General features: G+C 39.8%; 3 protein-coding genes, 5 long non-coding RNA genes and 4 pseudogenes across 33 annotated transcripts, besides 61 other annotated features; 5 read left to right on the plus strand and 7 right to left on the minus strand.

The window, feature by feature from the left end:
* Positions 65,580–67,611, minus strand: LOC124901482 (uncharacterized). Its single transcript, XM_047419652.1, has 3 exons — positions 67,264–67,611; positions 67,108–67,219; positions 65,580–67,001 (listed from the first exon to the last, which is right to left on the minus strand). Exons 1-3 carry the CDS (start codon positions 67,609–67,611, stop codon positions 66,394–66,396), a joined length of 1,068 nt encoding a protein of 355 aa, XP_047275608.1. The 3' UTR covers positions 65,580–66,393.
* Positions 66,293–66,532: a silencer, noted in NCBI's record as "silent region_16978". NCBI's record gives its function as "represses an Ori minimal core promoter by ATAC-STARR-seq in GM12878 lymphoblastoid cells {active_cell/tissue: GM12878}" and the evidence as "EXISTENCE:reporter gene assay evidence [ECO:0000049][PMID:35858748]".
* Positions 66,631–67,155: an enhancer, noted in NCBI's record as "H3K27ac hESC enhancer chr6:20402023-20402547 (GRCh37/hg19 assembly coordinates)". NCBI's record gives its function as "activates a minimal SCP1, AML or CMV promoter by ChIP-STARR-seq in naive H9 embryonic stem cells {active_cell/tissue: H9 hESC(naive)}" and the evidence as "EXISTENCE:reporter gene assay evidence [ECO:0000049][PMID:30033119]".
* Positions 66,718–158,553, plus strand: E2F3 (E2F transcription factor 3). Of its 9 annotated transcripts, none has more exons than NM_001949.5 (7): positions 66,718–67,464; positions 144,685–144,796; positions 146,045–146,264; positions 147,601–147,759; positions 151,528–151,642; positions 152,952–153,087; positions 155,007–158,553. In NM_001949.5, the coding sequence occupies exons 1-7, from the start codon at positions 67,072–67,074 to the stop codon at positions 155,267–155,269; spliced, it is 1,398 nt and encodes a 465-aa protein (NP_001940.1). In that variant the 5' UTR covers positions 66,718–67,071; the 3' UTR covers positions 155,270–158,553. The 9 variants fall into 9 exon arrangements, with proteins under 9 accessions (NP_001940.1, XP_011512626.1, XP_047274221.1 ...); XM_011514324.4 differs by having other exon boundaries at positions 146,063–146,264; XM_005248865.6 differs by lacking the exon at positions 66,718–67,464 and adding an exon at positions 68,453–68,671.
* Positions 67,383–67,852: a silencer, noted in NCBI's record as "silent region_16979". NCBI's record gives its function as "represses an Ori minimal core promoter by ATAC-STARR-seq in GM12878 lymphoblastoid cells {active_cell/tissue: GM12878}" and the evidence as "EXISTENCE:reporter gene assay evidence [ECO:0000049][PMID:35858748]".
* Positions 68,053–68,672: a silencer, noted in NCBI's record as "silent region_16980". NCBI's record gives its function as "represses an Ori minimal core promoter by ATAC-STARR-seq in GM12878 lymphoblastoid cells {active_cell/tissue: GM12878}" and the evidence as "EXISTENCE:reporter gene assay evidence [ECO:0000049][PMID:35858748]".
* Positions 75,996–76,496: an enhancer, noted in NCBI's record as "H3K4me1 hESC enhancer chr6:20411388-20411888 (GRCh37/hg19 assembly coordinates)". NCBI's record gives its function as "activates a minimal SCP1, AML or CMV promoter by ChIP-STARR-seq in naive and primed H9 embryonic stem cells {active_cell/tissue: H9 hESC(naive and primed)}" and the evidence as "EXISTENCE:reporter gene assay evidence [ECO:0000049][PMID:30033119]".
* Positions 76,497–76,997: an enhancer, noted in NCBI's record as "H3K4me1 hESC enhancer chr6:20411889-20412389 (GRCh37/hg19 assembly coordinates)". NCBI's record gives its function as "activates a minimal SCP1, AML or CMV promoter by ChIP-STARR-seq in naive and primed H9 embryonic stem cells {active_cell/tissue: H9 hESC(naive and primed)}" and the evidence as "EXISTENCE:reporter gene assay evidence [ECO:0000049][PMID:30033119]".
* Positions 82,884–82,953: an enhancer, noted in NCBI's record as "active region_24128". NCBI's record gives its function as "activates an Ori minimal core promoter by ATAC-STARR-seq in GM12878 lymphoblastoid cells {active_cell/tissue: GM12878}" and the evidence as "EXISTENCE:reporter gene assay evidence [ECO:0000049][PMID:35858748]".
* RN7SL128P (RNA, 7SL, cytoplasmic 128, pseudogene) lies at positions 86,496–86,726 on the minus strand (annotated as a pseudogene).
* Positions 92,648–92,717: an enhancer, noted in NCBI's record as "active region_24129". NCBI's record gives its function as "activates an Ori minimal core promoter by ATAC-STARR-seq in GM12878 lymphoblastoid cells {active_cell/tissue: GM12878}" and the evidence as "EXISTENCE:reporter gene assay evidence [ECO:0000049][PMID:35858748]".
* Positions 102,660–105,017, plus strand: E2F3-IT1 (E2F3 intronic transcript 1). Its single transcript, NR_046776.1, has 2 exons — positions 102,660–102,837; positions 104,796–105,017. It is a non-coding gene; the product is annotated as an E2F3 intronic transcript 1 (long non-coding RNA).
* On the minus strand, positions 117,208–117,312 carry RNU6-141P (RNA, U6 small nuclear 141, pseudogene; annotated as a pseudogene).
* Positions 131,761–132,402: an enhancer, noted in NCBI's record as "OCT4-NANOG-H3K27ac-H3K4me1 hESC enhancer chr6:20467153-20467794 (GRCh37/hg19 assembly coordinates)". NCBI's record gives its function as "activates a minimal SCP1, AML or CMV promoter by ChIP-STARR-seq in primed H9 embryonic stem cells {active_cell/tissue: H9 hESC(primed)}" and the evidence as "EXISTENCE:reporter gene assay evidence [ECO:0000049][PMID:30033119]".
* Positions 199,225–199,384: an enhancer, noted in NCBI's record as "active region_24130". NCBI's record gives its function as "activates an Ori minimal core promoter by ATAC-STARR-seq in GM12878 lymphoblastoid cells {active_cell/tissue: GM12878}" and the evidence as "EXISTENCE:reporter gene assay evidence [ECO:0000049][PMID:35858748]".
* Positions 199,296–897,243, plus strand: CDKAL1 (CDKAL1 threonylcarbamoyladenosine tRNA methylthiotransferase). Of its 17 annotated transcripts, XM_047418949.1 has the most exons (17): positions 199,296–199,413; positions 199,926–200,038; positions 200,190–200,233; positions 211,185–211,362; positions 213,432–213,544; positions 314,132–314,216; positions 404,358–404,454; positions 423,434–423,482; positions 445,984–446,104; positions 510,914–511,017; positions 620,258–620,424; positions 665,066–665,211; positions 729,887–730,067; positions 773,240–773,302; positions 862,860–862,943; positions 865,949–866,113; positions 895,687–897,243. In XM_047418949.1, the coding sequence occupies exons 4-17, from the start codon at positions 211,190–211,192 to the stop codon at positions 895,876–895,878; spliced, it is 1,740 nt and encodes a 579-aa protein (XP_047274905.1). In that variant the 5' UTR covers positions 199,296–199,413; positions 199,926–200,038; positions 200,190–200,233; positions 211,185–211,189; the 3' UTR covers positions 895,879–897,243. The 17 variants fall into 17 exon arrangements, with proteins under 17 accessions (XP_047274905.1, XP_047274908.1, NP_060244.2 ...); XM_047418952.1 differs by lacking the exon at positions 773,240–773,302; NM_017774.3 differs by lacking the exon at positions 199,926–200,038.
* Positions 199,415–199,494: an enhancer, noted in NCBI's record as "active region_24131". NCBI's record gives its function as "activates an Ori minimal core promoter by ATAC-STARR-seq in GM12878 lymphoblastoid cells {active_cell/tissue: GM12878}" and the evidence as "EXISTENCE:reporter gene assay evidence [ECO:0000049][PMID:35858748]".
* On the plus strand, positions 238,643–241,349 carry LOC124901273 (uncharacterized). Its single transcript, XR_007059491.1, has 2 exons — positions 238,643–238,852; positions 241,218–241,349. It is a non-coding gene; the product is annotated as an uncharacterized LOC124901273 (long non-coding RNA).
* Positions 251,424–251,624: a silencer, noted in NCBI's record as "peak5719 fragment used in MPRA reporter construct". NCBI's record gives its function as "represses an SCP1 promoter by STARR-seq MPRAs in K562 erythroleukemia cells {active_cell/tissue: K562}" and the evidence as "EXISTENCE:reporter gene assay evidence [ECO:0000049][PMID:32103011]".
* LOC105374968 (uncharacterized) lies at positions 262,529–265,456 on the plus strand. The gene is made up of 2 exons (XR_926571.2): positions 262,529–262,822; positions 264,208–265,456. It is a non-coding gene; the product is annotated as an uncharacterized LOC105374968 (long non-coding RNA).
* Positions 294,048–294,821: an enhancer, noted in NCBI's record as "H3K27ac-H3K4me1 hESC enhancer chr6:20629440-20630213 (GRCh37/hg19 assembly coordinates)". NCBI's record gives its function as "activates a minimal SCP1, AML or CMV promoter by ChIP-STARR-seq in naive H9 embryonic stem cells {active_cell/tissue: H9 hESC(naive)}" and the evidence as "EXISTENCE:reporter gene assay evidence [ECO:0000049][PMID:30033119]".
* Positions 294,822–295,594: an enhancer, noted in NCBI's record as "NANOG-H3K27ac-H3K4me1 hESC enhancer chr6:20630214-20630986 (GRCh37/hg19 assembly coordinates)". NCBI's record gives its function as "activates a minimal SCP1, AML or CMV promoter by ChIP-STARR-seq in naive H9 embryonic stem cells {active_cell/tissue: H9 hESC(naive)}" and the evidence as "EXISTENCE:reporter gene assay evidence [ECO:0000049][PMID:30033119]".
* Positions 350,880–351,381: an enhancer, noted in NCBI's record as "NANOG hESC enhancer chr6:20686272-20686773 (GRCh37/hg19 assembly coordinates)". NCBI's record gives its function as "activates a minimal SCP1, AML or CMV promoter by ChIP-STARR-seq in primed H9 embryonic stem cells {active_cell/tissue: H9 hESC(primed)}" and the evidence as "EXISTENCE:reporter gene assay evidence [ECO:0000049][PMID:30033119]".
* Positions 373,535–373,584: an enhancer, noted in NCBI's record as "active region_24132". NCBI's record gives its function as "activates an Ori minimal core promoter by ATAC-STARR-seq in GM12878 lymphoblastoid cells {active_cell/tissue: GM12878}" and the evidence as "EXISTENCE:reporter gene assay evidence [ECO:0000049][PMID:35858748]".
* Positions 387,120–387,409, minus strand: RPL36AP25 (ribosomal protein L36a pseudogene 25; annotated as a pseudogene).
* Positions 387,373–387,442: a silencer, noted in NCBI's record as "silent region_16981". NCBI's record gives its function as "represses an Ori minimal core promoter by ATAC-STARR-seq in GM12878 lymphoblastoid cells {active_cell/tissue: GM12878}" and the evidence as "EXISTENCE:reporter gene assay evidence [ECO:0000049][PMID:35858748]".
* Positions 393,994–394,194: a silencer, noted in NCBI's record as "peak5720 fragment used in MPRA reporter construct". NCBI's record gives its function as "represses an SCP1 promoter by STARR-seq MPRAs in K562 erythroleukemia cells {active_cell/tissue: K562}" and the evidence as "EXISTENCE:reporter gene assay evidence [ECO:0000049][PMID:32103011]".
* Positions 462,672–462,862: a silencer, noted in NCBI's record as "fragment chr6:20798064-20798254 (GRCh37/hg19 assembly coordinates)". NCBI's record gives its function as "represses an EF-1alpha promoter that drives an FKBP-Casp9 reporter gene in an ReSE screen in HepG2 liver carcinoma cells {active_cell/tissue: HepG2}" and the evidence as "EXISTENCE:reporter gene assay evidence [ECO:0000049][PMID:32094911]".
* Positions 475,200–475,794: an enhancer, noted in NCBI's record as "H3K27ac hESC enhancer chr6:20810592-20811186 (GRCh37/hg19 assembly coordinates)". NCBI's record gives its function as "activates a minimal SCP1, AML or CMV promoter by ChIP-STARR-seq in primed H9 embryonic stem cells {active_cell/tissue: H9 hESC(primed)}" and the evidence as "EXISTENCE:reporter gene assay evidence [ECO:0000049][PMID:30033119]".
* Positions 490,184–490,384: a silencer, noted in NCBI's record as "peak5721 fragment used in MPRA reporter construct". NCBI's record gives its function as "represses an SCP1 promoter by STARR-seq MPRAs in K562 erythroleukemia cells {active_cell/tissue: K562}" and the evidence as "EXISTENCE:reporter gene assay evidence [ECO:0000049][PMID:32103011]".
* Positions 498,824–499,024: a silencer, noted in NCBI's record as "peak5722 fragment used in MPRA reporter construct". NCBI's record gives its function as "represses an SCP1 promoter by STARR-seq MPRAs in K562 erythroleukemia cells {active_cell/tissue: K562}" and the evidence as "EXISTENCE:reporter gene assay evidence [ECO:0000049][PMID:32103011]".
* Positions 498,824–499,458: a biological region, named in NCBI's record as "NANOG hESC enhancer GRCh37_chr6:20834311-20834850".
* Positions 498,919–499,458: an enhancer, noted in NCBI's record as "NANOG hESC enhancer chr6:20834311-20834850 (GRCh37/hg19 assembly coordinates)". NCBI's record gives its function as "activates a minimal SCP1, AML or CMV promoter by ChIP-STARR-seq in primed H9 embryonic stem cells {active_cell/tissue: H9 hESC(primed)}" and the evidence as "EXISTENCE:reporter gene assay evidence [ECO:0000049][PMID:30033119]".
* Positions 531,708–532,229: an enhancer, noted in NCBI's record as "NANOG hESC enhancer chr6:20867100-20867621 (GRCh37/hg19 assembly coordinates)". NCBI's record gives its function as "activates a minimal SCP1, AML or CMV promoter by ChIP-STARR-seq in primed H9 embryonic stem cells {active_cell/tissue: H9 hESC(primed)}" and the evidence as "EXISTENCE:reporter gene assay evidence [ECO:0000049][PMID:30033119]".
* Positions 531,708–535,137: a biological region, named in NCBI's record as "VISTA enhancer hs1340".
* Positions 531,713–535,137: an enhancer, noted in NCBI's record as "VISTA enhancer hs1340". NCBI's record gives its function as "enhancer in: neural tube[10/10] | hindbrain (rhombencephalon)[7/10] | midbrain (mesencephalon)[8/10] | forebrain[9/10]" and the evidence as "EXISTENCE:transgenic organism evidence [ECO:0001131][PMID:17130149]".
* Positions 541,920–543,119: an enhancer, noted in NCBI's record as "P300/CBP strongly-dependent group 1 enhancer chr6:20877312-20878511 (GRCh37/hg19 assembly coordinates)". NCBI's record gives its function as "activates an origin of replication core promoter dependent on BRD2, BRD4, P300/CBP, MED14 and CDK7 cofactors, with strong dependence on P300/CBP, by STARR-seq in HCT116 cells {active_cell/tissue: HCT116}" and the evidence as "EXISTENCE:reporter gene assay evidence [ECO:0000049][PMID:35650434]".
* Positions 542,463–542,692: an enhancer, noted in NCBI's record as "active region_24133". NCBI's record gives its function as "activates an Ori minimal core promoter by ATAC-STARR-seq in GM12878 lymphoblastoid cells {active_cell/tissue: GM12878}" and the evidence as "EXISTENCE:reporter gene assay evidence [ECO:0000049][PMID:35858748]".
* Positions 546,917–547,211: an enhancer, noted in NCBI's record as "tiled region #659; HepG2 Activating non-DNase unmatched - State 23:Low". NCBI's record gives its function as "activates a minimal TATA promoter and a strong SV40 promoter by Sharpr-MPRA in HepG2 cells {active_cell/tissue: HepG2}" and the evidence as "EXISTENCE:reporter gene assay evidence [ECO:0000049][PMID:27701403]".
* Positions 584,600–584,649: an enhancer, noted in NCBI's record as "active region_24134". NCBI's record gives its function as "activates an Ori minimal core promoter by ATAC-STARR-seq in GM12878 lymphoblastoid cells {active_cell/tissue: GM12878}" and the evidence as "EXISTENCE:reporter gene assay evidence [ECO:0000049][PMID:35858748]".
* Positions 597,264–597,464: a silencer, noted in NCBI's record as "peak5723 fragment used in MPRA reporter construct". NCBI's record gives its function as "represses an SCP1 promoter by STARR-seq MPRAs in K562 erythroleukemia cells {active_cell/tissue: K562}" and the evidence as "EXISTENCE:reporter gene assay evidence [ECO:0000049][PMID:32103011]".
* On the minus strand, positions 658,313–658,407 carry RNU6-150P (RNA, U6 small nuclear 150, pseudogene; annotated as a pseudogene).
* Positions 800,818–805,774, minus strand: LOC105374966 (uncharacterized). Of its 2 annotated transcripts, none has more exons than XR_926569.4 (3): positions 805,691–805,774; positions 804,546–804,686; positions 800,818–803,815 (listed from the first exon to the last, which is right to left on the minus strand). It is a non-coding gene; the product is annotated as an uncharacterized LOC105374966 (long non-coding RNA). The 2 variants fall into 2 exon arrangements; XR_926568.4 differs by having other exon boundaries at positions 804,501–804,686.
* Positions 814,760–814,904: an enhancer, noted in NCBI's record as "145 bp 6:21150224 sequence used in MPRA reporter constructs". NCBI's record gives its function as "activates a minimal TATA-containing promoter with rs9368282 allelic activity by MPRAs in C283T melanocytes {active_cell/tissue: C283T}" and the evidence as "EXISTENCE:reporter gene assay evidence [ECO:0000049][PMID:36423637]".
* Position 814,832: a transcriptional cis regulatory region, noted in NCBI's record as "rs9368282 or 6:21150224 MPRA-significant variant associated with a GWAS melanoma risk locus at 6p22.3". NCBI's record gives its function as "allelic transcriptional activity by MPRAs in C283T melanocytes {active_cell/tissue: C283T}" and the evidence as "EXISTENCE:reporter gene assay evidence [ECO:0000049][PMID:36423637]".
* Positions 828,455–828,599: an enhancer, noted in NCBI's record as "145 bp 6:21163919 sequence used in MPRA reporter constructs". NCBI's record gives its function as "activates a minimal TATA-containing promoter with rs6914598 allelic activity by MPRAs in UACC903 melanoma cells {active_cell/tissue: UACC903}" and the evidence as "EXISTENCE:reporter gene assay evidence [ECO:0000049][PMID:36423637]".
* Position 828,527: a transcriptional cis regulatory region, noted in NCBI's record as "rs6914598 or 6:21163919 MPRA-significant variant associated with a GWAS melanoma risk locus at 6p22.3". NCBI's record gives its function as "allelic transcriptional activity by MPRAs in UACC903 melanoma cells {active_cell/tissue: UACC903}" and the evidence as "EXISTENCE:reporter gene assay evidence [ECO:0000049][PMID:36423637]".
* Positions 828,667–828,811: an enhancer, noted in NCBI's record as "145 bp 6:21164131 sequence used in MPRA reporter constructs". NCBI's record gives its function as "activates a minimal TATA-containing promoter with rs6935117 allelic activity by MPRAs in UACC903 melanoma cells {active_cell/tissue: UACC903}" and the evidence as "EXISTENCE:reporter gene assay evidence [ECO:0000049][PMID:36423637]".
* Positions 828,667–828,825: a biological region, named in NCBI's record as "melanoma risk locus-associated MPRA allelic enhancers 6:21164131 and 6:21164145".
* Positions 828,681–828,825: an enhancer, noted in NCBI's record as "145 bp 6:21164145 sequence used in MPRA reporter constructs". NCBI's record gives its function as "activates a minimal TATA-containing promoter with rs6935124 allelic activity by MPRAs in C283T melanocytes {active_cell/tissue: C283T}" and the evidence as "EXISTENCE:reporter gene assay evidence [ECO:0000049][PMID:36423637]".
* Position 828,739: a transcriptional cis regulatory region, noted in NCBI's record as "rs6935117 or 6:21164131 MPRA-significant variant associated with a GWAS melanoma risk locus at 6p22.3". NCBI's record gives its function as "allelic transcriptional activity by MPRAs in UACC903 melanoma cells {active_cell/tissue: UACC903}" and the evidence as "EXISTENCE:reporter gene assay evidence [ECO:0000049][PMID:36423637]".
* Position 828,753: a transcriptional cis regulatory region, noted in NCBI's record as "rs6935124 or 6:21164145 MPRA-significant variant associated with a GWAS melanoma risk locus at 6p22.3". NCBI's record gives its function as "allelic transcriptional activity by MPRAs in C283T melanocytes {active_cell/tissue: C283T}" and the evidence as "EXISTENCE:reporter gene assay evidence [ECO:0000049][PMID:36423637]".
* Positions 831,241–831,385: an enhancer, noted in NCBI's record as "145 bp 6:21166705 sequence used in MPRA reporter constructs". NCBI's record gives its function as "activates a minimal TATA-containing promoter with rs2125570 allelic activity by MPRAs in UACC903 melanoma cells {active_cell/tissue: UACC903}" and the evidence as "EXISTENCE:reporter gene assay evidence [ECO:0000049][PMID:36423637]".
* Position 831,313: a transcriptional cis regulatory region, noted in NCBI's record as "rs2125570 or 6:21166705 MPRA-significant variant associated with a GWAS melanoma risk locus at 6p22.3". NCBI's record gives its function as "allelic transcriptional activity by MPRAs in UACC903 melanoma cells {active_cell/tissue: UACC903}" and the evidence as "EXISTENCE:reporter gene assay evidence [ECO:0000049][PMID:36423637]".
* Positions 846,987–847,046: an enhancer, noted in NCBI's record as "active region_24135". NCBI's record gives its function as "activates an Ori minimal core promoter by ATAC-STARR-seq in GM12878 lymphoblastoid cells {active_cell/tissue: GM12878}" and the evidence as "EXISTENCE:reporter gene assay evidence [ECO:0000049][PMID:35858748]".
* Positions 850,649–851,375: an enhancer, noted in NCBI's record as "OCT4-NANOG hESC enhancer chr6:21186041-21186767 (GRCh37/hg19 assembly coordinates)". NCBI's record gives its function as "activates a minimal SCP1, AML or CMV promoter by ChIP-STARR-seq in naive and primed H9 embryonic stem cells {active_cell/tissue: H9 hESC(naive and primed)}" and the evidence as "EXISTENCE:reporter gene assay evidence [ECO:0000049][PMID:30033119]".
* Positions 887,980–888,497: an enhancer, noted in NCBI's record as "NANOG hESC enhancer chr6:21223372-21223889 (GRCh37/hg19 assembly coordinates)". NCBI's record gives its function as "activates a minimal SCP1, AML or CMV promoter by ChIP-STARR-seq in primed H9 embryonic stem cells {active_cell/tissue: H9 hESC(primed)}" and the evidence as "EXISTENCE:reporter gene assay evidence [ECO:0000049][PMID:30033119]".
* On the minus strand, positions 892,643–895,898 carry LOC107986578 (uncharacterized). Its single transcript, XR_001744021.2, has 2 exons — positions 895,530–895,898; positions 892,643–893,667 (listed from the first exon to the last, which is right to left on the minus strand). It is a non-coding gene; the product is annotated as an uncharacterized LOC107986578 (long non-coding RNA).
* Positions 895,060–896,259: an enhancer, noted in NCBI's record as "MED14-independent group 3 enhancer chr6:21230452-21231651 (GRCh37/hg19 assembly coordinates)". NCBI's record gives its function as "activates an origin of replication core promoter dependent on BRD2, BRD4, P300/CBP and CDK7 cofactors, and independent of MED14, by STARR-seq in HCT116 cells {active_cell/tissue: HCT116}" and the evidence as "EXISTENCE:reporter gene assay evidence [ECO:0000049][PMID:35650434]".
* Positions 910,837–911,131: a silencer, noted in NCBI's record as "tiled region #5810; K562 Repressive DNase matched - State 21:Repr". NCBI's record gives its function as "represses a minimal TATA promoter and a strong SV40 promoter by Sharpr-MPRA in K562 cells {active_cell/tissue: K562}" and the evidence as "EXISTENCE:reporter gene assay evidence [ECO:0000049][PMID:27701403]".
* Positions 928,210–928,710: an enhancer, noted in NCBI's record as "H3K4me1 hESC enhancer chr6:21263602-21264102 (GRCh37/hg19 assembly coordinates)". NCBI's record gives its function as "activates a minimal SCP1, AML or CMV promoter by ChIP-STARR-seq in naive H9 embryonic stem cells {active_cell/tissue: H9 hESC(naive)}" and the evidence as "EXISTENCE:reporter gene assay evidence [ECO:0000049][PMID:30033119]".
* Positions 928,887–928,936: an enhancer, noted in NCBI's record as "active region_24136". NCBI's record gives its function as "activates an Ori minimal core promoter by ATAC-STARR-seq in GM12878 lymphoblastoid cells {active_cell/tissue: GM12878}" and the evidence as "EXISTENCE:reporter gene assay evidence [ECO:0000049][PMID:35858748]".
* Positions 928,957–929,016: an enhancer, noted in NCBI's record as "active region_24137". NCBI's record gives its function as "activates an Ori minimal core promoter by ATAC-STARR-seq in GM12878 lymphoblastoid cells {active_cell/tissue: GM12878}" and the evidence as "EXISTENCE:reporter gene assay evidence [ECO:0000049][PMID:35858748]".
* Positions 929,027–929,146: an enhancer, noted in NCBI's record as "active region_24138". NCBI's record gives its function as "activates an Ori minimal core promoter by ATAC-STARR-seq in GM12878 lymphoblastoid cells {active_cell/tissue: GM12878}" and the evidence as "EXISTENCE:reporter gene assay evidence [ECO:0000049][PMID:35858748]".
* Positions 940,422–940,926: an enhancer, noted in NCBI's record as "H3K4me1 hESC enhancer chr6:21275814-21276318 (GRCh37/hg19 assembly coordinates)". NCBI's record gives its function as "activates a minimal SCP1, AML or CMV promoter by ChIP-STARR-seq in naive and primed H9 embryonic stem cells {active_cell/tissue: H9 hESC(naive and primed)}" and the evidence as "EXISTENCE:reporter gene assay evidence [ECO:0000049][PMID:30033119]".
* Positions 940,927–941,431: an enhancer, noted in NCBI's record as "H3K4me1 hESC enhancer chr6:21276319-21276823 (GRCh37/hg19 assembly coordinates)". NCBI's record gives its function as "activates a minimal SCP1, AML or CMV promoter by ChIP-STARR-seq in naive H9 embryonic stem cells {active_cell/tissue: H9 hESC(naive)}" and the evidence as "EXISTENCE:reporter gene assay evidence [ECO:0000049][PMID:30033119]".
* Positions 991,821–992,664: an enhancer, noted in NCBI's record as "OCT4-NANOG-H3K27ac-H3K4me1 hESC enhancer chr6:21327213-21328056 (GRCh37/hg19 assembly coordinates)". NCBI's record gives its function as "activates a minimal SCP1, AML or CMV promoter by ChIP-STARR-seq in naive H9 embryonic stem cells {active_cell/tissue: H9 hESC(naive)}" and the evidence as "EXISTENCE:reporter gene assay evidence [ECO:0000049][PMID:30033119]".
* Positions 1,025,839–1,026,654: an enhancer, noted in NCBI's record as "OCT4-NANOG-H3K27ac-H3K4me1 hESC enhancer chr6:21361231-21362046 (GRCh37/hg19 assembly coordinates)". NCBI's record gives its function as "activates a minimal SCP1, AML or CMV promoter by ChIP-STARR-seq in naive H9 embryonic stem cells {active_cell/tissue: H9 hESC(naive)}" and the evidence as "EXISTENCE:reporter gene assay evidence [ECO:0000049][PMID:30033119]".
* Positions 1,026,655–1,027,469: an enhancer, noted in NCBI's record as "OCT4-NANOG-H3K27ac hESC enhancer chr6:21362047-21362861 (GRCh37/hg19 assembly coordinates)". NCBI's record gives its function as "activates a minimal SCP1, AML or CMV promoter by ChIP-STARR-seq in naive H9 embryonic stem cells {active_cell/tissue: H9 hESC(naive)}" and the evidence as "EXISTENCE:reporter gene assay evidence [ECO:0000049][PMID:30033119]".
* Positions 1,031,746–1,032,297: an enhancer, noted in NCBI's record as "OCT4-NANOG-H3K27ac-H3K4me1 hESC enhancer chr6:21367138-21367689 (GRCh37/hg19 assembly coordinates)". NCBI's record gives its function as "activates a minimal SCP1, AML or CMV promoter by ChIP-STARR-seq in naive and primed H9 embryonic stem cells {active_cell/tissue: H9 hESC(naive and primed)}" and the evidence as "EXISTENCE:reporter gene assay evidence [ECO:0000049][PMID:30033119]".
* Positions 1,032,298–1,032,850: an enhancer, noted in NCBI's record as "NANOG-H3K27ac-H3K4me1 hESC enhancer chr6:21367690-21368242 (GRCh37/hg19 assembly coordinates)". NCBI's record gives its function as "activates a minimal SCP1, AML or CMV promoter by ChIP-STARR-seq in naive H9 embryonic stem cells {active_cell/tissue: H9 hESC(naive)}" and the evidence as "EXISTENCE:reporter gene assay evidence [ECO:0000049][PMID:30033119]".
* Positions 1,032,851–1,033,401: an enhancer, noted in NCBI's record as "NANOG-H3K27ac-H3K4me1 hESC enhancer chr6:21368243-21368793 (GRCh37/hg19 assembly coordinates)". NCBI's record gives its function as "activates a minimal SCP1, AML or CMV promoter by ChIP-STARR-seq in naive H9 embryonic stem cells {active_cell/tissue: H9 hESC(naive)}" and the evidence as "EXISTENCE:reporter gene assay evidence [ECO:0000049][PMID:30033119]".
* Positions 1,058,093–1,058,948: an enhancer, noted in NCBI's record as "NANOG-H3K27ac-H3K4me1 hESC enhancer chr6:21393485-21394340 (GRCh37/hg19 assembly coordinates)". NCBI's record gives its function as "activates a minimal SCP1, AML or CMV promoter by ChIP-STARR-seq in naive H9 embryonic stem cells {active_cell/tissue: H9 hESC(naive)}" and the evidence as "EXISTENCE:reporter gene assay evidence [ECO:0000049][PMID:30033119]".

The raw sequence follows: 1,150,653 nt of genomic DNA on the forward strand, positions 1-1,150,653 counted from the left end.
ATTGTTACACCAGGATGAAGGACAAGAAGCAAAGGAATGCCAGAACTGAAATTCTATCCTACAGAGCTCCCATTCCAAACAGCCCATGACCTCTTTTCCACAATTCATCTGGATGATGTCCTGAGAATGAATCCAGTGCCCTTTCAAGATGGCAGCAGTGTATAAATAGTTACAGTGTTGCTGGTAAATTTCCGTCTCACAGTATTTTGCCAATTGACTTAGGGAATATTGTGCCTTGAGGCAGTTAAGTCCACAGCTAAACCCTGTATAGCATCTATGAGAAGATACACCCATTTCCAGGCTGCTGTGATTTTGGAGGCAGTCTTTGGCAACTCCCAAAAGAACTTGGGGTTGATGGAACCTTCCTATATTATTGAACTCCTATGCTAAATTAGCATGGCAAGATACTAGCAATCCTCTTTGTTTTCCTACACTAATGAATTAATTTTTCCTATCCTTTTAAAAAATCAGTGCCCTCATTTAAAAATTTACGTTGTATGTAACAATGATTGGCTTTATCATAAAATGTGTGCTCCACAAGATAAAATAGCCAATTTCCTATTTTCACAATCCATATGCTTTTAAATAAACCTGAAATTTAGGACTCAATTTAGATACATAATCCAGTTCAAGCTTCATATATAAAGCTTGGAGTAACTAATAAACTTTCCATTTCTTATGCATTCCAAATAAGAACTTTAAAAAGAAAATAGGGAAGTAATTCATCCAGCACAGGAAATTTTGATGAGTACCTGAGGATTTGCTTTAGAATATTGCTTTAGTATACTTTAGTTACAGGAAACTGAAAGTAAAATATAGTGTTGCTTACAGTAAGTGGTGTATCCCATATGCGTGCAGTACATTTTGTAATCTTTATCTTGGTGATCTTTATACCGACAAAGAGTTGAGTAGGTGGTTCAATGAGTCCATTTTACAGATAAAGAAATTGAGACACAGAATAATTGTGTTTCTCAAAATCACATACGTCAAAGATAAAGCTAGCAGTCAACTCCAATCCCTTAGTTATCAGTCAGTCCAGAACTTTACTAACTCATATTTTTAGAAGCTAAGACCCGTCTAGCTTGCTTATTAACCTTTATCCTACATGCTGTTATTCTTTTCTGTCTTCCTTGAAATCCTGTTCTTGTTTGCTTCCCACATGTCAATTCTCTTCCTGACACCCGATTTTTTTTTCTAATCCTTAGTTGCCACTCAGTATAAATTGATTTCCTGTTTGTGTTCCTGAAGCTCATGAATGCATTCATTTTACCACCTAAAAAACATGAGTCCAAATCCTTGTAACACACATTGTAATGCAGTCAAGTTGTTAAATGGAGCAGAAAATGTTGCAAAAATCAAAATGCAAAGGTATACCAGTACCCAGTATACAGGTTTTATGCTACCCACTGCTGATTTCCAGAAGGCATGTGTCTGCCCTTCCCTAATGTATGTCTAAACTTGACAAATTTACCTTGTTTCAGCCAGTGTTAAATAATTATTAATTTCCCAAGAGAATAACTTCCCGTAGGTGTTACAGGAAAATGTCTTTGCCATGCCTCATCATGGCTAGGTGACAAAAGAGTTGAATCTTTGGTTTTTAAATATGCTTTTGACAAGCACAGTGCTTCATATGGCTTGCACGCAATACCAAGCTCTTTTCTTGATCATTCCATTTGTTCTTTAACCTAGTGCATCTTCCAAAAAGAAAAGCATTCATTTAGCATTGACTGACTTCTAGGACTCTCTTCTAGATGCTTTCTCCCTGATCAAAAATGTATTGTTGAAAATTAAATACAGAGAATCAATAATCAATATTTGATTAGGTCTTTGATAAGAGGGTACAGCATGTTGATTGACAGCATGAGCTTCCAAGAGATGTGGATTCAGAGCTCAGCTCTGCTGCCTTGGGAAAGTCAATCGATTTTTCTTGTGCCTATCACCTCCTCTATAAAACCGTGTTAATGATACCTACTTTCTAGCGTCCTGATGAAGCTAAAATGAGATAATGTATGTAAAGTGCTTATGATACTCAAGGAATAGCAATTGTTAGAGGTTATGTTTGAAACTAAATAAGGCTATTAATTGCCCTTGTGTGTATGAGAGTATTCAAGGCCATTTCTTCCTGAGAATCAGTGAAAACTTGAGCTCTGAATCATGTTCTGTTCATTTTACATATAGAGTGTATATCAAGCATAAGATAGCAATTCACTAGGTTGTTTGATTATCATTTGAATGAGTATAAACAGTCTAGTTCTCTGTCCTGTGTGTGGTAGAGATTTATGGTTCCATAAGAAGTTAGAAAATTGATTTTCCATCATGCAGAGAGGGTTCCCTCCACTTCTTCTAGGGTCACAGAAAGGTACTGATGCATCCTTGAAGAGTAGAAAGCTAGGCTGGTTACTTTTTGAAAATCTTTGTAGATGTGATGGAATTGAATTTAGCTATTTTTGAAAATAGTCTAATCGGAAATTCTAGGCAAATGAAGGCCAAAAAAATCCTCACTAAACATTGAACTAGAACTGTAGCTTATTGCACATCCTTTGACACCACGGTAGCCATAAAATGGCTGAACCCAAGGGCTTAGACGTAACCTAAACTCCGTTGCCTTTTCTGTTTGGTGTATTCTATAAATGTGCAGGAAACCCTGCGCTCCATCTGTATGAATTTACAACCAACAAGGCTGCTGGACAAACCAGCAGGGCTTTATTCATGAGCCTCTGAGTTGTTCCTTCAGGCTCACTCTGCTGCAGGTGTCGAGAGCTCTGCGGGTCACTGCAGGTCAGTGGTCCATGATAGTCCCAGCACCAATGGAGCTCATGAGCACTCCCGTTTCCTGTGTGAATGGGGCAGAGGTCATTCACAATGTCCTACCAGGTGGGATTCAGTTAGCTGCCATTAGATCAATAACCACCCATAAGCCACTGCCCCCTACCAGGTGGCCAACCTGTGGACAGGCAGCACTATTACAGCGCCATTGTCATTGCTAGGAATCAGGTCAACAGGATTCCTTAATGCTGGGGGACATGGGTGGTCTTGCCCACGTAAGTATGAAGAGAGACCTTCATACTTTCATTACTGGGAAATGCAGTGCTAAGGATGTATTAGGAATAAGGTAGGAAGAGTAAGAACATGTAATGAATCAGGAAGCAGGAATCAGAGAAATAAACATGAGGTCATGCTGGTTAGCTATTATTACAGCACTTTTTTAAACCACAAAATGTACTTGTGTGTACATGAGGGCCAAGGAAGTCAACTAGCATCTATCAAGCAACAACTTGGATCATGATGTTGAGTTGGATGTGGTTGGAAGTACATTAGAAGTGTCTCAATTCTGCCCATCTTTTAAGACCCAACGTATGTACCCTAGCTTCTGAACACAAACACAAAAAGAACCCTCCCTTACCTGACCCTTCATTCTATTTATTCTCTACCACAAAAGTTTCACACTTTTTAAAGCCATAGGACTCTTTATTGAGGACAAAAATCTGCAGAAACCAATATGAAAACCAGATATAAGAAGAGGGGTTCTGGCTTGGTGCAGTGGCTCATGCCTGTAATCCCAGCACTTTGGGAGGCCGAGGTAGGAGGATCGCTTGAGCCCAGGATTTCAAGACCAGCCTGGGCAACATAGTGAAACCCAATCTCGACAAAAAAGAATATTTAAAAAAATTAGCCTGTAGTGGTGGTGCTCCTATAGTCCCAGCTACTCAGGAGGCTGAGTTAGGAGGATTGATTGAGCCTGGGAAGTCAAGGCTGCAGTGAGGTGTGATCACACCACTACACTTCAGCCTGGATGACAGAGTGAGACCATGTCGCTCGCACACACACACACACGCACACACACAGAAGGGTTCTGGTAGATGCAAAGTGTGGCCACCTGGGCATCTCTCTGTTGAGAGCCTGAGAAACCCTAGGGTACCATAGAACACAGTTTGTATAGAACAAACTGTCTGTATCATTTACTCGGCAGTTAATCACACATTGCCTTGTGTTTTTCCATGATTCTTGTAGATTTGCTAATTAGATTACAAACTTCTAAGGGGCAAAGATTCAAATGAAAGACAACAGAATCAGCGAGAGGTGGGAGTTGAGAGATGGAGGTTCTGTGCCTGGCACCAGCACTGGCCCTAGCTTGCAGATCAGTTCATTCGGTGTGCTGGGCCTGTGAGGGCTGAACCAAACAATATGTAAGAAATGTAATCGGCCGGGCGCGGTGGCTCACGCCTGTAATCCCAGCACTTTGGGAGGCCGAGGCGGGCGGATCACGAGGTCAGGAGATCGAGACCACGGTGAAACCCCGTCTCTACTAAAAATACAAAAAATTAGCCGGGCGCAGTGGCGGGCGCCTGTAGTCCCAGCTACTCGGGAGGCTGAGGCAGGAGAATGGCGTGAACCCGGAAGGCGGAGCTTGCAGTGAGCGGAGATCGCGCCACAGCACTCCCGCCTGGGCGACAGAACGAGACTCCGTCTCAAAAAAAAAAAAAAAGAAATGTAATCATAATTTCCAGTGGTCCATGATAGTCCTAGTTTACACCTGCTATAAATCAAATGATTATTTAGAATTGTTTTCACTCTCAAAAGTCTCCCAATTCAGATGATCAGTCACATGCTCTCCCTCTCTCGAAGGCTCTTTTTGATTCATGATGCTACATATGTGCTGCCCCCTATCCACTCACCCCACCCTAGGATCTAGCATAGGGAAAAGGGCATAGTAAGGACTCGGGATTTATTAAATTAATTCAGGATAAGACATGATTATCACCTTACAGGAGCCCAAAACCCAATTTAGAAGGTGATGAGTTATATGGATGAATCTTCTAGAAATCAGTACAATCCGGGGAAAGGGGATAAGTTGCAAGACACATGAGAAGGGCCACAGGTAGATCCCATGTTTTCAGAACCATGGGCAGCCATTCATTTCCATCAGAGTACATTAAGATTTTGAAAAATAGAGCCAGGGAGAGAGGCCAGATGAGGAATGGGCAGACAGGCCACCTCGTGGAACATGTGATTGGGGTGACAAAGTAGTTACAAGGTGGTGAGTGCTGGGGGCACAGCCTGGCCCTGGTTGGCTGTCTTGCTGTCTGGCAGAACTCCATGGAGTGAGGCAATTGGTAGCGATCCAGGCAGGCAGTTGGTGTCAGTGAGGTCCATATGTGGATGGGACCAACAGCAGTGTGGGCAGCGCAGTAGGGGAAAGCCAGGCACTGGGTCCTGGGAACCCCAGGCAGCCCCCAGCCCTGGAGAAAGGGAGTACTGAGGTGAGAACAGGGAACCGAGGTCTAGTCAGGGACTTTCTGAAAGTTGGGGGAATGTGGAGGCTGTCATTTGGGCCAACTTGGCTACACAGCATGCTGGGATCTCAATGGTGGGTGAGCACTGAAAGAATGAGCTAAAAATTGGCAGTGACCAAGCAAGAGGGATTAATTTGGTTTTTGGCCCAGCCCCAAGGAAAGAAGCCAGCTGTCCAAACCACAAACTAGGGTCTGACATGCGCTGGTGCCAGTGTTCAAATCTGCCAGTAGGGGCCCGGTGCCTGTTTCTCCTCTCAGGCAGGAACCAGGCAAAACTGCAGGGGCAAATCCCATGAGCTACGGTAGATTGCTGGACACAGCAGGTCTTACCTAGGGCAATGGCTACTGTGGCGAAGGCTGAATGAAAATACAGACTGAGAGTCATGTCGAGTCTTCGAGAGCAAATCCAAAACTGGGTCATAAAATGAGTTTGACTGAGAATAAAGTTAAAAGAGCCTGATGGGAAATCATGAAACTAGGAAGCAAGAGAGGAATGGAGGACCAGGTATACAGGATACATCCCAGAGCAGTTTCATAGCAAACTGTAAGCTTTTGTGTAAGTACTATATATATATATATATATATATAGCTTATATATCTATAGCTTATATATATATATGTGTGTGTGTATATATATATGTGTGTGTGTGTGTGTGTGTGTGTGTGTGTGTGTGTATAGTGACCTTATAGGTAGTAGTCCCAACATGGGCTGACATACATGTGCTTGAGCATTAAACAGGGGCTGACAGGGAGCAAGGCAATAACACACAACCATCTCTAGGTAGCAATCATGCGTGTAGTCAAGCAGGAGGGGGTTTATGGTTCTGGGAAAGTCCTGGCCAACTGATTACAAGACTCCGTCTAGCAGCTGGAGGGACCAGGCCCAGCCTCCAGGAAGAGGAGGTAGGCAAGGCCCCAGGAGGGACATGAGGGCCTCAGCAAAGTAACCTGGGGTCAGGGCAGAGCTTCAGTTGCAGAAATAAAAGTCAGGACCCAGGGCAGACACACAGTCACATAGACAGGGCACACACAGGTGAGGGTGAGATGGGGAGCTGGAGCTTGTTGGACCCCCCCCAGATGTACCTGATATTGGCCAGGGGCAGTGAGACTTTGGGGTGGCAGAGTTTGATCTATACTCTGGAGTTGACTAATTGGGGTTTAGTCTTGATGCTGCCATTTACTGGCTGTGAGACCATCAGCTAGTTAATCAACATCTCTGAGTTGTGTTTGCCTTATTTTTAAGATGGGAATAACAACATGTACTTGGCAAGGTTGTCGTGATGATTCAATGATGCAATGTGTATGACGCGCCAAGCTCTGTGCCTGGCACCATCACAGGTGCTCCATAAACAGAGCTATTACTATCATTAAGACTAAATCCAAACCACACCTGCAGGGAGGGAAGCAGGGATGGGGCTTGAAATACACTGCCAGGCTGGGCTGGATTACCAAAGTAACTACGGGATGCTGAGCCTGGGTGTGCAAGGCTGGATGGTGCTGGGAGAGTCCGGGACTAGGACTGGACTGGGTCCTATGGAAAAAGCAAGGGCTATATTTCCCAAATAGAATGTCATGTTCAGAGAAGGACCAGCTGTGAGTTGCCAATTTACTGTTCTTTTTCCGGTTCGAGGAGTACTAAGCCCACAGGCAGAGTCCAAACAGCCTTTGCAGAAAGAGGAAAGAGACATGGGATTAGGTAACCAATCAGCCCATCATGCAAAGAGCCAGTGCATCCTGTCATCCAAAAATTACCCCCTCTCCTTCATTCAGGGGCAGTGTTCCCCAAAATTTTACCATCATATACTAATTTCTTTTTTTTTTTCTTTGAGACGGAATCTCACTCTGTCTCCCAGGCTGGAGTCAGTGGCGTGATCTCGGTTCACTGCAACCTCCGCCTCCCGGCTTCAAGAGATTCTCCTGCCTCAGCCTCCCAAGTAGCTGGGACTGCAGGTGCGTGACACCACGTCCGGCTAATTTTTTGTATTTTTAGTGGAGACGAGGTTTCACTGTGTTAGCCAGGATGGCCTTGATCTCCTGGCCTTGTGATCTGCCTGCCTTGGCCTCCCAAAGTGGTGGGATTACAGGCGTGAGCCTCCGCGCCTGGCCTACCATCACATATTAATTTCTTTAACTTAAATATTCTTGTCCGAAGGCAAATGTCAGTGTTGCAGGATGTAGGACAAATCGAGTCACTCATAGTTCATGTGTCCAGGCCTTGATCTGCTGAGATGCCTACAAGTCACCAAGAGGACTTATGGAAGCATGGACCTTTCCCAGGCACAGGGCAGCTGGCGAAAGAGAAGAAGAAGCATCTGTAGGACTTTGAAGTCTTGGGAAGGAATTAGGAAAAGCTGGAAGCTCACAGAGTGTTTGTTCTCCTCTTCCTGCTGACACTGGCAGAGTTTCATGGGATCTAGTTTATACATTCAGTTCTGTTTGTGGCACAGAAGGTCTTGAGCAGCTTGAGAACCAGCAACTGGTTGTGAGGACAATGGTCTAGAAAGGGAAAGAGACACTGTCTGTACAATTTCCTCTCCTTGGGGCTCAAGCACCTGATGCGACCCTGTTCTTTGGTCTCCAGACTTCCCCTAAAGAAGCTAATACCTGTAATCCTTAGCTATGAAGCTGGCTGAGGTAGCTTTGAATTTAGGTGCCAGTGCCACATTGGAAATGCATGTGCGTGATTGGCTTGCAAAGGTAGGGTTTTTGTTGTTGTTTTGAGACAGGATTTCCTATGGTACCCAGGTTGGCCACGAACTCCTGGGCTGAAGTGATCTCCCACCTCAGCCTCCTGAGTAGCTGAGACTACAGGTGCATGCCACGGTGCCAGCTCAAAGGCAAGTTTTTTTTAACCTGTGTGGTCCAATACAATAGCCCTAGCTGTGTGTAGCTGGTTCAAATTGAGACGTGCCATAGATGTAAAATACACACCAGAGTTCAAAGACTCATTACAAAAAAGACAAAATAATGTGGCTGAATGTGGTGGCTCATTCCTGTAATCCCAACACTGGGCCAAGGTAGGAGGACTGCTTGAGTCCAAAAGTTCTAGGTTAGAGTGAGCTATGTTCGTGCTAATGCACTCCAGCCTTGGCGACAGAGCAAGACCTTATCTCTAAAAAACTAAAAAAAAAAAAAAATAAGTAAATAGACAAAAGAACGTGAAATGTCTCTTTAATAATATTGTACATTAATTCCATGTTGAAATGATCATATTTGGGATATGTTGAGTTAAATAAAATATATTATTAAAATGAATTTCACTTTTTAAAGTTTTTAATGTGACTAAAAATTTCAAAATTCCATATTTTTGTATTATAATACATATTTTGCACAATAACAAACATTGATGAGTTTGTTTTGCCCATTGAGCCCCCACTCGAAAGGTCTGGTCACTCTCACGGTGACTTATCAACCTGGTGGGTACCTGATATTTGGCTGGTCGCAAAAGAGTCAGCTCATCTGGGGAGAGGCGGGGTGATAGCCCCAGGCAGCCAAAGATAACTGGACAATCCCTCTGTCCCTGCTGCTGGAATCTTTTAGAAGTGCTGTCTCTCTTCATGTCAGACACACGGGACACTTAGGCGGCCGAGAATCTCTCCAAGCATTTGTCTGCCCATCACCACCTAATGGCCACGTCCTGGATGTGGGGAAACAGAAACTCTTAGCCCTCCTGTTTTTCACCTGTTGGTATTCTGGAGGGACAGCATTGCCATTAAGACACCTTATGTTGTTTTTGCCTTGTTAAGTTTGAGGCTCTGAGTTAAGACTCTCTCATCTGGATCAATAAACCTGCTCTAGCTCCACCTCAAAAATGCAAAAATTACCCCTTTATAAGACTCATAAAGGCACAAACCTCACCTTGTTTCTTTATTCATTCAACAAATATTCAAGTAGCATCTAATACTGGAAGAGAAGAGAAGGGCTTACAAGACAGACATCTGGCTCTGTCTGCCAGTAGCCTTCCAAGAGTCCATCGCTTCTTCCTTCTTGAAAACTTTGCTTCACTTGCCCTTAGACCTCCCTTTATCTCAGTTCTTCTTCTTCCTTCCTTCCTTTCTTTCTCTTTCTCTCTTTCTCTCTTTCTGTCTTTCCTTCTTTCTTTTGAGGCAGTCTCACTCTATTGCCCAGGCTGAAATGCAGTGGCCCAACCTTGGCTCACTGCAATCTCTGCCTCCCAGATTCAAACGATCCTCCCGCCTCAGTCTCCCAAAGTATTGGGATTACAGGCGTGAGCCACTGCACCCAGCCAACAGTTTCCTAACCGATCTCATTGCTGTAATCCTTGTATTCCTATATAGCCTATTCTTAGGTCAGCTGCCAGAGTGATCCTTGAAAAATGTAAGTTATAACAAATCACTCCCCTCCTCAGAACTCTCCAACAACTTGCGTGTCTCTCTGAGTGAAATCCAAAGTATTTACTGAGTCTACCAGGCCTCATACACTTGCTCTCTCCAATTTAGCCACTCTGGCCTCCTTGCTTTTCTTAAACATGCCAGCCAAGCTTCTCCCACTTCACAGCCTTTCAACTTACTGTTGCCTCTACCTAGAAAACTCTTCCTCCAGATACCTGCATGGCTTGGCTCCTTACATTCTTCAGGTCTCTGCTGAGATGTCACCTTGGGGAGACCTTTCCTGACCATGTCTCAGAAAGCAGCACCCTGCACCCTACCTTTCTATTCCCTTATCCTGCCAGATTTTTCCTCCTGGCGCTCATCTCCACCTGCCATGTTGTACACTCACTTGCATGTTGATTGTCTGCCTCCATTGGAATGTCAGTTCCCTGACAACAGAGATTGCATCTTTTCATTCATTGATGCCTCCCAGCATTTGCTACAGTGTCTGGCACATTGTAAGTGCTCAATAAATATTTGTTGAATGCATGAAGGCAAAGAAATGGTTCTCCTTTGTAAAGATGATAAGAGGCAGACAATAAACAAGTAAAAGAAAAAGTACATATCATCACCAATTGTGGCAAGTGCTTTGAGAAAACCAAGAGATACAGTAATGGAGAGCCTGCTTTACATAGATTTTCCAGGTGGTCAAAGGGGAGTTTCTGAAACAAGTGACACTCAGGTTGGGATTAAAAGGAGGAGATAGGGCCAGCCCTGCAAATTGTGGGAGAAGACGGTGCTGGAGGGGAGGGAAAATAGCACATTCAAAAATCCTGAGGCAGGAATGAGTTTGATGTCTTCAAAGAATTGAGAGGGCAGGCCCGGCGCAGTGGCTCACGCCTATAGTCCCAGCACTTTGGGAGGCCGAGGCAAGCAGATCATCTGAGGTCAGGAGTTCGAGACCAGCCTGACCAACATGGCGAAACCCCGTCTCTACTAAAAATGCAAAAAATACGCCGGCATGGTGGTGGGCGCCTGTAATTCCAGCTACTCTGGAGGCTGAGGCAGGAGAATCACTTGAACCCCGGGAGGTGGAGGTTGCAGTGAGCTGAGATCACACCACTGGACTCTAGCCTGGGCAACAAGAGTGAAAGTGTATCTGAAAAAAAAAAAAAAAGGATTGAGAGGGAACTAATGGGGAATGAAGAAAATGACATGTGATGTTGAAGGGGTGTTTAGGCCAAATCATAAAAGATCTGGTGGGCTACGGTAGAGTTTAGATTTTCTTCACAGTTTTGTCTAAGGCTGGACCTGTTAGTAGCAATTTGAGGGGAAAATCTGAGATGGTATCCAGATGGTGGAATCTGGGTTTCTGGACCATTAACTTAAGCTTCTGCATAAAGTTTCTTAGATAGAAATAGAGTGGCCTTCACAAGGCCCACAGACTGATCCTCCTACAACAGGGCTTCCAAGACAGTAATTCCTGTAAAAGAAACAACAGCCTTCTCCCTCTATCAGAGCAGGTCTGCAACACTCAAACTCTTCTGTTATGTGGTCCCTCTTTCATTACGTAGCTGGCCTTATCTCCAGCTACAATAAATTGTCCCAGATGGCATTTCCAATCCAGTGGTCTGGTCCCTATTCTGTTTCCTGCATTTTCATAGCTACTCTGGGGCTTTTGCTTGTGTTGTTCCCCTGCAAAGAATTGTCCTGTGCTTCATCCACATGTCTAAAAGCCAGCTCTAATTCTAAGGTAACCATGAGATCAGGTATACAGGCCTAGGTCATGATCTAAAAGTTAGTTTATTACTATGTTAGGTTGGATAATGGCCTCCCAGAAAGACTTTCTCATCCTAATCTCTGGAACCTGTAAACTTGACTTTATATGCGAAACAGCGCTTTGCAGGAGTGACTAAGGGTTGTGACTTGGGGAGATCATCCTGGATTATCTGAGTGGAACCTGAAAGCAATCGCACATATTCTTACAAGAGGAAGGCCAGGCGCGTTGGCTCACGCTTGTAATCCCAGCACTTTGGGAGGCTGAGGCTGGCAGATCACCTGAGATCAGGAGTTCAAGACCAGCCTGACCAACATGGAGAAACCCCATCTCTACTAAAAAAAATAAAAATGCAAAATACAAAAATTAGCTGGGCATGGTGGCATGCACCTGTAATCCCAGCTACTCGGGAGACTGAGGCAGGAGAATCGCTTGGACCCAGGAGGTAGAGGTTGCAGTGAGCCGAGATCATGCCATTGCACTCCAGCGTGGGCAACAAGAGTGAAACTTTGTCTCAAAAAAAAAAAAAAAAAAAAAAAAAAAGAGGAAGGCACAGAGAGAACCCACAGACAGGAAAGCAGAAGGCAATGTGACCACAAAGGCAGAAACTGGAGTGAGGCAGCCACAAGCCAAGGAATACCAGCAGCCACCAAAAGTTGGAAGAGGTAAGGCTCAGATTCCCCCCACCAGAGCCTTCAGAGAGAGTGAGTGTGACCCTGCCCACACCTTGATTTGGGCCCAGTGATCATGATTTTGGATTTCTGGCCTCCAGAACTGTGAGATAATAGATTTCTGTTGCTGTAAGCCACCAAGTTTGTGGTCATTTGTTGCAACAGTTACAGGAAACAAATGTAGTTACCTTGTCCTGTACCTTGGCATCTGTCCTTCATGTCATCCTTATTGCTCCCCTGTCGGCTTCCCTGCTGAATTACCAGGTACAATTGGCACTCCGTATCTAAGGGTTCCACATCCACGGATTCCACCAACCTCGGATGGAAAATGTAATTAGAACTAGAAGGGTTGTGTTTGTACGGAACATGTACAGAATCTTTTTTCTTGTCATTATTCCCTAAACAACACAGTATCAAAACTATTTACGTGATATTTATGTCATATTAGTATTTTAAGTAATCTAGAGATGATTTAAAGTATACAGAAGGGTGTGCATAGGCTATATGCAAATACTACACCATTTTATATTCAGGACTTGAGCATCCATAGATTTTGGTATCCTTGGAGTCCTGGATCCAATCCCCCAAGGATATCGAGGGATGACTGTAGTTCCTGTTCTTAATTAGGTTCAATCAATATATCATAAAAATTCCGAGAGAAATTCAATTACAAGTCAAGGCTATGAAGCTAACAGGGGTATCTTGGATCCTGGATCCAATCCCCCAAGGATATCGAGGGACGACTAGTTCCTGTTCTCTTACCCTTTTTAATGTTATATGTACTCATATTTACTGCATGCTAGTTTCACAGGTTTAGGTAGGTATTTTATCTCTCCCACTCTCTTCATTTTAAAGCCACATTATCAAGTCAGACAGGCTCCAGGGAAATAAATTCTCAGTAGCAGCATGTGGGATAGATCCTGGTAGGCAGGCCTAGGAGCCAGAGAGATCAGCTAGGAGGCCAGGTCCGTGATTCATAAGTGAGGTGACGGAGGTGTGGACTAGTAGGTGGTTTTAGCTGGTTAGTTTGTTCTGTTTTTTGAACTTTGGTAATCCTAAGTGCCTGGAATTGTGATGAGTAAAGGCAGAAAACAAAGTCCCCCCAGGCATTACTGTGCCCAGGGCGTAAGGGACCTGAAATGTTAGAAAATAACTGATAGGACTTAATAGCTGAATGGAATGAAAAAAATCATAGCACAAGGTTTTAAGCCTGAATCACTGAGAAAATAGTACTTTTTATAGCAATAGAAAAATTAGGAAGCCATGAGGGTTGTAGAGAGAAAATTATGAATTCTTTATTTGAAATGTTGAATCTTAGGTGAGCTGAAATAACTACTTGAAAGCCGTAGTTGTGGAAGCTCCCCGCAACCACATATCCAAGTCTGAAAGTCTGGTGCTTCCAGAATCTCCTGGTTATGCTTTTTCCCTAGAACTGATAACCCTATATCATGAGTACAGGTCTACTTTTCCATCTTCCTGACAGTCTGAGTTCCTTAAAAGATGAGATTGTGGCCAGGCACGGTGGCTCATGCCTATAATCCCAGCACTTTGGGAGGCCGAGGCGGGTGCATCACCTGAGGTCAGGAGTTCAAGACCTGCCTGACCAACATGGTGAAACCTTGTCTCTACTAAAAAAAAAAAATACAAAAATTAGCTGATCGTGGTGACGTGTGCCTGTAATCCCAGCTACTCGAGAGGCTGAGGCTGGAGAATCCCTTGAACCGAGGAGGCAGAGGTTGCAGTGAGCCGAGATCGTGCCGCTACACTCCAGCCTGTGCAACAGAGCAAGACTCTGTTTCAAAAAAAAAAAAAAAAAAAGATGAGATCGTGCCTTACTATATCTCCAGCCTCAAATATACTACCTGGTACCTAGTAGATGCCCAATCAGTAAATTTTCAATGAATTAGCAAACAGGGTTGAGCTCAGACAAGAGGTCTAGGCTGGAGATGAAGATCTTGGAGTTTCCTTTCATAAGTGAGAGTTAAAGTCATGATAAACAGCACCACTGAAAGGGACGACAGTTTGGTCTGTCATTGACTGAGTTCCTCAATAATAGGAAATAGTTCTAGCTAAGTAGATTTTTAAAACTTTGCCCTCAGAATCAGGTGCCAGGGATCAATATCTGAATAAGGAAGAAGACAAGAGTCTGAGACTGTCATCTCTCCAGGGCTGTCATGAAACTAAAAGTCATTTTTCATTTACCAGCCAGTTCAAGGTTCACTCATCCTTATCAGTGTGGTCACGCAACATTATAATAAGCATCGGTCAGAGGCACAAAGATGTTCTGCATGTGACATTTCTGACTTCTGGGTATATTTTGTGCCATATCAAAAATCAGTCAGGTGGGAAACTATAGAGGGAATATACTTTTTTCTTGGATATTGCGACTTCTAAAAAGCTGCCAAAGACATGGGAGGATTCCTTAAGATGTATTTCAAGGCTACTTGAAATAAAGCCTACTACTTTAGAACTCTCTTTCTTATATTTCCAGCTAGATCATTTTTACACATACCCCTTGTAGGCATCAGGGCTGGGGGTCAAATTCTTTTGAATGCCAAAAAAGATAGATAATAATCCTGGCTGTTTTAGATACCACTGTTAGCTTCATAGCCTTGACCTGTAATTGAATTTCCCTGGGAATTTTATGATATATTGATTGAACCTAATTAAGTCAAGGACCTGCTCTCCATTATCTGCCTTCACAGCCTCTACACAGAGCCATTCAATCCAAACAACATTTAGTAAGTTCCTAATAAGTACAAAGCCCTGTGCTGGGCCTCTGCAAAACATAAAGATAAATAAGCTGTAGTCACTTGTTCTTCAGCAGTCCAGTCTTGGAACAGTTAGGGTGCATACACATAAACTCGAACACAAGAAAACTAAAGCAAACACTCTAGAAGAAATGTACAGACCTACAACCTTAGTGCAAAGTTGGCCATTAATTACTGGGTGGAAATGGTAAAGACCGAAATTACTTGTTTGAAATGGTAATGACTCTTTCTACACACTTTCAAGCATTTGTTCTTTAAACAGAGTATAAGGAATACTGACTCACTTGGTATTACATACCCCTGTCATTTCCTTCGTAATTAACCCAGGCACATTCTTCTGGTAACCATCATTCTTGTTCCTCCACTTCTGGAGTTCTCATTTGAACATACACAGGGTTTGGGGATAATCTCCTAGGGAATGCGGGAACATTTTTAGGATGACCCTGGGTAACTCCTGTTTCCTTAGTTGCAAAATCTCTTTTTCACATTCTCATTACTTGATTGCCAGTTCCAATAGGTCAGCTCCATGTTGCCCTGAAACTCTGGGCCACTGAGCATCAACATTCTTGTGTGTGACTCTCCTCTCCACAGGACTTTCCCTAGTACCTTAGCAAAGACTGTGTAGTGCTGAGTTAACATACTTCACAATTCTTTCCCGCTCCTTCATCATGAGAGACACGAATATTCTTACAAATCAACTACCATCAAGGCTCCAAGCCGGGCATTTAAGAATTGGATGAACCAAACTTTTATTTTTAAATTAAATTTAATTTTTTTAAAGACAGGGTCTTGCTCTGTTGCCCAGGCTGGAGTGCAGTGGCACCATCATAGCTCATTGCTAGCCTGAAATCCTGGACTCAAAGGATCCTCTCACCTCAGGGTCCTGAGTGGCTAATACTACAGGCACATAACACTATGCCCAGCTAATTTTTTAATTTTTTGTAGAGACAAGATCTTGCTATGTTGCCCAGGCTGGTCTCAAACTCCTGGCCTTGAGTGATCCTCCCACCACAGCCTCCCAAAGTACTGGGATCACAGGCGTGAAATACCGTGCCTGACCACAAACTTTTAAACAGACATCTCTGGCCAGGAGCAGTGGCTCACACCTGTAATCTCAGCACTTTGGGAGGCTGAGGAGGGCGGGTCACTGGAGTTCAGGAATTCAAGACCAGCCTGGCCAACATGGTGAAACCCTGTCTCTACTAAAAATACAAAAATCAGTCAGGTGTGGTGGCAGGCACCTGTAGTCCCAGCTACTTGGGAGGCTGAAGCAAGAGAATCGCTTGAACCCAGGAGGCAGAGGTTGCAGTGAGCTGTGATCGTGCCACTGCACTCCAGCCTAGGTGACAGAGCAAGACTCCGTCTCAAAAATAAGTACATACATAAATAAAATAAATAGACATCTCTCTACCCTAACTTTTGAGAAAAAAAAAATATGTTTGAGGAAAATACAGCTATTTCCTTAGAATATCATTTGACATAGTGCTATCATATAACTTCAAGGTAAATGGTATTAGACTTGTATATATGTGTCTGTGTGTGTATATATATATATAGATTTGTATGTATGTGTATCCATCCTAATGCCTATATATACAATGTGTATGTGTGTAAACTTGTAATTTTACACTTCATGGTTATTTTCAGAAACTGCACCCGTAATTAGAGCAGACTACAACCAGGCACTAAGTGCTTTGATTGCATCACGCAGACTTCCAGACTTAAACTGTACGTGTGGTTAATTTAGAAAGTGATCACCATGCTTTCCCTTTGCATAGTAGCTTGAGAAAACCACTTAATCTAAGACTTTGTTACTTTTACAAAATGAGAATGATAATATCTGCCCTTCTGAGCTTTCAAGGTGATTATGAGGAGCAAATAGGATGATGTTGGTAAAACCGCCTTATCTAAATGAAGGGAGTTGTGATTGTTATTCAAGTGTCTTCTAGACCTTTGGGTCCTGTGCCCTTTGCAGACCGTCTGGCAACTTAGCCATTGAGAGCATCGAAAGTGGACTTCTTTGTGTCTTTCCATTAAAATTACATGTAATCTTGGGCCCTAAAACATCTAAGACCAGAAGCTATTCCTCTCAGAAAATTCTAGAACCTTACCTGTCACTTATTTATTCAATGATTGTTTTATTAGATCTTCCTGTGTGCCAGGCATAGCAAGAGACCTTGGAGATACTAAGACAAATAATTGACAGTCCCTGCCTCCCATCTAGCAGAATATTGGCTTGGAACCTAACAGAAAGAAACAAATCAATCAATAAAATATTATAGGCGCTAAATAGAGGCATGTGTGGAGGAAAAACAGCAGAGAGGAGGGAGTGGTTGAATCTAGCAGTGGGTGGGAGTATGCTGAACTTTGCTGATTGCCTCCCTAACAATCATGCTTCCCCCTTCCCCACACCGTCTCCCACTAAATCGACTTGAAAGTCAAGTATTGTACTCTCTCTCTCACCCTTCCTAGCAACTAAACATGCATGTGACATAGACAGATTCGATATAAGTGTGTGTGTAACTGGTGGGTGGTTTCTGGGAAAGTGTTGCTTTCTTAATAAAGGGCTGTGACTGTGTTTTTCAGAGATAGCCACAGCAATATCTCCCACCCTATGTGCTCTTCTCATAATGTGATCTTAAAACTCCCCCTCTCAGCCGGGTGCAGTGACTCACACCTATAATCCCAGCAATTTGGGAGGCCAAGGTGGGCAGATCTTTTCAGCTCATGAGTTCAAGACCAGCCTGACCAACATGGCCAAACCCTGTTTTTACAAAAAATAGCCAAGCTGAGGTGGGAGGATGGCTTGAGCCTGGAGGTTACAGTGAGCTGCGATCACGCCACTACACCCCAGCCTGGGTGATAGAGCCAGACCTTGTCTCAAAAAACAAAAACAAAAACAAACCCCAAAACTTCTACTGTTAAGAGATGGGGTCAGGCTGAGCCCAGTGGTTCATGCCTGTAATCCCAGCAATTTGGGAGGCCAAGGAGAGAGGATGGCTGGAGCTCAGAAAGTGAAGATTGCAGTGAGCTGAGGTCAGCACTGCACTCCAGCCTGGGTGACAGAAGAAGACTCTGTCTCAAAAAAAAAAAAAAAAAAAAAAAACAGCAAAGAGAGAGAGAGAGAGAGATGGAGTCAATGTCCTCTTTCCTCTTCCTTGACCCTGGAGTGAACTTTATGATTGTCTTAGCCAGTACAGTGCAATGGAAGTGACATCGTGTGACATCTGAAACTAGATAATAAAAATTCCATGCATGTCCACCACTTTGTTCTTTCAGAATACTTGCTTCTGGAATCCAGCGGCCATGTTGTGAGGAAGCCCAAACTAGCCCATGCCAAGAGACCACATGACGAGGCCACATGCAGATCCGAGTCCCAGCCAGCAGTTAGCATCGACCAGACATGTAAGTAAGAACATCACTCAATTGCAGCCCCAGCCCCTGAGTCATCCTCAGCCTTTGAACCTTCCTAGCAGAGACCCCAGACACTGTGGAGCAGAGACAACCTTTCCCTACTGCACTCTGCACAAATTTCTGTGCCACAGAATCTGTGAACATAATAAAATGGTTGATGTGTGCCACTTAGTGTTGGGGTGGTTTGCTTCACAACTCTGGTAACTGGAACATAGATGTGTCTGGCATTACCATTTCTCCTTTCTTCCAGCCTGGATTCTAGGAGCTGGGCAGGGTGTGAGCAGAGACATCTTACCACCATGTGGTAAAAGCATGATGTTGGCTTTGATGTTGCTGATTTGCTAAACCAACACCCACAAATGTTTATCTCCAGGCCTCCTGGAATATGAGAGAAAAAAACAAAAAACAAAAAAAACCCCTCTGGTTTATTTAAGCCACTCTATGCCAAGTTACCTGTTACTTGTAGTTAGAAGCGCCCCTGCTGGAAAGATCTGGTAGATTTGTGGGGGATAAAACTTGATTTTAAAATGTTAATGTATGTCTAATCAGAATAAAAGTAGAGATAGCAATTATAGCCTACTCTTCTATTTGACTATGAAGAAAATGAGAGAAATGAATTAGTAGCTAGGGGAATCCTAAGGGCAAATTTTATAGTCTGTGAGGAAATATCTAGTAGAAGCAGAAAGATTAAAAACTGGAGCAAGAATAACCTCAGCAATTACTGGTACAGTTCAGCCCTGCATTGGCCCTCCTGTCTTCAACAAGTCTCAAAGACTCTCTTGGAAATTTTCAAAGCAGGGCTGGCTTCATGGGCTTGTGACCTGCACAGTTTCACAGGTCACCTTGCTTAGAGGGACCTTGTATTTGATTTAATGCTCTGCTGTCACTGTCTTGAAATTAGTAATTTTTGAACAAGGGACCCTATGTTTTCATTTTGCACTAAGTCACATAAATAATGTAGTCAGTCTCACTTAAAATTTTCCTGCTTCCATTCATGTGAAGATGTTTAGAAACAACCTGGAGGCCAGGCATGGTGGCTCACACCTGTAACTCCCAGCACTTTGGGAGGCCAAGGCAGGAGGATCACTTGAACCTAGGAGTTTGAGACCAGCCTGGGCAACGTAGTGAGACCCAGTCACTACATAAAAATTTTTTAAATTCGCCAGGCATGGTGGCACGTGCCTGTATACCCAGCTACTCACTGGGCTAAGGCAGGAGAATTGTTTGAGCCTGGGAGGTCAAGGTTGCAGTGAGTTGTAATTGAGCCCCTGCATTCCAGCCTGGATGACAAAGTGAGACTGTAGTCTCAAAAAGAAAAAAAGAAAAAAAAAAAAAAGGAGAGAGAGAGAGAGAGGGAAGCAACTTGGACTTTGATTACCAATGGATATCTGTCTTAAAGGCACTGTATTTTTCCATTTTTTTAAATTCACAAGGACCTTGGGTCCCTTGAATTTATTCTGTATATTTATGTAAACCAGCATATAGCCATTGTTGTTGGAGGCCTACATTCTTCTGATTTTAAATAACATGATATATGTCATACATACAGTTGATTCTTGAACAACATAGGTTTGAACTGTGCGGGTCTACTTATTCGTGGATTTTTTTTCCAATAAAAGTATAGGGTGTGTCTGCCTCTCCTGCTTTCCCTTCCACCTCTTCCACCTCTTCTGCCTCTGCCACCCCTAAGACAGCAAGACCAATCTCCTCTACCTCCTCCTCCTCAGTCTACTCAATGTGAAGACAACAAAGATGAGGAACTTCATGACTGTCCACTTTCACTTAATGAATAGTAAATATATCTTCTCTTTCTTACAATGTTCTTAATAGCATTTTTTCTCTAGCTTACTTTATTGTAAGAATAAAGTATATAATAATATAACATACAAAATATGTGCTAATTGACTATTTATGTTATTGGTAAGGCTTCCAGTCAACAGTAGGCTATTAGTAATTCAGTTTTTAGGGAGTCAAAAATTATACTCAGATTTTCAACTGGACATGGGGCTGGGGGTTGATGCCCCTTACCCCACCCGGTGTTGTTCAAGTGTCAACTGTACATATCCTCAGATGGACATTAAGACAGTAGCCTTTTCTTTTCTTTCTTTCTTTCTTTCTTTTTTTTTTTTTTTGAGACAGAGTCTCGCTCTGTCGCCCAGGCTGGAGTGCAGTGGTGTGATCTCAGCTCACTGCAACCTCTGCCTCCCAGGTTCAAGGTTCAAGTGATTCTCCTGCCTCAGCCTCCTGAGTAGCTGGGACTACAGGCACCTGCCACCATGCCCAGCTAATTTTTGTATTTTTACTAGAGACGGGGTTTCACCGTGTTAGCCAGGGTGGTCTCGATCTCCTGAGTTCGTGATCCGCCTGCCTAGGCCTCCCAAAGGGCTGGGATTACAGGTATAAGCCACTGCGCCCAGCCAACAGTAGCCTTTTCTATCGGGGAAATTTTCCAGCCCTGCAGAATCCTGGGCTAGATTATTGCAAACCCCGTTAGACTCCTTATTAAAACCCTGCCATTTCAGCCTGTGTATACTCCACTCACCACCTGTATCACAATGGCCAATCACCCTCACGGAGCTGTGCATCCGTTCCTCAAGAACTATGCCACACATCACCCAGAAGATTGGGCAGCTTGGCAGCCCACTACTGACTAATACCTTCCATACGACTAACTAAAACATCTCTTCCACAGTAACTATGGCTCCTCCCAGCCATTCTTTCCACCGCCTACCCCGGAATTACAATCAGGCCTATAGCATAAGCTCCAAGTCAATCTCTGGCATACAATTCATGGGGCAAAGACTTGGTATGAGGTCTCTAAAAAAAATGCAACTAACTAAAGGAGATCCTTTATAGGTAGAATGGCCTTGGTTGCTCTGTGATATACTTTGGATATTTGTCCCCACCCAAATCTCATCTAGAATTATAATCCTCAATGCTGGAGGTGTGGCCTGGTAGGAGGTATTTGGATTATGGAGGTGGATCCCTCATGGCTTGGTGCTATCTCTGGAATAGTGAGGTCTCAAGAGATCTGGTCATTTAAAAGTGTGTGGCACCTCCCCTCTGCACACACACTCCCTCTCTTGCTGCTGCTTTAGCCAGGTGTGCACCTGCTCCCCCTTTGCCTTTCGCCATGAGGCCTCACTAGAAGCCAAGCAGACGCCAGCACCATGCTTCCTGTACAGCCGGTAGAAGCATGAGCCAATTAAACCTCCTTTCTTGATAAATGACCGAGTCTCAGGTATTTCTTCATAACAATGCAAGAACAGCCTAATACACTATACCTTTTACATCTAATCTCTCTGGCTGTCCAGAAGACTTCAGGATGTCTCTCTGAGGACATGGATGGCTAAAAATGGTCAAATGAGAGTGAGAGTTCATCAACTTTCATTGAGGTGGACAAACAAAACAACATCTCTGTTTCTTGTCTATGTTGAGCTTACCAGAACCCAGGACTTCCCCCATTGGTCCCCATAGACACTTCTCAAAGTGGGGTAAGCAGAATGTTCTGCAAAGTTGTCATTTTCAGCCATCAGGCATATGTCATAATTATAGATTTGGAATTCCAGAGGCAGAATTAATTCTCTTTCTATAGACAAGGTGATTGGGTCTCCAGCTAGCTGAGCTGTTTGCAGCCCCACCCAGAGCGAAAACTAGGAACGGGGGTGGGAGGTGTGTTGGGTGGATGGACCACATATAATGAGAGTGTAGTTAGAGAGACAGAGGGATGGTAGTGGATGTCCATGAGGGTGTCTATGGCTCCTTCTCCCCCAGGAATAAGATGGCAGACCATTGCCAAGCTCCCTCATCCTCCCCAACAGTGAGCAGGAAAATGCTGGCATCCCCCAATGGACCTGGTTCTAACTGGTTCTGGGCTTGGGGTGAGGCTGATAGTTGTTCTAGCAGATGAAGGTGTATGCTGTGGGTCAGGGACATTGAAGCAGAAACTTGGCCCTTCTCCAGTCACCTCTCCCTGTGCTAGATGGATTCATGCCTGCACTTTTGTTAGCAGGGCTTGACAGCCTTTTTTTGTTTTTTCCTGTAGTCACTAAAGTGTTTGGGACTTTTTAAAAAAATACATCCCCCCCACCCTTGCTGCCTGTGAGATGGAGTCTCACTCTTTCACCCAAGCTGGAGTGCAATGGCGCAATCTTGGCTCACTGCAACCTCTGCCTCCCGGGTTCAAGCAATTCTCCTGCCTCAGCCTCTCGAGTAGCTGGGATTACAGGCGGGCGCCACCACGTCCAGCTAATTTTTGTAGTTTTAGTAGAGACAGGGTTTCACCGTGTTGCCCAGGCTGGTCTGGAACTCCTGACCTCAGGTGATCCACCCACCTCGGCCTCCCAAAGTGCTGGGATTACAGGCGTGAGCCACTGCTCCCAGCCTTAAAAAAATACTTTTTAAAAGAGCAATTTTAGGTTCACAGCAACATAGAGAGGATAGTACAGAGATTTCCCTTATACCACCTTCCCTGACACATGCATAGCCTCCCCATTATCAACATCCCCACCAGAGTGGTGAATCGGTTACAACTGATGCACCTACATTGGCACGTCACCATCACCCAGTGTCCATAGTTTACATTAGGGTTCACTCTTGGTGTTGTACATTCTATGGGTTTGGACAAATGTGTAATGACCTGTATTCACTATTGTAGTGTCATAAAGAACAATTTCCCTTCCATAAAAGTCCTCTGTGCTCTGCCTCTTCATCCCTTCCTCCCCCAAGCCTCGGGAAACCACCTATCTTTTTATTTACTATCTCCATAGTTTTGACTTGTCCAGAGTGTCATGAAGTTGCAGTCATATAGTACGTGGTCCTTTGAGACTGGCTTCTTTCACTCGGTAAAATGCATTCACTTTTCCTCCATGTCTTTTTGTGGCTTGATAGCTCCTTTCTTTTTAGCACTGAATAATATTCCATTCTCTGGACATACCATAGTTTATCTATTCACCTACTTAAGGGCATCTTGGTTGCTTCCAAGTTTTGGCAATTATGAATAAAGCTCAGTGACCATTTTTTTAAAATAAATTTTTGTATTTGTTTTTAATGACAAATGGAGAAATACTATCAGAAAAATAAGAAGCAGAAAATGGAATTCTACTGACCCAGAAGGAAAAGCCAATAAAAGCCATAGGTATTTGGTAAATATCCTCAGGACTGCTTTCTGAGTCCACAGTAGAGAGACCCTGTGGTTAAATGCCTACATAGCGTGGCAGTCTGAAGTCATTGCAGCCCAAATATCTTGAAGAGACACATCATCCACAGGTATACTTTAAAAATCTTCAGTTTCCTCTCCCACCCACTGTCCCACACTCAACTCAACTCTTGCTTCTCAAAACCCGTCCGAAAATATCCTCCTCCAATCCTAGCCAAGGTGCCTCTTATCTTTCTCCTCCTTCTTTCCTCTCAATTCTCATCAGAAAAGCCCAAAGGAGTTCCTTTGGCAAGATAGGTCTTTCTATAGAGAATGAGGAAGAGGAAGAAACCTAGTGGGCAAGGTTAGAATTCTCTTTTGGAGGTGGAGAGAGGGGAAAAGTGAGAAATCATTTTCCTGTCTTATATGTGCATTTTTTTTTTTTTTTTGAGACAGAGTTTCGCTCTTGTTGCCCAGGCTGGAGTGCAATGGTGCAATCTCGGCTCACCACAACCTCCACTTCCTGGGTTCAAGCAATTCACCTGCCTCAGCCTCCTGAGTAGCTGGGATTACAGGCACCCACCACCACGCCCAGCCAATTTTTTTTATTTTTAATAGAGACTGGGTTTCTCCACGTTGGTCAGGCTGGTCTCAAACTCCTGACTTCAGGTGACCCACCAGCCTCGGCCTCCCAAAGTGCTGGGATTACAGGCATGAGCCACCGCGCCTGGCCTGTGCATCTTTTAAAAAGTGAATGTCTTGGTCAGGCACGGTGGCTTACGCCTGTAATCCCAGCACTTTCGGAGGCCGAGGCGGGAGTTCAAGACCAGCCTGCCCAACACGGTGAAACCCCATCTCTGCTAAATATGCAAAAATTAGCCAGGTGTGGTGGTGGGCACCTGTAATCCCAGCTATTTGGGAGGCTGAGACAGGAGAATTGCTTGATCCCAGGAGGTGGAGGTTGCAGTGAGCCAAGATCGCGCCACTGTACTCCAGCCTGGGTGACAGCGCGAGACTCCATCTCACAAAAGAAAAAGAAAAGTGAATGTCTTTCTGCAACAATAGTTTTTGTATAATAATTTTGAATGGCTTCATGTATCTGTTGTATAGATAACCTGTAATTTCTTTCACCAAACTACTGTTTAGTTTATTCTCAACTTCCATGTATACGGAAAAGTCTGAGATAAATTTCATTGTTACCTAAATCTTTGCACACATCCACTATTACTGACCTAGGATACGTCTCCAAAAGTAGAGATTCTGGTACATTACTTAGTATATTTTTGGCTACATATTTAGGCAGTGGCTTAAGTAGCCTACAAGTATATTTATAGGTGAGAAAAAGTCAGAGCTAGCATGGTGATTCTGTTCCATGGTGGCAAGGACTGAGGTTCTTATCCCATGGCTCTCCCATTTCTAGACATTGCTCTTGTCTTTCTGATCTATCACAATTTCATTCCAAACAGCAAAACAGGGAAAAGGAGGAACAACAGCCCTTTAAGGGCTTCACCTTGAGGTTACACACATCACTTCTGCTCTCGTCCCAGTGGCCAGAACTTTTTCATATACCCATTCCTAGCTGCCAGAGGAGCTGGCAATATTACCTTTTTATTCTGGTAGCCTGGCTAAAAATTCTATTACCATAGAAGAAGAGGTTAATGAGCACCCATATTTTTAAGGTTTTGGATATATACTCCCTTATCAGTCTGCAGGAAGATTGTAGCAATTTACACTTCCATCACCCTTGCCAACACAGGACGTTTTAAATATCTTGCCAAATTAATAAGTGAAGAAAATTATCATCACGCTATTTTATTTTGCATTTAATTTCTAGTGATGTTGGCAACATTTTTTTCTACTGAAATACATGTTATAAGTGGCTACAACAATTTATTCTGAATTCAGGGTTAAGTGGGAAGTCCAGATTTCAAGATTAAACACTCTAATCTCGAAATGCACACCACTATCCAGGGCTATTTTGTTACAGTCAGTTCCAATTATGGTTACAGACAATTCCAGTCATGGTTCTCAGGGGTGATTCCTTTCCGTTCACCATGTATGAACCTACTATTGTCAAGTAGGTCTGCCCTTGGGTTTTACTATTTCAAAGACATGCATGGTATGGTGAGGCAGCCTCCTTGAGGCTAGGGAGAGATTACTCAGACCTTGAAGGGACTGCTGCTTGTCATTCCAGCTAGACTAGGGTCAGTGCTATCTTTGCTCATTTGGTTGTGCAGGTCACCCAGAACCGCTAATCCTAAATCACACTGGATAGCCTGAGCCAGGTCCACTAGAACTCCTGCCAGGTCTGGAAGTTGTCCCCTGTATCTGTCAGAAAAACTAGGTTACCCTGGGGTAACAAACACTCCCAAATTTCAGTGTCTTAAAACAATGAATGTTTACATTATGTTTATGTTATTGTTATGTTTACGTTATGTTTACGTTATTGTCAGTCTTGGGTGGGTGTCACCTTTATCAAAAGATCAAGTTAATAGGGCATCACATCTGGAACACGGCCAGTCACTAACATGGTAAACATGCACTCACTCATAAAAGCTTTTCCTCGGAAGCCACAGATGTTACTTCCACTCACATTGGCTAAAGCAAGTCATTTGTCTATACCTAATTTCAAGGGGGAAGGAAGTGTAATGCCATCAAGTGTTCTGACGGAGAAAAGCCAGAAATGCTGGGGATAGCATTAATGACCACCACACTCTATGCCCACGGAAGTGAGAGGTGGGAGAGCGGGCTTCACCGTTCAGGAGGGAGCGTCCAGAGTCATCTCAGCGGGTTTCCTAAGGGTCTAGGCGTGCCTCCCATGGCCCTTATTAGCCTATAGGTCCTTAAAGACAATGGCTTACCTCATTTGCTTTGGCTCCACAGCACCTGACACATCTCTTAGCACATAGTAATTGTTCAGCAAACATTGACTTAATGGGAGATGAGAAAGGGGATAATACTCCTGGAGTAACTATTATATAAAAAGATGCGGGCTGGGCATGGTGGCTCATGCCTATAATTCCAGCATTTTGGGAGGCTGAGGCGGGTGGATCACAGGAGGTCAGGAGTTCAAGATCAGCCTGACCAACATGGTAAAGCCCCGTCTCTACTAAAAATACAAAAAATTAGCCAGGCATGGTGGCAAGTGCCTGTTATCCCAGCTACTCGGGAGGCTGAGGTAGGAGAATCACTTGAACCCAGGAGGCAGAGGTTGCCGTGAGCCGAGATCATGCCATTGCACTCCAGCCTGGTGACAAGAGCAAAGGTCCGTCTCAACATCCAGAGGCTGGAGAGCATTGGAACAAAATGTTAAGAAAGGTGGCCTCTTGCTTAGGGCAGTCGAGTCACCACACGGAAGGAGCTAGACTAGCAAGTAATATGCTATTTAGGTGATGTGGGGAAATAGAGGGGAAATGGTGGGTGGCTAGAATGAAAGGATATTGACCCACTATTGTCATCATCACACCCTTACACATGTAGCCTTTAATCGCACACAGACTCTCAGCATGTCTGAGTTCACAAGTATGTCCAGACATGTCTCTAATATATAATTTTTTGCCAAAAAAATGAGTTATACCGTATATTCTGCATTATACTTTACCTTTTTTTCACTTCAAAATATTTGTGAAAACTCTATATAAAAGAGTGAAGGATCTCAATATAATTTAGGATAGGGAGACTCAAATGAATTGTTAATTAAAAAATAGTGACCAATAGACTAATTAATCAATGTTAGAGTGAGAACTTTGGGGTCATGTTTTTAGATCTACAGCCCTACCCAGTACATTTGAATCTACATCTCTCTGTCTGTATATCTGTCTACCTACATACATACCTATCCATCATCTAACTAGCTATTTACTTTACCAGTGATGATGGGATAGGTTAGCCTCCAGTAACAAACAACTGAAATGTCAGTATCTTACTAAGTGTATTTCTCTATCCTACTACATGTCCAGTGCAGGCTGGGAAGACTTTGCTCTTCTAGCCAATTGGGAGCCAGGATGATGTAGGCTCCATTTATTTCACCCAACAGAGAGATAGAATATGGCAAAGCACACCCTAATTCTTAAAGCTTCACTCTGAAGTGATACATGTTTTTACTTCCACTCACAATTTATTGGCCAAAGCAAGTCTCATGGCCAAGCTAACTCCAAAGCAGAACTGCCGCCATGCAACCCTATCACATCCCCAAAAGAAACTAGAACATTTGCAAATGGCCCAGATGACACTCTGTTTATTTGTTTGAATTTCTCAACAATTTGGCAGTAGAAACTGGGTTGGAATGGAGAGTAAAATCTTTCCTGATTTGAAAATCCTTTAAGAGGATCAAATGATTTAACCATATTAGTCAGAGTTTGCATCATAAACCATTTCCATTTCTATCTAAAACTATACTTTGTCCCTCCCCTTAATCCTCTGCTCATATAATATCAAACAAACCAGAAAGTAAAGAAGTATCTGGCACTGGTAACACAGGGGGCAATTTTGTGATACGCCAAAAAGCTCAGCGTTATTCATTCTAGGTGATCTAAAACAAAATATGAATTTTGATTAAATAGTTTAAAAATTATCTTAGATAATTGAATCTTAAAGCACTATTGGAAGTAATTCACATCAGGAAACTATTGTGAAAATAATATCAATCAATAATAATATGTCACTTTGGCACCAGTTTATTTCAGATGTTGCCTACTGAATATATTGACTGGTGAAATGTTTGAGGTCCTTTTCAAAAAGTAGTAGATTATATAGATTATAAGAAAACGACATCTGCAGCTGCTATATGATGTGTCTAAGGCATTATCATCTGTTGAATTTGTTGACGGATCCTAAGAGAACTTAGCCTTGGGGAGGAGAACAATGGAATAGGTCATCAGAGGGCAACTGAGACAAGGACAAGTTGTGTATCCACTGGAAGTAAGGTATACAGCCGTCTGTCAGGTGGGGGCTGGGACGAAAACCATAGCAGCTTGTTGAGCGCTGTGGAAGCTACAGATTTTGGGCAAACAGGTTCCAGTGATGAACTTTTTTTTTTTTTTTTGAGATGGAGTTTCACTCTTGTTGCCCAGGCTGGAGTGCAATGGCGAGATCTTGGCTCACTGCAAACTCTGCCTCCCGGGTTCAAGCGATTCTCCTGCCTCAGCCACCCGAGTAGCTGAGATTACAGGTGCCCGCCACCACACCCAGCTAATGTTTGTACTTTTAGTAGCGATGGGGTTTCACCATGTTGGCCAAGCTGGTCTTGAACTCCTGACCTCAGGTGATCCACCCACCTCGGCCTCCCAAACTGCTGGGATGTGAGCCACCGTGCCCGGCCCCAGTGATGACCTTTGATGAAACTAGGCACAAATGCTTATTTAGAACCAACCTCATCAACCCACTGGTAAATACACACCAGGCATGAGAAGAGAAAAATGAGAGAGATGGTGGGACCCCAAGGATGACAGTTTGCAACTCTCGGAAAGGAAAAACATGAACATGTTCCTATGTGTTAAAAAAAATCGAACTCCATTTTAATGGCTTTGCAACATCTTAGAGATTTGCTGACATTTATTCATTTTCTTATTGTTAGTCATTAAGTTTATTTCTAATATTTCATTATTATAGATTATATTGAAATATATGCATAAAACTTTGTCTACATTTCAAATAATTTCATTGAGGTCAATCCCTAGAAGTGAAATCATCGGGTCAAAAGACACAAACATTGTAGCAGTTTTGAAACATGACCCTAAAATTCTTTGCCACTCCTCTCATGGAGAACCAGGGTCTATTTTCCCTCCCTTTGAATCTGGGTAGACTTATGACAACATCAACCAAGAGAGTACTCTGCCATTCAGTGTGATGGCTGGAGGACTCATGCTTGGAGCCCTGAGCCACCATGTGAAAAATCGGGCTACCCTAAGGCCACCATGCTGTGAGGAGCCAAGCCACTTGAAGGCCACATGAATCATTCCACATACCTAGTTTTTGTATCACACCAGTCCAGGTGCCAAACTTGTGAGTGAACAAACCTTCAGTGGGTTCTAGGTACAGCTTCTGAGTCACCCCAAGCCTTCAAGTCCCCAGCCAAGGTACTACACATTACAGAGACAAACCATCCCCACTGTAGGCTATCCAAATCTGATCCACAGAATCTGCGAACACAATAAAATGGTTGTTTAAAGCCAAGGTTTCCGGGTAATTTTTTACACAGCTGTAGTAACTGGAACAAACATTTTTAGGGTTCTTGATATATGCTGTCAAATTGTTGTCTAAGCAGCTCATAGCAATTTGGCCTCCCACCTAGGATATATGAGTGTTCCCATCTCACTGCTCTTGATCCACACTGACAGATTTTAGAGTTTATCTCTTTTTTTCTTTTTACAGTTTTATTATAGAAAATAAATATTCACAAAAATTAGACAATAATATATTGAACACCCATGTACCTATCACCCAGTTTCAATAATTCCTGCTTATTTCATCTCTTCTGCTTCTTGTCCTGATTTCTACTTCCTATCAGCAGAGCAGTTATATGTCTTTTCTTCTCCTCCCCTTCTTCCTCCTCCTTCTTCTTCTTCTTCCTTCTTCTTTGAGAGAGGGTCTCACTCTATTGCCCAGGCTGGAGTTCAGTAGCATGATCCTAACTCATTGCAACATTGAACTCCTGGGCTCAAGTGATCCTTCAGCCTCACCCTTCCAAAGCGCTGGGATTACATGCGCCACCATACCCAGCAAAGCTGCTGTATTTCTAGATCACTCTTTTTAAGTAAAAGCACATTTGCTTCTCCTAGTCGGTGAAGACCAGGATTTTCCAGAAATAGCCAGATTAGACACTAAACAAATAAACAGCAATGGAAGAAGAAAGGAAGATAATAGCTACTATGTATTAAATAGGTACAATGAGCTAGGCACTACTCTAAACATATCATACAAAATAACTCATTTAAGTTTCATAGGGACCCTAAGAGGTGGGTAAAATTAATTCTCATCATCCCGTTTTACATATAAGGACATAGAGGTACAGGAAACAGCAATTTGTTAAAATTTGCACAGCTAGCTAGTATGTGGTGAAAACAGAAACTGAACTCAAGCAGTCAGGCTCCAAAGTCTATACTGATAAACACTGTACTACATCATTTTTTCTCCAGGGACACCTGATTCTGTGGCTGGCTACAGCAAATTAGTTAGTGTGGCACATTGATCCGATTCCCTGATCTACCATTACTTCGGTTATTGAGGAGATATTTGAAGGCTGGAGGTATAATATGTTGCCATTTGATTGGGTGGCTGGAGAAGTATGGCTGTTTATGTGCAGAGCCTCGTAAAGAAAAAGCCAGCCCAGGAAAGAATTATAGCTTAATAAGGTCAGGGTTTTTATTTCATAAGGAGTTGGGTCTCATCCATATTAAAAGAAAAAAAAATGTAACCTTTGGATTAATATGGAGGAATGGTGTTGCTTCATAGCTAATTCCTAAGGAAGTAACAGAAAAAGTAAAAAAAAAAAAACTCCTCAAAATCCACCAGCAGCAATCAGACGAGGAAAGGAGCACATGCTAATACCATAAGCCTCCAAAAAGGTGGTACAGGAAGAAAATAAGATTCTGGAGCTAAGCAGGACAGCATCTTGGCAGGGCTACCAATCCCAACTCTTTCACTCATGGGCCATAGAATCCCAAGCATTCTCATCAGTATTCTAAATCTGCAAAGAGCCCATCGGTATGCTTTATCCTTATCTTTTCTGTCTTCTGACTGCAGTGAATGAAAATGGCTGCTGGGGAGAAATTGGGTGAAACAGTCAACTGGAGTAACATGAATGAGAAGACTCCAGGGCTGTACTCTTAATTGGAGAAGGGAGCCAAAGCCTGTGGAAATGGGTACACCAGAGGGATGAACTGAGATAGAAATAAGCCCGGAGCTCAGGTTTTCTAATGAAGAAACATAGAAACATAGTCTCTGCTGAGCTCCCCCTGCCATGCCCAGAGGGTGCAAAAAAACAGGAAACACCCAGCCGCAAATTATAGCACTTTGGGGAAAACAAACTGGTCTCAGATAAGGTGGGAAGGCAGTCACGAAGTCACCCACACTCCATCAGAGCAAACAGGGGGTTTGACAGAGCTGCCCGAACTTGAGCAAGATGAAAAGAATCAGCCCTGGCAAGGAGGCAGTGGTGCCTGCGGGGATGGGGGTGGAGTGGGGGTGGAAGAGACACAGCCTCACAGAAGACAAACACACACTACAGCCGGCCTGAGAATTCAACTCAAGGAAAAGAAGTGGGGCTGGGTGCAGTGGCTCACACCTGTAATCCCAGCACTTTGGGAGATCCAGGCAGGAGGATTGCTTTAGCCCAGGAGTTCGAGACCAGCCTGGGCAACATAGTGAGTGAGACCTCATCTCTACAAAAAAAATAAAAAAATTATCCTGGTGTGGTAGCTAAATTTTTTCCCCTGAGTAGACCCAGCCACTCGGCAGGCTGAGGTGGGAGGATCGCTTGAGCCCAGCAGGTTGAAACTGCAGTGAGCCATGATTACGCCATTGCACTCCAGCCTGGGTGACAGAGCGAGATCCTGTCACAAAAAAAAAAAAAAATGGCAAAGAAGGAATCACCCTTACCAGAGTCTCAAGCACAAGGCAGAGCAACCAGGTGATGAGGGCTTTCAGAAGAGGCCTACTACAGAGAGGGGACATTGAGGAGAAGAGGAGGGAGGGTAGGAGAATATCCACAGGAGGCTTCCTCTTATCCCTTTGTATGATTCAAGGGAGTGAGCGAGTCAGCTCCCATTTTAGGACCGTTCCATAAACCCTTCAGAAGACAGCTATTTGAGCACCACAACATGTAGGGCAGTAAGCTCTTTTCATGAATGAACTCATCTAATCCTCACAGCAACCTTTAGATAGATATGATTATTGCTCCATTTTAGAGATAAGGAAACTTGCCCATGAGCACACAACTCTGGTCCCAGCAGGCTCTGGGTCCAGAGGCCTATCCATTATACTTCCTTGGCTCTCCTTTACTCAAAGAGAGGTCTAATCTTGCTCCAGAGGTGGAGGACCCCATGGCTTTACCAGGTAGGCAGAAAAACTAACCACAGACTGCCCAGCCTGGGAGAAGTTATGAGTTCTTTGATCCTCCTCCCCACTCCTAACCCCCGAGAGTTGCTGGGGAGAAAGGAGGACAGTGGCTCCATCCGGTTACACTCTCACAAACAAACCATATTTTCTATCTAAATAACCAGCTGAAATTAATCTGCTCTCTATTAAGTGTTAAGATCTTTCTCTTAGGTAAATGAAAATCCCTTCACCAACAGGTTTAGCTTCCCAGGCTGTAGACTACACCCATGCATAAAACACCCACACAGGCACACAGGGCTTGCAGCAGTGTTTTACACAGACATAATTATGACTCACAAATAAGCATGGCTGGAGCTAAAGAGCTCAACTAGAAATTACATAAGCATGGATGACATCCATTTTCTACTTGAGGAGTACTAACATGAAGCATTGTGGATTGGAGATTAAATTAACAGAAGGCAGAGTAGGCCATTTATTTGATGAATTCCTGCAAGTGGGGATCTGTCTTATAATCATGGGTCCACTGTGGGGGTGTAATAGTTCACCAATTAACAATAAACCCAATGATAAACCCAAAGGTTGCTTGCAGGAAGGCCCCTGGCCTGCAAATCAACGACTCTAAAAGTTTTTCTTTCTACACTTCATATCTGGTGTTCTAGAGTTGTTTATCTTTCCATGATCTCATTCCCACCTGTTTGCTGAAGAGAAGTGAGCTGATAAATTTTGATTGCTCCAAGAAAGTAGCCAAATTCTATCAAACTCAAGTTAAAAATAAGAAAGGAGGACACTGCTAGGACCCTCAGCTCAGAAGCATGGGGGAAACAGGAAGTGTCTACATCATGCAGGGTAGCAAAAGTGTTCCATCCAAAGGTTGTACGCTCCACTCTATTTAGCCCCGTCTGTCTTATTTGTTATTTAATTTGTTGTTTTTTTTTTTTTTTGAGACAGAGTCTCATTCTGTGGCCCCGGCTGGAGTGCAGTGGTGCAATCTCAGCTCACTATAACCTCCGGCCCCCAAGTTCAGGTGATTCTCCTGCTTCAGCCTCCCAAGTAGCTGGGATTACAGACGCGTGCCACCACGCCTTGCTAATTGTATTTTTTAGTAGAGATGGGTTTTCACTATGTTGGCCAGGCTGGTCTTAAACTCCTGGCCTCAAGTGATCTGCCCACCTTGGCCTCCCAAAGTGCTGGGATTACAGGCATGAGCCACTGCACCCGGCCACTCGTTAATCTTTTTCTAAAATTTTTGATGTATGAGTGTGTGGAAAACTTGTGAGAATAGGAGAGATAGAAGAAGTTGATTGTGGCCCTACCTCCAATGATCTATTTATTATTATTATTATTATTATTATTATTATTATTATTATTATTATTGCTTTCTGTATGGCATGTCCACATGTCGGCACATGTAAAGGTGTTAATTATGAAGACATAGAAGGTACAGGGTAGTAGTTACCTCAAATAAAGAACAATGACTGAGAGCTGTATTGGCACAGGTCACAGTCCCTTCCTGAGGGAGGTAGATCGATGCAGGAAATCATCACATATATTGGGAGACTCTGGGGGCCACCCCTGATTCAATCTTGGGTGTTTAGATTCCATTGAGAACGAGTCAGTAAGGACTACTACCATTTAGGGACATTGTGCATATAGGAGGGTTTGGAATGTGCACATGTTTAGACGACAGACAGCAGTGAAGGATCCAGGAAGGGGGACAGGAAAAGGAGAAGGATCAGGGGAAAACCATGGAAGCCAACAGAGTAGAGAGTTTCAAGAAGGACAAGGTGAGCTAAAAGTTCAAATATTCATCCTCTTGAGTCTTTTCGCTACTTTAAAAAAAAAAGTCCTTTCAGCCAGGCACATTGGCTCATGCCTGTAATCCCAGCACTTTGGGATGCCGACGCAGGTGGATCACCTGAGGTCAGGAGTTGGAGACCAGCCTGGCCAACACGGTGAAACCCCGTCTCTGCTATTAATACAAAAATTAGCTGGGCGTGGTGGTGCATGCCTGTAATCCCAGCTACTCGGGAGGCTGAGGCCGAAGAATCGCTTGAACCCGGGAGGCAGAGGTTGCAATGAGCTGAGATGGCACCATTGCACTCCAGCCTGGGTGACAAGAGCGAAACTCCATCTCAAAAAAAAAAGAAAAAGTCCTTTCTGGATCCTACACATCCCCCTCCTACTTTCTCCCCAGCTACTGTGCAATCAAGAGTCCTTTCTCACTCTCAACCCAGTCCCTGAGTGATTCAACCTATATTCATGGTATCATAGTTTCAACTATCTCCTGCCTACATGGTGAAGACTCTCAAACCTACTCCTCCTGCCTAGACCTCTCTCTCTCTCTCTCTCTCTCTCTCTGTGTGTGTGTGTGTGTGTGTGTGTGTGTGTGTGTGTGTAGTTTAGGCTCACTTTTTTCAACTACCTACTAAACAATTTCCCCTAAATACTCCACAGTCCCCCAAATATCCCACAGTCCCCTAAATACCCCACAATCCCTACGGAACTTTTCACTCTTCTTGTCTGGAACTCTCAGCTGGACACACCATTACCTAACAAGTACCCAAGCTGGAAACCTGTGAAACCTCTTTGATAACTCTTTCACATCCAATCCCTGAGACTTGATGCTTTGGGCTCTTGAACATTTCCAAGATCATCACCCCATTTCCAGCCAGAGTTCCAGCCTCATCATCCCCCACCACAGTAATCTCCTGTTATCGGTCTCCCCATCTCTATCCTGCCTCCCTTGAGCCCATCCTTCCCACATCCTCAGAGGCATCTGAATGTACAGTCCACCATTTCATTCTCCTGCCTATGTTTATTTCTATTAGATGTTGAGCTCCTTTAGGACTTGCTGGACACCTTCCATTTGCTGGGTCCAGATTCTCTCTCTACACATCTCTTTCCTGCTATGCTCCAGGAGGCTGATGTGTGAACAACACCAGTGGCTTTCTCCCTCACTGGTTCCAGGAGAGTGAGGTCAGGGTGTTATCCCCAGCTTCCTGCTCAATGACTATGCCCTTGATTTAAGACCAAGACCACACCTCGTCAGGAAGCATCACCACACAGCTTGCTGGTACTTCTCCTTCACCTCCCATGTTCCAGAAACTACTCCCCGGCTCCCAATTTCAGGTCTAGGAATGGTCATGGATTCCCACTATTACCAGCCTTAGGAGACTACACTATCCCATGTGGTTGCCTAAACTCTGTCTACATTCTCTTCAAGTTACCCAATATGAAGTGCCATCTGTTTTCTGCCAGAATCCTGACACGAGGACAGAGATGGCTCCTTATTTACCTCTGTGGCCTCATATCCAGCATAGCGCTTGGCATTCAGTAGGTGCTCCATAAAGGTTGAATAAATAAATGTGTCACCCTGCTACAGTTTGCCAAGTCATGCCCAAACATGTCTGAGATACCAGAAAGTAGTGGTAATTAATGAACTCAAGAGGAGCTAGAAGGACATGCTTCCAAAAGCAGAGGTCGGGAAAGATTAGAGGAAAGCCTATGTGGTGGCTCACACCTGTAATCCCAGCACTTTCGGAGGCTGAGGTGGGAGGATCACTTGGGCCCACAAGTTTGAGACCAACCTAGGCAACATGGCAAGACACCATCTCTACAAAAAGTATAAAAAATTAGCCTCGGCTGGGTGTGGTGGCTCACGCCTGTAATCCCAGCACTTTGAGAGGCAGAGGCGGGTGGATCACCTAAGCTCAGGAATTCGAGACCCGGACAGCCTGGGCAACATGGCAAAACCCTGTCCCTACTAAAAATACAAAAGATTAGCCAGGCATGGTGGCGCAGGCCTGTAATCCCAGCTACTCAGGAGGCTGAGGCATGAGAATCACTTGAACCCAGGAGGCAGAGGTTGCAGTGAGCCGAGATTGCGCCACTGCAGTCCAGACTGGGCAACAAAGTGAGACTCTGCCTCAAAAAAAAAAAAAAAAAAATTAGCCAGACATGGTGGTGCACACCTCTGGTCCCAGCTACTCGAGAGGAAGAGGTGGAAGGATTGCTTGAGCTTGGGAGTTTGAGGCTTTAGTGAACTACGATCATGCCACTTCACTCCAGCCGGGGTGACAGAGCAAGGCCCTATTTCAAAAACAGTGGGTGGGGGGAGGGATTAGAGGAAAGAGAGAATGGCCTGAATCTTCCTAGTAAATTAAGGAGAAAGGGACTTTGCCTTTGGAATGTGAAGAACAGTTGGAACAATTGATGTGAGAGATGAGATATGGAAGATATAGAAACAAGAACTGTCGATTAGCAGAGCAAGCTGAGTGGGTGTAAGCATTTGTTTGCATTTGCACTATTTATAGTGTGCCAAGGCAGCAATTCTCTGACTTGGATGCAAGAACCAAATTCAAATAAACGTTGATGAAGCACTCCCATGTGCCAGGCATTGTGTTAGGATCTGGAGACATGGTAGTGAATAAGACATAATTTTTATCCTCAAAAAGATCACAGCAGAGAGGGGAAGACAAACACATAAACAGATCATTGCAAGGCCATCTGGTAAGTACTAGAATAATGGTATGTGGAAAGTGCCAACAGACAGTCATTCAATCCAGCCCAGAGTAGAGGATAAGGAGGAAGTCCAGAAACACTTCCCAAGCTCTTAGAGGGATCCCAGAAGAGCCATCCAGATGAAGAACAACTTAAAGTTGGTGTTTCACAGTGGGCAGGTCTACATAGACCCACCTCAAAGTCCGAGGAAGCTGAGAGACCGAAGAAAGTGGCTGACAAGTCCAGTTTCTTAGGAAGTGAAATATTTAATAGGGATTTATGAACAGAAGCCATGTCTGTGTCTTGGGCGGTGGTGAGACAAGATGGTGGATCCCCACGACATTACCGTCAGTTCCAGGGCCTATATACTATGGGGAAGAGGTGGTTCAGAAGGGATGTATGGGACAATTGAAGTATGATAACATCAAGGTTGTTTGACCTAAGGGTGGGGTTTTCGGTAAGTACCTGCTCTTACACAAGGAACAATAGATCAGCTGGAAATTTTAGAGGCCTTCCCAGAACTGGGGTTAATCAGAAGCCAACATGGCGGATTCACATCCAAGATGGAGCTGATTCAGCCTCCACAACTGGGGCTAAGTATAGCGAGCAGGGAGATGGTCAAAGGGGTTGAAAGCACAGGATTCCTACATCCCATACCCAAGATCCAAACACTATAGCTTACTTTTAAAAGTCTGTTTTTCTAAATCGATGATTTTAATTACAAAAGATAACTTTAAACATGTCTATACATACTTCAAATAAACCAAAAGAGGTTTTCAGAGTAAAAATAGAATGTCTAGGCCAGGTGTGGTGGCTCACACCAGTAATCTCAACACTCTGAGAGGCTGAGGTGGGAGGATCGCACTAGGCCAGGAGTTCGAGGCTGCAGTGAGCTAGGATCCACTGCACCCCAGCCTGTGTGACATAGGGCGACACTGTAAAAAAAAAAAAAAGTCTGCTTTCACCTCACTGTCAATCCTCCTCCCCTTCTCAGAGGTAAACCCCACTAACTGCTAGGTAGGTTTCCCAGATTTTCTTCTATGTGTGGTGGAATACTATTTTGGTATCTTAATCACTGTGATTTTGTCTTCAATATTTTTTGGTTTTGTTATTCATGTTTTTTAAAAAATTATTGTTGTTTATGTTGAACTCTTTTCATCATACTCCCCACTACATACACACAAGGTGAAAGCAGGGCCATGAAGTGGGGTCATTGCAGGCATCAAGATGACTCATGGTCAAGGCTTTCAATTCCAAAGACCTGAGCTTTGGAAGAAATAAAAGTATTTTCAGTTCCCAAATCTTAGTATTATGTATCAACATCAAAGCCCTGTTATATCTGAGGCTAAAAGCTTGTAGCATGAACAGTAGTTTGGAAATAGAATGAGTGAAGACTCCAACATCCTTGTCTCAGAGACTAGATAAAGAATGGAGTGATAGACGGAACAGACCATGACAAAGGGGGCTATGTGGCTCAGGATGAGGGGCAGGACTGGAAGCAAGCAGAGCAACAGGAGAGGAGACCACACTTTCCTCCCCTGGAGCACCAGAGAGCCAGCAGCAGCCTAGGCAATGTCCACAGAGAGCCCAGCAGCCATTCGACCAAGTAGACCCAAGAAACACTTTAGCTTTTCTGGTTGCCCTGTGGTGAGGACTTCCTTTAAATAGCAGCTAGCTGGACAGCCATCAGATATCCAGCAGATATGATATCTGTTTATGCTTAGGTCATTTATAGGCCTCCAACATGGAAACGAAGCCAGGATACATGAAAAGGTAGTGGTGTAGGAAAGCAAGCCCCAGCATCCTCACTGGGTAGATTGGAGAAAGCCAGCTTGAGACCTCTCCACAGCCTGGACAGGAAAGCCCACAACTGACCCTACACTCATACACAGGTGCAGATAATTTTTTAACACCCATTGGATCATACTACATAGACTGTTCCATAATGTAATAGTTCTGACTTTCAGCACCTACAACAGAGAGGATGAAGTAACTACTCAATAAATATTTGTTGATGAAATGAATGGTAAATGGGTGACCTTTCCATGTCAGAAATACAGACTTCCACTATTCTTTTTGTTGGCTCCATGGTATTCTATCGTATGACACAATCTATTGAAGTATTTCCCTACTAATGGACATTACAGCAAGTGCATTTCTGTAGATTAGATACAAAGTTCAGGTATAGCCAAGTTATACAGACATTTTGATAGATACTGCCAAATTCCCCTCCAAAGTTCATGTGGCAATTCATGCTTTTAGCAAAGGTAAATGATAATTATAGCTAATGGACTGAGAGTTTATTGTACCCAAGATACCTTCCCAAATGTTTTGCATGGATTTGTTTATTCCTTAAAATAGATTTTAAGATAGGTATTTTGGTCTCCGTTTTACATATTTAGAAACAGAAGCTTGGAGAAGTCAAATAACTTCACCAAATCCATGGATTAGTTATTTGGAGTCTAGACCATGTCCTTAATCATATGCTTCTCTAAGAGAATGTATATATTACCCTAAACCTCCACCAACAATAGGGATTTATGCATTTTTTGGTCAATCTCTCGAGATAATGCAAATGAACATACTATATGAGCTCTAATGTGGATATAAAGGTTAAAATTATTAGAAAGTTGACTCCAACTGGCCACTTCTCTAATAGACCTAATCATTTATCTTTTGGTGGCTAAACAAATGGTTCTAATGTTTTTGCTGATGGTGTAAGATAATTACTCAGGGATCTGAGTTGCCAACAGTAAAATCACAGAATCTAGCTAGTTTCAACAGAAATAGATTTTATCATTTCTATCTAAGCTCATAGAGTTTCCAAGAGGAACAGAACCAAGTTTGGTGGCCACACAGCCAGCCACAGTGTCAACAGGAGAAATACCCAACCACACAGGAGCCTGTCTAAAACCAAGGAAACCTCTCAGCTATTGCCAAGACCACTGGACAGTGGACAGTTGTGCCACCATCACAGCTACCCTGAAAATTTTTCTTTTTTTGGGGGTGGGGGATGGAGTCTCGCTCTGTCGCCCAGGCTGGAGTGCAGTGGCGTGATCTCAGCTCACTGCAAGCTCCACCTCCTGGGTTCACACCATTCTCCTGCCTCAGCCTCCCGGAGTAGCTGGGACTACAGGCGCCCACCACTGCGCCCAGCTAATTTTTTTTTTTGTATTTTTAGTAGAGACGGGGTTTCACCGTGGTCTCGATCTCCTGACTTCGTGATCCACCTGCCTCGGCCTCCCAAAGTGCTGGGATTACAGGTGTAAGCCACCGCACCCAGCCGAAAAATTACATTATTAACTGCAGAATCCTACCTCCCCATGGGCTGCAACTTACGTTGTTCACTTCACCTTCCAAGTTTCTGGTGGAAGCTACTTGCAAAGGAGTCCAAGAATTGTTTTTAGCTTCTTAGCCTCTGAGATACACAGAAGGGTTTGGAGTGAGTTCTACGCAACCAGCAGATTCTGCTACAAATAAACATATACTTTTTCTCACTAAGAAGTCAATAAAATATTGACCTCTGTGAGTGCAAAAAAATGCAATCCATAAACATCTTTGTTTGTCCTGAATTGGCTAGCCTTCTTGCAATTTGTCCTAACGTGTAGGGCAAGACTGAGCTACAAGTGAGAATTGAGTGGTTTCAGCTGTAAGGAGAACAAAATCTAGAACTGAAAACCAGTAAAGATTTAATGTTCCCAAACCAAGATAGCTGATCACCTGTGAATAAAACTATAATAGGGGAGTATATCAATGTATTCATTATCCATCCAGCATTGACCTCCCTGCTCCTGAGAAGTGCATCCCCAACCACTTCCCTCTACATGATTACTATAGGATCTGCCTTACACGTTTATGCTCTTCATAATTCATGCATGATTACATGTCCCTGCCAAACGTGATCCCACTGATCTAGGAGTGGGCATCTGACCCAAGCTAAGCCAATGAGTGCCTTCTCTGGTAACTTTGAATTTGGGACTCTGTAGAAAGACCCATAAGATACAAAACTATAGACTGGTAGCACTGTTACTTGCCATTTGGGGGAAGTCAGTCTGCAGTCCAAGAGAAATAACACCAGCCCAGATGAGGGAAGCCCAGGTCAGAGACAGAGTGTTCCAGTAGTGTTTGAGCTCTGCTTCAAGTAGTCCCTGAGACACAGCTGCATTCAGCCTTCTCACAACTTACCCTACCTGATGGAGTCTAAGAAGCTATCCATTAAAAGATGCACCATTGGCTCGGCACCATGGCTCCTTCTGTAATTCCAGCACTTTGGGAGGCTGAGGTGAGAAGATCGCTTGAGCCCAGAAGTTCGAGACCAGCCTGGGCAACATAGCGAAACCCTGTCTCTACAAAAAATAAACAAAATTGCCAAGTGTGGTGGTGCATGCCAGTAGTCCCAGATAATTGGAAGGCTGAAGTGGGAGGATTGCTTGAGCCTGGGAGGTTGAGGCTGCCATAAGTTGGGATCACAACACTGCACTCCAGCTTGGGTGACCCAGCAAGACCCAGAGAAAAAAAAAAAGCCTGTAATCCCAGCACTTTTTGGAGGCCAAGATGGGTGGATCACCTGAGGTCAGGAGTTCAAGACCAGCCTGGCCAACATGGTGAAAACCCATATCTACTAAAAATAAAAAAAATAGCTGGGTGTAGTGGCACACACCTGTAATCCCAGCTATGCAGGAGGCTGAGGCTTGAGAATCACTTGAACCTGGGAGGAAGAGGTTGCAGTGAGCCTGGATTGCGCCATTGCACTCCAGCCTGGGTGACAAGAGTGAAACTCTGTCTCAAAAAAAGAAAAAAGAAAAAAACGATGCAGTATTACATTATGTATGTGTTTTAAAATACACTTGCAATTAAACTATAGACTCATTCTATTTCTGATATTGAAAAGAAGTGTAATGCAAATTTTAAAATCAATGAAATAGTGTAGTTATTCAACTCCTCCTTGAGCCTAAGCAAATTCAAGTTGGCTTGCTGCGTTGTACAATCACAAGAATAGCTAATATATTATGGACTTACATATGTGAATATGGTGCAGAGAAAAGATCCAACCTGGGAATAGGATAATGTGAAAAAGACACAGCAGTAAGTACTTCTTAAGGGAAAAATTATTTCATGGAAGAATTATAAAGAGCGTAAATTATCCTGAAAGTAATTGTGACTGTCAGTGTCCTCATTTGCTCCAGTATTAACTCAGAAGCACTCTAGTGGCCCATCATGAGGTGAAGAAATAATGACAGTACGATAGTTTCAAGCAAGCCAATTAAGACATTTTCCTATAATTATCAAGCATAAACACAATTTTGAATATTGGTTAGTTTACATGAGCATCTTCTCAAAAGTAGGAAAGTCCTCAGAATTCTCCATCCCTAATATAATTAAATCGTGGCATAACAATTAGTGATGAAAGAGTGATTCAAGCTAAAGGAAGCTTTGAAATACGCCAAATACGCAAACTTTTCTTTGGTAACGAAACCATTTGGAAACTAAGATTTACTTTTGTCAGTGCAGGTAAAGGGCCGTATCTGAAAGGCTGCAGACAGTTCCGAGCTGTCAAAGATGGTGATGCCACCAAAAAGAATGTAGGTAGCAAAAGGAGAATTCATTTTTACAGGTACAACTGTCCTGCAGCCCACTTTTACTTTAAATTTGGCTTGTGGTCCTGCTTCTGCTGTAATGTGAGCTGTGAACTCACACAGCCTGCCAGATGGCAGTGGGAAGCCCATTAGTTATGCATCACACATCCTGATCAAAACTGAAAGAAATTATACTCAGATTGAGGAGAGATGCTCGACAGTGAGGCAATGATTAGAATTTTCTGTATTTCTACAGAAAATTTCACATAATCATTGTCCATAAATAAACTCATTCTTATGATCTACAGACCCAAATCTGGAATAAGTTCCAGAGGAAATCCTCTCATGGTTTGGGTCATAACATGCACATTCCTGTGGTATTCAGTAAAGAATGCCATAGAGCTGATGCCCTTGCAAGGTTATCTAGAAAAGTCTGAGAACCAGAGTGTAAGCTAATACATTAAATGTCGTGCCTTTCAGAGGAGGTGCGTTCTTTAATGGGTACTGGGAAGGAAATAGAGGAATTCAGTTACAAGGGAAGCTTATTAGAATCTTTTCAAGAGAACCAGCTTGCTGAAAATAAATGGGAAATGCAGTATATAAATACTGCTGATGAGGAAGATTCTAAGCAGTACTTTGAGAGGGGCTGAGGGGCCCAAAGTGTATAAAATAACATTAACTGATTGTAAAGTTTATAATCTTTCAGATAAAACATAAGATTGCATTTGTTGCTCAACAAAATCATGAGATGGTATTGTAATCATACATTACCAGCTTTCCACTCAATAGAAGACATTTATATAAGAGCTTGTTCTAATGTACTCTCCTGAGAGCAGAGCTTTATTTTTGTTGCTTAAGGAGAACCAAACATTGTAAATATGTCTATGGAAGCCAGTCCCAGCTTTGCTTCAAATCATCTTTTGGACAGGAAGCAAATGAATAAACATCCCTAGTTCTCAGTTTCCCCATCTATAAAATAAGAATGGAGGACCAAGCTTGGCAGCTCACGCCAGTAATCCCAGCACTTTGGGAGGTCAAGGTGGGCAGATCACTTGAGGCCAGGAGTTCGAGACCAGCCTGGCTAACATGGTGAAACCCCGTCTCTACTAAAAATACAAAAATTACCCAGGCTTGGGGGCACACACCCGTAATCCCAGCTATTTGGGAGGCTGAGGCAGGAGAATCGCTTGAACCCGGGAAGCGGAGCTTACAGTGAGCCGAGATGTGCCACAGCACTCCAGCCTGGGTGACACAGCGAGACTCCGTCTCAAAGAAAATAAATAAATAAAATAAAATAAAAATGGAAATGCCTGTCTTCCTCCACTCCCAGGGATGCTGTGAAGAAAAATGAACCTGAGAGAGACAATTCAAAGCAAAAAAGCTCTGTCTCAGACGAAGAGAAGGGGGGAAAAATCTCTTTCAGCCCTATCCCCAAATTTTCTGAGAAAGCTATATTAAGTCAACAGACATTCACAAGAACCTGTTATAACTCTAACAATCTTTATAATCCAAAATCAGCTCTGAGGGAAGCTTAGTGGACCACAAACATGCAACTGTGGTACCAAAGATAGAGAAAATAGTGCTGGGGTCTAAGGTGAAGGTTGCCCTCCAGTTGTGAGGGAGACATATGAACACCCCCTGCCCTCCTGGAGCATCCAGTCTTGTGCTCAGTGGAGCCCTGGAGCTGTGGTTTCCAAGCCCGTCTCTGTATCTGAATCACCTTTGAAGCTTCCTAAGGACATAAACCCCTGGGTGCCTCTCCCCAGATCCAGTGAATTGGAGTTTCTGGAATGGGGAGGGTGTGGTTGGGAGCAGTGATTGGATGAAGCCACTGGACTTCCCATTTGGGCTTGCATCTGTGTAGCTTTGCCTTTATTAATGTTTAGCAAGATTCTATTTAATCAGGGATTCCCTATCTAAAACAAAACTAAAACTAAAACCCTTTGATTTTGAAAAACCATAGGTCTAATGGGTTTCCTCATAAACTGTACATTATTTCTGGAGTTTCTTTTATTCATTTATTAATTCAACAACCATTTATTGTGTGCCCGCTTTGGCACTAGGCCTCAGCAGTGAAAAGGACAGAAAAAGACTCAGTTCTTACAAAGCTATCATCAAGAGAAATAGAACATCCAGGCCCCCAGCTTTTTTTTTTTTTTTAGGTTTTATTCTTTAATTAAACCAGATGTTCTTCCAGTAATTCCATGCATTCCTTCTTACTCCTATCCCCTTGCTGCTACCCTTTCATCCTACAGAAATCCGTTTCTATTTATTTGCAAACACAGATTCTAACACTTGCTCATCTGAAGTGTATTAGTCCTTGCATATTTCTGCCATTGGTTCTGACCACACAGTGCAGTAAAACAAGCGTGTCTGTGTAACATGTGCTCGTTCCCTTGCTTTGATTTCTTCTGTTTTATATTCAATATGACATGTAGGAAATGTGTATCTGAGCAGGATGTTTACACTTACATACCTCAGGCAGATATGATTTGATGAGTAACACAGACATAATCAATCAATTGACAAATATTTATGGAGACATTCCTGAAAATAGAAAACAATATCCTCATTCTCAGGAAGTGTATCAAACCTCTGGTGAGGAACAAATCCCTTCAGGAATCTGAGGAGAAGGAAGGTTTTCAAAGGTGACAGGCAAATTATCTCTTCTTGCAGTCCAAAGTCAAAATAATGACTGCCTCACAGGGAACAGCTTTCACATTAGGTTTTGTTTTTTTTTTCTGGTGCCATGCAAGAATGAGACTAGCGGGCCAGGTGCAGCAGCTCACGCCTGTAATCCCAGCACTTTGGGAGGCTGAGGCAGGAGGATCACCTGAAGTCAGGAGTTCGAGACCAGCCTGGCCAACATGAAGAAACCCCATCTCTACTGAAAAATACAAAAATAGCCAGGCATGGTGGCCACACCTGTAATTCCAGCTACTCGGGAGGCTGAGGCAGGGAGAATTGCTTGAACCTGGGAGGTGTAGGTTGCAGTGAGCTAAGATCATGCCACTGCACCTACAGCCTGGGTGACAGAGAGAAACTCTTCTCTCAAAAAAAAAAAAAAAAAAAAAAAGACTAGTGGATAGCTAGCTAGAGGGATAGATAAGATTTTCACTGTTCCTCATGGCTATCTCACCAGCTTTGGGTAGGACAAAATAAGATCAACTCTAGATAAAATTAACTAATAGGAAAGATGGCACTCTGAGTGTCTTTTTCTCTTTGCTCCTCCTGCTCCCCTCTGAGCTGTGCCTTCACATCCTTATCACTTCATAAGCATCCACTCCCACCTTTCTGCTCCTAGAACTCTATGTGCCCTGACTCCTTACTAGGGTGCTAGGATGCAGCTTGCTACTCACCCCTCACCACCATTCATTAACAGGATGGATCCAGCTGCTTCATGGTTAGAGAAAATAGTGCTAGGTGGGTAGCCCTTCCTTCTTCCATGCTCCAAAATGTTCCTCCTGAAGTTGGCTGGTCAGAGAAAGATGATGACCTTCCCAGATAGAGAAGGACCACTGTCCAAGTAAGAGGCCTACCAGTCTCTCCCACAACCCTCCAAGCTCTTTCTCTACCACCAAACTAAGCCTTTCCTCTAACAGCTCAACTGGGTCTTCTTGCTCACTGCCCAGGAAAGCCAGTGCACTGAAAACAGCAGGTTTTGCAGCAAAGAAAGAATTCAATGATCACAGGGCCAGCTAAGTGGAAGGACAGGATGTTCTCAAATCTGCCTAGCCTGAAAGGCTAGGATTTTTAAGGATAATTTGGTGGGCAAGGGGATGGGGAATGGGTGCTGCTGATTGGTTGGGGATGAAATCCATAGACATGTCCAAACCGTCTTCATGTGCTAAGTCAGTTTCTGGGTGGGGGTTGTAGGACTAGTTGAGTCGTGGGTCCAGGTGGAGTCAGTTGATCACCAGAATGCAAAAGTCTAAAAAATATCATTTTGACAATAGTGACAATTATCTATAGAAGCAGTTGGGGAAGTTAGAAATCCTCTGACCTCTGGCTACGTGACTCAAGCAGTACGTGATTATAGAAAAGCAAGTTAGGGAACAATGGCTGGTTATCATGTTAGCAGAATCCAGGCCCCTTCCATAATCCTAGCCTATGGCGTTTCATTAGTCTTACAAGGGTGGTTTTGGTCTGTCAGCAAGGACGGGGTTAATTTTGGGAAGAGAGTGTGCCCATCTTTTTTGTTTGTTTTGTTTTGAGATGGAGTCTCACTCTGTCGCCAGGCTGGAGTGCAGTGGCATAATCTCGGCTCACTGCAAGCTCCGCCTCCCAGGTTCATGCCATTCTCCTGCCTCAGCCTCCCAAGTAGCTGGGACTACAGGCACCTGCCACCATGCCCGGCTAATTTTTTTGTGTGTTTTTAGTAGAGACAGGGTTTCACCGTGTTAGCCAGGATGGTCTCGATCTCCTGACCTTGTGATCCACCCGCCTCGGCCTCCCAAAGTGCTGGAATTACAGGCGTGAGCCACCGTGCCTGGCCTCCCATCTTTGTTTTAAAGTTAACAAAGGCAGTCAGCTTTTGAGGTTAGAAGCAAGCTGGAACATTTTGGTTAGATTTCTCTCCCTGTTATAAGTGTTGTGAAGGTGGTTTCACTTCTATCCAGATTCTTTGACATTGCTGGTAAATTTAGCAGATTAGGTAAATTATTCCTTGCTAAGAGGCCGAGAAGAAAAGAGCCCTGGAGAATCTACACACTCACCTTCTACCTTTCTCAGGTGTCATCTGGGAATTATTCCAACCTCTAAAGACAAGGTCCTGACCTTTATTCTCTAGTCCAAATAAATGACTAAGGTAAGCAATTTTAGGCCAGATAGGAAGGGTGGGAGATATATTAGAACAGGAGGATCTTCACCTTATACTGCTACAAATAGGTCATCCTCAACACCGGACCAGTTCAGAAGAGAAAAATCAATGGCCTTCTTTGCAAGCCATCTTCTGCAAGAAGGGAAAAACATTAATATATACTTCAGGTTGCATTTATGTATGCTTTGTAAATTTTCTGCCATAGTTTTCATTGAAAAGGCTTTCCTACAACCATAATGTATAGGTATTTCTCTATACTTTTCTAATAAAATGACCTTAGAATTTAAGAAAATTTTATAATAAAGGGTTGGGAAAAGTAACTTTAGAGAGTAAATATTGACTATTTCCTATTAAACAAAGGATCCATTATTTTTCTGTGAACTTTTTTTTTTTTTTTTTTTTTGGAGACAGGGTCTCACTGTATCCCCCAGGCTAGAGTGCAGTGGCACAATCTCAGCTTGCTGCAACCTCCACCTCTCAGGTTCAAGCAATTCCCATGCCTCAGCCTCCCAAGTAGCTGGGATTACAGGCACCTGCCACTATGCCCGGCTAATTTTTTTGTGTTTTTAGTAGAGACGGGGTTTTGCCATAATGGCCAGGCTGGTCTTGAACTCCTGATCTCAGGGGATCTGCCTGCCTCAGCCTCCCAAAGTGCTGGGATTACAGGCACGAGCCACTGTGCCCAGCCTCTGTGAACTCTTAAACCATTAGGGAGTAACTGAAAGTTACAAATCAAAATATTCCTGGATTTTTATAGGAGTCTTTTGGGTTGTTTTAAGAAACTTAAGATATAAACAGAAAATGTTATTCTGAACAAAAGAATATGATTTTCCATGGATAAGTTGTTAGCAAAGACATTTACCTTTGTTGTGTAGGATTTACTAGAAAGGAATTTACCTGGTGTGTTAGCATCCTAAGGGTGCCATCACAAAGTACCTAAAACTGAGTGGTTCAAAACAACAGTTTTACCATCTCATGGTTCTGGAGGCTAGAGTCTGAACCAAGGTGTTGGCAGAACCATGCTTCCTCTGAAAGCTGTAGGGGAATCCTTCCTTGCCTCTAGCAGTCTTTGGCATTTCTTGGCTTGCAGCTGCATCATGCCAATGTCTGCCTTCCTTATTAAATGGTGATTTCTTTACATCTCTGTATCTTCATGTGGCTCTCTTCCTATAAAAACGCCAGTCATATTAAATTAGAGGCTGTCTTCTTATAAGGATGGCAGTCATATTGGATTAGGGGTCCACCTTATTCCAAAATGACCTCATTTAACTTAACTAATTGCATTTGCAATGACCCTATTTCCAAATAAGGTCACATTCTGAGGTACTAGGAGTTAGGACTCTAACATATCTTCAGTGGGGACGGGGCAAAATGCAACCCATAACATCTGGGATCTGTAGTTGTATTTGAGAATGACTTGAAAACTAGATCTTGCTCTCTGGAAAGGCTGGGTACTGATTCTAAACCAGTGTTCCATTTTCAGAGCTGTGTCATCTGTAGGCCACTGGACACCCATTTCGGTGGTATAAGCTGTGGAAGGAGCATTGAATCAAGAGTATGAGTTGAAAACTGGGCTGGGCACGATGGCTCTCGCCTGTAGTCCCAGCACTTTGGGAGGCCGAGGCAGGTGGATCTCGAGGTCAGGAGTTCGAGACCAGTCTGGCCAACATAGTGAAACCTTGTTTCTACTAAAAATACAAAAAAGTAGCCAGGTGTGGTGGTGTGCTCCTGTAATCCCAGCTACTCGGGAGGCTGAGGCAGGAGAATCGCATTAACCTGGGAGGTGGAGGTTGCAGTGAGCCAAGATCGCGCCATTGCACTCCAGCCCAGGCAACAGAGTGAGACTCCAACTCAAAAGAAGAAAGAAAGGAAGGAAGGAAGGAAGGAAAAGAAAGAGAGAAAGAGAAAGAAGGGAAGGAAAGAAGGAAGGAAGGGAGGAAGGAAACAGCTCTGTCATCTATAGTAGCTATGTGACTTTGGGCTAGGCATTTCATATCTGTAACCCTCTGTTTTAGGGTTAAGGTATCTATGCTTTACAGAAATAGAAACACTTACATGTTATGGAGGGTAAAAACACCTAGCCTCATTGCTTATTTTGAAAATTTTTTTTTAATTTCTTACAAACAATAATGTACTCATATATTACTTTTTTTTTTTTTTTTGAGGCATAGTTTCACTCTTGTTGCCCAGGCTGGAGTGCAATGGTGTGATCTCAGCTCACTGCAACCTCTGCCTCCCAGATTCAAGCAATTCTCCCCTCTCTGTCTCCCAAGTGGCTGGGATTATGGGCGTGCACCAGCATGCCTAGCTAATTTTTGTATTTTTAGTAGAGATGGGGTTTCACCATGTTGGCCAGGCTGGTTTCAAACTCCTGACCTCGGGTGATCCACCTGCCTTGGCCTCCTAAAGTACTGAGATTACAGGCATGAGCCACCGCGCCCAGCCTTATTACTTTTAAAATTAAAATATTTTCATGAATAAAGCATGAGGCTTTATCATCTGTAAAGCACTCACAAATTAAAATATCAATAGATTTAATAAATCAGATCGAATATCTTAAAAGTGTTACTATTCCTTTCAAAGTACCTACCATTCATCTTAGATTTTACTTGTGCAAATAAATGGCATTTGAGGCCCTTGTCCACAACACGTTCACAGATCCATAGTCTACCTCTTTCTTTTTCTTTCTCTAGCCCTTCACCTTTTTTGTTTGTTCTTCTTCTACTTTTCCTTCTGTTTTTCTGTTGTGTTTTTTTGAGACAGGACCTTGCTCTGTCACCCAGGCTGGAGTACAGTAGCGCAATCACAGCTCACTACAGCCTTGACCTCCCAGGCTCAAGTTATCCTCCTACCTCAGCCTCCCAAGTAGCTGGGACCACAGATGTGCACCACCATGCCTGGCTAATTTTTTTTGTTTTTTGTAGAGATGAGGGCTCACTATGTTGCCCAGGCTGGTCTCGAACTCCTGGGCTCAAGCGATCCTCCTTCCTCTGCCTCCCAAAGTGCTGGGATTACAGGCATGAGCCACCACACCCGGCCATGTTGTTTCTCTTAGGGCTTCTTTTCCACCCAAGACCATTCCTAAGAGCACACAGGATAAAAAGAGGTTGCTGACCACTATCACAGACTAGATAGCAGGCAGCCCACCCTCTAGTGCCCCATGTTACACTTATCCATGACATTTATTTGATTTCAAAGTAGCTGCAGTGGAGAGTTCTGTGCACCCTGATGGTCTTGCATCTCAGGCAACAGCCTGACATCTCTCCATGCTTCTGCCTGGAGTTTCCTTCAAAGCTGAGGAAGCCTACTCAGCTGTTGCACCAGCAACCCCAAGTTTTTGAGGAATTAATGACCCAAGTGTTAACTCTCAACTAACAAGGGATCATCAGTGTCACCAGATGAATGCCCCAGTTTCCCTTCTCCTGGAGGGACAATTCTGAGACATTCTACCCAGGGTGTCCCCAGCAGAAGTGAGCCCCAGTTGCCCTTAGTAGTCATTAACTCATTAACAGACCCTCTTTATGGACTTTTCCTCTTTCACGCTTACTATTACCTCACCCCTGCTTTCAGATGTCATCTCCCCAAAATTCCACCTGCACCCAAGTATTTACCTCAGCCTCTTGAACTCAACCTGTGACAACATCTAACAGACTTGAGCTCCATAAGCTTTTAGATATGAACCATTCTGTTTGAAATAATGGTAACCCAATATGTACTAGCTTAAGCAAAAAGGGGGCACTTATTGACTCACATAACTGAAAAGTACAGGATGTGGGGGCTCTAATTATCTTATTAACACTTAGATTCTCTTCCCTCTCTCATTCACATTTTCCCCTGTTGGCTTCATTCTCAGGCTTTCTACCTCCAAGTGGTAGCCCTAGATGATTTAGGCTCGTATCCTCCCAGCTTCAGAGACAGCAGAAAGAAAGAGTTCCTCTTTTCTATTAAATACAGAAAACAAATCTGTACTTGAGTTTCATTGGCTTGGTTTAGTCTGCATGCCTACCTTTGACATTAGGTTCTACCTCTATGCATGCACATATGTATGTATGTATGTATTTAGGTGCCATGAGAGAACAGGAATAGTAAATACTTGGAGGAATAAACCTTTCACTTTTCCTGGTGAATATCTCACCAGCTTTGGGCAGGATGAAACTCAGATCAACTCTAGGCAAAACCAAAATAAGGGGAAAGATGACCCTCTGAGTCTTCAATGATTAAAACCGAAAGACTAGAAGAGATTAGCCAGGCCTAGTCTCTTAGGCCTAGATCACATTCACACTTTTACAGAAGAGAAAGTGGGGATCAGTTTCAACTAAATCACATGGGCTAGAGATGGTCCCTAGCAGTGGAGAGCAGAGGATGTGCTCACAAAAGCAGCAGCCGCTTATGGACACACACACACACACACACACACACACGAGTATCACACACACACACACACGAGTATCACACACACACACGAGTATCACACACACACACACGAGTATCACACACACACACGAGTATCACACACACACACACGAGTATCACACACATATAAATCCACGTATGTCTATTTATCCAACAAACATTTACTAAGCCTGTCCTATGCACTAAGCACAAAAAGACAAATTGACTACAGAAAGGAAAATTTAGGCTGGGTGTGGTGGTTCACACCTGTAATCCCAGCACCTTGGGAGGCCGAGGCGGGCAGATCACTTGAGGCCAGGAGTTCGAGACCAGCCTGGGCAACATGGTGAAACCCTGTCTCTACTAAAAATACAAAAATTACACAGGCATGGTGGCGCTCACCTGTAATCCCAGATACTTGAGAGGCTAAGGCATGAGAATCACTCGAACCAGGGAGGCGGAGGTAGCAGTGAGCCAAGAATTGCACCACTGCACTCCAGCCTGGGTGACAGAGACTCCATCTCAAAAAAAAAAAAGAAAGAAAGAAAAGAAAAAAATGTACTCCCAAGATGTTCACAGTTAGTGAAAGAAAGAAAAATAGAAAACAGGAAGAAATCAATAGACGATCACTTTAATTCACACATTACGGAAAAGGAGATGACACATCTGTGTCAGGCTGGGTTTTCTGGCATAATTCACTGTGATGTCTCACCTAGATACATCAAGAGTTGGCAAACTCTTTCCGTAAAGGGTGAGAGTAGATAGCTTCAACTTTGTGGGTCAAACTGTCTCTGTTGCAAGTATTCAGCTCTATCCATGTAGCTTGAAAGCAGCCTCAGACAATAGGTAAACAAATATGTCTGGCTGTGTTCCAATAAAACTCTATTAATATTAATAGAAACCAAAATTAGAATTTCATTTAAGTTTTCACCTGTCGTGGCATATTCTTTTAATTTTTTTTCAACCATTCAAAAGCCCAAAAAGTATAAGTGCCATTCTTAGATTGCTGGCTATGCAAAAACAGACAGTGAGCCAGATTTGGCCCAGGGACCACAGTTTGTCCATCCTTGACCTAGGTTACTGCCAAAGTCCTGACCCCTCCAACACATTCTCCCTACTGTCGCTGAAGGAATCCTTCTTAGACCAAATCTTTTCCTTTTTCTTTTTTTGAGACAGAGTCTTGCTCTTGTCGCCAAGGCTGGAAGTGCAATGACACGATCTCTGCCTCCCGGGTTCAAGTGATTCTTCTGCCTCAGCTTCCCGAGTAGCTGGGATGACAGGTGCCTGCCACCATGCTCAGCTAATTTTTGTATTTTTAGTAGAGACGGGGTTTCACCATGTTGGCCAAGCTGGTCTCAAACTCCTGGCCTCGTGATCCGACTGCCTCAGCCTCCTAAAGTGCTGGGATTACAGGCGTGAGCCACCGTGCCCGGCCTCTTAGATGAAATCTTATCGTGTCACATACCTGTGTAAAATTTCATAATGATTTTTCAAAATGTCTTGATAATTGTTTACAAGGTTTTTTTAGGATGGCCTGCTGAACCGCTTTCATTTCCTCCACCAAGCCATGCATTCCATGTTCCCTGTTCTTATCCCATATTACCCAAATAATTCCTACTCTTTCTTCTACCATTACCTCCTCCAAGAAGCCTTCCTAGACTGTCCTCCAAGCTTGGGCTACGTATTCCTCTGCAGTGTCTTGATACCACTGTGTATTGCCTCACATCACAGTACTTATTATATGTTATAATATATAATTATATTATTATTATAAATCCATATTTGCTAGCCAGTATCTTCAAGTTTGATGAGGGCACCCTTAAGTCTATCTGCTTCTTACTTATATCCACACTTTCTAAATCAGGGTCTTGCACAAAGTAGATGCTCAATAAACATTTACTGAATAAGTAAATAATATGGGGTGGGGAGGAATGACCTGAGGAGGTGTCACAGAGGAAGCATTCCCTCAGCAGGGTCGTAAACAATGAGTAGTAACTTGCCTTTGACCCGTGGGGTGGCAGGCATTTTCAGGTAGAGTGACAGCTACATCAGACATGGAAGTAGGAGAGCACATTGGAAGAGCTCCAGGTAGTTTGGTATTGGTATGGCTGGAGTGAATGTTGCCTATTGGAAAATGAAGTGAAATGAGGCTAGAGAGATAACATGAGAAGTTGTAGGCTAATGTAAGGAACTGGGTTTTAATTTTTAAGGTAATGGGGAGCCTCAGAGAGATAAAATTGGTTGGATTTACATTTTAGAAAGTTTAGAAAGATCTCATTGCCCATGTTGATAGCCCAGCTCCAATTAAAGTATCTTAGACAAAGTAGACACGATCATTTTGGCAGTAGAGTTGACTGGAGTTTGATGCCAACTTCACATTAGGAGATAAATCTGGAGTCTGCAGTAACTGTTCATATAAGAAATAAGGGACACATGAATTAAGAAAGTGTTCATGGAAGCATATTGGAAGTATGTATTTGAAACTCAGAAAAAATGGTCGAACTGGAGATACAGAATTAGAAAAAGCCTCAGCTTATAGATGTATGCAGTTCAATGAAATAGCCCATGTGTGGCTATTTAAATTTGAATTTAAATTAATTAAAATTAAATAGGACTTTAAAGATCTGTTCATTGGTCACACTAGCTATATTTCATGTGCTCATTAGCCACATGTAGCTAGTAGCTACCATATTCAACAGTGCAGAATTACAGAACATTTACATCATTGTACAAAGTTCTGTTTGACAACACTACGTAAACGGTAGTTAAATTTGTAGCTAAGGTCAAGATTATTCAGGAAGTTCCTCAAAAATTTAAACATACAACTACGATATGACCTGGAAATTCCACTGCTAGGTATATTCCCAAAAGAATTGAAAGCAGGGACTTAGATACCTATACACCAATGTTCATAATGTCCACAATAGCCAAAAGGTAGAAACCACGCAAGAGTACATCAAGAGATGAATGGATAAAAACAATGTGGTGTGTGTGTATATATACATAGTGAAATATTATTCAGCCATCAAAAGGAATGGAATTTTGACATACAGGCATATGACAGAGATAATGCAAGTTCAGTTCCAGATCACACTAATATAGTTAATATCATGATAAAGTGAGTCATACACATTTTTTGGTTTCTCAGTGCATATGAGTTATGTTTACACTATACTGTAATTTATTAACTGTGCAACAGTATTGTCTAAAAAACAATGTACATACCTTACTTAAAAAATACTTCGTCACTACAAAATGCTAACGATCATCTGAGCCTTCAGTAAGTCGTAATCTTTTTGCTGGTGGAGGGTCTTGCCTCGATGTTGAAGACTGTTGACTGATAAGGGGTGGTGGTCACCGAAGCTTGGGGTGGCAGTGATCATTTTCAAAAATAAGACAACAATGAAATTTGCTGCATCAATTGACTCTTCCTTCCATGCAAGATTTCTCTGTATCATACAATGCTGTTTGATAGCACTTTACTTACACTAGAACTTCTTTCAAAATTTGAAGTCAAACCTCTGAAATCCTGCCACTGCTTTATCAACTAAGTTTATGCAACATTCTAAACTCTTTGTTGCCATTTCAACAATGTTTAAAGCAGGGGTGTCCAACCTTTTGGCTTCCCTGGGCCACATTGGAAGAAGAATTGTCTTGGGCTACACATAAAATACATTAACACTAATGATAGCTGATGAGCTTTAAAAAAAAATTGCAAAAAAATCTCATAATGTTTTAAGAAAGTTTACAAATTTGAGTTGGGCCGCATTCAAGCCGTCTTGGGCCACATGCCGCCCCTGGGCCATGGGCTGCGGGTTGGACAAGCTTGGTTCACAGCATCTTTACCAGGAGTACATTCTATCTCAAGAAACCACTTCCTTTGCTCATCCATAAGAAGGAACTCTTCATTCACTCAAGTTTGACCATGAGATTGCAGCAATTCAATCATATCTTTAGGCTTCACTTCATTTTTTGTTTTTTTGTTTTTTTTGTTGTTGTCGTTTCTTAAGAGACAGTATCTCACTCTATTTTTCAGGCTACAGTGCAGTAGTGTGGTGGTCATAGATCACTGCAGCTTCCATCTATTGGGCTCAAGTGATCTTTCTACCTTAGCCTCCTGAGTAGCTGGGACTAGAGGTACATGCCGCTATGCCTAGCTAACTTTTTAATTTTTTGTAGAGATGGCGTCTCCCTGTGTTGCCCGGGCTGGTCTCAATCTCTTTGTCTCGAGAGATTCTCCCTCCTCAGCCTCCCAAAGTGCTGAGATTGCTGGTGTGAGCAACCACACCCAGCCCTCCACTTCTAATTCTAGTTCTCTTGCTATTTTCACCACATCTGCAGTTACTTATGCCCACTAAAGTCTTGAACCCCTGAAAGTCATCCATGAAGGTTGGAATCAACTTCTTCCAAACTTCTATTTTTTTTTTCTTTTCTTTTTTTTTTTGGAGACAGAGTCTTGCTCTGTCGCCCAGGCTGGAGTGCAGTGGCGCCATCTCGGCTCACTGCAAGCTCTGCCTCCCAGGTTCACGCCATTCTCCTGCCTCAGCCTCCTGAGTAGCTGGACCACAGGCGCCCGCCACCACACCCGGCCAATTTTTTGAATTTTTAGTAGAGATGGGGTTTCACCCTGTTAGCCAGGATGATCTCAATCTCCTGACCTTGTGATCCGCCCGCCTCGGCCTCCCAAAGTGCTGGGATTACAGGCGTGAGCTGGGCGCCTGGCCCCAAACTTCTGTTAATATTGATATTTTGACTTCCTTCCATGTATCATGAATGTTCACAGTGACATCTAGAATGGTGAATTTTTTCCAGAAGATTTTCAATTTGCTTAAGCCAGATCCATCAGAGGAATCATTATTTATGGCAGCTATAATCTTACGAAGTGCATTTCTTAAATAATAAGACTGGAAATTCAAAATTACTCTTCGATCCATGGGCTGCAGAATGGATGTTGTTTCAGCAGGCATGAAAAACAGCATATTAATCTCCTTATACATTTTCATCAGAGTTCTTGCATGACCAGGTGCATTGTCAATAAGTAGTAATATCTTGAAAAAAAAATATTTCTTTCTAAGCAGAATTTCTCAACAGTGGACTTAAAAGATTCAGTAAACCATGCTGTAAACAGATGTGCTGTCATTCAGGCTTTGTTGTTCCACTAATAGATCACAGAGTAGATTTAGCATAATTCTCAAGGGCTCCAGGATTTTGGAATGGTTAAATGAACATTGGTTTCATTTAGTGTCACCAGCTGCATTAACCCCTAACAAAAGAGTCAGCCTGTCTTTTGATGCTTTGAAGCCAGGCATTGACTTCTCCTCCCTAGCTATGAAAGTCCTATTTAGCATCTCCTTCCAATAGAAGGCTGTTTCATCAATCTGTTGTTAAGAGTAGTAGCTACATTCATCAATGAACTTAGCTAGTTCTTCTGAATAACCTGCTGTAGCTTCTAGATCAGCACTTGCTGCCTCGCCTCACACTTTTATGTTATAAAGATGGCTTTTTTCCCTTAAACCTCATGAAACTACATGTGCTAGTAGTACTTTTCTTCTGCAGCTTCCTTGGCCCTCTTGGCCTTTATAGAATTGAGAGACTAGGGCCTTGCTCTGGATTAGGCTTTGGCTTAAGGGAATGCTGGGGCTAGTTTGATCTTCCATCCAAACTTTCTCTATATTAACAATAAAGCTGTTTCACTTTCTTAACATTCATGTGTTGGCTACAGTAGCACTTTTAATTTCCTTCAAGAACTTTTCCTTTGCATTCACAACCTGATTAACTCTTTGGCACAAGAGGCCTAGCTTTCGATCGGTCTTGGCTTTCCACATACCTTCCTCATTAGGCTTAATCATTTCTAGCTTTTGATTTAAAGTGAGAGATGTACAACTCTTCCTTTCACTTGAACACTTAAAGGCTATTATAGGGTTATTAATTGGCCTAATTTCAATATTTTTGTGTCTCAGGGCATCGGGAGGCCTGCAGAGAGAAGGAGAAATAGGGGAACAGCCAGCTGTTTTTGACACACACAACATTTATTGATTCCTTTTGCAGTCTTATATGGGTGTGTTTAGTGGTACCCCAAAACAATTACAATAGTAACATCAAAGATCTCTGATTACAAATCACCATAACAGATATAATAATAACGAAAACATTTGAAATATTGTGAGAATTACCAAGCTTTGACACAGAGACATGAAGTGACCACACGCTGTTGGGAAAATGATGCTGATAGGCTTGCTCCACATAGGGTTGCCACAAACCCCAATTTGTAAAAAATGCAACATCTGCAAAGTGCAATAAAGCAAAGCACAAGAAAAAGGGATAGGCCTGTATGTTACAACATGGATGGACCTTGACAACATTAGGGTAACTGAAATAAGCCAGACACGAAAGGACAAATATGGTGTGATTCCACTGACATGAGGTACCTAGAAGAGTCAAATTCACAGAAACAATGTAGAATCCTGGCGACAAGGGACTAGTACAGAGAAGGGAATGAAGAACTGCTATTTAATGGGAACAAAATTTCTGTCAGGGATGATGAAAAAGTTTTGGATATAGATAATGGTGATGATTACACAACACTGTGAATGTATTTGATTGTACACTTACAAATGTTTAAAATGATAAATATTACATCATGTATATTTTTACCACAATAAAAAAAATATGGTCCAAGGAGAATGTATAAAACAGGAAGAAGAGAAGGAAGAAGATATTAAGGGAATAATAGAAGAAAACGAAGCCATCAATGAGATCCAGTAAGTCAGAGCAGTTGAATGTGAATGAAGAGGGAGTGCTGTCAAGGAAACCAAGGTGGAAAGAAAAAAGGCATTTTCTACCCACAGGCCTGTTTGTGATATGCTGCCAACAATGTTCCCTATTTAAAACCCACAAGAAAGAGGTACAATCAGCCTACCAAATACGAAAAGGTGGTGTGTTCCTCTGCTTCTCCCTGTTCTAAATCTCCTTCTAATCATTGCCTAAGTGAGTCAAGTACCTCGACTCCCATTCTCTTCTTCAACTCTTGCAAGTTCTCTCTGAGAAAAAAAAAAACCTCTCATAACTCTCCTTTCTCTTAATGCTTAGGGAAATGTCTATCTACTTGATATCGTTTCCACCGCAATCCTACAGTATGGATTCAAAACACATGTTTAACAGGAAAGGGGGCTGGGCACGATGGCTCATGCCTGTTATCCCAACACTTTGGGAGGCCAAGGTGGGAGGATCCCTTGAGGCCAGAAGTTCGAGACCAACTTAAGTAACATAACCAGACTCCGTCCTATTAAAAACTAATAGGCTAGGCACGGTAGTTCACGCCTGTAATCCCAGCACTTTGGGAGGCTGAGGTGGGCAGATCATGAGGTCAAGAGATTGAGACCATCCTGGCCAACATAGTGAAACTCCGTCTCTACTAAAAACACCAAAAAAATTAGCTGGGTGTGGTGGCGCACACCTGTAGTCCCAGCTACTTGGGAGGCTGAGGCAGGAGAATCTCTTGAACCCTGGAGGTGGAGTTTGCAGTGAACCGAGATCGTGCCACTGCACACCAGCCTGGCGACAGAGCGAGACTCTGTCTCAAAAACAAACAAACAAATAAATAAATAAATAATAAATAATAATTGGCCGGGCATGGTGGCTCACGCCTGTAATCCCAGCATTCTGGGAGGCCGAGGCGGGCAGATCACCTGAGATCAGGAGTTCGAGACCAGCCTGACCAACATGGTGAAACCCCATCTCTACTAAAAATACAAAAATTAGCCAGGTGTGGTGGTGGGCACCTGTAATCCCAGCTACTTGGGAGGCTGAGGCAGGAGAATCTCTTGAAACCAGGAGGCGGAGGTTGCGGTGAGCCGAGATCACACCATTGCACTCCAGCCTGGGCGACAGAATGAGACTCCATCTCAAAAAATAATAACAATAATAATTAATAATAAAATAAAAGGAAAGGGAAGGTAAATCTAAAGATGGTGCTGAGACAGCATCGTTCTTCCATCTCTCCTTACCACCACATGAAAACAGAAAGGACATCTAGACTGCAAAACCAAATATCCATGGCTAATGTTTACAGCAAAACTCGGTGACAGAGTAACCACATGAATCCCAAAGTACAAGTGAGTGGGGACGAGCTACCAAGTGCCATAAGAGCTGTGTGGCATCAGCAGTGAGGGAGAAGGGGAACCAGGTAGTGTTGGTGGGACCCGAGAATAGGAGAACCCCCAAACAGCCAATAGAGCTTCACTGGGATGTCAGTGAGCTGACACAGGGACAGCCTCTAAAACTGAGAAGGGTCCTGTCCTCCGGAGGTAGGTGAGAGCAGGGGGCTGTGGTAGGAAGGTCTCAGGTAACTGGGGCACTCTCTCAAAACCGACCCCCAGGTCTGTCTCAAAACCGACCCTCCAGGTCTGTCTCAAAACCGACCCCCCAGGTCTCTCTCAAAACCGACCCCCAGGTCTGTCTCAAAACCGACCCCCCAGGTCTCTCTCAAAACCGACCCCCCAGGTCTCTCTCAAAACCGACCCCCAAGTCTCTCTCAAAACCGACCCCCAGGTCTCTCTCAAAACCAACCCCCAGGTCTCCCTTTTAAGATGAGGTCTCACACTGAGGAGAAACTGTTAAGAGTGGAATCAAAATTGATCAGGATATTGCTGGGCACGGTGGCTCACGCCTGTAATCCCAGCACTTTGGGAGGCTGAGGCGGGTAGATCACTTGAGGTCAGGAGTTTGAGACCAGCCAGACTAAACAATGAAACCCCGTCTCTACTAAAAATACAAAAATTAGCTGGGCGTTGGTGGCGCATGCTGTAGTCCCAGCTACTCGAGACTGAGGCAGGAGAATCGCTTGAACCCGGGAGGCAGAGCTTGCAGTGAGCCGAGATCATGCGACTGCACTCCAGCCTGGGTGACAGAGCGAAACTCCGTCTCAAAGAAAAAAAAAAAAAAGTCAGGCTAATAGTTATTTTTGGTGTGAGGGAGGGGGTTGTGCTCAGGATGGGGCACAAGAAAGGGTCCTCAGGGGTTCAGGCAAAGTTCTATTTCCAGACCTGGGTGGTGGTTACAAAGGTGTTCAACTTAATAAATCCTTAAGCCAAACATCTGTTTTGTTTGGTTATCTTTATATTTTATGTCACAATAAAAGTCTGTTTCACAAACGCAAGGAAACACAAACCTTTGAGATAATACCTTTCTTTTCCATCCAGTATATTTTGTCTGAATCACATTACTTGTTAACTGAGCAAGAAGAACTTTAGTAAAAGAGGCTATTTGCAACCACAGTATGGTCTAAATAAATGATTCTAACAATGAAAATCTCAGTTGCTCAAAAGATACTATGTACAAGGGAGTTTTCTATGCCATAGCTGCCAAAGAAGCCAATGGATAGGGCAGAGACTGCTAGGTCACGGATGGCAGTATTTCTCAGAGTGTGTTGTGTGGACCACCTGCATCAAAAATATCCTGCCTATAATGCAGATTCCTGGATCCCTACCAGAGGTTCGGATTCAGAAGACATACTTGGGAACAGTGCTCTACACCAGAACTTCATCCTAGATTTATTTTAAAACACAAGCTCTATCCAAACAGTACCTTCCTGATCAAAGAACTGAAGAGAAGAAACTCAATACTAGTATCTACACTACTATCTATAATAACTATAATGGTCAATTTTCTAGGATAAGCACTTAGAAATTCTGTTATGAGTGTTTCATGTGGTAATGGCTTGAGGACATACTCCTCCTTCTTCTAAACCAGGAAGATAAAACAGAGAATGTTATTTCTTTGTGGGCAACTAACTGTATTGCAATTAAAAAGCTTTAAACTCCGAAACTAGTCTTCCTCAGATCCTAAAATTTAAAACTATAGGCTCTAAATCTGATGTGGCAACCAGATTTGGCTGAACTAAATTAAAGGCACAATTTAAACTTTTGATGTTCCAAAGACCTTCTTTGCTTGTGAACAGTTTCCTTAATCTCCTTAAAAAATAATTTTTCTATTCTGAATTCTCGTACAACTGTTGAATAGCATTGTTTCTTGGAAGTTGTTTCTGTAGATTTTATGCATGTTGGCCAAATTGTATTTCTAGATGAAAATGAAGACTTTCAGAGAAGATTGTAATGTCAAACTCTATCTATAGATAGTATGTATATACATATATATGTACATGTATATATATAAACATTTGGTGTATGTGTGTGAGTATGAGCGTGTGTATGCAAAGGAATCCAGAGCTCATGTAAACAGGAAGGATAAGGAGCAAGAGGGATATCAGAAACATACATCAAGGCATTTAGGCGTTGGGGGAGGGGGCACGGGTCAGGGGGCAATTCTAGCTGTAGCAACGGGAAGTTATGGAAGTCCAAGGGTATACACATGACTCTGGCTCTTAGTCTCCAGTGCTCAAAGGAATTTTCTGGAAGGGCTTGTGAAAAGCAGATTCTTGGGGCCTGCCTTAAAGGATTCTGATTCATTTGGTTGAAGTAGAGCTCAGGAATCTGCATTTTTATAAGCTCCTTAGGTGAGTCTGTGTCTGCCGGTAAGTCATATGTTGAAAACTCTTCGGTAGGGTCTATAGCTCAGGCTAGCAGTTAGTATCGTTGATGTCCAGCAAGGAATGATACCTTGGCAGGAATAAAAAACAAGATGGGGGCCAGGTGCAGTGTTTCACACCCGTAATCCCAGCACTTTGGGAGGCCGAGGTGGGCAAATGGCTCGAGTCCAGTAGTTCAAGACCAGCCCAGGCAACATGGCAAAACCCCATTTCTACAAAAAATACACACACACAAAAATTAGCCGGCCTTGGTGGTGTGTGCCTGCAGCCCAGCTACTTGGGAGGCTGATGTGGGAGGATCACTCAGCCCAGGAGGTGGAGATTGCAGTGAGCCCTGATCTCATTGCCACTGTACTCCAGCCTTGGCGATAGAGCAAGAACCTGTCTCAAAAAAACCAAGATGAGTAAGAGTTGACAGGTTTGAAGTTTCAGGTAGGCAGGATAACAGGCTGTGTTCGTTTCTTAGGCTGCCATAAAAATTACTACAGACTAGGTGGCTTAAAACAGTAGAAATTTATTCCACTACCGTTCTGGAGGCTGGAAGTCCAAAATCAAGGTGTTGGCAGGGCTCTGCTCCCTCCAGAGGCTCTAGGAGAGATTCTGTTCCTTGCCTCTCCCAGCTTCTGGTGACTGTTGGCATTCCTTGGCTTGTAGCCACTCACTCCAGTCACTGCCTCCAACTTCACATGGCTTTTTCCTCCTCTCTGTGTGTGCCTCCTCTGGGTGTCCCCTCTAAGGATCTTTGTCATTGGATGTAGGGGCCACCCTAGATAATCCAAAATGGTCTTATCCTGAGATCCTTACCTTAGTTACATCTACAAAGACCCTTTCCCCACAAATATCACAATCACAGATTCTAGAGATTAGGATATAGATACATCTTTTGGGGTGCCACCAGTCAGTCAACCACACAGGCCTATTCTGGGAAAACTAGAAGTCTTGGGGCAGTCAGAGCAAGGGAAAGAGGGGTAATTGTTGGCAAAAACATCCGGTTCTACTTCTAGAAAAATTTGTCTTCAAGGGAAGGTGAGGAGGGCTCAGACTGAGGAACCAGCCAGATGCTGGTCACTAATAGATCAGCAGGTTGGAGTGGGATAGACAGTAGAGCTGACTTTATGTTATTATTCTGAGTTTCTGAGTCAGGATTCTATGATTGCAACTAACCAGGACATGGCTGCACTCCTAGTATGGGACAAAGCTAAGCTGCCCTAGCCAGTGGACATCCAGGGGCTCTAGGAAGATTAGACGCTGAGAGTCAGGTTGGACAAAGAGCTGCAAAGCAGGATCACACATGTAAGTAGATTCATAAATAGCTGCCACTTATTGGGCATTTGCTATATGCCTGGCACTTTACATGTATTATTGCCTCTTTCCATCAAAACCTAGCAATATGGGTGTCGAAATATGGGTCTCCATTTGACATATAAGAAAACAGACTTTTTTATTTTTATTTTTTGAGACAGAGTCTTGCTCTGTTGCCCAGGCTGGAGTGCAGTGGCATGATCATGGCTCACTGCAACTCCGCCTCCCAGGTCCAAGTGATTCTCCTGCCTCAGCCTCCCGAGTAGCTGGGATTACAGGTGCATGCCACCACGCCTGACTAATTTTTGTATTTTTAGTAGAGAAGGAGTTTCACTATGTTGGCCAGGTTGGTCTTGAACTCCTGACCTCAGGTGATCCGCCCGCCTTGGCTTCCTAAAGTGCTGGGATTACAAGCGTGAGCCACCATGTCCAGCCTAATATTTGTATTTTCAGTAGAGATGGGGTTACACCATGTTTGCCAGGCTGGTCTCAAACTCCTGGCCTCAGGTGATCTGCCCTCCTTGGCCTCCCAAAGTGCTGGGATTACAGGCGTGAGCCACCACCCCTAGCTATATAGCTAGTAAATGGCAGAGCCAGAATTTAAACCCAGATCACTCTGACTCCAAAGCTCATTCTTTCTGCTAAAACATGCTACCTCTTCCACAAATTAATAGCCTACCTTGGATTTCAGCATCTTATCTTCCACTATCTTCTCTCTTTGAACTCTTCTCTCCACCTACTCATCCTAGAGTTCACTAGACATAAAGTGTCAAAACATCTGTTTCTCTACCAAATACCCTATATTAAAAAAACTTGGGTAAGGTAGAATGATAAATATCTGAAAGCTTTCTAAAGCAGAATTGCAGGTGTGGGTCTAGAGTGTGAACACTTGCTTTCTTGTGGCTGTGTCGTATTTATCTTATTGCAATCACTTGTGGGGAGCTCAAGCCAGGATTCTATGCACAGCCCCAGTCCCAGGCTGGTCTCTAATCATAAGGCGCAGGTCTATAATTACTGTGTATGTTGCACCACTCCTCCCTCACAACCCCCACTACTGCCACCAAATGCAAGCTGCCAGTGATGCTCTGCAGATGGTAATATCCAAGTAGTGACAGTACTAGTTTCTTCCACAGGTATATCCATAGAGGAAAGCAACATTGATGGAACAAGAGCAGGGAAGCTGCTGGTATATTACACTTCTAGCTCATGCCCTTTGAGTACCACTTAATCTGCCCTAAAGATAGTGTCACTTCTGGCCAGGCGCGGTGGCTCATGCCTGTAATCCCAGCACTTTGGGAGGCCAAGGGAGGCGGATCTCCTAGGGTCAGGAGTTCAAGACCAGCCTGGCCAACATGATGAAACCCTGTCTCTACTAAAAATACAAAAATTAGCTGGGCGTGGTGGCACGTACCTGTAGTCCCAGCTACTCAGGAAGCTGAGGCAGAAGAATTGCTTGAACCCAGGAGGCAGAGGTTGCAGTGAGCTGAGATCGTGCCATGGCACTCCAGCCTGGGCAACAACAGCAAGACTCTGTCTCAAAAAATAAAGATAGTGTCACCTCTACCAGTGTCGACAAATGTTTAGGGCTATGGATCCTCAACTAGCCTGAATGCAAGACTAAAATATTCCTGAGCCTGGTGCAAGGTTTAATGGAACTTTTAACTCATCTGTTTCAGAAAAGGTAACAAGGCTAAAATATTAAGGAGTCCTAGCCTGATCTGACACATCTTGTCAGGTGTTTCATAGCACTCTGAGTAAGAGTTTTGGGAAATTAATAATAGTAATAAAAATCTTGTGAAAGGGCTCAAGGTGTTGCAATCCTCATCACCTATGAGCACCAATTCTGCAGCTGTTTTGCACGTAACTATAAATTATGATCTAGTCTCTACATACATAACTTCCCCCACATTCCTGCAGGGGTCTCTTTTCCTGCTCAATCTCAGGAGCAAGCTTTAATTTTAAGACCCATGAATACTTGAACAAATTCAGGAGTCAGTTTGACACATCATTTTATATTTTTCTGATGACAATTTCTAGTTTACTTTTTAAAAAAAGACACTATTTTAAAAATACTTTGGGATAGGTTTGAGTCGTTGTGTTTGCTTCCAGTCAGAGAACTTCCTACAAAACTGAAGATATAAAGTGCTGATGCCTGGGCGTGCCTGCGTTCGTTGGGGGCACGACGTCATCGTGGGAAGCGTGTACTTTTTCGGATTACTGCTTGGCGGATTAGAAACCCGTAGATCAGTTCTAGGTTAGCCCTGATTAACTGCCCTGGGTGTTTCTGGGCCAGAGGGAATGTCTGCTGGATTCAAACCAATATCCGTTGTAAGACAAAAGAGTTAATTTGTACTTTACCCCTATCCAGGCTAATAATGAAGGTACCGGGAATGATCTGGAATGTTAACTGGTGCCCGCAATCGCGTCTGCTGAACCTTCTGCCCCCACGATTCTGTCTGCCCACATGCTTCTGTCTATCAGCCCCGGCCTCGGGATCAGCTCTCGCCGCGTCATTGGTTGGATTTCAGGAAGGGAGAAGCCCACGATTTAAAGGGCTCCTTTTGCACCTGCCAGACATCGTCCGCATGGTCCAACTTGCCTTTGGCACGTATCTGGAAAAATCTCCTGCGCTGTTCGTTTATTGCACTGACTGGTCAAAGGAAAGAGTGTTCCCTTAGTCACCTTGACAATTTCCAAAAGCGAAACTTGGGCTCTAGACTAGATCTACACTGAGTCTGCGGGGCGCGGAGTCCCTGCCCAGGTCAGTAGCGCCGGCCCGGCGGGCGGGCGGGGACAGGGGCGGAGCCTAGGCCAGGCGTGGTCTTCCGTGGGAGAGAAGGAAATTCTTTGCCCCACCCCCTAAAAACTGCTCTTCTGCCAGCCAATCAAGGAGGCCTATGCAAATAGGGTCCCTGTCGCCCCGGTAACCATGATGCACGGCAGCCAATGGAAACCAGCAAGTCGCGGCCCTGCTCCATGATTGGGACTGAAGTAAGGAGGTAGCGGCCCAATGGGCTGTGGGAACGGTCCTCGGCGGGTTGAGGGGCGGGGATATGCAAATATGGTTTGAAAAGCCGGCGGGAAATCCGAGTTTCGCGGGAGGACCTTGGCGCGTAAACCGTATCCCTTCATTCATTGTCAGCAGCAGCTTCCTGGAGCCATTTTTCAGCTGCCGGCCGCAGCACCCGGGCTGCCGCCGCCGCCTCGCAATCCGTTGCATCGGCCGCCCCCGACGCCTCCATCCCCGCTTGGGGCCCGATATCCGTGCGGCCGGGACCCTCCTCTCTCCAGAGCCCCGATTATTTTTGGCCCCCGGGGCCTGTGCGGTGCGGAAAAATAAAAAGAAAAGAGAGAGAGGGGGCTCGGAAGCGCCGGGCGGGGAGGAGAGAAGGAGGAGAGACTTGGAAACTCCGACTGCAAATAATAAAGAAATTGAAAACAATACATTAATATACCATAACACTAAAAAGAGCAGGAGCGAGAGATGAGAAAGGGAATCCAGCCCGCTCTGGAGCAGTACCTGGTGACCGCCGGGGGTGGGGAGGGGGCGGCTGTCGTCGCCGCCGCCGCTGCAGCCTCCATGGACAAAAGGGCACTGCTAGCCAGCCCCGGCTTCGCCGCCGCCGCCGCCGCTGCCGCCGCCCCGGGCGCGTACATCCAGATCCTCACCACGAACACTTCCACCACCTCCTGTTCCTCCTCCCTCCAAAGCGGCGCCGTAGCCGCCGGCCCCCTCCTCCCCAGTGCCCCCGGCGCGGAGCAGACCGCCGGCAGCCTCCTCTACACCACGCCGCACGGACCCTCCAGCAGAGCCGGGCTGCTGCAGCAGCCACCAGCGCTGGGACGCGGCGGCAGCGGCGGCGGCGGCGGCCCTCCGGTAATACCCTCCCTCCCCACCGTCCCCAGCCCCGGCGGGAGGTGGGCTCGCACCGCGCGGGGTCGTGGGCGCGCTGCGGGCCGCTCGGGGAGAGCACTGGGCCGAGCATCGTGGGCCTCGGGGGCTGCCCCTCCAACGAGGGTTCATTGTTAGACCTGAGTGCTCTTCCCGGCGCCAGGAGGGTCGGGGGGCTCGGCCAGGCGCGCGGGGCGGCGGGGATTGCCTTGGCGCGAACCACATCAAACACTCCAAAACTTTTCGCGGCCCCCCCTTCTTTTCCTGCACTTTTCCCTACCCCCACTCTCCCTTCCCCTCCAACTCGAAGCTTCCTCTTTCTCGGGCGTAGGAAGGGGTCACGCCCCGGATGGAGAAGGGGGTGGGGGAGGGAGTAGTGAACTGGGGTGTGGGGGGCTCTGAGGGGTTGAAACCGGGGGACTGTTGGGGTGCTAGCCCCCAGTCGGCCTTGGAGGCTCGTTGGCGGCCGGGGGTCCCTGCGGCGTGCTCGGAGCGCAGGGGATCGGCGGGGCTGCGCTTGACACATTTTAGGATCTGTAACTCCCGGCAACAAAGGGGCTGGGGGAGGTGGAGGGGAGTCGGGCGTGGGGGAGGTGGGGCTGGAAGCCGGGTGCGGACTGGGGCGTGGGCTGTCTGGGGTGAGGGGCTCGCGGGCTGGCGCTCTGGCCTGGGCGCATCCTGGCAGTGGCAGCGGCGGCGCCCGCGTGGCCCAAGCGCCCAGGCCTTCCTCGCCGGGCCCCGGGCCTGCCCTTGACCCGCCTCTCCCCTTGCCCCTTCCTTCCCCGCCCTGTCCCCCTCTCCGCCCCCCGGCGACGGAGGGCGGGGGCAGCTGGGTTCCCGTCCCGCCGCCTGGGTCTGTCCCTCTCTCCGGGACCCGCCGGTGACGTTTCGCACACGTGCGCGCAGGACGCGCCTGTGACTGGGGAGGAGGCGGCGGCGGGAGGGGGCGCTGGAGGGGGAGAGGGGGGCACCCACTTCCTCCTGCTCGCCGGCTCCCTGGCCTGGGACGGTCCCGGCGCCCTCGCACCCGCCCCCGGCACCGCCACCCTCCCTCTCCTCTCCCCACCCCCCCACCGGCGCCCGCCCTCGCCCTGCGCCGCCGGTCTGTTCGGCCCTCCGGGCCCCCTCTCCAGCCGGCCCCCCACCTCCCCCCGGAGCCAGGCTGGTTTCGGAAATGCCCTTACAGCAGCAGGTTAGTGACCGGGACGGCTCGGGGGCCGCCGACGCCGCGGGGGCACCGGATTCTGTTGGGGGCTGAAGCGGTGAGGGTAGGCGGTTGAGCGGGGTTTTGGAGTGGGAACGGGGGGTTGGGTGCTCGAGGGAAATGAGTAAGCAAGAAAAATCTAACTAAGTAAATGCCCCGGCCTCCGGTTCTAGGAACCTCGGGGCGGGAGTGTCTGCCCCAGGGGGTGGGTATGGTGTTTACGTGGATTTTTTTTCTAGGGGGCGGATGGATGGGCGATAGAAAACCGGAGGGGGCTTCTCGCCAATGGCCGAGTTGAGCTCTGTTTTCTGTCTTCCTTCCCTTGTGCTGGAGGGGGAGGGGGGTGGGTCAGAGGGTAGGGTGTCTGTAGGATTCCCAGGCCACCCGCCACCCCCTCCCTTTGTCCCTGTAATTTATAAAGCGCCTTTGAGAGATGATTTAGGTCAGTATGCGGCTTCTCTTTTTGTTGGTACTAGAAAGAAGTGTGGCCCGGAGGTCTCCCCTTTCTCCTTTTCTCTCCTTCATTCCCTTCCTCCATGCCTCCGGGTCTTCACCCTCGTGGTGAGGCTTGGCCTCCACGGGGCTAGAACCGAACCAGACTCAGTTAGATCCATGGTAGCCTGATTATACCAGGCGTGGACCTCACCTTGTCTCAGCTCCAAATGGGTTTAATTTTTGGAGAATCAAGATTTTGCGGGAGTCTTTAAGAAAGTCAGCACATAGGCAGCACTTTGGGAAATGGGATGGGTTTGGGAATAATGAGGCGTTTTTTATTTCTTTCCTGTTCCCAGTTTCTCCCCGGGTTCGGTCTTAACTGCTTTCCAGCCCCAGAGATACTTGCTGGGCATGTGTGATGTAGTCTTAGTCAAAGAAGCTCATCGTTTTTTAGTGACTAGGGTCTGCCAGCAGGGGGGAAACGGAGCACAGTACCTGCTTAGACATAGCAGTATCCGGTGTGCTGGGTTTTCAGTCGCAAGAATATTCCATGCTTTTATTAGCTTCAGATACTCTTACTGACTTGACCTAAGCATGTTTGGACATATTTTAAGCATATTTGACCCCTGCACAGTTCTGTTACTATTTCATAAACCTAACCTTAAACAACCAGCTATTGACATACTTCTTGGATTAGATTCACAGATTTGCAGGGGGTAGTTTTGATAATGGGAAATTATGAGAGCTTCAAGTTGATTTTTAAAAAATTTTAACAGTGTTTGTTGGGCCAGGTCCCTAAGACTATCTTTCAAGCCAGGTTTATTATATCTAGTTCATTGTATTTAAGTATTTAAAGTATACTAAATTACCCTCACCATCTTCCAAGTTATTTCAAAACTTTATTCTCCTTGACATGAAATTATTATTCCAGGAATAATAATATCCTTTTGAGTTTATGTGCACACAAAAGGTTTTTCATTACAGGAATATAAATGTTACTCATATACATATTCAGAAGCATTTTTTATATGATTGCAATGTATGCTGAATCATTGGTTATCTGCATTTTTTTTTTTTTTTTTTTTGAGACGGAGTCTCATTCTGTCGCCCAGGCTGGAGTGCAATGGCACGATCTCGGCTCACTGCAACCTCCGCCTCCCGAGTTCAAGCATTCTCCTGCCTCAGCCTCCTGAGTAGCTGAGATTACAGGCGTGAGCCACCACGCCTGGCCGGTTATCTACACTTTTAAGAGCTATTTCTACTGGCCGGGCGCTGTGGCTCATGCCTGTAATCCCGGTACTTTGGGAAGCCGAGGGGGGCGGATCACGCGGTCAAGAGATCCAGACCATCCTGGCCAACATGGTGAAACCCCGTCTCTACTAAAAATACAAAAATTAGCTGGGTGTGGTGGTGCGCGCCTGTAATCCCAGCTACTCAGGAGGCTGAGGCAGGAAAATCGCTTGACCCTGGGAAGCGGAGGTTGCAGTGAGCTGAGATCCCGCCACTGCACTCTAGCCTGGCGGCAGAGCGAGATTCCGTCTCAAAAAAGGAGCTGTTTCTTCTGGGAGGGTGTAGGAAATTTATCTAGTCAATGCATACAAAGTCTTAAGCACTGAATATAAAGTTTGATTTATTGTTTTTCTTATCGAAATTATATTAGACTTCCATGTAAGTCTTCGAATTTTGAATTTTGTTGATATTCTTTCCCTAAGCAGGAAAGACAGGATGGGGAAAGCTAAGTGATTGGCTGAACAAAGACCACCTAAACACTCTGTGTCCAAGAAGAGGTTGAAAAGTCTTCAGGTGGCCAGAGTTGCAGACCTATCTGGTTCTGATCCCAAGTTCTGTCTCAAGAATATCTAAGGACTTAACCAGAAGCAACTTCTTCACCTTTTTTTCAATGGGGGTAAAAATATGAGTACTACCTTACCAGCTGTAAAGCATCTATTATTTACAAATTGTATGTTCATTGGCAAATAACTTAATCTCTCAACTCAGTTTCTTCCTCTGTAACATAGGGACAAAAACAGTGTCACCTTTAAGGTTCTTTTGAAGAGTTAAATATGATAATGCATGTGAACTATTTAGCACAGTGCCTGGCAAAAAGTAGACACCCAGTACAATTCATATTTATTATACAAATGTTAATTTTTTTCTGACTTAGTGAAATAGTGTAAGGCCAGGTGCACATTGTCCCTTTGTTTACATATATGAAGAGAACTGTTAAAAGTCTTTAAGTGATCTGTAATTAATTATTTATGCCCAATTAATTTGGGCTTTTAAATATATAAAACATGGCCATCCTAGGGGTAAAATAGGGACATTTCAGTAAGACACGCCTATATAGAGATAGTGGTGTTGAACTGCCAAGCATATGCCTTGAATTGTGACAATTCAAGGCCACATCATCCTCACTTTTTTGCCTGAGTTCCACTCCGTCCATGATTCCACAGACCTGCCAACTTTTGGGTGCAGTTTATGCTTAGCGGCTTTTGTTAGACCTGAACTCTCAATCTTCACCATGTCAGAGACATGCATTAGACAAATTCCATCTTAGTTGGTGAACTGTTGGAAATGTAAGAACTCCAGAGAAACCATAGTCAGAAGTGCTACTCAATGGAGCAGACAAGGCTTCATCATTTTCTGCTGCTGCTTCTAAAAAGAAGCTGAAATTATTTTATTCTAGAAAATTTGGGATTTAATAATGTAAGAGACTATGTCCTGTCACAGTCATAGCAACCTACTGATTCTACTTTGGGAAAGAGCCCTCAGTGCTTGAAATTTTCATCTAAGAATGGAGAACCATAGGTGCTATTTCAGCAGGGTCTCTTTTCCTGTACAATTATAAAAAGAAAAGTGCCGGGTTCCTGTGGTTCTATACTCAATAATCTTGCTTCTGCTGAGATATATGGTTGATGCCAAGTTTAAGCTGGGAGACAATTTTTAGTCACTACATACCCCAAAATGGAAGTTTTAATATAATGCAGTGCCCAGACTTGGGCACTACAGGTAGCTCCACTATAATCAGTACCAAGGGCGCCACTCTAATCATCCTCTGAAACAAAGCACCCTTAAATATGGCACTGTGGGCTGAAGAACTCCACCTTGTGAACAGGAAAGGATTTTTTGTTTTTCTATAAATCGCCACCTTGTGTATTACTTGGAAGAATGGATTCTGAGATTAATGTTATACTGTGTAAAGCTAACTTGAAAACAGAAAATAATACTCTAAGCCTAGACGTGCATAAATAACATTACCTGGAGATTGACAGACGGGGTGAAAGCTTTTATTGTGGTTTCTCAGAAATATATAAAGCAGTAGTTTTCCTTTAACTCTTCTGTCTTTAATGCCATCTGCAAAGATATATCATCCATACCTTTAACCTCTTTCCTAGGGATTTGGACCCATTTGGCAAATAGCTTCAAGTACTCATAGTTAATTTTCTGGCTGGTTTTCCTAAGTTAACCTGATTTTACAAATATTCCATTTGTAGGACCAGTTTACATCTACTTTCCCAAGCTAGCCAACTTCAATTCCCTTTTAGTCATCTACTTCCTACTAACAGCTGTAACTAGGATGAGTCAAAATCAATTGCCTATGCTCACCAGATCCCTGATAAATTCCCATGAAGCCACCTGAAAGGTGGTAAAAGCAAGGTAAAACGTGGTGAAAGCAAGGTAAAGAAGGTAGATTTCACAATTTTGTTTTTTAAAAAGGGGAATCTTCCCTGAATTCTTTGAGGTACTAAGTACGTGGTTTAATGCATATTTTCATTCTTGTTAGCAGTTTAAAAATAATGTTTCAGAGACTGTATTCACGATTGCTAAAAAGCATTTTTTCTACTAATCATTGTTCATGGGACTTAACAATGGAAGATAACTGGGAAAGCAGTAAATATAGGAAACCACTAATAGTGTCTCCTTCTTCCTACCCTGACCCTCTCTTTGGCTTCAGAAAGTGACGAGGAAAATGTATCTTTCACAAAGAAAAGTTATACCACAGAAGGTACTAAAAAGCAACAACTGCCTTTGGGGACAGGAAACTTACAGAGTGGGGATTATTATAGAGGGATAACATACCGAGTTTCTATTTCAATAAGAGGGAAATTGGTTTATATTCTGTTCACACTTGTTTCAAACCCTCTCCTCTAAAAGCAATGTGTTTTTGGAATTCAAGGAATGTACGTTCTTTCCCCAACCTTAACTGGGGGTCAGTCTTATGGCCACCATATTTGTCTACAATATAACTTTTAAAAAATATAATTTTTGCCCTCAAATACTCTCCTATCCAATGCAATGTAACTTTGAAGGAGAAGTGATGAAGGCCACTGGTTGCCAGATTGTATCACACAGCCAGATGCACTTTGCTTTGATGAAGAATCTAAGTGATGCAGGCCCCCACTTAGCTTTGTAAACTAAGGCAGGGGTTTATGTCAGCTCGAGGTAGAAAGCAGTGAGAATTGGCAGCTGATGGAATAGAAAGGGGACAAAAAGAATAAAAAATAATTGACTTTAGTCTGCTTTCCATTACCGTAGCCCAACTCTCTGGGGCCATTTGTGTGGTCTAGACAACATTCTTAGAACTTGACAGTCCCTGAGAACGATATTCTAGGTTGGCATGGGCAATAGTTGGCATTTACACTGGTCTTGGAATCATAACATTTGAGAAGTGTAAGGCACAAGAGTCCTCATCTGCCCAATCCCCTTCATGTTGCAGGTGAGGAAATTCAGGCCCAGTGCTGTTAAATTACTTGCCCAAGGTCACAGGTCTTTGCTAGTGGCAAAGCCAAAACCGAAACGGGAGACTCTTGAATTCTTAGAAGCCTCATTCACCAAGAGAAGGTTAACTGTGTCTCATGAACCCTATATGGGAAAATTGGGGTGTGTAGGACACATTTTAGATTTCCTTCAGGAGTGGTTACCTTTTTTAAAAATGCGCACATAAAGAAGTGTCCTTTAAACAGTTGGCTGTGGGGGTAATGACTTATTCCCAAAGATACAAAATAAGCAAGGCTACTTTGGATGTTAAATGAAAGGGAATTATTTAAAAAAGGAAAGAATGACTCTTCAAAACGTGATAGTAATATTTTTAAAGATTTATTTGATATTCGCAAATTTGTCTTCTGTGGTTATATCAATTCTGTTGCTCAAAAAGTGACACATGCTTCATAGAGAATAGAATCTAAAAGGATTTTTGAGACTTTCTTGGGGAGAAGGACACACAGTGCCCCTCTGGTAGTAACGGAGTTTTGTCCTGGGCCACCAACATCCTGAGTGACTGTCATGCTTTCAGAGGTCCCCAGCCCTTGCCCAGTAACATTGAACAAGGTGTTCTTCCTCTGTGGTTAGCTCCAAGATTTCTGGTTTAGCAAAGTGGCTAATCAGTTAACTCTTTAAGAGGAAATTGTCATTCCTTTAGCCAACGCTAATTTCCTTAAAATGCCTTCTTTTCCTTTTTGGAACTGAGAAAGCTTAAAAATAGAATTGCTTCAAGCCCTGAGGCCTGAAAGTGAAACATAATCTAACGTGGCTGTAGTGCACTGACTCGTTAGGGGCAGCGATATATGGCTTATCTGTAATCCACAAACCAGAAAGGTGCCCAGTGTAGATACGGTCTAACAGCCAGTGAGCATTAAGTACCAACTGATGAGAGTAGTAATCAGTGAAGCTGATTTCCTCTGGAAAGTTTTTTGGCGAGTAGAGTTTGTCTTAGAGAGTGGAGGATTTGAATGCCTCTTGACTTTCTGCTGAGGAGAGCTTCTGCCTGCTCTAGTTTTTATGATCCTGAAGGGTGGTAGCTCTGGACTCTGAGAATGATGGGCAGTGAACTCAGGGTCTGTATATTTCGTTCCACTCTGCTCTTCCCCATTTCTGATGCTTTGGGGGCTCCATTTCTGATACATAACCAGAGCAGCATCCCTGAGGCCCACACTATCTCCTGTGTGCCTTTCTGCATCTGGCAGTCCCTTGGAGAGAAGGAGGCTCATGTGTTTATAACCTGCACCCTGTCCTAAAAGGCATAGTGAGGGGCAGCTGAGTATAAGGTCAGGCCACTTAGCCTGGAGCCAGAGTGCCTGTGTTCTTGTTCTGGCTCTGCTCACTAGCCCTGTGACTTTGGGCAAGAAACTTGGCCTCTATGTTTTCATTTCCTCATCTGTAAATTGGGAGGAATGATAGTACCTACCTTATGGGGTTAGGAAGTTGCAATGAGTTCTTATTTGTAAAGTGCTTAGACCAGTGTCTGGCACGTAGGAAGGATTATGTGTTAAGTAGAAACATGGTATAATTGCCCTTCCTTCCACAGGCATCTCATGGGCTGTCCTTTTGTGATCCATTTTCTTGGTTTGTTTTTGTTTTGAGACCAAGTCTTGTTCCGTTGCCCAGGCTGAAATGCAATGGTGCAATCTTGGCTCACCGCAACCTCTGCCTCCTGGGTTCAGCCGATTCTCCTGCCTCAGCCTCCCCCGTAACTGGGATTACAGGTGTGCGCCACCACGCCCAGCTAATTTTATTTGTATTTTTAGTAGGGACGGGGTTTCACCATGTTGGTCAGGCTGGTCTCGAACTCCTGACCTCAGGTGATCTGCCCGCCTCGGCCTCACAACGTGCTGGGATTGTAGGCATGAGCCACTGTTCCTGGCCTGATCTATTTTCTTAACTAGCCCTTAGTGTTCATTTCACCCCATTGCACCTCTCTAAAAATGGTGATGATGGGAAGGAGAAGTAAACCGTGGAATGGCTCTCGCCTAATGCAGTCTTTAGGGTCTAGGGTCTTTGTATTTCTTTATAAGCTGCCCATTGACTTGGGAAAAAGAACTGAAGAATAAGCTTCTTGTAGTAGTGCTATCAGTAGTGATAGTGTCATGAATAAAACCTTTATTTCTGTGATTAAATGTATTAATAAAGTGACACTACTAGCATGAATGACACTATTAACATAATTTCAATCCTGTACAGTAAACCATGGCTTAAGACTGAATGGCAAGAATCAGGGTGTCTGAGCTGCTGGGCCCTGCCAGACTCGGAGCCCCTGCCAGTGTGTGTATATCAAGGCAGGGCGGGGGGTTGTCTTGCTCTCCAGAGGCAATGGAACCTGCCTCTAGGCCTCCCTTTTCCCTTCTCATCTCCTCACCCCTCCTTTTTTATGTTAGATCTATTCCTACCCCTTCCCCTTCGCCTTGCCCTCTGCCTGGCTCTTAGAAGGAAGCAGACTTGCCACCTTCAGTGGCTGCTTCCCGGACTTACCAAATTAATTACCACCTTTTCCTGCCATCAAGGGATGGTGAAATCTTGCCTTTTCGGTCTTGCTTCCCATTCCTCTGCACTCGGCTGCTGCGACAGTGTGGTGCTGCAGGCACCGCAGATTTCCCTCTGGTGTGTTTGCTCGTAGCTTCTCCCTCTCCACCTTACTCCTTTTGTTGCCCTCCTCCCACTGGCCCATTGAGGCCCACATCAAGGGAAGGCGTAGGCACAGCCTCCCCCAGTTTCCCAGGGGCTTGGGCCTCTCCCTTCCCTTGGGTTACTGCTTCTTTCCTGTAACACCTCATGGTCTGCCTCGTAGCCTAATCTTGCATGTTCATGACTTACTCCTCCTCCAAACCTGTAAGCTCCAAGAAATCGGTCTGGCTTGCTTTTTCATCATGTGGTCCCTGCAGTGCCCACTACACTATAGGCTCAGCTACCTGAGAAGAGGCATTTTCATTAGACACCTTCCATGTGCTTGGTACCCCATTAGTCCTATTGGGGATACAAAAGAAGTATGAGGTGTGATCCGCCCACTCTTGAGTTTACAGTCTGTTGAGGAGACAAGCTTTAAACACAAGTTGATCTGCAAGCAAGACTAAACAGGCGGTAGGGAGAAAACAAGACTCATCTAGTCCTCAGTTGTGTGGTGTCGACAGAAAGTGCCAGAGGAACAGGTGAGAGTCACCAGACTCCAGCTGGGCCGTGAGATGGGGAGGCCACGGTTGTCAATCTTGGAGTACATTAGGGCACACATGTGAATCTCCCAGGGCGCTTTTTAAAAATACTGATACCTAGGCCCCACCCAGACCAATCAGAATGTCTAGAGGTGAGATTAAGACATGGATTTTTTTTCTTTTTTTAATGTGCTCAGTTGGAACCACTGGGCTTGGTGGAAAGGGAAGATTGGGGAGGCCCTTTCTGGCGGGGAGACATAAGTCAAAGGCAGGCAGGCAGAAAGATTGGCGTCAGGAGGCAGCATTTGGACTAGAGTCATCAGTATGGGGAGATAACAGGACCGAAGGTTGGATGTGTTGGCAAAACTGATCTAGAATTGGAGTTGCCTTTCTACAAGGGCTGGGCGGGGAGTAGATTGGGGGTGGGAAGTTTGAGTGGTGTGGGGATTGTTCACGAATAAAGAAGAAACGTACTATCAAAAGGGGGCCTTGGGACCTGGTCACAGGCAGTGGGTGCCAGAGGGGATGGCAGGCCTTGTGTTTTGCCAGGTCTTCAACCTTCTCAAAATGCCAGAAATCTACCAGTTTTAAAATGTTGGCTGAATTTAAAAGGAAATTGCGCAGGCCAAACAAAATAGGTCTCTAGGCCAGATTTGGCTTAAGGGCTGCCACTCAGCAGTCTCTGGTCTATGGGATAATAATAGCTAATGTTTATCGAGTGCCCGCATGTATCGAGGGCACTAAACTAAGTGCTTTACTCGCATTAGCACATTATCCACATAACAACCTATGAAGTGGGTATTATTATCATCCTTGTTCTACACAGGGAAGCAGACAGCCAGGGGTTAATGGCCTGGCTCTGGGCCCCATTAATAAGTGGGGCAACTGAAATTAAACCCAAGGAGCCTGGCTCCATAGTCTCAGCTTATTCCTAGTATTTATCCTCTGTGGTCTCTGGCATTGTATTAAGTAGTAAAAATCCAAGATACCTGTCAAAAAGAAATAATCCAGTGTTTTTCAAGTTTACCTGATTGCCTGTAGCACTTGTTACAGATTCAGATTCCCAGGCTCCATCCCTATCCTCTGTCAGAAGCCCTAAGATCTTCTGATGAAACATTCTGGAAGCACGGCTAGTTGAGCACAGGGAAAAGTTACTGAAACTAGATTGTCCAGGTGAAGGCAGGAGCCTTCTGCCACATCCATTCACATAATGCTTATCTCAGCTCTTCCTCGTTTGGAAAGACCCCAGGGCCCCAAGCCTCATACCTGCTCTCGTGGTTCCAAAACTTGCAGACTCCCAGGTTGTAGCCCAGGCAAACCATACAAAGATGGGTCTCCCAAAACTTAAAAGATGTGAAACAAGAAGTGGTTTCTTGGATTCTCAAGCGGTTGAGAATCCGAGCTCAGGAGGTCAAAGTGGGCTTGGTGGCTAGACGCCAGGCACCAGCACCAGCTGGGTACCCTTGAGTGGTTTTTCTGCCTTAACAGTAGGAAGGCTTTTCATTCTGTCTGGTCTGGACCTGCCTGAAACACAGCTAACCAAGTGGACAGAGCGAGAAATGTGAATACGAGGACCAGAGCACACCATTTAGAGTACGGGCGCTATTGAGTTGATGAGTCTGGAAGCAGGATGGCAACAATGATGGTGTGAAAAGGCAGGTGGAAGTGAAGGGCAGATTAAGGGAGAAAAGAAATACAAGACCTTTGACTCCCAAATATTTAACTCCAGGGGCTGGAAGAATGGGTGAGGCCAAGCTTCTCCTCTGTCTGGGGTGTGCACTGTGTGGAAGGCATGATTAGTCAGAATGGATGGGGTGGTTGTGAGTGACTCCATGGGCCATCCCGTTTTCTGAGGGGCTAAGGCTGAGCACCGGAAGTGGGACTTTGGCATAGAGGTTATAGTGGAAGTCTTGATGAACAATAGCAGGCCAAGACCTGGTCTCCCTAGCTTACAAATAAAAGAAATTTAACATGGTGCCACAAAAACCTTTCATCATTTTCACTTCTTCCTCTGTAATATGAAAACGAGACAAATTCATCAGGTTGATTTTTGGGGATCGATGCTGTCAGGGCTCGCAGAGACGAGCCATCAGATGTTATTTATTACATGCTTTACCCCGTCTCCTAGCTGCTGTGAGAAAGCCCACAGTTTGCAACCTCACAAAGCAAAGAGCCAGCTGGAAAGTACTGTGCATCCAGACAGGTCACATAGTCATGTCCTGAACCAAGATAGCTCTTTTTGCCATGATTTCCTACACTCTCTGATTTTTCTCATTAAAAAAAAAAAATCTTGAATTTATTTTCTTAAGCTCTAGCATTCTAAAGTTTAAACATATGAGCCTTTGAATACTCCTGTCTAGGAAAGAGCCGTGTAAATTCTAAGTATCTCTATAATTGACTTTTGATATGTTACTTGTGTTTAAACCCAATTTGCAACACCCCTTTTGTTGGCTAATTTTGTCGCTATGTTGGGTAGCAGAACTTGTGACGATCACACTAATAACATAAAGTTTCCCACCTTTCTTGTTGCTGTTTTCCTTGTTAGCATCTCAGACTTCCCAATTCTGGGAATAGTCTCTAGGAGGCAAGGTTTTCAGCTTTGGAAATGCATGCGTGACACAGTAGTGTGGTATGGAAGGCGTGTGGACTTGAAGATCCGGCTCCAGAAACACGCTCTGCCAATTACCGTGTGTGACCTTTTATAAATTACATCCATGAGCTGTAGTTACCTAAAATAGTGATCCTCTCTCCTTCACTGGCTGGAAGGATTAAATGAGATAGTGTTTATAGGAAATGTACTTTGTGTTCCTTAGTTGCCTCCCCCCGCCACTCCCCGTGGTAGGAACTCTTGAGTACTTGTCAAATCTGAACTCTCGGCATTTTTACCTCCTTCAGGGAAAACTATTGGACAGGCTCTTACTGAACACCCGCTTTTGTGCAGAATGCACTTCCTGATACTCTGGGAGTTTCAGAGGCTACTAAGGTGTCCTTCTGGCCCTCAAGGAGTTCATCTGGAGACAGGGAGACGACACATTTTCTTCAATAACTAAGAAAAGAAAGGGCAATGAAGACCATAAGGAAATAACAGTGAAGTTTCTTAGGCATCCAAACTTGATGGAGGGGACAAAGGAGGCTTCAGGAAGTTTTAAACTAGAACAGGACTTCAGCGCTCTTAACATTTTGGTCAGATACTTCTCCGTGGTGATAGTTTGTGGGCAGTTAACAGTGGTGGAGGGCTGTCCTGTGCATTGTAGCAAGTTTAGCAGGATCCCTGGCCTCCGCCCACTTAGATGCCATTAGCACCACTAGTTAACAACAATCGAAATTATCTTCACACTGTCAAATGTCCCCGGGAAGCAAAATCACCCCCAGCTGAGAACCACCGAACTAGACCTTGAAGAAAGGGTAGAAGAGGATATCATGTTTGCCTCTTCTATATATAGTACATATTTAAATTTTAAAATATGATATACATTTTAAAAGCAACGGATTTCTCATAGCTGGATTAACTTTGGAATGCCTAACCACCCCATGGCACCCCAGAACTGGGATCCACTGCCCCTACTCTTGGTAGTGCTCTGTGCAGGCCACCTAAGCCCTGTCTTTTTTATGATGAGGCATGATATTAATTGGCTGCTGGAAGCCTCTCTAACTTGCAGAAGAAAGGATCAAAGTCTGCAGTTCAGGGAAGGAAGTTTTGCATTTATCATTGACCCAACTGGGTAATTTAAGAGCGACTTTCTGCTCAGGGTCAACTTCTCAGTGTGGTTTTTAATCCCACTTCATAGTTAGATGATTTGGTCACATCACTTTCCCTCCAAACCCCATTTCCTCGTCTGTTAAATGAGGAAAATCATGGTTCTTACCTCACAGAGTTACTGTAAGGATTGAATGCAATAATGCCTGTAAAGTGCTGGCTCCGTCCCTGGCCATGTGCTAAACACTCTGACATTTGTTGTCTTCCTCATGTATATCATTATTGTGGTTGTCATTAAGTTGGGCTTCCGTTTCAGGACAGTTCAACAGTAAGCAGCCATTCCCTTTGTTGCTGGTGCTTCTGCAGCTATTTTCCTTGCTCACCTATACCCACGCTGGCCCCAGTTTCAACCACAGGGCCGGCTGACCCATTTATTTAGCAGATAGGTGTTAAGCACCTAGCATATGCCAGCCACCATTCTAGGTACCAGGAATACAGCAGTGTCAGAACAGACAAAATTCCCTGCCTCTGTGTGGTTTGTGTCATAGTTGGTGAAGATTTTGCCACATCATAAATACCCTGGTCTTGTCTTTGATGGGTTCTTTTTCTTTTATTTTTTAAATGGTTCTAAGTATGTGGTGCTGGACCAGCAGCATTACTTGGGAACTTGTTAGAAATGAAAGTTTTCAGGTTGTACTCCAGACCCACTGTCAGAAACTCAGGAAGTGGAAGTGGGGGTGAGCAGCACTGGTGTATGGCTTAACAAGTCCCCAACGTCATTCCAATGCACCAAGTTTGTGTGTGAATCAGTGTTTGGGAAAAGAAAGGAGTAGGGGGAAACCCAGGCCGTAACTGGGCTGCAATGTTATATGGTAACATCAAATAAGGTGTTGCTCATATCATGAGATTCTAGTAACATCAGAGTTTACAAAGGATAGTCTTAGGTACACCAAGACACTTAAAACTAGCAGTACCCTTTGATCTCTTTCCTGGGCCTGGCCACCCCTCCTTTAAATGGGAGGGCTTTGGGAGGCCTCCTAAGTCACCACAGCACACGGGACTCAGCAACAGAAATTCTTAGCCTTCCCTAGGCTTTTCCTTGCCTGATATACAAGGAAGTTGCTTTCCCCACTTTTCTCCAGACTTCTGGCATGTTTGACAATTATTTTTTCTTTTAATTCCTTCAGTTTTTATTGGCTTCTTACCTGGCATCATTAAAAAATTTTTATAGCTGCAATCAAATTGCCAACTGGATGGACAAGGCTTATCTGAAAATGAAATGGTAGCTCTCCTTTGTATGTCTGGTAATTTGGGTATTTAAAGATACAGTGAAAAGTAAATGAAATGAGAGACTATGGGAAAGTGTCCAGTGTGGAGCTGGGCACAGGGTGACCGTTTGATAAATGCTGGTACAGTCTTCCCCCCAATCCCAACTCATTATAAAAACCAATAAAGGCATTAAATAGACACCACGGTTCTTTGTGTGAAAAGCTTTGGATTACATACAGTCTGAATGAGTGAATACCATAATGTAAATTGTAACCAAAATAATAGAATCCAAAATCTTAAGTAATGACTTTGAATAAAAATAAGTGTTTTAAAAGTTAGTAACTTTTTAAAAAATAAGTGTAATTAAATAAACTTTTAAATTTAAAAAGATGTTACTTGATTTTTATTTCCTGATAATGGATTTAAAAAAAAAAAAAAAGGCCCAGATCAGACTGGCAGAAATACTTTTATTTCTGCACTAGCCCAAAGCCTGGATATGCTTATAAGGCATATAACCTGTCCATTTAACAGCTGTCATTTAATTCACAAACACTAATTAATTACAGCCATGTTAAAAGGGGTGTTTGGGACGGTTTGGTAGTTCCTTTTGAAGAAAACCTGTGTCTTGAAAATGCATATGAAAGATTACCAGGTTCTGTTATATATAGTCCAGGTTCGTCTTGGTGGTTCTATTCGAAAAATATCTCTCTGACCATCGGTGGGCATTTCCTCTCTCTTTCTGTCTACCTACAGCCAAAACAAGTTCTGGTTACAGTGACAGTTTTAAGTTTGCCATTTGTGGTTGGTTCTATTATAGAGGCTGGGGGAGGAAGGCAAGCAGTCCTCACTTCTTGCTTCCTGCCTTGCTCTAGAGTGTAAGGATCAGCTTCTCTAATCCCTTGACTTTTCACTGCTCTATGTAGTCAGGGTAGACAAGGGGTGGCCCTCAAACAACAGCCACCTCTGGAGGTCTAGCGTGACTAAACCACTGTCTTCTTTTCCAAATCCAGCACTGGGGACCGACGTGTGGGCCTCCCATCTGACTTGTGGAGTGAAAGAAATGGGAATAGAGCAGCGCTGTCCATATAGTCGAGTTTTGTAAATATTTGTCAGATGGAACTAGAGATGCATTATCACATTCGACAGTAACAAGTGGCAAGTGTTGAGCTCTTTTAAGTCTTGCTTTTTATTTCTTATAATATGCAAATAACTGTTAAAATGGCCAGCCAGTTGGCTGTCTGTTTTAGCTAAGGTAGGTCTCTTGCAATTTTTGCACCCTAGGGAGATCTCAATAGGAGTAGGTCTAGCCCTAAACTGTGCAGGATTAGGAATTCTGATTTACTGATCTGGAGGGCGGCTTTGTGTTAATCAGAGTTCTAAAGGCGGACAAACTAGACTGTGAACTTAATACTTACCCTGAGAAGTATAACTGCCAAGTGGACAGTTGCAGAAATTGGTTATTGCCTGTGTTCTCGATCAGAAGGTTATTAGCTGTGTCAGAGTAAAGGCATTGAATGATCCCATTAGTACCTTCCAGCTGTGGTCTCCTCTCTAGAGCGTACCTGCAGGGGAGGGAGTACTGCTAGCCACTTATGGAGCATATGGACACTGTCATTCACCCACCCAGGTGTCCAGTTCCATGACTCTGGTGTGAAACACTGAATTTGTTTGTTACCTTTTTTTTTTTGTAAGAAAATACTTGTTTTTAGTACCTGCTTATTATTTTTTTAAAATAAAAAATATATAAGGAAGTGGAGTGAAAATGAAAATACTTTCTTCATTCCCTCTTGATCTTGCTTCCTTCCCAGAGATAACCACAATCACAGCTTGGCCTTTCCTTTTTATAATCATTTGCAAATCTATATTTTATTTATATAAAAGTAAAAATGATTCAAAAATACAAAAGTGCACATCGTGGCTTGCCCTTTTGCTTAGTATTTCCAGAGACGTAATTCCCTATCTGTATATATTGTTGCTCATTATTCTTTGTAATAGCTGCGCTGCCACTCGTTATATAGATATGCCAGAATGTGTTTAGTTATTCCCATTTGATGGTCATTTCTGTCATTTTTCATTTTAACTATTGCTATTATGAACAGTGCTACATTGGATATCTATGTACATAAGTTTTTGTGCTTGTGTGTATTTCTGTAGGCTGCATTTCTAAGCGTTGAATTTTTATATCACAGGGCATGTATATTAAAATGCTGATAGATTAGATAGGTCCAAATTACCCTCCAAAAAGGCTGAACAAATTTATATTCCCACCACAAGTGTAGAGAGTTGCCTGTTTTCTCATACTTTTTCCAACACTAGGTAACATTAGTCTTTTTGCAGTTGCTGCTCATGCTAGATAGTACCTCCTTTTATTTATTTATTTATTTATTTATTTACTTACTTACTTACTTACTTATTTTGAGATGGAGTCTTGCTCTGTTGCCCAGGCTGGAGTGCAGTGGCATGATCTGGGCTCACTGCAACCTCCATTTCCCAGGTGTTCAAGCAATTCTCCTGCCTCAGCCTCCCCAGTAGCTGGACTACAGGCGCACGCCACCATGGCTGGCTACTTTTTTCATATTTTAGTAGAGTTGGGGTTTCACCGTGTTGCCCAGGCTGGTCTCAAACTCTTGAGCTCAGTCAATCTGCCCGCCTCAGCCTCCCAAAGTGCTGGGATTACAGGCGCAAGCTACTGTGCCCAGCCAATTTTTATTTATTTATTGAGACAGAGTCTCATTCTGTTGCCCAGGCTGGAGTGCAGTGGTGCAGTCTTGGCTCTCTGCGACCTCTGCTTCCCGGGCTCAAGTGATTCTTCCTCCTCAGCCTACTGAGTAGCTGGGACTAGTGGCGCATGCCATCACACCCGGCTACTTTTTGTATTTTTTGTAGAGATGAGGTTTTACCATGTTGCCCAGCCTGCCTCCTTATTTTACTTGTATGTTTTTTAAATTATTGCTGCTGCTACCACCACCACCGCTACTATTACTGCTACTGACTAATGTTTATTGAATGTTTTTATGTGTCAGGGATAGTTTTAAGCACGTTATATGAAATCACTAATTTAAACCTTAACATCTCTATAAAGTGGGTGTGATTATTGTCCACATTTTACAGATGATGAAAAAGACGAATTAGTAAATTTAAGTATCTGCCCTAATTTGCATTTCTGTGAGTAGCCTCTTTGAATTCTTTATCATTTTTGTGCCCAAGGCTATTTATAGTTTTCTTACTGAATTATTGGAACTTTTAATGAACTATAGATAATGGGCTTTCTCTGGTGTGTGTGTGTGTGTGTGTGTGTGTATAGTAAATACAGGCATACCTCAGAGATATTGCAGGTCTGATTCCAGAGCACAGCAATAAAGCAAATGTCACAATAAAGCAAGTCATATGGAGTCTTTGGTTTCCCAGTGCATATAAAGTTTACACTGTACTGTAGTCTATTCAGTGGGCAACAGCATTATATCAAAAACCAACGTACATATTCTTAACTTAAAAATACTATATTGCTACAAAATGCCAACAATCCCCTGAGCCTTCAGCGAGTCATCTTTTTGCTGGTGGAGGGTTTTGCCTTCACACTGAAGACTGTTGCTGTTTAGGGAAGAAGTCATTGAATGCTGGGGCAGCTGTGGCAATTTCTTCACATAAGAAAAAATCAAGTTTTCCACATTGATTGACTCTTCCTTTCATAAAAGATTTCTCTGTAGTATGTGATACTATTTGATAGCATTTTTCCCACACTAGACCTTCTTTCAAAATCAGAGTAATCCTTCCCAAACTGTCCTGCTGCTTTATCAACTAAATTTATGCAATATCCCAAATCCTTTGTTGTCATTTCAACATTGTTCACAGTCATCTTCCATCTCAAGAAATCGCTTTATTTGCTTATCCGTAAGAAGCAACTCCTCATCTATTCAAGTTTGAACATGAGATTGTAGCAGTTCAATCACCTATTAACGCTCCATTTTCATTCTAGTTCTCTTGCTACTTCCACCACATCGGCAGTTTCTCCACTAAGTCTTGAACCCCTGTCATCCATAAGGGTTGGGATCAACTTCTTCCGAACTTCTGTTAATATTGATATTTTGGCTTCCTCCCATTAACCATGAGTGTTGATATTGGCATCTAGAATGGAGACTCCTTTCCAGAAAGTTTGTAATTTACTTTATCCAGATCCTTTGGAGGAATCACTATTTATGGCAGCTATAACCTTACAAAATGTACTTCTTAAATAATAAGACTAGAAATTCAAAATTACTCCTTGATTTATGGGCTGCAGAATGGATGTTGTGTTACCAGCCATGAAAACATTAATCTCCTTGTACATCTCCATCAGAGTTTTTGTGTGACCAGGTCTATTGTCAATGAGTGGTAATATTGTGAAAGGAATCTTTTTTTCTGAGCAGTAGTTATCAACAATGGGCTTAAAATAGTCAGTAAACCATGCTGTAAACAGATGTGCTGTCATTCAAGCTTTATTACTTCACTGATAGATCACAGAGTAGATTTAACATAGTTCTTTTTTCTGACCTGGGCTGGTTCACCCCTCCTTAGGCAACCTGGTGGTCCCCCACTCCCAGGAGGTCGCCATATTGATGCCGAACTTAGTGCGGACACCCGATCGGCATAGCGCACTACAGCCCAGAACTCCTGGGCTCAAGCTATCCTCCCACCTCAGCCTCCTGAGTAGCTGGGACTACAGGCATGTGCCACCGCGCTCGGCGATCTAGCATAGTTCTTAAGGGCCCTAGGGTTTTTGAAATGGTAAACGATCATTGGCTTCAACTTAATGTCACCAATTGCATTAGCCCCTAACCAAAGAGTCAGCCTGTCTTTTGATGCTTTGAAGCCAGATATTGACTTCTCCTCTCTAGCTATGCAAGTACTAAGTGGTATCATCTTCCAATAGAAAGCTGTTTCATCTACATTGAAGATCTGTTGTTTAGGGTAGCCACTTTCATGAGTGATCTTAGCTAGATCTTCTGAATAACTTGCTGCTGTTTCTATGTCAGCACTTGCTGCTTCGCGTTGCACTTTTATGATATGGAGAAGGCTTCTTTCCTTAAAGGTCGTGAACCAACTTCTGCTACCTTCCAACCTCTGCAGCTTCCTCACCTGTCAGCCGTCAAAAGAGCTGATGAGATTTAGGGCCTTGCTCTGGATTAGGCTTTGGCTTAAGGGAATGTTGTGGCTGGTTTGATCTTCTATCCAGACCACTCAAACTTTCTCCATATCAGTAATAAGGCTGTTTTGTTCTCGTGTCATTTGTGTGTTCATGGAGTACCATGTTTAATGTCCTTCAAGACCTTTCCCTTCACATTCACAACCTGGCTAACTATTTGGCACAAGTGGCCTAGTTTTTTGCCTATTTCAGGTTTTGACGTACATTTCCTCACCAAGCTTAATAATTTCTAGCTTTTGATTTAGAGGGAGGGATGTGTGATTCTTCCTTTCACCTGAACACTTAAGAGACCATTGTGGGATTACTAATTAGCCTAATTTCAGTATTCTTGTTTCTTAAGGAATAGGGAGGCCCGAGAAGAGGGTAAGAGACAGGGTACAGCTGGAAGGTGGAGCATTCAGAACACGCACAATGGCTATCAATTAAGTTTGCCATTATATATTGTTACTAAACATTATTTAGTGACATTAGTAATTGCAATAGTGACATCAAAGATCACTGATCACGGATCACCACAACAGACATAATAGTAATGAAAAAGTTTGAAATATTACGAGAATTACCAAAATTTGACAGAGATATGTAGTAAGCACTGTTGGAAAAATGGTGCTGATAGACTAGCTTGATGCAGGGTTGTCACAAACCTTCAGTTTGTAAAACACTGCAGTATCCGTGGAGCACAATGAAATGTGGTATCCCTGTATTGTTTTGCCCAAGCCTATTATGTTTCTTTTGATTTTTCTATGATGTATTTCTTTCTACATATGTTTATTTAGTTTTTATAATGTCATGTGTCACTTAACGATGGGGATATAGTCTGAGAAATGTGTCATTAGGAAATTTCATCATTTTGCAGACATCATAGAGAGTACTTACACAAACCTCATGGTATAGCCTACTATACCCCAAGGTTCTATGGTCTAGCCTCTTGCTCCTAGGCTACAAACCTGTACTGTATGTTACTGGGCTGAATACTGTAGGCAACTTAAACACAGTGGTATGTATCCAAACATAGCAACAGTATAGTAAAAATACAGTCTTATAATCTTATGGGACCACTGGAATATATACAGTCTGCTGTCGACTGAAAGCATCATTGTTTGGCAGATGACTACATGTGACATTACAGTGCTTTTTTTTTGAGACCAAGTCTTGCTCTTGTCGCCCAGGTTGGAGTGCAATGGCACGATCTCGGCTCACTGCAACCTCTGCCTCCTGGGTTCAACCGATTCTCCTGCCTCAGCCTCCCAAGTAACTGGGATTACAGGCGCCCACCACCACACCCAGCTAATTTTTGTATTTTTAGTAGAGACAGGGTTTTGCCATGTTGGCCAGGCTGGTCTCGAACTCCTCACGTCGTGATCTGCCTGCCTCGGCCTCCCAAAGTGCTGGGATTACAGGTGTGAGCCACCACACCCGGCCATTACAGTGCTTTTTTTGAGACAGAGTTTCGCTCTTGTTGCCCAGGCTGGAGTGCAATGGCCTGATCTTGGCTCACTGCAACCTCTGCCTCCCGAGTTCAACCGATTCTCCTGCCTCAGCCTCCCGAGTAGCTGGGATTACAGGTACCTGCCACCATGCCCGGCTAATTTTTTGTATTGTTAGTAGAGATGGGGTTTCACCATGTTGGTCAGGCTGGTCTCGAACTCCTGACCTCAGGTGATCCACCCACCTCGGCCTCCCAAAGTGCTGGGATTACAGGTGTGAGCCACTGCACACAGCCGAAATTACAGCTTTTACAGTTTGAGTTTGGTGGCTTGCTTTGGGAAGGCCTTTCCTAATCTGCAAACCATAACAATATTCTATATATTTTTTCTCCTGGCTTCATAATTTTATTATTTTGATCTTTAACCTCAGTGGAAGGGTGTGTGTGTGTGTGTGTGTGTGTGTGTGTGTGTGTGTGTTTTAAAGGTGTGACTTTATTTTTCCTAAACGAATAGCCAGTTAAACTAGTGCCATTTATTGGATGGTTCCGCTTTCCCCACGCATGCACTTGAAATGCCCTTTTCTCAGAGAGACACAGAGAGAGTGTGTGTATGTGTGTGTGTGTGTGTGTGTGTGTGTACATGCATACATGCATGTATGTGCTGTGTGCATGTGTGTCTGTGTTGTTCTGTCTCTGAACTTTCTACTCTGCTCCATTGATACCTTTATCCCTTTGTAAAGAAGCAGCACACTGTTTTGAATACAGTAGCTTTGTGATATGATTTGCTATAGATAAGGAAAATCTGCTTCCTGTTACATACTTTTTTTTTTCATTAAAATTACAGTTTTTATGTTCATGCTTACTTGCATTTTTACAAATTGAGCTTCTTCTCCCCCATCCACTGTGAGTTTAGGGTTATAAGAAAAAAAACTCTCTGCACTTATTAGATAGTCTACTGCACTGGGAATAGCAGTAAGCTGTTTACATTTTTTCTTTCATCTGATACAACAAACCTTGAGAGTTGGTGCCAATATCCTCATCTGTAGATGAGGAAAGTGAGGCTCAGTGATGAAGCAGTTTGTCCAAGGCTGCATTTCTGGACATTGGCAGAACCAGGGTTCCAGACCAAGTCCAGGAAATTTCGAAACCTCTCTTAACCATTATGCAACCCAGACACGTGGGGTTTTCTCACATGACGAGGGCAGGCCATTGTCTAGGGCGGGTTATCAGGTGTTTCTCCATGTCCTGCAGGGCGGTCAGTGGCTTTTACAGAGTAGAGTGTTTATTGCATGAAGGGAAGACCTAGCAAGATCTCTCTAAAGGATTTATCCATTGGGGCAGCAAGAGTTGAAAAATTTGGCTTTGCCAAGGGTATTTGTTCAGATTTAGGATACAAGTCAAGTTGGGACCACAGGCTAAAGTTTAAGTGAGTGGGGAGAGAAATTATTTACCCAGTGCTTTTTTTTAATGCCAGACACTGTAACCCTTCCTCGGCTCTTTTCTAGAGTTGGGTCTGTGGTTTGGAATACAAAGGTGAGGAATACACAGCCCTGGACATTCAGAATGGGGCAGTAGGCTGGGAGGAGCTGTGCGCACAACCCCAGGAACCTTCTACTTTTTTTTTTTTTTTTTTTGAGACAAAGTCTCGCTCTGTCACCCAGGCTGGAGTGCAGTGGCACGATCTTGGCTCACTGCAAACTCTGCCTCCTGGGTTCAACCGATTCTTCTGCCTCAGCCGCCTGAGTAGCCAGGACTACAGGCGTACGCCACAATGCCTGGCTAATTTTTGTATTTTTAGTAGAGACGGGGTTTCACCATGTCGGCCAGGCTGGTCTTGAACTCCTGACCCTAGGTGATCTGCCCGCCCGCCCCGCCTCGGCCTCCCAAAGTGCTGGGATTACAGGCGTGAGCCACTGCGCCCGGCCCCTTCTACCTTTTAGAAGAAAATGCAACAACGTGTCTTAGCTCTCTAGTGGAGGAACAGAGGTCTCAGGTGGATCCAGAAATGCTTTGCTATAGAGTGGCATTTAAACTGGGACATTCATGTGTCTAAATTACCTAACAGTTTGAGCCCTCCCTTCCCCCGAGGTGGTTGCTTCTTCATTTGAATTCTCTCAGGTGCCTTCTGTTGGTTCTTAGAGGTGAACATCAGAAAAGTAATTTTCTTTGGAGAAGTTTGAAGCAGCCTCCCAAACAGAAGTCCTGTTGAGCTCCCACTGGGAGTTTTGGAAAAGTAATCTCATTTATTAGGAATAGTGTATTGATTTTGTGTGTAAAATGGACTAAGAGGCCTGTGACAATGAGTCCATTTGAAATTGCAAATTTAAATATCTAATACAATAGTTGTGCGGAAATACTACACCAGAATATAAATGATTAGCTGCTTAGTGAATTTCTCATGTGCATGTAATTAATTGGCAGTGGTGGTGGGGATCAAGTTTGTTTTCATATCCTGAGTCCTTTAATTTACCTTTTCTTCAACAATTACTGGTGTAAGTATAGGGGAATTAAATCTTAGTGTCTTTTATAAAAATATATAGTTTTGCTTTGTCATTCATTTATTGTTTTTTGGTCTACATTATCCAATTTTGTATTACACAATAGAAGGCACCTAATCAAAGATTTCTTGTTTTTACTGCATGATTGCACTCTTAATTTTGTGAAAGCATAGGTTTACTTCCAGACTGAGAGGTAAATGAATAATTATTTTGTGATTTATTTAGCACTTGCCGCCCCAATCTTGTTTTTCACGTCTGCAGTTATGGCTGAAATATCTTATTCCATTCCCAGCCTCTCTGTTGGTGGTATCTGCCTGATCTCCACCTAGTGTCATTGTGGGATCGTGGCCACACATGGGCCTTCCAGGGCTGTGCTGTTGGTGACCAGTGGTGCTTGTAACCCTGAAGTGTTGGCATGGCCTCAGCTGACTGGGCTTTCCCTCATGCCCAGGGCTTAAACTTGAACTCTGCCTGCTCTGTTAGCAGTTTTTCTCTACATTTCTTTTAAAATAGACTTTCACTTCTTCCTTCCCATCCCCCCCAATACAACTGCCCTGGCATCCTGGCTTTTTCCATTCTTGACAAATGATCTGTCCACTGTAACTGTAGCTCCACTGTGCTGATATCTGTTGAAATTAGACCTAGAATCTAAATGTGGCTCCATGAAACTATGGGTGAGACATTTTTTTTCTTCAAATAGTCTATGGTTTATTGGCACCCCAAACCACCTATCCATACCTTCTCCACTGTGATGCTGGGGGAAGAAAATGGGGTAATATATGTGTAAAAGTGACTGAGAATGAAAAGTTCTGCATAAGGTACAATGTTAGCTGGGGTTTTTGCATATATAATAAGAAGACAAATGTTCACTACCACTCCTGCCTGCCTTCCCTGGGCATATCGAACTGATTCCAGCCTAATAGCATTTCTTATCATATAATGGGAATCACAAACCCTCCCTATGTCCACTCCTACAGCGCCTTCTTACCCTAATGAGGCTTTGTAACTCAAAGATTTAAACATCTCATTTATGCTCCATTGACTGAGTTAACCAAACACTTTGTATTTGGCCCTTTCCTCTTAGAAGTTCAGAACAATAATATGGTCCTGAAACTACTCCTGCAAAATCTGCTTAGGGAAGAAGGGTCGGCCAGGGCAGGGGTTACATTGGGGTTTGCAGTGTAGTCAGGCACCAGGGACCTGGCAGGTTGGGTGGGATCAATTCTTTTCACCTCAGGGCTCCAGTTTCTCATTTGTCAAATAAAAGTGATTTCTAAGGCCCCCTTCTGCTCAGACCTTCTGTGACTGTCCACTAAGCCACAGAGACTCACTGTGGCCATTGAATTCTTGGGGACCTCAGGGAGGTTTTGCTGCCGAAGTGACTGCCCATTCTGCCGGCATACATTTGGACTACCATTTGAGGTGACTTGGAGAGAATGTCACTGTGGAAGTTGGCCTTCCTGACACCTGCCACACACCTTCCATGCCATGCATCTCCTCTTTTCGAAGTCCTAGGAGCTCCTTGATGATATTTACTATTTACATTTGCATCTCTGATAGTGCTCTTTCCAAGTGAGTTGGCAGCAGTTCATTTAAATTCTGAAGCAGATCTCTGAGTTAGGGTTTGGTTCTTCTGGCCTTTGAGATGGGTGCTGCCCAGCACAGCAGGCCTCGGTGAACACCGCTGTTCACCAAGGGACTTTGGTCCCTCTCCTGCAACGATTCAGTGAACTGCCTTGAAGCTCTCGCAGGGACTCTGAAGTACTGAAATGTTTATTTCTAAGTTAGAGGCGAGGAAATGAAACTAAGGTCACAGACATTTAGTGATTTTCTTTTCTCCCAAGGTGAGGGAGGTGGTTAAGGGCTTGGACTTTGGAGTTTAAAATCTCACCAGCTGCGGGAACTCAGGCAGTCATTTCTCTTTTCTAGACCCAAACTTCCTCTTTTATTTTTTATTTTTTTTTATTTTTTGAGATGGATTCTTGCTGTGACACCTAGGCTGGAGTGCAATGGTGCGATCTTGGCTCACTGCAACCTCTGCTTCCCGGATTCAAGCGATTTTCCTGCCTCAGCCTCCCAAGTAGTGGGATTATAGGCATATGCCACCATGCCTGGCTAATTTTTGTATTTTTAGTAGAGACGGGATTTCACCATACTGGCCAGGCTGGTCTCGAACTCTTGACCTCAAGTGATCCACCTGCCTCGGCCTCCCAAAGTGCTGGGATTACAGACGTGAGCCACCACGCCCAGCCCCCAAGCTTCCTCATCTAACATGGGACGGTTAATGACTTACCTCTCAGGGTTGACTGGGAAGGGAGCGGCTGAATGAGAACCAATGTTGGGAATGTAGACAGGGTCAGAAAGGTTAGCCCTCTGATACGTGCTAAGCAAAGATTAGAGTTGGTGCTGAAAACAGGTCTCTTGCCTAAATCTTGGATTAGTACACAACTTCCACATATAAAGAGTTAGGGGCATCTTTAGGTAGATAAATCTATTTTAATTGTTCCGTAAATATATTTAGAAGAATTTTGGTCAACATGGATTTGGTGCAAATTTCGTTGCAGCTTTTTTTCCCCCTTTTGTTATTCTAAGCTGCCCTACAATGATATTTTTAGAAATTTCTGGGAACTCAAGACTGTCATTGCCAGGGCAGAGCCAAAACACCAGAGGTTCTCGTAGACCAGTGGTTCTCAACTGGGGAATGTTCTGCCCCTCATGTGACCTTTGGCAATGTCTGGAGACATTTTTGATTTTCGTAACTGGGAGTGGGAGATGCTATTGGCATCTAGTGCGTAGAGGCCAGGGATACTGTTAAACATACTATAACATATGTGACAGCCTCCCCACAACAAAGAATTATCCAGCCCAAAATGTCACTAGTGCCAAGGTTAACAAGTCTTGCTCTCAGATAATTCTTTGCCTATCACAGGCATTCTTTGTCCCCAGCTACAGTGTCATATAAGCCATCTCAAACAAGGGTATATTCGTTGTCCCCCTTATCCACGGTGTTGCTTTTCGTGCTTTCAGTTACCTAAGGTCCAAAAATATTACATGAAAAATTCCAGAAATAAACAATTCATAAGTTTTAAATTGCACTCGGTTCTGAGTAGCATCATTAAATACCACCTGGGACTTGAGTCATCCCCTTTGTCCGGTGTATTCGCACTATGTTACACTATTCCCCAACCCTCATTCCTTACTGTATAGGAAAAAACAGTATGTATAGGGTTTGGTACTATCTGAGGTTTCAGGCCTGCAGTAGGGGTCTTGGAATGTATCCTCGGAGGATGAGGAGAGACTACCGTATTTTTTCCGGAAAGTCTAGGACCATTTCTCAAACTAAGAGAAGGACAAAGTTGGAGAGGAAACTGTTTCTGTTCTGCATAGTTTGAGATATGTACAATTTTGAGACCCAATCCAATTTTTTTCCAACCACTTTCTTGTGTGTTTTTTTTTTCAGTATCTTAACCCACATTGATGTTTTATCTTCTGTAAGCACTAAACAGTGGCAAGTTACACAAATAAAATGTGTGCTTACTACATTTTAATTGCTCTTTTTTATGCAAATAATAATAGATGGTTTTTTTGTTCTTACACATTGATTCCTGGGGGAATTTTAATATTTTATTAAATATTAAATAAAATGCCCTATTTTTTTCCTTTCAAATTGAACCACCCTAGTTATAATGAGCCATCAGTTCTAAAATGAATCCTCTCTGTTAAAATGGCAGCTTGTTCTAACTAATCATGCTTTGAGTATTCTGCTGTAGTTAATCAAAGTTAAAATAGGAGGTTATATTTTAAATATAAATTCTACTTTTAAATTCTAAATTTGCTATTTTTCCATTCTGGAATATTATGATAGGGTTACCAGATAAAATACACGATGCCAAGTTCAATTTGAATTTCAGATAAACAACAAATAACTTTTTTAGTATAAGTAGGTCCCATGCAATATTGGGGATATAGATATTTTTTAAATTTGTTGTTTGTTTGAAATTCTAATTTAACTTACTTAATGCTCTGTATTTTTATTTGCTAAATCTGATAACTCTAAAGATAGGACTCAGGATAATTGGAAAATACCAGGAAATACCACTCACGTCTGACATCTCCCTGCATAACTTTATCTTGGATGTTTTACTTTACAAAGTATTAAGTAATAAATCTCGTATAGTTATTTGCCAAAGAGAAGGAAATAAATTTCTGAAGGGAATTTAGAAAATTTGTCCCATAAGCACATTTATTGGTCTTAAAGGGTAGCTTGAATAAACTGGAGTTAGTTGTTCACGTGACATTCAGAAGTACCATATTTGACATAACACCTCAATTCCAGAGGGGAAACTTGGATGGGAGAGAAAAATCCTTTTTATGGGTTGGCTTCTAGAGATTACCTAGAACTTAAGTGAGGTGATTTTACTCTTTCTTCTTTTCATAAGCAGTAGGATTCACTTCAGAGTTGAGGGCCTGTTGCAATAGAGGGACATGTTGATTATAAAAGAATTGGGTTATTTTTGGCTAAAGCAGGCAGATCACCTGAGGTCAGGAGTTTGAGACCAGCCTGGTCAACATGGCAAAACCCCATCTGTAATAAAAATACAAAAATTAGTTGGGCATGGTGGCGCACACCTGTCATCCCAGCTACTTGGGAGGCTGAGGCAGGAGAATCACTTGAACCCAGGAGATGGAGGTTGCAGTGGGCCAAGATGGCGCCACTGCAGTCCACCCTGGGCAACCAAGAGAGACTCTGTCTCAAGAAAAAGAAAAAAAAGAATTAGATTATCTTTGGAAAATAGCAAAAAGGCCCAACCAAAATTCTCACTTAAAACACAGAATTCACAAGAGTGTGCTGAAAATGAGCATGCCGGAGACACGGTATTCCTCAACACTTCTCGTCATCAGCTGACACCTGAATCTACCCGGTGGGAGGAATGCAACTGTCTCTGGATGCCACTATCATTACATCTCTGTGGCCTCAAATGGGTCCATTGCAGAATCTTGCTATCTTCAGTGACCTTAAAGATGTTTTTGCTTCTGGAGAAGGAACCAGCTGCATCAACGGTGATCTGCTGACTTCATACAGTACTCCGTCTGCTCCCACCTCGCATCCCATGGCCCAGTGTCCCGTGAGCTGAGATTTGCCTTCTGCTGACGGTGTCCTGCCTCAGGTGCCAGGAGCACTGCTTTTTGCTTTTTTGTCTCTCTAGGAGCAGACTGAACATATTGCAACCTGTGAGTCGGAGGGGGGTCAACACCCCAGGGCCACCCTCTACCAGTGGGAATGGAAGCCAGTGGATAAATGGCCCTACTTCCTAGAAAAGTTCCAGGGGGCATTCTGGATGCTTCTTGGGAGGCCTCAGCAGAATGAAGCCCCTGTTACCTGTAGCCATGACCTTCTACACACACTCTTCAATAATACACCCACCTCACTCTCCCTCCTCCTAGGATCACTTCCCAATAAACTACCTGCACACAACTCCTTGTCTCAGCCTCTGTTTTTGGAAATATCTAAATTTAGACACCTATTACATTAGTCTGGTAGGGCTGCCATAAGAAAGTACCACAGACTGGGTGGCTTCAACAGCAGAAATCTATTCTCTCCCTGATCTGGAGACTGGAAGTCCAAGATGTTGTCAGGGAGGTTTCCTCTGAGGCCGCTCTCGGCTCCAAGATGGCTGCCTCTTCACCTGGTCGTCCCTCTGTCATAAGCTCACCGGGTGTCTTTTCCTTCAGATTGGATTTGGGCTTACCCCAATGGCCTCTTTCAACTTAATCACCTCTTTAAAGGTTCATTCTCCAAATACAGCCACATTCTGAGGCACTGGGGGTTATGACTTCAACATAGGAATTTAACGGGGACGTGGGGGTGGGCGTTTAGCCCAAGGCACCTGTGAAGGAGAAAAATCTGATTTAGAATACAAGCTACCCCAACATAATTGGCCTCAAGATTGTGGCTGTTTTCAAAAAACTCTTCCATCTTGTATAGAACTCACCTACTCTGGGGCCTTGGGGAGGGGGGTCTGTGAACATGGAGGCCATGGTGTTCGTTGGCCACCTCCTTTTAGATTAACTGCGCAGCCTGTGTCTTCACTTCTGCTCTGTACATGGAGAAGACAGGGAAGGCAAGGCTGCTGCTTACCTGAAGGAGTTCAAAGTGTAAATAAGACAAGCCCATTAGATCTATCAGGGGAAAGCCGTTTAGGTTTGTTTGAGACAAGATATATGGTGTAGACCACAGACCTTACGTTTAGGGAAAGCGTACTTCTTCAGTGGGCTGAGTTTCTTGTAACAGAAGGTGTGGTCGGATGATTACAGCTGGGGTTGAATTAGATGATTTATGGAACAGCTTCTGCCCTGAAATTTTCTGATTGAGAGATGGATGTGGTCTGGAGTATGTGAAAATGGGATAGATGGAGGGAAGGTTAGGGGAGAGGTGAACAGGGCCTCTTCCAGGGTCTTGTGGAAGACCCTGTTCGACGTTTCCTCACGTAGACTGTCTGATGAGGCTCTTCCAGGGTGTGGTATGGCCAGGGTGTGTTAAATGTAGGGAGCACAAGGCAAGAAAGGGCTGCACCAAGCTGCTTCCTGCCTCAGGGCCTTTGCACTTGCTGTCCCATCTGCCTGGAATGGCCTTGCCTCACATCTTCATATGACCTTGGCTCCTTGTCATCTATTGACTCACCTGTCACTTCAGAAAAGCCCTTGCTACCATCTGGTCTGCCAGTCACTCTTTATCCTATTTTCATGTTTTATTAACATTCATCACCATCTGCAGTTAGACTCTTTTGTTTGCCTAGTGCCCACAATGTTGCCCGACGCTCACTAGGTGCTCTGTGAATATTTGCTAAATGAATGAAGAACTTGAAGGAAGCTGGCAGTGGGTGGACTCGCTGAGATTAAGGGGCATGGAAGATTACTCAAGGCAGCCTCAGCCCCTTTCTAATGTTTTGTTTTGTTTTTAAATTCAGACTCTGTGGACTCAGTTCAATTCACACAATTGCCAAGTGCCTGTCTGTGTCGTGCATTATGCTAGTTAGATCCCAGGAATCAAATGAATTAGACCTGAAGGAGATTACAGACCAGTTCTATGGTTCAGGTTGTTAATGTGGGCCCCTGGATAGAATTCTAGATATTACTTAATTTTTTTGTGTGACTACCCTCTAACTGAAATTTAGCGTTTTCTTCTAGTATGAACGTAGGCACTAAACCACAGTAGAACTGGCAGTGTGTTTGACTGTCACCCATAGAAATAGATATTTTCATATCACATTACACTTGTTGCAGCTGTCTTGAAATATTGTTTATGCTCATCATGACTTCAAAATTACAGTAATTTTTGACCTGCTGCTGGATCTTTTTATTTCACGCACTAACACAGAAGAACATAGATTACTGTATGATAAATTGCTTTTTAATATTTTGAATAGCTATATTTCAATACAAAGTGTTTCCTTTGTAATCCCATATATATATATATTTTCTTTTTTAAGACATAAAAAAGCACTAGCCTGAGAAAAGGGGTCCAATAGACTTCATCAGGAGGCCAAAGGAGGCGTCTATGGCACGAAAACATGAATTCTGGTGGAATTATGTGAAAAGAGAAGTCCTATCACTCCTTAAAATCATGTTAATGAAGATTCCTATCAAATGTGGTCCCCACCCCCTGCTCTGGGTTTACTGCTTCCCTGTGAATCTTCTCCACACTTTTGTTAATTTTGGGATGGAAGTTTGAGAGAGATACTTTTTTCATAGATAGGTTGGAAGTGATGCTCACCTTATCAGGACTGTAAGAGGATATTGCAAGCTTTGATGATTGAGCAGAAAAATCTTTGCACAGCTGGTCAGAACAAGCTTGTCCTGCCTTGTGGGAGGGACAGAGTTTTCCAAATGATCTTTTGGTTAAGACCTTAATTAAAAACAGCCTAAATTCACTTGTGGCAAGAATTTATTAAAGGAAGATAACCATGAGCAAATCCACGTTGTGGTATAAGAAAAGGGAGCACCATCGTTAAAAAAGTCAGAGGCTTGAATTCTGGTGAACTTAGCACAAAGAAGCAAGAAAACTTTAGACTGGTTTCTTAACAGTTTGCTATCTGTATAACTAGGGGTGAATTGATCTCAAAGACCTAAGAATCTGTGGACTTAAAGACACTGATTTGTGGCATAATTCGAGGTAGTTTAAACTGGAATATCAAGGTGTCAGAAGAAAAATGTACAAGTAATACATCTCAGTTTCTTTTCTCCTACGCCACTTAAATCTTAGACCCACCGAAAGCTCTAAATGTATCAGTGGATTTTTCATTATTTCCAAAAATATTCTGCTTGCTCTTTCTGAATAAACTATAGAGAGAAACACAGGTTTCTCTTCAGGTGCCTTATTAAGTTTAACTGTTGTATAGTACAGCTTTGCTTCTTTGTTTCATTTAGGACCAGAAGGGGTCCAGGTAGCTGAATATCCCTTCCTTGCCCTGACATCCCCATTCACTGCAGCAAGCTTTATAATGCCTGTGGTCATCCTTGGTATGAATGAGCACTGGAGACCCCACCATGGGCAGTACTAAGCAGAATCAGGCTTCTGTTCATCAGAATGAACAAAGGCACACGCATAAAATGAGAGCGTGGCAGATGGAGAGGGGTGGGGAGCCTAGAGGGTGACTGGCTGCAGGCCTCAGCAGTGGAGACAAGGGCACAGGAACATGGCGCCAGGGCCGACAGATTTGGCGTCAGCCGTGGATGCTCTGCATAGCACCCATCTGTAAATGGGTGTGGTCCTGGACAAGTGAGGTCCTGCTGGATTATTTAAGAATATTTTATGGTGAGTTGTATTTGTTCTTTCCAGCAACAGCTCTTTGAAGTAGTTTAGTGGTATATCCATTTTACAGTCAGCACTTCAGACTCAAGTTTGGTGATCACATGCCCCAAGTCTCCAACTCCTGGGCTCAAGCAATCTTCCTTCCTCAGCCTCCCAAAGTGCTGGGATTGCAGGCATGAGCCACTGCACCTGGCCGATGTGCCCCAAGTCATGTAAAAAATTAATAGACAATGCAGAATATATGGGAGAATGACGTATTGCTGGGCCTTTTTGATTTGCTAGTGAGACCAGAACACTTTAACATACTAAAAGTTATAGCTGGTTAGCAAGCCAACTTTTTAACTTCAAAAGATAGGGAAAAATAAGCATTATTAAAACTCATTGACTTGGCCGGGCACAGTGGCTCACACCTGTAATCCCAGCACTTTGGGAGGCCAAGGCAGGTGGATCACAAGGTCAAGAGATCGAGACCATCCTGGCCAACATGGTGAAACCCTGTCTTTACTAAAAATACAAACATTAGCTGGGTGTGGTGGCGCACGCCTGTAGTCCCAGCTACTTGGGAGGCTGAGGCAGGAGAATTGCTTGAATTCGGGAGGTGGAGGTTGCAGTGAGCCGAGATTGTGCCACTGCACTCCAGCCTGGCGACAGAGGGAGACTCCGTCTCAAAAAAATAAATAAATAAAGTAAATTCATTGACTTGCTGAACACCATAATTAAAGGGATTCTGGAGGTAAGAAAAAGGTGCTCCTTTTGTTGTTATATAACAACAATAAACATTATTGTTACTATTATTACAGCCCTTATCTTGCTTTCTTTTCTTGTCCCTATCAACCTTCCCTGGAAGAAAGAGAACTTTTCCAGGCTAAGATCATACATTAAAGAATTGTCCTTTTTTTTTTTTTTTTTTTTTTCCAAGACAGAGTCTCTCTCTGTTGCCCAGGCTGGAGTGCAGTGGTGTGATCTCAGCTCACTGCAACCTCCGCCTCCTGGATTCAAGCAATTCTTCTGCCTCAGCCTCCCGAGTAGCTGGAATTACAGGCATGTACCACCACGCCCAGCTAATTTTTGTATTTTCAGTAGGGATGAGGTTTCACCATGTTGGCCAGGTTGGTCTCAAACTCCTGACCTCAGGTGATCCACCTGCCTCGGCCTCCCAAAGTGCTGGGACTATAGGCGTGAGCCACCATGCCTGGTCTAAAGAATTGTCTTTACGATAGAGGAATGTTTGACTTTAGCACATTTCTGGTAAAATCAAGATTCTAGATCGGGGTGTCCAATCTTTTGGCTTCCCTGGGCCACGTTGGAAGAAGACTTCTTGGGCCACACATAAAATACACTAACACTAACAATAGCTGATGAGCTAGGAAACACACACACACACACACACACACACAGAGAGAGAGAGAGAGAAAAATTTTGTAACGTTTTAAGAAACTTCGTGAATTTCTGTTGGGATGCATTCAAAGCTGTCTTGGGCCACATGCGGCCCGTGGGCCGGAGGTTGGACAAGCTTGTTCTAGACGTTCTTCCTCTGTCTCTCTATGTTAGATGCTTTCCCACGTTAGCAGTCCTTTTCCCCTCCTCTCTTAAATGACCAAGCAGGACTAGGAAAGCATAAAGGCAATGAGAACACGCTGCCTGGGATTTAAGCCCTTGAATTCCAATAAGGTTCTAATATGGACTTCTACTAAAGCATAATGGTTAATTCCATTTAGAGAGTGGGGAACATCTTTCATACTTTTTAAAACATCAGGCCAGGTGCAGAGGCTCATACCTGTAATCCCAGTGCTGTGGGAGGCTGAGGTGGGAGGATCACCTGAAGCCAGGAGTTTGAAACCAGCCTGGGCAGCACAGTGAGACCCCATCTCCACGAGAATGTTAAAAATTAGCCAGGTGTGGTGGCATGTACCTGTAATCCCAGCTATTTGGGAGGCTGAAGTATGAGGATCCCTTGAGCCCAGGAGTTCAAGGCTGCAGTGGTTGCAGTAAGCTGTGATTGTGCTGCTGCACTCCAGCTTGGGCGCAGAGTAAGACTCAGTCTCTTAAAAATTTAAAGTCATTATTCCCAGGTGGAGTGTACTACTGAGAAATAGAAGTCCCTTGGTTGGACCTAGCTTATAAGAAACTTCAAAGCAGTCATTGCCAACTACAGGTGATGATTGGTAATTTGAGCAAAATTTGATAGCTTTTGAAATGGCATCAATTTAAAAGAAGTAGTTTTTGTTTCTTGATCCGGGGCAAGGCTATTATTCTGGTTTCCAATACCCTTTATCCATCTGAAGAGCATCAAAATTGGCGGGTGCCAATCAAGTTTGGAAATGGAACTGAGCAGCATAGTAACCTATAGAAAATTCATGAATATAGAAAATTCAAGATCATACATTAAAGAATTGTCTTTTTTTTTTCAAAAAAATTTTTTTTCTAAAAATGTAGTGTTATATTAAAATGTAGTGAATATTATAATAATTCTAAAAATGTAGTGTTTATATTGTTTTCCTGCTTAAGTTAGGCCAAAGTTGGTAAAATGCATTTTAGAACCCTATTTTTGTTAAGGAGAGCACAGAGCCACTGGTTTAGAGAAGTTTGTAATATCCAGAGGATGAAGAAAACGGACACTTGTCATTCTGAGTTCACGGGAACGGGAGAAACTGAACCCTTTTAGGTTGATCATCAGCTTGATGTGAAGGGACTTGAGAGATTCTCTAATCTATTCTTTCCTTTAACTGGTTAGGAAGCAGAGTCCAAGAGAAATGCCCTGCCCAGGGTCTGGCAGAACTGATGGAGAGCAGCCTTCGTGGCTACCACCTTCCCATAAAGTCTGTGCTCTCCAGCGGCGCTTGGTAATAAGATTTATTTAATGACACGTGTAACTCTAAGACTATTTGTGATGGCGAATACCACAGATTTGACTGGGTAATGTGATATTTGTTATTTGCTTTAAGTTAACTTTAGCCTTTAGCACAGTGTGATGGAAAGGGCACCAAACTTGTGATCTAGAAGACTTGGGTTCAAGTTTCAGATTTGAATTAGCTTTGCTTCTGCAAATCTGAGGACCCTATTTTCTTAATCCATGAAATGGGAATAATAATACTCACCCAATTTACCTTACACAGTCGTGAGGATTCATTGTAATGGGCTTTGTAAAAATATAAAGTGCTATATAAACATAAGGGTGTTAATCTCCTGTCTTTGGTGACAGGCTAAAAAGACATACTTGTTTCAAATTTTGGATACTCTAATTTGCATAATCTTACACATTCTCTTTCTCTATTTTTAACTCTATGTTTTCCCCATCAGATTTTTTTCTGTTAGGAGTTACAATATCTCTCTTCAACTGGGCTTTGCCTCAAGGTGTATAAACTTAAAGCATTATCTCCGGTGCAGTTTGTCAGTGTCTCGGCATATTTGAAATTTTTAGTACTGCATTTGGTATATGAAAGCTGCATCCTATGTAAGACCATAGGATATTTAAACAGATGTTCAAATTTCTATTGTGAAAATCCTAGCTCATTCCTTGCTAGAGATGAAGCACTGAGGACAGTACAATCACCACCTTAAAACAAACCACCTAAGCACAGCTTTGGCTGCACAGATTGGAAGGGAATCTGGTAATTACACTCTTTAGTTCTTCTGTGAATATAACCAATCTGGGCAATTTGGGCACCAGAGTGGATTTTTAGGCATGAATTATCTGGTTAAGTTAGCCAGATAATTGCCAGCTGTCTCCCGTGCTTTCTGCTCTGGAGACCCCAGCCGGAGTAATTGTCTTCTGTTTACTCATGCAAGCAAGTTGCTGGTTTCCATTTTCAAACAAAAACTAACTGCATGTTAGAATGGTATTTTAATTGAGCTATTTTTGTTGCTGATTCAGAGATTCCCCCACCCTTTGCCAAAGGAGTTGCCCAGATTAGAACCCATTAATTTAGTTGATTTGGGGGGTTCCTTGTTGACTTTGGGGAAGACATAAATATTATAAAAGAGATTTAGAAGTTGATGGTATAAGGTTTTCCGAAACATTCAAAACTTATCTCAAATTCTGACCAAACATTTTTCTACTAATTTTCCTAACTAAATGGAAACTCCAGCTGTATAAATAATGATTTTTGTTTGAAAACATTTTTTCTCTTGATTTTAGAACCATCGAGGGAATTAAATTATAAATAAGTAGCAGGAAAGAACAACTTTGTCAATGTGAAACAGAATGCAAAATTACTCACATTTTGAACTGAGTTCCAGAATGTAAAGCAACGCTTTAGCATGGGCTGCTGAAGCGAGCTGCTCTTTAGGGAGGAGGAGGAGGCTTACTGAGACGTTTTGTTTGTTTCTTTATTTTATTTATTAATGTATTTGCCATTTCTCCATTAGATCTGATTTTAATACTGTAAGTCTTTCCACTGATTACAAGTGCAGTGACATGTCCCTCTGCAACCATCATTTTCCTCCCATTTTTTCTTTTCTCTTTTTTAAAGAGACAGGGTCTCTGTCACCCAGGCTTGCATACAGTGGCGTGATCATAGCTCACTGCAGTCTCAAACTCTTGAGTTCAAGTGATCCTCCCACCTCAGCCTCCTGAGTAACTAGGACTAGGTGCATGCCACCAAAGCCTGGCTAATTTTTTAAATTTCTTTGTAGAGAGGGGTCTCACTATGTTGCCCAGGCTGGTGTCAAACTCCTGGGCTCAATCCTCCTGCCTCGGCCTCCCAGAACATTGGGGTTACAAGCATGAGCCACTGTACCTGGCCCTCCTCCAATTTTTTCTTAAGAAAAAAGAGAATTCATACTTCATTTACCTGACAGTCCTCATCCCATTTAAGTGTATACAATGGAAATACGTACATTTATGACCAATATTGGTCTCTTTCTTTCTGTAGGTTTGAGTTTTGATTATAGACTTCGATGGAGAAAGCAATGGCGCCACAACCCAGCCAGGGTGCCCTGCCAGGACTTCCTCATCTCTTGCAGTGAAACCCCCTTATCAAACATTACGTGCTATCTGGCCCCCTTTGTCATACTTTCTTGCACTCCACTTACTACATATCAAGGATTTGCCATGTTGTGGAAAAGTTGGTTTCATAACATATTTTGAACTCTTATTTAAGGGAGTTGTTTTTCTTATATTCTTCATTCCACAAATACTTAACCAAGGCATATTTTGCCACAGGTACATGACTTCCAAAGAAATCATAACTATAGTTATCCAAAAAAATTAAAATAATTTAGTAATGTCCACATCGTCTTAAACACTCTTCCAGAATGTTCCAAAGGAACAAATGGTTGCAGTGACTTTTAACTTTAGCCCCAGCCTACTTCCAGCTAAGGCAGTTCTCACTGCAGATATATGTATTCATTGGTCCAAAGAAAGAGAGAGGAAAACTTGGCTCCCGAGTATTTAGAGTGAATGATTCACGATTCTGTACATGGGAGTCTTGGCTCCTTCTCTGTCTCTCAGGCTTTTTGGTAGGAAGTCAATGATACCAGTAGAAAAAAGGCTGTTTTTCTGACTTAGGATTTGGTCCGCTCTCTGCAACCCACTAGAGAAACTGAAGTTTTCTTTCCATAATGATCTGAAGTGTTGATAGTTACCATCTCTGTAAAAGCTCATTAAAAAATGACTTATTTTCCTTTGGAAGGAGAGGTCACATGCTGGAGCTAGCAGTGGAATATCAGGACCAAGGATCATAAGCCTCCTGCTGTAACTCTGGTTTCCAGATTTATTTGAGCCTACTTCTGCCAGAAGTAAATTTGGTGGGCATCTTGAATGGAGAAATGAACAGATGATCAAGGAGAGGGAAAAGGGTCAGGAGTAGGGGTGGGAAGACCCCAAAATCCAGTGAAAAGGGTCAGGGGTAGGGGTGGGAAGCCCCAAAATCCAGTGTGGCAGATAAGGGGAGGCCCAAAATCCAGTGTGGCAGACAAGGGGTGAGGGCATCCGAAACACACAGTTTACTATTTTAACCATTTTTAGGTGTATGATTCAGTAGCATTGGCTACATTTACAATGTTATGCAAGCATCATCCATGTCCAGATTTTTTTCACCGTCTCTAACAGAAAATCTACCATTGAACAATAACTCCCCTCCCATCCCTCTAGTCCCTGGTAAGCTCTATTCTACTTTCTGTCTGTATGAACTTGACCACTCTAGATACCTCATATAAGTGGAATCATAAAATATTTACCCTTCTGTATCTGCCTTATTTCACTTAGCACAATGTCTTTAAGTTTCATTCATATTGTAGCATGTATCAGAATCTCATTCTTTTTATCTCTGAATAATATTCCATGGTATGTATAAGGCCCCATTTTGTTTATCTTTTCATTCATCAATGGACATTTGAGTTGTTTTCTTCTCTTGGCTATCGTGAATAATGATGCAATGAACATGGATGTATGAGAGTATCTTCTGTTTGAGTCCCCTTTTAAAATTCCTTTGGGTATATATCCAGAAGTAGAATTGCTGGTCATATGGTAATTCTGTGTTTAGCTTGTGTTTTTGTTTTTGTTTTTTTGAGATGGAATCTTGCTCTGTTGCCCAGGCTGGAGTGTAGTGGCATGACCTTGGCTCACTACAACCTCCACCTCCTGGGTTCAAGCGATTCTTCTGCCTCAACCTCCTAAGTAGCTGAGATCACGCGTGGGTAATTTTTTTTTTTTTTTTTTTTTTAGTACAGACAGCGTTTCACTGTGTTGGCCAGGCTGGTCTCGAACTCCTTACCTCAAGCCATCCACCCACCTTGGCCTCCCAACGTGCTGGGATTATAGGCATGAGCCACCGCTTCCGGCCATATGTTTAACTTTTTGAGGAACTATCAAACTGTTTTCCACAGCGGGTGCCCCATCTTACAATCCTACTAGCCATGCACTAGGGGATTGACGCGGATCCTTTCTTTGACCCATCCGCATGTCACCCAACCTTTTTTTTTTTTTGCTAACCAGCAGTTTGCTCAACAGGCCTCATCCTCATTCATCACTGGGTCTCCTTTTGCTGTTTGCCGAGTCTGCCTGCCCCTTTGGTGTTGGCTTTGGCTAGAGAAAGGAGCATATTTGTTTTGCTACTGACCTGGTTGGACATGCATGCCAGCCTGTTTATGAGGTGCTTTCTCTGGCTGAGGGAGTCAGGGGCTGTGCAACTGTATTCTTTAGTGTGAAGGTGAGCCAACACAGCGAAGTATGCTCGCCCTGCCTCCTCCAGAAACAATCTGCCTTTGAGTCTTTTCATTCTCCTGGTAACCGTCTTCTTAATAGCTGTGGCTTCATCTAAATGAAAAATTTATCTTGTGCTGCTTACCCAAAGGAGAGGCTCCTCACATGTCAGATATTATTTCACCAATTATCTCAGTAACTTCTGTGCTTTTTATTCCTGAAAGCAAAGTTGAGAATGATGCAGGTTTCCACAACATGCGGTGTTTCGTGCATTTTTATCCTTACGTAGTTACAAGAAACAAAGCAAAATTTAGAATTATTTGAAGTACTTTTAACACCCTCAATTTGATATGTTGTGTGTATATTTATATCTGGACACAATTCTTTTCATTGAACAGTATAGACAAAGCATTTAGAGGACAGTTAAGTTTCTCCAATAATCATGTTTAAACATATCTCAGGCCGGGTGAGGTGGCTCATGCCTGTAATCCCAGCACTTTGGGAGGCCGAGGCAGATTGGATCACCTGAGGTCAGGAGTTGGAGATCAGCCTGGAAAACATGGTGAAACCCCGTCTCTACTAAAAATAGAAAAATTGGCCGGGCATGGTGGCAGGCACCTGTAATCCCAGCTGTGCAGGAGACTGAGGCAGGAGAATCACTTGAACCTAGGAGGCAGAGGTTGCAGTGAGCCAAGATTGCGCCATTGCACTCCAGCCTGGGCGACAAGAGCAAACTGTCTCAAAAAAAAAAAAATCTCAAATCTATTTTTTAAATTTAACCTTTGAAACATTTGTGTAACGCAGGTGGCTCATGGGCACCACCATCTTCTTTTGGCAGATGAGGAAACAAACCTGTCTGTCAACACAGAAAGCTGGGTCTGCTCAAGAATTGCTGTGGGGTACAGTGGCAATAGCAGGGACAAGAGGGATGCAGGGGTCCTGTCTTCGTGTCTGTGGACCAGCCCTTCTCAAAGTCCACGGCTGCCCCTCTTGGCTCCATTCTTTGTCTCTTCATGGAATTGTTCTGTGGGAATAGTCTGCATATAGTGATTCTGCATTCCAACATCTAACTTCCCTGTGCCTTCCTATTTACAAAAGACACAGTTTCTTGACCTGAAATCCCCAGTTTGGGATTATTAATAACATTTTTTTGTAACCTGTAGTGCTTCAGATACTGTCTCAGCCTATGTGAATTCTGGTAGCATTATTGCCTTATAGAAATTATTTGACAGGCCAGATGCAGTGGCTCATACCCATAATCCCAGTGCTTTGGGAAGCTGAGGTGGGCTGATTGGTTGAGCCCAGGAGTTCGAGATCAGCCTGGGCAACATAGCCAGACCCCTATCTCTTCAAAAAAATTTAACAGGGCATGGTGGTGCACGCCTGTAGTCTTAGTTACTCGGGAGAGCGAGAACCCATCTCTGAAAAGAGCAATGCTAGAGGTAAGAAAGTCTATCTTTGTTTTTTTAAGCTGGTATTCCCATTCTGCCCCCCAATTTATCTTCACCCCTTTCAAGGTGAGTGCTTTGTGATGGCCCTAACATTTATTTAGTCTAAACAAAAGAAAAATTATTTGAGAGTTAATTGTGTGTGTCTGTACTGCATGTCTTCCGTCAAATTAAAAGTTAACTATTGCATTTTATTTATTTTACCTTAATTTCATATCAAGTACTTTCATACTTTTTAGCTTTTAAAATGACAGAGGCTGGGCTCAGTGTCTCACTCCTGTAATCCCAGCACCTTGAGAGGCCGAGGTGGGAGGATTACTGAAGCCCAGGAGTTCAAGACCAGTCTGGGCAACATAGTGAAACCAGGTCTCTACAAAAAAAAATTAGTCAGGCATGGTGGTGTGCGCCCATGTTCCCAGCTACTTGGAAGGCTGAGCCCAGGAGGCAGAGGCTGCAGTTAGCTGTGTTTGTGCCTCTACACTCTAGCCTGGGCAGCAGAGCGAGACCTAGTCTTGAAAAATAAATATAAAATAATAGAATGCTCTTCCCAGCTAGATTGTAAGGTTTTTATATGTTAGTGTCCCCATGGTATATTGTAAGTTGTAGGTACATACCCCTATTTATTATATGTTATGGTGTTTTTAGGCAATGAGATTTTTAATATTAGCTACTCATGATTCGCAACAAGTTCGGTCTTTATGAAATAAACTTCATTCAAATCTTTGAATTCCATTTTTAAGTGCAGCTACAGTTGATACCTTAGACAAATGAAAGATTTGTCTACTTCTTAGTTCATTCCTACAGAAAATAAGAACATCTAGTATCTAATATGATCCCTCGTGGGCCCTCAAGAAATACTAGTCTTTTTTAGAAAGTCTAGTCGTGGGTCTGTTTCTCTTTATTCCATTGTGTCTGCCTGCCTTGTTATTGCTGTGTCTAGAAGAAAATGAAGAAAATTAGCATGGCTCCTTTCGTTGCTGTTTTGTACAACTTTTGTATCCTCACTCAGAAGCAAGATCCTTGGAAATGAAATGCTATGTCAAAAACCAGACGAAAAAAACACAACAACAACAGAAAACACATTTTTTATAACTACTCGATTCAAGATTTTGTTGCTAGGTCTTGGAAAATGTTGTATGTCAACCCAAAGGTCTTGGGAAGTCCCCCTGAGTCATGAATGGGTGTGGTAGGACTGGGATGTGGACCTCTGGGCTTTGCTTCTGATGATAACTTCTCCTAGGGCAGCAGTCATGCTGGGGACAGCCGTTTTGTCTGTTTATCTCTAGGCCTTGCACTGTCCCTGTCATATAATAGATGCTCAATACATGTCTTTTGAACTGAACTGCATTGGCCTGGCCATGGTTTAAGCATTTGGACCAATAACACCCTGAGTGTCAAGTTCCTCCTCAGTCGGGCTGGAGAGTCGAGAGCGGGTCATGGTGAGTTGGTCTTTTTGTGTAAGAATCCCTAGTGGCAGCAGCGCCTTGTACTTAAAAATAGAATACTACCAACATCATCTTCCTTCCCAGGATGACAAGGCATTGAGAAAATTAGAATGTGTATATTTTCTCCCTTTTTTTTTTTTGAGACAGTCTCACTCTGTCCCCCAGGCTGGAGTACAGTGGCGCGATCTCAGCTCATTGCAACCTCCGCCTCCCGGGTTCAAGCGATTCTCCTGCCTCAGCCTCTCGAGTAGCTGGGATTACAGGCCCGTGCCACCAAGCCCAGCTAATTTTTGTAGTTTCAGTAGAGACGGGGTTTCACCATGTTGGCCAGGCTGGTCTCGAATTCCTGACCTCGTGAGCCACCGTGCCCGGCCTCTCCATTTTCTAAGACATGCGTTTTTTCATTTGTACATACGTATCTTAGCATTGATACCCCCTCTACATTTGTTTATAAAACAGTGGTACATCTTGTAATCAGTAGCTTCTTAGAACTGAGGAATTCGTTTTGTCATCACTCTGAAGGGCAGTTTAGCCAGTACAGTAAGTCTTCACTCCATAGGTTCTTGGAAATTGCAATTTTAAATGAATGAGATATCATGAAAGCAATTTGACCATAGGCTAATTGATATACATAAGACTTAAGTTCCTTCCAAAATACGTACAATGTTAAACACTGAAATAAAGGTAAGCTATACATACATTTAAGAAAGATTAATTTAAAAACAAGTAAGATGATTATTTAATCAGTTATTCCAGCTCGGGGTTTCTGGTGGATGGAGCCTGTCCCAGCAGCTCAGGGTGCAAGGCAGGGCACCAGCCCTGGACAGGATGCCATCCCATCACAGAGCACATTCGTACACAGCCAGAGTCACTCAGACTGGGACAGTGTAGACATGCCACTTTGCCTCATGTGCACAGCTTTGGGGTGTGGGAGGAACCCTGAGGACCCAGAGAAAACCCACGCGGATGTGGGGAAAACGTGGAAACTCCACCGATAGTGGCCATGGCCAGGAATCCTTTTTTTTTTCCTCATTAATGTTATAACAAAATGACATTGAATGAAATGTTATTCAAGGACCTGCTGTAGTTACAAATTGGTTATTAGACGGGTTGAAGTCTCTGCTTGGCCACTTTCTAGCTGACGTTAAGTTTCTCATCTGACTTAAAAGTCCAGGAAAGACGAAATGATATTATTTAGCACAGCAGCCTGACTTATAGTAGAGCATCAGTACATATTACCTATAGTTGTTTTCATGAAACTATTTCACCAGAAGTTTAGGGATTTATCCTCAAAGGCATTAGGAGTGCCTACACGGCACATAAGGGCATTGTTTTGTATCATACCACAAGTAGCACTTAAGGTTGGAATCATTGCTGACCCCAATGTAAAATGCCTCTTTCTGGACCAGAAAATGGAAAGTGAAATTTGCAATTCATCCCATGTTATTTATTTATTTAGAGACAGAGTCTTGCTGTGTCACCCGGACTAGAGCTGGAGTGCAGTGGTGCAATCTTGGCTCCCTGCAACCTCTGCCTCCTAGGTTCAAGCGATTCTCCTGCCTCAGCCTCCCGAGTAGCTGGGACTACTACAGGTGTGCGCTACCACACCTGCTAATTTTTGTATTTTTAGTAGAGACAGGGTTTCACCATGTTGGCCAGGCTGGTCTCAACTCCTGGGCTCCAGTGATCTGCCTGCATCGGCCTCTCAAAGTGCCAGGATTACAGGAGTGAGCAACCATGCCCGGCCCTCTGTATTTTTGATGGGATGGATGGTTCAACATTTAAAGAGAACCTAAAAAGTTAAAAGTAAAAGCAAAGAAGTCTTAATAACAAAAAGCACCTTCATGCAATGTCACTGTTTTACTGCATCTTAATAAAGAAATGTGGCCACCTTAGACCCAGAATATAATCAATTTTTAATTGTCTTTCTTGGATAATATCAAGATAGAGTGTAATAAGTTAGGTTAACATATTAGCTTGCATCTTGTCAGGGAAAATAGGTAGATCCTCTGAACACAGAGGAAGGAGGGACGTCCACGTTTGTCCTGTTTAGTGTCATACTGAAGAAGAGTATGACCAGCCAGTGCTGGGCGTTCTGCAGCTTGGGACAGATGTTGGGGGGAAGGGCACTGCCTTTCTTGTGAACTTTCTTGCCCAAGGGACAAATGAGCTAAGCAGTACTACGTTATTAGTGGGATGTGTATGTGTGTGTGTGTGTATGAGAGAGAGAGAGAGAGAAAGAGAAAGAGAACAGAGCCTGTAAGTCTTGCCATTTTGCCTTTTCAGACAACCCACCCCCACCCCTCAGCATAGGAATGTAGTCCTAACCCCAAGCCACTGCTTCTTCTGCTTGCAGCTCTAAACTTGAGCAGGTCTTGGGGGCAGTTCACCAGTGCACCACACTACACTACTCTCAGCAATCTTTTTTTTTTTTAAACAGTGATTTGCACTGATCTAGCCTCTAAGGGGTAAGGGCCGAGATGAAGCAGAGAATTTATTTTTATATTATGTCGTCTGGTGCAGAGACTGCTACAAAATCAGGAGTCAAAAATCTAAGGGAATAGGCTGTGAAGTCATTTTGTCCATGAGTTGTGTTACAACACATTCATTCATTGTAAACAATCACCAACAGTCATTGCCATAATTTATTCTTGGCAGTAAATTGGGTTTTCTAGTGACAGAGTAAGCCATCAGAATTAAGCAACCAGGAGCTCCAGTTCATGTGTGCTGGAAAAGATGTTTGCGAGACTTCAGGTACCACTACCTCATATTAAAGGTGAGCAAGTGGAGGCCCAGAGAGGGCAGGTGACTTGCCCAAGGTCACACAGTGGGTTAGAGCCATATCAAGGACTAGAACATTGGTAATCCATCACATCGTCCTTAAACCTTTCTGCCCCACTTCCTGTTGACACAATAGGCAGGATATTAAACTCCAGTTTCATTCCTGGGGATTGATATGAAAGGTTTTTTACTTGTCCAATCCCATTTTCCTTGTCCAGGCAGATGACAGGTAGTAATTTCAGAAACTGAGCAAGGGATGGTGAAAGCTAGATTGTAGTGGGCTCTTTTTGGTTTGGTTGTTATGAGCGCTCTCAATGCAAAGCTTAGAAACCTCTCCAGAGAAATAATCAGCTCTCCAAGGAGTGCTCTTGCAGACTAGCATGTTGCCTTGCTTGCTGGTGTGTATCTTCCTATAAATTCCTGGTATCCAGTGTCCATACAGGAGAAATTGGCTGACTTGTTTTCTTGCTGTGTTGTATGACAGATAATCAGAAATGTAACTCTGGTGCCTTGTCATGTGCCCAGAGGAAGTTAAATGTGCTTGCCTTTAATATGTATATGTATACACACACACACACACACAGCAGTTAGAAAATAGATGTTTGTAAAATATGATTTTTTTAGGGAATATGTAAAAACTGGCATCTCTTCAGATAGACATAGAGGTACTTAAAAACCTTGGTTAATATGTCTTGTTTGTATACTCCATGTGGTGTATTTTACACAGTATCTAAAGGTGTTGCCTGATTTTGAATTAGTTAAAAGACAGGTTAGAGACGTGGGAGAAGAGTATGTTGTATTTCTTGTCTGATCTGAGGAATTTTATATTCCTGAAGTCTATAATTAGGTGCTTGTGTTGATTGTTTATTGAAACAAAGCTGAAGGTGGGGGTGAGGGGAGTGCCACATAGTGGAAAACACTCTATGGCAAACATCTGAGCTTTACTTAAAAGCATGGGCTGCAAAGAAATGTAAATTCATTGGCTTAATTGGAAGAGAGTATTTATAGAAATTGAATGATCCAGTAAAACTAAAAGCCTGGCTTCTTTCATCTTCAGAGACCTGCCTTAGTAAATGCTGTTCTGGAAATCCCTTGCCTGCAAAGTGGACTTTGCCATCCAATTTCTGGCCTCCTGGCAGTCAGTCACTTTGACCTAACCCTATTGCTTGACTCGTATTTACTACGTACTTTCCTTTTTTGGCTTAGGGTTGTACTGAAAATGTACATGTAAAGAAAAAAATGTCCATGTACACTGAAGTTTTCTGATTTTTTATATAGCTCCATAATTTGATTTCAATAACTATTACAAAGAAACTTTTATAAGAAGATACAATTTGAAAATCTTGCTGTGCAGCCTCTTCCCATCTACTCTGCCTGCCTACTACGCCTTTTATAGTTCACCATATCCATTAGGTTCTCGAAAATTCTTCCACTGTTTATGCAAATCTTTAAATTTTTAAATACTTTTATTTTCCTTCTTAGAAAAGGTGACAACTAGATGCTATTCTGCACCTTGTTTTTACATGGAATCATATACCTTAATAAGCTTTTCAGACACTCTTTCAATCTTCTGCTATTATGAAGTTGCAGTGAATAACCTTGTATATCACTTCATACATGTGCAGGTATATCTGTAGGGTAATTTCCTATAAGGGGATCAGGATTTGGGCCAGCAGATATGTGCATATGTATTTGTGATCGTGTGGCTAGCCCCTCCTTTTTTTAACTTTTATTTTAAGTTTAGGGGTACATCTGCAGGTTTGTTATATAGGGAAACTCGTGTCATGAAGGTTTGTTGTACAGATTATTTCATCACACAGGTATTAAGCCTAGTACCCATTAGTTATTTTTCCTGATCCTCTCCCTCCTCCCACTCTCCACCTTCTCTGGTAGGCCCCACTGTCTGTTCCCCTTTATGTGTCCATATGTTCTTATAATTTAGCTCCCACTTATAAGTGAGAACATGCAGTATATGGTTTTCCGTTCCTGTGTTAGTTTGCTAAGGATAATGGCCTCCAGCTCCATCCATGTCCCTGCAAAGAACACAGTCTCATTATTTTTATGGCTGCATAGTATTCCGAGGTATATATGTACCACATTTTCATTATCCGGTCTATCATTGGTGAGCATTTAGGTTGATTCCATGTCTTTGCTATTGTGAATAGTGCTGCAGTGAACATACGGTATGCATGAGTCTTCATAACAGAACAATTTATATTCCTTTGAGTATATACCCAGAAATGGGAATGCTGGGTTGAATGGTATTTCTGGTAGTTTTTTTGGTCCTTGAGAAATCGCCACACTGCTTTCCATAATGGTTGAACTAATTTATACTTCCACCAACAATGTATAAGCCTTTTTTTTGGCAACCTCACCAGCATCTATTGTTTTTTGATTGTTTAATAATAGACATTCTGTCTGGTGTGAGATGGTATCTCATTGTGGTTTTGATTTGCATTTTTCTAATGATCAGTGACATTGAGCTTTTTTTCATATGCTTATTGGCTGCATCACATGTGTGTCTTTTGAAAAGTGTCTGCTCATGTCCTTTGCCCACGTTTTAATGGGGCTGTTTGTTTTTTTCTTGTAAATTTGTTTAAGTTTCTTACCGATGCTGGATATTAGACCTTTGTCAGATGCATAGTTTGCAAAAATTTTCTCCCATTCTATATGTTGTCTGTTTACTCTGTTGAGAGTTTCTTTTGCTGTGCAGAAGCTCTTTAGTTTAATTAGATCCCATTTGTCAATTTTTGCTTTTGTTCCAATTGCTTTTGGTGTCTTCGTCATGAAATCTTTGCCCGTTCCTGTTTTCAGAATGGTATTGCCTTGGTTGTCTTCCCGGGTTTTTATAAAAGTTTTGGATTTTACACTTACCTTTAATCCATCTTCAGTTGATTTTTATATATGGTATAACGAAAGAGTCCACTTTCAATCTTCTGCATATGGCTAGCCAGTTATCCCAGCACCATTTATTGAATAAGTAGTTCTTTACCCGTTGCTTAATTTTTGTCAGGTTTGTCGAAGATCATATGGTTGTAGGTGTGCGGCCTTACTTCTGGGCTCTCATTCTGTCCCATTGGTCTATGTGTCTGTTTTTGTACCAGTACCATGCTGTTTTGGTTACTGTGGCCCTATAGTATAGTTTGAAGTCAAGTAGTGTAATGCCTCCAGCTTTGTTCTTTTTGCTTAGGATTGCCTTTGCTATTCAGGCTCTTTTTTGGTTCCATATGAATTTTAAAATAGTTTTTTCTAGTTCTGTGAAGAATGTTGTTGGTAGTTTGATAGGAATAACATTGAATGTGTAAATTGCTTATGTTTTCCCATTTGTTTGTGTCATCTCTGATTTCTTTGAAGAGTGTTTTTAATTCTTGTTGTAGAGATCTTTCTAGTGTATTCCTAGGTGTTTTATTCTTTTTGTGGCAGTTGTGAATGGGATTATGTTTCTGATTTGGCTCTTGGCTTAACTGTTGGTATATGGGAATGCTAGTGGTTTTTGTATGTTGCTTTTGTATCCTGAGACTTCGCTGAATTTATGTATCAGCTTAAGGAGCTTTTGGGCTGAGACTATGGGGTTTTCTAGATATAGAATCATGTTGTCTGCAAACAGAGGGTAGTTTGACTTCCTCTCTTTTTATTTGGAGGCACTTTATTTCTTTCTCTTGACTGATTGCTCTGGCCAGGGCTTCCAATATTATGTTGAATAGGAGTGGTGAGAGAGGGCATCCTTGTCTTTTGCCAGTTTTCAAGGGGAATGCTTCCAGCTTTTGCCCATTCAGTATTATGTTGGCTGTGGATTTGTCATCGATGGCTCTTAATATTTTGAGGTATGTTCATTCAATATGTAGTTTACTGAGAATTTTTAACATGAAGCAGTGTTGAATTTTATTGAAAGCCTTTTCAGCATCTATTGAGATAATCATGTGTTTTTTGTCTTTAGTTGTTTATGTGATGAATCACATTTATTGCTTTGCCTGTGTTGAACCAACCTTGCATCCCAGGGATAAAGCCTACTTGATCATGATGGGTAAGCTTTTTGATGTGCTAGTGGGTTTGTTTTGCCAGTATTTTATTGAGGATTTTTGCATAGATGTTCATCAAGGATATTGGCCTTATTTTTTCATTGTGTCTCTGCCAGGTTTCGGTATAAGGAGGATGCTAGCCTCATAGAATGAGTTGGGGAAGAATCCCTCCTCCTCAATTTTTTGGACTAGTTACAGTGGGAATGGTACCAGCTCTTTGTACGTCTGGTAGAATTTGGATTTGGCTGTAAATCTGTCTGGTCCTGGGCTTTTCTTGGTTGGTAGGCTATTTATTGCTGATTCAATTTCAGAGTTCATTATTGGTCTCTTCAGGGATTCTGTTTCTTTCTGGTTCACTCTTGGGAGGGTGTATGTGTCCAGGAATTTATCCATTTCTTTTGGATTTTATAGTTCCTGTCGCTTGCCCTTTCAGTGGACTATTTTTGTTTTTTTAAATGGAATGCTTCACAAATATGCCCCTTCCTTGCACAGAGGCCATGCTAATTTTCTCTGTATTTTTCCAATTTTCATATATGTGCTGCTGAAGCGATCACCCTAAGTACTGTTTGATTTTTGCACTCCTGTCAACTTAATTAGGGCTGCACCAATAGAGTGGGTTATCAAACTTTTGGATTTTTGCCAATCTCATTTGTAAAATATACTTTATTGATATGGTTTAGATTTGCATACCTTTTTTAAAAAAGCAAAAGCCTGGACATCTTTTCAAGATGTTTAAAGGCCATTTGTTGGCCAGGTGCGGTGGCTCACACCTGTAATCCCAGCACTTTGGGAGGCTGAGGAGGGTGGATCACGAGGTCAGGAGATCCAGACCATCCTGGCCAACCAACATGGTGAAACCCCGTCTCTACTGAAAATACAAAAAAATTAGCTGGGCATGGTGGCACACACCTGTAGTCCCAGCTGCTCAGGAAGCTGAGGCAGGAGAATCGTTTGAACCCGGGTGGCAGAGGTTGCAGTGAGCCGAGATCGCACCACTGTACTCCAGCCTGGTGACAGAGTGAGACTCCATCTCAAAAAAAAAGAAGCCATTTGTTTTTCTTGTTTCTTTCTTTTTGTTTGTTTGTTTGTTTGTTTGTTTGTTTTGCAAACTGTACTTAATTCCTGTACGTGATTTACTCTTCTGTTGGATTCTTGCTCTTTTTCTTGTTGATTTGTAAGGGCTCTTTATATAATAGGGAGATTAGCTCTAAGTCTGTGATATGATCTTCAAATTTTTCTTGGTTTATCATTTCCTTTAGTATTTGTGGGGTTTTTTTGGTCTTATACAGAATTTTCCATTCTTTCTTTTATGGCTTCTGGATTTCGAGTCACAGAAAGCATTTCCACCAACCCCTTCCACACATACACGCACAAGAATTGACCCATATTTTCTTGCAGAATTTCTATGCTATTACTTTTTTTACATTTAAATATTTGCTCCATTTGAGGTTTATCCTGATATTCTGTTAAGTATGGATTCAAGTTTTTTGTTTTTGTTTTTGTTTTTGTTTTGGAAATAGGCTCTCACTCTGTTGCCCAGACTGGAGTGCAGTGGTGCAGTGACGGCTCACTGCAGCCTCGACCTCCTGTGCTCAGGTGATTCTCTTGCCTCAGCCTCCTGAGTAGCTGGGACCACAGGTGCACACCACCATGCCTGGCAAATTTTATTATTTGTGGAGACGAGGTCTCGCTACATTGTCCAGGCTGGTCTCTAACTCCTGGGCTCGGGCGATCCTACCTCCGCCTCCCAAAGTGCTGAGATTATAGGCAGGAGCAGTCGTGCCTGACTCAACTTTATTTTTTGTAGATGGCTACCCAATTTCCCTAACCACTTAGTCAAAATGCCCACCTTTCCTCCCACTGAAGTGCCACCATTATAAAGTAAATATTTTGTAAATGAAAAATGCCCACTATTCCCTTGTAAAACAAGAAACTGTGGGTCACCATTTTTTGGAAAGAATGTTTCAGTTCTCTTTTTAACTCAAGACAGCTCTTCCACTTTGTCCTCCAAGGATAATATTTACTCCAGAGTGAATGAATGAGGTTAACAACCCACCTGCTTGTTTCTCCCTAGTGGAATGTTAACATTTTGCCTCTTGGCACAATTCTCAAGATTTATCTTAAGACCCTGTCTCCTTTCACTCAAAGTATTTGTCTCTTTATCACAAAGCCTGAAGAAACATTTCTTGTTACTCAAGGACCATGCCTTTTATGAGCCCTAAGAACAGGAGTTATCAAAGTGTGGTCTTCCCCAGACCAGCAGTCTCAACATCAGCTGAGAATTGTCAGAAATGCAAACTGCTATCCTTGAGCTACAGAATCAGAGACCCTGTGTGGACAAGCCCAACAATCTGAATTCAACAAGCCTCTCAGGTGTTTCTGAGCATGCTCAAGATTGAGACCCATGACCTTAGAGGTAATATTTAATTTCATAATGGCAGTTTACAACCCTATAGCACTGCCTTGTGGGCGGATGGGTTTGGTCCTAATCTTCTTGACATGTAAAAATGTAGACTCACAGCAGGAAGTGATAATATCTGTTCTTTAAAGGTGGTATTCTTAGAGTAGGAAACTTTTCTGAGTTTTTTCCAGGAGTCACAAAGATACCTCACTAGGACCGCTAGTGCTTTGGACTAGAACACCTTACATCCAGAATCTTGCCACTGGGTCAGTGCTTCCCTTTGTCATATAATAAAAAACCAGCAAAACTGGTTTCTATAATATGCTAAGGAGTTTTGTAGCGTTGAAGACTTGTCTTACCCCCACAAAAGCATCATTGTTCCTTCTCATCCCTTGCCCCTCTGCCTTTAAAATTAATTTGATACCAGAATGGCAAATACTTCTGATGACTGTTAGCCACGCCATAATGGTGCTTGTATTTGGCAGGTTAAGGCAGAGTTCCCATACCTCTGAGCCTAATTGCCAGCCAGGGTTCAGCTCAGAGCAGTAGTTCTAAAGTTTTTCTGGACATTAGACTCCACTGGATAGCTTTTGAAAATTCAACTACCCGGGCCAAATCCATGTAACTAATTCTATATCTCAGGGGTGGAACCCAGGGATCAGGATTTTTTTTTATTACCCAGCCGATGACAATGTATATCGAAGTTAGTTTAAGAACAAAGGATGTGCGCACTTGTTTTAAAGTAGTTTTGGTTATGATAATAAGAATTATAAGAGGGACCAAATATCAAATGCAAGAAAATGGTCCTGAATGCCAATACAATCAGAATAAGAAATGCATAAATAGCGACTTGCTTGAAGCTGAAATCAACTCCTTTTTGGATGCCTTTCTTGTCTTTTGAAGAACACATGTTGTAGTATGTGTTTCTCTCCATATCCTGTGTGTTTCATTGTAATAGTCTTGCTGATTGATTTTGTTGGCTGCAAGCAAAGTGATAAAATGCCAGTGGGTGCCTGTGCCAGGGAGGTCAGGACTGGACTTTCCCACTTGGCTCTGTTTTGATGCATTTAGCAGATTGATTCCAACCCTCTTTGGAGACTCTGACCTACAAAAGTGTCTGTTATCTTTGAGAGCTCCAGGGAAAGCTATGGACCTTTCTAGATCTTTTCCCACCTTTTGGCCCATCAGATATTGCCTTGTCCACAGCAGAACTTGACGATTCATCATAGAAGCCTATGGTTTTATTTATTGACACTGCTGTACAATTTTCCCTGTAGCGAGTCATAGTTGGCTGAAGAGAGAGTCGAAGATTAAGTACAAAACTTTCTAAACATCCTGTTTTCCCTCAAGACAGGGCACTGTTCTTAATAAACTGAACATTCTTTTGCACTGGCCCTGGGGCAAGGGTGTCCCAAAAGCTTTGACAGGGGTGCCATTTGGTCATAAACAGTGTGGTAATAGGGTGGAGTCAGAAAGAAATTCTCTCATCCCTTTTACAACTCCAGGCAATTCTAGAACCAACCCTTGGGAACCCAGGGAAAGAACTCTGAAATGATACGCTGGCTGAGGTTTGCCGTGGCCACACCTCAGGGTTAAGCATTGAAGGAGCTAGGCAAAGAGTGTGTGTGTTTAGCTACAAACTAAGTCACAGATCAAGAGGCTTTTGGTATTCTTCCATTTTTGCTTAGAATTCTATGATGGTTTTTGAAATATATTGTCCTTACTTTATGTTCTTACCTGTAATCTCATAAGTTTCTGGTAAATTTAGCTTTTGCCAGGTTCCGGTGGGTCTTACCCAGAGATGGTCAGAGTAAATGAACAAAAGAAGGAATTGATTAGGATGTGAAACTTCAGATACGCTCACAGGCCTTCAAGCCCTAGAAAGTAGTATGCCAGTGAATTTTCTAGTCCTCTCTACACTTTGTACAGATGAAGAAACCGAGACCCAGGGAACTCAACCAAGGTTTCTTGCCATTCCTCCAGTCCCCCAGTTAAAAAAAAAAAAAAAATTAGGTTCTATTTTGCAAACTGACAAGGAGAATTATACAATGGAAATAACACTCATTTTAATGTATCTGTTCTTGTAGTTTCTTATTTTATTCACCTTTATAAACCATTCTGAGAACATTGTCATAAAGAGCATTCTCCTAAATTGGAATGTGATTCAAATAGTCCTGTCTCCTTTCCTCCTTGCTTTTTATGAAATGACTGCCTACACGCACTCGCGCACATATTTTAGTGAGCAATGCAATGTGCGAATACAAATAGAAATAGATTTTGTTAAAAAAAAATTAATGTCAGTCCACTAGTTAAAAAAGTACCAAAGTCATTACAAGATTCATTAACTATGTTTAAGAAAAGTATTGAGGGCTTTTTGGGGGATTAAATAATTTTAATTTATAAATAATGGCCTCAGATTCATAAACCTTAACTGATTGTAGAGATTATGAAGGTTTGTTTCTCACACAGTTAATTATTTGTTGCTTTTTAAATAACCAGATAATTACTTTGCATTTGTAATGATTAATTGCAAAAAGTTGGTTATAAGAATCCCTAGATGAATTCTCAGGTAAGATCTCATGCAGAATTCTTTGAAGTTCATTTGGGGTCATTTATCAAGAAAAGCAATGCATTTCAGGTTTATGAACTCACTTTGCCCACAGGTGAGGTTTCCAGGCTTCGAACCAGCAGGAGGAGAGTCAGTGGGAGGATCTGACGTAGGTATGGCTTCAGAGATGAAGAGAGTATTTCTCCTCCGCACCCCCTTTGCCTACACCTAGAAATAAGTTTAGCCTAGGGAAAAAATGTTCCCTGACTTGTCAGGTTCAGCTAGTGTACCCTTTGAGATCCTTCATTCTCTCTTTTTCTTTTTGAGAAGAAGTCTTACTCTGTTGCCCAGGCTGGAGTACAGTGGTCCCATCTTGGCTCACTGCACCCTCCGCACCCCAGGTTCAAGCGATTCTCCCGTCTCGGCCTCCCAAGTAGCTGGGATTACAAAAGCACACCATCATCCCTAGCTTATTTTTTCTTTTTTTTTTTTTTTTTTTTAGTAGAGATGGGGTTTCACCATGTTGGCCAGGCTGCTCGATCTCTTGACCTCAGGTAATCCGACCACCTCGGCCTCCCAAAGTGGTGGGATTACAGGTGTCAACCACTGCACCTAGCCCGTTCTCTCTTTAATCTCCCAATTAACGAACATCTACTGCGACAGCATCCATTACCTAGAATTGTAGGAAGGTATATAGGATAGACGTAGCAAAGAGGTAAGTGGGTAAGAAAATAAACACTCATAAAAAGGAGACAAACTGTCAGAGTGGTCCCCTAGCTACACCTGCCACAATTGCCTCCTGAGAAGTCCTTGTTCTGCACGAGCTAAAATTCCCATTCAAATAAATTGTTGCTCTTCCTATAATCATTGAGCTGCTGAATAGAGCCAGGGTCCTTGATAGACGTCATAGTTTGTTATTGACTTTATCACCAGTAAAAGTTAATACTGTCATCCCTTTCCTGCAGCAACACACTACCATTTTTTTTTCCAAAATTAATTTAGGTAAAGAACATTTTTCTTAGTATAATTTTCATTGAATTCAGTATTATCAAGTTTGTATATTTTTAGAGCTTTTGGATCGCTATTCCAGCCCACATTTTTCATAGCAATTTGTCTAGTATTTCTTCAAGATCTTTTTATGTTCATTTGAAAAATGAACATGACTTCATATGTATTCATTAGCAATCACTGCCGTAGGCCTTTCTGTTTGATTTTTCTTCTGAACCTCAGAGATAGTGGCTCATTATGAAGTAGAAAAAGGCTAACTAAGACCTTGTTCTGAACTTACAGTGGGTAAGCAAGAGGCTTCAGATCCATAATCTCTATCAAAATGTTTGCCCACATTACTGTAACAGGGAGTCATTCAGAATGAGAGTGGAGGAATTTGACTCCTTTTAAAGAATCGCGTGTGCTTTTTCTACTTTCATGGTTGTGTCGTTTTGCCGGGGAGATTTTGAAAGAGAAGACTCATATCTTGTCTTCCCCATACCGAGGGGTCTTTAACCCCTAATCTATAAATTAAATAGGTAGGTCAAGCAATACCTACCAGAGTTGGTTGCTCTGCCCACTGGCTCCTCTCTGCACCTCCCTCCCAGACCATTTCTCCACTTCCTCAGCCTTAGAAAAAACAGCTCACTCATGGTGGTGCTTGCCGGTGGACCTTGGAGATAAGCTTCTATTCTTGGTTGTTTTTAAGAAAACTGAATTCTCTTCTTAGAGCCAACCCATATCTTATCAGTGTAACTTTACTCACTCTCCAAGCCCTAATTCCATTCTGTCCTTTAAACATTAGGAGATTTCCCAAAAATAGGCTTGTCAGTAAAACTCTGGTGTGACAAAGGGGCAAAAGTGTTGCTTTTTTGTGTGGAGATTGCATTTTTAATATTCTGTTCCCCAGAAGTGGTTCCAGGATGCTTCCCTAGAAGTCTTTGGGAAGAACAATTAGAGTAAGAAAGGTTCTTCCATTATCTGCCCCAGGCTGGGTGTCTTCGGATGACTCTGTCACCTCACAAGTTGTTTAATCCTGTATTTAGCTTGTCAGGGATCATACGAAATGGGGTCTACATCAGATTTTCCACAGTTGTTTTTTTTCTTTAGTGATATAGCCTGGAAGGGCTGGGGGCGGTGGCTCACGCCTGTAATCCCAGCACTTTAGGAGGCCAAGGCGGCTGGATCACCTGAGGTCAGTATCACCTGAGACCAGTCTGGCCAACATGGTGAAACCCCGTCTCTACTAAAAATATAAAAGTTAGTCTTAGCCTAGCGTGGTGGCCGACACCTGTAATCCCAGCTACTCGGGAGGCTGAGGCAGGAGTCTCACTTGAACCCCAGAGGCAGAGGTTGCAGTGAGCCAACATCGTGCCACTGCACTCCAGCCTGGGTGACAGAGTGAAACTCCATCTGAAAACAAACAAAAAAAGGTCATATAGCCAGGAAGAGCTTCAGTGGGAAGAACAGCAGGAGGAATGAAGTCCCACGGGTTATCTGAAGAGATGTACTGATTTCAGAACAGTGATGCCAGCTATGAAAACTAACTACCACTTATATCATTAGATGAAGAGCCTGTTCTGAAACCTCCCGTTACCACTATATTATGTTTAAAAAGTATACATCTGAACAGTCAGTGTAGCTGAAAATTGATGTCACCGTTTACATTGATTTTTTTTAATACATAGAAAATTTTTTTATCTTAACAAATTAAAGGTTTGTTAGAGGATCCACTTTCCTTTAATTAAAATAATCGATATGGAAGTACACAGTAGGCATTGGATACATTTTTGTTTCCTTTTGAAAATCTGTGAGTTACAGCCAGACTCTTCGTCCCAGCACTTTAGGAGGCCTAGGCGGGCAGATCACTTGAGTCCAGGAGTTCGAGACCAGCCTGGGCAATGTGGTGAAACCCTGTCTCTCCAAAAATACACAAATTAGCCAGGTGTGGTGGCGTGCACCTGTAGTCCCAGCTACTTGGGGGGTCGAGGTGAGAAGATTGCTTGAGCCCATGAGATTGAAGCTACAGTGATTGCACCACTGCACTCCAGCCTGGGCAACAGAGCAAGACCCTGTCTCAAAAGAAAAAGAAAACTTGTGAGTTACCTACCTTTGGGGAAGTGGAGAACTGATGTTATAGAAATGGGCAATAATCCTAAAATCTGGGGGTTCCCATTGCTCACTTCTTTTCTCTCATCCGCTCATTCATTCTTTCACTAAATGTTATTCTTTGTCAGTGTTCATAGAGGCTTCCCACGACTTGTCTCCCAGAAGCCCAGCTGTCTCAGAACTTCTCACGGGCTGACTGGTTCCTCCAATTTCCCTAGACTTTTTTGTTTGTTTGTTTTTAACATGTGTATCCTTTGTTTTTATTCTATTTTCACCAATTTTACAAATGAATTACACAGATTATGTATTCCCACACACATTCTATCAGAAGTATATAGGATGTATTAGCGTCTTCAGCCCTTCCCCTTCTCCTCACTTATGGACTTCCTTCCAGGCCTTTTTCTATGTATTTTCAACAGTGGTTATTTTGGCTTTACATTGGAAACCATGCCTTATCTACAGTTCTGACTTGTTTTTTTCCTTACTTGTTAAAGGAAAGATGTACCTTGGCCATAGAATACTGCAGGTACATAATGTTCTATAATATGGGTATATAAGATAAAATGGTTTATTTAACCATTCCCTTTTAATGAACAATAGTCATTTAGATTTTTAACTTACCCCTGTTGATTATAGTGCTATAATAAACATCCTTATACATGCCTTCCTGTGCATGTTTTTCAGTATTTCTCTAAGATAAATTGATTCCCAGAAGTACACTTGTAGAGTCAAAAAGTCATGCATGTTTTGGCCAGGCATGGTGGCTCACGCCCGTAATCCCAGCACTTTGGGAGGCCGAGGAGGGCAGATCATCTGAGGTCAGGAGTTCGAGACCAGCCTGGCCAACATGGTGAAACCCTATCTCTACTAAAAATACAAAAATTAGCTGGGTGTGGTGGTGCACACCTGTAATCCCAGCTACATGGGAGGCTGAGGCAGGAGAATCACTTGAACCCAGGAGATGGAAGTTCCAGTGAGCCGAGATCACACCACTACACTCTAGCCTGGGAGACAGAGCAAGACTCTATCTCCAAAAAAAAAAAAAAAAAAAAAAAAAAAAGCCATGTATATTTTAAATATTAACACTGCCAGGTAATCCTCCAAAATAGTTATACTAAGTCTCATGCCCATTCTTCTGCCTCACTAATTGACACTTGTTTTTAATTTTTTAATTTACTATAAAACATTTCAGATGCAAAAGATAGAAAGAATAGCACCCATGAAATGACATTAACAATACATTTGAAGGTCGGGCACGGTGGCTCACTCCTGTAATCCCAGCACTTTGGGAGGCCGAGGTGAGTGGATCACAAGGTCAGGAGATCGAGACCATCCTGGCTAACATGGTGAAACCCCGTTTCTACTAAAAATACAAAAAACTTAGCCAGTTGTGGTGGTGGGCACCTGTAGTCCCAGCCACTTGGGAGGCTGAGGCGGGAGAATGGCGTGAACCCGGGAGGCAGAGCTTGCAGTGAGCCAAGATGGCACCACTGCACTCCAGCCTGGGCGACAGAGCGAGACAATACATTTGAAGTCTTGTTTCTCTCCCCAAATGCATTGTTTTTTCCACTACATTTCCCTTCATTTCTCATACTTTGCCTGTGTTGTGTATGTCTACTTTTACTACGTATTTATTAATCTAATGCTATTTAGTAATGTTTTCAATGTTTTTAAAATTTTATAAAAAGATGCCGTATACATTCTGAGGTTTTTTTGTTTGTTTTTTACTCACTACTATATTTGTGTGATTGGCCTGTGTTGATAACTATAGCCTGGTGCTAATGCTGCTCTACAAATTCTTGTGTACACATCCTTGTGCATATGCGCAAGAGTTTATGGTGCATATTGAGAAGTTGATGGTTTTCACTAAATATTGATAAAACTCTTCTCCCGAGGGGCCCTCCCCGTCAACCCCTGGCTTCAAGCATAGTATCAGTTTCTCGTATTTTCAGCACTTGGTATTTTTAGACTTTGTCATTTTTGCCAACCTTGTAAGTGTGAGAAGGCTATTTCATTTTAATTTATATTTCTCTGACTTCGTATTTTAATATTTTCAACCATTTAGTAGTCTCTTCTAGGAATCCCCTATTCCTGTCTTTTATCTAATTTTTCTCTTGGGTTATATGTTCTTTTCTTACTGGCTACTCCTAATTCTTTACCTATTCTGGATAATAATGCTGAGGTAGCTTACCTTTCCATTGTTTTACTGTGGCCTTTTGTTGACAGATAGCACGTGTGATTTGTGCTGCCCTCCCGTGCAGTCTCTTGTTTATACCTCAGTATGTCTGGAGTTGAGTTTTGTATGTAGTTTGAGGGATCCAATTTTATTTTTCCGATACACAGTTTATTAAATTGTCCATTCTTTGCAGTATCTGCAGTGTCCCATTTGTAATATATGACATCTTCATGTATGTGTGGAGCTGTGTCTCGGTTTTCTATACTATTCTTTTGGTCTATTTACCTATCGGTATGCCTGTACATATTTCACTAATTCTTTTTTTTTTTTTTTCTGAGACAGAGTCTCACTCTGTCACCCAGGCTGGAGTGCAGTGGCGTGATCTTGGCTCACTGCAACCTCCATCTCCCAGGTTCAAGCGATTCTCCCACCTCAGCCTCCTAAGTAACTGGGATTACAGGTGTCCGCCCTCTTACCTTGCAAATTTTTGTATTTTTAGTAGAGACAGGGTTTCACCAGGTTGGTGAGGCTGGTCTTGAACTCCTGACCTCAGGTAATCCGCCCACCTCGGCCTCCCAAAGTGCTGGGATTACAGGCGTGAGCCACCACACCCTGCCTAGTTCACTAATTCCTATAGTTACACAATAAAAACCTGGGTATCGGGCAGGGCAGGTCTCTCTATCTTGTTCTTTTTGTTTTGTTCTCTTTCTCTCTCTCTCTTTTTTTTTTTTTTTTTTTTTTTTTTTTTTTTTTTTTGAGACAGGGTCTCACTGTATCACCCAGCCTGGACTCAAACTCCTGAGCTCAAGCAATCCTTCCACCTCAGCCCCCATTCACTCTTTAGTGCAGTCATAGCTCACTGCAGCCTCAAATTCCTAGGCTCAAGTGATCCTCCCACTTTAACCTCTAAGTGGTGGGATTACAGGTGTGCACCACCAGACTTGGCTAATTTTTTTATTTTGGTAGAGACCGGGTCTTGCTGTTGCCCACGCTGTTCTTGAACTCCTGGTCTCAAGTGATTCTCCTGCCTCTGCCTCTCAAAATTCTGGGATTACAAGGCATGAGCCCCACTGCACCAGGCCAAATCTCTTTAAAAGATAATCAATTTTAAAAATTAGTAAATTGTGGCCAGGTGCAGTGGCACACACTTAAAATCCCAGTGCTTTGGGAGGCTGAGGTAGGAGGATAGCTTGAAGCCAGGAGTTCGAGACCAGCCTGGGCAACATAGTGAAGTCCCCTATCTGTAAAAACAAAGAGAGAGATTTAAATGTAACATATTTACCCACATAGTTACCATTTCTACTGCTCTTAATTCCTTCGCCTAGATCTGTTTTCCATTTGACATCATTTTATTCTGTTTGAGGCACTTCCTTTAATATTTTCTCTATTCTACTGGTGAAGAATTCTTTCGGCTTTCGTATCTCTGGGAAAAAGTCCCTATTTTGCCTTGAGATTTTAAAAGGTTTTCGCTGGGTATGTCTGAGAATATAGAGGAACTAAAAACCTCAGTTTCTCCTACTGTAGTTTCACATCACGCTTCTGACACCAGATGTGCTGAGTCAGGGGGTACTTTCCCTAGACATCAAGCAAGCAATTCATTCTGCAGTGGACACCAGCTGGGTGTCCCCCAGTTCAATTCTACTTCATCTACCCAGAGATAGCGTCAGATCCCACAGGTTGAAGGCTGAGCCCCGCACAACTGTCCCCCACTTCCAATGCCAGTCGCAAGCCCCAGATTGTCTTACCTGTTTTTTTCTGACTGAATAGCTATAAATTGGGGTTCCCACAACCCCCTTCTTGGGTTTGATTAATTTGCCAGAGCAGGTCACAGAACTCAGGGAAACAGCATTTACTGGTTTATTATAAAGGATATTACAAAGGGTACAGATAAAGGGATGCACAGGGCGAGGTATGGGGGCAGGAGTGTGGAGCTTCCATGCCCTCCCCAGGTGTGCCACCCTCTAGGAACCTCTGTGTGTTCAGTTATTCAGAAGCTCTCCAAACCCAGTCCTTCGGGGGCTTTTATGGAAGCTGCATTACATAGGCATGGTTGATTGCATCATTGGCCTTTGGTGATCAGATGGGCTGTTGTCTGTTCACCTTGAAACTGCCTTGAAATGCATCATAAACACAGCAGCTCTTTGTCAGTCAATCAGAGAGCTGTTTATCAGACACTGAAGAATCCAGCAGCTCCTCACACAGTTCCAGAGTCAGGCCTAAGGGGGAGGTTATCTCCTCCTTGCATTCCTCAGGTAGGTAGCATGATCTCTTATAAACCATTTCCATTTTATGATAGAACTCTTCTGGGCACTGCCATCCCCATTACAGTGTTCCTGTGACATCACCCCCAGACAGCATGGTTATTTCAGGTTTCAGGGTCATTTTGTGTTCTTCAGTCTAGGCTCCACACAGGACTATGCCTCCAGGATATGTCTCCACCAGCAGTCAGCTTCTGCTCTACGCCCTGTGGCCTTGGGCAACCTTGCTGGCTCCCATTTAGCACGTCCAATTAATATTGCTCAAAGGGTGGATTTGCATGCCTTCTGTTTTACAGTACTATGTAGGGGGAGCATTTCCCACTCAGATGTAATGTCCATTGCATGATAAAGAGACACAGCTATTTCTTATGAAGTGTGTTCAAATATACCACCTCTCTCTAAACTTTTACCTTAGTTCCATCAACCCTTACTTTCCTAACTGTAGCCTTCATTAGGCCTTTACCAACAGGTTTCGGTCGTACAATTCAGTACTAGCTAGGGGAAGTGTTCCCTGGACAGACATAATATCCATTCCTATAAATCATTTAGGTAAAGAGGCACAACTTCCTTATATAAAGCCTACTTAAACATCCCAGCTTTGATCATCCTAGCAATCCTTACATTTTTATGTTCTCACAATCTTAACTGTAGCCCAAGTCAGGGCTTGCCCAGTGGGTTTTGATAGCACAGTGCTTAAGGCTCCCATATCGAGGAGTCCCAGGAATTATTCTTCACCTCCCAGACGATTTTCCCACTTGTGTCCATAAGGCTGTGGGTACCCAGCAGGGGACTGGGCCAAGACACCTTTGCTGTCTGTCAGTCTTTTTCTTGATTAATCTGCCTGACTATTGCCCCAGGCAATTTCAGATCAGATCCTTCATTGTAATCTCTGCCTCTGACTTTTTAAATTTCTCCAAACTAGGGTAAATGTAGCAAACATTTTTCAAACCCCTTTATGTCGAGAGACCAGCAGGACTTCCCTTTGATCTATCCAGCCTTCCACAGTGTTGCATTAAAACATTTGTTTTAACCTCATTTTATTTCAGTTTCCATTTTATTCATCCCAATTTTTTTTATTTTCCATAGGTTATTGGGGAACAGGTGGTATTTGGTTACATGAGTAAGTTCTTTAGTGGTGATTTGTGAGATTTTGGTGCACTCATCACTCGAGCAGTGTACACTGCACCCAATTTGTAGTCTTTTATCCCTCACTCCCCTGCGTCCCCAAAGTCCATTGTGTCATTCTTATGCCTTTGCATCCTCATAGCTTAGCTCCCACCTATGAGTGAGAACATACGATGTTTGGTTTTCCATTCCTGAGTTACTTCACTTAGAATAATGGTCTCCAATCTCATCCAGGTAGCTGCAAATGCCATTAATTCATTTTTTATGGCTGAGTAGTATTCCATCATATATATATATACCACAGTTTCTTTATCCACTTGTTGATTGATGGGCATTTGGGTTGGTTCCAATTTTTGCAATTGTGAATCGTGCTGCTATAAACATGCGTGTGCAAATATTTTTTTTGAATAATGACTTCTTTTCCTCTGGGTAGGTACCCAGTAGTGGGATTGCTGGATCAAGTGGTAATTTCTACTTTTAGTTCTTTAAGGAATCCCCACACTGTTTTCCATAGGGGTTGTGCTAGTTTACATTCCCACCAGCAGTGTAGAAGTGCTCCCTGTTCACATCCACGCCAACATGTTTTTGGGGTGCGGGGCGGGGGGTGTGGGCAGAGTCTCGCTCTGTCACCCAGGCTGGAGTGCAGTGTCGTGATGTCAGCTCACTGCAATCTCCACCTCCTAGGTTCAAGCGATTCTCCTACCTCAGCCTCCTGAGTAGCTGGGACTACTCATGCACACCACCACGCCCGGCTACTTTTTGTATTTTTGGTAGAGATGGGGTTTCACCATGTTGGCCAGGCTGATCTTGAACTCTTGACCTCCAGTGATCTGCCTACCTCAGCCTCCCAAAATGCTGGCATTACAGGTGTGAGCCACCATGGCCAGCAATTATTTTTTGATGTTTTGATTATGGCCATTCTTGCAGAAGTAAGGTAGTATTGCATGGTGGTTTTGATTTGCATTTCCCTGATCATTAGTGATGCTGAGCACTTTTTCATGTTCTTAGCTGACTTTTTGGTGGGATTTTTTGGGTTTTTTCTTGCTAATTTGTTTTATTCATCCCATTTCTTAATAGCCATCTAAAGATTTCCACCATACTGGGAAAAGTCCCATGACTCTTCTCTTTGTTTTTCCTCTGTTTCATCCCTATCGGTGTGTTCTTTTTTTTTTTTTTTGAGACGGAGTCTGGCTCTGTCGCCCAGGCTCGAGTGCAGTGGCGCAATCTCTGCTCACTGCAATCTCCGCCTGCCGGGTTCAAGCAGTTCTCTGCCTCAGCCTCCCAAGTAGCTGGGATTTCAGCTGCCTGCCACCACGCCCAGCCAATTTTTGTATTTTTGGTAGAGATGGGGTTTCACCGTCTTGGCCAGGCTGGTCTTGAGCTCCTGACCTCGTGACCCACCTGCCTTGGCCTCCCAAAGTGCTGGGATTACAGGTGTGAACAACCGCGCCCGGCCCAGTGTGTTCTTATTCACCTTATTTCTTAACAACCATAAAAAATTTCCACCTTCCTGTGAGGAGTCCTGTGACTCTTCCCCCCTACCCTTCATCATTCTCTTGTTAATTAACCTAATGTTTGTATTAGCATCTGTAAGACTCATGAGGGGAAACTGAGCAAGTACATCTCATAAGGCTTCTTGAACTATCTCTCGATTTTGTGGCAACAAGGTTAAATGGGGCATCCACATTAAAGGGGCGCCCCTAATCGCATCATTTACCATGACTTGGGTAGCAAGGCATATTCAGTGCTTGAATAATCTGGTGGTCATAAACCCAGGCCCCACATGGCATGAATACAAAGTGTATCAGCTGTTTCAGCTTGACGTTTATAGGTGGAGTCAGGCAGTCCCCCTTCTTCCAACATTCAAAACCAAAGACACTGCTCCTAAATTACTCTCACAGTGCATTTTAGTAAAGCCTCCTCAGGAAGCTGATGATACCAATCTAAAAAATGAAACAATTCCTTCACACTATACCCTCTGCTTTCAATGGCTTCTTGATTTTGCCCTTTCCTGACACTGCCTTCTTGGTGCCCAAAGTCCTTAGGGGTGCTTTCTGATGTCGCTGCATAATTTTTCCCTTGTGGGAGCGAGGTTCTGTGAGTCTACTGGCTGAAGCATAGATTGACTGAAATCTGAACTTGGTCTGGCATCGAGGTTTGGCCCAGCACTTTCTTTTTACTTTCATTCTAGCTATTACAGATAACAATAACCAAAGGGTTGCATATTTTGTTTTTTTCTTATTAGTTCGCATTTCTTCATGCATTCAGCAAACCACCTTCCAGGGAGTTAGATTGATCCACCTCTAAATTCCATTGGTAACTTTTACCTTTAGTGACTGATGCCACTCCATACCATGGGTATGGAGCTGCCACTCCATACCATGGGTGACCACATGGGCACCCAGGAATCAAAGGTTTCTCACCCCCCAACCCCTTTATCTGTTTTCTTCCCAAACATGAGCTAGGGATGTTCTAGCAGTCCCGATTCTGACACCAATTCTGAAAATGCTGAGGAATGAACAAACTCGGTTTCTCCCACTATTTTCGCATATTACAGTTGTGACACCAGATGTGTGGGGGGTTTCCCCAGGCATCAAGCAAGCAATTCATTCTGCAGCGGACACTAGCTGGGCGTCCTCCAATTCAATTCTGACACCATCTACCCAGAGAAGTGTCACATCACACAGATTGAGGGTTCAGTCTCACAAGACCACCCCCAACTTCTGATGCCAGTTGCAAGCCCCAGGTTGTTTTACCTGTGCCTCTGGCCAACCTGCTGTAAATCGGGGTTCCCGCGGCCCATTCCTCAGATTCAGTTAATTTGCTAGAGCAGCTCACAGAACTCAGGAAACATTGAGGTTTACTGGTTTATTATAAACGATATCACAGAGGATGCAGATGAAGAGGTGCATAGGGCAAGGCATGTGAGAAGGAGCACGCAGCTTCCATGACCTCCTTGCATGCGTCACCCTCCAGGAACCTCCTTGTGTTCAGCTACCTGGAAGCTCTCCGTACCCTGTCCTCTTGGGTTTTTTGGGAAGCTTCATTATGTTGGCATGATTGATTAAATCACTGGCCATTGGGGATCAACTTAACCTTCAGCCCCTCTCCTCTCCTTGGAGGTTTAGAGATGGGTCTGAAAGTTCTGACCCTCTGATCCTGCCTTGGTTTTTCCAGTGACCATTGTCCATCCTGAAGCCACCTAAGGGCAGCCGGCCTTCATTCAAATCATCAGCACACAAAAAGATACTTCATCTTCTATAGTAAGTGGGCCTACCTTACACCAAGACTGATAAAGTGAGGGGTTTTCTAAACATAGGAGAGAAAGTTCAGGTGCTGGGCACTCAAATCAAGTGACAGATGTTCACCTCGGGCATCAGCACAGTGTATGCAGTGAAGGAAAACTGCAGAATGACAGCCATGCAGCAGACCTGGAGAACCCCTAGCTAGTCTCAGGTCTGGATATCAGGAGGCCAGAGAGCTTCAGGCAGGAGGAAAAGTGGAGATTTGGTAGAATATCTGATATGATGGAGAGTTGGAAAAAATTTGAGGATTTGGTGAGGGCAAATGGTGCCAACGAGCTAGAAAGACAATTGGAAACTCCAAAGAAAACAAACAAGCTTTACAAGAAAGGATATATAGTCTCAGTATATTATTTGATACTGCAGTGAATACTGTTTATACAGTCATGATGTATAGCACTGGTTTTTTATTTAACCAAAACTAATTATGTAACTATTGGGGGGAAATGGAAGAAGTGAGATGGGTATCGTATCATTGAAGGATGTCAGTACATTAGAACTAAAATGGCTAAACCAGAAATAGCTGTGTGAGCATATCACTTAGAGATACAGAGGTGACCACCAGGAGAAATAGTAAAGGTGGTTCCCCCAGCAAGGTAGCCATTATAGGCTCTCTGAGCTAGTGGGTTTTGAAAAACCATGTGCATCTATTTGTTTTTTAATTGTCTTAAATTATTCTTAAAAACAAAATAAGTTTCTATAGGAGGGACCGCAGTCACCAGTTCATAGGTTAAATGGCTTTTATTCCAAAAGTTCTAAGTCAGTGAGATTGCTTTTCCTTTAGAAACATTCATATATATGTGGTTAGATCCCCAAACTAGTCCACAAATACAGGTTATAGTGAAATTAAAATATCCTAGTTTAGAAATCAAAAGAAGAAAAATGACCAACTTTGGAGTCCATTCTAGTAATCCAAGTGAGAAAGGATGGGGATACGGTTGGAGTTTTCTGCACACCTGTTCAGTTCACCAGTTATTCTTCTCTGAGATAGTCTGGTTTGTGATTAGGCTTCTCACCCAGCGGCTCACAGAGGATGCTACTCTCATTAGATTCTGCACTTACCTCTCACTGTAAAAAGCTGGAGAAGACTTTGGAGCCCTTCATCTTAGGTAACCTCGTCAATGACAGGTTGACACTAGGAGTGCATTTAGCTTGGCATGAAAGGGACCATAAGCTGTCCCCCTTCCTCATCATTCTGTACTCAAAGCCCCTCACTACTCACAAGCACCTCCGAACCAGGACTTTTCAAAATCTCTGCTTCTGTTCTTATTTGGACAGCCCATTCAACTCCTCTGACTTCACTCCCTTATCTGCATAACACAGCTCAAGAGCTGTCACCTCTTAACAATCTCTCCAGACCTCTACCCACTTCTCCATGCACCCCTCTTCATGCCCTCCTGGACCCACCCTGGGCTCACTGCAGTATTCATTCATAATAAATTTCCCATTGTTTCCCATTGTTTGCTTGCCTGTATACTTGTTGATAGCAGGGACCACCATGTTGCCTTTATAATCATATGCCCATGCAGGGCTTGGTACATAGCAGGCACTCAATAAATATTTGAATGGATTCAAAAATGATGAGCCAGATTGAGTTAATACATAGTTACAGCTGAAAACTAACTTTTCTTAAAATCCTCATGCCCTGACCCACTAACCTAATGGCCAGAGTCCAAGTGAGGTTCAGCTGTGGTCTGCTATGAAGCTGGAAATTCCCTCCTTTGGGTTATTTCACTGATGTACTTAACTTGGTCTTCATTCTTTTTATTTCTATTTTATTTCATTTTCCTTCTTCCTTTGTTCAAAATACCTGTCTCGTCTTTGGTTTTGAGACAAAAGGTATCATCTATCAAGTTCTATCCCTTTCCTGATCTCCTATTAACTAGGGAGAAGGGAGTTTATTTTAGCATTCACAGTTTGTTAACATACAGCAGGCCATGCCTTGTGCTTGATTTAATTTTTCCTGTGGCTCAGTGGCATGGTGGATAAGAACATCCCTTCCCTCCCCACCACGAAGCTGGATGCCCTTTCTGGTGGCATATCCCATTTCTGTTTTGAACCCGTACATATTGAATGGTACATAAGACATTCAACAGTCTAGAAAATAAGCCACCAGATTTCTGTTTAACCCCAAATGGAAATGATATTGCTTTTCTTGTTATGCAAGTAACCCACGCTCACTTTAAAATGATTTTCAAATATAAAAAAGCTAAAAAGAAGAAAGTAAAATCACCATAAGCCTACTATCCAAAGATTAATGCTTTTCAACTATTTGGTGTGTGGTATGTATCCTTAGATACTTGCTTTCTATGCATATAATTTTCTTACAAAAATAGTTTTACTATTCACACCTGCTTTTTTTAAGTTACATATGTCGCTGTACATCATTATTAATTACATAACATTTCAAGATATAAATGTATAATAACTTACTGAATTTTTCTTCTGAGGTTGGGCATTTATGTTGCACATATAGGCCGGGCACGGTGGCTCACACCTGTAATGCCAGCACTTTGGGAGGCCGAAGCGGGTGCATCACCTGAGGTCAGGAGTTCGAGACTAGCCTGGCCAACATGGTGAAACCTTGTGTCTATTAAAAATACAAAATTAGCCGGGTGTGGTGGTGCACGCCTGTAATCCCAGCTACTTGGGAGCTGAGGCAGGAGAATCACTTGAACCCAGGAGGCAGAGGTTGCAGTGAGTGGAGACTGCACCATTGCACTCTAGCCTGGGCAAAAAGAGCGAAACTCCACTCAAAAAAATAAAATAAAAATATGTTGGACATATGTGGAAAAATCAAATATTCAAGAAACAGGCTGTGCTGTTTTTAATAGACAAACCCTAGAAACAACCTAAATGTTGAGGATGTACTCCAAGAAGTAGAAGTGCCAGTTAGTATGGTAATAATGTATATGTAGACACATTGCTTTTTCAAATAAGATTAAAAATTGCAGAAATGTAAACATGAAGTCATTACTCATTTAATTTGACTTCCCAGAGATAACCACCATTAACATTTGGTGTGGATCTATTTTCAGGCCTTTTTCTCTATGGATTTAGGAAAAATTTTAGTGAAGTCTGTGGTTTCATATTTTTTTATATTACACATATCTCTGCAACTTTAATTTTTCTCCTTTATATTTCTTGAAAGTCTTTTGAAGTCATCTATAGAGATTAAACTCCAGCCTGCCCCCCCTCCAACACACACACACACACACACACACACACACACACACACACACACTCACATCTATCCCTTCTGCAGGTTGGTAACATTGGAGCTTTGTAATTTACCTGCCAAGGGACTTTGGGAATTTATTCCTTGGTTCATTCAAAATAAATAAGTCAATTTGACTGAGTGCATGCCATATGCAAGGCTCTGGGGAAACTAAGCTGCTTATGACCTGAGCTTAGAGTCCAGTGAGGAAGCCTGGAGTATGCATTTGTCATGGTGGTAAAATCGTGCAGTGGCAGCATGGATGTTGCTATGGAAGCAGAGGAAGGAATCTCAATAAGGCCAAGGGTGTCATGGTCACTGACAAATTATTGCATAGACTGAGGTTCAAATCCTGGTATCTGTGCTGAACGTGGAGGCTCACATCTGTAATCTCAACACTTTGGGAGGCTGAGGTAGGAGGGTCATTTGAGCATAGGAGTTCAAGATTGGCTTGGACAAAATAGCAAGACCTCATCTCTACCAAAAAAAAAATTAGCCACTCATGGTAGTGCTACTCAGGAGGCTGAGGTGGGAGGCTTGCTTGAGCCAGGAGTTTGAGGCTTCAGTGAACCATGATCACACCACCGCCCTCCAGCTTGGGTAACAAAGCTAGACCCTGTCTCTAAAAAAATAAAAAATAAGAATTCTAGTATCTGTCCCTTGTTAACTGAGACCTCGGGTAAATCCTTAACTTCTGTCTCAGTGCAAGCTGGGTGTAATAATACCTACCCCACAATGCCAGCATGATTATTCATTGGAAAAATGATTATAGGAGAGGAGTATTGAATGTCCATTAGTATATGTCTGCTTAAGTAAATAAATCGTGGCATATTAATTAATACAATATTATGCAGCTATGAGAAATGAGATCATTCCATGTGTTCTGATAAGGTCTAACTCGGACATATGTTATTAATAGAAAAGTGTGTGTTTTGCTACGATTTATGGGAAAAACTTTTTAAAGATGGGATGGTAGATAGTCTAGGTAAATACAAGTATGTATATAGCTATCTGAAAGGATATCCAAGTAACTTCATAGTGCTTGCCTTTGAGGAAGGGAACTGGGATCAGGAGTAGGGAGAAAGTTTGCTTTCCATTTATACTCATTTATGCTGCTTAAATTACCATATACATTTATTATATGTAAAGAAGAGTTTTTAAATCAGGAATAAAATAAAGTGTGTCATTAAGGCAATATCAACTTAATCTAGCTATTCAAATATTTTTACATGGGACTTTTCACAATCTTTTCATGAAGTAGTTATAAGCATGGACTTGTAGGTGTGCTTACTGGCTATAGAATCTTGGAAAAGTCAGTTAATCACACTAGACCTCCCTTTTCTTCTATAAAATAAGAATTAATAATAGCCACCTTATTAAGGGTGTTGTGAAAATAAGATAACAAAATTGAGTGGAAAACAGTTAACATGGTGCGTAGCATATTATAAGCACTCAAATATTTGTTGTGTAATAATTAATACTAAAGGTCTGTATCTATCAGTGGTATTAATAATAATCTAATTCAGCTGCCTTATACCAAAAAGGGATATTTGTGGGCTCACACAAATGAAAGTCTGTGGCATGTGTGCCTTTGGGTATGGCTGTATCTAGCACCTCCCTTGAAGGGATTGGGACTCAGCCTTTCCCCAGCTCTTCTGTGTTGGCTCACTTCCCAAGTAGCTCCAGGCTCGCACCCTACTGGCCTAATAATGCCCAGTGAAAAGAACCCAGTACTTTCCCAGTGGTTCCCAAGAAAAATCCCAGGATTGACTGACCCTTCCTGCATTGGTCATGGTCTCATCTTTACCCCAGACACTTGAGCCTTGGGATTGAGGCCAGGATTCAGTACTCACCTCTGCAACTTTGATGGGAAGAGTCGTCCTAATGTTGATCAGTCTCAAGTCTTGTCTTTTCATGCTTGGAGACTAATAGAAACTAAGAACATCAGTAGAGCTCCTTCCCCAGTGGAAAAAAAATAGGGGCAACAAATATCAGGCAGGCAGACTATAGATGTTCCCCACTGGCTCCAGTGGTAATTCTTTTGGGGTTTTGTGGTTTTTTTTCGTTTTGAGAGAGAGAGATGGGAGACTTGCTGTGCTGCCCAGGTTGGTCTCAAACTCCTGGGCCCAAGTGATCCTCTTGCCTCAGTCTCCCAAGTACCTGGGACTACAGGCGCATTACCATTGCACCCAGCTCTAACTACATACATTTTCCTACATAGATTTTCAGAACTGCTTACCAGTACAACTGTTTCTTTGCAGAGGCATGTTAACGTCCATGGGGCTGAGGTTTTAACGTTAGCACATACCTTGTTTATAGTACAAGTTACCCTTGAAAGTACTGCCGGAAGGTGCCACATGGAGTTCCACACAGAATCTCACAGAGCCAGGCTTTACCACTGCTTGGAACCAAATGGCCCATCCTTCTGTTGATTACTGGATAAGTTGGCTGTTTTACTGGTAGGGGCCATGTAATGTAAAGATCTGTGCATAAACAATGAATACCTCTCCAATCAGTACGATGCTCACGCTGTGAACTAACAAAAATTGAGATGACCAAGAGAAGAGATTTCCATCTACCCTGGTGCTCAGCCCAGGGCAGGGTGGTGTAGACAGAGCTCACCCGCACTATTTAAATCCTGTCATATAGTTTTTTGTTTTACCAGGCATGTGTGCTTGAATTTGCTAAGTTAAGCATTAAAATAATGCTGCTCCATCAAATATCAAAATTCTTAGCCCTTTTTCAAGAGATTCTAATTATTGCACCCATGTTCAGATCTGAGACCAAACAGGTAATATGTGGTCCCCACAAATCCAGTTCCGCCCTCCCTGTTCACTCAACAGGGGAGGAAAAATAACAGGATAACCCAACGGGAACCTCCCTTCTGAAAAGGGGAAATGACATAAAGTGCTCACCTCCTGCTTCTTGTCATGTCCTCCACAGGGACAGCAGTTTGTAGAGCCTATAAGTCCACCCCAAGTTCCACCTCCTGGGAGGAATTCTGGGGCTGCCCCTTCTTCACACCTCACTTATTTCTGGCGTGGCTTTTGGACCTAGTGATTGATTTCCTTAGAGGTTCAACATCATGGACCTTCACTTTCTAGACTTAGTGATTCTTTCGCAATAAAAGTGCCTTGCAATTTTAGTAGCTTGTCCATCTAGCATTCAAATTTGGTCAATTTATGGTTTGGTGCTTAGTAACGAGAGTTACACATGAAGACTAGTCCCGGTCTTTCGAAGTTAAGTCTCAGTCACTTAGCAGCAGACATGGAAATTTCCCTAACCTACAGTTTAATGGTTCCATAGGCCTTTGCCTCATGGCAGTCTGAAACAGCAGCCTGGGAGGGAGAGATAAAACTAGTATGCCCCCAGCCTGCTGACCAGTGGGTGGTTCTTTACTGCTGAGGCACGGCCCTAGGTCCCTAGGAGTTCTGGGTCCCAGACTCTTTTCCAAGTTTGCCTTCTTTCTGTTCACTTTATTTTCATTTTTTGAGACAAGAGTCTTTCTCTGTCATCCAGGCTGGATTGCGGAGGCACCAACCTCCACCTCCCAGGTTCAAGCAATTCTCATGCCCCAGCCTCCCAAGTAACTGGAACTACAGGTGCATGCTACCATGCTGGGCTACTTTTTGTATTTTTAGTAGAGTTAGGGTTTCACCAGGCTGGTCTCAAACTCCTGACCTCAGGTGATCTGCCTACCTCGGCCTCTCAAAGTGCTGGGATTACAGGCGTGAGCCATTGTGCCCAGCCCATTTGTTGACTTTAATTTGGGCAGAGAATACAGCTCTATGTCTCCTTAGATTGCTTTCTGTAGAGAAGGCCTCCATAGCAAAGCTGTTTTCTTTGAGGCGGGCCAGCCTCAGATGAAGTTTCTCTCTATCTGTAGTATCTTCCTGGCGGTCACAAGAAGTGACCAACACACTCTGCCACTCTCTAACAAGGCCTGCCAACTCCCTGTCACACCATAGCCATCTTGACTCAGCCAGTTCCATAAGCTGTCACTGGCAACAGCACAATTCTAGGTTCCCGACTCAAAACACTTGAAGCAGCTGGGCACGGTGGCTCACGCCTGTAATCCCAGCACTTGAGGAGGCCGAGGAAGGCGGATCACGAGGTCAGGAGATCAAGAAGATCCTGGCTAACATGGTGAAACCCCGTCTCTACTAAAACTACAAAAAATTAGCCGGGCGTGGTGGCGGACGCCTGTAGTCCCAGCTACTCGAGAGGCTGAGGCAGGAGAATGGCATGAACCCGGGAGGCGGAGCTTGCAATAAGTTGAAATTGCACCACTGCACTCCAGCCTGGGTGACAGAGCGAGACTCCGGGTCTCAAAAAAAAAAAATGCTTTAAGCAAAAAGGAGAGTTTATTGGCTAATGTAACTGGAAAGTCTGGGAAAGACCAACAGTTGCCCCCAGGGCATGACCAGAGCCAGAGTTTTGAGTGGTGGTCTCAGACCCCTCTCTCTCCTTCTCTCCACTCTGCTTTCCCCTGGGAAGGCCCCATTCTCAGGCAGCTTTAGGCTCCTCACTTACCAACCTTACTGGAAAGACATACCTGCTTCTTGCCAGATAGTTCCAGAAACATTCCTGGGGTTAGCCTTTGCTCCTCCAGCCTTGGTCATAAGCCATTCAACCTGTTCGCGGTGGGGGCGGGGAGGGCAGGATGGGCCACAATGATTAGCCAGGCCTGGATCACCTGTGTGCACAGATGCGCTTAGACCAGGAAAGGGATGGCTCCCCAAGGAACAAACAGGGAGCTTCTGCCTGATAAAGAGTGAATGTTTGCTGGACCAACCACAGCAGGCCCACACAAGGACTTGACAGAATGGCTGGGAGGGGAAGATGAAGTCCAGCAAGCAGATTGTCCTTCCGGAGCCATTAGAATGATGTTTAACTTAGCACTGCAGTAGAAAGATAAGGTGTGCCACTGAGGCAAGCCACATCGTAAAATATATATATAAAGAAACAGATGAAATAATTTTAATGCTACATCTGACCCATTAACAACATTGGGGTTAGAGGTGCCCTGACACAGTCAAAAATTTAGATAGATCTTTTGACTCCCCTAAACTTAACTAATAGCCTGTTGTTTGGGGTTTTCATTATTATTTTAGTGATGGGGGGTCTTGCTACGTTGATCAGGCTGGTCTTGAACTCTTGGCCTCAAGTCATCCTCCTGAGTAGCTGGGATTACAGGTGTGATCCATGCACCCAGCCCTAATAGCCTACTGTTGACTAGAAGCCTTACCAATAACATAAACAGTCATTAACACATTTCATATGGTATATGTATTATATACTGTATTCTTACAATGAAGTTAGAGAGGAAATGTTATCAATAAAAGAAAGTTTGGAATGAATGAAAGTGGAATCCACAGGATAGATTTCCCTCATCAGCCAAGCAGGACTAGAGGTGAGGGTGTGTGAAATAGGCCGTGCTGGGCAGAGCTGGGCTTTGCCTGAGTGTCTTACTCTTTTCCCTTATGATCTAAAGCCAGGTTTCTCCAACTTTAAGGTGTATCAGAATCACCTGGAAGGCCTGTTAGATTGCTCAGCCCCATTCCCAGAGTTTCTGATCCAATGCATCTTAGGTATGCTCTGGAATTTGCGTTTCCTAGCAGCTGAACTTGGTCCAGGGTTCAAAGTGTAGAAGGCATATGGGCATATAAAGCAGCTGGATGAAAAAAAAATCATAAGGAAGAGAAAATAGATTTACTATTCATTACTGGAAGTGGATCATCATAAAATTCATCCTCGTTATCTTCACATTGAGGAAGGTGTGGTGAAAGAAAAGAGGAGGGGTTGGTCTTACTGTCTCAGGGATGACAGAGGAAGAAGAAAACCCACATATAGGTGGACACACTCATGGCCGGGTGCAGTGGCTCACGGCTGTAATCCCAGCACTTTGGGAGGATGAGGCAGGAGGATCACTTGAGCCCAAGAGTTCAACACCAGCCTGGGCAACATACAGAGGCCCCATCTCTACCCAAAAAAAAAAAAATTTAAATTAGCCAGACATCATGGTGTGCACCTGTGGTCCCATCTACTCAGGAGGCTGAGATGGGAGGATTCCTTGAGCCTGGGAGGACAAGGTTGCAGTGAGCTGAGATCACACCACTGCACTCCAGCCTGGGCGGCAGAGCAAGACCCTGTCTCTAAAAAAATAAAATCAGTGGAAACGGACAGTCCAAACCCATGTTGTTCAAGGGTCAGTTGTATTTTATTTATTTCATTTAACATGTGATCACTACTAAAATTGTTGAGATATTTTACCCTGTTTTGTACTAAGTCTTCGAAATTCAGTGTGTATTTTACAATTATAGCACATGTCAGTTTGGATGAGCTAGTAACCAGTGGCTATCGTAGTAGACGGTGCAGGGTTAGCTGGTAACTTTCCATAGAGGGGCTGAATATCTAGCTTCCGCTGATAAGTTATTACTTACGTTTTCACATCACGGGGAGTTGTTTTGAAATTGCAACTCTCGGCTGGGTACAGTGGCTCACGCCTGTAATCCCATCACTTTGGGAGGCCAAGGTGGGCAGATCACCAAAGATCAGGACTTCGAGACCAGCCTGGCCAACATGGCGAAACCCCGTCTCTACTAAAAATACAAAAATTAGCTGGGAGTGGTGGCGTGCACCTGCAGTCCCAGCTACTTGGGGAGGGCTGAGGCAGGAGAATCACTTGAACTCAGAGGCAGAGGTTGCAGTGAGCCAAGATCGCGCCACTCCACTCCAGCCTGGGCGACAGAGCAAGACTCTGTCTTAAAAAAAAGAAACTGCAAATCTCCTCATTAGAAGAATCTGCCTGAAAATGAGCCTAAATACATATTTTTGTGCTGAGTGTCCAGTTGGTGCCATTTATTTTCTAAAACACCTGTCATACCCATACAATTAGTACTTAACAACTGCTTAACCATCTATCTTTTCTCTTGGACTCGAAGCCCCTTATCTATCTTGCTTACTAAGCCCAATGCCTAGGTACCTAGAAGACGCTATGTGGATATTTTAAAATTTAATTGGAGTTAAATTAAAAACTTAGATAAGGGCTTCTCATTTGCTAGGCTTGATAAGAAAATGGAGAAAGTAATAGTGGTTGAAGCCCAAGATTGCATGTTTGCAGTATTTGTTTTCCCGATGAAGGGCCGTTTGTAGTCTGTGACTAGTTGTGTTACGATCCAATCACCCTTTCTCTCATTGAATATACAGTATATAGAGAGAGTGATTGAAAATCTACAGAAACCCAGGCTCTGTGCCAAGCACTGGGTATACAAAGATAAATGGGAAACAGTCCCTGCCTTAAAGGAAATGAGAAACAGATAAGTCTTACAGTAATACCGAATAAGTGTCATGATACAAATAAACACAGAGTGTTTGGGGAGCACAAGGAAGGGGGTCCAACCCAGGTCGGAGAATGGGAGATGGGCAGGAAAGACTCACTGTGGAAAGGGAATTTAAGCCCCACGGCGCCTGTGATATTCTTAGCATCCAACCCCATGCCAGGCACATGATGTGTTGAATCAATGAACAAAGTGACTCCTGAACCTAATGCTGAAGGATCGCTGTGTTTGTCCATCTGGGTGTGGACGGATGATCACGGCAGGTGAAGAGAGTGTGCATGACAACCCAGCCTACAACGCTAGAATCCTGGCTCTAGGGAATGACAAGATGCTGAGTGGGGTGGAGCAGAGGGGTGAGAGCTGGCATGAGCCTGCAGCATTTGGCAGGCCAGCCCACAAACTGCCTCCCTTCTTGTTCTTGTCCATATGACCGGTGACGAGAGATCGCACTTTCTTATTACAGGCAAAGCGAAGGCTGGAGCTAGGAGAAAGCGGTCATCAGTACCTCTCAGATGGTTTAAAAACCCCCAAGGGCAAAGGAAGAGCTGCACTACGAAGTCCAGATAGTCCAAAAAGTAAGGATCTTTTCATCTCTTTCCTTATTCTCCTTGGTATGGCATTTCCAAGTTTCAAAGCTTATGGCCGGAAGGATGCCAAGGTGTGAATAATTCTGGCATGTTTTGTTCTTTTTCATTTCTTTCTGTGCTTATCCAAAAAAATAAATACAATGTCAGCAGACAACCAGTGAAAGGCTACAGAGTCACACTGGTACCATAAGGGAAGACTTCTTTTAACTGTATGTAGTTTCATTTTTCAACTCGGAATACGAACTTTTGGCACCATTCTATATCAAATTTAATTTTAACTTCCCTTAATGGACATTGCTTCAGAGTCTGAGGCAAACTGGATGTCCACGAACTATGCCAGAGTCACCAGTGTCTGTGCCGACCTCAATCTCCAGCTCAGCATATGATAGCGTAAGAATTGATTGAGCCCGATAAATTGCAGGCTGTTTCTCTTTCTATCAAATACTATTACCGTTTCTTGTGGGAGAGAGAGAAACGTAGGTTAGAAATAGCCAACTAGTCCCATTATGTATGTGTTTGCATTTAACATAAGGGCTAAATTAGACTTTGTTCTCTCTCTTCCTTTAGTTCATGCATTAGGCAATCCACAAATTGTGTGACACTAAATTAAAACCTTGACCTGTGCACCTATGGGGGAACAAGTACAATATTAAGTAAGGAAATTTCCTTTAAGAGAGATGGGGAGATTTGGCAGAAGACTTTTCCAGGTAATTATTTATCAAAATGAAGCATTGTTTGGAAAATTGGTGAACAGGTGATACACGCACACACAGATACCAGAGCCTGAAAGGCCATTTGAGATGGGTCTGTTTAAGACCTTGTCCTGCAGTGCTAGTGAGACTCATAGCCTGGCTCCATCACCGTAGGCCTCGTGTGTGCTGGTCCCCTGAGGCCACAGCACTCTTTCATTCATTTGACAGATATTTTTTAGCGCCCGCTATATGTAAATTCTTCATTGGAGCCAGGGAATGGTGTAAGTCAAGGTAGAAACTCTTGAGAAATTCAAGGTGAAATGCTTTAATCAAACCCTGGAATTTTTACCTTCCCTTCCTGCTCTAATAAAAAACTTTCATAGCTTTCTATGACTTGCCAACACCAACAGCAACGACAGCCTTGCTTCAGATACTAATACTTTGGCTGCAGTGGGAAAGAGAGCTTGCTTGACTGCAAAGACACCCTTCATTTCTTTACCTTTCCCCCTATCCCCCACCCGCTCGGTTTTTGTTTTTCTTTAAGCTCCAAAATCTCCCTCAGAAAAAACGCGGTATGATACGTCTCTTGGTCTGCTCACCAAGAAGTTCATTCAGCTCCTGAGCCAGTCACCCGATGGGGTATTGGATTTGAACAAGGCAGCAGAAGTGCTAAAAGTGCAAAAGAGAAGGATTTATGATATCACCAACGTTCTGGAAGGCATCCACCTCATTAAGAAGAAGTCTAAAAACAACGTCCAATGGATGTGAGTAGGAGTCCTCCCCATGCCCCGGCTCTGAGGGGGTCGTTTCAAACTGCCTGGTTTCTTAGTTCCTCACTTTCACATCCACGCCCACACGTTCTTTTCTTTTCTCTCCTACTGTTTTCTTCTCTCTCATTCTCTCTTCCCTCCTCAGCTTCTAAGCCAGAAGTTTGAAGTCTCTTTACAAAGAGACTTTGTTTAGATACTGTCAGAGATAAAAGGATTTATATTTGATGAGCATCCAGCAACGGCATCCTTAAAGAGGTCCCTGCAGTTGGAAAGTGGACTGCTGTTCATCTGTTACATAGATGTCTGTGTGCACCCACGTGTGTATCTGACAGATGTGTACACGTCTTCAGCTTGTTTCTAATAAGAATCTGGAAATGATGGCTTATGGGTTATCTATGTGTATACGTACAACTGCATAGTTACAGAATATCTTTATCCATGGTTCTAATAGCAGATTAACTCACTTTCTGGGTAAATTAAGGCAAGACTTAAATGCCTCCATTTCGTCTGTAGAGCAGGGATGGTAGCATGATACTTATACAGCCACACGTATGATTACATATGTAATATATTTTGTGAATTTTAGAGCATCTAAATAGCCACTATAAGCACAGTATTGAATTATTAAAGCATTTTGGAAGGAATAATTCTGTTACAGGAGGGCTTTGAAAAGATACTAATTCAGATGGAAGATGAATACATACCTTTTTTTGCACATTTTGGAATTTTGTTGACAGTTTGGTAACCCGTTTTGGCCTCTGGTTTAGAGAAACATATTGTGCACTAGTCTCAGTTCTTGCATACATCACATACATCTGTTTCCTTTACTTTCTTTTCTTTTTAGTTGTTGATATAAGACCCTCAGTAATTACCTGAGTTTTTGATGCTTTTTTGGATGGGTTGTTTTTTTGTTTTTTTTTTTTTTTAATTTTGAACCATTCCATCTTCTCTGTCTTTCTCTATCTTTTTATCCTTTTTCGCCTTTCTTCCCCCACCACCTGGGAGCCATGAGGCAAGGGAGGAAGGTGGTTGCCTTCTTTTGCCCTCTGAATTTGAACCTTCTGAAGAAGTAGACCTCCCCTGGAGGAAAGAATCCTGAAAATAGCAGTGCGCTTTCACTAAATTTCTATGCTGTGAAAAGTGCAGAACTGTATTTATGAAAAAAAAAATATATATATATATATATATATGTGTAAATGTTCTAATTTTAACACTTGGCTAACAAGCAATGTGACCTCCTATGTCAAGAGGAGACATTTACCCAAAGGATCATTTCTCCTTCCCCTCCCTCCCATGAGTAGCCATGAAGAGTCTGTGTTTGGGTTTCTAGGGGCTGCAGTCTGTCTGAGGATGGGGGCATGCTGGCCCAGTGTCAAGGCCTGTCAAAAGAAGTGACCGAGCTCAGTCAGGAAGAGAAGAAATTAGATGAACTGATCCAAAGCTGCACCCTGGACCTCAAACTGTTAACCGAGGATTCAGAGAATCAAAGATATCCTTTGTGCCGCCAGTTCTCTGGGGGTTAGTGCTTCCTAGACTATTTCCAGAGTTGACAATCTGACTTATGCACAAGGTAGATTATTATTCTGATGTCATGCAAATGAGTACCTGTGTGCCTGTGTGTGTATGTGTGTGTGTGTGCACGTGTGTGTGTAAACCCAGTTAGCTTTGCCTAAAAAGTCAGTATTTATGGTAAGATAGTCACCAACTCGATCCTATTATTATCTATTTTGATACCAGGTGGGAACTGTTTTTTAAAGCATTTTTTCATGTGTGGTTGAGACATGGGTATACTCGTAGCGTAAGGCCACACTATTAAAAGATACATAAGGTGTCGGTATTAATATTAATGACAACACTAAGCAGATTCGTCTTTGGCTTCCCAGATTTTTGGTGGGTGTTAGCTGTCACTGTTGGGGTTCTCACATTCTATTTTCTTCTCACCAGATATCGTAGCAATTGAAATTGGTTGAATCTATCTGATTGGGCTATAGTTGAAGGGTTTGAAAGAGTAGAGAAAAATCATACTATAACTCTTAAAGTGCATTCTGCTGATTCCCAATGAAAAAACTGATTTCAAAAGCACCCCAAGACCTGAGAAACCCCTCTCAATTCCTCTGTTCCACTACAAACATTAGTCCTCGCAAATAAAAATACAAAAGGTCAGTTCTTGTTCTCAACTTCCTGACAATCTATTGACGATCTCAGGAAAACTTGCTCTTCATCATCTCACTACAGACAAAGTAAGAGAGAGATTGCCTCATTATGTCAAACAAGACTTGCCAATATTCTCAGTTATTAGAAGACAAAAAACAGTACTGTAAGTTATCCCATCTCTAGTTTTAGTTCCAAACTTCTGATGATTGCACATTTACCATTATTTGACAAAAACTAAAAAGTGTTCTGCCCAGATTCTTCTAGTGTCTCATCTTTAACAGGCTCCCCCTTGGAGAATATGGAGATATTTATTTTCTTCCAATGTTGGCAGTTTTTCAAACCTGCAATTGTTCATTTCCTGTTGACCAAAGAATTAACCTTGTCAGCCGATAATTAGTGAGATGGAAGAGAGGCGTAGTGATTTGGACCCCCAGTGGTTGGCAGAGTGGGTTTACAGGGGAAGAAACCAACAGTTGGGCTGTTTCATTCATTGTTTGGTTGGGAGCCCCATTGTGGAAGAGATGGGTGGTTACATGTGATTGGCAGCCTTCCGGGACATGTGGCTTATGGCATTGTCACCTATATTAGCTCTCTCTGGGGCCTTTGTTGCAGAAAATGAAAGCTTCCTTGCAGGGAACTTCGAACCCAAGGAGTAAATTCAGGAGGGAGCCACAAAGGAAGCACTTTTAAGTTTGTAAGATTAGAAAATACATTTGCACAATTTATTTCAGTTCACCATTCAGTTCCCAAATTGGTACAGCTTGTTCACAAATGTGTTGAAATTTTCCTTCCTGCAGCATGTTGAGTAATCGTAGATGAGTTTTTCTTTTACACTTGATCTTAGCCAAAAGGCCAAGAAGTGATGAGTTTTTATTTTAATAAGTTCTTGTCATACAGCTTTTTGACAGTGAGCTGTAGTGTAAGTACCTGGTTGTCAGTTTTTTCCAGTGTTCTCAGTAAAAAATCAGAACTGCCTGGCCCTCTATAAAGGCATCCGTTGACTTCTTTGATGGGTTATGTAGTGACCTAAAACCCAGAATCCTGCAAGAGCAGCCACTACAAGCTCAACACTGAATTAGCCATCATCTCAACTGTAAAGATTTGAAGGAGATAGTCTGTGATAGATCCCCTACATGTGTATGCAGATTTCGTGTGAATGTGCTTTCTTTCTGGAGTAGTAGTTCCATAGCTGCATTCAGTTTCTAATAAGAAGCTACTACAGCCAGGCACGGTGGCTCATGCCTGTAATCCCAGCTACTCGGGAGGCTGAGGCAGGAGAATCACTTGAACCTGGGAGACAGAGGTGGCAGTGAGCTGAAATCGTGCCACTGCACTCCAGCCTTAGTGACAGAGTGGGAGTCCGTCTCAAAAAAAAAAAAAAAAAGAAGCTACTATCGTAAGGGACATGATTTATTCTAGGGTCTCTAAGCCCCCCCTTTTTTTTATATTAAACATATTAGATCACGGACTCTATTAGCCATTAAATACGTTATACTACCTGCTGAAATGCCTTCATTGGTTTGTTACTTGCTGTTTTATCCTAGGAATTTTTTGTGGGTACATATAAAAAATAATAACGGGCTAAAGACATTGTACATTAATTGAATACTTTTGTCATATCGTAAGTACCATATTCTTTCATGATAGCCTTTTAGGCTTGGCTGTCAGGACATTTAAAAGAATGGTTCAGTGCTTAGAAAAAATGACCAAGGCCGGGCGCCGTGGCTCACACCTGTAATCCCAGCACTTTGGGAGGCCGGAGGCAGGCAGATCACTTGAGTCCAGGAGTTCAAGACCAGCCTGGGCAACAGGGTAAAACCCCATCTCTACTAAAAATAAAAAAAATTAGCCGGGTGTGGTGGTGCACGCCTGTAGTCCCATCTGTTTGGGAGGCTGAGGCACGAGAATCATTTAACCCCAGAGACGGAGGTTGCAGTGAGCTGAGATTGGGCCACTGAACTCCAGCCTGGGTGACAGAGCAAGATTCTGTCTCAAAAAGAAAAAGGAAATAACTACCAAGAGTACTGAGATATTATACTTTTCTCTTTTCCTAAATCAGTGTTTCTCAAATTCATTCAAGTCGCAGAGCACCTGGAAACTGCTTTCTTCCTCATGAACACTGAAATATTGATAGAGTTAATATAGTATCACGCAAAGCATAATTTTTCTAACAGAAATAATGACACTCTTTTCTGTAGGCAGTACATAATCACAACCAGCCCAGGTGCACTTAAGAAAACAAGCTGTCTGCCTGAGCAGTATTCTGAGTTCCTCCACTAATGTATTTGTTACTTATTTATTTACTTGGTGGCTGCTGACACTTGCTTGTAGATAGAAGTAACTGGAGTTTCAAAAAAATTATGGCTAATAGAGATTACATTTTTTTTTCCTGCAAATTGGAATCTGCCATCATTCAGTTTGAGTGACAGAACACTTTATTGGAGTTCATGGAATGCCTGTGCTGCAAAGGACCCTGGCTTCAAGATAAAATTTCTGACCACTTAGTTTTTTATTTTCTTATGATCATTTATTTTAACTGTTCTGTTTCTATGTTTAATATTTTAAATAGCCATAGTCTTTTTAGAAATGGGCGGGATAAAGCTATTCATTTCTTTAGTTGTTTAGAGTGTCAACCAGAAATGAAGATTCATGGGAGACCCTAAACATTTGCACATCCAGAAGGGGAGACATACACATACTTTTTTGAGAAGGAGTCTCGCTCTGTCGCCCAGGCTGGAGTGCAGTGGCGCGATCTCGTCTCACTGCAAGCTCCACCTCCCGGGTTCATGCCATTCTCCGGCCTCAGCCTCCCGAGTAGCTGGGACTACAGGCGCCCGCCACCACGCCTGGCTAACTTTTTGTATTTTTAGTAGAGACGGGGTTTCACCGTGTTAGCCAGGTTGGTCTCCATCTCCTGACCTCATGATCCACCCGCCTCGGCCTCCCAAAGTGCTGGGATTACAGGTGTGAGCCACCGCGCCCGGCCACATATGCATACTTCTAAGTCATAAAATACTTTAAAATATTCCATGCATCTATTTTGTCATTTTCATCATACTTATATCTGAGGTAATTAGATGGAAGATTCCTTGACACTCTTTACGTTAGCTTATGTTACATATCAAGATATTCGAAAAATTAGTGGCCTTAAAGACCAAACTGTTATAGTTGTGAAAGCCCCTCCAGAAACAAGACTTGAAGTGCCTGACTCAATAGAGGTAAGGAGACAGCGTCTTTGTTCATCTGCAAAGATCTTTGTGGAATGCCTGAAATTGAATGACTCATTGACTCATAGTTAAAGTCTGTCCCCCTCCTATGAACTTGATGGTTCTTTCCCATTTATTTTACTTAACCATACATTTGAAAACATTTCAATGGTTTGATGTTCATTGAGTATTCAAACAACCTAACTTTGACCTAGCAGGATGTTCAGTTCAAAGTGGTATATGATGCGCTGTCCCTCTCATACTTTCTCTTTTTCATAATTTGTCATCAACGGTTTTGATCAATTTGAATCACTTTGGAAAGTTTATATTGATTATCCTGTATATGGTCCCCACCACGAACAGATATATAAATGTTTTAAAGTCTCTCCCTAACTTATAACATTTTGAGAGATCACATGGGGCTTTGGGTTAGCTGATAGACTAGAATATTGCAAGAAAGTAGGGGGCATATTTTTGTAATTTTCAGATATACTTGGATAATAGAGGCCTAGACTACAACTATAACATAAAGAGTTGTAGTAAAAAGAAAATGCATAGGAGATAAAAAGAGAATGAAAGTTACACGCTTCCATCTAGGGTAGACTTCTTACCTTAAAAGATAATAATAGCTCTTTGACCTAGATGAAAAAGATTTTTAAATGTTGGTATGCTGCATTCTCTTAATAGATGCAGTTCCTAGCACTTAAGAATACTATTCATCAGTATACAGTTCAACATGAAAAAGTCCTACCATAAAGGAACAATAACATGGAGATACTGAATTTGGAACACTTAAAGGACCTTGTAATAATTTGCAGAAAAAGAATATATCCAAAGAACACAATTCACCTCACCCATTGTGCTATTTTCAGAATGACTCCCCTCTCCCCCAAGCCCCACTAAAATAGTTTTCTTTCTCTAGGGCAGGACTCAGCAAACTTTTTCATTGAAGTGCCAGGTAGATAGTAAATATTTTTGGCTTTGCGAGCCGTACAGCCTGTGTCTAGACTATTCAACTGTGCACCTCTGACATTGTGATACGAAAACAGCCAGAGGCAATAATAAACAATGGGAATGGATGTGACTCTCTTCCAATAAAACTTTATTTACAAAGCCACTTGGTGAACTGGATTTGGCCCTTAGGCTGTGGTTTGCTGACCCCTGCTCTAGAGGATGACAGTCTTTCATAGAGTTGGACTAGTAGGGAAAAAGCAAGTGAAAAACGAACATTGTTCTTACTTTCCATTTTTAGACAAGAATTACTATGGCTTTTATTTCTAAAAGAACTTCTGATTCGAACTTCTCCCACTTCTGTTCATAGAGCCTACAAATACATTTGGCAAGTACCCAAGGGCCCATTGAGGTTTACTTATGTCCAGAAGAGACTGAAACACACAGTCCAATGAAAACAAACAACCAAGACCACAATGGGAATATCCCTAAACCCGCTTCCAAAGGTAAAAACTCCACTTTTGTCTTTTAGAAACTATGTTAAAAATGAGGGTGACTAGAACCATCTGTATTGGAACCACAAGCCTAGGCAAGAAACACAAACTTCTATTGGTATTAGGTAACATGTTTTAAAAGACATTCTGACTGGTTTGCAGAAGAAAATAATGATTTGGGAAAAACGGCTCCTTCACCCACTTATGGAGTCGCTTCAGGCTTTTGCTATTGGCAGAGAATGTTTCCTTACAGCATTTTTGAAAACCAGCTAAAGTGAGGAGCAAAGCTGTGAACTGTCTTGTTGGATCATCAGAGACACTTGGCCACACACCTTTGAATCACACTGCAGAGCTCATCAGAGAGGGAAATGAAAAAGGTTTGAGGAGAAAAGCCTTTGTTGGAGAATTTTTGTCTTATTTTCCCCCCCAATGAGATGGGGAGAGGATATGGGAGGAGAACGCTAGGAAAGTAAGTCTTGCCGGGTGCGGTGGCTCACACCTGTAATCCCAGCACTTTGGGAGGCCGAGGCAGGCAGATCACGAGGTCAGGAGATCGAGACTGTCCTGGCCAACACAGTGAAACCCTGTCTCTACTAAAAATACAAAAATTAGCTGTGCGTGGTGGCACGTGCCTGTAATCCCTGCTACTCGGGAGGCTGAGGCAGGAGAATCACTTGAACCAGGGAGTCGGAGGTTGCAGTGAGCCGAGATCCGCCACTGCACTCCAGCCTGGTGACAGAGTGAGACTCCATCTCAAAAAAAGAAAAGAAAAGAAAAGAAATCTAACTTCTCCTTCCCGCTCTGCAAAGAGCAAAGGAAGCTCTTTGCAGTATATATTTTTCCATTTCCTAACTTGAGGAGATATATATGCAATTGTTTCCCTTAGTGTCTCCCTATATAGCAGCAAGAATAAGGGTGATTTAAGTGAATAAGTCTGATTTAATACTGAGCAAAAGTACATCACCTGAAATGGTAAAACAAAAGGCCATCTTTCTTCACCACAGAAATCCAAAGTGGATCTGTCTTATTGTATGTATTTTTAGAGATCTTTTTAATAAGCTGGTTGTTCAAAAAAGACTGAGTTAAAATCAGTGAATTCTGCATGTAGTCCCAGCTATAGGGAGGCTGGGGTGGCAGGATCGCTTGAGCCCAGGAGTTCGAGGTTAGAGTGAGCTATGCTTGCCTGTGAATAGCCACTACACTCCAGCGTAGACAACATAGCAAGACGCCGTCTCTTAAAAAAAAAAGTTCTTTTTTCAGTTGGTGAGTTTCTACTAGGAAGCCAACTTTTCAGTATGTATATATTGTTTTGTTTTGATTTTCTTAAAACAATGACTAGATAGCAGAGAGAAGTTTTTGAACTTGTTATCCTCTCATCATTGAAGTTATTTGCATTCTTGTTTATTGACAGTAGTTATTTGAAAAATGAGTGAGTAGACTAGGGCCAAAGAAAGATGGCCAGGCATGGTGGCTCACACCTGTAATTTCAGCACTTTGGGAGGCCAAGGAAGACAGATCACTTGAGCCCAGGAGTTCGAGACCAGACTGGGCAACATGGCAAAACCCTGTCTCTACAAAAAAAGATTAACCAGGCATGGTGGCTCACACCTGGAGTCCCAGCTACTTGGGAGGCTGAGGTGGGAGGGTCCCTTGAACCCAGAAGTTCAAGACTGCAGTGAGTCATGATCACACCACTGCACTCCAGCCAAGAGAATAAGACCCTGTCTCAAAAATTAAAAGGGGGACGGGGGTGGCAAGGAACTTTTTTGTACCTGTTAGCATAAAAGGTGATCTGCATCATAAAGTCGTCTCATTGTCATTATTTGCGGAAGGTACATGCTTTTTTCTAACAGCAACATATACATTCTTCCAGAAAAATTCATTTGATTTTTCTAACTTATTTTTTGTTTCCATCAATGTTTTCTTTTCAGACTTGGCTTCAACCAACTCAGGACATAGCGATTGCTCAGTTTCTATGGGAAACCTTTCTCCTCTGGCCTCCCCAGCCAACCTCTTACAGCAGACTGAGGACCAAATTCCTTCCAACCTAGAAGGACCGTTTGTGAACTTACTGCCTCCCCTGCTGCAAGAGGACTATCTCCTGAGCCTCGGGGAGGAGGAAGGCATCAGCGATCTCTTCGATGCTTACGATTTGGAAAAGCTCCCACTGGTGGAAGACTTCATGTGTAGTTGATTATGCTTCGTGTGAACTCTCCTTAAAAACCGATATTTTTTTATCATGGAACCAGAACATCTGTCATGCAGTGTTGTCCCTTCCTACCTTCTTCCTCCAAGAGAGTATCATGAAGTAAACTACAAACTTCAGAAGAAAGCTGACATTTTAATGAATTTTTTAAAAAATTAATAAACAAATTGTCTAAACGCACAGTTGCAGGCTCCCTTGGGAAAGCCCTGCTTTGCTCCAGGCTCCAAGATCTCCTGGCTAAGTCAGCAAGTGAGAAAATGTGCAATCAGGTGTCTCTCACCCCGAATTGTCCTTCCTCCTTCCTCCCCGGATTGGCTTGCTGTGCCTGACGGATGGGCTGTAGAATGGGGTCTGGCCACCTGGCCTGCTGGGAAACAGCAATCTTCCTTAATAGCATTTCAAGCCGTGCCTTCTCCGCAGAATGCATGTCTTTGAGGTCTGCTAATATGGAATGGAACTGCAGCAAATGCAAACTTGAAGTCATGCAAAAGTATGAAATGGATTTCTTCAGCTCTTCTTAGGAATATTTAAATTACTGTCATAATTCAGTTTAAGCTATGAACTGTGTGTCCCAGTAGGAGGTCAAGAAAACCTCCACAGCCTTCTGGATGAAGAACCTGTTTTCAAATATACTTGTTGCAGATACAGAAGACTAGTAGAGTTCTGCCACTCTAAGCTGTTGTGGATTTTCCTGTCTCCATGAACCACTCCCATTCCCCCGTCCCCAATGTGTTTGTGAGTTTCCAGTTGATTTGTAGCAAATGCCTACTTAGTTCTTTGTGGATTGTTCTAGACTTTTAATTTTTTTAGCTGCCATTTAAGCATTCCTGTGGCACCCATCACCATTTCAATTTAATTGTTTACTTTGAAGCGGTTTTTGCAAATTCATATTACTTAAGCAGAGGGAGAGAACCTCTACTGATCAGAGCATCTAAACCTGTGTGATCTAAGGTTTATCAGCCTCTGCAAGGAGCTTTGTCCCATCGTGCTTCCATTCCCAGGAGGGGGAGCTTGGAGCGAGTCAGTCCTGGGGCTTGCTGACATGGGTGGCCCATTGGAAAGGAGAACCAGGTCAGATGATGTAACAGCCCCAAGGAGCAGCAGGCATGGGTCCCTCCATCCTTGGGCTTCCCGGGCCCCTGTGACAGGGGAAAGGGCTCTCTTACACCGCACTCAGGGAGACCACTTCTCAGGATGGGGTCAGATGGAGAGACCTCTAGGGAGAAAGACATCCCCATTGTGTGAGTGGCATTTCCTTAAGCTGGCAGGAACAGGGAGCAGCCCTGTGTCGGGGGCTGGAATAGTTCTGGCCAGACCCCGTTCCCCTTCCTCTATGAAGGAATAAGTTGGACCAAGGGAAGTCGGGGACGTAAAAAATGAAGCAAAACAATGCCAGGGTGTCTCCCGCTTTACTCTTCAGGAATGGTGTCCCAAGTTGGAGGCTTTGTGTCAGCTGCAAATCCTACCAGTTATGTCCAAGAATGGCTTTCCCTCGGGCAGGTGGCAGCGGCCATCTCCCACTGGGAATATGGCGTAGTATCTCCGGTCCATTCCTTGGATGCTAAGGACTGCGGGAATGAGGGAGTCAGATAAAGAACAAACCTCGAAACGAACAGTTAAATTGAAATGCTATGTGCCTGACCCAATGGTAGGCACATAGTAGGCACTCAACTCATATGTTTAATTGAATTGAAAATATCCCTTAGGAAAAAAAAAAAACACACAAAAAACCACAAGAGCCCCAGCCAGTTTACTCCAGGTAGATTTCCACAATATGCAAAGTGGTGGTGGGGTCAAGACAGATGACACCAGCACTTTAAACTCTTTGTGTGGGTATGCGTGGGTGTATGTTTGGGAAGAAAAACAAAGGTGCAGACTATCTTCCTTTTTTTCTTCTTCAGCCTCCATCCCTGGCCTCCTCCCCTCACACACACTGGACTTGGTACAAAATGTCGGTGTGGTCCTAGATGAAGCATTGGGGTGGGGGAGGGAGAGGGAGCTTTGTGTTAAGTGCCTACTGGAAATGCACTGTGGGGTTTTTTCCTGTATGGGAAACCATTTATGCCAAGCTTTTCCCCATTTCCCATATTTATCTCATCTGGTTAGCTGCCTCTGCTTCCAGCTTTGTGTAATTCTCTTTGCCAGCTGCACAAAGCTGATTTTTTCCAAAGTCTAAAGACTGAGCTCACCTGGCTAGATTGTTGTGTGTTTTGTTGAATTTTTTCATAATGTAATGCCGTATTTATTGTTTTTAAAATGAAAGGAATACTAATAAGTCTTAAAAGTTCCTTCATGCATAAGATTTTTTTCCAGTTACTGGGTTTAACTGGTGTACATTAATTAGATGTCCATACTGTATTTTGTTTGCATTAAGTAATTTTCTTTTTGACTTAGTATCCGGCACACAAAGTGGGTTAGTACTACAGTATTTGCGTTACTTTAAGTACTAAGTATGCAGGTTTCCTGGTACCATTGAGTTGCTGCTATTAAAGCTCACACACGAAATGGCTAAAAGTTACAAGTGTGCAAATTATGACTGCGTGAGCCTTAGAAAATAAAATGTATAAAGGGCAACACATGAGCTGTCAAACAGTGTTAGGAGTGTGTTTATATGTACAGAGTTGTGCATAGCAATCGTTTTATTTAAGTTGATATGTAGTCTACTCACATTTTCATTATTTAGCAATTTTGTACAAAAATAGCAATTAATTTGTAAACACTGCCAGAATACTTTCTAGCTGCTTTGTAATTTTTTAAGAGTGTTATTTTGTTTTTGTTTTTCTGTTCTTTGTTGTGGCTCTTGTTTTCATTTTTGTTGTACGTGTAGATCTGTAAATAAAATTGCAGTATTTAAAGCTTAAGCTTTCAGGAAAAAGAAAATAAGAATTCAGTGTGTGCATGACAACTCGTGTGTATGAGAAGGAGGGATATGAAGGAAGATGGCTTGCAGAGTAAGTCGGGTGGCAATTGTCAGGGTGTGGGAATTTCTTTTCCTACGGGGTACGTGATTTTGTAAAAAGGAAGTATTTCTCCCAAAATTGGGAGTAGGCAAACTACTAATCAGTTTAGCTTTGTGTTGTATGCTAGTTTAAAAAAGAAAATATGTAATATAATGTAAAAAAAAACAAAAAAAAGCTTTTATGATGGATTTTGTAAATAGATTTGTTACAGGGTGACCTGTTCTCTAGCTGTGATCTTACCACTTCAAATGGGTGTAATTTGAATAAATTTTGTATGGTAAAGGATCAATAAAATGATTTTTTTTAAGAGTTCAGGCTTGTGGATGGGTTTTCTTTAATATTATCTTGTGCTCCTCTATTAATTGAATTTTTTTCATTTTCTTTTTCTTTTTTTTTTTTTTGTTTTGTTTTTTGAGGCAGAGTCAATCACTCTCACCCAGGCTGGAGTGCAGTGGCACAATCTTGGTTCACTGCAACCTCCACCTCCCGGGATCAAGTGATTCACCTGCCTCAGCCTCCTGAGTAGCTGGGACTACAGACACCCGCCACCACGACTGGCTAATTTTTGTATTTTGAGTAGAGACGGAGTTTCACCATGTTGGCCAGGCTGGTCTCGAACTCCTGACCTCAAGTGATCCGCCTGCCTCGGCCTCCCAAAGTGCTGGGATTACAGGCATGAGCCACCGCGCCCAGCCTATTAATTGAATTTTTTAAAACATTCTTAAACAAGTTAAGGAGAAAGGCTAAACAAAAGCTTAAAACATCGTTTGCCTTAGACGGTATTTGGGACTCAGAACACTCAGCAAATATTTGGTGACCACTTCCGGTGTGCTCTGCACCCTGTGAAGTAGAACTTACCTTGTCCCTTTGACCATGTGCAGAAACCACTCGGACACTGAGTAATTGTTACACTGAGAAAGTGACAAATTTGACTCCTCGTAAGGGTTATAAAGCCAATACATTTTAATTCTGAAATCTGGTAATTACCTCCCATGTTCTAGATTGTGTATTTCTAGTAATGCCATCTAGGAGCAGATTTGAATTTTTTGACTGCCATGTCACACTGTTAACTCTGAACTTATCATTGAAAAACCTCAAAGTGCTATATATTGTACACACACAAAATCAATATAAAAGGGTATGAAGTTTAAAAAAAAAGGGCAGGGGGGGACGTTACCTGCCCCTCTATGCTATTCATGCCAGAGATAACCACTGTTCGCATTTTTCTTGTATTATCCTTCCAGTCATTTTCTAGGCACATATCTGTGCATGAACATGTGTATTTTATTTTATTTTGTTTGTATTTATTTATTTGTATGAGACAGAGCCTTGCTCTGTCGCCCAGGCTGCAGTGCAGTGGTGCAATCTCAGCTCACTGCAACCTCCGCCTCCTGGGTTCAAGTGATTCTCTTGCCTCAGCCTCCCGAGTAGCTGGGATTACAGGCATGCACCACCACGCCCAGCTAATTTTGTATTTTTAGTAGAGACGGAGTTTCACCATGTTGGCCAGGCTGGTCTCGAACTCTGGACCTCAGGTGATCCACCCGCCTTGGCCTCCCAAAGTGGTGGGATTATAGGGGTGAGCCACCAAGCCCGACCTATTTTGTTTTGTTTTTTGTTTTTTGTTTTTGTTTTTGTTTAGAGACAGGATCTCACTCTGTTGCCCAGGCTTGAGTACAGTGGCACCATCATGGCTCACTGCAGCCTCAGACTCCTGGGCTCTGGTGGTCCTTCCCGCCTCAGTCTCCTGAGTAGGTGGGAATAGTAGGCGTGCACCACCAAGCCTGGCTATTTTTTTTTTTATTATTTTTGTGGAGATGGGGTCTTGTAATGTTGCCCAGGCTGGCCTCAAACTCCTGTCCTTAAGCAATCCTCCCCCATCAGCCCCCAAAAGTACTGGGATTACAGTAAGCATGTGTGTTTTAACATGACTTAACATAAGTCATACCATATATGCTGATCTGAAGCTTTTTATTGCTATGTCACATTTTTCCATGTGAGTACTTGTAGATCGTGTTCATGCTCTTCAAAGGCTGCATACCATTCCAGTGATTTAAAAAAAAAATTTTTTTTTTTTTTTGAGATGAGTCTCACTCTGCTGCCCAGGCTGGAGTGGAGTGGAGTGATCTTGGCTCACTGCAGCCTCTGCCTCCCAGGTTCAGGCAATTCTCATGCCTCAGCCTCCCAAGTAGCTGGGATTACAGGTGCCTGCCACCATGCCCAGCTAATTTTTGTATTTTTAGTAGAGACGGGGTTTCACTATCTTGGCCAAGTTGGTCTTGAGCTCCTGACCTCAAGTGATTCACCCTCCTCGGCCTCCGAAAGTGCTGGGATTACAGGGGTGAGCCATCACGCCTGGCCTAAAAATGTATTTAATAATATACTTAGGTGATTTCCTGTTTGAGAGATAGTTTTGCTCATTTTGCTATTAAAAAAATGTAAAGTTTTTAGAATGCTTGTATGTCAGGTACTATATATTTGATGTGGTATAATTCTCGTAACAAAATTTATCATTAGTAACATTTGATAACATTCACAGTGCTGTATAACCATCACTTCTGTCTAGTTCCAGAAGACATTTTCATCACTCCAAAAGGAAACCTGTGTCCATAAATTAGTTACTCCCTATCCCCGACACCTTGCAGTCCCTGTTTTCTGCTTTTTTGCCCCTATGGATTCACCTGTTCTCTATGTTTCCTATAAATTGAATCATGCAACATGTGGCTTTTTGTGTTTAACTTCTTTTTTTTTTTTTTTTTTTTTGAGATGGAGTCTCTGTCGCCCAGATGGGAGTGCAGTGGCGTGATCTCGGCTCACTGCAACCTCCTCCTCCCAGGTTCAAGTGATTCTCCTGCCTCAGCCTCCTGAGTAGCTGGGACCACAGGCACCCGCCATTGCATCTGGCTAATTTTGTATTTTTAGTAGAGACGGGGTTTTGCCATGTTGGCTGGGCTGGTCTCGAACTGCTGACCTCAGGTAATGTAGACAAGATGAATTTGCATTAACCTCATAAAAGTTGATATAGGCTGGGTGTGGTGGCTCGCATCTTTAATCCCAGCATATGGGAGGCCGAGGCAGGTGGATCACCTGAGGTCAGGAGACCAGCCTGGCAAACATGGCGAAACCCCGTCTCTACTAAAAATAAAAAAATAAAAATAAAATTAGCCGGGTGTGGTGGCAGGCGCCTATAATGCCAGCCACTTGGGAGACTGAGGCAGGATGATTGCTTGAACCCAGGAGGCGGAGGTTGCAATGAGCCAAGATCGCGCCATTTCACTCCAGCCTGGGCAACAGAGCAAGACTCTGTCTCAAAAACCAAAAAAAGAAAGGCCAGGCACAGTGGCTCACGCCTGTAATCCTAGCACTTTGGGAGGCCGAGGCGGGCGAATCACAAGGTCAAGAGATCGAGACCATCCTGGCCAACATGCTGAAACCCTGTCTCCACTAAAAATACAAAAATTAGCTGGGTGTGGTGGCGCGCGCCTGTAGTCCTAGCCACTCAGGAGGCTGAGGCAGGAGAATCGCTTGAACCCAGGAGGCGGAGGTTGCAGTGATCCGAGATCACACCACTGCACTCCAGTCTGGTGACAGAACAAGAATCTGTCTCAAAAAAAAAAAATTAAAAAAAGTTGATACAGAACTAGGATGTTTGAATATTTTATAATTTAGAACCTTACCCAAAGTACTGTTTTAGAAATGGGTTTCACTCTGGGGAAAATTTATAAATCAGTTTCAGTAGGGAGATCCCAAGGAAGGGAGGAAGGGAGGGGAGGGAAGGAGGGAGGGAGGACTGAAGGGAGGGAGAGAAGAAGAAATCAGATCAGTCGTAGTAATATTGCGAGACAGAATATAAAACAATACAGAAAAGTGAATTGTATTCAGTGATTCAGTAACCATTAAGGGAAACAGGGTCAGTCACCCTTTGAATGAATATAAAGTGATTGCTGGATGCCAGGAACTGTTCTAGGCGCTGGAGTCCACATTTAAAAAGGCCTAGGTCCTGTCAGGAAGAGGAAGTTTGCAGTCTAGTGTTCAGGGAGAAACGAGTTTTAGCTAGGAGAAGCAAACCGGAAGGCCGGATGTCAAATGAGCTATTTTTCTGACTGAAGCCATTTTTGGAAGAATTGGAAGGACAGATGGTTAGAGGCAGGAATGGAAATGGAAGGCAGATGTAGCCTTGCCACTGGAAAGCTCTACAAAGCCACAGAGGTCCTGATCTAGGGTGGTTTGGAGCTATTCCCAGCCCAAGCCTGTGCATCTGAATGCAAGAGTGCTTGGAGATGACTCTCCAAGTAGGCATGACTCAAAATAAACCAATGGATTCCCTTTCTAGGATCAAGGAACTGGGGAGCCCCAATCTAGATCTAATCTATAACCATGATATGAAAGAAAATGTCAAAATTAAATTGTAGGTCATACACCGGGATATTAAGAAGAATTTCTGCACTGACTACATAGACTTCATCAGCCTGGAGTCAATCAAACATTAAGGAAGTGACACTCATAGCAGGAAGTTACAGTGTTCCATAGAATACAAACGGCAAGTCTTTCTCATTGTGCCCCTAAATCTGGGACTTGAAGACTGAGAGATAAACAGAATTTATTAAATGTATTCTGAAATGTTTAGAACACCAGGCATTACTCTTATGCTTTTTGTGTGTGAAGAGCACTATCAAAAAGTTCTGGAGTTCCTGATGCTGAAGTGCTTGGCAAGTGCTGTGGAAAAGAGAGAAGGGACAAAGTTGCATATAATCAGGGACTTGCCTCAGAAGCAACATTGGAAACTCCAGCCTTGCTTCTATCATGCTGTTTCAGGACTTCGGCGTTTCTCATATCACAGAATAGAGTTAGTGCCTTGGTGAAAGACAGGCTGCCCTACATCAACTACAGTGGTTGACTTCACATAAATACAGAGACACAGATATTAAAACCCAGGGAATTGAGATAAGCCAACCAACCAAAAACATTAACCAAGAGCTGGCTTTTCAACTCAGACAAAACCATGTCAACTGGTCCTGATCAGAGAATCACAGTGTCTGAGTTGGAAGGCCACCTCACAGCCAGAAAGGAGCTGGTTTCATCAAGGGACAATTCTGTGATCCATTTTTCTTTTGTCAACAACAGTCTTCAGATTCTTAGTCCAGTGTTCTTTCTGCTGTGTCTATAAGGTCTCTTAGTTCTCTACATAGATATGCACATTGGAAACCTGCCTCTTCCCACTCTTATCCCTGGAACCGTAGGTTGGCTGTCATGATTAATTAATTATTTTGAATTAACATGAACTTCTGGGAGATCCCTGTTTATATTCTCTACCAGCCCTGTAATTCCTTCTACTCTTCCAAACCATGCTTCATGGGTGTATGGCGGTCATTACACTCTTAGCCTATGGCACAACAGCAAATTGGGAGAGATGGAAACAACTAAGAAACATAAGTTTGGAAGACTTCTCAGTGTTTCTTTTGTCTTTAGTAGTGGATTAAAATGGATTTGCTTATTCAAATGTAGGAAGAATCAAATTGACAGCAACTTCTAAACTGGGTGCTCTACTTCCTCCTGAAAGACTTCTCTTTCTGTATAGACCACTTTTCAGCTTCAGAAGCCTTTAAGAAGCATTTTTTTCTACACAATCAAAGTCAGGGGCATTTGCCTCTGCTGAAGCCTAAATTATAGTGTATATCTTATGCCTGAATAGCCCTTAGCATTGTAGATGGCTTTACAATTTGCAAAGTATTTTCATATGCCTATCTCTTCGTCTAAAGCCATTTGTAACTGATGGCAACAGCTGCAGAAGTAACTAATCAATCTGCAAATGATGGAACAGTGTGTGGGCAGTGCTGTAAATGGAGGAAGAAAAGAATTTAGCTCTGAGCCATACCCTGGAATCCCAAGGAACAAAAAAGAGTATTGCAATTCCATAGGAGAGAGAGCTGAAATAGTGATGTCAGTGAATAAAAATTTAAACATGCCAACAAAGAGAACATGTTTAAATGGGTAGGAAGAAGAGTGTGTGTGTGTGTGTGTGTGTGTGTGTGTGTGTGTGTGTTCAGAAATGGGAGGAAGCAGAAGGAGACCCAAGATGTTTAAAAAGAGACACAAACTAAATTCTGTCCTTGGCAAGAAACCAAAGAATGAGTGTTCCTTTAGTCGAAAAGGAACTATCATCACCATTGACTGAGAGGTGGGGTATCGTTTAAGGGAATAGAGTGAGTGCTATAGAACAGAGTAAGCATAAAAGTATAACAAAGGACAGGGGAAGGTACAAAGTGTAGAAGCAATTCCCACATCTGGTTCTGGGAAGGAGAAAATCCAGCAAGTAGGGAACAAACATAGTTGTAAGTACAGAAAATATAATTGGATGGGACTTTTGCTTCCATCAGTATGGCAGATTAGATAGCCAGGGTTCAGAATGAACCATTAAAAACAAAGAAAAAAAAAGAAGAAAAGAAGGGGATAACCAAGAAACCCCCTGTTACAGAACATCTAGATTCAACCGAAAACATAAGTTAGAGATCTTGCCTCACTTCAACCTCCACCTCCCGGGTTCAAGCGATTCTCCTGCCTCAGCCTCCCAAGTAACTGGGACTACAGGCATGCGCCACCACACCTGGCTATTTTTTGTATTTTTAGTAGAGACAGGGTTTCACCATGTTGGCCAGGCTGGTCTTGTACTCCTGTCCTCAACTGATCCTCCTACCTCGGCCTCCTAAAGTGCTGGGATTATAGGCATGCATACAATGAAATATTATTCACCTTAAAAAAGGAAGGAAATCTAAGCTGGTCCAAGTGCAGTGATATTTCCAACTAACTGGTCACAACCAGTTACAGATTTCTTTGTTCCTTTTCCCCTCCCAGTGGTTCACTTGACTAGCCTTAAAAAAGATTTTTTTTAAAATCCTGCCCTATGTGAAAACATAGATGAACCTTGGGGACGTAATTCTAAGTGAAATAAGCCAGTCACAGAAAGACAAGTACTGTGTAATTCTATTTACATGAGTGTCTAAAACAATGAAACACATAGAACCCAGGGAGAGAGTAGAGTAGTGGTTTCCAGGAGCTAGGGAAGGGAGAAATGGGAAGTAGCTAGTCAACAGGTCTAAAGTTTCAGTTATACAAGATTACTAAGTTCTGCCATACAACACCGTGCCTATCATTCACAACATGGTGTTGTACACTTCTAAATTTGTTAAGAGGGTAGACCTCATGTTAAGTGTTCTTACCACAATAAAATTTTTTTAAAATGTAAGGGGATGGAGAAAGCTATACTATGTGAACACTAATCAAAAGAAAGCTGAAGGATCTGTATTAATTTCAGACAAAGCGTACTACAGAGTAAGTAAAATTATCAGGGATAACGATGGGCATTACATAATGATAAAGGGGTCAATTCTCCAAGAAGACGTAACAATCCTTAGTGTGTATGCACCTAAAAACACAGTGTCAAGAGGCGGGGCGTGGTGGTTCACGCTGTAATCCCAGCACTTTGGGAGACCGAGGCGGGCGGATCACGAGGTCAGGAGATCGAGACCATCCTGGCTAACGTGATGCAACCCTGTCTCTGCTAAAAATAAAGAAAAAAATTAGCCAGGCGTGGTGGCGGGCGCCTGTAGTCCCAGCTACTTGGGAGGCTGAGGCAGGAGAATGGCGTGAACCTAGGAGGCGGAGCTTGCAGTGAGCAGAGTTCGTGCCACTGCACTCCAGCCTGGGCGACAGAGTGAGACTCCGTCTCAAAAATAAAAATAAAAACATAGTGTCAAAATACAGGAGGCAAAAATTTATAGAACTATAAGGAGAAACAGACAAATCCACTATTATAATTGAAGACTTTAACACACCTCAAATAGTCATTAACAGACCTGGCCGGGCGTGGTGGCTCACGCCCGTCACCCCAGCACTTTGGGAGGCAGAGGCGGGTGGATCCCTTGAGGTCAGGAGTTCAAGACCAGCCTGGTCAACATGGTGAAATCCCATCTCTATTAAAAATACAAAAAATTAGCCTGGCATGGTGGTGCACGCCTGTGGTCCCAGCTACTTGGGAGGCTGAGGCAGGAGAATAGCTTGAACCCAGGAGGTGGAGGTTGCAGTGAGCCGAGATCATGCCACTGCACTCCAGCCTGGGTGACAGAGTGAAACTCTGTCTAAAAAAAAAAAAAAGAAAGAAAAAAAGTATTAACAGGCCCATTAAGCAGAAAATCAGCAAGGACATAGTTGAACTGAATCAATCAACTAAGTCTAATTGACATCTATAGAATACTTCATGCAACAGATGAATACACATTCTTCTCAAACTAACATAGAACATTCACAAGACAAATCACTTTCTGAATCACAAAACACACCTTAACAAATTTGAAAGAATAGAAGTCAAACGAAGTATGTTCTTAGGCCACAATAGAAGTAAACTAGAAATCAGTGACAGAAAGATACCTGGAAAACTCCCAAAACACACTTCCAAATAACACATGGATCAGAGAAGTCTCAAGAGAAATTTAAAAATGTTTTGAACTAAATGAAAATGAAAATACAACTTGCCAACATTTGTGGGATGCAGTGGAAGCATTGCTTAGAGCATTGTATGCATATATTAGAAAAGAAAAAAGATCTAAAAATCAATCATCTAAGCTTCCACCTTAGGAGACTAGAAAAACAGCAAATTAAATCAAAAGTAAGCAGAAGAAAATAATGAAAATTAGAACAGAAATCAATGAAATTCGAAACAGGAACTCAATAGAGAAAATCAATAAAGCCAAAAGCTGGTTTATCGAAAAGACCAATAAAATTAATAAACTCCTTGCCAGGTTACTAAAAAAGGGGGAGAAAAGAAAAATTGCCAACAGAAATGAAAGAGTGGGCATCACTACAGATCTCATGGACATTAAAAACATAATAAAGGCATATTATTAACAACTCAATGGCCACAAATTTAGTAACCTAGATGAAATGGAGCAATTTCTTGATAACGCAATCAACCAGACTTATACAAGGAGAAATAGATTATGTGCATAAGCCTGTACCTATTAAAGATACTGAATCATTTGTTGGTAATCACCCAAAATGGAAAGCACACCATCACAAATGGATTGACTGTAAAATTCTGCCAAACATTTAAGGGAGAAGTTATACCAATTGTCTGTAATATTTTCCAGAAAATAAAGCAGAGTGAAAACTTTCCAATTTATTCTATGAAGCCAGCATTATCCTAACATCAAAATCAGACAAAGAAACTATAAGAATGGAAAACTATAGACAAATATCTTTTGTGAATATAGATGCCAACATCCTCAACAAAATATTAGCTAATAAAATGCAATAATCTATAAAAAGAATAGACACCATGACCGAGTGGAATTTAGTCCAGTTATGCAAGGCTGGTTCAACACTCAAAAACCAATTAATGTGATTCATCATATCAATAGGCCAAAGAAGGAAAATAGTATAATCCTATCAATAGATGCAGAAAGAACATTTCATACAATCTAACCCTCATCCATGATAAAAACTTTCACAAACTAGAAATAGAAAGGAACTTCCTCAACTTAATAAAGAACATCTACAGAAACCCGATAGCTAACATTAGACTTAATGGTGAAAAACTGGATGCTTTCCCTTTAAAACTGGGAACACGACAAGGATACTCCCTCTCACCCATTTTATTCAACAACATACTGGAAGTTCTAACTAATGCAATAAGACAAGAAAGTAAATAAAATGTATATTGATTGGGAAGGAAGAAATAAAACTGTGTTTGCAGATTGATATGACTATCTATGTAGAAAATTCCAAATAATTGGCCGGGCACAGTGGCTTACACCTGTAATCCCAGCACTTTGGGAGGCTGAGGCGGGTGGATCACGAGGTCAGGAGATCAAGACCATCCTGGCTAACATGGTGAAACCCCATCTCTACTAAAAATACAAAAAAAATTAGCCAGGCGTGATAGTGGGCACCTGTAATCCCAGCTACTGGGGAGGCTGAGGCAGGAGAATGGTGTGAACCTGGGAGGCGGAGCTTGCGCCACTGCACTCCAGCCTGGGCTACACAGGCAGACTCTGTCTCAAAAAAAAGAAAAAAGAAAAAACAGAAAATTCCAAATAATCAACAAAAAGCCTCCTATAATTTAAGTGATTATAGCAATGACGCAGGATACAAGGTTAATACACAACATCAATTGTATTTCTATATACCAAAAATTAACAATTGAAATTTGAAATTTAAAACACAACACTATTTACATTACCATCAAAAAAGAGGGCCAGGCCTGGTGGCTCATGCCTGTAATCCCAGCACTTTGGGAGGCTGAGGCAGGCAGATCACTTGAGGTCAGGAGTTCGAGACCAGCCTGGCCAACATAGTGAAACCCCGTCTCTACTAAAAGTACAAAAATTAGCTGGGTGTGGTAGTGTACACCTGTAATCCCGGCTACCGGGGAGGCTGAGGCAGGAGAATAGCTTGAACCCAGGAAGCAGAGGTTGCAGTGAGCCGAGATTGCGCCACTGCACTCCAGCCTGGGCAACAGAGCGAGACTCTGTCTCAAAAAAAAAAAAAAAAGAGAAATACTTAGGTATAAACCTAGCAAAATATGTACAAGCTCTACATGAGTAAAACTATAAACCTCTCATGAAAGAAATCCAAGATCTGGATAAATGGAGAGATAGTCCATGTTCATGGATAGAAAGATTTAATATTTTGAAGATGTCAGCTTTCCTCAAGTTGATCTCTAGATTCAACTCAATCCCAATAAAAATTCCAGCAAGCTATTTTTTGTGTATCAACATGCTCTTTCTAAAATTTATGTAGAAAGACAGAAGACCCAGAATAGCTAACACAAATATTGAAATAGAAGAACAAAGTTAGAGGACTGACACTTGAAGACTTATTCTAATGCTACAGTGATTGAAACAACCTGACACTGGTGAAAGAATAGACAGATGCATCTGTGGACTAGACCCACAAATGTATAGTCAACTGATCTTTGATAAGGGAGCAAACACAATTCAATGGAGAAAGGATCACTTTTTCAATGAATGGTGCTGGAATAACTAGATATCCACATGAAACAAAATAAATCTAGACACAGTCTCTACATTTTTCGGATCATAGGCCTAAACATAAAATGCAAATCTATAAAACTTCTAGAAGATAACATAGAAGAAAATCTAGATGACCTTCAGTTTGCTGATAACTTCTGAGATACATTACCAAAAGAACTAGCTATGAAAAAAAGTTGATAAGTTGGAAATAGTTTGACACAATGGTATTGTTGCCTTGTTCTTAAATTAGGCAGTGAATTCACAGGTATTCATTTTATTACTAAGCATCACAATTTACATTTGTTACATATACAGTTTTTGTATGTGAAATTATTACAAAATTAAAAATAATTTTTTAAAGGTTGGATCCCAAAATTTCAGAAGGATAAAGGTAGGTGATTGACAAGTTCTTTAACAACCAACTAGCCTTTAGAGGGCCAAATGTGATGTTTGACTACACAATGTAGAGCTAATCTAATTATGGTGGAGATCTAAATTAGTTATAGAAGAATAACACACTATGGATTGAGTTAATCTCTTTGTATTGCTGTGCACTGCAATAAAGTGTTCTGATAAAAGGAGATAAAAATAGGCTGGGTGCAGTGGCTCACTCCTGTAATCCCAACACTTTGGGAGACCAAGGCGGGCGGATCACTGGATGTCAGGAGTTTGAGACCAGCCTGACCAAAATGGTGAAACTCCATCTCTACTAAAAATACAAAAATTAGCCGGGCACAGTGGCTCACACCTGTAATCCCAACACTTTGGGAGGCTGAGGCGGGTGGATCACTGGAGGTCAGGAGTTCGAGAACAGCCTGGCCAATATGGTGAAAGCCTGTCTCTACTAAAAATACAAAAATTAGCCAGCCGCAGTGGCTGCTAATCCCAGCACTTGGGCAGCTGAGGCAGGAAGCTCACTTGAGTTCAGGAGTTCAAAACCAGCCTGGCCAACACAGTGAAACATCATCTCTACTAAAATTACAAAACTTAGCCAGACATGGTGGCATACACCTATAATCCCAGCTACTCAGGAGGCTGAAGAAGGAGAATCGCTTGAATCCGGGAGGCAGAGATTGCGGTGAGCTGAGATCACACCATTGCACCCCAGCCTGGGCAACAGAGCAAGTCTCCATCTCAAAAAAAAAGAAAAAAAAAAGAAAAGAAAAGAAAAAAGGAGATAAATATAGAAAATTGAGTTGAATTAAGAGAAAGGCAAAACTTTAAAGTTCTTTTTAAAACCAAGAATTAAATTAAAACCTAGAAGAGAAGCAAGGAGACAGAAAAAGATAGAGTTTTATTTCACCAGGACTATTGAGCACTTTGCTTAGTCCTTATGTGCAGGTGGCATCAAGAATTGCCCTTGATAAAAACTGCTTTTCCTCCAGGCCCTTTGTCCAGCTGTTTTCAGTTACCTTCTCTTCAAAAGCCCCAGGCATGGCTGGCTTATAGATAGGTTCCAACAGGGGAGGCTAGTAAGAGCAGGAGGAGCTGAGAAGCAAGAGATGCTACTGAGACTGTGCTATGTGCCCTGCCCCTTTCTTGATAACTTTATGAAAATAGTAGGGAAAAAAACTGGTGTTAGAAAGGCCTTCCTGAGCCATTCTTCTTCTTGCCTCTGTCTCACCTTCAAATTTCACTATGTATTTCATATCTTCTTTGCTTTCCCTCACTTTGTTACTCTCTCAGGTTCATTTGGACACACCTGCCCAGCACCAATACCTTTACCTCCCCTGCTCCCCTGCAAGCCTAAATGCCCTCTTGCCCCCCCAGTGTTAGTATTTGACATCTTAGACTTTATTATTTCAGCTCTGGCTTTCACAGCATGCAGCTCATGGAAGAGCAGAGGCAATAAAGTAATACTCTCATCAAGTATTTTCTCAAAATAGCCTCTCGGCTCAGCTTAGGGTCTTCTTGAGACCTCTGCTAGTTTTCCCCATTTTTTGTCCTTTGGGGGAAGATGTCACGTAATCCATATACTATTTTCATCTTTTAATTATTTCACTCCTTCAGGAATAATTACAAAAGTATTCATTTCATGCTGAAATTACCAATTTTTTCCCTCTCATATTTCTTCAGGTGACTATTTGTTATATCTGAAATACACAGTGCTAACCTTTTAATGAAATTCTGTATCATGTTTAGAAACTTCTGTTTAGGACTACTATTTTTTTTTCTTTTTTTGAGACAGTCTCACTCTGCTGCCCAAGCTGGAGTGCAGAGGTACGATCTAGGCTCACTGCAGCCTCCGCCTCCCAGGTTCAAGCAATTCTCCTGCCTCAGCATCCCGAGTAGCTGAGACTACAGGGCTGAGCCACCACAACTGGCTAATTTTTGTATTTTTAGTAGAGATGGGGTTTTGCCATGTTGGTCAGCCTGGTCTCAAACTCCTGACCTCAAGTGATCCACCTGCCTCAGCCTCCCAAAGTACTGGGATTACGGGCATGAGCCACCACACCTGGCCAGGACTACTTTTTTTTTTTAAATCAGGGCAAGGGAGTAACATGATAACAGAAGTAAAAATGGAGATGATGCTCTGGCCTCCTCCTTTTTGGCATGTACTTTGTAAAGCTGCTGCACTCAAGGACTGCTTCAGGGACACCAAATGGACAACATGGAAAACCTCAACTCATAGTGAATATCCTATTGCTGCATTTACCAAAAATATAGTGGTTGCAATGTAATCTCCTACACTTAATTATATAGAGCTATTATTATTATTATTATTATTATTATTATTATTATTATGTTAAGACAGAGTTTTGCTCTTGTCACCCAGGCTGGAGTACAGTGGTATGATCTTGGCTCACTGCAAACTCCACTCCCGGGCTCAACTGATTCTCCTGCCTCAGCCTCCCAAGTAGCTAGGATTACAGGCATGTGCCACCACGCCTAGCTAATTTTTGTATTTTTAGTAGAGATGGGGTTTCGCCATGTTGGCCATGCTGGTCTCGAACTCCTGACCTCAGGTGATCCACCCACCTCGGCCTCCCAAAGTGCTAGGATTACAGGCCTGAGCCACCGCGCCCAGCTATGCCAGCCATGTTTATTGAACAGATTCAGATGTCATCTCAAAGACCCTCTTCTCTTGGCTCTGTTTTTGCTCTCAGCTCTTCTCTTATTTTTGCCTCGATTTTCAGCTCTACCACCCCAGAACAAAGGCCCACTTTTAGAAGTCAACATTTTTGAAGATCTGAGGAAAAGAGCATATGTTTTAAGATGGTAAAAGAAGAGCAATTTAAGCTGGTAAAAAAAAATGTCTGGAGGTGTTTAACAGCTCAATGTTTTGCAGCATTGAGCACTTGACTTTCATTATGCTTCGAATGGTAAGAGATTGATGATACATGCTGGGCTTCTTTTAAACCCGTAAACAGGACTACTGAAATGGAAGGGCTGTGGGAATCGTGTCATATGAGGACTTTTGAAAGACTACAAACTGCTCATTTTAGAATCATTAAAAATGAAAGACATTGGTCTTGGCTCAAGGAAAAGGAGATCAAGAATTTTGACAAGCGCTTTCTTTATTAACTCACACTCTTCCCATAAAGTCCTGTTAAATAAACTTAAAAACAAATTAGTGAGGCAATTAAGAAATGAAAAATGAGAATTGTTTTGAAGGTAATATGTACACAGGAATGAGGTTAGTGTATAAAATGCATCTGTAAGGTACTGCACATTTGCTAGAAAAGAAACACTAATTAAAGTCCAACCTCTCTAGAACCAAAAGAGAGAAATATGATATATTACATGATTCAGAGTTTATGGGATAAAACAAACCAAGGCTCAGAAGAAGGCCTAACTATTCTTGGTTCTGAGATTCTGAGATCACAATTTATCTGAGGTTCTTCACAGAGCAACACTGTTTAAATGTAGTAGGCAACAAAAGTAGTTCAATTCCACAAATGTTTGAGTATCTGGATGTTTCAATGAGGGTGTTTTTCGTTGAGATTAACATTTACATCAGCGGATTTTGAGTAAAGCAGACTTCCCTCCCTGATGTGAGTGGGTCTCACATGATCAGATGAAGGCAAGTAGAACAAAAGACTGACCTTGGAACAGGAGCGGATTCTGCCAGCAGACAGCCTTTGGACTTGAACTGCAATATCCACTCTCCCCTGGGTCTCCAGTCTGCCAGCCCAACCTAAATATTTGCATTTACCAGCCTCTATAATCTCAATCTCTCAATCTCTCTCTCTCTCTCTCTCTCTCACACACACACACACCACACACACACACACAAACACACACACGTATACTATGGGCTTTGTTGTCTGGAGAACCCTGACTAATACAGCATCTATGCAGTAGAAACCTTCTCAGTGTCTGTTCTTCCTCCACTATCAAACCACAGGGTGAGGCCAGGGCACAGTGGCTCATGCCTATAATCCCAGTGCTTTGGGAGGCCAAGGCTGGAAGATTGCTTGAGGCCAGGAGTTTGAGACCAGCCTGGGCAACATATAGCAAGACCCCATCTCTAAAAAAAGTTGTTTTTTAATTAGCCTGGCATGGTGGTGTGCACCTGTAATCCCAGCAACTTGGGAGGCTGAGGCAGGAGGAGCCCTCGGGCCCAGGAGTTTGAGGATACAGTGAGCTATGAGGACACCACTGCACTCCAGCCTAGGCGACAGAGTAAGATCTTGTCCCCCCAAAAAACATTAAAAACCAAAAAAATACTCTACACAGTCACAGGCGAGCCCTGTTATTACACAACCCTCCCTTCCTAGACTCAACTGACTGAACCCAGTACCCTCCCCAGAGATTGGAATTGGGGTTAAGAGATATTAGTGTCTATCTCAAATGAAGGAGATGTAGCCATCAGGAGGGCTGCTCAGCTATCTTCCAAGTGAATTGAATAGCAGAGAAACGCCTGGCAATTAGAGAAGAAGGGAGCTCAGGCATTGAGAGAAACAGATGAGAGAAGAGAGAGCAATGGGTTCCTGGGCTTCCTGAAGCCAGCTGCACTCTGGCTCTGGAATTCTCATTACCATAAATCCTTCATTGCTTAATTGGGCTTGAGTTTGTTTCTACTACTTGCAACCAGAAGATTCTAACTAATGTATCCGGTGTGTCAGATAATTTGCCAGCCACTAGGGAATCAGAGATTTAAAAAATAAATAAATAAATAAATAAATCATTAAAAAAGACCTGGTTCCTTCCTGCAAGAGATTTCCACTAAGTCCCTTTCTTGCAAGTCCTTCCAAGGGAGGGATATATATGTAAGAGATAAAATCTATACAATATATAATAGAAAGTGAGGAGACAGTGTTGCCAGATTCAGAAAACAAAAACAGGGTGCCTAGTTGAATTTGAATTTCAGAAAAACAATGAGTAATTTTTTGGTATAAGGGTGTCCCGAATATTTTACCTGGACCTCAGATATATATTGTACATTAAAGAAAGGAGACTTAACCCAAACTAAGCCATCTGAGAAATCTTATTAATTTATTTAGTTATTTGGTTAGTTCTCTCCTGGAGAAAAGAAGGCTTGGGTCGAATTTTGAAGCATAAGTAAGAATCCACAGCGGGCTGGGCATGGTGGCTCATGCCTGTAATCCTAGCACTTTGGGAGGTCGAGGCAGGCAGATCACCTGAGGTCAGGAGTTTGCGACCAGCCTGGCTAACATGGTGAAACTCTGTCTCTACTAAAAATACAAAAATTAGCCGGGTGTGGTGGCACATGCCTGTAATCCCAGCTATCCAGGAAGCTGAAGCAGGAGAATCACTGGAACCTGGGAGGCGAGTGAGCAGTGTGAGCAACTGCCTTCTGCAGTTGTCAGAGGACCAGGGAAATGTTTTCACCAGGGGAATGGTTTTATTATATTTGTATTGTAGATAGATCACTGGCTGCAGTGTGAAAAACAATTTGGGGGAAACAAGATTAGAGGCAGGGAACCATTTAGGAATCTGTTTAATAGTCCAGATAGGAGTTGATGGGGACCTGAGCTAAGGCAGTGGGAGTAGGAATAAAGGAAATACTCTGAAAGTCTTTAGAAGATATAGTCATTGGAACTTAATGATTGATTGGATGTGAAGAGTGAAAAGTAAAATCAGTCAAGGATAATGTCCAGGTTTCTGATGTGTTTGACTGTTGTTGTTTTAACTGTGTGGGTTGTGTTAGTAATGGATTTTGAAAAACAGAAGGAGAAGCAGATTTGGTTAAAATTAACATTAAAAAAGAAAAAATAATAGTAATAAGAATAACAGCAGGCTGGGCGTGGTGACTCATGCCTGTAATCTCACACTTTGGGAGGCTGAGCTAGGAGGATAACTTGCGGCCAGCAATTTGAGACCAGCTTGGGCAACATACTGAGAACCTGTCTCAAAAAAAGAAAAGAAAAAAATAGCTGGATGCCATGAGGCGTGCCTGTAGCCCCAGGAGGCTACTCAGGAGGCTGAGGTAGGCGGATTCCTTGAGCCCAGGATTTCAAGGCTGCAGTGAGCTGTGGTCAGGCCACTGCATTCCAGCCTGGGCAACAGAGTGAGACCTTGTTTCAAAAACATTTTTTAAAATTAAAAAAAGAACAGCAGCTGGGCGTGGTGGCTCACACCTGTAATCCCAGCACTTTGGGAGGCCGAGGTGGGCGGATCATGAGGTCAGGAGTTCGAGACCAGCCTGGCCAACATGGTGAAACCCCATCTCTACTAAAAATACAAGAATTAGCTGGATGTTGTGGCATACGCCTGTAATCCTAGCTACTCAGGAGGCTGAGGCAGGAGAATTGCTTGAACCCAGGAGGCGGAGGTTGCAGTGAGCTCAGATCACACCATTGCACTCCAGCCTGGGCAACAGAGTGAGATTCCATCTCAGAAAAAAAAAAAAAAAAAAAAAAAGAACAGCAAATAATAATGGATGACATTTATTTTCTATTATATGCTATCTATGATTTTATTTTATTCTTTAAAATATCTATATCTATTATATAATTTAATGTTATAGACATTCTGAGACATGGATTTTTTTTGAGACAGAGTCTTACTTTTGTCACCCAGGCTGGAATGCAATGGCTCAATCACAGCTCACTGCACCCTCGACTTCCCAAGCTCAGGTGATGCTCCCACCTCAGCCTCCTGAGTAGCTGGGACTATAGGCACATGCCACCACACCAGGCCAGTTTTTTGTATTTTTAGTAAAGATGGGGTTTTGCTATGTTGCTCAGGCTGGGCTCAAGCGATCCACTCACCTTGGCCTCCCAAAGTGCTGGGATTACAGGCATGAGCCACCTGACCAAGCCTTATTAGACCCTTTTGACAGATGAGAAAACTGAAGTATAGCAAGGTTAAGTCACTTGTCCAAACTCACAGACAATACCCTTAATGAACAGTGTTATTGTTATTACAGCAAATTAGGATTCTTATAATGTCTGCTTTAATCTACTACTGCATGACTACATACCTCAAAACTTATTGTCTTAAAACAGAAGTAAACATTTATTTTTTCATACAGTTTCTGTAGTCAGCAATTCAGGAGCAGCTTAGTTGGGGTGGTTCTGGTTTGGGTATTTCATGAGGTGGCAGTCAGGGTGGCAGCCAGGGTGGTAGTTATTTGAAGGCTTGTCTAGGGATGGAGGATTTACTACAAGCTGGCTCATTCTGATAGTTGGCAAGTTGTACTGGCTGTTGGCAGGAGGCTCAGATCCGCCCCATGTGGACTTCTTCATAGGGCTACTTAAGTGAGTGTCCTCATGACATGGCCATCGACTTCCCCAGAGCAAATGATCCAAGAGAGAATCACTGGGACCTGGGAGGTAAGTGAGCAGTGAGCTACAACAAGGCATATGCTACAATGTCTTCTGTGATGTAGCCTCAGAAATCACACAGTGTCATTTTGTCAATATCCTGTTGGTGATACTAGTCTGCCATATTCAATGTGGGATGGGAATATATAAATACAAAGGTAGACCAGGAGCGGTGGCTTACGCCTGTACTCCCAACACTTTGGGAGGCCGAGGCGGGTGGATCACAAGGTCAGGAGATGGAGACATCCTGGCTAACACGGTGAAATCCCATCTCTACTAAAAATAAAAATGAATTAGCTGGGCATGGTGGCGGGTGCCTGTAGTCCCAGCTACCCAGGAGGCTGAGGCAGAAGAATCACTTCAACCCAGGAGGCGGAGGTTGCAGTGAGCCAAGATCGTGCCACTGCACTCCAGCCTGGGTGACAGAGCGAGACTCCATCTCAAAAAAAAAAAAAAAAAAGAACTATGCCATAAATACAAAGGTAGGGACCATTGGGGTCATCTTGGACACTGGCTGCCACATATCCCTTTATCTGACTGTGTGACATTGAGTCACAGCATCTGTCAACAGTGCAGTCCAGCTCTCAGCTCATCTGACTTAACCCACAGACAGATTTTTAGAGACAAGCATGCACTCCATACCCTTAAGGCAACCCTCTATTAATATCGTATCTATCAACCAAGCTTTAGTCAATGTTGAGCATCGGGACAATTGACATTATATTTCCTGACAAGCTCCTTGAGGGCATTAAATATCTCTTGCTGATTAAGAGTATAGCAGACCCGGTGTAGCTGATCTCTGCCTACTTCTAAACCTCATCTCATTCCACTCTTACCTCCTTCATACATTCTGGTCTCACTGGACTTTTTCCCCCCACAGAGCCTTTGAATTTACAGTTCCCTTTGCCTGGAATGCTTTCCCTTGCTTCCTCACACTCTTCCCCTCCTTGGCTGCTTCTTATTCTAGGCTTTTCCTTAAATGTCACCTCCTCGGAGAGAATGTCCCAGCTCACTTGGGACTCAAAAGGGGCAATGGCTTCTCATAATTGGGGGCCCTGAGCTATGTCCTGCCAAGAAGCAGGTGAAGAAGAATGTGTTCTGGCCAAGGAAAGCAACCCCAATAGCAGCCTCATGGGGAAGAAAAGGAACCATTTGTTATTTTTTAAATGAATAATACTAATAAAGACAATTATTGCTACCATTTGTCAGTACTTAGATAGCAGTTGCACTCTTGTCCTCATCTCTCTCAAGAATTCACCTGCAGGCTGGGCACAGTGGCTCACCCCTATAATCCCAGCACTTTGGGAGGCCGAGGTGGGTGGGTCACTTCAGGTCAGAAGTTCGAGACGAGCCTGGCCAACATGGTGAAACTTTGTCTCTATCAAAAAATACAAAAATTAGCTGGGTGTGGTGGTGCACACCTGTACTCCCAGCTACTCAAGAGGCTGAGGCTAGAGAATCCCTTGAACCTGGGAGGCAGAGGTTGCAATGAGCTGAGATCACGCCACTGCACTCCAGCCTGGGCGACAGCGACAGAGCAAGACTCCATCTCAAAAAAAAAAAAAAAAAGAATTCACCTGCATAAAACATTCGCGAATAAGAGGGAATTTCTAAAGACATCAAGGGAAGAATGAGAAACAAAAAAATCTGAAGAAAAATAAAAAATAAAAAATAAAAAACCTCTTCTTCAGATAGCCCTGTTTTCCAAAGCAACTTTTTTCACTGTTCAGACACAGAGGTGTTTTATCTACCGTTGTGCTAGTAAATATTTACTAGTTAGCTCTTTGGGAGTGGGAAGGGCTGATGTGCAGACTTGCCAATTTCTGTAGTATAAATAATCCCACCATAACTGATTTCACACTGCCAGCATGATGCCTCTGAACATGAAGTTGGGAAGAAATGCCAAAAACCAGCCCTTGAAAGCCCATAGCTGCCAGCTCCATCACACCCGAGTACCCCTTCAGCCCCAACGTCATTTATTTTTTTTTTCTCCCCTCACAGATTTACCCAGCTTCCAGCTCTCCCAGTGGAACTTTGCATATGCAAACCTTATTCAACTCTCAGAAAAACAAAAAGACTTCAGTTAACAGGATTCATCCTCCCTAGAAGATATTTTGATACCAGAACTTGACTCTTAAGGCCTTAGCTCCAAGAAGTACATTCAAGTATTTCTTCTAAACTCATTTCTTAGATCGTAAGAGGAATTCAAGAAAATGTTATTTCCTCTCTTTCCTTATACATGTATCTTCTAATTTATAATCCTCATGACTGTCATTTGGGATATAATTTTAGTTTCAGTTTTCTGATAAGGAGCCAAAGTTCAAGCTGGACACAGCGGCGCACACCTGTAGTCCCAGCTACACGGGATGCTGAGGCAGGAGAATCACTTGAGCCCAGATGTTTGAGGCTGTACTGTGCTATAATCATGCCTGGGAATAGCCACTGCACTCCAGCCTGGGCAACACAGTGAGATCCCGTCTCTTAAAAAATATATGTACAAACCGAAGTTCAGGGAGTTCAAGTGACTTGCCAAAATTTACTGTTTTTTGTTTTTTTTTTTTTTTTTTTTGAGCTGGAGTCCCACTCTGCTGTCCAGGCTGGAGTGCAATGGCATGATCTCTACTCACTGCAACCTCTGCCTTCTGGGTTCAAGCGATTCTCCTGCCTCAGCCTCTTAAGTAGCTGAGACTACAGGCATGCACCACCACGCCTGGCTGATTTTTTTGTATTTTTAGTAGAGATAGGGTTTTACCATGTTGGCCAGGCTGGTCTTGAACTCCTGACCTCAGGTGATCCACACACCTCAGACTCCCAAAGTGCTGGGATTACAGGCACGAACCACTGCACCCAGCCTAATTTACCAAATGATTATTATTATTTTATTTATTTATTTATTGAGATGGAGTCCCACTCTGTCGCCCAGGCTGGAGTGCAGTGGAACGATCTTGGCTCACTGCAAGCTCCGCCTCCCGGGTTCACGCCATTCTCCTGCCTCAGCCTCCCTAGTAGCTGGGACTACAAGTTCCTGCCACCACGCCCAGCTAATTTTTTGTATTTTTTAGTAGAGACAGGGTTTCACCTTGTTAGCCAGGATGGTCTCGATTTCCCGACCTCGTGATCCACCAGCCTCGGCCTCCCAAAGTGTTGGGATTACAGGCGTGAGCCACCACGCCTGGCCTAATTTACTGAATTATTAAGTGGTATCTGATTCCATCTGATGACCAGTCTGGGCTCTTAACCTTTACCCTACATTAAGTGAGCCTGTGTACCATGCTATGGCTTAGAGAGCTCATTGGGAAGCCCTAATATAGGTATTTCTCAATCAACCATACAGCCTTCCCAGGCTATTGCTAGAGAATTAATGCTATGACTGAACAAAGAAAGTGATTTTTAAATAAGGAAATTCAGAAAACTTTGATTTTACTATACACAAACACAGAGCCAGGTACGGAAGTGAATATAAGTCTGGGAACTAAGACTTTTTCTTTTTTTAGAGAAAGGCTCTCCCTCTGTCGCCCAGGCTGGAGTGCAGTGGCCTGATAATAGCTCGCTGCAGCCTCAAACTCCTGGGCTCAAGCAATCCTCCTGAGTAGCTGGGATACAGGCGTGTGCCACTATGCTTGGCTAATTGTTAAAATTTTTTTGTAGAGACAGAGTCTTGCCATGCTTCCCAGGCTGGTCTCTAACTCCTGGCCTCAAGTGATCCTCCCACCTCGGTCTCCCAACGTGATAGGATTACAGGCATGAGACACTGTGCCTGGCTGAACTAAGACTTTGCAACATTTGTAGAAAAAAAAATGAATATGGAGGATAATAGAATAAGAAAAGCAAAGCAATGAGTAATTTGTTTTAAACTGCACCTCACAGGGAGGCAACACAGGGAGTAATTGCTAAACTCTACAAATCCACAGTATACAGTTCCCTTCAGGTAAGATCCTTAGAAATTCAGTTTTGGGGGCCAGTATCCATTCACCCTTTCTTTAATAATATCGGTGCCCATTCTGCTCTGGGAAACCTCACCTCCTCAACTTCCATTCCAAGTGCTTATTTATTTATTTTTTCTTTTGAGATGGAGTCTCACTCTGTCGCCCAGGCTGGAGTGCAGTGGTGCCATCTCAGCTCACTGCAACCTCTGCCCCCCAGGTTCAAGCTATTCTGCCTCAGCCTCCCTAGCAGCTGGGATTACAGGCATGCGCTATCATACCTGGCTAATTTTTGTATTTTTAGTAGAGATGGGTTTTTACCATGTTAGCCAAGCTGGTCTCAAACTCCTGACCTCAGATGACTCACCCACCTCAGCTTCCCAAAGTGCTCGGATTACAGGCGTGAGCCACCGCGCCCAGCCAGTCCAAGTGCTTTAGGTGGTGTCACTCCATATCCTACTTTCGAAGAGTTCATACGGGGTAGATTTTATGGTATGTGAATTACATCTCAATGAAACTGTCATCTAAAGAAAAAAAATAGTTCCTGTGACTTAGTCCAGCTAATTAGAATATTACACTCTTCTGGCCACATGAATCTGTTCAGGAACAATTATGTAACCCAATCAAATGAATAAAACAAAATTAGACTTTTGCTGGGATTGTTGAAAGGCATCTTTCAAAATGTTTTTATTGAATTGAATCCGGGAAGATGCTGCTGCAGGCAGCCATCTTGTTTCGCTATGGAGCCAGAGAATAACTCCGATCTTCCCGAAACAAGGAATAGAGACACTTCCTGATGATATTTTTATTTAACCTTCTTCCCAATTCAGTGAAGGGGAGAAAATGTAATTTCTTTTCTCAACCTTTATAAGTTCATAGCTGGGACATCTCTGTAGCAAAAGACAGATCAACAAGAGAAAAACAAGCATTTTTTTATTTTTAATGCCTGCTGTGCCCACCGTGCAGGAGAAATCCCGATTTGAAGGTATCTCTCAAAATGGTGGCTAAGAGTCCTGGTTTAGAAAGCATACCTAACAAAGAGCAATAATTTAGAAGTGACAAGACAAAGGAATAAGCAGCTTTAGGCTCCCAAAAGGTGGGGAAATTATGGGAAGGTAATAAAGTCAGCTCCAAGATTCCTCTGGCCCACTGGTGCCAGTCTCCGAGCTAAGTGGATGATAATCTGCATGTCTGTCTTTAGGCAGAAAGGACAGGCAGGATCCCTTCTGCATCTTTTTCACGGGAATTTTTATGGCCAGCCATAGGTAAGAAGGAGCAGCTCAAACAGACCTTTTCTATAAACTATTGCTTCCCAATTGTCTCTAGCTTAAAAATATTTATGCCAGGATGGCTGTGGTGGCTCATGCTTGTAATCCCAGCATTTCGGGAGGCTAAGGCAGGAGTATAGCTTGAGCCCAGGAGTTCGAGACCAGCCTCGGCAATAAAGCAAGACCTTGTCTTTACAAAAAATTCTACTGAAGCAGCCTGGATTGCTTGAGCCTAAGAGGTTGAGCCTGCAGTGAGCCATGATCTTGCCACTGCATTCTAGCCTGGGTGACACTGCAAGATCCTGTCTCAAAAAATAAAATAAAATAAAATAACAACAACAACAACAAATATGTATGCCAAAAGGCATATCTTGGGGGTGAAATATTCTGGTTTCCTTCACCAGCCTTGATTGAAGTGAAATCTGGACCAAGATCATAAGACCAAGCTACACAAGCTAATAACATATATATTTTTTAATATAAGCCAATTTGGTAGTGTTTTCTGTTATTTGTAACTAAAAAGAAGTTTGAGGCTGGGCACAGTGGCACATGCCTGTAATTCCATACTTTGTGAGGCGGAGGTGAGTGGATCACTTGAAGTCAGGAGTTCGAGACCAGCCTAGCCAACATAGTGAAACCCCGTCTCTACTAAAAAATACTAAAATTAGGCCTGGTGTGGTGGCACATGCCTGTAGTCCCAGCAACTTGGGAGGCTGAGGCGGGAGGATCAGTTGAACCCAGGAAGCAGAGGTTGCAGTGAACTGAGATTGCGTGACTACACTCCAGCCTGGGTGACAGAGTGAGACTCCATCTCAAAAAAACAAAAAGAAGTTTGAAAAATGATAAGAAATTCATATCAGAATTTGGTATAAAAGACACTAAATTGTAGAATCATCTAAGTTAAAGGTAGTTTTAAGAAAAGTAGGCCAGGCGTGGTAGCTCACCCCGGTAATCCCAGCACTTTGGGAGACCAAGGCAGGCGGATCGCTTGAGGTCAGGAGTTTGAGACCAGCCTGGCCAACATGGTCAAACACCATCTCTACCAAAAATATAAAAAGTTAGCTGGGCATGGTGGTGCGCACCTGTAATCCCAGCTACTCGGGAGGCTGATGCAGGAGAATCGCTTGAACCTGGGAAGTGGAGGTTGTAGTGAGCGGAGATCATGCCACTGCACTCCAGCCTGGGTGACAGAGTAAGACTCTGTCTCAAAAAAAGAAAAAAGAAAAGAAAAGAAACGTAAACACCCCTCAGGCCTAGGCTGAATGTTGGTAATCTTACTAACCCTTCACATGAAATGGAAACACTCAGTCAAATGACTATGGCTATCGTGTATTTTATCTTGGGACGTGGACCATTTCTTGACAAAGGATGGAATGTTAGAGAACATAGTACAACAATGCCAGAATTTTAGAGTGTGTTGGCTGTTTCCTATGGCCTATGTCATGGTGCCCCAAAAAGGAGTGTTAAATTGAAAGTAGCTCATCAGAAATCTAAGAGCTAGCATCAATTTTCTTTTTTTTTTTTTTTGAGATGAGGTTTCCTTCTTGTTACCCAGGCTGGAGTGCAATGGCGTGATCTTGGCTCACCGCAACCTCCACCTCCCAGATTCGAGTGATTCTCCTGCCTCAGCCTCCCAAATAGCTAGGATTACAGGCATGTACCACCATGCCCAGCTAATTTTGTATTTTTATTAGAGACAGGGTTTCTCCATGTTGGTCAGGCTGGTATCGAACTCCCGACCTCAGGTGATCCTCCCACCTCGGCCTCCCAAAGTGCTGGGATTACAGGCGTGAGCCACCACGCCCAGCATAATATTTTTAAATTATTCCTGATCCCATAGGTCCCATTCAGCTACCTCCTGAAGGCACTTATGGCTGACAAAGTAGGCAATTATCATTTACAGAAATGTGGCTGGACTGCAGGCCTGGAGCCGATTAGCCTCACCTGTATACCTACCCTAGAACATCTAAATTGCCTCAAGACAGATGCAGAGATGAATTTCATTAGCTAACTGTTCGAAAAGTAGGATGGAACTTTAGAGTCTGCTGCTAAGAAACAGAGGCCCAGAGGTCCAGTTCTAGACTCAACCTGGTGATTGTTTCACCTCTAAACCTCTAATGCACTTGCCACACTCTTGGTGCTCAAGAGATGTAACCTCAGGAAAAGAAATCATTACCAATGTCTACTTTAAATCTACCCACTGGAGGAAAAGGGACCATTTTAGCTGATTAAGAAGTTCACTCTGGGCCGGGTGCGGTGGCTCACACCTTTAATCCCAGCACTTTGGGAGGCCAAAGCGGATGGATCACCTGAGGTCAGGAGTTCGAGGCCAGCCTGGCCAACATGGTGAAACCCTGTCTCTACTAAAATTACAAAAATTAGCCAGGTGTGGTGGTGCGTTCCCATAATTTCAGCTACTCGGGAGGCTGAGGCAGGAGAATTGCTGGAACCTGGGAGGCAGTGGGCGCGGTGAGCTGAGATCGCAGCACTGCACTCCAGCCTGGGAGACAGAATGAGACTCCGTCTCAATCAATCAATCAATTAAAAAAAAATCACTCTCTGGCCAGGCATGATGAGTCACAGCTGTAGCCCTAGCTACTAGGGAGATTGGGGCAGGAGGAGACTTGAGCCCAGGAGGTCGAGGCTACAGTGAGCCATGTTTATACCACTGCACTCCAGCCTGGGTGACAGAGTGAGATGCTGTCTCAGAAAAAAAAAAAGAAAAAAGAAATTCACTCTATTGGTAGCAAGTTGCAAGATTGTGCATACAGTGTTACATATAGTAATTGGAGTAAATATATATATTAGCTCTGGTAGGTAACAGGGTTGTCTCTGGGAACTGGGTAGATCAAGGGGAGATTTACTCTTCCTGATGCATTGTTTTGTACCATGTAAATCTATTATTTATTCAAAAATAGATACATTGTATACAACTAAATAGCATTTGATAATTTATAATTTCTCTATTACATTGTTGTAACAATATTAGTTGTTCAAGGATTAAACTAAACTCATTTAATTTTATATTAATATTTAAATTTTAAATCTTTTTTATTTTGGTAAGATATGCACAACTTGAATTTTACCATTTTAACTATTTTTAACTGTACATTTCAGTGGCATTAAGTACTTTTTTTTTTTTTTTGAGACAGAGTCTCACTCTGTTGCTGAGGCTGGAGTGCAGTGGCGCTATCTCAGATCACTGCAACCTCTGCCTCCCGGGTTCAAGCGATTCTCCTGCCTCAGTCTCCCTAGTAGCTGGGACTACAGGTACCTGCCACAACACCTGGCTAATTTTTTGTATTTTTAGTAGAGACGGGGTTTTACCATATTGGTCAGGCTGGTCACGAACTCCTGACCTTAGGTGATCTGCCCACCTCGGCATCCCAAAGTGCTGGGATTACAGGCGTGACCCACCGCCCCCAGCCAGATAAGTCTATTTTTTAGAAGAATGAACTTTTCATGTAAGTAATTAGTTTTTATTTTATTTTTAAAATTAATTTCTGTTTTTAATCACAACTGAGTAATTTAAATTTAAAATCTAAATTTAAAATTGATATATAATAGTTGTACAGATTTTTGGGGTACATGTGATATTTTGATACCTGTTTACAATGTATAATGATAAGCAGGGTAATTGGGATATATACCACCATAAACGTTTATCTTTTCTTCATGTTGGAAACATATTTTTTTCTTCTAGCTATTTTTAAATATACAATGAATTATTTTTAACTATAATCTTCCAACTGTACTATTGAATAATATAACTTATTCCTTCTATCTAACTGTATTTTTTATTTTTTGAGACAGGGTCTCACTCTTTCACCCAGGCTGGAGTGCGGTGGCACAATCTTGGGTCACTGCAACCTCTGCCTCCCAAGCTCAGGCGATTCTCCTGCCTCAGCCTCCCAAGTAGTTGGGATTATAGGTGTATACCACTACCATCCAGCCGGCTAATTTTAGTATTTTTAGTAGAGACAGGGGTCTCACCATGCTGGCCAGGCTGGTCTCAAACTCCTGATCTCAAATGATCCACCTGCCTCGGCCTCCCAAAATGTTGGGTTTGCAGGCGTAAGCCACTGCGCCTAGCCCTAACTGTATTCTTGTGCTACCCATTAACCGGCTCCTCATCATCCCCTGCAACCTCCTCCTCTTCCCAGCCTCTGGTAACAATCATTCTACTCTCTACCTCCAAAAGATCCACTTTTTTAGCTCTCATATATGAGTGAGAACATTTGTCTTTCTGTGCTGAGCTTATTTCACTTACCATGGTGACTACTAGTTCCATCTATGTTGCTGCAAATAACAGGATTTCATTCTTTTTTTTAATGGCTAAATAATATTCCATTTTATATATGGACCACATTTTCTTTACCTATCCATCTTCTGATCGACACTTAGATTGATTTCATACCTTAGATATTGCGAAGAGTGGTGCAGTAAACATGGGAGTACCAACAAATGTCTATTTGATATACCGATTTCCTTTCTTTTGGATATATACCCAGCAGTGGGATTGCTGGATTATATGGTAGTTCTATATTTAGTTTTCTGAGGAACCTCCATACTGTATTCCATAATCTCTATACTACTTTACAGAGCACATTTTGTATGCATTATAAATACAATATAAATCTACCTTATTTAATTTATTCTGAATATCAATTAAGTCTATATTTGAACATGTCAGGACCTTTTACACAATACTTTATCCACTCAGATTCTCATTATTGACACTGAAGAATTAAAATCTCCAATATAATTTTGATTGTATCAATAGCTTACATTTCTAACAAACACATATCCACTGAGGTTTTGACATCTGGTTCACATTCTTCTCTGCCTAACTTCTACCACTTTCCTAGGTAACTTATACATTCCACTTCTTAGCCTGAGAGTTCCCTAACCTGTATTCCAATTATTACTTTCTTTCAACAGGCCACTCTCCCAGCCACATCCTCGACCTTGTTATAATTCAGGACTCCTCTACTTTTGACAACTTACTCTCAGAACACAGCCTCCTTTCCTTCCCGTCATTCTGACTCACAAGGCAGCAGATTCACCTAACCTTCTCCAGCCTCAGCGCTGTCCTTTCTTCTAGTTGGGTTTATCCCATTTTGGGTTCTCTTTCTTTTTTTTTGAGACAGGGTCTTGCTCTATGTCACCCAAGCTGGAGTGCAGTGGTGCAATCATGGCTCACGCTAACCTCAATGTCCCAGGCTCAAGTGATCCTCCTGCCTCAGCCTCCCAAGTAGCTGGAATTACAGGTGTGTGCCACCACACCCGGCTAATTTAATTTTTTAATTTTTTTTTATAGAGTCAGGGTCCCCTGTGTTGCCCAGGCTTGTCTTTAACTCCTGGGTTCAAGTAAATCACTTGAGCCTCAGCCTCCCAAAGTGCTGGGATTACAGGCATGAGTGAGTCACCATGCCTGGCTGATTTTCTTTCTTCTCAATCCAACTTGACCTTCATTTCTAGCCGCTTCAACTGTGTTCCCACCCATACCTTCAGTTGCCTTCCCCTCCTCTCTTTCTACTCTACCTGCCCTACAAATTCCCACCCCTGGATTAATACATTCATCGCCTTCCCTGCTACTATCTCTAGGGAATGCAGAATTAGTAAAGACTCTTGATTGACAATGAGAATCCAACAGGAGCTAGCTTCAAAAAAATTAATATGAAAATTCAAATTTGTACCCTTAGGGAACCAAGGATTAAGAATGTAGGCTGGCCTTTAAAGGATCAGAATCAGTACTTCTGTCTTCAGTTTTCGTCTCTATTTCTCTCTGTCTGACTGCTTCTTTCTTGTCTTTTTCTCCCTCTCTAGAATAACTTTCTGTTCTCACACAGTAACGTGGAAGCTTCCTAACTTGCAACTCCTGTTAAAGTGATGTCAAAGGTGATACTGGAATCTCTTAGCCTTAGTTTCTAATTCATGGGGGAAAGAGCTATGATTGGCTTGATTTGGTGGAGATCTACTCTAGATAGATCAACTAGGGCCAGAAAGGCATGACCGTATTTTGTAAAATGATAGCTGGAGACTCACAGCTGTTACCATGTACTCTTCCATGAAACTATTGCCAGGGAAGATACAATATCCTGTCCATGAGTAAATGTACAAGGTTACAGGTACTCATGAAATCTATAACTGTAGCCAGAGGAGTACCAGGCTCTGATTCAGCTAGACTTAGTCACATGCCCACTAGCAGAGGCTGAGATAGCCTGTGCCCATTAGCATAGGTAAGAAGAGGGTCTCCTGAATGAGGAAAAATGACTGGCACAGTTGCTAGAAGATAGATAAGGAAGCTATGAAACTCTCTGGCTATTAATTACCGTGTATTTATTGCCAGTTTAATATGTGCAGGGCCAGGCTATGAGCTGAATATATTTTTACTCAGTATGTTTTCATTGCTTTATTTGAAGATATAAAAAATCTTAGAATGTTAAAAATACCCAATTTGTTGCTAAATGTAAAGCAATTTTTTTTCAAAATCAAATCAAAATGACTTTAGATTATTTTGGATTAACCACACCATTGTTTCCCTCCATTAGCTAAGATAATCAGCAATCAATTAAATATACTTCCATATGTCATTTATCTAATAATACATCATAATTATATGAAAACAAATCGACTTCAGGGAGTCGTTTTGCTCCAAGCAAATTCATTTTGGATATGAATTCTGCCCATATTTATACCTAACATAATTAAATACATGCTTTGAAAAGAAATGCTGTAACAATTCACTGAGTGCCTTTTTACTAAACTAAACATTTTTTTCTGTCTCCCTACCAATCATCATTGAGAAATTATAGAGGGCAAATATAAGAACACAACAAAGCATAAGACAAAAAGCCTTGCTTCCTTTATTCTGTTCTGGCTTGCTTTGACTTTTGATCTCTGCTTTTACTTTCCTGTTGAATAGACAACAACCCCCAAGGAGGCCTTCGAGAAATTTAGAATAAGCAAACAAACCAAATGGAATACTTCCTTCTACTTCCTCCCCTCCCAGCTGTTACAATTTAAATCTGCCTTTTCTGTAGGTTCAGGGAATAAATTCTCATAAAACTGACTGCTGCAGGAGTTCTGTTCTGTTCTTTGACAGTTTCTCACTAGCAAAACCCTCCTTGGCCTTTGGTATTCTCACCACTCACTCTCTCTCTCTGTTTTTTTTTTTTTTTTTTTTTTTTTTTTTTTTTTTTTTGAGACGGAGTCTCACTCTGTCTATTGCCCAGGCTGGAGTGCAGTGGCATAATCTCGGCTCATGGCAACCTCTGCCCCCCAGGTTCAAGCGATTCTCCTGCCTCAGCCTCCTGAGTAGCTGGGCTTACAGGTGCCGGCTACCACGCCCAGCTCATTTTTGTATTTTTAGTAGAGACGGGGTTTCACCGTGTTGGCCAGGCTGGTCTTGAACTCCCAACCTCAGGTGATCCGCCCGCCTTGGCCTCCCAAAGCACTGGGATTACAGGCATGAGCCACTGTGCCCAGCCTCACCACTCACTCTCAAAGAGAGTTGCTGTTAGTGGAACTGCAAGTCCCTGAATTTCTTCTACAGATTTATCACTTGTAAGAAAATAATTGGAAAAATTCCAGGGAGAGATGTAGCTAACAGAGAGCATGAAAGACAAAGCCCAAGTAGTATCATGTCAATGTTAATTTCTTGGTATTGATAATTGTAATTTGGTTCTATAAAGTGTTAGCACCTGGGTGCTGGAGAGGATGTGGACAAACAGGAACACTTTTACACTGTTGGTGGGAGTGTAAACTAGTTCAACCATTGTGGAAGACAGTGCGGTGATTCCTCAAGGATCTAAAACTAGAAATACCATTTGACCCAGCTATCCCATTACTAGGTGTACACCCAAAGGATTATAAATCATGCTACTATAAAGACACATGCACACGTATGTATAAAGGCACTATTCACGATAGCAAAGACTTGGAACCAACCCAAATGTCCATCAATGATAGGCTGGATTAAGAAAATGTGGCACATATACACCACGGAATACTATGCAGCCATAAAAAAGGATGAGTTCATGTCTTTTGTAGGGACATGGATGAAGCTGCAAACCATCATTCTGAGCAAACTATCTCAAGGACAGAAAACCAAACACCACATGTTCTCACTCACAGGTGGGAACTGAACAATGAGAACACTTGGACATGGGGTGGGGAACATCACACACTGGGGCCTGTAGTGGGGTGAGGGGAGGGGGAGGGATAGCATTAGGAGAAATACCTAATGTAAATGATGATTTGATGGGTGCAGCACACCAACACGGCACATGTATACATATATAACAAACCTGCACATTGTGTACATGTACCCTAGAACTTAAAGTATAATAATAAAAAAAAAATTAGCACCTGGGGAAGGTGGGTGAAGGCTATACATGAATTAATTGGAATACTTTTGCCACTTAAAATCTGAAATTATTTCAAAATGAAAGGTTAAAGAAAATTTAAAACTTAAAAACACTGAACTCCTGATCACCTCCATTTCTACTCCCAAACCTGCTCCACCTGCAATCTTTTCCATCTCCATGGATGGCAATTTCATTCTTCTTGTCCAGGCCAGAACATTTAAAGTCATCTTTTATGTCTTTTTTGCCCTCCTACCTCAATTCCAATCTACAAGACATTTTATGGGCTTTGTCTTTCCATATGTCCAGTATCAAATCACTTCTCATCACCTCTCTTGCTGCCTCCCAGTCCAGGACATTGTCAGTGCTTGCCTGGATTATTGCAACAGCTTTCTAATCAGCCTCCTTGATCTACTTCTCTTCTCCTAATGCTCTAATGGTTCTCATTTTATTCAGAGTAAAAGTCAAAGTTCTGACTATAGCCTATGAGGCCCTACATGTTTCCTTCACTTTCTACGCGATCTAGTTTTGATCTCCTCTTTTACTACTCACTCACTCACTTGATTCAAACCACTCTGATCTACATTTTTAGAGACATAGTCTTGCTCTGTCACCCAGGCTGGAGTGCAGTGGTGCGATCATAGCTCACTGCAGCCTTGACTTCCCCGGGCTCAAGGGATCCTTCTGCCTCAGCCTCCTGAGTAGCTGGGAATATAGGCACATACCACCATGCCCAGCTAATTTTTAAATTGTTTGTAGAGGTGGGGTCTTGCTGTGTTGCCCAGGCTGGTCATGTAACCTGCTGTTTTTCAAACAGGTCAGGTATGCTCCTACCTGAAGGCTTTTCCACTAGGTGGCCCCTTTTCCTTGAATGCTCTTCCCCCATACATTCTTTGGCTGACCCCGTCACATTTTTTGAGCCTTTACTTAAACGTCTTTTTCTCAATAAGCCTACTCTGACCACCATCTTTAAAAACTGCAAGGCCTGATTCTGCTTTTTCTTAATCTGCTGTAATTTTGTGGCCATCTTTATCACCTTTCAATGCACAATACAATCTTCATATGATATTTCTTGTGTTTTGTCTATCTCTACCTATTAGTATATAAACTTTTTTCTTTCTTTCTTTTTTTTTTGTTTTTGAGACAGTCTCGCTCTGTTGCCCAGGCTGGAGTGCAGTGGCACGATCTCCGCTCACTGCAGCCTCTGCCTCCTGGGTTCAAGCAATTCTCTGCCTCAGCCTCTTGAGTAGCTGGGATTACAGGCATGCACCACCACGCCTGGCTAATTTTTGTATTTTTGGTAGAGACGGGGTTTCACCATGTTGGCCAGGCTGGTCTTGAATTCCTGACCTCGTGATCCACCCGCCTCAGCCTCCCAAAGTGTTGGGATTACAGGCGTGAGCCACTGTGCTCGGCCGCATATAAATTCTTAAAAGGGGAATGATATTGTCTGTTTTATTTTTTGAGCATTTAGAACAGTACTTGGTATACTGTATATACTCAATAAATACATTATTATGTAACTCAATAAGTTTGCAATGTATGAGTCATATATTACTGAAGGACAGAGAAAACAACGCATGTCTTCTACCCACAGATAATTATAAGCAATCAGGGAGTTAGACAACAGATGCGAATTCTTATTTTTTTAATCATTAAGAGAATATGTAACAGCAAGAAGTTTAGCCAGCACTCTTCTGGTTGCAAGTCATAGAAATCCACTCAAATTAGTTTAAGAAAAGAAGAGAAGGATTTACTTGTTAACATAACTGAATAGCACAAAAAGAAAGCTAGCTCCAGGCGTGCTGGGTATAGGGGCCTTACAATTGTCCTTGGAACTTATTGATTTCTCCCTTCATCTCTCAACTCTGCTTTCCTCTGAAAGAGCTTTGGTAGGCCGGGCGTGGTGGCTCACATCTGTAATCCCGGCATTTTGGGAGTCCGAGGCGGGTGGATCATGAGGTCAGGAGATCGAGACCATCCTGGCTAACACGGTGAAACCCCGTCTCTACTAAAAATACAAAAAATTAGCCAGGCGTGGTGATGCATACCTGTAGTCCCAGCTACTCGGGAGGCTGAGGCAGGAGAATTGCTTGAACCTGTGAGACGGAGGTTGCAGTGAGCCGAGATTGTGCCACTGCACTCCAGCCTGGGCAACAGAGCGTGACTCTGTCTCAAAAAAAAAAAAAAAAAATAGCTTCAATCTCAGGCCGGTGCTCTCCTTGTGGTAGTCCTGGAAGCTTCTGCCTCAGAATTTCACAGTTGACCGACAACCCCGAATTCACGCTGGCCTGGTGTTGGTTGCATTCCCTGTGATGTTCTCATTTCTCTGGCTTGGGCTACAGGGCACTTGTACAACCCCCAAAACACTTGTACTGAGAGTGGGAGAGTGAACAGATAAAATTAATTATAGAATTGAACCAAACATATCTGTGTAAGTTGATAGAGTAGAATAGATGATAGTAAAGCTGAAAGAGGAGGTTCAAGCCTGTAATCCCAATATTTTGGGAGACTGAGGCGGGAGGATCACTTGAGCTAGGAGTTTGAGACCAGCCTGGGTAACAGCAAGACTTTGTCTCTACCAAAAATTAAGAAAATTAGCTAGGATTGGCGGTGTGCACACCTATAGTCCCAGCTACTTGACAGGCTGAGGTGGGCAGGCCGCTGGAGCCTGGGAGGTCGAGGCTGCAGCAAGCCGTGACAGCACTACTGCATGCCAGCCTGGGTGACAGAGCCAGACCCTGTCTCAGAAAAAAAAAAAAAAAAAAAAAAGTTAATAGAAGTATAGCACTCTGACCCCTAGTGGTTAAATTATGCAGAGAAAAATTCAGGACTTGTCCAAAGACAACAGGAGGTTGATTTATTTCACATTATGTTCCTGTATGATCTTTTTATCAGTTTATTTAAGAGCATCAGCTTTCTTCCCTTTTATTCTCCACATTGAAGTATCCATCCATTTGGGGCAATTTTTCCTTTCACATATATCTAGTATTTCTCTCGCCGCCCGCCCCCCCCAATTCCTCTGCTGTTACCATATTTCTTCTTGGGTTCATCCAACACCTGAAAAATCTTCCTAAAAAACTGTTCAGTTGGCCAGGCACAGTGGTTCAGGGCTGTAATCCCAGCACTTTGGGAGGCCGAGGCGGGCGGATCACCTGAGGTCAGCAGTTGGAGACCAGCCTGGCCAACGTGGCAAAACCCTGTCTCTACTAAAAATACAAAAATGGGCCAGGCGCGGTGGCTCAGGCCTGTAATCCTAGCACTTTGGGAGGCCGAGGCAAGTGGATCACCTGAGGTCAGGAATTTGAGATCACCCTGGCCCATGTGGGGAAACCGCGTCTCTACTTAAAAAAAAAAAAAAAAAATAGGCGGGTGTGGTGGTGGGCGCCTGTAATCCCAGGTACTCAGGAGGCTGAGGCAGGAGAATCACTTGAACCTGGGAGGTGGAGGTTGTAGTGAGCCGAGATCACACCACTGCACTCCAACCTGGGTGACAGAGCAAGACTCCATCTCAAAGAAAAAAAAAAAAAAGATAGTAGAAGTATAGCACTCTGACCCCTAGTGGTTAAATTATGCAGAGAAAATTCAGCATTTGTCCAAAGACAATAGGAGGTTATTTCACATCATGTTCCTATATGATCTTTTTATCAGTTTATTAAAGAACATCAGCATTCTTCCCTTTTATTCTCTACATTGAAGCACCCATCCATCCGGGGCAATTTTTCGTTTCTCATAGATCTAGTATTTCTCTTTTTGCCCCCCTCTATTCCTCTGCTGTTACCATCTTTCTTCTTGGGTTCATCCAACACCTGCAAAACTTTCCTGAAAAACTGTTTAGTTGGCCAGGCACAGTGGTTCAGTCCTGTAATCCCAGCACTTTGGGAGGCCAAGATAGGCGGATCACCTGAGGTCAGGAGTTCGAGACCAGCCTGGCCAACATGGTGAAACCCCGTCCCTACTGAAATTACAAAAATTGGCTGGGCACGGTGGCATGCTCCTGTAAAAAAAAAAATTAAGAGCACTTAATAGTCATACTTTTCACTTTGCTTATATGTAGCTTATATATATATAAATATAAAAATCTGTTTTAACTCTCATTCTACTAAATTCACCTAATGTTCTACATAGAAAATTTCATGTATATTGTTTATCATCTTTCAAGAGTGAATTAAGCACATGAATATTTTCTCATGAAAAGGGATATTGATTGGTACAGATGTGTATGTATAATGGCTAGTTGCTCAGATCATCAACTAAATCTAAAACATGTGTTCCAGCTGGGCTGGTGGCTCATGCATGCAATCCCAGCGCTTTGGGAGGTTGAGGTGGAGGACTGCTTGAGGCCAGGAGTTCAAGACCAGTCTGGGCAACATAGTGAGACTCTGTTGCTGCAAAAAGAGTTTTAAAATTAGTCGAGCGTGGTGGCATGCCCCTGTAGTTTCAGCTACTTGGGAGGCAGAGGTGGGGGGACTGCTTGAGCCCAGGAGTTCAAGTTTCCAGTGAGCTCTGATGGTGCCACTGTTCTCCAGCCTGGGTGACAAAGCCAGACCCTGTCTCCAAAACATAATCTTAAAAAGCAGTTCCCAATTCTTAATTTTAATTTTATTTATTTATTTTTGAGAGAGGGTCTCATTCTGCTGCCTGGACTGGAGTGCAGCGGTGTGATTTCGGCTCACTGCAAACTGGACCTTCTGAGCTCAAGTGATTCTCCCACCTCAGCCTCCCGAGTAGCTGGAACCACCATGTCCGGCTACTTTTTTGTTTGTTTTGTAGAGACAGGGTCTGGTCATGTTGCCCAGGCTGGTCTCAAACTCTTGGGCTCAAGTGAAACAACTGCCTGTGCCTCCCAAAGTGCTAGGATTACAGGCATGAGCCACCGTGCCTGGCCCCAGATTTTTATAATTTTCATATTTTATTCTTTATTGATTAGTCACTGAGAGGGTAAGAATTGTGTAACTTCTTTCTTGTCCATATTTTCTCTTCAATTTTTACTGTGAAGGCCAACATAAAATATTTAAGGCAAACAGATTTTTTTTTTTTTTTTGAGATGGAGTCTCACTGTGTCACCCAGGCTGGAGTGCAGTGGCGCGATCTCGGCTTACTGCAACCTCCACCTTCCAGGTTCAAGCGATTCTCCTGCCTCAGCCTCCCGAGTACCTGGGACTACAGGTGCCTGCCACCGCGCCCGGCTAAGTTTTGTATTTTTAGTAGAGACGGGATTTCACCATCTTGGCCAGGCTGGTCTTGAATTTGTGACCTCGTGATCCACCTGTCTCGGCCCCCTAAAGTGCTGGGATTACAGGCATGAGCCACTGTGCCCGGTCCAGGCAAACAGATTTTATTCCACTTTTCCTTGATCACTCTTTTGTTTTTTCTCTCCAATGCTTTTTCTCTATTTGAAATTTTGCACTATTGTTGCTTTCTTCTGAAGTATTCATATAGAGTTGTTAAAACAACTGAAGTCAGACTGCCTAAGCTTTAGGTTTCTTCTCTGTTAAAAGAGATAACAAGATAATAATAGCACTCCTCATTTATAGGGTTACTTATGGGTGGTTATTGGCACACATTTATAAGTGTTTGAAAAAATCTTAGCTTTACTATTATTTTATAGATTTACTTGCATTTTTAATGTTCTTGGTATACACCAATTGGTTTGTTTACTTATTACCAAATATTTATAAAGCATTTAGTGTTATATTGTTGGCTGAAAAAACAGGAACAAAATAGGATGGTGTATATTTATGAAGCTTAACTCTAATTTAAGAAACAAAGCATTATTTTTTTTTTTCTTTGAGACGGAGTCTCACTGTGTTGCCCAGGCTGGAGTGCAGTGGCGCGATCTCAGCTCACTGCAATCTCCGCCTTCCAGGTTCAAGCGATTCTCCTGCCTCAGCCTCCCGAGTAGTTGGGACTACAGGCTCATGCCACCATGCCTGGCTAATTTTTTGTATTTTTAGTAGAGACAGCGTTTTACCATGTTAGCCAGTATGGTCTTGATCTCCTGACCTCGTGATCCGCCCACCTTAGCCTTCCAAAGTGCTGGGATTACAGCCGTAAGCCATCGTGCCTGGCCTTTTTTTTTTTTTTTTAATCTTTTTGAGATGGAGTTTCGCTCTTGTTGTCCAGGCTGGAGTGCAATGGTGTAATCTCCGCTCACTGCAACCTCCACCTCCTGGGTTCAAGAGATTCTCCTGCCTCAGCCTCCTGAGTAGCTGGGATTACAGGCATATGCCACCACACCCAGCTAATTTTGTATTTTTAGTAGAGACAGGGTTTCACCATGTTGGTCAGTCTGGTCTTGAACTCTTGGCCTCAGGCGATCCACCCGCCTCGGCTTCCCAAAGTGCTAGGATTACAGGCGTGATCCACTGCACCCGGACTTACTGGTTGCTTTTCAAAGGTTGTACAGATACTATAAATATATTTAACCAATACTCTATTGAGGAGGAGCCGGAGAGGGTTTCCAGTCTTTTGCTATTGTAAGCAATGCTTAAAAAAATACTCTGGAACATAGGTCATTGTAAGCAATGCTTCAAAAAATACTCTGGAACATAGGTCATTGTAAGCAATGCTTCAAAAAATACTCTGGAACATAGGTCATTATGTATATTTCTGTAAGATAAATTCCTAGAGGTAGGGTTACTGACTTCAAAGGATTTAGACTAAAGGTGCTTAAAGAGAGAGGTTTCACCTGTTAGTTAGTTTTTGTAGCCAAAACTTGAAAACATCCTTTCTTCCTCTTTTTTCGTACCTATCAATCACCAAGTCTTGCTGCTGTTACCTCCTCAATTTGTTTAAATCTGTCCTTCCTTCCCATTCCTCCCAGCCAACAACTCAATTTAGGCTTTTACTATTTCTTCATGTCTGAAATATCGTCCTCAAACCCATTGTCCTGAGAGAATAATCTGCTCGAACACATTCATGTTGCCTACTACATACATCCAGGATTAAGTCTAATGCCTTTGAATACACAAGGTTCACCTTGATCTAGTCCCTGTGCTTCCCTTTCTCTGGTAGACTTCTCCCATCACCAGCTTCACTCTCTTTGCTTTTACACTGTGGAATAATTCATCATTTCAGGCCTCCTTGCTTTTGCTCTGGCTGACTCTCCAGCTTGGAATGCCTTCATCCATTTCCCTTACTTCACCTTTGTGTTCCTGTGCATTCATCTTTCATAGTGATTGCTATTCTCTACTGAAATGAATTTTTTCAAAATAGCCTGCAATTGCAATAGGCAGTACTTTTTTTCTTTCTTTTTAGCTCTAGCATCTATCACAGTGCTTGTGGTCATGGGGTACATACTCAGTAAAATATCTTTTACTGAACTCAACTAGATCTTGGGGGAAAAGGGGTGGAGTCATTCATTCATTCATTCATTCATTCAACATATGTTTATTGAGAAGCTATAAACATAGGCACAAGGTTATGTGCTAGGTAGTGCGATTACAACCAAGAAGATAACCCAGGGCCTACTTTTGGTCTAGTGAAAGAGATGGAATTAGATGGGTATGGTGGTGTGCACCTGTAGTCCCAGCTACTTGGGAGGCTAAGGCATGAGAATCTCTTGAGGCTAGGAGGGAGAGGTTGCAGTGAGCTGTGATGGTAACACTGTACTCCAGCCTGGGTGACAGAAGAAGACCCTATCTAAAAAAAAAAAAAAAAAAAAAAAAAAAGTAGGGCAACATAAATACACAATTTTAATTTAGGTGGGTAAAGACAACAGTGGACCCCAGGGCACAGTTTAGATTATTTTATGGATATGGATAAACAGAGAAAAGGGTGGTTTTTTTTTTTTTTTTTAAATCTATTTTAGAGACTGGGTCTCACTGTGTTGCCCAGGCTGTTTTCAAACTTCTGAGCTCAAGTGATCCTCCCACATCAGCCTCTTGAGTAGATGGATGGCATTTTAATTAGATGAAATTGTACTAGGAAAGGCATTTGCAAAACAAAGTAATTGCCCCAAATCACTATGAAACCCTAAGTCAGGCATAAAACTCACGATTTCTGACCCTTCTTCATGGCCTATTGCCTCCTATTACCTTTACTTTTTCAAGTAAAGATATTCTTCTGGTAAACACATGGTCAAATACAGTGTCTTGGGTAACGAATAGTAAAGTGAGATAACATATGTAGAGAAAGCGGGTGAGAATCCGTACTCCATAAAAGTATTTTCTTTCCATAGGTGTCTGCTAAACTGCCATCTAAGTTTTCCAAAACAAAAAACAAAAACACTTGTGTGGTGCTCAATGATGTATATTAAGTGAAACCTACCAACTGACCTTTATCCTTTCCTTCCTGTTTTTTTAATATTAAAGAAGAGACCTCTTTTCACAAATGATTGAGGAGGCTAGTAAAATGCAGTGAAAAGAGCAAGTTCTTTGGGAGTCAGACAGCATCGGATCCAGCCCAGAGCGCAGCACGACTAGTAGAGTAACTTAGATTAAGTCCTTAAACTTCCAGTGTCCTCTTTTGTAAACTGGGAATAATAATAATAATAAATAAATAGTGAATAATATTTATGCAAAGTACTTAGCACAGTGTCTAACACATAAAAGCTTAGGAGAAGTTGGCTATTAAGCATTTCTAGGAACCCGAGGACTCAGGGTTGTTATTTTAGTTCTTGGAATCAAAGGAACTTGAAGCGTAGTCATTCCTAAACTAAGTTAAACCAGAACTAGCGCTTTCAGCAATGATGTAATTTGATCTCTTCGGGCCACCGTCGCTGAGCATGCGCAAATAAACGTGGCGGGACGTATGTGTCATGGCGCTCTCCATCTAAAGTCTGTGCAGCTTCCGGAGAGTGGCGGGTTGATTTTCTCACTTTGGACTGGTTTTTACTTCCCGACTTCTGGGTAAGGGTGGCCGATGGGTCCATGTGGGGCAGAGTGTGGCCACAGCTCCTTTTATGGCCAAGCCTTGTTTCTCCAGTTTCAGTTTTTCTTGGGCTGTTTGCAAATTTGTTTCGCAGTTAAAAGGGGATTTGCCAGCTGGGATGGGGGAATTGGGAGGCAGATGGGGCTTCCAGGAGCGAGGATAGGGTCGTTGGCCTCAGGTGCCGCTCTCCAGTTAGGAGTATTTTAGGCACCTCGTTCCTTATTGTCAGGTTTAACTTCATTTGTTCTCCCACTTTATACCTTAGTGAATTTGTAGATGTGACAAGGCTTTCGCAGTTATATAGCTTTCCCAGATCAGTATGTTAAGAATTTAAGCAGAAGTTATTGAGAAAAGCAGGTGTCTTGCTTTTTCACTTTTCGTTCTTCTTTGCTCATAAAACCTTTTTCTGAATCTCGGGACGACAGTTATCTTTCGGATGGAACGTGATCTGGATGTCTATCTACCTTATTGACTTAATCCTGTTTTGTAGTGGTTGGTTACTCGCACTATGCAGACGTGTTGCGGTGCTGAATACAACATTTATTACTAAAGCCAGACACTGGATCACCGTCACGGCAGATGTCAGCACACCTGTTGTAATCAGTAAGAAGTTACAAGTAGTATGGAGCATCATTAATCCTGCTGTATAAAGCAGTCTTTTATGGAGTCTGATTCCTTTTAAGTAAAGAATCCTTACAGTGGTTTTGTGAACTTTTTGGGTGCTTACTTTTCCTAATCAATTTTTATTTTCCAGACTCATCTTTCAAGAGGACTTTAGACTAATTGCAGATAATTAAGGTACTGATTTATTTTAAACCTTTTATGTTTGAGTGCTGTGCGTATTTCTGCATGTTAGAAAATGCAGAGAGGTAGCCTAATGTTTTAGCTATTTGCCACTATCATGTTATGGAAACATTGTGCTTTACATAGCATTAAATCGAAGAGATATTTTCATTTATTTTACTTAACCTTTCATTTTCATTCACCAGCATTGACCATGTCCACTTTTTTGAGATGCCCTTTTCATTTGCCTTCCATGGCCCATGGATTTTTTTCCTTGTCTGGTGGCTGCTTCTTGGAATCCATTATAAGCTGATTTTCCTTTATCTGGCAGTTAAATTTGGAGTCTCTCAAGTCGTGGTCTTGTACCTTCTCCTACCTCTGTTCTCTTTTTCTTCCCCTCTGGGTGATGTAATCCACATGCCTGTCAACAGTTATTTGTCTTTTTGATTCTACCCATCCTAATGGGTATGAAGTGGTGTATTATTGTGGTTTGGATTTCCATTTCCCTGATGGCTCATGATGTTGACATCTTTTCATGTGCTTATCAGCCATTTGTATGTGTGTGTTTTTGAGACACGGCTTCCCTATGCCACCCAGGCCAGAGTGCAGTGGCTCGATTACGGCTCACTGCAGCCTTGACCACCTGGTCTCAAGTGATCCCACTTCAGCCTCCCAAGTAGCTGGGACTACAGGTGCATGCCACCATGCCCGGCTAAATTTTACTTTTTTTTTTTTTTTTGTAGCGATAGGGTCCGTGTTGCCTAGGCTCTGGCCTTGTACTCCTGGCCTGAAGTGATCCTGCCACCTTGGCTTCCCAGTGTTGGGATTATAGGCATGAGCCTCTGCACCTGGCCCATTTCTGTATCTTCTTCATCTAATCTGTTTTTCCTTTTGTTGCTTGTGCTTTTCATTTCTTAGCTAAGAAAGAAGGGCCTACTCTAACATCATAAAGATTTGTGCTTATGTTTTTTTCTAAGAGTTTCATAATGTTAGCTCCTAAATTTAGGTCTATGATCCATTTTCGGTTAATTTTTGTATATGATGTGAAATGTGAAATAGGGCTCCAACTTTATTTTTTACATGTTGCTATCCAGTTATCCCAGTGTCATTTGTTGAAAAAAAAACTACGCTTTCCCCCTTGAATTGTCTAGGTTATGTATATTTGACATACATTCTAGGTGGTTTTTATGAAAGAATAATTCTGGGACAGTGATTATCAAACTTTAATTCAGATCAAAATCACCTAGAGGGCCTGTTAAATATTGCTAGGTTTTACTCAAAATATCTGATTTAGTATGTCTGGAGTGGAGTTCAAGAATTTTCATTTCTGGCTGGGCATGGTGGCTCATGCCTGTAATCCCATACTTTAGGGGCCAAGATGGGAGGAGTTTGAGACCAGCCTGGACAACAAAGCGAGACCTTGTTTTTACAAAAAAACTGAAAAAGAAAAAATGTTCATTTCTAACAAGTTCCCCATGATGCTACTCCAGCTGATGTGGAAACTACACTTTGAAAACCACTGGACATTGCTTTGCAACTGTGGCTGTACACACATGAGAATGACTGGAAAGTTTTTAAAAGATATTGATGCCCAGGCTCCATTCTCAGAGATTCATTCAGCTATCTTGGGGCTTAGTTGGGAATTTTCTTTTTTTTCTTTTGTTTTTGTTTTTGTTTTGAGACAGAGTCTCGCTCTGTCGCCCAGGCTGGAGTGCAGTGGCGTGATCTCGGCTCACTGCAAGCTTAGTTGGGAATTTTCAAAAGCTCTTCAGGTGAATAGAATGAGTGTTGAAGATTGAGAACCATTACTGTGGAATCGTGGTTCTTAATTAGGGATCTATAGTGGAATTACCTGGACAGTTTCTATGTTCACATACTTCAGTTCTACTCTTGGAGATTCTAATTCAGAATGGAACCTGGAGATTTGATATGATGAAAAGCTTCCCGCTGGGTGCAGTGGCTCACGCCTGTAATCCCAGCACTTTGGGAGGCCAAGGCAGGTGGATCACCTGAGGTTGGGAGTTCAAGACCAGCCTGACCAACATGGTGAAACCCCGTCTCTACTAAAAATACAAAATTAGCTGGGCGTGGTGGCAGGTGCCTGTAATCCCAGCTACTCGGGAGGCTGAGGCAGGAGAATTGCTTGAACCCAGGAGGCACAGGTTGCAGTGAGCCGAGATCGTGCCATTGCACTCCAGCCTGGGCAGCAAGAGTGAAACTCTGTCTCATAATTACAAAAAAAAAAAAAAAAAGCCTCCCTAATAACTCACCTATGTAAGTAACCACTGCTCTAGGATATTGCATCCTCCTTCTTCCTATCATTTTGAGTATTTTCCTTTTCACTGACTCTATTTTTATTCCCTTTATCAAATTTGATTTCCTCTACCTTTGAGAAAAATTTTTAATGATCCTTTTGCTCCATTTAGCTATTACGCTGCTTTCCTTTTATTCTCAAACTTTCATTTCCATATGATTTAATTAAAAATTTCTGAAGGCTAAACAATTCCCTCTATCAGTCTATCAGTTTGTTCAAAGTAAAACCTTTAGCTTATTAATAGTGATGAGTGAGATTATTTAGGTACTTATGATATACAGCCAGGTTTATGCTACATAATGCTGATATGCAGCGTTATATTTATCTTTTTTGAGTGAATATCTCCAAATGAAATTGCTGGCTCGAAGGATATACATATGTTTGGTATAATTGTCAGGTTGCCCTCCAGAAGGGGTGTACCAGTTTTTCTGTGCTTTCAGCTAACAGAGTTTTTGTCAGCTTTGTATCAGTGAGGCAGCTGAAAAATAACTTATTGTTTCAATACTTGTTGTTAGTGTGGTTGAGCATTCTTTCCTCTTTTTTTTTTTTTCTTTTCTGGGTATTTGTATTTCTTAAGTGAACTGCCTGTTTTTCCTTTACGCATTGTTTTCTGGAATGTGGTTACTTATTAGTGTCACATTAGATTCTTGCATTGTTTGTACTTTGCCAGTGAGGCAAAGCCATAGTGGGAAGAGCATGGTATTGAGAGGATGCCAAGGTTCTGATTTCTAGCTCTATCAATGTACAAATCCTTTTGCTTCAGTGGACTCCAGCTCTGTAAGATAAGAAGCTTAGCAACTTCTGCTTCTCTAACTCTAATGATATGGGATGTCTATTGCAGTGGATTCCTTTCATTCCTCTTTTTCCTTTCTATTTCTCTTCAGTGGATCCATACACACTTGTATATGGGATGGCAAAATTGTGTAATTAAAAAATATGGCTTTTAATTAATGTTATTTAATTATTCATGATCTGTCAGTAGTTCTTCCGCATTCCAAAGGCACTACCTGGTCCTAGCCTCTCTCATTTAATTATTTCATAGAAGAGTGGTGATAGAAGAAATCCTAGGGGTTGGGCATTTACTTCAGCTTCCCACCCAGTGTAGAATTTCCTGCTGTGTCATAGAAAGACTAGCTAAATTCAACTTAAGCATTGTGTTCATTCATTTAGTCAGTAACTATTGTGTGCCTGCTATGTGTCAGGCATTGTTAGAGGTGTTGTAGAGACAGTACTGAAAAAGAGATGATGCCTTTGTGCTTAACAAGCTTACATTGTAATGAGGAAGATACAATTATATATGTGGTGTCAGGTAGGTAAGCACAATGAAGAAACATGAAACAAAAGCAGGGTTAGAAGCAGTGAAAGTGTGGGCATGCTTGGGCAGCGTGGTTATTTTAGATAAGGTAGTAGGAAAGGCCTCTCCGAGGAGATGTTGTTTGAGTGAAGAAGTGGGTGGGAAGACATACTTATCTGGGGGCTGATATTCTGGCAGAGGAATAGCAATTATGAAGGCTCCCGAGTCAGAAACTAATTTGGCATACTCAGAATATCTATATCCATATATTGCCCGACTGTGTAGTCTGCAGTAAAAGTATTTATTGAGAACCTGCAATGTGCTAGACATAGTTCTAGGCACCTGGGATAAAACAGTGAACACCTCACACGAAAACCTTTACCCTCACGAAGTATGTATTCTAGTAAGATAAACAGTTAAAAAATTATTAAAACATTTTAAGCAGATGATTAAATGCTACAGTTTAAAAAAAGGCAGGAAAGGGGCATAGGAAGAGGGTGTGTGGTGAGGTGGGGGTGTTGGTTGGAAAGTCCTCTCTTGTTACACTTGAGCAAAGTCCTTAAGGGCTTGAGTGAGTGAGCCATTCAGGTGTCTTAAGTAAGAGCATTCCAGGCAAGAATAAGACTGTGAAATGAATGCATATCTAGTGGGTACGAAATAACAAAGCCTGCATGACTGAGGGGAGCGTGGTAGGAAGTGGGGCCAGAGATGCAGCAGGAGGCTGATTATATATGTCATTGCAGATCTTTGTAGTGATTTTGGCTTTTTACTCTGATATGGAATACCACTGGAAGGGTTTGATTGAGAAGCTTGAGATGAACTTAGGTTTTAAAGGGATCCCTGACTTCTGTGCTGAAAATGTTCTTGTAGAGTTTAAGGATAGAAGCAAGGATATTAGGGATTGCAATAATCCAGACAAGAGGTGATGTTGGTTTGGACCAAGAGTGTAACAGTGGGTATGGTCACAAATAGATTCTGAATATATTTTGAAGGTACAGCCAACAGGATGTTGTTGATTGATTGGATTTAGGGTGACAGAAAGAGGGGAGTGCAGGATTTTTGGCCTGAGCAGTAGAAGATTGGGATTGTCTTTTTTTTTTTTTTGAGACAGAGTCTCACTCTGTTGGCCGGGCTGGAGTGCAGTGGTGAGATCTTGGCTCACTGCAACCTCTGCCTCCTGGGCTCAGGCAATTCTCCTGCCTCAGCCTCCCAAGTAGCTGGGGTTACAGGCGCTCGCCACTATGCCTGGCTAATTTTTTGTATTTTTAGTAGAGATGGGGTTTCACCATGTTGGACAGGCTGGTCTTGAACTCCTGACCTTGTGATTCACCCACCTCGGCCTCCCAAAGTGCTGGGATTACAAACATGAGCCACTGCGCCCAGCCAGGATTGCCATTAAATGAAATGGGAGAAGTTGTAAGAGGATCTGGTAAGGTAGGGAGAAGATCAGGAATTCTGTTTCGACTTTGACTTTTTTTTTTTTTGGGATGGTGCTTCGCCCTTTGTCGCCCAGGCTGGAGTGCAGTGGTGCAATCTCAGCTCACTGCAACCTCTGCCTCCTGGGTTCAAGCGGTTCTTCTGTTTCAGTCTCCCGAGTAGGTGGGATTGCAGGTGCCCACCACCATGCCTGGCTAATTTTTGTATTTTTAGTAGAGACGAGGTGTCACCATGTTGGCCAGGCTGACCTCCAACTCCTGACCTCAGGTGATCCATCCGCCTCAGCCTCCCAAAGTGTTGGGATTACAGGCGTGAGCCACCATGCCCAGCCCTGTTTTAACTTTTTAAGTTTGAAGGAATTATTAGACATTCAAGCAGTGGTGTGGAATAGGCAGTTGAACGTCTGAGTCTGAAGCTCGGGGGAAGAATGGGGCTGGTTATGTAAGCATAGACGTAGTTCATATTTCAAGGCCATGGGACTGGATGAGGTCACCTAGGGAGTGCCTGAAACTAGAGAAGAGTTCCTGTAACAGAGCCATGGGGGCATTCTAATGGTGAGAAGTTGGAGAGATGAGCAGAGGAGACTGGAGCTAGGAGAGTGTGGCATCCTGGAAACTAGTGCAATTTCTTACTGCAGTTCTTCAGTCTTTAATAATGCACACTGTGAATGGGTAAGGACGCAGAATTTTCTAAATTTATTTGACCACAGAACCATTTTTTTTTCCAGATAGGTAGTAAATAATTAGAAGCAATTTGGGAAAGACTAACCTGGTTCATTTCACCCTACCTGGATGGCTGAGTTGGCCAGGGCTCTTTTTTGCAAGAACAGAATACCCACCTCAAACTGATTTAAGCCACAGGCTCGCATGACTGGGCAGAGCAGGGCTGCATTTGGCTTCAGGCATTTGTTGGATTCAGATGCTCAAATAATGTCAGTATGGTTCTTTATCTTTCTAGATCTTATTAGGCTTCATTCCTTAAGTAGGCTTCCTCCCTGTAGCAGACAAGAGGGCTCTGGTATCCCCAAGTTGACATCCTCCCAACTTAGCCACTTCAGTGACAAGAGAAGCTATCTTCTGTTAACACTAGCGTAGAATCCTCACAGTGATTCTTATTGGCTAGGCTTCTCATGACTGACCTTGAACTGGTCATTGTGGCCAGGAGGATGAGTTACCCTGGCAAGCTTGGGTCATGTTCCCCATTCCAGTGTCTAGGGAAAGGGAAGTCTGTGATTGACAGTCTTTTTTTTTTTTGAGACAGAGTTTCGCTCTTGTTGCCCAGGCTGGAGTGCAATGGCGCGATCTCGGCTAACCAAAACCTCTGCCTCCCGGGTTCAAGCAATTCTCCTGTCTCAGCCTCCTGAGTAGCTGGGATTACAGGCATGTGCCACCACGCCCGGCTAATTTTGTATTTTTAGTAGAGACAGGGTTTCTCTATGTTGGTCAGGCTGGTCATGAACTCCCAACCTCAGGTGATCTGTCCGCCTTGGCCTCCCAAAGTGTTGGGATTACTGGCGTGAGCCACCGTTTCCGGCAATTGACAGTCTTACCATGACCACGTGGTACGTATGTTAACTATAATCCAGCCAATCCTTGATGGATTGATGTTTGGTTTATTTCTAATCTTTGGTTCTTACTGACAATATAAAGCTAGCTGAGATTTGAACACAGATTTTTCGGATACCCAGTGCATAATTTGTCATAGCTGTAATGAATACATTACAGAGGAAAGGAGCCTGGCTGGCTGCCACTCTGTTAATTGAATGATGTGAATGGAAGGATGGGAATCCAGCAAATGAGAAGGAAAATTCATCAGAAAGCTTTGAGGACAACTGAAAGAATGTAAGATCCTTAACACTGCAACTCAGATGAGGAACAGTGGTCATTCAATATACACATACTAAGTAGGTAGTAGAGTACCACACAGTGCGTGGGCTTGGACTCATCTGTCATGGTATCCTTGTTTAGCTTCTTTGGGCAAGTTAATTTATCTGTGTTTCAGTTTGTTCATCTTTAAAGCGAGGATAGTAATACTATCTACCTAGTAAGAGTTGTTGTGAATGGTTGATGAGATGACCCTATAAAGGACTTGCCTTGTGTCTGGATATAGTATTAGTGGTAGTACTATCAGTAAGTATATACGAGTGTATTCCCCCCCCATTTTTTTCTTAACTATTTTATTCTAACATAATTACCGCTTTACCTGCAGTTGTAAAACTTATGCAGAGATCCTTGTACACTTTACCCAGGTCTCCCGTTGGTAACATCTTGCAAAACTACAATACAATACAGTATCACAACCAGGATATTGACATTGATACAGTCAGGATGCAAAACATTTCCATCATCACAAGGATTCCTCATGTTGCTCTTTTATAGTCATACCCATTCTCCTCTCACCCTGTTCTTTCTTTAATCCCTGGCAACTACTATTCTGTTCTCCATTTCCATAATTTTCTCATTTCAAGCATGTTATATAAAAGTGATCATACAGAATGTAACCTTTTGGGATTGAATTTCTTCATTCAGCATAATTCTCAGGAGAGTCATCCAGGTTGATGCATATGTCATTAGTACATTTCTTTTTATTGCTCAATAGTGTTCCATGGTATGGATGTACCACACTTTGTTTAACCATTCACCTTTTGAATGGCATCCAGGTGGTTTCCAGATTTGGGCTATTACAAAGAAAGCTGCTGTGAACATTCATGTACAGGTCTTTGTCTGAATACAAGTCTTTATTTCTCTTGGATAATTGCCCAGGAGTACAATTGCTGGGTTGCATCACAGTCATATGATTTGTTTAAGAAAACACCAAACTGTTTACTGGAGTGGCTATACCATTTTTCATTCCCTCCAGGACTGTATGAATGATGCAGTTTCTTTGCATCCTTGCCGGTGTTTGGTGGTTTCACTGTTGTCTGTTTTATCCATTCTGAAAGGTGTATACTGATACCTCATTGTGGTTTTAGTTTCCATTTCTGTGCTTATTTGCCCTCTGTATATTCTCTTGAAATGTCTTTTGTCATTTTCTTTTTACGGTTGTGTTTTGACACTAGTTCTTTGTCAGATATGTGGTTTGCAAATATTTTCTTCCACTCTGTAGTTTGACTGTTTGACTTTTCAGCCTCTTAATAGGGTCTTTCTTAAAGCAAAAGTTTTAAATTTTAATGACATTCAATTTATTACTTTTTCTTTTTATGGATTGTGCTTTTGGTGTCACATCTGGTAACTTTTTACCTATCCCTAAGTCCAGAAGATTTTCTCCTGTGATTTTTTTCTAAAAGTTTTATAATATTATGTTTTACATTTTTTTTTTTTTTTTTTTTTTGAGACAGAGTCTCACTGTGTCACCCAGGCTGGAGTGCAGTGGTACAATCTTGGCTTACTGCAACCTCTGCCTTGTGGGTTCAAGCAATTCTCCTGCCTCAGCCTCCCAAGTAGCTGGGATTACAGGCGTGCACCAACACACTCAGCTAATTTTTTGTATTTTTAGTAGAGACGCGGTGTCACCATGTTGGCCAGGCTGTTCTTGAACTCCTGACCTCAAGTGATCCACACGCCTCGGCCTGCCAGAGTGCTGGGATTATAGGTGTGAGCCACTGCGCCCAGCCTATGTTTTACATTTAAGTCTATGATCCATTTTGAATTAATTTTTGTATAAGGTGCAAGACTTAGGTCAAGGTTCATTTTTTGCCTATAAATGTCTGCTTGCTCCAGCACGAATTGTTTAAAAAGCAATCTTTCCTCCATTTAATTGCTTTTGTGGAATATTTGTGTAGGTCTGTTTCTGGGTTTTCTGTTATGTTCCATTGATCTATATTTCTATCCCTCTACCAATACCACGGTCTCAATTATAGCTATCTAATAAGTCTTAAAATTGGGTAGACCAGGCCGGGCGCAGTGGCTCACGCCTGTAATCCCAGCACTTTGGGAGGCCGAGACGGGCGGATCGCGAGGTCAGGAGATCGAGACCATCCTGGCTAACACGGTGAAACCCCGTCTCTACTAAAAATACAAAAATTAGCCGGGCATGGTGGCGCGCGCCTGTAGTCCCAGCTACACGGGAGGCTGAGGCAGGAGAATGGCGTGAACCCAGGAGGCGGAGCTTGCAGTGAGTCGAGATCGCGCCACTGCACTCCAGCCTGGGCCACAGAGCGAAACTCCGTCTCAAAAAAAAAAAAAAAAAAAAAAAAAATTGGGTAGACCAGTTCTTCTTACTTTACTCTTCTCAAAATTGTTTTAAATATATTAGTTTCTGTACATTTCCATATAAAATTTAGGATAGTCTTATCTATACCTACAAAAAAATCTTCCTGGGATTTTGATAGGGATTATTTTAAACTTGTGTATCAGTTTGGTCTCCACTGACACTGCAAAACTTCATTACTGGTCGGTTGGTTGGTTTGAATGTCCAGGATCCCTCCAGGTCCTTCTCTGATTCTACACTAGTGGAGTGTGTTGGGGTGCTTGATTGTAGGTAGAAGTCCAAGCTCTCCCCACTTGGCCTTTGTAGCGTGCCTGGGGGTGGGATTACAGTTTTGTGTGTGTGTGTGTGTGTGTGTGTGTGTTTGTGTTTGGCTGGAGTAGAATGATTATTATCTAAAACTTTTCTGTCTTCCTAGGCTGCCCTTTGTATAGTTCTTTAACGAGAAAGCAGGCTTTTATTGGGGGGTTTTATTGTTGGCATCTCTTGCCATTTCTGATTGCTGGGATCTTTAGTGAGCTGTAGGAGGCAGAAGAAAACCCAAGGAACTCATCATATTCCTTGGGTCCTGAGGTTCATAGCCAGTCTGCCTTATGCTTGTTTTATATATAATGTCCAGAGTTTTATTTGTATTTTGCTGGCGGGGCAGGGAAAAATGTGCTTATCTTCTTGCAAGCTGTGTCCACATTTTCTTCTTTTAATTATAAAAATTTTGAATATTTAGAAAAGTCGTATAGGATAATGAACATGAACCTATCTAGTTTCTAGTTTTAAGAGTTGTAAATGCTTTTCAGTATGTCTTAATCTATTTTTTCTTCTTTTTTGAGATGGAGTTTTGCTCTGTTGCCCAGGCTGGAGTGCAGTGGTGCACTCTCGACTCACTGCAACCTCTGCCTCCTGGGTTCCAGCGATTCTCCTTCCTCAGCCTCCCAAGTAGCTAAAACTGCAGGTGTACACCACCATGCCTGGCTAATTTTGTACTTTTAAAAGAGATGGGGTTTCACCATGTTGGCCAGGCTGGTCTCAAACGCCTGACCTCAAGTTATGCGCCCACCTCCCCAAAGTGCTGGGATTACAGGCATAAGCCACCCAAAGTGCTGGGATTACAGGCATAAGCCACTGTGGCTAGCCAGTCTATTTTTTCTGAGGTCCTTTTAAAGTAAATTATAGACATAATGACATTTCACTTCTAAATATTCAATATGCATCTCTAAAAAATAAAATTTTTGAATATAAGGACAATACTTTATATCGAATGATTTATAATAACTTCTTCATATTATCTAATATCCAGCTTATATTCTGATTTCCCTAGTTATACCCAAAATTTCTTATAGCTTGACAGACAAAGAAGAAACAATCAAGAACATGAACTGCATTTTGTTGTTAGGCTTTTACGCTTCCTGTTATCTGAAACAGTTCCTCTCCTACTTTTTCCTACTTGACATTGATTTGTTGAAGAAATAGTTCCTGTTGAACCTTGGAATGTCCCATTGTCATTAGGGTTTTGTCTGATTGTTTCATTGTGTTTCTTTTTTCAATATACCCAAGATAGTACTTCATCCTTGTGTTTCTTTATCTCTTGTATTTTCTATAAATTTGAAGTTAGATCCAAAGGCTTGATTAGATTCAAATTTGGTGAGAATATTTCATAAATGATGCTACGCTAAGCAGATTTTCATAAGTTGATTTTATTTATAACTTTTATGTGGTAGAGAATATGCCTTCTGCATCCTGTGATACACTACTGGATGACATCGAAGATATCGTGTCTCAGGAAGATTCAAAACCACAAGATAGGCATTTTGTAAGAAAGGATGTTGTCCCGAAGGTACGAAGGCGAAATACCCAAAAATATTTGCAAGAGGAAGAAAACAGTCCACCAAGTGACAGGTAAGCTTTTTTCCTTGAAATTATATTCATTTTCTTTTTTTTTCTTTTGAGACAGAGTCTTGCTCTGTCGCCCAGGCTGGAGTGCAGTGGTGTGATCTCGGTTCACTGCAACCTCCTCCTCCTGGATTCAAGCTATTCTCCTGCCTCTGCCTCCCTAGTAGCTGTGATTACAGGCACACACCACCATACCTGGCTATTTTTTGTATTTTTAGTAGAGATGGGGTTTCACCATGTTGGCCAGGCTGGTCTTGAACTCCTAACCTCAGGTGATCTGCCCACCTTGGCCTCCCAAAGTACTGGGATTACTGGCCTGAGCCACTGAGCACGGCCGAAATTATATTCATTTTCATTCCAGGGAGAAGCTGACGCTACTGGTCTGTGTGATATATATAATGTCTCTTCATTAGAATCTTTGAACTTTTGATAGGAAATACAAGTTGAGTATCACTTATCTGAAATGCTTGAGACCAGAAGTGTTTCAGATATCACATTTTTTTTTTTGGATTTCGGAATATTTGCATTACATACTTTCCAGTTGAGTATTCCTAATCCAAACATCTGAAATGCTCCAGTGAGCATCCTTTGAGTATCATTTTGGCACTCAAAAAGTTTCAGATTTTAGAGCATTGTGGATTTTGAATTTTTGAATTAAAGAAACTCAACCTGTATGTAGATTTTTTTTTTATTTGAATGATTTTAAATTTGGCAAGGTAATTGGTTAAAAAGAAATGAGATGTCAAATTGGATGTTCCTAGAAGATAGCCTCGGGCAATAGGGATCTCTTGGGTATTACTGTAGTTGATATGTAAGTCTGTGTTATTTCCAAATAAAATTTTTACCAGAGTTTGTGATTCTTATGAGACAGTAGTATTTTGGACATTTGAATTTTCTTAGCTGATTTTCAAATACCTGTGGATCAGGTAAAGGCAGTGGGCACAAATAAATTATTGCCCTATTTACGCTATTATAGTAGATCTCTAGTCCGTGAAATTTTGATACAACCTAACCAGAAAGGATAATGTAATTATATGGTTTTAATAAGCCTATATTTGTTTATCTAGTCAACTGCTGAACTTTATAATCTGCTTATTTTGTTGGGAAACTAAGCTTTTAAATTCTTGGAATTTAAAATTTGCTTATATTTTAATGACTGAAGTTTATAAAATTTGTCCTAAATGTGTCCTTAAGGTAATTTTTATTTACTTATAAATTATTAGAGCAATCCAAGTTGAAAGTCCTTTTTTCCCCTAAAAGTTATTTTTAGAACTCTGATTTTATAGAGTGCTTTTAATAATGCTTTAGGATGACGGTTTTTAACTTTGATTAAGTTACTTATATCTGTAAGTTTTAAGGAAGCTACAGATTGCAACTAGTATGTAGGAATCTGTAAACAGACATACTTTTCTTTATTTGCCATTGCTGCTAGAACCACTTTCTTTCCTATTGTTATTTTTGTGTACCTTTCCAGGAGTTGAACTTAGTAAGTTAGTAGTATGAATTTAAAATGCAATTCAGAGAAAAAGGATATTTTTTTATGTGGAGTGTTAACTTTTTAGAATTCTGTGGTTATTTTATCTTGATTTTAGACTTTTGATACAACAACAGATTTTGAGTTAAGTTGGTGCGTTTAATGAATAGCTTTTGAATGGATTGTAGTGAGTTTGTTTTTTGTGTAATATATCTTAAAATCATCTAGTGGTTTTTATTTTAAAAATAACTCAATGAGGTTGGGTGTAGTGGTGGCTCATGCCTGTAATTCCAGCACTTTGGGAGACAAGGTGGGAGGATCACTTGAGCCCAGGAGTTCAAGATCAGCCTGGACAGTATAGTGGGCCACTGTCTCTACAAAAAATAAGAAAAATTAACAGGTGTGTTGGTGCATGACTGTAGTCCCAGCTACTTGGGAGGCTGAGATGGGAGGATCCCTTAGGCCTGGGAGGTTGAGGTTGCAGTGAGCTGTGGTCACACAGCTGCACTGCAGCCTGGGCAACAGAGCAAGACCCTGGATCAAAAAAAAAAAAAATCACTCAATGAAACTTACTTTTTTTTTTTTATTGATTCCTTAACAGCACTATTCCAGGCATACAGAAAATTTGGATACGAACATGGGGTTGTTCTCATAATAATTCAGATGGAGAATATATGGCTGGACAGCTAGCTGCTTATGGCTATAAAATTACAGGTAATGAGATCTATAATATATTTTATTGATTAAATTTTTCAGAATTAAGCTTTTAGAGATAAATAGCCTAGCAGTTAAAGGGTATTTTAGCATGACAGTGATTTTAAGGTGAAACAGATAGTTATTACACATTTTGTAGATAACCATGGATGTCATATTTAAAAAAACTTTTTATTTTGAAATAAGTTTAGACTTTCAGAAAAGTAGTAAAATTAGAGAGTTCACATATGCCCATCACCAAGCTTCCCTTGATATTAACATCTTACGTAGTTGTAATATCATTAATAAACCAGGAAATTAACATTAGTGCATTTCTGTTATCTAAACTGTAGATCGTATTTGAATTTTACCAGTTTTCCCATTAACTTCCTTTTTCTGTCCCAAGATCTAATGTTGGGTCCCACCTTACATTTAGTTTCATGTCCCCTTAGTTTCCTCCAATCTGTGACAGTTTCTTAATTTTTTCTTGTCTTCTGTGACCTTGACACTTCTGAAGAAAACATTTCCTTGATATTTCTGATGAAAATGATTATTATGTAGAATGTCCTTCAACTTGAATTGGTCTTTTTCTCATGATTAGAATGAGGTTCTGGGTTTTTGGCAAGCAGAGAACAGAAGCGATACTATATTTTTCTCAGTGCGTCATATCGGGGTCATGATGTCAGTGTGTCTTATACTGGTACACTAACCCATGTCTGCTAGGTTTCTTTCCAATACAGTCACTGTTTTTCTCATTACAACTAATAAACATCCTATTTCTCCTCAACCTTTGGCCTGTTAATTTTAGTATCTACTGGTGGATCTTGTCTGCAACAGTTATTACTGTGGTGTTTACTTAATGGTGATTTTCTGCTATCTTGTTTTCTTTACATTTATATTTATTTATTTATTTATTTATTTATTTATTTATTTATTTACTTTGAGATGGGGTCTCTTTGTGCCCCATTCTGGAGTGCAGTGGCACGATCTCAGCTCACTGCATCCTCTGCCTCCCAGGTTCAAGCGATTCTTCTGCCTCAGCCTCCCAAGTAGCTAGGATTACAGGCATATGCCACCATGCCTGGCTAACTTTTGTATTTTTAGTAGATACGGGGTTTCACCATGTTGGCCAGGCTAGTCTCGAACTCCTCAGCTCAAGTGATCCACTCGCCTCGGCCTCCCAAAGTGCGGGGATTACAGGTGTGAGCCACTGCGCCCAGCCTCCTCTTTACATTTATTAATTGGAGTTTTTCTCTAAGGAAGAGCTGTCCATTCTTCTCCATCTTAATTAATTAATTAAATTTTTTTTTTTTAGACAGAGTCTCGCTTTGTTGCCCAGGCTGGAGTACAGTGTTGTGATCTCGGCTCACTGCAACCTCTGCCTCCGGGGTTCAAGGGATTCTCCTGCCTCAGCCTCCCAAGTAGCTGGGATTACAGGCATGCGCCACCACACCAGGCTAATTTTTTGTATTTTTTAGAGATGGGGTTTCGCCATGGTAGCCAGGCTGGTCTAGACCTCTTGATCTCAGGTGATTTACCTGCCTTGGCCTCCCAAAGTGCTGGGATTACAGGCATGAGCCACTGCACCTGGCCCGTCTTAGTTATTTCTATCAGTACAGACTCATGGATATTTATTTTATCCTGTGGATATAGTCTGATACTATCATTATGTATTATGCTGCTTGTTGTTCCAATCTTGGCCATTAGGATCTTGTTCAGGCTGGCTCCTGTGTCTTTTCAGCATGCCGGCATCTTTTTTTTGAGCACTTCTTTATTTCCTGGCACCACAAAATGTTCTAATCTCTCATATTTTCCCTTCCCCAGTCTTGGAAGCAACCAGTTTTCCAAGGAGTCCTGATTTTTTTCATTAAGAGAATGGCATTTAGAAAAGGGGATCTGGGCAGTCAATATGCTTGCTCGTTGCCACCGTGAGGTGTCGCTGTTGTGAGGTCCTCTTGGGGGATGGAGCTAGGAATTATGTATGAATAGTAACCCACACATATGCACGCATCTGTAGCTATTTCTGTATCTATTATGTGTACTAAATGGAACTATAATTCGAATGCTTTGTGACAGGCACTGACCCGGTGCTTTATGTATGTTATCTTGCTTAGTCCTTGAGTAGGAGGAAATATTGGCACCCCTACTTTACAGTTGAGAAAGGAGAGGTTGTGTCTTTTTTTTTTTTTTTTTTTTTTTTGAGACAGAGTCTTGCTCTGTCTCCCAGGCTGGAGTGCAGTGGCGCGATCTTGGCCCACAGCAAGCTCCGCCTCACGGTTCAAGGGATTCTCCTGGCTCAGCCTCCCGAGTAGCTGGGACTTCAGGTGCCCGCCACCATGCCTGGCTAATTTTTCATATTTTTAGTAGAGACAGAGTTTCACCGTGTTAGCCAGGATGGTCTCAATCTCCTGACCTCGTGATCCACTCGCCTTGGCCTCCCAAAGTGCTGGGATTACAGGCGTGAGCCACTGTGCTCGGCCTGAGAGGTTGCGTCTTATCTTAAATCACATATGCAGTGAAGTCCTTTGTCACTTCCAAACACTGCTCCTGACCATTGTTCTGTACCTCATGGCTGCCTTTGCATGTGTAATTGGCAAGTCCTAGCTATAAGACAGCATGTAATGATTAAGGAGGATTGGAAACCTAGTCCTTGTATCACCCTTTTTCCTTCAGTAACTAAAATATCTTTTTTTTTTTTTTTGAGACGGAGTCTCGCTCTGTCACCCAGGCTGGAGTGTAGTGGTGCAATCTCAGCTCACTGCAAGCTCCGCCTCCTGGGTTCATGTCGTTCTCCTGCCTCAGCCTCTCGAGTAGCTGGGACTACAGGTGCCCACCACCATGCCTGGCTAATTTTTTTGTATTTTTTTAGTAGAGACGGGGTTTCACCGTGTTAGCCAGGATGGTCTCGATCCCTTGACCTCGTGATCCACCCGCCTCGGCCTCCCCAAGTGCTAGGATTACAGGTGTGAGCCACCGCGCCTGGCCTAAAATACCTTATGTTATTAATTTTGTATTTTTTATAACATATTCTTTAGATGGCAAAATGAGTCTTAATATTTCTGTCCTTTAAGTTAAAAATGGTCAAAATATGCTTTCAGAATTACTTCTCTATATTCATTAGTAATTTTTAGTATAATTTAGCCTGGGCTTGCCTTACCATATTCTGATGGTGTAGTTTGAGTATTAAGAAAATAGAATTTATTTATTGATTTATATTTATTTATTTTTGAGACAGGTCTCACTATGTTTGCCCAGGCTGGCCCCAAGCTCCTGGGCTCAAGTGGTCCTTCTACCTCAGCCTCCCAAGTAGCTGGGACTACAGTTGTGTGCCTGGCTAAGAAAATACCCTAAGGAAAAAAAAAAAAAAAAGGCTGGGTGTGTTGGCTCATGCCTGCTGTAATCCCAGCACTTTGGAGGCCGAGGTGAGAGAGGGTGGGAGGGTCGCTTGAGCCCAGTAGTTTGAGACCAGTGTTGGCAACATAGTGAGACCCTGGCCCTGCAAAAATATTTAAAAAGTAGCCAGGTGTGTTGGTCTTTGCCTGTAGTCCCAGTTACTTGAGAGGATGAGGTGGCAGGATCGCTTGAGCCTGAGAGGTAGAGGCTGCAGTGAGCTGTTCTGTGCACAGCACTTCAGCCTGGGCAACAGAGTGAGATCCTATCTCAAAAAAAAAAAGGCCCTGAGATAATTTCCTAAAACATAAGGAAAATCAGATATTGACTTTTTCTATGTCATATTAAATATCTAATACATTTTAATTAAATTTTAATCCATTAGCAGTTTGTGTTTGGTCTTGTAACAGTACTTGTCTGTATAAAATAACAGTCCTGGTATGTTTATACAAGAATATTAGGTTTTGTTTTACACACCTAATTTTGTTTCTTATTTGGGAATAGTTAAAAAGAGAAAATAAGGAAGTAATTACTTGAATGGGAATTTTTTTTTTTTTTTTGCTAATGTAGCATAGTCTGTTGCTTTTATATATTATATGTATTTGTATTAATTTTATAAACTATTGATTGTTCCTACTTTAGAAATTCATAGTTGTTAATTCCAGCCTGGCTTGCATGCAGCAGACTGTGGGAATACTTTCTTCACTAGTCTAGGTGCTATAGGCCCAGGAAATATAAACAGAATTAGCTTTGATAAGACATTTAAGAAGTAAATCTCTACAGATTTTATATTTAAAGATTTGATATGAATGACTTCTGGATTACCTATGCCAGTAGTCACTTTCATTACTATGGAATAATGAGAATGTATAAAGTTTATTATGGCTTACTAGTTGATAATGTTTTCGTTAATCAAATGGAAACCTAAAATATTAAATGTATAACATAAAATAGGTATAAAATATACCTTATGTATAATGTATAGGGAGTTTATTGAAAACAGTATGCAGATAAATTATATCAAAATTAGTTCTCAGTAGTCATAGATATTTTTATCATTTGGGGAAGAAAGATTATGTGGGTATGTATTTGAAATTGCTGCTTTTAAATATGCAAATTCAGGATATAATTATTCTGTGTTAATACTTCATAAGGCCAGGTGTGGTGGCTCACGCCCGTAATCCCAGCACTTAGGAGGCCGAGGTGGGCAGATCACCTGAGATCAGGAGTTTGAGACCAGCCTGGCCAATGTGGCAAAACCCCGTCTCTACTAAAAATACAAAAATTAGCCAGGTGTGGTGGCACACACCTGTAATCCCAGCTACTCGGGAGGCTGAGGCAGGAGGATTGCTTGAACCCAGGAGGCGGAGGTTGCTGTGAGCTGAGATTGCCCCACTGCATTCCAGCCTGGGTGACAGAGTGAGACACTGTCTCAAAAAAACAAACAAAAACAACAGCTTCATAAAGCGAACTGTCAGAGCAGTTTGCTGTTGTTCATTGCCTCTTTTCAAACCCTTTTTTATTTTGAAGAAAAAGGTGGCTCATAACTTTTTTGTTACGTAGTCTCACTCCGCTGCCCAGGCTGGAGTGCAGTAGCACCATCTCGGCTTACTGCAACCTCTGCCTTCTGGGTTCAAATGATTCTCCTGCCTCGGCCTCCGGAGTAGCTGGGATTACCGGTGTGCGATACCATGCCTGACTGATTCTTGTATTTTTAGTAGCGATGGGGGTTTTGCCATGTTGGCCAGACTGGTCTCTAACTCCTGGCCTCAAGCGGTCTGCCCACCTTGGCCTCCCAAAGCGCTGGGATTACAGGCATGAGCCACCGTGCTCGGCCAGCTTTTAAATGATTCTCCTGCCTCAGCCTCCTGAGTAGCTGGGATTACAGGTGTGCGGTACCATGCCTGACTAATTTTTGTATTTTTAGTAACGATGGGGTTTTGCCATGTTGGCCAGACTGGTCTAACTCCTGGCCTCAAGTGGTCTGCCCGCCTTGGCCTCCCAAAGTGCTGGGATTACAGGCATGAGCCACTGTGTTTGGCCAACTTTTAAATAAACTATTACAAAATCGTGCCTGCTTGTCTCTCATTCAAAGAATAAAACTTACTGAGGAGAAATGATGTTAGCCCCTAAAACTCAGAACAATTACTTGTATCGTGGGTACATGGATATGTGATATAATTAGATTAGTATCTTGGGAAGCAATTAAACTTTCCCTGTGAGCACCATGGCTTTTTAAAGAAATGAATGTGTTCTCCAAGTAGGCAATTTTTATAGATTAAACTTTTTTTCCAGTCATCCTTTGTTTATTGTTTTTGGATTATTTCTTTGGGAGATGTTGGTAAATTGTTTTCAGTGTGCTCATTGGTGGCAAATCTTCATATCTTGAGAATACATTTAGTATTAGAAAATGGCCACAGGTCATTTGAGGCCAAATCTGGTGAATAAAATATGTGCTATGATGTTGCACAATGCTGTTCTAGTTGAGAATAAATTTTGTCTTAAGTGATTCTGAAATCAGTTCTTAAAGAGTTCTGAAAGAGTAGCTGTGATTCTTACACGTTTTTGGTCTCTTCAGAACCTCACAATCCTTACACAATTTTGTTAAGGAATTCGTAACCACTCCCTAGCCTGATAGTGGAATAAAGGTTTAGGCTTCCAAGGTGACTGCTTTGGGAACAGCCCTCATTTAGATACAGCTGTGTTAGATACAGCTGTGTTATGTTTAGTTTGCAGCCATGCCTGGTGTGAATGAATATTGTATGTGTTTTTTGGTTAGTTGGAAAAAAAAGTCCATCCAAAGACCATTGACTGAGGCTGTGGTTCATAAACACTGAAGAGTAATGGTGTTATGTGTACGAAATATTTGTGGACATGCTTACCTAAGTCAGAATAGAGTGTTTAGCCTGGGTGCCCACATTTTCAGAGCAGTTATTTAAAAATTGCTGAGCTGTTAACATTCTTGATAGTTTCTTTGTATATGTGTTTATAGTTTATTCATTTGGCAAACATTCTCTGAACATGATATATGTTACAGAGTAGAGTGCTAAAGAGGTGTAAAGATATGAAATTGAACCAGCCATGGATTCCAGCAGACAAGAAGTTTATTCTTTTTTGGCAAAGGAAAGGCCTTCATATTCTGTGTTAAATCCTAGAAGTTGTTTTAGGAAATACTTAAGCTCATAATGTATTCTTTCACTTTTTGTAATATGGGAGGTAGGACCTGCTTTATTTTTTTATTTTTATTTATTTTTATTATTTTCCGAGATGGAGTCTTGCTCTGTTGCCCAGGCTGGAGTGCAGTGGCACGATCTGGGCTTACTGTATCCTCCGCCTCCTGAGTTCAAGCAATTCTCCTGCCTCAGCCTCCTGAGTAGCTGGGATTACAGGCATGCACCACCACGCTCAGCTAATTTTTGAATTTTTAGTGGAGACGGGGTTTCACCTTGTTGGTCAGGCTGGTCTCAAACTCCTTACCTAGTGATCTACCCATCTTGGCCTCCCAAAGTGCTGGGATTACAGGTGTGAGCCACTGTGCCCAGCCAGAGTTGTTTTTTTTTTTTTTTGAGACGGAGTCCTGCTCTTTTGCCCAGGCCAGAGTGCAGTGGCGCTATCTTAGCTCGCTGCAAGCTCCGCCTTCCAGGTTCACACCATTCTCCTGCCTCAGCCTCCCGAGTAGCTGGGACTACAGGCACCCGCCACCACGCCCGGCTAATTTTTTGTATTTTTAGTAGAGACGGGGTTTCACTGTGTTAGCCAGGATGGTCTCGATCTCTTGACCTCGTGATCCGCCCGCCTCGGCCTCCCAAAGTGCTGGGATTACAGGCATGAGCCACTGCGCCCGGCCCCAGCCAGAGTTTTAAAATATGTAACCCTTATTAGAAGCCTTTCTCGTTTTTTTTTGGTGGAAAGAAGGGGGTATATATCCCACTGCAGTCTATACCACAGGAACATGGTCAGTCTGTTAATTTCAGTGCTGAGTTGGGATTTGAAAGTAAGCTGTTTCTTGGCCGGGTGCGATCGCTGTCGCCTGTAATCCCTGCACTTTGGGCGGCCTAGGCAGGTGGATCTCCTGAGGTCAGGAGTTCGAGACCAGCCTGGCCAACATGGTGAAGCCCCGTCTTTACTAAAAATACAAAAATTAGCCTGGTATGATAGTGCATGCCTGTAATCCCAGCTACTAGGAAGGCCGAGGCAGGAGAATAGCTTGAACCTGGAGGGCAGAGGCTGCAGTGAGCTGAGATTGTGGCACTGCACTCCAGCTTGGGTAACAAGACTGAAACTCCGCCTCAAAAAAAAAAAGTAAGCTGTTTCTTCAGTTATAGATAGCAGTGTCAGCAGAGTGCTACCTGGTCCATTCCTACCTCCTTAATCATAAGTATAAAGTAATTGATCCAGTGGAACCTCAATAGGATATTTTTGGAAATTCTAGTGGATTCAATGAAAGAATCATCAACTATCTTAGTATAGGGCTGTTAACTTATACTTTCTACACATAACTCTTTAATCTAGCTTTCTTGCTCCTTTACTATCACCATGATTATTTACATTTATATAGTGTCTTACAGTTTGTAACATACATTTAGCTCTGCTAATTTTGTATAGCTTGTACCTGAAGATAAAGGAAAAACAAAATGTTAACTTAGGCCTTACAGAAATTATTTAAAAACATCCTGACATAGGCCAGGTGTGGTGACTCACACCTGTAATCCCAGCACTTTGGGAGGCTGAGGCGGGCAGATCATGAGGTCAGGAGATCGAGGCCATCCTGGCTAACACGGTGAAATCCTGTCTCTACTAAAAGTACAAAAAAATTAGCCGGGCATGGTGGTGGGCGCCTGTAGTCCCACCTACTCGGGAGGCTGAGGCAGGAGAATGGCGTGAACCTGGGAGGCGGAGCTTGCAGTGAGCTGAGATCATGCCACTGTACTCCAGCCTGGGCAACAGAAAGAACGAGTCTCCATCTCAAAAAAAAAAAATAAATAAATAAATAAATAAATAAATAAATAAATGAAAAATAAATAAATACATAAATAAATAAAAATCCTGACATTAAGGTTTCTGACTTAAAATTATATGTGTAAGTAATAAGTATTTACAGTGAAGTGTTTAGTTATATATTGAATAGAACTTTTAAAAAATGTAACCCAGGGTTTTCTTGCCAAAATTCTTTATTCTGTAGCCAAAGATGATGTCTGTTGTTAATATCTTAAGGTTCTGAAGTCTACCTGGAATTATAGTGCAAGTAAATTGTAGTCTGATCATGTGTAGTATCTGTAATGCAAGGTGTGACCATCAGCTTATAGATATAGTTGAATCTTAGCATTATTCTAAGGCTTGGAAGTTAAACATAGAATTATATACAGAGAAACAAAGCCTTTCATACATTAAAATAGAAACTATTTCTGCTGATCTGTAAAATGTCCTTCTTGTGGATATTTTCAGATAATTTTCCAAGCTTTTACTATATATATGTATACATATGTATATATATGTGAATACATATATATGTTTTATGTACTGCAAAACTGTAGTCTCAAGATCATTATTTAAAAGTACATCCTTAACATGGCTGGGCACGGTGGCTCATGCCTCTAATCCCAGCACTTTGGGAGGCTGAGGCAGGAGGATCGCCTGAGGTCAGGAGTTTGAGACCAGCCTGGCCAACATGGTGAAACCCCATCTCTACTAGAAATACAAAAATTAGCCCAGCGTGGTGGTGCATGCCTGTAATTCCAGCTACTCAGGAGGTTGAGGCATGAGAATTGCTTGAACCTGGGAGGCGGAGGTTCCAGTGAGCGGTGATCACACCACTGCACTCCAGCTTGGGTGACAGAGTGAGTGAGACTCCGTCTTAAACAAACAAACAAACAAACACATCAAACAAACAAACATCCTTAACTTGCCAGTAATTCACTCTTACTTTTCTTCCTGTGGAAATGTGCTTATGTTAGGTTATTTGCATGAACTGAGATTATTAAGTTCTAATATTTTTCTGCACATTTTGGCCACTATTATTTCATGTAGAAAGTTGAGAGAATTTTATTCAAAGCTGCCTTTGTGTGAGGATCTGATAGCATAGAGGTAGTAGAAATAGACATTTTTTAAGGGGTAACTCCCAACAAAATAAAAGCGAAGTACCAGTTGTGGCAGGGATGACAGTGGTTATTGGATCACCGAGCTGTATTCTTTCTATCAGCTCTCTCCAAGGGACTCAGCTTTCTAGGAGGGGGAGATGGAAATCTTAAACAGGTTTGATAGCTTCCCTACCTTTTATCTGCCCAGACAACAAAAATAAAACAGCTCACAGTGTTAGGATTTGGGGTGATAAATTAATTTGGAGATATCTAAATGTAAAATGAGATTTCTGGGCACATGGCAGTGCGGTCTGTATGATAAACAACTGGGGTTGAAACAGTAAGTGCATGAACTAGACAGACTCTTTTTGACCAGACCTTGTGTTATAGGTGAATGAAATTTGGGAATCCTATACTTGGAATTCTGGAATGGCTAGCCTGGGCCAGGAAAAATCACTTTGTAATCTAAGAAGGAATTGAGTTAAGAAGATTTGTTCATCACACCACATTTCCATGTTGTTGAGGAAAATAGATTGGCAGTGGTGACAAGGTCAAGGATGTGTTGTTCGAAGTTGTAGAAGATAAGCAGCAATTTAAAGGCGTTACAATACATTTTTAAGAGTGGAAATTGCATTGAAGAGTGGAAGAAAAGTCGACATAAGAGAATTAGGGCATGTTGTTTGCCCAGGCTGGTCTTGAACTCCTGAGCTCAACCAATCCACCTGCCTCGGCCTCCCAAAGTGCTGGGATTACAGGCGTGAGCCACCGTGGCTGGCCCTTAATATGTTTTAAAAGGATGTTTAATACTCTTCATTACTGTGTTATGCAATAGTTGCATGATGATTTTTCTGATCTCTACATTCTATTTTTTTTCTTTTTAAAATGGAGCACAGAAGTACTTAGTTTCTGATGTTTTTCCATCTTGGCCCAGTAATTTCCTTTTTTTTTGTTATTTTATGAAGCACAAAACTAAATATTTTTGAACCAAGAGACTACTGTGTGGTATTAATTTTGATTTTGTACTAAATTCATGTTATTTACACAAATCAAATAGTGTCAACCTTAAAATTTTTTTAAGCAATATTTTTCTTATGTTTGAGAGTTAACATGTATGGTTGATTAGAATCTTCACCTTCTAAAGGGATTAAGGAAAAACCTCGTTCACTGTTGTGAATTCTAAAATGTTTTGGTTCCAAGTCCTAGTTTTTCTTACCCTGGTATTATGTCCAAAATGAATGCCCACTAAAAGTTAGTAACTCTCATGGCAATTAAAGTATTTTGATAATGTTTATAAGTTCTTGTTCTCAATTTTGCCACTAGTAAAGATGTGGGAGAAGTTAATCTTTTTTTGTTGTCTTTCTTGTGAACTTAAAGATCATTTTTCATCCTGTTCAACCTTTGGCCTGACCTTTTCAGGTCACTAAATGTCTGGTTTGCACTTCTTGTAGCATGTGAGAAATAATACTTCAAAATTCAAGTGTAATTGTATTAATTTTTGTGAATAAACTGCTATGGAGTGCTGAAGTGTGTTAAGATGCCTAGTCTTTTCAGAATTACCGGCATTATGGTATTGAACTTAAAATATTTTATGTTTATAATATTTTAGAATTTTCATGAGTCAGATAAACATATACCCAGATTTTCAGAAACTTGACATTTGCTTAATTGCTTAATAATTCACATCAGGCTTAGAGATTTGTGAAATATTTTTGGGATAATTTATTTAGAAATAGCGTGTGTTTAAATATTAATTTTCTTTTTTAAGAAAATGGGCAGATGATAAATTACCATGAAAGCTTCATTTAAAAATCTGTTGTTAGTATTGTCTTCTTTAATTTTGGGGAGAAAAAACTTCTGAGATGTTAACAATTGAACATGTAGTGTTGGCTCTTTTTGGCCTTCAATTTAAAATTGTCATGTGTTTGGATTAAAGACATGATGTATTTTTAGCTATTGGGCAAGAGATGGCAATATTGCATTACATGATCACTGCAGTTACACTATTATAAATGAAAGTGAATTTCATGTTACAAATGTTCTTCTAATGCAATTATTAGGCGTCATTAAATTAGTTTACACTTTATTTCTTCTGATTGATTTTTTAAAAAACTTTTTAGCAGTATTTATATAAAAATTGGACAAATTGACCCTTTCAGAGGCAGTATGACCCTTTCAGAGGCAGTATGATCTTGTGCAGATACCCGTCTGCAATATGTGTGCTGAACAGATGTGAAAATTATTTAGTCACTGGCTTACTGCTTGACACCTTCATTGCTCTGTTGCCCTGACTGTGCTTGTCCTAGAATCTGGTTGTTGTCCTCTTTGTCCATAGGAGCATATGAAGGTGGGAGTTTTTGAATTTGAGGACAAACATTTGTTACCTTTAATACTACATTGCTTTCATACTCACTAAAAACTAACCTTTGCATAGTATGCAACTTGTATAGCTTATTAATCTTCAAGTCTATTAACATATAATATGGTTAAAGAGGCTTAATAATAAAACAGAATGTAGTAAACTACTGCATTTAAAAATTTCCCACCAATTCCTACTTTACCAGCATATGTTTGATGGTTAAGGGGGAAGTGATTTGAATATCTCAGGATTTGCAGAGACTTTGCTTTTACCTCTTCTTTCATTGTAGCTTGGTCATTCTCAAATTTGAGTTTCTAAGGACTTTTAAAGTGTTACGTATGCTAATCCATGTATACATTATTTTTATGATTGATTAAGGACTTTTTTGGGAAGAGTTGTGGCTATACATGATTTTTACCTAATCTAATCATTTTAGATTCAAACTCCTTGCATAAAATGTAGCTCTGCTTAGCACTGCTGCCATTAGCTTATTTCTGCTGGCTTAGAGTGACGTCTCGGCTAGTTCCTGTGTTAAGATAATTTAACTGGTTTACATTTTCTTTTTTATGATGTGTGAGTTCTTTCTGTCTTTCTCATCTTTACCTTTGACATGTCAGAGACACTGTTGCTTAGTTATTAAGAACAGACTGTCAGCCGGGCGCAGTGGCTCATGCTTGTAATCCCAGCACTTTGGGAGCCCGAGAGGGGCGGATCACCTGAGGTCAGGAGTTCGAGACCAGCCTGGCCAACATGGCGAAACCCCATCTCTACTAAAAATAAAAAAATTAGCTGGGCTTGGTGGTGCGTGCCTGTAATTCCAGCTACTGAGGAGGCTGAGGCATGAGAATCGCTTGAACCCAGGAAGTGGAGATTGCAGTGAGCTGAGATCACAACACTGCACTCCAGCCTGGGCGACAGAGCAAGACCATCTCAAAAAAGAAAAAAAAAAAAAAAAAAAAAAAAAGAACAGACTGTAGCCAGCTCTTAATATTAAGCCAGACTGTAAAACCAACTACCACCATTTATTAGCTATATAACTTTGATAATATCTCTGTGTCTTAGCATCCTTATTAAATGAAGATGGCAGTGGTAGTCCTTTCTGAAGATTAAATGAATCAGTATATGTAAAGTGGTCAACTTTGTATTTTAGTATTATAATAATTATTAGATATGATACCTGGCACAAAGTAGTAATTCAGGTGTTTTTTTGTGTGCATTAGTGAACAAGTAAAAACAAGTATATTTCTTGAATATAATGTATAGAAGTAATTTTATTCTTTTTATCTTTAAGTTAGAAGAAAAATTAAAGTATATTCCAAAGGTTAGATAAATGCAGTGTGTATGGGAATCCCTTGAGTTTTTCAGTAAAATTCTATTTGGGTGGCTGTCAAGTCCAGTCTGCATAGTCTTGACATGTCTTGGATAAGATCCTTATACTATCACTTTTCCTGTCATGGACACTACAAATTATATTGAATCAGAAATCTAATTTAATCCATTCTTATTCAATTGGAAGCAGTAATTGCTTTCAATTTAATGGGATTGGATTCAGTATTAGAAATTTTGATGTTCCTTCAAACTTAATACAGTATGGTTATATATATTTCCATTTATTTGTGTGTGTTCCTGTGCCCTCGCAGAGAGATTATCTTGGAGTATTACTTGTATTCACTTGAGTTATTTGCAACGGTTGGTAAAGAGGCATATTGTAAGGGTGGGAATGAGAGTGGCATTCTCTTTGTTTTTTTTCTTTTCTACCCATGGAATAATGAAGAGAGAAATAATAAGGGCCTTCAAAATGGGATTTCCATCCACTCAGAAATAAGGAAAGGAAATTTAGAGTCTCTGGAGAAGATCTGGAATGCTATTTACTCTTGAGGGTAGACAGCATCCAGCCCTACTAAAGATGAAAAAAGGAGAGCCTGGGGATGAAATTAAATCCATCAAAAAATTCACTGTTGGTCAGGCCTGGTGGCTCACGCCTGTAATCCCAGGCTGAGGTGGGCGGATCACTTGAGGTTAGGAGTTCCAGAAGAGCCTGACCAACATGGTGAAACCTCGTCCCTACTGAAAATACAAAAAAAATTAATCGGCTATGGTGGTGGGCGCCTGTAATCCCAGCTACTCGGGAGGCTGAGGCAGAAGAATTGCTTTGACCTGGAAGGTGGAGGCTGCAGTGAGCCAAGATCATGCCACTACACTCCAGCCTGGGCAATAGAGTGAGACTCCATCTTAAAAAAAAAAAAAAATTCATTGTTAGCATGTTATTTCAATCTTTCCCGGCAAATCATACTTAGAGACAGCTAAGTTTATCAATTCTCATGTCCTATACGGTGCTTTTTCTTGAATATACGGTAGACAAGAGGTAAGGCCTAATGGGTGAAGTAACTACATTTCTGAGTTAGTGTCTAATTGTTTTTGATCACCTAGTTCCATTTGACAGAAGATGTAGTGCTTATGGCTCATCCCATTGACTCTTTCTCTGCTTTCACTCCTTCAGCAGTGTTTTCAGTAGCCTTTTTGGTGATCTTATTGACTTGTCTTTTTTCTGATGTTCTTTTTAATTGAATTGCTATATGATATAAGATGGAATGATTGTGTTTTAACCATGATCTTCAAGTCTGCTGTGTAAAGAACTAATGATTGCAGTTTGAGTAAAATTCTTAGTAACAAGTGAATCAAAGATAAAGATAGATCATTGAGAATATTTTTTTTCTCTCCATGAGGAAGTTCATTATTAGCTAGCTTACAAAAATGAAGGAATTGTGAGAGTGTTCTGGAATAAATGTTATGGCTTAATAAAACTATTCAGAAAATCACTGAACAATACAAAAGTGGAAGACATTGAAAATGGTATATGGACACATCTAAGATCAAAATTAAGCCAGAGAAGCTTTAGGGAGAGTATTTGAAGCTTATCATTTCCATTTGTAACGGCTTTTTATATTGTGGTGTAAAATCATGTGCAAGCCATAAACAAGGGCTTTTAAAAATATTTTTGTTAATTTTTTTTTAGTTTTATAGAGATGGTGTCTCACTGTGTTGCCCAGTCTGGTCTTGAACTCCTGACCTCAACTGATCCTCCCATCTCAAATTCCCTAGTCACTGGGATTACAGGCATGAGCCACCACACCTAGCCAACGAGGGCTTTTTTTTTTTCTCATTAACATAGAGATATGAAGAATACTATATTGGATTAAAAGTTTTTGCATTTGTGAAGTGTAAGCAGCTGTGTGAATGTAGTCAATGTGTATTCTTCATTTAATAAACATAAGTATCTTTTCCTTTCCAAATTATACAAAAAATACTAAAAGCAATCAAACGATTTTTACAGAATCTTAACTAATATAAAAATTTGTTCATTGCTTATAATACAGAATAATTATATAACTTGGCTCATTATCTAAGCTTAATGAATTAATGTTGGAATGTAAAAACGAGCAATTTTAAGCCAGCGATGGCTCAATCATTTTTAACTGAGGGATTTTGGGATCAATTACTAAAATGTTCTGAGCCTCAGTGTCTTTAAAATGTAATGATGCTCTATTAATCTCATGAAATTGAAGTGAAAACAAATGTGAGGTAATATGTTTTTGGAAATATTTATAAGTTTAAAAATAGCCTGCTTGGTACTTGTGCCTGTAATGCTAGCTACTCAGGAGGCTGAGACAGGTGAATTACCTGAGGCCAGGAATTTGAGTCTGTCCTGTGCAACATAGCAAGACCCCATCTCCAAAAAAGCTAATATATTTATAAAGCTTAAATGTTATAAAATGATAAACTGATGGTTTTTGAATTCTTTGCTCTACTCACCTTTCATCTGTTAAAGATGTTTTTGTACAATTTAGCTCAGTTCCTAAATATACCAAAAGATGGCACTGTTTACCTATGTTTAATATTTTAATTTGCATTTTTTGATGAAAAAGTGTGTTGAATGTTTTATCTACAAATGTTTTAAATTGAGGTTATTTTTTTACATTTAATTTTCTGTTTTGTAAATGGATCTTTAATTCATGTAAAGTTTACTAGGACCAGGTTTCATTTTTATTTTGAAATGGTTTGGAAATTCAGATATTTAACAATCATTTTGTAGATATAAACTCCTGTGTGATCCATTGTAATTAATGATAAAACCTTGTATTAATGTGACAGCTAATGTTTCATGGAAAACCTAGTTGCTTTTGTATAACAAAAACCATTAAATTTTTTAAGCCTCTGAAAACAGTCCAGTGATTAAAACATGACAGCCACAAATAAATTATTTATGTGGCTTTTAGGTCACACTGCCCAGGTTTATTCATTTTAGAAAGTTATTTTATCTTAAAAGTACCTTTGAAAATGTAGCAAAACCTTTCATTGCTTGAATTTCCTACTCACAGTTGTGTGATGAGAGGAGAATCTAGGTCCAGGTCCTGCGAAGAGCTTCTCTGGGTGAGAAATGCAAAAATTAGATAATATGAATTTGACTTGAAGTGAGGGTTATTTATATAGCAGGATGTGGTGAATACACTTCCCATACAGTTAGACGGAAACCTCCTGATTGTTCATTTATACAGCCTATTACATCCAATGTAGTTTATGACCTAGAAAGAGAATACAAGTAGGATATTTTTTTATCCCATCAAAGCTATCTATATATATATATATTTTTAAATGAACAGCATTTGTCAGTGATTTTTACAGGGGTGAAAAAGCACAAGACAGTTCCATTACTATTATAAAATGTTTTACTTTTGTTGTGGGGGTAAGTTTAGAAGTCCAAGATATAATAATTTCAGATGTGCTTCTACTGTTTCCTTTACTTAAAAGTAGGGACTATTTTGAGGCAATATAATTTGTATGTTTCAGTTTTTATTTCTCTCTGAAAATCACTTTTTAGGGTACCATGCCTTGGAAAGAAAGTTTACATTTTTTTCCGTTAAAAACCCATCCTCCTAACTCTGAAATGACTGTCTCAGTTACTAAATGTATATAGCTTGGGGGAAGTGAAGGCACAGTTGGCAGTTAGAGGTTTGTTTTTATGTTCATGGGAGTATATGTGCTTATATTTAAATGTTCACTCTTCTAGCAGGGTTTGTTGATGTTAGTAATATGCTACATATGCGATTTGTCTGAATTGTTTAAAAATGCATAATTACAGGAGGATTTGATTATTCAGCAACAGTTCCAGTAGCTAAAGACTATCATATAGATATTTTCTTCCAGTATTTGACAGTGGTTCTGTGAGCTATGAGTAGCATAAAAAATAAAAAGAAGATACTGTGACTCTTTAATACCCTAGAGGCCGTAGTCTTAGGATATTCTTACTGTAGAGATGAAAAAACAGGGCTTCATTAACAAACTGAACTGCTATTTCACCTCTTTTAGTAGATGTGTAATTCTGTGGGTTTGGTAAATAACAAAGGCTTTTTTCCTAAATGATTTAATGCTTTCAGATTTTTGTGGGAAAATTAGAAAAAGCAAAAATGCACTCAGTGATTTTTTTTTTAAACCCCTTTGTTTCTGGACAAATGGACAAAGATAGTTAAGTGTCCCAAAAATGGTTTTAACAGGCTTCCCTCTCCAACCCCATACATACCCTGGCTGTCCATAATTCCAATTTTGGGTAGGTAGTAAAATGTGATATTAGACTACGAGTATTTTCCCTCCAAATAATACTTGTGATTAAAAGAAATGCAATCAAATAGCATTATATATTCGTTATGAAAGAAAGATCTGTCATGCAGATTTTGCCTGGTTCCTTTAGATGCCTTGTAATAATGTGCTAATTTATGCTGATGATCTTGCCTCATGACCCTTCTGTGTGGCCTAGATATGTTAATATGTTATAGCTTTTTAATTTCGATCCTCTGTGTTGGTTGAATATGCTTGTTAGTCCATAGTGCCACTCACTAGTCTGTGTCAAGAACTGAAAAAGAACAAGAAAAATGTATCTCAGAATCAATTTCTTTAAGCATGTATCAGTAATGGAGGAAATTATAAAATATACATAATTTTAATAGGACTTTATGTCTGAACATTCATTGAAAATAGTAAGCACTCTAAGTACTGTAAGCTTTTAATTAGGAAAGAGAGTTGGGTCATTGGTTTTATTAAGCAAGGGCTTATTAACATCTTTTGATTTTTTTTCTTGATTTTTGTTTAATATCAGTGAGAAAATATTACAAGAATGAAAACTAGACATCACTGGCAGTTTTTACTTTATTGCATCCATTTTTCTGTTCCCTAAACCTTGAGGGTTATGCATCTAAAGATTCCCATGGTAGGAAAATACTGTATGTGGTTCATAAATTCATGACCTTAAGGTAGCAGAGACCAAGGCCTAAAATAGATGGGAGAACTCAACTGTTTAAAAAAATTTGTTAAAATAAAAATTCCATAGAAGGAAAACAATTTATGTACCTTAAATATAATTCATCTTTATTATCTTTCCTCATCTACAGAAGCTTCTCCTTATTACTTATTTGTGTTCTTTCTACAGAGAATATACTAGGAGGGGTATTTTTCCTTATTTTTAGCTCTTGATCTGAAAGTGTAATGTTCTTTTCGCTTTGTCTTGAAATTGTTGCCTCCCCATTTTTGGGTCTCATCTGGATCTGAAAGACATTGACTGACTCAAATATCCGAAAAACTTGGTAACTTTCAAATTGGTATACGTGGCATAATTAAGAATATGTTGGTGCAAAAGTAATCGTGGTCTTTGCCATTGAAAGTAATGGCAAAGACCACGATTACTTTTGCACCAGCCTGTATTTCACAAACGTCTCTGTGCCTGTGATTACTTCTCTCTAAAATGGTTTATGGAGTAGTTGTTATGATTAATAAATGGTTGATAAATACTAGCTATTATGGTATTAAGCATTAATAAGGAAAATTCACTATTACATGTAAATGTTTTGAGTCCCTGAAATTAACTGGCAACTTAATGAAATTTGATTTAAGCACACATTTAGTCCATTTCAATCTATTTAAACGTGTTTCTCTCTTGCACATCTTTTTCTGATGGAGAGCGTGAGTTAGGAAATGAGCCAAAATAGGATATATAATGGATAGCCTCTTTTGGTAGCCAGTCAGACAGAATGGGGTGATGTCTTCATAGAAGGAATATGGAATTAGGAGTTGGAAGATTTGGGGTCTTGCTCCAAAGATCACTTTGATTGTTGGTGAACTTATTTATCTAGTCTCAGCTTTTTAATTAATTAATTAATTAATTATTTTAATTTAGAGACGAGGTTTTACTTTGTGGCCCAGGCTGGAGTGCAGTGGCATGATCATAGCTCACTGCTACTTTGAATTCCCAGGCTCAAGAGATCCTCCTGCCTCAGCCTCCTGAGTAGCTGGGACTACAGGTGTGCACCACCATGCCCAGCAAATTTTTTTTTTTTTGAGACGGAGTCTCCCTCTGTCGCCCAGGCTGGAGTGCAGTGGCGCGATCTCGGCTCACTGCAAGCTCCTCCTCCCGGGTTCACGCCATTCTCTCACCTCAGCCTCCTAAGTAGCTGGGACCACAGGCGCCTGCCACCACGCCCGGCTAATTTTTTTGTACTTTTAGTAGAGACGGGGGTTTCACCGTGGTGGCCAGGATGGTCTCCGTCTCCTGACCTCGTGATCCGCCTGCCTCTGCCTCCCAAAGCGCTGGGATTACAGGCGTGAGCCACCGTGCCCAGCACCCAGCTAATTTTTAAATTTTTTGTAGAGACGGAGTCTTGCCATTTTGCCCAGGCTCTCCTCCAACTCCTGGCCTCAAGGGATCCTCCCACTTCAGCCTCCTAAAGTGTTGGGATTCCAGGCGTAAGCCACTGTGCCTGGCCTATTCTTAGCTTTTAAATTCTCGTCTATGAAATAACGCATTTGACTGTTCCAAAAGTGTGGGGGACAGGTCATCTTCTTTCACATGCATTGTCTTACTTTGTAAGGTAAATAAAGTACTATATTAAGAAATGTGGGCCTGGCACGGTGGCTCACGCCTGTAATCCCAGCACTTTGGGAGGCCGAGGCGGGCGGATCAGAGGTCAGGAGATTGAGACCATCCTGGCTAACACGGTAAAACCCCGTCTCTACTAACAATACAAAAAAAATTAGCCGGGCGTGGTGGCGGGCGCCTGTAGTCCCAGCTGCTTGGAAGGCTGAGGCAGGAGAATGGCGTGAACCTGGGAGGCGGAGCTTGCAGTGAGCCGAGATCGCGCCACTGCACTCCAGCCTGGGCGACAGAGCGAGACTCCGCCTCAAAAAAAAAAAAAAAACAAAAAAACAAAAAAACAAAGAAATGTGAGGTGTGAAATCCTTCTTGAACATTTTTAACTTCACTCCTCCCTATGCTGCCACTCTGCCCCCTCATCAGACTCTTCCTTAACACACTGCTGTGACCCAGATTGTCTTTATTTCTTCTTGTAGCACTTGTTAGACTCTATTGCAATTATTTATGTATTTGTCTCATTAGACTGATCTTGAGTACAGAGATGGCCCTTTATTCTTGTATTCAAAGTACCTACCACCATATTTGGCTTATAATAAGCCTCAGTGTTTGTTGAATGAATTTATATCAATATCCATGCCATTCATGAGAAACAAAACTTATTATATAGAGCATAGAGGTGGTTTCTAATTCGTGTTGCTCTTATTTTTACTGTTAGATGTAAAACGTTGAATGATTTGTTACCACTTGGCATAATTAAATTTAGCATTTTTCTAGTTTAAGTAGTTCAGTTTTTGAGACACTTTTATGAGCCTCACTATATTAATGGCCTTATTGGTGCTTTACAGATTTTGTGATTCATGGGCACTGTAAGTATAAATTTCATGCTTACAGCAATTGAATAAAATAGGCACATTGTTCTTTGTTAGTTTCTTCAGTTGGTTCTTTTAATTTTCCTGTTCTTACTGGTGATTCCTTGAGGCATCTGGCCAGTGTTGAGTATTTCTTCCTGACTCATCATCCCTTCTGCCACCTGCCAAAGGAATGCTTTTACTTTGGTCAAGAGCATTTCGAGTGAGTTAGATTTCATTATTGGTGTAGGCTATGGACCACCTGATAAGTCTAAGCATGTCATACTAATTAGCATTGACTGCCAGCCACCATAATGCTTAATTCAGGTGCTATGCTGTTTTAATTCTAAAGGTGTTGTGAAGTATGGAAAAATCCTTTACCTGAATATGAAACTAGCTACTAAATTTGGAGTTCTCTCCCTACCCCTGCAGCATTTTCCTTTGTGTGAAATTTCAGTTGATTATATTCAATTTACTTTTATATAGTCTTTCAGAATCAGTAGAATTTTTTTCCTTAGATATATCTAAGTCACTCCTTTTTGAGATGATTTAGAAAAGAGGAAATTGAGGATTGGAAGTTAAAAAGGGAGAAAGATGGCTGGTAGGTAACATGTAGAAGTTTTAACCTTTCATCTCAAGAGAGTGATTCTTCTGGGCTTTAATACGTGTATCTGAGAGCTGGGAGGAAGCTGTGTTGGAGGGTGTCTGGGACCTGGTGAGACCTCAGAAAATAAGAGTCCATCATAAAGTAAGAAAGGCATTGATGGGACTTAAAAATATTTGACTACAGCGAAAGCTTTTTATTTATTTATTTATTTTTATTTTTAATTAATTAATTTTTGTTGTTGTTGTTGAGACGGAGTCTCTGTCGCCAGGGTGGAGTGCAGTGGCATGATCTCGGTTCACTGCAACCTCTGCCTCTTGGGTTCAAGCGATTCTCCTGCCTCAGCCTCCCGAGTAGCTGGGACTACAGGCGTATGACACCACGCCCAGCTAATTTTTGTATTTTTAGTAGAGACGGAGTTTCACCATGTTGGCCAGTATGGTCTCTATCTCTTGACCCCATGATCCATCCACCTCGGCCTCCCAAAGTGCTGGGATTACAGGGGTGAGCCACTGTGCCCTGCCAATTAATTTATTTTTTTGAGACGAAGTCTCACTCTGTCGCCTAGGCTGGAGTGCAGTGGCGTGATCTCAGCTCACTGCAACCCCCGCCTCCTGGGTTCAAGCGATTCTCTTGCCTTGGCCTCCCGAGTAGCTAGGACTACAGGCATCTGCCACCACTGCCAGCTAATTTTTGAATTTTTAGTAGAGACAGAGTTTCACTGTGTTGGCCAGGCTGGTCTCAAATTCCTGACCTCAGGTGATTCAACTGCCTTGGCTTCCCAAAGTGCTGGGATTACAGGTGTGCACTGGGTCAGCTTTTTAGAATGCATTTTATCTGCTGCAAGTTAAAAGAAATTTACTAGCCTTTGAATGAAACTGTAGAAGGAAAATCCTGAATTCCTAGATATCAAGGGATGGTTAGAGAACCCCCAAAAGTGCCGTATTGATCATTACAAAAAAAAGGGTAAAATGTACCCTTATAGTCTCTTCATTTAGTGCAATATCTTTATTGTGGTAAGTTATAGATTATTGATAGGGGCTTCTATAGTTTATTTTTCTACTTTTGGTCTCCTTATCCTATCTTCCCACTAGATTAAAAAATTCTCCCCAAATATATTCTGCTGTGGGGATTTTCAGAAATGTTAGCACCCTCACTGGGGAGGAATTACCTTCTACCTGTATTTCTGGAAGGGGAAGCTTATGTGAATCTCTAAAAAGAGAATTATATTGATGTTACGAAGTAAGTACTATAGGTGAAAGAGAGAATAAGAAAAAACTCGATGTTTAAAGGAGCATCTATTGAGTTACTCTGTGCAAGGCTGACCAACTCACCTTGTGATCTTAGTCAAGCCATGTAATCTCCCTGAGCCTCAGTTTATTCATATATAAAATAAGCAAGTTGAACTCCTCTGTTCCCTGGTTCTTTGTAAATTCATTCATTCTTAGATATTCATCATAAGCCTGTTGTGTTATGTATTCAGCAGTTGAACAAGACAGATGCAGTCTTATCCTTGTAAGAAGACTTCTCTTTCCCCTATCTCTGCTGACCTGTCCTTCTCCCTGTTCTCTTATCTAGTAATTGGTTGGATAATGAGGAAGTGAAGCAATGTGAAATGCTTAATTACAAATTTGGGGACTCTGTCTGCTTTTATGGATGAAGTGGATTGACATTTTGGGGGGAAAAGTACCCTGTAAAAACATAGTTTATATATATTAAAAATGTTATTAAAATGAAAAAGTGATTTATCAGTTAGTGGTAAATTAATTGGCTGACTTGGGAGTGAAAATTATTTGACTTGGGAGACAAAATTACTCTCTAGACTGAGCTAGAGAGTAATTTTGTCTAAATTGAGGTATAGCAGATATAAAATGGAAAAGATTTATCTTTGATGTTGAGTAATTTTAAAAAATGCATTTGAGCTTCTTGGGAATAGTTACCCATCTTGATGTATTTGCTGAAGATCAGATGTAATTTTAAAAAAAATTTTTGGTAGAAAAATGTCTTTGGTATAAGTCAGGCCTATTATCTTGAGATTTATGCCTTTATTCTGGAAAATTGAAATTTTTATCTCATAAAAGAGGAAAATAATTTGAATGGAGTTAATAAAAATGAAAGGAGTAAAATTTCACTTAGAAATACAGTGAGGCATCCAAAATGAAGAAAAATCCCTTATTTGGCTTCTAGATCTAAAATGATATTCTAATCTATGCAGGTTGGTTCAAGAGCACTTTACCCCTGTTGGAGGCAGCCAGGTTAGCTTTATTGAATGTAAATCTCTGACTTCTCCCAAGATACCCATGAAAGCAACTAAATTCATTGGTTATTAGGCAGCAAGAGTAAGTTCAATTTTCTCTACACTTGTGACAATTAGAGGTTGGTTCTAGCCTGTCTAATGCTTAAGTTTCAAGGCTACCTGTATTTGAGAGCTGTTTTGGGGAGATAACCTTGTAACACATACATTTTAATGAGTACATTACTTTTACCACCTGCTGAAGTCGACTTGGAGTGACTACTGACCTGAAGTGAATGCCTGTGTTCAATATTAATATGGCATGTCTGGATCCAGACAGCAATCTTTCATTTTGACATGCACATAGTCAAAGTAAATTAATGTTTAAAACCCAAACACTTTAAGTTCAGCCAGTGTGTGCATTCCATAATAATCCTTCAGAAGCAGTTTACATAGAAATGCTGAGTGCTTTCTTATACTTTATTTATCATATGTATTGGGTCCACATTGCAGTACTTATAACGAGATTTATCCAGTGCTGTTTTTGTTCCTTGTTTTGTGGAGGCTAAAGAAGTTAATTTATTTCAGGATTTAGTCTCTGCATATTTTAAGCAAAATTATACTTAAAAATCTTCATGTGCCTGGCAAGATAGTAGTCTAATTTCAGTTATATTATTTTTAGATGGAAAAAAAAAATCAAGCTAATTGCATACTTTATTTCTGCTCAAATGATCACCAATTTTTGAAAGTATAGTAGTAGTTTAAAAAAAGAAAAAAACTAGGCCCAGATATAGTGTATGTTTGTGACTACATGTAACAAGGATATTGCTGATTTTCCTTTTCTCTCATACATACCATTTTCTAGTCTTGCTTTTATTGGTTAGAAAACATTCATGGCAGATGTAGTAATGGGGAAATTATATTAACATTTAAGTATTAAATTAGCTTGTAGCCAGAGTCTCCTTCTAATATGATGACATTTAGCAAGTTCAGGATTTTAAGGACCATGTTGCGCAACTCATTGTTACACATTTCCTGTTTGCCTTTTTTGAAAAAGTATCTGAGATCTGTTTTTTCAGATTGGAAATTTCCATTGTGGATTTCAATGTTGTTGTTGTCATTTTACCTTGCTGGTCAGTGTTTGTTATTTATGTATTAAGAATATGTAGTATAGTGACCATAATGAGAATAGTAGGTGATTGGAGTTGTATGCAAATGACAGTTTTCATAACACTTTTGCAGTTTAATTTCAACAAAAACCTCAAGTTATATTTATTAGCAAACATATTTCAGCTAAGGAGTTTTTTATGCTCCAAAAAGATGGCAGATGGAAATGAACCTAATATGTGTTCAAAGAAAGTATGCTGCATTTATTTCAAATTGTATCTGATACATCAGCATGATGATTTATATGTTGTCTTAGAATTAAAGTAGATGCCATACTTTTACTGTAAAAGTCAAAATTAGATTTCTTCTATATTTGACAGAATTTATTTTCTGTTCATAAATAAATATAGTATTTGGTTTAGGATGTAGAACATCAAATAACAACTGTTAGATTATGCTTAATATATTTATCATTTTCTGAATTTTGGATGTTCTTAACATCAGAAAAATATGTCCTTTACCCATACAGTGACTTTAGATTGGATTTGGAAGCATTGTACAGAGAAGACCTATTGTTCCTATTGAATAAGGATGCCGTACAGAGATGAGCTTTTTGACCCACTGCTCTTCCAGTAGTAATGGATTTGCACTAATTTGAGCAGAGTATGCCACTTGGTCCTGTTTTTCAGTTGTCCTGTGTGATGGCTGGCTAGCAAAATCAAACATCTGCATTTTGACTGTGGAAGGCAGTATAACTAGCTGGCTCATACTGGTTCAAATTTGCAACACTGATATGGTTAGTATTATGGTGTCACTACCTGAATTAAGTAGTTGTGGCTAAATTGTTTATATTATATGAACATATTCGTTATTATTCTGCATGGAGAATTTTTGTCCTCATGGATTGTTTCATAAAGTGTTTTATTAGCTTGGATTAATTGGAAAATAAGCTTTTTAATATGGACCTCTCCCCTAGTCAGAGACTTTGCAAATGATTTCTACAAAAATAAACTATAAAATAGATGATATAATGGGGCCTATTATTCCTGATTTGATTTTAATTTGCTTCCTTTTATAATTTTTCCACAATAAAACAGAGCCTCTCAGAAAGTAAAAGGATGTAATCCTAGCTCAGATGGTATAGGGTCCTTATGTCTTGAGCTATTATGATGGAAGGTACCCCTATACCTCCACTGATAGAAATATGATGGGCAGACATTTTCTTTGGTGAAAAGTAGTTCATAGTTTACTGTGATATCCACTCCTTGGACTTACTTTAGAGGACTGTTTACTGAGGGCAAAATATGTGCATGATTACATATAATCAAGGTTAATTTTTATCAAGGGTCACCATGTTTTTGCTATGGTCTGACAATCATGACCTACATTAAAAGAGCCCTGTGGGTCTGTCTGGTGTATTTTTGCTTGATGTCTGGGTAGTTTATTTCAGATGCTTGTCAGTTTCATTATATATTTTTGTTTGGGGCTCTTGCTGGATTTTCAGGTACACCATAAAAACAGTTCTCTTTGCAGTTAGATTGTCATGAAATAGCTTCTGTTTTATGGTATGAAAACACTCTTTAATCTTGAAGGGTGAGTAATTTTGGGAACATTTTCCATTTGGTGGTGTGTTATGTTCAAATGGTAGGTTATTTTGAAATAGGATAGACTTTGCAGCTAAGATTCCAGATTTAGTTCAGTTAATTCATTCTTTAGTGAGTTTTTCTTGGGAAAATATTTTGGAATTTTCATTTCAAATGCATCCTCCTCATTTAAGAAAAATCCAGATGAGTAGTTTATTTCACAATATAATAACTAAATAGGATTTATAAAGCAGAAATTTATAAATCCTTTCTTTTGCTGGGACAAAGGCAATGGTGAAAATTAAAAAAAAATAAAGTTAGGACATTTAGGTAACTCAAAGACAGAACTTAATGGCTGTTAAGATTGGAGTATTTGGTTTTGTAGTTTTTAAACCATATTTAATTTTGGCCATATCTATCTTATTTAGTAGTTTAAAGGATAAACAGTTCAAACAGTAAGAAAAAAGCAGTTTGTGTTTTGTCAGTTTTCAACTTTAGATATCAGTAAATCATTGCTGTAGCTTTCTTTATCTTTTGTTTGCACAAAAAACCTGTTAGAATTATGTCTGCGGGGACCATCTGCTGTGGTTCCCAGTCTTGTCAGTGTGATAAGGGATAAGCTGTATAAACAGGGGCACCACAAAAAAAAAAAAAAAAAAAAAGAAAGCAAACTGCTTTTAGAAGGGAAAAAGTATCCATTTAATTTTATAACATAGCCACAGAAATTCATATGATTTTTCTCATAATCTATCAGAATTGAGGTTGTAATATATTTTTTCAGAAACCACAGGTCCAAGTTATTTCTATGGTTTATCTTCACATTAATATTATATCTTTTTGATTACAGGGTTTCTATTTTGGAGGTCATAGCTTTTAAAAGTTCTTCGAAAATATTTCAGTATAGCACTTGACATTGCAATATTTTTCACATTGTCTGCTTAGTTTCTGGATCTTTTTTTCCCTAGCCATTAATTTTTCTTTCAGTTGAATCCTCAGAAATCATCCTTTTCCTGTTTCATTTGCAAGGAGGTCATGATGCTTCGTAAGGAACAAGGCAGTCATTTCCATGGCAACACACTCTATCAAAACATCACAAATCTGTCGTGCCCCTTACCTTTAAACTCTCAAATGCTAAGAGGAGGAGGTGTGTAAGGAGCAGCATTGTTCTTACAGCATAACTATACGATCACAAGGAGAGGGAAGTCAATTAATTGACTCAAAAGTACCTTAAGTTGACTTAGCTATAGACATATATATGTAAGGAATTTATCTTTTATATTGTATTAAACAGTGTTTTGAGGATGGAAAAATGAACATTCCAAAACTCTGATTTAAAGATCTTATTTAGTGTCTGTGAGAACTGTAAAAGAAGAATAAATAGCTGAGTTATGTCATACATGTAAACATGTTACACAGTTACTCCAGTCATGAGAAGTCTACCTTTGCCTGGAGGCCCCAGCACATGTCTCTGTCAGTCATTTTGGCTTAAGCTAGGATATTTTCAGCATGATAGTGACACCTATCTTTTAAACAAGTTCCAGAATTTTGTCAATTTTCTTTTTCTTTTTAACCATTAAGAGGAGGTGTTAGCAAGATGGCGTGACTCCTGGATATGGAATAGGAGAACAATTGGTGTTTCATCATTACTGAAAATTTTATGCTCTTTGAAATCAGGTATGAAGTATAATAAAAATCAACAGTTTTATGAGATTTTGTGGTAAAGCAATTCTTATTTTATTAACTTCAAGTCTTCTGCATTTTCAGCATTTCATTTTATTCTGTAGCATTTTTACTCCTGGGTAATGCATTTATTTGTGTGACCTGTGAAGATGGTAAATTTTGCAATGCTTAGCGCCTTCTGTTTCCCCATGTTCCTTGTAGCAAACTCTATGCTAGTCCTTATCATAGAACCTACCTATTGTACTTTAGGAGTCAGCTCACAGGACTGACACCTCCCACTTGACTGTAGCCACCTTGGAGGCAGGAGCTTGCTTTTCTCTGTGTGTGGCGTGGAGCAGGTGTTCAATAATGTTTGTTGAGAGAACAGTGGTCAGAATGAATGGAATTAGTTGTTTGTGATAATGTTTATTTTCTCTATATGGCACAGGTATATATATATTTTAATTTTTTACTGTGTATGTCTAAAATGAGGTTGAAATATGTTCTCCATACCCATTTTGTATTTAACAATTTTTTTGTAGTGTATTTTGAAATCTTGGTAGGCTATTTCCTTTTGCCTTTTCAGGCCTCCATACACTCCTATTACAAGAGGACTTCTGTCTCTGTTCCACATTTCCCTTCGTTGTTGGCGACCTAACCTTGGTGACCGCAAGCGATCGGTTGTGAGAGAAAGAGCTGTAAGTGGGGAAGGCTTTCCGAGTCTATAGGTACTACCTGGTGGCAGTATTAACACATTTTATTATGAACTATTTGACAGAGAAAAGGATTAAGAGAATAAGGACCAGTTATATATCACCTACTCAGATTTAGAAATGAAACATTACTGATATAGCTGCAGCCCTCCATGTAGGGGGCGGGGGTTAGGTGGGAGTATATTTTTCATTTTCACTTTGTACCTTTTTGCTCTACAAAAGCTTCAGACTTCAAAAGAAATCTTTCCTTGCTCTGTGCTTTCATAGTACTACCCCAGGCCTAAGTGTATTATTGAACCTGCCAGTGTATTATAACCATCTGTTCAGATGTCTGTCACCTCTACCAGGCTGTACTTCATCTTTGTATTTTCAGTACCGTACATAATAGCTAGAATGGAATAGGTGCTCAGTAAGTGCTTGTTGTGTGAATGACTGAATGAATGAATAGGTACAATTCTTTTCTCAAAATACCATGTTAATGTAGGATTCTGTTTAGCAAAACTATTTCCTTGTCTAGCCCATAGTTACAGGGCCTTGGTGCTCTGATTTGAACAAATTGAATTAAACATAAAATCCTGTAGAACAGATGCATTTACAAGTCTCTGCTCACACAGCTGCTGGTCTATTTAATAAAAACATTGCTGTTTTGATTGGGTATTCATAGCCTTTCTTTTTGTTAACTCTATTAGTATCATGGTATAAGCAGACTACAGTCTAGGGAAGATGAGTGGAAGAATGAGCCAGTGATCAGAACTCAGAGAGACAATAGGAGATGGATGTCAAGAAGATGGATGGGGAAAATGTTTTAGTCTTAGGTGTAGTTACAATAAAAAGAACAAATACATGTATTTGTCTTCCCTGGACTATATGTCATAAATCTCTGACTCCATATTTCTTATGCAGTTATTGTAACCTTCCTTCCCCTAAACCACCTAAGTATGTATAACATTCCTACTCTAAATTACAAAAAATCGATACTGATGCATTTGCTTTTTAAATTTTTAAAAATTCAGGTATAATTTATATCCAATAAAATGCATAGATCTTAAGCATTCAGTTGAGTGAATTTTTTTTCCCATTTATGCACCTATGTAAACACTACCCCAAACAAGGTAGGGGATATTTCCATCACCCCAGAAAAATTTTTCCTACCTCTCTCCCATCAACCCTCCTTTTCCCTTCCCCTCCCCTCTGCAGCAGCCACTTTCTGATTCTGATTTCACTTGTTCTTGGGAGTCATATGAATGGACTCATAGTATGTACTTTTATGTCTGGCTTCTTTTATTCAAGATACTGTTTTTGGATTCATCCATGTTGTTGCATGTATAAATTCGATTTGCTTCTAGCAACAGAAATGTGTATACTAGCAATCAAATACAAATTTACTTTTACCTTAAAGTTGAGAGATTGAGTAGTGCTTTTTTAAGAGGATTGTTAGTAGACTTCCACAGCAACTCACATATATTGAGTGCCAGTCCCTACGCTCAGTGCTTTACACACATTATCTTATTTAATTGTGTTTTGTGATTGTTTGTTTAGTTGTTTACTTAATTCTCTACGGCAGACATGTTCGGTGAAAGCATTGACATCTGATGAAGAAGTTGACTTGGTGTTTGACAAAAGAAACTGTCTTGTGATATAAAATTCTGATTGTTTTCTCAGGACTAAGTACTAAGCATTGTTTATGGCAGGCATCGATGAGCTTAAATCATGAAACAGGAGGAAAAGTGTAAAAGGACAATGGAAGAGAGTTACTGGGTGGGAAAGAAAGAAGTGCAGTAGCTAGTTTAGATTCGTCTTATACAATCTGTGATGAAACTTTTGAGACAGAGTCTCGCTCTGTTGCCCAGGCTGGAGTGCAGCAGCGCAATCTCGGCTCACTGCAACCTCTGCCTCCTGGGTTCAAGCGATTCTCCTGGCTCAGCCTTCCGAGTAGCTGGCATTACGGGCCTGCACCACCATGCTTGGCTAATTTTTGTATTTTTTTGGTAGAGACAGGGTTCAACTTGTTGCCCTGGCTGGTCTCGAACTCCTGACCTGAAGTGATCCACCTGCTTCAGCCTCCCAAAGCACTGGGATTACAGATGTGAGCCACTGAGCCCGGCAAAGTTGCCTTTCTTCATAGAAGAAAGTTGCAAAATATACATGAATGAAAGTATATTACATACAATACGGATGCCTGAAAAAAAGCATATGTAAATTGTGCTTAGCCTCTCAAAGATGCTTGTAATCAGTGCCCTTATTTTTGTTCAGAATTATATCAACCTAGTTTTGAGTTTTTACATATAGCTTTTGTTTTACCAGCACATATGTAATACCTGTTATGGTGCCAGTTCATTGTCCTAATTGCTTTATGTATATTAATTCTCAAAACTCTGTGAAGTGGGAATTTTTTCTGTTTTTTAGTCCCTGTTTTCCCCATGAGGATACTGATGTAATACGAAGTTAAAGAACTGGACCAGAGTCACATAGGTAGTGCAAGTGGGGCTGGAATTCTAACCTGGCTGGTCTGATTTCAGAGCCCGTGCTCTTAATCACTGCACCGTGTGCCTCAGCCTCCCCTCTCCCTAACATGCTCCTCATTCGTCCTTGATCCTAGGGATGATGCTGGTTGAGTATTTCAAGGTTTGTAAAGATTGACAGTATCAAAACAGATGTAGCAACTGGGACTTTGATAATTTCTATAATTCACAAAATAGATCTTAAAATTGCATAGTTCTGTTTTTTGTAGGGGAGGGAAGGATATGTAGGAAGGGATGATTTATAATTTGAAATCTGGCAGCAGTAGAGCACGTACCTTAAGCCTCAGCAAAGCTAATTACATAACCAATTTTGTGCTTATTCAAGGCTGTATTTATAGTAGATTGGTGTTTCTGGGCTAGTTGGTCGTAGACCCTGGGAGTGAGAGACCATAGGGACGGTCTGTGAATGTACGTATGTTTGAATTAGGCAATGGCAATTGGAAGTATTTTATTACCACATGAGGTCCTGGTACTCAGATTGGGCACACCTGCAGTAGGTTGTTGACATTTGTGAATCTAACATTTGGGGTTTCAATTATTTTCAAGCCCCCAGAAAGTCCATGACATTCAGTAGTTTGTTATGAAAATAATATCAGTTTCATAGAGTTGTGGGGTTCTGAGAATTAAATAAAAATAATGTGTGTAGGCGTTAGCTGCTGGAAGGCTGGAATACAGATTCTAGTCATTTGGTGAGTGAGTGAACCTAGCAGAGGTCCTCCCGTGTCTGCTTGTGACATTCTGCATTTGGGAGTCTCAGGATGCATCAGTGACTGTGCTGTCGGTGCACTATTATGGCCACTTCTCATCCTTGCTGGACTGTGAGTCTTCTCTAGACTCAGGGCTTCAGAGTTACTTCTGCCCCTGTGTCCTTCATGGAACACTTACTTTTTACTTCTGTTTGGTCTTTCAATATAAAGTTCCTTTATTTTTAATTACCAAACTTCCCTCTCCAGGTTATAAGTAAGGTGGTTTTTGGCCATCACCTTTCTTAGCTATGGGTTAAAGCATTCTGGGTACTATTTTCTCCTTTTTATCACCATGCCATAGCCCTTGTGTCTCTCCCTTCAACTCATGGTTAGGTTGGTTTCATTGGCACTTTACTTTTTTTTTTTTAGATGGAGTTTCGCTTTTGTTGCCCAGGCTGAAGTGCAATGGTGCGATCTCGGCTTACTGCAACCTCCATCTCCTGGGTTCAAGCGATTCTCCTGCCTCATCCTCCTGAGTAACTGGGATTATAGGCATGCGCCACCACGCCCGGCTAATTTTGTATTTTTAGTAGAGATGGGGTTTCTTCATGTTGGTCAGGCTGGTTTCGAACTCCCGACCTCAGGTGATCCGCCCACCTTGGCCTCCCAAAGTGCTGGGATAACAGGCGTGATACTTTTAATTTTTAAACCTTAAAATACATTATTAATTTTTCCAAGAGAAGCCCCGATATTTTTGTAGCTTGGCCTCCAGAGCCTCAGTTATCCCTGATGTAGTAGATCATCTCTTTGCTTCCAACTAAAGTGGAGCATTGGATGTTGTTTGTTAAGGAGTGATTTTCCCATTTACTAACTCATAAAATTTGCTGACTGTGTTTTTTGGTAAGAAGTCTTATAATGCTTTCAATTTCATAAGAGTCATTTTCATAGAGTCCATGCAATATACACTTAGAGTGTAAAAGATACTGAGTTAGATGCTGTAGGGGCTCCAGAAATGAAGTCCTGTCTTTCATTCTTACAAAGTGTTCATCCTTTTAAGTTCCTTGTTAATGTTTGGGGCAAACTAAATATAATTTTTTGGTTAGACTTTAGGTAAATATTTGAAGAAAAATTTTATATGCTATATTAAATTTTTATTTTATCACAAGTTTCATTAACTTTCACTTTTAATGCCATTCTTTATGAAATGTCAGTGTTAAAGTGACCCCAGTAGTGTGACAGGCAAAAGGGTCAGTAATGATGGCTTCTTTAGTAGCCTTCAGAACTGAGCAGTTTGAGATTAACAGCCAATATGAACTGCCTGCAGTAATCATTAAAATATAATCTCCAGTTTTGGTATGATTTTACGTATCTATAATTTATAATAAATGTCTTGAAGTTGCAGGTTTTTTTCCTTTGCAATGAATCAATAAATTATGTCACAACCCTTAACCCCAAGTTTTTGCTTTAGCAATTCAGGATAATGCCAAAAACTTACTTAGCTTTTAGTCTGTGCCAGGCATTGTTCTGAACAAGGTACATACAATGCTGTCTTGTAGACCCTGGATTTGGAAAGCCCCCAATCCCTTTATAAAGCATATGTATAAGTTGTATAGATAAGTGTATTTTCAAAAGTAAACATATAAAAATTCATAATTGATATTTGAGGATCAAATATTTTCCTCATTTATGTATCTAACCCACAAAAATTTAATTGTTTATAAGACATTTTATGGAGACCTTTACATTTATATGAAGTAAAATTTAATATGTTCCTTAACTATCCAATATATTTGAGTATCTGTGAGATATGCTATGTGCTGAGGGATACAATTAAAAAATAGAAAAGATTTGATTCTTGTCTTTATTTTTTCAATTATTTCAGGTGGCAAACACAGATGGTCACAATATAATGTGACACCTCCATTTTCCCAATGAGAATATTAAATAAATTGTTTTGACTAACTTGAATATGTAAACTTTAGAGATGAAGATGAATTTCTGTATATTTATTTAAGTTATACATACATATTTAAAATAGCATTATATGAGATAATTTTCAAATGTAACTCTTCTCTCCTGGCTTTTCATGAAGCAATTTTATCTAAACTCTTCAAATGCATCTTTGACATATGAGGGTTTTTTTCCTCTCTAGAACCTCTTTTTGAGTTGTCTGACACAGTTTTCTACGGTTCCATTTGAATTGTCTGAAATCCAACCTATTTTGAATCTATTTACGTTGTGGTCACTGGAAATTTTCTCTCAGGAGCCCCTCCATTCTCATTATTAAAGATCAGTTGGTTTTCTTTTTCCTCCTGTAGAAGCATGTATGTTGATCTCTGTAGTGTAGGCACTTATTATAATACTTAAAAAAAGTCATTTTTGCAAGGCTTGTTTACAATGAAATCCAATATTTGCCAATGTGAGGCAATATCCCTAGGAGTTAAATCTGTGTTAAATCTCATCGCAGCTTTTACTGCAATTTTTACTGATTCAGATGATTGTTTCTGGGGGACTTCTCTAAGCTTCCACAGATCCTGTTACTTAGGGTAATGTCTTCTCCAAGTGATACTCTGTTATTCAAAGTAGGACTGGAGAGAGTAAAAAGAGGTTCTGGTAATAAGAAAGACTTTCTATGGACTTTATTAATAGAAATAGAAAACAATTTCCTATTTTCTGAGGGATTTTTTTTGGGAAAAGTAAACTTTGCCTTACACTTGGGCATTTGTTGAGTTGCCAGCTAACATCTCTTAGCGGGGAGTTGGTAGATAGGTTCTATTTAACCCAGTGTTTTTCATGCTGTTCTATTCACCACTGCATACTGCTTTGCCTTGCCGTGAAGTGTACTCTTTTTACCCAATTCCTCATTTTCATATTTCTGTTTTCATAGTATCTTGTTAGACTTTTACTTCTTGAGTCAGATGAAGAAAACTTAATCAGTATTGATGTCTTCAGTATCATAAATATCTGTAACTCTTACTTTGAATGTAAGAGTAATGTTCTGATTACTGCTAAGATTCTACCAAATTGACTTTCAGTACATATTGATGTATTTCTGGAATGAATGTTCCTGTGATCTTGGCTTGCAGATGAAAACCTTAATATTTGAATCAGACTGGTGCAATGTGGAAAGACAAAATACACACTTGAAATATTTGCATGATAATCTACGGAACAAAAACATTTAGTGGGAGTGGTGGTAGAACGTTTCCAGGATCAACACTTGAATGCTGTGAGAGAACTATTTTTTTTTTTAATGGATGGCAGGTGGCAGAGTTGAAAAACAGGTTTTTATAATGGAAATGCTAAGAGTCTTAGCTATAGGAGTATGAATGGTATTGTTACAATAGATATAATAGATGTATTGCATTATCTTATCTCATCAGACACTTTTGTTAGTAAAAGCGCCCCCCCCCACTAGTTTCAGTCTGCTCTTGCAGAGAATCACTCCTCTCAACAATTTTTGCTACTTACAAAATTTTTGAGATTCAAGATATCTTTAATCTGTCGAGTTTCAGCAGATTTAATAAGCATAAATTTATTTTATTAAAAATATTTTAAGTCAGGAAAGTAAGTATAGGAAACAGACCAGATGTAATTCAGATTACAGGATCTGGATTTGCCCCTTTAATGAATGTCAGCTATGCTGGCAATATTCTGCTGGTTTCCTTTTTTTTTTTTTTTTTAACATTACTACTCATATTTCACATTTGATTTGTTTTCAATATCCTTACTCTTAGGAAGGGGCTTAGGAAATTGAATTACATTTTATATGTTTAGTTCCTAATCTCATTCTTATTTTAATACCTGTTCAGATTCTTAAGGCTTTTTGTAAATAGGGGTCTGTGGTGTCTGTAAGTCTGGGGGCCTAGGAGGGAGTCTCACACAGGAGTCCGGTTTGATCACAGTGGATAGGGTACTCTACAGTGTGCTTAAAGGCAAGGGGGCTCTAAGAAAGAGCAGCCCTGGTCAGTGTGTTCTGAGAAAGCAGGGCAGTGTCTGAGAGGTGAGTTAAAATAGGAGTGAGTAGTCACCATTTTGGGATATTAGACAGGAAGTGCTTTCTGTACATGCAGGCTGGAAATGCACACAACCCTCCTGCCCCATCCGTGAGCAGTCCAGTGTGGGGAGAGGAAGGAAGGTGGGATGTGGTTGGTCATAACTGTGATCCCTTTTCTTCTCTATAATGCTGAGTGTTCACAATTGAGAACTGACTGGTGAGTCCTTGGTGAGTTAAGGCTTAAGCTGAGGTCCCTGGGTAGTTAGGTAGTTCTAAGAATGTATTTGTTCAATAGAACTTTTGAATAACTTCACTTAGCTAGCTTGTTAGTGCTAGGAACCCAAAGATGACAAACAGCCCATTCCTCTGAAAAACTGTGACTCTGGTGAGGTGCATAGTTATTTAGACCTGCCGGATGAGAATACCACTTTTCCCCGCACCAAATCTACCTGCTGGAGTGAATTTATTTCATGTAGACTCTGAGGTCCCTCTGTTGCTTTTGATAACGTGCTCTCATCTGAGGCCAGCTCCGTTACTTGTATACTCATCCTGTCTCCCCCGCCAAGGTCATTGCTCCTGCAGTTTTCTGCTTTCTCTGTTGGATCATTTTCCTTCTTTGCTGGATCATTCCTATCATCAAACATTCTGTGATATATCCTACCTTAAGCTAATCTTGTTTCTTTTTTTTTTTTTTTTTGAGACGGAGTCTCGCTCTGTCGCCCATGCTGGAGTGCAGTGACATGATCTCGGCTCACTGCAAGCTCCGCCTCCCGGGTTCACACCATTCTCCTGCCTCAGCCTCCCCAGTAGCTGGGACTACAGGCGCCCACCACCATGCTAATTTTTTTTTATTTTTAGTAGAGATGGGGTTTCACCGTGTTAGCCAGGATGGTCTCGATCTCCTGACCTCGTGATCCGCCCGCCTTGGCCTCCCAAAGTGCTGGGATTACAGGCGTGAGCCACTGCGCCCGGCCGATAATCTTGTTTTTTGACACCACATTCTTACTCTCCAACTTCCTGATACCACGTTCTTCCTCTCCAACTATTCCATTTTTTTCTTTCTCTGTAATAGCAAAATTCCTTGGAAGGACCTGCTGCTTCTCTTTCTGTTTCTAGTTCACTCTACGGAGGCCCTTTTACTTGAAAGTGCTCTCATCAAGTTCACCAATGACCTTTGCTTGGCCAAATGCAAATGCCACTTCTCAGTCCTTATCTTATATAGTCTTTGTTTGTTAGCATTTGCCACAGCTTTTCACTCTTTCCTTCTGGAAATACTGTGGCCTTCTGGACACTACTCCCCCTTGCTTATTGGTTCTCTTCCTATTTCACTGGCTGCCCCTTCAGTCATCTTTGCTGGTTCCTTCTTATCATACCGAAATGTTGGAGCATCCCCAAGGCACTTTGTTTTACTTTTCCACCTATACTCACTTATTTGGGTTTTTATAGAGTCCCATAGCTTTTAGGTACTTTCTCTATGCTGATGCTTTTTTTTTTGGAACCCTGGGCTCTCTGCTTACATATCATCTGAATTTGGATCTTTAAAAGGCATGTCTATTTACCATGTCCAAAACTACTAATCTCCCCCACAAATCTGTTGCTCCATGTTCTTCATATCTCAGTAAAAGGATTCTGAGTCTTTTCAGTTGCTTGAGCCAAAGACTTTGGAGTCAAGGATAACTACTTGTTTCCACATCACACACTGAGTCTATCAGCAAATCCTGCTGGCTCTACCTTTAAGCATATCCATAATCCTATCATTTTTATCACCTTCACTTAGGCTACCACTGTGGTCTAAGCCAGCATCATCTTGCCTGGATTATAATAGTTACCTGTTTTATCTCCTAGCTTTTCCCTCAACCATCTGTTTTCCACACAGTGATCAGAGATTCTTCGAAACCTAAGTCAGATTATTTTACTTTTCTGCTCAAAATTCACAATGCTGTCTAGTACAACTTTCTGCAAAAATGGAAGTGCTCGGCCAGGCACAGGGTGGCTCACTCATGTAATCCCAGCACTTTGGGAGGCCAAGGTGGGTGGATCACCTGAGGTCAGGAGTTCGAGAACAGCCTGGCCAATGTGGTGAAACCCCATCTCTACTAAAAATACAAAAATTAGCCAGGCTTGGTGGCCAGTGCCTATAATCCCAGCTACTTGAGAGGCTGAGGCAGGAGAATCACTTGAACCTGGGAGGCGGAGGTTGCAGTGAGCCGAGATCACGCCACTGCACTCCGGCCTGGGTGACGAGTGAAACTCTATCTCAAAACAAACATAAAAAAAGGAAGTGCTCTAATCTGTGCTAATATGGTAGCCACTGGCCATGTGTCTGTTAAGTACTTCAGATCCGGCTAGTGCAACTGAGGCACTGAATTTTAAATTTTATTTTAATTGATTTAAATGTAAATATCCACATGAGTGGAAGCCAAGATTTATATCATGTTCTGAGGTTTACAAAGGCCAGATGAAGTGAACACCTTTTCTACTTCTCTTGACTTCATCTCCTGCTACCACTGCCGCCCTCATTTTCTTGCTCTTCTTTGAATATACCAAGCATATGCTTGCACTTGCTATTCCCTCATGCCTGGAATGTTCTTCCTCCAGGTGTTTTTTTTTTTTTTTTTTTTTTTTTGAGACGGAGTTTTGCTCTTTTTGCCCAGGCTGGAGGGCAATGGCAAGATCTCGGCTCACTGCATCCTCTACCTCCCGGGTTCAAGTGATTCTCTTGCCCCAGCCTCCTGAGTAGCTGAGATTACAGGCGCGTGCCACCACGCCCCGCTAATTTTTGTATTTTTAGTAGAGACGCGGTTTTGCCATTTTGGCCAAGCTGATCTCGAACTCCTGACCTCAGGTGATCCACCTGCCGCAGCCTCCCAAAGTGCTGGGATTACAGGCATGAGCTACCACGCCTGGCCTCCTTCTTTTCATTTTAGGGGATGAGAGTTCGAAGCTAACAGATAATAAAACTTATAAATTATCTACAAACCAAGAATCTGAATTGTTGAAATTTTCACTTTACAAGAGAAGATCTAGTTAGGTTTATATGATAATCTTGAACTGCTACAAAACAGATGCTGTGGGCTGGGCATGGTGGCTCATGCTTGTAATCCCAGCACTTTGAGAGGCTGAGGTGGGAGGATCGCTTTAGCCCAGGAGTTTGCCACCAGCGTGGGCAGCGTAGTGAGACCCTATCCTTACAAAAAATTAAAAAATTAGCTGGGTGTGGTGGTGCCCACCTGTAGTCCCAGCTACTCTGGAGGCTGAGATGGCAGGATTTCTTGAGCCCCAGATTTTGAGGCTGCAGTGAGCCATGATCATGCCACTGTACTCCAGCCTGGGCAACAGAGTGAGACCCTGTCTGAAAACAAACAAACAAACAAACCGCCCCCCTCAAAAAACCAACTCAATACACCAGAACCAAAAACCAAAAAAAACCCCCAGAAGTTGGGTACTGTGGCTCATGCTTGTAATCCCAGCACTTTGGGAGGTTAAGTTGGGCAGATTGCTTGAGCCCAGGAGTTCGAGACCAGCCTGGGCAACATAGCGAGACCCTGTTTCTATGAAAAATATAAAAATTTAGCCAGGCATGGTGGCATGCACCTATGGTCCCAGCTGCTAAGGAGGTTGAGTGGGAGGATGGCTTGAAGCCTGGGAGGTGGAAGTTGCTGTGAGGCAAGATCATGCCACTGCACTCCAGCCTGGGCGACAGAGCAAGACCCTGCCTCAAAACAAAACAAAATAAAACAAAAACACCACAAAAACCAACCAAACAAAAAATTGTTGCTGTGGGAATATTTGATGGGTTTAATACTTGTTAATATCCAGTAGAGATAATTAAGGCTGATCCTTGATTCCCTTTCCCTAGCATTTTATTGTGGTTCATTTAGGTGTTCTCAATGTTGAGTGAACTTTTCAAAAATACTCTTCCTTCTCTATAACCCAAAGAGTATATTCTTCAAAGCTACCTTCTACATGACTCCCTCACCCAAAAATTCATCTTTGTTTCTAGCAGCCTACGCTACTCATTTCTTTGAGCCCACCTTTGAATTTAGGACTTGTAAAATTATAAACATTTATAAATGTTTGATCTCTATGTCCATGGAACAGCTTTAAAAATCTTCTTTAATCTCTGAGATGAGGCAGTCAAGAATAAGGCATCTTCGATTACAGAATCTCTTTGAAGTTTTCTTTCTATTTCAGGTTTTCCCTCTAGCACTCCTACGTTCGGTAGCTCTAAGGTGGATTTTTTTAATTAATCTTTTTCCTTTTTGCTTAGGTATCCTTGGCAGTCTTTCAAAAGTTAAGAGGCAACATTAGTAAAATTATACTTTCAAACTTTATCATTTTCGAACTCTGTTTCTCTAGTAAGTTAATGAGCTAGAGACCTCCTTTTAAAATAATCTCATCTATTTTACATTTTAATGCTGTTTCTGTTGTAGATATTACAGTCCTAAAAATGTGTTATTTTCTTAGAGTAGACTGGAAAGCTCAAATTAATCAATATGTCTCCAGCCTAGCTACCATCCATTTCTGTTTTATAGGATTATATACTTGTTTATTTTATAAAATGGAAAGTTTGAAATCTTATAATATTTTCATTTATGGTTTTATGTGAATCAAACAGTCTTGGTTCAGGTGATTTAAAAATATCACTACAAAAAGGAGATATCTTGCTTATTTTTCATTCATGTAGTCCTGTGTGAAATTATTGGTGGTCTTTCTGTCTCCGTGAACATCTGCAGCCACACAGAGAAATTTTATTTGCCTTTTGTTATCAGATTCACATATTATGAATGTTGAGGCTAGATATCATTGATATCATTGATTAGAACCATTAAAATACTAAAGATACTAGTAAAGAAAAAGATACTAATGACAAAAAAATACTAATCTTGCATATTAATCTTGTTTTTACTTCAGTGTTAGTAAAAACACTAGTAAAAAGCAGTTAGTTACTTCCTTTTTATTTTGTATTTGACATTACACACACATGTTCTGCACGTTCTGAGAAGAAAGTGTCAGATTGCTTCCTGTTTGAGTTTAGATGCAATCGCTAGTCTTGCTGAAAGCCAATGAAATTGAAAGGCTTAGCTTTGTAAGTAGAATTTCTGTTTCTTTAACTCTATAGTTGATAATATTGTTTCTCAAGTTTCCTTTGGTAGGTATTCTCAGGGAACGTTCCAGGATCTTGTAATACTTCTTGTTTGATTAGAAAATGATTCATTACGTGCCTTTCAGCTCTTTAGGAAAGTGGACGGCCTTCACATCAGTGGGATTGAATTCAGAAAAAGAACATACTACTAAAAGTACTTTTGTAATTATTTTATTAGTTTTTCTCATATTATTAGTTTTTCTCATATTTCAGTGAAATTTCTTATATTATTAGTTTTTCTCATATTCAGTGAAGTGCTAAAAATGATGTCCAAATTTATGTTTAAAGTTTCACAGAGTTATACACTGACTTTAAAATTGCATTGCTTTATTTTAAGGATTAGAGAAATGGTAGTGCACGGGTTAAGAATTTGGGTGATGGCACCAGGCTGTGTAAGTCCAAGAGCCACTTTGCTTGCCATGTGACTTTGAGAAAGCTGTTCCATCTCTTTGTCCCCAGTTTTCTCATTTATAAAATGAGGATAATAGTGCTTATTCCATATGACAGTTATAAGTAGTAAATGAATTTAAATGAAAATATTTAAGGTACTTAAAAGTGCTCATATAAGTAGTAGGCTGCTTATTGTATTGTACTAATATTAATGAAGTATTAACAGTTGTTAATACTGTGTTTTAATTCTTGCTCTTTCATTTGATAGTCATATGACTGTCCCCAGGTTACTTTACTTTCAGTCTCATTTTTCATCTTTAAAAACAAGATTATATTATGTTGTATCTAATAAGGCCATCATGATGATTCTAGACTAGATATGCAAATTACCTACTATGCACAGAGTAAGGGCACCATAATTTTATTTTTTTGTTTTTATTTTTTATTTATTTTATTATACTTTAAGTTCTGGGATACATGTGCAGAATGTGCAGGTTTGTTCAAAACATAGGTATACACGTGCCACGGTGGTTTGCTGCACCCATCAACCCATCATCTACATTAGGTATTTCTCCTAATGCTATCCCTCTCCTAGCCCCCCACTCCCCAACAGCCCCCGGTGTGTGATGTTCCCCTCCCTGTGTCCATGTGTTCTCATTGTTCAACTCCCACTTATGAGTGAGAACATGCAGTGTTTGGTTTTCTGTTCGTGTGTTAGTTTGCTGAGAATGATGGTTTCCAGCTTCATCCATGTCCCTGCAAAGGACATGAACTCATCCTTTTTATGGCTGTATAGTATTCCATGGTGTATATGTGCCACATTTTCTTTATCCAATCTATCATTGATGGGCATTTGGGTTGGTTCCTAGTTTTTGCTATTGTGAAAAGTGCTGCAATAAACATACATGTGCATCTGTCTTTATTGTAGAATGATTTATAATCCTTTGGGTGTATACCGAGTAATGGGGTTGCTGGGTCAAATGGTATTTCTGGTTCTAGATCCTTGAGGAATTGCCACACTGTCCTCCACAATGGTTGAACTAATTTACACTCCCATCAACAGTGTAAAAGCGTTCCTATTTCTCGACATCCTCTCTGGCATCTGTTGTTTCCTGACTTTTTAATGATCGCCATTCTAACTGGCATGAGATGGTATCTCATTGTGGTTTTGATTTGCATTTCTCCAATGACCAGTGATGATGAGCTTTTTTTCATATGTTTGTTGACCACATAAATGTCTTCTTTTGAGAAGTGTCCGTTCATATTCTTCGCCCACTTTTTGATGGGGTTATTTTTTTCTTGTATATTTGTTTAAGTTCTTTGTAGATTCTGGATATTAGCCCTTTGTTAAATGGATAGATTGCAAAAATTTTCTCCCATTCTGTAGGTTGCCTGTTCACTCTGATGATAGTTTCTTTTGCTGTGCAGAAGCTCTTTAGTTTAATTAGATCCCATTTGTCTATTTTGGCTTTTGTTGTCATTGCTTTTGGTGTTTTAGTCATGAAGTCTTTGCCCATTCCTGTGTCCTGAATGGTATTGCCTAGGTTTTATTCTAGGGTTTTTATGATTTTAGGTCTTACGTTTAAGTCTTTAATCCATCTTGAGTTAATTTTTCTATAAGGTGTAAGGAAGGGGTCCAGTTTCTGTTAGGGGTCCAGTTTCAGTTTTTTGCATATGGCTAACTAGTTTTCCCGACACCATTTATTAAATAGGGAATCCTTTCCCCATTTCTTGTTTTTGTGAGCTTTGTCAAAGATCAGATGGTTGTAGATGTGTGGCATTATTTCTGAGGCCTCTATTCTGTTCCGTTGGTCTATATATCTGTTTTGGTACCAGTACCATGCTGTTTTGGTTACCGTAGCCTTGTAGTATTGTTTGAAGTCAGGTAGCCTGATGCCTCCAGCTTTGTTCTTCTGCTTAGGTTTGTCTTGGCTATACGGGCTCTTTTTTGGTTCCAGATGAAATTTAAAGTAGTTTTTTCTAATTGTGTGAAGAAAGTCAATGGTAGCTTGATGGAGATAGCATTGAATCTATAAATTACTTTGGATAGTATGGCCATTTTCATGATATTGATTCTTCCTATCCATGAGCATGGAATGTTTTTGCATTTGTTTGTGTCCTCTCTTATTTCCTTGAGCAGCGGTTTGTAGTTCTCCTTGAAGAGGTCCTTTACATCCCTTGTAAGTTGGATTCCTAGGTATTTTATTCTCCTTGTAGCAATTGTGAATGGGAGTTCACTCCTGATTTGGCTTTCTGTTTGTCTGTTATTGGTGTATAGGAATGCTTATGATTTTTGCACATTGATTTTGTATCCTGAGACTTTGCTGAAGTTGCTTATCAGATTAAGAAGTTTTTGGGTTTTCTGAATATACAATCATGTCATCTGCAAACAGAGGTAATTTGACTTCCTCTCTTCCTATTCGAATACCCTTTATTTCTTTCTCTTGGCTGATTGCCCTGGCCAGAACTTCTAATACTATGTTACTATGTTGAATAGGAGTGGTGAGAGAGGGCATCCTTGTCTTGTGTGGTTTTTCAAAGGGAATGCTTCCAGCTTTTTTTTTTTTTTTTTTGAGACAGAGTCTCACCCTGTTGCCCAGGCTGGAGTGCAATGGTGCAATTTCGGCCCACTGCAACCTTCACCTCCTGGGTTCAAGCGATTCTCCTGCCTCAGCCTCCCACGTGGCTGGGATCACAGGCATGTGCCACCATGCCTGGCTAATTTTTTGTATCCTTAGTAGAGATGGGGATTCACCATGTTGGATGGGCTGTCTAGAACTCCTGACCGTGTGATCCACCCGCCTCGGCTTCCCAAAGTGCTGGGATTACAGGTGTGAGCCGCTGTGTTTGGCCTCAGCTTTTGCCCATTCAGTTTGGTATTGGCTATGGATTTGTCATAAGTAGCTCTTATTATTTTGAGATAGGTTCCATCAATACCTAGTTTATTGAGAGTTTTTAGCATGAAGGGGTGTTGAATTTTATCGAAGGCCTTTTCTGCATCTATTGAGATAATCATGTGTTTTTTGTCATTGGTTCTGTTTATGTGATGGATTACATCTATTGATTTGCGTATGTTGAACCAGCCTTGCATCCCAGGGATGAAGCCGACTTGATCGTGGTGGATAAGCTTTTTGATGTGCTGCTGGTTTTGGTTTGCCAGTATTTTATTGAGGATTTTTGCATCAATGTTCATCAGGGATATTGGTCTGAAATTTTCTTTTTTTGTTGTGTCTCTGCCAGGTTTTGGTATCAGGATGATGCTGGCCTCATAAAATGAGTTAGGGAGGAGTCCTTCTTTTTCTGTTGTTTGGAATAGTTTCAGAAGGAATGGTACCAGCTCCTCTTTGTACCTCCAGTAGAATTCGGCTGTGAATCCATGTGGTCCTGGGCTTTGTTTTGGTTGGTAGGCTATTAATTACTGCCTCAATTTCAGAACTTGTTATTGCTGTGCTCAGGGATTTGACTTCTTTCTGGTTTAGTCTTGGGAGGGTGTATGTGTCCAGGAATATATCCATTTCTTCTACAGTTTCTAGTTTATTTGCTTAGAGATATTTATAGTATTCTCTGATGATAGTTTGTATTTCTGGGGGATCAGTGGTGATCTCCCCTTTATCATTTTTTATTGCGTCTATTCGATTCTTCTCTCTTTTCTTCTTTATTAGTTTGGCTGGTGGTCTATTTCATTAATCTTTAAAAAAAAAAAAAGAAACCCAGCTCCTGGATTCATTGATTTTTTGAAAGGTTATTTGTCTCTCTATCTCCTTCACTTCTGCTCTGATCTTAGTTATTTCTTGTCTTCTGCTAGCTTTTGAATTTGTTTGCTCTTGCTTCTCTAGTTCTTTTAATTGTGATGTTAGGGTGTCAATTTTAGATCTTTCCCACTTTCTGCTGTGGGCATTTAGTGCTATAAATTTCCCTCCAAACACTGCTTTATCTGTGTCTTAGAGATTCTGGTACGTTGTGTCTTTGTTCTCATTGGTTTCAAAGAACTTATTCATTTCTGCCTTAATTTTGTTATTTACCCAGAGTCATTCAGGAGCAGGTTGTTCAGTTTCCACGTAGTTGTGTGGTTTTGAGTGAGTTTCTTAATCCTGAGTTCTAATTTGATTGCACTGTGGTCTGAGAGACTGTTTGTTATGATTTCTGTTCTTTTGCATTTGCTGAGGAGTGTTTTACTTCCAATTATGTGGTCAGTTTTAGAGTAAGTGTGATGTGGTGCTGAGAAGAATGTATATTCTGTTGATTTGGGGTGGAGAGTTCTGTAGATGTCTATTAGGTCTGCTTGTTCCAGAGCTGAGTTCAAGTCCTGAATATCCTTGTTAATTTTCTGTCTTGTTGATCTGTCTAATGTTGACAGTGGGGTGTTAAAGTCTCCCACTATTATTGTGTGAGAGTGTAAATCTCTTTATAGGTCTCTAAGAACTTGTTCTGTGAATCGGGGCGCTCCTGTATTGGGTGTGTATACATCTAGGTTAGTTAGCTCTTCTTGTTGCGTTGATCCCTTTACCATTATGTAATGCCCTTTTCTCTGTGTCTTTTGATCTTTGTTGGTTTAAAGTCTGGTTCATCAGAGACTAGGATTGCAACCTCTGCTTTTTTTTTGCTTCCTATTTGCTTGGTAAATATTCCTCCATCCCTTTATTTTGAGCCTATGTGTGTCTTTGCATGTGAGATGGGTCTCCTGAATACAGCATGCCGACGGGTCTTGACTCTTTATCCAATTTGCCAGTCCGTGTCTTTTAGTTGGGGCATTTAGCCCATTTACATTTATGGTTAGCGTTGTTATATGTGAATTTGATCCTGTCATTATGATGCTAGCTGGTTATTTTGCCCATTAGTTGATGCAATTTCTTCATAGCATTGATGGTCTTTACAATTTGGTATGTTTTTGCAGTGGCTGGTACTGGTTTTTCCATTCCATATTTAGTGCTTCATTCAGGAACTCTAGTAAGGCAGGCCTGGAATCTCTCAGCATTTGCTTGTTTGTAAAGGATTTTATTTCTCCTTCACTTATGAAGCTTAGTTTGGCTGGATATGAAATTCTGGGTTGAAAATTCTTTTCTTTAAGAATGTTGAATATTGGCCGCCACTCTCTGCTGACTTGTATGGTTTCTGCAAAGAAATCCACTGTTAGTCTGATGGGCTTCCCTTTGTGGGTAACCTGACCTTTCTCTCTGGCTGCCCTTAACGTTTTTTTCTTGATTTCAACCTTTGTGAATCTGACGATTATGTGTCTTGGGGATGCTCTTCTCCAGGAGTATCTTTGTGGTGTTCTCTGTATTTCCTAAATTTGAATGTTGGCATGTCTTCTAGGTTGGGGAAGTTCTCCTGGATAGTATCCTGCAGAGTGTTTTCCAACTTGGTTCCATTCTCCCCATCACTTTCAGGTACACCAATCAAACGTAGGTTTGGTCTTTTCACATAGTCCCATAGTTCTTGGAGGCCTTGTTCATTCCTTTTCATTCTTTTTTCTCTAATAATGGGTTATTTCATTAAGTTGATCTTTAGTCTCTTTAGTCTCTGATATCCTTTCTTCCGCTTGATCCGTTTGGCTATTGATACTTGTGAATGCTTCTTGAAATTCTCATGCTGTGTTTTTCAGCTCCATCAGGTCATTTATGTTTTTCTCTAAACTGGTTATTCTAGTTAGCAATTCCTCTCACCTTTTTTCAGGGTTCTTTGCTTCCTTGCATTGGGTTAGAACATGCTCCTTTAGCTCATAGGAGTTTGTTATTACCCACCTTCTGAAGCCTACTTCTGTCAGTTCGTCACACTCATTCTCTGTCCAGTTTTGTTCCCTTGCTGGCGAGGAGTTGTGATCCTTTGGAGAAGAGGCATTCTGGTTTTTGGAATTTTCAGCCTTTTTGCGCTGGTTTTTCCTCATCTTCGTGGATTCATCTACCTTTGGTCTTTGATGTTGTTCACCTTCGGATGGGGTCTCTGAGTGGACGTCCTTTTTGTTGATGTTGATGCTATTCCTTTCTGTTTGTTAATTTTCCTTCTAACAGTCAGGACCCTCTGCTGCAGGGCTGGTGGAGTTTGCTGGAGGTCCACTCCAGACCCTGTTTACCTGGGTATGACCAGCAGAGGCTGCCGAACAGCAAAGATTGCTGCCTGTTACTTCCTCTGGAAACTTCGTCTGCCAGATGCCAGCCGGAGCTCTCCTGTATGAGGTGTCTGTCAACCCCTTCTGGGAGGTGTCTCCAAGCCAGGAGGCACGAGGATCAGGGACCCACTTGAGGAGGCAGTCCTGTCCCTTAGCAGAATTTGAGCACTGTTCTGGGAGATCTGCTGCCCTCTTCAGAGCCGGCAGGCAGGAATGTTTAAGTCTGCTGAAGCTGTGCCCACAGCTGCCCCTTCCCCCAGGTGCTCTGTCCCAGGGAGATGGGAGTTTTATCTATAAGCCTCTGACTGGGGCTGTTGACTTTCTTTCAGAGATGCCCTCCCCAGCGAGGAGGAATCTAGAGAGGCAGTCTGGCTACAGCGGCTTTGCCGAGCTGTGGTGGGCTCTGCCCAGTTCAAACTTCCTGGCAGTTTTGTTTACACTGTGAGGGGAAAACCGCCTACTCAAGCCTCAGTAATGGTGGACATCCCTCCCCACACCAAGCTTGAGTGTCCCAGGTCAACTTCAGACTGCTGTGCTGGCAGTGCGAATTTCAAGCCAGTAGATCTTAGCTTGCTGGGCTCTGTGGGAGTGGGATCTGCTGAGCTAGACTACTTGGCTCCCTGGCTTCAGCCCCCTTTCCAGGAGAGTGAATGGTTCTTTCTCGCTTGCATTCTAGGCGCCACTAGGGTATGTAGAAAAACTCCTGCAGCTAGCTCAGTGTCTGAATGGCTGCCCAGTTTTGTGGTTGAAACCCAGGGCCCTGGTGGTGTAGGCACCCGAGGGATTGTGAAGACCATGGGAAAAGTGTAGTATCTGGGCTGAAGTGCACTGTTCCTCTAGGCACAGTCCCTCACGGCTTCCCTTGGCTAGGGGAGGGAGTTCCTCGATGCCTTGTGCTTCCCAGGTGAGGCAACGCCCCGCCCTGCTTCGGCTTGCCCCCCATGGGCTGCCCCCACTGTCTAACCAGGCCCGTTGAGATGAGCCTGGCACCTCAGTTGGAAACGCAGAAATCACCCGCCTTCTGTGTTGATCTGGCTGGGAGCTGCAGACCAGAGCTGTTCCTATTTGGCCATCTTGCCAGCCACCCCTTTATTTTTATTTTTTATTTATTTTTATTTTTATTTTTTCAGACGGAGTCTCGCTTTGTCGCCCAGGCTGGAGTGCAGTGGTGTGATCTCAACTCACTGCAACCTCTGCCTCCTGAGTTCATGCCATTCTCCTGCCTCAGCCTCCCGAGTAGCTGGGACTACAGGCGCCTGCCACCACGCCTTGCTAATTTTTTGTATTTTTGGTAGAGACGGGGTTTCACCGTGTTAGCCATATTGGTCTTGATCTCCTGATCTCACGATCCGCCCACCTCAGCCTCCCAAAGTGCTGGGATTACAGGCATGAGCCACCATTTTTTATTTTTTTGAGGCAGAGTCTCACTCTTTGAACCAGGCTGGAGTGCAGTGGCATAATATTGGCTCACTGCAACCTCTGCCTCACAGGTTCAAGTGATTCTCATGCCTCAGCTTCCTGAATAGCTGGGATTACAGGTGTGCACCACCATGCCCGGCCAGTTTTTGTATTTTCAGTAGAGACAGGGTTTCACTATGTTGGCCAGGCTGGTCTCAAACTCCTGGCCTCAAGCAATCCACCTGCCTCGGCCTCCCAAAGTGCTGGGATTACAGGCGTGAGCCATCACACACAGCCCCATAATTTTATTAATAGTAGTTGTAGTTCAGTTTTTATAATTTTCTCTCCTGAAAACCCTGCCGGATACCCATTTTCCTTTTTGTTTAATCTATTGTAATATTTAACTGTATCCTGCTAAATTGATATCTAGAGAGTTTCTAAAAGGAGGAACTCTTGGGATTCAGGGCTTTAGACACGATTGAAATAAATGTCTTTCTTAATTGCAGACCGTGAGAGAAACGTGGTGGTGATCATTAAGTTTCCACTACTGAGTGTTAAAAAAGGATGTGAGTGCTGAGCCAACATTTTCTCTCTCTTTTATCTCCTGTTATTCCCTCCTCTCTGTCCATTAATATCTGTTGTGAGGTGGTTATGGCAGCTGGAGTTATAGTGCGGACATGATAGTGCTGTAATAGGAACTGCAGTCCTTTCATTTTATAGTGATGGCATGGGAGCCACGGAAAGCTGTAAAGCATTGGAGGGTTACAAGAGTTCCAGAAGTACTGTAAGAAACCTGAAGTTGCATTTCCTTACATTCTTATATTTGTGATGGTTATAGTTAGAAAAATCACTGGAATAATTTGGAGTCTAGGGAAAGCTTTGGTGTGGGCTAGTTTTGTATGAATATTTACTTTTGTTAATATTACATACCAATTTTTGTTTCTAAATGGAAACCTTAGCTTACTGAGCTTCACATTGATTTTGAGGACTGTGTAGTGGTGATTGAAAAATAGGTTACAGCCATTTTGGAAGAGAGAATACACTGGACTTTTACATGAAGTATGGCATACGATACATATCTGACACATCTTGCTAAAAAGCAAGTCCTTAATGACATGACCTCCCATCTTGAGCATAGACACATGTTTTAAATTCATAAATGATGGCCTATTGAGAGATATCTATTGTGTTCATTAAAATATACATATGAAACGAGGATCAAATTAAACATTTCAAGTAGCTAATTTTATCAGCTCTTAATAATTAATTAGTTTTTAGCATTTAGAATGAAGGTAATTAAAATAGATTTACTACATGCTATAAGATTTCTGCCTCTGGAAGATGAAAGGGGACATTTATTTTTCATATGCTTAAACATTGGCGTTTTTGCTTTTGTTCTATGGGGATTTTGTATGTAACAAAAAAACTTACTGAGTTATTTTATTATGAAATTTTAATTATAAAATATCTTTAATGCTTTTTAGTCGGCCTAAATTTAATTGTAGTTTGTTGGAATGTTACAATTTTATTTTAAATTTCTAAAGTTAATATAAAAGTCTTTTCTGCTACTGTGGTGTATTGTTATATCATTTTATTTATATTTTTATAATTTGATTTTTAAAGTGGGTCATATCTTTACATAGTTCAAAATACCCAAAATATAAAGGCAAAAGTTTTTTTCCTGTCTGGATTCCTTATTTGCTTGGTTCTCCTATAATCTCCAGGTAAAAACATTAGTTTCTTGCATATCCTTCCAGAGTTTATACAAATGCAAGTAGATATACGTACATATTATAAGTTTTTTCTTTTATCACATTTTAAAAAGTATAAATCCAGAGATATTAAGTAATAGATAATAAGTGTTAGATGTCAGATAATAACTTGTAAAGAATAAAGTTGCATTATTGTTATACTTGGAAATAAAATAATTTAATTACATGTCTCTCTCCAGTTATTTCAGGTTGAGTGTACGTTTGCTTCGTCTTCAAAGTAGAAAGTTCCTGGAGAAGACCTACTCTTTCTGGAACTGTTTTTGTTTGACCCATGCTATGCAAACTTACTCATTCATGCAAACACTGGGTGCTTTATGCAAATATTACCACCTGTATTTTTTATTTGTGTTTCTCAAAGGAGTTTTGGCAAAATTTGCATAATGACTTGGCTCATTTAGCTTTGTGTATTGTTAAGAGTTCAAATTCTGTGGATATGAAAGTTTACAGTGTATACCAAATAAAAAGGTCGTGTGGTAGGCAGTGTTCTCAGGATAAGCCTGTGTTAGGTATTCAAATCTAATTTGCATATTGGATCTAGACCTATGACTATTAACTCCATTTACAGTTGATAAAAATTTGCATAAAATTGGTCATCTTGATAGCTTAAGGTATACTGAGCAAAATGTTAACTCCTTGGGTAGCATGTGTGACTGTATGATTGTCAAGATGAAAGTTAATCTAAGCACATTTGGTTTACTGATAATCATTTCTAGAAATGAGCTGTAGTATCATGTCAGAATGTCAGAAACATGTCTGACAATTTACCTTTTCATACTAGAAATGGTGGATGACATGTTTCAAATCCTGGCAGCTGTGCTGTATCAAATCCTCCCTATGTGAATATCATGCTTGGTACTTAGATAGTTTAGGAGCAGTACTGTGGCTTGTGATTTGTTGTATAATTCTGAAAGAAAATATATTAATTTTGTGCACTTTATATTGGCTCTTGCTTTATTGTAGCCTTTATCCATTAATCTGCTACTGATGGATAATTTCTCAATCATTTGGTCCTTTTTGTAATGGCTATGTGGAGTTGGCAATTCTTTTTATTAAATATTGCATGACTGTATATGTGTTAATAATTTATTGGGGTAGTGAGCTGATATAAATCTCTTTTTAGATGAAGTTTTTGGCTATTTACAAAGGTTGATTACTTTTTAGAACAGTGATTGCCTCAGATTTGCAAAGGTTGAGGAAAAGCACACCTCTTATTTTACCTTTTTCCATTTGTGGTTAAACCTATTGTAAATATATTGGAAGGGTTTTAGGCCCTTGAAGACGCCTCTGTATTTGAACAGTTTGATTCTGTCAATTTCATTTAAATCATTATTTTTTGTAAGACCTCAGGATAAATACCACTTTTGAGGTAGTGACTGAACAAACATGAGTTCTTGAATAGTTTCTATTAAAATGTTTTTTTTAATCCTATGAGTGGTCTCTGTGCCTTTTAAAATAAGATTTTAAATAAGATGATAATTAATACTCAAGATATGATACTTTTATTTATAGTGATTTGGTTGCCTTGATCATATTTAATGATGATTTAAAAAACCTGGATGGAGAGAGAGATATATATGTATACATATATATATATATATACACACACACACATGAATGATAAATTATTCTGTAATATTATTTATACATTCATTGTTTCTAGCTAGCAAGCACCCTTAGTGTATTTAATGTATTAGATTTATATAATTCACTCTATGTACAATATTAGATTAGGATGAGAATTATATGAAATGAGGCATGCCACTATCAAGTCTGGCATGTTTTTGTTACCAAGTTCTGAGTGCTGAATGAGAAACAGTCATGTATTTACTCAGATTGATCCCGGATCCCCTGAGGGAATTGGCAGTTTCCTCTGGATGGCATTGCTAAATCTTCAGTTTTCTTTCTTCCTCGCTCTCTCTGTGGCCCATACTTAGGTCAGATTACTGAGAAAATCAGTGTTATTGACGAATGCCTTGTACATGATTATAAAAGTCTCAATACCTCTGAGAAAGATCAGAAACACATAATTAAATGCAAATAGGGTAACTTATTTAATTTTGAGTTAATTATAGCTTCATCCAATGTCATTGATTACTGGGGCAGCACAACTTGGTGTCCATCTAGTACAGATGATAGTGATTCTTATTTTTTCTTTTAGATATATTAATGCTTGACTTTGAGGATAACACATTTTTAATTCAGAACTAGTGTTTAAGTTTTTTGTTGTTAAGTTTTAACAAAAGTTTTTCTTGTGGGCATGGGAATGGTAAGTAGTGATTAAAGTTTTGAATTTAATGGATATAAGGAAGAAAAATAAACTGAGAATTGACTTACATTTTTTCTTGGAGAGGAGGGGATTCAGCACTCTCAGAGCCTCTCCTCTGTTAGCGTGCTGGTAGTTGATGAGGATGAAGTTGATGAGATGAGCAAGAATCTGGAAGGACCAAGCATAGGTATACTAATTACACAGAACTTTAAAAATCCGTGTATGATTATTTCATTGCATTGTAGAATTGCAGATGAGAAAAGAATTTGCAATATTTAACTCAAATTTGTTTTATAGCTAAAATAACCGAGGCCCGCAGAGATTGGGAGATGTGTGTGAAGCCATTGAATGAGTTACTGGCAGCCTAGAATCCAGATCATATTTATTCAACCTAATGCCTTCTTCTGCATTATTCTCTTTCCATGTTTATTTGTTATACATACAGTAGTTGTTATTGGCTTGCTAGATGGTTATGTATGATTGAGAAAGGAGGTAGGAAGACCTAATGAAAAGTTTATTTCACGATTCTGCTGAAGACTTGGTCTGCTGACAGTTAATAATAGTAGCTAATATAACATTGAGAACTTGCTGTGTAAGGGACACTGTGCAAAGAGCTTCATGGGTACTTACATGTAATCTCCACAGAGTTCTCTGAGGTAGATAGCAGTATTATAATACTATTTTGTAGATGCAAAAACCAAGTCTTAAATAGGTGAAGTAATTTGCTAAAGATACTTATCTACTCAGTATGGGGGCACATATTTGAACTCCTACCATATCCCATTCTGCTTCCCTTTATTTATCAGTCAGCATATAAGGGAAGGTCTTTGAACAGATCCAAAGCCCTTGTCAGCTCTCATGTCCAGTGACTACTGGAATTTAAGTTTTTTCCCTCTTTTTCTAAGAAAATTTTTCTTTTCATTATAATATGAAAATCAGCTAATTGAATCTCACCCCAGATTTCAAGGGATTGGACTCCTTCATGTCAAGTTTATTCTGGATAGTCTCTCAGCCCTTAGGGAGGAATGGGGTTAGCTTGCTATTATTGCTTGCTATTATTTGGTCCTCAGGATTTTAGGCTTTTACGTCGTGGTTAGTGGTTTATCAACCATCCTGAAAATGGCATAATTATAGTCTTTTGAGGATTGATGGTAGATGAACAGGTTACCTGATTTACCTTTCCTTGGGAAGTTGGAACACTTGCCTACCTCTTGCCTTTCCATATTTTCTTCTTTCTCCATGATTCCTCAGAGGTTACTTACTTACTGATTCAGCAGCCTCACTTGGTTGTTCTTTGATTCCCTGGGATATCAGTTTTCTGGGCTGGGTTTGGAGCAGTGAGGCATTCTTTATTCTTCTTACCCACTGTGGCCTCTAATTCCTTTTAACCATATTCATTGTATGCTTTTCTCATCTGAAGAAGATGGTCACATCCAGTTTCTCAGTGTGAGGATGAAAAACTCACTGGTAATTTTTGTTTTGGGTCTCCTTATTGATTAGGACTCTAGTCCTGTCATACTGATTAAATCTCAGAAGGGTATAGATGTAGGGAGTGGAATCTGCTTGTTCCCACTGAGTTCGGAAACAAGGAGGATACTGTGAGCAAAGGTTTATTCAGTGATTTTTCTTCCTCTTCTACTTTTTCTTTTTCTGTGTATTATTTGGTTCTGGCAAGTACCAATAAAAGAATCACCGTGCAGACCTCTAGGATTTTAGAGCAAATTTGTGCCCTCTCTGCTGATAATGATTCTTCTTTTGAGAAACAGTTCCTGGCTTTTGACTTTGCTAGAGACTGAACACCTACTCATGAGATCTCAGGTGACCATGTGGCTGAGTTTCCCATCATGAATTGGCTGTTGTCTGACCTGTTTAGCCATAGGTTGGGAACAAGCAGCAGCTATCTGTTATTAAGTGAAAATGGTATATAAGAGACCAAGGTTGGGCAGGTCCAGATAATATAAGTAAGTTAAACGAGCTGGTGGCTCAGACTCCTTTGATACCAACTTCTGTTCCATTGCTTCCACTCCTTCACTCCATGTGTATGGTCTCCTGGGATGTTCCTTATGGACCATTTGAGTGAAGAAGAAAATTTGAGCCTAGTTTATAAGTGGGTCTGGATGATATGCAAGTGTTACTCAGAAGCAGACACGGAAACACTAAAGCCCCACAAAAGACTCACCATGAAGGACAATGGTGAAGGAAGATCTTCCCAGTGGACAGAACTTCTGTGCATTATATTTTGTTGCCTACTATGTCTGCAGTAGGAGATGGCCAGGGACAAAGATCTACATTGATTAATGGGCAGTTGCTAAATTTTTTTTTTTTTTTTTTTTTTTTTTGAGACGGAGTCTAGCTTAGTCACCCAGGCTGGAGTGCAGTGGTGTGATACCGGCTCACTGCAACCTCCACCTCCCGGGTTCAAGCGATTCTCCAGCCTCAGCCTCCCAGATAGCTGGGATTACAGGCGCTTGCCACCACGCCCGGCTAATTTTTGTATAGTTGCTAATGTTTTATCTTGGTGGTCAGAGACCTGGAACAAACAGGATGTGAAGACTGGTGACAAGGAAGTCTAGGGAAGAGGTGTGTGGATAGACCTCTCTGAATGTCCACAAACTGTGAAAATTGAGTGCCATGTGAATGCCTGTTAAAGGGCATCTACTGCAAAGGATACTTGCTAGTGAGCTGGACAGAACAACGTGCTGTGTGCATGTCAGTCAGCCTTTTATTCACCCACATTAGGGCTTGCTCAGTGGACCCATGAAAAGGTGGCTATATTGGCAGGGTTGGGAGCTCTTCATGGGTTCAACAATAAGGTCTTTCCCTTTACAAGACTGATTGGCTACTGTTATTGCTGAGTGCCTAATCAGCCAACTGCAGAGTCCAACATTGAGTCCCTGATATGGCACCATTCACTGAGGAACCAGCCAGCCATCTGCTAGTGGTTGATTATATTGGACCTCTTCCATCATGGAGGGGGCAAAGATATATTCTCACAGGGCTAGTAGCATATTCTGCATATGGATTTGCTTTCTCTACCTATAATGCTTCTGCCAGCACCACCATCTGTAGACTCACATAAAACTTTATTCACTGTTAGGGCATTCTGCATTGTATTGCTTCTGATCAAGAATTCCTTCTCTAGCAAAGAAGGTGCGGCTATGGGCTCGTGCTCTTGGAATTAACTGGTCTTGCCCCATACCCCGTGATCTGAAAGTGGCTAGCCTAATTGAAAGGTAGAATGGCTTACTGAATACTCCTAATGCTAATTGAAAGGCAGTACCATGAAAGGATGGGGTTCTGTTTTACAAGATGTAGTATACAATTTGAATCTGTGACCAATACATGTGCTGTCTCTTTGACTCTGGGATTCAAGGGGTAAGTGAGAGTAGCTTTGCTCATTGTTACACCTAGTAACTCACTTGCAGATCTTTTATTTCCTTTCTTGGAAATACTGAGCTTTGCTGAGCTCTGGTTTGGAGACCTTGGACTTCAAGGGGATAGTGTTTCCACTAGAGGATACAACAGTGGTTCTATGAGATTGGAAGATGGGGCTGCTTCTTGGCCATTTTGCAGTCCTTACACTACTGAGCAAATACTCAGAAAGAGGAGCTAATTTAGTCACTGGAGTAATTGATACTGATAACCAAGGGGAAATTGGGGATTTGATACACTGCAGTCAAAGAGACAATATCTGAAATTCAGGGGATTCTCTGGGCACCTCTTAGTACTTCCATCCCCAACAGTGAAGGTTAATAGAAAATAATACCAGCCAAAAAAGGGCAGGATGATTAATGGCTCAAATATTTCAAGAAGGAAGGTTTGGGTCACTCCACCAGGTAAAGAACTCAGAGCAGCTGAGGTTGTTTCATCTCTGGAGCTTTGATCTGGGTCTTCTTTTTAATATCCTCGAGTTCTATGCTTAATTTTTGGGTACACTAATAATGGTTATAATAACTTTTTAATGATTTATCTATTCTAACATCTGTGCCAATTCTGGGTCAGTTCTTATTCTCCAATTTTTCTTCTCATTATGGGATTCCTTTTTCTTATTTTTTACATGCCTGGTACTTTTTGATAAGATGCTAAACATTGTAAATTTTACCTTTTTGGTTGCTGGATATTTTTGTGTTCTTATAAATATTTTTGAGCTTTGTTCTGGATGCAGTTAAATTACTTGGAAACAGGTTGGTTCTGTTCAGCATGACTGGAGCCATGCTCAGTCAAGGGCTAATTATTCCCTGCTACTGAGGCAAGATCCTTCTGTGTGCTTTACTCAGTGCCCCATCAGTCGTGAAATTTTCATGACTGGCTGGTAAGAACAGGCATTATCCCCAGTACTGAGTCAGCTCTGGGCGCCGTTACTCCATTCTTTTGAGGTCATTCTTTCCCCAGCTTTGGTTGGTTTCCTCACATACATGCACTGGTCAATGCTCAGCTGAGTACTGTAATTACTCCTCTCAAGTACTCTGTCTTACAAACTCTAGCAAGCCTTGATTTCCTCAAATTCTTAACTCTGTCTTAGTGCAGAGTCTTCTGGACTGACTGCCTTGCACAACTGCAGCCAAGTCTGGAAACTGACAAAGCAGTAAGCTGGGGCAATTGTAGGGCCCACTTCATTTGTTTTCCGTCTCTCAGGGGTCACTGTTCTGCATTGTGTTATGTTCAATGTCTTGAAAAATTATTGTTTTATATGTTCGGCCTGTTTTTTGGTCGTTTCATGTGGAAGCTTTTAATGTTAATGTTATTTCTGAGACCATATATTTATATAACATTGAATTGGATAAGATTAAACAGAAGAAACATTATTTAGAAAGTTAAAAAAATTTTTCTGCGTGAGAGCCTGTTGTTAGTTATTTAGAATCACTTCTTAATCACAGCAAGATACTTTGTTTTATTGAAGATTTGTTTCCCTCTAGATTTTCTCCTTATTAAATAGTAGAACATAGAGAAGAGAACAGTTAAGGTCGGCCGGATTGCTTCTGCAGGTTTGTGTCCATAGAGAAGCTGAATGTGTAGAATTTCAAGAAGGTAATTGAGAAGTCCGGGAGTAGAGTTTATCTCAACACCAAAAGAATCATTTTTAAATAAATACAGGGTGAGAAAAGTGAAGAATCAAAAGAGTAGCTTTTGAAGCACAGTATTCCTAAGGTCTTGTTTTAAGGATATGTTTCTGTGTTTGTTTTTTATTGATTTGAGATCATCTTAATGCGTGTTAGAAAATTTATCAGGCTGAACGAGTTGATCCTAAAATGCTGCAGAAAAGTTGGATGTGAAATGGGAAAGAAAACTAACTTTCATGAGATGCTTCGTAAAATCTATTTCAATTCAGGGTGAAAATTGCAAAACTGTCTGCCAATGCGTTTTTGATGGACATTCTGGCTATTTGTGTGAGTCTTCTGCATTGAGGTTTTATTTATTGAGCTTCCTTTTGCTTCACTCTAGACCAGGTGGTTTACATATGTTATCTCATCTTGTCCTTCTGACAAATCCTGTGAGGTATGTGGTGTTAATCTCATTTTAAAGATGAAGATTTTCAGGCTTATAGGGTTTAGGTAGTTGACTTAAGGTCACTGGTAGTAAGCAGGGATTATGGCTGGGTCTTTGACTGCTAGGCAAGTATTAACACCTCATCACACACATGGGCTGCTTTTTCTGAAGGTAGTAGGTGGAGATTTCTTTCCTTGAGTAAAAGGGCAAAAAAGAAAGAACGTAAAGTAGTTTTTAGAAGTAGTTTCTTCTGGTCACCAAATTAACAGGAAAAGGGAAACTTGTCTAACCTAGGTGTTGTGTTTTCCCCATTATTCTGACTACAGTAATTTCTGTTGAAATAACCACAGTCATTTTGTTGAAAAGCCATACGTGTTTCTAAATAAAATAGTTACATAATTTTAAGTGCATATTTTAATTAATTACACATTCTTTTAAATTATTCATAGACTATCATAGATTTTTATATCAGTTGGCATCTGGAGTCACAATGTAAATATTAGAAAAAAGATTCAGAGGACCTTTTTCCCAAATAAAATCATGTGACCCTAAAGAACAATTTAAATAACACTATAAAAACAGAGTTATCAGGAGAGGGAGTGGTGGCTACCGATATTTACCATTTTTTCTTGGTGGGGATTTATAGGAATAGAATACAGTCAGTTCCTCTATTTATTTATTTTTGTTTGTTTGTTTAAACCCGTTGCTGTTGTGTCATTAAGAATGTAAAATAATGAGATAGCTTTTTTCTTTTTTCTTTTTTTTTTCTTTTGAACAAGTCTCACTCTTTTGCCTAGGCTGGAGTGCAGTGGTGCGATCTCAGCTCACTGCAACCTCCGCCTCCCAGGTTCAAGCAATTCTCCTGCCTCAGCCTCCTGAGTAGCTGGGACTAGAGGCATGTGCCACCACACCTGACTAATTTTTGTATTTTTAGTAGAGATGGGGTTTCACCATGTTGGCCAGGTTGGTCTTGAACTCCTGACCTCAAGTGATCCACCTGCCTTGGCCTCCCAGAGTGCTGGGATTACAGACATGAGCCACTGCACCCAGCCCAAGGTAACTCTTAATAAATACAGCAATAGCTCAGGGTACTTACATCTGAGTGTGTTCTGCTGTTCCTGAAATAAATTAACATATGCATAGTAAACTCTAAAGTTATCACCATTTGGGTACATAGAAGTTTACTGAGGAAAGAAGTTTAGTGTCTGTCATATAAACAGCATTATTATCCTTGGTAATGTCTGAAGTATACAGCCAAAGTTGAGAAAGTTTTTGAACTAATAAAAATATATTTTCATTGATTATGAGAGTGAAATTGGTACATGTGTAATTTATATATATATAAAGTACACAAGTTATCTATATATAGTTTGTATACTTAAGGAAATTGAAAATTTAAGAAATTGAAAATCTACTACTTTTTAGTACTTTTTAGGTTTCTTTCCAGTTCTAAGTGAGTGTGACTTTGTATAACTGCATTGTAGTATGTTCTCCTCTATGCAAAAATAAACAAGTAAATAAAACCCAGTGTTATATCCTTGACGAGGACACTATTTTGTTGCTGACATATGGTTAGTCATGAGTTGTATTCAGTACCATACCTTCCTCATTTAGCAGCACCATCTGTTAAAACTATGGCTGATACCAGTAGAGAGGAAGCCAATTATTTTTGAGTTTGTGAGCATGGGATAAATGCGAATATGTCTGAAGTTGCCCGCAGTCAAATCCTTTACAACTGGTGTAGTCAAACAATTGGAGGTAGTGCTACCTTGGGGAACCAGGTCAGGAAAGAACATGATAATGCTTGTTCGGCATCTTTCTCTACTCTTAGCAAGGGTGATGTGTTATAAAATTAAATAACACATAATTAAGTTATTAAAAAGATTTGCATGATATGCTTTGTTTTTAAGGCTCTCAAACTATTGGTGTTTGTGGTTTGTGACTGCAGCTGGCATAATAAGAGTTGGTAAAGGTCTTTTCACAATGAGGCAAAACCTTTACAGGAATGATTTTCTTCATAGGCTTTTTATGGATTTGGGAGAGTATTGTACTAATAAAGTTAAGCATGAAGTTATTAGACATTTATCATTGATTTCATGTCTGTGTCTTTATCTGTGTTACGAATGCTTTGGACTGCACATATGGGAATATAGCAGAATAACTGGCCTTGGAGGGACATTGGGTTTTTCAAAACAGACCTCTTATCTGTGTGTGTGCTGGCAGCAAGTATGTATTTTTCGATTTCCACCTGGACTCTTGGAGCACCTTTTTATTTTCTTCTTCTTTCTTCCTTCTTCCTTCCTTCTTCTTCCTCCTTCCTTCCTCCTCCTTCTCCTCCTTCTCCTTCTTCTCCTTCTCCTCCTCCTCCTCCCCCCTCCTCTCTCCCTCCTCCCTCTCTTTTCCCTCCTTCTCCTCCCTTCTTCTCCTTCTCCTTCTTCTTCTTCTTCTTCTTCTTCTTCTTTTTTTTTTTTGAGATGGAATCTCACTCTGTCACCCAGGCTAGAATGCAGTGGCACAGTCTCGACTCACTGCAGCCTCCGTCTCCCAGGTTCAAGTGATTCTCCTGCCTCAGCCTCCCGAGTAGCTAGGATTACAGGTGTGCACCACCACGCCCAGCTAATTTTTGTATTTTTAGTAGAGATGGGGTTTCACCATGTTGTTCAGGCTGGTCTCAAATTCCTGACTTCAAGTGATCTGCCCACCTTGGCCTCCCAAAGTTTATTATTATTATTCATCTTAATGTTCTCCTTAATATTGGGACCATATTCTGCTAAATGAAGCATGGTATATATGATTTTTCCTTTTTCTAGAGGTTTATCTTTGGAAAATTTTATTTTCTTTTAACTTTTATTTTTACTTCAGGGGTACAAGTGCAGGTTTGTTACATAGGTAAACTTGTGTCATGAGGGTTCGTTGTACAGATTACTTCATCACAGGTATTAAGCCCAGTATCCGTTAGTTATTTTTCCTGATCGTCTCCCTCCTCCTGCCCTCCATCCTCTAATAAGCCCCAGTGTGCGTTGTTCCCCTCTATGTGTCCATGTGTTCTCATCATTTAGCTCCCACTTATAAGAGAACATGCAGTATTTGGTTTTCTGTTCCTGTGTCAAGTTTGCTAAGGATAATGGCCTCCATCTCCATCCATGTCCCTGCAAAGGACATGATCTCATTCTTTTTTAGGGCTGTGTAGTATTCCATGGTGTGTATATACCACATTTTCTTTATTCAGTCTCCCATTGATGGACATTTAGGTTGATTCCGTGTCTTTGCTATTGTGAATAGTGCTACAAAGAATATACACTTGCATGTGTCTTTATAATAAAACAGTTTATATTTCCATGGATATCTGCCCAGTAATGGGATTGCTGGGTTGAATGGTATTTCTGTCTTTAGGTCTTTGAGGAATCGCCATACAGTATTCCATAGTGGCTGAACTAATTTACATTCCCACCAACATTGTATAAGCTTTTCCTTTTTCTCCCCAACCTTGCCAGCATCTGTTATTTTTTGACTTTAATAATAGCTGTTCTGACTGGTGTGGAAAACGTTTTTTTTTCTTTTTTTTTGAAGTAGTGACAACTTTGAAATTATATTTGGCTCTGTTTTTGCCCAGTCTTCCCTCTCCTCTTCCCTCATGCACAAACTTACCATAGGACCAATAACCCATATCAGGCCAGACTTTCCCTTCCCTCACTTTCCCTCCTTTTCTCTTATTTTCCTTTCTGTAAGTAAATCTTATCCAAAACAGGAAACAAACATTAATAAAATATAAAAGGCAGGGAGACAATGGCAACAAAATTCTACTTTAGGCTAGAATCTAATTCTTGAGTAATTCTTTCAGAAAAGATCTGGGTGGTAAATTCTCTGTGCTCTTGCACAACTGAACATGTTTCATACTTGTTGGAATGAGTCTAGTTTTTGAAACTTTAAAATATTTTTTAGAGACAGGATCTTGAACTTGGGCTCATGTGATCCTCCTGTCTTAGCCTCCTGAATAGCTTGGACTACAGGTGCACACCACCACGCCTGACTAGAATGGGTCTAAATGTTTAGATTCAAAGTCATTTTCCCTCACAGCTTTGAGGCATTCCTTCCTTTAGAATTTATTCTAATAGTTAAGAAATCTGGTGGCCATCTGTTTTCTTTCTCTGCAGGCATCTTTTGTTTTTCATTTTTCAAAAACTTTTAGGCCTTTATTTTTAGCCTTAGTCATCTAAATATCAGAAGGACATTCCTGGTGTGAATGTCTATTCAGCTACTTCATGCTTAGGGCTCTAGGGATTCTGTCAATCTGAGGTTTCGTGTCTTAGCCCTGGAAAGGTTTTAAGTTTGTCCTTAATTTCCATACCTTCATTTTCTTTATGTTCTCCATTTCTGGCAATCCTGTTATATGTGTCAGCTTTTGTGGACTGGTCCTTTGTGCAGTGATCCACCTGCCTCAGCCTCACAAAGTGCTGGGATTACAGATGATTTTAAAGTGATGGTGTTATTTTTCAGGAGGCTAACTCTATTATTGGTATATGATAGATGGGGAAGATTTTACCTGTGACCCAGAATGAACATGTTTGTTATGTATTTCAGTTTAAAATTAATAATGTGTGTGACCAAGACACTGGTGTTTACTATTACTGTTATGCTCTTGGATAAAGCTAAGAATATTAAAACTTGAAAAAATTAATACATAATATGTTACATATTTGTGGGTACGTGTAATATTTTGTTATGTGCATACAATGTGTAATGATTGAGTCAATATTTGGGGTGTTCATTGCCATGAATATTTATCATTTCTGTGTACTGGGAACATGTCAGGTCCTCTCTTCTAGTTGTATATTTGAAATATACAATATATTGTTGCTGTCTGTAGTCACCCTACTCGGCTATCAAACATTAGAACCTATTCTTTCTATCTAACTGTATGTTTGTACCTATTAACCAGTCTCTCGTTATCCCTCCTAGTCCTTGGCACATCCCCTTCCCACTTGCGATATCTATTATTCTATTCTCTACCTCCATGAGGTCAACATTTTTAGCCCCCACATGAGTGACAACATGCAAAATTTGTCTTTCTTTGCCTGGTTTATTTCACTTAATGTAATGATTTCCAGTTCCATTCATGTTGCTGCAAATGATATGATTTTGTTCTTTCTTTATGGCCAAATAGCATTCCATTGTATATATGTACCACATTTTCTTTATCCATTTTTCTGTGACAGACACTTAGGTTGATTTCATAGCTTTGCTATTGTGAGTAGTGCTGCAGTGAACATGGAAGTGCAGGTATCCTTTTGATAAACTGATTTTTTTTTCCTTTGGATAAATACCCGTTAGTGGGATTGCTGGATCATATGGTAGTTCTATTTGTAGTTTTTTGAGAAATCTCAATACTGTTTTCCATAATGGTTGTACTAATTTACATTACCACCAACAGTGAACAAGAGTTCCCTTTTCTCTGCATCCTTATAAGCACCTGTTATTTTTTGTCTTTTTAATAGTAGCCATTCTAACTGGGGTGAGATGATATCTCATTGTGGTTTTGCTTTACATTTCCCTGATGATTAGTGATGTTGAGCATTTTTCCATATACCTGTTGTCCATTTGTATGTTTCGTTTTGAGAAATGTCTATTCACATACTTTGCCTGTTTCTTAATTAGATTTTTTTTTTGCTGTTGAGTTCCTTATATATTCCGCTTATTAATTCTTTGTCAGAGGAATAGCTTGCTAATATTTTCTTCCTTTTTGTAGGTTGTCTCCTCACTTTGTTCCTGGTTTTCTTGCTGTGCAGAAGCTTTTTAGCTTGATGTAAAACCATTTGTCTACTTTTGGTTTTGTTGTCTGTGCTTTTGAGGTCTTAATGATAAAATCTTTGCCTAGACCAATGTCCTGGAGTGTTTTCCCTATGTAAAATCACTTTTTTGAATGGATAATTTGTTGAATGGCACAAAATTCAAAGGGAACCAAAACCCATACAGTAAGTAATAAGACTCCATCCATCTGCCGTCTGCTTCAGCTAAGTATTTGTGAAGAAACTCATTGTTGCAATTTCTACACACACACACACACACACACACACACACACACACACACACACACACACACACAAAGGGTATGGATTTATAAGAATAAATGTACACACACACACATATATATATACATACATAATGTTTTTTGCTTTCTCCTTTTACATAAAAGTTAGCATATAATACACATGATTTTCATTTAACTATTTAGGTTGTTGCAGAAGTAATTGCAGCTAATATATGATTTGGTTACCTTGTTTTATCAGTTCATCACAAAATTTCTTTCTTTTTTTTTTTTTTTTTTTTTTTTTTTTTTTTTTTTTTTTTTTGAGACGGAGTCTCGCTCTGTCACCCAGGCTAGAGTGCAGTGGCGTGATCTCAGCTCACTGCAACCTCCGCCTTCCAGGTTCAAGTGATTCTCGTGTCTTGGCCTCCCAAGTAGCTGGGATTACAAGCATGTGCCACCATACCCGGCTGATTTTTGTATTTTTAGTAGAGACAGGGTTTCACCATGTTGGCCAGGCTCGTATCAAATTCCTAGTCTCAAGTGACCTGCCCTCCTCGGCCTTCCGAAGTGCTGAGATTACATGTGTGAGCCACCATGCCTGGCTGCGACAAAGTTTCTTATTTTATTTTTTGAAGTAGTAGTATATTCCATTTTGAGGATATGGGATATTTATATACAGTAAATATTTATATATTTATATATAATATATATTATTTAGCCATTCCTTTTATTCTAGACATTTTTGTTGTTTCTTTTCTTGGCTTTTGCTAATAACAAAACTGCTACAGTGATACCCATGTCTTTGTATTTATGTATCATTTTGCATATGCATAAATATATTTTTAGACTATCTGGAAGTGTAATTACTGGGTTAAAAGTTGTGTACATTTCTAATTTTGATAGATATTACCTAATTGCCTTGTGTAGAGATTATATTAATTTATGCTCCCATCAACAACATATATGCTTGCTGGTTTCCCCAGAACCTTGCCAACATAGTTCTATGTATCATGAGTTTTTTTTGATCTTTGCCCATCTGATGAATGAAAAATGGGATCTCAGTGTCTTTTAGTTTGCATTTCTTACAAGGGTGATTTTTTGTTTCATTTTCTGTGACCTGTCTGTATCCCTTTATCATTTTTCTGTTGGGTGACGCTTACTGATTTGTAGGTACTCTCTATTTGGGAAATCAACCCTTCATGATATGATTTCCAGATTTTTCCCCCTTTGCTATATTTTTATGTTGTTTATGGTTGCTCTTGCCATGAAGAAAATAATTACTTTTTACATAGTTCACTTTATCAGTGTTTTCTTTTACTCCAAGGTGATGATGGTAATTCTCTGATTGTTTCTGCTGTTACTTTAATGGTTTCATTTTCTTACATTTAAATCTTTGAGTTACATGAAATTTATTTTGATTTATGCATCATTGATGGTTCCAGCTCTCCTTCCCCTGGATGACTAGCCATTTCTCCTGATACCATTTATTAATTTATCTTTTCTCCTTTAATTCGAATGCATCTACCAAAAGCTAACTTACTAAATGTATTTGTATTCCTTCTCTCATATTTAAGAGTTATGTTTGTTCAGTATGAAAAAGTTCAAACGTACCCACAAGTAGAGGGAATAGCTCAGCAAGACCCCCCTACTTATCACAGATTCAGTAATTAAGATTTATCTTTTTTTCCTTTTACTTATGTTTTTGCTGAAGAATTTTAAAGCAATCCCAGATAACATGTCATTTGCCTCTTAGTAGTTCTGCGTGTAGCTTTAAAAATATGGACTTTCAAAAGATAATCAAATATTTGACTTTTTTTGTTTATTATACTTTAAGTTTTAGGGTACATGTGCACATTGTGCAGGTTAGTTACATATGTATACATGTGCCATGCTGATGCGCTGCACCCACTAACTCGTCATCTAGCATTAGGTATATCTCCCAGTGCTATCCCTCCCCCCTCCCCCCACCCCACCACAGTCCCCAGAGTGTGATATTCCCCTTCCTGTGTCCATGTGATCTCATTGTTCAATTCCCACCTATGAGTGAGAATATGCGGTGTTTGGTTTTTTGTTCTTGCGATAGTTTACTGAGAATGATAATTTCCAATTTCATCCATGTCCCTACAAAGGACATGAACTCATCATTTTTTATGGCTGCATAGTATTCCATGGTGTATATGTGCCACATTTTCTTAATCCAGTCTATCATTGTTGGACATTTGGGTTGGTTCCAAGTCTTTGCTATTGTGAATAATGCCGCAATAAACATACGTGTGCATGTGTCTTTATAGCAGCATGATTTATAGTCCTTTGGGTATATACCCAGTAATGGGATGGCTGGGTCAAATGGTATTTCTAGTTCTAGATCCCTGAGGAATCGCCACACTGACTTCCACAATGGTTGAACTAGTTTACAGTCCCACCAACAGTGTAAAAGTGTTCCTATTTCTCCACATCCTCTCCAGCACCTGTTGTTTCCTGACTTTTTAATGATCGCCATTCTAACTGGTGTGAGATGGTATCTCATTGTGGTTTTGATTTGCATTTCTCTGATGGCCAGTGATGATGAGCATTTTTTCATGTGTTTTTTGGCTGCATAAATGTCTTCTTTTGAGAAGTGTCTGTTCATGTCCTTCGCCCACTTTTTGATGGGGTTGTTTGTTTTTTTCTTGTAAATTTGTTTGAGTTCATTGTAGATTCTGGATATTAGCCCTTTGTCAGATGAGTAGGTTGCTAAAATTTTCTCCCATTTTGTAGGTTGCCTGTTCACTCTGATGGTAGTTTCTTTTGCTGTGCAGAAGCTCTTTAGTTTAATGAGATCCCATTTGTCAATTTTGGCTTTTGTTGCCATTGCTTTTGGTGTTTTGGACATGAAGTCCTTGCCCATGCCTATGTCCTGAATGGTAATGCCTAGGTTTTCTTCTAGGGTTTTTATGGTTTTAGGTCTAACGTTTAAGTCTTTAATCCATCTTGAATTGATTTTTGTATAAGGTGTAAAGAAGGGATCCAGTTTCAGCTTTCTACATATGGCTAGCCAGTTTTCCCAGCACCATTTATTAAATAGGGAATCCTTTCCCCATTGCTTGTTTTTCTCAGGTTTGTCAAAGATCAGATAGTTGTAGATATGCGGCGTTATTTCTGAGGGCTCTGTTCTGTTCCATTGATCTATATCTCTGTTTTGGTACTAGTACCATGCTGTTTTGGTTACTGTAGCCTTGTAGTATAGTTTGAAGTCAGGTAGTGTGATGCCTCCAGCTTTGTTCATTTGGCCTAGGATTGCCTTGGCGATGCGGGCTCTTTTTTGGTTCCATATGAACTTTAAAGTAGTTTTTTCCAATTCTGTGAAGAAAGTCACTGGTAGCTTGATGGGGATGGCATTGAATCTGTAAATTACCTTGGGCAGTATGGCCATTTTCACGATATTGATTCTTCCTACCCATGAGCATGGAATGTTCTTCCATTTGTTTGTATCCTCTTTTATTTCCTTGAGCAGTGGTTTGTAGTTCTCCTTGAAGAGGTCCTTCACATCCCTTGTAAGTTGGATTCCTAGGTATTTTATTCTCTTTGAAGCAATTGTGAATGGGAGTTCACTCATGATTTGGCTCTCTGTTTGTCTGTTATTGGTGTATAAGAATGCTTGTGATTTTTGTACATTGATTTTGTATCCTGAGACTTTGCTGAAGTTGCTTATCAGCTTAAGGAGATTTTGGGCTGAGACAATGGGGTTTTCTAGATATATTTGACTTTTTATGGCCAGGAGCAGTGGCTCATGCCTGTAATCCCAGCACTTTGGGAGGCTGAGGTGGGCAGATCATTTAGCCCAGGAGTTCGAGACCAGCCTGGACAGCATGGCGAAACCCCGACTCTACCACACACACACACACACACACACACACACACACACACACACACTACAAAAATTAGCTGGACATGATGGTGTGCACCTGTAGTTTTAGTTACTTTAGAGGCTTAGGCTGGAGAATCACCTGAGTGCACGAAGTTGAGGCTGCAGTGAGCTGTGATTGCACCACTGCACTCCAGGCTGGGTGAGTGAAACCTTTCTGTCTCAGAAGAAAAAAAAAAAAGCCTTTTTGTTCTAAATTAAAGAGAAAAACCACGGGGGGCTTAATAGTTGATGTCTGTGCTTTTACTGGTACTCAGTTGCTGAAGGTGGTATCATATTAGTCCTTTAATTGCTTAGAGTTGTGTCCTCATGAAACTTTCTCCCTGAACTTGCTTTTAAGGGAGATCTGCCTCTGTATGCCATGGTATTGGAATGTTTTATTAGTGTAGAAGTGTCTAGATGATTTTCCTAGGGGGCCACTTAATGAGCAGTCTGTGTGTAGGCCCTATGAATAATAAAATTGTGATCAGTGGTTAAGTATAGCCAAATGTATGGATAGGACCTAGGGAATAATAAAGAAGTGCTTCAAATGTAGCTTAAAACTATTTTTTTTTAAATTTTACTTTAAGTTCTAGGGTACATGTGCACAACGTGCAGGTTTGTTACATAGATATACATGTGCCATGTTGGTGTGCTGCACCTGTTAACTGGTCATTTACATTAGATATTTCTCCTAATGTTATCCCTCCCCCTGTCCTCCACCCCATGACAGGCCCTGGTGTGTGATGTTCCCCACCCTATGTCTGAGTGTTCTTATTGTTCAATTCCCACCTGTGAGTGAGAACATGCGGTGTTTGGTTTTCTGTCTTTGTGGTAGTTTGCTTAGAATGATGGTTTCCAGATTCATCTATGTCCCTGCAAAGGACATGAGCTCATCATTTTTTATGGCTGCATAGTATTCCGTGGTGTATATGTGCCACATTTTCTTAATCTGGTCTATCATTGAAGGACATTTGGGTTGGTTCCAAGTCTTTGCTATTGTGAATAGTGCCGCAATAAACATACATGTACATGTGTCTTTATAGCAGTATGATTTATAATCCTCTGAGTATATACTCAGTAATGGGATCGCTGGGTCAAACAATATCTCCAGTTCTAGATCCTTGAGGAATCGCCACACTGTCTTCCACAATGGTTGAACTAGTTTATACTCCCACCAACGGTGTAAAAGTGTTCTATTTCTCCACATCCTCTCTGGCATCTGTTGTTTCCTGACTTTTTAATGATCGCCATTCTAACTGCTGTGAGATGGTATCTCCTTGTGGTTTTGATTTGCATTTCTCTGATGGCCAGTGATGATGAGCATTTTTTCATGTGTCTGTTGGCTGCATAAACGTCTTCTTTTGAGAAGTGTCCGTTCATATCCTTTGCCCACCTTTTGATGGGGTTGTTTTTTTCTTGTAAATTTGTTTAAATTCTTTGTATATTCTGGATATTAGCCCTTTGTCAGATGGGTAGATTGCAAAAATTTTCTCCCATTCTGTAGGTTTCCTGTTCACTCTGATGGTAGTTTCTTTTGCTCTGCAGAAGCTCTTTAGTTTAATTAGATCCCATTTGTCAATTTTGGCTTTTGTTGCCATTGCTTTTGCTGTTTTAGTCGTGAAGTCCTTGCCCATGCCTATGTCCTGAATGATATTGCCTAATCTATTTTTGAAAGTGTGCATAAGGCTTAATGCTAGAAATTGGTAACATTTTGATCAAATTCATGACTGCATTCTTGAGAATAAGCGTGTCCAGGCATATTCCCTATTTGATTCCAGAATTATACCACTAAGATTTGTGCTCAGTTTTCATTTTATCAATTCTTTTCGTTTTTTTTTTGGATACAGGGTCTTGCTCTGTCACCCAGGCTGGAGTGTAGTGGCGCAGTCTTGGCTCACTCTAGCCTCGACTTCCCAGGCTCAGCTGATCCTCCTGCCTCAGCCTCCTGAGTAGCTAGGACCACAGGCACGTGCCACCACACCTACCTAATTTTTGTATTTTTTGTGGAGATGAGGTTTTGTCATGTTGCCTGGGCTGGTCTTGAACTCCTGAGCTCAAGCAGTCCACCCTCCTTGGCCTCCCAAAGTGCTGGGATTACAGGGGTGAGCCATTGCACCTGGTGATTTTTTCAGTTTCATATGAGAAAATATACTTCTATGATAGTGACAGGTACAAATATTTTACATAGCTATAAATTTCAGTTTAGATTATATTTGTCAATTGGATTCCATGGATATTATCTTTCCTTTCTGTTTAAACTATTTAAAGCTAAGCTACCCTCATATCACTTGTTATTGATAATTCAGATGTATCCTCAGATTTGTACTCCAAAGGCAACTTCAGAAACTTAAAACATGGTTCAGACTCTTGTGCATCTATAAAATTCTTTTGAAAAATAGAAAGCCAGAGGTTGCAAGGCTTTAGTTAGGAGTAAATTCAGGAGAACCATTGTACAACATGGTGACAATAGTTAACAATATATCGTATTCTTGAAAAATGCTAAGAGAGTGGATGTAAAAGTGTTCTTATCACAAAAATAACTATGTGAGGTAATGCATACATCAATTAACTAGATTTAGTCATTCTGCAATGTATATAGGCTTCTAAACATTATGTTGTATGTGATAAATACAATTCTATCTTCTAGTTAAAAAAAATGAGAAATTATTTTTGCCAAATAGCCCTAATAATCACCAGATAGTCACCAAATACCTTGCAGCAATATAAAATAAATGCAGATTTTGGTTATCATTTGTATCATTCATATATCCAATTTGACTGGCAATTCTTCCTTTTCTGAACAAATTTCAACCCCTTAATTTTCTCCAGTTTCATGGTGTGTCTATGCCTTGCTACAACCTGCTGAATCTCATACATATTTGACTGGTTAGGTCTTCCAGAGCCCTGCAGTTCCAAAAAAGATTTAATGAGGCACTTGTTTGTGAATTCACTAGCCAGTCATTTGATTAAATTAAAATGAAATTTCTGTGTTTCGCTTTTCTATATTTTAAATATCCCCCTATTTTCTATATGTATTCAAGTGACTTGGAAAGGTTATAGCACCATCTCTTAATGAAGGATTTTTGTGGAAAGCTAACTCACACCTCTCTTCTTTGACTTGAATAAACTGTTGTAATCTACTTTTGTCTGTTTTGTTCAATATAGGTAAATTATCTGTGCAAGCGAACTCACGTTTAGAGAGAATTTCTCAGTTTTCTTCCCGTAGATTCTCAGTCCTATTATTAGTTCATATGTGTTGGTTAAGTGGTAAAACAAGGCTTGGGCTGAAAGCCTTATTTTCCACATATACAGAGCCATAGCTTATACTGGAGAAAAGAAAAGTCACCTTAATCTTTTGGAGGGAAATGATGAAATCTGGAATAGTCATAACCAAACAATGTATATTTAACAAGATAGCTCAAAGACTTTCTATTTTTATAAATTTAACATTCTTTTAGAATGATTGAATTTAGAATTATTGAAAATAGCATAAATTCTTAAAGAATTTAAATGTTTGTGCCATTTGTTAAGCTTCTACAATATGCTGGATCTGCTCTTGTGACTTTGCATATATCATCTTTAATCTTCACAACGAATCTGCAAAATAAATATTATCCACATAAGATAGATGAGAAAGGTGAAGCTCCAGAGGTTAAGTATCTTGGCTAATGCCACACAGCTAATATATGATGGAGTGAGGATTTGAAGCTACATTTCTGAATATAATGCTCTTTCTTACTTCTGGACATTTGATAGTATTTGTTGAATGCTTGAAAGATGAGAAGACTAGCACACTTGTTTACTGGGTCTATATTTCCTGCCTGTCTAACACCGAATTTTTTTTTTTTCTGGAAGAAAACTTTTGGCTTCCTAATAGGTGCATTTTTTTCTGTTAATAATTTTATTTTTTCAACACTTTTAAAGAAAAATTGAATAGGTAGTATGGAATGCTCCTATAGGTGCCTCTCTTTCCCTGCCATAGCTTCTCCTATTATTTACATCTTATATTAGTACGGTATGTTTGTTACAATTAATGAACCAATATTAATACATTATTATTGAAGTCCATGGTTTGTTTTTATCTAATGTCCCTTTTCTTTTCCAGGATGCCATCCAGGACACCATATTACATTTACTTGTCATGTCTCCTTAGGGTCCTCTTGCTGTGACAGTTTCTCAGACTTTATTTTTTTTCCCCTAAAGCCTTTCCACTCTACCTTACTGCTGCCTCAGATTTACCATTTGCATTTAAGTACAATTGTAATTTGTTACTGATTACCTTGAGATTTTTTGGTGGTGGTTTTTCAAAGAGCTTTGCTACTACATACCTTGACATTTTTAAGGAATCCAGGTGTCCAGGTTATTATGTATTCTAGGATGTTCCTCTGTTAGAATATATGTAGTGTTTTTCTCATGATTAGCCTGGGATATGGGTTATTGGGAGGAAGACCATGCAAGTGTGCTGCCATTTTCACCACATCATATCCTGGGTATGTATTGTCAACACGATTTATGACTGTTGGTGTTAACCTGAAACCTGGTAGAAGTAGTGCTTGTCAGTTTTCTCCACTGTGAAGTTTACTCTTTTCTTCCCTCCCTTCCATACTGGAAGTCATTACATGAGCTTGCACTGAAGGAGTCGGGGGGTTGTGCTCCCCCTTTTTTAGAGTGGTGTATCTACATAATTTATTTGGAATTCTTCTACACAGGAGATTTGTGTCTTCTCCTGCATTTATTAATTTATTCAATCATTTATATCACTGTGGAGACATAGATATTTATTTTATACTTTGAGTTATAATTCAATACTACTTTATTTATTTTGTTACTTAAATTGATCTAGCTTTGGCCATTGGGAGATGACCCTGTCAGTCACTTCCGTGTCAGTCGCTCCTGTGTCCCTTTGCATACCTCAGTGTTTTTTTTTTTGACCACTTTTTGGCACTGCAAGATGCTCTGGGCTCATCTTGCATATTTCCTGCCCCAGTCTTAAAATCAGCCATTTCTCCAAGAAGCCTTGATTCCTTTTATTGAAGAGTAGTGTTAGAAACCAACATCTGGTGCTGGGTGTGCTTATTACTGAGGTGTCATTTCTTTTAAACTCTCCCAGTGTCAGGGAAAAATGTGTATATACTAATCTTTAGATATAATACATATATAAAAATATTTCTATATGTGTCTCTATGAAGTTAAACATGAGTTCTTACTGATGTTTCCAGCTCTAATTTATTACAACTCCTAATATTTAAGTGATTTTAAGAACACTTTTTAAGTTTATGGCAGCTTTATTCTTTACCTTTTTCTTTTGTTTAGCTTTGCTTCTATATTTAGGTGGACTCTATTCACTCTCAGTTGTGTCGTATAAGGACTTCTCAATTCTTGAATTGTTTTAATTCTTCCTTGGGCTGCCTAATTTTTTATACACAAGTTTCCCCTACCCCAAGGAAAAAATTCTTCATGGTTACTATATTTTCTAATTTCTTACTTGTATGTTTGAAAATTGTATTAAAAAAACTAAGGATTGGATCCTATCAGTGAGATATTTGAGAATTATATCTGTTCACCTTTTAATTTTCACAGTATTGCTTTCTGATTTTGGATGGATATATTAGACAAAGGGGATGGAGAGTAGTGTTGGATTGATACTGAAATGTTTTTAGTTTTGCCTACTCTGCTTCTAGATGACAGTGTTCAAAAGCTTATAGTTTCAGTTTGGGTCCCTTCCCAAGTTAAGAACACTGTTGATGTTGTTCTTTGCTTATTTTATTTCTTGTGTTTAGTTCATTGGGTTCAGAGAGATACAGGTTCAGTGATTCTGTATTGTTCTGCCATCTTTACACTTGATCTTAGCCAAAAGGCCGAGAAGTGATATTCTGCTATCTTTTACTTTGACCAATATTTTCTTTCCCCTAAAGCCTTTCCACTCTACTGCCTCCTCAAGTTTACCATTTACATTTAAGTACAGTTGTAATATCTAGTTGCTATCTTTGCTGTTATCTAGTACAACTCTCATTTTATAGATGAAGGAGCTTAATTGATTATCATTTGCATTAGAAACTGACACACTAATTTTTTCCCCCTAATTGTCTCAAACAAAAGGGAAACTACTTTTCTTTGTCAGGCTTTTTTCAATAAAGTATTTTTATGTCTAAGCATATTTGTGGTGACTAATTATATTGTTTTTGTATGGATTTTTTGGGGAAGAAAAATGTACATTAAAAGTCTTCTGTTAGTAAGATAATGAAAGATAAATCTTTGTATTTCCAAGGCAAAGCAAGCATAACTTCTCTTCAAACAGATTGTTTTGGTCAAATTTGGTTGTTGCAGAAAGCCCATTCATTTTTTTAGTAACAACAGATAAAGAGCTTAACTAAAGTTGTGATGAAAATACATATACTTATTTGAGAAGACTGGTAATTTTTGAAAAGTCTTAAGATAATCAGTATAAAAGCCAACTTTTTAAGCAAAGAAAGTAAACTATTAAGTTTATGCAATGATTCATTTTGGATATTTGGAATAGGATATGACATTATTATATAACATAGTTTGTCAGCTTAGACTTATTTTGTAGCACTTAAGTGATTCAGTGTTTTAAGGGATTTAAAATGTGATCCTTTACAATACACTTTCCCAAAATCAGTGAGGAAAGGAAATTGCTATGTTATGTTCAAATCTTGTTAAAATCTTATTGCTATAGTTTACAGAAGAGGTATAGTGATTTTAAAAATATTTATGCAGTGCAAATGCTTGCTGTATATGTTTTACAAAGTGAATCAAAGTTGGAGGGTAGTTATTTAATAGGGGAATATTTGTTGGTTCCTAAGTCATGGTTTCTGAAATAAAGAAAAATAGCAGTATGCAGTAGACCTTTATTTTATTATCAGTCTATTTTGATGTGCTTTTAATAGCACTGGTGATTAAAGTTGCAGAGTCTGGAGCCAGACTGTTAAGTTCAAATCAGTGTTCCACTATTTGTAATGTTTGGCCTTGGCTTACTTAAGCCCAGGTTCTTCATCTGTAAAGTGGGGCTAATCATGTACTTGCCTTGTAGAATCCTTATAAAGATTGAGTGAATTTATGCATGTAAATCTCTTTGATCCTGGCACAGAGAATATGCTCAATAAATGATAGCTATGGTTATATTTTTTTAAAGGAGTATGGGTTTATTATTTATGTGTTTTCTTTGAAGGACTGATAACCTTTGACATGAGGCTTATTGTAGAGTTCTTTTCTTGGTATTAGATCTTGTGCAGTTTGGGAGAGTTTACTATTTAATTCAAGCAGTTTGTTTTCAAAATTTATGAGCAGACATTTGGTGGTTTGGAGTGACTACAAGGATGAGGAAGTATAAACAGAGATAGGTAGTCAGTTCTTGGTAGATACCTTTTTCTTTTTTTAAAAACACTTGAGAAATACTATTTAGAACTGAGACCCATGTAGACAGCCACCACCATACTGTTCATCATTAGCCATACCATTCCCCATCATTAGTTAAGGAAATGCATTCGATTTTTAAGTTTTTTCCCCCCTTTCTGTGCTGTCTTTTTTTCTCTCCTGAGGATGCTTCTTGTATCTTTGCTTCTGACTTGAGGGCAGGCCAGGCAGATAATAAGTGTATAGCTGCTGCACCATTTTATATACATGTGAAGGTCCTGCTTTTGATGTAATTGGGTCTCTGCTTCTCTTCACCTTAATGTTCTTAACAACTTGCTACCACCATGAGCCCCACAAACTCATATGACTTGGTATGATCTCACTGATTAGATCTGATGGTAGAATTAATTTAAAACCACCCATTTTTACAATTGACGAGAGTAGTGGGAAAAAAAAACTGTGGCATGAACATTGAGAAGCATTTCAAATTCCATGTAGATGGCATGCTACTCAATTTTTTACATAAGCTTCTGTATTTAATTTTGTATAAGAACAAATGCCTGCGGAGTATATAGAGGCCAAATTTTTGTTTGTTTGAGTTTACTATATTCACATCAACAACTGGAATTAGGGTAGGCTGTAGAATAGAAATATCCTCTTGGTAATAATGCAGCAAAATTCTGTCTGTAAGGCTTTTATGCTTTTTGGCACAGGTCATATGATTGTGGTTTAGGAAATATACTCACCTCCTCTCTTCATCTGTTTTCTGAGTCCTAATGTGATTTCCCAGAATACCTAGCACATATAATTCAAAAAGACAATATTTGTCTTTGCTCTGGTTGCAGTAAGATAAAACTCTGAAGAATTCTGGGTTAAGATGTTACAGAAAGTTAATTTCCAGGAAAAATTACTCTATTGGAGAAGGTATAGCTCTTTCTAAGAGTATTCCATAGATGAGACTGGTATCTGTTTTTGTAACTCTATTCTTACATATTCTATTCCACTTCAGCAAACTTCTTTTGAGTAGATGATAAAACTCTTAAATTTTTTACCTGGGTGCTCTTATCTATCAAATATAAAAAAGCCTTTAGAGAAAAATGTATTGGTGACTTCAAATAGTTTAGTCAATACGCATCCATTTTGCATTTTTGGTGTTGGTTAGTTGAAGAAGAATTTCAATGGTGTGTGTTAGTCTTGTGTGGCTCTCATAGTTACCGCCTGGGCAGTATGTGGAATTCACTAAATGAATTGAAAAGTTCTGAATATCTCTTTAACTTATGACAAATCCCTGAAAATCAGTGCTTTCTGATGAGTCAAACTATATAGGTAGTATATAAAAAGTCAACATATGCTATACGGGACAGTTTAATAAGCATTTAGAGTATTTGGCTCAAATGTGTTCTGTGTACTTTAATCCTCTTCTGTGATTTGTAATATTTAGATCCATTTTCCCTATTGGGTTAGGTGGAAATAAGGCATTGACAGTCAATGAATTGCTTTTGGGTAGAGCTCAACATAAAACAGATTTTGCTGTAGTAAAGATTATAGATTATCATCTTAGAAGAAAATGTAGACTGTTATGTGAAAAAAAATGGCCAGATTTTGTAAGATTGTAATTGGGAAACTCTGCACCCCTTTGACCAATTTTAACTTATTACTCTTTCTTACTAGCTTAGGCTTAAAACAATAATGCTGTCTGCAAGATCTGCCTTTCTTGTGATCCCCCCATCCCCAGCCATTAAATTCTAACTAGGATCTATGTTTTCTTCTCTGGAGTTACTTTTGGTGGGTGGTGGAGGGTCCCACGGATGTGAATAAGTTCACTTTCCCCTACTTCTTTTATTTTGTAATTATTTTACTTCTAAGTTCACTTTTGTTACATTTTTTTCTTCCTTGACTCACTGAGTTAGAGTTAGTCTCATTGTTCAGAAGCCCTCTTCCTTTATAACTTCTTTTTTTCCAATGCCTCTGTTATATGCAGAACTTACCTTCATTGCCTCATAAATATTGGTGTTAGGAGACATCATCCCTCATCTGTCTCATTTTGCAAATAAGCTTCCTGCTAGAAAGTTGGCTAGATGGAAGCAGAGACCTTCACTAAAACCTTGATCCTCCTCTGTTTTCCCAGCACATAGTAGGTACTCAAAAATACATGTTGAATGAGAGAAAGGAAATGAGATCCAGAGAGGCTAAGTGAAGTAATATATGAGAATATATAACATGTAATGTCATGAATATATGTTATGAAAGTACTAAAAGGCTCCAGAAATGTTAGTTATTTGTTGTTAGTATTAGTGTAATAGTAAATTACCATTAATAATATTTTAAAACTTATTACTAGATGATATAGAGATACTTTTCATTGTATGTAACAGAATACCCAATCGATAGTGACTTAAACTAATGAGGATTCATTTTTACATTTTGAGGGTAGATATCTGCCAACATTGACTTAGCTGCTCTGTAATGGCAGGGCTATTGTTCTGTAATTTTCTTGGCCTTTCCTTACTTGTTGCAAGATGGCTGCTTCTGCTGTAGGCATCACCTTTCTGTTTGAAGCACCAGGAAAGGGCATGGATCAACAACAGCATCTCTGTTTTACCAGGGAACCAAAAGCCTTCCTGGAAGCTGTGTAGTACAACAGTCTTCCCCTTAAGTCTTATGGCCAGACTGTTTCACATGGCCACCTCTATCTGGAAGGAAGGCTGTGAAAGGGAGTTGGCTTTTCTAGCCTCTACTGTAGACGGGGAAGGGAGAAGGAGTTTGGAAATACATTCTGGGTTTGCTGCAAAATCTACCTCTTCGGCTAGCCCAAATCCGAATATATCCTTCTTATGAATACATTTTATAGAGAATTCAGTCACCATCTCTCCCGGGGAGATGATACCTGTTCTTATACATAATTGCATCTACTTCAAAGTCCAGAATGTCTGCTTGATACATAGTTTTCTCCATCAGGTCTAGTTGTAGCTTGTTGTCCTCTGGTGACCTAGAACTAAGAAGACAAATATATACTTCCAGCACATCAAAAACTACTAGATAAAGGAATGAGATAACTCAAATAAATCTTTTCCTTTAGAAAAGGGGAGAATTAGAAACTCAAAATAGTCATTGGTCCACAAATATACCATACTCTGTAGGATAAGAATATTGAAGATTTCCTGTTGTGGCAGTGAGTGAAATTCCTTAAACAATCTGCTATACTTATTTATGATCCCTGGGAGGTTTCCCTTGGTCACATCTGACCAGAAAGTATTGATTGGTGTAGCTGTATAATAAGTCAGGTAGACCAGTTCCTTCCACATTATTCTTTTCCGAATTGTTTTGGCTATTTTAAGGACTTCCCCTTTCCATATAAATTTTAGAATAAGTTTGTTTATGCCTACTGAGAACCTTGCTAGGATTTTTGATAGGAATTACGTTAAAGTTATATATCAATTTGAGAAGAATTGATATCTTTACTATGTTGAGTGTTCCAATCCATGAATTTGATAAGTTCCTCTGATAATTTGGAGAGACTTTAATTTTTTCAACACAATTTTATAATTTTTAGCATGTAGATCCTGTGTATGTTTTGTTAGCTATACACCTAAGTATTTCATTTTCTTTGGCACAAAGAAGTATAATTGGAATGGCATTTGCCTTTTAAAATTTGTTTCATTTGCTGTTAGTATACAAAGGTCATGATTTTTGTTTGTCAATCTTAAATTCTGTGACCTTGCAGAAGTCACTTTATTCTAGGAGTTTTTTGTTGTTGTTGTTGTAAATTCCTTGGGATTTTCTAGATAGACAATCATATTATCTGTGAAAAGAGACAGTTTTATTTGTTCATTTCCAATCTATATGCATTTTATTTCCTTTTCTTGCTTCATTTTCCTGGCTATAATTTCTTGTACTATGTTGAGTATGAGTGGTGAGGGTGGTCATCCCTACCTTGTTCCTAATCTTAGGGAGAAAGAATTTGTCTTTCAATGAGTAAGTCTGATGTTACCTCTGGGATTTTTTGGTAGATGCTCTTTATGTGTTTGAGGTAAATCTTGTCTAGTTCTAGTTTTTTTGAGTGTTTTTACCTTGAATAGGTGTTGGATACTTTGTAGATATTAAAAATACTATGAAGGGAGACTGGATTATTCTTTTTTAGCTGGAAATAGAGTAGTATGTGAATTAGAATGATAAAGTCTGACTGTTGTCTCAGGCATACAATACTTAAGGCACCAAAGACATTAACTGGCTCTGAATCAACTTCATGTATTTCTCTATTTAGGGAAAGATTTATTAACATAATTACATGTGACTATTCTTTCTTATTTTGGCTTTTAAAATAGATGTTCCTTTAACATAAACATTTTTAAAAAGCATACTTTGTCAGTATCTTTGTCGGTTCTGCCACTGATATTGTTCCCATAAAACCAACCCTTATTTTACTTTCAGGGAAAAAAAAAATACTTCATGTGGTTAAAGAATCATGTTGTATGTTTTATAGTGCCTTCCATGCTCTTGCAATTTTCCAGTGACAGCTATATATTCTTACATTGCAGAGCAGCCTGCCTCTTTAGTCTTCGTTTCAAAATAAAACCAAAAAGAAGAAAAAATTACAGAAATGTTGTTAAGAATAGTACAAAACCCTTTTTTTTTTGTTTTTTGCCTTCTGAGTCATTTGATAGTGAGCTGTTTACTTGATGCCCCATCATCCCCAAATACTTTATTGTGTGTTTCCTATAAAATTATTCTCCTACGCAACTACGACAAAGCCATCAGCAACAGGGAAATAACACTTAGGCATTACCACCACCTAATCCTCAGACTTCATTCATCTTATTCCCTTAATGTCCTTTATGGCAAAAGAAAGGATTCCCTTTGAAATGTCTCTTTAAGATTTCTTTAATCTGGACTAGTTTCTCTCTCTTTACTTGCCTTTATATCTTTGACATTTTTTGAAGAGTACAGGCCAGTTACTTGAGTGATTGTGTCTTGATTTGGCTTTCTCTGATGTTTTCTCATGAGTAGGTTCAAGTTATACATCTTTGGCGGGAAGATCTTCAGAAATGATGCTTTTTTTCTCTCTCAGTGCATCTTATCAAGTAACACCTGACTTTGATTTGTCCTATTATTGGTGATGTTAACTTTGATCAGTTGATTAAGGTGGTGTCTGCCAGGTTTCTCCACTGTAAGGTTATTTTTTCCTCTTCGCAGTTAAATGTATTTTGTGAGGAGGTTCTTTGAGGCTATGTAAATTTCCCCTTCCTCTTCAAACTTTCACCCCTCTTGAATTCCTGTGCTCTGCACCTTGCTGTCCCTCTATAGGAATGCCCTTTTCACCCTTTCTGGTTCTAACACCCAGCAAAGAGGCTCTTCTGAACCTGCACAGGCCATCCTGCTGCCTGGGAGTGATACCTGCCTCACTCCATTTCTGCTCTCCTGCCCAATATGGATGCCCTTTTCACCTCCTGGTCTTTGACACCCCAGGCCAGGCTGCCTTGTCATGCAGATGCCCATCCCATTGTGCCGCAGCTCTGTCACCCTGTGCTGGTTGCCCCCTGTAGAGATGCCCCATGTTCTTCTTGGGCTCTGAGACCCTGTGCTGGGCTGCCTGTCTTGGTGGATGCTCTTACCCTGCTCATACTTTTTTATTTTTTATTTTTGAGATAGAGTCTTGCCCTGTTGCCAGGCTGGAGTGCAGCGGCACGATCTTGGATCACTGCAGCCTCTGCCTCCTGGATTCAAGCGATTCTCTTCTCTCAGCCTCCTTAGTAGCTGGGACTATGGGCACCCACCACCACACCTGGCTAATTTTTGTATTTTTAGGTAGAGATTTGTATTTTTAGATAGAGTTTCACCATGTTGGCCATGCTGGTCTCAAACTCCTGACCTCAAGTGATCTGCCTGCCTCGGCCTCCCAAAGTGCTGGGATTACAGGTGTGAGCCACCACGCCACGTCCCTGCTCAGACTTTGATACCTTATGCCAAACTGCCCCTCTTTGTGGCCAGCCCAGCCCTCCTTGTGTCTCTGGCATTGATAGCCCATATTGATTCACCCTCCCATACAGAGGCCTTCCTCATCCTGTGTGTGCCCTGACACCCTCTTCCCCTTGGATGGGCTCTGATCACGTTTCCTAAGGCTGCTCTCTGCCTTCCCCCAGCTCAGCCACCTGCTTTTATCAGTCCCACCTATTGTCTTTATGCTGAATTTGTCTAGAAGGGTAGGGAGGTAAAAGGAACTGCAGTCCCTCTTGGTATTCTTAATCAGCCCCCTGTTGTTTGCTTTTTCACCTTTTTTTTTTTCTACCTTTTCATGAAGAGTGGTTAGAGATAATTTATAACATTTGAAATGTAAAATTATTTTCTTAGAAAAAACCAGGTGACTATAATCCTTTGAATAAATGTGCAAAGCCTGATGATTTTGGATATTTTCAAAGAAATAATCCCTGAATATTGGAGTGAAGACATCCCATATCACAGTACCTAATGTCAGATGGCAAATAGCTAGCATGGAATCAGCTTGCTTCAGTTCAGCCTGTAGAGCCAAAGATCCATCCTGGCACTGCCTTCTGGTTTCCAGCTTAAGACACCTCTTTGCAAGTCACAACATCTCTTTCTATTTCTGTTTCCGCATCCATAAGATGGGGGTTATAAATACTTAGGTCATGGGGTTGTTGGGGAGCTCAGATGAGATAATGCATTTGAAAATGCAAGTGGGAAAATGCTATGCAAATGTGGTTATTTAGTTCTAATTTATTACCTAGTCAAAATTGAAATGTATAGGAAATTAAGTCAAGCATTTTAATTGCACTTGTGATTTGTAGGCAAATTCCCTCTGAGTCATAAGGCAGATAAAAGGTCGGCATGGTTTTGTTTTTGCTGCCACTTTTAAGTCCATTGTGTTGTCACTATTACTCAACCAGGTAAACACTCCTCTTTTGAAGTTCTGCCCACCTGTTACGCCTCTGTGACATACTGCCACCTTCTAGATGATTTTTACCTCTGGTGTACAACTGTCCTCCCTACCCCAGTGCCTGTTTTCTGTCATCTTTGGTGACATCAGCTTCATTGGCCTTAACATGAGTTCTTTCATGCATCTACAATAGCTTGTGGCACAGTTCTGCTTGCATATATCACTGGTTAGGGATCTCAAAGTGAACATGTCTAATGATCAAGTTACACTCTTCTCCCCTGACCTGCTCCTCCCTAGAGCTTCCATTTATGTTACTGGTGTCACTCTTTGTATTAGCCTTGTAGATTGGAAACTTTTAACTCTTCCCTCTGTCATCTCCCATGTCTAGTCAGTCAGTAAGTTCTTTTATTTTTGCAACCATCTCTTCTCCACTTGAGCATCTATTTCCCCATAATTAATGGTGTATTCCTTTAAATCTAATCTCTGAACTCTTAAAATAGCCTTCTTCAAGGCAAATGTTAGAACCTCAGCTTGCCAGGTCCCAGACTGGTCCTCTGCTGAATAATTGGATGAAAAAGACCATGGGGCCTAAGTCACTTCTCTGAGTCAGCCCTTCCGGATGAACCAGTCAGATGTTACAGGACATGTCTCCAGAGACCTGTAAAAACCTCTAGATGGTAGGGTTCAGGCTTGGGGAAGAAGACTTACCATGTTAGGCCCAAACTCGTGCCTGGAAGCATCTAGAATCTGAAAGGACCTGTTCTGTATAGCATGAATTCCAGTATCTAAATATAGCAACTGTAAACATTTTGGTGCATTTTCTTTTATTTTTTCTTTTGCATGTCTATAATTATACTGTATGTGTTCATTCATCACATCTGTTAAATGAAAACATTTTAATGATATTTTAGTAAGTGCATTTTTAAAATTGGTGTGTAACACGGATGCCCCTTGACTTAGGATGGGGTTACATCCTGGCAAAGTGAAAATTCATATGTTGGAAATGTGCTTAATACACCCAACCTACTGAACATCATAGCTTAGCCCATCCTCTCTTAAATGTGCTTGTACACTTAAATTAGCCTATAATTGGGCAAAATCATCTGGCAAAACAGTCCACTGTAGATTATTAGTTGTTTACCTTCTTGATCGTGTGGCTGACTGGGAGCAGTGGTTCATTGCCCAGCATCTCGAGAGAGCGTTGTAGTGCATATCACTGGCCTGAAAAAGATGAAAATTCAAAATTTGACACATGGGCTCTACTGAATGTATATTACTTTTGCACCATTGTAAGGTTGAAAAATTATAAGTCGAATCATTGTAAGTTGGAGACCATCTTTGCTTCAGAGAATGAAAGATTGCTATCCATGTTTCTGTTAGAACAAGAAGATCCCTTCCAAGAAATACCAGACTCTCTGTCAGAGCTTAACCCCAGCTTCTGCTGAGAGTGTTTGTTTAGTGTTAATTTTTGATTGCTGACAACTAGTCTGTTTTTCTCCTACCTCGGTCATGATGCCTACTCATTAAGTTACCTTTCTGCTTTCTTGGTCTCGCTTATTTGTTCATTCATGTATTTATTCTTTTATTATTCATTCTCCAATAATAATAGCATAGTCTCTTCTATCTCCTGAGTTTGGCTCTGAAGACTTAAAGATTGCTTAGTTCATCGAGGGACTATTTATTTTTGAATCGTTGCCAGGATGTACCACGGGCCCATCTGTGGGCACATAGAAAGCAGTGCCTTCCTTTCTGAAGAGAGTAGAGAAAGCTTCCTGGGGGAGGTGACGTGTACACTGCTCTATGAAAGATGAGTAGCAGGAGTTGGTTAGGGCAGACAGGTGGAAGATACATTTAGGCAGTGGGCACAGAAATGAGAACAGTGGTGATGGTGTGGCTCCAGCTTACCTCTAGGTTTTTGTTTTTGTTTTTGTTTTTTAACAGCTGTATTGAGATAATAATTCCTATGCCATGAAATTCACTCATTTGAAATACACAGTTTTCATAGAGTCAATTTAAAACATTTTCAATACCACACAAAGACACTCCACATCCTTTAGCTGAGCCCACTCAGTCCTCCTATCCCTCTCAGCCCTAGGCAATCACCAGTCTACTTTCTGTGCTGTGGATTTGTCTCTTCTGGACATGCGTTTGAGGTAGAATCAGACAACCTATGTTCTTTTGTGCCTGACCTCTTTCACTTACATAATGTTTTCAAGATTCGCCTATGTTGTGTGTATCAGCACTTCATTTCTTTTGATTGCTGAATAATATTCCATTGCATAAATATACCACATTTTATTTATCCATTTATCACTTGATGGACATTGGGTTGTTTCTGCTTTTTGGCTATTAGGAATAATGCTGTTATTAACATTGATGTACAAGTTTTTATGTGAACACGTTTTCATTTTTCTGGGGTATATACTTAGGAGAGGAATTGCTAGATTATATGTTAACTCTCTGTTTAACAATTTGAGGAATTGCCAGATTATTTTCCAAAGCAGCCAAACCATTTTACATTTTGATTAGGAGCATATGAGGGTTCCAGTTCACGTCCTTGCCAACAGTTACTACTTTTAAAAAAGTATAGCCATCCTAGTAGATGTGAAGTGCTATCTCATTGTGGTTTTAATTTGTATTTCCCCAATGGCTAGTGATGTTGAGCCTCTTTTCATGTGATTGTTGGCTATTTATATGTCTTTGGAGAAATGTCTATTCAGATCTCTTGCCCATTTTTAAATTGGATTGTCTTTTTGTTATTGAGTTGTGATAGTATTTTCTTTTTAATTATGAAATTGGTAGTTGTTTTGACCAAGTAAGTTTGCTAGGTCAAAATCTAGAAGTGGTTCTTATATTGGAGATAATATTCTGCAGATTAATCTAAAGATCTCTTTTAAGATGTCTCTTTAAAATTCTATACTCTAGAATTGGTGCCGATCCTGGAAATGTACCATTCTGAGCAGATGACTTGTGTTATTGATTTGTGCCAAACAACTAAGGGTTGTGTATAATCTGAATGGAAAGCAGATGTTTTGGCAGTTTGCTAGTGAGTGGTTTTCTCTTGGTTAGGGCCTGCTCCTTTACTAAATAGAACTATTTTCAGTGTATCACTTTTCAAATATTTGAATAAGGAAGGAGATTTTTGGGGGACATACAAATTTATGGATACAATTGAATTTTTTGAACAACTTTATTATTTTATGTGTAGTAAATTCTCAATAACGACTTATTTTCTTTTTCATCAAAATAAATGTTTAACTAGCTGCAAATAGTATGTATCTTATTGACCCAGTTTTCAATTATGCATATGTACAGATTATCTATGACTATTAAAACAAACTCTTGCTTTCTAGTTTGTTGCTAGTTCCCTGAATTGCCTTAATGGAAACCATAGGGAGAAAGGAGATTATTGCAATGGTCCAGGTGTGACATGATGGCTTATACAAGAGTGGTGGTGGTAGTAGTGATAAGTAGCAGGTGTATTTCACATTATTTTGGAGATAAAATACATTGGGAATTGTTGGATTTGCCATGGAAGATGGTGAGGGGAAAGGAATGATTAAACATGATTCCAGCAAGGTGTGGTGGCTCATGCCTGTAATCCCAGCACTTTGGGAGGACGAGGCAGGAGGATCACCTGAGGTCAGGAGTTTGAGACCAGCCTGACCAACATGGTGAAACCCCGTCTCTACTAAAAATACAAAATTAGCCAGGTATGGTGGCTCATGCCTGTAATCCCAGCTACTTGGGAGGCTGAGGCAGGAGAATCGCTTGAACCTGGGAGGTAGAGGTTGCAGTGAGCCAAGACTGCACCATTGTACTCCAGTCTGGGCAACAAGAGCAAAACCCCGTCTCAAAAAAAAAAAAAAAAAAAAAGAAGAAAGAAAAAAAGGATGATTCCTAGGGTTCTGGTTTCACCATTTGGGGAGATGTGCCATTTATGGAACTGTAGAACACTGGAAGAAGTGAGGTTTAGTCATTTGCTTATTAGGTCTCAAATCCAATTCTCTGACCCTCTCAGTCCTGTTTTGTATTGCATTTCATAGGTATCCTTACCATTTGGCTTTTGTGAGTAGATCTGGACAATTGGAGGCACTGATGGAAGACTGGAGGGTAGGAGTAGGGAGAAGGTAGGGTATTTTTCTCCCTCCCTTTTTACTCCGGGTGGTGTCCCAGGAAGTGGCAGTTTCATTCCTGTGGCTTCAGCTGTCAGGGAGCTCCTTCCTTCCTTTGTAGTCCCTGGTCCCAAAGGGCAACTCCTGCTATTCTAGCCCCTGTCAAATGATCCCAGCTATTGGGCTCTTATAATACAGGTTGAGTATTTTTTATTCAAATGCTTAGGACCAGAAGTGTTTTTGATTTTGGATTTTTTTTTTCCAGATTTTGGAATATTTGCATTATACACTTACTGGTTGAGCGTCCCTAATCCAAAGATCCAAAATGTTGAATTTCCTTTGAGCATCCTGCGGTTACTCAAAAAGTTTCAGATTTTGGAGCATTTTGAATTTCAGAGTTTTGGATTAGGGATACTCAACCTGTACCACCTCTTCTAGTGGGTCTCCCCAGCCCTTAGGCTGGTAGTAGCTTCCTGCTGGGAAAAGGGAGGAAAGATTTTCCTCTATCCTCTTAGGGTCTTTGGCTGAGTCTGAAAATCAAATTGCCAAAGACAGATTAACAGAAGAAAAACATTCAAATTTATTTAAGTTTTATGTGACATGGGAACTTTCACAAGGAAATGAAGACCCAAAGAAACAGGTAAACTTTAGTATTTTTTATAGTAGGTTTGAAGAAGAGTGGAGAGCCATGGAGAAATATGGTAGGGTAAAAGAGTGTGATCTAATGGTAGTAAACTGGGGGAAACATAGTAGGACCTGATTTTGCCAGATTCTTCTGTGTCCCCTCGTCTTCAGAGATAAGGATGTTCCTTTCCTCTGGGTATAGGGAGGGCATGTCTCAGATGAGGGTCTTACAACCTGCTTCAGGGGAAGGTCAGAAATTTTCTTCTAGGTTTTATGACTTGTTTCAGGGGAGACAAGAGGGACAAGGTCAGAGAGACCTTCCTGCTTCTGCTATTTTTCAGATCTCTTCCATTTAAAATACTCACTATGTCGAGGTGGTATATTTTGGGGTAGTGTGCTCTGAGCCCCATCACTGCTGTTGTTCATTTTGGTGTTCCTTCCCATTCCCTGTTTGGAGTCTTGGATCTTCTATTGCCATGTAACCACATTTCTCTGTTAATTTGTATCTGTTTTAATGCTTAGAGTGGTTTCTTTTTTCCTAACTAGAACCTGATGAATACAGGGTGAAAATTTGAGAGTTCAATTTTGGAAATTATTTGTGTCAAGTTTAGTATTTCTGTGATGCATTCCAGTGATGTTCTTAGGTGAGTTGGATAGTGAGCTCAGATGCGTGTGTGAACTAGAAGTATAAATTTGGCTATCATCTCAGCCAAATGGTAGTATTTCAAACCATGGGAGGGATGGATGGGATCATCTAGTACACAGAAGAGAAGGGAATCCAAATCTAGGTCCTCTGAAACTCCGAGTCCTGAGAGGTGGGATGGGGGAGGGAGATGGATAAAGTAGAAAGGCCAGGGAGAGTGATGCTGTTGATAACATAAAGAAAGGATTGTTGGCGGGGTGAAGTGGCCCATGCCTGTAATCCCACACTTTGGGAGGCCGAGGCGGGTGGATCATCTGAGGTCAGGAGTTCGAGACCAGCCTGGCCAACATGGTGAAACCCCGTCTCTACTAAAAATACAAAAATTAGCCAGGTATGGTGGTGTATGCCTGTAATCCCAGCTACTCGGGAGGCTGAGACTGGAGAATTGCTTGAACCCGGGAAGCAGAAGTTGCAGTGAGCGGAAATCGCACCACTGCACTCCAGCCTGGGTGACAGAGTGAGACTCCGTCTCAAAAAAAAAAAAAAAAGAAAAAAGAAAAAAGAAAGGACTGTTTCACTGCTTTGTGCATTCTGCCAAATGTTTATGGTGTCAGTTACCTTGATGAAAGCAGTTTTAGGGACACGGTGGGTAGTTGAGGGTCTTCACCAAAATGAAGTGGTAGATGAGTGAATGTGAGGTGACAGAGTATAGCTCGTGCATAGAGAGAGTTCTTTCGAGATGTTTGATAATGAAGGGGGAGTAAACAAATGAGGAAGGCCGGGCACAGTGGCTCACACCTGTAATCTCAGCACTCTGGGAGGCCGAGGCGGGAGGATCACTTGAGGTCAGGAGTTCAAGACCAGCCTGGCCAATATGGTGAAACCCCACCTCAACTAAAAATACAAAAATTAGCCGGGTGTGGTGGCGGGTGCCTGTAGTCCCACCTACTCGGGAGGCTGAGGCAGGAGAATCGCTTGAACCTGGGAGGCAGAGGTTGCACTGAGCCAAGACTGTGCCACTGCACTCCAGCCTGGGCAACAGAGCGAAACTCTGTCTCAACAACAACAAAAAAGAAATGAGGAGATAGCAGGAAGATGTATTAAGAAAAGCTACAGTTTTTATGATTGCCTTTTACTTTAAAAATATTTAATTTTTAGAATAGTTTCTAAATGAAAGTAGAAGTCATACAAGGAAAAGTTTTCCTCTTCTTTCCCATTAACTCTTTTTTACTCCCTTCTCCCAGCCCCAGCATATAGCCACTGCTGTGTGTTTCTGGTATACATCCAAAAAAATTTTATGTAAATACCAGCAAATGTGATTATATATTCTAGATTTTCCCCTTCTTATCCCTAGGGATAGCCTACTGTATATATTTTTATTGTCTTATTTTTTTTTCTCTGAATAATATGACCTGGAGATCTTTCTGCATTGGAACTTAGAGGTTATTCATTTGTTTATAGGAATATTTGTTCTGAAGGTACTAAAATATTTGTAACCAGTCATTTTTTACGATTACAAATAATACCTGTATGTTTGCAGTAGGCTAACTTCTTAAAAGGTGAACTGCTAGGTCTGAGAATATGCACCTGCCATTTCAGTAGATACTGTCATATTACCTCCTTAAGTGGCGATCTGGTATCTATGCCCACCAGCAAAGCATGAAGAGTACTGTTTTCTCACAGTTACATCAGTATAGTGTGCTATCAAACTTTTGGATTTTTGACAGTCTAGTAAGTGAAAAATAGTATTTTTTTTAAAAAGTGCAGTTTTAGTTTTCATTTGTTAAGAATGAAGTTGAACATCTCTTTGTATGTTCAAGAACCATATGTGTTTCATTTTTTCATGAACTCTCAGTTCATATTTGTTGCCCGTTTTTTTCTATTAGCTTTGGTCTTTTAAGTTTTTGAGTTTTGTATGTTAGGCCTAAGGGCCTGACAGCTCACTGTGGCTGTAACATTGCTTGTAAGATGGGCCTGGTGAGCAGTAGTTTTGGATTGGGGCATGGTGGCTGGATCGTGAAGGGCCCTGGAAAGTCCATTTGGTGTTTATATAGGCTCTTGGTTTATAAAACTTTTTTTGACTTACAGAAATAGTATCTTATTAGAGATTCTTTTTTTTTTTTTTTGAGACGGAGTCTCACTCTGTCTCCAGGCTGGAGTGCAGTGGCGCGATCTCAGCTCACTGCAACCTCCAACTCCCTGGTTCAAGCGATTCTCCTCCCAAGTATCTGGGATTACAAACGCGCGCCACCATAAGTATCTGGGATTACAAACACGCGCCACCATGCCCAGCTAATTTTTGTATTTTTAGTAGAGACGGGGTTTCACCATGTTGGTCATGATGGTCTCGATCTCTTGACATCATGATCCGCCTGCCTCGGCCTCCTAAAGTGCTAGGATTATAGGCATGAACCACCGCGCCCGGCCTAGGGATTCTCTAGATGCAGTAACTTCTGAAATAATTATATGTCAAAATCAATAGAGCAATTTAATTTGGAATGAGGATGGGGAATATTAATAATGTTCTTTTCTACATGGTAAGTACAACGTCTGTCTTGTACCTGATTTGACTATGACCAGGCCTACTTAGCTATGGGGTAATAGCCATAATTAATTTTCAATAGTTACTGGTAGAGCTTTGCCAGCTATTATTTTTCATTTAAAAGAAAAAATCGTCTTTCATATAATGAACAGACTTCAAGTTGACCCTTGGTTTCCTCATCTTATTTCTATGAAGCACTCAGGGGGACTATTTTAAGAGAACAAACTCATTATATAAGTAATCTCCGAGAATAACTGCTTCTTCCTAGTAGCTTCTATTTCCTTTAGTCAGAGACTCACTCTACAGACACCACCACCATACAAAGGGCCAGTTCATACTCTTGAGAGTTTCAGAATGGGAGCATAGGTACTCTTTGTCAGTGTCTTCCTATCATTTCTCCTCTACTCTTTCCTCCTTTTCCCCCCTTTTTCTGCTCGTTCTCCCAGCGCTCCAACCCTAGCTGGCTTAAAGGAAAATACTTTATCATGAATCACTTTTATTCTTTTTAGAAAACAGATTTTGAAAACATGGTTACTCCATGCTGAGCATTGTGTAAGTCCAAATAAAGAAAAATAAATGAAATGTAAAGAAAAAAATTAATCTATTGACCAGAATTTTTATTTTGTTTTCTTTTTGTTTTTTGAGTTGGAGTCTCGCTCTGCTGCTCAGGCTGGAGTGCCGTGGTGCGATCTCGGCTCACTGCAACCTCCGCCTCCCATGTTCAAGTGATTCTTCTGCCTCAGCCTCCCGAGTAGCTGGGATTACAGGCATGTGCCACCACGCCCAACTAATTTTTGTATTTTTAGTAGAGATGGGGTTTCACCATGTTGGTGAAGCTGGTCTTGAACTCCTGACCTCGTGATCCGCCCGCCTTGGCCTCCCAGAGTGCTGGGATTACAGGCGCGAGCCACCGCGCCGACCATTTTCATTGGTTTTAAGAAGTTATTTTTCAAGTTGTACCTTAAGGGTGCTTTCGAATTCTCTTATTAAAGCATACTCTATTCTCAGTTTTTAGTAGGCAGTCAATGATTTGTGTTACGTAAATAAACCCTCTGGGTATGGGTAAACGTACTGCACACTTAAAATGTTTGGACTTGACTTGTCTTCCAGAGTTCTGTGGTAAAGAAACTCTCAAAACATGCTTTTTGGGTTCAAGACAATCAAACTGTTTTCTCTCTTTGTTTTGTTCTTACTGAATTTTTATTTGTATCAACCTCCATACCCTCCTTACTTAAATCCATGAATAGACTCCTTTTATTGTTTTGTGTTGTTTCTTGGGTTGATTTTCAAATGGAACTGTTGTGTAAGATAAAGGTTTGTTCTCCTGAATAGTGTTGATGTGAACCGTGCTGTCTCTTCTATAATGCCACCATTATGCAGAAGCCTGCAGGGGGAAGGGCAGATTCGTAGTTGTGAGAGTCTGCCTGTGCTTTAGGGTAATAATCCTGCATTCATTATTAATCTCCCTTTGCTTCCATGTCTCCTGCTCATTACCAAAGGCCAAGACATGACATGTTCAAGATCTTAGAAATTTTGAAAATAGCAGAACGGCTGCTTTTGAAGCCCGATTGTTAGTCTTAGAAATGACAACTGTAAGGCCATGTAATATTACTTATTTTAGTTTTTAGATATTGTCTACATTGTTTTTTGATCAATAGGCAAAGAGCCACTAATGAGCCATTATAATTTCCTTAAATTCACAGTCTCTGGAGTCAGTTTGTCTGGGTTTGTAATCCCTGCCAACCCTCTCACCGTGTGATTCTAGGCAAGTTACTTTTCTTTTCTAGACCTTAGGTTCCTCCTCTATAAAATTGGAATAAAAATGAAGGTCAACGTGGGAGGATTACATGAAAAAATGAATGTGACAGGCCAAGTTTATTGCTGGATATATAATAGGTACTCAATAATGTTAGCTATTATCGTTATTACTAATCAGATTTTTATTACCCTGGATTTAAAAATAATTTTTCTGTATATAAAGAAATAGTTTGGAAAGTAAAGTGTTTCAATTACAACAATAGTTTATTTCTTTTGTTGGTGACTATTATTTTCTTGGTTCGGTGAGTCCAAAAGCTTTTAGCAGGCAAGGGAAAAGTCCCTTGGAAAATGTATATCAGGTCACTGTTTTTCTGATGGATCACAGCAGGAAAATAGTTTATGTTCTCACCTTAAAATAAAAGGAAGCTATTGATTCCAAGCTGTATGGAAAGGGAAACTTAAAAACATTTAAAAAGCGTTGATAAGTTTTTTAAGGGAAAAAAGGGCAATGCATGCTTTTAACAATTCAAACAGTACAGATAGATATAAATTAAATATTCATGTGTCCCTTCTCAGGATTAAGCATTAAAAAATTATAAAAGTAGTATCCATGCAAGTTTAAAAAAAAAGAGAAAGAATATAAAAGATGCACATGAATACAATATTGGAGCCCACTGAACCTTTATCTTGCCTTCAAGGGCAAACCAGTTTTTCATGTATACTTCTATCCATTTTCTTTGCTTAGAACAGAATTTCCCTTTTTTCTTTTTCCTTTGTAAAACACAAAGTAGATACTAGACATATTCTTCTACACCTTGCTTTGTTTCTTCTGATAATATCACAGAGATTGTTACAAATTGGCACGTAGAGATTTATGTTGCTTTCTAAACAGGCATGATATTTCAGCTGCAGTCCCGTAATTTATTTAACCAGTGTCGTTATAGTGGATATGTTGGCTTTTTATGTTTTTTGCCTTGTCAATAATCTTCAATGAGAATTACTTATTTATATATGTTTGTGTGTGTGCGTGCGTGTGTGTACACATGTGTATGGGTATGTGATGTAAGTATCCTACAAGCACATGTAGGAGAAATTCTGACGTGCATATATATTTGCTAGTTTTTTCTACTTTGCCTTCCAAAGAGTTTCATCAGCGTAGCCTGCCATCAGCAGAGGGAGAGGTTGCCAGTTTTCCCATTCTTTTGCTTGCACTGGATAGTATCGCACTTAATATTTTCTATTTTGATACGAGAATATAGGATCTCATTTTGTTTTGCATTTTAAAATTATGCGAGATCAATGTATATCAGGATAAATTCCTAATAGATCCGAGATATAAATGCAAAACCATATGTGTATTAGAAGAAAACATGGGTGAATTACTTAGTAATTTGGGAATAGAGGAAGTGTTCTAATAATGACTCAAAACCCATCAGCAATAACAGAAAAGAGTGACACATTTGCTATTTTAGAAATAAAAAAGTATGAAGAAACGATAAAAAAGTAAAATGACAAACTGGAAAAAATGTTGTGACTTCTATCATAGATATAGATAGGGTTGATATCCTATGTGGCGTATGTGTATGAGTAAATTAAAATTTGAGATGAAAATAACTATTAGCCTGATAGAAAAATGGGCAAAAAATAGGTACAGATGAAAAGATGAAAAACAGAAAAAAAAAAAAAAAACACTGCGAGGGGCCCTTATGCGTGAAAAGGTGCCCAGCTCACTCATAATAAGAAAAATGCATGTTACACCCTCACTGTTGTTTTTCACCAGATTGGCGGAAGTCCAAAGTTTTCATAGCAGACTCCAGGGTCAAGGCTGCAGGTAAAGGGCACTCACAGGCCCTGCTCATGGGAGTGCAAAGTGGCACACCTTTGTGGAGAAGAATTTTACAGTATGTAATGGAATTTCATGAGAATTTATCCTCTGACCCCACATTCCCACCTTTTTGGACTCGATTCCAAAAGTAATCTGGGAAACATAAAAATGACATGTGTACATTGCTACTCATTGCAGTACTGTTTGTAATAAAGAAAGACTGTATGCCACTGCCCTCCAGCCTGGGCGACACAGTGAGACTTTGTCTCAAACAACAACAACAACAACAACAACAACAACAACAACAACAACAACAGACTGTAAATAATAAGATATTGAAATCTAGATTCCATCTGTCTAGCCTGAAGTTTGCAGCTCTCCAAAATAGATCTGATATCCCAACTTTGGCATTGGCAATATTTAGCTTATGTGCAGATGGTTTTCAGCTGCATATCAGAGGTTACGAGCACTCTAAGGGGTTCTAACGCTCAAATCTCGAAGTAGGTGGAGTTCTTTCTTGGGCACTCTCTAAGTTGGTGCCTTCTTCCTACCTTTCCCTTCCCTGGTCCACTCTTGTCCATCTGCCTGGCCCTTCTTTCCTTCAGTGCCCTTCTCTAATATTGCTTCTCCTTTTAAGGCACTGGAGGACCTGGCATGAATGTTCTAAGGCAAGATCAGAAGGTGTTAACCTCTTAGCAGGTATTTGCTCTGATGACCAGATCATCTAAAAGTGGCAGTGTGTTTGTATATTTATTTTATTATTTATTCCACCTCCACTTATCCAAATTAATGTATGAAATTGGGATGTATCTTAAAATTGATAAGAACTTGCATTTAACTTCTACCCCTCTGGAAGAGTTTTTGCAGAGTTGATGGTGTTTCTCGTAGTTGATGGCATCTTAGAAGCCCAACAATGTGTGCATAAGGGGGTAAGCCATGTGGAATCACCATTATTTATTGGCAAATAGCCATAGACAGTTTTCCTTCTCACTTTTCATTTTTAGTGAGTTTGTTTTCTGTGTTATTTCATAAATAAGGCCTCTGCTGGGTGATTGTGGGTTGGCTCAGAGCTAGCAAATACTCTAAATTGAGAAAGGAAAAGTTTAGGGTATTATCTTTTTGTTAACAATATTAACATTTATACAGATATCTGTCTTGAATTCTTAGCATTTGACATAATTAATTATTCCCTCTTTTTTTCCCTTCTTTTTTTGAGACAGAATCTTGCTGTGTAGCCCAGGCTGGAGTGCAGTGGTGCAATCACAGTTCACTGCAACCTCTGCCTCCTGGGATCAAGCGAATTTCCTGTCTCAGCCTCCTGAGTAGCTGGGACTATAGGCATGCGCCACCATGCCTGGCTAATTTTTGTATTTTTACAAAATACAAAGAGACAGGATTTTGCCACGTTGGTCAGGCTGGTCTTGAACTCCTGACCTCAAGTAATTTGCCCGCCTCTGCCTCCTGCAGTGCTGGAATTACAGGCACAAGCCACCGTGTCTGGCCTGCTTTTTTTTTTTTTTTAATTTATTTTTAATTTTTTAAAATCAGATAGGCTCTTTAAGACTGTAAACTCCCTGAGGGTAGAGATTCTATTCACAGCCGTATCCCCAGTACCCAGAGTACAGCCTGGCACGTAGTGAATCCTGATTGCCTATTGTTTGTTGATTGACTGATTTATGCCTCTAAGAGGAACTATCTTTTGATAATATTAAATAAGATGTCCTAATACAAAACTGATAGAGTTCAGAAATAATTAAGAATCTCCTGGCCAGGCGTGGTGGCTCACGCCTTTAATCCCAGCACTTTGGAAGGCTGAGGTGGGCGGATCACGAGATCAGGAGATTGAGACCATCCTGGCTAACATGGTGAAACCCTGTCTCTACTAAAAATACAAAAAAAAATTAGCCGGGTGTGATGGCGGGTGCCTGTAGTCCCAGCTACTCAGGAGGCTGAGGCAGGAGAATGGCGTGAACCCGGGAGGCAGAGCTTGCAGTGAGCCGAGATCTCTAGCCTGGGCAACAGAGCGAGACTCCGTCTCAAAACAAAAACAAAAACAAAAACACAACAAAAAAAAGAATCTCCTATGTTCAGCGGGAAAGGAATATTTGTTGGGTGGGGGGGTTCCTAAAAGATTATGTAATTTTTTGGCATTTTGACATATTCACAGAATTCCTATTGATTGAGGTTACTGCATCAAGTATAGTACAGTCATGTGTTGCTTAAGCACAGGAATTTGTTCTGAGAAATGTGTCAGGCTATTTTGTTATCATGCGAACATCATCAAGTGTACCCACACAAACCTAGATTGTACAGCCTATGACATATCTAGGCCATTATATGGTATAGCCTATTGCTCCCAGGCTACACACCTGTACAGCATATTGCCGTATTGAATACCGTAGGCACTGCAGAGCATCTAAACTAGAAAAGGTACAGTAAAAATATGGTATGAAAAATTTAAAATGGTGCACCTGTCTAAGACACTTACTATGAATGGAGCTTGCAGGACTGGAAGTTGCTCTGGGTGAGTCAGTGAGTGGGTGGTGAGTGAATGTGAAGGCCTGGGACATACCCTGCACCCTACTGTAGACTTTATAAACACTGTACACTTAGGCTACACTAAATTTATACAAAATATTTTTCTTTCATAATAATAAATTAACCTTAGCTTACTATAATATTTTTACTTTATGAACCTTTTAATTTTTGAAAACGTTTTCACACTCTTGTAATAACACTTAAAACACAAGTATATTGTACAGCTGAACAAAAATATTTCCTTATTGTTTAAGTGTTTAAAATTAAATTTTATTTACTTATGGCCAGGCGCAGTGGCTCACACCTGTAATGCTAGCAGTTTGGGAGGCCGAGGCAGGTAGATCACGAGGTCAAGAGATTGAGACCATCCTGGCCAACATGATGAAACCCCGTCTGTACTAAAAATACAAAAAGTTAGCCAGGTGTGGTGGCAGGTGCCTGTAGTCCCAGCTACTTGGGCGGCTGAGGCAGGAGAATCACTTGGGCCCGGGAGGCGGAGGTTGCAGTGAGCCGAGATTGCGCCACTGTACTCTAGCCTGGTGACAGAGTGAGACTCTGTCTCAAATAAATAAATAAATAAATAAATAAAAATAAATAAATAATTTTATTTTATTTATTTATTTTATTTTTAAAATTTTATTTATTTTTACTTTTTAAATGTGTTTGTTAAACGCTAAGACAGAAACATACACATGAGCCTAGGCCTACAAAGGGCAGGATCATCAATATTACTGTCTTCCAGCAACACATCTTGTCCCACTGGAAGATCTTCAGGGGCAATAACATGTATGCAGCTGTCATCTCCTATGTTAGCAATGCCTTACCTTCTTCTGGAATACCTGCCTCCTGGAGGACCTTTCTGAGGCTATTTCACGGTTAAATTTTTTTTTTTTTTTTTTTTTTTTGTGAGACAGAGTCTCACTCTGTCACCCAGGCTGGAGTGCAGTGGTGCAATCTCAGCTCACTGCAACCTCTGTCCCCCAGGTTCAAGCAATTCTTCTGCCTCAGCCTCCCGAGTAGCTGGGATTACAGGCGCCTGCTACTGCACCCGGCTAATTTTTGTATTTTTAGTAGAAATGGGGTTTCACTATCTTGGTCAGGCTGGTCTTGAACTGCTGACCTCGTGATCCAGCCACCTCGGCCTCCCAAAGTGCTGGGATTACAGGTGTGAGCCACTGCACCTGGCCAACTTTTTTCTTTCTTCTTCCTTTTTTTTTTTTTAAATAAGTAGAAGGAGTACATTAAAATAGTGATGAAAAGTATTCTATAGTAAATACTAAGTGATAGGAATTTTTAAGCTCCATTATACTCTTGTGTATCAACTGTCATATATGTGGTCCATCGTTGACTGAAATGTCATTATGCAACACATGTTTTCCCTTTATTTTGAAACCAATGTTGGCAAAATTCCAAAGTACAATAATTTGCATTATTTATTCATTGTCATACTTCTTGAGGGGTCCTATGGTAAGAGTTATCTAGTGACTTGAAAATGACTGGGTAGAAGAATGTGCCAGGATATAAAGCTGGCATCTGATACAGATAGTTCAGATGGATTAGGATTATCTGTCATTAGGATTATTTATTTATTTTGAGACAGAGTTTTGCTCTTGTTGCCCAGGCTGGAGTATGGTGGCACGATCTCGGCTTACTGCAACCTCCACCTCCTGAGTTCAAGCAATTCTTCTGCCTCAGCCTCCTGAGTAGCTGGGATTACAGGTGCCCGCCCCCACGCCCGGCTAATTTTTTGTATTATTAGTAGAGATGGGGTTTCATCATGTTGGCCAGGCTGGTCTCGAACTCCTAACCTCAGGTGATCCACCCGCCTCGGCCTCCCAAAGTGCCGGGATTACAGGCGTGAGCACCTGCACCCGGCCCTTATTTATTTGTTTTGAAATAAACTAACAATTGCTAGTTTTTTTTTATCATTAGCTAGCAGACATCTGTGACATTTTCTTGTCTGCATAATATGGTTCTCATAGTATTGCTTTGTCATTTGAAATTCAACATTCATTCAGCAAATATTTAAGGAGTATCTCCCATGTAGCAGGCCCTGTAATAAGTGCTGGGGATATAGTTACGAGTAAGGTGTGAGTCTCAGTCCTAAATCTTTGTTAAATACAACAGTGAAGCTTGTTTCTTGAAGCTCATTTCTAACGATCACTATGGCCTTCCAAGCTTTAGGAGATTGGAGAAGCGCCATATGCATGTGGTCCCACACATTGCCCCTCTGTCATCCTCCCCTCACCCTTTACCTACTTGCATATTGTTTAGTGTGCCGTGACAATTTGAATGTCTACTCTGTGCCCATCACTCTGTTGGGATTTGAACGTTCAAGGAGCAGCAGATAAAAATGTATTCAGTATCTCTTAAATAGTAGTAAAGACAGGCCAAAAAATGAATGATTTTCAGTGTACAAGAATTGTCTACACACAGTCTGTTATAGGAATTCAGAGAAGAAAGAGTACTAGGATCAGATTGATAGTAGAGGAATATCACTCAGGTGGCATTGGGAATAATTTGGAGGATACTAACAGGAGGTAGGTGAATAATCTTTTCTGAGTTGAGTAGGGAAGTGACATAATTGATTTATGTTTTATATAAGGCACTCTGGCTGCTGGGTGGCAAATTAGACTATGGTCTGGGGGTAGAGGAAATGAATGCAAGAAATGAGTCAGGTTAGCAAGGATCATAGTATTCAGCTGATAAATAGTGTAAGTAGTTTCCATGCCTTTCATTGTTTCAACATTTTTTTTTTTTAGCTGGGCATGGTGGTGGGCGCCTGTAATCCCAGCTACTCAGGAGGCTGAGGCAGGAGAATGTCGTGAACCCAGGAGACGGAGGTTGCAGTGAGCGGAGATCATGCCACTGCACTCCAGCCTGGGTGACAGAGCGAGACTCTGTCTCAAAAAAAAAAAAAATATTTTTTTTTGCCATGTTTATAATAAAATACTGGGGGAATTTTTTTTTTTTTTTTAGATGGAGTCTTGCTCCATCGCACAGGCTGGAATGCAGTGGCATAATGATCTCGGCTCACTGCAACCTCTGCCTCCCGGGTTCAAGCAATTCTCTGCCTCAGCCTCCTGAATAGCTGAGAGTACAGGCATGCCCGCCACCACACCCGGCTAATTTTTGTATTTTTAGTAGAGACCGGGTTTCACCATCTTGGCCCAACTGGTCTTGAACTACGGACCTCATGATCCACCCTCCACAGCCTCCCAAAGTGCTGGGATTACGGGAGTGAGCCACTGCGCCCGGTAGAATTTTTTGGCGTGTGTGCCAAGTTACCAGAAACTCTGATGTGCTTACCAGTCCTCCCACCTAGTGCTCTTATTTGAATCTTTCTTCCTAGGTGGAGAATCTACACATAGACATCTGTATGTTCTCTTAGTTCATGTCATTTGATCTTAGCTTCTGTTCTTATACAGATACTGTTGAAGGTGCTGCAGTTTTCAATTTTGGTTTTCCTTTCTTTATGGTAATCCTATTTTAATATATAAGATCCTTTCAGGCAACTGAAGTATGCAAGAGGCAGGTGGAATAGTAGCAACTTTAGGTATTAAAAATTCATATAATAAATATGATGGGTTTGGATTATTTGTTGCATTGCCAGTGAGTTTATTATAGTATATAACAATATTTAATCAAAATGGTGATAGGAATAAAAGGCCCACTTTGAGGTAAATCATTAATTTTTAAGGCAGACAAGTTAGGTTTTTAAGAATTTCTCAAGCTGAAGAATATTCAGTGTACACTCTGTGCCTGAAAAAGCTTAACACATAATCCACAAAGGTGAAATTGATTTGATACTCAGAGTTAAGATTAGGGCAAGTTTCACTTTAGTTTGTGGAAATTATTAGATAGTACTGTCAAGCATTGAAAGTAAAGGAAGAGAATGCTTATCATTACATTTTAAGTGAAAAGATATAGCATAGATTACACATTTTTATATTTATTGTTCACAAATATTTCCATGTTCTAGCAATTTTCTACTGTGTTGTAATTGCCTGTTCATTTTACTCCACTGTTTTTCTCTCCCCTACCGCAGCAATCCCAGTGCCACTGGATATTTTTGAATGATTAAGTGTGCTACTTACTTCTTTTTTGTGTTCATTTTTTTAATAGAAAATGCATCCGATGCAGATTTATGGCTCCTGAACAGTTGCACTGTAAAAAACCCAGCTGAAGACCACTTTAGAAACTCAATTAAGTAAGTAGAAATTGATTTTTTCCTATTTTGTATAATCAAAGTAAGAATTGATACCAAAAGATTAGCTTTTTAAAAATGTCAATATAGATATTTAGTTTATATTAAAAAAGTATGAGTTGGACTTTTAAGATTATACTATTTTGAATTTGTCTGATACAGAATGATGCTTTTTTTATTTTTTATTTTTAAATTAAATTTACTTTAAGTTCTGGGGTACATGTACAGGATGTGCAAGTTTGTTACATAGGCAAACATGTGCCATGATGGTTTGCTGCACCTATCAACCCATCACCTAGGTATTAAGCCCTATATGCATTAGCTATTTATCCTGATGCTCTCCCTTCCCCCACCCCCTAACAGGCCCAACTGTATGTTGTTCCCCTCCCTGTGTCCATGTGTTCTCATTGTTCAGCTCCCACTTGTAAGTGAGAACATGCAGTGTTTGTTTTTCTGTTCCTGTATTAGTTTGGTGCGGATGACGGCTTCCAGCTCCATCTGTGTGCTTGCAAAGGATGTGATCTCATTTCTTTTTATGGCTGCATAGTATTCCATGGTGTATATGCACCACAATTTCTTTAGTCTGTCATTGATGGGAATTTGGGTTGATTCCATGTCTTTGCTATTGTGAATAGTGCTGCAATGAACATATGTGTGCATGTATCTTTTTAATAGAATGATTTATGTTCCTTCGGGGATATACCCAGTAATGGCATTGCTGGATCAAATGGCCTTTCTGGTTCTAGGTCTTTGAGAAATCGCCACACTGTCTTCCACAATGGTTTAATTAATTTACATTCCCACCAACAGTGTAAAAGTGTTCCTATTTATCCACAGCCTCGCCAGCATCTGTTGTTTGTTGACTTTTAATAATCGCCATTCTGACTGGCGTGAAATGGTACCTCATTGTGGTTTTGGCTTGCATTTCTCTAATGATCAGAGATGTTGAACTTTTTTTCATATGTTTTTTTGCTGCATAAATGTCTTTTGAGAAGTGTCCATGTGCTTTGCCCACTTTTTAATGGGGTTGTTTGTTTTTTTTCCTATATATCTGTTTACATTCCTTATAGATTCTGGATATCAGACCTTTGTTATGTGGATAGATTGCAAAAATTTTCTCCCATTCTATAGGTTGTCTGTTCACTCTGATGATAGTTTCTTTTGCTATGCAGAAGCTCTTTAATTAGATTCCATTTGTCAATTTTTGCTTTTGTCGAAATTGCTTTTGATGTTTTCATCATGAAATCTTTGCCTGTGCCTATGTCCTGAATGGTATTGCCTAGGTTTTCTTCTTGGGTTTTTGAAGTTTTGGGCTTTACATTTAAGTCTTTAATCCATCTTGAGTTAATTTTTGTATAAGGTATAAGGAAGGGGTCCAGTTTCAGTTTTCTGCACAAGGCTAGCCAGTTTTCCCAGCACCATTTATCAAGTAGGGAATCCTCTCCCCATTGCTTGTTTTTGTCAGGTTTGTTGAAGATCAGATGGTTGTAGATGTGCGGTCTTATTTCTGAGTTCTCTATTCTGTTTCCTTGGTCTATGTATCTGTTTTTACACCAGTCCTATGAAGTTTTGGTTACTGTAGCCTTGTAGTATAGTTTGAAGTTGGGTAGCGCGATGCCCCTAGTTTTGTTCTTTTTTCTTAGGATTGTCTTGGCTATATGGGCTCTTTTTTGGTTTCATATGAATTTTAAAGTTTTTTTTTCTAATTCTATGAAGAATGTCAATGGTAGTTTAATGGGAATAGTATTGAATCTACAAATTACTTTGGGCAGTATGGCCATTTTCATGATATTGATTCTTCCTATCCATGAGCATGGAATGTTTTACCATTTGTTTGTTTCCTCTCTTATTTCCTTGGGCAGTGGTTTGTAGTTCTCCTCGAAGAGGTCCTTCACTTCCCTTGTTAGCTGTTTTCCTAGGTATTTTATTCTTTTTGTGGCAATTGTAAATGGGAGTTCATTCATGATTTGGCTCTCAGTTTGTCTATTGTTGCTGTATAGGAATGCTTGTGATTTTTGCACATTGATTTTATATCCTGAGAGTTTACTGAAGTTGCTTATTAGGTTAAGAAGTTTTTGGGCTGAGACGATGGGGTTTTCTAGGAATAGGATCATGTCATCTGCAAACAGAGACAGTTTGACTTCCTCTCTTTCTATTTGAATACGCTTTATTTTTTTCTCTTGCCTGATTGCCCTGGCCAGAACTTCCAATGCTGTGTTGAATAGGAGTGGTGAGAGAGGGCATCCTTGTCTTGTGCCCGTTTTCAAAGGGAATGCTTCCAGCTTTTGCTCATTCAGTATGATATGGGCTGTGGGTTTGTCATAAATGGCCCTTATTATTTTGAGGTCTGTTCCATCAATACTTAGTTTATTGAGAGTTTTTAACATGAAGGGATGTTGAATTTTATTGAAGACCTTTTCTGTATTGAGAAAATCATGTGGTTTTTGTCTTTAGTTCTGTTTATGTGATGAATTATGTTTATTGATTTACATATGTTGAACCAGCCTCGCATCCAGGGATGAAGCCCACTTGATCATGGTGGATAAGCTTTTTGATGTGCTGCTGGATTCGGTTTGCCCAGTATTTTATTGAGGATTTTTGCATTGATGTTCATCATGGATATTGACCTGAAGTTTTCTTTTTTTGTTGTATCTCTGCCAGGTTTTGGTATCAGGATGATGCTGGCCTCATAAAATGAGTTAGGAAGAAATCCCTTGTTTTCAGTTGTTTGGAGTAGTTTCAGGAGGATGGCTTTTTGAAGGGTTTTTTGTGTGTCTATCTCCTTAAGAGTAATACTTTAATGGGAACTTTTCTAATAAGTAATTTCAGTATTTGTGAAGTTAGCTAATAGGTGATTTTTGAGTATTTGTTAAGTGTTAACTATGTGTTCTTCTCGGAGAATCAATGCATACTTTGTGAAGTTGCCTGACACAGTCCTTGCCTCTTTTCCCTGCCCATTAGCACTGTTCTAAGTGCTGCAGTACCTGGCTTTCAACGGAATTGCACTTTGTTGAAGGGAGGTGGGCATATTAAGTCCTTGCTTCTTTCTTTGTTCCCTCAAGTTAACGTGGAAGAAGTATCCTTTTTTCACATTTTCTCTGAATCTTATCTCCATGGATCTTCTTAGAAACCTTCTTCTAGAAATTATTTCCTCATTCCATATTTCCAACCTCTCCAACTCCCCTGGAACCTTTTCATTGGTATTTAAACATACCTGGGTCTAATCGGCCCCCTGTGCCCCTGTTAGCTATTGTCCTACATTTTTTCTTGCCTTCCCAGCCAGACTTTTAAAAATTCTTCTCTTCTTAATTTCATTCTTATACTCATTCTTTTTCCCCTTTATTGGTTTTATTGTGAAATATATTAAACATACATTAGCGTTTATAAAACACATACAGTTTAAATAATAATAAACACTTAAACATCTGCCACCCAGTGTAAGAAGTATAACATTGTCAAGACCGTAGAAACTGCCGTGTTTTCAATCATAACTCCCAAGAAGTAACCTTTATCTTGACTTTTGTGAGTCATTTCCTTACTTTTATTAGTTAATGTATCATCTATTAAGTATGTCTTTAAACAGTGTGTTGTCTTGTTTAGCCGTATTTTGAACTTTATCTGTTGAACTTATACTGTTTGTGTTCTTCTGAGATTTACATCTTTTTCTCAGCATTACGCTTTGAGATTTATTCATGTTAATGGGTGTAAATTCATAGAATTTGCTACAATTTATTCATTTTATTATTAATAGAGTTTTGAATTTTTCCCAGTGTTTTGCTTTCATGGACATTCCTGCTATGACTATTTTAAACATGTTTTCCGGTGCACATGTGTAAGAATTATTCTAGAATATGAACCTGGGAGTTGAGTTACTGGGTAACATATCTGTGTACATTCAAACTTTATTAGGTAACGCCAATTTCTTTTCACGAATGGATGTAGTAGTGTGCATTCTCACCAGTAATGGATGTGTGCATTTGTTGTTTTCCATTTTTGTCAGCACTTGATATGGCCAGACTTAAGTTTTTGCAAGTCTGTTGGTGATGATGGTATTTCGTTTTGGTTTTAATTTACATTTCCTTTTTTTCTTTTCTTGAGACAGGCTCTCACCCTGTCGCCCAGGCTGAAGTGCAGTGGCAGGATCTCGGCTCACTGCAACCTCTGCCTCTCGTGTTCAAAGGATTCTCCTGCCTCAGCCTCCCGGGTACCTGGGATCACAGGCGGGCGCCACCACACCCGGCTAATTTTTTTTTTTTTTTGAGAGGGAGTCTCACTCTGTCACCAGCCTGGAGTGCAGTGGGGCAATCTTGTCTCGCTACAACCTCCAACTCCCGGGTTCAAGTGATTCTCCTGCCTCAGCCTCTCGAGTAGGTGGGATTACAGGCGTGCACCACCACACCCAGCTAATTTTTGTTTTTAGTAGAGATGGAGTTTCACCATGTTGGCCAGGATGATCTCAATCTCCTGACCTCGTGATCCGCCTGCCTCGGCCTCCCAAAGTGCTGGGATTACAGACGTGAGCCACTGCGCCTAGTCAATTTTTTATATTTTTAGTAGAGATGCGGTTTCACCGTGTTGGCCAGGCTGGTCTTGAACTTCTGACTTCAAGTGATCCACCCACCTTGGCCTCCCAAAGTGTTGGGATTACAGGCATGAGCCACCGCGCCTAGTCAGTTTTTTGTATTTTTAGTAGAGATGTGGTTTCACTGTGTTGGCCAGGCTGATCTCGAACTTCTGACCTCAAGTGATCCACCTGCCTCGGCCTCCCAAAGTACTGGGATTACAGGCGTGAGCCACTGTGCCCGGCCTTTGTTGCATTTCTGTGATCATTAATGAGTTTGGGCTTTTTAAAATAGATCTATTGGCTATTTGGATTTTACTTTTTTGGTAAAATGGCTTCTCAGGTCATTTGTCTATTTTTCTGGTTTTTTTTTTTCATTTTAATCATTTATTTGTGGCCATATATTATGTGTCTTACATATCCTAATCCTTAGATATTATACACGTTGCAAATATCTTCTCCCAATTGTGGCTTATCTTTTCATTTTCTTTTGTGGTATCTTTTGATGAAGATAAATTCTGGTTTAAAGTTTATTAATCCGTTCTTTTTGGTCTGTGTTCTTATTGTTTAAGAAGTCTTTTCTTACTCTGAAGCTATTAAGATATTTTCCTATATTTTCTTCTAAAAGTTTCATGGTTTTACCTTTTACATTTAGGTCTATAATTCATCTAGAGTTGACTGTTATTATTTTTTATTATGGTATCAGAAGGGGTCCAATTTTATGTCTTTCTCTGTAGATAACCAATTGTTTCAGTATCATTTATTTATTTAAGTTCTATTCTTTCTTCTTTTATCTGTGCATTGCCCACCCTCTCATATGTTGAGTGTCCATAGATGTTTGAATCTGTTCTGGGTCCTCTATTTCATTCCTTTGATCTATTTCTTTATTCTGGTTCTTGTTCTACATAGTCATAAGTAGTACAGAGTTACATTAAGGCTACCTATTTGATAGTGCTAGTACCTTTTTGTTCTTCTTTAAGAGTGTATCTGTTTTTAAGTTGAACAAGGAATACTGTTGTGTGTTTGTGATTACATTTAATTTTTAGATGATTTTGGGGAGAATTGAATCTTCACAATTTTGAGTTATCCAACTCTTCTATCCTGACTTTTTAAGGATTGATTCTTTTCTTTCTATAGCTCTTGTGCATCTTTTAGACTTTTTTCTCCCAATGTAGATATTGAATTATTCCAGTGCGTTAAGAAAATAAACTTATTCTTTCTTCTTTTGCCTGCACAGTATGTACTTTATATTTTTATACTACTTTAAATGGTAAACTTTAAAAATTTTTTGTTTTCTGTTTTTACTGCCTTGGTCAGGGACTTAGTTGTAGTAGCAATGTGAAGGATGGTTGTGTGTAAGGAAGAGTATAGATCAGGAGTCCAGTGAGGACAGAGTGGTTGTAGTCCAGGTACAGAGGATCTCATCTAAAGTGGAGGTGTTCAGAATTGGAAGGAATACATTGACTTGAGATGGAAGAATTCTTTACATCAGGGGTCTCCAACCCCTGGGCTGTAGACGTGTACTCGTCTGTGGCCTGTTAGGAACTGGCTGCACAGCAGGAAGTGAGTGGTAGGCGAGCAAGCATTACTGCCTGAGGTCTGCCTGCTATTAGATCAGCAGCAGCATTAGATTCTTACAGGAGCACACATCCTATTGTGAACTGTACATGTGAGGGATCTAGGTTGTGCGCTCCTTATAAGAATCTAAACTAATGCTTGGTGACCTGAGGTGGAACAGTTTCACCCCAACACCACACCTCCCACCCCCGGTCTGTGGAAAAATTATCTTCCATGAAGCCGGTTCTTGGTGCCAAAAATGTTGGGGGGACCGCTGCTTTACACATTCCACGTTGTCCAAGATGACTCTAAGGTCTCTGGCTAGAATGAAGTGAGGAATTCTAGGAAGGGAGTTATTAAGAGATGACATGTTTTGGTTTTGAATGTGCTGTATTTGAAGTTACAGATAAATATTTTAATAAGATAATGAATATACTTGAGCTTTATTGAGTGTCTTCTATGTGACGGGCAGTGTTCTAAGTGCTTTAGATGAATTAGATATTATCTAGCTTAATTCTTGCAGCCTATCAATGAGTTGTAGATTCCATTTGTATTCCTGTTTTATAGGTGAAGCAGCATCTGTTTTACAGATGAAGGTCTCTAAGGCTGCTGTTCAGTTCATAAATGGTAGAAGTGGGATTTTAACCGAGGCAGTCTGACTAGAGTCTGTGCATTTAACCATTTTATTACTGTGCTTCCTAGATAAAGATGTCAAGTAAGTGGTTGCAGAATTGAGGCAGATATCAAAGAGGTCAACACTAGAAACACAAATTTAATATTGTTTGCATAGAGTTGATAGTTGAATGTGATGTCATCCTTAATTCAAAATGGTGGAAGGAACAGAGGAGTTCTTACCGGAGCGATGGCAAGAGGCAAGGGAAGGGAGGATGGAAGAGGGGAGTTAGGGTCAAGTTTAGGAGCAGAAGAAGGACGAATTAAACTAAGGCAGAGAATGGTATTCACCAGATGCTGTCCGTTTTCAGAGAATGCTTTTTTTTTTTAATGAGAAGCCTGTGATTGTCTCAAATTATGTATTTTTCTCTGTAGAAAGGTAAACAAGATACAAAGATACTTTACTGCTACTGATACCCCCTATGTACTGAACCTAGAGAATATAGTTTCTGTGATTATCAACTTTATAATGTAATTAATGGACATAGTTCTAGAGTATTTCTAAAAGTTTAAAAACTCAAATATAACTTGTGTCAATGGGTTTTGTTATATATGTGTTATTAATATGGTTCAAAGTAATGAAATGCTGTTTGAATGATTAAGTAGAAATGGCAAGAAAAGTTTGCCATTTAAACACTACAAAGCTAGTGGTAGCAAGCACAGGTTCCTTTAATGTACTATTCTGCTTGATTGAAAGAAAATTTAAAAAGATATTATATATGATTAAGTATTTTTAATGGCCTTGAAGACTTTTGATCATCACAACTAATTCTTATTAAGATAACACTTAAACTAACATTTGATTTCTTTCCAGAATAAATACAATCCTGTAAAAGGTACAATAACAGTTAACATTGGGAAAATATCAGATTGAGGTGACATTTATACATATAAAATCTTTCAGTGATGGATTACTCTTGTCAAGCATTTTGCTTTATTCAGATATTTTTCCAGTTGTCACCATTGCCTAACACAAAACAGCAAAGATGAGTAGTGTAACATTGTTAAATGTTAAGTCGTGCTACACATGTGCCTTTTCTCATCCTCCAGCACCATCCTTTCCCTTTGCTGTCCTCTCTTGCATGCGTTTTGGTTTTCCATGAGAGTGAGGTAAAGCTTAGATTCAAAGAGAGCCTGATAAGATGTTGCTTCTCCTTCTGTTGCACCCAATCCTTTATACCCAAATGTAAAGATTTACAGCAGTGGGGTGGGACCTGTCTTTTTCTAACCTGGACTCTTTACCCATGATTGCTTCACTTTGCTACTTATTCCTGTGTGTCATCATCTCTCGATCATCTGCTTTTGTTTTCCTTCCAGTACTTCTTGGTGTTAAATAGTTGTTTTAAATTATGCATCACATCATTTTGTTTCTCTTGAGCCACCACACAAAAGATCACCTTGTTTTGACAGGAATAAAGAAAGATGACTCTAAGGGATTTACTGTCTTTCATGTGATTAATACAGTCTCAATGATTAAGATCCAGAAATTGTGCATTTGTGACATGACAGTTATGGACTGAATTATTTTGTCGTTTGTTTTGGGGCTTAATACTTTTTTCAAGGTTTTACAGTGTTTGTATTATTGATATTCAGACTGATAAAAGAGTAAGAATTTTAAGTAGCAAAAATAGAGATAAGAGTGACTTTTTGGTTGCCTTTTCACCTTAGAAATCTGAAATGTTATTGCCCTTACTAATTTAGAAAGAATCGCTAGGAAGCCCCCTGTGTTATGATGGCAGCCTGCTGGATGCATACTAGTTCCTCTTGAGCATTTGTCAGTTGCCCTGGCTTTGTTTTATCCATTAGACCATTTTGATTTAGACAATATGGCCTTTAACTTGGGGGGGTTCTTGAGTAAATAAAAAAGATCAAAAGTTTCAAAAAATAAAATTTGCTCTTAATGATAGTATCAAATCAAAAAACTCCTTTGGTTAATGCTTTATAGAAGTGTGGGATCTTTTCCATGCCACCTACAGGAGGTCATTCAGAGGCTGGTGAAAATAAACACATCTTGTGTGTCCTATATAAATGACAGAAAGAATAGCCAGCTTGCTTTGATCATGGACTGTCAACCTCTATTTGACCTTGTGCATTATTAACCCAAATGGGCACTGTGGTTTAGCCATACTGATAGTGGATAGACAGGAGTCACTTGTTTTTAACTGCCTTTGCCTGTAGAAATAAATGGTAATGTCGAAGGGATGGCTTAGGTATCTGAATGTAATTACTTGAAACGACAATTGAAAATAAAGGCAGAACTGGATAAAGACAAAAAATGTGTGTTTGAGACAGAGGATATCTGCTTTGTATAACATCTTTTCACTATAGGAAAGCACCTTCCATGCTATTCTGTTGAGCAAAACATAAATTATTGGATTGTTATTCCTATTATGAAAATATTGTTTATGTAGATTTATTTTTGAGTTCTTTTTCTTCATAAATTGAAGTTGGGGGAGGTACCAGAATATTATTTCAACTTGAACTTGTAAAGTAAATTGCTTTCAAAAAAGCTGACTTCATAAGAATAGAGAAGTGGTTACCTTTTCAGTTAGTAATTATCCAGTTTAAAAGAATTAAAAAAAACCCTTTCCAGTTCTCTTGTTAACCACATTCACTAGTAATTTTCTTTTTTAACTAAACTTCTAAAAGTTACTTTTATTTACTTTTTGAGACCGGGTCTCGTTCTGTTGCTCAGGCCGGAGTGCAGTAGCACGATCACGGCTTACTGTAGCCTCATCCTCCTGGGCCAAAGCAATTCTACCATCTCAGCCTCATGAGTAGCTGGGACTACAGGCATACACCACCACACCCAGCCAATCTGTTATTATTATTATTATTTTTTTTTAGTAGAGAGGGGGTCTTGCTATGTTGTTCAGGCTGGTCTTGAACTCCTGACCTCAATCAAGTGATCCTCCTGCCTTGGCCTCCCAAAGTGTTGGGGATTACAGGCATGAGCCACCTTGCCTGACTTCCAAAATTAATTTTTAATTAAAAAAATTTTGTCATTAGAAGGTAAAAAATCACAGGGTTTTGATTTGGCCTTTTGTGAGAAATAAGTTAGATGATGCAAGTTATTTGAGTTATACTTTAAATAATACTATAGTTTGTTGATTTTTTGTTAAACTTAGATATTTTAATTTTAACTCTTCTAATTATATGAAATGGCTATAGTTTAGTATCAGTTTCATCTTTTTGTTTAAAATGTTAGTGGCAGATTCAGTGAATCATTGTGTGCTTTTACCAGTCACAATCTCCTTTTTTCAGCTATCCTTGCCCACCAAAAAGTATCCTTTTACATGGAAAGTTAGTTCAAAATATTAGACTGAATTAATTAGTATTATTGGTTGGGTATTGTCTAATAAGATTGTCTCCCAACAGTGCTATGCTTAATATGAATTTACATTTTCCTATCATTTGTCATCTCCTTCCACTGTTTGGATATTGTCTGTATGCTGATTTCTCCCAAATCTTCGTCTTTGATCTGTATATCTCCTTACAGGCTCCAGCCTTGTATATCCCACTGCTTCCTTGACTTCGCCATTTGGATGACCTTGACCATGGACACCTCAAATCATCATGTCAGGGCCTCCTCCTTATCTACCTCACCTTTTCTCTAGCTAGCATTTCCATTAGTATTGCCCATCTTCTTTGATTGTGGTCATCAGGAAATTGCATTATCATTTCTTAGTGTAACAAGGGTTTTTAAAAAAAATTTGTTCAATGCCTCTCTCTCCTACCTCTTTTCTTGCCACTGGGCTATAGAATTTTACTTCCTCCCTGACATTAGAAAGTTTCCCAAGCACATAATGTATTTGCATATGTTCTTCCCTTCCTTGGACTGTCTTCTCTCTTTCCTCCAAATGCATGCCCTCACCTCCACCCACCCCACATTAATCCCACCTGGCTAAATAGTTGATCTCTGGAACTCATGTCAGAGATAACACCTGTGGGGTCATCGCCCTTCTAAGCTTCACCTCACCTCTTAGCTCCAAGGTCTGTTCCATGCTAGTTCTTTATCCCATATTAACAATTAACATCTGTTGTTGTGTAGTATATTCTATTATTTGTTTACATATTTGGCTTGCTACTAGATTGTGAGTTTTGAGGTTAGGATACTGACCTCAGAAAAATTCTTTTTATGAAGCCTTTGACGCTCTGACTCTACTGTGTAATGATTTTCCTTGTCCTGGGAAACAGATATCATTAATAGACAAAGACCATTTGTCAACGGTTGTAAGAATGTTCTCCCAAGGTTGTAGTGAGTCCCTTGACAGATACAGGCTGTGTATTTGTAGAAAGGGAAAAGGACATTCTAACTTCCTAATTTCTAACTTCTAATATTGTATTCCTGAGGGAAGTTGTAAAAGGAGTATCTCCCTTCTTGGAGTAGTCACCTGGTCATGCTGGCAGGATCTTGTGCTCCTCACTATCCTAAATGAGCTCCGGGCCAGCTTCAGGGCTGTGGCCATTAGATTAGTTAAAGCATCATGTCTTGAGTGAGAGAGTAGGAAAGGTGGATAAAAACCTGGTTAGTGTTTGGCCTTGAGTTTGGCACACAATTATAATTACTCAATACATGTTTGTATAATTAGGTTGAACTGGTTTTTCCTCTTTTTGGGAAAAGGGTTTAGTATCGTTATGCTGTCATTGCATCAAGTCATCGTTAATATATTTATGTTAAGTACATTGTAAGTTGTATAAGTAATATAATTGCATTAATATCAGAACACTTGTCTTACATTTGAGTTTCAAATTGTCCAGATTTGAGAGTGAGCAAAATACACCAGATATACCACCAAAATTGAAAAAAAAATCAACTGCTTGCTGTTGGGGAAGAAGTAGTAATGTTGGAAAGGTTGACTTGATAGAGGATTTTGTAAGATGAGTGAAAAAGATCTAAAAGGACAGTGATGTCTCTGTTATTGACTGAGGTATCCTTGGTCTCTAGAATAGTGCCTGATGAACAGCATTGAGTTACTTATTCACTGAATTGAATTGAAAGATTTGATGAAGGCCAAATTTCTCTAAATACATTCTTGTTTATGGATTAGGTCTTATTATCTATCATATGTGAATGAATTCATTTTATTCATCTTATGTCACAGTTTTGTTTAGTCTATTTTCTGTTGTTGCGAGGATTTTGTAATTTTTTCCTCATGAGTTTGTTTGGAGTTGATAATGGTATTTGAGGAGCAAGTTTTCTAGAAACATAGATGAAGAGTTTTTTGTAAAGTAGGGGGTGAGAGTTATGTATGTTCAGAGCAGCTTCTGACCATTTCCTATTGGAGGCTTCAAGTTGTCTTCTAACTCTGGAAAAACATGGAGATGAGTGAGAGGAAAGACAGAATATTATCATGTGATGTATGCCAGTGAGCAGTTTTATTGGAAATACAAAAGAAAGTCTATTTTAGTGTTTAATTCCTGGTTTACATAAAAAAAAACCAAATGAAACTGTAAACTTACAGTTAAAAGATTAGTAAGTTAATTTGCAAATCAGCAACAGAAAAAGCAGTTCAGAGGTGGTAGGCCATTTTAAAATGCAAAACTGAGTTTTGTAGATATCCAAAATCTTTTTGAAGACTAGTATTTTGCATATTTTATGATTAATGTTACATCAACAGTTGCTTTGTTTTTGCCATTTTAAGCAAGAGAGTGAGTGAAAGAGGGCAGTGTATTATGTGCTGGCAACAGCTGGCTGATAGCATTGAAATACTTACATAATTAAATATATGTGTTGGCTGTTGTCCTAACAACTCTGTAGGTGGAGGCTCCAGAAAGCATGCAGAAACTTGCTTTAGCAGGATTAAAGAAAAAATCAACATGATCTAAGTCTGTTCTTTCAGCCAAGAGTGATTTCCTATTGTTTTGGTTTGAAAGACATTCTACTTATTCTTGGTGTGTGTGTTTATATAACAGCAGAGAAAAAAAGGCTCTTGTTTTTTTCTTCCCTTATTGTTTGCTCTAAGAGTGACAAACATAATCTTTCATAATTTTTAGTCAGTAGTATTGTTTAATAACTGATAATAAGTGAAATAAAAAAGACTTTTTAAACCCATAGGACATGTTACCAAAGTATTAAATATTAACCCTTTTTATTTCTTACTTATGGTTACACTTAGGTGTCGTTCTCTGGGCCACATTAATGAAGTTATTTAGATTGTAGGCTATATTAAGGCATAGATTGCTATGATCCTGGGAAATTGGATAGGAGTGGCAGGTAATATGCAACTTACTTTTACCTAACAGCTGTGGATCTAAATCTTACTCAAAGTGCCCTATGTTTACATATTTTACTGTTTTTGTAGCTCTAAGGCTGAGGCTGGTCCCTACTGTACCTTTGATGAAAGGATGGCACTTTTGTGGGTGTTAGAGTGCATAGACACAGTGCAGCACCACTGTGTGTGGCTGCCCCATATTAATACCTGTCATTTCTTTATCTGTCTGCACCCATTTTCAGAGTTCCTTAGGGGCAGCCACTATATCTTTTATCTGTATCCCAGCATCTTATACAGTGATTGACAGTGATAGTTGAACAAATGAATGAACCAACTCATATGTATGTTTCCTTTGCATGTTTATCTTTCCCATCCCTTCCACCTTCTGTGTCTGTCAGATCAAATGTCTTCCACTGGATTTTCATAGAACTTTTTCTGTGTCTCTTTCTTATTAGATTTTAAGAGTTTGAACTTGAGGTTATCTGCATGTCATAGAAAACCTAAAAAGTAGAGGCTTACATGACTTAGGGGATTTATTTTTCGTACATATTGCAAAGTCCACAGTTAGGAAATTGCTGGCTTTGCTTTACCAGTTTAAGGGTGTGAGGATTGAAGTCGGTTGTTTTAAAGGTCTTTCCCTTTTGGTGTCAAATGGTTATTGCTCTCTGGCCATCACATGCACTTTCCCCCACAAAAAAGATGGAAGTACCAAACTGGATGTGCCGGCTGAGTCTGTCCCTTCTTTAAAGGAGCTTTATAGGAAGTCCCGCTCAAAACCCGTGCTTGCATCTCATTGTGTGGAGTCATATCACAGGACTACCTCTATTTGTAAGAGAGGCTGGGAAATGTAGTGTTTTTTTTTCTTTTGTTTTTATACTGCACACATTGTTGCTCCCAACAGAATTGGGATTCTGTTAGTAAGGGAGATGGGGCTAATGTTTATTGGCTTGATATCTCTGCTATAGGGTATAAACTTTGGGACAAGATACACATTTTATTTATCTTTCTATCATTTATCAGGTCCATTGTATTGGAGGAGGTCCTCAACATACTTGTGAACAAATGATCCTCTTTTCTCCTCTTATCTTTATTCAGAACATTTAAGAAATGACATAGTTGACATGTAAGAACTTTTCCTCTTTTTGCTTACTCTGAGTGGTCTCTGATGAAGGAATAACAGAATACATAGGAGAAGTTCATGGCTTAGTTGTTGGACACACGTATTTTTTAAAAAATGGGACTTACATATATTTTCTGCTCTTAAGACCTGCAATGACCATATTTGAAATGGAATCTATAAGGAAAATATGTTTTTCATTGTTCTGAGATTCATTTCTGTGATATAATAATCATAAGCCTGATTTAAAACCTAGATATTTTAAAATAATTTAGACATAAAACAAAAGTGGAGTTTATGATGATTATCATGGAGGGTCTTAACCAATTGGAAAACAGGTTGAAGGACAGTTAAACTCATTTTATAATTAAGCGTTTAGAAAATAATATTTTGTTTAATTCTAAAAAAATTTAGGTACAGCTGAAAAATACCACCTCTCACTAAGATGGAAATTTAATGTTTTAGATTTCACTTGAAAAAAAAATGGAGAATTTGATATAACCAGTGAAAATCTAACCAATGGGAAGAGTCTTACAAAACTTGCTGGAGATTTTTTATAGGTTGGCGCCATTGGATATTATCAGAGGGATATTAACGCTATCAAATTCTCATTCCAGGATACAACCTACACATTCTGCAGCAGTGTCTTTTTTGTGTTTCTGTACACAGAAACTGTCGAGAACTACCCAGATATAATTAGGTTCTCCTGACCCATTCTTTACTGTTTCTTTGTGTGCATGTGTGCTCGCACGCTCAATGTAGATGCATTAAGAAAGAAACTGACAGAATCACATGATAGAAAGTGTTTTGGGAAAAATACAAATTAAAATGGATGTCAAGGATCTCTTTAACAATATGTTTTAGAAGTCAACAGCTCATCCTTTGTGCCAACCAACAATTTGCTTTCCAGCTCATAAATTTCGTTTCCATTACAAGAGGAATCAGATAAGCAAGTTTATGGCAAAACTAAAAAGTTTAATTTGGTGCTTTCCTTAAGTACCTGTCAGTATTTTATGATAGTTACTGAAGGAAAAGACTTGTTTTACCTCAAATGAGAAAATGGTTTGAGTCAACATATTTTGTAGTATTTCAGTCATCCATGGTTGAAACATTGATTAACTCTTTTGATGCTTTTACCATTTTAATTTGATAACAAAGGATTTGATGTCATTGATCAAGTAAATTTTTTAAAAGGTAATTTTTAAAAATAGGGAATAGAACTGGAGTGTATTCATTGAGCAAATTCTAAGAAACTTTAAAAAATTCTCTTCTATCTAGGCTGCAAGCTTTTTCTTACTTGTCATTTCAGATACTTGTATATCGAGAAATTTGCAATATACCAACTTGGTAATCGGTAATGGGTGGCTTGAGGGGTATACAGCATAATTAGAACTTAAAACTCAGAGTAATCCAGGGCAGATGGTGGCCTGAGTATGTATTTTCGATCCCCTCATTGTCACACTGCCTAAATAACTTTGAACAACCGTGGGAGCCTTTGTACCTGGTGTTAGAGGGGAGCACATATGCAGCTGAGACTCTGGGTCTTGGGCAGAAGTTGTGCTGTATAGATGGGGTTGGGGGAGTGATCTTATCTGTATTCCTTGTGGTGATGGAGAGAAGAGTCCAGGACCTAGAATCTGGAGAGTCTTAGCTCTCCCATAGACCTGGGGCAGTGTCTTGAAAACTTATCAGACCCAGTAATCCTCTTATATAAAAAGTGTTTTGCAACGTACCCTTTATTATACTGAAGTGAAAATCTTGAATAATATAATCTATGCACACACATAATTAACAAATCAATTAGCACAGTGCTCTGAATGTGATTAATATAAGGAAAAAAAGAAAAAATTGTTAATGCAATACGTATTTCAAAATACAAATGCTTAGGCACAAATATACTAGAAGACCTAATCAAATGGCCTGTATACAGAATTACAGTGACAGTGAGAGTAATGAATGCAGTCTGATATGTGTGTAGCCTTAACAGCTTAAATGCCAAGAATAGCATTGGTGATCTAGTGATGCACCTTTCCAGAATGGATGATGACTCTTGCTAAAGTTCTTAATGACACAAAGTATGTTCTTCCTTCCATTTTCACAGAGGTTGGATTCCTGAAACTGTACAAGAAATACTTAAAATAAGTCCTCACTTAATGTCAATGATAAGTTCTTGGAAACTATAATTGAAACGATGTATAGAGAGATGAGTTTTTTTTTTTCTAAGCAATGTTATAAAGAAACTGTCGAATGAAACAATTTTATTCCAGGAGCTACTATATGTAAAATGGAGATAGGTTCTAAGGAGATATTATAAATATATTTTTTACGTATATGCATGTTAAGTGGGGCTTTCAGAACTCATGCAGGTCGTGTGGAATTCTCTGTACAGCATAGATCTGTGTAGCGGAAGACATCTAGCACCTCTGACTTCGGCCTGCTTAATGGCAGTTGCACCCCCCCAATTAGTATTATATCCAAAAAGATTTGGATTTAACCACTTACTGATTAAAATTTCTATATGGCCTGAAGCACACAAAACAAGATAAAAGAAAAACAGGAGAATATGGATGTGAAGGTATATATGACATTATGTTTATAAGTTTAAATAAATACTATTAAAGAGCTCCTTACATTAGGCAACATAATTAGAAAATATCCAAAGGGCATAAACAGGCAATTTATGAAAGAGGATGTGCAAATAAAAATGGAAAGATTTTCATTCTTACCAGTGCTCAGGGAAATACAGACCAAGTGAGATATTGGTTTTTGCCCACTAGATTTTTTTTTTTTCCCAGTAGGCCCAGTGCTCCTGAGAGTATGGGGAACTGTTGTTTACTCTGATACATTTCTGGTAGAAGTTTGAATTGCTATAATCTTCTGTGGAAGTTGTTTTTTGATAGGTATAAAATTTAAAAATATATCTGCCCCTTGATTTAGCAGTCCTGTGTTTTATGACCCTCTCCTACAGACATGAAATACCTGTTTGCTAGGATAGGAACATAAAGTTATTTATTGCATGATTATTTATAATGCAAAAAGTGTTATAACAAATCTTATGCCGTCTTAGGTATTCTTCTTTATGGGCACATATTAATACATTTTACAGCAGCTGATCCTGGAATCTACTTACATAGATTTGCCCGGCTGAGAAGCAACTTGAGGGCTGATCGCCCGCTGCATTCCAAAGAATCCTTTTTTTTTTTTTTTTTGACTTATTAGTGATTATGATGACATTACCTTTTATTGAACTGTTTCAAAATACATGAAACCATGCTCTGATGACATTTTTGAAGTGTCTGGATTCTGTTTGCCACTGTTTAAAGATTTAACTAGTTCTTTCTTTAATTAATATTTAGCTCTTCTAGTATCATCTTACCACTGGAACAGCATGTACCATTTGCCTCATCTTTCCATTTCAGGGCTGGTCAAAAGAGACAAATTTCAGACATTAACTAACTGAACATTCTTTACTATAATAGATTTGGAACTTTTATCTAAAACAAATGTCTATGTTCTCTGGCCACTGTGTTAAATATGTATGGTGTGTCTCTTCCATTTGGCAGCAAATATCCATTGCATTTGATTCAGTTTTCACTGCCCTTGAAATAAATATACTTGTCCTGAATGGCAGGCTTAAGGATTTTCCAAAGTAAATGATGTTTGCACCACATCTGGCCAGCCATTTTTATGTGATACATTAAAGAGAGTCAGTGTTCATTAATTTGACAAATATTTCTTGAATGCCTACTATGTGTTACAGGCTTTGGCAATTCAAAGATTAATGACACAGTCACTGCTCTTAGGAGATGACAGTTTAGCAAAAAGGGCAGAGTCTTAGCCAGATAATTATAATACAGTGAGGGAAGTGTGGTAATGCTTCTTTGTTGACAATGATACCTGAATGGGTGCGAATGTACCTCAGTTTTTAAAATCCTGGGTCTTTTTCAAGTCTATACTCATCCTGGGTCTCTGTATCTTATTTTACACCCCCCTTCCCTCAACAATAAGCAAACTTTGCTATCTGAGGTAACAAGAAATCTTGAGGAAGGGCAGCTCCGACTTTATTAATTCAGTTGTTCAAAGATACTATCAAAGACCCTAGGCACTAAGTACTTCGTATTTTTTCCTTATTTTTTCTCTTCTGCCACGTTCAATGTGATGGCTTGGTCTTCAGTGAAGTTAAAAAGTTACTTTCATAAGGTGGCTGCCTGGGTTTTGGGGACCATGTGTAGAGGAACAATTTCTTTCCTGTGTGTACTTTTCTGGGGTAAATTTTAAATCATTTTAGACTAATAGCAAAATTGTAAAAATAGTACACTGAATTTTTGTATACTCATTACCTAGATTTAACAAATGCTAATATTTTACCATATTATTTTACTTTTTTGGTGTATGTGATTTTCATGGCTAAAATTTTAAAACAAAAGGGTGTGCAATGGAAACTTCATTACAGCTCTGATGTTAGCCACCTTATGCCCTTTACCATAATGTATACAAATGACTATGTCAATACCTTTCCTCCCTTTCTCCTTTGTCTCTCTTTCGCTTCTTCTCTCTCCTCCCTTTGTGTTTTTCCCTCCCCCTCTCTTTCTTCCCTCCCTGCCTCCCTTCCTTCCTCCAATTGTGTATCCTGGAATAATTCCATATGGATATATACAAAGGTTCCTCATTCTTTATAGATTCATAGAATATTTGTTTGTTCTCTTATTTATGGATTTTTAGTGTTCCAGTTTATGTGCATGAAATTTTATTAACCAGTCACCTCTCGACTTTTTTGGTAATAATTGGCATTATAAATACTGCTTAGAAGAATGTTTTTTTAAGTATTTATTTATATTTTTAGAGATGGAGTCTCTGTCTGTTGCCCAAGCTGGAGTGGAGTGGCTATTTACAGGTGCAGCCATAGCATATTGCAGCCTTGAAATCCTGGGCTAAAGCCATCTTTCTGCCTCAGCCTCCTGAGTAGCTGGGACTACAGGCATGTGCTACTGCGCCAGCTTATAAACATGTTTTGACTGGAAACCTTAGTTGTTGACTATGTAGAGTATGTAAACAGTTTTTAACTTGTGTCTTGAAATAATAACATAATTACTGAAAAGTTACAAAAATAGTGCAAAGACTTCCCATGGACCTTTCACCCAGCTTCCTTTAATGTTTAAATATTTTACATAGCCATGATGCAGTGATCAAACCAGAGAATTAATATTGATACAGACTTAATTCACATTTTGTCTTTTTTCCAGTTCAGGATCCAGTTTAGGATTCTCCATTGCATTTAGTTGTCATTCACTGTCACCTCCAATCTGGAACAGATCCTCATTTTTTTCTTCTTCTTTTATGACATTGACGCTGTTGAAGAATACTTGTCAGTTGTGTTATAGAACATTGGTCAGTTTGCATTTGCTTGATATTTCTTCATGGTTAGATTCAGATGCTATGCATTTTATCAAGAATATAGGAGTGGTCGATATTGCACTTGAGATTGACAAATATCAGTGTGTCATACCAAGAAGATTCAGGCTGTTGATATATCTCTGTACCAGTTAACTTTAACATCTAGTAACCAGGTGTAAACTTTATTTAAGGTGGTAGCTGTCAGTTTTCTCCACTGTAAAGTTACTGTCTTCTTCTTTGGAATTAATAGATATTTTGGGATTCTTTGGTACTGTGCACATATCCTATTTCTCATCATGCTCTCACCATTATAATTTTAGCATCCCTTGGTTATTCTTACCTGTAACAATCAATACAATTGTATTATCAAGTGGTGATTTTTCTCTTTCCATCATGTCTTCTCCACTTATTAATTTGAATTTTTGAGTGTAAAGAAGAGCTACAGAATGAGTCTCTTTTCTCTCATTTATTTATGTATTCAATTATTTATATCAGTGTAGCCTCATGGTTCTTTATTTTTTGAGACATAATCCGTAACTATCATTATCACCCATGTTGTTCTGGACTTGGCCAATGGAAATGTCTTCAGGTTGTCTCCTTTATCTTTTTGTTGTTGTCGTTTGTTTTCTTATTGAGTGAGGATTTTAATGACAAGCTATGGAACTCAGCTTATACTAATGAGAATGGTACAAGGCTTGACTTTCCCTCCGCGCATCTTAACCATTTTTAAATGCAGAGTTCAGCAGTATTAACTCCATTCACACTGTTACCCAGTGCTCCTGTATCCTTTTAATATGCTTCTGTTTTGAGCACTTCCTTATTTCCCGGCACCATAAGTTCAGGCTTATCGTGTACTTTCCTTGCCTCAAGTCCTGGTTTGAGTCATTTCTTGAAGAAGCCCTGGTTCCTTTCACTGGTGAACTGTGTGAAGAAACCGCAATCTGGGCACTAGATATGCTCATTGCTACTAGGATGTCATTGCTTCCAGGCACTCTTAGTAGACTTAAATCTACTAAGACTTAGGAAATGTATGTATTTACACAAACACCTATAACTATTTCTACTTATCTGTATATGTATTAAAAAAACACGAGGTTGTACTCTTCCCTTTGATTTTACTTCAACTGGATAGGATTTGATTTTAGCATCTCCCTTTTCTTATAAGTAACTCTGCTCTTTAACAGTGAAAAACAGAAAGTCTCATAGTCTACAATATATTTACATTATTTGTTCAATCCTATTAATCATATACAGTGGTTTCAGAATTACTAACCCATCTCTGTGAAAAAGAAATTTTACTAACACAAATATAATATTTATGTTTAGTCCTTTTTGTGAAGTTCACTTGGGTTAGTTCTTTCCTTTGCCACTCAAATCAAATTCTGTTTTTAATTTGTAATACAATTAGATTAATTTGTTACCACTTGTATTCCATTGTGGATTCTCCCCACTTCCTGGATGGTTTTAATTTTTTGAGTTTGTGAAATATGAGCATGGCCCTCAAAGTCAGAATGATATTAAATCTTTTACTCAGAGAATGATCACTGCCCACTCGTCCTTTTTGCCATCCCCATTACTCCATTCTTTCCATCTTGAGCCCACCCGTCTCCCATTAGCTTTTGACTTCTCCTTCCATTTATTTATTTATTTTTTGTACAAACAGGCAGAAGTCAGCAGTGATTTTTCGTATTTTGATCATGCCTTCTACATTTGTTAATTGGAATTTCACTGTAAGGAAGAGTGGTCTCTTATTCCCCATTTATTCAATTATTTATGTCAGTGTAGACTCTGATTATTTATTCTGTAGGTCATAATGTCATAGAATAAATATACAGAATTCTCTGTATGAAACCCATGGAAATTTTTAAATTTCCTTTTGTTTTTTACTTAAATGATAGCATACTATAGATACTATTTTACTTTTTGTAATGTAACCTGGGAACTCTGCATCAGTTGATAGAAATCTTCGTCATTCTTTCTTATGGCTGCTTAGTTTTCCATGCAGTGAGTGTATAGTGGTTTATTCAACTACTTTCCCATGTGTGGGTGTTGAGGTTGTCTGATATTTCACAATTCCAAACTGTGTGGCAGTGAGTGAACTTTTGCTTATTGATTTTTATATTATTGGAGGTATATCTTTGGGATGAATTTCTAGAGTGCAGACTGCTGGATTGAAAGGTAGGTACGATTATAGATACTGCCTAGTTACCCTCCAAAAGGGTTGTAACACTTTATATCCTTACCACCAAGTGTGAAAATTGTGTGTTCCTTGCAACCCCTCAAATGGAATTTTATTGTTGTCATTCTTTATAATTTTCACCATTCAGTAGGGAAGAAATGGTATTTCAGGGTTTTCATTTTTCATTTCTGTAATTGTGAGTGGGTTTGAGCATCTTTTATAGTTTGGCCATTTAGATATACTTTTGTCAATCATTCATGTCTCTTATTGTTTATCTATTGTCTCTCAATTTGTGTGAGTTTTTCTGTTTGTCTGTGGCATATGTCACAGGCATATTCTCCCCTTTTGTCTGCTGTCCTTTTACTTTGTTGTGCAGAATATTTTATTCTTTGCCATTAAATTTATGAATCTTTTTCAAGTTCTTTTGGATTTTGAGTCATGGCTAAGTTATCACCTTTGTGTAAAAAGAGGCTAAAGAGACATTTACTTTTTTCTAGTACTTGTCACTTACATAGTGACATTTATATCTCCAATCCTTTTGGAGTTTATTCTTATCTACGGTGTGAAGTATGAATCTACTTTTTTCTTTGTGTAACCTAATTGTTCTAGAGCTCTTTTTATCTCTAGAAATGTTCTAGTGCTCTTTTATTTTTTTTAAATCTCTAAATTTTTTTTAGTGATGGGGTCTCGTTATATTGCTCAAGCTGGATTGCAGTGGCTGTTCACAGGTGCAATAATGGCTTACTACAGCCTTGAGATCATGGACCAACATGATTCTCCTGCCTCTGCCTCCCTAGTAGCTGGGACTCTAGGCACACACCACCACACCTGGTGCTTACACTAGCACTATTTACTAAAAATTTAGTCTTTACCACCAGTGTTTTGGGATGCCATTTTTGTCAAAACGAATTTCCAAATTTACGTAGGTCTATTTTGGGCTTTCTGTTCTGCTCCACGGTTCTGTTTATTTGTATTCCATCTACGCTGTTTGCAAAGGAAGTTTTATTTATATTATAGTTTGACATCTGCTAGGGCTAGTCCTTTCTTGTAGTCTGTCTCCCTTCCCTTCCCTCTCCCTCTCCCTCTCCTTCTGCCTCTCCCTCTCTTTCTCTTTCTCTCTCTCTCTTTCTTTCCTTCCTTTCTTTCTTCCTTTCTTTCTTTTCTTTCTCTTTCTTTCTTTCTTTCTTTCTTTCTTTTTCTTTTTCTTTCTTTCTCTCTCTCTCTCTCTCCCTCTCCCTCTCCCTCTCCGTCTCTTTCTCTCTCTGTCTCTCTCTCTCTCTTTCCTTTCTTTCTTTTCTTTCTTTTTTGAGAATCTCACTCTGTCACCCAGGCTGTAGTGCAGTGGTGCAATCTTGACTCACTGCAACCTCCACCTCCCAGATTCAAGCGATTCATGTGCCTCAGCCTCCCGAGTAGCTGGGATTACTATTAGCCACCATGCCTGGCTAATTTCTGTATTTTTAATAGAGACAGGATTTCACCATATTGGCCAGGTGGCTGGTCTCGAACTCCTGGCCTCAAGTGATCTGCCCACCTGGGCCTCCCGCAGTGCTGGGATTACAGGTGTGAGCTACCGTGTCTGGCCTAGTTTTTCTTTTTAAAGTGTTTTTCTGAGTATTCTTTCATGTGAATTTTTTCAAATTAACTTTAGTATCATCTGTGTAACTCCATGAAAAATTGACTTGGTATTTGTATTGGTAAATTAGAAATTAATTTTTTTCTTTTGAGACAGAGTTTCACTCTGTTGCCCAGGCTGGACTGCAATGGCACGATCTTGGCTCACTGCAGCCTCTGCCCCCCGGGTTCAAGTGATTCTCCTGCCTCAGCCTCCCGAGTAGCTGGGATTACAGGCGCGAGCTACCATGCCCAGCTAATTTTTGTGTTTTTAATGGAGATGGGGTTTCACCATGTTGGCCAGGCTGGTCTTGAACTCCTGACCTCAAGTGATCCACCCGCCTTGGCCTCCCAGAGTGCTGGGATTACAGGCCTGAGCCACAGCGCCTGGCTGGAAATTAATTTTTAATAAATTAATTTAGGGAGAACTGATAGTTTTAGGAGGTGAAGTCCTTCTGTTTAAGAATAGATGATGGCTTCACATTTATTCAGCTCTACTTCTGTGTCTTTTAGCAGTGTCTTCATGTTTTCCCAGTGTAGGCTTTGGATATACAGATGTCATTCCAGATCTGTGGGGGATTGGTCCAGGATTCCCCAAAGATACCAAGATCTGCCATTGCTCAAGTGCCTGATATTAAATGGGCGTAGTACTTGCACATAACCTATGCATATTCTCCTGTATACTTTAAATCATCTCTGGATTACTTGTAATCCCTAATAGTATAAATGCTAGATAATACTTGTTTTAGTGTATTGCTTAGGGAATAATGAAAATGAAAAGATCTGTACATGTTTAGTACGGACACAGTTGTTTTCCCCTGAGTATTTTTGATCCATGGTTGGTTGAATCCATGGATACAGAACACATGTGATATGGTCTGGCTCTGTGTCCCCACCCAAATCTGATCTTGTAACTCCCATAATTCCCATGTGTTGTGGGAGGAACCCAGTGGGAGATGATTGAGTCATGGGGGTGGGTCTTTACCCTGCTGTTCTCATGATAGTGCATGAGTCTCATGAGATCTGATGGTTTTAAAAAACAGGAGTTGCCCTGAACAAGCTCTCTTTTTTCCTGCCGTCATCCATTTAAGATGTGACTTACTCCTCCTTACCGTCCGCCATGACTGTGAGGTCTCCCCAGCCACATGGAACTGTAAGTCCAATAAACCTCTTTCTTTTGTAAATTGCCCAGTCTTGGGTATGTCTTTATCAGCAGTGTGAAAACAGACTAATACACGATGGATACAGATACCTTGTTGTAGTTATTCCTTTATGTTTTATGTTCTTTGTTGCCTTTGTAAATATTTTTTTTTCTGCCTTTCATAGAGGATTTCTCTCTCATTTTGACCTCTAACTGGTTATTACTTGTATATATAAAGGCTATTATTCCTATATGTTCATTTTATATTGTCTTACTGAACTTTTTTATAGTTTGAGTTAATTTTTATCATTCATTTTTTTCTAGAATTATTTATGGTACTCTCATTTCATTTGGAAACAAGAGTTTTAATTCTTTGCTTTCAAATTCTTATTCTGTTATTTCTTTTGTCTAATAGCAGTTTCTTTTGTCCAGTTTGTCTTTTGTCTAATTACAGTGTTGAGCAGTAGTGGAGATAGTGGATAATCTTGGCTTGTTCCTTGTGTTAGTGGAATTGACTTTAGTACGTCCCCCATTAAGTAAGATACTGGCTTTTGCACTATATCTATTTTGTCATGTTAAGAAACTATCCATACATTTCTATTTTTTTAGAGTTTTTTCTTTTTAAAAAATGGATACGCAGTAACCATACATATTTATGGAGTACATATAGATATTTTAGTACATGCATACAATGTGTAATGATCAAATCAGGATAATTAGTTTATTCATCACCTCAAACATTTATCATTTCTTTGGGTTGGGAACATTAAAAATCCTCTCTTCTAGCTATTTTAAAATATACAATAGATTAGTGTTAGCTATAGTCACCCTACTGTGCTGTAGAACACTAGAACTTATTCCTCCTGTCTAACTCTGCAGCCTCTTTCTATCTTCTTTTCCCCTGCTCCTTCCTAGCCTCTGGTAACCATGATTCTACTCTTCTTCCATTAGATCAACTTATTTAGCTCTCACACATGAGTGAGAAGATGCAGCATTTGTCTTTCTGTGCCTGGATTATTTCACTTAACATAATGTTCTCCAGACTCATCCATGTATGCCTAATTGCTCTGATTAGGACTTCCTCTTAGAGTTTTATCAGGTGTGAGTGGGGAGTTTTGTTGAAAGCATTTCAGAAGATTGATGGAGTGATTATTTTTCCTCTTACATCTATTAATATGACATATAGTGTTAGTAGATTTTCTAATATTGAATTTACCTCGTGTTTCTGGAGTAAATTTCATATGGTTTTTTTTTTAAATTGTTGTATTCTTGGCAAAAAATAATAAAATATTATCATTTGGGGTCCATTTGTGATATTTGTCTGTAGTTATATTTTTTTGAACTGTCTTTTTCTACTTTGGGCATCAGTGTTATACTTGCTTCATTTAAAGAATTAGAACATTTTTATTCATTTTCAGCACTCTGGAACAATTCACAGATAATTGGAACTATCTGGTTTTTGAAGACTTAGAATTTCCCTGAGAACACATCTGGTCCTTTTGCTTTTTTGTGGGATGGTTCCTATATAAATTTCTGTATATGTTCTTTAGAAATTGGTCTGTTTAAGCTTTCTATCTCTAATTGGGGCAATTTTGGTAATCTGTATTTCTGTATGAAATTACCCATATCATCTTGGTTTTAAATATACAGTCATGCGTTGCATTTTCAGTCAGTGATGGACTGCATATATGATGGTGGTTTCATAAGATTATAATGGAGCTGAAAAATTGTTATCACCTGGTTATATCATAGCAATTGTAATGTTGTCACACAATGCATTACTGAAGTGTTTCCGGTGTTGCTGGTGTAAACAAACCTACTGTGCTGCCAATTGTGTAAAAGTATAGCACGTACAATCGTGTACATACATAATACTTGATGATGATAACAAATGACTATTTTACTGGTTTATGCACTTAATATGCTAAACTTTTATTATTATTTTAGAGTGAACTGTTTCTACTGATTAAAAAAAAAAAGTTAACTGTAAAACAGCCTCAGGCAGGTACTTCAGGAGGGATTCCAGAGGAAGTCATTGTTATCACAGGAAATCACAGCTCCAAGTGTATTATTGCCCCTGAAAGTCTTCTAGTGGAGCAAGATGTGGAGGTGGAAGACAGGGATAGTGATGATCCTGACCCTGTTCAGACCTAGGCTAATGTGTGTGTTTGTGTCTTCATTCTTAAGAAAAATGTTCAAAAGGTAAATTAAACGTTTTTTAAATAAAAAAAGGTTATGGAATAAAGATAAAATAAAATATTTTTGTACACCTGAACAATTTGTGTTTTAAGGTAATCGTTATTATGAGTCAAAACGTTAAAAAGAAAAAGTTTACAAAGTAAAAAAGTTATAGTAAGCTGTTTAGTTTATTATTGAAATATATAATTTTTAATAATTTTAGTGTAGTCTAAATGTACAGTGTTTATTGTACATTTTAGTGTTATGTCCTAGGCCTTCACATTCACTCAACACTCACCCACTGACTCACGCAGAGCAACTTTTAGTCCTGCAAACTCCGTTCTTGGTAAGTGCCCTAGACAGGTGTACCATTTTAAAAAAGTCGGCCGGCACAATGGCTCATGCCTGTAATCCCAACACTTTGGGAGGCCGATGCGTGCGGGTCATGAGGTCAGGAGATCGAGACCATCCTGGCTAACATGGTGAAACCCCATCTCTACTAAAAATACAAAAAGTTAGCCAGGTGTGGTGGCAGGCGCCTGTGGTCCCAGCTACTCAGGAGGCTGAGACAGGAGAATGGTATGAACCCGGGAGGTGGAGCTTGCAGTGACCCAAGATTGCGCCACTGCACTCCAGCCTGGGTGACAGAGCGAGACTCTGTCTTAAATAAATAAATAAATAAATAAATAAATAAATAAATAAAATAAAATAAAATAAAAAAGTCTTTTATGCTGTATTTTTGTATGTTTGGATATACAATACTTACTACTGTGTTACAGTTATCCACAGCATCTAGTGTAGTAACATGCTGTATGGGTTTGTAGCCTAGGAGCAATAGTCTGCAACATATAATGGCCTAGGTATATAGTAGGTTATACCATCTAGGTTTGTGTAAGTACACTTGAGGAATGATGAAATTGCCTAATGACGTATTTCTTGGAAAGTATCTCCATCATTAAGTGACACATGACTGTATTTGCATAGAAGTCTGCAAAAGTGACCTCTTATGACTTTAAAATAATTTCTTCTGTTTTTATTATTATTTATGCCTTGTTTTTTATTTGATAATTTTTTTTGTGTGTGTGTGTGATAGAGTCTTGCTCTGTTGCCCAAGCTGGAGTGCAGTGGCGCGATTTTGGCTCACTGCAACCTCTGCCTCCCAGGTTCAAGCGATTCTCCTGCCTCAGCCTCCCTAGTAGTTGGGATTACAGACACCTGCCACCAGGCCTGGCTAATTTTTGTATTATTAGTAGAGATGGGCTTTCACCTGTTGTCCCGGCTGGTCTTGAACTCCCGGCCTCAGGTGATCCACCTGCCTCAGCCTCTCAAAGTGTTGGGATTACAGGCGTGAGCCATCGTGCCTGGCTAAATTTGTTTTGTTTTGTTTGTTTACTTTGCTTTTTTCATTTTTCAACGAAGGCTTTATTTTTTTTTAGATGGAGTTTTACTCTTGTCGCCCAGGCTGGAGTGCAATGGCACGATCTTGCCTCATTGCTGCCTCCACCTCCCAGGTTCAAGCGATTCTCCTGCGTCAGCCTCCCTAGTAGCTGGGATTACAGTCATACCCCACACCAGGGTAATTTTTGTATTTTTAGTAGAGACAGAGTTTCTCCATGTTGGCTAGCCTGGTCTCAAACTCCTGACCTCAGGTGATCTGCCCACTTCGGCCTCCCAAAGTGCTGGGATTACAGGTGTGAGCCCCCATGCATGGCGAGAGCTAAGTCTCTAATTTATCTTTTATTCTTGCATTTTTACTGCTAAGTTTTAGTAATATGAATTTTTCTCTGTTTACTGTTTTAAATCCTAGAGATGCTGATGCATAGTGTGCTCAATATCACTAGTTTTTAGAAATCTTCTAATTTAGGTTTTTATTTCTCCTTTCACCCAAAAGCTGCTTAAATTTTTTTATTTCTAATTTTATTGCAATGTGATCAGAGTTATTTTTAATTTTTCTGCTTTAAAGAGCTTCCTGATGTCCTTTATTTGTGATTTATCATTTTGTGAATGTTCAATGGGTGCTTGAAAAGAAGGTGTATTCTCTTCTCTGTTATTAGGTAGTAACACTGAATCTAGATTAAGATCTGTGTTGTTTTTTTTTTTTGACTCTATTTAAGTCTTTGTACTATCATTGCTTGAGTCTTGTATGGAGAATGTATAGGTCTGTTATTGTGAATGCATTTCTTCTTGCAGCCTCAGGTTGGTTTTATGTTATTTGGTGCATAGGTATCTATAGATGTTCTAATTTTATTGTCAGTTGTGTCTCTAAAGTGTTCTTCTTGGGCTGGGCATGGAAAAAACAAAAGTGCTTTTCTTTTCATATTTATTCAATTTTGGCTTGGATTATTCTTTGTATGTTACTCCTTTGTCTCTTTTTAATTTTAGTCATTCTGAATTATTTAGCTTTAGGCATGTTTCTGGTATGTGGAATAGAATTGGGTGTTGCTTTGTGAACCACATTTAAAATCTTTTTCTTTTAATAGGTGAGTTAAGCTTCTTTACAGTCAGTAAGGCTTCACTTAATGTCCTGGATAGATTCTTGGAAACACAGTTTTAAGTGAAATGAATTACTATATGTTGTAGGAACTTAACTCTTGCTCATATCAATTAACCTATGGTAAATTGTTTCTTTATACTACAGTTGTTTCGCTTAAACTTGTGGTTTCCAAGAACCTATTGATGGCATTAAGTGAGGACTTACTGTTTGATGTGACTACATTGTTTGGTCTCTGCTCTGTTGTGATGTTTTAAAATTATATATATTATTTTTTATTTACTATGTTTCTTTGTGACATGTGTTTTTTTCTTTAAATAAATAAAGTGTTATTTAGGAAGTTGCATATTTTGAGTGGTTAACTTTTCATTTATAACTTCTAAATGCCTGTAGTTTCATTGCCTATGTTTTTGTTTTTGTTTTTGAGACAGGGTCTTCCTCATACCCAGTCTGGAGTGCAGTGTCATGAGGCATGGTTGTAGTTCATTGTAACCTGAAACTCCTGGGCTCAAGGGATCTTCCCACTTCAGCCTCCCTAGTATCTATGACTACGGGAGTGTGTCACCACACATGGCTAGATTTATTTATTGATTGATTGATTGTAAAGACTGGGTCTCACTATGTTGCCAAGGCTGGCCTCAAACTCCTGGCCTCAAGCAACCCTCCTCCTGCCCTGGCCTCCCAAAGTGTTGGGATTATAGGCATGAGCCACTGTATCCGGTTTCCATTGCCTGTTTAAACATTTACCATCTACTTTGTCAGTGTTCAATAGTATCCTTTTATTCCTGACTTTTGCCAACCAAAGAATGTGTTTTACTTTCTGATTTTCTCACCCTACACATTTTTCTGCATTATTTCTATTTATTATAACATTTGTACATTGACCTACTTTTTTCCTACTTTTGTGCATTGCTACAATGCATAGCATTTGTACATTCATCTTTGGCTTTTGACAATTAATATTCCCCCCTGTATTTTAGTTTTAGATCTACAGTTATGTAGCAATGAGCTCATTATCAGTCCTTTTGCTGAAATTTCCCCAGACCTCTCTTGGTTGCATGAAGCTCATCCTGTTTTATTTAGATTCTTCAAGAGGGGATTATGGATTCTTGTGTGTTAAAAACTTTTTATATAGCCTTGAAACTTGAAGGATACCTTGGTTGTTTTTAAAATTCATTATTCATACTTTTATTGAATTTCTAAAAAATGCTTTTCCATTGTTGCATTATATTTTGTTTTAGACAACTCTGATGCCAGTTGAATTTATTTGCCTTCGTTCATTATTTTATCTTTTATGCCTAGTAGCCTTGGACACTTTTTCTTTGTTTTTGAAGCCTAAGGGTTTATTAGGATGTGTCTTGGAGTTGACTGTTCCAAGTAAATTCTCCCAGGTACTGGTTGACCCTTTTAATATGCAGATTCAAGTTTTCTTGAATTACAATCTTAAATATTGTTTCTATTTATTTTTATTTCTTTTTTAAAATTTTTTTGCTGGGACTCTAGTTTTATCAACGTTATTTTTTTCTTTTTTGCTTTCTGATTCCATCACTTTCTCTTTGACTTTTAATTTTTTTTAATTTTTATTTTTTTCTGAGACAAGCTCTTGCTCTGTTGCCCAGGTTGAAGTGTAGTGGCGTAATCTTGGTTTACTACAGCCTCCACCTCCCAGGTCAAGTGTTTCTTGTGCCTCAGCCTCCTGAATAGCTAGGATTACAGGTGCCCACCACCATGCCTGGCTAATTTTTGTGTTTTTAGTAGAGACGGGGTTTTGCCATGTTGGCCAGGCTGGTCTCGAACTCCTGGCCTCAAGTGATCTGCATGCTTCAGCCTCCCAAAGTCCTGGGATTCCAGGCGTGAGCCACCACACCCGGTCTAATTTTGTTGAGTTTTAAAATAATTTTTATTTAGAATTTTATGTAGGTGTTTTTAAACATATGACATTATATTTGAAATTTCTTACAAATATTTAGTAAAGGAAGGAAAACTAAAGAAGAATTTCCTGACAATAAAGCGCTGTTAGCAATGTTTGATTCCTTACATTCGGTGCTCAAACCATTACTATTCTAGGACTGGTCCTTTTTAAGGATGGTTGAAACTAGGACAGATTGTCACTTGTCTGGAATTGTTCTTTCTATAAGCAAGACTTTATTAATACTGAATGTTATCTCCCTCTGTCTCTGTCTGTGATTCTCTTGAAAGTGCTTCATTCTGACTGAAGGAAAACTTTTGCTTTCTGCATGGAGCTTTGTATAGAAACCCGGCACGACAGGGCACTTTCGGGTCATGCCTTGAGTCTTAAGAAATATTGAAAAATATAATCTAACAATGATGCTTCTGTTCAGCAAGGCAAGGAATTTATAACAGGGCAAAACTGAAACCTGTTTCTTGTTTGCTAGCCCATAAGGAGGCAGCTTGTTTTTATCATCAGTTTCCTGACATCAGGATGTGACTTCGAGAAGAGGAAAATAACACTTATTGGCATCAAAGATACTAAAGTATTTAATGCCTTAAATGAATAATCAGTATATGTGAACAATGAAAACACAGATGAGGAAGGATACCCAGTTTCAGTTTCATCTGTTGTATCATGTTAGTTGGAGATATTTAGCTTAAGCCTCTTCCCTGTTGGTCCACTTTACCCTAGTTGTTTCACTGTTGTGAATGCATTTACAATTATTTTAAAAGATGGCCTCATTCTGTAGGTGAATCCCTGTAAAGAACATTGTAGAAGGTTATTATAACAACTCCTAAGCATAAGCTGGAGTCTAAAATGTTTCTAGGCAGCAACAGTCATATGTATGCTTGACCTTTGGGAGATCTGGTTCTTTCCTGTTGCTTGTTTTTACCCTGGCACTGTCACCCACTTGTGCCCAGGCTAGTTTCAACCACTGTTTGCCTGAGCCTACATTTTGTGTTTTTTTCCATTTTAGCATGTTTTACAAATTTATTGAATTACACTTTGTACCAGGTATTGTGTTAGGGGGCAGGTATAAAAGCAGAGTTCTCATCTGTTATTTGATAGGAAAGACAGTGTGACTGTTATCAGTTTACTTATTCTCAGCCTGCAGCCCAGCCTTGTTTGCCTTGCCTTGGGTGACATAACTGGACTCTGTAATAGCTGTTCTTTGTCAGCTGCTATAATGTTAGTAGATGGTCTTGGTGGGGAATTGCAAAGTGGTGGCAGCAGGAAAGCACTTGTCTTCTGGGTTCCAGTTTTCCTCCATTTTTAATTCACTCCAGAAGCGAGAGATGGGTGCATGGAAGGCCTGGTGGAGCTCATAGGATAGTATCGATACTGCCTCCTTTCCCATGACATTACAGACTGTCTTAGTTTGCTCAGGCTGCTCTTACAAAATACCATAGAGCAGGTGGGTTATAAACGACAGAAATTTAATTCTCACAATACTGGAGGCTGGGAATTCCAAGAATAAGACGCCAGCAGATTTGATGTCTAGTGAGAACTCACTTCATGGTTCATAGATGGCAAGTTATAGCTGTGTCCTCACACAGTGGAAGGGGCAAGGCAGCTAGCTTTATGGGGTCTCATTTATAAGGGCACTATCTCATTAATGAGGGTCCCACCCTCATGACCTAATCACCTCTCAGGAGCTCCATGTCCTAATATCACATTGGTGATTATATTGTAGCATATGAATTTGGGGGGGACACAAGCATTCAGACAGTAACACAGGCCATCTCCCTCAAGAAACCCTGGTTCTAGCTGTAATAGTCTGTACTTATCTGATCTGCCGTTCCTTCTCTGCCTAGATGACATTTATTAAAATATCTTTTATTATCTAACAGCACTTCCCTCTTGCAGTCTTCCTTAAACATCAGCCTGTATTAGTCTGTTCTCACACTGCTATAAAGACATACCTGAGACTGGATAATTTATGGTGAAACGAGGTTTAATTGACCCAGGGTTCCACAGCTGGTATAGGAAGCATGGCTGGAGAGGCCTTAGGAAACTTACAATCATGGCAGAAGGTGAAGAGGAAGCAGGCACAATCTTCACATGGCAGGGCAGGAGGAGATGGGAGTGCTACACACTTTTAAACAATGAGATCTCGTGATAACTCTATCAGGAGAACAGCAAGGGGGATGTCTGCCCCCATGATTCGATCACCTCCCATCAGGCCCCTCCTCCAACAACGGGAATTACAATTTGACATGAGATTTTGGTGGGGACACAGAGTCAAATCATATCACAACCCAAGTTAGATTTCCCAACTTGAATTCCTTTAAAGCATCTGAGATTTACTATAGCTGTGCTATTCTATTAGACTGCATTATAATTTTTAGTTGGCTTGTGTTTTTCCTTCTGAACTGTGAGCTCTTTTTAATTTCAATATCACTAGTGCTAAGTAACATAACCTCTCAGATGCTTACTGAATTGATTTAAATCTTCTATTTACTTTTTCCTTCCACTTAAAATAGTAGCTCTTTTCTTTTTCTTTCTTTTTTTTTTTTTTTTTTAGAGACAGGGTCTTGCTATGTTGCCTAGGCAGGAGTGCAGTGACTTTCACAGGTGCAAGCATAGCACCCTGTAGCCTTGAACTCCTGGGCTCAAGAAGTCCTCCAGCCTCAGCCTCCTGAGTAGCTGGAACTACAGGTGCACACACTGTGCCTGTCTTATATTTTATTGAGTAATGTGTTAGGTACTTTTATATACTTTGTCTAGTTTAATCCCACTGGAGCTTAGGAAACAAGTTTAGAGGAGTTAAGTATCTTGCCCCCATGTTTATATAGCTAGGAAGTTAACATAGTTCATTTTAAAACCTGGGTCATTCCTGCTCCTATTTATCTTCTCAAATATTCAGAAGATGTTAAAAAGTAACCAGGTTTTTGGAAGATAGCTATTTTGTTTCTTATTTTTATTGTGTTAATATAGATCCATTAGAGTACCAGAGTAATTCAGCATTTGGTTTAAAAGTCTTGGCTTTACTTATATTGAGAGATTCATTAGCAGAAAATTACTTATTGATAGTGTCTTATCCTCTTCAAAATCGGAATTAACAAAATGATTCTTTTATTTCTCTCACAGTGATTTTTTAAAATAGATTTTATTTTTTAGAGCAGGTTTAGATTCACAGCAAAATTGAGAGGAAGGTACAGAGATGTTCCATATATCCCCTGCCCCCACATATCTGCAGCCTCTCCCATGATCAGTATCCCCCATCAGAATGGTACATTTGTTACAACTGATGAACCTACGTTGACACATCATTATCAATCACCCAGAGAATGTAGTTTACATTAAAGTTGACTTTTGGTATGGTATTTTCTATGGATTTTGACAAATGAATAATGACATGTATCCACCATTATTGTATCATACAGAGTAATTTCACTGCCCTTAAAATCTTTGCCCTGCTTATTCATCCCAAACTCTTAGCATCCACTGATGTTTTGATTGTCTCCACTGTTTTATATTTCCCCAGATATCAGATAGTGGGAGTCATATAATTTGTAGCTTTTTTGGATGGGTTCCTTTCACTTAGTAATATGCACTTAAGTTTCCTCTATATCTTTTCGCGTCTTGATGGCCCATTTTTTAGTGCTGAATAATATTTCATTGTCAGAATGTACAACAGTTTATCCATTCACTTACTGAAGGACATCTTGGTTGTTTCTAAGTTTTGGCAATTATGAATAAAGCTGCTTTAGGCCAGGTGTGTTGGCTCATGCCTGTAATCCCCGCACTTTGGGAGGCCAAGGTGGGTGGGTCGCTTGAGGTCAGGAGTTTGAGACCAGCCTGGCCAACATGGCAAAACCCTGTCTCTACTAAAAATACAAAAATTAGCTGGGCGTGGTGGCATGTGCCTGTATTCCCAGCTACTTAGGAGGCTGAGGCATGAGAATCACTTGAGTCCAGGAGGCGGAGGTTGCAGTGAGCCAAGATCGTGTCACTGCACTCCAGCCTTGGTGTCAGAGTGAGTCTCTGTCTCAAACAAAGAAAAAATGAATAAAGCTGCTATAAACATTGTGTGCAGTTTTTATATGGACATAAGTTGTCAACTCTTCTGGGAGGGCAAAAGGAAGGTAATTGCTAGATCTTTTGATAAGATATGTTTAGTTTCAGAGTATGTTCAGATTCTGTCAAACTGTCTTCCAAGTGACTGTATCATTTTGCATTTGTATCCACAATGAATGAGAGTTCCTGTTGCTCCGCATCCTTGCCAACATTTGGTGTTAGCAGTGTTCTGGATTTGGCCATTGTAAGAGGTTCGTAGTGGTATCTCATTGCTTTAATTTGCATTTTCCTGATGACATATGATGTGGAGCATATTTTTATATGCTTATTTACCGTTTGCATGTCTTCTTTGGAGAGGTGTCTGTCAAGGGCTTTACCCCATTTTTTAATCAGATTGTTTTCTTATTGTTGAGTTTTAATATTTCTTCATGTATTTTGGATTATAGATCTTTATCAGACATATCTTTTGCAAGTATTTTCTTTATTGCTTTTTATTTTCTTGACAATATCTTTTGCAGAGCAAAATTTTATAATTTTAATGAAATCCAGTTTATTGATTCTTGTGTTCATGGAGTGTGCCTTTTGTGTAATATCTAAAAAGTCATTGTCAAACCTAAGGGCATCTAGATTTTCTCCTATGTTATCTCCCAGGAGTTCTGTAGTTTTATGTTTTACATTGAGGTCTGAGCCATTTCGATCTAATTTTTGTCAAGAATGTAAGGTCTGTGTTTAGATTTGTTTTTTTAGCATGTGGATGTCCAGTTGTTCTACCACCGTTTTTTGAAGATGGTCTTTGTACCATCATATTGCTTTCGCTCCTTGGTCAAAGATCCGATGATTGTATTTTTGTGGGTCTATTTCTGGGCTCTTTGTTCTGTTCCATTGATCTGTTTGTCTGTTCTTTCATCAGTAGTACATTGTCTTGATTATTGTTGCTTTGCAGAAAGCCTTAAAGTTGAGTAGTGTCATCCTTCTGACTTTATTCTTCTCTTTTAATATTATGTTGGCTATTCTAGGTCTTTTGCCTTGCCATGTAAGCTTTCTAATCACTTTGTTGATATCCACAAAATAACTTGCTGGGATTTTGATAGGGATTGCATTGAATCTATAGATCAAGTTGGAAAGAACTGACATTTTTACAATATTGAGGCTTCCTATCCTAAATATGGAATATCTCTTCATTTATTTAGTTCTTTGATTTCATTCATTAGAGTTTTTTTAGTTTTTTAAAAAATTTTATTTTATTTTTGCTAGAACCATAGGCACACACCATCACAGTCTGCTAGTTCTTAAAACGTTTTTATAGAGATGAGGTCTCCCTTTGTTGCTCAGTCTGCTCTTGAACTTCTGAGTTCAAGTGATCCTCTCACCTTGGCCTCCCAAAGTTCTAGGATTACAGGCATGAGCCATCAAGCCTGGCTCTTGTAGTTTATTTTCTATAGATCATGTACCTATTTTGTTAGGGTTATTCCTTCATTTTGGGAGGTGCTAATGTAAATGGTATTGTTGTAAATTTCAAATTCCTCTTGTTCATTGCTGGTATTTGGAAAAGCAGTTGACTTTTATATATTAATTATGTATCCTGAAACCTTGCTAAATAGCTTATTTGTTTTAAGGTTTTTTTTTTTTTTGCCAATACTCTTGAGTGTTTTATGCAGACATTTATTTCATCTGCGAACAAAGACAGTTTTGTTTCTTCCTTCCCAATCAATATACCTATTATTTCTTTTTCTTGTCTTGTATTAACTAGGACAGGGTCCCCAACCCCTGGGCCATGAACTGGTACTGGTCTGTGGCTTGTTAGGAACCAGGCCGCATAGCAGGAGGTGAGCGGTGGGTGAGTGAGCCAAGCTTCATCTGTGTTTACAGCTGCTCCCCCTTGCTTGCATTACCACCTGAGCTCCGCCTCCTGTCAGATCAGGGGCAGCATTAGATTCTCACAGGAGCACGAACCCTATTGGGAACTGTGCATGTGAGGTATCCAGGTTGCCTGATGATCTGTCACTGTCTCCCATCACCCCCAGATGGGACCTTGTAGTTGCAAGAAAACAAGCTCAGGGCTCGCACTGATTTTATATTATGGTGAGTTGTGTAACTATTTCATTATATATTACAATGTAATAATAGAAATAAAGTGCACAATAAATGTAATGCGCTTGAATCATTCTGAAACCATCTCCCACCCAATCTGTGGAAAAATTACCTTTCCCTCGTGCCAAAACGGTTGGGGGCCACTGAACTAGGACATCCAGTATGATATTGAAAAGGAGTGGTGAGGGGACATTTTTGTCTTTGTTCGTGATTTTAGTGGGAAAGCTTCGAGTTTCTCACCGTTAAGTATGATGTTAGCTATAGATTTTTGTAGTCTTTTTAACTAGTTGAAGTTACTCTATATCTCGTTCACTGAGATCTTTTATCATGAATGGGTTTTGGATTTTGTCAAGTGTGTCTGTCAATAGATGCAGAAAAATCTATTGCTATGATTATGTGATTTTTCTTCTTTAGCCTGTTGATGTGATGAATTACATTAATTGATTTTCAAATGTTGAACCAGCCATGCAATCAGAGGTAAATCCCAGTTAGTCATGGTGTATAATTCTTTTTATACATTGTTATATTTGATTTTCTATGGATGATTTTATATCTATGTTCATGATAAATATTGGTCAATAGTTTTCTTGTGTTGTCTTTGTGTGGTTTTGGTATTAGGATAATGCTGACCTCAGAATGAGTTAGGAAGTATTTCCTCTTGATTCTAATTTCTGAAAAAGTTATGGAAAATTGTCATAATTAAAAAAAATATGGTAACATTCACCAGTGAACCAATCTGGGCCTGGTGCTTTCTGTTTTAGAATGTTGCTAATTATTGATTCAATTTATTTAATAGATATAGGCCTATTCACATCGTCTTTTTCTTCTTACATGAGTTTTGTAGATTGTTTTTCAAGATTTGGTTCATTTCATCTGGGTTATGAAATTTGTGATTTGTTAGATCAATCAGGGATAAGAAAATTAAAAAGTTATTTTACTTTTATTCTTTTATCAATCTTTTTTTCTTTTCTTTGTTTTTCATATTTTATTTTATTTTGTTTTTTGAGGTGGGGTCTTACTCTGTCACACAGGCTGGAGTGCATGGTCACAGCTCACTGCAGCCTCGACCTCCTAGGCACGGGTGATCCTCCTGAGTAACTGGGACTGTAGGCACTCACCACCACATGCAGCTAATTTTTCTATTTTTGGTAGAGAGGGGATTTTGCCATGTTGCCCAGGCTGGTCTTGAGCTCCTGGGCTCAAGTGATCTGTCTGCCTCTGCCTACCATAGTGCTAGGATTATAGGCATGAGCCACCTTGCCCTGCTTCTTTCTCTAGATCCAAATTTCTGACCTACATCATTTTTATCCTATGTAAAGGATTTTTTTTTTTAATTTCTTGCAAGGTAGATCTACTGGCAAAAAAATCTCTCAATTTTTGTTTGTTTGAGAAAGTATTTTTCCTTCACTTTTGAAGAATGATTTTGCGGGTTACAGAATTCTATGTTGTTGTTTTTTCTTTTTTTTTATCAACACTTTATTTTACTTTACCACTCGCTTGTATGGTTTCTAGCAGAAGTAAAATGTAATTCTTATCTTTGCTTCTGTCTAGCTAAGGGTTATTCCCCCCTCACCCCCCACCTCTGGCTTCTTTCAGGTTTTTTTCTTTATCTTTGACTTTCTGTAGTTTGCATATGTCATGCATAGGTATAGTTTTTTTGGTTTTTATCCTGCTTGGCATTCACAGTCTCCTGAATCTTTTGATTGGTATGTGGCATAAAGTTAGGGAAATTTTCAGTGATTACTGCTCTGTATATTTCTGCTGTTCCTTTATCTTCTACTTCCGCTTCTAGTATTCTATCACATGTATGTTACACCTTTTGTAATCATCTCATTGTTCTTGAATATTCTGTTGAGAGGTTTCTTTCGTTTTTTTTTTGTTTTTAGTCTTTTTTCTTTGTGCTTTTCAGTTTTGTACATTTCTATTGTGATATCTTCAAGCTCAGAGAGAGTCTTTGCTCAGCCATGTCTAGTCTACTAGTAAGCTTGTCTAAGTCATTCTTCATTTCCGTTAGTGTTTTTGATTTCTCTTATATGTTTTTTGTTCTGTTTTAGAATTTCTTTTTGTCTGTTTACATTGCCCTTCTTTTCTTACATGCTGTCCATTTTTTCCATTGGCACCCATAGCATGTTAATCATTGTTGTTTTAAATTCCCAGTCTGATAATTCCCACATTCTGCCATATCTGAGTCTGGTTCTGATTCTTGCTGTCTCTTCAAATTGTCTTTGATGCTTTTAGTACACCTTGCACTTTTTTCTTGCTATCTAGACACGAAGTACTGAGAAACAGAAACTGGTATAAATAGGTCTTCAGTGATGTGGTATTAAGGTGTTGGGGGAGAGGGAGTGTTCTGTAATCCACTGATTAGGTCTCAGTCCTTTAGTAAGCCTGTGCTTACTGTGATCCTCACAAGTTCTTCTTAGTCCTCTCCCCTTCAGGAGGGACTAGAAAGCTAGACTTGGCTGGAGCTGGGCATTTGTTTTCACCCAGGTCATTTAGGCTCTGGTGACACCCCAGCAGGTTAGGCTGTAGTTAACTAGTTTTTCCTGAGAGCAGACTTTAAGAACAGAGTACTCTGGTGAGTTTCCATATAGTTTCTTTTACCTTTCCCCTACTGGAAGCATGAGGGGATTTTGCTCCAGTATTCACTGTGAGAACCAGGTCAAGCTCCTGGAGGTAAAAATTCACGCAAGTATGGGGCCCCAGTGACTGAGTCATCCTGGAGTTTTTAACTTTACTCTAAAAGTTGTCCACACTGAGCCTCCAGCAATACATAAATTACAGTTTAGATTTTCCTACCCTAACACTCGTTCCCGTGGAGGTTTGTGGTTTTCTGCTCAGGCAAATTGTGATTTTTGGTATCTGCCAGTTGGTGTCTCCAATATTAGGGGCAGTGATTTGCCTGGTGACCTCAATTCTCTTACATATCTAAAAAGAATGATTTGTTAGTTTGTTTAGTTTTTTCACTTGTTGGTAGGATGGAATAGCAACTTCCAAGCTTCTCAGATGCTGAACTGGAAACCTGAAGTCCCCACAACCATTTTTAGGGGCAAAACTGTAATGTTCATTTCATGAGTATTATATATAATTTCCACCTAGAGGTAAATGGTGTTTTTGTTATTACTGGTTGTTACTTGTTAAAGGTTTATGTTGTGGTTTTCAAAGAAATTTCATGTATCTGTGCTCTAATTTTCTTTATGGAAAAATGGACCAAAAAAATAGAGAGGTATTTAATTGCAATGAATGGGTGCCATTTACCCCTCCCTGCAAAAAGAACATTTCAGAATCATTCAGAATTGAATGATAAGAAATTCTGTTTTTATTGTATAAGGCTTATGGTGGTCTTAGTGTTACAGAATAGCTAACTTTTTGAAATTTCATTGTTTGTTAATCCATGGATTTTTAAAATCATTTTGCCTCCCAATTATGAAAAATAACTTTCACATTGTAGACCATTTGGAAAATACAATTTAAAAGTCACCTGTATCTCCTTGTGTAATGGTTACCATAGTTAACATGCTAGCATATGACTTGCCAATCTTTTTTCTGTATTGGATTCTCTTTTACTTACATGAAATTATATCGTACATATTTTTGTATCCTACTTTTTAAAAAACACATGTGTTTAATGAGGTAATTTTTTAAATGGCTATGTAATATTTCATTTTATGGATATACTATAAGTTGTATATATTTTTTGGCTGAGTACTTAGATTTTATCCAATTTTTTATTCAGTAGTATAAATGTATTATAACTGTCAAATAAATGAACATCTTTGGGTGTAAGTCTTTACCTTCTTTTTTGGTATTGCATTTTAAAAAATGTAGATCTAGTTGATGAAGGTGGAATTTTCGGTCACAGAATGAGCATTTTACGAACTCCAGACATATTTTTCAACACTGTTCTCTAGAGAAGAGATATCCATTAGCCTTACTACCGCAGTGTGTGAGAATGAGGGAGACACACCCCTGCCACTTGTGCTTTTAGTATTTCCAATTTTAGTTTTGCTAATTTAATGGAGATTGGGATGACAGCTCATTGTTTTAATATATTTTCTTTGATTATAAACAAAATAGAATTTTTTTTATATTTTTTTGATTATTTACTATTTATATTGTCTTTATTATAGACTTCATGTTTTTCACGTATACTTATATGAGTTTCTTGTATATTAAGAATTAGCTATAAGGGAACTGTGGAAGTCAAGACTACTTTACCATGTTCATAAAAACTGATAAAAAATGAATATAACTTTCAGATCTTGAGAGCGGATTTTACAGATGTCATGTGAGTTCATTGAGTAATATTCTTATGTACCACTACTGACTGCTTGGGACTTTATTACTGTAAATAGGAAAAACAAAAAATTAAGATTCTGATATGCTAATTATTTTGCTTATATGGTGGTGAATATACTTTTAAAATGAAACATGTATTGCATGCAACAATACTATTTTGGTAGATTTTTAGAAAAGCAGGTATTATTACAGGTAATAGGCAATAATGACTTCGAAGGTCTTAGGGACTATGAGTAGGTAAACACTTTATGACCACGACCCCACAAACACCCCGCAGGAGATTATGTGGCTGCCATTTGTAAACGGCCATTCATTGTCCTGTCTCTTGCCTTTGGCTCTTTCCAGTTTTTCTTCCCAAATCTTTGGACTAGTTCCTGCAGAAAATATGAATTCACAGTGGTGCCCTCTGGGCCTGGGCATCTCTGGGCCGGCAGACCCTGAGCAGCGACTGCTGCTGAGAGCAGGTGTGTGTACAGATGGCATGGTGGGGCCAGCCTGCCTTCTGCTTGGTGATGTTGGAGAGGGTGATTGATAATAGAGCTTACACCGAGTAATGGTCTGAGGCAAGGCGAGCATGAGTGCCTGGCTAAGTGAAAGTCATCGCTGGCAGAGTGGATATGTACACTTAATTTAGTCTGTAGTTTTATTAAACTTCCTTATTAGAGGAGGCCTTATTTTCTTATTAACCAGAGGTCTCCATGCTGGCTGTTTCATCTTGTTGCCTCCTCTCTTACCGTGTATCCTCTCAGGGAGGTGAGGATAATTGAGAAAGGGCTAAAAACAGCTCTCCCGAGTTTGAGAAGGTTTTCAGTTGTCAATGCTTACATAATTTAGAGAGGACTCCAAAGCATTGTGAAAGAAAGCTCATTATGCGTCTCAGTCTCCTTCCTTGTCTTTTCTTGTAGTTGTCTCCATAGTGGGATGTACATATCCCTAGGCTAGATTTGGAGTTGGGTGAGAAGAAAATATTAAAAACTTCATTTTTATTTCATTCTTTTTTATTTCCCATTCTTTTTCATTTCTATTTTATATATGTTATGTAATATACACAACCAATTTTTCTACAGTAAAGTATGTATATAATTTATAAGCAAATATACATAAATTTGGTGGTATGCACAAAAGTTTTTAATTTTTAAGTTTTCGCAGTGTGCAGTTTAAAAATTTTGTAGAACTTTTGTCTTATAGGATTTGTTGTATAGGCATGGCAGCTTTTGCTTACCCTGAATACTAAGACATTTTGACATTTACATAAGATTACTATCTACCAATTGGAGTGTTTTTCTCCCCCCTCTGAGTAAATCAGGCTTAATAGAGTACATATGAAGGGCATAAAGTCAAGGGCAATTCTCACTATTTCTTTGCCAGGATTTTAAACTGAAGTTAAACATGTCAAAATGACTAAAGATTTAGAGATGATTGGTAGAGAAGTGTTCTCAGTTTGTTACTCAACCTCCAAGTTAATGTGGAATTTTATAACTGTTTTAGTCAGCTTTCTGTTGGGAGCTCCAAACATCATAAAATCTTGTGAATTCTGCCTACTACTAATCAATAAGTGAAATGATAGTAATTATCTCTGGTTTTCTTCATTTTTATATGCTTTGACAATAATGTTTAAAACCATTCTGGGCTTTGATTTGGGATTCCACAGAATTTTCTTCTGGGTCACAGAGGGGGTTAATTATTTCTAGAACTCTGAAATTTTGTGATTCTTGTGGTTCAAAATCACAAAAACCAAAGTGAAATCATGGTAGAAAGCTTGATGGTGGGGAATATCAGCTATGGAAAGTAACAGTAATTATCAGTTTTGTACTTTTTTTCTGGAAAATATTATCTTTTGAGGCTTCATTTAATATTTTTCTTTATCAGCCCAGAACATTAAAAAAAAACCCTAACCTACTGGAAAAATTTGGTAAGCCAGTGCTTTGAGTGGTCACAATGTAGAGAAAATGAGCATTGTCATGTAGTAAAGTTAAAAGACAGTTGTGGCCGGGTGCGGTGGCTCACACTTGTAATCCCAGCACTTTGGGAGGCCGAGGTGGGTGGATCACGACGTGAGGAGATCGAGACCATCCTGGCTAACACGGTGAAACCCAATCTCTACTAAAAAAAAATACAAAAAATTAGCCGGGCATGGTGGCAGGTGCCAATAGTCCCAGCTACTCGGGAGGCTGAGGCAGGAGAATGGCGTGAACCTGGGAGGCAGAGCTTGCAGTGAGCCGAGGTTGCGCCACTGCACTCCAGCCTGGGCAACAAAGCGAGACTCTGTCTCAAAAAAAAAAAAAAAAAAAAAAAAAAAAGACAGTTGGGGCTTGCACATGAGTAAGGGACAGGATCTCAGCTCTCTCTGTGGTGGGTGGTTCTTCACAGTCTAAGAAGGCCTCTCACTTTTTTCTTCCATCTTTGTTTCCTTTTCAAATATTTAATGTGTAGAAATTTTTATTGCCCTTTCTGCTTAGTCAGAAATACTAACCATTGTTGAAACTTGTAACCATTTCTGATAATTTGCCCAGTTGAAATAAGATAATTCTTTTATTCAATTCCAGGACTCTGAAATCCTCTGAGACCAAACTTATAGAACTGTCAGTTGTCTGGACTTTTTGTGTGCATTTTATCAAGAGGGAGAAGAACAGTTACTTTCTCCCTTCCCTCAAAACAGGGCAAATGACAGAATTCTATTTCCAGATAGATATGTTTCTTTCAGGGACAAATGTCCTATATTTAGTTCTTTTTAGTTAATATACTTTATATTAGCCAATGCCTAGCACTGCACACAGCAGCAGCCTTGCTTTCTCGCCTATGGCTTTCTGAAAGTTGAGACCACAGAAATACTTTTGCCTTTCCTTGTCATGTCTTATCCACTTAATGAGAATAACTGAAGTAATACTAAAAGCTTTCATAAGACCTGGTTAAACTTGACCTTGAGATTGCTTCACTCAGAAAAGTTCTTAGTTTAATTAACAAGTAACTGATAGGAGTCATGCTTGGCATGGGTCTTCTTGAGAACTTGCCAGCTACTTTTTTTTTTTTTTTAAGACAAGATCTCTCTGTGTCACCCAAGCTGGAGTGCAGTGACATGATCATGGCTCACTGCAACCTCGATCTCCCAGGCTCAGAGGATCCTCCCACTTCAGCCTCCCGAGGAGCTGGGACCACTGGCACACACTAACACACCCGGCTAACTTTGTGTGTGTGTGTGTGTGTATGTGTGTGTGTGTGTGTGTGTGTGTGTGTGTATGTAGGTGGTTGGTATAGAAGTGTTCTCAGTTTGTTACTTAACCTCCAAGTTTATGTGGAGTTTTATAACTATCTTTATAAACAAACAAACAAACAAACAAACAAGCAAACAAACAAACGTATTTTTTGTAGAGACAGGGTTTCACTATGTTGCCCAGGCTGGATCTCAAACTCCTGGGCTCAAGCAGTCCTCCTGCCTCGGCCTCCCAAAGTGCTGAGATTACAGGCATGAGCCACTGTGCCTGGCCCCTGCCAGTTACTTTTATTAAAGTCACAGTGTTCTACTCTGGATCTAGGGAGACCCCCTTTGGTTCCACAGAAGGAGAAGAATGGGCATCTCTACCTGTGCATCAGGATGTCATTTTTTTGAGTTGCGTAGAGAAGGTTCTACTCCCACAGCTTGCATATTGTCCATGTCTGTATTAATCTTGTTATGAGGCATCAACTCAGCATGGGTAATAGGTAGTTACATTAATGCCAGGGCTCAAGGAGTCCCACCCATTTCTTTCACCAAATAGCCCACGAAAGTGATGAGAGATAGGATGACCACATATATACCGTAAACACCAGAATGAAGGCCTTTGTCACTGCTTTCCCCCTCAGTGAAAAAGTAGGAAATGTTTTTAAGTCCCTGCTGTTGTTTGAATATTTGATTCTCCAAACCTCATGTTGAAATTTGGTTCCTAATGTTGGAGGAGGGGCCAAATGGAGGTGTTTGGGTCATGGTCAGTAGCTCCCTACAGTCCTCACAGTAATGAGTGGGTTCTTGCTGTCTTAGTTCTGGAGAGAGCTAGTGGTTAAAAACAGCCTGGTACCCCCACATCTCTCTTGCCCTGTGACCCCTGCACACACTGACTCCCCTTCCCCTTCCACCATGAGTGCAGATTCTGGTGCCATGGGCCTTGTACAGCCTGCAGAACTATGAACCAAACAAACCTCTTTTCTTTATAAACTACCCACATTCAACTATTCCTTTATAGTGACACAGACTGACTGAGACAGTCCCTATTTAATGCAGTGCTGCTGCTTTTCCAGCCAGCAATTCTGAAAGATGTAGATCTAGTATACATATTTTAAGACTGTGTTTTTCTGGGAAAAACAAGTTGTCTATGGCCTTATGAACTGGATTTTCTCATGCTTCTAAACAAACTTTAGCGCTGATGGGAGTATCCAGAATTATTTCCTAAAAAATATCTAGGGCTTTTGGTCCATCAGCCACTGATAGTTTATTATTTGTTGGATGTCTGCCATATGTAGCCTCTCTTTTTGTTACACTCAGGGGAAGGTCTCACCATCAAAATCATTCTTTAGGACTGCTTAGGTTAGAGATCCAGCTAGATGCTCTGGATGGACATCATTTTCTCATATCATTTTATCTTTTAGAGAAATACACATCATTTTCTCCAGATATCAAGTTATAACAGGAAGAAGTGATATTTATACATTACTAGAGAGCTTCTGCTTGTTCATGTCTGGTAATTCATTTGCACCACTAGTTTCTTCATGCTTGGCATGGATCTGTTCCTGCTACTTCCATCATTCTTTTGTTTTATTCCTTTTTTTCTTTGGCCAGGCAGATATACTCTGGATTGTCAGCCATTCTGCAGAATGTTGAAGGCAGCCATTCTGGTTTTTATTGATTTTTTTGTTAATTGTAGTAAAATATACATAATATAAAATTTAACATTTTATCCATTTTTACCATTTAATCATTATTTAAGCGTATAGTTCAGTGTCAATAAGTATATTCACATTGTTATGTAACCATTACCATGATTTGTCTGCAGAGTTTTTTCATTATCCAAACTAAAACTCTGTACCCATGAAACAGTAACTCCCCATTCCTCCTTTCTTCCAATCCCTGGTAACGACGATTCTACTTTCTGCCTCTCTGAATTTGACTGTTCCAGATTCCTTTATATCAGTCGCCTTTCTATTTCACTGATATTTAAAAAATAGATTTGTAAAAGCCATTGCCACATTTCTTGAATGCATGGCTTAAGTTACCAGTTACATTTGCATTTCTTCTCTTAGCTGTTGTCCCAAAGGCATTCCACATTGGCCTGCTAGGCATAGGAGAGCAAAGCATGGGGAGACCCCAGAAATATGAGCCCTCATCCTTTTAATAAAGACTGATTTTAAGAAGTCGTCTAAAAACCAAGTCAACTTTCCCACCACATTTTTATATTGCTCAGTGGCAGTTACCAAATAGAATTTCGTGTTACTGGGCACTCCTAAGGTTCCAGGGCTCCAGAGCTTTTAGGGTTAGACTGTGAACTTTTGAAGAAATTAGGTAGCTAAGAGCACCTGAAAATATTTAGTGAAGGAAATGAAATCCATTCTTTAGAAAAAAATTAGAAGTTAGCCTAACAGTTAGCAAAGACAATTTCCTTTGGTTGTGTAAAACTAGAATACAGACTTTTTATTTTGAATTTCTTTTTATCTCTGTCCATGGGTTTATGCTTGGATTTGCAACAAACAACAACAAAAAACTGTTTGTATTTTTAATAGCTTTTAAAAAGTATTTTAACAAAAATATTTAAAATTTTACCAGGTATTGCTAAAAATTAATTCTTTGTAAGTTGTGTTAAATTGGAAGGTAGTATGGTAGAATAAGAATCACAGCTTGTAATTATATAGAATTTGAAGTAAAGCTGAGTAAATCTTTCATTAACTTTTTACAAGTAGCCTATGACCCTGTTTGCTGCTCATTTCTTTCCAGCTTTCCCCAGTTAGGACTTGATGCAAACAGTATGTGTTGAAGAATGTTTTGTATGACGTGTTCGGTAGTCATTTTTCATCATGTTCACTTGTAATGAATTTCAGCATTTTCCACATTGGCTCACGAAGATTAAAAAAAATCCTATGTGTTGCTTTACCACATACTTCACTACTGAGTGATAATCTGACCTTTGGGAGCATTGCTGGTCACTATATAGAATGATATTTCCTTGTTCTATTTCATTCAAAATGAAAAAAATCATTAGAGAGATGCAAAAGGAAGAAAATTGGCTGTTCTTTTCTAGGGCTGGATGTACTGGAAACTACAAGATGTCATGCAAAAACTAGTGTGAAGATCCTGTAAAACATGACTGAAATAAACTGATTTTTTAAAACAAACTTTATTGAGATGAGCAAACCATTAGTATTTCTAGGTAAAATGGTTTCAAATTAAAAAATGCATAGAGCATCATTGTTGGAAAATAATGGCTTCTTAAAGTTTTGGTTTCTGCTTTTGGTGAGATGTTTGAAATGTCAAGGAAATTGTATCTCCTACTAGTTAAGATTTTATCTGTTTTTGAAAGATAATGTGATAATAATGTGATAATTTAGATCAAAAGAGAAGGCCACTTTTTTTGGGAACATATACATTGTATAATTTAAGCAAAAACTTAATTAAGAAAAAAATCATTGGTGGACTTGATTTTTTCAGGACTCTGGTTCTTGATTATTTTTGAGGTACAGACCATTTTAATAATCTGATAAAAGCCATATACATCCTGTCCACCAAAAGGAAGCACATTCATAAACATGGCAAAAGTTTTCATACCGTTTCAATTGGATTTCTGGAAGGCCACCCATGGATGCAAAATTAGAAAATGTTTCTGTAGGGACTGTCATGAAATGACATAGGTAACTTTTGTCATTCATAATGGTTAGTTTCTGCCAAACAAGTTTCAGACGAGTGAGCTACTTTTCTACAAGACTCAGGCCCCATTCTGCTACACAAAGATGCCTAGTAATCATTGCTATCTCCTGGTATGGGTTTCTGATGAGAGTGTCCTGGGCTTTGTCTTTTTGACTGAAGTAATTGATTGCCCCTAGATCTGAAGTTTGAGTTACGTGCATCTCATTCTTTATGCACAAGTATTTTAAAGTAACTACAGACATTGTAACAGGAGATAATTTATATGCTTTATATCAGTGAGGCACCTTGTTTTATACGCAAATCCTTTTAATTATTTTCCTACCAATGGTGGGTTTTAGTCAGTTTTGTGATGTTCCAATGTATTCACATTGACTTTGTCTTATGGTAAGGTTTCCTGTGTATTGCAGTGTGTCTGTCTGTAACATAGTGGCTAGTCAATGAATTTTGGTTGAATGAACATTCAAAATCCCCACTGAACAAAATTTTAGACAACGTTTTGATTTTAGAATAATCTTCAACTTACAGAAAAGTTGCAAAAAAGTTGCAAAGAAACCTCTTACCCAGTTTCTCACTGTTGTTAAATAACATCCTACATTATTATGCTACATTTCTCACAACCAAGAAATTAACATTGGTACATTCCCGTTAACTCAATGCCACATTTTATTCAGATTTCACTAGTTTTCCCCTAAAGTCCTTTTTCTGTTCCAGTATTTCATCCAGGGTACTATGTTGCGCTTATCATGTCTTAGTCTTCTCTAGTCTGTGACAGTTTCTCAGATTATCTTTGTTTTTGATCCTTGGCAGTTTTGGGCTGGTCAGCTGTTTTGTAGAATGCCCCTCAGTTTGGGTTTGTTTGATAATTTTCTCATGTTGAGAGTTATGGACTTTTGGGGGAAGGCCACGGTGGTGAAGTGCCATTCTCATCACAGCATATCAGGGATACCTACTAAACAACTTTATTTTTAATATTTCAGTATCACAATGGAGAGACGGGAAGAGTAAGAAGGTAAAATTTAAAGGAGTCAGTCTTGTCATGGTAAAAATTGTGGTAAAGATAAGGTGAGGGAACTGAATCTAAAAGAATCATTTATATTTATCTGGGGGAATTCAGCCCTTGGTGTTCCTGTCAGTGACTCACTTTGGGTGTTTAAGAGTTGGTAGAATTTATTCTATTTAAATGATACAAATCAGACCAATGAAAAGGTCAGTGGTTCATAGATACACATCAAGGCAGAATTTACAATGATAAGTTTTAAAAACTCTCTTGTATAACCATTTTTTTAAAGTCAGAAAATTCTTAATTGTATTTTTCCCCTTTTCCTCTGTTTCTATATATTTTTCTTGACCTGTGTTCTTTTGCATTAGGATTTATGTTTTTCAAGTCCAGTTAAGGATATTGAGCAATATGTCAAAACATTTGTCACCTGAATGGTTTATCCCTTAATAAATGGCGAGGTGGTTTTGCAGACAGGTGACACACTTTAATGTATTACAGAGACCAGACTTGTTAGTTATTGATTCGTGATGAATAAATTACTGCCATTCTAATCATAAGAAAATTTCTTTTGGGGATAATTAATCAGATTCATGTGCTTCTTAAGCAGTGTAGCATTATCATCTTTTTTAGTTACAAGAATGAACCTGTCTGCCTCTGCCCTTGGTAAATTTAGGGCAGAGGCAGACAGGTTTCTAGGTTTGTATTTTGATCTTTATTTTTATTAAGCAGATGAGAAGCATACTCGCTTAAAAATTACTTCAAACTGCCTTTCCTGTTGAGTAGGTTTTGAACTACCTGCTTGACAGATGGTGTTAGAAGTAATTACTGAAATCATGTGTTTACCTGCTCATGGACATGTGTTCACCAGATGCACCCTGTTTACCCAGGGCTGCTGATTTCTTAAAGAAATATGCACCTTCTGGATAGAGTTGCATAACTTAGGAGAATAAAAGCTCGTCAAGCCGGAGCTCTCAATCTCTGCATGGCAGAATCAGCTGTAGCGAGAAGACCATTTACATTTCTTAATGAGTGGTCAATTTAGATCACAGAACCATGTACAGCATTATTTACCTTTCTTCTTTTGATTTACTTAGTAGTTTAATTTTACCTGTCTACTGAGTTATTTAACAGATAGCCTCCCAAATTGTTGACTAAATTGTAGCAGTAGTGACTAACCAGTCTTTTAAGATGATGGTGTTTTGGTTTATTATGTTATTTTTGAAAACATGTTTTTCAGAAGACATATTAAAAATGTACCCATCCCTCCCCGTTTCTAAATTCTGATTGTGGAGGTCCGGCTTTTGGATTAGGCATTTTTTTTTTTTAACACCTCATGAGTAATTCTTATGTTCATTAAGATGGAGAGTAGTTACTTTAATATTTTATTTACTAACTATCAAAACTGAATTTATTTTTTCCACCTTGCTTCTGTTTTATTCTGTTTTTTAAAAAGTTAAACTGATGAGCCAGGCATGGTGGCACATGCCTGTAATCCCAGCTACTCAGGAGGCTGAGGCAGGAGAATCACTTGAACCTGGGAGCCGGAGGTTGCGGTGAGCTGAGATTGCACCATTGCACTCCAGCCTGGGCAACAAGAGTGAAACTCCATCTCAAAAAAAAAAAAAAAAATAAATAAAAGTTAAACTGAATGATAGTGACTCCCCTAACATGTGTGCCTTAAATGTTCAATTTTGAAAAGGAGTACATTTAACTCTCTATAAACCTAGAGAAACAAGGAAAGTCATTGTTTCAGGATTTTGACAGGTGCAAAACTGTAAATAATTACAGGCCTGGGCAGAAACTAGAACAGAAGTTGCACAGCAGCTGGCAGGCCTGACCTGTGACAGGTCTGACCTGAGTTAAGTAGCCTAAATTTCATGGCAAGCTCAGATTTGTTTTATGGTATGAAATTCACCTTCTGCTACAGAAAGATTCTACTGATTGAGGCTAGATATTTGCCAAAAAGGGAGTAACATACAGAATATTGAGAAAGAAAACTGCCCACTGAGCCACCTCTTGTATGACTTCAGGACCAGATGGAACTAGTGTAGATGCATTTTAAAATCAATTTACATTTGGACTGAAATAAATCACTCAACACCAAATGGTATACAGTGGTTATAGCTGAGGAGGGTGGTCTGGAGGTTTTTGGGTTTTTTTTTTTTTTTACACTTTTTATGTAATCTGTTTCTAAAACATTTTAATTTTTAGACTTAGGAGCATATCTGACTTTAGTGAAGAGGAAAGCAGTTTTAATTTAATATCTTGCGAATACCTGAATTGTATTTTTCAAGGTCTTTGTAGAGAATAATACAAAATTTCGATGAGATTTTATCACCTTCAGGTTCCATTAAGCAGTTCTCCACCTTAGGACACCAGATTTGTTCCTGGTCCATAAAGAAGCCGGCTAGCAGCTTCCATCCCCACATGCTGTGTTGCGACCCTGGAAAGCTGCAGTTTAGAAAGGATAGGGTTCTGATGACTTATGGGCTCAATCTCACCTATACATGAAGTTGTTTTTTTTTTTTTTTTTGGCTTGCCCAGTGTCTTGAAAATTTGACAATTTCACATTTTAAAAAATCTGTGTTTCTAGCTTTCTTGGAAAAACCGATGAATGGCAGTGCTGGGCCTGCACTGTACTATTGCTGGAACCAAGTAGTAGCTCTCTGCTTTTAGACTCTCTGATTTGCTCCAGTCCTTATCATTCCCTGTTGTACTTTCATGTCTATTACCTTCCTGTAGATACATGAGTTAATGACCCCTCGAGTAGAGGATATGTGCCTCAGAAGTGGAGACATGCAGAGAGAAGACAGCTTTCAGGAGGATGCTTGTGGAACCTTTATACAGTTAGGCTTGGTGTGCCCATGTCTTCTGCCCCCTCCCACTCTGTCTAAGGTTTTTCCCTTTTTTTCTACGTAATACCTCAATTTTCCCCTTCACCATTAGGGAAATTATACCTACCAGAACTTTGAGTTATGTTCCCCCAGCCACCCTTAGTAAATATCCTATGTACCTGGTGTGTAGGAGTTTTGTGAATGTTTACTAGATCTTTAATCTACCCATTTGTATGTGTAGTTTAATCATCTAGTTTTTCTTCTTGTTTTTAGTAGAAATCAGCTTTCTTGAAGGATAAGAGATTGATTAGAAAAGGAATGGAGACATTTTTAAAGGTCTGGGCAGATTGAGAGTTAGGGCAGATCCTGCTGTGATGCCGTGGTGGGAGAGGCTGACAGCAATGGGATCCTTTCTAGCATGGACAGGAGGAAGCGGAAAGATGCCAGGGATTAAATTTTCTCAGAAAAGGAGAAGAAATGATCCTCTTCTTCCTTCTTTTCTTCCCTACTCCTGTGCTGTTTGGTGTTTAAACTCTTAGCACTCAGTGAAATGGGAAAGGTTCCCTTGTCCCCCTCGCAGGGCGTGTGATGTGTGTGTGGCTCACTTCTTCAGTCTCCCACTGCTCGAACCTCTAGGGGAGCATACAGACGGGCAGGTCGTGGGGCTCTGACCCCATGGCAGTGTCTAAGGGTGGATGCTTACAGCTCCTGAAGCCCCAGTAGGCGTGTGTTACAGGGTGCTTTTTTAGTCTTTCCGTCTATAGGCTTGTGTTAACCAGCTGAATTAGACCCTCTCCCTTGTCACAAGGACAGAGGGCTTTCTGTATCCCGGATTCTTGCCTTGGTGTACCGGAAGAATCAGATCACACCTGGGCTTGGGGAATGAGTGCAAGGTTTAATTGAGTGGAAGTAGCTTTCAGCAGATGGGGGAGCCAGAAGGGAGATGGTTTTCTTGTGGATTGGGCCTTCCAACTGCTCAGGCAAAACTTGTCGTTCCGCCAGTCGATGGCCGGCTGGCCTGCTGGCCTGCTGGTGTCTGTTGTGTGCCCCTCTGGACGTCCTCTCGATATCCAGCCACCTGTGTTTTCTTCGCCGATGTGTTCCTCATGATGTCCAGCCACTTGTGTGTTGGCCTGCTAGGGTCTCGGGGTTTTTATAGGCACACGATGGGGTGTGGCCGGCCAGGGTGGTCTTGGGAAATGTAACATTTGGATGTGAAGGCAGGAGTGCCTGTCCTCACCTAGGTCTGTGGGGGTGGAGCCCTAGCCAGGGGCCACGCCCTTCTCTACCCAGCACTTCCCTTCACCACTTCTTTATCATTTGAAGGGACCACGCTCTTCCCTTCCCAGCACTCCCGTATCACTAGGGTCTGTGGCAGAAATAGGATTTCCCTTTGCTTCTAATTGGGTATAGAGAGAAGTGAAGAGCTGAGTTTCATTTGTCTAAGAATCTCACAACTTACTGTAATATGGTTTCCATTAGAATATGTGTTGCAAATATAGTGAAACTTAAAAACAAAACCTCCATTGTAAGTTGACTTTTGGCACGTAGCTTCCTCATAGCTTGGGTTGTTCTTGGCTTTGTTAAATAAAGTTAAAATAAAGAAAGTGGTGTAGACTGGGGCTTGGCAAACAATGGCCCTCAGGACAAATCTAGCCTGTTGCCTGTTTTTATAAATAAAGTTTTATCGGAACAGAGTTGCTCTAGTTAATTAAGGTACTGTTTGTGACTGCATTCACAATATTAGTGTAGAGTTGAGTAGTTACGATAGAGACTATATGGCTCACAAAATCTAAAATATTTATTATCTGGCACTTTACATAAACAATTTTGCTGACCTTTGGTGTAGATGGTTAATATCCAAAAAACAAAAAGGAAAAAAAAACCCAACTCTTTTATGTGCTCTAATGTATTTGCTGTTGAAAACAAAGGGAATTTGTGATTCATTTAAAAAATATATATATAGCTATTTGATGATTTTGAAGATATTTTATAGTTATTGTTCCATTTGAATGAAGTAAAAATGTTATGATGTCTTAGGGTACAATTGAGCTATAATTTTAGTATGTCAATGACTACAGCTTTTTTCTAGGGAAGGTTATAATAGTTAACAGGAAAATATGACATAAATAGTAAAAACATGATATAATAGTAAAAATTAGTAAAAAATTTTTGTTTTGGGCTGTAAGTTTTTTTGGAGAGGAGACTGTAGTAAGTGTAAAAACATGATGTTATATAATTAGTTTTACACATATTTTCAGGAATATTTTTAATACACAAATGTGTGGATATAGTCTATTTTGGTGTGAATTTAAACTTTGAAAACTGCTAAAAGTTTCAGTTACTTGAGAAATAGTGAATTTTTATTTAATGATCAAATTAAACACTAATAAAATTATGTCTTTATTGTTTTCAGTTTTGAGAGCATTTGAAAAGTGCAGGCCTGTGTTGGGGATTTCATTCAACACAATTATTGATTGTTTCAGGTATTAAGCACTGTTTGAGGCTCTGGGATTTCAGTACTGAATAAAACAAAATACTTAATGAGCTTATGTGGGTAGGGAGAGAAACAAACAAACATTCCTTGACTCAATTTTTTTATCAAATTACACCAAGTGCTTTTTTAAGACCTGGGGATCGATAATAGCAATGAAGGAAGCAAATTTTCTGCTGTCATGTAGCTTAAAGAAAGGTAACATGTAAGTCTGGTAGCAACTGTTAGGAAGAAAATGAAAGCAAGGCATTGAGAGAGAAGAGGGGTGTAATTTTTTGTAGCGTAGTCAAGGAAGACTTCTCTGGTAAAATGATTTGAGCAGGGACCTGAATGAAATAAGGTAATGAGTAATGGGAATATTTGAGAAAAGAACATTCTAGACAGAGGAAACAGCAATAAAAAAAACACTGGGGGAGGAATGTGCTTGTCATGTTCAAGAAACAGCAAGGAGAGGCAAGTGTGGCTGGAATAGAAAGTGCCAGAGGGAGAATGGTAGGAGATGAGTTTATTTTCTACTTAATGAATAGCTTTGAATATGTATCAGAGGCAAAGCCACATGAGACCAAGCTAAATTCTGTATGAGGTGACAGCAGTATAAAACCAGAAAACAAGGATATATGGAAGAGGTCCCTAGACCAGAAGTGAGGAAATAATAGTTAATTTGCTCATTGTTTCTCAAATTAAATCCCACTTCTGTGAATCTCTTTGTGATTTACTCTTTCAAAATGGAATTCTAGATGGTATAGTCCAGTGCCCCGAGGCCTGTGTAAATTGTTGAATTTATGGTGTGCCAATACCATTATAGGGTGGTCATCTGGTTAATTTGCAACAAAGAATATGAGGTTTGGAATAAATGGGTCAGAAAGCCTGACTAAAATGAGAATAACAATTCACATTCAATTAAAAATGTGAGTAGCCTGCAATAATTTCTTATTGTACTTGGGTAAAGGGGAGAATAGAAGTAGAATGATAATTAATAGTTGTAAATTTAAAAGTCAGCTTTTTTGCAAGTGTTAATTTTTCCTGGAAGTGTTGTACAAAATGATCAAGTTCCTGTAATTGCAGAAACACTGATCATGGTATTTATAATTGCAAGGCATGCGAGGTAGCTGACCTTAAGTGTAAACTAATTAACGTAGGATTTGTGTGATATGCTTTAGCAAAAGTAGATATTTGAAAATAACTGACTTTTTTTCATTGTACAAATGACAATATTTGTGGCATTTTATTTGTTTAATATTACTGAGCACAATTTTCACTGTGATTCTTTTCATTTTAAAGCAAGTATCAATAAATGAAATTTTGTTTCTGGCATAATAAGATTATTACTTAAGCTTGTTCACAAAATATTTTATAAAGAACAGCATCAATCACAACTATTATTTAGCTACTGTTTGTGGAAGAGTACAGGCTTTTGACACTCAGCAGTTAGTAATAATTATTTAAATACCATATAAAGACAAGACAAATTAAATGTATACCATTCAGACATTCGGAGATCTCACCAGGAAAGACCCCCATGTATAAACAACTGGGCCTAAGAAGCTCTTTTGCAAAGACTTGGTGGAATTCAGGACACATTTTTACTCAGGAGAACCATATATAGGGTATTCACTTCACAGGCAAATGCAAAATGTATCAGGAAGCTGTATACATTTCATGGATTTTAGAGGAGTCTAGTACTAGTTTTTAGCAGATCTAACTTTATAGAAAAGCTTATAGCTTTCCCTTTCCTTGGTGTATATATATCAGTAGCACAGCCATTCTCGAATCTGTTTAGGATTACTCTTCTGTTTGCTACCTGTGTCACTTGTCCTGTGTGGTGGGTCTGGTAGTATGTGTTCATAGCGGGGTTGCTTTATGAGTAGGTCCACTGGTGAGGCAGTTATTGACATTGCAGTCACTCTTCCAAGGGCAGCAGCAGACCGTCTCCATGGGTGCTGTGCTTATGATTTTCAGCCACAGAAAGCCAAGGTGATGATGAGGGCCGTCCTTGACCACGCATTTGGTCCACACTTCACAGGACAATAGGAGAGGTGGGGAAGGCCAGGCACAGCAGACTGGGACAGGCAGGCCCTCTCTATGGAAAGCCCTATGGTGCTACCCATCAAGATTCCTTTGCCTTCATTCTGCTGCTGTATCCAGAGATACCCATGCCTCTCACTAGCCTTGCCTGGTATGGGGAGGCAAACCTGTTTGGGGCTGGATTTTGGCTGTAGGGTTGTGTGAAATAGGGTGAAATAGAAGAAGGGGAAGAAAAAATCTCTCAGTCTAACTTCTTTTCTTTACTTTAGGCTTCCCGCCAACCCTTTGGTGAATTTGAAAGTAGTGATCAGATGCTCATATGCTGATCCAACTAGCCTAGTTTCCACCCTTACATTTTGAGTAAACTACTACAATCCAGACTTTAATGGCACTGGACACACCTTTCTCCTCACTACCATTTTAGATTTATAACATTTTACTTTTATTTACTCAAGCCAAAGTACTCATTTAAGGTGTCCTCTAACTTTACAACTAGGGAGATGGAATACCATCAAATATATAACTACACTTAAATATATCTGTGTCTATCTGTATTTGTGTGTATCATTTAAATATCTGTTATACAAGGTCATAAATAATCCAGGAGTACAGCATCTGTTTCACCTGCTGCTCTCTTTATGATGTGAAGTGATGAGTCACATGAGTAATTGTATTACTTGTATAAAGTACTTGGAAGACAGTTTAACTTGCATAAGTCCTGTGCTGTGTGTCATAAAGATGAAAAGTTTGAGCCATCTGTTACTTAAAAAAAAAATTACCCCAGTGTACCACCTGGTGTTTAACTAGGCCTTGGGATTTGTTCCAGATACAGCACTGCTTCATTGAACAAATATTGGGGGTGAGGGTGGGTGGGGTTTGGTGATTACTTCTGGGACCTGGGAGGGACCCTTTTCACTGAGTCCTGAACAACGTTATTTAGATCATTGTTATTTCCTATTGTGGTTTGTCTGTCATTAAAAACAATTTTGTCTTAATTTTGAAAATTGGATATGAGGAGTTACATTACACAAAACAACATTATACAATGATGGAGATAATGTTCTGTGCAGCATGATTTAATTTGGAGCAGTGGATAGCCACCTGCTAGGCCTTTGTTCTTGTGGCAGTCTGGCAAGTGGTCCCAGTGTTTTGGGTCTTTCCTTGGTCACGTGGCTGTTGAGATCTGCCTGGGTTAGTTGCAAACCATTAATCCAGTAGCACAGAATGATGAAATATTTGACTACTGGGTGTTTGAAGTAAGAAAACAAATCCTTTTAAAAGTTATTATTCAGCAACCACAGAATGCTTTTATCATGTTGATATAACATCTGAGTCTTTACATTTTATCTAAGGGTAGCCTATTCTTATCTACAACATAAAAAAGAAATCTAGGTAATATTTGGCATTATGGTAACTAGCTACCATATAGCACCTGTCTGCTTACCCACTGTGGTGGGGTAACCATATAATTCAGTGATTAAACTGGAATACTTTTGTCAGTGACAGAGAGCTAGGACGAAAGGTGTAAACAAGGATATGTAGTCATTTTACTTACAAGGCATAGCCATATTTTGCCATCTTCCATGATCAAGAATAACTGACTATTCCTCATGCATGTAAGAGTAATTCTTATTTTCAAATTGCATTAATTGTGCTGGTATAGTGCCTCATATAAAGTAGGTACTCAATAAATATTTGTAAATTGAATAAATGTTTATGCTTAAAGAAATCTTAAAGCTTCCTGCCAAAATCTTTAAAAATGTACGTTTTAGAAGGGCTTTGAGTTAAACATCCTCTGTATTTTCTTGATATTAAGACCCAGTGTCAGGATTCCCCACAGTGGCATTACCCATGGACCTGTGATCTAAACTCTGAAACCATTTTAATATGTAGTATATTATAAGAGTAGGAAAAGCACTTAATTGCAATTACGTATTGTTCTGTCTAAAATAATTTAACTGTGTGCTAGAAGAGTGAGCCCTTTAGTCAAGTGCTTATGACTTATCTTGGTAACTTATTTACTTTACCTTTTTACTTGAAGTTGTTAAACAATTCAGTGGCTACTTAACATTTCCTTAAATTTACTCTGAGAGAAAATAAGGAACCCAAGTCATTTAATTTACTTGTTTGTTAGTACCTTGTCAGAGACTTTAATAGTACGGAAAGAAATTTGGGATAATTTTTTTCACGAATTTTCAATTTTTGTGTTGTTCACTTTAGAAATTTTCTTTCATTTAAAGTTTTCTCTCTCCTTGCAAGGCCTACTTTACTATATATGACATAGAAAAGGGTGCAGGAATTTCTATCCTTTTCTATGTGGTGATTCTTGCCTGCCTGGGCAGCTTATGAGACAGATTGGATTTAGCTCAACCCTGGAATGTGTGTTACAGTGTGGTGGGTTTTGGCAAGTCACTTGTGGTTTAGAGGGACTCTATGACGTGGGCTGGGAACTTTGGTCTTTTCTTTTGGTTTGAAGTAGGTTTTTTAAAAAAGGTGTTAGACAGTTTCAGGTTCGAGACCTTGTTAATTGGTTTAACATCCCATCTGTCCTAGTCACTCTGATTCTAATATGACAGAATTGAAACAGATGCTATTTAAATCTCCATTTCTTTATTTTATTTTAGTTTTTTGTATGTGTGCATGTGTCTGATGATATTGTAGTCTTGGTCTTTCTGTATCTTTCCCTTTGACTTTTCTACAATTTCTGGTCTGGTTTCTTTGTGTTTCAGCCTTTTTCTTCTTGTCCTTATGTTTTTTCTTTTTGACTTTTTTCACTTGAGTGACAGAGTTTACCAAGTCTTATTGTTTATGTCTACCCTGATGTATCATAATAGTCAAACATTGGTCATGATAGAACTTGCTTCAGTACTTCATGATTTTTATACAGTAGAACTAAATCCATGGGAAGATATTTATTTACTTGTTAATTATCTTCCCATTGCAATGTAAGCTCCAAGGGCAGGGGTTCTCTTTTTTTTACGACTGTATCCCCAGAGCCTGGAAGTGTGCTGAGTGTCTAACAGCTGTTAAAAAAAAAATGAATAGAAATGCTTTAGTTTTCTGAGAGTTTCCCAAATTAGATATTATTTAGGGAGAGTCTTGAAGTTCCTTTGCTCTACAGCACACCCCTGAACCTTGGCTGGTATTTGAACCGTCTAATGAAGAACAAAGTACTTTTGAGAGATTCTATTTGTAATACTGTAAGATTTTTTTTTTAATAGATTGAGCATCCCTAACCCAAAAATCCAAAATCTGAAATGCTCTAAAATTCACAACATTTTGAGCACCAATGTGATGCTCAAAGGAAATACTCATTGGAGCATTTTCAATTTTGGATTTTCCAATTAGGGATGCAAAAAAAAAATTTGAAGTCTGAACACTTCCACTTCCAAGCATTTCAGATAAGGGATCCTCAACCTGTAGTCTCTTCCCTTTCTAGTGCTCATTGTCCCTAGACTCGATTTTACTACTTTATCAGTTAAGATGCTTGTTGGTTTCATTAATAGAAATCTCAGCTGAAACTCACTTAACAATAAGGACGTGGATTATGTTGCACAACAGGAAGTACAAGAAGGCTTCAGAGTGGGTTAATTGAACTCATTGTTGTCATAAGAGACCTAGGTTGGGTCTTTTTATATTTTTCTTTTGCTTTCTTGGCTTCATCCTTCAAGCTATTATTTTCTGTGATTATTAGGACAAGGGCAGCAATTAGATCAACATTTTCCTTGTTGTATGTAATGGGAAAGAGGCTGGCATTTCTTTCCTTGAAGACCTGAGTAAGAATTTCTCTATGTTTTTATTGGGCCAAATTGGTCTCAGATTATTCTCTCCCGAGTATTGGCAAAGGCAATGGAGTTATAGCGATTAGCTTGGAGTAATCATCGAGAGTGAAATGGATGTTGGAATCAACTACAACACTTGCAGAAAATCCCATATGAATTAACCTTTATAAATAAATTTCTAAAGACTGTTGATTTCCTGAGCTTCAAGTTAAAACTTCCCTGAGTAATTAGGTTTATAACCAAGAGGATGCAGGGTGAAGTCAACATTATGATAATTACTTCATTAGGGAAATCATGGCATTTAAATAAAAAAAGTAACAAGTTTCATCTTCCTAAATTTAGTAAATATTACATGCAACATTGTTTGTAGAAAGTAGGTACAGTCATGTGTCCCATGATCCCGTGATGTTTCAGCCATTGAGAGCCACATACACATCTAGCTATGTTTAGAAACACAAATACTTAGCTTTGTGTTATAGTTGCCTACAGTGTTTAGTACAGTAACATGCTGTATAGATGTGTAGCCTAGGAGCAATAGGCTACACTATATAGTCTAGGTGTGCAGTAGGCTGTACCATCTAGATTTGTGTACATACACTCTGTGATATTCACACAGTGATGAAATTGCCTAATGACACATTTCTTAAAATGTATCCGCATCATTAAGTGACGAATGACTGTATGTAAAAATCAGTTAGAACTGACTTCCCTTTAAGTCTGTTTAAACTGATAACAATCAGTAAGTTTGAATTATTTAAATAAAATGAAATCTGTGGACTAGAAAAGTGGAGGAGATAACTAGGACATAGTGAAGCTTACTTTAAAAAATACAGAGTCAATATAAAAGGTAATGTGCATCTGTTACCTTAATTTACTGAGAAGTTTTTGATTTACTTGAACATGCAGTAATGGATTATTTTTGTTTGGCCAAGTATTTTCAGTAAATTTTAATAGGCATTTGGAAGCATTATGATATTATGGAGAAAATACTGAATCAGGAATTGGAATCCAAATTTCTGGTTCTGGTCCTACCTATTGACATGATTTCTAGTAAAACATTCAACCTCTGTAAGCCCTCATTTCTTTGTAAAATGCTTCCTTTTTAATTTTCTTAAAATGTCTATTTCTTTTCATTGATTGTAACCACTGCTTTCCTGGGAATTGAGCGACATATATCATTCCTCTAGAGGTGTGGCTTTTTAGTAGGATTAAGATTATATGTAATTAAGTTTATTTGAACAAGAAGGAACAGGTAAAAAGCAAATAAAAGTTGTGAGATAGATATCAGTTCTGTCCTCGGTGTATACAGTGATTGTAGAGAAGAGTATTTCTGTTTTGAAATATACATGTTAATTCATTAGAAAGGAATTATTTTGTAGGTATAAACACATTACATTTTCCCAATATTTCGAGTATGTCATTAGCCAAATATGAGATTCTAATGTTGTCTGGCATTTCGAATAGTGTCAGACTTCTACATTTGTAAATAAAAGACTGAAGCATAGATTCCTTAATCACCTGTAATATAGTAAAAAGAGTTTTGGACTTAGAGTCAGAAGACAAATTGGAATCCTGGCTCAGCTAGTTTAGAAAAAACCTTGGTAGCATGGCGGAATGATAATATGGATGCTGGAGTCAAACAGAGGCAGGAATGAGTTGGATTTCACCACTTACATTAATACATTTTGATGAAAGAAAGTTTGGATACCTTTGGCCTGTATGTTGCAGAAAACAACCAGAAGTAGCATGAATCATAAGTGTGTTATCTCATAGAACAGGAAGTCTGGAAATTGGTATTTATGTGTTAATTCCATGGCTTAATGATATCTTCTGCAACACAGGAGTATTTAAACTTTTGGTTCTGTCATTCTTAGTTTGTTTGTGGTATCTTCGTTTGAGTGGTGATATTGCTGTAATAGCAATAGTTCAAGATATTACATGCAGTCATGATGACAGCCAGTAAAGAGAGGAATTCCTCCCATTTGTCTCTTTTTAGTAGGTAGAAAACCATTCTCAAAAGCTGTAGTACACACCATTGATTCAAATTATGTCTCAAACTCAGACTAAAAGTTACTCACTAGCAAGGATAATGAAGATGCCATGACTGACTTAGACTTTTTTTTTTAACCCCACCTTTGGATTTGGGGGTGGGGAGGCTCTTTCCTGAGCACAGCCCCTCATAGGGTAAACAACAAACAAAATCGGATCTCTGCCAGGAAGCAAATGGGGTGTGTAGGGAGAAGAACCTGAGTTGGCAAACAAAAGTGATGAGCTAATCATCTTGAGTAGAGGCCAGTAGGAGATGCACAGAAACCAAGAGAGAGTGGTAACAGAATACAACAGTCTGTGCTCGGGGCAGTATGCAGGGTGCTACAGGAGAATGTATGAGAAAACCTGAATCCAAAGTTGCAATGGTCAGGAAAGACTTTTCTGGAGGAAATGACAGCTTAGTTATCACCTAAGGGATTAGTGGAAACCAGACAGGAATTAGTCATGAGCAGCATACCCTTCTTCTGTATCTATAAGAGCACAAAACTTAGCCATGATGGTGTTTCAGGACTATTTTAAGGAAAGTTTTAGGACAAATGTTGGCTTCAATACCTAATCAGTGTGCTTGATGTGTTAGAAAAAAAAAAAAGAAGTGAAATGAAAAGAAAAGAAAATTTAAAAAAAGAAAAGAAAAAAACACCTAATCAGAGGTAAGCACCATTATCTGTATGTATAACAACTAATGTTCAAAATGATTGTTGTTTTTCAAGAAAAAGTTATATAACTTTTTTTTTTGAGATGGAGTCTCACTCTGTCGCCCATGCTGGAGCGCAATGGCACAATCTCGGCTCACTGCAACCTCCACCTCCTGGGATCAAGTCGTTCTCCTGCCTCAGCCTCTGAAGTAGCTGGGATTACAGGCACCCGCCACCATGCCCAGCTAAGTTTTTGTATTTTTAGTAGAGGGTTTCACCATGTTGGCCAGGCTGGTCTTGAACTCCTGACCTCGTGATCCACCTGCCTCACCCTCCCAAAGTGCTGGGATTACAGGCCTGAGCCATCATGCCTGGCCTATATAACTTTAAAAATGCTGTATATTACAGTATGAAACACTCTCTTTTAATCTTTGTAAGATTCTAAGATTCAAAGGACTTGTGATCATGTAGTTCTTACTTCTGTGAAAAGCAATCATTACTTACTTGATGCCTGTAATGAGAAGTGTTTATTAGAACAAAAACTAGGATGACTTTAATTATTTCAAGAAGCACAGGTAAGAGACTTTACCCTCTGATGTTAATGCAAAGCATATACCTGGAATCGACATTCTGCCATATCTTTACTTGCATCCTTTAAAGCTGTTTCTTAAGTTTTGATTGAATTAATTAATTTAGAAAAGAGCTTACACTAACAAGGGTTTTTTTCTTCTAATGAATCAGGAGTGAGTTTGCATGTTTTGCTCTCCACTGCCATTTTTATATGTTTTGTTTCTCTTTAAATAATACTCGTATCTTAATTATTTAAAAATGATACCACATCCTAAGAGTACATGATGTAAATCATTCTTAGTTCCTAATACTTACTCTCCACTCTCCAAAGACATAGACATCATATTAGGAGACTGATATTCTTTTTTCATATTACTTGGATAATTCATTGCCCCATATATTCATGGAGAATAATTGCAAGGCAAACCAACAGATATTTCAGGTAACCCAGAAAAAGGATATGGTAAGCACATTTGCAAAGAAATACTTGATGAACTAGAATTCATACACTGTACAATGAAAATAAAGATTTTTATGATCGATTTTGACTTAAAATTTTTCTTTTTTTTCTTGTTAAAAACAAAACAACATCTAAGCTCAAGAAATATAATACTTAACAATTGACATAGAAAAGTCAGACAAGTTCTTTATTTATAGAGCTTTCTAAATACCTTATCACAAGTTACCACAAGATAAATGTGTATGAAAAATTAGAGCCACCTACCTGTTTTGGTTTTTGTAAAAATCAAATGTGAGACATATACTTTATTCACTCTATTAAAATACATCAGTGATGCTAACTTTGATCATATTTGGACTTTTAAACAAACTATTTTATCCTTAAAAAAAGAAAACATAAATGCAAGCAAAATGATTTCTTATGACACTTTTTAAAAATGAAAAATGCTTTTGTCAAGATAGACTTATACTTAAGAAATAAAGAAAAAGCAGGATCTATCGACCAGGATGAAAGATGTTCTTTTTTTTATCATAATAACATGAAGGGCAAATTACCACCAGCTTATGGGCAAGAAGTAAATAAAAACAAAGTACTATGATACAAAAAATTCTCATAATGTTCAGTTGATCCAGAAGATAATAGTCTAAGGCTATTAGCTATGCTAGTCTCTTATTTTTAATATTAAAATATTTTTTATTAAATTTTTTGCATGTTAAGTGTTTGTCGTAATCAATGATGTCCCAAATTCAATGCTTTTGTTAATATTAATGATACTATTGTCTGTTCTTTTTTTTTTTTTTTTTTTTTTTTTTTTGAGACAGAATCTCACTCTGTCACCCAGACTGGAGTGTAGTGGTACAATCATAGTTCACTGCAGCCTTGATTTCCCAGGCTCAAGTGATCCTCCCACTTCAGCCTCCCAAGTAGCTGACACTACAGGTGCGCACCCACCATGCCTGGCTAAATTTTTTATTATTTGTAGAGACTGGGTCTTCCAATGTTGTCCAAACTGTATTATTGTCTATTCTTGTTCACTAGCCTGAGCCATTCACCTGATATGGGTGACATTTTTTCTTTTTTCACTGAAATGAAAATTGGCAGACTTTTGCTGCTTCTTTATTACCCAATGTTAACTAATGTTTTCCAGTCTAGAATTTTAACTTAACTAATATTTTAAACTTGTATATTAAAATAAAACACTTGGCATACATAAGAGTTTATAGAGTATAACCTCTACATCTGAAGAATTAGGGATACTTCTGAAGGTGAGGAAATCACTTTGCATCATGCTATGAATTTGTTAAACTGTTTTTATTTTGTGACTAGCAGCCTTGTTTTATTTAAAAAATAAATTTTATTGTATAAATTTAAGATACGTGATCAGACACATATATAGTAAAAATATTATTATAGTGGAACAAATTAAGATCATCATCTTACAATTATTCATTTTTCCCTGCCTGTGGCAAGAGCAGTTATAATCTACTCATTTAGCAAAAATTCTGAATATAATACAACATTATTAACTATAGTCCTTATGTTATACATTGCATCTTTCAACTTGTTCATCCTGTTGTGTTTGCTGCTTTGTATCCTTTGACCTACATCTCCCTATTTTCTCCCACTTCTGCCAGAATCACTGTTTTATCCTTTATGTATTATATTTGCCAACCCTCCCCCCACCTTTTTAAAAAAGATTCCAGATTTAAGTGAGATGATGCAATATTTTTCTTTCTGTGTCTGGCTTATTTTACATAGCCTAATATCCTTCAGGCCCATCCATGACGGGATCTTCTCCTTCTTAAAGACTGAATAATAGTCTGTTGTATGTATTCACCACATTTACTCTATCCATTTGTCTGTCCATAGACACTTAAGTTGTTTCCATTTCTTGGCTATTGTGAATAATGCTGCAATGAACATGGAAGTGCAGAGATCTTTTATGAAGTGGTGATTTCATCTTTTTGGGGTATATGCCCAGAAGGTAGATTGCTGGGTCATATGGTAGTTCTATTTTTAATTTCTGTGGGCACCTCCGTACTGTTTTCCATAGTGGTTTGTACCAATCTACATTCCTTCCAACAGTGCACAAGGGTTCTCTTTCCACCACGCTTTCATCAATGCTTGTTATCTTTTGTCTTTTTGATAACAGCTATGTAGGATATTCTGAAAATATATTTAAAATATTCTTATTTTTCCTAGTCAGTATTTCCTGACTTTTCTCCTCTAGGTTGCATGTATTGCTTTAGTAATAAACAAAAGCATTAATGAAAACTTCGTTTTGAAAAAATTGGATCTGGGATAGAATTTACCATTTTGTTGTGGGTTTATTTTCTGATATGGATTTATTTTACTATTTCACTTGTAATTTTAGTTTTTCTCAACTTAGGTAAGAAGACGAATGAGAAGGTGAGAGACAGCTAGTGCGTGCTCATGGGATATGACATTTGAAGGGAAAAGGATTTGATAGAATCTCAGGCATTTGATAAAGAGTTATTTGGCACTTGCAGTAAGCTAAGCACTGTTCTGGTTTGGTGCACACTGTGATGAATAAGAGAGTTTCTCAGCCTTGTGGGGATTGGGGAGATAGGAACTAACTAAATATTTTCAAAATAAAAACAGGATTTCAGGTTTGATAGGCTTGATAATAAGCATGCAGCATAAAGTAAAAAGGAGTGATGAGGTCAAATGGGGCCTATTTTATATAATATGGTCAGGGAAACCATTTGAAAGAGGTGATATTTGAACAGAGACTTGAATGCTGTGGCAGAGCAGAAGTTTGTGAAGAGCTGGGGAATGAGATTTTTTAAAATTATCCTGCTGTTGGACAGAAAGTACAGCAAGAGATGATGTGGCTTGGATGAGTGTGGTGCCAGTGGAGATGAGAAGGGCTTGGATTTGAATTCTGTCTTGAAGGTAGCCTTGGAGGTAGATTGTGCAAATGAAAAGAAGAGAGCAATCGGGTAACTGCTTGTTTCATTTTGTTTTGGTTTGGTTGGGTCTGGGTTGAGTACTGGGCATATGTTGGTACCATTTATCTGAGATGAGAAAGAACAGAAGAGGAGTTTTTCTGTTTGTTTTGTTTGGGGTGGGATGGGTGTGGGAATGAGAAGTCAAGAAGAATTTGTTGGTTTGTATACTTGATTTGAGGCATTTACTAGATACCTGAGTTGATATGTTATATGTATGAGGCTGGAGTTTGGCATATAAATTTGGGAATCATGTGCTGTAGATGGTGTGTAAATCCATGGGACTGCAGAAGATCACCCAGAGAATGTGGGAAGGCAGAGAAGAGAGAACCAAGGACTAAGAATGTGCTCAGGAGGTTGAGGAGCACTGATCAGTAGAGGTGGAGGAAGTCGGGGGAAGTGTTTTAGTGAAGCATGTTTCCAGAAGGAGGAGTGATCAGCTGTGTAAGTGTTGCTGAGAAATTGAGTTAGATGAAGACTGAAGATTGACTTACTGGATTTGTCAATAGGGAACTGGTGGTTGTTCTGATGAGCAGTTTCAGTGGAGAGGTGGACACACAAGACTGATTTGAGTGGGTTTTAAACAGAATGAGAGCCAAGGAAGTGAGATAAAGTACTTATTGCATTTTAGGGGAGGTTTGCTATAAAGGGAAGCAGAAATGGAGCTAGAGCTTGGCAGGGGTTGGGAAGATGTAGAATCAAGGGAGAGTTTTTATTTTGTATTTTTAATACAAAATACATGCGTATATTTATGCTATTGAGTCTGATCCATTATAGAGGAAAAAAGCTTTGTAGAAGGGAAAAGGATAATTTACAGGACCAAAGTATGACAGAAAGGCTAGGATCTAGCACACAAGCAGAAGCATCAGGCTTACTGGGGAGTGAGGACAGCTGATCTATTGTAACAGGTGGGAAAACTAATATGTTGATACAGAACAGGTAGTTTGATAGATATGATGGTGTAATGAAACAGCGGTTCCTTCTTCTTGTTTCTGTTTTCTCAGTGAAGTCAGAAGGCAGGTAATTTGCTGAGACCCTTAATGGGGAAGGCCTTATTAGAGCAATATAAAATATTTTATTTTAAAAATACTACTTTATAAATGTATTCTTCACTTAGCTGTTGCTTTTTGGTTGTTATTGTGGTTAGCAATATATGTCTGAATATGTTTTCTTTAAACAGGTAGAGTTGAGTTTCCCTGGGCCACATAGGGCATAAGTCAGGAGCCCTCACCACCTTTTTTGTATATGGGGAATTTGAAATCTAGAAACCTTGTGTTTTTTTGCCTTCTCCCTCTTCTGGTTCTCTAATTTTTCATCAGGCACAGTAGAGAAGGAGAAAGGATGGTTTCATTTAGTTCAGTGTGCTCATTCAGCTGTTCTGCAGCCTCCAGGTCTTGAGAGTTGTTGAGCATAATCCCTTGCACAGTGAACTGTCCCAGGCTTGTGAAATCCTAGTGGCCACTCTAACACAGATGACTGAGTTGAGATGTTCTTTTTGTTCAGGTTTTAAAGTGAAGTGCCACCCTTTAGCAGGTAGAGATTATATACATCATTCTGTTTTCTTTGAGGACTCCAAGTGCCCCTCTTAGCTGTAAGTAGTAGAGACCAACGTTAATTCATCTCTCAATCTTGTATTCCATTTTCCAGTTCATTTCCCTGAACCATATTTTCCTCATTTGTGGAGTAATACTTCCCACTCATGGGTTCTTCATCAGGCAGCTTATGATGCATGTGAAAATTGTTCTGGAAAAGCCTAAACAGTACAAAAAGAGAAATCCTATTGTCATGGTGATAATTTTGTTATTCTCTAGAAGACATTGACAGTTCCCTAGGACCACCCCTTAAACTCTTGTTTTTCATCTTACAGAGGCATCCATTTCTTGTTTTATTTCTTCTGTTAGGGGCTTAGTGTAGTGACTTGAGTACTGTTTAGGGTTTTGATATATGGAGTTCAAATTTGCATACTACAAACTGGGGGTGAAAGAAAAGAAGCTGAATATATTGCCTGTTTTCAAATAGTTTATTATTCTTCTAACTTTTTAAAACCACAAGCTTCCCTCTTATCACATTTTTACAAATGGATATATGAAAGCTGGTAGAAAAAGCTTGAATTTAAGATGATAAAATGAACCTTGTTCTTATGTTTTTCTTTGCTAATTTTCAATTCTGCTGGAGATTAGCATCTTCTATTAGCAAGGTGTAAAAATTGAGTGCAGATTGCAGCTTTTGGGAGAGTGTTCAAAAATATTTTTACTTTTTTTATAATTAAAAAAAACTTCTTACTATTTGGAAAAGAAAAAATGTCTAATGACGTCATCTACTACTGTGGTATTTCTTCTTAATCCTACCTCTAGGGGCAAATATTTCCCATCACAATAATAGATTTTTAGTCCTGGAAGAAACCTTAGGGTTCATCTTTTTAAACCATTTTCATGTAACTTGTGAGAAAATGAAGACTCAGAGAAGAAGATTTGTCTTTCTGTCAGTTCATGGCAGAGTCCGGGTTCAAGTTGAGGTCTCTGGACAGTCAGTGTGTAGGGTTTTCCTTCCTGAACCATCCTGCCTTTTAAAGTTTACAGTTGTGTTCTCAGAAAGAGAAGAGTGAAGTTACCCAGCCACAGTAGAGGAGGAGGATGGGCAGATGAGTTCTGTGTACACTTTGTGCATTTAATTTGCCTCAGTCTTCTCAATGGTTTTAACTCATTACCACAAAATATAGAAAACAAACAGGTTCTTTGAGTTGTGCTCTCTTTGAAAGCTCTTTAATAGTAATTCTGAATTATTTGGTCTTTTTAGTGTCATCCTAGTTACTTCTGATAAGGATGGTCAGAGGACCAAATACAGTTTTGTTTCTACTAATACGAGTGTACATAGGAATTTTTCCAGCTAACTGTGACATAGTATTTATATGCCATGGGTTAAAACCACTTTCATGTGGGTTCTGAGATACATAGGAAGGTTGAAAAGACTTTAGAGACAGCTACCATGGTTTTATTTCTCTTCTTCTTTTTGAGGGCTGGGAAATCTCAGGTTATTTAATTTTAGAGTATTTTTAATTAAAATATTTTATGTTTAACCTCTATTGTAAAATACAATAAAAAATTTAAAAACCACACAGAAATGTATAGTTTAGCGAATTAAGTAAGATACCCTGTAGCTCTTACCACTAGCTCAAGAAATGAAACATTGCCAGCCACTCTGGAAAACCCTTTTATGTTCCCCATGAAACTCACAGATCTCTCTCTACCTCAACAAGTAACCACTCTCCTGACTTTTATAATGCCCACTTCTTTATGTTTCCTTATGGCTTTTTCCCCTGCTTGTGCTTAGATAATAAAGTTAAATCTTGCTCATTTTAAAAAGCCTGGTACGTATTTTAAATCTTTCTTAATCTACAGGCTCCCCTCCATTTCTTTCTATTCCTTACAGTTTACCTGTTGAAGAACCTGGGCCTTTTGACCTGTAGCCTTTCCGTAGTCTGGATTTTGGTGATTGCATATTCAAAGGTGACAAGATCATGGTTCTCTGAGGATTGGCTTCCTCATGGGATTGGCTTCCTTATGGCATAGGGAAGTTACTGGTCTTCTTGATGTGGTTTTGGGCCCTGTGGTGGCTTTAAGTCATTTGGTGGCACTGTTCTGCTTTCCTGGTTGCAATGCTAATGGATACAGGCCCATATATAGGCATTTTTTGTTTGTCTACCTTTTTCTTTAAAAAAAAATTTGCACAAATTTGTGGGGTGCATGAGAAATTTAGTTACATGTGTGTAATGCATAGTAAACAAGTCAGAGTGTTTAGGGTGTCCACCACCCACGTACAGCACATGTTTGTTAACTGTAGCCTTCCTACTCTGCTATCAAATATTGAATTTATTCCTTCTGTGTTCTTACCCTTTAAGCCACCTTTCTTCATCATTCCTTCTCCCCAGTCACCCTTCCCAGCCTCTGTTATCTGTCTTTCTTTACTCTCTACTTCTTTTTTGTAGCCCAGGCTAGAGTGCAGTGGTGTGATCTCGGCTCACGGCAACCTTTACCTCCTGGGCTCAAGCAATTCTCCTGCCTCAGCCTCCCTATGATTACAGGCATACGCCACCAGGCCTGGCTAATTTTTGTATTTTTAGTAGAGACAGGGTTTCACCATGTTGGCCAGGCTGGTCTCAAACTCCTGACCTCAAGTGATCTGCCCACCTCTGCCTCCCAAAGTGCTAGATTTCAGGCGTGAGCCCTCGCACTGGCCTCTATTCTCTACTTCTGTGTGATCACATTTTTTAACTCCCACATGTAAGTGAGGATATGTGATATTTGTCTTTTTGTGCCTGCCTTATTTCACTTGAGATAATGACCTCCAGTTCCATCCATATTGCTGCAAATGACATTATTTCTTTTTGTTCTTTTTATGTATTTATTTATTTTTATTATACTTTAAGTTCTAGGGTACATGTGCACAACGTGCAGGTTTGTTACATATGTATACGTGTGCCATGTTGGTATGCTGCACCCGTTAACTGGTCATTTACATTAGGTATATCTCCTAGTGCTATCCCACCCCCCTCCCCCTACCCCACAACAGGCCCCGGTGTGTGGTGTTCCCCACCCTGTGTCCAAGTGTTCTCATTGTTAAATTCCCACCTATAAGTGAGAACATGTGGTGTTTGGTTTTCTGTCCTTGAGATAGTTTGCTAAGAATGATGGTTTGCAGCTTCATCCATGTCCCTACAAAGGACATGAACTCATCCTTTTTTATGGCTGCATAGTATTCCATGGCTTTTATGTGCCACATTTTTTAAATCCCGTCTATCATTGATGGACATTTGGGTTGGTTCCAAGGCAAATGACATTATTTCATTCTTTTTATGGCCAAATAGTATTCCGTTAGGTATATATACCACATTTTCTTTATCCATTGATGGACACTTAGGTTGATTCTATGTCTTTGCTATTGTAATTAGTGCTACAATAAATATGTAAGTGCAGGTAGCCCTTTAATATGTTGATTTCTTTTCCTTTGGGTAGATACCCAGTAGTGGGATTGCTGGACAAATGGTAATCTTATTTTTAGTTTTTTGAGCAATCTCCATACTATTTTCCATAGTGTCTGTACTAGTTTACATTCCCACCAACAGTGCGTAAGCATTCCTTCTTCTCTGCACCCTGACCAACTTCTGTTTTTTTTTTTTTTTTTTTTTTTTTGAGACAGAGTCTTACTCTGTCACCCAGGCTAGAGTGCAATGGCATGGTATCAGCTCACTGCAACCTCCGCCTCCTGGGTTCAAACAATTCTCCTGCCTCAGCCTCCCGAGTAGCTGGGACTACAGGCTTGTGCCACCACACCTGGCTAATTTTTGCATTTTTAGTAGAGATGGGATTTCACTATTTTGGCCAGACTGGTCTCAAACTCCTGACCTCATGATCCTCCCCCCTTGGCCTCCCAAAATGCTGGGATTACAGGCGTGAGCCACCGTGCCTGGCCCGATTTTGTTATTTTATGTAGAACTACTTTTATATTGAGAGCCATACTTGTGGCCTCAACTTACTTGCAGGTTACTCTGGAAGCCAACTCCTGTGAAGGCAGGGGACTCAAATTATCATTTTTCCATCTTTAATTATGAAGGTCAGCTTTCATTTGCTGTGAAAACAACACGGATAATTTGGGACCATAATACGTTCTGAAATAGTTCAAGACAAGCATGTTAAAAATGAGGGTTTTTTTTTTTCCCCACTGAACCTTCCCTCAAGATTTTATTGTCTTCATAATAAAAGATGATGCTTAGAACTAGTTAATTTGGCTCTTTCTCTTCTTTTCTCCTCCCGGTTCAAAATGCTTGCTTCTCTTAATAGGCAGCATTCTCTTAGATTTGCAACTGGGCTCAAAGCACTGAAGCCTCATCACAGTCTTCTTTTTGGCAGTAGCCTTTTTACAGAATTCCAGAAAATGGGTTTAGTATGCCCACCATAGCCACTCTGCTTCCTGTCATAATGCTGCTTACCCTGGGCACACATAGAATCCTTGTAGTAGAGGCAGGAGGCAGAGAAATTGTAGACAGACAGGGGCCGGACCCTGGTGAAACCTCACCATCAAAAACAAAACCAAAAAAACAGCCTGAAACCCGCAGCCCAAAGTGAGAACTTCTGTTCCTGTTTGCCCACTCTCTTCTGGTTGGTTCTTTCTGATTAATGCCTTTTTACCAATTGAATGTTGCCTTTTCCAAAACTACCTATGGGCTGCCCTGCCCCCATCCTGTGCCTATAAAGACCCCAGACTCAGTTGGGAGAGAGAGGAGAGAGAGACAGACAGCCAGACAGCCAGCCTGACATCGGGGTAGAGACAACCTGACTTTGGGGAAGATGACCTGCGCTTCCCATCCCCTCTCCACCTCCACTTTCTGCTGAGAGCTGTTTTCATTGCTCAATAAAATTTTCCATCTTCACCATCCTTCAGCTATCCATGTGACCTCATTCTTCTTGGATGCTGGACAAGAGCTTGGGACCCATCAACTGCAGGTACCCAGAAAGGCTGCCACACAAGCCCTTTGCCCTTTCCAGTGGAGGGCAGCTGCCCCATGTGATGAGGCAAGGGGCCAACTGAGCTGTTAACCCACCACTGTCCGTGGACAGTGGAACTAAAGGAGCACTGTAACACCCACTCTGGGGCTTCAGGGTCGTGGGCACCCTCACCTGGATGCCACCTCAAGGGCCAGCTGAGCTGCTAACACACGCTGTCTGCGGATGGCAGAACTAAAGAAGCACTGTATCACCCCCTCTGGGGCTTTGGGGTCATGGGCATCCTCACCTGGGTGCAGCTGTGTTCCCCTTGAGGCGACATGCCTGGTCTGGCTGTGGGCCCTGCGCGGAGCTTGCTCCTGTGTCGGCATCTGGAGCAACTGGCCAGGTCCTGCACTTGCTCGCTCATGTGTTCCCTCCACAAGGGGTTGAGTGTGGCAGGCCGAGTAGAGGGGGCACCCCTGCTGGGAGTCCGGCAAAGGGGCCGACAAAAATCCTGCATTACTTGCTCTTCTTGCACTGTGTCATTTTGTAGGGTTGGTGCTTGCCACACGCGTTACAGAAAGTTTGATGGTTTTTAGGAATGTTCACCATGTTTATAGGAGTGCTATTGGAACAGAAAGAAAAATGAGTTTTTTTAAGTGTCCTAAAATACTGTTAGTCTCTGCCTCTTGCCCCTTTAGTGGAACTTTTTGATTATGCAGAATTACAACTTGCTGAAGCCCAGTTGAGGTAGCTTTGAAGGAAGTTCATTTCTTCTTTTGCCTCTGTTCAGAGGTTGGGGAATTTTGTGACTATGTAAATTTGCTAAGGAGACACCATTCCAGATTCTTATCTTTCCCAGGACTCAAGTGGCTCTTGCTTTGCCACTGTTTTTGCTGTTGTTTTTGAGACAGGGTCTTACTCTGTCGCTCAGGCTGGAGTGCAGTGGTATGATCTTGACTCAGTGTAACCTCCGCCTACTGGGTTTAAGTGATTTTCCCACCTCAGCCTCCCGAGTAGCTGGGAGTACAAGCATGTGCCACCACACCTGGATACTTTTTTTTTGTATTTTTTGGTAGAGATGGTGTTTCACCATGTTGGCCAGGCTGGTCTCGAACTCCTGACCTCAAGTGATCTGCCCGCCTTGGCCTCCCAAAGTGCTGGGATTACAGGCATGAACCACCACCTCCAGCCACTTTTGTATTATTTTGAATAACAAAGGGCATTTTTGTTACTCCCTGCAAGGGAGTAGCTTTTACATTAATACCTTTTCTTTTTGAAAATGGACTTTGATAAAAGATGTAAAAAGACTTTGTAAAATTTTGTTTGATAACCTTTTATGAGGTTAAAACAAAGTTTAATTCTGATTACATGGCCAATTCTAAATTTGAGACCAGGTACAGTGGCTTATACCTGTAATCCCAGCACTTTGGGAGGCCAAGGAGGACAGATGGCTTGAGTTTAGGAGATCCAGAACAGTGTAGGCAACATGGTGAAACCCGTCTCTACTTAAAAAAGAAAAAAAAAGCTGAGAGTGGAGGTGCGTGCCTGTAGTCCCAGCTACTCAGGAGGCTGAGCCTGGGGGGCGGAGGTTGCAGTGAGCCAGGATCATGACCCTGCATTCCAGCCTGTCTGAAACAGTGAGACCCTGCCTCAAACAAACAAACAAACAAATTCATTTGGCTGTGTCTTCCACCTGAAATCAGATTGGGATCTCATAGTACTACAGCTCTCATAGCATTCAGGTAGATGGAGCTAGAAATAAGCCCAAGTATGCATTTTCCTTCAGGACTTTTTAACACTAAGCTAGAAAATATAAGTATCTCATAAACCTTATCCCTTTAATTAAATTTTTAGTAGGAACCAGAATGTAAATTTCTTCCTTCCCTACCCCAGAATGTAGATGCATGTCCTCATTTAATTTTAGTCATTCTTGGCGAATGTGATAATTAGGGTAAAGTGCAATGAGATTTGCAAATTGGATGGTGAATTCACTAAATGTAACAGCTGATCAGGGCTTCTCTTCTCAGTGTCACTTTATTAAGGTCTTCGGATATACTGATATATTCTGGAGTTTCCTCCCCACCCCCGCCTTTTTCTTTTCTCTCTTTCTCCCCTTGTTGAAAGATACTAACTTCTACAGTGTTGGTGTGAGTAGAGTATCAGGATATTGATCTTAGGGGAGGTGAACTAATTATAGATTTGTTTTTTCATTTTATGAGAGGCTATTCTTCATAATAGGAATATAGAATATATGCCATATACTTGAGGTTACTTTTGTTAATCCCTTTAAGAATGGAGCACTTTACCTTGCTTAACAAGAAGGAAATAATTGATTCAGATGCTGCATGCTGTGCAAGGTGAGTTTTGAATGCAGTGAGGCGTATATGCAGTGGTCTGACTTCCGTAAGCCTCACTCATCTGACTTTCCTTTGGTTCTTAATGTTACACTGAAGACTAGCTGGGCATGGTGGCTTATGCCTGTAATCCCAGCACTGTGGGAGGCTGAGGCAGGCGGATCACCTGAGGTCAGGAGTTCAAGACCAGCCTGACCAACATGGAGAAACCCTGTCTCTACTAAAAATACAAAATTAGCCGGGCGTGGTGGCACATGCCTGTAATCCCAGCTATGCGGGAGGCTGAGGCAGGAGAATCACTTGAATCTGGGAGACCGAGGTTGCGGTCAGCTGAGATCATGCCATTGTGCTGCAGCCTGGGCAACAAGAGTGAAACTCCGTCTAAAAAAAAAAAAAAAAAAAAAGAAAAAGTTACACTGAGGACTAAACTCTAACCTTTTTTCTCTCTTGCCCAAATTCTTATCTAAGGGATCTAGGGTGTCACACCCTACAAACCATATAAATTTCATCAGGTGGGTTTTATTTAACCCTATATAATATGCCTTACTTTTCAACCTGACTCTGGCATAATATCACATAACAGATAAGAAAAATCAAAATATTTTACCCTAAAATACGTTTTTTTTTCTTCCATATCTTAAAATGGCCCTGCAAAGCCATCTTTTATAGGGGGGAGTATTTGCATCTGAGAGTCTATCACCTTTTAAAGGTTTGGATAGGAGACATTTGCCATTTATTTGTCTCTAAGGGTGGCCACCTATAAGACCTCATCTGCAGAATAACCTTGGTCTCCACAACCCCCCAGACAGTTCTATTGATTCCAGGTCTTAGATAATAACTCTTTTGACCAATTGCCAATCAGAAAATCTTGGAATCCAGCTATGACCTGTGTGACCCTCCCCCCACCTGTTCTCCATATATCCTACTTTTCTGCACCAATCCAGTATATACCTCACATGTACTGACTGATGCCTTTTGTTTCCCTAAAACATATACAATCAAACTGTAACCAAGCGACCTTGGGCAGATGTTCTCAGGACCTCTTGAGACTGTGCCTGGAGCCATGGTCACTCATATTGAGCGCATTATAAACTTCTTTAAATATTTTAGAGTTTTACTCTTTTTGTTGACAACACAAAAATACCATTGAACCTTAAATTTCATGTTACAGGGAAGTGACATCCCAAAGACTCCCAGGATGGCTAAACAGTAGAAAGGAGAACTTTTATTGGTGATACTGGTTTGTAAGCTGGGAAGAGGAAGTCTCCAGCATAGACTGAAGGTGCTCTCTCTTTGAAGAGGAAAAGGACAGACTGGGTTTTATGCCTCACCAGTTCTGTATTACACAGTGGAGTCATATATATTCAGCAGGTTTGGGGGAAAAGCTACATATTTATGAGGAGAGCTGAGTACAAGCACAATGAGTAAACATTTATGTAACATATACCCCATATTCACTTTGTGGTGGGGTTTTAGCATTAAAATGAGATGGAATTTCACTATCTATATCAAAAGGTGAACAAAAGCACACAAAGACTTTGTGCAGCCCCTATAAACTAGCTGAAACTGGTTTCTGGTCTCCAGTAGCTTATCGGAAAAGAATGTTTATAAGGCCCATCATCTGTCTAATCAAGTGGCCTGGGTTGTAAATCAGTTCTGAAAATTTGCCTGATAGCTCCTATTGTTAAGGAGTTAAACAAGAGGGTGGTTACTCTTATAGCCATAGGAATTTAGAAAAATGCCATGCCAGCCAGGCCCTGAACCCTTGACCCACAGGTAACTGTTTCCTTAACTTTAGGGTCTGTCTTAGTTGATTAAGGGGCATCATTTTGATCTTGCAGGTCACAGGAGGAAAAAAGCTCTTCCACTACCCTCTTAGGCTCAGTAGCTGGGGTCTATGAATCAAAATGATAAAGGACAGATTAACAGGAATAAAAACATACATATAACTACATATGGATATACAGGGTTTAACAAATGAATGTGACTTAAGGACACAGTTAGAATTTGGGGCTTATATCCCATCTTAACAAAGGGAATGAAATACAGAGAAGAGTCTTGTTAGACAAAGAAGAAAAGGTTTGGGGCTTCTTGAGGGGGGTAAGTTGTGGGAAAGGGACTAAAAAGGGTACAGTAAATAAGGGTCATTTGTAAGGTTTTTTAAAATGCAAACTAGAGTCTTTTCAGGTGCCAAGAGTTGTCTTCAGAGTAGTTCTCTTCCTGATACTGGAGAGGGAGACACCTTTACAAATGGAACTTTATGTGCTGTTTTTAGTAAGATGGGGAAGGACAGGGAGATTTTTTTCTGTGTCTGCTTTTTCTTAAATGCTTTCAGCTGAAAATAGTTCTTATGCTATAGTGGCATATTTTTGGATGGTATATTCTTGTCCCCTTCCATGAGGAAATGAGTTTTGAGGTGACTGATAATACTACACCAGACTTTATAAGGGCCGTATTTGGACCTGCAATGAGTTCTGTCCTATTTGAACTCAGAACATTAATTTTCTTTTGCTGTTTTTCACTTAAAAATATTCTAATTTCAAGGCAGTTTTATAGTGTGTGCAATATAGTACTGTAGTACTGCATGTATATATTTTATATGTAGTTGCATGTATTTGGGGTACATGAGAGCTTTTCTGTTCTTTGCTTTTGTTTTCACTGGTGAGTGCCTTCATAAAATGTCTAGTGGCCACTGGTCTGTGAACTTATTTGTGTTTATTAATGTACAAATAATGTCCTAACCTTTTATTTAAGTGTTCATGTGTATTTCTGTATAATTTGTATATTTCAGTGGAGGGTGGTCTTTCCAACTTCATGTGTGTTCTTTGAAGCAAAAATTCCTCTTGGTATCTGACAGGTATCTAAGCTTATATTGTATGCACGATAGGCACAAAATAAATATTCATTAATGAATTTCAAAAATCATATATAAAAGGAAGTTGTTGATTTTCATCGTTTACTCCAGAAATTTTTATGGATTCATTACATAGCAGTTAGAAATGGTGATGGTAGATTGAGTAGATAAGTTAGAAATTGACATATTGAGAAGTAATAGGTGACACCCACAAAAGAAAAAGAAGAGTGAATATGTATGGCTTATTGAGATTATTTATTATGGGGCCACACAGCTTGATGGAGCTTGGTAACCCCTAGCTTAGGGCATTATTATATTGAAGCAAAGGACAGTGATAGATGATTTCCAGTAATGACACTGTCTTTACTTTGATCTTGGACAAGCCATTTAATCTTTCTGGTCCTCAGTTTCCTCTTTCATAAAACGAAATGACAGGGCTAGAAAGCTTTTGATGTCTTTTAAAAATTTGAAATTCTACATGTACTCCGATTATCTGAGGCAGTCACCTTACCAAGTCACTTAGATTCGCTATATTCTCTATAATAAGAAAGGTAAACACGTTGTGGAAACATTTTTATTAGAATGCTTACTCTTTTTTCTTTTCTTTTCTTTCTTTTTTTATTTTTTTTGACCAAAAATGATTTGGGATGTAGTTCAGTTTTTTGACATTAAAAGGGCAAATTTGGATGAATAGGTGAAAGGTATATGAATTAAAGTTTTATAATAATAACATATGGCATTTGTGATTAAACAGGAAGTGTTAAAGTAATGAACTCCCTACATCTGATGAAATGAAGCAGAAGCCACATGATCACTTATCAGGGATATTGTAGAAAATATTGACCAGTTGGGTAAAAATCCATTCAAACAGGCAACCTTCCTATCCAAGAGAAACTCCCCTAATGTTGGGGAACTCTTTGAGGTTACATAAAGCAAGTTAGGCAGGTAGTTAGGGAGGTACTCTTTATGACATCTGTCCCCTTAGATTAGTCTTAATCTTGGGATGATGCCTTCTAAGGAGCTTGTCAGGATGCAGCCTTCCCACAGCTGCTGGGGAACTCTTTCCTCTTGCTCTGTTTTGGTGTCAGGCTTTGAGAGTTTCTTCTTTTTTTTCTTAATGTCTTATCCAACAAAAGTAGTTATTTACAATTCGGAGTATTTTCTTTCACAGGTTTTTCTATGCATGTACCCTCTTTATAAAAATTGGACATAGTTTACATCCTGTTCTATAACTTGCTACTTTCGTGTAACCATATATTGTGGACACATTTCCTTGTCAGCACTTGTAGATCTCTATAATTCTCAGTTTATAAAGTACTTACTGCGTGGCAGCACTTTTAAAGTGCTTTCACATATTAACATTTAACCCTCACGACAACCTCATGAGGTAGGAAATTCTATTACAGGTAAAGACGCTGAAGCAGAGAGAGGTTAAGTAATTCCCCTATGGTTATATAGTTAGTAAATAGCAGAGCCAGTGTTAGAACCCAGGCAGCCTGGCTTAAGTCTGGGTGCTAACTATTTTACTACCCTGCTTCTCAAATGACCGTAAGGTTCCTTTTTGTGCCTATGCCGTGATTCATGTTAGCTACTCCTCGTGGTTGTACTTTTAGTTCTCTCCTGTTTCCTTTTTGCTGCTACAATGTGCCAGGCATACTCTAAGCCTGGTAGCATGCTTGTGGACTAAAATACGCCAAAATCCCCATCTTTATGACATTCATGCTCTGGAGGAAGGAGGTGGTTGGAGACAGACTATTAAAAGGTTAAATAAGAAAATTACATTGGCCTGGCACAGTGGCTCATGCCTGTAATCCCAGCACTTTGGGATGCCGAGATGGACAGATCACTTGAGCTCAGGAGTTTGAGACCAGGCTGGGCAAAACCCTGTGTCTAAAAAACAAAAACAACAAAAATCAAAAAGTATCTGGGGCATGGTGGCGTGTGCCTGTAGTCCTAGCTACTTGGGAGGCTGAGGCAGGAGAATCACTTGAACCTGGGAGGTGGAGGTTTCAGTGAGCTGAGATGGAGCCACACCCTGAAAAAAAAAGAAAGAAAGAGAAAGAAAAGAAAAGAAAGAAAGAAGCCAGACCCGAAAAGAAAGAAAGATAGATAGATGGAGCCCGACCCGAAAAAAAAGGAAGAAAGGAAGAAAGAGAAAGAAAGAAAAGAAAGGAAGAAAGAAAGAGAAAGAAAAGAAAGAAAGGAAAGAAAAGAAAGAAGGAAGGAAGGAAAGAAAAAGAAAAGAAAGAAAGAAAGAAAGAGATTACATGGTAGAGGAACAGGTGAGAAGTACTGTGAAAAAGAAATAGGCCAGGTGTGGTGGCTCATGTCTGTAATCCCAGCACTTTGGGAGGCCGAGGCGGGCAGATCACTTGATGTCAGGGGTTTGAGACCAGCCTGGCCAACATGGTAAAACCCCGTCTCTACTAAAAATACAAAAATTAGCTGGGTGTGGTGGCACGTGCCTGTAATCCCAGCTACTCGGGAGGCTGAGGCAGGGAATTGCTTGAACCCGGGAGGTGGAGGTTGCAGTGAGCTGAGATCACACCACTGCACTCCAGCTGGGGCTAAGAAGCAAGACTCCGTCTCAAAAAAAAAAAAAAAAAAGAGAGAAGGAGAAATAAAGCAGGGAAGCAGCCAGTGGTGTTGCTGTGGAGTATAAGAGTTTTAAGCAGATGAGAGGGCGATGTGAGCAAAGTTGAGGCAGATGAAGGAAAGTGAGCCATGTGGACATCTGGGCCAAGAATGTATCAGTGGAGAAACAGCAAGTGCCATGGCTTAATGTCAAGTGCATGCATGACTTTTTTTCAGGAACACTCAGAAGGCCTCTGTGGCTGAAACAGAGTGAATGAGGAAAGAGTAGGAGAAGATAAGGGAAGGAACGCAGAAGGGAGGACTGCCCAGGTAGTTAGAGCTTCGTAGGCCATTCTTATGAACTATTAGTCCTTGTGAGATGATGATATATGAAACGATTTTCAGGAGAAGAGTACCATGTTCTGGCTTCTGTTTTAAAATGACCACTGCTGTGTTGAGACCAAAGTCTAAGGGAATGAAGATGGAAGGCAGCAGGGAAAAAGTGTTACTGGCTTAGACCATGGTGGTAGCTGTGGGGATGGTGATAAGTGGCTTAAACCTGGACATATTTCTGAGGTATGTTGAAACATGGTATATTTCTGAGTGGGATTTGCTGATGGATTGAGTGTGAGAGAAGTTAAGAGTAATTCTAAGAGTTATGGGAAGAACTGGAAGGATGGACTTGCTGTTGACTGAGATTAACTTGCACAAATGACTTGATGCTGAATTTTTAAATCAAAGAACAAACTTACGGCCTTTAGTACTTTAGATACAGCTTTTAAGTCACTAGCCTGAGAAGCTAGGTAGTATATATGCTTCATTATCTTGAAGGATTGGAGTTTCAGTTGTAGAGAAGTGGAAACATGTGTCATAGAGACAAGCTGTCTATCAGGTGACATAAATAGGCGTTGACAGTAATTTTCAGGGTATGAAAGGTTCAGTTTGGCAGGTTCAGGAATTTGATTTTTTAGGTTTACCTAGAGTTAAATGGGCCCAGGCACAGAACTCATAAGTAACCAGTCTCATCCATTCAGTTTGTCATGGAGCCCCATCAGACCATAGCCAACAGCAGCCAGCCTCCCAGGATGACAAGATCTCTCCCCTTACCTTGCTGCCAGGACATCTGGTGAAAGATTTCCAGGGAGGATGACCTGTAGCAGCCAGCCTGGTAGGACTCAGAAGCATCATCTTCTCTCTTTTTTTAAACATTATTTTTTAATTAAAAAAATTTTTTTGAGATGGAGTCTTGCTCTGCTCCCCAGGCTGGAGTGTAGTGGCACAGTCGAAGCTCACTGCAGCCTCGACCTTCTGGGCTCAAACTCTCCTTGCACCTCAGCCTCCTGAGTACCTGGGACTACAGGTGTGTACCATCTTGCCTGGCTATGAGAACCATCTCCTTTTCCTTTTCTTTTTTTCTTTTTCTTTTCTTTCTTTCTTTTTTTTTTTTTTTTTTTTTTGTTGTTGTTGAGACAGGGTCTCACTCTGTCACCCAGGCTGGAGTGCAGTGGCACCATTTTGCTCAGTGCAACCTCTGCCTCCGGGGTTCAAGCGATTCTCCTGCCTCAGCCTTCTGAGTAGCTGGGATTGCAGCTGTGCACCATGACACCTGGCTATTTTTTTTTTTTTTTTGGTATTTTTAGTAGAGATCGGGTTTCATCATGTTGGCCAAGCTGGTCTCAAATTCCTGACCTCAAGTGATCTGCCCGCCTCTGCCTCCCAAAGTGCTAGGATTACAGGCGTGAGCCACTATGCCTGGCTGACAAGTATCTTCTTACAAGTCTAAGGAATCATTCCCGTTGTCTGCACTTGGTTCACTTTGGAGCCATAAGGCTAGTTAAGCCCCTCTGATGCGTGTTTTATTTTTACTGTACTTCTCATTCATTACTCATTGTGCGAGCACCACAGTCACCATTTTCTAATTTCTGCAGGTACCACCTTTGACTTTTCTCCATCGTTTACTTTTCCGCCCTTCATTTTTCCCATGTAGTTTCTTTTTCAAACTTTTTGTATGTGTCTCATTGAATTTCTCTTTCTATAATGAACCAAGTTTTTAAAGACCCTTAACCTCTTCACAGAAGTCTGTATACGTATCCTCATTTCTTCCCCTTAAAATAAAGCTACAAAACATTTAAACTAATCTTTCACAGACCCTTGTTGCCCTTGTAAAGCAGATGGAAACACAGTAACAGGTGGCACTGTAGGCTGGGGAGGACTCTTAGTCTCAGCTGCCCAGCCGCCCCAGTGCCCCTGACCTTCTCCCTCAGGGACCTCAGTGGGAGTCAGGGTGATGGAGTCATGCTTTCAGGGAAAACCACTTCTCCTGCATAACGTTGGTATCCTTGGGTCTCTTGATAAAGGTGCATGATGACTGTCCCACAGCTACTTGCAGCTGTCCTTGCCATCTCCACATCTCTGTTCTTCCATTCTTCCCTTTTACATGAAAACTTGGCTTCTAAAGCATATTTCTTCCTTCTCGCTCTAAACTGTGAACTTTAGATCAGTGACTATCTTTGTGTCTTTATTTTTCCTTGTGTCTGGCATGTGATACATGAACAAATTGTAGAATGAAAACATGAAATGCTTGTGAACAAAAGTTCTCTGAAAAAGGGATTTGGAGGAAACAGACTTTATTCCAGTGCACCATGACACCCGGCTATTTGAAGCCTTTAGTGTAAAACAAAGGTGCATTCTAGAGAATGAAGAGGAGGCTTGAGTTGTATAACAAAAGTTCCCACCCAGGTTTCCAATCAGGTCCATTTGTGCAAATGAAGGATTGAAACTTGCTTAGTTTTGATTGGCCAACACAGCTGAGTTCTGATTGTTGAATGCAATAAGGTTTTTGAAATATGGTATTCATGGAATCTGGAGATCTTGGGTGCTCCTGCCAGCTCCAGCACTAACTATGGAAACTGTGGGACTTTAGGCCTCAATCATTGCCTCTTCTTAAATCTTAATCTTCTCATCTGTGAAGTAAGGGAATGATATTTTGTCATCTTTAAGTATTTTTTATTATGCTATGAATTTTAAGATTTTGTACAGGCCGGGCATGGTGGCTCATGCCTGTAATCCCAGCACTTTGGGAGGCTGAGGTGGGTGGATCCCTTGAGGTCAGGAGTTTGAGACCAGGCTGGCCAACATGGTGAAACCCCGTCTCTACTAAAAATACAAAAATTTGCCAGGTGTGGTGGTGCATGCCTGTAGTGCCAACTACTCAGGAGGCTGAGGCAGGAGAATCAATTGAACCTGGGAGATAGAGGTTGCAGGGAGCTGAGATTATGCCACTGCACTCCAACCTGGGCATCAGAGCGAGACTCTGTCTTGAAAAAAAAAAAAAAAAGAAAGAAAGAAAAAGATTTTGTACAAATTGTTTCTTCCATTTGGTTTTTGGAAGACAAGAGGGAAAAGCTTCTTTATGTTTTCTATATTACTCAAGTTAATGCTCTAGAAAAGGGTACCTCTCTTTATTTAGAAATATGTTTCAAGAAAAAATGACCCATTATATTAAATTTATATTGTTTTTATATTAGCATTTCAAGGCTATCTGAAGTGAAGAAATGGAAATTAATACTATTTTAAATTTTCTTCAGGTATTATTCTTATCACCATTCATATTTTGCAGGATAAAAGCTTTTAAAAATATGTCTGTGCTGGGTACATTTTTAAAGGAAATTTTTTTAAGGCTTTTATTAACCTGAACAAAGCTAACCAGACAAAAAGAACAAGCTGTAAGAAGGTACTGTTGAGAACAAAAATACTGTGTGAATTTGCATTAAAACTTTGCTACTTTATTTGGTGACTTGTAAAGTATGGTGTTAATATTCCATGACAGCTATGATTTCGGCTTAGATTATAGTTCTGGTCTGCCTTAGAATTTTAAAGCCAAATTTAAAAAAATAATGAAATAATTTTTTCCCCAAAGCCAATGTAATTCCACATCATTGCCCAGGCTGGTCTCAAACGCCTTCCTGGGCTCAAGCTATACACCTGCCTAGGCCTCCCAAAGAGCTGGGATAAAGGGGCAAGTTGCTGCACCTCTTTTTTTTTTTTTTTTTTTTTTTTGAGATGGAGTCTCACTGTGTTGCCTGAGCTGGAGTGCAGTGGTGCGATCTTGGCTCACTGCAACCTCCACCTCCCTGGTTCAAGCAATTCCCTGCCTCAGCCTCCTGAGTGGCTGGGATTACAGGTGCATGCCACCATGCCCGGCTAATTTTTTTGTATTTTTAGTAGAGATGGGTTTCACCACGTTGGCCAGACTGGTCTCGAACTCCTGACCTTAGGCAACCCACCCGCCTTGGCCTCCCAAAGTGCTGGGATTTCAGGCGTGAGCCACTGCATCCGACCTTCTCTTTTTTTAAAAAACTAATTTCAACTTTTATTTTAGATTCAGTGGGTACATGTGCAGATTTGTTACATGGGTGTATTAGTTCATTCTCATGCTACAAATAAAGACATACCTGAGACTGGGTAATTTATTAAAAAAAAGAGGTTTAATTGACTCAGTTCTGCATGGCTGGGAAAGCCTCAGGAAACTTACAATCATGGCAGAAGGCACCTCTTTACAGGGGAGCAGGAGGCAGAATGAGAGCTGAGCAAATGGGAAAGCCCCTTATAAACCATCAGATCTCATCAGAACTTACTATCATGAGAACAGCATGAGGGAAACGACTCCTATGATTCAGTTACCTCCCACTGGGCTCCTCCCGTGATATGTGAGTATTATGGGAACTACAATTCAAGATGAGATTTGGGTGGGGACACAGCCAAACCATATCAATGGTATAGTGTGTGAATTACTTAATCATGCACCTCAATTTTTCTTTGAATTTTTTGGTGTTCTTATTCCCTTAAAATAAGCTTTCGCCTATTTCATGTCACGAGAACATTGTCCCTGAGTTGTTATATATTGGCTGTACTGTTTTCAAGTATTCTGCATGACTAATTACATAATGGCTATTACCCTGATTAAGTGCTATGTAAGTGCTAACCACAGTTTTTATTGTCATAGTATCATTGGTTCTTTGTTTTCACCTATTATTTTTGATCCTATAGAAATGTTTGTACACCTCTATAAAACTGTAATGTTTTATATTCAATTGGATTCTCTCACACTTTGACACTGCTGCATCCGCTGTCATCAACTATCACTTTGAAATCTATCCTCACTTATTCTCAGCCAGCCAACTTGCATTTCAGAGATTTGATGGGCATTGCTAGAATCTCAGATTCAGTGTGTCCTATGTTAATTTATTACCTTCTATCCCAGTGCTCAGCTCTGACAACCAGTGGAACAACTATTTCTTTTTTTTTTTTCTCTCTGTTTTCTTAAGCTGTGGATTAGCAAACTATTAGCAAACTATGGCCTGCTGCCTGTTTTTGTAAATAAAGTTTTATTAATGTTAGATGCCCATTCGTGTAAGTATTGTCTATGGCTGCTTTTGCACTAAGGTGGCAGAGTTTAAGAAGTTGCAACAGAGACCTTATGACCAGCAAAGCTGAAAGTTTTGACTTTTGGTCCCTTTATAGAAAAGTTTGCTGACCCCTACTTTAGACTAAAACTTTGGCATTATCTTTGATTCCTCCTTTGGTATTTTTCAAGTATATTCTAGCAAGAGAACTAATCTCCATTTCTGTAATCATCATCATCTTTTTAAAAATCTTCCGGCCGGGGGCGGTGGCTCACGCCTGTAATCCCAGCACTTTGGGAGGCCGAGGCAGGCAGATCACGAGGTCAGGAGATCGAGACCATCCTGGCTAACACGGTGAAACCCCATCTCTACTAAAAATACAAAAAAAATTAGCCGGGCCTGGTGGTGGGCACCTGTAGTCCCAGCTACTCCGGAGGCTGAGGCAGGAGAATGGCAGGAACCCAGGAGGCGGAACTTGGAGTGAGCCAAGACAGCACCATTGCACTCCAGCCTGGGCCACAGAGCGAGACTCTGCCTCAAAAAAAAAAAAAATTTCCTCCACATGCGTTCTGGTTCTCTGATCCTTTTGCCTAGGGTATTAAATTAATTTCCTCACCTCCTGGCTTCTTTTCCCCTTCTATTTAGGGCAAACAGAAGGGGAATGTCGATGTCAAATGTATTGACATTTTACACTATGTCACCAGTGTTATGTTCTCAAAGTTCCACTCTGCCACCAAAACTTAAGAGATTTCCATATTGCCCACAAAATTAGAGACTCTCAACCCTCTTAAGATTCTTTCTACAGTATAAGCCCTCTCATTCTCCCAATTACAGAAATTATTTCTATTAATATAATGAAATACTTTCCTCCTCCTTGTCTTTGTTCATGCTCTAACAACTGCCCTGAGCTTTCTGTGCCTCCATCTCCATTTTTCCTACTCCTGTCTTGCCAATAAAAATCCTCCTAGATTTCCTCATGAAGCTTTTTCCTGTGTTTTCCTTTCTGCATATTCTTTTTGACTTCGTGGTATGTTAGCTATCCATCTCACTGTCACCAAGGACACCTTACTGAATGCTGTGTTTTTAACGTTCTTTTATATTTCAAATATTATAAACCATAAGCTTGTTGAGTGCAAAGCACTTGTCTTCTTCATTACCGTGTTCTCTTAAACACTGAGTGTAATGATGTCTTAGATATGCTTAATAAGAAATTGAATAGCATTTTAGGAAGCAGGCTTTTTGAATTTGGATTTAATTATTAGTCATCTCAATGTCTCTTGGATGTTTGGCAGAAATTCTAGGTGTTATAATGAAAGTTCTTGAAAAACTTGATGTTAACGTCTTTGTATACATGGCTAATGAAAATGGAAAGATTTTTTTGTTTGATAAGGTATTTCACATTTAATACAAGAAAAGTATTTATATGCAATGATGTGCTTGGTACTGATAAAAAGTAAAACCAGGTGGCAGAGCCAGGCAATAATTCTCTTGGATGTGTTATGCAATCTACCAAAGTCAGATTTGTTTTTATTTCGTTAACAAGCTTTTTCAAGATTCCAAGAAGAAAAATTATATCAAAGTGTTCTTAGAAGCTATTGAAATGAAATGCAGGTGCCGTTAAAATAGTATTTTGTACTCTGTCTATTCATTTATTTAATCATTCTCTCTGTACTTCCCAGAAAATTTTGATGTGGCTGTTCATCACAAAGAGCCCAATTTTTTGTTGGCATCTAGTTCTGAATTTGTACTCTTGAAAAAGTTGACAAAGACAAAGAAGTGTGCCAGGTTTAGAGACCTTTTACTTTGTAGTAGTACAGTTTAATGTCACACCGACAGAAACTCAGCTGCTAATACCCTTACCTTTCTCAGTTGGTTTCAGAAACCTAGAGGTTGCTTGTAGTGGTGGGAGGAGGGACCCAATTGGGTACATAACACGCAGTGCCCAAAGACTCAGCAATAAAAGTGAACAAAGCATCAAAACACACTCCAATACCCGTACACATGCAAAAGAATTAAAGACTTGAAAATTTAATTTTAAGATGGGCAAAGGATTTGACTAGTTTCTAGGAGAGGATATAAGTTCTGCTTTGTTCACTACTGTCTTCTAGCACAAAATAAATGTTTGCTATATATATGCATACCCGAGTGAATAATGTCACATCAAAACATATTGCTAGCACCCTCTTGAGTAAAGAAATGCTTAAAAAATAGCCATATATGTATACTTTTGAGCCAGCATTTCTACTTCTTAGTTTTTTTTTTTTTTTTTTTTTGATACACAGTCTTGCTCTGTTGCCCAGGCTAGAATACAGTGGCGCCATCATCATTGGTGGTGCTCACCACAACCTTGAACTCCTGGGGCTTCAGTGCTCCTCCTGGCTCAGCCTCCAGAGTAGCTAGGACTACAGACACGCCCCACCATGCCTGGCTAATTTGTTTATTTTTAGTAGAGACAAGGTCTCGCGATGTTGCCCAGGCTGGTTTCAAACTCCTGGGCTCAAGTGATCCTCCCGCCTTGGCCTCCCAAAGTGTTGGGATTACAGGTGTGAACCACTGCACCCAATTACTTAGAATTTATACTGAGGAAATAATTACACAACAGAGTGGGGATTTCACATCTAGGTTTCTGTAATCCAGAAATACTTTCTCAAATCTTCAAATATGTTTGTATGTACAAAGCACCAGCTTGTTTTCCCATATATGCTTGCATATGTGAGGGATAGTCTTGTGTCTGGAAGTAAGCATATGCAGTCAACTTTAGCATGTCTCTAGGGAGCAGGACTGAGGAGATGGGGGAATTACTAGCACGTAGGGTATTATACCTTTTATTTACTCTTCTCTGTTTCAGTTTTTTTAAAGTATATTTTACTTTTATATTGGTCAAAAGACTAGGAAATAGTCTATTAAGTTTTAGGCATATTTTCATTAACATTTAAAATAAGTAACCTACTTGGAGAGTTAGCTTGCCTATCTGGAAAATGCAGTTTTCAAGAATGATTCATATCCTTGGGAATAAAGTAAAAAATAATGAATTTTTTTGTTTTATAATGAGACGGTAATGAATGGCATTATCAGATTGGACTGCTGTTGTGTTCTTTAATGCTGCGATAAATAGACATATTGTACAGAAGTTTTATTATGTGTTCTTTAACCAGTTGTAAGAAAATCTTGTTTCATGTGAGATAGGCCTGTTATTATTTGGAGAACTAATATGCACTAACAACAGTTTCCAAGAGTATACCCATGAGCAAAGGAATTCACATTGTCTTCTCTTCAATCTTTTAGAAAAGCTCAAGAGGAGAACAAGAAAATCGTACTGGCTGGATGCGTTCCTCAAGCCCAGCCTCGCCAGGACTACCTTAAGGGACTGAGTATCATTGGGGTAAGCTTGTACCTGATGCAAAAAGAGAAAATCTTACATTGTTAACACCTGTAATAGCTCCGCATTTTATTTTCTGTTTGTAGGTTATTTGTAAGCTATGTTACACTTATGGCTGTCCTAAACATATTTTCCTTATTGTCCCTGAAACTGTCATTTCTGTGTAACTTTTTCACCTTAGCACAAAAACATGTGTTAGTTTCTCTCATTAAGAAAGAGCAACACAATAAAAAGCCATAGTGTGGAATTTACATCCCTTAATAACCCGGTCTTTGGCTGTCTGTTACCATCGCTTTCCAAGTCATTACAGTTTTTCCACCTCACTCAGCTACTTGCTTTTCGCCCCCTAGTACATCAATGCCTTTTTTCAAATGCCCCACTTCCCTTATACCTACCACCACAAGTCTCAGCTCCAACATGACAACATTCTGTGAAGCCTTCTCTGCCTACTCCGTGTAGTCCACCATAATTATTCTCTCTAGTTTCTCTTTGCTTACTGTGCAGTTACCTGTCGTATAATTCTTTGAATAAAGCCCACCTGTCTATTTAAATTGTTAGCCTCATGCGAATAGTTTTTCAATCTTTTTTTAAAACTCTCACCATGTTTCTCTAGCCTTTCCTGTGATACCTGGCACATAGTAAGCACTCAATAAGTGTTTGTTGATTGCCTGAAAAAAATCTTCCCGTTGTATTTCTGTTGTTAGCATACTTTTTTTTGGGGGGCGTGGGCAGTCAGCTCTGTGAAGTAAGGAGACTACTGTCTATTCTCTCTCTCTTGTTCTTTGTAGTCAATTACTCTTTGACTGAGTAAAAATGCCCTGAAGTAGCTGATATTCAGTCAATATTTGTTGATCAAATGATGGTGCTTCTTCCTTCCCAACATTCTACTGAAGCTGTAGGTGATAAGCTCAGCAATGTTGTTTGTTTAAAAAGGCTACATTAATTTAAAAAAATATGTAAAAACATCATATGCTCATAGAAGAAGTTTACATAATTAATTGGCATCTGCTTTGAACTTTATGATAGATTTTTCCTTATTTGATATACTACTGACAGGTTCTTGTATCATGTTCTCAGTGTAATGAACTTGTTTTCTGCTGTGAAGTCCTTACCCCACTAGCAAATTTAATAATCTTTGAACAAACATTCTCACTTTCAACAAACAGAACCTGAATGTTTGGTAACTTTAGTTTGTTTTCACCATTTGTCTGTTTACATTTTGATTTTTCTTGGTTTAAGGAATGAAATGAATATGGGACTCCCGAGTTATCTTTTCATGTCAGACTAACTTTCTCTATAAACATAATCCTGCTGTGGTAGGGAAATAGGAAACTAGTTGGAAGTCTTTTTTAGAGATGGAATGTGGTAAAAACTTGGAGTTGATCTTAGATTTCATCTCAAGGAATTACGTTAGAGAATAGCAGAATTTCTCTAGTATGGCAAAAGGCTCTTCTCTGCATACATTTTGGCAACATTTTTTAAAATGCCATTGTGTGCCGGGAAAAGCGTATGTTAGGATGTACAGGAGATTCTCCAGATGCAGTGTAAGGGAGGACACTTAGTGCTATTAATATGAGTTTATTTGCCAATGTCACAGCTTTGTGTCAGTCCAATTTTCAGGGCCGACACAAAGCTGTGACACTGGCAGATAAACATTTTTTTTTCTATTTAATCCCACACCTTTGTTGTTCTGTGGTTAACATTTATTTTCTTTAAACTTCTATTTTAAGTTGAGGGGTACATGTGCAGGTTTGTTATACAGGTTAAACACGCGTCTGTTGTACAGATTATTTTATCACCTAGGTACTAAGCCTTTTACTCATTAGTTATTTTTCCTGATCCTCTGCTTCTTCCCACTCACTACCCTCCAATAGGCCCCAGTGTGGTGTTACCGCCAATGTGTCCATGTATTCTCATCATGTAGCTCCCACTTAAAAATGAGAATGTATGGTATTTGGTTTTCTGCTCCTGTGTTAGTTTGTTAAGGATAATGGCCTCCAGCTCCATCCATAGTCCTACAAAAGACATGCTCTTGTTTTTGTTTTTTTATGGCTGCATAGTATTCCATAGTGTATATGTACCACATTTTCTTTATCCGATATGTCATTGTAGGTTGATTCCATGTCTTTGCTATTGTGAATAGTGCTACAGTGAACATTCACATGCATGTGTTTTTGTGGTAGAATGATTTATATTTCTCTGGGTATATACCCAGTAATTACATTGCTGGGTCAAATGGTAGTTTTGCTTTTAGCTCTCTGAGGAGTTGCCACACTGCTTTCCATAATGGTTGAACTAATTTACACTCCCACCAATAGCATGTAAGTGTTCCCTTTTCTCCACAGTCTTGCCAGCATCTGTTATTTTTTGACATTCTGATAATAGCCATTCTGACTGGCATGAGGTAGTATCTCATTGAGGTTTTGATTTTCATTTCTCTAACAATCAGTGACACTGAGCTTTTTTTCATATGCTTGTTAGCCGCGTGTATGTCTTCTTTTGAAGTGTCTGTTCATGTCCTTTGCCCACTTTTTAATAGGGCTGTTTGTTTTTTCTCTTGTAAATTTGTTTATGTTCCTTATAGATGCTGGATATTAGACCTTTGTCAGATGTATGGTTTGCAAACATTTTCTGCCATTCTGTACATTGTCTGTTTACTCTGTTGAGAGTTTCTTTTGCTGTTTTGTTCTGTCATATAGTCCCATTTTGTTACCACTAGTAGTCTTTAGGTTTATCTTATTTTGTTCATTTACAATTGGAGAAATAAGAACACATTTTGAAGAGTGAGTAGAAATAAAATCTATATTTCTATCGCCATAATGCATTTAAAATTTTGCTTATCTTCTTCAGACTTAACCTTTGCATCTTTTACTTAATTGTAATCTCAAACCTATTTTGTATTCTTATTTTTTGATGTTCTTTCATGAGTTTTTTAACCATTTTAAGTGTGGCATTAGTGTTCTATTGAAGGATATAACGTACTTTACCTATTTCTTAATTATTGTATTTAAGAATTTTCTAGTTTTTAGGAAATATGCATAATACATTAATGCTCTCGCTGGTCTTTTAAATTTTTTAAATTTGAAATTAGTATATTTTGAAAAGTTTCTGAAAGTGGGGTCACACTATCATTAACATTTCAGAGGTGTAATTTAATTATATGTTTACCAGCATTACATATTATTAAAGTATAAGATTATTATTTGTTAATATCATTTTGTAGAGCATTTTTTTCTGTGGCAGGTATATTACATTTTATTTATCATCACTGACTTTTTATATATGAAAATTATGTCCACATAACTAAAAATTTTGAAAACAAATTACAAATTAGGAAACAAAATTATCTAAGTTTTACCTTTAGAGAGACCTACTTTTGAATAGAACTGTTGTATAGAATTGCTATAAAACTAGAAACCTTCTCAAATATAGTGAGTTACAGTGAAATAAAGAAATGAATTATATTTTATACAAAGAGAAAACAGTTCTGAAGTCCAAAAAGAATAGATGTTTAAATTCAGTGACTTGGGAAACTATTTTTAGCAGGAAGTTTAGAATTGTATTGCACGATTGAGTAAAGAATGCTATTCCTTCACAAAATTTCTATGATGGGAGGATGTTAATAGAGTTGGAAGGAAGAACAACTGTAACTGCATTCTTTGCTTTTATCTTCTGCTAGCCTTTATCTGTGTCACCTTACAGTACAGGAAGAATGTGTCAATTCTGTTGACCAGGCGATTAAAATAAAAAACTTCCATGAGGTGGGGATCATTGGGTGAGCAAGCTGCTTATTGTACATCTGAGTTAAAGGACTTTTATTGTACTTACCCATGTTTGAAAGTGCTCATAGCATAGGCATTTAAGAAGATATTAATAGATAAAGAGAGAAATTACTACCATCATAACATGCTGGTTTCCATCAATATAAGCCTGTAGGAATGGGGCATTTAGTTTAGTAATCAGAACAAGGCAGTGTGGTGAGAACACATGGTAAGCAATTTTTTGACCTCTGGGCCTTTTATTATCATCTGTCCCACTCTCTCCTGAAATCACCTAGTTGTGATTAATATTATTTGTGTGATGGTGCATGGAAAGAAAATAACAACATTGAAACCAGAAATAAAGCCTGCCATCCTCTGAGTCCAGATCCTCTGGCTTTGGTGGCTGTAACCTCTGCACTTCTCCCATCTTGGAGCAAAAATCTGTGCACAAACCTGTCTAATTTCTTCACAATGGAAGCGGAGAGAGAACAGATTTGAAAACATGTATGTCTTGAATAAAAAGTTTTAGCCAAAATCTTTTTCACAAGATATGAAACTATCTTAGCATGAAGTGAAGTTTAAATTTTGTATCTAGATGATGTATATTTATGAGTGACCAGTATAGAATCAGGATCTTTTTGTCTCTTTTTAGGATCTTGAAACATTTTACCTTACAGTTAAAAATTCCCTTTCTCTTTTAACAAATAGTTATAGTTAATCATCTACCTTAGAGTTTTCATGCAATGCCATTTTTATTACTGCTATTTGTTTATGTCATTTATGTTAGCTGTAGATAGTTTCATATCTTGTGAATATATCTGTTTGAATGTTTCTGTTTTTCTTTTAGGCTAATTTGTTGGCAGAAAGTTTCTTTTAGATTAGTTAACCAGAACATAGGATGTTCTCTTAACATTTGCAGTAAAAAAAGAGTAGTAGACTTCAGGCTTCAGAAAGCCTAGCTTCAAATCCTAGACCCACCATATCATTATTTATTTGGTTCAGCAAGTACTTACTGAGTGCCTACTGTGTGCTTGGTGTACTGTTCCTTGCACAGTACTATGCAAGTGCTGGGAATGCAGCAGTATATAAAATCGTCCCAGATCCCTGTCCTCACTGAGCTTACGTTCTGGTTCTTAGGGAGAGAATTCTGGTTTGAGTCCAGAACTTCTCCAGCTTCCTGGAGAATCTAGTGAGATGGGTCCCTAGACCACAGTGAGATCAATTAGTTGGGAATTTCTCTTTAAGGCTCAGATGGAAATGCCCTTGGTGTCTGCTGGTTGTGAGTTGTGTTAGGGAGAGATGAGTGAAACAATATTTATTTGCTGAGTTCTTCTTCCTAAGGTAGTGTTATTTATCAGTTATTACAGTATCCATTATTAACAGGAACAACATTTATTAGGAAGTTAGGCTCTCACTCTATTACTAGAAAGTGTGTTTATGAAATTGTGTGCTTTGTGTAGTTTTTCTGTGTTATTAACAAGGACCACATTTGAAGTTGGTCTTGGTGTTAATTCATTGGACTGATCATTGTAACTAATTATAGCTCTAGAAATTCTAAATAAACTGCAAATTAATAGACACGTTGTAAAATGTTAAGACATGCAATTCACAACGGAATATACAATTTGATATTGAAAATTTGTAAATGACAAGGCTTCCTCATGTGCCAGCTGTGAGCCCTGCAGGCAGGTGAACATTTTCTTTGGAGAGCTGAACAGAAATGTGGTTTAACACAGGTGTCCACTTATCTCAGGGACTATTAGCAGGTTGATTTGCAGTGGTTAAACATCTTTTCAGGCAGGCTGCTCTAATCTCGAAAAGTGAAACAGGATTGACTTTTGACTATTTCAAATGCGAGCACTTTAATTTTGAAAATTATGTGTACAGTTAAAGCTGCATTTGAACGGCTAAATTTGAGAATATTTCTATCGTACACCATGTTGCAAAAGGTAAACAAATTCACAAAGTGGAGCAGTGTCACAGTAACAGTGGGATCAGTATTGAGGGCAAGGCTTGAGGAACGCTCTCCTTCTCCTGTTTGCCCCTACTTCGAACATTTCTTCTTGCCATGTTCTATTTTTTTTTAACTTCCGTTGTCTAAAAGGTAGTATTGTGAGAGAATGACATGTAAATTTAAACACCCATTTATGTTTTTCCCTTCCTTGACCTGTTGGTTTCACTTTTTTTGGCATCTTCTAATCTCACCTGTATTCATATATGTTTCACCTATTGAATGATTAAAATGTAGTATATCATAGTGATTAAGAGTATGGATTCAGGAACTAGATTGCGTGGGTTCAAATTGCTGATCTCAAATTCTCGGCTAATACTAACAATAGCTGATGAGCTAAAAAAAAATCGCCAAAAAAAATCTAATAATGTTTTAAGAAAGTTTATTAGTTTGCGTTGGGCCACATTCAAAGCTGTCCTGGGCCACGTGGGGCCCAGAGGCCATGGGTTGGACAAGTCTGATGTGTAAAATTGTTTATTAATTGGTATTTTACATCTCTAATGTGTATTTGTTTTAGTTATAATATTACTCTGTGTTTAACTTTGGTATCACTTTTTAAATTATCTTTTAATTTGCAACATGTTCTGTTATTTAATAGGAGTATTCTGATGTCCCAAACACTGTTTCTGTGTGTGATTGAGCTTAGCCTGTTGAATTTTGTTTTTATTGCTGAAGGGGTTTTGTGCCTCCTTTACCCCTCCCCGCTACAGAAAGTTTAATCGGTATTTTAGTTGCATTTAAGAGGAAGAGAGGTTCCTGGTACCAATCCTCATTTTACTGGCACCCTTCTAGCCTGGCTTCATCTTTCAGTTAGTTATTTTTATCTCTAACTCAGTATTAGTCACTCACTGGTACTACCATTCAGGTGAAATATGCCTTCAGTGTTATGAGGAATGTACTGTCATGTAACTTCTGTTGAAAGGGCTATTTCTACCTTTGGGGAAGAATCTTTTTGAATGAAGAGATTAAAGATGAAAATATACTGGGAGATGAGTATTAAAGTTAAATCACACATAACATCAAATGCTGTTTTGTGTTACACAGCAAAGTTGCTCACGGGCTTGTGAGTTCAAGAAAAATCTTCTCATAGCGTTGAAACACATTAAGCTAGCTTAGTGACTGCTGTCAGCTTCCCCACATTTAAGGGATTTGGAAATTGAGCCCTCCTCCATTACTATGTAAGGTAGGGACTTGGCTTAATAGAGAAGTTAATATTGAACTTTGACTTGTCAGATGCTGATTATTCAATCAAACTTCGTTATGGTAAAGGGGAAACATCTGAACATATATTTGATGGAAAAGACTTTATATGTATAGTTCTTAATGGAGATGGAAATAAGGGCATTTCTTTCCTTTTTTATTGTATATATTTAAGGTGTACAATGTTTTTATATATACATAGTGAAATGATTACTAGAGTCAAGCAAAATAACTTATCCATCTCCTTCTGTAGTTACTTTTTATGTTTGTGTGTAGTAAGAGCACCTAATATCTACTCTTAGCAGATTTTCAGTATACAATATTAAATATAGCCCTGATGATGTAATTAGATCTCTAGACTTGTCCTACATAACTGCAACTTTGTACCCTTTGATCTACTTCACATTTTTCTCCCCCTCCCCACCCCGGTAATCCCCAGGCTACTCCCTGTTTCTCTGTATTTGACTTGTTTTAAGTAAAGCTTTTACACACAATTGAAATCATGCATTTTTTTTTCCCAGTGTCTGGCTTAGTTTACTTAGCATAATGTCCTCCAGGTTCATCAGTGTTGTCACAAATGACTGGATATCCTTTTAAAAATGTTGAATAATATTCCATTACTTAAATATACCACAATTATTTTATTCATTCATCCATCGATGGATACTTAGGTTGTTTTCACATCTTGGTTATTGTGTATAATGCTGCATTGAACTTGAGAGCACAGATATCTCTACAGAGTGCTGATTTCATTTCCTTTGGATATATAAGGATTGCTGGATCATATGGTAGTTCTATTTTTAAGTCTTTGAGGAATCTTCATACTGTTTTCCATAACGGCTGTACCAGTTTACTTTCCTACCAACAGTGCATAACGGTTCTCTCTTCTCTACTTCCTCGCTGACACTCGTTATTTATTGTCTCTTTGGCATGGCCATCCTCAGTGAGGTGATAGCTCATGGTGGTTTTGATTTGTCTTTCCCTAATCATTATGATGTTGACCACATTTTTATATATGTTTTCATTGGCTATTTGTATGTTTCCTTTGGAAAAATGTCTATTCAGGTCCTTTGCCCATTTTTAAATAAGGTTATTTAATTATTTTGCCATTAAGTTATATGAATTCCTTGTATATTTTGGACATGAACCCCTTATCAGGTATATGGTTTGCAAATATTTTCTCCCAATCCATAGGCTGCCTTTTCATTCAGTTGATTGCTTCCCTTGCTGTGCAGAATCATTTTAGCTTGATGTAGTCCCATTTGTTTATTTTTGCTTTTTGTTGCCTGAGCTTTTGGTGTGATATCCAAAAAATCAGTGCCAAGGCCAATGTCAAAGATCTTTTTCCCTATGTTTAAGGAGAGAGAGTTTTCTCCCAGGAATTTCACAGTGTCAGGTCTTACATTTAGACCTATAATCTGGAGCTGATTTTTATGTATGGTGTAGTATACAGATTCAATGCAGTTTCTATCAAAATTCCAATGACATTGTTTGCAAATATAGAAAAACAGTTCTAAAATTTGTGTGAAACCACAGGAGACTCTGAATAGCCAAAACAGTCTTGAAAAGGAAAAAGTTGGAGACATAACACTTTGTGGTTTAAAATTACAGTCTAAAGCCATTGTGGCTAGCAGTGGTTTGTGCCTGTAATTGCCGCAACTCAAGAGGCTGAAGTGAGAGGATCTCTTGAGGCCGAGAATTTGAGATCAGCCTGGGCAACATACTGAAACCTTGTCTCTAAAATAATAATAATGATAATAATAACAATAACAAAAATTAGCCTGGCATGATGGCATACTCCTGTAGTTCCAGCTACTTGGGAGGCTGAGGCAGGAGGGTTGCTTGAGTCGAGGAGTTCCAGGCTGTGGCGAGTTCCAGGCTGTGGTGAGTTCCAGGCTGTGGCGAGTTGTTGTGATTGTGCCACTGCACTCCAGCTCCAGCTTGGGAAAGAGAGCAAGACTCTGTTTCTGGAAAAAAAAAAAAAAAAAAAAAAAAAAAAAAAAAAAAAAAAGCTATAGTAATCAAAACAGTATGGTACTGGCATAAAAATAGACACATAGACGAATGGGAACAGAATAGAGAGCCTAGAGATAAAGCCAAGCATACCAAGGATATGCACTCAACTGAAGTTTTTTCAACAAGCCCACCAAGAAGACACACTGGGGAAAGGATAGTCTCTTTATGGTGTTGGGAATGAAACTGGACCTAGATATCACTTTTTCCTTTTACAGATCAGTGGAGTTTTCAGGTAGTTTTAAAGTTTTGGTTGTGGTATTTTTTAATTGGAATTAAAATGACATTGTCTTTTTATTTATTTATATACAATCAAAATTAAGACAGCTAATAAGAAAGTACTTTGCATGTATGTGTATATATATATGTATATGTATGTGTATATATATGTATGTGTGTGTATATATATATATAAAATGTATTCACTTCTTTTACTCCTGAAAGGATTTGAGGTATCTTGGGATAAAATCAAGAGATAGTAAAACCCCAGCCAGATTCATGCAGTCTTAATAAGAGTCATACCAACTAATAGAGAAATATGGACAAAGAGCACTGTTTCACATTTTTAATATAATTAGCCTGAGCAATGTTGTTAATATTATTCTATTAACCCTCCAGTGGCTTTCATTTGCAAATAGAATAAAATTTAAACCACATAGCATGAACTGCTGAACTGCAAGATCTCACATACTCTTTCTCCCATCATTATGTGACCTCATCTCTTACCACTGTGTCCCTAATTGCTGTCCCTCTTTTGACCACACAACCCATTTATGTTATTTCAGCCTCTCAGTCCTTGTGCTTACTCTTCTGCCGGAGGTTCGCATTGATGCCTCTGTCAGTGGTTCGGGTCCCTGGACTGATGCTACCTATTCAGTAAGTTTAACTGGACTGCTGTAGAAAAATTTTGCTCTCTACCTCCTACCACTAATCCCAGATTTTCTTTTTTTTCTTTTCTTTTTTTTTTTGAGATGGAGTCTCACTCCATCCCCCAGGCTAGAGTGCAGTGGCACGATCTCGGCTCACTGCAAGCTCCGCCTCCTGGGTTCACGCCATTCTCCTGCCTCAGCCTCCCAAGTAGCTGGGACTACAGGTGCCCGCCACCAAGCCTGGCTATTTTTTTGTATTTTTAGTAGAGATGGGGTCTCACTGTGTTAGCCAAGAGGGTCTCGATCTTCTGACCTCGTGATCTGCCCACCTCGGCCTCCCAAAGTGCTGGGATTAGAGGTGTGAGCCACCACGCCCAGCCCCAGATTTTCTTTTTCTTTTCCTTTTTTGTTTTTTTTTAAATAAAGACGGGGTCTCGCCATGTTGTCCAGGGTGGTTTCAAACTCCTAGGCTCAAACAATCTTCCCGCCTCAGCCTCCCAGAGTGCTGTGATTATAGGCATGAACCACCACACCTGGCCCCAGATTTTAATTTCTTCATAGTGTCTGTCATTGTAGCAAATGAAAATTTTCCATTATTTGCAGTTTCTTTCCCCTAATTAGACTATAAGGTCCATGAAGCAGGGATGTTGTATTTTTTGTTTGTTTGAGACAAGGTTTCGCCCTGTCACTCTGGCTAAGTGGAATGATGTGATCACGGCACACTGCAGCCTCCCAAGTAGCTGGGACTGCAGGCACATGCCACCACACATGGCTAATTTTTTGTTTCTGTAAAGATGGTGTCTCTAGTTTTCCAGGCTGGTCTCAAACTCCTGGGCTCAAGTGATTCTCCCTCCTCACCCTCCCAAAGTAGGGACATTGTATTTTTCACTGTTATGTCCCCAGTTACTAGAACTTTGTAGTTCATAGTTAGTGTTTAACAAATATTTTTCAAATGAATGTATTTATGCCAATGGTGATTTGTGGGGGAGAGTTTGGAGAAAATAGTTGTCTGAGTCTCTTGAAAGTTCACGTTCAGTTGAAGGGCATTTTATGATCATTTAATAATAACCTCCATGTGCATAGGAGAAGGGAGATTCATCAAGTGGACCACCTATCTGCCATTCCTGGACAAGATGTACTAGGAATCATTGGCAAAAATCTATCTTGATATCCTTGTGCCTCAAATCTCTCAGCCTCAGAAATAACAGTACTATCAGCCAGGCGTGGTGACTCATGCCTGTAATCCCAGCACTTTGGGAGGCCGAGGCGGGCAGATCACTTGAGGTCAGGAGTTCGGGATCAGTCTGGCCAACATGGTGAAACCCTATCTCTGCTAAAAATACAAAAATTAGCCGGGTGTGGTGGCAGGCACCTGTAATCCCAGCTACTCAGGAGGCTGAGGCAGGAGAATCGCTTGAACCCAGGAAGCGGAGGTTGCAGTGAGCCGAGATTACACCACTGCACTCCAGGCTGAGCAACAGAGTGAAAAAAAAAAAAAAAAAAAAAAAAAAAAAAAAAAGAAGTAACAGTACTGTCTCCTCCTCCCTAGTAGTGTTTGAGGATTAAGTGTGATAATGCACGTGAAGTGTCAGTGTAGAGCATGAAACAGAGTAATTGTTCAAGAAATGTTAGCTGTCACTGTGTTATTCCTAGTCATTAACTTATCTAGCTGCTGGTTTTTCAGGAAAAATGATACTTCAAGTGCATACTAAAACAGAACCTTCGACTGCAGAGTAGTGTCAGCTTGTTCTCCGACGGCTTCAAATGAGTGGACTTTTTTTTTTAAAGCCTAGTTGGCAAAATTGTGTTTGAGATGTATGTTCATTTCCTAAGGCTGCCATAACAAATTACTGTAAACTGAGTGGCTCCCTTAGCCATTCCCTAAAGCTGCACTTTTCAGTGTGGCTGCAGTAGCCACATTTGACTATTTAAATATGAATTAAGTTCCTCAGTAACAGTAGCCACATTTGAAGTCTGTAATAACCACATGTGGCTAGTGACTATCATAGTGGATGGCACAGCATATAAACATTTCCATCATTGCAGAAGGTCCTGCTGACAGCACTGCTCTGAGTGATTAGGATACTTTAGAATAGCATTTTTATTTGCTTTGAGTGCCATTGTATAGGCTTGTTTCTTCAATACATGTCTAGTTATAAATTTGGAATAGTTGATAATAGCTGAATAAAATATTTTTGTGGATTTCTTTTTAAAGTTCTGCAGTAGAATGACTCATTAATGTTATTTATGAATTGTTTATACACCAACTCCTTTCTTCATTGTTGAGAACATATGGAGTCAGTAATAAAACATACTGCCTGTCTTTTTTTGTGTGTATTTATAACTAAGTGCCTCAAGGACACAAGATACTGTTTTATTTATTTTATTTGAATTACATGCTAGAGAATAAGCTCTTGTGTATTCAGAGCCTCAATTTATATATTAATTAAGAACAACTTTCCTTTTCTCCCAGAATGAGTTCAATATATTCTTCATTACTGTATGTGAATTTTGAGTTTGTTTTCTTGCTCTCGATTGTTTTTTCTTCTTTCTCTGCCTCCCACCCTTCATTTTTTTTTTCTTCTGATGTTTTCCTCTTCCGCGTAACTCCCCCTCCCCTGACTCTTCTCTCCGTTTCCTCTTGGTCTCCCCTTTTTTCCCTTTTCCCCATTGCTTCCTCCGTTGTCTTCCGTACTGGAAACCAAAATGGACATAATATTATCTTTAAATCATTTAATAAACTTCTCTTCTGTTTGTAATCAAGTACTTACATTTTTTTTTTAAATTTTACAGTTTTGGCAGATCTTTCTTTTTAAGGTCCTGGGGTTCCCACACACCATCCAGTGATTTAAATTATCATGTGTTGGCAATATTCCACTTCCTGCCATAAAAGCAAATGTAATCAAGTACTATTTTAAATTAGAGGATATATTTTCAGCTATATACATTCAAGCAAATTCTGTGTGACCATCAGGGTCTCCATCTTCATCAGGCCATCTTTGTTTCTTCTATGTGCATGCACACATGTACACACACACACAGACACAGACACACTCTTAGACTTTTCATTTTGACGTAGTATCACTCAGAAATGTTGCAAAAATAAAGAGTTCCTATATGCTCTTTACCCAGATTCCCCAAATATTAACATTTTAACACATTTTCTCATTCTTTTTATGTGTACACATTTTCCCCCTGATCCCGATCCTTATGAAAGTGAGTTGCAACCATGATGCCCTTTACTTCTAAATACCCATATATTTAAAAAGCTACGACACACTCTTAAATCACTATAGTACAATTATCAGTATTAATACAATATTATAAACTAGTGTATTAGCTTTATTCAGATATTGCCAATTGTTTCAATACTGTCCTTTATAGGAAATGAAAAGTCTCAGATTCATAGTAGCATTCAGGTCAGGTCTCTTCAGTCTCCTTTAATCTGGATCATTTCCTCAGTTTTTCGTTGACTTTCATGGCCTTGACATTGGAACCTTTGACCACTCCCAACGTTTTTTTTCTTTTTGGTAATAACAACTTTACTGAGATATAATTCACACACTATGCAATTCACCCATTTAAAGTGTACAATTCATTGCATTTTAGTTTATTCATAGAATTGTATGACCATTACCACAATTAATTTTAGAACATTTTCATCATTTCAAAAAAAACGCAGGTACTTCTTAGCAACTGCCTTTCATTCTCCCTCTGCCCATCCAAAGACAATCACTAACTGACATTGTCTCTGTAGATTTTCTTATTTTGGACATTTCCTATTGTGACCTTTTTGTCTAGCTTCTTTCACTTTGCATTTATAGCATGTAACCATACTTCATTCCCTTTTATGGATTAGTAATATGATCAGGCACCACGTAACAAACTTTAATCAATGATGTATATAAGTCAGTGGTCTCTTTAGATTATAATACAGTATTTTTACTGTACCTTTTATATGTTTAGATTCTTACCATTGTGTATCAGCTGCCTGCAGTATTCAGTACAGTAGCAGGCTGTACAGGTTTGTAGCCTAGGAGCAGTAGGCTATATCATATAGCCTAGTTGAGTAGTAGGCTGTACCATCTGGGTTTGTGTAAGTACACTCTGAAGTTCACACAATGAAGCGATGACCTAATAACACGTTTCTCAGAACACATTCTGTCTTAGTGATGCGTTGCTGTATTTCGTTGTATGCATATGCCACATGTTGTTAATCTGAATGGATACTTCCGTTCCCAGTTTTTGCCTATTATGAATAATGCTATTATGAACATTTGTGTACAAGTTTTTTTATGGACATGTTTTCATTTTTCTTGGAGTTATAACTAGGATTGACATTACTAAATTATATGGTAACTGTTTATTTAATCATTTGAGGAACAGGCAGCTTATTTTCCAAAGTGCTGCATCATTTTACTGCATTCCCATCAGCAATGTATGAAGGTTCCAATTTCTCCACATTTTCACCAACACTCGTTATTATCTGTATGTGTGTGTGTGTGTGTGTGTGTGTGTGTGTGTATTTTAAGAGACAGGGTCTCACTCTGTCACCTACGCTGGAGTCCAGTGGTGTGATCATAGGTCACTGTAATTTTGAACTCCTGGGCTCAAGCGGTCTTTCCCCCTTAGCCTCTCAAGTATTTAGGACTACAGGTGAGCACCACTGTGCCCAGCTAATTTTTAAAAATTTTTTGTAGAGACAGGATCTCGCTGTGTTGCCCAAGCTGGGCTCAAACTCCTGGCCTTAAAGTGATCTTCCCATATTGGCCTCCCAAAGTGCTGGGATTACAGGTGTGAGCAACTGCACCTGGCCTGCCTGTCTTTTTGTTGGTAGTCATCCTACTGGGTGTGAAGTAGTATCTCATTGTGTTTTTTCAGTAGTGGTAAACTACACATAAAATACAATTGACCACTGTAACCATTTTTAACTGATGTGGAGTACATTTACATTGTTGTGTAGTCATCACCACTATCCATCTCTAGAATATTTTCATTTTCTCATACTAAAACTCTATACCCATTAAGCAATAGCTCCCTATTCCTACGTTACGGTTCTGATTTGCATTTCCTGGTTGGCTAATGATGTTGAGCATCTTTTCATATATTTATTGGCCATAAGTATATTTTCCTTGGAAAAGTGTCTGTTCAGATTATTTTCCCATTTTTAATTGGGTTGTCTTTTTATTATTGAGTTGTAGAAGTTCTTCATAAATTCTAGATATAAGTTCCTTACCAGATATGTGATTTATAAAAGTTTTCTCTCATTTTCTGTGTTGTCATGTTACTTTGTTGATGTTGTCCTTTGAAGTACCAAATGGTTTGAATTTTGATGATATCCAATTTATTTTTTCTTTTGTTGTTTTTGTTGTTTGTGCTTTGGCATTACATCTAAGAAATCAGTGTCTAATCTAAGGTTCATATAGATTTATGGCTGTGTTTTCTTCTAAGACTTTTATAGTTTTAGCTTACCCTCAACTTTTTAACAGACTGCTTCCTCTGCATGTTCTGACTTTTCTCTAGAAATATGGCTTCTTATTCAGTCCATGTGCTACAAGAGTGGATGCAGTGCTTTTGAGCTTTTATATTTTTAACTGCATAGGAAAACATTTTTCTTTATGGTTTCATCATGGAATTATCTTATATTTTATTCATTTTATTGTCTGTCTTCTATCCTTAATTGATATCTTGGTCATTCACCCACATCCAGTAGGAAATTTGACCAACTCTTTCTTATCCTATTCATGTCTGTATTATCTTTGGCAATCTGAGTGTCTGGATATAATGTCTTGGCAACATTGTCACCTCTCACTTCATCATACATCAGTTCCAGCAGTCATCACCTACACCTTGTTTCAGCAACCTATTCCCATTGCCAGATACTGGACCTTACTATTCTTCAGAAATACTAAATGCCTGTGTCTGTACTCTGGTTATAACTTTCTGTCCTTTTTCTTTTCTCCTTCCTTTTTTTCCCCTTCATTTTTTTCTTTCTCCAACCCCCAGCCACTTCATTTCTTCTTTTCTGGCTCTATTTCTTTCCCTGTTTAACCTATTTGCCAAACTTCGTCTCATCTAAAATGCATAGTTAACTTTCCTTGTTCCATTTTCTTTCTAGTCCATTCCACAAATCTCTTAGTGTTGTTTCATCAGTCCTTTCAACCATCCTGGTATAATTTAGATGCTCAATAATTGATGAGTGAATAAATGGTGGTATTAACAAACCTTGGGTCAGTCTGTTTGTCTGTTTGGCTCCTACTGTAGAACTGCTGGGACTTGAGAAAAATTATAGCTCTACTTGGAGTTATTGTTATAAATTCATGGTCTCATATTTCAACTGGTGTCCCAATATTGTGTGGTGAATTTTATGTGTTCTTAGTCATCACTGTCTCTTGTTGTCTGTAATAGGTATTTGAAAACATTCATTCTGTTATTTTATGATATGCTTTCTAACTCTTAGCAGATGAACTTCTGGTTACTTTACTGAGAAAAATTGAGGGCAACAGGTGGGAATTTGCTTAGATTCTCCCTGACCTCTACAAGAGTACTAGCATCTTTTCCCATGCTTTACCCCTAACCTCTTCTTTCAGGAGACGAAGAGTTGGCCCTTTTCTCACTCTGACTTGTTCTCTATTCATGTTTTAGATTTTGCTCGGTCTACTTCCTGAAGATCATTGCTCCATCACTTGTTTTTCAGTCTACAGCTCCTTTGCCTACTGCCTTTCTCTGCTCAAACTGCAAAAAAAGAAATAAATAGTTACTTGTACGAACCTAAACCAAAATGTAATATATTCAATATTCTCTAGCCATCAAGAGCCTTTCTTCTCCTTCCCTTTCTCCCCAGCTTTTTACTGAGTACAAATTAACTCTCTCTGTTTTCTTACGTATAATTCATTACTACTGAACTCACTGCTTTCCCTAAGTTTGATTCCCGTATTGTTAAATCAAACATATTCATTTTAGTCTGTATACTTATGTCTCTGTAGTATTTGACACTGTTGGTCACTTCCTCCTCTTTGAAATCTTTGTTCTGCTGGCTTCTTCAATCACATTCTGTATGGAAGCCACATGGGCTCTTATAATAAAACCAGGGCCTAATGGTTCCATTGTTTCCTGGTAGATGCATCTCCGGTTGGGTAGGTTTGTTGGGGGCTGAAAACCTAATGTTGTCTGAGATTTACTTACCTTTGGCAGTTTCTCAGTAATTATTGTTGCTGCTGCCATCATGTTGGGCTGAGTGGTCAGACGTAGAATGGAGTTCAGGTCTGCTCTCACAAGCCTTTCCTCATTTTCTGTAAGATACTGAGACCAAAGGAATATTTTTAAGAGAATTACCATTTCCTTCCTTCCTTCCTTCCTTCCTTCCTTCCTTTCTTCCTTCCTTCTCCCCTTCCTTCCTTCCTTCCTTCCTTCCTTCCTTCCTTCCTTCCTTCCTTCCTTCCTTCCTTCCTTCCTTCCCTCCTTCCCTTCCTTCCCTCCTTCCTTCCTTCCTTTCCTTACTGTGTTGCCCAGGCTTGAGTGCAGTGGTGTGATCTCAGCTCACTACAACCTCCACCTCCCATGTTCAAGTTATTATCTTGCCTCAGCCTCCTGAGTAGCTGGGACTAAGGCATGCACCACTACACCTGGCTAATTTTTGTATTTTTAATAGAGATAGGGTTTCACCATGTTGGCCAGGCTGGTCTCGAACTCCTGACCTCAAGTGATCTGCCCCCTCCTAGGCCTCCCAAAATGCTGGAATTATAGGCATGAACCACTGTGGCCAGCCAGCCATTACATTTTTAATAAAGTTTTTTAAACAGGTTCCTCTTGTCTCAGTTGAGTTCATTGCAGAGTTGTATAATAATGAAAGAATAGAAATTTTTTCATCAATAGAGGTATGGATGCATGCATCACATCATGCATCCATACAGAGAGATAGTAAGGTGAATGAAATAGACCTATAGACTGACAATATATAGAAAAAACATCAAGGCACAGGTGTATTTTATACATATGTATAACCCCCTACCAAAGACCCCGGGACCTCACTGTGTTGCCCCAGCTGGTCTTGGTCTATTTTGTATATCTTTTTTATATATTTATTTACACACACACACACACACCCTCTATCATTTGTAAAAGAAGGATAAAACTATAGAACAGACCTATATGTAAATGTTTGATGCCAGAAAATGTCATGGTATCTGCTCATCACACTATTATTAGTGGTTTCATCTGAGGAGTGGAAATACAGCATGAAAGATGTTATGATTTCTTTCAACTGACTTCCATTTTATATTCTATTTTGTTTGACTTTTTTGTGATATTTCTTCTGTAATAAAACAACGGTAATTTAAGGACTTTTAAAGAAGAATCGACTTTGACTTATTCTTTTTTTAGCTTTGTGAATCATAATATTACTTTGCTTTTTTTCATTTTCCTTTTAAACTCTAGCCATGCTTACTCATTCTCAGTGGGTTTCTCCAATCATAATCCTGTTTAATCATAACCCCAGGAGTCATCCTTGGTTCTCTAGGAAGCATTCCTGCATCACTTGGTCTGATTTTATTACCTTTCCTCTGTGTTCCCATGGCAAAGCTTCCTTAGTCTCTGGTGTATAGAACAGAAGCTGTATTATTTGACTTTGTATTTCATGGACCTGAGTACAGTACCCAGCACATGGTAGAAATTCATCAAAAGGGTTTTGAGTATTAAAATAATAAAGATAGAATTTGGAACAGATCTCCTTAATACTAGCATGTTCTTTTTGTGTAGCTTGTCGTTTTATGCCATTTTTTTTCCTGAAGCTCTGTGTGAGAAGACATGTGTTAATTAAACTTAAGTTTCTGTCTCAGGATATGTTGAGTATATGTTGATAGGCTATCCTAAAACAACTCCAGGCAGTTTATTTAAATGCAATATGATATCTTCAGTTATCATTGGAGGACAGGAGAGTGATAATTTCATACTTCATTGAAACACAAAATATTAATATAGGATATTTTTTATAGTGTCTCCAAATACATTAAAGGAAACCTGCATTGATGTGCTTAGAAAATGTGTAACATTGACTCAAGCATAAGGATAAACACAAATTTTGTTTCTTCGTGTAAATTACTTGTGTAATCGTTTTTTTTTTTTTCCAGGTTCAGCAGATAGATCGTGTGGTAGAAGTTGTGGAGGAGACAATTAAAGGTAATCGTTGAAAGTGAGATAAACAGATGTATATATTTTCTGAACTACATAGTAGAAACACCACTCAGGTAACTCTTGCCAGGCACCTTTATAAAAGTTATTGTTTTAGATATAAAATCATAAAATGTTATCCTTGGCTTCATGAATTTGCCAGTCTAATATTGGAGGCAGGCACTCGCTGTATATTTGTTTGGCTTATAAATGAATCAGGCAAAGAGCAATGGCTTACTCCTGTAACCCCAGCAGTTGGGGCTGGGGCTGAGGCTGAGGCTGAGGCTGGAGGATTCCTGAGGCCAGGAGTTCAAGACCAGCCTGGGCAAGATCCTGGGATCTCTGGGGGAGAAAGTCAGCTTGATGCTGTGGTGTGCACCTGTAGTCCCAGCTACTTAGGAAGTTGAAGCTGGAGGATCATTTGGGTCCAGGAGTTCAAGTCTGCAGTAAGCTATAATCATGTAACTGCACTCCAGCCTGAGCAACACAGTGACACCCTGTCTTTAAAGAATAAATGAATCAGGTCATAGTTTTCTTTTTTAAATATTATTTTATTTTTGTGTAAAATGAATTTAGTTTGAATTTCAGATTGAAAGAATTTAATCAATTTTAAGATAAAGAAATTTTCTGGGCACAGTGGTTCATGCCTGTAATCCCAGCACTTTGGGAGACTGAGGTAGTTGGATTGCTTGAGCCCAGGAGTTCGAGACCAGCTTGGGCAACATGGCGAAACCTCATCTCTACAAAAAATAGAAAAATTAGCTGGGTGTGGTGGGGTGCTCATGTAGACCCATCTACTCAGGAGGCTGAGGTGGGAGGATTGCTTGAGGCTGGGAGGTTGAGGCTGCAGTGAACAGTGATTGCACCATTGCACTCCAGCCCAGTTGACAGAGCGAGACCCTATCTCAAAATAAATAAATAAATAATAAGGAATTTTTTATTTGTACATTTTGTTATCACATAATTAGGTTGTTTTGTAAGTACTTTTAACAGTAATAATTTTGATGCTTGTTCAAGGTGTATTTTTTATAGTTACACTAAAAATTACACAAAGAAAGTAGAATTAAGCTTTGCTTATTTTGTTAGCCAACACTCACTGACATAGATTCTTATTGAAGTCACTGTGAAATAAACCATCTTCAACTCTGTGGTATAATTTTAAATTTTTAAAGGCTTTTTCCTATGTTTGATTAGCACAAATGAAAACCAATAATATGATACTGAAATATTAAGTGAATTGAAAGTCTCACTTAAGTACTGTTTTGTTGTAAATGAGAAACTTATATTTTTTAAAAAACCATATAGTCTCCACGTGCCAAACTGGAAATTTTAATGCTGCACTTTTCCTTCTGGGTGGTGTCTACTACTTTCCACATGCTTCTATTCATTAATTTTGAATCATTGCCTTATCAGAGATTATTACAGAATCAATTTCTAATAAATGAGATTATGAGAATATGAGAATGAGACTATACCTTAATCTTTTTTTATTATTTTTTAATTTTTAAAAATTATTTATTTTATAAATAGAGATGAGATTTTGCCATGTTGCCCAGGCTGGTCTCGAACTCCTGGGGTCAAACGATCCACCCACCTTGGCCTCCAAAAGTGCTGGAATTACAGGCATGAGCTGCCATGCTTGGCCCTTAATCTTCTTTTGATGTTCCAAAATAAAGTGAAATATCAGGATTAAAAATTTATAGCAATGATAATTTGAATGTTTTTACAAACTACTTCAACTCCGTCCTGGAGAATCCAGAAGTGCTAGCATTTATTGTGTACCTACAGTGTGACAGCCACTATGTTAAACACTTCACATGGGTTAAGTCATTTAACCTTCATAATAGTACTGTGAAGTGAAGTGGGCATAAATATTTTCCTAATTTTGCAGAGGACCAAGTTGAGACACAGGTGCATACAGCTAGTAAGTGACAGCATTGGGATTTGAATCCAGGCAGTCTGGCTCCAAAGCCTGTACATTATACTGTGATTTATACGATACTGTTATTTCTTTGCTCTCTCACAGTTGAGATTCACTACCTTAAATGTTATTTGATTGAGTGTCTTAAGCAGTGATTTAAGATACTTGAGGGCATTGTTGCCTTATTCATCCTTTGTCTTAAGTACCAGGTATATACTGGCCACTCAATAATTTTTTAAAAAAATTAATGATGATGAAGAATATAGGAGAAAATCTAGGTGATCTTGATGTGGCGTGATTGTTTAGATACGACATCAAAAGTATGATTTATGAAAGAAATAATTGCCAAGTTGGATGTCATTAAGTTGAAAATTTTTTGCTCTATAAAAGACACTGTCAAGAGGATGGGAAAATAAGCCACAGAGTGGGAGAAAATATTTGCAAAATACACATATGATAAAGGGCTATTATCCAAAATATATGAAGACCTCTTAAAACTCAATAATAAGAAAAGGAACAACCCAGTTAAAAAATGGGCAAAAGACCTGAACAGACAATTTACTAAAGAAGATATGCAAATGTCAAATTAGCATATAAAAAGGTGTTTGACATCGTATGTCTGTCATTAGTGAATTACCAATTAAAGCAGCAATGCAATATAGTGGTATGTTAAAACTATACACCTGGTACAATGGTCAAAATCCAAAACATTGACAACACCAAATTCTGGCAAGGATATGGAGCAACAGGAACTCTCATTTATTGCTGGTGGTAATGCAAAATGGTACAGGTACTTTGAAAGACAGTTTGGCAATTTCTTAAAACTAAACACAGTCTTACATCATCCAGCAGGTGTGCTACTTGATATTTATCCAAATGAGTTGAAAACTTACGTCTATACAAAAACCTGTTCAGTGTTTATAGTAGCTTTATTTGTAATTACTAAAACTTAGAAGCAAAAAAATGGCCCTTTAGTAAGTAAATAGATAAAGAAACTGTGGTACATGCAGACAATGGAGTATTATTTGACACTAAAAGAAATGAGCTAAAAAACCATGAAATGACATAGAGGGACTTTAAATGCATACTATGATGTGAAAGACATCAATCTGTAAGGCTACATACTCTATGAGTCCAACTAATTGGACATTGTGGAAAAGGTGAAATACGGAAGGAGTAAACGGATCAGTTGGTGTCAGTGATTAGAGAGTAGGGAGGGATGTGTAGGCAGAAAACAGAAGATATTTATGACAGTAATTCTATTCTGTATGATGCTGTAATGGTGGACAATTGTCATTATATATTTGTTTAAATCCTTAGAATGAACAACACCAAGCGTGAACCCTAATGTAAACTGTGGACTCTTGATGAAAATGATGTGTCAGTGTAGGTTCATTGATTGTAACAAACGTACCACTCTGTTGTAGGATATTGATAGTTGGAGAGGCTGTGTGTGAAGTGGGGGCAGTGATATATAGAAACTGTACTTCTGCTGAGTTTTTCTTTGAATCTAAAACTACTCTAAAAAATAAAATCTATTTTAGGAAATTAATGGTAATTAACAGTGTGCTTAGGAGTTTGCCAAATGGCCTGGAGAGATAAAATTTCTATGGGAAATCATACAAGACCTGTTACTCCCAGGCTGAGTTAATCATGGATAGCTCCTTACTGATGAGCGTGGACTTGAGTGGATTTACTGGAGAGATTGTGTGTGCATTTGGCTATGAAAGTGAGTCGAAGATGAAGTTGAAGGGGATATTCATTGGCAGGTTTGGTTAGAGGATGGGAAGTTTGATAATTAAGCCTTCATAATGCAACAGGAGAATTTTTCAGATGGAAGGAATAATTTTGATAGCTTTCCTTAGTTTGCAGATCAGGAAGCTGAGCTGTGAAGGAGTTACATGATGTTTTTGAGATCTCTTAGTTAATAGAGAACTGTGCCTATCAGTCAACTTCTGTTCTTCGCTTTCTATGTCTACTGCCAGTACTTCATTCAGACAGCATATGTCACTGAAATAATGTGGTTGTTACAGCAGTTAGCCAGTTGTTGGTTGTCTTTCAGCAAGTTATTTTTCTGAGGCTTAGTTTTCTCAGCTTAAAATGGTCAGGATTAAATGGATAAGACTTTTGAGGTACACAGAACATATTAAGGCATTAGTTCATGTTAATGCTTACCTCTTACTTCCTCCTTAATATAAGAACTGCTGGAATAATCTAACTGATCTTTGCCATCAGTGACTCTCCTTTCAATCTGACTGCATATCCTGCTATCATTAACCTGGGATTATTTTACTTTCCTGTATGTATACTCTCACTGGTGCCTCTTACCCACCAAGTTAATTTGGGACTTTCTACCATTTTCACTTCTTTTGTCCATGCATGCTGTACATTATACCCTTTGCTCCAGCCAACTGTGCTGCTTGATGTTTCTTATATATTTTTTCACTGTGCTTTACATTTACTTGATGGTCCTCCACAGAAGTGGATATCTTCTGTTTGTCCTTCCACATCTATTCTCCATCTTGATCTGTGTCCTTGGAGGCTGACCTGTATGGATTGAATCAGTAAGATTCTTGCCATCTTATGTCCAGTTGGATTTAGCCAATTGGAGGATGTGACAAGAGAGCAAGCTAAGAGTATCCATTCCCGTCTCTCCTTCCCTCCCTGCCTATTTTGGGTTGGTTGCTTTCCTTACCCTAAGGTCACAGCTCTTGTCTGGTGACCCTCCCTGTTTATCTTTCTCCAGGTTTCTGCAGCTCTTCTCTTCCTTGCCTCTGGGATGGAAACAGCACCCCGTTGTTGCTAGCCTCAGAGTACCGCATTGTCTGTTGATTTTCCTAACCCTGCCCAGATTTTAGTAAATCGTTCCTTTATGAAAATCTTCTTAGTTATGCAGTGAGCCATCTGCTTTGCTGGTACCCTGATTGATAAGAAGTTAGCTGTGGAGAAGCAAGGCTCTGCCCAGAAGGGCCAGATGGAATACCGCCTGACAAGAGGATTTTGCTATAACCCTCTTGTTTCCACATTTGATCCCTGTTGGGCTCTCTTCATATCTCATCTTTGAAGGGGCTTTAGACATACAGCCTCTGTCACAGCCTGTTTGCATTCTTCTTATTGCTGCTTATGTTACACCAAGTAGTATTTTAAAAACTGTACTAATAAGGTACATTGATACTAAAAGCATTTAACTCTATTGTAATTAACATAAAACCATAAAAGCTTGTTTTCATTTATCTGTCTTGATTGTATCAAAATGGCAAATTCTTGATAAGTTATTCTGAAATGGATCTTCATCATGTTAATAGCAACAAGAAAACTCCATTCATTTGTGGTTTTGGCTTCAGGATATATGAAATTATAATGAATTTAGGATTTTTTTCCTGTATCACTTTGATAATTTTATAAGGTGTGGAACTGAATGTAAGGAAAGAAATACAGCGTCTAGTGGATTCACATTCATTTCCGTCTTTTAAAAATATTCATACGCACCTTAGTCTTGGCTCATATGGTCATTAAAAACTTTTTTTTGTATGAAAACTATGAAAGGAATATAAATCTGCATTTCTTCCAAAAAAAGTATGTGAAATCTTCTAAACAAAATATCATTAAAAATAATCTTATCTTTGTGGAAAGATAGTCTAATTGGATATCTTATGACAAGTTATTGCAAATAAATTTTACCTATCGACATTAGAAAAATGTTTTTACCATTACGTCATGTTTCTTTACCAATCAACCTCTGTTGAGATCCCTATTGTAATTAATATGTTTGCTGGTATTTCTTTCAGTTAGATTCCAAATGCCTCAAGTGGCGGTAATTTAGGGTTTTCCCAACGTGGTATATAATTTGCAAGTTTCACCGATTTTCTGTTTTTTCCTAACTTCTCAGTAATTGGTGCCATCTTGCACTAGACTGACCTAAATTCCCAGAGTACGTCACCAAGCAGCTTTCTTATTTAAGACATTGCTACTAATCTTCACTCTGTAAGGTTTTGTATTTTGCATGTGGTACTTATTTAGAGCATAAACTGTTCATAGGTTGAGACTGGGAAGCAGTACTGTATCAAGTGTGGTTTGATCAGTGTGAGTGACTGAATAACCACCTTACAGAGCTCAATGCAGACTTACTTGAGGATGTTTTCCAAACTCAATGAGTAAGTGATTGAGCTTAGATATGTAGCATGGTATATCTGGGAGGGTATTGGACCACAAAAGCACATCTGCTTTTTCAATAGTTGCATTTCAATAAAATAATTTTTATTGATTTTTAATATGTGCTTTGAAAGAACACTTGTATGCATCCTCTCATTATATGTAATCTCTGATACAGTTAGTATAGTCTGAATGTAGTGGGAAAAAGTTTGTGGATTGCCTTACATGTTAGGAATACTTTCCAGTCTCATCGGTGTAAGTAAATACATGATAACTTCTACCTTCTAGTGAGTAAAGGAGCCAGGGATTTATTACTTTATTTAGTTTTTTTCAATGAGCCTGTTTGTTTTAAGTTTATGAGTATAGTAAAGTTAACTTTACTATTTGATTACAGTTTGGTAACTTGCATTTCCCATTGCAAAGGTAATGGTTACATTCTTTTTTTTTTTTTTTTTTTTTTTTTTTTTGAGACGGAGTCTCGCTCTGTCGCCCAGGCTGGAGTGCAGTGGCGGGATCTCGGCTCACTGCAAGCTCCGCCTCCCGGGTTCACGCCATTCTCCTGCCTCAGCCTCCCAAGTAGCTGGGACTACAGGCGCCCGCCACTACGCCCGGCTAATTTTTTGTATTTTTAGTAGAGACGGGGTTTCACCGTTTTAGCCGGGATGGTCTCGATCTCCTGACCTCGTGATCCGCCCGCCTCGGCCTCCCAAAGTGCTGGGATTACAGGCGTGAGCCACCGCGCCCGGCCGGTTACATTCTTAAATGCACTCAGTTTATCTGTTTTGCTATCCTCTTTTCTTTATATCTCCTTTAGTTTCCCCACGTTAACAATAGGATTGCAGCTTTACTTATTTGTATTCTGTACATCTACATACATTATTTCTAGGATGAACTCCTTGTTATTCATTCTCTCTCTCTTAGATAGCATTTTTCAAACCATAACATTTTCTTAAAAATAAGAGTAGGCTAATTTCTTTATGGCCCCAAACAAAAACATTGTATGATAAGACTTTTAGTTGATTTTTTTACATCACTTCATTCTATACCTTGGTTTGGAATAATACCAGAAAGGACTTTGTAAGAGAAGCCAGCATGTGTTGTCTTGTCTGTATTTCTGTAACTTTATAACTGTATTGGCCAAATTATCAGTCCTGTTTTTAGCTACACACATACAGAGCAGCAGCAGTGTTTATCCACTACAAAATATGTAATAGATGCTCTAGAAAAAGTCTTCTTTAAACATTGTAAGTGGTCAAGTTCACTGGGTTTTTTTAAATGAAGATAGTAAGTAACTTTACATTTATCAAGTATTTTTAGCCATTAAGGCTTTTAGAACACAAATGAATGCCTAAATGAATCCCCCAAGTGGATTCTGCTGCTTTATGGTGGCTTCAGAATGGCAGAATGGTCTTACATGCTTTTTGTTCATCTTAAATTTAATTATACAGCTTTAGTGTATTTATCGCTTATATTTCCTTTTCTGATCAAAGATACATTTTTTTTAATTATTTGAAACCACCTTTCATCATTAATGGAGTTTATTTATATGAGGACTTGGGTATTTCTCTAACTTTTGATTTCTTAATTCTGGGGTTTTGGTGGGGTGAGCTGGTGCATAGTGTTGAATAGTTCAAGTTGATAATCATATTGTAGTTTTCACATAATACACTGTTATAGTGGTTTACTAGATTTGATTGCCGTAAGCAAGGAAAGGAAATTACTTTAGGCTTGAACCTCACAGGCTTCCCATGACCCAGCCCTTCTGCTAGTAGTCCCACTGACCTGTCCAGTATGGTATCCCCATCTTTCTTTGTTTAACTATTAACGAGGACTTGCCTACTCTTAATTACACTTACACATTAACTCTTGTGAATCCTGGTAGTGTTTTGGCAGATTTCATGAAGGTGAGACTACAAGTATTGTCAAATCTCTAAAAATGTATTATCATTTAGACTTTTGTGAAACTGTTAACATGAGCAAATATATGTTTGAACATCCTTGCTTTTACATGTGTATTTTAATCATTTTTATTTCTGGTACTTAATATTTTCAGATATGGCAACTTCTGATTCCCAGGGTTCTCGTTTCTCAACCATATTAATTTTTCTTAATAAATAAATAAAGCATCAATCCCAGAAAGAATTTGTATTATACCTAAATGTTATAGTATTTACTACAGTAGGAATTATTTAGTGAAAAAGAAAAATACCAAGTAGATCAATTAATCATTTTGAGGCTTCCATACAAAATGTTCACTTAATGTATGTATTTTAAGAGTTTTAATATGCTTTAAAAGAAAATACAAAAATAACATTTTTTTCATGTTATATTCTTCCTTTATTATAACCAACTTTTAAGAGAATTGGCAGTTGCTACACTGCTTTTATACACTGCATATGTATCATGTGCTTTATTACGTGACTGGAGAGATTTTATTCTTCATTAGAGAATGCACTATTTTTGGTTAGTAAAATATATTGAGAATAGATGAGACTGTAAAGTTAGAGAAAAAAATAGATACTAGCAGCTTCACTGCATTTTTCAAATGCAGGGTAAAGTTGTAGGTTAATTGTGGTATTTTCTGTTTTGCTTTGATTATTCTCAGCACAATAGTAAATTGTATTGTATTGGTAATTCTTCTTTAGTACTTTATAGCTGATTTCCCTAAAATTAAAAATATAAAATAGAAACCAGGTCATGTTAGAAATACAGTATCTAAAGCTTTGATAGGACATAGAAATTATCATCTTCAATTTTTTTTTAAAAAAACAAAGATTTTATTGTTATGGAAATAATTTATTATGTCACAGTCAAGTGAAAACTGGCACCACAAAGTAATTTGATGGCTCAGATGTAGGTAGAAAAGAAATTTAAATCTGACTTTCTCTTTTTCTTGAAAAATTGTATTTGATAATTGGAATAATTAATTAGGTGTAGGATAAACTTTTCTTTAGTGATGTTATGGATCTTTTCTTAGAAAACCTAATATTGATAATAATTGGTACAGGATTATTACAATAATGTTTAATCGATTTGAACATTTATTTCTAATATTTGGTGATTGGCACATTTTTTCTTTTAGAAGTTCATTCTGTAACACATTATGAAGTATACAGCAGAGATGTAGCAATTACTTTGGAGATGGAGAGACTAAATACCAATTTCACTTATTAATTTGAGGGAGAGAAAACTCACTTGGAGACTTCAGTTAGGATATCAACTCTGGATATCCTCTGGATATCTGGATATTTTAAAGAAGTTTATCTCAGTACTACCATTTTATAACTAAGTATGCACTGTATTGAGTAATAAAGAAATAGGAATTAAAATGTCCTTATAAAGGATGCTTTCTAACATTAAATCTTTATTGTAATTCTGAAAATTAAAGTGCACCATTTCTTGAAGCTGCACTGAAAAGTCAGCGCTGTGTTGGGTGCTGTTGGGTGCTGCTGTGACAGGTGAGAGTCCTTGATTGAGACTATGAAGAGCTGTGTGCAAATGCTTGTTTGTACTACTAACAATGCTATCTTTAACAGCCCATACAACCTCACTGGTTCTCAGTTTCCTGAGTTGCAAATTGTATCACATGGAAGGTCACTTCCACTCTGAAATTCTTGAAGTGCATGCGTCTGTAATATAAAATTGAGTTTCAGAGTCTGTCATTAGAATAGTTTTTGGCATTTTAGATAGTGATCTCTAGCAGAAGTTAATAGAATGTGACTAGCCTTTATCTCGCACCCCGATTTCTATATGCCAGATTTTACTTTTTCTTTCCTTGTGCCCTCCTTCTTACAAAATGAAGCTGAAGATGTTTGTGGCAGAGGTACCATGCATTTTTGTTTGGTGTACCTCTATATTTTTTAGTGAAGAGGGTCTTGAGTAATGCCCAGTTCTTGGACTCTTTTGCCCTTCCTCCATTCAGTTGTAATGCAGTTCTGGGCAGTGACAGGGAGCGTGCTTCCCAGTGTTGCTCAGAAACACTGTGCCTCTTTGAAGGAGCTTTCATTTCCACCCGGGAGCATGTTTATTTTCAGGACTTTGAGAGAGGTAGTTTTAGTCTTGGTAACTTGGTTTGCCGAGAGAAAAAGTGATTTGAGGGGATTTAATGTAGGTAACATTACCTAGAGCAGTGATTCTCAAGAATGTTTGCTGGGAGAGGGATGGTGGCTGAGAGGACCCATGACCTGAGAGGGGAGATGGCAGACTGCTCAATCCAGACTATTGGGAAACTGGGAGCTGGGGAGTTGGCCCTGCAGCCACTCACCTGGATTCATTGCCATGGTAAGCCCCTGTTCTAGACAGGTAAGGATCATATCACTCAGGCGTCCTGAGGTGGAAAAACAGCCTTGGCTCTCTGACATGGTCCCTGAACACACGTGCTTATACTCACCCAGGACCATGTACGGTTCCAGGTTCATTACCTATGCCTTTTTCCCGTAACTCACACCCGGGAAAGTACATCACAATGCAAATGAGTGACTTCACAGGGGTGACCTTTAATCTACTTTAATTTGTATATTTAAGATGTCATTCACAAACTTGTGATCATCTTTTTTTTTTTTTTTTTTCAAGACAGAGTCTTGCTCCGTCGCCCAGGCTGGAGTGCAGTGGTGCGATCTTGGCTCACTGCAGCCTCCACCTCCCAGGTTCAAGCGATTCTTGTGCCTCAGCCTCCCAAGTAGCTGGGATTACAGACATGCACCACTATGCTTGGCTTATTTTTGTATTTTTAGTAGAGAAGGAGTTTCACCATGTTGGCTAGGCTGGTCTCGAACTCCTTGCCTCATGTGATCTCCCCCGCCTTGTCCCAAAGTGCTAGGATTACAGGTGTGAGCCACCACACCGGCCTTGATCATCATTATCAATGCAATTATTTGTGACGTACTTCCTAGCCCTCCAGAGCTTTTAAAAGAAATGGAATCTGACTTTAACTTCTAGTGTTTGAAAGTTTTAAAAAGTCCCTTGCCATCTTGCTTTTGAGAAACGTCATTAGCGCTGTATGTTTTGATAGGAGTACAGTTGTTTAATTATGGTAGTAACTGTAATTAACTTCTGTCTAGCTCTTTGTGGCTTACCATTTTCATATACATTAATTCATTTCTACTCCACAGGAAGCCTGGCATTACTGATTATGCAGCCAAGCAGCAGTGTACTATAATTTGAAACCTAGTCCCCTTGTTCCACATACCCTCCTTTCTATTCTGTGAAGCTGTTAATATTGAACAGACGGAAATGAGAAAGTGAGGCCCATTTATTATTTTCTTTTCTGATACCTGTTGTTTAAGATCACTGCTCACTTTTTTTCCATGTTCCCTTTAGATCTTCTCTTATATATTTTGTTCCTTCATGTGTCTTGTTTCCTCTTTAATCTTTTTAAACTTTTTTTTCTCTTTTATTTGCTGTTTTATTTTGTGCCAACATAAAACATTCTTTTGTAAGGAGTTAATAAAGATACGCTTAATTTTTTATAGAAAATTCTGAGTATACTGTTTGAGTCATACCATGCTATAAAGGTGCTTAAATTGGGAAATGAGTGAGTGAACGTATTCCCTAACTATAAGCAACTGTTAAAAAAGCCAGCCAAAAAAAAAGCAAATGAAAGATTCTATAGAGAAAATTCTTGTGTATGTGTTGTAAGAATAAGTGTTGAAAGTTTTAATGTAAAACACACTTTGTATATAGAGTTTTTACTGTCAAATGGTTAGGTCAAAAAAATCCTGCGATGTTTTTTAAGGATATGTCTTAAATCTTGTATTCTCAATCCTAGTTATGTATTTAGGCCACATGAGTTTTGCAGCTGTAACCAGAAGTATTTTAATATTCATAACTTTCAATCTTTAACAGACCATGCCCAACACTGTCATTTTTAAAAATTAAATTTTAAGACGATGTTTGATTAGTCTTTTGACTAGAACTAAGAATCTCAAGCCCACATAATTTCTACTTCATACATTATTTTTAGGAGCATTTTCATTTTTGAAGGCGTGGTCTTTCACCATGGGGCCCCTTCCTGCCAAGTCTTAATAAATCTTTTAAGTGAAATCCAGTTAAAGTGATAGGCTTTTAACTAGCTTGGTTTTAAGAAGTGGAAAATCAGTCAAAAGCAGGAAATCTAGGAAAAGGTACTGTGAAATAGATATAATCATGTATATAATTTGTATCCTGCTTGCTCTGCCTCCCAGACTTCAGTGTCACCTCTCCCTGAAGCCTTTCCTGATTTTCCCTGGGAGAGTTGACCACTCCCTTGTGGTGTCTCTCTGTACTTAGAAACATCTGCCAGATCATCTCTGACACATCCTTCCACTTATTTGTTCAACAGTCTGCCTTCCTCGAGACCTTAAGTCCCTTTAAGGCAGAAGTCAAAGTAGTGGCTCAAGATAGAGAAGGTTTTAAATATTAAAAAGTAATCTTTCATACATGCTTCATTTTCTAAGCTCATCTATGGTATTATGGAACTTTTGTTTCAGTTATGCATGTACATTAATACAGTGACTTACAATATAAAATGTACATCCTCTTTGTTTTAACTACATTTTTAAACTTATTTCACTCTTGCCATTTCTATAGAAAGGCAGTGATAACACTTATCTCAACGGGTTGAGGACTAAGAGAGTGAATTTGAAGCAAAGTGAGCTCCAGGGGCCTCCTCTCATTTAGATGTATTTATGCTGCCTACAGTACAAGATTATTCAGTTCTTGATTGGAAGTGAAATGAAGGTCAGCAAGGTCAGAGAGGCATTTTTTAAGATACATAGATGGGAAAATTCCCCAGCCTTTACTGCTTCCCATCTCTTCTGTCACACTTTATGGTGGCTTGAGTTGAATTAGCGCGAGGAGACTTGACATGTTCATTTGTGATTGAAAGTGAGTGCAACATAGTTTGGATGTTTGTCTCTTCTAAATCTCATTTTGAAATGTGATCCTCGCTGTTGGAAGTGGGGCCTGGTGGGAGGTATTTGGGTCATGGGGGCGGTTCCCTCATGAATGGCTTGGTGCTGTACTGGCCCATAGGGAATTCTCATGTGAGTTGGTTGTTTAAAAGTGTGTGTTATCTGTCCCCTTCGTGTCTTTTCTTGTTCCTACTCTCCCCGTGTGACAGGTGGGCACCCCCTTTGCCTTCTGCCGTGACTGGAGGCTTCCTGAGGCCTTACTAGAAGCTGAGCAGATGCTGTTACCATACTTCCCGTACAGCCTGCAGAACCGTGAGCCAATTAAACCTCTTTTCTTTATAAATTACGCAGCCTCAGGTATTCCTTTATAGCAGTGCATAAAATGGCCTATATTCAGTGGGACTCTGAGCTTCAATTTTAAAAGTTAACTGTGGCTTACAAGTTCCTTATGTCTTGTACATTTTATTGTTCTCATTTTCCAGCAGCTTGAGTGCTGTCTTTTGTAAGGTCTGCTTTGCTTTCAACACTGGCTACAGTATCTTTGGGAATACAGGTTTGAGCATGAGAAATCGTTATGTTCTGTATTGTTGCTGTGGTTGCTTTACATACAGAAACAGAAGTGCTCATAGCTTTATTGCTGTAAATATCAAGGGCTTGGAGCCATTTGATAAATTTAGAATTCAGGAGAGTCTGTTGTAGCAAGACAGCTAATGACCTGAAGAGTTCTACTAAGGGTCAATACTAATGTTGAGTTATTGACATGGGACTGCTTTGACTTTTAACTGTTCTGATGTACATTTGATTTGGATTCTGAAAAGATAAATTGACACCACATAAGTCTACTCCCACTGTCATAAAAGACATATCTGCTTGCAAAAGATATAGTAATTAAAACATAAAATTAAATACTTACTGTAATTTGCCCCAGAAGGTATCTCCATTAGACTAAAAGGACATTTTGCTTATGCAGATTACTTTGTTATATGTATCCTTTGTTTAATGTAACTTAATTATTAGTTATACCATTGATAATGTCCAAATGGAAGAAAAAAATTGCCTAAGAACATTCCATTCCAATGAATGTTTTCATCTTTCCATGTTCTCTTCCATAATTCTTGTCCACACATAAATTTTACATTATTAAGATTATAGAGTAGGTACTTTTTTGTACAGCAGGAGTTTTGATATTAAACAATTCTCAGATTTCTAGGGATTTAAACTGTGTACTGTGATCTTACCTTCGCCTCCTCCCCAGTCCACCAGGTAAGGTGTTGGAACCTTCATGCTTTGTTAAACTCTGGAAATGCACCTTGGTAACATCAGTACCTTAGTGGGCTCTCTACTTATACTCTGATTTATACTTTGAGTTCTGTCTTTTTGGACAGTCTCTTCTTATTCTTTTCTCATTTTAATATCTTTTTCTAGGTGTCATTGCTGTCATTAACAAACTCTTCATACTTGCTGAAAAAGGAAATTATTTAATGTCAGTAACAAACAATTAGAGCTTGAGTTGTAAAGATTCTGTGTTTTTTAGTTAATTCTACCATTTTGTGTAAAGTTTTCCAATCTAGACTTGTGACAAAGCTGCTTCTTCCATTTAACCCAGTTTCTGTGTTTTATATTCTTTTCTTCTTTTAAGATGAAATATTTCAAAGGAGTGTCACACTTTAGTGTGAATACCTACCTTTTTTTCTTCTAAGAAGTACCTGTATATGAGGAATGATATTGAATGGAGTAGAGACAAACTTTGACTACACTTTTGTTGTTCTTTGTAATTGAGTAGTTAAAATGCCTGTTAAGGACACTTAAAGTGGTAACTATGGACATTTTGTAGAAAAACAGATTAAATTGGGCACTTTTGTATAATATTCTTAAATAAAATTCAAATTGATGTGATCAAATTTAAGTGAGAATTGATATGTACGGTACATTTATTTACTTATTTATTTTTTATTTTTATTTTTTTTTGAGGTGGAGTCTCGCTCTGTAGCCCAGGCTGGAGTGCAGTGGCGCGATCTCGGCTCACTGCAAGCTCCACCTTCTGGGTTCACGCCATTCTCCTGCCTCAGCCTCCCGAGTAGCTGGGACTACAGGTGCCTGCCACCACGCCCAGCTAATTTTTTTATTTTTAGTAGAGATGGGGTTTCACCGTGTTAGCCAGGATGGTCTTGATCTTCTGACCTCATGATCTGCCCGCCTCGGCCTCCCAAAGTGCTGGGATTACAGGCTTGAGCTGCTGCACCTGGCCCATTTATTCATTTTTTAAAAAACTTTTTTTGCTTGAATTTTCTGCCACCCTTCTGCCCTCTGCCCTCTGCCCCCATCATCGTGTTGGATTGCTTCACTAGGAATATTTCCAGCAGGCTGACCCAGAGCTAGGGTTCAGACAAGTCTTTTCAGTGTGTACTTAATAAAACCAAATTTGTGCAAGGTGAGACCAGTCATCAAGAGATAAAAAATAAAACCAACAAGCCTTGGCATGAGTCCTCTCTGGTGGTAGTGGAGGTGGATGGTCACATATTAAGAAAACAGTGAATGGCCTTTAAAATTAGATGGAGTGAATGAAGTATTGAAGAAAAGTTGGGCTGTTTATAGAGCCTTTAGAAAAAAGTAAAGGGAAAAAATAAACAATAGGAGTCCAAGTTGCCAGATCATTGGTATTTCTGTAATATGAATGATACTCTAAAGCTCGTATGTGCAACCCACTTTAGAACGTGAGAACCAAACAGAGAAGATTGGTTTGTGTGTAGGAGCGTAATTTAGTTAATAGATATATTTTGTAGCTAGTTATGTTTCTATCACTCAATTAATATATGTCTTTATGTTCGGGGAGGTGGTTCTTTTCTATTTGTGAGTGACCTTTATGATTGGCTTCCTGATATGCTGACAGGCCAGGCTTTCTAGTATACATGGGTGGGATGTTTTCCCTCGGTTCTAACACCATCCAATGCAAGTAGCACCATGAGATTTAGAAAACATTTTTGTTCCTGAAGATCGATAGACAGCATTGAACATTGATTCAACTAGTGTAGCAATTACTGTACAAATAATATACAGTGCCTTGGTTTCTCTTCTCATAAGCATTTCAGTATTATGAATTCAGAAATGTGCACACAGCAGTGAATTGTATCAAAAGCTAGCTTTCTGGTTCAAATTTTTACAATGTATAATAATTTTAGTTGGTAAAATCGTTTAGTAACATTCTTTAATGGATTAGATCAAATGTAAAAACCAGCATGGAATCAGGTTTTGTAGCTGATTTATAAATAACTGCTGAAAACCTCAGGGCTTAAAATTGAATTTGGTTTTAACAGGGTTGAATTGTATCTGACACTTGTACGTAACAACTCAGAGAGATGTTTATTAAAGCGGGTTAATAAACCCACTGAGACATATTTGACCATTATTTAGAGGAGGTGAAATGTGAATTTACATTAAAAATGGAAAAGATAAAAGATCTCAGAAATATAACATTTTTGAGTATGTCTCATTCTACATATATGCCAGTCTTCCTTTCTCATCTTTTTATTAAAGTTGCATATCTATTTTAGTCACTTTACATATTTATCACCATCTCCTCGGTGGCCTCATGTCATTATCAGTTGATCTTGTCACACTGAGCATCATCTCCCCATCTGTTCCTATTAATATTTCCTCCTTTAATTTCTTATTACATGGGATTGAAATGATATAAAAACTCACTCCCTTTTTCTTTTCTATATTGTTTTGCTTTCTTTCTTTTCTCTTTCCCTTCACTCAAGCCAAAAGGCTGATTCACAGTAGTCACAAAACAAACCAGTGCTCAGTGAGCAGCCATTCTTTTTCCATCACAGTGCTAGGCCTCAGTGGCTAACGAGAAAGGATCAAATAAAGAAGGAATGTGTGAATGTGCAATTATGGTCTTTGTCTCATGGTCCTTTCATAAGTATAGCATGTTCATTTTCAGGACAAATTTGCTCCAAAAATTTGCCTTTTACCTTTCACATCTCAACTCCTTCAGCATGTTTCTCTGGTCCTGAGTCCTTGTCCTCTCTCCTTTTCTTTCCAAAGACTTGCTTCCTTTAAGACATCTCTTTCAGTTTTATTATTTATTCTGGTAAGTTTTAGTTTGTTTTAGATGGCAGCAGTATTGATAACTGCACATAAAATAGGTAGTAAATAGTATTTATATTTACTATATGGTTTATGGATTTAAGGAATTAATTTGAAACAGCAGTTTTGCTTGAAAGAGGATTTCTAAATGAAAGGGTATATAACAAATAAAAGTTTTGTTCTGCTACTCCATTTTTAAACAAATAATTGTTTTATTGTTGAAATTCCCTCCTTTCATCTTTGGCCAGATATAACAAGTGACTGTTACGTTATTTCCTACTTTGTCTTTAGTGTGCAATAGTTTTCAATTAAAAAAAAAAACAGACTATTGTTAGGTCTGCTGCTCTTTAATGAATCATTGGATTGGAAAATAACTCATTATACCATCAGGCAGAGATACTTTCCTTTATTTGCATGTAGATAGTGAAGGTGAATAATTTATCAAATGTTATTAGTGCAGGCTGCATATTACTGGAGTCGCAGCAGGATATAATGAAATTTGTCTCATGCAAGTATGAAAATAGCATGCCTTTGCATAGTCATTATTGAATTCTTGGCATCTCTTGAAGAACTATTATGTTAGCATGCCAGTCTTGCTCACCTCTTCATTAACTGGGCTTTTGATTGGAGAGTTTAACTTATCTTGAAAATCTGTGGAATCCAACATGCCAAATGCTTGCTTGACTTTAGCATGTTTCCATATCAGAGCATACATTTTCAGAACGAATAAAGTACTAAATGTTTCTTATTAAAGTGAGTAGTGCAAAGAGGCTATGACTGATGGTGTTATTACTTTTGGTTGTGAAAAGTTGTACCGGAGATATTTAAGCAATAAAGCTTTCTGAAATGACAGGCGATGAAACATGTATATAACTACTTAGAATCTTAGAGCTGTACGAATTATGTATTTGAAGTTATTTTAATGATTGCTTTTTAAAAGTTGCATTTAATATGCTTCTGTCGTGATGGCATGAGGAGGTCAACAAACCTTCTCAAAAGCAATGCTAAAGCTGCACAAGCAGTCAAAAGCAAATCATGTCAGTACTCTGGAAATCAACTAAAAGCATTCAACAAACTGAAAAGTGTTTATTCATGAAAAAACTGAACTTTGGATAAAAACAGTGTAAGTCTGTGGTATTAATGCTGGGGCTGCTCCATTTTCCCTCCTCTATTCGGTGAGTAAGGTTGCAACTAGGGCAAAACAGGCCATGAAAGCCAGCAGCTTCTTTGCTGCTCCCAAGACAGCTCAGTGGATTTGGAGAACTGTCAGGTTCAGTGGAGATTTTGATGGCAAGCAGTAGGGAAGGTCTGCGGCTCTACTGGACTGAAGTTACTGACATGTTTGGTGCAAGCAATGGACAGACGGACTAGCCAGGGTTTTAGCAGGGAATTCTGGGAGCTGAGCTAGCGCTATGAGGCTTGTGAAACTCTCCACATACCTTCAGTTAACCAGAAGTTGTTTCTTCTGCACATGCAGCAGAAACTGGAATGGGCTTTGTAAGAAATACTGAAAGTTTGTCAGGCAGAAAAGAAGAGGCACTGAATGATAACTTGGATTCCAAGGAGCAGTGAAAAATGCTAGAAATGGTATTTATATGAGTAAACATATTTTTCACATTTTCATTATTAAAAAACAACATAGGCCAGGTGCAGTGACTCATACTTTTAATTCTAGTATTTTGGGAGGCCAAGGTGGGAGTATCACCTAATCCCAGGAGTTTGAGACCAGCTTGGGCAACATGGCAAGACCTCATCTCTATAAAAAAAATTTAAAAAGTAACTGGACGTGGTGGCGCACACCTATAGTCTCAGCTCCTCAGGAGGCTGAGATGGAAGGATTGCTTGAGCCCAGGAAGTCGAGGCTGCAGTGAGCCGTGATTGTGCCACTGCACTCCGGCCTGGGCGACAGAGTGAGACCCTGTCTCATAGAAAACAAAACGGAAAAAAACATACAATTACGTAAAAAACAATAATTATAGCACCATATTTTTAGCTTTACATGAGTCTCCCCTTAACCATGAGAGATACATTCCAAGATCCCCAGTGGATGCCTGCAACTATGGAGAGTACCAAACCCTGTATGTACCATGTTTTTTCCCATACATACATCCATACCTATGATAAGTTTTCATTCATAAACTAGGCACAGTAAGAGATTGACAACATTAGTGAGAAAATAGAATAATTATTACAATACACTGTAATAAAAGTTATGTGAATGTGGAGTGTCTCTCCCTGTCACAAAATACCTTATTATACTGTACTGTGGGTAACTGAATCTGTGGAAAGCAAAACCACAGATAAGTGGTGCTACTGTATATAACTGTATATGTTAATATGTGTGCCAATAGCACAAAAGAGGAAGAAGGAAAATAAATAGCATCAGGACAGTTGAATATTCATATTAAAAAAAGAGCTTAGGCCTTCACTGTACATAAAAATAAAGTGAATTCTAGACATAAATATAAGAACAGAAACAATAAAACATGTGGAAGAAAACACAGGAGAAATCTCTGTGCCCTTAATATAGCTAAAGAGTTCTTAGATGTGACACCAAAAGCATGAGCCATAAAAGAAAAAACTGGATAAATTGAACTTCATTAAATTGAAAAAACATTTACTTTTCAAGGCACACCATTGTGAAAGTGAAAATATAAGCCACAGACTGAGAGAAAATATTTATAAATCATATATCTGATAAAGGTCTTATAACCATAATATGTAAATAATTCTTACAACTCAGTAAGACAAATACTCTAATTAAAATACTGGGAAAATACTGGAGTAGACATTTATATTAGTTGGGACCAATGGGTGTATGTATGGAAAGAGACGTAGTGTAAGGAATTGGCACATGCAACCATGGAGGCTGAGAAGTCCCAAGATCTGCGTTCAGCAAGCTGGAAACCTCAGAGAGCTGATGTGTATGTAGTTCCAGTCTGAGTTCAAAGGCCTAAGAAACAGGAGAGCCAATGGTGTTAAGTTACAGTCCACAGGCTGGCACACTTGAGACCCAAGAAGAGCCAATATTTCAGTGTGAATCTGAAAGCCGAAATGGACCTATGTTCTGGCTCGTACAGACAGTCAGGAGGAGCTCACTTTTAGCCTTTTTTTTTAAATTGAGACTTTTATTTAATTGGACGAGGCTCATCCATACTGGGAAAACAATTTGCTTCACCCAGTGTACCAATTCAAATGTTATCTCATCTAGAAACACCCTCACAGAGACGTTCAGAATAATATCAAAATATCCGTGTACCTTGTGGCGCAGTCAAGTTGACATATAAAATTAATCGTCATAACATTCTACTGAATAAGAAATACATTTGGCTGATAATCACATGAGAAGGTACTCAACATCATTCCTCACTATGGAAATGAGTATTCAAACCACAGTCATATACCACTACACACCCATTAGAATGGCTGTTATCATAAGAAGCCGTAGTACTAAGTATTGGCAAGGATATGAAGAAACTCAAAACCTCATACATTGCTGATGGGAACATTAAATGGTATGACTGCTTTCGTAAGCAGTTGTTTCTTAAAATGTTAAACATAAATTTACCACATGATCCACCAGTTCTACTCCTAGGAATATATCCAAGGGAAATAAAACATATGTCCATACAAAAACTTGTATGTGAATGTTCACAGAAGCATTTTTATGGTAGCTGTTAATTGGAAGCAATTCAAATGTCAATCAGCTGGTCAATGGATTGACAAAATTCCCTATATTTGGTATGTGAATAGAGATAGACTCTGATAAGCTCAATTTTAGAACACTTACATCACCCCCCAAATTCTTATTTTGGGGTGATGTTCCATTCAGTTGTTTCATTCAGTTTTAGAACATTGACATCCTGTGTTCTAAAATTGAGTTATTGTGATGATTATAAAACTTTTTTTCTTTGAGACGGAGTCTCGCTGTGTCACCCAGGTTGTAGCGCAGTGGCGTGATCTTGGCTCACTGCAACCTCTGCTGCCCAGGTTCAAGTGATTCTCTTGTCTCACTCTCTCGAGTAGTTGGGTTTACAGGTGCACACCACCACACCCAGCTAATTTTTGTATTTTTAGTAGAGATGAGGTTTCACCATGCTGGTTGGGCTGGTCTGCCTGCCTTGGCCTCCCAAAGTGCTGGGATTACAGGTGTGAGCAACCATGCCTGGCCAAAACTTTATAAATGTATTTAAAATCATTGACTCTTACTCTCATAGTGTGTGAATTTTATAGGCTATGGGATATACCTCAGTAAAGTTATAAAAACAATAGGTCTAGGCTGTGTGCGGTGGCTCATGCCTGTAATCCCAGCACTTTGGGAGGCTGAGACAGGAGGACTGCTTGAGCCCAGGAGTTTGAAATCAGCCTAGGCAATATAGTGAGACCCTGTCTCTTAAAAAACCTAACCTTAAAAAAAAAAAAAAAAAAAAAGACAAAATGCAATATGTCCATATAGAAAGAAAAAATGACAAAGTAAATATGGTAAAATAATAATTGAATCTGAAGGGTATGGGATTTTTTTGTATTGTATTCTTCCACTTTTTCTACAAGTGTGAAATTATATCAAAATTAAAAAATTACAAATGTTTTAATGGCTCTTAATAGTGATCTGATTTCCTTTTGTGATAGTGTGTAAAAATAAGTTTAAAATGTTTGTTTGTTTAAAAAAAATCCAGCCCTAAAGTATAATTTTATCTCAGCTTTTTGTTTATTTACTTGTTTGATTTGTTGTTTGCTTTGAGCAGATACTTGGTTTTGCTTTTTTTTAATTACTCATTTTTTCTGCAATGTAATGGCAGGCAGGCCTAGTGCCCAAGCAAACCCTTCCTGCTGCACATGCATATTTGGCATATGCTAGAGAGTATTTATACCTGTAGAAATGATATTTTGAGGGTATTCTGTTTCTCATCTGTGCAAATATAAGCAAAGCAAGTAGGCCCTGAATACAGCTGTTTTTCTTGTTTTTTTTCATTTCTTTTTCTTTTTTTTTTTTTTTTTTTTTGAGATGGAGTCTCACTCTGTCACCTAGGCTGGAGTGCAGTGGTGCCATCTGGGCTCACTGCAAACTCCGCCTCCCGGGCTCGAGCTATTCTCCTGCCTCAGCCTCCTGAGTAGCTGGGATTACAGGCGCCCGCCACCACACCCGGCTTATTTTTGTACTTTTAATAGAGATGGAGTTTCACCATGTTGATCAGGCTGGTCTCAAACTCCTGACCTCAGGTGATCCACCCACCTTGGCCTCCCAAAGTGCTGGGATTACAGGTGTGAGCCACTGCACCTGGCCACTGTTTTTCCTTTTGACAGTATTTCTGAAGTTTAAATGATCACACTTCACTCTTCTATGTTGTTTCCCCTGCTCCCGAAAAGAAGTTAAATGAACACATTTGTTGAAAGCGTTAAGTTACAGTGAAGTGTGTAACTCTTGCTAATGTATATTTATGTGCTTGATTTGAAGGTCACTCTGTGAGACTGCTGGGTCAGAAAAAGGATAATGGAAGGCGGCTTGGGGGAGCACGATTGGATTTGCCGAAGATTAGGAAGAATCCACTGATAGAAATCATTTCCATCAATACCGGGTAAGCATCTCTCAAACTTGCTCATAAAATATTCAATATATTTCATGAATTCAGTTTTTTTTTCTTGGACATGTGACATAGAAAAGTAGCTGAACATTTTCTTGGGAAAGAAAAATTACAAAATGTGCTCAAATACAGTTTCTTCTGAAATGTTTCCTGTATGTAAACTACACTTATATTTGCAGCAGGCTTTTATAACTTTAATATTATTCCCATTTTTGGTAATAAACATAATAAACATGGATTTCATTTCCCAGCTATGCCCTTACTTAAAATCTTTGAAAAAAGTAGCACTTTATTTTGTTGAATGATTAAGACACTTGTCATATTCGACTGTTTTTTTCAGTAAAGGTATGGTAAATGTTGCCCAAGATACTAACCACGTTTTGATTATTCACTATTTGAAATGCATATTTTAAAATGTTATTATTCTGAGCTTTAAACTTAAAAGAAGCATCATGACAGAATATTAAGTACTCTTTTAATTTCCACACCTTGATTTAAAGTCCTTGATTATAACTCTTGGTATACTCATTTATACTTTGTTTCATATGCATTTATTGAATTTTTGCATTCTTTAAATTATGAGTCCATCAGAAAAAGAAACATTTTCTGAAAATTTGATGAGATGAAGGGCTTCTGTTTCTTAAATCACAGGGAGCACCTAATTACCCGTACAACCACATCTCATTCCCCACAGATTTAAGCTGTTCTGCCCCTTTTACTTCATCCTCCTTCCCTTTTATTTGAAATTGTTTTCCTTCTGTTCTGCTCTTTCTTCATGCTCCTTCTCATTGAGAACCGGTGAACAGCTTCCTTGTCCACCATCTGCCTGTTTCTCTGAATCCAATGGCTTTACTTCCTCCAGGACAGTGGCGGTTGTGTTGTCAGTAGCCCTCTTTTCTGTAGTCTCACCACTTTCTGGTTTATCCTCCACACTGCTGTCAAAGACTAGAGAAGGTTGACCAAAGTCATTCGGTTTTTCCCAAAAAACCCCATGGAGTGGCATTCAGTGACTTGGTGAATTTGTTGTAGACCAGCATCTGGCCTTCAGCGTTGAAGATTCAGAAACCCAAACTTATCAAGCTCAGAAACTAGTAATTAAAGCAGAATTTAACAGTGAGAAGTACAGTTGTCGCTTGACTGGAGTACCTCACATATTCATTCTGTCTGTCTAGCCTGAGCCGAATTATAAATGCAAGGCTGTTTGCTTTCCCCTTCCTCAGTTCTTTTTTCCCCTTCATTCAAACATTATAATACTTTCCCGCAACTCCTGATTATCCTATTTAAAATTGCAAACTTTCTAACATTCCTTCTCTTTTTCTCAGTTGCCTTGTTTTCCTCTGTAACTTTAATTGGCATTGAAATATATAAATGATCATTTATTTGTATTTTAATGGTCTCTCCTCACTGGCATATATGCTCCATGGGGGCAGGGCCTTTTTGATTGTGTTATTTACCACTCTATCCCCAGTGAGTAGAAAATTATACACAGTAGGGATTTAATGCATATTTATTTATTGACTGAATGAATGAATAAGTTTTAAAATTTGACAGTTTAGTGGGACTATGCTAAATTATCATCATGGTACAGATTGCCTTGCAAATTGGACAATAATATTTGGAGTTTGCTGGCTAATCACACTTTCTCCTGAAAAATGCAGATTTTTTTTTCTTTTTTTTGAGATGGAGTCTCCCTCTGTCACCTAGGCTGGAGTGCAATGGCGTGATCTTGGCTCACTGCAACCTCTGCCTCCGGGTTCAAGTGATTCTCCTGTCTCAGCCTCCCGAGTAACTGGGATTACAGGTGCACGCCACCATGCCCGGTTAATTTTTTCTAATTTAGTAGAGATGGAGTTTCACTGTGTTGCCCCTGCTAGTCTCAAACTCCTGAACTCAGGCAATCCACTTGCCTTGGCCTTCAAAAATGTTGGGATTACAGGCATGAGCCACTGCACCCAGCTGAAAAATGCCGGTTTTGTGTGTGTGTTTATGCGGGGCTTTTGGCTAGACACATGCCTTTAAAACATTAGTATTTCAGGGTCTGTCAAACTCTGTTAGATTAGGATCCATTAGGTCTCTGCATGGTAACTTTCCAGGTACGTATTTGGCCTACTGAGTGTCTGTTTTTAACTGTTTATTTTTCTAGTCCCTATGTTCTTCTTCATTTTGTCACTCCCTACTTCACACCCCAGTATTCAGTCTTCCTGAACTACTTGAAATTCTCAAAACTCCAGATTCTTCTCTGTCTTGACTGCAGGCCTCCCTGTAGGTTGAAGGGTTTTCCTGGCATGTCTGTCCTTCCCCGTTCACCTCATGGGTGAGCCTCCTGCACTCAACTATGTGCTCATTTCTTGGGATGTCTGCTTGTTTCTCCCTCCCAACCAGGCTAAATCTATCCCTCACTCTAATTTGTGTCCACAACATTCCCTATGTATCCTGATTATGGCACTTTACACACTATGTCATTTGTATCTTCCACTACAATGTAAGCTCCTTGGGGGCTGAATGTGTTTCAGTTGTCATTACATTATTATCTTTGAGTTCAGTGTTTAGTACAAAGTGAGTACAATTGTCCCTCGGTATCTGTAGGGGATTAGTTCCAGGACCTCCTCAGATACAACATCTATGCATACTCAAGTACCTCATATAAAATGGTGTAGTATTGGCCGGGCGTGGTGGCTCATGCCTGTAATCCCAGCACTTTGGGAGGCCAAGGTGGATGGATCATGAGGGCAGGAGATTGAGACCATCCTGGCCAACAAGGTGAAACCCCGACTCTACTAAAAATACAAAAATTAGCTGGGCGTGGCGGCGCGTGCCTGTAATCCTAGCTACTCGGGAAGCTGAGGCAGGGGAATCACTTGAACCTGGGTGGCAGAGGTTGCAGTGAGCTGAGATCGTGCCACTAAACTCCAGCCTGGAGATAGAGCTAGACTCCGTCTTAAAAAAAAAAAAAAAGTGTAGTATTTGCATATAACCCACTTACTTTTTCCCATATACTTTAAATCATCTCTAGATTACTAATAATACCTGATACAATAGAAATGCTGCCTAAATAGTTGTTATACTGTATTTTAAAAATTTGGCTTCTTTTAATTATTGCATTATTTTTAAGTGTTTTTTTTCTTCCAGATATTTTATTTCTTTTTTTTTTTTTTTTTTTTTTTTTTTTTGAGACAGAGTCTCACTCTGTCACCCAGGCTGGAGTGCAGTGGCACCATCTCGGCTCACTGCAACCTCCGCCCTCCTGGGTTCAAGTGATTCTTCTGCCTCAGCCTCCCGAGTAGCTGGGACTATAGGCGTGTGCCACCACACCCAGCTAGCTTTTGTATTTTTAGTAAAGACGGGGTTTCACCATATTGGCCAGGCTGGTCTCGAACTCCTGACCTTGTGATCCACGCACCTCGGTCTCCCAAAGTGCTGGGATTATAGGCATGAGCCACTGCACCTGGCCCCAGATATTTTCAATCCATGATTGGTTCAATCTGTAGATATGGCACACACATGGATACAGAGGGCTGCCTGCACTCAATAAATATTTGTTGAGTAAATGTTTTATAAGTTATGAGTTCTTGTTGCTGTACATTAATTAAAAATTAATCTTAAAAATATTTAAAATTTTTTTAATGTTTACAATTTTAAATTTTAAAAATTTGCTTTAGGTAACCATTTTCAATAGCCTTTAGGTAAAATTTTTTATGTATATTATTTGAATTTTCCCTCTTGTAGACTTAATGTTTTCTTCAAATGGGCCTGCTCTTTAAAAGATTGAAAGCTCACTGGATTTGGCATCACTCTCATCCTCTTGTATCCTTCACATTAGAGTAGAGTGTTGATCCTCGGTACATTAGCAAATAATGCTTTTGATATTAAGAAAATTTAATCCATATTGTCCCAGAATGAGAAATGGGTTTCTAATTTTCTCAGACTGCTAATCATCTTCCTGAATCAGTTGCAGCCTTATCACTTGCTCTCACATGAAAGCATTCCCATACGTATTTGTCCACACTATCATTCTATAACATATTAGCTTGGATTTCTTTTTCTTTTTTTTTTTTTTTTTTTGAGATGGAGTCTTGCTCTGTCGCCCAGGCTGGAGTGCAGTGGCACGATCTTGGCTCACTGCAACCTCCGCCTCCTGGGTTCAATTGATTCTTCTGCCTCAGCCTCCTGAGTAGCTGGGACTTCAGGCACACGCCACCACACCCGGCTAATTTTTGTTTTAGTAGAGATGGGGTTTCACTATATTGGCCAGGCTGGTCTCGAACTCCTGACTTTGTGATCCACCCACCTCAGCCTCCCAAATTGCTGGGATTACAGGTGTGAGCCACTATGCCCAGCCAGATTTCATTTTTTTCATGCTGGTGGAGCTCATTGCTTTTTTTCACTTACTTTTAAATGTTTTAATATGATTATACTCATAATTATTTTTCAGTAGAAAATGAGCCTTCTCAGTAAAATCCTCACACTTTTCAAAATTTTATTGCTTCCACATTAAATATGTAGATTTCACTTTCCATAAATTTTTCATTTTTCGTTTAGGAAAAGGGTCCCATTTGTAGCAACTTTTATTGTATGTATTAGTAAATTACTGAAGTTACTATTAGAACCATTAGACTTTGCAAAGTTGTTATGCCTTGTTATATTTCTAGCTTAAAATATAAAAGTATGGCTAGGTGCAGTGGATCATGCCTGTAATCCCAGCACTTTGGGAGGCCAAGGCAGGTGGATCACCTGAGGTCAGTAGTTTGAAACCAGCCTGGCCAACATGCTGAAACCCTGCCTCTACTAAAAATACAAAAATTAGCTGGATGTGGTGGTTGGTGCGTGCCTGTAATCCCAGCTACTCGGGAGGCTGAGGCAGGAGAATTGCTTGAACCCAGGGAGTGGATGTTGCAGTGAGCTGAGATCACACCACTGCACTCCAGCCTGGGTGACAGAGTGAGATTTCATCTCTAAATAAATAAAATAAAACAAAACATAAAAGTACATCAGTTGCTTTAGCCAAGGAAGAAGTTGAAAATTTCAGATTGTATAAATTTTGGATGGGCACAGCAGGATACGGTGTGTGTGGATATTTATGTAGAATTTTTTAAAAAGTCAACCAAATGTTATGGTCAGTATCATAGGGAGTCAACATGTGCATGAATGGAAGAAATAAGCTAAGGTTGATAAGCTGTTTTCGTCAGGTCTCCCATTTGTGTGACTCCCTTATTTTTTCTTATCTTTTTTTTTTTTTTTTTTTTTGAGATGGAGTCTCGCTCTGTCACCCAGGCTGGAGTGCAGTGGCACAATCTCAGCTCACTGCAAGCTCCGCCTCCCGGGTTCAAGCGATTCTCCTGCCTCAGCCTCCTGAGTAGCTGGGACTTCAGGCGCCCGCCACCATGCCTGGCTAATTTTTTGTATTTTTAGTGGAGACGAGGTTTCACCGTATTAACCAGGATGGTCTCGATCTCCTGACCTCATGATCTGCCTGCCTCGGCCTCCCAGTGTGCTGGAATTACAGGTGAGCCACCGCTCCCGGCCTTGACTCCCTTATTTTTTCTAGCAGTGGGAATACGGTGTGGAGACGGGTAGGAGGTAGTGTAGGGGACAAAAGTAAAAAATTGGAAATTGTGGCATAAAGGACATCTGTGCTTTATTTTACCTTCTCTGACCCTATGAAAGTCATCCTTTTTGACAGTTCTTTGGCAATTTTTATCTTCCAAAGCCAAGAGTTAGATGCTGCTTAACAGTTCTTATATAAATTATATCATTTTTAAGATACTCCTATCAGATTATCCTTAGCTTGAAGGTTTGAAATCCTCCCTCAGGCAAAACACATCTTAGAAATTACTGTCTGACCCTGTGATATTTTACTGATACTTTATCTTTTAAAATTTATCTTGTCTTTCTTGTTATTTGCCATCAGACAGACATATGGTGGTAACTGAGAACCTTTAAGGGGAATATAATTTTCTTTGAGCTTATATTCTTGAATTTATTATCATTTTAAAAAGCATTTTTTTCCCCCTGTAACACTCTGGCTTTGCGAAAACTAACTCATATTTTTACACTTTATGTCTGTAATGTACAAAATTTATCAGTTCCTATTCCATTTCTGGATACGTAGGCTATCTACAAATATTTGAATGGATATTTCAAACTCATTATTTCATTATAACCTGACAACTCAGCTGTCAGATTATAATGAAAGCAAGTCCTAGTCCACAGTCTCCAACCAGAATTTAGTAAGCAAGCTGGCACGGTCCAGCTGTTCTTGTAACGTTGGTGGAGTCCTCGTTGTCTCTCTTTTTGGGTGGTGAAATCAAACTTTGTATGAAAGGTTCACTTGAGCCACATGAAGCAACATACTGTCTCACTGTAGATAATACATCCTCAGGCAACCAGAATTCCTTACCTAGTGTCTGGAGTGAGAGTGTGTCAGGGACCAAGCCAGAATCATATCTTTAATGGTCTAGGCCAGTACTAACCAAACTGTGTTCTGTGGACCAGTTAACTATAGATTGTTGGTCTGTGATGAGTACACAAATAGAGACTTTTAAGGCAGTTTAACGTCACTACAGTGAGTTATAATTCATTTTCACTGTATTTTACACAGATACTGGTTTATAAGAGGTTGGAAGTAAAAATCCTGCTCTGTCACTATATATAGTTTGAGAAACACTGATTTAGGCTAGTGTGTGTTGTAAGATTCTTTATTCTGTTTTGGAAAATATTTTACCCAATCTACTTATCTTGAGTGTCCCTTCTTTAACTGAGACCCTATTTCGACTGTCTTTTATGCTATTAACTACTTGTAATTAGTAGTTGACCAGTACTTTCAAAAATGGAAACTTATTATTTACATGCTAATTAGCAAAGCTTCTAGTATTGACTAAAGATAAAAGATAGCTTAAACATACAGAGCAATCTCCTCTGGAAGGTGGCCTTTCTGATTAAATACTAGCTAAGAGTGTGACTGTGCCTAACAGTTGTAGCTTACATCAAGTCACACAATTTATATGATGTTCACTACATTATATTCTTTCAAAAGTAAATGTATAGTTTTCCTAACATGGCTCTCATGAAACTTAAAATCTAGGTATTATAACTGCTATATTTGCACACCGTAAGGTGAGTACAGAGCTGTGGTTATTATTCATGTTCTTCTGTAAGCTTTATGGGTGGCAGGAACCTTAATCTTTGTCATGAGCCGAGAATGTGACACCAGCCTATTCTGGAGAAGGTAGTAGAATCTATAATACATTGGAAAGAGCTCTGCACTTGGAGTTTGTAGTCATAGACACTTTATTTTCTAGCTGCATGACTTGAGTAAATTAGGTGAGATCTTAGAGATGATGTCTTTTCTGGCATGGGTATAGTGCTACCTACTGAATGTATAGCTTAGCACATTAATACATATTTTCTTTCAAATCTTGATGCTGCTGTATCTTCTACTCTACCGTCATTCTCTGAGACCCCTTCTACCCTTGATTTCTTTTTATTCTTTCTATTATTTAGGTAAGAAATTTGCTGGGACTAGAATGTGAGGTTACGACTTTATGCTGTTCAATGTTGGTTCTTCAATTTCCTATTTCACCTGTTCAGTTTTAAGTGAATGTTTGACAAACAAAAAAAATTCATCTTAGTCTCTCCTGTAGCTTTCAGCGCAGTGTCTTTCTCACAGTATTCACTCCATAAATGTTTGTTAAGTATTTCACTTGACAGCAGTGTTTCTTAAATGCAGAAAAAATTTTCTGGCTAACCTGGAATATAGTTCGAATTGCTTCTCTTACTATAGATGATTGTTTTGTAGAAAAGAGAATATGATAGTTTGGACTATGAATGAAGTGAAAGTTATATGAAACAATTAAATGTGTGAAATTGAGGCATTTATGGCAATTGTGAACTGCGTTTTTACTCTTTTGTCCACAAACCAGTTGTCCTAAAATTTGCAGCCTTTTTTATGTCTTCAACGGAATCCCAAAATATCTTATTTTCACTAAAATATTATACAAATGAAATTTTAAAGTAATATTTATTTCTAGTGCATTATAAGACTGTACTTGGGAAAGATCATTCATAGGAACAGTGGATGGCACTATAGGCTCATACCTGCGAAGTAATTATCCTTAAGTTGCAGAGCTTTCAAATGCTGGCTTAGTGAATGCTTTTAAAGAGAGCAGCTCAGTCAAAAAGCTTGGACAGTATTAGGAGTTAATGTTATATTTTGTAAACTTTTTAATCATTATTTGAAATAAACTTTGAAATGAATATGTATATAATTTTCTTAGTTACTAGCATAGAGAAATTACTGATTTAAAAAAACATTTCAAATTCTAGCATGTTGTAGGATTCTATTGCCCTTTCTAAAAAGTACATCTTGCTTATCCGATTTCTAACAAAACTATTTAATTTGAAGAAGGGAGAATGAATTTGGATAAAAAGCAAAAATTTAAAGGTACTCAAATTTAGGCAAACCATTAAAGCAATCTTAGTTTACAGTTAATTGGGTAGAATGGTCAACACTTTCTTCAGGTTAGTTCATGGAGTGGATATGCATTGATAGAACAACTTAGAGATGCTTTTACAGTTGAGAAAGCTCATTATATTTGTTATCTTTAAGAATCAGCTTATTTATTTCATATGTTTGTTCTTTAAGAAGACCAAAGAGCCCTGCAAATGAATGTTGATTTGTTTTTTTGTTTGTTTAATTTTTTTGTAGAGATAAGATCTCACTTTGTTATGTTGCCCAGGTTGGTCCTGAACTCCTGGCTTCAAGCAATCCTCCTGCCTTGGCCTCCCAAAGCTCTGGGATTACAGGTGTGAGCCACCACACCTAGCCGGGACATCAATTTGTTAAACAAATGTAGTTGAACATAAAAAGATGAGTTCATGTGGTATTTGCCCTTGAGAATCCCATAGAAAAGCACAAAACAATAAAGTTATAAGCAACAAGCACAAAACAATAAAGTTATAAGCTCACATTGTATGACGGATTGTTTAGATGAGTTGGAGAGTGCTTCCATGGAAAGTAATATTTAGGCTGTGTCTTAAAATATCTTATAGGTGGATTTAAAGGCAATTTAAGCACTGGTGGGGTGGGGGGAACCAAAACAAAACCCATAAGCAGTGGTTATTGCATTGTGAAAAACCATGTCTTACACAGAGAATGATGAGTCACTGTGGTGGTGTTTTGAATAAGGGAATGGTCGGAGAAAGGTAGCTTGAGAATGCTTGGGCTCCGAACTTGGTGACGCTGGATTTTTCGTGGCCACTTTGCCAACCAGAGACCTCCACAGCCAGTGATGCCCCCTGATCCAGGCCTCACTCAGCCCTGGGCCTACCACTGGAGGCGCCCTGCCCACTCGGTCCACCTGTGCTATAGCATTCGGTGGTTCCCAAGCTCTTGTCCCACATCCAAGAAGCATGAGCTTACACTGACAATTAGAAGGGTGAGGATGGGCAGAGAAGAATTTTCTTGAGTGATGGAACAGCTCTCAGTGGACAGGGGATGCAGGGGGTGGTCCCCCCACCCCTGTAGTTGGGTGGTTTCTCTCTCTCTGTGTGTCTGGGTCTGGGGCTTTTTAGGGTCTCAGAATGGGGAGTGCATGCTGATTGGTTTGTGAGTACACAAAAAAGGTTAAAATGAAGGCACCATTCAAAGGTAGGCACGACAGTGTAGAAAACCAATAAGGAAAGGGTAGGTTAAAGTAAAATTGGTGGAGGAGGGGGGATCAATCAGAGGGAAGTGTGCCAAATGAGAAGACAGGTTCTCAATCCGGTCCGTGGATTTGACTTGTAGCTTGGCTTTCAGGCTTTAAACTGTCTTTGGTTTGAAAGTGGGGTTTCACTGGGGACCCGACACCCTCTGCCTAGGCATTTGTCTGCCTCCTGCTGCTATCATTGGCATAAGTTATTCAACCTCTCTATAGGTTTCAGTTTCCTCATTTATAAAGTGATGATGATAATAATAGTGTTGTGAGAATGAAAAGAGGTCACAGGTTTAATCAGCACAATGCCTGGCACATAGTATCTGTTCAATATATAGTATTATTAACTTTATTACTATGATAGCTATGAGAAGGCAAACCTCAGGCTTACGTAGACTGCTATTTGCTTAAGGCCACAGAGCTAGTAAGTGGCAGAATTGTGACTCGAACCACATCATCTGACCAGTTTTTTTCAATAAACCATAACGTCAGTGGCCTCTAGCCTCATTTTCTGCTTCTGGGTCTGTACTGTAGTTGTTTAGTTAATTGAAAGGAAAGCCACTTAGAGCTAAAGTTTGAGACTCATCTGGAAGATAGCCTATTAAATCTGAGAAACATGCCGTACGCAGCAGAGTTTTACAGAGAGAATGGGGAATATGGGGCTAATGTAGTGAGTCTGTCAAGTGGAGGTAGGCTGGGAGAATTTCTGCTGTGTATCTATGTTGTATTGTCAGATGACTCCTAAGATGCATCCATTTTGTCCAATGGAATGGAATTTGAAATTCCTATTATGGTTATTTTAAAGGAGGGACTGCTAAATCATATAGAGATGTATGACCATTGTGCCTTCCTTTCTTGCCTTTTTTTTTCCCACTTCTACTGGAGCTAAGGTGCATGAAAGTGAGTTGCACTTGGAAGGGCACAGTAGGAGCAGATCATTGGATGTATCCAAAGAGCCACCATCTGTCAGCTTTCCTGTTGCTTTAAGAAAACTTGTTTTCCAGCCCTATCAAGAGAGAGAAAAAAAAAAACCCTGAAACTTGTGTAGCCCAACTTTAATTAAGTATAATTGAACACACATGTGATTGTGGACGAGGGCCTGTCAGTTTTTTCCAATACAAGAATAATATATATCCCATATTTATTTTTGAAACCACTTTGCTTTTATTTGACTGCATCTCAGCATGGTAGCACCAGTTGTTTTATTTTTTTCTAACCCTGACAAAGCAGAATGTTTTGTTTGGCTTTTTAAAAAGGCAATAGTGCATGTAGTTAAGACCTCATTTACTTTATCTGATGAAACAGTCTCTGAGGAGTGTCTATTTTTTGGTAAATCCACTAAGAAAACTGGGTTTAAAACGAGGTCATTTTTAAAAATACTGGTTTCAGTTTTTAAACAATGTATGTACCTTTGTGATTTGTAATGTATATTTTTGTGGTTCTTTTTAGGTTAACCTTAAAGTAAGTATTAATTGTGAGATCATATAGGTTTACAAAGTTCTTTCTCCCTTGTGAAATATATTTTATGTACTGTTCTGTTACTGCTCTTGCGGAAAACATAAACTTTCTGAAATGGAATTTTTAGTCCGTTCTCCTCCCCCACTTTCTCCTGTCTCTGTTATTTTTTTCTATATAAGTTTATGAGAACAAGATATGCAAGTATGGATTTATTTATTTAGGACCAGGAGCCCCTTGTAACTGGAAGATATCCTCTATCAAGATTGGTGGTCTGTTTTATTCATTGGTTTGTTTTATTCTCTACTCATTCACTCATTTACTCAACAGAAATTTGCAGAACATCTCTATGTATCTGAAAATGTACTAAGTGCAATAAAAGAAACAAGACCTAGTAATGTATCACTGCTCTTGGGAGCCTTACAGTCTAGTGTAGTTTAGTTAACTGGGAAATAATTTTGTTTTAGTCTACATGGAATATAATAGTAGTTTTATATGTGTAGGACTTAGAGTTGTGTACCTAGAAGTTTACCACAAATATGGGGAATGTATCAGACTTGTTTCAAATGTGATAGCTGAAAATAGGCTCATACAATAATGGTGTACAACATGTATGTCATGTGAACCAGCAGCACGTTCTTTGGTAATTTGCCACTATTGAGAATTCTGTCACTAGCATCACATATTGTTCTCACTCTGGAATTCAGTCAACCCGGGATCCTTTGAGTGTAGATTTCTGTGCTTACTCCTAAAATTAACGCCCCTAATTTCACTTCCAAAAAAGATTGCAATTGTTAAAGCCCCTTTCTGTCTACTTCAACTTTCTCATTCTTATTTCTACTATTGGTCTTATTTTTAAAATTTTCCTACCTTAATTCTCAATTATATGCAAAGGAAGAGGCAAAGCAACAAAAATAATGACAAGGTGTCAGTAGCGGCGTTGATGTTGACACATTGCACGCATCTTGGAAAAAGAGATGTCAAATGCCCATGAGGATGGAGTATGGTTGAGATTCTGCTACTGCTGAAGGCAAATTTTCCTGTTGTTTCCATGATGCCTAATAATGGCAACGTGATGGTTGGCATAATGAGAGTCTTCTGTATAAGTGAGTTGACTTGCACTTAAATATTTTGCAGTTATTTGTCAGTTATTTATCAAATGATTGTTTATCAAATAATTTATCAAATAATTAATTTTCTTAATTTTATTGGAGATTTGTCATCCAAATGTTACATTTGGAATATAACTAACATACTTTAATACTCCATTAAGTTTCAATTTGTATGGTAGATATTCAAGGATGAGTGATGGAAGAAAGAATAATATAGACATTTCAGGGATTGTTTTTTTTTAATTTTAAATTTAATTCTTTCAGATATATATTATATATATATATATCCTAATTAGGTTATATATAATATATATATACATATATAAATATATCCTAATTCAAAATCTAACTGTGACTGAGACTCATGCATAGAATATTTTCTGATGTACTTTACAAATGCTTATTTGAACAGCATCAGTATGGCTTGCCTAATTTCTTAGTTTCTTTTGTTTATCCCAATACTGCTTTGCTTATACATATATATCTTAAAGGTTTCTAAACTTAGAGACCTGTAGATCCTAGACGGCTTTAATTGACTGATCTTTTAATGTCTGTATTTTCTGTTCCCTTATCTTGTAGTTTTTTAAAATCCTTCTTTAAATTATTGTTTTGTTCTCTTATTTTTCCATTTTCTGTATCTGCTTTTTCTTTTGAGCCCACACTTTTGACTTTTATGTAAGAATCATGTTTTATTAAAAGCCTCTTTTTTTGGTATAGTAGGTGAGAAAGAAGTAGTTGAATTTAAATATATCTACTGTAAATATATGGATTTGTCTTTTGTAACACTGCCTTGCCAAGTGTTTGGATAGATAGTAGAGTAGCATGACAGTTCACACAGTGAGCAACAGTTTGATTTAAGCTATTTGTTTATGTGCTACACTGCTTAAAATCTCTTACCAGCTAATGAGAATGATCTGAAGACTTTTTTTGTAAGAGATGGGAAAAAACCCTTTTAATTAGGGGTAGACTTTGTAAAATACTTAATAAGTTTCTTTATTATTTGTAGCCCCATGGCCAAATACCTACTACCCACACACTTTCTTAATACAAAACTATTCATAGTTAATTAAAAATCTTTTTGGCAGATTCACATATTCATAGACTGTTAGAGCTAGAAAGGATTTTAGAGATTTAAAATCTTTTCATAGATGATAAAACTGAGGCCCCAAGGACTAATGTCCGAAAGTTTGGTGGCCCACAGATTGTACTCACTTTTAGGAGAATAAGGTTCATGACAAACAGAGGTTACTCTCACAGGTGATACACCTTCATCTTTAGGATTTTAGGGGTCAGTGAAAGGATTAGAAAGCAGATTAGATTTTGTTTGTGGTCTGCAAGACATCATAAAATGATATTTGATGTTAGTTTGTATTGAAATATATGTAGGTCAAAATACCAGAAACTGGTATCACTGTGACCAATACTGTTTGGTGGATCAGAGGAAAACAGTGAGATTATCTGTCAAGTGAATTTGATTACATGGGATAAAGGCACTATTGAGACTTCTGTTTTGGTGTGAGAGCACCTTTGGAAAAATTCTGGACTTCATATCACCTTGTTTTCCTTTTCTATTCACTCATTATTTACCTTTCCCATCCACACTTCTGGTTCTGCCATTTACCTTCCTTTAATTCCTATAGGTTTATATGTTTGTATTTCTAGTACCTAATAGTTACTAGCTCATAGAAGCTCTCAATAAAAATGTTTTTACGACTCAGTTTCTAAATGCTAATGGTATGTTTTCATTCTAAAGTCTCTTTTGCTGTTTCTTGAGTCTTGAATCTCTATTCCAGCCTTTCTCAGTTCATGTTTTCTGAGAGAATTAAGCCTAAACATATGTGATTGAATGTCCTAAGGCATTCATTATTTAGTGAATTAACCTTCTCCCAAGCATCTAGAATGATATTAGCTGCATACTATCCTTGAGAGAATTAAAAAGTAGTCACTCAGATTATTTTCTGCAGTGCATAATTCTCTTGGAATAGTGGTTGAGAAAGGCTGATTTATTCACTTTATCAGATATTCCAAATAACCATCTTAAAGCTTACTTTTCTAAGAAATGCCATCATTGATTGACTTCATTTTAATTGTTCTTTTACTTCACATTTTCTTAGTACATAGACTTAATTTTTACTAACGGCTGTTGCCAAGATGGTGATATGCTGAATGGGTTATAGTAAATTTGGTTTATTCTTTAAAAAGAAACATAAACAAAAAGTATATAATAGATTTCTCATGTTGCTATTTTTTCTCTTGAAAAGCATATACTACCTGAGTGTCAAACTGGCCAGTGCTTGGGTGAACTTCTATGTAAGGCTTGTTAGGTCTGTGATGACACAAATTCCAAGGGCAAAGGAAAGAGATTGGAACTAGTAGATGCAACATGTTTAAAGCTGACTTGGCCAGTATAAGTGATCCTTGAGAATCAGCCCTCTATTTAGGCATGGCATCTAAGGCTTGTAACTGCCTGGGTTCTTATTTCCAAAGGAGTCAATGTTAGATATACCAGGGCCCAGATTTATGAAAATACAGAAAGAAAACTGTGCCTATTCACAGATGATATGACTGTCTACATAGAAAATCTCAAGGAGTCCATAATAAAACTTCTGGAACTCATAAGTGAATATAGCAAGGATACAACATAAACCCATAAAAATAAAACATCTTTCTGTATACCAGCAATGTGTAATTGGAAAAGGAAATACAGAAATTATTTATGTTATGCAATAGCTCTAAGAAAAATGCTTAGATAAAAATCTGACAAATTATGTATAGGATATGTATATGGAAATTTACAAAACAGAAGAAATCAAAGAAGATCTAAATAAATCATGCAATGTTCAGGAATTGGAAGATTCAGTATAGTAAATGACAATTCTCAAGTTGATGTATAGATTTAAAGTAATTTGAATACAAATTCCAGTAAGATTTTTCTTGTAGAAGTGGAGAAATGGATGCTAAATTTTATATGGAAAGGCAAGGGAAGTAGAGTTATCTAAAACAGTTTTGAATAAGAATAAGGTTGGAGGAATCACACCATCCTAGTTTAAGACTTACTGTAAAGTAGCAGCAATCAAGAGGTGTGGTAGTGGTGAAGGGATAGACACATTAAATCACTGGAAGGAGACTAACAAGTCCAGGAAGGTCAGACCCATGCAAATATGGGCAGTTGATTTTGACAAAGGCGCAAAGTTCATCCAAGGGAGAAAGCAGTGTTTTCATCAAATTGTACTGGAGCAGTTGGGTATCCATATGGAAAAAGAACAAAACTTTGACCCAAATGTTAAATGTATATGAAAGTTAACCCAAAAGGGATCCAAGTTCAAAATGTAAAATGTAAAACCTTTTTTCTTATTCAATTCATGAAAATAAAAAATAAGAGGTAAAACTTTAAAAATTGTAGAATAAAACATAGGAGAAGGTTTCTATATTTATGGTTAGGCAAAGAGTTCTTAGACCTGATACCCAAAAGTATGATCTATAAAAGGATAAAAGATGGACTTAATCAAAATTAACAACTTTTGCTCTGTGAATGAAACTATTAAGATAATAAGAAGCAATCTGCAGGCTGGGAGAACATATTTGCAGATCACATACACAGCATAGGACTTGTATCCAGAATATATAAGGAACTTTCAAAACTCACTAGGAAAACAACCAGATTAAAATACGGGTAAAAGACTTGAACAGAGACATCACAAAAGGGGATATGCAAATGGAAACTAAGCACATGTAAAGTTTTTCGACATCATTAACATCAGGGATCCTATAACTCACCTATTCGACCAAGTAAAATGAAAAATATTGATAGTACCAGGTACTGGAGAGGATGTAGAGCAATTAGAGCTCTCATACATTGTTGTTGGAGATGCTAAATGGTACAGCCATTTGGAGAATGAATTAGCAGTTTCTCTAAAAAGTTAAACATGTACTTATCATATGACGAACGTCCTACTTTTAGGTATGAGAAATGAAAACGTAAGTTCACCCAAAAATCTGTGTATGAATGTTTATGGCAGCTTCCTTCCTAATTAGCCCAAACTGAAAACAACTCCTGTATCCTTTAGGGAATGAATGGAAAAATCATCTGTGTTGCGTTCACTTAATTGAATACCACCAAACAAAAAAAGGAATGAATGATTGACATCCCCAACATCTTGGATGGATGTAAAAAGCTTATGCCAAGTGAAATAAGCCAATCACTAAAAGGCTGTATGTATGATTGATTGCTTTATTTTATTTTATTTTATTTTATTTTATTTTATTTTATTTTATTTTATTTTATTTTATTTTATTTTTTCTTGGAGACAGGGTCTAGCTCTATCGCCCAGGCTGGAGTATAGTGGCGCAACCACGGTTCGCTGCGTTCTCTGTCTTCTGGGGTCAAGCAATCTTCCCACCTCAGCCCCCGGAGTAGCTGGGACTACAGGCATGTGCTACCATGCCTGGCTATTTTTGTATTTTTTGTAGAGATGGGGTTTCACCGTGTTGCCCAGGCTGGTCTTGAACTCCTGGGCTCAAGTGATCTTCCCACCTCGGCCTCCCAAAGTGCTGGGATTACAGGTTTGTAAGCCACCTCACCTGCCCTATATTATTTATTTATATGACATTTTCAAAAAGAAAAAACTATGGTGATGGAGAAGAGATCAAGGATTTTTAGGGGTTAGAGATTGGGAGGTGAGGAGGGCAGAGAGTGTTTGGGTAAGGGTATAGCACAAGGGAATGTTCTAGGGTAAAAGAACTCTTCTGTAGTCTTTTGATGATGGTTGCACATACCAATACATAGGCTAAATTCATAGAACTGTACACCTTCCAGAAAATGAAATTTATGTCAGTTTTAAAAAAATTATTCTGTGAAGAAAATAATATTTATTAAGAAATATTTAGGTAGAGAACCAGGGTAGATTGAAAATTGTGTTAAAAGCATGCACACGTATGTTTATTGCAGCACTATTCAGAATAGCAAAGACTTGGAACCAACCCAAATGTCCATCAATGATAGACTGGTTTAAGAAAATGTGGCACATATACACCATGGAATACTATGCAGCCATAAAAAATGATGAGTTCACATCCTTTGTAGGGACATGGATGAAGCTGGAAACCATCATTCTGAGCAAACTATCACAAGGACAGAAAACCAAACACCGCATGTTCTCACTCGTAGGTGGGAATTGAACAATAAGAAGACTTGGACACAGGATGGGGAACATCACACAACGGGGCCTGTAATGGGATGGGGGGAGGGGGGAGGGATAGCATTAGGAGATATATCTAACGTAAATGACGAGTTAATGGGTGCAGCACACCAACATGGCACATGTATACATATGTAACAAACCTACACGTTGTGCACGTGTACCCTAGAACTTAAAGTATAATAATACAAAAAAAAAAAAAAAAAGAAAAGAAAATTGTGTTAAAAGGTTTGCATCTCATTTAAATTGGAACAAAGTCATCTGGACTGAGAGGAAAATGGGCCTGGGCCCATATATTTGAAAAGAACTGAGTTTTTTTTTTTTTTTTTTTTTTTTTTTTTGAGACGGAGTTTTGCTCTTGTTGCTCAGGCTGGAGTGCAATGGCATGATCTTGGCTCACTGCAACCTCTGGCTCCCGGGTTCTAGCAATTCTGCTGCCTCAGCCTCCCAAGTAGCTGGGATTACAGGCACGCACCACCGCACCTGGCTAATTTTGTATTTTTAGTAGAGACGGGGTTTCTCCATGTTGGTCAGGTTGGTCTCGAACTCCCAACCTCAGGTGTTCCACCCACCTTGGCCTCCCAAAGTGTTGGGATTACAGGCGTGAGCCACCGTGCCCGGCCTAGAACTGAGCTTTTGAACTGTTGCTAAGGGTAAATTAGGTATCACTGAACTTACCCTCAGTAATGAATGGAATATGTCACCTGTGGGTAATATGCGACGATTAATAAGACAGTTACCACACCTACTGTATACCACTAAAATAATAAATAAGAATTTTTAAAAAGACAGTTATATAGCAGGATTATGTCGTGATTTGACTTATTATATAAAAAATTTAACGTATGATTTTCCATTAGAGGAAATACTCTTTTGTTTTGGCAATTCCTGCCAGTCTCCATTTGTTGATCAGAAGACATCTTTCAGTAGTATTGTATTGCTACTGGAGGTAGGATTGGGCCAAGGTGGAATCTGGTTAGAACAAAAATGCCACAGAAGAAAATCATTTGGCTTACCAGTAAGCTGATGTGTGCATCCTCCCCTTACCTTCGTGCACATGTGTACACCAGACTTGCAATTTGTCTTGATGCTTTGAGTAGAGAAAGAAATAATTATTGCTTTGGAACTTGTGCCTATAAAAACTGTACAAATCTAAAAGTACTTGGTCACTTGTACTCATGATGATTTGTTTAAATTTACCCTTTTGCATGTTAGTAGATACTGCGAAATCTTAATCAGGCCCTTATATTTACCATTGAATCATCTTAGCCATATATTTGGAAGAATTGCAAATCCCCCCTTTGCAGGGCTGCCTATGAAAATCTATACAATGGAAAAGCAACAGCATGGATTCCCTACAATATCTCAGAGCACCCAGCCCTGCTGGAACTGCTGGACCAGCATATACATGCTCAGCAGCCTTTTTCTTTTCTTTTCTTTTAAAGCAGATTCTCATAGCAGCTTTATTTGCAATAGCCAAAAATGGGAAACAACCCACAGTGTGAGATAGGGTTACAATAGAATATTCCCCAGCAACATAAAGAAACTAACTCTGGGTACATGCAAAAGCATGGATGAAACTCAATTATGCAGAGTAAAAGAACCCAGACAAATTTATGACACACTACATTATTCCAACTAAACTGTAGAAAATGCAAACAAATCTCTAGTTCCAGAAAGCAAATAAGTGAATCCCTGAGGCAAATTGGTCTGGGAGTGGGGAAGGGAGGAATTGCAAAGGTACACAAAGAAGCTTTGTAGGGTGACATATATGCCCATTGTCTCTTATGATGATGTTTTCATATATATGTATGAAACACTTCTAAACTCTCATGCCCAGCTTTTAAAATTCTTTTGATACTTACTAGGAATTTTAAACTAATTTGACATCCTTCTTTTTTGAGGGTGGTGGGGGATAGAGTCCTGCTCCGTTGCCCATGCTGGAGTGCAGTGACGTGATCATGGCTCATGGCAGCCTCGACCTCCCATGCTCAAATAATCCTCCCACCTCAGCCTCTTGAGTAGCTGAAACAACAGGCGTGTGTCACCTTGCCTGGCTGATATTTTATAGAGATGGGTCTTGCTATGTTGCCCAGCTTGGTCTTGAACTCCTGGGCTCAAGAGATCCTCCTGCCTTGGCCTCCAAAAGTGCTGGGATTATAGGCATGAGCCACCACACCCAACCAACTCTTTCTTTCTTTTTTGGGGTAAACAGGTCTTGCCCTGTCATCCAGGCTGGAGCATGATGGTGCTTTCAAGGCTCACTGCAGGCTTAACCTGCCAGGCTCAAGCAGTCCTCCTATCTGAGCCTACCAAGTAGCTGGGACTATGGGCATATGCCATCACACCTGGCTAATTATTTTTATTTTTATTTTTGTCAAGACAGGGCCTTATTATGTTGCCCAGGCTGGTCTCAGACTCCCGAACTCAAGTGATCCTCCTACCTTGGCCTCTCAAAGTGCTGGGATTACAGGCATGAGCCGCCATTCCTGGCCCCTTATTCTTTCATCTTGGGTTTTTCCCTGAAGAAATTTTCTATCCTCATCTACCACCTTAGGCTTGCTAACGAGGCTCTGCAGATGAAACCATAGCAGGCTTTTACATTTTTTCCCAAAATTTTATTATGAAAAATTTCAAATGGACAGCAAAGTCGAAAAAATTTTACAGTGCACACCTGTCTACCCACCATGAAGATTGTTATTAACATTTTACCATCTTTATTATGTCATATCTTTCTTCATCCATTTCTATTCATCCATCAGTCCAACTTATTTTTTTAACATGTTTCAAATGAAATTGCAGACATCAGAACACTTCCTCTAAATACTACATCAGACGTGACATTATAGACATCAGTATTTGTAGGATTTTATGTAAAATTTTGAAACCATGGAATATATACATCTTAAGAGCAAGCACATGGCTGAGTTTCGACAAATGCGTATGCCTGTGTAACTCCCATCTCTATTTTTTAAAAAACCTGTGACCAGATAGTATTTACATAATTTCGCAATGGAAATATAGTAATCCCCCTGATTTATAAGGATGTGTTGGTAAATAGTCTGCATTTTCTGTGTTGAGATCAAAGCTGTAATCCCCTCCCTGTCTTTGTCCCTATAGTGATGGAAATAATAGATTATTTTAGCCCAATGTGTAACATCCTTCTTAAATGTATTAAGAATTTTAAGTGTGCTATTATGCAACAACTTGATAAAATATTTTCTTAAAATATGTGTTTTTAACCACATGCAATATTTGCTGTTAACCTTTAAAAAATATGAATGACGGCCGGGTGCAGTGGTGGCAAACGCCTGTAATCCCAGCACTTTGGGAGGCCGAGGTGGGCGGATCACAAGGTTAAGAGATTGAGACCATCCTGGCCAACATGGTGAAACCCCGTCTCTACTAAAAATACAAAAATTAGCTGGGTATGTTGGTGCACGCCTGTAGTCCCAGCTACTCGGGAGGCTGAGGCAGGAGAATCATGTGAACCCAGGAGGCGGAGGTTCCAGTGAGCCGAGATTGCGCCGCTGCACTCCAGCCTGGCAACAAAGCAAGACTCCGTCTCAAAAAACAACAACAACAACAATAATAATAATAATAATAATAATAATAATGTGAATGAGTTATTTTTCTTTAGCAAATCATTTTCTTCATATTACTTTCTAAAATACTGAAAGTATATGCATGTCCTCACCCTATAGTCTCAAAAAGAAAGAAAAACATCATTCCTACTACAGTACTCTCAACCTTTGTATCTATTGTTTGATTAGGCAAATATATATATTTTGGAGATATATATGTGAAATATATACATACACATATACATGCATTCTTATATGTATACACACACATATATAAGAACATATATATGTTCTTCAACATAAGCATTCTTTCCAGTTGGATGATTGCAAAGGGGTACCACAAAACAGGCCTTACAGTGATTTAAAAATGCTTTGAGTCACAGGCATTTACAGGTAGTTCAGTAGAAAATTTTGATGTTCGTTTCAAAAATGCAAAGCATTTCTCAGAGCACAGAAAGATGATTGTGAAGAAATCTGACCCTGAAGGCCAGTGAGTGGGTGGGGCTTAGACATCTTAAATGTCTTAGATTACTCTGTGTCTGCAGAAAACTTTTTTAATTGGATTGCAGGAAGGAGAAGAGTACTGCTGAAATTACCAGGAAAGAACATGCATTTTTAAAATGCAGAAGAGACATCCTAACATGTTATCTTGACAGATGTCAGGATTATTTGGGGACAGTAATGGGCTTGACCTACAAGGAACTGACAGAATGTCTGAACTTAATCTGGAATTATATTAAATAACCTGAAGCCACGTTTGTTGCCATCTCTCAAGTGTATAGGATTGAAATTGTGAAAACTTTTTTACTTAATATTTGCTTATATGTGGGTATACATTTGTGATAGGGTTCCAGAGAGTTTGCAAACAAGGTAGAGGAACAGTGTTATTAGGAAGATTACCAACTCCTTAGGGTGGTATAAGAGTCCCATGGCTTCTTCCAGCCTTTTCTCTCCTTTCCCTGTTACAACTAATACTCATCAATGCCAGCCTGCCTGTCTCAACATACCATTCTGTAACATGTGTTAATGCCCTTGTGTATGCCATTACTTCTGCTAGGCCTGCTTAGCCAACTATAGTCATCTTTCAAAACTTTGTCAAATATCGCCTTTTCCATGTCAAGTGTCACCATCCTTCTCAAGGAAGAGTTGTTAATCACGTTTGTACAATTTTTATCATAATATATTCTCAGAAGATGCAGAGAGGAGAATAATTGAGAACTAAAAATAAGCCATTGGCGGTGATAGTAAAGTGTTCATGGTAACCTGACAGCAATTCCAGGAGAGTTGTTTAGGTTAAATGCAGATTGACGTAGGTGGAAGAGTGGGCAGGAGATGAGGCATAGGGACAAGATAGTATCTTTTAAGAAGTTTGTTGCCAGTGGGAAGAGTAGAGATGGGGCTCTAGTTGGGGAGAATCAGGGGAGCTGATGTTATTCTTGTGGTTTTAGGAATGGCAGAAATAGAAAATAATTTTATATTTAAAAGAAATAGCTACTGGGAAAAGAGAGAGACCAAATAAGAAGTGAGACTATTTGGTAGAGTAAGTTTCCGGAGCATATGGGATCGAGAATGTAGGTGGAAGTGCTTAGGATAATATAACACTTCTACCTTCAAGGCAGGAAGATGTGTTGACAAGGGTGGATGAATTTTCATTATTTTTGGTCCTGTTTAGGGAAAAAGAAAATGAAATGTGATATTTATATCATTGGTCAACAATTTTCCAATATTATATATTTAATTATTTTCTCTTCTACTGACATTTATGGTATTCTGTTAAATCTTTGAATATAACTACACTATAACATTTTACAATGACTATCTACCAATTTGAAAAATAACTTGAATGGTTTAAGAATTACTATTAAGTCATTCAGTAAAAATGACTTAATTGAGTGCATACTATTGTGCCAGCTATGATGGTAGGTGTACGGATACAATGATGAAATACAGAAACAGTTGTGAATTAGTTGTAAAAATTCAGAAAAGAAACAATGGTAGTATGAACTCAGAGAGAGAAAATAGAATGAGAGAGGCAAGAATAACTGGGACTAAGAATACAGGTGATCGGTTAGTTCAAGGATTAACAAACTACAGCCTGTGGGCCAGAGCTAGTCAGTTGCTTTTGTTAGAACAGCTTGTGATCTAAAAATAGTTTTTACATTTTTTAAACAGCTGGGGAAAATAAAAAGAAACATAATAATTTGTGATACATGAAGATTACATGAAATTTAAGTTTCAATATCCATTACTATTTATGGATATTTTTAATTTTATCAGGAAACAGCCACATTCACTCATTTTAAAATTGTTTTTGACTGGTTTCATGCTGCAGTGGCAGAATTGAGCAGCTGCAGCAGACAGTATCTATGATGTTGTACAGGAAAGAGTCAATAGAGCAGGTCTGGGCTGCCATCTTTAGAAGGATCTGCTTGGTACTGGGGCCATGGGGGTGAGGTTAACCATTGAGTAGTATCTGGGAGCCTGACTCCTAGAATTTTCCCTAAGCTGATAAAAGCATTTTTCCTGCCTGGAGTACAAACGCCTGCTTTCCTTCTGCTAGTCTACTGTTTTGATAGTTGTGACTAGTCATCATAACTCTGTGACCAGCCCAGAATAAAAGTCCTGTTGTTTGAGCCCAGGTGTTTGAGGTTGCAGTGAGCTTTACTTGTGCCACTTCACTCCAGCCTGGGTGAGAGAGTGAGACCCTGCCTCTAAAAAACAAAGAAAGAAAAATTAAAACCTGGGATTCTGAGTCTCTAATGACCTGCTCTAGGTAGAAAGATCATGTATGTGTGTTACTGCATTTCACTGCTGGATGGACTGTGTTCTGTATGGCTTCTCCTGAGAGGTAAAGCACAGGAAGCCTGTGCACAGATTCCTCCAGATTTTACCTGATGTGTCTTTTTCTGTTACTAATTGCTGTACTAAACTATAGCCATGAGTGCAACTGTCTCCTGAGTCTGTGAGTTCTTCTAATGAGTCACCGAATATGTGTGTTAGTATCTAGAGACCCCTGAAACTGGAGCTTTCATTGTTTGCAATGCTGGTCAGCACACTATAAATTGCAGTTACAACTAACTCCACAGTGTTTTCAGTGGATGTATATCACTGTTTTTATTTTACTTTATTTTTTATTAGCAGGGCATACCCATCATGCCAAAATAAAAGCATAGTTTGAATATCTCACTTTTAAGGCACAGTGGAGTGAGGATTACTTTGTTATCAAATTAGATGGCAAAGCGTTGTGTTTATTATGTGGTAACTATAGCTGTGGTAAAAATAATACAATATGCTTTAACATTAGCAGACTAAGCATTCATCACAATATTCCCAATTCACAGGAGGGCAACAGTCAGAAAAATTAAGACAACTTAAAATGGAAAATCTATTCTCAGCAGAAATTTTTTGTAAGTATAAAAAAACGAAAATGAGACTATAACCACTGTAAGTTTCTGATTGGCACATTTGTTACCCAAGCAAGGAGATCCATTTATCAGTAGTGATTTTATTAAATCATGTTTGATTGCAGCCGCTGAAGAAGTATGTGCACTGAAAATAAACTTAAGACTATTTAATGGCGAGAGCAGTTGCTCAAAGAGTTGAGGATATGGGGAGATACAGCAATATTTAATTTAAAAAACAAGGCATATGATTTCAAATGTTTTTTGGGGTCTTATTCTTTTTTAATTTTCAACTTTTAGGTTCAGCAATGTGTGTAATATGTACAGGTCTTTATGTAGGTAAATTATATGTCACAGGGGTTTGCTGTACAGGTAATAAGTGTAGTACCTGTTAGGTAGTTTTTGGATCCTCACACTTCGCACATCCTCTACCCTCAAGTAGCCCCCAGTGTCTGTTGTTTCTTTCTTTGTATCCATATGTACTCAATGTTTAGCTCCCTCTTATTAGTGAGAACCTGTGGTATTTGGTTTTCTGTTTCTGCGTTAGTTCGCTTAGGATAATGTCCTGCAACTCCATCCATGTTGCTGCAAAGGACATACATGAACTTATTCTTTTTATGGCTTTGTAGTATTCCACATACCACATTTTCTTTGTTCAGTGTACCGTTGGTGGGTATTTGGATTGAGTCCATGTCTTTTCCATTGTAAATAGTGCTGCGCTGAACATACATGTTTCTTTATGGTAAAACAATTTATATTCCTTTTGGTATATATGCAATAATGAGATTTCTGGGCTGAATGGTAGTTCTGTTTTAAGTTCTTTGAGAAATCGCCAAACTGCTTTCCACAATGAGTGAGCTGATTTAATTCCCACCAGCATGTTTAAGTGTTCTCTTTTCTCCACAATCTCACCAGTATCTGTTAATATTAGACTTTTTAGTAATAGCCATTCTGACTGGTCTGAGATGGTATCTCAGACCAGTTGTGAGTCAACAGATTTTTCTAGTACTATTCAATTGTTGTTTATTAGAGGAGGCAATGATGAGTTTGAAGTGAATGAAGAATTAGCTTATCTGAATACCTTATGTGGAACAACTACAAGCGAGGATATTTACAAGGAAATTAATAAAGCATTACTTAGTTCAAGCTGAAGTGGAATCTGCTAAGATGTGTTACAGCTGATACGGTAAAAATATGTGTGAAGCAGAACAAGTCTTAGATTTACAAATCTGTGAAAATGTAGAGTGTTTAAAGCATATGTTCATTGTATTATTCGTCACTAGATACTGATGAAAGTATTTGTATCTGTCATGTGCTGAACTGAAGTGTCATTGGTGAACTTCATTTCATTTACTCATGAAGACTTAGCCTTTGTCAGTTCTGGGAATTATTGTCAGAAACTGAAGCTGATTATTTTGACTTGCTCTACCACACACAGCAGTTTGGTGGTTTAGTAATGGCAAAGTTTTACTGTTATTTATTTATTTATTTTTGAGGTCAGGGCCAAAATTGATTTTTTTTTTTTTTGAGACGGAGTCTCGCTGTGTTGCCCCAGGCTGGAGTGCAGTGGCACGATCTTGGCTCACTGCAACCTCCACCTTCTGGGTTCAAGCGATTCACCTGCCTCAGCCTCCCGAGTAGCTGGCACTACAGGCGCATGCCACCACGCCCAGCTAATTTTCGTATTTTTGTAGAGATGGGGTTTCGCCATATTGGCCAGGCTGGTCTCGAACTCCTGACCTTGTGATCGGCCCACCTCGGCCTCCCAAAGTGCTGGGACTACAGGCGCAAGCCACTGTACCCGGCCTGAAATTTTTCTGAATGAAAAGAACTGCCCTTCTCTACTGTTTCTGAACACTAAATGGCTTTGGAAATTAGGTTTTACTGGAGACTTTGATAATATTTCCTAATAAAATTAATCCAAAATTAATCCAAAATTAAAAGCAAAATGGCACTTATATGTAAAACATATTACTGTAAAGTCATTTTGATAGCAACGAATATTCATGTCATATGTAATATCAAGCTGCTTTCTACACTTCATGTGCCATCAAAAGTTAAATGAAGAAGCAAGCTCTTTATTGCCTTCCAAATTTGCAGCAGATAAATATTCTGAGCTCAAACTACAGCAACAGTTTTTTGGACTTCAATAAAGAGCAAAGTAAATTTCTGTACTTCAAAATCCATTTAAGGGGTGCAGTGAGGAACTCACACCTAATCTTCATTGGGATTGATTAATCTGTATTGTAAATGACATGCTGAAAGGTAAATATGAAGAATAGAATACTATAGATACCTTCCAAGTGATGAATTTGCTCAGTTAAAATCACGTTTGTTGATTGCTATCAGTATTTGCCATTACTTATCTGTGTGAAAGACATTTTAAAAAATGAAATAAGTAAAATCTCTTCATATGTCAATATTAGCAGATTAAAATTTGTAATTAATTTTGTTGCTAGGGCATTTTACCTTTGAACCCAAATTAAGTAAAATATTATTCTTCCACAGAGAAAAAATTCTATTCTTCTCCTTAAGAGATTTGTATTACAAAAAATTGCATTTATTATTTTTATTATTTTATTTTGGATGTTGTCAATGAAAAGCTTATGGTAATTGTTTTCACTCTTATTATGTAAGTACCTACATAATAACCTTGACATTGACTTTTGGCCTAGGAAGTCTGGTGATGAAAAATATTTACTATCTGTTTCTTTAAAGAAAAAAATTTGCCATCTTTTTGTTAGTTGATTGGATGTGCAAAGGGGGTTGATGGAAACAGGGAGAGATGACGCCCACAGTTCCTGGCTGGAGCATTATAGCAGTGTTCTTGCAGACAAGGAGTTCAGAGGGAAGAGGAATTTTGGTAGTGGGACAAAGATAAGTTAGTTGAATTTTGGATCAGTTTTTGAGATGCCTATGGGAGATTTTCAACAGTTGGTTGAAACCAACTGTTGAAAATTTGGTTCTGGGTTTCAGGAGAGAAGATGGGATTGGATGTATGTATTATTAGTATGAGGTAGTAACAGAAAATATGGATGCTATTTTGATGTATCCTGTACATTATACTTATTTCGTTCACAAAATAAGTATATTTTTCTACTGTGTTTTCTATTTTGAAACAAGGCTGATTTTTCACTGGGCTCCTGAAATAGACTCTGGTCACTAAGTAACTGCTGTCTTTGATTTTGTGTTGAGGGAGCTGTTTCAGATTCTCTTCTTGACTACATGGCATAATTCTCTTTTACTACATCAAACTTTAATTTTTAGCTATAACACTTGAAGTAAATCTTTTTTGAAGGCAAAGACCATACATGCATTTTGGCTCTATTAATATTGCTTGCAGAAACCACAGTGTTTTTATCAGAGGGAAAGCAAAAACTTGTTTACAGTGGAAAGCATAACAAAATCTGTGATCTTTTTGCCTGAGGACTCTTTCCAAAACAACTTACTGTAACAGACATCTAAGGTCAGTATTTCCTAATTAAGACTTTTCAGCTACAGCTCCCAACCCCAGTCATCACTCACAGGGCCATTCCTTCCTTAACGCAGTGGGTATTTCAAGTTATTAGCACCCAGGGGCCATGCGTTTCTTCACTTAATATGTTGAAGAATTTTGTTCTACTTCATATCACTAATGATTTTTAACTTTTTTGGGTGTCTGTTTCCAAAATCAAATTTAGAAGTACAACAAGCTGATTAGGTATCACTTTTTGTAGCCATCTGAGAGCAGAGGTATCATTTTTTGTAACCATCTGAGAGCAGAGAATTTAATGTATTGATATTTTACTACACTTGGAATGATTTTTGGATCTGGAGTAGTTGGGAATGAAACCCTTGCTTCCTGGCCTTAGAGGAGGCAACATACTTTTTTCCTTTTTTTTCTGTTCTCATATGCTTTCCCCAGAATGCATCATTCTAGTGAATACTCAGTAAATATTTGTTCCATTGAATTGAATAAAATGAGCAAAATAGAAGGCTAACAATTGAAGAATAAGTAAACGTAGAAAGGAAGAAGTCAATTCAAAGATGAGTTGCTCTACTTCTTGAAGAGTGTATCAAGTGACAGAAAATCAGAGATTGATTGGTGTATCCTGACTTTTTATTGTATTCTTAGCTGGTTTTTGTCTCTTTTAAGATATGTAACTTCCTTAAGATATTTTTACTTTTAAGATCTTATGAATAGAAATTATTCAGAAGTATTTACTATATTTAGTATTCAAATTTTAACAAATACAAAATGGAAAAACAAGCATCAAGTTGGTTTAAAGATAGATGAAGACATTTCTAAGGAGGCTGAATCACATCTAAACTTTTAGATGGACAGCCCCGCAGACTGATAGTGATCCTTCAATTGTGTCCTATTTTTCTACCCTCTGCTCTTCCACAGTTTTAACTCTTTTAAACCATTATAGAACACTTCAAACACATAGAAAGAGAAGATGGTATAATGAACCCTCAAGTACTTACCTAGCTGCAGCAATTATCAACTCATGGGCAATCCAAATTATTTTATCTGTCTTCCACCACCCTTGCCCCTTCTCTTGCCCCAGCACAACTAAATTGTTTTGAAGCAAAGTGCAGGAGTTGTTGTATCATTTAATTAGTTAATATACCAGTTATGTGTTTGAGACCAGCCTGGGCAACATAGTGAGAGTCTCTCTCTCTCTCTCTCTCTCTGTCACACACACACACACACACACACACACACACACACACACACACACACACACACGTGGTGTCATGTTACGCACCTGTTGCCTGTGGTCTTAGCTACTCGTGAGGCTGAGGTGGGAGGATCGCTTGAGCCCAGGAGTTCCAGGCTGCAGTGAGCTATGATCATTCCACTGCAGTCTAACCTGGCTGACAGAGTGAGACACTCTCTTTTTAAAAAAAAGATTATGTGTGTATGTATGGGTGTGTGTGTGTGTGTGTGTGTGTGTGTGTGTGTGTGTAATATATTGCTAAAAAAAAAAAGTGTTTATTCATTCTCTCTCCTCTCTCTGGAAAACAAAACAACCCAATAACATTGTCACATCTAAAATAAAATTAATTAGGTTTCCTTAATATCATTAAACATCTAGTCAGTCTCCAAGCTTTCACAGTTAGTGCTCTTGTTCATTCGCCCTCTTTATCTCCTTTTCTCACCCACCCTACCCCCAGTATTTACAATTCTTTGTTTTGAATTAGGACCCAAACAAGATCCCTGCAACGCTTTGGGTCTGTGCCACCACAGCTCTGGTTCTTTGTCCAACTTGGCCATCAGACTTGTAAGACTGAAATGGCTTCAATACTATTTTTATTTAGATTCATGTAAGGAATATGAGCAGGAGACATAGCAGGTACAACGTCTTCATCTCAGGAAACCTAGCAGTTACCCTAATGTACAGCTCTTTTCTCATCTAAATAGAATATTTTGACTGCCATGGACAAGAGCCAAGGTGTGTGGATGCTACCTTATCAAGCAAAGACCCAGCCTTGATTTTTCACTGATTTTTTAGGTCATTTTAGTTAAGTAGGCCCAAGGCCTGTGTACCATTTCCTAGCTTTCTCCATCCGGGGCAATTCTATACAGCAGATGAGGCTGACTTAACATTCTGCATTTATCTTAATTCTGTTGTTACCAAGGAGATAAATGTCGAGACGCTGAGGTCATTCCCAGGAAAGTCTGACTCAGCCCTGGCGAATGTTAACCCTTTACTCACCTTGTGTCTTAAGTATCTTTTTGTCTGTTGTTTCATTTTTTTCTTTCTTCGTTTTTTGCAGTTTATTTAAGGAAACCATTTCATTTGTCCTGTAGTTTTCCACATTCTGGATTTTGCTAATTGCATCCTCATGGTGTTATTTAATGTGTGTCTTTATCCCCAGATTGTGTTGTAAACTGGAAATCAAATCTAGGCACTTGACCAGAATTCAGCATTATGGCAAGCATGCTTCATAGCTGGTGCTGTACACTGCATATTACATCATAACAGGGTCTCATGTCTACTCCTCTTACTTTTGCTAATCTGCGGGTTATGTGTTGTTAACTTGATCCAGCCTTTGTAAGATTTTATCAATTTTTTACCTAGTAGTAAAAAAAAAAAAAAAAAAGCCTGGACTGTTGGCTCAATTAGGGGCAGACAAACATATTCTGTAATGGGTGAGATAATAAATATTTTAGGCTTGCAAGTCACAAAAATGTCTATCAAACAATTTTGTTTCTTTTTACATCCCTTTACAAATATAAAAGCCATCCTTAGATCCCTGGTCATACGTAATCAGGGTATAGGCCAGATTTGGCAAGCTGGCTATAGTTTGTCGACCTCTGGCCTGGATCCATTATTTTATTAAGGATTGCAAAATTTTGATATTTTAATTTTATTGCTTCTTCATGTTTTAGTTGGAATTCCTCTGAAAAGAATTTTTTTAAAAATTTGGTTACCCTGCTTTATAGTTTCTATAGAAAGGTAGGACGAATGCCTAATTCCTTTGGTTTTATTTAAGATATTAAAAAATGAATTGGTTCTCCAACATTCTGCAAAGGTAATTGTTAAGTATTATGGTTTGTTTTTGTTTTAATTTTTAACCATGAATCATTATGCACTTGGGGGATTTTCTTTAGAAAAGCATTTCTAATGTGCTTCAAACTATTGCTTATTGGCTAGTGGAGGCTCCTTCAAGTTGGCTCCTATTAATAGATTATTTTGACATGCTGTCAGTAGTCTTTCTAGAGCGTTATTTGAAGAGTCCGACTTACGTATACGTCCATGAAACCATCACCATAATCATGATAATGAACGTTTTCATCACTTCCAAATTTTTCTTTTGCTATTTTATAACTCATTCTTCTCTGCATCCCCATCTGCAGAGAACTGATCTGCCTTCTGTCAGTATAGATTAGCTTGCAGTTTCTAGAGTTTTACATAAATGAAACTATCCAGTACGTTCCCCTATTTTTCTGGTTTCTTTAATACAACCTAACAGCCTAGATTGTTAGATTCATTTGTATCATTGTATATATGATGACTGAGTTCTTTTTATTGCTGAGTAGCATTTCATGGTAGGGCTATACCAACATTTGTTTATTCGTTTACCTGTTGATAGATACCTGGTTTGATTGTGTTTTCTGATTTACAAATACAATTTTTTTAACATTTATTTGTGAATCTTTCTGTGGACATATGCTCCCATTTTTCTAGGGTGTGGTATGGCTGAATTGGTTGTACCATTTTATATTTACACTAGCAGTTTTTGAGCGGTCCATTTGCTTTACCTTGGCACCAACACCCAATATGTTCTGTCAATATTAGCCATTGTAGTGAGTATATAGTTATTATACCTCAGTGCAATTTTAATTTGGATTTCTTTAATGACTAATGATGTTGAACATCCTTTCTGTCTCTCTCTCTCTCCTTGTCTGTCTCTGTCTCTGTCTCTCTCAAGAGAATCTTGCTTTATAGGCCAGCTTGGTCTCAAACTGTTGGCCTCATGTGATCTCCCCACTTTGGCCTCCCAAAGTGCTAGATTACACAGCCATGGGCCATGGTGCCTGGCCTCAGGTATATTTTTAGGTTGAGTGCCTACTCAAATCTTTTGTCCTTTTTTATTGGTTTGTTTGGCATACTATTTAGTGCTAGGATTTCTTTTATATGCTAGATACAAGTTCTTTATTGGCTATGTGTTGAAAACATTTTTCTCTCATTAGGTTACCTGTGTTTGCATTTACTTAACATTGTTTTTTGAAAAAGCAACAGTTTTATATTTTGATAAAGTCCAGTTTATGATATTTTCAAGTATAACTTGTACTTTTTGTGTTTCACATCCAACCTAAGGCCACTAACCCTTTCTCCTGTTTGTCTTTTCTCCCTAGAAATTCTGTAATGTTAGCTCTTATATTTAGGTCTGTTATTTGGTTTCAGTTAATTTTTCCATGTTGTATGAAATAAGAGTTGAGGTGCTTTCTTTTAAATATGGATATGGAATTGTTCCAGCACCATTTGTTGAAAGATAATCCTTTCCCTTTGTCTTGGAACACTGTCGATACTCAACTGACTCTATATATGTGGGTCTATTTCTGAACTCTCTGTTCTGTTCCATTGTTCTGTATATCTCCCTTTACACTAGTTTCACACGGAGTTGATAAGTGTTGCTTGAAATCATAATGTAAGTCTTCTAACTTCATTCTTTTTTCAAAAAATTAGTTATAATATTATAAATTATTTACATTTCTATAGATTTTAGAATTACTTTTGCAGTTTTTACAAAAAAATGCCTCTTTTATTATTGTCATTTGGATTCCATTGAATTTATGGATCACTTGGGGGAGAATTGGCATCTTTACAGTATTGAGTTTTCTCATTCATGAACATGGTATATCTCTATTTCATTTAGGTCTTCCTTAAATTCAACAGTGTTTTGTAGTTTTTGTTAATAGGTCTTGCATATCTTTTGTCAAGTTTACTCTTAACTATTTCATATTTTGTCATGTTATTGTGAATGATATTTTAAGAAGTTTTAGTTTCCAAGTGTTTGTTACTATTATATAAAAATAAAATTTTTTTTTAATGTTAACATTGTATTCTCCCACCTTCCTAAACTTACTCATTATGTGCAGTTGTTTAATAGATTTATAAGAATTTTTTTGATAGTCATGTTGTCTGTGAATAAAGACAGTTTTACTTCATTCTTTATGACTTTTATGCCTCTAGTGATCCGCTTCTGGGACTATAGGCACTTGCCACCATACCCAGCTAACTTTTGTAATTTTAGTAGAGATGGAGTTTCACCATGTTGGCCAGCCTGGTCTCGAACTCCTGGCTTCGGGTGATCCACCTGCGTCTGCCTCCTAAAGTGTCAGGATTAAAGGCGTGAGCCAACATGCCTGACCTTTTTCTCTGATTGCTTTTAATGTTGTTATGCAGCTATTGAACAGCTTTTAGTTTACAGTTCATTTTCCTTCACTACTAAGTCAGAAGGCTTTTGCTGACTCTGCTCAATGCCCTATGTATTAGGAAATCTTTTTCCTCTGACTAGAAAGGAATTGTTTTGCCTATTTCCCTGGCCCCTGTAGTTCCTGTACATGTACAGTTTGGTCAGTATTCTAGGGAGCCTTTCTATCATTCTCCAGAGTTCTTTTAAGCTTGTTCATCTTTCATACTCTGCCCTACAAATTTTCACTGACTTAGTGTTAATGATAGCTGAACTATTTTTACATTGCTAAGGCTGCCATGCTTTCTTGGGGTTCCCCATCTATATGTTGAGATCTGGAAACTCTTTAGGCACCATGTTGGAGAATCTGTGAGCTCATCTTGTCTGTTTTCCTCCTCTCAGTTATCACTGTTTTGCACTGCCATTTGTCTAATATCTGAACATGTTTTTCATATGTTTTGTCACATTTTAAAATTCCTTAATGTAGGAGGGTAAATCCAGTCCCTGTCACTTTATTTTGGCCAGAAGCAAAAGTCTTCTGCCAGTTGCATTTAGCATTTTTGCATTGGTATTCTTGAGAACGGTTGCAGGCTTTTAAAAAATTTTTTGTCAGATTTCAGAATTATTACCATGTTTGTTTCCTAAGAAAAGTATCAGATACTTTGTTTCTCTGTTTTTAGTAGTTTATATAGTACTTGTATGATCTAGTCTTTAAGGGTTGAGTAGAAGAAGTGTTTTAGGTTCTCTGTTTCTCCTGTGCTAATTGAACTTCTTAGACTTTTCTGGGTTCAGTTTTGGTAAATTGTATTTTTCTACAAAATTATCCAGTTTAACTGGGTTTTCAAAATCACTTACAGAAGTTTGTATAATCTCTTTTTCTCCTTTTTTTTTAAATAAACTTTCTCTTTTTTGATGGTTATCTGTTTTTTGCCCTTTCTAATTTTTCATGTTTTTTTCTTTATGCTTTGCTTCCTGATTAGTTTAACTGACTACACTTAAAAAAAAATTAGTCATCTTTATTGGATTTTGTTCTGATTATGAAAGTAAACATGTTCATTAAAAAAAGGTTTAGAAAATTTGAAAAAAGCACAAATAGTTGGATAAAAATCAGCTAGTCTACCACCCAGAGATAACCACTGTTAACAGTTTGGTAACTTCTGGTATGTTGGTATGCATATAATTGCATGTTAATTTTAACACAACTGAGATCAGTTTTCTGTGCACATTCTTGTATTGATTTCCTGGGGCTGTCATAATAAAATATCACAACCTGGGTGGTTTAAAATAACAGAAATTTATTCTCTGGCAGTTCCAAAGACCAGAAACCCGAAATCAAGGTGTAGGCAGTACCATGTTCTCTCCAGAGCTATAGGAGAGAATCCTTTCTTGCTGCTTCTAGCTTCTGCTCATTGCTAGCAATCCTTGGTGATCCTTGGCTTTGGCAGCATGACTCCATTCTCTGTGTCCATACTGATATCTGGACACATGGCCTTAATATGTCCCCCCCCCCGCCTTTTTTTTTTAAGGACAACAGTCATTGGATTAGGGTCTCACCCTGTTCTCATCTGACTTCATCTTAACTTAATTATATCTACAAAGACCCTGTTTTCAAATAAAGTCACATTCACAGATTCCTGGCAGATGTGAATTCTGCAGGGATACTAGTCAACCCAATACAGCATTCTATTGTTACTTTCCTTTCTGTTAATGTCAAAGCTTTCTTTGTACTTTCATTTCTATCAGTGAATTTTAGTGTCTGCTGCTAGGCAAAATTGGTACTAGAGTGTATCAGCATTGCAATGTGCTAGCATTTAGTTATACCTACAGTTTGCCCATAAACACAGATTTCCATCATGACCTGACAGTGCTTCATCATAGAAAAGCAAATCAGAGGTCATTAAATTTTCTTAGAGCTTATATCCTGGTTAATTTTAGAAAATGAGAATGCTCTTTGTTACAATGTTCTTGAAAATAATTTAATTGTATTATATCTCTAAGTGAATAGAATATGTTTTCAGACCCAAATTGTGAATCATAAAGAACTGAATAATTAATCTAATTGGATCAGAAAACTAAGAAAAAAAAAATAGTGGCATGAGTGTTTTTGTTTGGTGTGGTATATAACAAGACATTCCTGGTGCTCATCCTGGTCCTTATATAAGCTAGAACATATCTGGTCATTTTTCTCATTTGTTGAACAAATGTTTACCACCTCCAGTTTTATTTTTGTTATCTCAAGAGTCAGTAGCTATTCTCTATAATAATGGTGAATTAAGTATTATTGTGGCTGTGTTTAATTTAACACTTAGATTAGTTTCAGATTTTCACTAATCTAAACAGAGGATTGTGGAGGGCAGGGTTTGGAAGAACACCCAAAATTCTTTGAGGACATTGTGTGTTATGCACTGCGCTATGTTGCATATGCTATTTTTCTTTAACTCCTGTAATGCTATGAAAGGTAGGCATTAAAACCATGTTAAATACTAGAAAAATGAAAACAAAATCATATTACTAGTTATTGGTATAGTTGGAAGTAGAGCTCAGGCCTTAATTTCCTGAGATTTTTGCTTGTAGCACTAGTTCTTTTATTAATATACGTACCTGCAGGCTCCAGTGTAAAAAATAGGAAATATGTATGAACATCTTCTATGAAGTTTTCTATATGGCAGCCCATTTAAAAAAATTGAAGTGGAATTTTGCTTATTTTCTTTTGTTTACATTTGTTTACATTATTGTATTCATTTGTTTACATTATTAATACACTGTCTCTTCGTAGTAAATTACAGGCCAATAAAAGTTCTTTATTTGTTAGAAGGTCAGAGAAAGTAGATTTTATGTTTTTTTCTAATTAAATAATTTTATTGGGAAAAAAGAAACACTTTGAACATGAAAGCATAAAGACTATTATTCAGTCAGTTTAGTAAATCATGTGCCATGAACACAATGTGCGGGGTGGCCCTGGCAGACTGTTCACAACCTGCAGGAAGATGTCATGTTTTTATGCTACTCATTTTTTTATGTTATTGCTTTAAATGACATGGAGAATTTTAGGTGTTTAAAAAACTATCTGAAAAGAGTTGACTAATTATTGTTGTTTGAAGCAATAGTGATATGGTGTCTTCTACCTCCGGCAAGCATACAAACACCATTTGTCTAAATAGCTCTGTGTGATCCAAGATATACTATTATTTACTTAGAGTTTTTATGGTTTACATCAGTAAGGAACTTTTATCATAGGGTGTTTGTGAAAAAAGAACTGCCTGATCTCAAGGAATGCTTTATGATAATAATGACAGGCTGTATTAGCATGATTGTAGCCTGAAGCCTCCCATTCCTGAAGAAGGGGCCACTACTATTTCTTGAGCCTTTTCCTTCCACTCTGACCCCCATCAGTCCTCTTTACCAAGTACTCATTTACATTATAGTTCATAGTGTGGTGTCAGCTGTTCCCAAAGGTGCTCTCCTCAAGCGAGTGAATCATTTCTAGGATAATGGCTTGTTTCAGAACTTACACAATGTCTTTTTTGGTCTTGGGAGATCAAATGACAAACTATCACAATCAAGGGCTAGATTATGGTTTTTTGATAACATGTCTCAAACTAGGGTTAGCAGTTTCTTCACTTGAGGTATATTTCTGGATTGAATTCTATAAACTGTTCCACAGTAGTAATGTCACGTGGCTCACATTTTTGCTTTTGTTACTCACATACTATACAGCAATAAACTCAAATTATTATGCATTATCAGATTGTATTATAAATAGCAATCCAGCATCAATAATTATCTCTTTTGAGTGTTTTGTCTTGAAGAAAAGTGCTAAGATCCTTCTTAGTAAAATCAAGCTAACATAACTTTTCTGTCTCCTATAATTGAAATCAATTACTTCAAAAATAAATATAGTTCTATATTATGACCTAAAAAATATAGTTCTATATTATGACCATTGAAAATAATGAAGTGTGGTTATATAGTTGCCCAGTTGGGACATAACCTTTACAAGGCATCATTCATAATGAAAGAGTAGGTTTTGTTAGGACAGATACATTAATCTTAAGTAAACATTTAAGAATTTATAAAATTATTATAAATATATTTGTATAACTATATAGTTATATACTTAATAATTATATATATACACACACTAATATGTATATATTTAAAGTGCCTCTGTTGTCATGGAGTCACAGTGAGATAATGTAATACCCTGGGGAGTAGTAGAGAGGTTCATTGTTCACCCTCTTATGGTACCTTTTGATTATTGCATTATGTTTAGAATTTAGGTTGTACAAAATGTTTTAAAAAGCTCTGTGTGTTATTAACTGTTATAGGAGTGTATTTCTTTAGTTCATGGATAATACAAGTGCTTGGTTGATTTACACTTTAAAATAAAACAATCATTTTGTTGAACTAGAGTTATTTTGTTTCACAAGGTACTCACTTGATCTGGTTGTAAAGAACAACTTCTGGGAGTACCATTTTCACATGGTATTTTTGGTTTTTTTCCCCTTCCACATAGTTAGCATTACACAATTGCAAAACTTTGATTTAATGTCTGCTGCTTTATTTTCACTATAAATAAGCTTAAATGCTTATTTATAGTATTTTTTTTTTGACCTACATTAATGGATAGTTTTGGCCAAGGTGACAGTCTTCTGGGATGTCCTAATAATTTTTAGCTGAGTTTTACGCAACCATCTCTCTTACTTTGATAGGCAAAATAATTAGAGTGTATTTTTTGAGAATCTCTGCTAAGGGTGCCTTAAAGATTCTTCTAACTCCAGGCCTCTATGAATATGATGATTTTCCATTTTTAAAAGATGTGGCAGTATATTCTTATTGGCAAAATGTGTTTTTGCTTGTATTCATTTAGAGCTCTGTCTCCTGTTTTTCTGATGATCAAATGGATTTCTGAACTTTACGTCACACCTTTAGTGACAGAATAAAATTAACCAACTAGATGTTATCCTAAGATGACCAAGTATCTAGGCATGAAGTGTTCTGAAAATCATTTCACACATTTATCTTGTGCTATATCGAACGCTTTGGTCATTAAACAAATGGGGTGCTTTTCTATACTTCGAAATAAATGTAAAGTGTGAAAATATTTTCAAATGTGTTTGAGTTCCTTTGTATTTTACTTTACAAATGGATTTTTATTATAGAGATCAGAAGATAGCAGTAAATACAGTGTCAAAAATTTTTGTTAAATATTTATTTTTATTTATTATTTTTATTAAATATTTAAGAAATACATTGTGGGCCACACCCTCAGCTAGAAGCTTCACAGAGCAGTGCCAACCGCTTTCAGTGATGCCTCGCACAGATATGGAGGCTGCGTAGTAACCGCAGCAGCACTACGTAGAAGAGGCTTTCTCTGTCTAGAACTCCTATAGGCTTAGGAAACCACTTTGCATGGCTGAAGTCTCGTGTGTAACCTACCAAGGGGGCCAGTGGATTCCCTCCAAGTTCTTGCTTCTTCTTGGTCCTCCCCAGAATTCTCTAAAGTAAGTGGAGGGTCATGGGCCTCAAAGTATGTAGGCTGCATTGTCACCCACAGTTCCTCCCACACAAGTTGCTAGCGGAAGAGGGTGTAGGCTTCTAACTCTAATCAGAGTCACCTGTGGTTATGTCCATACATTCAGTCTGGTTGGAGTCAACTTTTCATGCCTGGAAGTCATTCTGCTCTAATGATAGTAAACACTTAATGAACACCTATACTGTTTGAGGCCTTTTCTGAGTAATTTACAGACATTAGCTTGTTTCTTCTTCCCACCCACCCTGTGAGGTTAAGGACTTATATTATTCTGAATTTAAAGGTAAGGCAAATAACTATTAAGTAATTTATTTGCTTAAGGTCAAAAAGCTAGTAAAATACCAGGTTGGAATTCTTATCCACCAGGCTAACTTGCTTTTGATGCGATTTACCCTGTCCATGTGCATAGTGAATGACTTCTCTATTTCCAGTTCCATGAGGATTTGCCCTAAGAGATTGTTGATGAGGAGCGTTGGCCCCAGTGTCCTATATTCTTAAGTTCAAGTCCTGGTTCGGCTACTCTTTTGCTGTGTGACCTTGAGAAAGCCTTGATTCCTCTTTTATAAGGTAGTAGTACTTTCTTTCATATATTCAAAAATGTTTATTGAGGGCCTACTGTGTACCAGGCACTGTTTGAGGTGTTAGGGATATTGTGGTAGGGATAAAGTTCCTGTCTTCATGGAGTTTCAATTCTAGTGGTGGAGACAGACAGGTAAACAGCAGACTAGATTAAAATGTCAGATAGTGAACAGTGTAATGAGGAACAATAAAGCAGGAGATGTAGAGCTGTTTTGGACAGAGAACTTTTAGGGGTGGCCTTCGAGATAGTGATGTTTGGTCTGAAATATGCAGGAAGTGAGGGAGAGAGCCAGGAGGATGCCTAGAGAAGAGGGTCTCAGCGAAGCAAAAGGCCTTGGGGTGGAAAAGCAAAGAAGCCACTATGAGCAGAGTGTTTGGAGGGAGAGCGGTAGGAAATGAGACTGGGAGGCAATCAGGAACCAGAGCAGACTTTGCATTTTATTCATCATGCAATGGGAGTTGGCATGAGCAGGGGATTGGCATGACCTGATGGAGTTTTCAGTCTTGTGTGGCTGCTGTAGGGACGATATCCTGTCGTGAAGTCCGAATGGAAGAAGAGAGAATGGGTTGCTCCCGTGATAGTCTAGATGAGACATGGTGGAAACAGCATCCTAGGGTAAGCCCCTCCTCTGGAGGCTTGTAGTCCAGAACACTCTTCTGCCAGCTGTCCTGGGCCCAATCTGATCACATTATTTAACTTTACCACTCCCTTCCTTCCCTGGCATCCCAAAGCCTGGTTACTCTTCTGTATTTCTTTCCTCCATAGCACTTATTGCTCTCTAATGTGTGGTATCATTTGCTTATATATTAGGTTTATTTATGACTTTCATCGCTTACCAGAGCTTAAGCTGCTCAAGGGCAGGGATTTTTCTATTTTGCTCTGTAATGTGTCCCAGATGCTTTGGAACAGAGCCTGGCATAGAGTGTGTGCTTGGCAGGTATTTGCTGAATGTATGGCTTAAGTGCTGATGGAGGAGGTGAGAGGAGATGTAATTTGAAGACAAAGCCAACAGGATTTTCTTCTGGATGTTCTTGTCCATTTCTGGAAGTTATTCTAGTAGACTGGAGGTAATAAACTTAACTTGGTACCTGACATAAAATACAACCTCAATAAACCATTAATATATCATTATAAGGCCAATGTGCAGTAAAGGGCTACATTTTACTCTTTCATGGGAAAATAAATTAATAGAAGAAAGTATAGATTAGAGGTCAGCAAACTCTGGCCCATGGGCCAAAATAGCCCATTGCCTGCTTTTGTAAATAGAGTTTAATTGCAACAGAACCATGCTCGTATGTTTACATATTGTGTATGGCTACTTTTGCTCTATGACAACAGAGTTAGGTAGTTGTAACAGAGACCTATGGGTCCTCAAAACCTGAAATATTTACTGTCTGGCTCTTTCCAGGAAAAATATGCCAGCCCCTGATATAGAGAGCATTATACTGAGTATATGGTATTATATATTTTGCAGTATAGATCATAATGCCATTTGACAAGTTGTTATAATGAAGTAATGTTGATGAAAGCAAATATTGAACAACAGGAAAGTAGTTGGTTATGAATTAATATAGACTTATCTTCACCAAATCAGTTTATTTATAAAATATCAAAAGACAGAATCTGAAAGTCCTACAATTAATCAAGTTGAAGTATCACTGAATATTTTAGGTCATCATTCACTCCCATACTCGATAATCAGAACATGCCACAACATAAGTCCAGACCTCGCGATACTTCTCGGATAACAGTTCTTGAATCACAGCACCAGGCCAGAGTGGCAAACAGCATCGTTTTCTTTGGCTCAGCGATAGGGTTAGGCTTTGTGTCCTCACCCAAATCTCATCTTGAATTGTAATTCCTGTAATCCGCATAATCCCCATGTGTCACGGGAGAGTCCAGGTGGAGGTAAATGAATTATGAGGATGGTTTCCCCAATGTTGTTCTCATGATAGTGAGTGAGTTCTCACGAGATCTGATGGTTTTATACAGAGCTCTTTCCCCCTTCACTCAGCCCTTCTCCTTCCTGCTGCCTTCTGAAGAAAGTGCCTTGCTTTCCCTTCACCTTCCACCATGATTTAAGTTTCCAAGCCTCCCCAGCCATGCTGAATTGTGAGTCAAGTAAACCTCTTTACTTTATAAATTACCCAGTCTCTGGCAGTTCTTTATAGCCATGTGAAAATGTACAAATACACTCAGTGTGTTTAAAATTTTTCTGTGAATCTTGGATAAATTAAATACAAACTTCTCAGCCTGGTGTTCACTTGCCTTTCTAACCAGACTCTGTCTTAATAACTCCTACTCTCTAATAAGCACACGTACACATTCTCGTTTTCTCTCTCTCTCTGTCTCTCTCACATACATATATACGACAGTTGATGTCCGTCCCTTTCTGAAGAGAGATGTTGTTTCTTTCCCTACCCTTGGTATCCATTTGTGAAATTCCACTTTCTTACTCAAGGCCTGTCTAAAATGCTGTCTCCTTTTTGAAGGCTTTTCTGGTTCCAGTTATGGTTGTTACCTTCCTTGATTTGGCCATTCATATGGTCCTTGTCATGTTTCCTTACAGTTACCTGTGCATTTGTATTATTCTACCCTATTAGATTCTAACGGATGACATAGTGTTTTGCATAGAATGCGTCTTCAGTAAGTATAGAATTTAATTGAATTGATACAAATGTTTGTGTGTGATGCATTTTAATATTTGCTAATCTAAATAATAAAAAGTAAAATGCTGATAACTCATAATTTAGAAAACTGCCTTTCCTGTTTTGAAAAAAAGAGTGCAGCTTGCTGCCAGTGCTCATTTAATTTTACATAAACATGCTCTGTGAGGCTGAAGCAAATCTGACTGATTTTCAGTGTGAAAATAAAACATAAAAAATGTTCCTGGAGTTACTTCTAAACAGAATTAACATCAGAACTGTCTGAATTATCAGAATCGTCTATTTCAGAAAAATTGGATTCATCAAATAACTCTTCGGTGAACAATTATTTGAGAACAATGTTACCATCATACAAACGAATGCTGCGTTTTCTAGGATTTGACATTTTCAGCGATTGAGAATTACTACATTTTGTAAATGGAAATACCACTACTAAAAACAGAATGCCATAAATAGAATGATGTCTTTTGCTTCCAAAGTCGAGATACTAGAGTGATGTGAAAATAATAATAAAAGCAAGATACTTCGTGGCAAAGTTATCTCGGGGTGAATGCTCCAGTCACAACCACCACTGGTGGATGTTCTTGGGGCAAATGGGACAAAGGTTAAGGTATTTTTATGGTTGGCCAGGATGGACTGTTATTATTATGAATTTTGGGATTCCCTTAAAGTCTACTTTCAAGTGGATTCAAGCATGGATAGAACAACCAAAGGTGTTGTGTCTTGCTACCGCTGCTTCTACTCTTACTACTGCTTTAGGCTGTCTAGTCTGTAGTGCAGTTAAAAGGATATGAAGCCTCTTGAACCTCTGGAGAGGACCATGTTCTTTTGAGCCACAGGTAATCATATAAGTAGACTGGCTTGACAAGTCTAAAGGCCCTGAATTAGTTATCTATTGCTGTATAACTGCGAACGTTGCTGCTTAAAACAGCACACATTTATTATCTCACAGCATCTGTGAGTCAATAGCTCGGGCATAATTTAGGGTCCTCTGCCAGGCTGCAGTCTAGGTGTCTGCAAGAACTAGAGTCTTACCTGAAGGCTTGACTGGGGAAGGAGATTCTTCCAAGCTCACATGGTTGTTGGGAGCATTTAGTTCTTTACAGGCTATTGGATTATGGGCCTCAGTCTCTTGTTGGCTGTCAATCAGAGGCCACCCTTAGTTTCTTGCCATGTGGCCTGCTCCATAGGGCAGCCTACAACATGGCAGCTTCTTCAAAGCCAGCAAAAGAGAGAGTTTTCTAGCTAGATGGATGTTATAATGTTATATAATGTAATGATCCAAGTGACATCTGTCACTTTTACCATACTTAACTGGTTAGAAGCAAGTTACAGATCCTGCCTACACGTAGGGGGAAAGGATTCCGCAAGGGCGTAATTCCAGGAGTCAGGATTCTGGAGGCCATATTCCAGTCTGTTGTTAAGAGGCTCATATAACATTTTTATTAGAGCTATCTGTATAGAAGTGCTATGATTTTCTTATTTGTATTTTAAAAATTCTTGACTGTTAAAATGGCATGTTTGTGATAATTAGCTAATATATCTTGCTTCTTTTTCCTCTTATAGCAGATAAGTTGTAGTTAATTGGTAGTTCATGTTAAAGTTTTATTTATATTTCTGCTTTTTCCTACCATTTCTTCTCATGAGTAGGCTGGAGAGAGCATGTGCCAAATCCCGACTCCTTGGTATTATCTGAAATGATTGATTAGTTCTGCCATCTTTAACTCTTCCCTTACATTCCAGGTAGCTCCTCTTCTGGTTCTTCCTTTTTCCTTTTTCTTTGTTCCTTTCCATTCTTCCCCTTTGGATCATTTTCTATTTCACTCTGCAGTTTAATGACTTTTATATTCCCCATATATATTTTATATGCTCTATAATTGTGTGTTGAAAGTATGGTTTAAATGACATAATAATTTTGAATTTGCCTTAGTAACCTGAAGTTTTTACAGTGGGTTCTGTTGAGACTGCAGGGTTCTTAGGGGTTAGAAGTGAGAAGATAGGCAGATAAGCTATAAATCAGTTCTGCTCAGTTCTGCTCAGAATGTGGACTGTGCTGGCTTGTGAAAGATTATTACGAGTCAAAGATAAGATATAGACAGAAATAGAAGGTAAGTGTTTAGAAACTTTTGTAGGGTTTGGTGGGGTTTTTTGTACTTTATTTGTTAAGTATTAATGATAACATTATGTCACACACTGTGCTTTTACAACAGCTCTCATGAACTTTTAAAGTATGGTTTGATTCTTCCTGATAGTACTTGTGGCATCGAAGCATACCCTGAATGACAGGCTGTATTTACTGTAAATACTTTAAAAAATTGTTGCTAACAATATGAGTGTAATTAATGAATTTTAAATGGTCCCAGCTTATTGATATTAACCCGTTGATTATTTGTTGTAACTTAGTAAATTATTGCCAGATTCTAAATATGGGTATGCTACTTAGAGAGGTCCCCAAGACCCCTGTAGTCTTATTAAGGCATTTCTTTGTTGGGTTTGTATCTCCTCTCCATTCTATTTCTTATTCTGTCATTTTGGGGGGATTACTTTATTACATTACATATTTGGGAGATTAGCTACTTTTTCTTTACTCACAAATATGACCTGAATTTGGTCCCATCAGGGTTTCTGCTACTTGTAATTATATCATTTCCTTTTCAAACAGAACCTTGCTTAAATAGATGTAGCAATCTTTAGTCCAAGTACAGCTTTTCTCCTTTGTAGGGGAAACTGGAGTTTGGAGGAACAGTTTAAGCAGAAGCCACTTTTCCACTCTCATGGGCTCAACCTAGGTGTCTTCACAAGAGAATGGTTGGCTTCACTGGGTTCATGTTAATACAGGGAGGAGGGGAGCCCACTTAAAAATACAGTCAGTGTCACAAAAATCTTTTTGGTTTTTTCCTCCCTAAATATAGTATTTCTTTTTGTAATAGTTTTATCCTCTGATTTTTAAAGCATCTTTTTAGTTTTTCTTGCTTGCTTTTCTTGTGAAAGTTGCTATTTTCAGGTGTTTTGAATTGTTTTGGAAGTTATAAATGGAATTGTGTACTTCAGAGAAGGTCAAGTTTAGAACTCATCATGTGTCATGTGCCTATCTCCCTTCTTTATTTTTAAATGGCACACGAGTGTCTGACTCGCACATGGTATTTCTTGCTTTTTAGACTGGTGCCAGACTCAGTGTCTTTTGTTTTTAATAGATAAACGTCTGGTGGTTTGTGTTTTGCTGCGAGATGCATGTGAGTCATACTAATCACGAACTCCGTCCTTCCTCCAACCTCTGATTATTTTTGGACAATTTACCTATACCTCAACATCTTGAAGCTTATATGTTGAAAATCTCAACTGTATATCTGTTTATAAGTATTCTGATTAATCACCTGCACTTTTCATTTCCTTATAGATTTATGTATTTACTTTTTTGGTGAGCAAACTACCAGTCTTGTTGGCTTTGTTTTTATACTTGTATATTGTTCACAAAATTAGCAAAAGACTTAAGATAATTGGCCATTAATCTTTGTGACTTACTTTCTTCATAGTCATGGACATTACCAAAAATCTTAATTTCATTAGTATATCTAATTCTGTGAATTACACTCTTCTAGCACAGTGGCTCATAGTTAAAAACAAACAAAACCAACAATACTATGATCAAAAAGACAACTGATATATTTTATGTTATTATTAAAGAGCTTGTTCAGCATTATCAAAATCGTCTTTATTTCCCCAATATGTTATGACAGGTGGTATGTGTAATGGTTAAGAGCATAGATGTTGGAGCCAGACCGTCTGGATTCTACCACTTAACCAGCTGTGTGATGTTTTTGATATTTGGCAAATCACTTTACCTTTCCATTCCTTGGCTTCATCTCTGTAAAATGAGGAATAGTAGTACCTACCACATGGGGCAGTTTTCAGTATTAGCTAAATATATGTAAAGTGCTTGTAACAGTACCTGGCGCTGCCCTATAAATGCTATGTATGTTCTTAGCTGCCATTGTTTATCTTTGTGATGGTCTCTATTTGTGTTACAATTTTTTTAACAATAGCAAAGAAACCTTTACTTATGAGATATTAAAAGTATGTACTAAGATTTAAGTTTTTTAGGCTAAAAATTTCTAGTAAAGCTAGTTTCTATAACTCTTAAGAGATGAACAATTGAAGCTAAACACTTTTCATTATCAAGGGCTATTACAAAGTGATGTTTTAGACATAAAAAAAAAGGTCTATGGAGTTGCATGGAAGACTAAGTTATGTGGTTCTGCCTTTTTTAGCATTCTGGCCTTCTGTGTTCGTTTAACATTTGCAAAGTTCCAAATTGAAGACATAAAGATAGGTGATTTGTCAATGAGGTAGTATAAAGTCCTACATGTCTTATATCTAGAACTGAGGTTTTCATTGAATTACCACTTACATTTTCTTAAGACTGTCGATATACTTCTATGTTATTGTTTTAGTTTTTTTTTTAATTGGGAACATTTCCTTGAACATTCACTTAGAGTATCAAAAGAAGTTTTTGTTTGTGGTTGGAAAAAATGTCTTTAACCTGCCAACAGAATTTAAAATTGCATAAGAAAATGGGTGTTGATGCTGAGAAATGGTGTGTAGGCAGCAGATCTCTTGTTCTGTCTGAAAACAGTGATGAAATACAAACAACAAATGTGGAATTACTGTTGCTCTATTTTAGTGTGGGAAAGATAACTTCAGAGTAGGGAGAACAATTTCTGCTGTTTTAATAAACTTTTATTATATTTAAGCATGGGATTTAGTTGGCAATCATTATAGGGATAAAACAAAGCTAATTTCTATAAATAGTACTGTAATGCCTGTTTCATTATTATTATTATTATTTTGAGACAGAGTCTTGCTCTGTCACCCAGGCTGGTGTCCAGTGGCACAATCTCGGCTCATTGCAACCTCCACCTCCTGGGATCAATCAATTCTTGTGCCTCAGCCTCCCAAGTAGCTTGGATTGCAGACATGCACCACCGTGACTGGCTAATTTTTGTATTTTTAGTAGATACAGGGTTTTGCCATGTTGGCCAGGCTGCTCTCGAACTCCTCACCTCAAGTGATCCACCTGCCTCAGCCTCCCAAAGTGCTGGGATTACAAACATGAGCCACTGTGCTTGGCTGTGTTTCATTATATTTATGTTGAAATTTAATAGGTATTTATAGCTTGGGTTTCCTTGATTATCTTTAGGTAATTGGTGAACTGTTGGAATTGTCCATAGAATTATATTTTCCTCTTGAAACTTTTATGATAGATTAGCATTAACCAGTCTGTCGTTCTTGTGGTAAACTAAACATTACGTAAAGTTGACCTTTTTAACTATTTTTAAGTGGATAGTTAAGTGGCATTAAGTACATTCGTGTTGTTGTACAAACATCACCACTATCCACCTCCAGAACTTTTCCCTCTTCCCAACCTAAAACTCTGTACTCATTAAACAGTAACTCCCCATTCCCTGCAGCCCCACCATTCTACTCTCTGTCTCTATGAACTTGACTACCCTAGGTACCTCATATAAGTAGAATCGTATAGTGTTTGTCATTTTGTGACTGGCTTTTTTCAGCTCGCATAATGTTCTCAAGATTTATCCATTGTGTAACATGTCACATTTCATTTTTTAAGGCTGAATAAGATTCCATTGTACATATATAGTAGTTTGTTTATGCATACATCTGTTGATTGACATTTGGTTTGCTTCCACATTTTGGCTATTGAGAATAATGTTTGCTGTGATCATTACTATACAAATATCTGTTTAAGTCTCTGGTTTTAGTTCTTTTGTGAATTTCACTAGAAATTGAGGGATTTAACCAGAGATGGCTAGATCATATGGTAATTTAATTTTTATTTTGTTTTAGTAGCTGCCACACTGTTTTCCTCAGCAGCTACACACCATTTTACATTCCCACTGTCTGTGGAATTTTGTGTTGTTTATATTTTTCTTGAGAATCAGTCGTTAGATTTCATTAAACCTCAGAGTGAACTACTGTTCTAGTATTTAGTTCCTAACAGATTCATTTCGATTCCTATATACTCAATACAACAAGTATTACAGATTCGTTATATTAGGCCTATTTACTTGCTTCCTCATATCACGAAAACTTTCTTGGGTAGATGCAATGCAAGGCATTACCCTTCACCTTAGTCATATGGGTTAAACAAAATAGGTAACTCCGGAATTAGGCAAAATCTTGTGTGCAGGAATCTTGAAAAACTGTATTATTTTTCAAGCTCTCCAAAAGATTGAGTTGACAAAAGAAAAAGTAGCATCAAATGTTTTATTTTAGGTCCTTCTGTACTGCAAGAGCAGAAGTAGACCAATGTTAATAATTTTGATTTCTCAGATTCACTGAAGAGATGTGGGTCTACAAACACTTTAGGTACTTGGATCAACTATTCTCAACATGAATATGATACTGAATTCATTTATGCAAATGATTTTTACAGTAGGTTTGCTGTTATTTACTTTTATTATTATTATTTTTTGAGACGGAGTCTCACTTGCAGTGGCACAATTTCAGCTCACTGTAACCTCCGCCTCCTGGGTTCAGGCTATTCTTGTGCCTCAGCCTCCTGAGTAGCTGGATTACAGGCATGTGCCAGAACAGCTGGCTAACTTTTGTATTTTTAGTAGAGACGGGGTTTCACCATGTTGCCCAGGCTGGTCTTGAACTCCTGGCCTCAAGTAATCCACCTGCCTCGGCCTCCCAAAGTGCTGGGATTACAGGTGTGAGCCACCATGCCTGGCCTGTTATTTACTTTAACATGGGTTATTTTCTACCAGTTACATGATCATAGCTGAGCCTTTTGTGAACCTAAACTTTAGAATAACCATCAAAACAAAATAAATGATAGTAGACATATGACTCTCTTTTCCCTTTCTTCAAACCAATAAATTAACTAAATTAAAAACAGAAATGCAACAATATGTTTTGCCCTATATCTTTATAGCACTTTACAATGATTGTATGAAGTTGAGAACAGTAACATGAGATACTATTCAAGATGATTCACCGTACTCTGTTTCCTCAGGTAAAGAATTTGTATGATATGTTTCAGAAAGATATTTTTTAATAAATAAATTTTAGAATTACATATTTTGGGACCAAATTTAAAAATATAATACAAACTAGTGGTAACATCTAACATCTAAAGTAATAAGACCACAGTAAATAAAGTTATCTCCCCCAATAGCATGGGTAATGTTCTACCACTGCACCCTGCAGGTCCTCCTTCCCTTTTCTCTACCCCTTCTCCCCTCCCCTGTGCCCCTACACCTCTCCTTCCCTCCTTCTCTCCTCTCCTATTAAGAATTACTGCTATTCACAGGACTGGGGCATATCTCAGTGTTGTCTTTGGCAAGGAAAAGTAGTTGAGAACTATTGGTGTGGAAGTATTAAACCGCATTTCAGAAAATGTGGGTTTTGCTTCTTCAAACTAATTAGCTGAATCACTTGGTCTGCATTTCTTACATGTAAAATGAAAAGGTTGAACTAGACAAATATATGTTTTTAGATTTTTTTTTTTCCAACTTTGATTTTTTTTTTCTTATGATTCTTGAGTCTTAGCAAAACCCAGAATTTGGAAGCCTAACAGATTGTCTGCATAATCTATTTTATATAGTCTCTATATTACGTCCACCCTATAATATTAGGTTGGTGTACAAGTAATTGCGGTTTCATACCATGAATTTTAAATCATTATAACTAGGCTCAAACACACCTTTATTAATCAAAATAGGAACCATTACAATCAATACATTTTTGCCAACGAGAAGTGTGTTTATTCCAGTAGCATAAAAATCTGTGCTTCAGGGTGTGATGAACTCTTGGAAAACATTTTCTGCATCCTGCTGGTGGTGGAAGCAATTTCACTGCAAACAGTCGTCAAGATACTTAAAGAAGTGGCAGTTGGTTGGCAAGAGGTCGGGTGAATATGGCGGAGGAGGCAAAACTTCATAGCCCAATTCATTCAACTTTTGAAGCGTTGGTTGTGCGATGTGCGGACGAGTGTTGTTGTGGAGAAGAATTGGGCCCTTTCTGCTGACCAGTGCCAGCTGCAGGCCTTGCAGTTTTCAGTGCATCTCATTGATTTGCTGAGCAGACTTCTCAGATGTAGTGGTTTCACCAGGATTCAGAAAGCTGTAGTGGATCAGACCAGCAGCAGACCACCAGACAGTGACCATGACCTTTTTTTGGTGCAAGTTTGGCTTTGGGAAGTGCTTTGCAGCTTCTCCTCAGTCCAACCACTGAGCTGCTCCTCATCAGTTGTTGTATACAATCCACTTTTTATCGCACATCACAATCTGATCAAGAAATGGTTTGTTGTTGTTGCATAGAATAAGAGAAGATGACATTTCAAACAATTTTTTTGATTTCCGGTCAGCTCATGAGGCACCCACTTATCGAGCTTTTTCACCTTTCCAATTTGCTTCAAATGCTGAATGAACGTAGAATGGTCGACGTTGAGTTCTTCGGCATCTTCTCATGTAGTTGTAAAAGGATCAGCTTCAATGATTGCTCTCAATCGGTCATTGTCAACTTCTGATCGCCGGCCAGTACGCTTCTCATCTTCAAGGCTCTCCTCTCCTTTGCAAAACTTATTGAACCACCGCTGCGCTGTCTGTTCATTAGCAGTTCCTGGGCCAAATGTGTTGTTGATGTTCTGAGTTGTCTCCGCTGCTTTAAGACCCATTTTGAACTCAAATAAGAAGATTTCTCAAATTTACTTTATGTCTAACATCATTTCCATTGTCTAAGATAAACATAAACAGCAAGTAATAAGTCATTAGCAAAAAAATATAAGGTGAGAAATGCCCATTAAAATGATTTATAACATAACCATATTTATGTAAGAATGTATTCCAATATCAAATGGCAAATTCCAACAATGCAAAAATTGGAATTCCTTTTTCACTTTTCTAATTTTAAGGCAGGGACTATCTATTTATCTTGTAAATCTCAAATGATCAAATGAAAAGCATTTTGCAAAGTTGACACCTAGAAAGATTGCAAATTCAAAGCAATTTGTTAGCCTGGTTAACATAGTGAGACCCTGTCTCTAATTAAAAAAAAAAAAAAACAAAACACGTGAAAATAAATTAGCCAGGTTTGGTGGTGCAAGCCTGTATTCCCAGATTCTTGGGAGACTGAGGCAAGAGGTTAGCTTGAGCCCAAGAGTTCGAGGGAGCACTGAGCTGTGATCACGCCACTGCATTCCAGCCTGGGTGACAGACTAAGACCCTGTCTCTAAAAAAAGGAAATTGTTCAGATTAAGGAGGATATAAAATTATTTTGGCAAACACCATTTACTTGGTTCTTTGAAGTTCTTATTGCCTTTAATAGGTACAGTTTTTATTTAGATGTATAAATTTCAATGGCATATCATAAATAACTTAATGATAATGACATATAATGACATAGTTGAAGGTAAGAAGTATACCTTAATCCAGTGGCTTTACCACATTTTCCTGTAATTTTCTTGGCTATATCTCCTCTGACTTTTAGTCTGAGGATTAAATGGTCCTGAGTGCAATTTTGTCTCAATCTCTAAAAGAAAAGGTCACTATTTTAAAAGCAAAGCAGTATTTTCCCCAGAATTCCCAGCACATTTCATTGATACGAATTTTATCTCAGGCACATTCCTGAATGAATCCCAGTTTCCACGAAAATGCTACATTCTGATTGGCTTAGGTCTGAGTTCCTGATGTATTTATTGGAATACATTTATTGAAGCATTTATTGGAGAATGAAAAGGTATTTCCCTTTGATTAGCCACGCTCTATTCTAGAACTGGTTCCAGCGTTAGTTTTTTGTGAGCTTTACTGACTGCGTGAGAGAAGAGTTGATTCCTGAACAAAATCAGTATTCTTTTGGAAAGAGAGTGGGGTTAAGTCCTGAGTAGCAACATGCACTGTAGTTCGCACCTTTTGCTCCCTAACATTCATACACATCCTTTTCCTATACGTGTTCTTAACTAAAACTTGCTCTTAAACAAACCATCCTCGCCACTTCCCTGAAGAGGGATACTCAAAGTCTCATTCAATTCCAAGACCAGGATCTTAGATGATACATAGATTATATATCTGGGTGGTATATACTCCTCTCTGTGGGATCTAGTGTAGCTCTTTATGGTCTTGCAACCTGTAACTAAAAAGTAACTCACCTATGTCTATTCATAATACTGGAGGAAGAACAGGATGATGCAATGAAAAAATCTCATCGTAAAAGGAAAATAATAGAAAACAACACATATTGGTCATTCTTTCATAATCCAGGAATGGTAAACACCCCCTGTACTTGGTAGGAAGTTAATTTCTTAGCATATTTGATAGCAAGTGATTTTTAGCTCTGAGAATCTCTCTCCTTTCCTTGTTTTTTAATGCCACATCTGGGGTTGCTTTTAGGAAGGACCATTCATTTCCAGTAGCTCTCTCTCAGTTAATGCAAGGTTGGGTAGGAGAGATCTCAGGTTGCTTTGGAACAGTGGTTCTCGGCATGGTCCGGAGACCAGAAGCAATAGCATCATTTGAACGGCAAATTTTTGGGTGTCAGCACAGACTTCCTGAATGAGAACAGGAAATCCAGCGATCTGTGCTTTGATAAGAACTCCCAGAGCATCTGATGCGTTCTCTAAGAATCATTGACATAGACATTCAGCAGGTTTTTGTGGTTTCTTTGGAAAATCAGCTCCCTTAAGTGGACTAAGTGGAATATCAGTCTGTTTGTTATGGTCAGTTCCATTTACGGTGACAATAGCCAGAAACCTTGCCTGGTCATCCTTTCTGCACCTGGGAATTTTTCTATTATAGCGAGAAGCCTCTACCTAAACTTCAGGACCTTAATTGAAAGGCCAATACCATGTTTTGGCCTCAGCTTGTCCCTTGCCTTTAGGCTACATCTCAGCTGCATTTTCACAATGAACTGTTTTGTCTTTGTTAGGCAAGAGGATGCTTAGCTGTGCTTGGGAAAGGACAACTGTGGGGGTGGGAGTTAGATGTCCTCTGGGTTCCAATCTCATCTCCTATGGAATTTCTAACATACCAGCTTCTGTTTTCACGAACCTAAGCTTGGCTTCTGGGATTTGGCCTTTTGTTTGGTTGGTTTATTTTTGTTTTAACCCTATTGGAGTCCACATTACCAGACTTTTAGCATTTGGGGGTTATAAAGGCAAAGAGGACCTCTCGTATCAATGCTGTATTTTCTCCCTTCTCTTCTTTCAGACTAAGCTTATCTTTATCTAGACTAGAAAAAATAGGCAACACATTTCATCATTGTTAATTTTTCTACCATTTAAGTTTCTTTTAGTTGAAGCAACTATAGTATAATGTTTAGAGTAGTCATGAAATTTAAGGCATTAGCTTATTGTTTGAGAGTTCTGATGTTACCTTCTCCCACATCGGAGTTAGAAATTGGCATTATGGATGAGGACAGGAAGCAAAATAGAAAAGGCAAGTCCATTCTCTCTTGTCTAGCCTTTCTGTCTCCCTCTATCACCCCATAGTGCCATAGCTTCACAGGAAACAGCTAGCAAACACAAATCCATGGAGTAGTGCTAAGCAATGTGCTATTGACACACTGTGTAGTGTTGATGAAAAAAGCCAGACAAAAAGAGTACGTACTCTATGATTCCATTTATATAAAATTATTGAAAACCAATTTATCCTGCATACTAATTTATAGTGAAAGAAAGAACAATAATTTCCTGGGCACTTGGGTAGAGGGTTTAGAGGGAGAGGTGACAGAGAGACACAAGGAAACCTTTAGGGACAATGGATATGTTCATTATCATGATTGTGGCAATGTTTCACAGATGTATTCATATGTCAACACTTACCAAATTATACTTTTTAAATATGTACAGTTTATTTTGTGTCAATTTTACCTCAATAAAGCGAAGATTATTAAAATAATTATTTATTAAAGTAATACATACTAAGCAATAAACAAGGTACCTCCTTCCCCACAAAAGGAGCCTTTTGAGTCTTCTTAGAATTAGGAAGAGGTAGGTGCAGACATGAAATCTGGCAGTTAATTAGCCTGTGTACTGGAACTCCTTTGCTTTGCTTTGCTTTGTTTGTCTTGTCTTGTCTTGTCTTGTCTTGTCTTGTCTTGTCTTTTGTCTTGTCTTGTCTTGTCTTGTCTCTTTTCTTTTTTTTTGAGGTAGAGTTTCATTCTTGTCAGCCAGGCTAGAGTGCAGTGGCATGATCTCAGTTTGCTGCAACCTCTGCCTCCTGAATTCAAGTGATTCTCCTGCCTCATCTTCTCCAGTAGCTGGGATTACAGGCGTGCGCCACCAGGCCCAGCTAATTTTTTTGTATTTTTAGTAGAGCCAGGGTTTTGCTGTGTTGGCCCAGCTGATCTTGAACTGCTGACCTCAAGTGATCCACCTGCCTCGGCCTCGCAAAGTCCTGGGATTATAGGCATGAGTCACTGCGCCTGGCCTGGAACCCCTTTTCAACTTCAGTTTTCATATCTGAAAAATGGAGCTTCTACTACCGGCACCAAGAATCTGCTGGTTGTGCTTATCAAAATGAGATGTATATGAGGGAGCCCTGCTTTGTGTACTTTACATGAGCAACTACCCTTTCTCTTCTCCTTCCTTCTCCTGGCTGTTGTAAAAGGGACCCATGGGTTTCTGCTCCCTCAAGCCTCCTTTTTACTCCCTCCTATGTAGATGAAAAAGGAAAGCAGGAGTGTACCTCCTATGAATAGCCCACACCTGCACTTTTCGATAGTGACTCGGTAGAGTAACTATTTCATTCACTTGGACATGACCTCAAGATTTAGCAGTGGGAAAAGAAAAGCATCGAAGTAAATCAAACTGACGATTATGTTACAAAGGCTATCTGATTTGCTGAGTTCCAGCCATCATATTACCAAAAATATAATGTTTGCATATTATACAAACATTTTCATTTTTAAAAAAGCAGCACCGTCACTAAGTTAGTTATATATAAAAATTCAGCGTAAGTTGCAGTTATTCTGTAGCATATTCAGTGGCATTACAGTTGAAAAGAATAGAATCTGGGAATCCAGGTCTTTCTTATGATTCACTTTTGTCTCTGTCATAGGTTGGCTTTTTAGGGTTATACTCCATGAATATCACCACCTCTTGGGATGGAAGTTCTCAGCTGGCACATTCCTTGCTCATCTCTGAAATACTGTTCTTTAATGTTCTTATTTAAGTTCTTAAATTGACGTATTTCCTCTGTTGAGATGCATTTTTTCCCTTTTCCATCCAAATGTTTCTGAAAACAGCACAATTCTTTATAAAGGAATATACATTCCTTTAAATACATCTTGTATTTAATGGGGGTAGTTTTTATCATTCCCTTCTCCTGTTCCAATAAAGAAAAGAGCTCTCACTGAATTGATAGGGATTCTATCCATCAGTCAAGGAAAAGAGGTGTAATGTGTATGTAGGAGAAGAGGCACTAAACCACTGTGCAGCTGAGGTCCGCGTGGGAAAGGTTTCTTCTCATGGATATTTGGGTAGTCGCCTTGATAGCCAGTGGACTGTGTGCTAAGGCCCTACCAGTTCCCTCATTTTCTCTCTCTGGTAAATGCTACTTTGTCCTGGCCCTGCGTTAGGTAGTAATCTCCAAGTCAAAGATGGGCAGTTGAATTTTACTGAAATTATTACAATGTTGATTAAAATTGTTAGCTCTCGAATTTGGAGAATTTGTTGAAGTTAAAATGGTGGGTAATTACATAAATGCTTAGGCACTACTTTTTCATTTCACTTTAAAACATGTCATCTCTCTTCCTTATGTGATTGCTCACACCATTATTTGACCCAAACAATTTAAGTTTTTTCCCACACAGGTTAGAAATTTAAGTTTTATCTGAATTTAGCTTTCTAGTTTCAATGCCCTTGAAATATAAGATTTTTTTTTTCTTTCCCAGGATGTTTTGACTCATGTTAGAACAATACCTTTTATCCCAGGCGCCAAAATATGGTACCTGTTACATGTTATAGAATTAGCCTCAACCACTGTTTCCTGTGAGATTTCACCTCAGCAGACGTCAGCCTCCATAACCACTGAGAGAACAAAAACAATAGTTTTGTTCACTAATACTCCTTTGCTTTTAGAGTATATTTTATGGTCCATTATTCAGGTTTTTTGGTTGGTATATTTTGCCTGTGGCTTAGTCAGATTTTCAGATTAACCCTTAGGTAAGTCTTTGCTAGAGACCACTTTCCCATAAGTTGACCTTTAGAATATCTGAAAGTACAGATTTAGTTTTGCTTAGTTTAACAGCAGACGAGTGTTAACTATTAATCTGCAGAAATAAATATTTCTAATACTAGCATAAATTTGGCTTCACTTCAGCATATAATAATAATAATAATAATACTTTTTATAAATATATATATGCCTTGTTTTCATTCCTGCAAATTCTAATTCAGTAAATCTGATAAGGGGGCCAGGTATGTGTACCTAAAAAGAAAAAACAAAAACAACCTACAACCCCAAAACCAAACAAACCAGACATAGAGAACAGTTAGGGGTGGAGCTGGGAAGAAATTGTGTGTGTGTGTGTGTGTGTGTGTGTGTGTGTGTGTGTGTGTGTATACTTCTATGTATATGATTTTTATATATGTATACATCTACTTGTATATATGTATACATCTACTTTTATATATGTATACATCCATTTTTATAGATGTATACATCTACTTTACATAATTTTAAAACAGTATTTGTTACTGCTTTTTAAACTTTATGGTATATTAGGAATATATCTTACATGGCAGAATTATATTCTTAAAGGATAAATTATATGTCTATTTATATGTATAATGTATACATATATTATGTAAATAAAATCTCCTACTATGGTAGGAAGTGTATAGTTGTGTTCACAGTTCCTGTTTCGTTTTCAGCTTGGACATTCGTAAGTTAGCTCAAGTCTGTAGCACAGTGTCACTTTGTCTGGGTCTCAGCTTGAATGGCCAACCAGGTGTCTATGTCACAAACATTATTTGACAATTACAGCTGTCTCTACTGCTGTCTTTGGAAAGTATAGATAATATCTTAGCCTTAATTTTTGTCTGCTGTCATTGCTTTATAAAACTAAAAATAACAACGAAGGTGGAACAAAAGAAAATTTTCGGAAAAGTATGTACTTTATGGTTGACGGAATTTCATTATCTTTTACCATGCTATTTTAGTAAACACATTTAGAAAACAGTTGTTGCTATTAAGGGTGTGGGACTTTGTCTCCCAGGGAGTAAGCTGCTAGCTACAAATAGAACACATTGAAAATCCAACTGGAGAGGCCCGGGTGCAGTGGTTCACGCCTGTAATCCCAGCACTTTGGAAGGCTGAGGTGGGCAGATCAGCTGAGGTCAGGAGATCGAGACCATCCTGGCTAACACGGTGAAACCCCGTCTCTATTAAAAATACAAAAAAATTAGCCAGGTGTGGTGGCGGGTGCCTGTAGTCCCAGCTACTTGGGAGGCTGAGGCAGGAGAATGGTGTGAACCTGGGAGGCGGAGCTTGCAGTGAGCCCAGATCACACCACTGCACACCAGCCTGGGAGACAGAGCGAGACTCCATCTCAAAAAAAAAAAAAAAATTCTAACTGGAATGATCACTGCTACTTATTAATTATATTTATTCTACATATTGTGTGTCAATTGACATATTAGCTGATTCAAACCAATATTCAGTTAAAAGAGGCCATTTTCTTGCTTTTTTTTTCCCCCTGTACATCTTTAATTCTAAAGATCAATATAGAAATGTAAGGAAAACTTAGGAAGATGTTAAAGAATCACCTACAGCAACAGTTTCTGTAGAACTCGATGGATTTTTTTGCTGGCCTGTGATAAAATGAGAAATATAAGGAAAATATAATGAGATTTTTATGAAGCTACATTTGTGAGCCTTCATTATGACATTCCTCCTGTTTTGTTGTTTAAAATGTGCTATTTTTTGAAAAACAGTAATGATAGTACAAGATAGTTTAACTTTTTTTGTCCTATCTTGGCAAAATAACAAATCGGTAGCCTATTTGATGTCCAGTTATGTGTGTGTGCATTTTAAGTGTGTTGCTCTGTGACATCCCAGCATCGGAAACTACTGATAGAAACTGGAAAAATAGTTACTATTGAAAATGGATGGTCTTTGATAGACTATCAGGCCCTTTATTTCTCTTGTTGCATAGTCTGCTTGGAATGGTGTACAGATTGTAGTGTGTTTATACCCTGTGTAGGGTCCCTTGTCTTACAGCTCTCGTCTCCAAGCTTTACTTTCCTGTTCCCAGCTTCCTGACCTCTAAGACAAGATTGTTGATCCTTTGTCTGGCAAGATCTGCATTATTGCTCTGTACCTTCTCGATTCCTGACTTCCATTTCCCTGCTTCATTGTATTTTACTGGATACCTTTCTGCCTAGCACTCCTCCTAGCTGTGTAGCCCAGTATTGGCTTGTCAACTGGTCTGTCCATTATGAAATCACCAAGAGATTTGTGTATTTATTGTTATTCTAATAGTATACAAGTCACTGTGTTAAATGCTATAGCAGATAGTAAATAAGGAAGATAATACCTGTTCCTTAAGAATATTGAGATAAGCATGCAACTAATCATGTATTCTTACACAGAATAAGTCAGTGTTTCTTAAGAGAAGTACAGAGTACAATTGGTGATAAAGGAAATTCAAATGCAATTGGAAGGATCTTTGACTTGGCTGGCTGTATAACTTTGAGCAAGTTTCTTGATCTTTTTGAGCCTCAGTTTCCTCTACGGAAGAATAATAATGCTTATATCAAGATTGCTGTGAGGGTAAATGAAACAATTAATGTAAAATGCATAACTGAGTTTCTGGCAAGCATTTGGCAGCTGTCTTTTACTATCACTGGCCACTTCTCCCCTCAAACTATTTTAAAGATTGTGATGATTTTTTACAGGGATTGAGAGGTGATAAGTATAATTCTTTCAAGTAAAGTGAATAACAAAAAAAGGTACAGAGTTAAAATATGCTGGAACAACATTTTGGAGCAAAGGATGTAGCTGATGGGAATAGAGTAAGAGCAAATACAGCTGCAATTGTGTTTCAATTTAGTACACATATTTTAATGCAGGGGAAACTAACTCCGAAAGTTCACAATTGAAGATAGAGACAGGAGAGACGATTGAGTCAGTCACCCAAGTGGAGGGATTTCATTTTAGGCAAGAGGAGTTTTGGGCACAGGAAGCTTAAAGAAGGTAGGGTTTTGGAAGTATATTCAGCTAATTTTTCAACTATGTCATTTTTCCATTGCTTGTTGAGAATTTTGATCTTGACAAACAGGTATTATGTTATCATTTGAAGATCTTATCAGATTCTGTTGGTATGAGTATCTCCTGTATTCGTTTGAAAGATCAAAAAGTAATTTTCCTGGAAAAACAGTTAAACCAAGATGAGGGCTCACAGTAGGCTATATTTAACAATGAAGTCTGGCACAGCCTACATTGTGTGAACTTTTGGTTTCTTGGGTTTTTGTTTTTTCTTCACTTGATGGTGTTTCAGTTTGGAAGAATGTGGCTAGACCACAGTATGGCTTTTCCAAGATTTAGTTCTTGTTAAGGGCTTATTATTTTGTAACATTGGTTTTTTGTTTTTGTGGAGACAAGGTCTCACTATGTTGCTCAGGCTGGTCTCGAATTCCTGAGCTCAAGCAACCCTCTTGCCTCAGCCTCCCAAAGTGCTAGGATCACAGGCGTGAGCCACCATGCCTGGCCATTTTGTAACATTTGAAGCTTTGAGAAAGATCATACTCTATCAATTTATGAAAAACAAATCATGATTAAATTATGTGAGTGGAATGGAAAGTGGAGGCTGTGAGTATTAATGCTTGAGTCCAAATGGTTTTTGCATATTCAGGTTATCTTTGACCTGAAGCAGAGAAAACCAGAAGACTGTGTCACATTAGTCACCTTTTTTCCCCCATTAAAAAAAGATACCAGTATGAGTGACTTTTTAAGAGTATAACTCTGATTTTTAAATTATTTCAGAACTTGTAATATCTAAAGATGCTCTTTACAAAAAAAGAATAGGTATGTTAAAACTTTTAGTTTTCACTTGCTTTATGTGGTTTGGATATTAAGTTGACCATTATGTGTTTACACCCTTTGAAGTATTTTAATTTGTGAAAATTCATTGTTATTTCATTTGTTTAGTCTATGTAATTTAAAAATATTCTACCATAGGTGTTTCTTAAGACTTCAGGGTTGAACTGGGCGTGATGGCTCACGCCTGTCATCCCAACCCTTTGGGAGGCTGAGACAGGAGGATAACTTGAGGGACCCAGCCTGGGTAACATAGTGAGACCCTGTCTTTACAAAAAAAACCTTTTTTACAAAAATAAAAATAATAAAAAATAAAACTCTCCTGGGTTATACTGCCAGATTAAATACTTAAGCTCTCTCTGCTTTTGAGGGTTTTAGTCATTCTTGGTCTCTGGCCATGTAACAACCTGTGCAAAGATTAGTAGGTATTGTGTGCTAGCTTTATCCTTGCATCAGGACAGTCTAGGCCTATTTGGATTTTGCATCTTCCTTGTAGTTCAACAGCCATCTCATTTTGGTTTTGGCTTTCTGCAGTCAACCTTCAAAGATCTTTTGTTTTCTGACAGTTGAAGAAACTGGCTCAGTGTTCTTTCTCCTAGACAATTATTTAATTGTTTACAGATAACTGAAACTATCTTCTAAAGGTTTCTATTGTGAATTTCTTTATTTTATAGGAAGCTTCTTATGTTGAAATGATTGGTCAACATAATTCTTGGTGATTAGAAAAACTGTTTTTCAACCAAATAGCATCAAAATGCTTATTCTTTCTTTTCTGATTTTACACTGCATGGCTTTTTTCTGTGTATTATAACAAATCTCTTCTTTTTAAAGCTAAGACAATAGCAAATTAGATGCTTGAGTTGGTACTGTTATAGCAAGTTTAAAGAAACGTACTCTTGTACCCTATAAATATATACACTTACTATGTACCCACAAAAATTAAAAATAAACATACAAGCAGTCAAAAAAATGTGCTCTTAAGAAATTTTTACTTTCTTAAGATAATATACAGTATTATTTTGATAACTGTGGATAGGATGAACCCGTCTTATACAATAAAGAGTTTAGAACTTCAAAACTATCATGTTGGCTGGGTGTGGTGGCTCACGCCTGTAATCCCAGCACTTTGGGAGGCCAAGGCGGGTGGATCACCTGAGGCTGGGAGTTCGAGACCAGCCTGACCAACATGGAGAAACCCTGTCTCTACTAAAAATACAAAATTAGCCAGGCGTAGTGGCAGGTACCTGTAGTCCCAGCTACTCGGGAGCCTGAGGCAGGAGAATCGCTTGAACCCGGGAGGCAGAGGTTGCAGTGAGCCGAGATCACGACATTGCACTTCAGTCTGGGCAACAGGAACGAAACTCCGTCTCAAAAACAAACAAACAAAAAATCAAAAAATTATCATGTCAACAACTATAATTAACCCCAAGGGAACAATTTAACACAGAGTTTTTTGAATTCTTCATGTAATATTCTTAGTTGCTTATTTTGAGCATTATAAATGTTTCAGAATATCACTTTGTTTATTTAAACTTTTTGGTACAGTTTCATGAGTGATTTTCCGTGGGGAATACATTTCCATCTTTATTAAGTGAAACAGTAGGAAAATGTGATTTGGTTTCCACAGTTGACTTTTAAGCCAACCTGTCAGCAACACATCTGTCCATAAAGTTGAGTACACCTGGGACATGATAATGCATAATTATTTCCTCACAGAATTGTTTAATAGTCACATTAACCTACCAGTAGCCAACACTTACTGATTGCTTACTAGATACAGACACCATTCTGAGTATTTTACATGTATCAATTCATTTATGTTATAAATTTTAAAATATGTTTCTTTTCTCTTTTTCTTCCCCTGCCCTTTCCCCCTGCTAGTGTTCCTTAAGACAGTTACTTTTCATAAACAGCCCAAGTCAGAAATATTAGCACAGATTGAATATCCCTTATCTGAAATGCTTGGAACCAGCATTTCAGATAAGGGATTTTGAATTTTTTTTTTCTTCAGTTTTTGTAATATTTGCAGATAGATAGATAGATATCCTGGGGATGAGATCCAACTCCAAACACAAAATTCATTTATGTTTCATGTGCACCTTATACGCATAGCTTGAAGGTAATTTACATAATATTTTAAAAATAATTTTGTGCATGAAGCAAAATTTTGACTGCATTTTGATTGCAACCCATCACATGAGGTCAGGTGTGGAATTTTTTTCTTGTAGTGTCATGTTGTTGCTCAAAAAGTTTCAGATTTGGGAGGATTTCAGATTTTCAGATTAGGAATGGTCAACCAATAGCTTCCATTAAGATTGTTCACTTAATTTATGGAGCTTTCCATTGGTTATAGGACAAATAAGGGAAAGGGATCACAAGAAATGAGGTAGTATTAGAAGGAGAGATGACAGGTTCCCTGGAAGGGTACTGATTTAACTTGGGTGAATGCCAGTCATACGTGGGAATCACAGCTTCATGACAAGGCCTGCTGCATTGACTGGGCCATGGAGACACTCGAGGAAAAAAAAACAGAGAGAACCCTGGTCTTCCAGTGTACCATAAACAGCTTTGAGAACCTGAGCTATGGAATTTAAAATGACGTGTCAAGTCCGATGAAGTGACATGTTTTCACACAGAACCAGCAGGAGGATGAAAAACAGAAATTGTAAACAAGGATGAAAGTGACAGGTTTAGGACACTGGATGGACAAGAAGCCTGGCCTTAGATTTCCAAAGAATAAAAGAGAGAAACACATATTTTAATTAAATAGCTTCATATTTAGCTTCAAGAAGATGAGTACTGGCCATATATTTGAATATATATGCTATATTAGTTTAAATCTCATGTCAGATGATTTGCAGGTCTTTTTATTTGCATGTTTATGCAGCTAAGATGTTTGGCGCTCAGTTCTTGTGGGAGGGGGCAGCTTGGTATGGAAAGAACTTGGAGTTTGAAATCTCACTGTCCTGGATTTGAATCTCAGCTGTTACATGGCCTTGAGCAGGCTACTTATCTGATTTTTTGAGGTGGATTCTTGTCTGTAAGATCAAGATAGGGAAACCCAACTCTGAAAGGGTTAAATGAGATAAGGCATATAAAATATCAGTAACAGGCTCACTGGCTCACACCTGTAATCCCAGCACTTTGGGAGGCCGAGAGGGGAGGGTCGCTTGAGCCCAGGAGTTTGAGACCAACCTGGGCAACATAGCGAGACCCCGTTTCTATTAAAAAAAAAAAGAAACAGAAAAACAAAAACAAAAAAAAGAAAATATCGACAACAGTGTCTGATGCTCAGTAAGGGCTAAACAAAATTGAGTTACTCTACCAAGGAAACGACAATAGAATGGTTTTCCCTTTCCCCTTGTTATAGAAAGGGCAGAATATGTAAAGAGAAGACATAGAACAACTGGGAGACTAGAACCTCTATTTGTAAGAGAAGCCACAATTTGTGTTTATTTTAAAAATGTAAATTACTTAGGAGGAAAAGAGTGTTAGCAGTTCAAGATTATGTGGTCGGTTAAATAGTTAAACACGTTTTAAAATGTATGTTACTTTACTTAAGGATCCCATGCGAAAATTCTCAGAAATTAAGCATTGCATATTTGACTGCTGAGTACAGTGATTCATATGTATCTTAAAGTCACATATTCATAAAATTACACATGGATCAGATTCAATTGTTAAAAGTACAATTTTTCTCAATATGAAATTTTAAAGCATTTGTGTACTATGGTCTTTTTAAAGCCTTGCTACTCATTATAGCAATCGAATCACTGAAGAAATGTTCCTTTTTGTTTGGTTCAATGTTATTGAGTCTTATCTTTTTGATATAGGACTATTTTTTATTTTGTAACTGTGTCTTTTATTTTGTAATAAATTTGTTTAAGGTATATTTTAATATTATAAGAGTAGAACCAATATTTTAGTTTTAAAAAGACAATTCTATATCATGTCTAAATACTATTGGGAAATATGCCTATTTTTTAATTTTTTAAAGCTAGTATTGCCATTCTACTTTTTTTACTTTGATTAATGTAGTCTCAGAGAATTATTCATTGAACATGCTTTAATATTTTTTCCTGATTTCAAGGAGTGAAAAAAGATTATCTAAAAATTTCTAAGGTTGTATTTTCTTATGAGAATGCTATATTATCTACTTATTTATTCTTATATCATTAGTTAAAAGTTAAATGAGTATGTGTTATCATTTCTGAATACTATAGTGTGTATAAGGAATACCAGAACTTTCTAGTTATGATGGCCAAAGTAATGTCAGTAGTTTATGAAAAAGTAATTTAGGTCTTGAATTTCTTTTGATTAGTCATTGTAAGCATTTTTAAACTTTCTTCCTCATAGATTTGTGCACTTTTAGATAATGTGTGATTTGTACAGTCATTCTTGAGTAGTTGAAACTTAAAAGAATTGCAAATTTTTGTGCCTGGTGGAGATAAAATAACTCTGAGGCATGGTAGATACTTGGTTTTTGAATCTCTTGTATAAACCAAGCAAATGTTTCTGAAAGAGCACTTTTGTGTATGTTTTGAGGTATCCCCATGTTAAGTATATGCTATCTTTAGAAATTTGAGTCTTATTTATTGTTATCATTTGAACAGGTGTCTCAATGCTTGTACCTACTGCAAAACTAAACACGCCAGAGGAAATTTGGCCAGTTATCCAATTGATGAACTAGTAGATAGAGCCAAACAATCTTTTCAAGGTAAGAGTTTCTAGAATTATATGTGAAATTAGTCTTCTTAATAAATTATGTTAGCCTTCTAAGTAATACTTCAGTTTAGAGACCAACTTCTTTAGTTTTCTGAAGAGTTTTACAAATATACGAACTTAATTAATAAAAGATGTGACCAGAGTTAATCACTTAGTTTATTTTTACATTAATGACTCTTCTTTTACTACGCTTCTGTTTTCTTATCACTCTAAGGTAAATGACATATTTTGAACTTTATCACCCACCTCTAGACTCCATGGAAAAGACAAAATTAAGATAAAATGAAATCCATGAGCCTCTGATGTCTGTTAAGATTTTTGTGGACAAGTGAAATACTCAGATTTTTCATCTCTTTCTTTGACATTTTTGGACCATTTAGAAAATAGAGCTAATTAGGGTTTGTAGACGTCTTTGAAGAAGATAAGTTTTCATATCAGCCAATAAAGGAGGCCACCCCTTTTAACCACATGACTGTCAGACCACTAAAGATTGGTACTGGGGGAGAGGCCTAATGAGAATGATTTGTGTGGGGTGGCCAACTACTTCTGAGTCATCACTTGCCGGGAAATGTGATTATCTAGGTCTCTCTCAGCATATATAGTAAGACTTATCTTTAACATGAGTGACAGTTGTGTGGACATATAACTGCTCAAACCATAAACTTCCTCTTTTGTCTTTGTTTATAGTATGTGCCTGTAACAGTGGTGTGTTTTTACTCCCAACATGAGATAATCTATTGTCTCATAATCTTGCAGGTTAATAGTTATTGGCAATGTACTTTTCTTTTTGTCAAGTAACTTGGAGTGCTAGTTTCAGTATTTCATACTCTGGGTCTCAGAAAGTATGAGTTCCAAATTCATTTTTTTGTTTAGTCTGTAGAAAACTTTTAGAAACATGAATTTGTAATGTTTCTCTTAATAGAGAAAAATATCTCCTTGTTTGATTTATTGATGCCTCCCAACAGTTTTTCTCTACTTGTATATTCTTAGCTCAGTCCCCTCCTCCTTTCACATTCAACTAGTATTGAGAGAGAAATAAAGGACATTTACTGACTCTTGCTAGCATTCTCCTTTTACAGCCAGATTATTGTCTAATCTAAGAAAAAGCCTGGGTGGTTGTCTTTACTACAGCATAACCAATACTTCCAAGGATTTTTTAAAAGGAGAAAAAATTTTCCCAGAAACTAAATCTATTTGAAAAAGTCTTTGCTGGCATTCTTAATTAGTGTTTGTTTTTCCATGTATCTGTCAGATAATGCGGATATTAAACATAGATGATCTATCTACCAAACACTGCAACTTAGAAGGCATGAAATTAGTACTTTTTTTAACATCATGCATTTCTAAGTGCAACTGCATATAATTTTTTTAAAAATCTATTTCATTTTACTTGAAAACGTTTTTGAAAAATGTAAAGCTGTAAAATCACCATGTAGAAAGTGAAAATCTCCTCTTCACTCGCTTACATCTATTTTCACCTGTAACTTATGCTAACATTTGGATATGATTGCTTCATGGCTTTATATGGACACATTTATGAATTATATGTGACTTGAGAAAAAAAGAAGACAGAACAGAAATATTACTGGTGGATGGTGTCCAGGTTCTTTGCGTTTTAAACAAAGAATTGGACAAAATGCACAAACAAAGCAAGGAAAGAATTAAGCAACAAAAGCAGAGATTTATTGAGAATGAAAATACACTCCACAGTGTGGGAGCAGGTCTGAGCAGTGGCTCAAGGGCCCGGATACAGAATCTCCTGAGATCCAAATACCCCCTAGATGTTTCCCACTGGCCATTTGGTGTTCATCCCATGTAAATGAAATGGTGGTCCATGGTCAGTCTGATTGGTTGTAGAGAGCAACCAATCAGAGGCTGAAGTGCAGTTACAAAGTTCATACTCCTATGCAAACATCCGATTGGTTATGGAAAGCTGAAGTGAAGTTACAAAGTTACATGCTTATGCAAACGTCTGACTGGTTGCAGAAAGCAAGCAATCAGAGATACTTTCAATTTGCCATCTGCCCTGCAGAAAAGATGGGGGTTTGCAAAGAGAGTAACCTCTGGTCCTTTTGTTACTTGCTGGAAAGTTGTTTTTTTTTTTTTTCCAATTTAGTTCTAGGAAGTCAGGGTGAATTGGCCTTAGGTTCCCTGCCTCCAGACCCTGTTCTCCTGCCTCAGAAACATAGTTTGTATAAAGTGATTATGACTTTTTCTAACAATATCCACCTTAGCTCTGTGATTTATCTTTAGAAATGCCCTCTGAGTAACCAATTTACAGCGTATTGCTTCTGTAGATCTTTAGTAAGTTAACATTGTCATATCCAGGTGGGTTGGACTAGTTAAGGCGAGTGATTCAAATAATGTATCAGAGGTTAGCAGTAACGTAGCTATTTTTAGAGAACGTATTAGAAGATTACTCTTATTAACATCAGTAAGATCTTTTTATTCCCAACCATGGAATGTTTGCAACATCAGGTTTTTCTGTTGCCTTATTATCTGTGTATTAGAATTGAAACTAAATGCTAGTTTTTGGACTGGTGAGCTAATTTGTGAGATAATCCAGTGTGTTCAGGAAATGTGGTTGTTTTTTTCTTTCTTTCTTTCTTTTTTTTTTTTTTGGTGACAGGGTCTCACACTGTATCACCCAGGCTGCAGTGTCATGGTACAGTCAGAGCTTACTGCAGCTTCAAACTGTTGGGCTCAAGCGATCCTCCTGCCTCAGCCTCCGCAGTAGTGGCGACTATAGCCATGCGCTACCAAGTCTGGCTAATTTTTAAATTTTTTAGAGAGAAAGAGTCTCCCTGTGTTTGCCAGGCTGGTCTCGAACTCCTGGCCTCAAGCCACCTTGGCCTCCCAAAGTGCTGGGATTACAGGTGTGAGCCACTGCACCCAGCCAGGAAAATTTTAAGTCCTCAAGTACTTGGTGCTTTTTGCTATAAGCAGTTTGGATTTGAAATACTGCTCTGTTGCTTACCAGCCACATGATGTGAACGTAGTATCTCACCTCTCCAAGCTTATGGCTTTCTCATCACTATAATATTTAATGTTTTTATTTTAAGAATTTGAGATAACATGTATAAAGTAATTGGCTATGTCAATATTATGAAGAAGAGACCAGGTGCCGTGGCTCACGCCTGTAATCCCAGCACTTTGGGAGGCCAAGGCGGGTGGATCACAAGGTCAGGAGATCGAGACCATCCTAACTAACACAGTAAAACCCCGTCTCTACTAAAACTACAAAAAATTAGCCGGGCGTGGTGGCGGGTGCCTATAGTCTCAGCTACTTGGGAGGCGGAGGCAGGAGAATGGCGTGAACCCGGGAGGCGGAGCTTGCAGTGAGCTGAGATTGCGCCACTGAACTCGAGCCTGGGCGACAGAGCAAGACTCCGTCTCAAAAAAAAAAAAAAAAAAACATTATGAAGAAGAAATATTACTTAAACTAAAATCCGAAGCCAGGAAGAGAAGTCTAATTTTGGGTAAGAATATTGTAACATCCATAGCAAAAACATTAATGACTAAAATCAAATGATGGATTTTTCTTTTGAGTCCAAATTATGTTTTATGAAAAACTGCTCTGTAGATAGATGTTTAGTATGACAGTTACCTTTCATTTTCTAAATTTGAGAAGTGCAAATTTATGCTACGGGCGGCCTTATAATCCCTTTCAAAAATAGGAAGTATCAATCTATAAGCTAATATTTTTAAGACATTTTAGTAGCATTGTCTTTTTTCTGCAAAAGACATTGAGATTTTAATGCTGTTATAGAAATCCTAAGTTTGAGCTTTAAAATTGCAAATAATAATTATGAAAGTAACCATAATAGAAGAAATGACTCATTTTCTTATTACTATGACTTTTGCACATTTAGTTATTTAATAATTCAGGTGATAGGAATATTCTTTGGACCAGAAACTCTTAAGTTCTGCATTCTACCATGATTAGATTGCCTGTCTTATAATGAATAAGAAACATGGTTTTATGAAAAGTTACTCTATAATGAAAAACCTAAATATGCCACCAATAAATTGTAGTACTAGGTTTAAAGCCACTCTGTGGATGGGAGTTAAATTTCCCATCCTTAAAGCGGCATTTTCTTTCTTTTAATTTTTTTAATGGCTCCTGTATGTCAGAATTAAAAAATGATTTTTTTAAACTCTATATCAACTGTGGAATGAGGATTAGAACCCAGGTTTCCAGTCATATGATAGAATATACAATAGGATCAAAATTTTATTCCAAATAGCATATTTATCAGACATTTTATTTTATTTTTTATTTTTTTGAGGTGAGATCTCACTGGAGTGCAGTGGCATGATCTTGGCTCACTGCAGCCTCCTCCTGGGCTCAAGCAATCCTCCCACCTCAGCCTCCTGAGTAGCTGGGACTACAGGTGTGCACTACCACACCTGGCTAATTTTTCTATTTTTGATAGAGACAGGGTTTTGCCATGTTTCCCAGGCTGGTCTTGAACTCCTGGCCTCAAGTGATCTGCCCACCTTTGCCTCCCAAAGTGCAGGGATTACAGGTGTGATTATGAGACATTTTATATTCATAAAAATTTATTTCTTGTTAGTCTAATGAATGAGGAGACTAAAGGCTAACCCAAAGGCAAGGAAGCATTCAGAAGAGATTCTGAAATAATCATGAAGTCATTCTGAATATAAAATGGCTTCCCACAATACTAAAAATATGCTGACTATGCATTCAGATGTGAAAAAATGAGAGAGCTCATTAACTTTTGAATGGACAGCATTAAAGTAAATATTTCTATGTTTAAATAGAAATGTAATTTCTTTTGTATATAAATTACATCTTACTGGTTTTCTGGCGTTTTTTTTTTCTCTCTCTCAACCTCCATAATTGACTATCTTTACCTTCTCAGTGTGTGTTTTATTTTTGAGGAGACTGCTGCATGTGAGTTTAAGATTTACCAGGTAATTTCTGGGTATCATTTTGTTGTTCTCACAGACTGTTGTGAAACCTTCCTTCTCACTTCCTCCTTTCTGATGAGATTCAGGTTTTAAAAATTCCTAGGATTAACAGTGTTTGGGGGCTGAGTTTGCTGGGTTTGACACGGTTGCATTTTAGATATCTAGAAAAACATGTCAAGTGGTGACCAGGACTTTGTTGGGGCCAGAATGAATTTACAAGCTAGTGTTTTCTAGGATATTTGTATTGATTTTTCTCTAGCAGCTAATCAATCAGTTTCAGTTGTATAAGTGATGGAGCAAACCTTTTTAAGTGTGCAGGGTGAGTGGTGTGGAAACAACACCTTTCACCGCACTGTCTCTGGAATCAAAATGTAGAGATGATGGATGAGCTGTTTTTATAGCTATCGTGTGCTTTTCTAGATCTCATTTGTGGGTTACTACTTTTTGGCTCCCTCATAAATCTGAAAAGCCCCTGCAAGATAAGTGGCATAAACTGGTTATGGAAAGGTAAAATAAATTAGGATGAAATATTCAGAACAGGGAGAAAATTTCTTGATGCCTAGTGATTTCGATTAATTTCGATATTAATGTTGGAATTTTAAAAAATGGATTCTGTATTTCAAGACTTGCAAAGATACTATCTAGTATGTATAAGATTAATTATGAAATGCAACTGTAGTACATTGCTTCCAACTTTTTTAGATAGGAAACAATATGAGCAATATTTGATTTTCTATTGTATAAGCTTAAAAGTGTTCAGTTGTACACTTTATATCAAGTCCCATTTGACTGTAATGATGATTAGTATACACTGATTTCGACCCAAGATTAAAAGGGGGCCATAATTGTATTCTGTTGATTTATATGGCAGTTAAATTAAATGTCTCTTTAATTCCTTTATCTTTTCATATGTGCTGTATTCAATTGAGAAATGCATGTTATCTGTAGGATTAATGATGCAATTTACATGTTTGTTATAACAATTGTCAACTTCCAAAAAGGATTTTAGGCAGCTTACATTAAATGATTGTATGTAAAAGACCATGGAAATAAGAACCATGTAAAATGCTGTATTGTGTTTTGAAAGAGGGAAGATGATTTTACAACTGTTGAGTCCTGGCTCTTCAGAAGAATAGTGAAATAGAGTGATTTATATAATCTGATAGGAGTATGTAAAAGAAAGTATACACTGTACCAAGAGAAGTCTACATGTTTCTAGGCACTGAACCCTCAGAATTATTTTCATGCATTCTTTCCTAAGAGACACTGAATGATATAGTAGAAATGTTTTTGACTAATGATAGAAATTGAAGATATATTTTCTACCTGGCTTTTTCTTCTGTTGATTCTTGCAAAACCCAAAAATATAATATTAAAATGTAACCTTTAAAAGACATTTTTTGGGAGAACTAAATAAATGTAATGTACATAATACACATAACTGGATCGTGAACACAGTGCCTAAATAGCTATTTATCAGATATTCAGTTTAAATAAGCTAAGATTAATCGCTGTGACTTCAGGGACTGTTAGTTTAGACTATCAGTGGCAGAAACAGAGTATAATTTATGTGGCCTTTGCCTATTCAGGTCTCTGAGTTTCTGTCAGTGGTGTTTAAACTTTTCTTAGCAACAAAGGGTACCCTTTTTACAAAGGAAACTTGAAAAAGTAGAGGCAGACCACCGTGGTTGAAGTAGAAGTGGGGCCCTGTTTAATGAGGCCTTTCCTCAGAACTTTGAGGATTCAGCCAGAATCTGCTGGTTTAGATGAGTGTTTCTGATTATTTAAGGTATTCCTGAACACTGCAATCCAGGAGTGGTGAAGGTTTCCTTCAAGGACAAATAGTAAATATTTTAGGCTTTGTGGGCCATAAGGCCTCTGCTGCAACTATTTAGTTCTGCCCTTGTAGCATGAAAGCAGCCACAGAAAATATGCAAATAAATGGATATGGCTGTGCTTCATTAAAACTGTATGATAGACCAGTCGTGGTGGCTCACGCCTGTAATCCCAGCACTTTGAGAGGGTCTCGGCAGGCAGATCACTTGAGTTCAGGAGTTCAAGACCAGGCTGCCACACAGGATGAAACCCCTTCTCTACTAAAAATACAAAAATTAGCTAGGCGTGGTGGCGCACGCCTGTAACCCCAGCTACTTGGGAGGCCGAGGTGGAAGAGTCATTTGAACCCGGAAGGTGAGGTTGCAGTGAGCCAAGATCGTGCCACTGCACTCCAGCCTGGGCAACAGAGGGGATTTCGTCTCAAAAAACAAAACAAAAAAAAAACAAAAAAAAAAACCCTATATGATAGGGGTTATTGATGAAGGGGTTCCATGGTCAATTCTGGGGGAAATTAATTTAAACAAATTAATCGAGATTCTTCATGGCAGAACTTCTGGTTCTGTGTCTAATATGTTAATACATATTGTCAATCCATAAAAGAAGGATTTAACCTTTAAGAACTAATATAGATGTAAAATAGATTAATGTTCTCAATCTGGCCATTTAACTCACTTGTCAGTCTTATAAAACCAAAACTAAATGTGTCTGCGTCATAACCCTAACAATTACATCACAATTTCCATGGATGAGGGCTTTGCGTTTTCTAAAATACAGGTGACTGCAATGATAGTCAGAGGCGAGAACTACAATTAAGAACCACTATTCTAGAAAATTTTTTGGTTGAAGCTGTAAAATGAGCTGACCCTCTCAATTCTGTAGTGAGAAGGAGTCTGAGGAAAAACCCTGGTTGATTAGTAAATAATGGCCATATGGGGAAGGTGGAGGGGCAACACAATCGTTGTTAATTTGCTATTACCGCCCTAGATAGTGAATGGATGGTTTCAAAGTCCAAAGGTACTTATTTAAGTTAAAAGGCTCAGCTGTTTTTGTTATCAACCAAGGCATCACAAAAGGATGGCTGACATTTATGGAGTACTTACAGTGCATAGATAGGAATTACGATGAAAACCACATGGTCCCTGTCTTTAAAGATCCCCTCCTAGTTTAGGAGAGAGAGTAGCAAGTTGGACTAATGAAAATTGAAGTATGCAGAAACAGACACCAAATTTGGGATAACAGAAGTCATTCTTACAAATCAGCCAGGTTTCCTCCTCAGAATCCCTCTCACTAAGTTTTTGTTAGCCACTGCCATTGATTATGCTGAGTATTCAGGATGAGATCTACTTGCTGTTCTGAATCCCGAGGCTTCTGTTATGCCGAAGTCTCTGAAAGAAAGAAACCAAATGGTGACTCTTTAACTAAGGTAACTATTGGAACTATGTAGCTGTTATTTTTCCATTCATTCAACAAATATTTATTGAGCATTCATTAGAAGCAGTTCTTATTTCTGCTAATAGGCACATGCTTTAGAAAAGGTATGATAACAGTACATTATCACAATCAATAATTGATTACTTCTGCCAGTAAGGAGGACAGAAAGAGAGGTTTGCTGATAATGGGGCAGACAGCTTATCCTTGCCATCGGAAACAAGGATGTGATCCCAAGTTTGTTACATTTGTTCATAATTCTGAGTTTTCATAGTTCAGAGTATGTATAGTCCAACGCACAGAAAATCTGCTGCTTCTGGAAATACCTTGTTAAATCTATCCTTAATGAAAATCATAGTGCAGTCATCCCTCACTGCTATTGGTGAGTTTTATTTACGTTTTACTCTTTTGTGCTCTATAAAACAGTTTACAAACATGCAGTTAAGTATAAAAGTTATTTAAAATAATGAGGCTCTGGGAAAACAGATAAGAATAGAAAGTCCAAAACTTGGTGGAAAATTGGAACACAGGAAAGTTGGCCATAATCACACATGTGGTTTTTAAAATCAAGCAACAGTTTTGACTCTTAGCTTCTTGAACACTTATTGTCTTTAAAGAAAAGTAATACCAGCTTGGCATTAGGTTTGAAAGAGTTTTCACATAGGGAGTGGTGAGGGATAGAGTAGGTCCCAGCAGCGTCCCTTTAACACTCACTCACATACCATGTTTCTGAAAGTTATATATTTTGGCATTTCTTGTTAGAACTTGCAGACATGCTGGGCGCAGTGGCTCATGCCTGTAATCCCCAGCACTTTGGGAGGCTGAGGTGGGTGGATCACCTGGGGTCAGGAGTTCTAAACCAGCCTCACCAACATGGCGAAAACCCATCTCTACTAAAAATATAAAAAATAGCCAGGCGTGGTGGTGCATGCCTGTAATCTCAGCTACTTGGGAAGCTGAGGCAGGAGAATCGCTTGAACCCAGGAGGCAGAGGTTGCAGGGAGCCAAGATAGCACCATGGCACTCCAGCCTGGGAGACAGAGCGAGACTCCGTCTCAAAAAAAAAAAAAAAAAAAAAAAAAAAAAAGAACTTGCAGACATGTCTTGAAAAGCATAACACCCTGAAGGGATTTATTGGGTGCTAAGACAATACAAAGTATACTACTCACTGATAATCTGGTCTACTTCCAGATTCCACAGCCATTGGGGGCTGTAAAGGACTCCTGTTATAGAGGCTAATACCTTAGGGGTTTGTACACCATAGGTCATTTTGTGAGGTGGTATAGCTAGGTCCAGGAAGACAGCATTAGAATTTGTATTTATTTGTGTTTTCTCATTCTTTAAATTTTTCTTTTCTTTGTGTATGTTTCATATTGTATATATTAGTACAATAGTACATGAGTATAATTAATAAGTATACATCCATGGGAATACTTTTAAAAATTTTTTTAGCTGATTCAGAAAGCGATATGTGGAGACCACTGATTTAAAGGAACAAATAGCCTGCCCATTTTCCACTATAAACATAATTCTTTCAGCGAGACGTTTGGTTTGAATAGGGCAACAGACTTCTGTGTTCTCTATCAAGATCCTGAGGTGCCCATATTCTGCTTTGATTGAGTGCAAATCCACCTGCTTTTGAGATCAAATAAGCAAATAATGAAGTTTATGTCCTTTGGAGGAAAACTGATGTATTTAATGAAGATTCTTGCCTGCATCTGGTGAGAGCCATGCGTCTCTGCTCAGAGGTGGAGAGAAATGCTGCTTACTCAGGAGCACGTGTTTCCCATTGCTTCATCTGTATTTTAGGACATGGGAAGACTTAACCAAGAGGGGATTGGGGTCAGGCGTATGTGGCAGTGTGAATATGGGTTTAGTAGGTGCACAATAAATGTTGAATGAGTGGTTAATCTAGAATTGATTATGCCTGATGAAATTCCATGTATGACTTGGAACCCATAATGAAAAAGTAGTATGGAAAAACCATACTTTTTAAGTGGGCAAGAGATATTGCTTAGTTTCAGCTGCTGTTCCAGCACAATTGAATGCTGTGTCTTATGACATGGGCTTGATTTTATAACACCAGATATGTAGAGGTGGTGGCTTTCCAAGATTTACAACAGAGAAATAATTTACTTTGGGAAATCATCTGATAGTTAATGGGTATCTAACGTTTTACCAAAGGGGTATGTCCACCTAGTTCCACACTTACAGTTATAAGTAATATATATTTGCTTTGATACCTTTACTAAACAAAATTCTACAAATGATTCTTGTGACCAGGTACAAGAGTTAACCAAATGTTTGCGTTTACCATTTGAGCTGAGGCTGATCTGTCTCTGGGATGATGTTGGAGAACTTTAAAGGCTGCAAGTTGGTTTTGGAAGGTTGTTTAATGGAATTTTAATAGCCTTGGAAAGATGTGAAAGTGATACTGCTACCTGGTGGTTTGTAAACCCGACCTTTGTGAGATATTTTCTGGGCAAAAGTACTACTTTGTGATGCCAGCAGCCTTTATTGATTCCGCAGAGTCTGCAGTTTTCTAACACTGGCTGTCAATTCATTCCAGTTGAAAAATTATTAAATTTCTTCTCCTGCTTGTGTGGATATTAAACTGCAGTAAACATACTTGCACAATATCAGGTAAGGCGAGCAAAATTTCCTGCCTGGAAAAAGAAATGTTTGTTAGTGGGACCTTGGCTGTTCTGCAGAGGTTATACGTTTCTGTATTTCTTTTTATTTGTTGTTCTCAGTCATGCTTTTTATTTCTCGTGGTGAGTTCCAACACATTTCTTGTTATTTGTAATATAAGAAAGAGAAGTTTGATTTAGATTGCTGACTTTTAAAAATACGTCCTCTTAGTTAATCATTTCTGGTAGTGTGAACAAGAGGGAAACCTGGGTGGTAAGAGTTTTTAACCTGTGACAATATAATTGGGTAAGAATGAGAAAGAATTGATGAAACAAGGAATGAATAAGGAATGAATGATTCTGTGATCATACAGTCCACATAGATCTTTCTGATTTGTTGACTTTTAGTTAAGGAAGAGGAATGATGATGAGATAGTAATCATTTATAAAAGTAGATTTTAAACACCTCCATCTTTGAGAATAACCTCTGGAGCTGGCAGTTATTGAGGTCATTGGCACTTATTGAGGTATATGTTTGAAATGCAAATATCTGGCCACATTCCCAATTCAGTAGCCTTGCCATAGGCCCAGGAATTTGCATTTTTCAAAACAATCATTTCAAATGTTTGGGAGGCAGATGATACAAAGATCACTTCTAGAAATGTTTGTCTAGAGAACTTTCTTAATTACGTATACCAAAACATTTGATCAAAGTAGTAAAGAGGATTGGGGAAGAAATGTACCATTTATGTGAGCTAATAAAAATCTGGGCCAGTTTTCTCTCTGTGATAGATATAGGCCCCAGCTCCATTCCTCCCACACCAGACCTTTCTTCAGATTCTTTTTGGGGAATTTCTTTTTTGAGATGAAGTCTCGCTCTGTCGCCCAGGCTGGAGTGCAGTGGCGCGATCTTGGCTCACTGCAACCTCTTCCTCCCGGGTTCAAGTGATTCTCCTGCCTCAGTCTCTCGAGTAACTGGGATTACAGGCGCATGCCACGACCCTGGCTAATTTGTATATTTTTAGTAGAGATGGGTTTTTACCCTGTTGGCCAGGCTGGTCTCGAATTCCTGACCTCAAGTGATCTGCCCACCTCGGCCTCCCAAAGTGCTGGGATTACAGGCGTGAGCTACTGTGCCCGTCCTCTTCTGGGGAATTTTAAAATACAGATTTCCAGGCTCTACCTCAAAAGATTTTGATACTGAGCTAGGCTTACAAGCCTGGGAATGTTTATTTTTAAAGCTCTGTAAGTTTGGGAATCAGTAGCCTAGATTTTTTCTGGAATTTAGCTCTTTTTATTCTGTATTGACTTTTTTTTTTCCTGTTTATGTATCAATATTTTGGTACAGTTTGAGATGAGCCTTTCAAAGCAAAATATCACACTGTATATAATTAGAAGAAGAAAGGGACCTTGAACTTCCTTATCCATGTCTTAATAAAACTGATACGCCTGTAATGTGAAAATAATTCTTCATTTTTTATCAACATGAATGAAGTAATTAGCTTATTTGGTTTTATAGATATATAGTAATATATAAATTTGTGTAGTTTTGGAAGATAACTTTATTTCCTTGAGACAAGGTATATCTTTGCTTATTTCTCTTTATTTGAGAAGAAGTGCTAAATCTGAATTGTAGTAGGAATCTGCAGTTCTTCCAGTATGGACAGTGCTTCATTTTGATACATTTACATGATGGAGTGTTATAAAATTGCATGTAATAATGTTTACAAAGTTGATAATAACTCAGAAAATGTCTTATAATGTTGATTTTTAAGAAATGTAATGTATGTAATGTATGATCACAATTACTTTTAAAAGGAAGTAAAAATAAAAATTAAAAACAGAAAAAAAGGAGAAATTATGCCAAAATGTTACTTTTCTTGGGGACAAAGAGTATATTAAACATTTTTGCTAGTTTAATATTTTCTATATTTTTCATAAGTACATATATCACTGTAGTTAGACTACATAAACAAAATAAAATTTATTTTTAAAGAATTGCATATTATCCATTTTTTAGTATAGGAAATTAAATCACATATGTATCTTTTTTTAATGAGTCACTTTTTGTTACTTGACTAAGCTATAAAAATAGAAATTTGACTATTTGAAACATTTGATAAACTAAAATTTATAGATTAACTTTGAAGTTCATGGATTCTCTTTGATCATGTGGTAGCCTAATATTCTGAAAATTTTCTTTTAACAAATAAATGGTGTTCGCTGCACTCCAGCCTGGGTGACAAAGTGAGATCCTGACTCAGAAAAAATAAAAAACTTAAAAAAAAAAGAAAAAAAATGGTGTTATGAAGATCTGCTTCAGGGGAAATCTGGAAGCCACCTGGCTTTCCCTCTTCCATTTCCTGCCTGACTCTATGGTCTTAACTACAAATCTATGAATACGTAAAAGAACTGCGGAATAGGAGGAAGCCTTTGCAGTTACTTCCCTTGCCCTTCATTTCCAGCTGAGGAACATGAAGCCTACAGAGAGGTGACTCCCCAAGCTGCTGTCACCCAATGCCAGTTCTGTCACCACTACACTGTGGCTTCTTCAGCTCTAACAGTGATAGCATTGGTAATATCTTTTTGGAAAGACAATTCAAAGAATATGGGAGGAAAAAAATGATGGTGAGTATGAGAGTTTACAGAAAGAGAAGTTTTGGACTAGAAGATTAAGCAGTGGCTTCTTAGAAGAGAAAGAACTTGAGTAGGGCCAGAAGTGTTCTGCCTTTGAAGAGGAATACGGTTCAACTTTTCATCAAAGCCCATGAGATCCCATGTGATCTGGCTGCACTTTCCATTCCAGATTCATCCTGTTGCACTTTCTCTAACTTGCTAGCATCCAACTGTTGTTTCTTAGTTCCTTGAATATAGCAATTTCCTTTTCCTTGAGTGGTTTTTCCTGTGGTCTTTGCATGGCTGTCTTTTTCACATTAAAGTGTCCACTTAAATATCACCTCCTCATAAGGCCCTTCTTTGACCACCTTTTTGAAGGGAACATTTTTTCTCTTATTCTCTATCATATCACTCTGTTTATTTGTTTCAAAGCATTTATCATAATTCTTTTTTTCTTTTCTTTTGAGATGGAGTCTCGCTTTGTTGCCCAGGCTGGAGTGCAGTGGTGTGATCTCAACTCACTGCAACCTTCGCCTCCCGGGTTCAAGCTATTCTCCTGCCTCAGCCTACTGAGTAGCTGGGATTACAGGTGCCTGCCACCACGCCTGGCTAATTTTTTGTATTTTTAGTAGTGATGGGGTTTCACCATGTTGGCCAGGCTGGTCTAAAACTCCTGACCTCAGGTGATCCGCCTGCCTCAGCCTCCCAAAGTGCTGGGATTACAGGCATGAGCCACTTGGCTCAGCCAAAGCATTTATCATAATTTGTACTTTGTATTCATTTATCTGTTTATTCATTTATTTATTGTCTGTTCTGAGAAGTAAGTGAGAATACCTTTGTTATTCATCATTGCATTACTAGAGCTTGGCATAGCATAGGGCATAGAGTAGGCCCATAATAAATACTTGCTGGGCTGGGCACGGTGGCTCACGCCTGTAATCACAGCCCTTTGGGAGGCCAAGTGGGGGCAGATCACGAGATCAAGAGATCGAGACCATCGTGGCCAACATGGTGAAACCCCTTCCCTACTAAAAATACAAAAATTAGCTGGGCGTGGTGGCACGCACCTGTAGTCCCAGCTACTCAGGAGACTGAGGCAGGAGAATTGCTTGAACCCAGGAGGTGGAGGTTGCAGGGAGATGAGATCGCACCACTGCACTCCAGCCTGGCAACAGAGCGAGACTCCATCTACAAAAAAAAAAAATACTTGCTGAATGAATACATGAATAAAAATAATTTATAAACTAATAGAATCCTATGGAATTTAGATCTGTTTAGAAACATTCTGCGTAGTGTGGTCTATTTTTTTTTTTTTTTTTTTTAGAGAAAGCGTAAGCGTAAATTATGTAAATGGTTCTCTACAACCTCATCCTATTAGGAGGGTAAGAACTTTCCCTAAATACCTTTGCCAGTAGTGAAGTGACAGGCTTCAGTGATGGGGGTAGGAGTAGTAGCCATGTTTCATGAGTCAGGACTGATAGAGGATTTGCACATGGGCCTGTGCACCTGATATGTCAAATAATCAGACCTCAGAAATAACAGTGGATCCCAAAGTCCCAAACCAGAAGGGTAGCCCAGAATGTCATTAAAACAAAGAGATCTGATTCAGAGATCAAGGCCAGAGTGTGAAACCATAAATGTAAGCGTACGTAAACCTAAGCATGTGAAGATTAAATGGGAGAAGGTCCCGTCTGATTAACTGAATGGGTTCTGTTATTTGCCACTTGGAGTGCTGGATTTGACTCAGGGTTCAGAGGCCATGTGTGCCATGGGCAAAGCCCACTTTTGGCATAAAAATTATTTAAATATTTAATTTTAGTTGATTTTATAGGTTGCATTATTGCTTATATATTTCATAAATATATTTTAAAATAATCAAATATTTAACAAATTTGGAAAAGCAACAATTCCTGTTTCCTTCTCTCTCTATAAAAAGTGGATAAACTTGAAAAATCCTTGGTAGACTATTACTTGGTAGCTCCCAGGATTCATGTTCTGTGTAGACAGAACTTTTCCATGACAGCTGGCTTGCACATGTGTCTTGCTTTGGCTAGCAGTACATTAGAAAGTGTGATGCAGGCAGAGGTTTGATAAGCACTTGTGTGCTGGGGCTTGTTCTTGTGGGATGTTGCTGGAGCCCTGAGCCGCCATTGTCAGGAGATCTGTCTACCTTATTGGCAATATCATGTGGACAGAGAGATGCTTAGCCAGCCCACAGAAATTTTAGCTTCCCAGCTGTGACTCCAGACATGTGAATGGAGAAGTCATATTGAATGTTCCAGCCACCACATTGATCAAATGACCTGCCCACCTGAGCCTATCCCAGATTGCAGAAGAATTATTTTAAGCCAGTTATTTTTTGTATGATGTGTTATGCAGCCAGACATATTTTGTTACTTTTTGACATGTATTTTAATAGTAAAATATTATAATACCGTTACATTTAACTCATAAGATTAGTTAGATAAATTGAGGTATGTTTTCCATGAAACTCAATATGTAGTAATATTAGGATTATAGTTTTAACAATTACTGGCATATCACCAGGAACTTTTAAGTGCAGAGAAAGCTAAAAATCACACAGCCAGTGGCCAAGTGGCTTACAGTTTACAGCCTAGCATGTAAGCCGTTATATCACGGAGTAATAAGAGCAGCGATTCAGTTAAGCTTGTGATACTATGACATTTTGATTAAAACCAGAATAGGTTCAATTCTGTTTCCATAGTTTCTAGCTCTGTGACCTTAAGAAAGTTACTTACTCTTATCCAACCTCAGTTTTCCCATTGTAAAAATAAGGATAAAGCATACTTACTAAATACCTGAAAATTAAAATAGTATAATACTAAGTCTGCAATACTTGGAAAATGCTTAATAAATGAATTCTTATTATTACTGTTCTTAATGATATAACAAGAGAGCAAGGAGAAAGGAGGAACAGGAAAAAATAAGTCACCACCTAAGAAATGACTGTTGACATTCTTTCTGCCTTGTCTTCTTTCCAACTTGTGTGTGTGTGTGTGTGTGTGTGTGTGCGCGCGTGCATGCGCGCGTGCGCATATACCCATATACTCTCACATAGCTATGCCTGGGCTTCATTTAAGAAGAAACACTGAGGCCAGGCAAAGTGGCTCATGCCTGTAATCCCAGCACTTTGGGAGGCTGAGGTGGGTGGATCACCTGAGGCCAGGAGTTCGAGACCAGCCTGACCAACATGGAGAAACTCCGCCTCTACTAAAAATACAAAAATTAGCTAGGTGTGGTGGTGGGTGCCTGTAATCCCAGCTACTTGGAAGGCTGAGGCAGGAGAATCACTTGAACCCGGAGGCAGAGGTTGCAGTGAGCTGAGATCGTGCCATTGCACTCCAGCCTGGGCAACAAGAGCAAAACTCCGTTTCAATAAAAAAAAGAAGAGGAAACACTGGACTATATGCATATTTATAAAGTGCATACAGATCCCCTGGGAATTTTGTTAACATGCAAATTTTATTTTGGTGGGTCTTGTATGGGGCCTGAGAGTCTGCATTTTTAAGCTCCCAGGTAATGCTGATACTGCTGGTGCATGGGTCCCACTGAGTAGAAATGGACTGTAGGATGACATGATGCTTGTGGCCCTTTGTATTTTGGTCTCAGTTCTCTTCAGCCATCATCTCTCCTCATTCTGCACCACATAATTGGTTCTGCAATCACCACATAATTTTTTCTTCATACATCATCAATAGTGCTTACTAGATTTAGACAAAGTGATTTGTTTAGATGTTTATATCCTCTACCTCCTCTTCAGTAAAGACCCCTTGGGTCTTACTTATCTTGATATCACTATTAATGTTCAATAAATGTTTTTTGAATGAATGTATGCATGCATGCCTCTATGATTCTCAGAACTGTAAAATGGAAACTTCATCTTTTGCCTTACTAATTGGAAGCAGCGAACATTCTCAGAATGAGCACTGTAAATGTCTGGATGCTGGATTTTGAAGGAATACCCAACTAGCACCCATAATTGGTAATGAGAAAAATGGGTTGTTCACAGATGTGAGGTAATTTAAGGAGGATAATATGGATTGGGCACAGTTAAGACTATATATTTTTATGAATATTAATGTATACCCATACTGTAATATGTAAGCAAATAATGCCAAACTAGGTAATATTTGAAATGAAGGGAATCATTTATATATGAAATGTTGAAGAAAACTGGAATTAAAAAGAAAATACATTTCCTTTGAAAAATTTGATTGTTTTTACATTTATATTTGTTCACTCTGGTTACATCTGTGCTTTTCAGACTTGAAATAACTTATATGCAATGGTCTGACCTTCATTTTATAGTCATACTGACTTGGAGATGTAATTCACTTATGTAATTTGTTTTAGTAAAAAAAGGAGGAGAGGTTAGGAGAAACTTGGCACGATGTTAACTGGAGAATAAATTGAATAAAGATTTTAAAATAATTTCACTTACCGTATTAGCCCAGCATTTGAATGTTTTCAGCAATAATGTATCTGTAACTAAATTAATTAATAAGTAATGCTGTCACATGAAAAATATCCCTTTCCCCATTAATTTTGAAAATCTGTAATGTTTTTACTTAACTGCAACTGACTTAACTTAACTTACTTAACTTAAAATGCAACTGACATTTTGCATTTTATTGTGTTTCTAGACTTAAAATGGTGACATTTAAAATAGCTTACTTTGAGTTAATACAAGCAAATTATTGAGTTTTTTTCTAGCACATTAGCCAAGGTTAGTGTGCCTGTTAATCCTAATTGTTATTACTATTATTTGTTTATTTAACAAACATTTGTCAAGTGCCTATTAAGTGGAGAGTTTCTGATAGTGAAATGATGTTTACATTTTACATATTCTACTATGAATTCTGGAACATTAGAAGAAGCAATTTGTGATTTCTAACTGTGACTGATAGCAAGTTATGAAACAAATATATTTTTCTCTTCATAAAATATAAAATTGCTAAAAAATAAAGTGCTACTTAATGATGGTTGGCTTGTTCAGAATAAATAAAGAGAAAACTAAATGGAAACTTGGACCAGTGTATTTTAGGTAAAATGGTATTTCTCAAATTGAATATCAGCTATTTCTTGACATTTTATGATGTAGTCAACCACTCTATTGCTAAGTATTCTTAAACATCGACTTCAGAAATCAAAATTATCATTCCTAAATAAGTAAAAGTTTATTGTACATGCTGCATGATATTTATTATATCCTACCATCGATAAACATAAATAGCACATGGCTGATTTTATCTCTTTATTTTTATTCTTTTCTTATTTATAATGATTGTTTTCTGTGAGCACAGGTGTGATTATAAATACAATTCAGGCATTTTGCCGTTTTATGGTCCTTATATAAATAAAATTTTCTAAAGTGTGTATCAAATAATTTTCCTTGCACTTTTACATCTAGCTTTTCATTTCATCTTTATATTCACCTCATGAATTATTGCTGCTGGTGCTTGTTATCTCTGTTTTGCTGAAGCACAGAGAGGTTACGCTTAGAGTCTGAAGAAGAGTAGTAAAATTGAGATTTCCTGATTGATTGGCCTCTGCACTTTGCACTATAGCATGCTGTTCCTCAGGGAAAATGTTGGGCTTAAATACTTGGTATTGCAAATGCATTTGTTGCTATAGGTGCAATTTAGTTTATTATGATAACTGGGGTCATTTCATCAGTTTGGATCATTTTGAGAGAAGCCCTTAGTGGAATTGCCATCACAATGCTCTTGAATGGTGGCCCTGACAATATTTCCCCAGACCTCAGTTTCGTTGTCCATAGCTGTTGCAAAAAGATTAAATACCTGTTAAATACAACAGAATACTGAAAATCAGAGCCAAGCAAAACTTCTAGGCTCTAGGAACCTTAATATACTAAGAGAAAAGTGTTTTAATATTTGTATTAGTAAACAAGACTACATTTAAGTGCATTCACTAAGTAGTTCTGTAAGGTACATTTAAAACTAACTCTGCTGAAATTGTAAAAAAAAAAATCTGTTCTTATCAAATTTTGAGATTGAAAATATTTAAAATAAAAGAAAAATCTGCATTTCATGTTTTAGAAATGTGCATAAAATGGATATAGTAATGATAATGATGCAGAAAGATTGGTTCTGCCACATATACTTCCATTAATTTGAGACTTGGGATCCATGAAGATACTTTAGGTCTCCAGCGTACCCATCACAGTAACTTGATTGCCTAAAATCTATGTGCCCCTCATGCCACAGGCTTGCATTAAATGAACTGTGAAGTTTAATTTGAAAACTATTTGCAAACCAATTCCTATAAAAATGGATTTATAGCTGGAAACCGAGTACTTCAGAAGTGCTGAGTAAATGTAGTTGTGTGCCTGATTTTAATTTTAGGCAATTGTATTTGTGATCTGCTCTTGTTTTGCTTTACTTTTTGAGAACCAGTGCCCCAAAGAAAGAAAAAATAAACCTACTTTTGTTTCTAGTTTATTTGCAAACCAGGTCAGACGCCCTTGATTAGCTCTCAGTTGGAGGATAATTTGAACCTTGACAGATTGAACCCAAACAGCAGGGTTTCTCTAGTCTGGCCAACAGATAGAAAAAATAAAGTAAAAGCTAATGCCAGTTCACAAGCTGTACAACAGGACTGAATAAATGTGCAACTGTTAATGAATAGCTATTTCAAATATTTACAAAAGGCCCAAGAAAAAAGAAAAGATTAGCATCTTAGGCAGCTGTTCTAAGGGAAACCTATTAGAAATAAACATGATAAATGATGCTCAAGAGCTAATATATCTGTCAAATATCAAATACACTCAGAAAAAAAACTGTTTCAGACACAAAAACTATTAAGACCCATTTGGGCATAAGAGCCATCTTGCTTTGTGGTTTACACCAGAAATTTATTCTTATACTTTTTAAAATTTATCTTTTCTAACTCCTCAAATATTCACACAGATATTATTTTACAGATTTTAAGGCCAGGAGTTAGTGGATAGAATCATTAGAGTTGTGTCCATCGTGATTAAATTGGTTAGAAATTTAAAAATTCACCCATGTGTCTTTGTATGAAGATACACCATAACTTGTTATTTTACGGGGTTCCTGACTACATAATAGTTTGACTGTGACAGTAACACCATTTTAGCATCAGGACGGTTTTGCTAGGAAATGCTACATAAAAATGGAAATTATTCCTGAAGCAGCGAGGGATTGGTTCCCAATGCAGATTACAGGTACAGTTACTATTGCCTAAACATGCTTGGACATGTTTCTACAAACCCATCCTTGTCTTTTTATATAAAATATTCCTTTTGCACTAAGCTAAAATTAAAGCAAGCTGTATGTGACATTTATTGGTGACTTATACAGTAGACCCTTAACATTCAGGACCAAGCATTCTGTTTTTAACTATTTCTTCATACCGTGAAAGTCTGTGGAGAGAAGCAATTTGAATTTCCTGAGGCTTCAATTTGTGTTTGAATAGCTTGTACTCTTAGGCTCAAATGGAGGATCAAGTCATTTATTTGATGAGGGAGCTTAGCCAGCATCTCGGCATTTGTATCTCAGTGTAATATAGAGTAAATCTCTTACAATTTTTTAGTTGTAAATTACCAGATCTTTGTTTCTGTATGGAAGATTGTCACCGAAAGGAAAGCTAATTATTAATGGCATGACCTTTGTGAATTTGGAGATTTATAGACAATAAGGATCTACTGTGTTAATATTTGAACAGTTGTCAAATAACGGTTATTTTGATTTTTGGTCATTTTCTAACATGTAAAAAGTGTGATTCACACCAGCATGAGTCATTTTGTGAATGTTCAAAAAACACGATTTATGTTTGAAGTGTATCGTGTTCAGTTTAGATGACTGAACTGCTTTATAGTTGCAGCCCAGACATCACTAATCTAACAGATTTCAGACGACTGTCAGATTAGGTGTGTTGTATTATTAGAGACACAGTATGTTTTCAGGCCAATTTCAGAACCAGTGGAGGAGTTTGGTCATTCTTAGCCCCTTCTGACAGGATAAGTGTTGTCACAGAGACCATGGTGAAGGCTGACACAGAATCATGGGACTTCATGGTCTGGTCCTAACCTGTTTCTCTGATTTTACATTTCATTCCTCTCCAAGGATGCACTTATTTCAGCAGTATCTTTGTTGAATAATTTCCCCTATCCCTAACCCAAACTAGCACTATCAAAAGCTTCATAATTACCTGTCACCTGGAATCGCCTTTAATCACCATTAATTCATTGTTGCTCACTAATGTAGAGGTTAGGAAATGGGAGGTAAATGGCCAAAGTACGTATTCCATATATAGTACATCTATATGGATGTATAGAGGGGGCATGAATAGGTATTAAGGGAATGAGGAAGAAAGCTAGGCAAATTTGTCCTTTCTTTTGAGCTACGTGTTACTTCTGTATAATAAACAAATCTTATATTGCGGTTTAATTAGTTCAGAGACACACATAGGCATACACTCATGCATGAGGAGAATTATAATTTGTGCATATAAAAAGGGAAATATCAACACTGTTGATATTTTTAATGGTGACTTTCCTATTTCTGCCGTGTAGAAAAGGTACTAAATATCACCCCCATTCTAAAAGTAGTTTTGGTGAAATCTGAAAGGGTCTGCTCCTTTTTTAGTTGATCCAGACTCCATTGATAACACTAAATTTTCATGCTGTTCTGCAGTTATAGACCCTTAAACTTAGACTCTCTTTGTACTTCATCATTGTAATTTACACACTAGGTTGGTACATTCTCTTCAAGACAGTTTGCCTTGTGCTTCCAGCTGCTCCCCAATAGCCATTGTGCTGAATAAGCACTTATTTCAGTATGTCCTTGATACAATTAATGCAGGCATCTGCAGAAGCGGCCGTGGCAGCAGCAGCTGCAGTGCCTTATGGAAGCCAACTTCTGCTTAGCATTGTGATAAAAGAAATAGTTTTGAGCTGGAAGCTAATGTTGGCTTATTTTTAGCATAAAAAGAGTTGCACCTGCCAGGGCTAGCGGAGGACCGAGGTTTGTTGATTACACGTTCTTGTTAGTGCCATTGTTATTGGTAAAATGGGCATGATGTCATCCTTATCAAACTGAATTGGCACCCTGCAGAGTGACAAATAATTTACCCTCTGCGGTTTTATCAGCATGGGCCGTGTGTTAGAAGTGACTAGAGTGCTGAGTTTTCACAGTTGAATGCTATGGAACTGCAGAGGTGTATGAAAATGAAAGGGATTGATACTTGTAATCAGTGCACATAGTAATGGCCAAGGTGTAATGAAACATAAGTGCACATTTAGGGTAATTATGCTGCTACCAGGTGGGGCCCTGGGGCTTTGCATGTATAGAAGCTGCTTGAGGTGGCGGATGTGCAGCGAGGAATACTGCAGCACCATCTGGTAGATTCTCATTTTCTCATTAATTCTTCTGTCCCCTAAGTCTGGGCTACATTGACTTTGAACAGCACTTCATCTGTTCAGTATCTCATCTCATTTTAGTTGGGAGTTGCTCTCAACAGTGGTATTGATATGATGTAATTCACAATCTCGGCCATGTGAGATATATTAAAACAAATCATCTAATTGATTTTCTTTTTAAGTAAAGCTAACTGTCCCTAGTAACATTCACATGACCATCTGATTCTAAACCATTTACCACTCTTGTAGTTATTTAAATTAAAATAGAGTATTTGTTTGATTTAAATTAGCCAAATGAACTTTGTTCTTCAGAATAATTTATAAATAAAAGTATAATTTAAAGAGTAAATAGTAAACCACATTGCATTTTCCTTGGTCATTTTTTAACGTGTGTGTTTTATTTCTACAGGCCGATGTAGTTTTTGTCTCAAATATAACAAAAACTTGTTTATTAGTGAAGCTTCAGAATAAGAAAGTACAGTGATGGTTGCCCAGCAGTATAAACATACTAAACTCCACTGAATGCACAGTTAAGAATGGGTAAAATGGCTAAAAACAAAAAAATAGTATTTGAGGTTATATATTGTGTAAGGAAGTAAAATTCTTAAAACTTGCCAAATTAATTTTATACGAATGCTTTCACATAACATTAAAAATAAGATTTCTAGCATAATATTAGTAGGTCATATATGGTTGATTTCCTTATCAATATGAATATTAATATCATGAAACATTTTTAAAGATCCATAGTATATATTCATATAACACAAATAGTCACAATGAAGTAGCATCTGATGGCTGATTTTTTAATGCTGTATAATTTATAACGGGGTGCAGTGTATCAAAATAAGACGATCTAGCATCTGTGATTGTAGGTAACTGACATTAGTGATTTCACGATTTCTTTAATAAGTACAAATATAACATTTATATGGTCTGAGTGCTTGAACACCTTTCTATAAATAATAGAAATGTCCCCATTAAAATGTTCCACTTAGAGAATCCCCGTGCATTTTGTCATTTTATTTCCATGAATGTTCCAAAAATGGAAAACGAGAGAAAAACCTATTCGCTTCTTCCAAACACTACATGAATGCTCCCTGTGATGCCCTTGAGGTCAGTGTTTGTCAGTGTAGTGCCACAAAGATGTGGAGAGCTGTTCTGTCAGTGACGCTGCTGCCATCTGAATTTCCCATCACTCATTTCCAACCTATTGTCCAGATACTGCAGGCTTCATGAGAGGATAGATTTATAAGCTACTTTAGTACTTTAAAATGCCCAACTAACTTTTTTCCCCATTTACTTTGAATAACCCTACTATAAGAGGTTAACAAAATGTATCTTATTTTTCTCCTATTATATTTCTAGAAACTCATTAGGGCAGCAACAAGAGTTGGTTGAAAACTCCTTTTAAGTTACATCTTGGGAATTTACTTGATTATTACTTAATATACACTGTGATGATAGAAAGCATACCAGCAGTACTTTCCTTCTTTCCTGACGTTTACTTGTTTGTTTTCAAAGCATTAAAATATCAGCATTTTTTTCCCCTCATACATTCAGTAGACATTTGCTCTGTCATCTGTTTCTTTACAGGCTGTGAGTATAGGAAGAGCCTGGGTAGTGAGATTACACTGTTGAATCCTGGCTTGGCCACTAGCCAGGTATATGACTTTGGGCAAATAATTTAACCTTTGAAATTGTCAATTGAAATTGAAAGTGTCAATTGTTTCAACATGTAAATAATAATTCTTTGCCTTGCATAAATTGTGAGAAATCATCATAATGATTGAGCATGAGCACTCAGTAGATGGTCAGGACTGTTATGGTGCACATTTACCAACAAAAGATCCATAGCATAAAAATGATCAAGAACCCATAAACTCATATTTAAATTATCTTCAAAGAAATCATTACCCAGGAAAAATCCAAGAGTAAGTTGTTATATTTACTAATACTGCGCATTCCTCAAGGGCAAGGGTGGCCTCATACCCACACAATTCCAAGGTACTTATTGCACACAAGTAATGCTAACTGATTGAGTGGCATTAACCAATTAGGAGAAGTACCTGTGGATCCCTTCTCATGATGATATTTTTAAATGTGTAAAATAAAATTCATAGGATTAAAAGAAAGCAAGTTATATTGAAATAGCGTTATCAGTACATGAACATTTTCGTGATATATGTGCTTCTTTATCAATAAGCTGAATAAGATGCAGCTGTGTGTCTAATAATTACCATAATTTCAAAGTATTGTATATTTCAAGATACCTGAAATAATTGTAATATGATATGCAAATTTTTATAATTTCTCATGGGTGAAATCACAGCCACTACAAATAGCTATAACTTGTTGCCTACATTCACAGTTGTAGAATTGGTAAATTTTGGCAAGAAATAAATGAAAACGAAGTTATGATTTTTTATTTTTATTTTTTGCACCCAAGTTCGGTCTCTTCCCACTCTCTTAGTCTGTTCAGTCTCAAATAGCTTTCTTAATGAAGATATAAACAACAACAACGACAAAAATTAATAAAAGCGCTTAGCAACACCAAGAAAATAATCCAAAAATGATTAGGCCAGAAGGTTTGTGCTGTCTTGGCCCTTGACCAAGACCTCTAGTTGATAGATCCTTCAAGGTTACCTCTCTCAGCCCCCTTCTAGAAGATTAACCATGTCTTAGAAATTGGTGCTAAGTAGTTCCTTCTTATTTGATGATGATTTTAAATGCATGTACTATTTTGTCTGAACTAGAATCCAAACTTTCCATGAAATTAACATCATTCCCTGTTGAATCTAGGTGTCATAGCTCTATAACCTTCAATTAGTTTACAAACAATATATATGTCTCCTTACCTGTGAACAAGGAATGCTTAAGAACACAATAGGCTTGGAATTTGCAACTAATTTGGCCCAATCTTGAGTAGATGGCCAAACTAAAATCTTGAAGTTATTTTGCCCCAACATAGAGCAACAGAAAAGACTCAAGCAAGTTCCTTAGAGATTGTAGCTGCATAGTTCTAGATATCTTTAATATAGAAGGGAGTAGCCACACAAAAAATATCATGTTTAAAAACATAACCAACAACTTGTATTATTGAACATATTTTAATTTAAAAATGTATATTTTAGAACAGCAATATGAATAAATGAAAACGTGTGTGAAAATAATTCATTATTACTCTGAATAAGCCTACTTTTCCTAATTATCCCTAAAAAGTTTATTTTTCTATTTCCTGATTATCTCTTTTAAAGGTTAATTTATTCTTATAGCTTTGATTATCAAAATTATACTCAGAACTAAGTAAACAACATCCTAGCAAGGGTCATCAGTGTGTAGAGAAAGATTAATTTGGGCTTTCAAGATGGTACAGGATTATAGAGGAGGTGACCTTAAGTTGGGTTTCAAAGAACACATTGGGTTTAGAAGATGATAGAGTTATATGGAAAAAGACATTCCCATTCTAGTCTGGAGAAATAATATGAGCAAATGCTGAAAGAAATGGGCATGCATATTTCAGTCAGAGAACACTCTGCAGTCTGAATAGCTGGGTGGATACAATTCTGGAGGGGTGAAATTATTGAAGCCTTGTGTCCTATTCGTTTTCCTTTTAATCAAAGAGAACATATTAACAAATCTACATGGTAGGAAGATAATTCAGTTGTAATATAAAGGATGGTGTGAAAAGGGAAGACATTGGAGACGAAAGATTATTAAGGACTGTTAAAATGTTCCAGGTGGGAGTCTTAAACTTTGGCAGTGGTTATTGGAAAGGATGGGTTAGAACCAAAGGATATTTTAGAATACAGATTTTGAAAAACTCGAGAATTTGGAAAAGAACGCAGTCACAAATGACCAAGGATTGTAGCCTGAGTGGTTGAAAAGGGTTGTGTCGGTAATGGAACTAGAGATCAAAAAAGGAGCAGCATGTCTTATAGGGAAGGGTAATTTTAATCTTGAGCTCAGTGTAGTGTTGTCTTTATTTGTAGACAAATACAGCTGCCCGTTCCAAATTCTTATCTGTGGCTCCGTTTAAAAATTCAAGTTCAAATGAAATTTTGAGAGTCAAAAATTGGAGTAAAAGCTGAAGAGGGGACATGAGGGGCAAGAGATGATGAATAAGACGATGTTTAAGAGATCATTGATGTGGCAGTTAGGAACTTAAGAGAGCATTTCAATAGATTAGTTGTTCTCAGTCTTTAGTGTGATAAGAATTACCTAGGAAGCTTATCAAAAATGTAGATTTGGGAACTCTTTGTCATAGGTCTCTAAGACTAGGGCAGGACCTGGAAGTATGCATTTATAAACTCTCAGGTGATGCAGATAATAAATAATGATTATGGTAGCTGATATATATTGAGGACTTCTTACATGCCAGACATTGTGATTATATTTATAATCACGATCACATAAGAACCTTACTGAGTATGTATGTAATTTTCCTATTTTACAAATGAGACACAGAATCACAAAGAAGTTAAACAATTTCCTCAAATTTACATAGCCAGGAAGCGGTAGTTCTGTGGCCCATGATCTTGATCACTCTGTTGTTCCCAATAAGTGCTGATAATCAGTATTTAGAATAGGGGCCATTAGAGATACTTGCAGGAGGGCCATTGTCCCACCCTCACATCCACCAAGGCCCCCACACATTGTATTTATTTCCGTGGGTGTTTTAAAAGGCAGTGCTTTGTTTCATGTTACAATTTTTGTAACCTTGCTTAATTTTTAATATTCTTTGAGCCTTAAGAAATCTAAGAGACCAGGTTTCTCTTAACTTCCAAGAGGTCCTAGTGAGTGATTGCAAAAAAATTGGATTGCAGTGCATCGAGTTGCTAAGGGGAGGTGAAAGAATCGAAGTAGCTAACATTTGGAGGTTAAGGAGTAGTAGGGCAGGTCCGGAATTCTGTGTGGAAGGTGCTTAAGGGTGGCAGTCCCAGATGGGGGAGCTGTGGGTTTAAAACAAGCAGCCTGATTTTACTTAGAATTATGTTTGTTTGTACTGGCTTGAAGGACGTTGGGCCTGGGATATAGAAGTAAATAATTGGGGTTAGAGGTAGAGTTAGGGGGAGATGGCTAAAGCCCCATAAAAGCTACTCTTTGGTGCCCTCAACCATGGAAACAATGGAAATGGTATGGTAGATGATGAAATTGTATGGAGGAAATGGCATTTTTACATTGGGGGCTATTTATCCATGTTTCTAGATGAAAAGGAACAAGGAAATAGCAAGTTTTTTTGTTTGTTTGTTTGTTTTTTTTTTGAGATGGAGTCTCGCCCTGTCGTCCAGGCTGGATGATAGAGTGGTGTGATCTCAGCCCATTGCAACTTCCGCCTCCTGGGTTCAGGCGATTCTCCTGCCTCAGCCTTCCAAGTAGGTGTGATTACAGGTGCCCGCCACCACGCCTGGCTAATTTTTTTTTGTATTTTTATTTTATTTATTTGTTTGTTTGTTTGTTTATTTTTAAACTTTTTTTGAGATGGAGTCTCACTCTGTAACCGAGGCTGGAGTGCAGTGGTGTGATCTTGGCTCACTGCAACCTCCGCCTCCAGGTTCAAGCGATTCTCTTGCGGAGCTGGGATTACAGGCATAAGCCACCACACCCAGCTGATTTTCTGTATTTTTAGTGGAGATGGGGTTTCACCATGTTGGTCAGGCTGGTCTCGAACTCCGGGCATCAAGTGATCCGCCTACCTTGGCCTCCCAAAGTGCTGGGATTACAGACATGAGCCACCGTGCCAGGCCACAATATTTTAATATTCCTGAAAAGAGGCATCTTAATAGATGAGAGGGCGACTTCAGAAGAGATGGGAAAGGAAGGTAATGTTAGACAAACAAAAGATTAGGGACATTCCTACTCTGATACAAGAAGGAGCAAAGAGAGGTTGTGTCAAAAAACTTGAGATATTTTGAACTGATGGGAGGAGGGTTAAAGAGTTTCAGAATAAATAATGTCTAGCAGGCCGGCGCGGTGGCTCACGCCTGTAATCCCAGCACTTTGGGAGGCCGAGGCGGGTGGATCATGAGGTCAGGAGATCGAGACCATCCTGTCTAACAAGGTGAAACCCCGTCTCTACTAAAAATACAAAAAATTAGCCGGGCGCGGTGGCAGGCGCCTGTAGTCCCAGCTACTCGGGAGGCTGAGGCAGGAGAATGGCGTGAACCCGGGAAGCGGAGCTTGCAGTGAGCCGAGATTGCGCCACTGCAGTCCGCAGTCCGGCCTGGGCGACAGAGCGAGACTCCGTCTCAAAAAAAAAAAAAAAAAAAAAAAAAAGTCTAGCCCTTTTGATAAGTAGGTGGCAAGACATGCTTCCAAGTAAGCACTGAGCATTTGAAGAGATGGTTACATATGACTTGATCATTCTGTATCTTTGTAGACCTTTGAATTGATAAAAGAAAAAAAATAGTGCTTCCCACTCTTATAAAATGTTTCAGTATGTACAGTTATAATATTTCATGTTCACCATTGTCTCTGAGATGTGGGGAGGGGGGTTGGAAGATTGATTCCAGGAGAGGGCAGCAGCGCTGTAAGCATTTAATTTGGGTATATCCTTTCTCTGTTCCCTTGGCTTTTAAAAATTAAGTAATAATGTGTTCTCTGTCTCTATTACCTTCACTAATGAAAAAAAATAGGGTCTGTAAAGCTATTTAATAATCTTACAATTTATTAATTTATTAGTTTCACATTACTAAACATGGCAATTGTGGAAAATACAAAGCTACTGAAAATTATCCTCATATATAATAGATCTATTTGAAACATTTTGGTATGATTTAGACCCAGTTTTGTCCTGACTCTGTGTGTGATTTGTATAATAAGAAATTGAAAAAAAGGCTTACTAGCTTAAATAGCTTTAAAAATATAAACTGTGGGAACATAGGACTAATTGGGCTTGTTGAAAGAATTTTTAACAGATAAACATTAATTTTTATTAAGCACAGACCGAATTGAAAAAGGCTAAACTTACATGTTAAAATAATTTGGCAATCTAACTGCAGATTCAAAATTTCTGAAAATGTAAATAAATTAAAATGTAGGCAGTGTTTTACCATCTGTAATGAATTAGCATTCCATTTTTACCAGCTGCTGCTGGGGTTTTTGAAGCTGACTCAGGATCTGAGCACCCTGGTGGGTTTCTGCTGATAAATATAAGAACCTGTAGTTTAAAACTGGCAGAGCTGGACTGGGGATTAGAAAAGTCACTGCAACTTTAAGCAGCAGATTCTTTCACTTGGGGCAGGATGTAAGGGTGTACTTTCTCTAAAGATGCCGTCAGTACAAATGCGGAGGATAGATTACTACTGCTTGCTGCTAACATGACAGGACATTCAGGGTGCCACTACTGTTGAGTGTGGAGTCAGCCTTGGAGGAAAAAATCCCCAAAACCTTCTTTGGCAATTGTCTCTTATGTAGTGGACATATTTTAGGCAAAATGACAGCATTTGTGCATTGATGGGATTAATGCTTCATTCTAAGGATTAAATTCGTTAATATTTTTTCTTTGTGTACTTTTTTATTCCTAAAACTTTTATTTTGAGCATGCAGGAGACAGGGATTTCTTGGAAAGAATATGAATTTTGAAGTCAGGCAGACCTAGATATGAATGCAAATTCTGTTGCTTCTTAGCCACTTGTAACAGGCAGGCGTAGAATTCAGTGTGTAATCATTAAACATTTTGTTTTCTTTCCTCACATTGGTGAGGATAGTTTTCTTTTGAGTATTTGCTTTAGTGCCTTTAATTAATGAAAAACAACTAGTTAAAAGGTTGGCTAATTCCTTTATGATATACACACACACACGTACACACAGAGCTACCTATCTCCTCTCTTACTTTTTATTGTCAGTCTTTTTATTACAAATTAGTCTTCTACATATTATAAATTTAAATGCTAACTAGAACCAGCTAAAAAGTCAATACACTTGTTCAATCAACACTTTTATTTAACACATAGTATGTGCTGTGTATTGGAAGGTCTGGTGATGATGGTTCCAATTCTGGCCTTCTGAAGCTTATATTCTAAATGGAGGATGCTGTAGACTGCTGTGAATACGGTGGAATCAATAAGCATTTACATTGTGATGGGAAAGACTTTTGTGGTTAGGGAAGCATTCCTGCAGGCAGTGTTGTAAAATGTGGAGCACTTTACAAAAAATATGTTCATAATAGCAATTACGACTGAGGGATATGAAAACACCTCAACTGTTAAATAAGCATGGTGATTCTGACCTGGACAGATTTGTGAACGTCATCTACAAGTCTTTGCCATCTAATATCTGATGAGATTTAGGGATTTTTAGCCTAATATCTTGAAAGTATCCTTGGAGTTTTCAGATCCTCACTTTGTCCAAACTTGCTGTCCTGTTCCTGTTTTCACAGAAACTTCAGGTGTCCTCACAGGCTGACTAGGACCAAGGTATACCTATCTGACCATTATGCGGGCCAGTCTGAGGTCACTGCCCTGGGGCTGAGACCTGTGTCACTGATTTACTAGTGACTCACTGTGTATTACCGCAGCTGGCCCTTGACTCTGCTTCCTCAGCTGTAGTTCAGTATGAACTCAGAAAACTTGTTTGTGACCCGAAATTAGTTCTGTGTTCATTTCTTACTCTTACTCATGCACACATGACTCATGACTTAGTCCTTGTTTTAAACTTGTGCATTAGGGTAGCTCTGAATTATGTCCTCCTTCTCCTAGAAGCAGAACCTCTTATCCTGTTTTGACTTGGCCCTTGACTGCTTAAAATGTCTGTAGTTGGCTTTGTATGGTTATAATCCTAGCCCCTTAGGCTGGGAATTTTGGCCATCTGTGGTCTCTATTTCTAGCCTTAGCCCTAACCACCCCACTTCCTGCTGCTCCTGTCAAATGCACTTACTTATACTTTTCCGTATGTGTCTCAAGCTTTCCTACAAAGATGATGGGTCTTTGCTGACCCTATTTCTTTCGTTCAGGATGAGCTCAAAATTACCACATTAGTTTTGAAACTTGCTCTAATTTCTCCTACCAGGAGGAATTTCTTCCTTCTTGGCAATACTGTGGTATTTAATGGTATTTTACTGTTTTGCACTTTGTATTATACTTATTTGTGTTATGTCTTGTCGCCCCTACTAGACTGTAAGATGATTTTATCTGTATACCATTAAGTGTCTCATACATACAGATTCTCAGTAAAATTTTGCTGGTGGAATGGAGTGGAGACCCAGGCTTTAGATAGTAACTGGGAACAACAAGATCGAATTTCTTATCTGTTCGTACCTAATAAGCTCCTCTCTCCCCTCGCCCATAGGCTTTGCTTACCTGTCACAGAACCTACCCTGCCTTTTTTCCTACATGCGGTATTATTGTCCTGAACTCCTTCAAGTGTTAAGTAAATCAGTAAATCTTTAAAGCCAACCTTAGCGGCCAGGTGCAGTGGCTCACGCCTGTAATCCCAGCACTTTGAGGGGCGGAGGCCGGCGGATCACTTGAGATCAGGAGTTCAAGACCAGCCTGGCCAACATGGTGAAACCCCGTGTCTACCAAAAACATAAAAAATTAGCCGGGTGTGGTGATGCATGCCTGTAATCCCAGCTATTCAGGAGGCTGAGGCGCTTGAACTCGGGGAGTGGGCGGAGGTTGCAGTGAGCTGAGATCATGCCACTGCACTCCAGCCTGGGTGACAGAGCAAGACTCTGTCTCATAAATAAATAAATAGCTAACCATAGCAACTCTATCAGATTTTAAAGAAATATCCCCCTTCGGCAGGGCATGGTGGCTCACGCCTGTAATCCCAGCACTTTGCGAGGCCAACGTGGGCGGATCACCTGAGGTCAGGGGTTCAAGACCAGCCTGGCCAACATGGTGAAACCCTCTCTATACTAAAAATACAAAAATTAGTCAGGCATGGTGGCGGGCGCCTGTAATCCCAGCTACTCGGGAGGCTGAGGCAGGAGAATCACTTGAACCTGAGAGGCAGAGGTTGCAGTGAGCCGAGATCGCACCATTGCACTCCAGCCTGGGTGACAGAGCAAGATTCTATCTCATTAAAAAAAAAAGAAAAAAATAATAAATAAATAAAAGAAGTATTCCCCATTGGTGATTGTACCAAAAGGATATAGAAATACCTGCCTAGTCCCTAGGACTGATGTACAGGTGGACTCTTTGCATTTCTGTAGAGAACCCACAAAACCTCTAGTACCAGTGACAAAGTCAGGCTGCCCCAAAGGGGCAAAGCCACTTTGGTAGAGTGAGGAAGAGGCAGTAAGAGTCTCTAGTTAGTTTTGAAGTCTTGGTCTTCCCTGGTCAGGAGGAGTAGAGTACACCTGCTGGTTTCAGCACTGCTCTCAGATGGTTAAAAAACCACTCTCAATATATAATATCTCCCGCCTGTTATGTAATAGTCACTTCAACAGTTTTTATGTTGTTTAACTTTTCAATACAACCTTTTTGGATTATCATTATTTCCACTTTTATAGATGAAGAACTAGAGATTCAAAGATTCATTCAGGAAGCAAATATGTGTTGTATCCTGGGGTCAGGCTGACTGTTGTCTCTGCCTGCTAGTCTGGAATTTAAACCTTGTTCTCCTTTGTCACTTGATATTGGCAATTTCTTTCCTGTCCTTGCTGGATTTCCTGCATTTCTCACTTGTGCTCTCCTCTGACTTTTCTGACCTCTTTGGTTCTAAAAATTATCCCTGATTCCCACACTTCTGGTTCCTATTCTGTGTGGTGACCCCTGCTGTTTGCTGCCCACACCTCGGAGTGATGCTGAGTGAGGGAATCCAATCTCCCAAACAGGAAGCTTACCAAGTTTTGAAAGCAGAGCCTTTTCTTGCAGTCAATTAAAGGTTCACTCTGACTGTCCATTTTTAAACTATGGTATGAATTTTGTCTGTCATTTTCTTGCCCTTGTCTTCCTGTGAGAAGACTGTGTTTTATTTATCAAGATAGTAGTTTTAATTCTCTTAGAGGTTGGGGCTTTAATAATTGAGTGATTTAAAAACTTTTTATGAACAAATTCTGTGTCTTCCATATCACACCTAGAGAAGCAGTGAGGGACATATTTTACTCTTTAGAATTATATAAGTAATTTCCTCATGCATCAATAGAAAGAAATTAGCTACAGGCTTCGGAATGCTTAGAGTGGGAATGCGAGATAATCGTAAGTAAGCTCTACATAGCTGGTATTACTTTTTTTATTCCATCAAAGAAACTACATTTTTTTTTGCTTTTTTTCGAGATGGAATCTCTCTCTGTTTCCAGGCTGGAGTGCAGTGGCACAATCTTGGCTCACTGAAACCTCCACCTCCTGGGTTCAAGCTATTCCCCAGCCTCAGCTTCCTGAGTAGCTGGGACTACAGGCACGCACCACCATGCCCAGCTAATTTTTGTATTTTTTAGTAGGGACAGGGTTTCACCATGTTGGCCAGGAGTGTCTTGATCTTCTGACCTCATGATCCGCCCACCTCGGCCTCCCAAAGTGCTGAGATTACAGGCGTGAGCCACCGCGCCTGGCCAAGAAACTACATTCTTTAAGTTATTATAATATTTAAATATATAAGTAAAATGCCACCATATATCATAATACTGTTCTTTTTTGTGATTTATAAATTTCTCTATGGCCTGTATCTTATACTGTATACATAAAGCCTCCTGAATTCATATATAATGTGGGTCTGAGAACATATTTGACAGTTGATTATCTAAAAGTCAGATAATTGACATGTTATAAAGGGGTGGGGAGGGTTGCTAAATAAGTTTCCATTAGGCTAAGAAAAGATTATAAAATTTCTTATTATTGGTTCATGCACAGTTAAGCAACTCAGCAAGTGAAAGAAAATTTACAGATGGCTTGAATGTGTTGGGTTTTTGCTTTGTTTTTGGCAAGGGACCATCGGCTCTGAAGATTAGGGAAGTCATCCAGGCATCTTCCTTTCCCACAAACCCACCAACTCTGTTACCTGGAGCTTAATACATATGTGATCTAATACAGTATCCTTCCATGTGATTAAGCTTTTCTCCCATTACTATTCATTAAACAGACTATTGACATCTCTAAGTGTGATCCCCAAACCAACAGCATTGGCATCTTGGTTCTCAAACATTAAGGAACAGCACAGTCGCTTGGCTGGCTTATTAAAAACAAAGATTGCTGGACCCCATCCTCAGAGTCTGCGATTCAGTAGGTCTGGAGTAGAGCTTGAGAATTTGCATTTCTGTCAGGTTCCAAGATAATATGATGTTGCTGGTCTGGGACTACACTCCAAGAAACACTGAAAACAGACTTTGCTTTCACCTTTGATTTATGAATCCCTCTTTGCCATATATAATCATAGCATATATTTTGTATATGTGATATATAAATTGATAAACTTTCATTTTTCATTCTGAATTCTGTATGCTTGTTATTGAGAACTGATTGTCATCTCACTCTTCTGTGAATGGACTCTTTCTGTTTTCTAACTTGATCTCTTTTACATGGGCAAGCTATTGACTTGGCTATATTTAACTAGGCATTTGATTGACCTTTCCTATTAATTATTAATCTTGTAGCTTTTTAGTTGATTCTTTGGGCTTTCTAGGTAAGCAACCATATTATTTCTATTTTTCCTCTTTGAGCGATTCCTAAAATGGCTGTCTGTGAAATGTCTTTCATATTTGTTAACATGTTGCTTTTCTTTCTCTTCCTTTTTTTATTATGGTTGTGCATCTCATGTCTATACTCTTTGTTTTTATGCAGTCTCAAATCTCCTGTTTGTATCTCCAAAGTAGTTAATAATTTTTATTCATATACTTTAAAATGCACTCTTTTTGGAAATTGTAACCACTGCTGCAATCAAGATACAGAACAGTTACACCACGTACCAAAATTTTCTCCTTTTCCCTTTCTAGTCAAACTCTCTTATCGCTGCAAGTACTGGCAACCACAAATTTCTTTTCTTTTCCTTTGGTTTTGCCCTTTCCAGATATCATATAAATGGAATCATGCGATATGTAGCCTGATGGGATTCAGAACACACCACCCCAAAATATGGCACATTGCATATTGAATATTTTAAGCTGAAGGAATTTGAGAAATGGCAGGTACAGGAAGGACTCTCTGACCTTCCTCTGAAGAAGGTCATAAGACATGTCATGTGAGAGGTGCCCTCCCTGCACCTGGAGGGGGAAGGGGCATTCCTGTCTCCAAAGGCGGAAGAACGCTGAGGATTCCAAATGAACTCCACAGGCCTTGCTAAGTTTCCCCTGGTTTGCTAACTCCCTTTTAGCTCATACGCTTTGTCCTGTCACATTTTTTCACAACCTCCCACTCTTTATCAAACCTAGCATAAAAACACCCAGGTTAACTGTTTCCTTCCATCTGCGTTTCCATATGAAGACTCCCATATCATATAACACTTCTATTAAACAGATGTGTTTACTTTTCTCTTTTAAATCTTTTGTTAGTCTAATTTACAGGGCCCAGCCAGAGAACCTGGGAGGGTAAGCGAAAAGAATATTTTTTTCTTCCCCTACAAGCTCTTTTAGTCTGGCTTCTTTCATTTAGCAATATTTTTGGTTTCATCCATATTGTTTCATGTTCATTCCTTTTTATTGCTGTGTGCTATTCCATTGTATGAATGTACCACAGTGTTTTTAATCTGTTAATCACTTGAAGCATCCTAGGTTGCTTGCAGTTTGGGGCAATTATGAATAAAGCCACTATAAACATTCACATACGGATTCTTATGAGAACATGTCCAGTGTCATTTCTGATTTTCCTACTAGGTTTTTCATTTTCATGTAGTCTTTACTTATTGTGATATGTTCTTTTCTCATAATGGCTTCCTCTGATTCCTAGAGTCAGTGTCCTTTTGTGTGTTGTTAAGAACAAGGTTCAAAACTGAAAAATTCTTTTATTTTTTGATTTACATTTCATACTGACAAGAATTAGTCTTTCTTCAGCACTTTGGTTTTTTTTTCTCTTTTGCTCCTGAAACTTTTGTATGCTCTGAGATAATTTTTCTTTGCTCATCCGTAAGAGAGAAACCTACAGGCACTTTTGAGGTATAGATAAAATTAGGTACTTTAAGTACTGCTATGAGTTCTGACAGATTGGTACAGGGGCCCACCTATAATTCTTCCAAGTGGACCTTCCCAGATCTGTATCAAAGGAAGTAACAAAACTCAACTTTCAGTAGGTGGCTGGATAGGAAATGGAGCAGTGGGGAATTCAAGCTCCATGCTGGTCACCTTCTCTCATACGTTGTCTTCCCAGTTGTTGCATTTTAGTTGACAAGTGTAACTAGTTCCAGGCAGATGCCCCTTCCCCACATATGGTAGGCAAAACCTAAAAATGGTTCCCAATATTCTTACCCTCTGCTGCACCTACCTTGTGTTGTTCCCTCCCCCTGAATGTGGGTGGAACCTGTGGATATAATGGGCTGTTCCTCCAGTATTGTATAGCCACTCATGGCTGTTGAACATTTAAATATGTCTAGAATGACTGCGCAACCGAATGTTTCATTTATTTAATTAATTTAAAACTAAATAGCCGCATGTGGCTAGTGGCAGCTGTAGTTAATAATGTGCTTGGTGAAGTATTTGGGGTGAAGTGTCTTGATATATGCATCTTTCTTTGAAATGCATAAGAAAGTACAATGGATAGTTGTATGGTAAAGCAAATAAAGTACAATATTATCATAGAATCTAGGTGGTAGGTATATGGAGTTCACTGTAAAATTATTTCAACTTTTTCTGTATATTTAAAATGTTTTACAATAACATGACAGGAGGAAACCTTTTGATGGACTTTAGTGAAAAAAGTAATTGCACCCAGTAAAGAAAAATCTAGGACCAGATGGCATCACTGGTGAATTCTAGCAAACATTTAAAGAATTAACACCAGTCCCTCTGAAATTCATCTAAAAAATAGAAGAGGAGAGAACACTTTCTAACTCATTCTCTGAGGTCAGCATACCAAAGCTAGATAAAGATATCAGAAGAAAAGAAAATTATAGACTGATAGCCCTTATGAATATAGATGCAAAAATATTAACAAATCAAATTCAACAGCATATTAAAAGGATTTTACACCCATCATCAAGTGGGATTTATCCAAGGAATACAAAGATGCTTCCACATAACAAAAATCAATCAATATAATATAGCACATTAATGTAACAAAAGCAAAAACAGAGTGATCTCAATGAATGAAGAAAAGGTATTTGCCAAAATCCAACACTTCATCTCAGGAATGATGAGGTTGATGGAAAAAACAAACAAACAAACAAACAAAAACACTAAAAAAACCCTATAAGTAGAAGAGAACATTCTCAACATGTTAAAGGACATTTCTGAAAAACTCACGATTAGCATCATGCTCATTGGTGAAAGACTAAATAAAAGCTTTCCCCCTAAGATCAGGAGCAAGACAAGGTGCCTGCTTTCTCCATTGCTATTCAACGTTGTACTCGAATTCCCAATCAGAGCAGTGAAACAGGAAAAAGAACTAAAATGCATTCAAATTGGAAAAGAAGTAAAACAGTCTCTCTTCACAGATAATATGATCCTAAATATAGAAGATCCCAAAGAATCTACAAGAAAACTACTAGAACTATGAAATGAATGTAGCAAAGCTGTAGGTTATAAGATCACCATGCAAAAATCAGTTGTGTTTCTCTTCATCAGCAATGAACAATCATAATCAATCTGAAAAGGAAATTAAGAAAGTGATTCCGTTTACAATAGCATCTGAAAGAATAAAATACCTAGGAATAAATTTAACCAAGGAGGTGAAAAATTTGTACACTAAAAAATATGAAACAAGTTGTGTGCTGTAGCACATGCATGTAGTCCCAGCTACTCAGGAGGCTGAAGCAGGAGAATCACTTGAGCCTGAAAGTTTGAGACCACCCTGAGCAACATAGCAAGGCCCCATCTCTTAAAAAAGAAAAAAAAAAGTGATAAATTATGAAACACTACTGAAAGAAATGAAAGAAGACCTAAATAAAAGTAAAGACATTCATGTTCAGGGATAGGAATACTTAATATTGTTAAGATGTCAGTACTACCCAAAGTAATCTACAGATTCGGCACAATCCCTAGCAAAATTCCAACAGCACTCCCCTTTTTTTTGCAGTTCTAGAAAAGCTATTCCTCAAATTCACGTACAGTTGCAAGGGCCCTGAGTAACCAAAGCAGTCTTTAAATGGGACAAAATTAGAGGACTCACACTCCCCAATTTCAGAACCTACTACAGAGTTATGGTAATCAAACCACCATGGTACTTGCATAGGAATAGACATATAGATCAATGGAATGGGACTGAATCCAGAAGTAAACCCATACAACTGTAGCCAATTGATTTTTGACCAGGGAACCACATTTATTCAGTGGGGAAAGATAGTTCACCAAATGGTGCTAGATTTCTGCATACAAAAGAACAAAGTTAGACCCCTACCTTACACCATGTACAAAAATCAACTCAAAATTGAAAAACAACTTAAATATAAGAGTTAAAATACCAAGACTCTTAGAAGAAAACACAGGGGTAAATCTTTATGACCTTGGATTTAACAGTGGATTCTTAGATGTGTCACCAAAAGCACAAGCAACAAAAGAAAAAATAGATAAATTTGACTTCATCAGACTTTAAACTGTCATGTATCAAAGGATATTATCAAGAAACTGAAAAGACAATCTACAGACTGGGAGACGATATTTACAAATTATAAATTTGATACAGGTTTAATTTCTAGAATACGTAAAGAACTAAAACTCAGCCTGATGCAATGACTCACACCTGTAATCCTAGCACTTTGGGAGGCCGAGGTGCATCAGATCACTTGAGGTCAGAAGTTGGAGACCAGCTTGGCCAATATGGTGAAACCCCATCTCTATTAAAAATAAAAAAACAAAAATTACCCAGAAATCGCTTGAACCAGGAGGGAGAGGTTGCAGTGAGCCAAGATCATGCCACGACACTCCAGCCTGAGAAACAGAGCAAGACGCCATCCCCGTCCCCCACAAAAAAGAACTACGACTCAACAAGCAGACAACCCAGTTAGAAAATGGACAAAAGATTTGAATAGATATTTTTCAAAAGAAGATAAGCACATGAAAAGATGCTGAAAACATTCTTAGTCTTTAGTGTGATGCAAATCAAAACCCTTCAGACTTGCTAGGATGGCTTTAATTAAAAACAAAATAGAAACTAAGTGTTGGTGAGGATGTGGAGAAATTGGTCCTCATACATTGCTGTGAATAGTAGCAATGTAAAATGGTGCAGCTACTGTGGAAAACAATGTGACTGTTTCTTAAAAAGTTGAACATAGAATTAATATATGACCCAGCAATTTCTCTCCTAGGTATATGCTCCAAAGAATTAAAAACAGGGACTCAACCTGATACACATACACAAATGTTCATTGCAGCGATATTTGCAATAGCCCAAAGGTGGAAACAACCCAAATGACCATTAACACATGAATGGATAAACAAAATATTGGATGTATGCAAAATTTAATATTATTCAATCATAAAATGGAATGATGTTCGGATATATGCTACAGCATGATGAACCCTGAAAGCATTATGCTAAATGAAATAAGCCAGACACAAAAGGACAAATATTGTATGATCCCATTTATGTGAAATATCTAGGGTGGGCAAATTCATGGAGACAAGAAGTAGATTAGAGGTTACCAGGGAAAGGGTGAAGGGAGGAATGGGGAGTTATTGCTTAATGGATACAGAGTTTCTGTTTCAGGTGATGAAAAAGCTTTGGAAATGGTGGTGATAGTTACACAACATTGTGAATGTAATAAATGTCCCAGAAATGTAAAACAAAATTAAAGAGCTCTGTTAAAATGAATATTCAAGACATGGACTGGGAGAAAATATTCACATTTATTTGGTAAAGGGTTGATATCCAGCATATAAATATTTTTTACAGCTCAATAATGAAGACAAACAACTGAATTTTAAACTGGACAAAAGATTTGAACAGATACTTCAAAAAAGAAGATATGAATGACCAAAATGTACATTAAAAGTGTTCAACAACATGAGTCACAAGGGAAATGCAAATGTGAATTACAATAAGATACTCCTATACATGAAGTACAACCACCAGAATTTAAAAGATTAACAGCACTAAATGTTGGCAAGGTTGTTGAACAACTGGAATTCTCATACATTGTTGCTGGGAATGGGGGTTTCCACCCACTTTGGAAAAATGTCTGGCAGTTTCTTATTGAAGTCAACATGCACTTATCCTGTAATCCAGCAATTCTACTCATTTACTAAGAGAAATTTGTCAAAATTAGTCACAAAAAAGCTTGTATAAGCATGTTTATAGCTATTTTAGTCGTAACCACCAAAAATTAGAAACAGCCCATGTGTTTATCTGTAGAAGAATGGACAAAATGGAATTTATCCACAAAATGAACTATTATTTAGTGACTAAAAGGAACGAACTACCAATTTAAGCAATAACAGGAATTTAACAATATTATGCTGAGTAAAAGAAGCATTACACAAAAAAAGTGCAAGATATGATTTCATTCACAAGAATCTCTGGAAATAATCTGTGGTAGAAAAAAAACTGAATACTTGTAGGCACGAGGGTAGGGAGAGATTGTCTGATGAGGTGCATAGGATTACTTTCTAGAGGAAAGTATTTTATATCTTTAGAGTAGTTTGGGCTACACAGTAGATGATTGTCAGAACTCACTCGCTTAAGATCTTTCCTTTTTTTCTTTTTTTGTAGTTGTTGTTTTAAGAGACAGGGTCTGTTTCTGTCACACAGGCCAGAGTAGAGTGGTATGATCATAGCTCACTGCAGCCTTGAACTCCTGAGCTCAAGTGATCCTCCTGCCTCAGCCTCCCAAATAGCCGTGGACCACCATGCCTGGCTAATCTTTAAAAAAAAAATTTTTTTTGGTGGAACATAATTTCTTTTTTTTTAAATTATACTTTAAGTTCTAGGGTACATGTGCACAATGTGCAGGTTTGTTACTCATGTATACGTGTGCCATGTTGGTTTGCTGCACCCGTTAACTTGTCATTTACGTTAGGTATTTCTCCTAATGCTGTCCCTCCCGCATTCCCGCACCCCATGACAGGCCCTGGTGTGTGATGTTCCCAGCCCTGTGTCCAGGTGTTCTCATTGTTCAATTCCCACCTATGAGTGAGAATATGCAGTGTTTGGTTTTCTATCCTTGCGATAGTTTGCTCAGAATGATGGTTTCCAGCTTCATCCATGTCCCTACAAGGGACATGAACTCATCCTTTTTTATGGCTGCATAGTATTCCATGGTGTATATGTGCCACATCTTCTTTTTTTTTTTTAATTTTATTATTATTATACTTTAAGTTTTAGGGTACATGTGCACAATGTGCAGGTTTGTTACATATGTATACATGTGCCATGTTGGTGTACTGAACCCATTAACTCGTCATTTAGCATTAGGTATATCTCCTAATGCTATCCCTCCCCCCTCCCCCCACCCCACAACAGTCCCCGGTGTGTGTTGTTCCCCTTCCTGTGTCCATGTGTTCTCATTGTTCAATTCCCGCCTATGAGTGAGAACATGAGGTGTTTGGTTTTTTGTCCTTGTGATAGTTTGCTGAGAATGATGATTTCCAGTTTCATCCATGTCCCTACAAAGGACATGAACTCATCATTTTTTATGGCTGCGTAGAATTCCATGGTGTATATGTGCCACCTTTTCTTAATCCAGTCTGTCGTTGTTGGACGTTTGGGTTGGTTCCAAGTCTTTGCTACTGTGAATAGTGCCGCAGTAAACATACGTGTGCATGAGTCTTTATAGCAGTATGATTTATAGTCCTTTGGGTATATACCCAGTAATGGGATGGCTGGGTCAAATGGTATTTCTAGTTCTAGATCCCTGAGGAATCGTCACACTGACTTGCACAATGGTTGAACTAGTTTACAGTCCCACCAACAGTGTCAAAGTGTTCCTATTTCTCCACATCCTCTCCAGCACCTGTTGTTTCCTGACTTTTTAATGATCGCCATTCTAACTGGTGTGAGATGGTATCTCATTGTGGTTTTGGTTTGCATTTCTCTGATGGCCAGTGATGATGAGCATTTTTTCATGTGTTTTTTGGCTGCATAAATGTCTTCTTTTGAGAAGTGTCTGTTCATATCCTTTGCCCACTTTTTGATGGGGTTGTTTGTTTTTTTCTTGTAAATTTGTTTGAGTTCATTGTAGATTCTGGATATTAGCCCTTTGTCAGATGAGTAGGTTGCGAAAATTTTCTCCCATGTTGTAGGTTGCCTATTCACTCTGATGGTAGTTTCTTCTGCTGTGCAGAAGCTCTTTAGTTTAATTAGGTCCCATTTGTCAATTTTGGCTTTTGTTGCCATTGCTTTTGGTGTTTTAGACATGAAGTCCTTGCCCATGCCTATGTCCTGAATGGTATTGCCTAGGTTTTCTTCTAGGGTTTTTATGGTTTTAGGTCTAACATGTAAGTCTTTAATCCATCTTGAATTAATTTTTGTATAAGGTGTAAGGAAGGGATCCAGTTTCAGCTTTCTACATATGGCCAGCACCATTTATTTAATAGGGAATCCTTTCCCCATTTCTTATTTTTGTCAGGTTTGTCAAAGAACAGATGGTTGTAGATGTGTGGTGTTATTTCTGAGTGCTCTGTTCTGTTCCATTGGTCTATATCTCTGTTTTGGTACCAGTAACATGTTGTTTTGGTTACTGTAGCCTTGTAGTATAGTTTGAAGTCAGGTAGTGTGATGCCTCCAGCTTTGTTCTTTTTTGCTTAGGATTGTCTTGGCAATGCGGGCTCTTTTTCAGTTCCATATGAACTTTAAAGTAGTTTTTTCCAATTCTGTGAAGAAAGTCATTGGCAGCTTGATGGGTAAAAAAAATTTTTTTTAGAGATGAGGTCTTGCTGTGTTGACCAGGCTGGTCTCACACCCCTGGGCTCTAGTGATCCTCCTGCCTCGGCCCCCCAAAGTGCTGAGATCACATGCATGAGCTACCGTGCCCGGGCTACATTTCCATTTATGTAGATTTTCCATCAAATAAAAACTTCTAGTTAATGATATGAAAGAAAAAAATAATCCTGAGCTTCGAAGATGATAGTCACACAGTGACAAAACACCTGTATGTTTATGGGACTGTTAGCACTCGCCTTGGGCAGTTACTGCCTGATGTTTTACAATGTACACACCATGTGTGTTAATAACTAGTGCTGTAAGCTACATCTTGATGTTTCTTATTGCTTAATTATCAAGTTGTAGACTCTAAGCAAGATGCATAAGAAGTGGTGCTTATGGAGTTTTCCTTCTCAAGAACTTCCTCTCTAGTGATAAAATCATCAGCACCCGGATTGGAACACTGTACACATTCATGAGGAGAAAAGTGCTCAGCAATAGATGTGGAAAAATCAGTGAGCAATAAATAATTCCATGTATTTTCAGAAAAGAAAAAACGTTTATAAAATCACATTTTTCTACTGATGGCTATTGTAATTTTATACAATCTGATGGAAAATAAATGTAGTGGTTATCAGAACCTTCTGGTGACATTCCAGGTTTTCTCTCTTGAGCTCTCTACTGTTTCTTTGACGTTCGTGGAGTGTTGGCTTAAAATTTGTTTTCTACACTCTTACCCTGGGGAGATTCTGCGTCAGCGGGTCTAAGATGCTGTCATACCATTAGTCTTTTTAATTAGTGCATCAGGCGATTTGCATCAAATTGTTTGGGAAATATTGCATTTAGATTATAAGTAAAGGCATCAGACAAGAAGTAATTCTTACTGGTGACCAATAATAGCTTAAAATTCAATATAATAATAAAAACAATAGTAACGTAAGATAATACTATTGAATATTTATGAAGCAATTACCATATTTTAGTTCCTCATCTAAATGCTTTTTTTCCATTAACTTGTTTAATCCTCACAAAAGATGGAGGTGCTGCAATTATCTCCTTTCACAGATGAGAAAACAGGTGAAAGGATAAATAATTTGCACCTCCCCTTTCCCCCGCTACCCTAGGCACAAAAGTAGTAGATGACAGAGTCAGGCTTTAAACTCTGACATTCTGGCCTCAGAGCTCTTGGCTTAACCAGTGATTTACATGGCTACCGCATGAGTTACAGGCACTATGGTGTGTTCATTTTGAGGGTTGGAAGGAGTTTTTCTACAAGGCAGTAATGAGGTGTAATCATGGCCCAGTGTCTCAGTCCTTCCTCTTCTTATCTCCTCACCACTCTCTAGCACTAGTGGTCTTGAACTGAGTAAGAGTTGGAAGGCTCTGGCTTGAGCTCTGACGTGATCATTTGTTAGCGGCAGGAAGGTGGGCATGCTGCAGCCTGTCCTTACTGTGAGTTAATAACACTCCCCCTGGAGTGCAGATCATGGGAGGTGAAAGTACCCAACAGACGCCGGGTGGCCTGTCAGTCATCCTTCGCTTCTTATTCCATCTCACTCTTTGTCACTCATCCTGCTTATTTCTTTTCTTTTTTCTGTATTTTTTTTTTTTTTTTTGAGACGGAGTCTCACTCTGTCACCAGGCTGGAGTGTAGTGGCGCAGTCTCGGCTTGCTGCAACCTCCGCCTCCCGGGTTCAAGCGATTCTCCTGCCTCAGCCTCCCGAGTATCTGGGACTACAGGCATGCGCCACCATGCCCGGCTAATTTTTGTATTTTTCATAGAGACAGGGTTTCACCATGTTGGCCATGGTGGTCTTGATCTCTTGACCTCGTGATCCACCCGCCTTGGCCTCCCAAAATGCTGGGATTACAGGCGTGAGCCACGGCGCCTGGCCCATCCTGCTTATTTCTTACATGCATAAGGGACTCTTCTGCTTTTCTCATGGTCATCTGTTTTTCTTTTTTAATTTTAGTCTTATCTACGGAGTTGTTTTTTTCTCAACTCTACTTTCAATTACTGCAGCATCCTTAGAGTTGCTGTTTTTTCATGTCTTGCCTCTTCTGCACTTGTGCAACTTGTTCTTGTTGCATATATATCTGTATTAAAAATAAGTGTTTGCACCGTCTCCCCTGACAGAGAAATCTTACCAAAAAGTTGAACTTAAATTTGGTTAAGGTAATGAAGAAGACATGGGGACATTCCCATTCTTAAAGGATGCAGTCAGCAAAATCCAGACTGTGAAACTCTTTACTGGACCAAAGACACAGTTCTTCAACTAAGAAAGAGGTGTGGAGCAGTAGGGAGGGAGAGGGAGAGAGACTGAAGTGGGGACTCCTTCACAGATGAAAAGAGACTTAAAAGAGAATTGAAATATGTGGACTGTATATGGATCCTTATTCAAACAAACTATTTAAAACTTGACAATTATAAGACAAGTACAATATTGAGTGCTGATACAATGTAAAAATTATTTTAAAACTTTTTAAGGTATGGTAATAATGAAATATTTATAGGTGAAATGACGTATCTGAGATTTTGCCTCAAAATCCTTGGTGAGAGCATGTGGCTAGGTGACCCAGGGGTGATACTAGTTGAAGCTGACTAATAAAAGCATGAGGATGAATTATACCGTATTGTATATTTATATATTTATATATATGTTTGAGGTTTCCTGTCATAAAAATTACACAAAACATGTACTCATAACCTTTCTCCATCTACAGAATCATCCAGATTTAACAAAGCAGTTCTCACTTTAAAATTGATTCTAAGGAGTTTTTATTTACCTCATATTAACTATCCACTTCCAGCTTGGCCTGGAAAGATTTTGTTGCAGTATTTTCTGACAGCATTTTCCTAGATAAGCCAACCTTTTTGGAAGCAGTTGCCTTAAGCATCTGTCAATAGAATCTGATCAGATTGGTTAAATTGAATGAATTAAACTGAGGCAAAGTCAAGTGGATGAAAACCTCCTGGTCTTTCACTAAACATCTGCTCCTAGTGACAGGTTCACAAAGGTCACTTTTACTGATTTACCTGAGTTGAATTTGAGGGAGCAGGTGCAGAGACATTGGCTTCTTTTGTCCTGCACCTGCCTTACCTCAGGTAAGTAGAAACAGCTGTTGAAAGCAGAATAGCATTACCCTGTAGGTGGGTCTGGAATGATCCCAAAAACGCATCTCTCTGTGCCGCCTTATTTTTAATAGCTGGTATTTTTGACTTGGCATCACAAAAGAAGCGCATTAGAACATCTTAATAATGTACTAATTCTTTGGGGTTTTGACTGGAGTCAGTTAGATAATCATGATTCATTCAAGTTGCTGCACTGAATGCAGGTTACAGCCTAGTGCCATGAGGTGTTCGCTGGCCTTTTGCTTGCCTCAAAGCAAAAGAACAATAGCACTCAACATGCTTGGTCCCCCACTGTATAACTGAATGGTTCAATTTATATCTCATGCCTGTAGCAACTGCTTTTCAATAATCACAATAAAGAGTAAGGGATATATGTGTAGAGATATATGGCTGGATTATTCAGGTGGGGAGGGCCTGACTATGGGGGAAGGATAATGTGAATTTCAAAGTGTAAATATGTCATTGCATAATTTTTTGTTCTGGGCATAGTTACATTTATTTATATTGTTTCTAAGGCTTTCTATCTGATAGTATGTAGAATATGCAGTGGTTACATACTTCTGTAGTCAAATGAAGCAACTATTCTACTATTTGCTAAATCTGTGTGCCTTGAGATAATAAATTTAGCATCTCCATCCTCAATTGCCTATTCTGCAAAATGAGGATAATAACAGAACTAACTTCATAGAGTTGTGATAAGGATAAAAATGAAGAAATGTATGCAGAGAGCTAAGCACAGTCTTGGGCATGGAGTAAGTGCACAAGAACTCACGATACTGATGATGATGATGATGATCATGAGTAATTGTATAGTAGTATGTGAACAAAAAGATTGAGTTGTTTCTTACTAGAGCAGGAATTAACATTATTTTATGTTAATAATGCAGTCCTTGTCGAAGCATTCAAATGGTGTGATTATAAATGGAATTATAAATACATAGAAAAGAAATATGTTTCATATTTTTGACATGTAATTGTGTGCTGAGTACATTTTAATCAAAGACAGAATGAAATTGCTGTCAAGGATATTGGTAGTTCATTAGCTTATTGACTGCACACTAAGTATCTAAAGTGTTATTTTGGTGACAGCCTGATGCATTAATTTCTAGGTCAGCATATTATTGACCTCAACTATTTAATTCTTTAAAAAATTACCTTAACTATTTTTTGGTCAGATATTGTTTTATAAAATCAGTATATATTCAATGAAAATTATTTTCTCCTTACCATACCATTCAGATGGTCTTCCTAAATTAACAGTGGTAAATTTACCAGTACTAGAACTTGGAAGAATTAACCTCTTAGCCTACACCCCACATACTTTTTTTTTTTTTTTTTTTGCTGTGTTTTAAACATATAATGGATATTTCTTTATGTGGCCTCAGGGAGAAACTTATTAATACTTCAAATTTTTTTACAGGTTTTAAGTGTAAGCTGCTCTGGTTTTATAAAAGAAGTTTGAGTGATGCTTTTCTTTATAAAGGCTACACTTCTGAATCAGAGATTTTCCATTTGGGAAGTTTGAAGAAGGTCTTTCACTTCATGTTGAGTGTTACAGGTTTAACAACTGCCCCCATTATAGAGATAATGGTTAATTTCTCCTCTAAGTTATACACTTCTAAACTTTAGTTTTTTACAAAAATAACACATAAAATACAAAATGTGGTGGCTCACACCTGCAATCCTCAGCACTTTGGGAGGCCAAGGCAGGAGGATATTTTGAGTCCATGGGTTCAAGACCAGTGTGGGCATCATAGTGAGACCCTGTGTTTTAAAATATATATACAGTAGGTAAGATAACTGATACTGGTGAATTTTCCTCAGAGAATAAACAATCTTAGTTTTGTCATGTGCTCTTCAGATTCTTTTTGTTTTTGTTTTTTTAATGAAATAATATGTTACAGATAAAGTTGAAGTTCTCTATCACCTCCTACCAGGTTCTCTTCACCTGCTGCTCTACCAGAAGTAACTGCTGCCGTGAATCTGTTGTGTATCTTTTTTCTCTATGTGTATGTTTTGTAAGTTTATAATATTAAATAATGGTTTTATACTCTCAAATATTTTGCAGCTTTGCTCTTTTCACTCACTGTTTTCTTTTATGGACCTATCCATATTTGTCCATATATCTGTTTTACTTATTTTAATAGCTCTATAGTATTCCATCATGTGAATTTACAACTTACTCACCTGGTAATGGATATTTGGGTTGTTTCCAATTACAAACAATGCAATTGTAATGAACATTTGCACTTATTTCCTTTTATACACATGTGAGAGTTACTTCAGGATTCCTTACCTATAAATGAAATTGTGGGTTAATGAATATGCTTATTTTCCACTTTGGTGGATATTACCTAAATGCACTCCTGTACTTCTCTCAGTAGTGTATGTTTCCATTTCCCCATACGCTTGCTCAGCTATTCATTTTTAGAATTCAGAATCTAAAGTGTCTATCAGAAGAATGAACTCAAATGCCTTACATCTTTGTAGGAAAGATGGACATGAATACAGATGCATTCATTCAGTATGTTCTTATCATCATCATGTTGATGATTTCCAGAGGAGATTTCAAGATTTGCAAGTAACATCTAACATCAACAGTCGTGAGAAGTCTGCCATGTCTCCATCTCTTTAGCATGGTTAAACTGCCACTGTTTATAATCATTCCTGGAAAGAAAGGGAATGGCTTCCCAAAACAACCCTTCTGCAAGCACTACCATACCCAAAAACATGTCCAGTTGCGTGATTACTATGGCAATATGCATATTTCAATAGTCACTCCTGAAAGTTTTGTCCCTCAACTTTCTTTATCCAGTGGCCCTTTTGATAAATATCTTATTTCTCTCTCTCCACTGCAGCCTCTGATATGCCACCACTTACATCTGGTCTCCAACATTATTAGGAATATGTAAAACAAACATATAAAAATAGCATTCTGAGCAATGACTGAAAGGGAACACTGACAGATAAAATTGAAGAGATTGGGATTGGAAATGGCTTCTTTTTTTCTTTTTTTTCTTTTCTTTTCTTTTCTTTTTTTTTTTTTTTTGAGATGGAGTCTTGCTCTGTTGCCAGACTGGAGTGCAGTGGCGCGATCTTGGCTCACTGCAGCCTCCGCCTCCCAGGTTCAAGCGATTCTCCTGCCTCAGCCTCCCGAGTAGCTGAGACTACAGGCTCCGCCACCACACCCAGCTAATTTTTGTATTTTTAGTAAAGACGGGGTTTCACCGTGTTGGCCAAGATGGTCTCGATCTCTTGACCTCATGATCCACCCACCTTGGCTTCCCAGAGTGCTGGGATTACAGGTGTGAGCCACCACGCCTGGCCTCTTTTTTTCTTTTGAAGTCATTTTATGCAACTTAAAAATGGGGTAGGAAGAATAGATAAGAAATCTTGACCAAAACAAATTCGTAAGTCCAACAGTTAAATACATTCATTTGATATAAAATGCATATTTCTGTAATTGCTTAAATGAGTAGTTTCTAGTGCCAAGTAAAATAAAGAATACTTATTTTAAATCAATAATGAAAACCATGGTTTGAGTTTTTTGGCTTAGAAATAAATATATATGGCCATGTTTGATTTGTAAACTCATCAAATTAATGTGGTTCATTCACTTTTCAGTTAACATTCCAGTTTAGGATTCTGTGTACCACTGTTGGAAACTGAGACTACCAGATATTACCAAGTTGGGGGTGGAAGGTAGGAGGGATCACCGAGATGAAAGCTCCCTCCCTCCCCACTCCCTACCTTTCTCAAAATAAATCTGTCTTCTCAAAGAGAGCTGTGACCTTGGAACTCTGTTATGTACAATTCAATCAGATGAAAGTGTTCTTGGGTTCGGAGGATGGTTTCAGAAATTATTTTCTACTTGGACCTGTGCCTTAGTCTACTTGGACTGCTATTACAAAATGCCTTCGAATGAGTATAAACAGCATGGATTTACTACTCACAGTTCTGGAGGCTGGGAAATCTAAGATCATGGTGCCAACAGATTCAGTATCTCATGAAGGCACGCTCTTGCCTTCAAAAATGGTCCCTTCTAGCTGTTTATTCACATGACAGAAGGGGTGAACAAGCTTTCTTGGGCTTCTTTTATAAGGACACTAGTCCCATTCCTGAGGGAATAGCTGTCATGACCTAATCACCACCCAAAAGGCCCTTTAATTAAAGTTGATTCACTTGTAGACATTTGTTCAGAAATGAGTAAGTCAAATGGGACACCACAAGAAAAGAGACTGTATTTCCTGACCCCCAGTAGGAATGAATTGGGCACGAGTGGAGGTAGAAAGATGCAGGCTCAGATGAAGAAGTGATTAGTATGCCAAGCCCCTTATAGCAGAGGCCTCCCAATCCTGCCGCAAGCCAGAGTGAGAATGAGGCCACATGTCCTGGCCTCTTTTGACCTTGGGAATCTAGTGGGCAGCCAGATGCCTCAGATAACATACATCTGTAATATAGAAAAAACAAGCATCAGGGAAGTCTTCCTAGAAATAGCTCTAATTTTGTATCTTTTTTCCACCAATCTTCAGTTATATATTCAGATAAGTCTACTTTTTTAGTAAGGGACTACAACATTATCCTAATTATATAGGAAAAAGTCTTCGTGTATGTGTAGAAAAAAGACTGAATTGAGATAAAATAAAGTGATTATTATCTCTCAGTGGTGGGATTAAATTATTTAAATTTTATATTCTATGGAATATTTACAGCAAGTGTTCATTATCTTTATTTCCTACAGTGAACATGAATTACCTTTCTTTTCCTAAGTATAAAATAATTAAAAGTACATTTATTTCATTATTAATTAGAAATACATTTTTAAAGTAATTAAAATACAATAAAAATCTATTTAAGATTGGATTATATGAATGACTCAGTCAAAGGTCTGATGAATTGATAAAGGTAAAATTTCCAATTCTTTGGAGAAAACCATGAAAATGTTGCTGCCCTTTAGGGTACAGTCTTGTTAATCAACAGATCTTTACTCATTTACTTCTAGGTGTGGAAGGATGGCCCAGCTCCTCTTGGGTGTATAATTAGTTTGTGACAGCTGCCTTCTGTAATGTGGGACTTCTTGGGCTCTTTTTACTGTTTTTACTGAATTTTGTTTCATTTGCTTCCTTTTACCTCCCTGTCTCTTGTTGGTTTGTATATGTGTGTTCCTGTTCTGCTTGTCTTTATCCCTCTAGATACTCTCCTGGTCCTTAGTTATTTAGTAAATTTCATTCTGTCTGCTCATTCACGTCCCTCACCTCCAACCATGCCTCCTATGACATTGGGAATTCTCGTTCTTGATTGTGTAGCCGTCTCCGGTTGGGATACTCTGAATGAGATGTGTAGGCATGCTAGATCATGACTGGAGCAGCTTCTCTAAATGTGACTGCCATTGCGACAGTGGCCTCCTGCTTAGGCTTTCCCTGGGTTCTTGTCAAGAATGAGCTCGTTTTTATAAGGGGTATTATAATTCTGACGTGGCCTTACTCTTGACTATTGATGGTAACTATTTTTCTTGGCATCTGAAATCAAAGAGATGGAAACCCGGTCCCTCCTTCTAAATTCTATGGATTCAGTAGGATTAGGAATGCTTACTGAGAGTACTGATAAACCAAACATTACTTATGTCTCATCATGAAAATTATTGAGTAAAATAATGTTTTGTGAAGTCAATCATATATAAACTTTTTTATTTTTACATATAAAATTCCCTATTTAAAATAATTTTATGATTAAAGCTTTTATAAAATAATTTTCACCTAATTTGTGTTGCTCAAAGGAGCTTCTGCTAAGATTCAAGGGCTCCCAGGGTTTTCCCTGTACAGAATATTAGTTCTAAGAGGTATCTTGAGGATCACCTTACTAAATACCACATTTTATTTGTATAGAAATGGAGAGTCAGGGGGCTGCGTGACTTGCTCATGTTATATGACTAACTCTAGTGAACACAGGCCAATCAAGACACAGTTTCCTAGGATCCTTTTTCTTCTAATTCTTTTTTTTTTTTTTTTTTTTTTGATGGAGTCTTGCTCTGTCGCCCAGGCTGGAGTGCAGTGGCACAATCTCTGCTCACTGCAAGCTCTGCCTTCTGGGTTCAAGTGAGTCTCCTGCCTCAGCCTCCCCAGTAGCTGGGACTACAGGTGCCCGCCACCACACCTGGATAATTTTTGTATTTTTAGTAGAGACGGGGTTTCACCATGTTGGCCAGGATGGTCTCAATCTCTTGACCTCGTGATCCACCTGCCTCGGCCTCCCAAAGTGCTGAGATTACAGGCTTGAGCCACTGCGCCCGGCCCTCTAATTCTTTAGCCACCACGCCACAGTACGTCTTGTTAATGAGGTGTTATTTTCAGGGCATAATTTGTCTTGTTCTTGCTGCAGTGGATCTTGTGAACAGAATGATGCTGCTTTTTAAAACCACTTACTGGTAAAATAATATTTACCTGGTACAATGCTAAGCAATTTCTATGTCATTAATTTTGTTTTTATTCTCTGGTTGGGTGTGGTGGCTCACGCCTGTAATCCCATAACTTTGGGAGCCCGAGGCAGGCAGATCACCGAGGTAAGGAGTTCGAGACCAGCCTGGCCAACATGGTGAAAAACCATTTCTACTGAAAAATACAAAATTAGCTGGGCATGGTGGCCCATGCCTATAATCCCAGCTACTTGGGAGACTGAGGCAGGAGAATCACTTGAACCCAGGAGGCAGAGGTTGCAGTGAGTCAAGATCATGCCACTGTACTCCAACCTGGGCGACAGAGCGAAACTCCGTCTCAAAAAAACATTTAAAAAATTTTTATTCTCATAACTCTGTGAAGTTGCTACTATTATCCTCATTTTACTGATGAGGAAACTAAGGCAAAGAGGATCTAAGCGATCTGACCAAGGTGACATAAATGTTTACTTTTATGACCATGCTGTGTCTGCTTCAAGCATTGATAAAATGCTCAATGATTAGAGATGCTAGCACCCTCTGTTCTTACTATTGTAGGGAACCATTACAATTCTGCTTCACCTTCTCAGTATTCTAGTCTTCAACTTTTTACCCGTAATAACTTTTATTGAGAGAGTTTAAAATTAAATAGCCTGTCTCCTTTCGATTTATACTATATAGAATTTGGCACATAGATGCTACCTTAGACATTGTGTGTTTGGCTCAATCCTTATTAAAAAAAAGGGGGCAAAAAACATAAAATTATTCTAAAGCTAATTTCTGAGGCCAATCTGTAAAGTGATGGAGTGAAAACCATTTTTTGATGGCTCCTACCATTTAAAAGATAGTCTTCCAACTGCTGTAGTGAAATATGTCAGTGCTAATGATTCTGCTGCTTTAGTAAGCTGTGAGAAGCACAAGGCTTCTCTCCTGATCAGTACTGTCACATGGCCGTGTTCTGATGCAGTATGCAAATAACAGCACCAGCATCGTAAGTAGATATTGCTAGTGGCACATCATATATGGGCTACTTGAGAGAAAAAGGCTGCTGTTAAACTTAATGATGAGGCTGAGTGTCATTAACTGTGTGCTTATTCAAAGAGTTTCCCCCTGAAACATCTGTTCCCCTGTCAGATATGTCACTTTTAAGCAACACCTGTGCAGTAGTCATTTCCAAGTTTCTTTTCATGCAATCACCTTGTTTTTTGCTAATGGACTTCTTGGTAAAGGAGGAAAATGCAAACTTTCTTTTTCAACATCTTACTGTAGTATCCCTGCCTAAGTAATGTGCTGTAGAAGTTAAAAAAATGAATAACATTTCTTAAGGGAATGTTTTATAAACACATGGTAGAATATTTTATCATTGGTGTAAATTTGTGTCCTGAGAGTTAAATACTAAAATGAAAAATCATTATCCTTTAGTTATTGCATAATTTGTAATAGTTTCAGTAGCAGTCATATACTGAAAATCAATGAGACGTGTCGTCTTTCATATTCATGACAAGGTAATGTCCATTGGAGCTCATGTATTATTATATGAACATTGGAGTTTTCTTTGAAGTCTAGCGATGATTGTCTCACTGGTGCTTGCTCTGTGTGGGTGAGAGAGAGAGAGGCCAGGAGAGGACAGGAGAACGGGCATGTGTCCGAGAGACAGATAAACATATTAAGTAGCCCTTTCGGTGATGTACATATATGAAGATAGTATTTCTGCGACTGTTGCCTCCATTTGCAGAGTCTGTTTTTTTCCTCTTGGATTTTTATTTAATATTTTTATTCAACTATAACATATATACAAGAAAATGAACAAATCTTCAGTGTATAGTTTAGTGATATTTTACAAATTGGACATAACTATGTCACCAGCACTCAGATTAAGAAACAGCTTTAGAGGCCAGGCGCTGTGGCTCACACCTGTAATCCCAGCACTTTGGGAGGCCGAGGCGGGCAGATCACAAGGTCAGGAGATCAAGACCATCCTGGCTAACATGGTGAAACCCTGTCTCTACTAAAAATACAAAAAAAAAATAATTAGCCGGGCATGGTGGCGGGTGCCTGTAGTCCCAGCTACTCGGGAGACTGAGGCAGGAGAATGGTGTGAACCTGGGAGGCAGAGCTTGCAGTGAGCCGAGATTGCGCCACTGCACTCCAGCCTGGGCAAGAGTGCGAGACTCCATCTGGAAAAAAAAAAAAAAAAAAAAAAGAAAAGAAACACAGTTTTTCCAGCAACTCAGAAACTGGGTTCTTCTCTTTTCTTTCCTAGTTGTTTTTTGTTTGTTCGTTTGTTTTTTTCTGAGACAGAGTCTCTCTCTGTCATCCAGGCTGGAGTACCATGGCGCAATCTCAGCTCACTGCAACCTCTGCCTCCCGGGCTCAAGCAATTTTCATGCCTCAGCCTCCTAAGTAGCTGGGACCACAGGTGCATGCCATCATGCCCAGCTAATTTTGTATTTTTAGTAGAGATGGGGTTTCGCCATGTTGGCCAGGATGATCTCAAACTCCTGGTCTCAAGTGATCTGCCTGCCTCGGCCAGAAACTAGTTTCTTATCTTTCAGCTGTCCGTCTACAGTAACCACTGTCCCCCTGACTTCTAACACTGTGGATTATTACTGTCTTTGTAAATGACCAAGTTGGAAATGTTGAACTTTATCTCAAGAACCTTTATTTCAAGGTTTTAGCAGTGAAATGACATCATCTGATTTGCATTTCCAAAGGATCAGTAGCTGCTGTGTGGAGAATAAATTGTAGGGGTTCAGAATGTAAGTGGAGGGACCAGAGAAGAGGCTACTTAAAGAAATCACGTGGTGGATTCACACACACACACACACACACACACACACACACACACACACACACACAATGTGTTTATTGGGCCTTTAATAAACTGAGTTTAGCTATGAGGTATGAGTAAGAGAGGGAGACATTAATAGTTCCCAGGTTTATGGATAAGGTACAATGTACTGAACATGGAAGACTGGAAGAGGCAACTATTTGAGCAAGAAGTTCTGGAGTTCCAGTTTGAACATGTTATTTTGAAATGCCTGTGAGATATCAAAGGGGAATTCCCAAGCAGGCAGTTGAATATATGGCTATATCTGGAGTTTGAAAAAGGAATCTGGAATGCAGATATAAAATTGACCATTATCTACATATAGATTATATATAAAACCATAATATTGGGGAAATTGCTTAAGGACAGAGTGTAGAGTAAAAACAAATGACAATATGGATATGGCATACAAAAAGGGAGAGATAGAAAAGCGGGAGCTTTCCAAAAGGCAATAACAGAAGAATGGTTATTGGTAAGGGGGGTGACGGCAGGTCATTTGGGTGGTCTAAATGGGTGATGGTTGAAGAGTGCATTGGGACAGAACCCATCCAGGAGAGCAGCCGTATGCTTAGTTGTGATCCTAGAGCTTTTCCCATAAGTAGTAAGTCATTTTTCTGTCTTCTACTTGGGCTGTCACTGTATTCTATAGACTGAATGACATTCATTGTAACAGGAAGTTGCCAGTTTTTTGAGGGAAGATGTGCAAGTTTGAATATGTGACTTCAGGGTGGAAAAATCAAATTGTTTTTAGCATATCTGCTTGCCAGGCCTATTCACCAAAAATTGATGCCAAATGTCTACATTTGAACAGCCAAACTAAAAACACCTCTCTTCTCACTCTCTCTGTCACTCCTGCTCTCTCTAACACACAAACGCAGACACACACGAACAACTTTAATGGTGAATATCTTAATTTCTGTTTCAAAGCTTTTCTGAGGATGTTAGTCTTTGAAATACTCTCTCCTTTAATCTTCCCAAGCATCATTATTTGGAGATGTGTTCTTGAATAAAGTGCTGCTGGAATTGGTAAGCACATGTTCATTACTTTACTCAGCCTTAGTTCCTTTGAGACTTTATAATTGAATATTAGTAATACATATCATTTTAGAAGTGTTCAGCGATCTCGATGTTCCCTTTTTTAGCTTTGCTGCTTTCACAGTGCTCCTTATATATTTACCGAAGAAGGTGAGATGATTTTCTGCTCCTATATGCTTTAGTTTGATTTCTCAATCATGATTGCATTTTCTATATACTTGAACACAGTGCCTGAGGAGAAAATTCTGGTAACAAAGATGCTGCTTCTAAATAGAAAATGAGTTTTATTCAGAAGTGCTTATAACCCTCCCTCTGGAACAAATGAAACTGAAGCCCATGTGCATTTGTATCACGGAGCAGAGTTGGGCTTGCTTTGTTTTTTCATAATAAACATAAGTCCTTCTGGGATTAGAAATTATAGTCTGAAAAGTGACTATGCAGAAGAGGATTCTGGGAAGATGGCAGAGTAGAAAGCACCAGGAATCTGTCTCCCCAACTAGACAACAAATGCACTGACAGAACCTGTTTGATGTAACTGTTTTGGAACTCTGAATCTACTAAAGGTGTACAATTTCCAGTGGAAGGCTAGGATGGTGAATTGTGGTTATGTTTGGTCCTTAGCATGGTAGCAGCTACACACCCCTATCCCTCAGCCTTGGGGTAGGCAGCCATACACTTGGTCTAAGAGAAGCTTGCAGGCAGCTTGCACAATGTAGGGTGCACAATAAGGATCCAGATATTGGAGATGTGGGTGCTGATTGCTGCTTTTGATCAAGAGCTGCAAACAAAGTGGTGGGCAACCATTGTTTTTGTGCCCTCCCTGCATTGTTGCAAGCCCCTCCTCCTTTAACTGATGTGAGTTTCAGGGAATTTAAAGGTCTAGTCCAGGGCTGGGCATGGTGGCTCATACCTATAACCCCAACACTTTGGGAGGCCAAGGTGGGAGGATTGCTTGAGCTCAGAACTTCAAGACCAGCTTGGGCAACATAGCGAGACCCCATCTCATAAAGAAAAAAAAGATTCAGTCCCTTTTTCACCCCTTCATTTTTTTCTATTTCCATTTTGGGAGCCAGATCCTGGAAACTAGGGCATTCCAAAGCAACTGGACACGTATGAGGAAAGTTAGAAAGTCACTACATGTGGGTCTGGCACGGTGGCTCATACCTGTAATCCCAGCACTTTGGGAGGCTGAAGCAGGTGGATTACCTGAGGTCAGGAGTTTGAGACCAGCCTGACCAACATGGAGAAACCCCATCTCTACTAAAAATACAAAATTAGACAGGTGTGGTGGCACATGCCTGTAATCCCAGCTACTCGGGAGGCTGAGGCAGGAGGATTGCTTGAACCCAGGAGGCGGAGGTTGCGGCGAGCCGAGATTGCGGCATTGCACTCCAGCCTGGGCAACAAGAGCAAAACTCCATCTCAAGAAAAAAAAAAAGAAAAAAGAAAGTCACTACATGTGGCCAGGAAGACGCACAGACTCAGAAAAGATGTGAGAGGACCTTAAGTTTACACCTCAGGCAGATTATTGACTTAGAGACTGCCTATATCAATCAAATCAAATCAAAACAAAACAAAACCAAAAGCCGCAGCAAACCCTTGGGAAGGAAGAAAATTTCATTTCCAGAATCACCGCATTATTAGATTCAAATGTCCAGTTTTCAGCCAAAAATCACAAGGGATACAAAGAAACAAGAAAATGTGTCCCACTGAAAGGAAAAAATAAAACCAACAGACTGTTCCTGATAAAAATCTGATGGCCTATATTTTAGACAAAGACTTTAAGATAACTGTCGTAAAGATGTTCATGAACTAAAGGAAGACATGAGGAAGTCAAGAAAACAATGTATAAACAAACTAGAAATATTAAGAAAGAGATAGACAACCTATCAAGAAGCCGAAAATAAATTTTAAAGCTGAAAAATACCGTAACTGAAATAAGAAATTCACTAGAGAGATTCAAAGACAATTGTGAGCAGGCAGAAGAAAGAATTTGAATTTGAAAATAGGACAATCAAAATTATCAAGTCTGAGGAACAGAAAAAAGAATGAGGAAACATGAATGGAGTATAAGGGACCTGTGGAACCTTACACCATGAAACAGATCAACATGTGCATTGTGGAAATTCCAGAAGAGAGAAAGGGGCAATGAGAATATTTGAAGAGATAATGGTGGAAAACTTCCCACATTTGATGAAAGACATGAATGTAAACATCCCAGAAGCCCAACGAACTCTGAGTAGGATGAACTCAGAGACCCACATCGAGACACATTATCATCAAACTGTCGAAACAAAAAAGGAGTATCTTGAAAACGGCAAGAGAGAAGCAACTCTTCACATGCAAAGGAACCACAATGAGATTCTCCACAGATCTCTCCTCAGAAACCTTGGAGCCCAGAAGCCAGTGGGCCAACATAAAAGAAAAAAGAAAAAAACAAAACAACACAAAACAAACCCAGACAGCCAAAGAACCTATATCTAACGAAACTGTTCTTCATGAGTGAGATAGAAAATAAGACATTCTCGGTAAACAAAAGCTGAGGGAGTTTGTTACCACCAGACTTACCCTGTAAGAAATACCAAAGAGAGTCCTGCAGATTGGCGTGAAAGGACACTGGACAATAACCTGAAACCCTTTGAAGAAATACACATCTCAGTAAAGATAAAGGCATGGGAAATTATTAAAGCTAGTAGTATCGTAACAACAGATTGTAACTCCACTTTTTGTTTTCTACATGATTTTAGAGAGTAACGACTAACATTTTTTAAAAAGGCGATTGTTAGTCTAAAAGCTAGTATTATTATAACTTTGGTTTGTAACTCCCTGTTTTGTTTTCTATATAATTTAAGAGACTAATGCATTTAAGTTTTTTTTTTTTAATTTATGTTTTCGGACACACAACATATAAAGGTATAATTTTGTAACATAAGCAGTTGAAAGGAGTGAGGACAGAGATTTAAAGGAGCAGAGTTTTTGTATGTTATTAGAGTTAAGCTGATATAAATCCAAATTAGAGTGCTATAAGTTCAGGATATTAAATATAATTTCCAATGCAACCACAAAGAAAATACATATAAAATACACAGATGTTCCTCAACTTATGATGGGGCTACTTCCCAATAAACCCATTGTAAGTTGAAAATATCTACGCTGAAAATGCATTTAATACCCTGTTAAACCCATTATAAAGTCAAAAAGTTGTAAGTTGAACCATTGTCCATACACTCCTCAACTTATGATGGGGTCATGTCCAAATAAACCCACCATGAAGTTAAAAATTATAAGTTGGACATTAAAAGTCAGGGACCATTTGTATACAAAAGGAAATGAGAAAGGAATTTAAACATTGTTTCACCACAAAAAAAACATCTAAACACAAAAGAAGGCAGTAATATGGAAAATGAGGGACAAAACAAATAACAAAGTGGAAGAAGTAAGTCCCTTCTTATCAGTCAGAGTCTGACATATACTAGAACACAGAAGGAAATTCTAACAAATGCTACACCATAAATGAACCTTGAGGATGTTAATATTAAGAGAAAAGAGCCAGTCACAAAAAGACGGATTATAACAGATATATAACACATTATGCAATTATAACTCATATGAAATTATACATACACATTATAACACATACATGAGTACTTAAAGTAGTCAAAATCATAGAAACAGAAAGGAAAATAGTGATTCTCAGGGATTGAGAGTAGACGGAATTGGGGAGTTATTGTGTAATGGGTATAGAGTTGCAATTTGGCAAGATGAAAAAGTTCTGAAGATTGATGGTTGGTGATGGTTGCACAACAATATGAATCATTCAATATGTCTTAACTGTATACTTAAAAAATGTTTAAGATGACCAGCCTGGGCAACATGGCGAAACCACGTCTCTATAAAAATATAAAATTTGGCCAGGCATGATGGCATGTGCTTGTAGTCCCAGCTACTTGGGAGACTGAGGCAGGAGAATCGCTTGAGCCCAGGAGGTAGAGGCTGCAGTGAGCCGAGATTGTGCCACTGCACTCCAGTTTGGATGACAGAGACCTTGTCTCAAAACAAAAACAAAATTAGTTAAGATGATACATTTTATGTTATATGGAACATAACGTTAAAAAATTGAAAAAAATGACTATGAAGAAAAAAATAGTAATAAAAACTTACAAAAGACAAAATAAAAAATACTCCTAGGTAGTCCTCCAACAATTGTGGACTAGGAGGTACGTGTAGCAGTTAAGGGTTAATCAAGGGAAGCCAAACCACTGTGAGCCATGGGACTAAGGGTTTATTACAGGAATGAGAGCTCCCCCGTGTGTGAGGAGCTGAGTGGCGGCGGGAGGGCCAATGGGGAGTTGGGGCATCAGAGGAGTCAGCAGCCAGGGAGTCAGAAGCTGAGCACAGCCCACCACCCGAGGTGGATGGGAATGGGAAGGTCCTGGAGGGCCTTGGGGAGCATGCCTCTGTGTGGCAGCTGCTTCTGTGGGTTTGCTGCCAAGCACTTCTTGTGGGCACCATGCCACTGTTGGTCAATAGGGTCCACTGGGGCAGAAGAGCTGGACACAGAATGGAGAAGAGTAAGGATGAGCTGGGAACGCTGACATCCACGGCTCTGTCACCACTTCTCCCCATAATGACCTTCATTCAGAGAGCACTGGCTGCAGCTTCACTTTTGCTCCAAAACTTGTGCAGATTTCTTCTAGGGCCAGTATTAACCCAGAACCTTACCAGCGAAGGGCCTTCTGGGAACTCCAGCATAACCATGGGCACAGAACAAACTACCGCAATGTGGAATCTAAATAAATCATATAGGCTTCTGAAAGTTGATTTTTTTTTCTCTACCACTTCAAATACCAGAATTATTGAATGGAGACAAAAGAAAGGTTAATGTATTTTTCACTAGAAGGTAAATGACAGTCTTGAATATGCAGATCACCATAATAAGAATTGAATTCTGTCTGTATTTATCACATTTGGATGGGCCTAAATGTAATTACTTGAAAATATTTACCATTGATTAAAAATGTCACATTTTGTTTAATATAGGAATTATAAATACAAATTTAATCAAACAATTAAAATGAATTCCTTGCTGAATCTTGACTGGTTGGCAAATGAAAAGGTACACTGGGCTAGACATCACTTGATCTAGTTTTAAAAGCAGTTGTGTCATAAACCAACTATGTGACTTTGCATAAATATTTAGTTTTTTTATCTTTAGATTATTTATAAAAATTAAAAAAATACGTGGAAACAGTGAAGCATTTTATAATCTTGAGATATTACAATGTCTTTAGGGAAAAAGGTTTCCTCCAGTTGACAATAAGTTGACTTATACAATAAACATTTTAATCCTAAGTAATAATCTTCTAATGAATAGACTGCATTACATATTAAATCAAATTCCATTGTCTGTCTTAAAGTGATTGCAATGTGACAGTTCTTATTAAAATTTAAATAATCTTATTTCTTGGTTATTTTTCTAAGAGGAATTTTCATTTGTATTTTCCATGAAAGTGGTGGTTTTGCTTCAGTCATGAGAATATGATTCATTTTGAACCCTAGAAGTTGCATCCTTGGGTGTCATGCTACACTATGATTGAATGAGTACCAGACATTAGATCTGTTTCAATGCATTTTTGAACGTTCTGGCTGTTCCCCCTTGGTTGTTGCTGCATCCTTTTCTAATAAACTATATTAAATAAAAATGCAAACACCATAATTTAAAACCCTAAAGCTAAAATCATCTGTGATACAATGAATGTGTGTATGTGTGGTTTATGATATGAAATTGTATGTATATGTATCTATATATGTGTGCATGTATGTGTGTGTGTGTGTGTGTGTGTGTGTGTGTGTATTACTCTTGTTGAATTTAAGCCCCTATGGTACAGAATTCAAATTACACAGAGCTCAGAAATCCTTCTAAACATCTAGTACAAGAAGAAAATTGGGATTAGGGAATCAGAATTGATGATGGGACCAAAAATGGGTCAGACCGTCCAAAGAATATATCCCAGATCAGCATCTTTTCGAATTAATCCAGTGAGTCTTTACTTACTCGCTGTAATTTAGTTTTGTAAACCAATGTTGTTTTGCTTTAAAAGGCCGCTAGTTACATCTAAGCTATTATTGCTTATGCAGTCAGTGAGATTTACTTAAATGCTTTAGGTGCTTTATTTAAAATCAGCATAAAACACAGATTTTATTTTAGTGTGGTTTTTGCCTTGGTTTTGCTTGTTATTTTATTTTTTCAGCGTTGGAAACATATTTCAATGCTTTGAGCTATAGCTAGACCACCCACAAACTAGGCACAGTTCTGCCCTCAGAGCCTATACTTGTAGGAAGGAAGATTATTTCCCTGTGCCAGGGAGGTTGAGAATGCAGAGGCAGAGGGAGCACCTTCCTAGGTAGGCCTCAGGTAGTGTTAAAGAAGGCATGGTGCCAGGAGGGACTGAGCAGCAGGTCCTATTTCCTTGAAGAGGGTGGCCTTGGTCATAGTGTACTATGAGTTTAGCGGGTTTGCACCTGGCATTGGAATAAGCCCACGGGAAAACAGTCTTACTAATACAATGATTAAATCCACTTTCACCTCCCCAGAAGATAAGCATTATTTGTAGTTATCTAGTCATTTCTCCTACATTCTCATATTCTAAATTAGAAAAGCATTTGTTAATCCCAGCAGTTTATGTTTTGATTTTGTTTTCACTTTATCATTCTTCCTTTTACTTCTTATACTAATAGCTCTAACTGTTCCTTGTCCTCATCTAATCCATTGCTTCCCAGATGTCTTTGAAAAGAATGACTTGAGCTACTGGTTAAACATAGCTTTCCAGACATCTTCAATGGAGAACATGATTCTGTGGGTCTGGGATGGAGCCTGGGAATTTGTATTCATAACAAGTACCTCAGGTAGTTCTTATGGGAGATGTTTAGGTAATGCTGCCTGACCTTGAGAGCTCAGCGTGGCAATGCAACCCACCTGTGGGTAGAGGGCCAGCTTAGGAAATAAAAATACAGGAGGCTCATGGGATATGCCTAGGCTGAAAATAGTCCATTGTTTATTGGAAATTTAAATTTAACTGGGTGTCCTATCTGGCAACCTTTCCTGTGGAGAAAATAGATTCGTGGTGCAGAAGTAGCTGTTCAAATTTGTTACCTGGGGCCAGATAGAGTCTGTCTGGCCAGGAATTAGATTAGAGTTCTCTTGGACTTCAATGCAGGTGTTACCTCAGACCCCCTCTGTGTGCCCTGATTTGCTGGCTTTTTTGATGGAGCATGGTGTTGTGGGTTAAATAGTGTCACCCCAAAATACATATTTTGAAATTCTAACCCTGAATACCTCGGAGCATGAGTTTATTTGGAGACAGGGATTTTCACAGGAGCACAAGTTAAAAATGAAGTCATTTAGGGTAGGCTCTAATACAATCTGATTGATGTCCTATAAAAAGCAGTAATTTGTAGACAGACACATGCACACAGGGAGAAGAGCATCATGTGAACATGAAGGCAGTGATCAAGGTGATGCTTCTACTGGTTAAGGAACCCCAAAGATTGCCAGCAACCCACCCAAAGCTAGGGCAGAGGCCTGGAAGAGATTGTCTCTTACGGGCCATAGAATGAAACACCCGTGGGCTTGCACCTCTAGCCTTCAACAGGAATTTCTGTTGTTAAAGCCACCCTGTTCGTAGTACTTTGCTAGGGCAACCCCAGCAAACTAATGCATGTAATGCAAACTAATAGCCTTTGTAGAGTAGTGGTCATGTGCCAGATACTTTATATGGAGTATCTAATTTGATATTTATGATAACGAGTAAGTTAGGCACTATTCATTAACTCCATTTCATGAATGAAAACTAAAGCTCAGTAAGAGAACATGTTGTGGTATAGTCAAATAGTAGCTACCCACTAAGTAGTAGAACCAAGAATCAAGACCAGGTCCTTCAGTTCCAAGCACTGTTTTCTATACTTCTAGACAAGAAAGATGCCCACCAGTGTATAACATTGCAAAAGGCTGAATGAGGAAAAGGAGGCGCTCTGTTGAGTTAGATTGTCTTCTTGTTGCTCTAGAATTCTACATTTTGTTTCACACGTTAATTTTGCATATGTGCACATGAATCAGTAATCTCTTATGTGGGCAGGGTGACACCAAAATGCCTTTGTTCATGAATTTTACCAAGAATTAAAGGAATTTGCTACAAGTAAGGTTTTCACATTATTACAGACATTCTTATTTATGCTCTTTTAGTTTTGCCCTTAGACCAGAATAAACATGGTTAAATTTAATTCCTGAGTTTTATGTCCTTAGTTCCTAACAGTTTCCCTAAAAGATTGCTGGCAAGAAAACCTTTCTGATGCAGGGAATAATACAAATTTTACCTGTTCCTTTCTCTTGTGTCTTCCCCAACCTCTGAGATTTGTGACACAGACTTTTATTCCTTTGGATTTTCACTGTGATATTTCTATTCCAGCATTTTAACAGTTAATGTTTGCTTCATGCGCTGGAAAGGAAGGTTTCTCACCAGAGGTGATTTCTGGACTGCAGAGTGTGTGGCTCATGAGATTTATTATTTTTATTGGGTGGAGGAGTTTCTCCAGGCTATTTCTGTGAATGAGAGATCAAAGTCAGATGGGATCTGACAACTTTCCTCTGAGAAGGACCACCCAATAGTTTGCTAGTTCTTGTGTTTTTCCACCACATGGTGGTTGATGTACCCAGGATCCACTGCCATTTTGTTTTGAATGAGAGTGCATGAAGAAATCTCTATTTCTGCTGTTTTTTGTGTGTTTGTTTTTTTACCAATTTTATTATTGTTTCTTTCAAATTCGTAAAAATTTCCAGTGTTCTTCCTCCTCAAACCCCCTCCTCAGCTTTCTTTTTAGCTAATATTTGTTTATTATTCCTTCATCTGAACTGGAGTTAAACTTGACTTTGCTGCTTGGGTGGGGAGGTAGCAGGCTTCCCTGGTCTGCATCCTGGGTTAAGGAGCCAAGACTCTCTTGAAATGAAGTTGGTCTCCTACTTTCAGCAGACGAGTACTTTTATGAGGGAAGTGTAGTGTGTTGGTCAGGCCTTCAGTTCCTAAGCAAGGGTGAGACATGCAAGAGTCTAGACACATATGGGGTGGAGTTGATGCCCTGATTCTGAAATAGCTGAATGAGGCAAGTAATCAAGAATGAAATCAAAGACACCTTGTAAAAGCCAGATAGCCCAGTAAGTGAGAGACCAGAGTTGGATGCCCAAGTGTTCAAATAGTGGAACCTGAGGATCAACCTTACTAGACATATTTTTTTTAACTTTTTCAGTGTTAATCTTTTAACAGAATCATAAAGAAGGTAATTTAGCTATCTATTGCTATATAACAAATTACAAATATGCCTGAACATATTTTTTTACTTAGCTTACTCTGGTGGGTATAAGATTGAATATATGGTAGTTTGTTTCTACTCCCTCTTACAGAATTTACTTTCTGAATTACTAGCAGACTTTAAAATAAGATGTTGTTACATCATATTTACTGATTCTCCATTAAACTCTTAATCCTTAGCTATCCAATATGTACATATCTAAAAGAAATATATCAATTTATTGTGAATTGGTTTATATGTTAAAATCACAGATTATTTATATAATGGCAAAAAAAAAAGAAAACAAAAAAAAGTGTTGAGAGCAGATATCTCTGCCTATTTTCCAGTCTTAGGAGATGTATCAGTCAGGGATCTCCAGAGAAATAGAACCATTGAACCACAGTTGTTTACACACACACACACACACACACACACACACACACACACACACATTACCACAAATGTAGAAGCTTAAAACAACCCATATTTTTTATCTCACAGTCTCTGTGGGAGTCTGGCATAGCTTACCTCTACTCAGGGTCTCTCACAAGTTAGTCAATGCTGAGGTCTCATCCAAAGACTCACATGGGGCAGGATCTGCTTCCAAAATCACTTATGTGGTTGTTGGTAGGATTCAGCTCCTTGTGAACTGTAGGGTTGAGGGCTTCAGCTCCTCACTGGCTGCTGGATGGAAGCTTCCCTCAGTTTGTGGGCCTCTCCAATATGGCAGCTCACAACATGGAAATTTAACTTCATCAAAGCCAGCAAGAGAGAGGACCTACTGCGAGAAATGCATCCAAGGTCCTGCCCCAGCTCTGTGGAAAACACACCCCACTTCTGCAGCCAACACAGCAGACAGGTTTCTGGCCTTGCCTGAGCACACCGCATGGGCAGGAGCAGTGTGACTCCACACTGCCCAACTGATTGAAATTTCTGAGGTTCTCTCTTTCCATCCATCTTCTTCCAGGAGGTCACCCCAGATTTATAGAGTTTGTGTTGGTGATGGCTTATCCCTGTAATCTCAGTGCTTTGGGAAGCTGAGGCAGAAGGATTGATTAAGGTCAGGAGTTCGAGACCAGTCCAGACAACATAGTGAGATCCCATCTCTAAAAAATAATAATAAATAAAAATTAATTAGCTGTGGGTGGTGGCACACCACATAGTCCCAACTACTCAGGAGGCTGAGGCAGGAAGGATTGCTTGAGCCCAGGAGTTTGAGGTTACATTGAGCTATGATTGTGCCACTGCACTCCAGGCTGGGTGACAAAACAAGACTCTGTCTCTTAAAAGAAAAACAACAGGCTGGGCATGGTGGCTCACGCCTGTGATCCCAGCACTTTGGGAGGCCGAGGCAGGCAGATCACGAGGCCAGGAGCTCGAGACCACCCTGGCTAACACAGTGAAACCCCGTCTCTACTAAAAATACAAAAAAATTAGCTGGGCGTGGTGGCAGGCGCCTGTAGTCCCAGCTACTCGGGAGGCTGAGGCAGGAGTGTGGCATGAACCTGGGAGGCGCAGCTTGCAGTGAGCCAGGACTGTGCCACTGCACTCCCGCCTGGGTGACAGAGTGAGACTCCATCTCAAAAAAAAAGAAAAAATAACCAAAGTTTATGTTATACCCGCATGCCATTTTCTCAGAAAGGTCTTGCCTGTCCACTCTCTCTAAAATGCACCCACCGCCAAACACTTCCATCTTTTAATCTCTTACCGAGTTTTATGGTTTTTTTTTCATGAGAATTTATCATGATCTGACTTTATTGTGTTTATCATTTTTTCCTTCTACCCCACCCTAGCTAAGTGTAGATTTCTTAAGAATTTGGACTGGATATATTGTTTATTGCTATAACCCCAGAGCCTAGAACAGTACTCTGTACACTAAGATGGTCAGTAGAAATTTGTTTTTGAATTTGTGAATGTCTTTATGGCAGAGATATTAACACTACTTGGATATTTCTGTACTGTCTTCTAAAATGCTACTATTTAAAGTAAGTTTTTTAAAATTTTTGCTTCTACCGCATAGAACATAATAACAGTTTTCTATAGCTGCACATAGCCTCCCCTAAGAAGCTCTGTAGTAAACATTTGAAATTTTCCTGCCTTTTTAACGTGTAGATTTTTTCATAGCTCTGGTGTCACTTTGACAAAATTTGAATATCAGTTGTATCACTAAGGTATTGCTCACCTCTAAACTCACGTAATATGCCTGAACATATTTTTTTACTTAGTTTACTATGGTGGGTATAAGATTGAATATATGGTAGTTTGTTTTTACTCCCTCTTATAGAATTTACTTTCTGAAATACTAGCAGACTTTAAAATAAGATGTTCTTATATCGTATTTACTGATTCTCCATTAAACTCTTAATCCTTAGCTATCCAATATGTACATATCTAAAAGAAATATATAAATTTATTGTAAATTGGTTTATATGTTAAAATCACAGATTATTTATATAATGGCAAAAAAAAAAAGGAAGAAAGAAAACAAAAAGAAATGTTGAAAGCAGATATCCCTGCCTATTTCCCAGTCTTAGGAGATGTATCAGTCAGAGATCTTCAGAGCAACAGAACCATTGAACCACAGTTGTTTACACACACACACCCCCACACACACAGATTTTAAGAAATTGAGGAACTGGCTCTCACGACTGTGGGAACCAGCAAGTCTGCAGGCTTGGGCAGGCTGGAAATTTCACCAGGAGTCATTGTTGCAGTCTTGAGTTTGAAGGCAGAATTCCTTCCTCTTCTCTGAACTTTAGTCTTTTATCTTAGATCCTTCAGCTGATTGAAAGAGGCCCACCCACATTTTGGGGGATAATCTGCTTTACTCAAACTCTACAGATTTAGATGTTAATAACATACAAAAAATTTTTATGACATCTGGTCTGGTGTTTGACCAAACAACTGGGTGCCATAGTCTAGCCAGCTTGGATTAACCACTTAAAAATTAATTATCCCAGGTACCGTGTGACCCAGCAGTCTTACTCCTGGATATTTACACTAGAGAAATGAAAACTTTTGTTCACACAGAAATATATACATGAATGTTCATAGCAGCTTTATTTGTAATAGCCTCAAACTGGAAATAACCCATATGTCTTTCAACAAGTGAATGGATAAACAACCTGTGGTATATCCATACAGTGGAGTACTACTCAGTGGTAAAAAGGAGCAGGTCTTGATATATGCAGCAACTTAATTGGATCTCAAGATCCAATTATGTTGAGTTAAAAAAAAAAGCTAATCTCAAATGATTACATATTCCTGAGGTGACAAAACTATAGAGATAGAGAAAAGATTAATGACTGCTGGAGTTTAGAGTTGGGGAGAATAAAGGCTATAAAGGGATAGCCTGAGGCAGTTTTGGGGTAGTGATGGAGCAGTTCTGTGTGCCGACTGTAGTAATAGTTACATGAATCTATAATGCAATAAAATTTATAGAACCACAGTCCCTTTCTTCCTCTAAAAGAGTGAGTTCATGATGGAAAAACTGGTAGAATCCAAATAAGGCCTGTAGTTAACAGAATTGTAACAATGCCAATTTTTTGTTCTTGATAATTGATACCATGGTTACACAAGATGATATCATTCGGGGAACCTGGGTGAAGAATGCAAGAAAACTTCCTATTTTTGCAACTTCTCTGTGAGTCAGACTAATTCGAAATTTTGAGTTTTTTGGAAGGATGGAGGAAGAATTGAAAAATCTACAGATGTTAGAGAAGTCACTGATAAATGGCAAATAGGTGGGCAGAAGGCAGAAGAAATAACAAGAGTATAGCACTGAAGCGGGACTGAACACTGGGGGTGCAGGTCAGTGAGGAAAATGGTGTATTGAAGGTCCATGTGTTGAGAAGCAGTGGGCAGGAAGATTGGATGCAGAGGATAGTGCCCTCTTAGACACCTCAGTTGCTTGCTCAAGGCATTTGAAAACTTACCTTCAGTGGGGAAAATTGGGAGTGTTCATGGGATTCTTCACTAAATGAGGATCCATCACAATTTAAAAAGACATTTATATTTTAGGTTTAATAAATGAATCCAAAAAGGCTATCACTAAGCATCTGATTGTATTGCTTCTACCATCTCCTTTCTATCAATTATTACCAGTTCTTCCTTAAAAGAAAGGTCTCACTGTGTATAAAACTACCTTAGGACTAAAGTATACCAAAACAATAACAAAAAAAGACAAGATCGGGCGCAGTGGCTTGAAAGGCTGTTCTTAATAATGTTGTTACTGAAGTATTATAAAAGCATTCGTTCATTTGTCTTTTTGTTTGTTTTTGTTTTTGTTTTGAGATGGAGTTTCACTCTTGTTGCCCAGGCTGAAGTGCAATGGCATGGTCTTGGCTCACTGCAACCTTCACCTCCCGGGTTCAAGCGATTCTCCTGTCTCAGCCTCCCAAGTAGCTGGGATTACAGGCACACATCACCACGCCCAGCTGATTTTTGTATTTGTAGTAGAGATGTGGTTTCACCATGTTGGCCAGGCTGATCTTGAACTCCTGACCTCAGGTGATCCGCCCGCCTCGGCCTCCCAAAGTGCTGGGATTACAGACATGAGCCACTGCACCTGACCTTGCCTTTTTTTATTATTGTTTTGGTATACTTTAGTCCTAGTTTTATACACAGTGAGACCTTTCTTTTAAGGAAGAACTGGTAATAATTGATAGAAAGGAGATGGTAGAAGCAATACAATCAGATGCTTAGTGATAGCCTTTTTGTATTCATTTATTAAACTAACAAGTAAAAGTGTATAATACAAAGTATACTTGTTCTGTGATTGCTTATGGTTATATTTATATCACACATTTTTCTTTTTTATTTCAGTAGGTTTCTGGGGAACAGATGGTATTTGGTTATATGAATAAGCTCTTTAGTGGTGATTTCTGAGATTTCGGTGCACCTGTACACTATACCCAGTGTGTAAATTTTTTTCCCTCACTCCCATCCCACCCTTTCCCCTGAGTCCCCAAAGTCCATTGTATCATTCTTAAGCCTTTGCATTCTCATAGGTTAGCTTCCACATATGAGTGAGAACATACAGTATCACATGTATTTTTGAAAGATTAAATATACTTGCTGTTTTCTGAATGTTTGTGTCCCTCCAAAATTCATACATTGAAACCTAATGACTAAGATGATAGTATTAAGGAATGGATCCTTTGTGGGATGATTAAGTCATGAGAGCAGAACCCTCATGAGTGGGATTAGAGACCCTATGAAAGGGGCCTAAGACTCTACTAAAAATACAAAAGAATTGGCTGGGTATGGTGGCACATGCCTGTGGTCCTAGCTACTCAGGTGGTTGAGGCATAAGAATTGTTTTAGCCTGGGAGGTGGAGGTTGCAGTGAGCTGAGATCACGCCACTGCACTCCAGCCAGGGCGACAGCCCAAGACTCTGTTTCGGGGGGAAAAGAGGCGTAAGAGAGCTACCTAGCCCTTATTGCCCTTCTGCCATGTGAGGACACAGAGAAGCCTCCATCTATGAGGAACAGGTGCTCACCAGACACCAAATCTGCTGGCACATTGGTCTTTGGCTTCCAAGCTAACAGAATTGTAAGCAATAAATTTCTATTATTTCTTAATTACCCAGTCTAAGGTATTTTATTATAGCAGCCCAAATGGACTACAGCAATACCATTCAACTATCACAAACTTTACCTGTTTTAAGACATAGTTGCAAAATGGTTATTTTTAAAAAAGAAAATGAGAATCATAATAACCTTGAATTTCGTTAGAAGATATTTTTATGAGTTTGTGATATTTGGGGGGCTATATTCCAGTAAACAAGTCTGCCTGCTTCCTTCCGATTGGAAGCTGTAACACATGCTCATTCTTGTACATCACAAAAAGCATGAAGAAGAATAAAACATACACATTCTATGATTCTACCTAGATGTAAGGACTGTACAATTTTGTGTGTTCTTCTAAACATTTTTAAGGCATATAAATACATGTTGTTTGGTTTTGATTTTAGGCTGGAGTTGATAATTCTCTTACTTCCGCTTCTCAGTTTCTTTACTTACTCATATTCCTATGCCTAAATTTAATTTGCACATGGGAGGCTATGTAAAATGATGCTTCCTGATGGGGCATTAAGAAAACACTGATCAATTCATCTTCCTTGTGTTTGTCCCTATAAGATGCTGAGGTGAGCAAGAATGCCTGCATTTAGTGTTCATGGGCATTTCCACCCTCCAGTATTGGCCAACAGCAATATTGTGCTTATCATATCCTGGAATTCCTCACTTCTTCAGTCAAAACAAAGTGTTCTCACTACAGAAGAGGTTCTGATTAAATATGCGTGCTTAATGATGGAAGTGGTTTTCCGTGAGAACTCAGCAAAAACTAATACATCAATAGTCATGTGGGTTACTGCAGGGAAACAGAAACAGAGTATTAAAGGGGACAGAATTAGCCAGGATGTGACTCAAGTCAGGATGGGGTCTACAGCATCATTAGCTCCTATCCATTTTGAAAAGAGGAAGGATAACTGATAGGTATTAGAACTGGGCACTAGGCACTACAGAACACTGTAGACTTTTCTTCATTATTCACAGTAGATTTAAATCACGATCAGAGACATTGCTATATCCACACCATATTTGTTTGCTAAATTTATGATTTAATTATTTGCACATCTCTTTTCTGGGATGAAGGAATGAAGACTGCTCATTTTGTTTCTTTTGTTTAATACTTAAGTTCTGGGGTACGTGTGCAGAACATGCAGTTTTGTTACATAGGTATACATGTGCCATGGTGGTTTGCTGCACCCATCAACCTGTGACCTACATTAGGTATTTCTCCTAATGCTATCCCTCCCCTAGCCCCCCACTCCCACTTACGAGTAAGAATATGCGGTGTTTGGTTTTCTGTTCTTGTGATAATTTGCTGAGAATGATGGTTTCCAGCTTCATCCATGTCCCTGCAAAGGACATGAACTCATTTTGTTTCTTATGTGGGTGTTCATTTGGTATTAGCAATTTATAATCCTGTACAATGGGCATGATTGGTATTTTTTTGGCTGCCCAGCACCTTTTGAACACCTTACTATAATCTGGGGGAATTTCCAACCTTACGAGAACCATCCTCCCACAATAGAACTCAGAGAACTAATCTGCTTTGCACCTAGGGCACAAGAATGTAACCTAGATTCCACCAACAAACCTAAGTTCTGAAATGAGCAATTTGAGGAGAGAGGCTCTGCTTAGATTCCAGGTTTGCTAGCCAGAGTGGTGGTAGTGGCATCTGGCTCTTAGGGGTGGTCGTGTTTACAGTGTTGAATTCTTGGTGCAGCTGAAAACAGTGACAGTTTTCTCATTAAGCCTATTTTGTGCTGGATTGGGGATTGTTCCTAGAAGCTTAGTATTGAGCCTCATTCTTAATATCCTTTTAATAAACTCCTTTCCTGTATGATTACTCAGAACCAGCTGCTGTTGCTTATGACTAAGTAGTTGAAAGATCAATTCTCAGTTAGCACTGTGAAGCATCTCTTTTGGTCTGACTGTGTTTTGGGTGAGGGCAAAGGACAGGGTCTGAGCTCAAAAGTTGAATAATGTCATTTCTAGAACGAGACCTGAAAATGTACGCCTACAAGTAAGAAGTGCAGACTGAGTTAAAAATAAAGGTTTTATGAGAAATAGGAGCCCACCATAGGAAAAAGTAACTCCAAGATGAGACGAGGATAGGGATCAAAGTCAGTGAAGTGAATAGAATAATCAGACTCATGCTTGACTGACAAGTTGAAATCCGTGTGATTTTTGTCTTGGCATTAGAAAATTTTATATTGCAATACTATTCTTTGATTCCCACTTCCCTTTGTCATATTTCCAAGATTGTAAATCTTAAAATAGTTTCAAAGAATCAGATTCTTTGTTCACTGTATACAGAATTAACTAAATCAAAATCATGTTTATTGTTTTTAGGATTATATACTGCCATCCACAATTCTATTTAGTTAGTATTAAAATAATAATGCTAATTTTCTAATTGTTTGTGGGCTGTATGCCCAAGAAAGCATTTACAATGAAAAAAATTCTTCCGGGAGCTGTGAACCTAAGAAATCATTATTCAAATACTCTTAGTTTAGTAGACTGATTGGCATATTGAAACATTCACTTACCCTTTATATAGAGAGATACTGGCCCAGTCATTTTGGAATATGGCAGTCAGGAAGCAGTGTTACCTTAACAATATGGCCCTAACTGCTAAATGTGCATGTCTTTCTTGAGATTCAGATGGTTCTGATGGTTAAAGCCCCTCTCCTAGATATGTAACTGAAAGTTTTCTCTTTAGATTTTTATATTAGATAAAAAAAGCTTCCATTTATCAAGGGTCAACTGGGTGCAGTCATTGTTTGGATGCTTTACATAATTTATCTTTGAGCCGTACACACCCCAGCCAGCCAGGTTGTTACACCTGTCTTTAAAAAAAATAATAAACTGGCAAGGCACGGTGGCTCATGCCTGTAATCTCAGCACTTTGGGAGGCCGAGGTGGGCGGATCACGAGGTCAAGAGATCAAGACCAACCTGGCCAACATGGTGTAACTCCATCTTTACTAAAAATACAAAAATTAGCTGGGCATGGTGGCGTGCGCCTGTAGTCCCAGCTACTCTGGAGGCTGAGGCAGGAGAATCGCTTGAACCCAGGGTACAGAGGTTGCAGTGAGCCAAGTGCACCACTGCACTCCACCCTGGGAGGCTGAGCAAGACTCCGTCTCAAAATAAATAAATAAATAAACCAAACAAACAAATGAACTAAGGCTCGAGAGGTTACATGACTTGCTCCTGGCTATCCAGGTTTATTTTAAGTTGATGTTTCAGAGCAATTTTGTAACCTAAGGTACTTTTCTTAGGAATTTTAATAGTTACCTATTCCCAACCTCATCTCAGTGTCTAAGTAGAATGGTCCTGTGGTGCATCCTAGTTTCTATCAACCCTCAGCCTCTGGCCCAGCTCTGTGGCTTGATTTCACAGGCTTTTAGCAACTGGCAGTAACTACTAAGAATCACTTCATTTCATTGCCTATTGGTGATGTAATTTCTCAGATTTGGGCTTTACTTTCTGTAGTTCTTATTCTTCCTACTTGGCCAAAACAGCAAATGAGTAAGAGAATGCCATGTGGAAAATTTAAACCCTCCCTCCGTAGTTTCTCAACAATTGCAGTTATCTCTACTATTTTCTTTTAGGAAGGAAGAATAAGTTAAACTTTTCTTCTCAGGTTGAGGGATGCCAGGCCTGATTTGCAGTTACTTTAGCGGCCTTAGTTTATTTGTGTGCTGTAACTGTCAATGAAGTACCTCAGATGGTCCTGGGCTGTCTTCTTAAAAGCGCAGAATGATTTGAATAAAGTGTAGTGGGATACGCGAACAAAATTCAAACTGGTTTTGTGATAAAGGCATACATTCTGAGCCAATGCCAGAGAAAAGAACCATCTCAAACTTATTTGAACCCCATGGTACTATTTTTGGAACAAATCTCGTGTTCGAATAAATCACTGCCCCATCAGCATTCAGAGGGTCTACTGCACTTCCATAATGAATCACATATTCAAAGTCAGACACGAAAGGAATCATTGTAAAGGGTTTTTGACATTTTAGGCTACAAAGAAATCCTGGTTTTGAAATTTTTCTTTCTTCACCCTCTTACAGTATTCCTGATTGCTGGGAAGTTTGGAAGGGGTAGGAGAGGAACATGAGAAAACAATGAACTCACCTAAGACGCATAGGAGCCATAAAGAGGGGACAGTATCTAAATTAAGATTTTAAGCCATTGTACATCTAGTAGGATAGATACGTGTATGGGTGTGTGTACTATTTTGTGACAAATAACAGGCAAGCTGCTGCTGCTGTGGTGAATGAATGGGAAAGGTAAACTGAGGGGTGCTTACTTTCCCTATGCATTGCAATCATTATTAAGCTTTAATCGAGTCAAACGACTCGTGTGTTTCACCCAAAACAACAATCTTCAGTTTATAAGATCTGACTTAGAACCGGGATGAGAACAGAGACATAGAAGTTTGTATCTGTAGTTATTTAAGTGGTAACCCATCACTTGGGAAGCTTTTGTTCATTGCAAAAAGTTTGTTTTAATGAGTCCATATAATACACAGAAATTTCCATAATTTACCAAATGATTTATAATTTAAACTGCATCTGTATATCCTTTGAGATGATCTATTAAAATGAATGAATAGCTCAAGTTATGTTTAAGGCATAGGTCATAAGTTTATTTAAGAATTAGTCATAAGAGTATTTATTAGGAGGGATGGTATTTGACTCAAATACTTTGAAAACCTAGAAGTCATAGAAGAAAGATAAAGTGATTTTAAAAGGTATTTGGGGGAGAAAAGCATCTGCATATAAAGTCTTCTCTCTCTCTCTCTTTTTTTCTTTGGTAGAAACAGGGTCTTGCCATGTTGCCCAGGCTGGTCTTGAACTCCTGGGCTCAAGCAATCCTCCAGCCTCCGCCTCCCAAAGTGTGGGGGTTATAGGCACGAGCCACCATGCCCAGCCTACATATAACTCTTGGGTACAGGTATACCTCCTTTTATTGCACTTTGCTTTATTTTGCTTTGTAGATATTGTAAGTTTTTTCCTAAATTGAAGGTTTGTGTCAACCGTGCTTCAAGCAATTCTCTCAGCACCGTTTTTTCCAACAGCTTGTGCTAACTTTGTGTCTCTGTGCCACATTTTGGTATGTCTCACAATATTTCACATGTTTTCACTATTATATTTATTATGGTGATCTGTGATCAATGATCTTTGAGGTTACTATTATAATTGTTTTGAGATGCCACGGACTATGCCCATATGAGATGGTGAACTTAATTGGTAAATGGTATGTGTTCTGACTGTTCCCCCACCAGCCATTCATCTCCCTCTCTCTGTCTGTCTTTCTTCCAGCCTCCCTATTGCCTGACTCACAACAATATTGACATTGACTTAGAGGCCTACAAAGGCCTCTAAGTGTTCAAGTGAGAGGAGGGGCTGCATGTCTCTCACTTTTTGTCAAAAGCTAGAAATGGGCAGGCATGGCGGCACACGCCTGTAATCTAGCAATTTGTGAGGCTGAGGTGGGTGGATTGCTTGACCTCAGGAGTTCAAGACTAGCCTGGGCAACATGGTGAAACCCTGCCTCTACAAAAATACAAAAGATTATCCAGGTGTGGTGGTGCGTACCTGTAGACCTAGCTACCAGGGAGGCTGAAGTGGGAGGATTGCTTGAGTCCAAGGGGCGGAGGTTGCAGTGAGCTGAGATCACACTACTGCACTCCAGCCTGGGTGGCAGAGTAAGACCCTGTCTCTAGAAATGATTAAGCTTAGTAAGGAAGGCGTGTCAAAAGCCAAGGCAGGCTGAAAGCTGGGTCTCTTGTACCATTGGTCATGTTGTGAATGCAAAAGAGGTTATTGAGGGAAATTAAAAGTGCTACTCCAGTGAACACACAAATGATAAGAAAGTGAAACAGCCTTATTGCTGATATGAAGAAAGTTTGAGTGGTCTAGATAGAGTTAGCCAGGTGTGGTGGTGTGTACCCATAGACCTAGCTACTAGGGATGCTGAAGTGGGAGGATTGCTTGAGCCCAGGGTGCAAAGGTTGCAGTGAGCTGAGATCACACCACTGCACTCCAGCCTGAGCGACAGAGTAAGACCCTGTCTCTAGAAATGATTAAGCTTAGTAAGGAAGGCATGTCAAAAGCCGGCAGGCTGAAAGCTGGGTCTCTTATACCGTTGGGTCATGTTGTGAATGCAAAAGAGAAGTTATTGAGGGAAATTAAAAGTGCTACTCCAATGAACACACAAATGATAAGAAAGTGAAACAACCTTATTGCTGATATGAAGAAAGTTTGAGTGGTCTAGATAGACGATCAAACCAACCATAACATTCTCTTAAGCTAAAGTCTAATCCAGAGCAAAGCCCTAACTCTGTTCAATTCTGTGAAGGCTGAGAGAGATGAGCAAGCTGCAGAAGAAAAGTTTGAAGCTAGCAGAGGTTGATTCATGAGGTTTAAGGAAAGAAGCCATCTCCATAACATAAAAGTGCAGGGTGAAGCAGCAAATGCTGATGAAGAAATTGCAGCAATTATCCAGAAGGTCTAAGACCATCGATGAAGGCGCCTATGCTAAACAACAGATTTTCAATATAGATGAAACAGCCTTCTATTGAGAGAAGATGCCATCTCGGACTTTTGTTTAAATGGCAACAAAGGATTTTGAGTATTACATAAACTTAGTTGCTAAGGCAGCCAGCAGGGTTTGAGAGGATTGACTCCAATTTGAAAAGCAGTTCTGTTGTGGGTAAAATGCTCATGCTACAGAGAATCTTTTGTGGAAGGAAGAATCAACCAATACAGCAAACTTTATTGCTGCCTTCCTTGAAGAAATTGCCATGGGCATCCCAACCTTCACCAACCACCACCTTGATCAGGCAGCAACCATCAACATTGGAGTCAAGACCTTTCACCAGCAAAAAAAAATTACGACTCCCTGAAGTCTCAGACGATCGTTAGCATTTTGTAGCAATAAAGTATTTTAAAATCAAGGTATGTACACTTTTTCAGACATGATACTATTGCATACTTAAGAGACCACAGCATAAAAATAACTTTTAGATGCACTGGGAAACCAAACAATTTGTGTGACTCATTTTATTGTGCTATTTGCTTTATTGCACTTTTTCCCTTATTGCAGTAGACTTTGTCATGTGAAATAATTAACTCTCTGGCTTATATTATAAATTCTATGTTAGTGATGTTTAGGAATGTACTTACTATAGAATATACTGTTATAAGAGTAGAGAAATAACAATACCTTGCTTAATAAACTATTAAGGTGAACTTATTTTACATTTTTACTTCTCAGTGAGAATACATCTGATAATTTAGGGAATTTAGTGATTATGTAAAAGCATTTTATTGTTTTTTCCTTAGTAGTGCATTTTTTAAAAAGACATGTTTTACATTGTTGGTATCTTGGATTCCAGAAAATATAGAAATCTTCTTTTAAATAGACTTACCGATAAATGATACTAATGATAACACATAGGAAGATACTAGAACCTCTATCAATAGTCAAAATATCAAGCCAAAGATATTAGTTACAGAGTACTGTGACATTTTCAACACTATTATCAATTTTGTTCCTCTCTTTTATGATTGAGTGATACTCCATCTAAAAATGGGGGAAGACATTAATCCTCATTATCTAGACTTAAATGAAAGTCTTGACAAGTTCCAACATATTTTTTCTATAAGATTTTTAGAAAAATAAATTGGTACATCTTTCAAGATATTACACAGAGCTCTGTTAATAACCTGAGGATGGTTTTCTGAAGATGATATTGTTAGCTTGGAACAATATTGCCTTTTATTTAGTAAACAATGAAAAACATACAAAGGATATTGATACATGACATCAGTATGGGAGAAATTGATGGCATCAAGAGAATAAAAGAATCTATGGAAATTCGCTGCAGAAGGGTTGGTAAAAAATCTAACTATATGGTATGTTGAACTCTATAGTTGTTTACATAAAGAATTTGGACTGGACACTGACCCAGCAGGAAAAAATAATCTGGTCAGTACACTTATTTATGTCAAGGATATGTTGATCTTGTAAGAGTTAACATTACTTTGGGGGCATATAAATATTGAGAAATCATTCTAATATTACACTGTGGAGAAATTCAGTGAAAATGGTTAAAAAAAGAGACTTCAGGAAAATTAAAATAAGTTGAAATTGTTTGATTTGGACAGAAGAATCAAAAGATTAGGAGTTACAAGGAGAAGAGGCACAGCTGTTCTCTATTTCTGTGAAAACAGAGTAAAAATAAATGCATATTCATGAGAATGGAAAATATGCAGGTTGGTTATTGGAACAGTACCAGAAAGAAGAAGGGGCATCTTACCTTGGAAATTTTGAATGCAATATATAATTGCATCTGATAAAAACTGTATGTACTCATTCGATACGTATGCATTGAATGTCTTCCATAGAAAAGCCTAATATTAAGTGTTGATTCCTGTTTGAATATAAGAAACTAAACCAGGGACTTGATAGAAGGTGTCCATCATAGTTCTGTGACTTTTATGAACATAGTGGGCTAAGTGAGACTTCTTGAGAAATGGAAAATCAATTTCATACCCTTTCAGTAGGTAATATACCAAGATGTTTCTATATATTTATATATATATGTTTATGTATATTTACATATATATTTTTATATATATATATAGAGAGAGAGAGACATGAATAGAATGGCTCTATAGAGTTAGTCACCCTTTGGTATCAATTAAGCTGCCCATATCTAAATGTCTTTTGACCATTCCTTAAGAAATGTCAAGAGAAATAAGAGAAAGTTAGTAATGCTGCTCATATTTTCTTTGTCATTATTTACAGTGTATTATGCATACAGTGTAATCCATCAGCCAACTTTAATTTCGTAAGCTATTCATTGTGTTTAAACAGCGCCTTTCTTATATTAAATATTTATGGCAGTCTTTGGGAAGAATACATTAAAATAGCAGATGGGGGTCGTTTTAAACATTTCCTTGATTGAAGGCAGGGGACCCCCTTGTGAATTTATAGTCTGCTTTCAAAGAAAGTTCACAATGTCTGATAACCCAAGGAGGCAAGAATTCCACCAATTCCCAGCACTGTGATTTCAAAAAGCAATGGCTGCAAACAGTCTTCATGCTTCAGCACCTCCTATTTTGAAACTGTTAGCAAGAGCAGTGAAGAACGGTGAACAAAACCGTTTACAGTTGTATTGCCTATTAATAATGCAATAGGAGTACACCTCTTTTGCATTAATATTACTTTTTAATCGATTTTTAACCATAGTAGCAAAAATAAGTGGAAAGTCAAACCTTTGACCTGCGGTGGACAGGAAGATGTATCCTAGACTCTGGAATTCTGATTCTGGAATTTAAAAGATGTTTGGGGAATTATGTCCTAGGAAACGTTTTCTAAAACAGGAATGTGCTTTTTTGCTTTATATTTTCTATTTGCCTTGGTAACTAAGAAGTCTGAATCCAGGAATAATGTTTTTTTTTCCCCCAAAGTAGTCTCTTCTCCTGGTTTAAGCTTATAAACACTATACATCTTTAATTATATTATTTTCTTTAGTAGTTATCTTGACCTTTAGGAGTGTTACTGAATATAAAAATTATTCTATCAGTTTTTATTAAAATCTTAGATTATTAGACTGTATAATTTGACTTCATTATCATTTGATAATTGAGATGTTTCTTAAACAGTCTTACTCTGTTTTTTCTAAGCAAACAGCTTGCATTTGATGCAAAAGGGAAATGTTTTGTCTCTGAAAAATCTTATGTAGCTTTAACCAACTATTTCATTAATGTTTGGTGAGAGCTCTGATAGTTTCAGGCCAGGGAAACTATGACTCTTGTAGTACTTAAGACACTTGCCAATCAATAGTAACCATCCTCAGCTGATGGAGTGATCGTTTTACAATCACATAGAATGTAAAGGTATCATGGAAGGGGGAAGGTGCCACGGGCAGGCTGGTAATATCAGAGTCTCTTTAAACTTATATTTTGCAAGTAATTGTTCAATAGTTCTTCATGGGATGTGAAGAAACTAGTTTTCTAGTGGTAAAAATTGTATACCTTTGTTTTTAAAAATGTTTTATTATGTGCAGTGATTGTAATATCACATTTAAACATAGCCCAGGAGTTTTTCACAGATGTGCTCTCAAGGATCTGTGAATCACCTGAAATATCAAACCCATGTTGTATGTAGCTTGTTTTTGGAAGGGTATCCTTAGCTTCCATCAGTATCAAAGGGGATCTCTAATCCCAAAACCTTAAGCTGATCTGATCTAAGATCTTTATTTTCTAGATGAAGAATCTGAGATCTGACAAAATCAAGTGACTAATTTAAAGTAAGACAGTATTGAAAGAACTACAATTAAAATCGTTTATTCTACTGGAGATTGTCCATGAGGTTTACAATATTCTTTTTTTTTTTTTTTTTTTTCATTTTTGTTAGAGACAGGATCTTGCTATGTTGCCCAGGCTGGCCTTGAACTCCTAGCCTCAAACCATCCTCCCACCTTAGCCTCCTGAGCTGCTGGGATTATAGACATGAGCCACTGTGTCCAGTTCTCCAGTATTCTTTTATAAGTTAGATGTTAATACTGTAGAATTGAAAAAAATTATGAACCTTTTTCATACACAAATCTATTCAACTCAAAATACTTACGAAGTCGAGTCCTGGATTCATAATATCTCAGCATATTGTTTTGAGTTCCATCTGAGCTTGAGGATGATATCTATAAAGCCAGCCAATATTAATTACATCTTCAAGTGAAAGTACATTACCCGCCTCCCTGCAGTTTTAACCCTATACAGTGGAAGTGTAGCCTTTCCTTCTTCCAGGAATTGTTAGCATAAATCCTGACAGTTCCAGACAGTATGGAAGGATCCCAGTAGATAGGGAAAAGATCCCCACTCGAAGGTCCAAGCCTAGTGGGATACCTTTCCTGGGCACATGGTGCCAAGAGATGACTTAAATATCTACAACCACTTGTCAGCTCAGTTTTTTTGGGGACTACTCCAGGTCTTCCCTGGGGAAGGGACACATATTCTTCCTGGTAATAAAGATTAACCTTGGGGGCAAGGATAGCATTTTCCTCTGCAGCACAACGTAGGAGTAAATGGAAGGGAAAACCCAGGAAAGCAGAGGTGTTCCCTCACAGAGGCAGTGGTAGAAAAAGTAAGGTAGAAAAAAGCAGTAAGACAGGGATGTTTGGACAAGGCACTCATTCATAAGAAAGGAATGATAGCAGATTGGATGTTTTTTGTTTATGCCTTATGTATTTGACGTTACTGCCAGTGATTTTTGCCTTACATCTGACCTTTTTTAACGTTCAAAAGTGTCAAAATAGATTTTGTTGTTGTTGCAGTTTTGTAATGGGCGGGTGTATTATTATCAGGATGGAGGCTGATTTATTCTTTTAATTTTATTTTTTGCTGGCTGACACCTGAAGATCTACTAGCTCTCTGCCTCTACGGTCAAAGTGTGTTCTTCCCCACTGACAGTTGGGCTGCTGATGGCTCCTTTTAATTCCCATCAGCTGAGGGCTGACTCAGTCAACATCTTCTCCCCATCCTGGACCCCAAAGAATACAAGGAAAAAAGGCTCAGAGACTTAGCACATTATTTTTGTTTTAAGATGTCAGCACCTGATGTATTATTTTAGTGCTTGTTTAAATATTCTGAAACTGTGTTTTCTTTTTTCCTTTAATTTAAATTTGTCTTCATAAAGTTGGCTTACAAGAACATTTCTTTATCAAGTTTATCTGGATTTTCTGGGTCAAAAGTATAAGTGATTTCTGGACTTTTCTTGACAAAAAGTACCAAGAAAAGCTGCATTAAAACAACAAATCTAATTTTAAAAACACTTAGTGAGCTAAAACGCAGACTCAAACCAAACTAATGAAAGCTATTTAAGAGAAGTCAGTTGAAGTAGTTTCCAGAATTTATTTCATTGTTTTTTCAACTCTTTGTTAACACCATAAACGTGAATTAAAAAAAAAAAAATTAACTTGTTTTTGAACTCTATAAAAAGTATTTTTTTTTCTTTTAATTAACTTCATTGTTTTTTAAAGCCCTGCCAAGCTCTATTTCTGTGCTTGGGTAGTTCCCATTTGCAAATAGGGCAATTTCTGCATATAGGTCTGAACAGGCTATGCCACAATTATCCTTTTTATTGTAACTTTACTGTCAAAGAAGTAGTTTTTGTCTCCAAATGGAAATTCCAGAGTAATTCAAATGCCTTAGTAAACATAATGTCATTTCGTATTTCCAAAGGCAATGGCCGCTGGTCCAGTAAACAAAACCCATGTCGAAACCTGGAGTGGACCCACATCCCCTCATTGTTACTTTAGTATCTTTCATAATAATGACAGTTGCTAGGATTTGTTTTTTACCAAGTGCCAGGAAGAGTGGGAAGTGTTTATATGGATTATCTCATTTAATGTTTACATTAACTTTATGAGGTACAGGTATTATGTGTATTTTTTTTTTTTTTTGAGACAAGAGTCTCGCTCTGTTGCCCAGGCTGGAGTACAGTGACATGATCTCAGCTCACTGCAGCCTCTGCCTCCCAAGTTCAAGCAATTCTGCTGCCTCAGCCTCCCGAGTAGCTGGAACTACAGGCACCTGCCACCGCGCCCGGCTAATTTTTGTATTTTTAGTAGAGACGGGGTTTCACCATGTTGGCCAAGATGGTCTCGATCTCCTGACCTCATGATCCGCCCGCCTCGGCCTCCCAAAATGCTGGGATTACAGGCGTGAGCCACCGCGCCCGGCTGCGTATCTTAATCTCATAGACCAGGAAACCTAAGCTCAGAGACCAGTAATTAAGCTGCCTTGGCTACCTAGCTAGTAAACAGTAGAACCAGAATTCTAACCCAGACTGACTAAAGCTTAGCCTAACTGCATCACTGTTTTATACTGACATATGGGATGTACATTTAATGATATATATGCAATAGTTTTCTAGTTATAATTCATCTTTAAAGTCACTTGAGCTTGGAAAAGTTGCTACATATCATAATTGGCCTCGTGCCAGACACCAGGCCCTGTGCTATGTTCTCTACTGGTAAATTTGCTGTCATTGAATGGTAAGAATCCAGTGTCACCATACAATTTTACAAATAAGACATAGGAGATATTAATGTCCTCATCGTCATTGCCTGGTAAGAGGCAGAGTCAGGGGAGTTTCGCTACTAACAAAACTATTCTCCTGGTGCTGAATAAGAACTACTTGAACAAGCTACACAAAAGGATTAAAGCGCAATTAAGTTCTTTCCAAAAATGTGTGGTGGCATTTGTCTCCGTGGCATGTGATTATCTTTAGAACACATTCTAAAGATGATTTCCAACTCACAGTAATATTGGGAAAAAAAATTTGGAAAACATTTGCCCTTCCTAAAAGGTGAAACATTTGAAGTATTTTCCTTTCTGCCTCATGCCTTTCCTTCCTTTAGCAAACATTAATTGAGAACTTATTATGTGCTGTAGTCACTGTGCTGTTTGTACCTAAATGAATAAAACACAGCTCCTTACCCGAAAGAACCTGAAAATATTTTTCGAGCAACTGTCATTTCGTGCTTGCTTTGAAGTTTATGAATTAAGGAGTAGAAATTCAGAAACTCTTCAGTCGATTGATTTTACAGTATAGGTTATCTTCATATATTTAATACACATCTCAAATGTCAAGTTCTTTCTCTCTGCGTTAGTGCCCACACAGAACCATAAAATCTTGCCTTTGTATCATATGCTTATCTCTCCCAGTTCTTTATTTCTTTCAACCGTAGTGGTAAATCTATATATCATGGTGACACATTAATCATTTCTAAGCTATTTTTAAGAAACTGGAGTCTGTATTCCTTTTTGGGATCAATAATTGGGATAAATGAAATAATAGTGTGAGAACAAAATTTAAGGAGGAGATTTTAAAAGTTTCTCTGAAAGTCTAAAATTATTTTCTTTCTTGTTTTAAGGATTTTGATAACTAAATATATATAAGTTGTTGTTGTGTTCTCTTATGAACCCACCGAGTGTTTCTCAAAGTTGGAGTGTCAGGATCACTGGGGCACACAGTTTTGGACACCATGCTGGACCTACCTAATTAGAATCGTGTCCACCCACGTTCCCATTTGAAGTTGTAACATACTTTATTGGCAATTCTGAAGCACAGTAGCACTTCAGACCCATTTTTCCTATCGATTTTATTTATATATAAGCATAAACAGAAGAAACTTTGGTGTGGGTAAAAAAGAAACTACAAAGGGATTCCTGCTGACTCATGAGCCCTAAGCCTCCTTAGATTTCTGTTAATTGAGTTGAGACAATGCCCTTTCCCAAAACCTCTTTCCTTAACAGAAGGGAATTTCTACAATGGTTCTAAACTAGGATGGCGCCAGAGTCCCCTAACACCAAATTCCAGAGTCCTAAAAACTTTCCGTTTTTAGAGAATATGATTTCCTTGCCAACACCAAAAATGTTTCCCTAAAGAAAAATGAGGGAGAGGATATTATCTACCTAGTTCCAAAGAGAACCTTTTTACTGATGAAATCATATAAGCCTCATAGAACCCTCCTAGGGGAACCCAGCAAACAATATTAGCTTTTATTATATGTTTGCTATGGAGCCAAGGACCTGTACTAGATGTTTTTTGTGTTATTGAATTTGATTGTTATTGTATTTAGTAGCCTACTGAGATAGTTATTATTTATCCTCAGGTCAATTAAGTAACTTGTCCAGACATTGAGTTAATCAATGAAGGAGCCAGGAATCAAACCCTGGTTGGCAGAATTTCAAAACTGTCTTCCCAAGGAGAGAAAAAATGGAATATAGTGCTTCCCCCTCTGAATCACAAAAACTCCATCTCAGGAAGCCACCATTAGCAGTGTAGCATGAAGGAAAAGGAGTTTCTTCAGCCATCGTAAAGAAAGAGAATCATCTCCTTTCTGAATTTAAGTATTTACCTTACCCATGAGAAAACAATACCCTTTGCTTCAGGGCAATAAGATAATTGTTTTGGTTTCAAAGGTCTTTCCTTCTGGCTCCTACTGGATTAAAATAAACAAAGGTGATGTTTATGTCAACAATGTTATTTAGCCAAATAGGTGGCACTGTCAGTGTGAAAGCTAGATGGTAGTTGACTCTAAGAAAGGGATGAGATAGTTATTAACTAAAAGGAGAGACTCAAAATTAAGAATGCCTCTGCAACTGCAACTTTAGCACATTTGCCTGAATGTTATAATGTATTCACTGTAAAGTCTAGAAACCTTATAAATATATGACTGGCAGTTGCCTCAGGCAGAAATCTTTTACTGATGCAATGAGATAAAAGTAATTAAGCTACATGTAGACTGATGGGTAATTAAATCCATGTGAAGCATTTTGTAACTAATTGCTATGTTCTAATCACAGATTGCTTTCTATTTGTCAAGGTAAGTGTATATAATTACACCGTCCTTATTTTCTTTAATCTGAAATCATCCTAGTTGGGTGAATGTTTTTAAGCACCCTGAATCTTAGAATATTTGGTACATTTCTTGCATAAAGGTAATTTGCATATTTTGTAATTTAAGGACGTTTTATAGTAAAATAGCTTTTAGTGTCACTAAGAATTCTGTGGTCAATAGAGATTTCTAATCTAGGCTCATTGTTCATTGTTTAATCTTTTTTTTTTTTTTAAATAGTAAAAGGTTATGTTATTTACTAATGCCGGTAACATTCAAGGCATTATATATATATGGACTGTGGTCCTTATCACAGTAGTTAGAAAAGACCAAGGATCAGTAAAGGGATTCAAAATAGATTTCGATTGACACAGGTTGTAAAACAAATAAACAGCTTTGAGGGCTCAAGAGTCTCAGATTGAGAGAGCAATATGATTGAAGGCATGGCTGGATCTCCTTGACGGGTTATAGCTGGTAAGACAAGGGCATTTCTAGAATCAGGGGACTAGAGTGGATTTCATCTACTCTAAGTGGAAGTAGAAATGTGGATGTAGACATCCATTTAAAGCCAAGTTTTCAAATACAAGTCACCTTTGCTGCTTGGTGACACTAGACAGTGCTACAGATGTCTTATTCATCTTTGTGCTTTTAGCATGGTGCCCAGCACCTGGAGCTCACTCAGGTAATATTTGTGTTATTGCCATGAGTAACATGTAGACCAATAATGAATCAACAGATCATTTTCTGCAGATTATCATCATTTGTGGCCTTCTGTTTCTCATTTTCTTAGTTGTGTAGTCTGTTTTCTGACCTTCAGGGCATATTATAAAGTCACTGCATTAACAAAAAAAAAGTCCTAGGTAGGCATGGTGGTTCATGCCTATAATCCCAGCACTTTGGGAGGCTGAGACAGAAGGAACACTTGAGCCCAGGAGTTCAAGACCAGGCATGGCAACGTAGTGACACCCCATCTCTACAAAAACTGAAAAAAAATTAGCTGGACATAGTGGGATGCCCCTGTAGTCCCAGCTACTCGGGAGGCTGAGGCAGGAGGATACTTGAGCCTGGGAGGTCAAAGCTCTGCAGTGAACTATGATCACGCCACTGTACTCCAGCCTGTGCAAGAGAGAGAGAGACCTTGTCGCAAAGAAACAAAGCAAAACCCTGTACTTAATTACTTAATTCCGCCTTATACATTTTTTTTTTTTTTTTTGAGTTGAAGTCTCTGTCACCCAGGCCGGAGTTCAATGGCGCAGTCTCGGCTCACTGCAACCTCTGGCTACTGGGTTCAAGCGATTCTCTTGCCTCAGCCTCCTGAGTATCTGGGACTACAGGCACGTGCCAACACACCCAGCTAATTTTTGTACTTTTAGTAGAGACGGGGTTACACCATGTTGGCCAGGCTAGTCTTGAACTCGTGACCTCAAGATCCGCCTGCCTTGGCCTCCCAAAGTGTTGGGATTACAGGTGTGAGCCACCATGCCTGGCCTGTACATACTTTTTATTACATCAAATGTTTCACATCATTTTTTATTGCTAATGACTTTTAATAGCTTTGTAATTTATAATGAACTTTTAGCCTTCTCTAAGTGGAAATTATTATGATAGGCATAGTTTACTAAGGCTGAATTGTAATATATTTCTTTGGAAACCAGATCCTTACTCCCTCATTCTTCTCATTTTTGTTGAGCAATTAAAGTTGCCCTGTATGGTGTGGAAAATTAGACTTTTTTTTTTTTTTGGAGACATACTTTCACTCTGTTGCCCAGGCTAGAGTGCTGTGGTGCAGTCTTGGCTCACTGTAACCTCTGCCTTCTGGGTTCAAGAGATTCTTGCGCCTCAAGCCTCCTGAGTAGCTGGGCTTATAGGCATGCACCTCCACACGCAGCTAATTTTTGTACTTTTAGTAGAGACAGGGTTTTGCCATATTGGCCAGACTGGTCTCGAACTCCTGACCTCAAGTGATCCACCTGCCTCGGCCTCCCAAAGTGTTGGGATTACAGGTATGAGCCACCATGCCCGGCCAAAATTAGACTTTTTTAAAAAATAGAAACAGGATCTTGCTACATAGCCCAGGCTGGTCTACAACTCCTGCGCTCAAGCGATCCTCCCCCTTTGGCCTCCCGAAGAGCTAGGATTACAGGCATATGGATTCCTCTTCTGCTCACTGCACACCAGACCTGCTTCCCCACACTCTTGGTGTAAGAGTGCCAGCCTGCCAGCCATCAGATTTTTTCTTTCCTCGGAGACAAATGTTATGTTGATTTCTTCACACTGCTGCACCTTGTCCCATAGCTTCTCCTTTGTATTAGTGTAGATATATAATAATGAATAGAAATGTAATGCATTTTATCTTTACTGTATCTAACTTTAACACCTCAAAAACATAGAATAATTATTCTTTTCTAATGCCTGCTGACAATATTATCTTCACATCTTTCTGTTTGTGGTTATGCCGACCTATCTTATAAATTTATTTAACTTAAAGCTTTTCTGTACATTTTTTTAAAAAAATTCTGTGTCACAGTGTCTCATAATTTTTTTTTTTTTTTTTTTTTTTTTTTGAGACGGAGTCTCGCTCTGTCGCCCAGGCTGGAGTGCAGTGGCGGGATCTCGGCTCACTGCAAGCTCCGCCTCCCGGGTTCACGCCATTCTCCTGCCTCAGCCTCCCAAGTAGCTGGGACTACAGGCGCCCGCCACTACGCCCGGCTAATTTTTTGTATTTTTAGTAGAGACGGGGTTTCACCGTTTTAGCCGGGATGGTCTCGATCTCCTGACCTCGTGATCCGCCCGCCTCGGCCTCCCAAAGTGCTGGGATTACAGGCGTGAGCCACCGCGCCCGGCCCATTTTTTTTTTTATATATCCCTTGGGGAACTTCACATGGGGCTTGGTGACAACTACTTACTAAATACCACTTGCTGATGACAATGGCAGTACTATGACACGCTTCAGGATGTGGTCTTTGAGTTTCTAATTGCAAATACAGGCATTATCTTTTTTATGTAGTGTGTGAGGCTTCTTATTTAAAGAAAAATGTGTTCATTTGATGGATTTTTAAAAATAGGTGATAATTTTAGAAGCACCATAACAGTAGCCACTTTAAATCAGGAAACTTTGACTCCGTGCTGAGGAAATAGGTTCTTGATTTACATTAGACAAAGAGTATGTTGGCCCTGCCTTACTTAAATTTCACCTGAAGCTCCTAGAGTCTGTTGGTTACCAGAGGTTTCACGTATTCTGAGTCCTTTGCCCTGATAACCCGTACTCTGCCTTCATTTTCTTCCTTGTTTGCTTTTATTGTATAAAAATCCCAGAGTTACAGAAGTGTTACAAAAACAGTAATAAGAGTACATTTACCCTTCTTCAAGTGTTTTTTTTCTCTCTTTCTTTTCTTTTTTTTAAAGACAGTGTTTCACTCTGTCCCCCAGGTGGGAGTGTAGTAGCACAGTCACAGCTCACTGCAGCCTTGACCTCCCTGGCTCAAGCCATCCTCCTACTTCAGCTCCTGGGCTGGGACTACAGGTGTGTACCACCACACCCAGCTAATTTATTTGTATTTTTTGTAGAAATGGGGTTTCGCCATGTTGCCCAGGCTGGTCTCAAACCAACTGGGATCAAGTGATCATCCCTCCTTGGCCTCCCAAAGTGCTGGAATTACAGGCATGAGCCACCACACCTGGCTTTAAATGTTTCTATTTTAACATGACATTATATAACTATCAATACCAGAAACTTAACGTTGGTAAAATACTATTATGTAATCTGCAGACCCTATCCAAATTTCACCCATTGTTTCACTAACTTTCTTTTTCTGGTCCCAGGTCCATCTAGGATCCCACATTACATGTGGTTACCAAGTCTCCTCAGTCTCTTCACTTCCAATCTGGGCCAGGTCTCCTGTCTTTGTCTTTTATAACCGTAATATTTTTGAAATGTGCTGGTCAATTATTTTATAGCACCTCTCTCACTTTAAGTTTGTCTGGTATTTCCATGTGATTAAATTCAGGTTATGCATTTTTGGCAAGAGTACCACTGAAGTGATTGATACGCACTTTTCAGAGCATCAAGGTACATGATGTTAAGATTCTCATTACTGGTGGGTTTGATTTTTATTACATAGTTAAGGTGATGCAAAATTTCTCCACTGTGAGGTGGTTTTTTTTTTTTTTCATTTTAATTAATAAGTGTCTTATGGGGGAAATGCTTAAAAACTGTAAATATCTTCCTTCTGCCCACTAAGTTTAGCATCCATGGATGATCCTTGCCTCTGACAATTATTACTTGTGGTGTTTGCCAGATGTTGATTTTCCTATCTTACCTTTTACATTCAGTAATTAAAATTATATTATATGGAAGACCTCTGCTTTTTCCTCCATTTATTTTTTGAAATACCTTTTCTGTTTTGGACTCATGGATATTTATTTTGTTCTATACTTTAAATTCTACTACTGTCATTATTTATTCTGTTGATCAGATTGTCCCAGATTGGCCATTGAGAGCTTCTTCAGTTTGACTCCTTTGTTCTCTTGATTTGCCCTCATAATTTTTTTTAGTACTTTCTTACTGTCTGGCACCAGAAAGTGTTTTAGGCTTACTTTGTACTTTCTGTAACTCAAATCCTGGAATCACCCATTTCTCTAAGCAATTCTTATACTTTATGTTGGGAGAACAGAGTTTTGAAAATAAGATATGATCGCTAGTTGTGTTCATTGCTTCCGGGGTATCATCTTCTAACTTGATCTTTTAAATTTCGAGTTTGTGGAGTTCTCTTGGAACTGATAGATAGCCAGTGCACTTCTATGTAGACTGATGGTCTTCAAATGATTCTCTAGTAAAATTCTCCTTTTTTTCCTATTAAAATGAAATAATATTTTTTTCTCGTTTTAAAGGGAAAATGGATTAAGTTAATTGATAGAATCATCTCAATTTTCTGTATTTCTCAGGAAACCTTTTCTTCCCATTTTTGTGGCTATTCTCCATTTGTGTGGATATATAAAAGATGATAAATTAGTGCGTAAGTAGGAAACATTAACAGAAGCTCAATTTATTATTTTTACAACCTTTTTTTTTCTGTTGAATATATATAGGTATTTTCTGATTGTGTACTTTCTACTCCAATGGGAATGAGCATTTATGCTTTGTTTTCTGTTTGAAATACTGTGAAAACTTGAATACTTTCTTATGTTCTTTTCTTTGTAAGCAAATCTGAGAACTGCACCTGTAGGCTCCTTCTTCCTTTCATGTTGTCATCTCAATGTCCCCTCCTCCTTTTCCTCCTTCCCCAACCCTTCATGCTTCCCTTTCTTCCTGTCTTCTTATTAATTTCTTCATTCAGTCAATAAATAAATATTCACTAGATGCTTAATATGTTCTCAGTCACTGTCCTATTACAAGAGTTAGTTCAGTGAACAAAACAGAGAATTGCAGTCTTATTGTAGCTTTCGTTCTATTTGGGGGTGGGGTGGAGAGGCAATACACAGTAAACATAATTAGAAGTAAATTATATAGTATGTTAGAGGTACTTCTCTCCACTTTTTTCTGTCTGTTCCTTCCTCCTGCTGCATTTACTAATTTCTCTCCATTGGTCACTGTTGGAGATCTTTAAAATAAATAATGAATGAAAGAGAACCTTTCTAGGACCTCAGCTTAATCCTTAACCAGCTGAAGCCACAGGAAATAACAAAAAAGAACTGGGGAGTTAGAGAATACAGAATGAAAATGTATTTCACAAGAGTTTTGTAGAATATTTAAGTGAACTCAAGTTTGAAATATCAAAATGGTTTTTCCTAGAAGAGATTTGGCAGACTTAATAGAGGTAATAAAGCATTTTTAAAACTTAACCAGGGCACTTATGAAAGATAACAAAGTAATTTTGCTGTATTTGGCTAAGCTTGGGCCAGTGCAATTACTATAAGTACTCTATTTTCTTTTTAAATCCTTGTAAGTAAATGCCACAGTAATATATTGGCTGCAGAGGAGACAAAGGTGGAGAGTTTCTCTGTAAAGGTTTTATGGAGGGGGGATTGAGAGATGGTGTTTTTATCAAGTTAACAGGAGTGCTTTGGTAATGATAATTCATTTTTTCCTAAACAAGAAAAGTTGTATAGATCACACCTGGAAATGAGGAGCTTTTAAAAATATTTCTATTCCACCCATGTATGGCAAATTACATATCTTACCTATTTTCTGTGTTTCTTCATTTATAACTTATAAATAATGGTTTACAGTTAGAAGCAATTTGTAGATAGAAATGCTATTTGCAGTAAGAACTACTAAATATTTATTTTAATAGTGAGAATTAAGGACTCAAAACTTTGAAGTATAGTTTTAAATACAATAGTCTCTATTTTGTAAACACTGTGAAGTGTATAAAATGTGTATGTCCAAGATAACTTAAAGATAATACACAAAATGATTGTTGTACAGTTGCATTTGTGAATGCCACTTTTTAATTTATTAACTATGTAATATAATGTTTTGAATTTTAATAAAATATGTCAATACAATCAAGAAATATACATAAATGAAGCACAAAATCTTATATCTATCAATCATATCACTTCACTGTGAAGAATTTTCAGTTTCTGTTGATTAATTAGGAGAAAGTATAATTTATTAATATATTTCTATTATGTGAATTAAAATTCATGTTAATTCTTTTAGTTCTTCATTGTAGGCAGTTCTATACCTTATAACAGTGCTGCCCAGTAGAAATATATGAGCCATATGTATAATTTAAAATGTTCTAGTAGCCGCATTAAAAAAGCAAAAAGATACAGGTTAAGTATATTTTAATCAGATACTTTAACTCGTTATATCCAAAATGCTAATTTCAATTTGTAATCAATTTCTTTTGGCGGGGAGCGGGAGATGGAGCCTCTCTCTTTTGCCCAGGCTGGAGTGCAAAATGGCTCAATCATAGCTTACAACAGCCTTGAACTCCTGCCTCAACCATGCAAGTAGCTAGGACTACAGGCATGTACCACTGTGCCCAGCTCAGTTGTAAAAATTATTTTAAAATCTTAATAAGATAGTTTACATTCTTTTTTCATACTAAGTAGTTGAAATCAGATGTGTACCTTGGCACTTAAAGCACATTTTAGGGCCAGGCACTGTGGCTCACGCCTGTAATCCCAGCACTTTGAGAGGCCAAGGCGGGCAGATCACGAGGTCAGGAGATCAAGACCATCCTGGCTAACACAGTGAAACCGCGTCTCTACTAAAAATACAAAAAATTAGCCAGGCGTGGTGGTGGGCGCCTGTAGTCCCAGCTACTCGGGAGGCTGAGGCAGAATGCTGTGAACCCGGGAGGTGGAGCTTGCAGTGAGCCAAGAATGCGCCACTGCACTCTAGCCTGGGCGACAGACGGAGCAAGACTCCATCTCAAAAAGAAAAAAAAAAAAAAGCACATCTTAGTTCAAACCAACTGCATTTCAAGTGCTCATCAGCCACATATGGCTTGTGGTTTATTGGATAGTACAGGTTTTATTACTCTTAATGCATCTCATGTTATTTACACATTGTTTTGGTTTTCTTCAATCATTTCTTATTTCTAATGCTACTAAAGCTGGCTTTTGAGATTTTTGGTTGGTACTACTCATATCATAATTATAGTCAGCATTTTATAGGTCTTCTCCTTGAGTCACTAAATTGGCATTAAAAACAATTATGTTGGAGTTCCTTCTTGGAAATTAAGAGATTAATTCTAATCCATGCTGTGCTGCTGCTTATTGTATCACTTTGGGCAAGTCTGTTAACCTTTCTGTCACAGTCTCTATTTATAAAATGAAGTGGATAAAGAGTTTTGGCATTTCAAACTGGATAATTCTTATTTTAAAAAATTGTCTGTGTTTGTTATTCAAATACATTGATTGATTACACTCATATGCATTGTGTTACCCATAGTGCCAAAAAAGGTTTATCTACTAGGATCTATTTTTAGTGAACGATGGTGATAAGCCATGAAGAGGGAGAGAAGTATCCTTAACTGACTTTCAAGCACAGAATTATTAAAATCTTACATTATATCTGGGTACAAATTGGAGAGCCCTGAATTGGCACTTTGGGGCAAAGAAAAGGTGAGATCATTGAAGTTGTTGGTTTATTGTTTTCGTCAGTGCTAGCAACTAAGTATGTTTTACCTTTTTGTGAAAAGTTGAATTATTGGCGATAAGGAATTATCACTTTTTTTCCATGAGGTAGTTATTTCAAAATGACATTCTGCTTTTCCCCTTCGGCAAGAGGATAACTAACATACTATTTTAAAATACTGAATATTAGCTCTCTAGATTAGCCTCTCATAGCAGAATTTAATAATGATCATTGTACTTAATTAGCTTATAAGACAGCTTATGTTTAACACATGTAGACTTCATTTGTTGATTTAGCTCCTTTTAGATGTTTTATAAAATAGAAAAAAGATGGACTTTACCAAAATTACCACTTTGATTGATTGATGGTTGCCCTCAGGTTTAAATATATACCCTTAGCTTATCACAATCTACGTTCAAATAATATTTTACTACATCATTTATAGTGTAAGAACCTTGTAATTTTATATTTCCATTTCCTCTTCTTGTCCTTTGTGCTATTGTCAGTTTTTTGCATCAAGTGTAAACCCCAAAATATGTTATTATTTTTGCTTTAAATGTATATATATACTTTTTTTTTTTTTTTTTTGAGATGGAGTTTCGCTATTTTTGCCCAGGTTGGAGGGCAGTGGCGTGATCTCGGCTCACTGCAACCTTCCTCTCCTGGGTTCAAGCGATTCTCCTGCCGCAGCCTTCCAAGTAGCTGGGATTACAGTTGGGTGCCATCATGCCCAGCTAATTTTGTATTTTTAGTAGAGATGGGGTTTCTCCATCTTAGTCAGGCTGGTCTTGAGCTCCCAACCTCAGGTGATCTGCCTGCCTTGGCCTCCCAAAGTGCTGGGATTACAGGCGTGAGCCACCACGCCCAGCTGAACAATTATATTTTAATGGTGGCTCATGCCTGTAATGCCAGCACTTTGGGAGGCCAAGGCAGGCAGATCACAAGGTCAGAAGATCGAGACCATCCTGGCCAACATGGTGAAACCCCATCTCTACTAAAAATACAAAATTTAGCCAGGCATGGTGGCGTGTGCCTGTAATCCCAGCTACTTGGGAGGCTGAGGCAGGAGAATCGCTTGAACCAGGAAGTCAGAGGTTGCAATGAGTGGAGATCACGCCACTGCACTCCAGCCTGGTGACAGAGCAAGATTCTGTCTCAAAAAAAAAAAAAAAAGATTAAAAATTATATTTTATATATACCCACATGTTTGCCATTTCTGGTCCAATTCTTTTCTTTGTGTGTCATCTGGTACTCTGCTTTTTATCTAGTATTGTTTCTCTCCTGTTTAAAGATCTTTCTTTATTAGTCTTTGGAGTAGTGCTGGTATTGAGTTCACTCAGCTTTGTCTGAAAAGTCAACAAAAATCTAGGTTAAGAGTGTTTCAGTCTTTTGAGGTTATGTCTCCATTACACTCTGGCTTGCATCATTTCTGACAAGAAGTCGTCTGTCACTCTTTTCTTTGTTCTTGTATACAATATTGCTTCCAGCCCCCAGTTGCTTTTAAGATTTTCTCCTCATTACCTTGTTTTTTCAAAAAAAAAAAAAAAAGAAAAAGAAAAAAAGAAAAAAAAAGTAATTTGTTTGTGTACTTTGATGTGGCTTCTTTTGTTTATTCTGATGAAGGTTTATTGAATTTATTGAATCTGTGATTTATAGTTTTTGCCAAATTTGGGGTAAATTTAGCCATATTTTAGGGACTCTACTCATGTGTTAGTGTGCTTGGTGTGGTTCTGTTCTGTTCATTTTTATTATGAATGTTTTATTTCTCTTCGTTTCATTTTGGGTAGCTTCTGTTACTACTAGGTCTTCAAGTTCATCTCTAGAAGTTCCACTAGGTTCTTTTCAAATATCTTCTTTTGTTTTTTTTTTATCATGTTCATATTTTTTTAAACGCATAGACCACATGTACAATAGCTGGTTTTATGTCCTCGCCTGCTAATTCCATCATGTTTGTCATTTCTGACTGTGTTCCTATTGATTGATATTTTTTTTTTTCCCTCCTGGTCATAACCACACTGAGCCAGACTCAGTGGTGCATGCCTGTTGTCCCAGTACTCAGAAGGCTTAAGGCAGGAGGATTAAAAGTACGAACCCAGCCTGGGCAAAATAGTGAGGTTCTGTCTCCAAATATATAAATAAATAACCATAGTCAATAGTTTAGCCCACATCAGTACTCAGCCAGAGACTTGAGGGGAGCCCTCTTCTGATTTTTGGAGCTCCGTCTCCATAGACAGCCCTCTCCTCTATGATATTTAATCCTATCAATTATAACCTTCCAAACTCCAACCTCTGTCTCTTCAACTCAGAAAGGTCACTGGGCTCTGTTTGTTTTCCTACCTGTCTGTACTGTGACCTGGAAAATGCCTCCAGATAGTAATATGGGAACTCATGTTGCTCATCTCCTTTGTTTCTCTCAAGAATCACATTCCTTCACTGTGTTGTTTCTTGTCCAATTATTGTTGTCTCATATATTGTGTCAATTTTTCTAGTTGTTTACAGTAGTAGGGTAATTTCTATAACAGTTAATCCTTCATGTGTAGAAGTGGAAGTCCTCACAGTATGTCCTTTTTGAGACGGAGTCTCACTCTGTCGCCCAGCTGGAGGGCAGTGGCGTGATCTCAGCTCACTGCAACCTCCACCTCCCAGTTCAAGTGATTCTCCTGCCTCAGACTCCCAAGTAGCTGGGATTACAGGGGTGCACCACCATGCTGTGTTAATTTTTGTATTTTTAGTAGAGACAGGGTTTCCATGTTGGCCAGGCTGGTCTTGAACTCCTGACCTCAAGTGATCCACCCGCCACAGCCTCCCAAAGTGCCGGGATTATAGGCATGGGCCACTGTGCCTGGCCTGTCCTTTTAATTGTTTGTTATCATCAGTACGGTCAGAGTCAACAGTTTGTACTGGATATTACATATTCCTCTATAGAAGCAGACATGTTGGTAGTTATCATTTTGATTGGCATAATTTTGGTCAAGTTATAGAACTGGTTATTGATATATATGTTATTATAATGGTATTAAAATTACCTTTTGTTGACATTACCTGCAAATGTTTGTAGTGTTTTGTTCTTAGAAATTTTAAATTGAAGATGTAGCTGGTTATTAAATTCTTGCTAACTGGTATATCTGTCAGACCTTCCTATTCTGACTATTCTTCCTTTCCTCAGGGCTGAATCACTAGCTGCTTCTTAAAACTTTTAAACAGTATTTCTTTGTCCTAGAATTGCACTTTATTCTTTCATTATCTAGAAACAGTGCATATGTGCACACACACGTACACACACACACACACACACACACAACCTTTTTACTTAAGAATGTAACTATCTTCTCATCTCCTACATCCAACCTGTAAAAGGCACATAAGGCTATTTTAACTAACCCCTTTTGAGTATCCCTAATCCAAAAATCCAAAATCCAAAATGCTCTAAAATCTGAAACTTTTTTGAGTGCCAACATGACACTCAAAGGAAATGCTCATTGGAGAACTTTGGATTTTGTATTTTTAGATTAGGGATGTTTAGCTGCTACATATGATGCAAATTTTCCATAATTTGAAAAAAATCTGAAATCTAAAATCCCTCTGTCCCAAGCATTTTGGATAAAGGAATATTTACCTGTAGTTCAAAAGAATAAAGTGATCCAAATTATCATATTTATAATTATAGTTTCCAGGTTTTTGGGTAGTAGGTTCTTGAGGGTGAGCCTATTTTTCTATTCATTTTCCTACCTCATAGAGGCCCTATATCACATATTCTCATTTGTCCTATCTTCTGAAGCCAAAGCAGTGGTTCAAACGTTAAGACTCTGAGTTTGTGGCAAGTATTGGTTTGTTTGCTGGATTTCAACTTAAATAATGCTAAGTGAGAATCTGGGGCACAGTAGTAGTATTTAGACTCCGTTGGATGGAAAGAAATAAGAAAAGAAAAGAAATAAAAGACAAGCACCACTTTCTTTCCCTCTAGGTGATACCAACTAAAAACCATACATTGTTACTGGTCTGGGTTCCTTTTATTTATTTCTATTTACATTTGTGAGTGTTGTTTTGTATATTTTGGTCAATTATAGTAATAAATTTCCCCTCCAAATAAAGAATGAATGAAATTAATTTTGTTCTGAAAGACTGGACAGTTACATTATCTGTCATTTTTTTCCTGCCCCTTCTTATACAACGTATCTAGTGATTTGAGAATTTTGAAACTGCATTCAGTTTTCATGAGCATAAGTATGAAAATATCTTAAAGTGAAGTTATTGAGAGCTTTCACTGGCAAGTATAATATACATATTGCATAATTATTGGCTATGACAGTGCATTGTTTATCAACATGTCATCTTTGCTCTCTCAGCCCTGCCCTGTGAGCTTGAGCCCCTTATAACAACTTCCATTAACACTGGCTCCCATTGTACAATTCTTTCTCACCACGAAACTCTCACTCACTTCATTCTAACCACACTGACCTCTTTGTGGTTCCTTGGGAACTGCAGGCATACTCATACTGTGTCTTTGCACTTATATTCCCTCTGCTTCAAGGGCTCTTCCTTTAGATAGCAAATCTGCATGGCTTAGTACCTTGATTCATTCAGGTTTTGTGTCATTGTGAGTCTTCCTCAACTATTCCCTATCAAAAATAAGTGTCTTTTCCCAATCACTTCATCATTCTGGACTCAAAACATCTGCCCTCCTTGGCCTCCCAAAATGTTGGGATTACAGGGGTGAGCCAATACGGCTGGCCTTTAAATGCATTTTCAACTTACAATGGATTTACTGGGATGTAATCCAGTACCACAATCCATACCTTTTTTTTTTTTTTTTTTTTTGAGACAGAGTTTCACTCTTGTTGCCCAGGCTGGAGTTCAATGAGGCAATCTCGGCTCACTACAACCTCCACCTCCCGGGTTCAAGTGATTCTCCTGCTCAGCCTCCCGAGTAGCTGGGATTACAGGCATGCGCCACCACGCCCAGCTAATTTTCTATTTTTAGTAGAGACGGGGGTTTCTCCATGTTGGTCAGGCTGGTCTCCAACTCCTGACCTCAGGTGATCCGCCCACCTCAGCCTCCCAGAGTGCTGGGGTTACAGGCATGAGCCACTGCAACTGACCTCATCATCCATACCTTTTATCTTGCTTTTAAAATTTTTATTAGCACTTATTTTTACTTGACAATATGTTCTTTATCTCTTAGTTTATTGTCTGTTTCACTTGAATAGATTTCACGTGGGCAGAGACCTTATCTCTAAGGTTTAGAACAGTATCTGGTACATAATAGGTGTTCAACAATTACTTGCTAGAAGGAGTCAATGAATGAATGAATGAATGAATGAATGATGTTTTATTTGTATGAGGACACCTAAACTATATACCTGATATACCTTCAAACTGAACATATAATAATATAATAGAAAATAGAAAACTCTCTTTGCTGTTTAAGTACAGATGCTCCTCGACTTATGATGGGGTCACATCCCAGTAAACCCATTGTAAGTTGAAAATATAAGTTGAAAATGCATTTAAAGGCCAGGCTCATTGGCTCACACCTGTAATCTCAGCATTTTGGGAGGCCAAGGAGGACAGATTTTTTGAGTCCAGGAATTTGAGACCAGCCTGGGCAACATGGTGAAACCCTGTCTCTACAAAAAATACAAAAATTTGCCAGGTGTGGTGCCATGTACCTGTAGTTCCAGCTACCTGGGAGGCTGAGGTGGCAGGATCACTTGAGTCCAGGAGGTCAAGGCTGCAGTGACCCATGATCACACCACTGCATTGCAGCCTTGGTGACAGAGTAAGACCCTGTCTTAAAAACAAAACAAAACAAAAAAAGAAAGAAAAGAAAAAGAAAAAAGCATTTCATACACCCAACCTACTGATCATCATAGCTTAGCGTAGCCTACCTTAAACATGCTCAGAACACTTTTATTAGCCTACAGTTGGGCAAAATCATCTAATACAAAGCCTATTTTATAATATAGTGTTGAATATCTCATGCAATGTGTTGAATACTGTATTGAAAATGAAAAACAGAATGGTGTATGTTTACTGGAAGTATGGTTTCTACTGAATGCGTATCGCTTTCACACCGTCATAAAGTTGAAAAATCCTAAGTTGAGCCATTGTAAGTCGGGCATCATCTGTGCTTGTATAAGTTTTAAAGACAAAATTTTCTAATTTTAATTATAGAATTTCAGTTCTGTTTGACTGTACCTTGAGTGAAGGTCACTTTTTTTTTTTTTTTTTTTTTTAAAGAAACAAGGTCTTACTCTGTTGCCCTGGCTCTAGTGCAGTGGTGCAATCATAGCTCACTGTAACCTCAACTCCTGGGGTCTAGTGATCCTCCTGCCTGAGCCTCCCAAATAGCTAGAACTACAGGTGCACACTACCATGCCCAACTAATTTTTTTAGTTTTTGTAGAGATAGGGTCTTGCTCTGTTGCCCAGGCTGGTCTTGAACTCCTTAACTAAGGGAATCCTTTGTGCCTTGGCCTCCCAAAGAGCTGGGATTACAGGAATGAGCTACTATGCCTGGCCCAAAGGGAAAGACCTTTAGGACCAAAACATTAGTCATAAAAATTCTGTCCTTTAAAAATCTGAACTTTTATTTGTTCTTCATTCCATAATTGAGCTCAGTGGCTGAAATAATGAAAAATCCTTTGCTTTTTTACTTTTCTTTACCTTCTAAACTATTCTGTAGCTCTTTGTTAGTCTTGAAATCTCGATAAGTTTTTATCACCATTATCAACTGATTATTAATATTTTCTGAGAACAGTGTACTGCATTGCAGGCATCTAATGATTTTCTTCTTTCCTCTTCCTCCTCCTTTGTGTATCCATAATGTTTGGACTGCTAGCGTTGAGCCTGTTGTGATTTTTAAAGATAGAATTACACCTCTCTCGACATCCTGCTGAAACACAAGAGGACCTGTTCATAGACACTGCTGTCTGTATTTTCTCTAGGGGTATTAAAAATGCCCATATATGGAGCATAACATACTGTGGTATTAAGAGGATAAACTTAATCTGCTTCATTGAGGCTTATTACAGATTTTGGAGACTGGGGAGTCTGAAGCCTTGTTTTCAGAAAGTGTATCATCCTTTTATGGTATTTAGTTTGTTTTGAACTTTCCATTATTTCCAAATTCCTGCAGAAGTATGGAAATAAACAGTATTCTTTCTGATTATGACCTTTTGAAAGAAATAAGTTGTTTTTGTTTAGCAACAGCATTATCAATTTATGCCAACACATTTTTTCTATAACCAGTATAATTACAGATAGCAGTAAGGTCTGGAAATACCATCTCTTTGTTAACTCTCATTATTAAGGCAATAAAAAATAGTGTTAAAGTTTGTTTTCTGAGTATTGATCTGTCTGAACTTCTTTGTAACTAAAAAGAAAATCATACCTGTAAGTGAAAAGCTGGTTGCATTCAGTTGCTTTGCTGGCCAGCTGTTGTTGTAGGGTAATAAGGAACCCTAAGTGAGACTGCTAATCTTGTGTAGAAGTTAAGAGACTATGCAAGAAACTTTGCAACATTCAAGCTGCATTTCCATATTGTCCAAAGAATATTCATTTTGGTATTTCCTCATTGCCTAATACATAACCTCCTCCACTTTTGTGCACAATCTCTGTATGTGTGCGTGTGTTTGTATATGTGTGTTTATATGTATGTGTGTATATTTATGTGTCTGTGTAGGAGGTGCTTTTCAAATGTTAGCTGAAATATACTTAATCTGTGCATCTCTTTTTTTTACTGAAAGCGATCCCATCAAATATGATGATTGATGGAACCAAAATTCATTGAGGCCCTGCTGTTTGCTAGGCATCATGATAGGTCCTAGGCGTATGTGTTTTAGATTTTTGCAGATCTGCCTGGGAAATGCTTCTTTTCTCTCAGGGAAGACAAACCAATAATTATAACACACTGTATTAACAGAATTATGTACAAGAGGGTTGGAGGCACAGGAGAAGAGCATGTAAATTATTCTCAGTGGTCGCGAAAGTTTTCTGAAGAAGTATTTCTTGAGATGGAGTCTCATGCAGTCTCCCAGGCTGGAGTGGAGTGGTGCCATCTCAGTTTACTGCATCCCCCACCTCCCAGGTTCAAGCAATCCACCTGTCTCAGCCTCCCAGGTAGCTGGGACTACAGGCATGCACCACTGTGCCTGGCTAATTTTTGTATTTTTAGTAGAGACGAGGTTTCACCGTGTTGGCCAGGCTGGTCTTGAACTCCTGACCTCAAGTGATCCACTTGTCTCAGCCTCCCAAAGTGCTAGGATGGCAGGCACGAGCGCCCGGCCTCAAAGAGGTATTTTTTATGCAAAGAAGAGTAGAGGTCATTTTAGGCAGAGGAAACAGCATGGGCGTAAAGCATAGTGGCCGGAGCTATAGTGACTTCCCCTGGGAACTACAGGTAATTCAACCTCTGCCTCCTGGGTTCAAGTGATTCTCCTGCCTCAGCCTCCTGAGTAGCTGGGATTATAACCATGTGCCACCACGCCCGGCTAATTTTGTATTTTTAGTAGAGATGGGGTTTCTCCATGTTGGTCAGGCTGGTCTGGAACTCCCGACCTCAGGTGATCCGCCCGCCTTGGCCTCCCAAAGTGCTGAGATTACAGGCGTGAGCCACTGCACCCAGCGTAATTTCTGAATTCTCTAAGATTATTTTTTTAAGAAGAAAGAACCCCTAAAAATTTAATATGCACTGTGACCCTTAAAAGAAACAGCAGGAAGTAAAAGCTGATTAATTTAATGCATATTAAATAAATATAACATATATGTTTAATGTATTTTCCTTAGTGGGAGAATACAGGCTGGAACTGGATGGTGGAGAAAGACTCAAGGATAAAATTGAGAGGAAAAAACAAAGGATAGGAATGGAGAACAAAAGATGGGGAAGGGGCCAGACGCGGTGGCTCATGCCGGTAATCCCAGCACTTCGGGAGGCTGAGGTGGGCGGATCACCTGAGGTCAGCAGTTGGAGACTAGCCTGGCCACGTGGCGAAAGCCCGTCTTTACTAAAAATACAAAACTTAGCTGGGTATGGCATGGTGGTGTGCGCCTGTAATCCCAGCTACTCAGGAGGCTGAGGTAGGAGAATCACTTGAACCTCGGAGGCGGAGGTTACAGTGAGCCGAGATCGTGCCATTGCACTCCAGCCTGGGTGACAGAGTGAAACAGTCTCAGAAAAAAAAAAAAAGAAAAGAAAAGAAAAGATGGAGAGTGGAGAGCACACACCGGGTAGTGGGAGGTAGAGTTAGCAGATTTTCCAAGGATTTTTAAATGATGTGTACTTGATGTAGGTTTCCCTGCCATCCAGTGCTCTTTAACTATAGATCCCCATAATCATTATTTACAGTTTTTGTATGTTTGTGGTTATTTTTAGAGACTACTCATGAATAATTGAAACAACTTATCTTGAAAATTTTCCTCAAAGATAAAGCAGGAACTACTAGAGAAATGCTACTTCTTGACTAGATAAAATCAGTCTTCACCCATATTTTAATTCATTACAGTGAAGCTCATACATAGTTATAGTGAGCCATAATCTTTTGAAATTGAATTTTGGCAAAGTTTGATTTTTCAAAGAGGATTTTCTTTGTGGTGAGACTATTTTATTGAGGATATTATCCTTCTTTTATTATCAAACTTTTAGGTCTTCTACTTCCGTCTCCTGTCATCTCAGATTGCTATGGCGCAGAGATGGGAATCTAGCTGTTGGGGTTGCTGTTTATTCAGGGAAAAATGGCTTGTGTTTCATCTACAGGCTGGTCTGTAATTGCTTGGGTAAGATGATAATGGAATCTCATAGCTAAACTTAAGGCTTTTTTCCTGTACAGTGCATTTCATTCTTCCTAGTATTTGCTTTTCCTTTTACCAAAATTAATGCATCAAAAGGATGGTGGACGATCTGATGAACATAATGTTCATTTAAAAAGTTGGGTAGACTGAACAATTTTTGGGAAAACGAAAACAAGTCAGGTAGATGAACAATTTTAGAAAAAAGTAAAATCTTCCCTTGGATGCGTGAAAAAACCCTAATTTCTGTCTCCTACTTTCCTACCCCACCACTTTCTTTTTTTGCATGTATTTATTTTTACAGGCATGGAAGTTTTTAATGGGCATTCACTTCTCTTATCTTAGTTCTTCCTGCTTTTATCTCTTTTTCATTTTCTTTTTTTTTTTTTTTTTTTGAGACGGAGTCTTGCTCTGTCGCCCAGGCTGGAGTGCAGTGGCACGATCTCGGCTCACTGTAAGCTCCGCCTCCCAGGTTCACACCATTCTTCTGCCTCAGCCTCCCGAGTAGCTGGGACTACAGGCGCCCGCCACCATGCCCGGCTAATTTTTTGTATTTTTAGTAGAGACAGGGTTTCACCGTGTTAGCCAGGATGGTCTCGATCTCCTGACCTCGTGATCTGCCTGCCTCGGCCTCCCAAAGTGCTGGGATTACAAGCATGAGCCACTGCGCCCGCCCCCTCTTTTTCATTTTCATGTGTTTATTTTCCTGACATATACTTACCAAATTCCAAGTTATAGTGCAGACTGGGACTATCTTACTGAACCTGACATTGTGTCCATTTTAAGCTAGCCCAGCAGGCCCTTCATTTTGGTCTAAGGCTGTGTTCATGAAGACTGTCCCATTGTATCCCCACCACCAATAGGGATGGATGCAAAGGGTCCAGGACGTTAGTCAGTGTCCCCTTGCCAGCTCTTAGCTAATAGCCAGTTTAATGGTGAATCCATATCTATCGTGAGCTGGAAGAGCTGAAGGGCACACGGTAAGGGCCAAATAAAGGTTTGGATGAATTGAGAACTGAACGTGCAAAGAAATAAAGCTCATAACTGAAGTCCTTAAGAAATGAAGCTTTTTAGGCAAGCACTTCTGTCCGTAAGTCTAGCCAATTAAGTGTGCAGATATAAGCATGTGTCCCAATGTGTGTCCATGAGTGACTACTGAAGCCCTCAGGTGCTCTGGTGACTTCATATGCAAGCGTGGCCTGGCAGGAACTGCCTGTGCTATGACTAATCAGGAGACTTTCCAGGGAAAAGGATGTCAGGCATGGGGATTCCACATTTAGCGTCACTTTTAGTATGTAATGACTTCCATATCCTATTTGAAGGATCCATTCTCATTAGGATTCTTCATGCTTGAAATACACCCTTACAAAAGCTGAACTTTCTCACGTTGACTAAGAACAAGATCATCTTTGACAGATTTTTGAATTGAATTGGCAAAGCAAAATTCTCCTCAAGTCCAAGGGTTTCATTTTGCTCATGCTCTTTCGTTCCATTGTGTTTTAAACCAGGTTGCTATTATATAGAGTATTTTAGCAGCCTTGATCTTGGAAACATCAAGACCATTGTTCCTATTGTTGCTGATTTAGTGTTACAGCTGCTTCCTCTTTATGTGATTTAATTTGAGGTTTCAGCCCACCAGGGGGCTATTGGTCCCCACCTATGCAGCTTGAAGAGCTGGCTGCTGTTTCTCTATGGATGTTATTTCCATTCCTATTCATAGCGATTTTTCCCCTTCTATATTCATCTAGCAACAGCAAGGCACTGTTCCAGGAACCCACACTCTCTACATAAGGCATAACATGGAACCATTTGGATGGAAAAATTATAAATTAAAATTATTCTGTTCATTTTAAAATATTCATATTGTGTTGCTCAAATGCCAGTAACTGGAAAATCATGGATAATGTCCTGTTTTTATAACCTCTTTCAGAATGTTTTAAAATCTGTTTATGTTGTTACTTAGCCATCTCTTTTCCTGGAGTGGATTTTGTGATAAGATTTTGTTAAAAAAAAGATTGTATGAGTCCAGCGCCTAATGGCAGATATAATATTAAAGATGATACCACTAATTTCAGTCCACTTTTTAAATAGAAAAAGATTTATTCCGTGTACAGAGAATATTTATAAAATTGTACACCTCTAAAAATAGCCTATGGACATGCCAGACTATTTCTTTGGAGGATAAAGCTTTTTATTAAATGATTAAGATTAAGCAAAGGTTTATTATTTCTGGAAGTAGGTATTTAATTTAAACTATGAAAACCCATATATCCATAATACTACTAATTTTCAGATGCTAAAAATATCTTCAGCTTTTAAAATGTATTGAGCTTTTTATTTTTTAAAAAGCTTTTTAAGTGCTCTTTTTTCTATGTATTCTGTTCTCAATGCTAAGTTATTGATTCTTTAATTTGGGAAAACTAAAATCTTATTTCTATCCTTGTATTTTCCATGTTGTGTGGGTGTGGGTGAGGATGTGTATGTCTCAGAAAGATAGACAGGCAGGAAAAAGTGAAAATGTTTTCATATGGTTTAGTTTTTTGCTGAAGTAATTATATTTCTTATGCTAAAGGAAAGAATAGTGATTGGAAATCTTTTTGCTGTGTTTTTTTCTACCTCATGGAACATATTAAGAGGAGCGAAGATCTTTATTTTATGCTTTTTTATTCTGTGAGTTTTAAGTCCACGTTCACATAAAAGCCATGTGTTTTATTTGTTGTCTCTCTTGGCTAGGAATATTTAAATGTATTTTTGAAACTCTTCTGTTCTGTCAACTAAAGGTAATTTAAAATTATAATTTTAAGACACTTTCTAGAAACTTATACTTTGGTTCAGGCTAAAGTCTTCAGTTTGTGTGCCTGTGTGTGTGTGTTGAGGTTCTTCAGAAGCAACAAACCACTTGAGCGTGAGCAAATTTCACAGGCTCCCTTCATTGTTTGTTTTAGCCTCGTTAATCATTTGGCCTTTGAAAATAGGCTGATCATTTCATTGAATATGGATTGAGAAAAGTTCTGTGTGCCATGAAAGGCCTGAATGGCTCTTGCTGACTCTGTTTTATTCATTTTAAATAACATGAGGGGGATCCCAAAGTATTTCCTCTGGACTTTTGAAGCATTATCATTGCAGGGTATGATATTTGAAGTCAGGATTCTTTATAACAATAATAACGACAAGAATATATATACATTTTCCTAAAGTCTGATTTGTGGAAAATAGAAAGCAAACTGTCAGTAAACAGGTTTTCCAACACAAACACTCAGTTTAGGCAGCAACCAACTTTTTTGAATGCAGCAACAAAATGAATACTATTTTTAATTGAATAATGAAGACAGACTAGAATAGTTGCTATGAGAAAAATGGATACCTTATAATTAATAATATGTGAGCTAAACCTTAACTACACTTGACATTTTTCCTTAGGTTGGTGCCATACTGATTAATGAGTTAACTGCTGATGGTGCCTATTCTGTGGAGTGACTGTTTCAGTTCCAGGGCTTAGAGTGTTCAATAAAATAGGTATTCTCTGAGGTGGGACTGAGGCTTTAGTCTTGATCAAAGTGCTTTGGGGGAAGCACAGTTGAACTGATTGGCTGTGAATGTTAATCACTTCATAGGACACACTGATAATTTACAGCATTGTTGTAACTCTCTGGTGTTCGTAAAATGAACTTAATAACCCACTGGCACCATGGGATAAGCTGCTTTTTCTCTGCAATTGAATACCCAGACTGCCTGAATAATAGTGTTGAGAAATACTGCATTAAAAACAGTGAGCAGCTGTATGATGAAGGAAACAGCTCTGCCACAGATTTGTTAATTATCTCTTTTGATTCACAGAGGGTGTTTGTGAGATATGGTTGACCAGTGAAGACACGGGGGCTTATGGCAGAGATATTGGCACCAATCTCCCCACACTCCTGTGGAAACTGGTTGAAGTGATTCCTGAGGGAGCAATGCTGAGGCTTGGCATGACAAATCCGCCCTATATTTTAGAGCATCTGGAGGTAAGGAAAAGCACCCTATTTGCATGCTAACATAGACACTAACCAGTCCAGACAGTGTGGCAGCCTCAGTATCATCACATCAGCTTCATTTAAAACTCCTTCACATTTTTTTTTTGTAGTCCCGCATTTCCAAGAATGAATCAAGACTTTCAAATCCCCTTCTTTGGCAGGCAACACTTTTTTACTTCCTCATCATTAATTAACATTGCCCAAATTTTTCAATACTTGCCACCTTGCCACAGTTCTTTGTTTCTTGTTTGTAGTCCTTCAGTCTTCCAGCACATAAATTTGCCTCAGTTCCTCCATTTTGACCGCTCGTCTGATTCAGAACTGCTAATGTGTTGCATTAATTTCGCAACCCACAGTCAATATTGTGTTATCCAAACTACTGTTAGCCATATCAGAAAAGGGACTGTGCTTGAAGCTCGAGGATGAATTTTCAATTTCATCCCTTCATCTGGAGATACATAGGGGTGAAGTTGAATCAGAGGGACACAGAGCAAGGTACTCTTCCACTTGATTTGCACATGCATTACTGTGGCACCTGTATTCCCATTGTAAGGCCCATCCCTGAATACATGACATTTTCTTTCAGAGAATTTCCTTCCTTGTTTTTCACTTATCAACATAATGGTAATCACTGTGAACAAAGGTGATTCTGAGATCCCTGATTTTGTTTTTATACTTTTCCACAGATCGGGATGCTTACCCTTAAGTAGCTGTGTCAAACTAGGCAAATGGGCATATGTCCAGGTAACTGTGGTACCTGAAGGCAAATGACACAGTAAATATGAGCAAAGAATATGGACAGGAGAGCAACCATATAAATGAAGAAGTACTTGCTAGGATCCATGACTACTATTTGAGAAATAAAATAATTACTTTAGACCCATAGTTATGGAAATAAAATCTGATTAGTGCAATTGCAAAGTCATGTGTAAAGCATGAAAATGAATAACTTTTATTTTTTTCAAGTGTGTTCTTTGCAGTATGTTTGTGCAGAAAAATAACATCCCAAAAAGCTAAAAGCAACCACTGCTGCTGAAATTTAATGCAAATGCTAATGAATAGCTAAACATTTAAAAGATTATTTCGCTGATTTGATTTTAAGACTATACTTGTTGAGGTTTTTGTTGAATGGCTTCCTTAATATCAACAACCTATTTCAGAAATTCTGAAAACAGAGTTAATAATTTGGCTGCTAATTATAAATACATAATGAGGGAGTTTAGCAATTTTAATTTTATTATTTACATTTTTCTAGCTAGCTCTTTCTAGTAAGGGTATATGATTTATATGTTAAGTTTAGTGCTTTAGACAGTGTGGGATGATTATGATTTGCTATTTAAAAATAAGTTGCAGGCATGTCAACTTTTACTTAACACTTTGACTCAACACTTGATAAAGCAAAGTGATTCTCTGTAAAAAAAAAAAAAAAAAAAAAATCAAATATGCTAAGAGCTGTGACAGTCTTGCTGTGTTTGCAGTAAATGTGAGGCATACATCGTGAAGACCAGGAGATATACTAGACGTGTGGAGGGTAGGAAGGGAAACAGGCCCCATCAATATAAGGTTTATGATAACAGCCACTTTTTTTGGATTGGAAAAGATCTGATCAGGGATCCAGGGACCCACAAGAGATAGAGTCAGGTAAGTTCAAAAAGGAAGAAGCACAAGGAAGAAAAATCTTGTGTTGGCTCTGAGGTAACTAACCAAATACTCCTTGGAATAAATTCAGCATTTTAATTGATTGCAAGATTGCAGCAGCTAATACTGTGTGTATAGCAAATCCTAGTGCTCAGCACCTGAAGTAGTGCCAGACTTGGGGAGCGTCTAAAAATCAACAAAAGATCTGAAATATAACTTTATACTTTGCCTGGAAAACACCAGATGTTTAGTTCCTAGATCGTAGTTGGAGTGATAACAAGTTTTGATGGTCATGACATTATATTTTTTAAAATCCTCTGAAGTATGTATCATGTTGGCCTTTCCTCCTACATTGTCATCTTGAGGCAACAATCTTGTTATATCTGTCTGTGGATCTATCCCACCCAGTAGTGGCTCAATAAATGAGTGAATATGAGAATGAATACAGGAAGAGCTGCCCAGGCTCAGTGGCTCACACCTGTAATCCCAGCCCTTTGGGAGGCCGAGGCAGGTGGATCACTTGAGGTCAGGAGTTTGAGACCAGCCTGGCCCACATGGTGAAACCCCGTCTCTAGTAAAAACACAGAAATTAGCTGGGTGGAGTGATAGGTGCCTGTAATCCCAGCTACTCAGGAGGCTGAGGCAGGAGAATCGCTTGAGCCCAAGAGGCAGAGGTTACAGTGAGCCAAGATTGTGCCACTGCACTCCAGCCTGGGTGACAAAGCAAGATTATCTCAAAAAAAAAAAAAAAAAAAAAGGAAGAGCCTTCTTCATAAAATAAATTATAGAGCCCACACTGTAGTCTTGAACTTTGAAATCCTAACCCCTGGCCAGAAGAGGCAGCAAAAGATGATGAAGTAAATGAGCTTCAAGGGTGAGAATTGTTCCCCACAGAAAGCCACCCACTACTCTGCACTTTATGTGCAGGAGGTAATCCAGGCTGTGATACCACACCCAGGGAGAAAGCCATCCAAAAGAAACAGAGCAAAAGGAAACAAAGATATGCAAGAATCAAAGGTCTACACCATCTCAAAGTAAGAGGTTTTAAACTCTTCCTTTGTTTCCTGGACCAGACCTTCACACCTTGCTGTTTCTTCTCATCCTCCTCTGCATGGCAGAGCCCAGAACACTCAGGATTCCACAAACACATCGTATGTAACAGAAAAGGTGACTGAGCCCCAGAAGGCTTACATGGCTTCCCAGTGTCAAAACGGGCAGTAGGGAAGGGAGCCCAAATCTGGTGCTCCTCAGTCCTGTGCACAGCAATACCTTGTACATTTCCATTTTCCTCTCACTAGGCTTAGACCACTCTACAGAAATTACTTGACTTATCTCAAGGGTACTGAACAGAGTTCACCAATAAGAAAAAACAGAAGATGAAAACAGAAAAAAATAACAGCAAATGAAGGTGGTGATTTTTTAAACTATAGGGATTGAAGGAATCCACTCTTGAAATAACTACCCTGATGCTTTAAAACCTTCAGGGCAAGGATTTCTTGAGAATTTTATTGGGAAGACAGCCTTCTTGTGTTTTTAGAAGATGCTTCACACAACAGACTTTAATTAGAGAGTACTTGGCTGGTTTGTTTTCCTTCCTCTTCATTCTGTTCACTTCTTATTCACCTGACTCTCAGATTTTTTAAAAACAACTTTTACCAACTTAAAAGAAAAAAAACCAAACAGTTTAAAGGGAAAGTTATATAAAGGAAAGCACCAAAGTTTTTATCATTATTTAAAAGTATGCCGGGGAAAGATACATCTATTGAGAATACATTTTATTCAATCTCCATAGGAATAGAGGATGCACATTACACTTAACACAGGATCACTTTTAAGGTTTCTTCAAGAGTCTAGCATTGTGTGTGGCACTTTATATAGCAAATACTGAATACATGTGTACTGAATAAAAGGAAGGGAAGGAGAACTCTTTATCACTCATAGGCAGACAAGTAGTGAAGTGTGTGTTTGGGACATCTGCAAACTTTATTTTTAGTATCACTGCCCTTAAAAAACAATATAGGATTCATTTGAATTATGATATAGCTGACAAAAGATATCTCAAACATATATATTGTGAAAAAAACACTCTGGAATTGAAGAAATATACCTATGAGCTTATACAATGCTGTAGTAAACTTGCATATGATAATAGAATCAATAGATAAAACAATAAACATGCTTTATGTCACCTTAAAGTCCCTATTGCCTAAAGGATAAGAATAAGCCCTTGAGGACATTCAGGGTACTTATTTTTTTCTATTACATTCTTATTCATTTGTCCCTTGAGTAGTGCCCTAATGATATCTCCTCTATATCTTTTTTTTTTTTTACCATTTCATACTCCTGAAATGTTTACATTACCTTTTTCTCATGATATACTTACCATATGATGACAGTTGGTAGTAATGTGTTAATCAGACATACTAATATTTGCTACTACATGTGTTGGCTAATATATCGCCCCTGTAGTGGCAAATAAGATGTATTTTCCCTGTGTTTGCTTTCCTGTTGATATTGCTAATGTAATAACCTTTGCATATTCCTCTTTAATGAACTCTGACCTTGTAGAAAGTGAAGCGGTTTATGAATTTGATTACTCTTAAAACTACATTGCTTAGTTTTGTCCTCCTAGTGATAGGTAGCCTACAGCTAAAGTATTAATTCAGACTGAAAATAATACATGTGAACCCAACAAGGTTCACATGAGACCAGTGATAGTGGTATAATGGCTGCTGCTAATGAGGCACCTGAAATCACTGCTAACTGATAAAATCAGTACAATTTATCAAGTGCTTATTGTTTGCAAGAAACTGAGTGCTTTACATGTGTGATCTGTTTTTCCTCTTAGAACAGGCTAGCTATATAGATATTATTATCCTCAATTTTCTTTTGCCCACTTTTTTGAGATGGGGTTTTGCTTTGTTGCCCAGGCTGGAGTGCTGTGGCTATTTATAGGTGTGATCATAGCGCTCTACAGCCTTGAACTCCTGGGCTCAAGTGATCCTCCTGCCTTAGCTGGGACTACAAACATACACCACTGTGCCTGGCTGTTATTTTTGTTTTGTTAATTGAGAAGCCATGGGTTCGAAAGGTTAGATAACTGGCTAAACCGCATAGCCAGTTAGCCGCTGAACTGGTTTCTAATCTATTCTAATTCGCAAATGCTTTCTACTCTACTGCATCTTCAAGGAAGCCTTCCCAAACTCTTCCCACATATGTTCTGTGCTTCATAGTACCCCTGTACAACAGGTCTCTGTCTCTTTGGGCACTCATAATGGTGCATCATGATTACTTATTTATGTAGAAATCCAACATGACTGTTATCATAAGGGAGATGTTGTCTTATCCATCTTTGTATATCAGTGCCTGTGATAACACACACTTCATACACCTAATAAATGTTTACTGAATGATGTGATAGCTCAAAGTTTAGTTTATTAACTGTTCCTTGACTTCATGCCTCATGTACTGAAGTACCTTCATATCTGCTGAGCATCCAGTTTTGGAAGAGTTTGGGAACGGTTGTCATATATGTTTCTCATGAGTCACATTTCTGTGAAGATGTACTGGATGGTTAGGGATTCATCTAAGGGATGCGTTATGTTTATTTGCCCAGCTAAAATACTATAGCGATAGATAGTATCTTTAGGGCTGTCTAGAACAAATGAGCTTATTGTATGATTATCGAATTTGTAGATGATCCAGGCTCTTAACTTCTTTCTCCTCTTCCTGCTTGTTAACTTACACTGCTTTTTAAAATCTCCACTAGAGAGGATACATTAAAATCAGACAGTTTGTCTTGGTTTTAGTTTCGTGAATTGGCTGATAGGGAAAAGATGTTAAAGCTCTTGGGCAGTAAGGAAAAGAGTAAGTATCTGGATTTTATGTATTTAAGACACATGCATGCATATGTTCATTGCAGCACTATGCACAATCACAAAGACATGGAGTCAACTTAAATGCCCATCCACAGTAGACTGGATAAAGACAGTGTGGTATGTGTACACCATGGAATACTGTGCAGCCATAAAAAAGAACAAGATCATGTCCTTTGCAGGAACATAGATGGAACTAGAGGCCATTATCCTTAGCAAACTAACGCAGGAATAGAAAACCGAATACCACATGTTCTCACTTATAAGTGGGAGCTAAATAATGAGAACATGTGGACAGATAGAGGGGAACAACAGATACTGGGGCCTGCTTGAGGGAGATCAGGGGGAGGTGGGAGAGGTTCAGAAAAAGAAAATATCGGCTGGGCGCAGTGGCTCACGCCTGTAATCCCAGCACTTCGGGAGGCCGAGGCGGGTGGATCACGAGGTCAGGAGATCGAGACCATCCTGGCTAACACAGTGAAACCCCATCTCTACTAAAAATACAAAAAATTAGCCGGGTGTGGTGGCGGGTGCCTGTAGTCTCAGCTACTCTGGAGGCTGAGGCAGGAGAATGGCGTGAACCTGGGAGGTGGAGCTTGCAGTGAGCTGAGATCGCACCACCGCACTCCAGCCTGGGCAAAAGAGCAAGACTCCGTCTCAAAAAAAAAAAAGAAAAGAAAAACAAAAAAAAAACATCAAGTACTACGCTTAGTACCTGGATGACTAAATAATCTGTACACCAAACCCCCAAGTCATAAGTTTACATGTATAACAAGCCTGCACATGTACCCCTGAGCCTAAAATAAAAGTTAAAATGTTTATTTTAAAAAGTTATTCTGGTCCTCCCTCTGTCATGAATAGTTCAAAGTAACTTATCTCCCTTTAAGAGACTTGCGTGTCTCAAAATTGTATGAGAATTTTAGTGCATTACTTACAACCTGCGCCAGAGAGGGCAAACTGGTTAATCTAGATTGCAAGTGCTTATTAAGGACTATTCCTATATTCAAATTATAATAAAACAAGTTATATATTTTTAAACATATTACTTTGTAAAATATTGCCAAACAACATTGACACTAACATTCACATTGATATTATGCTACATTTTATTTAGCTTGAATTAAAATATATAGTATTGCTCAAGATTTATAGCTAGTATACTTATGGTACATGTCATCATAAGGTTAATTACAAATAGTGATATTTTAAATATCTCTTCTGTTTTTGGTTTGGAAATCTTTTAATCACCGTAACAAATCAGCTTCCTGCTACCCTAGATTTTTGTATGTTTACTTCTACTTCAATGACCTTATATTCTAACCTAATTCTGTATTTAGTGAAATAAATTCATCTGCTGAAAGACAGTAGATACCTGTCAAGGACTTTTGTTGCATGGTAATTTATGAACATTAATAATATGTTTGCCTTTGCCGAGTTTTAAAAAATGCCTCATAGTTTCAAAATAATAGCAAACTCAATACATGCTGTGCTTATGTTTCATCAAAGCAATACAGATTTTCCAAACTGAACTCAGCAGTTCAAGCTGTGTCTTTAAACATTTCTTTTCCTTAGGGTTTATACTTTCTGGAATAATAGAATAATATGTAAATATATTCTCTACTGTTGTATACAAAATATTTTTCCCCTTTTGATGAATAAAAAGACATGCTAGATTACTTATTTTCAGCAAGGAAATGGAAAGGAAAAATCTTTTATTTCAACCATCCACCTGTAGCTTTTGAGACATGTCAGTATGTGGTTTGATCTAACTGTTGGCACTGTTTTTTGCCATTTATAATCATCAGTGCTCTATTTGATTCTTACCCTGGCACTTGCGAATAAATTTTAAGAGGTCAGTGAAACACCTAAAACTAGAAACAGAAGTTTGTGTCTTTCTGAATATTAAAGAGAGAAAACTTTTATCAAATATTAAAAGGGCTCATATACATTTTCTTTTTAAGTTTATCAGGCTTCATTGGGAACCTAATTCTGAGAGCTGGGAACAGCCTCTCTGGAAGGGAGGATGTGGATGAAAGGAATGTCCTTTCTTGCCTGCCAAAGGATCTAATACTGATAAAAGATGAAATTGAAATGCTACTTCCCCTTAGCAAAATTATAGGCTCTACCTAACATTCTAACTCTTCAACTTCTCTGCTAGTCCTGGGTTTGAGCAGCAGGAAGCTTTAGTTAGGCCCTTCCACTAAAAAAAAAAAAGACTTGCATCTCTGCCCATACCTGGGTCTCGGCCTCTTTGTTCTGTGATACTACTTGCTTGTGCCCTTGTCCAGGCCTCAGCCCCTAATTCCAGCTCTGCCCAAGAAGCCAAAGCTTTTCTTGATCTCAACTACTCCTCAGAAAAATTTACCGAGCTTGTTGCTTCCTACTACTGAGCCTTTGTTTGTAATGTTAAGTCTGGGTGAGTAAGCCTCATGATTACATGTAGACCGAAGGACCCCAAAATAAATGAACTTATAAATAGACTTTATTTCAGAACAGATTGCACTTTGTTGCTGCTGAATGTTATTTTATCCTTATTGTGCCAGGTGTATTTTCTGGGTAAATGTTTCTCATGTTGAAAATACTGGGTACCTCTGTCTTCCTGAGGAACACAAGAACATGCCTAGATCATACTTAAAAATTCTCTTTATATGGCCATCAATAATTTATACAGAGACCTATCTTATGTGCTTCACTGGTATTCTCAGTTCCAGTGTCTATATTATGAGAAAGCAGGCATGAGAGAATAAATCTAGTGTGAGAATATAAACAGCCAAATCATTCATGTTTGTCCTGAAATGCTTTAATCCACATTGTGGTATAAACTTCTGAACTTCCCAAACTTAGATAAATTTACAAGAATAAAACAACCCCATTAAAAACTGGGCAAAAAACATGAACAGAAACTTTTCAGAAGACAACGTACATGTGGCCAACCATCATATGAAAAAAAAAACTCAACATCACCGATCATTAGAGAAATACAAATCAAAACCACAATGAAATACCATCTCACACCAGTCAGAAGGGCTATTATTAAAAAGTCAAAAAATAACAGATGCTGGCGAGGGTACGGAGAAAAAGGAATGCTTATACACTGTGGATGGAAGTGTAAATTAGTTCAACCATTGTGGAAGACTTTGTGGAGATTTCTCAAAGACCTGAAGACAGAAATACCATTTGTCCTAGCAATCCCATTACTGGGTACATACCCAAAGGAATATAAATCATTCTGTTATAAAGTCACATGCGTGGGTATGTTCATAGGAGCAGTATTCACAATAGCAGAGACATGGAATCAACCTAAATGCCCATCAGTGATAGACTAGATCAAGAAATGTGGTACACAGACTATGCAACCATAAAAAAAGAACGAAATCATGTCCTTTGCAGGGACATGGATGGAGCTGGAAGCCATTATCCTCAGCAAACTAACACACAAACAGAAAACCAAATACCACATGTTCTTGCTTATAAGTGGGAGCTGAATGGTGAGAACACGTGGACACATGGCGGGGAACAACACACACTGGGGCCTGTCACTGGGGCCATGTGGGGTGGGAGGAGGGAGAGCATCAGGAAGAATAACTAATGGATGCTGGGTAATGAAATAATCTGTACAACAAACCCCCATGACACAAGTTTACCTATGTCTCAGGGCTACCCATGTACCCCTGAACTTAAACAGAAGTTAAAAACAAAACAACAAAACTTCTGAACTTCTCAACCACTGTCATCATTTTTTCCCTCTTGCCATTGACCCAAATTATTGAATATTGTTTATAAAATGCAGTGACACACGGATATTTGTTCCCAAAAGAGACGGTTAATTTTCGTGAGAGGAAAAGAACATAGGGATACCATGGTTGTCAAGATGATGAGTGAAAAGGCCTTAGCAAATCCTTTATAAATAAACTGATGTTTGGCCAGGTGCAGTGCCTCACACCTGTAATTCCAGGTGTTTGGGAGGCCAAGACAGGAGGATTGCTTGAGGTCAGGAGTTTGAGACCAGCCTGTTCAATACAGTGAGATCCGTCTCTGCAAAAAGTTTTTTACAATTAGCTTGGTATGGTGGCACACATCTGTAGTCCCAGCTACTCAGGAGGCTGAGGCCAGATTATCACTTGGACCCAGGAGTTCAAGACTGTGGTGAGCTATGATCATATAACTGCACCCTGGCCTGAGCATTGAGACCCTGTATCTTGAGAAGAGAAGAGGAGGGGAGGGGAGGGGAGGGGAGGGAAGAGGGAAGACTGTAGTGAGCTATGATCATATAACTGCACTCTGGTCTGAGCATTGAGACACTGTATCGAGAGGGGAGGGGAGGGGAGGGGAGGGGGAACATTATAATCATAGTTGAATATCTATCCTGGGTCATGTCTCTCTCTATGTATATTTTTTGAGGAAAAATACTCTTTTAAAGTAAATATAAAGATCTCTCTCACTCTAACATACTTGAAAAACATAAAAATTTACATATTTCAACTGACACACATCTATTCCTTCTTCATCTTTTAGTATTCTAGTGTACACTTCCGTTTATATAGAAGAGCATTAGATATGTATATGGTTTAATTTACATCTTAAAAGGCATTTCACATTGCCAGTCCCCTGAATCCTTAATTTCACCCGGAGTAGCTGAGAAGGCTTTCATGTCACCTGTCAAAATTAGTGCAGTTCAAACTCCATAATACACCAGCTGTGGGCTTTATCTTCCTCATTAATTTAGGAAGTCAGTTATGCTCAAACCATTGAGAAAAGCTGCCTTTGACATTCCTTCAGAAGCACAGAGAATGGCTAACACATAAGGCAATCCACGTAGTTTCCTTTACACTTTTCTATTCTACGATCCTCTCGGTATTGACTTCTTTGCTTTAATAGCCTATGAAAGGCTACCTTAGGCACTTGCTAATTCAGCACTTAGTAAAATGAAATCCTCATATTTTACATCAGGTAGGTAATGGAATTTTCAGGTGATTCATGATCTAGAACAGACGGGGGTAATGAAGTTAATGGTTCATAGAATAGTTGAGGGACATTCTGCATATTTGTCAGAAAGCAAAGTCCGTTCCCTTCATCTGCTTCTGTTTATTTCTAAGATACTAAATTGTTGCTTTTAGGTCTGATGTACATCTGTTCTCTACATCTTCCTGACCCTACCACAGAAATGCTCCACTTGAAAATGTTAAGCTTTCAAAATTTAAGTTCAAAAATTCTTTAATATCATTTAACAGTAAATAATGATTATGTCCTAAGTTGGAAACATAAGGATTATTGTTATTATAGACTCCTACTGCTCAGAACTCTTTGATTTGCATATGTTGTATCAGAACTATCGAATATTAAATATGGGCACAATCCATGTTTAATAAATCACTTTTAGGATCAGAGGATGCTGCATGTAGGCCAGAGAAAATCAAACTGATTGTTTAGCATAATCCTGAAAGATCCCCAATTATTCATTAGTTTGAGGGGGGAAATGGTTTCTGTTTATAACATGTATTATTGTGTGTTTTTAAAAACTGTTGCAGAAAGTTTACTATCAATATAACATTGATTAGAGAAAATACTGTCATTAAGTCTGTTTCTAATATATGGTCATAAAAAAGTAGTCTTCATAGTTTAATGTTAAAATATTTTTAAAAGCATACTCTGTATCAGCTTTTATTTTGCAATGTCATGTGGAATATCAGGCTACCTTCTGATTGGTGGAAATTTCAGACATTAATCTTTTAGTTAAGTGGCTCCTACATTTTCAGTCTTTATTTTTCCTACCTCAGCAGACTCTTTTTATTTTTTTGTTGTTGTTTCTATATTCTTCCATTATTGCGTTTGTATTGGTTTATCTGTTGTAACAAAGTACCACAAACTGGGTATTTTGGGAACTCTGAGAGAGAATTTGTTCTGTTCTTGTCCCGCAGCTTCTAATGGTTACTGACAATACTTGGCATTCCTTGGCTTATAGACATATCACTCCAATTTTTGTCTCAGTCTTCACCTGGCATTCTTTCCTCTGCCTCTGTTTCCAGATGTCCTCATCTTATACACCAGTCATTGGATTAGGGTCCACCTTAATTCATTATGACCTCATTTTAACTTGATTATATCTATTAAGACCCTGTTTCCAAGTAATGTCACATTCACAGCTACTGGGGGTTAGGACTTACATTTACATCTTTTTAGGGGACACAGTTCAACTCATAACAGCCTCCTTTTGTAGTAAATAGAAATTCTTTAGTATGACATTTTAATTACTTTGTTGTTTCTTTTACTATATATATTTTAAGTCATTTTTATAGTGGTTACCATAGGGATTACAATTAATATTCTAATTTATAACACTCTTATTTTGATCAATATTAACTTAATTATAATAACATATGAAAACTTTGCTCCTATGTAGTTCCCTTCCCACCCCACTTCTTTTTGTTGTTACTGTCATAAACATTACATATATATGCAGTGTATGCTCAGTAGCACAGACTTATAATTAGCACTTTGTGCAGTTGTCTTTTAAATCAGATAATATAAAAACAAGAGTTACAAACAAAAACCACAATTATACTGTCTTTTATGTTTACATATGCAGTTACATTTACTGCTGCTCTTTATTTCTTCCTGTGGATTGGAGAGTCCTTTCATTTCAGCCTGAAGGGTTCCATTTAGCATTTCTTGAGAGGCAGATTTGCTAACAACTAATTCCTCTTGGTTTTCATTTATCTGGAAATGACTTAATTTCGTCTTCATTTTTGAAGAGCAGCTTCTCTGGATACAGAATTCCTGGTTGGCAGTCTTTTTCTTTCAGCATTTTATATCATCTCACTTCCCTCTCTTCCATATGGTTTCTTTGGAGAAACCAAATGTTAATCTTACTGAGGATCCCTTATCTATAAGTTGCTGATCTCTTGCTGCTGTCAGGATTCGCTTTTTGTCTTTGACTTTCAACTGTTTGATTATGATGTGTCTGGGTGTAGATCTCTTTGAGTCTATCCTACTTGAAGTTTCTAGAGCTTTTAGGATGTGTTGATTAATGTTCTTTTTTGTTCTGGGTTTTTTTTTTTGTTTTTTTTTTGGACCAGGGTCTCACTGTGTCACCCAGGCTAGAGTGCAGTGGTGCAGTCATGGCTCACTGCATCCTTGACTTCCTGGGCTCAAGCACTTCTCTCATGTCAGCATCCCAAGCAGCTGGGGCTACAGGTGTGTGCCACCACACCCAGCTAGTTTCTGTATTTTTTATAGAGACAGAGTCTCACTGTGTTTTCCAGGTTGGTCTTGAATAACTGGGCTCAAGTGATCCTCCCGCCTTGGCCTCCCAAAGTGCTGGGATTACAGGTGTGAGCCACCGCACCCAGCCAATTAGTGCTGTTTTTCAAATTAGAGAGGTTTTGGCCACTATTTGTTCAAATATTCTTTCTGCTCCTTTCTTTCCTTTCCTAGAACTCCCATTATGTGTTTGTTGGTGTGCTTGATGGTATCTAAGGCTCTGTTAATTTTTTCTTTCTATTCCCCCCATCAAGTCATCTGAATTGACCTGTCTTCAAGTTTGCTGATTGTTTCTTCTGCTTGTTCAGATCTCTTGCAGAGCCCTTCTAGTAATTTTTAAATTTTAGTTCTTATACATTCTATATCAGAATTTCTATATGGTTCTTTTTTATTATTTCTGTCTCATTATTGGTACTCTATTTGGTGAGACATCATTCTCTTGATTTTCCTTAATTCTTGGGACATGGTTTTCTTTAGTTTTTTGATCATATTTAAAGTGCTGATTTAAAGTCTTTGTCCAGTAAAGTCTAATATCTGGGCTTTCTCAGGGACAGTTTCTATTGTCTCCTTTTTTCCTGTGCACAAACCATATTTTCTTGTTTGTTTGGAGGGTTTTCTTATGGTTTATGATTTTTGTTATTGAATACTGGACATTTGAATAATATAACGTGGCAGCTCTGGAAATCGGATTCTTCTCACTCCCTACAGTTTGTTGTTGTTATTTGGTGACTTTTCTGAATTATAGTTCAGACCTTTGAACAATGCACGGCTTAGAGGTACCCCCTCAGTGCAGTCAAAAATCCATGTATAACTTTTGACTCCTCCAAAAGTTTACTAATAGCCTACTGTTGATAGGAAGCCTCACCATTAACATAAACAATCAATTAATGCACGTGTGTTATGTGTATTATATACTGTATTCTTACAACCAAGTAAGCTAGAGGAAAGAAAATGTTATTAAGAAAATCATAAGAAGAGAAAATATATTTACTATTCATTAAGTGGAAGTGGATCATCATAAAGGTCATCATCCTCATCATCTTCATACTGAATAGGCTGAGGAGGAGGAAGAAGAGGAGCTGTTGATTTTGCAGTCTCAGGGGTGGTAAAGACAAAAGAATATCTATGTATAAGTGAATGCACACAGTACAAACCCGTGTTTTTAAGGGTCCACTGTAATTCTGTAAAGTCTGTATTCTTTGTCATGTGTGACCAGTGAAATCTCTACCCACTTAGCTTAATAGTCAGCTAATGATTGGACAGAGATTTCCTTAAATGCCTGGAACTAGTAAGTCTCTCAGTTTTTGCAGGGAGGCCTGATTGTATATGTTGGAGCTTGCCTGGAATGCTCCATCAGGTAGCTTATAACTCCACCTTTGCCTTTACTTCCTGTTTCTGCCAAGTATCAGGTTTAGCCAGAGGTGAGAGTTTAGCACGTTCTCAGATATTTGGTTCTCAGCATGTGCATAACCTAAACACACACCCAGCCCTATGCATACATGGAACCTTCTATATTCTAGGAAATATGTCAGTGTTTTTTAGGCTTTGTATGGATATCACATTCCCTGCCTTTTTTTTTTTTTTAAGCTTTTTGATTTGCTTATTGTTTGTCCCAGCTGTTATCACAGCCTGAGGCAGCCCTGATGTTAAACAATTGCAGCTGATTATTTTTGACAAATGTCTTTGGGCAAAAGACTGTTCTCACTGGGTTAGTGCCAGGTCAGGTTAAATAAGCAAGCTGTGTGAGTGGAGCCTTCCTTGGAACCACTAGTGAAGTCCAATAATGATAGTTTTTCTGGGAATGGGGCTTTGAAGAAGTTACAACTCTATTATGCCCCCTCAAGTGGCTTCCAGGCTGCTGGTTTTCATGATTGAAGGCTGTTGGTTTTCAAGGCTACCATGGAACTAGAAAGTGGGAGGTGAGATTAGGATAGGCCAAACACACCACATAGCTCCATGTTCTTACCAAGATTTATTTGTTTTTTAATGAACACCACCCAGATTGCTGCAAACCTTTAGTTAATTTCCAGAGTTCTGAAAAAGTTGACTGACAATTTTTGTCAGTGTTCTCATTGTTTTTATGAAGGAGAGGATTTTCAGTCTTTACTCCACCATTCCTGCTGAGGTCAATAAAAATTTATGCCTGAAAAGGGGCTGCCTTGTATCTATCAGACCATCAATATGTGAAGTTGAATCACTTTTCTTGCTTAATTTTTGTGCTGCATGTCAAAGGTGCATCAATCACTTATGGTGCTGTCTTCCTCATAAAGCTTTTGAGGAAGAACTCATGTCATTAGCAGGTTATTGACAGCAAATGATCACTATTAATTGAGTCACCATCACAGAAAGCATGGAGACTTACAGACTAAAATGTATACTTCTTTAGATACTTCTGGCTTTGGATACCACACAAGAAATAATATGGCATAGATAGACTGAATCTTGCCTATGATGGTTAATTGCTTCTTTCTGTTTTTTGTTTTGTTTTGTTTTGTTTTTTGAGACCAAGTCTCGCTCTGTCACCCAGGCTGAGTGCAATGGCATGATCTCAGCTCACTGCAACCTCTGCCTCCCAGATTCAAATGTTTCTCCTGCCTCAGCCTCCCGAGTAGCTGGGACTACAGGCACGTGCCACCACACCCGGCTAATTTTTGCATTTTTAGTAGAGACGGGGTTTCACTTTGTTGGCCAGGCTGGTCTCTAACTCCTGACCTCGTGATCTGCCTGCCTTGGCCTCCCAAAGTGCTGGGATTACAGGCATGAGCCCACCATGCACGGCCTCTCTCCCTGTTAAAAACTGATACTTTTATTAAGAACCAAATCAAATATTATGTTGTTATTTCTATTCTGATAGATAATTGAGTTCCACAATTACTGTCTTTCATGATGTCAAAGCTGCTGTTGGTCTAGATTCACTAAAGAAGCTTTGTTTTCTTGATAGATGATGTCCCCTTCACTATGCCGTGTCACACCATCAGCATAGTCTTCCAAAAGCTGTGCACATCAGGTGATTGGACATTTGTTGATCGGAAAGATATTTGCTTTTGATGCTGCATTGCTAAATTAAAAAGATAATCAAACTTAAAATTAATAGATATAAACTCTAGAATTTGCAACAGATCACTAGAAAAATATTGATATTTCAGGGATAATCAATTTCAAAACTTAAAGAGTCATTTTGAAATCTGCAGTACATTGTGTTACTGTCATAGAAGTAACAGATTTTAGAATATAACAATTTTATTACTAACATATTTGTTATAGCTTTATTATTTTATTCTAGTATCCTTCAAATCAAATGGGTCATTATTGTATTGAAGTGTTTACAGAAGTAGAAGATTTAAATCTGAATCAGTTTTATCATTAATCTGGCAAATTAGTTGAATCGTGATCATTCCATTCACATGTAAGTCATCTGAAAAGGGAGCACCATTTTGAAGAGTTTAAGCTGAATGATGTAGATTTTAAATTTTCCACTTGCTCTCTAATTCCAGGCCTTCCAAAATATTTTTAAACTCATTTTACTTGATGTGACCTTGAATTAAAAAAAATAACGTGAAAAAACTGTTGTTCCATTTTATTATCTGATATTTGGTGTGAAATAATCATCTCAACACTTGCTTTGACAGTGGCATATCATTTCTATAATCCTAAGTCAGAGAGGCCTGAGACACCAAGGGCTTCTGTTTCTGTAGTGAGCCTAGAGACTCACTTGAATTGAGTCCTCCATTCAACACCTGAGAAAGAAACATTCTTTTGGATAGAATGGCCTTCCTCACTTGCAAGTGTTTTTCATGCTGTAAATAATACAGTGTAAAGTGAAATTTACAGAAAATCATATCACAAGATCTCTCTATTGCCAAAAATGGATTGTTCTGCATACTCTTCTTGTTCCACACTGGTGGCCCTGTAGAAGGACTGGAGATCATTTTGGTGGCCAAGTTCATGAGGCCTCAGACACAGCCCACTGGCAGTCACTCTTATCACCCAGGCTTGAGACACTCTTAGCTCTTCCTTAGCCTTTAGTTAAGTTTCTCAAGGCACCAGCTATTCTTCTTTTAGACACTCAGTTTTATCCGTGGAAGCCTATCAGTTTCTTTTTATGTTTCAACTTCCCAAGTCCTTCAGATTTTTTGAAGAAAGTTTGAAACAGAAAGCAGGATAAACAACTTATTTTCATTTCTCTTTTGCTCTTCCACCAGCCTAGCCCACGTTCCTAAGGGAATGAACAGCCCATCTCTGTTAATTCCCTCAGTTTCAGGCACATTTCCTGTTTGGAACGTGGGTCATCAGTGAATTAATCCATAGCCCTTGGAATTATGAAGCTTATGGACCTCCCTTCTCTTAGGAAAGCATGCTTGATTTTAGAACTCAGAGACCGTGAAAGGAGAACTGAGCATTGTTGATTGTTTGCTGTCAGGGCCAGTCTTTGACATGGGCCTGGATGTTCTGCTGATTTTTGTGGAGCACTGGACAGATTTTCACATTTCTATGGGTTTTGATGTTTTCACATATCAACTGGGCATATTAGCAGTTACCCTATACAAAGAATATTAGATAACATATCACTAGTGCTTTCTGGGATGCTATATAAATTGAAGACTTTAGGCCGAGGCAGGAGAATTGCTTGAACCCGGGAGGCAGAGGTTGCAGTGAGCCGAGATCGCGTCATTACTCTCCAGCCTGGGCAATAAGAGCGAAACTCCGTCTCAAAAAAAAAAAAAAGACTTTAAATAATGGAGTATCATTATTTAGCTTATAATAGAGTAACATTGGTAGAACAATGAATTGATATATGTAGAATGCTTAGAATAGTGTCTGGCACATAAAAGGTGCTCAAGAGTTATCAGCTATAATTATTATCATTGTTACTATACTGAGATTTTGGAATTTTACCTTAAAAACAATGTATCACATATGTAAATATAAAGGTATCTTTTCTATATAAAGGTATCTTTTGGGTCACATATTCCTAATGTTTATTTTCTCATGATTGATAGGGTAAGCCAAAGTCAAAAGTACCTGTGGGGAAGGAGAAAGCTAGCCAGTGAGCGGGGAGTGAAGTAGGACCCATGGGGAAATGTGAGACTTTCCAAAGGCTGTGGAGGGAAAGGTGGCTCTCAGTGCCAGTCACTGTGAACAGCAGTAGAGGCATGCCAGTGTTCACTGGGGTCTCTGCTTCAGCTGCTGCCATCCTGCCAGGTGATCCAACATAGGATCATAAGCAACATGGGTCATCTTTTGTTTGTTTGTTTGAGACAGGGCCTTGCTCTGTCACCCAGGCTGGGGTGCAGTGGTGTGATCTCGGCCCACTGCAACCTCTGCCTCTCGGGTTCAAGTGATCCTCCCACCTCAGCCTCCCAAGTAGCTGGGACTACAGGCATGCACCACCATGCCCAGCTAATTTTTGTATTTTTAGGAAAGTCATGGTCTCCCTATGATGCCCAGGCTAGTCTCGAACTCCTGGGCTCAAGTGATCTGCTCACCTCAGCCTCCCAAAGTGCTGGGATTATAGGCGTGAGCCACCCTGCCTGGCCTGGGTCATCATTTCTGACTAGCAATGACTATAAACAATTTTTAAGAAATTATTGTTGTAGACGATATATAACTGTGAAGTATTATATAGAAAACGCTTACATTAGGGAAAACGTGAAGAGGATAAAACAAAGAGGCCCCAAAATATGGTGGCTTATAGAAGTTTACTTCTCTCTTTCACAGTCCACAGATGGGTGGTCCAAGATTCTCTAGAGGATTTGCTGTCTTCAGTGTGTGCCTTCCCTCTCTAGGTCTAAGATGGCTCTTCTTTGTCCTGCCGTCATGTTAGCATCCCAGGCTGCAGAAGCAGAAAAGACAATGGAAAGACATGGCATGCATTTCTTCTACTGGCCTGACCCAAAAGTAGCAGATCTCTTCTAGTCATATTAAATCCAAGCTTTTGGCTTTGCCCAAACTTTGTTATTTGACCATATGAGCAATTAATCTCCAGCTTGGTGGTCAGAGGTGTAGTTAAAATTTGGGAATTTTATTACTGAAGAAGAGAGAAGGGATATTAGGGCAACCAGCAATCTTTGCCACAACTTCACATTGGATAGGGAAAATGAAAAGAACATTGTGTTTCTTTTGTCTTGTGATAGTGATTAATATCTAGCTATTCTTTATTCTCAGGCTCACTTTAATATTTGAGAAATCAGAGTTATGCTCTACAAATAATATATAACATTGATATCGTAAGGTTTCTATTTTTCTGGATTTTGTTTTCTCCTTGAAAGGCTGTTATCGAGTTGATGGTGTGGTTTACCATCAGTTGCATCTTAGAAATAAAATATTTGGGCCAGGTGCAGTGACTCGTGCTTGTAATCCCAGCACTTTGGGAGTCCGAGGCTGACAGATTGCTTGAGCTCAGGAGTTCGAAACCAGACTGGGCAACATAGCAAGACCCAGTCTCTGCAAAAAAAAAAAAAATTAGCTGGGCATGGTTGTATGCTCCTGTAGTACCCCCTACTCAGGAGGCTGAGGTGAAAGAATCACTTGAGCCCAGGAGGCAGAGGTTGCAGTCAACTGAGATCTCAACACTGCACTCCAGCCTGGGTGACAGAGGCAGACCCTATCTCAAAAAAAAAAAAAAAAAAAAAAAGGAAAGAAACAAATAAGATATTTGGACCATGACTCCAAAACAAGAAGACTGTTTTTAGCAATGCTTTAATATAGATATTTATCTTATGTCCCTGTATCTACCTCAGAAGTTCCATTTGTTTGTAATTGGAGCTGATTGGGAGGAAAAATACCAAATTAGAGCCAGATCTTTTGGCCATCCGGCTAACTACGAACCCACTGACTGACCAGTTAATCTCTGCCGTCTCCAGGTGATAGATATCCTTGCCTTGTAGATATCAATGCTGCAATTACTCAGATTCAGTTTATGTTCCAAATTGCCTAATTTCACATCTAGACTGTGCTTTTCTTGTGCTTTCATTTTCGAACAAGTTTGCTTGGTATTTAGTAGTCCCTTTTTTTTGAAACTGTGTCTGTGATATGCCCTGATACATAATTGATGTTACTAATAATTCTATTTGATTTTACTACATTAGGTAACTACATACATAGTACATATGCTTCATGTATATGCTTATTATATATTTCATTCGATGTCTTTGCATACATAACATCTATTCAATAACATCAGGGCATTTCTTCTCTAAGGTGTGTGAATATAAAGTGATATTTAAGCAACACGTATTATTTTCAAAGTAAAAATAGTCTCTTTGACTTAGTTATTTCATAAAATGAGCACTGATTCTACAGATATTCAATTATACATTTGAAAAAAATGGCTAAGCATGGACAAAATGAATGCTTCCCACGGATGTTAATAATTTTAAGATACAAAGCTTTCAAAGAATATTTGACTGAAACCCAAAATATCTAAGAGAATTTAATTTACTTTTTGATTTGTTCCCTAAAGGGCCAGGATTCTTGGCATTGCTGTACTTTATGGCACTCTTACTAGGTTATTATCACTCAAAGCCCATTGTTTTCATTAAGGTTCACCTTTGATGTAATATATTCTTTGGGTTTTGACAAATGTATAATGACACGTACCCACCGTTATAGTATCATACTGAATAGTTTGACTGCTCTAAAACCCCACATTATTCCACCTATTTACCCCTCCCTTCTTCTAGCCCCAGACAACCCCTGCTCTTTTTACTGTCTCCATAGTTTCGCCTTTTCCAGAATGTCATATAATTGCAATCATACCCTTTTCAGATTAGCTTCTTTCTCTTAGTAATATCATTTAAGGCTTTTCTATGCCTTTTTCTGGCCTCAGAACTCATTTCTTTTAGTGCTGAATAATATTCCATTGTCTGAATGTATCACAACTTATCACTATAGTAGAATTCTCATTTTGAAGACATTTATGATTAAATATTATTAAAATGTATTCTTTGTTAAGTGAAGTGATGTTTACAAAGGGGGTAAATACTGTAAAACAAGAAAAAGTTCCTGAAATTGAATTCTGTGACTGAAATTAGAATAAATGAATCCATTTGTTCCTTCATTTATGATGACTGGACCGTAGCTCCTTGACTTTCATCTAGATCTTAAGCTTTGCCAACCACTGCCTCCTCCCCAATTTTTAAAAAACTTTTTATTGTGGTATAACATAAATACCATAAAGCGCAATGATCTTAAGTGCACAATGAGCCTTTACAAATGTGCACTTGGATGTGACTATCACCTGATCAAGAAATAGAGCATTTCTAGAATCTCATGTGATTGTCTCATGTTCCTTCCAGTTCACACATCCAAGAGACCTCTATTCTGAATTGGAAAATTTGATCACTGTTAATTTTGCTTGTTCTCGAATTTCATGTAAATGGATTCATACAGTATGTACTCTTTTGAATTTGATTTATTTTGCCCAACAGAATGTCCATGAGCGTCACGATGTTGTTGCATATTTCAATAATCTGTTTTTATTTTATTGCTGTGAAGTGTTGTTTTATAAATATATCACAGTTCACCCATTCTCCTGTTAAATATTAGGTTAATTTCCAGATTTCAACTATTGTGAGTAAAGCTTCTGAGAACATTCTGTACATATCTTTTGGCAGACATAATACACTCATTTCTCTTGAATATTCCTGAGTGGAATTGCTGGGTCAGAGTGGGCATATGTTTGGCTTTAATAAAATTGCCCATCATGTATAAAAGTTGCTGCTATTCTATTAAATAGATTTTGGATAGGAAGTAGTAAAGACCCTTAAAGAAATGACCTAGTGTAATTAATATCCCTCTTGAAAAGGGGAAATATTTGGGATTTGTTGCAGGTTGTTTTTTTCCCATGAGTAGTGAACATAAAGCTTATTCAAGAGAATGAGGTAATTTGGAATATAAAGATTTTATTTATGTTAGATATATGATAGCAGATTAAATAATTGGGCCACATATTCTATTAGAATACACTTTGGTACAGTTTAGTTAAATTGATAATAAAAGGCACAAATTGTATATAAGGAGGACATTGTTCTTAACATCTGAAGACCTTGGTTCTAACTCTAATTTTAGCACTATGTAACCATGTGAACTTAGGCAAATTATATAACCCCTTTAGGTCTTTGTCTTTGGAAGTAGAAGTGATGAGAGAAGAGTTTGGTCTATATTATCTCCTAGGTTCCTTCCAGTTTCCTCATTCTATGATTTTTAAAAAATAATTTATATAGGCTGGGCATGGTGCTTCATGCCTGTCCTGTAATCCCAGCAATTTGGGAAGCCAAGGTGGGCGGATCCCTTGAGCACAGGAGTTTGAGACCAGCCTGAGCAACCCAGCAAAATCCCATCTCTACAAAAAATACAAAGATTAGCTGGACGTGGTGATGCACATGTGTAGTCCCAGCTATTCTGAAGACTGAGGCAGGAAGATCACTTGAGCCCAGGAGGCGGAGGCTGCAGTGAGCTGGAATTGCTCCACTGCACTCCAGCCTGAGCAACAGAGTGAGACTCCGTCTCAAAATATTAATGATAATAATAATAATCATTATTTATGTAAAGTTAATGTTTTGTTAATATCTAATTAATGAATTAATCTAATTTATTAAATTTCACTGACTTAAGAGAAAATAAGCAATTGTAGACTCAAAGTCATAGGACTGAATCTAAAATTTGATACTACTCAAATTTTGATATAGGGAATACTAAACTAAAATTGTATGCTTTTTAAAATGAAATATTAAAAACTTTGCTGGCAACTTCTTTGGTTTTGTAACGTATCACAGATGTGCCTTCCCAGCTACTATGTAGTCAGAATCCTAAAGGACATTCCACATAAAATGTTGCAGAGGTTCCGCTTTGGAGGGTTTTGTAAAGTCAGCTTGAAACTGATTCAACCAATGAGTAGCTCTTCAGATCCTACACTGATTCAGAGCTTCACATGTGGCGGGTGTTTTTCTTAAGTTATTAGTAAGTGCCACAGTGCAGGAAAAAGGGCAATCAGCTGTTTCTGTTATGATTAAAGGTAGACGTTTCCTTTCACAGTCTTGCCATTTCAAAATTTGGTTCTTTTATTACATCCAGATGAGACTGAAGGAGGCTATTTGATACTTCTGCTTACTGCAGAAATATATAATTATGACTAATAACGCAAAATACTATGTGAAAAATATAAACAGGAAACAGATGTTAGGTGAGACATACAGATGCTGTAAAGTTGAGCTGTATTTGAGATGCTATAAACGAGCTATATTTGAGACTAACAGATTTTCATACTCTCTTTGGACTACAAGCTAATAATTTATTACTGAGTGATGAAATACAGTATATTTTCTTTGAAGTGGCCTGTAGGAATTTTTCATTTGCAAATTTTAATTTTCAGTGAAAAATTAAAATGAAATTAATCATCATCCTGTAAATGGTAACAAGAATGGTAAAATGAGTATAAAATGGCTAGTGAATGTGGGATTGCTTTGTTGTTGAGAATATAGAGTTTTTGTTTGTTGGGGCACTAGCATAGTATTAGTACACTATCCTCCACTCTTCCACTGATTTGCCTCATTATGTGACCTCCTTGCATCTTATTTATCTTAAAAAGGATTTTAATTTTAGGCTCCTATAATTTAGTCATATTCATAATTAGTCTTTCATAATTGCAAATGATGAAAAATTACTTTTGGTTAACTGATCATTAAAAAATTCTCCTGTATAAAAAGTAAGAGTGTAATCTTCAAGTTTAAAATGCAGAAATGTAAGTATAAACAATCTAGAGTTGAGGTTTCCCTAGCGGCATATACCAGGTCATTGAAAAAGTCAAAATGAAAAATTGTGTGTCTGTGTATATTGAAACTATGGCTTGTTTCACTTGAGCACATTGACTCTTGGTAAAATTAGCTGTTATTCAACTCAATTCAACAAAAAGTTATCAAACATTATGCTAAACAACTAATAATGTACAATGTGGTAATTGCCTGATAGAGACACAAAACACTCTAAATGAGAACAGGAAATAAATAATTAATACTTTGGGTACATTGAGAAACAGGAGGAAGTGATAATTGAAGCATGGATGGGATTTTAGTAGGCAGGGTTGGCTTAGAGGTGAGCAATTGCATTCTAGAGTGAGGATAACATTTTAATAAGGGTAAAAAGCCAGGAGCATGTTCTGGGAAAAGCAGTAGGTCTGCTTTTGATAGGAACATGTTTCCCGGGGGTTCGAGGGTGAGCAGGGGCATTGTGACCTGAAGCCACTGACAGGAGATAGGAATGGAAAGAGTCTAAGTCTGGGAGCGGAGTGCGGCCGACGAAGTCCAGACTGCATTTCTTGCTGAGTGGTATTGACACTTTTGTTTGCTGTTACCTCAAAATAATTTTTTAAATGATTTATATTGATATTAAAATTTTTTCATAGTATCTTTTTTTTTTTTTTTTTGGGACAGCATCTCACTTTGTCACCCATGCTGGGGTGCAGTGGCATAATCCCAACTCACTGCAACCTCTGCCTCCTGGGTTCAAGCAATTCTCCTGCCTCAGCCTCCTAAGTAGCAGGGATTACAGGCATGCACCACCACACCTGGCTAATTTTTGTATTTTTAGTAGAGATGGGGTTTCATCATGTTGGCCAGGCTGATCTCAAACTCCTGACCTCAGGTGATCCACCCTCCTGAGCCTCCAAAGTGCTCGGATTACAGGCGTGAGCCACCACGCCTGGCCAATTCAATATATTTATAAGCTTGAAAGTCTTCTATTGATCATTGTATCATCCTTCTGTGTATCAAAATATATGTATAAAATAAAATACAAACATTATTCTGATTAGAAGCCTCCAAAGATAGATAGATATAGATATAGATATAGATATAGATATAGATATAGATATATAGATATAGATTTTTTTTGAGACGCAGTCTCGTTCTGTCGCCCAGGCTGGAGTGCAGTGGCGCGATCTCGGCTCACTGCAAGCTCCGCCTCCCAGGTTCACGCCATTCTCCTGCCTCAGCCTCCAGAGTAGCTGAGACTACAGGCGCCCGCCACCATGCCTGGCAAATTTTTTGTATTTTTAGTAGAGACAGGGTTTCACCGTGTTAGCCAGGATGGTTTCAATCTCCTGACCTCGTGATCCGCCCGCCTCAGCCTCCCAAAGTGCTGGGATTACAGGCTTGAGCCACCGTCCTCCAAATATTTTTAAGAGAAACATTTCCTTTGGATTGTTATTAAATTATTACTAGTATACATTTCACCAAAACAGCATAAATATTAAAATTGTTTGAAATGCAGTCTTTAACGGCATGGATGTTGGGGGTGAATAGGCATGAGAACTCCTTATGTTGCTTAAAAAAGGCAACTTCACGTGTTCTGTGTTTGGTGACCTGATGCCATTCAGTAAAGGGGAGAGAGAGGGAGGTGTGAGAGGATACACAACATCAAGCCTTCACCACAGACAATCCAGGTTTAAGAAAAACTACAAAAGAAGTTGAAGACCTGGAAATGGACCTAATTAAAAATACTCTCACCGCCGCTTTGTTCCCTCCAGGTCTACCTACCCTTTGCCCATTTGAAGACTCAGACTTACGTTATGGTTTGTAAGAAAAAATTGTGAGACCTGGATAGTGCAAAGTTACACTCAAGAGATGGACTTAGAAAATAAGAGACTTCTGAGGGTTGGGTAGCACCAGAAATACATATTATTTGATGGGGTGTAGTGGATGAGGGCAAGAAATTCAGAGGTTTTGAAACTGGGTAACTGAGCAGGAGGAGGCTGTCATGCTCTGACAAGGAAATATTGCGTTCATTTTTGAACTTCTTTTATATAATCAGTGATTATGAGAAATCAAGTTTATTTAGGAGAAAATAAAATCAAACACCCAGATGGGAGTATTCCATTTGTTTTTAGTTTTAATGAGTCGTTTTGAATGTGTAATCATTGAACTTGTAAGGGATTGAATTTCCCTTTCTTCATTTCACTCAGCCGAAGACGTTTTAAAATGTTAATTTTACTCAGAGTAGCTTCATACTTGGTATATGTTATTTCATCTGGAATGCGTTCTTGCACTTTCTGAGACTAAGTCTTAGATACCCCTTGCAAAATAATTCCCAGTTTTCTCTGATGAATCGTGCCCATTAGTGAATTCTGTGGAGAGATGATCCTATGAGGATAGGGCAATAGCAATCATCTAAACATTATATAGAAAATTTTTGATGAGGCCGGGCACAGTGGCTCACGCCTGTAATCCCAGCACTTTGGGAGGCCAAGACGGGTGGATCACGAGGTCAGGAGTTTGAGACCAGCCTGGCCAACATGGTGAAACCCCGTCTCTACTAAAAATACGAAGAATTAGCTGGGCGTGGTGGCAGGTGCCTATAATCCCAGCTACTTAGGAGGCTGAGGCAGGAGAATTGCTTGAACCTGGGAGGCAGAGGTTGCAGTGAGCCAAAAACGTGCCCCTGCACTCCAGCCTGGGCAACACTGCGAGTCTGTCTCAAAAAAGGAAAAGAAAATTGTTGATGGTCCCCATCACTCTCCTTCCTTCCTAGTTCACTTCAGCATATTACACATTTTGTTAGACTCATCTTTGAAATATCTTTTTCCCTAGCTGTCTTCTATATTTGCAGTCTCTAAGTTTGAAACATTAAAAAGTCAGAGTACTTGATGTGGAAATCACTTTTTCTCACCTAAGATAGAAGGAAATTCTTATTTATTTATTTATTTATTTATTTATTTATTTATGAGACAGAGTGTGTCTCTCTTGCCTAGGCTGGAGTACAGTGGTGCAATCTTGGCTCATTGCAACCTCCACCTCCCGGGCTCAAGCAATCCCACCACCTCAGCCTCCTGAGATTACAGGGGTGCACCACCACTCCTGGCTTATCTTAGTATTATTTATGGAGACAGAATTTCACCATGTTGCCCAGGCTGGTCTCAAACTCCTGGGTTCAAGCAATCTGCCTGCCTCAGCCTCCGAAAGTGCTGGGATTACAGACATGAGCCACTGTGCCTGTTCTGAAGGAAATTCTTAGCATATAAATAAATAAAGTGTACTGGATTTCCTTAATCATTGTTATTTAGGCTTATGCTTACCTAGTTCTTTAGCCAGGTTAACATAAGGTATTAATAATGTAATTTACAACACATTTGCTCATTGGAAAGATCTGATCATTGGAAACACAAAGAGAGCACTGCAAAGCCTGCTCTTAAAAAAAATCAACTATAAAAATAAAAGACAAAAAACCCCAAAAGAACAAAATCCAAAAAAAGAAAAAAAAAACCAACTGTGATGTTACAAAAATTACAAAATTGAACATTTCAAAATGCTTCTGTATCAAATGACTTCTTCTGTTAACATTGGGCAAAACCTTGCAAAAAAGGGTAAGTTAGATTTTTTTTTTATTTGTAGAGACCACAGACTGCCAGAAAGGGGAATTTAAAATTACAATTTCCCCCTCTAATATAAATAAATCTATATTTTTAATGCATAAAATTGTGACTTCTATTTCATTTTAAAAAAACAACATTTTTTAGAAAGCTCAAGTCTTAAAAGTAAATTTGGCTTCCCAAATGGAACTTTTTCTTCATCTCTCTTTACATGCTAAAGGAGCTGTCTGATCCTATAGCTTTGGAGCTCATGTGTTTAAAAAAGCAGATTAAAATCTCAAGATACTCTGACAAGGTGTACTTAGACAAGCTGGCTTACCATGTAGTAACTAGAAATGCTTTTATTTACGTTCCAATTAAAGAACTGACATGTGAAAACAATTTTACCAAGTGAAAACAATTTAAGTAGAACAGGGATGGAATATGTCTCTTGTTGCCTTATAAAAAATATATGTTTATCAGTTTGTACTTAAAATCCATATTGATCAGTAGCAAAAGACTGCAAAGATCCCATTAATTTATTATTTAATTTTAAGTAATGTAATAAGAGCTAGTTAACTTAGTTTAAACGCATGAGACTTTTTTAAAAAACCCACCCATTTCTGACATAACCAAACTGAGGAAAATTTTGCAAATTATGAAAATTAAAAATTACCTTTGACATATATAATATTACATGTATTTTATATATCAGAAACTATACAATATAGGCCGGGTGCAGTGGCTCACGCCTGTGGTCCCAGCACTTTGGGAGGCCGAGGTGGGCAGATGACCTGAGGTCAGGAGTTGGAGACCAGCCTGGCCAACATGGTGAAACCCTGTCTCTACTAAAAGTACAAAAATTAGCCAGGCATAGTGGCGCACATCTATAATCCCAGCTACTCGGGAGGCTGAGGCAGGAGAATCGCTTGAACCCGAGGGGCTGAGGTTGCAGTGAGCTGCGATCATGCCACTGCACTCCAGCCTGGGCAACAGAGCGAGATGCCGTCTTAAAAATAACCCAAAAAGCTACATAATATATATCAGAGACTATGTATAATATACATAATACCTATATATTTTATGCCTTGTTTTAGAAAGACTACTTTCTACTCTTCTCCCACTCCCAGAAATGATTTATTGTTTGTTAACACCTTTATGCAAATTAGTTTGTGCTATTCCTCAAGAATTAGTGTATGTATAGAGAGGATTACAGGTAGATCAATCCATAGGAATGATGCTCTTGTGAGAGACATTTGATTGAGCAATGTCGAGGGCACTGGGTTTATATTCCATTGCCACCATTGTGCTGTGGTCATGGCATTTAATTTCTCTAAATCTAAGATCGCGTGAAGTAAAACTACTACGTTTTTTTCTGAAGTCTAAATGAGACAATGAATGTGACTCAGCACATTGTCTAGCACATACAGATGCAAACTGCTATCATTACTGTTGCTATTTATGCTACTACTACTGAAGCAGGATATTTCCCTGATCCCTTTGCAGGCAGGAACTAGAGTGCACAGGCACTAGAACTAGCCAGCCACTTCAGTGTCAGCAGGGGCAGAGTCTACTTGCTTGGTCCTGCTGTGTTCCACAGCTCATGGGTGGGGGAGTGCAGGTGAGCGGGTGCAGGAGCTGGGGCAAGTGCTTTTGGGTGCTAGCAGGCAAAAATCTCCATGGAGGCCCTGCAGCAGTTTCTAGGGAGGTGCCCGAGACCCCTGAAGCCCCAGAAGGAATGTTACAGTGCCATTTTAGCTTTGCCATTCGTGGACGGCTTAAGTGTTAACAGCTAAGTGGAGGGTGCACACACACTCGTGGCACCCAAATTCTTGTCTGGCTTCCAGGAGGAATGAGGTTGCATGATCGAATTAGAGATGGTAAATGCAGAGGATTTTTATTACTGATGAAGGTGGCTCCCAGCGGGAAGGGGAGCTGAAAAGGGGACGGATTGGGAAGGTAATCTCCTCTCCGAAGCTACGCCTTCAAGCTGTCCCTCTGAAGTCAAGCTGCTTCTCTCTGACGTCCAACTACAATCTCCAGTGTCCAGCTGCTTCTCCTTTGTCTGCTGGCTGAGCCTGGGGTTTTTATGGGCACAGTAACGGGGGGGGGTGGGGAAGGCTATGGGTGGTTTTGGAAAGGACAACATTTGAGCAGGAAAACAGGGATGTAAGTTCTCATTTTGGGCTGCAGTTCCAGGCTTGAGGATGGAGCCCTCACCAGGGACCTGCCCTTTTCTACCCAGAATTTCCCTGCCTCCCCTCCCTATCACTACTACTGTATCACTAATAGTGCCGTAATTTGGAATGGGCTAGGGAGCCTTATTAGTTCCTCTGTAATCATTCCAATTAAATGACTTCTTATGGCCCATTTTTCAAATACTTTTTTTTAGGTCGACGACTTGTAATTATACATATTTATAGGGTACAGTTTGACATTTCCATTCATATGTATGTTGCATAATGATCAAACAGGGTATTTAGCTTGAACATCACTTTACGTGTTCATCATTGCTTTGGGTGTGGACATTCAAAAGCCTCTCTTCTAGCTATTTTGTAATTACGTTCCATGGTTTTTTTGTTTGTTTGTTTTTGGTTTTGTTGAGACAGAGTTTCACTCTTGTTGCCCAGGCTGGAGTGCAGTGCTGCGATCTCGGCTCACTGCAACCTCTGCCTCCCAGATTCAAGCGGTTCCCCTGCCTCAGCCTCCCAAGTAGCTGGGATTATAGGCACCCGCCACCACTCCCAGCTAATTTTTTGTATTTTTAGTAGAGATGGGGTTTCACTATGTTGGCCAGGCTGGTCTTGAACTCCTGATCTCAGGTGATCTGCCCACCTCTGCCTCCCAAAATGCTGTGATTATAGGCGTGGGCCACTGCACCCCACCCTGTTCCATGTTCTTAAGACCTAAAGTCTTAAAATAACTTTAAAGCTAGGCATGGTGGCTCACACCTGTAATCCCAGCATTTTGAGAGGCTGAAGCGGGAGGATCCCTTGAACTCAGGAGTTCACTTGAACCTAGGAGGTGGACTCTGCAGTGAGCTGTGATCATGCCACTGCATTCCAACCTGGATGATGGAGTGAGACCCTGCCTCAAAAAAAAAAAACAACTTTTAAGACTTCCCTTTCTGTACAATGCATTTAAGAGGTGGGGGAGAGAATTGCCTATTCCTCTTTTCTTCTTTTACCTTCTTTCTCATTTTTATATGCTTTTCAAATGAAGAAATTTTTTCTTTTTGTATCTATTTATTTTTTCCATTCTCTCATCATAGCTCCAGGGACAACATTGTTCTAATGGTAATAACTTGTTCAGGAATGAGTCTAAGATGTTTTGCTGATTCTTATCTCTGATTCTCCTTTGTTTGTTGTTTTCATATTCAGATTTCTCTCTCCTGTTATGCTAATGTGGAAGTATTATGATCCCCTTGAGTCTAAGTGCTTGGGTGATTTGGACCCTGCTTAAAAGAAAGGTTTTCTTCCTTCGTTTTTGAGGAAATTGGGCTCAGACCTAATGATCTACTGTCAAGAAATACTGTTAGCTTTATATGTTAGTCTTTGAAAATCATTTCATTTTTCTCAAACTCACTAGATAGTATCACATATAATTTTATAATTTAGTTGTTTCAAGATGATAGCAAGAGTAATGAATCCTTCTTTTAATAATGGTTGTTTTCAGCAATGATTAGTTTTTTATTCTATTTTTCTCAATTTTTCAAAATTTAAAGAAACATGCATTGCTTTTAATAGAGAAAAAATGTATATTTTTAAAGAACAATGGAGATATTTTTTCATTACTTTATGTGCACTACTTATTTTATGCGTTTTTTTTCTAAGGGAATGGGACAGGTTCAGCCTTATAAGATACTACAAGCCCAACCCTCAAATGTACAATTCTCTCTTTAGAAGGACTTTAACAAAATGTGTAGTAATTGGTATATTTAATAAAAAAAAAAAAGTAAATAGAGAATCATTAAGTGATCTCCAAGTATGCTTATTTTTCTAAATATACTTTTAAAGATATATAAGTGGTATTATTAGACTTAGAAAAGCCAGAAGAACTGATATGGCAGGTCACTAGATTATTTTATAAAATATGCAGCCTTGTTTGTATTTTAAGACACTAGGTATATTATGTGTGTCAAAATCAGATCAAGTTAGAATTTTGAGAGTTTACTATGCATGCAAAAGAAAAGTTTATGAACCAGAAAGACCTCAAACTGAAAAATGGCACGAAGTCTCAATTTTACAGCCATTAAGACAGCACAGTTCATAGACTGTAAAATAGGAAGTATTTTGACCTTTCCCATGATTGGCTGTCCTATATTCTTCTTTAAGGCAAACAAAGATGTGTAAGCTGATTTGTCTATAGTTGATTGGTTTAACTTCACTGACTCAAAAGGACAAGAAGTTTATGTTTGTGTTTGGGGTTATTGTTCTGTGGAAATCAAGATGCCTTAAGTTTTGGTTACCTATGTACAGTGGCCTTGTGTATCTAAACTGTGTCCACCATTTTTATTTATTAAACCTATGTTATCTTTGCAGTTTGTCTGGAAACTTTTTTTTTTTTTTTTTTGAGACAGAGACTGTGTCACCCAGGCTGGAGTGCAGTGGCACAATCTCAGCTCACTGCAACCTCTGCCTCCTGGATTCAAGTGATTGTCCTCAGCCTCCTGAGCAGCTGGGACTATAGGTGTGCACCACCAAACCCAGCTAATTTTTGTATTTTTAGTAAAGACGGGGTTTTACCATGTTGGCCAGGCTGGTCTTGAATTCCTGACCTCAAGTGATCCGCCCACCTCAGCTTCCCAAAGTGCTGGGGGGTTATAAGCGTGAGACACCGTGCCTGGCTAGGAAACGTTTTTATCTTTAAAAATTGAACTCTACTTGGGGTAAAACCTTTTGTTGCTCTTGCAACAGTTAACTTCTTCTTCCCGTGTTTTACCTTCATAATTGATAGGCACTTCCATCCTAATATTTATTGAAAAATAGTTAAGAAAAAGGATGCTGTGCTATGACAAGATTGGGTTCTAAATCCAGTTATTCCACTTACTGCTCTTGACTATAGACACATCATTTTATTTTATTTTTTTGGGACAGGGTCTTACTCTGTTGCCCAGGTTGGAGTGTAGTGGCACAATCACGACTCACTGCAGCCTTGACTTCCTGGGCTCATGTGATCCTTCTACCTCGGCCTCCCAAGTAGCTGGAACTCCAGGCACACACTACCATCCCCAGCTTTTTTTTTTTTTTTTTTCACCTGTAGACATGGGGTCCCACTAGTTGCCCAGGCTTAACTTGAATTCCTACATTCAAGCTATCCTCCCACCCTGGCCTCCCAAAGTATTGAGATTACAAGTGTGAGTCACTGCATCCAGCCAGACATATCATTTTAAACATCTCTAAACTTTGGTGTTTTTATCCGTAACATGAGAATGCATCAGTGGATTAATCAAAGTCCTTCAAAGAAACATAATATGTGTGTGTGTGTGTGTGTGTGTGTGTGTGTGTGTGTAGTGAGGGAGAATTCACTCTTGCTCTGCCATTTTGTTTAATTTGAGCCCTCAAAGGATTGGATGCTACCCACCCATTGATGAGGATGGATCTTCTTTTACTCTGTCTGCTGATTGAAATGCTAATCTGTTCTGGAAATACCCTCACAGACACCCAGAAATAATGTTTTATCAGCTATCTGCGCATTCAGTAGCCCTGTCAACACGTAACATTCACAATCATAGTAAGGATAAACTAAGTTATGTTGTATAGTAAAATCGCCTCCAAAATCTCAGTGGCTTATACCAACAAACATTTATTTCTTGTTCATGTTACACACCCATCATGTACTGGCTGAAGTTCTGTTCTAGTTTTCTCCACTTCAGAACTTAGACCATGGAGTTAGGGGGGAAAAGAGACTGAGAGAATCACTGGTTTTTTTGTTTCTATTTTTATTTATTTATTTATTTTGAGACTGAGTATCGCTCTGTCGCCAGGCTGGAGTGCAGTGGCACGATCTCAGCTCACTGAAATCTCCGCCTCCCGGGTTCAAGCAATTCTCCTGCCTCAGCCTCCCCAGTAGCTAGGATTACAGGCACGCACCACCACTCCCAGTTAATTTTTTTTCTTTTTTGTATTTTTAGTAGAGACGGGGTTTCACCACGTTGGCCAGGATGGTCTTGATCTCCTTACCTCATGATCCATCTGCCTCGGCCTCCCAAAATGCTGGGATTACAGGTACGAGCCACCGTGCCTGGCTGAGAACCACTGGTTTTAAGTCTTTTATCCTGAAGTAGCGCGTGTCATTTCTGCCCACATTTCATTGGCCATCCCAAGTCATATGGCTACTCCTGCCTATAGGCAGGGGTTATACTACTCCCACAGAGACAGAAGCCAGAATACTTACTGGCAAACAGTAATACGGTTTACCGCAGAAACAGTAAAAAAAAATACCTATGTCATAGCATCAGGAGTCAAATGAGATGCACTCAAACTGTTCCGCAGACTGCCTAACACTGAGTAAGTGCTTCATTGACAAACAAGGCAATTAGATGCTTACACGTTTATAGAATGCAGAGGAGATTATTGTCTACTTTGCATCCCCAATCCCAGAAAGATAGTTTGATGTTTAGTAAGTATTTGCTTAGCTACATCATTTACATACCAAGGAAGTCTTAACTAAAGCAGTTAAATCACTAGGCCATTTTTCTGTGTACTGCTTAAACCATGGAACTAAAGTTACCTAAGGTAAGCCTCAGTTTGGATAATCAGGTCATAGATAAATGACTTAAATATTTTAAGATAAATCTTTAACATCTGCCTTTCCATTGGATTCCTCAATTATGTATATCATATTTAAGAGAAGCCAATAAAACTCTCTGAGCTGACGGTACAGCCTGAGCTGCCCTTTCCCCATTAAATTGATCAGCTATTGATTCGTTCTGTTGGTGTGTAGCAGTCTTTTCTTAAATGGAACAAAGGCAATTGTGTGTGGATTTTAAGGCTTTTTATAGCGTATACCTGTTCATATAATGTTTGTTTGAATCACCAAAGATTTTGCTGTTAGTTTTAGTTTTTCTCTTTGTTATTTTATTTCAAAACTAATACAGCAAAATTGAGTTTTTCATATGTGTTCCATTCTATGAATTTTAAAATATATATATATAGATACATGTAACCACCACCACCATCATCATTAGACAAAAACTCTATTTTGATTTCTTGTCCTTAACAGAGCAGAATAATAATTTAAAAATAAAATAGGCTCGGCGTGGTGGTTCACATCTGTAATCCTAGCACTTTGGGAGGCTGAGACAGGCAGATCACCTGAGGTCAGAAATTCGAGACCAGCCTGGCCAACGTGGTAAAACCCTGTCTCTACTAAAAATACACAAATTAGCTGGGCGTGGTGGCACGTGCCTGTAGTCCCAGCTACTCAGGAGGCTGAGGCAGGAGAATCTCTTGAACCCAGGAGGTGGAGGTTGCAGTGAGCCAAGATCGCAACACTGCACTCCAACCTGGGCAAGAGAGCAAGACTCTGTCTCAAAAATAAAAAATAATGAAAAAAATAAAACACTGATAATATTAGTTGAAAATAAATGTGTTTGTGTGTGTAATTATAACTGTTAGCATTTTATCATTGGTTTCAAGATGTGTATTTCTATCTTCATAATGTAAAGCCTGATGATTGTGACACTAAGATGAATTGGTAATGGTAAGGGAACACTGAAGTCCTTTTACATTTCTGTGAACGCTAATTACAACAGATGTTTTGTCTCAACCTGTTTTAGCACAAATACTGAAAACGTTAACTCTTAGCAGTTTAGAAGAGAATTTCCTGTTACAGTTAAGTTATAGATCAAATGTAAATTAGAATCTGTTCACAATATCTAATCTTTGTCATTTGGGTCGTAAGAATTGGAAAGTTTCCTTTCTTGCGCTCCCTCATTCACTTTCTGATGCGATTAATGAAAATGTATTAGTAATTGCTAGAGTAAATACAGATACTGGTAATTTACTTAGTAGCTGTTACAGTGCCATTAATGAAGTAATGGATGAAATATGTTTCTGGTCTTATTCTATCTTATATGACTTGGTAAGTGTCGAAGGTGAATCCAGAAATAGGATTTCCTAGAACACTGGCATTGGTCTTTCGAACATTGCCTAGAAGTCTTTGTAGGACTTATGCCAAAATAACCATACTGATTTATTGGGACATTCAGTCATTTATACATTCAACTACAATGTAAGTATTTGGGGCCAGGAATTGAGCAAGGGAATAGGGAAATGAACATAAACAAGATATACCTGTGGGATATGAGGATGTATGGTTTAATTGCAGGATAGGGAAGTAAGTGCTAATACAAATCTATACATTGTGCTTTGGCATTGAGAGTAGAGCTATCAACTGTCTGGAAAAAGATATAAAAAACATAATATCGTTACAGCAGGGATGAAAGCATTATGCTGAGTGAAATAAGCCAGATACAAAAGAACAAATATTATATGATTTCAATTGCAGTAGTTAAATTCATGGAGACAGTAGAATTGTGGTTATGAGAGGCTTGAGGAGCAGTTATGGGAGAGTTGTTTAATGGGTACAGAGTTTCAGTCTGGGAAGATCAAAAGGTTCTGGAGATGGACAGTGGGTGGTGGTTTGTCCAACATTGACTGGACTTAATGTCACTGAACTGTATACCTAAAAATGGTTCAAAATCAACCAGTCTTGCCTGGGCACGGTGGCTAATGCCTGTAATCCCAGCACTTTGGATGGCAGACGTGGGTGGGTCATTTGAGGTCACGAGTTTGAGACCAGCCTGGCCAACACGGTGAAACCCCATCTCTACTAAAATACAAAAATTAGCCAGGCATGGTGGCGGGCGCCTGTAGTCCCAGCTACTCGAGAGGCTGAGGCAGGAGAATTGCTTGAACCCAGGAGGCAGAGGTTGCAGCGAACGGAGATTGTGCCACTGCACTCCAGCCTGGGTGACAGAGTGATATTCCCTCTCAAAAAAAAAAAAAAAAAAAAAAAAATCAACCAGGCTCAGTGTCATGCATCTGTCGTCCCAGCTACTTGGGAAGCTGAGGTGCGTACATGGCTCCAGTTCAGGGGTTTGAGTCTAGCCTGGGCAACATAGCGAGACCCTGTCTCTTTAAAAAAAAAAAAAAGTTTAAAATGGTAAATTGTATGTCTGTTTTACCACAATAAAACAATAAAAGTAGGAATTTTAAAAATATAATATCATTATCATTAATAGTCACATTCTCTTCATTTTAAGAGATTCTTAATTTAAGGAATTTTTATACTTTTCCCCCACCTTTTTTTTTCTTTTCTTTTTTTTTTTTTTTTTTTTTTGAGATACTCTATCACCCAGGCTGGAATGCAGTGGCGCAATCTTGGCTCACTGCAACCTCCAACTCTTGGACTCAAGCAATTCTTGTGCCTCAGCCTCCTAAATAGCTGGGATTACAGGCACACGTGACCATAGTCAGCTTTTTTATATATATATATATGTATTTTGTATTATATGTATATAAGTATTTTGTATTATTAGTAGAGATGGGGTTTCACCATTTTGGCCAGGCTGGTCTCAAACTCCTGACCTCAAGTGATGTGCCTCAGCCTCCCAAAGTGCTGGGATTACTAGTGTGAGCCACTTTATCCAGCCCACTTTTCTCCCATTTTTTGTCTCTGTTATAATTTTTCTAATAAGATCTTATATGTACCAGCTAATCTCTAGCAAGGCTATGCCATTAGAATGTTTGTGTTAGAGCCAGGAAATGTGGGTGAAACTTGCTTTGCCACCTTAGTCAAGCTAATATAATTCAGAACATCTGAAATAGTTTTGCATGAAATGATATATTTAATAAATTCTAAATTCCCATGTTTTATTATTTAATTGAAATAAGGCTAGGCATGGTGGGCATGGTTGCTGATATCTGTAATACCAGCGCTTTGGGAGGCTGAGGCAGGAGGATCATTTGAGTGCAGGAGTTCAAGATCAGCAAGCGTGGGCAACATAGTGAGACCCCGTCTCTAGGAAAAATGTAAAAATTAGCCTGGCGTGGTGGCATGTGCTTGTCATCCCATCTACTCGAGAGGCTGAGGTGGGAGGATCACTTGAGGTGAGGAGGTCAAGGCTGCAGTAAGCCGTGATTGCACTTTTGCACTCCAGCCTGGGCAACAGAATGAGACTCTGTCTCAAAGAAAAAAAAAAAAAGAAATAAATCCTTAGATGTTACAATATGGTTAACCCTTGAAACCAATAAGTGAAAGAAGCCAGTCAGAAAACAAGTCACATATTATATGAGTCTATTTATATAAAATATCCAGAATAGGCAAATCTGTAGAGTTAGGAAGTAGACTAGTGGTTGTTTTAGAGCTAGGAGAAGGGTTCATGAAATGAGGGAAAATGGGAGTGGCTGCTAATGGGTACAGGGTTTGTTTTGGGGGAAGGAAAATGTTCTAAAATTAGATTGTGGTAATGGTTTTACAATCCCGTGAATATACTAAAAAATGTTAATTGTATATTTTGAATGGATAAATTGTATATGAATTATATTTCAAACTATTTTAAAAATATTTAAAGGGAATGGTATAGTTTGTCTTTTTTTGGAGGTTTTTTTTTTCTTTAGCATTTAACTTAAATGAGCTGAAAACAACAGAGCAGTGTAAAGTTTAGCATTTTGAACATGCATGTACTTCATAACAAAGCTATCATCTGAGAGGGCTTTCTGTTTGATCGCTATTGGTGTGGATGTAAACGCATCTCAATGCAAGTGTCAACATATTCTTCACATACTGAGTGATTGCACAGGGGCCATGCTAGTGTCATTCCAATTTTAGTATATGTGCTGCTGAGGCAAGCACATACTGAGTGATTTTGTTAAGCCAATAGTACATATATTCAAAACTAGGTAGAATGTAATGATGAATTTGATGACTATAGGGCAATAAAAATGAAATTTAGCAGTTCTTTTAAAAACGTATCCATACATAGAACTGCTTTTTAAAATTAAGTCTGTTTTCATTCAATTTATTTTTTTCTTTATATTTTAAGTTCAGAGAAAAATAACAAACATTGAGATGATTATCACTTTGTAAGATGAGGATTCCATGGAATAGTACCAGATGGAAACACTGTTTTTTAATCTGGTTAGCCATTCTGCAGTTCCTGCCTGTAAAATGGTTAATATCTATATTTTAAGCAGCCTTAATACATCAGCCCTTCCATTATAAATGACCCAATATTAAAACACATACTTTTTCCATGCTCGCTGCTACCAGAGCTCCTCAACTGCTCCCCCTCCCATGTGAGCAGATACATGCCCACCAAATCTGCCCTTCAGCTCAGACTCACCCAGCTCAGAGCACCGAGCTGCTCATGACTGCCCTTCTTTCATCAGCCACAATTTGAGCTAAATGCTTCTTTTTCCCTTGGTAAACCTGAGACCCTTCCCTTCACTTGTAAATTACTTTCATAAGAAAATGCATTGTGGGCTGGGAGCAGTAGCTCATGCCTGTAATCCCAGCACTTTGGGAGTCCAAGGCAGGGGGATCACCTGAGGTCAGGAGTTCGAGACCAGCCTGGCCGATATGGTGAAACCCAGTGTCTACTAAAAATACTAAAATTAGCCAGGTACGGTGGCAGGCACCTGTAATCCCAGCTACTCAGGAGGCTGAGGCAAGAGAATCACTTGAACCCAGGAGGTGGAGGCTGCAGTGAGCCCAGATTGTGCCTCTGCACTCCAGCCTGGGTGACAGAGTGAGATGAAAAGAAAAAAGAAAAGAAAAGAGAAAATGCACTGTGGTTTCAATCTCAAGCTTCAGCATACCTTTAGAAATATAATCCATGATGGGGCTACCTTTATTTAAAGTGTCTTCATTGTTACAGGCATACCTCAGAGATACTGCAGGTTTGGTTCCAGACCTCTGCAAAATAGCAAATATCACCATAAAGCAAGTTACGTGAATTTTTTAGTTTCCTAGTGTATGTAAAAGTTATGTTTATACTATATTATAGTCTAGTAAGTATACAATAGCGTTATGTGTAAAAAATGTACATACCTTAATTTTAAAATACTTTATTGCTAAAAAATGAGCCTTCAGCGAGTTATTATCTTTTTGCTTGTGATGGGTCTTGCCACGATGTTGATGGCTATGGACTTATCAGAGTGGTGATTGCTAAAGGTTAAGAAAGGAGCTGTGGCAGTGCAGCTTCTCTCAAAATTGGAGTCAACCCTGTCAAACTCTGCTTTATCAACTACATTTGTATATTATCATAAATACTTTGTTGTCATTTCAACAGTCTTCACAGTGTCTTCAACAGGAATACATTCCATCTCGAAACCACTTTCTTTGCTCATCCATAAGAAACAACTCATCATCTGTTCAAGTTTGATGATGAGATTGCAGCAATTCCGTCATATCTTCAGGCTCCACTTGTAATTCTAGTTGTTTTCCTGTTTCCACCACATCTGCACTTACTTTCTCCATTGAAGTCTTGAACCCCTCAAAGTTATCCATGAGGGTTGAAATCAATGTCTTCCAAACTCCTGTTTATATTGATATTTTGTTCTCCTCCCATGAATCATGAATGTTCTTAACAGCATCTGGAATGACGAGTCCTTTCCAGAAGGCTTTTAATTTACTTTACCTAGATCCACCAGAGGAATCACTATGGCAGTTATAGCCTTACAAAAATGTATTTCTTATATAATGAACTTGAAAGTTGAAATTACTCCTTGGTCCATGTACTGCAGAATGGATGTTGTGTTAGCAGGCACGAAAACATTAATCTCTTTGTACATCCCCATCAGATCTCTTAGATGACCAGGTGCATTGTCCATGAGCAGTAATATTTTGAAAGGAATCTTTTTTTCCTGAGCAGTAGGTCTCGATAGTGGGTTTAAAATATCCAGTAAACCATGCTGTCAACACATGTGCTCTCACCAGGCTTTGGTGTTCCATTTATAGAGTACAGACAGAGTCAATTTATCATAATTCTTGAGGGCCCTAGAATTTTCAGAATGGTAAATGAGAATTGGTTTCAACTTACAGTCACCAGTTGCATTATCCCCTAACAAGAGAGTCAGTCTTTATGTCCTCTGAAGCTTTGAAGCATTGCTTCAAAGCCTTTTGTATTTACTTCTCTTCTCTACCTATGAAAGTCCTAGATGCCACCACTTTTTAATAGAAGGCTGTTTTGTCTACATTGAAAATCTGCGGTGTGCCATAGCCATCTTCATCAGTGATCTTAGCTAAGTCTTCTGGATAATTTGCTACAGCTTCTACTTCAGCACTTGCTTATTCAGTTTGCACTTTCATGTTATGGAAACAGCGTTCCTTAAACCTCATGAACCAACCTCTTCTAGCTTCAAACGTCTTCTGCAGTCTCCTCACTTCAATCAGCCTTTATAGAATTGAAGAGAGTTAGGGCCTTGCTCTGGATTAGGTTTGTGCTTAAGGGAATGTTGTGGCTGGTTTGATCATCTATCCAGACGACTGAAACTTTCTCCATATCAGCAATAAGGCTGTTTGACTTTCTTATCATTCATGAGTTCACTGGAGTGGCACTTTTGATTTCCTTCAAGAACTTTTCCTTTGCATTCATAATTTGGCTGACTGGTGCAAGAGGCCTAGCTTTTAACGTGTCTCAGCTTTTGACATACCTTCCCCACTAAGGTTAATGCCTTCTAGCTTTTGATTTACAGTGAGAAACGTGGGACTTTTCCATCCACTTGAATATTTAAAGGCCTTCGTCAGGTTATTAATTGGCCTAATTTCAATATTGTTGTATCTCAGAGGATAGGGAGGCCCAAGATGGGAAGAGCCAGTTGGAAGAGCAGTCAGAACACACACAACATTTATTAAATTTGCCATCTTATATGGGCGCGGTTTGTGGCACCCCAAAATAATTACAAGAGTAACATCAAAGATCACTGATGACAGATCATCACATCAGATACAGTAATAATTTAAAAAGTCTAAAATATTGCAAGAATTACCAAAATGTGACACAGAGATACGAAGTGAGCACATGCTGTTGAAAAAATTTGCCAGTGCACATGCTTGACACAGGGTTGCCACAAACCTTCAATTTGTAAGAAACACAATATTTGGGAAGCACAATAAAATGATGTATGCCTGTACTTATGTATATACCTATAGATTTACATATAATTATTCATTTGTTCCAGAAATTAAGGCAGGCTGATTAAATGCCTGTTTACCTACTTGAATATATGTTTGTTTACCTGGTCGAGCCAAACTGAAATATTACTGAATGAAAGTTTGTCTTCCTATTGAAATTACAATTTACACCTCTTTTCGTGTATGTTGATGTAGTTGTAACCCATATCTGTATTTAAATGTTTAGTGGTGTGCTTAGCACAGTATAAGCTATTGTAGAAATGCAGAGGGAAGAGTAAAATATAATTTCTGGCCTTGTAGCAGCCTTGTAGCATTCAGTTCTGGAGATTCATTATTGTATTGCCAGGAAGAGCTAAGTAAACACTTTGGTAACACCAGGAACAAGTTGCTGAGAAGTCATAAAGGAAGAAGATTCTGAAAGATGAAGAGAACACAAGTTGTCCTAAACTAAGAGTGCTGAGCAAGGAGAGGAATGGAAGAGAAAGCAAAACAAAAAATACATACTTTGTCTCCTTGGGGACATTAATCTGTGTTAAGTCATGATTCTCTCAGTGGTAGAAACATGGACTTTAATTAAGGGGCAAGTGTATTTTTATTTTGTGTTCTAGCAGTATAAAGTTGCAAGGCCTGTAGTATGAAGCTAAAGATAATTACTAGTGGGAAGGTTTATTTTGAGAACCACGGGGGTGGCGGGGGGAGGGGGAAACCACTACATTTATCCTACTTGTTTGCTATTAACATTTTAATTTGTAAATTGGCATACTGTAGCAGGGCAAAGTTTCATCTAGCTCAGTATCCTGTTTATAGTAAGAGGCCACCCTGAGTGTTTCCAAGAGAAACTGCACCACCCTCTCTGGCCCGGGGTCATGTTTGCTGGTAAACCCCTTTCAAATTTATGTCATGCAAATCAGTACCAGTTATTTCTCCTTCACTTGCTAGTTCGGGAACTAGCTTATCAGAAAGCTGTTTTATTTATTGATAGGTTCCCTGTAATCCATATAAAATTGTGATACAGGGAACTTAAAATACTTACCAAAAGAAAAAAAATAAAAAATTAGATGATTTACATATGGAGTGCTTACTCTATTAGCATATACTGGATTATCTTAATTTATTTTCACAATAGCCCAGTAGCCCTATGAGGTGAATATTATCCTTCTCTCCATTTTATAGATGAGAAGAAGGTACACAGCCTGAGTGTGAAGTTTCATCTCGCAAAGTGTATTACATGTCAAGATGTCATTTCTCACCGCAATAGATATGTCTAAAGCTGTGAGTGCTGCCACTTTAGAAAACAAAGATCTTTGTACAGTTATGTTTCTTAAATTTGGGGGGGATTTTGATGTTCAAGTGTGAAGAACCTGAAAGGCAGAGTATTCTAGCATAAGGCCAGCATATTTACTGTAGGATGCGTAATGTGAGTGTGGCTCTGCCTCGCCCAGCTCCAAGTGTGCAGTATGGCTACAAAGAGGCTGCTGAGGCCAGGCGCGGTGGCTCACGCCTGTAATCCCAGCACTTTGAGAGGCTGAGGCAGGCGGATCACCTGAGGTCGGGAGTTCAAGACCAGCCTGACCAACATGGTGAAACCCCATCTCTACTAAAACCACAAAAATTAGCTGGGCGTGGTGGCACATGCCTGTAATCCCAGCTACTTGGACGCTTAGGCAGGAGAATCACTTGAACCCGGGAGGTGGAGGTGGCAGTGAGCTGAGATCGCGCCAGTGCACTCCAGCCTGGGTGACAGAGCAAAATTCCATCTCAAAAAAAGAAAAAAGAAAAAAAAAAAAAGAGCCTACTGAATACCCAGCCCAGAAATGTAACAGTTTCATGAAAGTGTATCCAGCTGCTTTTCTACTAAATAAGAAATTCTTCAACTCCAATTCCAATTTAGTAGTCTATATGTAACAAGGTTAATAAGGTATATACCTATTAATTCCTGGTAGAGAAAGTGTGGATAAAGGATATCTATGAGTAATTGTATTTGATAATCTTAGTGAAAGGATTATTTTAAACAACCGCTGCTAAGAAGGTGACTGATTTGAGTTCATCTCTGGGCTTCCCCTTTGGCTAAAATGCTAATGTTCACAGTCAATGAAAAGAAAATGGAGAAACACAGGGCATGGTTGATCCGTATGCATGACTAACTCTTGAAGAGCTGAGAGGTAACTGGACGGAATTAGCTGGCTCTTTGATTCCATAAGATCCTTCAAAATATTTTTTGAAGGATGAAATGAGGTAACAGATGTGAAAGTGCAATACTTTGAAAACTAAGAATCACTGGACACATGCAACTTATTAATGAGCCACTCCCTTTATGACATTTTTATTCACTACTGGACTCTGAAAGGCCGTATGTGCCTGCTGTCTCTTTCTTTTCACTTTTCTTTTTCTTTTTTTCTTTGTTTCTTTTCTTTTTTCTTTTTCTCTTTCTCTCCTTCCTTTCCTCCCTCTCTTTCAAATCGATGACCTGACAGCATGCAGCAGTGGAGAAGGGCCACATTAGTCATCTTACCTAATGCTTACATGAATGGTGACATTACAGAACTTCACCTCTGTCACTCTTTCTTATTCGCCCCCTTTGTATCCTTGGAGGAATTTTTAAACACTCTCTGAGTTTTTAATGTTTTTCACTTAAATGTATTCTCTTTCGCTTGGCAAGATACGTTCTTCTTAATCTTCATCTCTTCTTTCTCTTCTTTTTATGCATCTTAAGTATGAAAGTTAGTAGGTGCCCAGTGGTGAAGTGGCTGGCCTCACTGTCGGGTCATGTGCCTTTTGCGTAATAGATACTCAAAAAATATGTGACTGAAATTAAAAAAAAAAAAAAAAAAAAAAAAGAAAGAAACAGGTGAGTTGTAGAGTTTTTTTCCTGATTTTTTTTGTACAAATATGTCATTTGTCTTGGCAATAATATTTGTATTAAAAAATGTGTTAACCTAAATTTGGAAACTTTCTGTATTCCAGTATAGGGGATTATGGGATCTCAAGTGTTTGCCTTAAATACTGATGTTTTTCCCACAAATGTAACAAGGCAGAATGTAAAACTCCTTGGAAGTGAAGTAGAAATGGTGTTTGTTTTGGAATCCTGAAAAATCTTTTTACTCTTTAGGCATTATGTGACTTTATCTCTGTTTTGTCACCTAAGAGAAACAGCGAGCATGAGGAAATAATTGTTGTGTGGAATCCTCTGAAAGTGATATTGAATTCCCAAATCTCATCATAGAATATTACCAACTGATGTTCACTTTAAGAGCCTTGATGATTGGTCTGTTTTCAGCTAGTATGTTTATTTGCTTGCGCTTGTGGTGTTGATGTGAGGAAAACCATTCCACAATTTGTTAAAATGATTAGTGTTTTCTCCTTCCATTTTTTTAAGGAAATGGCAAAAATCCTTAATCACCCCAGAGTCTACGCTTTTCTGCACATACCAGTCCAGTCTGCCTCCGACAGCGTACTCATGGAAATGAAAAGAGAATACTGTGTGGCTGACTTCAAAAGAGTAGTGGATTTTCTGAAAGAGAAGTAAGTCTGTTAGTACTTAAGAAAATAACCATTTCTTTTTTCTTTCAAAAGCTTGTGGCAAAAATGCACTTATTGCAGCCTTACAATTAAAGGTACAAGAGAGAAGGCGAGACTTTCGAAGCTTTCAAAGCCTTTAAGTCTCCTTGGCACCTTTGATGTGGTTTTTTCTTTCTCCTCAGTTTATATCCACCTTCCATCTGTACATGACACACCATTAATTTGTGTAAGATTGCCAGTCTTTTTAAGGTAATGTGAATTGTGATTATTTTTATACCTGACCTGGTGGATGAAAACTGCTTTAGCTTTGCTCTGTGTAAATCTCCTTTAATGTGGCTTTTTGAAGTTATGAGCTGGTTTTGACATGGACAGAGGCCAAATTGTGTCACTACAAAATAGATAATTTTCTACTAAACAGCATTTTTTAAAGAGTATCTGGAATGTCTATGCTTTTACACACGAAGCCCTGCAGTTTGCTTAAAGAATTGTGATTTACAAGAAGGTTTGAGGATTCTACTTTTTAAAGTTCAAATTGCTATTGACCAAAATTAAGGCATATTTACACAATGTCAGACATGAATGATAATTTTGTTTCCACAGAAAATACTTTCAGCCCTTAATTATGTTCTTCAAAACCCTGCTCCTCATCATCACCAAACATTGACTGCCTTCTGTGATTATGCTAGGCAGGAAATGGAAGTGTTGGCCCAGGTCACACAGAGCCTTCTCAAGTCTACATCACTGTTCTCCCCTCTGGGGATATGTCATTTGTCTTGGCGTATTTGTGGCCTGGGTCTTCCTACTTTTCATACATTTTTTCCATAGCCTTTTCCTTTGTTGTTTTTCTTAATTAAGATACAACTTTTTATTTCCATCGTCTTGTTTATAATTATGTACCTTTGTACTATGTCAGAGTACTGCATGGATACGATTGCTTTATACAAATTGTAAGCAATTATTTTTTCCACCTTTAATTAGTCATTTATCCTAACTGCATATGATCATTTTAAAAATCTTTTTCTTTTTTTTCCTTTTTCTATTCTTCCATACCTTTCCATTACATATCTTTCTAAGTTTTTTTTTAACCTCTAGGCATTCTTGATTATCCTAACCACCAAGAATAAAGCTACTTAGTGTACATTCAGACAAATACAGCTAATTGTCCAAATATTCAAATCAGTGCATAGAAGCTGTATTTGTTAAGTGCTACAGCCTTCAAAGTGGAAAATGGAAAATAGATCTCTACCCTTTTTAATACTTTCAAATCTTGAACAGAACTGTGTTAGGCTAAAGAATATAGATTTTTATTTGTTTAAGTATCTGCTGTTGGCCTATAGCCCTTTCTTGCCTTTCTTCTATTATTGCAGGCAAATTTGTCTCATATAAAAGAGTTCTTTTGGGCACTCTGGCACTGGTAAATGGAATATTTTCAAAATTTCAAGTCAGTTGCACTTGTGAAATTTCTTCCTTCTTTGCCTATTACAGCAGTAGCCAATAAAAACTTGATACTTGTTACACAATATTTTCCCAAGTATAAACATGCATCCCGGGTGCAGAATAGACTAGAACACTTTCCAGATAGTTTGTTGCATTAGTGTGATTAAACGAGGTTAAGGAATCAGCACCTCTCTTTTATCTTTATTTGGTTGAGGGCTGACTCAGTTGTTGGAGGAATTACTGTGGCTACTTAAATGGGCAACAATTTCACAAGTTACGTTGTTCTGGAGGTCTGTTAAATCTGTTCCATCTTGGACAGTTCCAACAGCCTCTATGAGCTATATAGAGGTAAAAAGATGATCATGTCAGGTATTAGGAAATAGTCTCTTGGATTTCTTTGGATCTGGGTCCTTTCGTTGGATTCTGAGTTATTGTGAGGCATCTATGTAGTTTTTCTAGAAGTATTCAACCAACTGGAGGATCCTAGAACCAACTATGTTTCCCAGGGATCTCTAGTATTTCTAGCAATGAAAATATTAGACATACCTGGAGAAGATATTGGAGATGCCTGGAGATCACACTCCATCCCATACCCCCCCATATATAGTTTCAGTTTCAAGTGCCATGCGTCAATTAGATTGTAGAGTATGAGTCTAGTCAGTTAGCATCTCTGAGAGATTTTTAAATTAACGCTGTATTGTGTATATGCAGCAAGGGCAGAAGCAACCCTGGTATATAATTTCACATTTAGATTATAAGTAAGATATATTGCAAAACTGTAGTAGGCAGCCAATATGATATACCTGCTTATGTATAGCAGATGACTGAGAAAACTTCAGGTAACCTATTTTAAAAAAAAAAAAAAAAATCAGATTATCACTGCCAATAAAGTGATCCTAGGCCCAGTGCGGTGGCTCACACCTGGAATCCTAGTACATTGGGAGGCTGAGGTGGATGGATCTCCTGAGCTCAGGAGTTCAAGATCAGTTTGGGCAACATGGTGAAACCCCGTCTGTATCAAAAATACAAAAAATTAGCTGATCGTGTTGGCTCGCACCTGTGATCCCAACTACTTGGGAGGCTGAGGTGGGAGAAACAATTGAGCCTGGGAGGCGGAGGTTGCAGTGAGCCAAGATTACGCCACTGCACTCCAGCCTGGGTGACAGAGTGAGACCTATCTCAAAAAATAAAAAAGTGATCCTTGCATAGTTTTAGACAGTTCATCAGAACCATAAAATTGTGTATTTTGTCTAGTCCATCTGTTGTGAAGAATAATATAGACTTACTCCCATGAGGACAGTATAATCAGCTTTGCCATTTAGCGAAAAAGAGTTTTCCTGTCCTCTTGGGGAAGTCCATCTACCTGGTGAGTAATTTCCAACTATTATGGACATTTAGAAGTAGATGAAATATTTTAGACTAGGCACAGTGGCTCACACCTCTAATCCCAGCACTTTGGGAGGCTGAGGTGGGTGGATCACCTGAGGTCAGGAGTTTAAGACCAGCCTGGCCAACATGGTGAAACCATCTCTACTAAATATATATATATATATATATATATATATACACACACACACACACACATATATACACACATACCTACACAAAAATTAGCCAGGCATGGTGGCACGTGCCTGTAATCCCAGCTACTGGGGAGGCTGAGGCAGGAGAATCACTTGAACTCGGGAGGCAAAAGTTGCAGTAAGCTGAGATCGTGCCACTGCACTCCAGCCTGGGTGACAGAGTGAGACTCCATCTCAAAAATAAAAAAAGAAAGAAAAAAGAAATAAATGAAATATTTTAAATAGTTCTTATGTTTGACCTACCTTCCGCTATAAAAACTAGTATAGCTTTATGCCAAATAGATTAGTGCTCATTTTGGAAACACCAAAGTTTCAGGGCTTTCTTTAGAGCCACTAGCCTGGATAACTGATCCAGCACAAAATTGTCTTGTCCAGCCTTTATTAAAATTCAACACAGTATTTTCACTCTTGGAGGGGCCTAACACTATCATGTTGCCCTGATTTGTGCCTAACGCTCATTCATAAAATGATCCTGACTTAAAGTGGTATGTTTGGTGCTTTCTTTTTCTGTTTGCTTTTTAAATCCTTTCTAAATGGCGGCCCATTTCATTTACATCTCTCATTTCCCCTGAAGTCTTTGAAGCCTTTTTTGTAATGTGCCTTTAACAAATAAGTCTCTCTTTTTTCTCCAGCAGTGTGAGGCTTCTCAAATATTTGTGTTATGAGTTATGGACAAGGCATTTCCTGATCTGTTTCCTTAAAAAATCCATTTTTTAAGACAACCTATAGCATTTAAGATTGAAATCCAAACTGTGGGAGTTTACCTGAAGCTGCAAGCTTTCAAACTGCTAATTTTGTGGTATTGGTAGAGCCATGAAAGTGGAAGTGAAATCTTTTTAATTAATTTTCTTTGCAGTTGAAAATGGCCCATGTTTTAGCTGGTAGCAATGTAAGTTTACATATGAGCCAACTAAGCTGGTTCATTATTCTCTTCAGTTGTTTGAAAGTTGGCAGCCATCATCACAACAGCAGCTGGATACAAGATAACCTAGCAGTGTTGGCACATGTTGAGGCATATGGGAATTTATTAAATCATGCAACCTTTGCAAAGAAGAGCGTCTAAATGACTTAATATACTAATTTAAAACAGCTGGCCATGAGCAATCATATGACTTAAATTATTCTATTCAGATTTATTAATCCAATTGAACATTAACTGAGTAATTTGATGTTTTTATCTAAATGGATAAGATGATTTTTTGAAGTATAAAATGGGATTTGTAGGGATAGGGGAAGAAACTATATAGAACAAAGCAAGCGGTGCAATTCTGGTTTTAGAAATAATCTGTGTTTGGCTGGGTGCAGTGGCTGACACCTGTAATCCCAATACTTTGGGAGGCTGAGGTAGGAGGATCACTTGAGCCCAGGAGTTCCAGACCAGCCTGTGAGACCGTATCTCTACAAAAAAATAAAAATAAAAAAACTAGCTGAGCATGCTGATGTACACCTGTAGTCTCAACTACTAGGGAGGCTGAGGCAGGAGGATCACTGGAGCCTGGAAGTTGGAAGTTACAATGAGCTATGATCATGCTGCTGCACTCCAGCCTGCGTGACAGAGCAAGATCCTGTCTTTCAAAAAAAATTTGTCTTTGTATTTTAAAATATGTATCTTATATATTTTACTATCATTCATTGTCACATAACTGATGTTTCTGTTATCTTTTAAACTTATTACTGAGATGTTTTTTAAAGTATAAAACATGAATGATTCTTTTTTCTTTTTTCATGTGTTTTTGAGAGAGTTACTTCCCAATTCAATGATTTTTGTACTGCGTTATGTTGGGGATGATATAATTAGGGTTCCCAGGGCCTTGAGGCATTAGACAATTACTTTAATTGGGCCTCTATCATTTGAGCAGCAGTGAATGTATAGTCACTCCCCAACATAAACCATGCATTAACATATATTCAAAAAATGACAACATGCGCAGTTCTTAAGCATATGTTTTAATGCTAAGTAAAAGAATCTTTAAGTCCTCAAGTTCACACATTAAAATGTGAAAGAAACATGTAAGAATATCCTACGGATAGATATTTAGGAAATGAAACAGTTTATATATTAAAAGACCTAACTCTTTAGACAGAGTATTTTGTTAGAAGTCCAGTAGCTTTTTAGTTTATGTTAACTAGACCTTAAATAGTTAACATCTCTATCTTTCTCACTTGGTAAATACAATTTGAATGAATTAATAAACGGTTTTGTTTTTACCTGCAAGTTGCATGGATCTAACGTTAAGTTGCATCTTACTGTGGCGTCTCCATGTTGATTTTTAATCCCATGATATTGTTCATTTTAGAATTTGCCATTATCATTTCTTAAGGTACTGTGCACTTCAGGGTTAATTTCCCTTGTTGCTTATAGAATATTAACCATTTTAGCACTGTGATATTTATTATTATTCCCGTAAGTTCACTATACCCAGAGATTGCCCAGTGAAATACCACAGCTAATAAGCAATGAGCACTCATGGGTAAAGGGGAATCTTTTGCAGGGCGAGGAGAGAACAAACTAGAGGGGAAGTAGCAGACTTGCAGAGGAAGTTTCATTCTGTGATCTCTCCGCTGTATACTCATTCAATGGAAGGGGCACAAGGGCATAAAGCCAGTATTACTTGGCTTTATGGCAGGATGATGACTGTGAGTGAGTCATTGAGCTAACTTATATCATCCAGCCCATCCTATGACCTACTTTTCCAGTCTATCTGCAAAAAGGATGCTAAATTATTAACATCCTGAGTAATTTTTCTTTCCTATCATTAGTCCTGGTCATTCATGTGTGCTTATTGGAACACAATCTGATAAAGCTATGTTACATTAAATTAGTATTTTATTCTGCCTTATTCATCTAGTTTTAGTCCTAGTGGCTTGGAAACATAAGTAGAATATTTATCAGAAGAAAAGAAAATAAATGCAAAAGAAAAAAAAAGAATGATTCAGCAAGGATTAGATAATTATATTTTCTTCCAGATGCATTCCCAGATGTGTTTCTGTTCACTAAGTAACCACCTCCAAAATACTTTAGGCAAAATGCTTCCCTGAAAAATGTTTTCTGGCTTTATGTCATCATTTCTAGTATCTTTAGCTAAGTTGTTATTTTGGGTAGCACTAAGGTCGTGTTCACTGTTTTTATCTTTTGCCAAATTTCTTTCTGAGGTAGTGAAGTTCTTTTCCCTTCTCTCCATTGCTACTTTTAGAACTTTTCTAATGAATACATATATATCATTGGATCAGTTATTTAGCAGAAAAACATATTTACTTTTTTTTCCTTCTCCAGTGTGTTGTTATATTTAGAAGATTATATGCTAAATAGATTATGACACAATGTGCTAAATACCGTAGGATTCTGGGACTACCCCAAATTCGATTCACTGGTTTGAAGGCAACTGTTACTTTATGTTGACTTGCTTTCCATTTCCTTGTAGTCTGGTCAAGAAAGGAACCTCATTTTTCCTAAACTTCATTCACTTTATATCCTTCCTTTACAATATGATTATGTTATTCCTTTCAGAAATCATCGTCTCTTAATCTCTTGTGCATTTTTCCTGCCTCAGTGGTATATCATAAACATAAAGGTCCAATCACATATACATGAAGTAGTAGAATAATAACGTTTTTCTTTTTTTGACAGAGTGCTTTCATATTCCACAGAGCTTGCATATTAACTCATTATGTTACCAAAACTTAGCAAAGTACATAGGGTTAGTATTTTTAATTTGCATTTTATAAAACAAATGTCAGGGTTCGGAATGGTTAGAAAGAGTTGTTGAGGCCAGGCATGGTGGCTCATGCCTGTAATCCCAGCACTTTCAGAGGCTGAGGCAGACAGATTGCTTGAGTCCAGGAGTTCAAGAACAGCCTGGACAACATAGCAAAACCCCATCTCTACAAAAATTAGCCAGGTGTGGTGGCACTCGCCTGTAGTCGCAGCTACTTGGGAGGCTGAGGTGGGAGGATCCTGGGAGGCACTCGCCTATAGTCCCAAGTAGTCGCAGCTACTTGGGAGGCTGAGGTTGAGCCTGGGAGGCAGAGGCTACCATGAGCCGAGATCACACCACTGCATTCCAGCCTGGGCAACAGAGCAAGACCCTGTCTCAAAAAAAAAAAAAAAAAAAAAAAAAAAGCCCACAATGAATTAATGCATACTGGAACTATATACCCTCAGTTTCTACTGTGGTTCTTTTTACCAGTTCCAATAGCATATATTAATTAAATGATTTCTATTTTTATCGGTTATGTGTCCAGACTAGTAATAAATGCAATGGTAAGTATACCGATAATACTTAACATGATAATCATAATAAAACAATTATCTAATATTTTTGGGTGTTTACTTTCATGCCAAGCACTACTGTTAAAGCATTGTATGTCTTAGATTGTTTAATCCTCAAGGCCCAAAGATGTTAAGTAATTTGCCCAAAGTCATGCAGTTAGTGATAGAACCTTGATAGAATCCAGGCCAGGGGATTACCCAGCCAGTGCTCTTATCCATAGTGTTGTACTGCTGGTCTAATCTAAGGCATTTTCCTCTAGCACTGGAGACAATAAAGTGGATTCAGCAAATATTGAGGAGAAGAAATTTACAATGTACACTTAGAAGAGAAGATGAGGAAGGCATGCATGGGTGTCAAAAGTAGCTCCTTGGTATCTTAAGTAAGGCATAATAATAGAAAATCATATAGTTAACCCAGATAGGGAAATGAGAAGGAGGAGGAGTTTAGGTAGGAAAGATGAGTTTGATGTTAGACATGCTGAATTTGCAGTGACTGCCTGGAAAATCTAGGATAGAGCCCCCCTTAGGCTGTAGAAAATGTGGGTCAGGAGCCAAAAAGAAAGATGAGGGTCTAGAGATAAATGCTTGGGAGTAATCAGCATTTGAGTAGTAGATGAAGTTATAGGTAATGAGATCATCCAGAAGGAAAAATGGAAGGGTAAGAACAGAAGTCTAGGGAACACCAATATTTCAGTAATAATGGGAAAGGAAAAAGGATTCTGTGGCAGGTTAAAAAGGCAGGGTCAGGCCCGTGGAGGTGGAGACCCAGGAGGAAATAATACCACGGAAGCCAAGAGACAATACAGTTGTAGGAAAAGGAAGGGAAGAAGGGCCAAGTGTTATTGAGAGTTGCCTCTTATAAGCAAGCACTGGGCTGGGGGCTCTGGAGAATATGAAAAAACAAAAAATATTGTTAGATTGCTTTCTTTTCCAAATTTCATGAGTATTCAAAAGCTATTGAGTTGTACTAACGTCTAAAGTTAGAAATCTTCATGGTCCTTTTTTGACTGCAGCATCCCCAGTTCCTTGCACAGTGCTTGGTTTGTCCTCCTTGACACCCCCACAACTCTGCACCGTATATATGGCAGGAAGGGACTCAAGAGTAAGAAGCAGGGATAATACGTGTCTGTTGAATGAATGGCACTTAACTCTGGAACTAACAAGAGTAAGGCTTAGAGCAGTATTTCTTGGTCTGTTTTAATTAAAGTTCTCTTTTCGTAGACAAGAAAATCCTCTTCTCTTTGCAGAAAAAGTGATACATTCCTTTTAATAGCACATAATACTTTGCCTTCTTAGAGATTCTGTGGACCCCCGCTGGCTAATAGCTAAGAATAATTATTAGGCAATATTTATTGAGCCTATAATATGTTGAAATCAGTGTAGTTTACATGGTACTAAGTGGTTTACATGAATTAACTCATTTAATTCTCACAATGGCACATATTATATACAAAATCTTATCCCCATTTTAGGGTTAAGAAATTTAGGTACATAGAAGTTAAATAACTTGCCTGAAGTCACAGTGCTAATAATTGCCAGAGTTCAGATTCAAGCTCTAGCTTGTGGATCTCCAAATTTTATTTATTGCTATTATAACTTCCAAGTAGGATAGTTTTTGGAAACAATAGGGATGATAATTTTCCAATTGAAAATTATACTACACTATTGAATAGAAATGTTATATTATACATGCCATCTCCTGGACATTTAATACAACATTCTATAGTCAATATCGCCTCCTTTTTACCTTCACTCTCCATCCAGTCACTGGGTGAGGGGATCAATAAAGAAGCTGTGTTTGTTAAAGCAGAATGACTATGTGCTACAGCAGTCCCACTACTAGCTGTTTATCCAAAGGAAAGGAAATCAGTATCAAAGAGATACCTGTTCCCCCATGTTTATTGCAGATAAACTATGCCCAATAGCCAAGATAAGGAATCAGCCTAAATGTCCATCATCAGATGAATGGTTAAAGATATAGCACACACCAGAATACTATTCAACCATAAAAAGAGTGAAATTTTGTCGTGGCAGCAACATGGATGGAACCAAAGGTCATTATGTTAACTGAAATAAACCAGGCACAGAAAGACAAATACCGCGTGTTCTCACTCATATGCAGGAGCTAAAAAATTGATCTCATGGAGATGGAACATAGAATGATGCTTACCAGAAAGTGGAAAGGGAGGTAGGTGGTGATGAAGAGAGATTGGTTAAGGGGTACAAACATATAGCTAGATAGAAGGAATAAGTTCTAGTGTTTGGTAGCACAGTAGAGTGACTATAATTAACAACAATTTATTGTATATTTCCAAATAGCTAGAAGAGGAGATTTGAAATGTTCCCAACACAGGAAATGATACATTTTGAGTAACAGATATCCTAAATACTCTAATTTGATCATTACGCATTGTGTGCATATATCAAAATACCACATATACCTTCCATAAATATGCATAGTATTACGTATCAATTTTTTACGTAAAATGTTTAGAAAATGAAGCTATGTTTGAATGTGACCATGAGGAGAAAAACTACAAATAAAAGTAATGAGTGTTTTATCTGTAATAACATCTTTAATTATAAAACTGCAGAGTTTCTTAATGAAGTATGTGTACGTGTTTTAAAATGAAATGCTAATGCCAGTGGTTGTTAACATGTTGTGAAGCTATTATCCATTCTAAACTACATTTCAAAAACTTTAAGCCCTCATGTCTTCCTCCTACTTATCTTTCTTTCTTAAAGCCAAGTATATTAAATCTCTAGCTTAAACTCCTGCCCATAAGCACCCTGTATTCCTAACCAGAGATCCATTTCATCACTTGCTGCAGGCACAAGGAGAAAGAGTCAATGATGGGTCACTGTTGCCTCCTTGTACTCCTCCTTATCATCATTCTCACATTCACTGAGCCCTCATTATGTGAATGGGCCACTCTAGGACCTTATATTCCTACTGAAAATCAGGAAGAAATCAAGGGAGCATGTACAGTATGTGTACTTTTGAATGTTCTAGTCGACTTTGCAGTAATATCGAAAAGGTGCCCTAATTAAGTCCTCAGAAAAAATGAGAAAAAGAAGACTGGGTAATATAACCAATAATTTTTTTAAAAGGCTGAATCTCAGATTATTAAGATCTGACCAGGGCTGGGCGCGATGGTTCACGCCTGTAACCCCAGCACTTTGGGAGGCCGAGGCGGGCAGATCATGAGGTCTGGAGATCGAGACCATCCTGGCTAACATGGTGAACCCTGTCTCTACTAAAAATACAAAAAATTAGCTGGGCATGGTGGCGGGCACCTGTAGTTCCAGCTACTTGGGAGGCTGAGGCAGGAGAATGGTGTGAACCCGGGAGGTGGAGCTTGCAGTTAGCCGAGATCGCACCACTGCACTCCAGCCTGGGTGACAGAGTGAGTCTCCATCTCAAAAAAAAAAAAAAAAGCCAGGCACGGTGGCTTACACCTGTAATCCCAGCACTTTGGGAGGCCAAGGCGGGTGGATCACAAGGTCAGGGGATTGAGAGCATCCTGGCTAACATGGTGAAACCCCATCTCTACTAAAAAAAATAGACAAAAAAATTAGCCGGGCGCGGTGGCGGGCACCTGTAGTCCCAGCTACTCGGGAGGCTGATGCAGGAGAATGGTGTGAACCCGGGAGGCAGAGCTGGCAGTGAGCTGAGATCATGCCACTGCACTCCAGCCTGGGTAATAGAGCGAGACTCTGTCTCAAAAAAAAAAGAAAAAGATCTGACCAATTTGAATTCTGGAAATAAGATCAAAATGTCCCTGTGAATTAACATTAATTTCAAAAGAGATTAAATTTTGCATTTATTCTACTAGTATTTATTGGTTATAGACCGTGTGTCTGGCACTTGTTAGGTATAGAATATTAAGAGATTAGTAAAACTTGGTAACTGTCTTTTAGGGACGGATATTCTTAAGTTGTGGTTAATATTAGGTAGATGTTTATAAGCCAGAATGTTTGGTAAGAATGGTAAAACCCCAGTGTTAAATCCAGTATGCAAGGAACATAAATGTTTACTATAGGCTTTTTATGGATGAGAAAGAAATACTGAATTTACAGGTCTTCCATGAAAATCAATCCCCTTTCTTCACACAATTATACTTTATAGGTTTCATTTTATCCGTGATATCATTAAATCTACCAGTATAGGGAAAGGTTTTAACTAGGTTACATACATACATGCACACGTTTGCATGCATATATATTTATGTATATAAAAGTTGTAGTTTGATTCATCTGCAAGTGACAGAAAAAATATGGCATAAAAAAAAAGTTTATTTCTCAGTCATGTAAATGAAGTCCAGAGCCAGATGGTGGAACTCTGTAAGGCTCCAGCATGTCAGAGATGTAGGATTGAACTTTCATCTCATGGTCAAAGATGGCTGCTTAATCTCCAGCCATCACATCTGCATTCCAAACAGTAGGAAGGCAAGGGGCAAACAAGAGTGTGTGTTTCTTCCCTTGTAATACTTCCTGAAAGTCATACCCGTCACTTTTGATTATGTCAAATTGTCAGAACTTAGTCATATGGCCACACTTACCTGCAAGAGAGGCTAAGAAAATTTAGTGTTTAGTTTGAGTTTTTTGTCCCCCTTTAAAGAGTCTCTTGGAAAGAAGGGGAGATGAAATAGTGGGGAGCAATTAGCAGTCTTTGCCACAGTCACCATTTGTCCATTCTTCTTGCTACATACAGAACTTACTCTAAGAGAGAGAGCCCCAGTCCCATCTAGTTACCCTGTCCTCTTATAAGTACATGATCTCTGGGTGATGCTCTGTCCTTTTCAGGAAGTCCAGGTGTGGCTTTCCATGGGCTGATGGATATAAGCTAAAAAGCAACCTAACATTCCCAATATAAAATAGAATGGAAATAAGAGAATATTTAAAGCTCCCATTTGAAAAATGGGAGAATAAGAAACACATGAGTTTTCAATAGGAATTATTAAACCTTGCTTGGTGGAAATCCTGGAGCCTTTCTGCGCAAGCACTGAAGGACGGTCTTTAGTACCCCATCTGATGGCCCCTGGCTTTCCTCTGTGAGGGATACGCCTTAGTCCTTTGTCCTCTGTTGCTCCTGTCTTCTGTGCCCATATTTGAGGTGGCATTAGGGTGAATGCTCTTCTGAGTGGGTTCTAATACTTCCTTCTCGTACCAGCATGAGCCCCGGCAATTGCTTTAGGGGTTGTACAGTAGCGGCTGTGCAGACCATCCTGCATTTTGGCAGTCCAAGTCCCTCACAAACTTAGTAGCCTTTTAGTCTGTTTCTTGTCAGTTCCATTAACAACTATAGGCAAAGGTCTTAACTGGACGTAGTTTTGAACCTAAAGACCCTGTCTTTTATTTACTGGCCTCTGTCCTTCTTCCCTACTCTGAACTTACTGATGACTCCTTTGAGGTCATCTGAAGCACTCTTAATCCCATCTCTGCCAAGAAACTCAGCTCATGTATGATGGGGCACCAACCTTCTGAGGTGGCTATGATACTGTAGCCAATGCTTGTAATTGCTATGCTTGGCTTTTTCAGACCTGCAAACATCAAAATCACAGGACCCTCAGTCAAATTTAATTCTAATTCACAAGGAGAGTGGTTTTCTTAGCAAAGCTGTTTCCTCTCTCTCTCTTTTCTTTCTTTCTTTCTTTTTTCTTTCTCTTCTCTTTTCAAGTATAAGTCCATCTTATTTCTTTTTTTAACTTTTTTACTTTTAAGTACATTTATGTGGGTACATAGTAAATGTATATATTTATGGGTGCATGAGATACTTTAGGCATACACTCCATAATAATCGCAGAGTAAACGAGGTATCTGTCACCTCAAGTAATTTACAATTTCAGCAAAGCTGCTTTCTTACTCAGCTTGCAACCAGCTAGCCCTAGTCTGAGTTCCTTGTTACTAAGAGCAGTAAGAAGGAGCCAGCTATATTCAACATTCTGAATTTTTTGTAATATCTCTATAGCTATAGACTAAGTTAACATTTGTACTGTCTTCCAAGTTCTGCAGGGGACAATGTGACCAGATATTTTGCTAACATAACATTAATTAGTTTTCCAGCCTGCAGTATGAGTCCTTGCTGCCCAAAATGTGACAAACGAGTATCACACTTTTAGATTCTGTCACATATAGTATCCCACTTTGATTGGATTGGTTTGGGCTGTCAATGACCAAAAACATAAAACAGTGTCTCAGACAAGATAGATAGATATCACTTTCTCACATTAAAAAAGAAAAGAAAAGCTTAAGATGCTTAAGATGTAGCAATCTTGTGCTGGTGGACAGTCCACAGCATCAATGACTCAGGATTCTGTCCTGTTGCTCAGCTGTCCTCTGTCTCATGGTCCATGATGACTGCTGAAAATTCAACCTCCACGTCTGCATTCCAGCCAGGAAGAAGGAGAAAGAGTTAAAGAAGTGTGTGCCCCACCCTACCTTGAAGGTTACTGTCTTTGAAATTGTACAGGACACTTCACTTATATCTCACTGATTAGAACATAACTTTCCCTAGCTGCACGGAAAACTAGAAAATAACACATTTCTTCTGGACATCCATGTATCTAGCTCAAAATCCATTTATATGGGAGATGAAAGGAATGGATATAAAGGGGCCACTGAAAATCTCCACCACAATAGGTATGTCTAAAAAGTTCTCGGGCCGGGTGTGGTGGCTCACACCTGTAATCCCAGCACTTTGGGAGGCCAAGGCAGGTGGATCACAAGGTCAGGAGATCAAGACCATCCTGGCCAACATGGTGAACCCTGTCTCTACTAAAAATGCAAACAAACAAAAAAATTAGCTGGGCGTGGCAGTGGGTGCCTGTAGTCCCGGCTACTCAGGAGGCTGAGGCAAGAGAATGGTGTGAACCTGGGAGGCGGAGCTTGCAATGAGCCAAGATCACGCCACTGCACTCCAGCCTGGGTGACAGAGCGAGACTCCGTCTCATAAAAAAAAAAAAAAAAGTTCTCATGTTGTAGGGTAATAACTTCCCCTAAAAACAACTGAATTTTTTTTATCATATCTCTAAGTATCTAATTATGTTCTCTTGAGCATCAATACCGAATTTTGCACCTGGCTCAATATTTGGTTTTTGTTCTCATATGGTGACAAAGTTTTCATTTTTAAAAAATGCATATCTCCTATTTTAATCTCACAAATTAAACAATATTTTGAAGATTATCAGCTGTCTGTGTTGAGTGACTATCAGAAAATTTCATTTGATGCAAGACTTAAAGAAATTTAACTGCTAGAGGTTTTTTTCTAATATCAAACAGGAATTGGTGTTATTTCAGTTTTTTCACATTCTAGATTTCCTTATTGTAGTATGTATGCAGCAATTGCCTCAGCCTCATGGTGAGTCCCTTTTGCGATTCTATACCATCTAGGGCATATCTTTCTCCCACTGCTTCTATTAACAATCCCAGGTGTCTAGTACAGGTGTCCAGTACATTGGAGTTAGCCTGCTGCCGGAATTACTGAATAATTTCTTGTCAGAACAAAAGAGATGGAGAGGAGAAACTCAAATTTTTCTATTTTCTTTGTTTTCAACCCAGTGTTTCCTCTAATTTGTATGAGGTTACTTACGTGATCTGCTTTAGTCAATTTTGATCAATGAAATCAGTGTTTTTTTGTTAGAAGCCTTTAAAGAAGTAAACAGATTTCTTTTTCCTCAATTATTATTTAAAGCAAAATGCTTTTAGTCTGACCATGTAAATAAGACCAAGCATCGACTTTTTTATAGAAAATACTATTATAATTCAACTGTCCAACAGTGATTCTTTTTCCTGTACTTTCTCCTAATTTACTGTTATTCAATCTTTTAATTGTACATTGGGAAAATACATTATTCTTTTTGAGTTTTTTTCTTGAAAAAAATTATTTCGTTGTCCAGTTTGTTTTGACTCTTATCAACAATTCTGCTAATTGGGTTTCTTTCTTTTTCCCCTTTTAAATAATTTGTACTTTCAAGAATCGTGATAGCCGGGTGCGGTGGCTCACACCTGTAATCCCAGCACTTTGGGATGCTGAGGCAGGTGGATCACTTGAGGTCAGGAGTTCGAGACCAGCCTGGCCAACGTGACAAAACCACATCTCTACTAAAAATACAAAAATTAGCCAGGCGTGATGGTGCGCACCTGTAATCCCATGGCGCGCGCCTATAATCCCAGCTACTCAGGAGGCTGAGGCATGAGAATCACTTGGACCCAGGAGCTGGAGGCTGCAGTGAGCTGAGATTGTGCCACTGAACTTCAGCCTGGGTGACAGAGCGAGACTCTGACTCAAAAAAAAAAAAAAAAGAAAGAATCATGATACAATTCAGTTTTTGGAGAGTGTTTTTCTACTTATGAAATAATCAGGTTCCATCTTAACTTTTATGGTGTAATCCCCCACATTAATATGTTCACTGCCTTCAAATAATTCTATAATTACTAATATTTATTGAACACTTAGAATGTATGAGTCATATATATGTGTATATATATGTGTATATATATATATATAGACCTCATTTAATTATTACAACAATTCTGTGAAACAGAATCCTAATGAACCCCCTTGATGTCTACCTTTTATACGTGAGGAAAGTGAAGCACAGAGAGCTTGAAGTTAGGTAGAAGAATTGGAACCCAGGTTTCCTAGTTCCAGAGCTGGTGCTTTTTACCTACTGTACTTCACTCTTCCTCACTGCCCACCCCTCTGAAGAGTGACCTACCTCCCCACACCACTTGCTGTCTCCACCTTCCCTACCTTTCATCAACTCCTTGATCCTCTGTAATCTGGTTTCTGCTTACTCTGTTTTATTGTATCTGCTCTTGTTAAATTTCTAATTGTGGACTCTGGCAGGCAGTCTTTCATCCATATTTTTTCACTTTCTTATGTTGGCCACCCCCTCCTCCTTAAATCAATTCATTTCAGTCAATCAATTCTGTCCCCACGCCTTCCATTCATCCATCCATCCATCCATCCATCCATCCATCCATCCATCCATCCATCCATCCATCCATCTTACTTCAGTGTTCCTCAGGCACACATCCAAACAACCACATCAGAAACTTTTTTTGGACTTCCTCCTTACCTTCTCCCACCCAATCTACTCTGGCACCAGGTCCCCTCAGTGTGTCTTCTAAATGACTCATGTCTAACTTCTTCATGCCCACCATCACTGCCTCTTTAAGTAAGTATAGGTGGGACATTCTCTTGAATTGTGTTGTCTCCCAAATCTCTTTCATAACTCTAGCCTCACTCCTTCCAATCCACCCTTCACTTTATTGCCAGAAATTTTCTTTCTAAAATAAAAACGTTGTATTTCTTTGATCAAAATTGTTTCTTAGCTCCCCATTGCCTACAGTATAAGGAACAGTAACAACAACAGTTATACCATTACCACTCACTGATTTCTTCTACATGCCAGGAATTATGCAAAGTATTTTACATAGACAATCTCCTTATAGATTATCTCTCCATTATGGCACATACCACATTGCTCTATTTGATTGCATGCATATGTCCTCTCCTACAGACTCCCCCATATAACATAAGGAGTATTTTTGTGTGTATGTTTTCAGTGCCTGGAACAAACCCATTAAATCTTTGTTGAATGAAGGGTTTCTTTTGTTGGTGTTATAAGCAACTAATTTATGTTTGTATGATGTGGAGACTTCAGAATCTTGTAGTAGAAGCAAATAGAACCCCTCAGGAAGGTACAGCAAAGGCTGTGCTGGCTTGGGCAGAATACTAGTTCTGGGTCAAGGGAAGCAAACATCCTGTTACCCAGAACAGCCGCCTCTTCTAAGTCTTTACAACCACATCATCACCTAATTGTAGCAGTATTTGGGGAATGGGTGAAGAAGATGACTATCTCTAGGGTTTGGTTCAGTACATACAGCCTGCTACTGGAAGTTTCACACCTATGTGCACCATATAGTTTAAGGCAAAATAACCGTATTCTGTAGTAAATAGACTCAAAATACGTATTGCCTTCCTAGCTCTGGATTGTCTAATTCTTTACGGCTGACTCCGTACACTAAATGGCAGTGATTTCATTGTTATTATTATTATAAAATGGCTTGTTCTTCCAAGCTATTATATATTTCTTAAATGATTAACCTTTACACAGCCTTGGTATCCCATGTTTAGCAATAAAAATTGTTCTTAATTTTCTTTCTTGGGTTTAATTTAATTTCTTATACATTAAAATATATAAAATTTAATTTAATTCCTCCATTTCTGAGATGTTTTAAAGGGTGTTAGCTGAGGTTACCAACACTTTTAGGTCATGTTACCAATAGGAATTTGACATTTATATGAATAAAAATAATATTGTGTTACAAAAACTAATATAGAATTGCAAGGGCTATCAACCTCTATGCTTGAGGCCATAAATTGATTGCCAGCAGGGGTCAATCAGGAGGCTCTGCATTCTCTGTACAGTCTCCCTGGGGTAAACCATTGCAGTATTTGGTGTACCAGCAGAAAGGGCAGTGTGAATTTACACCTTCCTCAAAACAAATTGCTGAAATATTCACCTCTTACCAGAGGTGTGGACTCATAGCACTTCTTATTTAATGCCTAACAATAGGGTCCAAGGTTATTTTTCCAGAAATAATATCAAGCCACGGAAAATAAATGTAATAATTTTGTCAAATGTATGCAGTCAGGCTTTGTTTGGTCCACTCTGGTATACTTATAGAGAGGGTCTTATTTCTGGTTTTTGTGCAGGAGCTCCTGTGAAAATGAACTAATTAGGTGCTAATTTACCTAAAACGGAGTGCTAATACCGAAGTTGATTTTTAAAGTACAAATGTGGATATGTTGCTATTTTCACTGATGTCTATTTATTTCATGTCACCTTATTGGAAAGTATTCTTATTAAAATGAAATTCCTTTAAGTTTGGAATAAGCTTCTGCCTGAGTAATGGAAATTATAATGAGATATAAAATTGAAGCATTGCCTACCCTGTTGCAAATATTATGACATTGGGTACTGTTGATAAAATTAACTATTTTAGATCAGAATAAACCTTTATTGGCCTAAAATTGAATAACACAAGTTTTTATGTTATTATTTGTTTTCTGTTATTACGTTTATGATTTTTTTGTTGTAGTGTTTTTCTGTGTGAAGGTAGCTTGTGACTCTTTTTGTTCTCCACTTCCTCACAGGCTATTTAAATGAAGTTGTATCCTATAAAGTAGGAGTTTTTTTCTCGTGGTAAAAGGGAAGATATACATGGCCCACCTTGTTTTACCTCCTTTGCTTTGTCGTCTGTCATACTTCTCATTTGTTATTTATTTAATTATTTAGAGACAGAGTCTCGCTCTGTCACCCAGGCTGGAATGTCATGGTGAGATACGTCTCCCTGCAACCTCCACCTGCCACGTTCAAGCAATTCTCCTGCCCCAGCCTCCCAAATATCTGGGATTATAGGCACCCGCCACCATGCCTGGCTAATTTTTATATTTTTAGTAGAGATGAGGTTTCACCACATTGGCCAGGCTGGTTTCAAACTCCTGACCTCAAGTAATCTGCCCACCTTGGCCTCCCAAAGTGCTGGGATTATAGGCGTGAGCCACCAGGGCTGGCACCTCCTCATTTGCTGTTAGGTGGTGCTGGTTTTTTTGTTTTTTAAGCTAGCTGATTTAGTCTGTCCTCACCTTGAGTTACTCCTTTTCTGTCTTTCTTGCTGTCTTATTTTTTAAGAGAAATCATTTCTACAGTTGCCCATTTGTTACGACACTGCAAATGTATCACTTTTTTTTCTAATTAAGATCCTGTATGGCATTCTTTCTACTGCTGTGTCAGGTGCTGTGTATAGAATTAGACTTCCTAGAGGAATTTTGTCTTGCATTAAAAAATAGACTTGAGGCTATATAACACAAATATTAGTGGTGTCGTCTGTGATTAGATATATGAAATTTACATAATACCTTTGTCAGAAGCCTGAGGGGTTCATGCACTTGTAGCAGCAGCCTGTGGTTCTGCTGTTGTGAATGATGACTGTCTTGTATGGTGTGCATCACCGTGATTTCCGAAATTTTTTTCTTAATTAATTGGATATATATATAGGAATCATCATACAGCAATAGACAAAATAGAACCATTGAAATTCATGCTTCAAAATGTTTCATATGCTCACAAGCCACTAGGAGATGCTAAATAACACTATGGCTATTTAGTTTACTTTTTTCAACTAGCATTGAGGAAAGAACCCTAGAAGTTGCTTCCAGCTTAATTTTTACCTTTTTTTTTTATACAGTGGCCACTGTCTCTTTTGTGTCTTTGTTATCCAATAAGTATTTTATGTCCAAAGTAAAAATGCTTTTCTAACACCAGTGTTCTAAATGATACTGTTTAAAAGTCCTAGAAGCTGTGGTGCTAACCCTATTAGAAACAAATTTTTCTGTCTCCCCTTTTTCTTTCACTCTTTCCTCCAAAAAAAGTAAAAATTAAGGGATAAGATAGTTTTTGCCAATTTAATTAACATGATTATGAGCATGTGGAATTAGACTGCAACTTAGAAGTCATAGTCTGGCTTCCTTCATTTTCATTTGCTTGGAGAAGTTATTTTTTTCTCCCTTTCACATGTATTTAATGGCGGGGGCAGTGTCTGGTTTTCCGTGGCACCACCTGGCTGCCATAAAAGGCTTGTTCACTCACAATGTTAGACAGAAATATATGTTGGTTATATTAGAAATAGTCCCATATCTTCAACTACTTTTAGCTGTTTTTGACAGAAAGGAACTCTGTTAGAGTTCACAGGTTCACAGGTACTATTACGTACTTCTGTCTTTTTTATTTTATTTATTTATTTATTTATTTTGAGATAGAGTTTCACTCTTATTGTCCAGGCTGGAGTGCAATGGCACTATCTTGGCTCACCACAACCTCTGCCTCCCAGGTTCAAGCGATTCTCCTGCCTCAGCCTCCTGAGTAGCTGGGATTACGGGCATGCACCACCACGCCCAGCTGATTTTGTATTTTTAGTAGAGACGGGGTTTCTCCATGTTGGTCAGGCTGGTCTCAGACTCCCTACCTCAGGTGATCTGCCTGCCTTGGCCTCCCAAAGTGCTGGAATTACAGGCGTGAGCCACCGTGCCTGGCCTTTTTTCCTTTTTTTTTTTTTTTTTTAAGAGATAGGGTCTCATTATGTTTCCTAGGCTTATCTTGAACTCCTGGGCTCAAGCGATCCTTTTGTCTCAGCCTCCCAAGTAGCTGGCATTACAGATGTGTGTGTGTGTGCCACGGTACCTGACACAGGTACTATTATGTAAGTAAGAATGAAGAGCCAGAGAAAGAATGCTAAAGCAAGTATCTTATGAACCCAGCCACTTAGTTACAGAGATACTGAAGTGAGGTACTGTCAGGATTTTCTTCCAAGCAAGAACTGTATGGGAGTAATCAAAATCACAATACTGATGATAGAAAATTTAATGTAGTCCAGTAATTGAGAGCACAGGCATAGGGCCAGTTAAACTGATATACAGATTAGATAGATAGACTAAATCCTATCTTTGTGGTATGTGGACCAAATTACTTAACTTCTCTTACCTTGATTTGCTTTTCTGTAAAAATGAGGATAATTACATCCTTTCTTTAAGGTTTTTTTTGAGAATTGAGATAATATGTGTTAAGATGGGCTTAATACAGTCCCTGGTAGGCACTCCTTAAATGATTGCTGCTACTTTTTTATGTATTCAAAGCAATATTAATAACAAAACAACCACAATACAGAACACAATCAATAAATGATACCTAAAAAATAAAGACAAGAATTTGTTGCAGATTAAGTGAAAGACAGCCCATTTAATCTAAAATGCACACAAAAATATGAAGGAAAAAAAACATTGAAAATATTTTATTTTCTTTCTACAGCTTTTTTAATAAAATGCCCCTAAGTTGAACGTACAGTTCAGTGGGCAGAACTCACCCAAAAGATTGAGAAAGCAGAGGGTAAATATGTAATAGTTACATATTAATTGATATCAACTAATGTCTCTAAGAACGATGCCATCCTTTGGGGTTGTCAAAGTTGAAATTAAAGATACATTTTTTCAAAACCAGAGTTTTCGTCACCATTTGTACACCTTTCTTTATTTACCTCACCTAAGGTAGCACCCCACACACTAATTCAACCCCCATAGTGCCATCCGTCCGGACATTTCAGTTGCTTCTCTAATAAATGTCTACTTTCCTGGGACACCTTATGGTCCTTGTTGCTGGTGGTTAGTTTTGTATGAAGTCATTGTCTTTGAAGTGTTGTTGGTTGATAATGCGTGGGAACTTATCTTTCTTAAATATAATTTACCTTTGGCTGGGGTATTTAATGTCTTAAAGCAAAAGAAGAAACAACAGAATAGGTCAGGAACTCTGAAGGGCCAATGTTTGAGATCTTGTTTTGGAAGGAATTTCAGCAACGGTAGCTGGGCAGAAGGCTGACCCACCAACATATTTTAGCAAAGCTACAAGGATTTGGAATGATAGTGGCCCCCAGCATGGCCTCCTACTTTGCAGGTCCCGAGGTATGAAATTAAGTTACATTTAAAAATCAGAATTAGTTCTCTAATCTTCAGATAGTGTTAAACCTTAACTCATTCCACTGTTTGGTTATAAATAAATAAACATAACATTTGTCCCAAGTTGTTCTACAGGTTCACGCCTAGCCATAGAGTTAACTTTGAGCATTATTTGCAGTGCAGGGGGTAAATTATCTTCAAAACGCTCATGGATTGGCTGCTGCCCAGAGTCCTGAGAGATGTAATCAGTTTCAGTTAATTCTAAACAATAGATTGTGGCAGGAACTCAGCTAAGTGGCGGGTTGACTGCACCCAAACTGTTGATTTAAGTTGTCAAGAGAGCTTGACTCATGCTTAGACTTGACAACAGTTTGGGTCAGCTGGCTTAGCTGTAAACCATTACCAGTAAACTCTGCTCCTTTTGTGTGTGAGGAGGGAAGGGGGATGGCCCTTCTGGTCACGGTCTCCCTCCCTGAGCTCACTGCAGACTCCACGGCCTGGCTGGGAGGCTCTTTGTGACTTTTACTGTGCTCAGACTTCAGTCTCTTCATCCCTGTCATGCGCATCAGTGGGTTTCTAGCCACAGGCCTGAGGAACTGCCAATATAGTATGTGCTTTGTGTACTTTCTATTCATTTCTAACTTTTGTTGGTGATGTTTAACAGGAAGTGCGTTACTATTCACTGTACCGTAATCCATATCTGTACAGCACTTAATGCTGTTCACAGAGAACTCATATTGTCCAATATATTTTAGGCTAGGGCAGGGCAGGAATTACATTGCATCAGCATTAATCATCCTTGTTACCTTTTGATGAGATCATTCAGGTTAAATACTGGTTGGAAGAGTGATCTAAAGTTGAAGGCATGAGGATAAATGTAGGAAAAACATTAGCAGTTTGCTTAATGTAAGTTTTTTTTTTAAGTTTGAAGATAAATGTTTCTCAATTGATAATTTTTTTTTTTTACCATTAGCCTTTGAACATTAGTAGTAACAATTTATTTTTATTTAAAGTTTGTCCACACATGCAAATGGAAACATGTTACCCCTTGGATACTAGCTTAAATTTATTTACTCCGAGGTGATTTAAAGTCCACATATAGGTATGCTTGTTTCAGCAGGTCAGATTTAAGGATACCTTAATTTAGTGATGAGGTACTCTGAAGGTCTGAACTTGAGAAGGTGATCCAAGGTGACTATAACCTTACACTTCCTGTTAGTACCTGGCTCAGAGTCTCAGGAGACTTTGAGGGCAGTGTTTTGATATGAATTGCCTTTGTGTTCTTTCTGTAAATTAGTTTTTGGTATGGAAAGCCAGAAAGCTCAAGTCCTTTAAGTACATAAGTCAAGCGGCTTTTTTTTTCCATACCCCTGTCAAACATTGTACACTTATCGCTTTCCTTTTATAATTTTGAAAGTCTCCAAATCATTAAATGATATGCTTCTCAGTTGTGGATGGTTCCATTTTCTAATGACTATTTTGTCTTCTAGAGAATGTCTGCTAAAATTCTTCCTGATTTTTATTTTACTTTCCAATGTGGTTTTCATTTATCTTAGAACAGTGTGCAAACTTTCACTGAGAATAGAAACAATAAACAGAATGGCACAATATATTTTTATTTACTATAGATCATATCCATTTAGCTTTTTCATGGCCCTTTCATCATTTTCTATTGTGCCATTCACTTTAGTGGGTACGTTAGTTACTCACATGGTGTGACCTGGGAAAGGAACATTACAGTTGTTTTTCTTTGGTTTACATAATGTCATCAAATGAGGGGAAACTGTCCTTGGCTGAAGAAAGTTTCATGAATTTTAATGTGTACCATTTCCTTTGTTATTAATTTGTAAATAAATATATGATAGAGAGTAAAATAATGAAAGATTTTGGCAATTATATTTTAGCCAAGAAAATAATGAGAAATACCTATTTTCTTGCATCTCACATTAACATCTGTTAGGTTACACTTACTATTATGAGATGAGGGTTCACTTTAGAGATGAGTCAATAGTATAAATATTAGAAGCAATTTTCTAGGACAAAGTATAGAATGGTTTTATAGGTGACATGTGCCTGTGCAATGTTGACCTATTAATAGAATTTATTTATTTATACCCATGCACAGGAATGGAAGCATTTCACAGACAGACATGTAAGAGGTTAAGATTTTTAAAAATGCAGCTGAAGAGGCCAGGCATGGTGGCTCACACCTGTAATCCCAGCACTTTGGGAGGCTGAGGCGAGCAGATTGCTTGAGCCCAGGAACTCAAGACCAGCCTGGGCAATGTAGTGAAACCCCATCTCTTAAAAAAAAAAGAAATTGGTTGAAGAAATCAAGAGAAAGGGCACAATTAATGTAGGAAAAATGAGATGATTACAATGATAAGATTACCATCAAAAATACATGTCCTCCAGCCTCATACACTTATTAGACTTCATATTTCATCACAGATTTTTAGAAGCCAATGCAAAAAAGAAAATATTATCAGTAACATGCTTTACACAGTCTATAAGATAGAGGTGTCAGAGACGGGGAACACAGCTGTTCCTGCTTTGAGACTGGAATGGAAAATCTGCCAGTGGCCTGTCTTGTGATACTTCATGTCCTCATCTCTGGGCACATGGGAACTGCTTTCCTTTCTTCCTCACTGTAAGTGAGAGTGCCAGATCACAGTTCAAAAAAAGTCCAAGTACAAAGTCTTTTCCCAGCATGGCTTAATTCAACAACAAATTTAGACCAGCTAGAGGAATTAACTGATGGACCCCACATCTTTCAGCCAGTTATCTGCTGTTTCTCATGGCTATGTTTTTGATAAAATATTGGGTAGCAGAAAACTTGATATTGTATTATCTGAACAGTACTTAGACTAAAAATGTATTTTGTTGCCCAATAAGGACAGATCCACAGGCTTTAAAAATCCACTTGTCTGATATAACTGTAATTATTTCTTACGAAGTTGATGTGAAAGAAATCATTTTAAATTTTGCTCTGGTTAAGTGCAGATTGTACAATCAGTCACCTCTTCTCCATCCTTTCTCCTCCCCAAAATTCTCTTTATTTTTTGGACTATAAAAATGGGCTAAGATAATCTTTCATCAGTGTCATTCATAGTCAAACACACTGTTTTTCTTATTAAACATACCCCTCTCTATATGCTTTGCTGTATGTTTCAGTTAGTTTTTCTTAAACACTGACATGTCTGCTCTAGTTTTGTTGTTTTGGTTTGGTTTGGTTTAGTTTATTTGTATTATATACTTAATCAAATTTTAAAGAAATGCAAAAGTGGATGAATATTCCTATTTTTCTTCTTTTAGAACTTTCAGGCTGTCCCACCTGACTTCTCTTTCTGTTTGGAGGCATGTAGATTTGGGGTTGTTTGTTTGGGGGTAGGAATGTAATAAGTAGTGAAATGAAGGGGAACAAAAAGAATTTTAACTATTATTTTCTCCAGGCCCTGGAAACTGAAGTTCTTAGGGCACTTGAGTATTTAGGTGCTCTAATTATTCTCTTTGAAATAAATAGTAGGGTGGTTTTATAAACCTCTGCTACTATTTCTAGCTGTAAAGAAGTTTATCAAGAGAAAGAAAGCTTCATTCCAAACTTCTCTGACAGCTTGCTAATTCATCTGCTTGCTTCTTGTTGGTTTATATTATCGACATGGTACAACCTTATAGGAAAAAAAGAATACAATGCATGTTAAATTTTAACTACTTAAATTGTTCTCTAAATTCACAACTGAACACCTCTTAATTTGTATTCCATTTCTCCCATCATTGTTTTGAATGAACATTTCTATGATTCAGTCTGGTCCATATAATTTATCATTTTTTAGAGGTTACATAACATTTTATTGACATTCTTTTTTTTGCTTACTCATTTCTCGTTGTTAAACATTTGGATTGTTTTCAGTTTCTAACTATCATGCAAGGAGTGTGGTTATTAGTTCTTTTTCCTTTATTTGAGGTGGAGATCATAGAAGCAAGTTAAAATTAAATAAATATATGTAATATTGTTGCTGCTAATATATTAACATTAGATAATACAAACCTGGTAGAGTCTGGTTGTATTTTTCTGTTCTGTATGTTCACTGTAAGATATTTTGTATATCTTTATATATTCAAAATATTCTGTAATTTTACTCATTTTGTGGAATTCTTCTGAAACAGGCTGTGAAAACATTTGATTTGGAGTCAAGAAATAAGTTTCTTGTTGCTGTCAATTGGGAAAACGGATTTTATCTCTTTAGCTTCACTTTGAGTCTCATCTTTTGAATGAGAAGACTAGATTAAAGAAACTCTGAGGTTCACCTTTGCTCTAAAATTTCATCATTTTAGTAACTTGCTACATAGTTTTACAATTTTAAATAATTATACAGGTTTATTATTGCATTTTTGCTTTTATGATGTTTTCGTGGCTTTATCTGTAATTTAATACTGAGTCACATTCAGGAGGGCAATAATCAGTGTTTTTATTATTATGAAAAAAGGCAGACTTTTATGATACATTTTCCAGGAATTCATTGTAGAGTGTAATGGAGACTGCTTGTGTATGAAACCAGACACAACTGCAGTCTTAACTATGATGTTATCAGAGAAAATTGTTTCCCTTCCAGACACTTCAGGTTGTTTGGTTGTCTTTATCTGTTATTGGACATGACTTTATGAATTATTTTGTCTATTTACCATAATGACTAACTGCCAAGGGTGCTCAGAAACCTCTCAATGAGCCTCAAACTTCCTTGTATTCTCTCTTCTTCTTCCTCCTTGTCATAAATTCTCATCACTTGACCTCTTCTTATTCTCTAATCTTCTGGCTTCTACCTGCCCTGGACCTCATGGTCCTCCCTTCTAGGGATGCCTTTCATAATAGCTTTGGCATTCCTTTACTTCTAAACACACTCATCTCCCAGCCATAACCCTACCACCAGCACCAACAGCCACCCCCGCCCTACCTCCAGATTGCTAAAAATCCTGGCTGAAGGGGTTGTAGTGTTTAATCTCCACAGAGCCCTCTTTGCTGTTCATCAGTCTATTTTCCTTTTCAGTACATTCTTCCATATTCATATTAGCCATATCAAATCTTCTTCGTCTACTTCAAGTATAATACTCCAACTTTACCTAACTTATTCTCAGGAACAGGATTGGACCTCACAAGTACCACCTCAGCTCTCCTCCTTATCAGCCCCAAAATGCAGTTATATACTGGCCATTGTCTTCATTCTTCCTGCCTAAGAAGTTGTTTCTCCTGTCTTCAGTGGATTGAAGTAGATTCTAATGGACAGTGCTATGGTTTAAATGTTCCCTTCAAAATTCATGTTGAAATTTAATTGCCATTTTGATGACATGAAGAGAGAGATTTAAGTGATCACCTCTTAAAGCCCTCGTGAATGGATTAATGCTGTTATCACCAGAATGGGTTAGTTATCATGGGAGCTCAGCTCCCTTTTCCTGTCTCAAGTGCTCACTTGTCCTTCTGCCCTCCACCACAGGATGATACAGTATGAAAGCCCTCACAGATGTGAACGCCATGTTTTGGACTTCCCAGTCACCAGAACTAAGAGCCAAATAAACTTCTGTTGTTTATAAATTCCCCAGTCTATGGTAATCTGTTACAGCAGCAGGAAACAGGCTAATATAAGTGGGGAGGTAAGACCAATGAGAGTAACAGATCTGGAGAACTGAGTGTAGATCATGTTCTGGAAAACAGAATCATTTGGGATAAGAGCCTGTGCAGAGTCAGCCAAAAGCTTTGGCCCAGAAATCTGAGGTGGAGCTCACTTGGCCCGTGGTGCTAAGGAGAACCAGAGAGGAAGACATAAGGGTGGACTAAACACAGGAACTGAGGAGGAGTCAGAGAATCCAAGAACAAGGCAGGTGGGCCTAGGTACTAGAGAATCTGAAGAAACCTGGTGTATTAGGGTCATCTGGGCTGAATGGAGTCACAGTGATGAATGGAAGCCCAGGGAGTCTGTCAATACTTTGTCTGGAATGTTGAAAGAAATTCCTAATTGGCTACTTTTTTCTAACTCTGGCTCACCTCCTGCATTTTCAACAATAGTAATAGTTAACATTTAAGGGTTTTCTCTGTGCCAAGCAGTATCTTAGAACCATATAGACATTATCTCATTTGATCTTGACAACATTCAGCTAGTGTATTTATTAGTCTGCTCACGCTACCATAACAAAATGCCATAGTCTGAGTGGCTTAAACAATAGAAATATATTTTCTCACCATTTTAGAGGCTGCAAGTCCCAGATCAGGTGCCAGCAGATTCTGTTTCTGGTCAGGTCTCTGTTCCTGGTTTGCAGATGGCTGCCTTCTTCCTGTGTCCTCCACTGGGCCTTTCCTCTGTGTGTGACATGGGGAGAGAGAGCTCTGGTGTCTCTTCCTTTCCCTATAAGGACACCAATTCTATCAGCTCAGGGCTCCACCCTTAAGACCTCATTTAACCTTAGTTACCTAAAGGTGCTATCTCCAAATACAGTCACACTGGGGTATTAGGGCTTCAACATGTAAATCTTAGGGGGACACAATCCATTCATAACAGCTAGTTAGGTATTATCCTTAATTTGTAGATTAAAAAATAGAGACTTAAAGTGGCTCAAAGGCACATAACTAGTTACCAAATGCTGCTCGACCTTATAACCTGAATGTTCAATTGGTACTTCAAATTCAGATTGTCTAAGATGGAAATCATATTCCCTTCTCCAAGCAAACATCACATCTTTGAGACCTTTTTGTTTCTCTTCATTGTACTTATGCTTTCAAAGTCACCAGGCATTAAAATTTGAAGATACTGTGCTTCGGGCTATTTTCCTTCTTTCTCCTTACATCAAACATCTAACTAGATGTCATTAACCTCTCTTTTCTTTTCTTTCTTTCATTTTTGGCAGAGTCTCACTCTGTTTCCCAGGCTGGAATGCAGTGGCACAATTATGGCTCACTGTAACCTTGACATCCCCAACCTCAGGTTATCCCCTCACCTCAGCCTCCTGAGTAGCTGGGACTACAGACAGGTGCCACCACATCTGGCTAATTTTTTATTTTATTTTATTTTTTATAGAGACAGGGTTTCTCCATGTTGCCTAGCCTGGTCTCAAACTCCTCCTGGGCTCAAGTGATCTTTCCACCTTGGCCTCCCAAAGTGCTGGGATTACAGGCATGAGCCACCATACTGGCCAGCTCCTTCTTTTTGTAATGTTGATCAATCCCAGAATGAAGGAGAGAAAAGGGAAACAAGATGAAAATAAAAGTAGAGAGAGAGACTTGGGAGTCAGAGTAATAAAGGTGGTCTTGGCAAATGGGATCTAATTAAACTAAAGAACTTCTGCACAGCAAAAGAAACTATCATCAGAGTGAATAGGCAACCTGCAGAATGGGAGAAAATTTTTGCAATCTACTTATCTGGCAAAGGTGTAATATCTGAAATCTACAAGGAATTTAAACAAATTTACAAGAAAAAAACAAACCCATCAGAAAGTGGGCGAAGGATATGAGCAGACACTTCTCAAAAGAGGACATTTATACGGCCAGCAAACACATGAAAAAAAGCTCAACATCACTGATCGTTAGAGAAATGCAAATCAAAACCACAGTGACATAGCATCTCACATCAGTCAAAAATGGCAGTTATTAAAAAGTCAAGAAACAATAGATGCTGGCGATGCTGTGGAGGAATAGGAATGCTTTTACACTGTTGGTGGGTATAGAAGTTAGTTCAACCATTGTGGAAGACAATGTGACGATTCCTTAAGGATCTAGAATCTTGGATCTTTGACCCAGCAATCTCATTACTGGGTATATACCCAAAGGAATATAAATCATTCTACTGTAAGACAAATGGCCACATATACTTATTGCAGCACTATTTACAATAGCAAAGACATGGAACCAACCCAAATGCCCATCAATGATAGACTGGACAAATAAAGAAATGTGGTACATATACACCATGGAATACTGTGCAGCCATAAAAAGGAATGAGATCATGTTCTTTGCAGCGACATAGATGAGATTGGAAGCCATCATCCTCAGCAAACTAACACAGGAACAGAAAACCAAACACCACATGTTCTCGTAAGTGGAAGTTGAACAATAAGTTGAACACATGGACACAGGGAGGGAAACAACACTCACCAGGGCCACTGGTAGTGGAGGTAGTGAGCGGAGGGAGAGCATTAGGACAAATAGCTAATGCATTCGGGACTTAAAACCTAGATGACGGGTTGATAGGTGCAGCAGACCACCATGGCACACGTATACCTATGTAACAAACCTACACGTTCTGCACTTGTATCTCAGAACTTAAAATTTAAAAAAAATTAAAAAGAGAGATGTTCATGGAAAAGCACTGTTTGCTCAGAGATTTTCTCCAAAACCTCTGTTTTAGGGTTTGCCTTTTATGAGAAGTAGTGTATGATATGTGGGTTTATTTCCCTAACTTCAAGGTTTTGTGATGGTATCGTCATCAATTTTCCATCAAATCTCTTCTTTCGATGCTTTCTTGGACTCACCTGCTTCTATGTCATGATGAATTTTATTTGTATTTCTTTATTTTGCAGAAGGGAATGCATGCATATGAGGAGGAATGTTCAAAAAGTTTAAAGGGATACATTGAAAAGTCAGTCTCTTATGCCAGCTGCTCTTTCTGGGGGATTTTAAGAAGGGGCAGGAGTTGATTGATTCACTCTTCTGGCCCATTCTCTCTTCATTGAAGCTGACAGGGGTGCTGGTGCATGTCTCTTTCCCTCATTTCAAACTCTGTATTTGTTTTCTAATGCCATGTAACAAAAGTGCCACCAATGTAGCAGCTTAAAGTAACACAAATATATTATCTCATGGTTTCTGTGGACAGAAGTTTGGCACTGCATGGGTCAAACTTCTCAGAGTCTCACTGGGCTGAAGTCAAGGTATTGGTCGGGGCTGTGCTCTCATCTTGGGCTCAGGGTCCTCTCCCAAGCTCACTGGTTGTTGAGAAAGATCATTTCCTTGCAGTGTTTGATTGAAGTTCCTATATTCCTGCTAGCTGCTGGCTGGGACCATTCTCAGCTCCTAGCAGCCCATTCCCATGTGACCCCCACAGATCGTTTACAACATGGGTGTCTGCTTTCTTCGAAGCCCACCAGAGCATGTCTCTCTGACTTTGCCTTCTGCTTGCAACGGGGAAAAACACTCTGCTTTTATTAAAGGGTTCACCTGATTAGGTCAGGCCCATCAGGAAAAATCTCCTTATCTTAATGTCCACTAATTTGGGACCTTAAGTACATCTGTAAGATCCCTTCACAGCAACACCTACATTCGGGTTTGGTTGAATAACTGAGGCAAGATGTCTGCCTACCAGGGGCTGGGAGTTCGGGGACCATCTTAGAATTCTGCCTACCACACACTGGTTTATGGTTTATCTTGAGCTCTGAGGGCCAGGCCTGGCTTGGATAAAGTGGAAAACAACATCTTGGAAGGTAGAAGTCGGGATTGGGAGTGAGTAGAACTCGATGGAGTTGATTGTTTCCATGATGTAACTGGCTTGTAAGTCTGCCCCATGCTTTAGAGGTACCCTTTACTTCGTGTGCTTTTAGCCCCATAACAAACCCAGTCTTTTTCAGTGCGTTATTTGCATGACTTTTGGACTTCATTTGGAAAATGCTTCAATACCCCAAAGTTTCTTGAAGGTGTGGAGTCATCTAACCCTTTATTCCCCCATTACCTATCCTTTGTCTTTGTTTGCTGAGGACCATCCTGGTTTATGCCTGTTTTCCTGGTGTATTTATTAATAGTACCTCACTTTCATTCAACAGTGTCTGCATTTGGAGGATAAGTGATATAGACACAGTATCCATGCCATTTCGACTCCTGCACGTCCTATCTTTCTCAGCCCCCTTCCCACCATCTTAATGCTATCTATATACTGACAACCAACCCATGGATCTTTGGCTCACTCCAACCAGATTCCTGACTCACCCCCTCCTGGCCCATTTTGTGCCTAAGTAGTAAGTGTGGCTATTTTAGTTTCTCTATATGTTGGGATTGGGGTGTCTGCGAGCTTTGTATTTGTATTGAATGTTGAAGAGAGCTAAAGGCAAGAAGACTTTTTTTGTAGAGATGGGGTTTCACCATGTTGCCCAGGCTGGTCTCAAACTCCTGGGCTTGAGAGATTACAAAGTGCTGGGATTACAGACATGACTCACTGCACCTGGCTATTTCCCCTTTATTTCTTTACTCCAGAAATGTTCAAAACAGCGGAACTCTGTCTATTTTTATTTAAAGTTACTTAATTATTCTCCCTTCCCTAATCTCCCAAATAGAGCTGATTATAATACCTATTCTTACCAGTTTGTTATAAAAATTAAGTAACTTTTTATATAAAGTAATGTGCTACATAACAATATTTCAGTCAATGACAGACTGTGTATATGTTGGTGGTCCCATAAGATTATAATACTGTATTTTTACCATACCTTTTCTGTGTTTAGATGTGTGTAGATACACAGATACTTACCATTGCATTTCAGTTGCCTGCAGTGTTCAGTATAGTAACATGCTGCACCTGTTTGTAGCCTAGGAACCATAGCCTGTACCATATAGCCTAGGCGTGTGGTAGGTTTATGTATGTACACTCTGTGATGTTCGCACAACAGCAAAATCACCTAATGACACCTGTCTCAGAAACGTAGCCCCATTTAAGTGATGCATGACTGTATTTCAAATAGATAAATAATTCCTGGCCCATAGTAGTCAATTTAAAAATGTTTGTAAATATTTGTTGTTGAAGAGTATCACTTTAGAGTTATGATGTACTTTTGACATTTGGCTAGATAGGAGAGAAAGGTGCAGTCCAAGTGAGGTGAGGGGATCCCCAACATCTACTGTAGAGACCAACAAAGCACGTTCGTTTGCCAGTTGGTAAACTGGTTTGGTTTTAGAAGAAAGTACAGTTGGGAAGTTGTGAAAGAACAGCCTGGATAATTAGGATGAATTCAGATTTTTGAGGGACTTAGAAGTTATGCCTGTTTGTTTGTACTTGGGGTAGCAAATAAATAAGCTGTTGCAATATTTTCCCAATAGGATAAGGTGATGAGAACAATGTAATAGTGACCATTGATGAGATCAGCACTGGCAATGGAAATAAAGAGGAAGGGCAAGCATAGGAGACTTGCTGAGATATTTCTTTTTTAACTAGTGCTTGACTAGTGATAAAGGATGGAACAGATGAGTTAATGTTGACTGAAAGTTTTTTTAACCTGAGTGGCCAGAAAACCGTTGATATCATAGAAGAAAAGATACACAAAACCTTAGAAGGGAGAGAGTAGGGTTGGGTGGACATGGAGGATAGGCTTTAAGGGGACCTGGAGAGGAGGATGGGAAGGTTAAGAGAATCTAAGGAGGGAAACATATGGAATAGTTTCCAAATCAGTATAAAACCCAAGCTACGGGAAAAGTGTTGCAAGAGAAGGCCTTGGCATACTGTCATGTTCTTGGAATGCCTTCCCTGCCCGCCTAGCTGGCTACAATCACTGCTGTATCTGTCCCAGTACTCGCTTCACTATAGACGATGTGCTTTGTGAAAGTAGTAGCCATAGCCCTGGAAGCTGGCATGGCACAGGGACACAGTATATATTTCTCAAATGAACAGTTAAGAAAAGGATGGTTAACAGTGGCCAATACAGTAAATAGGTTAAGTTGAATTAGGATAGAAAATAACATTAGTGGATTTGCCAGTGATGAAATCATAATTTCATCAGCATGCTGGGGCAGGAGCCAGGTTACAGAGGGTTTACCAGGAAGCTAATAGTGAGGAAGCAGCAGCAGCAGCAGCAGCAGCAGCTGTGTTCTGCTCTTCCAAAAGTCTGCAAAGGAAAATATCTGGAACCAGCTAGGGAAAGAGGATGGTGGAGTTAAGCAAGATAAGTTGGGTTGATTTGTTCCTTAATAAAGGTGAGCCTGAATTACAAGGGAAGAGTGTGACAATGCTATAGAAAGAAGCAGGGACAAAAACAAAGCCCGTCAGGAGTTCTAGAAGAATGGGATCTAGCTATAAAGAAAACAGCAAGATTCCAGTTCCTCAGAATCTGGAAGGAAGATACAGAAGATGAAGACAAAACTCTGCTGTTGCCAGATGGTCTCCATCTTCTCAGTTAAGGAGCAGTGTTATCGTCTGTATCCACTTGTTGGATCTGTAACTTTTATGAGTTCCATCTTTACCTTTGTGCCATCTTTGTCTTATCACTGGAGAATCCAGCAACCTTTAACGATTTTTAATAAAAAAATTTATGAAATAAAAATTAATGTTTGGAATTACACCTGTTTTGTTTCACATAAGTGGCCAATTAAAGCAGCTCATAGATCAGCTGGACTGATAGGTTTTTATTTTACCAGAAATGAGTACAGTTTTCTAAAGCACACATGTAGCTTGATAATAAGAGTGATCTGTACCTAATAAAGCTAGCCAAAGCACTAAGGAAAACATTTTTTCTGTTAAATCAGGCCAACACAAACTGCCTACAAGTTTAACACATCAAAGACTTGTTCGTGTGAATATAGGGTTAGTTTAGTACCGCTGTTTGTTCATCCAAGCAAAAAATGGATAATCTAGTCTCAGCAAATTATTTTTGTTGCTGTTACATTTTTTAAAAATCTTGCTTTGACTTGATAAATACAAAGAAATCAAATATGAACAATTCACATTTGACATTTTCCCTTTCTAAATAAAAGGCACAAGGTGTAAAAATTCATTTTAGGAATCTTACTTGTGAATTGTAAACTCAATTACTTTTGAAATCTTTTAATCTATAAAGTTTACACTGTGGTAGATTGTCTACATATCTCATGTGAAGAGATAATTTTTTTCCTGGGGTCCATTTAATGAAATAGAGCAAAACGGAGACACCATATTAAGAACTCTTGCTATGGAAATATTTATTAATTTTTGTGCATGTTGATATTTGTGCTTGAGGTTCAATATAGATTTTATTTTAGCATATTCTTCTCTATCAACAGCAATCTTAGCCAATCACAGGAATGTATAATCAAATATTGCTTTAAGAGTAAATTCCTCAGTAAATAAGATTCTGAAACCAATGACTGGAGACTGGGCCTGTTTAAAACCCCCTCAAATTCTCTTTATAGGATTATTCAGAATAAAGCACAGGAAATCTCTGAGACAAGACACATCTAGTCTCCTACCCTGCTGGGGATCTCCTACACACTTTTTACTGTTTAAAATATTATTTAGTACCCATAGATTTTGTTTCAAGTGTAGCTCACTCATATTTGAGACAAAAATTTTCCTTGTACATGTATTTTAAACTATTCAGGATCATTAGAAAACATCTAAGGGTCAGCAAGCTTGTGTGTGTATATGTGTGTTTATCAAGAAAGAAACAGATTTCTACAGATTTTTTATTGAAGAACTGTAAAATGTATTAATACAGTACAATTTTAAAAATATAGATCTGTTACTAAGAAGAATGAAATGATTTTATTTGGGATAACAGTTCACTTATTGAAGTTCAAAGTTTAGTGTGCCCTGTCATCAAAATCAGTTGTCTATATTGATTTGTCAGTGCTGATGGGTAATGAGATTTTGCATATTTCATCCTTGAAAATGTATTTTCACACAGATTCTTGCTGCCAAACACTGATACCAATTCATGATATCAGCATAACATGGTTTTAACTGAGCATTTAGCACTTGGAAGGCATTTGCAGAATTCTATTAGATTCTACTTCCTCTATTTGTCTTTTATCAGATCAATCACTTGCAATTGACGGTTAGATGGAAGCGCCACTCAATTGCACAGTTAAATGGATTTTTAAATATTAACATTTCCTTTGCGCTTGCATCAAGATCTGAAAAATGCTGTTGGATATGTGGTTTGATCTCAGAAAATATATCTGCTCCAAATTTGTTTTGGAGTGGAGAGCATGCTTAATGCTTTAACTTTGACAGCATGGTAACTGCATAAAGCAGCTTGACATTACTTGGGATTTAAACATTAGTTGTTGTTAAAAATGATTTTATTGCAGTATTCATTTTACATAAAAGCAAATTTTTTTCATGTAACTTCAGGTTGAACACATTAAGAAACATTAAGTCCATAACAGAAGCTAGTTTAAAAGTGTTTGATAGTAGTGGTTGAAGGCAGGTCTTCCTACTGAGGAAAAATTTCAGTCTCAGCCATGAGCCCAATAAATCACAGTAAAACCTTACCACTACTAAACCATCAAAGTATGGTGTGGCAGAGCAAGTCAAGGTGTTAAGCTTCTGTTTCTGACAAAAATTTGTAGAAGCGATGGAAGTTAAGTCTTTGAGAATGAAACCAACTGTTGATACTACTGGCTCAAGGACGTATGAGATTCAGATATTTTCCAAAGTGTCTACCGATGAATAACACCATCAGCTTACATTTTCACAAGCTTTTGTAAATTAATTTACTTAAGTCTTTTTGTGTTTCACACGTTTTTAGCCACCATCAGTTGTAACATATAGCAGATTCCACTTCAGGTTGTGATGAATTAGCATTTTCTCAACCTCTTTGAAAATATTCTTGCCTATAGTTAATCTGTGCAAACTATTCATGAAGGCTAATTTTCATTCACTTTAATTTTGGTATTCACCTCACTAATAAACAACAACTTAGCAGCGTTGGTGACATCTGTCAATTCATCAAAGCCAAGGAAAAATACAAAATCATTTGCTTTGTTTTCTGGCTGACTGTTGGTGTTGGTCCTGATGTCTTCAACTAAGTAAGTATAGAACATTGAGAAGGGAAAGGTAGCGAGAGGAGATTAGACAAGAGGATTCGGATTATCATGGGCCTTATTTGCTCATCATTGATAAAGTTTGGAGATGTATCTTCTAGAACATTGATTTTTTTGGACTTTTTTTGTTTGTTTGCTTGTTCTCATTCATGATGTTTTAATGGGGGGAAAAATCTAAAACGGAAACCCAATATGTGACAGTTAATCTAACACTGTTTTGATGGAAAAGTCAGGAAGTAGAAGGCCTAGAACCCCACAAGCTCCTTCCCTTTCCCACAGAAGTTTGAAAACAATTGTTTTTAGCACAGAGTGAAAAATAGCAGTTTTACAGCAGGGGAATATGTGATAAGATGTGCTTGGAGCAGAATGCCTTTGCATTACAGGAGAAAGGGGCAGGATGCTTGTTTGATCACCAGTTATGTATTAAACACTGAACTATTTTAAAGCACCATTTTATTTAATCTTCATGGGAACATAATATGTATTATCACCATTTTATAAAATGAAGAAAGTACAATTCAAATACATAGTTATGGGTTGGTTTATTTCTTAAGTTCTATCAGTTACAGGATCTCAAGTCTCTGGAACAGTGCTGCCCAATAGAGCTTTCTGCAGTGATGGAAATATTCTATATCTGTGCTGTGGAACATGGTGGTGCCTAGCCATATGTGGTGTCAAATACCTGAAATGTGGCTAGTGCAATTGAGGAACTGAATCTTTAATTTTATTTGCTTTCAGTTCATTTTAATTTAACTAGCCATGTGTAGCTACCCCCTACTGTATTGGATAGTTCAGCTCTAGATTACAGTCATTCAAACTGATTCATTCTCCAGTGATTCTGCCTTACTTTGCCACTAAAGATTATGCGATTTACATTTACTTAATTTTGTTAAATGTGTCACATAAATATTTAATTTCACCTATTACAGATAAAAGTTGACAATCAGATCTCAATAAATATTATTTATGGAATTTGGGTTTTCTTTCTTAGAAAGGGAGCTAGGTAACTCTTTCATTGACTCATTGATGTGTATTAAGTGCCTACTTTGTGTCAGGCACCTGAGCTCTGGACCCTGGGAATATTGTAACATGAAAGACAAGCATGATTACTGTCCACAAGGAATTTAATTGGCCTAGTGGAGAAGATTTAGAAATAACAAGCAGTTATAATGGAACATTAAAAAATACAAGGGAGTTTGGCAGCTTGGAAAGACCACTGAAGATACTCTAACTTGAAGGAAGCTTTCCCAGAGGAAAAGTTCTTTAAGTAGAGGCCTGAACAGAGGAGAGTTTAGCTCTGTCAAATAGATTTAGAGGAGCAGTAAGAAAAATATTCTGTGTGTGGAGGCCAGTAGGCTAGAAGGCATGGGGATTTAGGAAGGGAATTGAAGCTCAATGGTGCTGAACTGCAATGTGTGGGATATGGAGCCCCTGTGATAGATTCTGTAGGGGTCAGACTTCTGAGCACACAGCAGGGCTGGGGGCAGAAGGGAACAGAATAATCAGCACACACTATAAACCTAGAAGATATTTAGCATTTTAACAGAAAGCAAAAATTTTTTACAAAGGTATTCAGAGATCTCTTTTTTGTACCAATCTGAAATTACTTTTAAAATGGTCATTCCTTTTTTCTTAAACTGCTCTAACTTATCATAGCAAGCTTGTCCAGCCCACAGCCCAGGACAGCTTTGAATGCAGCCCAAAACAAATTTGTAAACTTTCTTAAAATATTATGAGTTTTTTTGTGATTTTTTTTGGGGCTCATCAGCTATCATTAGTTAATGTATTTTATGTATGGCCCAAGACAATTCTTCTTCCAGTGTGGCCCAGAGAAGCCAAAATATTGGACACCCCTTCTGTAAAGGTTAATTTGAAAGATGACCAGTGTATAAGGCTTTTTTCAGTTGTCCATTTATTTAATTTTTACTTTTCTCATCTATGAATGGAGAAAATATCATCCAGTATATCTAACGCTGATTTCAGTAATAGCATTACCTACCTAGGTGTGAATATTCAAGAGCCAGTATTATATATTTATTCTCACATTCAGCTTCTTCATTGAGAGCTGAGTCTTCAAAAGCTGCCTGCACATTTATTGTGTAAGTCAGGGGTCCCCAACCCCCAGGACACGGACTGATACCAGTCCATGGCCTGTTAGGATCCGGGCCACTCAGCAGGAGGGGAGCAAGCATTACTGCCCAAGCTCCGCCTTCTCTCAGATCAGCTGTGTTATTACATTCTTACAGGAGCACGAACCCTATTGTGAACTGCGCATGTGAGGGATCTAGGTTGCACGTTCCTTATGAGAATCTAACACCTGATGATCTGAGGCGGAACAATTTCATCCTGAAACCATCTCCCCAAACCCCCAAGTCCATGGAAAAAATGTCTTCCAGGAGACCGATTCCTGGTGCTAAAAAGTTTGGGGACTGCTGGTATAAGTAGTATAAACTTAACACATGATGACATTGATATTAATATTAGGAATTTCACTCAGCAATTAGTTTTCTTGTTTCTGTACTGTTAACCTAATGGAGAATGGGCGAGCCATCATTACCATTACCTTTAACAGCTCAACAGTAAGCTTTATTGATAGTGAGAACCAGGATAAAAATTATCACCTTGTGGAATATGGAGAACATTTACAGGTCAGTACCTTTGCACCTGTATTTTTGTTATGTTTATTTCCTCACTAAACATTGAAGAACTTCAGAGTTCTAAAAGGCTTTGATTAATTTTAACTTTTGGAAGCATTTCTATAAAATATGGAATCAGAACAGTATCATGCCTGTAAGAATCACTCAAATTTTTTTTTAGAGAAATGCAAAGTATGATTGAAACATGGGGGACTGAGCCATATGAACTAATGTCAGTCACTAGACATGCCATATAATTTTTTCTATTTTGTTGTCTACTATTCCATTTTTTCTGTCCATGCATGACAGTTTTAATGTTGTATGTGGAAGAGTTGTGAAAAATTAGTGTAGTTTCAGTGGCTGATTTTGTGCAGTAAACATTAAGTCAGTTCCCATGAACAGCCCCCTGGTGCAACCCTTAATAAATGCAAACTTTATTTTTAGTACTGACCTTTCGTAATGTGAGCCTTGATCCATTGAGATGCTGTTCACTTTTGATGCGTCTCCAAATCCCTTTTTTTATGCATTTTAAATCAACACACGCTTGCTCTGAATTTATGCATGTGGATAGACGGAGATGTAATTTAAACACATCTGTTCAAATATGCATTTCAGATCAACTTGGTGCCGATTCTCATAATACGATGGAGTTTTTGACGAGTATTATATCCCTAAAGTACACAACAGATGGTATTTATTAGAGACTGAATAGAAATGAAGTTTAAGGATGTTGAGCTTTTTGTCTTAAGTCACTCATTTTTTAGTCATAAAAAATAATGGGCTGAAGTCTTGTACCCCTATGATAAAGCTTTGTGTGAGACTATTTTCTTTGAGATGAATGTCTCTCAGTCAAGTTGAGATTAACTATATATTTTTGTTGAGGAGACACCATCACCAGGAAAATGTAGATCAGAAAGGGGTAAATAATAGGTTATTACCAATTAGATACTAGCTACAATTAATACTTAAGTTGTGTAAATTATGGATTTAAATAGATTGAATAGCTTCACTAAAAATTCGTATTTAATTTAGGCACATATCAATGAGTAATTTCAAATTTATTAAAATATTATTATACTTCAGGGTCATTATTTCAGTGCCTAAAACAATATTTTAAAAGTAATCTTCAAAGCGAACTTTTTCTCCCCAAATACTTATACTAAGAATAAATGACATAATATACCTATGATATACTGGCCTAAAATTAGTGTACAGAAATTAATTGCATTGAATAATGCATAGACATGCATTGTTCTTTCCCTAATTCCTCACTTCCCTCTCTTTTTCAAGCATTGTGCCCACATCTGCCTTTTTGCCCACACCTGAAGATGAGAAACTGATAAGACTGCAGTTGCCCATAGATAGATGATAAGCCCTCCGGGAGGGACCAGTAATTGTTGCAGGGTTTTCAGAGCTGTAAGAACTAGTTCTTAACACTTATTTTTCTCTCCAGAGCTTATAACATTGGGAACCAGTTCCAAAGAGCTGGATCAAGGATAAGAAACAAAATCTATATATGCATACCTTTTTCTTGCATTTGGTAGGAAGCTGTGTTCTCACGTCTGCAATCAGATGCAAGTAAACCAGACTGAGATTACTTGCAAGCTATTATTGACTTCTATATACAACACCACAAATAAATCTTTTTCTCATAGATTAGAGAGAGTGCAAAAGGAAACAGGTGATTTGTGAGGTAACCTGCCGTTATGTTAGGCAGTAATAGAAAACATTTTAAAATATTTGAAATAATATAATTGCTTTGCACTGGGAACACGTACATGAATAAAAGATGTTAGCAGGTGTCCTAACTAGTATGGAATCTCATGCTGTTGTATTTATTGGAAATATGCACACCATCAGCAGATGTAAATTTGTAAAAAGTAATCGAAACAGAAGAAGGATTGAATAAAAAAACTCAGGCTTAAATCATGTAATTCCTTTCAACCAAATTTTCAATGTAATAAAATACAGTTTTTGTATCAAATTACCTTTCTATCTTAGATTTTTTTTTTCAATGTTACTCTGAAAATCTTTTTTTTTTTTTTGGTATTCTGGATTATTTTCTTTAAAATGCTTTCTTACACAACATATAATACTTGCCTATCGTATTTGGTACTGGATAATTTGATAAAGGTTTTTGTATAGCATTTAAAATTTTTGATGAATAGGGACTTAATGCTTAGTATATCTTTGGACTGTAATTTATGTGGTTAGTAGCATACAGTCTGGTAAAATCACGTAACATCAAATAAAAGTCCAAAGAAACATTTCCTTCATGTTTCATGTGTATCAGTAAAATTGCTTTTGATAAAATAAGTTACATGGATAACACAGGTTTAGCTATTTACAGAGATTCTGTTTTCAAATCTTTGATGTGGGACTTAATTTTGAGGGACATATTCTAAGGGTAGAGGATATTTGGTATGCATTTTGAATCTGGTAAATAAAAAATAGTCATCTAGAATGCAATTTGTTTCCTGGTGAAAATGATTTTCTTCATTTCTTTTTGTGCTATTTTTATCCCTTTAAATGTTTTAACTACCAGGGAAAATTTCTAGTTGAGGCACTCAAGTCTTAATCCATTTTGAGTCTGCTGCAGCTCCTTCCCAATGTCTCTTACAAATTAAATACATAAATCCCATGTATTGGTCTTCTATCTAATATTTTAACTGTACACCCCCATTTCCCACCCACCCTACTCCACCACCATACCACCATTCACCCCTGTCTCTGCTTCTCTACTAACAAACACTGTTTTAGAACCTCACTGCACATGAAGCACCAGGGAGGTAAAAGCTGGATGTAACGTGGTCCCTGCCCTACCTGCACTTATAGTTCATCCCTTACACAACTAACACCTCTCTCGTGGCACTGGGTACTCTGGTAGATGTCTTGGTTAACAGCCTCTCCTTCCAGTCACGTCCAAGCTTAAAATCCTAGAATCATATTCACTCCCTTTTTACTGTCTCCACTTCCTTCTACCACCACCTGCCTCCACTCAAGTCAGTCACCTAATCAGCCACCATTTCCAATGATTACACCTCTTCTTACACTCCTTCCCCTACCTGCCCCACTGTCACTATCCTATTTGACGCCAGTACTATCTTGTATTCTGTCATGTCTGTTTCATCGATCTCATTCTTAAGGTATTTCCAGAATCATCTTACTGATGTACCGCTTCAAACGTTTTCCTCCCCACAAAAGCCTTTGATAGCTCCTTTTCCCCAAACTTCTATATGCTGGTCCTAACCTCCTTGTTAGCTATATTACGATACTCCCATTCATAGGCCCTGCATCCTATGGTGTTTGTGATTTGTTTCTTTCTACCTGAACGCCTCTGCTCTGGCTTTTCTTTCTGCTGAGAGTGTATAAAAAACAGACATAGAGATAGTAATAGTACCTACTTTATGGGAGTGCTTAGGAGGACCACGTGAGTTCATATATGGAAAGCACTTGAACCTCACACAAAATGCATCATAAATGTTTCTCATAACTCTTAATGTTATTATCACTACCACAACTACCAGTTCTACTGCTACTGCTGGTGTACACCTAACTTAGCAGTAAGTGAGGTTTTTGAGGGAAGGTATAGCATCTTATTGTCTTTAGCACATAGCACAGTTATAGAGCATAGAATGTCTGCCTTCCATGATATTGGTTAAATTATCTGTCAGTTTAATTGATGGTGTTGATTAATTGAATTTTCCTCAGGACCGAAGCCCAAAGTAAGTCTTCTGCCCACATCACATATATGTGTGTGTATGTGTGTGTGTGTTTGTGTGTGTGTGTGTGTGTATAAATGATTCAGTATGAGGGGGATCTACATGAACATTTAAGGTTCTTTCAGACTCCAAAAATCTATGTGATGCTGTTTCTTCATTTCCATTTTACTCTACTTAGAGATATTTTGTATGCAACACTTGTAAGGATACTCCCAAGACTACTCTTCTCTCCTTTTGCAAAAAGCATGCTAGGCTTACTTAAGAAAAAACTCATATCTTCATGCTTTCATCATTTGTCTCTGCACTTTTATGGCTCTGAAAGTTATTCATCATCCCTATTTTAGTGGCATTACATGCCTTTGCATTTTGCTATCTCAGAGTCATTTCCTTGTTACTTTCTGTCGTATTCGGTTTATTTATGTTAACATCTTTTAAAAGTATCGTCATGGAATTAAAAGCAATTCTTATTCAAGGCTACCTGGAGAATGTGACTTTGTCTTTAGGAGAAAATCACTTTGTACAGGAAGCGTATTGTCACAGTGTATACAGCACTGTGTCTTGGACCTTTAGCTGTGATGAGATATAGTCATTAGTTGTGTTTTGCCACCCCAGTTTTCTTCATTTGCTTTTCTGATCAGAAATTGATTTTGTTAAATCTGTTTGCTAAAGGAAATGTTTGCTGTAATTGGAGCTACATACATAGATTGAAGTGGAATATAAATTCTATTGATGTCACACTTTGTTTCAGTTAATTTAAGCACATTCTACATTAGGAGGGCAATCTGTGATCCTGTTATACCATGTTGTACCCAAAAACCTCTGTAGTTGTTCCTTTCATCTTTTCTTTTTCCTCCCTGTGTTATTCTTTGATTTTATCTTCTCTAAGGCCCATAATTCTCTTTACTCCTCGACATCTCCTCATCCCACCCTTCTCTCTTGTATTGAGCCTGGCACAGTTGGTCACATTACTGTTTACCTCCACTGGTGGCTAGAAATCCTGTTTAGCCCTCTATTACACTCTGATTCTGCTTTCTTGCCTCTTACTTGTAAGTATTCAGTTATCATTGATGGGATTGAATCAAATTGTCTTTAACTCAAGCCTTCATTCTAATAGACTTTACCACTCTGATACCTGGCTGGCTGATAGCATCACACACATTTATACACTTGCTTCTTACATTGGTGGTCACAGACAAAACTTTCTCCTTTACCAGGTTCTCTAAGTTCATAGCCCAAAACCCTTTCACAGATGCCAAAATTGTTATTAATAATGACATTATTGTTAATTTTTATAAATGCTAACTTTATGTTGACATAGTATAATCATTAGTATTTATAGTTAATAAATTATTCATGATTCTTCTAAATATTCAGTTGAGCTGGTTTGAAAGGCAGTAGTTTTCAAGTCCTGGTTTCTCTGTGCAAACACTTCACTTTTCTAAACCTCTGTAAGCTAGACATATCCCCCTTCCTTCTCAGAAGGTTGTTTTGATGTCTCCGTGTCTTAATCCGTTTGTGCTGCTGTAACCAAATACCTGAGACTGGGCAATTTATAAACTATAGAAATTTATTTCTCACAGTTCTAGAGGCTGGGAAGTCTATGATCAAGGCACCAGCAGGTTCAGTGTCAGGAGAAGGCTCATTCCTCACAGATGGCACTGCCCGGCTTCTTCAAATGGCAGAAGGGAGGGAGGGACAAGATAGAGTGCTCCCTTCAGCCTTGCCCTTTTATAAGGCTCTGCCTTCATGATGTCATCACTTCCCAAAGACCACACCTCTATTAATACTATAGCATTGCGGATTCAGTTTCAACATAGATTTTGAATGGGACACCATCATTCAAACCATAGCACTTGGCGAAATAGCACAGAAAAAGGACTATAGCATGTGACCTTCTTTGGGTTTTTATGGTCATTAGCTAGATCGGAATGATATAGCAGGCAGGAATACTTTGGTTTGCCAGGAATACTCCTGGCAGTGACTGTTCAGGACTTGGTATCAAGCACCGCTATAGTTATCTAAATAATCCTCAGATTCTTTTGCCAAAAATGATGTAATCAGTGCTACTTTCTAGACCTTGCATAGTTTGGGACATGAGCATGAGGTAAAGTGTTAAAAATTAACAAGATGTGTTTGTTTTCTCCCTGACTCTGAGTCAGGGGCTAGTTGTACCTATTAACATTTCTACTCCCGTGGGCACCTGTCTCCCTTTCCCTTATTTAGAGGCACCACTGAAAATGTGCGTGATGAAATCTGAACTTGCATGAATATCTCCTTGTTGGCTGCTAGCACAGATGTGTTATCTGGTGAGGATTTTTCCTAGATTTCTTTCCCCTGGCTAAAACAGTAAATGCATAAGTAAAGCACTAGGAGTCAGAGATCCTAATCCCAGGCCTTTTCTACTGTAAACTAGCTCTGTGTCCATGGACAAGTGACCTTATCCTCAGTGCCCTTGTTTTTTAATATGAGAGTAGCAATCTAATGATGGAGGGGTGCTGAGAAAATAACTTCATGTGGGTATTTTTATTTAGCAGTTGTGTGGGTCATCCGATGGCGTCTCAAGTCACTATTCAATGACACCTGATAGTCATTGTTTCTGAGAAAGGGGGCCTTTTGGAACAAATGCATCTGGCACTATTTAACATTCACTGCCCTCCATCAGTGGGAGGCAGCTTATTATTTCAGATCACAGACAGGAAGGATTCAGATCCTGACTCTGCTGCTTATTGTTGTGTGACATTGGGCAGCTTACATGACCTTTCTCTGTGTCCACTGCCATGTCTGTAAACTGAGGAAAATATTGCATATCTCACTGATTACTCTGAGGATTAAATGAGTTGATATATGAAAAGAGTGCCTTCCACATTCTTGGTTCAGAGAGGCTGGTGTTAGAAGATGCCACACTATTAACCTGATAGTTAGCTAATTCACATGTGACTAATGTTATTTCCTTCCCTCCGTGACTTTGGGGATGGTTGCAGTGTCTTGATATTCTGTAATATAGCGGCTTTGTTCTTAAGTTTTAAAGTGTTTCTTGGCATAGGGTCAGCTACCACCAGCATTCAAGCCATACCCAGCATTCCAGCACTGCTGCCTGGGTATGTAAGAAGAAGGGGGCAGTGGGTAGTGGGCTCCCTTGGAGCCGCTGTTGTGGCAAGAAAGGACTTTGGTCACTCACAGTCAGGAAGAGTCTAGGAGTGCTTTGCAGGTCAGTGAAGCCTGTCCCAGGCAGTGCTCATGGCTGTGGGGAGCTGTGAAGCAGCCGCAGCTGACAGGCCAGCCAGGCGTGGCGTGAGACACAACGGAGCTGCTCCTTTTGAGGCAGAGATTTTGGCCAAATGTGTATCCAAGAGGCAGTGTCATAAAAAGTGACAGGGCCTTCACATAAAAGCTACAACGTCTAACAAACAGACACATTTCATGTGAGTTTCACAGGGAAAGGGCTCTTGGCCACCTGCCACCTCCCTGCCACAGCAGCCCCCATAGATGCTGACAGTTGAGAACCTTGTCGAGAACATATCATCCAGTTAACAAATGAGTTTAGAATGACGAGACTTACACCCTTCAAAAATAGACGCAAGCAACTGTAACCTAGAATTAGAATGAAATCTCCACTTCATCTCCTCCTCGTAAACCTTGCTTCAACCTTAAAGACTCCATCTTGTACCCCTTTCCCCAAAATTTTAACTGAAAGTTGCAAATAAATTCAAGTTGTTCAAAATAAGCATTGACCAAATGTTCTGATTAATTCTAAAAATAGAATTGAGCTTGAAACAATTCTTAGTTAACTGATTTTTTGTGTTTTTTTTTTTTAAGAGATGGAGTCTCACCATGTTGCCCAGGTTGGCCTTGAACTCCTAGATCCTTCCGTCTCAGCCTCATGAGTAGCTAGGACTACAGGTGTGTGTTACTGAGCCAGGGAAAGAGAAAGTGGAAATTCAAAGGGCTTTGTAGATGACAGCTTCTCTTTGGAGAAAGGCTAGGCAGATGCTGCTGAGAAGCCAGGCGCTGGAGCCAACTTGTACTGCTCACAATGATAGTATCCCCTTTTCCTAAAGAGAAGCCATCATTTACAAAGCCTTGTGAATCTCCACTTATTCCTTTCCCACCAGAGCTAACCTCTAGGACGTAAAGGAAAATATTGAAATTGGTATTAGTCAAAACAGGGATTAATCATTGATCTCTGGGTGAATAAAGCCTATTGCTTTATTAAATTCATGTATTCGTCTTACTGTCTGTTTTTCCAAGTTCTCCCAAGCATTTCACCTTTAAGTCAGTGGGCACTTTTACTGAGCCTCAACTGTCTATGTGGCTGTTGCCTCATTACTACAGAGTGTAGGAATGTGAATATGACCCCATCCTTGTCCACCAGGTGCTTATAGTTTATTAGGAGGCATAAGGCAAGAAAACAGATGTAAAAAATGTCAGGAAGATCATAACAGGGACATCATAGAGGTACAAAGGAGGGACTGTGAATGAATTAAGATGCTGAGAGAAAATCAAGAAAAATTTCATCAGAGAGGTGGCCCAGGGAATATCAGTAGTATGGATAGGGGATTGTACAGTAGGATTGCTCAGAGAGGAAGTATTCTGATTTCAATGAGTAGTTTGGATAGGGGATTGTACAATGGGATTGTTCAGAGAGAAAGTATTCTGATTTGAATCATATCAATCGGAATTGGGTGATAATGGAAAGGTTGATTAGGGCTACATTTTGGAGAGCATTGTATGTACCCACTGGCCCTCAACTCACCCTGGAGTGTTCCTGGGAGTTCTTATCAAAAATTAGAGTCGTGGACCTGGTTGGTTAGAATCTCAGCAGATGATAAATAACTTTGGCTTTGCAGACCATGCAGTTTCTGTTGCAACTGTCACAACTACATTCAACTCTGCTTTTGTAGTGAAAGCAGCCATAAACAGTATGAAATGAATGAGTGTAGCTGTGTTCCAATAAAACTTTATTTACAAAATCAGACAACAGCTGGATTTGGCACATGGGTTGTAGTTTGCCAACCTCTGACCTGATCGGGGTAAACTGAATGCAGGGAAAACTGAATTTAAAACAATAAAACACAATAAGAAAATGTTCTCAACTCATAAGAAATAAAGTAATTATAAATCTGGGTTTTGATTTAAATGATTTTATAATTTCTAGTCCATAAATATAGCTTCCGGTTTCTTTCTCACTTGCTTGCTCTGTGTATGTGTGTGTATATATATATTTTTTTCCAATTTGTATATATCCCTATTCAGTATTATTTATGATGATGCTATACCAATTGCACTTTAGGATGACATAAAACTTGAAATGTAATGTTTCTGAGTGCTATTTTTTGGTAACACTTCCATTAAAAGTAATAATTTGCCTAATTTCTTAATAATGGACTGGATATTAGAGGCAACTGCATTTTGACTGTATAATTTTATAAATTATTCTTCCCGAGACCTGATGTTTAGTTACCTTCCAGTTATGTTTTCCCATTAAAGAATGCCATGATCTGGGTTTCAGTCTCTAAGTGGTTTTTTTTCAAGGTTTAATTTTAAAAGATTTAAGAAACTTGCCTAACTTTGTAGATTTTGCCCTGTCCTGATATTCATTTAATTGGTTCTGCTAATGTGAAAGCCCTTTCAAATATGAAAAAAATAAAGCAAGAGAGAAAAGTTGATTATTTCTGTAATTGGATTTTTTTCTTGAATAAAATGATTTCACCCACTTTATCTTTCTGACTTAGGGGTGGGGGTGGAGGATGAGCTTTCTTTTATATTGTAGTCAGAAGCAGACAGAAAAAGGTATAGTCTGTTCCAAGGTATCAGAATGGCAGATGGGTTTGGGTTGTAATTAATTACTGATGCTGAATATACTCTGGCCCCTACTTTCATTCTCAAACTTAAATTTCCACTGTGTGCAAAATAATTCCATCCAGGAAGAATTCTAATTACTTTAGTAATTATCATCTTATCTCTAAATGGAATTCAGACATTTGCTGTAGTTTATGAATGTTAGAAATGTTTCATTTCCTTTTCACCTTGAATAACAGAAAAATACACATTACTGAATTCAGCTTCATTGAACCTTATAATTCATGTTACCATAGAAACAGAAAAACTCATATAAGAATTGTGTTAGCAGTACCATAGATAGTAAATACCTTCACTTTAACCAGCAATATCATAAAATGATTTTAATAACAGATGTGTAAAAATTCTGTGAAATTTAATATGGTTTCTTTTAAATACTATAACAATATTATCCAGTATGCTTACTTTTAATTTTTAAGGCAATATCTTTGGTCTTATGTAAGGCTTTGTGCTTATTCCAAAATATTTGCTATGGAATGCAAGCATAGTGTTACAGGATAAAAAACTTATTTAACATGGTATTTATTTGATTTTTAGTTAGCAGTGATGATTCATTTGATGTGTGCTTGAAGCCAAATGATATATTCTGGATTTATACCAGGCTTAGAAATGTAATGGATGACACTAAATTCTTTGGTGTCATCTCATCCAGTTGTCTCTCATCCTTTTTTTTTTTTTTTAGCCTATTTGACAGCCACTTTTCCAAGTGTCAGAAACAATTTTTCCATACACTTGATCAGTTTTTACCACAAGTATTTAATAGTTGGAGTTTGTTGCATTTTAAATTCTCAGAATATTCAGAAATTTGCAGAGCTTGAGCAAACCATTTGCCATTTATTCATATATTTCTTCCTTTACTTATGTCATACATTTGCCTAGTTTACTTTAAAAAGGTAAAATTGTACCAAATTTAAACTGAATAACCCATCTAGGTTTTTATTTTTGCTTATTAAAAGTTTTATTACTTTCAAAGAGAAGGAATCATTAAAAAACTAACTGCTACTAAATTTTTTTAGGGAGATACCTTGAAAGGCCATCTTTGATTATAAATATTATGTATAATTAATATGTTAGTTGTATTTTAGCATATAGATTTTGCCTAATATTGATTGTAGGAATTTTTTTTCTTGGTTGCCTTGCAAACCGGGGACCTCTGGCTGGCAACGCCCTGCCTGGGCCCCACTCAGCCACACTAGTGTGCCCCAGCCTGCCTGTGTTATAGCTTGTACCTGTGTTTGGCAGTTCCCGAGCTCTTGTACTGCGCCCAAGAAGGAGGATACACTGGACATTGAAGAGTGAGGAAGGCGGAGAGAAGTTTATTGAGCAGTGAAACAGCTTTCAGTCAAGAGAGGACATGGGGATGGTCCCCTACCCAAAGGCAGAAAGTTCCTTTCTTGTGGCTGGGTCTCGGGCCTTTTATGGACTCAGAATGGGGAGTGCTTGCTGATTGGTTTGTGACTATGCAAAAAAGGTTAAAGCAAAGACACCACTCAAAGGTGGGCATGACAGTGTAGAAAACCAATTAGGAAAGGGTAGGTATATGTAGAATAGATGAAGGGTGGGGATCAATCAGAGGAAAACGTGCCAAACAGGAAGACACATTCTCAGTCCAGTCCAAGGATTTAACTTGTAGCTTGGCTTTCAGGCTTTAAACTGTCTTCCAGCTTGGAGGTGGGGTTTCACTGGGGACCTGCCCCTATCTGCCTGTCACTATCAATATTTGAAAACAATTTCTTCAAACAAGAGGGTTTAAACTTCTCTGTAAAGGCCAGAAATGTTATAAGTCTACTGTGAAAAAGATCACATTTATTCATTTATAGGAATACATGTATTTTTATTATATTCAGTTTCCTGACAAATAGGATCAAGGTTTTTCTGTGCCTTTTTCTTAGTAATTTCTAGTTTATTGCTTTATTCTCACAGAAGGTGACCTGTGTAAATGTGGTCTCATTAAAGTAGCAGAATGTGAACACTGTCTGGATCACTTGAGCTCAGGAATTCAGGACAAGCTTGAGCAATGTCGTGAGATCTCATTGCAACAAAAAATAAACAAAATTAGCCAGATGTGGTGGTGCACACCTGTAATCTCGGCTACTTTGTAGTCCCAGCTACTTGGGAGGCTGAGGCAGGAGGATCATTTGCACCCAAGAGATAGAGGCTGCACTAAGCCAAGATCACACTACTGCACTCCAACCTAGGTGACAGAGTGAGACCATGTCTCAAAAAAATAGTAATAATAAGTTGTGTTTTCCGTGAACTTATGATCAGCCAGTGCTTATGGTACATCAGTGCTGTGAGCACATCAGTGACATAGGTAAGAGATAAGGACTACCCTGGGTAGTGATCAGAAGCTTCAGATCAGATGCTTCCTTTACTATTTATTGATTCTGTGATCATGGGCAATTTACTGTACCTCTTTCCCTAATGGCATTTTCCCCCTTTCTCATGAAAACTGGATTAGAATCTATCTTATGAGAAAGTTATATTAAACAAGATGAAGTTGTTAACATATTGCCTGGCACTTTTATTAGTATTATTATGTAATATTAGTATTACATAATAAATGACAGTTGTTATCATCTCTCTGACAAGGTTACAATAATAAAGCCAATACATATTAAGCACTATATGGGAAGCACCATCCTGAGCAATTAGTACATCTATTACCTCATTAATCTTATCTATGAATACTTTTACTATATCCATTTTATGAAAGAAGAAGTGGAAGCATCTAAGGCTGAATAGTTTGCCCAAGATCATGCAGCTAGTTAGTGGTAGAACATCTTAGTTATGCAAGGAAGTTGTTTCTCCCAGACAGTCATATTAAAAGAATAAGAATGAATGCCCAGGTCACACTAGACTTTCTTTGTCTTAGTCACTCATTATGGCTTTTCAGCCCTCATCTAAATGTTTTAGTGTTTTTTCTGTTTTTAGAGCAGTTAATTTAAGAAATTTTTAATAAAACTATGAGAATAAATTTAGAGATGCTGAAAAAAATCTGAAATTTATTTGAAGATGTTGAATTGTTTCTTACTAAATTTTCTCTTTCAATATAAATAGAATGATTCCCTATTGTTATATGATGTTTTACTTGGGAAATAGATCCATGCTTTCCTTCTTCAAGTCCTTCATGATTTCATGCTCTGAACGTAATTCCTTTATTCCTGGCCTTTTATTTTGCTGTTTGTCCCGATTTGTCTATTTTTTCTTATTAGAGGTGGAGTCTAGCCCTGTCACCCAGGCTGAAGTGCAGTGACACGATCACAGCTCACTGCAGCCTCAAACTTCTGGGCTCAAGTGGTTCTCCCACCTCAGTTTCCTGAATAGCTGAGACTATAGACACACACCACCACACCTGGCTAATTTAAATTTTTTTAATTGGTTGTTTTTTTTTTTTTTTTGTAAAGACAGGGTCTTGCTTTGTTGCTCAGGCTGGCCATGAACTCCTGGCTTCAAGTGATCCTCTTTCCTTGGCCTCCGAAAGTGCTGGGACTACAGGCATGAGCTACCACACCTGGTCCTTTGTCCACATTTAATTCTTTGACTACACCTGTCAAAGTTGAACTGTTAAGACTTCTTGGCCGGGTGCAGTTGGCTCACACCTGTAATCTCAGGACTTTTGGAGGCTGAGGCAGGAGTATCACTTGAGGCTTCAAGTTTGAGACCAGCCTGGGCAACAAAGCAAGACTCCGTCTCTACAGAAAATAAATAAGAGAATATAATTGAGTCTCACATAGTAAGTGCTCAATAAGACTTCTTAGAAGAGTATGTTATGGAAGATTCATGCTATCTGTCTTCAGAAAGGTATTTTTTTTTCATTGTTAAGTCTGTAGGATAATTTAGAGAACACAGAATATTCATTCAATGTAAGTGTTTTGAAGATTTTTAGCAAATTAATGCAGTTGTGCAACTATCATCACAATTCAGTTTTAGAATGCTTTCATTCTGTCAAAAATTTTTCTAATGTCCAATTGGAGCCAATCCCTGCTTCTACTCACAGTTCCAGACAAGACTGATTTGCTTTCTGTCTATTCTAAGTCGTCTTCTAGATATTTCTTATAAATGGAATCACAATAAGCAATCCTTCGTGTCTTTCATTTCCTTAAGAATGTTTTTCAGATTGGTTCATGTTGGTGCATATATCAGTAGTTGGCTCTTTTTTATTTGTAAGTAATTTCCACATATGGATATGCCACATTTTGTTATTCATTCAACAATTGATAGACATTTGGACTGTTACCAGTTTGGGGCAGTTATGAAGATTGCTACTGTGAAAATCCAAGTACAGGTCTTCGTGTGAGCTTACATTTTCGTTTCCCTTGGGTAGACACCTAGAGTAGAATTGCTGGGTCACAGTAAGTGTATGTTTAACTATTTAAGAAACTGTCAGACTGTTTTCCAAAATGACTGCACCATTTAAAATTCCCACCTTCAATGTATAAGTGCGTCAGTTTCTCTATATGCTTACTAATATCTGTTATTTTTTTTTTCAGTCTTTTTGGTACAGCCATTCTACTGGATGTGTGGCATTTTACATGGTTTTAACTTTCATTTTTCTGACTAGTGACAATGTTAAGCAAATTTTAATGTACTTATTAGCTATTCCTATATCTTCTTCAGTGAAGTGTTTGTTAAATCTTTTGCCCATTGCATCATTGTGTTGTCTTCCTGTTAGTGAGTCATAGTTCTCAATATAGTTTGGATACAAGTCTTTTTATTGGATATATGATTTGCAAATATTTTATTCTACTCTATGACTTCTCTTTTCATTTTTTAACGGTATCTTTTGAGTAAGTTTAATTTCTTAGTTTATCAAATTTTACTTTTACGGATTGTGCTTTCGGTGTTGGCACTATCGCTAAGAAATCTTTGCCTAACCTAAGGTCACAAAGATTTCCTCCCATATTTTCTTCTAGATGTTTAATAATTCTGTATCTGACATTCAGACTGTGATGCACATTGAAATATTTTTGTGTATAATGTAAGGTGGAGGGTTTAATAATGTGTGGGGTTTTTTGCATATGGTGTCTGATTGTTACAGTACCATTTATTGAAAACGCTTTGTTTCCTGCCCTCATTGAATTGCCTTGGTAATTTTGTTGAAAACTAATTACCCATATATGATGAATTGGTATATATTTGGACTCTCTATTTTTCCATTGATGTATCCCTACACTGATAACCATACTGCGTTGATTATTGGAGCTTTATAGTTAGTCTTTAAAACAGGTTCATTTATTCCACCAGCTTTTTTTTCTTCAAAATTGTTCTGATTATTTCAAGTCATTTGTATTTCCGCATACATTTTAAGCACAGCTTGTCATTTTCAGCAGAAATACTTGCTGTTATTTTGATAGGAGTTGCATTGACTCTATAAATCAATTTGGAGAGGCTTGCCATCTTAACAATGCTAAATTTTCTAATCCATGAAAATTATATATTCTTCCATTTATTTAGATCTTCTTTAATTTCTCTCATCAAGTTTTAAGATGGTTTCTTTAAATTCTCTCAGTTTATGGCATACAACTTCTACCTTTCTTTCTCAAACGTATTCCCAAGTAGTTTTTATGCTATTGTGAATGGAATTGGATTCTTGATTTCATTTTCAGGTTGTTCATTACTAGTATAAAAAATGTAATTGATTTTTATATATTGATCTTGTATCCTACAGTTTTGCTAAACTCACTTATTCTAGTAGGCTCAGTAGATTCTTTAGATTTTCTACATACAAGGTCATGTCACCTGCCCAAAAAAAAAAAAAATTCTGTCTTTTAAACATATATGCCTTTAATTTCCATTCCTTGCTTTTTTGGACTGACTAGAACCTCCAGTAATATGTTGAATTGAAGAAGTGAGAACAGAAATCTTTGCTTTATTATCAATCCTAATGGAAAAGCATTTTTAAAAATCATGAATGGGTGTTTGATTTGTCAAAAGTTTTCTGAATCTGTTAAGATCACTATGTGGTTTTTATTTTGTCCTTTATTCTTTTTATATGGTACATTACATTAATTGATACTCACATGTCAAATCAACCTCACATTTCTTGGATTTAAAAAGTGGTCATGATATATAATCATTTTTTTTAATTTTGCCAGGTTCAGTTTGCCAATATTTTGTTAAGAATTTTTGTCTCCTTGTTTATGAGAGATATTGGTCTATAGTTTAATTCTAATCTCTTCCTCTGATTTTCTTTAAAAAAAACTTTTTTTGTTTGTTTTTTCTTTTTTTACTTTTTTTTAAGTTCTGAGGTACATGTGCAGGATGTGCAGGTTTATTATGTAGGTAAACGTGTGCTGTGGTGATTTACTGCACCTATCAACCCATCACCTAGGTATTAAGCTCAGCATGCATTAGCTATTTTCCCTGGTACTCTTCCCCACCTCAACAGGCTCCAGTGTGTGTTCCCCTCCCTGTGTCTGTGTGTTCACATTGTTCAGCTCGCACTTATAAGTGAGAACATGTGGTGTTTAGTTTTCTGTTCCTGCATTAGTTTGCTGAGAATAATGGCTTCTGACAATATCCATGTCCCTGCAAAGGACTTGATCTCTTTCCTTTTTATGGCTGTATAGTATTCCATGGTGTATATGTACCACATTTTCTTTATCCAGTCTATCATTGATGGGCATTTGGGTTGATTCCATGTCTTTGCTATGGTGAATAGTGCTGCAATGAACATACGTTTGCATGTATCTTTATAATAGGATCATTTATATTCTTTTGGGTATATACCAAGAAATGGGATTGCTGGGTCAAATGGTATTTCTGGTCCTAGGTCTTTGAGGAATTGCCACACTGTCTTCCACAATGCTTGAACTAATTTACATCCCCACCAACAGTGTAAAAGCATTCGTATTTCTCCACAGCCTCACCAACATCTGTTGTTTCTTGACTTTTTACTAATTGCCATTCTGACTGGTGTGAGATGGTATGTCATTGTGGTTTTGATTTGCATTTCTCTAATGATCCGTGATGTTGAGCTTTTTTTCATGTTTGTTGGCCGAATGGAATGTTTTTCCATTTGTTTGTGTCCTCTCTTATTTCTTTGAACGGTGGTTTGTAGTTCTCCTTGAAGAGGTCCTTCACTTTCCTTGATAGCTGTGTTCCTAGATATTTTGTTCTCTTTGAGGCAATTGTGAATGGGTGTTCATTCATGATTTGGCTCTCTGCTTGTCTATTGTTGGTATATAGGAATGCTTGTGATTTTTGCACCTTGATTTTGTATCCTGAGACTTTGCTGAAATTGTTTATTGAGTTAAGAGGTTTTTGTGCTGAGACGATGGGGTTTTCTAGATATGTGATCATATCATCTGCAAACAGAGACAGTTTGACTTCCTCTCTTCCTATTTAAATACACTTTATTTTCTTCTCTTGCCTGATTTTCCTGGCCAGAACTTCCAATACTATGTTGAACAGGAGTAGCGAGAGAGGGCATCTTTGTCTTGTGCCCGTTTTCAAGGGGAATGCTTCCAGCTTTTCCCATTCAGTATGATATTGGCTGTGGGTTTGTCATAAATGGCTCTTATTATTTTCAGGTCTGTTCCATCAATACCTAGTTAATTGAGAGCTTTTAACATGAAGGGATGTTGAATTTTATCAAAGGCCTTTTCTGCATCTATTGAGAAAATCGTGTGGTTTTTGTCTTTATTTCTGTTTATGTGATGAATCACATTTATTGATTTGAATATGTTGAACCAGCCTTGCGTCCAGGGATAAAACTGACTTGATCATGGTGGGTAAGTTTTTTGATGTGCTGCTGGATTTTGTTTGCCAGTATTTTATTGAGGATTTTTGCATTGATGTTCATCAGGGATAGTGGCCTGAAATTTTCTTTTTTTATTGCATCGTTGCCAGATTTTGGTATCAGGATGATGCTGGCCTCATAAAATGAGTTAGGGAGGAGTCCCTCCTTTCCAGTTGTTTGGAATAGTTTCAGAAGAAATGTACCAGTTCCTCTTTGTACCTCTGGTATAATTCAGCTGTAAATCCATCTGGTCCTGGGCTTTTTTTGGTGGGTAGGCTGTTTACTACTGCCTCAATTTCAGAACTCATTATTGGTCTATTCAGGGATTCAAGTTCTTCCTTGTTCACTCTTGGGAGGGTGTATGTGTCCAGGAATTTATCCATTTCTTCTAGATTTTCTAGTTCATTTGCATAGAGGTGTTTATAGTATTCTCTGATGGTTGGTTGTATTTTTTTGCAGTCAGTGGTGATATCTGCTTTATCATTTTTTATTGTGTCTATTTGATTCTCCTCTCTTTTCTTTATTAGTCCAGCTAGTAGTCTATCTATTTTATTTTTTCAAAAAAAAAAACAGCTCCTGGACTTGTTGATTTTTTTTAAGGGTTTTTTGTGTCTCTTTCTCCTTCAGTTCCACTCTGAGCTTGGTTATTTCTTGTCTTCTGCTAGCTTTGGGGTTTGTTTGCTCTTGGTTCTCTAGTTTTTTTAGTTGTGATGTTAAGATGTTGATTTGAGATCTTTCTAGCTTTTTGATCTGGGCATTTAGTGCTATAAATTTTCCTCTTAACACTGTTAGCTCATAGATTCTGGCATGCTGTCTCTTTATTCTCATTAGTTTCAAAGAACTTTTTAATTTCTACCTTAATTTCATTATTTGCCCAGGAGTCATTCAGGAGCAGGTTGTTCAGTTTCCATGTAGTTGTGTGGCTTTAAGTGAGTTTCTTAATCCTGGGTTCTAATTTGATTGTGCTGTGGTCTAAGAGACTGTTTGTTATGATTTCTGTTCTTTTGCATTTGCTAAGGAATGTTTTACTTCCAATTATGTGATAAATTTTAGAGTAAGTGCCATGTGGCACCAAGAAGAATGTATATTCTCGTGTTTTTGTTTGGAGAGTTCTGTAGATATCCATCAGGTCCAGCTGATCCAGAGCTGAGTTTAAATCCTGAATATCTTTCTTAATTTTCTGTCTCAATGATCTGTCTAATATTGAAAGTGGGGTTTTAAAGTGTCCCGCTATTATTGGGTGGGAGTCTAAGTCTCTTTGTAGGTCTCTAAGAACTTGTTTTATGAATCTGAGTACTCCCCTATTGGGTGCATATATATTTAGGACAGTCAGCTTTTCTTGTTGAATTGATCCCTTTACCATTATGTAATACCCTTCTTTGTCTTTTTTTATCTTTGTTGGTTTAAAATCTGTTTTGTCATAAACTAGGATTGCAGTCCTTGCTTTTTGCTGCTTTCCATTTGCTTTGTAAATTTTCTTCCATCCCTTTATTTTGAGCCTATGTGTGTCTTTGCACATGAGATGGGTCTCTTGAATACAGCACACTGATGGGTCTTGACTCTTTACCCAGCTTGCCATTCTGTGTCACTTAATTGGGGCATTTAGCCCATTTACATTTAAGGCTAATATTGTTATGTTTGAATCTGATCCTGTCATCATGACTCTAACTAGTTATTTTGCAGACTTGTTTATGTAGTTGCTTCATAGTGTCATTGGTTTTTGTACTTCAGTGTGTTTTTCTAGGGGCTGGTAGTGGTTTTCCCTTTCCATATTTAGTGCTTCCTTCAGGAGCTGTTGCAAGGCAGGCCTGGTGGTGACAAATACCCTCACCTGGAGGTGTCACCAGTGGGGGCTGCAGAACAGCAAAGATGGCTGCCTGCTCCTTCATCTTGGACCTCTTTTCCAGAGTGACAGCGACCTAATGCCAGGGGGCATGCTCCTGTATAAGGTGTCTGGTGACTCCTGTTGTGGGGGTCTCACCTAGTCAGGAAGCACAGGATCGGAGACCTGCTTAATGAAGCACTCTGGCTGCCCCTTGGTGGAGCGGGTTTGCTGCACTGAGAGGAATCCCCATCATCTGGAGTGCCCAGCCTCTAAATAGCCAGCAGGCAGGAAAGACTAAGTCTGCTGAACCATGGAGATTGCAGCTGCCCCTCCCCTCAGGGTCTCTGTCCCAGGGAGATCAGAGATTTCTCTGTAAACCACTGGCTGGAGTTGGTGAAATTCCCACAGGGAGGCCCCACTCAGTGAGGAGGAATGGATCAGGGTCCCACCTAAAGAAGCAGTCTGGCCATGATCTGCCACAGCCACTGTGCTGCATTGTGGGGAGTTCCTCCTGGTCCAGACTGCCCAGTCTTCCTAGCACCAGCAGGGGAAAACAGAAGACTGATGCTGCAGTTGCAGTGATGGCAGCCACCCTCACCTCTAGGAACTCGGTCATCTTAGGCAGTCTCCAGCTTGCTGCTGCTGGCTGCAACCTGAGCATCTGCTGAACATCTGCACAGCTCTGTGCTTGAGACCCAAGATCCTGGTGGCATGGGCTCACAGGGGGATCTACTGATCCATGGGTTGCACAGATTCATGGAAAAAGCATGGTTTCCTGGATGGGGTAGCACAATCACTCACCGCCTCCCTTGGCTGTGAGTGAGAGCTCCCCTTGCCCCATGCAGCTCCCAAGTGAGCCATTGCTCCGCCCTGCTTTTCCTCACTCTCAGTGGGTTGCGCCAACCACCTAGTCATTCCCAATTAGAGAACCTGGATACCTCAGCTGAAGGTGCAGGATTCACTCACCCTTTTCATTCTTCACGGTGGGAGCCACTGATGGCAGCTGCTTCTAATTGGCCATCTTGGCCCCTCCCCTGATTTTAAAAATATTTTTAAGTACCTTTTAGGGTACAAGTGGTTTCTGGTTACATGGATGATCTATATAGGGTGAAGTCTGAGATTTTAGTGTACCCTTCACCCAAGTAGTGAACACTGTACCTGATGTGTGGTTTTTTTATCCCTCGCTCCTGTCCCACCCTCCCCCTTCTGAGTCTTCACTGTTCATTATTCTATTCTGTCTGCCTTTGTGTACCCATAGCTTAGCTCCTACTTATTTATAAGTGAGAACATACAGTATTTGCCTTCCTCTGGTTTTTGTAACAGGGTAATGCTGGACTCTTAAAAGAGTTTCTTTCTCATCTATCTTTGAAATAGTTTCCATAGAATTGATTTTATCATTCTTTAAATGTTTGGTAGAATTCACCATGAAACCATATAGTCTTGGGTGGTTTTGTTTTGTGTTGTTTTGTTTGGGTGGCAAGATTTTAAATTACAAGTTTTTGTAATAGATAAAAGAATATTCAGGTTTTTGGTTTCTTCTTGAGTCCATTTTCATAATTTATATCTTTCAAAGAATTTGCCCATTTTATCTAAGTTGGGAGTTTACTGGCATAAGGTTCATAGTATTCTTTGTATCCTTTTACTGTTGGTAGCATCTGTAGTGATGTCCCATCCTTCATGCCTAAAGCTGGTCATCTGTATCTTCTTTTCTTTTCTCAGCCTAACTAGTACATTACTAATTGTATTGACTTTTTTCAAAGATGTACTTTTTACTTTTATTGATTTTTCTCTATTTTCTATTTCATTGATTTCTTATTTTACCTTTATTATTTTCTTTATTTGTCTTTTCATTTGATTTTTTCTCTTTGTTAGCTTCTTGAAGTGGAAGCTTAGATTTTTATATCTAACACAGAAATTAAAATCTATAAATTTTTCTCTAAGCACTGCTTTAGTTGCATATCATATATTTAGATGTGTTATGATTTCATTTTCATTCAGTTCAAGATATTTTTCTCCCCTACCTACCTCATTTTTTCCCCAAAAGTATTGAATATTTGTCCTAGAATAAACCTCCACAGGATAAGAATTATTTATTTTAATCATGTGTTTTGTTTATGTCTATAATTTTGGTAGGTCTAGTCCTTTGCTGATCATTTTTCTCTTTGTCTTTTGAGATGATTAGTATGTGTATTAGTCCTACTTTATTCACATGTAGAATTTGAAGCTCACAATTTATTGATCTAAGGAATGAAGTAGAATTATTATTTTCCATATTTTTGCCAGTGAAACACCAAATGGCAAGTAAAAATCTTGAGATGAATGTTTAAAGTGTGGGGTGTGTATATGTTTGTATTTTTATTCAAGGTGAAATAATTAACTTTTAAAATATTTATGGCTTTCTTAAATTACAGGCTAGAGCCAACAAATAGTTTGCCTGTTCCTTACATGTCCCTGATATATCTTTACAAGTAATCATAGCACTGCTTCTGACAAGGTCAGATGCATAATTCGAACCTTTCTTACTCCATTCCCAAGCTATTTAATAAGCCCATTTTGCCAGTAAATATAGGAGAGAAAAAATAATGGGCCAAAATTTTCCTGTTGTTTAACCTAAATGAATATTTTCATTTTCATCTTCCTTTCAGAATTATTTTCTAATACTAGTATGAAAACATACATAAAGTTCCTAAAATTGAATAACATATTACTTAGTATTTACATACATTACACACAGCTTAAATAAGTTTGTGGAAATGATTATTTTAAAAATTTTAGTATTTTGAAAATTCATGTCATCTCAAAAATAGCTTTTACCCAGAATTAGCATCTTAAATATTTGGATTAATATTCTGTTTTATACCCCTTATAATATTCTCCTAGCCATTTAAATCATATTCTAGTAATTTAGAATTTGTTCCACTTCAAACTTCTTTGATTTTCTCATACTAAAGAGAATTATTTACTAGGCAAATCAACAGTGTAAATGAGATTTCAGTTGGTTCACCTAAAGAGTCAAATTATTTTCAAGAATGTAAGTAGGATCATTTGCGTATATAAAATTAATGTATAGATCCGCCTCATCTCACATTAAAGTGCAGTCTCTACTTAAAAAACATTTTATAAGCAATCAGTTTGTATTCTTATATACTTTGAAACCATTCAACTGCTTTTACTTTTCAATATTGACTAGTATAAGTTGCTATTCACAGTGGCCTGCCTCCTCCCTTGCTATCAGGCAACTTTTTGTTTACCTTGCCAAATATATCCATGCATTGAAAATCCCTTTCCCTAACATTTACTATGACTTCTTTAAAGGTTTCTCTTTTGTCACTATGACCCTTAAGGCCAAAGTAAGCAGGTGTTGCATAACAGTGGGTTCAACCATAATGTATCAAGAAGGATAGAGGGAAAATCAGTAAGGTACTTTCCTGTGGGAATACCCCATAATCTAGTGCCAAATTTATTCTAATTCATAGCTGAGGACAATAACCTTTGTTTTTACAGTATTTCCCATGCAGTTTCTAAGATTTATTTTTAAAAATTTTCTAGGAGAGATGGACTATTCTCTATTATGATCTGCTGTGATCCATAACTTTTATTTTTAGCTGTAGACCTTTTGATAAGAATTATTGAAAAGGCAAGTATAAAACTAGCTAGCTGGAAAGCTATTCTACATGCTTTAGTCTACAAAAATGGTCTTTTTATTTATAGCTTACATGTAAAATCATATGATATTTGTGATTTTTCAAATGTAATTTTGATAATTACCTTTAAAGAAAAAAATATGTTTATATCACAATAAAAAGTTTAAATTTTTCTTCAAATGTACTGTTTTATTCTTCTGTGTGGATATTGTCTCTTTTTCTATTTATCATCATGGAGAAAAGTTCCAGTCCTTGGAATTTATCTTACTAACTAAAGTTCAGCCCAGTAACTAGCTAGGTGAGACCAAGAATAAATTAGGAACAAAATATTTTAAAAAATAGATTTGTCATGCTTCTTTCACACTGGGTGTTAAGTAGTGTGTGAAGAAAATATGGAAAGCTGTTGTTTTATGAAACTATATTAGGAATATAATAATTTGACTGTCCTCATTGGTATGTCCCTTGTTCCCTCTTATGCCCCCAAATATCTCATATATCTTAATTTGATAAACTGTTTTCATTCTTTCATGTAGAACTGTTTTTTGTTTGTTTGTTTGTTTGTTTTTTGAGACGAAGTCTTGTTCTGTCACCCAGACTGGAGTGCAGTGGCGCGATGTCGGCTCACTGCAACCTCCACCTCCCGGGTTCAAGCAATTCTCCTGCCTCAGCCACCCGAAGAGCTGGGATTACAGGCACCTGCCACCACACCCAGCTAATTTTTGTATTTTTAGTAGAGACAGGGTTTCACCATGTTGGCCAGGCTGGTCTCGAACTCCTGACCTCAGGTGATCCACCCACCTTGGCCTCCCAGAGTGCTGGGATTACAGGCATGATCCACTACATCTGGCCAGAACTGTTTAAATGATAGGAAAGTTGATATTCTATGTTTTGACATTGGAGCCATTTTCCCTATTGTTTATGGACTCAGAGTAATACTGGATTTTTAAATAAGTTAATGTAATTCTGTTATTGTTATACTATTAAAATAGAACAACGTCTGTGCCATATTTATGGAGGCACTAAATGGCCACAAGGAAATGACTTCCAAGATGCCAACATTTGGGCCTATCAAAAACAAAGGCAGCTTGCTACCTTATCGCTGAATGATAAAAAGATTTTAATGCTTTGCTCTTAAATGTAAAAGAACAGCAAGAATTGTTCTTTAGTGGTGGAAAGTCTCAACCGTGAATGAGAGTAATCAACAGACAAATTGCAGTGAACAGAAGAAAAATTACAAAAACCTTTAATTGACATCCTCAGATAAATAAGAAAAGATATTGTGTCCCTAAACAAGATACTGTGAAAAGGAAAATTGAGAAAGAGCTCTGAGAAATGTAAATAGTAATATTGAATTAATTTTTTTTGCAATAAAATAGTTGGAAGGTATGCTGAAGTAAAATTTCCAGAAAATAAAAGGGCAGAGATGAAAGAGAGAAAAAGCTAAGAGATCAACCCAGTGGTTTCAACATTCAAAAGAAAGGAGTCCCTGAGAGAAAAATTATTAAAGAAATAATATCAGAAAACTTCCTCAACCTAAAGCCCATGAGTCTCCAGACTGTACCTTGTACAAAGATTTAAAGACCCAATCCAAGGCATATTATCACATTGAGCATAAAGTTAATATCTTAAAAGCTTCTAAAAAGAGAATGGTGTGGGCACATTTAAAGAAGTGCGCATCCAAGTTAATCCAGACATCCCATTAGCAATTTTTTCAGCTTAAAAAAAGAGGAACAATGCAAAATTTGTATGGATAATACTTTTTGACTTGGAGTGCTACACACAACCAAATGTCGGTCAGTTGCGTGGCCTAAGACCACGCATGCAGAGACAACAACAAAATTTCCCTGGTATCTTTCTGATGAAGCTTCTGAAAGAAAGCACACCCCTACAGAATGAGGGAGCTAATCAAGAATTAAGAAGACTTAGGATCCGGGAAAAAAAGATTATTGAAAAAAGGATACCAAGAAGCAACATTCAAAGATGATAACCAGTTCACTATAAAAGCAACACACACCTGAAAGGAGTGGCATTTCCAGAAAAAGAAAAGGGGACTGGTACATTATACAATATGTCAAAGGTTTAGAAAACAGTATTGATTTTTGATAGCCCTAATGGAGTCTGGAAAACATCAACATAGGTATATAGAACATTAAGCTAATTTTTTTAAAAAGAGAAGCAATTATTAACTCTAGGAAAAATTACACATTGTGGAAAAACAAAACTGAATAGTATATCAATTGGCTCTACAGTGAAAGTTATCTTTGCAATTGTACCAATGGAAGTACTGTGTTAACTAGGAGTTGTTCATTGATTTCTTTGGGAGGGTAAGGATAGAGTAGTTCAAGAGTTAAAGCCTCATTTACCATAATAGAGAAGTTAGTAACTTATTGCCTAAAAATTAGTAAATCTAGAAATGGCAGAATTAGCATCTATTTTTAAATATAGAGGAAAGAACAAAGAACCATTTAAAAGAATTTAAGATGGGTTTCCCTGGAAATGGCAGGCAGCCAACTGTTTTTCATTTTAAACTTTTGGTATTTAGGACTCTTTGAAACTATTTGCACGTGTGCTTTTTATAAAAATAAATTTTAATTACCATAAAATTGTATTTAAAATGTCAGGGAAATAGAATAATTATGGCTTATAGTCAAGTTTTTACATTTTTGTCTTGTTATTTTCTAGAGTTCCTGGAATAACTATTGCTACAGATATTATCTGTGGTTTTCCTGGAGAAACAGATCAGGATTTTCAAGAAACAGTGAAACTTGTTGAAGAGTACAAATTCCCAAGCCTGTTTATTAACCAATTTTACCCAAGACCAGGAACTCCTGCTGCAAAAATGGAACAAGTTCCAGCACAAGTGGTAAGATCTTTTTCTTGTAAGGTATTGTTTTTTGCCAGTAGCTATAGAAATGCAGCTGTGTTGCCTACCTTCACACAACTTGCTCATGTTATAACCCTTAAATTACAAAATATGGAGAGATTTCCAAGTTGGGGTCAGGGGCCAGGGGGCCGTGGATGAGTTAAATGACCTTAGGCAACTAAAATATAATCACCTTTTTCTTCTTTTGAACAGTAAAATTCAGATGACTTGGGGAAAAAAATTTTTAATTAGTATCTAGTATTTACCTGTGTGTAGAAGATAAACTTTTGGATGTTTCAAAATAAGGCAATATTTAAATATTTGTGTATAAATGAGGCTTCATTTTTACCCCACTTTTTAAGAGACTCTTTTCATAGTTTGTTATTGATTGGGATCCCCCTAGTTTTGCTGCTTTTCTATTGGATAGATTTGATACTATCTTTCTACCTTTTTTTTTTTTTCAGTTTTTTCACAACGAGCCTCAATTTAATTTTATCCTTTCATGTTCACAGATACAGTAGAATTAGATGACTCATAATGAATGTGAATAAGTTTGGAATCAAGTAAAGGCAAAATGTTTCCCAGAATGCCCCAGAAATTAAGGGTCTCAAAACAAATATCTACTTTCTAGATTCATTGGCTGAATACGGGCAAATGTAAAATAAGCCTGAAGAGCAAGTAGAAATTTAAGTGAAAATTTTCTACTTTGTTTCTAATAACTATTAGGTTGGTGCAAAAGTAATTGCGGTTTTTGCCTTTAATTACCGCAATTACTTTTGCACTAACCTAAATTTTAAAAAATTATGCCCTGTCATTAATTTGCCTCAAATGTTTTTATGAATAAATATGCAAAGAAATAATCCAGAGCTTGTTACTGTTTTTCTGTTATAGCGTAAGTGAATATCAAACACAACATATATATTCTTTCAATATTTGGTTGAAAAATAGATGTATATTAGTTAAAGTCTGTTTTTTCCAAAATCAAAAGTGAATATCATAAAACCAAAATGAAGAGCATTATTTGTTTTCCCCAAATTTTCCTCATCTTAATTTACAACTTTCTGTCTATACAAGGGTAAGAAAATATTTTGCAGGTGGACCATTTAATTTTCTTTCTAATCTAATCAATGAAAAAAAAGCAGATTGTAACACCACAAATCGTTAACTTCCCACAAACATAAAAAGATGCCAAATTAATTCATTTTCTTCTATATCACAAGTATATATTATTGAGGGATAACTTACATACAGCAAAATTCACTCTTTTTGGTGTACAGTTCTATGACTTCTAGCAAATGCATATAGTAGTGCAACCTACTACATGACAATCAAGATATAGAACAATTCCATTAGCCCCCTCAAGATTCCTTTTTACCCTTTTGTTTTGTTCTGTTTTGTTTTGTTTTGCTTTCAGACAGGGTATCGCTCTGTTGCCCAGGCTGGAGTGCAGTGCTGCAATCTTGGCTCACTGTAGCCCCAACCTCCTGGGCTCAAGCAGTCCTTCCACCTCAGCATCTCAAGTAGCTGGGACTACAGGTGGGTGCCACCATGCCCAGCTCATTTTGTTTTTTAGTTTTCATAGAGACAGGGTCCTACTATGTGGCCCAGGTTGGTCTCGAACTCCTGGACTCAAGCGATCCTCCCATGTTGGTCTCCGAAAGTGCCAGTATTACAGGTGTGAGCCACTGCACCCAGCTGATCCTTCTTACCCTTTTTTGTAATCATCTTCTCCCTCCATTCACACCCAGTTCCTGACAACTACTGATCTGTTTTCTGTTCTCATAGTTCAATCTATTCTTTTTTTAAACTTTACTTCTTCTTTGCTAAAAAAGCTTTTGTACTGTACCTACAGAAAAGTATATGGCTGTGCACTTTTGTAAAGTGAATACTTCCTTATAACTACCAGTCAGATCAAGAAATTGAACATCACCAAGTACCACACAGGTCCCTGTCATGTCCTCCATTTACTGTCCTCTCCCCCTCCTCAAAGGAAGCCACCATGCCTTATTCTGACACCACAGGATAGTTTTACCCATTATTATTCTGGATATAAATGTAAGAATTCATGTTTGAGTGCTTGGATTTTGGGTTTTTGGGGATTTGTTTGTTTTTGCATAACATTATGTTGGCGAACTAATCTGTTTTTAAAGTAGCTGTAGTTCATCCATTGTTATTGCCAGGCAGTGTTCTACAGCATGCGTATATATATCACAGTTTATTCATCCTATTGATTATTAGCCGGGCGTGGTGGTGGGCGCCTGTAGTCTCAGCTATTCGGGAGGCTGAGGCAGAAGAATGGCGTGAACCTGGGAGGTGGAGCTTGCAGTGAGCTGAGATGGTTCCACTGCAGCACTCCAGCCTGGGCGACAGAGCAAGACTTGGGTATTTTCAAAATCCCAATATTAGTATTGCAGCAAATACAGCTGACAGGGTTCTTCTTGTTTTTTTCTTTTGTTCCACTTGTGTGTAAACTTTTCCACTGGGGGGTCTGGCTAGGAGTGTAATCGCTGAGTCATAGGAAATGAAATTGATCTGCTTTACTAGATAACTGCCAAATAGTTTCCCCAAATAGTTGAATAAATTTGCAATCCCAACAACAATATATAAAAATGGTAGAAGCTCCATATTCTTACCAGCTCTTGGTATTGTTACATTCTTAATGTTAGCCATTCTGGTGGGAATGTAACTTAATTTTAATTGTAGTTTTATATTTTCCTGTTAATTAACCATTTTGAGTGTCTTTTATATGTTTATTAGCTATTTGGGTGTCTTTCTTCATGAATTACCTGTTCAAATCTTTTGCCCATCTACCTGTTGGTTTACCAGTTGGATTTACAACCCGCCCTTACCCCCAATTTATAGGAGTTATTTACGTATTCTGGCTACAGCTCCTTGGCAGGTCATGGTAATTTAAATATCTTCTTCCATTCTGTAACCTACCTTTTCTCTTCATGGTGCCTTTTGAAGAACAGACGTTCTTCATTTTAATGTAGAATTTATCAATTTTTTTTTTATGTTAGTGCTTTTTGTGTCCTCTTAAGAAATGTTTACCTTCTCCACACCATCATAAAGATACCCCTCAATGTACTGTTCTAGAAATTTTATCATTTTGCCTTTTACCTTTAAATCTGCAGTCCAATTGGAATTTATTTTAATTTAAGGTATGAGGTGTGTTTGGGTTTCAGGGGAAGTTCACGTTTGTTTTGGGTTTTTTTGCCTCGGAAGCTATCCATTTGAGTCAATGCAGTTTATTGAAAATATCATTCTTGTCTCACTCGCCTGCCTGGTCACCTTTATTATAAATCACATGTATGTACATGTGTGGGTCTGTCCTGGGCATCTATTCTGTTCCTTTGGTCTGTTTGTCAGTCTTTCCACCCATACACAGGTTAACTACCATAGCTTTATAGTAAGTCTTGATATTGGCAATGTAAGTATTTCAATGTCGTATTTTTCTTGAAATTGCCCTAACTATTGTTGTTCCTTTGTTTTTGTAAATTTGTCAAGTTTCACCAAAAATCCTGCTGGAATTTTGATTAAGATCATATTGATTTTATAGGTCATTTGGGGGAAACTGATGTTGTTATAATATCAAGTTTCTGTCCTTAAATGAAGTATATGTCTCCATTTATTTTGATCTTCTCTAATTTCTATCGATAATGTTTTATAATTCTCTGTATATGTCTTACATATCATTTTATTAAATATGTTCCTACATGTGTGTTTCCATTGATACTATTGAAATGATTTTCATTTTTGTTGCTACTTAGAAATAAAGTTGATTAAAATATATTTATTTTGCCCAACTAATTCACTTATTAATTCTAATAGTGTTTCTGTAGGGTATTTTTTTAGATTTTCTTAGTATACAGTTATGTCATCTGATAGTCATAGTTTTAATTTTTCCATTCCAATTCTCATGACTTTTATTTCCTTTTCTTATCTTACTATACTGGCAAGAATGTTCAGTACACTGAGTAGAATTGGGCATCTTTCTCTTCTTCCCAAGCTCAAGGGGAGAGTTTTCAGAATTTTACCATTAAATGTAAAAGTTAGCTGTAGCTTTGGAATTAGTAAAGTTCCTTTCTATTCCTATTTTTCCCTGTGTCTGTGTGTGTGTTTTAATCATGAATAGAGTTGAACTTTATCATATGCTTTTTTGTCTATTGAAATAATATGATTTGTTTTTTGTTCTAAGTCTCTGTTAATATTATAACCTACATTGAATGGTTTTCAAATATTAAATTAACCTTGCATTCCTGTAATAAGCTTTACTTGGTTGTGATATATTGCTATTGATAAAATATTTCTGTTGTCTTGGTTATATTTCATGAAGGTTTTGCATTTTTGTTCATGGAAGACATTGATCTGTAGTTTTCTTGTAATGTCTTCTTAATTTTGTTATCAGAGTAGCATTGGCCTCATAGAATTAGTTGAGAAATCTTCCTTCCTCTACATTTTTCTGGAAGAGTTTGTATAGAAGTAAAGTATTTCTTTTTAAAATATTTGACAGAATTGCCCAATAAAATCCCCCAGATTTTCTTTCTTTTTTTTTTTTTTTTTTTTTTTTTTTTTTAAAACAGAGCCTTGCTCTGTCACCCAGGCTGGAGTGCTGCAGTGGCGCCATCTCAGCTCACTGCAAGCTCCGCCTCCCGGGTTCACGCCATTCTTCTGCCTCAGCCTCCCAAATAGCTGGGACTACAGGCGCCCGCCACCACGCCCGGCTAATTTTTTTGTATTTTTAGTAGAGTCGAGGTTTCACCGTGTTAACCAGGATGGTCTCGATCTCCTGACCTTGTGATCCACCCGCCTCAGCCTCCCAAAGTGCTGGGATTACAGGCATGAGCCAGGTCCCCCAGATTTTCTCATCCTCCTCACCCCCAGGTTACACACCCTTTCTAATCTCTGGGACTGTGAATTTGATATTTGCTGTACTTGCTGATCGTTTGGTTCCACTCTGTGTAGTTATTTTTCCCTTTTCCTGAAAGATAGCACATGTGTACAGCTGAATAATTTTCTCGGCCTGATCCTGCCATAAGAATGTTAAGAATCCTATGGCCTCTTTTTATTTTGTACTGTCTCTGTCCCTTTTAGTCTACACTGGCAGTGTGAATTTTTTGTTTGTTTATTTGGTTTTGGTTTGTTTGGGCTTTTTTCTTTTTGTTTCTCTCTTTTTTTTTTGGCTCAGTTTTCTCAGGAATTTTGTGGGTCTTCCCTGGATTTCACTGGAACTTACTCCATTAGATAAATGTTATATCCACAGATCTTTATGAGATCATCCCTGCTCTACCTTAGCCTCTTGCTGAGAGTACTTTTCTTTGTATTTATCCTGCTTGAGGATTCTTGGTGTTTTTTCGCCCTGTGTCCTCATTTTTTTCAGAAGGTTTGGAAACCTTAGCCATTCTTTCTTCAGATATATATTCTACTCTCTTCTCTCTTCCCCTGTGATTTCAGTTACATGTGCTAGATATTTTCTTTTGTTCCCCAATATCTGATATATTCTTTGCTATACTTTGTGCACTTTGTTCTGTGTTTCTGTCTGGATATTTCCTCTTTATCTGTTTCCTATTTCCTTGGTATTCGTAACTGTCCCTGGGCCAACATCCACAGAAATTGTAGTCCCTGAACAGCAGTGTTGGCAGCAGCTGTGAGGCTGCTGGAAATGCAGACTCTCAGGCCCCACCCTAGACCTGTTCAGTCACCGTCTGCATCTCCAGGTGATTTGTGTATACATTAAAATTTGTGAAGCACTGATCTTGCTTACTAATCCTTTCTTCATTTGTTTTTAATCTGCTGTCAAACCCATCTATGGGATTTCTAATTTTAGTTAATGTGTTTTTTAATTCTAGAATTATAGTTTGAATTTTCATAGATTTCCATGTTCTAATTAAATTATTCATATTTTCCTTTATAGTTTTTAAACATTTATATGGTTTGGCTTTGTGTCCTCACCCAAATCTCATCTTGAATTGTAATCCCCACGTGTCAGGGGAGAGACCTGGTGGGAGGTGATTGGATCATGGGGGCAGATTCCCCCATGCTGTTTTCATGATAGTGAGTGAGTTCTCACAAGATCTGATGGTTTTATAAGGGGCTCTTCCCTCTTGACTCTCCTCTCTCCTGCCACCTTGTGAAGGGGGTGCCTGCTGCCCCTTCCACCGTGATTGTAAATTTCCTGAGGCCTCCCCAGCCATGCGGAACTGTGAGCCAATTAAACCTCTTTTCTTTATAATTTACCCAGTCTCAGGCATTTCTTTATAGCAGTGTGAAAACAGACTAATACAAACATATTACTTAGTTATCTTAAAGTCCATTCCAAAATCTCCAGTATTTGGATCTCATATTGGTTCATTTCTGCTTTTTAGTTTTGTTTTTTCTTGATTCTGGTCGTTTGTCTTTTTCTCCATGTACCTAGTATTTTTTTCTTTTTTTGAATGGTGGCCATTGTTTATTTTTTAAAAACCTGTAGATTCTAGGCTATCATGTATCTTCCTCCAGGGAGGATTTTATTTTGCTTCTGCCAGGTGCTAAGGTAAGAACTGATTATTTTAATCTGACTGAGATGGATTTTTGAGACTGTTTTTCACTCTTTCTGATGACTGCTTTATTTCTGCCTGCCCTTACTTTTGAATGCAGCCAGTTGTGTGCTAGTGTTTAACAAGTGACTCTCGGGAGAAAGAGTTCTGATCTGTAGCATTTGCCAGTTTCCATAGTGTGAATACTTCCACTGTTGCCAATTTCAGATTACCAATGTTACATCACTGAAGATGGCACTGGGAAGCGATACACACAGCCAGCTTTTGTGAACTGGTACACGCCACATTAACGTACCACCTAGTGTAGTTCTTCTAGTACCCAGCTGAAATTCTATGGTGATTTTACCAGGACTTTTTCTTTATGGCAGATCTTCAACTCTAATTTTTGTATCTCACGCTCATGAGAATGCATCAGGCTCTGCGTATTTACTTCGCCTCTTAGATTTTGTTTGGCTGTTCAGCCTCCCAGGCACTACTTAACATTGATAAATGTCTAGAAGGAAAAAGTGACTCCAAATATTGAGCTGTCCTCCACGGGCTTGTCTTCTTTCTGGGAGCTTGATCTCTCACTTCCTTGGTAGCTTTTTCATGTTTAAATAGTACAGATTGTACATTTTATTCACCTTTTTAATTGTTCTTGGCAAGAACATTGGTCTGATACTAGCTAGTTAGCCAGAAGCAGAACTCATTGCATAAAATCAGCTTTTAAATGCCTTTTTTTCGGAGCTTGCAGTGAGCCAAGATTGTGCCATTGCACTCTAGCCTGGGCGACTGAGCGAGACTCCGTCTCAAAAAAAAAAAAAAAAAAAAAAAAAAGCCTGTTTTTGTCTTGTCTTTTATCTTCTAAACGTAGCCTGTTACCATCTTCCTCACGTTTTAGACTTCAGTCACCCAGGCCTGGAATAGAGTATCTTTTTTTTTTTTTTTGTCTTTATTTTTTAAAGCACTTTTAGGTTCACAGCAACATTAAGCAGAAAATAACACATAGAGTTGCTATATGTTTCCTGCCCCTACACATGCACAGCTTTTCCCAGTACATTTGTTACAATCAACGAACCTACATTACATATCATTTTCACCCAAAGTCCATAGTTTACATTAGGATTGATCCTAGGTGGTATACATTATATGGGTTTTGACAAATGTGAAATGACAAGCATCCACCACTATAGTATCATCAGAATAATTCCATTTCTCCAAAATCCTGTGTTCTCTGCTTGTTCATCCCTCTCTTCCCCAAACCCCTGGCAACCACTGATCTACTGCCTCTAATTTTGCCTTTTCCAGAATGTCACATATTTGGAAACATGGAGTGTGTAGACTTTTCAGATTGGCTTTTTTTGCTTAGTAATATACATTTAAGATTCCTTTGAATCTTTTCACGGCCTGATAGCTCATTTTATTTTAGCACTGAATAATATTTCATTGTGTGGACGTAACACAATTTATCCATTTACCTACTGAAGGACATGTTGGTTGCTTCCAAGTTTTGGCAATTGTGAATAAATCTGCTATAAACATCCACGTGCAGGTTTTTTTGTGGACCTAAGTGTTCAGCTCATTTGGATAAATACCAAAGAGGAGCGTGATTGCTGAATTGTATGGTAAGAGTATGTTTATAGAAGTATGTTTATAAAAAATTGCCACACTGTCTTCCAAAGCCACTCTGCCATTTTGCATTCTTACCAGCAATGAATGAGAGTTCCTTTTGTTCCATATCCTTGCCAACATCCTTGCCAACATTTGGTATTGTCAGCATTTTGGATTTTGGCCATTGTAACAGGTGTGTAATGGTATCTCACTGTAGTTTTAATTTGTAATTCACTAATGACATATGGTGTTGAGTGTCTTTTCATATACTTATTTGCCATATGTATGTTTTCTTTGGTGAGGTGTCTGTTCAGGTCTGTTGCCCATTTTTAATCATGCAGTTTGTTTCCTTATTGTTGAGTTATAAGAGTTCTTTGTGTATTTTGGGTAACAATTCATTATTAGATGTGTGCTTTACAAATATATTTTTCCAGTCTATGGCCTGTTTTCTCATTCGTTTGAAACAGACTAATTTTTGTTTATTTATTTTGTTTATTATTTTGTTTATTTAGCACTTGGAAATTTTTCAACTTTCCACTGCACTGCAATCTGAAACAGTAAACTTAGGTTCAGAGTGTCCTAGGCCAACTTGTGAAGCTGTTTCCTTGTATTATTCTCAGTTATACTGTTCTGTTCTCAAGAGCCAATATTCTGGGATTCTGCACTGTTGTTCTTCTCATGCAGCTCTTTATTAAACCTCTTTGTATTAATGTCCCAAAGCTTCTATAACAAAGTACCACAAACTAGGGGGCTTCAAACAACAGAAATGTATTATCTGACGATTCTAGAGGCTACAAGTACAAAGAAAAGCCTCTTCTCCCTCAGAATCATGTACCAGAATCCTTCCTGGCCTGTCCCAGCTTCTGGTGATTTCCTGATGGTCTTTGGTGTTTCTTGGCCTGCAGCTGCATAGCTCTAGTCTCTGACTTTATTGTCACAAGGTGTCCGTGTATGTCTCTGTCTTTACATGGCTGTTTTCTTAAAAGGACTAAGTCATATTGGATTAGGGGCCCACCCTGCTCTTCATCTTTACTAGTTATGTCTGAAACAAGCCTATTTCCACATAAGGTAACATTCTGAAGTACTGGGGATTAGGACTTCAGTATGACTTTTTGTGGGGGATACAATTCAATCCACGAGACTCTTCTACATCCCTGTAATTATGCTCTAGGTAAAAACCATTGCCTGGAAGAGTTTCTTCTTTATAAAATGCAGAAACTTTGGTAAAAAGAAGCAAAAATGGTGAAACTTGAGAGATCTGCAGTCAAACAGAAGATATATGATGTGCACTGAGTCTTCTTGGTTCTCTTAAATTTACTAAAAATTAATAATTGTCTACTCTACCAGTCTTAGGTAGTTTATGAAACTGCTTATGAAACTAGAATTCACTAAAATATAATACTATTGCAAAATGGGTAGCAGTTTTTTGGTTTTTTCTTTCTTAAAAATTTATTATTTTTTTAAAATTTCAATAACTTTAGGAGTACACATGGTTTGTGGTTATATGGATGGATTGTATAGTGGTGAAGTCTGAGGTTTTAGTGCACCCATCATGTGAGTAGTGTACATTGTACCCAAAATGTAGTGGTGTTTTTTTTTTAATCCTTCACCTACTCCTACCTCCCCACTTCTGAGTCTCCAAAGCCTATTTCCTTGCCAAAAGAATAATCAGTGAACATATGTACAATTATTGTGTGCCAATTGTAAATTTTTTAAAAATCAATAATGAAAGTAGATGCTAACCCATTATTAGAAGAAGAGTACAATACAATACCAGTTGCTTTCAAATAATATCTTTTTGTTTTGGCTTTAGAATGCCTCTTAGTGAAGATATACTATTTTCTGAGATACGTTTTATTTCTGCTAACAACAAGTCCCAAAAAATGTTCTTCCCCTGTAGATGACATAAGGATAAGTATACTCTCCCCGTCATATTTACTTTTACATAAATATTAGCATTAATATAAATAAATTTCAGTGTTTTAATCTATTATGGCAGAGCTCTAATAAATGAACTAAATTGTTTGTATTCTTAATTATTTAAATCCCAAATGGATAAGACACCCTTTAGTTGAATTTTGTATTTGTATAGGGGGAGAGATGAATTCTTCGCCTTGATTGCCTACTGAAAAAAAAGAGTATAATCCTCTTAACTTTATAATGAAAATAAATTAGACAATATATTTTCATGAACAGGATAAACTAAAATTTATTTTTTTTAGCTTTTACAAGACTATAATATATAAGCGATTTAATAATGAAATCACCTAAGCCAAATGAGAGCGACTAGATTTTTAGATGAAAGGTCAGATTTGCAAGTTCATATTTTCTGTTCCATTAAGTCTTCCTTCATTAGTCTTCATTCATTTGAAGTAATTCCAGTAGTATTTTTAAATTGTGGCTGAGATTCTTGGTCTGCCTAGGAAAGGTCACCTAAGTTTAAAAAGTCTTTTGATCCTCGGCGGTCAATTCCAGACTTTGCTTTTTAGAAAATATTGATGATGAATAATGAAATTATTGTGAAATCTTTATATTAGGAGTCTTATGACTTGAAAAAAACAATTAGATGGCAAGAGTGGCTGTTAGAATGTTTATATAGCTTTAAGATGTTAAATTGTGATACATCTACCTACTTGCTTGTCTTACATGTTGGAACCAGAGAGTAAAGGCAATATCTTTGATTATATGTCCTCATAAAAGAATCATAGTTCACTTACCTGCAGTTTCTAGAACTTTTACCCTTAAGAAAGAATGTAAGGGAGTGTTTCTAAGAGGGCTGGAGGGACATTCTTGTGGGGGTTAGAGACAGCTTTGCCAAAACGGTCTCTGGCAGATTTTCCTTGTGAGGAATTACATTGTTGCTGTGGGTGTTCATACCAAGGCAGGGTGACCACTTGGAACAGATATTGAATAAAGAATATTCTTAAATCATATATAGAAGCTTGCTCAATGACATACAGTGACTCTCCCAAATCTAGCTGCCAGTGGGTCAAGGAATATTTTATTTTTCACACACACACAGACACGTGAGTGCGCACATGTACATATGTCCGAGAAACATAGCATATAAAAGAGCTTTGTCACTTTCTTTAAATGCCTTTAAACCTTTTTGTTTCTGAGTGTAATCCTTACGTTTAACAACTCAGTGTTTTAAAGAATATCAGGTTGCCTTAATGGAAGGAATACTGAATCTTTTAGCTTACTCGATAACAGAATTACATTATTTACTCAGTGTCAGATTTTTTAATTAAATTTGTTTTCTTGGAGGAAAGAGAAAAAATATTTTCAAGAATTTTTATACTCTGGATTGTTAAGTACCTTTTATTCTAAATTGATTCCCAAACATACCCATAGGGAAGACCCTTTTCTCAAGAACTTTTTCATTTTAACTTCTCTTTTTTAGAAAGACTATCTTGGCATTCTTATTCTTATGCAACTTAATTGTACTTGATCCCTTCCAGTTGATCTTTTGAAGTCCTTTCTTCTGGACACATCATTTTTGTTTTTACTTCCATTTTCGATGGAGTTTTTAGCCTGCCCATAATTTTGTTGTATCTGGATTTCAGCAGATCATTTAACAGAGCTTTTTATAATGACTCTATACTAGAGAGAAGTATGAGCTAGATTATAATAGAAAGATAGTTGAGAGCCTCCTACTTTGTGTGGGTTTTTATACAGAGGATATTTATTTAACATAAACTTAATGATCCCAAAGACTTCTTGAAATGCCTAATAATCTTTGATTTTTCTATTAGACAATTTTAAGGCCACTTTTCAACCTATATATATAGAAAGATTTAGGTGCTTTCTTTTTCTAGATGGTTGGTGTAAATATGTTATCTACATTTCCCATTCTTTCACCTTCTATTTTATTATGAATCTAATGACTTTTTGTTTGTACAATTGGTTGATCAAATCTTCTTGAATTCAAATAGGAATACTATTAAATTCATTGTTATAGGGGCTCAAATGGCAGCAATGAGACCTAATATGGTAGGCAGAGTAACGGGTCCTCAAAGATATCCATGTCCTAATCCCGAAACTTGTGAATATGTTACCTTGCATGGTGTATTAGTTCATTCTTGCACTGCTATAAAGAACTACCTGAGACTGGGTAGTTTATAAAGAAAAAAAGCTTAATTGTGCTCATGGTTCTGCAGGCTTTACAGGCTTCTGCTTTTGGGGTGGCTTCAGGAAACTTATAATCACTGCAGAAGGCAAAGGGGAAGCAGGTACATATTCACATGGCCAGCAGGAAAGGGGCAGGGGGAAGTGCTATACACTTTTACAACAACCAGATCTTGTGAGAACTCGCTCGCTATCATGAGAACAGCAAGGGGGAAGTCTGCCCCCATGACCCAGTCACCTCTCACCAGGTCCCTTCTTCAACACAGTAATTACAATTCGACATGAGATTTGGGTGGGGACACAGAGCCAAGCCAAACCATATCACATGGTGAAAAGAACTTTGCAGATGCAATTAAGTTCAAGCTCTTGAGATGGGGAGGTTTTCATGGATTACCTGAGTGGGGTCAATGTAATCACAAGGATCCTCATAAAGGGGAGCAAGAGGGTCCCAGTTAGAGGAGATGTGAGGGCAGAAACAAAGGTCAGAGTGATAAGCTCTGAAGGTCAAGGAAGGGACCACGGGCATAAAATGCAGGTGGCCTTTAGAAGCTGGAAAAGGCAAGAGCAGATTCTCCCCTAGAGCCTCCTGAAGGAACACAGCCCTGCCAAAACCCTTGATTTTAGGAGACTCATTTCAGATTTCTCACCTCCAGAACTATAATATAATAAATTTGTGTTTTGTGGTAATTTGTTACTGCAACTATATGAAACTTGTACACTATGGAATATTTTGATCTGAGAACATTGTCTGGCTTTTCGAGACAGCTAAATTAATTGATCTTTCAGGGCTTTATGTTACCCAGGGTTTGCTGTATCACTAGGTGACACATGCTTATTCCTAGATCTGTGAACAGTTAGCTAGATACTACCCTACAGTCACAATAATCTTTGGGCCTAATCATAATAATGATATAACAAAAGTAAGAGTTAACATTTAGCCATGATTATATGTCAGATGTTGTTCTGAGCCCTTTAATGTATTTCATTCTCACAGCTCTCTGCCGTTAGAACTGTTATTATTGTCATTCTGCACATCAGGAAACTGAGGCCATGAGTGATTAACTAGCCCAAGATCATACAGAGGAGCTCCTGCCTGCCTCTCCACTCCTCGATCTTGCCATTCCTTCCAACTCACTCTTTGCTCCCACATCTGACTGCTTGTAGTTCCCAGCATACTTTTATATTCATCTCCCCTGCCTCAGATTCCTTCCTCGTCCTCTCACACAGCGGGGTGCAGGGTGAGGAGGAGAGCTTGGATCATTTGCACTTAGCATTTAAGCCTCTCTTCAGCCTTCCCTGATCATCCCTGGCTTGGATGATCACCCTGTTCTCCTCCCCACCTCTTTCATGTTCCCATAAATTTTGGTGCTTATTTATACCCTGTCACTTATGATGTATAACTGGTTTTGAGAAATGTGGGGGCTAATCTTTCTATCATGTGCACCTAGCACAATACCTGGCATAGAGCAGGAACTCAGTATGTGTTGGATTGACAGATGCTGTAAAATTGAATTCTGAGAGTTGAGATGCCATCAGCTGTGAGAAGTGGGGGGTGCCTGTGTGAGAGGAAGAATGGCTGTTACAGGGGCGGCGTGGGACAGAACCTGGGCACAAATAAAACAGGGAACATTAATGAGAATAAAATTCATTCCCATTGGGGCGGTGAGATATATTTTTGTTTGTTTGTTTGTTTTTGATGAAGTGGAGAACAATATGCAGGAATAGGTTAGTGTCAATAAATGAGTCAGGTACTATAGGCAAGGCTTAGATTAAGATGGCCATATAAGCCATGTTAAATAGCTTTAAACTGTCCTGTGGGCAGTAGGGAGCTACTGAGTAGTAGTGATCTTATGTCTGTTTTGGAAAGCTCTGTCTAGGTGGCAGGGGAACAGAGGAATCAGAAAGCCCATTGAGAAGCTACTGCAAGAGATAGAGTTGGAAACTAGTAAGTGGATTTAAAGAATCTCTGTGACTTATTCCTGAGACTTTAGATACGTCTTCTTCTTTTGGACTAAATCATTCCAAGTCCCAGACTTAGTTGCATGTCAGCAAATTATTCTGTGTTCTATGGAAAACATTAACTCATGCCACAGGCATTCACTAATTGGGTTTTCCTTGACTGTAGACTTAACAGATCAAATATTGGTAGGCAAGAACATTTTACAAGGACCCTTGAACGTTGCTGAAAATTTAAGGCAATATAAATTGATTTTGCCTTTTGCTACAGCTGGTGCTGATGACATTATCTTCCCTAATGGTCATGAGATTACTTCCTGGACCAGGCCCAACCTCTTCTACTCTGAAGTAGAAACACCAACCCCTCCAGCCCTCTTTCCTTGTCTGCTCCCTATCTTTTCCCCTACTTGATTTTATCTTTTCCCAAGCTGTTTCTACTTGCCAGTTACAGGATTGGCTTTTTTCTTGTGGCCTCTTTATCTTTCTTTTTGTTTTTGTTGTTCTAAGCACCATAAGATAAGCTTATCAACTTTGTCTCTGTGTGTGTGTGTGTGTGTGTGTGTGTGTGTGTTTGAACCATGTAGAAAACTCTGGGCTTGGGAACATTTGAAGAAGCTGGAGCCCTGATTGGATCATTCTTTTTTTTTTTTTTCTTTGAATCCTTCTTAAATTGAGCACTTCCCTTATATCCACTGTCACACTAACAAAAGTAAAGAAAAAGGGGGTGCTAACATTTGGAACTTGGAAACGTGAAAATAACAAAAATTGTTGTTAAGCCTCAGCTGTGTAGAGGGAAGTTTGCCAATGATACCCTTGGGTTGTCTACCATCTTGAATCTGAAATAGAGAATCTAACAAACATGACTAATCTGGAGTAAATGGAAGCAGACCTTGTCAAGATCTCATGAAAGAAAAGACTGTTTCTAAGACGGAAATGCTCTCCAGCAGTGTAAACAGTGTGCATGGGTGTGGGCTGATGCAGTACCTCTCCTCCCAGGGACCTGCACAAGGAGACCAGGGAGATACCACAGCCGAGAGTGTCACCAGTAAGAACTCTATTAGTTTTTACTGCCACAGGTAATATCTTTTTTAAGAGCGTGCTCCTGATTCCTCTCAGTCAGAATCATCCTTTCAGGATCCCAACCTTTTCCCTCTGTACTATCACTGTTCCCCCTAATTTTCTACCCTCTGAACCTGACCTCTTGCCTACCTGCCACAGAGCACTGGCCCAACTTTTTGTTTAGCCCCAATGTGACAATGATGAACTAAATTCCATTACCATGTAAATCAACTTTGTGTAGTCAGACCAACAGGACCAGATGTGTACGGCACAAGTGTAGACTAACTTCGGGATGGAGCCGTGTTTTTGTGGGATTGGTTTTTACTTAAGATGGTAAAGATAAGAAGAAAACCCACAGATTGTTGGTACTAAAAGCTCTTTCATGTGACTCTCCTGTTAATTATAAGCCATTTCTAGAAAAAATCAGGGATGACTGTACTTGGGAACATATAATTGGTATTGGGAATCTTAGCATTTCAAGTTTTCTAAAATAACCCAACTTTAGGATAATGAGGAATCATATATGCTTTGAAGAGCCTTGACTTCACTGATAGCAATTTTAATTTGTGCTTTGTAGTGATAGAAAATCATTTTAAAAAAATGCCTGTCAAAGAAATAAACTCAACCTGTTTCTTATGATTAATTTTTTGCCTTCCTTTTGGCATTCATTTTTATCCTGCTTCTTTTACGAATTTGTAATTACCAAAAGAGGAAGAAGATATGTGGTTATAAGTTTTCTCTCACATGCTGAAAGGTGGCAGGTATTAGAGTTGAGAAAGACTGAGTGAATTTATATTAAATAAGGAGAATATAAATTTTATCCTTTGAAAAGTCATCTTTATTATATTTCAGTCTAACTTTTTCTCCAGTGGTGATTACATACCTTGTTTTATACAAGTTTCAGAAAAACTGCAAGGATCTATATAATAATTCTTTTATGCCTTTTATATGAACTTGATTTATTAAAATTGTAATATTCAATTTGAATTCATTTTTATTACATTAGTAACAACTTTAGAAGTGAGTAGACTCTTGGAGTAACTTCTAAAGATAAAGAACCTTATAATGATATATCTTTTTTTTTTTTTTTTTGAGATGGAGTCTCACTCTGTCACCCAGGCTAGAGTGCAGTGGCGCGATCTCATCTCACTGCAACCTCCGCCTCCTAGGTTCAAGCAATTCTCCTGCCTCAGCCTCCCAAGTAGCTGGGACTACAGGTGCCCGCCACCACACCTGGCTAATTTTTGTATTTTTTTTTTTAGTAAAGATGGGGTTTTCCCATGTTGGACAGGCTGGTCTCAAACTCCTGACCTCATGTAATCCACCCACCTCAGCCTCCCAAAGTGCTAGGATTACAGGCATGAGCCACTGTGCCCAGCCAATATACCTTATTTGTTAGCCTTATTTTTGTTCTGTGATAAGTATGGTTCATTAATAACTCCATATATTTATAACGTTCCAAAGGACTTATACATGTAGTTCCAAGTATAAGAGCTATGTATAATGTTAACTGTGTATTCAGGTCAATGGAATAGATTTGGTAATCTAACATGAAACTCTTTTAAAACTCTTGCCCCTTGCAATCCATTTATTTCATAATTAAGGACAATATAATCAAATATGAGCAAATAAGCATTCAAATGGACAAAAATGTACTGTACTAGTTATGTTCCATCTGGGATCTTGTAATCTAAGATGAATGACCTGGTGCTTTATTTTGCTTCTCATAATGACATGCCTTCAGAGAAGTGTGGATAAGATAAGAAGTTAGAAGGGCAGGGGAAGAAACCTTCCATTGTTTGGATGTTAATATGTGCCAGAAACAAACAAACATAGTCTATGCTTTTCATGTACTTTGTCTCCTGTTATTCTTTCAACAATCTTTTTAGGTGTCTTTTATGACTTTTACTTTGCACATGAGTTAGTTAACTCAGCTCAGAGAAGTTAAGTTCATTTGTCTCAGGTTATGTAACTATTAAGTAAAAAGCTTGAGACTGAGACTTCATTCTTTCTTATTGGTCCTTGCTCTTATAAACAGTAAAATAAGTACTCATCCGATAAATTCAAAGTAATTTTAGAACATTTTGACCAAACAAGTGTCAGTTTTTAAAGTTGTTTTTCTATTATGACAGTAAGTTTATAGGCCTTAGAAAATTTTTAAACTTCTTAAAAATGATTTTGTCTTTTATAGAAAAGTTGTAAGAATAATACAAAGACCTCCAGTACAAGTTGAGTATCCTTTATCTAAGATGATTGAGACCAGAAGTTTTCCAGATTTCTGATTTTTCTCAGATCTTGGAATAATTGCATATATATAATGTGATATCTTGGGGATGCGAACTAAGTCTGAACGTGAAATTCATTTATGTTTCTTTTGTTTTTTTTTTTTTTTTTGAGACAGGGTCTCGTTCTGTTGCCCAGGCTGGAGTGCAGCGGCACAGTCACGGCTCCCTGCAACCTCGACCTCCTGGGCTCATACAGTTCTCCCACCTCAGCCTCCCAAGTAGCTGGGACTACAGGCATGCACCACCACACCTGGTTAATTTTTTGTAGAGACAGGATCTTGTCATGTTGCCCGGAGTGGTCGCAAACTCCTGAGCTCAAGTGATCCACTTGCTTCGGCCTCCCAAAATGCTAGGATTACAGGTGTGAGCCACCATGCCCGGTCTCATTTATGTTTCATATATACCTTATACACATAGCCTAGCATTAATTTTATACAATGTTTTTAATAATTTTGTGCAAGAAACAAAGGTTTGAATGCATTTTAACTGCAACTCCTCACATGAGGTCAGATGTGGAATTTTGTGGAGTCATGTTGGTGCTCAAAAGTTTCAGATTTTGGAGCATTTTGGATTTCTGAATTAGGGATGCTCAACCTGTATAACCCTTAGTGAGATGATCAGTTTTTAACATTTTGCTACATTTGCTTTCTCTTTCTCTGAAGAGAAAGACAGATGTAGATGTAGTCATAGATATTTTGCTGCTAAACAATTTCAGAATGGGTTACAGACATCATGTCCCTTTACCCCCTTAATATTTAGTGTATATTTCCTAAGAATGAGTTTCTTACATGATCACAGTACTGTTATCTAAATCAGGAAATTTAACATTGACACAGTGCTTTAATCTACAGTTTATATTCTAATTTTGTCAAGAGCCCCGACAATATGTATAGCAATTGCTTTCCCAATAGAGGAGTCAGTCTAGGATCATGGCTTGCATTTAGTTGTTCTATTTCTGTAGTCTCCTTGAATCTATACAGTTCCTAAGCCTTTTTTATCTTTCATGATATTGACATTTTTAAGAATACTGGCCAGTTATTTAATGGAATGTCCCTCAATTTGAGTTTGAGTTTTCCTCATGATTAGATTCAGGTTATATGCTTTGCCCTCTTAAGCTAAATAAAAATGATGTCATATCCTTCTCAGAAGATCTGAGAAGGTATATGATGTGCTTTTGCCCTTTATCGGCGATGCTAAATTTGATCACTTGGTTCAGGTGTTAGCTGGTTTGTCTAGTTTCTTCACTACGTAGTTATCTGTTTTTGGATAAGAACTTGTAATCCCAAGTATTGAATAGGATTGTAGAAGAAAGAAACGGGAGGCCTTGAAAACTCAAAACTCTCAGTGGTTTAGTTCACATTTGCAATTTTATGATGACTTGAACTGTCATCTTATGTAGTCCACAAGATTTTTCATTTCTAATAGATTAAGTTTAATCTATTCTAAATCTTTGGGTTATTTCTAATAGTTTTAAGTCCTTAGACTATATTTTTAAAATAAAATATTTTGAATTGGATATACAGTGACGGAGGAGCAACTAAAGTTGGAAAGGCAGAAATTTATTTCATTGAAGTGCCTGTTTATTTACTTGGCAGATAATACATGTAAATCTTTCATCCTCAGAAACTGTGCAGATCAAAACCTATGTGGGTTAAGAGAAGCTAGGTAAATTCAGTTGATGAATTTTTAGTTTTTAGGGGGAATTCGTAGGTCATAAGTGAACTATTTTTCCTGAAGTACTATAATACTGACTTACCAAATCTGCCTGGGTATGACTTAGTGTCAAAGGCATACTCTTGGAGTAAAAAATATTTTCCATGTACCTTACATTCCTTTACTGCCATTCCTCTCAATGTTTATTATCAGTGAAATCACAAAGTATTCCCTCTAACTATTTTCTGGGTTCTTTGAACTTGTTATTTTAGGATAAACAAATATAAAGAGGTGGAAGAAAATTTCCCCATGTAAATTCCAGTTGGTTTTGGAATCAAGCACAAAAATATATGACTGATATCCCTGGGGCCGTTACAAAGTTATATGATGCAGTAGTTGATGGATTCCTTCCCAACTAACTTGACATTAAGGCTTGGCAGAGAGCCCCGGGAGCCCCACAATCCCCTGGGAGCAGCCTTCTTCATTCTTCTCTCTAGGTTAACCCAGAACTAGTCAAATACTATTAAAATGAAAATCAGTGTGTTCTCTAAGGGTTGAAAAGGTTATTCATACTGATAATTTGTCAGGTACCTGAAATCCTATCCTATTAACAAACCTAAAGACTACTGTGAACGAGTTTAATTTGATTTTATCTTACATTAGCAGCCAGAGTTATCCAGGGGAAGATTGGAAGAAGGCTGTCTGGTGGTGCATCTCACTAGTGTGTAGAAACTACAGCAATCTTTTTGCCTGTAATCACCCAAAACATGGCTTTCGGGAGTCATGTAAGTCTCTTGATCATTTTGACCATCAGAACTGCATTTCTTTTAGAAATCATAGTCAAAACTGTAGTTAAAATAAAAATTGTTAATTTGCCTGGTATTGAGTAAGCTTCTACTACATGCAAGGAACTGTGCTGGGTAGGACACTACATCTCAAGATGACTCCTGGGTGCTCCTTACTCAAGAGGCATGTAATCCAGAAAGGAAGAGGAAGTATGGTGCTGACAGTACCACAGGACCGTGTGTCTCCACTGCTGTAAGAGCTATACAAAGGGCTGTTAAAACTTGGGGGCTTGTGAGTGGGATGGTCGAGGTCACTGTTAACAAAAAAGTAACTTTTAAGCTGAGCTTTTCACTACATGAAAGATATTGGGAGTGAGGTATGAGATGTTTTTAGAAAGTGATCGCAGTACAGTTGTAAAATCCAGGGTTTCTAGTGAACAATGAGAAAGACTTTTTACCAGGTGCTTTGGGCTCCATCAAGAGAATTCAACTGTATAATCCTCCTGGATCTACAGCCGCATTGGCCCTTGGGAATTTTCCTAGATAATAAACTGAGCCATCAGAAGTATGACATCTGTACTCAGTAGGCAAGGAGTGACGCAATCTAAGCAGTGCTGTAGAAAGATGAAATTAGTAAAAATATGCTAATTGCATCAGAGTGGAGAAAGGCTGCAGGCAGGAATTAAGACGGTAATGAAACAGTGTTGTTATGAAGTCTAAGAGTCTGTGCCTTGATGAGACTATGAGGGTAGTCAGAAAGGCAAGAGAAGTTGAAGGAAGAATCTCTATGACTTGTACACTGGATAATACTGGTAGCTTACATAGACCTTGTGTAGTGCTTGCCGCCTTGCACTGTTTTGGTGTTTTATATATGTTGTTTCATTTAATCTTCATGCCAACCCTGTGGGTAATGATTGTTTTTATCCCCACTTTACATAAGAGGAAACTGAGGCACAAAGAGTATAACTTGCTCAAAGTGACACAATTAATGGTGGACTTAGGATTCAAAACCAAGAATTCTGCTTCCATACTCTGCTTCTTAAATATTGTATCTATAATAAATTATAGTGGCAAGGGAGAAAGAAAATTAGTGCCTAAAATAAAGTTCTGAGAAACTTAATTAAAATATAGACTCCTCAATTTCTATTTTAAATCTATAGGATTTTAGAGCCAAAATTTTACTCATTTAAAGACAAAATTCTTTTAACTGGCGCTACAACTTAAAGACAAATTCCATGTTCATAGAGGTTTGAGGAGATAGAATGACTTACCAAATGCCTGATCCATGCCAGCGCCTAGGTGGGTGAACTAGTGGGAGCCATAGGCGAACACCGAAGTCCTGGCTGTTAAAAGGGGCATCTGTAGATGTTTAGGGTCAGAGTCTGGCACTGAGTCTTCTCTCTGCTTGCTCCTAGTAGCCCCTTTACCTTCCTAACAGTTCCCAGAGACCTTTTCTTTTTTAAACTCTATCCACCTGCCATGTTTCCCCCCGACTGCCCAAGACCAGCTTTAAGTATGATTTAGGGCCCAAGCTCCTTGTTGCTTTGCCCAAACTGCTTTTTCACTTTGACTTTTTTTGCTATTCTCTGTAGAAGACAGGAGAAAAACAGAATGAAAACTTTGAGGAAATTTACAAAGGTTAAAAAATATCATAGTCCCTCATTTTTAATTCTTAACTGTCTCACTAGATCTAAATGTCATTGTCCTAAAATATTTTTCTGGGAACATTTATGTATCAAGCATTGGTTAAAATGGCACCCCAAACCTCTGTAGCCCAATAACTCTCTTGTTTATTAATTAGTATGATGTTCCTTAACTTCACCATATGTATCCACCCTTCCATTAATTTAGTGAACTCTTTTCCTTCTGCACCCAGGCCTAAGACAACAATGCATAAACTGCCTGAAATTGTGAGCAAGCTTTGTGCCCCATACTCTATCCAAAGACCGAGCAAGGGATGCCAGATGTCATTGGAAATAGAGTAAGATGGAAAAAACTTTAAAATCACAGCTGCTCTACGGGAGGACTCTATATGGGTTGTAACTGATTCTTTGAGAAACATCCTTGCTCCTTGTAACTGCCTTCTAAGGAGCGGGCGCCTAGTTAACTTCAAGTCTTTGTTTTTTTTGGAGATAGCATCTAGTTCTGTCTCCCAGGCTGGAGTGCAGTGGCACAAACACAGCTCCCTGCAGCCTCAAACTTGGGCTCAAATGATCCTCCAGCCTCAGCTTCCTGAAGTGCTGGGATTACAGACATAAGCCACTGCTCCTGGCCAACTTCAGGTCTTTTTATTTGCCAAGTGGGGTGTACAAGCTAGGACACCACTGCTGATGTGATTATCTTCTACTCCGTTCCTATAGTCCTCAGCTGATCCTCCAAAAACATCAGATATTTAAAGAATATTGGCTTTCATGGACACCAAATAAGTAGTTTCTAAAAGGCTCCTGGGAGAGCATTTTATCTAACCCTAACTCTTGGTCAATGGTTCTTAACATTTTTTGAGAATAATTTTATATATGTGTGTTTATATAAATGTATATTTAATTATATTTAATATACAGATATGCATGCATGCGTGCACACACACACACACATTTCCTAGAAAAAAAACAAATTTGTCCAAAAATCTCCGACCGGATGATTCTCCGAAGTTACACCATCAACCTGTCCCTCTGAAGTCAAGCCGCTTCTCTCTAACATCCAACTGTGGTCCTGTCTACTGGCTGAATATGGGGTTTTTATATGTACAGGATGGGACGGGACAGGGCCATGGGTTGTTTAGGAAAAGGCAGTATTCGGGCAGGAAAACAGGGATATAAGTTCTCATTTTGGGCCACAGTTTCAGGCTTTTTAGCTTGAGGGTAGGGTTATGCCAGGGACCCACATTTTTCTGCCTAGAATTTCTCTGTCCCTTGTCCCTATCAATGGGAACAACATAGTTGAACATCTGGCTAGTGACTATACTTCATATAAACCTATCAGAGAAAAACGGGTTCAAAAACAAAGATAGTACTTCCAGGATCTGGGTCAACAGAGATCTGGGAAAGAAGGGCAAGAGACCACTGCACAATTAGTTCAATTAACCTGAAACTGGAGAAGACTTCATTTCCCCATAGAAATAGTTCATAAATAGTACATATAATTGAAAACCAACCATAATCTACAGATATGTAGTTAAATAATTGGTTTTCGGTTGTCATTTTGGGTTTTCTGGAAGTGGAGGTTCTAACAAAATGTAATTATTTATAATGGGAAAAGATGCAGTCTTACTTCAACCAACTTAATAAAGAACAAAGTTATGGAGCATAGCTAGTTCAAAAGTTAGGAAATGTCCTTATTATTTCCTGTTGCTTTCATTAATTAATACTTGGCTTCACAGCACTATTTTTGTTTTGGAATTGATAGTATTTTTCTACAAGTCTTTAAAATTAATATGATAGGCTGGGCATGGTGACTCACACCTGTAATCCCAGCACTTTGGGAGGCTGAGGAGGGTGGATCATTTGAGGTCAGGAGTTCAAGACCAGTCTGGCCAATACAGTGAAACCCCGTCTCTACTAAAAATACAAAAATTAGCCAGGTGTTATGGCAGGCGCCTGTAATCCCAGCTACTCAAGAGCCTGAGGTGGGAGAAGCACTTGAAACTGGGAGGCAGAGGTTGCATTGAGCCGAGATCATGCCACTGCACCCCTGCCTGGGCAACAGAGCAAGACTCCATCTCAAAAAATAAATAAAATAAAATTAGTATGATATAGACAATGTTAAATGATTCTTTCCCATTATCTATGGATACCGGGTCATGCACTATGCAACTTTACAGTATATTATGCTTATGGAAATTAAAATCGTAGCATTTACTTCCCTTGATTTTTAAAGGAATAAAGCAAAAAGGATTAATTGACATTCTTTTCAACGTCAGTTGATGGTGAGATGAATGTTTTTTAATTACCATGCCTTAAAAAATTTACAGATAGGACGGGTGTGGTGGCTGATGCCCACAATCCCAGCACTTCGGGAGGCTGAGGTGGGAGGATTGCTTGAGCCCAGAAGTTTGAGACCAGCCTGGGCAACATAGTGAGACCCCTGTCTCTACAAAAAATAAAAAAATTAGCCAGGTGTGGTGGTGCACACCTGTAGTCCCAGCTACTCAGGAGGCTGAGGCAGGAGGATCACTGGAGCCTAGGAGGCAGAGGCTGCAGTAAGCTGTGATCCTTCCACTACATTCCAGCCTGGGTAACAGAGCAAGACCCTGTCTCTAGAAAAAAAAACAAAAGTGCAAATAGCAAATTAAAATAGGCATACATAATAAGTATGTGACTGTGTAGATCCTTTGGATTGGCCAGCAAAGCTCTCTCTGAGGAGGTGACATCTAAGTTAAATGTGAGTAAGGAGTAGCCTTGTGAAGATACTAGGAAAGAGGAGTTGAGGCTGAGGAAATAGCTACACAAACACCTTCAAAAGGAAATAAGCGTGGAGAAACAAAAAGGAACACCTTACAGCTTGAAGCGTCATGGGTGAGAAGACTTGTAGGAAATGAAGGAGGCCAGGTGGTCAAGAGTCAGATCATGGCAAGCTTTATAAGCCAGGTTAAGGTCTGTAGAGCAAAGTAAGCCATAAATATTAATTCCTATATAGTGAGATTTGAGGACATTGGATTCTTGTTTGCCTCTGAAATATTGGGAATGCATAGCTACAACCAATTAAAATAGGAAGTTACGTATGAGCTGAGATCATGGTGAGAAGAGAATAGCTTACTCTTGTTTTTTATTGCTATATAGCATGCAGTGTTAGGGTTATCCTCATTCTTTGAATTTATGGAGAGACATCATCTAGTCATTAATGAAGAAAGTTTTTACAAGGGTGATGTCTTTGTAGCTATAAGTAAATAGACACCTGTTACCTTTCAGCTCATGATAAGATAATGAATACAAGTGATATTATTGAACACCACAGTCATGTTAATTGGAAAACTAATTAAGAACCTTGTATGTTGATAATAGGAACTAACATTTATTGAGTGATTACTATATGCAGACACTGTACCAAGCATTTTATTGACATTTCATCTAATCTTCATGGCATTCCTACAATAGATGGTGTGCATATCAAGGCTGTAAGTGAAGCCTGTATTTAAGAGCCAACTGGGCCAAAAGGGTAAGCACAACTTCAACACATTTGATTGCTTTCCATACCTAGCATACACAGTTTCTTCTGTCTTTGAACACAGTTTTCATAAAATATAAAATCCATTGTGCTTAGAAAAACAAAACCTGAGTTGTAACATTCTACTTTCATAATTCCCTTTGCTGATAGAGACTGATTTATGGATTATGGAGTTATATATTTTTCTACAGCCTCTGGAAGAAAGGAATGACACTCATATATATATGAAAGTATACATAAAACAGAATTTCTAGCCTTATCTCAAACTTTTTCACTTTTTATTTGTTCAGGGAATACTGTTAGATTATTATTTACCTTGTTCTATATATCAATTATTTCAAAAGAGAAATTCATGAATGTCATATGTGTATGTGTGAACTAAGAATATATTTGTAAGTATACTAACAATTTTTTCTTTTTTCTTTTTTTTTTTTTTTTGAGACAGAGTCTCACTCTGTCACCCAGGTTGGAATGCAGTGGTGCAAAATAATGGCTCACTGCAGCCTCAACCTCCTGGGTCACACGATCCTCCTGCCTCAGCCTCCTAAGTAGTTGGGACTCCAGGCAAGCACCACAATGCCTAGCTAATTTTTTGTAGAGACAGGGTCTTACACTATTGCCCCAGCTGGTCTTAAACTCCTGGGCTCAAGCAGTCTTCCTGCCTCTGCCTCCCGATGTGCTGTGACTGCAGGCATGAGTGTACTAACAATTCTTCAAAGAGTAAGTCTGGTTTCAGATTTAGAAGGAAAGATTAAGACAGATCTAGTTTCATTGTCTCTCAAATCCTGCCAAAATACATCATAGAGATTTTTAGTACAGGAGTTATTAACCCACAAATATAAAGAGGACAGGCTAGGAGAGGAAACCCCACAACAAGATTGTGACAGCTGGGGAGCAGCTAGAAATTGGCAACTCACCTCACCAACCTGAAGAAACCTAAATGCCAACCTAGCAGTGGGGAAAAACCAAAACCCAAGTTATGAACAAACTTGATATATACCAGAGAATCCTCAAATGGTCAAGGAATTGGCTGGCACTTTTGAAAGGGAGAATGAAGTAGGAAATGAGGGCACTAACATAAGAAGGATTGTTTAAAACTACTTAAGAAGCAGCAGCTGGATTGCCCCATTCCCTCCCCAGCTCAGGCGTACAGCTCAGGCATCTCCTCACTCACACCAACAGAAGACTGGAGGCTCATTCTTTGAGGGGAAAATGAAAAGTCTCTGGACTGAAGAACCTGTGGTACAGTTGAGGGCAAGGGGAATTCAGTGCCTATATGGATATCAAATGCCCTCTTTGTTCATTTAGCAGCTAGAATGCTGGCAGTCACACACGCCTTTCCTTGTTTGGGAAACCTGATCAGTTCAATACTTAGAGATGTTGACATCAGAGGTTCCATAATTAAACAATTCAACCAGATCATCCTATATTGAGGCTCATACTTGACAAATGCAGCAACAGGCTCAGAACTTTCTTTTTTTTTTTTTTTTTTTTTTTTTTTTTTTTTTTTTTTTTTTTTTTGAGACGGAGGCTCGCTGTGTCGCCCAGGCTGGAGTGCAGTGGCGTGATCTCGGCTCACTGCAAGCTCCGCCTCCCGGGTTCACGCCATTCTCCTGCCTCAGCCTCCCGAGTAGCTGGGACTACAGGCGCCCGCCACTACGCCTGGCTCATTTTTTGTATTTTTAGTAGAGACGGGGTTTCACCATGTTAGCCAGGATGGTCTCGATCTCCTGACCTCGTGATCCGCCCGCCTCGGCCTCCCAAAGTCCTGGGATTACAGGCGTGAGCCACTGCGCCTGGCCAGGCTCAGAACTTTCAATCAGCTTTTTTTTTTTCTGGGTCGGGGGGGCGGGGTTTAGATTAACTGATTCTTTTTTTTTTTTTTTTAAGTTCCGGGATACATGTGCAGAACGTGCAGGTTTGTTACATAGGTATACATGTGCCATGGTGGTTTGCTGCACCTGTCAACCCTTCATCTAGGTTTTAAGCCCCACAGGCATTAGGTATTTGTCCTAATGCTCTCCCTCCTTTTGCCCCCCACTCCCCTCGACAGGCCCTGGTGTGTGTTGGTCCTCTCCCTGTGTCCATGTATTCTCATTGTTCAGCTCCCACTTACGAGTGAGAACATGTGGTGTTTGGTTTTCTGTTCCTGTTTTAATTTGCTGAGGATGATCAATCAGCTTTTTAAGCCTCTTACTCTTAAACATAAGTAGCAAGCAAGGATTACCAAATTCCTGAGGAAAGCCCTAACTAACACAAAGGACAGGACCAAAGCAAACAGAATAGGAATGGAGTGAGAGAGAAAATAAAAAATAAGAAAGAAACAGGACTGGGCAGGAAGACGAAAACTTAAAAAAAAAAAAAAGAAGTTACTGATATTCTCAGATAAATGAGAGAAGATATTTTATTCATGAAATAAGATTGAGACATCAAAAAAGTGATTGGGAGAGCAAAAAATAATTCTTAGACATTAAAAACATGGTAGCAAAGGTAAAAATTCAATAGAATTGGAAGGTTAAAGTAGAGAAAATCTCTAGAAAGTAGAACCAAAAAAAAAAATAAGATGAAAAATAGAAGGAAAAATATAGAAAAATCAAAGAACAAATCTGGGAAGGGTCCAACATTCAAATAATAGGAATTCCAAAACAGGGTAAACAAAGAAAGGAAGAAATTGGCAATGAATAATTCAAGGACATTTTTAATGACTGAAGGTCATGAATTAACAGACTGAAAGCAATCCCCATGGACGCAGCATTATGGATGAAATGTAGACCCATGCCAAGACAAGAGAGAAAAGCCAGGTCACATTCAAAGGACCAGGACTCAAATTTCAAACTGACTTCAAACTTACCAACAGCACCCAGAGAAGAAATGAGTGATTCCTTCCCTATTTTGAAGAAAAATGCTTTTCATCCTAGGATTTTGTACCCACCAAAGTATTCATCAGATTTCAGGATACTCCTTTCTCAGGAAGCCTTTCCAGAATTTTGGGCATCATGAAAACAAGAGAGTAAGCTAAGAAAGAAGATACGAAGATGTGGGATAAAGGAAACAGCAGACTCAGCACAGATGAGAGGTGAGCGAAATCTCCAGGATGATGGTAAATGGGACAGCCATGTATCAGAGCTGGAGAATAGACAGATTGAACCAGAATGTGCCAGAAAGGTCCAGAGGAAACTTCTTCAAGAGGATGAAAGGATAGAATGCTTATTGTGAATGCACTTCTTGCGAGGTGATTTAGATAAGTGGAAGAGAACTTGGATTGAATTGGTCATAAAGACATAGATAACCAACTGAGCTGCTGCTGCTGCTTTTTTTTTTTTTTTTTTTTTTTTTTTTTTTTTTTTTTTTGGAGACAGGGCCTCTCTGTCTTCCAGGCTGGAGTGCAGTGGCACGATCATGGTCATGGCTCACTGCAACCTTGAACTCCCAGGCTCAAGCAATCCTCCCACCTCCCACCTTAGCCTCCTGAGTAGCTGGGTGTGACGGTAGGTGCACCACCACACCTGGCTTTTTTTTTTTTTTTTTTGTAGAGACAGGGTCTTACTATCTTGTCCAGGCTGGTCTCAAACTTCTGGCCTCAAGCTATCCTCCCACCTTGGCCTACCAAAGTGCTGGGACTACAGGCATAAGTCACTGCACTTGTCCATCAAGCATATTTTTTAAATTACTAACTCCAGAGAAAACAAAATATACAGACAAGAAAATATAATTAGGTATTACTTGGGTAAAATCTGAATAGCATGTGTATGATCATGGGAAGTGGAGGTAAGAAATATATACATAAATAGAGTGGGCAGGGGAGGGAATGCAAGCTCATCTTCCCTAGAGGGAAGTCAGGAGATAGTATCTAGTAGTAAGAAATTACCAATAGCAAAAATGACATGTTACTTGGCAATATGGAGGTAAATACCAAAAGAATAAACTAAAAAGAGTTGAAGGTAGTTACTTCTAAGGAAGCAGAAATGGGAAAGGGAAGCTGGGAAGCTATGTGGAGCTGGTTGGTTCTTAGATCATATACATGGATAACTGATTTTGAAAAAACTGAAAAAATAAGCAGATGCTTTAGGGGGTTTAAGATTAACAGAGTTGCTAAAAACAAACAACATACACAAAAATAGACAAACTCTCCAAGATAGAATCTTATTTAGGTGTACATGAAAATAAAGAGCTAAAAAGATGCTAGAGCTGAAAAAGAAAAAGAAGCAAAAAGAACATGTAGCTTCCTCTACAATAAATAGAAAGAACTTCTAAATTGCCGAGGAATTTAAAACATAAAAGTAAAGATGTTTATGGTCTTGGTTGTTAGTGATAGAAGAAGCCAATAGATCCAGACACTAGGTAAAGAGATGGGGTTTAATTTACTAATAAAATACACAGAGCAGATACGCAAATCTTTTAAATGAATGAATGCTTATTAAAATATAGTTATTACAGTTTGAAAATATAAAGCACTATCTGTGTCAAAAGAATGTTTGGACTTTGACATTGATTAAACTTACTTTAAGCATAACTCTTTTAAAATTATCACAATCAGGTAGTTCATTGAGCTCTTCTAAGATACTCCTGTCGTTTTACATTCTAAACATGTTGTGTGTTAAACCAACTGGCTTTTTTTAAAAACACCTTAGGATCCTCTTCCAATGAAAAAAACAGAAAGCATACAGTATACGCAATAAGTGGATGGTTAGGACCTCTTGCTTCTTCAGTATGTCTCTCTGAAGAGTTAAGGAAAGCAGAGAAAGGTGGAGATAAGGTTGGCAGGGATGGGAGAGCAGTATCCCGAGGCTGAGTGGAGAGGCCTAGGCTAAGCCCCTGAAAGTATGCTTCTTGTGATGGGTGCAGGGCCTCTCTAAGAATGGAAAGGATGAATGAAGAATAGTAGGACTTTAGCCTGCAGGAAGGTCTATAAGTGGTGGACCTGAGGCATCACTTTCTGCCTGTTTGCTCATTACTTAAAATGGTCAGGCCTGTCATTTGATACAGAAACCTACACTGTCTGGGCATCCTTTTCCCACTTGTGTGAACATGGGTTGATTTCTGAAAGAGTGATTATATAACACAAATTATATATAACTAGAGTTGCTTTAGGTGTTAGAATGGGTGCAAGGGGAAACTCAGCTACTTTATTTTTCTCTTGCTTTGCTCTTCTGTAATTTCCTAGCCTCTTGGTCCCCCTTTCCCCCCAACCCCCCTCCTACCCCTACACACATACATACCTGTACCCCTCCTGCCGAAGGCTTGACAGTGTTGCTTGGCAAAGAGCCAACTTCAGAAATTTTCATCCACTGGCTATCTCTGTGTAGTATCCCTTGCTCTACAACATAAAAAAGAAAATCAACTGATTTCTGAAGTGACATAAAGACGAGAGAATGGAGAAGATTGAGCTGTATATTAAATTGCTTTCTGGTTATCAAATAAAGACTCCTTTGTCATAAAGGCCAAAGATAAAAAAGAAAATGTGTATGTTTAATATATGGAACAAAAATAAGTCTATTTTTGACATAGTACTTGAGGAGAAGATGGGTCAAAAAGCCCAGCCACCCCTGAAATGAATTTTAGACTCTTATTATTGGTATGATGGGGCAGAGAGAGATATCAGTGATGGTTGCATTGCTGATAGAAATGATTTTTTACAGTAGGTGCTAAATTAGATGTAGAAAGGAGAGTTATCAAACCTACATTGTCATGTCTGACCTTCCAGGTCCCAGTCGAGGAATCATCATAAAAACGAGTTGTGGGCTTATCTAGAGATGCAGCAATAACTGGCACAGAACAATTTTCGAGCTTCTCTTCAAATGGGGTGACACCAGGGGTTATTCGGGGTAGGGAGGGAGATGCATTGGCTTTGATCAGTTTTTAGAACTGTATAGCAGCTTATCTGTGGGTCAGAGAAATTTCGTTTTCTCCATTCTTTTTTCATCACTTTTTCCCTTGGGTGCGATGTGGATTAGCGTCTGGAAGCTGGTATGAGGCTCTGAGCATTAATAGAGTTTGCGCAGATCCAGACTCTGTTTTCGCAATACTGGGCTCAAGCTCAGCCTCGCTGAATGTTAGATTCAGTAAAGGCACATTACCATCTCTCCATAAATAAAAGGAAGAGAAATACTTAATGACAATGTAGAAATACATAGAACTCCAGGATACTAATTAGCAAAACTCACACTGCATTTATTTTATCCAGTTGCACAGTGTTACTCTCTCATAGTTATGTCTCTAACATAACTTCCTTTTTTAACTTTTTGTTTAATTATATTGCCTGTCTTTAAGAAAATAATTTATAGGTATCAGGCATTATTATTAAGCAAATGGTAAAAAATAAATAAATAAATAAAACCACTTGCTGTCACCCTTCCTAATTTTAAAAAATTTATAACATAGCAGAACTTTTAAAACAAAAATAAAAACAGTGTAGTACATAGACAGCAGCGAGTTTGTTGCCCCACACTATCTGCTAGGTTTTGAGGATGGGACAGACTTTGAGAGTTTTAGCACTGTAACTGCTAATTTTTCTAAAATAGCAGTGTGAGAATAGTTATCTTGTCATATGTTAAAGGAACATTTTAAATTTTAGAAATAACTGAAACTTCTTCATGCATTGGTAATATTTATATCAAGAATGTATCTAGAAATACTAAAATTATTGGAAAGTAAAATTCAGCAAGACTTGGATTAAGCCCTATTTGCTTTGCTTTATCAAACAGTTTAGATTCAGGGTATTCAAAGGGGCAGGGAGGACATTGATGGGGACACAGTATTTATTCTTGTAGTCTCAGGTATTTGGGTATAAAACCTAGTGTCTTCAGCCAGGTGTGGTGGTTCACACCTGTAGTGCTAGCACTTTGGGAGGCTGAGGCTGTTGGATTACCTGAGGTCAGGAGTTCAAGACCAGCCTGACCAACAGGGTGAAACCCCGTCTCTACTAAAAATACAAAAATAAGCTGGGTGTGGTGGCAGGCACCTGTAGCCCCAGCTACTTTGGAGGCTGACAGGAGAATTGCTTGAACCTGGGAGGCAGAGGTTGCAGTGAGCTGAGAGTGTGCCACTGCACTTCAGCCTGGTCGACAGAGCAAGACTCCGTCTCAAAAAACAAAAAAAAGAAACAAATACAAAAAAAAAAAAACCTAGTGCCTAATATATGTATATATGGACAGCAAATCAGTTGTCTGGCTACATTCTGGACTGCAATTAATTGTTTATTTACTTTTCTTAAGGTAAGGGTTAACCGTGCTATATAGCTGTTGATTTTTTCCTTTCCTAATATTTTTCTCTCAACAAAAGATACTAAATGCTGTCATTCCCCCGTTCTCTATGGAACTTGTCATTGGAGAAAGGAGCAATCTTTATGAGAGTGCAAACATACTAAAAAGAAATTCATGCCTCGAATATAAATTGACTCAAAGCAAAATCCCTGGGAAACATGTTTCAAATTCTGGAATTTTTACAATGATTGTCTTGAAGTACTATTTATAGTTACAAAAGTAATAATTCCATCCAGCACAAAAATTTGCATTTGAGTTAGTAATCTGGTAAGCACTGTTAATACCAAATGTCAATATTCAGAATTTTTGGAATTAATTCAACAAACATTTATGCACTTACTGTGTGCCTGGTTGCTTGGTTAAGTAATTATTTCTTCCCACTAGTTTGAAAGCTCTATTGAGTTCAGTGGCCTCATCCAGCTTTCTTTCTGTCTCACTAGTATGGTGCCTGCACAATGGGCACACAGTAAATGTGTCGAATGAATATGTCATTCAATTAATCACCTAAGTTTTAGAGCTCGGCGAATGGATTTTAGATATAAAGGATGAGAATGGAAACAGAAACTGGTTGGGAGGCTCTGATGAGGAATAGAAACAGCAATTGAATATCTACTTACAGAGGAATGACCAAGTAGTGCTGAGGTGGCCTAAGTCCCCAGGTGCTCAGGGATCAAGTGATTTAACTATATAAGGTGAGCGTGGGAGACTGTAGGGGGAATGAAGGACAAAGCAATGTGGAAGCTCAGGTTACTGACAAGAAATAGATTGAAGTGTTGTGTCATGAATTTAGAGCCTGGAGGGAAAAGGTGACCTGAATGGATAGTTTGAAGAACTAGAAGTTTCAATGAAGGTAAAACTGAAATGTTATGAGGTTAAACGGGTACACAGCTTTTTTTTTTTTTTTTTTTTTTTTGGCCGTCACCCATGTGCAAGGCATTTGAATAAAGTGTTACTGAAGGAAGGGATGCTATCCAGATGACCAAGACATGGTTTCTTTCTTCAAGGTGGAGTTGACTCACCATGAAAGTGGTAAAGAGATCTCTGGAAGCACATAGTTGAGTGGGTTCTTTCTGTTTGGGAGGATCCTGCATGGAAGAGGTGATCTTTGAATAGGGCTCTTTGGAAGGAATTTAATACATGGAGATGGTGGCGGAGGCATTCCAGGCAGAGAGAGTAGCATTAGCAAGATGTAGAGTCAGAAAAATGCAGGCTCTCTAAGGAACAAGACACTGCCTTTGGTGTTAGCTGGAAAAGTGGGACAAGCTTTAATGCAGTACTTGAAATTTGATTCCCTGAGCAGTAGGGAGTCCTAAATAGAAGAGTGCCATTAGTTGACCATGCATTATGAAGCTTACTCTGGCCTCAGTAAAGGGGGATTAAGCAAAGGTTCTAAACTGTGGCTTCACATTCTCATCACCTGGAGAAATTTTTAAAACCCCAACTCCTGGGCTGCACCCTGTATCAATTAGAATATCTGGCACTGGAACCCACACCTCAGTATTATTTAAATCCCCAGGTGATTCCAATTTGCAGCCAGGATTGCAAACCAACGGTTTAGAGCAAGGGTTAGTAAACTCTAAAAAGGGGCCACATAGTAAATATTTTCAGCTTTATAGGCCATACATTTTCTATTGCAGCCATTCAACTTTGCCATCATAGCAGAAAAGCAACCGTGGACAATGTTAATAAAGGAATGAGCACGGCTGTGTTCCAATAAAACTTTATATATATAAATTTGAATTTTATATAATTTTTACATGCCACAAATATTCTTGTGCTTTTTATTTTTCTTTTTCCAGCCATTTTTAAATGTACAAACAAATCACAGACTACACAAAAGGCAGCCAGCAGTATTTGGCCCACAGGTCATATTTTGCCAACCATTGATTTCGAGGGTGAAGATTGGACACAGGTAGTCCAGGAAAGAAAACAATAATAATCCAGATAAGAGGTAAAGTTAACTATTGTGGTCAGTTAGAAGGGCAGAGTGAAGGTTAGTGATATTGAGTTGATATTTATAGCAACTCGTGTTCTTATGGGCTACTTTTGAGCACCCAGAAGTTGTCATACAAAGGACGTTTGAATGAACCATTGTGCGGTATGTGGTGTACTTAGTGCCCTTTGACTTTGTCTTTTTATTTTGCAGGGATTTGACCTATGTCGTAAGACTGTTTCTGGCCTAACTGCTAGTAAAGGCTAATCATTTTGGCAACACTTATTACTGCAAATTAGTTAAGTCTCTTGCCTTCCTTATGTGCTAGCCTTGCCTTTGTTACCAAATAATGACCTTTCCTTGCAAAGAAATGTTCTCTTTAGAAAATAAAGTGAGCTTGATAGGAGAAGGTATGGCAACCTACATTTTATCACACATCACTGAATTAACACAGAATTTTCTATTTGCATTTTCTTCAGCATTTGTTGCCTAAAGACCTGCCAGGATAAATGGTGCCTGCTCCTCTACCACCCCCACTCTCTGTCCCCTGTGAAAATGAGAGGCTGATGGTTGCAACTTCCTTCCTCTAAGGTTATTTTAGAAACCGTAAGGCTGAAAAAAAAAAAGTATTTCCCACTGATATCTACTGTGATTTAAAATCAGCTGTACATTTCCACATTTGCTTGGTTATTTTATTTGAATATCATTACAGTTGGGTGAACAAATTCACTTACCTATTTTCTAACTTCCACTCTTAGAGAAGTCTGCTGTTTTGGTGTCCTCTAAGAAATGCTTACTCTTTGCCTCCAGCACTTGGGTATGTGAGAAACTGAAGACCCTGATAACTTTCCTTGAATCTGCTGTAAATGGATGGAGAGAAAGAAGTTCAAGACAACAGTCAAAAGCATTTATGGTCATCTTAGTTATTTTGCAGACCTAACTAGAGAGTAGGGGGTGAAAAAATATATGGAATAGAGCCACAGCCTTCTTTTTCTTTGTTTTCCCTGCCACCCTCACAATAATTTCTCACAAAAGAATAAGGAAGTATTATATGTGCCTTATGAAGGAAAAGCATTTGAGATTTTGAAGAGTTTGCCTGTTTCCCTGTATATTTTGGGGTATTTTTTTTATCACTAACTGTATTTCACATCATTGATGTTATAATTGATTTCTAAAACTTGAGGTTCATGGTTTAAATTCCAGGGACTTTTTTTCCCTTCTTCTCATTGATCTTAAATGAGTATTATCATCTTAGGGACACTATCAAAATATGTATAATATAAAGTGAGATTGTGATTGAGCGCTGATATTGTCAAGTGCTTTTAATTAAGCTTCTGATGCTTTACACATTGATAACACAGTAAAGAGTCCAGTGTATTAAGTTAGCTTTCCATTTATTTTTCAGAAGCACTTACCAGGTAGGGGACTAAATATACAGCAGCAGGTTGTACTGCAGCCACAGCCTTACTGTGCCCCAGAGGAATTCTTGCATAGAGAGTCCATTCTTTTATGGAAAGGAAGAGGTCAAGAAATAAGGCAAAGCTGCAGGCATAATACAGAGATTAAAATGACTGATAGAATTGAGAACACAGAATGGCAGTAGCTGAAAGACAGTAGGGAACCGATCCAGAATCATAGAGGCTAACAGTTGGAAGAGACCTTTGGGATCGTCTTGACTAGTGTTTCTCATCTTTGGCCACACGTTGGAAATACCCGAGAGCTTTTAAATAATACACTTTTGTCCAGGCCCCAGAAGACCAATTAAGTCAGAGTCACTGGGGATTAGGATTGAAGCTTTGGTATATTTTAAAGATTCGCTAATAGTTCTAACCTGCAACAAGGATTGAGAAGCAGTGGCCAAATCTAGCGTCTTCATTTTATATAGGAGGTACAAAGCAGATACATGGCCCAAGACCAAACAGCTATTGTTTGCTAGGATTTTAACCTCAATCTTCTTATCTTCTTGCCTCCCTCACTCTACATTCTCCCTGTGTGATCCCATCCCTGTCCTGCTTTAAATTACACCAATATGCTCATGAGTCCCAAGTCCTTTACATGTAACTTCCTTCTTAATTTCTCTCCAAATGTCTCACATCTTCCTCAAATTCCCTATATTCAGAACTGAATTATCCTTTTTTCCCCCAGTCTCCAAAACCAGTCTCAGTCTCTAGACTGAGTGAAGGGTACTTCTGTCAGTGAAGGGTACTTCTCCTGTTTGGTTATCTGTGCCAGCAGCCTGGGAGTCCTCTTCAGCTCTTCCCTCTCTGTACTCCTATCTAATCAGTTACCAAGAGCTGTCTATCCTACCTCCCAGCTGTTAATCAGATCTGTCCCACCTTCTCCCCTTGCCCCTAGCTTAATTTAAGGTGTTATTTTTTTTCTGAGTGATTTTGCAACAGCTTCTCATACTGTCTTCAGCTTCTTGCCTTTGTCCCACTTGAGCTTTATCTTTAACACCATTAGGAAGCTCTTTCTGAAGCACAAATTTGATCATTCGTCACTGTATTTTTTCCATTATGTGTTCTAATCATTTAGCCTTTCTTCAGCCCAACTAGGACTCCCTTTTCTCTCTGTCTCCATGTACCTATATTCAGTCTACTTCCTTATAGTCTATAAAAGCATAATCTATCTGTGGAGTCAGTTCTTTTACCGTGCTTTTATCAAACACTGAACTCTCCCATCAGAAATAACATTTTCCTTCTTCAACCAAATGCTGTCACATTGCTGACTGAATTTAATGGGCCTAGCGTTGCCTACACCCTCATTTTGGAACCCACCCCCGCAGGAAGTTCCCAAGGTAAACATCAGACCTGCCTTAGCGTCGTCCACATCCTTGGTAGTTAACACCTTCACTTACTCAGTGTTTACTGGCTTCTTCATTTCCTATCCCTGACTTCAGTGTCCCTTATTGCATCTTAGTAAGCCCTTGTTCTCTGCGTGACTCTCCCAGTTCCTAACTAGTTCTTCACCAACGACCCCTTGACTCTCAGTCATTTGTTGTTTTCATCTTGCACCTCTTGGCTCTTTCGGCCCTTTTGCCTTAGGATGTAGTTTTCTAACTTCTACTGAGTGTCTGTTTCTGTCGTGTAAACCAGTCCTGGAGCCCTAGCGTGTATTACCTGGAATTGCACTCCAGTCTCTTTTGGAATTTTTTTTGGGCATAACTCTTGGTCGCCATTAGACCACCATTGCATTTTTGCCTCAGGCACTCCTGCGTGACTCTATTCTGAACCTGATTGTCCAGTTCGTGAGTTGCCTTGGCTCCTTATCTTTTCCTCCTACCTTTCTGCTTCCTGCCAGTTGACAGGCTAACTACTTAGGCTCTCTACCAGAAAGGGAGCAGGAAAAATGCAGCATGCTGAAATGCAAACCCGCTCTTTTGGCTTCTTACCACGAAGTATGATGAAGGCTTGCAGAACATTTAAATTGTATTGTAGTATACCTTAAACATATCAAACCCTTTGAAAACTTGTAGGCTTTATCATTTTTAAGAATCCGTATGTAGAAATGAAGTCCATAGTCTTATTATAGCTTTTCCTTATAATAACACCATTTTATTTGGGAAAACTTTAATCAACAACTTAGAGAATGGGTACAGAAAGGATTGAATTGGCTTGGGGAACCAAAAGAAATTAAGTTCGTGGATGCTGCTAAAATTTGATTGGTTGTATAACCTCACATTCAGAATACAAGCTGTTATTACATGCGGGGCCTCTTTCAGAACTGAGCTCTGTTGCATATCTTTGACAAAAATTGGAATGATTACATTGTCTGGAAACCTGAACTGTTAAAAATACTCTCTTGGGGTCTTTAGTTTTGTTTGGTTTTGTCTGAAAAGGAGTTTAAACTTGAGTATAAGAAAAAAAAAAAAGGTCATCAGTGTTTTCTGTCCTTGGAGAGTGGAATATAAAAGCAATTTATGAAGTGCCTGTAAGATGAAGATTACAGAGGTTCAGATTCTCGGGAATCTAGAAGTTTTACCAAACATGCATACTGCCTCATTTTTTAAACCCACGGCAGCCCGCAAAAAATGCAGGACGCAGCATGTAATTACTTTTAAATATCCTCTCATCTCTGTGGCCTGTACTTTGGGATTAATGATGAAGGTAACTTGAAGGTACCTTGTACAATTTGGGGAAAAATATTTGCCATACTCACTGTACTCTGGCCACCCTTGTTACAAGTCCATCACACAACTTGTTTAACATGTTTACTTTTTAAATGCTTGGAGAGCTAACAGGTGGTTGCATGACTGAGATGTTTGTTTTAACAGGCTAAAAACTGGGAGGTAATTTAGACATACACTATGATGCAATAGGAAAATACCTAATTATTCCATTTTTGGCTCAGCTTTTCGTTTCAGTTAAAACTGTTGATAGCAAGGCTCGACAGGTTTTGTAGAGTAGTTCTCTTAACATTGCCTACATAGGAGAAACTGGCTCACTAGTAATAATGGCCGTGTTTTAGTTACTTGTATAAGAAACTTACTTGGCTTTAGTGCTAGAACTTAGTAAAGGATTTCTTCTCAGAGCTTCTGTCATCAGCAGTTACAGTGTGAATACAGACGGCTCTGAAAGCCCCATATCTATTTCAGCATGCTCTAGAAAGCCACTTGGAATATTTTTTGCCTGTACATAGAAGCACTGAGGAAATATCCTGAAAACAAGACAGCTAATTGTTATTATGCTTGGTACGTTCATCCCAATGTTTCAGTATATAGGTTATGATTGGCTCTTGGAACTGTCCATTGAGCAAATAGAAGGAGCCAGGAATTTTGCAGGATAGTTAGTTGTTCATGTGGTTTGGAGTTAAGGGACTACTGCCGGAAGTAGACATAGTCAGGGATAGAGTTTCTAGATCGGGGTGGTTACCTTTCTCTATAAAGGGCCAGATAGTAAATACTTTAGGATTTGTGGCTGTATTTCAGTAAAACTTTATTTAAAAAAAAAAAACAACAGGCAGTGGGTCAGATTGGCTATGGGGCCATAGTTTGCCAACCCCTGTTCTGGATTCCAGAAGATACTCCACTGGATTGTGTGACTGATCTCAGAGGGAAGAATAGCAGTGGTTTTCAGTTAACTGGGCAGATACCTATAACCTTCAATATGCCAAGACTTCACAGTATTTGTATATAATAAATTTGTTGTCAGAAAAGGCATTGTTTCTTTACTGGTTCTTTGGGGCTAATATGAATAGTGTTACTTAGTTATACTCCATTTCTTTCCCAAAATCGAGATAATTAGGATAAAAAGCACATATAAGTGTTAGCTATCAAAGTAAAATCAAAACCTACATTAAGTCACACAAAACAACTTCTGAATATTCCTTTTCCACCTGCCAATGCAAGCTGGTCGCTCAGCCATTTCTGATAAGCCTCAGTTCTTGGGGCATCTCCTAAGTTTAATACTGATATGCTACCTATTTTATTTTATCTAGCATAATTTCCTTTCTAAAAATATTTTCCCCAGTGTTTTATATCAAGACTCCTAACAAAGGAAGTGTTAGCATCCGTCATTTTTCTTCTGATTGAAGTATAAGCCAAGAACTGTTTCACCGAATAAGTGGGTATATGGGAAGAAAAGAAAAAATTATAAGCTAATGAAATTTTGATGGGCAAATGACCTGTTCAAAGCAGATTCCAAGGCTCACAGAGCTAACATTTCATTAGCCACAGGAACTGTTTCCAATCATCTTACTGATACATCTTTGCTCTCCAGGGGAAGGGAGTGTTAAATTACTTTAGAATTTGATGGTCAGAAGCACTGCTCAGAGGCGGAGAGAGGAGGCAGGAATTTTGGCTGATCTGTAGGAGAGGACTTTTCAGTGGGTGTCAGAAGGTAGCAACAAGGCCAAGTGATTTGAACCACTGCCACTGGAATTGTGACTTCAAAGACAGCTCTGAAATAGGGAAACTGATCTACAAGGAAACGATGAGTGTGTACAAATGATTTTATTTACAAGGTCCTTATTAATATCAGGTCCAACTGCTTAACTAAGGAGATGCAGAAGATTATGTAGAGCTAGGCGGGGGTATGCGGCATTGGGGAGGTATGATAGCTGTGTCCTTGAGGACACTGGAGGAGGTAGAAGATACTTCCCTAGAACACGGGATACCAGTCAAGGATTCATCACAAGTGAAGACAGAAGCAGTCTCCTGGCAGTTGGAATAACATCAGAATAGAAACAGAAGCAAGACAGGGGCAGTGTTAGGGACAAACAGACCACCTGTGTCACAGAATTTTAAGATGTGGTCGTGGGCTAACCTATGATGGACAAGAAATAAATTATATTATTGCCAACTGGGAAAATGTTCAATATCTGTTCTAAAAACATTGATTACCTCTGTAAATTTAGAAACATTCTAACCTTTAAATAGAAGAGAGAAATTCTTAAGAATTACCAACTTAAGCTGAGATCCCTTCTCTCATTCACTCTTGCTGAGGGGACAAATTGATGCAATATTTGTGAGGAGGAGGCAGTTTGACTTTACCTGTTAAGGTAATAAATGTGTGTACTGTCTGATCCTGAAACTGGACTTCCATAATTTATTATTTTTAAATACAGTCAGGCTGGCAAAGATGTTTGTGCAAAGAATATGATTATATTAAAAAATTGAAATGAATTACAGAAAAGTTTGCATTTGTAAAGTTTTCAGATGTCAAAAACTTTGAAAAACTCCCTTTAGGGAATTGCTGATCTGTATGTACAACCAAGGAAGTTTTGCGAGGACAAACTGTGTAGTGGAAAAAGTAAATTTCCGAACAATATATAGTCTTCCTTCCATAACTGCAAGTTCTACATCTGCAGATTCAACAAACAGGGCATCAAAAATATTTAGAAAAATAAAAAATAACAGCCAGGCTTGGTGTCTCACGCCTGTAATCCCAGCTAGGAGGCTGAGGCAAAAGGATCACTTGGGCCCAGGAGCCCAAGGCTGCAGTGAGCGATGATTGTGCCACTGTACTGCAGCCTGGGCCACAGGGTGAGATCCTGTCCCTAAGTAATAATAACAAGAGTACAATTTAAAATAATACACATAAAAATACAGTGTAACAACTATTTACATAGTATTTATATTGTATTAGATATTCTAAGCAATCTGGAGATGACTTAAAGCATACGGGAGGATGTGTATAGGTTATATGCGAATTCTGCACTATTTGACATAAGGAACTTGAGCATCAGCGGATTTTGGTATCTACGGGGAGTACTAAGGGACAGCTGTACATAGAATGACCTCTTTTCTTTGAAAGTAGTAATCAATGTTTGTGTTTGTGTGTGTGCGTAGAAGATTTGGACCCATACACAAATTGCTTATGGTGGTTATGGGGCAGGGATCACAGTGGATGAGGAGAAAGCCACTTTTTTTTTTTTTTTTTTTGAGATGGAGTCTCGCTTTTTCGCCCAGGCTGGAGCTGCAGTGCAGTGGCACTATCTCGGCTCACTGCAAGCTCCGCCTCCCGGGTTCACGCCATTCTCCTGCCTCAGCCTCCCAAGTAGCTGGGACTACAGGCACCCGCCACCGTGCCCGGCTAATTTTTTGTGTTTTTAGTAGAGACGGGGTTTTACCGTGTTAGCCAGGATGGTCTCGATCTCCTGACCTTGTGATCCGCCCACTTCGGCCTCCCAGAGTGCTGGGATTACAGGCGTGAGCCACCGTGCCCGGCCAAAAAAGCCACTTTTATATTAACTAGTTGGCTGTAATAAGAGAACCTCATACTTCTTGGTTGTCACAGATACACTAAGGAGCAGGGGATGGAGAGGGGACTCATGTAATGCCTGGGTTCAGCTCAAGAACACGTCATTAGAAATGAAAAGAGCGTTCTCTTTCTTTTTTCTTTCTTTCTTTTGTTTTGTTTTGTTTATTGAAATGGAGTCTCCCTCTGTTGCCCAGGCTGGAGTGCAGTGGTACAATCTTGGCTCACTGCAACCTCTGCCTCCCAGGTTCAAGTAATTCTCCTGCCTCAGCTTCCTGAGTAGCTCAGATTACAGGTGTCCACCACCACACCCAGCTAATTTTTTTTTGTATTTTTAGTAGAGACTGGGTTTCTCCATTTTGGCCAAGCTGGTCTCGAACTCCTGGCCTCAAGTGATATACCTGCCTCGGCCTCCCAAAATGCTGGGATTACAAGCATGAGCCACCATGCTCGGCCAAAAGAGCCTTCTCTTCATAACTAATCTATGAGGCTTATGTGTCATCATTACAGATATTAAGAGTTATATGCCTGTATAACTCATACATTCATTTATTCATTAACTTAGCCAGTATTTATTGAGTGCCTGCTGTGTGTAAAACACCATGCAGGGTACCTAGGCTATATAGCAGTGACACAGTAAAGGTATCCTCATAGCTGCAAGCTCCAGCAGACAGACCCAAGCTGTAACCAGGAAGCCTGAAGGAGGTGTATCGTTTAAATGAATGCATGTCTGTGCCCAATTCTGAGTAACAGCAGTTGGTATTACAATGAAATCGGAAGTGCCCTGTGTATTAAATTTTCTTTCGTTTTCAGTGTTTTCTTCATTTTAGTCTGTTATGTATTTTCAAATACAGTTTTTGATGATGATTAGTGTTTTAGTTATGAAATCTTCTAGGAAGAGGTCACCTGGTTGCTCTGTGATAATGACCCACATAACCATAAAGTGACTTTGGTTTTTAGTTGCACCCCTGTGTCTTCTCAGCCTCCACAAAGGAAGAATCTCTTAAAAAAAAAAAAAAAAAACTTTATGTATGTAGAGATATATACACACATGTATATTTTTTATCTGCTGTCAACTCAATTGTTTGTATGTTGGTTTTTTGTTTTTTTTGTTTTTTTTCACAGAAAAAGCAAAGGACAAAAGATCTTTCTCGGGTGTTTCATTCTTACAGTCCATATGATCACAAGGTAAGAGAAGCATGTTAATAGCATATTAAGTATTAAAGTCTTTCCGAATGTATAGTACAATTTTCACCAACATATGGTGATTCTGAAATACACTTACCAATTACATTTATATTTCAATTTAAATTTTTTAGCTCTTTATCCCTTTTAAAGAAAACAGAAATGTTATATTTCTGAACTATAATAATTATATTTTATTCACATTGAAATCTAGTTACATATTGGCACTGAAATCTCAAAGACAGTGAAAAGACACATTTTGGGGTGTATTTTGGTTGGTTGGTTTTTGTTTTTTCTTTCCAAACACTGTACTGGAGGAACTTGGGTTTTGGATTGGTAAAGATAATTGAAATGCTGACTGCAAAACTTGATTCTTCATTCCTCCTGATAGAAAGTTATTTTTCTAAATGAAAATCCTAATAAAAATTAGTACATAGCATCATGTCTGAAATATCTACTGCCTGGAGCTTTGCTACACAGAAAATGACCAAATAACGTGACGACCCACATGTACCCATCCCACAGCTTCATAGATTCATAGTCCGTCTGTGTCATTTATACCCTACCTTCTCCATCCCTCATGTTTGAAAAATTCCTAGACATCTTTTCACTTGTAAGTATTTTACAATATATTTGTAAAAGATAAGCACTCTTTTAAAAAGAAAAAATATGTAGCCATTTTTAAGAAAATGCTTAACTCCACATCTTCATGGGGAAATAGATTACAAGGTTTCAGAGACTTGTGCAAAACTTCTAAACCATGTAGGATTCCAGTAAATCTGTTAATTCGAGGTGATTTCAGAAGCAAACAAAAAATTTGCACAGTTGAAATGCTAATATAAACTTAAATCTTTATCTATGAATTTATAGGGAGACATGTGGTAGGGATTTTTTAACTAGCCAAAGTAAGTAGTGTGAAAACTACTTTCCTCAGTTGAAAATACAGAGATGTCTGGATTCAGGAGGGAAAAATTGTGCCAGTTCATAGAAGTTGAAAGAATTTGAAACACTAGCTTCTAGTGTTTCTATAGTGACCAATTGACTTAAGCACCAAAAACTCGTAAAAGAGATGTTTATGCTTCATGTGACCATGGTGATATGTAATACTAAAACTTATATCATTCCAAGTTACATTTTTCAAGCTAAATCAGTCACATTGCAGAATGCAGCAATTTGTTTGAAAGAGATTGAGAGAGCCAATAGGGTCTGACAATGCAGACAGAAGGAGCAGGCTGATAAGTAATACAACAGCAAAAGGAATGAGATTGGCCAGATTTCTGAAGGTAGTGTTGCATTTTTTTTTAGATGAAGCCACTTAATGAACATAAGTGCAGCAGTGGCTAAAGTTAACATTTAACAACAACAACAAAAAAGGCGATGGCAAATCAGAGGTTTTGCCTGGCTTGTCTAAATTTCGCCCACTTGTAACATTTTTAAATTCGCAGTTAAGGGAAATTCCATTCTTCTTTTATTAGAACTCTTAATGGAACCTAGCCATTTGCAGCTTCTACCGGCTTCCTCCTCATATCCTTTGTGGCATTGTATCAAAGTCACCTCAGATTATTTTGGCTTCCCTTCATTCCTCTACAACTTAGTCATCAGGCAGTGAGGAATTGAATCTAAATGCTTGATGGAGTTCCTTTTGATCTTTAAGATTGGTAATAAATTATTGTAAATAGCTAGACTGCTTGATGAGTGCCTTTTGAAGCTCCTAAGTTTTGGTCTGTTGCCATTCTGTTTTATTCTGGATGTACAGTAGTGAAGGAAAATGGAAAAGTTTTATTCCAGGCAGCTCCCGGCCTCCTTAGTAGCCTTTACCTACTTTTCTAAGTTCCATCCAGGCAAATCTATCCATGTTACTTTTAATATTGTCTCTCACTGATTGGAATGTCCACAAAGACTAGAACCATAGGGATAAAGTAACATGCACTATTTTCCCAATCTGAGAATGTTGCTATTTTTCCCCGCATGAATTAATAGAGGGTTGTGTTTAAAGTTATTTTGTCATTTGAATTACCCACTTATATTCAAGCAAATTGGTTTTCTAGGCAGATAGGTTTTAGTGTAAAGTGTTTTACAAGGTGTGGTTAAAGTTGGTTTAGACATCTCATGCTCAGTGAGATTTCTGGCGTGATCCTTATGAAAATATATACATATATTGTCAGTGAAAGCTTTTATGAAATACAACATCAGTTGTTTGGGGTTTGCTTTAATGCAGGCTGGTGTATTGGCTTATGCCGGTAATCCCAGCACTCTGGGAGTCTGAAGCTGGAGGATCACTTGAGCGCAGGAGTTTGAGACCAGCCTGAGCAACATTGTGAAACTCTGTCTCTATTTAAAAAAAATAAAAATTAAAAATTAGCCAGGCATGGTATTGCACACCTGTAGTCCTAGCTACCGGGGACAGGTTTAGGCAGGAGGATCACTTGAGCCCCGGATTTCAAGTTACTGTGAGCTATGACTGCACCATTTTACTTCAGCCTGGGCAACAGAGCAAGACCCCGTCTCTAAAAGAACATTTTTTTTTAAAATAATTTCAAAGAGCAGAGTGGATAGGGTACAATAAAATAAGATTGCCCATGTGTTGGTGATTATCAAAACTAAATGATGTTTGGGGGGTGTTCATTATTTTATTCTGCATTTTTCTATATGATTGAAATGTTTCATAATAGAAAGATACAAAAAGTAAAATAAACTATGGTCTGCTCCTGGGAGTGAATGTTGTGACGGTTTGCCTCTCTAGCTATATTCATTTTAATGTTCATTTTCCCCTTGACGTAAGTTTATGCCAAAAAAAGAATAGTCAGCATTTTAGTGGATTCATCATGCTGAGTAAACTCAGAAATGCAACTCCTATTCTAAACTTGGCAAAATTTCCTTCGGGTTTCATCCCAAATTATAGTGGGTCACTTAAATGACAGCTTTGCCTACTAGAAACTGTTAAAACAGTTGTAATTACAAAGGGTAGTTAGTGCAACCATTTTGTTCTCAGTGAGTCAGTTGTATTTGCTCTTCTTTCCTTCCCCCAACCAAGATTGCTCCTGCCTGACCCCAGACACAGGAAAGTCACCAGGTTAAACAAACGTGTTGTTTGAGTGAGCCCAGGTGCATTTCTTAATCATACCCCAAAGCCATTGTTTAGGTTGTAAATGGTCAGTTGGTTTTCTCTTAAATGCTGTTGCAAAAAGCAAATAAAGCTAGGAGCAAAATGTGTACCCAGAATAAGGCTTAGAAAATACTTTATTTCTTGCACTAAGAAATGTTGCTTGAGACTAGAAGAATTTCATTTTTGTTTGTTGCCTCTGGTTGCATGTCCATTTCTTAAATTGTTTTCAGGAATTCTTATAATAAATAAAGACTCATACAAAAGGGCTTGACAAAAGTTAACTCCCATTTATCTGTCCTTCTAAAAGAGAACATTAGTAAAGGTAATCCAAAGTAGCAGATAATCTGGTTATATTTTATGCATTATGTTGTTTCCTTTGTCATTTTAATAAACAGGTAATGAACATAACTTGTATTATAGTTTCTGAAACACCATACTAAGTACCAAGGAGGGTTACAGGGCCAGAGAGCTTCCAGGTCACAAAAAGTCCAACCTGGAGTTGATTTTTTTTTTTCTTTTGATAAATCACGGGTAAGTTAGAGTAGGCTATAATTAGAACACTTTTATTAAAACCATGCAAATTAGCATGTGCTGTTTGTCCTTGGCCTGAAGAAGACATTTCTCTGCACATAAAAATGTTTTCCTGTTTCTTTCTCTGTTTTTTGTTAGATTTTATCAGAATTATGTGTTTAGGGGGAAATCTAGGTTTATTAGCCAAACACACATGTTTATAATCTGCTATTGTGAAAAGTTATTCTAAAAAATTGAAATGCTTGGAAGGAAAAAGTTCTATTTACATCTACAGTGGTTTTTAACATCTGCAAACACAGTTAATCTGCATGAATTAGTGCACACTCCACCACTAAAAGTGAGTCTTTAACAGGTAGTCACTATTTTTCTGTATTTTGTGAAGTGGGCTTCTTGCTTTCTTTTAGTGGCTTGTTATATTAGTAATTTTTCTGCATATACATGTCAGTGGACACACTTGAGAAGAAACATTGTCATCTAGCTCCTGTGTTGGTGAACTGGGCTTTTCTTTTTCTTTTGATAACTATCATTATTTAATTACTTTTCTACATATATATGCATGTATCAACTGAACTAGAAGCAAATTCATATATGTCATTAAACATGTATGTATTTATGCACTTGATAAGTTAGCCTATGAGTAGAAAGAAAACTAACATTAGTGCTTTACTCAACCAGAGCATCTTTTGTGCAGCAATCCCACCTTTTTAAAACAGCTCAGAACCTCTAAAAAAGCCTATTTGGGCCCAGATTGTTAAAATTATTGTGTAATTCTCCTCACCCACCTCATTACTTCTTCGGTCCCTCATCCACAAACAGTTCAATCTTTTTTTAAAACAAATCAGTTCAAACTGATGCCTGGTTTCCCAAAACACAGTCAACACTAATAGCAGGTAAAAGAGGGTAGTTATTGCTTCAAAAAGTCAGAGCTCTAGTAAGAAGTGACAGCATCCTAAATGAAAGCAAGGACGGGCCATAAAAACTATAAGTCATTAACAGAGGAACTCCGAAAGTGCAGCTGCCCAAGACCACTTAATTTGGACCCAAATACCCAGATATCCCTATATATTTCAGTAGCCTTAGGGTAAAATAATTGGGATCAGTTTACATTCGGAAACAGATATTTTGTTTTAAAATAGAATTTTTAGAAACTTTGGTATTTTAGAAATAACTTTTACTTACCTTGAAAAGTCTCAGGAACTGCTGCTTCTTAATAAGGTAGGGTAAATGAAGTATTACTACAGAGAGTGGTTGAATAAAAGAAATAATAGGCTAAACATGGTGGCTCATGCCTATAATCTCAGCACTTTGGGAGGCCGAGGCAGTAGGACCACTTGAGGCCAGGAGTTTGAGACCAGCCTGGGCACATAGCAAGAACCCATCTCTACAAAAAAACGGGGTTTTTTTGTTTTTGTTTTTGTTTTTGAGATGGAGTTTCACTCTTGTCATCCAGGCTGCAGAGCAGTGGCTTGATCTCAGCTCACCGCAACCTCTGCCTTCCGGGTTCAAGCAATTCTCCTGCCTCAGCCTACCCGGCTAACTTTTTGTATTTTTAGTAGAGATGGGGTTTCACCATGTTGGCCAGGCCGGTCTCGAACTCCTGACCTCAGGTGATCCACCCGCCTCAGCCTCCCAAAGTGCTGGAATTACAGGCATGAGCCACCGTGCCTGGCCAAAAAATGTTTTAAAAAGAAAATTAGCCAGGTGTGGTGCTGTGTGCCTGTAGTCCCAGGTACTTGAGAGGCTGATGCAGGAGGATCTCTTGAGCCCAGGCAGTCCAGGCTGCAGTGAGCCATAATTGCACCACTGCTCTCCAGCCTGGGCAACAGAGCAAGAGCCCATATATAAAAGAAAAAGAAAAAAAAAAGCTCCGGCCGGGCGCAGTGGCTCACGCCTGTAATCCCAGCACTTTGAGAGGCCGAGGCGGGCAGATCACGAGGTCCAGAGAGCGAGACCATCCTGGCTAACGCAGTGAAACCCCGTCTCTACTAAAAACAGAAAAAATTAGCCGGGCGTGGTGGCCGGCGCCTGTAGTCCCCGCTACTCGGGAGGCTGAGGCAGGAGAATGGCGTGAACCTGGGAGGCGGAGCTTGCAGTGAGCCGAGATCTCGCCACTGCACTCTGGCCTGGGCAACAGAGCAAGACTCTGTCTCAAAAAAAAAAAAAAAAAAAAGCAGCAAAAGAGTGGTTGAATAAGTGTTGATAGTTGGGTAAGGGACCAAAAAAAATGTGTTTGAGATAAAAGATGAGGAAAGTAGAATCATTATCACCCCAAATTATTTACTTAATTAGATGCTATAAAATATTAGTCTTTGAGATTTTTATTATATTTTTGTCTTAAAGAAAGACTCCTCTAAGCTGGATGTGGTGGCTCATCCCTGTAATCCCAGTAATTTGGGAGACTGTGGTGGGAGAATCATTTGAGCCTAGGAGTTTGAGACCAGCCTGGACAACGTAAGGAGACTCCTGTCTCTACAAAAGATTTAAAAATTAGCCAGGTGTGGTGGCATGTGCCTGTGTTTCCAGCTACTCGGGAGGCTGAAACAAGAGGATCAGATGGCTTAAGTCCAGGAGTTCGAGGCTGCAGTGAGTTGTGATCGCACCACTGCACTCTAGCCTCAATGACAGAGCAAGACATTGTCTCAAAAAAAGAAAAAAGAAAAGAAAAGATAAAAGACGGCACTAGGCATAACTTGAGTGGGATAATTTTAAGTAGTGTATCAGGACAATGAATTTTTAATTGTAGTATTAAATATACAAAAAATATTGATATATATTTCAATAATCACACTTCCTATGACTACCTTAAGAACTGTTGTTAATTCATATCTGCTAGTGTACAGGGAATTCATATCTACTAGTGTACAGTAAAATATTATATAATAAAAATGTAAAATATTTTCTACAGCTTTGGGCAGAGGCATACAGCAAAAATCTATATCAAAAGCCTTGGGTTATACCACCATTCCTTCTTTCCTCAAAGACTAGGCATCTCTGTGACATCAAGTTTCTTAAATATGGAAAAGGGACAGTTTCATTTCAGATGTCACTTACTGATTTACATTTCTCTTTTAATCAGATTTGTCTAGTGATTTAAGATTACAAAAGTCACTTCACCCAGCTCTTTATGTTTGAAGAATAATGGCCATTTGACTCAATCCTGAGAGCCACGGTATTGTCAAGCCTTCATTATCTCCTGTGCTTTGAATAACATAATGTAGCAACAGAGTGCTTTGAGTTGTTTTTCTAGAGAGAGAGAGATGTGGGTTTGGATTCTTGCCTGCTGGCCCTGTTGAGCTTTGAGCTATCTGCTGTCTGGAAATAGCAAATTCAGTTTTTAATGGATCCGGCACTCTATGATAGCCAGGTTTTCATGGCACATGCAGATAAAGAAACAAGTTATTGATTTGGCATGTTTATGCCATGCTTAAAACAGTTCTCTGCAGCAGATTGTCCAAAGCCATTTGTGCACTTAACTCTATTTCTCATCTTTGGCAAAAATAAAAAAGTGTTTAAAAAGTAATTTTAGGGATGTTGTTAAATATCAGGAACAATTGAATAAATGTCTAGTTGATGAGATTCCCTATTGTTTTATTGATACATGTCCTTATACGAAAACCATGCTCAGGGTATGCCCTTGAAACACAGGGAAGTCAGTACCTCAATAAGTGTTAAATCCATTTCCTCATCCTCATTCTAAAGCCAAAGGAATGACCCAGCCTTGAAATAAGGACATACTGAAGAGCTCTTTCGGTGCAAAATCTGTGCTTTTGTTTATTAAAGTATCTTCCCTCTCAAAGTGACCATAGAGTTGTTACCAAAGATGCAGACATAGCTGAGCTGTTTCCTGCTTCAGCAGAGGGTAACCCTAGCCATTCCTTGCATCCTCATCAATGCCAACCTAATCCAAAGGCATTTTTCTCATTTTTAACCCTCGTCAGCTTGTGATTTGAGTAGCAGATTATGTTTAACAATTATACCTATACATTTTGGCCTAATTTTGATATCATACCTGTATATTTTTTCCTTTGCCTTTTTAAGATGGCATTATTCTAAAAATTAAGCATGATTTTTTACATATCAGTTTAACTTATTTTCTTACTGTAACTGCAGAGATGGGTAGAATCGAGGTATTTACAAATGGCAGAAATTCGGTGCGCTTAAGATGATATATCCAGAGACCCATAGATGCCAGAATTTTTCTCAGCCAGTTACCCTGAGGATTGACAAAGAGATTGAAATCTGAGTAGACTTTTATTATGATGATTAATATTGTAATAAAGCAACCATTTAAAGCATACCATGTAACCAGCACTATTCTCAAAGCTTTACATATGCACATAACTCATTTATCTTTATACCAACATTCTAAGGTGAGTATGCTAGTAAATTACAGAGCAGTATACGTGGAGATGGGAAAATGGCAGCAGGGCAGGAGAGAAGAGATAGGATGCCATCCTGTTCAGCTGATGGCATTTGTGACTGCCTTTTATGGACAGGTGGGGTCACAGTGCAGAGATTGGAAAGTTTCCTAGGTCATCATTTAAGAATACCCTACTTAGCAGCATATTCTCGCCCCTGCACCTCCCCATCCAAGAACTCCCAGGAATATCAGTAATAGGGAAAAGGCAAAGTTCATGATGAAATCCTTTGCTAACATTCAGTATAAAAGTATTAATAAATTAATCAACAGGTCTACATAGATATGGCAGTTACTGTATTTTCAAATTATTTACCACGCCTAAAAGTATCTGTGTTTCAACTGTCATTGGTTATATACTTCCTCTATGAAATTCACTAGTATGAGGAAGAAACTAGCAAAGGGACAAAGAGGAATGTCACTGTGCCAAGAGCCAGAGTACTTCCCCTCCATCCCGGGGCTGGTCACCTCCTGTTCTGTCACCAGTTGCCCTGGGTATGTCCCTGGTTATCAGTCTTTGCACCCAGTTAAGATGTATCCCCATTCTCTTTCTCTCTTGACGATGTCAGAGTCTTGATACATACCCTGCCCCAACAGCTCTGTTTTTTTTCCTGTATCTCCCCACCAGTGTGTGCTTACCAACCTTTCTTATCCCCATCCAGAGGACAAACTTGGCTAGCACACCATCTACTTGGTATATAAGTCCTGTTACATGCCAGAGTTAGCAAATAAAAATAAGGGACACCCCCTTAAATTCAAATTTCAGATAAATTGTTTTTTTTTTTTTTTAGAATGTGCCATGCAATATGTGGGACATATTTATACTAAAAATCCATTCATTGCAGAGCACAGTTGGTTCTCGCCTGTAATCCCAGCATTTTGAGAGGTCAGGGTGGGCGGATCTGTTGAACCCAGGAGTTTGAGACCACCTTGGGCAACATGGCAAAATCCTATCTCTACCAAAAAAAAACTACAAAAATCAGCTGGGTGTGGTGGTGGGCGCCTGTAGCTACTTGGGAGCCTAAGGTGGGAGGATTGCTTAACCCCAGGAGCTGGTGGTTGTAGTGAGCTGTGATTGCACCACTGCACTCCAGCCTGGGCAACAGAGAGAGACCCCTGTCTCAAAAAAATTTATTCATTATTTATCTGAAATTTGTATTTAGCTGTGTGCCCTGTTTTTAACTGGAAACCCTAGTTGCGTGAGCATTATACATTCCACTTGGGCAAATTGAGGCTCGAAAGACAAACAACAGCACCCACAATGGAATGAAATACAAAATGATTGTAAAACTTCCCCTTGGTTTACTACAAAGGACCTGAGGAAGCTTCTTCCTATTCCTAATCCTATCCTTGTATATAATGCACCTGGTCTCCCCATCAAAGGCTAACACGTGTGTCAGCTACAGTTTTTCAAACTTTTATTCGTTCATTTAAGAAGAAAAAGTTTTAATTTGCCTTTGGTTCTCTCAAATATGCTGACAAAGTTTTAACCTGGGGAACTTGTTTGGAAAATTGTTCAGCAGGCACAAAGAAAATTAAATTTAAAAGTGTCCATATTATATTTTCCAGGAAGAAGAATTTTCCAATCTCTCCCTACCCCCCAGAAGGTTCACTTTGTTTCTCCGTGATACATTTTATCATAAAATATAATTAATGACTTCTTTGTAGCTGAAGTTGTTTATATTGAGACATACTGAGAAACATTAATGCTGCTGATGCTTTAAACAAGGAATATAGGCATCCACTAGAGAAGTGAGGAGGCCGTTACTGCTTTTTCCTCCTTTTTCTGCGCTGCTCACATTTGAAGACTGTCAAGGGTCCTGTGATTGGTAGTTTGGGCTGATGCTGTTTGCAGACTGGGCTCCCCAGGTCTGCCTTTGTCTTCCTCAGCAATATTTTTAACAGCAGCTAAAAGGCCACTCTCAGATGATTACCAACCTCCAACACAGATTCAGGGTTGCACAAAACCATTTCCAGATTTCTGTTTACAAAGAATAGTGAGATGAAAGTATTTCCATGGGCCAATAATTTATTTTCTCTGGGGTTTTCGTGTAAGATTTAGAAGACATGATTACAGTTAGCATTTATTGCACTTTTAAACGTATACGTTAACACTCTTGAAATTGAGAAACTAGAGAATTTTAGCATCTGGAAAGAAAGTAAGTCAACCAGCTTCTCCTAATGATTGTTAATATTTTCCATTATTCAACACTCTGCCTTTGGGTACCTTTGAGAATTCCAGAGGCATTTTAAATGCACATGTCTCAAATAAAAATAAAGGAATTTTAAAGACTCAACTTTGTTTGAATTTAGCTATCGTTATGTGGTAGACACATGGGTAAGAAAGGAGACTATTCCACTTTTAATTACGTTGAAGTATAACAATAATCCAGCTACAATGCTTAAAACAGAAATCTCGAATTCAGTTTAGGCTTTGCGGGTGGCAGTGGAGGGTGTCTTTTTAAAGCTGCTTTTTTTATCTTTATTATTTACTTTTTAATTCTTATGGACACTTTCATTTCTAACTTAAAAGTTTCACTGGATATAGCTGATGTTTTTAGGATTTGCCTCACTCCCTCTCCCCTTCGTCCCGACCATCTTCCCCTCCTCTGCTCCTTTCCTCCCCTCCCTTCCTCTTTCTTCCTGTTGAGAACTTCATTTCCCTGGTTTACTTTCTGTTAGAAAGTATGAATCAATGAAATTTGCTAATACTTGCCTTAGAGGGTTGTCATAAGGATTCAATGGAAAGCATCTAGAATAGCATCTAGCACACAGTAAGTGCTCAATAAATGACTATGATTCTTATAGTAAAATCATACTTTCTAGGATGTCAGCTCTGCCACTAGTACTCACCACATGGTATATGTTCAATAAATAACTGGTTATTTTAATGTGAAGTTACAATTTTTAGAATTTAAGTAGGGATTTTGTCTATTTTGTTCAATGTTTCCTCAACACCCAAAGCAGTTCTTGACATGTGGGAGGTGCTCTGTAAATATCTGTTGATTGGAGAAATTAATAGGTTTTCGCTTCTAAAACCTCAGCAGGGTGTGTGTAGAAATCTTAATTCTTCCTAACAGTTGCAGTGGTCATGGGTTTTGTTGCTTTCAGTTTCTCCTTCCATGTTTGTTGATGATCTTCTTATACCATTCTTTATACTTATATTTTCTTAGTATCCCACCTACTTTTGCATTTCCCCACACAATTTCTTAGGGGTTCTTGCTTTTTTTCCTCTGTTGTGAGCTTGGGCTCTTCAACATGGTGCATTTGGGTACCTGTTTCCCTTCTATTGGAGACAGTAAGGTGAAAACTCAGTACTAGGTTCAATCCAAGGTTCATCCATTCTCCCTTGTAAGAGTCTTACACTATAGAGCTGGAAAGGCCCTTAGAGCTCATGGAGTCCCACCGCCCTCCTCCATCCCTCCTCTGTTGTTCAGGGAAGAGAGGCTTTTTTGTCCTGTTGATTTAATACTCATCCTTCAAGACCCAGTTTAATTTCACCTTCTTTGCCTCTTTTCTGATAGACACAGAGGATTGCTCTCACCTCTTGCTACCACTCTGACTTGTATATACCTTTATTATTTGACATTGTGTGCTCATATAATTCACTTCCATTTAACAAACATTTGAGGTTTTTCCTAGGAGGCAGGCAGAATAACTAGAGTAAGATGCTTACAATCCATTGGGGCAGGGGCCCCGTCTCCCCGAAGACCTTGAATTATGGACTAGAATTGAATGTGTTATATATATGAAGTGTATTTTACCATTCTTTGAATCTGGATACTATAACTGTACAAGGCACTTACCCATCATCCCACAGCAAATTCAGGGCTAAAATCCAGTCTTTTAATTCCCAGTTTTGTGCTCTGTCTTTGCAAAAATTAATACAGTTGGAATGTTCCAGTAGTAATAACCACAGCTGTGGGAGAATGTCCTAAGTAAGTTTATGCTTGGTTTTAATTATAAATTAAGTAATACATGCACTTAATACCCTATTCAAGGAAATTCTCCCTTTGTAACCTTATCCTAGAGACCCCTGTTTTCTTCTCCAGAGGCAACCACTGTTGCTGGTTTTGTATATATGCTTCTGGAGTTATTTTATGCATACACAAATACATACCTTCATGTAAATGTCAGTATGTGTTTTTATATAGATATGTGCTTTTTAAAAATTTAAATATTATCATACTAGAAAGTCTTCTGTTTCTTTTTTCACTTTACAGTATATCTTGGAGATAATTTCAAACAGTACCTAAAGAGCTGCCTCATTCTTTTTTAAAAAAATAGCTGTATATATTATATACCAGTTATTCACCATATTTATTTAACTAGACTCTTACTGGTGGATCTTTGAGTGGCATCTGATGTTTTTGGTCTTACAAACAGTGCTGTGCAGTGTATAATCTCACAAACATGTCATCTTATCAATGTATAACTGTCACCTGTAGGATAAATTCCTAGAAGTGAATATCTAGATATTAGATGTGTACATATTAAATCATGATAGATATTGGCCGAGACCCACTCAGCAAGATGTTCCAGTGTACATGCCCATCAACAATGTAAGACAGCGCTTGTTTCCCCACACCCCTGCTATACACCATGTCAACTAACTTTTAAAATCTTTCCCTATTAGGGAAACAAAGATAACTTCTTATAGTTTTAATTTATATTTCTCTTATGAATGGTGTCACTCAGTTATTAGAAATAGCCACAAAAACAGAGTGATTTGGTCTTTGATTTTAAACTTTTAAAATCCACGTTTTAGAATTTCTGACTCTTCCACTTGCAAGCTAGATGATGTCGGCAAGATACTTAAGTTTTCTTTGCCTTGGTTTTCTCCTCTGTAAAATGAGAATACTGCGTTCCATAGACTCTAAGCCATTATTAAGTCTTATTAATTGTAAGACTCACCATTAATTCACATAACGCTAAGGAAAAAATGCCCATTACAATGGTGTCTTAAATTGAGAAATGCTAAAATATAAAATAATGTGCATCTTAGAATCGATGAAATTTGCTAATACTTGCCTTAGAAGTTTGTCATAGGGATTAAATGGGAAGCATCTAGAATAGCATCTAGCACACAGTAAGTGCTCAATAAATGACTATTCTTGCAGTAAAGTTATAGTTTCTAGAATGTCAGCTGTACCACTAGTACTCACCACATGGTATATGTTCAATAAATATCTGGTTATTTTAATGTGAAATTGTAGTTATTAGAATGTAAGTAGGGATTTTGTCTATTTTGTTCAATGTTGTTTTTTTCCCCAACACCAAAGCAGTTCTTGACATGTGGGAGGTGCTCTGTAAATATCTGTTGATTGAAGGAATTAATATGTTTCCTCTTCTAAAACTTCAGCAAAGTGTGTATAGAGATCTTAATTCTTCCTAACAGCTGCAGTGGTCGTGGGTTTTGGGGTTACGTGGTCTTTACCTGTGCCGTCCTGTCCCCCATACACACAAAACCTCTAGACCTTATCACAAACCACCTGATTTCATTTTAAAAATAACTAAGCCCTATGGAGCTCAGTTTAAACATTTAAAAACCTTTATTAATAAAACCAAAAACTTTGAATTGAAAGAGTTCTTCAGAATATTGTTGATATTTTATCCAAACAAGAGTCAAAATGTTTTTACGTAATCTGTACAGGATCCTAATAAGAATTTGGCAAGATTTATGTAAGTCCTACATTTTAGAATTTGCATTTTAAAATATATTACACTGTCTGTACAAATCACGTGGTCTTGGACTATTGTTATTCAGTATGTATTTCCACTACAGAAAGTATAAAGAAATAAAGCCTTCTTTTTGAAGTACCACATTTTGTTTTGTTTTTTAATGGAACATGAGCTCATAGGAGTTTTTTCGTTTTTCTCAGCTATAAGAGTATGGGCTTTAAGAAAGTCTTTATTACTTCACAGAGTCTATATCCTTTATGCTTTTCTCTTTGAATTTCAGACTTTTCTCACATTAGACTACTTGGCTTTATAGACTTTGCTTTGGTTAGTTTGGTTACAGATATCTGAATATTTCCATATTGCATAGGCCTCTCTGTTTTCAACCTTTGAGAATGTAGGATGTAATACTGATTTGTTACTGTATTTTATTTATTTATTTATTTATTTATTTATTTAGAGACAAGATCGCACACTGTTGTCCAGGCTAGAGTACAGTGCCACAATGATATAGCTCACTGCAGCCTCGAACTCCTGGGTTCAAGCAATCCCCCCACATCAGCCTTCTGAGTAGCTAGGATACAGGCACACACTACCATCCCCAGTTAGGTTTTTTTTTTTTTTTTTTTTTGGTAGGGGGAGGGTCTCACTATGTTGCCCAGGCTGGTCTCAAACTACTGGCTTTTAGCGATCCTCCCACCTTGGCCCTTCAAAATAAAAAGGATTACAGGCATGAGCCACCTCTCCCAGCTGGATTTAATTGCTTTAAAAAGAGGAGATAGGAAATACATTATGTGTTTTTATGTACATTTGTATGTGTATATATATGTGTATGTATAGATGTACATGCTGTGTAAAATATGAACTCTGGCTGATATCAAGACTAGCTGAGATGACTTAATTCTCCACAGATAGCCCAGGTTTTCTGGCTAATATTATTTTCCCCACCTTATAAGTGTCTTTAAAACTCTGAACAGTGGCTGGGCACGGCATTGGGATACCTGTAATCCCAACACTTTGAGAGGCTGAGGCAGGTGGGTCACTTGAGGCCAGGAGTTGGAGACCCGCCTGGCCAACATGGTGAAACCCCATCTCTACAAAAAATAGAAAAATTAGCCAGGTGTGGTGGTGTGTGCCTGTAGTCCCAGCTACTCAGGAGGCTGAGGTGGAAGGATCACTTGAGCCTGGGGGAGCGGAGGTTACAGTAAGCCAAGAACGCAGCACTGCACTCCAGCCTGGGCAACAGAGCGAAACTCCATCTCAAAACAAAACAAAACAAAAAAACAGGAAAACTCTGAAGGTCTTTGAGTGTACTACAAATTAAGTGTGGATATTGGTGCCTTAAGTTTAGTTGATAGGGCTTGAGTCAGAGTCTTGTTAAAAACTCAACCTGTCTTTTACAGTACAACCTGGTCCTGCTCCGGGGCCCTGTGTTCAGGAACTGAAGCATTCTTGTTCTTGCATAAGCATCTCCACATGGGTGAAGTTCACTCCCACATGTTGTAAAAGTCCACTTTTATCACAGACCTATTTTTGATGTGTTTATATGACTTTACAGTCACTAACCCTTCACTTACTTGAAGAAGATAAGGTCCAAACCTGAAAGTTTGCTCTGAAAATTTGAGGCAAACCTATTATCTCCTTCTGAAATACTATCACAGTCTGCACTAGGGCTTAGAACAACAGATTTAAATTGCTACCCAGCTATCACCAAATTAGTGCCCCCCAAAGGTCAGCAGCTGCAAACACTTCCGTCTTAGGAATACCTTTCTAGGACTGATTAGTGATTCAGCTTTCTCTTTTTGTACTTGTTGCTTTAAACATTCACTAGTTCTCACTTCAGTTGTAACATGCACATGTTCTCATTTTAAACAAAGCCAAATGGTTTTTAAATCCATGGATGAAAAATCATTTTCAAATCGAGTATTCATGATAAATTTTGAATATGTAATAGATATGTACTTAAAACTTCACTCAAGGATTGCAAAATACTTATCTAAACATAGGTGTTTGTGTGTATTTTGTAATTTTCAGGACATAGTTTGATAATGGAATAGTGCTTGTTAGCATGTATCTCTATCAGGGTTTCTTCTGGCTTCTCTGGCTTCCTCCTTCACATTTCTCTTCATTTGTGTCTCTCTGATGTTGCTGCTGCCCATTCACAGTAGAGTCCTGTTCCTTGGTAGGCCATGGCTGCTCAGATGCATCCCAGACATACATGCAACAGACTCGGGGGCATTTCCTTTTGAATGGTACCCCAGCCCCACTATATCCAGGACTGAATTCATCACTGTATTTATTACCTCGATGAATATTACATCTCTCCAGCTACTGAACCAAAACCAGAATGTCATCCTAGACTCCTCCCACTCCCTTTACCCACTACTTTTGATTGTTCTCATTTTCCCAGATCTATACCTGTAATTTATCTGGGTTTGACCTCGTTCTCTTTGTGGCAATGGCAATGGCCACAAAGAGAACGAGGTCAAATCTAGATAAATTATAGGTTCACTTGGTGGCAGTTTTCTCCTGAATTTCCTCATCTCTCCCCAACTGATTTTCCTATTTCCATTCTCACTGGCTTCTCCCAAAACCCAATCCATTCTCTCACTGCTTTGATGGGGATACTTATAAAATGCCATCCAGACTGTTGATCCCCTGTGTAAAATTCTTATGTAGCCCTCAGTCACTTACAGGATACAGCCCCAACATGATCCATAAGGCCCTTCCTGGCTAGTAGCTCCTTACCTTTTACCTCATATTCCATGCTTTCCCCAGTATGCTACACTCTCTGTGGTCTCAGTGTCTACTCATAAGTTGTTTTTTGTTTCTAGAAGCCACCGTCACTTCATTCATCTGTTTCATCTTTCCCAATATGATATTGTTTGGCTGTGTCCCCATCCAAAATCTCATCTTGAATTATAATCCACATAACCCCCACGTGTCAAGGGAGAAGCCAGGTGGAGGTGATTGAATCATGGGGGCAATTTCCCCTGTGCTATTCTCATGACAGTGAGTGAGTTCTCATGAGATCTGATGGTTTTATAAGTGTTTGGTAGTTCCTCCTGCATTCATTCTCCTTCCTAGCGTCATGTGAAGAAGGTGCCTTGCTTCCCCTTTGTCTTCTGCCATGATCATAAGTTCCCTGAGGCCTCCCCAGCCATAAGGAACTGTGAGTCAATTGAACTTCTTTCCTTAGTCGGGCACAGTGGCTCACACCTATAATCCCAGCACTTTGGGAGGCCAAGGCGGGTGGATCACCTGAGGTCGGGAGTTCGAGACCAGCCTGACCAACATGGAGAAACCCCGTCTCTACTAAAAATACAAAATTAGCCGGGCATGGTGGTGCTTGCCTGTAATCCCAGCTACTCGGGAGGCTGAGGCAGGAGAATCGCTTGAACCCGGCGGGGGTGGGGCGGAGGTTGCTGTGAGCCAAGATTGCGCCATTGCACTCCAGCCTGGGCAACAAGAGTGAAACTCCATCTCAAAAAAACAAACAAACAAACAAAAAACCTCTTTATAAATTACCCAGTCTCGGGCAGTTCTTTATAGCAGTGTGAGAACGGACTAATACACCATCAGAAATCAGAGCTGCTGCTTCCTTCTAGGAGCTCTCCTGTCTTCCTCTACTCTCAGCTCCTCTGGGGAGTTAGGTGTCCCTTTCATGCGCTCCCACAATCTCTGTGCTTCCCCGACCTCATTGTGTGTCTCCCCTAGATAACTGAAGTTTTTGAGGGCAGGGCTTGTGTTAACTAAAGTCTATATGCAGCTCTGGAGGACTAGTACAGTGGCTGACACATAACAGATGTTCAATCAAAGTTCATTTAAAGAAAGAGGGTGATGTTTTCCAAGGTCAGAGTTTCTCTTACACAGGTGCTCTAGTATATGTTTCTTTCACACATCTTTTGTATTCCATGTACCCACAGGAAATTAAAATCATGTGTGGACAGCAGTGTTTCCACAGTATTTCCATATTTCATATTTAAAATCGATCTTTCTATTCCCAATTATGTTACATTTAAGTGAAATTAAGGGGAATGATTTAATAGCAGTCTGTTCTTTCCTCTGTAGTTATATAAAGAGAGTAAAGCTCCTTATAATGGAGCGATGCCCCCTCCATTCCAGAGATTCTCAAACTTGATGGCACATTAGAATCAGCTGGGGTGCTTTAAGATATACTGTGCTTGGGTCCTACACATATACACAATGTGTGTGTTGTGTTGCTTCCAAGTGTTCTAGAGAATAAGTTATGCTCATTGGCTTTATTATCGTTACCCATTCCCATCTCAGCTGAGCACTCAACCTTGATGCTTTTATGCATCTGCAGTCAGCTCATTTTCCCGCTTCTGGCTCTTCTGTAAACTTCACCACTTGCCTGAGTCCTCTTCCCTTTTCCTTTGCTTGTACTGCAGCTCCCACCCCTCATGAATCAGTTTCTATTTGTATTGCTCAAATTGCAGACGTGAGCTTGCCATTTTGAATTTCTAGTTTTACCTATGTTATGCTTAATCTGATAACCTGACATTTCCCTAAGGATATTAAGTAGCTTATTAGATATTTTATTTAGGACTATGTTATGAATAACCCAACTCATGCTGGTTTAAACAAAGAGATCATTTATATTTATAATTTATTGGCTTCCTTAATTGAACTGTCAAGGTAGTTTTTGCATTAAGCAAAGTTTGATTCAGGACTCAAGTGGTATCACCAGCAGCCTTTTCTTGGCAGTCTTTGATATATTGACTATTTTCAGGCTTACCTCCTTAGAGGTAGCAAAGTGGCTGCCCCAGCTCCACACCACACTCTTCTTACTTTCAAATACGAAGAAGAGAGATGGCATCTGTCCTGGAATAGCCAACCAAAGTTTCATCAAACCTGGTCGATTTGGGTTATGTACATTTCTCAGAATTGGGCCAGGGTGTTAATGTGTTGATTGACTTAAGCCAATCAAGATTTTTACCCCAGGAACTGAGGGTGCAACTAACCCAAGCATTGACTGGGATGTGAAGGATGAAGCAGTGGCGAATGCCCCTAGGAGAGAAGAATGAATACAGGAAGGGCAAATAGCAAATATTCACAATAATGCAAGTTATCATATTATCTGTCAAAAAGTGTTCCATCAACATTTGAGTAATATATATTTAATTCAAAATGTCATACATGTCGATATAGAGGAATTGTTTGATTGAACCATGTTGGACCTTGTTGAATTTCTAGTTAAGTGAATGCCAGAAAAAGGTGTAATATGTTTTATTTTTATAAACAATGTAAAAAGGCCAGGCACAGTGTCTCACACCTGTAATCCCAATACTTTGGGAGGCCGAGGTCAGCAGATCATTTGAGGTCAAGAGTTCAAGACCAGCCTGGCCAACATGTTGAAACCCTGTCTCTACTAAAAATACAAAAATTAGCTGGGTGTCCTGGTGGGTGCCTGTAATCCCAGCTACTTGAGAGGCTGAGACAGGAGAATCACTTGAACCTGGAAGGCGGAGGTTGCAGTGAGCCTAGATTGCGCCACTGTACTCCAGCCTGGGTGACAGAGTGAGACTCTATCTCAGGAATAAAAGGAAGGGAGGGAGAGAGGGAGGAAAGAGGAAAGAACTTGTGTCACTGAATTTATGAGTTTAAGCTTTTTTGCAAATGTTAAAACTGGCTTTACTAAATATTAGAATGGTACAGTAGAGTCTGAAGACTGACTTCAAATTATTGCTTTGCCATTTAACTACCTGGATGACCCTGAATAAGTTATTTATTTTCTTTGATCACTGGTTTTGTTTTCTGCTAGATGCAGATGTAAGTAATACATCTCAAAGTTTGTGAGTATCCAGTGAGATAATATGTGTTAAAGCATAAACACACGGTCCCTGACTTACAATGGTCCGACTTACAAGTTTTCTTTTGACTTTACGATTGTGGGAAAGCAATACATGTTCAGTGGAAACTGTACTTGGAGTTTTAATATGACCATCCTGTTTTTACTCTCAGTACACAATTCAATAAATTACATGAGATACTTAACACTTTACTATAGTATAGGCTTTGTGTTAGATGGTTTTGCCCAACTGGGCTAACAAAAGTGTTCTGAGCATGTTTAAGGTAGGCTAGGCTAGGCTACGATGTTCAGTAGGTTAGTTATATTAAATGCATTTTCAACTTAAAATATTTTCAACTTATGAATGGGTTTGTCAGGATGTAACCACATCATATGTTGAGAATCATCTGTAATGAAAAGTCAGAGTTAATTGTTACATTCAATTTTACTACCTCATTGGGTTGACTTTACCTGGCCAAAGAAAATATCATCATAATTAAAATGTAATTCTATTTTGCTAACACACTGCCTTTGTTACTTAAAACCTCTTTTGTTTTCATGTTTTATTTTGGCTGAAGACGCCTCAGAATGGCCTATATTAGAAATATATAACAAGATATTTTAGGATAAAATAAGAAGAGATGTGCTGGTCACTCACAAAATCTGAGTCACTGCCACAATTAAGAATAAAAGCTTGGGTTTCTGGGAAGCAAAGGCAAAAAGACAAACACAGCTAAATGCACAGCTCTCATTTTGTAATAGCAGAAAGTATATCATTCAAGAGGAATGACAACCTTGCTTAGGGCAAATCTCTAAATAGAATATATTCCATCAATCTTTCTGTTAAGGGGTGTTGAACAGCATAATGGACCATTGTACCATAAAACTTACAAGACCCAGTAAGATTTGAAACTATTTTGGACAGTTTTCAATGGAGGTGCAGTCTGTCCTGGGTTTGAATCTGCCTTTCACTCACTGTGCAACACTGGTAATTTATTTAGCTTCTCTGAGGCTCAGCTTTTTTGTCTCTAAAATGGGAATAAAAACAATAGTACCTCCCCAATGGGGTTATTATAAGGATTAAACAAGAGAATGTATGTTGAAGAGATTGGCACAGTGCTCTGAATGTAGTAAGCACTTAATAAATGTTAGTTGTTAAATAATAATTATAAATTCTATCCATAAGTATTTATTACTGTAACTAGATATCTGGAAAAAAACATATTAGCAGTGAGATAATTTTATTGTGATTAAAGAAAGCATGTGATTGAATACTGAAAAATATGACCAGGGTCCTTCAACTAGATAAAAAAGAAACCTAACCAGCTGGAAATCTAAAGGAGAAAAATGAAAATATTGTTCTGGTTCTCTCTGAGCCAATTAAAATTTTCTGTTGTTTTTAAAACAAGTCCATTTTGGACTAGAACTGAAAGTCTCCAACCTACTGTGAGTAGAAAAAAAGCCTATGGTAAGAAGGCTCAAAAAGCTAACTGACATATGTGAACCCAGGGTAGACCTCATAATTTACAATTTCCCAACAGTTCCTGCACCTTAGAATTTTGCTTCGATGTGTGTAGACTCAGCAGCATGTTGTAGGCACGTTGATGTGTTCCAGCCATCCACTTATATAAACACTATTGTCTTATAGGAGACTATACATTCTGACTGCAGTTTACCAAAAAAAAAAAAAAAAAAAAAAAGGAAAAAATGGAGTAATTGTACTAACTCTAGATATAATACAAAATAAAAATACCTAGAGTATTTCACACATACTAATGCATTGATGGTAGATAGCTTTTTAAGTTTGTCCCTTAAATAATCAAAGTAATAGAATATTTGGAATTATTAAATGTTAGCACTGAAAGGAGTCAGGAATTTATAAGGATCAGCTTAATACAGTCCCTTTTTTTTCTACTTTTTTTAAAAATTTAGGTATGGAAACGAAGGCCCACATGCAATTGGCTAGTTAATAATAAAATGAAACCTTGAAATTATATTTGCTGACTCCTAGTCTGATATGTCTTTCACCTCACCACAGGGTGTTTGTTTTTTGTTGTTGTTGGTTTTGGGGGGTTTTTTGTCATTATTTATTTTTGTTTCTAGCTATTGTTGATTTTTAATGTTTGCATTTCACAGAACAAGAACACCCTTTTTTTCCAAGTATTCTGTGATTCAAAACTCTAGTACACTCTGCCTTGTAGCAAATTGGACCTAACTTTTTTTTTTTTTTTTTTTTGAGATGTAGTTTCGCTCTTGTTCCCCAGGCTGGAGTGCAATGGTGCGATCTCAGCTCACTGCAACCTCTGCCTCCTGGATTCGAGCGATTATCCTGCCTCAGCCTCCCGAGTAGCTGGGATTATAGGCACCCGCCACCACGCCCAGCTCATTTTTGTGTTTTTAGTAGAAACGGGGTTTCACCATGTTGGCCAGGCTGGTCTCAAACTCCTGACCTCAGGTGATCCACTTGCCTTGGCCTCCCAAAGTGCTGGGATTACAGGCATGAGCCACCAAGCCTGGCCTGGACCTAACATTTTTATAAACCCCTGATTTGCTCAATTAAATGTGAATTTCCAGGTTAGTTGACTTTGATTGGAGACCCCCATACAGATGGCAGGGGAAGTTATAGTGGTACAATATCACACAACTACTCACCTAGAGTTCTGTAGACCTACTTGAGTTTGTATGAAAGACAGCTTCTTTGGCTTGACCTTTTTACTTGTCTACTGGTGGAAAGCCACAGTAGACTAGGTCTCAGGGAACTGCCACCACCCTGGTCCCAAGGCAGACCCCTCCACAGCCATCGCCCAAAGAGTACAGTGGCTAGGGTTGGGGCAGCAAGGTAGTGAGAAGAAGGTATGGCAGAAATTGCCAATGCCAGGACTAAAAGGACCTGCCAGCTAGTGGTGGATTTGGAATTCCTCTTTCATCAGCAATACTGTAAGTCCTCTTATCCCCCAGTTTTCCTTCTGCACCAGCTCCCAGGATGGGATTAAAAGGAGAGTGTTCCCAAAAGCTACTTCCAGGGCAGGGCTTATGATATACCAAAGTTCAAAAAACAGTTACAAAACAGTAGATCCAGTGTAAATGGCAATATTACGTATATGTCTGTGCTTCCAAATTGTCTACCTTTTATATAGTATGATTTGCATAATAAGGCATAAAAGGAGTAAGTGCTACTTTTTTTCAAAAAGGCTGTGACTGGGCCAGAGAAAATTTGGATGACTGCATTGTTCAAAATCTGGTTGGCTCTGATAGATTTAGTTGTAGATATAAATATATTTTTTAATCATGTCTTCTGGTTTAAATATAGACACTGAATTTCAGAAATCCCAGTTTATGATAAGTACTGCCTTTCAGGGTGTTTGTCTCCATTACATCTAGTTCTAAAAAGATATGTAGTTCTGTATCAGTTTAATTTCAGTTTTCTTGTTAGGCCATTTTGGCGATCATTCCCCACATATTGTGATGACAACTACTTTTATATCATGTGGTGTGGTCGGTATTGTTATGTATATAACAGAAAAGTCACCATAGACAAGTCAAAAGCAATTTGATGCAAACTACCCATTATCCAAGTTTTGGTAGCAGTGAAACAGACATGTTTCATGAGAGAGGATTACTGAGAAGACAGCTGTCATTTAACATTCCTAACACTAGAAAAAAACCATAAAGCTAGATGGCTACTCTAAAATGTTATTGATCAGTTCAGAGCATTCAGTTAATTATGTTAAGTTTTCATCGATTTGAAGTAGTTTCAGGGGAGATCTCTGCATTAGTGAAATGTTTTTATTTTAAAAATATTTTTTTAAAGGAATATAGTTTACTTCTTTCAAATAATCCCACAAATTTAGTATTCCAAAGAGACCACTTTGTGATTCTTTAAATTAATAAATAAGAAATATTTTCTAAGGCATCAGTAAGACTTTAAAATGAAAACATCATTGTTTAACCATAGGAAAAAAATTTAACCTATCTGGTAGTTAAAGCAATACAAATTTAAATTCCAATCAAGTGTTATTTTCACCTATAAAATTACTAAAAATTTTTGATTTGAGAATACAGAGAGTTGGATAAGCATATAAATTTTAGAAAGAGGCTAATAGTTCATATCGTTTAGCTCAGCAAATCAGCTTCTGGAAATCTATTTTGAGGAAATAATCTTAGAGACAGAAAGATCTCTTTGCACAAAAATGTTCACTGCATTATTATCAATAATAGAAGAAAAAGCTTGAATATCCATCATTAAGGAAATTAATTATATAAGTAAATCATGGTGTACACGCGCAGTAGATTAATACCCAGCTGATAAATGTGATTTACGCAGAATTTATAACAGTGTGGAAAACACTCATTATTAGGAGGAAAAAAATAGTAACAATTTTATATAAGTTAGGAAGTCAGCCCTATTTTGGAACTACATATTAATGAAGATAGAAGGAGATGCTGAAATTTTAAAAATCTCTTAAGCTCAGCCATTATACATAAGGTCTTATTTATGTTAATATGTAGTCATTCCTTTTTTTTATTATTGCTTGTACAAAAGTAAAAGCTGTTCTCTTTCCAAATTATCTCACATGCCAAGTTATGAGGGTCATAATAACATTTTTATCTTAAAGCAGAAATATCTTTAGATAACACATTTAAGTTTTCCAAATAATTTCACTTCATTATCCTTTTTTTATTTGTGTTTTTCAATGTATTATTTATGTATCTCATGATTTTGCTGTATTACTCTTCTGGAAGAAATTGTATTTCCTGGTAATTTCTCCTTGCTTGCACATCTGTCTACCCCCCAAAACTCCACACAACTAGAATTCTGAGACGGTATTTAGTGGCTGTTAGGAAGTCGAACCTATATATTTGTTTAAATTTTTTTTTTCAGAGGTTCTACAGAGCATGGGGATTGTTTAACATTTTCTAGGCACACATGATCCAGTTACAAAGACAAAGCACCTTGTGTTTCTATAGTTATTTTTATGTAAAGCTATTAAAGGAACAGGAAACATCTTTCGGCAGCCTTTCTCCCTACAACTGCCCCAAAAATAGTCATTAGTATTAAACATAACAGAGACTAAAATTGTTTCCCATAGATCCTTGGAGAAAGGCTGCAAAGTAACACTAAAGCATTTGGGGTTATTTATAATAAAGCCTGTGCAAAAGAAACAAGATGCCAATTCACGTGTCAGGCAGACAGTGGCAGCTGCTTTGTTACTATGTGGCACTGTCCCATCCTAAATCAAATGGGAAATGGGTACTGTTTGACAGATACTGTCATCAGTACAAACATTATTAAAATAATTAAACAGCTTCTTCTTCTTTTTTTTAATCTTAGGGACAGGCTGTTGGTTTGTTCGGGCTTTCCCAGCCCTGGTGCTCAGGACTCCATGCATATTCCTACACCAGATTTTTGATCCAGCCAAGCCTGAGCTATGATTTTTTTATCCCAGTGGGACAGTGTAGCTATGTTCTTGGCGTTTTCTGCCTATTACCAGTTAGGGTCTGTGAACAGAATCTCCATTTGTGAGAACCTCATTGTGGATAGCACGCAGTGGTCTTTTCATTTTGATTGATGGTTCTGGTTCTGCACCATCTGGCTTCTGATAGGCTGCATTAATCATATCCTGAACTAAGAAAGTGTAGACATGTCTGCTTAATATGTACCCATACATAATGTAGCATTAGTTATTCATTCATCTTGCAAAACAGTCATAATGTATGCAAGGTCTTTATATAGTAAAACATAAATATTAATATGCGACCCATTAATGCTGTTTTTACTTGTACTAACCTCCCACTAGTACATTTGTTTATGAAGATTGAAGAATTAAGAGAAAGAAGGCCATGTGCACATTTACATGAACACATATAGTTTTGCTGATGTCTCCTATAAATTTAGAGTGATGTATGTCTGAAATACTTATTTGCTCATATTTACTTTATATATATGTATCTTTAATTGCCTCTTGAAATACAGGTTAAATGCAAGCTGCAATACAGATTAATTTTTCTCATGTGAACTGCTTGCATCAAATGTAGGTCATCCATTTGCCGGGGTCGTGGGGGCGTATGTGGCCGTGCTCTTTTGTGCTGCCTCTGGCTGGGCCCACTCTGTCCCCTGCTGTGTGATAATGTCGAGAAAAAAAAGAGGGGCCAGCAGAGGCCAGATAGGAATTCAGAAGTCAAACAAAGTTTGCTCCAGATTTAGGACTGTCATACTTTTCAGGAGCTCAAATTCGGTTTTAGAAATTTGCTAGGACCTTTTCCATTTAAGAGAGATTTAGTGTGCATTAATCATAATCCTTTCAGTACCTAGAGAAGGGAGGGGAAGGGGATTTAAATTCTCCTGGGAAGTTACCTTGTACAAAATTGCTAGAGCATATTTCTTGAGATAGCAAATTAAAACCATAACTTCATAAAACACATTTTATGTTTTATTAATTATGTTTTGTCATAAAAGCACTGTATTCTGTGTGGTTACATCTTCTTGTATGTGCCCCAAATTCAAAGCATGTGTTTTAATGAATTATACTATTGCAGAATAAGTGAAGATTAATGCTTGCGTGCTGCGGAATACAAAACATAATCCACGCTGTAACAGTAATCAGTCATCGAATAATGCATGGGAAACAAGGCAAATGATCATAGTTTTTGTTGAGAAATAAGTAAACTACAGCTTCTGCTTGAAAAGTAATTGCAGTGAGGTTTAATTAGTCACATAAGCTCTATGAGCAATACCAACAGAAATTATATAAAATGTAATGCAGGGATTCAAACTGACATCTTAAGAGTTTCAAATATTAAGATAACACCATGTAGAAAGCTGGAAAAAAATAATTTCAGAAGTAAAATTAGTACTTTAATGTCCAGCTCTCCCCTCTCTTATTTTAAAACTACTTTTAACTGTTTCTTCCAATAGTTTAGATCCCATTATTGTTTAATTTCTTCTATTAAGTGATTTTTTTAAAATATGCCCACCACTAAGAGCACTGCATTGACAAACCAAACTATAAAGCAGGAAATCTTACGTAAATAGTCTATGACCATGAACTACTGATGTAGTTCTAGGAATTTGTGAAGAGTGCTAATTTTGCTTGGAGAAGGCAGAGTTTGTGTCTTGACTTTGCCTCCAAACTAGCTGAATGATCTTAAAAACAGGTTCATACTGACTGGCCTATTTCCAGATTAACCCTCATTTTAAGATGTAATAGTCTGAGTGAGATTTTTGTCTTAAAAAAAAAGTTTAATAACCTCAAGCCTGGTTTCTTATCTTGAAATTGAAGATCATCCCTGCCCTTAGTTTTAGTTGTTTGTGAGGGTCACATGAGATAATGCATGTGTGTTATAAACTTTTAAGTACTACAAAAATATATGTACTGTCATTTTTATTGATTAAACTTTCCTGGATTTCATCTGCTACATTCATGAGAGTATGCAGGATGATAGGTTCTCCTCCCATGTCACAGTAAATTTTAAGAACCAATAAAATGATGAATACATGTGTTTCCTGGTGCCTGAATTTCTCTTCTGTAAGTTCCCTCTAGAGTTTACGGGAGAGGTTAAAAACTACTTTTCCCCGGTAAAGGACCATATGCTAGTTGACTACATAATTACAACATAATTTAATTTTCTTCTTCCAGCAACATAGAAACTATTGGACTGTGCTTCTTTAAAATTAAGGACATTCATCTGGAAGCTGGGACAGGACTGAAAGGGAAGGTATTCTAAACCAAACCATTTCATTCGCTCAGGAAGGCAGTGCCAGAAAGACAGCTTTCAAGAGGCCAGTGCTCCGCTTCTCCATTGGAGAACGGGTGCCATCCAGGGGGGAGGCATGAACAGATGGATAAGTTAGAGAACCTGACAGCTTTCCTCTCCCTCCACGAGTCGTCAGTAGACTTTGATTAGAAATGTAATAAACTCCCATAATGCCAAATAAACTTCCTTCAAGTATATAAATACCAAAACACAAGTGATTTTCTTATTTGTAACATTTTAATGAATCTTAATGTTTTTGCATTATCATGAATATATCAGTGTTTACATTGGTCTTGCCTCTTTTTCATGTTACCAGCTTGTCCAAAGGACAACCAGACATGTGTATGGTTCTCCAACTCAGGGAAATCACTGTAGGCCATGTTTTGTGTTTACTTAGACTTCAAGTGAAGTTAGGTGTCCTCTGTATGCTTATACCTAGTGTCATAGCACAGATTTATATGTGTGTAAACAATGTGTTTGTAATAGGACTCAATAGTCTTTATATACAGTTTTTTAAAACTCTCATTCATTTATTGTCACTGTACGCAAGACGTTGAAAATACAAACAGTAAGATTCTGTGTGGTCCCATGTCTTGACACACTCTCAGGCTGTTGGGAAGGATGGAGATGAACAGCTAATTTTAATTCTGAGATTCATATGTAATGCCATTACTACCCACTATTAGTAATTACTGTATTATTGGTAGTAGTGTTAATAGCAAAGCATAAATGTGTTTTAAAGGAACCTTGTTATAAAAGTTTAACTGAAGGTCATTTGAAACTTTGAAAGCACAAAGTATTCAGTGCTAGCTTCATGCCTGAAAAAGGTCTGGGGGACCATGACTCATTAATTATTTCATTCAAATAAATCTATTGCTCTTTCTCCTAAGAACTAAAAATGTGTACTTTTTTTTTCTAAGATGGATATTTAGGGGTTTCTCTAAACTGTTGTGGTTCTTGTGTCAACTTCCCAAGAACACGATGGTCCCAAGGTACCTTTTTGAGTTTCATATTTGCCTTAAATTGTAACCAAGAAAACCAAGAATACCCATCCAAATAACTTGTCCAGTGCTTTTTCCTTCATAGCACTGAACTCTGATGTGTTATTTCTTTGGACGCCTTCTCAAATTATAAAGGTAACACGGAGGAATTACTTCCTAGCTGTCTCTCCTATACTGCAATAAATTATTGTCCTCTGCTCTTCCCAAAGGCCTCCAAGGTTATTGACAGCCCCGACCAGCGTCTACCATTGCCATCCCCTCGCCCCCACCCCTTACTAAAGTGTCCCACCCCACACCCTTGAATACAGATTAGAATCAAAGAAGGAACTATTGGGAGGAGAAGGGGGTTGGGACGGTCATGCATGATGCAGTTTGTCAGCATTAATGTGAACAAAAGGTCACCAAGACTCATCAGATTGACAACGGAGAAAGAACATCATTCTCTGCTTTTAGAAATTCCTTATTTTATAATTTACCTAGCATGCTGCCAATTATTTAATTTTGAGTTAAAGATATTGTTCTTGGTGAAAAACCTATTTACTTTTAATCATAGTTGATTAACCTGTATATTACTAGTTATGAGTTATTTCACTTATTTACAGTTTGTACTTGACCGTCACCGCCACATGCAGATTTATCATAAAAAGGAAGGAACTATTCTCCTTAATTTATTTTGTTTTTCACAGCCTGTTATGGTTTTTAAAAGGAGATAAGGCATGAAAAAGCCCTGAAACAATGGGCTAAAGTCATCCTCTGAATATGTGAGATATTTTTTATCTTTTCAGAGAATCTTTGTAATTTAGGGACATTTTAAGAAGTAAAACACGTATAGAATGGGATTTTTTTTCTTTTTTTAAAACAATCATTTCATTAGGTTTCTATATTAACGAGTCTATTCACAGGGCAAAATGACAGCATGATAGCTGTTTAAGCTCATTGTTTTCAGATGGCAGAAACACAGAGTAACAAAAGGAAAAGCCTCCAATATAGTTAATATAACCAAATGTTAGAGGAGGTAGGAAGATGCTTGTCAGAATCAAATAACTTATAAGCCATGGTGTCCATATTTTTCCCAGGAGTGGAAAGCCTTAATATCACAGCTATTCAGTTTTTCATTCCACAAACATCCATTGTTTATAAACATTTCTAGAACAACGCTCTGTGTAGCATACGCATATGCCTTGTGCTCAAAGACAGTTTGCCCTTGTTCCTTTTAGTCTCCTTTCAGTTGTATTCTTGCTGTTTTATTCATTTTCCCCCTTTTCCCTTTCACATTAACAAAGTAATTCACTTTCATATGTATTTCTAGAGTTGTATTTTTGTTTCAAATGATGATTACATCCCTCAACCCCAAAATGTCTGGGTAAATAGTTTATGGCCATCTGTATTCTGTCATGCAAAAGAAGATGGTTCTTCCAAATAAATTCAATGACTCAGCCATAATAACCCACATTTGTGTGTGTGTATGTGTGTGTCTGTGTGTGTGTGTGTGTGTATGCTGTATGTGTGTGGGGGGAACTATCATTTTATAATTTCAACCACAGACAACCATAACCCAGAGCTTTTTAAATGCCCATCCTTTCACAAACATAATTTTATTTCTAACATTTTTGTAATCCAAATGTGCTAAAACATCTAGGCAGCATGCTGTATATCAGAAAGAGTAAGTGCTTTGCAGCCAAGTGAACCTGGCTTGGAAAATGCTTTCTCTCATTGACTAGCTGTGAAACTTTGGGCACGTTTCCTAATCTATCTGACCCTCACATTTGTCATCTGTGAAACAGGGAAAATAGTATCTATTCTGTGAGAAATACAACTCTGAAAACAACTGATTCATAGTCAGTACTCATAAAATCTCTTGCCTATTTCCTTTCCCTTTCTTCTAAATAATTTCTTGGATAATATGTTCAGTAGTCTAGACACTTGGAAATGCTGAATTATTAAATATTTTCATGTTTCATTTCTCACATCTTTCAATGGCAATTGAAAAAAAAATACATTACCATAAGACTTAAGCACCCGGACATAAGCATGGATGAGCTCAGTCAGGCCCATCTGTATACATGAGGTCAAAGTCAGGTCCCACCCCGGAGAACACTGTAAAGTCCAGTTTGTCTCCTCCGGCAGCAAGCTTCTCCTTTCTCCTTCTGTGTGCCCTTCTTGCTGCTTATGGACTCGGCGACCTCGCACTGTCTCCAGTCATGCACAGTCAAGCCTGCTTTCAAGAGAGAATGTGAGAGGCACGTCCATTACAAGATATACATTATTGAAAAGGGTCAATAGGAGAGTCTCCCTGGCTATTTTCATTTTAGCAGAAGAGTTGGGATTTAAGCCAAAGTATTAGCTACTAATTGTTGATTCTCATGTGTTAGTGAACCTTTCTGTTTTCCAGCAGACTTTCTGGAACATGTCAATTATGATGTCCCTGAATATTATTTTTAATTGGCTCTTTCACCTTTAAGTGGCTACTTTTGATGACTTCTGACCCACAAAGAGATCCACAAATCACTGGAAACTGTTCCCTTCTGGCAGAAACCCATTTCACTTGTGACCAAGTCATCCAGTAAAATGCACAATGTCATCAAGGAAGGGAATTGGGAACAGAACAGAGGATGTTACTTACAGCAGAACTACTAGCTACAGTTATTCCTGGTCATCAACATGTCCCAGGAAAGACTTAAAGAGCAAGAAAAGGTAGAGAAAAATAACTTCTACCTTTAGTGCAAAATCAGTTTTACTGTGCCTTTCCTTTCTTGCCTTTTTTTCCCCTTGAAACAGGGTCTCTGTCTCTCAGGCTGGAGTGCAGTAGTGTGAACGTGGCTCAGTGCAGCCTCAACCTCCCAGGGTCAAATGATCCTCCCACCTCAACCTCCCGAGTAGCTAGGACTACAGGCACGCACCACCGTGTAACTAATTTTTAATTTTTTGTAGAGATGGGGTCTCACTGTGTTGCCCAGGCTGGTCTCAAACTCCTGGACTCAAGCAGTCCTCCGGCCTCAGCCCCGCAAAGTGCTGGGATTACAAATGTAAGCCACTGCTCCCAGCCTCCTGTGCCTTTCTTTAAAGTCTTTACTTTTAGAAAATATCTGAAAGCAAATGAAAATCTCATTAATAATGAAGATAATGTATTACAAACAAAAATACCTTTTTTTCCCCTCAGGTAAATTACAAGGGTATTTTCTTCACAATCCCTAATAAGGGAAAGACTGCAAAAACGCACAGATAATTGTTGATAATCTCAGCTTTCTGCTGACTTTTTGCTTCTTTCTTTGTTGTACTGTTCTGATAGAGGATTTGGGTAGATACAGAAGATCAAGGAGGAGGAATATAGAGGAATTCACTTAATTGCTAAATGTTCCCATGAAACATGAATGATACACTGTCAAACACTGGATTATATACTGCCTTGGTGTGTTCACTTAATTATATCTTAGCAACTAGACTGTACATTTCTCAAGGGTAAGGACTATGTCTTATGTCTTTGAACACCCTTAAAGGAACCTAGGCTAGTAGTTGACATTGAATAGTTTCTAAGTAAACTCTTGCCGACTGGAATTGTATTTACGGCAAAGCTACTTGCAAATTACTTGCATTGAGACCAAATGTAAACACTAGAGGAGCCAGACATGGTTTTCTTTGGACACATCTTGGACGTGCCTGATGTCCTCCCCACCTGCCTTGGGCATCCCTTTATGATAAAACTTTAATTCAGTCAAACTGGTATCACTGCATGTTTTTAAGAGACTTGCCCACTTTCTGACCAAATTATCCATCTACCCAAGGTTCTCAGTCAGGGTCGGTGTCACTCTATCAAGGGGCTATATGGAAATAGGGAGGGTTTGGTCGTTGCTAGTGGTGCTACTGGCATTACGCTCCCAGGGGCCGGAGATGCTAAACATGCTAAATGTTGCACAGCACAGTCTGTCACAGCAAAGCACTGTTGTGCTCACAGTACCGCTAGCGCTCAGCATTAAAAAACACTGGGTTCCTTAAAAACTTGTCCTGCTTGCTATGTGTATTAGTCCGTTTTCAGGCTGCTGATAAAGACATACCCGAGACTGGGAAGAAAAAGAGGTTTAATTGGACTTACAGTTCCACATGGCTGGGGAGGCCTCCGAATCATGGCGGGAGGCAAAAGGCACTTCTTACATGGCGGCGCCAGGAGAAAATGAGGAGAGAAGCAAAAGCGGAAACCCCTGATAAACCCATCAGATCTCATGAGACTTATTCACTATCACGAGAATAGCACGGGAAAGACCAGCACGGGACCCATCACCTCCCCCTGGGTCCCTCCCACAACACATGGGAATTCTGGGAGTTACAATTCAAGTTGAGATTTGAATGGGGACACAGCCAAACCATATCACTACACAAGCCTTATATTTCACCACTCCCCCCTTGCACGCTATATTTAATCCTTACTGAGCTACTTCGTTCTGGATCATGCCAAGCTCTGTCTACTTCTACATCTTTGCAGATTTTATTTCTTAGGCTCCTGACCTACTTTCTCTTCTAGCAAATGTTTTTTAATCCTTCAGGACTCACTCAGCCCAGGCACCTCCACGAAGCCTTTGCTTCTTACAAACCCAGCCTGGAATATGTGGCATCTTTACGTGCCTTCAAAGCACTCTGTGCTTCCCTCTGCCAGGACATTTGTCCCAGTGAATTATGGTTATTTACTTTCATGTCCTCCCACTAGACTAAAACCTACTTAAGAATAAGGTGTATGTCCCCGCGATTCACTCAGTGCCTGACACATAGTGGGTACTTAATAATTTTTGAATGAATGACTCAATCCATGACATTGTCAGGCAGGAATTAGTTCATTTGGCAGATATTCACTGTGTATTCCTCATAACTTTATGCCAAGGAAGAGTCTTGGCATGAAGCAACACTGGCATTATGGATGGGGAAGAAACCTTAGGAGTGAAGTAGGAAGAAGGGGTAGAGAAATTATCCACATAAAAGGGTTAGCTCAGGCTTTATTCGCTCAGTAGCCCTTAAGACTGTGAATGGGATATGTAGTAGGAGGGACCCAGCCAACACTGTTCAAAGTTTGGAGCTTGGACCCAGCCAGTCCACAAACATATTGACCCAAAATGAGGTAACTACAGAAGTTGGAGTAAGCATTTAGGAATTTGACAGAATAATTTTGTGTCTCTTAAATCTTATACTGAAAACATTGGTGCTTGTCTTTAATGCCATTTTTTCTAGTCATTAATCTTTATCATATCTTATAAATCAATTGGTTCCTGGTGGATCCAAAATTTTTTTTTCCAAAAAAAAGAAGGAAGGAAAAACATTTAAATAGCTGGTCCTCAGTAGTGTGCACCAGACTGGTCTAGGTGTTCCCAGCAATGACTGTGTTTTGTACCAGATTCCAAGTTAGATGCCAAAGAATCAGAAATTTGCTGCCAGTTCCTTCCTTCCTTTTCTCCCCTCTTGGCAAGAGAATGGCTTACTTGAGATAGAGGCAAGCAGGTAGAACAGGGTCCTCTCTGAGTACCTAGTGTTCTAGGTAAGGCAATAGTACTTAGCCAGAGCTGCCATATGAAAAAAAAAAAAAAAAATCTGCTCATCTGGATCAAGCCAGTCTGGCAGGAGACTGGGACACCATAGAATCTGGGGTGCCCAGTTTTTACCCAAACAGTAGAGTTTATGGTAACATAACTAAGGCTAGCACCTACCTCCTGGTGGACTGGTGGCCACCAATGTACCCTCCATTCTGATGATGATGAGCTCAAGAACTAAATGAGACTGGCTGGATTCATAGGATAAGGACCCTCATTGGCAGCAACTCAGCAGGTTATGGGAGGCAGTGGCCAACATGCCTAGGATAAGAGGAGCATAGTGCCAGGTATTATGAAGATTCAGACATGAGCAGTGTTGTTGACAATTTGAACCAAAAGCATGGACCAAAGTACGAATAGAATGCTTTAGGAGAAAAAGAGAAGTACAAAATGTAATACTGCAGCCTTAAAGAGTAAATATGAACTAGTTTGTGTGCAAATTCAAGCAAGGCAACGTTACTTTTACAACATTATTGGAAGAAGTTGAAGATGGTAATGGTAGTGGTACATTTATTGACTGTTAAGTAAGAAGCAGTATGACCCTCATAAAGATTGTTTATGTGTAGCAGGGTTGAAGTGCCATGTGATAAAACTCATAAGCTTTACTTACAAGAGTTCTAACTAGTGTAGAAAAAAATCCTGCCAGACAGCGTGTCTGCTTTGTTTGGAATAGAAGCATAAATATCTAATTTGCCTTGTTACAGAGAAAAATGCATGATCTATGCAGCATGTAGCCAAATAATCATTCTATCAGGCTCAAAATGTAGGGAACGTAGTTAATTTGCTTCTTTGCCCTAATCCTTCTCTCTGAATTTGTACTTCATTTAGTCATATTTCACCTCTTAGAAGCTAAAAACACAATTTTGCCAGAAGATCAAAAATAAAAGCAGCAATAGCATAAGTCAGTATACCCTAAATTAGGAAAGTTAGAAACACACACAGTAACAAATCTCTCAAAGTTTGTTTTTCTCTCAACGTTTCTCTAGTCTGTAGGTTTTTTTTCTTTTCCATGTAAGTGTTGTGTCATGAAAGCAAGTGTATCTCAGGAGTGTAAGGTAGGACCCTATAAACCTTTAATATTAGCATTTCATCACAAAAGTTCCTTTGTTAATTTTTCTGTTGAAGAAAAATGAGGGTGACTAGCAGCCTTAGACAAAAGCTTAGTTTTTGTTTTCAAACAAAATTGACTTGATGTGGTTTGGGTTAGAAATTGATATTTTATTTTCTTAATTTGTCAGGCTTTTATTTTTTAGGTGGTGCCTTGCCTGTGTTAGATGTTTCAGTTTCCTAGTGTGTTTGTAACACCCAAAAGCAAATGAATTTTTATGAAACCATAAAAATGATCAACTATACCCTCTTATATAGCATGTTCATGTGCAGCATAATTGTTTAATGCTGTTTTCTTTCCACATTAAGTCAACCTGAAAGATTATTGATTGTCACAAACTCTGTTTCTTCATGCCAGAATTCTCCAGACCTGTGTCTCAAGGGACCCTAGTCGGGAGGGTAATTGTTGCTGCTCTCTGTTGAATACCCGGTGACAGCCTGTCTGGATCGACTCAGGTTCTGGAATGGTGCATCTCACGATACTGAGTAGCCTGCCATTCTGCTGTAAAGTGGGAGTAGCCCCTCATTTATGGCTAAGGGAAGAGAGAGTTGGATGGTAAAAAAAAAACAGCACAATTTTAGTAGGTATGTTATATTCAGAAAAGACTGAGATACCATTCCATGTGAAGTTTTAAATTTTGCCTTATTTATAGATATGTGCCCAAATCATCATGTTAGTTACTTTCATTTGTGTAGTACTTTCTACAAAGTACTTTACCTATGAATCATCTCACCACCTAGCCAAATAACTCTCAAACAAGTTATTTGACTTCTTTGGTCCTCAGTTTTCTGATCTGTGAAAGTGGCATAAAATTACACTGCATCCTATTAGCCAGCCTCACAGAGTTGTGAAGGTCAAATGCAATAGAGCTTAGACATGCAAATGTTATATTCCCTGCAGCAGAGTAAAGTCACATAAATGAACAACTGTTTTTAAAGCAACTATTGAATGCTAAATACTGTGCTGTGGTCAGCGGAGTGCAGTTTCATATACTGGGAATGGATTCTGGCATTCCTGTGACATTTTATACTGAATCACCTGTTGGTCCTTAAAAACTGAAGATAGGCCAGGCATGGTGGCCCACGTATGTAATCCTAGCACTTTGGAGGCCAAAGTGGGCAGATTGCTTGAGACCAGGAGTTAGAGATCAGCCTGGGAAACATGGTGAAACCCCATCTCTACAAAAAATACCAAAAAAAAAAAAAAAAGAATTAGCTGGGTGTGGTGGCATGTACCTATAGTCCCAGCTACCTGGGAGGCTCAGGTAGGAGGATCACCTGAGCCCAGGAGGTGGAGGCTGCAGTGAGCCATGATCATTATGCCTTTGCACTCCAGCCTGGGTGACACAGTGAGACTGACCTTGTCTCCAAAAAGAAAACACAAACAAACAAATAAAAAAGATGAGAACAGGTAAATTGAGTGTGGGGTGAGGAGGGAGATAAGGGATGTGCCCTAGCTTTACATATTTTCTAAGATTTTCTGCTTGAAGTATTCTTATTTGCTTTAAATCTGAGATTTACAAAAAGTGATTTCAACCTCATGACGTGTCCAGAATAAGTTCTGCTTTGCTAGGCTTGAGCCCTAGGTGGTCATGTCCCCTTAGGCTGCCCAGAGCCTTCAGGATTGTAATGTCTTACACATGTTTCTAGGAGGGCTGCAGAGCTGGGTGGCATGGAGCTCATTTGCATGCACTTGATTCACAGCCTTTATTTCCAGGCAGTCACGTTTTCCTTCTCAGAACAATGTCCTAACTGTTGAAAGTGTGCAGATTTTCATGTTTGTTCTCAATGATGAAGAGCAGAAAGTCTATAAAAATGTTAAATTATGGTAATAAAGTAAATGTCTTCATTTGCTGAGCTGATCTTTTCACATTTAGAATAAATATCTCCTTTGTAGTAACTCCTTAGAAAAATTCCAAAAGCTTTGTAACAGTATTATGAGAAAAGATTTTTTTCCCCTCCTCCTGTGAAACTGGTTAGCAACATCCCAGAAAACTAGAATTCTCTAGTAACCCCTAGGTCAAGTGCCCATCTTCACACACATCTCTTTTATTCCACCTCACTTGTGAAGGATCAGCTTATTCCTAATTCCTAGCTGCTTTTTAGGGGACCAAGTTAATGTCAACAAAGAATGGTAAATCAGATTTGCAATCTGTGATGTTAGGGAATAGAGTGATATCAAGTAATTAGAAAGAATCACACAGATCACTTTAACCACTTCACAGTCCAAAGAAGCAAAGTCTCTGTCTAAAATTGCACGGCTGCCAACCTGGATAACGTAGCAGGATCCCATCTCTACAAAATATCAAAAATTCACCGGGCCTGGTGGCATACACTTGTAGTCCCAGCTACTCAGGAGGCAGACATGGCAGTATCACTTGAACCCAAGAGTTCAAGGCTGCAGCAAACTATGATCACGCCACTGCATTCAGCCTGGGCTGCAGAGTGAGACCCTGCCTCAAAAATAAAATAAAATTACATGGCTGGTTTATGGCTGATTCCATAGTTCAGTACTGTTGACAATAGGCAACACAAAGAGTGGTATTTCCTAAAGGTTCTAGTGGACTAGAATGTAACATTTTTTAATAAAATTAATTCATGTGAAAACTGGCTTGGAGATTGTACCCTTCTAAACTGCTAATATCCAATGTTACATCCTCCTCCTCTCCTTAATGGGTCTGGACTGCATGCACTACAGTTGCCCAGTAAAATAAAACATCGTCAAATACTGCATTAGGTATCAGGGACCAGGCATTTGTCTGAGCTCCAACACGTGCTTTCTGGGTCTTGGATTTTTCTCTGCTCTTAAATTAGAATGATTAATTTAATCATTAAATTAGATGGCTGACATGAACGACTAATGTCTTCGTGGAGTACCATTCTTCATAAAAATTGACCAAAAAAAATCACAGTTCACGTCCCAGAGCCCAGGAGGAAAGGGTGTTTTTGATTTCTGACCCTAACCTTTCTAATCTATCCTTCAAATTCAGGTAGGTTCGGCTCAGAATAAAGGTGGAAAGAGCCAATTGGACCTTAAGGTTAAACATTGGAGAGAGGAGGAAAACTCTTTTTGACAGCCTCTAGTGTTATTTGTGGGATAGACTGGTCCCTCTAAGATACTCTTAAATTTGGCCCGGCGTGGTGGCTCACGCCTGTAATCCCAGCACTTTCGGAGGCCGAGACGGGCGGATCACAAGGTCAGGAGATCGAGAGCATCCTGGCTAACATGGTGAAACCCCATCTCTACTAAAAATACAAAAAAATCAGCTGGGCGTGGTGGTGGGCACCTGTAGTCCCAGCTACTTGGGAGGCTGAGGCAGGAGAATGGCATGAACCCAGGAGGCAGAGCTTGCAGTGAGCCAAGATCTCGCCACTGCACTCCAGCCTGGGCGACAGAGCGAGACTCCGTCTCAAAAAAAAAAAAAAAAAAAAAAGATACTCTTGAGTTTACCTTTCTATCCAAGATTTCTTTGGTTCTATAATCAAAATAAAGCTTCTGTTTTCCCCTATAGTTTTCCTGTCTGATTCAGATCCAAGTCTACATTTTTGGAAGCCTGCACGTGTCCATGGTCCATCAGCAATAATGTTTATGGACGCCACGACCAAAGGCTTCTTCAGCAAGCACAGGCAGGGGATTGACTGGTGGGGGGGAAGTGAATACCTAGAACCTACGGTCCAACAGGTAGTCTTTTGCTGTGCAAGCATCACCAAGTCCAGGCAAGGACCATTTCGAGTTTTTAATACATAAGGTCATTTTTTTCCCCCAATGTTTCTGGATAAATAAAAAAGATAATTTTATTTAGTATAAAGAATGCTCAACCAGATAAAAACCTGGAAAGCTTGAGTCCACAACTTTATTAGTATGTTGCTTTTTACTTTTAAAAATGGTTTTAATATTTGATCATCCAAAACGTAACACCCGAGTAACTAACTTCCTTATGAGATTGGCAAATAGAATATGATGGGGGTAATGGGGCCATTCTGGACTCCGTGGGAGATCAGACCATCACACAAAGGCTTAGAGGTGGAAATAATAAGAATAACAAATGCTAACTTGTAGCTCTGTGTCCATTGTCCACTGTTAATTCACAAGAGCCTTGATAGTGATCAAAGCTGAGCTTCCTGGTTAGTGCCCTGCAACCAAGACCACCCTCTCTCCTTGAGTCCTGTGGGATCCTGACTTTACTTTGACTTGAGAAGAAGCTAATTATGGGTTGATTTCTGGAAAGAATGATTAATAATCACTTCCATTTGGCAAAATAAAATCTGTGGAGGCAACACTGGTGTTTTTACTACCTTATGAAGCAACGTGAGGAAGAAGGAAAAAATCATGTATAATCTTTTGCAACAAGCTATAAAATGATTTTTTTTTGTCTTTAATTAAACAAAAGCATTTTTATTCACAGAATGTTATGATCATATTGCTAGTACAGCTTAATGCTTACTTTTTAACTAATTCATTTTCTCATTTGTGGCAGTCTAGAAAGGTTTATTAAATCTAATGACTGTTTTAGGATTAAGTAGGCGGAAAGCATGTTCTAATTACGGGGATGGATAAAAGCAAACTAATTAACCAAAAAAGTGTATTTCCTTCCTCATAGATGTCTGGTCAGCCATATCTGAGATGAACTTGGCTTACCTAGCTCCTGAGTTTTTTAATCATGTTTTTAGATTGCATTTTTTACACCATCTGTACCATTAACATGACTGTAATTTCTGTCACAGTTGGAAGCTTCAGTTAATAAATGTTTTGTTTCGGAGCGGGATGGGAAGGCAGACAGGAAGGTGGGAGTGTTTATGAATGAACCAAAAGGGAAGGGACTGTGATCTGAGGAGCCATGAAGTGAAAATCCTGGACTGACTTAGAACTGTGAATTTGGGGTTGTCCTTTTCTGCCCCACCTTATAAATACTCTTAATTAATCCTTCTAAAAAAATCCAACCTAGTAGAAAGTATTAATCACCTATTAATCACCAGCTAGTCAAAAAATCTAAATAACTTAATTCATAGACAACAGAGCATATACAGAAGAATGTGTGGTTGTTTTATGAAATTCAGAAGGATTTGTTTCTCAGTGTTGTGTATATCCTGAACAAAGCACAGAATCACAGTGTTGTAGTTGAGAGTTCCAAATAAATAGGTATTTTATCCTATTTTTTTAATTACAGATTTTTCTGGATATATTTTTCTTTTTTTTACTAGTAACTACTGCTTCAGGCTTTTAAAAAACACTGATTATGTTTTCAAAGTTGAAGAAAATGGTAAGTTTTAAAGCATCTGTAATTTCAAAGAGTGATAGTATATTGATTAAAAAGTTTATAGAAATAAATAATAAAATTTTGTTTCAGGGAGAGGAATAGGCAAGACACAAGGCAAACTGTAGACTAATTCACCAAAAATAAGTACACATACTTTTCAATTTTAAAAGATTACCATTCATGACTAAAAAAGAATAAACTGTATGAAGTGAAGACTGAATTTTTAGTTAAAAGTCTTATTATACTAGGATGAAGTTTTACATCTTGTAGCATAAGGGACATTAGCTTTAGTATTATAAAGGAGATATCAGTATATATTGTGTGCCTGCTGGGTGCTTAGGGATACAAACCATTAAGATAGAAGCCTACCTCAAGAAGCTTACTGTCAGTAAACATTTGGAGGACAAGGAGTTACAGTAGAACAGGAAATGTAATTTACTTCAAAAAACTTTTTTTTTTTTGAGACAGTGTCTCACTCTGTTGCCCAGGCTGGAGTGCAGTGGCACAATCTCAGCTCACCACAACTTCCACCTCTCAGGTTCAAGCGTTTCTCCTGCCTCAGCCTCCCAAGTAGCTGGGATTACAGGCATGCCCCACCTCCAGGCCTGGCTAATTTTTTTGTATTTTTTAGTAGAGACAGGGTTTCGCCATGTTAGCCAGGCTGGTCTCAAACTCCTGACTTCAAGTAATTTGCCCGCCTCGGCCTCCCAAAGTGCTGGGATTACAGGCATGAACCACCACGCCTGGCCCCAAAAAACATTCTTAAATGATGATTTATGTAATAAAAGTACTTCAGTGATAGACAATGGAAATAGTACTTATCTGGTTGCAATGATTTGTAGGTAGTGGTCTTGCAACATTTGCTGGTGATACATCCTAAAGCCTCACGATTCCTCACATTCCCAAAAAGCCTTGGAATGTATCACTGCATCCTTAAGTTATGCTAATAAAAGTAATTGAACGTTTGGAGTGATGCTGGCAGGCCTTTCTGAAAGTGACTGCGTTCACTGAGAGACAGTAAAGAAGCCACACATAGATGCAAACACTGGGAAGTTGGCTAAGGTGACTCATTAAGTGAGTCCATCGTATCTATCAATCTTGAGTAATTCGGGAATTCCAAAATGTGCAGCAGCCAAATAACAAATGAATGTCCCGAACATTTATTTATTTATTTATTTTGAGATAGAGTCTTGCTCTGGCACCCAGGCTGGAGTGCAGTGGCGCTGTCTCGGCTCAGTGCAAGCTCCGCCTCCTGGGTTCACGCCATTCTCCTGCCTCAGCCTCCCAAGTAGCTGGGACTACAGGCGCCCACCACCACACCCGGCTAATTTTTTGTATTTTTAGTAGAGATGGGGTTTCACCATTGTTAGCCAGGTTGGTCTCGATCTCCTGACCTTGTGATCCGCCCGCCTCGGCCTCCCAAAGTGCTGGGATTACAGGCGGGAGCCACCGCACCTGGCCTGTCCTGAACGTTTCTGTTCCAACTAGTGATGGTGAGGATCTAAAAATTTCCCACATAAACTGCAGGAGTTACCAAACAGCACGCTTCCGGGGGCAAGAAAAGAATGGATGTTGGGTATTTATGAATACCCAGCAAGGTATTCAGGTTTTCACAGAAATACCCAGGTATTACTTACTGGCCTTGCTAAAAATCAAAACTCCTGATGCCTCCTTAGCGATTGTACAAGCTTGCTTCCATGGCCATTTCCTTTAGTGCAGGGCCGTGTTCTCTAAAGGGAACAGTGTAGTTATGAAGTTTGTTGTAATGAAATTTTCCCTGTGTGACCAAATCTTCACCCTTAAAACCAAACCTAGTTGGGGCAATGAAGGCAAATATAGCCAAAGCCTCCATAAAACTTGCTTTAAACTTGGCTTTTAGTGTGTGTCAGTTAGCCAAACACTCTTATCAATTAAACCAGTGACCTTGGGATTGATCAGAGGAAGCAGTCAAGTCCACTTGATATTTAAAATGGCTTCATATAATTCCCATGAAGTCCCATGAAATACAACAGCCCAAGTTCAGGTTTTGTCCTGTCAACTTCGTCCTGACAGGCTTTCTATATTCCATCACTGGCTTTCTAACTTACTCTTCCCCAGACTGAAATCAGAGTAATGAAAACAGTCAAACTGCTCATGAAATGTCACATTACTATGAGAGCACACATTATTTCTACAGATATTTTCTATCAGTCACTAGATCACTACTCAAATGACAGCAGTGCCTGCCTGAAACATGGTTTAAAAATGACAGCCCCATACTGCAAAGACTACTTCAGCAGTAAAATTTACTGATTTGTCCCTCTGATCTTAGCCTACAAAAGATACCAAATGTTACTCAGGAATAAATAAAACATTTCTAGAAAAGGAGAGAAAAGGTTATATGCTTCATTTTGCTTATCAATGTCATTTCCAAGCCAACAATTTTATTAGGGGTAGGAGTATGGGGACATGCTATTTTTAGTTTGTGGGGGAGAAATGTGACATTTAGAACAAATGTCATAGCATTTCTTCAATAAAAATCCATGCTGTCAGCTCCCTAGCTCTAGAGAATTATAGAAAAGCCGTACTGAACTAAAGGAGAGGCAACAATAACTTGATTTTTAGTTTAACCCTCTCCGACCCAGCCTCAGCGTGGCTGGACAGTAGTAACAGTTTTTGTGTGTTACCTAGCTCTGGGAAGCAGTCGTGCATTCGCACAAAGGGTATTTGTTTAAAAGAATCTATTCTGTCTACCTAAGAAATGACTCTGTGTTCAGCCAAAGCCCTGTGACCTGTTTTGTTCATTGAACCTTGAGGAGAAGCAATTTTTTCACAAACAAAAGAACTCAAATATCTACTAAAATAACGACTCCAATATGAAAGCCAGAAAATGACTTTTATTGCCTGTAAACAACAAAAACAGTAGAGGACATAATTATTAGACTTTAATAGAAAAATAAATATGTAATAAATAAAGTTCTCATTATGGAACATTTGCCCTTATCTCATTTCCCCCTTTTTTGGCATATATTCACATTCTATCGTGTAGTATCTCTGGGTTGTTATTTAACTTTTCAGGACAAGAGCCATATCTTACATTTCTCTAAATCCTCTGCAGTGCCTAGTACAGTTTTTGATAAAAGTATTGAACAATTGAAACATTAGTTTGAAAAATGCAGTTCGTATCTACAGTTTTTTTTTTAACTTTCTAGCTCTCCCTGGCGTGCGGCCTCCACCCCCAACACACACAATGATTATTTTCAGCCTTTGCCATTTTCAAGGCTCTGATTCTACTTGCTCCATCCTTACTCCTACTGAGTATTAATAGTAGTCTTTGCTGACAGTGACCTGTGCACTTTGAAAATACGTATTATCATCTCCACTAAGTGCGAAGATGGAGACATCTGTGGCGTTTTTGCTCTTCTCTCCTTTGCCCTTGCAAATAATTATGTGCTTCATTCATGATCTTTTTTCTGTCTTTCGTGTCTCAGAAGAGGGTCCTCTCTTTCTTCACCAAGTTCTTTCTTCCCCTAAACTCTCAATCAGATCCCTTCAGCCTGTCCTGGAATCCCACCAGTTGTTCCCCAGTAGTCTCTGTCTTCCTTTTTCTAACTCCTCCCCTTCACTTTCACATGGGCATAGCAGTAGTCTCCAATTTAACCTGCTGTCTTCTCTAATTACCATTAATTTGCTAAACATGAATTGAGCACTCAATAGGTACAGGCATTCAGCCAAGTAATAAGGGTATACTCTTGAGTAAGATGAAGTTCCTTCTCTAAAGCAGCTCACAACTGCCACACCGATTCAACCAGCAACTTGTCATATGACCCCCACAAACATTCACTCAGCGAACATTCGTCCAGTCAAATTCAGGTGACACAATGAGTGCTAATGACAGCCCCTGCTCTCAAGGAGCTCGTAGTCTATGCTATTTCTGGAGCCTATGCTAGCTATACCTCTTGTTTTGAACTTTTACTTATTTACTGCCCGTAATGATTATTTATGTTTTATATGTAACTGTAATATCCTCAATGCAGCTTTTCTTCTATTACTGTGAGGACAAAGACTGGTTTTCAAAAACTGAATTACTTTTTGTCTTTTGTGATCTTTGTTTAACAGATTACCTAAACACAGATCCCTATCATTCAGCCACTCCAGCCATGTACTACGCAGATCCAAGGAAGGAGTACCAAACACATCTCAGTTTAGGCGGCCTTGCGCATCAGTGTTCAAGAAATATTTCCATTCGACTCTTAGAGTACCAGCAATTTTTGAAACACTGTTCCATTTTCTAAATTTTTTTGAGTCTTTTATCTCTCCTATTCTATTTAATCACCCTACTATATAAAGCCATTTGAATAATTCATGTTCACTGGTTCAGAAGTAGGTGATGTTTTGAAAATTCATTTTTATATGAATTAGATATATATGATTTAGTAATTTGTATATGTCCCCAATTATATTCTTAACCTGTTTTTTCTAATAGTGTTTTGACATGACTTTTTAACACTTGTCATCTATATTGACAACCTCATTGGCAGGGTAGAGGTATGTGATTTCTTTTTTTTTTTTTTTTTTTTTTTAATCGTTAAGCGTTTAACCATGAACTCTCAAATACAAAGAAAAGAATTGCCTCTGTGTGGATTTATTTAAGACTGTAATGAATTAACCTAATGCCATTTGAATTTAGATTGCTTCTGCCTCTATTCTGATAAGTTAGCGAACATATGTGACATTCATTCAATTATGGCAGCTGTTTAATCATCAATAGTAATATTTTATCTTAATCATAATGTAGGCTGTATCACCTCTAGATTTGTGTGCCCATATGAGAAGACGGGTATCATTCTCTTAGCTAGCAACAGGATTCCTCTTAGGAAAGGAGCTGGCTTTGCTTAGGAAACTATCTTGATAAACAGTTCAATGGACAAAGTTAAAACCTGAGGACATGAGTTACAAGGAAACAAGACTAGGAAAGACAGAACTAACTGCTCAGCAGTAGAAAAAAAATAGAGGGATTTTTTTCTCTTAGCATAAATGAGAGAAAGGGTAATAAAAGAGAGGGAAGAAGTGGGGAATAACTAATATTCAGTTTTAAGTGGTTTGCATTTTTCCCTGTGTGGACAGAACTAAGCCAGAAAACAAAAAATTGAGAGCTAGATAAGACCTGGAGAATGCAGGTCCTCTGGATGTTTAAAGTCATTTGAGAAGGACACTGGACTTTTTTCACACAGGGCAAGGATGGGGAAATTAGAGCCAATCTAACTAGATCCAAAGGGGCGGGGAGACTCCAGATGACATCTGGGTCTCATAGATATTCATGCCTGCCTTTAATTCCCAGCCCTGCCTTTTACTAGCTGTGTACCTTTGGGAAAGATACTTAATTGCCCTGTGTCTCGGTTTCCTCATCCATAACATGGGAATCTCAAAAGTGCATTTTAAACAGGTTGTCATGGTGATTAAATTAATGCATGTGGAAGAGGTTGGGAAAATGTTTTGCGTGTAAGTACTGGTTAAATGCCACACACATCATCCATACTCATGGAAACACACATATGATAGAAGATTTGGGTTTGCTTTTTATGTGCATGCTTTAAACTTAACTGCAAAGAAGTAATACATCAAAAACCCATTCTAAGGAAACAAAGTTGGCCCAGTACCCCTAATTTCTAGCAACTTCATCTCTCCCTTAAATGGAAAATATTTTATACCCTAAACAAATTAACTAATGAGTAACTTACTTTCTATAAAACAATGTTTAACTCCATATGTCATCATGTATTTTCAAAGACCAAAATTTTATCAATATCTGGATATATTAACCAATCCTTATACTTTTGCTCCTTGAGAAAAATGTATTGCTTAGTTTCTGAAGCAATGGTGTAACTAGGTCTTTTGATATAATGTTAAATGTTTTAATCATTTGACTCTTGTCTACATGAAATGGAAATGTAAATTGCTTTCTAAAAGTTGTTAAGCTTCAGTGGTGGCTAAATACTCTACAATGTGTAAAATATTAAAATACCAGAGTAGGCTGGGCACAGTGGCTCACACCTGTAATCCCAGCACTTTGGGAGTCCAAGGCAGGCAGATCACGAAGTCAAGAGATGGAGACCATCCTGGCCAACATGATGAAACCCTGCCTCTACTAAAAATACCAAAAAAAAATTAGCTGGGTGTGGTGGCACACACCTGTAATGCCAGCTACTCAGGAGGCTGAGGCAGGGGAATCACTTGAACCCAGGAGGCGGAGGTTTCAGTGAGCCGATTGTGCCACTGCACTCCAGCCTGGCCACAGAGCGAGACTCCGTCCCCCACCCCCCCCAAAAAAAAAAAATACAAGAGTGATGACATTAAGAATGTAATTGCTGTCTATTTTGATTGCTTTTATTTAAAACGTTTACTGCTGACCTATTGGTAGCCATTTAGAATATTTACCACATTTATTACAATATATCTAGAAACTCAGTTGTAAAAAATTTTATAATTCGATTCCTCAAAATCCTTTAGAAAACATTTAGATTTAGATTTTAAAATGTTTAGAACATATTTTTCCCTAAGCAATTGTTTTATCTAGTTTTTTTTCCCCCCGAATTATATTATGTGTCATCAGCGTGTGTGAGGATGGGGAGGACAGCTTTAAGAAGCTGCTGCATTTAGTACCAATTCCTTGTACAATTGGGAGGAGACTTTTGAAATAAAATATTCTGTTTCCCCAGCTCAAGCTGGACATGAAAATCAGAAACATGGAAGGAGAAGGGGCATAGCCGTGACAGGAAGGGGAAGGAATTTGATTTGAGGAGCGCCTGGAGAAGCCTAGTCTCACCCAGGACATCACCTCCCATGGTAGCACCTTTGCTATCACTTAGTACATTTTCTGTCTTGAGACGGTGAAAGCTCTTTAAGAGCAGGCACCGTGTCTCCTTGCTGTATTTCAGTGCCTAGCACGTATAGAAGGTTAATGAGTATTTGTTGAATGAATTAGTTGATTCACTTATAAGTCACTTTGCAATTTGGTGATTATTCATTATGTTCAAGAGACCTGTTTCCCATGCATTAGTAATTAGTCCTACTGGGAATGAAATTTCATAAAATCTGTGAGAAGGGCAGCCTGACAGTGTGTGTCCAGGCCTTCCAAATGTGCTCCAGAATATATTATAAAGGGACAGGGACGGATCTGAGTAAACATAAATCTGTGAAGATGTTCATTGCAGAACTGTTTATAGTAATAAAATGTAAAGAACAACCTAAATATCCCATAGTGGGTGATGAGTTAAATAAATGTTGCATTCATATGGCATAATGGTAGTGACTAAAATCATGTTATAGGAGAATATTTAGTGATAGGGAGGGGAGCGTTCACTGATATTTCAAAAACTGAAAATGTATTACGAGATAACATGTATGTGATCCTAATTTCATAAAAATTATTATTACACATTTGCTTAGGAAAAATAAGACTGAGCGGGGCATGGTGGCTCACACCTGTAATCCTAGCACTTTGGGAAGCTGAGGCAGGTGGATCACTTGAGCTCAGGAGTTTGAGACCAGCCTGGGCAACATGGTGAAACTCTGTCTCTATAAAAAATTTTTAAAAAATTAGCTGGGCATGGTAGCTTGTGCCTGTAGTCCCAGCTACTGGCAGGGCTGAGGTGGGAGGATAGCTTGAGCCCAGGAGGCAGAAGTTGCAGTGAGCCGAGATCGTGCCACTGTACTCCAGCTTGGGTGACAGAGCGAGACCCTGTCTCCAAAAAAAAAAAAAAAAAAGGAAAAATAAGACTGGTAAAATATACACTACAGTGTTAACACTAGTTATCTTTAGCAGAATCCCTTTTTTTCCTTTTTGTGCTTTTTCTATATTTTTGAAAATTTCTAAAATGAACATTTATTCCTTTTGTAAAGAAGGGAAAGAGAAAGGAAAGTTTTCCAGTGCCATTTTGTGGAGTGATGGGACAAATTTGTCTGAAAGGAATTGAAACGGGAATGGGAGGTTTAGAAGGAAGAACGATGGATGTAAGGAAGATAGTGAGACATGGATCAACTCTGAGCTGCAGCCACTGGAGAATTTGTGTGGTGGGATTACTAGAATTCAAGCAGCTGGAGAGGTGCAGAGAGATCCCTAGGAGCAAGACTGGTGTGCATGCTGCTGTGGTTGCTTTGGCATGGAATCCTTCTAAGAGTATCAAACTGTATAAAGTAGGTAGGAAACAGAACCTTGTATGCCTGGTAAACTTTGCCAAGGAGAAGGGTCTGCTCTCTGCCTAGGCTGGTTTTTCAGCATATGATTTAAGCATATTTTCCTTTGACTCTTCATATGTGTTTATTGATTTCTTTTTCTGCGCCATATTCTTTGTTTCTACTGTGATGCTTAGAGAGATGGTAGGTAGGGTGGAAAGAGATACGCTTTGAACTTGGCAGAATTCAGCCGACATAGATTTGATCCCTGCTCTATCACTTATGAGCTCTATGACCTTGGAAAAATTTGCTCCAGTGCTCCTAGCCAGCAGTGTTAGAATGATGCTGATAATAATCACCTTGCAAGGTTTTAAGCAAGATACATTTATGTAAAGTCACCAACTCAGTTCCTTTCACGATAATGGGCAGCCAGTAAATGTTACTTATTGTTCTCAAGATTGTCTTTTCTCAGCCAGACACTGTTGTATATATGCCTGTAATCCCAGCTACTCAGGAGGTTGAAGTGGGAGGATAGCCTGGAGTTTGAGACCAGCCTGGGCAACATAGTGAGATCCTGTCTCAAAGAAACAAACAAAAAACGAAAGATTGTCTTTTCTCATTGTTCTTTCTTGATTACACAAACACAGTGTGTCTTATAATTACAAAGCCATATGCTTGTGTTGATATCTTGTTTATTTGTTTTTGTAGTTTTTACTTAAGTAATATAAAAAAATAGCTAAGTGAAAATCTTCACGAATGAAAGCAACCTCTTTGTTTGTTCCTCGTCATCCTAACCAAAATCAGTAGTTTGATAGTACTTCTGTTTCATTATGACATACATCTACCAGTCACCTAACCTGGCCTTACTGAAACAAAACAGTCTTTGAGAAATGTAAGCACATCACTCAGCCTTGTTATGGAAAACTGGCAGAGCACCTGGGTGTGCCCAGAGGGACTGTGATTTCACTTCTCACTCCATAAGCAACATCCTTCTGTTGTGAATTAAATCTTCACAGTCAAAATCTGTGTCTGCATGTGCTTGTTTATTTGGAAAAGAAATGTTATTCAGAGAGGCATTTTATTTGTAATACTTGTGGAGCAATATGATATTAAGTGAGCTTAATATTGGTAGAGTGCTCTTTTCATTTTAAAGATTCTTCACATGCATTTGTTTTTCTTTCTGGCTTTCCTCTCTGTTATTAGGCCAACAGACAAGTTATATTTTATACATATGTGTCAGTATGATGCTTTACATGTGTTTATAACATATATGAATATGGTATATACTCTTCTGTTTGTGAATTGCTGTGCATATCTGAGGATACGCATGTTAGTGAACTGGTTTCAATTTACACAAGGAGGTTTCTTTTTTCTGCTTTCATCCAACCTTTATTGAGGACAGTAAATACTGCCTCTTATCTCCCATCCCAAGCTGAGTTCAGCATCTGGAGAAGCTTAAGGTCCCAATGCATCAAATTATCTTGCTCAAACTGTTGTTTATTACAGTCAATTTTGTCCTGTCACTCCAGTGGCAGAATGTCAAAGCTTTTCTTTGCATTGCCTTCAGCTTTTAGCCTCTGCAGGGATCTGATATGCTGCTCCTGCTTTGCCAGGGGGTGGGTTGGAGGGGACTCAAAGGGTCATGATGAAGCTCCAAGCCAGATAACTACAGCACTGGTTAACCTCCTTGCTAAAGCTGGGAAGGGTTTATGCCCCACCATTTCACTCCCTGGACCACAAACATGCACTTCATTTTATGAATGTCTGTTAATTTCCTATGTTTCCATTTCTTTTCTTTTGAGACCTGTGTAACCACAAGCAAAGCATGTATGATGGTATTCATAGAAGAATAGACAGTGTAAGTCTAGAAACTTAATGTGAATTTTGTCACTGACAAATATGTATTCTGTAATCTGAACAGTTTAATTTAGATAAATAGTTTATCTTTTAAAACTCTGACTAGAATAAACATTCACATGAATTTCCCATTTAAGTGTTTAAAACTTCAACTTCTAACCTTTTTTTCAGTTAGAAACATATATGTACCTAATTATTTCTTTTTAGTTTTATATAATTGTGATCATGTGTATAATTATACATGATGTAGCTTTCTGGGATGAAGTTTTGTTGTGACAAAAGGTGCTTTCCAAATACGTTTTTGTTTTGACCATTGTCAACATAGTTAATAATCTGTAGAAGTTTGCCTAATGCCTTCCTCTGGGGCTTCTTGACCTTGTTTTCTGAAACCTCCTTTTTTTTTTTTTTTTAATTTTTTTAATGACTCCTGTAATGTCTCATCAAAAAAAGCAGTTTCTATAGTATTCTTGAAAAATGAGTGTAATAGAGTTGGGGATGATAAATATATTTCCAGGATGGAATACAACTTATTCAGATAAGAAAAAATCTGGCAATAATGAAACATTTCACACTGATTATAAGCTAGGAAATATTCCTGTGTTTCTACTTAAAATCAGCTTTAGCCCAAGCAACCTCTTCTTTTGCTTGGACTATGGAAGTTGCCTTCTGACTGGTCCCTCCATACCCATTCTTGTTCCTCTCTCGAATCTGTTCTTCCAAGGGAAACTAGAATGATCTTTTATACAAGCTGTCATAGCAACCTGTGACACTACTCTTCATATACATCACACTTGCCATTTTATATGTGTGTGATTATTTGATCACTGTCCATCTCCCTTACTAGATTGTAAGTTCCAGAAGGGCAGAGGCCATGCCTGGCCTATGGTAGATGCTCAGTGAAGAGTTATGGGACACTTAAATGAAGACAGTCAGATCTGTACTAAGTTTTGTGTTGTGAAAGTATGTCCTCAGTTGTCCTGGTTTACACGGTTCTCACAGATAATCCACTCTGAACAGCGACACCTAATTCACTTAACCACCACTTGGTTGAGATCTTACCTCCTGTTCTGAGTCCGCACCATAGGCTAGCCTTTTAAAAATTAAACCCTTACTTCAGGCAGAGTTTGAGATTCAAAAATTTCTCCATAGTTCCACCCAACCCAGATTGGGTTTGAGAATATGCTTATGTAACAGACAAGAGTGGGAGATTATTGACTTCCTAGCTGCTCTTGAAAAAGATCTTTGCAATGAGGCCTGATTATTTTCATATCATGTATTTCCAGAACAAGCAATGTGCAAAAACCCTCTGTGACACCAAATGTATAGGATTTGTTCTTGTGATTTTGGGCTACTTTTTGCATGTCTCAGTTTTCAACAGTTCTCTGAGGAAGCACTTTGCTTATTTGGCAAAATAAGCATATTCGTGGTCCACATTGCAGACCCGCTTTAAGTCACCTATCTCCAGGTTTGAAAGTTTCCGTGGAAGAATCAATAAGTCGCTTTTGGCTCTAAAATGGCTCCTGAGCAGTCACCTTTTTGTTTTCATCCCATCTGTTGTTTTCGAATGGGAAATAAAGATTTTCTTTTTTTTCTTTTTTTCTTTTTTTTGAGATGAAGTCTCGCTCTGTCACCCAGGCTGGAGTACAGTGGCGCAATCTCGGCTCACTGCAACCTCTGCCTCCCGGGTTCAAGTGATTCTTCTGCTTCAGCCTCCTGAGTAGCTGGGATTACAGGCGCCCACCACCATGCCCAGCTAATTTTTGCATTTTTAGTAGAGACGGGGTTTCACCGTGTTGGTCAGGCTGGTCTCGAACTTCTGACTTCGTGATCTACCCTCCTTGGCCTCCCAAAGTGCTGGGATTACAGGCGTGAGCCACCGCACCCAGCCAAGATTTTTTTTTTTTTATTCACTGTAATTTTTGGACACAGACACACACACACACACACACGTGTGTGTGTGTGTGTGTGTGTCTGTGTCCAAAAATATATATATATGTATATATATTTTTTAACTTTAATTTCTGGTATACGTGTGCAGAACATACAGGTTTGTTACATAGGTATACATGTGCCATGGTGGTTTGCTGCACCTGTCAACCCGTCATCTAGGTTTTTAGCCCTGCGTGCAGGTATTTGTCCTAATGCTCTCCCTCCCCTTGCCCCCCACTCTCCGATGGGCTCTGGTGTGTGATGTTCCCCTCCCTGTGGACACATACATATTTTCATTTAAACAGTGGCTAATCCAGTCAAGAGAATAGATCCTGGAAGATTAGAAAATGCAAATTAAGAAAAAAAATAGGGATCAATGGTAATACAGGAAGCCCCTTTTGTTGGCTGGGGGGGTGCAGTGAAGGTAGTGTCAAGGAACAGGGAAGACAACCACCCTGTTGCTGGTGACACCCAGCCTGACCTTTGGTGTCAGCTCATAGTAATCACTTTGCTGTCCTGAGTTAAAAGCTATCATGAAAACCTTATGTTGAATGGGCCCATCTTCCTTATGTACTTGACAAGGCTACATTTTTTCCCTCCCCTCCAACGATATCGTATGAGATTGACGTTATCAGAATAAAAATACTATGGATTGCTGTATTTTTCAATACAGCACCAGATCAGTAAACACCATCTTATAAGTAACAATGACTTTCTGCTTCATTAAAAAATTATTTATGCTATAGAAAAACAATATTGAATGGTAGTTCCTTTGTAGAAACTACAGCTGGTGCATGCTGTAGCTCTCTTTTCAGTCAGTGTAAGAGATAAACTGTTAGCAATAATAGAGAGATGCCCATTGAACTGAATATGCTCTTTTTAAGATAAAGAACTTTTTGGTGGTGTTAATCACTTATTTGCCTTTCTAGAGAATGTATCCACTTAATATATTTATAGGGGTGATCTACGTTTCAGATTTATAAAGTCTCTGAATATATATTTTTAACTATACACATAAAAATTAAATTTAGAGAAAAGAGTCTCAAAATTCACTCTTCTGTAAAGCTAACATATAAACTCTGCTTCTGCATGGCTTCTTTTATGGGCTTGGAGTAATTAAGCAGACATAATATAACACATAAAGGAATTTATTAGGCTTTTATTAAGGCTTGATAATTTGAGTTTCAGATTTTAAATCTCAAAGGGCTCATAATTGTTGTCATTTTCTACTAAAAGCTGCATTTAGAAAGAAGTTAAACTGTGGTGCAAAGGAAAGGCACGTTTCAATGGAAAATTCAAAATGCCTTTTTCATTAATTCAGCACTTGAATGCAAGTGCCTATTGTGCCTAGCGGGAGGCTTTTAATAAGTAATACAGACGCTGCTTACATGACTTAATTTATGCCGATATTTTCTTGAAACTGTGTTAGTTGCAGGAAGTAGAGGTTTGAGGTTGAGATATGTCCTGGTAGAGAGGGAAGAGATTATTTCAAACTCCAGAAATGTGAGTGAATTCTAATTTGCCAAGCCAATTTAAGTCTTAGAAGTAAGGTTTTTAATTTCACTATTGACTCAAGAAATCACTGGGACCATTCCAGGTCTCTGCAGGATGAATTTTGGAATAGTTTGTAACATTGAACAGCCATCTTCTGATTAAACATCTTCTCTCCTTGTTAACTCCTAATTCCCCATAAAATAATCTATTTGGGGTCATGGAAATGTTCCCCAACAAAAGCAATACTTTAAAATTTAAGAAACCTAGAACTGAAAGCTGAACCTCTGATGGAAAACAGGTAAATGGGGCATTGAACTCTGAGGCCCATTCCATGGTTTTGCCCAGAACCAGCTCTGGCCTTGAGATTTGAGTTAGCAGAATTCCAGTTAACTGAAACTTTGCTCTAGAATTGAAAGTAAAAACAAAAGCCACCTGACTCAATCAGTCTCAGCATCACATATGTAACTTCCTTGATGCTTGTTAGCTTTGAAGGACCTAGAAAAAGTCTGGCCTGCTGGGCACAGTAGCTGACGCCTGTAATCCTAGCTACTCAGGAGGCTGAGGTGGGAGAATCGCTGGAGCCCAGGGGTTTGAGACCAGCCTGGGCAACATAGCAAGACCTTGTCTCTAAAAAAAAGGTTTTCTTAATTAGTTGGGTGTGGTGGCATGTGTCTGTAGTCCCAGCTGCTCAGGAGGCTGAGGTGGGAGGATCACTTGAGCCCAGGAGTTTGAGGCTGTAGTGTGCAATGATCACACCTATGTATAGCCACTGCACTCCAGCCTGGGCAACACAGCAAGAACTCATCTTGATGGAAGAAAGAAAGGAAGGAAAGGACAAGAGGGAAAGGGGGAGGGAGGAAGAGAGAGAGGGCCTGGCTTGAATAGCTTAACTAATGCCACAGCTGAACCCTTCTATGGTAATCACAGTGAGGCCAACTGGGACAGAACAATATTAGGAATCAACTCCCTAGCACACAAAATCTGCCTTTAAATTTAAGCCTGATGTATAACGCTAGCAAATGCCCGTTTTGCCTCCTCCTCACTGCCAGCACAACCTTGCCTTGTGCAAAAGTCACTTCTCTTGAGATTACTGCAGATGTGGTGGTTGTTCCTGAGTTCTCGTTCATGAGCCACCTTCCTGGGGTCGGTTTTATAACCTCCTCCACTTCATTCTCTCAGTGATGCAGAGGCCTCACATACATCATTAGCTGCTTTAGACTGGATCCTGACCTCTTAATCTTCACAGTAACCCAAAACAAACACCCGCTTGGGGCCACCGGCAGAACCCACCGTGGTTTGGGAATACAGTAGCCTTTAGTGTCTTGATTTCAAGTCACCATCTTTTTCACTTTCCTCATCTGTTTCTTTTTCATCCTAGTCATGTTCCCTCTCCCTCAAAAGTTCTTTAACCAATCATCCAAAATCCTTACTGTGGAGGCCTCTAAACCACAGGCGTTTGTCAGATGAAAATCAGAAAAAGGCATGTGGTGTTGAGTCATAATCTTAAACTTTGTAGTCTTGAAATAATGCTGTTATCTGGCCGGGCGCGGTGGCTCATGCCTGTAATCCCAGCACTTCAGGAGGCCGAGAGACGGGTGGATCACCTGAGGTCAGGAGTTTGAGACCAGCCTGGCCAACATGGCAAACCCCATCTCTACTAAAAATACCAAAATCAGCCAGGCATGGTGGTGCATCCTGTAATCTCAGCTACTTGGAAGGCTGAGGCAGGAGAATCCCTTGAACCTGGGAGACGGAGGCTGCAGTAAGCCAACATCACACCATTACACTCCAGCCTGGGCAAGAGGAGCGAAACTCTATCTCAAAAACAAAAAAAGAAAAGAAAAAGAAATAATGTGTCTATTTTAGTTATTAATTAGGCTCCCTGTCCCTAGCATTGCCCCTCTACCTAGCTCCAGAATGACCTATTCCACTGCTCCTAATTGTTGGTCTACTAAATGCTGGTCCAGGATGACATTTTCACCAAACTGCAGAAGAGATAAGAAAAACAAAGACAGTACAACTTACAGCTTAAATTGATGATTTAAAAGATTTAAAATCACTTCCTATTTTGAAATGATTTATTGTGATCATAGATTTGAAATTTTAAAAAATTATGTACCTGCTTGTAGAATGAAAAGTACACAACCTTATAAACAAGCTGGGTTTTTTAAAAAATTTCCACTCATTTTACTAGCATTTAGAATCTCAAAAACTGGGACCTAGATTTAGCCAGAACCCAGAAAACTGGGACCTAGGATCTAGCCAGAACCCAGATTTAACCTCACTGCCATGCCTCATACCCTATAGCAGCCACTGTAACCTACAAAAGCAAGTCCAGGTGCTTCAACCATAACACACACAGACCGGGGCTGGCCCTTTACCACTATCCATCATTGTCTCCCAGCATTCCCTGTCCTGGAACTAAATTGGCTTGATGCCATTTATGCCTAATATTGCTAGCCAGGTAAAATCCATCCATGATGGTCAAGTGTAAACTTAGAAGCTTATATTCATAAACACAGACTCAAAAATTCTCAGCATCAAAGATGAGGTCAGAATGCCCCCTCATCTTCCCTGACTACTTTCTGCTTGAAACAGGCTTCCCGCCTTTATAAACTGGATTCACTGTATTCATCATCCTTGAAGCTTGACTTGACCAGCTTTGTGCCAGCCTTTAAGCCACCACTGTAGCTTGCCTCTTCATCAACAGCATGTATACATAATATTGGAAAGAATCTTTTTAAAAAAATGTCTTTGCCATCACTAGGCTGTAAAGCTCCACCAGAGGAATCTAATTCATCTTCATGGCATAGCACACACTGGGAAGATTTCTCTTTAAACTGAAATGAACGAATAGACAGCTAAGATGTGGTTAATCAATGTGAAAGCAAAAACCCTTTCTTTCCTCCTTCCCCAGGTGTCTCTTCAAAGGAATAAACTTCCTTCCTGGCCAAAGCCTTGTGGCAAAGTAATTGACCACAGCTTTGACAGCAACAAAGATGACCTCTTCACATCCACTTCCTTAGCCCTTTCCTTCCACTTTCTGTTTCAGGAGAAGAAGGACCATTTTGTTGTTATTAAAATGACTATGCTGTTCTAAGAATTTCTGACTGATTACTCCACTCCTGCCATCAGCTTCTTCTTTACGGCCCAACTCTCCTAAAATATGGTGCTGGATTTGTTGTGTTGTAGAGTAAAAATAATATTGTTATTGTGAATTCTAAGGTCAAAATATAAAGAGTCAGAAAAATAGCTGATAGCTAATGGATTCTTTTTATTTACTCCGAACAGTTCTAAAAGGATATAGCAAATATGTTCATAGCTTCTTTTTACTTTTGGGAGTTTTTACATTTGGGATAATTATTAAAAATCTTTATAATTATCCATCTCCTTCATTTTGCTTTACAGAGAAGGAAATATTGAAGTTAAATGCTCTGATTTGAGAGCTCGTAGAAGAAACAACATTAGTAAATTACTGTGTTGACGTATAGTTCTCATTTTCATAGTATTTTCCATTTCATTCAACCAAAGGCATTTCTTTAGCACTGACCATGTCATGTGGTAGCTGCTGAGGACAGAGGATGAGTAGGACACTTCTTACTGCCTGAGTCAAGGAGGCTACTAGGAGAGTCTGTACTCTGCGATGACAGCACAGTGCATGGCATCCTATGAGCGTGCTGACTTAAAAGAGAGAGAGCTTTACGCACCTGTGGGCAGGAGTCAACTCAGGGGAAGTTTCCCAGAGGAAGCAACACTTGAACTTAAAGCCTAGTTCTGTGATTAGGAGGTGATTCTGGAAGTAGACTGCCTGGATTCACATCCTGGCTCTTCCACTGACTACCTGTGTGACCTTCGGAAAGTAACTAACCATTCTATGCTGTAGTTCCCGAATCATCAGATAGGGAATAATAATAGTGCTTACCTCATAGAGTTGCTGTGAGCATTACACATGTTACATATATGAAGTACTCAGAACAGAGCCAGTACAGAATTAGCATTCATATTGTTAGGAGTTGACCTGATAATTAAATTGGGAAGAAAAAGGGGGTAGTCGTAGGGATACAGATGTGTGAGAGAGCCTGCCATGTTCAGATAACTTCATGTAGTTTTTCACTATTACCAGAAAATGAGGTATGACGTGAAAGAGTGCAGAGAGGTGGGAATTGTGAAAGCAGACTTTATTCTGTAGGTAATGAGGGACCGTTAAAATGTTTCAGGTGATTAGATTTGGACTTTGTAAAGAAAATTCCCCTACCAGTTTTAAGGCTGGAAGAGGGAAAGGTAGGGTGAGTTTGAGGATAGCATGAAGTAGATCATACATAACATGCCAGGCACGAAATGGCATAGACCTGCAGGAGTGCCAGTGGAAAAGATGCTACAGCTTCTCCTGCAGCAGCTTCGTTAAAGGCTAATTGCTTTAATAACTTCTTGATAGGCCAGGTCCTTTGACATGCTAGCCATCAACCAATCCAATCTCCTCATCTGAAATTTCACTATTAAAAAAACTTCAGTGGACAAAGGTTTAGCTTTCAATAGACTAATCAAAGAGAGCATAGTAGAACATTTTGATTGAAAAGGAAAATGTTTTACCTGCTAAAAAGTATTTGGATTTTTAAATTTGGGATTTAAAAAAAAGCAGAGAGATAATCAAGTAACTGTGATGCAGAAGTTGCTAACCTCATTGTACCCCACTCTGACTGTCTGTCTCATGTGATGCTCCTATTCATATCTACATCAGTGCCGGTCTCTTAAGAGGGCAGGTGTGAAAGTGAAAAGAAAACAACCCTTGAAGACAGAACACCCAGACTGACATCTGGTTCCACCATATACCAGCTGGGTGACCTTGAGTATGTCACTTAACCTCTGGGAGCCTCAGTTTCCTTATCTGTGTCCTAGAGATAATGATACTTCAAATAGTTGTCATGAGGAACAAATGAGATAATGTAGGTGAAAGCAATGTGATATCAGAAAAGCAAAACAGGCACTGTGGCTTGCCTGTTTGTACATCTATTATGGGCTACGGTTAGTTTATGGCATATCCTGTAGTTCTAACAAATGTGCGCTTAGTTTCAATGGTGTTTTTGAGCCCGTGAGAAAGAGTTTGAGTAGTAATGCCATTAGATTTTAAGTTTAGAGTTGCTTTTCTAAAATATTTCTGCCAAAGGTACTGTCAAAGCTGACAACCAGCTGACTTAATCATTTCTAATTACTGTGCCACCAAAAGTAACCATGACTGATTCATATGAACTATGGCAGGACTGTTTTATAAATATTAGAAAACACTTAATTAGCCTGGAACCAAAGATGGCAATTAGTTTATAATAGATATGAAAACCCTATCCAACAATAGCCACTTAACTTTAAATCATTTAGCCCATGTCACCAGAATTATTCTTTTAGGACCTACTGTGGTCAAGAATACACACTCTCGTTCACATCAAATTGATGGCAAGTCCAAGATTCTCAGTATTCTATTCTTTGACCTTCCTTTGACACCTTAAGAATGCCCACTCTCAGATGGCTACTGCAAAGCTTGTAAACTGATTAAGTGACCAAAATCTTAACTGTATTATTAATGGATGGCCATGTGACAGTACCTTGTCTAAGACATTCTTCACCAGTGAAATAAATCAGGAGATTCCATTTTATTTAATAAATTAAATTCATGGCTTCATAAGCCTTACTCAAGGAGACACAAGGCACTGCCAGCTGATGTTATAATCTATGTCGGAGCTTCTAAGGCCCTCTGTCATCTCATTCCGCAGATGTCTTCAGAAGCCCTTGAAACTATTGCAAGCTGATAAGTAGACGTGCACACCCAAGAAAGTATACTAAATTATAAACAGCTTTGCAGAACTGGCAAAGCATTATCGTTTGGCAGTAAACCTGAGGAATGGTTAAGTTATGTTCCAAGCTGCATTTGAGATATCCTGCATGTAGTCAAAGACTGCAGTTGACCATAGGAAGCATGCTGACCGGTGGCTTGAGCATAAAAGCCGAAAATGCAGTTAAGTAGATCAAGATAATCAAGTTGAAGTCAATGTAAATCAAGTCAACCCTTCTTTCTGGGGGCAGTTGAGAACCTCAAACACCGTTGTGCCCAGCCTTCTGCTCCTCCTCCTCCTGAGAACCAGATCCAAAGCAGATAACATCCAGGTGCTCCATCTGTTTCATCAGTGCTGCTCAGGAAGGGCATTTGAGATTCAGTCAAGATGGGATCATTTTCAGGTTCCTAACATGTCAAGCAGCCTAGAAAGACAACTCATTTGAGCAGATGCTGTACAGGTAACATATGGAAGCTACAGAGAGATTAATTTTTATTCACTAGTGGGAAGACCCTTTAATACTTAACTGACATAGCTACACATGAGAAAAATTTCTTTTTTATATAATTGCACATTTCCTTGGACTCAAAGCTATTGTCTTACAAATCAGAAAGTAATACACCACAATTGGGAAAAGTGGAAGGGTAATTTCAAAATAAAAAGCATACCATCTGTTTCTAAGGGCTAAAGGAATGTTCTAAAAATCAGTGTAGTTTCAAAGAGCTATAAATACAATTTGTAATGTACTGTCATACCCATACCCACATAAATAGCAGGCTTTTACCAGTTTTCTTTTAGGTAATGTATTTAGTAACCAACAGAGCCTTGATCAACAGAGCTTTGATATTTTTCTGTATTTTTGTCTTGCTTTTAATTCGCATCTATCTCTGTTTCTCTCTCTCCCTCATATACCCTTTTCTCCTCTCCTCTTCTTTATAAATATCCTTCTTCGCCAAAACATAAATATGTAAGTGTATTGTTTTCTGCCCAAGACAGGAGCTAATTTAAGGTAGATACACCTCCTGGGCTGCAAGACAAAGTTCCAGATTAGTCAAGACTTGTGAGAAATTCATGTGAGGGGCAAAGAAGAGATTATTTATGTGGAGAAAGTGGGAACCTACATAGGATTATTTTTATCCAGATGAAAGAAATACGGGCAGAAGCAAACTAAAATGGTCTACAAGTTGGGCATTAAAAAAAATACAACTGGAATATTTTACAAAGTCTGCCCCATGGTGATAAATACACACGAGCAGATATTACAATGCCATGCATCTGTGTCCCCACCAAAAACCTGTGTGATTTAAAAAGTGATGTTAATCCGACTAGCATAACCCTTGGTGGGTTCATCTGTTTTCTGACAAGATGAAAAAGTGATAGAAAAGTCATCAGATCTCTGGCTGACACAGTGGCTTATGCTTATAATCCCAGCACTTTGGGAGGCTGAGGCAGGCAGATCACTTGAAGCCAGGAGTTCAGGACCAGCCTGGCCAACATGGCGAAACCCTGTCTCTACCAAAACATACAAAAATTAGCCAGGCTTGGTGGTGCATACCTGTAATCCCAGCTACTTGGGAGGCTGAGGCAGGGGAATCACTTGAACCCGGGAGGGAGAGGTTGCAATGAGCTGAGATCGCACCACTACACCCCAGCCTTGGGTGACAGAGCGAGACTCTGTCTCAGAAGAAAAGTCATCAAATTTCTGATGAATGTGGTATATTAGTCTGTTCTCATGCTGCTAATAAAGACATACCCAGGACCGGGTAATTTATAAAGGAAAGAGGCTTAATCGACTTACAATTCCACATGGCTGGGGAGGCCTCATAATCATGGTGGAAGGCAAGAAGGAGCAAAGTCACATCTTGCATGGTAGCAGGCAAGAGAGGGTTTGCAGAAGAACTCCCTTTTGTAAAGCGGTCAGATCTCATGAGACTTATTCTCTCTCACCAGAACAGTACGGGAAAGACCCCCCCCACCCCATGATTCAGTTACCTCCCACTGGGTCCCTCCCACAACATATGGGAATTATGGGAGCTACAATTCAAAATGAGATTTGGCTGGGGACACAGCCAAACCGTATCAGTAGACAAATTCATACCTATCACTGAAAGATGCAAAGTAATGATGAAGACAGCTAATGTTCTGTGGAGCACACAACTGAAGTTTAATGTCTGCTGTCTTCAGCCTTGTCTGATAAAATGCTGGAAGCATGGCACCTGAGATGGTCACTGGGACCATATTTTACTGTCTGCAGAAGAAGCACTGGTGGGATGAATCACCTCCTGTAATACATGGGTTAGGAAGAAAAATAACATAAGTAGTTTTATTAGTTTTCTTATTTTAAATACAGTGTCTACTTATGAGGTTGGTTGGTTGGTTGGTTTGTTGGTTTGTTTTGAGATGGAGTCTCACTCTGTCACACAGGCTGGAGTGCAGTGATCTTGGCTCACTGCAACCTCCAGCCCCTAGGTTCAAGTGATTCTCCTGCCTTAGCCGCCCGAGTAGCTGGGATTACAGGTGCCTGCTACTGTGCCCAGCTAATCTTTGTATTTTTAGTAGAGACAGGGTTTCACTATCTTGGCCAGGCTGGTCTTGAATTCCTGACCTCATGATCGACCCGCCTCAGCCTCCCAAAGTGCTGGGATTACAGGCGTGAGCCACCACGCCCGACCGTACTTACCGGTTTTTAAATATTTTCTTTCTTATTAAGTTTGGCATTAAAAAAAAGTCATGACACTATTTCTAAAATGTTTCTGATGCAATGAATATGTTTTACTGATATTTTCATGTTGAAGGTAGGGAAAGCTTTGTGTAATTTACAGAGGCCGAGGAAGACAGTAAGTACCCTAACCTCCCCAGACAGATTCCACTGCTTTTAGTTGGTACTGTTAGGCTATTTAGAAGACTTATAAATGATAATCTGTTTACAGCCCTGTCATTAATCAGCAGTATTTTTAAATTATCTTAATACTAAATGAAAAGTTGAAGTAATATTGTCACCATCACCACGCAGGGAACAGTAGCTCTGATCACCTGATTACCCACTTTTATTAGTAAGATATTTTTAAATGGCTTTGATTTGATTGTTTAAAAAATATATAGAAAATCTGAAAAGTAAAGAGAAGAAACAATAAAAAAATAATTAATCACTATGGTCCAGCACACAGGTTTCACCATTATGATCAGTTTGGAGTATTTGCTTCCTTTAGACCTTGGGTATTTATTTTATTTTACAATGCTATCATTATATTGCATACAAGTTACTTCTTTTTTTTGAGACAGAGTCTTGCTGTGATGCCCAGGCTGAAGTGCAGTGGTACGATCTCAGCTCACTGCAACCTCTGCCTCCCAGGTTCAAAGGATTCTCCTGCCTCAGCCTCCCGAGTAGCTGGGATTACAGGCGCCCACCACCACACCTGGCTAATTTTTGTATTTTTTTAGTAGAGATGGGGTTCACCATGTTAGCCAGGCTGGTCTCGATCTCCTGACCTCGTGATCCGCCCACCTTGGCCTCCCAAAGTGCTGGGATTACAGGCTGAGCCACCCTGCCCAGCCAGTTACTTCTAAAAATCATACTGTGAGCACTGTTTTGTGTCACTGAAGTTCTCAGAAACCTTTTCTGTAATGGCTACATAATACTATGCCATTGAATGGATACATCACTTTATTAACTATTCCACTATTGTTGAGCATTCAGGTTGTCTCCAATATTTTATTAGTATAAATTACTCCATAATAAATACCTCATACTATAGATGTATTCTTAGAAGCACAATTAATAGGTTAAAGGATACAGGTACTATTAGGTTAAAGGGGTTTTGGTAGAAACTGCCAAATTGCTTTTTAGAAAAGCTGTCCACACTCCCACCCCAGGGCCTTCAGTTCCAATGATTAACCCTTTTTTGTTATTGGTGAAGGATTTGTATAATGTGCCTTTGTATTTATTTTGCTTATATTTCATCCAGATTTTTATTTTGCATCGATGTTCAGAAGTAAGATTCATGTGTAGCAATGGATCTGAACATTTTGTGGTCTGTGACTCATTCGAGAATCTCATGGAAACCGTGAACCTTCCTCTCCAAAAAATGAACATACTGATACATATGCAGATTTTCACATATTTTAAGGGAACATGGACAGTCCTCCCCCTAAAGCCAGTCAATATTTTGTTGCTCACCTGATACTAAGTGCTTTATATGGGGGTTATTTCCTTGAACCCTCACAATCGGGGGTATCACAGAGGAAAGTCACTTGGTCAAAGTGGTATCACTATGAAATGGTCAAGCTGGGACTCACTCTCCAGAGCCTCCTGTCTTCATGATGTTCGTACCCCAAGGGAAAGGATCCCCTGTTTTATTATTCCTCTTCCACGCCCCGTGGTCAGGGTTTTCCAGTCATAGTCATGCTGCCTTCCTAAAATCTAGTGGGATCATTTTCTGTATTTTTTCCCATGCTCTGGATCTCTTTCTGTAGCATGGGGATTGTGTTTCTTGAAAGTTTGAAAGCTTTCTTGGCTGGGCGAGGTGGTTCACGCCTGTAATCCCAACACTTTGGGAGGCAGAGGCGGGCAGATCGCTCGAGCCCAGGAGTTCAAGAACAGCTTGGGCAAAGCAACATAGCGAGACTTCTTCTCTACAAAAAAGATTTTAAAATTAGCCAGGCATGGTAGCATGCCCCTATAGTCCCAGCTACTCAGAAGGCTGAGGGGGGAGGATCGCTTCAGCCCAGGATTTGAGGCTGCAGTGAGCTAGGATCATACCACTGCAATCCAGCCTGGTGACAGAGCAAGACCCTGTCTCTAAAAAAATTAAAAATAAAAATTAAAGCTTTCTTCTCTAGAGTTTTTTAGCAGGAAATTATTTAATGACATTTTCAGTTGCTTGTGTGTACATTGGTTTCCTTTGTTAAAAATTTTTGAATCAATTTTTATAATTATTTTCTCCAATGACTACGCATTTCATTAGAATATTCTTTTTCATATTTATTAGCATAGAGTTGTATGTAATATTCTCCTGGTTCTTAGCACTTCCTTTTCATTCCTCATTTTGTCTTTTATCTTTTTTTTTTTTTTCTTGATTGGCTTTGCCAGTGTTTTGTCTGCTTCAGTATTAATTTTTTGTAAATTTCATTTTGTTTTTGTGAGGTTTTTCCTCCTTCACCTCCCCACAACACCCTTCTTTCCTCCTGCATCCCCCCCACACACCCAAAAATACTCTTGGATGAGTAATTGTGCCTATTTTTATATTTTATATTTTTGTAATATTTTATATTACTTCTTCATTTCTTAGGGTGTGGATGTTGTTGGAGTTGTTCCTCTTTTTCTAAATGCTAAAGTTGAATGTGGTGTTTGTTTGTTTTTTAATTCTTCCATGCGTAATGGTCTGATCTTTTCTATTTTTCAATCGACTTGTTTGGACTTTAATTCAGTGCTTATTTAGGAAAGTGTTTTAAATTTTCATATGTGCTATTTTTATAAGTTAATCATTAAGTTTTGGATAGTAGAATCCTAGGTTCATTTGTTCAAGAAGTTTGACCATTATAGGGAGAAATGAACATGCATTGACACTCATTGATGAGAAGAGAAGCTTGAGGGTCCACATTTTCTATTTTGTTTAGGTCAAAAACTACTTACTGATTACCTACTGTGCTCGAGGACCTGTGCTAGGTAGTGGGGCTATAACTGAAAGTTTCCTTTCTCATGGAAATTTTGGTCTACCAGAGAATGCAGATGAATACACAAGCAATTACAGGAACTGCAGGAAAATCAACTGAAAAACTAATAAGACCATTGAGTTTGAGCTAACTACAAGATACCATCAAAAATAAAATTAAGGTCAGACGCAGTGACTCATGCCTGTCATCCCAACACTTTGGGAGGCTGAGGCAAGAGTAATCCTTGAGGACAGGAGTTCAAGACCAGCCTGGGCAACATAGTGAGACCCCATCTCTGTGAAAAAGATTTAAAAATTAGCAAGGTGTGGTGGCACTCAACTGTAGTTCCAGCTACGGAAGGCTGAGGCAGGAGAATTGCTTCAGTGCAGGAATTTGAGGCAGCAGTGAACTGTGATCACACACACCTCTGCACCCCAGTGTGAGTGACAGAAAAAAAGAGAGATCCTGTCTCAATTAAAAAAAGAAAGAAAGAAAAAATTAACAGAAAGGGACAAATTAAATAAACACAATAGAAAAAGATCTCATTCGCTAAAGGAACTAAGCAAATACACCTGGAAATAAATCTAACAAAAAATAAATGTTGTAAGACCTTTATGATGAAAAGGGATATTTTTCTGAAGACTATAACAGATAATGTATTCTTGTATAGGACAGTGTAACATGATGATGATAGTATCAACTGTCCCTATGTTATTCAATAGAGTCGGTATAATCTTAGTCAAAAGTTCAACAGGGTTTTTGATACATTTTAGTACAAAGTAGTAAAAAACTTACACATAATGAATGAGGGTAAACAAAGTTTAAATGAGGAAAAATAGTCTCAATAATTGTAATTCAGTTATTATAACTCAACAGAAAAATGGACAAAGAGATTCAATAAACACATGAAAAGAATTCCCTCTCAATAGCAATTAAGAAAACAAAAACTACAAAAAAATATTTGTTCCCCTTTTATGTCAACAATTAAAAAATGTTATATACAGTATTGTTGGGTGTAGGTAAGAAAACCCTCATAAACTATGTGGAGAGAGGCTGTGGTCACAGTGCTAAATGATGCCAAGAATAAAAAAACACATTGATAAGGCCATTTTGGAGGGCAATTTAACTATATATATATATATATGAAAATCAAAAGTATAACTATTCTTCCTTCAACCTAGTAATTCCACTTCTAGAAAAATGCTCACCCCGTATCCAAAGAGATATGCGTTATTGTTGGTAATAGCTTAAAATTGGAAACAAGCCAAATGTCTATTAATAGGAAAGTGGTTAAATAAATTATGGCATCTTCATTATATGGCCTCCTGTGCACTCATCTGAAAAATAAAGTAGGGCTTTATGTGGCAACATAAGGCGCTGGGCTTTCTCCTGAGAGCAATGGGGAACCATTGTAGGGTTTTAAGTGGAGGCACGACATGACCAGACTTGAGTTTTTAAAATATCTCTCTGGATGGATTATGGATTATGGGAAATGGATCAGAGAGACATAAAATAGAGTCAAGAATCCCATTAGGAGGCCATTTATCCAATTGGGCATTAATGGTGACTCCAAGATATGGCAGAGCTGAAACTGCATTTACACAGCCAAAAGATACTTAGGTATGGCAATACATTGTGGTATTTTATTTTGACGTTATTTTGGGCAGCTTTGGCTTACAAATCACTTACCTAGACAAGGATGATAAAATAGGTTTTCTGACTATAAAATCTATTTACTAAATTGGTTAGAATTACAAGTCTATTCATTTTGTTAAATTTGCTTTCCAAATAAAGCTGCTCACCCCTCTTTGTTGAAACAACAAAGCTCATCTAGGTGACCATCCCTCTCTTTTTGCCTTGACTCTCAGGAAGCTCAGAGACAAATTTAGCACTCAATGTAGTGACCTATACTTAGGTTTAGATTATAATTAGCTTCTACTTTTTCTTCCACAGATTTAGCCTTTTATTTTTATTTTCAAAGGCTACATGGTTATGTGTGTCATTTATTGTACACTGATTTCTCCATTTTTAAAAACCAGACAGGTTTAAAATTACTAATAAATAAGTGAATGTTAAAGTTACCATCTTAGCTGCATAGTCTGTTTGATCCCTTGGTGACTTGAAAGGTGTTGTTTGACTTTTATCTCCTAAAGTTGTGAATATTTCATATTGATTTAGCAAAGGTCTTCTAATAAAGAAGGGACCATTTTAACTTCACAGCAGGCTTCATGGTAGTAATCTGCTCCTCAAGATTAATTAAGCATTTGTAACATTACTTTATAACTGTCACTTGTCTGTAAAATTGAAGAGGTAGCATAGCATGGTAGTTTAGAGCTTGGCCTTTGGAGCCAGACTCCAGGGTTTGAACATGGGCTGTGCCCGTCACCTACCAGCTGTGGGACTGTGGGCAAGAGACTTAATGCCTCTGGGTCTCAGGCTCCTCATGAAGAGATCTCTACTGCATGGGGTGTTTTGAGTATTGAACTGGCTAATATTTGTAAATTGCTTACTATAGTTATTTGTTAAGTGATAAAATGGAATGGAGATTTCTTTTCCTGTTGTACATCCTTAGGTGGAACAGATGTTAATTCATTTAAGACTATGTGATAAGAGGAACATTAAAGGTTTAACCCTTGATTCTTATTTTTGTATGCATGTAAGTACAGTTCTAAAAGAAAACATTTTTCTATACATTAATGAATTTAAAATCATAGATTGTTTATGCGTGTTTAATGCTGATTAATTTGGTGTTACTGTTGCAAGGCCAAACAGTGACTCACAAAGAAGTGAACAGACTGGCATTTCAAACAATGCACAGGCAAGACAAGTGAGTCTGCTAAATATGCAGCTCATCTCTTCAATGGTGAAATTTTAGATCTGCTTGGTTTCTTTGGTAAATTATAGTCTAAAGGAGACCAAAATATTGCTTGGAATTTATTTGCGTAGCAAGCCGCCTGCACATGAAGGATAGTACACGTGTGCTAGAATGTGAAATCTTATAAAGCACAAGGCAGCTTAGGCAAAGGGTCTTCCTGTACCCGTAGTCTGAGAATGTCTTCATGGGCTGGATGTTGGTTTTTTTTTTTTTGTTTTTTTTTTTTTTTTGAGACGGAGTCTGACTCTGTCACCCAGGCTGGAGTGCAGTGGCACGATCTTGGCTCAGCGCATCCTCCGCCACCCGGCTTCAAGTGATTCTCTTGCCTCAGCCTCCTGAGTAGCTGGGATTACAGGCGCCTGCCACAGTGCCCAGCTAATTTTTTTTTGTAGTTTTAGTAGAGATGGGGTTTCACCATCTTGGCCAGGCTGGTGTTGAATTCATGACCTCATGATCCACCCGCCTCAGCCTCCCAAAGTGCTGGGATTACAGGCGTGAGCCACTGCGCCTGGCCAGATGTTGGTTTTTAAAAAGCAATCCTCACAGCCCCCTAACTGTTAGATAAGAATTATGATTTTAAAAATCCACAACTCTGCTATTCATTTGAATTATTTACATAAGCAAGGCCTCTCCTTCTCAAATTGGAATCATACTGCAATATGCTTTTTGAGGCTTTTGGGTATTCTCAGTTAATTTAAATAGACTTGAGTAGAATGAAAATTGATCAAATATTGCATTGTTTTTAAAGTTAGGTCTCTTGTTTTTCACTTGAGAGATTTTTTTCCTCCACTTTAATACATTGGCTCATTTCCATTTTTATATTTCTTAGATATCATGATAATTATTGTTTTGATAAATTCCTACTCCCCATCCGCCCTTACACATACACACTTAATTTTGTTAGAGAATGTATCTGTTATCAAATACATTAAGAACTACCTCTGCATTGTAATGATTATGAATTTTTCAGAGATTTGATTTAACTGCCTAATTCTGTTTAGAAGCCTCAGTTTATGAGTTTTTTTCCCACTGTCCTTTCATTAACTACTAAAAATGAATACATTAAGAAAGTAGGTGTTTTAAACAAAACCAGAACACTTGATTTATAAAACAAAAGCTTGATTTAAAGAGTATGATATGTCTTCAACCTGGTTGGGTATTATTTAAAGTTTTCCTCTGATCTTTTTTTTTTTTTTCAGTAGCAAAGAGATATATTATCTCCAAAATGGCTAATGGATCTATCCAAACATTGGTTTTATAAGGAAATTGAAGAATCATTATTTACGAATATATTTGACAATTTTCCAAAAAGATAATGAGAGCAGACACGTGGTGTAAATAGTATGTTTTTGATAAAAATGTTCTCTTAGCCTAGCAACCAAATCAGAATGTTGAACAAACAAAATGAGAAGTAAAATGTTAAAATGCATTCTGTAGTATTTTAGTTAATAATTTTATATATGGTTCTTTAAGCTTTTCCCATTTTATAATTGTCAAAACTAAACAGCTTGTCCAAACAAAAGTTAGAATCTCACTTGAACCCAACCTATCACCCACTGATACTTTCTTTAGTCTATCAACTATGTAATGAAATATGTCATGAAATATTATTATTAAAGGCTAATTCCAGCCAATGTTGCAAGCATAAGGCACAGGAGAAGATGAGAGATGGAGATTTAAGGGGCAATCATATAGTATCCAAGGAAAAAGCCTTATCATGGGGAAAGAGTAAGATGATAGAGAAAAGGAAATAGTCAAGAAATTAACATTTCTGATCATCATTCTAAACTATATGATGGGGGTTACATATTTAAGGATCTTTTATAACATAAAATTCCTGTACAAAGCCAGTACCTGTATTTTCTTTGTAAATCCATTACCATTTATATTGTAATTCTAATGATATTGGAGAAAATATGAATTATGAGTGTGCTGTTAATATGATGTGCCCTGTGTAATTCTGAACTCAAATAGTGAAGAGGAAGCCATGTTTATTTAAAATGTGGGAGCATCATTTTTCTTAACATTTATTTTTAGTGTTAATTTTATCTTGCATATAAGACCTTACTTGGAAAAAAGAGAGGATCACATGGTGAAAGGTGATCTTGTTAAAAGTCATTGCAGAACAGGTTAATTTGATTGAAAATGATCCCCCCACAAAAGTTTCCAAATTATAACTTAGTCTCTTGTACCACATGGACCTTTCTAGTTATAATGGTGATATCAACATCCCAGCAACCTACATTCGTATAGCAATTTTCAGTTTCCTAAGGGATAGCACCTGCTCTCATTTGTTAAATGAACTGGTTATACTTGGTTCTAAGTGAGGATCCAAGAGGACTTACCTAAGCACAGGAGGGCTTGAAGCCGAACTCCAACCTCTGCAGGTTTCATGGTCTTTCTACAGCACTCTGATAGCTCACAGCAGACTACACAGCTTAGGAAATAATTACAGCCTGCCACAATTTTTCTTAATTTTTAACTGAAAAACAAAATCTCAACTCTAAAATTTGATGGACAGTGAGGTTAGTTTGAGAAGTTGAGAAACTCTTATTTTCCATTATCCCTGTTATCTTTTCACCTAGGACACAGCAAGTGACGTGCTCATTGCATGGGCAGAGATTTTCCCACTCCTGGCACTGCTTTTATGCTGTCACCTCTTTTCAGGGTGAGGGAGGGCCACAATAACTTTGCAAAGAAAGTCCCAGGTTTTCAAAGAGAGCAGAGAGTGTGGGGTGGAGGTGGGAGAGAATGAGACCTTAGTAGAAACACTACCTGAAATAGGCATATAAAACAAATTACCCCAAATCAACAACTCATTATCATTACAGGGTTTACTTGTTCGCAGATGTTTCCTTCATTTATCAGTCTAGGGCCTTATTTAACCTCAAGACTAATACTCAACAAAGCCACATGCTAATCATGAGGACACCTATACAGGGGCAAGTAGTTCCTCAAGGGGCATTTATTTCCCTGTATTTTCTAGGAAATGCTATTGGGAGGGTGTATTTTAATAATTAGCATTAAATTTGTTTCATATTTTTGCCTAGTAGCTTTCTCTCAAGCTAAAGAATTTGGAAAGACTTGTTTATTCATTATATATTTGTACAAAAATCAGAAATAAAGTTTTGAGGATTGAATATTTTAAGCTGTTATTACCTTCCTAAAACAGCATTTTTGTTTGCTGCAGTAGTCTTTTTCCACATATACTTCAAGTAATGGAATACTATCACTTTGAATTTTAAAATGTTAAGCAAAACAAAAAAAGAGGCTGGTCCTGGTGGCTCACACTTGTGATCTCAGCACTTTGGTAGGCTGCCTGAGTCCAGGAGTTCAGGACCAGCCTGGGCCATATGGCAAAATACTGTCTCTACAAAACAATACAAAAATTAGCTGGGCGTGGTAGCATGTGCCTGTAGTCCCAGGTACTTGTGAGGCTGAGGTGAGAGGATTGCTCAAGCCCGGGAAGTCGAGGCTGCAGTATGCTGAAATCATGCCACTGCACTCCAGCCTGGGTTACAAAGCGAGACCCTGTCTCAAAAAAAAAGAAAAATCACCAGCTTCACCATTATAAACTATGTGATTCTGGGTAAGACCACCTCAACCCAAAGGGCATTGGTTTCCTGATCTGTTGAATGAGAATAATGTCTACTCACCCTGTAGGGTGTTTGGTGACAAAATAAGGTAAACCATTTCATCACCAGAACAAAAGTAGTGGTATGGTAATGCTTGTGTTCATAGTCATCATGGTGGTTAGTTGAAGAATCAAATTTTCTCCATCTGATGCTTGAACTTTCTTATGAATCCTTCCTACCCACTACCACCTTCATTTAAAACAGTGACTCTGAGACCTTTAAGTTTCTTTTTTTTTTTTTTTGACCTTTAAGTTTCATACCACACTTGCCAGTCCTTGTGATACCAAATAATACGTCAACTGGAATACACCAGCAGGCTTGTTTTAAGTCAGCTATTTACAGCTGCTAGTGTTTTTAGAAGCAAGCAGAAGTTAGCTGTCTGGTCCCAATGGTAATTATCTGATCTTACACTGATTTCTAGAAAGCCTCAGAGGGACACCACCTGAATCAATCAGAAATAGCTAGTAAGGAAATTGAATTAACATTTTGAATTTAAAAACTTTTTTCCAGATACATTTTTTTTTTACTATGTATGAGTCACCCTTAAGGCTACTAATTTTGCTCCATTAATTTTTATTCATCTTGTATGTCTGCTAAAAAAGAAACAGCAATTACATCTTTTCAAAGACCTTTTGTAGTTTTTATCTTCTGTTTGTGATCTGGTAAGAAAAGAACTGTTTATATCTGAGTTTCATTTTCCCCAAATCTCTGCATTAGTTTGAATGTATCTCTAAAGCTTATGTGTTAGAAACTTGTCTTAGTCTTTTTTTTCTGCTGCTATAACAGAATACCACAGACTGGGTAATTTATAAAGAAAATAAATTTATTTCTCACAGTTCTAGAGGCCGTGAAGTCCAAGAGCCTGGCAGCAGCATCTGACCAGGCCCTTACTGCTGGCAGAGAGATCATGTGGTGAAGAGCACAGGAGACAGAGACAGACACAGACAGAAAGAATGCATGCATGTGCAAGAGGGTAGGAGTAAGAGAGAGCTGAGAAAGCCACACTCACCTTTATAAAAACCCACTGTCGAGATAGCTAACCAACTCCGGAGATAGCAACTTTAATCCTTCACAGGGTGGAGCCTAAGCTTATGACCGAATCACCACTTAAAGATTCTACATCTCAACACTCTTACAATGGCACTTAAATTTCAGCATGAGTTTTGGAGGAGACATTTAGACCATACCAAAATTTGATTCCCAATGTGGTTATATTGGGTGTTGGGACCTTCAAGAGGTTATTAGGCCATGAGGGCCCCCATGAGTGAATTAATGTTGTTATCATGGGAGTGGTTTCTTATAAAAAGACAAGTTCAACCCACTCTTGCTGTCCTCCCTCTATTGCCTTCTCTTTGCCCTTCTACCTTCTGCCATTGGATGATGCAGCAAGAAGGCCCTCACGAGGCACTGGCACCTTGATCTTTGACTTCCTGGCCTTTAGAACCATGAGAAAATAAATACATTTTCTTTATAAATTATCCAGTCTCAGGTATTCTGTTATAGCAGCACAAAACAGACTAAGGCAGAGATCTAATCACAAATTTTACATGTTGATGTTAAAGATAGTTTTCTTAGTCAGTATTTTGATATTAACAGGTCTGTATTTTATATGTTGTAACCTACTACAAAGCAGAGAACTTTTATATGGCCATTTTGAGAAAATATTTTAATTATTTCTCTTCCTTCTCTACTGGTAAGTGAATGGTAATAATGAAAATTTCTCTTTCATTTGCCATTTCTTTCTGCTTTACTGTACTGATAGACTACCTGTTATTAATGGTCATTACAGTACCTCTTATTTTCTCTTAAAGAACTTGTTTTATGTTTTCTTCAAGACACGTAATAAGTAGCAAAGAGATGGTCCAGCATTGTTTACTGCAGAAAACAGTGCACTAGGAAGTTTGGCACCTAAGACCTATATCTAACTTACACAGTATCCTGAACCAAGGTACTTAAATTCTCTGTGCTTCTGTAAGTTGGCAACCACAAAAGTCTATGTGAAAGTGAAAAATAAGAAACTAGATGAAATAAGATTATTATAGCTGCTCTTTGTTATGAAGATGATAACAAAAAATACAGCTATTCTAAGGCCTTCAGAATAAATTATAGAATTAAATTTTTGAGAAAAATGCCATTGATTTATTTCAGTTTAGCAATTTTTCAAAAGGTTTCAGTGCTTGACAGTATAACTGTAAGAATATCACTATTTATTAAAAGAGCTGCTTCATTCATTTACATTTATTGAGAACCTATTGTGAGTCAGGCATTTAGGTGCTAGGGATAAAGTTACAAATGAACAAAATCTCTACTCGTGGAATTTAGAATCTTGTGAGCATTCTTCTAGGTTATTTCCCTTAAAATTTAAGGTAACTAGTTTGCTGAAATTAAAAGGAGTATTTTACCCTGCTGTAGTGCTATATGTGTGTATGGTTCTTAAACTTCACGCTGTCCTGTGTACTGTTTAGTAACAGAATTGTTTATTATTATGATTCTGGTATGTTAATGAAGGGGTACTCATTTGCAAATAACTGTTTAATCTGTGATTAAAATCTGGCAGCTCTCTTAAAAATAAAGAACAGTTAAAATGCATAGTCACTGTCCTGCTGTATTGAATATGCAATTGAAAAACATTAAGAAAGGCATATCCTATTTATCACTTTTAATGAATCTTTCACCCTGGTCCCACTGTAAGCCCTTGATGGTATTCCTGTCATCCCATCCATATGCTCCTAAAAGCATTAACTATTCTTGGCTCTGTGCATGCCTTAGTATAAAATCAAAATCTCTAGGTTTTGATCACATATAAGCAAGCTTAAAAAAATCATTATCATTACCATATCCTCATTAAGATGATGGGCCCCTGACCATCTCTTCATGTTTGCCTTGCAATCTAAAATTCATGTATGCAAAGGGAATTTTTCTTATCCTTTTGAAAGAAGAATGATAAATATTTATACAGCCTTAACTCTTTCAAGCAGGCATAGGATCATGTTTTAGAAATGACAGTAAGCTGCTCTAGGTTTTTTTTTTTTTTCCAGCATAATTCGTCTTTCCAATAGCTACTGAAAAAAATGAATTGCAGATTTATCAATATTGGAGAATTTTCCTGCTCTCTTCCCATTAAATATGTTTAGTCTTACATTTCTGCAACCCTTTTGAGCCATGGCTTCGAAAAGGGAGCAAAGAGGTCCCTCTGCTTTTCAGACAGGGTTCCTCCAGAGGGCTGGCAGTACGCCCACCAGGAGTGCTGACCTGTGCTCAAGCCCAGGATCCTAATTCCTCCGGCACCTTTTTGCTTTTTTAGCATATTTAACAATAATCTAGACTCTAAGTAACTAGTCACATATCCGTACAGTGTTGCTTTCTAAAAGTTACTCCTCTCTGAAGCAGCAATTAGAGCTCCAAGACAGTTTTCTACTTGAAATTAAAATTCCCTCATGACTACTTGAATAAAGACGTCCAGTAGTAATGTTGAAGTTATGAATGTGTTTCAGCTCACAGAGCTGTCTTCTTATAATAAATGGAAGATGTGTGTGAAGTTGGAATTTAGTTAAATATAGACCATCCTGGAGATAGTAGAAGTGCTGCGGGTTATGTTACCAACAATAATCTAACTTGTCCTGCACCTGCTGTTGGACCTCCTCCATATTATTACTTCTGCCACTGACTCCCAAAAGCCAGGTTATTAATCTGAAGACAACTCAAGACCCAAGCCACATCATTACTGTTGTAAACCAGAAATAAAATTCTAAGCCCCCCAACCAACTGAATGCACCCCTCCTCTTGGCCGGGGGCATTCAAAGTTAACCTGAAAAACTGATACTTTAGGCCATGAGAGGAAGCAGGGACTGGGGGTTGGAGGGGTAGGTTGGACATGCCTCATTATGCTCTCCTCTGTTTGGAATTCAGGTACAACTGACCAGCAGTAACATTAAAACAGAGAACTTAAGACTGACAAAACAGACTTTTTGTAACAATAAGATACCAGATTCCAACCTGATTCTGGTATAGCATCACATGACAGATAACAGGCCCTAAAAAAATGAAAATATTTTACCCCGAAATACATTTCTTTGACCTTTTTTTTTTTTTTTTGAGGTGGAGTCTCGCTCTGTGTCCCAGGCTGGAGTGCAATGGCACGACCTCGGCTTACTGCAATCTCTACCTCCCAGGTTCAAGCGATTCTCCTGCCTCAGCCTCCTGAGTAGCTGGGATTGTAGACACCCACCACCATGCCCGGCTAATTTTTGTATTTTTAGTAGACATGGGGTTTCACCATGTTGGCCAGGCTGGTCTCTAACTCCTGGCCTCAAGTGATCAACCCACCTCGGCCTGCCCAAAGTGCTGGGATTACAGGCGTGAGCCACCACGCAGAAACCAGCTCTTACATGCTGAGTAGTTCACCACACAGAGAAAGGCCTTTTAGAATTCAAGTGATCTTCTAAGGTTTATTTTAACTGTATACTATCATGTGCAAAGTATCATAGCATTAAAATATCTCACCTTAGGCCTCCAGCCAATGCTTTTATTTAATTAATTAATTTATTTATTTGAGACAGGGTCTCACTCTGTTCCCAGGCTGGAGTACAGTGGCACATTCATAGCTCACTGGTGCCTTGACCTCCTGGGCACAAGCAATCCTCCCACCTCAGCCTCTGGAGTAGCTATAGCTAGGACTACAGGTGTGCACTACCACGTGCAGCTAATTTTTTTTTTTTTTTTTTTTTTCTGTAGAGATGGGGTTTCACCATGTTGCCCAGGCTGGTCTCAAACTCCTGGGCTCAAGTGATCTACCCACCTCAACCTCCCAAAGTGCTAGGATTACAGGGTGAGCCACAGTACCCAGCCTAAGATTTGAATATTCTCAAGGTCTCTTAGTTCCTACAATGCAGTAATTTTGTAGCAGTTTGAAAATCCAGACATACTATATAGGTTTTCCCAGCTACTCCTTGAGTTGGCTTTGTTTCTGCTATTTAGTCTCAGGAACTGTTGCAGTGGTTCCTATCTACATCTGTGATAAACAGCTTTTCCTAGAACAACTTGCAGACATGGCAATGTTCAGGTTTAAGTAGACGATGTACTATTGTGTTTGGCAGGAGAGGCCATTAAAAAAAAAAAAAGCAGCCCTCATACTAAATTTCTTTTGAAAGGTGTTACTGATCAAAAAATATAGCTCAGAATTGAAAATTGTTTGGACTAAATAACTGTGTCCTTTCTCTCACCTTCCCATTCAATCCTTCCACCTAAGTAGATTGATATGAAAAAGTACATAGGATTGCTTAAAGCTTTTATCTTTGTTAGTAATCACCCTGGAAGAATTTTTAAATTATTGATTTAAGTAGAATCTTTTATTCTTGGTTTAAATGTATACAAAAACTACCTACATGCTCACCTACAATCTCGATTTTCTTTGAAATTCATCTATTTTCTCACTTGTCTACATCAAGGGGAAATAGGGAGCGAGGATAGGTCTGAACCAAAGTACTCCCACTTAAATGGCATGATGTGTCTACGTATCTATGTGTGTGTGCGTGCCTGTGTGTGCACATAGCAAATTACTGGTTGCAATAAAATTTGTTAGAATTTCAATTTGGCTTCATTAAGTCTGAGACAGTGAAGTAATACTAAGGGAGAAATAGAATAGGTGAAGAGAAATAAATACTAGATCAATTTTCTTTCAAGAAAGACGTTTTAGAAGAAGTAGTATTCATTTTTTAGGTCATCATTGACATTTCTCAATATTATATTCCTATAAACTGCATATCAGGACTTGTATGTGCTTGAGGAAGCTACATTTTCACAGCAGGAGAGGAAATCAGAATAAAGCATTGAGATGCAGGTGCACAGTAATACAAGTGGGCTCTTTCCCCTGCAGCCTGAATGCCTGGCCAATAATGCAGAAGCTCTTGGAGCCGGGCTCTCAGGGTCTCCCGGAGCTAAGCCAAGAAGTATGGGGGTGGGGCAGGGGGGGTCAGGAGAGAATAATTGTTATTCAGTCTTCTTTAATGAGATGTATTGCCCACTGCTGAAAGATTGTGGCAGTGCCTTTTGTTATGCTAATTAGACACCATTAGAGCTTGGCTCTCTTTGATTTCTGCTTAATCTTTTCTGCTTCCTCAGCCTCAATCCTGACTGGCAAATGGTTGAAAGATGGTGGGGTGTACTGCACGTGTTATTTATTGCTCACATCTATGCTGAGTTCTTTGGGGAATGGGGGGGAATGTAAGATTTATCTTACCAAAGGCAGTTCCTATTTTGGACGTTCATTTTTGGCTTATTTTTAAAAAATGAATTTTTTGATAATGATTACTTTCTGCCTTTTAAGTCCAAATGCCACTGTTTTTTATATGGTTGCTTTTGCAGCCACACTGAATGGAAAATGACAGATTGGAAAATGTAGATGGCCTCTCCTTGGTTGCCTGATTTTCCCTAAAAACAGTGAGCAAGCTGATCATGCCATAAGGTTTTAGAGATGCTGTGGTCAACCAGAAAAATGGAAGCAAGAATAATTTAATGGTCAAAAAGAGCAATTTTGCTATTCAAAATTCCTGCCTTTACAGTTTATAGACATGTGTATACATTCCTTCCTAAAACTAAAACATTACATTTACATGATTACCACAGTTAAGAGTGTGGTGAGGTTTTTTTTTTAATTTTTTTGAAAAATGACTAATATCCTTTCTAAAACAGTGAAATGGTAGATTTCCGTTAAATTTTTAAAAACAACATCATAATGTTTTAGAGCAGCCCTCTCCAATAAAAATATGGTATCAACCACAGATGTTACTTCACATTTTTTGATAGCCGCATTAACAGAGTAAAAAGAAACAGGTGAAATTTGTTTGAATAATATATTTTATTTACTCCAGTATATCAAAACTATTATCATTTCAGCCTGTATTCAGTATAGAAATTAATGAGATGTCTTACATTCTTTTATTCATGTGAAATTTTTGAAATCCGGTGTGTACTTTGCACTGGTGTATGTTTGATAACACATCTCAATTGAGATTCGCCACATTTTAAGTGCCCAGTGGCCACATATGGCTAGGACTACTGTATACATGGTGCAGTTTTAAAGTAATTGGGTAATTCACCACTTGCCTAAAACAACTGGCAGGATAGAATCCATTTTTAACATTATAGATTAAATATTATGAGGTATGTGACCTTGACCAAGTCACTTAATCTCTAAGGGACCTGTATTCTCATCTGTAATATGAAGAGTTTGTCCTAAATGATCTCTGAAGTCCTCTCTTCTATCCAATCCAGCTCTGAATTCATGATTTTAAAAATTCTCATTTAGAAGTTGGGTAGGCTGGAGCTTATCCATCCTTTCTCATAATTTAGTATTTGAAAAGAAGCTTTCTTATGCCATAAAGATAATTAGAAAGCGTCCTGCATACCACACCCACACCTTTTTTTCTTCCAAATGTCTGAATCTTTCTTGGAATTATTCTGAGTTTTATACCATTGGTAATGCCTGGTGGTGTAGCTCACTGAGTTGCCTGACTCCCCATGCTTTTGGAATGAGGACTTGGAGCAATGAAGGTGTGAGGGAAGTTGGCAAGTAGTTACTGCAGATTACTAGATTACATAAACAATCTCTCTCTCCAATGCTTTTGCTTTTGCTTTTCTCTTTTTTTAAATTTGGCTTACTTTTTGTGTCGTCAGTGAAACAAAACTTCTACAAGCACCTTCCAAGAAAGTGACCTATTAAATGTTATCACTGGTCACTTATGTACCTTTTGGGGATGGGGAATGTATGAAAAAAATTTTTTCCCAGAAGCACAGCCCAGTTTCATACATATTTTTGCCCATTTGTGAAAAAAAAGGACATTTCCTTATTTTAGTGTTTATTCGTTGAAAATTAAGTGAAACTTTTTTCACATATGTGCTGTATGTAGATAATTTAGATTTTTGGTTTTGAATTGCTTTTTTAGCAGTTTGTTTTTCTGTTGGGAACATTTATTGTTTTCTTACTGTTTTGTAAAGGCTCTTCATATTATATAACCTATAACATGTCATTAGTATATATGTCATACTTGCAATTTTTTTCTATTTGCTTTTTGACTTTGTTTATGACAATCTTAATATACTTTTTTTAATCAGTAGTTAAAAACTTCTCATTTATGGCAACATAGCATTATGTTAAAAATGTTTCATCAACACGTTACATGTCTAATAATTTATATTTCCTCCAAGTATTTTGTGGCTTCTTCTTTTTCATCTTTTCAACTGACAAATAAAATTGTATCTATTTAAGATGCACAACCTACTTTTATGAGTAGGTCCCTTTCTGAGAATCTGCTCTCAAAGAAGACTGGCCTAGACTTGCCAAGTAATGGCTGAGAGAGACCAGTGGGAATAGATCAAGAGGGTGGAAGTGAACGGAAATTCTGTTCAATTTTTAGGTTTGCGCTTTTCATAAAAAAGTTCTACACTTATATCCAGTGTTGGCTCCATGGGCCCTTTCCATGAATCAGATCTCATGGATAGATCTTACTGGCAGTATCTGGCCATAGAACTTCAGTTTTCAATATTGAGCACTTTCCCAGGCTGCCTGGGCATGACAGAGCTTGCCCAGTGTGGGGAAAAACAGACCTGATGTACTTTGTGCCGGCTCTGTGATAGGAGGGTCAACTTGTTTGGGTTTGTTGAGAGGGTAGATTTCATGTTATATGTTCTTACCACAATTTTTTTTTTTAATTCCACAAAAAGCTTTATAGGCAATACCTTTGAATGCTCTAGAATACTCAGAATGTACAGGCAGGTGGTTAAAATGCAGCTGCTTTTTGAACTGGCAGTTTAGGTAGCACTAGATTTGGATCCCTGACGCCAGGCAGGAAGGCATCAGTGTGGCATTTCCTGTGTAACTATTTGCTCTTACTATTGGCTCTCGATCAGCAGATGAAAATAGCTTTGTTACTAAGAATGGGATTTTGCCCCCAGCTGGGAAGAGACTACCTCGGATTGTCTTCCTCTTACTGGGGTAGACACGGCTAGAAGAAAACCAACCAGCGTGAAGAAAAGCACAAGGAGATTCTTGTTAGAAGAAACTTCATGGTCTGATTCAGTAGAACTGCCTCGGGCCTGGTCTTTGTATCTTGTATCACTGCACAAAGAAGGGAAGAATAACTTTTGAAAAGCCAAATTGTTTTACAATTTTTCTTTCTACTTAGGTTATTTCTGAAATGCAAAGAAAGAAGAAATAAAGCTACTAAGATACTCATGGCAATTAATAGATAAGCATATATACTTAAAAATATGGCTACTCCACTTCAAAGGAACATTCTTCCCCTTTTGAGTACATTTATATCTATTAATAAGTGTATCTAAAGAATTTTTTTTCCACAGAGGACAATGTTTTCAAATAATCTAATGAATGCCTTTTTTTGTCATTGTTTAAGAATCAGTTAACCAGTCTAGCGCTTTGAGAATAAACTGTCCAACATCTTCTCTTAAGAACCCTTAAGTAGACCAACAAATTGATGGCTAGCATTTTGAATACGATGGACTTAAAGGCTCATTACTTGTTTTCTATGCTATCATCATTTTTGACACACATTCTTGTGTCATGGCCCTATTTCATTATAGAATGGCATTGTGGAGTAAGGATGATATTAAATTTTAATGTTATTGCTATTATTACTGTTGACCGTTTTTAGCATAAGTATGCCTGGTTCTTTAATTCCAGCTTCTGCAGGGCCAGAAAATAGAAGTGAGCATAAACAGTCAGGAAAATTACTGTATACCCAGGAGACCCAGCATCGCGTGCTCTGCCTGTTGTGAATGAGGAATCAAAATGGAAAGGTTATCATTTTCATTAGCTAGGAAAGAACAAGACCATACTTTTCTCCAAGTGTAATTACAGCGGTTCACTGGCAACATTACACTGCAGTAATTAGTCTAAAGGTGTATGTGAGGGCAGGCTTTTGCACAGACACTAGAAATATTATTTCAGAGTTGAAGGTCACAGCCTTGTATTTAACATGTTCCAGGCAGCTTAGGGGGGAAAAAAAAAAACTAATTTGACTGGAGCTAAAGAAAGACATTTGACATTTCCCAGAGTCATACATTCAGAAACCAGTCAGGTCGAAAAATTGTATTTTATTTTCTACAATAAAAGGCAAAACTTAGCTGCAGAAATAGCATGTCAGAATATTCTGTAGGATAAGCACAGATAAAATTCAAGTTTATTAGAACCATGATGTAAATGATTACAGGAACTTTTGATATGTGTGGGGTTTTTTTTGTTTTTTTTTTTGAGACGGAGTCTCATTCTTGTCGCCCAGGCTGGAGTGCAATGGCGTGATCTCAGCTCACTGCACCATCTGCCTCCCAGGTTCAAGCGATTCTCCTGCCTCAGCCTCCCGAGTAGCTGGGATTACAGGCATCTGCCACCGCACCTGGCTAATTTTTGTATTTTTGTAGAGATGGAGTTTCATCATGTTGGCTAAGCTGGTCTTGAACTCCTGACCTCAGGTGATCCACCCGCCTCGGCCTCCCAAAGTTCTGGGATTACAGGCGTGAGCCGCTGCGCCCGGGCTGATATGTGTTTTAATCTTTGCCTTAGGAAGAGAATGGACAGAAAAAATAATTGTCAGCAGCTCTTAAAGGGAAACAAAATAGTTTCTTTCTTCCTTAACACCATTTTCAAGAAACAAATGTCTATCTTACACAGGTCCATATATCTACGTCCTTTGTGAATTTTTTGTTACTCTATTTAAATAGTAATATTGAAATCTTTTTGTAACTCAGCATCTCAGAATAGAAATTGATTGACATTATTTTCCAAAGCCACGTCAGGCTTTCTGTTTAAGTAAAGTGAAAGTAAGAAGAAAAAAAAGTTATAAAGAGAAGAGCAACTTTACATACAGTTTATGTTTAAAGCCATATATGAGTTTAAGAGAAACCTTTTGCTTTTTCTAGTCCAAAGAATACTTTTGCAAGCAACATTTCTTACTGAGTTAAAAGTATTAGCCCAAATACCCTGATGTCTTTGTTTAATTTGAGTAATGTCTGCGTTTCTTCACACAATTCTGTTTCTCTCTTTATATCCTTATATAGCCTTGTAGAATATTGTTTGTTTCAGGGCAAATGATGACTTAGAGTGTACTTGAGGACCATTCATTCAGCAACCAAATTCTGTTGGAAACCACTGCTTTTTAAATGCAAGTGTGTGTTTTATCTGCACTCTCTGGCCATATGGTTAGAACTGATGTTTTTCACAACTTCAGGCACTTGGGAAATTTAAGCATAGATGTGACACAAATGACACAGCTAGCTGATTATGTAACTTACTGAAAAATCTACCCCAAAATTGAATTTAAAAACATTGCTATTTGTTTGTCACAGACGTTTCTCTGCTCAAGGAAAAGTCATACACTGCAGAATTAGATCCGTGATGTTGTAAGTTTTCCACAGCTAGCAATTAAATAGGAAGCATTGAGTAGTGGGAAGAGTTCAAAGACTTCCCTTTCTTCTGCCACTGCCACTGCCACTGAGCAAATCACCCATCTTGCCAGACCTTAGTTCTCTCCCTGTGAAATCAGAGAGATTGCTAAGCTCCCTCCAACATCTTACTTTCTTTGTCTGTCTAGGGGAATACTGCTTTTATTTTCTGCCTTTGTGGTTTTCATTAAAAAAAAAAAAAAAAGTATAAGAGCTTTTCTCATATCTTTTCAACAAGGCCTAGAAAATTGTAGCACACTCATTCTTTCACAGCTGGGGGCCGTGTTTCCCAGCAGCCCTGAGAGGTCAGCAGTAATGCAGGGTCTTGTAGAGACGTTTCCTGCGCCTTCCTTCACTTTAGTGACCGAGTCAGAGAAAGCAAGGGATAGTTTTACAGGAATATTTTTATAATTCATTTTTCTTTTTTTTTTTTTTTTTTTTTTTTTTTTTTTTTTTTTTTTGAGACGGAGTCTCGCTCTGTCGCCCAGGCCGGACTGCGGACTGCAGTGGCGCAATCTCGGCTCACTGCAAGCTCCGCTTCCCGGGTTCACGCCATTCTCCTGCCTCAGCCTCCCGAGTAGCTGGGACTACAGGCGCCCACCACCGCGCCCGGCTAATTTTTTGTATTTTTAGTAGAGACGGGGTTTCACCTTGTTAGCCAGGATGGTCTCGATCTCCTGACCTCATGATCCACCCGCCTCGGCCTCCCAAAGTGCTGGGATTACAGGCGTGAGCCACCGCGCCCGGCCATAATTCATTTTTCATAAAATATCTTTAAATAACGTTAAAATGATGAAATGAAGTTCTGTACATCCTAGGAAAAAATTACTTTCTCTACTTACATTTGATGAATAAATTGTAAAGTATGCCTAGCTTGTTAAAGCAGGTGCCAGAACCAACAGCCACTTTCAAAAGTCCATAGAACTGAATTCAGTAAAGGAATAAGCTCTGAAGGTAAGAATTGTCCCTTACTTCAGAGAGCTACAATCAAGTTACTACAATCAGTTACTTTCCTGACAGATCTCTTAAAAGGCAAAGCTTTGTAAATGGAAACTGAGTTTCCCTTGGAAATACTATAGCATTTGTATTCTCAACAGAAGCTTTTAACCTCTAGCATGTTACAGAAATTAAATAAACATCATTTTATTTAACCAGCCATAAACTATATGCCTATAAACAAATCAGAAGGAAAAGGACATCTTTCTTAGGATTACAAGAAAATACTTTGTTGAGAGTTCCTTTTTTTTTTTTTTTTTTTTTAGAGATAGGATCTTTCTCTGTCTCCCAGGCTAGAATGCAGCTGTGCAATCATAGCTCACTGCAACCTTGAACTCTTGGACTCTCAAGCAATCCTCCTGCCTTAGTGTTCCAAGTAGCTGGGACTACAGGTGTGCGCCACCACACCCTGCTAATTTTTTTTATTTTTTTGTAGAAACGAGGTCTTGCTATGTGGCCCAGGCTAGTCTCTAACTCCTGTCCTCACATGATTCTCCCACCTTGGCCTCCCCGAATGCTGGGATTACAGGTGTGAACCACCACCACACCCAGCCAAGCTTTGTTGAGATTTTGGCAGGCTTCTTTAAGGAAACTTCAAGACACTCAATAGCCTCTTGAGACACCTTGTAATTGTTTCCTGGCAGGTACTGTATTGAAAATCAAGTTGTTGGTTTAAGTACACCAAGAAGGTAGCTGTAATTTGCAGAGGGCTGTAAGCATACATTTACTGTTTAAAAAGAGAGAGAGAGAGAGAGAACAAGAGAGAGACAGGCTTGATTAGAGTACATAATTTCCTTCAGCTAATTCCTATGAAACCTTTGGATGTGCTGATCCGCAGCCTACAGATCTACCTTCAACAATGACTTAAACTTCACAATTGAAAGATCTTTAAATATTGTAATCCACCTCCCCTTCAACAGCCCTACTCTCTTCTCCCTACTTCCGTCCCACTTCTACCAACCTCTCATTTTTAGATGAGGAAAGTGAAGGCCCAAAACATAGTCAGGTCTCTTTCATCTCAAAAATAATCTCACTCAGACCCTGTGTCTTTGTCCCCTACTGACCAATCCATATATGTGGCATCTGTTGATTTCAAAGAACCCTCTTCAGACTTTTTTCCCTTGGGTTCTGCTAGAACTGTGTGCTTCTGCTTCTGACCTTTCATTGTCCATCCATCACTTTCCCCTTTCTTCCTATCCTTGAATGTTACAATTCTCTTGACGCCACCCACCAGACCATTCTTTGGACTTAGAATTTCAGTTGTATCTTAAACATTTCTGCTGAACAATTACATTGTGCTCTGTCTTAGTTCATTTTCTGTTGCTATAACAAAATACCCAAGACTGGATAATTTATAAGGAAAAGAAGTTTATTTGGCTCATGATTCTGGAGGCTGAGAAGTCCAAGATCAGGCAACCCATTTAGTGAGGGCTTCAACTCAGCAGAAAGCAGAAGGGCTTTCAAAGAGACCACACACGAAAGGCAGCCTCACATTATAACACCAGGCTCTCATGTGAACTTACCCATTCCCTCAAGAACTAACTCAGTCCCTGGAGAAAGACATTAACTGATCCTAATGACCTAATCACATCTTAAGGACACTGCCTCCCAACACTGTTACATTGTCAATTAAATTTCAACATGAGTTTTGTCAGGGACAAACCATAGCAGGCTGCCAGTCACACATTTTATGAGAACCATGGTTTTCAACCTCTTCCTTACTTGCAGGATTTTGTCCATTTTTCACAGTGATGTAACCTTTTCCTGTTGGTAGTTTCAGCTGTTAGGCAAGGATCTGTCAGTGACGGTGAGGCAGCCATAGAAGTTTGCTTCTCAGATGAGTGTAGAGTCTCTTTAAGACAAATTCTGATCCCTTCTAGTGGACTACCTCTGCCATTAGCATAATAGATAACTGAGTGGTGTGGTCTTAGAGTCCTGAAGATATCTGTAGCCTTGCCACTTTTCTGCAGATGCCCTGCCTTAGTTCTATGACTAGAACTTCCTTACTCAGATAGCAGAGGCACTGTTTGGATATGGCAAGCCAGGATGATTACTCTCAATTTTGTTATGTGAGGGTCTTTAACCACACACGGCTACCATATGGGGTGGGAGAGACAGCATCTAGAAAGTGTAGGGGAAGTGGCTCATTTTAAAAAGAAATTTGAGGCTTGTATATGTTTCCTTAGCCCACAAGTTCCTTTGCAACCAAGGTGAAGTTGCATCTTCCAGAATGTCATCTGAACTCATTCTTCCATAACTTCAGTGTTGACTTTAATATTATTTGGAATAGTTGTTTCTCTTAAAGGTTGTATTTGATTTTCACTTCAGTGTGACTTCATTCATTAAAAAATATTGAGGGAAGCATTTATTATTTTTTGTTTGTTCATTTGTTGAGATAGGTTCTCACTCTGTTGCCCAGACTGGAGTGCAGTGGCATGATCAAAGCTTACTGCAGCCTCCAACTCCCGGGCTCAAGCAAGTTTTATATATTTATAATATATATGTATGCATATATTTATTTTAAGCAGTGGGGACGGATTGCAGCAGCTTTTGATCAAAGCCCTAGCCTTCCTAGGCTCAGTTTTTTTCCGTATGCTCTGGAGATTTTGTTTAGAGACAGAGTCTCACTCTGTCACCCAGGCTGGAGTGCAGGGGTGCAATCTCATCTCACTGCAACATCTGCCTCCCAGGTTCAAGCAATCCTCCCACCTCAGTCTCCCAAGTAGCTGGGACTACAGGCACATGTCACCATGCCTGGCTAACTTTTGTATTTTTAGTAGAAACAGGGTTTCACCACGTTGGCCAGGCTGGTCTCGAACTCCTGGCCTCAAGTGATCCACCCGCCCTGGCCTCCCAAGGTGCTGGGATTACAGGCATGAGCCATCGTGCCTGGCCTCTGGAGATGTTTTTTTTATTTATTTATTTATTTATTTATTTATTTATTTATTTATTTATTTATTTGAGACAGGGTCTTATTCAGTCACCAATGCTGGAATGCAGTAGAATGATCACAACTCACTGCACCCTCAATCTGCCAGGCCCAAGCAATCCTTCCACTTCAGCCTCTCGTGTAGCTGGGACTATAGGCACACACCACCACACTCGGCTAATTTCTGTATTTTTTATAGAGACGGGGTTTTGCCATGTTACCCAGGCGGTCTCAAACTCCTGGACTCAAGTGATCTGCCCACCTCTGCCTCCCAAAGTGCTGGGATTACAGGCATGAGCCACCGGGCCCGGCCACTCTGGAGATTTTTAAGGGCCTTGCCAATGAGACTGGGGACACAAATAGGATGACTCCTCAGTTGAGGACACAAATAGGATGACTGAAAAGGTGTTTGCCACTATGAATTAGTGCACATTGCGGTTCTCCTGAGTCTCTTTGGCAAATAATAGTTAAATACTCACCTACAAATAGTTCTCTTATGGTTGATTAAAAGCCCAGCTTTCTACTATATAAACATAGCAAGTCTTTTTAACTCTGTATATATTACTGTCATTGTTATCATCTCCAGATGAAATAGAGCAGCCCAAACATGATGGGCCTTACTCTCCACGTTGATTCTAAGAAGAAGAAAGAAGCAGCATAGTTTTCAGTGGCTCTACAATTTCACATTGTTGTTAATTTCCTGAAAACTTGATGTTAAATGAAGTGTAATTGCAGATTTCCTTAAGAACCATTGACAGATACTTATCCTAAGTCATAAGCAACTCACACTGTGAAATGTGTGCAAACATTCTAAGTTTTCTTCTAGAAGAATATACTTCAGTGATACCCAATATTCACCAGCCCTTTTTGATAAACAGAGCCATTGAAGCTCAACATGGAAGTTGGGGGAAATTTCTTTTTTTACACTTGATTTTTTTAAGGGGATTAATGTTGCCAGAACTTCCATTGTTTTTCAGACAGTGAAAAGAGTCTTTAGTAAGTGTCATCTCAGAGACCTTACAACTTTTGGCTAAGAGGGCTATATTTTGAATGAGATAGTAAACTAGATAGTAAATTATGGTGTATTTAGGTACTGGCATTGTATGATAGAGAGGGGAGTTTGATTTGTTTTTTAATTGTTAGGTGGTCTATTTAGTGCAGCTGTGTTTATGTTTCCTTCATGGTAACCGCCTGAACATGGTGACAAGTCCCTACAAATGAGAATAGGAATTTTAAAAAATTATCTTGCCAGTGGGCTTTAATTTGGGGGGGTCATAATTATTAAGTAGCATTGGTAAAAATAATCCCCGGCACAGTCATTCAGTACAGTTGTTTTGCTGTATCAGACATTTTGACAACCTTGTAAAAAGAGTAACTGAGTCCAGGCATGGTGGCTCATGCCTGAAATCCCAGCACTTTGGGATGCCGAGGCAGGCGGATCACCTGAGGTCAGGAGTTCGAGACCAGCCTGGCCAACATGGCAAAACCCCGTCTCTACTAAAAATATAAAAATTAGCCGGGCATAGTGGCGCATGCCTGTAATCCCAGCTACTCGGGAGGCTGAGGCAGAAGAATCGTTTGAACCCGGGAGGCGGAATTTGCAGTGAGCCAAGATCATGCCACTGAACTCTAGCCTGGGTGACAGAGTGAGACTCTGTCTCAAAAAAAAAAAATAATAATAATAATAATACTTGATACCTTAAGTGCTGCATTTCACAGTAGAATAAACTTGGAAATTATAGAATTTCCTTAGAATAGTCACACTTCTTTACCCATTGTTTTGGCTGATTTACTTCTTTGCTATTAAAAATGGGTGCCTAGATCATAATGTACATCAATTCTGTGGAAAATTAGCAATTCCATGTTTTTGCTGTCTTTCTCTTTAAAAAATAATAAATGAACATGGGGTCATGACTGCAGCAAAGAGACAGTTGCCTGTGACAGAGAAAATGTATATAATAAGTAAATAGCTCTGTGAATTACTCAGTACTTTCAGAATTGTATGTAAGATATGAAATGTGGAGGTGCAAGGTCCTAATGACTAGTTTTCCGAGGCATTTTCTTTAGTGTTACATCCCTCATAACTCAAATGAATGTTTATTACTATTCTTTCATATTGCCAAAATATTTTCATGAATTTGGATTAGAAGCAGCTTGTTCTGGCTTGTTTTGCAACTTTGTTTCAGGAAACAAAGTGATATTTAGAAGATTTTTGTATGTCATAGAAGCTTTAATTATCTTACTTATGTTGAAGGAGATCAAATTCTGTTTCAGAGTTATGTAAGAAAATAAGAGTTTATACTATGCTAATTTTATGTTGCCAGATAATTAATGTCTTTCAAAAAATTTGAATCCGTGATTTGAACAGGGTTCGCTGTTAAATAACCAGCAATGTAGAGTCTACTTTAAATTCAAGAAGACGCTACTTGGTCCAGACCTACCTGGGCTAGCCTTTATTTTTATTTTTGGATTCACAGGTGTTTACCCTTATCTTTCCTTTCTTTCCCTCCCCTTCTCTCCACAGATTGGTGAAAGACAACAAGTGTTAGTAACAGAAGAATCTTTTGATTCCAAGTTTTATGTTGCACACAATCAATTCTATGAGCAGGTAAGAGGCACTTCAGTATTCTTGAGTTTTCTCCAAAGTGAGAAAGAGTTCTGAAAGTTTAAGCAAAGGGCATTTAAAGGGGAGAGTGTTGAATCTTGTCACAACAAGGCTGTTTTATCGCTTCAAGCCAGCCAGGCTAACATGGACTTTATCTTTGTGACTTACTCTACAATATGTTCTGTACAAAGGAATAGGTGTATTTAGTCTATTTTAGTTCACATTAATCTTTGACAGGACCAGCTTTAGGCTTTTGGGCGTTTGGAACCAGGCAATTAGCACTGCCAGAATTCCCACACCCTGGCAAAGCAGGGGGGAAAGTCCTGCTCAGACCACAGGAAGGATGTCTGCATGGGCGACAGCAGCATGAAAGGGCAGGGATTTCCTCTCGCTGGTACATCACCCGGACAGTTTTTTTAGTTGGTTGGTTGATTGGTTGGTTGGTTGGTTGGTTTTTTAGTTTTGTTTAGTTTTAGCATCTGTTTTTTTAACTTCTACCTTAATAAAAATGCTGGGAGCAGAGGAAAAGGAGTCTATTCCTTGGACTCAACTCTAATTGTATGAACAACTGTGCAGACCAGTGTGAGGATCAAACCAGCTTCACTGTGAGAGCTTTGAAGGCCATCCCTAGGGGCGCCCCCAATTACTAGCCCTCCTTCCCTGGCCATCTAAGTTGGCCTGCCTTTGCCCACCGAGGAGCCTGACTTCTGTTTCAGCATCAGGGTTTCTACTCCTCCAGGTGGGAGAGCAATTCAAAAGTGACTGAGGAAAAGAGAGTGCCTCTTTCAGGGTCATTGACCCTGGCAAGGGCCAAGGCCAGGGAAGAGATGGGATACGCCCTCCTCTCCCATCTTATGGTAGCCTGTGTCTCCCATCTCATGATAGCCTGTGTGGGAGACTGTCATGGGCGTACGGAGATTTTCACTGATCATTCTGGATTGTATTAAAATCAAATGGAGCTTCCTACTTTTTTGCTTCTTTCTTATCAGATAAGAGGTGAAAATGTTTGCTATGGATCATGGCTGGAATTAGAGCTTGAGAAGATGCTGAAGGCCAAGGTGGACAAGTCGGATGAGGGATGGGCAGAGGAAGCAGGCTGCCTGTGTCAGAAGGCAGGAAAGCAGGAGCTGAAGAGGCCCCCAGCATTGACATTCCCCAGGGAATCATCTCAGACTGGGCAGTGCGTCCCCAGGAAACAGGGGAGCTTTTCAAAGCCCAGACTAAACGTGCTCTGTTCAGTACCGGTGGAGACTGCAGTTGAGGAAGGGCTCCCAGCACTCCATGTCTGGCCTGCATCGCTTCCCCATTTCCCCATCTCATTAATATACCCCAGAGGGCCATTTTCCTATTCAGGCCAACCTTCTGCTCAGCCCTGGGGAGGAGCTTGATTGCATTTTGGTTGCCTCTTCTCTCTCCTTTCTCTTGCCATCTGGGTTTTGCCTCAGCAGGGAACTTTTTTCCCTTCATTTTAAAGGCAGTGGCATGCCTCGTTAGCTGCTTCCTCCAATTTAAAGCAGTCGGGCTTTTTCCAATTATTAAAACTGGAGGAGGGGAAAACACTGAGCCCTTCATTCAGATCAAGGCAGCAGATCAAGGAGGGTTATTTTTCCCCAGAATAGTACCAAATCTCCCAGGGTTAGTTTGGTCTAGAGATTTTCTTATTTTATAAAAACTGATTTAAATGGGCTTTTTATATCCTAACACTAAAGCTCTTTTAGTTCTTTTTGCCTGCCCTAAGTAATTCACCACCCAGGTGACCTTTTTCTTCTACTTTGATGAAGCAGTGTACTCAGTGGTCATAAAAATCAAACTCAGACCAAGATTCAATTTTGCCTTTCAGAGAGATTGGCTGTGGAACTCCTGGCTCTCATCTGACTTTTCTGTCTCTATAACTAAGCATATCAAAGATTTTCTAGGAATTATTTTTCTAAATAAGATGAGTTCCAGAGATGAAGATTGTATCTAGATATCCAAGTATTACTGGATTAGAACTGGTCTATTTATTTTGGATTCTAACTTGAAAAGACTGGCAAGTCGCTGCAGTGCTAAAATAGAAGTGTAAGGGAGACATCACACACACAAGCTACCTGTGGGTCCCAAAGGAAGGGAAACGTTTGCTTGAAGTAAACAAGTACTTTTATCAGGAATCTCTAGTGGAAAGAGACCACCTGACAGTTTCCTGTGAACAAGCCAAAGTACCCTTCAGAGGACTGGTTCTAGATGGAGGTAGATTCCCAGGACTGACAAACACATGCCTTTTCTAACAGAGCAAGGGAAATGAACGGCAGCTGTTAGTTTCAGGAGTCATTTAGCTCCAAACAGCAGTGTACAGTGTTATTGGAAGGTTCTTTTAAATGTACCTCCTTCTCCCTCAAAACACAGCACACACATGCACGGACACAAACACGCAGGCCTGTTTGAAGTGTCTTTTCAAACCATTACTCTGACAGCTCACTTGGAAAGTATTAAAAGTATAAGGCTTTCATCAGTATTGTCTCGGTTTTCCTCATTGCATGGAATAGCCAAAAGCAAGATATCAAAGGCCTGTCCAGAAGTGGCTGGCTGATTGCTGGGGGATTTCCCAGGTCTGCCTTCCACGTGCCTCAGGACATCAGGCACATCCTGCACTGGAAAAGCACTGCCCAGGGGCCCAGGAGCCCCTCCCAGGAGTGCCTTTCCTTCCTGCAGGCTCTGCAGACCCTTGAGCAGCTAGAAGATAGAGTCCACTTTGTAGGGGATCCCAGAACAGAAAAATGACATTGAGGGACAATGAGGAAACCTGGATAATTAGGTATGCCTTCGGTTAATAATATTAATATATCAATTTGGGTTCATTAATTGTGGCAAAAGTGCTATACTAATGTAAGACGGTAAATAATAAGAAAACTGGGAGTTAGGTATACAGGAGCTCTCCATACTATCTTTGCAATAATTCTATAAATCTGAAACTGTTCTAAAGTAAAATGTTTATTTTTAAAAATTAAGCCTCTGAAACAAATGTGTTTAAGGTTTTAGTGCCAAAGAACCCTGCGTTCATGGGGAAGATGGTTGAAGTGGACATCTATGAATCAGGCAAACATTTTATGAAAGGGCAGCCAGTATCTGATGCCAAAGTGTACACGCCCTCCATCAGCAAACCGCTAGCAAAGGGAGAAGTCTCGGGTTTGACAAAGGTAAGTAAAAGATGCTCTCCTCTCTACCCTGCTAGTAAAACAGCAGCTGTGGAAGCACAGTGATTCCAGGCCATGTTTCTGTTATCATTTATAGTTCCCTTTTTATGTATGCATGAGGCTTTAATCCTTTCTGACAGATTGAAATCTGAATTAGAAAGATGTGTTTTTGCTGATGCCGATAGCTTTGCTTCTCTGGCTGTAAAGAGAATAAGCTCTTTCTGCTTCCAGTTTAGAAGCAGGGGGTAAAAGCCATTATTTGCAGGTGAAAATGTTGACACCAAAAGATGATCTGATCCAGTATGTTTCTATGTCAGTAGATCCTGAGTGGAAGGGGATGAAGAAAGGGGTGTTTTCTTGCTTTACAAAGCTGTTTATACTGTAGTAAAAACCTACAGCTGAACAGGCACTAAACCATATCATATATGCAGTTATGGTGCCTTTCAGAAGGGTGTTAGCTGGATATCTACTTTAGTCATGTGGAGTGAAAATTAAACATTTTTTTCTTTCTATAAAAAAGTAACCTGACCCCTATTTTATACCTTGGTAAATATGGCCGTTTGCCAAGCTCTCTCACATTTCATTGAGCTACAGTTGTAAAAGCTGATGGAGTGTGAAATGAAAATGTGTATCACATTTCTAAGCATCATTTGATGTCCTTTCTCCAACACAATTGTTAAGCGCTTAAAAAAAAAAAGCATATAACAGTGATTTAACATATGGAAAAAAATAACTGATATTTATCTGGCCATGTAATTCCGAAATTGTTTTAATCTGTGCATAATCTTGTTCCTCAAAATAAATTGCAAGGACATGTTCGTTAAAATAAAGGGAATACCGCTTCACTCTGGCAATAGTACCGCTTCACTCTGGCAATAGCAACAAAGACAATACTATTGTCTGTGTTCTCACTGACTGTGGCACTGGATTCTTGTGTCCGACAGCAGTGATAATTCACATGTGCTTCACAAGTGCCCATGAAGGATCTGCGTGCATGGCCGTCTAACCCGTACTGGAATGGTATAGACCAGCTTTTGTTAAAATCCTACCAAATGCATCAGCCTGCATGATCAGGAGATAACTCTAAAACTTGATAAACATAACCATTCATTTTTGCTGTTTATTAAAAAAAAAAAAATTGTACTTGGGGGATAGTATGGGTGGCCAGGAAGGAGCAGTGTAACCTGGCATTTAAATTATATTGCTAGAGATTTGGCTTTTGATATGTTAGCCAATACTTTGAAAAATTTTTTAAGAAGTCAGCTTATTTTTTGTTTTGTTTTGTTTTTCCACATAGTGTGTTTTACAAGGTTAATTTTAGATTGCCACAGTGAAAAGGGTTTCTCAGCAAGTAGCAGTAGTGGGGAAATTATTATTTCAAAGACTCTGCCTGGTTTAATTCCTTCATGTTTGCCTCTTGGAAAGGGAGTATTGTAAACATCACCATTGATAATACATAAACAAGGAAATGTAGTGTCCCTCTATTCGTTCCTTAACTATAGTGTTACTGTCTAAAAGGGCAGTTCCGTTTAAATTCTCTGGGGCACCCTTTCTACTCTCCCATCCTTTCCTCTAGCCTAGAAAATGGTGTTATCAGTTCTACCACCAGCCCAGCTCTGAACCAGAATGGCCCAAAAGTCCCGGATAAGATGAGGAAGCCAGTTGGTTGCTGGTCTGTTAGAGCCTCTAGAAATAGTGTTGTAGCATGAGGCCAGTGGGGTAGGAATATTGATTTGGGTATTTACATTAAGAGAAACAGTAAGGCTTTTGTTGGTTCTTGTTTGTTTGTTTGTTTTGAGAGAGGGTCTCCCTCTGTCACCCAGGCTGGAGTGCAATGGTGTGATCACAGCTCATTGCAAACTCTGCCTCCTGGGCGCAAGCAATCGTCCCACATCAGCTTCCTGAGTAGCTGGGACTATAGGCATGCACCACCATCCTGGCTAATTTTTTTTTTTTTTTTTTTTTTTTTTTTTTTTTTTTTGAGTCAGAGTCTCACTCTGTTGCCCAGCCTGGAGTGCAGTGGCATGCAGTGTCAGCTCACTGCAGCCTCCACCCCCCAAGTTCAAGCAATTCTCATGCCTCAGCCTCCTGAGTAGCTGGAATTACAGGCATGTGCCACTACGCCCGGCTAATTTTTTATTTTTAGTAGAGACAGGGTTTCACCATGTCGGCCAGGCTGGTCTCGAACCCCTGACCTCAGGTGATCCGCCCACTTCAGCTTCCCAAAGTGCTGGAATTACAGACATGAGCCACTGTGCTCGGCCCCAGCTGATACTGTTTATTTTTTCTAGAGACAGGATCTCGCTTTGTTGCCCAAGTTCGTCTTGAACTCCAGGCCTCAAACGGTCCTCCCACCTTGGTCTCCCTGGCATCTAAAGCAAAATACTGTGCTTTGGACTTATTTTGTCTCACTTGACCTCTTTTTTTTTTTTTTTTTTTTTTTTTTCCTGAAATGAAGTTTTGCTTGTCGCCCAGGCTGGAGTGCAATAGCATGATCTCACTGCAACCTCCACCTTCCAGGTTCAAGCGATTCTCCTGCCTCAGCCTCCCGAGTAGCTGGGATTACAGGCGTGCGCCACCACACCCGGCTAATCACTTGACCTCTTTTGATGAAATTGATGAGAGGTACAACAGATTAGAAGGGTGTTATCAAAATGATGGTGGGAATGGGTGAAGGTTATATGCACATTTTTAGTGAAAGGGGCAGAAGAATAGGAAACTTGAGAAAAACACAGTTTTAAGATGCTAAGAACATCAATATTTTTATCTTGTGCTCACATGCAGCCTAATTTTTCCTGAAGAAAAACTGTAGATAGACAGGACGTGGGGTCAGCAATACCAAATCCATGACCATGTAATAGTTTGAAAAATTATCTGAAAGCCATCATCAAAGATTGGGATCAAGGATTTTTTTGTTTAATTCCATTATGGAAATCTATTTATGGAAATTTTATGAACATTTTCAAGCATACACGAAAGTAGAGAGAATAGTATAATAATCCCACATACCTATTACCCACCCTTAGCAGTCATCAGATGACAGCCAATCTTATGCCATCTGTGTTCTTATCTACCCCTATTCCCCCAACCCTGATTATTTTGAAGAAAATCCCATTTACATTTTATTTCATCTAGAAATATACTAGTAAATACCTCTAAAAGATAAAGATTCCTTTTACAAACATAATCCCAATATATTGTCAAATTTTAAAATCATTACCCATAATTGTTATTGGCTAAATACTCCATACCTACTGCTAGGACCCTAAGTCAACATTTATGGCGTGCTTATCGTAGCCAAATACCATGCTAAATATGCTACATGTGTTCACTCATATCGCCCTCATAACCCTGAGAGGAAGGCACTATTATTATCCCCATTTCACAAATAAGGAATCTGAGCATCCATAATTCAATAAATAGCTTATCTGGAGTCACAAAATTTGAAGGTAGAAGAGGGAAGCCAGGATTTATATCCCCACTTTCAAGCCTTTGTTTTCGTTTTTGTGTGTTTTAATTGTGGTAAAATATACGTAACATAAAATTTCCTGTCTTACTCATTTGTAAGTGTATAGTTAGTGGTGTTAAGTACATTCTCATTGTTGTACAACCCATCTCCAGAACTTTCCATCTTGCAAAACTGAAACCCTGTACTCATTAAACAATAACTCCTCATTTCCCCCTTCCCTCAGCCCCTGGTAACTTCTAATCTACTTTCCGCCTCTATGAATTTGATTACTTTTGGTACCTCATATCAGTGGAATCATATGCTCACCAGTGTTTGTCTTTTTGTGACTTGCTTATTTCACTTAGCATAATGTCCTCAGGGTTCATCCATGTTGTAGCACGTGTCAGAATTTTCCTCCTTTTCAAGGCTAAATACTATTCCATTGGATGTGGATGCCACATTTCATTAATTCATTCATCCATTGGTGGACATTTAGGTTGCTTCTACCATTTGGCTGTTATGAATAATATTTGCTATGAACATGGGTGCACAGATATCTCTTCGAGTCCCTGCTCTCAATTCTTTTGGATATTTGTGCAGAAATAAGATTGCTGGATTGTATGGTCCTCTATTTTTAATCTTTTGAGGAGCTGCCATACTGTTTTCCATGGCAGCGGTACCATTTTACATTTCCACCAATAGTGCACAAGGGTTCCAGTCTCTCCACATTCACACCAACACTTATTTTCTCTTTTGTTTTGTTTTGTTTTGTTTTGATAGTAGCCATCCTAATCCGCATGGGTCAAGCCTGTTTTGTTTTGTTTTTTTTGAGACAGAGTCTCGCCCTGTCGCCCAGGCTGGAGTGCAGTGGCCTGATCTCGGCTCACTGTAAGCTCCGCCTCCTGGGTTCACGCCATTCTCCTGCCGCAGCCTCCCGAGTAGCTGGGACCACAGGAACCCGCCACCACGCCCAGCTAATTGTTTTGTATTTTTAGTAGAGACGGGGTTTCACTGTGTTAGCCAGGATGGTCTCGATCTCCTGACCTCGTGATCTGCCCGCCTTGGCCTCCCAAAGTGCTGGGATTACATGCGTGAGCCCCCGCGCCCAGCCTTTTTTTTTTTTTTTTTTTTTTGAGACAGAGTCTTGCTCTGTCGCCCAGGCTGGAGTGCAGTGGCGCGATCTTGGCTCACCACAAGCTCCGCCTCCCGGGTTCACGCCATTCTCCTGCCTCAACCTCCCGAATAGCTGGGACTACAGGCACCCGCCACCGCGCCCGGCTAATTTTTTTTTTTTCTTTGTATTTTAGTAGAGACGGGGTTTCACCATGGTCTCTATCTCCTGACCTTGTGATCCGCCCGCCTTAGCCTCCCAAAGTGCTGGGATTACAGGCGTGAGCCACCACACCGGACCAGTCAAGCCTGTATTTTTAAGCCCAGGTCCATACTGCCTTGCCCATTTTAATTGCAGGAGTCTTATTCGATAACTTCTGGACACCAGTTTCTTTTTGTATACCAGAGTAAACTTACACTGGATACAAAAAAATAATAAGTAAGAGAGAGAGGGAAAAAAATGAGAAAATGGGCAGTTTTAATTATCTTCTCTGTGGGTTCAGTTAAAAATGGCATTAGAGATCTGTCTCTCTTAGGAATATGCGACAATGTGAACATTACTGCTGTCTGTTTTAATAAAGGCTAACTAGTTTTACTACTAATGTTCTTTCTTCTTGTCTGGCCTATGTTATAACACATCGCTTGAATCTTACCATTTCTAAGATTGATTCTTAAGAAGTCAGAACTATTCTTTGCCTGGTACGAGATAGAAAAGAACATTTTCTCTTCTAATTTTAAACTTATGAATAGTTTGATTGCAAAGTTTTTTTTCATTGAATTCATTCTTAGTAGTAAAAATTGCTTTAAAGAAAGAAGTAGAGTAGCATCGTGGAAGATTGAAAGGATCTGGAGTCTGTCAGGTTTGGGTTCTAATTACAGTGACAGTTGCTATGATCAAGTACAACTTTCTTGACTCACAGTGTCTTCATTTGTATAATGGAGCTAACAACTGATTTGCAGAGGATTAAGTTAAATCATGTAGACAAAGTGCACCATGCATAGTAGGTATATTAAATATTTTAAAGAAAGAATTCAGTAAGTATCACTTTAAAAAGCAGTGGTTTCCTGGCTTTTATTTTGATTTCTTTTACTTTAATTTCTTTTTTTTTTCTTTTTAGACAGAGTCTCACTGTGTCACCCAGGCGCGATCTCGGCTCACTGCCACCTTCGCCTCCTGGGTTCAAGTGATTCTCGTACCTCAGCCTCTGGAATAGCTGGAACTACATGCATGCACCACCACACCCAGCTAATTTTTGTATTTTTAGTAGAAACAGGGTTTCACCATGTTGGCCAGGCTGCTCTCAAACTCCTGGCCTCAAGTGATCCACCTGCCTCAGCCTTCCAAAGTGCAGGGATTAGAGGCGTGAGGCACCACACCCGGCCTACTTTAAATTTTTTTTTTTTTAAGTACTTTGCAGCCTGATGCAGTGGTTCACGCCTGTAATCCCAGCACTTCAGGAGGCCAAGGCAGGAGGAGTGCTTGACCCCAAGGTTTAAGAACAGCCTAGCACCATTGGGAGACTTCATCTCTATAACAATTTTAAAAATTAGCCGAGTGTGATGGTGTATACCTGTAGTCTCAGCTACTTGGGAGGCCGAGGTGGGAGGATCACTTGGCCCCAGAGGGTCGAGGCTGCAGGGAGCCACTGCAGCCCAGCCTGGGTGAAAGAATGAAACCTTATCTCAAGCAAAAAAAAAGTACTTTGCGTTCATGGATTTCACTGTACATTATAGTATAGCAATTAAGAACATGAATTCTGGATTCCGATTACCCAGGTTTGAATCTTGATTCTACTATTACAAAAAATATGATCTTGGGCAAGTTACTCAATGTCCCTCCACCTCAGTTCTCCCTATGTAAATGAGTGATAGTACTACCTGCTTCATAGGATATACATGGAAATGGCTTAGCAGTCAATAAATATTGACTACTATTTTCATTATTAATTTGTGGTGCATGCCAAGGCATTATTTTACTTTAACTTGTGAAGTAAAAGTTGCCCAATATCTTATCATTTCAAATGTTGTATTCATCAGCCATAGATTTCTGACAATGGCAGATGAAACCAGACCAACTGCTGAGATTCCTCCATGAGAATGACAAATTAACAGAAGGAGATTCCAATAATACTACTACAGCGTTGGCCATTCTTACGGACAGACATTTCTTCCTCTTACTCTTTATGTCTTTTTTTTTTTTTAAAGAGAATATTCTAGAATGGAGGCCTGGACTTACCATTCTCTTTCTTACAAGTTAAGAGAAGGCTGCCCCAGGGTGCCTCAGTGCCACCTGTTTCTCATCTATTGAGACTTTGATCCTGAGAATGGATTCACTTGAGCAGTTAGATAGCTCAGCCCTGACACAGCCGACCGCGCTTGGAAAGGAAGCAGAAGTTTTAAAGGGTGGCATGGTTTGCTTCATTACCAGACAAAGGCCAGCAGGATATTCAGGTGTACTGAGTTTTATGTACAAACTATACTATATTCTCAGAGCTTTGACCCTTGGAAAAACACAGTTAAAATGTTTTCCTCTCCATCTGACATTCATTTCCAGAACCAGTGAAGTGAAAGGGTCTATTAGTTCAAGGCCAGATTTGAAAGCACATGAAAACTACATTCATGAGGTTAAGAAATGGCTTAATAATTAAGTTAAAACACTTGAAAGTGGGTCTAATTTCAGACAGGTCAGCTAACCGTGCTAGAAGCAAATGAGGGCGTGTTTCTTCCTATTTTTCCTTCCACCCCCAAGATAACTGGCTCCCAAGCAGTTTTTTCTGTTCCTTTTTTTTCTTACTAAACTTTATGTGAGACTAAATTCTTCATCGCTGCTAAGTTCACGTCACAAACAATTAAAACCATAGTACGTTTAATATTTTATGCATTTTTCTTTCATTTTGTATCTTGTTAGTTTCTTTTACAGACTGGTTAGGACGTATTTGAGTTTCACAGTCTAGATACATAGCTTTTATTCTATGCTGCTGAGCTATATTTTATTGACCGTTGCAGCTGAATTAGTATGACTGTCACTTCACACTGTGTTTAGTGTGTTTACAATACCTTCCGTGTACCAATTTGAGTACCATCCAAAGTATCATCAGAGCAAGCTGATGCTAAACAATTAGCTTTCATTTCACTTGCATCACTAATTGTGCAATCACTGATGATAATTCTCTTCCTCCTGAGGGTTGTAGCTGGAGCATCGTGAGGGAAATTGCATGCATCAGGGAACTAATTGTGCCTTGATAATAATAATAGCTACCATTTAGTGAACCACTACTATGTGCTTGGTATTGAGGCTCTTTACTCGTATTACTTCAGTTTATTATTCTAGCCTGGCCTAGGGCAGCTAGAACACGATGAAGTTCTTTATACAGCTGTACACACCCACATAGAGGCATCATAGGATGGGACTGAGCAGGCATTTTCCCCACCTCTCCATCCTTTGTCCACGTTCAAGATAGGAGGCAGAAGGAGCAGTGAGCCTGGGACAAAGACGTGGACCGACTTCCCTAGCTAAGCGCTAAGGAAAAGAACCAGGCCCCCGAGCCTGAATTACTTACATATGCAACATGCAGGTAGCACCTGGCCTCTTATAATATGTTTCAATGTTTATTATCCAGGAACGGAATGAAATCTTAGAGATGGAAATAATGAATATGGGCTTGGTCTTCGAGAAGTTTTTGGTCTTGGCTGTTCCTCTGGTAATACTGCTAATCAATTGTGACCCTGGTAGGGAGGGATTGGTGTGAGGGAAGTGGTCTTGTATAGGTATGCTAGCTCACCTGTGCGACATAATTACTCCTGTGGTTAAAGTTTTATGGATAATTTTCCCAAATCTAAAAGGGATCCCTTAAGAGCAAAAGGGATTCTTTATCATGAAAGCAGTGAATGGAAAAAAAGCCTCCTTAGGAGAACCAAAGATATATTTCAGCAGCAGCAGAACCTGAAAGGTCATCTAAGCCCAGCCACCTATCCCTGCAGGATGGGACTAGGGAGGTTCCAGAAGACCATGATTTCCTGTGATGATTTGAACCCAGGTGTTGGGAACCACTCTTCCACACTCACATTTTCACTGCACTATTTCCCCTTCACATGTCTTTACCTTTTCACTCAGTCAACAATTATCAATGACGAGTATGACACTGTATGCATCAAAGAACTAATTGTGCCTTGATAATATCTGTCTGTGTCAGGACTGTCTGCATCAGTCCTGGTTTATACGTGTTGTAATAGTATTAATAATATGCCCTTATTCCACTCCTCAAAGTATTCTAGTTTGGATGATAAATTATATGGTCATCCTATAAATTCCAAAAGTTGAGCCAGCGCTGTGTCAAGCACTGCTTGGGATACAGAAGTTGGAGATACCATCCTGCCCTCAAGGAGATAAAGTCTAGTTGGGAAGAGAAGATATGTGCTGCTGTGGTCTGAATGTTGGTGTCTTCCCAAAGTTCAGTGTTGAAACCTAATCACTCATGTGATGGTGTTAGGAGCTGGAGCCTTTGGGAGGTGGTTAGGTCATGAGGGCGGAGCCTTCATGATGAGGATTAGTACCTTTATACCATACTAATGAAGGCTCCAGAGAGCTGCCTTGACCCTTCCATTGTGTGAGGACACAGCAAGAAGACTCTGTCTATAAACTAGAAATCTGGCCCCCACCAGACACCAAATCTGCTGGCACCTTGATCTTAGATTTCCCAGCTTCTAAAACAGTGAGAAATAAATATCTGTTGTTTAAAAGCTACCCAGTTTATGGCATTTTGTTACAGTCACCGAAACGAACTAAGACAGTATGTACATATGAAACAAAATCTATAATATGTCAAATGTTAAATTGGTTGGCGTTAGATCATAAGAAGTTGGAAGATAGGAGATCTCTGATGACTTGAGGTATCAGGAAATGTATGGGTCAGGATTCTTTGCAGACAACAGAGAGCAGTTTAGTTAAACAGGAAGGAATGTATGAAAGGATGCTAGATGGCCCACAGAATTGTTAGAAGGGCCAGGGACCAGAATCTTTGCTGAGTTTTCCAGAAACAACACCCAGAACCACACAGGAGCTTCTGGTAAGAGGTGTCGCCTCTGCTCCACCTCCCCCAGCAAGGCAGAGGCCCCATGCCCCATCTGCTTCCTCATGAAGCTTCCCAGTCAATGTCTCACATATATCACATCTGACTGTGGAACCCAAGTCTCACATTTACACCCTGGGGACAAAGGAGGTTGGAAAATCATTTTTGGCATCTGTAGTCATGGGGAACTGTCAATGTGGAGAGGGTTTTCAGACAACTTCTACTACAGAGAGTTTCATGGATATGGACTTTGAAGGTGAGAAGAACTTAATCAGGCAAGTAAAGAAGGAAATTTTTCTCACTGTGAAAGGAACCAACGCAACGTGACAGAATGCACAGACTAAGAAGTTGTGGGCAGTTGGAAGGCACAGGGAAATCACCTTTAGTATAAAGACTGGGACCTCTGGGTTTTGAAGTCAAATAGGATTTATACCTAAGACATTAGACAAGCACATATATTCGTCCAAGACAGGTTAGGCTGCGCTTCGGTAACAAATTAACCCTGAAATCTCAGGGCTAACATAACAGAGGTTTATTTCCTGCTCACACTGAGCATCTAAGATGTACCATTTAGTTTGTAGTTTAGAGTCAGGTAGTTGTCTGCTCCACACAGTCACTCAGGGACCCAAGTTGACTGCATGTCTCCATGGTAAGGAAAGACGATTGCCGGTGAACCAGGCTTTTTACTGCCTCAGCACAGGAGTGGCACATGGTATTTGTATTCATATTCATTGGCCAGAACATCCACATGGCCCTGTCTAACTACAAGAGTCTAGAAAATACCTACTTTTGTTTTAATAAGAAGGAGAAGATATGGGTGAATACTAGAAGTTTCTATCATGCATGTGGGAATATTTTGTTTTGCTTTGTTTTTGAGACAGAGTCTCATTCTGTCACCCAGGCTCTGGAGTGCAGTGGTGCAATCTTGGCTGACTTGTAGTCTCTACTTCCCGGGCTCAAGTGATCCTCCCACCTCAGCCTCCCAAGTAGCTGGGACTTCAGACATGCGCCACTGTGCCTGGCTAATTTTTTTTTTATTTTTTGTAGAGATGAGGTCTCATTATGTTACCCAGGCTGGTCTCAAACACCTGGGCTCAAGCAATGCTCCAGCCTCAGCCTCTTAGAGTGCTGGGATTACAGGTGTGAGCCTCCGTGCCTGGCTACATGTGGGAAAGTTTTTGGGCATGAGCATAGTATAGTGAAAGTTTCTATATGAGGGAAAGCCCATGAAAGCAGGCCCCGCCTGACTGGTCTGCCCACGACTGGCTCCAGGCCCCAGTGCAGTGCCTGTTTCATGGTTATTGAATGAACTTGGCTCTCGGCGATATGCAGGGTGGAATGGATGGGTTCTCCACCAGAGGCAGGGAACCTACATGATAGGTTGAAATCCTCTGTTACTCCAGCTGATGAGGACATTAATATATTCTTCAATGGTTAAAAAAAAATCACAGTCAAGCCACTCAACCTACTCTTTGAAGTCATTTGACATCTTGATAAGCAGATTGCAAAAGCCCCTTTTTAAACTGATAGTAATCTTGCAAATGGAAATTCTTTTCATGGGAACTATGAGGATGAGTACTTTAGAGCGAGTTGCTTCTAACCATAAATTGTAGTTTCCTAGTTTCCCTTCTCACTTTCTAATGATGAAAGTGACAGCCTATCTCTCCTATGAGACTCAGAGTGTGGATGTTGCATTGTACCTAAAATAATAGAACATTATTTTTAAATAAATAAAATAGAATATGTTCAAAGAAATAGAGTGTGTTTGTTTTCTAACATAGTTTATAATGTTTAAAATTTTTTTCATTATTTTTAAATTTTTATGTATTTAGGGGGTACAAGCGCAGATTGCTTATATGCATGCAAGCAGTGTTTTAAATTTAAAGGGCTTTGGGGAAACAAATTTTCTCCTGTCCCTCTCTCTCCTGAATGCAATTCTATAAAATTATTGAGAAACAGAAATTTTCAATCCATATATCAAATCAGGTATCTAGGGCAGTTTTCTGATAGGAAGCCAACCTAAAAATTTAAGATGTAGCACCTTGCAAATTTGCCAACCCCTGAGAAGGAAATTCAAAAGGCAATAAAGGCAAAGAACCATCAGCCGACTTTATCAAGATCAGCATTTTCCCTTCCACAGGCCCCTGGCTCCCAGGGCTTCCTCCTTGAAAACATCCGTTTTGAAGGAATAGAGTAGCCCTTACGCACATCAGGTCAGACCGTGGGTTTGGCATTTTGGCTCTGTTCCTTACTAATTGTGATCACTGGTCACTTACCCTCTCTAGGTGTCTTTCCTCATCTATAAATTGGGAGGAATAGAGTCCATTTGATAGGATGGTTTTGATGTCGAAGTGAGATAAAGCTTGGGAAGCCCTGAACGCTGCCTGACACGTAGAAGTGATCAGTGAATATGTGATGTGGAGTGGGGGGCATGGTGATAGTGAAGATTTACTTGGGGCCTGGTTGATCAAGATACTAATAATATCTCGTTCATGAACATGGATGATGTTTTGCCCTAATCACCTATATGCCATGAGACGAGGAATTGGTCATTGGTCTTTTTAAACATACAGTCTTTATAAGCAGCAATAGCATTTGTAAAGGATAGCTGCCTGAAATAAATTCTTTGAGTTTTTCAGTTCCCCCTTTTCACTGACTTTGAGTAGCTGTTTCTTTTGTTATCCTTCATGTGAGCACAGTTCCTCTGAACAATCACAAAGCATCTATGGTGTAAGATAGTGGCATTCACTACAGGTCTTCTTCTCTTAAATATTCTTGTGGGAAGTGATTTCCCCTGCCGTGTACTATATTATCTGAAAATGAAACAATCTGCCTAACGAGTCTCCCTGTTTCTACCCTGAATATAAACCAGATTGTGTCTCTCTCCTCCTCAAAACCATCTAGTGCTCCATATGACTCAGAGCATTCCGTATATAGCCAACAGAAGGGAAACCAGGGACTCAGATACTTATATCCCAATATTCATACCAGCATTATTCATAAATAACCCAAAGGTGGAAATAACCAAAGTATCTATCAACAGATGAATGGACAAACAAAATGTGGTATGTAGTAGAATGGAATTTTATTCAGCCATAGAAAGACATGAAGTTCTGACACATGCTACAGCATAGGCAAATCTGGAAACATGATGTGAAGCAAAATAAGCCACACCAGAAAGGGCAAATATTATATAATTCCACTTATGTGAAATATTGAGAATAGGCAAATTCATAGAGACAAACTAGGTTAAAGCTTACCAGGAGCTGGGCGTGGAGATGGGGAGTTCCTTAAGGGTTACAGAGTTTCTGCTTGGGGTGATAACATTTTGGAAATAGTAGTAATGGTTGCACAACATGGTAAATATAATTAATGCCACTAAATTGTGTACTTCAAAATTGTTCAAATGTTATTTTATATATATATATATACATACCATATAAAAATTTTTACAAAAATCATCTAAGGTTTCCCAGCATGTTCAGAATGAAAGCCAGAGACCCTACAACAGCCTCAAGGATCAAGGTCCCATGCCTTGACCTCTCTCCCCTCGAGAACACTGGCCTCCATGCTGCTCCTTGAACATGAACACACGAGGTCTGCTCCCTCAGGAGGGCCTTTCCAACTGCTGGTCCCTCTGCTTGGAATGCCCATCTCTTAGATGTCCCTGGTACATACTTCATTCAGGTCTCTGCTGAAGCACCAGCTTATCAGTGAGGTCACCCTGGGCAGTCGTCTATAAAACCCCAAGCCCTCACCATCCAACACAACCTAGTACTTCCTATTCTTACTCTACTCTATTTTCTCCATGGCACATTTTATCACCAGACATATTAAATATTTACATGTTTCTTTTGCCTCTAGTTACCAAAATTGAAGCCCCATGAATGCTGAGACTTTACTTCATTCACCTTTGTGTCCTTAATGACTAGGATAGGGCCTGGCAGGGAGCAAATGCTCAGTAAACGTCTGTTGGATGAATGAATGAATGAATGAATGAATGAATGAATGAATTTGTTCCGGAGATATATGTATACCCCTTACTGAAAAGGACTGCAAGACCAAAAAGCTGGTTATCCTAGATATGGGTTATCTTTTGCCATGATAAATGCCCTATGACAACCAACCACAGAACTGCAGTGGGGCTCAGCTGATCTCAGCCTGGCTCACTCACACATCTGCAGTGCACTGTAGGGTAGCTCAGCAGCTCTTCTAAGCTTGGTGGGGCTTCCTAAAATGTATGGAGGTTCAGCAGGCATTTGGTGGATCTAGATGGCCTCAACTGGGACTCCGTGGGTGAATCAGCCCTGCTCCGCATGCCTCATCCTTCAACTGGCTGACCTGAGCATGTTCCCGTGGTAAAGGCAAAGGAATAGCAAACAGACATGCACAAGTGCTTTTCAAGCCTCTGCATGCATGATGTTTGGTAGCATCCTGTTGGCCAAGTAAATCACATGGCCAAGACCAGGGACACACTACAGAGTTATGTGACAAGAAGATACAGATACAAGGAGGTATAAGGAATTGGGAATATTAATGTATTCAGTCTACCACACCCTATGAAATCTTGGTGTTTTTGCCTGTGATCTGCGCAACTTTCCTCCTCCTTTTCTACGTCCCCAGAAGACATCACATTCAGTTTCAACCTGAGATCTAATCCTTTCAGCTCTACAACTCAGTGTCTTGTTTTTAGGTAGTGAGTTGTAGAGCTGGAAGGGTTGGATCTGGTAAAAAGAATCTGAAATCTAAACGTTAATGGAAGCTAAGGGACCTTGTCATAGTCTTTTCTATGAGGAAATGTCAAGTGCTCTAGATATCCGGTGCTTTTCTCTGAGGTACAATTGTACCCAGCAACTCAACAGTATCACCCTGGGGACCTGTGGTAGGCAGAATAATGCCCCCCACTTCACCCCCCAAAGGTGATCGTGTCCTAATCCCTAGAACCTGTGAATATGTTAGATTACATGACAGAGAGAATTAGGGTTGCATATGGAATTAAATTTGCTCATCAGCTGCCCTTAACATAAGGAGGGTATACTTGATTATCCAGATGGGCCCAGTGTAATCACAATGGTCCTTAAAAGCAAAAGAGAAAGGCAGGAGAATCAGAGGTCAGAGTGATAGGAATGCTGACTTCGAAGATGGAAGCAGGCTGTGAGCCTAGGGATGCAAGCTAGAAAAGGCAAGGCAATGGATTCTCCCCTACAGCCCTAGAAGGAGTCCACATCACACTTGATTTCAGTCCATTGAGACCCATCTGACTTCTGAGTTCCAGAACTAAAAAATGGTAAATTTGTATTGTTTTAAGCCATGCAGTTTATGGTAATTTGTTACCGCAGCAATTGGAAACTAATTGGGAACTTATCAGACTGATTTTATCCCATAGAATCCATGTAAAAAATGAGAAGGTGTATATTGGCAGGCTGGGCATAGTGGCTCACTCCTGTATTCCCAGCATTTTGGGAGGCCAAAGTGGGAGGATCACTTGAGCCAAGGAGTTCAAGGCTGCAAGTGAGCTATAATTGCACCACTAAACTATAGCCTGGACCACAGAGAAAGATCCGGTCTCCAGAAAAAAAATAATAATAAGTGTGTATTAGCAACCAAGTGGCTGTTCATGTCCCATCTATTTTCCACATTGACCAATCATTTTAAGAAAGGTGTGGTGGATGGGTGGGGAACACCTAAGGCATTGACAGGCGGTAAAGGAAACGTGCTAATGGAGAAGAGGGAGGTTAGCGACTGGGGCCCATCTAAGAAAAGAAAGAGATTCTTAGGGGACTGCTTGGAGAGTTAATGTTTGCAGGAAGCCCACCCACAGGTCTTGAACCCCCATCCTGGACCACTTTTTCTTCCTTTGACCAACCCTTCCCCAACCCTCATCTCCAGCCCAAATCTTGCTAGAGCTTCTAACTTACATCACATCAGCTGTGATGAGGACTTGGTGTGGCCACTTATCTGCAATCATTTCTCTAGTCTGGGTGCCATACCTAGGAGTGGCATTGCTGGGTTGGCCAGAGTGTACAGCTCCCACCTTACCAGGTAATGCCCTCCTGTCTCCCACAGTGGCTATGTTAATTTCTGCCATTACCAGCAGCAGTGTCATAGTGTTCTGGATCCTCCACATTCTCACCCATACTTGATATTGCTCATTTTTTTTACTTTTTCCAACCTGGTATATGTAAGCTGGTATTTTTGTATTTTTAACTTGTATTTCTCTAATTACAAATGAGGTTGAGCATTTTTTTTAAAATATATTTATTGGTTTTATATATATATACACACATATATATATATTCAGATTTTCTCTTCAGCAAAGAGTCTGTATAAAAAGTCTTTTGCCCATTTTCTTCTATTGGACGATACTTTTTCATTGATGTTTAGGATTTCTTTTTCTTTTTTTTTTTTTTTTTGAGTCAGGGTCTTGCACTGTTGCCCAGGCTGGAGTGCAGTGATGTGATCATTAGCTCACTGCAGCCTTGAAATCCTGGCCTTAGGTGATCCTCCCACCTCAGCCTCCCAAGTAGCTGGGACTATAGGCATGCACCACCATACCCAGCTAAGTTTTATTTTTTATTTTTTATTTTTATTTATTTATTTTTATTTATTTATTTTTTAAGATGGAGTATCACTCTGTCCCCCAGGCTGGAGTGCAATAACACGATCTCGGCTCACTGCAACCTCTGCCTCCCAGGTTCAAGCAATTCTCCTGCCTCAGCCTCCCAAGTAGCTGGGATTACAGGCGTGCACTAGCACGCCTGGCTAATTTTTATATTTTTAGTAGAGACAGGGTTTTGCCATGTTGGCCACACTGGTCTCGAACTCCTGACCTCAAGTGATCCACCCGCCTCGGCCTCCCAAAGTGCTGGGATTACAGGCGTGAGCCACCACATCTGGCTATTTTTGCAGAGACGGGAACTCGCTGTGTTGCCCAGGTTGGTCTCAAACTCCTCGCCTCCAGCAGTTCTCCTACTTTGGCCTCCCAAAGTACTGGGACCACAGGCAAGAGGCACTGTGCCCAGCTGGGATTTCTTTATGTAGTCTAGAGTCAATTATATGTGAAGCAAGTGTCTCTTCCCAGTTTGCAGCTTGTTAACCTCTCTGGTTAGAAGTTTTGTTCTTTTGTTTAGAACTTTGTATATTTTTGTGATTTGTTTAAGAAGTATGTCCTCCCTACCTTGTGGTTAGAAAGGTTTTCCTCCCATATTGTCCTAAAGTTTTTCTAGTTTTTCCTTAGCCAGGTAAATATTTAATATATCTGAAATTGATTTGTAAACATGGTAGGTAGGGGTTAAATTTCATTGTTTTATCTGTGTATAAGCAACTGTTCCAGAAAACTTTATTGAAAGTCTGTCTTTCCTATTGGTCTTCAATGCCTCTGTTATGAATCAGATTTCTAAGTATGTGTGAATTGGTATCCAGCCCTCTACTTGGCAACTTTTTGTATTAGTTATCTGTTGCTGTGTAACAAATTACTTCAAAACTTAGAAACTTAAAACAACAAACATTTATTACCTCACAGTTTCTGTGGGTCAGAAATCTAGGTGCAGCTTCTCTGGGTGCCCGTGGCACAGTACTGCTCCTTCGGCTGCAGTCAGGCTGGCAGCCGGGGATGTGGCCTTAGCTGAAGGCCCAACTGGGGAGGATCTGCTTCTAAGCTCACTTTTATGGTGATGGCAGGATTCAGTTTCTCATGGGTTGTTGCTTTAAGGTCTTAGTCCTTGGCTGGCTATTGGTCAGAGGCCTCCTTCCATTCCTTCTCCTGTGGACTTCTGCATAGTGCAGCTCACAGCATGGCAGCTGGCTTCCCTCAGAGCAAGCAAGCAAGCAGAGAGAGAGAGAGATGGAAGCTACAGTACTTTGTAACCTAATTTTGGAAGTGGCATCCATCATTTATGTTGAGCATTAGAAGCAAGTGAGTACATTCAGACCATAGCCAAGGGGAAGAGATTACATATGGGTGTGAATACCAGGAGGCGAGGCTCACTGGGGATCATCTTCAGGGCTGCCTACCATACTTTTATAGTAACATAAGTAATTAAGTTTTTTAATATTAATCTAATTTTAAGTGCCTTTCCATAGGATCATTATTTTTTACTTTTAAAAACTATATTCAAAATAGAAAGGGAGAATGGGCATGTCTTGGAACAGATTTTTGGAAGAAAGCATAATAGAACTTTGGGAGTGATAGGAAAATATGTAGAGATGTGATCTTTCTTCAGATGGTTGGGTTCAGTTTAGTGTAATTATAGTAAGTACAGTCATCTCTTGGTATCTGTGGGGGATTGGTTCCAGGACCCCCGATGGGTACCAAAATTCATGGATGTTCAAATTCCTTATATAAAATGACATAGTTTTACATATAAACTACCCACATTTTCCCATGTATTATCTCTAGATGACTTTTGATATCTAATACAATGCCTACACATCTCTTCAGATTCATGGATTCAACATAGTATTCAGTGTGTGACAAATTCAAGTTTTGCTTTTTGGAATTTTGTGGAATTTTTCCCCCCTGAGTGTTTTCTATTTGTGGTCAGTTGAACTTGTGGGTGTGGAACCCACAAATATGGAGGACCAATTGTATAAACCATGTAATTTTTCCTAACTAGTTTATCTGCATTTTCCAAGCTGCAAAACTATCATGGTGATATGTAGGAAACATTTTACATATTAGCTTCTCATTTATGAGATTCTTTGAGATAGAGAAAAGCACCTGCCGTCTCCTTTATTCGTTTTATGCAGTTTATAGAGCTCAGTGATGCTGAAACCGTATTTCCAGTGTCACTGAAAATGATACTAAGAACAGGATGAGAGGGTTGTATTGTAATAACAGCTAACATCACACATGTCTTCTTTTTCATTTAAAATACAAACCAAACATCTGCCAACACACTTTCATGGTTACCTAGTTGGAATGAAACCCTTAGGAACAATTATTTTGAGTTGAACTGATGACTTAAAGATGAAGTTTAATACACCCAATTGTTATGTTTGTGAACATCCTGGCTCAGTGCTTCCTGTGTGCGCTGCATGGAATGAGAATGGTTTCGGGTGTGAGAGACTATTGAAAAGATTTCTTCATCAGTAAAGCATCTTGACCCAATTCACCTTTTATTTCTTCAACTTTGCCACACCTGTGGGGCAGCTTTCATTCATACTGATGCTTATCTCCAGCCACTAATGAGGAATAGATGAGTTCAGGTTTCTACTACTATCATGAATGTTGGGATTACAGGCTTCATGGTTCTAAGTGTGCCTCTTGGTTCCTTTTTTATGTTAAAGCTCGTGCGTGCGTGCGTGTGTGTGTGTGTGTGTTTGCGAGCACATGTGCACTTGTCCATATATCTTAGGCTGATATTTAGTTAGCAGAAGAGACTTAAATGACAAGTTCTAGAATAATTTCCAAATTTCCAAACTTTGACCCAGTAAATAACTAACTTGTGTTTTCCTTATGTGCAGTTACTAAGAGAACCTTTTCTACGTACCTCTCTTTGGAGAAAAAAATTTAAACAATGAGGAAGCAGTAAAGATAAATGTATCTCCAGCTAAGGTGCCAGATCTCTGATAGCATACCTTCTTGGCAGGGCTTACTTTGTGGAATTGGAGAAGTTATGTATAAACAAATGCCAGCGCACCACTGTTGGCAAAGATTTCTATACTGTGTTATTAATTCTAGATCTGGTTCTTCTGTCCTACACCCTCCCCTTATTTTGGTAAATGTAACAAGCCAAAAATTAGGAAACTATTATAAGCTCATTTGAGTGAATATTTGTTACTAAGCCAAAGATTAAGACAGCTAAAAATGAAGGTATTCAGATAGAAGCCCACAGCTGGAGTGTCGAGAATGCATTACAAAGCCTGAGGGGCCACCTTTGCTCATTCCTTCTTATGAAGGTCTGATGCAGCAGTTCCTGTTAGGGATGCTTACCTTAGGAGGTGCTTCCTGAAGTTTATACTGGAGAGATTAAAATATAATTGTGGGCCAGGCACGGTGGCTCATACCTGTAATCCCAGCACTTTGGGAGGCCGAGGTGGGTGGATCACCTGAGGCCAGGAGTTCAAGACCAGCCCAGACAACATGGTGAAACCCCATTTCTACTAAAAATACAAAAATTAGCTGGGCGTGGTGGCACATGCCTGTAATCCCAGCTACTCGGGAGGCTGAAGCAGGAGAGTCACTTGAACCCGGGAGGCGGAGGTTGCAGTGAGCCAAGATCACACCACTGCACTCCAATCTAGGTGACAGAGCGAGACTCTATCTCAAAAAATAAAAATAAAATGTAATTGTGATAGAGATAGCTTATAATTTTGTATTCAATACCAGAATTTTTTTCATGGAGGGGAAACAAGGTCTTTCTCTGTCACCCAGGCTGGAGTGCAGTGGTGCCATCACAGCTCACTGCAGCCTCCACCTCCTGGGCTCAAGTGATCCTCCTACCTTAGCCTCCCGAGTAGCTGGGACTACAAGCACATGCCACAATACCCAGCTAATTTTGTATTTTTTGTAGAGAGGGGGTTTCGCCATGTTGCCCAGGTTAGTGTAGAAGTCCTGGGCTCCAGCAGTCCACCCACCTTGGCCTCCCAAAATGCTGGGATTACAGGTGTGAGCCACCATGCCCAGCCAATTTCAAGATTCTTTTCTATAGTATACTGTACTGCATAATGTATGTTTTAAGATTGTTTCCTTGCATTGGTCACATATTTGGTTTCAGTAGGTTTTCTGCAGAGCCCATATGTTCAGGCATGGTGGGGGGAAAAAAGCCTGTTCTAAACTCTAATTTATCCTGAGATCTGAGCTATCAAACAATTTTTTCTTCATCCCTGTTAGATTGCACTTCAAGCTCTTAACAGTGCCTCTGAGCCATGAGAAAAATTTACACATGAGAAATGTTTTGAAGCCATTAAAGTAAGTTCAGAGCTTAAGAGTTGCTTTCACATCTCTTGAGTCAGATGAAATGCGGGCTTACAGAGAGTAATAATTAGGTGATGGGCAGATGCCAAGCTTTGTTTTTTGATACGATTATCTCTGTCTTTCATTTGGCACCGTTCAAGTCTGCAGGTTGGGCATTCTGAAAGAGAGGGATCACTGAGACCACACAGGGGCACATCAGATCTGTTCCTTTGGTGGACGTCAAGGCAGAATTACTCAGAATATAATCTGAAATGCATTTGATCATACAGTAGATAGTTTAATAATTTATGTTCAGACTTATTAGCAAAGCCTTGTGTTTACTCTGCTGTCACCAAAATAAGATAAAAACCCACCCGTGATATTAAGATTAGACAGTTCGCATGTGTATGTATGTGTGTGTTCAAGTTTAAAATTTTTGTTCATGATTGTAATGACCTGATAGCAATTACACATTTGGGGTGAAAGGGGTAAGGGAAAAATGTCGCATGAATAATGTCTGATGTAGAATTTCTCATTCCCAGAATTGAAACAGAAAGGCTGACAGTATTGCGCTCTAATTGCGTGACTGTGTGACCGAGGTCTTATAATGGAAATGTTCTTCCAAAAGAAATGGAAAGGAGCGATTAATTCCAACTTCAATTTGTTGATCCTGTTACATTCCAGTGTACCTATAATGCTGATGGACTATGCATACAACATTGTTTTAACTGACTTCAAGATAAAATACTGGCATTTTTGGTTTGGAGATAATTGGGTACAGCTACTTATATGATATTAAAGAGCTCCCAATTTGGGGAATGTCTAGAAGAATAAAGGAGAAAGATAGCTTGGCACCCTTAATCCCCTGTATGTCCTGGTATCTGGTAATAACATGAAGCCCAGGGACAGGGTTGTCTTGTCAATTCAAGGAAGGGAGCTGGCATGTGGAATGTGATTGCAGGGCCCTGGTAACACCTGCAGGTGTCAGGGACAGAAGAACTCATTTGGAAGCTGCACCGCAAGATGGGAAGACAGGTGGCAACTCTCTTACAGGGATATCTTTTATTTGAGCAGAACCAGACCAACTGTTCCTCATTAAAACACATTTTGCAACGTGTTCTCATGTGAGCGCATCAAGTGTGTGTGCATGTGTGTGTTCAGAGCATACTCAGCGATGTGCCATCTACAGGTCACAATTACAAATTCGCAACGTGGCTCAGAACTGCAAGACAGGTAGCGTGAAATGTCTCTGCATAACATGCGGCTGACTTTTCTGGAATGGCCTCTGTAGGGAAACTCAAAATAACACCATTACCTCTGTGAGGTGCAGGGGCAAGTAAAATGGATAAAATCTATTTGGTGGGACTGTTGATCTTGATAGTCATTGTAATAACTATGCAGTGCCCTTGCTCTTTCTCATTTGTATGGAATTATCAATGTATCTCAGAAGTGTTGCTGTGGGGCTGTACTTAGTATGAGTAAAGCCAGGCCACTCATCTGCTTCACCATTTATACTATCAGAAATTTGGGCAAGTGACTTAAAGAGAGGGTTAACTCCTATTAGCTACTTCACTGAGTAGTCTGAAGGATTAGAGAGCACTTAGCGTCCTGCTGGGCACATGGTGAATGTTCTCTAAATACTCCTTCTACTTAGTATTTTCACATAGAGCCTATCCTCTGCCTTTCTCGCTGAATCCTTGTGCTTCTGGTTCTCCAGCCAGGTACCATATTACAACTTATCAATATTTTGTATGAGAAGGAAGAGGACTTGGAAGAAAGGCCTCTAAACAACATGACTTCCTTCCATTGGAAGCCCAAGCCCATCCAGCCCCCAAGAAGAGAATACTTGTAACTAGGTGAAGAAATGACTAAAGGAGGCAAAGGAATAAGTAGAAATGCAAATACCAGTTCAGAAAACATTAACTGATCATCTCTTGGGTGCCCTTTCCCTCGGAGTCTTGTCTCTTGGGGCCAAAAGACCTGTGAGGAGGACACATCTGAAGGCCCTGGAGGCCTGTTTCCTCCCCATTTTCTTAGGAAGCAGCTAGCTCAGCAAGTCTGTTAGCTCAGCAGAAGGAAAAGGCCTTAGCAGAGGCTCGGCCGTGGAGGTTTGCTGTCCTCTTCCCCCAGGAAACTTCACGGTCAGCCAGCCACACAGTCTCCTAGAGGCGCCCTATCCCTCTTTCCTTGTAAACGTGTAGAGCATCACACTTCTGTCAGAGTGTGTTCTCTTGGGCAGCTAGTTTAGCTCTGCCTGAACTGAGTACGCTTTCTGGTGGGATGCAAGCTTGGGGGCTCACATATGTCAGGAGTGGCAGGCACAGTCATGTCCCCCACCCAAAGATGTCCATATCCTAATCACCTGAACCTCCAACGATGTTACCTTACATGGCAAAAGGAACTCTGCAGATGTGATTAAGATAAGGATCTTGGAATGAGAGGATTATTCTGGGTTATCTAAGTGGGTTCAATGTAAATCACAAAGGTCCTGATAAAAATAACCCTATGATCACCTGAGGTCAAGAGTTTGAGACCAGCCTGACCAATATGGTGAAACCCCATCTCTACTAAAAATGCCAAAATTAGCCAGGCGTGGTGACACGCGCTACTCGGGAGGCTCAAACAGGAGAATTGCCTGAACCCAGGAGGTGGAGGTTGGAGTAAGCCGAGATTGCGCCACTGTACTCCAGCCTGGGTGACAGAGTGAGACTCTGTCTCAAAATAATAATAAACAATAACAATAATAATAATAGTAACCCTATGCTACTGGCTTTGAAAATGGAAAAAAAAGGGTCACAGGCCAAGAGATGTAGGCAAATTGTAGAACCTGGAAAGGGCAAGGAATCAGATTCTTCCCTGGAGCCTCCAGAAGAATGCCTCCCAGCCAACACCTTGACATAGAACTTCTGACCTCCAGAATTGAAAGAGAATAAATGCATATTGCTTCATGCCCTAGGTTTGTGGTGTTTTGTTAAAGTAGCAATAGAGAACTCACATAACATGCTGTTTCTCTGCTGGTAAGGTTTTTCCCTAGTAACCCTATTTCATATTTATACTATGTAGTATTGGTGATGTATGACTCCTTGTCCCATTTACTTGTCAGTCTAATAAGAAATGTAAGAATAGGTAAATGGCAGTTCATATGGAAGGGATATTTGCTCCTATATAAAATGTGAATATATGGTAGTAAGTAACAGGTAGCAATGGCAGTATGCATTCAGCTAACACTGGCCCCTCCTAGGTACCAGGTCCTGGGCATCTATTGGAGAGAAAGGCCACCCCTGCTCAGAAGGAGCACGCTTAGGGTGATGCAGGAGCCAGGATCCAGCAGGGTGCTCACCACTGTTGACACGCGCCATGAGGAGGGCCAGCTGACAAGACGAGCAGGCCCACACGGGGTGGGCAGTGGTTGAGAGAGGTTTTCCTAAAGCAAGTCCTGTCTTAGTTGAGGCCTGAGCAAGCAGTAAGTAGAGGAGGCAGGGGCGGGTGATGGTTTTAGTTCGGAGCTTTCCAGGAGGTGCACTCCACCGGCTTTACCATCTCAGAGCCCGGGGAGTAAGAGGTGCTGACTTCACAATGGACGTAGCTTCTTCCTCATGGGTTAGTGAGGAGGTGCAAGGCAGGACGCTGTCATCTCAGTGTTGGTAGTAAGTGCTGTGGGAGGCTCTGGCCTTCTCTGTTTTTCAAGCTACACTCCTGTGACGTCACCGTCACAGCAGCCCTTATTGTGAACCTTCTGTATTCCAGGCACTCTGCCCGGCTGTGGGCACATTACTTCTATTCCTTCTGATAACTTCCTAAGGTAGATGGCTTTCCTTCTTCACAGAAAGGATAGCCAGGCTTAGAGAGTTTAAACTACCTGCCTAAGATCACATGGCTGTCTGAACCTGCGTTCAGTTTGGTCTGCCACAATTCAAAACCCATGCTCATTCATTATAGTGTGTGCCTCTTAATGGTATACATAAGGAACAAAAATAGCACGGGTCAATTCTATTTTAGAAGCAAATAAAATAATGACTTTGTAATTTACAAAAAGAATTTCTGAGGACGTTTGCGTTTTTCATTAGAACCACAGAATACCATGGAATAAGTTAATCTGAATTGACATTTAAATGTTCAGAACACTTAATCTATATATATCTAATTTAATCCTCATAAAAACCCTATGATGCACAAATACTAGCAGTATCTCCATTTTACAGGTGAGGAAATGGAGGCAAAAAGAGGATAAAATTTGCCTGAGAATCCTCAGATGGAGCTGGGATTAGAGCCCAGAGCTCGAGGACTTACTGCTCCTAGAACCGGTTCCATCTGTGCCTTGTGGCGTGAAACATGCTCAAGTTAAAAGCATCTCTTTCCTTTCCCCAACAATACGTGCACAACTGCTAAAGACGAAGGAAATAGAGATAGACTGTTGTTATCATCCCAACTGTCTGTATTTATCTTTAACTGATTGAAATCTGATCCCTAAAGTTTCTGAACATGAAAGTTTTTTTTTTTTTTTTTTGAAATTTTGGTATCCATACTTGGTTCTGCTTTAACAGATTGATTACTTTGATAGGATTTGATAAGCTACACTTTTGAAAATTAGTAGATTATTTTTAAGAGTTAGCAAGTAAGTAGATTTAGAAATTAATCAAGGGAGCAGTGAGATTTACAAGGGAAGACAAACCCATGTTAATCAAAGTTAACACAGAATGCACGATGGGAATTTTAGTGCGCCCCTTAGTCTTTATTATAACAGGATAAATAACTCCATTTAACAGATAAATAACGCCTTTTGCGTAAGCAAAGGTCATATCCTGCCTTGTTTCAAATTTCTGTTTTTAAAAAAGCATTTCTGAGTAGAATTTGAGTTCTTAAAAATTGTCTGAGTTGATGTTCCAGCTTGTTTTTTTTGTTGTTGCTGTTTTTGTTTTGTTTTGTTTTGTTTTTGAGATGGAGTCTCACTCTGTCACCCAGGCTGGAGTGCAGTGGCGCGATCTCGGCTCACTGCAAGCTTCGCCTCCTGGGTTCACACCATTCTCCTGCCTCAGCCTCCCGAGTAGCTGGGACTACAGGCTCCCGCCACCACGCCTGGCTCATTTTTTGTATTTTTAATAGAGACGGGGTTTCACCGTGTTAGCCAGGATGGTCTCATCTCCTGACCTCGTGATCCGCCTCGGCCTCCCAAAGTGCTGGGATTGTAGGCGTGAGCCACCGCACCCAGCCCCAGTTTGTTTTAATAAGCAATAACATTATTCGAATTTGGTGTATGATACTTTGAGCGATGCAGATATGTATTGAATTTCAGGAATTGACAATCTTGATAAGGTTTTAAAGGTTTAGGGAAGGTCTGAGCCTCTGTTTACTTTCTAGAACTACGCTTGTCGTGTGTGTGTCGACTTTTTCTATCGGCTGTTTATAATCACTTCGCCTATAAGCACTTTTTATTACATTATTTTCTATTCATGATCCCTGCTTTCAACTGGTATGGTTGTACATTTACATGTTTGAGCATCTTGGACTTTATAAGATCTCATATTTCCCATATTTCTAAACTACTTTTTCTTAAGTATCTCAGTGGTAGTGACAATTGAAATGTGCAAAGCTAGCTAGCTACTGATTATTAATTACTCTGTCATCTGAGAAACTTTAAAAATATTATGTTTAAAAATAGTATCATCAAAATCCTTTTATCAAGATCTTGATTTGGTAAAAGGTGAAAATAATAAAAGGGCACAGCACAATAGAGACAGGATGCATTTACCCTCTCCTGCTCCGCGGTCACGCTCCCGCCTTGATCCTCAAGAGAGTGGCAAATCTTGTGGCTGCATATGCATGCTTCTGCTTCTCTGCAGGATGCAGGGTGCAGACTTGTCCAGCAGGCACAGGAGGAAAGCTCAGCACCAAAATACCTTTATGAATCAGTTATGTTCAAATATGTTAAACATCTGAGGGGTGGAGAGAAAAAAAGGATGCCCGAGGAAGAATGACTAAACTTAACATGACCACAAATAATCCTCTCCGGTAGTTCAGTAGGTAACTTTATTTTGAACAAAATTTTATGGCAGATGAGTTGAAAGGAGAAGAAATTTTCTGAAATTGTCATCAGAAGTCAAAGAGTTTTGCTTTTATTTTAACCCAGGCCAAGAAGGCGCAGTACCTGCACTGCTTCATGAAACAAAAAACAAAACGTGTTATCAACCCAACTAAATGCTTAAGATTTTAAGACTCACCTAGTCCTTCCCCAGGTCAGCCTGACACCTGGCCTGGCACCACTAATCATGGCACAGGTTCAGAACCAAGGTCAAGCATTCTGAACTGGGGATAGGGAAAAGGGTGGATTTTCCCTGAAGCTCGTGTAGCCAGTTTCGGGGTCTCTCAATTTGAGGGGCCCCTTCCAAGACCCTGTACCTAATTTTGTATTCATTATTTTTTTCTTAAAGAGAAGGCTTCAGGACCCACAAAATCTGGGTCCACTCCTGGGTGAAGGTATCTGTGAACCTCCTGAAGACAAGAGTGTGAGCGAGGCTGTGTGGATATGTAAATGTGCTTCCATATTTTTCTGGAAGGGTCTGTGTAGTCTTCTCAAAGCCATCTATGACTTACAAAGGTTAAAGAACTCAGGCCTCGGAGAAATTAATCAACCTCTTAATTCTGGTCTTATAACACCACACTTATAAAGTGATGGTTTAATTGCTAGAGGCAACAATTTGTGACTCAAGTAGAATAGCTTCCTGAATGTATCACAGGACACATTGATCACCAGAGACATAGATGAGAATGTTCTTGATGGTTGCTCATCTCATTGGAATACACACTCTCATATTATTCACTCGATCAGTCATTCATTCATTCATTCCTAAACACTTACTGAGTACCTGCTCTGTGACTGCAGCCTGCTAGGTTCCAAGATTTCAGAGATGAATTAGGCAGACTCGCTGCTTTTGAGGAACTCACATAGTTCCTATCAATCAATTCAGCTGAAGGACTCTGCATTCTTTCTCCAGGTTCCCACATATATGTGAGTGCTGTCCTTGAGATCTTGAGGCTATTTTAAATAGAAATGGAAGCTCTTCAGCATAAACCTCACTCCAAAATATTACGCAAAAAGCCACCCTCATAAGAGAGCTGTCTCCTGGGGATGGGGACAGGTCTTCGTGCACCACTGAGCTCCAGCTCTTGCCTCCCCCTGCCATGGGAAGGATGGTCCCATTCTGTCCAGCTGTGTGCCTCCTTACGAAGGACTCAGAGTGCAGGGAGACCAGCAGGATATCGGCCCGGATACCTGAGGAGTGCAGCAGTAAATAATGCTTCCACTGTCATTATGGTTGAGAGACTTTTCCTTGTGGCTAACAGCTGTGTTAATTCTGCTGTTAGCCTTCTACAGACAGAGCAAGAATTCTTCCCACACAATCACATATAAATAGGAGCCTGTGGAAACTGGGCTGTAGAAGTTGTTTTCATTTCCCCATTCCTATTCTTTGTGTCTTGCATTACCCAATCCTTTGAATTCAAATCCTATTGATTCTACATCAAAAGTCTGTTGTTCCCTCTGCCGTCATCCTGATAGAGGTCCTCATTATCTCCCATTTCATCTGTTGCTACAACTTACCACTGGATTTTCTACCCCATTCTCCTGCCTCCCTTCAGTCCACCCCACACATTCCTGTTCCTGTTACCTTCTGCAAAGCACCATTCCAGTGTCTCTCCTGTGCATGCTGAGATGCAGCTTCCCAAACAGAAGCCAAAGAGGTACCAGGAGGTTGCTAGAGCGCTTGGAAGGGAAGACTGAGCAAAGTACCATGGTTGTTCAAAGATACTTTGTGCTTCTGTGGATTTCCTGTCCTGTCCTGCACCGCCTCTGGGCTGCCCCTCCGCCCTAGCATTTTTCCTTCCATCTAGCATTTCTCATCTGCTCCTTCCACACCCCTCCTTCCATCTCTCAAAATGTTATTCAGGTTTCAACAGGGGAGTCCCATGTTATTGGGGGAGGCACCGATTCTGAAGCAGGTACACGAGGTGAAAATATCATCAATTGTGCTTCGAAACTAGAGCCACCCTGACAATAGCCAGGTGCTCCTCTCTCCGCTTCCCTGGACACCAGCTAAGAAGCCGGTGAACAGAAACCACTGAGAAAAGCTGCACAGTCAGGTCCCCAGCTTCTCAGCTCTGCCCAAGCAGGGTTTCCCAACCTGTTCTCTATCTGGCATGAAGAGAAAATGATGATAGTATTTGTATGGCACACAAGGTACTTTGAGGGGACTGAGTGTGGGGTTATGTGGGGTGGGTCACTCTTGGCGCAGCCCTCCTGTGGCAGCAGACCAGCTGGGAATCTTTGTCCTAGGGATGTGTTTGCTGAATCATGGCTTCCATGGTTGTTGGTTGGTTTGTTTGTTTTTGAGACAGGGTCTCACTCTGTTGCCCAGGCTGGAGTGCAGCAGCGCAATCTTGGCTCACTGTAGCCTTCACCTTCCAGGTTCCAGCAATTCTCCTGCCTCAGCCTCCAGAGTAGCTGGGACTACCGGCACCTGCCACCACACCCAGCTAATTTTTATATTTTTAGTGGAGACGGGGTTTCACCATGTTGGCCAGGCTGGTCTCAAACCTCTGACCTCAAGTGATCAGCCCGCCTTGGCCTCCCAAAGTGCTGGGATTACAGGCGTGAGCCACCACACCTGGCCCATGGTGTTTCTTTGTCATTCTTCCATTGCTGAGAAGATATGGTTGCATCTCTCTAAGAGTTAAATATGTCTGTGGTATGACTCCACTTTACACAGATTCTACCCTTCATGAATTCTGCCTTGATTTTCTATAAACACGGCCCGTCTTTCTCATACAGTTTATGTGTAGTCTGGAGTCATGAACTTGGCCTGGCCCTTCAAGGAAAGGAACTGACTCATTCATACCTACCTTGGGGCCACCTGGCCCATGGTGGGTGTTCAAACGTGTCTCTGTTGAAGGAGTACATAAAAGGCGGCACCTTCTGGAACCCATTGCTTGATTGATATCACAACAGGGCTTTCTCTGCATCTAAAAATAATTTTTTCCTCTGTTTCTCTCTTTATAGGACTTCAGAAATGGGCTTGGGAACCAGCTGAGTTCAGGATCCCACACCTCTGCTGCATCTCAGTGTGACTCAGCGAGTTCCAGAATGGTGCTGCCCATGCCAAGGCTACATCAAGACTGTGCGCTGAGGATGTCCGTGGGCTTGGCTCTGCTGGGTCTTCTTTTTGCTTTTTTTGTCAAGGTCTATAATTAGAATACAACTAATGGAAACATCTATAAAGAAGAATACATTTCTAATTAAAATCTTCAATGAACAGGAAAGCGACATCTCCATTCTCCAAGGGCAATAATTTGTACTGGTCATGCTGCCTCCTTCTCAGCCACTCTTCTTAATGAGGCTCCCCCTGTCTCACATTGAGTTGGGCCCATTGGTTATTTGACCTAAAACCTAATCACCGCTACCATAGCACATCCTTCAAATTAAACTGCTTTTGGTTTACTTTTAGCAAGAAATGCAAGCGGTTGCATTTTTTTCTGTTTGTTTCAATCTCTAATCTTTAAGTCAGAACCTAATTGTACAGTGGCTCTGGCCATCTTTTCCTCATGTGGAAGAATTTTCTATCTTTAATAAACTTTTTCTTTGTTTTTTTTTTCCAGATGGAGTTTCGCTCTTGTCCCCCAGGCTGGAGTGGTGCAGTGGCACGATCTCAGGTCACTGCAACCTCTGCCTCCTGGGTTCAAACGATTCTCCTGCCTCAGCCTCCCAAGTAGCTGGGATTACAGGCATGCGCCACCAAGCCCAGACAATTTTTTTGTGTTTTCAGTAGAGACGGAGTTTCACCATGTTGGCCAGGCTAGTCTCGAACTCCTGACCTCAAGTGATCCGCCCGCCTCGGCCTCCCAAAGTGCTAGGATTACAGGCGTGAGCCACTGCGCCCGGCCTCTTTAATAAATATTTTTAAGTGCATCTTCCCCTTCAGGCTTTGTTTGGAGTCCCAGTGCTACAAACATTGTATTTTTCACAGCAGATGTGTTCCTGAAAAGTGTATAGAAACCTGTTCTGGGAACCTGAATGCTTTTGGAATGCACGGGGAGAGTCTGCCAGCTAAAGGACTCCTGGCAACATTCTGTGAAATATGAAACTGGAAAACTGGATTTGTCGAAAACTAATTGTGCCCATTTTCTCACATTTTTGATCCATTGGGGTTTTTTTTTTGTTTTTGTTTTTTTTTTTTTTTGAGTCAAGGTCTCACTCTGTCACCCTGGCTGGAGTGCAATGGCACTATCTTGGCTCACTGCAGCCTTGACCTCCTGGACTCAAGCAGTCCTCCTACCTCAGCCTCCCTAATAGCCAGGGGCTACAGGCATATACCACCATGCCCAACTAATTTTTTAATTTTTTGTAGAGATGAGTGTCACTATGTTGCCCAGGCTTGCCTGGAACTCCTAGCCTCAAGCAGTCTTCTTGCCTCAGCCTCCCAAAGTGCTGGGATTACAGGCGTGAGCCACTCCACCCAGCCCAGATTAAATGTTTTTATTTCTACCTGCCATCATTGGTCTTTACTAAGTGAAGTGACTTCTTTCTTTAACAATAAATAGAATTGGTATACTAAGCAAATCCTATGTTTTTGAGAATTTATTTGGATTGCATAGGTACAGGAAAACCAGGTACCGTGTAGTTACCATAGGATATTTTCCATCTCGAAACCCATACCCCTCTTCAGCTCTTACATTTAACTCAAAATGTTTGTGTTTTGTGTGTCTTTTAAGGAACCCAAATTAAAATTCAGTCATGTCCTAGTTGGTAAATTATAAAATATATATGCTTTTAGTGTTAGTACATTTCTCCTGGAACTGGTATGTGCTTCTAAGAGGTGCTCACATTTAGAATGCAAAAATCCTCCTGTGCTGCTTCTAGTCCTGCAGTGAAACATCCACTTGGGAGCACCCCTCACTTCTTAGCAGGAATGAGAAGAGGACAAGAACCTACCATGTGCCTCCCTTCTTGAGCTCTACGCAGTCATTTCTTTGTTAATAAACAGTGGGTTCCAGTGTGGTGCTCATTTAACAAAAACCTAGCAGAGATAAAAATGCCATCCAAAGCCTAGAGTTGCACTAGATCAGACATAGAGAAAGCTTTACACCTGTAACTGATTGGAGACAAAAAGGATTTTTTCTACCTCCCTTTTCTCTTTCCCTACTCTTTTCCTCACTCCCTCATCTGTTTATTTCCTCCCTTCTAGCTCTATGCTGTCCTCGCCTTTTTTCATTTTTTTCTTCCTGTAAGAGAATGATACACCCAGTCATCCAAATTCCCCCCCTGCTGCTCTCACCTACCATGGCAGGGATCCTCAAGGATCGTTTCAGCTGTACAGGATTCTCCCTACTTCCTGCTGTGACTGTTATTTACCCTCAATTTGGCTGCAGCTTCACTCTGCCGTTTGACCCAGAAAGGGACCGAGGTCACTGCCCGCAGCAGACGCTGGACCTTCATGAAATCAGTCTCCATACTGGCGACCAATTGGTGAGAGGGGTAGCAGTGTTCTGGAAATCCAGGGTTTTTCTTCCCCCTGTGACCTCCATCTCTAGGGAGGGGGAGGGAGAGAGCAGAGAAGGATGCAGTGCAAGTTAAAAACAGTTTTCTTAAGCCCTGGACTCTGAATGGGGCTGAGTCTGGGAACCACGGGAGCAAGTGTGATCATGAGTAGAGCTGTTACTTTTCCAGCCTGTCTCCTTCCTGCCCACAGTGCAACTGCGCTTCTCCCGCCCCGCTGAAGTTAGGCACGAAATGTGAAATGTGAGCGGAAGGGTCACGTCCTTCTTCGGGGCAGACATGTTCAGAGCTGGTGTACGGTTTACTGTGTGCTCTTCCCACTGCTGTGGTGATCCTGGACCCATATGTCAGAATGACGCCTCCCCGACCCTGGGTCCCTGAGTTAGTACAGTTGAGTAGGGCTCCTGGCCAGCATGTGCTACATAGGCATCAGGAACCAGAAATATATTGTGGTTGTGTTAAGCCACCGGCATCTGGGGGTCGTAGCCGTAGCATTCGTAACCTGATTTATACGAAGTGTCAGCCGTGATAGGATGCTTGACCCGCAGATTGTAAATGTAATTGTTATGTTTTCTTTGTATGCTTTTGTATGCTTTGCATTAGTATCAAGGGGTGTGTGTGTGTGTGTGTGTGTGTGTGTGTGTGTGTGTACTTCTCTGCTGAGAAGGAAACCTATGAAGTGATCTTTTCAATGCTTTGGCCAATTTTTTTCTTAAACTCTTTACTAGAATAAAACATACATATGAAATGGACATAAATCATAGGGATACAGGGATTTTTAAAAACTGAGCAAGCATTGTAGCCAGCACCAGGAGGCTCCCCATGTACCCTCCTAGCCATTAAGTCTGCCCCGCAAGGAGTAACCAGTATCCTTATTTCTAACATTACAGATTGATTTGCCTGATTCTAAACTTTCTATAAGTGGAATCATGTAGTATGCACTATTTCATGTCTACCTTCTTTTGTTCTACAGTGATTGTGAGACACATCCAGATTATTGTGTGAGCAGTAATTACTTCACGTTCATTGCTGAATAGTATTTCAGTGTATGAGTACACCACATTGTTCATTCTACATTTGAGTTCTTTCCAATTTTTTGTCTATTATGAATAATGCTGCTATAAACACGTTTTGTTAAGTGTTTATGTGATGATGTGAGGAGTACATGTCTAGGGGTGGAATTGCTGGGTCATAGCATTTGCATATGTTCAGCTTAGATACTGCTAAATGGTTTTCTGAAGTGGTTGTACCAATTTACATCCCCACCAGCAGTTGACATGAATTCTGTCATTCTCCCACTATTTTTTCTCTTTGGACCTTAGATATTCTTCAGCAGACCTTGTCTCTGCTGTCTCCCTTCCACAAGTCATTCCTATTTTAATAGTAATGATAATATTGACAACCATTAACTGTCTAGTCCTTAAATGAAATGCACTGGATGTTATACTTTGCACTTAACAGGTGTTAATCAGTCCTGAAGAAAAAATTTTGAGATACGTATTGTGATTCCCATCATACTGAGAAGAAAATCTAAAACTCAAAAGACTAAGTAACTTGTGCAAGAGGCACAGAGCTCTTAAGTTTAGAGGCAGGACTGGTACACAGCCTGACTCCAAAGCATATACTCCTCTTCTGTAAACTCCTCCTGCTCCTCTGTCCCATCTTTGACTTAAACTTGACCTGTGCCAACAGATACACATTTAGGATCAATCCTGTGGATGCCTGAGCTTGGGGGCCTTCAGCCTTTCAGTCTGTGTTGTCCTGCTCCAAGAATGTGCATGGTACTTGATATACTTTTTAAATAAAGATTTACTAATCAAGCTTTTTTCTTTGCCCTGCCCCCTCCTTCCTTCCTTCTTTCTTTCCCTCCTTTCTATTGTCCCTGCTTCATCTTATCATCCCTGCTTCCTTTCTTATCATCCCAGCATGAGATAGTCAGTTTGAGAATGTAAAGAATTCTTGGGTTAAAACTTTGCTTTGTTGCTGGGAAAATGTGTCTAAACATCAGATTTCCATATGTCATTCAGTCAAAACATATACTACTTCTACTGACTTCACTCCAGGTTGAAAATTTCAGTGTATATTGTAAGATGTCATGGAGGGAGAATTAGAGTTACAAATCAAGCTTCAAGAGGGTTTGTCATCATAAAACAAACATAGGAAAAAAATGAAGAGAGAGAGGGAGGGAAGAGAAGAAAGGAGGGGAGAGAAAAGGAAGAAAAAGAAAAGGAGAAAAGATATTCTTAAGGCTTGCAGCAACAACAAAAAAGGTAATCATATGAGATGATGGGTATGGTAATTCACTTGACTGTAGCCACCATTTTGCTGTGTATATGTGTATCAATACATGTTCACCTTAAATACTCACAATAAAAAATGAATATGTACGTTTTCTAAAAGGTTTGCTGGTCCCCCCAGGCACCCCAGGATGCTGTGGCACATTCACAGGAGCACCCTGGGATTCCTTAAATTTTTGGAGGGAACACAGCAACATCTGTCAGATACCAGGCCAACTACCAGCTCAAAATAGTTCACAGTTTTCAACGTTAGATTTCACAAATTTTGATGACACCATGTCTTTATAAAACTGGATTTTCAGCAATTGCTGTGATAAAAAGCAAGTATCAAGTGAAAATCAATGTGGAACAAGAAGTGAAAATTGTGATCATAGTCCAAGGTTTGAGAAGGGGTGCTGTACCCAACAGATGCACAGCTGCCATTAATAAGTAAAATTAATATGAAATAAAATATTAATATTTTTATCTAAGTTACATGTATTATTTTTTCAAACGGTTCTCATAAGATAGTAGGATATAAATGCTTATTCAGTTGTCAGGATTACCTATTTAAACAGAAGGTTAGCTGCTGCTTTTGGCCTAGGGGTACAAACAATCAAGAAAGTTTGAAAACCTCTGCTCTATGATACAACCTAATTTAAAGGATCCATGTCAAACTTATAATCTGGAGTCCTAATCCCTTCTCAAAATATTTTCCCCTTACTTTAAAGTTAGATTATCCATAGCATGTGTTTGATAAATTTACACTGGACTTGCCGTTGAGTTTGATTTTTATGATGTTGAAACTGTAAAGGAGTTAACAATCAGAATCACTTGGATTCAGCTCTCAGTTGTTTCCAATACAAATTTGAGGCAGAAAATATAAGGAAAGACCATGAGATTTTTGACATCAGCAAAACTTTAAATTCCAGCCAGACCACTTTTTCTTTTTGAGCCACATCTCTAAAACAGGAACAAGATTCCATTGTGGGTCATTGAAAGATAAGTGAACTCATGCATATAAAATACTGTATTCTTGACACATGACATTTCCTCCTCTTTTTTGATTACTGTAGCCACTTAAAGGTGAAAAATACCTTTATAAATAAAGTTAGGTGTTTTAAATTCTGATATCAACACATGACCACCCAAAAGATTTATATATGGAATAAAAAGATTCCTACCTTGAGAGAGATAGAGTCTGATTCTAACAAATGCAGCAAAGGAAGAAAAATTCAAAGGCAATGGACTGCAGCTGTATTTGAGGAGATCAAATTAATGAATAGTGTGGAGCACAGATTTGGGTGGCCAATCTAAGATCAAGAAGGAGATTTTCCATGGCCAAAGATGAAAAGAGCAACCAGATTAATAGGGAGGCCTAGAAGTCATGCCCTCCCCCATCCTGCTTTGAGACTAAAAGGAAATGCAGACACTATTATTCTTGATTAGTTTTCTGTCAATTATTTTCTCCCAGTACTGTTTCCTAGAGTTCTATAGCCAAAATATCTCAACGGTGTAGAAGCTGAAGCAAAGGATGTCACTTGGTGTCTCATGATCTTCCTAGCTTCTGGGTATCTGAATACATTTCTGAGCACTAATGATGCAAGTTCTCAGGAAAAAAAAAAGCAGGGGGATGGAGGAGAACAACCTTGGGTCAAGGTAAAGGAAAACTTGGAGTTCAGAAAAACCTAAAGAAGTATGAGTTTTTAACTCCGAGGTTTATCTAATCTGCTTTTAATATGCCCAATTAATCACAAACCAATAGATGTTATACTAGACAGTCTGATTCCAAAGCCCAATGCCTGCTTTCACCACTGCTGTTTACATTGTACTGGGAGTTCTAGTGAGAACTATTAGACAACAAAAAGAAGTAAAGGGCATCAAATTGGAAAGGAGTAGGTAACACTATCTCTATTTGCAGATTACATGATCATATGTATAAAGCATCCCAAAGAAACCACAGGAAAGCAACTAGAGCTAATAAATGAATTTAGCAAAGTTACAGACTATAAGACCAATGCAAAAAAAGAAATTCATTTGTGTTTTTTTACACTAGCAATGAACAATCCGAAAAGGAAATTGAGAAAGCAGTTCCATCTACAATAGCAGCTAAACAAATTAAACACTTAGGAATATATCTAACTAAGGGGGTAAAAGATTTGTATGCTGAAAACTAAAAATCATTGCTGAAAGAAATTTATGAATATCTGAAAAATGGAAAGGTATCGTATGTTCATTAATAGGAAAACTTAGCATTAAGATGTTAATACTACCCAAAGTGAGCTACAGATTAAACACACTCTCTATCAAAATTCTAACAGCCTGTTTTACCAAAATGGAAAAGCCAACCCTCAAACTCATATGGAATCACAGGCAACCCCAAATAGCTAAAACAATCTCTAAAAAGTAGACTAAAACTGGAGGACTCATGTTTTCCAACTTCAAAACTTCCAACAAAGCTACAGTAACTACAACTGTGATACCTGCTTAAGGACAGACAGAGACCAAAGGACTAGAGTAGAAAGCCCAGAAATAAATTCTCACATATGTAATCAATTGATTTTCAACAAGGGCGCCAACACCATTAAATAGAGAAAGGACAGTATTTTCAACAAATGCTGTGGGGAAAACTGGATATCCATGTGCAAAAGAATAAAGTTGGACTTCACCTTATACCATGTACAAAAATTACCTCAAAATGGATCAAATACTTAAACTTGAGTTAAAATTATAAAACTCATAGAAGAAAACATTAGGGAAAATCTTCATGACATTGGATTTGGCAATGATGTCATAAATATGACACCAAAAGTACAGGTAACAAAAAAATGGACTTCATCAAAATTAATAACTTTTGTGCATCAAAGAACGTTATCAAGAAGGCAAAAGACAACCTACAGAATGGGCGAAAATGTAAATCATATATCTGAGAAGGGATTAACATCCAAGGTAATTCCTACAACTCAACAACAACTACAACAAATCACAAACACCCTAATTCAAAAATAAGTAAAGGATTTGAATAGATATTTTTCCAAAGAAGATATACAAATGGCTAATAAACACATAAAAAGATGCTCAACATCATTCATCACTGGGGAATTGCAAATTAAAATTATGAGATATTATCTCACCCATTAGGAGACTGCTATTTAAAAAAATAGAAAATGGTAGCTCTGTTTAAGTTCTTTGAGAAATCTCCAAACTGTTTTCCACAATGGCTGAACTAATTTACATACCCACCAACCAGAGTATAAGTTTTCTCTATGTTCTTTGCAGTCTTGCCAGCATCTGTTGTTTTTTTTTGACTTTTTAATAATACCTATTCTGACTGGTATGAGATGGTATTTCACTGTGGTTTTGATTTCTCTGACAGTGATGAGCATTTTCTCATGTGTTTGTTGGTCTCTTGTGTGTCTTTTTTTGAGAAGTGTCTGTTCATGTACTTTGCCCATTTTTTAACAGTTTTGGGGTTTTGCCTGTTGATTTAAGTTCCTTATAGATTCTGAATATTAGACCTTTGTCAGAAATATAGTTTGCAAATATTTTTCTCCCATTCTGTAGGTTGTCTGTTTACTCTGTTGATAGTTTCTTTTGCTGTGCAGAAGCTCTTTAGTTTAATTAGGTCTCACTTGTCAATTTTTGTTTTTGTTGCAATTGCTTTTGAGGACTTAGCTAAAAATTCTTTGTCAAGGCCAATGTGAAGAAAAATATTTCCTAGGTTTTCTTCTAAGCTTTTTGTAGTTTGAGGTCTTACATTTAAATCTTTAATCTATCTTGAGTTCATTTTTGTGTATGGTGAAAGAGAGGGGTCCAGTTTCATTCTTCTGCATACGGTTAGCCAGTTATCCCAGCCGAATTTATTAAAAAGAGATTCATTTCCCCAATGTTTGTTTTTATCTGCTTTGTCAAAGATCAGATGGTTGTAAGTGGGTGGCTTTATTTCTGAATTTTCTGTTCCATTGGTCTACGTGTCTGTTTTTGAACTAGTACCATGTTGTTTTGATTACCGTAGCCTTGTAATATAGTTTGAAGTCAGGTAGTGTGATGCCTCTAGCTTTGTTCTTTTCACTTAGGATTGCTTTGGCTATTTGGGCTCCTTTCTGTTTTCATACGAATTTGAGTATATATACCCAAAGGAAAATAAATCATTCTACCAAAAAGACACATGCACTTGCATGTTCACCATGCTATTCACAATAGCAAAGACATGAAATCAACCTAGGTGCACATCAGTGGTGAACTGGATAAAGAGCATGTGGTACATATACACCATGGAATACTACATAGCCATAAAAAGAAACGAAATCATATCCTTTGCAGCAAATAGATTGCAGCTGGAGGCCACAATCCTAAATGAATTAATGCAGGAACCCAGAAAACTAAATACCACATGTTCTCACTTATAAGTGGGAGCTAAACATTGAGCACACATGGACATAAATATGGGAAGAATAAATACTTCAGACTACTACGGGGGAAGGGAGGGAAGGGTCATGAGTTGAAAAATTACCTATTGGGTACTAGGCTCACTACCTGGGTGACAGGATCCATACCCCAAACCTCAGCATCATGCAATATACCCATGTTACAAACCAGCACATGTACCCCTTATATCTAAAATAAATTTTGAATTAAAAAAAAAACAAAATAACAAATGCTAGTGAAGATGTAGAGAAGTTGAAACCCTTAAACATTTTCTGTGGAAACGTAAAATGATGCAACCACTGTGGAAAATAGTGGTGCCTCAAAATTTAAATCGAGAACTACCATATGACCCAGATATTCCACTCCTAACTATATATCCAATGGAATTAAAAGCTTTAACTCAAACCGATGTCTGTTTACCAATGTTTATAGCAACATTATTCACAATAGCCAAAAGGTGGGAACAACCCAACAGTCCATTGACAGATGAACGCATAAACAAAATGTAGTATATCCATACAATGGAATATTATTCAGCCTTAAAAAGGAGTGAAATGTTACAACACAGATGAACCTTGAAAACATTAGGGTAAGTGAAATAAGCCAGACACAGGACAAATATTGTATGACTCCAGTTACATGGGGAACCAGAATAGGCAAATTCATAGAGACACAAAGTAGAATAGAGGTTATCAGGAACTGAGGGGAGTGGGAAGAAGGAGATTCTATTGCTTAATGGATACAGAGTCTATGTTAGGTATGACTAAAAAGTTTTAACTGCAGTAATATACAAGGGAAGTGTCTAGTAGACTAAGAAATAAGTTCAGGTCATGTTGTGAAAGGTTTTGATGCCCTGCCAAGGAATCTAGACTTTATTCAGTAGTCAAGGGAGAGCCACTACAGGCTTCTAAACAGGCTTGTAAACATTGCAGGCCATGAAGAGATTCATGTTTGGAAAGATAAGCAGCGACAATATGGAGGTTAGCTGGTTCTCCTATTGATAATCCCGGTCAATGGGTGCCCTTACCATACCCTATATTGACACTTTTGGAAACATACAACATAGTAGTCACTTTCTCAGGCTTGGGAAAAGTTAAATTTCTACTGTTGAGCTTCCAAATGTGTCCATTTCCAGGAGAGCTATTAGTAAGCCTCAACTTAGCCAGTTGGTGGTGGCTTTTGTTCTTGTCATTGCTATTACTGATCCTAGATCTTATCTTACTGTTGCTGATAATGGAGTTTTGTTTTGCAATAGTTGCTGTAATACATAGCTGGAAAGGATGTGCGGATCCCTTTGTTGTCTTAATTAAGAAAGTGCCTCAGTAAGAGGCAAGCTCCTGTCTTTGTAGTTCAGCATCTTTGATCCCCACTTAATCTTCGCTTGGACACTTCCACACTGAATAGCTTCTGGAAACCTAGCAACCCTCTATCCCTCCAGCACCCGCTACCTTCTCTCCTTATCTACTGCAATTTAAATAATTGACTCCAGCTTTCTGGTTTTGATTTTCTGTGTCTCAGATTCTCTTACTACATCTGTTCAGTTAACAATTCATATGCTCTATTCTTAATAAATGGATGCAAATGCTTTACAAAAAAGCCACTCGTGATAACTATCTCAGGCTGTGATCTCAGAAGGCAGATGCTTCTGGTTTTTTGTTTCTGTTTTTTGTTTTTTCAACCCATGTGATTTCTGCAACCTTACTTGGTATCATTTGAGATGTAAGGGAAGAGTTTCTGCTACCATAGACACCACTTCGTGGTTCACTGTGCTTAATTCCAAACTTCACAGGAAACCTCTAAATTTCTGATCATTGGCCCATTAAAGTGTTAAAACTTGGTGTCCACAAGACCAGAAAAACTAGACTATAATGTGGTCTCAACCCTGTGTTTTGGGCCTGAGTAAGTAAACCTGATCATAGCACAGTCTCTCACCCAGGAAACAATGGTGAATAGTCAATATCACATCTCATTTGGTTCCATAGTCAAGAGTAAAATAAGAAGTCAAACAGAAAATGAACCAGGAGATGGAGCTTATAGAGTCTGGGTCCCAACCACAGGAAGTAAAGAATCTTTTAAATTCCACTTAAAATATAAAATATAAAAAAATTAGCCAGGCGTGGTGGCAGGCGCCTATAGTCCCAGCTACTCGGGAGGCTGAGGTAGGAGAATGGCGTGAACCCGGGAGGCGGAGCTTGCAGTGAGCCGAGATCACACCACTGTGCTCCAGCCTGGGCAACAGAGCGAGATTCCATCTTTTAAAAAAAAAAAAAAAAATATATATATATATATATATATATATATGTATGTATAATATAAATGTTTTATATGGAGAAACATTCAGGACAGGTTGGGTTTGTGTCTTTTTTAACAGAATGATCTGCAGGCTCTCAAAGAAAGTTCTGGAATGGCTGTTACCCTTGACTACTTCCATATTTCCCTGATTTCATCTTTTCATCTTGATTCTCTGATAGTTTTTCTTCTCATACATTCCTCTAACCCCATATATGCAAAGTCAGATCCCAAGCCTTAAATTGGGATCCCTCTTCTCTTCTTCCCTCTTAACCCAAAATCCTCCAAGATTTTTGAAGGCAGAAAGGTTGAAAATTTCAAAGCAATCTTTAGAAAAACAGAAGTTGGTTGGATACCAGTCTAAAAATTTTAATCTCATCAAACCAGATTGCCTTGTGCCATCAGAATTATAAAAAGCTACAAGAAAATTCAGTAGCTAAAAACGTTGCAGTTTAGTTAGAAGAATATTTTTAATGACTCTAGACATATTAGTCAAAAAGAAAGTAGGGGAAAAAGGCAATTTAACACCAGCTTTTCCTCACGTTCCACGGCAAAGTCAAGCTGTATATCCGAGGAGCGGCAGTATCTCCAATTAATATTAAATGAAAAACCTGTGGCAACCTAACATCGAAGTCACAAATTTAAAGCCCCAGAAAGTCACCACCGGCTGCCATCTGGTCATCAATCCTAAACAACCTCTGTTCCTCTGTAATGTGTCAGGGAATTTAAATTTTCTTATAGTAATATTTAAAATTTGAGTTAAGATTTGAGTAGGTTGTACAGAAAGACTGCTCTTTCTCCGTGCTCAATGAAAGGGAATTGTGTCTGTTTCATCTGGAGCCTGGTCTTTCTTGAAAAGGCAGGAGTGGTGAACCCTGCACGTCAGCCTAGAGTAAGAGCAAGAGGGGCTCATAGAGCATGGAGTTGGACTCCTTTATTTTACAGATGGAGAGACTGAGGTTAGGAGAGTTTAGTGACTTGTCCGAGGCCACCCTTCTAGTTTAGGGCATTTCTGAATAAGAATCCTTAACGTTCTCTTTGGTGTTGAGATGTTTTGGGGCAGGACTCTGGACTTACCTGTTCAGTTGTATGTAGTGTATTCACCGTTGTGTCACTTGATTTATCCATGCCAGAGTGGAGACTCAGCAAATGAATAAATAAATGAAAAATGGGAATGAGATCCCACCATATCTAAATACCAGATTGCCAAAAAGTGAGAGCTGAATTGCCTGAGTTTTCAAAGGTTCACTGAGAAATGGGGAAGAGCTTGGCATGGCCTTTGAGTCTAATCGTGGTGTCTCTTCTTCACACCAAATATCTAGGCAGACCCTAGGAATTTGATTACAGTGTATCTGCACACATATTATGCAAAGGAACCACTTGGTCTTTCACTGTGAAACAAACAAAATCCAGCATACCTCAGCTGATTTGTCAATATCATTTTTTATGTATTCTGGGGCCCATTCTAATGACCCAGAGAAATCTCTCACAAACAAATTGGGTTTTTATAAGATTACATTGGTGATGGGAACAGAAAAAACAGGATTTAAAAAAAAAAAAAGGCCAGGCACGGTGGCTCACGCCTGTAATCCTAGCACTTTGGGAGGCCAAGGTGGGCAGATCACGAGGTCAAGAGATCGAGACCATCCTGGCCAACATGGTGAAACCCTGTCTCTACTAAAAATACAAACATTAGCTGGGCATGGTGGCGCATGCCTGTAATCCCAGCTACTTGGGAGGCTGAGGCAGGAGAATCACTTGAACCAGGGAGTCGGAGGTTGCAGTGAGCTGAGACGGTACCACTGCACTCCACCACTGCACTCCAGCCTGGCGACAGAGCGAGACAGCAAACAAACAAAAAAAACCTTCCTGGCCTGATGCTGTGGTGCATACCTGTAACCCCAGCACTCTGGGAGGCCAAGGCAGGCGGATCACTTGAGGCCAGGAGTTCAAGACCAGCCTGGGCAACATGGCAAAACCCCATTTCTACAAAAAATACAAAAATTAGCTGGGTGTGGTGGTGGGTGCCTGTAATCCCAGCTACTTGGGAGGCTAAGGTGGGAGAATCACTTGAACCCAGGAGGCGGAGGTTGCAGTGGGCCAAGATCATACCACTGCACTCTAGCCTGGGTGACAGAGTGAGATTCTGTCTCAAAAAAACAACAAACAAACAAACAAAAAAACAAGCCCTCTCCCCTCCATCTCCCTAAAACAATAAAGAGATTTTGTTCATTGGAAGAAAACAAAACAAAACAAACACTCCTTGGCAGCCAAAGGAACTCGGAGGAACACAAAACTTTACTCGGTACAGGAAGGTAACATACCATCAGATTCTCAATTACTTAGTCAACCTTGGTTTACAACAATTGACATTAAGACAGCACTCAGAAATAACAATAACGAAAACAAACTCAAACACTTGCCACCTCCTCTTATGGAAAGACAGCAAGGGGTGGGCGGTGGGCACCAGTCAGTACCTTCCAAGGGAACATTTCCTTTACCTGGAAAAGGAATTCTAATACATGAAATTTGCTCTAAAAATTATCAGATGAGGAAAAGTAAAGCCTGCACGTGAATTTTCTCTAATGCCTACAGCCAAAAAGCAATGTCCCAGACTGGTAATATTTTTCTAAGAAATTATATTTAGCCCTTTCTCTTTCCTTTTTGACCTTCAGGAGAGGGAAAACAATTAATTTCAGAACCCACTTAATACTGGTCAGAACTTCCTCTGTTTTCAGACAGTGACAGGTACCAGGTCCTCCCTTCTGCAGACAATCTTTCCTGTCTCTCTAAATGTTTTGTAATCAGATGTGGTAGTTCCAAATTCTCTTTATTCCAAACAGAGCCAGGAAGTAATTTCTCAGGCAGTTTAACTTTGATAGCAGGTAATTTTAATCTATCGCAAACATCAGCCTGACATGGACTTGTTATCTTCATTATTTTAATTACTCTTTTGGGCCACTTTTTTCCCTCATTCCTTCCAGGAAGGAGTGAATAGAAATTGGCAGCTTTAATCTTATCATGCCATGGACCAGATTTTTTTTTTTTTTTTTTTTTTTTTTTTTGCTTACTAATGGCGTCATTTAGCCATGTATCTTAAGTAATGAAATTTGTTTGTGAAACTCTTTATCTTAATAAAAAAAGGGAAAAAGTTACCTTTTCTGATGGGAAGTCACCCACCTCTGTCACACTGCTGTCTATGCTGTTCTGAACAGCTGACAGTTTCTGTTAATTTACTTTAACTCCCCAGTTCAACTTTCCCATATGGAAAGCTGGAGTGATTTTTGAATAACAGCAAGTAATATCTGATGTGGCAGCAACTGGCAGCTCTGACATTGAGCTTGACTGTGGCCATTACCCAGGATTCCCCGCTTCTCCTTGAGAAGCAATTACAATTTCACAGGATGGAATTAAAATTCCCTGTGGTAAGCAATAGAGCAACCGACACTGTCAAAGTGATTTCAAGCTGCTAATCTCTTGCTGGAGTATGAGTGAAAATAGAGTTCCTCTTCATGGAAACCGAGGCCTGACAACTTTAAAACTCCGAATCTTTGATATATTTTAATTAGCTCCAAGGTCAGCCAGCAGTGACCCAACAAAATTTGTTATAGCACTAGATGGTGGAATATAGGGGCATTTTCACTGAAGTAGGGTTGGGAGGAGGCAGAAGAAGCATTTGGACTGAGAATGAACATAACAAAAAGCAGGCCCAGCTTTTGTATGAACCATATGAGGAGAGAAGGAAGTATACAACAACTTCTGAGATCTAATCTGGGGAAGGACACAGAGGATAAATGCCTTCGGGCCAGGTTCTCCAACTTCTTTCTGGAGATCCTCTTCTCACAGATCAGAGGGTGCAGCCCCCACTGTGCCGGGAAGAGCACCGAGGCAGTGTGCTGTATCAGAAGGCTCAGAGCTTTGGGCATGACACCTGGGTTCACACCCTTCTCCACCCACTCACTGTGTGATCTCTTACGATGAAATAGAAAGTCATCGAAACTCAGCTTCCTCATTGGTAGAATGGGCTCAAATATACCCACTTTGCAGAGTTGTGATGGATCAGGTATGAAAAGTGCTCTTCCCAGCGGCCCATACATCACAGATACTGATTAAATATTAGCTATTATTAACAAACAGAAAGGTCTTGTCTAATCATGAGGTTCCCCAAACCTCATAACTTTTGTCATAGCCAATGACCGTCGACAGAATTGTTTACTCAATGGTTTGTTTTCAACGACTCACTTTGGAAACTTTAGGAACACTTTATATCATGAATGGGAAACCTATATCTCTTGCCATACATAATTACCATTTAAAACAATGCAAAATAAGAAGAGTTAATAAACTCTACTTAGCATTGCCTGAAGAAGGCTATGGTATTCAGTTAACAAACAAACAACAAAAAAGAAGAAACAGAACTGGTAGAGAGATCGGAACCAAACTAAGCTGAGGTCTCAATCCTTATCAACCTTTACCAATCGCCCACCTGTGCCTATCTTTGGGGGCCTGGTCCATTTTTATTAGCCTACTTGTTTCATTTCCTGTAGCCTCATTTTCTTCTTACATTTGAAAATAGTGAAGGATGTATACCTAGCAGAGAAGCAAGTCAACCCCTCTGAGTTTTTCTATTACTTGACTTCCTGGATGCTGATTTGAGTTTACAAGCGTAAACACATGGGTAACACTGATTTTCTTTCTTCCTCATGAACAAAGAGGCAGCCCCTATGAATGAGTGTTGGTAGGAATCCAGCAATACCCCTCACTCATGAATTTCATGATGGTCAGGGGCACTGATGGAGCAGAGCCAGTCTCTGTCCTGCCCAGCCCCTGACCTCTTTCGTTCCTTCTGAGTGCCCAGCCCTGCGATGCAGGCGTGAGCTCAGGAGCCTCTGATTAATTTTCATGTTGTTCCATGGTGCCCTGGGTTATGTTTGCTCTGACCAGTTTTTCAGAGGAAAATTACAAAGCAGGTATTTTTTCTACAGCTACCCAACCACATTGTGTGACTTTATCCTTTTCTTTTTCAATTTAATATTTTTCTTTTGTTAAAGAGTTTTTCTAAAGTCTTCAAGCTAAGCCTGTGTCCATTCTTGGAATGACAGGTGTTTCAACTACATTTTAAAAACTGCACTCAATAGAAAGATCATCTATAGGTAAAAGTCCAGGGCCAGCCTTAGAGCTGGTACATCAATACTCCTGGAATAAATGAGTTTTTAGAAGATGAGAAATCTCCATTTCTCCTGCAGCCTTTTTTTTTGTTTGTTTGTTTTTTTTTTTTGAGACAGGGTTTCACTCTGTCGCCCAGACTGGAGTGCAATAGTGCTATCTTGGCTCACTGCAACCTCCACCTCCCAAGTTCAAGCAATTCTCCTGCCTCCGCCTCCCGAGTAGCTGGGATTACAGGTGCATGCCACCACGCCTAGCTAATTTTTGTATTTTTAGTAGAGACGGGGTTTCACCATGTTTGTCAAGCTGGTCTCGAACTCCTGACCTCATCATGATCCGCCTGCCTCGGCCTCCCAAAGTGCTGGGATTACAGGCGTGAGCCACCGCACCCGGCCCTAGTTCCAAAACTTTTTTATCACCTGAGACAGGAATTCAGTACACATTAAATAATAACTTTATTCTCCCAATCCCAGCCTCTGGTAACCCAACCTTCTGTATCTATGAATTTGCTCATGCTAGATACCCCATATAAGTGGATTCTTATAACATATGTCATTTTGTGTCTGGCTTATTTCATTTAGTGTAATGTTTTCAAGGTTCATCCATGTTGTAGCACATATCAGAACTTTATAATTTTTATGACTGAATAATAGTCTATTGTATGTACATACCACCTTTTGTTTATCCATTTACCTGCTGATGGACATTTGGGCTGTTTCTACCTTTTGGCTATTGGGAATACTGTTGATAAGAAGATGTCGGCCGGGCGCGGTGGCTCACGCCTGTAATCCCAGCACTTTGGGAAGCCGAGGCGGGCGGATCACGAGGTCAGGAGATCGAGACCATCCTGGCTAACACGGTGAAACCCTGTCTCTACTAAAAATACAAAAAATGAGCCAGGCGTAGTGGCGGGCGCCTGTAGTCCCAGCTACTCGGGAGGCTGAGGCAGGAGAATGGCGTGAACCCGGGAGGCGGAGCTTGCAGTGAGCCGAGATCGCGCCACTGCACTCCAGCCTGGGCGACAGAGCGAGACTCCGTCTCAAAAAAAAAAAAAAAAAAAAAAGAAAGATAAGAAGATGTATGTTGTCTGTGTTTGTTTGAGTAGCTGCTTTCAGTTCTTTAGGATGTATAACTAGGAGTGGAATTCCTGGGGCATGTGGCAATTTTATGTTTAACTTTCTAAGGAAACACCAAACCATGTTCCTAGAAGTTCATCTTTGATGACTCATTCTTTTGGACTATGCATCTCCATTTCCTTACATCCTTTCAAAAATTAGTTATAAAAATTTTCAAACGTTCCAAAAGTTGAGACTACCACAAGCCCCATGCACCCACCACTCATCTTCAGCAGCCATCAGATTTCTGCCATACCTGTTTCATCTATATCCCTCATCCACACGCCCCTTTTTAATTTTTGCTGAAGAATTTCAAAGCAAATACCAGATATTCTGTAATTTCTCCCCACAAAACTTAAATATACAACTAAAATGGGGAGCAGCATCTTCTTACATAATCACCTTAATAAAATTAAAACTAATTAACTCTTTTTTTCTTTTTGAGATGGAGTCTTGCTCTTGTTGCCCAGGCTGGAGTGCAGTGGTGCAACCTTGGCTCACCACAACCTCTGTCTCCTAGGTTCAAGTGATTCTCCTGCCTTGGCCTCCCGAGTAGCTGGGATTACAGGCACCCACCATCATGCCCAGCTAATTTTTTGTATTTTTAGTAGAGATGGGGTTTCACCATGTTGGCCAGAATGGTCTCGAACTCCTGACCTCAGGTGATCCACCCACCTCGGCCTCCCAAAGTGCTAAGATTACAGGCATGAGAGTCCCTGGCCCTAATTAACTTCTTAATATTAGTCAATGCATACTCTATATTTACATTTCCCTACTAGTCTTAAAATAAAAATACTGTCTTGCCTTTGATTTGTTTGAATCAGGATCCAAACCAGGTCCATTGTATTTGATTAATTTATCTCTGGAGTGTCCTTTAAGTTGGTTTTAATCTCTTTCTTCTTTATCTATGCTACGGGCTTATGAAAGAAACCAGGTCAGGGGTCTTACAGAAAGTCTCCCGTTCTGTAACTGGCTAATGTCTTTCTTGTGGTGTTGTTTATACACTCTCTTAAAGTAAACATTTTGTTTCTGCAATAGTAATATAGTCAGTTCCTGTGGCTGCCACTCTCAAGCTTTAATCCCAACCATAATTATCACCACAGATACTTTTTTAAAAATTCAGATTCCTGGCCCTTGTGCCCCTCACTCTCCAGGCTCCCCTCCCCACCCTAGAGGGTTTGATTGGGAAGTTCTACATTGCAGCCCAGACATCTGCATCTTTAGCACACTTTTCAGGCAATTTGAATGCAGGTGGTCCCTAATTACAAGGTAGAAGGACCAAATCTTCTAGCGATGGAGTTTTATCGATCACCTTTGCTTTTTATGACTAAAAAAACAGCTCCGTTCTGCTGATGGAATCCCAAAGGTGTCCCAGGGGCCTAGCAGAGAAGACAAAAACAGGTTTTACCCTCTTCACAATTTGGCCAACTTTGGCCACCTCAGCCAGGGACCATCCTTATGACAGGTTAAGCAATCAGGGGCCCACCAACTCTGGGATGAAGACCCCCTTTGGGAGGAAGTCACTATGTGCAGCCCACTCTTAAGAAGTAAGCAGTCTTGTTCCACCTGCCTGAGAGTGGATATACAAGCGGACTTCAAAAAGTTCATGGAAAAATTGAATTAAGATACAAATTAAAAATATACACTTGATATAACCTCCATCAGGTTCAACACACTTTTGTAAGCAGCAATACCAGCCATTTAGTTCACTTACTCAATGCAGTCATTTTTACATGATTAACTGAAGAGAAATGGGTGCCCTTTAAAGATGTTTTAAAGATTAGGAAACAAAAAGAAGTCAGAAGGAGCCACATCAGGACTATAAAGTGACTAATGATTTCCTAATGATTTTCCATAGAAACTCTCGCAGAATTGCCTTTGTTAATGAGAGGCACGAGCAGGAGCATTGTCAAGGTGAGGAAGGGCTCTCCGGTGAAGCTTTCCTGGGCGTCTTTCTGCTGAAGCTTTGGCTAACTTTCTCAAAATACCCTCATAATAAGCGATATTATCTTTCGTTGGCCCTCCAGAAATTTAACAAGCAAAATGCCTTGAACATCCAAAACACTGTTGCCATGACCTTTGCTCTTCAGTGGTCTGGCTTTGCTGTGACTGGACCACTTCCACCTCTTGGTAGCCATTGCTTTGATTGTGCTTTGTCTTCAGGATCATACTGGGAAAGCCATGTTTCATCTCTTGTCAGAATTCTATAAAGGAATGCTTCAGGATCTTGACCCTACCCATTTAAAATTTCCATTGAAAGCTCTGCTGTTGCCTGAAACTGATCTGGGTGCAACAGTTTTGGCACCAATCAAGTGGCAAGTTTGCTCAGCTTTAATTTTGCAGTCAGAGTTGTGTAAGCTGTACCAGTTGAGATTATTTATGGTGTTGGCTATTGTTTGTGCTGTTAATTGTCAGTCCTCTTCAATTAGGGTATGAACAAGGTGAACTTTTTCTTCACAAATTGATATGGATGGTCTTCTGCTGTTGGCATCATCTTCAACATAGTCTCATTCCTTCTTAAAATGAGTTATTCATTTGTCAAATGCTAATTTTGGGGATGCATTGTCCCCATAAACTCTTCATAAAACATCAGTAATTTCACCATTCTGCCACCCAAGCTTCACTATAAATCTGATGTTTGTTCTTGTTTAAATTTTAGCAGAATTTATGCTCTGATCAGGGCTCTTTTCAAACTAATATCTTATCCTTAGTGCCTCAAAGTAGATTCTGTTCGGACATGTTATAACAAATTATATGAGTTTATTTTGGTGCAAAAAACTTTTGAAATCCATGCATAGTTTTTTCATAATATTCATTTTCCATGGATTTTTGAAACCCCTTGTATATATGAATTATTTGAAATTCTTTGGCATAGGAAATTAGTCTTTTCTCCCTATGTCATTTATTTATTTAATCATTTATTTATATCTGTATGGACTTATGGATACTTATTTTATACTTTGGGTTATAATCTAATACTACTTCATTTTGCTGCTCAAATTATTCCAGCTTTGGCCATTGGGAGATCTTTCAGGTGATTGTGTTTCTTTAATATATACCATCAGTGTGGTAATGTTTTGGTTTTGATCCCTTTACTTTCTGGCACAAGATACTCCAGTCACATCCTGTATATTTCCTGCCCCCATCCTAGGATCAGCCATTTCTCCAGGGAACCCTGGTTATTTTTATTAGACAATGCTATTAGAAACCAAGATCTGGGTGCCAAGTATGCTTGTTGCTGTTAAGGTGTCATTGTTTTTAGACCCTCTCAGCTGACAGAGCAAGGAAATGTATGTGTGTATACTAAATTGTATATATACACATTTCTATAAACATTTCTATATGTAATCATCTGTATCTGTATTAAGCTAAACATGAGTTTATATTCATGTCTCCAACTCTAAGCTATTACCACGTGTATCCTTCTAGCTGCGTTCTCTGCAAATCCCCACTCTAACACTGGGAAACCTGACTCCCACCATCTGCTAGCCATGTACTTAACTGTTCAGTTCCATATGTATGTAGAGTAGTATCAGAATTGTTAACCTGTAACCCTGTGGAAAGCAACTTTATTGATTAGAGTACAGTTCTTTTGTACAGTTCCTTTTGCCTTTAGTCTTACAGACTCTGCTCATTTCCAAAGTTAGGTTAGTACCTTATTCTGCCATGCCCTTCAGTGAAGTTGTTTTATACATTTGGATTCTTTTGCCACATTTTGCATTCCATCATAACTTCCAAAATGATTTTTAAACTTTGCATACATTAAGGTTTATTCTTTGTGTTGTATGATTTTATGGGTTTTAACAGATGTTCAATGTCTTATAGTCACCATTACAGTATCATACAGAATAGTTTCACTGCCCTAAAAAACAACAACAAAAACAAAACAAAACAAAACTATTCTTCATCTATTCAGCTCTCTTGCCCATTTCCTGGATCCTGGATTCCTGGGATCCATGGATCTATTTCTCATCTCTCCAGTTTTGTCTTTTCTAGAATGTCATGTAGTTGGAATCATGTAATCTGCAGCCTTTTAGGCCTGGCTGCTTGCACTTAGGAATGTGCATTTAAGATTCATCCACATCTTGTGGTAGCTTGATAGCTCATTTTTTTATCATTGAATAATATTCCATTGTATGGATGTACCACAGTTTGTTCACTCAGTTGGCTATTACAGGACATTTTAGTTGCTTCTAGATTTTGGTATATATGTATAATACTGCTATAAACATTTGTGTACAGATTTTGCATGAATTTAAATTTCCAACTCATTTGGGTAAGTACCAAGTAACAGTAAGTGTGACTGCGGGATCATACAGTAAGAGTCTGTTTAATTCTGTAAGAAACTGCCAACTGTCTTCTAAAGGGGCTGTGCCATTTTGTATTCCCACAAACAGTGAAAGAGTTACTATTTTACAGCCTCCCCAGCAGTTGGTATTATTAGTTTTTTGGATCTTATCCCTTCTTATAGTTGTACATTGGTATCTCATTATTGTTTTAATACATTCTCTTTTAAAGGGAAACAACACAGAATGGTCTTCTATTTCACAGAGCACACAATAGTGTATGAGCTCTGGAAACTGAATCAATATGAATGAGACTGGCCGGGCATGGTGACTCACACCTGTAACCTCAGCACTTTGGGAGGTTGAGGCAGGTGGATCACCTGAGATCAGGAGTTCAAGACCAGCCTGGCCACCATAGTGACACCTCGTCTCTACTAAAAATACAAAAATTAGCCAGGTGTGGTGGTGCACACCTGTAATCCCAGCTACTCAGGAGGCTGAGGCAGGAGAATCACTTGAACCTGGGAGGCGAAGTTTGCATTAAGCCAGGGTTGCACCACTGCACTCCAGCCTGGGGGACAGAGAGAAACTCTGTCTCACAAAACAAACAAACAAAAAAATATGAATGTGACCCTCCCACCACCACCACATGGTCCTACCTTCCTCACATCTCACACCCTCAAGTGGCACAAAGAGAAGGGGGCTTTTATTGCTAAGGAAAACTTACTGAAATGGTCTGGGATGTGGCACACATTTAATATAAAAATGTCTGAAGACGTTTTATTCACAATAATCAGAGTAAACAATGGTAGAAAACAGTCATATCTCACAGTTCACACCAGACTCACAAAAGCCCCCCAGTGGCTCCTTCAGCCTGTCTAGACAGCAGTTTCCATTACAAGTGTCTTATGCTGTGACAAACTATCACAATCATGAGGATAGCTATTGGAAAACACTGAACCACTCTACAGACAGCCGGTGTTCCCTCAGCCCTATACAGTTTTCTCCAGAGTGTGCACACTTTGAGAAAGTAAAGTACAAATCGTTCTATCACTTGCACACTAAGTGAAAAATGCAAAAATCAAAAAAGAAGGAAACAGGACACAAAATCTAAAAGCAATAAACACTATCTATCCAAATCCACATATTCAAACAAAGAAGTTTGTAGAAGTTCCTTTAGCAAGCCACCAGTTACTTAGCTAACAACACTGACTCACTCTCCTTCCCTTTAAGTCATGTACCAACCGAGGACCCGAAAATAACTCTGGAAACTTCTATACAATGCCTGCACTTCTGCTCCCAACTGATGGGTCAGTTGTTTGTCCCCCTAATGATATTTTACTTACAACTATGCAATTTATTTAAATAATATTACGGAAGTGAAATGTGAGTTTAGAAAGAAATAGACTTGTGGTCATGGTTTCAATGAAAACCAAATAGAATTCTTTGTAGACACATGATAAAGGTGAGTTGCTAACAAAAATGGTAAGATAACTACCAAAGAGGAAAATGCTGTGCAAGTGTAGAATAATCTTGCACCCAGATTTCTTCACAAGTGACCAAATTCTCATTCCTCCTTAGAGAAACAGAAACTGGGAAGTTGTATTAGTCCATTCTCACACTGCTGATAAAGACATACCCAAGACTGGGTAATTTATAAAGGAAAAGAGGTTTAATGAACTCACATGGCTGAGGAAGCCTCACAATCATGGTTGAAGGTGAAGGAGGAGCAAAGGTACATCTTACATGGCAGCAGCAAGAGAGTGTGTGCAGGGGAACTGCCCTTTATAAAACCATCAGATCTCATGAGACTTATTTGCTATCATGAGAATAGCAGGGAAAAACTGACCCCCATGATTCAATTACCTCCCACCAGTACCTCCCACAATACATGAGGATTATGGGAGCTACAATTCAAGATGAGATTTGGGTGGGAACACAGCCAAACCATATCAAAAGTGAAGATGTTGTTTATGGATATGCTTGATACAAAAAATATAACCTGGCCAATTCCAGTCAGTACACCCATACTCAAAGAAAATTCTCGAGTGTGAAAGGAAAAGATTGCCAAATGAATAGACATTTACATGTTTTAAAGTCATTTTTTCTTTCTCAACTTTAACCATAGTATTATTTCAGTTATCCAACCAACTTGACCAAGTATTAGAAAGATATTGCTAATGTAATGCTACCTTAGATAAACCAAAAAATAAACACCCACCATCCCCTGCTCTGATTTAACCATACTTTAAGTTGCCCACAATTTCATTGTCCAATAAAATGACTAAACTCCGGCTCCCACCTGGGCCTACCAAAATATTGACTTCCTCAGCCATGGGAAGTGCAGGGAAGTCCTGGGGTAGCTGACCTGGCTTCTCAGTGTACCCCAGTATGCTGTACTGATATTGCCATTTTGTCTGTTTTTGTCATTTTTGCATATGTTGATGTGAAATATGTCAGAAAGCACTGGAAAGGGTGCTAAGTCAATATCTGACAGATGAAGCTAGCTAACTAATTTTCACTCTCATTCCATATTAAAACAAAAACAAGGCAATAAATAGGTTATGTCAATCAATGAGGACATCAAATGTCTTATTTTGGACACTGATACATTGTCAGCTTCTTTTCTAAGTATTTGGAACTAGCAACTGTAAATATTCAGTGGTTTTCAGGTATTGTACATTTTTATCTGTATGTCCTAATCATGGAAATTGGCATTGTATAGTTGTGTAACAGATTATTTGGAGTACCTTAACTAAACTACACTTATTATAAAATGATAGCGTTTATTGTCTAGCCACTATTGTTCCTTTGTTAATTTGTTAAATCATTGCCCCATTCAAAATTGCTCAAATACTTTTACTAAAAAATACGAATCTTATCATTCATTTTCTGTGAATGAATGCAATATGTGAGTTTTAAAACAGCTTTGGGGATACATTTCAAATTACTAATGGAGATTTGCTTTGAATTGCCTGATTCAGTTTTCTGGGTGACCATTTATTTTGATAAATTCTTAAAATTAATGATACTCTTTAAAATAAGTTTTCTTAAACATCAGTATTTAAATTTTATAGTTATCAAAGAACAATCCCTATGTGGACATTTGCCATTACTGTGCAACTATGGACTTTTGAAAAGAGAATGATCTATGAGTTCATGATATTCATTTAACATTAATTCTCCTACCTGCTTCTAAAAGGATCTGAGTTTCTTGAGTCATTGTGTCTTCCCATAATTACCATCTCTAGCATTTACGAAATAATGAGTTTACTTTATCTATTCATCATTAGCTTTTTCCTAAGAAGTTTCAGTGTTTCTCTAGAGCAAATTACTTATGTCATAAGCCACAGAAATTTAAGAAAAAAAGAGGCCATAAGTTTACTTCCCATTCACATGAGGAAAGCACGTCCCAGGCTTTCCTGGAGACCAAGGCTCACTATCCTTCATGAAGACGTACTGGAGCTGTTGTACTCCCAGCTGTCAGCCACTTCCTAGCTCCCTGTGCTATGATTTACTATCATCAGTCATCCTATTGTCAGAAAGGATTCAAGAAAAAGAAAGAACTAATGTGGTCAGGCATGGTGGCTGATGCCTGTAATACCAGCATTTTTGGAGGCTGAGGTGGGCTGATCAGAAGTTCGAGACCAGCCTGGCCAACATGGTGAAACCCTGTCTCTACTAAAAATACAAAAATCAGCTGGGCGTGGTAGCAGTTGCCTGTAGTCCCAGCTACTCAGGAGGCTGAGGTAGGAGAATCGCTTGAACCTGGGAGGCGGCTCCAGCCTGGTGACAGAGTGAAACTCCATCTTAAAAACAACAACAACTAATGAAAAAGAGGAGAAAAAGGGAACTATCATAAAACTGGAAAGTTTTCCAATTTGCTGTTTAATTTCAACAATTGTTCTTGAGAATTTTTCAAAGAATTCAGAATATCACATGGTAGAACTAGAAGAATCATATCTCAATAAGACTAAGTCCTTGCCACTAACTAGAACCAATGCACAACCACTTCTAGAAGACATGTATTAATACAAATACATAGAAAGAAAACCACATGTGCTTTTTCATTTTGCCAGGCACAATAGTAGGTACTTTATAGGAGAAATCTTACTGAACACAATCAATAGTCTTTAGAGTTATCAAAATTTTGAAATAGTTCATTAATCCACATAGTATTGAGACCAGACCTGTTAATAATTAGACAAAGATAAAATTAAAGATGGCTGTATTTTCTTTAAGAAAATCCCTAGGTATGGCTGTCAAAACTCAGAGAAGAAGCCTAGCAGCAGAGAGAAACTGAACTGCATAATGAAACAACACTATTTACAAAGACTCAACTTTTAAAACGTGCCATACATGATCATTTCACATCCTTTCTGAACACAGCTGCCTTAAACCAACTCTACCACCCATTGGCCAGCACAGAAAGTTGTTTAAAAACTGTTTCCTGGCCAGCTGCAGTGGTTGACGCCTATAATCTCAGCACTTTGGGAGGCTGAGGTGGAAGGTTTGCTTGAGCCCAGGAGTTTGAAACTAGCCTGAGCAACAGAATGAGACTCTGTATCTAGTAAAATATATATATATATATAATATATGTGTATATATATATAGCATATATATTATATATGTATATATATAGCATATATATTATATATGTTATATATATATAGCATATATATACATATATAGTATATATACATATAAATATTAAAAAGAAAGTTCCCCATTAAAATTTTCCTCCCTCTAAGGAAAGGTTCCTGCCCAACTCCTGACATATTCATCCTTCTGTCTTCTTTTCTTCCAAGCATTTAAGGATATCTATTATGTGCTAAGATCTCTTAAGTAGTGGGGATATGGAAGTGAAAGATACAGACACATCCACAAGAAGCTAACAGTGTTTAATAGGAAAGAAAGCCATGTGAACAATATCATTTTTGGGGTTAAAGAATATGTTCTGTGCTGCAAAATGCTAGAAAAACAATGATTTCATCTGATTTGCATGATTATCATTTGTATATGTATGTTTGAAATAAATGGCACAGCCCATAAGTCTAGAGTCATGAAGTAGCTAGACTCAAGAAAACTTCAAAAGGAGTCATGAAACTAATACATGACAAACTAAGAGAGGAAAAAAAAAGAAAAGAAATACTAACATTATCAAAGTAGGTTATCCTTAAAATATAAACATCCTCTGCCACAATATTTCTTTCCCTTCCCACATTGTTTTTGTTTTGTTTGAGACAGAGTCTCCCTCTGTCACCGAGGCTGGAGTGCAGTGGCACAATCTCAGCTCACTGCAACCTCCGCCTCCTGGGTTCAAGTGATACTTGTGCCTCAGCCTCCTGAGTAGCTGGGATTACAGGCATGCACCACTACACCTGGCTAAGTTTTGTATTTTTTATAGAGACAGGGTTTCGCCACATTGGCCAGGCTGGTCTCAATCTCCTGGCCTTAAGTGATCCTCCAGCCTTGGCCTCCCAAAATGTTGGGATTACAGGCGTGAGCTACAGTGCCTAGCTCCACTCTGTTTTAAATTCACACGTTCTGTCTTGACTTCCTTGTTACTTATTCTGTGGATAGTTTCTTTCTCTCATTAGCTTTATCTTCTCCCTTTCTTCTTTGGATGGTATAGCTTCCAATATAAAAATAAATGTATTTTTAAAAGCTTAAACAAATTATGGAGAAAATTACTCACATACAGCCTGCAGATAGGCAGGTATGGGGGCTCCGTGATGACTTCGGGATCTCAAATTCTTCCTAGCTTTCTGCACCAACATTCTCAGAGTGTGATGGTTGCGTCCTCTTGGTATACGAGGGCTGTCTTATCCTCAGCCTCACATTTGTTTTCAGGCAGGAATAAAGACAAAGGCCAAAAGCACTTCTAGCTGAGTTGGCTTTTTTTTTTTTTTTAAATAAAGGTCTTCCGAGAATTTCCGCCCTAAGATTTTCACTGGCCAGAGAGATATCACATGTGCATCCACTGTTGCAAGGCAGGCTGGGAAATGTAGTGGTTTGGAGGCAGGTGCTTTACCACCAGAACAAAATTGGCGTCTGTCAGTGAAGGATAAAGGGGAACATGGAGGGGACTAGCAGTGAATGCCAAGACTGTGTGCATCTCACTCAGGCCATCCAGACAGTTCTCTCCTTTCTACAGTGTTCCTTCACGTGAGTATGTCCTTGTTGATCTTCACTAGCTCCTTGTTTTATCCCGTGGCTCAAAGCTCTGCCTAGGAGACTGTCTTAGGAAGCTTTAAAAATCCCACTGCCAGATCACACCCCAGACCATTCCTATCAGACTCTCTCACACACCGGTTCTCAAATTTGGCTGCACGTTGGAGCCACCTGAGAAGTTTTAAGAACGACTGATACCTGGGTGCCACAGAAAACAATGTGATTGGTCTGGGGTACAGCCTGGGAATTGGGAGTTTTAAAACCTCCACAGTGGCCTGGCGCGGTGGCTCACGCCTGTAATCCCAGCACTTTGGGGGCCGAGGCAGGCGGATCACGAGGTCAGGAGATCGAGACCATCCTGGCCAACATGGGAAACCCCGTCTCTACTAAAAATACAAAAAATTACCCGTGGTGGTGGGTGCCTATAGTCCCAACTACTCGGGAGGCTGAGGCAGGAGAATGGCGTGAACCTGGGAGGCGAAGCTTGCAGTGAGCCGAGATCATGCCACTGCACTCCAGCCTGGGCAAAAGTGGAAGACTCTGCCTCAAATAAAAAAAACAAAAAACAAAAAACCTCCGGAGTGATTCCACTATGTAGCAAAGTTTGAAAACCATTGTGCTAGGTTCCAGCCACAACGTTGTTAATGCTCCCCAGGTGATTCCAATACTCATCCAAGACTGGGAACCGCTGCATTAAGGCATCTTCCTCCTTAGCAGAAAGCTCATTGGTGTGAGTTGGGAGCAGATGGGGGCACCCTGCCTGTTTTTAACAGCTGGGATTAGAGTCCACACCACTTGCACCTGTAGACACACCACAGAGAGGAAGCTATTCAAAGACAGAGATTAAGAAAAGGGAGTAACTTAATCTCTACAGGCTTGTAAGACACTAGCAATCAGCATTTAGATTTGTGAAGATCTTTGTAGAGGATTTCTCATCCTTCCACATTTTTACATCTGTCATCTCTTCCCTGTGTGTGGGCCTTCTCAACAGCTGGGTCAGATTTTCACCTTTTAACTGTGGGGAGTGGAGGGTGAGAGTGCTGTGGGCAGGGTGAGAGGGGCATCTTCCCCGTTTAAGGCTTTTTTGGGTATGACCTGTGAATTCTTCACTCTTACTGAGAATTTCATTTTCCATGAATTCTTTTCTGTGGTCATACTACTCTGTTAATTCTGGATGGGTGAGACAAAGTGTTGTGTTCACAATCTGCCTGTTTTGAGTTGAAAAAGAGGTCAGAACAAATATGAGATTATTTTTTCCACTCATTTATAATTAATAGCAATTAATTCAATGTTATTGCCTAATCACTTATGTTTGAGCTGGATGATTTCACCTACAGCAGAATATATCATTTCAGAGGACTTAGTGATTAAACGAATGCTTTTAAAGCATTTCCAGAGCTTGACCATTTGGCCCAAACAAAACAAAAAAAGCTTGCTGTAGGGATAGGCTAAGCTAAGACCACTTTGCAGAAACAGTCTAGTGAAAAGAGATAAGACTGCAGACTCACTAAGAATTAGGATAAAAGAAAGATTATGTTTGTTTGGGGTTTTTTTGGATGGGGTCTTACTCTGTCACCCAGGCTGGAGTGCAGTGGCATGATCTCGGCTCAATGCCACCTCAACCTCCCAGGCTCAAGCGGTCCTCCTACCTCAGCCTCTCGAGTAGCTGGGACTACAGGCATGCACCACCACGCCTGGCTAATTTAAAAAAAAAATTTTATAGAGACAGGATTTTGCCATGTTGCCCAGGCTGGTCTCAAATTCCTGGGCTCAAGCAATCTACCCACCTTGGCCTCCCAAAGTGCTAGGATTACAGGTGTGAGCCACCACACCTGGCCAAAAGAAGATTTTGAAATTGGGAACATAGATTTGGCTGTCAGAATCCAAGTGACACCAAATATAAGGTGGGAGTTTCCTAGACAATTCTCCAAAATGTCACCCTAATACACTTTACATGTAGGTTGGTCCTTCTTGAAATTCATCCAATGGTATCAAAAAGAGTTTGTTATAATAATAGGCACCATGTATTAAGGATTGACTTTGCACCAGGTGCTATTCTAGGCCCTTTCTGCACATTATTTAATCCTTACAAGTCTATTTTACAGAAAAGCAATTGAGACTAAGAGGAGGAAAAATGACTCGACTGAGGTCCCACAGCTAGTAAGTGACAGAGCTGGAATCTGAAACCAAGTCTCACCTTAAGTGTTTCCTTTAATTACATTAGCTAAAGAAGAAGGAGGAGGAGGAAGGAGAAGTAGGAGGAAGATGAAAGAAGTTTGAGAAAGTGTTACAGAAATGCTCAACCATCTGTACCTATTTTCTCAAAATATTTTAATCTGATGACTTCACCTCCACATTTATTTCTGGACACAGGATAATCATTTCATCAGGTAAGATGGGGTAGTGATGACAGGCCCTCACTAAGTATGAAGTGAATGAACGAATGTGGTTTATGCCCCATTTCCTCAGCTATAAGGTGAAAGCAAGTTGTGTCACAGTTGATATGGTTTGGATTTGTGTCCCTGCCCAAATCTCATGTCAAATTTTAATCTCTAGTGTTGAAGGAGGGGTCTGGTGGGAGGTGACTGAATCATGGGGGTGGATTTCCCCCTTGCTGTTCTTGTGATAGTGAGTGAGTTCTCATGCGATCTGGTTATTTAAAAGCATGTTGCGCCTCCCCCTTCTCTCTCTTCTTCCTTCACCAGCCATGTAAGATGTGCCTGCTTCCCCTTCTGCCATGATGGTAAGCTTCCTGAGGCCTCCCCAGCCATGCTTACTGTGGAGCTATAAGTCAATTAAACCTCTTTTCTTTATAAATTACCCAGTCTCAGGTAGTTCTTTTTAGCAATGTGAGAATGGACTAATACAATGGTCAAGCCTGCAGAGCAGTAGGGACACACAGTGCCAAATAATATATGCACAATTTTCACAGCAACAGCTAAGGTAGTGACAGCACCTGTAAGCACAGAGTTGTTCTTTTTGAGAAAATTAACTTCTGCTTGTATCATTGCAGAGCCTCTAGTCTTTAATAGAATGAGCAATGGCAGCTAAAATTTGGAAAAGTGATAAGTGTGGCCTCATCATCTCTTTCCATGATTCCTCTTTTCTGACTTTCCTTGAACTCCTATTCAGTAGGATCTTGTTTATTGTCTTCTGTGTGTCCCGCATTATCCTGGGCATTGTACACAATCTAAACACAATTTCCAAGCCAGAAATGTATTCCAAGTTTATTTCTATTTTTAAAAATCTTCTATGATCATGCCACTGCACTCCAGCCTGGGTCACAAAGTCCCGTCTCAAAAAAACAAAAACAAAAACAAACCCTGAAAGCTAAAGGTGATTTTATAAACTTCTGTTGGGTACTGGTTGCTGACCATATAACATCTAAACTCCTGAGCATATAAGCATAGTGTAAAAAGTTGTCCCTCTGTGCTGATAACCTGCCCTGCCAAACTAATGCTTGCTAGTCATCTCCATTGCAACTCATTCCAGCTCTTCTGAGATTTCCATTATTTTCTGGGGCTTGCTTGGTCAACTGATGACTCTATGCCTTTGCACGAACAATGGGTTCTGCTTGGAATACCTTTCCCTCTTATCTGTGTAGTGTACTCATATTCATCCTTCAAAACCCTGCTCACACATCCCCTGAAATGCCTTACCGACTCTTGGGTAAAGTTGCTCTTCTGTTTTCACAGCTCTGTTCACACCTCTATGACAATATTTCCCGTTGGAACTTTTCCCATAATAGAATTTGAAATCCTCAAGGGCTTGGATGTGTTATCTTTGTCTTTCTCACACCTGCCCGTTGTAGGTGTTTAACGGAGGTTTTGCTGAGTAAATTAATAAAATTACACAAAACGGAAACTGTCAGCTAACCCAGCGTAGGAGGGTACTAGATGTAAGGAGTATTTTTGTAAGGGGAAGGAAAGGTGTTGGAAAATATCTCATTCGTAACTATTTACATTTTAACATATTTAGAGATGGTGAACAGGAAGAAATAACTAGGGGATTTAAATGTGTTTAAAATTAATACATCACATAGCGCTTATAAGTATAATGAAATTCGAGGCGTGGTATCTCTTGACTTGAAACCATTTCTGGAGGCCTCATGAAAGAGGTAAGTTTGCAACCTGAGCTTGAGAGATGAGAAGCAAGGATCTCTTTCGTTCACGGAAAAACGGGCCTAGAGAGCCACTTCCAATGAGGAAAAAGAACATGAATCTGAAAGTCTAGATAAGCTGAGCGCTTGGTACCTGGCAGGTCCTCAAGAGTGTCTGGGGTATCCACCTCGCACCCCTCAACTACTCCAATGTTTAGGTGAAACAAACACAAGATGCCAAACAAGGCACAGCCTCATTACCCAAAGCACACCTTTTCTGAGAAACTGTGGAGGATGTGGCTTCCACATCCCAAACGCAAACCTAAAACCTAAGTTTCAATGGACTTGCTCCTCCCTAAGTCTCAAAGATGGAGGCTGGTTCTCGCCTCCTGGAGAGCTGGGGCTGCTGCAAAGGTTCTGAGCCATCTCAGAGTCTCAGTCGCCCCCGCCTGTGGAAGTGACAACTTGGGGGTCCTAAGGCTGCTTCTAAAAGACAGACCCTGCGCCCTGCACCAAGGGAGAAGTATGGGGTGTGGAAGGAGAAGCATGCGCACTGCCGTCCTCGCCAGACTGTGGGGAGGCCTTGGGAGCCAGCTTCCGGGCCAGGCCGGAACCAAAATGGCCCCACCCACTAGTGCCATGGTCTCCTGCGGCCAGAAAAATGGCTGCTCTTGTGTTCTGGAGGGGTGAGTAGGGGGTCCAAAGAGGGGCCACCAGTGTTTACTCCACACTGCTGCCTCCTTGGCAACGGGGGTAATTCCTTTTTTGCTCCAGAAACATGGGCAGATGTGGTTCGCAAGGTGTGCTTGGAGGCGTGACAAAGGCTGCTCCAGGAAGATGAAGAGGTGGGAGGTGTGCATGGATCGTGGTAGCTGAAGGTGTTGTGGGCAGAAAAGTCCTCAGAGGAGGCAGGGCCTGTCTGGGGTTGGAATGAGTCAGCGTCATCCGTAAAGGCCAGTTGCATCATGTCTAAAAGTAGCCCGCAAGTGTTGGGGCCAGCTCCCCACTTTGAATTTGTGAAAGACTTTGTAATCCCACGTCACCTAGCCACAGGCACTCCAGTATTAGAATCACAATATGTGAGAGCCAAAAGAGACATGAAAATCAACTGTTCAACCCTCTTATTTTACAGACGAGAAAAAAGAGACCAAGAGGGATTTGATGTCAGGCTTACAGTTTGATTACACCCTCCGAAAACATCATAAATTTCTGCTGTTGTTCTGTGGTGACACTCAAAAGACTATCCTTGTCATTTTCAAAAGGTGTCAGGTTTCCTACGTGGGACAAACCTCTAATTTACAAGCTAGCCTCTTCACGATGCAGCCTCTTTCGGTTCATTTTCAGTTCATCGTTGGCCACTGAAAATTTAAGATCCCTGCGGTGTGAAGGAAGTGTTAAACTATACTGTTAGTGGAAGTAGGTTGTGCTAAATTGGATATCTGCAAGCAGCTTTATGAGCCATAAAAGTCAACATCTTTCTTTCATTACCTTTAAAGGCTGTTTACAGAAAAGATAAGGCAGGCCCAGCTCAGGGTACCCATTGAGAATTAGTGGGAGGATCTGGTAGGAAGGGATAACAGGAAAGGATTCAGAATCGATGACCAGGCAGTGGAGACAGTGGCCTATGGACACAGGGACTAGCATGTCATTTATTTCTTCAGGAGCCTGCTTGTCACACTGATGTGGGACCAGGCTCCAGATGAAGGACCCAGTCAGAAAGGCTGTCATAGCTGGCTTCATTCTTCCTAACCCATAGCTGGTTTCACGAGCAGCCTTCCCACCTCGGGGTGGCATTCATTTCATAGATCTTGTCAACACTTGGTAAAAACTTAAAAAACCAGCCTATCTTATGCAGTACATTCTTTCGGGTTCTTCATAAGTCCTCAGTGTTTTCAGTCTGTTTCCTACCTCTCTTAACCAAAGCTGGTATGGTGCGGGTTGCACATTCACTTACAAGGAAAATACACATCCTCCTTTCATTTTCCTGTTCAATGATTTGCATTTCTCTAGAAGACTCCCACCTCATTGGGTTACTGGGGGGAAGGAGAGTGAGTGAGAGAGGAAGGAATACAAAAATGGCTCTAATCCATTCCAAACTAGTGATCTGTTCATAATGATATAAGAGCTAAAAGAGAGCTAAGTATGTGTAAGGTACTCTTAGGCATTTAAAAATGTCAGTTCATTGAACAATCATAACACAATTTTATGGGTACAACGATGAACCTCTTAGGACAGATCAGGAAGCTGAGGCACAGCAAGGTTTTATGACAAGCCACACAGTGAGTAATTGGTGGAGTGGGAGCCTCTTTGATGACACATAAGTGATCAGCCTTTGAGAGTTCCCCTCAACCCCCTTGCTCTTTTTGAATGTGACATCTAGGAAGACCCAGGGTAGGGCTGTAGTGAAAGAGAAGAGGACTGGTCCTTAGATTCACATGGTGGCCTCTGCGTCCTCCCTGGTCTCTGTAGTAGAGTGGTTGACCTCAAGGGCTACCTGGCCTGGGACCACCTGCCTGGCATTAAAAATGGGCATTAGCCCTTCAACAGAAATGGGCCATCTTTACAAATCAACACAACGTGTAAGCACTGAGCTTATGCTCATGAGACTAGCAGAACGTGTTTGGAGACATGAACAGACACTTCTTACAAGACATACAAGTGGCCAAGAAACATATGAAAAATTGCTCATCATTAATCATCAGGGAAATGCAAATCAAAACCACAATGAGATACCATCTCATACAAGTCAGAATGGCTATTATTAAAAAGTAAACAAATAAGAGATGTTGGTGAGGCTACAGAGAAAAGGGAACACTTACATACTGTTGGTGGAAATCTAAATGAGTTCAGCCACTGTGGGAAACAATTTGGAGATATCTCAAAGAACTTAAAACACTACCATTTGACCCAGCAATCCCATTACCTGGTATACACCCAAAGGAAATTAATGGTTCCACCAAAAAGACACATGCACTTGTATGTTCATCACAGCACTATTCACAAAGTGCAAAGATATGGAATCAACCTAGGTGCCCATCAACAGTGAATTACATAAAGAAAATGTGGTACATATACACCACAGAATACTATGCAGCCATAAAAGAGAATGAAATCATGTCCTTGGCAGCAACAGGGATGCAGCTGGAGGCCATTATCTTAAGTGAATTAACACAGGAACAGAAAACCAAATACTACATGTTCTCACTTATAAGTGGGAGCTAAACATTGGGTACACATGGACATAAAGATGAGAACGGTAGACACTGGGGACTACTAGAGAGGGGTGAGAAGAAGAGGGGCAAGGGTTGAAAAACTAACCGTTGGGATACTATGCTTGCTATGCGGGTGAAGGGATCATTCATACCCCAAACCTCAGCATCATGAAATAAACCCAGGTAACAAACCTGTACATGTACCTGCTGAATCTTAGTAAAAGTTGAAAAAGTAAAGAAATAAGTTATTTTTTAAAAGAACATGTTTTGGGGAAATGTGGGCCCTCAAATCTCTATTTCAGGCGAGGTTGAGGTAGTAGAGGAACCCATGGGAATTCTTTGTTTTTGTTTTTGTTTTGTTTTTTGTTTTTTGGTGTTTTTTTTTTTGAGACAGAGTCTCGCTCTGTTGCCCAGGCTGGAATGCAGTGGCGCAATTTCGGCTCACTGCAAGCTCCGCCTCCTGGGTTCATGCCATTCTCCTGCCTCAGCCTCCCAAGTAGCTGGGACTACAGGCGCCCACCACCACGCCCGGCTAATTTTTTGTATTTTTAGTAGAGATGGGGTTTCATCATGTTAGCCAGGATAGTCTCGATCTCCTGACCTCGTGATCTACCCGCCTTGGCCTCCCAAAGTGCTGGGATTACAGGCGTGAGCCACCGTGCCCGGCCCCCATGGGAATTCAAGGATGAGGAGTATAGCTTTCCCCTTACAGAAGTCCATTCAAAATTCACTAGGATGACCCAAGGAGTCAAGTTTCAAGAAACAATGTCTTAAATTACTTAGAAATACTGTAGTATTTGCCACAGGAGTTATAAATGTGTGTAAGTAGAAGACAGAAATCAATTCCAGTTCTGATGTGTGAATAAGAGCAACCTTTGGCAAAGAGGCAGAGGCTACATGTATTCTTCATGATCAAACAAGAATATAACTGCTAGAAATTGTTTGTCAATGTACAGTGGGGTTCCTTCGAGAGAATCTTTGGCTGAGAGGGACCCCATGAGAAGAACCCCATGATTTAAACCTCCAGGAATCTCTTCAAGATTATTGATAACTAACAATTAGATGGTATATTTTGATTCTGAATATGCAAAGAGAAGTACAAGGAGAATTTTACCCACTAAAGAAAAATTAAACATTTAAATCATCGTTTGTATATCCATGTTTATGGCAACATTATTCACAATAGCCAAAAGGTGGAAACAACCCAAATGTCCAAGGGATAAATAGGTAAACAAAATGTGGCATATACATAAATGGAGTATTACTGAGCCTTGAAAGGGAAGGGAATGAATAATAAGGAGTGAAGAAATAATAATAAGGAAGGAAGGAAGGAAATTTGGACACATACTACAACATGCATGAAACTTGAAGACATTATGTGAAGTGAAATAAGCCCGTCACAAGACTAATATGGTGTGATTTTACTTATATGAGATATCCAGAGTAGTCGAATTCATAGAGACAGAAGTGGAATTATAGTTGCCAGAAGCTGAGGGGAGAGGGGAATAGGGAGCTATTGTTTAAATGGATGTAGAGTTTCAGTTTTGCAAGATGAAAAAGTTCTTCTGGGGATTGGCTATACAGCAATGTGAATGTGCTTAACCCTACTGAATTGTGCACTTTAAACATGGTTACTTCGCTGGTAACCATTAAACCACTAAAATGGTACTGAACTCTATAGTTTGAAATGGTTACTTAATGCTATTAAATTGTACCCTTTAAAATGGTAAATTTTTGCAGTGAGCTGTGATTGTGCCACTGCACTGCAGTCTGGGCAGTAGAGCAAGACCCTTTCTCAAAAACAAAAGGTAAACTTTATGTGTGTCTGACCACAGTTAAAACTAAAAAATAAAAACATTCATCTCATCAAAACTGAAATGTGCAGTTAAGATGGTAATAATTTGTTCTATGGTCAAGGAAAATGCCTCCAAGAGTATTTCTCTAGCTCCCTATTCTTTTTTTTTTTTTTTAGATGGAGTCTCACTCTGTCGCCCAGGCTAGAGTGCAGTGGTACAATACCAGTTCACTGCAACCTCCGCTTCCCAAGTTCAAGAGATTCTCCTGCCTTAGCTTCCCGAGTAGCTGGGACTACAAGCACGAGCCACCACGCCGAGCTAATTTTTTATTTTTAGTAGAGATAGGGTTTCACCACGTTTGTCAGGCTGATCTCAAACTCCTGATCTCAGGTGATACACCCACCTCGGCCTCCCAAAGTGCTGGGATTACAGGAGTGTCTAGCTCCCTATTCTTAAACCAGTACATTGTGAAGCATAGGTGATTGCTGTCAATATTATTTCCCAGGAATTTAAGAAAGGAAGTTCTACCTGAATTCAGGTCTATGTAGAAAGTTCTCTTGGTCCTAGCATACTGAGATAGGTGAATTCAGTAGTGAAGGCCTAGTGGGTATTTTAAATTGGTGATCACCTCAGCTTCCTTGCCAAATGCAAGCATCTATATTTTGTACTGCAGTCTCTCTCCTTGGTTGCTCGTCAAACAGTGAACTTCAGGATATGCTAGAGCCTCACCATATCTCTGCTTCCTGCCACTTGTCTGCCATTGTTTTTGTAAATCGCATCCTGGGTCACAAGGGCATCTGAGTGAGAGTGTGGTGTGGTGAGCGCCAATCAGGCAGGGCCAACCATCAGGGCTCAGAAAACTTTGTTCTCTTCTTGAATTAAAGGATGAATGAGGCCGGAGGGTGCATCTTGCACCCATGTAGAAGATGGTCCGTGTCCCCAGCCTGCACAGAGACTGACAGCATCCTTTTGGAGGCATCATGGCGGGTAGTCATGCTCTATACCACAGAGTGTACATGGGCCTATGCTAGCTGAGGACCACCCTCTTGAATGATGACACTTTCACACCAAAAATGACCTCATGCTAGCAACTCCCTACTGATCTTTACTGTCCTGCCAGCCTATCTCCTGCCTTCCGACAGGAAGCGATGGTGGAAAAGCTGTCTCCTCCCAGCACCAGCACCAAGCAGCGTCAAGCATGTCTGCCACGTTGGCATTTGTCTGAGTTGGGCTCAAGTGGCGAGATCGCTTCTTTCTGGGAATACCCCAGTGTTCAGTACGTTTAGAGAGAGATGTTCCTGCTTCATGTTTAAATTGGGGATTGGGCCGGGTGCAGTGGCTCACGCCTGTAATCCCAGTACTTTGGGAGGCTGAGGCGGGCGGATCACAAGGTCAGGAGATCGAGACCATCCTGGCTAACACGGTGAAACCCCGTCTCTACTAAAAAATACAAAAAATTAGCCGGGCGTGGTGGCGGGCGCCTGAAGTCCCAGCTACTCGGGAGGCTGAGGCAGAAGAATGGCGTGAACCCAGGAGGCGGAGCTTGCCGTGAGCCGAGATTGCGCCACTGCACTCCAGCCTGGGCAACAGAGCGAGACTCTGTCTCAAAAATAAATAAATAAATAAATAAATAAATAAATAGGGGATTGAAGCTGGTTTAAATGAATGTTTTTAAAACCCCAAGGGGAAGGTGAAAGTATTTTTAAAGAGATGCTGGGCTGTCCCCTAGTAGTTTCCTAGGGCTGCCATACACATCACCCCCAACTGTGGGGCTTAAACAACAAAACAATTGATTCTCTCTCAGTTCTAGGGGCCAGAAGTCTGAAATCAAGGTGTTGGCAGAGCTGTGCCCTCTGAAGTCTCTAGGGGAAAAAATCTTCCATCCCTCTCCCAGCGTCTGATGGCTCCAGGCATTTTTTTGGCCTGGAGCTGCAGAACTGCAGTTTTTGCCTCTGTCTTCACATAACGTTCCTCCCTGTGTGTCTGAGTCTGTCGAATCTCCTTCTGCCTTTCTTTTATAAGGACACCTGTCATTGGATTTAGGGCCCACTGACCATCCGGGATGATCTCAGCCTTAATTACACCTGCAAAAATCCTTTTTCCAAATAAGATCATATTCACAAGTTCTGGTGGGACGTATCCTTTTGGGGGCAGCTAGTCAAACCGCTACTATTTACAGTAATGTTTCAACCAACATGGTGGAAAATGGGCTAAAACCTTTTTGGAGTGGTATTGGTTCTGTTCTACATTTCTGTGTCCTCCAGGCCCCGGACCTGTCCAGCCAAGGCCCAGAAACCCAGGCACCAAGTCCCATCCCTCCCTTTCTCTCCTCCCCAGTTTCTCACTGCCCGCCCCCCCAACTCTCCCTCCCAAAGCTGAAAATATCCTTTTAAGCACATGAACCTGGAGAAGTTAAGCATTTTGTGCATGCAAGGTTATCCAAGTGAGCAGAGGGAGGGCTGGAGCTAGAGTTCCTGATCCCTAATCCAGTGTCCTCTCTGAAAGAGTTATTCTAGAGTCGAATCGCTAGGTTAGAAAGCGTGGAGAGAAGAGCTTTGGAATTAGAACATGAAGCTTCCCGCACTGCTGGCAGCATTTACGGGCTGTTTCCAAAGAAACCTATCAGCCTGTCAACGTTCCCACAGCCCCTCTTACCTTCCCGGTGTCACAGGCACCACAATGTGCAGACAAATGCGCTTCTCACAACCTCCTCAGCCAGGAGCTATCCAGGCAGTGTTTCATGTCTCCTGTCCAAAGCGTATGATGGCAGCGAGTTCCAGGCAGCTGCACCACGGCACTGGCTCTGTGAACTATGCTGTCAATTTTTATTTTAATCCTCCTTTATTCACAGTTTGATTTCATTTAGGATTGGCCTCACTTCCTGTTCAAATCCCAGGCCTGTGGCCCCACTCTCACTGGCAGAACTGCCTAGTCGTCACTACAAAGAGAGAACTCTGCCCTAGACTCTCGTAGAGGAGTTTGGCTTTTGTGTTAACTCAATCTTCCTGGGCAGCTCGCAGTCCTAAAGCAGAAGTCAAGAGACAGCGACAAGGAATTCCATCTTTGCTTTCTGTTGCTTGGAGCTATGCTGATTTGGAAATATTTATTTTTTTTCTTTCCCATATCTGGTTTGCTTTCTCGTGTACGTGAGGAGTAGGAATAAATACACCACGAGCAGATATCTGAAATGATCACCTCCTTGAAAATATTTGAAAAGGGAGATTAATAAAGCATTCTGAATCTGCCCTTGGGCTGCTTGTCAAGTGAGAAAACACATTTTTTGGTAAAGGACTCCTCTCAGGTCGAATGTGAAGGCTGGAAGCTGATCTTTTCAGCAAACACAAAATGGAAATCTAGTATAGGAAACAGAAGCGGAGCCAGCGAAGCCCACTGGCCTTCATTTGCAGCGTGGCATCCTACAGTGACCAGCAGGAGGAGGTCAGCCTCGGCAGGGAAGGGCCATGAGTGGCTTTCTGTCTGGCTGCCTCAAGGGAACACCCCTGAGAGCTGTGGCTGTTGCACTTACATTCTCTGCTTTATTTGATGTAAACCCACCCTAAATGTCTGCCTCTTTGCAAAGCTCATTTACAGTTGTTTGTTTCTTTGTTGAGACAGGGTTTCACTCTATCGCCCAGGCTGGAGTACAGTGGTGTGAACATGGCTCACTGCAGCCTTGACCTCCTAGGCTCAGGTGATCCTCCTGCCTCAGTTTCCTGAGATTATTGGCATGCACCACCACACCCAGCTAGTTTTTCTATTTTTTGTAGAGACAGGGTCTTGCTGTGTTGCCCAGGCTGAGGCTGGTCTTGAACTCATGGACTCAAGCCATCCGCCTGCCTTGGCCTCCCAAGTGCTAGGATTATAGGTGTGAGCCACTGTGCTGGGCCTTTTTTTGTTTTTTAAACCAGAGAGATTAAAGCCCCTCAAAAAGCAGATGCAACCCTGAGAATAAATGTGCACTGATTTCAAGCCCAGAGTTCAGGAATAGCCAGGAGATAACGTGAGTTATATACGCACCAAGTAGCACAGGCCATGAAAGACAGCAGGGGTTGGAACTAACCAATTGGAAACGTAGCCAGGAGCAAGGTGCAAAAGCAAAAATGGTGTTCCCATCTTCTTGGCTTTCCAACGGGGCTGGAAGTCATAGTGTGCTCCATCTCAGACTAGAATTTATATCAGATAGACTCTAAGACAATGACATGCAGATTTTCGAATTTCCCACACTTTTCAAGATCAAATACTATCTTTTCCTATACCTTTCCAGGTTTTCCTCACCGTTTGCTCCGAATCAACGGCTCCTTCATTTTGTACACCCATGAACAGGACTCTGTCCCTCTTTTGAGGCACACGGAAATGACGAAGTTGAAATAAATTAAGACATTTTTGAAAGTTCAGACATAGCTAGTATGATTCAAAGCCAGTGATCCAAACCAGTGATTCTGACACCATGGCCAGTGTTTTCTCTCTTTTTTGGGGGAGGATACATAAGTATTTTAAGTACATAGAGTTTGAATTGCCAACACGACACCCATTTGGGGATTTGCAGTGGGAGGGGAACAGTGAGTCAAGAAGTAGAGAAAAGTCTAGGCTAGAAATGTTCATTCAGGAGTCATTTGGTTGAAAGTCGTGAGATTGATGAGAATGTTCAGGGAGAGAGTATCAAGGGAAGCACAGAAACCTGATGATAAACTTGAAGGAATTACCCAATTTGGGTGTCGAAGGATAAAATGTAAGCAAATAGAAGGGGTAGTCAGAGAGGTGGGAAGAGAACCAGAAAAGACTAGTGCCATAGAAACCAAGAGAGTTATAAGTAAGAGGCCGTAGTCAAGAGGATTTAATTGGAATTACTGGTTTGCAGGAGATCAGATCCAAAAAAGTTGTTTTTTCTTTTTTTTTTTTTTAAGTTAAATAGGCAATTGACCTTAGAGATCTTCAGTCTAGGCCTCTTTTCTGAGTTTCTGAGTACTATATTTGTATATCAATGTGCTTACTTGACATCCCAAAGGTACCTCAAATCATATATTCTTTCTTTCTCTCTCTCTTTTTTTTGGGCACCAAAGTGGTCAGCAAAGCAAATCATATATTCTAATGTCCTGAACTTACATCTTCCTCTCTTTACTCCACCCCCCAAATGTGGTGCTCCTCTATGGCTGCTATTTTAGTCAATGTTTCTAGCATCTATTCTGTTATCCAAGAGTAGCCCTTGGCCACACCTTCTTCCTTACCTACTGTATACAATTCAACATCTTCCTAGCTGCAAGGGAGGCTGGGAAACTGGCTGGCATTGGCTTGGACTGGGACTTGGCAAATGTTTTCTGTAAAGGGCCAAATAGTAAATACTGTAGGCTTTGCAGGCCATATGGTCTCTGTCACAACTACTAAAATATGCCCTTGCGGTGCAAAAGCAGCTATAGAAAATGAGTAAATGAATGGGCACATCTGTATGCCAATAAAACTTTGTTTATAATACCAAGAGCTGGGCTGGATTTGACCCAGGGGTAATTTGCCAACTCGTGCCAACAAAACATGGCCTGTTCTGAAGAGCTGGGAACATCATATTTCCAAACAAAGTCATGATTCTGTAAACTAAAAGCCAGAGGGTATTTAGTGGTGGGTATTCAGTGTCTGCTACCCTGGTCAGTAGGATTTACTTCTCTGGGATGGGAACTCCCTATAACAACTATCTATCAACTATTGGAGGTTTTTGTTGAATTATGGAAACTCTACTTTTGTGTGTGTGTGTGTGCGCGCGTGTGTGTTTATGTGTTTAAGACAGGGTCTAGCTCTGTCTAGGCTGGAGTGAAGTGACACGACCACGGCTCACCATAGCTTTGACCTCCTGGGCTCAAGCAATCCTTCCACCTCAGCCTCTTGAGTAGCTAGGACCACAGGCACACACAACCATGCCTGTCTAATTTTGGGGGTTTTTTAGTAGAGCTAGTAGAGACAAGGTCTTGCTATGTTGCCCAGGCTGGTCTTGAAGTCCTGAGCTCAAAGCAGTCATCCTGCCTCAGCCTCCTAAAGTGCTGGGATTACACGTGTGAGCCACTGTGCCTGGCCTAGTTTTTTTTGTATTTTTTGTTTTTGTTTTTGTTTTTTATTTTGTTTTGAGATAGAATCTCGCTCTATTACCCAGGCTGGAGTGCAGTGGCGTGATCTCAGCTCACTGCAACCTCTGCCTCCCAGGTTCAAGTGATTCTCCTGCCTCAGCCTCCCAAGTAGCTGGGATTACAGGTGCGCTCTGCCACACCCAGTTAATTTTTGTATTTTTAGTAGAGACGGGGTTTTACCATGTTAGCCAGGCTGGTCTCGAACTCCTGACCTCAGGTGATCCTCCGCCTCAGCCTCCCAGAGTGCTGGGATTACAGGCATGAGCCACCGCTCCCAGCCTACTTTTGGTTTTTGATAAAGGGTACGGTTGAATGTTTTTTTCTTCTTCTAGCTATTGCTGGTTAAAGACTTAGTCGTTCTGACCACTGACTTTGGAAAAGGGCCCCACTAATTCTACCAATCACTAAATTATCCAATTTCTAAACTGATGCTCTGGCTCTAGAAACTTGATGGAAGGAAAAGTAAGACTGAAATAGCTGGAGGGAGCTGTGAGGGCAGAGCACCTGCGCTGGTGTGTATGTTAATTTGTTTGGAAATATTTATCTATGCATACATAGATGGTACTCTTGATGAGTAACTATATTTGTGCTGCACTTACATGCTTTTTCTCCGCCGTTAATGCAATCAGTGCACATTATAGAGGCATGAATATGCAAATGTTGAATAAAGCTTGAATTTTTAAATTAAAAAAGCTAAATCAGGGGAATTATAAGCACCCAATTTAACATTTTAAATATGAAATGAAATGTTCTCCTTCATTCCCATTCATTGCCAACAAAAATTCGTGGATTTTGTTGATATTCAGCAAGGAACTTGATTATTTTATCCCGATCTGTTTTTGAAGGAGTTGGCTTGGGTTTTGGAGAGATCAAGACAAGTGGAGGATGGGGGAGAAGTGTAAGTCTTGAGGAAAATGTCTAAAGAACGACTTTTTTTCCTGTCCTGTTTGATGTCGTTGCCGCACGAAGCAGCTTATTGCGTGTGTACTTGCAAAGGGTATCAGCATATAAATACTCAGTTGGGAATTAAATTTCCGAAAAGAAGCATTTTCCCCACTCAATTTTCTCTTAATTCAGAAAAATTACTTTTAAATTGATGAAGCACAGCAGCTTATAACAGTTACATTTTTCTCCCCCAGGAATAAATATAGGCTTCTCCCTGCTCCCTTTTCAACCTGGTAAACAAACCCTCTCTCTTCAGGCTTGACTTTCCGAAGAGGAAAACGAGCCTCTGTACTGGTTTGGGATTAAAGAGTCTGCACTACAATCGGCTGATGATTTATTAAACATTTCCTCATGTGGAAATCAGTACCGTCCATAATTAAATTACGAAGACCTATGCCAGGCCCTTTGGAGTTTAGAATCTTCCATGGTCTAAGCAGCTGGGTGAACTTGGCCTAGTGGCTGGTCATGATATCAATAGTAATTGTACCTTATAATTATGAGGCACTTTATTCAAAGTACTTCTGCCTGTGTGTCCTGGTTTAGTTTGAAACCTACCTCTGGGCCTCAGGGGAAGAATGGATTAGGCCACCTCTAAGTCCCCTATGGAGCTACTGCTGTGAGTTCTTTTTTTTTTTTTTCTTTTTTTTTTTTTTTTTTTGGAGTATCGCTCTGTCACCCAGGGTGGAGTGCAGCAGCATGATCTCGGCTCACTGCAACCTCCGCCTCCCGGGTTCAAGCAATTCTCCTGCCTCAGCCTCCGAGTCGCTGGAGCTACAGGCACACGCTGCCAGGCCCAGCTAATTTTTTTGTGTGTTTTAGTAGAGACAGGGTTTCACCATGTTGCCCAGGCTGGTTGCGAACTCCTGAGCTCAGGCAATCCACTCGCCTTGGCCTCCCAAAGTGCTGGGATTGCAGGCATGAGCCACTGCGCTCAGCCTGCTGTGAGTTCTATAAGGTATTGAAGTGGAGAAAAAGGGAGAGGGCTAGGCTAACGATAATGACATCAGATTTAAGTTTAATTTATATACTGGTGTGAACAAGTAGGAAATCCTGTGTGCAGTGACAAAACCAACGCTTGATCCCTGCTTTCCAATAAGCATTAGTATTTATAAAGCTTTGCACTTTGGCTTCCTGGACTGGTCATTTTATAAAGGAAATTCCTCCTACAGTTTATCTTATCCTCAGTATTTTACACCAAGTATTACTCTCAAAGCTCAAAGCATGCAATCTGAAATTCTTTGGAGAACTTTTTCCATTGCTGTAGGAAGTCTGAAGTCCTTCCTGCTACAATGGAAGAAGAAAGAAGTGCTCAAGGAGTGACTGAATCACCTAAGTTAGCATTAAATTCATAGCTACAGAAAAACCATGTCTCTCTATTCTCTTGTCTTCTCTGAGATGGAGGGCTGGCAAATGTTATTTTGTAATATCCAGTTTCAACTAAATGTTGCTTTTATTTAAACACAAGTGAGAAAAAAACATATTTTTATTTATTTATTTGTTTTTGAGATGGATTCTCGCTCTGTCGCCCAGGCTGGAGTGCAGTGGTACAATCTCGGCTCACTGCAACCTCCATCTCCAGGGTCCAAGTGATTCTCCTGTCTCAGCCTCCCAAGTAGTTGGGATTACAGGTGCCCACCACCATGCCCAGCTAATTTTTGTATTTTTAGTAAAGACGAGGTTTCGCCATGTTGGTCAGGCTGGTCTAGAATTCCTGCCCTCAGGTGATCCGCCCGACTTGGACTCCCAAAGTGCTGGGATTACAGGAGTGAGCCACCACACCTGGCTAAAAAAATTTTTTAATGTTTTATTTTGAAATAATTTTAGATTGCAGAAAAGTTTCAAAAATAATACAGTTTGCTTATATCCTAGTTTCTACTGATATTAACCTCTTAACATTACCACAGAACATTTGCCAAATCTAAGAAATCAAAATTGACTAAAGTCCAGACTGTATTCAGATTTCATCAGTTTTAGGAGAATATTTTTAAGTCCTAAATATCTGAGTGTATGCAGAAGGTTCAGCTCGGCTGTTTCAAACTCTATGAAACTGAGCTTATGGGATCAATCATATTATTGAATCACAGAATGGTATATAAGGAAAGAATTTTAGAGCCCATATAGTTAGTGCTACTTTTAAAAGAAATCCTCAGTTTTGTAAAGGAGGTGAATAAGTCCTTTGAGGAACCTGAAATTATTCAGGGCCAACATAACTTTAGTATTCTCTGCCCAAACAACTCTGAATAGTGGTGGCTTCGGTCTTGGCTGCCCTTTTCTTGTTGAGAAAGAATCCTTGTATGCACAAACACATTCATCCAGCATTGAAATGAAAACATCTCTTACATTGTCACGCGCAGAAACATCCCAATACTCACAGTCCTTTTAACCTACAAAAGGAGGAATTCTGTGGCATCAGCCACTGCAGAACAGAAAGGTGGAGTTTGTGGAGAGGGCGCGATAAGGTCTACTTCCAACTTGAAACACGACAACGGTGAAATGAGTCATGCTAAAACTCTTTGGGTTTCCTGGGAGAGGCATTTCATTAGGGCTGTCTGTGTGGATATGGGTTAATCCCAGGTACTTGTAAGGTGGTGTGATTCTGCATATCAACACAGCAAGGAGCACAGGAGACACTCTGTCAACATGCATAACCATTAGTCCATCTACAGCTGATGCCTCTGAGTCATCTTATTGAGAATCAGGGCAACCCGAATAAATTTCTCCCTAGCAGTACAGATGGATACCAGGAAACCAAGCAGATGCATTGTAGCTAATCAGGCAGAGGCACAGCAGGGTAACAAGAAGCTAAGATTCACATGCCTTCATGAACCTTAATTAAAGAGCTCAGTGCCTCCTTTTGTTTTATCTGTTGCCAGTGTTTTGTCTCCTATTGTGACAGGTTTTTTTTTGTTTGTTTGTTTTTTGTTTTTTTCAAGTAACCATCAATTTGCTGTGATAATCTAATGAGGAGACAGAACAGTCCTATCTATGTATGTGAAAGAGTAGGGATGGTTATGGCTGCCCAAGAGTTAAAGAGCCGCTGCTCCTGCAGCTGCAAACCAACCTCACAAGAGCCAACTAGAAGGGAGGCAGGAGAGAGGGTGGGAGGAATCCAGGATACCGCAGGACTCATCTCACATTGTCTTCTGCAATCACCAATAAAAACCCAAAACCAAATGTCTTTAAGGGAGAGAGAGCTAAATTATTGAGCAAGCTCTTAACAGCAGGCAAGTAGAAAAGGCATCTGCAGATCTGTGCTTCACACCCCAGTAATAAATACAGTGTTGAGAGAAGAAATCTGTCCAAGCAAACTCACAGGGATGGGGACAGACTCTGCTATCAGTCTCCTCTGACGCGCAAAGATTTGAGGCAAAGGTTGTTGGCTGGGCCCGATGCCCTTCCATGTGAGCTGGGAGGGGTGACCGGGGTGAGAAGATACCAAAGCCCATAAATAACTAGATTTCCTGTAGTTGAGGGATTAACCCCACAGCAGTTCAAGAGAAGCCAAGGAAAAACTGGTCCCTGCGGAGTATTACAAACATATCTCTGGGCAGAATTTCAGTTTTGCAAGATGGAAAGAGTTTTATGGACGGAGGGTGGTGATGGTTGTACAACCATGTGAACACATGTAATGCCACTTAACTGTACGCTTGAAAATTGGTGAAGATGGTCAATTTTATGTTAACGTGTATTTTACCACAATTTAAAAAAAGTATCTAGTATCTCCACGCGGTGTCTGCATTAAAGGGGTAAATGTGCCGCTCCTCAGAGCAAGTTCCTTGAGGGCAGGAATAACTATTTATTTGCCTTGCTCTCTCTAGTTCTGGGAATAGTCGTTGGCACATGGTACTCTGCTCAATAAAAGAGCATAGTTATCTGCTCTGTTTCTTGGGCTTAGTTTTGTGGATGCTTCTAAATGACACAATCTCACATGTGTGGCTGGAAGGCAATGGAAAGAGGCATTGCATCCTAACAATTTGCATGTCAAGGTAGTTGGGTAGTCTTGGAAAGAACATTGAATTATAAAGCAGAAGCCCTGAGTTCTATTTGTAGTCCATGTTTTAAATTCAAAGTTCATTGGCCAAGACATTTAAATTCAAAAGTTCATCGGCCAACTCTCTGGCCCAGTTTCTCAGGACAATCCTGTTTGATGGTGTACTCATGGGCTAGACAAGCTGCTATAGGCTATGTTGCCCCTTTACATCTTCATCATACTTAAATCTAGATAAATTCATATTTTTAGATGACAGCCTCATGCCCCTCCCTCTGTCATCCCCCCAAAGCAATGAACTCCAATTGTAGAGATTAAAGAGACCAGAGGTGTCAAGAAATGAAGATACCTAGTTTGGGCAGTGGGCCTAGGTGTGAGATCAGCCCTGTTTTAAAATCCAATAATTCACTGCCCCAACTGTGGCTGTTCAGAAGAGCTGTGCTCACTCACACATCACTAAGAGTGTGCAATCACAGTGGTCGAGGCTCAGTGACCTTATTCACTCATCCTGCAGGGCCTGCTTGACTTGCAACTCTCTGCTCCTTTCCCCCGGCTCTCGGGCCATCTGGCTTCATATTTTGGATCGTGATATTGATCTCAGGTCCGCCATGTTTTGGTGACCCATTGGACTCTTCCCTGCATGCTTCTCTGTAGAACACAATAGATCCAAAATGGTGATAAAAATGAGTCTTGACATGTGTGAGTTGATGCCTGGTGTTTAGTCAATTACAATTAGTAAGTTATTAAGTCAGGCCAGAAATAGAAGCATAGATTGGTTTTATTGTAATCTCAAATCTCACAAAAGACCAGCAGACAAACTATGAGGATTTCTGCAGCCCTCATTTGGAGAAGCCCACCATACATTTTCTTCTAAAAGTGATGGGATATCACTTTTGAGATTTTGCAGAGTGTGACTTCTGATGAAAAGAGACTTTGGAAGATGCCATTCCATGGCTCCCTTCTCTTCATTTGCTAGTAGGTTTTTCTTTAAAGTATACATCTTTCAAAAGGACAAAATGCTTTTTTATCATTAGCTTAGTTCCTTGTGAACCAGGGTATGGGACTCATAAAAGAAATGACATCATATATGAATGAAGATTGACTCCATTTTAAATCAAACTGGTTGAAGGCACCTTGATTTCCTTGAAAGTAAATCTTGAAACATATCCTTCTCCGTTCTTGACTTTTTGACCTATATTGCAGATCTGGAATCCCGAGTGGAAAGCATGAGTGTAGATCAGTCATTTTGACTGGAGATATCAGTTGGCTGGCCTGGAGACCCCTTAGGTTCTGGAAACCTTCGGCCTACAGCTCATGTGTTAATTTAGGTTTGTCATGCAAATATTCCTGTACTCCCAAACTACGTCAGATTTGCCAAAGTGCACTTTGGGCATCTGAGTGCAGGGTTGTTATACCCTGTACACACTATTGTGTATGTATCTCTAAAGGGCTGATGGTTTGCTTAATGATTCTCAGTAGAACACCTTGGAGAATTACACCCCTATATATTCTCATCAATCCTCCACTGGTATTGATAATGTTGGTTGGGATTTGTGTTCATCATCTACTAGTGACTCAGCATTTGAGGCTAAATGAGAGTATGCTGAATTTGCTCCAAGGACATAATAGAAAAGTGCTGGAGTTTAAGGAGCTGGTGTATAGCCCTTGCATTTTTTATTTCTTATCCTTATGATTCAGCCAAAGACAAAAATTGAAATTTCACTGGTTGGGTGCTGACCATCAGCCTGGAAGCTGGGGAAAACTGCACAGAAGGCAGAGGTCACCGCTCATTTCTGAGAATATAAATGTAAATGGCAGAGAAGGAAGTTAATAAGTGAGTGACAGAAACAAGTGAACACATCCACAATCAACGATCTTCCCATTGTATGGCTTAAAGATCACCTTTAAATGAGCAGACTGATTTAGGGGGCATTTTATCTGCTTCTAGGGTACTCCTGCTACAGTTTTCCATTTGAAACCCATGCCTATTTGAATCAATTTTTTTTTCTAATTCATCAGATGAAGTCGGTTAGTTTAGTCAGATTTTAGCCACACATACTCCAAGCTAGTGAATGATTTTACTGTTCACTCTTTTAGGCCTCGGGATGGAGTTCACAGAATTTTAGAAAACCCAGATGTATGGAGTGAGGAACAAGCTGATGATGTGTGTCCCATGACTCCTCCCTCTCCACCCCACCCGCATCTCCCACATGTACTCTGCCCTTCAGAAGTGTGTGGTGTGACAAGGAATATTAATGTGACCACTGAAATGGAATGAATAGAATCTGGGTGGGGCACAGGCCTCTGGCCCCTCTGGCCCTTCCCACTGCCTGTCTCTACCCCACTTTCATGCTTATCTAACCCCTCCCAACCAGTCACAACCCAGCCTCTTGGGAAATCAAGACCTTGGAAGCTTATTATGTGACCGTGTCCTCAGGCTTCTGGTCCTTTAGCTCTTCTCTTTCCTGATTGATTGGAAGTCCTTTCTCCACTTATCACCAGAGCTTTGTCACTGCTCCCTCCCCCTTTTACAGATAGCTCTGGGATGCATCAGAACCCAACTGTCCTTGTCAGCCTTCCTTTGAACCTTTGTAAGGACAGCGCAGTGCAGAGTTGTTTTAAGAATTTCCTATATGCACCGCAGAAGGGGTTTGGAAAACCCAGGATGGGGCTGATTAGGGGGATGGGCGTGGTACTTGCCTTCCCCTTACATACGTGGCCTGTGATATTTGTGATGTTGAGATTGCCTTAGGTGATTGTGTGAGAACTTCTCCTTGTAATAACTGTGTTCCGTTTCTCTTCCCAGAGCTCATCTCGTGAGCAAAATTCCCATTTCTAAACATCTCCTTTATAAATATCCTGAACTCAATGGTCTCTTAAGAGTTTCTGGGTATTTAGCAGAATCTCAAGGGGCCAGACCGTGGGTTAACTATTAGAACTACTTAAGTAGTTAGGGTTCTGAAATGGAATGAACTGGATGCCTCAGGAGGCAGTGAGTCTCCCCATGGCAGGAGAAGTTAAAGCAGAAACTGGTGAGGATGCTGTGGAGGAGACAGAAGTGTCAACTAGGTACAGGTGGCACAGGTGGCAAGCAGCCTCTGAGATGGCACCCAATGACCCCACTTCCTAGTATGCATGCCCTTATGGAATCCTTTCCTCTTAAGTGTGAGTTGCATCTAATGACCTTCTCTAAGTGAATAGACAGTGATGGGATATGACGTCTGAGCCTAGTTTGCATACGAGTGTAACTTCTGTTTTGCTCTCATTCTCTCTCTTGTCCTTTCCTTTGCTTACTTGATGAAGCTGTCAGAAGTGTTCAAACCAGAGTGACTCCATTTTGAGTGAGGGCTAGGAAAAATGAGGCTGGGACTTGCTGGGCTGCATTCCCAGAAAGTCAGGCATTCAGAGCCTCTAGATGTTTACAGTTAAGGGAACAGATTGATAATGTTTACTAAACAGACCCAGACTTGGGAGTGTCCTAATATCCTGATATCTTGAGAACGAAGGCATTCTAATTTTGCTTTAAAGATAATAATATTAATTCTTACAAAATGAGTAATTAAGAAAATTAATCCTTTGTCACAAACTCTTGTAGCAGAGCATATCTCCCCATAATCTTTTTTTATCCTATATACACGAACATTGTACCTAGGGTGGATGCATTCCTCCTCTTACTTTTGGGAACACCCTACTCTGTCTATGGAGTAGCTGTTCTTTCTCTACTTTACTTTTTTTTTTTTTCTTTTTTTTGAGATGGAGTCTTGCTCTGTTGCCCAGGCTGGAGTGCAGTGGCAGGATCTCAGCTCACTGCAACCTCTGTCTCATGGGTTCAAGAGATTCTCCAGCCTCAGCCTCCCAAGTAGCTGAGATTACAGGTGCCTGCCACCACACCCAGCTAATTTTTTTTTTTTTTTTTTTTTTTTTTAGTAGAGGCAGGGTTTCACCATGTTGGCCAGGCTGGTTTTAAATTCCTGATCTCAAGTGATCTGGCCACCTCATCCTCCCAAAGTGCCAGGATTACAGGTGTGGGCCACCATGCCCAGCCACTACTTTCTTTTTTTTTTTTTTTTGAGACGGTGTCTCGCTCCGTCGCCCAGGCTGGAATGCAGTGGTGTGATCTCGGCTCACTGCAAGCTCTGCCCCCCTGGGTTCACGCCATTCTCCTGCCTCAGCCTCCCGAGTAGCTGGGACTACAGGCACCCGCCACCATGCCCAGCTAATTTTTTGTATTTTTAGTAGAGATGGGATTTCACCGTGTTAGCCAGGATGGTCTCGCTCTCCTGACCTCATGATCCATCCACCTTGGCCTCCCAAAGTGCTGGGATTACAGGTGTGAGCCACCATGCCCGGCCCTACTTTACTTTCTCAATAAACGTGCTTTTGCTTTGCACTGCGGACTTGCCCTGAATTCTTTCTTGTGCAAGATCCAAGAACCCTCTCTTGGGGTCTAGATCAGGACCCCTTTTCTGTAACAAAGCCAGCCACCATATTACAAGCTGCCATTTGGAGAGGCTCTCATGAGAAGGAACAAAGGGAGGTCTCTGGCCATCAATTTGTGAGGAACTGAGACCCTCAATCTAACAGCCCAGGAGGATCTACTCCTGTCAACAGTCTCTTGAGCAAGCTGGGGAGCAGATCCTTCCCCAGTCAAGACTTCAGATGACCACAGCCCCTGTGATCTCACCAAGATTGCAACCTGTGAGAGACCTTAAAGCAGTGGACCCAGCTAAGTCACACCCAGATTCCTGACCTACAGAAACTGTGAGATGATAAACGCTGTTTCAAGCCACAAAATATTAGGGTAATTTGTTATGTAGCAATAGATAATTAATCTAGCATGTTGAATAGTTGACCTCTGGTATCCCTCCCACATTTAGGATTTTATGAGTTTTCAGGGATTAAAAATGATATTGGAAGGTATTGACTCTATTGATGTCCAAACCATTCTTTTTATTTCTCTTTTCTTCTAAGTTCAATAAATGGTTGTGCTTATCTGTGGGGATTCATTTTTCTTTGTGTTCAGGCATGTCAGCTAGCTGAAGCCTTATTGTGCTGGCTGGAGAAAGTGAACTAATTCGGGCAAGGATCTTTGAAAACCCTAGGAAGTCCACCAAGGAAAAGGAAGATACCATCTGCTCGCTAATGCAGTGTGCTTTGCATGTGAAATAAGAGCCATCGCAGCTCAAATAAGCAATTCCAGTGTCATTGATTGCTCTGGGTCTGAGCAGTTTTTTCTAATTTACCCTATTATTTTCACCTTTAGTGCAGGGCCCATCAGTGCTGGTTCTGAAGGGTTCCTTCAGTCATCAATTTGAGGAGCTGCCACAATTGCTTTCTGCATAGATATATTTGTGACTTAAATGCTCTTGGTTCAATAAAAGAATTATAGTGCTTTATTGTGACTTGAGGAAGCCCAGGCAGGCTTTGCCACCGCAGTTCCGAAGATCTATTACTCTGCCAGACCGGCCCACTGAGTTAATGTTTTGTATTAAGATTTCTAGTCTTCATTCCGAGAAACAGAGAGGCAAGTGACTTGCTAATGCTTGTTGCTGGAAGAAATAAAAGATGTAGTCTGAAATCTAAACGATTTAAATAAAAGAAAAATTTCTGCACGGTGAACCAAATTGCCCTTCTTTCCCCACCAGGCACACAGGCCGACTTCACAATGCTTGAGCAACGTTGTATTTTAAACCAATGAAATGGTCTAGAAGACAGGCCCTAAGGAGTTCAACCGTGTGAAAAAATTGTCCTGTGCTCTCAGCATATCAAGTACCTAGAATACATTAGGAACAAGCACAACTGCCTGTTTCTGTCTCTAAATAGTATTCCGATTGTAAATTGTGACTAGCAGTTTATCTTAAGAGCTGCTTCAGAGGTGGGGGTGGAGAGAGAATGAGAAAATTGAGGGATTGTGTGATCCATGGTGGGGGTGCAGCTGCCACCTTTAATATCTTGTCCCAGTGTCCTGGTGTCCTGGGTGGTTTTGGCCATTGAGTGTGTGCTTAGCACAGTGGTTCTTACATTCCACTTACATACACATTTCCATCTGCAAAGATTGTCACAAAGTAGTTTATTATATATTTCCTGTAACATATCAGAGAAGATAGATTCAAGAATGTAGTTGAGGAAACAGACACCCAGAGGTTAGATCCTTCCTTTAAAAACTTGTGGTAAAATGCATATAACATAAAGTTTACCATGTTAGCCATCTTAAGGTGTGTGATTTAGTGATATTAAGTATGTTTACAATGTTGTGCAACCATTGCCACTATCTAGTTTCAGAACTTTTCATTATCCCCAAAGGAAACGTACATCCATTAAGCAGCCACTCCTGCTTCCTTCCATCCCCAGCCCCTGGCAAACACTAATCTGCTTTGTCTCTCTGGATTTGCCTGATTTGGATATTTCATAATTTAGATATTACAGAATCATGTAATATATGTTCCTTTGCATCTGGCTTCTTTCACTTAGCATAATATTTTCAAGGTATCCATGTAGACACTGCATTAATGTATCAGTACTTCATTCCTTTTGGTGGTTGAATAATAGTCCATTGTATGGATATACTTCATTTTGTTTATCCATTTATCAGTTGATGGATGCAAGTTAAATGCTTTTAACATTAATTAATGGCAACATTAATTAAAAGTATTTTAAGTGTCCACAACCAATCAATAGATGGTTGCATTAATAATAATTATCATTGAGAACTAAACTTCAAACACGGAGTCCTTTTCTTAGCCAATTTATCACAGGACTGGACTCCTTTCACTGAAAGCAAGATTTAGGACTCATCATTATCTTCTAAAATGCTGAGACGGACAGCAAGATATGTGAAAGATGTGACTCTTCTGAGAAAATGGATCCACTGAATGCTGTCAGAGATTTTTACTGGTTCTGGCATTGGCAGGCTGGAGTTACTATGGGGGAAAGTTCATCCCAGTAGCATGCTTGTGGAGAGATTTTGAGGAGGTTCCAGGAGAGAAGTCTGGAAGGTTTCTCTTAGGTTACATGTGTCTGGCCAGTCTAGCTAGTGTGTTTTCAATGTTCGTAAGTAGTTCTGTTTTGGGCATTCACAGGGTCATCCTCCATCAGAGACATTCCACGGGGTTGGGGTTTCTGGGACTCCAGTTTCTCACCACCTCCCCCAGTATTACTGCTGCACCATGATGGTACTGAGCTTGGAGAATGGGGTGGACTATGCAATGGAAGAGCGCATTGGCAGTAAGTCAGAGATGGGAAGGCTGGGTTTGCATGGACAGGGGAGTCTCACTCCTGAGGATAACACGAGGTCCTCTGGCACATAGTCAGAAATATTATGTTTAAAAATGAGCTGACTTGGGAACTTTTGAAGGTAGGTGGGTGTCCTATGACAAGAGGAATGGGGGCACCTCAGACACATTTTTTTCTGAAGTTTACACAGATCATGGCCAGTTTTAACTGACTACACCTTGTATTTAGAGACTCTGAGATGAGAGTTGTCTTTCATACTTCTTAGAATCTGCCAGTTACATCAGAGGAGATAATAACATGCCAGCTTCTTAAACTGGGAAGGTGGGAACATGGGTGCTAGCTATAGCACGATTCTTTATACCTTCTATAAATTGTATTTAAAAATCACACAGATTCCGATTTTGTAATACATTCTTAAGATATCCTACCACAAGCCAAGCAGTTACAATTCAAATGGATAATAACTGCTTTTCCTTTTGGAAAAATAGCCCATGCCCCTAATTGGATCACTGTGCATTCAGCACAGCATCTGTTGGCATGGCACTTGCTGGGAAGGCTGAATGAGAGATATTGAATAATCATGCCCTGTGTCTCCCACCGCTGCAGTTCCCCAGATATGGTCTGCCACTTCTACTCCAGTTTCTGGTATTGGAACTTCTCCCCGGCCCACTGCTGCAGTGATTAGGACAAGATCTCAGATTGGCTAGTGTCTGCAAGTGAGCATCATACGGGTTGAAGTGATTCACAAACCATGAACGTGATTTATCTCCCTAGGAAGGATGGTCTTCATAGCGAAGTTGCACTGTTTTTCTAGAAGGTTGTTATCATAGTACCTTACTCATGATAGTGCAGCCCATCGTGAAGTAAATGCACGTGATTAAATTTAACTCGAATGCACACACACGCACACGCAAAACCACCCTAACATATAATCTGGAACATAGTAGCTGCTCAATACATCATCCTTAATTTTGAAAGCATTGGCAAAAGTCTATGTCTGGGGGCCTAGAATGTTTTCCAGGTGGAAAGGATATAAACGAGCAAGGCATATGCCAGCTTTTTAGGCTCAATTTACCAAACACTTGTGTTTTTCTTTAAAACATGGCCAAAACAACTTAGTCTGAATCCAGGTGGATTCTGCACACCCCTCATGAGGGAGCTTCTGGGCTGAGACATAGACTTGGTGAGACCCCGCCAGGTGTTTCTAGAAGCCAGCTCTTCATATAGAAAGCTTACATTGGTTCCAGCCTTTCTGCTAAGTGAACATCATCTATGTTTGAACATTTTCACCAGCAGGAATCTCACTACCCTCATATCTGGAAATGAAACATTTGCCTCATTTGTACTTTATGCATGAGAAACCCACCGACTGCTGTGATTCTTCATAATTCTCAACCAGATGGATTGTATGATGGGATTGATGGCATTGACTACAAATTGTTGGAGGAAGGGTGCCCCTACATTTCCTAGGGCTGCCACAACACAAACCGGGTGGCTTAAAACAAGAGAAGTTTATTCTCTTACAGTTCTGGAATCTAGAAGTCTGAAATTAAAGTGTCAGCAGGGCCATGCTCTCTTTCTGAAGGCTCTAGGGGAGGATTCTTTCTTGGCTTCTGGTAGACGCTGGTGTTCCTTGGCTTGGAGATACATCACTTCAGCCTCTGCTTCCGATGTCATGTGGCATTCTCCCCTCATGTGTCTATGTGTCTGTGTTCCTTCTCCTCTTTGGTCTTATTAGATTAAGGGTCCATGATACTCTGGTATGACCTCATCCTAATTTAAGTAATATATCTGCGATGACACTGTTTTCTTTTCTTTTCTTTCTTTTTTTTTTTTGAGACAGGGTCTCTGTCTGTCACCTAGGCTGGAGTGCAGTGGCGCGATCTTGGCTGACTGCAACCTCTGCCTCCCAGGTTCAAGAGATTCTCCTACCTCAGCCTCCTGAGTAACTGGGATTATAGGCATGTGCTATCACATCTGGCTAATTTTTGTCTTTTTAGTAGAGACAGAGTTTCGCCATGTTGGTCAGGCTGGTCTTGAACTCCTAACCTCAAGTGATCAGCCTACCTTGGTCTCCCAAACTGCTGGGATTATAGGCATGAGCCACCACACCAGGCCTGACCCTATTTTCAAATAAGATTGTATTTTGAATTACTGGGGGTTAGGACTTCAACATATCTTTTGGGCCAGGCATAGTTCAAACAATAAAAAGCACTTGATCTATTTTTACCATGCTCAAAAACTTAAACCCAGCCCTGCTGAATCCCTGTAGAGAAGATGTCTCAGGAATTCTTAAGAACTAGGGAGTTGTGAGGTTGTCACCTCATGTTGTTATACCCAGTGATGTTTTAGGAGGTTCTGCATGAAGATGCAGCATTGCTGATGAAATGATTGCTTGCTGAGTGGGGAAGGCTGCAGTCCACTGTTTTGATTTATTCCCTATGACTTCTTTTTAGATTTTCTTTTGTTCAGTTTGAGTTGCAATGCTGCTGTGCTTCTCAATCCAACTTTATTCTCTGTGTAGCCCCATCAGACAAGCTGATTTCATTGGACTTACTTTTTGTAGTTTTTGTTAATAAAGATTTGATCAATTCAATGGGCTTTGGCCAACTGCACATGTCCAGTCCCAGTGTTCTTATGCCTTCTTCTGAGAGGGGGCACCCTCCTCCCCTCCCCCTTGAGAATCACTGCAATAATATATGCTGCTGGAATTTAGGGTGGTGTGAGTTCAGAGATCTTGTTGAAGATTCCCCCCATATCCCTTTTACTGCCATGTGACAGGTATTCCATCCCACGCCTGAGGACAGGTGCTCCGTTACACCTGTCCTAATTAAGGTTATCTAATTAAGGTAACCTAATGAAGGTTACCGCTTTGGAAGGGGTGGATTGAGGGTGGGAGAGGAAGAGAGAGAGTTGAGGAGAAAATGGTGGCGAGAGAGGGAAGACCACCTTGGTCATCTGGGTTATCTGAACAACTCCTGGAGGTACCTAAGGTGAAGGACACTGACCATTTCCACATCTGGATTGCCTGAACTATTTGCCAGGCAGTTCCATCGTGGGGTTCCTGGTCTTTGGGTGGAGTGGAAAGAGAAAATCTCAGATGGAAGTGGAAGGGAGGTACTGGTAAGTAAGAGGGTCTAGAAACAGACATTATTCATTTGATGTTTTATGCAGAAGCTTTAGGGTAACACTGATGATAGTACCTCCACTTTTCTTATTTGTTTGATAAATATACCACTTCCAGCTGACTGCAGGCTTATCAGTTGTTGTCTACAATTATAAATACCGTCCTTTCTTCATAAGGCTAAATGGTTAATATTTTTATAGCAATTTTGTGAATTAATGAACTAAATCTGTGGTTACTCATGTAATTTCAGTTACCACTGGCAAGGGAAATTTTAAAACAAATAGATTATTACTACTACAGTTCCACAATTTTGCCAACTCCTGGACACGTCTGCTTCCTTGAAGAGGGCTCTGTCACTCAACTCTTGGCTTTACACTTCCAGGCAGTTTACTGCTCCTTGGAGAGCGGGCTGTCTCCCTCTATCAGTGCAGTGAGTCCTTTGCTATAAGAAAAAAGAAAGAGAGTGGGAGAGTGAGACTGGAAGGCTGGGAGAGCTGGGGTGGCACATGGATACTTTCTCTTCTCCTTTGGGAATTCCACTTAAAGCCTGAGGAGAAGGCATTGCCCAAACCCTGAGGGTTCCTGGAAAAACGGAGGAAGTTTCCACCAGAAGAATTTGCTATATTCTTAACAGAGTGCACAGCAGGGTGGTCAGCATGGGCGCCCCAGTATGGCAGAGCCTGCAAAGTCCCCAGATAGGTTCAGACCCTTTCCATTGCACTGTTTGTGGCCAGCAAGATTTAGAGCCCAGCCAGGCATGATGGCTCATGCCTGTAATCCCAGCCCTTTGGGAGGCCGAGGTGAGCGGATCATGAGGTCAAGAGATTGAGACCATCCTGGCCACCATGGTGAAATCCTATCTCTACTAAAAATACAAAAATTAGCTGGGCATGGTGGTGCGCACCTGTAATCCCAGCTACTTGGGAGGCTGAGGCAGGAGAACCTGTGGGGCAGAGGTTGCAGTGAGCCGAGGTTATACCACTGCACTGCAGCCTGGTGACAGAGCAAGACGCCATCTCAAAAAAAAAAAAAAAAAAAAAAAAAAAAAGCCGGCTCTGCGCAGTGGCTCACGCCTGTAATCCCAGCACTTTGGGAGGCTGAGGAGGGCGGATCACGTGGTCAGGAGATAGAGACTATCCTGGCAAACACGGTGAAACCTCGTCTCTACTAAAAATACAAAAAAGAAAATTAGCCGGGCGTGGTGGCGGGCGCCTGTAGTCCCAGCTACTAGGGAGGCTGAGGTAGGAGAATGGCGTGAACCTGGGAGGCGGAGCTTGCAGTGAGCTGAGATCGTGCCACTGCACTCCAGCCCTGGTGACAGAGCAAGACTCCGTCTGAAAAAATAAATAAAAATAAATAAATAAATAAAATATATACACATATATTATAAAATATGAAATGTTTATTTTTGAATATTTAGAAAGTAGAGAAAAGCTCCCCAAAGAAAAGAAAACTACTTTTTTTTTTTTTTTTTGAGACAGAGTCTTGCTCCGTTGCCCAGGCTAGAGTGCAGTGGTGCGATCTCGGCTCACTGCAACCTCCATCTCCTGGGTTCAAGCAATTCTCTGCCTCAGCCTCCCGAGTAGCTGGGATTACAGGTGCCCACCACGCCCAGCTAATTTTTTTGTATTTTTAATAGAGATGATGGGGTTTCACCATCTTGGCCAGGCTGATCTTGAACTCCTGACCTCGTGATCCACCTGCTTCGGCCTCCCAAAGTGCTGGGATTATAGGTGTGAGCCACCGTGCCCGGCCAAACTACTTTTAATCTGACCTGCTAGTGATAACTCTTGGCATTTTGACATATTTCATTCATAAACACACACGCATTCCCCATTTGGACTGCATTGCTCATGGTGTTTTGTACCATTTTCTCCTTAATGATATTGTTAATATTTTCTTAAGGTGTTAATTGTTCCTTTAAAACTGATTTTAAATGACTGCATAATATTTTATTTAAATGACTGCATAATATTTCATTGTATGGCTGTGACATAATTTATCTAACTAACCTTCTAATTATTGGCCATTTAGGTTGTTTCCAGTTTTTCACTATGATAAATAATGCTATAATAAGCATCCTCATATGAAACTGTTAGTGCACATCCTTATCAGATCATTGGTTTGTTGTGGTATTTTCCCTGTTTTTGCTATTTTCTTGATATAGATGCAGTCACTTAACAGTAGCAATTTTAAGTTGTACTTATGTACTATATTAAGGGAGCTCTTGTTTAATTTGCTCCCATCCATGGAGCAAATCTATTTTCTATTTTAAAAACACTCCTTAAATTTAAATAATTAGAATGAACTTGAAATCGTTATATTTAGCTACAAAACACACTGGAGCATTAGACTGTATACTAGTCAGCTTGGGGCTGCCGTAACAAAATATCACAGACTTGGTGGCTGAAACAACAGACATTTTATTTCCTCACTGTTCTGGAGGCCAGAAGTCCAAGATTAAGGTTCTGGATGATTGGTTTCTGGTGAGGGCTCTCCTTCTGGCTTGCAGATGGCCACCTTCTCCATATGTGCTCATATGACCAGTCTTTGTTTGTTTTCTGTTGCTTATAACAGAATACTTGAAACCGGGTAATTTGTAGAGAAACAAAATATATTTCTTACAGTTCTGGAGACTGGGCAGTCTAAGGTCAAAGGACCCATCTGATAAATGCCTTCATGTTAGTGGAGACTCTGCAGAGTCCTGAGGTGGTGTAGAGCATCACAGGACGAGGGGCTGAGCATGCTGGCTCAGGCCTCTCTTCCTCTTATGAAGCCACCAGTCCCACTCCCACAATAACTCATCCATCTATTAACCCATTAATCCATGAATGGATTAATCCATTCATGAGAACACAGCCCTTGTGATCCAATCACATCTTAAGGGCCCCACATTTCAATACTGCCACAATGGGGATTAAGTTTTAACATGAGTTTCCGAGAGGACAAACATTCAAACCATAGCATGGCCTTTCCTTGGTGAATGTGTTTAGAGACAGCAAGAATGGCTTCTGGTGTCAATTCTTATAAGGACGCTAATGCTATTAAATCAGGGCCCCACCCATATGATCTCAGTTAAGATTAATTACTTCTAAGTGGTCCCATCTCCAAATACAGCCACACTGGGGGTTAAGGCTTCAGCATGTGAATTCTGGGGGACACAAACATTCAGTCCATACGAGTCTGAGATTTTAAAACTTAATTACACGGCCCTATCTTTGTATAGTATGTTTTATTTTTTAAGCATTTTTACATGTATTATCCCATTTCATCTGAAACAAGTTGGATCATCTTTAAATTTTCCTCAGGTTACCTTCTGGAAAAGTTAATTTTTTTTTTCAAAATAGTACATGGATATAGTTTACAAAGTCAAATAATATTATAATAATAAATGCCTTATAACAACCACAACTAAAATAGTCCTACGGCCCCTGTGTTCTTGCTGGCTGGGGGTGTGGACTGCTGTCAGCTCTTCAAGGCCACCTGATGTTACTTGCCTCATGGCTCTGTCACAGGCAGTTGATTTCTTCAAGGCCAGCAGGAAATCTGTCTTTCAAAGTGTTCAAGTTGCCTGATTGAGCCAGGTCCACCAAAGATACTCCATTTGGTTTACCTTGAAATCCGCTAATTTGGAAACTTAATTGCATCTACTCAATCCTTTCACAGCTAGAAGCATGTCACAGGTTCCACCCAAACTTAAGGGGAGGGGAGTACACAAGGGCATGGCACATCAGGGATTAGCTGCTATAACCTATAAAGCTATATGATAACCATTCGATTTTATATTCCTAAGTTCCTATTTTGATACGTATGCATTTTAACTATTACACCTTCCTTCCCCTCCCATCTTCCCCTCCCAACTTAGTTATAGCACTTTTTAAAAACTTAAATCCATGTATTATGTTACATTCTGTTTTATTATTATGTTATATAAATTTGTGGTAGATATTTATCACATTTTGTAGCTGCACAGTCCTTTTGGAACATGTTGCTGTGTTTGAGGAATTATCCACCTAATGGTTCCCACCTGCATGTCTCTGCGATCTTCTAGCTTCTAATGTTGCTGGGGAGACACCCAGTGCTGTTCTGATCCCAGGTCCTGTGCATGTAGCCTAGTTTTTTCCTTTCTAGAAGTGTTTAGGGTCTGTTCTTTGTTTCAAATGTTCTGAAATAAGATAATGTGTCTTGTCCACTTTTCTTTTAGGATTCACTCAATGGACATTTTAAATTTGGAGCTTCAGCTTTATTTACTTCAGTTCTAGAATTTTTTTCTTTTAGTATTATGTTCTCCTTAATGTTTTCTATTGTATTTTTCTGGAACTCCTATTATTTGGACATTGGACATTCTTATATAACCCTTCATTTTCTTGCCTTTTGTCTCCGATTGTCCTCTGTAATATATATTTTTACAAATTCTGCATTATCTTCCAATTGCTTTATTGAATTTGTAAGTTTGAGTCTTATATTTTAATCTTTCAGGAGCTCTTGACTGCTGAGCAGTCTTATTATTTTAAAGTAGCATTGATATAGCAGTTAAGAAGAAATCACTTAGGCAGATAGCAAGGGCATGGGAGTCCTCAGTAAGGCTTTTCTTTTTAATAAAAAGCAGCCCCAAATCATTTTCTAACAAAGAGCCGCCTGCAAGCTGGGAGCTTGCACGGGTGAATGCCAGCAGGAACTAGGGACTAGACATGTTCAAAATGGCGGCTCCATCTTCCCTTCTCTGCCTGCCACGTGTACAGTAAGAAGCAGGCAAGATGGGGCTGATCAACTGGAAAGTCTGTTTGCATAAGAAGATTAGGGTGGGGCAACCTGCCTTCCTTAGCGCTATGTAAACGTCATACCTGATCGAATCAATCTGTGAGCCCTGTGTAAATCAGACACCGCCTCCTCAAACTGGACTATAAAATGTGATGCATTCATCACCAGGTCCTTTCTGCTAGGAGACCCCTTCATCTATAGAGGAAGCTGTTTCTCTTTCTCTTCTACCTATTAAACTTCCACTCCTAATCTCCTGGTGTGTGTCCGTGTCCTAAATTTTCCTGGCACACAATGACAAACCCCAGGGTATATACTCCAGCCAATGTAGCTACTTCAGCGTCTCATTTTTATTTCATAAATGTAATATCTTGAGGTTTTCTTTTTCTCTTTGCATTGTTTTTATTTCCTCTGAGTTTTCTTGAGGCCGGGGGGCGTTGGTGCTAGTAGGAGGGGGAAGTTATTTGTTAACAGTTTTCTCCATTTTGGAGATTTTCCTCAGTAACGGTAGAGGAGGAGAACAGGGCCAACTTGTTTTCTATAGAGAATTCTGAACAATTTCCCCATGCTTATCTCCTGTCTCACATATACCTTCATTGTGCTGAAATGGATGCCACCAATACCTGTGCCTTTCTGAATTTCTGAGGCAGCAACCCAGCTTATTTTTCAGCACATCATCCCTACCAACACTTAAGGTTGAGCCCTCCCTCCTCTGTGAAGTGTTTGCCATTCTTCCCTTTGCTTTCTATCTTCATACACTGTTGGTGCGGTTACTAATATCTTCTGGCTTCATTAAAGACCAGCTTTGTGTTTCCATATCTTTGCTATCTTTCCATATTTAGGCGTGTTTGAAGGATTATTGTCAAAAGAAGGAGGTATAAAACCATGTTTACTGTGCTTTCTTAAACCTCAAAGCACCAAAGGTCTCTTTCCAATGACTTTCTACTTGCTGGTACTGGGGCAGGCGTAATGATTCCTTTGTCAAGACAATGGGATTTAAAGCGAGGAGAGGGACTTTGTATGTCATACAATGGATCCATGGAGGCAGAAGAAAACGGGAAAAACTCAAATCCCATTGAGGTTTTTGAAATGCAGAAAATGGACACATGGCCTATTTGAATTATGGAATTCCTGTTTGATAATGCCCATTGCTTGTAACTAGTTGGTCAAAATTAGATTTCACAGAAACATTATGTCTTGATTACAATATTAGAATTCTACAGCAAGACACACAATGTGATTTGAAGTCCACAAACTCCCTGACTGTCAGACTGAATTTCTGTAAGCCATACTTATTTAGCTTTTAGAAAAACAGAAAACTTGGCAGAACTCTTCTGGCCGGGATGAAGCAGAGTGGGAATAACCATATCAGATTTAAATTGGAGATGGTAGAATGCTGCCACTTTTTTCAAACTAATCAAGGTGAAAGGCCAACATACACCAGTGACTAACAGGAAGGATTTGGGACATGGCTTTGGGCTCCTCCAGCGTTCAACATGGTATTCTGATTCCTGCTCTCAAGATTGGTGAAGAAACAATATTTTTAAAAAAGTCGTCGTCATTTTATGTTTGCTACTTACTGAACTCAAAACAGTATGGTTTGCATTAGCAGGACTTCTACAAATTGTGTGGAAGGGATTTAAAACAGTTCTGTAGTCTGTATGAAAAATGAGCCTGCGATTCCTGACTCCTCAGAGTTCCTTGTAGGAGTCCTGGTGTAAAGTGATCTTTCACATGCCTGATTGGAACTGTGAGCCAAGCAACATCTGCATTTTTAAAAATAAACATTTTGCATGTAGAAACTGAAGTTTGCTTCTTTAGCCTTTTTTTTGTGTGTGTGTGCTAAGTAAATTGATTCGTCATAAATACACACTGGTACTTAGAGAGGAATTGTGAACAGATTTAAAGTACATATTTGGGGAGATTCTGTGGTGATGACTGTGTTACCATTTTGGAGTCAGGATTGCCCACCTTCTTTCCAAACATTGTTTTTTGTTCCAGGAAAATTCCTAGTAGTCCAGTTTCTGGTTATGTATAGATAAAGAGGCTTTTCTCCTCCACCTCTCCAAATTGTTTACTGACAATATTACCCCCTGATAAAGCCTTTTATTCTACAACTAGAGATATATTCTATAGTTTTAGCACCTTTGGGAGAGGTAACACATTGATTTAAATTTCCAAATGCACAAATATCCCAGATCTGATTGTGAGATCTGCTTCCCAGCATGGAAATGGCAGAGAGGAGGAGATAGAGATGTCAATAACGCGGGAGGAAAGGGCTGGGGGCAAAGGAGGATTTCGAGTGAGATGGGCAACATGATTTGAAAACCACAAGCTCCTTGGCTGTCAGACTCAGTTTTTAGACAGCCAAAGCCAGAATATAGCAGAGACTAATGAAGGCAAACTTCTCCTACGTGACAATTTCGCTGAGGGCTAGCCCCGCAAATGGGCTAGGAACAGAAAACCATCCTGTCGTACATTACATCATGAAAAGATGAAGAGGAAGTAGCAAACCAGAGCCTGGATGTGATTTCCCAAATCATCACATGGATCCTTGGTTAGGGAGGCTAATGCTCCTTCCCGCCCTGCTTTCCGTGCTCAGAGTAAGTTCTGCAGCACAGTTGGGCCTACGGACAGGATTCCTCATCGTGACAGTGTGACTTCAGTCGGGAAAGATGTGAGTTATGTTCCTGGAGGTATTTGATCACAATGGGTTTCTAACACCTAGTAAGGTAATATTTATTTCTTTGAGATGGTAAAAGCAATAGAAAAAAAATCTTAATTTCTTTAAAACTAAGTAAGGATAGTTGTTAAAAGTAATAATTTAGAATTTACAACTTCTTTGCAATCCAAGAGAAAAGATTCTGGGGTCATGACATTCTCCCCCTTAAAAATGTTTTTGGGCCAGGCATTGTGGCTCAACGCCTGTAATCCCAGCACTTTGGGAGGCCGAAGCAGGCGGATCACCTGAAGTCAGGAGTTTGAGACCAGCCTGGCCAGCATGATGAAACCCCATCTCTACTACAAATACATAAAAATTAGCCGGGCATGGTGGCACGCACCTGTAATCCCAGCTACTCGGGAGGCTGAGGCAGGAGAATCACTTGAACCCGGGAGGCAGAGGTTGCAGTGAGCCAAGATAGCAACACTGCACTCCAACCTAGGTGACAGAGCAAGACTCTGTCTAAAAAAAAAAAAAAAAAAAAAAAAAAGGTTTTTACCCCTTCCTTACCTACAACAGTGGTTCCTTAGCTATATGAGAATTTTTTTTAAAAAGCTCTTCTCAGGAATACGTGTGTTTGCAAACTCATTCTCTCTCTCTCTCTCTCTCTCTCTTTACTTATAATTTCAGATCTTTAAACATTTTCACATGAAAAATCTTGACCTAAAAGAAAAACTCAAATTCCATAAGCTTGCATTCAGGTCTTCCATAATTTGGCTCCGATGTACTTCTTCATTAAGAAATCATTTCTTTGAGATGAGAGAGTACCTGCAGAGTATGTGCAGATCTGAGCTAAATTCATGTGTAACCATGGAAACTCTAGGCATCGGTAAAGGAAGATATTACAGGATAGTGTGAAAAGCACGGAAGTGAGCATTAAGTTTTGTAACTTAACTAGTTTTGAAACCCTTAATGGTGTAACTTTGGTAGAGAAATATCATTTAGTCTTTTGGGGACTCAATTTCCTTTCTGTGTATAACTAAAGTAAAATGATCTCTTCGATTGCTCTTAGCCCTGAGTTTCTAGACTTTATGATTCCAGGCTGAGGACAACCATCCCTTCATAGGGCATCTCTCTTCCTGACCATAACTGAAAGGGAATAAGAAGTGACTTCCAAAGAAAAAGAGAGAATTTGGAGATGGGGGTAAAAGATGAAGAGAAATAGGAGCCTGGGGTGTTTGAATTTGCATTCACCTATTATTTCCACTGTTCTCATTTTAGCTTTAGAGAACCTCTCTTGAACCACATCTAAGGACCCTGCTGAACACATAACTTTCATACTGAAACATCTTCTATGTTGAAAGGGGAGGTTTTCTAGGAAAATGTTAGACTTCATTTTGAAACAAATGGAGTGGGGACATGGCAGCAGTAATTGAAATAGAAATTCTTCAATTATCCTCCTCCAGATTCTGTAGACCTCCTTTTCCCTCAAAGGATCACATACGAATTTCATGCAACCTCTGGCAATATTCTGGCTGGAGACAAGTGTCTGTCATGGGCGACAAGAATGTAATCTCTAAATAATTCCATCCTGGGCCTCAACAGAGAAGAGTGTTTCCATGTGGTCGCCTTTCCGACGGACTAGATGAGCAGAGACCACCAAGCACATTTCAAGAAGGACATTAGATGCCCCTAGGGCCAGGAGCTCAGAAGTGAGTTATTAGAGTTTTGTTTACTATGCCCTCTGGATATGGTCCTAATTAGGTGGAACTGATAAGCTTGACAAATTTTGAACTATTGCTTTCTGTTTGCCAATAACAAAATATTACTGTGTAGGATGTTAGTTATTTTCCGCATCAAACCCTTTCTGTTTTCCTGAAGATATCATTGGTTTCCATTTCAATGCGCCTTTTGTTTAGAGGGAGAATAATGTCCTTTTTACCTTTTTTTAATTAAAGCACCTTGGTGACTAATGTACAATTTCTGTAGACTTGCCTCTGAACCCCAACCTCTATACTTCCTTCACTTCCGGGCTCCGTGATTTTACTTTCTCAGGTAGTAATTAGATCAAGCAGAGGACTCAGGCACAGAATACATCTTCCCAAATCTCATTAGCATTTCTTAGCTAATATTCCCTCCCTTCCTTCCTTCTTCCCTTTCTCTTTTCTTTTCCTTCCTTCCTTCCTTTCTTCCTCCCTCCCTCCCTTCCTTCCTTTTTTCTTTCCCTCTCTTTTTTCTTTCTAACTGTGACTTATGCAGACCCTACTGTCAAGGATATACCTATAAACATTAGATTCCTATTTTTAACTGGTGGGAAGCTGTATGGAGAGTATTTTTAGAAACCCCAAACAACCAGCAGTAATAGCAACAACAGAAAAACATAGAAAGCACACATGTATTTACGCTGATGAAGCAATTACATACATAGGTTTATATACGTGCTTAAACAGCTATGACATGTTGGAATATTTTCTTAGTGATGTCCTCAAACCATAATTATATATCAATGAAATATTTAGTCAAGTTTTATCAGGCCCAGGAATAATTATTTTACAATTCTTTTTGGAATGCAAACTTAGAAGTCTAAGAGTTAAAGTAATTATCCCAGAGTTGAAATAATTGGAATGCAGAAGGATGTTTTCCAGGGTGGTGTTTATAATAGATTTAAGTCTGGTTTAGTCGCCGTACTCCAGAAAGATATCCTTCTGCTAACTCCCTCATTCAAAAATATCTAGGAAGAATATTCCAGCTAATCAGATCTAGGAACTGAACCAGCTCACTGAGAGGTAAAGGGAAACACCTGCATGTTAGAAACGCACAGCAAATGAGGCTGCCCAGAATATATGCTGGAAGAAGGAAAATAGCAACTACTCAAGCGCGTTACCCTCGGAACAGAAGAATGTGAATGATAGGCTGCAATGCTCTTTAATTTTATGCAGGAAGATCATTTCTAGGAAGTGGCTATTTTGAAAGGTGTACTTGAAACATTTTTGAAAGACTTTCTTCCTTTTGGAATTCATACCAGAAATCTGACTTCTCTACAGCCTTTAATGTCAGGATGTTTTCTGTGGCTATCGCTGCATCTTCTGGCTGGTCCACTTTAAGGGAAGTAGAAGAGAAGGTTGAGGTAGAGAATGTGTAGGGAGAAAATAAAACTAAGGGTTAGAAATGGCAAATATGTGGGTAAATATAAGACAGTATAAATTTATTCTTCTCATTTCTTCTCTTAAGTTCTTTAAAAGATATTTAAAGTTGCATAAATAATTATAACATTGCATCGTTGAGTTTATGATGTATACATGTAATAAGTGACAATTATAGCACAAAGGAGGAGGGAGAAAATTGAGCTATACTGAAGCAAAGTTGGTATATTTTACCGGAATTAAGTTAGAATTAAACTAAAATTGATTGTTATAAGTTAAGATGCATATAATAATTTCTAAAACATCATTAAGAAAATAACTTTAAAAAATTGAAATAAAAAAGGAATTAAAATGGCACACCAGAAAAAATTTATTTAACACAAATGAAAGTAGTAAAGGAGGATCAAAGGAACAAAAAAGACTTGCGATCTATTGAAAACAAATAGCAAAATGACCAATGTAAATCCACCCGTCAAAAATTATATTAAATGAGAATGGACTAAATACTTCAATCAAAAGGCAGAGGCTATATTAATATCAGAAAAAACATACTTTCAGTAGAAATCATTACTAGAGACCCAGAAATTCTACTTGTAAGTATATATCCAAAGGAATTAAAATCAGTACGCCAAAGAGATTCTCATATTAATTGCAGCATTATTCAAAATAATTAAGATATGGAAGCAACCTTGGTGTCCATCATCAGATAAATAGATTTTAAAAATGTGATATGTATACGAATTGAATATATTCAGCCCTGAAGAAGAAGAAAATTCTGCTGGGCACGGTGGCTCACGCCTGTAATCCCAGCACTCTGGGAGGCCGAGGTGGGAGGATCACGAGGTCAGGAGATCAAGACCATCCTGGTTAATATGGCGAAACCCCGTCTCTACTAAAAATACAAAAGCATTAGCCAGGCGTGGTGGTGGGTGCCTGTAGTCCCAGCTACTCGGGAGGCTGAGGCGGGAGAATGGTGTGAACACAGGAGGTGGAGCTTGCAGTGAGCGGAGATGGTGCCACAGCACTCCAGCCTGGGCGACAGACCAAGACTCTCTCTCAAGAAAAAAAAAGAAGAAGAAGAAAATTCAATCATTTGCAACAATGTGGGTGAACCTGGAGGATATTATGCTAAGTGAAATAAACAAGTCATACAAAGGCAAATACTGTATGATCTCACATGTAGAATCTAAAAAAAGGTGAACTCATAGAAGTAAAGGGTAGAGGCCGGGCGCGGTGGCTCACACCTGTAGTCCCAGCACTTTGGGAGGCCGAGGCGGGTGGATCACGAGGTCAGGAGATCGAGACCATCCTGGCTAACATGGTGAAACCCCGTCTCTACTAAAAATACAAAAAATTAGCCGGGCGAGGTGGCGGGCGGGCGCCTGTAGTCCCAGCTACTCAGGAGGCTGAGGCAGGAGAATGGCGTGAACTCGGGAGGTGGAGCTTGCAGTGAGCCGAGATAGGGCCACTGCAGTCCAGCCTGGGTGAAAGAGCAAGACTCTGTCTCAAAAAAAAAAAAAAAAAAGGAAAAAAAGAGTAGAATGGTGGTTACTACAGGTTAGGGGAGGGGAGTGAATGGGGAAAGAGATGTTGGTCAAAGAGTACAAAGTTTTGGTTAGACAAGAGGAGTAAGCTTTAGTGATCTATTGCACAGAATGGTGACTATAACAAAAAATAATGCATCAATATTTCAAAATTACTAAAAGAGTAGATTTTAAATGTTTTCGCCTAAAAAAAGTATGTGAGGTGATGGATATGTTAATTAGCTTGATTTAATCACAATGTAAACAGATATCAAAACATTACATTGCTATCCCAAAATATATACCATTATTATTTGTCAATTAAAAATAAAACTTAAAAAATATTGCTAGAGACAAAGAGCAGTACTTAGAGAGAAATTTATAGCTTTAAACACCTATATTAGAAAAGACCTCAAATCAGTCATCTAAACTTTCACTATAAACTACATAAAGAAGAGGAAATTAAGCCCAAAGCAAGCAGAAAGAAGGAAAGAAGAAAGATAGGTAAGAAATAATGAAATAGGAAGTAAAAGCACAGTAGAGAAGGGCAATGAAACCAAAGCTAGTTATTTGAATAAATCAAGACAATTAATAAACTTTTAGCTGAACTGGCTAAGATAAAAAGAGAAAAGACACAAATCATCAAAATCAGAAATTAAAGCAGATATATTATTACTTATCTTACAGAAAAGAAAAGACTTACAAGGGAATGTGCTATAATTTTATGCCAATAAATTAGACAACTTAGATGAGAAGGACAAACTGCTATAGAGGCATTAATTTCCAAAATTAACTCAAGTAAAAATAGGACATTTGAATAGAAGTATAACAAGCAAAAAGATTGAAATACAGGTTGAGTATTCCTTATTCAAAATACTTGGGACCAGAAGTGTTTCAGATTTTTTTTTAAATTTTGGAATATTTGCACATACATAATGAGATATCCTGGGGATGGGACCCAAGTCCAAACATGAAATTCATCATGTTTCATATACACCTTATACACATAGCTTGGAGGTAATTTTATACAGTATTTTAAATAATATATGTGACTCATCACATGAGTTCAGGCATGAAATTTTCCACTGGTGACATCAGGTTGGTGCTCAAGATGTTTCCGATTTTGGAGCATTTCAGATTTTGGGTTTTCAGATTAGGATTGCTCAACCTGTAGTAGCTAAAAACCTTTCAGCAAAGAAAATCCCAATTCCAAATGTATTTACTGGTAAATTCTACCAACTATTTAAACAAGAAATAATACAAATTTTAGACAAATTCTTCCAGAAAATAGAGAAGAACACTTCCTAACTCATTCTGAAGCTGGTATTACCCTGATACCAAAGCTAAGTAAATCATCACAAGAAAAGAAAACAACAGGCCGATACTCCTCATGAATATATATGCAAAAATGTTTCAAAAATTTAGCAAACTGAACTTAGCTGAATCTATAAAGAAATGGAATTTATAAAGAAACATAATACATCATGACCAAATGGGATTTATTACAGGAAAGCAAGGTTGGTTTAACATCCAAAAATAAATTAATGTAACATAACATATTTATAATAAAGGCAAAACCCACATGCTTAATTAATGATAATCTTGTGAAATGCAGAAAAAAAAATTTTTGACAAAATCCAACACTCATTCATTATGAAAGCTCACAGTAAACAAGGAATAAAAAGGGGATTCTTCAACTTGATAAAGGGCATATATGAAAAATCTGGAACTAACATAATACTTAATAGTGAACTGAATGCTTTCACCATTCCTAGACTACATCACACTGGAATTTTAGCTAGTTAAATAAAGTAAAAAGAAATTAAAGACATCTAGATTGGAAAGTAAGAAGTATACTTTTCTATACTTAAGAAATATACTTATACTTATGTTGTCTGCTTTTGTTTGCAGACAACATAATCCTACATGTAGAAAACTCTACTAAAGAATCTACCAGAAAGAATCTCTGGTAAAGAGCTACCAGAACTAATAATGTTTAACAATGTTCCTAGATAAAATATCACTATACACAAATCAATTATTTTTCTATAATTGCAACAAAAATCCAAAAATGAAACTGGGAAACAATTCTATTCATAGTAGTTTCCAAAAGAAGATGTTACTTAGAAAAAAATTAACAAAAAAAGCATGTCTTTTACACTGAAAATTAAAGACATTATTGACAGAAATGTAAGATCTAAACAAATGGAGACACATTCCATGTTCATTTATTGGAACACTCAATTGTTAAGATGACAATGCTCCCTAAGTTGATCTATAGATTCAACACCCTCCTGTCAAAATCTCATCGGGCTTTTTTTGTAGGAACTGGCAAACTGATCTTAAAGTGTATATGAAAATGCAAAGGACCTAAAATTGTCAAAACAATGTTTTAAAAGAAGAGCCAAGTTGAATAACTTAACCCAATTTTCATTTTTACTATAAAGGCACAGCAGCTAAGACTGTAGGATTAGCATAGGATTAACATATAGATTAATGGAACTTAGAGTACAGAATGGAATGTAGAATACAGAAACAAATTCTTACATTTATGATCTACTGATTTTAGATCATAGTGCAAAGCCAGTTCAGTGAGAGAAAGAACAATCTTTTCAATTTGAACAATTGCCAATTTCCTTCATAGGAAAAAAAATAACAGCAAACCTCCACCTAAACCTTACACCATATGCAAAAATCAACTCCAAATGGATCATAGACTTAAATGAAAGAGCTAACATTCTAAAATTTTGAGATGAAAACAAAGAAGAAAATGTTTGTGACTTTGGGTTAGCCAACGGTTTCTTAAAGAGACACCAAAGTCACAATCAATTTAAAAAAATAATAATTTGGGCTTCATCAAAATTAAAAACCTTTGCTCTTCAAAAGACCCAATTAAGAAAATAAAAAGACAAACCACGGAATGAGAAAATATTTGCAAATCTGATCTGATAATTTATACTCAGTCTCTCTCTCTCTCTCTCTCTCTCTCATTGCAAATCCTGTATTTGCCTATATTTGTATATCTGATAGAGGGCTTTTATCTAGAACATATTTTTTAAAACTCTCTTACAACACAATAAGAAGACAACAACCCTAGAAAGTTGGCAGAAAATTTAAATGGTCATTTCACTAAAGAAGATATACTAATAGCTAACAAGTAATTAGAAAATTTGACAATAGTGTGTCGGTGAGGATGCATAGACACTGGAAAGTTGATACACTGGCGGGTATGTAAAACGGTACAGCCACTTGTGAAAATAATTTGACATTTTCTTTAAAGGTTAAACATAGGCTTGACATACAACTCAGTGATTATACCCTAGAGTACTTATTTACCAAAGAGAAATGAAAACATATGTTCACACAAAGACTTGAATGTGAATGTTCATAACATCATTATTTATAATAACTCCAAACTGAAAACATCCCAAATGTTCATCAACTGGGACAGATAAAATGGATGGCTAGACAAAATGTCATATATGAATACAATGAAATCTTATTTGGCAATTTACAAATTTTTAAATTCCTTTTTTTAAATTCAGCTATTTAAAAAATGAACTATTGATACACATTACATGAACCTTAAAAACATTATGCTAAGTAAAAAAAGGCAATCAGGAAAGACATGATTCAATTTATGTGAGATGTCCAGAAAAGGCAATTCCATAGAGATAGAAAACATGCCAGTGTTTGCCTGCAACTGGTATAGGGAATGAAGATTGACTGCAACTAGGCACTGCAAAACTTCTTGGAAATATTCTAGAATTGGGTCATGGTGGTGGTGTAATAATTACACACCTACATAAATTTACCAAAAATAATTGAATTTTACACTTACACTGGGTGAATTTTGTGTACATTATACCTCAATAAAGCTATTTTTATTATTATTTTATTTATTATTTATTTATTTATTGAGACAGAGTCTTGCTCTGTTGCCCAGGCTGGAATGCAGTGGCGCAATCTCAGATCACTGCAACCTCTGCCTCCTGGGTTCCAGTGATTCTCATGTCTCAGCCTCCCAAGTAGCTGGGATTGCAGGTATGCATCACCACACCAAGTTAATTTTTTTGTATTTTTAGTAGAGATAGGGTTTTGCCATGTTGAGCAGGCTGGTCTCGAACTCCTGGCCTCAACTGATCCACTTGCCTCAGCCTCCCAAAGTACTGAGGGTTACAGGTGTGAGCCACTACACCTGACCTTAATACAGGTATTTTTAAAAAACGTTTTCAGGTTAGATATTCATTGAGGAAGATCAAGACATTTTCTATTCCCCTTTGTCTCTTGGCTGGTTTTTTCAATGCTGGACATAGCTGAACTTTATTCTGGTGTCAGCACAGCCCTCACACTGCAGTAAGTGGTATTACTGGCAAACAGTGTTTCAAAGTGTATTGCGTAATTGGGTAATTGGTACAGATGCTGATGCAATGTATTTAATTCTAACAGTAAGTTTTCTTGCAGAATATTTATCACCTACTCCCAATATTTTATGTTTCACTGTTGGCTTTTATAAATGACCTTTTGCAATTTTGTAGGAGAATATATTTAGTGGACCATAGGAGACTCAGCACTATAGACTGGAACTATTATCTTGCTTTTTTTCTGATGTGGTTGAAACCATTATGGGCTAGCTAGGAAAAGATGTGTTGTCAGAAACAAAAGTAATTGGTCTTTCTCTATGACTTTTTAATGGGATCTTGCATTAATATATATTAATGTATCCAAATTGGTGTCATTTTTTAAGCAGCAGAAGTTTAGAAACCAAACCAAAGGAATACTATCACTTTCTTTATGTTTTATAAAAGTGAAACCAGAGTGGTTGATTATATTGTGGCTAGTTTGCATGTATTATAATTACATTTTGTTTGACTGATAACCTCAAGAATAATGAAATTCTAGGAGCATTGCATTAGAATTTTGACAATGTCTCTAGTGCATGAAATATATACATAAATCTCTGCCTTGCCCCACCATCATCCAATGCATACAAATATATATTATGATATAAAATCACAAGTCTGATTTTTTAAAAATATGCATGTTAGAAATTATATCCCAAGGACCTCTGCCAACTCATCACGTTCTGAGACTATAATCTTATTAAAACAATGTTGCTCAAATGTTTCTGTAGCTTAAGCCAGTTTTGACTGTTTTTTAAAAAATGCTGTCAGAATGAGTCTCATACTGTCGCCCAGGCTGGAGTGCAATGGCGTGATCTCAGCTCACTGCAACCTCCACCTCCCGGGTTCAAGTGATTCTTCTGCCTCAGCTTCCCGAGTAGCTGGGATTACAGGTACCTGCCACCACGCCCAGCTAATTTTTTTTTTTTTTTAGCAGAGATGGGATTTCACTATGTTGGCCAGGCTGGTCTCAATCTCCTTACCTCATAATCTGCCCATCTCGGCCTCCCGAAGTGGTGGGATTACAGTGTGATCAGATTTTTTTAAGTTGTAAAACTGAAATATCTTTGCCCTTTAAAGTTAACTTGATGTTTGGAAACAACTGAGATTCCTTCAGGGCCAAACTGATGATTAAGAGAGTTTATCAGGCTGGAGAATATAATTTTAAACTATAAACAGAATATCCCTTTTAAGTATTGAGATATTTACTTATAAGATTTTATATGATTTACAATCTGTTACTTTATTTTTTTGAGATAGAGTTTGGCTTTGTTGCCCAGGCTAGAGTGCAATGGTGCAATCATGGTTCACTGCAGCCTCAAACTCCTGGGTTCAAGCCATCCTCCTGCCTCAGCCTCCCAAGTAGCTGGGACAACAGGCATGTGCCATAATGCCCAGCTATTTTTTTTTTTTTTTCAGTAGAGACAAGGTCTTGCTATGTTGCCCAGGATGGTCTTGAATTCCTGAGCTCAAGCAATCCTCTCGCCTCGGCCTCTGTAAATGCTGGAATTACAGGCGTGAATCACAGTGCTCAGCCTACAAACTGTTTTAAGGAATGGCAGTATTTATAGATATCAGAGCACTGAGTTTTCTTCTTTTTGAAATGGAGATGGATTTTCAATTGATGTTAAATGGTGGAAATCTTTTAGTTTAGTAGTTAATTACCATGTAAGTCTTGGCGATCATAAAAATCATATAGTCAAACTGAATTGGAATTCACACAATGTGATGATTTTTCAGAATTCTTGGGGAGTTGGAGAGGATCAGAGCTCTCCGTCCACATGGGGATGAAGTTCTGGCTTCTCTTCCTTTAGGTCTATCTTCTATTTCTCCTCAAGGATGATATAGATATATATTTAATTACATGGATTTTATATATATATATATATATAAAATAATTTCAACTTTGATTTTAGGTTCAGGGGATACATGTGCAGGTTTGTTACATGGGTATGTTGTGCGACCCTGAGGTTTGGGATATGAATGATCCCGTCACCCAGGTAGTGGGCACAATACCCAATAGGTAGTTTTTTAGCCCTTGTCCCCTACCTCTCTCCCCAACTAGGAGTCCCCAGCATCTATTGTTCTCATCTTTATGTCCATCTGTACCCATTGTTTAGCTCCCACTTATACGTGAGAGCATGCAGTCTTTGGTTTTCTGTTTTGGGGTTAGTTTGCTTGGGATAATGGTCTCCAGTGGCATTCATGTTGCTGCAAAGGACATGAGCTACCACCCGACCCAGAAATGTCATGATTGCATATATACCAAAAGGAATATAAACTGTTCTACCAAAAAGACATATACAGTCGTTCATTCATCTCAGCACGATTCACAATAGTAAAGACACAGAATCAACCTAGGTGTGACCGTCAATGATGAGTTTGACAAAAAAAAATGTGGTACATACACCGTTCACCTCTTTTCAATGTTGACTGTGGCTATGCCTTTTAAGGTTTGGTGTTGTCAGCTGAGAGGTGTGTTTATCTAAGACAGCAACGTCTGGGAGGTCCGAATGAGCAGGACAAACTGCGATTACTGCCACATCTCAGATTCCAGATGCTTTAAAGGCTTCTGAAGTCCCCATGTGGGCTGTATTGGTTTAGCAAGATTTCCAAACATTTTCTCAACTTTATTAGGGTTTTGCAAGTACATTACTTTCATTTGTTTTCACAAATACGACATGCAACGTAAGAAACGCTCTTGTGACTTCTCTTCAAATAGTGCCTCTCTTAACTTCCTCTGAGTTACTTATTGCAATGCTAAATGACTGCAGCATTCTGCAGACAGCAGAGACCCGAAGAAGAGTGAGCTTTTCTCTTGGCCCACACAGATTTTATGCAGGGAACGTGCAGATATATGTACCAACATGCAGACACACTACTACTTGGGGGCTGAGCTATAGGATGCTGACAGCAAGGCTCCAAACCAGAGAATCTGTCCTCAGTTACCAGAAAGCAAATCAAAAGCTATCAGAAACGCTTCTGATGTACACCTCCGGGATGTACAAAAGCCCCTCCATGGGGGTCTCTCTTCTCTGTGCTTTCTCCTTCGCCCCACTCCCCTTTCCACACTGCCTTTCCCCCTTATAGTCCCTCCTCATCTTTTCGTTTCATTTTTTTATTTTTTGAAACAGAGTCTCACTCTGTCACCCAGGCTGGAGTGTGGTGGCGCGATCTCAACTCACAGCAACCTCTACCTCCCGGGTTCAAGCAATTCTCGTGCCTCAGCCTCCCAAGTAGCTGGGATTACAGGTGCGTGCCACCATGCCGGGCTAATTGTGTATTTTTAGTAGAGACAGGGTTTCACCACATTGGCCAGGCTGGTCTCGAACTCCTGACCTCAAGTGATCCACCGGCCTCAGCCTCCCAAAGTGCCGAGATTATAGGCGTGAGCCACTGTGCCCAGCCTATCTCCTTACCTCTTCTCACCTCTTCTTTCTCTGCTCCCTTGCTGTCTCTCATCTATCCCTGTTGGGGAAAAACCTGAGGACGTAATTACTATACATGTAATGTATCATCTATGTGGTACCTACTGTTTGCTGTTTGGACATACATGAAAATTATATATATCGCTTGATTGTATGGTGAAAAGCTTCCTAGTTCTGGTTTTTAATTTTAAAATAGGTGAGCTAAATATTTTCTATTTCCCACTCTCTCAAAAGCCTGTTTCCCCATTTTGCTTTGATTTTAATTTGTATGCAAGTCTTCCTATTTTTTTTTCTTTCTGAGAATCAATGCCCCTGCCCTCTCCCCGCTGCCTTTCAGCTTCCAGTCTGAGCGGGAGGAGGGGGCACATTGAGATGAATGTGCAGAGGGTGCATCTGGGGAGCAGGGAAACTGGGTCACAAAGAGCAGGGTCCTTTCACCTTTGCACTTTTCCCAGCTTGGGCTTTGGACCAAAAGCTTTATTGAAAACAGAAGCTGCATTTTTCCCCGACAAATTTCGAAAGCGATCTTTCCGCTTTACTGAGGTGCTTTGCTGTCAGCCACACTCATTTTTCAGGGGCAGCCTGAGTTGCTAGCTCAGGGCACGGTGCCGGGGAGCCTTCCCCGAGCTGTACTCAGTCTCTCTTGTCACTGCAAATGAACCAGAAAATTCTCTGAAGCGACGGGACCCAGCAGATAGAGGCTTGATTTCTTTTGTGTGCCCATGTGTGCTATGCATAAGAAATCATTATCTTTCCTTAGACTGAGGTCATTTTCTACCCTCTTTTACTACGGAGCTATCAATTTAATTATTTGGTCACTGCTGCTTTAATTAAAAAGCCTTTACTTATCTTTAGAGGTTTCCTCTTTAAATTTCTAGAGATTAGGATTATCCACAGCATGTCATCTCTTTTTATGTCCATATACTATATGGTTTCTATAATAATATAAAAATGAATTACCAAGATACTAGAAGCTAATCATATTCTTCATTTCTCTCCTAATAATCCCAGATTACATTAATCATAAATGTCAGCAGCGTCTCTAGATGACTTCTTGACTTTTGACAAAAAGCCTTCATTTTGGCCCTTTAAATTCCAAGGTCAAGGAGAATGTAACATTCAGAATAATTATTAGCATTATTTTACCTTGACATTTCATCCCTGCTTCCAGTTTAACATTCCACCCAGGCAAGGAAGACGAACGTCACCTTTCGTTCAATTCACTGGAGGGAATTGCCCCAATTAAACCTGACTTAGAGGCTGTTGGAAACGCTGTATTAATTTGCTGCTCTTCTTTAAAATAGAAAATATTTCATGAAGGAGAAGAATTTTCATTAAAAGCATTAAGGATTTACCATGACATGAACAAGCAATTTTTGAACTGACTTTTTTCTCCCTGGGCTAGAATAATAATCAACCGTCTGCCTCGGCCGGGCCATGGTCTCGCTGTCGGTGGCCCTTCCATCGGGACGAGCCTCCTTATTTTCCTTTTAGCTCAAAGGTCATCGTTACAGTTTTGTCACATCAAAAACGATTAGAAGTGTCTTTTAGAAATCTTGGCCTTTCCATGTCACAGGGCCTCCTGCAGATACAACCTTTTGATTACACCTTCTTCCCCTGCAATCTCCACACACACTTCTTTTTTTTTTAAGACAGGATCTTACTCTGTCACCCAGGCTGGAGTGCAGTGATGTGATCACAGCTCACTGCAGCCTCAAACTTCTGGGCTCAAGCCATCCTCCCGCCTTGCCTCCTGAAGTACCTGGGAATACAGGCCCATGCCACCATGCCTGGGTAACTTTTGTTATTTTTTATAGGGTTGGGATTTCACTATGTTGCCAGGCTGATCTTGAACCCCTGGGCTCAAGCAAGCCTCCTGCCTCGGCCTCCCAAAGTACTGGGATTGCAGGCATGAGCCACTGTGCCCGGCCCCCACACACACTTTTAAAAACAATGTCAAGCTAAGCTTATGGGAGCACGTTCTAAAAATCCTCTAATCCTACATTTGCTATAGTATTTAGGATGGGAATGGTGAGCTGCTTTCTAGAACACAGGAAGATGGAGACCTTATCAGACTTGTTCATTGTATCTCTGGCTCCTGAAACAGAAGCAGGTTGACACTCAATATATGTATTTCCTCATTGTTTAAGGAGTGATCAACAAATATTTTTTATGTGAATGTAAAGGGGCCATAAAACACAGGGACTGAGATTGTGGGCCCTGGAATCAAACAGGCTGGGGTTTGATCTCAGTTTTGCCAACTACGGGCTTTGTGTTATTGGCAAGTTATCTTACCTTTTTACACCTGTTTCTTTGTCTTTAACATGGGGGTTATAGTACTGATGTCACTGGGTTGTTGCAAGGACTAGATGAGATAATGCATGTAAGTAAAGTGCTTTGTTCTGGGCCTGACAACTGTTAAGGCCTCTCCAACTAGTCAGAGATGGCTCAGGGCTAATCCCACCTCCCTACTCCCCTTCTGCCTTCTCCAGGTAGTTGCCCTTGGATGCAAGGAAAACTGTGAACACCCATGGCCCAGTTGGTTTGGGACCTCTACTAAATTGCAGTCATTCATTTTCCAAGTATCAGTTGTGAAGTTGTAGGAATTCAGCCTCCTCCCTAGAATTCTAAGGCAAAATTCCTCACCCAGTCCTTCTTGACAGAATGGAATTCCTATTCTGGCAACCACTCTTGGCTTATTCCAGGAGCAAGTTTGAACCTTGGATGCCTGTCTGTTTGGACTGCATTTCCAGACCTAGCTCACCTGAGTCTCACCTACACCACGCCTTGCCTTTCCGCTGACCTTGGCAGTGTCCCCTCCACTCACAACATTGTTGTCCTCTTTGCCTGTATTAACCTGCCTGATCTCCCAATTCCTGTGACTGGCGGCCTGACGTGGGATACATCCATTCCCCTGCAGTCTGGCCTGGCTCTTGGTTTCAACCCTTTATAGTTGTCCTTTCTTACTGCCACCTGCCTCTTGGCACTCTTTGATGTCTTTACCTGAACAAAATTAATGTCACCTTGTATTTGAGCATGTCCTAATGTGGAGTGTTCTTTACAGCATGGAGCATTTCTTCCCTAATGCTATTTTCTCAGATAAATAAACAACCTGAAAAAAGCAGAGAATAAAATAGTCCTCGCCAAGGGCACTTAACAAATGTTGACATTTAGCTGTATTTGCTTCGTATTGTAAAAGAACTGAATGTAAAAAATACAGTTGAATCTCCTTTCTGGGTCTCTTCTTGATACCATTTCCCTCCTTTTCTCCCTCCTTGGAAGGAAGCTATATGCTAAAGTGGGCCTTTTTCTTCCCATTCACGTTTTTGTGCTCTCACTATGCATTTATATGTCTTCAGAATTTGTATATAATTTGAAATGTTACCTGTGATACTGTATGTATCTGTTATGGGTTGAATTGTATCATTCTCTCCCCCAACCACAAATTCATATGTTGGATCCATATGTTCACAAATTCATATGTTGAAATCCTAACCCCCAGGGCATCAAAATATAAGCTTATTTGGAAAAAGGACCATTGCAAATGTAATCAGGTAGGTTATGATGTGGTGATACTGGAATGGGGTGGGGGGGTCCCTGTGACTGGTATCCTTATATAAAGAATGCCCCGTGAAGAGACAGAGATGTACAGAGGGAAGATGATGTGGAGACACAGGGAGAAGACAGCCTTTGATGAGCCAAGGAACGCCTGCGAAGTTGCTTTCTTTTTCTCACAGTTATGCTTTCTAGATTTAGCCATGTTGGGCGTAGCAGCCCACCACCCTCATTTTAAATAGCAAATGTAGGGTGAGAAGCTTTTTTTAAGAACGTACCTCAACAACACACACAGCTCTACTTTATGCTTTCATTCAGTAAAAATGCATTGAGCACCGGCGATGTGCCAGGCCCTGGGGGGAGAGCAGAGAGGGCCAGTGAGCCAAGGGGAAAGCCTAGCTAGGAATTAGGAAGGTGACCAGGGGATTTGAACACCATGCCAGTGAGGAAGGGGAGAGGATAGTGTTTGATGGCATGAGCATCTAAGCTGGTAGCTTCCGGGGAGGAGGGAGGAACTATCGTTTGGAGGTGTCAGGATCTGCAGTTGCTGGGAAGCAAATTCCTTTATTGCAATGCTTCTCACATTTCTGCAACCATCACAATCCCCTGGAGGGCCTCTTGAAACACAAGCCCCATTGGGCTTAACTCCCAGGGTTTCTGATTCAGGAGGTCTGGGATGGGGCCTGAGAATGTGCATTTTTAACAATTGCTTAGATAATGCTGATTGCTGGTCCAGGGAACACACTTTGAAAACCATCAGTCTATTGCATTCAATGACTCTATTGTCTTTTTTTTTTTTTTTTTTTTTGAGATGGGATGATCTCTAAATCTGTCTAAATCTCTTCTAGAGACAGTTGGAGTGCGGTGGTGTGTCATAGCTCACTGCAGTCTTGAATTCCTGGGCTCAAGTGCTACTGTCACCTTGGCCTTAAAAGTAGCTAGGATTACAGGTGCTCACCACCATGCCTGGCTAATTTTTTCTCTAGAAACAGGGTCTCACTATGTTGCCTAGGCTGGTCTTGAACTCCTGAGCTCAAGCCATCCTCCCGCCTCAGCTTCCCAAAGTGCTGGGATTATAGGCGTGAGCCACTGTGCCTGGCCATCCCACCTAAGACTTGATAAGTGGTAAGATTTCTTATGCTTTGGTGCTGCCTCTCTAGGCCTATGTCTAGGGTTTTTGTTGGCCCCTGATATGGAATGAATTGTATCCTCCCGAAAATTTGTTTGTGGGAGTCCTAACCCTGACTACCTCAGAATATGTGGCTGTATTTGGAAATAGGGTATAAAGGTAGGCCCTAATCCGATGTGACTGATGTCCTTACATGAAGAAAAAGAGCCACCAGGGATGTGCAGGTGCACAGGAAAGGCTGTGTTTTGTGAGGACACCTCGAGAAGGTGGCCATCGGCAAGCCAAGGACTGAGGCCGCAGGAGAAACCAAACCTGCCCACACCTTGATCTCAGACTTTCAGCCTCCCGAACTGTGAGAAAATAAATTTCTGTCATCTGAGCCACCCAGTCTGTGGTATTTTTTTATGGCAGCCCTAGCAAACCAATACAGCTCCTTTTTGGAACTTCACCCTTCCATCACCTTCCATAGGCAAAGGCTTGGCCTCCATGAGCTCCGGAAACTCGTTGCTCTGCGTCTAAGAACTCTGGAAACCCAGTGGAAACCCAAAGGGCGGCTTCTCCACTCACTTCTGCTCACTCTTCTGGCTTTAGTTTCTTTCATTTCTGGCACCTTCAGTTTCCCTTATTTTCTTTCAAACTAAGCTCTCCCTCTATATTTTTAAATGTTATATTTTATCCCCTGTGTGGGTGTCTTTGGAACTGGAAGAAGCCAGCCCACATCAGGTTCATTTGCCATGTTGCTGGGGGTTCCACACTACATTCTTAAATCTATCGAGCACTTTCTTGCATCCAGTTTGATTCACATTCCTTCTGATGATTTTTATAAGACAGTATGACCTCCCTCACATTACAGATGGAAAACGAAAGCTCAGAGTGTTCAAGTGATTTGCCCAGTGTTGCATAGCTAATAAATAATGAAACTTGTCCTGGAACCTAACACCAGTTCTTCCTCCACTCCACCGTGGCACCTATTACAACCCAAGTACAATGACAATATAAGAAAGAGGCCGGGCGTGGTGGCTCATGCCTGTAATCCCAGCACTTTGGGAGGCCGAGATAGGTGGATCACTTGAGCCCAGGAGTTCAAGACCAGCCTGGGCAACATGGTGAAATCCCTGTCTCTACCAAAAAAAATTAAAATTAGCCAAGCATGGTGGTGCGTGCCTGTAGTCCCAGATACTCAGGAGGCTGAGGTGGGAGGATCGCTTGAAGGCAGGAGGCAGAGGTTGCAGTGAGCCAAGATCATGCCACTGTACTCCAGCCTAGGCAAAGGAGTGAGACCCTGCCTAAAACAAAAGAAAAATTTTTTTTTTTTAAAAAAAAAAAGGTCTAAGAAAGAGTAATATTATAGCTCTATAGGATATAACTTTATAAAAATGCCATAGAATATGCTTGAAAACTCTCCAAATTTCAGGAAACACTGCTAAAATTCTTCCAAGTAAAGCTGTGAGATGCTGTCAGGAACATCCACATTTGACTGTTTCTCTTCCCTGGATCTAAAAGCACCTTATGAGAACCCATGAAAAGTTTCTCTTCCACACCATCCATGCCATCAATCCTAAAAGACAGATTTTCATCTCTGTTTATGCCTGAATTTAGCAGACATTCTCTCTATTTTCTTCTAGTAGATTCTAGTGCCAGCATCCAAAGGGTTTTCCTCCTTAGAATATAATCTTGGAGACTTTAAAGTGCCATGTGTATTATGGAATGAAGACTATGGAAATATAACTTATCCTTTTGGATGTAGATTTCAGGTACTTAGCTTAGAGATAGATTTGAAGGTGAGTTTGCTTCTCCTCACTAGCTTGGATATCAGGAAAGTTCTTTCTGGAGATGAACTGTGCCTCTTTGATGCATCATTTTCTCATGACCTAACTCCAATTTAGAATCAGAGTTTTAGAATCTAGAGTGACTTGCTGCTCTAGAATCTATCATCAAGATCTTTTGTCTTGTCTTCATCCCCGCTCCCAAGCCTGGGTCAAGGAAGTTGCATACACTCTTTCCATCTGTGAGTTCTAGAAGGACCCTCTAATTTCCCTTAGACTCCTGTCCTGAGTCCATACCATTCCCATTCACCCCCAGCTCTTTTTGTCTTAATTCAGGTGTGCTCACCTCTTGCCAACACCCTTCAGTCACTGCCTTTCCTGAAACTCATTTTTTTCTTGGTCTCCAGAGAGCAGTAGCCAATTCACTTTTGACTCTCAGTAGCTGCTTGTCTTTCTCCCTTCACGTCAGCTGTCAGAGGGCCTTCAGGAAAATGTGTGGCCCAGCCCTTGCAATGTACTGGACCTTATCATATGTGTTTTATATACTAAAGTTACAGACTTTATTCTACTGTTGACTACGGGCCTTTTTTATTCTGTCCAAAGCAATTGTCAGATTGACTTGGAAAATTTTCCAATTCAAAAGCCTGCTTTAAAGAATAGCTAAGGTCATTACATTTTGCTTAATTTTTTGAAGTACTTTTTAATTTTCATTTAGTAATACACAAACTTATTTTAAGAAACAACTTGTTGCCTGTAATCCCAGCACTTTGGGAGGCTGAGGTGGGCGGATCACTTGAGGCCAGGAGTTCGAGACCAGCCTGGCCAATATGTTGAAACCCCATCTCTACTAAAATTACAAAAAATAAAATAAAATAGCTGGGCATGGTTGCAGATGCCTGTAGTCCCAGCTACTCAGGAGGCTGAGGCATGAGAATTGCTTGAACCCAGGAGGTGGAGGTTGAGATGAACCAAGATCATGCTACTGCATTCCAGCCTGGGCAACAGATCGAGATTCTGTCGCAAAACAACAACAACAACAACAACAACAACAACAACAACAACAACTTGTTAATGGGGAGTCATTTCACGGGCATAGTTTTTACTCTGCAAGATGAAAAAGTTGTAGAGATTGTTTGCACAATAGTGTGAAGATACCTGACAGTATTGAACTGTACACTTAAGAATGGTTAAGGTAGTACATTTTATGTTATGTGTATTTTACCACAATTTTAAAAACAGACGTGCTTCAGATTTTATATGTTTGTAAGAGCTGTCCAACTAATTTCTGAAACCAGCCTACTTACAAATATATATACATATATATATATGGTGTATATATACATATATATATGGTGCCCACATTTCCACCATTTCATTGCATCCTTCTGATATTGGCATAGAAATTCCACCTTTGCTTCTAGATGCAGAAGTAGTTTTTGTGGACACAAAGGTAAAATTACAGTGTGTTTTTCAGACAGAAGAGTTCTTACTGTCACACATTTGAGCACTGCTTCATAGTTGACCTTTCAGTGACCCGAAGTTACCTGTCCAGACAGACGTCTGTGCTCAGAGCCCGACGGCTCCTGGGTACCCAGATGATCACATTACAGTAGTAACCCCCTGTCCATGTTCTCAGGGATGTTACACTGTAGATAATCATGGAAAAGAAAGTTTACTTCTTTGGAGTATCCTCCAGCTCTGTTTTCTTGTAATTTATTAACTGTGAGAAAACAAGGTTGGGGTGAAAGCCCACGTGGTCTTGTCAGCACAAAAGGCATTTTTCAACAAAACTGTGCTGGAAGCATCACGCTGACAAGAAGTCGTGGGGATATTATCAAAGCAACTTTGAGATGTGGTCTCTTCTAGGGGGCAAAAGGATATACTTCCTCCTGTCGAGCGCTCTCCGATTACTACCTCTGGCTTCACTGTGTTGCTTATAGGCTACTCAGACACACAGATGGCCTCAGCGATGCCAGGAATCTGTTTAATTGTCTAACACGGTTTAAAGTTTTTCGGGAGATTCAGGTGATTATTTCAAACAGCAGGAATTACTTTTAAAATGGTTGGCGGCGGGGGCACCGTGGTGAAAAAAAAAGTCAGAAACGTACAACACTTGGATCATTTTTGAAGTGCATCTATTTTTGTTTTCTGTCTGAGACCAAAATGCTCCCGGCATAGTCTGTCCCTGAAACGATAAATATCTTAAGTCACGAAGTCTAAAAGGAGGCAGGGGGCCCAGTGCACTAGGAACCAAGGCGGGAAACAGAAAGCCCAGTTAGAATATTTGCCCGGGACGACTTCAGTAAATGAAGCCTTGGACAAAAGAGAACTTTTTTTCATATGGGAAAAAACCTGGGTATCTATCGATTTCCCTTTCTTCACAGTAATGTTTGGCTCTGACAGTAGCTTTGCAGCTTTGAGACGCTGTGAGTTTTCTGCATCTGCACATTAATGTTCTCAGAGTTTTGTCTAAGAACAGCAAAAACATCTGAGTAATTGCTCTGAAGGACTTCAGCTTCTCAAATGGACTTTAAAGGTCTATCGAGGTCGGGCATAGTGGCTCGCACCTGTAATCCCAGCACTTTGGAAGGCTGAAGCCAGCGGATCACTTGAGGTCAGGAGTTCAAGACCAGCCTGGCCAACATGGTGAAACCCCATCTCTACAGAAAATACAAAAATTAGCCGGGCATGGTGGCGTGTGCCTGTAATCCCAGCTACTCAGGAGGCTGAGGCAGAATTGCTTGGAGGCAGAGGTTGCAGAGAGCCAAGATTGCACCACTGTATTCCAGCCTGGATGACTAAGATTCCATCAAATAATAATAATAATAATAATAATAATAATAAAGGTCTATCAGGTAACTAGGATTTCTTGTGTTTCCATCCTTACTTATGTGCATTGGGGCGGAATCAGCAGATGAAGCCACTATACCCAAGATGCGTTTTCAAATTTACCTCTTCTCTCAACCGGATTTCTTTTACACCTATTTGGTGAATCCTTGTTTTTGTGTTTCTGCTCATTTTTGTGGCTCACTTTGAAAAGTTCTAGCACCTAGATGTCTTCAGTTTGCCACATCCATCTGAAGCTACTGTATTAAGCATACAGGGGTTTTGGGTTTTGTTTTGTTTTTTAAAAATCAGTGCTTCTCAGACCTCTTCAAGAAGAACTACAAACCACTGCTCAAGGAAATAAGAGAGGACACAAACAAATGGAAAAACATTCCATGCTCATGGATAGGAAGAATCAATATCGTGAAAATGGCCATACTGCCCAAAGCAATTTATAGATGCAATGCTATCCCCATCAAGCTACTGCTGACTTTCTTCACAGAACTGGAAAAAAACTACTTTAAATTTCGTATGGAACAAAAAAGAACCCACATAGCCAAGACAATCCTGGGCAAGAAGAACGAAGCTGGAGGCATCACGTTACCTGACTTCAAACTATACTACAAGGCTACAGTAATCAAAACAGCATGGTACTGGTACCAAAACAGATATATAGACCAATGGAACAGAACAGAGGCCTCAGAAATAACACCACACAGCTACAACCATCTGATCTTTGACAAATCTGACACACACAAGCAATGGGGAAAAGATTCCCTATTTAATAAATGGTATTGGGAAAACTGGCTAGCCATACGCAGAAAATTGAATCTGGACCCCTTCCTTAAACCTTTTAGAAAAATCAACGCAAGATGGATCAAAGACTTAAACGTAAGACCCAGGACCATAGAAATCCAAGAAGAAAACCTGGGCAATATCATTCAGGACATAGGCATGGGCAAAGACTTCATGTCCAAAACACCAAAAACAATGGCAACAAAAGCCAAAACTGACAAATGGGATCTAATTAAACTAAAGAGCTTCTGCACAGCAAAAGAAACTATCATCAGAGTGAACAGGAAACCTACAGAATGGGAGAAAATGTTTGCAATCTATCCATCTGACAAAGGGCTAATATCCAGAATCTACAAAGAACTTAAACAAATTTACAAGAAAAAAACAAACAACCCCATCAAAAAATGGGCAAATGATATGAACAGACACTTCTCAAAAGAAGACATTTATGCAGCCAACAGACATATGAAAAAATGCTCATCATCACTGGTCATTAGAGAAATGCAAATAAAAACCACAATGAGATACCATCTCATGCCAGTTAGAATGGCGATCATTAAAAAGTCAGGAAAAAACAGATGCTGGAGAGGTTGTGGAAAAAGAGGAATGCTTTTACACTGTTGGTGGGAGTGTAAATTAGTTCAACCATAGTGGAAGACAGCGTGGTGATTCCTGAAGGATCTAGAACTGGAAATACAATTTGATACAGCAATCCCATTACTGGGCATATACCCAAAGGATTATAAATCATTCTAAGATAAAGAGACATGTACACGTATGTTTATTGCGGCACTATTCACAATAGCAAAGACTTGGAACCAACCCAAATGTCCATCAGTGATAGATTGGATAAAGAAAATGTGGCACATATACACCATGGAATACTATGCAGCCATAAATAATGATGAGTTCATGTCCTTTGCAGGGACATGGATGAAGCTGGAAACCATCATTCTCAGCAAACTATCACAAGATCAGAAAACCAAACACCGCATATTCTCACTCATAAGTGAGAGTTGAACAATGAGAACACATGGACACAGGGAGGGGAACATCACATACTGGGGCTTGCCGGGTGGTGGGGGGCTCGGGGAGGGATAACATGGAGGAGAAATACCTAATGTAGATGATGGGTTGATGGGTGCAGCAAACCACCAGGCACGTGTATACCTATGTAACAAAACTGCACGTTCTGCACATGTAACCCAGAACTTAAAGTATATTAAAAAAAAAAAAATCAGTGCTTCTCAATCTCTTTTGCATCCTAGTGTATTAAAAGCAGATAATAATGGGAAATACATTGTCCCATGCACATTTAAGTAGATTAACTCATTTAGTTCTCCTTTAGGTATTATCATCCTGCAGAGAAAGAAACACAGCCAAAGAGGTGTTAAGGAACCTCCCTACAGTCTTATAGCTGGTGAGTGCAAGGCTGGGAGGGGAACCCAGGCCTCACCTTACCCAGCACTATTGGACTCACTATTGTGGCCAGATTAGCAAGAGGCTCTCAAACAAACAAACAAACAAACAAAGAGTCCTATTTGTAGCCATGTCAGCTGATTTCCACAACACTCCCTCTAGGGCTGCTTTTAAGACTCCAGTGAGAGTTCAACTGGCTCCCACACTTCCTGAAAACGAATCATCTGCTTTCAGGGGTGGAGATGAGCTGGCTCCAACACCGTGTCTCTGTATTTTCAGTAGCAACAACTGAGAAGCGTGTGCTGGGTCCAGCTGACTTGACAGATATTCCCGCTTCTGGGTGTCTGGGAGGCTTTCCAGGGATAGCTGGCCGCTTCTGCACCTGTCTCCCTGGTTCCATCACTGGCTCCTGTGTCACTTCTCCTTTGTGGCGGGGATGGATCTTTCATGTCTTTGCAACACTGTGCCAGGGGAGTCAGGAGGGGCCCACTCTCAGGTCCGGTGGAGGACAGGTGGCCATGATGAGGTTCAGAACATACTACCCTAAAATATGACATCTTGGCATTTGAGAAAGTAGCAGAATCAGGAAGGTCTCTCTGACCCTCTCCTGCCCTCCTCCCCTGAAGCAGGCCACAAAAGAATTCTCTGACCTTCTCCTGAAGTGGGTCAGAAGACTGTCATGTAAGAGGTGCGCTTCCTATACCCAGAGGAAAGGAGTGTCCTTATCTCTGAAGACACAAAGCCACAGAGAAACTGAACAAACAGGGCTTGCTAGGTTCACCCCAGTTGATTTCCATTGGATCGTACCCCCTTTTTGTCCAATCTCACTTCTACACAATTGTCCATTCTTCATCAAACATAAAAATGCACAGGTTTCTCTGTTTCTTTGAGTTTCCATTTCTGAAGGCTCCTGTGTCATGTAAAATGTATACAGTATTGAATAAATTTGGTTATGCTTTTATCTTATTAATCTGTCTTGTTTTAGGGATCTCAGCCTGAACCTAGAAAGAAGAAATGTTTTCTCCCCTACAACAGCTTGCTTTGGCAAATAAACAAACACAAGAAAATGGATGGGATATTTTTATTTTCATTTCATTTATTTATTTTTTTGAGACAGAGTCTCACTCTGTCACCCAGGCTGCAGTACAGTGGCATGATCTCAGCTCACTGCAACCTCTGCCTCCCGGGTTCAAGTGATTCTCCTGCATCAGCCTTCCAAGTAGCTGGGATTACAGACGTGCACCACCACACCTGGCTAATTTTTGTATTTTTAGTAGAGATGGGTTTCACCCTGTTGACCAGGCTGGTCTTGAACTCCTGGCCTCAAGTGATCTGCTACCTCAGCCTCCCAAAGTGTTGGGATTATGTTGGGATTACAGGTGTGAGCCACTGTGCCTGGCCAATGGTCTTTTTGAAGGAAGGATGAGCAGAAGGGCTGCATTGATAAAAAGAGGAGGCAATTGAGAACAAATGAGGACCTAGCACCCGACAGTACTAGATTCCCACTTCTCTAGCCGAGGACCTGGACACAATGGGATAACACCCCCACCAAGGGAGGTACAGACAGTTATGGCAAACCAAGTTCCCATACCTAGGTCTCTTGAGAGAGGGAAATTTAATTTTAACACTATTAATAGCAAAATGTATATATACTCCCAAGGCCAAGCTTATTTTCATTGGTTCCTGACCTTGGCTCACAGCAGGGGCCTGGTGGTGCCCTGGCACTGGGCTGCCAGAAAGGTGCAGAGCAGGAAGGGGCACTGGGCTCCCTCTACCAAGGGTCCAGGGAGATCGGCAGGGCTTGGCCTTTTCCATATTTGCACTCAGGCTTCTAGGTTGATTCTCTGGGGACTGATCTTGTGGCATTCACACTGTGCCTCAATACAGCGTTCCTCGAGTTCCCGGCCTGGCTGTGAATTTTGCTTGATGTCCTCGAGTGCCTTAGAAAGAAATTAAATCAACGCTAATGAAATCAGCCCATGAGTTTTCTGAGGAGGAGGAGGGAGGTGACTTGCTTGTGACCACTTCTGTTGAGGTTGCTGTCACGCAGAAAGAGAATTTGGGGGTAAAACATAGGAGAACCAGAGTAGGATGTGCGGATTTTATTATTTTTAATTTAATTTAATTTTATTTTGAAACAGAGTCTCACTCTGTCGCCCAGGCTGGAGTACAATGGCATGATCTCGGCTCACTGCAACCTCTGCCTCCCGGGTTCAAGCAATTCTCCTGCCTCAGCCTCCCGAGTGGCTGGGAATACAGGCACCCGCCACAATGCCAGGCTAATTTTTGTATTTTTAGTAGAGACGGGGTTTCACCATGTCGGCCAGGCTGGTCTCGAACCCCTGACCTCAGATGATCCACCCGCCCCAGCCTCCCAAATTGCTGGGATTACAGGCGTGAGCCACTGCGCCCAGCCAGATGTGTGGATTTTAAATTTCAGTTTTTGTTTTATTGATTCAGGTGGGTTTTCTCGGGGAGTAGGGTTGCTGCGAAGGGGAAGTCTTTCCTGCGCTCTGCCCTCGTCTGCTGCTTCTGTGTTTGCTTGTGAAACTGCTCAAGGTCCCCCTTTCAATTCCGCTCTCTGGATTCCAGTGCTTTTCCAGTTTCAATTTCCACTGAGAAAAAAACCTCATTCCGTGTCATATTACATTAGGGGCAAGAACTGCTTTGGGGGTGTAAGGGGACAAGGCGGGGGGCCTCACCTGAGGCGCAGGCCAGTGAGGCGGGAAATGGCGCTCTCCATCCCAAGACAGGGTCTGCGCCTGCTTCCGGCCTGGTGGACAGCACCTTCATCATCGCCGCCATCGCAGAGCCGCTCGCTGCACTTTCCCCTCTTTCCTGAGGGTTCTCTCCCGGCTCCAGACAGAGTGATTAATGGCCCCTTGGGCCAACTCTAAAAGACTGAGGAGACAAATATACCTCATCCATGGGGAAACAAGCCCCGGGACATATATTATCTAGGAAAAATGAGGTAGCCAATGAGCTATATTGCATTGGGTATTACCAGCTTTATTGTAGAACTTTATTTGGTTAAAAAAAAAGTATGAATATATTCATACATACACACACACATATATACACACACATATATATGGAGACAGGGAAAGAGAGGTCTCTAAATGTGTACTTATAGATTCTTTTTTTTTTTTTTTTTTTTTTTTTTTTTTGAGACAGAGTTTCACTCTTGTTGCCCAGGCTGGAGTGCGGTGGCGCTATCTCAGCTCACGGCAACCTCCGCCTCCCGGGTTCAAGTGATTCTCCTGCCTCAGCCTCCGGAGTAGCTGAGATTACAGTCATGCGCCACCACGCCCGGCTAATTTTGTATTTTTCGTAGAGACGGGGTTTCTCCATGTTAGTCAGGCTGGTCTCAAACTCCCGACTTCAGGTGATCCGCCCGCCTCAGACTCCCAAAGTGCTGGGATTACAGGCGAGAGCCACCACACCCAGCCTTACATATAGATTCTTATATATATGTAATATATATACATATTTATTAAAAACAACAGGAAGCAACCACAAGATATGAGGATATTATTAAGGGATAGCTTTTCTTAGATTCTTTTTCTTTTCTTTTCTTTTTAAGATGGAGTCTCGCTGTGTTGCTCAGGCTGTAGTGCAGTGGCGCGTTCTCGGCTCACTGCAACCTCCATCTCCCGGGTTCAAGCAATTCTCGTGGCTCAGCCTCCTGAGTAGCTGGGATTACAGGCACGCGGCACCACACCGGGCTAATTTTTGTATTTTTAGTAGAGGTGGGGTTTCACCATGTTAGCCAGGCTGGTCTCAAACTCCTGACCTCAAATGATCCACCTACCTAGGCTTCCCAGAGTGCTGGGTGTGAGCCACTGTGCCGGCCTCTTTTTCTTGTTACAAAATGTGGAGAAGACTTAATACAAGTAGGTATAAGCAAAAAAGAAAATAAAAATGATCTGTACTTTTTTATTCACACAAATAAACCACCACGGACAATTTGGTGTGTATCTTTCCAGTTATTTATCTAGGCTTCCAGAAGGGTTTCTTGAAGTGATTAGGATTATATTGTGCATACAGAGTTATAATTGCTTTTTAAAACTTAATATATTGTGAGGATTAAATAAGAAAAAATTACTAAAAAGCTTTTAACACACTTCCTAAAAGTATCTATGAAATTAAAGTTAGCCATTATAGTCCTTATTATTTTCTTTCTGCATCAAATATCATTATTTTATTTTATAACTTCATTTATTAAAACTTCTAGTTTGTTTCCAGTTACCATGTTATAATGAACATTCTTGTGAATAAATTCTCGCACACAATCATTATTATTTCTTTAATATACTGTCATGTATCACTTAATGACAGGGATACCTCCTGAGAAATGCATCATTAGGCAATTTCGTCATTGTGTAAACATCATAGAACGTACTTACACAAACCTCTGGCAGAGCCTACCACACACCTAAGCTGTACAGTACAGTCTATTGCTCCCAGGCTACAAGTCTGCACAGCATGTTACCATACTGAATATTCCAAGCAATTGTAACACATAGGAAGTATTTGTATAGCTAAACATAGAAAAAGTACAGTAAAAATATGATATAAAAGATTAAAAAAAGGTACACCTGTCTAGCATGCTTACCATGAACGGAGCTTGCAGGACGGGAAGTTGCTCTGGGTGAGTTGGTGAGTGGTGAGTGAATGTGAAAGCCTGGGATATTACTGTACACTACTGTAGACTTTAGAAACACTGTACACTTAGGCTACACAAAATTTGTAAAAACAAAAAATTCTTTCTTTCTTCATTCTTTCTCTTCCTTTCTCTCTCTCTTTCCCTTTCTTTCTTTCCTTCCTTCCTTTTCCTTCTTTATTTTTGCGATGGAATCTTGCTTTGTCACCGAATCTTGCTCTGTCACCCAGGCTGGAGTGCAATGGAGCGATCTCAGCTCACTGCCACCTCCACCTCCCAGGTTCAAGCCATTCTCCTACCTCAGCCTCCCGAGTAGCTGGGACTACAGGCGCAAGCCACCACACCTGGCTAATTTTTCTGTATTTTTAGTAGAGACGGGGTTTCACCATGTTGGCCAGGCTGGTGTTGAACTCCTGACCTCAGGTGATCCACCTGCTTTGGCCTCCCAAAGTGCTGGGATTATAGGCGTGAGCCACCGCGCCTGGCCTTCTTTCTTTAGTAATACGTTAACCTTAGCTTACTGTAACTTATTTATTTTATAATCTTTTTAATTTTTTAAACTTTTTGACTCTTTTGTAGTAACACTTAGCTTAAAACACAAACACATTATAAGAAAAATATTTTCTTTCTGTATAACTTTATTCTAGAAGCATTTTTCTATTTTTAAATTTTTTTATTTTTATTTTTTTTTACTTTTTAATCTTTTTTGTTAAAAACGAAGACACATACACATGAGCCTAGTCCTGGACAGAGTCAGGATCATCAATATCACTGTCTTCCTCCTCCACATCTTGTTCATCTGGAATGTCTTCAGGGGCAATAACACACAGGGAGCTGTCATTTACTATAATGACAATGACTTCTTCTAGAATACCTCCTATAGGACCTGCCTAAGGCTGTTTTACAGTTAACTTTTTTTTTTTTTTTTCGAGACAGAGTCTTGCCCTGTTGCCAGGCTGGGGTACAGTGGCATGATCTTAGTTCACGGCAACCTCTGCCTTCCGGGTTCAAGCAATTCCCCTGCCTTAGCCTCCTGAGTAGCTGGGACTACAGTTACGCGCCACCACGCCCAGCTAATTTTTTGTATTTTAGTAGAGACAGGATTTCAACATGTTGGCCAGGATGATCTCGATCTCCCAACCTCGCGATCCACCGGCCTCAGCCTCCCAAAGTGCTGGGATTACAGGCGTGAGCCACCGCGACCGGCCAACTTTTTTTTGTATAAGTAGGAGTACTCTCTAAAATAATAATAAAAAGTATGGTAAATACATAAACCAGCAACATCATCATTTATTCTCATTATCAATTATGTACTGTGCATAATTGTATGTGCTATACTTTTACATGACTGGTGGCACAGTAGGTTTCTTTACATCAGCATCACCACAAACACGTGAGTTATGTCTGTGCTATGACGTTATGATGGCTACGATGTCACTGGGTGGCAGGAATTTTTCAACTGCATTATAATCTTATGGGACCACGGTAGTATATATGGTCCGTTGTTGACTGAAATATTATGTGGAACATGGCTGTAGCTCCTGGAGGAGGATTGCTGTGTTGAAGGATATTCACTCATTTGTTGAAAAACTTTTTATTGAGCATTTACTATTTGCTGCCAACTATCATAGGAACCAGAAATAACAACCAGAGTAGTAAGACACACTTGGTACCTGCCCTGGTGAGTTTATATTCCAGGGAGACAGAAAAGCAAGCAATTGCAGGGAATTCAACACAAAGCAACTTAAAATGGTAAAGAAACATGAAAAGGTGTTCAACGACTCCAGTAGTGAAGGAAATGCAATTAAAATAACAATGAGGTGTCGCTTTACACCTAGTAGGCAGACTAAACAAAGAAGCAACAAATACCAAATGCCAGCCACAGTGTGGATGAGAAGGGTGCTCACGTATTCATCTTGCCGGCTGAAATGTGAAGTGTTGTTACAGCCTTTCAGGAAAGTAATTTGGCCACGTCCATAAAAAATAAAATGCACATATACTTTAACTCAGCACTCCAGGGAATCTATCCCACAGAAATGGTATTTAAGGACATACATTCAACAGTGTTTATTGCAGCTTTGTTCACAGTGGCAAAAAACTGGAAACAAAGAGATCAAAAGATGAATTAGGATACAGCCACACCATGGGAATGTTTATGCATTCATTATTTCTTGTATGATATTATCCCATATATGTGATGAGAAAAGGAAAATAGCTCAAAGCAATCTAAGCTATGTGAGGTATGCAGGCCCAGAGAGATGTGAGTACGGGATATCAGTCAAGCCCCCAACCCCATACCTGGGGGCAATTGTTTAAAGTCATTTTGTTCACGACTAGCTACCTCACCATTATCTTTATGTTTCTGGAATCTGTGGTACAAAGAACGATGCATAGCCAATCAACAGCTTATGTGATTTTAATGTAAATTTTTGGTAAACATCTCGGGAACTGTCTCTTCTTTCCCTTTATGGCTTTTCTTTTTTTAAGACTGAGTTTAGCTCTATCGCCCAGGCTACAGTGCAGTGGCGCAATATCGGCTCACTGCAACCTCCACCTCCCAGGTTCAAGTGATTCTTGTGCCTCAGCCTCCCGAGTAGCTGGGATTACAGGTGTGTGCCACCTTGCCCGGCTAATTTTTTTGTATTTTTAGTAGAGATGGGGTTTCACCATGTTGGCCAGGTGGGTCTCAAACTCCTGACCTCAAGTGATCTGCCCGCCTTAGCCTCCCAAAGTGCTGGCACTTCAGGCATGAGCCACCGTGCCCAGCTGTCTTCTTTCCCTTTAAAAACTCACTTTTGGAGGCTAGGTGCAGTGGCTCACACCTGTAATCCCAGCACTTTGGGAGGCCAAGGCTGGCAGATCACCTGAGGTCGAGAGTTCAAGACCAGCCTGACCAACATGGAGAAACCCCATCTCTACTAAAAATACAAAACTAGCCAGGCATGGTGACACAGGCCTGTAATCCCAGCTACTCGGGAGGCTGAGGCAGGAGAATCACTTGAACCCGGGAGGCAGAGATTGCGGTGAGCCGAGATTGCTCCATTGCACTCCAGCCTGGGCAACAAGAGGGAAACTCTGTCAAAACAAAACAAAACAAAACCAAAACTCACTTTTGGGCTGGGCACAGTGGCTAACACCTGTAATCCCAGCACTTTGGGAGGCCAAGGTGGGCGGATCACCTGAGGTCAGCAGTTCGAGACTAGCCTGGCCAACATGGTGACACCCCCGTGTCTCTACTAAAAATACAAAAATTAGCTGGGCGTAGTGGCAGGCACCTGTAGTCCCAGCTACTTGGGAGGCTGAGGCAGGAGAATCCCTTGAACCCGGGAGGCAGAGGTTGCAGTGAGCTGAGATTGTGCCATACACTCCAGCCTGGGTAACAGAGTGAGACCCTGTCTCAAAAAGAAAAAAGAAAAAAAAAACCTCAATTTTAACTGCTGCTGATGGGAGTGTATAGCAAGGGCGACTTGAATCTATGGTCCCAGGCTGCAATCCTAAAAGGTTGGCCCAAATAAACTCTCTGCTTATATTAATTTTGCCTCAGCTTCTTCCTTATATATGCATAAAGAAATTAGGGAAAAATTAGACTCAGGAATATCCTAATGATGGGTGCAGGAAATACTACCCCGAAATATGGCACCGGGGCATTTGCAAAAACAGCAGAAGCAGGAAGATGTCTCTGACCTTTTCCCTCCCTTTTCCCCTGAAGACCCTCATGTGGCAGATATCCTGTCCTGTGCCTGAAGGAAAAGAATGAACACACAGAGAAGAATCTGAACCAACAAGTCTTACTAAGTTTCCCCCAGTTTATTACCGTTAGGTCACATCCCTTTTTATCCAGCTGTGGCTGCTCATTCAGCTAACCTAAGTATCAAAAAACAGTTTTCTCTGGGTCTTTGGGTCTTCATTTCTGAAGGTTCCTAAGTCAATGTACAAATGCATTTCAATAAATGTGTTATGCTTTTCCCTTCTTAATCTGTTTGTTGTTGTTGTTGTTGTAGTTGTTACAGGGGTCTCAGCCATAAACCTTGCAATGAGTGAGAAAAATATATTACTTTTTCTCTCCTACACTAAATCATCTAATAACATGATACATTATTGAGCAAAAATAAGTAAATAAAGTTAGAGTAATAAAAGTGATATGATTCTCTTTTAGTGGAAAAGAAGCCAGCAAACTCATAAATATATGCATAAGCGTGTATGTTTTTATAAGATCAAGGAGAAATATGTGTAGAGACACGTAGCACAATGTTAATCTAGTTACCATAGGGAGATGGGATCGGGTAGATAATTACCTATTTTCCCCTACACCTTGTATTGTATTACTTCTGTAAAATATCAAATACAGTTAATTTTCACAATCAGCAGTTTTAATAGAGCATGACAAAGACTACAGGGAAGTTGGAGGGTGCTCAAGGAGCTCATAGCAGAAGCACCCAGCATCCTCCCTCTAGTTTCAATCTATATTATCCAACTGAAAGGCTGGATATAGGCCAGACTCTTGTCCAGGAATAAAGAGACCATGCATGGGCATAGGTATGACTAGTCATTGTTTTTATTTATTTATTTATTTTGAGATGGAGTTTCACTCTTGTCGCCCAGGCTGGAGTGCAGTGGCGCGATCTTGGCTGACTGCAACCTCCGCCTCCCGGATTCAAGCAATTCTCCTTCCTTAGCCTCCTGAGTAGCTGGGATTACAGGTGCCCACCACCATGCCCAGCTAATTTTTTGTATTTTTAGTAGAGACGGGGTTTCACCATGTTGGCCAGACTGGTGTTGAACCCCTGACCTCAGGTGATCCGCCATCCTTGGCCTCCCAAAGTGCTGGGATTATAGGCGTGAGCCATGGAGCCCGGCCTAGTCATTGTTTTTAAACTGTGAGGTATTATTCACATCTTGCAGTACTCTGTTGGGCTCACTCCAGTCAATTAAATAATTATAACTTGACCAGGCAAGGTGGCTCACACCTGTAATCCCAGCACTTTGGGAGGCTGAGGTGGGCAGATCACAAGGTCAAGAGATTGAGACCATCCTGGCCAACATGGTGAAATCCCGTCTCTATTAAAAATATAAAAATTAGCTGGGCATGGTGGTGGGCGCCTGTAGTCCCAGCTACCGGGGAGGCTGAGGCAGGAGAATCGCTTGAATCCAGGAGGTGGAGGTTGCAGTGAGCCGAGATCACGCCATTGCATTCCAGCCTGGGCGACAGAGTGAGACGCCCTCTCAAAAAAACAAATAATAATTATAATAATAATTATAACTGGAGCACAGAATTTAACATAGGTTATATGTACTCCAGAAAAAGGTCAACTTTGAACTCTGGAACATTCCACTCTCTGATCTTCAAGTTTTTCATCCATACGGTGTGTACCTTCCCATAATCCACTCATAGAATAGTCAGTAGGATCACATGAGATAAAATCTAGGAAAATGCCTAGCACAAAACCTGGCACAAGGCAAACATTCAAAACATAAAGAACAAAGCAAGGCCAGGTATGAGGGCGCTTTGGGAAGTGAGGGGCATGATACCAAAGCGAGGCCTTACAAAAGGCAGTGCCAGTGTTAGAACCCTCAGGACTCGGCATCCTCATCAGTTCCTGGGTGTGCTTTGTGCATACTAATACTGCAAAAGTTTAACCAAGTTCAAGAAAATGGTATTCATCAGACGGCCAGGAGAATGAGGAACTGGATGAAGTGAAGCTCTTGCTCCAAAGGAATGTCTGGCACAGAGTCCTTGTTTCCAGAACTTTCCAGCGCTGGCAGGTGTGAGATTGTGCAGTCACTGAGCGCCTTGCCAAGGAGATTCGGTGCTAACTGCTGAACATGAAGGGGAAAGTCCCTTGGTGGGCCGTGTGTGCTGTTAAAGGCAAGTCACAGAAGAGGGTACAATAAATACCAGTTCCAAAAACACTTTGCAGGCTTTGGGTCTTGGCCAATTACAGAGGCGGAGTGTTTTGGCCCGCTTCAAAGTATGGGAGAAAAGAGTGATGAGACAAAGCTCATCTCCTAGCATTCCTTTTATAACGTTCTGCGTGCACCAGGGGTCTCATAGCACAAGGTGAAAATATTTGAAAAGAAAGGAAAAGAAAAAAAAAGGACTGGTTTATATTCATAAAGCTGAAGCCTTTGAATATCATCTTTTCCTCCCTGTACCCACCTTAAACACAGTGAGGGTTCCAGCCTTCTTTGGAGTCCAGCTTTAATTATGCTGCACAATTATTCTTGTTGTATGCTTTGACCTTGAGTTAGAGATCTGCTTCCAAACAACTCCCAGTCTCAATTCTTCCTAGTGACAAAATGGAGCTACTGCAGTGGATGATGAATGCATTCACAGGTACCCCACTTACGGAAGGGGAATGAGACAGGGGTGCCCTTGGGTCTGCAGGTCGGCCAAGGTGAAGCGCAAAGGATGTGACTGTGGCCAAACAAATGCAGGCATTTTGGTTCTGAGTTTCGTTTTTCCTGGTCAGCCTCTTTTCCTACCCCTCTTTAATCTGCCCCAATGCTTGATGGCATAATTATTTCAAGGTAGGTAATGATGGAAAGCCCGGTAAACAACTGACCTCAAACAAAACCCTCTCCTGTTCTTACATCCTGTGGTCAGCAGAGGTAGCAAGGTAGCAATTAATTAAACTTTTAATGCTTGCTGTTTCTGTTGGCCACAAACCCACAAAGGCTTTGGTGTAAAAACAGTGGCCACTAATCACAGCTCTCTGTTTCCCTGGGTTTAAGTGAATAAATAGGAGAATTGAAAGTACTGCGTATTAAACAGCTTTAAAAAAATCAGCCACGAAACATGGTGAAAACCCGTCTCTACTAAAAAATACGAAAAATTAGCCGGGCGTGGTGGCGGGCGCCTGTAGTCCCAGCTACTCGGGAGGCTGAGGCAGGAGAATGGCCTGAACCTGGGAGGCGGGGCTTGCAGTGAGCCGAGATCGCGCCACTGCACTCCAGCCTGGGCGACAGAGCAAGACTCCGTCTCAAAAAAAAAAAAAAGAAAAAAAGAAAAGAAAAGATTGAGAGGAGATTAGCTACTCTTGGCTCTGTCCCCTAGCCAAGGAGCAAGGGGGGACAAGGAGAATGGGGCCTCTGCACTTCCGGATCTGTGTCCTCCCGCAGCGGAGCAGCAAAAGACTCCACCATCCCAGCTTCTCTCCCGTTGATAGATACAGCAAACTAAATCCTCTCCAGCTCTTTCTGGGCAGAATAGCTCACATTTATATCTGATGTGGCCTCATTTTCCATTAGCATTTTTTAAAACTCCCTTTCACTACAGAGAGACAGTTCTTTTTCTTTCCTGTGGAATTAAGTTCTAACACATGACCGAGGAGGTAGATCGCTCCTCAACAGAAAGTCTGGGCGTTGTATACATTGGAATAAAATTAGCTCTGTGAGGGTGACGTATCCAGCACCTCAGTGAAAATAAGAACACTCTGAATCGAAAACCAGGATTGGCCTTAAAAAGGAAAAGGAAGAAAATCACATCTATAAAGCATTTGATAGCTTATACAATTTTTTAAGTGAAAATTTTGGGGTTTTTCTTTGGTTTGGTGTAAGTTTTACAAACAATCCATCGAAGGAGGTATTGTATGAGTTTCATTTTACAGTTAAGGAACTTGGCTTAGAAATATTAAGTGATTTACCCCACTCTCACAGCTAATAAATAGTGACTTACGCCACCCACCTAACTAGTAAATAGTGGCTTATCCAACTCACTCAGCTAGTAAATAGTGACTTACCTAACTCACCCAGCTGGCCAATGGAAGAACCAGGACTGGAATCCAAGCCCTTAACCAAACTTAGCTTGTTCCTTTCACCCCTGCCACTGCTGTTTACGGGGTCTCTGTGGGCTTTGATGCTTTCAGCAGAATGGGAGCCTGTCTGTCTCTACCATCTCTACTCAGACAGTTGACTTTGTACGTTCCTATTATTTTAGGGCTTTCCAGAAAGGCACAACCCAGAGGCATTTGGAACTCGCTGGTAAAAATCAACCAGCGTGATTAGCGTTATTTCAACAGGTGAGGAGACTGCCCTTCCGATTGTTGAAGCCGGAGTCCAGACATTTAGGGAAGCCACTGCTTGAGTCCTCTCTCACCAGTGATTAGGCTGTGCTCAGCCCAGGCAGCTCAGGAAATAGTATGAGAAAAGCTTGAACTCAGAATACATAGTGAAGGACGTACACATTTCCTAGAAATTCTGTAGGGAAAACAGCACATGCTGTTCTTTCCCTCTTCTGTTGCTGATATGGGGACACACTCTGTGAGTGTTTCATCAGTGACTAGTAATAACTCGATGGCCACTGGTCAAATTCCACCCTGTGGTCTCTAGCTAGATAGCCTAGGTGGCTTACAGGGGTTGCTGGTGCCAGAAGCTAGAAAACTGACCAGGACTCACATTATATATGTTTCACCATAATGCTCTGAAAATGATCAACTAGTGTTAAGGATTTGATTACTAAATAGCATTCTTTTCTTTTACATGGATAGCCTAAAATGGTTTTTATTTGCATTCAAAAGTATGTGATACTGATTTTATACCTTAGTTTAATTAATTTTTTTTTTTTTTGAGACAAGGTCTCACTCTGTCACCCAGGCTGGAGTGCAGTGGCATGCTCACGGCTCACTGTAGCCTCAGCCTCCTGGGCTCAAGCAAGCCTCCCACCTCAGCCTCCCTAGTAGCTGGAACTACAGGTGTGCGCCACCACACCCAGCTAATTTTTGTATTTTTGGTAGAGATGGGGTTTTGCCATGTTAGTTTAATTCTTATGTATTTATTTAGCACCTATGAAATAAATTACTCTCATTCCCTGTATCCTGTGTGTCTAATATTGGTATGTGTTCATTTATATTGGTTTATATATGTATATACATTTGGATCACTTGTGGGGAAGAAGAATACAAACTACTGAATCTACACTGGACGAATAAGAAAATATCTACTAGCTGGGATTATGGGTGATTTTGTTTCTTTCAGTCTCATAAATACAAAATCCATTAAAAAACATGAAAGAAAAAATTCATTACTGCCCAAACATCCATCTCGAAACAAATCTCCCCAACTGCCTCACAATCTCTTGCTGGCTATTGACAAACAACATACATTAACATAATCGAGATAATTAAGTGCGGTACCAGGTACTGTTACCCTGCAGTCTTCTGCAGTTCAGAGACTGCCAATTTCCACTCCGTCCTAACCGCCTGAAGGCGTGGAGATTAACACCTACAAAGTGTGGTGGCTTGAATATAGATGAGGGGAGAGAGACAGGCTGCTCCTTTTGATGAAAACATTAGAAGAATAATTATTACAATAGTGAAATGGCCTAAGCTGTCTGTTAAGGTTTTTTTTTTTTCTCCTCCAGTTCACTACGTTATCTCTGAAACTTTTTTTTTATTCTTCCATATGGCAAATTACTGTCATTGGAAATCTTATATACTTCAAGTTGAGAACATTTTGTATGGATTGAGTTAGTGGCCCCCAAGACAGGGTAATTTTCATTGTTGCTGAGGGGAGGAGAATATTACTTCTGGAGACCCAGCAGGCATTTTATTAAACAATTGCACCAGCTGGAAACAAATTATTGCCTTTATTCCAAGCTACCATTTAGGAGTTCGATGCTTTCATTTCAGTGGGAAGTAAGTGTTCGGACAGCTAGGGTTTGTCAACAGCTAGGGCTCGTCTGTTGGTGGATTTCTTAGCAGGCCAACCTCGACCTAGTCAGGACCAGCTTTGAGGCCATTGGCTGCTGTTTTTACAATAAGGCTGTGATTACATTTAACTTAGAAACTGATTTCACTGTGTCTCCTTTCCCTGTCTAAGGCTCTAAAATATTTATGAAGGCACAGAGGGAGGGAGACACATATATTGGACAAGATTCAAATACAATATTAATGCACGCCTACTTCAGCTGCGGTTTCTACAAAACTATTACATATATAGACTAATGCTATAGCCTCTGGGGCCCACCTCTGGTATGAGGTAAGGGAAGAAGCAGATACTACATTTTTGCAAAGGACAAAGAAATGCTGGTCATTATTTCCAAAGGCCTTGTGATCCAATACTTGGTTCTGTTCAAAAACATGCATCAGCCAAAAGTAGCATAGACCATGTTATCAGCTAATATCTTCATTCTGTATTTTAGTAGGAAAATAAAGTATATCAGGACAGTGTAATTTGGAAGGGTGGAGATAGCCACATAATTTCCAGGGCAGGGAAAAGAGTGCTCTTTGGTGCATTTTTGGTGGAACTGATCTGTTCTGGCAGTGACTTCTAGCTTCCTTTTTTTTTTTTTCTATGTATAGTCATTTTTTTTTTTTTGTATTGGAAAAATACAGCCCAAGACCCTGAAAGCTGAGAATGACTAATGGGAACACTGCCTATTGCTTTCTTATTAGAATTTGCTTACTGCTAGCTTCTTGCTGGATACCTGCTTATTAGAAAAATTAAATGCTGGCCGGGTGCAGTGGCTCACGCCTGTAATCCCAGCACTTTGGGAGGCGGAGATGGGCGGATCACGAGGTCAGGAGATTGAGACCATCCTGGCTAACACAGTGAAACCCCGTCTCTACTAAAAATACAAAAAAATTAGCCAGGCGTGGTGGCGGGCGCCTATAGTCCCAGCTACTGGAGAGGCTGAGGCAGGACAATCGCATGAACCCCGGAGGCGGAGCTTGTAGTGAGCGGAGATCGACCCACTGCACTCCAGCCTGGGCGACAGAGCGAGACTCTGTCTAAAAAAAAAAAAAAAAAAAAAAAATCTGGGGGTGGAGAGGGTCTTTTGGTCATTTCATTTCTTCAAAATCTGTCAAAATCTGCTGTGCCTTTGACCTGATTGATTAAATTTAAAAAAAACCCTCTGTGTAATTGTGTGAGTCAGGAACCCAGATAATTTTCTCAACCAAATCATCCTCCTCAATCCTCTCCTAGGTCCACCCTCGTCTTATAATTTCTCAAGGGAGACAGAAGTCAATTCTCGGTAAACCAGCAGCTTTTTCTAAGATGATAAAACTGAGACAAAACTAAAACCTTGGACTAGATTAAGTGGGAAGGTGGAAAGGGAGAGCCTTGCTCTTTAGATTGCAGTTTCAGGAAATCAGCTAGATGGAATCCCATTCCAGAGGCTCAGAAGCTAGCTGTCAGTAAAGGTGTTCCCACTGTTTTGAGCATAGTGGGAGGATAGAGCTGAGTTTGGTGGCAGTCCCTTAATTCTTTCTCTGTGAAACACAAGTCAAGTCCCTGGTGAGAGGTTGTGACCACCTCTCCTATGGTTTGAATGTGTCCCTGAAATTGTATGTGTGGAAAAACTTCAACCCCAAATGTATATATTGGTGGTATTCAGAGATGGAACTTTGGGGAGGTTATAAGAGTTCAATAAGATCATCATGGTGGGGGACCCATGATGAGACTGGTGGCTTTATAAAAAGAAGAGAGACCTGAGCTGGCATGCATGCTCTTGCCCTTGCACCATGTGATGCCCTTTACCTCTGCATTATGATTCAGCTGAAGGCCCTCTTCAGATGCCAGTGCCATGCTCTTGGATTTCCCAGCCTCCACAACTGTAAGAAATAAACTAGAAATGCATTTATTTTTTCTTTCTTCTTATTCTTCTTCCTCTTCCTCCTCCTCTTCCTCTTCTCTTTCCTCTTCTCCTTCCTTTTCTCCTCCTCCTCTTCCTCCTTTCTCTTCCTCCTCCTCCTTCTCTTCTTCTCCTTCTTCTTTTTCCTCTTCTCTTTCCTCTTCTCCTTCCTCTCCTTTTCCTTCTTCTTTTCCTCTTTCTCTTCCCTCTTCTCCTTCCTCCACTATTATTTCTCCTTCTCCTCCTCCTCCTTCTTCTTCTTCTTCCTCTTCCTGTTCCTCCTCTTCCTCTTCTTCATCATCATTGCCATCATTGTCATCGTTGTCGTTGTCATCCTCCTCTTCTTCTTTTTCTGAGACAGTGTCTTACTCTGTCACCCAGGCTGGAGTGCAATCATGGCTCACTGTACCTCGAACTTCTGGGCTCAGGAAATACTCCTGCCTCAGCCTCCTGAGTAGCTGGGATCACAGGTGTGTGCCACTGTCCCCAGCTTATTTTTTAAGTTTTTTGTAGGGATGGGGTCTTGCTATGTTGCCCAGGCTGGTCTCAAACTCCTGAGATCCAACCGATCTTCCCACCTTAGCCTCCCAAGCTATTGGGATTACAGGTGTGGCCAATAAATTTCTTTTCTTTATAAATTATCCAGTCTCAGGTATTCAGCTATAGCAATGGCAAACATAATAAAATAACCTCCTACTCTATTTAATTTGGCTGGTTTGTTGGTCCCATGAAGATATTCCCTTCCTCTCCGCCTGCAGTCCCTCTTCCTAGGCAAACAACACTTCCTCAGGAAGCCAAGAGAGATGCTTCTTGCCTTTTCCAGAACCAAAAGAGGAGCTGACATCAGGTTTGTGTGGTGGGGCCGGTGTGAGATCTTGTATGTGAGGAATAGAATTGCAGAAGCTCAATACAAGTGAGCATCTGTATGTGTGGTGGTGTTTGAAATTTAACAAAAAATCAGTTTAAAAAATTGATTACCTGTGTCTGTTTTGTGTGGCTGCTATAACTGATGACCACTAACTGGTGGCTTAAAACAACAGAAACTTATTCTCACAGCTCTGGAGGCTAGAAGTTTAAAATCAAAGTGTCAACAGAGCTGTGAAGGCCCCAGGGAAGAATCTGTGTTTGGCTCTTCCAGTTTTTGGTGTATGTTGACATTCTTTGGCTTGTAGCTGCATCACTCCGGTCTCTGCCTCTGTCTTTCTATCACGTTTTTCTCTTTATGTCTCTATTAAGGATACTTGTCATTGGATTTAGGGCCTATCTGGATAATCCAGAATGATCTTCTCCTCTCAAGGTCCTTAACTTAATTGTACATGCAAAGACCCTTTACCCAAATAGGTAACATTCACAGGTTCTGGAGATTAAAACGTGGACATATCTTTTTTGGAGCCACCATTTAGCCCACTATAGAACCCCCAAACTGATGTTCGCTCATATAAGAACGTACTTGGAAGAGATGTACTATTATAAATTGGTTGATTGATCTGCATAAATTTATTTCTTTACTTATATGTTTCAATTTGTTCCAGAAAGGTTTTTTAAAAATGTTTTTTAATTTTTAAACTTATTTCAATAATTTTGGGGGAACAGGTGGTTTTTGGTTACATGGATAAGTTCTTTAGTGGTGATTTCTGAGATTTTGGTGCACTCGTCACCTGAGCCATGTACACCGTACCCAATGTGTAGTCTTTTATTCCTCACCCTCCTCCCACCCTTTCCCTCAAGTCCCCGAAGTCCATTATATCATTCTTATGGCTTTGCATCCTCATAGCTTAGCTCCCACTTATAAGTGAAAACATGGAATATTTGATTTTCCATTCCTGAGTTGCTGCAAATGCCATTATTTTGTTCCTTTTTATGGCTGAGTAGTATTCCATGGTGGATATATACCACATTTTCCCTATTTACTCATTGGTTGATGGGCATTTAGGTTGGTTCCATATTTTTGCAATTGCAAATTATGCTGCTATAAACGTGCATGTGCAAGTGTCTTTTTCATATAACTACTTATTTTCCTTTGGATAGATACTCCATAGTGGGATTGCTGGATCAAATGCTAGTTCTACTTTTAGTTCTTTAAGAAATCTCCACATTGTTTTTCATATGGTTGTACCAGTTTTCATTCCCACCAGCAGTATAAAGTGTTCTCTTTTCACCACATCCACACCAATATCTATTTTTTTTTTTATTATGTCCATTCTTGAAGGAGTAAGGTGATATGTCATTGTGGTTTTAATCTGCATTTCCCTGATAATTAGTGATGTGGAGCATTTTTTTCATGTGTTTCTTGGCCATTTGTATAACTTCTTTTTGTAATTGTTTATTAATGTCCTTTGCCCACTTTTTGATGAGATTTTTTTTTCCTTGCTGATTTGTTTGAGTTCATTGTAGATTCTGGATATTAGTCTTTTGTTGGATGAAAAAGGTTTTAAGATAAATACACAGAATGTACATTGTTTATGAAGAGAAATGATTTGTCATCTAGGTTTAGTATTATTCTTGCAGATACACTCTATGCTTTTTGGGGAATTGTAAGCCCTTATGGGGTTCTGCAAGCACAAAGAGCACCCATTCACAAAAAGAGGGAAAGGATATTTCTGCTATTGCCTTGTCCATATTCTACCACGAACCTCATCATTCCAGTTGTGCCTCACCTCCTGGTAAGATTCCCCCACAAGCCCTTTCAAAGACAATGATTCTCTACTCTCTTGCAATTGTAGATACTTGTTTACTGTTTTTTGACTTGTGTTAATTTAAAGGAGGTTAAGGGGAGAAAAGTCCTCAATATTCCAGAATACTCACTGGCAAGGTGGCCACAGATGAAGAGACAGAGGGTCTTAAGTGACTAGCATACACTTCTTTGTCTTACAACAGACAGTGCAGCCAACAAGCTCAAATGGCCATAGTGACGAGGCCTTAAAACGAAAGCCATGTCCCCTCTTCCATGTGCTTCTTCTTCTCTCTGTTCCCTGAAGGTCACAAGCCATTCCTGTCTTGTACATCTTCTATTCTGCGTGGCACTATGAGTAAACTGAGTCAGGATCCCTTGTAGGGCCCAGCCATGTGTTAAATGCAAGCTCCCACAAACATGTCAAGTGTGCCAGTCCTGATTCTTGGGTTTAGTGGTAAAGGGTAAGTGGAGTTCTCACTTAGACCTGGAGCCTGCAATCCTGGTTTCATCAGAGAAGCCAGCATTGGGAGTTTCAGAATACTTCTGCCATTATTAGGAATGATAATTTTGATTTTTATCCTGGCATTGTTCTTTGAGTATCACTTCCTCCAGAATCCTTTTGGAAGATGGGGTGTTTGCAGTAAGGGCTCAGATGTTCCTGGGTTCCCAGTCATAATGCCTTCAAAACAGTATCAAAACCTCTCTTAGGAGATACTCATTTCTTTGATTGGCTCGATGAAATATTTTACTAATTTTAATTGACATCTTGCATCATAAAAAGGAGTGCTTCTTGAGAAACTATGAATGCTAAACCAAGCCCCATGCTGCACCTTCACCAGGGCCTGTGCCAAGTACTTAATAGACTGCAAAGGGAAAGAGGCCCAAATATCAACTTGGACTGTGACCAATCAGATCAGCATTTCCTCCTAGGAAGGCAAAAAAAAAAAAAAAAAAAAAAAAAAAGCAAAGGCAATTATGTTCTGGAATGAGCAAAAAACATTTTCCATTTCCCTCCGTACTTCTTTCAGTTACCTTGGTCAGATTGAACTTGGGTGTGGGGTGTGACGGTCCCTATCTCATTCTGATATCACTCTGTTGGGTCAAGATGTGATCGAAATCTGTGGTCTGACTTAGGTGGGCTGCCATGGGGACCTTAACCTGTCTGGGATCTTAGTCTGACATTTCTTTCCTGAAGTGTCATTTTCTCTGTAGCTTGTGTTTATGCTTAGTGAAGAGTTTCCCTGTACTGATCCAAGAAGCACCAGTCCTAAGAGCTTCTTCGACAAGAAGAAGAAAGAGTCTGGCATCCCACACGTTTGAAAACTCAGAATACTATAATCCTCCCTCAGACAGTCATATAAGAATAAAAAGCCTCCTTAACCTTGCTTAATGTGAGTTCCCCAAACTTATTTATAGGAAGAGTCACGTTCTGTAAAATACTGGAATGGTAGAAGACATATTGGACTTTGAAATAAAAGGCCTGTGTCTGGTCTCTACTCTGTGATTTTCTGACTGTTTGCACCAGATAAGTTATTAGGGAGCCTCAGTTTCCTTATATACAAAATGGGTATACAAAACACTGGCCCTACCTGCATACCATGGTTGTGAGAAACAAAAATGTCTATGAAACCATTTATAAAAACAATAATAAGCTATTCAAAAATATTCTTAAGTATATGTACCTCTATAACAGAAGTTGGCCTAACTATGGCCCACAGACTAAATTTGGTTCATTGCCTGATTTTATAAATAAAGGTTTATTGGAACACGGCCATGCTCATTTGTTTACTCATCATCTATGGCTGATGATGAGCAACAATGGCAGAATAGAGTAGCTGAGACAGAGACCATATGGCTCACAAAGCCCAAAATATTTACTATTTGGCCTTTCACAGAAAAAAAATTACTGATCCTGATCTACAATAAGAAATGATTTATATTCAAGGACATGTCATGTCTGTAGGAGGAGAAATGACATAGATATGGTCAGCTCCACCTGAGGGCAAGCCGTGAAGTGGGAACAGGGCCTAGGTTCTTGTCTCAGGATGCCCAGGTGGCTCTGTGTCCCCCACCAGGTAGAGCAGGTGGTTAAGGTCTCAAAGCCTAGCAGGAAGGTGCTGAAATACCAGACACAGACTTTCTCCAGATAATAACTTGGGTGACGAACATGGCCGGACACTTACAGCAAATCCTGGAAGAGTGCCCAGGCCACCCCGAGTAGAAGGAGGAGCTCAAGAGTACAGCTCTAGGCCTTTGGAAGGGGCAGAGTGACAGTTTGTCACAAATGTATTATTGCAAGTTGCAGCTCAGAGCATAATATTTCTATGAGCTTCTACAAACCTTGGGGACCAGAGACAGGTAATCACTCTCAAAAGATCAATCCAACATTGAAACGTCATGGTGACACTTGCAAACGTTTCATCCTTAGGTCCCCCCTGGTGTGGTGGCTGACATTTATGACCACTGAGTACCCACTTTCAGGGTGGTTCTGCATTCTGAAAATTCATCTCAACAACTTTCTAGAGCTCGGCACCCTAAACTCAGCGGCCTCATGTTCACAGACTAAGAAGCAAACAGCAAAGCACAGAAACAAGGGATTTCTTCCCGGAAAGAAGAATGTTCCCCACTTAGTAGATGGATGAGTAGTGGGATAAGAGCCCTAACTCCAGGAGCCAGATTATGGTGTATCGCTAAGGTCTGTGTTTCAGTCGCTCCAGTCATGAACTGCTAACAGCATCTGGCGTCCATAACCCTTAGTAGAGGAATGTTTGCCGGCCTATTTGTGGAGCGTATCTCTGAGTGCACACTTAAGACACCTCATACATTTCTAGCCTTCCTCCCCACCCAGCCCGGGAGTAGAGGCTGTGATTATGTTTATGACCAGGAATGAAGAAATGTTCCGGAGAGTCACCATGACATTTCAATGCTCTGTTAATCTTTTGAGAATTGCTCTTGCAAGGGAATACTTAGCTCTGGTCCCTAGGGATTTTAGAAACCTATAGAAACAGAATCTAAATCACAACTTGGGGGTCAGACCGGCTAATTCTCATTCTGCCTGTCCCACCCTGCACAGCAGTCAACTTCTCTCAGCAATTTAGAGGCAAAGGGACTTTCCTCCTGCTTGATTTCGAGGTTCCTCTGCAGTCTGGGAGCAGTTTTATTCCCTGTGACCCCCCAGCTTTCACCTGCAGGCAGGTGTCCTTTACTGTCCTACATGCAATAGTCCAGCCTCAAGCCCTGGTTGTCACTTTACTCCCAGTGTTTGCTTCACCTCCCACCCCAACCCCATCTTCATGAACTGTTCCTGACATCTCTGAGCACTTTTCTTGAAACTTGCTCCAAATCTAAGCTCCATTCTGCATTTCAGCATTTGATTACATACTGTTATTCACAGTGCTCTTTAAAAATTCATATTTCACTCTGTTCTCCCCAGCAAGAACATCAGCTCCTAGAAGGCAGAGACCATGTCTTTCATTCGAAGCCCCACACCAATCTAAAGTAGTCATTAGTGTGTAGTAGTTTGTGAGTAAATGCTGTTGAAATGAGACTTTTGAAGGTAGGTATTTAGGGGGGCTCTCTTTGCCTGTAACATTTTAAAAATTATGTGTTTCACAGCAATATAGTGGAAGTTCCAGGTTAAGCGTGTTGGCCATGTTCATTCTAGGACTCAGACATAACTGGTAGGGGCAGGCCTACCAAAATCTGTTAGCATTGACCCCCAAAGCAGCCTTTGCAGGAAGAGAAAGGAAAGGGGTGTGATACTGGGACAAGACTCATGGACCAGTGAGAAATGAAAGGGATATATTGCTTTTCGAGGGCTAAAAAAACAAAGTGCCATAACTTGGGTGGCTTAAAGCAACAGTTCTGGAGACTAAAAGTCTGAAATCAAGATGTTGGTAAAGCAGAGTTGGCAAAGCTCAAAGAGCTAAAAGCAGAACTACCATTCAACTCAGCAATCCCATTACTGGGTATATATCCAGAAAGATATAAAGTATTCTGCCATAAAGACACATGCATGTGAATGTTCGCTGCAGCACTATTCACCACAGCAAAGACATGGAATCAGCCTACATGCTCATCAATGACAGACTGGATAAAGAAAATGTGGTACATATACACCGTGGAATATTACACAGTCATAACAAAGAACAAGATCACATCTTGTGTGGGAACATGGATGGAGCTGGAGGCTATCATCCTTAGCAAACTAATGCAGGAGCAGAAAACCAAATACCACATGTTCTTACTTATAAGTGGGAGCTAAATGATATACACGACAAGAACTTATAAACACAAAGAAGGGAACAACAGACACTGGGATCTACCTGAGGGGCAAGGCTGGGAAAGGGAGAGGAGCAGAAAAAATAACTATGGGGTACTGAGCTCAATACCTGGATGATGTAATAATATGTACAACAAACCCCTGGGACACATGTTTCTCTATGTAACAACCCCTCCCATGCACCCCCAAACCTAAAATAAAAATTAAAAACAAAAAAAAGAAAAGCACATTTCTATTTAAATGAAAACATGTGATCTCATAATGAAATTCAAAAAGACAAATTATTTCACTTCTTTGACTGAAAGATGACTATAGAATGATCTTCACAAATTGGCATGAGCAGATCAGTTACATACAATTTGGCACTTTTAAACTTGAATCTCTCATGGTGGGTAGCATTCAACTTTTGGCTGTAAATTTCCCAAAGGTAGAATCTTTGTCTCCTTTTTAAAAGTAATAATAAATATATTTAGCATTGATGCTATCCCCATCAAGCTACCACTGACTTTCTTCACAGAATTGGAAAAAATTACTTTAAATTTCATATGGAACCTTAAAAGAGCCCGCATAGCCAAGTCAATCCTAAGAAAAAAGAACAAAGCCAGAGTCATCACACTACCTGACCTCAAACTATACTACAAGGCTACAGTAACCAAAAGAGCATGGTGCTGGTACCAAAACAGATATATAGACCAGTGGAACAGAACAGAGGCCTCAGAAATAACACCACATGTCTACAACCATCTGATCTTTGACAAACCTGACAAAAACAAGCAATGGGGAGAGGATTCCCTATTTAATAAACGGTGCTGGGAAAACTGGCTAGCCATATGCAGAAAACTGAAACTGGATCCCTTCCTTACAACTTATACAAAAATTAACTCAAGATGGATTAAAGACTTAAATTAAGACCTAAAACCTTAAAAACCCTAGAAGAAAACCTAGGCAATACCATTCAGGACATAGGCATAGGCAAAGACTTCATGAATAAAACACCAAAAGCAATGGCAACAAAAGCCAAAATTGACAAATGGGATCTAATTAAACTAAAGAGCTTCCGCACAGCAAAAGAAGCTATCATCAGAGTGAACAAGCAGCCTACAGAATGGAAGACAATTTTTTGCAATCTATACATCTGAAAAAGGGCTAATATCCAGAATCTACAAAGAAGTTACATAAATTTACAAGAAAAAAACAAACAACCCCGTCAAAAAGAGAGCAAAGGGTAGGAACAGACACTTCTCAAAACAAGACATTTATGCGGCCAACAAACACATGAAAAAAAGCTCATCATCACTGGTCATTAGAGAAATGCAAATGAAAACCACAATGAGATACCATCTCATGCCAGTTAGAATGGGGATCATTAAAAATTCAGGAAACAACACATGCTGGAGAGGATGTGGAGAAATAGGAACACTTTTACACTGTTGGTGGGAGTGTAAATTAGTTCAACCATTGTGGAAGACAGTGTGGCGATTCCTTAAGGATCTAGAACCAGAAATACCATTTGACCCAGCCATCCCATTACTGGGTATATACCCAAAGGATTATGAATCATGCTATAATAAAAATGCATGCACATGTATGTTTACTGCAGCACTATTCACAATAGCAAAGACTTGGAACCAACCCAAATGTCCATCAGTGATAGACTGGATTATGAAAATGTGGCACATATACACCATGGAATACTATGCAGCCATAAAAAAGGATGAGTTGAGTTTATGTCCTTTTCAAGGACATGGATGAAGGTGGAAACCATCATTCTCAGCAAAATATCACAAGGACAGAAAACCAAACACTGCATGTTCTCGCTCATAAGTGGGAGTTGAACAATGAGAACACATGGACACAGGGAGGGGAATATCATACACTGGGGCCTGTTAGGGGGTTGGGGGCTAGGGGAGGGATAGCATCAGGAGAAATACCTAATGTAAATGATGAGTTGATGGGTGCAGCACACCAACATGGCACATGTATACCTATGTAACAAACCTGCACACTGTGCACATATACCCTGGAACTTAAAGTATAATTTTAAAAAAGTTTATGATTAATATAATGAATTGCTAATATGATTCATGACATTCAATAAATAGTTGAGTTAATGAATTGTTCAAAAATAGTTATTTAACTAATAGTTGTGTCTGGTGTATTTCTAAAATAATAATATTTGTTCAAAAAAAAAAAAAGAGCCGGGCGCGGTGGCTCACGCCTGCAATCTCAGCACTTTGGGAGACTGAGGCTGACCGATCACAAGGTCTAGAGTTTGAGACCAGCCTGGCCAACATGGTGAAGCCCCGTCTGTACTAAAAATACAAAAAAATTAGCCAGGCATGGTGATGCACGCCTGTAATCCCAGCTACTCGGGAGGCTGAGGCAGGAGAATCGCTTGAACCCGGGAGGCGGAGGTTGCAGTGAGCCCAGATCGTGCCACTCCATTCCAGCCTGGGCAAAAGAGCGAAACTCCGTCTCAAAAAAAAAAAAAAAAAAAAAAAGGAAGAAAGAAAGAAAGATGTTAGCTGAGCTATGCTCCCTCCAAATCCTCTAGGGGAGGATCCCTTTTTGCCTTTTCTAGCTTCTGATAGCCCCAGGCATTCCTTGGCTTGTGGCAGGACGACTCCGATCTCCGCTTCCGTCTCTACGTGGCCATCTGCCCTCGTGTGTGTCTCCGCCTTCACATGGTATTTTCTCTTATAAAGATATCGTCATACTGGATTACCCCTATTGACCTTAATTTGATTATAGTTGCAAAGCTCTTATTTCCAAATAAGGTCACATTCACAGATATTGAGAGTTAGGATTTCTATGTATCTTTTTGGGGGACATAATTTAACGAATAATGAGAAGCATTTTCAATTAGAGAGTTATATGTTATTCTTTAATAGCATTCTTAACCAGACTTCAAGGACTGAGCTAAAACTCTTAAGAAGTCAGTACAAATAGAAGACCTTTAGAAAGCATTGGTTTGGTATACTTTTATTGTACAGTTATAGGCTTATAACACTGTCTTGGGGCTGTGAGGAAAGTACAAGCGAGGTTAGAGGGCATTTTCTCTCCTACAGACTGGAACCTGGTGGAACCTGACTGCACGACGTGTTCTCAGCAGTGAACCAGGCCCCCCTGCCCTTGCCTGGAACAGGAAGACAGCAGGAAACCAGGCTTTGAGAGGAGAGAAGGAGGCCAAGAGGACTGTCCCTAGGTATCTTGGAGGTAAGTCAGTCCACAGCAAAGACTGTGAGGAACATTCCCTTTCTACCTGCTTCAAAATTTCCCTCCCACAAATCCCTATTTCATTTCTGCTGTAGTGTCTTTCTCATTTCCTCACCTTTCTCAGTCCCATGCTGTCTGCACTCCACTTCCTACCCTTCTTCCCCATCCCAAAAGCTGACCAAGGCATTTTATTTAAGAGGAAAATAGAAATTATTTTCTCGACTGGGAGCGGTGGCTCACGCCTGTAATCCCAGCACTTTGGGAGGCCCAGGCAGGTGGATCACCTGAGGTCAGGAGTTTGAGACTAGCCTGGCCAACATAGTGACACCCTTGTCTCTACTAAAAATACAAAAACTAGCTGTGTGTGGTGGCACACGCCTATAATCCCAGCTCAGGAGGCTGAGGCAGGAGAATCACTTGAACACAGGAGGCAGAGGTTGCAGTGAGCTGAGATCGTGCCATTGCACTACACCTGGGTGACAAGAGTGAAACTCCATCTCAAAAAAAGAAAAAAAAAGAAACAATTTTTAACTTTGGAGAGTGCCAAAGACAGGTAGATAGATAGATAATAGATGATAGAAAGATAGATAGATAGATAGATAGATAGATAGATAGATAGATAGATAGATGATAGATAGATAAATATTTTACTCTTTGTATTTTTATAGCTCTGTTGACTTTGTCTTTCACTGTGTACCTCTCAAGGAGGGTATCCTTGTCTCTAAAAATGAACAACTATCTCTTTTGCTTAGGAACAGAATCACTTGCCCGATGCTGTGGTCTCTGCGACTCTATATTCAGAGCATTTTCTTCTCTGCTCTGCCCAGTGCCATCAAAGGGGTACACACCCTGGTGGAGCTTTAGGCAGAAAAGTCCATTTCCAGAGTAAGTACGAACACCCCCTCCCTGCCCTCTCTCTTTCCCTCTCCCGACTACCGGGTAGAGGGTGGAGATTCTTAGATGCTTCTAGGTACTATCTGATGCTTCTAGAGTATTATCTGCCTCTCGGTTTTGGTGGCCTAATTTGGGGTCCTGCGGCCCTACTTTGATGTCTTGGGGTAAAACCTGGGGTGGAAAGCTGATCCCTGGTATGTGCCAGGGAGGTGCTTCTGGAGAAGGCTGCAAAGGCAAGGTTGCCTCTGCAGAAACCACAGCCCTGGTGGATTCTGCAGAGCCAGACCTCTGGGGATCTTGTGACTGGAAACCCGAGCTTCTGCTGGTCTCACAGCCCTTCTCATAAGGGGCGGAGGGAGCAGGGAAGGAATGAGCTCACCCTTCCTCTCTCCGGCCGTCTTGGCCATGCCTGTGCCCTCGCTCACCTCCTTGTCACCCAGGCCCTTGGCAGGCTGGTGCTGTCAGGGTAGGAGGGTGCTGCAGTCACAAGCCTGCCAGATCCTACTTGTTGCTTTTGCAGAGTGTATAATCAGAGAATCAGGGGGAACTAGACAAACAGAAAGAACAAAGAAAGTCCTGAGATTTGGGCCAGTTTCTAGGAACTGAAAAATCTTTGCTAAAGTGAGGGTGTCTATGGATGATATGTTCTTGCATATGTTTGTGCTGACGTGTTTACTTATAGAGGCTTAACCATTAAATCATTTTACCCCCTGAGGATGCTCTCAGAGGCAACAAATCTCTGGGAATGAAATATATCATGGCAATAAAAACTACTCATGACAGGGAGGATGCTGCTGGAGCGTGTAAAATAAATTTTAAAAACTGGGTTAAAACAGTAGGAGGCATGATAGTCTAGCAGAAATAAAAATGACAGTTGGAGATTGTCAAATCTAGATCCTTTTTTCCTGAACAATCAATGAACTATTTTTAGCCTTTATTTTTCTAGTGGGTAAAAATGATGATAACCATGCTCTCTCTCCCAGTTCTTTCCCAGAGCTTCCTCATACTCCTCAAGTCTGGAATCAATACAATGTTAAAAAGAAAAAAGAGGTCATTAGTTGAGAATTGATAAATTGATTCAACAAACTGGGTTAAGAAGAAATGATAGGGCCAGGGGAGGGGGAAGGAGGAAATTTTAGGGAAATAGAGTGTACTTTCGTGGTCTTAAAGTTTCTTGTCATACGAAATCAGCTCTGATTTTTAGCCTGATATCAGTTAGTCAAGATTAATAATAATATTGACAATTTGAGTGACCTGTAATGTACCTGGCAGCATGCTGGAGGCTCTTTCTCATTAACTACTCAGTAATCACACTATCTCCCCAAGGAAAGTGTAACACTCCTTGTATTATAGATGATGGAATGGAGACTCAAAAGACCAGATAACTGCCTCAAAGTCTCATGCTAGTGTGTATTGGAGATTGGCCAGTATACCATGCAGTGGGTTAGTGGAAATACTGGGTATCTTCAGTGTTGATGTTCAAGCCTAGGTGTTCTGTGGGCCGTTCAGCTAGTTTCTTCCTTTCTTTCTTTTAGAGACAGGGTCTTGCTCTGCCACCTAGACTGGAGTGCAGTGGTGCAATCATAGCGTATTGCAGCCTCAACTTCCTGAGCTCAAGGGATCCTCCTGCCTCAGCCTCTTAAGTAGCTAGGGCTACAGGTATGCACCACCATGCCCAGTTATTTAAAAACAAATTTTTTGTTAGAGATGGGGATCTTGCTATGTTGCCCAGGCTGGTCTTGAACTCCTGGCCTTAAACAGTCCCCCAGGCTTGGCCTCCCAAAGCACTGGGATTATAGGTGTGAACGACTGTGCCCAGCCAACTCAGCTATTTTCTATCATCTACCACGTTTTCTTCTCCCAAAAAAGCCCTCCCATGTGCCTTCTATGCTTTCAAATCCTTAGCCACTTACCTAAGTCCATTGACAAAGACTCAGAACAGAGACTTGTCGTATGGGCAAATCCAGAGACCAGACTAGGTAAGTGTGGCGGCTGGCCCAATCTGTGGACTTGAGGGCCTTCTGGCTCCTGGATCTTCCTTTCCATACAGAGACAGGCCCCAAAGGGGACAGGAGGGGTGCTGCCCCAGAGGGCAGATCCTGGCAAGTGTGCGTGATGAGGATAAAACCACCTTGGCTTAGTTCTAGGGCCTTACGTGCTCACCAGGGACAGACTGTGAGGTACACAAATGTTAGTTTTAATCTCTCCTGTGAAGTGGTTATTATGTGACCTGATCAGAAACACCCTCTACTCCAACCCTAGATGGTTGGTTTGCATTCACAGTCCTTTGGTCCACAGTCCAGAGGGAGCTCCTTCAAGGCATCGTCTCCTGGCTGTCTCTATCAGCAGTACAGGCTTTGTGCTTTAGCATAAAAGGTGTTAAAAAATACTTTTTTTGTTGAGATGAATGGTGTTCAAGATGTTTGGGCTGGCTAGCAGTAGTCTACAGGCACCTCTGCCCTAGCACAAGCAGGCTGTAGGAATGCAGTGATCCTAGTAGCTTACACTCTTCAGAATCTCATTTGGTTTGGCCCTGATTCTGTTACCTGAAACCCACAGGAAAGTAAACTGAATCCTGCTGCTAGGATTTGGGAATATATGCCTTAAGTGAGTCTTTTCCAGAAATCTCTTGTTGGGCTGCTTAAAAGGGCAGAGACCTAGGACTTTATTCACCTTCCAGACAACCTGATGTGACTGTGCGTGTGCCTGTTTACTAATAAATATTTGCAGAATCAGTCCACGATTTGCTTTCATTGTAACATATCCCTAGTGACGAGTGTGTGTGCCCATGTGTACGCATGCACATACGTGTGTATGTGTGAGTAAGAGGTGATTATGCACATTTCTTCTCAACTCTGTGCTCAGTGACATCATGAGTTAGCTTGAAATAGACAAATGCTACAAATCAGGGCTTTTTCTTTTTTTTCCCCCTGGGAAACTGGTCATTAAACATTTATCTGTGCACTGCTGCCTCAAGCCTCTGGAGACTAATTGTGAGTGGACAAATTGTTTTAGGACAGTTTGTAGCATCATTAAAATAAATCAACCTGCTTGTCCCTACCTTTAGTCCATAAGGAGGTTAAAAACAGTTTTCAATTTGTCTTATAAGAACCCTAGGGTTTTTCAATATATATGTATTAATATTTGCAAACAAGATTTAAAAATGATAAAAGGAGGCCGGGCGCGGTGGCTCATGCCTGTAATCCCAGCACTTTGGGAGGCTGAGGTGGACAGATCACCTGAGGCCAGGAGTTTGAGGCCAGCCCGACCAACAAGGTGAAACCCTGTCTCTACCAAAAAATACGAAAATCAGCCAGGCATGGTGGTGTACGCCTGTAGTACTAGCTACTAGGGAGGCTGAGGTGGGAGAATCTCTTGAACCGGGGAGGCAGAGGTTGCAGTGAGCCAAGATTCCATCTTTGCACTCCAGGCTGGGCAACTGAGTGAGACACTATCTCAAAAAAAAAAAAAAAAAAAAAAAGATAAAAGCACCACACACCTATTACAGACTACTTAGATATTAGAAAGAAGTGAAAATGCCGAAATATATCACCCTTAGTTCTACCAGCCAAAGATAATAATTTTTAAAATCGCATTTTACAAAGTTAAGTTGTGTGACCAAGCTTTATTTTTAAGAAAGCAAAACTAAGGAAGCACTCTCCTTAATTGTGTTGAAATGAGTTTTATTCATTGTGGAAAGCCAAGTGGAAAGAATAATTTTCAGTCTTTTGATCACTTAAGTTAGCCATGATTCCAAAAAGAAAACCTGCTTTTCCACAAACTTACAACAAGTGCCAGTTGCCTCCTTCTTGTCTTGGATTTCGATGTCCCCAGAAGCTATATTTTCTGTCTTCAGCGTGTTAGCAAGAGTGTCAGGGGTTATGAAGTAATAAGCTGAACTGTTCCCCAAATTCTCACAGTTTACTACCCATGAGCTTCCTGAGAAAGTCAACTAAAGTGAGTTCAGTCTTTGGAGTCATTTAAACACAAAGGGCTCTTCCAACTGCACAGTGAGAAACTCAACAATAGCTGTTGTCTTCAAGTGTCCACAGAGCTCAGCTGTCAAGGACTGGTTGGTTAAGAAACACATCTCAGGGCACATTAACTGGAGTGTGTTTGCTTTGGAACTAAGACTATTTTAGAAATAAATTGAGGATCCAGATGTAATGAAAGAAGCAGGGACAAGACTCTCTTTTTTTGTGAACAGCACTTGTAACTTGTTACCCTGCATTTCGATGCTATCACAATGCAGTTTGAGTTGAACGGCCTGCATCTGGTATTGCTTAAGTAATATCAGTGTTTCCCACTGGCTAGCCTTGTAGGGCAAGACAATCCCTCTCCTGAAAGTTCACCCACATAATGTCAAGAAAACAGCCCCTAATGATTTATTTAAAGTCATGTCGGCCAGGCACGGTGGCTCACGCCTGTAATTTCAGCACTTTGGGAGGCTGAGGCTAGTGGATCACAAGGTCAAGAGATCGAGACCATCCTGGCCAACATGGTGAAACCCCGTCTCTACTAAAAATACAAAAATTAGCCAGGCATGGTGACATGTGCCTGTAGTCCCAGCTACTTGGGAGGCTGAGGCAGGAGAATCGCTTGAACCTGGGAGGCGAAGGTTGCAGTGAGCCAAGATTGTGCCACTGCACTCCAGCCTGGCAACAGAGCGAGACTCCATCTCAAAATAAATAAATTAAAAAAAATAATGAAGTCAAGTCAGCAGAGGATTTTGTATATTCCAGAACTTCGGGATAAATGCATCACAGTGGCTATGCAGAATATTGAAGGCTGTCAGAATTACAACGAATTTGTAATTGAGGCCTTTACCTTCGTGTTGTATGTCTTCTGATGGGGGAAGGAAGGCGAGCATCAATTCATAAGCTATGGCAGAGCCCACATCACAGATGTCACAGAACACTTTGCTAAAAATGCTTCCATTCACCAAGAGAGAATTCTCATGTAAACCATGGACTTTCGGTGATGATGATGTGTCAGTGTAGGCTCATCAATTGCAATGAATGTACCAGTTTAGTGGGATGTTGATAATGACAGAGTCTGTGCATGAATGGGGGTAGGCACAGAGGGTCTATGGGAAGTCTCTGTACCTTCCGCTCAATTTTAACTTTGAACTTTAAACTGCTCTAAAACATAAAGTCTATTTTTTTTTTTTTAGATGGAGTCTCGCTCTGTCACTCAGGCTGGAATGCAGTGGTGTGATCTCGGCTCACTGCAACTTCCGCCTCCTGGGTTCAAGTCTGTCTCAGCCTCCCAAGTAGCTGGGACTACAGGCGCCCACCACCATGCCTGGCTAATTTTTTGTATTTTTAGTAGAGACCGGGTTTCACTGTGTTAGCCAGGATGGTCTCGATCTCCTGACCTCGTGATCTGCCCATCTCGGCCTCCCAAAGTGTTGGGATTACAGGCGTGAGTCACAGCACTTAGCCATAAAGTCTATTTAAAAAAACACAATCGTTTTTATTTTTTGGAGAAACCATTCCCAGGGTGAGAAGAGTCAACTGCCAGAGCTGTGGCACTTTGGGCCCATACCATGCAAGCAGAGCCTGAGTGTGTGTTTGGGTCTGCTCTGGACATTGAGTCATTAAAGAGTGGAGTTTTTTTTAAAGATCAGAAAGAAAAAATAAAGAGAGAAACTCATCTGAAAGGGGTTTTTTTCTTTTCTTTTCTCTCTCTTTTTTTTTTTTTTTTTTTTGACAGAGTCTTGCTCTGTCACCTGGGCTGGAGTGCAGTGGCACAATCTTGGCTCACTGCAACCTCAACCTCCCGGGTTCAAGTGATTCTCCTGCCTCAGCCTCCCAAATAGCTGGGATTACAGGTGCCCGCCACCACACCTGGCTAATTTTTTTTTTTTTTTTTTTTTTTTTTTTTTTTTTTTTTGTATTTTTAGTAGAGACAGGCTTTTGCCATGTTGGCCACGCTGTTCTTGAACTCCTGACCTCAGGTGATCCGCCCACCTTGGCCTTTCAAAATGCTGGGATTACAGGCATGAGCCACCGCACCCGGCCTGAAAGTCTTTGTTTTCATTAAGCATGGGAACCATTGATTTGTGAAGGTTTCCAGTTAAAAGTGACATGAGAGAAATGATGCATTTTCGTGATGGTTCCTTTGAGATCATTATTTTCTGAAGATTTAATTCATTATTTTCAATGTGGTACATACGGGTGGGGATAAAAAGGAGAAAGGAATATAGTTGAAGGCTGTGTGATCTGCCATGTGCCATGTGATCCTCCCTGCAAAACCACAAATCTCCAGTAAAATCTGTAAAGAAAAAAAAAATGGTCAGATGTCTGCCTCAAGTAGATTTATTAAAGGAATTGGAGAAGGGGCTAAGTTTTGTCTTCTGGGTGTCTCTGGGTATAACAGGGACGACCCCTGAGGGTTTATAAGAGTGAAGGCAAAAGAGAGCATGAAAGAGAATATGACTGCCGGAGGGAAAATAATTCTATTCATGCTGGCTTTCTTAACTGCAATGGTCAATTTTAGAAATATTGTTACAACCAGGAGGATCCCTCTGCTAGACACATTATACCTCTGACCTAGAAATGGCTGACATCAACACTAAAAATAGATGGGGGTTTCTTAAACAGGTTTAGTAATAGAATTTGGTTATCACAGAGCTTCAACTACCAGACCAGTTTAATCCAAAGTGAGGCCCAGAAAGTGGAACAGTGACAAGCAGGATCGCTCCAGTCATGTGGGAAAGTACAATGTATTCATCCTAGGAGATTATGACAGAAACAGAGAGATCACCTGGGGACTGACTGTGTTTACTGTGAGAAAATAGATGGAGCCCTGCAGGGAGGAAGTCATGGGATCTGCTCGGGACTTTGAACTTGGCCAGAAAATCCTGTTTTCTCTTGGCGACTGACTTCTCCACACACTACTTTTCAACATATTCATAATCACACAAGGAAGAAGGCAAGACTCTAGTACTTTTGGGTGCTCAAAGACACTTTTGGGAGAAACATATATATTAACTTCCTCTTGTGGTAGAGAGAAAGATATGGAACAGATCTGAAGACCATCTTTATGTTGGATCCATGGAAACTGGGGGGATAATGGGGTTCTGTGCTAGACCCCCGCTGACTTCAGTAGGGATGGCATCATGTTCAAGAAGCTGAGGAAGAGACCCAGAGCCAGCAAAAGAGACATGGGGTTTATTGAGGGGACTTACATGGAGGGCTGTCCAGTGGCGGTGGGCTGGACAGGAGAGCCTCAGCCTCTTGTAAAAAACATGCAGTTTGTATAGTATTTTCACTTAGCACCCTCCACCTGGCAACCTTCATTTAACCCAAAACAAAGGGGCCTCAATCCCCTGTATGGCCCATATTCCACAGGATGGGAAAGGGGTTCAGACGTTCCTCATAGATAGGGAATAAATTTGTGGGTTGGCCACTCCCAGATTGATTCCTTAGCTCAGAATTCTGAATACACATTCTTCTTAGACCACAGGGTCACTCTCAAGTTATGCCTAAATTACATTATTGCTGTCAGGCCGCTTGAGGGTATGCTACATCCCAGCATACCCCGGAGTGGCCCTCACATTCTTATCACACCATTCTTCCACAAGTTCCCTGGGGCCAGGTATGCAGAGGATCATTGCAGCCAGACACTGCGGCAGCAATACAAACTATAACAACAACAAAGAATAATGAATATAATAGCAATCATACCATATAGAAAGTTTTTCCAAGCACTTGAGAGTTGATTGAACCACATAGTTATAGGATTGGATGACAGGGATTCTATAGTGGAAATATCAGTATTTAGGACCTGTATAGTATGGGTTACATTGTGAGAGTCATTAGGGATATATATAAAAAACATTCATGTTTGTTTTTGAGACAGGGTCCCAGTTTTTTGCCCAGGTTGGAGTGCAGTGGCACAATCTTGGCTCAATGCAGCTTTGACCTCCCAAGCTCAAGCGATCCTCTCACCTCAGTCCCCCAGCAGCCGCGACTACAGGCACATGCCACCATGCCCAGCTAATTTTTTGTATTTTTTGTGGAGATGAGGTTTTGCCATGTTGCCAGGCTGGTCATGAACTCCTAAGCTCAAGTGATCCGCCCACCTCAGCCTCCCAAAGTGCTAGGATTGCAGGCATCAGCCACCACACCCGGCCCAATATTCAGTTTTAATTAATGCACAGGTTCTGCCCTGGCAAGCAAGATGTCCAGGGCCATGTGATTTTACAAAGAAGGGTGTGTGACCCACTCCTGGATCTGCACTACCATTGTCTACCTCAGCCCATCGTATACAGTGTACCCCCCAGCGGGGGTAACATTAACTGGCTCCCATACTAGGCAGAAAATACGTCATCTCGTCTTGTTGATGGTGGGAAACTCACTGCGTGAGGTGCTGTTGTTGCTAAAGGGAAATGGGTGATGGTCATTATACCAAGTACAGAAGTGGCTCCAGGGACTCAGGTTAGCTGCTTGGATGTATCGTGGCAGGCCCGCGGTGGTGGAGAGAGGGGCAGCTTTCTGCAGACCCAACAGTCTGTTTTGTTCTGGAGAGAGATCACTATCTGTACCCAGTCCGCAAAGAGGTTTGCTGTGCACCATCTATGGGCAAAAGGTGAGATGTTTAGTGGGTACAAGAAAGGGCAAGTCATGGCCATTTAACAAGACACAGGAAGTTGTGTCATTCTGAGAGAGCGCCACCCCTGACCATGGCCAGGTGCCTGGTTTACGATACCAAATGGATTGCCCCGCTCTGCCACATGTTATGGGAGGTCAGAGTAAGACCTGGGGGTATCATAATGTTCCGTAATGAGAGGATGATCATCCCCTTGCACAAAGGGAGGACCAGGATTCATTATTTTAGAAGTATGAGGAAGAGTAGGGTGTAAAGTGGGTGTGACCTGTATATCCTATTCCAGGCCCTTCCCCCATGGAGCAGAAAAACCAAACCATCAGGGACTGGTTTGCCATTTTCAGGGCCATGTAATGATGTGCTTGCTGGTACATAGGTCCTGTGGCAAGGGCAATAGCAGGTTACCTTGAATCCCAGGTTGGGACAAAAGTGTACTGTCCCTTAGCCTGCCTCCCTGGATCCTGACGGGGGGATCAGGTCCTTGCATCAGAACAGTGTACAGCCTGGAGTGACGAGAACGCGCATGCTCATTCAGGGTGTGGATGGCTGCTGGTAAGCAGCATGTCCACAGAACCAGAAAGTGCACCTCCTGCCAGAGTTGTCACTTCAACAGTCCATTCATCTGTTCAATCAGCCGTGTTGCTGTAGGGCTATCTGCAAGTGGAAATGCCGGTGGCTATCCAGGGCCTCCACCCATTTCTGTACTGTATGTCTGATAATTACAAGCCCTGATCGCTGTCGATATTGGTGGGGACACTGCAGGCTGCACTGTATGTCTGGTAATTACAAGCCCTGATCACTGTCAATATTAGTGGGGACACTGTAGGCTGCACACAGCTGCTCTAGTCCTTTCATGGTGGTTTTTCCGGGTAGCATGCTTGCTGGGATATGCCTGCAGCTGCCCCGTGCAGGTGTCTGCACAGTCAAGGCATAGTGGCAGCCATCAGAAGCAAAGGCCCTATGTAGTCACCTGCCACTGTTGCACTGGGCTCCAGCCCCTGACCATCTTTTAGGTATCAGGCAGCCAGGGCCTGGGGCGTTCAGGCCAGGTAGGACATTGCTGACAGACATGTACTATATCTTTATATCATAGTGGCAGGCCCCAGTTCTTCACTATGGCTCAAAGAGTACATTGTCCCCGATATCTTGTTTTCTCAGGTAGCCACGGGGACTTCCTCAAGGAGACAAATGCAGGCGAGCCCATCCACCCGTGGGTTTCTAGGTGGTGTAGGTGGAGTGTGGGCATCCACGTGGTAGGCCGCTATGTGCATCCCCGGATGCAATGGAGAATGTCCTTCCACATGTCAGCACCCCAGAGGGGGTAACCCACTACTGTCCACATCCTGGGCTTCCCACTGTAGTAGCCACATGGTGAGTCCCTTAAAGATGGCCCAACTGCAGGCCGGGCACAGTGGCTGATGCCTGTAATCCCAGCACTTTGGGAGGCCGAGGCAGGTGGATCATGAGGTCGGGAGATCGAGACCATCCTGGCTAACATGGTGAAACCCCGTCTCTACTAAAAATACAAAAAAATTAGCCGGGCGAGGTGGCAGGCACCTGTAGTCCCAGCTAACCGGGAGGCTGAGGCAGAAGAATGGCATGAACCCGGGAGGCGGAGCTTGCGCTGAGCTGAGATCATGCCACTGCACTCCAGCCTGGGCAACAGAGCGAGACTCTGTCTCAAAACAAAAAACAACAAACAAACAAACAAAAAAGACAGCCCAACTGGGCTGAGCGCAGTGGCTAACGCCTGTAATCCCAGCACTTTGGGAGGCTGAGGCAGGCGGATCACAAGGTCAGGAGTTCGAGACCAGCCTGGCCAGTATGGTGAAACCCCATCTCTACTAAAAATCCAAAAATTAGCCAGGAATGGTGGCGGGCACCTGTAGTCCCAGCTACTTGGGAGGCTGAGGCAGGAGAATCACTTGAACTGGGGAGGTGGAGGTTGCAGTGAGCCGAGATCGCGCCACTGCACTCCAGCCTAGGCGACAGAGCAAGACTCCATCTCAAAAAAAAAAAAAAAAAGATAGCCCAACTATGGGTGCACAGGACTATTGGGTCTGGCTCATGGAGTGGGACTGTCCAAGCAGCTGGCAGCTCAGCCCATTGGCTACTATGTCCTTTGCCTGTACCAAGCCAGATGCTCTCAGTGGACGGCTGGATGGCCACAGCTGTCCAAGTGCAAGGATTTTCTCGTGATGAGTGGTCTGTGTACCAGGCCTGGTAGGAGTTGGGCCCTTTTCCTCCTGTACGAGGAAGGGAATCTCTGTAGGTTTAGTGGCCTCTATCAAAGACTGCCCTTCAGTTGTCACATCGATGACAGGGCCAAGCACCAAATGGAACTCTGCGCTCAAAAGGCTATTAGTCAATGTGCTTCTCTGTTAAAGGCAGTGATGCCATTTAGCCATAGGCTATGTCTGGCCATTCCCAGACTTGGGTTTCTGGAAGATATCCTTCAGCCAACCTGCTATGGGGCACTGGGTGCGTACTAGCACAGGGACCTCCTTTAACATCCTCCACTCATTGTCAGGCAGAGTTGCATAGAGCATGCAGCACAGAGTTGTTGCTCCAGATGCTATACCTAATTTCAGCTCCCTGCCACAGTTGGGACCAGAATCCTAAAGGCACGTGTTTATGTCTTTGCCTTTACCCCAGGCCCCACCCAAACCCCTCAGGGTAACTGGCTACAAATTCACGAGGCTGTCCCTGCACTAGAACTACCAAGGCTCATATTCATTTCACTGCAACTTTATCTTGTTTCTAGGCCTCATCCTCCCCTTGTGGGCCAGTCCCCATGGCCCCTCTTCTTAATTAAGCAGTACGGGGGCTAAGGATTTGGGCCAAATGGGGAATAAAAAGACACCCATGCCCTGGAAGGCCTGAGAAGGTTTGCAGCTGCTTTGGTATGGTAGGACGTGGGTAGACCTGCACCTTATCCACAATGGCAGATGGAACAACTTTAGTCTTAGCTGACCAGAGGACACCCAAGTATTTGACTGACAAGCCTGGACCCTGGAGTTTGTCTCTGTTGACTGCCCATCCTGTTTTCCAAGTGAGACAGCAAGGTGGTGGCTGCAGTTTGCTGGAGGAAGACTCAGAAGTTAGCATGAAATCACCAATGTAATGGAAAACATGTACCCCCTCCTGGGCAGTTCATATACCAAGATCCTCAGCCACTAGGCAGGGACAGAGTGGGGCTAGGCAAATATCCCTAGGGCAGACAGTAAAGGTCCATTGTTCTCCTTTCCAGGTAAATGCAAATTGGTCTTGACTCTCTGGTGCAATGGGGTTGCTGAAGAAGGTGTTGGCTACATCGGTAACAAAATGGTATGTGTCCAGCATCTCTCCTACCCTCATCAGAAAGGAGGCGATATTGGGAACAGCTGCACACATTTAATTCTCAGTAATCTACTGTCATTCTCCATGTACCATCAGGTTTCTGTATGGGCCATACAGGGCTGTTGCATGGGCTGTGCGCTGGCCTTATGATGCCTACCCGGGCTAACTCCCCCGTGGTCCTCGTGGTTTCATCCTGCCTCTCTCCCCACCAGCAGGCGGTGTTGCTCCAGTGCTACTACTCACTGCTTTTGCATTCCCCTCCCCGCCCATCACATGCTTCACCACTCTAACTGTCATTTGGAATTCCCCAGCAGTTGTTTGGAGGGTCAAGCCTGATAAGATATCCATTCCCAAGATATATTCTGGGATGGGAGCTATGTATATCAACAAAGTTTTGGTGGCAGTCTCCCAACTTGTAAAACTAGTTCAACCTGTCTGACTTCCATGGCCTCTTTCCATAACCATCTATTGCTGACATAGGCCCTTGGAACCAATGGGAGTTGCCATATATGAGGGTGCATCCAGCTCCAGTATCCACTAGGGCACGCAATCTGGTTCAATTCTTAAGTGACCAATATATAATTAGTTCTACTTGTGGCCTCTGGTTCCCCCAGACACCCTGGCCACCATTGCTCTGATTGGGATTTCAGGGCTTTGGCCTTCATCCTAATCTGAAGGGGCCGGCACTTGCCGTTGCTCTGTGGGAGGAAGGGGCAGTGGGCTGAACCTGAGGCTCCTCAGTAAAGTGCTGTTCTGGTTTGAGCTTCTGCCACAGTCCAACCAGAACAGCAGTGGGCTGTTTATCTGTTTTCACAGTAGGTGTCTCTGCCACTACCGGGTCACCCCACATTTGTCAGCAGGTCACCCAGATAGGCCCCTTGGCTGTCTCCTTTCCTTTTATAACCAGGTTGGTTATACAGCTGTCCAAGTGTCTACATCAAATTCTAACTTGATCTGCCTCCTTTCACTCCCCTTTTAGCCAGGGGATCCATTCCCTGTCCTTCCCTAGGGTAACATTCTCACTATCCATGATAAGGGACAACTACCTGAACAAGCTGGAAATAGTGAAGAACACCTTTAGCTCAACGCTTCTCAACACTGACTTCAAAGTAGAGTTAAATTAGATTTTCAATGTAGAGACCCATGTCCCCCCACCACCCGCAAATTTGGACTCGACTGGTATGGAGAAGCGTTGTGTATTGAATTTGGATGAAAGCATAGCCCAGGTGATTCTAATGTACAGCCTTTCATGCGCGTCCGTGTGAAGAGACCACCAAACAGGCTTTGTGTGAGCAACATGGCTGTTTATTTCACCTGGGTGCAGGCGGGCTGAGTCTGAAAAGAGAGTCAGCGAAGGGAGATAAGGGTGGGGCCGTTTTATAGGATTTGGGTAGGTAAAGGAAAATTACAGTCAAAGGGGGTTTGTTCTCTGGCGGGCAGGAGTGGGGGTCGCAAGGTGCTCAGTGGGGGTGATTTTTGAGCCAGGATGAGCCAGGAGAAGGACTTTCACAAGGTAATGTCATCACTTAAGGCAAGGACCGGCCATTTACACTTCTTTTGTGGTGGAATGTCATCAGTTAAGGTGGGGCAGGGCATTTTCACTTCTTTTGTGATTCTTCGGTTACTTCAGGCCATCTGGGCATATACGTGCAAGTCACAGGAGATGCGATGGCTTGGCTTGGGCTCAGAGGCCTGACATTCCTGCCTTCTTATATTAATAAGAAAAATAAAACAAAATGGTGTTGAAGTGTTGGGGCGGCGAACATTTTTGGGGGGTGGTATGGAGAGAGAATGGGCGATGTTTTTCAGGGCAGCTTCGAGAGGGATTGGGGCGGCGTGGGAACCTAGAGTGGGAGAGATTAAGCTGAAGGGAGGTCTTGTGGTAAGGGGTGATATTGTGGGGATGTTAGAAGAAACATTTGTCATATAGAATGATTGGTGATGGGCTGGATACGGTTTTGGATGAATTGAGAAACTAAATGGAATAACAGAAGGAGAAAAACAGGTATAAAAGGTCTAAGAATTGGGATGACTCAGGATATCTGATTAGAGAGTGCCTAAGGAGATTCAGCATAGTCCTGCCAGCAAAGATTATTTATTTACTTCAAGAGTTAAGAGTGGCAGTTTGGGGATAGCACCAGGAGATATCAGCTGTGATGGCTTGGAAAAACAGTGTAAACCGGCAGTGTAAACAAGAGCAGGGCATGTATGAGTAGTTGAGAACGGTGAATAGGAGTATGACTAGACAGAAGATAGTAGGGATGACAAGTTTTTTTGGGGCACAGTCTAAGTTGGTCTGGTGTCTGGAATGAGACTGGGGCCTAATAAAAAGGAGCGTCTATACAGGAGCTCAAATGGGCTGTACTCTGTAGCATTCCGAGGACAGGCCTGAATTCTGAGAAGGGAAAGTGGTAAAAGTATTGTCCAGTCCTTTTTAAATTGGTGGCTGAGCTTGTGAGGTGTGTTTTTAAAAGACCTTTAGTCCATTCTACTTTCCTTGAAGACGGAGGACTGTAAGGGATATAAAGGTTTCACTGAATACTAAGAGCCTGAAAAACTGCTTGGCTGATTTGACTAATAAAGGCTCGTCTTTTATCAGACTGTATTGAGGTGGGAAGGCTAAACTGAGGAATTATGTCTGACAGAAGGGAAGAAATGACTGTGGTGGCCTTCTCAGACCCTGTAGGAAAGGCTTCTACCTATCCAGTGAAAGTATCTACCTAGACTAAGAGGTATTTTAATTATCTGACTCCGGGCATGTTGAGTAAAGCTAATTTGCCAGTCCTAGGTGGGGCAAATCCTCGAGCTTGATGTGTAGGGAAGGGAGGGGGCCTGAATAATCCCTGAGGAGTAGTAGAATAGCAGATGGAACACTGAGAAGTTATTTCCTTGAGGATAGATTTCCACGACGGAAAGGAAATGAGAGGTTCTAAGAGGCGGGCTAGTGGCTTGTACTATAGCATAACCTGCCTTTGCTGGTGTGTGGCGATTAGGCCTGGTGGAACCGCCATCAATAAATCAAGCGTGATCAGGGTGAGGAACAGGAAAGAAGGAAATGTGGGGAAATGGGGTGAATGTCAGGTGGATCAGAGAGATACAGTCATGGGGGTCAGGTGTGGTATCAGGAATAATGTGGGAGGCCGGATTGAAGTCCGGGCCAGGAACAATGGTAATTGCGGGAGACTCAACGAAGAGTGAGTACAGCTGAAGGAGCCGGGGAGCAGAAAGTATATGCGTCAGGTATGAGGAAGAAAATAGATTTTGGAAGTTATGAGAACTGTAGAGAGTGAGTTGAGTATAGTTTGTGATTTTGAGGGCCTCTAAAAGTATTAATGCAGCAGCAGCCGCTGCACGCAGACATGAGGGCTAGGCTGAAACAGTAAGGTCAAGTTGTTTGGACAGAAAGGCTACAGGGTGTGGTCCTGGCTCTTGTGTAAGAATTCTGACTACGCTAACCATGCCTAGGAAGGAAAGGAGTTGTTGTTTTGTAGAAGGTGCTGGGGTTTGAGAGATCAGTCGGACACGATTGGCAGGGAGAGCACGTGTGTTTTTATGAGAATTATGCCGAGATAGGTAACAGATGAGGAAGAAATTTGGGCTTGATTGAAGTAATGGGGGCTGTCTGTGAAGCTTTGCAGCAGTAAAGCCTAGGTAATTTGCTGAGCTTGATGGGTGTCAGGGTCAGTCCAGGTGAAAGTGAGGAGAGGCTGGGATTAAGGGTGCAAAGGAATAGTAAAGAAAGCATGTTTGAGATCTAGAACAGAATAATGGGTTATAGAGGCAGGTACTGAGGATAGGAGAGTATATGGGTTTGGCACCATGGGGTGGATAGGCAAAACAATTTGGTTGATAAGGCGCAGATCCTGAACTAGTAAGGCTTGTCTGGTTTTAGGACACGTAAAATGGGGGAATTGTAAGGAGAGTTTATAGGCTTTAAAAGGCCATGCTGTAGCAGGCGAGTGATAACAGGCTTTAATCTTTTTAAAGTGTGCTGCGGGATGGGATATTGGCGTTGAGTGGGGTAAGGGTGATTAGGTTTTAATGAGATGGTAAGGGGTGCATGATCGGTTGCCAAGGAGGGAGTAGAGGTATCTTATACTTGTGGGTTAAGGTGGGGGGATACAAGAGGAGGACGCAAAGGAGGCTTTGGATTGGGAAGAAGGGCGGCAATGAGATATAGCTGTAGTCCAGGAATAGTCAGGGAAGCAGATAATTTAGTTAAAGTGTCTCAGCCTAATAAGGGAACTGGGCAGGTGGGGATAACTAAAAAGGAGTGCTTAAAAGAGTATTGTCTAAGTTGGCACCAGAGGTGGGGAGTTCTAAGAGGTTTAGAAGCCTGGCCATCAATACCCACAACAGTTATGGAGGCAAGGGAAACAGGCCCTTGAAAAGAAGGTAATGTGGAGTGGGTAGCCTCCGTATTGATTAAGAAGGGGACGGCCTTACCTTCCACTGTGAGAGTTACCGGAAGCTCGGCGTCCATGATGGTCTATGGGGCTTCCGAGGCGATCGGGCTGTGTCAGTCTTCAGCCGCTAAGCCAAGAAGATCTGGGAAGGAGTCAGTCAGAGAGCCTTGGGCCAGAGTTCCAGGGGCTCTGGGAGTGGCTGCCAGGTGAGTTGAACAGTCTGATTTTCAGTGGGGTCCCACACAGATGGGACGTGGCTTAGGAGGAATCCCGGGCTGTGGGCATTCCTTGGCCCAGTGGCCAGATTTCTGGCACATGTAGCAAGCTCCTGTGGGAGGAGGTTCTGGAGGAACGCCTGGCCGCTGCGGTTCAGGCATTTGGAAGTTCTTGTGTGCTGGAGATGTGGCTGGGGTTTGTCTCACAGTGGAGGCAAGGAATTGCAACTTTTTTCTATTATTGTACACCTTGAAGGCGAGGTTAATTAAATCCTGTTGTGGGGTTTGAGGGCTGGAATTTAATTTTTGGAGTTTTATTTAATGTCGGGAGCAGATTGGGTAATAAAATGTATTTTGAGAATAAGACGGCCTTTTGACCTTTTAGGGTCTAGGGCTGTAAAGTGTCTCAGGGTTGCTGCCAAACGAGTCATGAACTGGGCTGGATTTTTATATTTGATGAAAAAGAGCCTAAACGCCATCTGATTTGGGATAAAGAAAAAGGAGCATTAACCTTGATTAAGCCTTTAGCTCCAGCTACCTTTTTAAGAGTAAATTGCTGGGCGGGTGGGGGAGGGCTAGTCACAGAGGACACTGTAAGCTTGACCAGGTGTGAGGAGGGGAGGCAATAAAAAAATTATAGGGTGGAGGAGCGGAGGCTGAGGAAGAATTGGGACCTAGCTTGGCCTGGCGAGGAGGGGAGAGGTCAGATGAGTCTGTAGAAAAGGAAGATTAGAAAGACTCAGGGACGCTTGGGGTTGGGACTGAGGGGACAGGCGGGAGGGAAAGAAGGAAGATTTGGGACGAGTTGCACTGGGCACAGAGACTAGGAAGGGACTGATGTGTAAAAGAATGCCTGGACATTAGGCACCTCAGACCATTTGCCTATTTTGCAACAAGAATTATTTAGACCTTGCAGGATGGAAAAATTCAAAGTGCCATTTTCTGGCTATTTGGAACTACTGTTGAGTTTGTATTGGGGTCAAGCAGCATTGCAGAAGAAAATAAGGCATTTAGGTTTTAGGTCAGGTGTGAGTTGAAGAGGTTTTAAGTTTTTGAGAACACAGGCCAAGGGAGTAGAAGGGGGAATGGAGGGTGGAAGGTTGCCTATAGTGAAGGAAGCAAGCCTAGAGAAAAGAGAGAGTAGAGAAACGGAGGGAAGGGGTTCGGGGGTTCTTACCTTCCAGAAAAGTGGGAAGAGGGGTTGGGGCGCAGAGATAAGAGGTCGGGGCATGGAAATAAGGGATGGGGTGCAGAAATAAGGGGTTGGGGCATGGAAATAAGGGGTCGGGGCACGGAAATAAGGGATTGGGGTGCAGAGATACAAGGTTGGGGTGTGGAAATAAGGGATTGGGGGTTCTTGCCCCCTAGAAAAGCGGGACTTGCCTCTAAGGGTGAAGGAGAAGGGGTTGAGGGGTACTTGCCCCTGCCCCAGGAAAGCAGAGAAGGGGTAGAGACAAGGAGAGAAGGGGTTGGGGTACTTGCCCCTTCCCCAGAAAAGCAGGACTTGCCGCTAAGGGTGAAGTACCAAGGCAGGCATCCCTGCGTGGTCTGACACCTTTGAAATGTGGTTGAATAATCAGAGAGGCGTCCTTGCAATGATTAAACACCAAGGGAAGGCTGCCTTCCCAGTCCGTGACCGGCGCCGGAGTTTTGGGTTGACAGATAATATGTGTCTCCTTTGTCTCTCCCAGAAAATGAAAGGAATTGAAATTCAGAGAAGGGAGAGATTGAAGAGTGGAAAGAAGAAAGTGGTTGAGGGACAGTGAGAGAGGTTGGAGAAGAGAGTAAGAAGAGGCCGCTTACCTGATTTAAAATTGGTGAGATGTTTCTTGGGCTGGTTGGTCTGAGGACCTGAGGTCGTAGGTGGATCCTTCTCATGGAGCAAAGAACAGGAGGACAGGGGATTGATCTCCCAAGGGAGGTCCCCCGATCCGAGTCATGGCACCAAATTTCATGCGCGTCCGTGTGAAGAGACCACCAAACAGGCTTTGTGTGAGCAACATGGCTGTTTATTTCACCTGGGTGCAGGCGGGCTGAGTCCGAAAAGAGAGTCAGCGAAGGGAGATAAGGGTGGGGCCGTTTTATAGGATTTGGGTAGGTAAAGGAAAATTACAGTCAAAGGGGGTTTGTTCTCTGGCGGGCAGGAGTGGGGGTCGCAAGGTGCTCAGTGCGGGTGCTTTTTGAGCCAGGAAAAGGACTTTCACAAGGTAATGTCATCACTTAAGGCAAGGACCGGCCATTTACACTTCTTTTGTGGTGGAATGTCATCAGTTAAGGTGGGGCAGGCCATATTCACTTCTTTTGTGATTCTTCGGTTACTTCAGGCCATCTGGGCGTATACGTGCAAGTCACAGGAGATGCGATGGCTTGGCTTGGGCTCAGAGGCCTGACACAGCCAGGGCTGAGAACCACTGTTAGCTGAATCTGTGTCTGGGTTCTGTGAAAGGTTTATCTTATGTTTCTATTGTATTGACTTCTACTGAGCTGACCCTGAATTGACTCTCTTATTTGCCTGGGCTCTGACCTTTGAAAATTATCTTCTTTCCAGGGACTCCCAACCTACTGCTAGCTTAGTCTCTGAAGTGTGCATTCCCATAGTCTTCTTGAATATGAGTCTTCCTGGAGAAAACTCCTGTCAAGTCAAGAAGTGTTTCAGTAGAACCTTTGCTTCTGGTGACTAGGACTTAATCTTCTGGTTCTTTCTTTAGTCTCTGGCTTTGAGACACTAAACAAAGAGAACGCATGGCCGTGGAAGCATCTGGGATCACAGCCCCAAGGCCATAACAACATGTCTTTGGGGTTCATGTCATTGCCATGCCTCCTTGAGCTGGAGATCCAAGAGGGGCTGGAAGGCGAGTGTGGTTTGAAAGGCCCACCAGCTTGGCCAGTGCTCTGATTAGAGAACATTGTACACTTTTGTACACTTTGTACATCTTTGTGTACCTTTTACAAACAAGTATACAGACAGGGTGAGCAGAGTTCACACTTTGCCTTAGTGAAATGCACTGTGACATGAAGCATATTTTTACTCTGGAATGTTTAGTCTCTAACATGGGACTCCTGTGTGTTGCCTAAACTTGTTCGTCATTTCATGATTAAGGAAACAGGAAGGACAGTGTGTGGCTTCCAGAGTCTAGAAACAAGGTAGAGCTCCCATAAGGTTTCATGGGAGCTCACTTTCCCTGCTTTGTGTCTGTAACTCTGAGGCATGGGCTGTTCACTGTCACAGTCAAAACAACAACAACAAAAAGCGAGAACTTTCCACCTCTCAATAGCTTTGGTTAAAATCTCCAGGAGTCCTGATCTCTTGCAAGTGAGAGAGTAAAGAAAAAGTTTAGAAGTTGTGAACTCTTCCTTTGAAATTCTCATTTGCCTTTCAATGTACTCTTTTGCCTTAAACAGGAAAGCCACCTATATTGCTCAAAGCCAGGGCTGAGAGGGAGAGATTTTCAGGTCTGCAAAGCTAAGTTGATGTTTTCAGAAGATGATTTTCTCTTCCTTCTTAAATGTGTTTGTGATGTAGAAAGATGGCTGTCTAGAGCTCAGATTCTGTGATTTGATGTATTACCCCTGGATTACAATGTGAAATACAGCTTTAAAAACCTAGATACATATGGCAGTATATGGATAATACAAACAAAAACCATACAAAATCAACCAACCCACAAACAAAAACCCCAACTCCCAAATAGACTTATAAGTGAAGTTGTCCTCAAAAGTTATTGAATTGAATATTTGCTAAGTTAGCTAGAACTATTATTTAAAGTAGTTTTATTCATTAAATGACATTTTGTTGATTATGCGAAGGACCCATAGAATTTAACAACAGTTTTCCGGCCCCTTTCTAGTACTGACAGTGGCGCTAATTTTTCAAGAAACTGGAATAGGGATTTAAAGTAAAATGTGGGTTTCGGCTGCCTAGTGAAATTCAATGAAATCAATAGGAAGCTCCTGTATTTGCATTCTTAGGGCTGGAAGTAGGAGGTGTCGATGCACATACATTTCCCAGTAATGCAACTTCAAAACGGGCTTCTTAATGGGAGATAATCAACTGCAATGCAACTTTAATGAACTCTGATGTTGGAATGCAAACCCAATCCAATATCCCATGGAAAATTAACCCAATCAATAGTCTAATTCAAAGCTTTAAGCTTGTAAACAATTACTACACTGACCAAGTCTGCCTTTTCAGATGTTCACCCACGGAGGTGGCCATCCTTCTCAGGGTTACCGCCTCCCGCGGCATGGCATAGTGTTGGCTAACTGCTTCCACTGTCATCCTTAACAAGAATGCTATTGAGCTTATTAAAAAACTCATCTGAGTTCAAGTAAAAGAAGAAGAGAGGGAAAGCCCTTCTCAGCCTGCCTCAACTCCAGTTTTATTAGGCATTCATCTCTCCATAGAACAGCTCCCTCGGTCCTTCATTCAAGCCTTGGGCAGCCTTTCTTACTTTCCTCGAACCCTAATGAATCTCTCTTGGCCCCTCTGCCTCAGAAAATGGGGCTATTTGTTCTGTATTTACCCTTCCAAGTGGGACTCCCTTCCACGGTTCCATGGCCTCTTATCCTTCCTTCAAAGGTCCCTGAAGAAGAGGGCCAGCTTCAGAGTACTCTTCCTTGTGGTATAAAGCTACTTCCTGTGTTCACTTCCCACCATGCGTTTTTAGGCGTGTTCTGCAATCAGTGGGTCTCAGATGTTTTTCTGGCTCTTTTCTTGATGAAGCTCCTTGGTGCCCAGGTAAAGCAGGCAGTTGAATACGTAGGTCTGAACCTCAGGAGAGACCTCACAGCTGGAGACGTGGGTTTTGACCATCCCCATGGAGTCATTAATTGACATCATAGCAGAGGGTGAGATGTCAGCTAAGGAGATGGAAAATAGGAATAAATTTCCGCAAGACTCTAAATCCTCTGGAAGGTGTGGACAAGCTCCGTGAAGTCTGCTCTCCTGCATGTGGGAGAGAGAAAAGAGAGAGAGAGAGAGAGATGTATAGCAATTAAGAACCCATGCCATGCAGAGAATGCTTAGAAAAAGCACAGGAAAAGAATGTGGTACAGCTTTTCCTTCATTAATGAGGAATACAGGTTATGATGCCTTTTGAAGGGTGTTTTGGAAGCAAACAAGGCCTTCTGTAGCAGTTAATTTATAAAGCTTTATAGACTTCATATTGAACAACTGTACTTAGCATAAATGCATATAGAGATGAAGACTAGGCGATACCGGCCTTATAACAATAAGGGGTCATTGCAGCTCAGTAGGTGCGGTTTGTGGTTCACAAGCCACATATGATGTATACTCTAGGATCCAGACTTGAGATGAAGGGAGACCTTCCCAAGCCACACTAGTTAATGGTTAGCCCCTCCCGACTCCCAGTTCCTCAGAGAAAAAGAATTGGAGGTGTGTTTCAAAACCCACCATGTAGACTTTATAGTTCGTTTTGTGTAAGTAATCACAGTATGCATAGTAAATTGAATCTGGGTTGCCAGACTTAACAAAGAAAAATATAATATCAAATGCCCAGTGAAATTTGAATTTCTGATAAACAATGAATAATTATTTTAGATGTAAGTACATCCCATGCAATATCCATCCTGTATTTTATCGACAATCTCAAACTGAATCATTAGAGGGTCATATTCAATGTATTGTTATACTCATAAGGGCCCAAGGTAAAGGCCCTCTATTTTCATTTGAATTGATTCAGTGTCCTCAATAGCTCCACCATACACTGTTTCTCCAATTTCTGTATACAAAACTCAATACCCCTGTATACCTATGGCTTAAAGGAACACTCTAGATTTTTACCTCCAAAGTCCGCTAGATGCTTCATGTGCTTTTCTTTTTTTTTTTTTCTCTTCCCTCCCCCAGTCTCCCACTGCCTTTTCAGACAGTCCCTTGCTTCCCCAGGTGAGCCTCCTTTCATCAGTAGATTTCCTCTGTTTCACACCCACAGCTGGGAATCAGCCTTGCCACTTCCAAATTGTAGGTGACTTCAAGGATCGTGGCCAAGATAGTCCCCTGAACCCTACTTACCCGGTGAGCAGGACAGATCTGATAGATCCTCCCTAACTAGTCAAGTCCAGAATTCATGCCCACAGCAGTCAAGGCCAGGAGAGAAGTTGCTCTTCCAGAACACAGTCTCATGAGGGCTGAGTTCTACAAGATTTTTCACAGTGATGGAGGCTTGGACTCCACCTGGTGGGTTGTGAAGAGCCAGTTCTTAGTGATCTCGTGGTTAAAGCAGAGGCCTGCACCCTGGGTGAAACCATTTTACACTATTTTATTTTATAAACACTAGGAAGGAGGGGGTTGCACATTTTTCTCAGGAGCTCTAGACTGAAGCTCCAAGCCTAATTCCAAAGAACCTTTTCATATTTATTCACCCTGAAATAAGAGATTTTAATTTGAGCTGACAATCTGACATTTCATTAGAATTAAAATCATGTAAAATCAATTCATGTTACCAGGATTGTTTATTACAGAGAAGGAATGAAAAAAAAAAAAAAATAGCCCAACAGTGGCAGATCTCACTAGTGGTTATATAGACAAGACAGCTTTCTTTGCTACTGATGTAACAAATCCACCTGGTACCTCTGAAACCTCTCTCCTTGGTCATCTCCATGATGTTATCTCCACATTTATTGTGACCTGGAACCCTTGGAGTACTGTTTCTGGTCCTTAGAGGCACTTTTACCCCTGCCCAGGCTGGCAGTGATAGATGCCATGTCTTATTCAACCAGAGGTTATTTCAACCAGAGTTCTGCTAAACTATTCTACCAGTTTGGTACCTGGGTATAGTTTCTGCAGTGGCTCAGGATGGGTTAGATCCAGGCAGGATTAGGGCAAGCTCCAGGAACCACTCCCAGCTAGTTAAAACATTATTTCCATGTGAGCTAATGCCATTCCTACGGCTTTTCATGGAAACAGCTCAGCATTATCTAGCAACATCTGGAATGACTCCCCCTGCACCCCACCAAGTGTGAACACTGTGGGAGACTTTTACTTCTGGTGACCCTTTGCCCTGTAGATGTGAAGATCACTGTGACTGCATTTATCCATGTGGACAAATGAGTTCGTACGTGTAAAAATCTTTGAGGCTGAGGCCAAACAAGGCCCCTTTCAGAAACGCAGACTTTTCCCACCCTTCATTCCTCGTAGCTCACAGCTATTTTTACAGCAGTGCTAGAGTCTGAAGTTTTGGGAAGAAGCCAAATATTTTGGGTGTGTCTGTACAAACTCGAAGATCTTTGGAAAAAAACAGCAAAACAATTTTCTTTTCCCTGGCTTCTAAGCATTTCTGTTAATCTGTATCATCCATGTGAGTCTAACATGAAATTGTTTTACATTTTGGGGGATAGGCCGTGTTTTAATATTCTCTGTAATCTTGCTTTTCCATCACTCTTGAGCCTTTTATTCTACTGCCAAATCATTGACCTGTCTAACCTTTGCTGCAGGAATAAACTCTGACCTTCATGGAAATTCTACCACCTCAGTAAAGGAAAACTTTAGCTCCAGCTAAGCCTAGAATCCTGCAAGGAAAGGAAGCTGAAATGAGATTTTTATTGGAATAAGGTACACTCCAATGGTTTACTCAAAATCAAGATTTAAAATAATTTCTTTTGTTAAAAAAACTGTCTCTAGGGTTATTATTTTGAAATATGTATCATTAGATAATGCCTGAAATTAGACTATAAAAAAAGTAAAAAAAAAAAAAAAAAAAAAAAACAGGCTGGGCGAGGTGGCTCACATGTGTAATACCAGCACCTTGGGAGGCCGAGGCAGGCGGATCACCCGAGGTCAGGAGTTCGAGACCAGCCTGGCCAACATAATGAAATGCCATCTCTACTAAAAATACAAAAAATTAGCCAGGCATGGTGGTGTACACCTGTAGTCCCAGCTACTCCAGAGGCTGAGGCAGGAGAATCGCTTGAATCCAGGAGGCAGAGGCTGCAGTGAGCTGAGATTGAGCCACTGCACTCCAGCTAGGCGACAGAGCAAGACTCTGTCTCAAAATAATAATAATAGTAATAAACTCGATGTTTTCTCATAGTGCACAGATCCTAATTTCAAATCTCACAATCTTATGATAATGACTATTATTCTTAATATCACTAATATGAAAAAGCTACTTCATGAATTAGTCTTTCTCTTCCGTATCTATCCAATTCACTAGATATGTTGTGATAATGCTTTTACAAACATTTAATTTCATGACCTATGGAGGCTTTATTAAGATGGGCATGATTCCAAGTACCATAGAAAAAGTTTTTTTTTTAATGGACAATATCAAGTCATACTATTATACATGTTTGCCAAAGTGTTATTTGATTTGCAGGGAAGGCTTTACATATCAACTTGATGTCAAAGAGTCATTAGCCGATACGGAAGCTGAGACAGAGTCTCCAGTAGTTAAGTTCAGATTCTGGATCAAGTTCTTGGCTACTGATAACAGGGATGGTGGAGCTGTCCCATGGAAGAGCAGAGTGAGGCCATCTTTCCAGCCCTACAGTCTGAGATCTCTAGAATGTGGAGTAGAAATCATTAGTAGCTGGCTGATAAAATAAATTCAGGGTCAACAGGTAAAATGCTATTAGTGTGAGCCCCTTCACCCACACATTCTCTTACTGGCATTTCATGACCTCTCTTCTCTCCATCAAAAGCAGGAGAAGGCCAGGCACAGTGGCTCACACCTGTAATCCCAGCACTTTGGGAGGCTGAGGCCGGCAGATCGCTTGACCTCAGGAGTTTAAGACCAGTCTGGCCAACATGGCGAAACTCTGTCTCTACTACAAACACAAAAAATAGCCTGGTGTGGTGGTTGCGTGCCTTTAGTCCCAGCTACTCAGGAGGCTGAGGCACGAGAGTCATTTGAACCTGGGAGGCGGAGGTTGCAGCGAGCCGAGATCATGCCACTGCGCTCCAGCCTGGGCGACAGAGTGAGACTCTGCCTCAAAAAAAAAATAAATAAAAATGTATGTTGAGAACCTACCACATGCTGTGAGACATTTCAAAAAGAGGAAGACTGGGTCTTCCTTGCCTTGCTGCCCAGCCTTTCTAGAGAGCTAACACTTTGACACAAACTCAGAGACTGGCAAGAACATGTCTACCTGCTGACTGAGTAGTTCATGATATTTATGCTCTAGGATAGGGCATCATGATGATCACAGTCCCCTGGGGAGTTTATTAAAAATGCAGACCACTTGTACATCAGCCCACGGAGGTTCTGATTTAGTGAGTGTGGCACAGGGCTCAGGAATCTGCATTTTTCACCAGCACTTGTGGTTTACAGATGCTACCGATCAAAGCTGTAGCATTTACATTAGCTTTCATCTGTTAAGAAAGTATTAGGCAGGAGAGACTGGTCCCAGCTAATAAGATTTGCTCAGAATCCATACACTGTAAGGTAGCTCTGAGGATTAATGGACTTAAAAAAAATGCATGCATACACCCATCTGTATAGAAAAATTAAGGTACCTGCATGGATATTCACCAGTTTGATTTCAGTTTGGAAAATAGTAATACCCTTTGGTAAATGTCCCATATGAGAATTATTTTTTTATTTTTTATTTATTTTATATTTTTTGAGACAGAGTCTCACTGTCACCAAGGCTGGAGTGCGGTGGTACGATCTCGGCTCACTGCAACCTCTGCCTCCCGAGTTCAAGCGATTCCCCTGCCTCAGCCTCCTGAGTAGCTGGGATTACAGGCACACACCACCACGCCCAGCTAATTTTTGTATTTTTAATAGCGACAGGATTTCACCATGTTGGTCAGGCGGGCATCGAACTCCTGACCTCGTGATCCGCCCGCCTCGGCCTCCCAAAGTGCTGGGATTACAGGTGTAAGTCAACATGCCTAGCCATATGAGAATTATTTTAAGGGGGGAAAAAACAGCAGGAAGCTGTTCTCAAACTCTTTCACCTGGATTCTAAAAATCACTCAAATCTATTGTGAAGACTTGTGGCAGAAAGTCTCCATGTTATATATCCATAAGGAGGTTGTATGCGTTTAAGGAAGGGGAGAATAAGAAGAGCTCTGACGAGTTAAAATTGGGTCATTTGCTTCTCCAACAGTGCGTGAAGTACAATTGTTATCACTGAGTGTAGGAGAATGTTCAGACCCCTGAAAGAGGGGGTAGCGTATTCTTGACACACACATTTCATTTCCAATGCTTGGCAGTGCTATTTTCAGAGTTTCTAAACTGGCATAGGTTTGAGTTGGCAGCTAGTTAGTGAAGGTGGAATATGTTAATAGATTCAGGTGGCGTGACCCAAAGGCAGGTGACTCTTACATTATAGATAAAACCTCTGGCTTTCAAAATGTCTCCACCCTCACCCCCGCTAGCCTTCCACACTCCGTGTAAACTGGCCATAATTTCTTAAGTTCCTATAAGAGAAAACAGTGCCTTCCTCTAAAACTCCCTGAGCTGCATCAGCACGTGGACGGATAATGCATGCTAGGCACAGGAAACAGACCTCAGACCTTACCTTAATATTCTTATTCAGTGGTGCCGGGTGAAGCCAGGAATTTGCATTTTAAAAAGTACCCAGGGAGTTTCTGATGAGGGGGATGCTTGGACTACATTTTGACACATTCTGTGTAAAGATACGCATGCCTGAGGCTGGATCCTTTCTTCAGAAGAAGAGGGAACCCTGGGCCCATAAATCATGGGGAAGGGCAGAGATATGGAAGCTCAGGGCATAATACCACCTCCTTTGCTGTTTTTTTCAAGATTAGCCTTTGGTAATCCTCTATATTAGACAGCTGTTTAAAATACAGAAACAGATGACAAAGATAGGAAAAGAGCTTCACCTTCTTAAACTCAGTATGGATGAGATCACAGGATGGGATGGCTTTTTATCAGAGGAGCAGGGTTCAAAGGCTTTATGTTTGTAACTCAAGGAATAAGCATTAGCTGCGGTTGGTCTGGAGCATGAAGCACCAGCCAGGGGCCAAGCCTCCCGGCTCAGCCGGGGGCACCCACTCTTCTGCCTTCTTTCTTCACCAGGAACATGCACTCTTCGAGTTCTGAGATCCCAGGTGCTTTGCCGTGAGAAAGATGAGGACTGGGCTTGTGACCTCTGACAAGGAAAATGCCTGGCAGGAAATCTAATTTCTGTCAGGCTTTCCAGGAGCAGCATGGGCCTCAGAAGGCCTGAGGGAGTGGAAATGGGCTGGTCCTGAGACAGAAGGGACAGGCCTTCCTGGTCAGGATTGAGGCACCCAGGAAGAGCTGAAGCTGGACAATCTCAAGAGACGAGCCATCCGGGAGAAGATGCTGGAGCCCTTCCATGCAAAGCTGAGAGGGGAGCTCAAGGCACATTGGAGGCATGATTGGAGCCCACAGCAGGAGGGCCGCGGGCCCTGGGACAGGAAGCTTCTCTGCTTCTCTCTGGTATCTACGTGGGTCACGGGCTGATACGTGTAAGAGTCCCTAGTTATGTAGTAAGTCCTCAAGTCAAGCAAAATGAGATGTCCCCTGATACATTTACTCCCAACACTTAATCCCAATGATTTCTATGATACATAGACTATATTTGTGCCAATAAGCCTACAGTAACTTAGTTTGCAGGTAAAAATCCCCATTTGTGTACACATAACTTATTTTAGAGCACACATTTGATTATACATTTGAAATCAGAATTAGGGGCCAATTATGAGAAATGGAAAAAATAAGCTTTTTTATTTTTTCAGACAGGGTCTCACTGTGTCACCCAGGCTGGAGTGTAGTGCTGCGATCATAGCTCACTGCAGTCTTGACCTCCTGGGCTCAAGCAATCCTCCTATGTAGCTACGACTACAGGTACACACCACCATACCTGGATAATTTTGAAAATTTTTTGTAGAGATGGGGGTCTTGCTGTGTTGCCAGGCTGGTCTTGAACTCCCGGCCTCAAGCAATCCTCCTGCCTTGGCCTCCTAAAGTGCTGGGATCATAGGCATGAGCCACCATGCCTGGCTTACTTTTCTTTCTTGATAAAGGTTATCGTGCCTTGGAATTCACTTTGTTGGTTTAAGAAGTAAACAATATGATAGGTGAAAAGAGCTAACTTGTTCTGTAAACAGTAGGCATTGTCTTGGGTGTTGGGAGAAATGGGAATTAAAAGGTGGTAACTTAGAAGATTTAAGAGATCTTCCAAATCTAAATCATTAGTTTCAAAGATGGAGATGTGATTTCCAGTGTGGTCAAGGGATTTGCTCAGGTAGAGCAGCCTGTGGAACCCAAGCCTTCAACTGTGGTCCATTGTTTTACTACTGTTTATATTCCAGGCCATATCGGGCACAGAGTAAATTGTGTCTACACACCAGGACTTCTGCTGCCAAAGCCACAGACTCAGAAATGGTAGATGGGGAGATGCAGGAGAGGTCATCAAGGCCTCCGGTCATACTTTTACAGACAAGCAAAGTGGTTTGGAGAAGGGAAGGAAGGGAAAGAAACTACCATCAGGTAGAGCAACTAAGGACAGAACTAGTGTCAACAGGAAGTTGCAACAAAGTACTGTAGGAAGAAACCACATTCGGGAATTGCATGACATTTTAGGAAGAAATAGCATCACTTGGAAGGACCCTGAAGAAAGAAAGGGATAAAAAAGTCAGATGGGGAAGCAAGGGAAGGGACAAGAGCTCAGAATGCCATAGACATGCTTGAGATGTTTGTGGCCTGGTTCGTTGTCATAGATAAAGCTGAAAGATTGCCTGGAGCCAGGGCACGGGGCTGTTGTATGTCAGGCTCAAGGTGTGTCACAGTGTGTCACTGATGTGATTGGACGGGTGAGTGCTATGATCAAGCCCATGTTTTAGGAGGATTCATCTAGAAGCAACAGATAGGATGGATACACGCAGGGTAAGAATGGAGTTTGATTCTTGCCGTAGTAAAGGGAAGTGTTAATGAGGATGTGAACTGGGGCAGTGGCAATTATGACCTTTGGGATACACAAGCTGGAAGTGAAGCTGGGTCTGGTCAGGGGACAGGATGAGTTTGGTTTTGAAACTAGTGCATTTGAGATGCTGACGGGCCGTCCCCATGGGAATGTCCAGCTGGCAGCAGAGAAAATGAGCCGGATGGTAGGAGCAGTGGATTCGAGAACAGATCCTAAGGAGCTCCTGTGTTTAAGGCCAGGGGAAGGAGAGGGATGAGGGAAGGAGACAGAAAAGGACGCATCCCATGTGTGAGGGACCACTGAAATACAGCATCACAGAAGCCAAGGAATCAAAGAATTTCAAGGAGGAGGAGGAGCAGTAGCAGTGTCACCTGCTGCAGCAAGGCCAGGGCTCATGATCCCTGGGGCTGGGGACATCGCTGGTGTCAGCCATACAGGCAGCGTGTGCAGAACAACTCAGAACCTAGGCATTGAAGCAAAGGAGAAATTTAAGCTTAGGCCAAGGGAGTAGTATAGCTGAGGGAAGGATTTTGAATATATATATATATATATGTATATGTATATGTATACACACACACACACACACACATATATATATATTTTTTCTTTTTCTTTTTTTTTATATGGAAACTAGCTCTGTCACCCAGGCTGGAGTGCAGTGGTGCAATCTTGGCCCACTGGAACATCTACCTCCCAGGCTCAAGCAATTTTCCTGCCTCAGCCTCCCGAGTGGCTGAGATTACAGGCATGCACCATCATGCCCACTTTGGTTTTTTGTATTTTTTGTAGAGATGGGGTTTCACCATGTTAGCCAGGCTGGTCTTGAACTCCTGGCCTCAAGCGATCCACCTGCCTCGGCCTCTCAAAGTGCTGGGATTACAGGCGTGAGCCACCACACCTGGCCCTTTAAAAATACGTTCATTCATTTATTCATAGACATTAGCGATGGAAAGACATAGGCCTGTCTGTCAGTGAGGGATAAGGAGAGAGTGCAGAGACTGAAGATGTGAGCCGGCTGGGTCCGTGGAAATGGTTCAAGGACGGTTGGAGAAGGTGGAATGAACAAAAAGCCTTGGCTCAGGAGAGGCCCACTTTTCCTTCAGAGACAAGATGGAAGCTGCTGGTAAAGCTACAGAGGAAGTTAGAAGAAAAAAGATGTTGTTGGCCAGGTGCGGTAATCCCAGCCTGTAATCCCAGCACTCTGGGAGGCCGAGGTGCGCAGATCACCTGAGTCCAGGAGTTCGAGACCAGCCTGGGTGACATGGCAAAACCCAGTTATACAAAAATTAGCCAGGCGCTGTGGTGTGCGTCTGTGAGTCCCAGCTACTGGGGAGATTGAGGGTGAGTCTGGAGGCAGAGGCTGCAGTGAGCCAAGATTGTGCCACTGCACTCAAGCCTGGGTGACAGAGCGAGACCCTGTCTCAATAAAAATAAAAAAGAAAAAGGATGTTGTTTCGTGGGTGCAGAATTTCAGTTTGAAATGATGAAAAAGTGGCCGGGCACAGTGACTCATGCCTGTAATCCCAGCACTTTGGGAAGCCGAGGCGGGTGGGTCACCTGAGGTCAGGAGTTCGAGACCGGCCTGGCTAGCGTGGTGAAACCTCATCTCTACTAAAAATACAAAAATTAGCCAAGTGTGGTGGCGGGCGCCTGTAGTCCCAGCTACTCGGGAGGCTGAGGCAGGAGAATTGCTTGAACCCAGGAGGTGGAGGTTGCAGTAAGCTGAGATCGGGCCATTGCACTGCAGCCTGGGTGACTAGAGTGAAACTCTGTCTCAAAAAAAAAAAAGAAGACGAAAAGTTCTGGAAATGGACAGTGGTAGTGGTTATGCACAATGTAAATGTCCTCAAGAACACTGAAATGTACACTTAAAGTGGTTCAAATGGCAAATGGCAAATGTTATGATATGCATATTTTAACATGAGAAGAGAGAGAGAGGATGACCTTAATTTTTCAGTCAAGTAGAGGGTGAGGGTGAGGGCTGAGAGGTGGGCCCTTTGTGCATGAAGATTCAGCAAGAAGAGCTTTTGAGCACCCGTATCAGGGAATCCATAGCAAGCCCAGGAGAACTGGGGGCCAGAATGGGCCAGTCGAGGGGTGGAGATAAGTGAGCCTCCTTTCTTGGTAAATCCTAATCCTATCATGACCCTTCTTTGCTTAAATCTCATCAATGGCTTCTCATTTTTCTGAGGATAAAATTCTAGCTTCTCACCAATACCTCTCAGGCCAGGCATAAGCAGAGCCCTGCTCTGCCCTCCCACCCTGTCCCACACCACAGTTCCCCAAAAGTCCTTGCTTCAGCCACATGGGCCTTTGTGGGCCTTCAAATGTGTCAGGTGCATTCCCTCCCCAGGGCTTTTGCAGATGCTGCTCCCTCTCATCCTTCAGGCTTCAGCGTGAACGCCTCTCCTGAGCAGCGCCTCCTCAGGCCACTGCTGTTGGAATGGCCTCCCTCTTCCCATCTTCCTTCATCCCAGCACGTCCTTCATAGCCCTGGTCACATTGTGCAATGGTATCTGTGTGTCGTCTGTGGCTGTCCCTCTACTAGTCTGTAAATGTGACGGATGTAGGGACCTCTGGGTCTGTCCTGACTCTATATCTCCAGTGCCCAATAAAGCTTTAGGAAACTTGGTAAATATTGGTTAAATGAATGAATGAATGAATGGACCAATCATCTTGACTTTTCACAACAATGTCCAGCAGCCCAGGCATAAGAGAAAAGAAAGCAGACGGTGGTGATAACACCGGACCAGGACTGAGAGTGGGGAGGGTAAGGAATTACCGCTGTGAGGAAGAACCCTGCTGATGAATGATCCATTCTGAAGCCCAGGTTGGAAAGGGCAGTAATTGCAGCCAGGAAGAGGTAGATGGGCTGGATGAGAGAGGTCGTCTCAACAAGTGAAGGAATAGACATTCGTCATGCCCAGGTTTGTAATGAAGTGTTCAGTATGTGAGAATGTGTATGAGAAGTTGTGGGGGGAACTCTGGATTCAAATGAAATGGATTTATGAACCCACTAGGACCTTGAATAGACTGACTGAGACGAAAGTACCCAATCAAGAGATGCAAATATGCATGTTTATTTCATATTTATGCTCTTCATAGCAAATTGAGGGTTGTCAGGCCAAGGAGCCCATTAGACTCCTGCTCCAATTTACTCTGGGCCCAATATGGCCTGGAACATAAACAGTAGTAAAGGCAACTATTGAGCACTTGCTCTGAATCAGTGCTTGCACTTCACACATTAGCTCATTTAATCCTCACAATAGCCCTCTAGGGTAAGTAATTTTCTGAAGATCAGAAAGCCAGCAAAGTGGTGGAGCCCCCATTAAACCCAGGCCTCTCTGCCTGCAGTTACTGGACTTTTCCCATTCAGCCAGATTGTTACCAAGCATATGAGCCTTCACATTCATAGTCGCTGCTATTAAGGAGATTACAATCCTAATGCATTTGCAGAGGGGATTGAAATTGAAGGTAAACTCTTACAAGGTTTACAGAACACATATCTTCTATGTGCTCATATGAGACAAATAGTTCACCCAGCACGCAACGTTTATTACCAAATTACTTGAATTTGGGCCTAAAATGTTTTTTTTTGCTAAGGAGTCTTTAAAAATATCTTGCCTTGAAAAGGATCTTAGAGAAATTCCTTGATTACTTGACTGGAAAACCTGCATGAAAGTGCCACACACGGAGCCCCATTTACAGCCATTTTTTCTCCCTTTTTTGAGCACCAAATGGTATCTTTGGCATTCTGCAGATTGGACATAAGGTGTTGCCTTCGGGGCCATAAAACGAGAGTGACAATTTTCTGCTCCACTTAATGCTATACCCAATTTTAGTTTTCTGTTTGTAAAAAAAAAAAAAAAAAAAAAAATTATCAGGACCTGTAGTATAGGGAGCAGACTTTGGGTGGGGTTTTGTTGAAATTCCTGCTTGGTAGCTTAGAAGGAAAAAGGCAGATCAAAGTGAAGTAATGTGAGGAAATGTAAATATGAGGGTTGGTGGTGGTGGTGACCCTGGGGGAAGTGGCTTGGAGAGGATGATGAAATGCCATTCCATCTGACAGCAGATTTCCAAATAGAAGTGTATTTTCACCACTGGCTCACATGTACATAGTCAATGGAATGGATTATTTTTGCAAAAGTGAGTTCAGAAAATCTATTTTGATAATATTCATTCAATCTGCTTTGCTTTCCTGTTGATGTCAATATTTTCCAGCACAGGCAAGTGCTCATAAGACACACACAGGGTGCAGTCCTAGGCAGGAAGGCTTCAAAATCAGTCTCCTTTGTACAAGGCAGAGACACTTCCATTTGGGATCTGCTAGACTAGTTTTGAATCCTCCCGATAATAATCATGGCCCCAAAAGAAATCAACTGGAACTTCGAGAGATTTCTGCCCCCTTTCCCAACTCTTGCTGAACCGGTTAGTAAATGGTCGTATAAGCAATAAAGATATTAATATGCTTAAGAGTTGAATGGAGAATTGCTGTTGCATGGCAGAAGGAGTGTTCATGTTATGGCTCCCTGATTTATTTTTTCTTATTTTCATTTACATCTGTACTGCTCTTGAAGTGGCAGCAACATACATTCAATAGATTAATGTCAAGAATACAAGGCCAGGCACGGTGGCTCATAACTGTAATCCCAACACTTGGGGAGGCTGGGGCAGGTGGATTGCCTGAGCTCACGAGTTCAAGAACAGCCTGGGCAACATGGCGAAACCCAGTCTCTATGGAAAAAAAAAAAAAAAAAAAAAAAAGCTGGGTGTGGTGGTGCATGCCTGTTGTCCCAGTTACTCAGGAGGCTGAGGTGGGAGTATCACTCGAGCCCACAAGGCGGAGGCTACAATGAGCTGAGATTGTGCCACTGCACGAATAGAAAAGAATACAGTAGATTGGTTTAAATGGATCCCTCTCGTCTTAATCAGATCATAGCTGTGTGGGAAAGAAATTAAGCTATTAATAACTCAAGAATTTGGACAAGACTTACCTAGAGGGGAGTGACTGACAAACAAGACATTTTGCTTTTGCTTTTAGTCATAAATAATGCAGATTTCTGTGTGTTACTATGAGACTCTCACACCTCCCTCTAAGCATAAAGCTGACCGTAAACAACCTGTGGGAAGCCGCTTGTGGTTTCAGTGGATACCCACACTCTTCTATCCGTGATTTTAAAATACAAAGATGTATTAGTTTGCTAAGGCTGCTGTCATAAAATACCACAAACTGTGTGGCTTCAACAACAGAAATGTATTGTCTCACAGTTCTGGAGGCTGGAAGTCTGAGATCAAAGCGTTATGGGATCTGTTCCTTTCGGGGCCGGTGAGGGCGAATGCGTTCCAGGCTTCTCCCCTGGCTTCCGGTGGTTTGCTGCCCATCGTTGTTGTTCCTTGGCTGGTAGAGGCATCACCCGGATCCCTGCCTTCATCCTCACAAAATGATCTCCCTGTGTGCCTGAGACCGTATTCAAATTTCCCCTTTGTATAAGGACAGCAGTCAGATTGTAGTAGTGCCCTCCCTAATGACCTCATTCTAACTTGATTACCTCCACACCAACTCTGTCTCTAAATACAGTCACAATTAGGGTGGGAGACACAATTCAAACCATAACAAAAGAGTTGGCCTCTTGATTTAGGAGCTGATGAGCTAGTTTATAGATTGTATAGGCTCTTGATTTCTCCTTTGCCCTTTTTTTTTTTTTTTTTTTTTTTTTTTTTTTTTTTGCTGCCTAGTTTTGTGTAAGAAAAGTTAGATAAAGAAAAGGGGAAAGATGAAGTTGAAGCCGTGGTCTCTCACACTGTTGCACTGAGCTTTGGTATCAGGCCGGGGGTCAAAATGCGGCTTTTAGTTCGTGGTGTGTGCAGATGGCCTCTTGTCACAGTCGTAGATACACAGTGGTGGCTGCATTAAGTCTAGAATGCCAGACCTAATTACAAATGACAGTGATGAAGTCAGGATTGTAATCCAATTTAAAATGGGGACCCACAATATACAATATATCCCAGCGATGCTCACTGCTGTGCGATTCAATCATTTGACAGCTTCATCCAGTGTGCGGCCACGGCTGGTATTGCTTTAGGCTGTAAGGGTGTGAAGAAGGAGACCTCAGGGGACCCCCGACTCCATGGGGCAAAGCTGGGGCATCCCTACCCGGAGGCGCAGGGCCCAGGACAGTGCTGACGTACTGTCTGTGTCTGTGCTTGCTATAGATTGTGGCGCGTTGAGCACATGGGGACAGAGCTGACTGGCTTCCTATTAACCAACATTTTTACTCACGGGTCAGAAGGTGATGCGGCTCTTATAGAAACTCACCCCACACATCCCCACACCATTTTTTCTTCTCACCCATTCTCAAGACCTCACCCATGTGAGACATGTCTACTTTTCTCCATCTTCCCATCTCAGTAACTTATTTTAAGATAAATCATTTTAACAGCTTTCTCCTAGGGAAATTATTCTGAAATTTCGAGCAACAGCGTTTTTCCAGAACATTCTAAGACTCAGCAGTAACTTTTTAAGGGGGAAGACGTTTTAAAAAGAAATTTCATTTTACTAACTGCCACACTGCATAGCTTTTCTAGGGCTGTGGTTAGATTTACGGGAGAGAGGCACCAGAGTGGATTACAACACAGGACTGACCTTTTACCACCCGGCTGAAGCTCGAAAAACAAAACCAAATCCCATCTTACTAACCATACCTGCGTCTTTTCTGGGAAATACCCCAGAATACAAGTTTGTTTGTTTTTTAAGATGGTTTTCCTTCCCTGAGAGAACAATCCTGAAACTTAAGTCAATAAAGTTCTCATGCTACATAAGCATTTTGCCTCCTCGGGTCAGACTTGAGGCCTTTTCCCCCCTTTCTTCTCGAACATACATCAAGTGCCTTAGATCACGGTGCATCCTAGGCAGGTTATGCCATTTTAATCTCATAAATATGAAAATAAAAGACATAATCAGAGCAAAAACAGGACTTTTTATTTTTAAACCAAAGGAAGCCAAAATAGCAACAGAGAAGAAAGGAAATTAATTAGGACCGTCTCTGGGGCCAAGGTGCATTTGCCCTAGTTCTTTTTTTACTTTTCCCACTGTTTTTCTTCCTCCCCATTCCACAGCACTCAGCATCTTCTATCTTGTCTCCCTTGGTGTAGCTCTAGTGTTCTAATTCTATCCCATCTTCTTCTACTGAAATAATGAACTTTTTAAAGAGAAAATTAAGTGAATGTCTTTGTAGCAATGAACCTCCCCCTCTCGAGAATAAAAGGGAGCTTTGGAGATAAGGCAATGCTTAACCCAGTGAACGAATTGCTTACTGATGGGGTCAGGTCAGGTGGGGCCAGGGTGGCAGAGCTGACTCTGCCTACTGATATCGGCCATGTTAAGAATAATAGCTAATATATACTCAACATCTATTACCTGGCTTATATGTTAGCTTGTTTCTATTTTATAACAGCCCTGAAATGTAAAATGGTTTTATTTTATTTATTTATTTTTTTCCTTTTCTTTTTTTGAGACGGAGTCTCGCCCTGTCGCCCAGGCTGGAGTGCAGTGGCGCGACCTCGGCTCACTGCAAGCTCCGCCTCCAGGGTTCAAGCCATTCTCCTGCCTCAGCCTCCCGAGTAGCTGGGACTACAGGCGCCCGCCACCACGCCTGGTTAATTTCTTTGTATTTCTAGTAGAGACGGGGTTTCACCGTGTTAGCCAGGATGCTCTCGATCTCCTGACTTCGTGATCCGCCCGCCTCGGCCTCCCAAAGTGCTGGGATTACAGGCTTGAGCCACCTCGCCCGGCCAAAATGGTTTTATTTTACAAGAGAGGAACTGGAGGGTAAAACGGAATTAATTTCGTTGGCAACCTTGTTAGAGTTGGAAAGAGAACCCAGGTCTTTTTGACCCAAACATTCATCATCACCCTATAGCTAGTAATGATGGGAAGAGAACCAAGAGAACAGGGAGGCAGAGATCACTTAGTGCACTTGAAACAGAGTTATTTAAGATTCAGAATGTGGACGTGTCAGGGAAAGTCATTATGTTCCAGTGTTTCTCATTCTCCTTTAGCCATGGGTCAGGGTGAATTTAGACATGGCTACAGACGAGGCCTGGGAAAAGGTGAAAACCTCAAATGTATCCGTGCAATGGAATATTATTCAGCCTTCAAAAAGAAGATCGTGCCATATGTAATAATGAGTGAATCTGGAGGGTATTATGCTCAGTGAAATAAGCCAGTTACAGAAAGATAAACACTATGGCCAGGTGCGTTGGCTCATGCCTGTAATCCCAGCACTTTGGGAGGCCAAGGCGAGTGGATCCCAAGGTCAGGAGTTCAAGGCCAGCCTGACCAACATGGTGAAGCCCCATCTCTAATAAAAATACAAAAATTAGCTGGGTGTGGTGGTGTGTGCCTGTAATCCCAGTTACTCAGGAGGCTGAGGCAGGAGAATTGCTTGAACCCGGGAGGCGGAGGTTGCAGTGAGCCAAGATCACACCACTGCACTCCAGCCTGGGCAACAGAGTGAGACTCTGTCTTAAAAAAAAAAGAAAGAAAAGAAAAGAAAAAAGGAAGATAAACACTGCATATTCCACCTCTAGGAGGTACCTAAAATAGCCACACTCACAGAAGCAGAGAGTAGAATGGGGGTTGCCAGAGCCTGGGAGGAAGATTGAGATAGGGAGTTGTGAACCAATGGGTATAAAGTTTCAGTTACGCAAAATTAGTAAGTTCTGGAGGTCTACAGTACAACATAGCACCTATAGTTAACAATCCTGTATCGTACACTTGAAAATCTTTTAAGAGAGTAGATCTCATCTTAAGTATTCTTACCACAATAAAATAATAACACAAAACAAACCCTCAAATGTGCATGAATATTCCCCAGCAATGAGATGGGGTTTAGGAGGCAGGCAGTGGTGGAGAAAGCCAATGATTAGTTAGAGCCGGAGTGAGAGATTAGTGGGCAGAGTGTCAGAGAAGGACACAGGGCATGGAGGGGATTGGAGAGAGAAAGTAGCCAGAGGGATCTAGGGTTCCACGCAGGGAGAAAACAAGGGCAGTAATGAAGTAACTTGTCTTCTTGTGACTCTCAGCCTCTCCCTCTTGCTGGTTGCCTCCCGCTGACAGCATGAAAGATAAAGAAAGATGCCAGCTATGTCTGTCCCCTTCTATCAGGCAAACACTATCAGTGACACCCCTAGCATACTTGTGCTTAGGTCTTATTGGCCAGAACTATGACTCATGGCCACCCAAGGCTAAAAAGGAGGCTAGGAAAACAAGTCAATCAACTGGGATTATACCTACAAGGAAGGAGAGCTAGCAGCTATGTCTGCTGCTACTGTTGTCCTTATTCACATATTTGTGTCAACAACTCACCAGATTGCTTTTTACCTGAGACCATCAATGTTATAAGAAAGGAATTTATGGCCGGGCCCGGTGGCTCACGCCCATAATCCCAGCAATTGGTGGCTTACGCCCATAATCCCAGCACTTTGGGAGGCCAAGGCGGATGGATCATGAAATCAGGAGGTTGAGACCATCCTGGCTAACAGGGTGAAACCCCGTCTCTGCTAAAAATACAAAAAATTAGCCGGGCGTGGTGCCGTGCGCCTGTAGTCCCAGCTACTCGGGAGGCTGAGGCAGGAGAAACGCTTCAACCCGGGAGGCGGAGGTTGCAGTGAGCTGAGATCGTGCCACTGCACTCCAGCCTGGGCGACAGAGTGACACTCCATCTCCAAAAAAAAAAAAAAAAAAAACGAAAGAAAGGAATTTATACAGGATGAAGACAGACCCAATGATGTGAGCAATGGGAAGGAGACTTTTGATTTATGGTGTACTTGAAAAAAGGTTTACGAAGAGTTTCAAGTGCAGATTGTTGTGTAGACAGAAAATAGCCAAGCCATTGGTGGGCCCAAGGTGGATGTAGGAGCAGGTAAAGAGAGCAGAATGCAATGGCAGTAATGATGAACCCAATTTATTTTGTAATTTTCCCGGGATCAACAACTTCTTTGTTGTACTAGTTGCTAAAAATCTCCAATGCCTTTTTTTTGCCATGCAAACTGAACTTCACAGATGCTTACTGTAAAAAAGTACACCCAATGACCTTTTCCAAGAGGATAAGAAAGATGCTAACAACCTGCAGCACTGTTGAGGCTGCAGGTGAAAGGATCTAGGGTGTAGGTCACTGATGCTTCTTGGAATCAGCCTGGCCATACCCTGAGCTGTTTGGCCTCAGAGGGGTGGGCCATGGTGACACCCTAGAAGCGGCCTGAACTGGGCTGTAGGCTGTTAGTGTCAATCTTGAATTCTTTACCAAGATCAAGGCCAATCATGAATTAGTTCAGCAGAAGAGCCAAAAGGAGGGAGATCATGAATTATTCCATTTAAATTCTTTTCTCTCATTTTTTCCTGGTTAATTTTCCTTTAATTTCATTTTGGAAGTTCCTTTGGCTGTGAAAGCTTGGGTTTTCCCTGCTGTGAGATCAGGACACTAGGCTTTGGAGGGATCATTTACATTTTTGGTCTCTTGATGGACAGAGCTGCTGTCTGCTCATAAAGGCAGACGATGACTCTTTGTGGATGCCGCAGTGGGCAACAGCTCTTTCTGTGACTTGCCAAAGGTCATTTATCGAGCTAGGAAGGAACCACCATCTTTGGGATTTCAGTTGACCTTGTAGCCACAGGAGGCCCAGAGGAGGGTTTTTTCCCTTCAGTCTAACTTGTGTCACTTCCAATCAAATATTTGGCATCGAATCACTGGAAGATGATTTTTAAAACTTGCCCTATTTAAAGAGATTCCATTGATTTATCATGTTAATGCTGTAACTCAAATTCCCAACATGCAAATAAGAGTGATTTATGAAAACACTATCGTCTAAAATTATAACTCCTGAAGATGGGTATATTTTTCTTCTTTGGTGTCGAATCGCTCCAAACAAGCTCTGATTGCATTAACTATACATTACGCACTGAAAGGCAAACTCTCTTCAAGGCTAGGTTTTTGCACTTTCTTACTACAACTAAAAACATTTCTTTAAAAATTAAGTAAAATATTTGTATTTACAGAAAGTCAGATAATGGAAATTGTTCTACTTATTTTAGAATTTTAATATTCTAGTGAGATTAATATGTTAAAACCATTTAGTTTTTTTTCAATGGCCAAAATATATTTATCAGGTGCCTATGCTAGAGTACTATATTAGGCATTGTACAAAACAAACAAACAAACAAAAAAAAAACCAAAAAAAAACCCATGATTTTCTTGGAAGTAGTTTTCAATTTAGGGAATAAATTAGTATTTTTTTTCAAGTCCATAAAATTCATTTCAAAGTGATTTGAAAATTAATTGGCCGGTACGGTGGCTCAGGCCTGTAATCCCAGCAATTTGGGAGGCCGAGGCGGGCAGATCACCTAAGGTCAGGAGTTCAAGACCAGCCTGGCCAAAATGGTGAAACCCCGTCTCTACTAAAAATACAAAAATTAGCTGGGCGTGGCAGTGGGTGCCTGTAATCCCAGGTACTCAGGAGGCTGAGGCAGAAGAATCGCTTGAACCCAGGAGGTAGAGATTGCAGTGAGCCAAGATTGTGCTGTTGCGCTCCAGCCTGGGCAAAGGGAGTGAAACTCTGTCTCAAAAAAAAAAAAAGAAAGAAAGAAAGAAAAAGAGAGAGAGAAAATAAAAGAAAATTAATATCATTGGCTGTTTTTAAGTTCATCTTTCCCTCCTCTGTCATCTCACAGGTATTAGTAAGAACCGCTGTTACACTGCGTGCCACACTGAATTTCAACTATCCCTCTATCTGCTTTGTCTTCTCTCCCAGCCAGTAAGCTACTAAATGATTTTGGATGAATAAATAAACATCTAGGAATGGGAAAGAGAGCAAAATTGAACAAATAGTAATGAATTAGAGTAATCCTTTAAAAGGTGGAAATTATTGGAACAGATATGCAGTTTAAATAAGTTGCAGACTAAGATAGCAGCATAAAACATACAGGAATATGGCCGGGCGCGGTGGCTCAAGCCTGTAATCCCAGCACTTTGGGAGGCCGAGGTGGGCGGATCATGAGGTCAGGAGATCGAGACCATCCTGGCTAACACGGTGAAACCCTGTCTCTACTAAAAATACAAAAAATTAGCAGGGCGTGGTGCCGTGCACCTATAGTCCCAGCTACTCGGGAGGCTGAGGCAGGAAAATGGCGTGAACCCGGGAGGCGGAGCTTGCAGTGAGCCAAGATCGTGCCACTGCACTCCAGCCTGGGCGACAAAGCCAGACTCCGTCTCAAAAAAAAAAAAAAAAAAATACAGGAATATTTGCATCTTGTTCCCCCAAACTTAGTTAGGTTGCTTTTATTGGTGGAGGGTAACAAGAGTGGACATAAATGTTTCATTTTTGGACCATCAGAGTTTTTTTTTCCATTCAACTCGGAGAGATCCCACTCTTATTCACACCAGTATCATCTCTAGTGGGTCCTATTGCAATAGCCTCGTGGTGGGATTTTCCTGACTGCTATGGTCTAAATGTTTATGACCTCCAAAATTCGTATGTTGAAATCCTAGCCACCCAAGGTGATGGTATTAGGAGATGGGTGTTTTAGGAGGTGATTAGATCATGAAGGCGGAGACATCATGAATAAGATTAGTGCCCTTATAAAAGGGACCCCTGAGATCCCTCTCACCCCTTCCACCAAGTGAGGACACGGCAAGAGGTTGCTGTCTATGGGCCAGAAAGTGGGCCCTCAGCAGACACTGAATCTGCCTTAATGTTGGACTTCCCAGCCTCCAGAAGTGTGAGAGGCAAATTTCTGTTGTCTGTAAGCTATCTAGTCTATGGTATCCTGTTATAGCAGCCCTAGCCGACTAAGACACTCACCCCTCCACTCAATCACTCTCCAGATTATAGGCCTTATTAATGCCATCCTCCACTAAAGACCACCCAATGCCTCATCATCATTGTAAAAGAAAAGAAAGCCAAGCATCTCAGTATAACCCCCCTGCCGGGCTTCCTGACACTAATTGCCCATCTATCACCAAGTCAACCATGTAAGCTTCTTGCAGCCCTTGAGCTTGCCATGTTGTCTCATGCCTCCATGTGGACTATCCTTTCCTCTTGTAACCCCATCCCCAGCCTTCCAAACTCAGCTCAAAGGGTAAATCCCTGGAGAATCTTCCCTTCCTTTTCTCTCTTCCTTTCTGGATGACTTTATCTGCTTCTATTATAACCTCTCCTACTCCACTGGTGTTATTTTGCTTACATAATTGTCCCCGGTGTACTGGCCGGAACTGGGTCCAGTTCATCTCTGTGTGTCTGAGGATCCAGATGGTATGTGTTACATTGTCCACGCTTACTTCATATCTATGGGGATGAGTGAGTAAAGGAATAAATGTAGACTTCAATGGAGAGAGAGGATTGCAGGACATTTTTGAATGGCAGGGATGAGAGGTGTAGAATGGTCTTGAATTCCAAAGTATATGTGAACCTAAGTTCCAAATACTGTCATTATTTTTAGTGAAGCCCCCTTTCTGGTCCTGGAGCAGCGGTTCGCTAAGTGGCGTATTAGTCCGTTTTCACACTGCTGATAAAGACATACCTGAGACTGGGTAATCTATAAAGAAAAAGAGCTTTAACGGACTCACGGTTCCACATGGCTGAGGAGGCCTCACAATCACAGCAGAAGGCAAAAGGTATATCTTACGTGGCTGCACACAAGATAGAGAATGAGAACCAAGCAAAAGGGGTGTCCCCTCATAAAATCATTACGTCTCATGAGACTTATTCACTACCAAGAGAACAGTATGGGGGAAACCACCCCCATGATTCAATTATCACCCACCAGGTCCCTCCCACACTGCATGGGAATTATGGGAGCTACAATTCAAGATGAGATTTGGGTGAGGACACAGCCAAACCGTATCAGTGAACTCCCCAGACCAGCAGTGTCAGCATCGTCTGGGAATTTATCAGAAATGCAGATTCTCAGGCTCCACTGTAAACCCACTGAGGCAGAAACACTAGGGGTGGACTAGCAATCTGTTTGAACACGCCCTCCAGGTGATTCCAAGGCAGCTCCAATCTGAGAACCGTGGCCTTCAGAAGTAAGAAAGTCAGGCCAGGCATGGTGGCTCACACCTGTAACCCCAGCACTTTGGGAGGCTGAGGTGGGTGAATCACCTGAGATCAGGAGTTCAAAACCAGCCTGACCAACATGGTGAAAACCCGTCTCTACTAAAAATACGAAATTAGCTGGGCGTGGTGGCGCATGACTGTAATCCCAGCTACTCGGGAGGCTGATGGAGGAGAATTGCTTGAACACAGGAGGTGGAAGTTGCAGTGAACCGAGATCGTGCCATTGCACTCCATCCTGGGCAACAAGAGCGAAACTCTGTCTCAAGAAAAAAAAAAAAAAGAAAAGAAATAAGAAAGTCAGGATTTCATAATATGCTGGTGTCCTGGCTTGAATTCAGTGCAGATTAATAAGTTTCCACTGGCTTACCTGCATGAGGAAAACTGCTAGTGACTACCTTTCATGTACTAAGTTCCTAAGACTCCCCCATTCAGGTCTACTCTCCTTTCTTACCCTGGGTTTCCCACACCCCTCTGCTTCAAATGGCAGAACAGAGAGTTCTAGAGGATAAGATCTAGAGCTTTGATTAACATGAAAAGAGATAGCTGGAATGAAAAAAAAAAAAAAGCCTGTTTATGTTGGAACAAGTCTACTAGCCTCTGGGTTTGTCCTGCTGCATTGAGGAGAAGGAAGGAGACAGCAGCAGGTAATTGACAGATCACGGCCTGTGTTAGAATCCTACCTCCAGTTAGAAGCCGGCAGACTCCTTACCTTTCCTGGGCCCTACTTCACCAAATGTGGAAGGGAAATAATACTAACCACCCATGGGGTTATTGTGAGGATCAAATGGGACACCCCTTTATGCAGGAGCTCAACACACGCTGACCCCTTCCCTTCCCCCACCACTCGATAAAAGGCCTGGACTGGGCCAGATTCACAAGGGGATTTAAGGGCAGAGCTGAATCCCTCTTTTTGGTGACACTCTGAGGCTGGGTTCAGCAAGTTTTGGTGATAGAAGGACCCTGATAGAGTTGCAAGATAAAATACAGGGCATCCAGTTAAGTTTAAATTTCAGATAAACAATGAATAATGTTGTAGTGTAAGTGTGTCCTGTGCAATATCTGGACATACTTATGCAAAAATATTATTCCTTGTTTATCTGAATTTCGAAGTCAAGTCAATTGGGTGTCCTGCGTTTTTATTTGCTAAATCTGGCAACCTTGGGGTAAAAGCAAGTTCCATAGCACGACTTTTCTCCCCACTCCCTAATATTTTAATAAAGACCATTTCTGACTGGGCGCGGTGGCTCACGCCTATAATCCCAACACTTTGGGAGGCCAAGGCAGGCGGATCACCTGAGGTCAGGAGTTCAAGACCAGCCTGGCTAACATGGTGAAACCCCATGTCTACTAAAATTACAAAAAATTAGCTGGGCGTGGTGGTGCGCCCCTGTAATCCCAGCTACTTGGGAGGCTGAGGCAGGAGAATCGCTTGAACCCAGGTGGTAGAGGTTGCAGTGAGCCAAGATAGTACCATTGCACTCCAGCCTGGGTGACACAGCAAAACTCCATCTCAAAAAAAAATTCTGAGCAGAACATGCTGGTCACACCTCATGGGGAAACCTAGCACCAAAAGACACTGGGTGATGTGGAGTTGGAGGAGAGTCCCATCAAATTGTCTTGGAAATGTGGGAGAAGAAAAGGAAGGAAGGCTGCGGGCTGATGATGATGGTTCATGTCTCAGAGTCTTGCCTCCACCAGCAGAAAGACAGGAAGCCACCTCTTTCCCTAGCTCCCCGCCCCAGGCACGTCTGGAGCTACAGTTATGGTCATCTCCCTCCCCATTCCTGTGGACTTACAGCACAGCTCGAAGTCAGATATTTAAAGCAAGGAGCATTCTTTTTAGGATTTCATGACGCTATTTTTATTTCCCAAAGTGGTATCATTCTGGTACAGAGACTTCACTAAATCTAGCAGTTGAGTTGGAACTTAAAATATTTGCTTATTTTTACTCCTTTGAAAATGATTAGCAGTTGAATTATTTAAACTAGAAAGAGATGAGGGAGTTAGAAGGGAGGGCTGCCCGCCCCAGGCACAGCCAGGGGAGAGTGCTAAATGTGGTTATCAAGAGATCAAAGAACCAAGGAGAGACTCCTTTGATCTGATGCTTGTCAGAGTTGCAATTAGATCTTTGAGACGCTGCACTTGGCCTCCCCTCCCTTCTTCAGTATTTCTTCTTTCTTCATGGACACCTGGGAGTGCCAGACCAAGGCAGGTCCCAGAAAAAGCCGGTGTGGCTATGTGAGATCCAAGTGTGCCCTAGGACACGGGAGGCATAATCTTTCTCGGAGAAAATCCCTTTTATAAATGCATTAGCTTTTTTTTTTTTCTTTTTGAGATGAAGTCTCGCTCTTGTCGCCCAGCCTGGAGCGCAATGGTGAAATCTCGGCTCACTCCAACCTCTGCCTTCTGGGTGCAAGCGATTCTCCTGCCTCAGCCTCCGAGTAGCTGGGATTACAGGCACGTGCCACCACAGCCGGCTAATTTTTTGTAGTTTGTAGAGAGGAGATTTTGCCATGTCGGCCAGGCTGATCTTGAACTCCTGACCTCAGGTGATCTGCCCCCTTCAGCCTCCCAAAGTGCTGGAATTACAAGCGCCCTCCACCACACCCGGCTAATTTTTGTATTTTTAATAGAGACGGGGTTTCACCATGTTGGCCAGGCTGGTCTCGAACTCCTGGCCTCAGGTGATCCACCCACTTTGGCCTCCTAAAGTGCTGGGAATACAGGCGTGAGCCACTGCGCCCTGCCACAGTTGCTTATTTTTAAGGCCTGGGGGAAAGGTGAATGGGGTCCCTCACCCCCACACCCGTTATACCTGCAAATGCCTGTTCCAGTGTATGAGCTGATATGAATCACACTGTGCTTCCAATGCTTTCCCTTTGATACAAATAGGAAAGGTACCCAATTGGCTGGGACTAACTTTGGGGTTGTCTGGATTTTCCAAAGGTTTGAGAGTGGGAAACCCAGGTGAGGTCTGTCAAATCTAAGCAAAGTTGGCTTCACATCCAAGCCAAATTCTACCCCTACTGATTTCTGTGACTTTTTTTGCTAAACAATGTAAGACAATGCAATCAAACCTAGAGGTCTTCTCTGCCTTCCTGTTACCCTGAAAAGCGGCTCATGGGGGACTTTAAGATGTTATTTATGGCAATCCCCTAAGCAGCCTCAGTCTTACTCTGATGATTTTTTTACACGATTTATACCAGTCCAAAGAATTCAAGAATAATGGGTATATTTCTGCAGCTGAGCCAAACATTTCTTCTCTATCAGTCTGTGCATGACACAGAATGTCTTGTGGTTTTAATATTTGTTTCCCTAATGGACAAGATTTGATAAATGTGTTTCCTAATCCCGAGCTATTGAAATATTGATTCTCATCCTGACTGGCCTCCTGGGAACGGAGCCAGCATATCTGCATCTCTGGGCTCTGAATTTAGGCTATTGCCCTGCTGGCCTAGCCTGTGAACACAAGGATGAGATTAGATTTGCTTGGGGGTGGGAACTGTAAATCCCAGTGAAATAGCTGTCTGGCCTCATTTCTATTTGACAGAATAGGGCAGCCATTCCCCACATTTTTGGCCAGTGTTATCATGTGTTTACCTGAATATCCTTCTTGCTTCTTTCTTCCTATTTGATTTTAATGTATACAGGCTGTCCAGTGAAAAGAAGAAAAGAAATCCTAGCTAAAGATTCATTTGAACTTCTGAATAGGATTGTCTGAAGGATGTAAAATATTTTACAAGGAATTCCAGAAAGATGAATAACTCACACCATGCCAAAAATGTTACCTGACATGAAAAAATATTAGAGGCCTTTCCATTACTTCTGTGACCTTTGAATGGAGATGAAAGATGGTTTGGACCCATGCTATCACAACCTGGTGCTGGACATAGTATCTGATAGGCTGTAATTCCATCCCATTTGAAGACGGGTGGGGAATATGTGTGACTGTTTATCATACATCCATTCAACCTCTTCAGACCATGACAATATTTAGGAAAAAGAACACAGGTGAACCCCGAGGAGATGAATACACCTTTTTACAACATGCTTAATGTCTTCTAAATATTGCTTAGAATATTTAGAATATTGCTTTTCTTCATCCCATTTCTTCCACCATTTTCCCAGTTTGGGCTATCACAATAGTCCCCTAGATCAGGATGATAACCTCCTAATTGGCCTTTGTCCCATATTTATCTCCCATCCTGTAGCCAAACTGAGGTCTCGAAAGTGCCTACCTGTGTACAATCCCCTAGCGTTCCCTATTACCCTCAGTCCCATGTTTCTTATCTAACATATATGGTCGTCCATGATCTGACCCATCTCCCTTTGCGGACTTGGTTTCCTTCCAATCCCATCTTGAACTTCACCTTCTAGAAACACTGAAATGCTGTTATCCCGGTTTGCCTTTGCTCATGAAGTTCATTTTTCTTGGAGGTCCATTTCTTTCTCTTTTCCTTGGCTTTCCTTCTCTGTGACTGGATATCTCCTCCAGGAGTCCTCCACAATGGCCTCCTCTCCTGACATTAATGGCCTTTCTTTTGCACTTTCTTAGCAGTACCTGTGTTTGGTTCCATCACTGCCATAACCACAATTACTGATCCCTTGGCCCATCTATCTCCTTGGTGACATTGTAAATTCCTTGAGAGTACATACATGCCTTTTCCACATTTGTAACCACAGTGACTGTGACTCACTCAGTGCATAATGCAGAGTATTTTGAACTAAATTCAGGAGAAGATTCTGCAAGTAGAAACAGGAATAATAAAGTCAAAAAGAAATGGGCATTGTTAACATTCTGATTTTGGTAACAACCCTTTAAGGAAAAATTATCATCACCATTTTATCAATGAGGAAACTCAGAATCACAGTGATTAAGAGTTTGGCTAGGAGTCACAGAAAGCAAATGAAAGAACCCCAACTTGACTGTGAGCACCTCCAGGAAAGGATCAATAAAGATCAATAAAGATTTGTTGAATTGAACCAGTTGCTAGAATATCAGCAAGCTTTGCTCTGAGTAGGTTCATCATCAGATCACATGTAGGAAGAGGCTCTCTAAAACCCATCTAATTTGTCCTCTTGTTTGTGTAGGGTTATCTTAACAGTACCAGTTTGACATAGTAAAAATTAGTTAATAGTCTCTTGGATTTAAAAAAAGTTATTTATTAGTCCACTCAGCACTCGGCAAGTATTTATTGAATACTTATTATATACCAGGCACTGTGTGTAGAAGAATGTGATTTAAAGCAAGAAAACCTGCCCTAATGAAGCTTGTATGGCAAATAATCGGCCTAGAAAAATTCCTCTAATAATGTAGAATGTACTAACCCTTGACTCACCAGTGAATGAGATATTTTATCAACTGGACTCATGTAAATCATGCACACTGGTGGCACAAATAGCTAAAGCCAGAAGCATTTATGAACCACCAAAGAGTTCCTGGATCTTTTGAGTTTGTTAGTTGCAATAGAAAGGACTGTAAGCATAAAAGGAAATTATTGAAACTGTATTAGTTGGCTCAGAGAACCACTAGGGTAGCTGGAGGAGCAAGCTTGGGAATTGGGCAGAAACAAAGGGATGCAATGCCTCCGATCCTTGGCTAACATTCGTCTGGAGAATAGGCAGTGGGGACACTGCTGTGCCATTGGTTCCCACCAGTCAATGTGTTCTGCCCAGCTGCCAGTGCTGGACTCAGATATTGCTAGTACCACTGCCACCACCAAGAATTACTCTCTGTTCTCACATCTGAATGTCACCAGCCCCTGCTCCTTATGGGTACATATAATTGATGAGTGCTGTGCATACACGCGGCTGTGCCCTGGCTGTAAGGGATGCTGGGAATACAGGTACCCCACTCTGTAGCCACTATAGAGGATAAGGGCCCTGCCTCTCCAGAAGTCTTATACATAGGGGAATTCGGCATCTGAAGAGCCAGAAGCATGGCCAATGTCCATTATAGTCACAACACATTTTTTTTTTTTTTTAGTCTTAAGATTGAGATGTCTTGGCCGGGAGCAGTGGTTTACACCTGTAATCCCAGCACTTTGGGAGGCCGAGGTGGGCGGATCACGAGGTCAGGAGATTGAGACCATCCTGGCCAACATGGTGAAACCCCATGTCTACTAAAAATACAAAAATTAGCTGGGCATGGTGACGCACGCCTGTAGTCCCAGCTACTCAGGAGGCTGAGGCAGGAGACTCACTTGAACCGGGGAGGCGGAGGTTACAGTGAGCTGAGATTACAGCACTGCACTCCAGCCTAGGCAACAGAGTAAGACTCTGTCTTGAAAAAAAAAAAAAAAATGATTGAGATATCTTACCAGTGACCACATCATACAATATGAGAACAAATAAATATTTGAATATTTACCTTTTTCTAACAATACTAATGGAATTTCTGAACTGCCTTTGGTTATTAGGTTCACTTCGTTTTACAGAAACAGTTTCTATAGAACACGTTTTATAGAAATTGTGATCAAAGTTTCACCATATGCCTTTCTTTCTGGAAGTAATAAAAAATGGAAAAAAAAAAGGAACAATAATACATTATGACAATATATGTTTTCCTCCCTCCCTCTGTCCCTTCCCCTCCTTCCCTCCCTCCCTCCCTCCCTCCCTTCCTTCCTTCTTTCCTTCCTTCCATAAATGCTTACCAAGTGCCTACCATATGCCAGGCCCTGTGTTTGGTGCTAGAAAATCAAAGATAAATAAGACATGCTCTTTACCTTCATGCTGTCCTCAATATCATAAGGGAAGACAGACATGGAAGAAATAATTGCCCTGAAATGTTAGTGGTGTTGGGATAGAAACAGGGTTCCATTGGAATACAAAAGCTAGAGTGTTTCTTTTCACCCTGTGGAAACGAGAGGTTAGATAAAGCTTCATGGAGGAGATGACATTTGAATTGAGCCTTCAAAGCCATAAGTGGTCACCAGGCTGAAAGCAGACGGACATCTCCGGGGCAGGCAACTCATAATGAGAGAGGCGTTTGAACCAGAGCAACTTCATCTTGAATAGGGGCTGAGTAAAATAAGGCTGAGACCTACTGGGCTGCATTCCCAGGAGTTTAGGCATTCTAAGGCACAGGATGAGATCAGAGGTCGGCATAAGAGACAAGTCACAAAGACCTTGCTGATAAAACACAGTGAGGTAAAGAAGCCGGCTAAAACCTACCAAAACCAAGACAGCCATGAAAGTGACGTCTGGTCGTCCTCACTGCTCACTATATGTTAATTACAATACATTAGCATGCTAAAAGACACTCCCACCAGTGCCCTGACAGTTTACAAATGCTGTAGCAACATCAAGAAGTTACCCTACATGGTCTAAAGCGGGGAGGAACCCTTAGTCTCAGGAATTGCCCACCACTTTCCCAGAAAACTCATGAATAATCCACCCCTTGTTTAGCATATAATCAAGAAATAACTATAAGTATAATTAGTCGGGCAGCCCACGCCACTGCTCTGCCTATGGATTAGGCTTTCTTCTGTTTCTTTACTTTTCTAATAACCTTGCTTTCACTTTACTGTATGGACTCACCCGGAATTCTTTCTTGCGGGAGGTCCCCTGCTCTCTTGGGGTCTGGGTCAGGCCCCTTTTCCAGTAACAATAATGACAGAATAGGGGCCTAAAAAAGAGGTGATCAGTGAAAGGGTCTCTAAGGGCTTGTGGTGGCTGGGTCCTAGAGTCTAGGGAGGAGGGGAGGGGAGGGGGCTGGTGGACCCTGAGAAACACAGCCTAACTGAGAGAAGAGAAGGCATTGCACTTCAAACGCTAAGAGGTGTGGAGCTTATCTGGACAGCATAGAGAGCTGTAGAAGGCAGTAACATGATCAGATTTAGGTTTTCAAAAGATCACAGTGGCAGTGAGGAAAAAGATTTGGAATGGGATCAAAAGCCAGGGGACCACCTAGGAGACAATGCAGTCCAGGCAGAAGATGAGAAAATCCTCAAGTACTGCAGGAGCAATGGGAATGGAGAAGAGGAGATAAAATAATTTTTTAGGGTCAGGCATGGTGGTTCACGCCTGTAATCCCAGCACTTCGGAAAGCCCGAGGCGGGCGGAGCACCTGAGGTCAGGAGTTCAAGGCCAGCCTGGCCAGTGTGGCTAAACCCCGTCTCTACTAAAAATACAAAAATTAGCTGGGCATGGTGGCAGGCACTTGTAGTCCCAGCTACTCAGTAGACTGAAGCAGGAGAATGGCGTGAACCTGGGAGGCAGAAGTTGCAGTGAGCCAAGATCGTGCCACTGCACTCCAGCCTGGCGACAGAGGGAAACTCTATCTCAATAATAATAATCATAAAAATTTTTTAGGAGCTGGAATCTGTAGGGCTCTGTATGGCTGAGAAGAAAGGCTGGTGGTGCCATTCCCCAGAGAAGCCTAGAGGAGTAACAGGATCTTGTCTGGGAAGAGGAGGCTGGTTGGGTAGAGACAAACTAACACACTAGGTTTTGACCGTGTTGATTTTGAAGTGCCTGTGGATCATCCAGTAGAAAGGCAGCATTGGTAAAGGAGCAGAGTTCAGGAGAAAGGTCCAGGCTTAGGGTCAAAAACAGAGATTCAGGTCTATAGTTATCTCACCAAGAAACCTCTAGGCTCTCCCAGAAGTGGAGACTAGAAGAAACCTAACAACGTATGTCCCTAAGTGTGAAACTGGAAATTCAGGCTTAGTCTCTAAATTCCAAAGCAGGAGCAAAATCTCAGACAACTGAAATCTCCTAAATCTCAGACAATTTAAAATTTAAAAAAAAAAAAAGCATTACATTTAGGAGGAGTTACAAGTTTTGACAATAGAAAAGACACTAGGTTAGCAGTCCTGTCTGTGTCCTTCCATACAAATTCAACCCACCACTTGCTTTGTGACGGCAGGAGATTAATCTGGACTCGATTAGTTTTTCTTTGCAAAATGAGAACTGAATGAATTCTGTGGTCTCTTGTGGGGTCCCACCCTGGCTGCAAATAAAGCCACATCCTTTCGTTTTTCAAATTAAACCTGACTTGAGCTTCCAGAGATTGTCAGAGTATCCAATCCCTCTTTCTAAATTGCCCAGATTACTCAGTTCTAGTAATAAACACCTTTTGGAGAGAAAACGGATATCTATGACCAGTCTGCTAGGTAGGAGGTGCTTTCACCCTTGTCACAGCCTCACTGCAGACCCACACGGTGACAGTTCAGTGCAGCCTCCTCTCCTGTGACGATGCCACTGCCGGCTTGGATCTTTGCACTGAGTGGTTCTTCAGGGGAGGATGTGATTGGCTCTGAAGGCTCACAACCCTTGGGTTGCATTTCTTTGCTGGGCCATTTCCTCCAACAACTTGTCAATGCCTGGGCCTAGAGGACTTTGCAGGCCCAGCCACGCCCTGCACCCAAACCACCTCTGTGCCATTCCGCTGTTGTAGAGTTGGATTACACTTCTACATACCCTCCTGGACATCATGGTGAGTTCCCCTTTCAGGAACACTTAGGGTCTTTTCCTGCCGACAGAACCCATTCAGCCCACTCCAATCCATCAGTTGAGTAGTTTGTGGACTTACTCATTTACTTTACATTAAAATGACTCTTCCCAGAGCAACGGACACCTCCAGGAAGACTTGCTATCTCTAGGATAGAAAAGTGATTGGCACATTTTAAATGGTGACCTTCTTTCATTTAAAAACAAAAGGTAAAACAATCCTAATTAGCAACAGTAAGAAAAAGTGTCAGAGGCCTTTGAACCAGAGCAACTCCATCTTGAATAGGAGCTGGGCGAAATGAGGCTGAGACCTACATACTGGGCTGCATTCCCAGATGGGTAAGGCATTCTGTCACAGGATAAAATATGAGGTTAGCACAAGATACCAGTCATAAAGACCTTGCTGATAAAATAGATTGCAGTAAAGAAGCTGGCCAAATCCCACCAAAACCAAGATGGCAATGAGACTGACCTCTGGCTGTCCTCACTGCAACACTCCCGCCAGCACCATGACAGTTTACAAATGCCATGGCATCAACAGGAAGTTACCCTGTATGGTCTAAAAAGGGGAGGTATGAATAATCCACTCCTTGCTTAGCATATCATCAAGAAATAGCCATAAAAATGGGCAACCAGCAGCAAGTGGGGATGCTCTGTCTACGGAGTAGCCATCCTTTTATTCCTTTACTTTCTTAATAAACTTGCTTTCACTTTACTCTATGGACTTGCCCTGAATGCTTTCTTGCATGAGATCCAAGAACCCTCTCTTGGGGTCTGGATCCAGACCCCTTTCCTATAACAAAAGGAGAAGACGAAAGGAAGGATGAGGATATCTCACTCTGAGAAGCAAAACTTGTGTCAGTCAGCAACCCATTAAGCGGAGGCAGTCACTGATTGGAAATCATCTGCCAGGGTCCAAGTTTTCAGCTGAGTCTGTGGGAAATTGGTGCAGTATGTGGGTAGGGGGAGTCCATCTCCATGACAGAAAGGATGGGTGGTGGTCACCACCACCACCACCCACCCAGCAGCCACCTGGCCACATATGGTGGCCATATGCTGTGAGGGCCCTTCCTGCTTTCTCTCCTCTTGGATATAAAAGTGAGGGCCAACCACAGGCTGCCCAGAGTCCTGGGGGTGAGAGTGTCCATCCTGAGGCATCAAAAAAGTGTGGGTGGAGGCTGAGTGATTTTCAAAAAAGAGAAAGGGCAGCTTTGCAATGCAGTGTGGGGAGAGCAGACTGGGCTGATGCATGAGGCCGCAAAACAACCCAGAAAAACATCTCCGTGGCTTGCACAATCATCCTCTGAATATGTGTCATCAAACACGAGACCATCTTTACCTGGCAATAACGCAGCTGAAATCAGTCATTTAAGGAGTTTCTCACTATTACTGAGCCCAACATGGTCTTTAACTGTTGTCTACCCCATAAAAAAAAAAAAATAGGAGGCTGAAGTGCAGGAAAATTTTTTTTTCTTCTTAATCACATGAAATGTTGTGAGTACACGCCAGAGAATAGGCCTGAATTGGATGTTTTTTGATGCCTTAAATTTAAACAGCTGGGCTTTTTTTCTTTTTTTCTTTTCTTTTTTACAGTAGCTGCACTATCCTGTTTAACTTTTGAAATGAAGGATTTGAGTTTTCATAGGGAATCTACATTTCATCTTAAAGCTGGAACACAGCATCTTTAACTTTTCTCTAAAGTTGAGTTCTCTGCGGATCAGGATCCTCTTTTTGCTTCTTGTTCATCTTGTATGTCTGGGATATCATAGAGACAGAACCTAGCCGGAATATATACCTGGTAGTTCCAGGACCCTACATCCCATCAGATGCAAACCTAAGAAAGTGACTTGCTGATCTCTGGTTTTGTAATTAGAGAACAAGCCAAGAGAAAAGGTACACTTTTATAACTAGTGGTTGCTATAATTAAAGTTATTAGTTAAGGAAGAGCTGTTACTTGGGGCAAAACAATCAGAAGGAAATTTTAGCAATTAAGTCAAATTCATTGCAGTGGTGAATTTTTTTCCCTTCTGGAAAACAAAACAACCTTGGGTAAGTGTTCTCAAAGAGCATCTTGACTCTGCAGTGGCTGGAGAGCAAACAGTGAACAGTGAACTGTGCTGTTGACTCTATCAGTAGGTTAATTAAGAAAGCTGTTAGTGATGATAAAAAAGGCCAGCACATTTTCAGTTCATATTGACAAAATCCATGACATCGGCAGAACTGATGTTTGTTCAATACGAAGAAGACATGCTAGAGGCATTTAGGGGAAAAGGAGGACAAAGGAAGCTGATAGTTCAGTACGGGATGTCCCGTATTAACGTTAGCAGAGTTGTTCATTTGAAATTCCATGTGTCGTTTCCTCTCCTATAAATTATGTAAGCAGAGGTGTTTAGGGCCTCAGATTCCATCAGGAAAAAAAAAAAAAAACCTAGTTCTCTCATAATGGGGTAATCACAAAGGAGCACTGATTTGGGAGCTGAGAGACTGAATTCTGATTCTAGATCTGCATCTAACGTGCTGTGTGGTTGGGGACAGTGGATTTGACTCCGTGGGTTTCCATTTCTAGACTCTATGTATCTTTTAAGTACAGTCCAGTTTCAGAAACACAACAAACCTACCTTTCCTATGTAGCATCTTCCTTTGGGGGAAATACGTCCAAAACTTCAATATGGGATGATAGGAACCTATTGCCCACCGGGCATTACCAGTCCACCTGATCCACCCGATGGGCTGAGTGAGAGGGAGTCCCTCCTGTTCCAGCTGCTGCTGGGGTCTGGGCAAAGACTGATGAGGAGTCTGAGAGGAGACAGTGTTGGGGGTCATCCTACACGAGCCAATCCTGAAGGCAGACCTTGTCCAGGACAAGGCTTCTAGTTCCCAGTGAAGCTTTATTTCATCTGCTTAGCGTTTAGTGTTCTGTTTCTCTCTTGTTCCCACTCCCCTAGTTTGTCCCTTTGGAGCAACCAAGCACACAGTATTTGTGCAATTGCTTAGGGGAAATGGAGAGGAGTGAAGAGTGTTCTTTCTAGACTCTGGGGTGGAACTCCACTTCCTTCTCTTTTTCTTTTCTTTTCTTTTCTTTTTTTTTTTTTTTCTTTGAGATAGAGTCTTGCTCTGTCGCCGAGGCTGGAGTGCAGTGGTGCAATCTCGGCTCACCGCAACCTCCGCCTGCCGGGTTCAAGTGATTCTCCTGGCTCAGCCTCCTGAGTAGCTGGGACTACAGGCATGCGCCACCACGCCCGGCTAATTTTTGTATTTTTAGTAGAGACTGGGTTTCACCATATTGGCCAGGCTGGTCTCAAACTCCTGACCTCAAGTGATCCCCCCACCTCAGCCTCCCAAAGTGTTGGGATTACAGGCGTGAGCCACTGTGCCTGGCCCTCTTTTTCTTTCTTAGGAGGCTACCACTGGTGCACTCCTAGCTGGTATCGGCCCAGGGCAGGAGCCACTAGAGAAAAGAGGAAGTGAGGGAGAAGGCACCTCTCACAGTTTGCCTAGGAGGGAAGGGAGATGTAATCAATGCACTCATAATATTTTAACACAATTACTCCTCACCTAGGAGATGAGTTTATAGCATGATTTCTTGAGGCCTTTTTTATCTGTCAATATTTGAGCATTTTTAGTGACTCAAGTTCTAAATTTGGACCTTTTTAATGTCTAGTTTGTTAAAAGTGAAAAATATTGACTCTCAAAGTTCAGACATTAGATTAAGAAATAAAAATACATTTAGATAACCCCACTTCCTCTGATGTATACGAATAAGGATACTGTATGTCTGGATGAAGTAGCGATACGGCATACTGAAAAAGCCCAGAGGAAAGAGAGAGACCCTGTAAGTTACACGAAAGAGCCCCAGAACATCCTTGGGAAAGTCTGTCTTTTTTTTTTTTTTTGAGACGGAGTCTTGCTCTGTTGCCCAGGCTGGAGTGCGGTGGCAGGATCTCAGCTCACTGCAACCTCCGTCTCCCGGGTTCAAGTGATTCTCCTGCTTCAGCCTCCCAAATAGCTGGGACTACAGGTACGTGCCACCACGCTGGGCTAATTTTTTGTATTTTTAGTAGAGACAAGGTTTCACTGTGTTAGCCAGGATGGTCTCGATCTCCTGACCTCATGACCCGGTCACTTGGGTCTCCCAAAGTGCTGGGATTACAGGTGTGAGCCACTGCACTCGGCTGGGAAAGTCTTAATAGCAAGAGAAAATAAGTGGATGGTAATGAACTGGGATGATCAGAGTTGCAGAAATTGGGCTCAGAGAGTGTAGAGAGAAATGGAAGCTTATCTCGGGGAAACTAAATGCACCAGGAAGTCCATAAAAGCACAGTTCCAGAACTCACCTCTAAGCCAGAGGCACAGAAAGGGATTCTTGATTTAAATAGTGCCAATCTGAGCAGCATGAGAATCTATTGGTTATTTACCTCTAGTTCATCCAGTCACACCTCAAATTTGCTCCATGTGATGTCAAGCTTAGTCAAATTGACCAAATGCAGGGAAAAGGATGGCAGAAAAGAGGTGCTACCAGAAACAAAGAGAAGGGAAAGCTAGTAAGAATTTGACATCTCATTTTTGACAAGAAGTCATACTACTTTTGGAGACATGTACAATCTTTCCATTTCCATGAGTTCTTTCTCCAAGGCCTCTAGACATCATACTCTGATTATTATCATTAGACTCCTCAAAATCCGGTGTGTCTCTTCATGTCTATGGAATAAAGTGCAGACATCTCAGCCTGGCCCTTGCAAAAGTTCCTACTTACCTACATCCACGTATGTGTTAGACAAACTCAGAAACAGAGCAAACCTGTGCCTGTGCGTAGAAGGCACATGATGACTGTTGGACTCCATAGTGGATATTGCTGGTTGCTTATCCAGCACTCATCTAGTTTATTTGTTCCTTTCACCTATAAGAATGCTTGTTCAGCTACATGCTGAACAAAGGAATTGTTCCTTTAACCTTTAATTATTCTACATGCTCTTATCCTACATGCAGAAACGCATCTTGTCGGGGAAGGGTGGCCTTGATTGGTCTAAGAATAATCTAGAACCACTCATCAGTGATTGGTTCAGGCATGTCCTACAATTCAGCTCTGGCTGATGAAATGTGAGAAGTGCTTCTGCAAAAATTTCCTTGCTCTGGAAAGTCACAGGGAGAGGCCAAATCTGTCATTGGATGTTCCATGTTCGGCTGTGAATCCTGGAAGTAAGCCAACCCCAAGGATGGATGAGCAGAGAGATGGGAAGAGCTTGCATCCTTCATGGCATTTCCAGCTGCCGAAGCAACTAATTCACAAACCCAGCCTACCTCTGTAGATCCTATTAGCGAATGTCATCAAGTTCCTTGTTTTAAATCAGTTACGTCAGCACTTCAACAACTTTCAGCCAAAAGCATTTCACACAATTCCACGCCACTCTTACTTTCTGTTTTAGCCTGTTTCCAGCCTGGATCTTCACATTTCCGGCTCCCCAGCCAACACACCTATGCTTCTCTATAAATGCCTTGATATCTCCCTCCCTCTGACCAGCTATTGAAACCGTGACTATTAAAAACCTCGCTAGGGCTGGGCGTGGTGGCTCATGCATGTAATCCCAGCACTTTGGGAGGCTGAAGCAGGGGGACTGCTTGAGTTCAGGAGTTTGAGACCAGACTGAACAACATGGCGAAACCCTGTCTCTATAAAATTAAAAAACTAGCCAAGTGTGGTGGCACACACCTGTGATCCTAGCTACCAGGGAGGCTGAGGTGGGAGGATCACCAGAGCCTGGGAGGTCAAGGCTGCAGTGAGCCATGATCATGCCATTGCGCTTCAGCCTGGGCAACAGAGTGAGACCCTGTCTCAAAAAAAAAAAAAAAAGCCTCATTAAAATATCACTACCACTGATATGGTTTGGATGTTGTCCTCTCTGGATCTCCTGTTGAATTGCAATCCTCAATGTTGGAGGTGGGGCCTGGTGGGAGGTGTTTGGGTCATGGGGGTGGATCCCTCGTGGCTTGGTGCTATCCTGGCAATAGTCTGTAAGTTCTCAAATGATCTGGTTGTTTGAAAGTGTGTGGCACCTTCCCCACTTCTTTTTTTTTTTTTTTTTTTTTTTTTTTTTTTTTGAGATGGAGTTTTGCTCTTGTCATCCAGGCTGGAGTGCAATGGTGCAATCTCAGCTCACTGCAACCTCCACCTCCTGGGTTCCAGCAATTCTCCTGCCTCAGCCTCCTGAATAGCTGGGATTACTGGCATGCACCACCACATCCGGCTAATTTTGTATTTTTAATAGAGATGGGGTTTCTCCATGTTGATCAGGCTGGTCTCGAACTCCCAACCTCAGGTGATCTGCCCACCTCGGTCTCCCAAAGTGCTGGGATTACAGGTGTGAGCCACCGTGCCCAGCCCCTTCCCCACTTCTTGCTCCTGCTCTGGCCTTGCGAAATGCCTGCTCCTCCTTTACCTTCCACCATGAGCAAAAGCTCCCCAGGCCTCCCCAGAAGCCGAGAGGATGCTGGCGCCATGCTTCCTGTACAGCCTGCAGAACCACAAGCCAATTAAATCTCTTTTCTTCATTAATTACCCAGCCTCAGGTATTTATTTATAGCAACACAAGAACGGCCTAACACAACCACTAAGAATTTTTTCCTGATAACCTACTCTCAGCTGTCAGCTGCCAGAAAGTTCTCCCATCTTTGAATTCCACAAGCCCTTGACTTGTCTATCTCTTAGGCATTTTAAATATTCTAGTTTGCATCGGTTATTTGTGCGAATGTCGTCTCTCTTTTCTAACTGGAAAACATGGGTCATATCATATATATCTTTGTATTCACTCCCTCTTAGAAGAGAGCCCTGCGTTTAACACAAAGCACTAGAAATTTGTTGAAGGAAAGCAGATATTACCTGATGGATTTACTCCCCACCCTCTGAGAACTCACCCAAAAACTCACTGGTGTAATAATGAAAGTAAGAATACTAATTATGTAGTTGATTCTTAAAATGTCACCTCCACATGAGAAATGTACAAAAGTGAAATTTTAACAATACGGCCCCTCTGGTAGGTCTGATTGAATAAAATGTACTGATAACGATTGAATTACATTGTAAACAATAATATCGAGTGCCTGGTAAAACTCTTTGCATTTAAAATATAAGAGCAAATAATGTAGAGATCCTGGCCATGGCATTCACTGGAATAAAACAGTCAGATGCCCAAATTTCAGAAACAAATTCACAACAAAATGGGAACAAAAGATAGTGCTCTCAACTCATTTGATGAAATATTGGCTGATAGGATTTATAATACTGTGATAAACCTAATGAATTTGGGAATTGCCAACTTGGTATGAGATGAAGATTATATTTTACACTGTAAAGTGGCATTAGAATTATGACTCTTTACTCTCCAAAATCATGGGTTGTGACACTTGCATTCCTCTTTTATGGAGTCTTTTTAAAACAATGACTTTATTCACTAATCTCTCACTGATGTCTCACTGCAAGGATACAGCCAAAGTTGGAGAGACACTAACTTCATCATATTTTATTTTGACTTAAAAGATTTTTGTTTTGTTTGAGACTGAGTCTCTCTCTGTCGCCCAGGCTGGAGTGCAATGGTGCAATCTCGGCTCACTGGAACCTCTGCCTCCCAGGCTCAAGTGATTCTCCTGCCTCAGACTCCCGAGTAGCTGGGATTACAGGCATGTGCCACCGCACTCAACTAATTTTTGTATTTTTAGTAGAGATGAGGTGTCACCATGTTGCCCAGGCTGGCCTCGAACTCCTGACCTCAGGTGATCCACTTGCCTTGGCCTCCCAAAGTGCTGGGATTACAGGCATGAGCCGCTACACCCGGCCTTGACTTAAAAGATTTTACACTTGCAGAAAATCACAGAGGATAATATTACAGATACTCCAAATACCCAGAATCCTGATTCAACATCATAATATTTTGCCACAGTTGCGTTCAATTTTTTTAAACAAGATAAAACATTACAGATAAAATCAGTATATCTCCCTCATCCAGCTCCCTTTTCTTCCCTCCCAGAGGCAAGCACTATACGGAAGTTGACAGATTTCTTGTTCACGTTTCCCTACTTTTGCTACGTAAGATGAATCCATCAAGAATACATAGCATTGTTTTGAGTGGCGTCATACCATACAGTCTGAACTAGTCTACCTGGTTTCCCATTCCAGGTCTGTCACTTATTAGATGACCTGGGGCAAATTATATAACCTCTCTGCACTTCAGTGCTGTCATTTGTAAAATGGTGATAATCATACCTTACTTCACAGAGTTTTTGTGATGATTAAATGAGATAAAATGGAGATGCTGCTTAACACCATGCCTGGTGCATAGAAAGAACTATGTGTTTGCTCTGACGATGATGTTGGCGATAATGATAATTTCAATTTACACAGATGTCATCATAGCATAATATTCTTTTACAAGTTGCTCTTATGAGATTTATCTGTAGAGCTTCGGTAGATCTAATTCTTTTATTTAATTATCCTTGGTGCACTATTATTTCAATAAGCCAGGCTTTATACACTCCATTCTGCTATTGATTCCCTATGTTGTTTCTGAATTTTAGCTATTAAAAAAAAAAGACACATGAACACATATGTTTATTGCAGCACTATTTACAATAGCAAAAACTTGGAACCAACCCAAATGCCCATCAATGACAGACTGGATAAAGAAAATGTGGCACATGTACACCATGGAATACCATGCAGCCATAAAAAAGAATGAGTTCATGTCCTTTGGAGGGACATGGATGAAGCTGGAAACCATCATCCTCAGCAAACTAACACAAGAACAGAAAACCAAACACTGCACGTTCTCACTTATAAGTAGGAGTTGAACAATGAGAACGTGTGGACACAGGGAGGGCAACATCACACACCAGGGCCCGTCGGGGAGCAGCGGGCAAGGGGAGGGAGAGCATTAGGACAAATACCTAATGCATGTGGGGCTTAAAACCTAGATGATGGATTGATAGGTTCAGCAAACCACCATGGCACATGTATACTTATTAACAAACCTGCATGTTCTGCACATGTATCCCAGAACTTCAAGTAAAAGAAAAAAAGAAAAAAAGACCTGGAAAGTTTTCATCAGGCAAGAAAAAAAAACAAAAAAACCTTCAATGGCTATCTTTGTGCATGTTTTTATTGTTTTTACCCTCACACTTGAAAAATGATTTAGCTGGGTATAGAATTCTTGACTCCAAGTTATTTTCTTTCATAACTTTAAAGTGAACCTGATTCCTGTTTTTTGTAGGTTTATATGTTTCTTTCTTGAAGCTTTCAGGATTTTCTTTGAAATTTTGCCACAGCATATCTGGTAAGAGGTCATATTGAAAAAAAAAAAGTTATTTACCCTATTTATCATTCTATACATGCTTTCAGACTGAGAACTAATGTTTTCCTTCAAAATTGAGAAAAAAAATTCAATTATTTTCTGAAATATTGACTCTCCTTTAATCTTTTTATTCAGTTAATTTAGAAATTCTGTGAAAAGGATTTTGTTATTTCTGGATAAATTATTTATCCCAATATTTATTTCATATTTTGTATCTTTATCCCTTCCTGTGATATTCAGAATACATTTTTATTCAAGTTTAATACCCACTACTTTGTGATTTGGTTATGTTCATTATGATTTTCTTATGTTTTATTTTTAATTTAGGCAAAATTTATGTAGAATAAAATGTGTAGGCCGGGTGCAGTGGCTCACGCCTGTAATCCCAACACTTTGGGAGGCCGAGGCGGCGGGTGGATTGCCTGAGCTCAGGAGTTTGAGACAAGCCTGGGCAACACAGTGAAACAATGTCTCTACTAAAAATACAAAAAATTAGCAGGGCGTGGTGCCGTGTGCCTGTAATCCCAGCTACTTGGGAGGCTGAGACAGGAGAATCACTTCAACCTGAGAGGTGGAGGTTGCAGTGAGCCGAGATCACGCCACTGCACTCCAGCCTGTGTGACAGGGTGAAACTCTTGTCTTAGAAAAAAAAAAAAAAAGTACAACTATTAAGTGTAAATCCAATGACTTTTGACAGGTATAAACAACACCCCAATCAAAAGTTACATTTTCGGCCGGGCGCGGTGGCTCATGCCTGTAATCCCAGCACTTTGGGAGGCTGAGGTGGGCAGATCACTTGAGGTCAGGAGTTCAAGACTAGCCTGGCCAACTTGGCGAAACCCGTCTCTACTAAAAGTACAAAAATTAACCCGACATGGTGGCGGGCACCTGTAATCCCAGCTACTCGGGAGGCTGAGGCAGGAGAATCACTTGAACCCAGGAGGCGGAGGTTGCAGTGAGCTGCGCTAAGATCGGGTGACTTCATTCCAGCCGGGGTGACAGAGTCCTAGGGTCTGGCCCTGACTCTAGAACACGGGGCTTACTCATAAGGTGGGGCTTTTCTAGGGTCTCAATCTAATGTTTTATGTTTTTAGCAAGGGTTCTCCACTCTGGATGGGCCATAATCCCAATGCCTCCAAACTCTGCATGATCTCTAATATCTCTGTCCAGCTCTCAGCCTCCCAGCAGTAGGCTTCACAGAATCAGGCCCTGTACATGTGCTTCCCAGTTCTTGGCCCAGGATCTGAGGGCAGTCTCCACGAAGATTTCTTAGGGCCCAGCTCTGCAAAGCTCCCCGCCTTTCTGGTGCCATGCCTCCACCAATTCCAGCTGCTTCCAAAATACTTTTCAAATAATAGGTGATAATATTGGGCAGCTCCATCTTGTTTCTGATTTTAATAGGAATTCCTTTAGTATTTCAATTTGTTGGTTTCTGATGAATACTTTATCTTGTTTAGAAATTTCCTTCTATTCTTTTACTTAGAGATTTTACCACAAATACTTACCAAATTATATTAATTGCTCTTTTGTCATATTTGGTATAATCCTGTATTTTCTTCTTAATTTATTAATGGAATACATTATGTTGATAAACTTCCAAATGAACAGTGATTCTTCAATTCCTATAATAAATCCTTATTTTATATACCATTAGATATGGTTTAAAATTTTTCAGGTCCTTAACATTTACATTACTAAAACAGAATGATAATATAATATAAGGGCCTTTTTTTAAGAAAAGAAGGAAAAATATTTAAACTAAGCCTACAAAGACACGTTGATTAATCATTGTGAAAATAAGTTAATTCTGCCTTTGTCTACTTGTATCTCTGAGACCATTGCAATATTAACCCATTTATGCCAGAGGTTGCAAATTTTTTTGTGAAAAATCAGACCTTGGGGATGACCTTATGCAGCAGGATGTAAATAACTCCCACAAGCTTAGCGTTCCAATAATGTAGTACTAGGTTAAAGACTAAGTTGATACTGTGAAGAGTGCAAAGAACTTGGAATCCTAGCTATGCCACTTATGAACCAATGATCTTGTTTAAGTCACTTACTTTCTCTGAGATTCAGTTACCATCTCTCTGTAAAATGGGCGTGAACATCACTCATAACCTGCAAGGTAAATGCGAGCGTCAAACGTGGTGATGAGTGTTTTGTAAATGGTAGGTTACTGGCCAATGTTAGTGGCTATTCTTTATTACAAGTGGTCCCCAAGGACTACACAGCTGACATGGGACGTTCCCTGTTTAGAAATGGGCTGTGGGAAGATTCTCTTCTGATCCTTGTCACTCCTACCACTGGATTCACTTGTCCTGGCTGCTGGGGAGTGATCCCTGAGGGTCCCATTTTTGTTTGGAGAGCCGTGAAAGGGAAGAAGTAATCCACTCTCATTTCCAAGAAGAGAGGGAAAGAAAGGAAAAGGGAAGCAAAAAATTATCTGCTCCTGAGTGGGAAAGGAGGACAGAAATGTAAAGGAAAGTCACAGCTAGAGACAGAGACTGCAGCAAAGGCAGAGTTTATACCTTCCTAGGTATATTCTTGCTAGGAAGATGTTATTGTTTTTCCTAAAGAAACAATGGGAAATGTTATTAATACTCCAATTCAACTGCCTTAAAACTTGCAGAAATTTTCACAGGCAGGCCTGGAAATGAATGCATTTTGGATTAGAAAAAATTTACAGAAGATTTTGTAACAAAACTCACCTCTCTGTTTCTACCTAGATCCTTTAAATACATCTCACCAGCTAAGGTTTGAAATGCCTAGACCTATGACGGTAACACTTATTAAGGGTTCTATGTGGGAAGGGAGCTGAAGAATGGCCATCAAACCCCAGGAGACACAGCTGAGGAAAGCAGCTATCTCCTTTCAGAAAGCCATGCAAATGCTTCAGAATGGTCTTTGACGAGCAGTCACCAAAGCATCCAGTTGAGTGTTAGAGACTCAGGGCTGCTCAGATATTAGGCAATAAGAACAATGGAGAGTTCCAGGCAATTTCAGAGTTGAAAGTGTCTTAAAGAAAATCCAAGGAAGCTTATTCTTGGCTAGGTGGCCCAAGATTTATAGGTACCCAGACATAGTAATTCAACAAATGTACACATATTCCCCTCAGCCTGAGGCTCTGAGCAATACAACTACTAAGGATAATGTTAGGAATGAAGCACATTCACTTGGACTAATTTAACTTATGTTTCAGATAGTGGGTCAGCAAAGTTCCCAGAAAAGTTCAACTTTTCTTCTCATTTGTCTTTCATCTGAATTTAAATCCTTAGTTTCCCTAGGCGTTTCAGTATTCTGGGAGATCTGATTTCCCTAAAATAGAGGCAAAGAAAGACCCTCTGCATTTATAACAAGAGCAGAGCATGTTTAATGGTTCAGTTCGAAAACACTCAAGACAGCTATAGGAGAAGTTGGGGTGATAGGCAGCTATGTGTTGGCAGCATGATACACTTAGGACACGTTCTACTTTTTATTTGTAATGTTATATGTTTCATTGGTAGCCTGGTTTGTTGTTTTTCAGGAGAATCACTGCAAAGATAAACATATGCTTTAATGTTGCTATTCTTTTCGCGTTTACAATCCAGGGAATAGGCCTGTCTGCTTTTCCATTTGTCTCCCTTGGGAGACACAAAATTGATTTATGAAGTTGGATTCGCTTGGGTTGATGCAAAGAGGTCAGATACTATTCAAAAATAGTGATGGAAAAAGGATTTAAACAAGAAAACAAGATGGCAGGAGAAAAAAATAAGGGAGAAATGAAAATGCTGATTAATGTTAATGATGCCGCTTTAACTGAGACTTTCAAAGGCTGCAAAACACTGAGAAATCAAATTAATGACCTGGAAAATAAACTCAGATTAAGAAATATCAGGTTGGAGGATAGTCTTGATGGGGTGGAAGTAAGAGAAACAGTGACCTTTTTTCCCCCAACATACAATGTTGCAAAACTGTTTTGGATGAATAATTTTTAATTCCTTCCACAAGCCATATCTTCATTTCCCCACAACTTGATGCAGGAACAGCAATTCTTATTTTGTGTGTGGGATAAGAAATTCTTGCAGGGAAAAGGCAAATATAATATCTTAATTTCCTCTGGTTCTGATGGTTTTTTGTTTCTGTGGAGAAGCTGACCAAGCCACCCACTTTGATTGTTTTCTAGAATGTAGGGCTTCAAACAAAGTTATTAAGAGTCTAAAGATTGGCCGGGCACAGTGGCTCAGGCCTGTAATCCCAGCACTCTGGCAGGCCGAGGTGGGTGGATCACCTGAGGTCAGGTCATGGCGAAACCCTGTCTCTACTAAAAACACAAAAATTAGCTGGGTGTGGTGGCACACACCTGTAATCCCAGCTACTCAGGAGGCTGAGGCAGGAGAATCGCTTGAACCCGGGAGACAGAGGTTGCAGTGAGTTGAGATTGTGCCATTGCCCTCCAGTCTCAGCAACAGAGCAAGACTTCATCTCAAAAAAGAAAAAAAAAAAGAAAAGAAAAAGAATCTAAAGATTATGAGACAAATACTCATCTGGTTGGCTGCAATTATCATATTTAAAACATAAAGTCCCTTGGACTGTTAATAAGTATTTTTCTAGACTGTGCTGAATCAAAGTAATTTTTGAATAGTAAAGAGGAAAGTGTTTGAGAAAGGAAGTGAGACTAAAAAACATTTTCTTTCTCCCTGATCCTACCTGGAAATTTCCAGGATCTGTTCTGTAGTCACAGCCAGTGGTCTACCCTAATAATAGATAACAGCAATTGAGCATTTACCCTATGCCAGACACTGTTCTAAGTATAAATTCAGTTAGTCTTCAATATAATTGAAAGAGGTAGATATTATTATTGCCTCCATTTTAAAGAGGAGAAAAGTGTGCTGCAGCAGGGTTAAGTCATTGCCCGAGGTCACAGAGCTATTACAAGAGAGGCAGGATTCATATCCGAGCTATTCTGGCTCCAGAATCCACACTTTCAACCACAATACTGTGGTTCTGTGTTATATAAAGACACTGAGATTTAAAAAAGAATCTATTTCTGGCCATTTTTGAAAAAATATATTTATTGAACCCAAGAATAGTTATTTTAGCAATAGGAAGTCTCTTTTTTGTTACCCATTCATTTCATAAAATGAGTTTAAACACAAAACAGGCCAGAGTCTTTACACTGCCAAAAAAAAAAACAGTACAATAAGGTGTGGAGAGAGAGGGAGAAGCCCATGTTTAGGAAGGACTTTGTATTACCTCCCTGGCTTGAATAGAACTGACTCTGATATATTCCTTTTTAAAAAATATAAAGAGTTCGAGACCAGCCTGACCAACATGGAGAAACCCCATCTCTATTAAAAATACAAAATTAGCTGGGAGTGGTGGCACATGCCTGTAATCCTAGCTACTCGGGAGGCTGAGGCAGGAGAATCGCTTGAACCCGGGAGGTGAAGGTTACAGTGAGTTGAGATCACACCATTGCACTCCAGCCTGAGCAACAAGAGTGAAATTCTGTCTCAAAATAATAATAATTATAATAATTGTATATATATACACAAAATGAAAATAACTGACTTTAAAAATCAATGTTAATGCATTTCTTTTGACATAATGGCTGGTTTAAATTACTCAGGAATAGTGATTAATGCAACAAATGTTTTAACTAAGAGCATGGAAGAAAGGATATCTTCTGAACCATGTAAGTCAGAAGATGTGAGAAGCTCCTGAGTTACCAGGGACAGTAACATTCTTAGAAGAGAAGAATGGCTGGCGAATCCACCCATCAGAGCAACAGGAAGTGCGGTATCTCTTGACACGATGGGCATCTCAGCACCACAGGGTTAGAAACAGAATGTGTCTCTGCCACCCAAAGAATAATTAAAGCAGCCTCTCAAAATGGTGAAAGTGGCTATAAACCAGCCAATGTTCCTTGAAGAGTGGAGGGTGCAGTGTTCAGCAAAATAGGGCAAAGTAGAAGGGATTAGCCCCCAAAATATAGCAGAGTATTGTACAGAATCAGGAACTCAGAAAAGAGACAAAAGGACAGCCACTTCTTGTCCCAGCTACTTTTTCACCTAACACTTTTTTCTTCCTGCTTCTTAAGGTACAATGTTGGCCACAAAAGTGGAAGAAATAGTGGCTCACGCCTGTAATCCCAACACTTTGGGAGGCCAAGGTGGGTGGATCACCTGAGGTCAGGAGTTCAAGACCAGCCTGATGAACATGGTAAAACCCCATCTCCACTAAAAATACACAATTAGCTGGGTGTGGTGGCAGGAGCCTGTAATCCCACCTACTTGGGAGTCTAAGGCAGGAGAATCACTTGAATCTGCGAGGCAGAGGTTGCAGTGAGCAGAGAGTGTGCCATTGCACTCCTGCCTGAGCGACAAGAGTGAAACTCTGTCTCAAAAAAAAAAAAAAAAAAAGATGGAAAAAAGCGTCCATGTGATTTGAGAGCTCTGGTGAGGGGAAAGTCACCTCAAGTAACAGGCATAAGAATTCAGAAAAATAAAAATAAAAAACCATGGCATTCCATAAGAACAGTAATAGCTGTACATCTCGGACGTCATCGCTTAGAGTCAAAAGAAGACGTTAGTTTAGACTTATACTTCCCACACTGATATTAAGCAAAATTAATTTTTTATAGTTTTTTAATAATTTTCTGGCTGTGTGAAAGAAAATTCCTCAAAATTTTGCATGAGGAGAGGTGGTTAAAATAACTTCAGGAGTTACCTCTTTTGCAAGGAGACAGTGCCCTTGCAATTTTATTAATTATTTATTATAATATGAGTTAAAACCACGTTTGATGAAAAATGCAGCCATAACAGTGATTATTCCGGTAGATAAAGAAACCAGATTTTGTGCTTGGAGACACAGGCAAAGTAGGTATAAAAATCTCCTGGCAGATATTTCTGTTTGTGAAATGCGGACAACACTTCTACAGATTTGCAGTAGTGGCGGTTAATGAGATGGAGGCGTTTACCATTCATTCTGCACCTACACGATGCCAGGCTTGACAGCCTGTGAGTAGATTTCAGACCCATAGGTGCTGCCGTGTGCAAGGCGTTACTCTCAGTTGTGATTTTTAAAATTATGGATTTATGTTGAGCAGTTTTTATTGCAGACTGCACATGAAGCCTCCTAGAGGCATTTTACTTCATGCTTTATGTTGTGGTAGAAATTACCGTCAACATTATGCAAATCCAAAGAACGATGGAGGTTTGGTTAGGATTCATGTGAGACATGAGATTTCACATTTCTAATTTGGTCAATGAAATACGAATTTACAACTGGGTTGAAGAATTTTAATTCTACTAAAGATTGATATTCTTGTACGGTATATTCTGTATATATTTTCCAAAGCCACACACCTTATCACTTTATCATGAAATTAATCAGGGGTCATCAGAGAAACAGACCAATGGGGCATACACAGAGAGAGAAAGAGAGAGAGAGAAGAGAGAAGATTTATTATGAGGAGTTGGCTCACATGATTATGGAAGGTAAAAAGTCCCATGGCTTGTGGTTTGCAAACTGGAGACCAAGGGAAGCAGTGGTGTAATTCCGGTCCAAGTCTAAAGACCTGGGAACCAGTGGAACCTAATGTGTGAACCGTAGTCCAAGGGCAAGAGAAGGCCGATCTCCCAGCTCAGGCAGACAGCAAGTAAGAAGGGAATGAATCCAACCTTCCTGCACTTGTTGTTCTTTTTTTTTCTTTTCTTTTCTTTTTTTTTTTTGAGACAGTCTTGCTGTGCTGCCCAGGCTGGAGTACAGCGGCGAGATCTCAGCTCACTAAAATCTCCACCTCCTGGGTTCAAGCAATTCTCCTGCCTCAGCCTCCTGAGTGGCTGGGATTACAGGCGTGTGCCACCACGCCTGACTAATTTTTGTATTTTTAGTAGTGAAGGGGTTTCACCATGTTGGCCAGGCTGGTCTCAAACTCCTGACCTCAAGTGACCCGCCCACCTTGACCTCCTAAAGTGCTGGGATTACAGGCATGAGCCACCACACCCAGCTGACCTCCACTTGTTCTCTTCAAGCCTTCAATGGGTTGGATGATGCCAGCCCACACAGGGGAGGGCCATCTACTTTCCTGAGTCTGCTGATTCAAATGCTGACCACCTCAGTAAATATCCTCACAGAGACACCCAGAAATAATATTTAATGTGGGCACTCCATGGTCAAGTCAACACATAAAATTAACCATCACAACACCCCTTCATTAAAAGTTAGAAGAACAGAAATCTTTATAAATATCTCATAAAGAGCCAAGTACCTTGACCGATTCCACAGGTAGTGAGAGGTGGAAGCCAAGTTACAGACCCAAAGAACTCTGATCTCAAAGCCACTGCTGTTTGCACAATATCACAATTTAAAGGTTAGCTAATTTAATGTTTTGCCTTTTTTACTTGATATTGTCCCAAAGCACACTAGATGCTGAACTTTCTTCAGGGGATGTATACTATTTTATCAAATACCTCAGCCAACAGTGTTTTTAAACATTAAAAAATACATATCTTGGCCGGGCGCAGTGGCTCACGCCTGTAATCCCAGCAGTTTGGGAGGCCGATGCGGGCGGATCATGAGGTCAAGAGATCGAGACCATCCTGGCCAACATGGTGAAACCCCATTTCTACTAAAAATACAAAAATTAGCTGGGCGTGGTGGTGTGCGCCTGTAATCCCAGCTATTAGGGAGGCTGAGATGGGAGAATTGCTTGAACCTGGGAGGCGGAGGTTGCAGTGAGCTGAGATCGCGCCATTGCACTCCAGCCTGATGACAGAGAGAGACTTGGTCTCAAAAGAAAACAAACAAACAACAACAAAAAAAACCCTATATCTTGTGGAATGTCAGTGTTGAGGGTGAAGATCAGGGATGCTGGGATGTTTGTCCTGTGGCTTCTGGACTTTGTTGGAAGCACAGATTGCTGCTCTGCCCCCGGCTTTCCTCGAGCCTGGTTGGGGTTTTGCATAGTTAATGGGAGGGGGGGATGACCACTGCTTTCTTTAGTTCTAGAGAGTCAGAGAACAGTTTAGTTACATTTTAATTGGAAGGGAGATAGAATTCCTGGGAGGAATACTTAAGTAACAAGATAAGAGAAAGAGATGGAAATTTATTTCCCGGAGATCACTGAGGAAAGAAAGAATAATATCGAATCCAGCCAGCATGTTTCAAATGTGTCTTTGCACTAAGATGGGTATACGTGGTGTATACTGGCTGTTTCTAAGCTTTAGATCTGTAGGGAATGAAAAAAAGTGAAATGACCTCTCTTCCCCCACAAAAGAGTAATTCAACATAATATGCTTCAAAGCAGGGTTGAATAATACTAGCACCCAGGCTATTCTGAGACACAGATTTTATAATTACAGGATTGGAAATCTTCAGTTTTTCCCTAAATGTCCACTCCACCTCCTCTGAGACCTTCCTTTACTGGTGCTCTGTTCTTTCCCAGGAAGCAGATCGGCTGTTTTATTTTTCAAATGCTGTGTTTTCTGTACTCCCTAATTTCTTTCTAGGAATCCATTCCACACCCCAGCAAAGATACAAATGTTCCTTGTCATGCACACGCCTCACATATAGATTTATGCCACAGTCACTGAAACATCAGATTCACTGAACAGTTTTTAAATTAATTTCAAATTCAGTCTCAACCTCTCTGGCAAAGCGAGACCTGCAACATGGATCATGTGTCTTGAGTAACCCCCACCTCCCTGCCCAGCAATAAGATCTATTTTCACTGCAGAAGCACATGCATTGCCCCATGCTGACAGTCACTTGTTTTAGCATTGGCTAATCACCAATATGTTCTGTTAAGTGAGATTCATAGATGCTGATTGCATTTATTGCATAAATTACTTCATTATTAAAATCAGGTCATTTGAGCCCCCAAACCATTAACATGAAGACTATTAACATAATTTCATAAGCTAATAAATCAAGCACAGGAAAAGAATTAAAGGGTTCTTAGTGATAAGTGTTTCTTCAGAGATTAAGGAACACAATTTTCTTATGCATATATTAACATTTTATGAGTGGATTCATGCAAGAGCAGTTTTTTCTCTCTGCATACATGACTCACTTCATCTTCTCCACACTTGGCCTCTGAAGCTGGTTTTCAAAATTAAGAGTTTTTTTTCCCTTTCAAATAACTGTAATGCAATTTTTGATTGAACTCATTAGCTTTCTGTGATATGCACTACCTATGAAATTCCTATCATTTCGCATTTCTTAGGCTGCAAAAGCTTTAGGGTGAGGAGAGGAGGGAAGGTAAAGTTGGAAGAAAGAATACCTTAGATTTGTTTTAGATAGTGCAATTTTCATTCTAGGTGAATTTCAAATGTATTCCTACTCTTAAGAGGTTCTGGTGAAGTTCTAATTATCTCTCTAATTACAACACATACTGAGGTTAAGTGTTCTTATCAAATGGTGCATTAAAAATGGGTTTTATTCCCAGGCTAGATGTAATAGGCTGTGATACTGGCCTGAACACACAGAAATTGGTTCCCTCGTTCATTTCACTTACCAGATTGTGAAAGATTCTGGAGGTCGGAGCCATCATTATCCAGTGCAATGATGTTGCCTAGAAACGACGATAAGTTCCAATGTAAATTAGACTATAACAACTTTATCCTTTGTGCAATTTGTGTAATGTTTTAGCAAATAGCAAATGATGAATCATAATTGAAATACGCAGAATACCGTTAGCAGGCATCGTGTTTGATTTTATAGGTGAATTTGGGCGACAGGTGGAGCCGATGGTTCTTTCTAGGAACAAGTGTAGTGACCAAATCAAACTTTGACATTTTCTAGTGACTACGAATAGTCCCCTGAATAAAGTTCAAACTTCCCTGGACTCTCCATGTGTGCCTATTTAAAACCCTTCAACAGCTTCTTATTGCTCTTAGAATTCAAAACAAAACAAAACGAAGTTTCTCAACACAGCTTCCTACCCCTGCAATGGTATAGCCTGTCCTTCGTGGTCCAGCTTCATCTCACAGCTTTGTTCACTATGCTGTTTGCTTTCAGTTCTTTGTTAGTGCCAGTTTCCTTCCCATCGCAGGGCTTTCACATGGGCTTCTTCTCGGATTCTTTTATATATATATATAAAACTCTTTAAGTTCTGGGATACATGTGCAGAACATGCAGGTTTGTTACATAGGTATATACGTGCCATGGTGGTTTGCTGCATGCATCAACCCGTCATCTACATTAGGCGTTTCTCCTAATGTTATCCCTCCCCTATCCCCCTACAACCCGGCAGGCCCCAGTGTGTGATGTTCCCCTCCCTGTGTCCATGTGTTCTATTGTTCAACTCCCACTTATGAGTGAGAACATGCGGTGTTTGGTTTTCTGTTCCTGTGTTAGTTTGCTGAGAATGATGGTTTCCAGCTTCAACCATGTCCCTACAAAGGACATGAACTCATTCTTTTTTATGGCTGCATAGTATTCCATGGTGTATATGTGCCACATTTTCTTTATCCAGTCTATCATTCCTTCTCGGATTCTAATGCTCTTCTCCGCGCTTTGAACCCATTAGCTTCCATTTAGTCTCCAGATCTCAGCTCAAGAGCCACTTCCTCAAGGAAGCTTTCCTTGATCTCTTTGATTAGGTCAAATCTTTCTTGGCTGTGATAATACCACTTATGTATCTGCCACAGTTGGAACTGCAAATTTTTTAGTGTGGTTATTTTAAAAATTATTAACAAGTTTACAAGGTGAAAAAATCAAAATGAAATAGAAAAATATGCTAAGCCATCTAGCTCTGAATTCTTTTACTCCATTACTTCTCCATTTGGAGGTAAACATTATTAGTTTCTTATTTACCTTTCCGGTATTTCTTATTTTGCAAGGACAAATGCAAATATTTATATTCTTGTTTTCCCCTTTTAAACACAAAAGATAACATACATAATGCATATTCCACATCAGGCTCTTTTCCCTTTACAATATACTCTGGAGCCTGTTCTATGTCAAAACATAGAGAACCTCCTCCTTCCTTTTTACAGTGGCATTGTATTCTACCGTGTAACTGTTCTATTGCATGGAACCCATTCCTTAAGTTGGCTGTTTGGTTGTTTTCAATCTTTTGCTATTAGAAATACTGCTGTGATAATGGCCACACGTAAGCATTATTTCATGCATGTGCAGATTATATGTAGAGTAAATAATGTGCAGGATTGGTTTGCTGGGTGAAAGGATAAATACACCAGTAATTTTGGTAGGTATTGCTGTTATGTGTCAATTTTCTTCCCAGAAACCTCTGTGGCCAGTAGCATCTTTGCCTGAGTTCTTGTCCTGCATCCAGGAAGAATGAGGTATGCAGACAAGTGAAGGGTGAACAAGATGAAGAGGAGCTTCATCTAGTGTTAGAGCAGCTCAGAGGAGACCGACAGTGGGTAGCTCAGGTAGCTCCTCTTTGTAGGCAGGTCGTCTTGTGGAGTGTTCAGTTCTCAGCAGAGAGAAGGCCCTGGAGAGGGTGGTTTCTCTCCAAAGGCAGGTCGTTGAGACATCTCTGCAGGTCTCTGACGCTTTCAGCAGAAAGGGTAACTCCTCTCTGCAGCTAGTCATCCTTTCCCCTCTCCACCCTCTGCCCTCCGGCTGCTTCTTCGGCTGAGCCCAGCAGTTTTTATGGACCTCAGAGTGGAGGAAGTGTGTGCTGGCTGATTGGTCCGTGGGCAGGCCTGGAGGAGGCACCAAAAGTCCCCACCCTTTTGGCGGGACTGGCAGCCCAGCCCCCAGCCTTACCAGGGACCTGCCCCCTTTCGCCCAGGAATCAATCGGCCTCATGCTGCCATTCATGGCTCTGGAGCTTGGCCTCAACCCTCTCCCAGATTGGAGCAGGTGCTGGGAGGGGAGAGAAGCCAAGCAGCCGGAGGAGACACCCACAAGCCTGCAAGGAATGGGGGGCCCTTCCCGGGCCCCTGAGTGTGCAGGCTGCAGAGATACCCCGGTCCTGTACCTGGGAGAGCGGCAGCAGCTACACCGGAGGAGCTCCCGCCCTAACTGGGAAGGGGCGGAGCTCCCGCTTGTCCCTGGCTCCTGCCTGCTCCGTGGAGTAAGAGGCCCAGGTCTGCAGCCATGGGTCGGGCAGCTGCAGCTGCACCCAGGAGGGCAGATCCTACCTGCTCCCTGACCCCCCGAAGAGCACAGGGAGGCTCAGATCCACAGCCTTAGAGCAGGAGGCCTGGGTCTGCAGCCGGGTTGGGTGGGCTGCAGTGGCACCCGGGGTGCTCCTGCCCCAACTCGAAAGGGGTGGGGCTCCCACCGGCTCCATGGAGTGTGCAGCCCCAGCCGTGCCTTTCTGCTGCAGCTGGCTGATGATAGCGGCTGCTGCCATCCTTGCATATTACCCGTCCTGTGGCCTATATCATTTTACATTTGCATCAACAAAATAACGTCCATTTCTCCACAGCCTCACCAGTAATGTCTCACTTTTAGTTGGGAGTTAAGAGATGGTAATGTTGTTTCAATGTGCATCTTTCTGATTTTGAGTAACGTTGAATATCTTTTCATGTGATTAAGGACCATTTTTTTTCCTGAGTGAACTCTGTTCACGTTCCTTGCCCATTTTCCATGGGATGCCTAATCTTCCTGTTATCTATATGCATTTTATTAGGGAGATTAGCCATATTTATCTGTGATATATGTTGCAAGTATTTCCCTAAATTTGTTATTTGTCTTCTGACTTTCCACACGGTGTTCTTAGATACTGTTAAGACACTAGTATCAGAGAAGGCAGGTCCCGCATCTCTTTTGCTGCCATTATGTCCCCAAAGCCATTATGTTTCTCCATCTACAAAAAAAGAAAAAGTGACACTTGTTACTGTTGGTGTCTAAAGCCCTCTTCAACTCTGAAAATCTATGCTGCTGCTTCCCATTCTTATGTTTGGTTTACTCAGGTTTTCTGCCTTCCCCTCCCTCTGTCGCTGAGCTTGGGCATGGGGGTGGTGCTTACACATGGGGCTATGTGGTGGCTAGCCCCCACATAGTGTTACATGAGAAGTGCCTGGAAGGGCTCTCTCCCCTGAGTACCCCACCTCATTGTCATTCGGCATGTCACCATTAGGAATGCGTTCTCTTTTCTCCACCCGCACTGCCTTTATTTAGGTCTTCTCTGCCTCTTGTCTGGATTTGGGCCAGTCTCCAAGTTTGTCTTCATGGGTCCTATGTATTCAACCCCCAGATGACATTTCTTATAGACTAGCCCTGCTCAGGATATTTTTCCCATCTCTTCCTTGTATTGCCTATTGCTTTTATTACTAAAGTGCTAGGGCCCTCCATGATAAGTCTCAAACTATACCTTCAAGGGGGTGTCCCATTACCCTCCTGGATAGCCTCTGCCCCATCACACAGACTACTCACCATCATCCACCTCTATGCTCAGCTGGTTCTTCTGCCATGCCCATCTTCTATCCAGGTGTATTAGATCATTTTCATGCTGCTGATAAAGACGTACCTGAGACGGGGAAGAAGAAGAGGTTTAATGGACTTGTAGTTCCACGTGACTGGGGAGGCCTCACAATCATGGCGGAAGGCAAGGAGGAGCAGGTCACATCTTACATGGATGGTGGCAGGCAAAGAGAGAGCTTGTGCAGGAAAACTCCCCCTTACATAACCATCAGATCTCGTTAAACTTATTTACTATCACGAGAACAGCACAGGAAAGACCTGCTTCCATAATTCAATCACCTCCCACTGGGGTTCCTCCCACAACACATGGGAAATATGGGAGTTACAATTCAAGATGAGATTTGGGTGGGGCACAGCCAAACTATATCACCAGGCCCAATTCTACCTGAAAAATATTGCCCATTTCTCACCATCTTCCTCCCAAACTGGAGTAAGACTCTGCTTTCCAAGGGCCCTTAATAGTTTGAATAAAAGATCATATTGTGTATTTTTTTCTTGGAAGATGCATGGCTCCCTATCTACCAGAGTAGAGTCTCTTTGAGGGAAAAAAAATGTATTCTTTATAATCCTTATAAAGTTCGGCAAGAATTCATCCCTAAGGCATTTATTGACTAGAATCAAAGTGACGCTCACTCCTGGGAAATTGAATTTTAATTTAATTTGCACAGTGCTCCTGGGATGAGTAGCAAGTTAAGTCTTAAGTAGATAGGATTTAATTAGTTTAGTGATTCATTTTTTTCTTACATGAGTGTACACTCCTGTGTAGGTGTGAAAACATTAGTGTACACCTCTGTGTAGGGGCGTGTGTGTAAACAAATGTGCATGCACCATCACATTCTGGTAGAAGGGGAATAATGTCAAAAAAAAAAAAAGGGGAAAATGTGTAGCAGTTACCACAAAGGCACTGAAGGAGCATATTTACTTTATGGTTTCACCAAAGACTAATTCTGCTCATTCTTGAAACAGCCTACCCCATTATTCTATCAAATTATATGTTTTCTGTCTGTTTACTTTTGGATAAAATTTATCCATGAAAACTTTTTTAGTTAACCCATAACCCCCAACTACCTTATATCACCCTGATAGGTTAACACAGCTCTGCACAGATGTGTTAAGACATGAATGAAGCAGTTCAATGTGATTTATCTCCTATTCAGATTGTCCTTCCTGGGATAGTACTTCCTAATTTAATGTTGAAGTCTTTCTATAAAAATTGTTCATAAATATTTGAAAGTGAAAGAATTCTCCAGATATTTGATCTGGGACAGTTCCCAGTGATCTTACACAACACTCTCATTTAGCTCTGCCCATGACTACCTGGAATAAAGGTTACGTTTTTCAAGCTTCCCTTGCAGCTAGGAATGTCCATGTGACTAAGTTCTGGTCAATGAAATGTAAACAGAAGTGTCACGTATAAGTTCCAAAAATGGTCTTTAAAGCATGAGGGCAATGTGTTTCGGACCCTTTTTTTTTTTTTTTTTCCCCATTGAGAGGGAATTGAGAGGGATGTTGACATAATAGATGAAGCTCCAGCAGCCATCTTAGCCCATGAGGTAAAAATCTGGCACTAAAAATGGCAATACCAGCAAGATAGAATGGGCCTGAGTTGATGATGACTTTCTGAACATGCCTACTGGACTACCTACCTCCAGTTTTCTTTTGCAGGAAAGAGAAACAAGACTTCTATCTTATTTAGTCCTTTGTTTATGGTTTCTTTATTCACAGCTTAACTAAATCCTGATTGAATATAGCCATAGAGAGGGCAGGGCTTGAAGAACGGCAGAGAGCCCTCAAATGAGACCCTAAATGATGCTCTGTCTGGAATTTTAAAAAATCCTTAAAAAGAAGAGGAAGAAGATCAAAATGATGTGCTACAGGGTATGTTCCCTGCTCCTTGGTGAGAGCAGGAATGTCAATTGCATTATGTGCTGGAAACGTCACAGTCAGCATTGATGGGCCTCTCAGGCCAGTGTCCATAAGACACTGGATGGACAGGAAGTACCAGAGGACGACAGCATGAGCAAGGAAGCCACGGAGCGTTAAAGAGGCTGGACTGTAATGAATGCTGGCTGTCGCTAGCTGGGCTTAAAACATGCGAGACATGGGATTTGGTGGCATGGTGTCTTCATTTCTCAACCATGGAATTAATTTTCATTTATGGTAATGAGCATATTAAAATAACTTGGTAGTAATTCCATCCCTTCTTATTTAAGCTATTCCCAGTCTGGCATCATTCCACAAAGCAAACTACTTGAGGAAGTTCTTGCCAGGAATGCAGTGACAAGGGCATTACACAATGGTAGAGAAACCAAGGTCCAGAAAGGAAAGGGATTTGCCTTAAACCGCCCAGCTAGTTAGTTACTCTCAGGGCTGGGTTTGAACTCTGGTTTCTTGAGGCTTCTGGGCCAGCCTGTCTTTCCCCAGAATCCCCTTTTATCTGCCCGTACAATCCACTGTCAATCAGGAAAATTGGTTGTGCTCTGGAAAACTGGGCTGAACTGAAATGAAATATTCATCTTTACCATAAGATCAAGAGTAATCAAACTCAGAGCTTTCATATCAAGAGAAAAATCCGAGAAAAATTTAGCTTTCAAAATGTTTGCAAAAACAATTATTTCAAGTTGTGTCTTTCTGACTGTAAAAAACAAGGTTTTGCATGAGATAATTTGTTGATAAAGCATTTGTGTGCAGAGAAGTGCGGTGCCCACGCAAGAAAACACTCTAGTGTCTTTTTTATGGGGTTCGAAATCTCCAAGTACCAAGAGTGGATGGGTGGACCAATTACAATGCCAGTTATAAAATGGATAATAAAATGAAAAAATAAGTTTGATTAACATTTTCTTTGGTACTAGATGAGTTTCCCAGAGTTTCCCAAAGCACAGAGCTCTGCAAACAATAGTATTGTTATTATTTATTATTTATTTATTTATTTTTGAGATAGATTCTCACTCTGTCACCCAGGCTGGAGTGCAATGGCATGATCTCGACTTGCTGCAACTTCCACCTCCCAGATTCAAGCAATTCTCCTGCCTCAGCCTCCCAAGTAGTTGGAATTACAGGCACACACCACACTACTCCTAGCTAATTTTTTGTATGTTTAGTAGAGACGGGGTTTCGCCATGTTGGCCAGGCTGGTCTCGAACTCCTGAGCTCAGATGATCCACCTGCCTCAGCCTCCCAAAGTGCTGGGATTACAGGCATGAGCCACCACGCCGAGACAGTATTGCTTTTTCTTTTTTTTTTTTTTTGAGACAGAGTCTCCCCCTGTAGCCCAGGCTGGAGTACAGTGGCGCCATCTTGGCTCACTGTAAGCTCCATCTCCTGCGTTCAAGCGATTCTCCTGCCTCAGCCTCCCAGGTAGGTGGGACTACAGGCACCCACCACCATACCCGGCTAATTTTTGTATTTTTAGTAGAGACGGGAGTTTCACCATATTGGCTAGGCTGGTCTCGAACTCCTGACTTTGTGATCCGCCTGCCTCTGCCTCCCAAAGTTCTGGGATTATGGGCGTGAGCCACCGCGCCCAGCCCAGTATTGCTATTTTTAAAAAGCCCTCAATACGCTATTTCTTTCTATTAAATCTTTCAGTATGTTCCTTACTCGTTACAAATTTCTAACATCTGTATTTGTATAAAAGTGCCGAATGTAAGCTGGAGATAATGATAAATCCTTACATAATGGGAGATGTGCCTTTTCACAGGCTCTCTTCCCCCACTGTTTTGTGCAAATCACCTATCTTGGAATCTCAAGTTTTTTAACATTGAAAGAAACCTCTTACTTCAATATATAAATAATCCAATCCCCTCACTTACAAATGAGAAAAAATGAGGTCCCAAGAGAAGAAAGATTGTGCCTAAGGTCACAAAGCTAATAAGTATCTCTTCACTTCCCTTCATGTCTTAATAGTTATCTCTTCAGTTCCCTTCGTGTCTTTGCAGAACAGATCAAAAAGATTTTTCTTCCCCTCTGTTTTCTCACCCACCAAGCAGTCCAGACGAGGTCCCAAGCTTGGAGAGATAAATATGGTACAATAAAGTACTACCATATACAATGTATCAAAGAACTTCTTTTTTTTTTTACTCTGAAGGAACAAAGTGTGTCATAAACATTCATTCTGAGCAGTTTTGTTGTCCACTTTTTATGTATGGGCTGAACTGCCTGTTCTTTGCCCCAAGATGTGTATGTGAAAATGTCACATGTTCACAGTTTATTGGTAGCATTTCAGAGTAGAAGTGGGCCTTGCTAACACAACCAAGCTTCTGTGCACCCTGGGGTGGATGCAGCTGCTGTTCCCAGGTGTCAATGAAGCCCAAAGCAATTGGAGACATTGGTCTAAGGCTGGAAGAAGGTTTCTGAGAGGAGCCAACATCCTAATTTGAGGTCTGCTGAATATCTGTGCTGGCTGTTGCTCTGAGCACACTGCTGCATGCCTGCAGGCCCCTGATAAACTCAGTATTAGTTCCAACATCTCTTACAGATACCACACAGGACAACCCCAAAAGGGCAGTAAATACTTACCACACACACACAAAAAAAGCCACGGTTCTAAGAAAAAGAGACTGAGATTATAGCTACCGTGCTACCTCTAACTGGGTAATATTTCCCCCATCCACCTGTATTTTCATTTTCTTTTCCTTTTTCTTTTCTTTTCTTTCTTTCTTTCTTTCTTTTTTTTTTTTTTTTTCTGTGACAGAGTCTCACTTTGCTGCCCAGGCTAGAGGGCAGTGGCACGATCTCAGCTCACTGCAAGCTTTGCCTCCTGGGTTCACGCCATTCTCCTCCCTCAGCCTCCCAAGTAGCTGGGACTACAGGTGTCCGCCACCACGCCCGGCTAATTTTTTTGTATTTTTAGTAGAGACAGGGTTTCACCGTGTTAGCCAGGATGGACTCGATCTGCTGACCTCGTGATCCGCCCATCTCGGCCTCCCAAAGTGCTGGGATTACAGGCGTGAGCCACCGAGCCTGGCCCTCTTTTTTTTTTTTTTTGAGACGGAGTTTTGCCCTTGTTGCCCAGGCTGGTGTGCAATGGTGCGATCTCAGCTCAGGGCAACCTCTGCCTTCCAGGTTCAAGAGATTCTCCTGCCTCAGCCTCCCAAGTAGCTGGGATTACAGGCACGTGTCACCACACCTGGCTAATTTTGTATTTTTAGTAGAGACGGGGTTTCACCGTGTTGGTCAGGCTGGTCTCGAATTCCTGACCTCAGGTGATTCACCCACCTCAACCTCCCAAAATGCTGGGATTACAGGCGTGAGTCACTGTGCCCGGTCCCACCTGTATTTTCAAAATAATATTTGGCCAAATTTTTATTCCTTGAATGGAGTTATCAGGAAAAAGTAAAACAATTAATGAAATAGCATGCTTTGTGGGGAGGGAGAAAGATAATCACATGTTAATTTAACTAGGAGGTGATAAAATCCACATCTTCTATGCATAATTTATCTGACCTACTACCGACAGCATAACTAGTATATAAAATATCAAAGCTTTATTTGATGCTTTCCTGGGAATTCACTATTTTACCTTCGTTGAAACTGATTAGAATATAGTACCTTTTACTGTCCTTTTAGAACATTTAGAATGAGAAGTGAGCTTGCTTTCCTAGTTTCAATTCAGAAAACTACAAGAAGTGTTTATGTAGCAGCAGCTCAGTATACATGACCCTGTGCTTAGAGATATTGGGATTAAAGCTTGGACTTCCATGATTCTTGGAGTCCATTTTAGGCATCATGTAATTCATACAAATGCCCTGTGGAGCACCTACTCGGGACCAGGTAAAGCAGGCTATTTTTACATTAGTATTTTGAGATTGCCACCTGGTAACTGTCACCTTTACTTCCTTCAGAGAAAATTTAAAAAACAAACAAACAACAACAACAAAAAAAACGGAACTCTTGTCACTGGTGTTTAATGAAGACTAATAGAAACTGATTTTCATGCAGAACAAAGAACCTAATTGGTTCCACAGTTACACAGCACTCCTAAGAAACAAACCATAGGGACTTCTAGCTAAACATGGCAAATTAAAAATATCTGTATCTATATCTATATGTATATTTCCAATCCTTCTCAAAGTCCCCCTAAGATGACAGTCAGTGGTATAGTTTGGATATTTGTCCCCCCGAATCTCATGTTAAAATGCAATCCCCAATTCTGGAGGTGAGGCAGGCAGATCACTTGAAGTTAGGAGTTCGAGACCAGGTTGGCCAACATGGTGAAACCCCGTCTCTACTAAAAATACAAAAATTAACATGATCCAGTTGGGTCATGGGGGTGGATCCCTCATGGCTGGGTGCTGTCCTTACAATACTGAGTGAGTTCTTGTGAGATCTGGTGGTTTATAAGTGTGTGGCACCTCCCCCTACTCTCTTTGTTGCTCCTGCTCTTCCGGTGCGATATACAGCTCCCCTTTGCTTTCCATCAGGATTGTAAGTTTCCTGAGGCCTTCCCAGAAGCCGAGTAGATGCCAGCACCATACTTCCTATAAAACCTGCAGAACCATGAGCCAATCAAACCTCTTTTCTTTATAAATTACCCAGTCTCAGGTATATCTTTATACCAATGCAAGAACAGCCTAACACAATTAGAGTTAGGCTAACTCTAACACAAAATACACTCAACTGGGACTCTAGGAAAAAAAGAGGAAATACCAGTATTTCAAAAGCTACCTTGCAGCAGGACGGGCAATAACTGACTTGCTAGACAGGAGAAGTAAAGCCAAACATCAGCTTGAACGGAGCCATAGAACCCTGGAGAGTGTCAGCAATAGAGGCACCAGCTGCCTCCGAACCAGTGTGGGCAAGATTGAAAATAGGAAGAGTAGGCTGGGCGTGGTGGCTTAAAATGCCTATAATCCCAGCACTTTGGGAGGCCAAGGCAGCCAGACCACTTGAAGTTAGGAGTTCTTCTTCTGGTGAAACCCCGTCTCTACTAAAAGTACAAAAATTAACTGGGCTTGGTGGCGGGCACCCGTAATCCCAGTTACTTGGGAGGCTGAGGCAGGAGAATCACTTAAACCTAGGAGGTAGAGGTTGCAATGAGCCGAGATAGCACCACTGCACTTCAGCCTGGGTGACAGAGTGAGACTCCACCTCAAAAGAAGAAAAGAGGAGGGGAGACGAAGGGAGGGGAGGGGAGGGGAGGTTAAGAGTCTATTGACCTTTATATTCTCTATGGTATCCTGCATTGCCAGCTACTATCCCCCCTTCTGCAGTTACCACGGGACTGGAGGTTTATTCTCAAAAGAGGTTGATTGAGAACGTTCTGGACTGGGGAATACTGGGCGCAGCTGAGGGCACTGGTGTCAACTGGAAACTAGAGAGACTGGGGGGGGGGGCACCTCCAAACCAAATAGTGGCATCACCAGCACCAACTTCCTCTTGTCCCTAGGATGCTGGCAGCCAGGCTTGCAGAGGAATTGGCAGGGGAAGAGGGGAAGAGGGAATTCTTCTTTGAGTAAACTGATCAGCTGAAGAGAAAGTATCTGTAGATACCGTGGTAAACAATAATGTTCATGTTCTAATCTCTGAAACCAGTGAGTATGTTAGCTTAGATGCAAAGGGGAATTAAGGTGGCAGATGGATTAAAGTTGTTAACTAGCTGCTCTTGACATAGGGAGAGTATTTTAGGTTATCTGAGAGGCTCAGTGTAATCACAAAGCTTCTTTTTCTTTTTTTTTTTTTTTTTTGAGACGGAGTCTTGCTCTTGTCGCCCAAGCTGGAGTGTAATGGTATGATCTCGGCTCACTGCAACCTCTGCCTCCTGGGTTCAAGCGTTTCTCCTGCCTCAGCCTCCCAAGTACCTGGGATTACAGGCGCCCACCACCATGCCTGGCTAATTTTTGTACTTTTAGTAGAGATGCGGTTTCATCATGTTGGCCAGGCAGGTCTCAAACTCCTGACCTCAGGTGATCCACCCGCTTCAGGCTCCCAAAGTGCTGGAATTACAGGCATGAGTCGCCATGCCCGGCCCACAAAGTTTCTTAAAAATGGAAGACAGAGGCCTGGTGCAGTGGCTGACACCTGTAATCCTAGCACTTTGGGAGGCCGAGGCAGGCAGATGACGAGGTCAGGAGTTCGAGACCAGCCTGGCCAACATGGTGAAACCCTGTCTCTACTAAAAATACAAAAAATTAGCCAGGCATGGTGGCGGGCGCCTGTAATCCCAGCTACTCAGGAGGCTGAAGCAGAAGAATCACTTGAACCTGGGAGGCAAAGCTTGCAGTGAGCCGAGATCACGCCGTTGCACTCTAGCCTGGGTGACAGTGCGAGACTCCGTCTCAAAATAAAAAAAAATGGAAGAGAGAAGCAGGAGAGACAGGCAGTGTCATGTGATGTGAGAAAGTCTTGGCCTTTTGTTGCTGGCTTTGAAGATGAAGGTAGATGGTCAAAAGTCAAGGAATAGGCTGGGCATGGTGGCTCATCCTTGTAATCCCAGCACTTTGGGAGGCCAAAGTGTGCGGATCACTTGAGGTCAGGAGTTTGAGACCAGCCTGGCCAACATGATGAAACCCTTTCTTTATTAAAAATACAAAAATTAGCCGGGCCTGATGGCATGTGCCTGTAATGCCAGCTACTCGGGAGACTGAGGCAGGAGAATTGCTTGAACCCGGGAGGTGGAGGTTGCGGTGAGCCGAGATTGCGCCACTGCACTCCAGCCTGGGCAACAAGAGTGAAACTCTGTCTCAAAAAAAAAAAAAAAAAAAAGTCAAGTCAAGGAGTATAGGTGGCTTCTTCAGGCTGGAAGAAGAAAGAAAATGGATTATTCCCTGGAGGCTCCAGAAAGGAATGCAGCCCAGTCAACATCCTAATTTTAGCCCAGCAAGTCTATATCAGACTTCTGATCTCCACGACAGTTGGATAATAAGCTTGTGTTTTAAGCCACCAGGTTTGTGGTGATTTGTTACTGCTGCAAAGGAAAATTAATGCAGACACTGGGAGGGACCCGACAAAATACTCAATCACCCTGCAACGAATCTCAGCACTTGCAAATCCCACTTTTATACTCTGGACTACCATAGCTTTTTGGGACAGGCATTCAAAATGGACAGCCAAGGAGCAACAGATATTTGAGGGAAATCTCTAATACAAAAGGTAAAATCCAAAATCAATAACCATATCAGAGAGAAGAAACCATACAGGGAGCAGGGAAAAAAATGTAAAAAACAACAACAACAACCCACAAAAACCCCTCAGGGAGGCCATGTGCGGTGGCTCACGCCTGTAATGCCAGCACTTTGGAGGCTGAGGCAGGTGGATCACTTGAGGTCAGGAGTTCGAGACCAGCCTGGCCGACATGGTGAAACCCTGTCTCTACTAAAAATACAAAAATTAGCCGGGTGTGGTGGTACACGCCTGTAATCCCAGCTACTTGGTAGGCTGAGGCAGGAGAATCGCTTGAACATGGGAGGGGACGTTACAGTGAGCAGAGATGGCGCCACTGCACTCCAGCCTGGGCAACAGAGTGAGACCCCACCTCAAAAAAAACAAAAAAACAAGAAGCATAAACAAACACAAAACCCCAAACAAACTAAAAAAAAAAAACAAAACCCTTTACAGAGATAAAAGGTATTGCATCTGTTAAGCAAGAACAGATTGCTCTTAAAAAGAAATATTCAGAAGACTTAAAGAGCTCTTGGCCAGGCGTGGTGGCTCACACCTACAATCCCAGCACTTTGGGAAGCTGAGGCGGGCAGATTGCTCAAGTCCAGGAGTTCGAGACCAGCCTGGGCAATATAGCGAGACTCCTGCCTCTACAAAAAATACCAAAAATGTCAGCCAGGTGAGGTTGTAGTCCCAGCTACTCTGGAGGCTGAGGCAGGAGAATCGCCTGAGCCCAGGAAGATCGAGGCTGCAGTGAGTCATGATTGCACCACTGCACTCCAGCCTAGGTGATAGAGTGAGACCCTGTCTCAAAAAAAGAGAGCTTTTATAATTTAAAAATATAATAGAATAAATAAATATTAAATAGAGAGGCAGAAGAAAAAGTTTTAAAAATTCCCCCAAAGCAAAACAAAACAAAATAAATAGTTTTAGAATATGAAAAAAAAGATAATAAAATTAGGGTATTCATAAAGGATATTTAATAGAAGTCCCATTTTGAGACCAGCCTGTCTAACATAGTGAAACCCTGTCTCTACCAAAAATACAAAGTCAGGCCCAGTGGCTCACACCTGTAATCCTAGTATTTTGGGAAGTTGAGGTGGGCAGATCACTTGAGGTCAGGAGTTTTGAGACCAGCCTGGCCAACATGGTGAAACCCCGTCTCTACTAATAATACAAAAATTAGCCAGGCGTGGTGGCAGGTGCCTGTAATCCCAACTACTCAGGAAGCTGAAGCAGAAGAATCGCTTGAGCCCAGGAGATGGAGGTTGCAGTGAGCTGAGATCGCACCACTGCACTCCAGCCTGGTCGACAGAGTGAGACTCTATCTAAAGAAAACAGAAAAAAGGAGTCCCGGAATAAAGTAGAAAAATTATCAGATTGAGTCAATGTCCCTACAATGTGAATGAATACAAAACCCCTATTGAGACACACCAGCCAGCGTCTTTTTTTGTTTTTTTGTTTTTTTGTGAGACGGAGTCTCGCTCTGTCTCCCGGGATGGAGTGCAGTGGCGCGATCTCGGCTCACTGCAAGCTCCGCCTCCCGCGTTCCCGCCATTCTCCTGCCTCAGCCTCCCGAGTAGCTGGGACTACAGGCGCCCGCCACCACGCCTGGCTAATTTTTTTGTATTTTTAGTAGAGACGGGGTTTCAGCGTCTTTTTTCAGAAGTCCAATAATAAAGAGATGAAGGATCAGCCCTCAGAGGTCTCAAAAAGAATATTGGAAGGCAGAAGAGCAATGCCTTAAGAACTTTGAAGAAAGTAATTTCCACCGTGGAACCCCCACGCAGGCTGTCAAACAAGTCTGCAAGTGAGATAAGCATTTTCAGACACTCAAGGTCTCAAAAAATTGCCGCCTATGCATCTTTCCCAGGAATCTATTAATGCTAGAAGATTCGCTCCTCCAAGATGAGAAAATTCAGAAAGAAGTTGCTATGAGCCAAGAAACAGGGCATTCTCAGAGTGATTACTATGTAGCAGGCCCGAAGAACACCCTGTCTGGATTAGGGACAGAGGGCCCCAGAATGCACTTCTGTATCCAGGGGGGTGATGGTGCAAAGAAACTGATAATTCATTTGTTGTCCTTGTTCTTAGCAAATGAATACTTACTGCAGAGTGTGGAGCTGAATTAGTGGTAAATACATAACAAAAACTAAGCAAACAACTCGAAACAAGACAACTATTTGCTCTGAGGATCGCAGCAGAAATCCCTATATAAGAAAAAAAAATCCTAGTTCACTTATGAGGCTTAGTTATAAATAAAGCCCTATCCTTTTAATAGGGTAAGTAGGAAATATTGATTTAACTCAAATCGGTGATATCTGATTTTGTAGCTATATAAAGAGAATGGCGGTTATGGGATATGCAGATGAGTGTATCTATTATTTGTGTGATGTGGTAGTTTGCAAAAATGGCCACAATTCTTCTCTTCTCCCTGTATTGTTTGCAGTGTGACTTTATAGAATCTCCTCCCAAGAGGCAGAGTCTGTTTCTCCTCCTGTCAAATGGGACTGGCCTTGGGAGTGAATGTAGTGGATGTACCAGGAAGCCAGTTTGGAGCTTGGCCTTCAAGCAGCTTTCCATACTTCCTCTCAGACTGTTGCAGACCCACCATCCTCTATGTGAACAAGCTGGCCTGGCCTGCAAGAGGATAAAAGAGCACGAGGAGTGTGGGAGAGCCATCCCAGCTGAGGCCACTTAAGTCAGCCAGCCCCAGCCAACCCAGTAAGGGACCACAGCTGCACAAATGAGCTTAGCCAAGACTAGAAGGATGGGCCAGCTCAGCCAAGTTAAAATTGCTGATCCACAGAGTTTTGAGTAAATAAATGGTTGCTTTCAGCCAGTAAATTTTGGGGTGGTTTGTTACACAGCAAAAACTAATTGATGCTGTGTGCATATGTGTGTGTGTGTGTAGAAAAGGTGATAATGCAATAAAGCCAAGTTTTTGTGTTTTGCAATGGAAAATCAATACTTTTTTTTTTTTTTTTTGAGACAGAGTGTCATTCTGTTGCCCAGGCTGAATGCAATGGCGCCATCTTAGCTCACTGCAACCTCCGCCTCCCGGGTTCAAGCAATTCTCCTGCCTCAGCCTCCCGAGTAGCTAGGATTACAGGCACACGGCTAATTTGTGTATTTTTAGTAGAGACAGAGTTTCACCATGTTGGTCAGGCTGGTCTCAAACTCCTGACATCAGGTGATCCACCCGCCTTGGCCTCCCAAAGTGGTGGAATTACAGTCGTGAGCCACCACGCCCGGCCTAATGTATCTATTTATATCTAAAAAATGATGCCACACAGTAGTCGCATGTTAGTTAGACACATGGAAACAAAAACAGTGATGAGATTTTTAAGTGGATAATCCAAGGAGTAGAAACGAAGGGTCAGGAGGGATTGCAGCGGTGGGCTGTAATTTTTCATTATAGGGCTTGTAGAATTGTTTGATTTTTAAAAATTATGTACACATTTCATTTTGATAAAATAGCAAATTAAGTGGAAACCAAAAAAATAAATAAATGAACTTTCAAGTGACTGGTAGGCAGCTGGTGCACAGCATCTGCCACCACCAGCAATAGTCATGTGTTCGACACATGCCCTGGTGGCAAGAGGAATTTCCAGCTGAGACATTGCCATAACCAACTCAGTTTTCCCTTTTGATTAGTATTCATCCTTCATGCCTGCATGCTTGTGGTTAGCACACAAACTGAAAAAAAAAGTGCATGGAAAAGTTGGATCCAGAGTCTCAGACACTGCAGGTGTTCTCCGAGTTGTTAGTCTCCATTCTAATACAGTCCAATAAGGACCACAAACATCAAACATAATGGAGAACTGCCTGCAACCAAAGCCAGGGCATGGAAAAATTGCTCATTAAAAATTATTCTGCGGTTACAGTTTTGAACTGGCATGGATAAAAAGTGGAGCAGAGGCCGGGTGCAGTGGCTCATGCCTGTAATCCCAGCACTTTGGGAGGCCGAGGCAGGCGGATCACAAGGTCAAGAGATCGAGACCACCCTGGCCCACATGCTGAAACCCCATCTCTACAAAAAATATAAAAATTAGCTGGGCGTGGTGGTGCGCCTGTAATCCCAGCTACTCAGGAGGCTGAGGCAGGAGAATCGCTTGAACCCGGGAGGCAGAGGTTGCAGTGAGACAAGATCGCGCCACTGCACTCCAGCCTGGTGACAAAGTGAGACTCTGTCTCAAAAAAAAAAGTGGAGCAGATGGTCATATTCAACATGGTGAAAGGCTCTGTGAAAGCAAAACAGAAACCATACACCCGCAATGGCCACCAAAACGGCTGCTGACATACGATCACTCTTTTCTTGATGCTGCTCTCTGTGCTTTAAATGTATTTTCTCTTTGAAATGATCACTTTCAAGTGTGTTTATTAAATTCTGTCTCCCATGTTAGGTTGACAGGAAGTATGTAGTATTTGGGAAAAGGCACAGGAGGCAAAAATAAGATACTAGATATCAAGGGATGTGTTGGATTACTCAGGACAGGCTAGGATATGCCACAATAAAGAAAAACCCCAAACCTCTGTGACTTAACGTTTCCCACCGCATATGCAAAGTGGGTCTGCAGAGGGCCTCTGATGATCTAAGTACCTCAAAGTTCTAGAGTGGTGCATATTGCCATGATCAGTTCCTCTCAAAGCTGACTCAAAGCGATGTGTCTCACTTCTGCTCATATTTCATTAGTCAAAGCCATTCATGTGGTCATGTCTAAATTTAAAAAGGTGAAAGAAGGCAATGTTATCCAGAAAGAGAGCTGGAATACTTGTGAACTCTTCCAACTCAATCCAGTATTCCCTCTGCTCTAAAACATAGCTATATAGCACATAGAATATAAATTAGTTACGTTTATTTTTATCCAAAGTATACTTTTCCTAGATATGTCTTACTCCAGAAAATTATTATCCTTTAAAGGCAGATGATGAATCTGGCTAGAGGAGGAGGGCCTGGAAGGTTATATGAGGTACTAACGTTATGTAAAGTGATGTGGTTTCCTTTTTCTCTTCCTGTGGTTGAATGATGTAGCACACTATTTGCAGACCAATCCTGGTCTTCCTTAAGTGGTTTCTATAACAAGATAATTTTCTTTCACCAATCACTAACCAATTTATTTTCACTTCCAAGTGGAGCCTTATTTGTGCCTCAATTTTAGAGATTGTGAGTTTAAAAGAACACCACCTTCTGCCTGTTTAAGAAATAACCCAAGGTGCCCTGGAAATAAAAATGCAAATGCACGAATGGGAAAGCTTTATTTAGCTAAATCTCAAAGCAACAGTTGTGCTTTGAGAAGAAGTTAAGGGAAGAGGAGTGGCAGGACTGGACATTCAAAGAAGGATAATTTTCAGAATGAGATAGTGTGGAGTGGAGGAGGAATAGAGATTTCCATCCCTGGGCACGAAATAAGGAAACGTATTTTTCTGCAGTTATTTGTGAAGAACTTCAGTGATAAGCACTGTGCTTCTCCTTAAATAAAGACTGAAACAGAGAAGTAGCAGTTCCAAATACTTAGCCAAAGTTCCCAAAACCTTTGATCCAACAATTCTAAATACTTAGTGCATCAAATCCAACTACAGTCACAACTCTGTGCTAAAACTCAAGCAACAAGAAAGCTGAAATAATCAGAACTCTTTATTACCTTGGAATAAGAAAAAGCACATGGCAAATAAACCAGTTGAAATCGGGCACACCTTCAAAAGAAAAGCAATTCCCAGGGTGTTACAGGGTCAGGACCGCCTTTAGCCAATTTCTCAACTTTTTTAAAACACATGTTATGCTCAGGCAGAAATAAACTTCATTGAAATGAATTACTGTCTTAACTTTGTTCAGTTTGAACTTCAACATCTTTATGATGGAAGGTACCAACTAATCTGAATGGTAACTACAAGGCCCTTAACATAGGACTTAATGAGATTTGTTGTGTATATTTGTGGTGACTCCTCAAACTCAGGAGTGTGTGCCACAAGGTATAAGCCACTGATTAATTGTCTGAGAGCACCTCAGTTCTTCCTCACTGACATGCTGGTGACACATCACTGTCAGAGTCCGAAAAAGTGGCCTGAGCTGGTCTGCTCCGAATTCTCTTCTCTTCTTCCATGTTCTTTGTTTCATGCGCCATGCCTGGGATGCGTCTGGCCCCAGGTCCTTTATGTTGCAGATAGCAATGTATTGATTATAGATTACTAGATTATATATATTCCTTTACAGAGATATAGATGTGTAGATTATTTACTTATTCACATTAAGGTCTTTTGAAATTGTATTAATCAATTTCTGCAGACCACGGTTTCTCAACATTGGTACTATTACATTTTTAGTAGGCAATTCTTTGTTATGGGGGGAAGGCTGTCCTGTACGTTATAAGATGTTTTAGTAAACATCCCAGGCCTCTACCAACTAGATGCCAATAAAACATCTTCCCTCACTTGTGACTACCAAATATCCCCTTTGGGGCTAAATTGCCCCCATTTCAGAACAACTAGGCTACCATCACTGTCCAATAGATATATAATGCAAGGCACAAATTCAAGCCACAGAAGTAACTTTAAATTTTCTAGTGGTTACATTAAACAAAAGTAAAAATAAACTAGCAAGATAAAATTTCGTGATATTTTTATTTAACCCAATATCCAAAATATTGTCATTTCATCATATCATCAATATAACAAATTATTAATGAGATATTTTCCATTCTTTTTTGAGTATTAAATCTTCAAAATCTGGTGTGTATTTTATACTCACAGCTTGTTTCACTTTGGATGAGCTTCACTTCGAAGGCACATGTGGCTGTGGCTATTTGTTGGACAGCATAGGTCTGATGGATGTTTTGGATTGCATGTCTCTGTCCCCCAGAATCCATATGTTGAAACCCTAACCCCCAATGGATGACTGGGGCCTCTGGGAGGTAATTAGTTGAGAGGAAGAGGAAGTTTAGAAGGTAGAGCCTCCATGATGAGTTTAGTGTCCTTACAAAAAGAGAGAAACTAGAGCTTGCTCTTTCTGCCATGAGAGGACACAACCAGAAGACCACCATCTGCAAACAGGAAGTGGGCCCTCATCAGACTCTGGATCATCCCGTACCTTGTTCTTGGACTTCCCAGCCTCCAGAATTGTGAGAAATAAATGTCTGTCGTTGAAGACACCCAGTCTATGGCATTCTGTTATAGCAACCTAAACTGACAAAGACAGTGGCTTTGCTTTCCCCCAACATCCCCTGCAAAATTTGCCTGCTCTGCTCATTGAGCTTGGATGCTGAGGTTCTCTGTCTTCTTAGCTAGAGTTCTGGAATGTAAGTTCTAGAAATGCAGGGACCATACCTATCACATTCACAGCTGTAAATGTGGCTCATACAATGCCTTACACATAGTCAGTGCCCGTTCCTGAATGAATATGAATGCACGCAAGCATGCACGCATGATGCATTCTCTCTGTCGATGGTGCCCTCCTGCTTACTGTGGTGCTGAAAAGGGCAGATACAGTACAAGCGTTTCTGTTTAGTCACTTCCTGTCAGTTATGTGGGAGTACATTTGCACCTAAAGAATTGCACAATGAGAACTAAAGACATGGCTGACCGTCTACCATGCTCTTTGATTTATCAATACAATTATATTCAGGATTATTTATTAAATACATTATATAAATGGTTATGTGATATTGTAAAATGTATATTTGGTCTTCAACCCATTCTGTGGCATACAACTCCTAAAGTCCTTAGATTCTCCAAAGTGATGGTTTTTTGCATGCTAATGATGACTGATGGCTGGCAACCCCTCTGTAGCTTCAGGATGGGGGCTGGTCATCAGAAAGACCAAGGCAGGAATTGAGGGTTCGGACTTTCAGCCCCATCTCCTAACCTGTGCGAAGGGAGAGGGGCTGAAGGTCAAGTTGATCACTAGTGATCAAGGGTTTAATCAGTCATGCCTACATAATGAAGCTTCCATAAAAACTAGAGACAACTGGGTTTGGAGAGCTTCCCAGAGAACTGAACACACAGAAGCATGGCAACCCTCCCCCATTCCTCTTCATCCATATTCTTCACAATATCCTTCATAATAAGCTGGTAAATATGTTTCCCTGAGTTCTGTGAGCTGCTGTAGCAAATGAACCCAATCCAAAGAGGAAGTCATAGGAAACCCAACTTAAGCCAGTTGGTCAAAAGTTCTGGAGGCCCAAACTTGTGACAGGTGTCTGAAAGGGGGGACAATCTAAAGGGATTGAGCCCTCAACCTGTGAGATCTGACACTATCTCTGGGTAGATAGTGTTAGAATTAAATTAGAGAACAGGGTGTCCACTGCAGACTTGCTTGATTGCTGGTATGTGGTGAGAACCCCCCATGCATTTGGTCACAGACATCTTCTTTGTTAATTGCTGTGGTGTGAGAGCAGAGGAAAAGTAGTTTGTGTTTTTTCCACTCACAGGTAAACACCCCAATTATTGATTTATCACAAAGTTGGATTAATTAAAATATTCTACCAAGCATTCTAAAGAAATAGTAAGTTTGTTGTTTTATTGTTTTGTTTCATTTTCTTACATTTTTAGATGAATCCTATTATAACAGTAGTTACTAGAATTGTGTATGACAAAGAGGATTTTAAAACCTCAGCAATGGCCATTCTTCCCTATAAAGAGCTTTTTTTTTTTCCATACAAGGCTGCCATTTAGAGAATTAACAGAATAACACAGAATATGAGCCCATGTACCTGGGCCTGTTTCTTCCTTAGTAAGAATTATCTCTTCTACTTTATGTATATTCTCCTTTGTGTTGGGTTATTTGTGAATCTTCTTGCCCCAACAACCACCTCCAGGAATGCCAACAAGCTGATGAGTAAGATACCCCTGGCCCAAATTACTTCTCTTTCATTCTTTCATTCTAAAATAGAGTGCTTTGAAATCTTCTAATATCATCTGCTTTACAAACCTGCATAGTCATCAAAATCTTCTGGGGCAGGGGCTTTTTGAGACTAAAGGGATAGAAAATATAGCAAATGAAAAACAAAAAAGTAGATGAAGAGGATTATGAGAAGCCATACACTTCAAACAGGAGCTAAAAAGCAATATGGAAGTGTGTCAGGTAATTGATAAGTAAACATATTATGCGGGGTGGGAGTTGTTTGTTTTGAAAAATAAGTCTAACAGGACTCCACCTCCAGAGATTATATTTTATTAGTGTTAGTGTGAGATCCGATAAGCTCCAAATGACCACTGCTTTGTAGCAACTGATCTCAAATTTATTTCACCATGGAGTCTCTTGAAAATGCACCGTGCAATGCAGAAATAGCACAAAAGATCTGCGCAGTGGGTTTTAAGATGAGTGTGAGATAGGAGAGATGGGAAGAGGGTGTCCTGTAGACAAGATTGGCAGGGACAGGGAAGCCCTCATGGGTGATTTTGATGACCAACCACATTGGGAACCAGTGGTTTAATTTCCTGTATGAATTAAAAGAGGGAGTGTACAATAGGAAGACCTCCTAAAATCCTTTGTTTTTCTGTTGTGAGCCCTTCTCTGGTCTAAATAACATCTTGTCCAGTGGCGGAAACATCCTGGACACAAATGAGATTTAGCAGAAAGAACTTTGAGCTGAAAGTCAAGACAGCTAGATTTGATTTTATCTGTTATTGGCAATCTGTCTTCAGACAAGTCATTTATTCTTGCAATCAGTTTTTCTACCTGCAAAATGGATTTTCTAAACAATATCTCTTCCTTTATGTCTGTTGCAAAATGTGATTTGAAATGTATTTAGGCTGCACAGGATACATTAATTAAAACTATTAGGATTATTCCCTGGCACATAAAACAAAAGAGCAGATTTTCTTCTCAATATTTTCCCCTGAACATTTTTTTTTTTTTGTAGGCTTATTGTTCCCATAAGAAATCATCCAAAGTCTCAGTTTGATGGAGACACAGACAAACCATACTACCACAGAGATAGGCTAGACAGAGACACAAATACACATGGTTTCTCTGTTCTCAAGTAAACTCTCAAATTAACATAAAACTAGTTACATAAAATTATTTCTTATTGTTTCCTAGTATATTTTCAAATACATGTGTTTTTTTATTTGAACGATAATCTTTCCAATTTAATGCATAGAAAGGTAAAGCATTTAAGGCATTCTTTGAATATTTTCTAAATGATAGGGCCAATTGCAATGAGATATAAAACAAAACTGTGGTTAATTACTAAGTGTGAAAACATGGCTAGTTAGAATTAATCTACATATGTAAACATAATGTTTATTTTATTCAAATTAACTTGCATAAAACTTGATAGGTGTTTATTTTATAGTGTGTTTTCATTTTGTTAAAGCTCTAGTACTTTATGGCTATCAAAATGGCTTCAAACAGTTATTATTCGGAGGTAATCAGGGTGGTATAATGATAGCTCATGTTGTGGTGAATTTATTTTCAGGGATAGCCATTATTATATAACCCATCGAGTGTATTTAGGGTTAGTCTTCAGAGATAAAGAAAAAACACATACTTAACTTTCTATAGAAAGTCTTGATGATCTAGAAAGGTGGAAGTTAAGATCACCCAACCCTGGAGTGTTTTGCTGAGAGGATACTTCTCGATTGGTTTCTTATCTAGCCTGTAAGTGGCGCACATGTGGAAACCATCTCAGATGGGAGCTGGCATCATATGCCTCTTATAAAATACCACCCTCCGAGGCTGTGGAGAAAAGTTCTTTATCCCCGCTCTCCACCCCATTTCCTGCAACTTCTGTGAAGTCACAGAACTTGGGGAAATAGTGACGCTTCCTGGCCTAGATTTATCACCATCTGGGAAGCAGAATGAGATGCTTGGCGCTGCCACTGCCACTTTCATCTGCCACATTCTCAGGAATTCATCACCCACAGGGTGATTCTAGCCAATGCAAGTCACCTCATCCATTGGAAAGAGGAAGAGAAAGAATGGGGAATGAGTTCTGTCCGAGAGCCTCCGGGCTGCTTCTGTTGGCTAGCACAGGCCGTGTTAATGCCTTGGGCTGACTTCCAAGGCCATCTGTAATTTGGCCCCACTCTGCCCATTTCTCTCCCTGGCCAAACTGGCCTCACCAATGCCTGAACAGACTCATCTCTGTCTGTGACTTCACCGAGATTGTTGCTCTTTCCCGTTATCTATCAAGGGGCAGCCTAAGTTTCAAATCTCACAGAAGTCTTTCCTGATTCCTCCAGCTTGTGTCTTCTGACCTCACAGTTTTGTCTGTGACAAGTAATTTAGAAGCAATGTATGTGCTGGGATGTATTGTCTCTTGATTATCTCCTGTGTTAAGTTTAGTTCCCCAATTACATTATAAGTTCCTTAAAGATAGCGTTTGTTACTAATGTCTATTTGCTAAACTCTCCTCACTTTCCCTTTTCTCCAGTGCTAAACCCATAATAAGTGTTTCAAAAATTCAGAGAATCTTAGAATTGGAATTTTCTAATCCAGCTAATAGCAAAAAAACTACTATATTAGAGAGATAACCACTTCCATGGCTTCCTTCTCCTTCCTTCCTTCTTTCCTTCCTTCCTTCCCTCCTCCTTTCCATCCCTCCCTCCGTCTGTCCCTCCCTCCCCCCTTCCCTCCTTCCTTTCTTTCCCCTTCCTTCCTCATTCCTTCTACATTTATAAAGAAATGAAATCTCTCCACCTATAACTTTTATTAATGTATTCTAGGCTCAGGGGATTTAAAGGTGACTAAGGCTTAGCTCAGTCTCTTGAGAAAAACGAACCAACAAACACAACACACCGTGAAAAGAATTATGCTGGAGGAAGGTCTAAAAGGGCTGAGAGCACCCAACTGCCCCAAAGGTCTCAGCGTAGCAGTCTTGTGAGCTCAAAGCAGATCCTTATTAAGGCTTAACTAGTATTGATTCCATCGACAACACCTGCTACAGATTCTTAGCAGGGAAATGACGAAAGTTGACCTAAAATCCTACAGTAAGTTTGCAAATTATGTACCAGTTGTGTCCTAATAGTTCATTTTTTAGCATATTCTTTGGAGCTTTGGAACATCTTTTTCTAATTCAAAGTTTTGCATAAAGATTATATGTCCTTGGTCTAGCCCATAAAAGTCTATTATCTCCACGATGTACCTAAAGTTGAGCGTAGTATAATATTAATACTATGGACTTTAACCATATGTAAATGGATTTGTTCAGGAAGCCATAGGATTCCAACCTTGCACACTGGAACTGTGGCACCCTGCACCATCTGACCTGTTTTCCTGTGCTCCCTTCCCCTTGCGATTACAGAGGAAGAAGGAACACGTTTTTCCCCCATTTCTTCCACATGAATGACATCAGAATAGGAGGTTACTTGCCCTTTCTCACAAGGTACCAAAGTTTCAAAGAGAAGCTGGAGAAAACGAGAGGAGACTAAGAGAGCTCCGCATATCCCAACCACATTTTCCCATTTGAAAATGAGGATAAGGTGTGGAACAAAAGACTTTTGGAGCATTTTCTTGGTGGAAGAGGTGATCTGGCAGATGTCCTTTTGTAACTGACTTCTGGAATTACTAAGACATTTCATCCCTTCCCAGGTTGTTGTGGGGATAATGCATGTAAAGTATCTACCTGTGCAGTGATGACAATTATGAGTAAAATAAGTTTAGTGTTTATTGAGGATTTACTATTACTATTGCATAGTAGAATAGATGGATACTATTGTAAACTATGTATTACATTCTCTTTTTTTTTTTTTTTTTTTTTTTTGAGACAGAGTCTCGCTCTGTTGCCAGGCTGGAGTGCAGTGGCTGGATTTCGGCTCACTGCAACCTCCACCTCCTGGGTTCAAGCGATTCTCCTGTCGTGGCCTCCCGAGTAGCTGGGATTACAGGTGTGTGCCACCATGCCCGGCTAATTTTTGTATTTTTAGTAGAAACAGGGTTTCGCCATGTTGGCCAGGCTGGTCTCAATCTCTTGACCTCATGATCCGCCCACCTCAGCCTCCGAAAGTGCTGGGATTTCAAGGGTGAGCGCCTGACCTACATGATCATTTTTAATTTTCACAACAACCCAATGTACTATCATGGCCAATTTACAGATGAGAAATTGTACTATTATGCCAGTTGCAGATGAGAAATTGAAACTTAGAAGGTTAAGGAAGGTCCCCCGGTAAATAAGCAGCAACATTTAGATTCAAAATTGGGCAGTCTGATGCCAGAGCCCAGCACTCTGGTTTTTGCTATTATTGTTTGTAGGGCCAAAAATAACAAAATATTTAAAATAAGGTAACTCCTTTTCTTTCCTACCCGACTGGCCTAATGACAACCTTCCAGTTTTTGATGGCGTGGGCTTTAGAAACCAGGGCTCCCTTCTTCCTTGATCTCACAGCCCTCTCCTCTTTTGCCATCCTCACTGCAAACACACGGCAGTTTGGAGCTTTTGCTCCCGCTCCTCTTTCAAGTTCAATTTCTTTTCTTTTCTTTTTTCTTTCTTTCTTTTTTTTTTTCTTTTTTTTTTTGAGACAGAGCTTTGCTCTGTCGCCCAGGCTGGAGTGCAATGGAGCAATCTCAGCTCACTGCAAACTCCGCCTCCTGGGTTCAAGCTATTCTCCCTGCCTCAGCCTCCCAAGTAGCTGGGATTACAGGCACACACCACCATGCCCAGCTAATTTTGTATTTTTAGTAGAGATGGGGTTTCACCACGTTGGCCAGGTTGGTCTCGAACTCCTGACATCAGGTGATCCACCCGCCTCTGCCTTCCAAAGTGCTGGCATTACAGGCGTGAGTAACCGCGCCGGCCTCAAGTTCAATGGTGGATTCATTAGATTATAAAAACTAATCATGGGCTATTCCCAAACACTGTCCTCTAAAGTACAAATTACTCTCTGTTGTAGTAAAATGTCAGCCTCTGGGGTACCACCGAGGACTGGTTTCCAGAACAGAGGTAAAGAAGGATCGGGGGCCTTTAGAAAAGGGGCTGAGAGGTGGGTGTTGGTGAAAGTGGGAAGGGAGGCTGCTCCGGGTGGGATGGGAGAGAAAGGGATGTCTGGCTTTTCTCCTGCCCTCTCCGATGACCTGCACTTTTATCTGTTCTGAGGTCACAGATGCAGTTCTTGCTAAGTCCAAGGTGTGATAAAGGGTTGTGCCTGACTGCAGCAACTGGTGGGAGGAGAGAGCAAGGAGCTAGGGTAGTTGCTCCAGGTCTGATTAAGTCCAGGAAAGATATTACCTGGCCCGGTGAATTGCATGTGCCTGCACTGTCTCCCCCTCCACCAAACAAAATTCAAAAGACCAGTTCAACTTAAAAAAAAAAAAAAGGAGAGACAGAATCATTGTAGAAAAATCAGGATGACTGTTAATCTAGATAATACTTTTTCTAATCAATTTTTATCCCATCCAAATAATGGAATCTGTAGTCATCTCAGCTGTCCACTCATCATTTGTGGTTTTGTGTTAACTTCAGATTTGAGAGATAATCTTAGATTTAGATTGCCCTGGGTTCATGAATATAAAGTGCTTCAGTAAGTCCTTTACATCTGCTCCAGGCCCAAAACAGAAGGTAGAATAAAACTGGTAAAAAATAAAAATAACAAGGCAGACACACTTTAAGAAGCAGCATTTTAATTTTTCCAGTTGAATATATTTCTTCCCCTTCCTCCCTACATTCCATCTCTCCCTCCCTACCTTCCCTCCCACCCTCCATCCCTACCCCTTCCTTCCCTCCCTTCCTCTCTCCCTCCCTCCTTGCTTTTTTTCTCCTTCTTTCCCCCTACCTCTTACCTCTCTTGGGAGAGTTAGCAATGAGTCTGCCAACTTGTAAAGAAATGAGTTGCCTCAGAACCATCAAACATTATAGCTGATAACTGAGAGATGAACAAGGAATTTTATACAGCTAAAAAAGAATTCCATTGAGGGCAAGACAATATTAGAGCAGGAATCCTGAAGTGGTCATGGGAATTATGTTCAGGTGACCTCAAACTCGCAGAAAGCATCTTGCAAAGAAAAAGTGAAGTTGGTGGCAGCCTTTTGTGTGGAGAGAAAAAGAAAAGGACATTAACCTACTGTAGAAAATCACTCATTCTGGCCAGATGCAGTGGCTCACACCTATAATCCCAGCACTCTGGGAGGCCAAGACGGGTGGATCACGAGGTCAGGAGTTTGAGACCAGCCTGACCAACGTGGTAAAACCCCGTCTCTACTAAAAATACAAAAAATAGCTAGGGGTGGTGGTGTACACCTGTAATCCCAGCTACTCAGGAGGCTGAGGCAGGAGAATCGCTTGAACCCGGGAGGCAGAGGTTGCAGTGAGCCGAGATTGTGCCATTGCACTCCAGCCTGGGTGGCGGAGCAAGACTCCATCTCAAGAAAAAAAAATCACTAATTCCCTAGCTGGCCACCAGGCAGAGTTTTAGGGGACAGGACAACTCAGGAATGATGTTTGGGAATTCCACACCCCGCATATATACAGGATGGGGTGAGAGTTTGATGAGGATCTTGGTGGGTGAGAACTAAAGCTATATTTCCCCTCCCTCAGAAAGGTATGTGAGTATCAGAGCCAGCATGATTCCCTTATTCCTGCTTAGAAGGCTTGGTGACTGAGGTGCAGAGCAATCGAAGGTGGTCTAGATTCCCTCATACAAATACAGCTTATTACTTAGGATCTCAAAAGCAGTATCCAAACTAAAAGAGTGAAACCGCTATAATCTCTGGAATGAACACATATATTTTGTTCAGATTACATTTACTGGCTATTATATGCAATGCATTGTGCTGGGTGCAGAGGCAAATGAAAACTAAGGCTTGTCTTTCTCTTAAGGAAGTGTTTCTACAAAGTGTCTCCTGGTTCTTGGCTTGCAAAATAAATGTGTAGAGCTGTGCTCCATGAATATGAAGGCAGGAGGGAAATCAATAAGGAGGTCAATGCTAAGCCCAAAGGAAATGATCTTCCTATAGGTAAACACCATGTTTGTAATATGCACAGAATCAAGCACAAGCTGGTACTTTGCTTCTTAACAAATGGCAGGTAACCTTTAAAAAAAAAAAAGACAAGTAATGGAGGCAGAATAATACAAAATTAACCATCACAGGGACCACTTTAAAGGAAACTTCCTCCCCAAGCGCCTTGATTTGTGTATTCCACAGCTGCTTTTTCATTGCCCAAAAGGTAATTAAGAGGTGATAATGATATGTATCCTCTCTTATCAAAGTCATTAACACATTATTATTGCTGTGAGGTGGCTAGCTATTGCTTTGTGGCGGTGATGCTGCTTTGGGCGAAAAGTCTTTATTAGTCTACCAGGGATTTCTGCTGTGATGAAGACATTGCAGTTTGGGGATGAATTAGCAGGTTACATTCCCGTGACCCTTGAGTGTCTTATTTCCCTTGCAGGTTTCTGAGAACCCCCAGGGCCATTCTGACTCTCAATTTGACCTACAACTTTCCTCCTTTCCAAACCATTCTCTGTGAATTAGGGATGGACCAGTTTCTTCCGACCCATCAAGTTGCATATCTATTGTGCCTGAAGCTGTGGCACAAACTCCATGTATCTGTGGTGGCTTCTCTGTTTGAATTTATTTATTTTTAAGGGATGGGGTCTTGCTCTGTTTCCCAGGCTGGAGTGTAGTGGTGCAATCATAGCTCATTGCAGCCTTGAATTCCTGGCCTTCCTCCCACCTCAGCCTCCCAAGTAGCTAGGACCACAGGCAGGCACATGCCCAGCTAATTTTTTTATTTTTTATTTTAGAGACAGCCTCTCACTATGTTGCCCAAGCTGGTCTCAAACTCCTGAACTCAAGCGACCCTCCTGCCTTGGCCTCCCAAAGCCCTGGGATTATAGATATGAACCACCAGGCCCGGCCCTGTTTGTATGTAGACTCAGATAAAGGCACTACAAATTCTCCTGCCACCAGTTAGTTTCCCTGCTTTGGTTAACAAGTGCTACCGTGTACAAATATTCACTCAGACTGTGATAAACATTTTGTAATTAATCTCTTCAACATCTCGGGAAAACATGGGAGTATCTACTCAGGAAACTTCTTCACACTTTAAATATTTCTACAAATTGGAGAGAAGAAGAGGCAAATGCATACAGATTGGTTCTGAAATCTAGGCTTTGTTATATTAGGAAATGATCTGTATGGTTTTTTTTTCAGATTTGTGTTTAAATTGCATGATCCTTGAGGGCAGAAATGTATCTAATTTGTTAATCATAAGCCTCTTTACTAATCTGTTATGGCAGCTTAATGTTTTTAAATAAGTACAAATTTATCCAAATAAGTGTACACATTTTTAAAAGTCAAATCTTACTAAAGCGCTTTAAGAAATAAAGGAAACCAAAACCAAAACACAGCAATTCTCCTGGCCCACCCTCTTTACCACCAGTCCTTCTCCCTGGAGGCAGCTACTTTAAATTAATTTTAGCTGTTTCCTCTGGTATTTACCTCCATATTTCTGGGTAACATATATGTCCTCCTAGACCATTATTTAGTGACTATTACAGTTGGTGAGGATTTACGTCTCCACAACACTGTTCCCTCTTGTTCCCCTTTTTGGTTAAATCAATATTCAGGGTCAATATTATTATAACTATGTAAATAATGTTCTCTACTGAGCTTACACGACACTATAATTACCTTTCCTTTCTTGTACAGCTTTTTGTTTTTCTTGGAGTTAATGATCACCTTGTTTTTTTCACCAGCTTGTCTTTGTATATAACTATCCCTAAGTCCTGCCACAACTTCCAACAGTTTCCCAAAATGTTCCACATAGTAATACGTAACAGATAATCTACCAGTATCTCAAGGCCTCCTTCCTGGGGCCCTTTTCTTTCTTTTTCCAACTTTTATTGGTTGTTCTTTTGGGCCCCTATACTACTGTCATCCCAAGACCTCCCTCTGCCATCATCCTGGCAATTCTCTTCACCTCTCTTGTGTTGCAGTCTCTCCTTCCTGGTTTCCATGTTTTCTTCTTTCTTGCTTTATTCTCTCATTTTGGTGACACACCCTTCCTGAGAAAGGGTGCATGTGAGGTAAATTTACTGAGAACTTTCCTGCCTGAAAATATCTTTATTCTACCCTTGCATTTGTTTGGCAGTTTGGCTAAGAATTGAATTCTAGGTTAAAAATAATTCTCATTCTGAATTTAAAGGCATTAAACTATTATCTTCTAGCTTTCAATGTTTCTGTTTACAAGTCCAACAGCACTCTGATTCTCTGTCATTTTTATGTAAACATTGTCCTTTCCCTGGAGTGCTGAAATTTCAAAATGATGTGTCTTGGTTGGGTCTTTTTTTACTTATTTTGTTGGGCACTCAAATGATCATTTTAATCTAAAGATTCAGATTTTTGATAATGGCCCCAGTTACTGCTTTCTGTACCTTGGGTGTTGGTCTTGAAGCCTGTTTTGGAGAAAATAAACCACCTGTCTTGGAGGTGGGAGGTGATGATGATGGATGCACCTAAGGAGATAACTGTATTGACTTTCAATCCACCCTTGACTGCACGCCTTCACCTTCTGCAGGCCCCATGCCTCCAGTTCCTGAACCTTCCCAGAGTTCTGAAGAAAGACTGGCTTGTTTTTTATTAAGTTGCCTCTGTAGGCTCACAGAATCCAGCCTTTTCTGTTCTGCTTAAACCATCACTTCTTCAATAGCTTTCTATCCAGCAGGTATCTGTTGATATTCTTGTCCACCGTTGTCTTTTCTGCCATTCCATTTGTTCCTGTGGATTTAAACTTTTGTATTCTTTTACTGACACTTAAGTGGGTTTCTAAGGAGTGGAAATAAACACGTGAATGTGTGTGTGTGTGTGTGTTTTCAATGTCCTGCATCTAAGTGGCTATAAATTTTGTAATTTGATTGATAATTACTTCTGAGTTTTAGCTTATTTCTTAAGGAATATTGATCCTTAACACACTGATAAATAAACTCAGTGTGGGAATTTATAGGCCATGTTTTCATAGCATTTATTTCAGTGTTGGTAACTCAAAAACTGGGTTTTCCTTTTTAAGTTAAACCAATAATATGTGAAAATTAGATGTGCTAACCAGGGCCAGGGTTGGTCTTATTCAGTTTTGTGTTGACCATTCTTCTAGGACTTTGTGCAGACCTTTGCAAATAAACTTTAAAACAAAACAAAAACCCCGAAACCCACAATGGGTTAATAGAGTTAAAGTTTTCTTCTTTTCCTCGATAAACATTTTAATGATCACTTACGAAGTACAATGAACTGCTATATGAGCTGAATATATCATGGTGAACGGAACAGAGTTCCTAGTGTGGAGGGCTTCCCTAGTGAGGGAGACTAACAAGAAAACAGGTGAGGTAGCTGGGCACAGAGGCTCATGCCTGTAATCCCAGCACTATGGGAGGCCAAGGCGGGTGGAGTGCTGGAGCCCAGGCGTTCGAGACCAGCCTGGGCAACATGGCGAAACCCCACATCTACAAAAAATACAAATATTAGCTGGGCACGGTGGCTTGCACCTGTAATCCTAGCTACTCAGGAGGCTAAGGTGGGAGGATTGCTTGAGCCTGGGAGGTTGACCCTGCAGTGAGCCCTGATCGTGCCTCTGCACTCCAGCCTCGGTGACAGAATGAGACCTTGTCTCAAAAAAATAAAAATAAAAAAGGAAAACAGGTAAGGACCATGAGACGTAATTAGTTTTAGTGTAGAAATATGCACCTAAAACAATGGAAGCACCATTCCCCTTTAGGGGAATAAAAATGCCTGCATCATTTTTTTTGATGCTCTTCATGTAGGAAGCGATGGAATCCAAGGCTCTGGGATATGGGTCCATGTAGCTGTATCTTAGCAGGTCCTATACCTTACAGAAGACATCATTAGAGAGGGCAGGAAGCACAAAACACACATCTTCTCCTCAGGAGACTTCCCAGTGTTTGCCCTTCAGAGTATATGCAGTGTTGGCTGGGCATGGTGGCTCACGCCTGTAATCCCAGCACTTTGGGGGTCCGAGACGGGCGGATCAAGAGGTCAGGAGATCGAGACCATCCTGGCTAACATGGCGAAACCCCATCTCTACTAAAAAAAAAAAATACAAAAAATTGGCCGGGCATGATGGCAGGTGCCTGTAGTCCCAGCTACTCGGGAGACTGAGGCAAGAGAATCGCTTGAACCCAGGACGCAGAGGTTGCAGTGAGCTGAGATTGTGCCACTGCACTCCAGCCTGGGCGACAGAGTGAGACACCATCTCAAAAACAAAAACAAAAACAGAGTATATGCAGTGTCATAGGTGGGTTCCAAAGTCGTCTTCAGTGCTGAGAAGAGTCCTGAGTAAGCCTTGGAAGTGGTGTTATTATTAAAGCAATCACATTGTTATTATTTGTAAACCTGTCTGTGTAATCTTTGAGGGCATATTGAAGGCCATATTCATTTCAGGGAGGCCTCAAGGTGCAGTACAAAGAGCATGGTCTTTGAGGCCAGGGCAGCTGGGTTTGCATTCCACATATTAGCTGTGAAACTTTGATCAGGTTACTTGATTTGGGGACATCTCAATGTTCTATTATGTCAGACTAAAGAGTAATACCTAACTCACAGACTCATTGTATTAAACGAGCAAAAATAGATAAAGGGCCCCAGGGCAGTTCTTGATGGGACATAGGTGCAAAATAAATGGTAGATAATTATTTTTTCTTCCTTCGATGGCCAGACCTTGAACCTCTCAAGTGCAGAGACCACATGCTATTTTTCTGTGTAACCCCACACTTAGTGCAATGCTGGGTATAAAGTTGGCACTTCATGCATATTTATTGAATGAATGAAGGAATGAATGAATGAATAAAGGAATGTTTGAATTCTAAGGGTTGAGATAGTTTCCTGCTATATGAATCACTGTTTGCTACTTTCTTCCTTTAGACTGCACTTCCTTAATTATTTGCTGGTACTAATAAACCACCATTCTTTTCTAAGCTCCTGGATTACTAGTGCTGCAAATAGAGCTAAAAAAACACTAACACTTTATTTAAAACACTCAAATAACACTTCAGATCCAGCCATGCTTAGGTACACTGTAGTAAGAATACAAAAAAGGTGCCTCTGAAGGGAAAGAGGCATTATGTCTAAAGCATCAGGTTGTCGCCATTCTGAGTTTAAAACCCATTTGGCAATCATTTCCCTTGGCAGCCCCACAGGCGATAAGAGAGGATTTGGCTGTGAGGCCCTGCAAGGAAAATAAAAAGACAAGAGGAGACAGTGAGTTGAGGAGTTCATGTGTTTTTTCATGTGTTTGCAAGCTTCCGCCCACAGAGCTGGAGTGCAGTAATTTCCGGTTGCATCTTCCATTCACTAATACATTTGCGAATGCAGGAGCAATGTTTGTTTAAACCACCCTTCATCGTTATCTGTCTTAAGCAATGATGCTACATCAGTGCTATTTAAAAAATATATATCTATATCCTAGCCTCAATGCTGTTCTTACGGCAGCAATCTGAACAGTATCTGCCTCTGCACCCTGTGGGGTCAAAGTCACGCTGGCAGCCAGCACCTCTGACCATCAGAGAATGCCCCAGCTACCATCATTGGCATCACACAATTTAGAATTTAGCACTAAATTTTAATACCGTTCTTTCGGTCGGGTTTGTCCTCCCAACTATGTTGGAAGTCCTTCGTGTGCTGAGGCCAAGCCTCCCTCTTCCCTTGCTTATTCCCGACTGTACTTGGCACAGACCTTGCTCCAAAGGAACCCACAACCAATGACCTCTTCTCTGTTGGTGTTTCCTGAGCTCTCTGCAATACACCTTTTAAACATCTTTTTTTCATTAAACTCTTTTCCGAGGACTTCTTTGAGTTTATGCTTTTAAGATTCTCCTCTACCTTCTTCAATATGACTGCTAATCATGTCTTTCTGTTCTCTTTTTTCCCCCTTGGGGTATCTCATCTACTCTGAGGGCTCCAGTTATTACTTCTATGCTAATGATGACCAATCTGCACACTCATTCTATCTCTTAGGAAATTCAAAGTTGATATAACTAAAATGTAAACTTAGCTTTTTCACATAAATCAGTGTTCCTGTCTTTTGGAATTGATCTTATTCTACCTTGCATTTACTTAGTTATTTTAGCATGTTTCTCTTGACTTTAACTCTAAACTTATCTCTGTCTTTAATTATATATGGATAACTAAACTTATATATGTTAAAAATTATATGTATATATTTTAATATATTATAAATATATTAATATATTAAAATACAGTATATATATTAAAAATATATATACTATATAGTATATGTATTAAATATATATACTATATTATATATATCATATATATACAATATAGTATATATATTTAAAATATACATTAAAAATATATACTATATAGTATATATTAAAAATATATATACTATATATACTATATATACTATATACTATATATACTATATATATATGAATATTAATATTATATATTAAAATATATATACTCTATATTATATATAAAATATATGAAAATATATAATATATTAACTTATATATAACATATATCTTATATATCACATAATATATAACCTTTATATATATTAACTTTTATCATATATGTTTAATATATATTAACATATATGTTAAATTTATATTTTTATATAATATATTAATATATTCTATATTAAATAACATATAAGTTAAACTTATATATATGTTTATATATATTAAATGTGTATATATAAACATATATATATGTATGTTTAATTATCCCTGTAACCCTTTTATCACTTGGCCCATGTAGATGCCTAATGAATGTTTGATGATTTATCTTGATTCACTGTTCCCGACTTTAAATAAGGTTAGCTCTGAAGCAGTGCTTTGAGCTGAAGATCCTTCCAATCCCATAGGAAAAAAAAAAAACCAGGTACAGTGTGTATTTTCCAAAGAAGATTACAGGGCTTCAGACAAAAGAGATTTAAAATAAAAATTTTAAGTACATAAACACGCAGCATTTTAAAGTTGTTTTTATAAGGGAAGTCATCACACCATTATAATACCACATCAGCTTACTTGGGGCATCTAAATTAGCTCAAGGCTGGATTTTGAAGCATCTAGTGCTGAAATTAGAAAAATATTCGAGAATACAAATCCTCATTATTTCCAAGAGATTGAGGTGGTGATTGGTAAAACACAAGGATAGAAAAAGAGGCTGTCGGCTGGGCAGGGTGGCTCACGCCTGTAATCCCAGCACTTTGGGAGGCCGAGGCGGGCGGATCACCTGAGGTCGGGAGTTTGAGACCAGACTGACCAACATGGCGAAACCCTCTCTACTAAAAATACAAAATTAGCCAGGCGTGGTTGCGCATGCCTGTAATCCCAGCTACTCCGGAGGCTGAGGCAGGAGAATCGCTTGAACCCGGAAGGCGGAGGTTGCGGTGAGCCAAGATCGCACCATTGCACTCCAGCCTGGTCAACAAGAGCCAAACTCCGTCTCGAAGAAAAAAAAAAAAAGAAAGAAAGAAAGAAAAGAAGAAGAGGTTGTCCTTTAAAACCAAGAGTTTTACAGACTCACATTATCATAAACATATTGTGGGCAAGATGGTGGAACACGTCACTGTTGCAGGACTTTTCCTTAGTTCAGCTAAAGATGCGGTTCTCTGTCCCACGGCCACGAAAATTCAGGCTCCCAGACAATGTGATTGGTGAGTAAGACAGGGCTCTATTGATGAAAAAGGAAGAAAAGGGGAAACAGGGACTCTCCCTAGACCAGAATCCCCGCTAGAGCGCTTTGCGTCCAGCTGTTGGAATCTCAGGTTCCGCACAGGAAGAGGAGAGCCCAGGCTCCTCCCTGGTGCAAAGGGCACGAATTTCCTGAGGCTCCACCCTAGTGGGCAAGCCAGCTAGAGTTTCTCCAGGGATCTCCTCCCACCTGGCTGTCTCATCACCTCCACTAGGTGCTGGTAATGCCCAGCCTACATTAGACCGAGGAAGCCCACTGAGTTTGCCAGGCCGAAGGCAGGGTTGACTTCTGACATCATTTACTACTGCACCTCCCCAGGAAATCTCTCCTCTTGCCTGCGATCGTTTACTGTGGTGCTTCAGATTCACCCGTGTTGTGTATGCCCGTGCACGCCACCCATGCAAAGACTTGCAAGTGAGGGAAGCAGAATCCACCACTTCGACTCAAAGGAGTCTCTCTGGAGCCTCGGCTCTGGTCTCTGTTTACACTGAACCTTAAAACGCTAAATGTGGTGCCTTTGCTCCACTAGACACCTGGGAAGGGGGCTGTGACAATTGCAGTCCAATTCATATCATGGCAAGAGTATTTTAAAACGGTGGTTTACAGTGTTTAAGAAAGCCTATTAGTCAGCTGGGATTTCTGCTGCAGGTCGTCAGAGAGTAGAGTTAAGAAGAGCTAGCTGCATGTCTGCGTTTTGGGTTTTGAAATACTTTGGTTTCTTGAGCCACACTATCGCAGACTTCACTGCATTTTCAAACAACACAGGTAATAAATGACTTCTCCAAGAGTCATTGAAAAGCTTGCCTGGATCTCCCTCTCCTTGTTTTCCATGTAGTAATCTGTTGCCCTCAATCGAAAGCCTTCTGGAGACTGTTTTTTCATCTAGCTCACTAGAGAAGAGCAGCTTTTTCATGAGTAATTGGGTGGTTGGAGTGCTTGTAACTTTTCTTCCAAAAATCTTGGCACCCGGAGTCAATTTACAAATGTATACATTTGACTCGGTTACCTTGGCTTGCACTGTGTATGATGGTGGCCTTTGGTTGAATTATCAGGCCTATGGCCGGGAGCGGTGGCTCACACCTGTAATCCCAGCACTTTGGGAGGCCGAGACAGGCAGATTGCTTGAGGCCAGGAGTTTGAGACCAACCTGGCCAACCTGGTGAAACCCTGTCTCTACTAAAAATACGAAAATTAGCAGGGCGTGGTGGCGGGCACCTATAATCCCAGCTACTCGGGAGGCTGAGGCAGGAGAATCACTTGAACCCAGGAGGCAGGGATTGCAGTGAGCAGAGATTGCACCACTGCACTCCAGCCTGGGTGACAGAATAAGACTGTCTAAAAAAAAAAGAATTCTCAGGCCTATACACAAATATTTGCATGCCTCAAGTCTTTTTATTAAACTGGACTTTCATACCTGCAAAGTCTCCAGTTAGATCCTATAGTACTTTGTTTTAGTTGGAGAAATTAGAACCAATGAAACTTTACATGCGACCTTGAGATAGAAGTATGTTAATGAGAGGATCCGAGTCGTCCATTAGGCAGTATTTCTGAAAGCAGGCCTACCTGACAGCAATAATGCCAGATGGCTAAGTAAAAAGGCTGATGGACTTATAGATTTTTTTGAGTTGAGTTAGCACAGGGTGCAGTTCTCTGCTTCTTTGAGACTCATGCTGTCTGTAACCAGACATAATTAAAAGATTAAAGAGACATTTAGAAACGTGAAGCTGTTCACTTTTTAATCAGGGAGATTGATTTTCCAATCCTGATGCAAAGGTGGAATTTTAAATAATTTATAGGGTAGAAATCAGTGGCTTCTCACAACTTGGCTAAAAGAATAAAAACTAGAGGAAAAAAAGGAACTTTTTTTAAAATTTATTTTTCTTTTCCCTTAGTGCCTTACGGAAAGGAGCATAAAGAGGAGTGAGCCGTGATTCGGCTGTTATGTATAAGATGTTTTCCAGCCTCTGTATCTCTTCTGGAAGAATGAAGATTAGCTCAGTTCCCTCCCATCCTCCTTCCTTTTCTCCCTCTGGCTGGAGGTCTGGACATATTCTCTTCACTACTCAGCAACATTTCTCTTTTATCCTACAGATACCAGTCAGGTCCCAATCAGCTTAAAACCAGAGTCTCCTGAACAGAGATCGTGACTACAGCACAGCGATGCTTCCATTAGCCAAGAGGGTGCATTCCACAGGCACATGTTATCAGAACCTTCATAATCAGAGTCAGAAGTAATATAGGACAGTGAAAGGAGAGTTCTGTGATGCTAGATCAGGGCACTTCTGGTACTAAAAGAAAAGAAGTCTTCCATTGTTAAAGTAAGGTCCAGTAGATATTTGTGAGAAAATATAAAATATTTATTTTACATGTGTATATGTATGTCTAGGTGTTCTAGTCCTAAGGGGAAGAATTGATTAATAGATCAATTGAGTGATCGACAATCAGAAGCCAGAAGAAAGCCTGCAGAGAGAGGATTGTCAGCTAAGGCTATTCTTTTAAGAGTAGTGTGGGTTTGGGTTGAGAAAGGATTGAAAACGTTTCTTCCATTCCCAGCTCAGGTTTCCAGTGATTCAGCCAACTTGGCGGATTGTCCCTAAGTCAGGGAGTGCCTGGGTAAGGACGGCTGACTATGCTGGGTCCTTTCCGAGCATGCACCTCTTATCACACCTCTCTCCTTTTCCAAATGAGTTTTCAAGACTAAAGCAGACTTACCTTCAGACAAAGCAACAGGCTTTTAGGACATGGTCTACCCTCACCCAAGATCTCTCTGTAGCTTTTTGAGTCTAGAGTGGCTTTGCCCAAGTGGAGAGAGGAATAGAGAAACCCTTTGATTCCACAAGTCCCTTATGCGGTTATTGTTGAGTGTGGAGAGTTGTCACTAAAAGTGCATCAATCGACCAGTCATGGCAGCTCACGCCTGTAATCCTAGCACTCTGGGAGGGCAAGGTGGGTGGATCACTTAAAGTGAGAAGCTTGACACTAGCCTGGCCAATGTGGTGAAACCCCATCTCTACTAAAAAAAAAAAAAAAAAAATTAGCAGGGCTTGGTGGTGGGTGCCTGTAATCCCAGCTACTCGGGAGGCTGAGGCAGGAGAATCGCTTGAACCCAGGAGGCGGAGGTTGTGGTGAGCCGAGGTCGTGCCACTGCACCCCAGCCTGGGAGACTCTATCTCAAAAAAAAAAAAAAAAAAAAAAGTGCATCAGTCAGTCAACTGAAGGAACTGGTAACCAATGGCAGGTCCTTCTTTACCAGCTGTTAGTCACCTGCTCTTGCTCGTGGGGAAGGAGGGAGTGTGATGGAGAAGAAAATGTGAAGGCTCAAGAACCCACATTGTAGTGGAGGTAAGGTCAGAGGGGATTACCACTCAGCAGAGGGAAGAGAAATATGGAAGTTGCCCGGCTAGAAGAGGGCCTCACATGGCATCTGTCTGCTGTGAATTTGGCTGGGATAGTGAGAAGCTGGGAACTAAGACATTTTTGCTCCTCATCAAGACCCATCAATTGAACAATTTATTTATAGGAGATTTTCTCACAAAGAACTCACTGATTAGGAGTGTCACTTGAACAGGGGCCCGGAGCCTCTTCCTTTGAATTGGCTAAGATTCCTAGCTGCTCCTTCTGGCTACTGAGGTGGTAGGGAATAGATCAAACAAGGGGCCCGAAAACCAACTCTCCAAATAGCAGACTGTGGGGCTGGACATCGTGACGGATTTTTGAAGACAAATAACAAACAGAGGCTACATTTCATGTTCATGGTTTATATGCGTGCATTTGTGGTCCAGTGCAAAGCATAAGAGAAAATTATTACATCACAATTCTATCATCTCTGCAAGCCTGGCGACTTGCCTATAATCCTAAAGCAGGGTTTCCTAACTGCGGCACAGTTGACTTTGGGGATGGACAATTGGGAAGAGGCTGTCCTGAGCATTATAGGATGTTTAGCATCATCTCTGACCTCTACACATTCGATGCCAGTGGAACTTCTTCCCTACCCCCACACTTGTGACAACCAAAAAATGTCTTCAGATATTGCCAATAACCTCTGGGAGAGTGGGGTGAAATTGCCTACAGTTGAAAATCACTGTCTTAAAGGAACCTATAATTTGTATTGAGTTAGCAGGCTGATTACAAATCAGGTTGAATCTGTACTTATTTATTAAGCTTTCATATAAATAAATAATAAGACCACATTAGGCATGTGCATGTGGGTTTGAGCCATACTGGAATCATTCTCTCATAATTGTTATGCACTCTGGTTGCACCAGTGTTGCAAAACAGCCTTTAATAGGACTGTCAGCACACAAAGCCTTGTGTTACCACCTTTATTTCAACTCTCTTCCTCTTTTTCTCTTTCTGTATTGCCCCCTTCCCACCCTCTTGGCCACCAAACTGACTTAAATATGGTGCCCCTTTGAAGATTGTTCTCCAGAAGACAATCCTGAATGTAAAGAAATGATTCATTAATGGTAGAGTTTCAGGCAGCAGGGCTCAGGGAGTCTGGGAGAGATTTCTGTATAGAGACTTTTCCACTGTCCTTAAATCATACCAGGGAGAGGCCACCAAATCTTTCTATCTGTGTGGTTGGCTCTGTCAGAGCAGATCCTGTTGTTCATGCCCATTAACAACTGGGAATAACAGTGAGAGCTGTTGTTGATTTTGCTGGGAAACAGGTCTGGATCTGAAGAGAAGGATCTTGTCTTATAGGAAGTTGAAGCATTTTGCCCCAGGAAAGGAATAAAAGCAATCAATGGTTCTTACAGAGCTTTCTGCTCAAGTAATTTTGGTCAACTTAAGTGTGTCAGTAAATTGAACAAAATGTTACCATCATAGATTATGAAATGCAGAGTCTAATTTTAATAAGGTTACCAGTAAATGTAGGAGTTCTCAGTCAACAATGAGGAGTCTGGGTGAGTGAGAGCCAAGGAAAAGTTAGTAAGACAAACAAACCAACAATAACCTGTAGGGCAACCATAAAGAACTATTTACTTGAAAACTTTATGAGAAGAGGCAGCAAAATTTCTTATTTGCATTAACGTAGTGTTGCAAATATATGTTTGATAATTAACTACATGTTAAAGGGGACGCATGTCCTAAGGAGCTACTAGTACTTCCACCAGCTAGAGGAGGGAATGGGCATTTAGGACCACTGGTCCCTAGTTTTATCCCAACATCAAGTTCTATAAAACAATCAGTCCTTTGGGAGGCCGAGGCAGGTGGATCACAAGGTCAGGAGATTGAGACCATCCTGGCTAACATGGTGAAACCCCATCTCTATTAAAAATACAAAAAACTAGCCGGGCATGGTGGCACACACCTGTAGTCCCAGCTACTCCGCAGGCTGAGGCAGGAGAATTGCTTGAACCCAGGAGGCGGAGGTTGTAGTGAACTGAGATTGTGCCGCTGCACTCCAGCCTGGGCGACAGAGCAAGACTCCGTCTCAAAAAAAAAAAAAAAAAAAAATCAGTCCTTTCAGTAGCAAAAGTTGGTCTATCCCTTACTGTTTTGCTGGTTGAAAAGAGTGAGAAAGAAAGGATCTTGTTGGTTAAAAATTCTTATGCCATTTATGCTGAAAAGATTCTTCAGTTGTCTTACTAAAATTACAAGTGCCCCTTGAAAATAATAAAACAAAAGGAAACAGGATGGGATAAACTCATAGGCACTCCCTTCTGTGCTTCTAGCTTTCTCGAGCTAGGATATTGTTATTAAGTCCCCAGTTTCCCTGGAATCTACAGGGCAGATGAGGCCATGTAACAAGCAAGCTGTGATCGATAACTGTTCCCCTCTGCCTTCTAAATCAGCTCCTATCTATCTTTGGAGGCTTGCTGTCTTTCCTGTCTGTACATATGCGTTGACTTTCTTGAACCATTTTGAGACGTCTGGTAAAAACTGGATCTGGCATATAAATATGTGCTGAGCTTCCAAGCTCTGTTATGACTTCTTCCCTCCCCACAAAAATGATCTGCTTAGCCTAAGACTTGGGGCTGTCTAGTTTTTAGTTGACTTTCAAACATGGTAACTCACACCTAGGTAATCTCATTCTGTTTTATGGCTTAAATACCATCTGTTTCTGATGCCTCACAGATTTATTTCTCCAGTCCAGACTTCTACCTGAACTCCTGCTTCTCACCCCTGGGATGTCTCCTAGGCATCTCAGACCTAACACATTCCAAACCTGAATTTCTGATTCCCATCCAGCAAACCTGTTTTTCCTTCAGTATTCCTCATCTTAGCAAATGGCAAGTCCAAAACCCTTGGTATCATCATCCCATCTCTCATTACCCACATCCAATCCATCAGCAAAGCTGTTGGTTCCACTTTCAAAGAACATCTATCCACAATCTAGCCATCTCTTACTGTTTCCATGTCTATACTGGTCCAAAGCACTCTTGTCTCTGAAATGCAACAGCATCTTTTTTTTTTTTTTTTTTTTTGAGACAGAGTCTTGCTCTGTCACCCAGGCTGAAGTGCAGTGGCGTGATCTCGGCTCACTGTAAGCTCCACCTCCCGGGTTCACGCCATTCTCCTGCCTCAGCCTCCTGAGTAGCTGGTACTACAGGCACCCCCCACCATACCCGGTTAATTTTTTTGTATTTTTAGTAGAGACAGGGTTTCACCGTGTTAGCCAGCATGGTCTCGATCTCCTGACCTTGTGATCCGCCCGCCTTGGCGTCCCAAAGTGCTGGGATTACAGGCTTGAGCCACTGCACCCAGCTTGCAACAGCATCTTAACTCACTTTCCTGCCTCCTTATCTGTGCCCCTACAGTCAGTTTTCTCAGCACAGAGGATAGAGGGGTCCTTTCAAAATCACTGCCCTGGGCTGGGCGCTGTGGCTCACACCTGTAATCCCAGCACTTTGGGAGGCTGAGGAGGTCAGGAGTTTGAGACCAGCCTGACCAACATGGTGAAACCCTGTCTCTACTAAAAATACAAAAATTAGCTGGGTGTAGTGGCACATGCCTGTAGACCCAGCTACTCAGAAGGCTGAGGCAGGAGAATCACTTGAACCCGGGAGGCAGAGGTTGCAGTGAGCCAAGATCACACCACTGCACTCCAGCCTGACGGACAAAGCGAGACTCCGTCTCAAAAATAAATAAATAAATAAATAAATAAATAAATAAATAAATAAATAAAATCACTGCTCTGCACAAAACGTCTAGTCTTCACACCTCAGTCAGGTGACAAGGCCATATGCAGTCCCCGCAGTTGCATTTTCTTCCTTTCTCTCTCTCTCTGTTTCTCTCTTTCTCTCCCTCTCCCTCTCTCTTTCTCCCTCATGGTATTCCAGGCCCACCATTCTCCCTGTTATTCTTTGAGCCGACCAAGAATGTTTCTGTGTCTCGGCCTTTGCAGCTACTATTTTTTCCTGGACTGCTGTTTCTCCAGGCAGCAACCTGGCTCCCTTCCTCACTAACTTTTGAGTTTTGGCTCAAATATCAGTTTATTGGTGAGGGAATCCTTGACCCAACTGTATGAAGCTGCACTTGCACCCTTCCTTCTTCACCACAACTCTCTACCCTCCCTCCACAACTCTCTACTGGCACTGGCCATCCCTATATTATTTTTCTCCATGGATTTATCACTTGTACTCCTTGTTTTGTCTTTTTTTTTTGAGAGTCTTGCTCTGTCACCCAGGCTGGAGTGCAGTGGTGCAATCTCCACTGCAACCTCCGCCTCCCGGGTACAAGCGATTTTTACGTCTCAGCCTCCTGAGTAGCTGGGATTACAGGTGCCCACCACCACGCCTCACTAATTTTTGTATTTTTAGTAGAGACAGGGTTTCACCACATTGGCCAGGCTGGTTTCAATCTCCTGCTCTCAAGTGATCCGCCCACCTCAGCCTCCCAAAGTGCTGGGATTACAGGCCTGAGTCACCATACTGGGCCACGTATACTCTTTTTTTCTTTTTTTGGAGACTGAGTCTCACTCCATCGCCAAGGCTGGAGTGCAGTGGCGCCATCTCAGCTCCCTGCAACCTCCCCCTCCCGGGTTCAAGCAATTCTCCTGTCTCAATCTCGCGAGTAGCTGGGACTACAGGCGCCTGCCACCACGCCCGGCTAATTTTTTGTATTTTTAATAGAGATGGGATTTCACCTTGTTGGTCAGGCTGGTCTGGAACTCCTGACCTCAGGTGATCCACCTGCCTCGGCTTCCCAAAGTGCTAGGATTACAGGTGTGAGCCTCTATGCATGGCCTACTTTTACTCTTATATTTACTTGTTTACCTTGTTTGTCTCTCAATAAAGTGATGTAAGGTTTATGAAGGCAGGACTTTGTTTTGTTCCCTGCTGTATCCCCAGGGCCTGTATCAATGACTACTACATTCTAGGTGCTTAGCACACTTTTGTGGAATGAGTGGCACCTTTAAATTCCATTTCAATGTTACTTTTTGTAGAAAACCTTCCATGATCCTCTAAGTCTGGGTTAAACCCCCCTCCCAAGCTGTCTGTACTTCCCTGGTCATAAGGCTTCTCACACTGTGATAGCGGCAGGAGGCAGCCAAATGTCTAGGCAGATGGGGCAGGTCCCCAGTGAAACCCCACCTCCAAGCAGAAGACAGTTTAAAGCCTGAAAGCCAAACTACAAGTTAAATTCTTGGACCAGATTGAGAACTTGTCTTCCTGTTCGGCGCGCTTTCCTCTCATTGATCCCCATTCTTCACCTATTTTACATATACTTACCCTTTCCTAATCGGTTTTTTTTTTCTTTTCTTTTTGAGACGGAATCTCGCTCTATCACCCAGGCTGGAGAGCAGTGGCATGATCTCGGCTCACTGCAACCTCTGTTCAAGTGATTCTTCTGCCTCAGCCTCCCGAGTAGCTGGGACTACAGGCACCCACCACCACACCCAGCCAATTTTTGTATTTTTAGTAGAGACAGGGTTTCACCATGTTTGCCAGGCTGGTCTTGAACTTCTTGACCTCATGGTCTGCCTACCTCAGCCTCCCAAAGTGCTGGGATTACAGGCATGAGCCACCACACTCAGCCTCCCAATTGTTTTTCTACACTGTCATGCCCACCTTTGAGGGGTGTCTTCACTTTAAGCTTTTTTGCATACTCACAAACCAATCAACAAGCACTCTCCATCCTCTGCTTATAAAGACCCCAGACTCAGTCAGTAGAGGAGGAGACAGCCTGACTTCAGGGAAGAGACAACCTAACTTTGGGGAAGACGACCTGTCCTTCTCGTCCCCTCTCCAGCTCCCCTCTCTGCTGAGGGCTGTTTTCATTGCTCAGTACAATTCTCCACCTTCATCATCCTTCAACTGTCTGTGTGACCTCAGTTTTCTTGGACTTTGAATAATAGCTCAGGATCCACTGAGTGCGGGTATCCAGAAAGGCTGTCACACCAGCCCTTTGCCCTCACTGGCAGAGGTCAGCCGCCCCATGCAACAAGGCAAGGGGCCAACTGAGCTGCTAACACACTGCCATCACTGCCACCCATGGACAGCAGAACTTAAAGGACACCGTAACACTCCCTCTGTGGCTTCGGGGTCCCTGGTACCCTCCCCAGGCACCACTGCATTTCCCTCAAGGTGACACACCTGGCCCGGCGGCGGGCCCTGCACAGAGCTTGCTCCTGTGTTAGTGCCTGGAACAGCCAGCCGGGTCCCACACTCACTCACTCACATGCTCCCTCTTCAAGGAGCTGAGCAAGATGGGCCAAGTAGAGGGGACATCCCTGCCACAAGTCTGGCAAAGGGACCAGATCCTGCATCAATTGCGTGATGATTTCAGGGGTAATTTGTGAAAACTCCATAAGCCTGGAGTAAGTTTATCTTTTTCACTGATGAAGTTCCAATAGTTGCAAAGTGGCTGGCATGTTGTTGATACTCAAATATTTGTTAAATTGAATATATGTTATATTCAATTCTATATACATGCATAATATATATAATGCAACTGGGTTATAATTTGGAAATTTTCATGTGCATTGTAATAATCAGGTTCCTTTACAATGAACGCTTAATGATAAGTCCAAATTCTTTTCTTATTCCGTAAGGGTTTTTTTTGTTTTGCATTTTAAAAATTGAGTTAAAATTCACTTAACATAAAATTAACCATATTAAATCCAATGGCATTTAGTACATTCACAGTGTGGTGCATTTGTCACCTCTGTCTAGTTTTAAAACAACCCAAAAGAAAACCCCAAACTCATGAAGTAGCTACCCCCCATTCTCTCTCACCCCAGCCCCCGGCAGCTACTAATCTGCTTTCGATCTCTATAGACTTGCCTATTCTGGACATTTCACATAAATGGACTCATACAGTAGGTGACCTTTTTGTCAATGAGATTTTAATATATGTAACTTAGAAAGTATTATTACAAGATTTTGTTTTTAATCCTATTGGCACGGGTAGTAATGGGATTGAGCCTGTATCGCTTTCTCTCAAGTACATATCACTTGAAAGGGCCAAATAAACTAATGTGAAGAACTTTATTCCAAGTTATCACTGGTATTTTGCCAGAAGCCTTTTCTTATGCATTGACCACTCCTTCAAGCCTTCGTCTTCCCTCAACTCCCCCACCAAGTGTCTTTCATCCTGTCTCCCCACCTCATAGTTCACCATCTCCTCTCGCACCTGTTTCTTGATGCTTGCTGGGATCAAAGTATTGGTGATAAAAGACTAAAGCTGAGGAGGGCTGATGAAAGTCCATAAAGTCATGAAAGGTAGGGAAAACCTGTGTAAGAACTTGTTCCCCAAATCTCAGAATCTTTTTGAAGCTTAAAGGAGCTAGTTTAAGGGAAAAATAAAAAGAAGTTCTATTTTATGTAGCAGACTGGATACATACAGAACTTGTTACCCTGGTGAAAAGATAAATAGCTTTAGGGTTTAGACAAATATGCAGACAATAAATCAATAACAGCCTGTTGAGAGGAAGCTACAGAGAGGAGTTAATATCCCCCAGCAATTACCAGCCTTGCACACAAAATGCTCCTGCTTGGAGCAGGGCACGGGGCTGACCAGGCCAAGGGTGGGCCCCAGGGTGATGTTAACAGCAGCCTGTTAATTGATCTGCTAGACTGTCTCTTCCTCAGCAATCTTTCTGGAATTGCAATCAGCTTCAGCTTTTCAGAGGCTTAATTTTACAACTATAAATGAATTTGCCCTTGGGTTGGGCATTAATGTTTTTCCTGACTTTTAGCTATTTCAGAACTTGGAGGGTGACAGAGGGAGAGCCATTGAAACCAGTAAGTTGTTTTTCTTTGTTACCAACAATAGATCCAAATTTTATCTTGAAGGAGGCAACAGTCAAGCTTTTGTGTTACTTTAGGTTTTAGTTAATTGCCAGGGAGCATCTGAGAATTAGCTGGACAGTTTTAAAACATTATATTTGATTAAACACCTTATGGCAGAAACTCTTTCATTTTATGCTTTGACCTTAGCTTACATTTTTACTTTTAGATTTTATAGTAATTTATAATTCGGATAGAAGGGTGCACACAATACTAGCTTGATCCTGTGGTACTTAATTCAATCTACTGTAATAGCTCAATACTACTGTCTGAAACTGGTTTAACACAAAAATATTGCATTGTTTACTGGACTTATGCTAACACGTATGGTTTAAACTAAGATACAACAAAGCTCCTCTGAAACAAATACGTGAACAACAAGCAAATACTGTCTCCTTTTGCCAGTGAAAGCAGATGGCCAGATGGATGGTCCAAAGGTAACTAACACTAATGTGCTGAGTCACAAGCAGAGATCTCTGAAACAGAGAATTAGAAAAACTCACAGGAGGTTTTACTTTTGAAATTCAGGGTGTACTGGGTTATTTATTTGTTTTTAATTTGGTGAAATTTAGCGTAGAAGTGAAAATAACATCAAGGTTTCAGGCACCATGGAAAGACTAATCTGGAAACAAAAGGCATTTAGCTGGTTAAAATAATAATTTTATTATTTTATTTTACTTTATTTTTGAGATGGAGTTTCACTCTTGTTGCCCAGGCTGGAGTACAATGGCGTGATCTCGGCTCACCGCAAACTTCCCCTCCCAGGTTCAAGTGATTCTTCTGCCTCAGCCTCCCAAGTAGCTGGGATTACAGGCATGTGCCACCATGCCCCGCTAATTTTGTATTTTTAGTAGAGACAGGGTTTCTCCATGTTGGTGAGGCTGGTCTCGAACTCCCGACCTCAGGTGATCTGCCCACTTCGGCCTCCCAAAGTGCTGGGATTATAGGCCTGAGCCACTGCGCCCCGCCTAAAATAATAATTTTATAACAAGGGCTACAACTTGCCTAGCAATGGCTAAAACACAATCAGGTCTTTCCAACTGGAGTAGTTGTTCATCTTCCAGATTATACACTTTGGCATAATTCAGAATGAGTAAACTTTCTTAGATGGGGAAAATGTAATCAAAAGAAAATGATGTGATAGAGTAGCCTGCCCTTAGCCAGTATTAATGAACGGGAAAGGTGCATTTACAAGTCAGAAGAGAACACGTCAAGGCCTAGAGATAGGACAGCCACTTGTTTTTATCTTTGTGTGTCTTGTTTCGGGTATGAAATAACTAATCACTTAACATGTATTTATTTAGAATCTAATTCCCATTTAGCCCTGCCCTAGGTATTGCTAGGTCTTCAGGAACTTTTCTGATTTAGGATCCTTACATCAGTCATCATCAATACAGCTAACATCTAATAAATACCTACTACCCGTCAGGCATTTTGAATTTATTTCACTGAATATTGACAAATGCCTTGCAAAGGAAATATGATTTTGTCCATTTTGTACATAGGAAAATTCATGTTTAGAGAAATTAAGAAACATGGCCAAAGCCTGTTATCAATGGTAGAGTCAAGATGAAATTTCAGATGTGACAAAGCCCTATCGGTACACCATGCTCAGTATCTGCGTCTGAGCGTATATGTTTATCTGAAACATGGGTTGATAAACTCTAGGGCAATTACAGGGATTTCTGTGCCATTTGTCTTAGTAGTCTTCCCTAGCTGGAATAAAGACCAAGATGACAGACCTTCAACATTACATTTGTATCACATTGTTCAGTTAAAGGAAATTCAAATTGGGTGGTCAGAAATTAAACAATCCTCATGGCTCAAACAGTTAACACAATCAACTTTCTCAAAATTAAAACCAAACATTCTGCATTGTCAATATCTATCCATCTTATTAGAATTTACTGACTTAAAAAATGTATGTTAAAGCTTGTGAGTTTCAGTTCCCAATTATTCTGAGGAAGTTTTATTCTAAAGCAAAGTGAAATTGCCTTTTTCCATAAAACAACTTAGAGGCATTCTCCATCTACTATTCCGACATAATCATATTATCAGCATATGTGGCAAGTTATTTTTATTTATTTATTTATTTATTTATTTGTTTGTTTTGAGATGGAGTTATGCTCCAGCTGTTGTCCAGGCTGGAGTGCAGTGGTGTGATCTTGGCTCACTGCCTCCAGGGTTCAAGCGATTCTCCTGCCTCAGCCTCCCAAGTAGTTGGGATTACAGGTGCCCGTCACCACGCCCAGCTACTTTTTTGTATTTTTTTTTTAGTAGAGGTGGGATTTCACCATGCTGGCCAGGCTGGTCTTGAACTCGTGACCTCAGGTGATCCACCCGCCCTGGCCTCCCGAAGTGCTGGGATTACAGGCATGAGCCACGGTGCCTGGATTGTGGCAAGTATTTTTAGTCATTTTGAGAGTCATCTTTGGAGCATTAAAATGATTTTTAATGAGCACATATATTAATGGCAAGGGACAAACCTTTTGTTCCCCTAAAGGCACATCCTAATACATTAAGTATTTCCCATTTTGTTTTAATCTTGGCTAAAATTTAGTTGAGGAACCTAAATATTTTTAGAAGGATAAAATTCATATACTATACAATTCACTCTCTTAAAGTGTACAATTCAGTAGTTTTTAGTATATTCATAAGACTATACAGCAATCACCATTATCTAATTTCACAACATTTTCATCATCCCAAAAAGAAATTCCAAACCCGGTAATGATCACTCCATATTCCCTCTCCCCTCAGCCCCGGTAACCACAATCTACTTACTGTCTCTATAAATTTGCCTATTATGGACATTTCATTTAAGATGAATCAAATAATATATAACCTTTTGCCTGGCTTTTTTCATGGAACATAACGTTTCCACAGTTCATCCATGGTATAACATGTATTAGTAATTAACTCCTTTGTATGACTGCATAATATTCCATTACATGAATATACCATGTTCTGTTTATATAGTTATCAGTTGATGGACATTTGGTTTGTTTCTACTTTCTGGCTAGTATGAATAATACTGCTATGAACATTTATGTATAAGTTTTTGTTCCTGAATGTGAAAAATATGTTTCTAGTGCCTTGAGTATATACCTAGGAGTGAAATTGCTGGGTCATATGGTAACACTATGTTTAACTTTTTGAAGAACTACCAAACTGCTTCCTATAGTGGCTGCACCATTTTACATTCCCACCAGTAAGGTATGAGCTTTTAATTTCTCCACATCCTCTCTAACATTTGTTATTATCCCTTTTTATTTTGAGGTGGCATCTCATCGTGGTTTTGACTTGCATTTCCCTAATCACATACTATTGACCATCTTTATATGTGCTTGTTGGCCATTGTATATCTTCTTTGGAGAAGTGCCTATTCAGGTCCTACGACAATTGTTAAAATTGGGTTGTTTACCTTTTTGTTGTTGAGTGTTAAGAGTTTTTAATATATTCTGGATACTAGACCCTGACTAGTCACATATATGATTTGCAAATGTGTTCTCCTATTCTGCAGATTGTCTTTTTACTTTCTTGGTAGTATCCTTTGAAGCACAAAAGTTTTTGATTTTGATAAAGTCCAACTCATTTTCTTTTGTTTTTGTTTTGTGCTTTTTGTACCATATCTAAGGGACGATTGCCTAATCCTAAGCCAAAAAGATTCACATCTTTGTTTTCTTCTCCAAGTTTTATAGTTTGTTTCTACTTTTAGGTCTTCAATCCATTTTGAGTTAATTTTTGTATATGGTGTGAGGTAAAGTTCCAAATTCATTTTGTTTTTTCTATTGCTAGAATTAAATATCTTGGTAGAAGAGTATAGTGATTAAAAGATCAAGGTCTAGATCCTCACTGCTGGAGTTTAAATCCCTCCTCTTCAGTTACTAGTTGTGTGATATTAAGGAAGTGCCTTGATTTCCCTATGACTCACCTTTCTCATCTGTAAAAGGGGATATAGTAGTACCTACCTCATTAGTAGTGCATTAAAATTCAAATCATGGAATTGTCATAAGAACTGAGTCTGTGCATACAACATGCTGATACATAGTAAGCACTGGTTATTATTTAGCATTATCTCTGGCTCCATGAACTCCCTTCACATTTAGGATTGTCTCATTTTCTTGTCCAAGTATATGTTTTCAGTGGTGGGCTGAGTTACTTACCCCCATGTGTTATCAAGAATAGGACTTAACAGATTTTAATATACCCTAAATGTTCCAGGAGGGTTGGATATGGGCTGAGTTTATGGTTGTAGCTTACCACAAAAAGCAGCAAAGTATCTGGAGAAAGGCCTTTCCAATCTTTCATAGAACTTCACACAAGTAAAGAGATTAAAGGAAGGCAAATGTATTGGTTTGCTAGGGCTTTCGTGATTAAGTACCACAAACGAAGTGGTTTAATTAATAGAAATTTATTTTCTTACAATTCTAGAGGTTTGAAGTCTGAGATAAAGGTGTCAGCAGGACTGATTCCTTCTGAGGGCTGTGAGGGGCTCTGGTTTAGTCCTCTCTTCTTGGTTTGTAGATGGCCATCTTCTCCCTGTGTCTCTTTACATCTGCAATGAACTGAATTGTTTCTCCCCAAAATTCATATGTGGAAGCCCTAACCCTCAATGTGATGGTATTTGGAGATAAGGCCTTTGGGAGATAATTAGGTTTACATGAGGTCATGAAGGTGGGACCCTCATGATGGGATTAAGACCCTTGTGATGGGATTAAGACACCTGAGAGCTTACTCTCTGTCTATGCCACTGAAGACACAGCAAGAAGGCAGCTGCCTGCAAGCCAGGAAGAGAGCCCTCATCAGTAACAGAATCTTTAGGCACCTTGATAGTGGCTTTCCCAGCCTCCAAAACTGTGGGAAAAATAGCTTCTGTTGTTTAAGCCGCCCAGTCTGTGGTCTTGTTACAGCGGTCCAATCTGACTAATACAACATTATCATCCCTTTATGTGTATCTGTTTCTGTGTCCAATTTTTATAAGGACACCAGTCAGATTGGATTAGGCTCACCCTAATGACCTCATTACAACCTGATTACCTCTGTAAAGATTCTGTCTCCAAATAAGGTCATGTCCTGAGATACTGAGGGATAGGACATAGGACGTCAATATATCTTTCTTCGGGAGGAAGGGGGCAATTCAACCCATAATAGCTAACAAAACAAGCCAAATGTGCATAGCACCCTTGAGAGATGCTGAGAGAGTAACACAGGCATTGAGAGTGAAAGGGAGCAAGTGGAAGTTAGTAAGGACCAAGAAGTGAGGGATGGGAGGAATCAGTGATTTAACGGGGAAAGTGACATGTTATTTACTAAATAAAATATTGTAACATGTTTAGGTGGAAGATGGGAGTTTTCCATCTATATAGGAAAATGACTGTCATTCACATGGCACATTGTGGTACCAGGGCCAGCCTCATGGGTGTGTAACCTGTGCAGTGACACAGGGACTTTGAGAGTCTTAATAATGTTGTCTTTGAACTTATGTTTTGTAAGTGAAGTCTGATGGGATGGTGGAGCATTGTGTGAGTAGAGAAGATATGAGCAATATGGGTGTCTTTAGCCATTCCTTACCATTCACATAAACTGCTTACCATACCCCATGAGCACAGAATTACAGTGGACCCACATGCATGGGAATTTGGCGAGACTCAGTGTGAGTACAAGGTAAGCGTGTTAAGGCTACGACTCAGTGATCAGGGGCTCTGAAAGCCCCTAGGGACCATCTTTTCCTTTCAAACCAGAACCTGCTTCAAACACAGAAAGAAGTCTATGGTGTTCAAAGAGGCATGGATGACCATGAAATCCCATTCTATCCTACCCTTTTTACTCATGTTTCTCCCCTGTATTAGCCAACCACATAAGCTGAAAATGATAACATTAAAGGAAAGAGAAAGATAGGCCACCCATAGTTCCCTTCCCTCTCAGACCTTCCTTACTCCTCCATGAGATAAAGACAGAGAGTGTGAGTGTCAAGAAGTGAAATGTAAACAGGTGTGATCATTTGGGGCGGTGTTTCCACTGTTCTGGCAAGAATAAAATACTTATGCATGTACAAGCTATCAAATACTAATTGTGTAATTTTGGTGATTTCACACACAAGTTAAATGCCACTTAAAATGGTCATTGCGGCCAGGCGCAGTGGCTCACACCTGTAATCCCAGCACTTTGGGAGGCTGAGGTGGGAGGATCACTTGAGCCCAGGAGGTCAAGACCAGCCTGGGCAACATGGTGAAATCTGACTCTACAAAAAAATACAAAAAATTAGCCTGGTGTGGTGGGGAATGCTTGTAGTCTCAGCTACTCAGGAGGCTGAAGTGGAAGGATCACCTGAGCCCAGTAGTTGGAGGCTGCAGTGAGCTGTGATAGCACCACTGCACTCCAGCCTGGGTGACAGAGTGAGACCCTGTCTCAAAAATAAACAAACAAACAAACACACACACAGTCATTGCCTCATATAAAGATGAATGGTAAAATTCATGCTAGTCTTATAAAATAAGTTTCCTTTACTTGACATTAAATTAAAAATTATAAAAAATATCATGATAATTCAAGACCACAGAAGAAAAGGAAAGGCTTTATTACATTTTAGTACCTTTAATGACACTTTTTTCTAGCTTTTTGAACAAAGGGTACCACATTTTGATTTTGCACTGGCTCTTATATATTATTCAGTAAGACTCACAGATTAGTTCTTCAACAGTGTTACATTTTGATGCAGAAGTGAAAGCAATACTTAATTCTAAAATTGATGTCTTTGTTATGAAATCTAGACATTTGCAATAAGCCAGTGAAGGCAATGCTCTGGAGAGGGACACACTCTTGTTACCTCTGCATTTCATGTAGGCAAATAACTGCCTTCATAGAGAGTCCGTCCTACTGAGATGAAAGGTCCTTAATTTGGGTACCTTGTAAAAAAATATTTAGCAGGAAACTTTCAGCGTGCCTAACAAGAGACTTCCAGGTAATTTAGACTTAACTTGCCTTCTAACACACACTTAGAATGCTTAAAAAGAAAGGCCAAGTGTTAGTGCTTCCTGAGATTCGGCTTCAACTAATTAATACATGGTCACTAACTTCAGCTAGGGGAGTAGGCAGGGGGTAAAAGCTGTCGCCTTAGGGAGATGTTTGTCAAACGGAAAATTAAAAAAAAAAAAGTCATTCCTTTTGAGCTTGGAGTCATTAACTCCTGTAGTAACCTACTGTGAGAGTACTGTTTGAGCTTGTCTTGAAAATTACTTTAAGAAAGGAAGAACAAGGAGGCTGCTGACTTGGGTGCCAGTTTATTCACACATCTTCAGCAAGAGGCAGCATATGTGTGTTTCAGACCTGCTTAGAATTCTACTGGTGCTCTCTTCTTACAGAAGAGTTCCGTCTATGTGAGAATCTGCACCTGCTGCAGTGTGGCACGGGCTCCAAAGTTGTGACAACCTCTAAAGCAACTCTTTCTTTTTATATTTTTGATCCAGAAAAAGTAATATTCAAATACTTGTTCTTATACCCACAATCATTTGAGCAGGACAACTCGAAGGAAACTTTCAGGGCAGGCTCACTGTCTAGTACTTTGTTCAAAAGGCGGCAGCTCATCAAAGCGCTGTCTGTTCTGGGGGTTCTTATTCATGCTAATGAACACAGGAAGGGAGAGGGAATTCCAACGATCAAAGTATTGGAGGTGGGTATTAGTTTGCTAAGGCTGCCCTAACAAAGTACTACAAACTGGGTGGCTTAAAAAACAGAAAGATACTGTCCCACACTTCTGGAGGCTGGATGTCCAAAATCAAAATCAAGGCATGAGCAGGGCTGGTTCTTTTTTTTTTTTTTTTTTTTTTTTTGAGACGAAGTCTTGCTCTGTTGCTGAGGCTGGAGTGCAAGCGGCACAATCTCGGCTCACTGCAACCTCCACCTCCCAGGTTCAGGCGATTCTGCTGCCTCCATCTCCCAAATGGTTGGGATTACAGGCGTCCTCCACTATGCTCAGCTAATTTTTGTATTTTTAGTAGAGACGGGGTTTCACCATGTTGGACAGCTGGGTCTCGAGCTCCTGACCTCAAGTGATCCACCTGCCTTGGCCTTTCGAAGGGCTGGTTCCTTCTGAGGGCTGAGAAGGGAGGATTTGCTCAGTCCTCTCTCCTTGGCTGTACATGCCCATCTTCTTACTGGGTCTCTTCACATTGCCTTTCTTCTGTGCATGTCTCTGTGTCCAGATTTCTCCCTTTGTAAGGACACCAGTCAGATTGCATTAGGGTCCCCCCTAATGACCTCATTTTAACTTGATTACCTCTGTAAGGAACCTATCTCCAAATAAGGTCATATTCTAAGATACTGGGCAGTAGGACTTCAACATGTGAATGTGGTGGGGGAGGGAGTGTGTGGAATTCATCCTTTAATGGTGGGAGGGGGTGCCATTTAGCAAAAATCCATGTAAAAAGCCACACACTGACCTGTGGTGGCCTTGCTGATATACTCAGCACAATAACAAATACTTCCAGTGTCTCAAAAACAAGCCTTCTAGAAACATTCAGATTAGGTTCTGGCACTAGTCAGAAGGGTATGGAGGCAGAGGAATCTATGAGTAAGATTGGACATTCACAGAGTATTGAACCTTTTAATCGCCCACAAGTAAATGAATACATGAGTGAGTGAAGACCATGATCTTTAAGAAATGATTTATCTATTGGTAGAAAATCAGAAAACTCTCCCCAGTCGCTCTTGTTGGTTTCACCATTCTTTAATATAATTTATCACTGCCTAATTCTCAATTTTCCTTCCTAATACACGTATTAGGCCTTGCTTTGGTTCTCCTGGTTATCTGGTCACTGGGTTTCACATCCACATAATTAATCTCTCAAACTTTATCCCATACAGTGTATGCAGTGATCTCTATTGCTTTCTCAATACTTCGGGCTGCTTCCAATCACTTGTAGTCCAATTGTGGAGTCATTGCTTAACAGAGAAGTTCACTCTGTTAAGCAGACAGCTCCAGGTCATCTAGAACCTCCCTCCAAAACAGTTTTCCAGCCTCATTTACCATCATTCCTTACAAAAAAAACCTCCAACCAGGGCAAATAAGTGACTGTTTTCCAAGTTTCCATTTTCCAGGTTGTTCTGTCTCCCTGGAATAACGCTGTTTATCCCCATCCTTCTTCAGCCTCCCCTCCCCATCTCCCACCCAATGCATAAACACAAAACTGGAGTTTCAAGTTCCAGCTCAAAACACACTGCCCCTGACCTTCCAAAAAGAAACAATTCCACTGGTTTCTTCGGAAGGCATGACACATCTCATCTGACCGTATTTTCCATTGTGTTCTTAATTATCTGCATGGTAAGACTGTAGTTCTCCTCTCCCCAGAGCCTAACTCATGGCCTGAAATAGAAGGGAGTGCTCAATTCAGGGTTTAATGAAGGGGTAAATGAATGAATGGAAGTGAATAATGATAGGAAATATCCAAAACATCAGATAATCCAAAAATAATCTATATGTGACTTTGGAATGTATTTTATACACATTTTCAAAGAACATCAAACACAAAACTTCAAACGAAGTAATGAAGCCAGCCTGTGCAGATCCCAGTTGGGTGGGGTGTCCTGGAAAAAGGGTGGGAATCCTAACAGGAAAGGAGGAACCTCTCATCAGCCAACTACCCTTCCCCAGCCTCGTGGCTTATCTAGAAATCAGAGTGAATCCAAATGGCTTAGAGCTCAAGGGTACAGTGTTGGGTAATTCATAAATGATTGAAATGCCTTTAGAAATATAAGTGCTACATAAATGCTAAATTATAATAACACAAAAATAATCATTTTCCATTATTTTCTTTAGATATGTAAATGGCATACTCTTTTAAATCTAAAGTGGGTTCAAGAAACAGCAATAAGTTTAACACAAATGCACCAAACGATCATGGAAACCCATTCAGTGTTCTAAATGCAATTATCGTGCTGACCATCAGCCCAGAAAACAAATTACGGTAGCTAATGACAGGGAAGAGTAATCACAATGTTTTTAGAAAATTACTTGGAAACAACTTTGTCAACAGAGACCACTCAAATATAGCTGTAAACAGCTTAAGTAACAGAATAACACGGTGACCTATGCCCCAAGTGACAAGAAGAAGATGTAAAACATATTCTGGGTCCCAAATCACTGTTTTCTAAAGTGACTATGTACACTGTTTTTAACCTCAGTCTTTCTGGGTCATTCTAAATGTGGGAGAGATTCAAGTGCCCTTGAACATTCTGCTGTTTAGTAAGTCTTATCCTAGTTCACTCCTATACTCAGGATAAGTCTCCCTTTCTCCTCTCCTTTGCATTTTTTGTTATCTTTGGCATTCGTTTTTGAAAAACATGCGCCTCACTTGGAGCAAATCCATTAAAGCAAACAACCTGAAAACTTTCCAAACAGCCGGGACTGTTGTGATACGCTGGCATCTCTCAGGGCTTGCAGCGCTCAGAGATCCAGGCGGAAGAGTTTCTCGTTAGCTATAATAGCAACTGACATTTACATATCTCCGTTTTAATTCCCCGGAGACTGGTATAGCTCGAGTGTGCGATAAGCGAGTGGGGACACCGGGTGTAAAAGGAAAACCAGCGTGGGTGGAGGAGGGTCTACAAAATGAGGCCAAAGGACATGCTGCAAGCTTTGAGATTGAAATATTGTTCTCAGAGTGCTTTATTAGCAACAGAGCAAAATGAGGAATATGTGAGAAGATTGCTTGTATAAATTGCCACTTTTTCCAGAAAAGCTCAAGTATAACTCTTGCATTGCCTGTAATGGAGGAGTGAGCAATCCCTTGTAGTTTGTAGTTTCTTTTTGTTTGTTTGCTTGTGTGTGTGTGTTTTAAGGCAAAACAAGCACCAAAAATACATTTTGAAAAGAAACCAGGTTAAGTGAAATTATTTCTAAAATGTGTATTCCACATGTTTCTCTGACTAGACAGTGACCCAACTAGGTTAAGTCTTGCCATTGAGGCATCTGATGTCATTATGAGAGCCAACTGCCATGGAAAATGCTGGAATATAATTATGCCTGGCATCCAATATTAACTCATATTCAAAATGTTTTGGTCCGCTTGGGGTGGTTTTCCCTACCTCTGGACTTCACTGTGAGGCTGGCAAATGTCACTTTTTTTTCTCTTTTCTGGAGTGCAGTGGCGTGATCTCGGCTCACTGCAACTTCCGCCTCCCGGGTTCAAGCAATTCTCCTGCCTCAGGCTCCCGAATAACAGGGACTACAGGTGCGCACCACCATGCCCAGCTAATTTTTGTATTTTTAGTAGAGACGGGGTTTCACCATGTTGGCCAGGATGGTCTCGATCTCTTGACCTCATGATCCGCCTTCCTCGGCCTCCCAAAGTGCTGGGATTACAGGAGTGACCCACCGCACTCGGCTGCAAATGTCACTTTTTGCAACCCCATCCAGTTTTCAATTTACTGCTTCTCACATACTGTGGCCTAGAAATTCTAGCTTAGAATTGTGGCAAGAATGAGCCTCACTGGCTTTTAGTAAGAGGCTGTGAGTAAAGTGTGTAGGCTTTCACGTTTATTTTGCTTGCTAGTATCCTTTTCTTTTTACTTTTACCAGTTTCTTGACCACATTCCAGAGAGATCTGCTGACCAATAAGAAGGGTACCACTGAAATTAATAAAAGGTGAATTTTATGCTACAAAAAAATAGAAAGAATGAATAAGACCTAGTATTTGCTAGCACAACAGAGTGACTACAGTAAAAAATAATTTAATGTATATTTTTAAATAACTGAAAGAGTACAGTTGGATTGTTTCTAACACAAAGGATAAATACTTGAGGTGTTGGATACCCCATTTACCCTGACATGATTACTATGAATTGCATACCTGAATCAAAATATCTCACGTAACCCATAAATGTATACACCTGTTATGTACCCACTAAAATTAAAAGTTAAAAAAACAGAAGGTGAATTTATCACACAGAATTTAGACATCTCATAGAGATTTATATGAAATGCTAGGCTTACACGTAACTGTTTATCTCTATTCTTTGACTTAAAATTTTATATTTTTCAGGATGATCCCAAATGCTAAAATTATATTTATTTTAAAAATTAGGCCGGGTGTGGTGGCTCATACCTGTAATCCCAGTACTCTGGGAGGCTAAGGAGGGCAGATCACTTGAAGCCAGGAGTTCAAGACCAGCCTGGGCAACGTGGCAAAACCACATCTTTACTAAAAATACAAAAAAAATTAGGTATGGCGCATGCCTGTAATCTCAGCTACTCGGGAGGCTGAGGTATGAGAATCGTTTGAACCCAGGAGGCGGAGGTTGCAGTGAGCCAAGATCGCACCATTGCACTCCAGCCTGGGAGACAGAGCGAGACTCCATCTCAAAAAATAATAATAATAATTAACTTAATTTCTACATTTACACCTAATAGAATGAGTATGATTTTATTATGGAGAATTTGCTATATAGAGAAAAACAAACAAAAAATCATAGTCCTTATTACTCTGACACTACCTCCCTTTGCACTTTCCGACACTTCTTTCCAAATGCTTCCTAAACATGCATTTGGAAACATAGTTTGCTACCATCATCTATATAAGTTTACATCCTGTTTTTGAAATGTGCTATATCATAGTTATTCTCCTTATTGCTTTATGTCTTTTTGACTATCCTTCTAATGACTATAGAATACTCCACTGAGTAGCTATATAATCATTTACTTAACCATTACTGGACTTCCAGGTTGTTTTCAAATTTTTACTATTATAATAACTCTGCGATGAATATCTTCCTGAACATAGCTTTTATTTGTTTGATTGTTTTGGGATTATTTCTTTAGGAGTTCCCCAGGAGGATTCACATAGAAAAAGACTGTAATAATTTAGAACCAAGTCTTAAAAAAGGAAAATTCTGGATGGATATGGATACACTTATGGTCCATAAGTGTATTTCTTGTTTAGTGGGAAGGAAACAAAGTGGTTATTTTAGACACACACAAAAAATACTGCTCTGAATTAACAAGCAGGGGAGAGGGGACCACTGGGCAAGGCATGAGATACTATTTTGTTAGGAAAACATCTGGCTTCTTTGATCCCTATGGAACAAAGAAGTTGCAACAAAAATAACTAAATTATTTCATATAACAAAGTAGCAGAACACATTTTAGTCTTCTCCAGTGGGTGAGGAAGTCAAGGAGCCTTGGAATGGAAAGAAGAGAGGTAGGTAGGAAGAGGATTCTCTGGGTTCAAAGAAAGAGGAGGCTTGTCAACTTGCCAAAGAGAGGGAAACCAGGAAGAAATGCCTGGAGGGTTACAGATGGGCTAGGCACTTTTGCATAGAGATGTCTTCATTTGTTTTCAAGTTGCTGCCTATTCTATACCATGATGTGACCGCTTTGGTCCCAAGACTTTAGGGAAAGGTAACTATTCATAAGAGCTTGTGTTAGTGCAACCTCGGGAATAAAGCCTAGAGACTGGTCCTTGGAAATGGGGGATGGAGAATAGAGCAGCTGCAGGAAGGAAGAGGCAGAGTTTACTGGACACAGAAGTCAGGGTGAGAGACAAAGAACACCAGGAGGTTCCTGAGAATTCTTACAGATACTGGGGAAATGCTAAACCTACCCCATTACAGCATGTGGTAGGGGGGCTCAGATTTATATGGATGTTGAATGAAATAAGAACTCAACAGGTCAGTTCACCTCGATCCCCAGAAAGAAGACTCCGTAGTTAAAATTACATGATTAGCTAAGGCCTAGATGTCCTGAACCCACAAATTAGACTCTTGGATTGAAAGTAAAATGTGAGGGCCAAGAGCAGTGGCTCATGCCTGTAATCCCAGCACTTTGGGAGGCTGAGGTGGGTGGATCACGGGGTCAGGAGTTCAAGACCAGCCTGGCCAAGATGGTAAAACCCTGCCTCTACTAAAAAAAAAAAAAAATTAGCTGGGCATGGTGGCACGCACCTGTAATACCAGCTACTCAGGAGGCTGAGGCAGAGAATTGCTTAAACCCAGGAGGCAGAGGTTGCAGTGAGCTGAGATTGCGTCACTGCACTTCAGCCTGGGTGACAGAGCGAGACTGCATCTAAAAAAAAAAAAATAAGGAAAATGTTAACCAGCCATCCCATAAACCCTAGAACTGATATTTCAAAAGCTAAGTCAGTATGTTGTTTTTCTGGTGCATGCCTGAATTCGACTTCTGTATGGCTGATGTATTTACTTTTTAAAAATCTGTATTTTTGTTTTTATAAAAGGCATGCAGACGTTGCTTCCATGAGTCATCTACCTGTAACTAGTGGACAGAGTTGGCTGTCATGCCCCTGGAAAGGCTGCTCCTGCTCTCGAGGAAGCTTGATGAGCAGATGCCAAGTAAATGAGAAGTGGAGTCTGCTCTCAGAGTTGACAGCCCAAGTTGAGGATTTGACGTGTAAAATGATTGTTGTGAGTCCTCAACTATTTGTCTTTGCAAGCCAACAGAATGCTCTGTCACAGGGGGAACATCAGGAAGTCCCCTGATATTAGTCAAGATCATAGACAGCAACTGAGAGCAACTCCTAAAGCAGCTGGCATGCATTCCAGAGATGAGAAGTGTTGGGCTAGGGAGATGTGTTTTATGGCTCTGCTACCATACTTCTCAAGGACATGTACTGTTTTACAGTGGTAAGAGGGCTTTGCAATGTGTTAAGCAAGATACCATGAAATGTGTATGTGAATCATTGTTAATATATGGCAAATACAGGGGAAGTCCATAACGTGGTCCCAATGGTAGAGATTGCCTAAGGGTCAGTAACAAAGGGAAAGAGAATATTTACGTAGTTTAGACCCACCAAGGCACATGAGAAGGTAGTAGTCACTTGAACAAAATTCAGGCTCTGTCAGAAAAAAATTGGGAGATCTGGGATTCCAGACTATTTATAGGATGAGATATATATAAAAAAGTTACACTCACAAAGTACCTAGTATGTGGTAGACACTGTACTAGGTACTTAAATATTATTTTAAAATATACAATTATATATAAGGATGTATTGTAATTCTAAAAATGCAAGTCATTCAAGTTCCCGCGTTAGTAAATTACAAATTTGAACTCAATTCTCTCTGATCCAAAGCTCATGCTTTTTCTATTGTATTAATTTTCAACCTTTTTGGGTCATTGGCCCCTTTGAGAGCTTGATAAAAGCCATTGGAAAAAAATGCATGTTATCATAAAAATGCAAATGTGCACATAGTTGTAAAACTTATATAGAATTTCAGGGTGTTCACAGACCTCCCGAGGGCCTCAGTTTATTAATCCTGTGTTACACATACCACGATGCCAAGGAAGGTTGACCGCATTAACCAAGTGTTCTCACAGGTCTTGCAGCCAGATCTGTGTGGAGAAGTATTTTCTTTAATTCAATCATTAAGTTTCCAGGCCTAGCAAACTCACTTCTTGAAAGTAAGTCTTTTTCACTTGATTAAAAAGAACCCTGTTTTCATTGCTTGCATTCAATAGAAGACTTTTTTTTTTTTTTTTTTGTGTGAGATGGAGTCTCGCTCTGTCACCCGGGCTGGAGTGCAGTGGTGCAATCTCGGCTCACTGCAACCTCCGCCTCCTAGGTTCAAATGATGCTCCTGCCTCAGCTTCCCGAGTAGCTGGGATTACAGGCACCTGCCACCACTCCCAGCCAATTTTTATATTTTTGGTAGAGACGGGGTTTCACCACGTTGGCCAGGCTGGTCTCAAACCCCTGACCTCATGATCCTCCCACCTCGGCCTCTCAAAGTGCTGGGATTATAGGTGCGAGCCACCAAGCCCGGCCCAATAGAAGACATTTTAGGCAGGCTTATGCTGTCCACAGAGGCACTCAGCCACGGTTTTCCTTACAGGGAATATCATATGTTTCAATTGGGGTTTACTCGAATCTTAATCTTGTCCAGACAGACACACCTCCCAGTTTAGGATCTTCCTTTCTGCCTCTCATCAGCTCTACCTTGGTTCCTTTATTTTGCAAGCTCCTCTGCAACCACCCTCTGTCACTCTTTGTGTCTAAAAGACAAAATGTGTCTAAAATCTAGGCAAGTGGAGGTCTTTTATAAAGCATTTGATTTAAAATGCAATATGCAATTTTTCTTTTTCTTTTTTTTTTCTTGAGACTGAGTCTCACTCTCTTGCCCAGGCTGGAGTGCAGTGGCGCCATCTCTGCTCACTGCAACCTCTGCCTCCTGGAGTCAAACAATTCTGCCTCAGCCTACCGAGTAGCTGGGATTACAGGCACCCACCATCACGCTCTGCTCATTTTTTCTATTTTTAGTAGAGACAGGGTTTCGCCATGTTGGCCAGGCTGGTCTCGAACTCCTGACCTCAGGTGATCCGCCCGCTTCAGCCTCCCAAATTGCTGGGATTACAGGCGTGAGCCATCGCGTCCAGCCTAAAATGCAATTTTCTTACATGAAGCCAAAATACATTAAAAACTGTATTATGCCAGGCGCGGTGGCTCACGCCTGTAATCCCAGCACTTTGGGAGACTGAAGTGGGTGGATCACCTAAGGTCAGGAGTTCAAGACCAGCCTGGCCAACATGGTCAAACCCCTGTAATCCCAGCTACTGGGGAGGCTGAGGCAGGGAGAATTGCTTGAACCAGGGAGGCGGAGGTTGCTGTGAGACAAGATCGCGCCACTGTACTCCAGCCTGGGGGACAAAGTGAGATTCCTTCTAAAAAAAATTGTGTTATAATTAAAATGCAGCATAGAACTTAGAAATAATATATAGTTTTCTTCTAGATGCCAATGACTCCAAAAGGTATTTTAAAAATTTCTATTTGGAAGCTTACAATATAATAATCTAGGTAAATGATTTATAATTGTTGGTACGCATACTGTTG

The sequence above is a fragment of the Homo sapiens genome, chromosome 6 (assembly GCF_000001405.40).
Source record: "Homo sapiens chromosome 6, GRCh38.p14 Primary Assembly".
NCBI lineage: Eukaryota > Metazoa > Chordata > Mammalia > Primates > Hominidae > Homo > Homo sapiens.

Excerpts from the sequence above, each read along its gene's own strand:
- E2F3 (NM_001949.5), top strand. The coding sequence starts at position 67,072 with ATGAGAAAGGGAATCCAGCCCGCTCTGGAGCAGTACCTGGTGACCGCC. Across the intron at positions 144,797-146,044 it reads AAGTCCAGATAGTCCAAAAA|CTCCAAAATCTCCCTCAGAA; the intron begins GTAAGGATCTTT and ends TTTTTCTTTAAG. Across the intron at positions 153,088-155,006 it reads CCCTAAACCCGCTTCCAAAG|ACTTGGCTTCAACCAACTCA; the intron begins GTAAAAACTCCA and ends TTTTCTTTTCAG.
- LOC124901482 (XM_047419652.1), bottom strand. The coding sequence starts at position 67,611 with ATGAACCCTCGTTGGAGGGGCAGCCCCCGAGGCCCACGATGCTCGGCC. Across the intron at positions 67,220-67,263 it reads GAACAGGAGGTGGTGGAAGT|CGGCGGCGGCGGCGGCGAAG; the intron begins GTTCGTGGTGAG and ends GGGCGGCGGCAG. Across the intron at positions 67,002-67,107 it reads CCACCCCCGGCGGTCACCAG|TCGGAGTTTCCAAGTCTCTC; the intron begins GTACTGCTCCAG and ends TATTATTTGCAG.
- CDKAL1 (XM_047418947.1), top strand. The coding sequence starts at position 211,190 with ATGCCTTCTGCATCCTGTGATACACTACTGGATGACATCGAAGATATC. Across the intron at positions 211,363-213,431 it reads AACAGTCCACCAAGTGACAG|CACTATTCCAGGCATACAGA; the intron begins GTAAGCTTTTTT and ends ATTCCTTAACAG. Across the intron at positions 404,455-423,433 it reads AGGGACTGAGTATCATTGGG|GTTCAGCAGATAGATCGTGT; the intron begins GTAAGCTTGTAC and ends TTTTTTTTCCAG.